At 43.1% G+C, this 1118315-nt stretch overlaps 11 protein-coding genes, 2 long non-coding RNA genes and 1 pseudogene across 37 annotated transcripts in view; 7 read left to right on the top strand and 7 right to left on the bottom strand.

Annotated features, from left to right (window-relative positions):
- Nucleotides 1-88111: 88111 nt before the first annotated feature.
- Nucleotides 88112-151874, bottom strand: PTTG1 (PTTG1 regulator of sister chromatid separation, securin). 2 transcript variants are annotated; one of them, XM_079916848.1, is made up of 7 exons: nucleotides 151289-151874; nucleotides 150683-150781; nucleotides 95263-95363; nucleotides 94730-94914; nucleotides 93292-93385; nucleotides 88971-89129; nucleotides 88112-88218 (listed from the first exon to the last, which is right to left on the bottom strand). In XM_079916848.1, exons 3-7 carry the CDS (start codon nucleotides 95351-95353, stop codon nucleotides 88139-88141), a joined length of 609 nt encoding a protein of 202 aa, XP_079772974.1. In that variant the 5' UTR covers nucleotides 95354-95363; nucleotides 150683-150781; nucleotides 151289-151874; the 3' UTR covers nucleotides 88112-88138. The 2 variants fall into 2 exon arrangements, with proteins under 2 accessions (XP_079772974.1, XP_079772975.1); XM_079916849.1 differs by lacking the exons at nucleotides 150683-150781; nucleotides 151289-151874 and adding an exon at nucleotides 95823-95846.
- On the top strand, nucleotides 100167-117373 carry SLU7 (SLU7 homolog, splicing factor). Of its 2 annotated transcripts, none has more exons than XM_079918994.1 (16): nucleotides 100167-100242; nucleotides 102490-102675; nucleotides 103545-103698; nucleotides 104330-104410; nucleotides 104702-104866; nucleotides 106636-106704; nucleotides 109639-109686; nucleotides 109883-110014; nucleotides 110278-110375; nucleotides 110670-110737; nucleotides 110872-111011; nucleotides 111869-112030; nucleotides 114130-114234; nucleotides 114393-114464; nucleotides 114596-114709; nucleotides 115599-117373. In XM_079918994.1, the coding sequence occupies exons 2-16, from the start codon at nucleotides 102506-102508 to the stop codon at nucleotides 115776-115778; spliced, it is 1758 nt and encodes a 585-aa protein (XP_079775120.1). In that variant the 5' UTR covers nucleotides 100167-100242; nucleotides 102490-102505; the 3' UTR covers nucleotides 115779-117373. The 2 variants fall into 2 exon arrangements, with proteins under 2 accessions (XP_079775120.1, XP_079775119.1); XM_079918993.1 differs by lacking the exon at nucleotides 100167-100242 and adding an exon at nucleotides 100253-100461.
- FAM200C (family with sequence similarity 200 member C) lies at nucleotides 118986-126390 on the top strand. The gene is made up of 2 exons (XM_079916842.1): nucleotides 118986-119424; nucleotides 123401-126390. Exon 2 carries the CDS (start codon nucleotides 123451-123453, stop codon nucleotides 125230-125232), a length of 1782 nt encoding a protein of 593 aa, XP_079772968.1. The 5' UTR covers nucleotides 118986-119424; nucleotides 123401-123450; the 3' UTR covers nucleotides 125233-126390.
- Nucleotides 144055-166338, top strand: C1QTNF2 (C1q and TNF related 2). 4 transcript variants are annotated; one of them, XM_079916844.1, is made up of 4 exons: nucleotides 144055-144163; nucleotides 144485-144582; nucleotides 161518-161770; nucleotides 165574-166338. In XM_079916844.1, exons 3-4 carry the CDS (start codon nucleotides 161527-161529, stop codon nucleotides 166185-166187), a joined length of 858 nt encoding a protein of 285 aa, XP_079772970.1. In that variant the 5' UTR covers nucleotides 144055-144163; nucleotides 144485-144582; nucleotides 161518-161526; the 3' UTR covers nucleotides 166188-166338. The 4 variants fall into 4 exon arrangements, with proteins under 4 accessions (XP_079772970.1, XP_079772969.1, XP_079772971.1 ...); XM_079916843.1 differs by lacking the exon at nucleotides 144485-144582 and having other exon boundaries at nucleotides 144122-144163; XM_079916845.1 differs by lacking the exon at nucleotides 144055-144163 and having other exon boundaries at nucleotides 144231-144582.
- Nucleotides 166339-195973: 29635 nt separating this feature from the next.
- On the top strand, nucleotides 195974-248809 carry CCNJL (cyclin J like). Its single transcript, XM_079917738.1, is given in 9 exon segments — nucleotides 195974-196692; nucleotides 196694-196738; nucleotides 196742-196813; nucleotides 196815-196837; nucleotides 197216-197330; nucleotides 224445-224658; nucleotides 241064-241366; nucleotides 243175-243334; nucleotides 244843-248809. Coding segments are annotated over 9 exon segments (1473 nt in total). The 5' UTR covers nucleotides 195974-196575; the 3' UTR covers nucleotides 245267-248809.
- A 4458-nt stretch (nucleotides 248810-253267) lies between these two features.
- Nucleotides 253268-259482, bottom strand: FABP6 (fatty acid binding protein 6). The gene is made up of 4 exons (XM_079917582.1): nucleotides 259402-259482; nucleotides 258102-258277; nucleotides 256058-256147; nucleotides 253268-253623 (listed from the first exon to the last, which is right to left on the bottom strand). Exons 1-4 carry the CDS (start codon nucleotides 259466-259468, stop codon nucleotides 253570-253572), a joined length of 387 nt encoding a protein of 128 aa, XP_079773708.1. The 5' UTR covers nucleotides 259469-259482; the 3' UTR covers nucleotides 253268-253569.
- Nucleotides 259483-275141: 15659 nt separating this feature from the next.
- PWWP2A (PWWP domain containing 2A) lies at nucleotides 275142-391825 on the top strand. Of its 15 annotated transcripts, none has more exons than XM_079917736.1 (4): nucleotides 275142-275268; nucleotides 282441-282585; nucleotides 354112-354185; nucleotides 373748-384312. In XM_079917736.1, exon 4 carries the CDS (start codon nucleotides 373815-373817, stop codon nucleotides 375426-375428), a length of 1614 nt encoding a protein of 537 aa, XP_079773862.1. In that variant the 5' UTR covers nucleotides 275142-275268; nucleotides 282441-282585; nucleotides 354112-354185; nucleotides 373748-373814; the 3' UTR covers nucleotides 375429-384312. The 15 variants fall into 15 exon arrangements, 10 of the variants coding, with proteins under 10 accessions (XP_079773862.1, XP_079773863.1, XP_079773854.1 ...); XM_079917728.1 differs by having other exon boundaries at nucleotides 275213-275249; XR_013827704.1 differs by lacking the exons at nucleotides 275142-275268; nucleotides 282441-282585; nucleotides 354112-354185 and adding an exon at nucleotides 355824-356538 and having other exon boundaries at nucleotides 373748-377547; nucleotides 381076-381145; nucleotides 381373-384312.
- Nucleotides 391826-396334: 4509 nt separating this feature from the next.
- Nucleotides 396335-449567, bottom strand: TTC1 (tetratricopeptide repeat domain 1). Its single transcript, XM_079918138.1, has 8 exons — nucleotides 449353-449567; nucleotides 447907-448271; nucleotides 417271-417331; nucleotides 415926-416038; nucleotides 412432-412468; nucleotides 407719-407867; nucleotides 405440-405494; nucleotides 396335-396960 (listed from the first exon to the last, which is right to left on the bottom strand). Exons 2-8 carry the CDS (start codon nucleotides 448237-448239, stop codon nucleotides 396827-396829), a joined length of 882 nt encoding a protein of 293 aa, XP_079774264.1. The 5' UTR covers nucleotides 448240-448271; nucleotides 449353-449567; the 3' UTR covers nucleotides 396335-396826.
- LOC307184555 (large ribosomal subunit protein uL13-like) lies at nucleotides 433929-440501 on the top strand. Its single transcript, XM_079918139.1, has one exon. The coding sequence runs from the start codon at nucleotides 435038-435040 to the stop codon at nucleotides 435647-435649; it is 612 nt and encodes a 203-aa protein (XP_079774265.1). The 5' UTR covers nucleotides 433929-435037; the 3' UTR covers nucleotides 435650-440501.
- A 34380-nt stretch (nucleotides 449568-483947) lies between the features above and the next one.
- ADRA1B (adrenoceptor alpha 1B) lies at nucleotides 483948-544303 on the bottom strand. Its single transcript, XM_079918137.1, has 2 exons — nucleotides 542705-544303; nucleotides 483948-484614 (listed from the first exon to the last, which is right to left on the bottom strand). Exons 1-2 carry the CDS (start codon nucleotides 543651-543653, stop codon nucleotides 484007-484009), a joined length of 1557 nt encoding a protein of 518 aa, XP_079774263.1. The 5' UTR covers nucleotides 543654-544303; the 3' UTR covers nucleotides 483948-484006.
- A 9483-nt stretch (nucleotides 544304-553786) lies between these two features.
- On the bottom strand, nucleotides 553787-1057113 carry LOC307184152. 4 transcript variants are annotated; one of them, XR_013827669.1, is made up of 11 exons: nucleotides 1056879-1057113; nucleotides 1047352-1053330; nucleotides 1044973-1045126; nucleotides 1040999-1041154; nucleotides 993740-993819; nucleotides 837584-837770; nucleotides 806479-806572; nucleotides 803690-803745; nucleotides 677707-678039; nucleotides 605093-605169; nucleotides 553787-554471 (listed from the first exon to the last, which is right to left on the bottom strand). It is a non-coding gene; the product is annotated as an uncharacterized lncRNA (long non-coding RNA). The 4 variants fall into 4 exon arrangements; XR_013827670.1 differs by having other exon boundaries at nucleotides 677861-678039; XR_013827671.1 differs by lacking the exon at nucleotides 993740-993819.
- On the bottom strand, nucleotides 712471-713967 carry LOC307184025 (large ribosomal subunit protein uL30m-like; annotated as a pseudogene). Its single transcript has 2 exons — nucleotides 712830-713967; nucleotides 712471-712702 (listed from the first exon to the last, which is right to left on the bottom strand). The product of its transcript is annotated as a large ribosomal subunit protein uL30m-like (transcript).
- Nucleotides 1057114-1063888: 6775 nt separating the features above from the next.
- LOC307184153 lies at nucleotides 1063889-1085673 on the bottom strand. Of its 2 annotated transcripts, none has more exons than XR_013827673.1 (3): nucleotides 1085324-1085673; nucleotides 1069298-1069393; nucleotides 1063889-1064026 (listed from the first exon to the last, which is right to left on the bottom strand). It is a non-coding gene; the product is annotated as an uncharacterized lncRNA (long non-coding RNA). The 2 variants fall into 2 exon arrangements; XR_013827674.1 differs by lacking the exon at nucleotides 1085324-1085673 and adding an exon at nucleotides 1075646-1075957.
- A 21626-nt stretch (nucleotides 1085674-1107299) lies between these two features.
- The window catches only part of IL12B (interleukin 12B), a gene marked incomplete at its 3' end in the record, with an annotated part of 13793 nt that continues 2777 nt past the window's right edge, over nucleotides 1107300-1118315 (top strand). Inside the window, exons 1-5 of the mRNA XM_079917272.1 lie at nucleotides 1107300-1107810; nucleotides 1111710-1111797; nucleotides 1115208-1115483; nucleotides 1116048-1116165; nucleotides 1117785-1118002. Of these exons, the coding sequence (XP_079773398.1) occupies nucleotides 1111710-1111797; nucleotides 1115208-1115483; nucleotides 1116048-1116165; nucleotides 1117785-1118002 (700 nt within the window). The 5' untranslated portion in view covers nucleotides 1107300-1107810. The remainder of the gene's footprint in view (nucleotides 1107811-1111709; nucleotides 1111798-1115207; nucleotides 1115484-1116047; nucleotides 1116166-1117784; nucleotides 1118003-1118315) is intronic.

Genomic DNA, 1118315 nt, shown 5'->3' with positions numbered 1-1118315 from the left:
ATTAATGGGATGCAATTCACATTACGCGCCACTAATTACCCTAGGAAAGCAGTAAAAATTAATAAGGAACTACAGTTTAATTGTTTGATAATGACAGGGAGTTCCAAAGCGTCCTCCTGAGTAACAAAATTAACATTTAAACTAGCTCAGTCGAAGAACCTTCCCTTAAATGTAACTCTTCACTATTAGTGTGGCTTATTTCTTTCTTTATTATGTCTTTGGGCAGCTCTGAAATATCAGAAATGTGTACTGAACCTTGAGAAGCTTCCCAATGTTCCAGGATAGTGAGTAGCCTGTCTGCAGAGTTTCAGGTGAACTGTGGATGGTCCCCACCATACACACACACACACACACACACACACACACACACACACACACACACACAGTACAATCAGACTGTCCTATGTTTATTTAACCAGGGGTAGAGAAGCTTCTCAGAAATTAGTGCCTCTTCCTAAAGGGAGATGGGGGATGTGGGGAGCTGTCAAAACATTGCCCAGGGTAGGGTCCTAGAGAATCTCAGAAATGAAATGTTTGCTATGATGTCATTCTTTTTTTCTTTCGGCCGCGTGGCTGCGGGACCAGGGATCAAACCAGAGCCCTCAGCAGTGAGAGCGTGGAGTCTTAACCACTGGACCACCAGCAAATTCCCGGACGTCATTATTTTACACTGGAACATATACCGCTATTCCAGGGTACTCTCTGGACTTTTGTTGAAGGGAATGTGGTAGTTTTCAAATATGCCCATAAAAAGTGGAGTCTAATTTCCTTCCCCTTGAACATGAGGAGGATTTAGTGATTCTCTTCTAACGAATAAAATGTAGCAGAAGTGACGCTGTGTGACTTGAGAATTAGGCTCTAAAACGGATTCAGCTTCCACCTGGCTCTCCCTTGAGATGCTTGCCCTTGGAATCCAGCCACCATGTTGTGAGGAAGCCCAAGCACATGAAGAAGCCACACGTGGGTGTCTCGGCCCACAGACCCAGTGAGGTCCCCAGGCCAGCAACACCATCACCCACCAGATTCATAACTGAAGGAGACTTTAGATGATTCCAGCACCCAGCCTTCAACCCTCCTGCTCCCACACCTGAGGCCCCAAACCTGGAGCATCAGACACAGGTCATGCCCCCTGTATTCTGAATTCCTGACCGACAGAAACCATGAGACATAGTCAATGATATGCACTATTTTAAGCCACGACATTTGGAGATAAGCTGTTACACGGCAATAGATGACTCACAGAGAAAATTTTACAGACATGGGCCTCTTAGTTCTTGAACCAAAACCTTAAGGCCAGCAGGGACTGACTCACACAGGGCAGAGGGGAATGACGAGGGAGGGCTCAGCTGTGGCTGACCACAGCCCCAGCCCCCAGCCTTCCAACATGCTCATCACCTGCTAAATGACACCCCAACAGAAGCTCTGTAGTCCTGAGCAACTTTAAGGTTGAAGGGTTTTCTTGTAATTCACAGAGATAGGACTAGGCACGGTTTATCTCCTGGGATACTTGCTTTCCCTGAAAAGCTAAGGATTGGCACTCATAATCCCTCAAAAGTGGCCTTTCAGAGAGTCCCATCATGTTGTGGCTCATTTCACACATGCTTGGGAGAGAGGAAAAGCCAACAGAGAAGGAACAGCTGTGCTCTGGGACCAGTCATGCCCACTCCCCTACCCTCGACCCAAACTCCATGCCCCATGTCCACTCTCTCATGCCAGCACTTCTATCTTCCCAGGCCAGGCCAGCTGTCTTCTTATGCATTCATTCATTCATTCATTCATTCAATATGTATCGGATGCCTACCGCATCAGGGGAGACAGACATTAAACAACAAATCATACAAACAAAGAATTCTACTTGTCCTAAGCACCTGCAGGGAGAAGTACAAGGTCCTCTGGGGAACTAGGGATATTTAAGTTGAGATCTGAAAAATTAGAGAATGAGTGAAGCAGACAGGTGTGCAGTGGGGGCCTAGGGAGATTGCATTCCAAACAAAAGGCCACTCTAGGGCTTCCCTGGTGGCTCAGAGGTTAAGAATCCGCCTGCCAATGCAGGGGACACGGGTTCGAGCACTGGCCCAGGAAGATCCTACATGCTGCGGAGCAAATAAGCCCATGCGCCGCAACTACTGAGCCTGCGCTCTACAGCCCACGAGCCATAACTACTGAGCCTGCGTGCCACAACTACTGAAGCCCGCGTGCCTAGAGCCCATGCTCCGCAACAAGAGAAGCCAGTGCGATGAGAAGCCCGCGCACCGCAACAAAGAGTAGCCCCCGCTTGCTGCACCTAGAGAAAGCCCGCGCACAGCAACAAAGACCCAACACAGCCAAAAAATTAATTAAATAAATAAATAAAAGCCACTCTATAGGAAGAAAGTGTGTGGTTTCTGGGGACTTAAAGAATGATCAGTCAGGATGCCGGTCAGAAGTGGAGGAAGCAAGACAGTGCCCCCAGAAGAGTCTGGGGATTGAGGGAGCAACCAGACCATGTGGGGCGATACAGAAAGATCTCATCTATATTCTAACCACAACAGGCAACCACTGAAGTGTTTAAAGCAGGAGAATGACAGGGTCAAATTTCACCTGTTAAAGCATCTCGGTCCCCTCACCCCATTATTTCCCATTTGTGTGTACACCTCTGTACAACCCAGATCACATTATATTACAGGTAGTTGTTTAGGTATCTTTCTCCCCCACTGTGCTGATGGTCTCTTGAGAGCAGAGACCATGGCGTAACCATATTTGTAATTCCATTAGGCTCCCTACTGTTCTTGGGATCAAGTGCAAACTCCTTCTGCAGCCTGCAAGGCCTTGCACCTTCTGTCCCTCGCCCACCTCCCCAGGATCATCTTAGTCACTTCCTTTGCTCTCCAGTCATTCATCATGGTCCAGCCACTCCGGCAGACGTGTCACTTCCTCAGAGGCCTTCCAAGATGCCCTAGCTAGGATAGGGTCCCTGCTAAATATTCTCAGAGAAATCAATGCTTCTCTATCAGACTACCTACCAGGATTTATATCACCACTCATACACATTATTGCTTTAAGACTTGTCCCCCTCCTAAACTGTCAGTTTCATGAAAGCAGAGAACGCGTCTGCCTTGGTTACCATCATATCTCCAGGACCTGGCACTTTGACGCTTATAGTTGGCATTCCACAAAGAGTTGCTGAATGACAGAATGAAGGAGTAAGAATGCATCAATGGGCAAATGAATGGGTGATTTCATGTATGATCCCAGCGGCCACCCAGGCCAATTCAACAGCTGACGTTGCACACCTCTCTTTGATCACCCTCCAGGCCCTTCTATGACATCATCTCTTTGCTGGCCTCACTGACTCTCCACTGGAAGAAGCCAATGTTAGTGAAGGCTTTATGGAATAAATGGAAAGTAGAAATGGGTAGAGAAGTCCAGGAAGGCATTTCTGGCAATCTCTGAGTAGTTATTACCTTAATCCTTCTGCCAAGCAAGAGGAGGAAAACTGGCAAACACCCATGCTCAGTCAACAAGTCCACGTAAATGCCAACATGTATAGGACCTCGGCTGCGTTCATAAGCTTTTCAAGTCCAAAGTATTTTATAGGAACTAATGGGGTCAAATACAGTCCATCAGGTCACTGCTTCTCAAACTATCTCTGGTAAAGGGCCAGGTTTTAATTTTGTTTTCAATCTGCCACAGATCAATACTTTATAAAATAACGGGAATTATATACTTGGATGAGGCTGCAATGTCAAATTGCTATAAAAGTTTTTAAATGCTTACTTACCGTTTCTGTACTCATTTCTTCACGGGTAACAAATATTTCTAGACCTACATCCATCTGCAAATCACACTTTGAGTAGCACTGACCCAGGTCAGCACTTGTACTCCCACTGCCTCATTCCTCAACCATGGCAGAAATTGCTAATCAGTCAACACACATTTCCCCATGAAGCCCATGCTTGGTTTTAAAATCTTCCTTATCCCAGTGTTCAAGACAGCCACTACCCTTCATACCTGTTAGAATGTCTATTATCAAAAAGACCAGAAATAACAAGTTTTGGCAAGGGTATGGGGAAAAGGGAACCCTCATGCCCTGTTGTGGGAATGTGAACTGGTACAGCCAGTATGGAAAACAGTACGGATGTTCCTTTAAAAACCAAAACACGGGCTTCCCTGGTGGTGCAGTGGTTGAGAATCTGCCTGCCAATGCAGGGGACACGGGTTTGAGCCCTGGTCTGGGAAGATCCCACATGCCGTGGAGCAACTGGGCCCGTGAGCCACAACTACCGAGCCTGCGCTCCGCAACAAGAGAGGCCACGACAGTGAGAGGCCTGCGCACGCGATGAAGAGTGGCCCCCACTCGCCGCAACTAGACCATGCCCTCGCACAGAAACAAAGACCCAACACAGCCGAAAATAAATAAATAAATAAATAAAATTTTAAAAAAGAAAATAAACTTGTTAAAAAAAAAAAAACTAAACTAAAACACAACTACCGTATGATCCAGCAATTCCACTTCTGGTTATTTACCTGAAGAAAACAAAAACACTAACTCCAAAAGATACATGTACCCCATGTTCAATGCAGCATTATTTACAATAGCCAAGATATTGGAAACTACCCAAGTGTCCATCGATGGATGAATGGATAAAGAAATTATGGTTTATATATCTACAATGGAATACTATTCAGCCATAAAATAGAATGAAACTTTGCCATATGTAACAACATAAATGGACCTCAAGGGCATTGGGCTAAATGAAGTAAGTCCGACTGAGAAAGACAAATTAGAGTATGATCTCCCTTATAGGTAGAGTCTTTTTTAAAAAAGAAAAAAGCTTATACATACAGAGAACAAATTGGTGGTTGCCAGAGGAGCGGGGGAGAAATGGGTGAAGGGAGTTAAAAGGTATTTAAAAGAAAGTAACCCTGTAACGTTTACCTGTCATCTTCCAATTCTTCCTTCCCCTACAACCCCAGTTCTGAGCAATCGCTAATCTGCTTTCTGTCTTCTGTCTTCCCTGTTCTGGACCTTTTATACATTTGGAAAAGAGAAAAAAGACAGTCACAACCATGTACACAATCAGGGATACCACAGGAAATTAAACGTGTTTACCATCCCTCCTTTACATGTCCACAGGCTCACCATTTGTCATATTCACACCCAGGATAAGGAAATGTCTATATTTTTGTATCCAGCCTAATGAAAAGTTCATGAAGTATGACCATCTATCTCATCAACGGAGTCCCTCCTGATCATTCAGTCCATTAACAATCTTTTTGCAGCTTGAGAAGCCCTTAATTCACACATACCTACAAGAAGACATAGCAATCTATACCACAAACACAAACTTCTGCTATGTTCTCAGATGTAGACTATGTGGATTGCACCTGGGAACATGAAATCACTAGCCCTTCATTGCTTTGACTCTTTCTTCCCTCAAATTCTCCATCCCTACGGCTCACCTGCTTCTATTTCAATTTGTCACAGGGGCTCCTTCACAGTGGATTATTTTCACTTCTCATTACCCTCTTTAGCACAACATGAGGTTTTCATTCCTCCCACGTTCAATCTTTTCCCCAAGCAAGATTAAAACCCCTTGGCCCTTCTTGGGTCACCATCAGGCTGTAAGCCAACCTCCAGTCATGGTCACTGAGAGGCCAGAGAAGCAGCAGCCACGAGGCAGAGAGAATTGATCTGTTGTCTTCAGGCTTCAGATGTGAAACTCACTTGTGGAGAAAGGCAAGTTTCACTTTGAACCTTTTCTCTCAACCTCACCTCTAAAGTTCTCTTTGAAATGTTTTTGCAACTTCCTCTTGGTCCCTGTAAACCACAGAATCACAGACTGTTAGCCCTAGAATATGCCTTAAAGGGCATCTGGCTCATCCAAAGTCCTCTTCTGAGTAGTGGGGGGAAAAGTGAGGTCAGTGTGGGGAGTCAGCAGACGTGAGCCCTGCTCACTAACCAGTGATGACCTTAGAAGAGGTGATCCACGTCTCTGAGACTGTTTCCAAGGAAGGCAGATAAGATCCCTAAAATGCGGTAATTGTGACCCACTCACGGGGCCAGTTGAAAATAAAATGAGATGATGAGAACAAAAGTGCTTTGAGGGGCTTCCCTGGTGGTGCAGTGGTTGAGAGTCCGCCTGCCGATGCAGGGGACACGGGTTCGTGCCCCGGTCCGGGAAGATCCCACATGCCGCGGAGCGGCTGGGCCCGTGAGCCATGGCCGCTGAGCCTGCGCGTCCGGAGCCTGTGCTCCACAACGGGAGAGGCTGCAACAGTGAGAGGCCCGTGTACCGGAAAAAAAAAAAAAAAAAAGTGCTTTGAAATGAAAGCACCATGTGAATGTTGGGATTTTAACAGTCCTCAGCATTGCAGTAAACTAGAGGCCAATATCAGAGTAGAAACAGTGGGAGGAGAAAGAGAGGGTGATCCAAGGTGCCTTTTGACAAAGACCTTTTTTGACAACTTGGGAGCTGAAATTAATTTAAGGAAAGGAATTGGGGTGTTTTGGACCATTTGTAGTCTGAGCAAGAAAGGAAAGTATTTAGTAACGATCTAGGATGGTGGTCATGACAGAAAAAAGTGGACAAATTCAAAAATATTTATGAGGTAAAATTATCAGGCTAAGTGTCCATCAGCAGATGAATGGATAAAGAAAATGTGAGGGATATATACATACAGTGGAATATTATTCATCCATTAAAAAGAAGGAAATTCTGCCATTTGTGACAACATGGATAGACCTTGAGGGTATTAGGCTAAGTGAAATAAGTCAGGCAGAGAAAGACAAAAGCTGTATGGTCTCATGTATATGTAGAATCTTTAAAAAAATGAAACCAAACTCATAGAAAAAGAGAACAGATGTGTGTTTACTAGAATCAGGGTTGGGGGGGGGGCAGGGTGCAGAGGAATTAGATGAAGGTGGTCAAAAGTACAAACTTCCAGTTATGAGATAAATAAGTTCTGGGGATGTCATGTACAACATGATGACTACAGCTAACACTTCTGTAGGACATCTTTGAAAAATGCTAAGGGAGCAAATCCTACAAATTCTCATCACAAGGAGAATAAATGTTTTTGTAACTATATGAGATGGATGTTAACTAAACTTACGGTATTTATATGTACGTCAAGTCATTACACTGTACCCCTTATATAGCAAGTCGTTATGCTATATGTCAATGATATCTCAATAGAACTGGGGAAAAAAACCATCAGGGCTAGGTGATGGATTGGAAACGGGAAGAGAGAAGGAGGGGGTATGTTCAGGGTGACATTTCTGGCTTATTTAACTGGAGTTAAGAAACAGCAGAAGAGATCCAAGTGGGCGGGGCACAGAAGGGAGATCACAGACTTGCTTTTGCACATGTTGAGTTTGACTCGCCCTTGGGGCACCCAAGCAGATATGCTAAATAGGCCATTGGAGCTGAGGGGTTCTGTGTAGCTCAAGATATAAAAGGTTGAATATATCCATGTAGGTGGGAATTAAAGTAATTGGCTAGGATGAGATCACCTAAGGAGAGAACACAAGGTGGGAAAAGAAAGGGACCTAGGACTAGTCTATGGACAAGGGACCATAATATTTAATGACAGAGGAGGATGAAACTTAAGAGAAATTAAGGCAAGATCAAAGAGACAGAAGGAAAAGCAGAAGAGTGTTTTTAAGCAAGGGAAGAGCATCATTCAAGAAGAAAGAAATGGCCAGTAGCACCAAGCGCTGATAAGGGTCATTTAAGATGAAGACAGGTAAATATCCATCAGGATATCCAAATATCCAGGTCACCGGTGTCCTTTCATGATAGCACCCCGTTCTGGGTCCTCTCCAAACACAGATTCTTTCCTGTGCCCTTGTCCCCATTACAGTCCAAGGTTCAAAATGGACCTCAACTCTCTAGAAAAACCAACCATTCATGAGATCCTGAACACTTAGGAATGTTTTCAACATGACAGTTTGAGGCTTCAGCTAAGCCTGTAACTTTCTGGAACCACCGCTCCACCCTACATACCAAGAAATTCTACCTCCTGAGATTGGTTTCCTCTAGATCACAGATGGCAAGTGTGAGGCACACCTATTCACACCCACCAAACCTGGGTCCATGTCAGACATCACTAATGGATCGGAAGTCCCCCCTGAAAACTGTGCGCCTCTGGGGGTCACTCTCCCTACATGCCATGTTCTAGGATGGCGGTACAGCTCTGAACCCTCGATCCCTTCCCAGGTCATCGTCCCCCATTCCCCATCCTCCCCTGAGGGAGGTAAGACGACTTCCACAGCACATCATGTGTCTCTGTCCCTAGCTGCACTCAGCCCTCAGCCAGACTGTTGCATCTGTTCCCCATATTGAGGGGATTCACAGTTATTTGCTTTGGAAATCGGAGCCTGGGGTTGTCAGCTTTATCTGGAAAGCAGGGCCTGCTCCATGGAGAAGGGAACGACTCGGCACACAGCAGAGCGTGTTTGTTTGTCTTGTCCTGTGGGACACCAACACCCACCGGGTCCTGTGCAGCACGGACGAGGCGCGTGCCTCCCCGCCAGCCTGATTTGGGAGGATAATAAGCTAAACAAAGGAGCAGATGATCATGGAGGCTTATTTGCAGTCTGTACAGTTTATATTTAGCCATCTCGTGACGGGTTGCTAGCTCTGTGTGGCAGTCGCCCTTGGGAAATTCAATCTGGGGGATGCAGAGGTGGGACAGATCTGGGAGAAGGGAAGGAGGGGTTTAAAATGCCACTTTCGGGCACAGGAAGGACGGGCAGGCCAAATTTGTCCAACAAGCAAGCAGCCAGGGACAGGATTTTGGACACTTATTGTAGAAACATGGAAGAGAATATAAAAATGTGTAAGAGGGGACACTCTTAACAATCTGTAAACTGCCAGGCATTGGAGGGTGAAGTCCCCTCTTCCTCCCTTCCTGGCCACCGTCAGTAATCCTGAGAGGGGTGGTGATTCAGAAAACCTGAATTCTAGCCCCGGTCAGCCACCAGCTGGAAGCCGCATCCCTGCTCTGGGAGATGAAAGGGCTAGAGAGGATGATCCCTAAGATGCGGTGATTCCCCGCCTCCACCCGGTGTCAAGATGAAGACAGGCAACCTAGGGGATGTGCAATGTGTGGGTTGGGTGGGGAGTTGCCAGTTAAAACCGTGGGGCAGGGGGATGCCCTGGTGGTGCAGCGGTTAGGACTCCACACTTCCACTGCAGCGGGCACAGGTTCATCCCTGGTCGGGGAACTAGGATCCTGTAAGCTGCAAGGCCTGGCCAAAAAAAGCCAAAAACAGTCATAACTGGAACATTCTGCGATCATTACAAATTGTGGTACTGATGTCACCCAACCAAAAAATAAACTTCCATTAAAATGTACGTCAACATTAAAATAATCTTTAGAGAAACACGAATCATGGTGCTGATCTATATTAATTGACAGCGAAGGTATCTATGACATCCTGCTCGGTGGGAAAGGCAGCAGCCACGCAAGGCAACCGCTTGCTGTCGATCAGGCATTGGTGGGCGGGGAGAGAGAGCCATCACCCAAAGCGGGAAGGAGAATCCGAGCGGAGCCTCCCCGGGCCCCTGCTGACCCCTCCCACTCTACATTTTGGGTCTAAGTCGTGAATCCCAGAAACTGGTGCTGCCAGAGAAAGGAGGTTTTCCTATAGGGTTTTTGTTGTTGGTTTTTGATTTGTTTGGGGGTTTTGTCTCCGTTATCGTCCGCCATCTTCCCCCAGCCCAAAGCAGCAGTGGACGGTGAGGACAGCACAGGTCCTCAGGGGCCAGTCCCAGGGGGCCCGTCTTAGAACAAGACTGTGGCTTTAGGCCGAAGCTCTACTTCTTGGTGGGGCCTCCCAGGGATAGCCTTGTCTGGGCATAAATCTTCTCATTCTAGAGTGACAAGGCAGAAAAGGGACTTAAAGATCATCTCTCAGTCCCAGAGCAGTCCTGTTTCCACGCTGTTCTCAAGCCGGCAGCCTCGTGAGCTAGTTCAACGAGGCTCTGGATTCCAGGATAACGGAGGGTTTAATTTGAGTTTCAGGGAGATACTTGCTTCTCACAGATACTCACCCTGTCTCCCACATCAGAGCCAAACAGCTCGTCCCTATCAAAGGCAAAGAGGATTTGGTCATGGTGCGATTTGAAAGAACCGACAGTGTCTCTCTCACCACTTGCCAGAACCCCGCCCATAGCTCTTCATTCCTTCGTGGTAAAGTGTATTCATCTGTAAAATGAAAGGAGGTGTGAGTCAGGAAAACAGAACTCCCTCAGTGGAAAGAACCCCCCAAATTAGAAATTACACAAGGAGTCATCTGAGGGGGCAGTTCTCCACTCTTAACTGTCTTCACCACTTGGATTCTTTGAATCAGAAGAGACTTTTCACATCGTGTCATCCTTTTATAAAGGGGCAATTTAGGCCCAGAGAGGTTATGTTCTTAAGCAAGGTCACACAGAACACTGCAAACCAGGACTGGGGCCCCCTGGCCCCTCTGCACATTTTGAAGGGCTCTTTCAAGCTTAAATTCTAATCCAAGACTCCATTCCTTTGTTTTATAGACAAAAAGAACCACCCCCACCAGAGGCTCCTTTTTAAAATTTCTCTGCTGGCACTAGTATCTGTAGCAATCAACAGTGTGCAGGAGGGAATCATCATTGTAAGCACACTTGGTGTATCAGAATCGAGACACGTAAAGCTTGGGCTTCGGAGCTTGACGGGGCCTACACCAGCGCAAACCCTGTCGGACTGTCTGCGTGTTACCTGCGGGCTTCATTTGCTTTTTTCCCGGAACTTAGTCCTTTGCTTTGGCGCTCCTGCCCCCTAGTGGCAGCAAGCTTCACTGCCGCCACATTCTTCTACAGACAAATGAAAGGGAAATCGGGGCGGGGTGGTGGGGGGAGAGGAGGCACTTTTGAGGATGGATAGAAGCAATCCGCACCCTTCTCTAAAAGAGCAGGCTTGGTTACGATGGCGGAGTTTTTTAACCTCACACACAAAAGCGTGACTAACTAGACGTTAGCCCGCAGCGTATCTGAACCTGCGGAGCCGTGAGGCCAGAGCACCAAGGATCCTAGATTGAAAATAGTTTATATAACTGACTCAAGGACTCCTGGGCTCTGAGAATCTATGGCAGGAAGAAAAGGACCTAAAACAGCAAGCAAAAGAGAGGAACACTGACATATGGTACCCAACAAACACTGGCATGAATGAATTCAAAGCCCTGCCCCCCTAACTGCCCAGGCTCTGTCCAGTATTCAAAACACTGGTCCCCACGCTGCTTAGCTAATATCTGTTCCTTCTGCCCATCTCTGCTCAGCGCTTCCCCTGCCTCAGCAGATGAGATGGGTCCTCTTCATATGCTCTCATGGCACTGGGTACTTTTCCTTCATAAGACTTTTCACAGTCCCTAAGTCTGTGTTTCTCTGGTTATTTTCACGCCCACCCTGAAGTGTAAGTTCCCTGAGGACAGGCACTGAGGCTACCTTGTTGACTACTGAATCTGTGTCTCTAAACTAGTGATTAGCACATAGGAGGCCCTCAATTAATGCTTTTCCGTGGAATTAATGAAATCACAAGTGTTGGTTTACTGACTGAATTATATCTGTTTACAGAGTTAAAAAGCAGATCTCAGTGGAGAAAGCAGGTGAGCTACGTCTTGGGGTTTCACAGCTACGCGGCACTGGTCATGTGATTAGTGCTTTTCTTGACATGTCTTGGGATCCCTCCTAACCTATAAAAGGCACAAAAATCTTCTGAGGATGGAGACATTCCTTGAATATGACCGCAAATGCTCACCACCCTTGGGGCAGGTAGCTGGGCAGGTGTCTTTACCGTAATTACACTTGTTAACATTCTGCCCCCACCAGCTCAGCTTTCGTTCCTGCCATGGTGGGGAAATCAGCCTGAGAACTGAAGGACAGCAGATTGACAGGCTACACGGACATCAGGACACCTGACCTTCGGGGCTGTCTCTGTAACCTTGGGTGGTGCCTCCCTGCCCCGGCTGTCTGTTGTCTCATTTCTAAACTCTTGGGGTATGTAACATCAAAGCCACTGTTTTTCAGGTGTCAGAAAACCCAACCTAAACTACCTTAAGGGGAGTAAAAGGGGGATACGTATTACTCATGAAACTGAAAAGCCATGGACTGAGGACTTAGTCCAGGATGTCAAGCAACTTCCTCTGAGCCTGGTCTCTCTCCTCCATCCTTCAGCTCTGCTTCCCTCTCTGTTGGTCCCCTTGCAGGAAGGTTCCTTGTATATGGGGGTCTCCAGCAGCTCCAGGCTTTCATCCCCACAGCAGAAAAATAGAGGGGCTTTCTCTTAGACGTAGCACACAAAAGGCCCTGGACTGCCCTCACAGGTGCCTTTGGGCCACATGCTCACCTATGAGCCAGCAGCTGTGGTCAAGGGAAGTTCTGGGCTCCACCTGAATCACGTGGACTGACACGGCCAGAGACCAGGCACCCCGGGGGGTGATCAAGGAAGTACTCTCGGAATGTGGGAGAACAGTTGCTAGACGTGCAGCAACAGAAATGGCACTGCAGAGTTAAGTGATTTTTAAGGACCCTTCCAGCTTTCAATACCCTGATGTGACTCTGATTGGATGTCAGGGAAATGGAAGGGAGAATAAAGCCATGGAAATGCTCTAGCATTAGCCCAACCCCAAACCCTTTCAAAAAGCCAAAATGCCAAATAAGACCCCTCACCCAGAGACTTCCCTGGTGGTCCAGTGGTAAAGAATCCGCCTTCCTATGCAGGGGACACCCGTTCGATCCCTGGTCAGGGAACTAAGATCCCATATGCCGTGGGGCAACCAAACCCACACGCCACAACTACTGAGCTCATGTGACTCAACTAGAGAGCCTGCGTGCCACAAACTACAGAGCCCATGCACTCTGGAACCCACGCCACAACTAGAGAAGAGAAAACCCATATGCCACAACTAGAGAGAAGCCCGTGCACTGCAACGAAAGATCCCACACGCCGCAATGAAGACCTGACACAGCAAAATAAATTAAAAAAAAAAAAGGGCTTCCCTGGTGGCGCAGTGGTTGAGAGCCTGCCTGCCGATGCAGGGGACATGGGTTCGTGTCCCGGTCCGGGAAGATCCCACACGCTGCGGAGCGGCTGTGCCCGTGGGCCATGGTCGCTGAACCTGCGCGTCCGGAGCCTGTGCTCCGCAACGCGAGAGGCCACAACAGTGAGAGGCCCGCGTACCGCAAAAAAAAAAAAAAAAAGACCCCTCACGCATTCTGAAGGGAGCCCTTAGAAAGCAAGCAGTGGTGGTGACCCTCCTGAAGCCAAGGGGCAGAAAATGAATAGCATTTTGATAATGACACGAAAATGGAACATTTCTATTTCCCAAAAAGATAGACACTGTCAGTGAGATTCATAAAATAAATAAATAAATTAAAAATCTTATTAAACTTTCCCTTTCACTGCTTCTTTGTATCTCTGGTTGAGGTGGTGCAGGATGAAGGTTGCCATGGTGATGGCTGAATTTTTTTTTTTTTAAATAACAGGGCTCAGGAGCTCTGGCTGCTGGCCATACCGCCTCAGGCAGGAAAGGGTGGGGGGAAGGAGAGAAGCAAAGTGAGAAAAGGAAGAAAGCTGCTGGGCTCATCCCAGGACTCGGTAGCTTCTTCAACTTGTTCTCCTTGTACCGAGGATAAGGCCCCAAAACTGCAGACTCTGGCTCCTTCAGAGAATAAGAGAATGTGGAGCCCAAATGCATGATGAGGACAGGACCTCAGAAGTCACTTTGCCCATCCCCTACCTGATTGTCTCTTGTGGCAGATGGATTTCTCCTACATTTACACTCCTTCCGGTGAACAATGGGCCCACCCAGCCCATCCAAGTTTTAGATGAGCCGCTGGAAACTTGACCCTAAGAGAAATGTTCAAAGACATCCTGAGATTAAGAACCCATAGGACTTTTAAGTGAAAGAGGAATTTGAGGTTAGAAGCCCAGTACCTGTCAAAACAAACAGTCCTGGCCACAAATTCTAGTTCTGCTCTTCTCTCTAGCACCATCTAAGAATGAGATGGGAGATTCCAGAAGTGGTGGACTGTATCCCCGTGAGTGGATATACTCAAGCCTGCATAGGCCAGCAAGGAGCTGACTGATAAGCAGCATGTTTTTAAATAGTTCCAGTCATCAGAGAGGCAGGACCCTGATGAGGGAGGCTCAGAGAAGCAACACACCAAGGCCTTCACGCAGAACCTTTTAAACTCCAGACCAGGGAAAGGGGAAGCCAGGAACTAAGCCTGGAGAGAACCAGTAACCAGGAAGCACAGAAATCTGCTCTGACACCAGAATGCTTGTCAGGGGATTTGACAGGGGATGGTCTCGGCCCAGCTGACCCCGGAAAGGACCGGCATTCTCAGCTGGCCCCATCCCTTGTCTCCTGACAAAAATGGCAGGCAACTACGGCCATGCTGTGTTTGTCAGAGCATGGCTTCTAGAAGTTAAATAATAATAGTACTAATGATAATAAATACTAAGATTGTTCCTCTAAGCCGGGAAAGTGGCAGGATTACTAAAGCTGAGTGAGTCTGACGTTTCCCCCAGGAGCTGGCTGAGCAGAGACCCCAGGAGGAAGGGGAAGAGCCAAGGAGTGCAGGCCCCTGGGCCTGTGACCTGCACCTCCATGACCTGCACCCCCACCCCTGTGCTGTGCCTCAGGTGTGATGATCCAGCAGCTTGGGGTCTAGGGGTCCCCATCAGCTTTCCCCAGGCAGATTGGGAGGAGCAGGGGGAATGAAAGCACCTTAAGAAAGAGATGAAAGCCAGACTCAGAGCAAGGGAGACGTGGGCCAGCATTCACACCCCCAGGCCGCCCGCCTGTGTCTTCTGGAACAGGGTGGAGAACTCAAAGCCCCCCAGCCCTGAGGGAGGCTGAAGGAGGCCACCCAGCACTGGCCCTGGCCTATCTCTGGTGCTGCCCAGACCTACTGGCCTCTCTTTCCAAGGGCAAGGTTAGATCCTAAACCCCACTCTGCCCTCATAAACCCTCCTCACAACACACACACACACACGCACACTCACACACGCACATACACACACGCGCACATACACACACGCGCGTGCCTGGAGCCGGAGACCAAAACAGCAACAGGCCTTAGAAATAGTACCCAGGGATCCATACACCCCAGGCTTGTCCAAGCACGAACCAGCTCCTGGAGGATGCACAGAGTCCATCCTCAGAAAGGGACAAGGAGACCAGCCCGTTAGCGGCACGGTGAGACTTACTTTGCACCACATGCCTTTTTTGTAGAATGTTTCTCACGTGCATATATGGCCTTTTCAAAAAACTAATTCTGCTCTTCTTTCTAGAGCACACATACAGAATCTGTCCTTTGTCCTGGCCACCTGAAGTCAGGAAAACCAAGTCCTAGCTCGAGTCTGCCACTAATACTGATGCAGTGTGATGTCAGCCTGGTCTTAACCATCCTGTGCCTCGGCTCCTGGGGCTGTAAAATGGGGGTGACAAAACCTACCCTACCCTCCTCATAGGCACTTTAGGAGTCTGATGAGATACAACAATAACAGCAATGATAATAGTTAAACATATTGCGTGCTCATCGTGGACTGGGCACACGGCTACTATCTCAACACTAAAACAATCCTATGAGATAGCAACTCATATAAGCCTCAATTTAAGAGACAAGAAAAATAAGGCAGAGAGAAGTATGCTTAAGTCATGCAATGACATGTCTGGTCTTCCGACTCCAGAGCCAAAACTTGTACCCACTAAGCGCAATATGACACTTTGATGTTAATATTCGTTATTCTACTGCCTGTCCCAAGAGGACTGGGTGAGTGAGTGATCAGACTGCCTCCACCTGTTTGCCCCAATATCAGAGTCTCTGCCTTTGCTTAAGATCGTTTAATGAAGGGCTAGAATCTAGAGATAGGGATAATAAGCAAATCCCAAGGTGGGATCCTGGTCCTAGATGTTAGGATTTGTTTCCTGACAGAGACCAGGATTGTGGATCTGCCTCTAATGGAAAGAAGCCCCACCTGAAACTCCTATACACACATTGGCTTGTTACTGCTCCACCCCACCACTGTCACCATGGCATCGAGGGACCCAGGATGCCAGTCCTCAATCACGGTTCCTGATTTAGAGTCTTCCTAATTCACACTTCCTCCTTCAGTCTTCTCTTCTCCCTCCTGTGGACTTCACAGCCCTCTACAATACCTACCACCTGGCGGTCATGCAGCCCCATCCTTGAACACCACCAGGGACAGGCAGCTCACTACCCAACAGACCCAAACCATTCTCAAACCACACTAACTGCTTGCAAAGTCCCCCTTCTATTGCCCTGAAATCTGTCTCCGCATTTTGTCTAAGCTCTAGTTTTCGTGCTGCCCTCAGGGGGTCTCATATCACACCTGCCCTGACAGTCCTTCAAATAACCAGAGATGGTACTAACGTTCTGCCTTGGTCTCCTCTAGGCCAGTGGTTCTCAAACTTGAGCGTGCATCAGATGTGAAGATCTTGCTAAACCACAGAGTACTGGGCCCCACCCCCAGAGTTTCGGATTCAGTAGGTCTGGGGTGGGCCCAGCAATTTACATCTCTAAGATGCTGCTGCCGCTGCTGCTGCTTGGGGATCACCCTTGAAGAACCACTGCTCTGGCTGAACACCCTCATAGCTTTGAAAGCTCCTTCTGTGTGAGATTCCTGGGCTTCTTTACCATTCTGAGTCTCTCTCTCTGGCACCTGCTCTGATTTGCCACTATGGCGCCCCGAGCTAGACAAAGAACCTTAAGTAGATGTTCTGGGTTACAAGGAGCAAAGATTCCCTCGGTCACCTCAAGTAAGAGGGGGTGTTTATAGTGGACTTAAGAAAAACAGGAACCTCACATTTCTGGCCTGCCTGACGGACCCCAGGCTGATGAGGCCTCTTGGGAAGAGTAGAGATGGCAATGTAGTTGGATCTCCAGCCAGAGGACAAGAGATCTTGCCGGTCCCTCAGCAGCAGGGTGACATTTATCCTCAGCGCTCTGCCTCTTCTTCCACCATTTTTGCTGCCACCAGCCAATCCCTTATCCCCTCTCCCCTTATAGATTATCTCTACCTCAGAGCTTCTGCTTCCTCATTCTTGCTTCCCTTTTCTTACGTTCATTATGTCCACTCTGAGCCCGCCAGCAACTGCCTGATTTACTCTCTTCTTCCCAGTTCAAATTCCCAAAAGAATCAAAGTGAGGAACTTGTTCTAGTTTGGATAAAGCTCTTTAAGCATCCTATAGGTTGGCGGAACTTGGGTCCATATCCAATCTCCTGTGGCTGGTAAAAAGTTGAACCATGTGATTTAAGCATGAAATGTGTCCTTAGAAGGAGACCATAGGAGAAGCCTGCAGTCCATTGGCTACTGACAGGTTTCATCTTGCATGCCAACTCCGTGGAAAAAATATTGGCCGCCTTAAAGACAGTGTTGAGAAGGATTCAGAGGCTGCATCGAAACACAATGGAATATGATGAGTGAGTGTTATCTGCCTCAGCCTGCACGCCCGTGACTCGCCATCCTAGTGTTACAGCATGTGGTCTGACGAGGGCAGACTAAGCGGAGGCATCGCTTTCCTCATTCTGAACTTCCTATTTCTCTTTATAAGGCCCAAGATTCCAGTTGCTTGCTTAGACAGCTGTATCACACTATGGCTTCACATTGAACCTCAGCCACAGAAAACCCTAAGCCTTTTTCATACCTGTTATTAAATCACATTTCTCCCATTCTGTATTGTGCAAAAAAAAGAAAGAAAAGGAAACAAACAGTTAAATTTTACGTATTCCCCTAATTAAGTTCACCTTGTTTAATTTAGCCTACCACTCCAGCCTACCGAAACCTTCTTACTGTGGTGTCTTTTCTTGGCCTATTTGACAAATTGCTCATACTGTATGTGCAGGCCTCTGTCCATGAAATGAAGGTTAAATGTTTAACTCCTTTACAAGATTGACACAAACATGAATTTAGATTGTTTGTTTCCATGGACCTACTTTGTACCACTTGCTCAATAATTTCAAGAAATTATTTTCGGCTAACAAGTCCTAGTGCATCTTTGTCCATTGTGTGCTCGGTGAGGATAACGAAAGACAGTTACACGAGTTCATGGAGTCGGCTCCTTTCATAGAATAATTGCTGTCATTCATTGAATATCATTCTAGGTTGTGAGTGATTTAATACATTATTTCTAACCCTTACAACTTTAAGAGGTAGGTTTTATTATCCCTTTTAGTGGGGTGAGGCAACGGAGACATAAAGGGTTTAATCACTTTCCAAGATGGCACAGCTAGTATACATGGTAGGGCTGAATCCCAGCCCCAACCTGCCTGACCCCAAATCCTGTGTCCCTTCACTGTGCCACACACCTTCTCCCTGTGCCACACAACTTCTCCCTGTGCACGCCCCTCTGAACAACAGCAACACCTGCCAGAAATGGCTGAAGACAGCGATTGGGGGCAGAGATGACTATAGTTACCCATGGATCACATTTTTTTAAAGCACCACCCACATCAGGTCTTTAAAAGTATGATCTAGCCATACTTAGGAATATTACACAATTGCTAAAAAGAATGATGCAGATCTACATTATTCATATAAAAGACATCTAAGATGTCCTGTTAAGTATGTCTATTCAAGATCCTATTTTTTTAACATTATATTAACATATGTAGGTAGGAGGTGGAGAATTATAGGAGACTTCCAGCTTTTTTTTTTCCTTCCTGTTTTATTGGCATACAGCACTGTATAAGTTTAAGATATGCAACATAATGGTATGACTTACATACATCATGAAATGATTCCCACAATAAATTTAGTGAACATCTATCATCTCATATAGATATAAAACAAAAGAAAAAGAAAAAAGTATTTTTTCCTTGCAATGAGAACTCAGGATTTACTCTGGCTTCTATTCTTAACATTTCTGTTTTGACTGAATTTTTACATCTATGTATTACCTTTGGAATTCAAAAAAATTAGGAAAACAAAATGTTAAAATCATCAGTTACCCTTCCCTTAAACTCCTGAATTACATGCATCTCTACGATGCATAAAGATCTGAGCCGCCTGTGTCTGTGGTGTCAACAATCAGAAACACAGTGTCTCAAATAATAAGACCTGAGGTAGGCTAGGACTCAGGTCGGTGAATTCAGTGGTTACCTGAATTATGACATCCTAGAGCATCTTTGTGCTCTGCCACCCACAGCATGAGACCTGGCTCCGTTCACATCATTACCTGGCTGCCACAGTTCTAGGCATCACAAGCTGCTATGATACTGTCTGGTAAAGAAGAGGCAACTATTTCTTCCTATGTGACTCTTTTTAGCAACAAGAAGAACCTATTCTAGAGATATCCACAGCAGACTTCTCACATCCTATTAGGACTGCACTCCATGACCCTGCTAATCCAATCATTGGTAAAAGGGACAAGGTTATCCAGTCTGGAATGGACAAATGATTTTCTCCTTGGCACTGGAGAGGCCAGCCCCCTTTCAAGGCACATGACTTGCCTACTCACTGAACAATATTGGGGTTCTATTAACAAGGAAAAAGAGGGGGAAAGGCTCATAGGTACCCAACCAATGGTGTCACAACTGTTCCCTAAATTAATTATGACACCATGCTCCTCATATGAGTGTTGTCACCCAGCCACATTCTATGTCCCTCCCTGCAGCTATGTATTCTCAGAAGTACATTGTTTCTGAGCCACATATACTAGGTTTAACGGCTATTTGCATTGTTACCATATTAGCTAAAGTGCTCCTGCTTTTGTTACTGTTACTATGCTGACAGGGATACTCATATGGGAAATATAACTGTAAAGATGATTGAAACATACTGATTAAAATCCACTAAAGATCCAAAGCCATGGTCCAGTTCATTTCAGAAACTGAGAATTCTGAAAGCAAGCAAGTAAATGATTTTTCGTGGTGGTAATACGTGGCTCAGTTTAGCAAGATATATCGTGTTTGACAAGAAGTATTAAGCTGAATAGACTTTAGAGGAGAAACTTAAAAACAGACAGATCAGTCTTGGATGTTTAAAGTTACAGGCTTCCACAATGCTAGGGTTCAATGAACTCTGTCACCCTTCTGAAAACTTGGACGAAGTTACCTCCCTACATTGTTCAGAATTTTGTCCATTTGGAAAGTCATCACAACAAAAGTTTCAAGCCCTGTGTTACAAACTTGAGGAATCTCTGACATGAAATCAATGATGTTTCTAGTAGACAGGTGGTTAAACATAGCTGACGGGGAGAGAGAGAGAAAGAGAAAGAAATTTCCCAGCCCCATCTAAGCTCTTCCTTTCATCTCCCAAGGCAATAGAAATAAAAACAAAACTAAACAAATGGGACCTAATCAAAGTTACAAGCTTTTGCACAGCAAAGGAGACCATAAACAAAACGAAAAGACAACCTACAGAATGGAAGAAAATATTTGCAAATGATGCAACCGACAAGGGCTTAATTTCCATAATATACAAACAGCTCATACAACTCAATAACAACAACAACAACAAAAAACCCAATCAAAAAATGGGCAGAAGACCTAAATAGACATTTCTCCAAAGAAGACATACAGATGGCCAACAAACACATGAAAAGATGCTCATCATCACTAATTATTAGAGAAATGCAAATCAAAACATGAATGAGGTATCACCTCACACCAGTCAGAATGGCCATCATTAAAAAGTCTACAAATAATAAATGCTAGAGAGGGTGTGGAGAAAAGGGAACCCTCTTACACTGTTGGTGGGAATGTAAGTTGGTACAGCCACTATGGAGAACAGTATGGAGGTTCCTCAGAAAACCAAAAATAGAATTACCATATGACCCAGCAAATCCTACTCCTGGGCATATATTCAGACAAAACAAAGATACACATACCCCTATATTCATAGCAGCACTATTCACAACAGCCAAGATACGGAAAAAACCTAAATGTCCATCAACAGAATGAATGGAAAAAGAAGATGTGGTATATATATATAATGGAATACTACTCGGCCATAAAAAACAACAAAATAATACCATTTGCAGCAACATGGGTGCCACTAGACATTATCATACTAAGCGAAATAAGTCAGAAAGAGAAAGACAAATACCATATGATATCACTTATATGTGGAATCTAAAATATGACACAAATGGCGACTTCCCTGGCAGTCCAGTGTTTAAGACTCTGCACTTCCACTGCCGGGGGCATGGGTTCGATCCCTGGTTGGGGAACTAAGATCCCGCATGCCGTGCGGCATGGCCAGGGGAAAAAAAAGTAAAATATGATACAAATGAACATATCCACAAAACAGAAAGAGAATCACGGACATGGAGAACAGCCTAGTGGTTGCCAAGTGGGAGGGGTTTAGGGGAGGGGTGGAGAGGGAGCTTGGGGTTAGCAGATGTAAGCTTTTATATACAGAATGGACACACAACAAGGTCCTACTGTATAGCACAGAGAACTATATTCAACATCCTATGATAAACCATAATGGAAAAAATATTCTAAAAAAGGACTTATATATATGTATAACTGAATCACTTTGCTGTACAGCAGAAATTAACACAACATTGTAAACTAACTATACTTCAATTTAAAAATATATTGATGAAAAAAAACAAAGCTGGACCCCGTATTCACAATTATCTTAATTTCTTCCCCTACCCATCATCAGTCCCTGCCCCCTAAAATGCCCTTGGCTTTCACCTGCCCCTGCCTTTGTTTGCCCCTCCTGAGCCACTCTCCACTGCTCTCCACCCTGCTCTGTACCCCCAGAACCTGGAGGGATGCATCAATGGGCTTCTTGTCCTCCAACTTCCAATTGAGTTTGGCACTGGCAAGAGATCAATGGGAAGGAGTAGAGAGAACTTGGTAAGGTTGGGGTATTTATTCTCCAAGTTCCCTCCCCGTAGGGTGCCAAGGGGCCGGCTGCATCCAAAGTTCTCAGCTCAAGTGTGCAGCCCTCTCTACAGTCCTATCTCCCCGATTCCAGTAGCCCACCCTGTCACCTGCCTAGAGGTCTAGGAGTGGCAGTACAGTCCCACTGTTACTAATCTGGGGTCTTGCACTATGCCTTGTGGTTTCCCTATACTCTGCCCACACCTTTGTAAATAGTTTATGAAACTCTGCTTGAGCTATCCTAATCTGAGGGTGCTATCTGTTTCCTGCTGATACCCCTCTCTAATTTGATCTTATATGGGCTGAATGTTTTTGCTTACTGATACTTCTGTGTTCCTGCCTCCTAAATCACTGCTCTGCACAGAGACAGCAATCTCAGCCTCGGAAGTTGCATAGAACTGGTCTCATATCCCACTCTGCCTTCTATAGCTAGAAGACCCCGGGCCAGTCACTTTACCTCTCTGAGCATCAGTTTCTTCATCTGAAACTTGGCAATAATAGTGGTATCCACTCATAGAGATCCCGTGTGGATCAAACAACACAGTAGGGAGCGATGGGGAGTGTGACGAACTCATGCCTCAACTGAAAGGAAGTGGCAGCTCCCCAGATGTGAGTGATGGCTGTCATAAGGAAAGGCCAGCTCACAGTTATCAGTTCTTCTGATACTTTAAGGAGCCAAAAATCCAAATTTCTCTATGAAATCTCTTCTTTACTAAAATATCAGTGCCATGAGGACAATAATGACTATTTTATTCATTACCGTATCCCCAGTGACTAGAATAGTGTCAGGCACACAGAAGTGATCAAAAAACCTTTGTTGAATAATTATTCCAATTTTTAAACATTAGCAACTAGTAAAGACAAAACAAAACCAGGGCCATGCAAGTAATACACGACAATGGGAGTGAACATCCCCTTAAATTTTGCTTAAATATCCTAAGCACCTCACTCACCTCACTCCAGTCCCAGCCCTAAAACAAAACACTCCTATTAATTGCTACTTTAGACTTCTGCTCTAGAAATAACCACAATTGAAAGGTTCCAGTAAATGACGGATCTTTTTTGAGCCCCCTCCTAATTAAAGCCATATTTTCAAGAAGTGGGGTACAGCCATCATTTTCAGCATTGCCACTGTGCAGCCCCTAGTTCAGCTCACCTGCAACCAGGCCCTTAATGAACATGCTCAGGGCTGAGAGAAAAGTGATGCAGCAACTTGTTTTAGCCCAGAAAGCTTGTGGATCCTCCTCTCCCTCTGCCACAGACCGAGGATACGAACCCAGTGAGCTGCAGATTTATTACCTAGTTTATAAATGCCAAGGAGACGGCGCTCCAGCAAAAGAATGGCTTGGTGGACACACTGCGGTTAAATAATGTATGAAAATCACTTCTATTTTAATGGCACTTTGCGGTGATATTAATATTGATAAAAAATGTTAGCACGCGTTAGATGGTGTTATATTCAGTGAAAGATGAGTTTTGGCAGGCTCCAGGCCACTTCTAGTCTAGCCACTTCTAGAGGTGTGAGAAACAGCAATTCCCAGCTAATGGGTATTAGCACCTGTATGAGATAGGCTGGTTGGGTCAAATAAGACCAACACTTGACCTTGGCAAGTATCTTGTGGTGGCCACTGTAGTAGGTTAACTGACCCAACAGTCCTAACCAAATTGCTCTCATCTAGTCAACTTCTCCTCTAGAGGTAAGGTTTTTCCCCAGCCTCTTCTGCAGTTGGCAGTGATCACATAAAATACAATAATTCATGAGGGGAATTCTGCTGAGTGAAAAAGGAAGTTCTGAGAAGAAAATGTGCTTTCCTGATAAAAGGGGCAGAAGTGATCAGTCAGAACCACCCGTTTCACTCTCTTCCTGCCCTGAATTGGGATGTGATGTCTAGATCAGTCGCAGCCATTTTAAAACCAAGAGGCATGGGAGAAGAGGACGGCAGTGACAGCAGTCTTAATGTGTCTGAGCCTCCAAACCAATATCAATAGCTGCCCAAATGCAGAATGAATGAAGGCCTATCTGTATAAGGCTCTGTAAGCTGAATGTTTTGCTCAGTACAAGTGAGTGCATTCTGATACGTATCTCAACCTCTCTGTGCCTCTGTGGTGTCATCTGTATGATGAGAATAACAGAAATGGTAACTTTAATGAAAATCTGTTCAACGTCTTAAAATAGAACTTGGTACATAGTAAATCCTTAACACTAGCGTCATTACATATTAATGAATAAGAAGCTACTAGGCTTTTATTTTTTGAACACTCCTAAGGTCATCACAAATAATGCCTGAATCAACGTAAGCAAAAGGCTAAAAGGAAATAAAGACAGATATGTGCGGGTGGGGGGAGCAGCAGATTTGGATTCAGGACATCCAAGTCCTAAATGTCCAACAATACGGGAAGATCATGCAAACAAATGCACATCCACTCCATGAACTACATATGCAGCCGTTTAAAATGCATGAAAAAGATCATATAAGGACATGAGGGTATGCCTATGACAAAAACAGGAAAACAAACACAAACTAATGACATTTAAATGATGACCCCAATTGTGTTTTTAAAAAGTGAAAATGAAAAGGTATAAGCCGAAATAGTCATCTATAATCTTATGGGTAGTTTTTCTGCTGTATGATTTTCTGAATTTTCCCAATTCCCAGTGAAAAAATACTTTACTGTACAATAAAATTTTTTGATAGTTTAAATTTTTTTCTCTTTTACACTTTTCTGCATTTTCAGAATTCTTTTGCAGTAAACTCATATTACTCATATAATAAAAATATGTTAGTTTTTTTAAACAAGAAAACACACTTGTTGCCCAGAGGCAGGTGGAATCTGACCAGTCTTAGCCGTATGGCAAGACCCAGGGCAAAAATATATTATGGTTTCTTAAAAGCTACCAACAATGTAATTTTAATATATTTTAAAGTATAACTGTGCCCCAGAGGGCAGAATTGATCATGTATAAGGGCTCACTCCTGCTTACCAAAGACATAGGCAGGGGAATTAGGGTGGACCTCAATGTATACTACTCTGTTTTCAGTCACATTAGAGAAACTGAGGCAGGGGATTTTTTTTCTTTCTTACCTTCCTTCTAAGTTTATGTGTATTCCTATGAATTTTTTTAGAATAAAAATTATCTTTTTATTTGAGATTTTGGATTTGTGTCCCTGTTTCAGCAGTTTCTAGCTACATGACACAGGAGATAGACAAGATGTGTAACCTTTGAAAACTCTATTTCCCATCTCTAAAATTATGGTTATAATATCTACTTCACTGGGGAAAGCTACAGTCAACAAATAAAAGAATGTGTGTTAAAGTGCCTTATAAACTGTAAAGCCCAGTACAAACTTTAGTGAAAAGAACATAGGCTCTGATTAGGCAGCCTTGATTAACATCCTGGCTGTGAAACTTAATAGTGTGTGAAATTTAGGCAAGGTACATAACCTTCCTGAGCTTCAGTTTTCTCATCTAGAAAATGGAGATGATATCTTTCTTCATATAAGACACCTGGAGCACTGCAAACACCTACTATAGGAAAGTTGTAATCATACTGTTGCCTTTCCCAGGAAAAATTGAAATTAGCTCTTCTACTTGGAAGGGCCGCCCTAGGAGGTAGGAGCAGGACTTCCTTCAAAAACAGTTCCTCAAAGCACTTTAATGCCAAGAAGAACAAAGAGTAATGGGGCAAGATGCCTGGCTCCCCACCCCTACCCCCAGAGCATTCTTCAAGCCTCTGTGCCAACCAGACATCCAAGCTCTGAAATATTATCAGAGAAGAGGGCAAGAGAACCTAGATGTGAAAAAACATGAAAAAGGAACTGTGAAGGTTAACGTTATGTGTCAATTTGACTGGGTCACAAGGTGCCCAGATACTGGATCTAACATTGCTCTGGGTGTGTCTGTGAGGGTGTTTTCACATGAGATTAACATTGGAATTGACGGACTGAGTAAAGCAGATTGCCCTCCCCAGTGTGGGTGGGCCTCATCCAATCAGTTGATGGCCTGCATAGACAAAAAGGCTGACCTCCTGGGAGTAAGACAGAACTCCTCCTGTCTGATTGCTGATCTGGGACATTTTTTCCCTCTGCTTTTGAACTCGAACTGAAACATCAGCTCTTTCTAGTCCTTGAGCCTGCGGGCCTTTGGACTGGAACTACACCTTGGTTTTCCTAGTTCTCAGGCCTTCAGACTCAGACTGGAAGGACACGATTGGCTCTCCTGGGTCTCCAGCTTGCTGACTCACCCTGCAGATCATGAGATTTGCCAAGTGGTACTCCGTAATCACCTGAGCCAATTCCCTATAATAAATCTCTATGTGTATATAATCCTACTGGTTCTGTTTCTCTGCAGAACCCTAATACAGGAATCTTCACCTTAACTAACACAGGGGTTTGACAGCTGGGAGGACTTAAGAAACCACTGTGTCCCTAAGTCACTGAGTCTCAGCAGCCTTGTCATGTGGATAGACAGCGACTATTGAGTGTGTATCCAGCTACCCACCGTGTCCCATCAATGTGAGCTGATAAATCATGACCTTCCCCTGTAATCTGAGGATGGCAAGTCAATACTTCCATTATTATTATTATTACTCCCAAGGCACCTCTCCAAGAGCATCTGACCTGTTCTCTCTGAAGCACAGAGCCGAAAGGATGATGAATCTGCCTCTGAGATCCCACCAATCACAGCAGGAAGGGAGGGGATGAGAAGGAAAGAAGAAATGTAAGCGAGGATACAGGGGGGAAAAAGAGAGTCTGAAAAAGCCTAAAACCATTGCTTAAAGTGTTGTCCTAGAACTTCCTTGATAGAATCCCTTAGGGGTGATGGTTGAAATGGCAGACCTCAGGAGATGCTGAGTCTGTAGGTCAGGGGCATGACTTAGGAATCTGCCTTAATTAACAACCTCTTCAGGTGATTTTATGCACTTGAAGTTTGCACTTTAAAAACTTAGATCTACTGTTCACTGCAGGGAATGATCATTGGTAAGGATCTAGAGGTTTGTGGTCCTGCCCTTCATCTCTCAGAGATCAGTTTTACAGAATACCTACCCTCATACTCGTAGGAGTGGCCAGCATCTTTCATATCAATACCAGCTGTGTTTCAGTTTGGTGGAGTGGGGATGTCCCTTGATTAATACCCACAGTTCAGCCCAAGGGCTTGTTAAAACAGAAATTACTGGGTCCTATTCCCAGAGTTCCTTATTCAGTAGGATAAGGGTGAAGCCTGAACTTACACTTCTAATAAGTTCCCAGGTGATACTGATGTGGCTCGTCCAGGAAACTCACTTGAAAACCACTGGTTTACACGATGGATGGATTCTTGGAAAGTAGCACATATATGGTGAGAGTTCTTTTTCTTCTTATTTGGGCAGAAAAGCCTAAGTAAGGGAGAGAGAAAAATCGCCTGCTACCTCACCACCCACTACCCACTGGACTCCATACACAGACACACATACATACTTCCCTCTTGAAAAAAAAATCACACTGTATATTTCCCTATGCCCACCTCCTTCACTGAACACGTCAGGAACCTCCATCCACTCTTCCATGACACACCTGTGCAACATAACTTCTACCAAATGCACAGCACTAGCACTTGTCTAGATTCATCACAACTGTATGTGAAATCTTCTTCAATAACTTCACTGTTTTACATGTATGTGGAATCTAGAAGAATGGTACAGATGACGTTATTTGCAAAGCAGAAATAAAGACACAGATGTAGAGAACAAATGTATGGATACCAAGGGGGAAAGGGGTGGGGTGGGAGAAATTGGGAGATTGGGATTGACACATATACAGTATTGATACTATGTATAAAATAGACAACTGAGGGGAACATACTGTATAGCACAGGGAACTCTACTCGATGCTCTGTGGTGACCCAAATGGGAGGGAAATCCAAAGGGGAGGGGATATATGTATATGTATGGCTGATTCATTTTGCTGTGCAGAAGCTAATGTAAAATTGTAAAGCAACTATACTCCAATAAAAATTGATTAAAAAAATAATAACTTTATTGTTTTAATTAATCATGCTCAGTGTAAGAATCAAACACTAGAAGAAAATACAAAGAAAGAAAAACACATGTTAATTCCCACCACTAAAGAAATAATCCCTGTTGATAAATTGATGTACATTTTTCAATGCACATATTCCTTTATGCATTTATAATTTTACATAAATTGAATCATATAATCCACGCAATTTTGTAATCTACTTTTTCCACTTATGTAAAATGTTTTGATAAAGCAAATACAATCTCAAAAATCCTTGGAAAATGTATTACTTAATGGAATCACCTCTTACTTAATAAAAGTTCTCTTAGGAAATGAAATATTATCTTATATAGTGAATTTTCACCTACTCCTCATAGATCTACTGTGTTATTTTTTTAAGTGTGTGTGTGTGTGTGTGTGTGCGTGAGAGAGAGAATTCCATATTTCATTTACCAGGTTTGCTTTAGGAAGAGTTCACCTGCATTAAGGATTAGCCTTTTGCAGTAAACCACGAGTCTGTGCTCTAAGCCCATGTTCACAACACAGATGGTCTGAAATCCAGAGCATTTGGAGCTTCTGGAGTAAATTCTGGAATTTCTCCAGCATCTAGGACTAAAGACACTGATCTCTGGTCTCAGTTGAGTTTCACCAGTGTTCCGGTTCTAGAATGAGTCACTGGCTAAAGGTCTAGTAAGCAAATGACAGAAATGGGCAGACTGAGAGGGGGTGGGAGAGGCCCTTAATACCATCAGTACAGCCCAGAGAGCACACGCATGTCCAACACCCACGCCGGGGGCCTTCAGAAGAACCAAGCACCCTTTTGTACCGTATAACATCATTACACTTTTTTATTTGACATCCTTTGGTTAATTTGTCCTCAATTTCTAGATAAGGCCTGATGTGAGATTCATTGAGATCACGCACAAGACGCACTGAGCCCAGTGCCCAGCATGTAGTGGGCACTTGATACACATCAGTGTCACTGAGAAGGCACAGTGAGAAGGCATGTGCTGTGGGCCTCCCACTTTGTGCCTGCCTCCCCTCCCTGGCCCAGACCACACCTGCATTCTGTACACATAAGGAGATGGACATTTCAGGACACCAAGACCCTCAAAGATGAATTTCCAATAGATGGGAATGCCTGGCTCCCCATCAAATCTAAAGCCTAATAAAGCCCAGATATTACTTAGGCAGCCCTCAGACCTCAGCCCTCTGCCTAAAGGTGGAAATCATCATTATTGTAGAAAGCGTGACCCTCAGAGCAGACCAAGCTGACAGTGACACAGGAGGACAACAGAGGGCTTGACCTACAGCACACAGCTGACCATACTGGCAAAGGGAGCAGGCCTTCAAAACCCTCATATCCCTTTTCCCTGGGAGAAACTGGGAACCACAGTAAGGTCTAATCACAACCTCCTTTTGCCTAGTTTGGAATACAAAGACACTATATAGCCCTAATGTACTTACAGAAGGCAAGGAAGTAGAGATTCAAATAAATGGAGAGGGGGACCACAAGAGGGATGTATCCATGTATCTCATCCTAAAGAGGGACCAGCCAGTTAGCTCAGCAATCCATGCTGAAGAGTACTTGTCACATTCTGTTAATTCTGTCTGATTCCATGTAGAAGGGGAAAAAATCATTGCATGGCAGCGCCAGGCGTCCCAAGCTTCACTAAAGTGATTTTTCCCAAGAGTCTCCTATAACAGCATGGAAAGCACTTAGTACCGCACCTGGAACGTTGTAAGTAATCAATAAAGGTAAACTAGTAAAAGCAGCAGCAGCAGCAAAACTGACTTGCCTAGAGCATCCATTTAGCTAGTTAAAACGCTGCTCGGCTAGAATCCGAGTCTTCTCACAATGAAATGAGCGCTCCTCCTGTGAACCCATCCTCCCTATTGCTTCAGAGCCTGAGACTTGGCCCTTCTGTCTCCAGTCTTCCAGGTTCTTCAGCCGACCTCGGATCTGTTCTCTCCAATGTCCCTCGAGTCCAGGATGATAGAGATATCCCAGCTGAAGAACTAAACTTCACAGGTCTGACACTGACACAACCCATGGAATTCAGTTCTCAGAGCTGGGGATACACATAGGCTTTCCAGAGTCGGCACAAAGCACCCCTCCTCACGGCCCAGGCCCGTCCCAGCCCTGTAAGATACAAGAGAGAAAAGCCAGGTGAATCCAGAGCCGCTGCTTCCCACGACCAGGTCTAGTTCTGGCACTCCTGAGTCCTAAGCACCTGGAGGCTGTGCTTCGCAGACACGCGCATCATTAAACATCATTAAACGTTGTAGCTGGGCTTTCCTGCCTTCCCTTACACACGCTCTCCCCCTGCCTGGAAAACTCTTCCCTCTCTCTCTCTACCAATTCATCCTCAGGTTCTCACCTTCAATGTCACTTCCTCAGAGAGGCCATCCACGGCAGAAACTGCTAATTGTTCACCCTACATCTGTTCTCCCCTCCTTCTTTGGTAATAGGATCTCCAAGGTTATAACAGAGCCCCTAAGGGCACATGGACACCTGGCATATGACTTCCTTTCTCAGCCTCATGTGACTGAGCATTGGATGTGAGCAGAAATGATGAGCATTCCAGCGCCCCCTTCTCCATCTCAGTGCCGGCCTGTAGACTTGATGGAGAGTCGCCGTGGACCATGCAGATGAGGGCAGCCCCCCCAGGGGAAAGACAGAGCAACACGCCTGAAGATCCCTGCAACTGTGGGCTTCCATATGAGCCCCGCACTGCTTACACCTGCAGTACTGTATAAGCGAGAATTCAACATCTACCTTGTTCAAGCCACTGCTATTTGAGGATCTCTGTTGGAGCACTGGAATGTTACAGCTTTCCTAGTATCAATATCTATTCCCTAACCCCCATTAACTTCCTGCTAGTCTCTGTCATAAGATTTGGTTCTTTCCCTTCATAGCACTTACCATAATTGGTAACTACAAAATTTTGTGGGCTTCCCTGGTGGCACAGTGGTTGAGAGTCCGCCTGCCGATACAAGGGACACAGGTTCGTGCCCCGGTCCGGGAAGATCCCACATGCCACGGAGCGGCTGGGCCCGTGAGCCATGGCCGCTGAGCGTGCGCGTCCGGAGCCTGTGCTCCGCAACGGGAGAGGCCACGACAGTGAGAGGCTCGCGTACCGCAAAAAAAAAAACAAAACAACTTTTGTATAGTTATTTGATTCATACTTATCTCCCAAACGAGATTATGTTTTCCACAAGGGCAGAGCTCATGCTAGGGCTTTTTAAAGTATATATAATAGTTTTATTGAGATATAATTCACATATCATACTATTCTCCTATTTAAAGTGTACAACTTGTTGGTTTTTAGTATATTCACTGAGTTATGTAACCATCAACATAACCAGTTTTAAAACATTTTCTTCAAACAATCCAAATGGATTGTTTCCACTTTTTGCCTATTATAAACAATGCTTCTGTGAACACCTGTGTACAAGCATATGTGTAGATATACATTTCCATTTCTCCTGGGTACATCCCTAGGAGTAGAATTGCTGGTCATATGGTAACTCTATTCCAGACTGTTTTCCAGTGGGGCGGCACCATTTTCAAAGGCTACGAGCAGTGTATAAGGACTTCAGTTTCTCCACACCCTCTGCCAAGACTTGTTATTATCTTTCTCTTGATTATAGCCATCCTGCTGGGTGTAAAGTGGTATCTCATTGTGGTTTTGACTTGCATTTTCCTGATGACTAATGATGCGGAGGCTCTTTTCATGTGTTTACTGGCCACCTGCACGTCTTTGGAGAAATGTCTTTTCATAACCTTTGCCAAGCTCTTAATTGGGCTGTTTTTATTATTGAGTTGTAAGAGTTCTTTACATGTTCTGGATACAAGTCCCATGTATATGATTTGTAAATATTTTCTCCCATTCTATGGGCTTTTAACTTTTTTGAGGAGTGAGTGTGAGTGTGTGTGTGTGTGTGTGTTCTCCACAACATTATTTCCAACTTCTAGCATAATGTCTGGATCACATAGGCACTGCAGTGATTTGGGAGAAAGGAAAGAAAGGGAGGAAGAAAGGGAGGGAGGAAAGGAGGGAAGGAGGGAAGGAGGGAGGAACTTTTAGAGACCATGTGGTTTAATTTCCCTATTCTATAGATGGAGAAACTGAAGGCCTCAAGACATTAAGATACTGCATGATGAGATAGTAAGAACAAGGAGCTAGAAGTTAAAACTGGGTTCTAGTCTCCAACCTGCTTGTCTCCAACCAGCTGTGAGAACCAGGCAGGTCACATAACCTCTCTGCACTTCAGAGAACTCCTGGAAGAACTCCTTCAGCTACTGGAAGGAACAAAGTGAACGAACACATAAGAAAGCACTGCTTGAACATGAGTTATAACTGAGGCCCAAGATCAAATAGCTCAATCAGTCAAGTCAGAAAAAGGTGGCAGGTGGCCCGATTTCTGGTCCAGGGTGCATGCTTGGGCATTATAATGCATTTTTCAGGTTGTTGCTGATTTCCATCATCAATCAGGACACCTTCTGGTTCAACACAGGGAAGTATCCCGAATCACACAAATTCTGAGTCTTCTTCCTACCCGCAGAGAGTCTCAGACAAGAAGTCATGATCTACTAAGCGTAGCCCCCGAGCAGGGATTGTGTCTCATTCACTACGGAATCCTCAGCACCTGACACTGTGCCTGGCACATGGCAGACGCACAGAAGTATTGTTTAGTGAATGAGCGAATGAATGAACAAATGAGCACATGTAGTATGAACCTCTATCCCACAACCTTAATGAAGCAGATGGGAATAAATTTACGGGGTAGAAGGATTCTGAGGTAGCATCTGGGCATAGCTAGAGGCTGTAAAGCGTAACAATTAGAGAGCAGGCTCTAGAGTTTGGTGGCCAGGGTTGTAATCCCAGCTCTGCCACTGGCCAGCCTGGAGACCCTGGGCACATTACTGACCACTCTGAGACTGTCTTCTCATCGGACTAGAAGGATAATAATAGACCCACCTCACTGAGTTGTTGTGGGGAGTAAAGAAGATGATGTGCACAGAACACAGTGTCTGGCATGCAGTAAACACTCAAGAAATGTTAGCTTTATATCAGAATCAGGAATGAATGATGTGATAGATTAACGAAGTCTGCCACGACTGCAGAAAGGGAAAGAGGCAACGACGTATTTTCATCTCTACTTAAATGTACATCTGTTTATATATCACCGTGCTACCCCCATGCCTTCCACTCCTTCTGTTCCATGCCAGGCTTCATGCTCCGTTCATCCATGGCCCTAAGCCAAGGCTCCAGGCATTTTTCATTCTGGTTGGATCCACACAATTTGGTGATTACTATATAAACGTCTTGTATTGCTCAGGCTGCAGCATCAATTCCGCTTACTGAAAATGATTCACTTGGCGCTCACTGCCCCCCGGGTGGCATGGAAAGGCTTCTCCATCATCCTCAACTCAACAGAGCTTGTCACACTTAGGATTCAACATCACGTACAGAGCAAATACCCGCACTTGAGGGGCTCCACTGTTTCCTCGCTTCCCCCTTTTTTTATGAAGGAAAACCAAGACATGGAAGGGGAAAAGGGATACCCTTACCGCAAAGAGCTCCAGCTTAGATGACCCTGAGATACAAGAGCCAGCAACACAGAAATCTAGTGGGAAGGGGAGAGCCACATGACGTAAAAACCACCAACCACCAACCGCTTGCCAGACCTACGCAAGGCTTTATATGCAAGTCTCACTTTGCTTTCACAAAGTGGTGGTAGGAAGTAGATACGGTTGCCTTCTTCACTGAACAACAAAAAAAAAAACACTGAGGAAGAAGAGGAAGGGGGGAAGAGAAAGGGAAAGAGGGTAAAAGCTAAGCAGTTAAAACACCCTAGCACACACAACTAACAATTGTAACCATTCTGCCCCACTGCCTGCCTCTTGAAGAAAGAACAACAACAACAAAAAAAGTTCCTTCCCTAAAGAAATTTAAAGACTAGGTAAGGTAGCGATGCATACAGATGAAAGATAAGTAACTGTAGAAGGCAATATATAATATATGCTAAGATAGGCTCAAAGAGATACTGTACAACACGGGGAATATAGTCAATATTTCATAATAACTGTAAATGGAAAGTAAACTTTAAAAATTGTATAAAAATAACATTTTTCAATTAAAATTAAATATATACATATTAAATTAAATATATATACATGCTAAGCCTAGCGTCAACAAGAGGGGCCTGCAGTTGATAGAAGGAAGACCTCACTCTAGGAATGGTCCCCGGGAAGGCGTGCTCTGCCCACGGTCGATCTCGTCTCCATAAATGGAACCCAGTGCCTGGGCTAAACCTTGGCTTACCTGACTCCTCTTTCTTTCGCACCCTCCCTTCCATCCCTCTGCAAGGCCTGTGAGCCCTCCCTTCACAGTACAATGGAACTTAACCCCTCTCTCTCACCCAAGCCGCCATTCACCTCCAACGGAGACCCCAGCAATAGCCTCCTTGCTGGTCCCCTGATTCTACTCCTGCCTCTACTGTCCACCCTCCAAACAGCAGCCAGGCAAATCAGGTCAGTGACTCCCCTGCATAAAGCTTGCCAGCTTGCTCAGAGCAACATCCAAACCCCTAGCACGGCATATAAGGCCTGTGTGACCTGGCCCCTGTCCCGTCTCCAGCCTCATCTCCCACCATCCTTCCCTCACTCATCCACTCCTGCCCAAGTGGCCTCCTTGCCGTTCCAATTCCTCCACACTGCTGCCTCTTCCTGGGATGCTCTTCCCCCTTACTTCTTCCAGAGTCTTCTCAAGTGTCACCTCATCCAAGTTACCTGACCCCCTACCTCAAAGAGCCACAGACGTGCCCATACTCACCCCCATGCACACTATCTCTATGCCTACTTTTTTCTTCTTTACAGGATTTCTCACTCTTTGACAGTTATGGCTACTTATTTATTTACTGCCTGCCCCACAAGAATGAAAATTCCATGGGGGTAGGCACCTTGACAAGAATAATGCCTGGCATAGAGCAAGTCAGTTCTCTACCTTTTTTTCATTATCATCCCCCAAAAGAGCCTTTTTAGAAAGATTTTTTCCTAATCACCCCCGCTAGGAAATTTTAATACCATAGACATACTATAGATCAGTTCATGTACTATATGTATATCTGTGCTTTATACATAAAAAGAATGAAATTTTTCACCTCCTGCAAGCCAATTTTTGTGCCTTTGGGGGTGACAGTTCCCCTGTTGGGAATGCGGAGAATAGGTGCTTGATAAATATTTGTAGAATAGATAAAACTCCTGAGGTGGACAGCAGGCTGAAAGACAGACATTATTCAAGGCATTAAGTTCGGGTGGGGAAATTCCCAGCGACCTTGCCACCCAAGCCTCCAGTCTGCAGCGTGAGTACATCCTGTCAAGCTGTGTCTGGTGACTATGCGGTATATGTCTAATTCAGTTTTCAGCTTTTTTTTTTTTTTAACCCTAATCTTATTTTGCATCCCAACTCCCACTGCTATTTTAGATGCTTAAATTCACTTTTCCTTCACCCTCATCCCCAGGCACACTTTAAAACCCAGATAAGCCCCCCACCCCGACCCCATTCATGCATAATACATTCTTCATCCACAAACCTTCATGGCTTTCTATGTGAGCCAGACTCTGGTGATGAAAAGATGATTATGATCCAATTCCTGCCCTCTGGAAGTTGTAGGCATGTGAGGGTAGACAGGATGTTTAGTACAACATACCAAGTGCCCCAGTAGGAGAAGGGACAGAGTGCTTTTAAAGGACAGTGGAATCTCTCCGTCCACATCCAGCCATCCATTCATCCATCACTCATTTACAGAGCACCTGCTATGTGTCAGGCTCTGGAGCACGATGCTGGAGACAGCAGGGAAGAAGATGAACACGGCTGCTGCCCTGATGCTCCTGGAGGTGACCAAATAGCAGGAAAGACTGAGGTCTCATTGACAATCATACAAAACAAGTGAGCTCAAATGTGAGAAGCACTGCCAATGGAAAAGTACACGATCCTACCAAGCACCTGGTAGTTAGGAAAAAGTGACATTTAAGGAGAAATCCTGAAGGAAAAATAGGCTGTGGTCAGGAGTCCAGGCAGAGGGAACAGAATGTTCAAACACTCTGAGATAGGACATGAGCAGGCACACAAGTGGGGACCGAGATGGACGCCTCTCCTGGGGATGGTACTGAGACCAGCCATGGCACAGAAGTGAAGGAGGCCCAGGCAGCCAAGGGGCAGTTCGCATCACCCTTGCTTAGGAATCAGGGGAAAACAGAAGAAACAAGGAAGTGATGTGATCCTGCCTGCATTTTTAAAATATTCTGGCCGGATGTGATGAACAGTTGTGGGGAGGGCATGAAATAGTCCCGCATATCCATCATGCAGTTTAACACTTGATCCTGTGGGGTCTTGTATCCATCAGTGCATGCCTTGTGAGATGGAAATTCTCAAAGACAGGTGTGATATTTTCAACCTCTTTGCCCTCCCTCCCCATAACAGGGGTACATTACACATGGTAGACGATTAGAAAACATTTCTCAAGTAATTGTTCTGCGATAACAAATTCTATGTCTTTCTTATAATGAACACCTCGTTCCCTCTGCCCTCTGAAAGATTCCCTCCTGTTCCCAGTTGCTCTCCCACCCTCCACCCAACTGTCATGTTCTCGTTCTGAAGACCACCACACCTTTCAGATAACCTCCTCACAAGCTCTCTGAACAGTCACTGCATCACCTGGACAGAGGATATCAGGGACCCCACCTGTACGGGGTCACCCAGACCCTCCAACCTCTGGTTCTTCAGAGTCTGCATCCCCAGTGAGGCAGGAGTTTGCTCCTGCACTGCTGAAGCAGCCAGGTCACAGTGAACTTCAACTGCACAGCCAGAACCATTTCTCAGCCGGAATGGAGAACAGGACAGAGCAACTCAGCAAAGTAATTGCCTCCTACTTACCGGGACGTACTCCACATTATAAAACATTTTATCAACTTCATGAGCTCTGTAGTCAGAAAACACGGAAACAAAAGAACAATACAAAGGCCTTTTAACCATTGACTGTTCACATTTATCAACACTCCTGTTCTACCCATTATTAGCACTTCCCCGGTACAGAGCCCAGGAAACCTAAAGTTGTATTAAATCAATAAAAACCTGAATTCTCTTTTAAGACAGAACTCCTTGTGTAACTCTGTTGGGTAAACGTATGTAATTTATCCTACGGAAAGAAACCCACACCTGACTTTGGTCTTGGTGTGTTATGATAGGCAAATTATTCATTTCCGTTTCCAAGAATTCATGCCCTTCTCCTTCATGCATTTTCCCCACTCTTTGAGGAAAAAATAAAAACTAACCCAAAAGTTGTTATAAATAAGATTTTGCCGCCCCAAAATTACTACTGTGGCACTTTGCTCTTGCTATATACACTTAGAATATAGGAATGAGCTTCTAGTATGTGAGGCTTTTAGGAGAGCTACTCATCTGGTATAACTTTGCAAATCTAAAATCCTTTCAGAGCTAAATGAATCCTGGTCTTCCAGTTCATTTCCCAAAGGTATAAAGGAGATGCTTCCAAATTGCTGTATATGCTCACTACTAAAAAAACAGTCCCTTACATAGCACTTTATTATTATTTTTTTTTATCTTAAACAGTCTGAGTGATTATCTCATTTAGGTCTCCACACACAGCCTTAGGAGGAAAGCTGGAGCAGACGTGGCCATATTAAAGAAACTGAGTTGACAAATCTTTGCCAGTAAGAAACTGCAGGGTTATCCTCCAGGGTTGAACTTCACTAGCCCTTTGTGTAAAACAAAATCCCCTTATAAACATGAGGTGAGTTCCTATGAAGAGAAAAGAGACTTAAAACACAACTCACCAAACAACTGATTGCAGCCCATGCACGGGAAGAGGGTCAGGGAGGCACCTCTAGGCTCTAGGGCCCACTTGGCCAGGAATCAGGCAGAGCTTACTACAAAACAGGCTTAAAGTCTGCAGAAACTGATGGCTGGATTCACTCAGCAGAAGTGGGAGATACTTCTCTCTCTGGTCTTCCAGCCTATCCACTTTAAACTTGGTAACTGTCTCCTATTGGCGGGGTGGGGGAGGATTCTAAGTTCCCTGTCCCTGTGTCCATGGCCTTGACTGTCTCTCCCTCTATCCACAGGCTCTGCCTTATCCAGGGTCCATGCCCTTGTGGTTACTAAGGTACCAGTCTCTGGGGACTTCTCTGACTCCCTCCCACTTCCCCAGCCTTCGATGCTCACCTGTCAAAACACTAATTTCCAGAGTATTAAACTCTTCGGAGGCACAAACTGTAGAATTTTGACCTGAATGTACTCACAGAGGACACTCAAATAAATGATAATTATACAATTACCACAACAGCTAAGATGTATTAAGTGCTTATTATGCACCAGCCACTGGGCTAAATGAATTATCTCACTTAAAAGTCACAAAAAAAAGCTATGAGGAAGGTACAATCATCAACATCATTTTAAAGATGAGAAAAGGTTCAAGAGACTTGCCCAAGGCCACACAGCCAGAGAGTTAAGGAACTGGGATTTCAACCTAATCATTCCAATTCCCGAACCCAGGTCCCCAACAGCCCAGCGGTACAGGCTAAGTGAATTAACCAAGCTTCACTGAAGCCAGCAAACTAATGAGCCACACCCAGACTCCAGCCCCTCCAGCTCAAGCCAGGGCAGTCCTCGCCTCTTCAAACCACTCCTGGTTTCACTGGAGGAAGTGAGCCCTTTGGACGAAGGTAGAAAGAGCCCACACCCCCTCCCCCATATCAGCCAGCTCTTCTTACACACTGGAAATAATCATCCCCATGAGAGGGGTTCTCGGACAAGCTTAACAGCAAACATTATGGTTTTATAAAAGCTACTGCTACAAAAGGGAAAAAAAAAACCTCTGGGTGACTAAGTCACATGAATTGCTGGAAGACAAGTCTTCCATCCAGCCCTCTCTGAACTGCAAGATGATGGTGTGTTTCAACGATAAATGAACACAGCATTTCCAAAGCCACCAAGTGAATGAATCGAGCAAACGCTCAGTCTTCTCCTCATCCCAGATTTCTCTCTTCCCACTGGCATTACTGTCTTGCTTAGAGAATCGTTTCTGGGCCTTTCTGCTGTTCCACAAAGCTGGACTGTCACTTAAAGGCCTGTCATTAACTGGAATTGCTCTTCTGTAGCTGCAAATAAAAATCGCAGGCAGCTCGGATGAGTTTATCATGGGAGCTGATTAATTAGCAGTTACAGAACCCTGAAAATAGAGTTCCATTTCATTAACATGTAACTTTGGGGCAAATATTGTTAGGCTTTAAACACGTTTGCTCTGTGGTGGGGAAGCTATGGAGGTAGTAGAAAAATGGGAAGTCTGTGTGTTTATTAGACGTGTGAGCAAATATAAAGGGCTTTTTAAATAATAGTAATAGCTAACATTGGGCTAGGATCTGTCCCACCAGTGTCTGTTCTGAGTGTTTTATGTGTATTTGCCCAAATGGTAAAATGGTCTCCTAGGACCATCCTAGGAGACAAACACCATTATTGTTTGCATTTTACAGAGGAAGAAACAGAGGCACACAGCTGCTGAACGGTGGAGCCAGGGTTAACGCTCAGGCAGCTAGAACCAGACCAGTGGTTCTCAGCTGGGGTGAGGGTGAGGCATGCAGGTTGGTCCCCAGGAGATATTTTCAGTGTCTGAACATAACTTGATTGTCATGAGTAGTTAGGGCTGTTAACGCCTCTGGTGGGTAGAGACCAGGGATACTGCTAAACATCCTACAATGCATAGGACAGCCCCACAGCAAAGAACGATCAGTCCCAAAATATCAGTGGTACTAAGGAGGAAAAACCCTACCCCAGAGCCTAGTCCGTGTTACTGTGTCCGAGGCTTGTGCTCAAGGAACAGGGCGTTCTCTACAAGACGCAGGTCACCAATGATGACCCCTCCCTGTGTACTAGAGAAGTACATGTGTTCCTTCCTGGCCAGTCACCTCAGCAGCAGTTAACACCCATACACAGGGCTAATACTGCCTTCCTTCCCTGAGGTCTGGACATGACCTCTTAAAAGCCTTGTAAGATCTCAGATTCCCTAGCAAAAGCTATGAACTCTCTAGAACTAATATTAATTAAACATAGGACGTTGAGGCAGAAATAGCAAATGCATCAATAGAATAAAAGTAAGATTCTAGAAAGACATCTGTGTGTATGTGGGAATTTAGGACCAGGCAAAAATATATCCTTTCAAGTCAAAAAGCAGCCGAGAGGAGTACACAGGAACTCTCTGTACTCTCTGTGCAAATTTTCTGTGAATCTAAAGCTATCCTAAAGTTAAAAGCTTATTAACAAACAAACAAACGAACTGCAGAGGGGGAAACTGGCATCTATAGAGGAAAATATTAACCTCAGATCTGTCTCACACCTTATGAAAACTACACTTCAGCTGGATGAAAGAGTTAACTGCAAATAAAATAAATGTAAGAATAAATCTTTATAGTCTTCACTTCAGAAAGGCCTTTCTAAACAAGGCACATAAGCCATCAGGGGCAATACTGGCAGGTTTGAGACCACCTACGTGGCCATACAATCACACACTGAAGACAGAAGGGGTGTCAGTTCAGTAGAGAAGGAATCAGAACTGTTTTCTCAACTTTCCTCTGGGAGAAACTTCACAGCCAAAGCTCTGAATCTCCAATTACAGAAGTCAAAGGGAAAGGGCCCAGGTGGACTCCCGCTGTCATTCCTCTCTAACTAGCTTTAGATTTAGAAGGGAAATTCTCCTTCCTGGTGTCACGGGGCTTGAAGGAAGTCTCTGGCAAGCAGATGGAGTGTTACTGGTGCATAGAGCCTAAGTCTCGGCTTTGGGAGAACAGGGGGCTCTTTCCTTGTTATTTTAATATCCGAGCGGATCTGGATGACAGTTCCTCAAGCAGTGGGAGCAGTGGTCACAACTACTGTAGGCCAGGCAACCTCTGGTCCCCGCACACCAGGCCCCCGGCCAAAAGATGGCACTGCATGCCTCCCCCCATACCTCAGGAGACAAAGCTAGAGACAGCTGTTCAGCTACACACGCAAAACCGTGGTATTAGTTTCCTCTGAGATCTGTGTGGTTTTATGCCCACACCTCCAAGAAATACTAAAAATCCAAGACAGTCATTTTTTCAGCATACCCTTGAATGTTTATCCCCAATAAGGAACATATCCAAACGGTCATGACCTTAAAGATATAAATTTCTGGCAGAGTAAGGAGCCTAAGAAAAGTCTGTATAAAGGGGTAGGGAAGCTCTTGGCCACCTCTGATAGTACAGGCAACTGTTTGCAGTTTCTCAGTATCTTTTTTGGAGAATCAAAGACATTTTCCTAGAGAAAAGACAACAAATATCATGTAAAACATTATATCAGAGCCGATCTGGAGCGGAAAAAATCAGAAGATCTGAGTTCGAGTCCCTCCTGGGCAGTGGGGCTTTCAGTAGGTCACTTGACCTCTTTGAGTCTCAATGGGTAAAATGGGGATAATTCATTCATTCAACAAATATTTAATAAGCTCCCATTATGTGCCAATTCTACTATCTCTACTAACCTTACAGATTTTATGGGAGAATTACACGAAATGACCCAAATGAGAATGCTTTGCAAATTGTAAACCATAAAAATACTTCATTAGTGATCATTAAAATAGAAAGAATGTCTTGTTGTTATTAAGATTGAGGCCAGGACCAAAATAAGGAACTTTTGCCAGATTGTAGAACAACCAGAGGGATGAATCACCGTTTGAATTTTAAAAAGTACCCAAAGCTGGCTTTTCGGATCACACCCAAGCCTATAAAATGCTGACAGTCAGAGAAAATAAACATTTGCTACAGATTTAGCCCAAAGGCCCACACTGAGAAGGTAAGACTACACTAAGTTTCTTCAGGGTCCTTGGAAAAAGGTGGGATGATAGGAATTCAGAGATAAGAGGATAACCAAGAATCATCACCGGCCTTCCAGTCAGCACTGCACCCCATCCCATGCGTGGGCCTGGACAGATCCTGAAGAAAAGACTCCGACCCCAGCCAGTCCACGTGCTACCAATCCAAGCAGCTCCAAACTATCTGAGCAAACCCCCAAGTCAAGTTTCTACCTTCTTCTCCCTCTGTGAACTCCAGCATAAAGAGTTTGCTTATCTGTTCTCAAAAGTGCTATGACTAAGGATAGCAAGGTGATTTTTATTAAACAAATGAAGAGAAATCCACTCTATTCAAATCCATAGTTTACAACATGGGGGCAAATGTCACCAGTGTACAGCAATCAGAAGAGTTTGGGGAAAAATCAGGCAGAACTCTGGGTAAGCAAGTGAAATAATGGACACTGAATGTACAGGTCCCAAAAGACAAGAAAATACAATAATACAGTTAAGTCTTTAAGAAAGAAAAGCTACGCTATTTGCCCCAATAATATAAAGTCAGGTTCAGCATGTTAAAAAAAAAAAAAGATTATTTTCAAAACACAAAAACTCTTACACCCAAAGGCAGGACTGAATGAGATCCAATATTATGTAACAACCTAAATGGGAAAAGAATTTGAAAAAGAATAGATACATGTATATGTATAACTGAATCACTTTGCTGTATACCTGAAACTAACACAACATTGTTAATCAACTATACTCCAGTATAAAATAAGAAGTACCATATGCACTATGTAATATTTTCATGCTACTGTCACTGCAAGGAAGTTCATGACTTGCTAAGTAGAGGTTACAGTCTACAACTCCAGGGTTTAAAGCATATTATTTTATCATCCCTATAGGTTCTACACCACTTCCAGACTCCATCCCACCCCACCCTGAAAATAACGAAAGGTTAAAAATATTTTCCTTGTGGGAATGGAGCCACATCTTAACTAAAGCACTGGAAATCTCTCCAAGGCCCTGACAGTTTTATATTTATGGACCGTGACAGAAGTCTCACCTACTTTTTAACGTCATTCAATATGCCTTAAACATCTTGATTATATCTTTAATGTGCCATTTACTCTGCAATAACCCACTGTACAAAAGCCAGCTACTTTTCAGACAGAGGATACGTACATAATAAATCAGCCTGCCATGATTATTCTTCCCAGCTCATACTCACAGCGAGCTCCTAAAATTTCGTTTTACTTTGTCTTTCCAACTCAGCGGCCGTTCTTCCCCTCCTCTGTTTGCTACTCCCTCCTGTCCACCCGGCCCACCCAGGCGTTGCCGCTGCCCGGGTGTTACCACTTCACTCGGCCCTGCTGCCGCCGTCCAGGGAAGGAAGAGCGCTGTCAAGTGTCTTGGAGCAAGAACATCTTTCTGGAGAAAGGCTCTTGCTCGCAGGGGTAGAGGAAGGCACGCAAGGGCCTATTTGCATATGCTTTTATTCCATTTCCACACCCTGCACGCTAACGCTCTCTGGAAAGTCCCTTCTCGATTCCCTCCTGGGCGCAGAGAAGGGGGAAAAGGCTGGGCCGGAATGGAAGGTTCCAGCCTGGCAGGGTCAACCTCTCCCTGGGGAATAGCCTCAACCTCCCTCCCGCTGCCCGCTGAGTCTGGACCCACGGGCGGGGGCCCGGGACCCTCTGCACGCGCGCTGGGGAAGCCGACGACGCGCTCGGCCGGCGCGCTCTGGAGAGTTCTGGGCAGGATGCTCGTGCTCTGCTCCAGCCTCCCCCGGGGAAGTTCTGGTCAGGCGCTCGGGTCCCGGGCTTCCTGTCTGTACTCTTCGCAGCCCCGCGGGGAAACCCCGAGAGCTCTAACCGCTGCCCAACGAGCCCGTCCACCTTTCAAGTATGCGCAGCTTGAGTTTCGGCTCAAACCTCAATTTAACGTTAACCATAAATAAGTAAATAAAGAAAGAATGAATAAATAAATAACACGTGTGCAGGCATTCATTTAAAAAGAAAGAAAAGAAAAAGAGGAGAAGAAAAGAAAAAAAGAAAAGAGAATTAGCCTTTGGGGTCAAGATCGGTGCTGCAGATACACAAGGCCTGAATCTGTTTGAACAAATGGGTGCTTTTAAACTGGCTGCTTGAAGTGAGCGCTGACCTGGCAGGCAGGAGACCCGGAAATGTTTTTCCCAGTACTTTTCTCTGAAATGTGGAGATACAAAGCTGCCTCACTCAGCTAAGGATAACAATAATAGCTCAACTTTAATGGGCTCTTACTATGCACCAGGCATTCTGCTCAGTGTTTCACAGGCAAGGGCTTTCCCAATCCCACAGCAGCATGTCAGGGAGCCGGTATTATGATCCCCATTTTACTGAGAAGAGAGTCTTATCTCCCAGGAGGCTAGGGTGACTTGCCCAAGGTCACACAATTAGGAACTGCTGCCAGGGGGTACCACTGTTTGCCGCTCCTTTTCCCAAACTGGAAAGGCCCTCCTAAACCCTTGGAATATGCAATTGCAAATGAAGATTCCCGGACAAGATAAATATACCCTCCCTACACTGGAAATTTACCCATGGACAGAAAAGAGCCAATTTAAAGGTTTTTGCTTCCAAGCAGAGTTTGTTATTTCCCTTGCCTCCCCAGAAGGTGTTCATTGCTCACCTTGCTGGGCTCCCAAAAGCTTTGTTTGCCCTTCTATTATAGGTAACTTTTTTAAAAGCACATATTTATTGAACACTTATTATATGCCAGACACTGTACATACATACAGGTTCTTATTCAATCCTCCCAACAACACCAAAAAGTATATCCTATTATTATCCTGATTACAAATGAGGCTCAGAGAGATTAAAAACTTGCCCAAGGTCACATAGCCAGAAATTAGCAGAGCCAGGGTTTGAACTGAGGTTCCCTCTCCTGGGATCTCTGAACCCCACGTGCTGCATTACACTGCCGCTGAAGGGGACCAACATTAAAACTCTGTATTTATGTGAGATTCTCTCTCACGAGAAAGGAGCTCCTTGGGAGTATGGGCCTGGCCCCAGGCATCTGAGTCAGCTCTGGGCTGACTTTTAGGCATCACGTAGCATTTTCTGAAACACTGGATGGATGAGAGGAAGGATAAGTTGACCAGAAGGGTTAAGTGTACTCTTTACCCATTCCACATTGAAATAAAGAGTAAATGACCTATTTGTGAAGCTTTACAAAGGGTTAAGAGCTACGTCATGCCAATTAGTGACGATCTTGTTGAAAGAGATCTGAAGTCATTTGGATCCATTAACTGGGGCTTGACTCAAATGGAATACACAGAAGGAACCCAGGCCTGGCTGGTTTCTGCTAACAAGCTCATTACCCTGTTCCAGTCAGTTAACTTGACTTATGCATTCCTAAGGGCTCCTTCACAACACCTGGGGCTCCTTTGGTATGGTTTTCTAGAACCAAGCAAGTGGATGTGCAGAGCCAGGATTTAAATAGCTACAGGCGGCCAGCTGTATGCACCTCCATTGTCTATTACCTGGGTAAGAACAGACTCTAAAATCTTGAGCCAGGTTTTCATGGATAATATAGGAATTTAGCCTCATCCTTTTAGAGTCAAAATTTATATCACTTTTGTTTTATTTTGTTGACGGGGGTGGTGAACTTAAACACCATTTATGGAATTTATATGCCAGGCAAAGTGCTAGGCACTTTAGCTACATTCTCATTTAATGCACATAAAATAGGTGTTAACATCCATCCTACAGGTGATAATGTACAGATGACTGACTGAGACTCAGAGAAGTTCCATCACTTCCCAGAGTTACAGTTAGAGAGGTGATGCTGGGAGGAGGGGAATTTTTGAATGAATATGAATCTTCCTGGGTGACAAGAACACTGCCTTTCCTGGTTTGGAGCCCCAAACTAACTAAATGCCATGCTACGTTCCTTACAGGTGCTCACAAACACGAAAATTAATAGGATTACTGGGCTGGACCTATTTTCTACCCAGTTACTTGGGAGGCAATGTGTACAACATCAATATGAAAAAGTTTAAGCCCTGCATTGTTTTATTTTAAATCCAAGCAGGGCCACCCTTCCTTTTGAATAACTCACTCACCCATCCCCCACCCTCTACCATTGTATTAGACATTTCTAAATGAATCCATATCCCACAGGAAATATTACATAAGGCAGTCCTTGATTTTCCACAAAACTGTGTTAACTGAGGGCTTCCCTGGTGGCGCAGTGGTTGAGAGTCGGCCTGCCGATGCAGGGGACACGGGTTCGTGCCCTGGTCCGGGAAGATCCCACATGCCGCTGAGCGGCTGGGCCCGTGAGCCATGGCCGCTGAGCCTGTGCTCCGCAACGGGAGAGGCCACAACAGTGAGAAGCCCGCGTACAGCAAAAAAAAAAAAAAAAAACTGTGTTAACTGAAACTAATGTTGATATATAACTTGGCTTAAAGTTCATAAATTGATACAATATTATGACGTTATGTTGGGGAGGCATTTAATTAAACATTTATTAGCTTTGATTTTATAGTTTTCTTTTTGAATTTTGGAGCCAGCCAGTTCTTCCCTAATGAGCCCTGGAAAAGCACAAATAGGCAACATCCAGAGTCTCTGATATGCTACCTGGTTCCACGTTTAAGAGATGGCCTTGCTTCACGGTTCACGACGCACATACACGAAGCTTGAGAATCTTGCCACTCTCTGAAAATATCACAGTGTGGGCTCAGGGGTACAAAAAGGTCATACTGGAAAGATGACCTCAAACGTGCCCCTGAGTACTTTAGGGACGTCTCCACCTGAGTTCTTTGGCCCTCAGACGCTTTGATCCAGTACTAGGAAATTGTGACATAGATAGCTATGAAAAATACCTCCAAGTGTCACGATGATGCTTGTGTTTCCAGCCCACTCAGTAGCTGAGATGCTTGGGGTTCTTGAACCCAGGAAATCCCCAATAAGACAGGCTCTGTTGGGGTGAGGGTTAGAGCTGGTGCCTCAAACAGCTTATAGTTCAGCTAGAGCTCAGAATGAGGATTCAACTCACCCTCCTCTCTGCAAGTTCAAGGGAGGGTTAGCTGTCCCTGGTGGACAGCCTCTATCCAAAGGAAAACCCAATGTCACCAAGTGCCCTTCGGCTCAGCTGCCTCATACAGAGCATGTGAGCAGCAGAAGGCCTCCAGGCTGCCACACCCCAGCTTCCCCTCCCTCCATCGTATCGCAGGACTGTCTGGCATGTGTGCCTTGTCCAACGTTTTTAACTTTTCGTTTGTGCACAGCTGGTCTCTCCAACTAGCTTAACACCCTTTAAGACAAGAAGTAGTAGTAGAAAGAGCCAGACCATTAGATTCCAGCTGAGAAAAACTAACTTAGCTTTTACTGACTTCTAACACAACTGGGAATAACTCCTATCTGACAGGGGTGTGTTAAAGCTTAAATTTATTTTAAAAAAGCAGTAAAGTGCCAAACATAATACATGGTCCTTGGCACGCCCTGAAAATGACAAAGCAAAAAGATCACCTGTTAAAGAGCTTTGTATTTCTTGTATGGCCTTTCCCCAAGCTGGACCTCCAGAGAGCTAGTGCCCAGTGCAGGGATGGTACTACACTGTGACAGAAACAGGCAGGAAGATAATAATGACACCCATTGCATTCCTGCATTCTCAGAGGCTGCTCCTGAACCTGAAAACCAAGCAGCTCTAAGGTGGGAACAACACAGTGGGCCTGAAAGAGCAGACCATCACCATCCCCAGATGTGGAAGACTGACACAATCGGACCCAGCAAATGAAGGAAGTCATCAATAATGTAGCAAAGATTTGGCCAAACAATGCTCACGAGTAAAGCTGTCTTAACATCAAAACACTGACAAGTCTAACTGTCAAAAATAGGGAGTTGGCAAAATAAATTATGGTGCATCTGCCAAAGAAGTGTATTCACTCTACTTAAAGTGATGATGCCAACCTAAATGTCCATCGACAGAGGAATGGATAAATAAGATGTGGTATATATACACAGTGGAATATTAGCCATAAAAAGGAACGAAATCGTGCCTTTTGCAGAGATGTGGATGGATCTAGAGATTGCCACACAGGGTGAAGTAAGTCAGAAAGAGAAAAACAAATATATAATATCGCTTATATGTGGAATCTAGAAAAATGGTACAGATGAACTTACTTGCAAAGCAGAAATAGAGTCACAGATGTAGAGAATAAATTTATGGTTACCAAGAAGGGAAGGTGGGGTGGTATGAATTGGGAGAATGGGACTGACGTATACACACTACTACATATAAAATAGATAACTAATGACAACCTACTTCATAGAACAAGGAACTCTACTGAATGCTCTGCGGTGACCTAAATGGGAGGGAAATCTAAAAAAGAGTAGATATATGTATATGTATAACTGATTCATTTTGCTGTACAGCAGAAACTAACACAACACTGTAAAGCAACCATACTCCAATAAAAATTAATTTTAAAAAATAAATAAAAAATACAGTGATGATGCTAAAGAATGCTTCATCACAGGTTTTAAGATCTTATAGATTTTTTTTTTTTTTGCGGTACGTGGGCTTCTCACTGTTGTGGCCTCTCCCGCTGCGGAGCACAGGCTCCGGATGCACAGGCTCAGTGGCCATGGCTCACGGGCCCAGCCGCTCCGCGGCACGTGGGATCTTCCCGGACCGGGGCACGAACCCGCGTCCCCTGCATCAGCAGGCGGACTGTCAACCACTGTGCCACCAGGGAAGCCCATAGATATTTTTAAAAAGGAAATAATACTACAAAAAGCTGTTTTCATGTAATTTCTATAAGAAAAAGTGAAAGCAACACACCAAGAAGAGTAGTTACGTGCAAAAGGGAGATGGAACTACATGAGATGTTTCTTAAATTTTCTCATTTGTGCTTCTACATTTAAAAAATAATCCAAGTGTATTAGTTTTATAAAAAGAGGGAAAGTCTTAGTTTGAGAGAGAGACAAAGGATGAACAGGAAGGAGGAGGAGAAGGAAAAAAGGGAAGGAGGTCAGCAAGCAGGGGTTCATAAACATCTTCCCACCAAGCTGCTTCCCCTCTACAAACCTTTCTGCTCTTCTTCCTTCAAAGCTTCTGCTGAGGAAAAACAATACCAGCCATGCTGCTAGTAAAAGATGCTAGATAAAAGCCCAGGAATATATACCCCATGCGTTAACAGAGTGTAAATATTTATAGATCAAAGATAAATTCAATTTAAGGGTAATTTTAAGCAAAAATTACTCTGTCTTTCCCATGAACTCCTAAAAGCATGATGGGACCCTGAAACTGCCCAAAAGCTTTCAACTAAGTGAAAAGATCCAGAGCAATATAGGAACATCATCTTCTTCAAAAAGCATCCCGAGGACTCCCCTGGTGGCACAGTGGTTAAGAATCTGCCTGCCAATGCAGGGGACACGAGTTCGAGCCCTGGTCCGGGAAGATCCCACATGCCGCGGAGCAACTAGGCCCATGCGCCACAATTACTGAGCCTGCGCTCTAGAGCCCGCGAGCCACAACTATTGAGGGCGCATGCCACAACTACTGAAGCCTGCGTGCCTGGAGCCCATGCTCCACAACAAGAGAAGCCACCGCAATGAGAAGCCCTCGCACCACACGAAGAGTAGCCCCCGCTCGCCACAACTAGAGAAAGCCTGCGTGCAGCAACGAAGACCCAATGCAGCCAAAAGTAAATAAATAAATTTATTTTAAAAAATAAAATAAAAAGCATCCTGAGAAAAACTACAGATTACAGCAAATAGAATTAGGGAAGTGACTTTGCGGAGCAGAACTACTTTAGATTCCAACATGGGTCTGGTAAAAACCATGGTGTAACGTTGAAGCAGCAGGTCCAGAGCCAGACTGCCTAAGTTGAATTTGTTTGCTTCCACTTACCAAGTAGGCAACTTACTTGATCTCATTCTGTCTCTGTTGCCTCATCCTAGGGATAGAAAAAATAGTAGTGCCTCATAGGGTTTTCTTTAGCACTAAATGAGTTGGTACATGTAAAATACTTAGAACTATGGCCAACATACAGTAGATACTCAATAAATAAATAATTGATGATTCTAGTAGGCACTTACTATATACTGGCTGCCTAATATCCACTTCCCTTCCAAACACTGCTGGAGATCTCCTTTGTGAAATCACCACTCCCTCATTCTCAACCCTGTTATTTTGAATGGAATTGATCCTATGCTCCCCTCCAAAAGTGGTTACTGATGGGCTTAAACCACACTTCAGAACAATGATGATTGGTTCAGGAAAGGGCCCATGACCCAAGTCAGGGCAATGAAAGAGAAGCAATTCTGAGGCTCCTTGAGGAATCTCCAAAAGACACCCTCTCTCTCCCCCTAGATGATGTAGTATATGGATATTGGGTCTACAGCTGCCATGCCATTTAGCTACCATAAGGGGGGTCTGCAGCTGCCACAGGGACTCATGTAAGAGCTGAAAATGAAGCCGTCATTAAAAAAGCACTGCTAAACAATTCAGTTATGTGAGACAATAAACTGTGTATTACTTAAGCCGTTTGTTTTGGCTTTCTGTAACTTGCACATAAGAAGCACTAATCGATTCCCTTTTCTGAGATGAATAATCCTTTGCATTTCTTTCCCTGGAACCATGTTCTAGGCATTCTCTACATCAATAGAATTTGAGTTGAGTCTCAGACCCTTTCTATGAAGAAAATGAAAGGAAACAAGCCTTCAGCTGCCTTCACCCTTTCCTGCCTCAACTATTTCAACCCACCCCAATTTTCAAGGTATCCTCCCAAACCAACAACATGACTTGAAAAATGGTCCAGGCATTTGGAAAAAGAAAAACATAGTCAAATGCATAAAACTCTATGTTGGGGCTTCCCTGGTGGCGCAGTGGTTGAGAGTCCGCCTGCCGATGCAGGGGACACGGATTCGTGCCCCGGTCTGGGAAGATCCCACATGCCGCGGAGCAGCTGGGCCCATGAGCCATGGCCGCTGAGCCTGCACGTCCGGAGCCTGTGCTCCGCAACGGGAGAGGCCACAGCAGTGAGAGGCCCGCGTACCGAAAAAAAAAAAAAAAAAACTCTATGTTGTGTGCATATGTATCTTTTAATGTGGTAACTACCCAAGAAGGAAAACAAGAAATATGTATGTTGTAACATACTTAATCATTTTGATGAAATTCTACTACAAAATGGATGTTTCTGGGATTTCGTGATGAGCTACTTGAAGAAGGACAGGGCACATTATCACACAGCTTTGAATCACCCCAGTACCCAGGCCATTGTCTCCCATCTAACAGATGACAATGATCACTTGTCAAATTGAAATGCCCATCGTGTAGGCTACACCCTGCTCAAACCACAACTACAACCATTTTTTGAGTACTTACTATCCACCAGGCGATTTGCTAGGCAATTCACACATATTGGCTTAGATAATTTACTTCAAAGCACATGTGCATAGTAAATAGTGAACTTCCATTCCTATTTATAGAGGAGGAAACAGGGTCAATTTGTCCCCTGGCCACACAAGTAGTAAATGATGGCACAGAATCCTGGCCTAATATGTAAAAGACACATTATAGTGAAACACACATCACATGAGTATCAGTAGAAGAACAAAAGGTCATGTGGTTACAAGATGTAAAGGTCAAGGGCAAAGATATTTACCGAGGTGGGAGGAAGCATGATGTAGAGGGAAAAAGAAGCACAAGCTCACACTACTCTGCTATGATTGAACTTCATGAGCTTAAACAAGACAAAGAATCCATTCACTTGTTTGATCAATAATTACTCGTTAAGGTCTACTATGTGCTTAATACTTAGAAAACAAGAGTGAATAGGACTCCCCAGGTGGTGCAGTAGTTAAGAATCTGCCTGCCAATGCAGGGGACACAGGTTTGAACCCTGGCTGGGGAAGATCCCACATGCCACGGAGCAACTAAGCCCATGCGCCACAACTACTGAGCCTGCGCTCTAGAGCCTGTGAGCCACAACTACTGAGCCCGTGTGCCACAACTACTGAAGCCAGTGCCTAGAGCCCGTGCTCCGCAACAAAAGAAGCCAACACAATGAGAAGCCTGCGCACCGGACCCAATGCAGCCAAAGAAACAAAAAAACCCACAACAACTATATTTCAATAAAAGTTATTTAAAACTTAAAAAAGAAAACAACAGTGAATAAAACAAAACATGGTCCCTCTCCTTGTGGAACTTGTAACCCCATGAAGAGCCTAGAAAATGGAAAGGCCCTTCAGGATCACCTAGTCTAATTCCCCCTTTGACAGATGGAAAAACTGAGACCCAGAGATGGGGAGAGACTTGCTCATAGTTACACAGTGAGTTATAGTCAGTGGGCAAGCTGGACTAAAGCCCAGCTCTTCATACGACCCACTGCAGTGCTTCACAGATAGGAAGAAGATTGCAAATTCCATGGTGGTCCAGTGGTTAAGACTTGGTGCTTTCACTGCCGTGGGCCCAGGGTTCAATCCCTGGTCAGGTAACTAAGATCCCACAAGCCCCACGATGCGGCCAAAACAAACAAACAAATGGGAAGAAGATTAACCGCCTGCCCTCACCCCAAAATAGCTCAGATGGAGTATCTGAAAGCAGCTGAAAGATATAAAGATGTTCATTGCAGCACTGTCAGAAGTGGCATAACACAAAGACACATATACACAAACACACATACACACTGGAAACAACTTAAATGTGCTCCAAACAGGGAGTTGTTAAATAATAAACTATGGCACATTCATATGATGGATGCTTTTGCTATTAAAAAATAATAATAATAAACATGAGTTTTATTGGCTTGGTCCAGAGAATGGCCACGGTGCTTTATGAAGCTTGGGGGAAAGCAAGTTACAGACTAATGAATATAACATAATCCCATTTCTTGTTGGTTTCTTGCTTTCAAGGAGAAAATGTAGATGTATTTATAACTTTTATATACTCATGTTTAAACATAGAGAAAAATGTTAAAAGATATACATCACTGGGTTTTCTCAGGGGCTAGGAAAGGAAGACAGACGGGACCATTATTAATTTTCTTTATATTCAAATTATATCATCTGACTTGGTACAAGCGTGTATGCCTTTTATTTGTGATCATTTTTTGAATAGGTAATATATTCATATGGCTCAAGATTCAAGAGAGAGAAAAGTGTATAGAGTAAAAGGGGTCCTCCTCACTCCATCCTCCTAGAGGCTCCAGGTTCCCATGGGCTATCAGTTTCCTCCATATCTTTCAGACATAGTTAATGCAAAAACGGAGATCTCTGTGTGAATGCACGGTACAAACACTGCATCTTGCATTTTTTCACTTGACAATGTATCTTGTATATTCTATTTTCTCAGTCAACTCAGGCTGCTATAACAGAATACCAGAGGTTGGCTGGGTTAGGCAGCAAACATTTAGATCTCACAGTGCTGGAGGCTGGAAATCCAAGATCAGGGCACCAGCAAGGTCGAGTACTTGATGAGGACCCTCCTCCTAGTTTGCAGATGGACATCTTTTTGCCATATCCTCAGGTGATGGAGATCAGAGAGAGGAAAAGCAAGCTCTCTCTGTCTCTACTGACAAGGGCACTAATCTCATGAGGGCTCCACTTTTGTGATCTAATTACCTCCCTAAGGCCCACTTCTAAATACCATCACATTGGGGTTTAGGCTTCAACACAAATTTTAACATTCAGTCCATAGCACATATCATATCCATACAGAACGAGTTTTCTTTTCTACAGTGCGTTTATTTAATCTGCTCCTTATTAATGGGCATCTAGGTTGTTGCCTGTCTTTGCTCAAATGACCAATGCTGAAAAGACTATTTTAAATTATTATTTTAAAATTACATCAGATCATGGCACTCCTCTACTCAAAAACCTCCAGTGGAACCTGTTCTCATTCAGAGCAAAAATGAAAATCCATCCAATGGCCTACACGGCCCAGGGAAATGTGCACCCAACCCACCACCTCTCAGCTCTGGGACCTCATGTTCTGCCATCTGCCCTGCCCTCTCCAGTGGGTGACAAAGGCCTCCTTGCTGTTCCTCAGAGCTCTCTCCTCCCTACCGTCTCCATGGCTCACTCCTTCACCCCCCTCAAGGCTTTGATCAGCTCTCGTCTTCTCAAGGAGTTGCCCCACATTTTAAACAGCCCACACACTTCAGTACTTCCTGTCTTATCCACTCCCCAACATTTTTTTCCATAGCATTCATCACCTTCTGACATACTATATAACTTTTTTATTTAGTATATTAGCTGTCATCCATCTTCCCCAACTAAAGTGTAAGCTTCTTGAGGGCAGGAATTTGTGTCTGTCTTGTTCACTGATGTGTCCCCAGTGCCTCAAACATAGTCACTGGCACACAGGACAAAGTTAAAGAATGTTTGTTGATAAAGAAGATGTGGTACATATATACAATGGAGTATTACTCAGCCATAAAAAGGAACAAAATTGAGTTATTTGTAGTGAGGTGGATGGACCTAGAGTCTGTCATACAGAGTGAAGTAAGTCAGAAAGGGAAAAACAAATACCGTATGCTAACACATATATATGGAATCTAAAAAAAAAAAAAAAGGTTCTGAAAAACCTAGGGGCAGGGGCAGGACAGGAATAAAGATGCAGACGTAGAGAATGGACTTGAGGACACAGGGAGGGGGAAGGGTAAGCTGGGACGAAGTGAGAGAGTGGCATGGACATATATACACTACCAAACGTAAAATAGATAGCTAGTGGGAAGCAGCCGCATAGCACAGGGAGATCAGCTCGGTGCTTTGTGACCACCTAGAGGGGTGGGATAGGGAGGGCGGGTGGGAGGGAGACGCAAGAGGGAGGGGATATGGGGATATATGTGTATGTATAGCTGATTCACTTTGTTATACAGCAGAAACTAACACACCATTGTAAAGCAATTATACTCCAATAAAGATGTTAAAAAAGTTTGTTGAATGGATAAATATGAATGAATTGCCCGTGTGTGAGCATCTTTGATTACACACATACTTTTAACAATTAGAGTGAATTAAAGTGTAGGGAAAAGGAAAGGCATATTGTATTTGGAGGAGGGAGCAGGGGAGTTATAGGTACGGACATTGTCTTTCAAAACAAGACCTATGCATATAACCTACCACATATTTCATGAGATGTGTTTGTGTCACCTTATACACACATCTCAGGCAATCCTCACAATGACCTGTGAGTTAAGTACTGTTGTTACCCCCTTTTAGGGTGGAGGGAACTTGGGCACAGACCAGTGCAGTGATTTGTCTAAGGTCACACAGTGGGAAGGGGGAAAGAATTCACAGCAGGGATCCAAATGCAGCAGCCTGGTTCCCCAGCTTCAACTCCAATTTCCACTCAGGCCAGTGGCCTTTTAATGCAAGTGAAATCCTATAAAGCCACTAATAAATCACTCTAGTCCAAACTCCTTTACTTTCACAGGTGGACACAGCATCAAGAGAATCGTGCACCTGTCCAGGCTGAAGACACAATGAGATTTAAGTAACTCGTTCAAGGTCACACTGCTCTGTGCAGTGGAGTTGAATCCAGACATTCCTCATGCCTGAGCTTACCCTCCAGCACCACACCACACTGCCTGCACTTGGGCCAGAATGAAGAAAAAATCAATTGGAGAGTTGCGTGCCTGTAAACACCAAGGAGCGCCCAGGAGGTTCCTTGTCCCCAAGGACTCACATCAGCCACCAAAGCCACCCTGTGTGCTCTCTGGAAAGTTCTGACTTACAAGGTTCTTTCGACAGGAAGTGCTGCCAGCTCAGATCTTACCTAGATCAGTGTGGTGTCTAGGAGTTCTCCAAGCCACATCAACAGGACACAAGACAGATAATACTGGGGCCAGCCGTGAAATATTATCTAAGAGGCAGCTGACCGTCATCCTTCAGAACGTGCAAGGGTCTGAATGATGGGCAGTGTCAGCACACATTAGGCCCCTGAGACCCACTGACCGCTGCTCTCCATATCTACCAGGACATCGTAAACCATAGTCCCATCTGGGCGATGCATCCTTTCGGGGCAGGGGGTAGCCGACATTTAACATGCCATCGACCCAGAGCAGGCTCATGAGTGTCTTGCTGCTGCCTGTTTGCATTTGTGAAATAAAAATGAAACACTGGGGCTATATTTGTTAATGGGTATCTGCCTAGGGTTTCACTTACTTTAAAATGCCACTAGTCTGAGAGTTGGTAGACCTGTGTCAAGATGATGTCAATTAGTTTCTGACAGTCAGATGACAGCTCTCTGGCTCTCAGTTTCTTCATCTGTCAAGTGGGTGGCTGGCATAAGGGCTGTGAATTTGGGCTCTGTTGCACTCTGAGTTCTGACTCTGGTCAATCCCAGGGCCGAGGACCCCTGTTCTTTGTGCTGCCCCATTCCTCACTCTGGCCACTGTCACAGGCAGGCTAAGCCCAGGCTTTGGGTCTCAGAAAAAAGCAGGGACACCAAAAAAGGAATGTCTTAAAAGCAAAAGATCCTTCAACAAAAACCATGAGGTTGTCCCTGTGGAAAAACATCTGAACTTTTTTATGTTATGATTTTTACTAATGGTGTATGGCAGGGGACATCTTTCCATGTTAACCTTCCAATCTGACCCTGTTCTAAAAATGTAGAATATTCTGACTTCCTTTCTCCCTCCCTCCCTCCCTCCCTCCCTCCCTCCCTCCCTTCAAGAAGATTCCTAAATACTTCTGTACCTTGCTCTCCTATTTTTAAAAGGGGAGAAAACTGCCGAGTTACCTCTTAACGTGTACCTCTTACACATTTACATGTATGGGGATACAGATCACTCACCGTGAGGGCAAAGAAGTGTGTGCAAGGGTATTCTTTTTTTTTTTTTTTTAATTTTTGGCTGCACTGGGTCTTCCTTGCTGTGTGCGGGCTTTCTCTAGTTGCAGCGAGCAGGGGCTACTCTTCGTTGCAGTGCACGGGCTTCTCGTTGCGGTGGCTTCTCTTGTTGCAGAGCACGGGCTCTAGGTACGCGGGCTTCAGTAGTTGTGGCATGTGGGCTCAGTAGTTGTGGCTTGCGGGCTCTAGAGCGCAGGATCAGTAGTTGTGGCGCACGGGCTTAGTTGCTCCGGGCATGTGGGATCTTCCCGGGCCAGGGCTCGAACCCGTCTCCCCTGCATTGGCGGGTGGGTTCTTAACCACTGCGCCACCAGGGAAGACCTGCAAGGGTATTCTTCACAGCATTGTTTGCAATAGCAAAATAAATATCCGTCAACATAGCACTCGTTAAGCCAATCTCAGCCACATTCGTTCTACAGAACACTAGGTGCCCTTAAAGTGACTGCAGTAGATCTGCATGTGAGGAATGGAACATCCTCCAGAACCCACTTCTAAATGAAAACAAGATGCAGAGCAATGCACGGTAGGCTTCTATTTGTGTTTCTTTTAAAGAAGTCTATATTCATATATGCTGATTTATACGTGGAATATTTCCAGAAGGATAAACAAGAAACTATTACCAGTGGTTGCCTCTGGGGATTAGACTAGGCGGCCTGAGAGAGAACGAAACTTCATTTTCATTCTATATGCTCTTGTACGATTTAATTTTTTTTATCACTCACATGCAGAGCTTCTATTTAAATAGACAAAAGGGTTGCATTTAGGTACCATGTTGTTATCAATGTTAATGATAGAAGATAATGAAAGATTATAATCTGTCAATATCAATTAGAAAGCATCCATTCATTTGAAAGACTGATGGAGCATTTACGATGTGCAAAGCGATGTCTCTGGCCACGCAGAGGTGCCTGGGAGTGGCTGTTCTCTTTAGGAGGGCGCAACAGGCACCAGCTCAAGCTCTGGAGAGAGGCGGAATAGACTCCAGGGGCACCAAGGATCCACCATGTCCTTGCTGGGCGGCTGTGAGAAAATCAGGTCACCTCCTTGAACCTCTGTCTCTTTATCTGTAAAATCAGGATATTTAAAGAACCGACTCCCCACCCCTCAACCCCCAAGAGCTGTGATGAAGGCTAAAGGAGATAAGGCATGTGAGATGTTCAGCCCTGGTCCTTGTTAATGGTGATGCGCACAAGTTACGGTTATGACAGCTGTCTTTCTCTATCTGAACTCCAGCCACTTGTTCTCTCAAACTCAGGAACGTCTTAGTGCTTGATAACCCAATATCCCTCCCTACCCAAAGATTCTATATGAACTCAGAAGCGAAACAGACTCAGAGAGTAAGGGATATCCTTATTCTTAAGAAGCTTAGGGCTTCCCTGGTGGCACAGTGGTTAAGAATCCGCCTGCCAATGCAGGGGACACGGGTTCGAGCCCTGGTCTGGGAAGGTCCCACATGCCACGGAGCAACAAAGCCTGTGCGCCACAACTACTGAGCCTGTGCTCTACAGCCCACACGCCACAACTACTGAGCCCACCTGCCACAACTGCTGAAGCCCGCACACCTAGAGCCCGTGCTCCACAACAAGAGAAGCCACCACAATGAGAAGTCCACGCACTTTAACAAAGAGTAGCCCAGCTCGCCACAACTAGAGAAAGCCCGTGCACAGTGCGCAGTGACGAAGACCCAATGCAGCCCAAAATAAACAAATTTATTGAAAAACAAAAAAAAAGAAGCTTAGAAGAAGAACCTAAGCTAGGCCTTGCAGGTTAAGTAGGCAGATTCAACAGGTATGGGGGGTAGGGGTAGATTCCTTGCTGAGGAAGCATTATGGGTGAAAGAATAAAGAAATAAAAATGCCTGAGGAATGGCCAAGAGCCCAGTGTGAGTAAGTCCATCCCTGGAGACCAGCGGACCCGTCAGGGCAAGGTTTCAATGAGGAGCAAGGGAGTTTCTTGACACAACACAGAGGTTATGAGGGTATTGGCAGTGAGAACGGAAAGGAGAAGATGGACCCTGACAGACCCCAGGATGTGGACCATCTAGGGTTTGGTGACCACTTGGATGTCCAGCTGGGGAAGATGAGGAAGCAGCTAAAGGCAAACTCCAGATTCCCAGGTAACGCAATAAATCAGAGCTCTCCACAACAGTTAGAGGGAGAAATGGGGGTGCGTGGGAGTTTGTATGATGTTGCCAAACATAATTCATCCTTTTTGTTTTAATTTCCAAACTATCATATCTGAGCCAGCTTCTCTTTAATTCATCCAATAAATATTTATCGAGCACTTATTGTACATCAAGGACTATGCTATGAGCCAGGAATCTAACAGTAAAGAAAGTACAGTGCTTGATCTCACAGGCCTTAAAATCTACCGTGCAGTCCAGGCATGGTAACAGGCAATCACAACTGTGCTAGGTCAGTTCATAGCATGTTGGGATTTCAGGTAGGGGCACCTACTCCAAGCTTGGGTTGCAGTGAAGCCTTAGGAAGTGACTTCAAAACTGAGAACAGAAAGAGAGGCAGGATTTAAGAAAAAGATCCAGAAAAGAATATTCCAAGCAGAGTAGACAGCAAACATGATGGTCGCCAGGTCTGGAGGCGCTGAAGAGGTGGAGTGTGGCTGGATGGAGACGGAGAGGTGGGAGAAAGGAAGCCACAGTAGGACCAGATCACGATGTAAGGCGTTAGGCTTGCACGCACAGGTATCACTCCCTGGGCATTTCTCAGTGCCAGCTTGATGTAGCGCAAACCCTGCCCCTGCAGCTCCAGTTTGCACACTTTGGAGAATTGCGTCCTGGTACGTGGGCCTGGGAGCGTCTCCCCAAAGCCTGTGCTGAAGCATGAGTCTGGCCAATGAGTCGGAACCAAGTTTGGATTTGAAAATGATGACTTTGCTTTTGTATCAGATTTCTAAATAGGGGTGTTTTTTTTTTTCAGTCCCATCAATGTCATGTGCACTGAGTTCCCCCTTTCACTCCCTTTAATAAAACAAAAAAAAAAGACAAAACTTGTGCAAAATCCACGTGAAGGTGGATACCCTGGTATGACGAGCTGGGACATTCATAAGTATATAACTTTGTCTGCAGATTTCTCCCATCCTCCATCTGACAATAATAACAATTTCCAAGGGCCTTACAACATTATCTCAATCTCAGGACACAGAAAGTAAGAGCCCGTTTTATTTTGATGTTGGTTCTAATGCTGGAAAATATTTTCTAACTTGCCCAAAGTCATCCAGTAATTTGTGGATCTAAGGGCAGGGCAATTTGGTTTATTCCATTTTTCTACTTATCTTTCCCATTCTCCTCCTCGCCGTTCACTTTTTCTTTCCTTTCCCACTCTCAGTTGCACATCATAGAGATGTACTTGTTTGCCTTAAGCAATGGACGTAGGGCAGAAAGGGCAAGGGAATTAATAAGGTCGTTCATACAGGGGAAGCTAAGACCCGCAGTGGGGCGGCAGGAAGAGCTGGAACATTCCACACGCTGGCCCTGAGTCCACAGAGGCCCCACAGACACGGCAGCAGGAGGTCCTTGCCCTCAGGTCTCTGCCCTGCCATTCCTGGGATTCAGTTGCTTTCAGGGAGTGTTATTCTCTCTCCTCCACTACCAACCAGCTTTAAAACAATGTTTCTCACATTTTGGTCCTTGGGACATTAAAGAGACATGACAATTAAGTGGAATTCATGACCTCAGGTAGGGTCCCGGGCTGGACAAAGCCACTATAAGGATAACTGGTGAGATCAGAATATGGACTGAAGATGAGATAACAGCATTTTATCAATGTTAAGTTTCCTGAATTTGATCATTCTACTGTGGTTGTGTAACAGAATAGCCTTCGTTTTAGGGAGTGTACACTGAAGGACTTAGGAGTAAAGGGGCTTGGTGTGAATTACTCTCTAATAGTCCTGGGGGAAAAAGCGTGTTTGTTGTTGGCAGAGTGGGGGGAAAAGATGGCAAAATGTTAACAGTTGGTAAATCTGGTTAAAGAGCGTTCAGAAGTTTTTACAACTATTCTTGCAACTTTTCTTTAAGTTTGAAAATACATTTTAAGTTAGGAAACAAAATTAATTTTTAAAAAGCCCAAAAATGTGGTCCTGGACCAGATGCATCCGAATCTCCCAGGGACTGGTTTAAAAATACTGTACTAGTTCCCAAACCCCAACCCAAAGTAATGGAATCTGCATCTCTGGGGCTGAGGACTGGAAATGGCCTGTCAAATAAGCATCTGGAAAGAATGAAAAGAGCATCAGTGAGCTATGAGTCCCAAGAGTTGGGGGCGGGGTGGGGTGGGGGGGCAGGAAGAAAAACTATTTAAAGAAATAATGGATGAAAATTTTCTAAATTTGACAAAAACTATAAATCCAGAGATCCAAGAAGCTCAGCAAACCCCAAACACAAGAAACATGAAGAAAACTACAGGAAGGCACATTATATAACCTAATTACTCAAAATCAGTGATAAGGGAGGAGTGGTGGAAGCATCTGGCAAAAAAAGACTTTACCCACACAGCAACAAGGATAAGAATAAGGGCAGATTTCTCCGAGTTGAAAAAAAATGCAAGAAGAGAAGACAGTGGAGCAGCATCTTTAAAGCAGTGAAAGAAAAAGACCTGCCAACCTCGAATCCAGAATAAAGACTTTTTCAGAAATACAAAAGCTGGAAGGATTCATCATCAGCTGACCCAGACTACAAGAAATGTTAAAGCTCTCCAGGCACAAAGGAAAAGATACTAGGTGGCAATACAGATCTACACAAAGGAATGAAGAGCACCAAGAAAAATAATATTTTCTTATTATTTAAATCTCTTTAAAAGATAATTGACTGTTTAAACAAAAATAATGACAATGTAATATAGGGTTTATAACATGTTAGAAAGTACAAAGTTATGACAACAATAGCACAAAGGGTGGGAGGGGAGAGATGGAAGTATATTGTTCAAGGCTCTTATACTATATGTGAAGTGATATAATATCACTTGAAAGTAAACGGTGATAAGTTAAAGATGTATACTATAAACTCTAAAGCCACCACTAAAAAAACAGAGTTTTTTTAGCTAAAAAGCCAACAAAGTCTATTAAAAAAAAATCCAAAAGAAGACAGAAAAAGAGGAACAAAGAACAGATGAAATAGAAAAAAAATAAGATGATAAACTTAAATTTAACCATATCAATAATCAACCCTACAGAAAAGTTGCAAGAATAGTTAGAGAACTCAAGGATACTCTTCACACAAATTCACCAATTTTTAATGTCATTTCGTATTTGCTCTATCACTCTCTCTACATATGTTTTATCCTGAACCTTTTGAGAGTATATTGTAGACATCATGCCCTTTTATGCCTATACACTTTCACACGTATTTATTTCCTAAAAACAAGGACATTCCCCTAACCACAGCCAAGTTAACAAATCCAGGAAATTTAACAATGATGCAATACTCTTATCTAAAAAAACAGTACATTTCAAAATTTCATCATTGTCCCAACAGTATTCTTTAGAACAACTTTTTCCCAATCCAGGATCTGGTCCCAACGACACACTGCATTTAATGGCCATATCTCTTCAATGTGCAAATTCAATGTGCAGCCCTTTTTTGTCTTGCTTGACCTTGACATTTCTTTTATACATCTTTATTGGAGTATAACTGCTTCACAATGCTGTTAGTTTCTGTTGTACAACAAAGTGAATCAGCCACATGTATACATATACCCTATATCCCCTCCCTCTTGAGCCTCCCTCCCACCCTCCCTATCTCACCCCTCCAGGTGGTCACAAAGCACTGAGCTGATCTCCCTGTGCTATGCTGCTGCTTCCCACTAGCTATCTATTTTACATTTGGTAGTGTATATGCGTCGATGCTTCTCTCACTTTGCCCCAGCTTCCCCCTCCCCCCACCCACGTCCTCAAGTCCATTCTGTATGTCTGCGGACCTTGACATTTTTGAAGAGTACAGGCCAGTTGGGTATCTTTTTATTATTGTTCTTGTCTAGTTTGGTTCGGTTGTGGTTCTCTGATAAAAATTATTATTTTTTTTTTTTTTACTCTAAATCATATCACGACACTGTCCTACCTATATGGCTCCCATGACCACGTCATTACAAGGCCTTTCCTGATCTGACCTCTGCCCTCCTCTCCACCTTCATCTCCCATCCCTCTCGCCCGGTCAGGTTCCCGCCACCAGGACAGGCTGGCTGGCTTCTCAGTCTGTTCTCGCCTCGGGTCTGTTGCACACGCTCCTCCCTCTTCCATCAGCCCTCATCTTCCTATCTTGGTTCACAACCACCGTCTCAGAGGCCTCTTCTCTCCGCATCACCACGTCAAAGTAGCCCTCCCCGAGAGCCAGCCTCGGTTACTTCTGTCTGTTTCCTTCAGAGCACTTACCACCAGCACAAATCACCTTGTTGACTTGCTTTCTACTGAACTAAAAGCCTCATAAGGGCAGGAATCTTGTCTGCCTTGTTCACAGATGAGTTCTCAGCACTTACAATAGTACTGGGCACACAGGCCTTCAGCACATAGTTTTGGAAAGAAAGAAAGGACAGGGGGCACCAAGAGAGAGAGAGAGAGAAGAGGAAAGAAATGTACTTTAGAAGAAAAGAAATCCTAGTGACGTCACTAACACCTGCTGGGTTCTCCACACGCTAAGCATTCTTCTAAGCACTGTGTGTATGCACCAACTCACTCATGGGATGGTCAGTCTTGAGTTAAGTCACTTAATTTCTGAGAACCTAGACCCTCCATTAGTAAAATGAGGAAGACCTGACATTCTGGGAATATCTGAGCAGTTAACCAAAGCCTCAGAGAAACATGAGGAGGTGTGCTCAGGTTATCTAAAGGCACCTCCACAGGGGGAGAACCGTGTAGAACAGCGGAGACCCATCCTGTGCAGCCAGAATGAAGGCACGAAGCGGGTGGAAGCCACTCGTCATGGTGAATGCCAAGCTCTCCTTCCGGAGAGGGACCCTTAGAGCCACGGGAGGAGGCTCCAAACCCCCCATTTTTACCACATGATCCTACCTTCTGGACTGAGGAAATAAAATGTCAGAAAGCAGAAAGAGAAAATGAAGAAAGAGCCCAGAGCAGCAGAGATAACAGCTGGAGGAAGCGTTCCACTGATGTTCAAGTTCCTGGTTCCATGCCATTCACTGTCTGGCTTCCCTCCTGTCTTTGCTTTCATGAAACACCCTACAGCCTTCAAGAGTTTTCTTTACTGAAGCTAACTCTAGCTGGTTGCTGTGTCTGCAGAATGCTTGTTGATTTGGGAGGGCTGCCTTCGATGGTTTGGGGAAATCCCCCAATTAAGAGTCTTGGTGGGAAACAAACAAGTTGAAAATGTCAGTCACTCGCTCTCCCAGTATCCCTTGCAGCCGGGATGGTCCAGCACATGGCCCAGGTGCAACCAATCAGATGTTGCAATGAAATGGGGCCCTAGAGGATTCATTTTAACGGTTGCTGGCGACAGCTGCATCTTCCATCCAGCGTCACCAGTGGCAGCAACATAAGCTGGGTTTGTTTGACGGCAGTGGCATCCATGGCCAGGCTGGGGCTGCATCATCAACTCAGACCACTATTCTGGCTGAGGCCTCGCCTCCATGTCACTGCTCTGTATCTCGTGCCTATTCTGTAGCTTTCCTGACATTTCTGTGGACCACTTGACATGCTTTCAATAAATTCCTTTCCTGCTTATGTCAGCTGAGTTGGTTTCGATTGTCTGAAACTAAGAACTCCAATGAATGCAGTTACTTTCCACAAGAGTCCTAACTCATTCAAGGATCTCAGTCTTATATGAGTCTTCTTTAAGTGCATATTTCTAGCCTCTCGATGACCCCTCTTCAGCCACTAATTAATACTGTCTACTGAGCCCAAACAGGGAGAGCCAGCCTCAGGCCAAGCCCTTGGGTGGAGAATCTCCTGCTGGACCTTATATTTTGGTGTCCAAGTGTATGTTGCAAAGGTTATTACTGGCCCATGACCCACCTTTGTGTGAATTAGGAAAAGGCTTGGCCATCAACTGCGGACAGCTTGTGCAGGGAATAACCTGCACGGCCACATGAAAAGGCCCTGGTAGCACAGCTCTTGCACGGCCCTGCTGAGCTGAGACTGACTTTGCTGGACTGTGAGGGAGAGTGTACTAAACACATGTTTACAAATGGACAACTTCTTCATTTGGTTTGGGTTCAGCAGGAAAGCCGACTTGGAAGGCATGGGCTTCATAGAAGCTTACATGCTGAATGAAGCACAGAACCAGTGGTTTGCCACCTGGAGTCCACGGAGGGATTTCCAGGGGTGTCTTGGAACAGCCTGAAATTTTAGATAAAATGTGTGGGGACCTACATTTTTCTGGAGAGAGAGTCTATAATTCTCATCAGCTTGTCCAAAGGCTCTGTGATACCTACCCCACACGTACAGAAATAACTTATCACTTAAAAACCACTCGTATGATCTAATCTTTCATTTTACAAATAAGGAAAGGAAGAAAGAGAAGTGTTCAGAAAGGTCACAGAGCCCATTAGTGGTCAGGTCAGAATGAAAATCCAGGTCCACAGCTCAAATAACTGAACTCTCTATGTTTTAGGGAGTAGTTGTCACATGATCATCCCAAAAAAATGTCATCGGGGAATTCCACCTGGTCAGGAATGTCCCAGAAGTGGCAGCAAGACCTCAGAGATAGATGTTCCCAGGACGAGCAATGCCGCTCTTCCAAACGACAGGCTCCCACTGCCCCAGCCACCTGGCCCAGCTCCACGTGGGCCAGAACAGGCCTGTCGTGGTGGGAGAGTGGATCAGGGGCCACAAGCGGGAAACTGTGTCGCTCTGTCATCCCCCCCATCTCCCCTGTCCCACGCACACACTCACAGGCACCTGCACCAAGGGGCCAGGCCGAGACGCAGGAAACCTGTGGGCTGGAAAGCCACAAGCTGCTCAGCTAATGCTTTAAAAACAAAAAATTATTTTTTTCAAAGTCCTAAAACCCACACAAATATGCTTGGCCCCCCCATTACCACCAAGGCCATGTGTAGGTGGGACAGCCTTATACATTCACACTCACCTTTCTCAGACAAGGCCTCCCCTTCTTGGGCGTCTATGATATTCATTTCATCAGTTTTAAAGATTTTGGGAACAGGGCCACCAAATAGTTTCCCTCAATGGCTTACTTCCAGGATACCACCAAGATTCATTAAAAATGAGCAAATGCATCTATCTTAGGAATTATCATAATAAACAGGAATCACTGCTAAGCCACGGGCCAGGCACTGTAGTAAGCACTTGAAATTATAATTTCATCGTCACAATAAGGATAAATACTATCACCCCTATTTTATAGCTTGAGAAACTAGGGACAAAAGAGGTGACTTGCTCAAAGTCACAAAACTTGTAGGAGGCCAAGCAGGGATTTAAATCCAGGTCTCTTGGACTCCAGGTTCTAAACTCTCAGTTTAGAGTTTAGAACTCTGCTATGTCAGGCTAAATTGCTAGTTGGAATGCTAGTTGGAATTTCTGAGAATCCATGGTTTTCCCCAGCCCCCTTCAAAGGTTCTAAGCACAAAACAAGAGGATGCTCACCTTAAGTCCTGGATCTCCTTCTGATGAGAATCAGGGCTTCAGAGTCTTCGACTGTTAGATCCAGAAGAACTTCAGAGATCATCTCTTCTAACCTCCTCATTTTACAGGTGAGGACAGAGAGGCCCAGAGAGGACAGACAACATGTGCAGGACACACAGCTAGTAAGTGGTCCCTTGACTCCCAAGTCCAGGAAGCCATCTGCTGTACCAATGTCTCCAGAGTGGGAGACATTTTTATCCACTGTTGTATGGGAGGTGATTTTAGGAGTACAGATAAAGCTTTAAACAACATGGATTCTCTTAAATAGTGAGAAAAATATTCCCTTTCACTTCTCTCTTAGTTCTCTGATTACTTTAAGGCTAGTTTTGGTTTGGTGCGACTCTGTCTTTAACACTTGTTAAACTTCTTTTTTTTTAGAGAGAGAGACTGGACCTTTGGTGGAAAACCAAAGTATAAGTACAGCAAGAATGTAGTAACATTGTTTTCTTTATTTGGTTTTTTTTTATTTTTAGGTTACCCTCTAATTATGCCAAGTGATATAAGTTTTACATTTATATATTCATTTAAGGTTTCTATTTAAATATATGTATTTAATAAATAAATAAATGTATTTAGGTTAAAGAAAAATTAAATCCACTAAAGAAAAAATTAAATCGATAGTTACCACTTGCTACAATATAAAGTAACCTCAAAAATAATTTAATGAAAATAAGACAAACGTGTAACTTCATAATCACTTTTTAAGCAAATGACTCAACAACAAAAGTAAAACTTTAAAGCACATGACTCTGATCACGGCACGTTCATGTGATTAGAAATCTAGCACACTCACTTGGGGGTCAGCTCCATGCTCTGTGACTTCCTCTCTTCACTCCCCGCCTGCCCCCTGACCACTAAGGGGCCCTCAGGGAGACAATCACGCCACCCCAGGAGGAGTGTGACATGAGGCCACTGGGACGGGAGAGGGGAGCGGCCCAAAGGCAACTCGAGGGGAGTCGACTGGGGGAAGAGCTCACAGCCGTGGAAGAAGTACGCCGCCCCCTAGTGGACCATTTGGGGATTTATGCTGGCTGGCACTTTCCATCGTCTGGTCTGTGTACACCCGCCAGCCTGATACTCAACTGATAGGTAGTACTGTCCTTCGTATTAGATGTAAGTATATATGTAAACATAGATATATACTGCCTTTGAATTTCACTTCAGAATAGTAAAATGGTTGTTGTAAAATACTTTCTACAGAAAGGGGTGTTTGTGTCTGACAAGGCTGAGAATCACCACCCTAGAGCAGTAAGACCTGCTCCTTGCTTTCAGGGCTCACAGGCAGTGCAAGCCCCTCTGGAGACCATTTCCCTTGCCTGACCAAACTCTCGCTGGTCCTCTTCTGTCCAAATCCTGCCTCCCTGCAGGCCACCCTCCTCTGCTATCAGCACACTTCACCGGGATTTGAACCAGCTCCAACACACTGGACTTCACACAAGTTACTTAACCAATCACAGCCCAGGCTTCCAACTATTAAAAATGAGTGCCCATACCTACGCCCGCTAGTATTACTCTGAGAGTCCGTGAGACGATGCACGTGAAGCACTGAGCACCGCCTGGCATGGAGTCCATGATCTGTAATGTCAGGTGGTGGCGGTGACACCCACAATCTCCTTTCCACCAACGCCTTCCCTCCAGTTTTATTTAAAGAAGTCTCAGTAAACCTGTATCGACTGATAAACACAGAGTCGGGATTTTCAGACAAAACGTAGCACACTCACCGAGCTGAGAGTGTCCTGAAGACAAAATCGGGACTTGCCACCCACCTCAGCTAAAAGAACATTTCCAAATAAGAAACAGCAGACGATGAATGAATAAGAAGGCAGGGGGTGCCCTCTAGTGGCATAGTTACATATCTCGGGAAGAAAAGCAGGTTCCGGAAATGGAAAGCAGGAAGGACAGCGTAATTATCAAGGAGAAGGACAAATCCAAGTGTTAAACTACGTCAGGGGACAGCAGTGCCTGGAAGATACAGCGGGAATTTACCATCTCCTCAGCGGACCCTCACGGATGCCTTTTTTTTTTTAAATATTTATTTATTTGGTGGCACCGGGTCTTAGTTGCAGCAGGTGGGCTCCTTAGTTGTGGCATGTGAACTCTTAGTTGCGGCATGCATGTGGGATCTAGTCCCCTGACCAGGGATCAAACCCAGGCCCCCTGTATTGGGAGCACAGAGTCTTATCCACTGCGCCACCAGGGAAGTCCCACAATGCCTTTATTATCAGACTTTACCCACAGGAACTGGCTCGCTCAAGGTGAGGTTGCTGGTCAAGAGCTGGGAATTGAACTCAAAGGTGCAGACTACAAATCCAGAAATCTCTACCCGGGCAGCAAACCCCTTCAGAGTAGCAGCTGTGACTTATGCCATTTTATATCCTCCCAGCACTTAGCAAAGAATTATGCATTCAGTCAATTGTTTGATGAAGTAATGATCAACATTTTTGAAATGATCATTCTTATACCCAAAACTGTGCAAAGTGGTATTAATGCATTATTTCACTTGTTCACAATACCTGTATAAGGTGGCCTAGCTGATAGACAAGGAAACTAAAGTCTCCGAGAGGTTAAGTAACTTGCTTGAGATCACAAAGCCTGGATTCCTACCCAAGCACACTAACTCCAGAGTCTGGCCTCTTATCCACTAGTTCTCAAACTGTTTGGTCTCAAGATTCCTTTACACTCTTAAAAAGTAAGGACCACAAAGAGCCTTCGTTTTGTTTATAAGGATTATATCTATCGATATATACAGCATTAGAAATTTAAATGGGAATTTAAAAATATTTACTAGTTGATTTAAATATTGTAATAACCCTTTTAATGTTAATATAATTAACATATTTTTATTTTTTAGTATTTTCTCAAATAAAAAAACATTTAGTGAGACTGACATTGTTATACATTTTTGCAGATTTCTTTTTTTTTTAAATATGTGTCTTAAGGATTTTTTTTTTTTTGCAGGGGAGGCCGCATGGCATGTGGGATCTTAATGCTCCGACCAGGGATTGAACCTGCGTCCCCTACGTTAGGAGCGCAGTGTCTTAACCACTAGACCGCCAGGGAAGTCCCCATTTTTGCAGAATTCCTTAATATCTGGCTTACATGAAGAGAGCTGGATTCTTCTATCTGCTGCTACATTCTATCAGCTGTGATATCACACTTCACATAATTTCTACAAAACTCCACTATATGCTTGTGAAAAAGAATGAAAAGGGCAAAAAACATCTTGGTGCTATTCCTTAAAGAGTCTTGACCTCACACACCCCTAAAAGGGTCTCGGGGCCCCTGGGTCCCAGGCACCCTTGGAGAACACTGCTTTGTGACTTCCTATCTGTAGGGCGAATGAGTCACTTCTCCCCAAAGTTCATTCCACCCAAAACATTCCTACTGACATTTCGAATGCCTTTTCTTCCTTTTTCCCTCCATTCTTGCTCTTTTCCTGGCAACTGCACGTCTTCTAAGTCAACTTTTTCTCCCACTGTGCTCTGGATGTAGCCTGTCAAGGCAATGATGAACCTCGGGACAGAATCCTACAAGCAGTAAAGAGAGGCTCTGAAGACCTCCATCTGAAGACCAAGGAGCATAAACGATTAATTCCTAACTGTTATTCCATTTTTAAGGAAAAGAACTTCTGAAAAATCCTCACTCAATTTCATCTAGACTGAGAAGCCTAATACTAAGAATAATCCCATTTAGGTTTCATTAAATAAATAAAGTCATCAAGAGCAATATCCTAGAAGTCAATCACATTTCACACCTAGGGGGAACTGTGGCCCCCAGCTGCCATCCCTCCCAGGCCTCCCATGAGCATCAGTGAAGAGGAAGCTTCTGCTCCACTGCTGCTTCCAGACCACATGCCCTCCCTCTGTCCTAAAACCCCAGGTCCAACCTCACGTGAACAGACTACACCATCCATTGCCTGTCTTGTTGCAAACACCTGGGTCAAAAACAAACCCTTCCCTCCTTGAAGAATTTGACTCTTGGCTCACTGCCATTCTCTCTAAAACCACTCCTTCATTCTGCTTATTCCCTCCAAGACCCTGCTCTCAAAATTCCCTTACAGTTCTCCTACAGTGAGCTTGGCTTCCACCTACCTGAGTCACTTACTCCTGTGGTCATCTCCTGGACACCATCACTACCAATAACTTCAAACTCTCCACAACCTGATCCTCAGGCACCCCACTCCCCATCTTCCCAGCTCAGCACTACCCTGTCCCCAACAATCTTTTGGTCCTTCAGGAATCTACACTTAAGATCCAAACTAATTTCCATGGTTTTCAAGATTCTACATGATTTAGCCCCGGCCTACCTCTCTGGCACTGTCTCCCAATCCTCTCCCTATTACTCAAACCCCCCACCCAGCCCTTCTGACCTTTCTGCATTTTCTCAAACACACCAAGTCCACTCCTACCTCAGGGCCTTTGCACTCGCTCTCTCCTCTGCCTAGACAGTCCTAACCCTGGATGTCCTCAGGGCTCCTCCCTCACTTCCTTCAAATCTTTTATCAAAAGTACCTTCTCAATGTGGCCATCTATAATATGTAAAATTTCAACCCACCCAAAGGACATACCCTCTTCTCTACTTTATTTTTTCTATTGCACTTACCACTTTATAACATATGGTGTAACTTACTATTATTTTGCAGATAGTCTGTTTCTTCCAGCTAGGATGAAGGCAGAGATTTTTATCTGTTTTGTTCAATGCTATATCCTTAGTACCTAGAACGGTGCCTGGTGCACACTGACCACTCAATAGATATTTTCTGCATGAAAAAAGGAACTGGACTATGCAGATTTCCAACACTAAAAATAAAAGGTTATTGTCATCTTCTACATAAAATTTTAAACTGCAAAGCATCTACCAATTTTTCAGAATTTATCAAGAATCATTTTTCAAAGTTTTAACAGGTTTAAAAATGAAGTGTAAGTTATGTTTATGTCACTACCAGTTAGCTTTGCCTCTTTAATAGAAACACACAATATCTATTATGGGCTGAATTGGGTCTCTCCTCCCCATACCTGAAATTCATATGGTGAATTCTTAACCCCCAGTACCTCAGGATGTGACTACATTTGGAGATAGGGCCTTTAAAGAGCTAATTAAATTAAAACGAGGTCCTTAGGGTAGACCTTAATCCAATATGACTGGTGTCCTTTAAGGCGATTAGGACACAGACAACACAGAGGGAAAACCATGCTAGGACAGAGAGCAGGCAGCCATCTGCAAGCCAGAGGAGGGAAGTCTCAGGAAGGATCAACCTACCAACATCTTGACCTTGGACTTCTACCCTCCAGAATTGTCAGAAAATAAAGTTTTGTTGTTCAAGCCCCCAGTCTAGGGTATTCTTTTATGGAAGCCCAAGAACACTAATATAGCATCCATGGGAGGATTAGTCTTCAATTACTTAATTTTTAATTATGCAAGGTCTTAGGAACACATCCCTCCTACAAAATTCAACAGGCCTGAGTATGAGTGCCGGCTGGGTGCCAAGCTCTGTGTGGTGTTATGTCTGCTACCTTCTGAGTTCCCAGTTCTGTTTCCTTTTCAAGGTATGAGTCTGGGGACTTCCCTGTCTCTCTCCATCTGACTGCCCCCTTCAGCGTCTCTCCACACCAGCCTCACCCCTCTGCCTCTTTCAGTCTTTCTGCAGGACTGAAATATAATTTGTTTCACTACTCTAGTTACACGCCCAGGAATGCACAAGGAATGCACAACACTGCTCAACTAGCTTTTGATCTTTCCAGGAAGACCAAGATGCTTCTTAACTACGTGTCCCGTCCCTGGACTACATCCCTCGGTTAGTCTCCCCACAGTGCCCCCAGTGGGCTGTCCCCTCTGGTGTGTCAGTGCGAGTGTGCAGGACACCAGAAGACAGCCGGGGCCTGGGGTCTGAGCAGCATACCAACGGCAGGCAGCTCGCACCCCTGCGGCAGTGCTGCAACATGGGCAGGAAGTATGGTGCATGCTATCGCCGTGGCAACCCCCTCCCACTCCTCGCGCACCAGAGGAAGGCAAGGCCTGCAGTTTGTTCCACTTCGTGCTCTGGGAAGAGAAGTGGCTCATCCATCCAGGCTCCTCTTATGGGAAAGAGGCCCCTTCATCGGGAATATAAGCACGCATCCTCCTGGGAGCCTGTGCACCCAGGGACACAGGCAGCCACTTGGCTGTCATGCTTCCTGCTGTAACTCAATCCCATAAACTGTCTGTCTACGCCAGGTATGGCTATGGACTTGGAGACTGCAAAAATAAACCACCCCTCAGCAGGCGTTCACTCGAGCTAGAGAGGGATGGAAGATGTGCTATTTCGTTGCTCCTGTTGCTTGAGCACATGGGGCTAAGGTCCCCAAAAGCCACGAAATGCAACATGTTCTAAAGTTCGTTCTGGGCTTGCTGAGAGATGCCAGAACCAGCCCTGGTGAGCGTCAACCATTAGGAAAGGAAAGCCTGATAAGAGTTAGCTTTTGGGTGTCTGCAGGGAAAACCCATGTCCATGGTGGGAGGGCGTGGTTCCTCCCCCCCCGCCCCCGCCGTAGCTAAGAGTAGCTCTAAACAAATCACATGTGAAGATTGGGGGACCTGCAAGAAAGAGAAAGTGGCATCTTGTCCCCTAGGTGCACACCTGCTGAGCTGCAGAAATTATAGGCCCCCCTGGTGCCACCAGCAGAGCCAAGCATGGTGGGGAGCATTCTGGGTGTCTGAGAATATGGTGGGTGGCTTTTTCTGTCTTCTCACTGCACTGTGGGGAGGGAGGGGGGATCACTGGCGGGTGGGGACTTGATCTCAAACACTGGTGCCTGCTCGTGGCCCAGAGATTTCTCACCTGCCAGAGTAGTCGAGGACTACAGGGTCTGAAGAGCCTCTGACGTGGTGTGCCTGGGAAACCTTCACCCCATCCCATTCTCTGTAGCCCTCGAAGGGCCCCATGGTTATTACTGTGACCCCTTTCCTGTGGAAAGGACCCAGGTGGTTATTAACAGAAGGGCAGAGGCCATGGCTGTGGACCAAGCAACAGGAGACCCACCTGGGAGAAGTGTGGGAAGAGGCATGGCTGCCTTAGGAGGGATGGGGGTCCACAGCCATAGAGGACTGTGTGATCACACACAGCCCCAGACCCAGAGCAAAGCCAGGACGCGGTTCATAACCAACATGCATCCAGTCCCACGAGCAGAGTCCCTTCTCCCTCCAGGTGCCCACCCTGGCACTGGGCTGCCGAAGGCCCCCGAGGGGGCTGGCAGCTTCAGGGGAGGGGAGGTGGGAGGAGAGCTGAACATGCACGTGCTTGAGTCCCAGCTCTAGCCTGTGCTGGGGTACAGGGAGAAGAGCTCAAAATGAGTTTGAGACTGAAGTTTTGAAAGGAACAGGACTGAGGCTTATATTCCAAGCCCCAAATTCATTTTATCCAAAAGTAACCAGAGAGCTAAGGAATCTGTTGAGATTCTGTTACGCATCACCCATCACACCCAGCCAGGAGAAGAGGTCAACAAAACACCACTGGTAGTAATTACTGAAGAAGGAAAACGGGTTCACATTTCCACCCTGATGGCTGGGAACTTCTCGGAACACAAATGATTACCTACGCTGTGGCGGGGGCGGGAGGCAGCCCCCCACACCTGTGCTCCGCCACCGCCTCTCTGCAGAAACCTTTGATGGGGTTAGGTTCCTCAGCCCTGACTCTGCATGACGCTAACATTGGACACGCTGCAGTCACCGGAACTCTTAAGAATCGGGGACTGAGGACATATTCATTTCAGCAAATACCTGGGTACCTACCACGTGCCAGGTAAGACACAACAGCAGACAGACATCAGCCAGCTCCCAGGGTGGCGGAAGAGACAGACAGCCAAACAGACAGACACAGCTTAGCGTGCTAAGCGCCAGAAGTTTAAGAGTCTGGGGCCAACTGAGCAAAAAGGAAGGAACCTAGCTCAATCTCAGGTTATCAGGAAAGGCATCTGGTAAGAGAAGTATCTCGGTGGAGAGCTAAAGGACGGATAGGCGTGAGCCAGGCAAATAGGAAGCGCTTTCCAGGAGAGGAGTCGCACCATCATCTCCCTGGGAGCCACCGAGCAGCCTTGGGAGCCACATAGACTTTATCCAGAGGGCAGTGGGGCATCATTAAAAAGTAAATGAAATGAGGAATGACTGCATAGGTTTCTTTTTTTGGAGTGATGAAATTTTCTGAAATTAGGTAGTGGTCATGGCTGCCTAACACTGAATGTACTAAAAGCCACTGAATTGTACACTTTAAAATGGTTAATTCACCATTTAATTTTTACCTGAGGGGTGGGGGGGAAGACACCTAGAGGGAACTTTCAATTCCAACCAAGATGGAGTAACAAGGACCAATTTACCCTCCTGACTGAAACAACTAAAACCAAGACAAATCTATGAAACATGGTTTCCAGGAGAACAGACATCAGGCAACAAAGGACAGTGATCCCTGAGGAATGGGAAACAAATGAGGTGAGCCCTAGGATAGCCCCAGTGTATTACTTTGAGAGTTTCGAGGCCACAAAGTGGGGAAGAAAGGAAAGCCAAGCCAGCTCTCTGAGCTGAAGAGACAGAGCACAAGTCAGGGAATACCACGGCAGCTAGAGTTTGCAGGGCAGAGCACAGGAGAGGAGAGAGAACCCTGGAAATCTGCAGAGGGTCCCCCTCCAGTGTCCACTGCATGCATGCAAGAAAACTACCCGAAAGGATTAGAGAGAAGAATGCCCAGAGCTCACTCAGGGCTGGGAATAGTGTCTGCTCCCAACAGACAGACTGTAAAACCTCGGAATTCAGGGAACAGTGAACAGACTACTAAGAGTCTTACCTCATTCCTCAAAAATTAAAAATAGAACCACCATATGATCCAGCACTCCTTCTTCTAGTACATATCCCAAGGATATGAAAACAGGATCTCGAAGAGATGTCTGCACTCTCATGTTCACTGCACCATTATTCACAGCACGTTATTCACAGATACAAAAACAACCTAAGTGTCCATCAACAGATGAATGGATAAAAAGGATGTGATATACATATATACATACATACACACACACACACACAATGGAATATATCCATCTGTGAGAAAGAAGGAAATCCTGTCATTTACGACAACATGAATGGACCGTGAGGGCATGACACTAAGTGAAATAAGCCAGAGAAAGACCAATACTGTAAGGTATCACTTATATGTGGATTCTAAAAAAGCCAAATTTATAGAAACAGAGTAGAGTGAGATGTTGGTCAAAAGATATGAACTTCGTTTTAAGACAAATAAGTTCCAGGGATCTAATGTACAGCATGGCATTATGGTTAATAATATTGTATTATAGGTTAAGAGTAGATCTTAAATGTCATCACCACAAGAAAAGAAAAAAGGGTAATCATGTGATGTGATGGAGGTGTTAGCTAACCTAACCTAGGTGTTAGTGGTAATCTCAATAAAGCTGAAGAAAAAAAGAGAGAGAGAGAGAGAGAGAGAGAGAGAGAGGGAGGGAGGGAGGGAGGGAGGGAGGGAGGGAGGGAGGGAGGGAGGGAGGGAGGGAGGGAGAGAGAGAGAGAGAGAGAGAGAGAGGGAGGGAGAGAGAGAGAGAGAGAGAGAGACCGGGGCCAGACAGATATGAGTTTGATTCCAGGTTCCAACAACTGCCAGCTGCGTCACAAACTTTGGAAGCCTCGTTTCCTCATCTGTAATATAAGGATTCATTTGATTGTTGTAAAGATAAATGGGAGAACACATGTTAAAAGAGTTTTACTGGGGCTTCCCTGGTGGCGCAGTGGTTAAGAATCCACCTGCCAATGCAGGGGACATGGGTTCGAGCCCTGGTCCGGGAAGATCCCACATGCTGCGGAGCAACTAAGCCCATGAGCCACAACTACTGAGCCTGTGCTCTAGAGCCCACGGGCCACAAGTACTGAAGCCCGTGCGCCTAGAGCCCGTGCTCCACAACAAGAGAAGCCACCGTAATGAGAAGCCCACACACCGCAACAAAGAGTAGCCCCTGCTCGCCACAGCTAGAGAAAGCCCGCGCGGAGCAACAAAGACCCAATACAGCCAAAAATAAAATAAATTAAAAAATAATAATAAACAAATGAAAGAGTTTTACCTCAGTACTAAGGGGAAATTAACCCTAGCCCTGCCTAACAAACCTTAAAAGCAAGACTCAAGTGAATCAGACTGTTTCCAAATAACTTAACTACATCCCAGAACAAAGTTTAAGAACATTTCTAGAATTGTAAAAATACCCAGCATAAAAAAAAAGGTAAAATTCACATCTGACACTTAATTAAAAATTGTCAAAGCAGTAGGAAAACATGAACCGTAATGAGGGGAAAAAACAAACATATTGAAACCAACACAGAGTTGACATAGATGTCAGAGTGAACAAAAACATTAAAACAGATTATAACTGTATTCCATATGTTCAAAACATTAATAAGAGACATGGAAGATATAAAAAGAAAAGACGGTAATCAAACTCCTGGAGGTGAAAACTTCAGACACCTTCAGGTGTCTGAAATTAAATGATACCGTCACATTTGCTGAATGGGAAACCTCATCCTGGCTGCCGCCTAGAGAATGGCTTTGGGGAAATAATATTATACGAAGCTATTAGAACATCCCAGGTGAGAAATGATGGCTGTCTGAATAGGGATGACAAGCACTGGAAGAATCAGGAGTTTGTGAAACATTTAGGAGGTGGAATTGGCAGGATAAGGTGACTGCTCAGGCGTGTGAGGTGAGGGAGCTGAAGTTGACGAGGTGAGACGTAAGACGAAGGGAAGCGGGCAGCTCCTCCACTTGAGGTGAGGTCAGAGAGCATCAACCATGCCTTAGATGGAATCAGCAAATGGGCAAAGGAAATGCAGTTCAGGAGGCAACTGCCATGAAACCAGGCAACGCCTCCTGCAGGGGCCACACCAGGGGCAGGAGTGGTGCGCTCAAGAACTGAAGACGGGTGCAGCCAGCTTTAGGGGAGAAGGAGTGTGGAACAGGGGACACTGGAGGGTCAGGCAGGGCCCAGATCAGGCAGAGCCTCCAGGACCAGGGAGACAAGTTCAGATGTTACCTGAGGCACGATGGGAATCTACTTAGATTACAATCTAAGCAGGGGATTCACTAAGCCCGTGCGCCACAACTACTGAGCCTGCACTCTAGAGCCCGCGTGCCACAACTACTGAAGCCTGCATGCCTAGAGCCCGTGCTCCACAACAAGAGAGGCCACCACAATGAGAAGCCTGCACACCGCAATGAAGAGTAGCCCTCGCTCGCCGCAACTAGAGAAACCCCGCGCACCGCAACGAAGAGTAGCCCCTGCTCACCACAACCAGAGAAAAGCCCACGTGCAGCAATGAAGACCCAACGCAGCGATAAATAAATAAATAATTTAGGAAAAAAACCACCAAGTACCACATCCCACCCCTAGCCTCCTTTGAGGCTGTTTCAGAATCCCCTGCACGATCCCCAACCCAAGTCACAAACCAGGTATTCAGACATCCTTAAGTATCCAGATACCTTAGGAGCAGGTATCAAGGTAAGGCTAAAACCTGATGCCCACAACTCCACAATGAGGTCTGTGGGGAATCAGCAAGAGGAAGACAATCTCTCCAGACTCCAGGCTCTCAAGGTTCCAGAGGGAAGGGCATTTTCTCTTTCTTTAAATGGTATAATCCTATTGATATACAAATATTCACAAATTTAAACTATGCTAATCTCTCGTATTCATACACACACAGGATAATCCTAATAAGAGATGAACACATAGTTTTACAGATAATTTTTATACTCCCAAATAAACCTAACTGTAACAGTAACTAAAACTCACAGAGGCTTACTCCTTGACGAGCCTGTTTTGGGTGTTCATGCATTAGCTCATACAATCCTCCTGACAACCTGCCCAAGGTCACAGAATAAGCTGCTGAGCCAGGATCTGATTTTTGAGGCTATACTCCTCACCACTATGCTTTCCTGTCTCATGTAAGCATATATGTATTTAAATAAAAGTGATCCTAAAGACTGTTCTACAACCCACATTGTACACCAAAAAACTTCCATGGTTATCTTTCCATGTCTACATATGTAGATCTACTTTGTCCTTTTTAATGAGCACATTTTACTCCAGTGTTTAACTGTATCATGTTTTCCCATTATAAACTATGCAGCAACAAACAGATCTGTAAACACACCTGGGGACACTTGTATGAGGGGTTTCCCCACGTACTGTTGATCTTTCCTGTGTCTTCTCCCCATCGTTTGTCATCCTGCCAATTCCACTGCCTGGATCCTTCCTGAAGCCTTAGTCTTTTCTCCACTGTCATCTCTTCAAGGTCATTTCATCATCATCATCTTAATCTGCAACAGACTCCAAATTGGTCTCCCTGCCTCCAGAGAGAGGTTCTAAAACACAAACCTGACCTTGTTACTTCCCTCCTTAAAACGTTTCTGGCAGAGGACTATGTCCCAGATGAAGGAACAAGATAAAACCCCAGAAGAACTAAGTGAAGAGGAGATAGGCAATCTATCTGAAAAAGAATTCAGAGTAATGACAGTAAAAATGATACAAGATCTTGGAAAAAGAATGGAGGTACAGATCAAGAAGATACAAGAAATGTTTAACAAAGACCTAGAAGAACTAAAAAACAAACAGAGATGAACAACACAATAACTGAAGTGAAAAATACACTAGAAGGAATCAATAGTAGAATAACTGAGGAAGAAGAATGGATAAGTGAGCTGGAAGACACAACAGTGAACATCACTGCCACAGAACAGAATAAAGAAAAAAGAATGAAGAGAAATGAGGATGGCCTCAGAGACCTCTGGGAGAACATTAAATGCACCGACATTCGCATTACAGGGGTCCCAGAAGGAGAAGAGAAAGAACCTGAGAAAATATTTGAAAAGCTAGTAGTTGAAAAATTCCCCAACATGGGAAAGGAAACAGTCACCCAAGTCCAGGAAGCAAAGAGAGTCCCAGGCAGGATAAACCCAAGGAGGAACATGCCGAGACACAGAGTAATCAAATTGACAATAATTAAAGACAAAGAAAAAATATTAAAAGCAACAAATAACATATAAGGGAATTCCCATAAGGTTATCAGCTGATTTCTCAGCAGAAACCCTGCAGGCCAGGAGGGAGTGACAAAACTGAAGAAAGAGAAGAATCTACAACCAAGAATACTCTACCCAGCAAGGCTCTCATTCAGATTCGACAGAGAAATCAAAAGCTTTACAGACAAGCAGAAGCTACAGAATTCAGCACCACCAGACCACCTTTGCAACAAATGCTAAAGGAACTTCTCTAGGTGGAAAAGAAAAGGTCGCAACTAAAAACAAAATTACAAATGGAAAAAACCACTGGTAAAGGCAAATATACAGTAAAGGCAGGAAATCATCTGCACACAAATATGGTATCAAAACGAGCAATTGTGAGAAGAGCAGAGCACACATGCAGGATATTGGAAATGCATTTGAAATTAAAAGACCAGCAACTTAAAACAATCTTGTTAATATACAGACTGCTATAACAAAACCTCATGGTAACTGCAAACCAAAAATCTACAGTAGATACAAACACAAAAAAGAAAAAGGAATCCAAACACAACACTAAATTTAGTCATCAAATCACAAGAGAACAAAAGAGGAGGGATGAAAAAGACCTACAAAACCCAATCCAAAACAATAACGAAATGGCAATTAAGTACATATAGATAATTATCTTTATAAACATAAACAGATTAAATGCTCCAACCAAAAGACGCAGACTGGTTGAATGGATACAAAAATAAGACCTGTATATATGCTGTCTACAAGAGACCCACTTCAGATCTGGGGAGACATATAGACTGAAAGTGAGGGGATGGAAAAAGTTATTCCATGCAAATGGAACTCAAAAGAAAGCTGGAGTAGCAATATTCATATCAGACAAAATAGACTTTAAAATAAAGACTGTTATGAGACAAAGAAGGACACTTCATAAGGATCAAGGGATCAATACAAGAAGATGATATAACAATTGTAAATATATATGCACCCAACATAGGAGCACCTCAATATATAAGGCAAATACTAACAGCCATAAAAGGAGAAATTGACAGTAACACATAATAGTGTAGGACTTTTAACACCCCACTTACACCAATGGACATATCATCCAGAAAGAAAATCAATAAGGAAACACAGGCCTTAAACGACACATTAGACCAAATGGATTTAATTGATATTTACAGAACATTCCATTCAAAAGCAGCAGAATACATTTTCTTCTCAAGTGCACATGGAACATTCTCCAGGACTGATCACATGCTGGACCACACAGTGCGCCTTGGTAAATTTAATAAAATTTAAATAACATCAAGCATCTTTTCTGACCACAATGCTACAAGATTTGAAACAACTACAAGAAAAAAAACTATAAAAAACATAAGCATGTGGAGGCTAAACAATACGCTACTAAGCAACCAATGGATCACTGAAGAAATCAAACAGGAAATCAAAAAATGCCTAGAGACAAATGAAAATGAACGCACAACAATCCAAAACTTATGGGACACAGCAAAAGCATTTCTAAGAGGGAAGTTTATAGCAATACAAGCTTGCCTCAGGAAATAAGAAAAATCTCAAATAAACAACTTAACCTTACACCTAAAGCAACTAGAGAAGGAAGAACAAACAAAACCCGAAGTTAGGAGAAGTAAAGAAATCATAAAGATCAGAGCAGAAATGAAATAGAGATGAAGAAAACAATACAAAAGATCAATGAGACTAAAAGATGGTTTTTCGAAAAGATAAATGAAATTGATAAACTTTTAGCCAGACTCATCTAAAAAAAGAGGGAGGCGGCTCAAAGCAATAAAATTAGAAATGAAAAAGGAGAAGTTACAACAGACACCACAGAAATACAAAACAACTATATGCCAATAAAATGGACAACCTAGAGGAAATGGACAAATTTCTTGAAAGGTACAATCTCCCAGGACCCAACCAGGAGGAAACAGAAAATATGAACAGACCAATCACAAGTAATGAAATTGAAACTGTGATTTAAAAACTCCCAACAAACAAAAATCCAGGACCAGATGGTTTCACAGGCAAATTCTATCAAACATTTAGAGTTAACACCTATCCTTCTGAAACTCTTCCAAAAATGGCAGAGGAAGGAACATTACCAAACTCATTCTGTGAGGCCATCATCACCCTGATACGAAAACCAAACAAAGATACCACAAAAAAATAAAATCACAGGCCAATATCACTGATGAACACAGACACAAAATACTAAGAACAGAATCCAAAAATATATTAAAAGGATCATATACCATGATCAAGTGAGATTTATGCCAGGGATGCAAGGATTTTTCAATATCTGCAAATCAATCAGTGTGATGCACCACATCAACAAAACGAAGGATAAAAACCATACGATCATCTCAATAGATGCAGAAAAAGCTTTTGACAAAATTCAACATCGATTTATGATAAAAACTCTGCAGAAAGTGGGCAGAGAGGGAACCTACGTCAACATAATAAAGGCAATATATGACAAACCTACAGCTAACATCATACTCAACAGTAAAAAGCCAAAAGAATTTCCTCTAAGATCAGGAACAAGACAAAGATGTCCACTCTCACCACTTTCACTCAACATAGTTTTGGAAGTCCTAGACACAGCAATCAGAGAAGGAAAAGAAACAAAAGGAATACAAATTGTAAAAGAAGAAGTAAAACTGTCACTGTTTGCAGATGACATGATACTATACGTAGAGAATCCTAAAGATGCCATCAGAAAACTACTAGAGCTAATCAATGAATTTGGTAAAGTTGCAGGATACAAAATTAATGCACAGAAATCTCTTGCATTTCTATACACTGATGAAAAATCTGAAAGAGAAATGAAGGAAACACTCCTATTCACCATTGCAACAAAAAGGATAAAATACCTAGGAATAAACCTACCTAGGGAGACAAAAGACCTGTATGCAGAAAACTTTAACACACTGATGAAAGAAATTAAAGATGATACCAACAGATGGAGAGATATACCATGTTCTTGGATTGGAAGAATTAGTATTGTGAAAATGACTCTACTACCCAAAGCAATCTACAGATTCAATGCAATCCCTAACAAATTACCAGTGGCATTTTTTACAGAACTAGAACAAAAAATCTTAAAATTTGAATGGAGACACAAAAGACCCTGAATAGCCAAAGCAGTCTTGAAGGAAAAAAAATGGAGCTGGAGGAATCAGACTCCCTGACTTCAGACAATACTACAAAGATATAGTAATCAAGACAGCATGGTACTGGCTCAAAAATAGAAATATAGATCAATGGAACAGGATAGAAAGCCCAGAAATAAACCCATACATCTATGGTCAATTAATCTAAGACAAAGCAGGCAAGACTATACAATGGAGAAAAGACAATTTCTTCAATAAATGGTGCTGGGAAAACAGGACAGCTACCTTTAAAAAAATGAAATTAGAACATTCTTTAACACCATACATAAAAATAAACTCAGAATGGATTAAAGACCTAAATGTAAGACCAGATACTATAAAACTCTTAGAGGAAAACATAGGCAGAACACTCTTTGACATAAATCGCAGCAATATCTTTTTCAATCCATCTCCTAGAGTAATGGAAATAAAAACAAAAATAAACAAATGGGACTCAAAAGCTTTTGCACAGCAAAGGAAACCATAAACAAAACAAAAAGACAATCCGCAGAATGGGAGAAAATATTTGCAAACAATGCAAGGAACAAGGGATTAATCTCCAAAATTTACTAAGAGCTCGTGCAGCTCGCTATCAAAAACAAAATAGTAATCCAATCAAAAAATGGGCCTAAGATCTAAATAGACATTTCTCCAAAAAAGACACACAGATGGCCAAAAAGCACATGAAAAGAAGCTAAACATCACTAATTATTAAAGAAATGCAAATCAAAACTACAATGAGGTATTGCCTCACACGAGTCAGAATGGCCATCATCAAAAAAAATCTATTAACAATAAATGCGGGAGAGGGTGTGGAGAAAAGGGTACCCTCCTACACTGTTGGTAGGACTGTATATTGGTACAGCCACTATGAAGAACAGTATGGAGGTTCCTTAAGAAACTAAAAATAGAGCTACCATGTGATCCAGCAATCCCACTCCTGGGCATATATCCAGAGAAAAACATGGTCCAAAAGGATACATGCACCTCAATGTTCACTGCAGCACTGTTTACAATAGCCAAAACATGCTAGCAACCTAAACGTCCATCAATAGATGAATGAATAAAGAAGATGTGGTCCATATAAACAATGGAGTATTACTCAGTCATTAAAAAGAATGAAATAGGGACTTCCCTGGTGGCACAGTGGTTAAGACTCTGTGCTCCCAATTCAGGGGGGCAGGGTTCAATCCTTGGTCAGGGAACTAGATCCCACTTCCATGCCACAACTAAGAAGCCCCTCATGCCACAACTAAGGAGCCTACCTGCCGCAACTAAGGAGCCCACCTGCCACAACTAAGACCTGGTGCAACCAAATTAATTAAATTTTTTTTAAAAAAAGAACGGGGCTTCCCTGGTGGCGCAGTGGTTGGGAGTCCGCCTGCCGATGCAGGGAACACGGGTTCGTGCCCCGGTCTGGGAGGATCCCACATGCCGCGGAGCGGCTGGGCCGGGCCCGTGAGCCATGGCCGCTGAGCCTGCGCGTCTGGAGCCTGTGCTCCGCAACGGGAGAGGCCACAGCAGTGAGAGGCCCGCGTACCGGGGAAAAAAAAAAAAAAAAACACGAAATAATGCCATTTGCAGCAATATGGATGGACCTGGAGATCCATACTAAGTGAAGTAAGTCACACAGGGAAAGACAAATATCACATGATTTCGCTTATATGCGAAATCTAAAAAAATGATACAAATGAACATATTTACAAAACAGAAACAGACTCACAGTTTTAGAGAACAAACTTATGGTTACAGGGTGCGGGGGGGATAGATTGGGAGTTTGGGATTGACATGCACACACTATATTTAAAATAGATAACCAAGAAGGACCTAATGTATAGCACAGGGAACTCTGCTCAATACTCTGTAATAACCTACAAGGGAAAAGAATTTGAAAAAGAATAGATACATGTATAACTGAATCCCTTTGCTGTGTACCTGAAAGTAGCCCAACATTGTTAATCAACTACACTGCAATATAAAACAAAATTTTTTTTTTTAATTTATGGTGCACCTTGGAAACAGTATATATGATTTCTAAAGGAGCATAAAGAGTTTGTAAGGACTTGAGATGGTATATACAAAAGAGCATTTCTCAATATGGGTCCCTGGAACAGTGCAGAATTTTTTATCTATTTCAAGGGGAAAATATTAGTGAAATTTGTATTTGCAGATATAAGAAAAAAATTAAACACATCAATAGCACAGAAGGATGATATTCAAAGTGTGTATACTGATACAGAAGCAGCATTTACCAACTAACTACCACATGTATGCTCTTTTCAATAAGTGTTTTTTGCTATATATCTTGTCATAATTTCAAATTTTTCTGTAATGATATTTAATATTTCTAAATTTGTATACAATTTAAGATATATGTATAAGTATTGCTGAAAATAAGTGTGTACACTTTAGTTTGCTTTATTATGCAGGAAAATACTATTAAATAAATGATAAATGAAAAACAAAATGAAACCTTTCCATGGCACCAAACACCCCCAGGACAAACTCTAAACCCCTTGCACAGTTCAAAAAGCCATATGGCCCCTGCTTCACTGTCCAGACTCCCTTGTTGCCAAACACACTCCTTGCTCAAACCTAAAGTAGGAGAAAAACAGAAAGGCAGTTTTCACTTAATAAGCTATGTTATCTTGCTTCCTGCCATCTGCAAAAGCTGTTCTCTCTGCCCAGAATGCTTCTCTTCCATCAAGTCTCCATCCACATGTCCCTCCCCAGGAAGCCTTCCCTGTCCTTCCCTAGACTGGGCTGGGGAGTGCTCCCCAACTCCTGGTCCTCCCCACCCCCACGTGCATCTTCCTGTATCACAATGGCATTTGATACCTCTCTCCCCACTGGATGCCAGGCACCTGAGGGCAGAGGCAATGTTGTTACTTAACCATGGTAGGCGTAGGCTTGGTCCCTAGCACATGGGGCCTCAATAAATGGTAAATGATTAAACTACTGGAAAGAACAAAGTCAACTTAGGACATTTCTGCCATAGTATTGACCCTTTTGGAACTTGGTATAGGGACTAACCTTCCTATATAGGTTAGTTCAGAATTAGTCTAATAGAGAATATTAGCATTAATATATTTAAAAGGCTTTGTGTCCCTGTTGAAGGTTAACTGGAATTTGAAACCTGAAAAATGCCAATGCAAGAATAAGTTAGGTGTGGGACTTCCCTGGTGGTGCAGTGGTTAAGAATCCGCCTGCCAGGGCTTCCCTGGTGGCGCAATGGTTGGGAGTCTGTCTGCCGATGCAGGGGACACAGGTTCGTGCCCCGGTCTGGGAGGATCCCACATGCCGCGGAGCGGCTGGGCCCGTGAGCCATGGCCGCTGAGCCTGTGTGTCCGGAGCCTGTGCTCCGCAACGGGAGAGGCCACAGCAGTGAGAGGCCCGCGTACGGCAAAAAAAAAAAAAAAAAACGAATCCGCCTAACACAGGGGACACGGGTTCGAGCCCACATGCCGTGGAGCAACTAAGCCCCTGAGCCACAACTAATGAGCCTGCATGCCACAACTACTGAAGCCCACATGCCTAGAGCCCGTGCTCCACAAGAGAAGCCACCACAATGAGAATCCTGTGCACCGCAACAAAGAGTAGCCCCCACTCGCCTCAACTAGAGAAAGACCGCGCGCAGCAAAAAAGATCCAACACAGACAAAAATAAATAAATAAATAATTTTTTTTTTTTAAAAAGAAGTTAGGTGTGGATGAACCTTACGTAGGTAAGAGCACGTTTCAGTTCAGTGCAGGGGAACTGTGATTGAAAGAAACTTTAATCCTACAGTATTACTGCTTGGACAGATTAGATTTCCAAACAGGGCTTCTCATAAGCTTTCTCAAGTAATGAAGCCAAACACATGCTACTTAATAAACTGTTTACAAACAGCAACAATACCCACAAAAAGAATTATCTATATTAATGGAAAAGCATCTGTTTAAAATTCTCAGAGTCAACAAATATTAAGCACTTTGCGTCTGACTAACAGCAGTGAAGAGAAGATCACTTGTGCCCAGGTCTGACCAAGGACAGTAACTAACTGGTAAAGGACTGACCAGTTGCCTTGCTCCCAGCCCTTTGTTCCCTCCACCACAACAAACCACTTTCCAAAGTTTCTAAATATATTGTAGGGTATGAAAGTCGCTCAAAACTAGGCTTTGCTTTTCAAAGTGGCCCTATTATACCTGAGGATATAAGGTCTAATCCTCTCCTTTAAAGTCAAGTGCCGAGTTGTCTTACTTTATTCTCTTTTAGAAGTCTTTCTACTAATTTCAGAAATCCAGGCTGGTTCAGCTATGTTTACAGGGTCAAAGTTTGAAAGTCAGGGGACTTCCCTGGCAGTCCAATAGTTAAGACTCTGCACTTCCACTGCAGGGGCATGGGTTCAATCCAGGGTCAGGGAACTAAGACCCTGCATGCCGAGCAGCACAGCCAAAAAATTTTTTTCATTTTTCTTAAGTAAATAAAACTAAAAAAAGAATTTTTAAACTCAGGATCAGAGTCTATATGTGTTCCTAGTGTTTCATGCCTAATATCTTGCAGATTCCTCTAATAACGATGGAAAAGAAAAGGCTCACATTCTAACTTGACTATAGATGCTACAGATGTTTCAGGAGAAAGCCTTCCTATATAAGTTAGTATTTAGCAAGGATCAAATTCAATTGGCTGCCTGGCCCAGGCAAGTTAAATGAGTTAAATAGGCTGAGTCACAGAAGAGAGAAAGAGGAATACTTCAGTTCTTCCCTCAAACCATCTCACATAGGGTTCAGAGGACAGAAAACCCACACTTCACGTAAAAGGCAGCCACTCCACCAAGTGCTGGAAACAAGGGCCTACTATAAACAGGTCTGCTTTTCCAAGAGAAGCTCTAAAACCAAAGATATGTGAAACTCTTAATTTAAAATGATGGCAACAATTAATTTTTTAAAAACATCATCCAGCCCCTCTGCCCAAAAGAAAAAAGAGAAAATCCATGAGCAATCTGATATTTTGATTCCAATCTCAGTTATGGAATCAAAATACCAGTTCTATCATTTTCTAGCTCTTCGTGTCTTTGATATATCAGTGAACTTCTGAGCTTCACTGTCCTCATCTGAAAAACAGGGTCATGAACATGAAACACAATAATGCTTATTAAAGACTTAAAAACAATTCCCAACACAGAGCTAGCAAATAAATAGAGTTTCCTATAGGTAGAAAGTGGATCTTACTATCAGTAAATTATCTGCTGTGGTCTTCAAAGAACCCAGTTGAAGAGCTCAAGGAGGCAGAATTCTCAGATTTAGAGCTTTTCAATTCTGATCACTGAATACAGAGTATTGAAGGCATTAGAAACTAAACAGAACCAGCAATAAAGAATGCCTAGCAACAGACACAATGAGCTGGAAGTAGCTCTTCCTATTAAGAAATCTATTAACTGTCACTAGTTAATGGCCACAAAAAGGGAGTAAAGTACACATGGCAGGGTATATGTTTCAGGGAAAACAGTGGCAGCTTCTAAAATAAGCTGTTAAGACAAAGCAGAGGGTTTCAGGGAAAGTTTTTTAACTTGGACAAACTTCTCTTGTCAGATTATAGACTCTTGTCTGTTAAACACATCTACTAGTTTTCATACTGTTTTAAGCAAATTCCAAACAATACCAACCACAATATTAGGAAGAGTTTGTTAAACAAAGAATTGCTTTATTAATACAAACTATTAATACATACCCACAGACTATAAAGTGCTAAGAAATTTAAATATCTAAGTCATAGCAAACAGGTGGCAATTCAACATCCAGGGTCGACAGAATGCTTGAGGGAGACTGCAACAGATCTAGAAAACAGGAATTTCTTGTTCAATATCTGCAAATCCTCGTGTCCATCAACACACACACTAGTTGTCGCTCTTAATCATGAATTCTTGTTTTTCCCTTTGTCTAAGGAATCTTTACCCCCGCCCCACCTACACACACACATACCCGCTCTCACTTATTTCTTGGAAAGTGGCTGTGGCCATAGAATTAACCTTCATTATGAGATAAATCATAGAAGTACCTGAAATTCCATCATCCTTAGAGACCCAAGTAAGGGCCAACAATTATCATTAATGCAATTGAGCAAATAGTGTGAGGTATTCCATCAGAACAAATAGAAAACATACTGATGATGGCTTTTGTCCACCAGTTTGAACCAAGACCTCAAAGCTTCTGCAGTAAACGTTTGCCAATTGATGCTATTACGTGGGTCTTGATCCTACATGAGCTTTGGGTGTAGTTTGGAATTCTCATTCCAAGCAAGTTTATTATACTTCAGCTTATAACATAAGAAGTTACACACTAAATTTCCTCTGGTTCTGCCTGTATCTAAGACTGTCCCGATTCCAGAATGACAATTTTACTGGGCATTTGGGACTAAAAAGCAGTACCAGTTGAGAATAGTTTTCATTATCCTGAAACCTTATCCCTGCAGTCTGAAGGATAGAAATTACTTACAGGCTAACCTTCTGCGCAACCTGTCCCCGTGGTAATGGAAGTGTTATGACACAAATTGTTTACAGACCTTCTAGAAGGGCACTCGTTCACTTACTAGACTCCCACGGTAGAGGAGACATCTTCAGAGGTGAAGGGGGGCCCAGGTGTAACAGCTGTTCAAGCTCCCTCTTCTCATCGAGGATCATGAGAGGCACTCCATTCAAGGGCATGTGTGCAATCTGGTGCTCTTCAGGCAGGTCAAAACTCTCGAAATCTGCCACAGAAAAGTACTTTGTCAGGGCAGCATTCCTCAGGGTGGTCAGCTTTCACAGGGCCCATGAGCTCAAGCTTTCTTTCTTTTTTTTTTTTTTTTTCCAGTACGCGGGCCTCTCACTGTTGTGGCCTCTCCCGTTGCAGAGCACAGGCTCCGGACGTGCAGGCTCAGTGGCCATGGCTCATGGGCCCAGCTGCTCCGCGGCATGTGGGATCTTCCCAGACCGCGGCACGAACCTGCATCGGCAGGCGGACTCTCAACCACCGCGCCACCAGGGGAAGCCCTCAAACTATTTTTTATAATAATATTAATACCTTTTTCCACTGTGTTGACATTTACAATGACGGTCCAAAAGCAATGGTAGAGAAAACAGCTGTGCGTGAATCAAGGCAGTGGCAATAAACTATGCTTAGTAGTCACTATATTCCTCGCTGCCATTCACTTGCAGTAAAAAATGCGTTTCACATAATGTTACTTTACCACATGCAGTAAACAGTATTAATTTTATTAGCTCTCAACCCTTGAGAACATGTCTTTTTAGTATTCTGTATATGATGTGAAGTATGCCACAAAACACACCTACCGCATACTGAAGGACCATGGTGTTTTCCAAGAAAAAAAGATTCGTGCAATTATTTGATTTGCAAGCTAAACTAGAGGCCTTATTCCTGGACACCATTTACTTGAAAGAACTGAAAGACAAACTGTGGTAACTCAGCCTTGGATATGTGTTGCACATTATTCTCCGAGGAATGAAAGAAGTCTACCACTTAAAGGGAAACGGTATTTGTTGCCAATGATAAAATTCACAATTTCAAGGGGAAAAAAAACTGGAATATCAGTAAACTTATCTGTAAGCATTAGCTTAAGAGCTTCCTAATACTGAAGACTTTTCTGATTAGATCAGCGGTGATATTAATGAGTGTGCTTTTGATACTTCATAATGAAACATTTCGACATGACCTACATTTCCCAGGGTACCAGTATTTCTAAATGATCAATGGTGATAAATGCAGGATAAAAGATACCTTCAAAATGCAAAACAGACCAATGGATTTTATTGTCAGAGCACACAATGTTTACTGAAACGGTTTTGGATTCCACATTGCAACTATGCCTACAGAAACAGCCACTTGTTGAATTTTAGTGTAATGGCAAAGAAACTATCTATACTTATCTAAAAGACTTAAGGGCTTCCCTGGTGGCGCAGTGGTTGAGAGTCCGCCTGCCGATGCAGGGGATGCAGGTTCGTGCCCCGGTCCGGGAAGATCCCACATGCCGCAGAGCGGCTGGGTCCGTGAGCCATGGCCGCTGAGCCTGCGCGTCCGGAGCCTGTGCTCCGCAACGGGAGAGGCCACAGCAGTGAGAGGCCCGCATACAGCAAAAAAAATAAAAAAGACTTAAAATGCTTCTCTGTCCTAAATACATGTCTGCATAAGGCCAGATTTTCTTCATATACTTCAACCAAAACAAGATGCAACAGATTGCAGAATCCATGTGAATCCAGCTGTTTTATGTTAAGCTAAATTAAGCAAATTTTCAAAAATATAAAACCATGCCATTCTTCCCACAATTTATACATGTAAAAAAATTTTGTTTCAAGCTATGTACATTAATGTAATGTGTTTGTTTTTTAAAGAAATTCTTTTTTAATTTCTCAATTTTAATTTCTAATATAGAATACATAAACACTACACAAAAGTGCTTTGGGGTCTTCACTAATTTGTAAGAGTGTAAAAGTCCTAAAACAAATTTAAGAAATGCTGTTTTAGGCAACATTTCTTCTTAAAATCCAAGTGCCTTTCAGATTAGGAATTATTTAAAACAACTAATTTTTCTTGACAGTACAAAAGTAGGATTAGAGTCTTGCCTCTTTTCGAAGAGGTAATCAAGAAGAAACAGACAATTTGAACAGACTGATCACAGTCATAAAACTTAATTTGTAATTTAACGAAACTCCCCAAGAGGTTAATTTAAGCATTTTCTCAAAAGCTAAGAACAAAGATGGACGGAGAACCATCATATTCTGAAGTGCAAAAGTTCTCTAAAGCCTAAATACTAGGAATTGGCCTATTCTTTTTCAAGACTGATAAAGCTCAGAATTCAAAAAGGAATTGAGTGATATGTGACTACTTAATTTAAACACTGAATTGTAAAGGAAAGCATAAACAGACAAAAGACCCCAGAGGAAATAAGTCTGCAACATACAGGGCTAATTACCTTTATCCACAGAGTTCTTTACACACTTACACACACATACACACAGTGTAAGAAAGTCACAAAAATCAAGAGAAAACAAAGATACAAACAGAAAATTAAAAAACTATAAATGACCAATAGTCAAATATGCTCAGACACACTCATATACCCCAATTTAAAACAATAAAATACCAATTACCTTTCTGATAAAGATTAGAGCTTTAAAACATTTGCAGTTAGATTACAGGGGAAGCAGGCATCCTCATCCACTGAAGGTGGCTTCAATAATTTATGCTCCTATTTTGGAAGGCAACTTAGCAATATCTCTTTCCTCCAACACAGCATATCTTAGTCCTCTTTCCTGGTCAATATGCATAAATCTACTTCATTTTCCTGAATGGTAATCATTAGAACGGATGTACCACATTTTATCAAAACTTAATCACACAGCTTTGAGACCCAGCAATCCTTCTTGGAGTTTACTCTCCAGAGAGACTCACAAACTCTCAACAATAATTGCATAACTGTTTTGTAATATATAAAAGCCAGAAACAACCTAGATGTATACTACTGGAATGATTAAATACTCTTTGGATCAAAGGGCAAAAACTCCAGCTCAGAAATCTCAAAGGACCTGTGTGATTTGTCCCTACCCCCTCACCAGTACCATCCTTCACCTCTGCCTTTCAGCTTCCCAGAACCACTCCAGTCCTTTTTTCTGCCTCAGGATCTTTGCACACACTTTGATCTGCTACAGTGCTCTTGCCCTGCCCTATCCTTTCTTCACCCAACTATCTCCTTATATCCTTCAAGACTCCACTGGGTGTCACTTCCTGAGAGAACTCTTCCCTGCTCTTACAGGCTAGGTTCAGTCCCCCTAACAGGCCCTGTGTTTCTCCTTGCTCACACTCAAAGTGAGATGATTTGTTCAGTGCCTGACTTTCCCTCCAAATCATGGGCTTCTCAGGGTGGGGCCTGTCTTGTTAACCACTGCATCCCAAGCTTATTCGTGCCTGGCGTATGGTAGCCTCTCCTCAAATGTGAGTAAATTAAAGCTTGAAAAGCTGGTTCTGTAATAGAAAGTATTTCAGATACGTATAGCAGGTTGAAGGAGTAAAACAAAGCACGTTTTCACTGGCTATGTGGATTTTTCAGGCATTGTTTTTTGGGGAGTTTTTTTAGAAATATTTAATGTGCTTGTGGAGAAATAGGACAAGCAAGGGTTGGATTCACAACTTGTTTATAGTTAGTATTGCTGACTAAATGCTTTAGCTTAGAAAGAAACTAAGTTTTTTTTTTTTTAATTATTTTTTATTTGATTTATTTTTGGCTGTGTTGGGTCTTCGTTGCTGCACGCAGGTTTTCTCTACTTGTGGCGAGTGGGGGCTACTCTTCATTGCGGTGTGCAGGCTTCTCATTGCGGTGGCTTCTCTTATTGCGGAGCACGGGCTCTAGGCACGCGAGCTCAGTAGTTGTGGCTCGAGGGCTCTAGAGCACAGGCTCAGTAGTTGTGGTGCATGGGCTTAGTTGCTCTGCAGCATGGGGGATCTTCCCGGACCAGGGCTCGAACCTGCATACCCTGCATTGGCAGGCGGATTCTTAACCACTGAGCCACCAGGGAAGCCCTCAGGCATTGTTCAACTTGACATAGAGCCCTCTTTCTAAATGGTTTTCTAAGAAGACTGTCCCCTAACGTTGAATAGGTGTAATCTCCCCCTAGGTGGTTAGCTTTTGAGGACAGGAACAATGTTTTCCACATCTTAGCTCGGATTCCTCTTCTGACCTAAGATTATACCTTACAAATAAATTCACAAGTGTATTTGTTCAGAGCAACCCAGATTCAGACAGCCTTGTTACAGTCTTGGATCACATGTCTTATTCATAGCTATATCAAGTTACAGTTGAATTGGATCCTAAGAGAAACTCAAGGCTAAAGCATTTGTGCGATACCAAAAGATATTACCTAATGGGTTGAAGGGAAAGAATTTTTCTATTTCTGGATAGGTGTCCTCTGAGGCAGGAACAGAGCTTTTTGGTTTAACGGTCTTCTCAGTCATCTAAAACAACCCAAGAAAACATACATTAGTGAGAGCGGAAGCCTTGTCAACTGATTAGTACAAGAGATCATAGGGCTTCTTTAAGACATGTGACTGCTTCACCACATTTTAAATTGTTTTCAATTTCATGCTGACTTCTAAGAAACCATAATCCTTCATTCTCAAAATTACACACAAATACAATTCAGCAAGCAATTCCAATATCATGGCTCAAAAGTTAATTCTAAAATATAAGTATCAGCACCTGTTAGCATAAGTTATCAAAATGCAGAGTGGAGTTAATTCAGAACTAATTGACTCAATCACCCAACCTAACAAAGGAGAAAATGGGCATGAATCACCTAGAACAGAAGCTAATCCTGGAAGCCATTTTTGGCTGTTGGAAATATAATTTTCCGTTGGTGTGTCCATCAGTGTTACCTAAATTATTTGCTTGGTTCATTTTAAAAACCAATTTGTGTTCCTCAAATACACAGAGTAAGAGGCAGCCAAAGACAGCCAAGGACTTTAGAAGCCCACAGTGGATAATTCCCTAGTCTGAAATTGGCAGGCAGTCCACAATGGTGGGCCAAAATGGAAACCTGCATAGTCTTGATTTATGCTTACGTCACATGTGCATGGCTAGAGGAAATCCCTAAGGCAAGGTTTCCCACATTTCAGTTCTGTCAGATTCTCATCACTTTTGCTATATCCTTGCAATACTTGCCTTTAACATTTCTCTTACTCAACTCAGTTTTTTTAAAAAGACATCCTTGTCCTAAAACCACACATGTCTCAGTTTGAGATCAAGTACTAGTTGTTTTGTCCTAATACACATTAAACAAAACAATTAGTGAAATGAAGTGTTAATCCACATGCTAAAGTTATCTTTCATAGCCAAGTCCTCTCAGTCTAGGATGCACTAACCTACAGTTTGTAAACACACATACCAAGGTCAACATGCTACCACGTTATAACCTAAAAAACTGGTGCTTGCTCTGGAAGGAGGGGAGAAGGATGGCAGCACCTGAGCTGTTATATTAGCAACGTGACCTCTTGCAAAATACCCTCCCTCTCAGTACTTTTTAATCTGTAAGTACATTCTACCAATCAATCTGCTTCAAGACACTCATTAAGGGCAGGTGAGGCAAAAAAAATTCACCAGCTGCTACTGAGATGTGATTTTGAGTTACAGGGGAAGTTCACAAAGACAGTATGATGATTCTCTTCTGCTAAACTATGTTTGCTAGCCTCTATTTCTTTCTGTTCACACAGGAGAAAGTCGGGTAGGATGCCAATAGTCATTTTAAGAGTCACAAGTGCTGAAGTGTTTAAACAGCATCTTTATTTATAGCCAACACTTACCTTTTTGGTAGAGAAGGCTGTCTGTTTCTGTTTGAGGGGTCCATTAGTTTTTATTGACTTTTCTGTAGCTCTGTTAACAGTTCCCAAAGCCTTTCTGGCAGCTTTAGGTAAAGCTGGTGGAGCATCAAACATTTTGCCAACATGTGGTGTTGAAACCTGAGATCTCCCATCTAAAGCTTTGACTGCTAAAGAAAAAGTCTTACCGTGAGATTATTCCAGCAGTAAACGCCTGTGCAACTTGAAGGCTGACCTTGCCTATAAACGTGGCCTAATTCTCACACCCAAACTTAACCCCTTTTCGACAGCGGCATGGTCCTATGCGTAACAGTACTTCAGTTCAGTACCCTCTTAAATAATCTCATTAAGATACTGAACATGAAAAAGAGACCCATAACAAGAACCTGGTAGTAGCAGTATTGGGTAAACCTGACTCCAATTGCTGGCAATGTATACTAAATGCCTCCCCCAGCTCCAGGCCACACCCACCACTGATTCACAATACCTGTGTACCTGATTGCCGCCTGTATACTTACAAGGCCCAGACCCCAGCTTCAGCCCGTCCTTAGGAGCCACACGGGTGCCTGTTTCTCCATTTTCCTTGTCAACATAGATCAGAGTAGCCATTCTGGATTACCTAGGGGTGTGAAATACTCATTAAACCCTGGGAGTTAGGGAAGATGAAAGAACCTAAGGTGCAGCACAGACCCCACTTTCTATCCTGGGCACGTCTATGCAAAAACAAGAGCTAAGCAGAGGGAGAAGCCCGATCTTGAGCCGACAGGCACTTAATCCAGCTCTTAACTCTTGAAGCCTGAGTCAGGGGCCCTAAGATCCAGAAGAGTTGGCGGTTTGGGACTGGCACAGGCCCTGCTACCCATCGGAACCGAACCGCCGTGGGTTGCGGACGCAGTCCAAAGGCCGTGGCTCAACGGGCTGGGCGCTACAGACGTCCCGGGGTTAGTCCCAGCCCCCAATCCCCAGCCCCGGCTCCCAGACATACGGACCCCGCTTCCCAGACCCCCCACTCCAGCCCCGCTTCCTACCCCGCCGGACCCCTCCCGCCCAACCACTCGCTACCGCTCCATTCACCCACGTCGGGGACAACAGCCAAACTCTTCCGAGACACGATCTCCAGCGGTCGCGCGGGCCTCGGCGTTTAAACCACAACTTACGCCGCTATTGGTTCATCCGTCCAGGAGGCGGGGCAGGAGTGGGGAGGAGGCTCCCGGGAAGAACCAATGGTAGGAACATAAGCTCCCTGGGCTCCGCCCCGAAAGCTTCCCCCGGCAACTTTGTCGCTAGTTTCCCGGGAGGAGAAATATCAAACACGCTGACACCTTGATCACGGATTTCTAGTTGTTTTTTAACCTGCTCCCCACAGAAATAGAAGGGGAGTAAATATGGTCTCTAATTCCAAGAAATAAATAATTATGATGATTATTGTAATACCAAGATACAGAGTTGGTTTTTGGAGTTTGTTTTTTCCCGAGACACTTTGGTGTCCAAGACGTTTTCAAATGAGAAGATTGTGAAGTTCAAAAAGTCAAGGTGAGGTGGTGACAGAACTATTTTCCTAAAGTCTTCAACTAATCAACTATTTTTCCAGAGAGTAAATAGAGCAGATCAAATCAAAAAGAAGGGGCAGCACTGGAGGAAAGGCATTGTAGTCATCGGGAAAATGAGGAAGGGAGACGGATACATAATTGTTGTATTTCAATTAGAGATATAAAAAATACATATATAGGGCTTCCCTGGTGGCGCAGTGGTTGAGAGTCCGCCTGCCGATGCAGGGGACGCGGGTTCGTGCCCCGGTCCGGGAGGATCCCACATGCCACGGAGCGGCTGGGCCCGTGAGCCGTGGCCGCTGAGCCTGCGCGTCCGGAGCCTGTGCTCCGCAACGGAAGAGGCCACAGCAGTGAGAGGCCCGCGTACCGCAAATAAATAAATTAATTAATTAATTAATTAATTAATAAAATAAAAAATACATATACAGTCAATATATAGTCCGGTGGGGAAAAAAACCTATATTAGGTCTAGTGAATACTAGCAGGGCAGAATTAAAAATTAAGAAAGTACAGGTAGATAAAACGGCAGTGTTTGTGTCATTCTGTGGTGCTTGTGATTAAGATGGACTGATTCTGAAACTAATATAATATAATAAATCCATTAAACTTCAATTTTTACAAAATGGACTGATTATTTCCTAATTGCAAGACTATCATCAATATTTCAGGTTAGGATGCTGTCTCTGTTATACAGAATCTGACTTAGGAACAAAATAATGACCTAATGAGTACAAAATTCAGGCTTCCTTTAAACTTCTATCATTTAATTGAGACTTTTTTTGTTTGTTTTTGACCATGCCGCATGGCATGCAGGATCTTAGTTCCTAGACCAGGGATCGAGCCGTGCCCCCTGCAGTGGAAGCGCAGAGTCTTAACCACTGGACCGCCAGGCGAGTCCCAATAGGGAGTTATTTTAAACTTTTAATATCTCAACAATATATTCATCAAAGCTGGTGGGGGAAGGACAGAGGGTGAACAAGAGAAAAAGATCAGAGGAATAATAAAGATATACAAAAGGAATTCCAATTTCCAAGATATGGGGAGAAATTGTGCTTGAAAAAGTTGGTAACCTTTTCCTTTCTACAATAAATAGAAATATATTGAACAAGATAAAGAAATCAGTTCAAAAGACCAAGGGTGACCTGTGTCATCCAAACTGTACTCCCAACAGGTCACCAGATACTTTTTAACTTGCATGTAAGTTGGGAGAGAGGAGTTGAGCCTACATTACTCTTTGACAAAAGGCTTAGCACTACACCTGGCATAGATATGGTTTGAAACATATGCCAGTTCATTGTTCCATCTTCCCTGGCATTTCAGGACCAAAATTGATTGAATGTCTCATTCATTCAACAAATATTTATTGAGTGCTTATTAAATGCTGGACATCATGAAGAAAAGAGGAAGGACAAAAAAATGCATAACTTCTTTGCCCCTTCTCTGTCCTTTCTCCTTTATCCCCACCCCTCCCCTTATTTCCTCCCTGTATCTCCTTCTAAATGTCTCAGCTCCATATTACATCATCAACACACAAAAATGTTCATTTTGAAACCAAATCTGCATGACACTGTCAAAAAACAAAATTCAATCAAGTAAACTTTAAGATCTAATCGGCTTTATTCAACAACTCTTGAATTAGACAGCATCCCACCTAGCAACCAGAAGCCTGCTCCAAGGGGTTGTACAAGCTGAAAAGTTTTTGTAGGAAGAAGGGTGGGGCATGGAGCTATTAGCAGAATAATAGAAAGGCTTATTTTTAGGCTGGGACATCTTTGGGGGGCGGGGAAGGGGGCAAGGAACAGCAAGGTTTTTACAGCTGATTGCCTCTTCTTCCTCTGAGAGGCAGGGTGGGGGTGAGGGGATGATAGAAAGGGTCCACGTGACATATTACCTCTTCAGTACTGACCAGGAAATTCCAAACTGGTTGATTGGATTACATTTCTGGGGATTACATTTTGAAGTTGTGATTACGTTAGATGTTAAATCTAGGTTTGGTATCATGGGCTTTAGCACAAGTAACACCATTTTGGGCCTGTGGCTTCTATCTTTAACAACACCTACAGCTTCCAAGTGGGGATTCTTTATCTCCTGAAGTTTTGGGGCGCAAGGTTTATATCTCCCTAGGGTAAGTCTTCCCCCTACAACAGAAAGCACTGTGTCTCCCAAGGTCACGCAGTAACTGTAAAATGCACAACCACTCCCTCTTTGAGTAACCACTGTTTCCTTACTAATGATGCCCCAAACCCACTCTGCTATACCCCAGACCATTACTGGAGATACCCAATTGCTAAACCATCCTCACCTTATATCTGCATCTAGATCCTAATCAGTCCCAGTTTATCAAACAGCAACCCATCCAGAATTGATTTCTGCTTCCCTAGACCCTCCTCAGAATCCTCCAGGGGGAATCTGAACCTTACAGAAGGTTCTTCTCTCTTGTCCAGCACATTCTATAATTCCTCTGAGAGATGTACTCCCTGGCTTGTGCCTGACAGTTTTAACTAAATATACCCTAACACTTCCAAGCAAATTTTGGGAATTGTTTTAAGGAGATAAAAGCAAAGTGTGAGACTTCCCTGGTGGCACAGTTGTTAAGAATCCGCCTGCCAATGCAGGGGACACGTGTTTGAGCCCTGGTCTGGGAAGATCCCACATGCCGTGGAGCAACGAAGCCTGTGCGCCACAACTACTGAGCCTGCACTCTAGAGCCCACGAGCCACAACTACTGAGCCCGCGTGCCACAACTACTGAGCCCACGTGCCTAGAACCCATGCTCCGCAACAAGAAGCCACTGCAATGAGAAGCCTGTGCATTGCAACTAAGAGTAGCCCCCACTCTCTGCAACTAGAGAAAGCCCGTGCGCAGCAACGAAGACCCAACACAGCCAAAAATAAATAAATAAAATATATATTTAAAAAAGCAAAGTGTGAGTGATTCAGACTACTCACTTTCAGACTATTTTCTGACAACTTCTGTCCCTTCAACTATTGCCCTGTAAAATCAAAATTAATATTTACATTCCTATGCTAGGCACTGAACATTCTTAATAAGAAAAAATAGATTATATTATGATGAGATCTCTTATTGAAGCAAGGATGTCACTCTGACATTTGAAAGGAACACATACTGTTTTGAAAAATAAAACGTGACCGGAACAGAGAGGATAGGACCAAAAAAAAGGGTGGGGGGAATTCTACTCCAACATTAATATTTTCCAGCATTTTATTTCATATTATAATTTAAAGGAAGGTTGAGATGTCATAAATATTACTGTTTTCCCAAAATGGAAATCGTTTTATAGTATTTTTTTCCTAATGGTAAAATACAATATCACATTGGGACGAGGTGTCACAATTACGGAATAATGCCTCACGTTCTTATAGCACCTCGTATACCTTTCATAGCGGCTTTCTAGAACTATACATTTTTGAATAATTCAGTGTCTTTCTCACTCCGTATGATGTAAATTCGAGGAGAGGAAGACACTTTGTGTTTACCGTGTCCTCAGCGTGTTACACTACCTGGCTACTAATTAATGCTAATTTTAACTTTTTTTTTAACTTCACGCACTTCCTCCTTCATTTTACAGCGCTCTAGTGAGGCTTAAGCTGTCGTCTGCTCTCTACTACGTTTTTCTTTGTTTGTTTTGTTTTACGTCGTATGACGCGGCGACTCTTAAAAAAAAGTTTCAAAGAACAGAGCGGAAAAGAAACTGCTCAAACCTAACCCATTCTATAGACCCACAGTAGAGAAACGGACACAGCACAACATCTCGCGAGACCAGCTCCGCTTGGGAACCTGAGACTCGAAGAGTTCTTAGCGCGCATGTGTGGGTCGTCCGGAAGGTGCCGCAGGGGCTGCTGGGAGAGGGAGGAGGTCAGGAAGTAAACATAGATGGTCGGCTTCCTTCGTGTCCGGCTGTCTTGGTGTCAGCAGCTGCGGGACCGGGTAGGGAAATATTGTGAGGACTTCAAGAGGGAGGTGGGTGAGGGTGAAGAACCCCGAGAAGTGGACCAACGGCTCCTAATTGTTACAAATATCCTTACGAGACTGATAAACGCTACGTTGAGGAGGGAACGGGGACCTAGAAGGAAGCCGCCGTCCTAGGCCTCAGTCATAGTACCTGTGCCCAGTCAGACCAGGACTGTGTCTTCAGTGGTTTTTAAAGTAAGAATTATAAGATGCCATTGGGGCTGAACTGTCCAGTACAGTAGCTGTTAACTGTTGTGGTTCTTAAGCACTTGAAATGTTGGCTAGTCTGAATACGTGTAAAATCCATATCAGATTTTAAAGACTTAGTTTTCCTAAGTCTAAACAGATTTTTTCCTATGTTGAAATGATAATATGTTGGGTATATTGGGTTAAATGTTGCAAAAATAATTTTACCTGTTTCTTTTTACTTTTCTAGTATGGCTGTGGAATATTTTAAATGACATATAGGGCTGGCGTTATATTTCTCTTGGACAGCGCTGCATTAGAGGGTTTTAAGCTTGGGTAGTGGACATGATATGATCAAATCTGTGTTTTGAAAAAATAACACTGCAGTGTGGAAAACTGATTGGAGGGAATTGGGAGAGACTGGTAGGGAAAAGTATTAACACTAAGGTTATTGACAGTAGAAGTAAATGAATTTGAGTGATATTCAGAAGGTGAAAATAACGTTACTTAGTGATGAAATAGGTGTGGGAATTAGCTGGAACACTTATGAAAAGAGATGGATGGTGGTGTCTTTCATCAAGAGCGGGAACAGTGGAAAAAGATTTCATAGAGAAGATTATGAATTTTTTTTTAGTTGAAGATTATGAATTTGAATTAAGATTTGTTGAGTTCAGGTTTCTCAGAGACACTTAAGTGGAGGTACTTTGAAGTAAGCAAGTGGAATGTATCTATTGGAAGCTCAGACAAAAGGGCTGGAGTAGAGAAATAAATTGGAGAGCCAGCAGTTGTATACTGTGGCTATCGAAACCTTGGAAATAGATGAGCTTGTCCTCTGGTGGAGTTTAGAGTGATGAAGAAGGCCCCAGGATTGACCCTTGTGGAATCCAAAATAAAATAACTGGGCAGAAATGGATGAACTTACAAAGGATTCAGGAGAAGCAGCGAGAGGGGTACAAGAAAAACCAGGAGAGTATAGTGTCACATAAGTCAAAGGATAAGAATATATCAAAAGGGGAAGGAACAGAACTGAAAAATGTCCAGAGGACTAGGCACATTGATAACTTAGTGGTAGCTTTGGAGTGGGGGGAGGGGTGTGGGAGCTAAATCAGAGTGATTGAGAAGGGAAGCAGAAGATGAGAAAATAGAGACGATGAATATAGGTAAATCTTAAAGCATCCAGTCTTTAAGAGGAACAGAGATAGGACCCTACGTACTCATTAAGGGTTAGTGTGGTAGAAAAGTTTGAGACACTTATGTAGAGAGGAATTCAGGAATATATATGAGAGAAAGAGTCTCATGAAATTTTAAATACATGTGTATGTCTCTCTCCACTTATAACTTAGAGTTGAGAGAAAAACTGCAACAGTATATAAAAACTTTTGTGGAGGGGAAAGAGACCTTTCCCTTACAGATACTATGAAGAATAAGGCATAAGTTGAAAAATAATTGATATTACAATTACAAAGGTAGTCTATACAGAATCTAAGAATAGAGATATTGTAGTGGGAAGGGAGAGACAGCATATGCTTGTTATCTCTATAATAAAAAAATTAAAAATAAAATAATTTATATTAGAGTGCAAAAATTACCAACAAAGAAACTAAAAATAGTGATATAACTAAAGGGGGAGGAGAGGTTTAGGAAGATAGGGACCTATGTTAGTGATTAATCTTGTATCAGAGCAAGAAGTTAACTAATAATGTCTAGAATATGAAACATTCTGTATAACACACAGTATGTGTCATTAGAGTGTACTTTTTTTTTGGCGGTACGCGGGCCTCTCACTGTTGTGGCCTCTCCCCTTACGGAGCACACGCTCCAGACGCGCAGGCTCAGCGGCCATGGCTCAAGGGCCCAGCCGCTCCACGGCATGTGGGATCTTCCCAGACCGGGGCACAAACCCATATCCCCTGCATCAGCAGGTGGACTCTCAACCACTGCGCCACCAGGGAAGCCCTACAGTGTACTTCTGATAGTTTCACTGGTGAATTCACCAAGGGCTAGTTTATACTAATAGATATTTCTTCCTTTTCATAGAGAAGGCCAGATAACCATGTCAGCTGTAGCCATGGATGCAGGTAATGCGGCCACCCTTTCGGGGTCCAAAGAAATGAGTTTGGAGGAACCAAAGAAGATGACCAGAGAGGACTGGAGAAAGAAGAAAGAGCTAGAAGAACAGCGAAAATTGGGTAATGCCCCTGCAGAAGTTGATGAAGAAGGAAAGTAAGTACTTTAATTTTTTTGCAAAATCTGTTCAGAATTCAAATAAATGTCTACTTGGTTTACCAATTTCTCATCCTTTGCCTTGACAGGAAGCCATCTTTATCATTTACATCATTTTTGTTTTTATTTATTTTATTAAACTCATATGTATAAGGTTTAGTAATCATATAATAACGAAGGACTTGTAATGCATAGCTGTAGTCCTTTTCAGTTTTCCCACTCCCTGTCCCACTCTACACAAGTGACTATAGTTGACCCTTGAACAACACAGGTTTGAAATGTGTGGGTCCACTTATACTCAGATTTTTTTCAATAACTACGTGCAGTACTACACAATCTGCCATGGGTTGAATCCTCAGATTCCAAACCATGGATACAGAGGCCCGACTGTTCAGCTTGAGCATCCGCAGGTTTTGGTATCTGAGGCAGGTCCTGAACCAGTCCCTCTCAGATACTGAGGGATGACTGTACTTGTCAGTCTATTTTGAGTTTTTCTGGTTGATACCGCCACATCTCTAAATAACATTACCTATACCATTATTATAATCAACTCTAGACATTATTAGTTAACTTCTTGCTCTGATACAAGATTAATCTCACTAACATAGGTCCCTATATTCCTTCATCTCTCCTCCCGCTTTAGTTATAGCACTATTTTTAGTTTCTTTGTTGGAAATTTTTTCACTCTAATATAAATTATTTTCTTTATTTTTAATTGTTTTTTTATTATAGAAATAACAAGTATATTCTGCCTTTCTCCTCCCAGTACAGTATCTCTATTCTTAGATTCTGCATAGGCTACCTTTGTAATTGTAATATCAATTATTTTTCAACTTCATTCTGTTAAAAAAAATTTTATTTTATTACAGAGACATCAATCCTCATATTCCTCAGTATATTTCTTCAGTGCCATGGTATATTGATCCATCAAAAAGGCCTACTTTAAAGCACCAGAGACCACAGCCAGAGAAACAAAAGCAGTATAGCTCATCTGGAGACTGGTACAAGAGGGGTGTAAAAGAGGTGTGTATGCAACTTGTATATATGCATGTGAAAATGGAGATTTTATTTTAAGAACTTAATATAAGAACCTCTAAAGCAATACTATATAAAGTAGAAACAGATTATATGACCTTTTATGTGGTATTAAAATTCACAGTACATACTACTTTAGCGTCTATATTTTATAAATTTGATATTGCTGAAATCTTTAAACTTTCTCATTTATAAAAGTGCAGGGTAAGCTGTGACAAAGTGAGAGAGTGGCATGGACATATATACACTACCAAACGTAAAATAGATAGCTAGTGGGAAGCAGCCGCATAGCACAGGGAGATCAGCTCGGTGCTTTGTGACCGCCTGGAGGGGTGGGATAGGGAGGGTGGGAGGGAGGGAGATGCAAGAGGGAAGAGATATGGGAACATATGTATATGTATACTGATTCACTTTGTTATAAAGCAGAAACTAACACACCATTGTAAAGCAATTATACTCCAATAAAGATGTAAAAAAAAAAAAAGTGGAGATTCTAACTGGTTTTCCTCTTAATGAATAAATCATTTCACTAGACAATATAGGAATGAGAGCCAAAGTTATTTTTAACTTATTCAGATAAATAAAAATTTTCATTGTTTTTCTTTACATCCATTTATAGAATTCCATAACTACTAAGTACCGCAAAGGAGCATGTGAAAACTGTGGAGCCATGACACACAAAAAGAAAGACTGCTTTGAGGTGAGTTCACCTTTGAGAATTTTGGAAACTGTTGTCAGAGAGTCTCTTTATTCCTGTCAGAGAGCTTCATTCTGTTTTTTTAATTACCTATATTTAGGTACAAGTTAAATAAAAATTAATTTGAATGAAATTAGTTTCGCATCATCAAAAGTTTTGCTGGAAGACTAAATGATAATTGAATAAACCATAAAGTCCCATGGTATGTTCACACCCACTCTGTAAAGATTATATGAAGTTTTCCTCTGGGCTATAGATACTTAGGAAAAGATTTAATCTTATTCTGTTTTCCAGAGACCTAGGCGAGTTGGAGCAAAATTTACAGGTACTAATATAGCTCCAGATGAACACGTCCAGCCTCAGCTGATGTTTGACTATGATGGGAAGAGGGATCGGTGGAACGGCTACAATCCAGAAGAACACATGAAAATTGTAGAAGAGTATGCGAAAGTTGATCTGGTGAGCACAGTTCACTGCTTTCCTACTATCCTTAAAGAATGTACATTTTGCTGTATCTCTAATTTAGCAACTCTATTTTTTGAGTCTTCAAGCAGTATAAAAATGATGGCATTTTTATTATTGTAGTAGTAGTAAGCCTAACTGAATAGTGAAATAAACAGTGTGCTAGCCCTATTTGGCAGCAATTTCTTTTTATTTCATTCTTATATTGTCCTTTACTCCATGACTTAGGTTGCAAAAAATACTGGAAGCATTAGAACAGATTAGTGTCCAAAGCTTTTTCCTTTCTTTTATAAACTCTTGGCCCCCAGACTATATCTTGCCTATGGGCCTGTTTTATACTTGTCTCACATAGCATTTCAGGGTGGGAGAAGGGGAAGAGGATAAGTCATTTCAGAAAATTGAATTTTATTTTAATTTAACCTAAATTTTTTCTGTTATGATTTCACCTACTCACTCCCATTTTTCAAACACCACAGTCACATTGCTTTTTTTGTTTTTGTTTTTAAGTAGAGTTAACATTTAAAATCATGGGATTTCACATAAAAATCTGAATTTTATATTTCTTGAACAGTGAAATATGCAGTAAACCTGGGCCAGCCTGGAGGGGTCAGTCATCTCGAGTCAGGTGGCACCTCGTCAGCAGGGATTGTTCTCTGCAGTTTACCCCTGGTGGTGTCTAACTTGGTTTACATTAATGCCTGGTTCAAACAGGAGTTTGTAACTCCTGTTTAAATATGGCTGATTGAATCCCACTCATTTTCATTTTTTGTTTTTTGGGGGGTTTTTTGTTTTTGGGTTTTTTTAACTTAATTTTTTTATACAGCAGGTTCTTATTAGTTATCTATTTTATACATACATATTAGTATATATATGTCAATCCCAATCTCCCAATTCATCCTGGTTTTTTTGTTTTTTAATTTAGTTTTTTTTTATTGAATGAAAGAGTCATTAAATTCTACAGTGCCTTACAATTTTCAGAAGTTTCACACACATGATTTCATATAATCGTATGATAACCCCCCCTTTTTAAAATTTCCTACCCTTCTATTACCCCTCCCCCCTTTCCTCTATTCATTGCTAACCACTAGTTGGTTCTCTTTGAGTGTGCTTCTTTCTTGTTTTATTCAGCAGTTGTATTTTTTTAGATTCCACATACAAGTAATATACAGTATTTGTCTTTCTCTTTCTGACCTATTTCACTTAACATAATGCCCTCCAAGTCCATCCATGTTGCTGCAAATGACAAAATTTCATTCTTTTTTTTATGCCTAAATATTCCATTGTATATATATTCCACACATCTTCTTTATCCATTCATGTTTTTTTTAATTAATTTTTATTGGAGTATAGTTGCTTTACAGTGCTGTATTCGTTTCTGAGGTACAGCAGAGTGAATCAGTTATACATATACACGTATCTACTCCTTTTTAGATTTCCTTCCCATTTAAGTCATCACAGAGCATTCAGCAGAGTTGGGGGGTTTTTTGTTCGTTTAGTTTTTGGCCACACTGCATGGCTTTTGGGATCTTAGTTCCCAGACCAGGGATCGAACCCAGCCCCTCGGCAGTGAGAGCGCAAAAACCTAACCACTGGACCACTAGGGAATTCGTTGTAACTCCTGCTCTTTAGGAGCCAGAGGTCTAGAGCTACAAAACATGACCTTGTCCAATGACCTTTACTGAAAACAATAAACTTATGCATTTTACACATATAAAAATTAAATGTTCATTTGACTAAGTAAATTTCAAATGTTTCTTTTTTCTTAGGCAAAACGAACGCTGAAAGCCCAAAAACTCCAAGAAGAATTAGCCTCAGGAAAATTAGTGGAACAGGCTGTAAGTAATAAAAATGATCATTAAAAAAAAATTCAAACTCCTAGTAAAAAATGAAGATTGAAACAAAAAATTCATTTTATATCTCTCAAGTTAGAAAAGATTTTAGGGAGAGAGAAGTGCTATTGAGGAGAAAGAGTAAAACTGACTTATAGGGTTCATGCGACTATAAATTGATGCAATCATTTTGGAGAGAATATTGCCATAAAACATTTATATACCTTTTCTGGAATTAAATTAGTAAATCCATCCATCCTAAATTTTTTCTAGTGTTCAGAAAAGTCATTATGCACAAAGATGTTCATTGCAGCACTTTTTACAACAGCAAGAAATTGAAATAGTTTAATAGGGAATTAGTGAAGTGAGCTATCCTTCCTCTGCATGATAGAATGTAAAATGACTTTTGTCAAAACTTTGTAACAACACTGGCTAACACTTATATTTTAATGACACATGGCTAACACTGGCTAATACTTATATTTTAATGACACATGTAAATGACACTTATATTTTAATGACACATGTAATGACACATGTAAAAAATATTTAATGACACAATATTGTAAATATTACAATATTACCACAGGGAAGACGACCAGAACACCAGTTCTCATTTAATATAGAATTAGTGAATTTTTCTTTTTTTTATTTTAGTATTTCCCACATTCTCCGTAATGAACATGTAATAATTTTATAGCTAGGCAAAAAATTTTCAAACTAACAAAAAAGATGTATTGCAGACAGGTTTTTTCCTTTTTTTTTCTTCCAGTCAGTCAACTTAATAGTTAGAGTATATTATACTTATTAGAGTTGTGAAAATTTCTTATAACAAATTAATGGCATAAGTAAATAATAAACATTTTCTAGTTGTCGAGTTTAAACTTCTAAAAGGGACGCTTAGCAAGTATAATTACAAAGAAAACACAACTAGGTAAGTTAATCACCAAGTCTGAGCAGTCACAGAAGCTACCTATCAGGCAGGTTCAAAGCACAAGTTAACAGACAGATAATGTTAAAACCCAGCTCTGCCCCTGGCTAGCTAGGTGGTCCTAGAAAAATTAATTTGCCTCTCTGAGCCTCAGTTGATCATCTTTAAAGCAGAGATAACAACACCTACCCCCACCAGGAGGTTTAGCATACATATCACAGAGTAAACACTTGGTAATTTGTAGCTATTGTTAATCATTACCAACTCTGGAAAAAAGAAGAGGGCCTTTTTCTGTTTTTCTAACATATTCTTTGTTGTTGTTTATTGTAAACATAATTTATTTTCCCAGTAAGCATACTTACTAGGAAAGTATGAATTTTGCCCATTTGGATATGAAGATTAACTGCATATAGTAGAGCTATGTGTACTATAGAGATTTAGCTGTCTGTGTAGCAATATAAATGTCCTTTGTTGAACTAGCAACTTGTAAGAACTCCAAAAAATATATATATTTTTAAAATTCCCAATTTTGAAGGCAACAAATATTCAGAAAAAGTACACAGAAAATTATAAAGAAGAAAAATATCCCCTATGTTAACTGTTAACATTTTCAAGTAGGCCTTTCAGTGTCCCAGTACACCCCCACATACATCCATGGATGTGTGTGATTATCATACAACATGTTTTTTAAATGGATTCATCTTTACATACTCATCACCTACTCTTTCAATTTAACAATATACAGTGCAGTGAGCACTTGTTCTCCATATCATTAAATGTAGACCTGTAACATTTATTTTTATATAAATTCACATGGTTCAGTAATCAAAATAATTTAAGAAGATAGATGTGCCTCCATCCACCCTATCTCTAAACCTCACCCCCCATAACCATTTTTATTTTTCTTACAGATCCTTTCAGAGTTTGTTGTGTAAATACAAACAAATGCAAATATGTAATCTTATTCCCATCCTTCCCTCTTTTTTCTTCCCCCCATAAAAATGGTAGCAAAGTATACGTGTTTTTCCACACCTTGGACAGAATGACTTTAATGGTTGTTCAGTGTTTATTGAGTGCAATATTTTATATAACCAATCATCTCTTGTTGATCTGTTTTTTTCCTAATTATTTGTACAATACCCAACACTAGATTCTTATAAGCCTTTATATAATAGACATTTTTTCTTTATGATAAATTCCTAAAAGTGTAATTGTTGATGCACTGAATATGTAAAATGTGATGACTTTAAAAAAAAAAATTTGATGACTTATCACTTAGCTAGCATTCAGAAAGCCTGTACAAATTCTTGCTTCCACCAATATACCATATATATATATATATATATATATATATATATATTTTTATACACACGTTTCCACATCCCCCCACTAATGGTATAAGGTATTGTTTTGAATGTGTGAAGCCTTTTTAAAAGGACATGATGAAGTACTGAGCACTTTGCTCTTGGCATTTTGTGGAGATAGAGAATATCGTGACCAACTGCTAATGAAGAAAGAGTGTCTTTGAGGCAAGGATTTTGCACGCTTCTTAAATCACAGCGTGTTGTCACCTGAGTAGATTTCTTCATTGCTTAAATTTTACAAAGGCTGTTTTTTGGCTCTAAAGATACTTATTACATGATCCTGGTAACTTTTCTTTTTGGCCTTAATAGAAAAACAGTGAAGTTTAATGAAAATGTTATGTCTGAAGGCTGAATACATATGAAATGAATATTTTTTAGGTATACTGATCAACTTAATCTTTCTATTACGTTTGTGTGATTATAGTCCTATCATCAATGAAAATTTTGGATTTGTAGACAGCCTAATAAAATTATTCACAATGACATACTTGTATTCAAAACTTATGTGCTCACTACAAGTGAGAAATATAAGAATCTGTTCAGTTAAATTTGTTATATTATTTTAACTATGTTTTTAAAGTGTTAAATGATCAGTTGATTCAGTGGAATACAATTACAAATTTGTTTCCTTCTTTCGTGACACAGAATTCTCCAAAACACCAGTGGGGAGAAGAGGAACCAAATTCTCAGACGGTAGTAAATATATGCCCTATCTGGATATACATTAAATTTTTAAAGTTCTGATGGCTAATATTAATAGTAATATATAATTCATAATAATAATAGGTTTAAAGAACACAGTGAGTAAGGTTTGGTTAAAGGGAAAACAAGAACTAGATGCTGCTCTTTTTTTCTTAAAAATTTTTTTCCCTCTCTCTTCCTCTTTCAGGAAAAAGATCATAACAGTGAAGATGAGGATGAAGATAAATATGCAGATGACATTGACATGCCTGGACAGAATTTTGACTCTAAGAGACGAATTACTGTCCGGAATCTCAGGATTCGAGAAGATATTGCAAAAGTAAGCCTTGCTAACTCAACATACATATTCAAAAAATATTTGTCTTCCCAGCCTAAATTTTGTCTACTAATATGGTACCTCGGTAGTATATGGGTAATACAGTCAGTCATTCCAAGGTTAGGTGTCATTCCGGTTTTCTTTCTCTTCACCTGTACCCCAGACATGCACACACACATTTAATTGGCTCCTCCTACTAGTCTGCTGAAATCTTCTTTGATGAAAGTAAACATTAACACAGTCTTAAAATATTTTTTTCCTTCTAGTATTTGCGGAATTTAGATCCAAATTCTGCTTACTATGATCCCAAAACCAGAGCGATGAGAGAGAATCCCTATGCCAATGCAGGAAAGAATCCAGATGAGTAAGTACCAAGTTCAATGTAAGGATTTCAAGAGGGCGGCTGGGCCCGTGAGCCATGGCCACTGAGCCTGTGCGCCTGGAGCCTGTGCTCCACAATGGGAGAGGCCACAACAGTGAGAGGCCCACGTACCGCAAAAAAAAAAAAAAAAAAAAAAAAAATTTCAAGGTAGGGGAGGGGAGCTTTTATTCATAAATCACAATCTGAATTAAAATGAGCATCACCTATGGTCAGGTCAGAAAAGAATTTCCTTAAATCAATCTCTGAAACAGTTTTTTTTTTAATTTGTGTTTACAGAGTGAGCTACGCTGGGGATAACTTTGTTAGATACACAGGTGATACCATTTCAATGGCTCAGACACAATGTAAGTGTTTTCTCTATGTCAAGGTATTTTATATCAGCTCATAAGAAATTTAGGGGCATTTTTTAAAGCTTGTTTCCAAGAAGCATGAAAACAATTTAGGTGACAGCTCATTACGATGTTTTTAATTACTCTAGTGTTTGCTTGGGAAGCCTACGACAAGGGGTCTGAAGTGCATCTGCAAGCTGATCCTACAAAACTAGAGCTGTTGTATAAGTCCTTCAAAGTCAAGAAAGAAGACTTCAAAGAACAGCAGAAAGAAAGCATCCTGGAAAAGGTAATTTTGACCAAACTGCTAAAGGAAAACATTTCTTAATAGAAATTATCAGTTAATAAACATTTGATTTACGTTTGGAATACAATATACAGTCCATTTTAATCCATCAGGATTAGTCCTGTCCTTCCACTGATGCAATCAATTGGTATACAGTATCAGTGAAACTATATCAGTGAGCTTTTGCAGCAAAACAAATCACCTCAAAATGTAATAGTTTAAAAAAAAATAGTTTAAATAAACGTTTCTTATTTCTCACCATTTTGTATGTCAGCTGGGTCTCCTGGTCTGAGTCTGCCTATCTGAAGTTGGATGATCTAGAATGGCCTCACTTTGGTTTCTAGCAGTTAGCAGCCCTCATCTGTCCTGAGAAGGCGCACCTGGAATAGCTCATCTCTGCCCCACATGGGTTCTTATCCTCTGATAGGCTAGCCCAGCTTCTTTACATGGCATTCTCAGGATACCAGAAACTAGCAGCAAAGTGTGCCCCAGTGCACAGGTGTTTTTCAGGTCTTTGCTTACATCATATTTGCCAGCGTTCCATAGGCCAGAACAAGTAGACTGGCCAGGCCCAGATTCAAGGGAAGGAGCAGCAAAGTCATGTGGCAAATGGGCATGCACAGAGGATAAGGGGAATTTTATGAGCATTTTGTAATTTACCACACTCAACAGATGAGTAGCAATTGAGACATCTTTTATTTGCCTGTGAAAATTTGGTGACATTTTTTTCACTGTGTTTTGTATAACAAAGCCCATGAAGAATAGTCCTCTAATCTTTCTGATTGGAAATAAACCCTTCAGTAGAGATTTGAATGCAAATCTTTGTAAAATATATTTAATAATGTTCAATGTCCTTTTAGTACGGTGGCCAAGAACACTTGGATGCCCCTCCAGCTGAACTGCTTTTAGCTCAGACCGAAGACTACGTGGAGTACTCAAGACATGGGACAGTCATCAAAGGACAGGAGCGGGCTGTTGCCTCCTCCAAGTATGAGGAGGATGTGAAGATCCACAATCATACTGTATGTGTTCAACCAGAATTATTTTTGTATCCTTGTTAGCATTTTGCTCTGGATTGTATTCTTCATTAGTAAGTCGTTGTGTTTCATTTTGTTTTTTTGCATTTTAACTGTCTTATTTTTTAATACAATTTTTAAAGGTTATACAGCATTTACAGTTATTACAAAATATTGGCTGTATTCCCCACATAGTACAATACATCCTTGTAGCCTGTCTTACAGCCAATAGTTTATACCTTCCACTCCCCGACCCCTATATACTGCTTCTCCCCTCCTCTCCACTGGTAACCACTAGTTTGTTCTCTGTATCTGTGAGTCTGCTTCTTTTTTTGTTGTATTCACTAGTCGTATTTTTTAGATTCCACATGTCAGTGATATCATACAGTATTTGTCTTTCTCTGTCTGACTTATTGCACTTAGCATAATGCCCTTCGAGTCCGTCCATGTTGCTGCAGATGGTAAAATTCTGTTCTTTTTTATGGCTGAGTAGTTTGCCATTGTATATATGTACACCACATCTTTATTCATTCATCTGTTGATGGGCATTTAGGTTGCTTCCATATCTTGGCAATTGTAAATAATGCTACTGTGAACATTGGGGTGCATGTATCTTTTCGAATTAGTTTTTTGTTTTTATCAGATATATACCCAGGAGTGGAATTGCTGGGTCATATGGTAGTTTTATTTTTAGTTTTTTTGAGAAAGCTCCATACTGTTTGCCACAGTGGCTGCACCAATTGCTGTTTTATGAAATTTTCCCAAAATGTGAAAGAATACTATTATTTTCACTCATATACCCACCATCTAGATTCAAATTCTTTTTTACAGATCGCCATATATGCTTTGTCTAGAAGAGTGTGTATGTGTGTGTGTGTGAGTGTGTGTAAGTAACTGTATATTTTTTTGACTGAAACATTTGGAAATTACAGATATCATGACATTTCACCCATAACACTGTATCATGTACCCTAAAATTAAGGATGTTCTCCTATATAACTACATTACCATTATCACACTTCAGAAAATTGACATTAATGCCTTAATATCACCTAATCTCTAGTCCTTAATCACATTTTCCAAAATATACCCCAAAATGCCTTTAAATAACTGTTTGGGTTTTTTTGGTTGGAGTGGGGATAACTGTTTTGTGCGTGAGTGTGAGACACAGAATCCAGTCACAGCTTATGTTTATTTTGTTATTTGGTTATCTCTCTTTTTTCTAGCATGTATCTCCCCTTTGTCATGACAGTGACTCTAACAGATCATGCCAGTTATCTTGTAAACTGTCTCATATCCTGTATTTGACTGGTTCCTAGTGATATATAACTTATTCCTGTATTCCCTGTATTTCCTATAAACAGGAATTCAGATCTAAAGGCTTGATTAAAGTTAAATATTTTGACAGGAACACTTCATAGGTGATACAGTGTATGTCATATTGCATCGCATGATAAAGCATATAATTTGCTGTACTTTAAGTACCCAAACTACACTTGTCTCTCTAAGTAAGAGTCAAAAACCTAGCTACCTAATAGGAGCTAGGCCAGTAATCATAGACGAGTGAAATGAGCCAGGCTAATTTTATAAACTAGAGCACACAAGCCCTGTCTAATAGGGGCGTCCACTGGTCAGCAACAGCCAATTACTGACAAGTGGGAATGTGGGCCCAGAATTTCCCAGTCCTCAGTTTTTCAAGAGAAGTCAGATAGCCTAAATTTTTTAATTTTGGGGGGGCATAGAATGTAAGACCGTTGTAACCACACCTTCTCCCTGTTAGCTAGCCCTAGCATCCCCCAAATTTTCCTCCTTTTATCACCAGTATATGAGAATAACCAACAAGGACCTACTGTATAGCACAGGGGACTATACTCAATATTCTGTAATAACCTATAAGAGGAAAGAATCTGAAAATGAATATATTTATAACTGAATCACTGTGCTGTACACCTAAAACTAACACGACATGGTAAATCAACTACAATTTTTAAAAACAATCAAATTAATGAATGATAGAATTTTTTTAAAAAAAGAAAGAAAAACAGTATATGAGAGACCCTAGTTTCAGGTTCATTTTTAAATAACCTCTCTCTGTCTCTCTGCAGCATATCTGGGGCTCTTACTGGAAAGAAGGCCGTTGGGGATACAAATGCTGTCACTCTTTTTTCAAGTACTCCTATTGTACTGGCGAAGCTGGGAAGGAGACTGCTGTAAGTAATTGCCCTCTAGTGCTTAAAAGTGAACAACAGCCAAAACTCTGAAGTCAAAATTTATATGAAACATATATTTTTATGTTTCAAATTTTAACTTTTTCTTGGATGACTGGTAACTATGACTCTCAAGTTAGATTACATATATTTTTCCACAGAATTCAGAGGAGTGTATTATAAATGATACAACTGGAGAAGAATCTGTGAAAAAACCTCAGACCCTCATGGAGGTAAGTCCATGATCAGTTGTCCTGAATTTTTAAGTCTTGGAGGGAGGACTTTAAAACTTGTGCTACAACTTTGTTTTTGCTAGAACTTTGTTTTTGCATTAACAACACTATATTTGCATCCTCGCAATCAGATGCATCAGGAAAAACTAAAAGAGGAGAAAAAGAAGAAAAAGAAGAAGAGGAAGCATCGAAAGAGCAGTTCAGAGAGTGATGACGAAGAAAAGAAACATGAAAAATTGAAAAAGGTATTTTGTGAAGGCTAAATAAACAGTAAAGTGACCACAGCATTCTTTATTTGTAGGGACCTTAGGAAATTATCTAGTCCTATTTACAAGCTCATTTTAAAAATGAGCAAATGAGCCCCTAGTCTGGGTGATTTGCTCAGGTCACCTATCAGGTGTAGAATACAAATAGAGATTTTGTGTGTCTTGGTATTGCCTGCTTCTTGAACTATTTGTTGAATATCACTAATGCACAGAAGAAAAATGCTTGGTATAGTTGTTATTTTAGAGTTATGACATGTTCGTCAGAGACTTGCCATCTGGCTCTATAATTTGTAAGTTTCAGCAAGTCTTGGGAAAAGTCAGAATTGCAGTCTCCACCAAAAAGCATCAGTTGCCGGCTTCTGTCAGTAAAATAAACCTCATTCAATTTTCGTTGTTAAATAAAATTTCTTTGAAATTTCATTGAAAATGTCATAGAATGTTTTGTGCTCTATGAAAATGTATGAGCCAAATAGTGATTAGTTGTAGCTTGACAGCAAAAGGGCTGACTCCCAAGCTCTTCCAGGCAATCTAGGTTTTTTGTTGTTTTTGGTTTTTTTGCGGTACGCGGGCCTCTCACTGTTGTGGCCTCTCCCGTTGCGGAGCACAGGCTCCGGACGCGCAGGCTCAGCGGCCATGGCGCACGGGCCCAGCTGCTCCACGGCATGTGGGATCTTCCCGGACCAGGGCAGAACCCGTGTCCCCTGCATCGGTAGGCGGACTCTCAACCACTGCGCCACCAGGGAAGCCCGCAATCTAGGTTTTTGATGTAGCAGTTCATACTCAGTGGGGTCTTCTGGTACTCTACCACTTTTGCACAAAAGAGATCTGATGTAGAGCCACGGTACTCATTTCTTTCTTCTCACTATAGGCACTGAATGCAGAGGAGGCCCGTCTTCTTCATGTCAAGGAGATCATGCAGATTGATGAGAGGAAGCGGCCTTACAGTAGCATATATGAAACTCGGGAACCCACTGAAGAGGAAATGGAGGCCTACAGAATGAAGCGTCAGAGGCCAGATGACCCCATGGCCTCCTTTCTCGGACAGTAGTAACTGGTCGCAGGTGGTCACCAAAGATAGACTCTGCTGATACATTCTTTTAGATTCTTGCTGATGATTATCAATGGAAAAATCTGTATCTGCTCTCCTTGCTGCCTGACTTTAAAGCATCCAGAAGACTTATAGTAAATTCATTCCTTTCCATACTAAAGAAACAGAGAAGAAAAAAAAGCGGTATATTAAGTGCAGATTAAGATTTTATTTCCAATTTTATATTAATGATGTGGAAAAAGGTCTTGGCTCTCCACCTATCACAAATATCTTAACATTTATTTATTAAGTTTCAAACTTCATTTCCTCAATTTTTATGGCCCTTTATCTAGTGTTAGCACTCATTTTGAAGGCAGTTAGTTACTCTTTCTCAAAACAAGGGCTTCATTTTTTTTTTTTAATTAGTAGTAACTATAACTGTAGTTATTTGATAATCATTTCTTTTTGCCTTCTTGGATTTTTCTGATCTGAAGCTAATATCCTATCTTGAGCTCTGGGTTACTGAAAGGACTGTAGAACGTGTGAAAACTTTATCCCTGATGTCAGTCTGTGTAGTAATAATCCTGTTTTCCACTTGGTTATAAAATTTTGATTTTCAGAATATTTCCTTGTATCTTATACTCAGAACTAAATGCGTTAGCCTTTGCATGGAAAAAAAACTATTTTGTCACCTTTGAGTCAGTGTTAGTACTAGGTCTTTTACCATTCTAGACATGAGTGTTTAGACACAGAAATCCTTTTCTTTAGCATAGAGGATATGGTCTGTGATACTAATTGCTGTTTTAATTGTGATTGCCTTTATATAACAATCATGAATATTAGATTTTTAAAAGATTATAGAATAACTCTTGTACCTAATCTTCATAGCCAGCAGGTGTCTTTTTGTAAAATTTGCAAAAAGCAAAACCTGAAGTTGAAGGTTTCTTCAAAGAATTACAAGTATAGCTTGTAGGGCTATTAGTAACTGAGATTGCCGCGATTTTTAGCCTTCTTCTAAGAACACTGTGAAGATAGTACTGACAGAGTGGGATCAGTGAAAACAGCCTGTTTAAAACCCCTGACACAAGGACATTGACTTTTAACAGCTCACTGGCTTTTCTAAACTACCAAAACCCACTAGAATATTGCATTAAGTTAGCATCTCAGAAATAGTGCTGGTGGGAGAGTAACTGAATCAGATTATCAAGTTCTGTGGATATACATGGTATCTAGATTCAGACCAGAAAGAAATTAAAACAGCAATGCAAATACATCGAATTCTTACCTACTTTAAGAATGTCAAAAATTTACATTTTCATATTCCTACCTTAACATAGACTTGTTCAACATAGTCTGATATTAGTGTCTATTTTGTATTTTATTTATCTTTTGTTGATAAAGATGTATAACTGAGAATACTTAACTGTGAGTGGTTTGCAGCATTATTTCAAATATTTGGGGACTTCGCTGGTGGTCCAGTGGGTAATACTCCACACTCCCAATGCAGGGGGCCCAGGTTCGATCTCTGGTCCGGGAATCAGATCCCGCGTGCAGGCCACAACTAAGAGTCCACATGCCACAACTAAAGATCCCGCATGCCGCAACCAAGACCTGGCGCAGCCTCAATAAATAAATAATATTTTTAAAAAAATAAAACAAATACCTGGCAGACAGGTGATCTATAGGACTGGCAGGAAGCCTGGGTTAGCTTCTGTGTGTTTGAATTAGAAAATTTCAGGAGGGACTTCCCTGGTGGTCCAGTGGGTACTCCACGCTCCCAATGCAGGGGGCCTGAGTTTGATCCCTGGTCGGGGAACTAGATCCCACATGCATGTTGCAACTAAGAGTCCACGTGCTGCAACTAAAAGAAGATCCTGCATGCCGCAACTGAAGATCCCATGTGCCACAACTAAGACCCAGCACAGCCTAAATAAATATTTTTTTTAAACAATTTCAGGACTCTAAAAAATGTGTCACCTAACATTTCTGTTAGGGCTTCTGTTCCCTCTTCTTGAAACCTAATTTACTCTGATTTTAGGAAGAATTCTGTAATATATGAAATCATGTCTTATTTCTGTTTCATTTTGGATAAAAGGTAATATCTAGGACATTACTCAAGATATGAACTTTGATTTTATTATCTCAATTATAGCTGCCTTTTGAGTGCTGGAACTATGTAATGTAGTTTTCACATGCTATCTCCTCAAAAGAATTTCATGGGGTGAGTAATGGATGATATCCATATTTCACAGTAAGCATAAGGACTTAATGAGTCCAGGTGGTTTGCTCAAGTCCTAACAGTAAAAAGTGTTGGGGCCAGAACATAAACCCAAGTCTCTGACTCTAAAGCCTACTCCTTTCTCTAGCATTTAAGGCCCAGGTTTCTGGGCCAAGCTGGTCTTTTGCAATTTCTGTCATTGACAGAAACTTTAAGCAGGCTCTCAATCTTTTTATCAGGTTCACTCTCAATACCTGAAAATAAAGTATCTGTCCCACATTCTTTGACACTTCCCCCTCCCCCAGCCCAGTGGGATGCTTCTCCCAAGACTAACTATACAAAAATGAGTAAAATGTGATTTCATTAAATACCCTCAAAATAGGAAAGAGGGCTATATTTAGATTTGTTTCTTTCAACTTTTTCTCATTTCTACTTTAGGGTTTTTCTCAGCAATCTCTCTAATATGGGTTTATTTCTCTAGGAGTCTGTTGTTAAAAAGAATTTTAAATAAAATTTAAAATCGTTTCTCAAAGATGAATGATGATTCTTAGCAAATTCATCCACATGCTCTAATTAATGGGAAGTGGGGGGAGGGCAACGTGCATGGGCGAGAGGACACAAGCTCAGCCTCCACCATTAGTATGTTACTGGAATGTACAGCTTGTCCCATTTGCCTGAATGTTTAATTTGTAAGTAGAATGCGCTCCCTTCTCTTTTTCCTCATTGATTCCACATAGAAAATGGTTAATTATTGAAGCTTTACAATCGCCAAGCTCAAAGCCTGACAATGTAAAATTTTATCTGCAGTGCTTTAGAAAGTAGAACTATGTGGGCTTTACAGGGCCTTCCATTCCCGAGATTCTACGATTCATCCTCTCTGGCAGACACAATAAGCAAAAAATCCCCAGCTCCAAGTCCCCCATCTGAAAAGAAAACCAGCGCGCGTGCTCCTTACTCAGGGCAACGGGGCCCTCAGCCGCTTGCCAGTGCGCCTGCGTGCCGGGATCCGCCTCGCCCGGTCTGCGGGCGGGAAGCCCCCCCACCCCCGAGAACCCGGATGGGACCCGGCGCGGCTGGAGCGGGGGACGCCGCGGGCGCTGCTGTTTCACCGCGCCCTGCAAGGTCCTGCTCGGGAGTCGGACACGAGGAACCGCCACCTAGACTGGTTCCAGCGCCCGGAGGCTGGGCCCCAGCCTGAGCGGAGAGCGAACTGGAGCCTGAAACGGGCGCCTAAAAGAAGCCCGAGCATCCCTTGGGCCTGCTCCTCTGGCTAGGAGACGGCGGGTGGAGACCGGGCAGAGTCTTCTTCCCGCTCCTCCGGCGTCCTTAGCTCGCCCGGGCCGCCTCCTAAACGCTCCGTCCTTATAATACACCAAGAGGTCCTACCAGTTACGAGCTGGTGTTGTTTACATGCATTCTCATAATTAAACTTCCCAACAGCCCTGTAAGGTAGGTACCATTGTCCTCCCCGGTTGAGGGACTTAAGCTTGGACAGGTCCCAGCCTAAGTGACAAAGGCAGGATCCCAGGCGTTTGCCTCTGGCGCATTTGCTCAGCTATTGCATTCCTGTCCCTTCTCTCCTGGCTTTTGCTCTTAACGATGTAAAATGTAATGATTCAATCCTCTGCCTCCCTGGACACCGACACCTACCATGGACGGGCATAGGCGGTGGCCAGGTACAAGTTGGATTGTGTTTGGTTTGGGGTTTTAGGTTTACAACTGCACTTTAGTGTTGTCACTGCTGAAATAGATGTTTTAGCCTTCCTCAGGTATTTCCGTTATGTTAATGTTCACTTGTAACTGACTTTTTTCTCTAAATTGTGATGCTTTTTCGTATCTACCCTTCATAAATTTGCAAAACATTTTACTCTGTTACATCTGGTCTTTCATTCTGCCTCTTCAGATAGCTTTCAACAAACTCTCAAAAGAATCATTCTAAAAACTAATTATGTCTATCTTAATAAGTAAACCTTTTTGATTATTTTACTGTTTATTATGGAAATTTTCTAGCATACATAGAGTGAGAATGGTGTAATGATGTGTACCCATCATCCAGCTTTAGCAGTTACCAACTCAAGGTCAATCCTGTTCTGTTTCCACCCTAGTGTGTGTGTGTGTATGTGTGTGTGTGTGTGTGTGTGTGTGTGTGTGTGTTTGTGTATGTGTGCTGAAGTACTGTATTTCAAAGGAAATCCCAGACATCATTTCACTTGTAAATAACTAAGTCTGTATCTCTAACACTTGTAAATAACTAAGTCTGTATCTCTAACAAATGAAGACCTTTTTTTAACACAACCATACCATTATCACAGTTTCAGTTAACAATAATTCCTTAATAGGGGATGCTTTTTTAATGTTTACATATTTTAGGATATTGTGATTGCTAAATACCACAAAGGAGCAAGTGAAAATTGTGAGTTTCTAAAACACAAGAAAGCCTCCTGGGCAGTAAGTTCATCTTTGAGGGTCTTGAAAATTCTTGCTACCTATTCTCCCTTTTTGAGGGGGATGGAGAAGAATACTATAATTGAGTTTTTCTAAAAATTCTTTTCCAAACAGGTTAATCTTCAATTAGAATATACTTGAGCAGCATAGTCAGAGAGGGGAACAATGGACTCTAAACTCATCCTATAATGATTTCTAGTGAGAAATCATTTGAAGTAAAGCTTTTTCCTTCACTCCCTCTGTTCCCCAAAATATACATAACAGAATACAGAAAGATAAGCATTTTTTATGCTTATGTCATCATTTTGTTATCAGTTAGGTGAGGTTCTAAACACAGTTGGCCCATAGACTCATCACTTGATAAAGGAACGCTTAAGATCAACTCTAAACTTTAAATTGCCTTTACTGACTGGCAGACATCTTCCAATTTTAAACTGACTGACGACAACCATATGGCAGATCAACTTACTAGTTACATAGAAGTGCATTTTACAACTAGTCATTCTTGGCAGAGCCTCTAGAAAGCTAATGCCTTAATATTCTTGGCTTACTTAACTGTGTTTTTTTTTAATGGCCAAAGTGGGCATTTGGATTTAAATGTACTCCTGTTACATTATTTCAGCCACATTCTGTGGCACAGAACTCTGGAAATTTAGGGGATCACTTATTTACGTGGGAGATAGAAAGGTTTTCTAAGGTATATTTGAGTCTACCTGTGGATCACACCTTTACTCATTGCTCAGGAGGGAGAAAGAAAAAAAGGCATGTCTTTCTTTTTAGGTCCCTCAACTTACTTTCTTTTTTTTTTTTAATTTAAATCTTTTTAATGTTTCATTTATGACTTTTTTTAGTTTTTATTGGAGTATAGTTGCTTTACAATGTTGTGTTTCTGCTGTACAACAAAGTGAATCAGTTATACATATACACATATCCACTCTTTTTTTAGATTTCCTTCCCATTTAGGTCACCACAGAGCACTGAGTAGAGTTCCCTATGCTATACAGTAGGTTCTCATTAGTTATCTGTTTTATACATAGTACTGTATATATGTCAATCCCAATCTCCCAATTCATCCCACCCTCCCTACCCCACTTGGTAACCATAAGTTTGTTTTCCACATCTGTGACTCTATTTCTGCTTTGTAGATAAGTTCATCTGTACCGTTTTTCTAGATTCCACATATAAGCAATATTATATGATATTTGTCTTTCTCTTTCTGACTTCATTCTGTATGACAGTCTCTAGGTCCATCCATGTCTCTGCAAATGGCACTATTTTGTTCCTTTTGATGGCTGAGTAATATTCCATTGTATATATGTACCACATCTTCTTTATCCATTCCTCTGTCGATGGATATTTAGGTTGCTTCCACATCCTGGCTATTGTAAATAGTGCTGCAATGAACATTGGGGTGCATGCATCCTTTCGAATTATGGTTTTCTCCAGATATATGCCTAGGAGTGGGATTGCTGGGTCATATGGTAGCTCTATTTTTAGTTTTTTTAAGGAACCTCCATACTGTTCTCCATAGTGGCTGTACCAATTTACATTCCCACCAACAGTGTAGAGGGTTCCCTTTTCTCCACACCCTCTCTAGCAGATTTGTAGATTTTTTGATGACAGCTATTCTGACCAGTGTGAGGTGAGGTATAGTTTTGATTTGCATTTCTCTAATAATTAGTGATGTTGAGCATCTTTTTGTGTATTTTTTGGCCATCCATATGTCTTTTTTGGAGAAATGTTAGGTCCCTCAATTTTCGTAAGAAGTTGTCATCAACTCAGAAAACACAATTGCCTGTTGAAGCATTTAGTGTTTACTTAGCAACCTAGAATATCAGTAAGCTAGGAATTGGCCCGAGGATATGTTTCATTTCTCTAAATCTGTCTATGTACTAGGATGTGTATCAGAATCACCTGGACAGCTTTATTTTAGATTCTTTTGTCCTACTTTTGGAGATGATGATTTATTAATTCTGATGTGGTATAGGGACATGTATACTTTCAAAGGGGCTCCCAATGATTGTGATAGGCATCTCTTGTTAGAGATTACTGTTCTAGGTACTATTCATAAGACTTATCTAAAATACTTATTTAGAATACAGATTTGGGGCCCCTACTCCAGAGCTAGGGAATCAGAATATCTCAGGGTGGGGTCCAAGAATCTGCATTTTCACAAGAGACTTATATGATTCCTCCACTCACTAAACTAGAGAACCACTGCCTTCTACATCCTGTCGTACTGTAATTAAGGCTTTTCTTCTATGAGAGAGCTTTTTCTGAAGTTTCAGTAACAAGAATAGTTGTGTTTCTCCTGAGCAACTTGTTTTGCTTTTTTATATGGACAGTGTGAATCATGGACTGATAGTGTGTATCCTACTTCTGTGTCAAGGGTGGCTTGGTCAGACCTGTTTGAAATTCTCTGCTTAAGTTGGAGTCAAAGCCACTCAAGGATCAAATAGTTTTATAGACCTGTTTAATCCTTAACTATTAGAAAGAACTGGCCACCATGTCAAACTCTGCCCTTCCTTACAGTATTTAGTGAATTACTCCCTTCTCTATTCACTAGTTCATAACTGGGGGTGTGCATACATCCTTGGCATAAGATGCAAAGAAGGGGGTGGTAGTGAGATGCCTTTTCTGGGGATACAAAATGTACCAGATTTGTTTGGAACATACATCATTGAAAACAAATTAAGCCGTAACTGCAATTCATCAATAGAGAATTTATGGGTAATCACAATTTGCATAAGCCCTAATCTCTCGTATATAACTTGCTGGCAAGGTATTTATTCCAGGGCTTTAGCTGTGAGTTTGCTAGGTTTAAGTTGGGCTGTCATGCTGTCATGGCTTACTTTGAATTGACATGTTGCAGGATATTTCTTGACATGTACACAGATGACAGGATGGCATGTGATGTGGCTTTGTTTTAATTCAGTTAGCCACTGGTTTTTAATGTCTGGGTTATATTTTACTTCCAAAGCAAAAAATCTGCGACACCTCTGGAATACTACGTGAGAATTTTGGGGTGCCATGTCGAAGAAACGCAAATGGGACGATGACTATGTTCGTTACTGGTTCACCTGCACAACGGAGGTTGATGGAACTCAGCGCCCACAGTGTGTATTGTGTAACTCTGTATTTTCAAACGCTGACCTCCGACCATCAAAACTGTCTGACCATTTTAACAGACAGCATGGTGGTATAGGTGGGCACGATCTCAATAGCCTGAAACATGTGCCAACACCGTCTGATCAGAGTGAAACCCTGAAAGCATTTGGAGTTGCATCTCAGGAGGATACCTTACTACAGGCATCATATCAGTTTGCGTATTTATGTGCCAAGGAGAAGAATCCTCATACAATAGCTGAAAAATTAGTGAAACCTTGTGCCCTGGAAATAGCACAAATAGTTTTGGGACCAGATGCACAAAAGAAGCTTCAGCAGGTATCCTTATCAGATGATGTGATCCATTCTAGGATTGATGAAATGAGCCAGGATATCTTACAGCAAGTTCTAGAAGATATCAAAGCCAGTCCTCTTAAAGTGGGTATTCAGCTTGCTGAGACAACAGACATGGATGACTGCAGTCAGCTAATGGCATTTGTGCGATACATAAAGGAAAGAGAGATCGTAGAAGAATTCCTGTTCTGTGAACCATTGCAGTTAACAGTGAAGGGAAAAGCTGTGTTCAATCTGTTCAGAGACTTCTTTTTGAAGCATAAGATAGCACTCGATGTATGTGGCTCTGTTTGTACTGACGGTGCCTCTTCTATCCTAGGAGAAAATTCAGAATTTGTTTCCTGTATGAAAAAAGAGGTACCTCATATCGTGATCACACATTGTTTGTTGAACCCTCATGAACTTGTTACAAAGACACTGCCTACAAAACTGAGGGATGCTCTTTTTACTGTGGTGAGGGTAATAAATTTTATCAAAGGGCGAGCTCCAAATCATCGCCTGTTTCAGGCTTTTTTTGAAGAAATTGGAATAGAGTATAGTGTTCTCCTTTTCCATACTGAAATGAGGTGGCTTTCCCGAGGCCAAATACTTACTCATATTTTTGAAATGTATGAAGAAATAAATCAGTTTCTTCACCACCAAAGCAGCAATTTAGTTGATGGCTTTGAAAACAAAGAGTTTAAAATTCACCTAGCATACCTTGCAGATTTATTCAAACACCTAAATGAACTTAGTGCATCTATGCAAAGGACTGGAATGAACACAGTATCAGCTAGAGAGAAGTTGTCTGCTTTTGTTAGGAAGTTTCCATTTTGGCTAAAACGAATTGAGAAAAGAAATTTTACCAACTTTCCTTTTCTTGAAGAAATTGTTGTTTCAGATAATGAAGCAATATGCATTGCAGCTGAAATAACAGTGCACCTGCAACAGCTGAGCAACTTCTTCCACGGATATTTCTCTGTTGGAGATCTTGATGAGGCAAGTAAATGGATACTGGATCCATTTCTTTTTAATTTGGACTTTGTTGATGATGGCTATTTAATGAAAAATGATCTTGCTGAATTACGAGCTAGTGGCCAAATCCTAATGGAATTTGAGACAATGAAGCTTGAGGATTTCTGGTGTGCTCAATTCACAGTGTTTCCAAGCCTAGCAAAGACAGCTCTAAAAATCCTTATACCGTTTGCAACTACATATCTTTGTGAGTTGGGATTTTCATCACTCTTGCATTTTAAAACAAAGTCCAGAAGCTACGTGACTATGAGTGATGACATCCGTGTGGCTATTTCAAAAAAAGTTCCTCGTTTCTCAGACATCATTGAACAAAAACTACAGCTACAGAAGTCACTGTAAGCTGATAGACTTTTTCAATGTATAATTTTTAATATATTCTTAATTCCATTGTAAAATTAAGTTATAATTCTGTCTCTTTTATATTTATGATATACCAAATCCTTTAAAAGTTTAGCATTTTTAACTTTTAATTTTCACGTGAGATGTGAAAATATGTTTTGAGAATAAAAGCACAAGCAGCAGAAAAGATTAAGTGCTGCTGATACATAGAATTCTTCTAAGTATGTTTAACCTTTTGATGTGATACATAAAAAAAGACACTCGAGCACTACAATATCCAAGCTAAATGGTACAATAGGCTACGAATAGAGCCAAGAGAAAAAGACCTCCCAGAACATGCATCTCATGTTAAAAGTCAAAGGATGAAATGACAGACTGAGTCCTCCCATGTCCTTGAGGGCTGTTTTGGGGAGGTTAATGAAATCAGAAGAGGATTATGAAATGTTATAGTGAGAGAAGGGATGGCCCTAGTTAATGTAAGATTTATTTTTAAATGTATTCTTTGGAGTTAGTCTCACAATGTCCATTCCTCTTAGTTCCTATGCTCTAAATTCCATGACATTAATAAACATCCTAATATCCTGTTAGTCACTCTTTGTCTTCTTTTACATTACATCCAGACTCCAAGTCATCAGGGCTGCTGAAGAGGAGATCCCAGAGCCCTATTTGAGAGATTCTAATTTAACTGGTCTGGACAAGATCAAGGATCTTCATTCTTAACCAGCTTTCCATATGGTTCCAATGGATACTTTGGTCCTCTCACCTCATCTTATTTTTCCTACACTTATTTTTCCTTTACCCCAGTTGCCTCACTTATTTTACACCTTATGCTGTATGCATTTTTCTAAGATAGTTCAAAACTTTTGAATGGATCAGAATATAAATACTAAAGAAATTGACATGAAGTCACTGTAGTAATTCAGGGCCACCAAAAAGCTCCCCATGGGAATCTAGGTTAATATACTTTCCTGGATGATAATTTGGCTAGATTTATTTTTAAATGTGAATAAACTAACATTTTTTATTTCAAAATTTAATGTTTTATCCAAGTACAATATGCTCAAGGCTGGAGAAGAAATGAGCCCTATAATGAAAAGCCACAGTCCCCTTCCTACCCAGTTACCTTAACCATTTCTGCTTTAACATTTTATGGTCCCACCCATATATCTAAGTAATATGATACCAAATACATAGGCCAGTTTTGATTTATCAGATTTAGAAGTTATGTGTTGACTCCTCTAGATAATAGGTAAGGACTGAATTTATAAAACATCCATCTCCTCTCCTACTACTTCCAATTTTTTTGTTATCATAGTACTAATTTTCATTCCTCTTGATGCTTCGTAGCCCTTTGATTGAGGATTTTTCCTCAATTTACCTAGGAATTTATCACATGGAAAGAATCAGGGGTATCCACAAAGTTTATAAGGTGGGTAATCATAGCACTTTTGAAATTTTTTTTTTAAACTTGAAGGGGAATGAAGTCCAACTATCAAATTTAGATGCCACTTGAGTACACAAATTGAATTTTATATTTCCTACACAAAACTAAACTTTATCACTGTCCATCAAAATGCTTTATCAATAAATATAAATACATGCCTTCTTTTCTATAAAAATATAGTTAGAAAATGTAAGTCCTAATTTTTCCCAGTATAATCTGACATCAAGAGCAGTGGAGGAAATTTCCAAAGCTAATACAGGAATAAATCTGGAAGAGTATGTATAAAGTTTAATATGTATCCATATCTAAAGATAGGAAGGAAGTAGGAATGGGAGCAAGGGTATGAATGAAGCCTGGGACCTAACAATACAATAGCAAGATTAGGATGAAATGCCAAAAGCAAATGACCCGAGATAGCCAGTCTTTTGTTAGGTCCACTACAGTTTTCTCTTAGACTGAATTCATTAGTTTCTGCTCTGAAACAAAAACCCAAAGGACACTTTAAAGGAAATGGCTAACCGAGTTTTTAATTCTTTTTCAAATTCTACAGCAGTTCATTTTCCCCTGATCAAATGAATGAGACTGCTGTGTCTGATAAAATGAAGAGGAAACTTACATTTTTTTTTTAATTTAAAAAATCTCCCACAGTGGTACATATATTGGCATATATAAGTCCTATGTGTTCGTTTCTTTTTCTTCCAAGGAAGACATAATTGTTTTTCTTATATTTTCATAATATGAGGTCGTTGATAAATTGCAAAAAGGAGTCAAAACAGTATAAATAATAATCTTTATGACCAGCAGATGTCACTCTCAGTGCATGACTGGTTGAAAGCAAACTTACTCTCATTACAGATTTTCCCAAATACCTGATTTTAAACATCTCTAGAAAAGGGATTAGTAGCTCAAATTTAAAATGCCCCACCTGAGCCTCTGGTGGTGACAAAATTGGTGACAACTCTCATGGAGCCAATAACTACCAGCCTGCAAGAAATCATTGAGAAACAGTGGGAAAGAGAAGATAAAAAGGGCTTTTTGCTTAAAACTGACTTGACCACGTGGATTTTTGACATCTTGGCTGCTTTCCTAAGCCACCAAAAGCCACTTGAAGTGAATGGATAGGTCAGTGTTTTCAGACAATCCAATGGGAATCAAAACCAAATAGACTTATACTTTTAAAGGGTGAACTTTATGATATGTAAATTACATCTCAGTTTTTTTTTTAATAGGGTCTGGATATTTATAGTTTAAACTATAGTTTATTTATATTTATATTATAGTCTTTAGCATTAAATTATACCAAAATATTGTAAGCTTGGCTTTAACATCTACCAAGCATTTAGAAAAACTTGAAGCTTTCGAAGGCTACCTTAATTTGAAGGACTGTATAAGGTAATTGTCGAATTCATTGTATTTTGTACTTTATCTTCTGAGAGTACTTTCTGAGAACCTAAGGTTATTTCCCTTTCATTTCACAGTTTTGCTCTAAGTCTTACTCTAACACAGAAATGGATTCCAGTCCTGTCTCAGCTACTTACTAGCAGGTTAAACTCGATAGCCCTCAGCATATAGGAGTCAAGAGGTCTGGCAGACCAGTCATCTCTTATTTTGCCCTGCTCAGCATTGATTCAATCATTCACTTGCTTCTTTTAATAGCACCCTTATTTTTCTTTAAGGAACTTTCCTTACCACGCTGTCAGTCTGTATGGCCCCATCCTGGCTAATTAGAGTCAGCTCCAGTACTTTGGTGGAATTAATGGGAAAGATGCTATACTTGCTAAACTAGCAGGATGTGAGTCTGGAGCTTCCAGTGATCAACCTTGCTGCCAGACGGTGAAGCCAACAGAGACAAAGCCAAGAAAGGGAAAGAGATTCCTTATGACATTGCTTCCACACCTAAATGCAGTCATACTTTTTTACTTTTCAGTTATATGGGCTAATTCCCTCTTTTGCAGTTTCCTGTCACGTGCAACCAAGAGACTTACTTCATATACTTGGTTTCCAATCTTACTTATTATGAATGGCTAATGGGAAAGTTTTGACTCCATTAATTTTACCGTGTGATTTTGAACAACTCTTACCTGTCCTGGGCCTCAGTTTTTCTCCCCTATAAGATGAAACAGACAAGTTTTCTCTAGAGAACCTTTTCATTTTTTTCTACAGGTCATATTTCATTCACTTAATTTTGGTGGTGTGACATAGTAGATAGAACCTTTCCTAGATATAAAAAGAAAAATAGACTTTTTGTTGTTTATTTTTTTGTTTTGTTTTGATTTTTTTTTTGTAATGGCATCAGCTTGGTTTCTGGAGCAATCACAGTTCTATGTATCATTTCCTTCTACTATAATTTTGGAGACTTTTGCCCTTTATCAGGTTTTTTTATTCTGGTACTGATATTTATCCAGATTTTCAGGAGACCTTATCCCTAATGCTTTATTATGAAAGGTCTCAAATATACCAAAAAGTTGGAAGAGTAATACAATGAACACCTATATGGCTGTTTTCTAGATTCAAAAAGTGTTAACATTTTGCTATAGCTATCTGTTTATATAAATGTATAGGTATCCATGTATCAAACAGGATCCAGTAAGATCAGAAACTGTACCAATTTTTAAATAAAAGGAATCTACAGTGAAGAATCATTGGCCAGGTATTGGAGAACTTAATAGGCAAAGGGGGATACTGAGGTGTCACAGAGATAGTAAATGCAGGAAACAGCATCACTAGGGCTAGATGAACAAGAAAAGAGGCTGGCATTATTAAAATGTGAAAGCTTGGATGAGGGGTCCCTTGGAAGTGAGACTCCAGTGTCTGAGGAAGAGGCCCTGCCTGACTGGTATTACTGTCTTAGGAGCTCAAAAGTCTGAAGAATGGGTGCCAGCCTGCTGATGCTGCCGTCTCTGAGCATGTAGGATGAGGCGGCTCTGGAAGTGTGAAAACACTGAAAACTTAAACCAATTGCTGCTCCTAAACTAACTCTCACTTCCCCGGGTGAAGAACCACTGCAGGGAGGATACTGTCAGCAGTAGGAAGCAAATGAGGAGGGAGTAAATCACTGGTCCTTCCTCTACGTTTCCACCATGTCTCTTGCACCCCTTATTTGCAGAGCCTAACAGAAAGCTAGGTGATAAAGAAATGTACTTTGTGAGGTCCCAGCCGCAGCATGACAAAGCAGATTACAGGACATGGGTGGGTCTGAAGCTGAAAGACAAGAGCTTAGTAACCAGCACAGCCCATCTCTTTGGCCAGTCATCCTTCTATCCATAATTGAATTTCTATACAATAAGCATAGGTTTGTGGTTCTCTTAAGAGGTAACTATCTCTGTACAAATAAAGATGCTCTTACCTTCTCTCCAGAATGAGGAAAACACAGTCTCAGCTCCTCAAATTTAGTAACAGTGCCATTAATTATTCTGTTGCCTAATGACTAGCCCCAACCACCAAGGTTTGTTTTTTTGTGTGTGTGTGTGGGATTGAGGGGGTATAGAAGAAGTCTCCAGGTGTAAGTCGCATCTATATCACTGTTACAGTAAACAATGATAACAAATTGATACAAACCACCCTGAAACTCCTCAGATACACGGTTAGAAAGCGACACTATTCATCAGGACATGCCATGCCTTGACCAGACCAATTTCAGGCCCACTGGCATTAACCCCACAGCACTAGCCAAATACGGTCAGCCAGCAGTATCAACTCCCAGTTCAGTGGAAAACTGTTACGTCCTTTGGTGAAAGCATTTCTCCCTTGGGAACCGAGACTTCCAAAATATCAAGAGTCACAGTCACAGCAATGGGAAGCAAAATTTCTGTGAATTATTAGGTGCCCATCCCTTGATTCCCAGACCAATGTATTCTGGCTTGGGGGATTAAAAAAAAGAAGTATATTCATAGGTTACCAATTCAAAGCACATTTGCATCCTACAAGATAGAACTTTATCTTTTTAGATTCTTTTCTCCCAGTTGCAAGTAACTGAGTATTAAGTAGCTCATTCTATCATTCTAACAGACCAGGTGCCTCTGAGTGATGAAGTACATGACAAGACCAGTAAGTTCCATAGGTGTCAGTCTGTTGCCACACTCTGTTATGAACTGAATGTCTGTGTTCACCCCCAAATTCATATGGTGAAATCCTAAGCCCCAGTGTGTAACATCTGAAGATGTGCCTTTGGGAGGAGGTAGTTAGGTTTAGATGGAGTCATGAGGGTGGGAGCCTGGCCCAGTGGGATTAATGCCTTTATGAAACGCTTGCTCTCTCTCTGGCGCATAAAGAAGAGGTCATGTGAGCACACAGAAAGGTGGCGGCCTCCTACAAGCCAGGAAAAGAGGCCTCAGGATTAAACCTACCTTGCCACACCTTGATCTTGGATTTATCAACCTCCATAACTGAGAAGTTTCTGCTGTTTAAGCCACCCAGTCTATGGTATTTTCTTATGGCAGCCCAAGCAGACTAACATACACTCCTTTGCACATCAGAAACTTCACCAAGGTGGATGAGTCCCTGAATTTTTATGAGGTTTATTTCCCACTCTCTGGCTCACATGCATTTTACTAAGGCATCTAAAGTACTTGCTTCTACCTTCTTATCAGATGCCATCTGTATGTCATCAGTGAAGTGGACAAATTTGATGATCTGTGAAATGTCAAGATTATCAAAATCTCTGCAGATTAGATTATCACAGACATTAAGTCGATGTAGCCCTAGGGCAGAACTGTGAAGGTGATCTCTTGGTTCTGCAAGGTGAAAACAACCTGCTTGCGTTATTCACTGAAATTGATATAGAGGGGGAAAAAGTATTTGCCAGGTCACTAATGGTATACGAGTTGCCAAGGGTTATGCTGACTCTCTTTCGTAGAGATACACATCTGGAACAGTAGCTGCAACTGGAGTCATTATCTGTTAAGTTTGCAGTAATCCATAGTCAATCTCCAGATCCAACAACCTTCTGCACAGGAAAAGCAGGTGAATTTAAATGGGGATGTGACAGATATTAAGCCTTTGATGGTGGCACTAAACCCTGCAGTTTCCTCCAGGAATGTGGTGTTGATTTTGGTTTACTACCCTGGTAGGGAAGGGAACTTCTAGGGACTTCTACTTGTCCCTTTTTACCATAATAGGCCTCACTCCATGGATCAGAGGGCAAATCTGGGGGTTCTGCCAGGAATTGAATATATCTATTCCAATTACACATTTAAGAAGTAGAGATATAACCACTGGGTTCACAGACCTACTAGGCTCTCTGTAATTTTAGCTTGGGCCAATACTCCATTCATTATCTGACCACCACCAGTTCTCACTTTGACTGGTGGACCATCGTAGTATTTTGGTCCCAGGAATTAGCATCAATTCAGGGCCAGTGCCTATTATTTAATCCCTAAAAGATCTGAGGCTTTCCTTTTTTCATAATACTAAGTCACCTATTAAAGACTGCAGGTTTCTGGGGAAGTCTTGGAGGAAGTCTCTAGTATATACTTGTGGCAGTGTCATGGAGTTCTTAAGGGAACTCAGCATGTCCTTCAATCAAGGGGCTCTGGATCTGACAACTGGCTTAGGTCTGGAAGCTGGAGGAGAGGTTATGACTCTCTCTGTAGTGACTTTAGTCAGATTTCTGGGCACCAGCCCTAGGGTTTTTCATTACATAGATCAAGCAATGTTTTAGTAGACTGCCTATCTATTCCATTCCTAGATCTACTGTACCATTTAGCTACTGTATTAGGGTTCTCCAGAGAACAGAATCAGTAGGATTGACTGACTGATTAGAAGGAATTGTCTCACATAATTATAGAGGCTGGTAAGTCCAAAATCTGCAGGGTGGGCCAGTAGGCCAGAGAGCCAGGAGAGCCAATGCTGCAGTTCCAGTCCAAAGACAGCCATCTACAGAATTGTCTCTTGCTTGGGGGTAGTCATTTTGTTCTATTCAGGTTTCCAACTGATTGGATGAAGCCCACTCACATTTTGGAGGGCAATCTGCTTTACTCAAAGTCCACCACTTTAAATGTTCATCTCATCCAAAAACATCCTCACAGAAACACCCAGAATAATGTTGGACCAAATATCTGGGCACTTGATGACCCAGTCAAATTGACACATAAAATTAACCTTCACAGCTACTATCAACAATCCCTGTGGATCAAAACAGTCTGATTTCCATTTTGTCTCTGCTGGACACTAAGTGCATCCACCTTCTCTCTCATGACTGAACACTGCCACTTGGCTTCAGCTACTCCAGGATCCTATCGACCCCACTGAAATCAATGAACTCATCTCAGTGGCAGCATCTTCTACCATCATACAAGCCCACAGAGAAAAGCCACCACAGAGATTTCCAAGGATATCAGTGATCTCCTCACTAATGTATTGCTCAATATCTCAGGGAATGAGTGTCCTCTGGGCCCTCTTCAACCATATAGTTGGGGGGGGGGGGAAGTGGGTGAGGGAAGTTCAAAGGTCACACGTGATAAGTTTAGCAACATTTCTATCTCCCCAGGTCTTTTAATTCCTTTCTCTACATTGTGCCAAACTATATGTAGGTCACTGTTGAGTTCAAGTTATCCAAGTAAGTAAATTCTTATATGAGCTAACATATTAAATCCAGAATCCCTGATACATACACCCATATCAGTAAATTTGGCCTGTTACATTCTGCCTTTTTACATCTAATGCTCTCAGAATCCCATTCCCACATATATTCACCTGGTTTCTGCCTATACAAATTATAAAAGTCTTCCAGTTCTTTTGGATTATAAGTTCTTCCCTCCAGGTTCAGACTTTGTACTTGTTCCCTTGGAATATGCTGGATCTGACCCTGGTTATGGGTCTAGTGGCAGCAAGGAGTGGTGGGGTAGGTCTTGAAGAGTACAGGCATCTCCTTGAAAGTCACCTGCCTCCGGTGAGAGTATTACAAGGACGTCAAGCAAAGGAAACCTAATCTCAGACACAGAAGGTGAAGGCATGGAAGGCTCAGAGTGACTTAGGGGTTCAGATTCTCAGTTTCATCTGTGTCCACGCAGATGTCCTCATTCCAAGTCCTGGGGACACTCCCAACCCTCATCCTAACTTTCACTGAGAGACATAGGCTGTGAGCTCAATTTACATTAAATTCTACAACCATCACAATTAAATCTTGTGTCTGAATTTGCAGCTCCAACAGATTTGCGATACTTTTAGAGCTGCCATAGAATCTCTCTAGTTCTCTGACCAGGACTTGGGCTGAGACTTTAAAGGGCTGAGTGTGTTGTTTTCTTTCTGTACACACTCCAGAGCACTCAGAAGGAGGCATCCCGCCCCACAGTCCCTGTAGGTCGTCATTATTCCCAGCAGCCACTTGGTCCCCCAAGGTACCTGCTTCAGGAGGTTCTTTATCACAATAATCTACAGCCAATAATTAGATTAATCAGGGCCACTCCATGCCATGAGTTACTAGCATCCCATTTCCATGACAAGGAGCTCAACATTGCATTCAAGTCTAAAGACAAACCCAAACACCTAAGAAAAGGGTCTGTTTCCTGAGACTCCTAGTTCCAATTTCTGTATCAGTCAAGGTTCAGTCAGGAGACACAAACTCCACCAGTTACTTTTGCAGAGAAAATTTAATATAAAGAACTGTGAACCAGGTATCGGAGAACTGGAAAGGTAAAAGGAATACTGTATAAACACAGAAAGCAGTTACCATCCCTAGGGCTGGGAGAAGAGCTCGGGATTAACAGAATTTAGAAGCTTGGACGAAGGGTCCCATGGAGCTGGGTTAGAGAAGGCTTTGCCAGCTGATACAGGTATATCTGAAGACAGGCTGTATTCTGAGACTGTGGAAAAAATGTAAACCTAAACCAGCTGCTCCTACAGGAAATAACTTTCATTGCCAGGGTGAGGAACTGTTGCTCAGGCAGGCTGAGAGTAACAGGAAGCAAAACAGAAAGAAGCAAGCTCTTTGTGGCTCCTCTAGACTGCCAGTGCCCTTCTAATGCCCCCTATTGGCAGACTAACAGAAGGCCCGCTGGCAAAGAAGAAATGTGATTTGCAAAGTCCCAGCCCTTACATCACATAGCTGAGTTTGAAGGTAAGACTATAGCTTAATAACCAACTCTGTTTTGTGTGTGTGGGGGGGGGGGGGGGGGGTCATGTGTGTGAGTGTCTGTGCATTCATGTGTGTTTTCTGAACCATTTTAAAGTAACTTCCCAACACCATGTGTCTTCTCCCCTCCATACTTCAGCACTGCATCTCCTAAGAATAAGGACATTATCCTATATAACCACAAAACCATTATTCACACACAAGAAAATTAACAATAATTCCCTAATATGTCTAATAATCAGACCATATTCAAAGTTCTTCCAATTGCCCCCAAAATATCTTTTATTCCTAATTTTTTGAACCACCTTTTAATATTTCCATGACATTTAACATTTTAAAGAATGTCCCACTCTCTGAATTGACTGTTTTCTCCTGTGTTGTTTAACTAGTTTCTCTATTCCCTATACTTTCTGCTAATCAGAGGTTAGGTGTGAAGGCTTAATTATATTCAGGTTAAAACCCTGGATGTATCATATAATGTCAGGTTTTATGCCCTTGGTAATGCTAAATTTCCCTACTTGGTTAACAGCGTGGCCGCCACATCTCTCCATTATAAAGCTACGTTTTTCCCTTTGAGGTTTTTTAAGAGTGTGTTTTATTTTTAATATGTAAAACAGGCATCTGGTAAATTGAGACAGTACAGTGAAGGCTGTACCTCCCACCCCATCTCAGCTCCACAGTTCTCCTCCAAGACACAGCCAAGGCTACCAGGCTACATGTCTTCAAATTGTGGTTACACATAAACGTGTGTGTGTGTGTCTGTGTGTGTAACCTTTTTCCTTCATAAGCAGTAGCACGGTAGACACACTCTTGTATGCTTTAATGTTTTAAATTTTTTATCATACCCATAATAAATTAAGTGGATGAGACATGTAGAGTTAAGTGTCTTCTGAGTATTATTTAAAAGAAATGTGTAGAAGTCTTTTAAAACACAGATTTTGAGAAATTAGTCTCCTTCCACTTCACAACAGCTAACAGATAAAACATTTCTTTTAGCCACTAGCTAAATCTCATTTATGCAGTTTCATCAAGCCTCATTTCCTCAGTCTGGGATTTCTGCTTTTCATCTCAGCCAAAAGGCGGGGATAGACCCTATGTTTCTCATATTCCCTCCCAAAATTATGCTGGCAAAGCATGGCAAAGCCTTTATTTCTATACTCATTCATAGGTTACTTTCTCTAAGCTTGATTCTACAAAGCACAAGCCTCTAGACCTTCTTAGCAGAGCATCTCCCTCAAATCAAATGTCTGTTCATTTCTGATCCACATACTGAGTTGAGAAACCTCATCAAGAGAGGTTTTTGCATGAGGTTCCAAAATGAAGTCTCTCCAACTGAAGCCTTTCAAGCTACATCTGGAAACTGGCTGAATCTTTTCTGGGTCATTTCCCCTAGAATATAAGTGGTGTCTATTTTGGTCTGACTTCATTTGCTCTGGGATTGTAGCTGTCTCCAGGCCTTTAACTCTTCCGAAACCTCAGGCCAGAAGAGCTTCTTATAACTCTCTGGTTCTTCTTTTCCTTCCCGTGAAAACTACTCTGCTTGTTGAAGCCCTCTGCCCAGCTAAACACTGTCTAGAAGAAGGAACTTATGCCTGGGCGAGATATGAGCTCTCATTCCAACTCTGCCCCTCGCCCACTGTGTAACCTTGGGAAGATGGCCCTGCTTCTGGGCCTCAGCTCCTTCGACTATACAATGGGGAAAATACTTGTCCCAAACTTGGAAGACTGCAAGAGACTGTTCTTTGAAAATGTTTTTTTAAAAAGGAAGTCTATAATTGTTGGGGGTTTATTATTATTAACTCCCTAAACTCTCTGCCACATCCCCAGATCTGGCTCATCCATCACAGCAAAGGAAGAATTTCTAAAAACTGCAATACGGCATTTCCTTATTTTTTATTTTATTGGGGGGAGGAGTGTTGAGTAAGTAAAAGATTTCCATTGTTTTAAAAATCAAATTGTTCAGGCTTCCCTGGTGTTGCAGTGGTTAAGAATCCGCCTGCCAATGCAGGGGACACGGGTTCGAGCCCTGACCCGGGAAGATCCCACATGCCGCGGAGCAACTAAGCCCATGCGCCACAACTACTGAGCCTGCGCTCTAGAGTCTGCAAGCCACAACTACTGAAGCCCGCACCTAGAGCCCGTGCCCCGCAACAAGAGAAGCCACCACAATGAGAATCCCGCGCACCACAACAAGAGTAGCCCCCACTCGCTGCAACTAGAGAAATGCCACGTGGCAACGAAGACCCAACGCAGTCAAAAATTAATTAATTAATTAATTTTAAAAAATCATGGAGGGGCTTCCCTGGTGGCGCAGTGGTTGAGAGTCCGCCTGCCAATGCAGGGGACACGGGTTCGTGCCCTGGTCTGGGAGGATCCCACATGCCGCGGAGCGGCTGGGCCCGTGAGCCATGGTCGCTGAGGCTGTGCGTCCGGAGCCTGTGCTCTGCAACGGGAGAGGCCACAACAGTGAGAGGCCCGCGTACCACAAAAAAAAAAAAAAAAAAAAAAAATCATGGTTCCAGTTTTCTTTAAAAAAAAAAAAAAATTGTTCCAAAAGACCTAAGCGAAAAAATACGCCTCTCTCTTACTGCTGTTTTCCAGTCCCTCTCTCCAGAGACAACGTCTGCTGTTGCAATTTTTTGTATATCCTCCTAGGGATAAATTGTGTTCATACAAACATGTGTGTCTGTGTTTTCCTCACCTCTTCTTTTTTTTTTTTTTTTTTCGCGGTACGCGGGCCTCTCGCTGTTGTGGCCTCTCCCGTTGCGGAGCACAGGCTCCGGACGCGCAGGCTCAGCGACCATGGCTCACAGGCCCAGCCACTCTGCGGCATGTGGGATTTTCCCAGACCGGGGCATGAACCCATGTCCCCTGCAACGGCAGGCAGACTCTCAACCACTGCGCCACCAGGGAAGCCCCCACCTCTTCTTTTTTTAATTTGAATGGTGGCAAACTATACACACTGTTCTGCTTCTTATTTTTCTCACTAAACAATATGTCTTGAAGATAATTCCATAATAGTACAAAGAGTTCTGCCTCTATGTATGTATGTATAATGATTAATTAGTCCCCTATTACTTGGCATTTAGATTGTTTCCAGTCTTTTATTAGTTCAAACAAGGTTGCAATGGATATCCTTATGCACACTTCCAAGAAATAATTACAGGAAATAGAACAGCTATATTAAAAAATAAGTTGTGGGACTTCCCTGGTGGAGCAGTGGTTAAGAATCCGCCTGCCAAGGCAGGGGACACAGGTTTGCTCCCTGGTCCAGGAAGATCCCACATGCCACAGAGCAACTAAGCCCGTGTGGCACAACTACTGAGCCTGCGCTCTAGAGCCCAAGCGCCACAACTACTGAGCCCGTATGCCGAAATTACCGAGCCCGCGTGCCGCAATTACTGAGCCCGCGTGCTGCAACTACTGAAGCCCGCGCACCTAGAGCCCATGCTCCGCAACAAGAGAAGCCACCGCAATGAGAAGCCCAGCAACGAAGACGCACAGCAACGAAGCCCAGCAACGAAGAACACAGCTCGCAGCAACGAAGAGTAGCCCCCGCTCGCCACTAGAGAAAGCCTGTGCACAGCAACGAAGACCCAACGCAGCCAGAAAAAACAAAATTGTGTATTTTAAATTTTTATAAATCCACAAAACTTTCCTTACAGTTCAACTATCATCTTGTTTCATTCTAAGTGATATAATACACAGAGCAGCCAGCCTTCACTCCAACATCATGCTCTTTCCATGCAAAGGCAGCAAGTCCCATCTACTAACAGCTGTCTCCCAGTGCTGCCACATTAGTAAGACCCCATCTGGAATTATCTCATTCTGGAGACTTCACAGCCCCAAAGTCCCTTGTTGAAAGTAAGCACTGACAACTTGGATCTTGGCCATTAGCAGTTTGGAATGATTCAACATCGTTTTTAAACGCTCTTCTGTACCCAAACCAGAGAAAGGAAAGGTTGAAAAAGACATACAGGAAGACTAGGAAGGCCCGCATTTTAATAATGCACGTAAGTCAAAAGATCTTGGGGGAAAAAAAAAAAAAAAGATCTTGGACTTGGCCTTGACTCCACAACTGACTACTAAGTCACTGAATGTCTCTGGACCTCTTCGTCCTTGTGTATGAAATGAAGACCATGGACCAAATTATTTCTCAGGACCCTTCCTCCTTTGAGATTCTGAAGACTCACATGCAGCGTATGTTGGGGGCACTTGTCCCAACCTCACCATATTCAAAAAGCAAAAGATGTCATGAATTAGCACATGATTAATATCGAAATGGGTGGTACAACTGAGAAGATTTAGACGGTGGCGCGCTGGTAAACAGGCTGAGGTGGGAAAAAGAGAGCCTTGATTTGTAGTATTTGTGGATTTCCGTGGTGTAATTATTCTCACTATGATGATTTCAAATGGCAGCATGACGTCACTAAACTCAAAGTTGGGAAGAGAGGCACAGAACTGGCTGCTGGCTCCAGAAAACCAACAATTACGGATTCAAAGCAAGCATTTTCTTCAGACTGTCCTGTGTTGAAAGGATTTCATGAAAGAGGAGAGATTTGAACCAAGCATTGAAGGAAACTACATTAGGACTCTTTCCGTAGTAACTGACGGAAACAATCCAAACTAGCTTAAAGAGAGAGAGAGAATATACGAATGTGAATGCTTTAGCACAAGTCTCTGAACTAAGGGCTCTAATAATGTGCTCACAGAACTCTCCCTCCACCTCTCAGTTCTTCTTGAATCTGCTCCTACTTGTGTATTGATGTCATTGTCTCCTGCCATAAGCAGGCTCTCTCCAAATGGCAGGCTCCCTGCCGGTGGCAGTCCAGGGCTCTGTACTTACAGTTAACAATTCAGAAGAAAAGAGGGCTGTGTCACGGAAAGCCCATGGAAAGACTGGCTGGCTCTGCTTGGGTCTCACATCCACCATCTGGGCTCTTAACTGGGCACAGGAAAGGGTACCTGGTCCACATGCCTGGGCAGGCAGAGCACTCTTCCTCTACCACTCAAAACACATGAGTCACCCAGTACAAATTGCCCAAAGGACAGAGGGATGCTGGGCAGAGAAAAGCCATGCATTTCTAGTAGACATATGGGTAAGGCTTTGTGGAAGACAGGTAATAGTTAGAGGGAACTGCTTAAGGGGAGGTACAGAAACATAAAGGTGCATTCAGGAGCCAGCAAGAAGACCACCTGACCAAAGGAGGGCTACCCACGGGGCAGCAGTTCTCAAAGGAGGGCGATGTTGCCCCTCTCAGAACATTTGGCAATGTCTGAAGATATTTTTGGTTGTCGCAACTAGGGGCAGAGGCCTAGTATTGTCATCTAGAGCAGCGGTCCCCAACCTTTTTGGCACCCAGGGGCCGGTTTCGTGGAAGACAATGTTTCCATGGACCGGGGCGGTGGGCAGGGGGGTTGGTTCAGGAGGTAATGCGAGTGATGGTTCAGGCGGGAATGGGAGCAATGCGGAGCGGCAGATGAAGCTTCGCTCGCTTGCCCGCTGCTCACCTGTGCGGCTTGGTTCCTAACAGGCCACGGACTGGTAGTGGTCCGTGGCCCGGGGGTTGGGGACCCCTGATGTAGAGGGTAGAGGCCAGAGGTAAAGACTAAACATCCGACAAGGCACAGGACAGTCCCCACAAGGAAGACTCATCCAGCACCAGATGTCAACAGTGCCGAGGCTGAGGAACGCCGTCACACAGGAAAAACAGGAGACATGTCTGGGAAGACGTCAAATCATAGAGGGCTTTCAGTTAGTGAGGCTACAGAAAGGCTACAGAGTCGAGGCATCATCCTATGACTGTTACACAGGGAGCATAGGAAGATGTTGAGATAGGTTAATGTAGCTCTCATACACTCTGCTCCTTCTGCTGACGCCTCTCCCCCTCCTTCTCTGCCACCTTGGCACAGCTGGCCCTTTTTTATCCTGTGCGGCTCACCTTAAACGTTACCTATTTGAGCGATCATCCCAGATCTCCCAATCAAAATACGTTCTCTCGCAGACTCCACACCATCATTCTGTGCCACAGTTCCCTCTTCTTTTCCTTCATAACTCTTACCACAATTTTGAATTCTGTGTTTGAGTGCTAGTAGAATATCTGTCTTTGCATAAGCATCATGGAGATAGAGACCTTGGGTATCTGTTCATGACTGTGACCCCCAACATCACAGTGCCTTGTACACTGTAGTTGTTTGATACTTAATCAATTAATTAATTTATTTGAAGGTTGATTATAGGATCGAAGAGGGGCTGAGGGTAGGAGGTGGAATTGAAAGAGGAAAAGAGGAAAGAACAGCAGTCCTCTGGATTTCTTCCCTGCTTGTTCTGCTGTGCACTCATCTCCCTTCTCTGACTTTTCCAGCACCTATAGTTCACAGCATGACATATCAATTAGGGTTCAAGTGAAGAGACAAAACCCTTCTAGCTCTTTTAAGCAGACACGGATTTAATAAAGAGAATCAACTGAGTTCAGAATCAGGGCAGAGCAAGTTGTGCCTGGGCCTCCAGGAATGATTCCTAGAACATCACCCCAGTACTGACCACCTCCCCTCCCCATCGCACCCACAACCTGGAAGCAAGAGCTCAGGGAGCCACTAGCCCAGTCTCTGGCTACTGGAACACACCACCTTAGGTGTAATCGGGGAACTGGGAGCTACTGCCAGAACTCCAGAGCTGTGCTGTACCTTTTGGGTCAGACCCAGCAAAATGGAGTCCTCCCAGGCCACTGTCTCCTCTGCCCCTAACTCAACTGGTTTTTCTTCCTAACTCAGTTTTGAGTTCAGGTCTTACACAGCACACAGGACTAGCTAAACCTAAATCTCAAACAGGAACCCAGCAGCAAGGAGCCTAGAAAACAGATCTTTAGCTTCTTGGCCTCTGCAGTATAGGAAGGCACACTCAATGAGAGGCGTGGAACAAGCAAATCTACCCCATCTGGCACATGGCTGCCCCTGCCAGACTGTCAACTCTCTGTGGCCATCAGTGTCCTAATGTATCCACGTTCTCTAGAATGAATGAAACTATGGAATGAACTGAAATGAATCAAAGGGGGAAAGACTTCTAATTTTTTATAACACATTGTACCTTTCCTATGACATGTATTGTATTTTGCATCTTACAGTAATTTGTGCTCACATTCATTTTCCCTGTAGACCAGAAGTTCATCTCCTTGTCTCCACATTCATAATAGGTAATACATGTTTGTGGACTGAATAAAAGACATAAACAGGCTACTGGGGAGAAGTCCTGAGCCCCGTTCCAGCTTGAAGCAGCTCCTGAAATAGCCATTTCATGAGTACTTTGGATTTCCTGCTCTGTGATGCCATCACCACTGCAAGGATCCACAGGACAAGGCCCCAAGGGGGAGCTTCAGGGGACCTGGGTTCCAGGACTCCTCCAAACGCTGGAAAAACATCTGTTCCCATTCAGCAAGCCAGTAAACATTTATTTACTGGGTGCTGAGTGTGGCACCACTGCCTTTCCCTATACTGTTCATTAACCATCTTCTTGCCAATAAGGGCATGCCAGTGATTTCAACTTGTGTCGCAGTGGAGTCCCATGGGTAACACATGGAGATTCTTACTCTACCCTAGGAGAGGGGCTTTCCTGAGCCCTTTAGATTCTGAATGGCCTCCTGGCATCCTAAGCCGGGATCCCTCACCTTTTCCATTCCTGACACATCTGGAAACAGACCAAGGTACCCAGAGGGGGTGGTGGACAGAGGTCCCCTTTCCAGCCACCTGTGAATTGACACACTAAACCCCACTGCACGTGTCATCTTTCAGTCATGTTTAGAGCTCTCACCCTCTCCCTCAGGCTCAACTGGACATCACTTCCCCAGGCCTTCCCCTGGCCTCCCAGTTTCATATTCAGTGTCTTCCTCTTCTGCAACACTTATTTCACATGAAACCACTTGTATCATCCTCACTAGACTCTAAGTTCCACGAGGCCAGGCACCAAGCCTATTTGGTTTACCTCTAGATCCCCAGCACCTAGCCAGGGACTGACACGTAATAGATGCTTATTAAATGTTTGCTAAGCCCACTAACTTTCATCCTCAAATAATATTTATGTAATATTAATAATAATTCTCTACATAGTTTGATTGTTTACCAAACATCTCTATGAGTGAGTGTCCCAACTCTAGGGGGAAAGACAGTGCAGGTAATATAATTATTATTCTTCCTCCTTTTCAGAAATGAAATACCACCTATGAGATAACTAACTTGGCTAAGGTGGTGGAACCAGCTTGAGAATTCTAATGCATATCTGCATTAGACTATAAACCTTGGGTCATACACCATCTGTTCACCTGATGCTCTGGCAGCCAAGTGAAATACTGGTAGCTAGTGGAAGAGAGCAGTGGAAGGAATAGAGAGAAGCAAAACCCAGGCCTCTGATGACTTTTCTTTCCTCTAGTGTCTGCTTGCTACCTAAACATGGTCACTCTGCCCATCTGGGAGCTGGGGTCCTCGAGCAGGGGCATGTCTCTAAATGACCTGAGGTTGGGCAGACAGTTAGTGAGGCCAGCGAAGCCTCATCTTCTGGGGAGGAGGGAGATGAGGGCTGGGACACAGGGGTGCCTGTCCATTATTATGTATGTGCACACTCACATTATGGACCAAATCCACACCAAGGCACATATACATATAAACACATACAGAATGAGCCACCGCACAAACAGGTGCCACACAGCATTATGCACATACACACTGATATGAAGTTACTGCTGACTCATACACACATTTAAACGTGCACCCAACACATATATCCAGCAACTATTGTGTACACACTGAAACTGAAGTACACTTCTGTTGCACACCAAGCTGCAAGCTTGGATATGTGCGTATATATGTGCAGACACAGCCCTGATGTATGTTTGGGCACATGCACTTATGCATGCACACACACACACAAAACTAAACATGTACACACGATTCCTAATCACTCTCAAGTACACACACATTCAGTACACAGGAAGAGGTACTCTGTTATAAGCTGTCATGCCCACAGCACAACCCCTAGATCCACAGCGAGATGAATGCTCACGTACAAGCAACACACATTCCTCTTCAAACACATGCACACATACCCACGCACTTGCAAACGCCTGGGTAACAATCACTCTCGCGCACAGAAAATTTCAAATGCACTGACAAGTTCTACGCACAGAGCGATGCATCGACACACTCAAGTTGTTGCCGGAGCTAAAAGGTTTTTCCCAACCGATGCCCAAGAGAGCGCGCCTCGCTGCGGGCCGGCCCACGTGACCCGGCGGAGAGCTCTCCCGCCCATGACGGGATGGGAAAAGTATGCCCGGGGCGGGAGCCGGCTGGGCTGCAGCTACGGAAGGCGGGACGGCCCAGAGCTTCGTGGCTGCAGACCCGTCTGGACGTGGCCGGCGGCGCTGAGGGTAAGTGCGCGGTCTGCCCAGTCCGCACCCCCGCCACCCTCCGGCAGGGATGGAAAGTGCGGGCGGGGAGGGGGGATACGCGGTGCTGGCGCGGGTAGGAGGAGATGGGAGGGAGGGTACTGCCAACACCCCCTCTTTGCAGGCCGGGCAGCCTTATGAATTACAACATGAATTGACATTTATTGAGCGCTTACCGTGTGCCAGGCTCTGTGCTCAGAGGTTTTATCGTTGATAGTAATAGCTCGACCATTTGTCCTGCACCTATTTTGTGCCAGGCCCTGCCAGCCCTCCACTTAAGCTCTTTCGTTTCCATGACAACAGGTTATCACCACCTGCAGAAGGGGCACCGGGCTCAGAGACGTTAATGACTTGCTCAGGTTGCACAGCTAGTAGTTGGTGGTAAAGGGATTTGAAGCCTGGTAAGTCCGAGCCCAATATCCGAGCTAACAATCATAGTTACTTATCAAGTGCATTATCTAATTGACTCTTGACAACATTTCTTTCATCAAATATATCATACAGACAGGCAAGCTGAGATTTGCACCCAGCTCTTCACAACTCTCTTCACTCTCCCTCCCCACTACTTGTCTCCAAGCCTTGTCTTATTTACTTTGTTCTTATTTCTCCATCCCCACTGCCACTGCCCCATTCCAGGGCTGTTCCTCTCAACTAAACTGTTGCACTGGCTCCCTGCAGCCTCCCAGCCCAGGCCTCTCGCCCAAAGCCTGAATCCTTTGTACAACCTCAGTGCAATTGTCCTCTACCCTTTGACTGCAAAACTCTCCTGCGTGGAACCCTTCAAGGGTCACCTCCTTAGACTGGCCATCTCCCAGAGACCCCACTGAACCAGCAGCAATAGCAACGACAGTGTCCTATATGTGCCAATCCAAGGCTGATGCTCAGTTAGTGTTCCAAGTCCTCTCTGCTCCTCCATTTCTGCCCTCCCATCTGCACAGCTTTTCTCTGGTTCATTCCGTTATCTGGTAATCATATCCAGTATGCTCACTTTCAACTGCCGCTCGGCAAACCTTCCACACTTTTCAGAACCTCACTACTGCCCTTCATTCTAATACATCCAGAGCAGCACAGGCTTCCTTTCTTCCCAGATGTCTTACTTCTCCCCATCCCCTAGCAGGGACAGAGCCTTGACTGTCTTCCAATCCTTAAGCCTTCAGGTTACCTTTTGTTTTAAATGATACAAAACTATCAATGCTTACCTTAAAAAATTCACACAGTACAAAAAGGTGGAAAGTGAAAAGTAAAAGGTCACACACTCCTTCCCAATTCTGGGAGGTAACCCCTTTAACAAGATGTGTGTCCTTTCAGGAATTTCCCCCACAAACATACATACACATCTCTATTTATCTGTGTCTATCTTGTTTAAACTCAAGGATAAATCATACTTGACATTCCCTGCTGCAACTTGCTTTTTCACTTAACAGTGTACGCTGGCCATCTTTCCATATGTGCGTATACTTTGTTCCCGTGTACAGTGTGTCATTACACAAATGAATTGAGATTTCTTTCACAAGTCTGGGGCATCTCAAACCTACTCCGCCTCCATCAAATATTCAGCAAATTCCCCCAAGAAGTTACTTCTTTCTCTGCAAATCCCTCCATTCTTCCCTATCTTGCTATTCCTCCTCTCATCTTCACCTGCAGATTGGACACAGACGACTGGACCTTCTTTCCTACAGTCCCAGTGTCTGGTGCTTTCTACTCCTGAATGTTCATCATGGGGCAACACAGACCCTTTATATACTCACAGCTTCCCCCACTCCTTCCTCCAGGTCAGAGGACTGCCAAGCTGGCTTTACCTCCATGAGGCGAACTCCTGCATAAGTCAGATTTCTGTTAATCAAATTCTAATCTAGGTTTACTTTTGAAGGGAATTCTATGCCAAATCTTTTTTCAAGGAAATAATCTTCCTTTGGATTTGTGCATTGCTGTAACTGGCTTACTTCTATAACACACACAAGCAGCTGCCCTGTTAGTTAAGGCTTTATGTGCATGGGTCCTGTGCCCAAGCAGAGGGGCCGTGATAGAGGGGCACGAGCCCTGGGCCCTGAATCAACAGGCTTGGGTTACATCCCAGCTTTGACCTGGGAAAAATGACTTCACTTTTCTGAGTTCTGTATTCTCTCCTGCCAAATAGGGATGATAGCATCAGCCTCTTAGAACTGTGGGGAGAATTAAAGGAGAAAACGAACATCAGAGCTTTGAAATAAGAACATACCTGCAGAACAAACACATGGAGAATACCCTCTTCCTCTAGATCATACGCCAACAAAGGCCATGCACGATACATAAGTGAACAGGATGCATGACATTTAGGAGTGGTGAAGACTTGACACTGAAGAATATAGGTCCTGTGTATTACTTTGCTAGGGCTGCCATAACAAAGTCACAAAGACTGGGTGGCTTCAACAACAAAAATGTATTTTCTCACAGTTCTGGAAGCTAGAAGTCCATGATTAAGGGGATGGCAGATTTGGTTTCTTCTGAGGGCTCTCTCCTTGGCTTTCAGATGGCCACCTTCTGACTGTGACCTCACATGGTTATCCCTTGGTCTGGGTGTCATGTCCTAATCTCCTCTTCTTATAAAGATACTAGTCATATTGGACTAGGGCCCATCCATATGACTTTGTCTGACCTTAATTACCTCTTTAAAGATCTCATATCTAAATGCAGTCCCACTCTGGGCTTCTGGGGGTTAGGACTTCAACATATGAATTCTGGGGAAACACAATTCAGCCCATAACACCTTGTCCAAGAGGTAGCCAATTGGTGCCCTGCCAGAATGCTGCAGATCCTCCTGATTCTCAAGAAAAGCTGGAAATCTTTTTTTTTATTTGAAGTATAATTGAGTTATGATATTAGTTTCAAATGTACAACATAGAGATTCAATATTTTTACACACTACAAAATAATCACCACAATAAGTCTAGTTACCATCTGTCACCATATAAAGTTATTACAATATTATTGACTGTACTCCCTATGCTGTACATTACATTCCTGTGACTTATTTATTGTATAACTAGAAGTTTGTACCTCTCACTCTCCATCTGTTTCACCCATCTTCTCCCTTACCTCCCCTCTGGCAACCATCTGTTTGTCCTCTGTATCTCTGAGTCTGTTCTGTTTTATGTTTGTTCATTTGTTTTGTTTTTAAGATTCCACATGTAAGCGAAATCATATGGTATTTGTCTTTCTCTGTCTGACTTATTTCACTTGGCATAATACTCTCTAGGTCCATTCTAGGTCCATCCATGTTGTCACAAATGTCAAGATTTCATTCTTTTTTATGGCTGAGTGATATTCCATTATATATATCTTCTTTATCCATTCATCTATAGATGGACACTTAGGTTGCTTCCATATCTTGGCTATTGTAAATAGTGCTGCAATGAACATAAGGGTGCATGTACCTTTTCAAATTAGTGTTCTTGTTTTCTTCAGATGTGCATTTTCTCAGAAGTGCAATTTCTGGACCATATGGAATTTCTATTTTTAATTTTTTTAGGAACTTCCTTACTGTTTTCCATAGTGGCTGCACCAATTTACATTCCCGCCAACAGTGCACAAGGGTTCCCTTTTCTCCACATTTTGGCCAACACTTATTTGTTGTCTTTTTGATAACTGCCATTCTGACAAGTGTGAGATGATATCGTGGTTTTGATTTGCATTTCTTTGATGATTAGTGATGTTGAGCATCTTTTCACGTGTCTGTTGGCCATCTTTAGAAAAATGTCTATTCAGGTCTTCTGTCCAATTTTTATCAGGTTGTCTTTTTGCTGCTGAGTCGTATGAGTTCTTTGTATATTGTGCACATTAACTGTTTATCAGATATATTGTTTGCAAATATCTTCTCCCATTCAGTAGGTTGTCTTTTCATTTTGTGGATAGTTTCCTTTGCTGTGCAGAAACTTTTTAGTTTGATGTAGTCCCATTTGTTTATTTTTACTTTTGCCCTTGGCTGAGGAGGCATATTAAAAAAAAATATTGCTAAGACCAATATCAAAGAGCATACTGCCTATCTTTTCTTCTAGGAGTTTTATGATTCCAAGTCTTTAATCCATTTTGAGTTTATTTTTGTACATGGTATAAGAAAGTGGTCCAGTTTCCCAACATCATCTATTGAAGAGGCTGTCTTTGACCCATTGTATATTCTTGCCTCCTTTGTCATAGATTAATTGACCATACAACTGTGGGTTTATTGCTGGGCTGTCTATTCTGTTTCCATTGATCTAAGTGTATCTTTTTGTGCCAGAACCATACTGTTTTGATTACTGCAGCTTTGTAGTATTGTTTGAAATCAGGGAGTGTGATACCTTCAGCTTTGTCCCCCTTTTTCAAGATTGTTTTGGCTATTGTTTTGGGGTCTTTTGCGTTTACACACAAATTTTAGGATTATTTGTTCTAGTTCTGTGAAAAATGTCATTGGTATTTTGATAGAGATTGCAATGACTCTGTAGATTGCCTTGGGTAGTATGGTCATTTTAACAATATTAATTCTTTCATCCGTGAGCATGGTATATCTTTCCATCTGTTTTCTTTCATCAGTGCCTTACAGTTTTCCAAGTACAAGCCTTTTACGTCCTTGGTTAGATTTATTCTAGGTATTTTATTTTGAAATCTTGATTTTAACATAAAATCTCCCAAATTTTACATTGGCAACAATTTCAAACGTTAAAAAAAAAAAAAAGACAACAACAAAAAAAAACCAGAAGCATGGTGCAGTCTATGGTTTGCATAATGTCATTGATAAGCCAGCTGGTCACCCCTTGTCTAGATTATAACTTCCTCGGTGGCAGGACCATCTTCCATAGTTCTCAGCTAGAAGTCCTTGCACATTGCAATCTTAACAAAAATCTGATCACTGAATGACAAAATTCCAATTTTACATCCTTGTTTAAAGTAGGGCACACCCGTAGAAATCCTGCACCTTTGCATTCATGCCATGCTGTAAAATCACCTCAGCTGTTACAACTGCCTTCAGTGCCATTTATCCCAAAGCTCACAACTGTTCAACTCCTCACAAGCTCACTGTTCTCACCATTTTACAGATGAGGAAACAGCAGACCCAGGCCTGCTCATTATTCCTTCTCCCATTATATCTCTCACTGTTTTCATATAGTGCAATTATATCAGAATAACACTACTACTACTGAGTGCTTACTGTGGGCTGTTACTGAATGATCCTATTTAATATTCACAGTTACTCTAATAATGGAAGTATGAGCAATCAAATTACTCATGGAGACATTCCTAAAGACCTCAAATAATTCAAACTGGTGTAATTCAATACAGCTGAAGGATGGCAGGTATTTCTGTTTACCCATGAGAATTTCTGTTTACCTATTAGAATAGCCTTGCAAGGTTCTTGACAAACGTTCACTCATAAAGTGAAACAATAGATTTTTTTATACCATGCTATTTCAAATTCAAATGATTCAAATAAGACGATACACATTGCTTTTCCCATTTCACAGACAAGAAAACTGAGAGATTAAATAACTTAACAGAGGTCAAACAGCTAGAAAATGACTCTTAACCATTACTTAACCACCAGCTCAGCTCTGTGCTCTCGAAGGCTAGCATTGTGTCAGATCTTTAGAGTTACCCTGAATGCCCATCACAGCCTGACTGGAAGTGACTCCATGGAAACCAGCAAGCCCAGGGAAGTCAAGGAAAACTTAGTGGGCTTCCCTGGTGGTGCAGTGGTTGAGAGTCCGTCTGCCGATACAGGGGACGCGGGTTCGTGCCCTGGTCCGGGAGGATCCCACATGCTGCGGTGTGGCTGGGCCCGTGCGCCATGGCCACTGAGCCTGCACATCCGGAGCCTGTGCTCCGCAACGGGAGAGGCCACAACAGTGAGAGGCCCGCGTACCACAAAAAAAAAAACCAAAACTTAGCTTTTTCTCCCCAGCCCTTCAGAGTTCAGACTTTGTTCCTCTCCCTCAGTTCCTGGATCTTCAAGCACAGTCCTTTCTACACCTTTCCAAGGAATCATCTAACCCCCAAATTTCCTTCCCCTGCCTTCTGTATGGTCCTGGATGCTCCTCAGGGGAGCCTGTATCAAAGAGAAAAGAGGAGCAAGGCTTGCTTTCTCTCCTGGTATAGGTAGGCCAGGTGGGACCCTCAGTATAACCAGATGGTGTGCCCTTTAAAAGCAGCAACCCCATCTTTTCATCTTCAGATCCCCAGTATCTGGCCTCCAAGGCAATAAGAATAAGTCACACCATTTATTAGGCAGTCTTTCCAAGCCATGGTACCAAGTACCTGCATACGTGATAGCCCATTTGGCCTCCTGTCACTTGATGAGATAAACATTCTCCCATTGATTCACCTATCTCTGTACTGTGGAGCCTGAACAAACCAGGTGGATCAGGGGTACAGGGCCAAGCCAGACACCCTCATCCTTCCCTCAGGACGGAACGGCAGGAGTGAAGGCCAAGCCTCCCTAGGAATCTCCTTTGGTAGCAACAGACAGAAATAAAACTCAAACTATCTTACCTGAAAATGGAGAATTTATTAGGAGCCTACAGGGGCCTCCACCTGAAATGCCACAGGATTCATGGAGGAGGTCAGGGTGATTTTCCGTTGGCTGAACTGCTGTTGGTGACAATTTTAAACAAGGTCTGAATTTTTGTATCATGTTTTGCTTTCAACATCCATCATCTTGTTTGCTTTTCAGAAGGACAAATAATAGCTAATGCTTTTATATCTCTTCCATAGGGCAGGCCTTACTCTAGGAAAATTAAATCCTCATAAAAACCTTCTAAGGTAGGTACTATTATTATCGTCCCCATTTTGGAGAGGATGAGGATGAGGGAGAGAAGATAAGTAACTTGTAGAAGGTCCCACAGCTAGTTGGTGGGATTTCAACTCCAGCAACTCTGCTTCCATCTAATACAATACCCACCGTGTGGCTATCAAGCACTTGAAACATGGCCAGTGCTGCAAGTGTGAGATACACACTGGGCTTCGAAGACTTAGTGGCACTTAAAGAATGTAAAATGCCTCAACAATTTTTACATTGATTACATGTTGAAATGATGATATTTGAGATATACCGGGCGAAATAACATATGAAAATTAATTTCACCTGCTTCTTTTTACCTTTTTCACGTGGCAGTGAGACCGCTTAAAATGACACATGCGTCTCACATCCTCCTCCTATGGGGGCACCGCTCTGGTCGGCCACTTGGAGGCCGGCCCTCAGGAGAAGCTGGATACAGGGCTCTGAACACCCTCGGGCCTCCTCGCCCGTCTTCACACCCCACACGTCAGCTGCCTGCTTCTCTCACTGCGGTCCTTGGTCTCCAGGGCGGAAAACAGCTGTGGGCAGGTCCAAAGCCTGACGGCTTTGGCTTCAGCCGCCCGGGAGCCTGACTCTGGCCCTCATTTCGAGGACTTAAGTCCCACGTGAAGCAGCCAGGGACCCAGAGGGTGGGCTCCACTCCCACCACATCACACGCCACGCGTGTTGGTGTGTAAGAGTTTGGGCATATCTGTCAGAAAGTAGACCTTGGTGGCGGTAACGCAGGGCCCGCCACGCTGACTTCCGCGGTGCCGTTCGAGTTCCCGCTGAGACAAACCTCGCGAGATCCTGGCTCCTGCTCCGTCATTAAGTCTTGCTTTGGTATTGAACCTCTTTATCTAGACTGAGCCAAAAACAGGGGCACGGGGGTGAGGGGAGGAGAAAACAGCAGATCAAATATTTTCTGAGGCCTCTTGGCAAGTGGGCCCCATGACTTTTTTTTTTTTTTTCCAATAAAAGTTTATTATGAACACAGGAATTGGAATTTTATATAATTAACCTTCCATTTTTTTAACAACTTAAAAATATGAAAACCATTCTCAGCTCACAAGTGCTGTGTCGGATTGGGTCCCAAAGGCTGGTGTTTGCTGACTCCTGCTTTTGGGAAATCCTTTTGTGAGACCGAGAAGGACACTTCCTAAGAGAGGGGCACTGCACGTTTTTTATACTGCTTTATATATATATATATATATTTTTTCAAACCATAGAAATCTATTTTCTCACAGTTCTGGAGTCTAGAAGTCCAAGATCGAGTTGTCAGCAGGGGTGGTTTCTTCAAAGACCTCTCTCCTTGGCTTGCAGATGACCACCTTCTTGCTCCGTCCGCATATGGACTTTCTTCTGTGTGCGTATATCTCTGGTTCTTTTTGTGTTCAAATCTCCTGCTCTTGTGTGGACACCTTTCTGTTGGATTATGGCCCACCCTAACGGCTTCCTTTTTTTTTTTTTTTTTTTTAACATCTTTATTGGAGTATAATTGCTTTACAATGGTATGTTAGTTTCAGCTTCACAACAAAATGAATCAGTTATATATATACATATATTCCCATATCTCTTCCCGCTTGCGTCTCCCTCCCTCCCACCCTCCCTATCCCACCCCTCCAGGCGGTCACAAAGCACCGAGCTGATCTCCCTGTGCTATGCGGCTGCTTCCCACTAGCTAACTACCTTACTTTTGGTAGTGTATATATGTCCATGCCTCTTTATCGCTTTGTCACCGTTTACCCTTCCCCCTCCCCATAGCCTCAAGTCCATTCTCTAGTAAGTCTGTGTCTTTATTCCTGTTTCACCCCTAGGTTTTTCATGACATTTTTTTTTAAATTCCATATATATGTGTTAGCATACGGTATTTGTCTCTCTCTTTCTGACTTACTTCACTCTGTATGACAGACTCTAGGTCTATCCACCTCATTACAAATAGCTCAATTTCGTCTCTTTTTATGGCTGAGTAATATTCCATTGTATATATGTGCCACATGTTCTTTATCCATTCATCCGATGATGGACACTTAGGTTGTTTCCATCTCTGGGCTATTGTAAATAGAGCTGCAATGAACATTTTGGTACATGACTCTTTTTGAATTATGGTTTTCTCAGGGTATATGCCCAGTAGTGGGATTGCTGGGTCATATGGTAGTTCTATTTGTAGCTTTTTAAGGAACCTCCATACTGTTCTCCACGGCCCCATGACTTTTAATCCTCTGTATGTAGACTCAGTGCTGGAGTGTTTCCAAATGGGCATCAGTCTCCAGATCCCAGGAAAGGGGGCTGGTTCCGTGAGCACTGCGGGAGGAGCGGCAGCCAGACCCTTTCTCCTCCCATCGGCCTCTGTCAGCTTCTCAGAGAAGCTGTTTCCAATTTGCTTCTTGGAATTCAGGGAGGGCATGGGGTGTTTTCATCATGGAAATTTCACTCCCATCAAAGCGAATTTTCAGTAAGCTTCATCTGCGAGCAAGCATCACCCCAATCCCATCACCAGCCCTTTCCTTTTAACTGCAAACGCAGGGAGAATTGCCCGGCTGCATCAGGCTCAGGTGTCCTCCACCTGAAACACTCCAGGGGCTCCTAGTGGGAGGTCAGGACTGCACGCTGTTAGTTCCACTGCAGTTGGTGGCAGTTACGGTTTTAAACAAGGCTCTAACTTTTGTATCATGTTCTGCTTTCAACATTGGTTATCTAGTTTGATTCTCAGGAGAACTCTGTAAGGCAGATGGGGTGAGGGTTATGATCTCCATCTTACGGGTGAGAAAATGAGGCCTGGCTAGGAGGAAATGACTTTTTCCACGTGGCCAGTGAGTTATAAAACCAGGCCTGGGACCCACATGTTCTGAATCCAAGACCAGTGTTCTCCTTGGGTTTCCCTCAGTAGCCAAGTGTGGTTTTGTCATCCTTTTGCTCCCTTTGCTCTTTTGTTACACGAGTGACCATTTCATTCAAGGCCGTTGAACAGCTGTGAGTTGAGCCCTTACTGTGGGCAGGGCAGACCCTGTGCTAAGCTGTGGTCATAACAGAGAGCAAGACAGGCAGGGCCTCTGCATTCCTGGACCTTCCACTCCAGGGGGAAGACAGACAACAGAAAGTTAATGAGCCAAGGAACAAAAAATGTATAATCACAACTCGGGCCAAGTGCTTTGGAAGGAGGACCAGGGTGGTCTGAGCAAACAAGCAGGGGTGGGCCTCTCTGAGGAGGTATTAGCCCTGAGACTTGAAACATGGGGCAGGCAGCTATCTGACGGCTTCTGAGGGAGAGGATTACTGTGTCACACTCGGGGCTAGAAGCTTTGAATACATTATCTCATTATTCCTGGATGAACTCCGTGAGGTAGGTATACTATTATTCCATTGGATATAGTTGAGGAAACTAAGTGGCTGTGTTTCCCACAGCTCTTAGTCACTGAGTGAAACACCATCCCTACCTGTCAGTGTGTCCAACCTCATAACCAACAGGTCAAATTTATTTGAGCACAATTTATATCTTCCGGTCTCCAAGGGAGATTGTGCAGAACTCAGGCTCAGCCACGTTGCTCAAGGCCCAGACAAGTGTCCCTGGAGTTTCCACATTCCGGTAGAGGCACTGAGAGACCCATATCCGCACTGCTGGCCCTTCTCACATCACAGTCTGAATAGAGGGCCCTTGGGAGGGAACCAGGGGTTCATGTCCTGAGAGCTAAGGGCAAGAGCAAGGAGGAGGAAGGCTCCGCCTCTGACAGGGGACCTCAGGCTGGGGCCCTTTAAGCGTCTAGTGTTTTCCTAGAACACTTGTCTTTACGAATCATGAGCTACTTAACTCAGAGATGAGGAACCCAGGGACTGGGTAAATTAAAACCAGACTAAAGAACTTCATCCCAGCTTAGCACCTCATGATTCCATTTTGGGGGTTGAGCCAAGTAACATTATTTTCCCCTCAGCAGGAAGACTACCAGGCAGCCTTCCCTGGTCAACTTACACCAGCAAGGACAATTTAGGAACTAAGATAGTTTTTTTAAAGGTGAAGAAGGACTAATGCTTATTTTTTCTTATCAATTGAACAGACATTTATGGAGTACCTGCTGTATGTAAAATATTCTGCAAGCCCCCTCCCTGGAATGGGGGTAGGGGCCCTGTGCTCTAGGAGGTCAAAGGAAGGAGGGATTAGAATTGGATCGGGTTTGGGTTAGAAAAACTGGGGAAAGGAGAAAACTTCTTTGAATCCAGGGGTATCAGGGCCCTTTTGGATTTAGGCCACAGCCTTGTTTTCTCTTCACCGTGAATTTTCTTCAGGGCGGAGTCTGGGTCTCAAACACACATTAACCAAGCAAATATTTCTTGAATACCCGCTATGAGCAAAGAAGTTGGAAGCCCTGGGGATATAGCTGGTGTCCCTGCTCCCATGGGGCTTCCATTTTAACGGGAGAGGCCCAGTAAATGGGCAAGCAGACAAATGCAGTGAATACGGGTGAGATATAAGGGCTGGAAAGACAGGACAAGGAGCTGGGCTCCAAAGGGAGAGCTGTCTGAGAGGAAGGCCTTGGAGGAAGTGACATTTAAGCTGAAACACAATAGATAAAGAGCCAGCATGCCAAGAGGGTGGGCCCCCGGGTTGCAGGCAAAAGGGTGAAATGGAGCTTCGCCTGAAATGGGGGGGAGTGCAGGAAGAGAGGGGAAGAACCAGGGTTAGGATGGAGGCAGGGGGCCATTTCCTTTAGGGCCACATCAAGGGTTTGCTATTTGCAGCCAGCAGCCACTGGAGTAAGACCGTCCAGGAAGTGATGTGGCTGAGTTATGTTTATAAAGGGTCTCTCTGGCTTGGGCTTGGAGAGTGCCAGTGGAGGCAGCAAGAGACAAGGCTGGAGGCTCTTGACGGCTCTAAGCAAAGAATGAGGTGATGGGGCTGAAGGGGAGGTGCTTTGTGCACCCTGGTCTTTTGGTTCAGCCCCTGGGGACACTCCGTTAATACTCCAAAGGGGCATCTCAATGGTGGGATGTCAGGGCTCAGAGGCTGCCCCCTATCACCTTGACTAAACCACGTGTGGGCCTCTCAAAGGACAGGAGGTTTCCTCAAGCATCAATCTCAAGTACCCTGAAGGAGAAAAAGCATCACTTTTACATTCTCTTAACCATGTATTTTATATGATATAATAAAAGATGAGACATCAAAGAAATTTCTCTGTTGCTGTGTGTGGCTTTGGCCTATGCTTCAAGGTATCTTCTGTAATTTCAGATATTTAGGAAGAAAAATCCAAAAAACACTGACATAATGGAAAGCATTTGGGTGTTAAGGTCTGCCAAACCCAAGTTCAAATGTAACTTCTGCCATGAACAAGTTGTATAAACATGAGCAAATTAACCTCTCCGAGCTTCAGTTTACTCTTCTATAAGACAGGAAAAAAAAAAATAGCAGGGAAGGGAACAAGGCATAGTACATTACATATAGTCTTCAGAGCCCCTCAGACACACGTTCGAATGTTCTCCCCAGTACTCGAATAGTGTGATTTGGGGTAGAATCATTTCACTTCTCAGACCCTCTGTTTCTTTTTTTTTTTTTTAATATTTTTTTAATTTATTTTGGCTGCATTGGGTCTTAGTTGTGGCACGCGGGATCTTCGTTGAGGCATGCGAGATCTTTCGTTGCAGCATGCAGGCTTCTCTCTAGTCGTGGCACGCGGGCTCCAGGGTGTGTGGGCTCGTGGTTGAGGTTCGCGGGCTCAGTAGTTGTGGCACGCAAGCTTAGCTGCCCCGCGGCATGTGGGAACCTAGTCCCCCGACCAGGGATCGAACCCACGTCCCCTGCATTGGAAGGCAGATTCTTTACCACTGGACCACCAGGGAAGTCCCCAAGCCTCTGTTTCTTCCTCTGAAAAATGGGACTATAAGTTTACTGCCTTCATAGGGTTTATTGTAAACTTCAAATAAAATAATTCCAATAAAGAGCTTTGCACCGTGCCTGGAAGTTTGTAGGTGTCCAGTTAAGTCAGTTTGCTTCTGCCTCAGTTTCCCTGTCAGTAACCAATGAGGTTGGCTTAAATGGCCCGTTGGGGCTCTCTTCAAGTTTGTCATTCTAAGTTTATTTTTAAGACCCAGCAAGAGTTCACCTGTCTGGATGCCTTGCAGCCTTGGCCCCCCTCCAAGCCCTCATCCCCAGGTTTTTCCACCACTGTGGTATGGAGAGTAGGCTGGGAGCAGGGCTATTTGGAGCTGGTTTTTTCAGAGGTGCCCCTCTGAAACAGAGACACTCTGCTCCCTCCCTCTTGGTTTGGAACCAGAACCTAGTCTCCCCGCCTTTATTTCCAAAACAGTTCCTGGCTCGAGCTGCTTCAGGAACCTCCAGGCTCCAGCTCTGAGAAATCCCTTCCTCCCTGCGTGTTCCAGAGCCTCCGCCCCGCCACTGGGGCCCACCCTGGGCCAGCATCACTAAGCGGGATCACTCAGTAAGCCCCCCTCTCAGCTCACTTCCTCCGCCCTCCCTCCCTCCCTTGTCCCAAATATTCGCAGGTTGCAACTTTCCAAACTATTTCAAACCTGCTTTGAGAAGTCGGTTTCTCTTCTGGGGCCCCAGATGTGTCCCAGCTCACAAGTAACACTAAGACCAGTTTTGTAAGATTCTCATCAAGGAGACAAGGGAAGGAGATGGAGATTCCTGGGGCCTGGGGAGTGCCTAGGACAGTTTTCCAAAGTCCATCATGCATGTAACTTCCACCGAGTTTGCCTCCCACCTCCCACTATCACTTATGCAGCCCATGTGGAGCCCAGGTGGCACCAAAGGTGAGACTTCTTCCTGTCCCCCAGTGCAGGTGTAAGACTGGCTGGACCACCTGCCACCCTTCTCAGCTCACCTCTTTCCAGGCTGAAGGAACGAGGGGAAGGAGAAGTAAAGGGACAGACAGCAGGGGGATTCTTGTTTCTTGGCAGGAACAGGGCTAAGCTCCTCGGCCCGTCTGGGCCTGGCAGACAGGGATGTCTCTTTTGTTGGGGGCCTTCTGCGGGCTCCTTGGCGGTTCCCAGGTTGAGCCCTCTGACTGTAACAGCCATGAAGCGGGCCACCACACTTTCTTTCGCCAGCAAGTCCAGGCCTCACCCTCAGCTTCTGGTTTTCGGGCATCCACCCTGCATGGTTATCACTGCTGGGCCCCTCGCTTTCTGTCCTGGTGCCTCCAGCTCAGGCCGGCTGGGGCTGCGGAATGCCTGGCACCTTCTGTCTACCAGAGAAGGCAGGCGAGAAGGCAGTCAGCCCAGTTTCTGTGCAACTGAGAGCTCTCTCTTCCCCCTTTCATGCAGCAACCAGCCACTTTCCCACCCACCAGCTTCCAGAGGCAGGCCTCAGATTCATTTCCATGCCTCCTCCCCTTCCCCACCACACGGGTTGCATTTTATTCAGTAAAATCCAAGAGTGCCCAGAGTTATGGAATGAGCTCTCAAACTATTCCTTTGTCATTTCTTCACTTTGGCCTGACCTCTCAATTGAGCATGCAGCCTCTCGTGTGTCCTGGTGCTCAGGTGAGAATTTTGATTTTAACACCCACCTTCCCTGACCCACTAAGTCTTTCTTTGCACCCTCTCCCAAGGACTAGATACCCAGACCTAACCTGTGCCCCTGTCAAGTCCCTCTCTTTACGTTGTGCCACAGGCCTTCCTTGCGTCCTAGCAGATGCTCTGTCCCAGGGTCCCTGGCGCTGTGGCCCTGTCTGGGGGTTTCCAAGGTTTCCATGCTTATTTGTGGAGCCTTGCTCAAGATTCTTTAATAATGGGTGTGCACTGCCACAGAAGACAGTGTTCTTTGTGCAAAAGTGATATTAGAAAGGGGTATAGAGGCATGAAAAATGTACTATCACCAAACTGAAACTTTTTTCTTCAATTCATCAGGATTACAGAAACTGAAAAGACAATAACTTTGTTACTGTATGATGTCATGTTATTTAAGGCAGTATCTGGTACTAGATCATCTCTACCTAGCCAGGGACACCTCTGTGACATTTATTCTCTGAGGTCCAGAGAAAGAAAGTAACTTATCCAAAGTCACCAGGTTGGTGAGCCTTGGAGCTGGAACTAGACCAGGCCCCCGAGTGGCAGCGCAGTGCAGTGCTGCGGTCTCCCCTCCTCTCCCTGGCAGGGGAGGCCTGGTCTTCTCTCCCCTTCATCTGTTCCCAGGGTTAAAGATTTGGAGGGGTCAGGAGGAAAGGTAGAATCGGCCTGTTTCCAGAGGTGGCACAGTGGTCTGGACAGGCTCCCAGGCCTCAGGCAAAGCAGCATGTGAAGGGAAGGGAGGTTGAGGGCCCAGGAGGGAACTGTGAGCTCCAAGGGTGAGATCTGAGCAGTGGTCCTCCCTTACTGCCAGTGTCACGGCTGCGGGGAGCCCCCTCATGCTTGAAGGCTGTGATGAGGCAGCTGAAGGCTGTGCGGGAACGGAGAAGCCAGCAAGACTTCATATCTAGTAAGAGAGGGCCAAGTGGACTCTGAAAGTCTCAGTCAGCATCAGAGGTGAAGGGGCTTAGAAATCATCTAGTCCAGTGGTCCTCAAAATGCGTCCGTGAACCGACAGCATCAGTGTCCCTCACATACCACATAATAATGCGAATCTTCCAGCCACAACACAGACCTACCAAATCACAAACTCTGGAGGTGGGACCCAGCAGTCTGGGTTTGGACAAGCCCTCCAGGTGGATCTGATGCATGCTCAAGTGTAGAAACCAACCCCTTATTTTTCAGGGGGGGAACTGAGGCCCAGAGAGGGAAAGGGGCTTGCCTAAAGTCACAAAGCCAGTTACCACTTCAGAGCTCACCCTAGAGGCAAGAAGTCATACCTGGAATGTTCTCTCTTCTGGTTTCATTCCAGGGAGAGAGGCTGTTGGTCACAAAGTGACTGAGCCAGTTTGTTGAGAGATCTTGAACAAGTGGCTTATTTCTGCTCTGGACCTTGGCTTCTGCATCTTCCCGGTGAGGGGCTGGAGGTAGATAATGTCTGGGCACATAACACTCTGGTCTCTGGTGTGATCATGCCCCAGCCTTAAGGACACGGTGTGAAATTAAGACATATTGAGACTTGCAAATTGTCCCAAAAAAATTATATCCCACACGTCTTTTCCAGGAAGCTATTACACCAAATGTGCCACCAAAATGAGAGAGTGAAAAAATAAAATAAAATAAGAGAAAAACACGGGATTCGTAAAGCAGGAGATACAACGCAGGAGAGAGGCAAAGACAATTGCCATGATGGTTATAAAGGAAAATCCTGGGATGACAGCTTAGCATGTACAAAGGTTGGAAAAAGAGAATGGAGGGCTCCAGGACTTACGTCTTTAGGAAAATACATGGGAGAGGTAAATTATCTGATACATTCGATAATGTAGAAAATAGTGGCGTAGAGAACTAAGCAAATAAAATTATTAATATCTCCAGTAAGAAAAGTGTGTGTAAGAAAGGAAGTATAATTATAGTACAGTGCTTAGCTTAGCAGTAAACAAGACACAATAATTCAGAGTGAATTTTGATTCAGTCAAAGATTATATCTGAACTGCATGAGGGAGAGAAAACAGGGTCCTAGAGTGACGGAGGAGGGCTGAATCCTCATCTGTCACATACAGGAGTTCAAAAGGAAATGTCCAAAATTGTTAAAAAGAAACCATGTAAGCATATTGTCTTTTAATGTCAGTAAATGCCAGAAGAAATACCCAAAAGAGTTTGGAGTGGGCGAGGGTTGAGGGGTGGGTATGAAGGTCACACACAATTTTTCATTATAAGCTTTATGGTATTATTTGACTTTATAACAATGTGAGTGTATCATTTTTATTATTTTTTAACTGGGAAAAAAGAAAAAAAAAAAGCAGTGTAGCCTGAAGCAAAGCACACAAGCTCTGGATTTGCCCAGCCTCGTTCAAATCCCAGCCCTGCCAACTGCTAATTGCCTAACTTAGTCATGCTGTGAACTTCTCTGAGCCCCCATTTCCTCTCCGTATCTATTCGGTAAGGATGCCGTGAGATTAAGTAATGTGTGGAAAGCTCTTAGCCCAGGCCTAGTGCACAGGGAGCCCACCACAGAGGAGCTGTGCCCACGGCCCGCCAGTGCTGTTGAGGCTTGGGGCACCTTCGCTCAGAGCTGACACCTCACTTCTCACCCACCAATGTGCTACCCCAAATCCTCTGGGAGAGGCAGCCTAGTTGCAAATCACCGCCTGCAGTTGGAAGTATTGATATTTCTGCCCTTGTAACTTTCCATTCATGCCACATATTTGAATGAAACCATGGAATTTTTCTCTCCATCCACAGCTCCTCCCCAGCAGCTGTCACTGGGCTGTCAGTTCTGCCACTCTGGAGCGTGACAGTGTGAGGACGTGTGCCTCCCCCGCAGGAGCCCTCCCAAGGGTATTCTGAGTCCATGACTCAGCTCATCCAAATATGTCCTCAAGATGTGATGACACTGTCCAACTACTTGTATGTGATGTGGGAGATAGGAAGGATCAGAAATGCAACTGTGTCTCTCCCAGATGCCCTCTCCTCCTCTTGATGCCTTTCTGACTGACCCCCAGTTAGCTCACAGCTCTCTTGCCTCCCATAGGTGACCACCATGATCCCCTGGGTGCTCTTGGCCTGTGCCCTTCCATGTGCGGCCGACCCGCTGCTTGGTGCCTTCGCCCGCAGGGACTTCCAGAAGAGCTCCCCTCAACTCATCTGCAGCCTGCCTGGCCCCCAGGGCCCACCGGGCCCCCCAGGATCCCCAGGGACCTCAGGAATGGTCGGAAGGATGGGCTTTCCAGGCAAAGATGGCCGGGATGGCCAGGACGGGGACCGGGGGGACAGCGGAGAGGAAGGTAAGAAGCCCAGTGCCTGTCTCTCCTGTCCCCACCTGGGGTTGACAACATCTGACACGAAAGGGGTTTGCAAAGTTATGAAAACTAATGTGAATTCCATTTCATTGTAAACCAAATTAATGTGTTTTTAAAAAACAGAGCAGTATATTCTCTGGAAAGGAATGGTGAGCATCAGATCTGTTCCTGCCCCAGCTGCACCGTTGATTTGCTGAGTGACTTTAAGCAAGTCTCCTGAAATATTATTCAGAACTCTTTCGGGCGCAAGCGACAGAAACCCGATTTATAGCCCCAAATGGAATTTATTGGCTCATACAACTAGTAAGTCCAAGAGCTGAGCTTCAGGAATAGCTGGGTCTAGGAGCTCAAATATTGTTGTCAAGGCTTTGCTTCTCTCGGTGTGTTGGTTTTGTTCTCACAAATGTTGGAAGTTATGAAATGCCCACTGGTGGGCTCAAGCCTACCTCCTCATGGCTTGATCCACAGAGCAATTCTCAGGATGACTGAGTCTCCTTGATCACATGTGCATCCTGGACCAATCCCTTTGACTATGGAGGTGAAGTACCACCATTTGCTAGGACTGGGTCAAGTGCCCACCCCTTGGTGTGTGTGAGTGTGTGGTGACGGCAGTTGGCCACTGTGACTGACAGCCTCCCTAGGACCACATGAAGTAGTGAAGGGCAGGGTGCCAGGGGTGAAGGGGTGCCAGGCAGGTAGCAGACAAGTTGGATACTGTCTACAGCCCTTCTCATCCTTGACATTCCTTATATCCTGAACGCTTACCCCAGTAACCAAGCACTTTTCAGTGTCAGCAGCATCCCAAAGTGTACATTTCGAGCATTAGTGAAATCATAATTTTTATTTGTATGGCATTTTCACATTGACAAAGCACTTTTGAGTATGCCGCTCATTTGCTGGTATAGCAATACCATCCTATGGGTGAGGTATTCTTATTATCCCCATGTTACAGATGAGGACACAAAATCAGAATGATTAAGTTGAGAACAGCACGTCATAGCTGCAAGAACTTAAACTTTGTAACAAACCTGGATACCAATTTTGACAAATTACCTCGCCCGTCTCCAAACCTCAGTGTCCTCTTCTCTAAAATTGGGATTATAACAGGACCTACCTCACACGGGTGCAGTGAAGATGAAATAAAATAACATGTGAAGCACCTGTCTCAGAGTAGACATACAATAAATGGTAGTTGCCCCTTAATAGACTTGCTGAGCTCACACCACAGGCTGGTAGCAGACTCCAAATCCAGGCCCTTTCCTACCAGATCAAATTAATTCCTCCAAAAGCACCTCCTTTCCAGAAGAATAACTATAAAAATAATGATAATGGCTTTGACTTAAGGGGGGTCAGAGTATGTCTGGCACTGGACAACATAGTTCCCATTTCCTGACCACAGTGATCAGTTGGGATCTGAGCGTGTGCTCCAAGCAGAGCCAGCCAGAGTTTGCATGACATTTTATGACATGATCCATCATCCTTATGAACCCTAAGAGAAACAGGATATCTCTGCTCTTGACTTTCCCCACCTTGATTAAGAACTCTGAGGATGTAGGTTTGGGGCTGTTTTGGCTGTCTCTTCTGCCATGTATTGAGTCTCTGCTGAGAATTAAGCCAACACACCAAGGAAGGCAGTGTTGAGAGATGCAGAGTCCTGACACACATAACCCAGATAAAGCTGGGTCATCCTGGGACCAGTCGTAGGACAGGATAATCTCCAACCACCCTCCCCCTGACATACACATACAAACCCACCTCCAGAGAGGTCTTGACAAGTAAAAGTCAGCTTTTCCAGAAGTTTCTCAAAAAAGGAAATCAAAAAGGAAGCACACACCATAACACGTCATAAAACTTCCTTATCTATTTGTCTTCCCAAAAAACTCCAATCCAAAATGACCCTGTCTTTATTCCTCCTCTTCTCATGGTCCTTTCTCCCACCTTTCATTTATTTTCATTTTTTCAAAGAACAGCTTTTTGACCTTTCTTAGTTTTATTTTTTCCCCCATTCCTTTTATTTATTTTTAATTACACGTATAATACACAAATACATTTTCATTGTAATATATTCAAACAGTATAAATAAAGCAAGATTTCTTCTTAATTCTTACCCCTCGTCATCCTCCTTTCATCCTCCAAAGGTAACCACTATTAATTGGTTAAATGTATAACCTCCCTGGCCTCTTTCATATATTTACATGTATGTATAATAATACCAAACACTTCCAGGCACTCAGCATAAGCAATCCGTTCCTGGAAACTAGATGTTCAGTGAGAAAATGCTATTTGGAAATCTATTTCCCTGTTTCTTAAAATAGGAAAAATTTAAATGCATTACACGTGAACACAAAACTCTAAAGCACAGAAAAATCCCTGTATGTGTACAAGTAAGGAGCCAAGTACCTTGTTAGGATGTGAAATATCTGCAACATTACCTGCTGATCACCCAGTTTGTAGGATGGTTAACGAACACTTGCTTTGTGTGCTGTGATGCTAAGACACTGCTTAGCACCTGGCAACCCCTCCAGCAGCAGGCTCCCTGACTGACATCTGGCATGCTTTCCAAAGCATCTACCCACAGCTCTGCCAGTCTGCCGGTTGTATCAACCGTACCGCCATTGTGTTTGGATGTGACTCCAGTCGTTACCCAGATACAGTTTGTATAAAATGTTGTATTGAGTTTGGGGGACATAAATATAAATGTTTCCCACATAATCATCAGCCAAAAAATGTTGTATTGAGAGAAATGCACATTATTAGAGTATGGGTATTAAAAACCCAGAGGTGTTCTACAGACACATATTACTGTGAAAATGTAATACTGTGAAAACGTTCTGCAGGCTATACCAAGTGTATTTAGCAAGTGTTTACTATGTGCCAGGCACTTAAATGGGTGTAGAAATAGCGTTGTGGTTTCCTCTGAACAAAAAGAAGTTTCTGCCACCTGCTTGTTCCTCTTCACAGTGTAGTTTAGAGAAGTTTTCAAACAGTGCATGCAAATCTGCCTCATTTTTTAAACTCCTGCAGAGAATAGCACATAATGGATGGACCATCATTTTTCTCATTATCTCCCTTTGGTTGGGCATTTAGTTGTTCCTAGTGTTTTGCTATTGGAAGCAATGCTGCTGTAAAAACCCTTGCCCTTGGGGCTTCCCTGGTGGCGCAGTGGTTCAGGGTCCGCCTGCCGATGCAGGGGACACGGGTTCGTGCTCTAGTCCGGGAAGATCCCACGTGCCGTGGAGTGGCTGCGCCCATGAGCCATGGCCGCTGGACCTGCGCGTCTGGAGCCTGTGCTCCGCAACAGGAGAGGCCACAGCAGTGAGAGGCCCGCGTACCGCAAAAAAAAGAAAAAAACCTTGCCCACGTGGGCAGGGATCTTGGGCACTGGGCAGGGAGTTCACTAAGGTCAATGGTTTGAAGTCAAGAGGCTTCTTGCAATTCTTGTCTCAACCCATTACCAGCACAGCCGGGGGAAGGATTGACCTGGCAGACAAATCAGACTCTTCCTTAGAAGGCAGGACAAGGGGAGGGCGTGAATTGTTACAAGTTATTTTTGCCCTGATCCACATGATTCTGGAAGGTATGTGTCACATTCGCATTTTCCAGATAAGAAGGGAGAAGTGCCCCTGGTTGTACCATCAGGATTTGCACCCATTTCTATGCGACTCCACAGCCTTCATGTTCTTTCCCTTATCCAAAGGCTTGTGCTCTAAGGATGGAAAGCCCAGGCCAACGGCCTCTGCCTAGTTCTCTGAGGTCCCCTCTGTAACACCAGCTGCTCTGTCTTCCAGGTTCACCTGGCCGGACAGGTAACCGGGGAAAGCCAGGACCAAAGGGCAAAGCAGGGGCCATTGGGCGGGCCGGCCCTCGCGGCCCCAAGGGGGTCAGTGGTGCCCCAGGAAAGCATGGCACACCGGGCAAGAAGGGGCCCAAGGGCAAGAAAGGGGAGCCCGGACTCCCAGGCCCCTGCAGCTGCGGCAGTGGCCACGCCAAGTCGGCCTTCTCCGTGGCAGTGACCAAGAGCTACCCAAGGGAACGGCTGCCCATCAAGTTCGACAAGATCCTGATGAACGAGGGCGGCCACTACAACACGTCCAGCGGCAAGTTCGTCTGCGGCGTGCCAGGGATCTACTACTTCACCTACGATATCACGCTGGCCAACAAGCACCTGGCCATCGGCCTGGTGCACAATGGCCAGTACCGCATCCGGACCTTCGACGCCAACACGGGCAACCACGATGTGGCCTCAGGCTCCACCATCCTGGCTCTCAAGCAGGGTGACGAGGTCTGGCTGCAGATCTTCTACTCAGAGCAGAATGGGCTCTTCTATGACCCATACTGGACCGACAGCCTCTTCACGGGCTTCCTCATCTATGCCGACCAGGACAACCCCAATGAGTTGTAGACAGGCCAGTGCTGGGTCACCGAGGAGGGCACCAGCTTCTGAGCTTGGGCTTCCAGAGCAAGACCCCTAAACTGTCTGTTGGGAACTGGAAGTTGGGAGCTTCTAACCTCTGGCCGACCTCCTCTGCCCCTCTGTTCCTCCATCATTAAATCCAAGCTTTTTTATTCATCCTTCCATCTATCCATTTGCTAATTTTCTTAATATGTACTATGTGGTGGGCACTGTGCTACACTCCAGAAGGTACCTCAGTGAACAAGACAGACTGTGGTTCTCTCCTCATGGGGCTTACATTCTAATGGGAGAAAAAATTTACAAACAAACCAACAAATAGTATAATTATTGTGGCAAGATGGAGATGCACATGCCATGGTTGAGAGTAATAGAAAGAACAGGAGACAGGGAAAAGGGTGAAATTGTTTTTTTAGATATCATCTTTTTGCGTTTACTTACATAAAGTCTACAAATCTTAAATGGACAGCTCAATGAATTTTCACATATGTACACACCTTGTCACCTTCATGTAGATCAAGAACAGAATATCTCCAGCCCCCCCAACTCCTCAAGGCTCTCTGAAGCCCCCTCCAAGTCAGTACCAAGAAGAAGTTAATTTTTAAGCTGGGCCCTAAAACAGGAGATATAGCAAGGCAAAGGGGGAGGGGTGTCCTGGCAGAAAGAGCGGCAGGTGTGGAGGAAAGAGCTTGGCACACCTGCGGAACTGGCTGAAGGCCAGAGGGATGGGTGAGTGAGAAAGGAGATAGGGACCTGAGGTGCGAGGCTGGAAGGTTACACGGAACCTCACAGGTCGTGGCAAAGAGTTCATTCAGCTCAAGAAAGCAGGCGTGAGCGTGACAGTCATACAGGGATGACCTTGAATCTGCTCCACGCGTGAGGCAAGTCAACGTCACACTTAAGCCCTTCATTATTAGTAACAAATCACCTGCGGGCCCGCTTCTCAATCAGTGAGGTACTTGGGTTACCCCAGCATGCCTGAGAACCACTGGGCGGACGTGAGTAGCGTACAGATGAATCTCTTCCCCCGCCCCAGGGTTTCCAGCGTGCAGGGATCTGAGCAGCTGGTGCTGAGAAGCCTCCCAGGTTGATTGCTGGAGAGAACTTTCTGATGGAACCGCAGGTCCCTGGCAGATTGGGTTGACCGTCTCCTAGCTGGAAAAGTGGGGCTGGGGGGCAAAGGAAAGGAAAGGAGACGCTGCCTGAGGTGGTCCTGGAAGGGGTGAACCCCTCCGTAAATGAAATGGAGCTTACTTAAAATAATTCCATTCTCTTTAGGCCACAAAACATATCAGTTTGGGATGGGTCTGAGAAACCTAAGAAGGAGTTTGGGGCCCAAGCAGATTAGTGTGTGGTTGGGGTCCTGCCCAGCACCCCTGTAGGAAAGGGCCAGCTTCTGAGCTCGAGGCATTTTTGTCTATGAACAATTCTTTTGTCTTTTCCTTTCTTCTTCTTTATTTTACATTCTTAAAAAGAGCACCTTTAGCCGCTTCCTCTTCCTGCCCCCAGGGATTCAAGCATTTGAAGGCAGTTGACTCAACTCTGTGAAACCTCAGTAATAAATGCAGCCTGAGCAAGACGGGCAGGACCCTGAAGCTCTGTAGTTGCCACTTCTGGGCCTGACCTAAACCCATGTCCCCTTGGCAGCCTGCCAGGGAATCCTGGGGTGGGGGGATAATGGGGTGGGGGGAGCCTTAGCACTCTTTATAGGGGATCGGGCAGGTGGAGGCAGAGGCCTTGCAGGACCAAGTTCTGGGGTCTCGTCTTCCTTGGATGTGGCCCAGGACTGCTGGAAGTGGGGAGGTGGGAGCGCTGGGTTGGTGGCAGGTGGGCAGAAGTAGGTGACACAGTTGAGGGGGGTCTCTGGTAGCCAGTTGATGGCAAGGAGGAGGGCTGGTGTGTCCCCTAACACTCCTGAGGGTGGCTGACGCCTTGGTGCCTTGAGTACTTGGAGTCCTCCAGCAGGTGATGCAGGATGTAGGCCCAGTTGAGGAAGGTGTTCCAACGAGGTGGCCTTCCCAGACATGCTGGGGCACCAGACCCTCCTCCTAGTCTAGCTACTTACTGTGGGCCCCTGCAAATAGGGCCTATCTTTAAGCCTTCATGCTTTTTTGTCTTTTGTTAAGTTTTATTTATTTATTTATTTTTATTTGTTTATTTTTGGCTGCACCACGTGGCTTGCAGGATCTTAGTTCCCTGTCCAGGGATTGAACCTGGGCCCTGGCAGTGAAAGCACTGAGTCCGGCCAGGGAATTCCCTAGGGCTTCATGCTTTAGGCATTGAGGAAGACCCAGAATTCAGCGCATCTTTGTGCAATAAAATTGCCCTTGGCCCCAGGGTCTTTTCTCATAAGGGACACTCTTCAAAAGTCAGCCGTTATCAAAGAGAAACAAAGCTGAACACTGGGGGCTTCCCTGAACACTGGGGGCTTCCCTGGTGGCGTAGTGGTTAAGAATCCGCCTGCCAACGCAGGGGACAAGTGTTCAAGCCCTGGCCAAGGAAGATCCTACATGCCGCGGAGCAACTAAGCCCGAGTGCCACAACTACTGAGCCTGCACTCTAGAGCCCGTGAGCCACAACTACTGAAGCCCGCACGCCTAGAGCCCGTACTCTGCAACAAGAGAAGCCACTGCAATGAGAAACCTGCACACCGCAACGAAGAGTAACCCCCGCTCGCTGCAACTAGAGAAAGCCCGTGCACAGCAAGCAAGACCCAAAGCAGCCAAAAATAAATTAAATAAATTTCAAAGAAAAGCTGAACACTAGTTAAAGTGGTAAGGACTGATTTTAATCAGTAATATACTATTGTAGTATATTACTGCATTGGAAGAGTCCAATGTGAATTGGGCTCACTTTGCTTTGTTCAGCGGTGACTGGGTGTTTTAAAGGGAGGATGAGGGAGTGGGGATGGGGCTGACTGGGGGCTCTGTAGACTCAGGGAAAAGGGGGAGGGGACTGGTCCAGGTGAAGCCCTTATGGACTTGCTAACTGGCCTCTATCAAAATGGGGTTACTACGTTCCCACAGAGACTGGGAAACAGGGGCGCTATCTTCAGATGTTGGCTGGAACAAACAGTACATGATTTTGGCTGCCTTGAGTGTTTTCAGGCAGCCACTTTAAGGGGGGCATGGGTCACAGGGCCTTGAGCTGTTGGAAACGATGTTAGTGTTTGTTCAAGTCCTTATAGGCCCAGGTTGACAGGCCTAGTAAAGAAGAGGGCTCAGAGGAGCCTGGCTAGGGTTTGGGCAAGGAGAGGTTCTTTGTCACCGTTCGCTTCTGGAGAAAGCCTGGGAAATATGCAGTTCTGATTATTTCAGTGCAAAAGCAGCAGACCACACTGCCCTAACAGGCTGGCCCAGCCCAGCCCTTGCCGGGCCTCAGGGCACCTCCGACAAGTGAGGGGGTCAGCACATCAGGTATCTGCGGGTTCTTCCAGGGCCGCCTTCTGGATTAAGACTATGGTCGAAAATAAATAAAGAAACAAATAAATAAATAAATAAATATTTTAAAAAGACTACGATCGGGGGAGGCAAATGGGGCACTCACCTCACGTGCAAAATTTAAAGGAGTTGCCCCCAAAATAATCAATATAAATAATATTTTAATTCAATGTCTTAATAAATCAAAATTAATACCAAAAAGTGTTTTGATGAACAGAATATCATAATTTTAAGTAAAGATGGGATCTGACGGTGCTGGCATTAGGGTGAGGTAAGGGAGGCCCGGCTGTGCAAGCTGCATCGGACCCCTGGGAAGCCAGGTCCTGGAGGCAGAAGCTTCTTCACTCCCTGCCTGTCATCTTCACTCATTCCACTAGGGGGCAAACGTCTACCACACAAACCTCCAGTCCTGAGGCTTAGAGGCTGGAAGATCTGCCCTGGTTTCTTCTCCAGGCTGTTTTCTAGATTCTGAGCCAAAGGAAAAAAGAGAGAGAGAGAAAGAGAGATTCTGATCCGTGATATTATTCGACCATGACCCTCAGCTGGAGAAAAGAAAAAGAATAAGAACACAAGAACCACACATCTTTCTAGCATTATCAGTTAAAGGGATTTCACACACATTCTAAATTACAGAGGCAGCTGGTAGAGTGCAGGAATACTGCAGTTGTCCAGGAAAACAAGAAATCTGGGTTCCAGTCCCAGCTCTGTCTTCTTCTGATTCCTTGTGCGGCTTTGGCCAAGACATTTCACGTCAGGTGGCCTCAGTTTCCCTATCTGTGAAATGAAGGATTGAATCAGATGGTCTCAGAATCCATTTTGGCACTAAACATTTATGCTTGTGTCTCCAAAGCAGAGCTAAGAGCCTGAAATTCCTGAAACATAAATTAAAACAGCTGGATGAATCAGGCCAGCATGTTCTGAAGCATTGAACGTTCACATCTGGCCCTCTGCTTCCACTGAAGACAATCAGTGGTTGCTGTTATTAGGTTTCCTGAGCTGGAAGATAATAACATTATTATCTAACTGAACATTAGTCACATGCTGGGTGTTATGTGTATTGTCTCTTCTCAGCTTCTCCACACCGCTGTGAGCCGCTACTACGATCAACATCCCCTCTTTACAGATGGGGAAAGTTGAGTCCTAGAGAGCTTGGGTCAATGCCAAAGGTCAATGCAATGGGACTGGAACTAAGCGGGTGCATCTAGAGGCTGCACTTTCAGCTACATTGGCCATGAGCAGGCCCCTCTGTGGGCAGTAGGCCCTCCCCACCACCCTGTGTGCCCCCTGTGGAGGGGAGCCAGAGAAATGTGGGCAAGTGCTCTGACTTGGAAGCACTCCTATGTGGTGGGGTTTGGGTCCCAAGTATTTCCCTCCCACAAAGCAGGATCCTGTCTAGTCAATTACAGATTTCATCTCAACTCAGCAGACATCTCTGAAGGCCTCACTGTGGTCAGGGATGACGCCTGTGGTCCCCAGGACAGGTGGGGAGTCAGTAGCTCGCAGGGTAGAGAAGGGTGTGGACACAGCTGCACCTCCTCCAGCCCTTTAGTTCCCTTGATGGGACCTGGGAGTCTGGCCCTTTACAAGCTCCACAGCCAACTGTGAAGTACAGCCAGCTTTGCCAATCCCCGGGCCAGGCTGAGGGGAAAACTAGAATGGAAAAGACTCAGCTTCTACTCTTTGATGGGGCTGGAGCCTATGTGTGTTTCTTTTTCTTCATTTTCCCCTTTCCTGGTGTCCCTTCCACAGCTGTCCTCAGGCCCAGGTGGGCGCTGGCTGTGGAGCTCTGCGGGTAAGATGGAAGTTACCCTCACAGGCCTAGCTCCTCATGCAGCGGCTGAGGCCAGGACGAGGGTAGGTGCTTACTTATTGGCTCCTAATAACCTCTGCAAAATTCCAGGCCTCTCCCTGCTCTGGAGACAAAAGCCTAAACAGAATTTCTCAGAAAGGGCCCAAAGATGGCTCTGGGCAAGTTGCTTTTTAATTTTTATTTATTTTTCCTCTGAGGCATTTTATCTGCACGTATGTATTACATCCCTAGAAAAAGAATCCAAGGATTCTCCCTCCTGTGTGTTTTCATCTTGCTTCTTCACGGTCCGTGATGCCAGCTGAGGTTGACAGTACAATGATACCAAACGGATGGGATGGGAGCAGGTTATTCTGCCATTTTTCTAGATCTTTGAGTTGCACATCAAACCTGCGGCTGATCATTCCACACTTATTTAGCCTGCCTGTGAGGTTCACAACACTTTTCCCAGCCCTGTGATCATCGATGATTTCAAATTCACCAACGTAAACATGCTTCATCATCACAGTTAGAAACCTGACGACGGCTTTGGAGCTCTGCCTAAAAATATGGAACGCTTCACGAATTTGCATGTCATCCTTGTGCAGGGGCCATGCTGATCTTCTCTGTATCGTTGCAATTTTAGTATATGTGCTGCCGAAGTGAGCACAAGTCGCTTTTTTTGAAAAGATATTCTTCATCTACTTTATCATTTTGCCTCAGATTGACCCTGATTAAAAACAAGAAGGAAGGGACTTCCCTTGGCGGTCCAGTGGTTAAGACTCAGTGCTCTCATTGCCGTGGGCCTGGATTCATTCCCTGGTCGAGGAACTAAGATCCTGCAAGCCTCATGACGTGGCCAAGAAAAAAAAAAAAAACAAGAAGGAAGAGTTTAGCTTCATCTCTGGTATTTATTTTCACTGATGCCCTTGTAAACTCACAACCTCAATTCATCCCCACCCCAAGCGATTTTTCAAGCTGAGGCTGACAATAACCTAAAATGGCCTCCTGGTGTGAAAAGTCCATGTTCCACGTGGGGCTTTCTCATCCCATAAAGTGCATTTAATGTATGAGCTTAATTACATGGAGATCAAGGGCCTCAGAGGTGAAAGGCTAAGGAGGGCATTAAATCCTGAAACACTTCTCAGCTGCCCCACCACTTGGCAGAACTCTGTGGGCAAATCACTCTTGAAAAGCACCCCATCGGCTACTTTGAATCCCACTCCAAGCGTGGTACAACCAGAACCTGTCTAAGGAGGACCTGGACGTCTGGAAGAGCCACCTTCTATAAGGAGGGAGAGGAGAGAAGAGTGGGGGTCCCGAAGCTGCCGGCCCACCCCTGCAGGGCAGTCCTCTAGTCCAGGGCACCGACTGCTGCAAGGAGCCGCATTTGAACAGGTGGACTTTATCAAGAGGCCAATTTGGGCCATTTATTCCATAGATATTTATCAAACCTCAACTCAGTGAGTTAGGCATCGGGGATGCTGGGGTGAGCAAAATGCAGATATGGTCTCTGTCTTCTTGGAGCTTAGAGTCTAACACAGGTGACGAGCATTGGACAAATGCCCAGAGAAATAAATGTAAAATGTCAGCTGTGAGATGGTGCCATGAGAATGACAAGGCGAGGATTTGTCCTGGTCAGAGTGTAAAGAACTTTACTGGTAGAGTGATATGACCAAGCTGAGATCTGCAGGGTAAGTTAGCAGGAAGAAGAGTGGGGAAGGCATTCCAGGGGCGCAGTGATGGGAGTTTCATATGTAAAGGCCCGGTGGTGGGACCAGCAGGGCAGGTCCGGGAAATCAAAGGAGTCCCCTCCCCCAGGTCATGGTGTGAAGGGAGCAAAGACTGCAAAATAAGAACGTGAGGGGGGGCTTCCCTGGTGGCACAGTGGTTAAGAATCCGCCTGCCAATGCAGGGGACACGGGTTTGAGCCCTGGTCCGGGAAGATCCCACATGCCGTGGAGCAACTAAGCCCGCGTGCCACAACTACTGAGCCTGCGCTTTAGAGCCCGCGAGGGGGAACCCCGTGCCACAACTACTGAAGCCCGTGCGCCTAGAGCCCGTGCTCCGCAACAAGAGAAGCCACCACAATGAGAAGCCTGCACACAACAACAAAGAGTAGCCCTGGCTCCCAGCAACTAGAGAAAACCCGCGTGCAGCAGCAAAGACCCAATGCAGCCAAAAATTAAATAAATGAATAAATAAATAAATAAAAAAGAAGGTGAGGGAGCAGAGCCTTGAAGGCTGCTAAGTCAAATTCAAAACTTCTGTTGACTCTGAGAATAAAGGAAAACCACAGAATGATTTTAAGTGGGTGGGTGATGCAAGGAAATTTGGGTTTTGAGAAGATGATTCTTGCAGCCATAAGAACATTTCAACTTAACCTAAAGAGGAGCTTTCTAATGGCGTGCTTGACCTTGGGAAAGTAATAACAATAAACACATTTATTGGGCTCTTACTAGGAATGAACCCTTTGTGCCATGTGTTTATCATGGATTAATACCTTTGGCCTTGAGGACAACGCATAAGGTAGGTGTATTACTACGATGCACTTTTTACAGAGGAGGGAATAGAGGCTCAGGGAGGCTCAGAATGTTGGTTGAGGTCACTTGGTGAAGTCGGAGAGCTGGAGTTCAAATCCAATTCTGTCTGAACTCAGAGGCCCCAGAGAGCTGCAAGGAACCACAGCCCTGGTCCTCAGCCTGGGTTGCACAGTGGAATCTCCTGAGTGGGCTGTAAATATTCAAATCCTCCCCCCTTAGAGATTCTGATGTAAGTAGCCCAGAGTGCAGCCTGGACTTTGGGAATTTTGTAAACAGGTGAGTCTGTTATGAGTTCCTGTGCCTCTCAGATAGGCTGTGATATTAGGACTCACCAGTCCTGCTGCCAGAAGCCTCCCCCTGCCCTACCCCTGCCCCCAGGGGACTGGGTTTCTGGAACTGGCAGATGGAGGCTGAGGGGCCTTGGTAACATCGCGTTGGCTCTAATGGCTGGGCAGGGAGAGGCAAGCCCTCAAGGCTACATCTCTGAGCCCTGCCAGCCCCCCTCACCTCTGGCTCAGACCCAGCCTGCAAACAAGTTGACAGGAGGAAGAGAAAAGGTCAGGTGATCTCGGTGGGCACAGCCAGAGCTGCTGTTGGCTGTCGGCCCGTTACCAGAGACCGATCCACACATTCGAGAGCACCCGGAGCATTTGCAAGTAGTGGGAACATCCCTTACCTGCCCCCTTGGGGCTCCTTGGCTTCTTGGGGGTTCGGCTGCTTGGAGCAGGTTACGGATGTTTGACCTCCTCCCCTTTCCCTCTCCAGCCAGGCTGGTCTGCTGCCACTTAAACCTGCCAAGTTTACTCCCCCTTCTAGGCCTTTGTACTTGGCGGTCCCTGGGCTTAGAATGCCTTCCTCCAGCCAGTCACTCGGCAACTCTAAGCCTGGAACTCAGGTGGGGTGCAGACGGAGCTCTGAACAGACTCTGAGCTGAGAGGCTCAGAGGCAGGCGATATCCAAGGCTCCTGCGCCTCTCAGACACCTCCTGCCTGGCACGTGGGGGGAGTCTCTATCTGCCCCCAGGGAGAGCAGCCCTGCCTGAACCACCATCACTCCTGCAGTCCAAAGACTCAGGTCACAAATGCTTACCTGACCCTCTCTGAGCCCGATGGCTGCACAACCACAGGAAATTAGAAAGAAATGGGGCAGCAGAGAGTGAAAAACAATACCTCATGTCTGGGGGTTGCTTTCTGCCTTTTCCAGAGCCTTCTGGAGCTATTATCTCACTTATAGACTCAGAATCTGACAGCCTCATGGTGACCGCATATGCCCCGCCCCCATAATACACATAAGAAACTTTAAGGTGGGGGGGGGGTGTTGCAGAGATTTTATAGCTGGTACAAAGTCATGCAACCTAAACTACAACCCCAGACCATTTTGATGCACCTTTGATTTTCCAGATAACTCTGCAAGACTGGCAGAACAGTACCATCAGAACATCCATCATTGGACAGATGAGGAAATAGAGGTGCAGAGATGAATAATCTGCCCAAGGTCACACTGGAACTCACTGGCAAGCAGAGACCAGAAATCTATGCCCTTGGCCCTTGCCAGCATGACACCACAAAGCCCTGCTCCTGAGAGGCACAGAGAGAAGGCAGGTGGGGTCTCAATAATGCCAGTCGACGTGAGTGGAAAAGTTGCTTTTAAGACTGTGAGTTCAGACTTCCCTGGCAGCACAGTGGTTGAGAATCCACCTTCCAGTGCAGGGGACACGGGTTCGATCCCTGGTCCGGGAAGATCCCACATGCCAAGGAGCAACTAAGCCCATGTGCCACAACTACTGAGCCCATGTGCCACAACTACTGAAGCTCATGTGCCTAGAGCCCCAGCTCTGCAACAAGAGAAGCCACCACAATGAGAAGCCCGTAAACCGCAGCAGAGTAGCCCCTGCTCGCCACAATTAGAGAAAGACCGCGTGCAGCAACAAAGAGCCAACGCGGCCAGAAACAATAAATAAATAAAATAAAATAATAAAATAAATAAATTTATTAAAAGAAAAAAAAAAAGACTGTGAGTTCTCAACTCCTCAGAGCTAGAGTTTGCTGGACAAGCTCAATCCCAGCCCAGCTTTTTTCTTTGACCTCTAGGAGTCTTGGTTTTCTCATTTATTAAATGAGGATAGTAATAATCTCCTTACTTCGTAGGTAATTTCGAGGATTAAATGAGATAAAAAGCCCCCAAAATGCATGACCTGTACTTGACAGGCAACAAAGAGTAGTTGTTATTTTTACTTTAATAACTATTATTAGAATTTCCATTATAATAATAACCATTCTGGAAAACAAACCATTAAAACAGCTTCCTCCATGGATGGGGCTTCCCGGGCTCCCAGCTGGTGAAATCAATCCAGAGAGAATCTCTCCCTTAGTCTTTCCTTTTTTTTTTTGCCTCGAAATACATTGGTGTACTGGAGCCAATGTACTGGCTTCTGAGGGCCTATTGTTCCATTTTCAGGAACTTTGTGGGCTGGTTGTTAAACACAGCCATTATTAAAAAATAAATTATATAGGCTGTTTGGAGTCAATTCTTCATGAGTCTCTCTCATTTCAGCTGGTCCCGTGAGTGGAAGCACTTGAATATCTTTGTTCAGGACTATCTTTTCAAACTTGTTTGTATAGTGTTTCCTTCAAGATAAAAAGGGCAGTTTTCTTATTGTCCAGAGTAATAAAGATAATGTCTGCCTTTGAGCATTATAAAAGATGATAACTTAGCATTCGGATCCCTAAACGCAGAATTTCTCTCCTATATACAACCCACTGCATGGATAAGTGCCATTTTGCATCACCCTTTGGGAATTGGGGCTCAGGGAACTAGTACAAGGTAATGCTGACACTCTAGTTACTGCAGTTGCTGTAAGTAATAAAGTCCTTTGTCTCTAATCCAGGAGTCTCATGTCTTCTGCCAGCATCCATGAAACTGACAATGTAGCTTGCAAGTAGGGTAAACTCTTAGAACCTCCAAAGTTCTTGAAATAAATTTAAAATTAAATAAGTTATATTTAAAACAAAGTTGATAAATACTCAAAACGCATCATTTCCTTCCACATTTTATTATTATCTATACTTCTGAGGTCATATGCATCTCCTGTAAGTGTGGGCATATTACATAATGGTGTGCTTCTGTGAATCTCTTCCCAACTCTGTGCTCAGGGGCATCATATCAGTTGCTTGCAATCAGCTATAAAGGTTGTATTTATACCGTGGAAATTACCCCTCCCTCACCAAGAACTGGTTGTGAAACATTTACCATCACATCACCAAGTAAATCCCACAAATCCCTCCCCAGAAGTTCTCAGACCTTGATGTTTCTAAAGATTTGTTAAAATGCAGGCTCCAAATTGGACATCCATAGGTTTAAAAAAAACCTCAATCTAATCTCACACTTCATTTTTTATTTTTTTTATTTTTAAATTTATTTATTTACTTATTTGGTTGCACTGGGTCTTAGTTCTGGCAGACGGGCTCCTTAGCTGCAGCTTGAGGGCTCCTTAGTTGAGGCATGCAGGTTTTTAGTTGTGGCATGCGTGTGGGATCTAGTTCCCTGCCCAGGGAATGAACCCAGGCCCCCTGCACTGGGAGCACAGTCTTAACCACTGCGCCACCAGGGAAATCCCTAATCTCGCACTTTATACAAAAACTAACTCAAAATTGATCATAGATTTAAACTCAAACTATAAAACTTTTAGAAAAAACATAGAAGAACATCTTTAGGATCTGACTAGGGAAAGAGTTCTTAGACTTGACACCAAACCATGACCTTAAAAGGAAAAATGTTTAAGTTGGACTTCATCAAAACTAAAAACTTTTAGTCTGTTAAGAGGATGAGAAGACAACCTACAGAGTGAGAGAAAATATTTGCAAACCACATATCTGACAAAGACTATATCTAGAATATATTTTTAAAACTTTTTAAAACTCAATATTAAAAAAGCAAGCAATCCAATCAGACCGTAGGCAAAAGACCTAAAGAGACGTTTTCCTGAAGAAGACATACAGATGGCAAATAAGCAGGGAAAAAAGATGTTCAAGATCATTAACTATCAGAGAAATACAAATTAAATGCATGGCATCACTGCACACATAACAAAATGGCTAAAATAAAAAAGGGTGACAATACCAAATGCTGGCAAGGACGTGGAGAAAGTGGATCACTCTTACATTGTTGGTGGAGATGTAAAATGGTGCAGCAACTCTGGAAAATGGTTTGGCAGTTTCTTTTAAAAAGAAAACATACAACTACCACTCAGTGCAACTCAGCAATTGCACTCCTAGACATTTATCCCAGAGAAAGGAAGGCTTAAGATCTCATGAAAACCCGTACACAATGGTTTATAACAGTTTTATTCATAGCAGCCCCAAACTGGAAATAGCCAAGATGTTCTTCAATGGGTAAATGGTTAAACAAAGGACAGTACATCCACACTATGAAATACTACTCAGCAGTTAAAAGGGGCAAACCACTGGTACAAGCAAAAACTAAAGTGAAGAACTATAGAAAATAGTCATCCCTTTGGCCCAATAGTTCTGAAACCACACAACTCAGATTGGGACTTGAACCCAGCTAAAACCTAGACTGTGGCTTGAACCCACTGTCTTTTAATTGAGATCACACACCTGGTCTCAGTACTTAATGAAGCTCAGGTTCTTTACATCTAGTCACAGAAAGAATTCAGGGAGACACAAAGCGATAGGTAAGAAGTGGATTTATTTAGAGAGATACACATTCCATAGACAGAATGCAGTCTGTCTCAAAAGGCAAGAATGGTCCTGGGAGAAACGCATGCCACAGACAGAGTGTGGGCCATCGCAGAAGGTGAGAAGCCCCCGAAATATGGTCTGGGTAATTTCATAGGCTGACAAGTGCGAGGATTATTCCAACTATTTTGGAGAAGGGGCGGAGATTTCCAGAAACTGGGCCACTGCCCACTTTTTGACCTTTTTTGGTTAGCTTTGGAACTGTCATGGTGCCTGTGAGTATGTCATTTAGCATGCTAATGTATTCCAAGAAGCATATAATGAGGCTCAAGGTCTACTGGAAGTCCAATCTTCCGCCATCTTGATTCCAGTTGGTTCTAACCAGGTTATATTGTAGCCTCAAGGGCTATGTCATTCTTTCAGAGGTTGTGCCCTGCCCGCTTCCCTCCTGTTTCAATTCCAACTTAAAGAAGGGATATGCTAAATACATAAAGACTAGATCTTACTGAGTACCTATATGTGCTAGCTCTGCTCTGGACAGTGGCGATAAAGCAGCAAACAAAATAGAGAAAGATTCCTGCCTTCATGGAACTTATACTCTAATAGAGAGAGGCAATAAACCAGGTAAAAAGGTAAAATAGTATGTTGCATGGTCTCAACTACTATGGAGAGAAAATAAAGTAGGAGAGAGCGTAGGGGGCTTGTTAGGGGTGGGTTACGACTTCAGCAAGGTGTTCAAAAAAGGTGTCACTGGGGCTTCCCTGGTGGCGCAGTGGTTGAGAGTTCGCCTGCCGATGCAGGGGACACGGGTTCATGCCCCGGTCCGGGAGGATCCCACATGCCGCGGAGCGGCTGGGCCCGTGCGCCATGGCCGCTGAGCCTCCGTGTCCGGAGCCTATGCTCCGCAACGGGAGAGGCCACAACAGTGAGAGGCCCGCGTACCGAATAAAAAAAAAAAAAGGTGTCACTGCAAAGGTGGCACTTGAGTAAAGACCCTCAGATAGTGAGATGCGACTGTCTGAGGGTGCTGAGGGGGAGGGGGAGCATTTCAGGCGGAGGGAACAATAAACGCAAAGGCCTGAGATAGCCGCTCGCAGGGTGCGTGCGTACAGCCAAGGGGCCCCCGTGGCTAGAGAAACAATGGCGGGGTGATCAGGGATGGCATTAAGGGCCATTGACCCGACGTGGGCTTAACATGCAGATGGAGAGCCCCTGGAGTGTTTTGAACAATGGTTTTACATAAATGATGTGCATGTAAACAGGAAATAAATGCAGGCTGCAGGTCCCCCTGCAGAGGTGTTGAACGGGTGAGCCAAATCTGACAGTGTTCTGAAATCGGATTCATAGTGATTAACAAAATAAAGGGAGGGGGGCAGGAAACAGCATCAGAGAAATCCAAGTCCTTGAACCTAGTTAGAACAAATTATAGATAAGAAGTAACCCTGCAGAGCAGGGGAGGGATGTTTTCCCTCTTCTTTTTCTGTCTTGCTCTGCCAGGTCTTTGCGCAGATAAGGTGACATGGAAATCTTAGCAGAATTCTGGGCTGGGAAGGGGGACATCGGAGGGCTGCAGCTGCCCCTCCTCCGCACCCCCCTCCACCCCAGGTCCAGACGCTCCCCTAAATGCTTTACCCACAGCATCTCATTTCCGCTGACTTAATCCTCACAGCAGCCTTATGAGCTGGGGCCTCTCTGCTTCATTACATTTTAAATCAACACCCAGAAAAAGAATTGCCTTCCGCGTTACTCTTTATCCACTTAAAGACAAACACTACCCCTTCACATGGGTTAATTTTGAGACACATTCTCAATACTAGAAATGTCAAAACGTGAACGATAGAATTGAGGCATTTTGGAGTTACCACATCCATTTCAGATAATGAAACTGAGGCTCCCGCAGTTAGAAGTGTAAAACCAGAGACTTGAACATCCAACCCTTGGTTCCAACCCCAGGTCCCTCGTTTAGTAGCGGGCAACCCCATCCACCTAGGTGCTTAGCACAGAAATGTCCTCTACCACAGTGCCGACACAGAGGGTTCGTCTTAATCCTAAATTAGCAGGACCTTGGCAGACGGAGCCTCCTATCACAGTACCCATCTGCTGAGTTTTTGCTCCATGGCCCAGCTCCTGAATTCTGCTGATATGTTTTAATCTTTAAAATATATGTGACTTTGACATTCTACTCATTAACATCTCTATTTGTGTGAACACAGAAATAGTATGTTTTTCTTAGCCAAATCTTTGAATAATATTTAAGTTTGACGGGAAATGGGCCATGGCCTTGGGTACCCAGAACACATTGATGAAGTTGATGCATTTGATTGTGTGCTTCCAATTAGTCAACCACAGCTTTCCTCTCGGCAGATATGGGTAACAGATGAAAAGGTACTTTCTGTGTCAGCATTAATGTATCACTGAAAGCAAGTCAGTGACAATTTGTAAGACGAAGCGTACCCCTAAGAGAAAACCACCGTATCATCAGGCTGAAATCTTCGGAGGGGTAACAAATCTTTATGTATTTAAATCGAAGGATATGTTTGGATGTTGCCCATTATAAATTCTTAGAGTTAGAAAGCAATTATGACTTTTCACTCTGGTGGTAGTGAAGTCCAAAATATACTTTTTATTTATTTATACTCAAGACACATACATATTTGTTAAGTATCATCTTTATCTTGAATTTTATCGCTCTATCTTAAAAGCCATCTCTTGTTTATGGGGATTGAGAGTTAATCACAAGTGCTGGGATAGAGTGTGGTACCGCTATTAATTTTGCCAGGTCTTTTTAGGTTTAAGAGTTCTTTTAGTGTACTTACGATGAATGCTTCTGATAGTAAGAGCTCATGCTTCTTGAGACTTAACAATGTGCCAAGCCCTGTAATAAGTGCTTTATATGCATTGCCTGACTTAATTCCTTCTTATCCAGCTTAGATTTCATGGTCCAATATTATAATCACTTCCTCATACAAATGGCCATAATGTCCTCCCTCTTCTCTCTCCATCATTCTTCCCTAGCAAAACCTTAATCTGGCCAAATCCAACCCTCTTCCTTCTCCATCCACTCATCCGCAACTGAATGTTAAAGAGAACAAACCACTCTGTCAATTGATCTCACTTTAAATTCATGTCCACAGTCTCAAATGGCACAAAATGTAGCCTGGTCATCCTATCAGCTCCCCTCCCAAACCCCCAGCATTCTCAATGAAAAGTTCCTTGGGTGGGAACCAACATGGTTGGTCAAGGAGCCAAGTGATGGAGGGGAAGAGTAGTAGGAGGTGACATCAGGGAGATGCAGGTTCCCAGATCATAAGGGCCTTTGTAGGGCATTCTAAGGACTTGGCTTTTGTGTTGAGTGAGGTGGGAAACCATTGGAAGGTTTTGAACAAAGGAGTAACAAAGTCTGACTTAGATTCTAACAGCATCACTCTGGCTAGTATTTTGAGAAGAGTTTAAAGGGCAAGGACAAAATCAGGGAGACAGGAGATGATTGTCATAACCCAAGAAAGAGATGCTGGTGGCTTGGACCCAGGTGGTTGCAAGGAAGGAGGTTATAAGTGATCTGACTTTTTGATCTATTTTTGAAGGTACAGCCAACAGGGTCTGCCAATGATCTGGATGTGATAGAAAGCGTAGGCTCAATAGGGGCACCAAGGTTTTTGCCTGAGTGATTTTAAGGCTGAAATTGTCCTTTACTGAGATGGGAAATACTGTGGGAGGGGCAGGTTCATGGGTGGGAGTGGGAGGTGAATAAAAGAAGAGTTTGTTTTTGGACACGTTAGTTGGAGATGTCTACTAGACAACTCTATTAGTTTCCTAGGGCTGCTGTAACAGATTACCACATACCTGGTGGCTTAAAACAACAGAAATTGATTCTCTCACGGTTTTGGAAGCCAGACGTCTGAGCTCTAAGTGTCAGCAGGGCCATGTTTCCTCTGAAGGCTCTAGGGAAGAATCTATTCTTTGCATCTTTTAGCTTCTGGGGGCTGATGGCAATTCCTTGACCTGTGGCTGCATTGCCCCAACCTCTGCCTCTTTCGTCTCTTTCGCTCTCTCCTACAGAGGTAGGAGAGAATCAAGGGACCGTGGGGCTGGAAGCCAAGTGTCTTAGTCCATTTGGGCTGCTATAACAAAGTGTCATACATGGTCCAGCAGTTAGGACTCTGCTCTTCCACTGCAGGGGGCGTGAGTTCATCTCTGGTCTGGGAGCTAAGATCCCTCATGTCACGTGGGCAAAAAAAAAAAAGTGCCATAGAACGGGTATCTTATAAACAAGAGAAATTTATACTTCATAGTTCTGGAGGCAGGAAACTTTAGGATCAAGATGCTGGCAGATTTGGTGTCTGGTAAGAGCCCACTTCCTGGTTCATAGATAACCGTCTTCTTGCTGTGTCCTCACATGGTGGAGGGGCAACGATGCTCTCTGGGGTCTCTTCTTTATGGACACTAATCCCATTCATGAGCCTCACCTCCAAATCCCATACTATCAGGGATCAGGTTTCAACATATGAATTTGGGGGTGGGAGACACAACTTCAGTCTGTAGCACCAAGTGAAGATACTGTTACAGAAAGGAAGAAACGATCAATCATATCAGATGATGCAGTAGGAAAAATTAAATTAGGATCGAGTGTTGACCATTGCTTTAGTGAGATGGAGCTCAGAGGAGATTTGGAAAGAGAAGTTTGGGAGGAGAAATAGAGGAAAAACATGGTTGGGGATCATTCGAGAGACAATACGCAGCTGCCACCTTGATGAGCTTGGCTATTAGCTCTAGTAGCTTTCTTCTGGATTCTTTGGCATTTCCTATATATAGGAACAAATTTGAAAACAGTGGTGATGGTTGCACAACAGGGTGAAAGTAATTAATGCCACTGAATTATACACTTTAAAATGGTTGAAAGGATGGTTGAAAGGGCACATTTTACGTTATGTATTTTATCACAAAATTTTCTTAGAAAATAAAAAGAGACACCAGGTGAATAATTGGAGACAGTGAGTAGAGACCACTGTTTTGAGAAGCTCAGTTGTAAAGCAGAGAGAGGTAGCTAAGCGTGGGATTTAAAGTACTTTTTTTTTTTAGCTGGGAGAAGTTATAGCATGTTTGTATACTGATGGGAATGATCCAATAGAGACATTTCATCTGTAATAACAGGAGTGAGGGCAGCAGGAAGGTGAGGAAATATGCTGGGGCAGCTTGTGGAAGTTCCCTTCTGACAGCTTCTATTTTCTCCGTGAGGTAGAAGGAAGGTCATCAGTCAAGAGTGAGGATGGGGACAAAGTGTTGGAGGCTGAGAAAAGGTATGAAGTGGTGGCTTATGAAAGAGAGAGGGGAATGGACTTGGGACTGATGGATCCCCAGACCAGCACAGTAGCATCACCTGGGCATTGTTGGGAATGCAAACGATCGGGCCCACCCCTTCTTATCAGGGATTCAGAAACCCAGGGAGTGGGGCCAGCCATCTGCTTAACAAGCCCTCCAGGTGCATCCACTGCCTGGTCTGATCTGAGAAGGTCCAGTCTACTTCAATATGATATAATAGCTGGGTATTAGCATCCGTAGGAGGTTAGTGCCCCCGAGAGGCTGGTGTAGTGGTTCTGAATGTAGATTCTGGAGCCAAGCTGCCTGGGTTCTGTTCTAATTCTTCCACTTAATTTTGTGATCTTGACCTTGCTGTTCCTCCATGCTCTCATCTTGAAAATGGGGATGATGATGATAGTACCTTATAGGATTGTTATGAGGAAAAAATGACTTATTACATGTAAAGCACTTAAAATTTGTTGTACACCTGAAACTAACACAACATTGTAAATCAATTATACCCCAATAAAATTTTTTTTTTTTAAAGTATGTTTGGGCTTCCCTGGTGGCGCAGTGGTTGAGAGTCCGCCTGCCGATGCAGGGGACACAGGTTCGTGCCCCGGTCCGGGAGGATCCCACATGCCGCAGAGCGGCTGGGCCCGTTAGCCATGGCCGCTGAGCCTGCGCATCCAGAGCCTGTGCTCTGCAATGGGAGAGGCCACAACAGTGAGAGGCCCGCGTACCGCAGGAAAAAAAAAAAGTATGTTTTTAGGATTTTATTTATAATGCACAGATAAAACACAATGTGTTACCAATAACTCTCAGTCGTATTTTAAAATATCCAACAATAAAAGACTGGTTAAATAAATGATTTAGCAACATGAGAGAATATTATGCAGCCACTGAAAATATTACCTTTTTTTGTTTTTTTTTTTTACCTCACTGTGTGGCTTGCAGGATCTCAGTTCCCTGACCAGGGATTGAACCCGGGCCACTGCAGCGAAAGCCCAGAATCCTAACCACTAGGCCACCAGAGAACTCCCTGAAAATATTTTTGAAAGATATTTTTGAGCTATCTCCTGAAAAATGCTCATGAGATAATTTGGGGCTTAGAAGCAGCAGAATACAAAGCTGCATTCAGGTGATTACAACTCCATGATTATATAGTCATTAGGGCTCACAGTGCCCTCTGCATACCACGCATGATATGATTTGGTCTTCATATAACTCTATAAAGGAGCTACCCCTGATTATCCCCATTCTACAAATGGGGTTCAGTAAGTTGCCTGAGATCATCGACTAGAAGGAAGCAAGGTCAAGACTGCAGTCTGGGCGGTCTCTCTCAGAGCCCTGATTTAAGCACTGAGCTGGCGGGAGGTAGAGAGGCCAGGGTCAGGGGAGGGCAAGACATCAAAAATGTCCTGGGTCATGGGATTAAGGTCTCAGGAAATGAGAACTACCACCTTCAGGCGCTCAGACCTAAAACCTTGGGGTCATCTTGATTCCCCTCTTTCACACTCCACATCTGTTCCATCAACAGATCCTGTCGGCTCTGACTTCCAAATATGCTCAGTCTGGCCCCTTCTCACCTCCTCCACCGCCTCCACCTGGAGCCTCTGACCTGGTCTCTCTCTTTTTTTTTTTTTTTACATCTTTATTGGAGTATAATTGCTTTACAATGGTATGTTAGTTTCTGCTTTATAACAAAGTGAATCAGTTATACATATGCATATGTTCCCATATTTCTTCCCTCTTGCATCTCCCTCCCTCCCACCCTCCGTATCCCACCCCTCTAGGTGGTCACAAACCACCGAGCTGATCTCCCTGTGCTATGCGGCTGCTTCCCACTAGCTATCTATTTTACGTTCGGTAGTGTGTATATGTCCATGCCACTCTCTCACTTTGTCCCAGCTTACCCTTCCCCCTCCCCACAACCTCAAGTCCATTCTCTAGTAGGTCTGTGTCTTTATTCCTGTCTTACCCCTAGGTTCTTCTTGACATTTTTTTTTCTTAAATTCCATATAAAGCATACAGTATTTGTCTTTCTCTTTCTGACTTACTTCACTCTGTATGACAGACTCTAGGTCTGTCCACCTCATTACAAATAGCTCAATTTCGTTTCTTTTTATGGCTGAGTAATATTCCATTGTATATATGTGCCACATCTTCTTTATCCATTCATCCGATGATGGACACTTAGGTTGTTTCCATCTCCTGGCTATTGTAAATAGAGCTGCAATGAACATTTTGGTACATGACTCTTTTTGAATTATGGTTTTCTCAGGGTATATGCCCCCCACCTTCCATGTGCCCAGCCCCAGATACCATCACATTGATATCACACAGTTGCCTAATGGTGGTAGGAGAGCGGGGTTGTTCAGGATCTTCAACATATTTTAATCAAGTTTTAATAGTGTTACAAGGAGAATGATACCCGTGTAATCCAAACATGTCAAAATAGAAGATTACCCAGCGCCCTCCCCTAACCCCCAGCCTCAGGCCCCCCAAGCTGAGCAGCTGCTGCCCTAATTCTTGGCTCTTCAAGCCTGGGTCTCTGCACACCTGCAAGCTGTGGAAGCCCCTCATAGAAGGTGACCTCTTGGCATCCCGTGGCCTGAGGAAATCAGCAGCCGGCTGCTGGCGGTGAGGACCTCCTCAGCTTGAGGGTCCTACCGGCAGGCCCCAGCAGGCTTGTCTGGTTGCTTTTTACTGTCCAGTCTCAGTTTCCTTCCTGTTCATTGTCTGTCAGGGGAGGGGCGTCTGGCAGGCTCAGGGGCTTTTAAGTTAATGGCTGCTTTTATTTCCTCCTGGAGTCTGGGGAGCTCTTAGGCTCTTGTTCCATTGTTCCCCACAGACTCCTAGTCAGGCTGGAATGCTCCTTATCACACACCTAGTCCAGCGTTCACAAAATGGGTCTGATGCTGGGGGTGGCCATAAGCATTAAAAAAAAAAAAAAAGAAAGAAAAGGAAAGGAAAAAAAGCCAGTATCTTAAAAATCAGGAGATATCTTGGTTTCCTCTTTCTCTGAGAAATCTAACAAACTGGGAATAATGGACCCAAACTCTGGAGCTGGAACAATCAGAGCAGGACAGCGGGTGCCTCACTTGGGATGCGCCATGAGCTGTCTGGTTCACCGCAATCCTCACCACTCCCTGTTGTCCCCCGGCGCCTCGGCTGCATGGCCCTTGAACATGCTATTAGGAGGTGCTGTTGTCTTCCTCACAGAGAAGAGTACTTCTCTATCCCTGTGTCTCCTTCAGAGTGGGGACTGGGGGTAGGGAAGTTACACAGGAGGGCTGTGAGAGCTTTCTTCCACCCAGCAAGATTCTCTCACGTTGTCTTCCTGACCCCTTGGTCCCCCTGGGTTTGTTTCCCACCCTGGGGATCTAATCCCATCCCCTCCTTTGACAGAGGAGAAACTGAGCCCTGTGGAAGGAGAGCTGCTTGCCAACTCCCCACAGTGAGTTTACACAGCACTTGTTTTACGCTCTAAAGAGCAATGTCCTGGGACTTCCCGGGCGGTCCAGCGGTTAAGACTCCACCCTTCCACTGCAGGGGGCCCGGGTTTGATCCCTGGTCGGGGAACTAGATCCTGTGTGACGCAATGAAGAACCGGCACATGGCAACTAAGACCTGGCACAGCCAAATAAATTAATTAATATTAAAAAAAAAAAAAAGCAATGTCCTAGAAAGGTTCTGGCATGTTTTGAGTGACACATATTAGAGAGTAGTTTGTACTTCCATGTACCTTTCTCCTTTTCATAGTCACAACAGTCTTTTAAGGAAACAGTAGTTCCTCCTTTTTACTACCAGAGAGCATAAGTGTCCAGGGTCTTACAACTTTCTGAGTCTCATTTGAAAACTGGGGATAATGCCTTACCAAGCTGAAGTCTGAGCCAGCTGATTCCTTCAGACTCCATTAGCTCTGCGGCCCATATGTCCCTCATTTATCTATTAATGCAGGAAAACTGTATGGACCACCTCCTTTACATAAGGCACTGTCCTTGTCTTCAAGGAGCCTAAATTGTAATGGTGGGGAGAAGGGGAAATTTTTGCCCCAAGGATTGCCCATGGAGGGGGATAGGTGAGTTCAGATTAAGAATCATAAGGTATAGAATATCTTTGGGAGGAAACATAAAGGGGTGTCTTAGTCTATTCAGGCTACTATAACAAAATACCACAGACTGGGTCATTTATAAACAAGAGGAATTTATTTCTCAGAAGTTCTGGAGGCTGGGAACACAAAGAACAAGGTGCCAGCATGGTCACATTCTAGTGACCTCCTGGTTCATAGCCAGCACCTTCCTGCTGTGTCCTCAACATGGCGGAAGGGGCCAGGGGTCCCTCCAGGGTCTCTTTTATAAGGCACCACCCTCATGACCTAATCGTCTCCCAAAGCCTCCACCTCCTAATAGCATCACCTTGGGGTGTTAGGATTTCAACATATGAATTTAGGAGATGGTGGGGACACAAACATTCAGACCATGGCAATGGGCTTCCTCTGGGGTAGAGTTCAGAGGTACCAGAGGTGGGAGCTGGGCTAGCTCCATTTGCAGGGCCCAGTGCTCAATGAAAACATGGCGCTCCTTGTTCAAAAAGCAGGGAAAAGTGCTGTTAAAGTTATTAAAATATAAAGTTTTTTTCCTTTCTTCTGCCATCTCTCAACTTGTCATTGTTTTATTTGCTATTTAAGGTTCTAAGTAAAGAAAAACTGGGAATTCCCTGGCAGTCCAGTGATTAGGACTCTGTGCTTTCACTGCCAAAGCCCAAGGCGTGGGTTCAGTTCCCGGCCGGGGAACTGAGATCCCACAAACCACATGGCATGACCAAAAATTTAAAAAAAGAAAAGAAAAGAAAAACTTAAATATTACTGTGAGTTTTATCATTCATCTTTATATTGTGCATTGCCACTTTTCAATGCAAAAGTATTTAACTCATATGCAGGATCCCTGAAATCACACAATTCATATTTCACAGTTTTTATGTTCATATGTATTTAGTTTATATAATAGCAGTGGAAATGCTGCACACAACTAATGCAACTTTTAATTTCACTCCTTTTTGCTTTTGTTTTGGGTTTTTTGTTTCTGTTTTCTAATAAAAATTGTATACATTTAAGGTGTACAACATGTGTTTTGACATACATATACATAGAGAAATGATTACTACAGTTGAGCTAATTAACATATCCATCACCCCATCATTGTACATAGTTACCTGTTTTTTGTTTTTGTTGTTGTTGTGTTTTTTTTTTTTTGGCCCCTCCACTTGTGGAATCCTAGTTCCCTGGCCAGGGATGGAACCCGTGTCCCCTGCCTTGGAAGCATGGAGTCTTATCCACTGGGCCACCAGGGAAGTCCCTAAAATGCAGTTTTACTATCTACAGACACTATGCTGTGCATTAGATCCCCAGAACCTACCCATCTTAGAGGACTGCAACTTTGTACCCTTTGACCAACAACTCCCCGTTTTCCCCAGCTCCCCACCCCTGATAACCACTGTTCTACTATCTGCTTCTATGAATTCGAGTCTTTTAGCTTCCACGTGTAAGTGATACCATGCAGTACTTGTCTTTTTGTGTTCGGCTTATTTCACTTAGCTTAATGCCTTGCAGGTTCATCCATGTTGTTATGCATGACAGGATTCCCTTCTTTTTTAAGGCTGAATAATATTCCATTTTGTATATATACTACAATTTCTTTATTCATTCATCCATCAATGGGCACTTAGCCATGTCTTGGTTATTGTGAATATTGTTGCAATGAACTTCTTGAGATGTGCACATCTTATCAATACTCTCTACCTCTGGCTCACTCATGAGTCGGGAAGAGAGGAAAGGAAAAGGAATGACAGGTTGCCCCACCTTTTCCTTTCCTTCTGTGTCATGATACATGATAGCTTAATACAAGGAAGCAACACCAGTAAGAAAGGCTGTGATAGGCTTCCTGGGTCATTCATATTTCTCAGAATGTTATTGCCTTCTGTTATGGGTTAAATTGTGTCCTCCCCCCCAAATATGTTGAAGTCCTAATATTTTATTTGGACACAGGGTCATTCCAGATATAGTTAGTTAAGATGAGATCCTACTGGAGTGGGGTGAGCCCTTAATCCTAGATGGCTGACTACTGTCCTTATAAGAATGTTGTGAAGATAGGGGCAGACAGTGGAGTGATGCAGCCGCAAGCAACGGATTGACGGCCACCACCAGAAGCTCAAAGAGGCAAGGAAGGGTTCTACCCAGAGTCTCAGAGGGAGCATAGCCCCACTGACACCTTGATTTCAGGGTTCTAGCCTCCAGAATTGTGAGAGAATAAATTTCTGTTGTTTTAAACCACCCAGTTTGTGGTATTTTGTTTACAGCAGCCTTTAGGAAATGGTCACACCTTCTTTTTGCATTCAGAGCAAGTCTAGTGCAGTGCAAGTATAGGCTCTCAGGGTTGTCAGTTCCTCCTGCCCTCCAGGTATAGAGGTAACACGCTTACCTTCTACTTCTTTGGATTTCACTAAACTCCCAGGCCTAGGAGGTCCACTAGAATTCCATGCTCATGGGGCAGCAAGGAACAGCAGACACCTATGTCACAGATGTCATCTGCTCCTACGCATGCTCCTCTGTCCTCCTGGACTTTGTTTACAAAACACAGGTTCAAAGACAAAACTCTTAAGAATTTCAAGGTGGTGACAGTAGAACATTAAAGTCAAGCACAAGGCCCTCCTGAGCTTGAGCCTGTACAACTCAACCCAGGAACTGGCCCAGCGAGAGGGAAATTTTTTTTTTTCTTATTCCTTTTGTGCCTTTTTGATCTCATACTATTTTTTAAAATGTATTTATTTATTTATTTTTGGCTGCATTGGATCTTCACTGCTGCATGCAGGCTTTCTCTAGTTGCAGCGAGTGGGAGCTGCTCTTTGTTGTGGTGTGCGGGCTTTCATTGTGGTGGCTTCACTTGTTGGGGCACTTGGGCTCTAGGGTACACAGGCTTCAGTATTTTTGGCATGTGGGCTCCGTAGTTGTGGCTCACAGGCTCTCGAGCGCAGGCTCAGTAGTTGTGGCGCATGGGCTTAGTTGCTGCAAGGCATGTGGGATCTTCCCGGACCAGGGCTCGAACCCGTGTCCCCTGCATTGGCAGGCAGATTCTTAAATTAACCACCGCGCCACCAGGGAAGTCCCCTCATACTATTTTTTTAATTGAAAAAAGTAGTATGGACCAGCTTTATAAATATCCTAGGTTCTGAGTTTTGTTTGCAAAATGCTGCTTTTTAAAAGTCTTCCTGCTGGGGTCTCAGACCTAATCTGTAGAAATATATCTCAAGAATTTCTAATCAAGGATCATAAAGGATTTGGCCAATGTCCTTTAGACTATGTAGAGCACAGAGCTAGAAAGAGGTTAACGGGGTTGACTTGGTTTTTGGTTAAAGACCAAAGTGGTAAACAAGGCTTATGTCTCAAAGTTTATAGCCCAGATGTCTTCCTTCTGTCCCTATAAACTGAGCCAGGCTTCATGCCTTTGGTCCTAAATGGAGCAATGCAAACCATTAAGACCCTAAGGAAATACTACTCAAAGTCTTTGCCTCAGCTTAGGACCTGTAAAGCTGAGTGCCTGAAGAATTTATGTCACTGACCATCCTGCCACCCAGGATATTCACTGCAGTGTGGTTATGGCAGCAAAAGACTGGAAACAACCTAAGTATCCAGCAAAAGAAGACTGGTTACATACATCATGATGGATCCATACTATGGGACTATGGGATAACTGTGCAGCTCTGCAGGCACTGCCATGAAACAACCAAGAGGGAAGAAGAAGGTGCAGAAGGATGCATTCCGTATGCTGCCATTTGTGTAAAGGGGGGAAAGGCATGGGTGTTCATGTTGGTAAGTGTGTGGATCACTTCTGGAAGGAAACACAAGGTGCTGCTTATCCTTGGGGAGGAGAACAAGGCCTAGGACTAGGATGAGAACACGTTCATTTCACCATAAATATATTTTTAATGTGAGAGCTTATAGCCTATGGAAAAAAAAAAAGACAAAGGAAAGTTAAAGTGAGCAGTTTATAATATTAGATTGATTTGTCCTCTGTGGAAGATTGGAAAGTCAGAGAAAAAATTTTTTTTTCTCATTTTATACCTGGTAAAGTTTGAGGTAGGATGGCCTTGCTCTAAATCTTTGGTTCCGAACCTGTGAGCTTCAGAGATTGGAAGTGGGAGGGTGGTAATCAGCTCACAGTAAGCACTTGATACAGTTTTACTTTTTGAGTGAATGAATGAATAAATGAATGGATACTTCTTAGCTTAGTTGGGAATGGAGTGGGTGGGAGAAGTAACTCCAGTTGTGTTGTTCCCCTGCTGTGCACCAGAGGAAGCTTCCTCTGCTGAGGGCACCAACATCATTGCTACCTGCGGACAGGACTCACTACCAAAACCATCAGTGCAACACGTTTTTATCTTTCAGAGACACTGGGAAAATGATAGACTCCTGAGAATGATACAAAAAGGACTGCAGAATACAAATGATGTTTAGTATCTTCTTAAAATACCCTGGTAGAAAAGCCCCAAGATTCTGTCTCCCTCTCACCTATCGGAACTCCAGATATCTGAGAGCTGAAGTTTAGGAAAAGAAGACTCCAAATCAGTGAATAATAAAGGTCTGTCCTCTTTTGGTGTAGCCTGAGAAAGAAATAATACTGCTATGAAGAAACCAAACCAAACCAAAAACAAAACAACACTGTGAATTGTTATTCAATGGAAGGCCACTCCAGTAAATATATCGGTGATTACTTAAAAATAACGTTCACTCTTTTTTCCTTTTTGCGAAAGTAATGCATGTTTCTTATAGAAATTTAGAAAATTCAGATATACTAGAATAAAAAGTTAATTAGAATTACCCATAATCCTACCACTCTGATTACACAGTTAATATTTTTACGGACTTCTTTTTTGTTTCTTTTGTGTTTGTGTGTGAATGTAATATACAATTGGGATCATAATCTAATCTCCTTTTTCACTTAATGTCTTGTGAACATTTTCTTAAGTCATTATTCATTCTCTTAAAAAATGGTAAGAGCCAAATTATTATTTAACCAGTCCCTATTCTAATAGTTCACTATGATAAAAGAGCATTTGTTGATGAAACCCCTTGTAAAAAAATCTTTCGGGGCTTCCCTGGTGGCGCAGGGGTTGCGAGTCCGCCTGCCGATACAGGAGACACGGGTTCGTGCCCTGGTCCACGAGGACCCCACATGCCGCGGAGTGGCTGGGCCCGTGAGCAGATGAGTACAATGATACTTTTTTTTTTTTTTTTTGCGGTACGCGAGCCTCTCACTGTTGTGTCCTCTCCCCTTGCGGAGCACAGGCTCCGGACGCGCAGGCTCAGCGGCCATGGCTCACGGGCCCAGCCGCTCCGCGGCATGTGGGATCCTCCCGGACCGGGGCACGAACCCGTGTCTCCTGCATCGGCAGGCGGACTCGCAACCCCTGCGCCCCAGGGGAGCCCACAATGATACATTTTTAAGGTTTTTGAGTGATATTGTCTTTCAGAAGATGGTATTAATTTATATTCCCACCAACACTATATATTTGTCAATCCTGTGTATTGTGTTCTTAAAAATTCTTGACAAAGATATACCTTGTTTCTAAAACATGTTTAATGTCTTTACTAGTATGAGCATTTAAAAAATGATAATTGTCCATTTGAATTTCTTCTTTCTTTTTAAAAATATTTATTTATTATTTTTGGCTGCATTGGGTCTTAGTTGAGGCACGTGGGATCTTCGTTGTGGCATGTGGGCTTCTCTCTAGTTGTGGTGCAGGGGCTGCAGAGCACGTGGGCTCTGTAGTTTGTGACACACCGGCTCTCTAGTTGAGGTGCTTGGGCTCAGTAGTTGCGGCACACAGGCTTAATTGCCCTGTGGCACGTGAGATCTTAGTTCCCTGACCAGGGATCGAACCTGCGTCCCCTGCATTAGAAGGTGGATTCCTTACCACTGGACCACCAGGGAAGTCCCTGAATTTCTTCTATCATGCATGCCTGTTCATCCTTTTCTGCATTTCAGGTATTAGCGTTTTATAACATGTATTGATTTACAATAGGTCTATATAGTAAGATCAACCTTTACCATGTTTGTTAAAAACATTTTCTCCAATTTGTCATTTTCCCTTTTGGTGATATTTGATGTCTAAGTCTCGCATATTTATTAAAATATATATACTCATCCTGGCCTTTTGTTTCTTCCTATGCCTTAAGCTCTAGGCCTTCTCCTCTGAAATAACCTGCGTTTTCTTTTAGTTCTCTTGTGATTTTTTTTTTTGGGGGGGTGTTGATATTTCTTTGTAGTTCTTTGGGTTTGAAAAAGTTAAATTGTATGTTGGGACCCACCAAATGGAGGTTGCCCCAGTGGCCTGGCCTACATCACAAATCTAAACCTAAATCAGCCTGCACTTATGGGAAACACCTCGCTGTCTAGGAAACCTAACTACACCAATCACAGTCCTCCAGCTCAGTTAAAGCTGGCTCACCTTACCCTAGAAAACAGGACCTCCTAGCCAATCATGCCCTGTTTCCTCGTTGCCTCTTCTAATGCTCTATAAAACTCGCTTTTGCCCCAAATCCCTTGGGAAGAATGTTCACCGCTTGTGAGGCACTACACTCTCCCAATTCATGAATTGTTTTCCCTTAAATAAAGAACATCAAACTCATTACTAAATTGTCTTAGTTTTGTCATTTGACAAGTTCTTATATTTATTTTGATGATGCTTTAAATAAATCCCTAGTTTTACTTTTTTCCCCCAAGGTAACTAATTTCCCCTGCCCAATTTATTGAAGAATTTATCCTTTTCCCCTCAAAAGTGAAATGCCACATTTCTCACACAGTTAATTTTTAAGTATGTAGGATGTTTCTAAACTTTCAATTATTCCACTGATACTTATCCATCCATTCTTCTTTTTTTTTTTTAATCCATCCATTCTTGTGTCAACACCACTGTTTGAATTATAGCTTTGCAATATGTTTTAAGATTTGGCAATATATAGATCTATACCCCATTTTTAAAATATAAAAATCTTAGCGTTTGCCATAGATATTCCTCCATTTGAGTGTTACAAAAAGTGTCATCCCTCCCCCACCCCCATCTACCCACAATCGTTAGAATTTTATTGAGTTAATTTGAGTAAAGTTGATATTTTCACCTATTTCTATTTCTTCAAGCCTTTCTTATTATGTTTAACCTTTATAATTTCTTTATTAAGAGCCTGCACTTATTGTTTATTCTTAGTTTTCACTTTCACAGTAGTTTTTTTTTTAAACTAGATCCTTACTCTATCTACAATTTCCCCTTTCTTCTTTTGCCTTTAATATTTATTTATTTATTTTTGGCTGTGTTGGGTCTTTGTTTCTGTGCGAGAGCTTTCTCTAGTTGCGGCAAGCGGGGGCCACTCTTCATCGCGGTGCGCGGGCCTCTCACTATCGCGGCCTCTCTTGTTGCGGAGCACAGGCTCCACACGCGCAGGCTCAGCAGTTGTGGCTCACGGGCCTAGTTGCTCCGCGGCATGTGGGATCCTCCCAGATCAAGGCTCGAACCCGTGCCCCCTGCATCGGCAGGCAGATTCTCAACCACTGTGCCACCAGGGAAGCCCCTCACAGTAGTTTTTTAAATTTATTTTTTATATTAAAACTTCTCTTTAAGCACCTATTGAAGCTTATTAAAGCTGATTTAAAAATTTTTTTTCCAGGTGGGTACTTGGGTACCAGTCAGAAACCAAAGGCTCTTTAGTGGCAGCTATTTGTTGTTTGTTTTATACTTGGCATGGCGATTATCCCTTTATATGAAGTATCTTATTTAATGATTCAGTATCTCCAGCAGGTTGGTGCAATTTTTATTCCCAATTTACACATGAGGGTTCCAAGCTTACAGAGTCTGAGGAACATGGCAAAAGTCACCCAGTTGCTAGCTGGATTTGAAACAGATCTGTGAACGTCCAGAAGAATCACAAAAACCAATCAATCTTCTGTGCCATCAGAGGAGCTAATTAAAGGGCGTGCCTTTCCGAAAACAATCAACTCAATTAAAAAGACAATGCCTTCCATCCAGCGGGCCCTCCAAAAAGACTGGTTTTCTCCCAATGTAAGGCGTACAATTTATACCTTGCAGGAGCATAAAAAAATATCCGTTGATTTACTGAGCCTCCTTTAGAATCAGGGACTCGTGAATAATCAAGAGCGGAATTTCTGGCGATTTCGTGGGAACTGTCCGTTTGGAAATCCACCTCCCCATTGCAGGGCCGGTTAAAAAAAAAAAAAAGAAATAAAAAAACAACCAGGTGGAACCGACGGGAGGTTGGCTAGAACAGCGCACGCGGGAGAGAGAACTTTCTGGGGGCATTCTGCCCGCGCCCTTCACGAGTGGCGCGCGCAGGTGGCGCCGCGGTGCCGGCGCCGCGGTCCCAGCGCTGCCCGCGTGAGTCCGCGGGGTGCCCAGGAGGCCACCCGGCGCCCACGCGAAGGTGAGAGGAAGCTTTCCACTGAGGCGGGGGAGGAGGGCTGACAGGAAACGCAGCCAGCGCCGGCGAAAGAAAGACACCAGTTCCCAGCCCCCCGCCCCGCGGGGTGCGGGGGCCGGCGGCGCATGCGCGAGGCCCGGCCCCCAATTCCCCCGGCGAGGGAGGAAGGCCCCCGGCGGCCCCGAGGCTGCGAGCCGCGGCGGGACCCGAGCGCACGCAGGGGCGCGGCGGTGGCGGGGGCTAGCCGGGCTACGGAGGCGGCAGTCAAGAGCGTGGAGCGCCCAGCGCTAGGGCCCATCAGCGTGCAGGCACCCCAGGGCACAGCCAGCTCGGCCCTGGGCCGGGGGGGCCTGGCGCCCGCAGCCCTCCACGCCCGGAGAGGGATGCGTGAGTTTCGCCCCGGCTGGAGGGCAGGATGTGGGAGCAGGACAAAGGCTGGGCGGCGGGGGAGGAGTTGGGGACGGCGAGCCGGTGGCCGCTGCCTGAGCCCTGGCCTCTGGAGAGCTAGCGAAGTCGGCAACTTTCTCTGTAACTTTTGCAAAAGGGAAGATAAAAATTCTGCAAGTTGTTGCACAGCTCCAGGTCGCCTCAGGTCCCGCGAATAGAGGGGAGGGGGCACTGCAACCTTCCCGGGATGGGAGGCGACCGCCAGCTCCGCTGAGCGGGACAGGAGGGGGCGCCCGGCAGAGACCCCGGCCGAGGACGAGAGAGGATGGGATGCCGGGGGGCGCGCTACGGCCGCTGAAGTTGCCCGTGTCCACACAGGGTGCGCCCTGAGAGCCCGGTAGCCTCGCGTCGCGGCGCTGTAGACTCGATGATGGATGAGCCGTGGTGGGAAGGGCGTGTCGCCTCGGACGTCCACTGCACCCTGCGCGAGAAGGTCAGTCCGTCCCCGCCCTTGTCACTCGCAGGTCTGGGTATTTAAAGTCCCTTTCGCTCTCGACTCCGTATCCTCAGGTCGCCCTGCGTGGGAACTAGGAACTCTCGGTGCTTTTCTTTCCTCCTGCTCTTAGCCTCCTCCTGGGACAGTCGTGAGGTGAGAAACGAGACTGGAGAGCTTAAATTGGTTTTTCTGCTTAAAAGCCCAGAGTTCTCAGACAACTAAACTGTACCCCTTAAGGTGGTATTTCCCATAGTACTGTCACCCGAGATTATTTTAAAGGGTACGTGAATGAACTTAAAAAAAATAATCATCGTGTATTTACTTTAATGTGCAATTTAAAAACATATATATCGAGCAAGTTCTGCATAGGCTAACTGATGATGATTTTCCATATATTGTAACGATGTAGTTCCTTTTAAAATAAATTTAAGTAAAAGTAGTGACTTTACATAAAGAATAATTAGGTAAATGATAGTATAAGGCATACGTAGTTAATGCCCCACCCCAAATATATCTAGGATGGGACTGAATAAGATTTAAGAAACATTGAAGTAGAGGCTACACAGCACTATTTACAATAGTCAGGACATGGAAGCAACCTAATCGACAGATGAATGGATAAAGAAGACGTGGCACATATATACAATGGAATATTACTCAGCCATAAAAAGAAACGAAATTTGTAGCGAGGTGGATGGACCTAGAGTCTGTCATACAGAGTGAAGTAAGTCAGAAAGAGAAAAACAAATACCGTATGCTAACACGTATATATGGAATCTAAAAAAAAAAAAGAAAAAATGGTTCTGATGAACCTAGGGGCAGGACAGGAATAAAGACGCAGACATAGAGAATGGGCTTGAGGACATGGTGGGGAGGGGGAAGCTGGGGCGAAGTGATAGTAGCATCGACATATATACACTGGTATATATACATATATACCAGATGTAAAATAGATAGCTAGTGGGAAGCAGCCACATAGCACAGGGAGATCAGCTCGGTGCTTTGTGACCACCTAGAGGGGTGGGATAGGGAGGGCGGGAGGGAGACGCGAGAGGGAGGGGATATGGGGATATATGTATATGTATAGCTGATTCACTTTGTTACACAGCAGAAACTAACACACCACTGTAAAGCAATTATACTCCGATAAAGATGTTAAAAAATAATAATAATAAATAAATAAAGGAGAGGCTACAAAACTAAGAGAATGTGGGGAGACAACAAACACTCCCCTGCCAGTTTGCCGCTGGTGGCAGAAGGTGGAGGCACCTGAAATGTGATCTCTGCTTTCCCCTCACCTCAAAGGGAGAAGTGCTGATGGGCTCCCGGAAGGTGGAAGAGTCCAGGTGGCTTAGAGATGTGGCCTGTGTGTCTTGTCTCCTGCCCCTGGGTGGTTTGGGGAACAGGTGTGAAATAAAGGTGTGTCTTGGTTTCCTAGGGCTGCTGGGACAAAGTACCATAAACCTGGGGATTTACACAATAAAAATATGCTCTCTCACAGTTCTGGAGGCTAGAAGTCCAAAATCAAGGTGTTGGCAAGGCCATGCTACTCCTTGGCATTCCTTGGCTCGTGAGGCATCACTCCCATCTCTGTCTCTATTGTCACATGGTGTTCTATCTGTATTTTCTCTCCTTATAAGGACACCTGTCATTGGAATAGGGGCTACTTTAATCCAGTGTGACCTCATCTTAATTTAACTAATTACATCTGACAAGACCCTATTTCCAAATAAGACCACATTTTTAGGTTCTGGGTAGACATGAATTCTGGGGGGGACACCATTCAACCCAGTACAGGGAGGGAGAGGTCTTCTTAGTGGATTAGCTGGCTCCCTACACAAACAGGTCTCATCCAGTGCATTTGCACCCGATGTCTATGGAGTTCTGCTTAAAAAGTCACCAGCTTTTCAGGGTTTTTTCCTCATCAGGGGGTAGCTGTCTTCTAGTAAAATTATTTTTTCTTTTTTCCTGTACCTAGTCTATCTCCATCTTGCATTGCTTGTCCGGGCTGTGGCTTTCCTCTGCTCCCCTTGGTCTTCTTCCCAGAACAGAATGGCCCAAGGTGCAAGCATATTTTAGGCATCTGGAGAAGAAATCCAGGTCTTGGTGTTTCAATTAAAAAGCTGGGGCAGTGGGATGGTGGACCAGGCAGTAAGGTCTTGGTCCTTTTCTGGAGGTGGTGGCTAAATAAATTAGTGAGGGCTGCCGTGGAAATTGGGCTTCCTTGTTCATTGTAGGCTCAAGTGGTTGTTAGTTCTGCTCATAGCTTAGGAGGAATGGCTTTGACCTCATTGGTCCTTTCTAGCAGGAAGGATTTCTGAGAGCAGTATAAACTCAACCAGCTCAACTACCTGAGAATCCTCAACCTTTTGTATATAAGCAAGATTGTTCTAATCTCTCTTCCAGCCACTCAGAGGAGCAGGGCAGGCAGTTCCCCAATAATTGTGCCTCACCCATGCCATAATGCCATATTGGTTCACTGTTAGGCTGCCTACCTTGAAGGAGGACGGGTTTGTCCAGGTTTTTCAGGTTAGAGACAGAAAACTCACTGGGTTGATACTCGGGGTCACCTGTGACTTGAAGCTGGTCTTATTAGGGTAAATCCTGGGTTTCTTTTTTTAATTGAAGTATAGTTGATTTACAATGTTGTGTTAGTTTCTGGTGTACAGGAAAGTGATTCAATTATACATACATATACATATTCTTTTTCATATTCTTTTCTGTTATGGTTTGTTACAAGATATTGAATATAGTTGCCTGTGCTATACTGTAGGACCTTGTTGTTTATCTACGCTATAGGTAATAGTTTGCATCTGCTAATTCCAAACTCCTAATTTATCCTTTCCTCACCCTCTTCCCCCTTTGGTAACCATAAGTTTGTTCTCTGTTTCTGTGAGTCTGTTTCTGTTTTGTAAATAAGTTCATTTGTATCATATTTTAGATTCCACATATAAGTGATATATGGTATTTGCCTTTCTCTTTCTGACTTACTTCTTTTAGTATTATAATCTCTATGTTCATCCATGTTGCTGTAAATGACATTATTTCATTCTTTTTTATGGCCAAGTAGTATTCCATTGTATATATATATCACATCTTCTTCATCCATTCATCTGTTGATGGACATTTAGGTTGCTTCCTTGTCTTGGCTATTGTAAACAGTGCTGCTGTGAACATAGGGGTGCCTGTGTCTTTTCTGTTCATTTCTTTTTTTTAAATTAATTAATATTTTATTTTTGGCTGCGTTGGGTCTTCGTGGCTGCGCACGGGCTTTCTCTGGTTGCTGCAAGCGGGGCTACTCTTCGTTGCTGTGCATAGGCTTCTCGTTGTGGTGGCTTCTCTTGTTGAGGAGCACGGGCTCTAGAGCGCAGGCTCAGTAGTTGTGGCGCATGGGCTTAGTTGCTCCGCGGCATCTGGAATCTTCCCGGACCTGGGATCAAACCCGTGTCCCTTGCATTGGCAGGCAGATTCTTAACGACTGAGCCACCAGGGAAGTACTGCATGTATCTTTTCAAATTAGAATTTTCTCTGGATATATGCCCAGGAGTGGGATTGCTCGATCATGTGGCAACTCTAGTTTAAGTTTTTTGAGGAACCTCCATACTGTTTTCCATAGTGGCTGTACCAATTTACATTCCCACCAACAATGTAGGAGGGTTCCCTTTTCTCTACGCTGGCTTTCCTTGCTTATAATGTCATACTCTTTGTTTGTTGAATGCTGCCAGATGAATACAAAGTGTGTTTCCATCTAGGCTGTTGAATTGTCATCATAGAACCAGGAGCAGTTATCCTCACCTGACTGGTGTAGGAAGCAAGCCTGGGATGACAGAGATAGTGGGAGCCCCCCCCCCCCGGCTTTGTCAGATATGAGATTCCAGTATAGTGTTATACTACAGTATATAAAATGTGACACTGGGGAAACAAACCTTGGTGTTGAATGCAAGCTACTAATGGCAGTGAAACCTTGAGGTGCTTATGTAGCCTCTCTAAACCTCTTTAAACCTGGCCCCAGTGTTCATTCTTCCCACAACAGGCAGAACCTAGATTGTGTCACTTCTCTGCTTAAAGACCTCTACCGTCATCCCATTGCAGTTATAATTTCCAGTCCTTATCACCACCTCTGTTACCTGACACAGTCCAGCCCTGGCCTGCTCTCCTGCCTTGTCTCCTACCCCATACCATTCTGACCTCCTTTCTCTTCCTTGAATAAGTCAAGCTCCTTCATGCCTCAGGGCCTTTGCACAGGCTGTTGTTCCCTCTATCTGGAGTCTCCTTTTCTCTATAACTGTTCCTCTGTGTCCCTCAATCGAATCATCCTGTTTTGTTTTCTATATAGCGTTTAACGAGTATCTGGGATTATTTTCTGTTTGCTTATTATCTTTTCCCCCACACGAGAATGTACATTCCACAAGAACAAGCCTGTGTTTGTCGCGTTCAGTGCGGGGCCGCAGTGTCCAGAACAGAGCCCCCCTCTGCAGAAGGATGAGATGAGTGAATCTTCTTTAATTTCCTCTTCTGTAAACTGGGGGAAATGTTTTCTAGGAATGTTAGGATTCAGTGAGAGAACCTGAGAGCCGTGTGAGGCACGTGGCGGCTACTTGACAGGTGCTGTGCTTTTCTATGCTTTTCCACTTAACGACCACTCCGGGGGAGGCCGACAGCCCCTTTTGTGACATGAGTGGTTAGGGTAAGGCTTGGAGTTTGTGACCACCCTCTCTGAGGGGTTCGCGAGTGTGACAGGGTCTTCATATATAATATATATATATATATCATATATATGATATATATATATGATATATATATGATGTATATATCATATATATATCATATATATGATATATATATATCATATAATATATATATATACTTTTTCATATTCTTTTCCACTATGGTTTATTACAAGATATTGAGGGACTTCCCTGGCGGTCCAGTGGTTAAGACTCCACGCTTCCACTGCAGGGGGTGTGGGTTCAGTCCCTGGTCAGGGAACTAACATCCGGCATGCCACGTGGTGCAGTCAAAAAAAAAAAAAAGATACTGAATATAATTCCCTGTGCTCTACAGTAGGTCCTTGTTTATCTATTTTATATGTAGTAGTGTGTATATGTTAATCCCAAACTCCTAATTTATCCCTTCCCACCCACCTTTTCCCTTTGGTAACCGTAAGTTTGTTTTCTACATCTATGAGTCTGTTTCTGCTTCCTAAATAAATTAACTTGTATCATATTTTAGATTCCGTATATAAGTGATATCATATGGTATTTGTCTGTCTTTCTGTCTTACTTTACTTAGGATGATAATCTCTAGGTCCATTCATGTTGCTGCAAATGGCATTATTTCATTCTTTTTAATGGCTGAGTGATATTCCATTGTATATATATGTACCACATCTTCTTTATCCATTCCTCTGTTGATGGACATTTAGGTTGCTTCCATGTCTTGGCTATTGTAAATAGAGCTGCTGTGACCTTTGGGGTGCATACACCCTTTTGGACCATGTTTTTCTCCAGATATATGCCCAGGAGTGGGATTGCTGGATCATATGGTGACTCTATTTTTTCATTTTTTAAGGAACCTCCATACTGCATACTGTTTTCCGTAGTGGCTGCACCAACTTACATTCCCACCAACAGTGTAGGAGGATTCCCTTTTATCCATACTCTCTCCAGTATTTATTATTTGTAGACTTTTTAATGGCGGCCATTCTGACCAGTATGAGGTAATACCTCATTGTAGTTTTGATTTGCATTTCTCTAATAATTAGCAATGTTGAGCATCTTTTCATGTGCCTGTTGGCCATCTGTATGGCTTCTTTGGAGAAATGTCTGTTTAGGTCTTCTGGCCAATTTTTGATTGGGTTGTTTGTTTTTTTGTTATTGAGTTGTATGAACTGTTTGTATATTTTGGAAATTAAGACCTTGTAGGTCTTAATTTGTTTTCAAATATTAAATTACTCCTTTGATCATCCTACCTGGCCTTACTGCTTCTGCTGGAGCAGAGCTAGAGCCCTCCTCCTTTGACTACTTTTCTGCTGGGGCTGGGGGTGCCAGTCAGTACAGGGGAGTCAGGATTCTTCCTTATCACACCTGTGCCCTTGAACTTCTTCACTGAACATGGGGGGAGGAGCAGATCATCCCCACCATGCTGGTGGTGACAATGAGGCTGTTGGTGTTTTCCTAGTAACCAGCTGTATGCCCCAAGGAGTGTTCAGATTAGACTGACAGCCACTTTTTTTTTTTTTTTTTTTTTTTGCCAAAAGATGCATCCACCCAAGTTTAAAATTAGCAGGTTCTGGGTACACATGATGAAATTAGGTCATGGGATGGCTGTCAGCTTGAGGGCCAACTTCCTGGTCCTTCAGGCCTCTCTCCCTTCCCCCATGTGTCCTGGCCCCAACCTCATGCTTCTTTCATTGTCCTTGTCACCTGTGTAGTAACTTGTCCTACTCACTAGATTGTGAGCCCCTCGCAGGCATGAGGTGTGTGTGATATCTCGGGATTCCCAGACCAGTGTGATGAGGTGTGGAGGGAGGGCAAGGGGTGTCCATCCCTTCACCTGCTGCAGACACAGCCACTGGGGGAGCACAGAATGGAAGGACGAGGCTTAGGTGGACTTGCGGGGGCATGGTGAACGGTGGTGCAGGAATGCTTCCCAGGAACCCTCCGTTGGGTCTTGGGCATGTCCTAGGAGGTGGTATTTGTCTTTTTGAAGACAGTAAAATTCCCCCCCACAATCCCACCCCTTGGAAGTAATTTGTTGACATTTTGGTGTAGGTTCTTCTGTTTCTTTGTGTGCCTGTCATCACAATACATTTTTATTTTGGAGGTTTTTTTTAGTAAAAATGGAAAATCTCTTTTCTCAGAACACTTTGTTGATTTTGTAGTATGTCATGCTCACATTTCCATATCATTCTTCTCCACCCAACTCCTGATTATTGGACTTTAGCAAAAAATTAGAAACGATTGTGTTTATTTAGAATAGACAATAAAAGAACATGGCAAAAAGGAAAAACACCCAGGTTATATGAAAGGGTGGATGGTGAAGAGGCTCTAGTTTTCCTCCCTGAAAGGTACCGCTGATCCCAGTTTCTCATGAATCCTTCCAGAGTTGTTCTCCGCATGAACAAACCAAGTGTGTGTGTTCTAACACAAGTGGTAGTAGCATTTACACACTTCCCTGTACCATTTGATGTTTTTAAATGTGTACACTTTAATAATTTAAATATTTTTTATGAAACAACCAAACAGAAGCTCCATGACGAGAAGGGATTTTTTTTTTTTTGGTCTTTTCTGCTCATTGTAACAATAAAGGTATAGTGTAGATACTCAATATATTTGTGTTGAATGAATGAACAAAATATTTCTTTTTGGTAATTTTTTATCCAAATATATACATTTTATTTTATATAAATGTTATCATAGTATATTATAGTTTCATAACAATTTTTTTCTTAACTGCATATACTAAGTAACTTTGTATGTCATTAACTATTCTTCTCCGGTATCATGCATAATGTTTTATTGTATGGATATACCATGATTTAACTCATTTCTTTGTTAGATACTTAGATGGAGCTGCGTTTTCATTTTTTTAAATTGAAGTTAATTTATATATAATACAATGTACAGATCTTAAGTGCATATGCAGTTTTGAGTATACAGTGAGTTTTGACAAATGTATATACTCATGTAACTACCAGCATAGTCAAGATACAGAACATTGCCATCAACCTAGAAAGTTCCCAGGTACCTTTTCTCAGTCACTCACCCCATCATGCTCCCAGCCCCAGGCAATCACTGATCTGCTTTTTTGTCTGTGTGGATTAGTTTGTGTTTTCCAGAGTGTCATATAAATGGAGTTATATGTATGTGCTCTTTTCTGTCTGCCTTTTTTAACTTAGAGATTCACTTTTGAGATTCACTTTTTTTTTTTTGCGGTACGCGGGCCTCTCACTGTTGTGGCCTCTCCCGTTGCGGAGCACAGGCTCCGGACGCGCAGGCTCAGCAGCCATGGCTCACGGGCCCAGCCCCTCTGCGGCATGTGGGATCTTCCCGGACTGGGACACGAACCCGTGTCCCCTGCATTGGCAGGCGGACTCTCAACCACTGCGCCACCAGGGAAGCCCCTGAGATTCACTTTTGAGAACATTTTTGAGATTCACCTATGTTGTATCTATTAGGAGTTTATTTCTTTTTTATTGCTGAGTAATATTCCACAGTATGTGTATTACATAATTTGTTCATTCATCTCCCTCTTGATGGTCTTTTGGGTCATTTCTCCTGTACCATTTGATTTTACACAGCACTGCAGTGGTGATCCTATTCTTCTGTCTGCGAGTGTGCTCATGAGAATAAATGCCTAAAATGGAATTGCTGGTCTTGGGGTGTGATTTTAAGAACTTTGAGTTTCACCAGTTAATAAATTATCAAAACTTGCACCAGCCTGCACTTGCACCAGTGGTGTGGGAGGGTGTCAGCTTCCCAGTAACTTTGCTAACCCTGGATATTAGCCTTTAAAAAAAAAGAAAAGTCCATGCTGGGCTTCCCTCGTGGCTCAGAGGTTAAGAATCCACCTGCCAGTGCAGGGGACACGGGTTCAAGCCCTGGTCCAGGAAGATCCCACATGCTGCAGAGCAACTAAGCTCGTGCACCGCAACTACTGAGCCTGCGCTCTAGAGCCCGCGAGCCACAACTACTGAAGACCGTGCGCCTAGAGCCCATGCTCTGCAATAATAGAAGCCACCTCAGTGAGAAGCCCACACACCGCAATGGAGAGCAGCCCCCACTCACTGCAACTAGAGAAAGCTGACACGCAGCAATAAAGACCCAACGCAGCCAAAAATAAATAAAATAAATAAACTTATTTAAAAAAAAAATTCCATGCCATTTCAGTAGGTCAAAATGGTGTCCCTTGGCTATGTTTAAAAGAATCAGGAACCCAGAATGGGAAAAGTGCTAACGGATGGAAAGGAAGGGGTAGAGAACTCTGAATACTTTCCAGGATCTGGGGAGGCCCATATGCAGCAGGGAACCAGCCTGAGACCTGTGTCAGGCTGGGTGAGGGCTGCTGACCTTTGGCCCTGGCCAGAAAACTCCCCAGGCTCCCTCTGAGCCCCATTGTTGCAGTGTGTGCTTCCCTCTACCCCCAAGTGGCAGTTACTTGGAAACTTGAATCTTGAGGCGGAATTTGAATTGTCCTGCGGCACTGGCTCCCTTGCAAGGTCACTGGAACAGATGGTACCAGGGCCTGGGCCTTCTTTGTGCTAGGGACATCTCCCCTGGTAGCACCAGCTACTTACTTAGTCCAAAAACAGTCATCCATTGACTTGCGTGGGTGGGTTGGGATGACAAGGAGTGAGGTGGATCGGAAGAACAGAGAAAAGCATCAGGAATTGGATGGATTCAGTTATTGTAAGGAAAACTTGGAGAAAACCTAAATGCCCATCAGAGGGGAATTGGTTTCACTGTGGTTCATGCATACACTAAACTAGGTGGAGTTATCAAATATGATGAGGTAGATAACTTTCTGCTTAATAACAATTAATTTCCTGATCCTTGTAAAAAAAAATGCAAGTAACTCAGTACTGCTGACTCTTTGGAGTGCACCACTGTGTTTTCCTTTTCATCATAGAAATTTTAAAAGATACACAAAAGTAGAAAGAAAAGTGGAATGAATCCCCATGTACCCTCTACCCAGCTTCAGTACCTGTTTCATTTTCCCCAGACAGCATGTCATTTCACCCATAAATATCTACTAAGCAATAAAAACCTCTTTTTTTGACGTAACAACTATGCCATTATTACAAAACTCACCGTCATTCATGAATAATCTATTGCTCAGTCCATAATTCAGTTCTCACAGCTGTCTCAGAAATGGCATTTATAGTTGCATTGTTCAAAATCACAATCCAGATAAGATCCATGCATTATATTTTTTTAATTGAATGTAAGTTTCTTTAAATTCTATAGTGCTTTATAATTTTCAAAAGTGTCACATACATGATTTCATATAATCCTGTAATAACCCTTTTTTTAAATCCCCTGCTTCTATATTGTCCCACCCCCTTTCCCTCTCCCCACTGGTAACCACTAGTTTGTTCTCTATATCGGTAAGTCTGCTTTTTTGTTATATTCACTAGTCTGTTGTATTTTTTAGGTTCCACATATGATATCATACAGTATTTGTCTTTCTCTGTCTGACTTATTTCACTTACCATAATGCCCTCCAAGTCCATCCATGTTGCTGCAAATGGCAAAATTTCATTCTTTTTATGGCTGAGTAGTATTCCGTTGTATATATGTACCACATCTTATTTATCCATTCATCTGTTGAAGGACACGTAGGTTGCTCCCATACCTTGGCAATTGTAAATAACACTGCTATGAACATGGAGGTACCTGTATCTTTTTGAATTAGTGTTTCTGTTTTTTGGGTTTTGTTTTTCCACATATATACCCAGGAGTGGAATTGCTGGGTCATATGGTAGTTCTGGTTTTAGTTTTTTGGGAAATCTCATACTGTTCTCCACAGTGGCTGCACCGATTTGCATTTCCACAAACAGTGTAGGTGGGTTCTCTTTTCTCCACATTCTTGCCAACATTTGTTATTTGTGCTCTTTTGATGATGGCCATTCTACAGGTGTGAGGTGGTAATCTATTTCGTTGTGGTTTTCATTTACATTTCCCTGATGATTAGTGATGTTGAGTGTCTTTTCATGTGCCTGTTGGACATCTTCATTTCCTCTTTGGAAAAATGTCTGTTCAGTTCTTCTGCCCATTTTTTAATTGGATTGTTTGTTTCTTTGATGTTGAGTTGTATGAGCTGTTTATATATGTTGGATATTAACCCCTCATCAGTCATATCATTTGCAAATATCTTCTATTCAGTAGGTTTTAAAAAATTACTCTTAAGTCTTTTATTCTGTAATGGTTTCCCTGTCTCCCAGCTCCCTAAAATTGTTTTTTTCATGCCATTGGGTTTTGGAGAAACCAGGTCATTTGTCCTGAGGGACACCCCCTGTTCTTAATTTGGCCTATTACTTCCTCATGGTATCCTTAACTTGCGTTCACTGTTAACAGTTTGGCTTGTATACTTCCCTACTCTGTGGGACTAGAATATGCTGCAATCTCCTTGTTCTCTAGTTGGCCGTCAAACATCACTTCCTCAGAGGAACCTTCTCCCACTCGCACACAAGGTCAGTCTGCACCCCTGTGACGTTCTCAGACTACCCTCGATTATGCCTTCAGCACCCAGCATGACTTGTAATTGTACACTTCTTAGTGGGATTGTTCCATTTGGATTTGGCTCCCTCTCTGGACGGCAGGTGCGTGAGAGCAGGCTGGGGCCGTGTTTCCCCAGTTCTGAGCAGAGTAGCCACAAGCCCCTTGGTGTGTGCTCATCACGGATGCCTGGTCTGGGGTCTGAGCCTTACCCACACGCACATCGCCTTCCTGGACCTCACTGTCTGGTGGGGTAGGTAGCACGGCTGCCAGTAACTCCATCTATTGGGAGAGAAACAGCCTCCAAGGGCTTCAGCACTTGGCCAAGGCCCCCATTAAGTGGGGGAGCTGGGACCTTAAAACCTCGCGGTCTGCTGTCCGGAGTCTGACTTTGAAAAAGCAGAGGAGTCGCACGCAGCCTTGAAGGCAGCGATGTGTAACAGGGACTTCCCCTCAGCGGCGGTTCTACCCCGGGGCGAGTGGTACAGAGCTGTTGGCTCTGAGTGGAAATCTCTTGTTGGTCTCTTCTTTTAGTGTTAACTTTCTGTTTTGAAATATTATCAAACTTAGCAGAGTTGCCAGCACAGTACACAGTTGTAAACACTTTAACACATTTGCCTTATCATCCCCTTTTTCTGTCAGGCGGTTTCTTTCCCCTCCTGGACCAAGATGCAGACATAATACTCCATTATCCCTTAATATTTCAGGGTTTATCTTGCATGGCTACTTTTAAGATGGGCCATAAAGCACTTTCTGGGGGAACTTCAGTCAAACCCCTAGCGACACCTTCCCAGGTAGGAATCCTCCCTGGAAGGCTGGTTCAGGTGAAGGGGATTCAGCATTTGGATCAGGAGGGAGGAAGCCGGGTGGCCACAGGTGGCCTGGCCATGAATCTGGGAAGGCAGAGTTCTGGCTCATTTCCTTGGACCATCCCCGTGGCTTACTGGCAGACGGCTTCTTCATTAGGCAGTCATTTGCTGAACTCCGTGTATGACCTGCAGACCCTGAGAGGCTCTCCCAGGAGATACCACAGCCCCAAGCCCCACTCCGGTCCTGGGGGTTGGGAGAGGGGGGTGTTCTTAGCACAGCTGAGGCTAATCATCTCAGACCACTTCTGGCCATTCTATTTGTTAATGGTCGTAACAGCCAGTGAAATGTAGCAATGCTATTCCCCGTTAATGGGTGCTTGTTGTGTGCTCGACAGTATGTTCCCTCCTGTTATCTAAATCCTCCAGAAACCCCCTCTAGTAAGTACTAAATTTTCCTCATTTTATCCCCACTTTCCAGATGAGCCTGCTAAAGTGCAGAGAGTTAAATAACTTCCCCAACGTCATACAGCAGGTAGATGGCAGAGCCAAGACTTGAACCCAGGCAACCTGGCTCCAAAGCACACACTCTATTTTTGTGCGTGTGGTACGTGGGCCTCTCACTGTCGCGGCCCCTCCCGTTGCGGAGCACAGGCTCCGGACGCGCGGCCTCAGCGGCCATGGCTCACGGGCCCAGCCGCTCCGCGGCACGTGGGATCCTCCCGGACCGGGGCACGAACCCATGTCCCCTGCATCGGCAGGCGGACTCTCAACCACTGCGCCACCAGGGAAGCCCCAAAGCACACACTCTTAACCACTGTACCAGCGGTGACACCCCATTGCCTAGGGAAGTGTGAAGAGCTTCCAAGAGAAGGTGAGATGTGGAGGAAGTTCATCTACCAGGGCTCAGGGCCCCGTGTGATAGTCACACATCAGTGACCTGCCGGGGCGGTCTGGTGAGTAGGGAAGGAGGGGGAGATGGACCGGGAGCATTGGCTCTGGGATGCAGGTCTCTGTAGGTGTTTACACTTATCCTGAAACACATGGAGAGCTGTGAGGAGCGAGGGCTGAATCACTGGAAAATGACCTTGGCCTTGGAGACCTGGGTGTTAGTAATGATCCAAGGAGATGGCTTCTGAACCAGGGCAGGAAGTGGGGAGACTTGAGAGTTTTAGGAAATAGGGTCAAAAGGACTAGTTAACAAACAGTGAAAGATTTCATGTTTCTTACTTGTTGGAACAGAGAGATTTTCCATTGCTGAGGGATTGGCCTTTTTCATGATGAGCAGTGTTCTTAGAAAGCTCCTTCCAGCAATTAATTGCTAGTTTCTGTGTAATCTTTCAAGACTCCCACTGCCCTCTAAATTAAGGGAGTAGGTGTTTGTTGGGCACAGTATGCCAGACGTTGTTGAATGTTTGTTGCGTATTATCTTATTTGATAATGAAAGTTGCCTTAATGTCCTGATCAAGCAAGGCACTAGTAGTTCTTGCACGTCGGCGCAGGTTCATTCTTGCATTCAACACATGTTTTTTAGCAGCCGACCACATGCCACACACTGCTAGCTACTGGGGATATAAGCGATGAACAAAACAAAATTGTCTTCACGGAGCTTATAGTCAAGCATCAGGCTCACATGAAGTGCTTGTAAAGCATATTTAGGTGCCCAACTCCATCCCAGGACGTCTGATTCAGTAAGTCAGGAAATGGGGAGTGTAATAGATTCCTAGGGCTGCCTCAAACTGGGTGACTTAAAACAACAGAAGTTTATTCCCTCACAGCTCTAGAGGCCCGAAGTTTGAAATCGAGGTGTCTGCAGGGCCGTGATCCCTCCAAAGGCTCGCAGGGAGGATCTTTCCTTGTTTCTTCCAACATCTGGTGGTTGCCGGCCACCCTGTGCGTTCCTTGGCGTGTAGCTGCATCCCTCCGTTCTCTGCTTCCATCCTCACCTGGCCCTCTGCATGTGTTTGTCTTTGCCTGATCTTCCCTTTGTATGTCTGTGCGTCTCTGTTTTCTCTTCCTATAAGGACACCAGTCATTGGATTAGGCTCCACACTAATCCAATGTGACCTCATTTTAACTTGATTGCATCTGTAAAGACTGTTTCCAAATAAGGTCACATTCTGAGGTTTTGGGTGGACATGAATCTGGGTGAAACGCTATCCAACTCAGGACCTGGGGGCAGCCTCCATGTTTCAGTAGATCCCCAGGAGATTCCAGTGCCTGTGATCAACTGACCACGGTTGCAGAAACCCAGGTCAGCAAGGGACTGGAGTCCCAGCTGGAGTGACCGGGGATTAGTGGTGGTGGTTACCCTAACTGACTCGTTTTGGGCTGCACGGTAGGGTCTGGGTGCCCAGGAGAATCCATCAGAAGGAATCTGGAAACTGGGGAGGGGAGCTGGAAGTGTGGAGTGAAGAGCTTTTGAGGCCACAGCGTAGGAATGGTGACCCAGGGGAACAGGAAGAGAGAGTCCAGGGTTGGACCTGTTGCAGAGAACCACCGTAGAAGGGGGCACATCATGACCCCTCCCCCAGGTGATGGAGGGTGTGGGAGAATGAGGGGCACCCCCAGTCGAGAAGGTGTGGGGCATGGTCATATCAGGAAGCTGCTGAATGGAAGAACTCTGGGGGCGTTTAATAAAAAGGTTGTGGGTGTTTTCGGTCCTGGGAATGAGGAGGTGTGTTTGGAGCTGGCCTTCCTGCCATTTGCAGAGTTCAGGGGGCCCGGGAGAGATGGGGTGGCTGGGGGTGACCTTTCTCTCTGCTGGAAGGAAGCTGCAGGCCAGATATCAGCAGGAGAGGATGTCACCAGCATTGTTGGCTTCATGTACTGCAAGCCACCCTCTCGAGAATGTTGAAATAGTGTTCCCGCAGAGAAGTTGATTCTTTACGGAAAATGTCTCCTCGGGGTTTATGAAGCAATCGGGCAAGAGAGGAAGGGAGGGTGAGTGATCCTCCGGCTTTGCAGGGCCTCCCAGGTCTGTGGTGTGTCCTCCTGAGGCCTCTGAAGAACCAACCCACCTCGTCCCCTTTCTTTTTCCCTTTCAATTTGCATGTCTCCACTTCCTGTTGGTCACCTTGGTTACCCATGGCGTTTCTTCACGTCTTGCAGCTCTTTGTTCTCAGGCCGACTCAACCCCTGGAGCTGTTTCCCAAGCAGCTGGCCCAGAGCCTGGAGGCCCAGCCTCCCTCGGGAGGTAGCCGTTGGCAGCGGGGAGGATGAGCATGGTGGGAAGCACGGGAGGAGACCCAGAGTGGTTTTCTTTCAGTGGCTGGTGTGGGAGAGCAGCTCAGCCGTGCTCCGCACCTTGGGCTGTATGAAGCAATTGTCACGCTCAAAGCAATGTCACACCCCGGGCCCGGCCAGCTCCTCTGATGTCCAAGCCAGGATTTGCCACTAACCCGGAATGTGGCCTTGGCCACTGAACTTCTGTGCCTCAGTCTCCTGGGTACTATTGTTAGTGGCAGTACCTCTGCCCGGGCCCATGTCAAGGGGGTGGGTGTTGGGATGGAGAGCCTAAATTGGGTTAAATTGTCGGGGGTGTCTGTGTGCAGAGAAACAGTGTCAGAAGGGCATATATCGACACTCATACATACTCACAGTTATCTCCTGGTGGAGAGATTGCTGGTGATTTAAATTTTCTTTGTATTCATCGTATTTTCTCCGATTTCTGTAGTGATGAGATATTTTATAATCAGTTAACTATAGCATTATTTTGGAAGGAAAACACAAACCTAAACTATCCCATGGGGACCCCAAAACATAGTGTTAAGATCACGGAGTCAGAAAGCCCAGATTCACATCCGTCATTTATTTTATTTTATTTATTTATTTATTTTTGCGGTACGCGGGCCTCTCACTGTTGTGTTATTGTTGCGGAGCACGGGCTCCAGACGCGCAGGCTCAGCGGCCATGGCTCACGGGCCCAGCCGCTCCGCGGCATGTGGGATCCTCCCAGACCGGGGCACGAACACGCGTCCCCTGCATCGGCAGGCGGACTCTCAACCACTGCGCCACCAGGGAAGCCCACATCCGTCCTTTATTAACTAGGAGCCCTTCGGCAGGTTACTTAGCCTCTCTGAGCCATCCTTGTCTGGAATACTGGCATGCTGACGATCCCCATCTCCTGGGCCTGTTGGAGGATGAGAGGACAAAATGCATGGGATGCAGTGTCTGGCAAATGACATAGAAGCTTTCCAATTATAAATATGATACGTATATATAAAATGGTATGTATAATATGATACATACATATAAGCTTTCAAATTATAAATATGATACATACATGTTTTCAAATTATAAATATGATACATTCATCATAATGAGCAAGTCCAGATACTCGTGAAGACCAGAGGGGAGGTATAAAGCTCAGGGAGCTGAATTCCAGGGGAAAGAGAAAGCTCTGTCCTTGCCTTGGGCTGACATGTGCCTCAGTCTATCCAGTAGCAACAGAGGGTAACCAAGGAGGAACCAGGTCTGTGGTTTACGGAGAATTGGGAGCTGCCAAAGTTATAAATATATATATATATAAAAGAGATGGGACGGGGCAGGAGATTTAATCTTGGGCCCAGTCCCTGGACCCCTCAAGGCAGGGCAGCCAGCACTTGGCTGCCCGGGGCTTCTGTGGCTGGCGTCTGTGGCCTCTTGTGCCCTTCCTAGGCTCCTAATACCACAGCCATGTGGAAATTCTTACCAGGGGCCATTCTTCAGGTGGAAGCTGGGGTTTTTAATCTCAGCAAGCTTTTCAGTTAATCTCTTGATTTCGAATCATCACATTATTAGGCAGTGAGCCAAGGATTTTCACCAGAGTCTTGCCTTGCAGATGCGCCAGGGTTTCATTTTCCCCAGCGCACCGGGGCCCAGCTGCCGGCACCCTAAAGCACCATTTCACAGAACAAGCTCTCTGGGATGTTGTTAGTCTGCCCCTGAAAAAGGACAGCGGGTGGTAGTGGTCTGTGGATAAATAAATTTAACCTAGCGTTTCTCAAGACTATGTAAGTTTTTTCCTGAACAAATGTTTCAGGGCCTCTAATGGGCTAATGTGTATGTAGTGTTTCCCAAACTAATGGCCCAGAGAACTCTTTTTTCAGGGGCTGGGGTGTCATGGAACACATGTTGGGAAGCATTACCTTTGGCATGATCAAGTGTGGAGGGCATAAATTATGATTCTTAAAGCTCCCAGCCCTCTGTAAACACTGACCTTCTTCCTCCTCGGTCACCCTGTGTTGCTGTTGAGTAGACTGAGGCACACACCACCCCAAGGCAAGGACAGCTTTCTCTTCCCCTGGAATTCAGCATTTCCCCCACCCCACCCCCCATCCTCACACTGCCGGGCTTTGTGGGTAGTTGGAATTGCTCAACTAGATGAATAATTTTATTCAACCTGAGATCAGGAGCAACTCATTTTTTCTTACCTTTTCATTTCAAGTATTTGCGGTTCCCCAAATTTGGAGATTTGGGTAAGTATTGAGTATCTCTTTTGTGTCAGGCGCTGGGGTCACAGAGCCCAACAAGATGAACCCAGTCCCTGCCCTCCTGATGCCCAGTCAGGGGTGAAGAAGGTGGTGCTTGTATGGGGGGAGGGAGGCAGGGGTGGATGGAGGGATGGATGGATGGATGGCTGGAAAGTCCTGGATGCTCGGGGACTGACAGGGGCATGACCAGGGAACACTTTTCAGAAGTGACTTTTAAGCAGAGATCGGAAGAAAGAGTGGGTTAATAGTCAATTAGAAAGTAACACAGTGCAGGACACCAAGGGGTCAAATGAAGACTTCCCTTTCTCCCCTAATATGAGAAGCCAGGGGTGACTGGCTGAACTTTCACGGTACGCGTGGCCTTCAGAGCCCTCTGAGGTAAGCCTTCAAATGCCGGCAGAGGCTGTTTGTGAGCGGCACACTCTGAATTTTCTTCCCCGTCTCTCCTGCAACAGTGATGGCTGGGGTCCTGGCTACGGGCTCAGGGTCTGTTGAAGTGCACTTGGGGCTGGCCTTGCCCATGTTCCCACGCACATCTGAGCCCAGCATAGGTGCAGAGGGTTTGCCAACCTCTGCCAAGGTCAGCACCTCGGTGCTGGGGGGAGGGGAGGGGGAAGCATGGAAACCTCCAAAGCCTCTACAGGTGGCCCTGCTGCCTCTGTGTGTAGCTCGGTTTGGGGCTTCATGTGGGTCATGATTCGCTTGTCCCTGGCCTCTCTTGGAGCCCTGCACCTCTCAGGAAGTCCTCTTTCTGCTTTGAAAGCCTCAGGCAGAGCCCTTAGGCAGCAAGGAGAGTGTTTCTAAAGGACTCAAGCCTGTCTTGACACCTACCGCCTTCCTCTCCCCCAAAATGGCACCTCTGGTATCCCTGGGGTTTCCCACTCGGGGGCTGTTCCCCCACCCCGTTGGTTACCCCAGGGAAGGGTGCAGGACCAGGTAAGGGAGACTCGGGGGAGGAGGTTAGAGAAGGCCCCAGGTGGAGGGAAGTTCCCCCAGTTGGTGTTTGCTTGGGTCGCACCTGTGTTCATCACAGAACACTCCATTCATTCATTCATACATTCATGCCCTCATTCAACAGATACTCATTCGCCCTCACTGTGTGCCGGGTACCAGGGGTACAACCAAGACCTGGAAAAAGGTTGCTCCCTCCCTTCCGGAGATCACATTGTGGGTGGTAGGGGCAGGGCGGGGGCGACAGATGGAACACTTGAGTCAGCAGTAACTGCTGATTGTAGGGCTGCTGCAGCAGAGGGGGGTCAGGGAAGGCCTCTCAGACGACACCCGAAGGAAGATAGGAGATACAGCCCAAATGTCCAGAATCGGGGGTCTGGTTAAGTCACAGCACAACCTCACAATGAAACTCCAGGCAGCCATTGAAACCACAGATTCCTGTGAAAGGGACATGCTTGTAGATGAGGCTCCTGTTCTGTGAAAGTTTGCACAGAGAAACATCCGAAGAATCCGTGTGAAACTTAATAGTACTTCTCGCTGCACCAGGGATTATCAGTGATATTTGTTATTCTTTTTTACTTTAGAAAATGTATCAGTGAGCACATAATTTATAATTAGTAAAAAGAAGAAACAAGGAAAAACACTACTTCTGGGTAGTGCCTTGGTGGGGTCTTTGCATCTTGTGAGGATGAAGCGGGATATTTAGCCCAGCACTGGCAAGGGGGATGCTATTATTAAAGAGCTGATTTTGTCAAAGTGATGATGCAGGGTTGCCAGGGAATCCTTGGGGATAAGGTTTGAGCTGGGCCTTAATATAGTGGGTATCTAGTCCCTCTCTCCATTTTTTTCAAACTGGAAACACAGTAATTGAAATAATAAAGCGGATTTTTTTTTTTTTTACAGTGAATGTTTTTTAAAAATCTGGGCAGTGTTGAAAAGCGTGAAAGTAAAAATCATGTGGGATCCCAGCCCTCTGAGATAACCACTGTAACCACTTTGGTATACATGTAATAGTTTTTTTCCTAGTCCATTGTTACTATTTTAAAAAATATGGTAAACTACTGAGATAACAAGAGCAGGGTTTTTTTTAAGGTGGATCCCCCTGCCCTCACCCTATCATGGCCATCTGTCCCTATGCTCCCGCCTCTAGATGTACCTGAGGCACAGGTGCTCTCCCGTCTGGCTCAGGTGATAAAGAGCCAGAACTGGGGAGGGAGAGTTTCAGGAAGCTTCTGCCCGCCCCTCCGCCCCTCCTCTCAGTGCCCTCCCCGCAGCTTTTGTGCCGGCCACGCCGATGCTGCCCCTGGCCCCAGCTCTAGCAAAGTCACCCTGCCTGACTGGTTCCTGCCCCCTTTCCGCCCGCGCCAGCTGCTGCGTGCCTGCCAAGTGCCTGCCTAATCCAGGAGAGCTTCCTGAGCCGCCTCTCAGCAGGCTGCTCTTTGGTTTTTGGAATCCAGGCCACTCAGCACTCAGCGGAGGGTCTGGCTTCATGCACCCGGAGCTGACTTAGGTCAAGAGTGCTTGGGGAGGAATGCGATCCTTAGAGCAAAGCCCTTGTAATGAATGCCTTTCCCCGCTAATTGGGTTAGGGGAGTAATCGGCTGGACTCTCAACTAAGCAGGGTAGGCATGCTGGCATCCCGCATTGTTGTTCATTTGCCAAAGAATCGCCCTGCTCTGAGGTGCAGGAGAAAAGCAGAGGCTCAGAGCTCCTAATTCCCTTTGGTTCCGGGGCTCCGCAGAGCACGTGGAGTGGTCAGGCTTCCTTTTCTGCACAGACCCCCAGGCCCAGCTATAACCCCTCAGGTAGAATGTCTCGTTCCAGCGTACAAAGCAGCTTCCTATGAGAGCCCGACAGAGGCAGATAAGCTCAACTTACCTGAGATTTGATTGCCCAGTTTGAGGGAAAGGCCACTGACGCTTGCTTGAGTGCTGTTAAGTGCCAGATGCTTTACGTTGTGGCACTATGACCCCCGTTTTTTGCATGAGGACACGGGTTCAGAATTCACATGCCCAAGGTTAGTAAATAGTGGAGGTGAGACTCCACCCCAGAACTGCCTGACTTTACAATCTGTGCCAAGTTGCTCCCCCATATATGGCAGGGATGGGTGTATTTGGAACAGGGAGGGATGTCCTTGTGTTCATTCATTTTTTTTTTTTTTAAAATTGACTTTGTTTTTTAGGGCAGTTTTCGGTTCACAGCAGTACTGAACGGAGGGTACAGAGATTCCCCATGTACCCCTGCCGCCCCCTGACACACACACAGCCTCCTTCACTATCAACAGCCCCCCCCAGAGGGGTCCATTGGTACAGCCAATGAACCTACATGGACAAGTTATTGTCACCCAAAGTCCACAGTTTACATTGGGGTTCATTCTTGGTGTTGCACATTCTGTGAGTTTGGACACGTATCCATCATTATAGTATCATACAGAGTAGTTTCACTGCCCTAAAAATCCTCTGTGCTCCCCCTATTCATCTCCTCCCCACCAAACCCCTGGCTACCACTGATCTTTTCTCATTCTCTCCATAGTTTTTCCTTTTCTAGAATGTCATATAGTTGGACTCATAGTATGCAGCCTTTTCAGATTGACTTCTTTCACTTAGTCATATGCATGTAAGTTTCCTCCATGACTTTTGATGGCTGTTCATTCCTTTTTGCTCGTGCAGATATTTTTTTGAGCACCTGCCCCTGGGCCAGGCTCTGGGCGCTGGGCAGATGGTATCGGCAAGATGGACATGGCTCCTGTTCTCTGAAGCTAGTGTTTAGCAGGGAAAGACACATAAATAAGTAAATACCTGGCTGCGAAGAACAGCGTGCTAAGAGAGAAAACAAGGGGCACCTGATCTGGAATGATGACAGGTCAGAGAAAGCCTCTCTCAGGAAGTGACCTTTAAACCCGTGTCTGAGGGAGGAGAAGAAATGGGGCTGGGAAGCATCGCAGGCATCTGTGCTAGTGTTCAGAAGCCTGCCCACCCTTGAGACCAGCCTTCTCCAGGAAGCCCTCCCTGCTAACTCCTTCCGGAGCTATTGTTGCCTGTTCTGAAGGTCCATAGCTTTTTCTTTTATGCACCAATGGCCTCCTGTGAGAATCTGCTCAAGCCAGTGGGCCCTTTTCCCGGGGGAGTGTTCAGAGGAAAGACCTACAACGTATTGCTTTGAGTTTCTCTTGACACAAGGGAAAATCCAGAGGGAGGGAGTGAAGCTTGGCTGGGCTGAGCTGAGCCGGGAGGGAAGTCAGGACATTGCATATCTGACTTACTGTGTTTGGGGCCTTTGAACCGCCTTGATGAGGGCAGCGCGGCCTGGGCCAAAGGTCGCTTGGCTAATTTCCCCCAGCTGCTGCCTGTGGAACACCAAGGATCTGTGACTGCTTGCTTCTCGTCAGGAGCCGTAGAGCCCTCTGCTTAGAGGAAATGCCCAAGTAGGCTGCAAGCTTGTGGAGGCTGCTGGAGGGTGGGGAGAGGGCCCTGTCGTTGAGGGGCTGCAGCCACACGCTGGCTGCTGATTCCAGCTGTCTGGCTGTAGCCCAGGACGAGCCTGGCTGAGCGGTCTTCCCACGTGGCTGCTGCACCCACGTCAGTGCCCTGCTCTCAACCCTTCGCTGGCTCCCCATTGCCCTCAGGGCAGGCCGGATATCTTAGCAGGACATACAGGCTGGCACCCTGCCCACCCTCGCAGCCTGCTTTGTTCAAGCATACCCTCCCTCTCCGGCTGTTCCAAGGGCTCCAGATTTCCCAGACAGGACACCAGTGTGGCCTTGCAGGTGCTGTTTTTCCTGCTGAGCTTCCTTTCCTTCCTGCTTCTTCAACAGGTTAATTCCTAGACATCCTTCCAGAATTTGGCTAGACAGGTCTCTTCTCCTTGAAGTCCCCACGGACCTGCTACTCTACACAGATAGCCACACCTTCCTCTGGGCCCTGGGTGGTTGATACTCATCACTGCAGTCCCTCCCTTCCTGTTCCCCTCCCTTCCTTCACTCCTTCACTATTTAGTTTCGGGCACCTGACCATGTTCTCATCACACCAGGGTGGTGGCAAAACAAACATAAGCAAGAGCAGACCCAGACCCCCACATTCAAGGAGCAGCATGAATCCATCAAACAACGCAGATGAATAATACACAGAGAAGTCAGATCTTTTCCATAAAGAAGTTAAGATTTTCTCCATGATTGAAAAAGTCTACAAATCATAAATGCTGGAGAGGATGGGGAGAAAAGGGAACCCTCCTGTACTTGGTGGGTATGTGAATTGGTGCAGCCACTATGGAAAACAGTATGGAGGTTCCTTAAAAAACTAAAAATATAATTGCCATATGATCCAGCAATCCCACTCCTGAGCATATATCCAGAAAAGACAAAAGCTCTAACTCAAAAATATATATGCTCCCCAATGTTCATAGCAGCACTATTTACAATAGCCAAGACATGGAAGCAACCTAAGTGTCCACTGACAGATGACTGGGTAAAGAAGATGTGGCACATATATACAATGGAATATTACTCAGCCATAAAAAGTATGAAATAATGCCATTTGCAGCAACATGGTTGGACTGACCTAGAGATTATCATATTAAGTGAAGTGAGTCAGGCAGAGAAAGACAAATATGTGATATCACTTATATGTGGAATCTAAAGAACAATGCAAATGAATTTATTTATAAAACAGAAACAGATTCACCGACATAGAAAACAAATTTATGGTTACCAAAGGGGAAGAGGGGGCGGTGGATAAATTAGGAGTATGGAATTAATAGATACGTACTACTATATATAAAATAGATAAACAATAAGGATTGTTTACTGTATAGTACAGGAAACTATATTCAATATCTTGTAATAACCTATAGTGGAAAAGAATCTGAAAAAAATATATATATATGTTAACCGAATCACTTTGCTGTACACCTGAAACTAACAAAATATTGTGAATCAAGTATACTTCAATTAAAAAATTGTTTATTAAAAAAAGATTTTCTTCATGATTAAAAAATTAAAAGGTTGAGAAAAAGGATACGTTAAAATTCTTCTAGTCTCAGATCTAATATTGCTAGTTAGTTAAGCCCTGGGGTTTTGTAGGACTTTGTCAAACTCAGTTCTTCATGTATAATGTTAGGAACAGGAAATAATTGATTCAGGCTTTGGGCATCTTCCTTGAGCACAGCTCTAGGGCTACTGAGAGAGCTGTGTTGTGGACTCAGGGCTCTGGGGGAATAAGCCAGAAGAAAAGAGATCCCAGCATGAAATCTCCACCAGGCTTCGCTTTCAGAGGAGCTTTCCCAGAGTCCACAGCTTTCCTCCGTAGTGTTGATCATGGTTTGGAACTCTGCAGTTGCCTTATTCTTTGATGGCCATCTCTTTCTAACTGGGCCATAAACTCCATGAGAGTGGGTGATGTGTCCATCTTATTTTTTTATAACAGCTTTATTGAGATACAAGTCACACACCATAAAATTCACCCTTTTGAAGTATACATTCAGTTGTTTTTAGGGTATTCACAGAGTTGTGCAACCATCCACACTATCTAATTTCAGAACATTTCCATCATCCCTAAAAGAAACCCCATATCCATTGGCAGGTCCCCCTGCCACTAACCTCCCCAACTGCCCCCAGCTCCCAGCAGTTGCTAATCTGCTTTCTGTTTGTATGGATTTGTTACCGAAAGGGGGGCCGCTTCCAGGGCCCAAGAGTGGACTCTTGTCTAACGCTTGGAAATGTATTGTCCGAGGAGACACGTTATCCTTACAGGGCAAAAGACTTTATTGGGAAGGGGCGCCCGGGCAGAGAACAGTGGAATAAGGGAGCCCAGGAGAACTGCTGTGCCGCGTGACTCACAGTCTCAGGTTTTATGGTGATGGGGTTAGCTTTCCAGGTTGTCTCTGGCCAGTCATCTTGCTTGTGCCCCTGTTTGGTCTGACTAAGGTCCTTCCTGATGGTGTGTGCATCTCTCAGCCAAGATGGATTCCAGCGTGAGGGTTTCTGGGAGGTTGGCAGGACATATTATGGGCCAACGTCTCCTCCCTCCTTTTGGCCCCTCCCGAATTCTGGTTAGTTTTCAGCGGCAGTGTGCCCTATCGGGACCTCCTGTTGTGGCACAACTCGTGCAAGTGGTTATTATTGTGCCTGGCTGAGGCAGGCAGTTTTGGTCAACAGATTTTCCTATACTGGACATTTCATATAAAGGGAATCACAGGATATGTGGCCTTTTATGATTGGATTTTTTTTACTTAACATAATGTTTTCAAGGTTCATCCATGTCGTAACACATATCAGTATTTCATTTGTTTTTGTGGCCTAATAATATTCCATGGGATGGACAGACCATATTTTTCCATTCATCAGTTGATGGACAGTTGGGTTGTTTCCATTTGGGGACTATTATGAATAATGCCACTATCAACATTCCAGTACAAGGTTTTATGTGGTCCTGTGTTTCCATCTCTTGGGAATACACCAAGGATTGGAACTGCTGGGTCATGTGGTAACTCTGTGTTTCACATTTTGAGCAGCTGCCAGATCGTTTTCCACACTGGCTGCACTATTTTGCTTTTCCACCAGCAGTGTATTGAGGCTTCCAGTTTGTTCCATTTTGTCCACATTCTCGCTAACACTTGTTTATTTTCTCTTTTGGTTTTGGTTTTTATAATAGCCATTCTAATGGATGTGAGGTGGTATCTGATTGTGCTTTTGATTTGCATTTTCCTAATGATTAGTAATGTGAGAATCTTTTCATGTGCTTATTGGCAATTTCTATATCTTCTGTGAAGAAATATCTATTCAGTCCTTCGCCCTTTTTTTTTTTTTTTTTTTTTTTTTTGCGGTACGCGGGCCTCTCACTGTTGTGGCCTCTCCCGTTGTGGAGCATAGGCTCCGGACGCGCAGGCTCAGCGGCCGTGGCTCACGGGCCCAGCCGCTCCGCAGCGTGTGGGATCTTCCCGGACCGGGGCTCGAACCCGTGTCCCGTGTATTGGCAGGTGGACTCTCAACCACTGCGCCACCAGGGAAGCCCTTTTGCCCATTTTTAAATTGGGTTGTTTGTCTTTTTATTGCTCAGTTGTAAGAGTTCTTTATATATTCTGAATTAGAGTCTCTTGTTGATATATGATTTCCAAACATTTTCTCCCATTCTGTGGTTTGTCTTTTCACTTTCTTGATGTTATCTTTTCTTTTTTTGTTGTTTTTTTGTTTGTTTGTTTGTTTTGCGGTACGTGGGCCTCTCACTGTTGTGACCTCTCCTGTTGCGGAGCACAGGCTCCGGACGCGCAGGCTCAGCGCCATGATGGCTCACGGGCCTAGCCGCTCCGCGGCATGTGGGATCCTCCCAGACTGGGGCACGAACCCATGTCCCCTGCATCGGCAGGCGGACTCTCAACTACTGCGCCACCAGGGAAGCTTTTGGAAGTTCTAAATTTTGAAGTCGAACTTATGCATTTTTTTCTTTTTTTGTTCCTTCTGTCTTGGATGTCAGATCAGAGAAGCCATTGCCTAATCTAAAGTCATGAAGATTTGCTCCTGTGTTTTTTCCAGAGTTTTATAGTTTTAATCTTATATTTAGGTCTGTTTCTATCTCATTCCAGATTGTACCTCCTGTGCCTAGAATAATGCCTGATGTATAGGAGGTACTTGATACTGAGTGAAATGAATGAACTGATATCTCTTGAATGAGTGAGTGAACAGATATCTTCTCATCCCAGAGCTGTTGCTATTTAAGTAAAGCCCCAGGGTTAAGAGAGGGCATTAGACGGAGGATGGGCACCAATTTGTTTTAATCTCCTCCCCCAGGGACGCTGCCCTTAGTGAGCTCTCACAATTCCCTTTCTGCCAGCATTTCTTTTCCTGTTTTTCCTCAATTTTGTTTCCCTGTTTGACAAAATGTTGCTAAGACATTTCCTAAATAAATTGTGTCTTGTCTACTTTGGTTAAATTATAAATATGGTAGATATACAAGAAAAATTTTTCCGTCATAAAAATCTTGATTGGGTGACATTTCTCTTGTTGGTTTTTATTGCGTTAGACTAAATAAATTCAGGTGACACGGCAGTGTATGAATTACAAAGGAAAAGTCACCTCCTGGGGGATATATAATGTCTAGAACTTACTTTTAGAAAAAAGCACGTATGTCTGCAGAGAGAGAAAACGTAATATGTCAACAACTAATGAATCTGGGTGAAGGCTATTTGGGAGTTCTTTGTACTGTTATTTTAACAACTTTTTTATGGCGAATTTTTTCAAAATAGGTGCTTCACATCCATTTTTCATTTAATCCTCTGCTGTTGAGGAAGAAATGAAGGTGAAGGCAGGCTGACCAAGGTCCGTCAAACTGGTTGAGTAGAGGAGCCAAGATTTGGATGTGGGTCTCCAACTCAAGGCCTCCTACATGTTTTATGGCCTCGTGCATCTCAGATAGTCGAGCTTTTGCTGGGAATGACCCGCTCCTTCACCTGCCTCTGTCTTCATGTTCTTGACACGTTACGAGCCTATGCTCAGTGAGGGCAGGTGGGAGACGGTCCAGGAGTTTCTAGAATAGAGGAACTGCCATCCTGGGACTTGAAGGAAAACGAAGAGGGTGTAGAGGGAATCAATGCTTCCTCACCAGCCAGCAGGTGGGCCTCTGAGGCTCTCGGGAGACAGCCCTGACCCCCCTTCTGCCCTGCCTGTTCCAGGAGCTGAAGCTGCCCACCTTCCGAGCCCACTCCCCGCTCCTGAAGAGCCGCCGGTTCTTTGTTGACATCTTAACCCTGCTGAGCAGCCACTGCCAGCTCTGCCCCGCTGCCCGGCACCTGGCCGTCTACCTGCTGGACCACTTCCTGGATCGCTATAACATCACCACCTCCAAGCAGCTCTACGCTGTGGCAGTCTCCTGCCTTCTGCTCGCAAGTACGTGGAACCCACTTCTTTCCCTGTGCTGTTTCCTCACCCGGTGAGCCCGGGCGCTCCCGAATCGTTCTACATTTCCATGGTCTTTGCACGTCTTCCGTGTTCATCCTTAGCTGAATGCGAACCATAGTGATAATAACCAACATTTTCTTTAGCATCTATAACGTACCAGGCCAAGGGATGAGGATTTTAGCAGCTTGATCTTAATGAATCCACACAGTGACACTAGAAGACAGATACTTTTAGTACCCCCATTTCACCGAGGCACAGAGAGGTTAAGAAACTTGCCTTGGGTCACCCAGCTCATCTATAGCAGACAGGATTTGAGCCCAGAACTGCATGGTGCCAGAACCTGTGTCTTAACCCCATGTTACCTGCTTTCTGACATAGGGCTTCTGAAATTGCTGGCCGGGGTGGAGGGGGGGAGCCCGAGCAACCACTGTTCTTAGAGGTGTTTAGAAATGTGACTGTTTGTGTGGGCCCCAAGCAGGACCCATTGTGTAGTCTCCAGGCCTGGGCACAGGCCTCTTGGAGTTTGCATCTTCCAGTGAGGCCTCACTAAACACACAGCATGGGGACTTCCCTGGCGGTCCAGTGGTTAAAACTTCGCCTTCCAATGCAGGGGGTGCGGGTTCGATCCCTGGTCGGGGAGCTAAGATCCCACATGCCTCACGGCCGAAAAACCAAAACATAAAACAGAAGCAATATTGTAACAAATTCAACAAAGACTTTAAAAATGGTCCACATCCAAAAAAAAAAAAAATCTTAAAAAAACAAAACAAAACACGGCATGGCTTTGACCATCTGTCTGCCTAGGTAGGAAATAAATATGCTACTACTCTGGTCATCTGCTTAAAGCACAGTCTGCCATGCCACGCTGCAACTAAAAATTGCCCCCTGATTTTCCGACAGTCTTAGAAGGACCGTCCGTCAGGGTCCTGCCTCTCTGACCTCAGGCCTTTCTCCTCTTCCATCCCTAGGTTCCAGCCAAGCCCCTCCTGTCACAGATCTTTGCACATGCTGTTCCCTCTGCCCACAGCACTTCCCATTCCTTCCCCCTGCCCATCTGGTCCTGGTTAAATGGCACTTGGGCCCTGTACTCACATCCCTGAGAAAGCCTCCCCTGCCGCCTTGGGAGTGAGGTGTACATAAGGCATCCCTGAGGTACAGCCGCATGGCCTCATGGACTTTTGATTGACACTCACCTCCCCCCGCTAAGCAGTGAGTTTCAGGGAGGGAAAGGAACACATAGTAAGGCCTCAAAAAATAAGATTTGTGGACTCTCGTGCTTCCAGAGCTGGGGGCGGGAGTTCTATCCCTGGTTGGGGAACTAGGATCCCACATGCCATGTGGTGTGGCCAAAGAAAATAAAATGAAATAAAATGAAAACAATATTTGTGGGCTAAAGGAAATGAATGGAGCCAGAGTTTCCCTTAGAGCTGGGCCAAGTTGCCCTTCATGCAGACGAGTGGGACACCCCAAAGTGGCCAGCTGCAGTCACATTTCCTTGACATCTAGTCTTTTCTCCTTAAAATTCAATCACATCTTACATTCTCCGCTACAATATGTTATTGTCCTATTTTATTTTATGGGTCCCTTCCCCATTCCCCAGTGCTTGATTCCCTCTGATGCCCATTTTCTCCTGTGGCTTTGTCTGTCCCTGGCATGCTGCTACAGACCCTCCAGCACAATCATCCAGGTCCAGACACATGGCTTTAGAGTTTTCAGAATTCTGCCTTGTTTTCCACCCTGGCACCTGCCACCTGCTGTTATCTTAATCCCTTTGGCTGCTCTGGGTTTACAGCCTCCTGACTTGTGATTTTCTCTACCTTGAGCCAACTGGATTTCCCATGTTATACAGGGTGGCCTGTCTTGCTGGGAGTCCAGCCTGCTCACTACTTCAAAGTCTCAAATCAGCACGCAGCTCTGTTTCGTCTTGGGAGGAGCTGGGGGGTTTGTCCCCGCTGCAGCGGCCCTCGAGGAGTCTGCACCGTGGCCTCTGGCCTGCTGCCGTCTGAGATCTGCGGGTTGCCTCGAGGGCCCTGGGGGCAGGGGACTCGGATTTCCATGGGTTCACCGAGGCTCCCAGCATCTGTCTGGGGAGCTGGGATGAGAGGTGCGCACTGGGGACTCCTTTGTGCCTGCTGCCGTGGCAGAGGGAGGGGGCCTTTCAGAGGGAGAGGCAGAGGCCCTCACCCACATGTCTGAGGACAGCAGCCAGCCTTGGGCAGCAGGAACGGATTTTTCAGGACACCTGCCATATGCTCAGAGGCCCCAGGAAAGAAAAGTTTCCATGACAGCCTGAAATCCTATTCATTCCTCCCTCCCCTCTTCCCAGGCCGACTGTCAGCCACAAGGGGGTTCACCTTGCCTCAGGAAGTTCTGAGTTCTGCTAATTTTGTTGCAAATAATTAATTCCCAGATAAGAAGGGGGATAGTCCTTCTTGCCCCCATCTGTCCATTCTTAGATTTTTAAAGCTGCTTCCAGGTAAGGGCCTTTGCATAGGTGGAGCCCTCTCACCTACACATAGCCCCTTCTGCCCCCATAAAACAGGAGGCAGTCAAGGACGCATGTCTCCAAGCCTGTGGAAGGGGGCAGAAAAGCAACAGCTTGTGGGTTGTTCCTTGGGGGACCACTGACAAAGCCACCCTTTGCCTTTCTAGGACCAAGTTAACTGCATTTCCTACCTTGACACAGGAGAGAATTCTAGTATAAATATAATCTAGATATAAATATACCATAAATAGAGAAGAGCCACTCTCTTCTTTAGTCTTTCATCTCACACAGCACCCCTCCCCAACTGTCTTTTGCTTGTTGGTGTTTAACTAAAAGGACAATTTGACAACACAGAAACCCCACCACTTGCAGGTGAGTTGGCTTTCACAGTGCCACGTAATAATCGTCGTCCCGGCGGGGGCAGCTTCATTGCTCACTGGTCCCCTTCTACGCGCCCAGCACCGTGCCAAGCACTTTACACACACATCACTTGGAAGCCTCACAACCAGCCTGTGTGATTGTGCTGTCATCTGACCATTCTGTAGGCTCAGAGAGGCCCAAGGTCACACAGTTTGGAACTTTGCTTTATTTTTTTTTAATTGAGGTAGAAGTCATATCACAACATAGACTCTAGCATTTTAACCACTGTCAAGTATATAGTTCCGTGACAGTACATTAACGCTGTTGTGCAGACATCACCTCTCTCTAGATCCAGAACATGTTCATCACCCCAAAAGGAGCCCATGTATCCATTAGGCAGTAACTCCCCATTCCTTCCCACCCCTGGCCCCTGGCAACCACCAGTCTGTTCTGTGTCTGTATAGAGTTGACTATTATGGGTATTTCATATGAAAAGGCGTCATACAACATGTGACCTTTTATGTCTGGTTTCTTTCACTTTCTGTTTTTAGGGTTCATCCGTGTTGTAGCATGTATCAGTATTTCATTCCTTGTTATGGCTAGATAATCTCTGTTGTATGGATAGACCACATTTGTTTTTATCCATTCATCTGTGGATGGACATTTGGGTGGTTTTCACGTTTTGGCTGTTAGCATTAGTGCTGCTGTGAATACTCGGGCACCAGTTTGTTTGAACATCTATTTTCAATTCTTTTGCGTAGCAACCCAGGAGTGGAATTGCTGGTCACATATGGTCATTCTATGTTGAACTTTTTAAGAAAACTTGGAGTTTTACTTTTGCCTGGTTGTCACTGCTCAGAGATGACTGGGTGCTGAGTTCTTAGCTTCAGGGCATGGACCAGCCTGAGGAAGGAGAGAGGGAGGGAAAGAAAACCAGAAAGACAAGAGGCATGCTTGGTGGTATTGCTACGGTAGCACGGCCTTAAATGTGATGATACAAAAAGTATGAGATACATTTTTATTGTTAGAAACATAGAAAAGATACAGAAGGACTTAGTGTAAAAAAATTGTTTCCCCCCAAATCCATAGTCCCATTCCCAAAATTTGGGGTGTATCCTTCCAGTTCTAGATGTACTTATGTATTTTCAGAATTGGGAAAACAAACCTATTTTCATTTCCGGGGGTGAGAGGAGGGAATGAATCATAGATTAACAGCCGTATAAACCGCCCGTAAAGGGACTAACCTGGTGGTCTGGTGGTTAAGACTCCTCGCTTCCATTGCAGGGGGCACGGGTTCGATCCCTGGTCGGGGAACTAAGATCCCACATGCCACGTGGTGTGGCCAAAAAAACCCCCCAAAACTGCCCTTAAACAAAATTGCCAGATTCCCTACCTTCCTCCTTTTTCTATTCTTTTTTTTTCCTTTCTAATCCCAGTTCCGTCATACTTTCTCTTTATAGACTTCTGTTTTCTTTCATTGTGACTTCCAGACCCCCACCCCACTCCCTGGGAAAACAAGGTTTCTTTTTCTTTCCTTTTTTTCCCCCGGTACACAGGCCTCTCACTGTTGTGGCCTCTCCTGTTGCGGAGCACAGGCTCCGTATGCGCAGGCTCAGCGGCATGGCTCACGGCCCCAGCCGCTCTGCGGCATGTGGGATGTGGGATCTTCCTGGACCGGGGCACGAACCTGTGTCCCCTGCATTGGCAGGCGGACTCTCAACCACTGCGCCACCAGGGAAGCCCCTAAACAAGGTTTCTTAGTGCTGAGTTGTTGGTGAGCCCTGTCCTGCTCCTGGCTTCTGGCTTGTGAAAAGCTGTGAAAGCTCATGGGGGACAAGTCCATCTGTTTCTTGGGATAAAGTTCTGACTTCCATATTTTTGTAGGTGAGCCTGAGTCCAATGCTGGCCTTCATCTCAGCCCTCATCCTCCTCCCCAGGAGTGGGAAACATCAAGCAGGAGGGTGGTCCCAAGGCCTCTGCAAGGGAAGGACCCCTCTCTACACATAGGTCCTCCTGCAGGGCAGGGTCCCGTAGCCTGACGTGAGTCTGTCATGCTCTGCTGTGCTTACCTGCAGAAAGGCCCATCTCCCTCCTGTAGAGTTTTAAAATTAGAAATGGTGTGCTCACTTGTAAATGAGATTCAAAGAATAAAATAAAAAATCTGTTACCCATCTCATTCTCCAGAGATAACTTCTGGCAACAGTTCCTTACATCTTTTTCCAAAATGGATCGAGTGTATTTTCTAGAAATGTTCTGTGCATGTACAAACATACAGTTAGCCCTCATGAGTCCAAGATTCCATACTTGTGAATGTGCCTACTCACTAAAATTTATTTGTAACCCCAAAATCAATACTCCCGGAACTTTTCGGGTCATTCGTGGACACGTGCTGAGCAGCAGAAGATGTGAATCGCCTGGCGTGCGTGTTCCCAGCTGAGGTTGAACAAGGCAGCGCTGTGCCTTCTCAGCTCTCATACTAATAACAGGTGTCCTTTTTTGGCTGTTTAGTGCCATGTTTTCTCATTTTTCTGCTTGTTGGTGTTTTTGCTGTGTAACACGGGCCCTAACCATCGTGCTGAATTGCGGTGTCGTGTTCCTACATTTGGGAAGGCTGTGGTGTGTGTACCTTAGGAGAAAATGTGTGTGTTAGGTAAGCTTTGCTCAGGTATAAGGTGTAAGTGCTGTTGGCTGTGAGTTCAGTGATCATGAGTCAACAGTACAGTAAACAGAAATACACAAAAAAGGTTATGTGTTGATCGGGTGTGATCAGAGGCTCAAAGGAACCTAACCCTGTATCTTCCTCTAGGAGTGTGGTTCTGTATTCACCAGATCAGTGTGCACAGTGAATAATCAGAATCCATTACATTTGCACAAGTGGATTAATACCAAAGGTGTTTTCTTCATGGTACCTTAGGGAACATCTTTCCCGTCTGTATGGATTTACCTTACTCTTTTTACTGACTGCAGAGTTCTCCATATTATAAACACTGACATTTATAGAATGATTCCCTGTCGATGGATATTTGCATTGCCATCTTTTTCTTTCTTTTTTTTTTTTTTTACCGCTTTAAACAATATGACAACAGCTGTCCTTTCCTCTGCATCTTTGCACACTGAGGTATGTCTGTGGGATTGCTTTGGTCAGAGGTGTGTGCATTTAAGGTTTTGGTGGGTAGCACTGAATTGCCTTGCAGAGGTTTTGACCAACAGCTGAGCAGATCCCTTTTTTCTTAAATTGAACTTAATGTGTGGGAGCCTTTGGAAGCACGTGCTTCTCCACGAGAGCAACACACCATCAGAAGAGGAGCGTTGTCTCTCCCTCATCCTGGCCCCTCATCCACTTTGAGCTTCTGTCTGTGCTCCCAGCAGAGAGTACATTTGCATCCTGCCTTTCTGCCTTGTCCTGTCCAGGGTGTCCAGGTGAGAAATGAGTTCCCAGACCAACTGCTTTTAAGGCTTCTTAAGCCAGAAATCAGTAGCCTCATTTCTTAGGGCAGGTACCAAAAAAGGCACTGCCTCTGGGTCTCGGGAGATTCTAGGAGAGGCCTGTCTTTCTCCTAGGAAAGTGCCTCACTCCCCCTCTCTCATCCCTGCATCCCTCCCCTCCGCTCCCCTCCCCTCCCCCTGCTTTGATGACTGAGAAGCAGCTTCTTTGACAGCAAAGTGGGGGGAAGCAGTCCTAATCCCTCCTGGATTTCCCTTCTGGACAAGGATGAAGGAAGGCACCCCAGCTCCCCCCAAAGCTAGGAATGCTTGGGACCCCTCTGGGGCACTAATTGTAGGCAGCAGATGCAAAGGGAGCAATTTTTCCAGGTGGCCTTGTTCAGGGGTGTACTTCAGACAGAGCCTAAGATTTATTTATAGGATTAAACCCAAATCTGTGAGGAAATGTGGCAGCTCCCGTGCAGAAAATAATTTAACACTCCCTGCCTCTCATGCAAGAGTGGCCAGCACTCAGTTTCCTCCCTGCCATGGTTTCACATTTCAGAAACCAGGATAGGTCTTACCTTTGATGTGTGCGCTTCATATGACCATAGTTTATTATTTCCTCCAAAAAGCTGCTGCAACATCAGTGGTACATCTTCTAATCGGTGACATTTTGGCAGTGGCCACACAGCATGGGCGGACTGAAAACAGTGGTCTGTCACGTGAGGGCCACGCTGAGCAGATCCGGGCGCGGGGCTCCAGTGTAACGGCAGTGAGCGAGGACACGGTGATTTTCCATTTCCTGTTCCCATCTCTGCAGACTGGCAGGCTTAGAACTATTTGGGGGGAGGGATTTTGTGTGACGTGCCGGTTGGATAGCTGGCTGGGCTGGAAATTCAGAAATCACACCATTTGCCTTAGCAATTCTAGTGCCCAGACCTGTTTGGCCAAGGCCTGGGGTTTTTTGAGAGGAGGGGGAATCTTGAGCTGCATGGGTTCATTAATCATGCAGTGTTCAGGAGCCCTTGACCCCTGCATGGGTAAACCAGTCAAAAAACATTTATTCCACCTCTGCGATATGGCAGACTCTGTGTTCAGCCCCGGGGAGATGGGGGTAAACAGTAGGGGTGCCTACAGGCCCTTTCGTTGACGATGGTTCATTCCACACACATGTACTTACTATGCGCTGAGCCTGGGAGACTGTAATGTACAAAGTAGATCAAGTCCCCGTCCTAAAGAAGCAGACTTCAAGCCAAGCATGACCAGCAGGTCTCTGGGCACCTGCCTGGAACAAGCCAGTTGCCCTTTTGAGAAAATCCAAGTGTCCTTACTGTTAGGAGAACAGCCCGGCTCACACAAAGACCCGGACATTGACGTTGGGCAGCCTGTCCACTCCTCACGCTGTCTGCAGTTTGGCTGCTGGGAGCTAGGCATTCATCTTTATTTTCTTTTTATTTGCAGTAGCCTTGAACCCTCTCTGTAGTGAATACTTGTGTCTTGTAGTACCTTCTCCGCTCTTATGGCTAGAATTGCATTATACGCATTCTCCTGCTGGTGCTGAAGTCTGAGAGGGCAGAGCTCAGAGTCCTTCATTAGGCATCCGTTCCCCACACCCAGAGACTGTCTTCCAGATTAGAGCCCCTCCTTGCCTTGCCTAGGAGACTCGGGCTCCACATGGTGGGTGTTCACTCCCCTGGTCACAGCACCCTGCCCTCCACGGGACACCCACCGCCTGGTCAGCATTGGTCTCGATCGTACCAGCAAGGCACCTTTCAGTTGGTTTTAAAACCCCTTCCAAATAGATGACTAATAAGAACCTGCTGTAGAGCACAGGGAACTCCACTCAATACTCTGTAATGGCCTATATAGGAAAAGAATCTTAAAAAAAAAGAAGAGTGGATATGTGTATATGTATAACTGATTCACTTTGCTGTACACCTGAAACTAATACAACATTGTAAATCAACTATATGGTGGTGCAGTGGTTAAGAGTCTGCCTGCTAATGTAGGGGACACGGGTTCGAGCCCTGGTCTGGGAAGACCCCCACATGCCGTGGAGCAACTAAGCCCATGAGCCACAACTACTGAGCCTGCGCTCTAGAGCCCGCGAGCCACAACTACTGAAGCCCGCGCGCCTAGAGCCCATGCTCCGCAACAAGAGAAGCCACCGCAATGAGAAGCCTGTGCACCGCAACGAGTAGCCCCCGCTTGCCGCAGCTAGAGAAAACCTGTGTGCAGCAACGGAGACCCAACACAGCCAAAAATAAATAAGTAAAATAAATAAATAAAATAAATTTATTTTTTAAAAATTAAAATAAAGATCACTGTCCTCTAAACAAAAACAAAAGCCCCTTCCAGGCCCAAAGGAAATATGCCAGCCTGTCCCCTCTCTGGGTGGTGAGATGAGATTATTTTCATGTTAGGAGTGGATTTTCAATTGGTCTTCAAGGAGCATGCCTTGCCTTTCCCTGTGTCCTAGTCCTGGACTAGGGCAGATCCACATTCAGGAACCTTCTCTGGCAGTTACTTTGCCGGTTCTGGCTTCTAGGGGCCCGTCTTCTGAGAAGTTGAAACTGCTTTTCCTCAGCAGGAGAGTGGTGTTTGTTCCTTGTAGAAGATTAGAAAATAGAAAAAAATATAAAGAATAAAATAAAAAACTACTTGCAAACTCACTGCATTTTTTTCTATAATCAGAATTTGCGGGTGGAGGGCAGATCCTGGCCTCAGTGATCATGGAACGGTTAATATTTATTGTTTCTATGCCAGGCAGTGTTTTGAATTCTTCGTGTGGGTTTGCTCATTTAATCCTCAGAACAATCCTGTGAAGTAGGCACTGTTATTTTCCTCAGTTGACAGAGGATGCAACTGAGGCCCAGTAGTCGGGTAACTTTCACATGAGCACACAGCTAGGATGGGGACCCAGGTGGCCATCACCGCCCCCCAACCCTGCCTCCCGAGTCCTTGCTCTCAGCTGCTACACAACAGCAGCATTTGTCCCACAGCAGATCACTTTCTTTTGTTTATTTATTTATTTTTATAAATTTATTTAATTTTGGCTGCACTGGGTCTTCGTTGCTGTGCGCGGGCTTTTCTCTAGTTGCAGTGAGCGGGTGCTACTCTTTGTTGCAGTGCGCGGGCTTCTCATTGCGGTGGCTTCTCTTGTTATGGAGCACGGGCTCCAGCTGTAAATAAAGCTGGCCGGTTCTGCCCCACCTAATGGCCACTGCTCTCCCCTTCCATGAAGGAAGGATCTGAAGAAGGAAGAATTAGTATCAGAAAGGTCTCCACTCAGCCTGGCCCAGCCTGGGGACTAAAGGGCCCAGTGCTTTCTTTCCCAAGTACTGGTGAAAAGCCCTTTCCACCAGGGCTTTCTCTTTCCTCTTGGGTCCTCAGCTCCTCTACCGCCCATCTCTTTTCTACAGTCAGCTCAGAAGATGTCAGGTCCACCTGGAGGGCCAGGCAGCCACTGGGGTGGCTCTTTACCCTCTGACCTGCCTCCCTCCCTTCCCTTTATCATCAGCAGCATACAGAGTAGGGCAGGGAGTTGCAGGAAGGGGGAGGGTAGCCATGGGGTCTCAATTCCTCATCAAATTTTGTTTCTCTTTCTCAGATGAAGGGCGGGGGGAGGGCTTCAAATAGGAGAGAGGGCTTTCTTCAGAAAGAGCAGCTTTGACTCTTTTTAAAGGCATTGTACTTCTTTAGCAAAGAAGAATAGTTTTAATAGCTATTGCATTAAAACCTGGTTCTCTTTAGCCGGGGAACTTTGGCCTCATGTCTGAGCCTAGGTTTACCTCCTGAATGGGCAGCAGGTAATCCTGAATGAGTCTATAAATGGGCATCTTGCCAGGCATGAAGGACTGTTGGGGGGATTAACTGGGACCTGTCTAGAGAGTGGGCAGTGCTGGGCCTGGGCTTGAGAAACGGGCAACACTGGCTTTTTGTAGACTCCCATTCTGTGCTGTTTTTGTTTTTATTTAAGAATTTTTCTAAAGTCAGTGTAAATGTGGATGAGTGTTAGAGTTGCATAACGCATTCATGGGGCTTCACTGTAACATTTTCTCTTTTTTTGGTATTTAAAAATTTTTCCAAAATAAAGAGTTTGGTTTTTGTTTTGTTTTTTAAGCAATTAAAAATACTGCTTCTCCTGACACTACTTCAGAAAAATCAGGAGTCTGTTTGGTCTGTTTTAAGGCTTGATTGTCAGGACAGTAGGTAGAAGAAGAAAGAGCCAGTCTTTAGTCAATTCATAGAGACAGAAAGTAGAAAGGTGGTTATCGGGTTGGTGGAGGGAAACAGGGAGTTGTTTAATGGGTATAGAGTTTCAGTTTTGCAAGATGAAAAGAGTTCTGGAGATGGGTTACACAGCAGTGTGAAGGTACTTGATGCTACTGAACAGTACAGTTAAAAACGGTTAAAATGGTACATTTTCTGTTATGTGCCTTTTACTATAATTTCTTTAAATGCCATTTAAAAAAAGAGAGAGAAAAAAAAAAGCCAGTGTGTGAGTGTCACTCCTGAGGCTTGCTGGCTTACAGTGTCCGGCCACTGTGGCCTAGTCTGTGGTTAAGAGTTTAGGTCACTTGGTGGCCTCACGGTCATCAGTCCACTAACTAACTCTGTGACCTGCCAAGTGTGGCTCAGGCTGTCTTTGCACCAGCCCCTGGGAGTGTGGGAGCAATCCGTCAGCTGGTGTGCAGGGCATCCTCAGAGGTGTTGTTTGTATGTTTCACCACTGCCACCAACACTAGGGGCTCATGTGCGTGTGGCTGGCCTCCCAGATTCAGGGTGAGTGCTCTGACAGGCTTAGGATTTTTTTTCTTAACCTTAGTATGTTGACAGTGCTCCCACTGTTCAAATTTGGGACAGTGTGAATATCCAAAAAGAAAAATGTAGATGAAATGGTAGAATTGTTAAAAATTCTTTTTTTCAACCCCAATGTAATAATTTATTCAGGAAAGGCTCCTCCATGGATGCGAAACCATTGAGTTAAAAGCTGTTGGGAAACAGGATATTCACTTATTCTTGAAGTGTCACCTCACAGATGACTTATTAATTTCACAGGAGAATGGTACCTTTAAAATGGAGAGATCTGATGTCAGCACCTTAACCAAGCGATCAAATGTAGCATCGCTGTTGCTGGGACAAACTGATGTTGTATAATTCCTGATGTGATCTGTTAAGAGGGACAAAACGTCACCTCTGTAGTTTTCTTGCTCAAACCGTTTGATCATGAGGAAACAATCAGGGAATCCAGAATATGGGACATTGTACAACTGGCCTGGATTCATCCAAAGAGTCCATGTCATGAAAAACAAACAAAGAATGGGACCAACGGGATGTAACAGACACCATGTGTAGCCTTTTGGATCTGGATCAAAAAAACAAAGGTTATAAAGGCATTTTTGGGACCCTTGGGGAAAGTCAAATATGGATTGAATGTTAGAAAATGTTAACTACATTAATGCAGATGTTCTTGCAATTGCTAGTAACATTATGATTAGGTAGGAAAATGACCTCAGGGATGGATGCTGAAATATCCAGGGGTGGCATGTCATGCCTGCAACTTAATTAAAAAATGGTCCAGTAAAACCGATATTTATATACCACACACACACACACACACACACACACACACACACACACACGGCAATTGTGTGGCTCCGTGTCAGCTGTTGGTGAATCTGGGGAAGGGTCATCGGGGTTCATTGTTCAGTTCTTTCTTCTTTCCTGTGGATTTGAAACTTTTCCAAATAAAAAGTACATCAAACAAGTTGAAGACAGTCTGTGGCTCTTGTCTGACTTGCAAAGACTCGGACTAATGTACCCCACCCCTCCTGGGGGACCTGCCTAAAGACTCCCAGGCATCTGCTGTCTGTGCCATTTGTCAATAGGGAGCAAGCAGCTGAGTGGCGGTGCTCGGTGGTGGCGGGCTGGGGACAAAGGGCTGCCCGGCTCACGGTCATGGGAGGAGGGGAGGAAACGTCTGCCGGGCACGTGCAACACCAGGAAACTCATAAAATCTTTGCTGGCTGTGAAATGTGTTGTTCGCTAAGAGCAGGGGCTGTAAGGTCACTCCTAGGTGTGGAGCTGAGTGCTTGCGTGAGCTTTTTCTCTGAGCCTCTGGGGCTCCGAACAGAACCTACCTGGGAGGATCTGTTGTGTGTCCAGCACAAAGCCTGGTGCCCAGCCCCAGCATGGGAGCTCTGTCCATTTCTGTGTGCTGGGTACTTCTTACAGCACTTTGCATCCTGCATAGGTATGCTTTCTCTGTTGGGGCGGATTCCTAGAGAAGAAATGAACAGCCTGTGGAGTTTAGTGCTTTTAGGTCCAGGGTCAACTTGTCGAGGATTCAGACCCAGCTCCGCCCTGCTCTGCAGTGCGGTGGGTCGCCATGTAGCCTCCCTAGTGTGGGGAGCAGAGAGAGCACATGAATCAGATTCCTCAGTAATCCACGGCCCCTTCCATTTGAGGGTGATCCCTTTTGGGCCTGGTGGCTGCGGAAAAGGCAGAACTCTGAAAGGTTTGAAAAGCACTGAGGGCAGGGAGAAATTAATCTGATTGAGCACATCTGCCATCGGAATAGATTGCTGGCTGCCGGCAAGACCGTGGAAGGGTCTTGGTGCCACCGCTGGCACGATGCAATAGAGATGCTGCATTTGCTCGCTTGGTTAAGGTGCTGACACCAGATCTCTCCATTTTAAAGGTACCAGATGCAAAGGTTTCTGCCAGAGCGGTGACCTTCACCGTGCCACCCTCTGCTCTGGGAAGAAAAGAGCTCTAGCTATCGAGTGCCTGCGAACAGCCTTGGCTCAGGTCAGCCCAAGGTTCAGGGAAACCTTGACAATTTTGCAAGAAAAATATTATTTTCTTTCTCTTTAATTTGCATAAAGAATAAGTGAATTGTTGGAGAAAAAAATAGCAGATACAGATAATCAGAGAGCATCGGAGAACAATTCAAACGGCCTACAATTCAGCTATCCAGAGAGAACCATTCATTCTCTCAACAAATAGGCATTGGGCATCTACTGTGTGCCGGGGACTGTGCTGGCACCTCGGGGCACACCTTCGAATACGTGGGACATGGTTCCTATCCTTCTGGGGCTCACGCTTGTTAATGACCTATTAATGGTCAGGTGCTGGCCACTGTTACTACTATTTGAGATGAAACAATCCGAGTGTGAGAAGTGCGTTGATGACACCGGGCGGCCTCTGAACTGAGCTCTGGAGGACACATGATAAGGGGGTGAGGGGATGAGCATGCCCGCTGGAGGAGGGGCCAGATTCCAAGTGTGGCTGGATCCAGTGCTTGGGGAGGGCGAGGGGCCCTGAGGCTGTGGAAGGCAGCAAGGCCTGGTCAGCAGGGTCCCCCCTACCCAGGATTTCAGCGTTCAAGAGCCTCTTCCCCTTGGGCAAGGGGCAGCACTGTCCTCACCTTTTCCTGCCTGAGTTGCCCTGGTACAAGGCAAGGGAATAAGGTGTGTGCTCCGCCGGCGGGGCCGTGGATGGAGCTCTGGAAGATGAGTCTGGGTTGCTTTGCTGTAAGCCGCTTCGGGACCGGTCAGCATCGTCTCTGCTCCTCCGTGGCAAGCACTAGAGCTTCACGTCACCATCTCTGCCCACCCAGTGGGCTGTTGCCTGGCTCCCTGAGAAGAAGGATGCAGGCTTCCCAGAGTCAGTGTTTCATTTCTCAGTGACGTCTTTTGAGGCCTTCGTGAGGAATGTGTTGTATCTGCTGTAGGGCCGCCTGCCTGAAGTGGTTACTTCCTTATCTCTCAGCGAGCCTGAGCGTCTGCTGAGAACTGGGTCAGGGGGCGCTGGCAGTTGAGCACAGGTGTGTGGATGATTTGTTGGCTGTTCCCTTCATCGGCACAGATGTGTGCTCGGAGCGTAACTTGGTCGCCCACTGCCTCTTCCGACACCTGCTCCCGCAGCTGTTCTGCAGCCAGTGAGGTTAGGCTTGGAGGCCAAGGTGACCAGACCGAGGCCACCACCATCCAATGTGGGCATCGGGCAGCACGTGGGGACCATGGTCAGGGAAGGTTTCCAGGGGGCAGTGGCTTTGAGGTGCAGGACGGGGTGAGCTTGGCGGAGTGAAGAGGGGATGGGGAAGGGTGCTCTGCGCAGAGGGGCTGTGCGGACAAAGGCTCGTAGGCAAGGAGGGCGCGGTGCCTGCAGAGAACTTCCGTGGCCGAGGCTACAGCCAGGTGTGCGTGGTTCCCCCGAGTGAGGGTGTGGTGGCTGCACGCCCCCTGCCTGCAGAGCCCTCCACAGCAGAGGCTGCCACTAGGGCCTTCCACAACTGCTGACTGCCAGGGGGACGTTGCTGTGGAAGTCCTCGGTTCCTTGACCCTTGAGTGGGATAACCCCAGGCTTGTGTTTTATTTCTGTTTGTTTGTATCTAGCGTCACGCGGATTTATTTCCTGCAGATTATTTCCAGGACCTTCCAGTATGAGGTCATTGTTCCTTCAGTACTTCCCGAGCTGTGTGACATGTCTGTCTGCGGGGTTTCGCATCTTTTTGCCACTGTGCATTGATATGAATGTATTCCAGTTGTCTGTTCCTGCAAAGCAAGTCACCCCAAAACTAAGTGATTTAAAACAACAACGATGTGGGTCGCTTGGTGGTTCCTGTGCTGGTATTACTTGGACTCCTTCATACAGTTGCTGGAGGATCCGCTGGCCTGGAAGGTCCAGGGTGGCCTCATTCACATGTGTGAGAGTCGGTGCTGGCTGGGCTGTTGCCTGGGCATCTTGGTTCTCCTCCTTGTGGCCTCTTCACCTCCAACAGGCTAGACTTGATTCCTTGCACAGAGGTCTGGGAATGGCACTCCAGGCGGGGCAAAGGCAGAAGATGCAAGACCTCTTAAAGCCTCGCTTTGGAAGTTACATGACGCCACTTTTTTTGTTTTCCAGTTTTATTGAGATACAGTTGGCAGACTGCATTAGTTTAAGGTGTACAGTGGTTTGATATATGCATATATTGTGAAATGATCACCACCGTAAGTTAACATCCATAATCTCACATAGTTAGACTTTTTTTTCTTGCAATGAGAACTTTTCAGATCTACTCTTTTAGGAACTTTCAAATATGCACTACGGTTAAGTGTAGTCAGTATGCCCGACGTTGCATCCCCAGGACTAATTTGTAACTGGACATTTGTCCTTTCTGACTATCTTCACATCCCCCATCCCCTCTGGCAGCCACCAGTCTGCTCTCTGTATCTGAGTTTGTTTTCTTAAGATTCCACATGTAAGAGATACCATAACAGTATTTGTCTTTCTCTGACTCTCTCATTATTCACTTAACATAATGCCCTCAAGGTCCATCCATGTTGTCCCAAATGGCAGGATTTCCTTCTTTTTATGGCTGAATAATATCCCATTGTATATAAATACCATATTTTCTTTATCCATTCATCTGAAAGGGGACACTTAGGTTGTCTTGGCTGTTGTGAATAATGCTGCAGTGAGCATAGGGGTGCAGAAACCTCTTCAAGATCAAGTGCCCTTTTGGCTTTTGTCCCTTTCCTGTCTTTTCCTACTTACAGATCTTTCCTAGGCTCACATCCCAAGCAAACTGTGTCTGGGGGAATCCAAACTAAAGAACCCATTGACAGAGTTTAAACTCAGTATTGAAGATACTGGGGAGCCACTGAAGGGCTTTTCCACGTCTGGAGGGACAGGACCAGATTTGCAAGGTCACCGTGACAATGGCCCCCTGACCAGTCCTGAGGCTGAATTAGTGAGGACCAGATGGGAGGGCCACCTTACTCCCCAGGCCCTTGCTGCTGTTGCTAACTGCTGTCGATCACCTTCTGGGATCCTCATTGCTGGTCTGAACATTTGGTGTGAGGTTTCCCATTGAATCTGACAAAATCTTTAGGATGTATAAGTTCCATTTTACATGTGAGAGAACTGAGGCACAGAGAGGGTGAGACACCTTTCCATGACCACACAGCACAGCTGGAAGTGATGGCCTGGGGATTCGAGCCCAGGTGTGACAGATCTGGAATGTGTGCCTTTGGGCTTGCTCTTCTCCCTGCCAGCACCGTCCAGGTACTTTAAGGTGGGCTTTTACAGCAAGTGTTGTAAAAGTCCCAGTAACCTCTGCTTCTCCCTCAGGTAAGTTCGAGGATAGGGAAGACCACGTCCCCAAGCTGGAACAGATAAACAGCACGAGGATCCTGAGCAGCCAGAACTTCTCCCTTACCAAGAAGGAGCTGTTGAGCACAGAGCTGCTGCTGCTGGAGGCCTTCGGCTGGAACCTCTGCCTGCCCACGCCCGCCCACTTCCTCGACTACTACCTCCTGGCCTCCGTCAGCCAGAAGGACCACCACTGCCACAGCTGGCCCACCACCTGCCCCCGCAAGACCAAAGAGTGCCTCAAGGAGTACGCCCACTACTTCCTAGAGGTCACCCTGCAAGGTGGGGCTGATGTCAGGGCCTGTCCGCCCTTCCCCCCCACACACATGGGGGCCGGGGTCAGGGGCCCTGAGAGACCTGCCCCAGGGAGTCCTTGCTGAAGGGGGACCATCCACCCAAATCACCAGATCACTCCACTTGGCAGGGATCAGCAGGGAAGGAGCGACGATTCAACCATGTGTTAGCAGTAACGTGTAAAAGAGAAGTAGCAGCTTGTATGCAGGCAGCTGGTAGCCTATTTACTGATCACCTGGTAGTTTTTGTTTTGTTTTTTTTTTAGCGGTATGCGGGCCTCTCACTGTTGTGGCCTCTCCCGTTGCGGAGCACAGGCTCCGGACGCGCAGGCTCAGCGACCATGGCTCACAGGCCCAGTCGCTCCGCGGCATGTGGGATCTTCCCGGACCGGGGCACGAACCCGTGTCCCCTGCATTGGCAGGCGGACTCTCAACCACTGCGCCACCAGGGAAGCCCTGGTAGTTTTTTATACACTAATCTGGAACACAATGCAAATCCACAAGTAGGTCACTCTGGAAGAGCTATCATTATACAGGTAGGGTGGGAGAGAGGATTATGTTTACATCTGCTTTAGCAATAAACTTTTGCCCTGTTTGGGGACTTTTATTTGAAGTATCTAAAGATCTAGGTATTAAGTACAACACTAGGTCAGAAATACTGTTGATACAACCACCTGATAACCCACTGCAAACCAAATATCAATAATATCAGTAACAACATCAACAATTGTGATATCAAGCATTAAATGAGCACTTACTATGTACCAGGCACCTTATTTTAGTTCTCTGCATGCATTGTCTCATTTGAACCTCACAACGACTTCACATGAAAATCATTTGTGCTATTCTCATTTTACGAATCAGTTTCCTTAGTTGTTACTCAAGACGTGAAGTAACTTACCCAAGGCCGTTGCTGGAATTTGAACCTGGGGAGTCTGACTCTGTGTCTGTAACCATACCACCCTGCCTAATTCATACTTTAACAGGCAAATGTTGAAATCATTGAAAGTCATAAACAGTTTAAGACAGCATAATAATGCGCTGATAACTGACTGTTCTTCATGAGAATTGTGGGAATTTCAATGGTTTGCCTTTGCACATAAGTAGTCCCAGCTTTGCCATGTTGCCAGATATCAAAGTAGGACATTAAGATTTCTCAGATCATTTTCCAGTGTGTACATGTACCAAAACATCACGCTGTACACTGTAAATATGTACAGGTTTTATTTGTCAATTATACATCAGTAAAGCTGGGGTGGTGGGGGGGAGGATTCCCCAGTAAACATAAGTCAAGTTCCAATTTTAGTTAAGAATATCAAACACTTACAGGCATTCATTCATTCTTTAGTTCTTTCAACAGATTGTTAGTGAGTGCCTACTGAGGGCCAGGCTTTGTTACTAAGTAGCCTTCAGTCATAACCTCAAAAAGAAGCCTTTGAAACAGTGTGTCGGTCACCCCTAACAGCCAAAGGAAGGAACAGGTGTTTGGCAGTTCTGCTTGTAGCCCATCAGCAAGCCCACTGCAGCCCCTAGAAGCCAGGGATGGTATTTTGAAAACTGCTGCTCTAGGCTGACATAAGAAATCCCAGACCGAGAGAGCCAAGGTGTTTTAAGATTCAAGAATGGAAATTCATGCTGTTTTAATTTTTCATTGTGTGTGTGTTTGTGTGTGTGTGTGTGTGTTTGCGGGAGCAGTGAACAACCTTGGACCTAATCATTTGTCTGCCAGGGAGCACAAGGCAGGACTCCAGGACCAGGCTTTCTGATGCTGACTCTTTCTATGTGATTCTCTTTCAGATCATATTTTCTACAAATTCCAGCCTTCTGTGGTGGCCGCAGCCTGCGTCGGGGCCTCTAGGATTTGCCTTCAGCTCTCTCCCTACTGGACCAGAGACCTGCAGAGGATCTCAAACTACTCCCTGGAACATCTCAGCACATGCATCGAAATCCTGCTGGTGTAAGTTCCCCTCCTGATCCTTTGTGTTTCGGAAATACCGAAGTTCCAGTTGCTCATAAGACCCACTTCAGGCAATTTCCTGGAGGCTTATGGTGGGCTGATTGCTCACGGAAAGTGGGCCGTGGTGACTCGTGAAAGAATTGGGATTCGGGGAGTTGGTCCTTCCTATTTTGAGTAGCTTTGGGTTGCAATTTGTAGGTCAAGAGTGCAGCAGCAGAAGGGCTCTGTGCACATCTTTCTGAGTGTCTTGGGCTCTTTGACCCAGTGTATCAGTCTTCTGGGTGATTATATTGAGACACTCTCATCATGAGCTGCTTTTCTCAGACATGGCCACAAAGCTGACTCTTAGCCAGCTAAGCCCAGAGTGGCTTCACGTAAGAGGCCACAGCCTCCTTGCAAGGGTCCTTGGGGATCTTGGGGAGGAAGTGTTCAGTGTTTCAGAGAGGATGCTTAAAGGCATCATAGACAGAACACCCTGAAACTGATATCGGAAGCAAAAGAGCTCAGTAGGGAGGAGGCAGGAGGGGAGAGAGGACAGAAAGCCCTCGCCTGGCTGCACCTGGTCTCTCTTCCACCCAACGGCTGGTGGCATCTCCTGGATGCTGGCCCTGCTGACCACGGGGCCAGCCCCTGAAGAGCCACCTCTCAGCCTCCTGGTGCAACTGCCTTTGTCCCATTCCTCTGGAATCAGTCCTGCTCCCTAGCCCTTATTTTAGAGTCTTTGCCTTCTAGAGGGTGCCCAAAGCTGGAGAACACGGTCTAGCCTGAGTGAGGATGGGTGCCCCTGGATACTGAGCCACCAGCCCTGCCTCTTCCCCGAGGCTGTCCCTCTGGGGTAGCCCCCTGCTCAGACCTGGTGCAGCTTCCACTTGTTCCTTTCTTACCGAAGCCTCGAATTGATTTGTTTTCCCAAAAAGATTTACTACGGGAAGCTTTTTTTTTTTTTTTTTTTGAGATGGCAAAAGACCTGTTCCATCCCCCTTTTCAGATGGAGACACTTAGGTCCCTGGGGGCAACCTGCTTGAAATCTGCTAGCTTAGCCGGGGATGGAGCTGGCTGGAAGTGCCTTGAAGGTGGAGGTTGTGCTCACCTAAGCACCGGGAGCTCTGCCCTCTCAGGGCAGGCGCTGTGCCCAGTGTGGGGATGCAGCGATGAGCAAAAGCAGGTGGGTCGAAGCTCGAACTCTGCACGAGGGACCAGGTAGTGACCGGAAGTTATCATCTGCGGTGTTGACCGCCAAGGTGGGGCAGTGCAGAGGGGCTGCAGGGACAGCTAGGCTAGTCTTGAGGGGTCAGAAGAGGGTTTTTGTAGGAAGCAGATCCAAGCTGAGATCTGAGGCCTGAGTTTAGTCAGAGAACAGCTGAGGCGGTGCTTCAGGCAGTGAGCCCAGGCTGGGAGAGGCCCAGCAGTCACAGCACATGGGTCTCCTGGCATCCCCCTCAGCAAGGCAGGTGTCTGGTGCTGGAGCCTCTGACCTCCCAAGTCTCACCCAAGTCCTTTCCTTTCAGAGCTTATGACAACATCCTCAAGGATGCCGTCGCGGTCAAGAGCCAGGCCCTGGCGATGGTGCCCGGCACACCCCCAGCTCCCACCCAGGTGCTGTTCCAGCCACCCGCCTACCCCGGCCTCGGCCAGCCGACAGCGATGGCCCTGGCCCAGTTCCAGACCCCTGTGCAGGACCTGTGCGTGGCCTATCGGGACTCGCTGCAGGCCCACCACTCGGGGACCCTGCTCTCAGGGGGCAGCGGCTCATCCCTCCATGCCCTGTACCCCACCCTCCAGCCCCTGGACGTGTGTCCCGTGCCGCTGCCCACGTCCCTCAGCATGCACATGGCTATTGCAGCTGAGCCCAGACACTGCCTCGCCGCCACCTACGGGAGCAGCTACTTCAGCGGGAGCCACGCGTTCCCTGCGGGCTGTTTCGACAGATAGGGCACCTTTAGCCACGCAGGGAGGCCTTGGAGATCTGGGCAGAGGAAGAGGATGCTGACGAAGGGAGCTCAGCCCAGTGAGGCGCCTGGGAGGCTGTCCCCGCAGAGCCTCAGGACCCTTGAACGGAGAGGGTGCATGCTCTTTTTAAATAAAACTGACCTGGGGCAAAACAGGCAGTGACATACCTCACCCAAGAGCATTGCTCTGGAAAACATCTTCCACGTGTGGCTGGGATGCAAGGGGATGGCTCGGTGGCCAGCCCCTGGAGAGGGGCCCAGCGGGTCGAGAAAGACCTGGGAAGAGGCCAGGAGACTGGGGACTGGATGCAGACCAGCAGTTCATGAGCACGTCCAGGTTTTAGCATCAAAGACTCCTTTATTCTTTGCCGATGGCAGCTACACCACTGAAAAGGGGGCAGCCTGATGTGTCTCCAGACCCCCGGTAGATGCTATCTGGGGTGCTTTTCTTTCCCTGGCTCCATCCACAGGGGCCTGTGTGTGTGTTCGTGCCCGAGCGTCTGTCTGCCTTCCGAGGCACAGTGGGCAGCTGTCTTGTTGCTTTGTTATGGAACCTAAAACCCTCTTCAGCCTTTTAGATATTTCACATGCTGCTGCTTCCCGAAGTGACCTAGCTTTCTGTTCAGTAAGATGTCTTGTTTACATGCTGTATCAGGGATTTTGTGATACTTGAAAAGTCCTTAGGAGAAAGATGATGGTGATTGCCGCACTGCCTGTCCCACGCAAGGGCTGTAGGTTTTTAACCCGGCTTGGGGCAGCCCTGTGGTTAACCACAGAGCGCCCTTTGCAAAAGCATATAGTTGGGGAGAACCACTTTCCAGGCTCTCGGTTCTGGAAGATTCCACGTCTTGGATGCTCTGTTCACCTGTAGAACTTCGATAACCACCCAGAGGAGGAAGCTTGTTGAAAAGTAGACAAAGATTTAAACCCAGCAATACTCACGTCCTTCCACCGCATGCGTCTCCTGCTTGAGGCTAAACCCAGCCTCAGCCTCAAGTTTGGCTCAGAGCAGAGGCTCATAATGTGGGATTGTATGCCTGATGCCAACTGGCTTTGGGGATTTGGGGGTGTGCAGGATCTGTTACACGACTGACAGCCAGTGACAGGATGGATCAGAAGCCAGTATTTGGGTCTCTGCAGTGAGAGGGCTCTCAGGAAGACTCTTGGAAGCATGTGCAATATGTTTTTATTCTGACTCACGGCTTGTGCTCAGCGTGTTTTATTTTTTGGTTGGTTTAGGGTCAGAGGTCCCATTATTCACCCCCTAGGACTGGGAGGTGCAGAGAACCACGAAGGCGGTTTTTGGTTGGTTTTTTTTTTTTTTTTTTTTAAGAAGAACCCATCTTAGTTTTCTTGACTTGGTTGCCAGTCCAGGAGACTGGCAGGGGGGCTGCCAGGAGTCGGATCTGAAGGCGGTTTTCAGAGCAGATGGGAGCCTCAGCGTGGAAGCTGAGTAAAGAAGAGCCTGGACGTGGGCGGTGCGGGGCCGCTTTGTCACACTAGCATAGGAAAGTGCACATTCATTTGTTGTTTTCTCTTTTTCTTTTGCCAACCTCCTTCTATTTATGTGCAACTGGTTTGGATTCCAAGTTATTGTGTTTGTCTTTTCTGGGGCTGGGCGCTTGGGAGGGTCCGTCCATCCGTGTCGTCGTCACCCCCCCAGTAGAACCTCACAGCCAGCCCAGCCCCTAAAAAAAGTGGTCCCGCAATAAACACATCACCTGCTCGTGGCCTCTCTGGGTTCTCTTCCTGGCCTTCTCTCAGCCAGCCCTCCCTCCCTCTCCCACGTCAGCCTCCGGGGATGGGCACCCACACTGGTGCCAAGAGGTTGTGGGCTTGGGTGACAGCAAGACGGGCTCCTGCCCTCGGAGCTGGAGCTGGGCCTCCCTGGGACACAGGCTGGGCAGTGGGAGTGGGTGAGGCTTGACATCTCAGCTCTGAATCGGGTGGGGTTCTCCAGAAAAACAGAACCCATTGTGGAGGTAGTGAGAGTGATTCAGTTTAAGGAAATCGGCTAAACATCACAAATGCCTGGATTAAGGTCAGGGTTAAGGTTCCACGTCCTCATACCCTCTGGGTTCAAAGTCCATCTCTCCAAAGCCATCTATTCTGTCATCTGAATGCTCCCCTCTCTCAATCCCTTATATCAGTGATTCTCAGCGGGGCTCATTTGTGCCCTCCAGGGGACTTTTGGCAATGTCTGGACATATTTTTGGTCGTCGCAGTTGGGAGAGGGACATGGTTGGCATTCAGTGGGCAGAAGCCAGGGATGCTGCCCAACATCCTACAACGCACAGGACAGCCCCCACACTAAAGAATGGACTGGCCCCAGATGACCGCCGTGCCATGGTTGAAAAACCTCAGCCCACAAGGTCACCTTCCAAAGAGGTCTCTGTCATCCCCCAGGTCCCTTTCCTTACCCCTTTGTTTTCATCATAGCTGTTAAATCATCTGGAACGATCTTGTTAGTTTGTTTACTGGGTTTGATGGCTGTGCCCTAAACCACCTGCAGCCAACAGAATATATAGATACCTGGTGCTCGTGACACTAATCACCCAGCTGACGTTTATTAAGCGTTTGCTGTTTATAAAGCACTCTGCTAAGGAATTCGCTCATACTATTTACTATAATCATCCTAGTAACCCTACAAGGCAGCTGTACCTTACAGAGCAGAAAACAGGGCCACAGAGAAGTTCTTTGCCTAAAAGTGTGGTGAAGGAAGGAGGCACAATTCAAACCCAGGCAGCCTGGAGCTGCCCCGCCGCCCTGAGATGCCTCAGTCGAGTTTTGAATAAGTGCAAGGCTCCAGCTGGCTGTCCTGCTCGCCTGGTGAAGAAGACACGACAGAATAATGGATATGGGTTCGCAAAAGAGTGGCCAGGCATGCGTGCTGCTGACTGACGGGGTCAAGGGGATTCTCAGAGTGTGCTCAGCAGCAAACGTACAGAAACATAGCTTTTGCACAGTTGCCACAGGCTAACGTGATTTACGGCTGCATCTGCCTGCCCCCAACAGGCTCTGATGTGGGAGGGGTTCCCCCAGCCCCATCTGTGAAGGTGAAGATCTGGGACCAGGCTTGGGACTTCCCCAGAGCATCCCCTGGGAGGGACCCCACCTCTGGGCTGCCTCTGGTAATCCCTGGCACCAAGTTCCTGGGAAAGAATCTTACCAATCTCATTAACCTCATTCTCTGTTCCTCAGGGAAGCCATTTGGGACGAATTTCAGCAGAAAGGCCATAGCGTTTGGCAGGCGTCTCAAATCCAAAGGCCCACCAGGACCAGGCAGGTAACATAGTGAGTGAATCCGCTGGATGACTGAGACAGCGCGAGGTGATGGGGACTGATGAAGCCAGTGTGTCCCCTGTAGGGGGTGTGGCTTCTGTTCAGCTCTGGCTAATTACAACCTTTCAGGGATATAAGCCTTATGTTGCCACAACTTCAGATTTTCAGAGAAACTGGATATCTGCACTTGCTAGGAAATCTAATCTTTCGTGATTAAAAATTTTTTTTTTAAATTGCAACGCAATAGAAGACCAATAAAACACACTGCAGGTTAAGGTGGTTCTTAGGCTGGAAGCTTGCAGCTTCTAGTGTACGGACAAGAACGTTAGCCCGAGAGGTGGAAGGTGCGGGTCTGTCTGCTCTTAGCTAGATGACCTTGAGGAAAGCTGCTTCTCCACTCTGAACTCGTCTTCTCATTTGTAAGGTGAGAAAGCTGTCAGCCTGGGCTGCACTTCAGGTTTATGATAAGAAGACATGGAATATGTGGCATCATTATTCAGCAGTGAGTTCTGTGACAAATATTGTAGATGAGTGGGCCTCTCCCTTTTGAGGAGGGGCCCAGATGAGCCCCAGAGCTTCACCGCGCCCCGTCCCAGCTCTAGCTTTAAAGGAGGAAGAACTCAAGTGGTCAGCCATCTGCTGGCCCAGCTCGGACAATTGTTTCAGGCCCTGCCCTTACCAGAGCCACAGCAGGCAGTATATACTGGAGTCAGGCCTTCTGCTACTCCCTAGCTGTGTGGACGAGGGCCAGTCAGTCCCCTGTTCTAGATCTCAGTTTTTTCATCTGCAAAATGGGAGGGTTGGGACTGGAATGGTCTCCAAGGTCACACCTGGCTGGGGAGCACTTCAGAACAGTGACATCTCCCTGGTCGTCATACCCAAAGTGTCCTGTTCTGCAGGTCTGCAGTGGGGCCTGGGCTATCCTTTTAATAGGATCCCCAGGAGATGCACATGCACAGCCAGGTCTGGCCATATCTCTCTACTCTAGAAGCTCTGACCTACTGTGTTCCCAGTCACACCAGTAGAACCTCCAAGAAGGGCCCTGTTTAGTGAGCACTTACTGTGTTCCATGCCCTGTACTTGACACTTTCCTCATGGTCTCTTATCCCCCCTGCTCTTCTTTTGTCCTCACGACAACATCATTATCACCATTTTCCAGATGAGGATACTGAGGTTCAGAGAGGCCCAAGGTCTCACCATGGGCAAGTGGTGTGGACTCAGTTTTGCACTTAGATATGCCGGACTGAGGAGACTTGTGGCCTCCGCATTGCCCCCCCCCAGAGGAAACACACACCCACACTATGGCCCAATCACTTGGGATTTCACTGCTCACCCCCCTGCCCCACCCCCAGCATACAAACACCTCTTGGTATCCTTGGGGGGCCACAGGTGTGTGGTGGAACGCCACCTAGTGGTAGTCTTTAAAGATGCTTTGAGAAGCCCCTGTTTCACCAGATGAGCTTGGCAGGAGGGAAATGGTTGCTAGAGATGACTTCCAGGGGTCAGGGTGAAGGGCACCTGAACTGAGCAGGGAGTCACTACCGCACCTTGAACAGCACAGCAAAATGGTGAAGCGCCTCTAACTTTATGGAGGCCACTAGCGAGGATTTTTACCTTTAACTCTTGCAACTCCTCTGTCACCCGGGAAGGGAAGGTCTTATTAGCCTATTTTACACATGGACAAGACAAGATGCCAAGAAATACTACAGCGTGCCCGTGCGCCTTAAAGTGAGTGGAGGGGGCACTCCTAACACTTTGATCGCACTGGCTTGGGAATGACAGTGCTGAGAATGGAATGATGGTGGTCGCGGTCGCAGTGGCTAGTATTTAATTTGTAGCATGACGACTCTATTAGGTAAGCGCAGTTGTTTTCCCTGCTGACAAGGTAGGAAACTGAGGCTCAGAGAAATGGATGAACTTACCCCAAGGTGACACAGCTTCTAGGTGGTAGAAGAGGGATTTGAACCCTGGCAATGTGACTCCAGAGTCGAAGCTCTTAACCACTGTCCCTTCTACTGGCTGAGGAAGCCTCTTTTCCAAGATGCCAGCAACATGGACACTTCACCGCATCTCACCTTACTCCACTTACCCCCATAAGCTGGAATAAGAAACTGTAGCCTCCATCAGCCAGTGATGCCCAGCCCTTCATTAATCTGCTGTGTGACCTTAGTGAATTTCTTCCCCTCTCTGAGCCTGGGTTTCTATATCTGTGTAATACAGAGTTTAAACTAGTTGAGCTCTGAGATCCTTCTATTCCATGAATCTGTGACTCTGTAACACTGGCTGCAGTGTTTGAATTTGTCCTTGAATCGGTTACCAAAGTATAAACAATCTTTCTTCCCCCTCAGGTCTTTCTTTCTTTTCTACTCTTCTCCTTTCCTTCTCTCTCTCTCAATTTTCAGCCTAATTATGGTTACCTCTCTGTTATTTACAGACTTCTTATCCAAGCTCATTATGAGTAACTCTTCAGTCTGGAGGGGAAACAGCAACACTGCTAGTTTAATTTAATGCTTACCTAGTTAACTTAATTAGCAATAAGTCTTGGCAAAATGATGGCATTCACAGGGTCCTGGCTTGGTGGGTGGGTGCGGGAGGCTGAGTGCTGTCCTTGGAAAGCAACAAGTTTCAGGGCACAATGTGGGGGGGGAGGCGAGGACTGAGCTGCCAGTGAGTTGGGCTGTGCTGTCCGTCCAAGTTGAGGCTGGCCCCTGAGAGTGAAAGGCCATAGATTACACAGGCTGCAAGGACCTGAGGTCAGGTAGCACTTACTAAGCACCTGCTGTGTGCCAGACCCTTCGCAAGGTGTCGGGCAAACCTTATTTCTAATAACCCATATGTGGGACTTGTATATTCAAGATAACTTAGATCATTCAACTCTCTTTGTAGTATATGTGTCGGGTATACAGTATTATAATTCAACTTTGCAGTATATTTGTATACTTTGTATATTTGTATATACTTTGCAGTATATTTGTATATACTGAAGAGAGATCACCAGCACCAGTTTAGGTAGCACCCATTACCACCATACAGTTGACCCCCTTAACCATTTCACCCACCCGCCTAACCTTCTTCCCTTCCGGTAACCACTAATCTGTTCTCTGCATCTATGAGTTTTTGTTTTATTTTGAAATCATACGATATTTGTCTTTCTCCATCTGACTTATTTCACATAACATAATACCTTCAAGGTCCATCTGTGTTGTCACAAATGGCAGGATTTCATTCTTTTTTTATGGCTGAATAGTATTCCTGTGTGTGTGTGTGTGTGTGTGTGTGTGTGTGTGTGTGTGTGTGTGTGTGTGACAGAGAAAGAGCGAGAGAGAGAGACATCTTCATCCATTCATCCACTGATGGACACTTAGATAATTCAACTCTTACAGTGAGTGCATTCTTCTCTTTTCAAGGAGTCCTGCAGGATTTTTGATTAGGGAAGGAGAGAGTTTCCCATTTGATGCTACTGGCTCTTGTAAGGTTCTTACGCTTTTCACTAAGGGAGGCCTCAAAGTCATGGCTGTGGCAGCAGAATCCAGCTAGAAGTCAACATTGTTCAGCTTTGACTTTTTTAAGTAGTCCTAGTCTATTTATGGCAAATGATGTTGGCTTTCCATGTATATAAGTGATATAAAGTTTCCATTGTAGTAAAAATAAGTGAGTTGCCATAGAGAAAAATATGGGGTAAGAAGAAGTCAGGGTGGGGCTTCCCTGGTGGCGCAGTGGTTGAGAGTCCGCCTGCCGATGCAGGGGATGCGGGTTCGTGCCCCAGTCTGGGAGGATCCCACATGCCGCGGAGCGGCTGGGCCCATAAGTCCAGGGCCGCTGAGCCTGCGCATCCGGAGCCTGTGCTCCGCAATGGGAGAGGCCACAACAGTGAGAGGCCCGCGTACCACAAAAAAAAAAAAAAAAGTCAGGGTGGGGACTTCCCTGGCTGTCCAGGGGTTAAGACTCCATGCTTCCACTGCAGGGGGCACAGGTTTGATCCCTGGTCCAGAACTAAAGATTCTGCTTGCTGCATGGCGCGGCCAAAAAAAGTAATAAAATAGAAGTTAGGGTGGTACCCGGATGGGGAATACTCCCAAGGAGTATGAAAGAGGAGAATGAAAAAAAGCGCATCAGGATTAGCGATTATCTAGCCACGGGACAGGCAGAGCTCCCTCCTCTTCTTCCATGCCCCGGACAGACGCTGTAATCAGGCAGGGATGCCTGCTCAGTCCAAATGCTGCCTCAGAATCCTTCCTGATGCAGGGCTCCAGGCACCTACCAGGGGATCAGAGTGACCCTTCTGACCACCTTTCCCAGCCCACTGCAGCTTCTCCAAGTTTCTCCCAGGCCCCCCTGTCTAAGCCCTACTCTGACAGCTCGCTTCCTGCCTGGCATTCCCATAACCCCTTTGCCATCTCATAGACTCCCATTTCTCCTCAGTCCCTCATTGGTCCTCCTGGCCCCCTCTCGTACCAGCAGGTAAACTGAAACCCAAAGGAACGACTCCACAGCAGATTAGCAGAGAGCCACAGCCATGCTGAAACACCTTCCCTGGCTAAGCCCTGGTGGGTGCATCCCAGTGTCCGTGCAGCCTCGGGACCCAGCAGCGGGGAGCCCTTCCCCGCCTTCCTGTGGCCCATCTGAGAGTCAGTGTGCCACCTCCGAGGTGATATTTGTCTCTTGAAAGGATGGTCTCCACGCAGAATGTGGATGGCAGGCTGGGGCGAGGGGTCCACAGAAGTGTGCCCGCCGTGCATCCTGAGCACCGCCTTTGCCCTCTCCCCGGGGCCAGGGGTCTTCCGTCCATACCCGTCTCCCTCTGCCATGACACAGGTCCCGCAGAGATCTCAGGGCCAAGGTGTGGCCTGTGTAGCCATCGTCAGGGGTTTCCCACCCCCACCAGCCAGAACTGCCCCAAGACAGCAGAGAACAAAGGCAGAGGCTCTGGAAGGAGCAGAATGTCTGTTGTTACATCAGCTTTATTGGTGGCTTTGCGGCCCCCGCGGAGCCCTGCCTACTAGCTCAGGCCAGCCTCTTGCTCACGCGCTCGTAGGACACACCTGCAACGGTGGAGATCTGGAAGAAGCAGCAGGAACAGGGGGTGTCAGTGCAGGGGCCCCAAGGTGACCATGGGGCCCAGAGAAGGTAGAACAGCTTCCAGTCCCAGCCCTGAGTGGGAGTGAGCCTGCTGCACTGCTTCTCCGGGCCTCAGTTTCCCAATTTGTTACAGGACTCATTGTGTGGACTCTACATGGCCCAAGTGCTAACAGATGTTGGTGTGATGTGGCTTTTCGTGGGATAATCTTCCACCCATCTGTCCATATCAGTTCACCCATGCCAGGCCCATCTGCACGACACCAAGATTGTCCCCATTGTACAGATGAGAAAACTGAAGGTTAGAGAAATCAGTCACCCCTCTAAGTCCGAGGGGCCATGCTCACCCTCTGCACCATTTAGCATTTATGGGGTCCCTGTGCTCGGTGATGGGAAGATACATTCTCTGTCCTCAGGAAGTGTAAGCATTCATGGAAGAGGCTGCAAGAGGATACTGTTCGGCCAAGGCCCACTGTGTGTGGTGCCCTGGGCTCAAGGCCAAGACACGCTGTCTTGGGATGTGTGCGTAGCATCAGTTGGTCCAGATCCCCAGCAGAGGAAAGCAGCTTTCTTGTGAGGAGGGGTGGGTGGCAAGTGGAGTTTGGTGGAAGCAGTTTTGTCAAAGGGCAGCAGTGTGAAGTGATGTGTGATTTGCATATGGGATGGATGGAAGATGAAGTGGAGGGGGAGGCTGGGGAGGAGGCTGGGGCACGGTCTAGAGGAGAGGTGATGAGAGAAGGGGTGCTGGTGGTGGGTGGAGATGGGAGGAGGGGTGCTTGCAAAATGCACCCATGTTGGTAGAGAAGAAGGGAGGTATCCAGAACGATTCTGGGCCTCCAGAGTTGGGAGATCTGCAACCAAGATGGCTTGTCTCTGGTGCCTAGTCTGTGTGCGTGTGCATTTGCGTGTGTGCGTGCGCGTGCGTGTGTATAATGGCCCTGAACTCTGGGCTCTGCTCACACCATATAGGCTCCACGGTCAGGCGCCTCTAGGAATTAGGAAATGGGTTTGTTCCATTTGGGAAGATCAGTTCAGTTGGGCACAAATGTGCTCCATTCTCCTGCCCTGTGTTCTCCCTGCACTCCTTACAGGCTGGGGAGCTTTGCCTCTAGCTTTCATCAGGTTCTCCAAGAGGTTGATTTCCATCCAGAAGAAAAGGTATAGTCACTTATGTCACACACACACACACACACACATATATACATACATATATATACACATACACATAGATATATTTTTAAAACACTGTACATCTATTTATTTTTAGATTTTTTTTTTTTTTAAACTAAAATGAAGGGGAGAAAGAAGACCCGTTGGCCTGGGAAGAGCAGGCAGAGAATTTAGAAGTCAGCTGATGCGATCTGCCTCCACCACAAAGTAGCTGTGTGACCTTGGGCAAGTTACTCGTGTCTCTGAGACTCTATGGCTTCTCTGTAAAATGGGAGTAATGCGAGGGCACTGAGCCTCTTGGGCCACGTGCTCCTTTTCTCTAGACTGGGCTTGAGATGAGGAAAACAAGGAAACAAGGGAGAGATTGAGAGACAGAGAGAGAGGACAGGGGGAGGCAAACCCTGCTTTCCTCATCACTTCCCTTCTGGAGAGGCTTGGGGAGGACAGACCAGACCTCCCCCAGGGGGACTCTAGCCCAGGACACAGGCTCACGAAGGGGGAATGACACGTAGAAACGCCTTCCTTTTCCTCTTAACCTCACACCGTTTCTTTCACCTGGGGAAAACTTTGGAGCCCCAGGGAGAAGAGAGGGATGTGAGATGAGGGCCCTCCAGGGCAGCACCTCCAACCTGTGTTTACAGAGAATGGCGTGTGGGAGGGGTCAGTCCACAGGTGTGTGAGTTGTCCCTGTCAGCGTTTCAATAAATGTTTAATTAGTTGGCAACGTTTGCTAGACTGGAAATTTCACTTGGAAGTGCCAATTTCCAGCTTCTCTTGAAACACCAGAACATCTAGCAGCAAGGGCCTAAAGTCCCTTGTGGAAGTGGAATGGCGATGGCTACCCTTGCAGGGCCCACCCAGACTCCCCACTTCATTCACACTCTGGGAGGGGTCCAGACGTGCGTCCCTGCGGTGGCCGAGCGTGGGCACTGGAGTCAGACTGCCCAGAGCCAAATCCCTGCTTTGTCAAAAAAGCTCTGTGCCCTCCGGCCAAGCACTTAGCCATCCCGTGTCTCAGTTTCCTCACCTGCAAAATGGGGATGAAAATCCTTACCTAACAGGGTGATTGTGAAGGTCAAATGAGGTCATGTGCACCCAGTGCTCAGCACAGAGCCTGGCCCATGGTTGGGCGGGTAGGGGGGGTTGCCCATAAAGCCAGCTGCCCAGAGGACCACCTCTTGGGGGCCGTGGCTGGGGGCAGAAAAACATTCTCATCGATTTTGCCAGGAACCAGTGGGACACTCACCTCCACCAGCTTGCCATCCACAATCTCCGCAGTATAGTTGTAGTGGGGGAAGTTCACCACCACCTTCCCACCCTCCATCTGCACAGTGGCCTGGAAGAGAAGCAAAACACAGAGTTGCAGAGCACCCCCCAAACACAGGCCAGCCCCTCAGGGATGAAGGGCCTGCTTGCAGCCTCAGCAATCACCCTTTGGGAATTAATTTACCCTATAGACATCTGATTACATATATCCAAAGATACAGATAACCTGCGCAAGTCACTGAACCTTTCTGTGCCTCGGTTTTGTTTGTTTATTTATCTTTATTTAGTTAGTTAGTTTTGGCTGCGTTGGGTCTTCTTTGCTGCACATGGACTTTTTCTAGTTGCAGTGAGTGGGTGCTACTCCTGGTTGCGGTGCGCGGGCTCTCATTGCGGTCGCTTCTCTTGTTGCGGAGCACGGGCTCTAGGCGTGCGGGCTTCAGTAGTTGTTGCGCACGGGCTTGGTTGCTCCGCGGCACGTGGGACCGTCCCGGACCAGGGCTCGAACCCGTGTCCCCTGCATTGGCAGGTGGATTCTTAACCACTGCGCCACCAGGGAAGTCCCTGTGCCTCGGTTTTCTCATCTCTAAAATAGGGGTAGTAACTGTACCTACTTCCTGGAGTTATGGGGAGGATTAAATGATTTACTATGATACATATAAAGTGCTTAGAGAAGTGCCTGGCTTGGTGTTGAGCACCCCTTGTTAACTATGGAGTCAGTTATGATCATCATTTTTAGAAGGATGCTAACGTCATCCAAGGGTGTTGATTGCAGCATTGTTTGTAATACAATGCTGTATTATCCACTGGTAAATAACCTAAAAATCTATTAATGAGGGAGTGGTAAATAAATGATAGCATTTCCATACTATAGGATACTGTACCACCATTAAAAAAGAAGAGGCAAGTCAATATGTGCTGACACAGAAAGACATCTGTGAGAAATTGTTAAATTTTTAAAATACCCAAGTGGCAGAATATGAATATTATGACTACGTATCCTCCACCTTGGCAGCCTAGAAGCCTGAAGGAGCAAAGTACTCTCTTGGCCAGGGTTGGAGGCTACAGAGGGGAATGGGTGGAAGACCTGGGGGACCAGTCTGGGTAGGAAGGGACAAACAACCACCTTTCAATTCTTTGCTACCCAAGACTGCAGTTTCAAACCCAGATGAGTCTGGTTCTAGGGCCTGGGCAATTAATCTCTAGGCCACGCTGGAGGAAGCATTAAAATGTGGTTATGGAGGCTTCCCTGGTGGTGCAGTGGTTAAGAATCCACCTGCCAACGCAGGGGACACGGGTTCAAGCCCTGGTTTGGGAAGATCCCACGTGGCGCGGAGCAACTAAGCCTGTGCACCACAACTACTGAGCCTGCGCTCTAGAGCCCGCGAGCCACAACTGCTGAAGCCCATGGGCCACAACTACCAAAGCCCGCACGCCTAGAGCCCGTGCTCCACAACAAGAGAAGCCACCACAATGAGAAGCCTGTGCACTGCAATGAAGAGTGGCCCCTGCTCGCTGCAACTAGAGAAAGCCCGCGTGCAGCAATGAAGACCCAGTGCAGCCAAAAATAAATAAATAAAATAAATAAATTAAAAAAAAAATGCGGTTGTGCTCTACGGAACCAGACTGCCTGGTTATACAGGCCCACCCCTGCTGTGGGATCCAGACAGCTATTTCATCCTATGACTCAGCCCAGCTCCCCCATCTGTAAAACAGGGCAGTAATTGTAGCGACCTCACGGGCTTACCTGCATTAAGATGTGTGACAGATCCAGCAAGTGTCTGGGATATATGTGTGAAGGATTCAGCAAATGTTAACAATTTTTACTATCATTATAGTGTCCGTTATTGACGGTAGCATTAAAAACTAGGAGAGGCTAAACTGCCAAGTAACTCAGGCTGTTAAAGCTGGAGGCTAGACTCGAGAAGAAGCCTCAGCTCGGGGAGCAGCCCCCAGGGACATGGTGGGGACCAAGAAGTCAGCCAGAGTCCTGGCGAAGGAGGGAGGGGTGGCCAGCTGCCTCTCACCTTGAACTTCTTGCCCATCACGGTCTCCATGTCGCACTCTTTGCCGATGGTGAAATTGTTGGTAATGGAGGGGCCCCCGGGGTAGTTCTGGGACCAGGTGAAGTTCTGCCCGTCCTGCTGCACCTCTGAGATAGTCTTGAGGTCGCGACCCTTTTCAATCCTGTCGCTGGGGAGCCCTGGGCCAGGGGACAAGCAGAGTGGCCATGTAAGAGCTGCCTACGACTTGTGGCTTTGGGCACGAGCTTGCCTCCCCTACGGCAGGCTAGCCTGACAGTCGAGCACAAGCCCCATGTCGTGAGCCATGTGGCTTGGGCAAGTCACTGTCTCTCCCAGCCTCAGTGTTTTCATCCAAAAAATGGGGATAATAAGGCCCATTTCACAGGGCTGTTGCAAGGATTAAATTACAGTGTTTGTGTCTGGTAAAACTGCTGGCATATAGTTAAGAATAAATAATAGCTGCTCTTCTGATAGTAGTAGAACAGAAATTTGCCAACCTCACAAATTTCTAAAATGAATGAGACCTTCAAGACTGTCTTGAAATGCTCTTGCTTTACAGATAAAGATTGCTACATCTAGACTGTTGTAGGTGAAACCAAGTCACTGTTCCTTCAGGGCCAGTCCCAGTGATTGACTCAGAAGGGCTCTTGCCTTCCCAAGGCCCCAGGGCACATGGATCCTGCTCTTGGGGCCCATTTCCTACCAGGAGGTCGTAGGCCCTGGTCCCCTGGGGCTGTCCTCAATCTAGAAAACTGCACTGCCTCACACTTAGCTAGCACACCAAGATTTCTGCAGGATTGTCAAGTCCACTGTCTCTTTGGTTCTTCACAACCAGTGCTGCAAATCAAACAGAAGAGTGGGGTCTTTGATCTCCACCCAGAGTGCCTAGCACTGTAAGAGGCCCCCGTTTGCTCAGTGACTTAGTGAACGAGTGGCTTGTCAAACCTGATCTCTGTGCTCCCACCCCTTGGTCACCTCTCCCCAGGCAGGATGTGGTGACACCACTCATCATCTCATCCTCGGGTCCAGGGGGTCTAATGACATCTGCCACTGATGCACAGTGTGACCTCGGGCAAGGCTTGCTGAGGCACCCCATCCGTAACATTGGGTTGGTCTGCGTGTAGCAAGCATTCAGTAAATGTTTGAATGAATAAACCAATCAACTCTCCACCTCACCCATGACTGGCTGCGGGACCTTGCACGAGTCACTCAACTTCTCTGAGCCTCGCAGACTGTGGGTTCCCTGTGCAGAGCTGGCCGTGACAGCCCAGCCCCAGGAAGGTGCTTTCAGGAGCTCACTCACCCAGGCGCTTCATGAACTCGTCATAGTTGTTCTCGCTCTCCATCTCATACTTGCCGGTGAAGGACATGCTGCCGGAGAACTGGAGGCTCAGGAGAAGAAGGATGAGGAAGCAGGGCTGCAGTGCTGAGGGGTCTGGTGCCTCAGCTTATAAACCCTCCCAGATGCTGAGGCTCAGCCCCAAAGTCACCCCACTTCTCCTTCCCACCCCTGAAGAGGAAGCACCGGCAATTTTATGATGTAGGCAGGCAGCAGAAACCTGAGGTTATTCACCCTGGGGACTCGTTGGCTGGAATCCCATTGCCACTGGCAAGGCCAGGGCCAGCTCTGCCACAGGGTTTGAGGTGTCATCCACCTCTACCCAGCCCTCCCTCTATCCACGCTCCCATCTTCCCTCATTTACTCAGTCACCCCTGCATTCATCGACCAAAGTGCCTCGGGCACCTCATTTTGGGGCCAGCACTGAGGAAGCAGTGAGACATACCCCCTTCCCAAAACAGCCTCCAGTCTGGTCCAGGGACAAAACACACCTGCAGAGAACCCCTGTGCAAGCAGGATGGGATGTGTCCCGAGAGACGTGCAGATCTGGGGCCTGGGGCCTAGGGAAGGAGTGATGGTGTCCAGCTGGCTGGTGTAGCTTTGCATAGGAGATGGCATTTAATACAGGTCTTGAAGGAATTTGGATGTTTACAGAAGTGGTAAGGTTGGAAGACACTGAGAATGGAGGCAGGTAACATTCTAAGTTGAGGGAACAATGTGATGAAGGTGGGAAGGGCCACAATGAAAGGAAACAATGAGTTGTCTGCAGCAAAGAGCACTTGAAGGAGAATAGGCACAAGATGGGTGTAGATGGTGCGAGCAAAGGGAAGCAGCTGCCCAAGGGCCCAGGGAGCCGATCAGAGGAGGCAGTGCCAGGTGCGCTGAAGACCTACTATGTGCCAGGCATGGGCTGGGAGCGTGGTGAATTTCACTCTATTCCAGCTTCACCACTGGAAGGGCTAATAATTCAGCCCCCACTTCCTGTCCCAGTTCTGATTCTGGCACCACTTCACTTTAAGGACTCCCATCTCCTCGGTGATAACTCCTGCCCTGCCTGTCTCGTGGGACTGCTCTCTGGATCAAACCGATTGGCCATGAAAGTATGAAGCACTTACAAAGGCCGTCACTCTTATTGTTATAAATAAGGAAAGTTTTGCATCTGTCTCCTCTTCCAGAGTGGGCTCTCCAAGAATCCCCATCATTTCTATCCAAAGCAGAATTCACCACAGTTGCTAACCCCCCAGACCTGGGACTGAGTGGTTTCTGAACTGATGAAACCAGCTTTGCCACATTTTGCCAGTCTGCAATCTCCAATCTTAGAATTCCTCCCTCCAGCCAGGTGTCTCACTTTAAAAAAGCACAAAACCACACACCCACACTCCCCTCACCCACACCTCATCGTGGATTTTCTGATGCTGAATTGTATATATTAAAATTTCATAATTCAGAGCAAGTGACAGAGATGGCCCTTGATAACGGTCGGTAGCTATCCTTCTAGACTTTTAAATGCACACCTATACTTTCTTCTATAAATAAGATTATATTGTTCTGTCATTTCTTTTTCATGTAATGATGTAAGTACACGTGTATATCATTACATAATGGTATATCGTACATATTCTGTGGTATGTATGTTTCATAATTTATGTAACTATTGCCAGGTCTTTAGGTTGTTCCCAGTCTTTTTCTATTAATAACTCTGAGGAGCTTCCCTGGTGGCACAGTGGTTGAGAGTCCGCCTGCCGACGCAGGGGACACGGGTTCGTGCCCCGGTCAGGGAAGATCCCACATGCCGCGGAGCGGCTGGGCCCGTGAGCCATGGCCGCTGAGCCTGCGCGTCCGGAGCCTGTGCTCCGCAACGGGAGAGGCTACAACAGTGAGAGGTCCGTGTACCGCAAAAAAAAAAAAAAGAAAAAAAGAAAAAAACAAAACATAATTTATGTAACTATTGCCAGGTCTTTAGGTTGTTCCCAGTCTTTTTCTATTATAAATAACTCTGAGATAAACATTCTCATTCACACCCCTTGGTGTACATGTCAGATTATTTACTGAGATTATTTGCTAAGGATAAATTCCTAGACATGCAATTCCTGGAACCAAAGGGGTTTTGTATCTAAAGTTATATATAAACTTATATCTATACCCTAATGCCTTTCTCAGAGGCTAGAACAGTTTACACTCCCACCTGGAGCATATGAGAATTTCCCCTCATTGATAATAATGATGAAATAACACTGACAATAATAGCTAACACTTATTGAATATTTATCATGCATTGGGCATGATGCCGAGTGCTCTATATGAATTATATCATTTAATCTTCCAAACAACTCTATGAAGTAGGTGCCATTATTGTCCCCATTTTGCCAGGGAGGAAACTTGAGGTTCAGCGAAGTTAAGTAACTTGCTCAAAGTCACAGTGCCCCTATGTATAGTTCATATTTACTACCAAGGCAACTTTCATCATCATTTAAACAGATTTCCAAAAGTCCTCCATAATCCCATTACCCTAACACTATAACTATTTTTACTTTTTTAATTGTCTTCCTGCCTCTTTCATTCATCTCTCTCCTCTGTCATCCCTGCTTTCTTTCCCACCACTCTAATTATAGCAGGTGTATAATAGCCATCGTCACTATATAATGCAATATTCCATTCTTTTTTTCTTTGCTCGGTATTAGTTTGTAAACACAGTCCCATGTTTCTATTAAGCTGCCATGTTTATTGTTAGAAATGGCTGCATAATGTTTGCTGTTGGACTTTTAGGGGGAGCCCAGGTTACCCCATTAAATGAGAGGCCACAGTGAGCTTCTTTATATGTAGATAATTTTTTTAAAGTATTTCCTTGAGCTAAAGCCCCAGGATGGGATTACAAAGTTATGGGATCTGGAACATTCTTACAGCTCTTAATATGTTTTGCCATGTTGAGACTGAATTGGTTTAGCCCCAGATTGCCTGGGTGCTGAAGTTCTTGGAACTCAGAATTTAGAACATCTTTAGTTCTTTTCCCCCAAACATCCTGCTTCCCAACATCATGAATTGTGCCACTTTGAGATTCTCTTTCTTTCCTCTTTAAACAATCTTTATGGAGGAAAGGGTTTTTAATTTTCTGTTCATAAAAGCAATAGTTGTTCATAGTAGATACTTTGGGAAGAACAAAGCACAAATAAACTAAAACCTACCTATAATCCCACCATGGGGTCTTGTTTTTCAGTTGTAAAATTAATACATACTCAGTGTTTAAGAAGACAAAAGCTCAAAGCTGGGTAAAGTCTTATTTCTTCATGGAAACTGAAAACTATCCCATTAATTCTTTTTTTTTTTTTTTTTTTTTTTTTTTTTTTGCGGTACGCAGGTCTCTCACTGTTGTGGCCTCTCCCATTGCAGAGCACAGGCTCCAGACGCGCAGGCTCAGCGGCCATGGTTCACAGGCCCAGCCGCTCCGCGGCATGTGGGATCTTCCCGGACCAGGGCACGAACCCACGTCCCCTGCATCGGCAGGCGGACTCTCAACCACTGCGCCACCAGGGAAGCCCTCCCATTAATTCTTAAAAGGGACTTTCCAAATGGAGAAATCCACTAATAAAAAACATGTCATACCGGTCTGGGCATGGGGAAACAATAGAGCATTGGCCATCTCCCTGTAATTTCACAGAAGTATGGGATGTAGTTTCGATTTAAGATGGTTAAGGAGGCTAGGGAGGCTTAGGGAAAGGGGTGTAGTCTCCCGAAATCCCCTGGGGTCTCTAGGCTCGAAGGAGGTGTGCCCTTTGCAGAATCTCACCTTTATGCCTTGGCCTGCATAGAATGACTGCTCACTTTTCAGCCATCTTTCCAAATTTGAATTGTCTTTCCAACTCCACCTCCTCCCGGGAGTCTTCTCTGATTACTCCAACCTGTAGATTGTCCTTTACAGGAACCCCCCAGGTGTATACCAGCTGCTTGTAATAGCTCAGGGGGAAACCTGGGCTTGTGAGTCACAGTATTAGCCCTGAGACTTCAGACACACAATCTTTAGTCATTCAAAAAATACTGAGTACCTACTGTTCACTAGATTCTGGAACTACCAAGTATCTGTCCTCAAATCTTGTGAGAGAACCAGCCTAGTACACAGGCAATTGTAACACGGTGTGATAACTGAGATAAAGTCTGTAACATTGGGGTATTGTGGGAAAACAGAGGCATCACCCTGATCACCTCTTAAGGGTCAGGGAAGGCGGATGTGAGAGAGATTGGCAAATAAGCCAAATCCTTAATTTACTCATTATTAAATGGGGATAAAAATACCTGTTTTCCAGGATTTTAGTGTGATAATCAGTATATAAATAAAGAGCTTAGCATAGGATCTAGTATTTTGTAGCTGCTTATTGAATGATACTGTTATTCCCACTCATTGGCAGTTTGTCCAGCCTATCTGCCTACTGTTTTGAATTATTCATTGTAGCATTAACTTAACTCTTCACAAAGTACGTCTTTTATCCCCCAATTAGATTTTTTTTTTTTGACCACGCGGCATGTGCATCTTAGTTGCCCAACCAGCGATTGAACCCATGCCCCCTGCAATGGAAATGCAGAGTCTTAACCACTGGACCGCCAGGGAAGTCCCTCCCAATTAGATTATAACCCCTTTAAGGAAAGAGGCTGCATTTCATACTTCCTTACGGCTGTGCAGCTAGTAGGCACTGGGATCCCTCTGATTTTATTTGTTCAGATCAGTCTGGAATAGGCTGTGAGACAGTTTTTCAAATGTGATCTTTATCATACACTTTATCATACATGATCTTTATCATACATGCAGGAGGGGAGGGCTTGTGAAAAACGGAAACCTCTGGGCCCTGACCCACAGGAGTTCTGATTTGGTAGGCCTGGTGGGGCCCTGGAATCTGCATCTGACAAGTTCCCTGCTGGTTGTGCTGCAGTTACCCTGAGAAGCTCCAGGCCAGCGGACATGGGCAGGAGCTGGCAGATGGGCTCTCCAGAACCCCAATTAAGTCCCTTTCCCATCGACTTCCTTGTGCATGGTCAGAACCTTCTTCTCCTTAGTAGCTCATCCAAAGCCAGCGTCAAGGGCAGGATGGGAGTGGCAAGGGTGTGGGAAAGGACAGCCTTGGCACTGAGACACCTGACTCAGCTGTGCTCCCTTTCACTGGAGTTTATGTGTGAATTTTACCCTCCAACCCTCCTCCCGTCCACACCCTCTCTCTCTCCCTCTTCAACTGGGGTTCACCTATTTGCTCAGACACTCATTATTGAGAACCTTCCAAGAGGGGTAAATGAACTCAAACTGCCTCCCTATCACAGTGAGGTTTTATGGGGCAGTTGAACCAATAGAGCAGCTATACCCCATGGAGATAAAGAATGGCCCCAAGGCTAATCTCCTGGGGCCATCCCAACTTCCCACCTGGACTCTGGCTCCTGCCTCAAATCAGCCACCATTATTCTAAGAGTAACTAGTGAAGAAAGTAGGAAATGCAGGTGCTGGAGTCCGTGGTTGGAAGAGGAACCCTTGACCTCTCCCTGACCTCCCCACCCCAGGACTTTCCAGAGCCGTGGGTGTAGTAATTGATCCATCAGTGTTATACTGGGTTGGCCAAAAAGTTCGTTGGGGTTTTTCCATAACACCTTACAGAAAAACCCAAACAAACTTTTTGGCCAATCCTCTAGATTCCTTGAACAAACCCCCCTTCCTCTTCTTTCCTCAGCCAAGGATCTGAAATGCTAATTGGGGCTGATCCTGGAGGATCAATGGGACCTCTGATGGTAGTTTATTCCAGGATGATTCGCCTAGCTGTGCTCTCAAGGGTCAGAGACTAAGAAATTCAGCATTCCCTTGGAAAGTCCAGTTGGCACTTTATTTATCCACAATTAGAAATTAGAATTAGAATTTTAAAATTGGAAGAGATAGAGACTCAGAGGTCAGCCTGCCTGGGTTTGAATCCTAGCTCTGCTACTTGCTGGCTGTGTATGCAAGGGCAAGTTAACTATCTTCCTGTGTCTCAGTTTTCTCATCTGCAAAATGGAGATAGTAATTGCCTCTAACTTAAAGGGTTGTTACGAGCATTAAATGAGTTAACTTTTGTAAAGCGCTTTTTTCAGAGCCTGGCCGAGTATATAAGAGCATGTTAAGTAAATGTTGCTGGGGCAGGCTGGCTGTGCAGCTTCAGCCCCACTGTGTCTGGTCACCAGCTTTGCAGTAGCAATCATCCCCATCATTGCAAAGCATCAGATGACCCCGAGTTCAGTCCTCAGTCTTGTCTTTTCTGTAAGCCCTCACTTCCGTGGTGATGTCATCCAGTCCATGGCTTTAAATCTCATCTGTATGCTGATGACTCCCAGATATTTTCCCCATCTCAGACCTCCCCTCTGGACTTACATCCAACTGCCCACCTAACAGCTGCACTTCATGTCTTATGGCATCTCAAAGTTTGACAGGTCCAAAACTGTTCTTCCGCCCTCAACAAAGTCAGCTCCTCTCATGGCCTTCTGCATCTCAGATAATGAGGGATCCCAGCAGCCAGCCTCTGCTGTGCACCTGCAGTATGCTAAATGCTTTACATAAATTGTCACCCAATTTTCCCCACCAGTCTATTGGATAGGTCCTGATAGTATTCCCACTGTATAAATGAGTAAACAGGCTCAGAAATGTCACAGTTAGTTGACTGAGGAAGCGGTTTAGCTTCAGGTCTTGCGCTCATGAACTCTAACTAAATGCAGCAATTGGATTAGGATGCAGCCTCCAGAACCAGCCAGGCTCTTGGAGACCATTATTCCTCCTGCAGTACTTAGCAAGTGATCCCAAAGTGCCAGACACTGTGCTAAGTGCTCGACACATGGCATCTCATTTAATCCCTGCAACAAATTTCCAAGAAAGCTGTCATTATCCCTATTTACTGAAAAGAAAGCCTAGGCTCAGAAAGGTTAGGTGACTTGTTCAAGGTCACACAGCTTGTTGATGCAGCTTGGATGTGAACTCAGTTTTCTCTGACCTGAAGTGCTACTTGCCACCACTATGGGTACCGCTGGTTCTCTGACGAAAAGCAGAATGCCAGTCTCTGGCTCTAATGTCAGAGTTATAACCCACATATTCGTTCATTCAAAATACATTTACTGAGCACCTGGCTGTGTTAGGGAAGGAAGATATGCAGCAGAATAGAAGATAGTCCCCACCCTCATTGAATGAATCTCCTAGCCTCACAGCTCATCCCCTTTCCCCCAGTTCATCCCCTACTCTAAGCCTCACTTCCTTTCCTATCCAGCCCATGGCTGCTTCACTTCTTTCACTAGGATCCTCAATGTCCTTTGGCCACCTTGACTTCCCAGGTCCCATCTTTGGACCAAAAAAAAAGTGTCTTTCTACCTCCCATCTCCAGGACTGCTGGCTACAACCAGAAGAAAAGGCATGGGATCGGGGGGTGCACATCACCACAGATTCATGGTCCGCCCTCAGCCAAGTTTTGAACAGCTCAGTGGTACTCCCCTTCATCAGTGGGTGGTTCTCAACCTCACTTTCCATGCCAACTACCCTTATCAAGTCGTCTACATCACTCCCACTGCCCGCCTGCTCACCGCAGCCCCAGCCATCGCTTTAATGGCCATATAGCAATGCACTGTATGGATATACCACAACTTCTTCAACCAGTCCCCTGTTATCGGATAGTCAGGTTAGGTAGGGAAAAGTGCACACGTGACTAGGAAACACCACCATGTGGAGAAAACAAAAACAAAAACATTATTCAAGATCATATATTAACATGAATGCAGTTGACAATGCAAGGGATTAGGGGCACAGACCCTCTGTATAGTGGAAAATCCATGAAAAACTTTTAGTTCCCCCCTGTATCTGTGGTTCCTCTGCATTTGCAGATTAACTAACTGCAGATTGTGTAGTACCATAGTATTTACTGTTTTTAAAAATCTGCATATAATTGGAAGCAGGTAGTTCAATCCCCTGTTGTTCACGGGTCAACTGTGGTATTACTTGAGGTGAGTAGGGTGGGGCTGAAGATCTTCTGGAAGTTCATGGATTACAAACCAGTGGAGGACAGTGACCTCAGAGTCAGTGCCCAGAGAGGAGATGGGAAGTCCTGTAGCCACTGGTCTGCAAGGCAGCCTTCTCACTGGGGACAGTCTTTGCCACACATGGAAAACCCTTATTTCCTGCTTCTGCTCTGTCTCTGCCCGCTCCACTCCCTTTTTTTTTTTTTTTCCCCCCGGTACGTGGGCCTCTCACTGTTGTGGCCTCTCCCGTTGCGGAGCACAGGCTCCAGACGCGCAGGCTCAGCGGCCATGGCTCACGGGCCCAGCCGCTCCGCGGCATGTGGGATCCTCCCGGACCGGGGCACGAACCCGTGTCCCCTGCATCGGCAGGCGGACTCTCAACCACTGCGCCACCAGGGAAGCCCTCCACTCCCTATTTTTGAGCTAATGGAATGTCTGACTGTTGTAGACAAAGCCCTTTGGGTTGCAAGTAAAGAAACCCACTTGATCCAGCGTAGGCCAAAAGGGGAGCTTACTAGGTTACAGCACACATAATTGCTGCTATCTGACCTTTTTGACCTATAAAAACAACAATTTCATATAATTCAACCTAATATTTTAAGGATGCAGGGGCAACTCGGAGAACCCAAGGGGAAATAGAGGGCTTCATGAGGAACTAGAGGAATCTCTCTCTCTCTCTCTCCCCCTCCCCCTCTCTTCATCTTCATCTTCTCTCTTTTTCAACTTGATTCTGCACAGACGCCCTTTCTCTGCTGTCCATGTGCTCGCAGACAACAGGACCTTCAAAACACGCAACAGAAGCTGAGTCAGGAGAGAGATAATCTGATTGGTCTGTCACGAGTCAAGTGTCCGCCTCTGGTCCAATCAGCTGTGGGCAGGGAGGCCGAGCTCTTCATTGCAAGCAATGGAAACTGATTTGAGCAGAAAATAAATTTATTGTGAGGATATCAATTAGATCACAGAATTTTCAGGCTTGGAAAACAAGTAGGGACGAGAGTGGACAAACAGCTAGAACCATAGCCACAATCACATCACAGAAATGGTTTTGTGAGGATCCCGCTGCCAGTACCACCAAAAGCTGGACTGGGCAGTTTGTAGCCCTTACCAACAGCGGCACTGCATACTGGCACTGCAGCCACCATTCCCCTGGGCACTGGACATGGCCCCCACCACCACCAGAATGGATTCCCTTGCCCCTGCTTCTTCGCATTGCAAGCTGCAGAGAAAATGTCTTTGTGAGAATGTCTGATTGGTGGCGCCCAAGTCACAGGCAGGCACTTCGTTGCCACGTAATGGGGTGATGAGAAGATGAGTATTTGGCTTTCTCAGCCTCATACTGGAAGGTGGGGTCCATGCAGTGAGGAGTTCTCTGAACAGAGACAGGGTGCAGATGCTCTGCCCCACCAATGGGGTCCTGAGGTACCACCTCAGCAATCAGGACCAGCTGTTCTGTGTAGAGAGGAACAGTGTTTGAAGAAGGGATTGTAGCATGGCAGATGATGGAAAGGTGTCCACGACAGTGACTATCCCCAAAGATCACGTGCTGTGCCCTCCATGAAGCCTTTTTCTCCACGCATCTAGCCCACCCAGGTCTGGCTCTCTTTTGCTTAGAATCTGCATAGGAGGGTGTGGGATTCAATCGTTACCATTGTTTTTCTATCTGAGATGTAAGCAGCTGGAGGGCAGGAAACTGGCCTTATGTTTCTGTGTGACCTGTATGTCAGCTGAGCCAGGGCAGACCTGTCTTTTTTTTTTTTAATTATTTATTTGGTTGCACCAGGTCTTAGTTGGGGCAGGTGGGCTCCTTAGTTGCAGCTTGTGGGCTCCTTAGTTGTGGCATGCGAACTCTTAGTTGCAGCATGCATGTGAGATCTAGTTCCCTGACCAGGGATCAAACCCTGGCCCCCTGTATTGGGACCGTGGAGTCCACTGCACCACCAGGTAAGTCCCGAGGCCTGTCTTAAGGGGCTTTACAGGTACTTGTTGGGTGACTTGGGGCTCTTTCAGATATAAGTACAGACACTGATTCTTGGTGACTAGCAAAAAAGTGGGAGTGGATTTCTTGGAAGGTATAGGGTAGCTCATAGAAGGGATGGAAAAGCTAAACCACCAGACCTCCCGACAGCCCATAGCACTAGAGAGCAAGAAGGAAGGAAGAGACAGACCCCATGGGGCACTGCCATCCAGTGAATCATCTTCAACCACCCTCCATCCTTATAGCCCTGCACCTGAGACTCCAATTTCCAGCTCAACCAATTACTGGCTGTATCACTTGGACACGTTACTTAACCTGTTTGAGATTCCCGGTTGGCAGAATGGGGCTAACAATTAAACCTGCCTCCTAGAGACATGGGGGGACTGGATAACTCAGTACATGAAGGTACTTAGGAAGGGGCCTGGCACCTAGCAAATACTTCATAGATGCTAGCTAATAAAAAAAAAAGTACCAAGAGACAAAGTTCAATTGGCCTAGCTAGGTTGTATGCAACTCCTGGGGGTGGGTGGAGCCTCTTGATTGACAGTCCCGTGAAGACCCACGTGCCGAGGGGGAGGGGTAGCTCTTCAAGGAACGTGGAAGGAACATGGAGAGGCTCATACAGAGGGAGGGGAAATGCATGCCGGGCAGGCGAGAACTCTAAGTCCTCTCTATAACTTCTCAACACCCCAGAACTGGGCATGCCCACCCCCATATCTCCTGGTCTGATCCTTGGTGGGGCCATAGCCAGCAAGGAGGAGGAAGCAAGGGAGGTAGATCCAACAACATCCAAACAACCTCACCTCCAAACTTACAACCAGAGCACCGCATGACTCTTAAAAATATTGCTTCAGGCCAAAGTCAGATGCCGAAAGGTCTTCATCCAGTTCCTGTGCAATTATTCATTGCCGCTTCTCCTGCCGCAGGCTAACCGTGATTAATTCCTGTGGCAGCCCTAGGAATCACTCCTAATGAATTTCTGATGAATTCATTTGGTGTTAATGCAGTGTGTAATTCCGCAGGACACTCATTATAATTTAGCCTTATTAAGTTATTGGGAACTACTATTGCTCTAAGCTCATAAGCAGGAGAAAAGTAATTATCCAGAGTAGGCAGTTAAATTATGAAAAGGATTGGACATTCAGAGGAGGCCAGGAAGTGGCCACTCCTATTTTTTTTCTCCTTGGGGTGTACTGCTCTACAGAGAGGAATGGGCTGTATGGGTCCTTGAGCTAAGACGTGAGTGCCCTTCCTGACTTTATATTCTGAAATGTCAGAGCTGTGCAGGCTGCAGCCGGCATGGTGGGATTTTAAGGACCATCCAAAGGTGGCCTTGCCCCCCACATGGTCTATTCCACTTGCCTACTGCTTGGGTCTGAAATTCCATCATAGGGATGGATTCCTTTGCATCAGAGGCCCTGCTGCAGGTTGAAAGATGACCTATGGCACACCTCAGAGTTCACAAGGCAGTCACAGGTAAGTTATCTCATCTGATCATCACAGCATTCCAATTATTGTCATTATACCTCCTTGACAAATAAGAGACTGAGGTTCACACAGGTGACACGACTTGCCCAAGGTCGCTGGGTGCCAGAGCTGGGAACAGAACCCATGTCTCCCACCCCCAGGTGAGTTAGCTCTTCAGCTCACCTCTCATTTACTGCCTGGCATGCTTTTCCTGCACATGACTCATACTGCCACCTAGATCAGACCTTCCTTGAGGTGGGAGCTGTTTCTGTGATCCCCTTCACCTATTTGACTGGCCTTGGTTCAGAGGATGGGCTGCAAGACTCCCTTGCTAAGGGTAGGTCAGGGCTCCTGAAGACACCTGGAAGATTCCATCCTGCACAAGTTGATTTCATGTCTCCTTTCCCCACTTCTCCCTGAAATTTTCTCTTTATTCTCACTTTCTTACAACCAGCTTCATACTTTTGGCTAAAATGTAGATTAAAGTCTTTTTTAGGTTTGAAATCATTTTCTCCTGCTGATAAAAGTAACATATGCTTTTTGCATAAAATTCTAAAAAATGAAGAAAAGCCTAAAAACCTATAAGGATCATCTGTAATCCCATCACTCAGATATAACTATTGTTTACAGGTTGGTGTATGTATCCTTCCAGACCTTATTGGCACACGTAAATATACAATGCCAACCTTTTACCCAGAATGAGATTGTATCATATGTGCTATTTTAGAACTTGCATTTCCTTAAACTTAGAAATAGGAAATTTCTGTAGAGACACAGATGTAGAGAACAAACTTATGGGGGGAAAGCTGGGGTGGTGGTGGTGGTAGGATGAATTGGGAGATTGGGATTGACATATATACACTAATGTATAAAATAGATAACTAATAAGAACCTGCCGTATAAAAAATAAAATTCAAAAAAAAAAAGAAATAGGAAATTTCTGGAAGATGAATTTACATTATCAGATGATAAATAAAAACTAATGTAACAAAAATATCCTTGGTAGGACTTCCCTGGTGGTCCAGTGGTTAAGACGCTGCACTTCCACTGCAGGGGCTGAGGGTTCAGTCCCTGGTCAGGGAAGTTCCACGTGCCGTGAGGTGTGGCCAAAAAAAAAAAAAAAAAAAATTCCTTGGTAACTCCTCTGGGTTATGGGAAGATACAAGAAGGGGGATTGAGAGAATAAAGTCCAAATAACCTCATATGCAAGACAGAAAGGAAATTTGCTTATTGCTACCTTATCTTCCAAAACGTCATTTAGGGACTTCCCTGGTGGTCCAGTGGTTAGGACTCCACGCTTTCACTGCTGAGGGGCCCGGGTTCGATCCATGATCGGGGAACTAAGATCCCACAAGCCATAGCGCAGCCCAAAAAAAAAGAAACCAAACATCTTGTTTCTCAGTCTGATGCAGGAGTTTGGCATGAGAAGACCAGTGGATGGAAGATGAAGGCCTAAGTGCAGAGTCACTTGGCACTGGGGGTCAGGGTGAGTGGACAGGGCTGTGGAGTGCAGAGGTGAACCCAGGGGCCCGACATGGCCCTTGCCCACCTCCCCGGCCTCATTTTCTGTCGCACGCTGACTCTGCTGCAGACTCATGGTCACTGGAATCTCCTACACTCACTATGCTGTTTTGCACCTCCGTGCCTTTGCATACACTTGTCTGTCTACCTGGAGTGCCCACTGCCATAAATGGTGAAAATTCACTTTCATGCAATGTCCAGGTCAAGTGTTTGCCTATGAGGAAAGCCAGAAGAGGCCCTTGGAGGGCAAGCTAGCTTAGGCTTCCTCACAGCATAGGTTTTGTGTCAGTGTAGAAGGAGATGCTGGGCAGGTGCGGTGCAGGGAGGTTTTCTTTCCCCTTTGAGGGTGGAAGCGAACTTCTCACAGCCTTCCTTGGTGCTGTGTTGAGTCCAGCCACCATGACTATGGAGCTGCACATCCAGGTCACACTGGAATTGTCCTCCTGCCTCCTGGGCCATGTTCTGGTCTGCAAGTCCCTCTTTCCTATCTCTATCCAGAACTTTCTGTCAGTCCCAGGTGAGGTGCTGTTGTCCTCTGCCAGTGGCTTCTCACTGCAGCCAAGGAGCCCCTCAGAGCTGTATGTTTGTTACAGCTATTCAGACGTGGGCAGGAATAGGTAAATTCACATTGACATTAACGTGACCAGTGTTTGTGCTTCTCTGTATAAAAATGCGCATGGCCCAGGTGCGTTTATGTCTGTGGTACTGTACACAGGAATTGCATGCATGTGTAACAAAGTATGTGTAGGTCCCCCTGTATCTGTATGTAGAAGGATACATGCTTCCTTTGTGTATGGGTGTGTATCACTGTGTATACGTGTGGAGTATTATTATATGTTTGTATATACATGCAAAGCAGAGTGCACATGTGCTCAGCTTTGGGTCTGTTGTTCACAGGTATGTGAGAGTGTTTATTTACTGAAGGGAGGGTAGATATTAGTTGGATGCCTTAGACTTCAAGCAAAAACAAACAAACAACCCTCCCCAAACAATAAATAAGTTTTATCTCTCATGACTGGAATTCCAGAGGTGGGGAGGGAGGACTCTCAAGTTGACTGATTGCCTCGATCAATAATGTCTTTAAGGGCCTGTCCACGTCTCCACTTTGCTTAATTCTGCATCCTCATGGTCACAGAACGACTGTAGCGTTTCCATATCCCACACTCAGACATGAAGAATCTAGCGACTGATAAACGCATATTTGCTTCTAGGGTGACTTTCCTAAGAATGAGGAAGTTTTCCCAGAAGCCCAATCCTACCTCCCCCCGTGTCTCATTGGCTAGAACTAAATGTTGCCAAAGCTAAACCCATCTTGGAGGGGATGAGACCACCAAGTTTGGTTTAGACTCATCAGGATCCCTGTCCTGGAACTGAGGATGGTATCAGCCTTTCAAAGCAAGAGGCTGCTTGGAGGAAGGGTAGTCTAGTACAGGGAATCGCCTGGTATTCCTGTGGTTAGGACTCTGGGCTTTCACTGCTGAGGGTCTGGGTTCTATCCCTGGTCGGGGAATCCTGCAAGCTGTGTGGCATGACCAAAAAAAAGGAAGTGCCTAGTACAAAGGTATGTGCATTTATGCACACGTGTCACAGATGTTTGTGTACATGGGTTTGTATACATGAACATAAGTGAGTATGTAATATGTATGGGTGTTTCAATGACCTATTGTTGCATAACAAACTATTGCAAAACATACTGCCTTAAGACAACTATTTAAAGTTTTATTTATTATTTCCCATCATTCTGTGGGTCAGAAATTTGGGCAGGGTGTGGCTGGGTGGTCATTTGCACCAAATGGCATCATCGGCGGTCACTCACAAAGCTACATTCCACTAGTAGCTAGGCTGAGCTAGAAGGTCTAAGAAGGCTTCCCTCCTGTTTCTGACATGTTAGTGCACATCAGCATGGCTCCTCTCTCTCTGTATATGAATAGCTTGGGCTTCCTCACAGCATGGTAGTCTCAGAATGGTTGCAATTCTTTCGTGGCAGCTGACTTCCAACAAGGAGGAAGTAAAAGCTGCCAGTGCTCTTAAAGCCTGGATTCAGAAATCTCAGAATGTTGCTTCTTCCACAAACATTCAAGAGGAAGGGAATAGAATTTACCTGCTGATAGGTAAGGGAGCATGCACGTGCAGAGAAGAAAAGAATTAATGGCAGCCATCTTTAGAAATGATCTACCACAGCAGGAGTATGTCTTGAATATGAGGGTGAGTGTATCTGAGTGTGTGCAGTTTGTGTGTGTGCGTTTTAAGGATTGTGGGTTATGTGTAGGTGGCAGTGTGTATGTAAGTGTGCAGGTGTGTATATAAGTGTCAGTTTACACATGCATGCCTGTTTATGTGCATATATGCACAGGCAGGTGGGTAAGTATGCGTGGAGAAAAGTGCATATACACACAAGGCAGTGTGCACATGTGTGCAGGTATAAGCGTCCGCCTGAGCCAGGGGCCTGCGTATGTGTGCATACATAGAGGGAAAGTTGATGGGGTGGACCTGCCGGGGTGTGGCCTTCCTGAGACTGCAAATCCTGGCCAAGGGTAACAGTCTAATCTTTACTGGGAACTTGTCCTTGACTGGAAGGCCTTGGGTTCTGAGCCAGGTAGAAGACTCAGGCCTTATCATAAACTAAAACCACACTGCTGGCAGTGGAGGAGGAGACCTGCCACATTTTTTGATCCCCCAGAGCCTGCCGTTTTCTACTTGGGACACCACTGGTCTCCAACAGCCAATAGGAAAGCTTAGCTGCCGTACTGCCTCCCTCCGTGATCCCCACCCCAGCCCCACCCGTGGGGCTGTAAACCTCAGGACCGGACTTCACAGAGACCAGGAAGCGGAGCTCAAGGCTGCTGGCAGGGTGAGGCCTCCTACCCCAGGTAGGCCCTGAGCCCTTGGCTTCTCTTTCACTCTCTACAGCACGTTTCCCAGTAAAGACAGTATGGCGGGGGCAGGAAGCAGGGAGGGAAAGGCCTGACACTGCGACTCCCCTATGGAATTTCATTCTATCTCCACAGTGAGCTCTGAAGCAAGGACTTTGTGGGTCTTTTTATAGATGAGGGAAAGAATGCTTGGAAAGGGAGAGAGACTTCCCCACAGTCACACCCCTTATAAAGAGCAGAGGTGGGATTTGAACTCCATTCGGCCCGATTCCAGAGTTCACACTCTGTCAAACAGGAACACAGATGTCCAAACATCTTGAAGGAGAGAAGTACCTCCTCAACCTGCAAAACATGAAAGCACAGTTCAGGCTCAATGAGGAGCCAGGTATTCGGCTAGAATTGTTTTTTTTACTGCCCAAAGATCATCTCTCAACATTGATTAAAGCCATTCAGGGGTTACCCATTGCTATGAGGATAACGTTTAAAGCCAGTCTCCTTATTGCAGCTTACAAAGCCCCAGATGGTCTGGCCGCTGCCCACCACCCTTGTCTTCTTTGCTTCGGCCACCGGGCCTTGTCTTTATTCCTTAAATCTACTTATATATATATATATGCCCCTCTCTTTTTAATTTTTTGGCCATGCCACACAGCATGTGGGATCTTAGTTCCCCAACCAGGGATCGAACCTGTGCCCCCTGCTTTGGAAGCATGGAGTCTTAACCACTGGACCGCCAGGGAAGCCCCATATATATGCCCGTCTCTGCCTCAGGCCTTTGCACCTGCTTGGCCTGCTCTCAGCTTAAATGTCACTTCCTCTCCTAAGGAAAGGTTCATTTTGTTTAGGCGTGATGATGGTGTTGTGATTAAATTTTTCTTTTTAAAGAGTCCTTATCTTTTAGAGATACATATTTACAGATGAAATAATAAGAGGCCTGGGATTTTCTTTCAAAATAACTGGGTGGAGGTGAAGTGAGGGAGTGGGTGTGGTGCAGAGGCAAAACAAGATTAGCCATGTTGTTCATTGTGGGAGCTGGGTGATGGGTGCATATGGGGTTCATGATAATATATTCTCTATTTCTGTATGTATTTGAATTCTTTCATAAGAGATTATAAGAGCTTGTCCAAGAATAAATGGGAAAAACAAGTCACTTCCTCAGAAAAGCCTTTCCAACCCAGAGGCTAGGTCAGGTCCCCTTTTCTGTGCTGCCATGTGACCTCTCCTTCACCGCACTTATGCTGAGTGTAATGACATTGTTGGCTAGTTGCGTGTTCACAGTACCTCTCTGCCCCACACACAGCAGAAAGTAGTTATGTCTGCCTAAATCCTGCTTCTGTCCCAGAGCTCGTTTGGTGAATAAATCAATGACAAGTGAATGAATGAATGAGTTCAGAGACAGTTCACCATGTGAGCTGGTCTAGAAGAGGCAGCTTCCTAAAGAGAGGGAAGAGGGGAAAGGAGGGGGACAGAGAGGGGAGAAGCATCCCAGCTGGATTCTCTCCAACCCAAATATATTACATTATATCATATCCTATTATGTTGTATTACATAATTTTTTCTTTGGTCACCATTTCCTTTCATTAAAGAGAGGGGATTTTTTTCTTATTTTTTATGGCTGCGTTGGGTCTTCGTTGCTGCATGCAGGCTTTCTCTAGTTACGGCGAGCGGGAGCTACTCTTCGTTGTGGTGTGCGGGCTTCTCATCGCGATGGCTTCTGTTGTTGCAGAGCACGGGCTGTAGGTGCACGGGCTTCAGTAGTTGCGGCACGCGGGCTCTAGAGCACAGGCTCAGTAGTTACGGCGCACGCTTAGTTGCTTTGTGGCATGTGGGATCTTCCCGGACCAGGCCTCAAACCCATGTGCCCTGCATTGGCAGGTGGACTCCCAACCACTGTGCCACCAGGGAAGTCCCTAAAGAGAGTTTTAAAATTAATTTTCAAAAACACATGCACGTTTCAATATTCAAGAGTAACAAAAGGGGCTGCAAAGAAAATCTCCCTAGGGAATTCCCTGGTGGTCCAGTGGTTAGGACTCTGCGCTTTCACTGCCGAGGACCCAGATTCAATCCCTGGTTGGGGAACTAAGACCCCACAAGCCACGCAGCAAAGCCAAAAGAAAAAAGAAAATCTCCCCTCACACCCAGGTCTCCTGCCACCCTGATCCCCCCCACCCCGGGTAAACAAAATGATCAGTTTTGTATGTGTCCTTCAGAGCGATCTGATGCATATGTACACAAATATGTATACATTTTTATGTGTATATATATTCCCCCCTTTGTCATGCTTTGATTTTTTATTTAGTACAGCTTAAAGAGTGTTCCATGTTGGTACCAAAGACGTCCTCATTCTTTCTTACAGCTGCCTAGTGTTTCATTCTATGACTCCACCGTATCTGACCAGTCACCTACTGAAGGGGCGTTTATGTTACTTCCAACTATTGTAATCACAAACAAAGCTGCAGTGGGAAACGTTGTGCATTATTTTACTGTTGTCTGTAGGATTAAGTCTCCTGAAGTAGAACGGCTGGGACAGAGTACGTGCTAGATCCTGGCAGAGCCGCCTCCCAACACGCTGGAGACTGCCTCCCCCTCTCCCCACCCCTGGGCTGGTTTGAAGGGAGCTCAGGTGTAGCCAGGCCAGGAGGAAGGGTGGAGCCATTCCCAAGGGAAGCCCACGGCAGGAAAACACAGATGAGGCACGTGGGGACTGTCCTGCGACCTCGGCTGGTAACACAGACCTCTCCCCCAAGTAAGGGTGCAAGCAGAGGGGGCCTCTGCCCACCACAACAGGAAGAGCTGGGGCCTGAGAGTTTGAGGATTCTGGGCCCAAGTCTGCCACCTCAGCTTGACAGGTGGCCTTCAGCAGGCCACTTTCATAATGATAATGGCTCTCTCCAGGCACAGCGCTAAGCACTTTGCATGTGTCACCTCCCGCAGCCTGAAAAGGCTGGAACGTCTGCAACCTGAGCTCAGAGAGGTTAGGGAACCCACTCAAGGTGGTCCAGCTCTTAAATGACAGAGTGCGGATATAAAGCCAGACTCAACACTGTGTTTCACGGCCTTGGATTAACCTTCAGCGAGGTAAGGCAGCGAGACCCTGACTAAGCCTCTTCCAGCTCAGAAAGTCATGTGGCCTGTGACTACACAGGGAGGGGTTCAAAGAGGAGCTAACTGCAGGTGGGGGTGGAGATATGGAGCCCCCTTCACAGAGACGGCCAGGTCCAGCCCCACTTCTTGCAGGAAGACCTGAATGGGAGAGAGAGAGGGAGAGGGAGAGAGGCCCCAGCAGGCGTACACGCGGCAGAGCCCAGCACCGCCCTGCCTGCCTCTGGCCGCCAGTGCACAGGGATGCGGTGGCCTGGAACGCCCTCTGGTGGCACGCTCCGCAGCCTGGCCTGGGAAGGCTGGGCCCAGGGGAGGAGGGGCCACCTACTTTCCACCACGACCGTCTGTGGGCCCAAGCGGGCCCGCGGCTTCTCCCGGGGGTGGGTACTTCCGTGGAGGGAAGCCAGCTTAATAATAGTAACAATGAGTCACCCTCAAAAAGGGTCACAAAGAGACTGATAAAAGGAGGGAAAGGATTCTTGAAGCCATGGAGTCATCATTAGAGTCATGGAAAGATGTCCAAGTCCCCCAAGTGTCCTCCCCACTGTGACCAGGGACATCCTTGCATTTGCCTCTGTTGACATCTTTGCACCTTTTCAGGGCTGTCCTGTTTGCGCCTGCTGCCCCACCACCATGGGCTGAGCCGTCCCTGCCTATGAGCCTCACTGAGCACAAGGCCACGAAGCCTGTGATGAGATGCAGAGCCATAGCAAGGACAGGGGCTCTTGAGGCTGTCGAATTGTTCATTCGTTTGTCTATTCGATAAATATTTATGGAGCTCTGCTATGTGCTGGCCACATGGGCCCTGGGGATGCAGAAATTAATGACAGGCAAGGAATTGAGATTCTAGTTGAGGCAGGCAAGAAAGAAACAAGGTAAGACGTGTGGTCAAAAGTGCCTTGAAGACTACACAACAGGCGGAGGTGCCGGAGCTTGAGGAGACTGTTTTCAGACGGGGTGGGCAGGAAGGCCTGTCAGGTAAGGGACACCTTAATGCTGAGGACACAGAACTGGGGAGAGCAGGCAGGGGAAACTTCAGGTAAAAGATGGGGGCTGGGGACCACATACGCTTGAAGGTGTGCCAGGGGTTTGGATTTGATTCTGGGGGCCGAGGAAGTTACTGGAGTGCTTTGAGCCAGGATGGTGTGATTTGACTTGCAGTCTTAGTAGGTCATTCCATCTGCTTCTCGGAGCACAAACGATAGGAAGGGTGAGGGTGGAAGCAGGGAGGCAGCCACAGGGAGACTCCAGGCCTCCGGATACAGAGGGATGGTTGCCGAACCAGGGCGGGGAGGGGTCAGGTTCTGATGAACCTGAGAGGCCGGCTGGACAGGACCGGCTGGTGGGCTGTCTGGTGGGGAGGGGATGGTGGAGACCAGGCTGGTGCCTCCCCATCCCCCCACCCCCACCCCTTCCAGCCTGGGGATGGGGCCACTGAGTCATCTCCCTCAGGTCACTTAGTGGAGGGGCAAAGGACCCTAGACTCCATTGCCAGAGGCCCCCAGGGCTGTAGCTTGGTGTGTTCAGAGGCTTGGGACCTGGGGCCAGAGGGGCTTCCAGCCTCAAAGAGCTTTTATCTCTTCCCCTCCATCTGCAGTCTCTCTCTTTCTCCTCCCAATCTCTCTCTCCCTCTCTCTTTCTCCCTGTCTCCCTTCCTTCTCTAGCTCTTGCGCGCGCGCGCGCACACACACACACACACACACACACACACACACACACACGCAGTTTACTGCAGCCTTATGGGAAGGAAGCCTCCAGCAGAGACAAAGGGTCTCCAGGGACAGAGCCAGAGGAGCTGACTGTGGAGTTGTGCAAGGAGGGGAGGCAGCCTCTGCTGCCTTTCACATTCCACCTCCTGCTCTTGCTGCCTCCACGCCACCCTCTCGGCTCCTGCAGCATTTCCCCCAAGACCCAGGATTCTCAGCTGGAGGCAGTTTTGTCTCCTTGGGTCATTTGGCAATATCTGGAAACATTTTTGGTTATCATAATTGAAGAGGGTCGGCCTCTAGTGGGTGGAGGCCAGGGATGCTGCTAAATCCTTCGAGGCACAGGATGGCCCACCCACAACAAAAAAATGATCTGGCCCCAAATGTCAACAGTGCTGAGGTTGAGAGCCCGGAAGAGACTGTCCTCTTGATCGCAGTCACACTCCCGTCACACTGCCATTTACCAGGCGATCTCTCTGTGACCACACGGCGCCTGCGTTATCTCTAGCAGCCTCTCGCTACACTGGAAGGTAGGAAGCCACTGAGGCTGGAACTAAGGGAATGTGGCCATGAGTGGGGGACAGGGGAGAGAGATGGGCTAGATGGCCCAGGGCCCTCTAGGTAAGGTCTGGGATTTTATTCCAAGTCAACTAGGAAGGCTTCCAAGGTTCTAATATGCATTTTCAAAAGATCACAGTAGCCCCAAAGCAGCTCTTCTCCCTACCCCAAATGATAGATTCAGGATATATTTTCGAGGATGAATCAAAACGACTTGCCAACGTATTGGGCATGGGGGAAGGGACGGGAGGAGACCTAGAGGGCTCCTAGGTTTGGAGCCTATGCAACCAGTTACATGGAAACTGTTCTCAGTTGAAAGGGCTCAGTTTAGGGGTCAGACAGGCCCAGATTTCAATCCTCAACCTCTTCAAGCCTCAGTTTTCTGTTCTGAAAAATGGGAGCAAATGACAGGTGCACATAACGGGTATTAATTATAGCTTGTCCTTTGACCAAAGAGTTTACAGATATCTAGAAAAATAGTATTCTGTTTGAGGTCACATTGCTAGACTAAGCAACTCTTAAGTTTTATCAGACAGAAAAACAAGAAAACAAACAAAGGGGTTCTGGAGGCTGACCTAACACCCAGTTCAAATCTGGGCTCTGAGCCTCACCTTCTTACCGGTAAAGTAGAAATATGTCATCTTGCTACCCCAAAACTGGGTTCGCCTCTCGTTGGGTGTTGAGCCAAAAGAAACAACCAAGCCAAAGAAAGGAAGAAGGAAGGATTTATCACTTACAACAAGTAAGGAGAACACTGGGGATTTTTCCCAAAGCAGTGTCTCCCCAACAGCAAAATTGGGGAAGTTTTAAGCTAAAGGTACATGCATATTTATGAAGGGGCCTGGGCAGTCCAAACTTTAGTTGATTGAAGTCAGGAGGGTCAACATCACCATTCCCTCTTCCACCTGGGTGGGGGCCTTAGTTCCTGCAGAATGCAAAAACATAATCAGATTGTTACGTATCCCCTTGAGGAGGAACTGGGACTGTTTTATCACTGAGCTATATTGTTTCATGGCTGCTTTTCCTTTGTTCTGCATTCCGTCACCTCCCTTAAGGTCACTGATTACTGAGACCTGTTCAAGGGCAAGCTTTGTGCCCCAGGCTTAGATCACAAAATGATTTAGGCCAAAAATGGCTTCTTTTATGTCAAGAAAGCCATGCCCGTTTCTCCCTATCCGGGACCCCTTACCCTATCTGCCTACAATTTCTATCTCCTGAGCCTGAGCTGATTGAATGAGATTTGCATGTCGAACAGCTAACACAGTGCCTGTCACATAATTGCACTCAGGAAATGAGGGGAGTGTGGGACGCAACAAGACACCATCCTGACCTCTAAGCCCCCATCTTCTGCTGGGGACACGTACCAGCTACAACATGGAGAATGACATCAATTATGTAGTAGTTTCATCTGTGGTCTGACATCATCCCCCCCCCCACAACCATGCTGAAGTTTGTCAGTGTTTTGCAGATGAGAAACAGCTCCAGAAAAGTGAAGGAATCAGCCCCAAAGCCCACATTTCAAAGCCTGGGGTTACAAACTGATTTAGTTTAGCCTGCTAGGTTAGGAACACTTTCTGTGTTTTTAAGTGAAAGAAAAAAATATATAAAAAGAAAATTTTCTTGACACCTGAGAATTACAAGAAATTCAAATCAGCTGCCATAAACAAAGGCTTATGGGAACACAGCCCCGCTCATTAGTTTACCATCCTCCATGGTTGCTTTTGCTACAAGGGCAGAGTAGAATAGTTGTGACAGAGAACGCCTGGTCTAGAAAGCCTAAAATATTTATCATCTGGCCCTTCTTAGAAAAAGTATGCTGACCTCTGCTGGGAAGCACAGCTGCACTGCAACTGTTCTGCCCCCAAGGATGCAGAAACGATAAATACCATCCGAGATAACCCAGGGTCCACCTGAAGGCTGCCAGGAGGGAAGAGTTTCAAATCCGGAGAAGGTAGGTCATTGCAGGGACTGCCCCAACCTGGAGGGACCTTGGAGAAATTGAGTCCAGCGTCCTCTTTATGTATTTTTTATAAATTTATTTTATTTATTTATTTTTGGCTGAGTTGGGTGTTTGTTGCTGCGCGCTGGCTTTCTCTAGTTGCAGTGAGCAGGGCCTACTCTTCGTTGCGGTGCGCGAGCTTCTCATTGTGGTGGCTTCTCTTGTTATGGAGCACGGGCTCTAGGTGCGCGGGCTTCAGTAGTTGTGGCACAGGGGCTCAGCAGTTGTGGCTCACGGGCTTAGTTGCTCCGCGGCACGTGGGACCTGGGACCAGGGCTCGACCCCGTGTGCCCCTGCATTGGCAGGCGGATTTTTAACCACTGCGCCACCAGGGAAGTCCCAGCGTCCTCTTTTTACATGAGAAAAGCTTAGGCCCAGAGACTGGAGGCAATGTGCCCAAGGCCACTCAGCATGTGGCCAACAGCCAGGTTGGGGGCTGCCTCCCTCGGGGAGGAGTGGGCCAGCGGGCCGGGATGCGGGCGCCTCGGCCCCTGGGGCCTGTAAGGTTCAGTTGGGCCAGGACCGGGGCTGCAGCGGGGGTTGGCAGAGGCCCTTAGCTGGCGGGGAAGGGGAGGTGCCTGCGTCTCGGCCTCCGCCCCCCGCGCTCCGCTCTCCGCGTGGTGCCGCACGCGGCTTCTGACCCGACTCCGCTGCCGCCCAGTTCTAAGGCGAGTCCCACACCTGAGCCAGGATATTCGTCCAGGCTTTTCTTTTTTTTTTTGCTCCCCGATTTTGCAAAGCAGGGAAGACACACCCAGCTGCCTAGGGCTCTGAAAGCAGCATCTGGTCCGCGCCTGGTTGGGGATCTCCTGGCTGATAAGGAATCGGGAGGAGCCGCCGGAGGGCAGCCGTGGGGTGCGCGGTGGCTCCAGCCGCCCGGCTGGAATCCGAGACCCGCCCCAGCCTGTTTTCCTCCGGGGTGAACTGGGAGGGCCGCCCCGGAGGAATTCAGAAGCTCCTTCCTCTGGCTTCCTGGAGAAATAATAGAAGTAATAGCAAACATTTATTAAAGGTGTGGCTCAGAATAGGAGCTGTGAGAGTAACCATTTGTGGAACTGTTACATCCTTCCCCACCAGGAGCCCGATCCTCCATCACCGAGACTCTGATTCCCACAAGCCCGGGCACAGCTAATCTGACTCCAGTTCTGCGACCACCCTGCCATGGTGCTGTCAGGAGCCCACAGTCCTCATCAGAAAACTGCTGATTCTCAGCCTCTTCTCTGCACGTTCTCTTCCCCTTCCTGGCCTGAAACCTGCCCTCCCCTGCCCACCACCCCAGGACCCTGTTCCCTTACTGTCCCCTCAAGGGAAGCTGTTAATTTTCCCAGGTACTCCCGGTAGATCAGGGTCTAGGGGGTAAGGTCACTCCGTTGCTTTCTCCTTGTGGAGCTTTGCAACCCATTTCTCCTCCCCTCTCCTTCCACATTGCTTCCTGTGGACTTATTACTGCCAGTCTAGACAGCCCATAACCCCTCCTGTTACTCTTTTCTACAAGCTTCTCACAGTCAGCTCTTACTGGTCAGACATCTTCTCCTTTAATCCTGTTGTCACCCGAAAACTGGGTTCGCCTTTTGGTGGGGGTCAGAAAAAGATACAACCAAGCCAAAGATCGAGAAAAGGAAAGGTTTATTACTCGCAGCAAGTAATAACACTTGGGGATCTTCCCTAAAATAGTGTCTCCCCCAAACAGCAAACTTGGGGAAGTTTTAAGCTAAGGGTACATGCATATTCGTGAAGGGGCCTGAGCAGAGGAGAATTCAGCATAGAATTGGGGCCATGATGGATAAGAGTCCAGGTGTTAGTTGACTGAAGTCCTGTGGGTCAACATCATCATTCCGTCCTTCACCTGGGTGCGGGCCTCAGTTCCTGCAGAACTCAAGGACTGTATTAAATTGTTATGTATATCCCTTGAGGAGGAACTAGGACACTGATTTTTCACTGAACTATTGTTTCTTCTTTGCTTTTCCTTTGTTCCTGCATTCCCTCGCTTCCCTTAAGATCACTGATTACTGAGACCTGTTCAAGGGCAAGCTTTGGGGCCAGGCATAGATTACAAAATGGCTTAGGCCAAAAATGGCTTCTTTTATGTCAAGAAAGCCATGCCTGGTTCTCTTTCTCCGGGTTCCCCCTACCCTATCTGCTTACATCGCTATGGTGACCTACAAGGCCCAATGATCTGGGCCCCATGACCTCTTGTCTTAGTCTGTTAGGGCTGCTGTAACCAAATACTACAGACTGACTACTGGCTTATAAACAACAGAAATTTATTTCTTATAGTTCTGGAGGCTGAAAGTCAGAGGTCAGGGTGCCACCGTGGGGGACAAGGAACTCTCTGGAGCCTCCCTTATAAGGGCACTAATCCCATGAGAGCCCTTCTGACCTTATCACCTCTCAAAGGCCCCACCTCCTAATGAAACTATGGAACTCAGATTGGGACTTGAACCCACGGTCTTTTTTTTTTTTTTTTTTTGTGGTACGCGGGCCTCTCACTGTTGTGGCCTCTCCCGTTGCGGAGCACAGACTCCGGACGCACAGGCTCAGCGGTCATGGCTCACGGGCCCAGCCGCTCCGCGGCATGTGGGATCTTCCCGGACCAGGGCACGAACCTGTGTCCCCCGCATCAGCAGGCGGACTCTCAACCACTGCACCACCAGGGAAGCCCAAACCCGTGGTCTTTTAATCCCACAGTCTATTAATTGAGATCACACACCTGGCCTCAGGACTTAATGAAGCTCAGGTTCTTGATACCTCATCACAGAAAGAATTCAGTGAGGGAAAGGGTGATAGATAAGAAGTGGATTTATTTAGGGAGAAACACACTCCACAGACAGAGTGTGGGCCATCTCAGAAGACAAGAGAGGCCTCAGGGTATGGGGTTGTCAGTTTTTGTAGGGGTGAGTAATTTCATAGGCTAATGAGTGGGAAGATTATTCCAACTATCAATATTTTGGGGAAGGGATGGGGATTTCCAGGAATTGGGGCCACCACCCAATTTTTTACCATCTTTGGTCGGCCTTGGGACTGTCATGGTGCCTGTGGGTGTGTCATTTAGAGTACTGATGTGTTACAGTGAGCCTGTAATAAGGCTCAAGGTCTACTAGAAGTTGACTCATCCGCCATCTTGGACCTAGTTCGCTCTAACCAGTTTTTGTCATGTCCTATGGCTATGTCATTCTTTTAAAGGTGCCCTGCCCCCTTCCCTCCTGTTTCACTAATACCTTCACCTTGGGTGATTTTAACATATAAATTTGGGGAGAACACAAACGTTCAGACCATAGACCTTTTCTGACTCATTTCCTACTACTCCAGTCAGCCACACTGGCCTTCCCCATTTCCTCCACATGCTTGCGCTCCCACCACAGGACCATTGCACTGGTGGTCCTTGCTTCCTGGGAAGCTCACTCCCTCACCTCCCATATTTGTTTCAGTCACCTTCTCAGTGCCCACAGGAGGCACTTTTCCTCATTATTTTAGTCTCCTTAGGGGCCGGAGGCTGTGCTGTTGAAGAGGGAAGGAAATTGTATCTGTATTGCCCTGTGATCTATACTCTGCACCTGGGACAGTGCCTAACACACAGGAAGCACTTCAGTAGTAGTTTCAGAATAAATGAAACCAGATTCTCCACAGCCTTTAGGGGCTTTGCCCTAGCAGTTCCGTTCCTCCAGCTCTTTGCAGTTGAAAAGTCAAAGTGGGACTTCCCTGGTGGTGCAGTGGTTAAGAATCTGCCTGCCAATGCAGGGGACATGGGTTCGAGCCCTGGTCCAGGAAGATCCCACATGCCATGGAACAACAAAGCCCCTGCACCACAATTATTGAGCCTGTGCTCTAGAGCCTGCGAGCCACAACTACTGAGCCCACATGCTGCAACTGCTGAAGCCCATGGGCCTAGAGCCTATGCTCCACAACAAGAGAAGCCACCGCAATGAGAAGCCTGTGCACCACAACGAAGAGTAGCCCCTGCTCGCCTCAACTAGAGAAAGCCTGCGTGCAGCAACGAAGATCCAATGCAGCCAAAAAAATGAATAAATTGAAGAAAAAGAAAAGTCAAGGTCCCTTCCCTGTGCTGCAGCCCCCAGCATCTCTCACGTTTTCCTGATAACTCTTATCATCACCTGATAAATTTAGTGTGTGTCTCCCCTACCTGGTAGTAAAGTTGACTGTCTCCTCTTCCTAGTATCTCCTAGTAGGCATACAATAGGCTCTCAGTAAGTACTAACTAGATCAGAATTTCTCCAATGCCACACTATTGACATTTTGGGTTGGAAAATTCTTTGTTGTGGGGATTATCTTGTGCATTTGGGGTATTTGGCAGCATCCCTGGCCTCTACCCACTCAATACCAATAGCACACCTCCCCCTCCCCACCAGTTATGACACCCAAAAATGTCTCCAGGTATTGACAAATGTTCACCAAGGGGCAAAATCACCCCTGGTTGAGAACCACTTAATTAGTTGAATGAATGGATGAATGAGTGAATGAATGAATGAATGCGCTCAATTTTGAGCTCTACCTTGAGCTCTTTTTTCTACTCCCTAGCTTAAAAAGTGCTTTCCTGCAGAAAGATCCCCAGCTCCATTGAGAGAGAGCACAGAAAAGGCCTGGCCATTCCTTTCCTCCCAAAACAAATGTCCCAAAGCCTTACACCCTGTTCTGGAGGCTGGAAGTCAGAGATCAGGGTGCCACCATGGCGGACAAGGATCTCTCTGGAGCCTCCTTTATAAGGGCTCTAATGTCCTCCAACCAACCACCCCCGCACCATTCCCCCCAGTTTTATAGGTTTATAATTATTCAATACCTAGAGGTGTGTGTGTGTCTCTCCAGGGTAGGGGTGAGGATGGAAGATGGAACCATCCCCTCCCTTACCCAGTCGTTTCCAGGTTAACACTGGCATTACTACCCTTCTCCCCTACCCTCCAACCCAGCCCTGAATACTGAAGAAGGAGGAAAAATGTCCATGAATTTTAATTTTTTCTCTTTCTTAAAACTTTAATTTCTATTTTATATTGAGTATAGTTGATTTACAATATTGTGTTAGTTTCAGGTGTACAGCAAAGTGATTCAGTTTTTTATATATATATATATTTATATATTTTTATATATATATATATATATATATACACACACACACACATATATATACATACACACACACACACACACACACACACACACATATATATCCATTCTTTTTTCAGATTCTTTTCCCATACAGGTTATTACAGAATATTGAGTAGAGTTCCCTGTGCTATACAGTAGGTCCTTGTTGATTATTTGTTTTATATATAATAGTGTGTATATGTTAATCCCAAACCCCTAATTTATCCTTCCTCCACCACCTTTTCCCTTTGGTAACCATAAGTTTGTTTTCGAAGTCTGTGAGTCTGTTTCTGTTTTGTTAATAAGTTCATTTGTATCATTTCTTTTTAGATTCTGCATATAAGCGATATCATACAATATTTCTCTTTCTCTGTTTGACTTATTTCACTCAGTATGACAATCTCTATGTCCATCCATGTTGCTGCAAATGGCATTATTTCATTCTTTTTAATGGCTGAGTAATATTCCATTGTATATATGTACCACATCTTTTTTTTCCTTAATTAATTAATTTGTTTATTTTTGTCTGCATTGGGTCTTTGTTGCTGTGCATGGACTTTCTCTAGTTGCAGCGAGCGGGGGCTGCTCTTTGTTGTGGTGCATGGGCTTCTCATTGTGGTGGCTTCTCTTGTGGAGCATGGACTCTAGGTGTGTGGACTTCAGTAGTTGTGGCTCATGGGCTCAGTAGTTGTGGCTCATGGGCTCAGTAGTTGTGGCTCATAGGCTCTGGAGTGCAGGCTCAGTAGTTGTGGCATACGGGCTTAGTTGCTGCGTGGCATCTGGGATCTCCCCAGACCAGGGCTCGAACCCATGTCCCCTGCATTGGCAGGCAGATTCTTAACCACTGTGCCACCAGGGAAGTCCCGTTTGTGGATTTTTTGATGATAAGCCATTTTGACTGGAGTGAGGTGGTATCTCATTGTAGTTTTGATTTGCATTTCTCTAATAATTAGTGATGTTGAACATCTTTTCATGTGCCTCTTGGCCACGTGTATGTCTTTTTTGGAGAAATGTCTATTTAGGTCTTCTGCCCGTTTTGGGGTTGGGTTGTTTGATGATTGGTTTTAATGATATTAAGCCGCATGAGCTGTTTGTAAATTTTGGAGACTAATCCCTTGTCAGTAACATCATTTGCAAAAATTTTCTCCCAATCTGTGGTTGTCTTTTCATTTTGTTTATGGTTTCCTTTGCTGTGCAAAAGCTTTTAAGTTTCATTAGGTCCCATTTGTTTATTTTTGTTATTTTCATTACTCTAGGAGGTGGATCCATAAAGATATGTCAAAGAGTATTCTGCCTATGTTTTCCTCTGAGTTTTATAGTATCTAGTCTTACATTTAGATCCTTAATCCATTTTGAGTTTATTTTTGCATATGGTGTTAGAGAATGTTCTAACTTCATTCTTTTACATGCAGCTGTCCAGTTTTCCTAGCACCATTTATTGAAGAGACTGTCATTTCTTCATTGTATATTCTTGCCTCCTTTGTCATAGATTAATTGGCCATAGGTGCGTGGGTTTATTTCTGGGGTTTCTATCCTGTTCCATTGATCTATATTTCTGTTTTTGTGCCAACACCATACTGTTTTGATGACTGTAGTTTTGTAGTATAGTCTGAAGTCAGGAAGCCTGCTCCTCCCGCACCATTTTTCTTTCTCAGGATTGCTTTGGCTATTTGAGGTCTTTTGTGTTTCCATACAAATTTTAAAAATTTTTTGTTTTAGTTCTGTGAAAAATGCCATTGGTAATTTGATAGGGATTGCATTGAATCTTTAGATTGCCTTGGGTAGTATAGTCATTTTCACAGTATTGATTCTTCCAATTCAAGAACATGGTATATCTCTCCATCTGTTTGTGCCATCTTTGATTTCTTTCATCAGTGTCTTATAGTTTTCTGAGTACAGGTCTTTTGCCTCCTTAGGTAGATTTATTCCTAGGTATTTTATTCTTTTTGTTGCAGTGGTGAATGGGATTGGTTCCTTAACTTCTCTTTCTGGTCTTTCGTTGTTAGTGTATAGTAATGCAAGAGATTTCTGTGCATTAACTTTATATTCTGCAACTTTACCAGATTCACTGATGAGCTCTAGTAGTTGTCTGGTAGTATCTTTAGGATCTTCTGTGTATAGTATCATGTCATCTGCAAACAGTGACAGTTTTACTTTTTCTTTTCCAGTTTGGATTCCTTTTATTTCTTTTTCTTCTCTGATTGTCATAGCTAGGACTTCCAAAACTATGTTGAATAAAGGTGGTGAGAGTGAACATCATTTTCTTGTTCCTGGTCTTAAAGGAAATGCTTTCAGCTTTTCACCACTGAGAATGATGTTAGCTGTGTGTTTGTCATATATGGCCTTTATTATGTTGAGGTAGGTTCCCTCTATGCCCACTTTCTAGAGAGTTTTTATCATAAATGGGTATTGAATTTTGTCAAAGCTTTTTCTCCATCTGTTGAGATGATCATATGGTGTTTATTCTTTAATTTCTTAATGTGTTGTATCACACTAATTGATTTGCAGATATTGAAAAATCCTTGCATCCCTGGGATAAATCCCACCTGATCATGGTGTATGAATAAGGTCCATGAATTTTTAAATCAACTCTTTCTTCCCAAATAACTTCTAGCAGCCACAGCCCAAAGAATCATCCATTCATATATTTATTCAACTAACCTTTATGAAGCATCCCCATGTACCAGGGACTGTGTCAAATGCTTTATACATTAATTATATATTTTAGATCCTTTTAATCTTCACAACTCTATGAGATCATGTTATTACCCATTGTACTGATGAGGAAAAATTTTTTTAATTTTTTAAAATTAATTAATTTGTTTATTTTGGCTGTGCCCGGTCTTAGTTATGGCACGTGGGATCTTTCGTTGTGGCACACGGACTTCTTAATTGCAGCATGTGGACTTCTTAGTTGCAGCTTGTGGACTCTTAGTTGCAGCATGCATGTGGGATCTTGTTCCCTGACCAGGGATTGAACCCAGGCCCCCTGCATTGGGAGCGTGAGTCTTCCCCACTGGACCACCAGGGAAGTCCTCAGATGAAGAAGTTGAGGCACAGAGTAAGAAGGTCTGGAGTCAGTTCTCTGCAAAATCTTAAGACCAGTAGGCCTGAAATCCAGGCCAGTAAGTGCAGGCACGCTCTAGACAGAGTCTCTTGGACGCCCTTAGGCATCTCATACTCAGCAGGTCTAAGGAACTTGTCTCTCATCCTCCCAACCCCCACCCTGATTCTCCTGTCATCCTAGTCAGTAACAGGCCACGTCCCTGCCTCTCACTCCTGGATCAAATCAATCACCCTAGTCCTCCTTATCTTTGGAAACTCCACCACCAAACCCACCTCCAGGCATCTACCCCCAGCCCATCACACCCTTCTTCCAGAGTCAAGCTTTCTGAATGCAAATCTTCATGATACATGTAATATCCTGCAGTGGTTCCCCATTGTCTTGGGGGTAAAGTCCACACTCCAGCCACTTCTTGATTCTCCAGTTCCACCTGCCTCCTCCAGTGAAAGCTCCCACCCAGCTTTTACTGGAATTGGGGCTCTCTTATACCTCTGGGCCTCTGTGTGGGCTGCTTCTAGCTCCTCTCCGCTTGGACAATGCTTAATTGGCCTACAAGACTCAGCTCGGCCTTCTCTGTCCCCTAGGACTAGGTGATGCCATGACACCCAATGCTCATCCCTACCCTGTTGGAATCGCTATCTGTCTCTCCTGCCCCCAAGTAGAATGGTAGCTGCACAAGTGCTGGAATCCCACTGGTCTCGTCAGCAAGGGCCTGGCAGACACAGCAGGCACGCAATATTACATTTGTTGTCTGAGTGAATGAATAGAGGAACAAGTGTGTTGCAGGAAGGGGGACCCCTTCCAGGGCCTGAGAGTGAGCCTAACACTTGGAAATGAATTGTCCGAGGAGATACACGTGCTGACGAAGCAAGACGCTTTATTGGGAAGGGGGCCCGGGTGGAGAGCAGCAGGGTAAGGAAACGCAGGAGGACTGCTCTGCCACGTGGCTTGCAGTCTCAGCTTTTATGGTCATGGGGTTAGTTTCCGGCTTGTCTCTGGCCAGTCACTCTGACTCGGGGTCCTTCCTGGTGGTGCGCACATCGCTCAGCCAAGATGGATTCCAGCGAGAAGGATTCTGGGTGGTTGGTAGGGCATGTGGACTGGAGTCTCCTCTCTCCTTTTGACCTTTCCCAAATTCTTCTGGTTGGTGGTAGCTTGTTAGTTCCACATTCCGTACCAGGACCGCCTGTTTAACATAACTCATACAAGTGCTTGCTATGGTGCCTGGCCAGGGCAGGCGGTTTCATTCAGTGGTTCCCCGAGTAAGCAGAAGGCTCAGTCTGGATGCCAAGCAGAGAGGTAGGCACATTTACACGGTTGTCCTAGAGTAGGGGTCCTCACACGCATGCAGTGGAGTGGCCCAGAGCCTTGGCGATGAAGTGAGATCAGCCGGTTTGCATCCTGACTCTGACAGTATCTGTGTGTGTGACATTAGGTGGGCTCCTTGGCCTCACTGTGCCTTGGGTTTTCCACTTGTAAAATAGGACAATAGTATCATCTTTAAGTGCTTAAAATAAAAAGCATGACCCAGTGAAGGGCTGTGCAGACAATGTATCAAATGGTGGTTCTGTCTCTTTCTGCTGCTCCCCAAGATGGCATGACGATGAAGATGAGAATTTGGTGATCAGTCTGCCTGGGTCTGAATATTGGCTCTTCCACATATTAACTGTGTGATTTGGGGCAGTTACTCAACCACTCTGAGCCTCAGTTTTGAGGTAATAGTACCTGCCTCCCAGGATTGCTGAGAATAAGAGAAATATGTAAAGCAGTTAGCTTGGTGCTCCAATAATGGTTTGCTGTATTTTTAGCCATAATTCCTGGTACACACTTGAGTCCTGTAATGTAGTGTGATGGCCAGGAATCCTGGGTTCTCCATGAGTGACTCAGGGACAAATTCTTCCTCTCTGTTGTTCAGTTTTCATATCTGTACAAAGGGTCAGCTCAGCTGGTTCCCTGCAGCTCTGAAATACCAGGCTTCTGAGTCCTGCCTGGTCTTCTTCATCCCTGACAGTACCTGGCACCCTCTCTAAGGAAAGAGGAAAGACCCCTTCTCTGTCTCTCCAACTCTGCTCCCTTGGCCTTATCAAAGCTGTCTTACTCCATTACTCATCCCCTCTGGGGATCTCTGTGCTTCCTGTTTCCAGTGGGTGCTAATGGGTTAATTAGAAGCACTAATGGAACCCACAGGAACTCAGTGTTCGCTTGCTAATGGGTCGCCCCATCTGCCCTCCCTGTAACACAATGCCTTCACCCTGGTAAAAGGCACTCAGGGATTTTCTGTTGGCTCCAATCTGCTGGTTTCTGACATTTTGAAAGGCAGAAGGATGGAGAGGGAAGGAGGGGGACTGGTAGAAGTGGGGACAGGGTGGGAGAGGCTCTGCACCAGCAGTCAGGACATCTGGGCTCCCACCTCACTGACTTGCTGTGTGACCTTGCACAAATCCATTCCCTTTTCTGGGCCTCAGTTTCCTCATTGGTAACAAGGGGCAGGTTGGGCTCTAAAGACTTTGTTGGAGCTAACATTCTGGAATTATCAAGTCCCGTCACTTTTGCAGCTGAGGTGTGAATGTCCTCTCAGCATCAGTCAACGTCCAAAACCTATGATGTGCTGGTCTGGGCCTGGCCCAGAGCGAGGCACAGTCCCTACCCCGGGAGCTCCTGGGCTCTGGCCATCCTGCTGCAGTTTCTCTGTTCACCACACGGGAGAGAGCAGGGAGGCCTCCATGCTTACTGAGGACCCCCTGTGTGCTGGCCAGGCCGAGGGCATGGAGAAAATACAGGTAGCTGCCGATCTGTCAGTACTTTTGGTTTTCTGATTATACTGTGTTGTCTTGCCTCCTGGCCTTTCCATAAGCCATCCCCTCTGCCTGGACTAGTCTTACCTCCTGTCTAACTCAGTTCATTTTTCAGGCCTTACCTTCATTCATCTGTTCACTTATTCATTCAACCCATACTTATAGAGTGCTTTTTTTTTGGCCACGCCATGCAGCATGCAGTATCTTAGTTCCCCGACCAGGGATCAAACCCATGCCCCTGGCATTGGAAGTGTGGAGTCTTAACCATTGGACTGCCAAGAAAGTCCCCCCATACTTATAGAGTACTTATCGTGTGCAGGGCTGTGCACATGATCCCAGCAGGGCTAGGATCCAGGAGTGAATAAGACACAGATCTGTTCCTATTCCCTTACAGATTCTTATAGGAGGAGATGGTCAATTCAACAATTTCAGCAGGAAAAAAAATTAAGTTGAGATGAACATAGAGGGGGATAGAAACAGGCTGAGATAGAAGTGGGCACTCCTAAAAGATGCAAGCACATGTGCACAGCTCAGAGGCAGGAAAGAAAAAGCCCTTTTTTTTAAATTTATATATTTTTATTTTGATTTTTGGCTGTGTTGGGTCTTTGTTGCTGTGTGCGGACTTTCTCTAGTTGTGGTGAGCGGGGGCTACTCTTCATTGCGGTGCGCAGGCTTCTCATTGCGGTGGCTTCTCCTGTTGCAGAGCACAGGCTCCAGGCCTGGGGGCTCAGTAGTTGCGGCTCGCAGGCTCTAGAGCACAGGCTCAGTAGTTGTGGCGCGCGGGCTTAGTTGCTCTGCGGCATGTGGGATCTTCCCAGACCAAGGATTGAACCCGTGTCCCCTGCATTGGCAGGCGGATTCTTAACCACTGCGCCACCAGGGAAGCCCCCGAAGTGGCTTTTTAGAAGAGTAGAAAGATCAGTGTGGCTGGAGTATAGTGAGGGAGGAGGGCAGAGGGAGGCTGGAGGGAAGGGCTGGAGCACATTGGCCCGGAGGTCCTTCCTCAGGGAGCTGGGCCCCTCCCCCATGTCTGGGTGGGTTCTCCTCCTCTCCTTCCCTGTCATAGTACCTGTCACGCTAAATCGTCATCGCTTGCTCATTTCTTTGATTCCCCATCCAGACCACGAGTTCCTAAGGACAGAGATCACCTCTGGTTAAGTACTGTGCCTCCTGTTCTTGACTGATGGCATAAAGCAACATACACTTTATGGAGCTGCCCCATCTCAGTAAACAGCACCACCATTGATCCAGCAGCTCAAATGAAAACCCCAGGAATCATCATGGACACCTGGTCCAATTTCTCTCCTGGGAATCTAGGAAAAGACCTGTCCCTGCTACTTCTCAGACCATCCTGCACCTGCCATGGCCACCTCCCTGGTCCAAGTCACCATGAGAACCTCTCAGCTGCTCCCTCTTCTATTCCCTCATCACACCACTCCCCTGCTTAAAATGTTGGCAACTAATCCTTTTTGTTTGTTTAATTTTTATTTTATTATTTTTTTTAATATTTATTTATTTGTGTATTTTTATTTACTTTGGCTGTGCCGGGCCTTAGATGCAGCACGTGGGATCTTCGTTGCGGCACACAGGCTACTTAGTTGTGGCATTTTCTTTTTTTAAATTGTGAAGACTGAAAAGCAAAACAGAAACAAAAGCATAGTCACTTCACTGTGCTTAAAATAAAACCATCATCCTGACCTACATGTCCTTGCTGCTCTGGCCTGTTCTAGGTCTCCAAGCTCATCTCCTACATTCTCTTTTTTGCTCTTCTGGCCACGTGGGCCCCTCTCTCTTCTTTTTCTGATTCTTACATACTCCAAGCTTTGCTCCTGCCTCAGGAGCTTTACATGTGCTGTTCCCTCTGCCTAAAATGCTGTCTCCTCAGATTTTTACCTGTCTTCCTCGTCCCAACTCAACTCCAGTGTCACCTCCTTGGAGGGGCCTTCAGGCCATCGCTCCCATCACCATCGTTCCTTGCCATTCTCCATCCTATGCCCTTTTAGCTCTACCTGCTATTTCCTGTTTCTCCATTCAGTTATTTTTTTGTTGTTGGTCTTCCAAACTCTCTCCAAGGTGAACTGCATGAGAGCAGGGATCTTATCTGCCTCGCTCAGAGCTGTAGCCCCAGAACCCGGCACGTCATAGGCCCTCATTTATTTGCTGTTTATTGACAACATTTCTTTTTTTTTGTTTTAATTAATTTATTTATTTTTGGCTGCATCGGGTCTTCATTGCTGCAGGAGGGCTTTCTCTAGGTGTGGCGATCGGGGGCTCCTCTTGGTTGCGGTGCGTGGGCTTCTCATTGTGGTGGCTTCTCTCGTTGTGGAGCACGGGCTTGTTGTGGCACATGGGCTCAGTAGTTGTGGCTGGCGAGCTCTAGAGCACAGGCTCAGTAGTTGTGGTGCACGGGGTTAGTTGCTCTGCAGCATGTGGGATCTTCCCCGACCAGGGCTCGAACCCACGTCCCCTGCATTGGCAGGCAGATTCTTAAGCATTGCGCCACCAGGGAAGCCCCAGCTGAAAACATTTCTTGATCTCCTTTATATGCCAGGGTCTGTCCTAAGCACTTTTTCCATATTATCTAACAATCTCATGGCGGCAACCCTGGGAGAGAAGCTGCAGCTTAGAGAGCTGAAGTGACGAGCCCAAGTTTACGGAGCTAGGAGGCGATGGAGCCTGGATTCAAAGCACCCTGTCCTCCAAGACCTCGCTAGCAATTGTAATGAAGAGCTGATCCTCATAGCAAAGGCTCATGCTGCATTAATGAATGTACACATTATAAACACCTGGACTGAGAGGCATGGCTGAATGAGAACATTCCCAGCTTTAAGGAGCTCACGGTCTTCATTTTCTTGGGTCTGTTTTTGGAGTGGAGAATAGAGCGCTCTCATTGCCTGAGGGACTGCTGTGTGCCAGGTACTGTACGCGGTGGCCCTCGTGGCTATCTGCTTTGTCCAGAGCGGCTGCCATGTCAACCTGGGTGGCGGCGGGGGGACCTCAGGGAGAACCCCAGTAGCTGGGGGCTCTCCCTGGGCGGCCGGGCTGTCTTGTGAGAGCTGCGTCTCTGGCTGGCTGCCCACCCGCCTGCCAGCCAGAGCTCCCTAGCTCATCAATCACTCCACAGGGCTCTGCCAGGCTGGATCTCAGAGGAAGACAAGTCAGCTGAAAATGGAATGGGCCGCAAGCTCAGGAGGGAATCGAAGACACTGGGGAGTGGGGAGTGGGGAGGGAGAGGCCCAGGGAGACAGCCGAGGTCGGGATCGATCCCCCCCTCCGCTAAGAAGGGTCGATGGGGAAGAGGTGGGGGCAGCGTTCCTGTTGGAAAAGCAGTGGGGTGAGCAGAAGAAGTGGAGAAAATGGCTGGTGTGGGCGGGCGGAGGTGCTTTCCCATTGCAATGGAAATTCAGTCTCCCCCCGGTGCCCTGGCTGCCTTCCACGGGCCCCCGGGGAGCAGACTGACAGCTCTGGGAAGGCGGGCAGCTTATGGCGGCTGCTTGGCCACAGGCTCAGCTGCCCTCCAGCACTGCTGTGGGTCCCTGTGGCCTGGCTTCCCGGCACCCCCTGCCTCCCCTCCCCACTGCTGGAGAGGCTGGGACGTCTCCGTCTTCACCACCCCTCTCCTTTCTCAGATCTGAGCCTCCTGGGATTGGAATTGCACTGTCTCTCCGGAGAGGCTCTGCCGAAAGTCAGAACGTCTGCGCCAAAGACTCCTTGGGGATCTTCTAGTCCAAAGAGGCAAATCCGCAGGCTTTTGTTTTTGTTTTGCCTGTCAGTCTACACGATGAAAAAAACAAAAATAACAATACCCACACACATAACTAGTTGCCAGCATTAAAACAGAAATAAAGTGCCCATAAAAATCTGATTTCTAGGGGGCTTCCCTGGTGGCGCAGTGGTTGAGAGTCCGCCTACCGATTCAGGGGACACGGGTTCGTGCCCCGGTCCGGGAGGATCCCACATGCCACGGAGCGGCTGGGCCCGTGAGCCATGTCCGCTGCACCTGCACGTCTGGAGCCTGTGCTCCACAACGGGAGAGGCCACAACAGTGAGAGGCCTGCGTACCGCAAAAAAAAAAAAAAAAAAAAAAAAAAAAATCCGATTTCTGGATTCTATTCAAAAAATCCAACGATCTGGCAACTCTGAGCTGGTTTTCCCAGAGCTGAGCCCACCACGCCCAGTTCACCCCTCTGTGTTACTGACCAGGCCCCTGTGGGCTGTGAGTTTCCACCCCTCACCTCTTCCCAACCCGTCACTGGAGAAGGTGAGGCCCGCAGTGGGAAGGAGTGAGAGCAGGGTCCCGGGAGGGACAGTTACCCTGGGACTGAGAGGCCTCCTGGTTTCTTATCCTAGGGCTGCTTTTTGTGAGGTGTGATCTTGGGCAGGTAACCAGAGAACCCCTCAGAGCTTCAGTTTTCTCATTGGTGAAATGGAGATAACTACAGTGAACTTGTGAGGAATAAATGAGATATTGTACATTTATTTATTTATTTATTTATTTGCAGTACACGGGCCTCTCACTGTTGTGGCCTCTCCCGTTGTGGAGCACAGGCTCTGGATGCGCAGGCTCAGTGGCCATGGCTCACGGGCCCAGTCGCTCCGCAGCACGTGGGATCTTCCCGGACCGGGGCACAAACCCGTGTCCCTTGCATCGGCAGGCAGACCCTCAACCACTGCGCCACCAGGGAAGCCCGAGATACTGTACATTTAACATTTAGCACCATACCTGTATGTTTACAAGGAAGATACTCTTAGTTTTTAAAAAAAATTATTTATTTTATTTATTAGTTTTGGCTGCGTTGGGTCTCCGTTGCTGCGTGCAGGCTTTCTCTAGTTGCGGCAAGCAGGGGCTACTCTTTGTTGCGGTGTGCAGGCTCTAGGCATGCAGGCTTCAGTAGTTGTGGCATGTGGGCTCAGTAGTTGTGGCTGGCAGGCTCTAGAGCACAGGCTCAGTAGTTGTGGTGCACGGGCTTAGTTGCTCCGCGGCATGTGAGATCTTTCAGGACCAGGGCTCGAACCCGTGTCCCCTGCATTGGCAGGTGGATTCTTAGCCACTGCGCCACCAGGGAAGCCTGATATTCTTAATTTTGAATAGGTAATATGTGTGATGATCTATATGGTCCAGTTAATATTCACATACAAAGAACTACACCAAAACTCAGTAGCTTGAAACAACAATGTACTATTGTCTCTTGCAGTTCTGTTGCTGCGTTGGTTCATATGGGTGGCTCTCACTTGGGGTCTCTGGCATTGATGTGGTCACATGGCAGCTGAGGGTGCAGTCATTTGAATGCTTGATGGGGGCTGAACTTCAAGATGGCTCACTCACACGGCTGCATATGATATTAGCTGGAGCTGGAGCCCAGGTGGCACTGGGGACCACAGGGCCTGCACAGGGCCTCTCCACGTGCCTTAGACTTCTCCCAGCATGGTGGCTGGGGTCTGAGAGAAAGTGTCCCAGATCTAGCTGCATGACCTTTTATGACCTAACCTTCAAAGTCATGTAGTATCACTTCTACCATTCTTCATCGGACTAAGCAGATGCAAAGCCCCTCAGATGGAACAGGACAGGACATAGATCCCATCTCTGAAAAAATTGCGGGGCCATGTGTTAAAACCACCACACATATGTGTGAACTGAAAAATAAGTCTCACTTCTACCCCATTCCCCCAGGGCTGAATTACCCTCCCTAGCAGCAACCACTGCTAACCAATTCCCTGTGTATCTTCCCAGAGAGAAAATACACACGTACACAGGGTGAGAGCCTTACATATGCAGATATCCCTACTGTCTACTCTGGTTATCCAAACACTATTCCAACTCAGGAACAAAGTAGATTCAGATAGCCTCTTGGATGAACTGGTTACTAATGAACTCTTGCTATTTGCTATCGGAAATGAAAGACAGGAGTCAAAGATTCCAATAATGTAGCATCCCTTGCTTGGAACCCCTGCTATCTGAATTCAGAAACCAAACAGATTTGGATAGCAAGAGGTGCTTGCATGAATACACATAAGAACATTTCTTCCCCGACCCCTGGCTCCGCCCCAGCATATTAGACACACTGTTCTGGCCTTTGCCTTTTTCACTTAACAGCCTGTCTGGAAGATGAGCCTGTTTCAGCATATGTAGATGTTTCATTCCTCGTAGGTGCACAGAGCGTTTCATTGTTGAAGTACACCATTATTTGCTTAATCACATCACCTCCGATTGGCTTTTTTGTCCTAGTCTTCTGTGAATCATAACCCACACTGCAGTGAATAGCCCTGTCCAGAAGTCTTTATGCGCTTGTGTAAGATTACCTGTGTGATAAATCCCTAGAGGCAGAATTCTGGTCAAAGGGAAGGGTTCCCATGACCATCTCTACTCCATCCTGGCAGGACCTGCTCAACTCCACATCTCTTGCGCTCTGGCTTGGACCTTCTGCCCTTGCTCGTGCTGTCACCTGTGGGATCCTGCCGGCTTCCAGGGCAGCAGGTGGCAGCTGCTTCCCAGCTACTCACCGAGGTTATATGGGGCCTGCAGGGGTGAGGGGAATGAGGGAACTCCACAGGGACAGAGGTGACGGCCTTTGCGAAAGGAGGGCATGGGGAGCTGAGAGGCGCCTCACCCCACGTATTTGCCTCCTGTTTTTCAGCAGCAGCTGCATCTGTTTCTCTCAGATCCCAAAGCAGTTGCTGGGGATATTCAGGCTGCTCTCATACCCCTGAAAGAGAAAAACAGTGCTTGCTTCTTGCTGCGGATCTGCACTCTGCTGCGTAGAGCCGTCTGTAGAAGCTTCCAGATGTGCAAAGGCCAAGAACAGGAGGCACCATCCGGAGCCCCAGTTGCCCCTTCCGCTGCTTTTCAGTGTCACAGGATGCCGGTAACTGTTGGGTTCTGCTCCTGTACCAGACACAACATTGAACCAGGAGTCAGAGGCCTAAATTCTTGTCCTCACAATTCCCATTTATGAGTGCACTTGCCCTTATGTGCCCTGCATTCTGATGAAAAGGCTGTATGGCATGGTGGGTATGCAGGTCATTTACTGTTTGCTCTCAGACCCATACCCTGCCCTTCCTCTGCTGGGCTCACATCTAGGGGGCTGAACTATGTTTCCCAGGCTCCCCTGCCCACTGGCTTCCTTTTCAGTTTGGCTGAAAGCCCACGCCAGCAGCTTAGAGAGCAGGGGGTGGGGAGAAGTTGAGATGTATCCACCCCATCCCCTACCCCTGACACCACCACTCGTGCAACCTCGGGCAGTGACTCCAGAGGATGGCCCCTTCCTCCAATGTCCTAGCTCCTGCCAGGCAGCCAGGGCTCTCCTTGGGCTGCAGTGTCACTGACTCCTCCCTTTGTCCCATCAGCCCTGGGGAAATAGTGATTTCCTGCAGTTGTTAACCTCTAGGTTGCCCCATCTTTCCTTGGTTTTCGTCTCTTTTAGCCCCTCTCTAACTAGTTGCCCCTATTAAATTCCTTTGCTTCAACCCTCTGCCGTGGGTTTTGATCCTGCCTAGACCTCTACTGATGTGGACTCAGGTCAGAATGCCTGGATTCAAATCCCAGCTCTACCCCTTCCTAGTTTTGAGACGCTGGGCATGTTATTAACCTCTCCGAGCCTCAGTTTCTTCATCTGTAAAACGGGAATAATAATAGTACCTATCCCCTTGGCTTACTGTGGAGGTCAATTGGACTAACAGTTTGTAAAGTGGTTAGAACAATGCCTGGAATATATTGAGCATACTGTCAATACTAGGCTTGTTATTAATTTTTTCTCATTTAGTCCTCACAACTTCTCTGAGCGACAGGGGCTTTTATTGTGCCAGTTTTATAGAAAAGAAAACAGAAGCCCAGAAAGATAAAGTGACTGAGACACACTTCTGTAGTGACGGGATGCAGACCAGGCCAGTGGGACTCCAGCTGATGGCCACGCTACCAGGCAGTCGATCCAAATCACATTCAGTGGGCAGCTGGGGACCTCGGCGGGGCTGCTGCAGCTCCCATGCTAACTGGTAGGCACTGGGTGTTTGGCCTGCCTGTCACCATATCCCTCAGCCCCAGGCCATTCTTGCAAATGGGAAGCCAACACAGCTAGTAGCATGTTCCCCAGGCCAGAAGGTGAGGGCTGAGACTGTGTTCTGGGAGGGAAAGGGGTGATGGTGAAGGAGCTTAAGATATTTTCACCCTCTTCATTGTAGTGACAGTTCACTGAGCTCTTCCTATGGGGACAGATATTGTGGTCAGTGTTTCACATGCCAAATGGCTTAAGGGTCTTGGAGCTGCATATAAAGGAAACCAAACTAGATTGGCTTAAGGAAAATGTGAATGAATATGTTCTTCAAACTGGGAAGTTCCGGAACAGATTTGGCTTCAAGCAAAGCTTGGTGATGTCATCATCATCATCATCCTCATCATTATCATCATCGTGATCTTGGCTCTATTTCCTTGTAAGAAGTGACGTCACCCACAGGTAGATGCGCTCTCTCTCCAAACTCATATTCTTCCAGCTCAGTAACAGCGGGGAAGAGAAATCCAGTCTCTGGTTGGCCCGCTTGAATCTCAGGTCCACCCTAGGGACCAATCACTGTTGCCAAGAAGGGGATAGCATGACTGGATGGACATAGTCTGTGCCCCATCCCTGTGGCCCGGAAGAGGCCAAGGCTCTGTAACCTACAGTCTTTTTTTTTCTTTTTTAATGTTTATTTATTTACTTATTTATCGTTGCGGCATGAGAACGCTTAGTTGCGGCATGTGGGATCTAGTTGCCCGACCAGGGATCGAACCCGTGCCCCCTGCATCAGAAGTGTGGAGTCTTAGCCACTGGACAACCAGGGAAGTCCCCTGAAAGTGTTAACAAAACACAGAGAGTGGTGTGGATCCCTGAAGAAAGGGATGCTAAGAGACAACATAAAAAGAAAGAGTAAATGAATTAATGCATGACTGTGTCACCAGATACGCATTACTTTATTGAATCTGTACTATTACTAGCTTTATTTTGCAGACAAGGAGACAGACACACAGAGGTTGAGGAAGAAGGCCATGCTTCGTGACACAGCTAGGACTGGGGGCCAGGATTGCCTGACTTCAAAAGTCCTTACTTTTACCCATGATTTCTCCCATCCTTATAGACCCTGCAGAGCTCAAGGACACGTGTGGGAAAGGGAGGAATCCGGAGATGGAAGATGAGGTTACAGGCCCTGCCTTCAATCATTTCCAATAGGGAGGTCCAGGCTTTCTCTGTGGCCAGGGCTCTGTTGCACACCCTTGACCTGGGGCCCTGCCTGGGGCTCCTCCAGTTTGTTTTTTCCCCTGCGGCATGAGTCAGGCTTTGCCCTGGCCTCAGATTCGGGTCTGAGCCATCTGTGCGATGTATGCGCAGGGAAGCAGTCCTCATCAAAGCCAGCTTGTCAGACAGGCCCTGCTCCCTGATGGGAATCCCCTGCACTTCCCCCCACTCCGTCTCTACCCCAGTCACTCCCACTGACAGACCACAGCCTTTCCCATCCCCTGGAGTTTGTACCTCATGCTGTTCCTTCTGCCTGCCTGGAAAGCATTTCCTCTACCCCCTATCCAGCTGACTCCTTCTCATCCTGTGGAACTCATCTCAAGGGTCACTTCCTTCAGGAAGTTTCTATGACATGCCTGCCACTCTCCCCAGTCTAGAGGTCCCTTCTCTGTGTTTATTTCTAGCATAGCAGTCATCACATTCTGATGAAATTCTTCTTACTGGTCTGTTTTCCTCACCAAATTCTAAGATCTCTGAGGATAAGAACATCATTTCTGAACACAGTTGGTGCTCCATAAATATGTGTTCAATTGGCAAATGAATGAATAAAGGGCACCACTGGGACCTGTGGCATTCTCTTTTGCAGGTCTCGGTACTGACCAGGGCTGTCTAGGGTGTATGCTGGATGTGCAGGCAGGGCAGGAATGCAGCCAGGATCCTTGAGGCTTCTTGGGCAAATTCCCCTAGTTTCAGTCAACCAGGGCAGGATTTCAGAGGCCTGGGTTATTGCTGGCTTCTCTATGTCCTAAAAAAAATTAGGTAAAGTAGAATTTACTCCTTAAGCAAATTATAGAGTAAATCACAGATTTACTGTATAATTACATAATATAATTATATAATCTCGTGTGGAATGTTGGAGTCCTGGAAGCTGATGTCAGAGGTAGATTTTTTTTTTTTTTTGCTTATATAACTGATGTAAGAGAGGAAAAACGTTTCTTCTGCCCTCTTAGGTTATGTAAATGGGGGCCTGTGGATTAAACCAACAACAGACAGATTAGTAAGAAAAAAAGATAGGTTTAATCACATAATATACAGAAGTTTACAGAAAAATGTGACTCAAGGAGGTGGTTAGAATTTGGGGTTTAGGGACTTGCCTGGTGGCACAGTGGTTAAGAATCCGCCTACCAGTGCAGGGACACAGTTTGAGCCCTGGTCTGGGAAGATCCCACATGCCACGGAGCAGCTAAGCCCATGCATCACAACTACTGAGCCCGCACACCGCATCTACTGAAGCCCACGCACCTAGAGCCTGTGCTCCGCAACAAGAGAAGCCACCACAATGAGAAGCCCACGCACCGCAACGAAGAGTAGCCCCCGCTCGCCACAACTAGAGAAAGCCCGTACGTAGCAACAAAGACCCGGTGCAGCCAAAAAAAAAAAGAATTTGGGGTTTATATACCATCTTTTTTTTTTTTTTTTTTTTTTTTATTTATTTATTTTGGCTGCGCTGGGTCTTAGTTGCAGCATGCGGACTCTTAGTTGTGGCATGCAGACTCTTAGTTGCAGCATGTGGACTCTTAGTTGCGACATACATGTGGGATCTAGTTCCCCAACCAGGGATCTAACCCAGAGCCCCTGCATTGGGAGTGTGGAGTCTTACCCACTGGACCACCAGGGAAGTCCCTATATACCATCTTATTAGAGGAAGGGGAGGAGGGAGGAGGGCAGTTACAGGAAAACAAATTACTATGAGGAAAGAGAAATGGGCCCTTAGGAGACTAGATGGGAGATATGATCACTTTATGACAGTGTCTGTTTAGGTGGGTAATTCTAGTCTCTAGTCAATCTTCCCTTGTTGCTCCCCAGGGAGGGATTTAGGACAATTGAGTTCTTTTGAGAAGCTATGCTTTCAAGCAGATAAAAAATATCAGGAACTCAAATGCCTTCTGCTCAAAGTAATTTTTATGCCACAGTGGCATATTCTTCACTGTTTCACTGAAAAGTCCGGGGATCCAACACTTCATCAGTTAAAGCTGGATCCAGGGGCTTAAACCGTTTCATCAAGTCTCAGGTCTCTATCTCTCTCTTATACACATCAGTGCATCCATCAATCTGGTCCCCTCTCTCTCCGTCTCTTTCTCTCCCTCTCTTTCCATGGGGTCTCCTTCTGTGATGGTGTCGTCCTCAAGGAAACTCCTCCGGTGTCATGGCCAGATGGTCTCCAGCACCTCCAGATGTGCAGGAAGCTGACTGCTGACAATGTCTCTTTTCCCAAGAGTTCCAGCAAAATTCCTTCGGGTGGTCTCATTGGACCCAGCAGAGGTAGAAATCGGCTGATCAGCCAGGCCAGGCCAGGCCTGGCACATATAAACAATCCCTCCTCCACCCTGGAGCCAGGCAGGTAGAAAGGCCAGGTTGGCCTCACCTGATCCACGTGGACTGAGAGTGGAGGAGGAATTGTTTCTGGAAGGATAACTAGGGTGCCTCTAACAAAAGGAGCGAAGTGGATTCCAGGCGAGGGGAAACCACAGATGTCCTCTGTACAGAGGACAGTGTGAGAAAAGCTGGATCATAGTCATGGACTCACAGTCTCAGAAGGTTGAAAGGCCCCTTAAAAGTGAAATCCTGCAGCCCTTTTGTGACGGCTGCTTGCCTGGGGCCTCATGGAGCACCATCCTGTCCCTGGCTGATGCCGGAGCCCAGGGAGCCTGAGAGGTCAGGGGAAGGGTCCCCCTGGTGTTCTTCCTCCCTGCTTACTTCTGTTCTGCTGGAAGATTCTGGGTCACAGCTGCCCACCAGGGGCCTTGTTTATGCTCCTTCCCAATGTGCTCTGGGCTCTGGCCATCTGCCAGGCTGGCGGTCAGCCATGCTAACCATGGGCTATAAACTCCCTTCTTGACACAGAGGCCCAGTTGGAAAGATATCCAGGGCTCCTTGGGAGCTAGAAGCAAGCCAGGGAGCAGGCAGCAGTCCAGCCTGAGGCTGAGGCCCAGGGCCCGCCTCTGGCCTAGGATGCTGAGTGCCCCCTCCCCTCCCCCTCTCCATCAGCCCTGGGAGCCAGGGCACCGCCTCTCCAGCCACAGACCTGGGCCTCCCGTTCTGACCTGCTCAGACACTCCTGAGGCCTGGGGCCATTATGTTTCTCCCAAGTGAGAACTGAAAGCAATGGAAAGGATGGTTTACTGAACACAGCCTCCCAAGCCTAGAAAGGCCAGGCCTTCCTCTCCTTTCCCCCCTCCCCCTCCCCTCTGCTGAACTAGCAGAAGTTCAGAGGCTCAGCAGAGGCCAAACCAGGTCTCAGAGAGATTCCCCTGCGGCTCCTGCCATCTTTCCTTCTTTCCTGCCCTCCTGCTCTCTTCACTTCTCCCTCCACAGAATGTTCCAGCAGAAAGGGAGCTTTAAAACCACCGGCTCCAGAGATTGCAAACCGGTGGATCACAGTTCAGAACATGTATTTGGCCCTCCCACTGTTTAAGAAAAATTTGAGCCAACATTCTAAAAATTGGGAGTTTCACATAAAAATTCATGTGTCTGGCTTCTTTAGAAAGTGGGTAAGGGACTTCCCTGGTGGCGCAGTGGTTAAGAATCCACCTGCCAATACAGGGGACACGGATTCGAGCCCTGGTCCAGGAAGATCCCACGTGCCATGGAGCAACGAAGCCCGTGAGCCAAAACTACTGAGCCTGCGCTCTAGAGCCCATGAGCCACAGCTGCTGAGCCCATGAGCCACAACTACCGAAGCGTGCGCACCTAGAGCCCATGCTCTGCAACAAGAGAAGCCACCACAATGAGAAGTGCACGCACCACAATGAAGAGTAGCCCCTGCTCGCCGCAACTAGAGAAAGCTCACACGCACAACAACGAAGACTCAACACAGCCAAAAAAAATAATAATAATAATAAAATTTGTAAAAAAAAAAAAAAAAAAGAAAGTGGGTAAGATCTACTATCACCAGGTCTCTGTGTCCACATTGGTGATGCTGAGTGTCAGACACTCCTATAGACAGAGTCGGCATCCCACAGCTGCCCCTGCAGACGGGAAGTGGGCGACAGTCCCCTTTGGTCCCCTCCACTGAGACCAAGTGCTCATTGCCATTTTCTTCACTGCTGGCAGTTTTGTCTTTATTACTTTAGATAGTTTGCCTCCAGGGCTCCATCAGAAATAGAAAAAGAGAGTGGCCTTCTTCTTTGAAGAAGGTTCAGAAGAGAACCTTCTTCTTTGTAGAGGAAATGAATATTCCTAGATATTTCTATCATTAGCTTGGCCTCAATGAGCTTTTGGGTTTGCAACCTCAATCTAATCAACCCCCCTAGTTTTGCAGAAAGACTAACCTGGGCCCAGAAACATGCAGTCCAGCCTCTGACCAAGCGTGCATAGCAAGCCAGCAGAAGGGTATCCGCACCTGCAGTTCTTGGATCAGGAGGGCTCTTGGTTTTTGTTTCTTTGTTTGTTTGTTTTTGCGGTACGCATGCCTCTCACTGTTGTGGCCTCTCCCGTTGCGGAGCACAGGCACCGGATGCGCAGGCTCAGCAGCCATGGCTCACGGGCCCAGCCGCTCCGCAGCATGTGGGATCTTCCCAGACCGGGGCACGAACCTGTGTCCCCTGCATCGGCAGGCGGACTCTCAACCACTGTGCCACCAGGGAAGCCCCAGGAGGGCTCTTTAGGCTCCTTCCATCCATACCTGCTCTCAGCAGGGACAAGAACATCCTTTGTGAAGCAGCATCACCCTCATCTCTACTTCTCTTGCTTCAAGAGGGAGACAAACAACTAGATGAGAGGCCAGGACTCCCTGCCTATCAGAAGCTTTGCAGGAAGCAGGGGTGGGATGGGATGGACCCAGGGCTGTCCTTTGAAGAGCTGTCTGGGAGCTGGAAGCTGACTTGCTCTCCAAGGCTCCAGGCTCTGTGCAGCAGGCTCTGGGAGGCAACATCATCTCATCAGAGGGGAGAAGTTTCTATTGAATCTTGCTGATTGAAGAATGCGCTGCCTGGGAGGTAGGACGTTCCCACTCTTGGAGATGGTAGAGCCAGGCTAAAGGGCAATGATGGAGGGTGTTATGGGGAGATTAGAGGTAGAGGGTCTGGATTGAAATGAGGTTACTTTTTGGAGGTTTTCTGACAGAGGCTTTGGGAAGCCCCTAAAATCACAGAGAGTTATGTGTCTGAAGAGAGTATTTATGGCTTTGTTTTTCAGATTCACAAAGGGTCACCTGAGCCTACAAACAGCCTACCAACAGGTTATCAAGGAGCTGGGCAGGTCATTTACCAAGAGGCAGAACAGGGCAAAGTGCAGACACAAGATTGCCTGTGGCTTTTCCTTGGGTTCAGCTCCCTGCTCCACTTATTGACCATCAGCCACGCCATTCCAGTGGCCACTTTCTTAACCTCTCTGTGCCTCTGTTAGACAAGAGTAATAATGGTTCCTACTTTGTAGTCTTGCTTTTAAAGTTTACATGAACTTACAACAATAGTTGACATAGTATTAGCTGTTATTATTGCTAATACTCCTGTCACCTCTGAGATTCTACTGTGAACAGATTCATACATTTTGAATATGTACATAACTGCCAGGACTTAGTATAGTCTTATATACTATACCAAGTATAGCGTATAAGATGCTACGATCCCTGGCGGTACAGTGGTTAAGACTCCATGCTTTCAATACTGAGGGCCCGGGTTCAATCCCTGGTCGGGGAACTAAAATCCCACATGTTGCATGGCATGGCCAAAAAATAAGAAAAAAAAAAGATGCTGTGATCCTTAGGCAGGACTCTTTAATACTGGAATGTCAATCTGTGGTGGGGCAAGGAGGGAATGCCACATAGTTCCACTTAGAACTTTCTTATTTTTAATTTAAAAAAATTTTTATTTATCTTTATTTTTTTTTGGTCACGCCGTGTGGCTTGTGGGATCTTAGTTCCCTCACCAGGGATTGAACCAGGGCCCTCGGCAGTGAAAGCGCGGAATCCTAACTACTGGACCACCAGGGAATTCCCTAGAACTTTCTTACTATGGCCTTGAACCAGTTAAACTCCTTATGGTCTTAATTTCCACATCCATAAAATGGGAGTCATGACAGCTCCTACTTCCTAGGGTTGCTGTGGAGAATAAATAACATAATCGTTTTAGGCACTCAAACTATGTCTTGTACATATGAGAAAGCACTCAACAAACTGTATTCGTTACCATCATTCTGGATAGGGGATTCTTTCTGAAGATCCTAATATCACAAGGCATGGGTCTACTTGACTACACATACTGAGCCTCGTTTGTCATCCTTGTAGTTTCCTGAGATTTATTGTTTACATATTCAGGCTCCCCTCTTAGACCCAAGGCCCTGGGGACAAGAGATGGCAGCCACCACAGATAGAGGACAGAGCATGAACTGAGAGCAGTGAGTTCTAAGCTCTGCCACCAACTGGAGTCATGTCTCTACGCTAGATCTCAACATTTCATCTGAATGAAAATATAGCTAAGAAGGATTCTGCTGCTCCTCTGTGCTGAGTGCTGTTACAAATGAGTAAAGAAGGCAATATAGGGACTTCCCTGGTGGTTCAGTGGCTAAGACTCTGCGCTCCCAATGCAAGGGGGCCCGGGTTCAATCCCTGGTCAAGGAACTAGACCCCGCATGCCGCGACTAAGAGTTTGAATGCCGCAACTAAAGATCCCGCACGTGACAATGAAGATCCCGCATGCTGCACCAAAGACTTGGTGCAGCCAAATAAATAAATAAATAAATGTTAAAAAAAAAAAAAAAGAGGACAATTCAGGTGATGCAAACACTTTATTTAACACTTCATGAAGCAGGCAGTCTCGGTTCCCAAGGTTCCAAAGAATTGCGAAATGGGACAGAAGGCAGGAAGCTTTTATAGGATAAAGAATAAGGAACAAGGAAATAAGTATAGAGCCCAGAGTTAGCTCGGCTTTTGGGGATTGGCTGCCTGGGTATACTGTGTTCCTGGTCAGGTGGAGCATTTGCTGGGACATGAACGTTATCTAAGTTTAGGTTTGCTGACTTGGCACCCCAGGTGGGAGTGACTCCATCTTGGGACTCGAAATGTATTTCAGTAGCACACTATGCTAACTGTTGGGTGACCTCATTTAACCAGGGGATAACTTTTCAAAGTACCTTGTATTGTTATCATCCCATTTCACAGATGAGGAAGCTGAAACCCAGAGAGGAAACAAACCTGACTCCAGATTGTTACTGAGCAAAGGGCTCACTGCCCTACATGCATAGAAGCCAATACTATGGCACCGGCATTTGAGAAAAGAAAGAACTTTATTGCGAGGTTGGCCGGCAAGGGAACAAGAGGCACAGCTCAAATCTGTCTCCCCATCTGGGGTTCTGTCAAACTTTTTTGAATTAGGGGAGGACGGTGTGTATGTTGAAGGTCTGGCCAGGCAGGTTCTGATTGGAGGGCTCTGGAACTTGGCCATTTATGGTAAAAGGTGTGGGAAAGGGGCTTCACCACCAGATCTTCCTGGACAATGGATCCTTCCCTTCTGGGTTCCGTCATTCAACTTCCGGTCATGTCCCAGGTCCTTTGGTTTCTTGAGGGGGTGGGAGGATGGGGGAAGGGGACGAATTTGTTTGAGGTCAAAATTTTTTCCTCTGCACATGCTTTGGCTGCATGACTTGCGGTTTTGTTCTGTCGTCCCTGAAAAACAGCTCAGTGTCTTGTTAGAACCAGAATAGGGCCACTGTGGGACTGGTTCTGCGGTGACAAGATCACACAGGAGGTAAGGGATGAACCTAGATTTGGACCCAGAGCCTACGTATTTCGCTACTATGATGGCCTGGTTCAATACAGTGATTTCTAAGAACCCAACTCTGCAATGTACTGCACAGCCAAGAGTCAGAATCCTAGAAAAGCCAGTCCCCATTCTGGGTTATCTTATTTCCCTGACTCAGCCTTACCCTTCTCACTTCCATCTTCTTCCCACCTCTACCCTCAGAACCCCAGTGCTTTGCCCACGTTACCTGGACACTGGGTTCCAGCAAAGGAGGGACTGGTACCAGAGGCCTTCATTTTATTTACTGTCCTTGTCTAGGCCTTGGAGATATGAACTACTTCTGGTCCACACAGCTAAATGTCTCTCTCTCAGGCTGATGACTTCTCAACAGTTACTGAAATAATTTACCTAAAGTGCCCATGTGTTGTATGGCACTTTGAAGAAACGAGGCTTGATCTAACCCCAGAGTAACTCTTGAGGGCCATTTACTCCACAAACATTTACTAAATGCCATTAATATGCTAGATCCAGCCCTAGCTGCTGAGCCAGAATGGGTCAGAGTTACTTTCTGGTGGAGGAAAGGGGAAGAATAAAACCAATGAGTATACACATAAACAATGTCAGGTGAGGATAGATGTCAGGGAGACAATAACACAATAAGCAGGCAAGAGATGGAGCGTGAAAAGATGTGGCTGGTCCAGAGAGCATTCTCGGAGGAGGTGCGGCCAAACCTCCCTCCAGCCAGCTGCCGGGAGTTTAAACTTCTCCTTGACCTTCACTCCTCAGAAGATCTCCAAGAGACAGGTATTACTATCTTTATTTTACTGAGGAGGAATGAGGCTTCCAGAAGTTAAAGAACTTGCTCGAAGTTGCACAGTTTGGAAGTGGCCAGCTGGGATTTGAACCATAGCCCTTGCTCTCCAAGTCTGTCGACTTCCTTGGCGTTGTGCTGGCTTCGCTGTGAAATGAGTGGGTTAGACTAAGGCTCCTGAAGGTCTTTCCCCTGAAATGGTATACATGTAAAGAATGCCCCGGGGAGATCTGGCGCCGACGGACGCCTCTCAGAGCAGGTGCTCTGGCTATTTTCTCTCTACACGAGGAATAGAATACTAATTATGACACAAAAGCCGGGAAGGCCAGGCTCACTTGTTTTCTGTCTGCCCACTGGGTTTCAGAGAAAGCGTATCGTGGTTTAGCAGCTGCTGGGACAGGTCAGGAATCAAGATACCAAACGCAGATGTCCCCAGGCCCAGAAATTCCTGCCTGGTGAAGACAAAGCATGGGCCCTCAGGCCCTTATGGGGAAGGGCTCACCCAGGCAGACCACCCCACCGCACCCCTCACCCCCGCCCCCCAGCTCTGTGCGGAGCCCCCCTTCTAGAGCTTGATGGTCGTGGTGGTTTCAGGCTCATAGGAGCTGCAGCTTTGGCCTCTCAGAGCCTCCCCCTCCAACTCTGCAGCAAAGTCTCACTCCAATATCATCTCAGCTGTGAACGGTCCCCGAGGCAGACCACACACAGTTAGCCAGCTTGCTTGCTTCTGCTCCCCTAGCTCTTGGTTCCTCTCTTTATGAGAACACTTCTAGGAAAAAAGTGATAATAATGAATATTTGTCCCTATGCTAAGAGGCCTTATAAAATGATCTCATTTAATCTTTTTGTCGTGGTGGTGGTAAAATATATGTAGCATAAAATTGACCATCTTAACCATTTTTAAGCATGCAACTCAGTGGCATTAAGTACTCTCTCATTGTTGTGCATGGTAACCACTGTTCTACTTTCTGTCTCTATGAATTTGCCTATTCTAAGCATCTCATAAAAGTAGAATCACAAAATATTTGTCCTTTTATGTCTGGCTTATTTCACTTGGCATGACATCTTCAAGGTTCATGTTGTAGCGTGTATGAAAATTTCATTTAGTCATGTATGAATAATATTCTGTTGTATGTATGGACCACATTTTGTTTATCCATTCATCCATTGATGGACATTTGGGTTGCTTCTACCTTTTTGCTATTGTGAATAGTGCTACTATGAACATGGGTGTACAAGTACCTGTTTAGGTTCCTGCTTTCAATTCTTCTGGGTATATACCCTATCGACTGAAGGAAAAATGCATAATGTAAAAGTTGTGAGTTAAGTTTTTAAATTTTTAAAAAATTAAATAATTAATTTCTGGCAGCATTGGGTCTTCGTTGCTGCGTGCGGGCTTTCTCTAGTTGCGGTGAGCAGGGGCTACTCTTTGTTGTGGTGCACAGGCTTCTCATTTCAGTGGCTTTTCTTGTTGCGGGGCACGGCCTGTAGGTGCGCGAACTTCAGTAGCTGTGGCACGTGGGCTCAGTAGTTGTGGCTTGTGGACTCTAGAGCACAGGCTCAGTAGTTGTGGTGTACGGGCTTAGTTGCTCCGCAGCCCGTGGGATCTTCCTGGACCAGGGCTCGAACCCGTGTCCCCTGCATTGGCAGGCGGATTCTTAACCACTGCACCACCAGGGAAGCCTATGAGTTAAGTTTTATTTGGGGACCTTACTGAGGACTGTAGCCTGGGATACAGCCTCTCAGATAGCTGTGAGGAACTGCTCTGAAAAGGTAAGGGAGGAGCCAGAATATCTGTGAACTTTTGCCAGGAAAATATGTAGTCAAGCATGAAAAAATTACTGCTAATCACAAAGAACAAAGAACAGACACCTCAAGTTAATGATTTTAGTGCTTTTCTATGTATGGGGTAATTTGAACTTTTTCCTTAGATATGCACCTTAACTATCTAGGAGCCAGTATATCCAAAGCACAGAATGTTTCCTGTTGTTTTCTCCATCCTGAATTCCCCTCAGGTTGGTGCCTGCAGTGGCCAATGGCTTGACTCTTGTAAAACTGGAATGGCAGGCAACATTTCTTCTTTACAATCCACAAGTGGAATTGCTGGATTGTTCATTTAATCCTAATCCTTAGTTAAGAAGGAGGGTTACCAGTATCACCTGCATTTTACAGATGAGAAAACCAAAGCTCAAAAGAATTAATTTGCCCAAGTCTGGGAAGTGAATTAAAGGATATGCCATCCCTGCCTTCTTGGAGCTTCAGTCTAGGGGGGAGAAGAAAGACATTAAGCAGTTAATTATGTTACTGAACTGAATTTGGGTCCACTCGCCTGCTATGCAGCAAAGCCAATATACTGACACCAGCTTGTGGTAAGGGAAAGTACAGCCTATATTTGCAGCGTGCCAAGCAAGGAGTACAGTGGCTTGTACTCAAAAGGCCTGAATTCTTCGATGGCTTTTAGAGAAGAGTTTTTTGTTTTTTGTTTTTGCAGTACGCGGGCCTCTCACTGCCGCGGCCTCTCCCGCCGCGGAGCACAGGCTGCGGACGCGCAGGCTCCGGACGCGCAGGCCCAGCGGCCATGGCCCACGGGCCCAGCCGCTCCGCGGCACGTGGGATCTTCCCGGACCGGGGCACGAACCTGCGTCCCCCGTATCGGCAGGCAGACTCTCAACCACTGCGCCACCAGGGAGGCCCAGAGAAGAGTTTTTAAAGGTAACATTTGCGGTGAGGGTGGCAGACGGCATGATTTTCTCCTGATTGGTTGGTGGTGAGGTAACAGGATGGTGTTTTGGAAGTCTTAATCACCTTCCTCCAGGTTCCATCCAGTCTGGGGTCTGTGTGCTTACGCTCAGCATGAAGTCACCTTCCTCCACTTGAGTGGGGGATCTTAAGTTCCATCAGAACAACTCAAAGATAGGTGTCAGATTGTTGTGTATATCCCTTGAGGGTGAGCTAGGACTCTTCTGCTGAACTATTGTTTCTTAACTGCTTTTCCTTTGTTTCTGCATTCCCTCACTTCCCTGATTAGTAAAAGCTTGAATCTGCTCTTTGGAACTCAGGGAAGATCTAGGAGACTAAAGCCTTTTTCTACAAACAAGAACAGGGCACAGAGGGCCTTTTGTACCCAGGAGGGCCCTGCAGGGTCCTGCTCAGTTTCAATTACACGGAAAGTTATTCAATCACATTGTAACAAGTGCTAGGTCTTCTCCTGTTCTACCACAGCCCATCACCAAGCTCCACGGTCCACCTTCTTTTCTGTGTCTCCATGGCCACCATCATCAACAGCCTCCCCAGAGGTGTCCCAGCTTCCATACCCTCCAGTCCGTTTCTCACCAAGTAATTAGGGGGGTGTCAGGGAGGGGGAAAATTTCCCCTCTACCCTTGTTGAGTTCTATGGCTGGACTAATAATAAAATTGGCACAAGACAGATTAACAGGAGAAAAAGAAACACATTTTATTTGTGTATGGGGAGGTTCCATGGAAATGAAGTGGCTAAAGCAGGCAGCTTTTATACTTTTTAGACAGAGAAACAATACATTTGTGAGGAATTGACAGGACGAAGAAACTTAGGCTTTGGGTGCTCAATTAATGAGGAATCTAAACAGAGTTTGGGCTTGAAATAGTAAATTAAAGACGTTAATAAGGTTTGTTTACATAGGATTCTCAGCCCAAATTCCTTATCTTTGGTGATACACGTGTCCGTCTCTCCCCAGATGCAAGGAGAGCACCTTTCACAGAAGAGAGAGATTTCCTGCTTTCAGGAGGACAGAAAGGAGGGCCAGAGTGTCCCTCTTGCATTGGCCATTTCTTAAGAAACTTTAATTCAAAATAATCAATATGCCATTGAGGCACCTTTTGGGGTGGGCTACCCTGGGCCCCACCAGGGGCCTTTCTAAAGTACAAATCTAATCCTGCCACTGAATCTGTTAAGGTTCTTCAGTGGCTTCCTGCGGCCTTCTAAAGCAGCTTCTCAATTCCTGCGTGCTCCCGTTCACCTACCCTTCTCCGTGACAATGGGACTGAAGACTGTCACCTGCAGATCTCTAGTGCAGACCCTGACCAGGGTTTCTCCACCCTGATGCTAGCGACATATGCGGGGGGATCGTTCTTTGTCGTGGGGGCTGTCCTGTGCTTTGTAGGGTGCTGAGCAGCGTCCCTGGTCTCTACCCACTGGGATGCCAGTAGCATCCCTTTCCCCAGCTGTGACAACCAAAAATGTCTCCAGACATTGCCAAAGGTTCCCTGGGGGACAGTTGCTCTCTAGCTGCTTACTTCTCCGTCCTTTGTGGTTGCAGAAGCGTTTACCCACCTGGCAAACTCATACGCATTCTACAGGTGTCCCACCAGGTTACTTCCATGGAGATGTACCTTGTGTTTCCCCCACTAGACCGTGAACATCTCCAGGACAAGATCCGAGTCTAATTCATCTTGGTACCCCCAGCACCCAGCTTAGTGCCTGGCTCTAGACTGAAACTGATAAACGTTTGTTGGATGAATGAATAAGTAAATGAAGTAGGAACTGTACATCTCTCCTGACAAATAATGACTTCCTTTTGCAGAAAACAGTCCATCTCTGGTTCCCTAGTAGCCCCAGGAGGGCTTGCACTTAGGTAGATATTTCTGTTAACATCCACATTTACATACCCCTTATCATAACTCACCATCACCAACCACTGACAGAAGGGTTGCTAATGGAAACAAAGGTGTTTGGGGGATGTCCTCTAACTTTTGAATTTGAGGACAAAGGGGCAGCATGGGTACTGGGTCCAGAGCAGTGCTGCCCAGGAGAACTTTTCTCCATGATGGAACTGTTCTAATAACGTACGCTCATCAAATACAGTAGCCACCAGCCACATGTGGCTATTGAGTACTTGAAATGTGGCAAGTGCAAATGAGGACCTTATTTAACTTCGATTTATTTAAACCTAAATCTGAACAGGTCTAGAGCATCAATTTCAGAGTCAAGGGGCTTGGACTCTAGTCCTGCCTCTGATTTTAACTCATCTGTGTGGCCTTGAGCAAGTGGCTTTCTTTCTCTGAGCCTCAGTTTCCGACTCTATAAAATGAAGGGTTAAGATTAGGGGACTTCCCTGGCGGTCCCGTGGTTAAGACTTGGCGCTGCCGCTGCGGGGCGCGTGGTTTCCATCCCTGGTCGGGGAACTAAGATCCTGCATGCCTCACGGCGTGCCAAGGGCAAAAAAAAATTAGGGTAGGGATGACATGTTTCCTCTAGCATGCCAGCCCTCATGGATTGCTGACGGCTACCTGGAGCACAGTCTGGAGGAGAATTCTGAAGCCCCACATTGCCTTGGAGAAGAAATGCAATGTCTTAGATTTCCCTGGTGGTCCAGTGGTTAAGAATCTGCCTTCCAGTGCAGGGGACGCAGGTTCCATCCCTGGTCGGGGAACTGGGATCCCACCTGCCACAGGGCAACTAAGCCCATGCGCAGCAACTACTGAGCCCGAGCGTGCTGGAGCCTGCACCACAGCTAGAGAGAAGGCTGCGTGCCGCAACGAAAGATCCCACGTGCCGCAACTAAGACCCGATGCAGCCAAATAAATAAATAAGTGAAATGAAATGCGATGTCTGCATGAGTGCATGTGATGGATCCTGAGACAGGTTTGTGGCTCCAGGACTGAGTCATTTATTCGCCCGTCATGGGGGAGTGTTGTTGGGACCCCTCTCCAGGACTTGCCCTTGGCTGAAGCGCGCCGCCCCACTGATCAACGTGGGTCAACAATAGGAGGCAACGCTGCCCAGGTCACTCCAGCTCCTGAGCGCCCGGTAGAATGCACTGGGGCCTTTGTTGCATGTACATCATAATTCATCTTCTCCGGTGCTCCATCCTGCTTCCTCCCCTCCCCACAGCTGTTGATTCTGAAAGCATCTTCAGTAAATTTTTCACGTGTAAATTTCTGTCTCACAGTCTGCTTCCCAGAGAACCCAGCTCTTAGCACAGTGATGGGGGGTGGGCTAAGGTAAAGAGATTGGTGGTACTTGGGCCATGAACTTGCCATCTAGGGCCTGCAGAAATTATAAACCAAGTTTTCCCACAATGGCCCCGGGTACCTATATTAAATGACAAAAACAATAGCCCAGCTACAGCCCTGCTTCTAAGAAACTATATTCCCACCTGCATCCAGCATCTGGTGCTGCTATTGTTAAGCAGAAGCCAAGTGTGAAAACCAGAGGGAAAGCCCATCGTTCACTGATCTCTGATGGTTCTTTCCAGCTTCTGCCTTGGCCAGAAGACTGTGAGGCTGCTTTGAGCTCCCTGACATGCTGGCAGGCCCCAGGGAGTGTTAGAAGGGCAGAGATCTATCTGACATTGACAGAAGAGACAGCCCTGGGAGGAGGGGACTTCAGGCAGAACAGGTCAGCAGCCCCTTTCAGGGCTTCTCTGCTGTGTGGGGTGGAGAGGGGAGCATAGCAGGATAGAAGACAAATCTCTTGGTGTACACATTTGCTGGATGTGTCTGTGTTCCGTGTGCAAGCAAAAGGTATATCACAAGCATTATCTAATTTAATTCGTACAACCCTGTGTGTGTTAGGGACACTGATCCTGTTTTACAGAGAAGACTAAACTGAGGTTCAAAGAGAACGGACTCACCCAAGATTGCAAAACTAGTAAATGGCACCATTGAGATTCAAACCCAGGACTCTCTGATTCTGATGCCCATGTTCCTTTCCTACCACTCTCAGGCCCAACCTCTGTTGTGATTGCAAACTTAGAGGCTCAGATTCAGCAGGATATTAGAAACAACCCAGTTCAGGCACATGGCTAGTAGGTGCTAAGCTGTGTGCTAACTCTGATCCGTTGGTGGTATGGTAGCTGATTAGAACGCTATATTGAGAAGGATTCTGTAGCTGAATCTCAAGAGTGACATTAGTGTGTGATGTCACATCAGTGGTGTGATCCATTAGTGACATCTGCGTGGCAGGGGTATGTGTAGCATAATTCAGATCTGGTCTTATTCATCCCAGAAGTGGTCCAACCCTCTCAGTTTACAAAAGGAGAAACAAGGGCCCCAAAAAGTGATAAGATTTAAGTAAGGTACGGGTTTAGTCGGTGGCAGAACCAGGACCAGAATTTGGGCCACCAATTCTTCCCATTGTCTCCACGGGTCAGTCTGCCTTTTGTGCCTTCTGCCGCAGATCCCGGTGAAGGGGTAGCTCGCTGTACTTAGGGTCAGAGATACCACTTCCGGTGGCATTCAAATGGGTGGTGAGCCCTCGGGGGTCAGGGGTCTCAGAGCCACCCAGCGCTGCCTGTATCACTGGACTGGGATGAGGGTCCTGACAGGGAAAGCCATGAACTCACTTAGAAACTCAAAGAACTGTTCTGCGCCAGAGTCTGGACCGCAGGGCTTGGAATTGTTGAGCAGAGGCCGCAGCCTGACCAACTGGCAGTTTCATCCTCTAGGACTCTCTCATTTGTCAACCAGGTTTATGTAAGAGCTGGGGAAATTCCCAGGGACTTCAACAAAACCAATGTGTTTAGTCCATGGCACTGATTTTGAGAAAATGTTTGCTTTATTTTCCGGTTTTCTCTGCAATTGCTGAATGATTTCTATTTCACTGTCCCAAGGGGAAGGAATTTTTGCTATCTCCCTCTCTCCCACCAGACAGAGAAAGGGAAAGATGCTATGTAAACATTTCACAAATCAGATGGGCACCAAATTGAACAAGGAAACAGATTAGTCAATCAGAAAAGGCATTGGTGGAAGCTGAGATTTGGCCATGGAATGAGTTCCTATCACAGGGCCTACAGGAGCTCAGGGGATGTTTGCGGAAGGCAGGAAGGAAGGGAGGGAGGGAGGAAAGAAGGAAGGAAGGAAGGAAGGGAGGGAGAGAGGGAGGAAGGAAGGAAGGAAGGGAGGAAGGAATAATTCAGTTAAAGGCCACCTTATCAAAGAAGCCTTTCTTAGCAACCCTATTTAAAGTAGCTCACTTCCCTTTCAACCAGTCACTTCCTATCTTAAAACCCCCATTTAGTTTCTTTCTAATTAATCAGTTAACTAGCTAGTTAATTTACTTATTTATTGAAATATAATTGACCTACAATACCATGTTAGTTCCAGGTACACAACCTAGTGATTCAGTATTTCTATACATTACAAAATGATCACCACCCATTTCATTTCTGTATAGCATGCATCGATATCTGAAATGATCTCTCTAAAATTTCTTTTTTTTTTTTTTTTTTTTTTTTTTGGCCGCACCATGTGCCATGCGCGATCTTAGTTCCCGGACCAGGGATCATACCCGTGCCCCCAGCATTGGGAGTGCAGAGTCTTAACCACTGGACCACCAGTGAAGTCCTGATCTCTCTAAAATTTCTTTGTCTATATTCTGTCTCCCTACATTAGAATATAAGCCTCGTAAATGCGGGCCCCTTGTCTGGTTTGTAAACCACTGTATCCTCAGTGCCCAGAATGGTGCCTGACACACGGTAGGTATTTAACAGATGTTTGTTGAATGACTGACCGAATGAGAAACTGAGTCCCTGACAAGGCATGTGATAACCCAGGCCTTATTTTTTTAACAGCTTTATTGAGATATAAATCAAATATGGCTCATTCATTTAAAGTGTGTCCTTTAGTGCTGTTTAGTGTATTCACAGAGCTGTGCAACCATCACCAAAATCAATTTTAGAATATTTTCATCATCTCAGAAAGAAGCCTCTTTTAGTAGTCACTACCCATTTCCCTTTGAGTCCCCTCAGCCCTAGGCAGCCACTAATCTACTTTCTGTCTCTGTGGCTTTGCCTATTCTGGATATTTCATATAAATGAAATCAAATGATATGTGGTCCTTCTGGGTCTGGCTTCTTACAGTTAGCATAATGTTCTCCAGGTTCATCCAGGTTATAGCATGTATCAGTACTTCATTTCTTTCTATTGCCAAATCGTTTTCTGTTGTATGGATATTCCACACTTCATTCATTCATCAGCTGATGGGCATTTGAGTTGTTTTTGCTTTTTGGCTATTATTAATAATGCTGCTATGAACTTTCACATACAAGTATTTGTGTGAGCATATGCCTCCATGTCACTTGGCTATTTATCTAGGATTGTAATTGCTGGGTCACGTGGTAACTCTGTTTTAACCTTTTGAGGAACATCCAGATGCATCTCTTCAAAGCAGCTACACGTGTTTTACGTTCCCATCAAGAGTGTGTGAGGGTCCCAGCCTCTCCATATCCTGACCAAAGCCTTCTGTTCTTCATCTTTTTAAAATTATAGCCATCCTAGTGGGTGTGGTTGGTATCTCTTAATTTTAATTTACCTTACCTGGTGGCTAATGACATTACGCAGCTTTTCATGTGCTTACTGCTCATTTGTATATCTTTGGAGTAAGGTCTACTCAGTGTCTTTGCCCATTTTTAAATTGGGTTGTCTTTTTATTGTTGAGATATAAGAATTCTTTATGTGTTCTAGATAAAGCTCCCTTATCAGACATATGATTTGCAAAAATTTTCTCCCATTCTGCGGGTTATGTTTTCACTTTCAACACAGGTTTTAAAATCAGAAAGATTGGGTTTAAATTCCAGTTCTCCTATCAGTAAGTTACTGAACTTCTCCCATGCTCAATTTCTTATCCATAAAATAGGCATGAAAATACGTACCTTGCAGGCATATTGTGAAGATAAAAAGAGATAAATAGTGCAAAGCAATTGGCATATGGCTGGACACCACACATGGTAACTACTAGCATGATTGTCATGTGAAATCAATGAATAAATCAGAAAAGCAACAATATATCAAACCCCCAAAAGCTTCTGGTGCAATGGTGCCCAAACGTGTTTTGGGGACACCTAGAAAGGTTTCTAGTACCCTAGGGAGATCCTGTGAATACCTGTAAAAGAGGTAATGTCAATTTATTTTAGAGCAAAACAAAACCTAACCCCACATGTCCTAAAGGAGTCGGGTGGGGCTGTCTCTGTGTGTTGGGAATGAGTAACAAGGAGAGAGGTGATGATTAAAAATCAAGAAGGGACTTCCCTCGTGGCACACTGGTTAAGAATCCTCCTGCCAATGCAGGGTTCAAACTCTAGTCCGGGAAGATCCCACGGGCCGCGGAGCAACTAAGCCCGTGCGCCACAGCTACTGAGCCTGCGCTCTAGAGCCCACGAGCCACAACTACTGAAGGCCGCACGCCTAGAGCCCGTGCTCCGTAGCAAGAGAAGCCACCGCAATGAGAAGCCCGCGCACCACAGTGAAGAGTAGCCCCCGCTCGTTGCAACTAGAGAAAGCCTGCGTGCAGCAGCAAAAGACCCAAGGCAGCCAAAAATAAATAAATAAATTTATTAAAAAAAAAGAAGCCAACGCACTTTCTCCTGGTGGTCACTGCTGAGTAAGTATCACTACAGTCTCCTCCCACTGCCGTCCTATTGAGTCCGAGGCTCCCAAAGAGGGCCAACAGCTGTTAGGTTCTTCATGAGAGGCTTGTGCTTTGAAACAATGGATGCCAAGGAGCCATCTTGAGCTGTGGGGAACGCTCGCTTGCGGACTGCAGGTGGGAGAGGTCCAAACACCACGCGCTCCAGGGCTTTAGGTTGGTCCCCTACACCACTGTGGAGGAGGAAGACGCGGCCGTGGATGGAGGCACATGGCATGGTCATGGAACCAGAGAACATTCTCTATGACCAGATGCCCGCTTAACAGTGAAAAAGGTTTTGTTGGCAGCATTAAAGAAGACACTGAAGAACATCACCCAAGAGGTTATTTTTTATTTATTTATATTTTTGGCTAATAATTAAAATACATTATTTTAATTAATTAATTAATTTTGGCATGTGGGATCTTCCCGGACCAGGGCCAGAACCCGTATCCCCTGCATTGGCAGGTGGATTCTTAACCTCTGGGGCATCAGGGAAACCCTGTTTTTTTTTTAATTGAAGTATAGTTGATTTACAATTTTGTGTTAATTTCTGCTGTACAGCAGTGATTTTAGTATACGTTTATATACATTCTTTTTTTATATTCTTTTCCATTATGGTTTATCATAGGATATTGAATATTGTTCCCTGTGCTATATAGTAGGACCTTGTTGTCCATCCATTCTATATGTAATAGTTTGCATCTACTAACCCCCAACTCCCACTCCATCCCTCCTCCAGTCCCCTCCCCCTTGGCAACCATAAGTCTGTTCTCCATGTCTGTGAGACTGTTTATGTTTCAAAAATAGATTCATTTGTGTCATAGTTTAGATTCCACATGTCAGTGATATCATATGGTATTTGTCTTTCTCTTTCTGACTTACTTCACTTAGTATGATACTCTCTATTTGCATCCATGTTGCTGCAAATAGCATTATTTTGTTCTTTTTTATGTATTACATTGTATATATATATTACCACATCTTTATCCATTCTTCTGTCAATGACATTTATGTTGTTTCCATGTCTTGGCTATTGTGAATAGTGCTGCTATGAACATAGGGGTGCATGTATCTTTCTGAATTAGAGTTTTGTCTGGATATATGCCCAGGAGTGGGATTGCTGGATCCCAATTACTTTTAGTTTTCTGAGGAACCTCCATACTGTTTTCCATAATGGCTGCACCAACTTCCATTCCCACCAGCAGTGTAGGAGGGTTCCATTTTCTCCACACCCTCTCCAGCATTTGTTATTTATAGACTTTTTAAAAACAATATTTATTTATTTATTTAGCTGCGTGGGGTCTTAGTTGCGGCACGCAGGATCTTTGTTGCGGCGAGCAGTCTTCTCTCTAGTTGTAGCCCCCCGGGCTCCAGAGCATGCCAGCTCAGTAGTTGCTCCGGGTGGGCTTAGTTGCCCCGCAGCATGTGGGATCTTTGTTCCCCGACCAGAGATTGAACCCGCATCCCCTGCATTGGAAGGCAGATTCTTACTCACTCGACTAACAGCGAAGTCCCAACATTGGTAGAATTTATGTCAGAGAATGTTTTGCCTATGATCTCTTCTAGGAGTTTTAACAAAGGGTTTTAATATAGGTTTGGGTTTGTTTGTTTTGTTTGTTTGTTTTTGCATCTGTGCTGTTGATGGCTAAATCTAATAGTCTGATCATGGTGCTGGATAAGTTTGTCTTTAAAAAAAATCAAGCAAATCCAACTAGATGTCCATAGGCAAAAAAAAAATGAACCTCAGTATAAACCTCACATTTTATACAAAAGTTAAATCAAAATGGATCATAGACTGTAAAACTACAAAACTTTTAGAAAAAAAGAGTGAAAAATCAGTATCTAGAACTAGGTAAAAAGTTATTAGACTTAACACAAAAAGTATGATTCATACAAGGAAAACCTGATTAATTGGACCTTGTCAAAATATAAAATTTTCGATCTGTGAAAGCACACATGAAGACAATGAACAGATAAGCTATCCAATGGAAGAAAATATTTGCAAACCACATATTTGACAAAGGACTAGTATCTAGAATATATCAAGAACCCTCAAACTCAGTAATAAAACAAAAAAGCAATCTAATGAGAATATGGGTAAAAAACATGAAGAAAAAGCTCATCAAAAAGAATAGATGACAAATAAGCACATTTTCATGTTCAACATCATTAGCTATTAGGAAATACAAATTAAAACTACAAGATATCACTACACATCTATCAGAATGGCTAAAATAAAAACTAGTGACAGGCTTCCCTGGTGGAGCAGTGGTTGGGAATCCGCCTGCCAATGCAGGGAACATGGGTTGAAGCCCTGGTCCTGGAAGATCCCACATGCCACGGAGCAACTAAGCTCATGCGCCATGACTACTGAGCCTGCACTCTGGAGCCCGCAAGCCACACCACAACTACTGAGCCCACGTGCCACAGCTACTGAAGCCCGCATGACTGGAGCCCGTGCTCTACAATGAGAGAAGCCACCTCAATGAGAGGCCCGCTCGCCGCAATGAAGTGGCCCCCACTCGCTGCAACTAGAGAAAGCCCGCGCGCAGCAACGAAGACCCAACTCAGCCAAAATAAATAAATAAAATAATAAGTAAATTTATCAAAAAACAAAACAAAACAAAAAAAACTAGTGACAACACCAGATGCTGGTGAGGATGCAGAGAATATGAACCAGTCACATATTACTGGTGAGAGTGTCAGTGTACAGCTGTGGAAAACTGTTTAGCAGTTTCTTTAAAAACTAATTATGCAACTAGCATACAGCCCAGCAATAGCACTCCTAGGCATTTTCCCCAGAGAAATAAAAACTTAACGTTTACGCAAAAAGCCAGTATACAAATGCTCATAGCAACATTATTTGTAATAGTCAAACACTGGAATCAACCCAGATATATTTCAGTGGTGACTGGTCAAACAAACTGAAGTAAGTACATATCATGGAGTACTTACCACTTAATAACATAAAGGAATAAACTACTCACCCATACAACAACCTGGATGAGTCTCCATGGAATTTAGCGGAAAAAAAGTCAATTCCAAAGGACTGCATATTGTATGATTCTATTTACATAACTTTTTTTTTTTTTTTTTTTTTGGCTGCTCAACACGGCATATGGGTTCTTAGTTCTTAGACAGGGGTCAAACCTGTGTCTCCTGCATTGGAAGTGTGGAGTCTTAACCACTGGAACGCCAGGGAGGTCCCATACATAACATTTTTGAAATAACAAAATTTTAGAAGTGGAGGATGGATGAGTTACATGGGTTGGGGATGAAGCAGGAGGTGGGTGTGGTTACAGAAGGGCAACACAAGGGATCCTTGTGGTGATGGAGCTATTCTGTATCTTGTCTGCAGTGTGGACATAGGAAACTATATAGAAGATAAAATGACAAGTCCCCAGCCTGTTGCAACCACTGTAGTACTTTCTATCTTTCTGAATTTGACTACTGTAGGTATATCATAAGTGGAATCATACAGTATTTGTCTTTTTGTGACTGGCTTATTTCACTTAGCATAGTGTCCTCAAGGTTTATCCATATTGTAACATGTGTCAGAATGTCCCACCTTCTTAAGGCTAAATAATATTCCATTGTCTATATGGACCACATTTTGTTTATCCATCCATCCATCCATCGATGGACATTTGGGTTGCTTCCACCTTTTGGCTACTGTGAATAATGCTGCTGTGAACATGGGTGTACAAATATCTCCTCAAGATCCTACTCTCAATTCTTTTTTTTTTTTTTTTTTGCGGTACGTGGGCCTCTCACTGCTGTGGCCTCTCCCGTTGCGGAGCACAGGCTCCGGACGCGCAGGCTCAGCGGCCATGGCTCACGGGCCCAGCCGCTCCGCGGCATGTGGGATCTTCCCGGACTGGGGCATGAACCCGCGCCCCCTGCATCGGCAGGCGGACTCTCAACCACTGTGCCACCAGGGAAGCCCCTACTCTCAATTCTTTTGGGGGTCTCCTCCATTCCCAGCCTGGTGAAGGCTTCTGTCCTGCCTCCAAACCCACACAAGGACTGTTCTGCCCCCCAGGCTCGAATTCCTGCTGTGAGCCTTTGCTTCATTTGTCCATATTTTTTCCAGTAATTTCTGAAAGGTCTTTGATTTCTCCAAAGTGCTTGGCACACGGCCTTGTTACAGTCACAACTCTAAAAAGCTTTGGGCTGGTTGCCAGAGTTGCCAGATGGCTGTGTGAGCCGGCCCTGCCTGCCCTTGAATCTCACCTCACACCTCCCTCTCACTCTGTACAGCCACACTGCCTTCTCCCAGTCCCTCCTACAAATGCCTTCCCTTTGCAGGGCCTTTGCACATGATGTTCCCTCTGGCAGAAAGACCTTTTCCCTCTTGTTTTTAACTCCTAAAATTCTTCAGACACCAGCTTAAATATCATTTCCTGGCCAGGCATGTTCTATGCCTGTACTTCTCCTTTATGGCACTTTTCACAGTTATGCATGTACGGTTACTGGTTTATTTTATTTTATTTTATTTTTTGGCCACGCCACATGGCTTGCAGGATCTCAGTTTGCCATCCAGGGATCAAACCCGGTTCTCCTGCAGTGGAAGCTTGTCCTAACCACTGGACTGCCAGGGAGTTCCCATGGTTACTTAATTAGTGCTCTTCCTCACTAAGCTGTAGGCTTCCTGAGGCCAGAGACTGGGACTCTATGCTTATCGTGGTATCCTCAGTGCCTGCCATATAGAATGGGCTCCATACATATTGGGTGATTGAAATAATTTACAGGAAGCAAAATGCTTGGACTAGGAGATCTGATGTTATGTAATATCTTGGGGGGCGGGGGAAGATAATAGTTGTACCCAAGAACCTGAGAACTGGGGTAGAAAGAAGGCTAACTTTTCACTTTATTCTTCTGAGTGGTCTGAACTGTTCACTATGTGCATGTATTTATTGGAAAAACGTTTTAATCTGAAAAAAAAAGAGGAAATCAGGAGGCCTACCTAAAAAAGGGACATGTGGACCTGGATCTTTGTGTGGACTCCCTCCTGTACCCATTCCCCTATTCTCACTGGTGCTCGGGAGAGTGATTTCAAGAACAAGTGGTCCATTGCCCTTGCAGGAGAGTTCTGCCAGTTGTTTGCACTGCCAGGCCGGATGTTTACTCAAGCAACAAAAGACCCATGGGGAGGTGCTTTTGAGTCTAATTTTTCCTTATGCTTAAACATGCCACAGTAGCCTGTCTCTACAAAGATACTGTCCTTGGGCTTCCCTGGTGGTGCAGTGGTTAAGAATCCTCCTGCCAATGTGGGGGACGTGGGTTCGAGCCCTGGTCCGGGAAGCCCGTGCGCCACAACTACTGAGCCTGCACTCTAGAGCCTGCAAGCCATAACTACTGAGCCCACATGCCACAACTACTGAAGCCCACGCACCTAGAGCCTGTGCTCCACAACAAGAGAAGCCATCGCAATGAGAAGCCCGTGCACCGCAATGAAGAGTAGCCCCCGCTCGAGGAAACTAGAGCAAGTCCGCGCACAGCGACAAAGACCCAACACAGCCAAAAATAAATAAATACATAAAACTTCTTAAAAAAATGTTTAAAAATAAAGGCACTGTCCTTCCTAGCTTGTCATGGGTCCTAGTCAATACTCAGGTCATTTGGAGTCCCAAATCATTCAGTCCTTTAAAAAAAAAAAAGGCCTTTGTCTAGAAAGAAAGAAAGGAAGGAAGGGAGGGAGGGAAGGAGGGAAGAAGAAAGGAAGGGAGGGATGGGGGAGGGAGAGAGATGAAGGGAGGAAGGAAAGAATGAGTAAAGACGCTCCACTTTTCCCCCAGTTTCTGCTTCTGAGCTGCTGTCAGAAGAGAGGTCTTGGCTGGCCTTGCCTCCATTCTCAGGGCAAAATTTTTTGTCTTGATTCTGTCCTTTTCAGCTTCCCCATGTGGCTACTTGTCCAAGGCCCTGCTTTGGCCACCTCTGGGAATTCAGAGCCAGGTCTAGCAAGTGTGTATCCTAGATACCTTGGAAAAAGAAAAAGACCGTGATGAGAGATGAGCTAGAAATAGCAGAAGTGTTCAGTGAGGGAGCAGGCAGACGCAAGCAAAGGCCACAGCTGCTTTTGTATGTCCTCTGGAGAATGTTCATCGGAAAAAGCTAGAGCCTTATTAGAACAGTCTTTAGACTGAATTGCAGAAAGGGAAAGATTGATTAAAGAAAGGTGTTGTATGCCTCCTGCCTGGTATGATGTTGTATGCCTCCTGCCTGGTATGATGCATCATGGGAGATTGTTTCATGTATATGAATCTCCCATGCATCACGGGAGATTGTTTCATGTATATCAGGTCATCTAATCTTCATAATATTCTTGAGGGTGATAATTACTAGCCTACATAGCAGATGGGAGAACTGGAGTCCAAAGAGGATAAGAGATGGAGCCAGGATGTAATCTCAGGGGTACCTTGCCTCTCTCTGATGGCTGGTGCTTGGTCATGTTGCCTGGATATGCTGTTCAGGCCTGCCCAGGCAGGCATTAGCTCTAGTCTCCAGCAGGTGAACTGTGGGTATGGCTGCTCCACAGGCCATTAATTAAACCATCAATCAATCAACCACCATAATAGGAATTAGTCAAGAGTTTCAACTATGGAGCTTGACTGCTTGGGTTTGAATCTGGGCTTTACAATTGACTAGTGTGGTGGGTTTGAGCCTTTTCGACCCTTAAGTGACCACTTGGTCTTTCTATGCCTCAGTTTGTTCATCTGTGAAATGGGAATTAGGTCGTTGTAAGGATTAAGTGAGTTAATATCTGTGAAGTGCTCAGCACAGAACCTGGCACATAGTAGGAGGTCTATAAGGATTAGCTATAATTTACTGAGCACCCACTACATGCTAGGCCTGGGGCTAGAGTTTGGAGATAAGCAACACAAGGCCTAGTCCTTGCTCTCTTTGGTCCAGTGCAGGGGGAAACAACAAATAATAATCACAAGTAAGGGGCTTCCCTGGTGGCACAATGGTTAAGAGTCTGCCTGCCAATGCAGGGGACATGGGTTCGAGCCCTGGCCCAGGAAGATCCCACATGCCACAGAGCAACTAAGCCCGTGCACCACAACTACTGAGCCTGTGCTCTAGAGCTCACGTGCCACAACTACTGAGCCCACGTGCCACAACTACTGAAGCCTGCGTGCCTAGAGCCTGTGCTCTGCAACAAGAGAAGCCACTACAATGAGAAGCCTGCACACCGCAACGAAGAGTACCCCCGCTTGCTGCAACCAGAGAAAGCCCGCACACAGCAACAAAAACCCAATGCAGCCAAAAATAAAAAAATAAATAAATTTTAAAAATAAAAACCACAACTAAATAGGAAAAGCTCTGTGGGAAGTTGTGATCTGAGAGATGGAAGGGTATATGCTAAAGAGGCAAGGAGGAGCGTGCAGGGTTCCAGGCTGAGTGAAAGGTATGTTCCTGGGCTTGAAAGATATTATTAGATCATCTGGGTTTTTGAGACCCTTTCTGTTAAGAATCCTCTGAGCTTGTGCACTGGTTTCCATTACTCCAAAGACAAAGTCACATCCTGAAGGCTGATATTTGGACCAAAGCCTTCACAAAGATCAGCAATGGTTCTACCACAGATTCTTCTGGGGAAGTAACAAAATATGATTAGTACTGGGTCCAAGCCAAGTGAGTGGTTAAAAAGGTGAGTTTGGATTAAGACCAAACTGGGCCTAAGTCTTCAACTTTTGGTGGGTTTCAGGTCACCTGTGGAGACTTTTCAGTCCATCCCAGGGCCAGACTCTGGGAAATCCTGAGTTGGTGACTTCAGGTGGGGTCTGGTAATCTCCATTTTCTCATGCTTAGCAAGGGATGAAAACCATAATGCTCTCACTTTGGATGCCACCTCCGTCACCTGCCATCTGGGTGACCTTGGGCAAGTTTTGTAACCTCTTTGAGACTCAGTTTCTTCAATTAGATTAATAATATCTACCCATAGGGCTATCATAAAGATGAAATAATATTAATACACAGAAACATTTCTATTAACACAGTCCTTGGCATGTGGTAAACATTCCAAATATGGGAGTTATTTTTATTTTTATTTTTATTTGCGGTACGCGGGCCTCTCACTGTTGCAGCCTCTCCTGTTGCGGAGCACAGGCTTCGGACGCTCAGGCTCAGCAGCCATGGCTCACGGGCCCAGCTGCTCCGCGGCATGTGGGATCCTCCCGGACCGGGGCACGAACCCGTGTCCCCTGCATTAGCAGGAGGACTCTCAACCACTGCGCCACCAGGGAAGCCCAGGTGTTATTTTTATTAACATTTTTGGCCAACAGTGAATTATTCTTTTTAAGGTTGGCAATGGACATGGGAATCCTGATCCATTGCAGGCTGTCAGTTGTTCATATACCAGTGGCCAGATGGATCGGAGATATTTTTATATTACGTTCTTGTCCTTTCCTTCTCAGTTTCTCTTCTTTGAACTCCTGACTTGAGTGAACATAACAGCACTCTGGCCTTAGGGGAACGTCAGGGCAAGAGTGAATTCATTCCTTCTACAAATCTTTGTTGAGGCCTACTGACAGCTAGAGACTTATCTAGGTGCAGGGGTGGGGGCAGTGGGGGAGGGGTACAGAAGAGACAACAATCATTTCCTACAGTGATCAGTGATGAAAAGAAAATAAAACAGGGCTTCCCTGGTGGCACAGTGCTTAAGAATCCGCCTGCCAGTGCAGGGGACGCAGGTTCGAGCCCTGGTCTGGGAAGATCCCACATGCCACGGAGCAACTAAGCCCGTGCACCACAGCTACTGAGCCCACGTGCCACAACTACTGAAGCCCACATGCCTAGAGCCTGTGCTCCACAACAAGAGAAGCCACCGCAGTGAGAAACCCCTGCACCGCAACGAAGAATAGCCTCTGCTCTCTGCAACTAGAGAATGCCCACGTGCAGCAGTGAAGACCCAATGCAGCCAAAAATAAAATAAATTAAATAAATATTAAAAAAAGAAAACAAGTAAAGGGGAGTAAGTAAAGAAAGGAAAGGGGGAGGTGCAGAGTCTGAATAAATTATCATGCTTCCTTCAAATTAGTCACTTTGTGCTGCTTTACACTTAGTCCAAAGATATTGATATTATTCATTATGATTTTCCTTCTCTTGGAATAGCTTTCAAAGACCACAGCACATACTTTTGAATACTCTTTATAGTGGCCAATGTTTATCCATTAAGGGAAAAATATCCTTATGGAAAAAAAATTTTTTAATTGAAGTTTAGTTGATTTACAATGTTGTGTTAATTTCTGCTGTAGAGCAAAGTGATTCAGTTTATATACATATATATATATATACTTTTTTTAATATTCTTTTTCATTATGGTTTATTCCAGGACATTGAATATAGTTCCCTGTGCTATATAGTAGGACCTTGTTGTCCATCCATTCTGTATGTAATAGTTTGCATCTACTAACCTCAAACTCCCAGTCCATCCCTCCCCCACCCTCCCTCCCCCTTGGCAACCACAAGTCTGTTCTCTATGTCTGTGAGGCTGTTTCTGCTTTGTATATAGGTTCATTTGTCATATTTTAGATTCCACATATAAGTGATATCATATGGTATTTGTCTTTCTCTTTCTGACTTACTTCATTTAGTATGATTATCTCTAGTTGCAGCCATGTTGCTGCAAATGGCATTATTTTGTTCTTTTTTATGGCTGAGTAGTATTCTATTGTATAAATGTACCACATCTTCTTTATCCATTCATCTGTGGATGGACATTTATGTTGTTTCCATGTCTTGGCTATTGTGAATACTGCTGCTATAAAGATAGGGGTGCATGTATCTTTCTGAATTAGAGTTTTGTCTGGATATATTCCCAGGAGTGAGATTGGTGGATCCCAATTATTTTTAGTTTTCTGAGGAACCTCCATACTGTTTTCCTCAGTGGCTGCACCAACTTCCATTCCCACCAGCAGTGTAGGAGGGTTCCCTTTTCTCTAAACCCTCTCCAGCATTTGTTATTTGTAGACTTTTTAATGATGGCCATTCTGACTGGTGTGAGATGGTACCTCTTTGTAGTTTCGATTTGCATTTCTCTAAAAATTAGCAATGTTGAGCATCTTTTCACATGCCTATTGGCCATCTGTATTTCTTCTTTGGAGAAATGTCTATTTAGGTCTTCCACCCATTTTCGAATGGATTGTTCTTTTGTTGTTGTTGAGTTGTATGAGCTGTTTGTATATTTTGGAAATTAAGCCCTTGTCGGTTGCATAATTTGCAAATATTTTCTCCCATTCTGTAGGTTGTCTTTTAGTTTTGTTTATGGTTGCCTTTGCTGTGCAAAATCTTGTAAGTTTGATTAGGTACCATTTGTTTATTTTTGTTTTTATTTCTGTTGCCTTGGGAGACTGACCTAAGAAAACACTGGTACAATTTATGTCAGAGAATGTTTTGCCTATGTTCTCTTCTAGGATTTTTATGGTGTCTTGTCTTATATTTAAGTCATTAAGCCATTTTGAGTTTTTTTGTGTGTGTGCATGGAGGGAGGGTGTGTTCTTCATTGATTTACATGCAGCTGTCCAAATTTCCCGGCAACACTTGCTGAAGAAACTGTCTTTTTCTCATTTTATATTCTTGCCTCCTTTATCAAAGATTAATTGACTGTAGGTGTGTGGGTTTATTTCTGGGCTCTCTATTCTGTTCCATTTGTCCATATGTATGTTTTTGTGCCAATACAACACTGTTTTGATTACTATAGCTTTGTAGTATTGTCTGACGTCTGGGAGGGCTATATCTCCTGCTTTGTTCTTCTTCCTCAGGATTACTTTGGCAATCCTGGGTCTTTTATGGTTCCATATAAATTTGAGGATTATTTGTTCTAGTTCTGTGAAAAATGTCATGGGTAATTTGATAGGGATCATGTTAAACCTGTATATTGCTTTGGGTAGTGTGGCCATTTAAAAAATATTAATTCTTCCAATCCAAGAGCATGGGATATCTTTCCATTTCTTTGAATCATCTTTAATTTCCTTTATTCATGTTTTATAGCTCTCAGCATATAAGTCTTTCACCTCCTTGGTCAGGTTTATTCCTTATGAAAAATTTTAATCATGCAGAAAAATAGAAAGAAGAAAAATTACAATGGCTTCTATTTCTAACATTCAAATATTAAATATTCAAATGTAAAATATTAATATTTTAGAGTATTTATTCCCAGGAATTTTTATGCATTTAAACATTATCGTAGTACTTTCTATCCTTTTAGACTTATGTCATAAGCACTTTTCATGTTAATGCAAATCTTTATGAATACAACTTTTAAAGTTGCATAATATACCATTGAGTGGCCATATTATAATTAATTTACCAAACCTTGTTGGTGAAATTTACCAACCTTGTTGGTGAAATTTCCCTCCCCTTTAATAAAGTACATAGTGAGGAATTTCCCTTGTGATCCAGTGGCTAAGACTCCACACTCCCAATGCAGGGGGCCTGGGTTCGATTCCTGGTCAGGGAACTAGACCCTGCACGCCGCAACTAAAATACCCCACATGCCGCAACTAAAAGACCCCGCATACTGCAACTAAAAGACCCTGCAAGCTGCAACTAAGACCCAGTGCAGCCAAATAAATAAATAAAGAATTTTTTTTTTACAAGCTGCCTCGGACTTCCCTGGTGGCACAGTGGTTAAGAATCCGCCTGCCAATGCAGGGGACACGGGTTCAATCCCTAGTCTGGGAAGATCCCACATGCTGTGGAACAACTAAGCCTGTGTGCCACAACTACTGAGCCTGTGCTCTAGAGCCTGTGCTCCACAACAAGAGAAGTCACCACAATGAGAAGCCCACACACCGCAACAAAGAGTAGTCCCCGGGCTTCCCTGGTGGCGCAGTGGTTGAGAGTCCGCCTGCCGAGGCAGGGGACACGGGTTCGTGCCCCAGTCCGGGAGGATCCCACATGCCGCGGAGCGACTGGGCCCGTGAGCCATGGCTGCTGGGCCTGTGCGTCCAGAGCCTGTGCTCCGCAACGGGAGAGGCCACAACAGTGAGAGGCCCGCGTACCGCCAAAAAAAAAAAAAAAAAAAAAGAGTAGTCCCCTCTCACCACAACTAGAGAAAGCTCGCGTGCAGCAATGAAGACCCAATGCAGCCAAAAATAAATAAATAAATAATTTTTTTAAAAAAAGAAAAGAAAATTAAGGACTTTGTATATGTTATCAAATTGCTATTCAAAAGGGAAACATCAAATTGCAGACGCTTGAGTGCCTGAAGGAAAGCTCATCTCACTCACCTTCACTCACATTTGATATCATCATTTCTTTCATCTCTACAAGTTTGCTGGCGAAGGCATGGTCTCTCATTTTTGTTTTAATTGGAATTTTGGCCCCATCACTTACTAGCCATGACATGACCTTGGGCAAACTAGTTTCGAGTTCTAAGCTTTGGAGTCTGATAGACCAGGTTTGGGGTCTTGGCTCAGCCATCACCAGCTGTGTGACATGGGCAAATCACTTCACTTCCCTTAGCCTCAGTTTCCTCATTTGTATGATGAGTAAGAGTTGCCATGATTCCATGATGATTCCATGTTTGCAAAGCATCTACCAAGCAATAGTCATTATAATCACAAGCCCAATATGACTAAAAGACATAAGGGCCTACCCTTATACTTGTGGCTTTAAAATGCCAGCCTCCCTAATCACCCACCCTGCAAATCTGCAACTTCAGGATTTGAATTTGGAGGTTAATGCCAAGCAGGTTTCCCCTCAACTTTCAACGTCAAGTGTGATCTCCCTGAGGGCTGAGCTCTGAGAGCTGAAAGCCAGGAGGTGGACAAGTTAGAAATCAATTGTTGATCAGGCATGGGAAGCTCGTTTCTAAATCCCCTGTCAGGTGGAAAGAGGGCTGAAGTGGCGTGGTCTCCAGGGCCTCAGGCACTGCCTGGAAGGATGCAGATGAAGCCGTGTGTGAAAAAGAGGCAGGCAGCCCAACTACAGCCTGGACTTCTCTAGAGCTTCCTCATCAGAAGGGAAAATCCAAAGGGCTAGTTACATAGAAATCCCTCTTTCATATTCATGCAGGATGAAGGCAGAGGTGTTGATTTCCTTTTAAGTACATGTGTCACTTCAACTGTAACTACCTTTCTCCAAATTCAAGTACAGACTGGGCTGGGGAGGGAAAGGATATAAATCTATAATGGAATTCAAAAAAAAAAACAACAAAAACTCATCAAATTTACAACCTAACGCAAACTGCAATCACTTCCTAGGACAGTTATGGGGAGATAGAACTGATAGAGAACAGGCTTTGGTTGACCAGATGTGGGTTCTCATAAAGGAAATTCATATATCAGGACCCACAAAATAGAGGCTGCCCCAGTGGCCCAGCCCAAGTCACAAATCTAAACCTAAGTCAGCCCCCATCTTTTAAAAACAACCTATCCCGGGCTTCCCTGGTGTGCAGTGGTTAAGAATCCGCCTGCCAATGCAAAGGACACAGGTTCGAGCCCTGGTCCGGGAAGATCCCACATGCCACGGAGCAGCTAAGCCCGTGAGCCACAACTACTGAGCCTGTGCTCTAGAGCCCACAAGCCACAACTACTGAAGCCCATGTGCCTAGAGCCCGTGCTCTGCACCAAGAGAAGCCACCACAATGAGAAGCTCGAGCACCGCAACGAAGCGTAGCCCCCGCTCGCCGCCACTAGAGAAAGCCCGAGCACAGCAACGAAGACCCAACGCAGCCAAAATTAATTAATTAATTAAAAAAATAAAAACAACCTATCCCTCAGAGTGAAAAACAATATAAAATAGTGGGGTTTTCAAATAAGGTTCAATGAGAATACCTTTCTACTTTGTGACTCAACCTCTTTCGAGTTTAATGGGCTAAGATCTTTGATGTAAATTACAAGGACAAGGGGAGTTCCTTGGCAGTCCAGTGGTTAGGACTTGGAGCTTTCACTGCTATAGCCCCAGGTTCAGTGCCTGATTGTGGAACTAAGATTCTGCAAGCCGAGCGGCCAAAAAAAAGAAGAAAAAAAATTACAAAGGCACATAAAGGTCATGCCCGATGGAGAAATAACCCTTGAATTCCCTGACCAACCCGAATCGCAATTATTATGTGCTCTACAATTTGCTATAGATAGTATTGAAGATGTTTCACCCTAGGAGTTTTCTGGAGTTCCCCAGAATCTGTGGGCAAGTTTATCATCAGACATTGGAAAATCAAGAGTGCTGAACCCATAAAAATACACTCTACCAAACCTTTGCCTAAATCGATTCAATATCCACTAACATCAGAGGCTACACAAGGACTCATCCCCATTGTTGAATCTTTAATTTTACAAGGGTTAAATTTTACAAGGGCTGGCTGCACCAGCCCTTTTAACACTCCCATCCTCCCAATTAAAAAGCTAAGTGGGTGGGGCTTCCCTGGTGGCGCAGTGGTTGAGAATCTGCCTGCCAATGCAGGGGGCACGGGTTCGAGCCCTGGTCTGGGAAGATCCCACATGCCGCGGAGCAACTAGGCCTGTGAGCCACAACTACTGAGCCTGCGCGTCTGCAGCCTGTGCTCCGCAACAAGAGAGGCCGCGATAGTGAGAGACCCGCGCACCGCGACGAAGAGTGGCTCCCGCTTGCTGCAACTAGAGAAAGCCCTTGCACAGAAACGAAAACCCAACACAGCCAAAAATAAATATAAAAATTAAAAAAAAAAAAAAAGCAAAGTGGGCAAGGATGGCGATTTGTCCAAGACCTAAGGGCGATAAATAAAATTGTGATTCCTCATCTTCCAGTGGTACCCAATCCAAAGACGTTATTATCACAGGTCCCACCAACTGCTAGTGTTTCACAGTGGTAGACTTCAGCTCATCTTTCTTCAGCATCCCTCTGGACTCAAATCACCAACATTTTTTGCTTTTCCTGGAACAATCGGCAATATACTCGGACCATAATGCCTCAGGGACTTACTGGAACTTATACATATTTTCCCAAGCCCTCTAGCAAGATCTGAGCACCCTACATTCCCTAACTTTTACAGTATATGGATGATCTGTTGCTGTGTTCTTCCACACAGGAAGCCTCTAAATTAGACTCAATATATTTACTCCAACAGTCTGCAAGCAAAAGTCACAAGTCCTCAAAGGAAAAACTTGAGTTTGCGATCAGGTTATTTGCTATTTAGGACATGATTTACAGCTCTAGGGGAGGTTCTTCCCTGGTGGTGCAGTGGTTAAGAATCTACCTGCCAATGCAGGGTACACGGGTTCTAAGCCCTAGTCCGGGAAGATCCCACATGCTGTGGAGCAACTAAGTCCGTATGCCACAACTACTGAGCCTGCGCTCTAGAGCCCACGAGCCACAACTACTGAGCCCACAAGCCACAACTACTGAGCCCATGTGCCACAATTATTGAAGCCCGCACTGTAGCGCCCAAGAGAAGCCACCACAATAAGAAGCCTGCGCACCGCGACGAAGAGTAGCCCCCGCTCGCTGCAACTACAGAAGGCCCGTGCACAGCAACGAAGACCCAAGGCAGCCAAAAATAAATAAATGAATAAATTACAAAAAAAAAAAGCACTAGGGGATTTCACTTTTCTCTAAAGTACATACAATGAATACAAAACTGTCTAAAACCTACCACAAAAAAACAGAGAGGTTTTAGGCCTGGCAGGATATTGCAGGCTTTGGGTTCCTAATTCTTCCTCAACAGCTTCCCTGCTTTATGAACTCACCAAAACCACACCAGAACCCCCATCATGGGAAGACAAAAAACAAACAAGCACCTACTGACCTTAAGACAGCCCTCCAGAATCCTCCGGCACTGGGTCTACCCAACTATGACAAATCTTTGACCATAATCATCCAAGAAAGGAATAATCAGGCTTTAGGAATGTTAACTCAAGACTGCAGTGGAAGAATGAGACCTGCCGAATATTACGGCAGGCCGCCAAACTCAGTAGCCAGAGTTGACCCAAATCAGCTTAAGGCAGTCACAGCTGCAACTCAGTTAATAGAAGCCTCAACAGACCTGACCTTAGGAGATGTATTTATCATCCAACATTTTCTGCTGTTGTTCTAAGATCAGCATCTTTCCTCAAGTAGACCCACTACTTATGGACTCCTCCTTTGTTTTTTTTTTTAAGGTCTTTATTGAATTTGTTACAATATTGCTTCTGTTTTATGTTTTGGTTTTTTTGGCTGCAAGGCATGTGGGATCTCAGTGTTAAGTCAAGTTCTCGAGTTCGTGTGCCCGACTCCTAGTGAGGCCAAACAAACTGAAACGTGGGAGTTTGGAGCAGAGAAAGGTTTATTGCAAGGCCATGCAAGGAGACCAGGTGGCTCACGCCCTGAAAACCCTCGAGCTCCCCGAAGGGTTTTGGCAAAGTATTTTTAAAGGCCAGGAACGGGGGGGTGGGGGTCGCAGGGTATGTGACCAGCTTGTACCCAGTTCTCTGATTGGCTGGTGGTGAGGCAGCAGGGTGGTGTCACAGGGGTTAACATGATCAGGCCTTAGGCTCCAGGAGGCCTGGAGCTATGTGCTCATGGTCATCAAGTAGTTCTTCCATTTGGTGGCGGGGAGTGGTTCACATCTGCAAAACAACTCAGGAAATGTGCATCAAATACTATTACCTAGGTACTTCAGAACAGGGCTGAAGCAGAGGATGTGGGGAAGCACTGTCCCGGGAAGGCCCCATAGGGTCCTGCTCGCTTATATTAGCTCCCCGACCAGGGATCGAACCCGCACCCCCTCCACTGAACGGTGAAGTCCTAACCACTGGACCACCGGGGAAGTCCCTGGACTCCTACTGTTTTTTTTTTTTTAATATTTTAAACTGCTTAGTTCGTAATATGTATGTATGTATGTATTTATTTTTGGCTGTGTTGGGTCTTCGTCGCTGTGTGCGGGCTTTCTCTAGTTGCAGTGAGTGGGTGCTACTTTTTGTTGCGGTGCGCGGGCTTCTCATTGCAGTGGCTTCTCTTGTTGCGGAGCACGGGCTCTAGGTGCACAGGCTCAGTAGTTGTGGCTCACGGGCTCTAGAGCACAGGCTCAGTAGTGGTGGCGCACGGGCTTCGTTGCTTCACGGTATGTGGGATCTTCCTGGACCAGGGCTCGACCCCGTGTCCCCTTCATTGGCAGGTGGATGCTGTTTTGTTTTTTTTGTTTTTTTTTGCGGTACGCGGGCCTCTCACTGTTGTGGCCTCTCCCATTGCGGAGCACAGACTCCGGATGCTCAGGCTCAGCGGCCATGGCTCACGGGACCAGCTGCTCCGTGGCATGTGGGATCTTCCTGGACCGGGGCACGAACTTATGCCCCTGCATCGGCAGGTGGACTCTCAACCACTGCACCACCAGGGAAGTCCTGGACTCCTGCTTTTATGTCCATCTAACATACATCTTAAACTCTGCGATGTTTGAGGTTTTTTTAATTAATTAATTTTAAAAAAAGGTTTTTAAAAAATTTTTGGCCTTACCGTGAGGCATGAGGGATCTTAGTTCCCCGACCAGGGATCAAACCTGTTCCCCCCTGCAGTGGAAGCACGGAGTCCTAACCACAGGACCGCTAGGGAATTCCTTTTTATCTTTTTTGAATTTTATTTATTTTTTTATACAGCAGGTTCTTATTAGTTATCTATTTTATACATATTAGTGTATATATGTCAATCCCAATCTCCCAAAGGGAATTCCGTTTTTAAAATTTTTTTTTTTTTTTTTTTTTGGCGGTACGCGGGCCTCTCACTGCTGTGGCCTCTCCTGTTGCGGAGCACAGGCCCTGGACGCGCAGGCTCAGAGGCCATGGCTCACGGGCCCAGCCGCTCCGCGGCATGTGGGATCTTCCCAGACCGGGGCACGAACCCGCATCCCCGCATCGGCAGGCGGTCTCTCAACCACTCTGCCACCAGGGAAGCCCCCCTTTTTTAATTTTAATTTTTGTTTAATTTTTATTTTTGGTGCAACGTTCTTAATCCTCCTGCCTTACTTCCCTTATCAGATGCGGAAGAAAAACATGTCTGTGAGACCGTCACTTTCCAATTAGTTACCCCACGTCCAGATCTAAAGGACATAGGCCTACATAACCTAAGTTTAATTCTCTGTGTGGATGGGTCTTTTACCGAAAATAAACAGGGAAAATATCAAGCTGGTGGTGCAGTCCCTACTCAATATGAGTTCACTGAACACAGACCTTTCCCACAAGGTAATTCAGCACAACAGGCAGAATTATTTGCCTTGACCAGAAGAGCCTGCGTGATCTCTTGAGAAAAATTAGTTAACATTTACACTGATAGCTGCTGTGCCTTTGGTGTGGAACATGGCTTTGGAATGTTATGGAAACAAAGAGGTTTTCCAACTTCAAGCGGCACTCCTATTCAGAAGAGGGTATAAGTAGAAGCACTTCTCTCTGCCATTCTCCTCCCTTCTAAACTCGCTCTCATGAAGATCAAGGCTCACACTAAAAGAACTGAGCCCGAATACCAGAGAAAGGCATAGGCAGATTTTCATGCCAAAGCCACTGCGTCCACAGAGATGGATGAAAGTTACTGCGTGGTTCAAATGTCCATTAATATTCTAACTCAGCCTCTAACATCATAGGTCATCATTTTACAACACACTTCTTCGTCTCCTGGGGAACACCGATACTGGAAATCAAAGGGTCTTATATAAGTAAGACCTCCAGACTCTGGGAGAGTCAGCATGGCCACTTGGTTCTCCCATAATCTCTCAGGGTACCACTTCTCCATACCTTATGTTCCATGACACACCATGGGAACAGAAAAAAGCTTTTACAAGGTATCAGCACGTTTCTCACTTGGCATGTCCACTTCTTTTAAGAGAAAGAGTAAGTTTTTTTTTAAAGAATTTACCTATTTCTTTTTCTACAAGGAAAACTTTTCTAAAGTTATTTATTTATTTATTTTTAATATTTATTTATTTGTCTGCACTGGGTCTTAGTTGCAGCATGCAGGATCGTTTAGTTGCAGCAGGTAGTATCTAGTTCCCTGACCAGGGATTGAACCCAGGCCCCGTGTACTGGGAGCGCAGAGTCTTAACCAGTGGACCACCAGGGAAGTCCCTTTAAAGTTTTTAAATGTAGCTTTGATATGATACTGTAAATGGAATGATGAACTTGAAAGTGCCTATAAAGTTAAAATTGAACTTATGATATTTATTTTTTGACCGTTAAAAAGTTTTCTTTTAATAACGCAACAGGTAAATAAAATTCAGACCTTTCTGATTAGAATAAAGAACTAATTTACTGGGGGGAAAAAAGGTCCAAATTATGTCGTAAGGCTGTAACTATAGTTTTTTTGTGTGTGTGTGGTATGCGGGCCTCTCACTGTTGTGGCCTCCCTTGTTGTGGAGCATAGGCTCTGGATGCACAGGCTCAGCGGCCGTGGCTCAGTGGCCATGGCTCACGGGCCCCGCCGCTCCGCGGCATGTGGGATCTTCCCAGACCAGGACACAAACCCGTGTCCCCTGCATCGGCAGGCGGACTCTCAACCACTGTGCCACCAGGGCAGCCCTGCAACTATAGTTTTTAATCGGTGCTTAACCTGTCAAATTTATAATCCTAGTAAAACCATCCAAGTTTCGGGGGAATAACTCCACCCCCAAAAGTACCATTTGAACATTTGTAACTCCCCTCAATTTGTATTATCGAACCAAACAGGAATTACCAGGAGGCATTCATGATTCAGAATTCCCTTCCTTTAGCAGATCCCTCCTCCTCTGGCTTGAAGTAAGTGCAAAGGAAGTTATGATCAGGAATCTTTCCTTAACTCCCGAAGACATCACAGAATCTGCTGCTAAAGGAATAGCTGTCCAACAAAAATCCCTGGACTCCCTGGCCAAAATTGTTGTTAATAGGATAGCCCTTGATTATCTTTTGGATGAGCAAGGAGGTATCTGTGCTGTGCCCAACACCACTTTCTGCACTTGGATTAATAGTCTGAGGAAGCTGAGACTCAGCTACATATCACTGAGCAAGCCATTTGGTTTAAGAAGGTGACTCCTTCAACAGGGTCTTTCTTTGATCTTTCTGATCTGAGTTGGTTTGGGTCATGGCACCTTGGCCTCAGAGTCAGAGTGCCCTCCAAATGTTGGGTACCATCCTGCTTATAATCATTCTAATAGTCTCCCTTGTGTGCTATGTTCTCTCAAAGGCTATAAATGAATGCATGCAGCCGCTGGGGACCAGACAAATGATCTCCCTTTGCCTAGAACGCCAAAAATGCCATGAATTCCAGTCAGAGATCCAACCTGACACCAGCATTCACAAAAAGCAGTAGCTCAGAGCTGAGTTAACACCTTAAATTTTGATCAATACTCTAGTACAACTGAGAGTATTGATCAAAAGTGGGGAATTGATAAGGGACATTCCTATATCGGTACCCACAAAATGGAGGCTGCCCAGTGGCCTGGCCCAAGTTACAAATCTAAACCTGAGTCAGCCCACATGGACTGGAAACACCTCACTGTCTAGGAAACCTAACTACACCAATAACAGCTAAATCTAGTTCACCTTATCCTAGAAAACAGGACCTGCTGGCCTTATAAGGAATCCCTGACCTCCTAGCCAATCATGCCCTGTTTCTGCATTGCCTCATCTAATGCTCTGTAAAACTCGCTTTTGCCCAGAATCCCTCAGAAGGAGTGCTGCACTGCTTGTGAGGCACTGTGCTCCCCCAATCCATGGGTTGTTTTCCCTTAAGTAAAGGACATGATACTCATTACAAAATTGTATTATTTTTGTCATTTGACAGTTCAAATCCTGTTACCTGAAAAATGGGTTTGCTTCTTGGTGGGTGTTGAACCAAAGACACACCAAGCCACAGATGGGGAGAAGGACGGATTTATTATTACTTGCAGGAAGTAAGGAGATCACTGGGGATCTTTCCCAAAGCAGTGTCTCCCCAACAGCAAAATTGGGGAATTTTCGAGCTAAGTGTACATGCATATTCATGAAGGGGCTTGAGCAAAGGAGGATTCACTGTGGAATTGGGGCCAAGGTCACAGAGTCTAAGCTTTAGTTGATTGAAGTCAGGAGGGTCAACATCATCATTACATTCCCCACCTGGGTGGAGGCCTTAGTTCTTGAAGAACTCAAAGATATATTGTTATGTATATCCCTTGAGGAGGAACTAGGACTTTGCTTTATCACTGCAGTGTTGTTTGACTGCCTTTTCTCTGCTCCTGCATTCCTTTGTTCTTGAAGATCATTGATTACTGAGACCTGTTCAAGGGCAAGCATTGTGGCCAGGCTTAGATTACAAAATGGCTTAGGCCAAAATGGCTTCTCTTACGTCAAGAAAGCCATTCCCGGTTCTCTTTCTCCAGGGACCCTGTAACCTATCTTCTTAAAATCCTACAGCCAGAGCCTCAGTCTCCTCATCTGTTAAAGGGTGATAATAGTACTGACCTCATAGATTTTACAGAACTGAATAAGATGAAGCATATATTATCCCAGTGCCTGCAAAATAATAAACTTTTAAAGATGCTTTTTTTTTTTTTTTTTAGGGGAGACAGTTGTGGGCGTCAATGTACTGTTTTACATAGTTGAAACTTTCAATTTTATTCTTATTAAAGACGTCTTTTCTTTATGAAATGATGATAGTACATAATAATAGTGATTTGGTGACCTTACCTGGCAAAATGAAGGGTTGGCATCCCTAAGCTTGTCCTCCACCGGTAAAATGTAGATAACGATACTTTCCAGATAATGTTGTTGTGATAATTAAGTGAGAGAAATGTGAGGAGGTGTCCTACGAAGGTCAGCTGAGCTGGAATTAAAGTTTTCTATACTAGCTCAGCCTTAGAGAAATACAATGTGAGCCACATATATAACTGAAAATTTTCTGGTAGCTGTATTAAAAACATCGAAAGAAATGGGTAGGGGACTTCCCTGGCAGTCCAGTGGTTAAGACTTCACCTTCCAATGCATGGGGTGCGGGTTCAATCCCTGGTCATGGAGCTAAGATCCCACATGCCTCGGGGCCAAAAATACCAAAACATAAAACAGAAGGAATATTGTAACTAATTCAATAAAGACTTTAAAAATGGTCCACATCAAAAATCTTTAAAAAAAAAAAGAAATGGGTAAGATTAACTCTAATAATATATTTTATTTTTAAAATTTATTTATTTATTTATTTTTGGCTGCATTGGGTTTTGATTGCTGCTCCGTGCCCCACAGTGGAAGCACCAGGTCTTAACCACTGGACCACCAGGGAAGTCCTAATTCTGCATTCCTAGATCTAGGTGCTAACATTTACTGAGCTATGCTTACTATGATTTTGGTTCTGTGTTAAGCACTTCATATATGTTATATAATTTAAAAAACAAGTCCTAGAGGAAGGTAGTTATTATTATTTTAAAATTTATTTATTTATTTTTGGCTGCGTTGGGTCTTTGTTGCTGTGCACAGGCTTTCTCTAGTTGCGGCGAGCAGGGGCTACTACTCTTCATTGCGGTGCGCGGGCTTCTCACTGCGGTGGCTTCTCTTGTCCCGGAGCACGGGCTCTAGGCGCGTGGGCTTCCGTAGTCATGGCACGCGGGCTCAGTAGTTGTGGCTCGCGGGCTCTAGAGCACAGGCTCAGTAGTTGTGGCGTAGGGGCTTACTTGCTCCGTGGCATGTGGGATCTTCCTGGACCAGGCCTCGAACCTGTGTCCCCTGAATTTGCAGGCAGATTCTTAACCACTGAGCCACTAGAGAAGTCCCAATGTATTTTATTTAAAATATCATTCCAGGGACTTCTCTGGCAGTCTAGTGGTTAAGACTCCCTGCTTCCACTGCAGGGGGCATGGGTTTGATCCCTGGTCAGGGAACTAAGATCCCATATGCCACACGGTGCAGCCAAAAAAAAATCATTCCAATGGGAAATCAGTATAAAACTTATCAATGTGATATTTATTTTTTAAATTTAATTGCTTATTTTTATTGAAGTATAGTTGATTTACAGTGTTGTGTTAATTACTGCTGTACAGCAAAATGATTCAGTTATACATATATATACATTCTTTTTTTTTTTTTTTTTTTTATTTTAGCGGTACGCGGGCCTCTCACTGTTGTGGCCTCTCCCGTTGCGGAGCACAGGCTGCGGACGCACAGGCTCAGCGGCCATGGCTCACGGGCCTAGCCACTCCGCGGCATATGGGGTCTTCCCGGACCGGGGCACGAACCTGCGTCCCCCGCATCGGCAGGCAGACTCTCAACCACTGTGCCACCAGGGAAGCCCTATATACATTCTGTTTTTATATATTCTTTTCTATTATGGTTTATCATAGGATGTTGAGTATAGTTCTCTGTGCTATACAATAGGACCTTGTTGTTTCCAATGGGATATTTTATAATATTTTTCTCGTATCAAGTCTTTAAGATGCAGTGTGTGTTTTATATTTACATCACATCTCAATTTGGACCAGGTACATTTCATGTTTCCAGTAACCACACAAGGCTGGCGGCCACCGTGTTGGGCAGCATAACTCTGGAGGTATTAGCAGCAAGGCTATAGAAAGATACAGATTTCCACTCTTCCCTTGTCTGAATCTTTTAAAAATGTGAAATCAAGCTATGAAAAGCATCTTTCAAATTCACCTTCCTCTCTTTGGAATGTCATTTTTTTCAAGTGCTCTGTTCCTTGGCTGACACAAAGGAAAGGCTTTGGGCTCTGGGTGAACCTGGAAGAGGGGTGTAGATTTTCTCTTTTTGTGTGTGACCAGAAGTTCTAGCAGGAGAGAGTACTTTCTAATTTTGGAATAACAGAAACCACTTATTAACCCTCAGGCGCAGTGCTAAGTGATTTACATGCATTACTTTATTAATCCTCACAATGACTTATGAAGTAGGTTCTATTATGTTTTTACAGATGGAGAAATAGAGGCTCAGAGAAGTTAAGTAACCTGCCCAAAGTCACACAGCAGGGAAATGGCAGGACTTGAGCTCAGTGAATCTGAAGTCATTGCCTGTACTAATGAGCTATTGTGCCATCCTTTATCATTAGTAAATTGCAGAGTTAGCATTCAAATTCACCTGACTCCAAGTTTACCCATTCAAACACTCTCTGAAGACGCAGGTTTCTCAATTTAAAAGGGAATAATAACAGTCACTTTGCAGGGTAATTTTAGGGATTAAATGAGCTAATTTACTTGCAAATCTGTACTGGAAATGGAAGTGTTTTGTCTCACTACAGGAACTCTAGTTCTAGACTTTCACTAGGGGCTCATCACGATCTGATTACCATAAATTCCATAACGTTTAGTAACAGACCCAGAAAGTATGCCCAGTGCTTGGCACAAAAGGCCAAGAAGTTAGAAAATCTGGGGTGAGAACATGGGCCGTACGTGCACCCCGATGATGGAGTGCAGTGAGCAGTTGGCCAGGAGTCAGGGCTGTCATATTCCAGTCGGGGCTGTCTCTCGAAGGGCTGAGAAACCTTGGGCAAGTCCTTTCTCCTCTGTAAACCGAGGGGACAGAACCACAAGGGGTCTGAACCCCTCTCCAGTTCTGAACCTTCCCTGTGCACGGCAGAGGACCGCCTCCCCGCCATGCGCCACCCCCCTACTTTCCTCCCCCCCGCCACGCCCTGACTCCCCCCCCCCCCCGCCCCCCGTCCCGCAGTTTAAAGGCCCAGTGCGTCAGCCACGTGCACTTGGTGCCTGTTCCGCAGTGGGCGGAAAACGCAGAGGTGGCCTTATTATGAATGAATATCCAGCAGAAACCATAGGGTTGAGGTTTCAGAGAGAAGTCACTATGGTGACCAAAGCAGAGAGAAGGAGCGCGGGCTCCAAGAGCCCTTCAAGGTTTCTAGTCTTTCGTTCTCGGACTCTGCCGGGCTCCCCCCACGGCTAGCTCTGCTGAGTTAAGTGCCTCAAGGTCAAGGGAACAAAGAGAGGATGACAACTAAATTGGCTTGTCTGTTCCCTTCTTCGTCAGCATCCACAGACCTGGGTGGAGTGGGCTGAGTCTGGAAGGAATTCGGATTTGGATACGGGGGCCAACACTTACAGAAGAGGGTCGCCTCTGAGGGTTCAGGAACTGTTGGGGGGCGGGGAGGGCGTGGGAGCGGCACCACCTCCAATGCAGCAACGTGAAGACAGCCAAGGTCTATGAGCTCCCTATGAATCATTTACAATCCTTGAAAAACACTTTTGGGACTTGCTTCTTGCTTTCACCCAGTAAACACACGAGAGCAAAGAAACGATGTCTTGTGGGCCAAAGGAAAACGGAAAGGGCAGGCTGGTGGAGCCTCTGGCTTCTAGGATGGGGACTCCTGTCCCTTCTCCCATCAGATCCCAGGCAACGGAGTCATGCACACCCTGTCCAGGCAGCCCATGTTTGAAACCTTCCTATTACAAGGCTACCCAGGCTCCATTTTATTCACTTACTTATGTATTTATTTGCTGAAGTAAGATTTTAAACATTTTCCGTAAGAAATACATCTTCATTGTAGAAAAATGAGAAAATTAGGATAACTGGGACATGTAGATGGGCAAAAAGAAAAAAAAACTCACAGTGATCCTACTTCCTAGAAATAACCATTCATTTAGTCATTTGTTTTGAATTCTACAAATATTTTTGAAGGCCTACTGTACTCCAGGCACTGTGCTCTGTAGGAGAGGTGCAAATGGTGCACAAGACAGACATCACGGGGTTTTTTTTCTATGTCTAGCTATACATACATTCCTTCCTAAAAACTCTCTGCTGTTTTAAAAACAAACAAATACAAATAAAACAGAGAGTAGGAATTTGGTATAAAAATGAACCAAAGCTACTTAGTACTGAATATTCAGTTCATTTTTCATTTGCATATATAGCAAGTGTGTAGTGAGAGAAATTACTGGGGGTAAACACTGAAATAGCTGTGTGGAAGTGAATAGCCATGAACCAAATGCTAAGACCAGGGCCTGGCCTGCAGCTTCTGGTTCAGAATTTATACTGGACTAACCAAATGACCTCCATGCTCCCGCCCAGGCCTCCAGACCTTTGGGAGGGATCATAAGAATAGTTGCTGCTTCTTAGACCTGGTCCAGTTTTTTTGAGGTAGAGATGATTATTATCATTTGATGTAGAGATGACGAAACCAAGACAGAGAGAAACTGTGATGACACAGAAGCAATTCTATCAAAATGATCATGCTTTCATGGTTTTTCAAGAATGGATGGCATATCACATGTACCTATTTAGCTGAGGTTTCCACCCATTTTTCAGAAAGCTTCACTTAAGTCTGTCAGAACAGATGATAGTCTTTCCAGAAAAAAACACAGGGAACTCTTTATAATCAATGAGCAAATAGATATTACTCTTTGGTCCCTATACTTACTAGCTGTGTGACCTTGGGCAACTTACTTAACCTCTCTGTGCCTCAGTTTCCTAATCTGTAATGGTGATAATTATGCGATGTACCTCATAGGGATATAAAAGGCTTAATTGATTTAAGGCCTGATGTGAAGTAAGCACTTGATAAATATTAGATATTACTTGTCCCAGCACTGTGCTAAGGAAGCTATAAAATAAAGTCCTTACTTTACAAGGGTCTAAAAATCTAATAATAGCTATCACATTTGAAATGATGGCAGAACCCAACCTAGAGGAATGTCAAGTAAATACAAGTTCTTAGAATTTTTTGATGGGGTGGGTACAATCAGGGGTGTTTAGAATCTAAGGTCAGGTTTTGTTTTTGTTTTTTCACATTTTCTACTTTTATTTTTAAGGTCAGATTTAACCTGTGGGCTTGGAACTAGAAGGCTAGACACAAAAATGCACACTGATATGCCATTTACCCAAGGATCCTGTCCCAGGGGATGTCTAAGGAAATACAAGAAACAGCCAAAAGATCTAAGTTGCTGAGAGCACATTCTTTGGAGACTGAGGGGCCCAGTCTTTAGCTTTGGAAGCTTTCTTTAACCTCTCCGAGGCTCCCTTTCTTGCTGGGTTGTTGCAAAGATCAGGGTTCATTTCTGCAGGACATGAAGCATGAACCCTGACCAACCATTAGGGTTTGCCTAGGACTGTCCCACTTTTAACACTGAACATCCTGTGTCCCAGGAAACCCTTCAGTCACAGACAAACTGAGATGATCAGCCTAGAACTACTCCCTCCCTTGGGGTCCATTTTTAAGGAACTACGTTGACATGGCAGCTGTTGAGAATATACAGAGAGGGGAGGGGAGCATGTGAAAGGACACTCGAGACCTTGGAGGAAGATGTCTCAGGACAGTGCCCATCTTTGATGTGCTTGATCCCCCCCCCCCCCAGGCTCATCTGGCTGCTGTCTTAGCCTGACACATAGTAGGTGCTCAATAATGGTTGGGTCAATGATGACTCTCCTTATAGGGATTGTCCTCAATACTGGGATTTACTTCTGTAATATGATGGCCTCTTCCACCTGCCAGTTTGAAGTGAGGATCTGTTAGGAGGGAGCAGGTAGCGTGGGGTGGAAAGCATCCACATCGAACAAGAGGCTTTAGCAGCGTCTGTGGATGAGTATGTTGGGGTGGGGGGAGGTTTGGGGAAACATCTGGAATACTTTTCCTTTTCATGTTTTAAAAACTTGAAATGGGGCTTCCCTGGTGGCACAGTGGTTGAGAGTCCGCCTGCCAATGCAGGGGACACAGGTTCGTGCCCCAGTCCGGGAAGATCCCACATGCCGCGGAGCGGCTGGGCCCGTGAGCCATGGCCACTGAGCCTGCACATCTGGAGCCTGTGCTCCGCAACGGGAGAGGCCACAGCAGTGAGGGGCCCGCGTACCACACACACACACACACAAAAAAAGTCTCCTTGGGCTTCCCTGGTGGCGCAGTGGTTGAGAGTCCGCCTGCCGATGCAGGGGACACGGGTTCGTGCCCCGGTCCAGGAAGATCCCACATGCCGCGGAGCGGCTGGGCCTGTGAGCCATGGACACTGAGCCTGTGTGTCCGGAGCCTGTGCTCCGCAACGGGAGAGGCCACAACAGTGAGAGGCCCGCATACCGCAAAAAAAAAAAAAAAAAAAAAAAACTTGAAATGATGTGACCCTCAGCTCCCAAGGATCCCTGCCTCTTGGTATTCATGCCCCTGTATGATCTTCTCCCCTTGTGTTTGGGCTGGATCTAGTGACTTCCTTCTGAACCGAATACAGCACAAGTGACAGGCTGCCTCTTCTGAGATTAGGCTATAAAAGACTGTGACTTCTCTCTTCCTTGCATCATTTCTCTCTGGCTCTTCTCATATGCTTGCTCTGATGAAGCGAGCTCTAAATCACAAACTGTTCTATGGAGAGGGCCACTTGGCAAGCTGAGCACAGCCACTGAGGAACTGAATCCTGCAAAGATCATATGAATGAGCTTAAAAGTGGGCCCTTCCCTAGTCAAACTTTCAGAAGAGACTGCAGCCCCTGCTGGCATCTTGATTATAGCCTGGAGAGAGACCCAAAATAGAGGACCCACCTAAGCCATGCCTGGATTTCTGCCCCAAGACACTATAGAATAAATATATGTTGTTTAAGACACTTAGCAGTAAAAGATAACTAATACAAAACTGTACACAGAAAAGCACATATGTGCACAGCTTGATGAATTTTTATACGCTGAACCTTCCTGTATAACTAGTGAGTAGATGAAAAACAGAAAATTATCAGAATCCCAGAAAACTCCACTCGTATTCCCTTTTAGTCACTCCCTGTACTGCCCCCCTCCCCCTGCCTAGAATAACCTCTATCTTGACTTCTAACAGCATAAATTTGTTTTGCTTGTTTTCATATTTTATATAAATGTGATCACACAGTATGTAAAACATAGCTTTTTAGCGGATTCTCAGAGAGATCCCTCAATACATTGAGAACTGCTGAGACACATGGAGAGAGAGCCAGTGATTGACATGTCTGTTAGTAGTTCTCTATCACGATCTTGGTCTGGAAGTGGGCGATCTGATTTTAGAAGAGAAATATTGGTTACTTGGACAAAAATAGGCCTAGAACAGGAGGAGCAATTTACTCGGCACTGTGGCTTCTCAGCCACGTGCTGTCAGTTAGTTCCTTTTGTCCTGAGTCTCCACTACCCATGCTTTGTCTGTCGATAATTTGATTTCCTGAGAGTCCAGGCCCAGAAAACAAAAACAAAACCTACTAAGCCATAAGTAGCCATTTATCCCTCTTCATGTCACCCCAGTGTCTGGGTTTTTACTTAGTCTCTCACAAGTTTGGTTATTGGGAGTCAGAGCCCCTGGAGTACGATCAGCCCCAGATGCAATGATAATTCTGCATTTCTTTTTTTTTTTTTGGCTGTGCTACACAGCATGTGGGATCTTAGTTTCCAGACCAGGGATTGAACCCCCGTGCCCCACAGTGGAAGCACCGAGTCTTAACCACTGGACCACCAGGGAAGTCCTAATTCTGCATTTCTGGATGTAGGTGCTAACAATTATTGAGCTATGCTCACTATGATTTTGGTTCTATGTTAAACACTTCATATATGTTACATAATTTAAAAAACAAGTCCTAGAGGAAGGTAGTTATTATTATTATTTTAAAATTTATTTATTTATTTTCGGTGCATTGGGTCCTTGTTGCTGCGCACAGGCTTTCTCTAGTTGCAGTGAGCGGGGGCTACTCTTCGTTGTGGTGCGCGGGCTTCTCATTGCAGTGGCTTCTCTTGTTGCGGAGCACAGGCTCTAGGTGTGCGGGCTTCAGTAGCTGTGGCACGCGGGCTCAATAGTTGTGGCTCACGGGCTCTAGAGCGCAGGCTTACTGGTTGTTGCACACAGGCTTACTTGCTCTGTGGCATGTGGGATCTTCCCGGACCAGGGCTTGAACCTGTGTGGGCCTGCATTGGCAGGCGGATTCTTAACCACTGTGCCACCAGGGAAGTCCTGGAAGGTAGTTATTATTAAGACATTTTATAAATGAAGTTAAGCAACTTGCCTAAGATTATGCCCAGATCATACGCTAGTCAGAGCCCAACTGAGGAGTCATATACAGGTTCATTCGTTCTACTTTCTGAGTTTTTAGCCACCAACCTGTAGTACGCACAGAGCTCAGAGATCAAAGTCGGCTTGTGACAGTGAGGATGCACTTGGGTAGTCAGCTGGATTCCTTATCCCTGCCATTCATCTATCCACCCCTCCATCCACCCATCCATCCATCTATTCAACGATTTGTCCAATCAACCAGCTGTTCATCTGTTACAGTCTGAATGTTTGTGTCCCTCCAAAATTCATTTGCTGAACTCTTAACCATCCAGGTGGTTATTAGGAGGTGGGGCTTTTGGGAGGTGATTAGGTCATGAGGACAGGGCCTTTATGAAAGAGACGAATGCACTTATAAAAGAGGCCCAAGATGGGCTTCCCTGGTGGCGCAGTGGTTGAGAGTCCGCCTGCCGATGCAGGGGACACGGGTTTGTGCCCCAGTCCGGGAAGATCCCACATGCCGCGGACCGGCTGGGGCCGTGAGTCATGGCCGCTGAGCCTGTGCATCCGGAGCCTGTGCTCCGCAACGGGAGAGACCACAACAGTGAGAGGCCTGCGTACCGCAAAAAAAAAAAAAAGAGGTCCAAGAGAGCGCCCTTGCCTCCTTCTGCCAATGAACATACAATAAGAATTCTGCAGCCTGGAAGAGGGCCCTCACCTGACTGTGCTGGCACCCTGATCTTGTATTTTCAGGCTCCAGAGCTGTAAGAAATAAATTTCTGTTGTTTATAAGACACTCAGTCTGTGGCATTTTGTTCTAGCAGTATGAATGGACTAAGACATCATCCAACCTTCCAATCATTCATGAAAACCTCTATCCATTCAGCACCAAATATCATGTGGCTATCCATTCCACAAATACCAAGGGCCTCTTCTATGCTGATCCTATGCCAGGAGGAGACAGAAGGCAGGGGAGACTAGGATACAACAGCACATGTAAAAGCTGGGGTCCCAGTATATATGGAACCCTCCAAGGGCAGAATCTCATTTTTGTATTTGCAGTACATAAAATATGATTTGACTCCTGTCTTCCTTTCCAACCTTATCTCAGCTACTTATCTTCTTGCTTATGCCTCCTCAACCACATTGGTCTCTTCCTGTTTCTGGAGTAAGCCAAGCCCTCTTTTGCCACAGGACTTTAGCAATTGCTGCTCCTTTTAACCCAAGTGTTCATTCAACAATGTCAATAGCTGGCTCCTTTTTTTTTTTTTTTAATTATTTATTTATTTATTTATGGCTGTGTTGGGTCTTCGTTTCTGTGTGAGGTTTTCTCCAGTTGTGGCAAGCGGGGGCCACTCTTCATCGCGGTGCGCGGGCCTCTCACTATTGCAGCTTCTCCTGTTGCGGAGCACAAGCTCCAGACGCGCAGGCTCAGTAGTTGTGGCTTACGGGCCCAGTTGCTCCGCGGCATGTGGGATCCTCCCAGACCAGGGCCCGAACCCGTGTCCCCTGCATTGGCAGGCAGATTCTCAACCACTGTGCCACCAGGGAAGCCCAGCTGGCTCCTTCTTATCCTTTGCATTTTAGTTAAAATATCTTGTCTTCAGAGAGGTCTTTTCTGATCACCTTATCTGAATGAGACACTCTCTGCCCCTCCCCCAGCTATTCCCTATCACCTCACCCTGTTGATTTCTTTTATGGCATTGCTCATAATCTGTGAATCATGTTATTTATTCACTGCTTATTTTCTAGCTCCCTAACTAGAAAAATAACTCCAAGGAGGCTTTCATGTTCTTTCTGCATGGCTTCTAACTGCCTAGCCCAGTAACTGACATATAGTAGGCCTTGAATATTTATCTGTGGAATAAATCGATGAAAGATCTTCCCAGTATTAGAAAGCTTGAAGAATAGTAGAGAACAGACCTTGAAAGATAAAGTAGGAACAGAGAGGGCCTTGAATGACAAGCAGAAGAGGATACACTTGATGTGCACATAGGGAGCCAGTAGAGGATCTTGAGTTGCAGGCTGAAAATGGTGATTTAGAAGGGTGACTTGATATGCCACCATCTGCTATAAATCCTTAATTTAAATGATTTACTGCAGCGTCTTGCAATGAATTACTGCAAGAGGTAATCAGGTTGTAGGACCTGAACTGTATTTTTCTCCATGTGGGATACTATACAATGTGGGAACTCAGTATGGGTCTACACGTTTCATAGGACTATGTGTTATGTTTAATTAATTATGTTGAAATATAGAAAATTGATCATGGCAAAAACTCTGTAAGGTGGGATCCATGGATGTTTTCTGCAGGCATCTAGCCTGCAGGGGATAAATTATTTGTTCAGTGAATGAGTGAAACAATCATGTACTTGGAAAGACCTGGGTTCTATAGGATCTGCTGCTAGCTATCTGTGTGACTGGCAAGAAGACCTTTAACCTGGCTAAGGATCAGTTTCCTCACTTGTAAAAGAGGGAGAAGACTTAACTCACAGGATTTTAAATGAGAGCTTATGGGAAGATCTCTGGTACAGAGTGGACACTCAGTAAATTTATTTCCTTCTGTTACTTTGCAGATGCTGATCCTGCCCTGACTGGGATTTCCTACGTGCCTTTCCCAAGAGCCCCAGGGCTTGAAATAGAGCATATGGTAATAGTTACTTTTTCCCATTTTCAGTCCTTTCAATGTAAAACTGGAATTTCTTTTCTTTTTGCTATTTTAGTTTTTTAATTGAAGTATAGTTGATTTATAATGTGTTAGTTATAGGTGTATAGCAAAGTGATTCAGATATATATATATATATATATATATATGTTCTTTTTCAGATTCTTTTCCATTATAGGTTATTACAAGATATTGAGTATAGTTCCCTGTGCTATACAATAGGTCCTTGCTGTTTATCTATTTTATATATACTAGTGTGTATCTGTTAATCCCAATCTCCTAATTTATCTCCCCCCCAAAAAAAAACAAAAACAAAACTGGAATTCTGACTGTGCAACTTACTGAGTGACCTTCAGCACCCTTTATGGGCCTCAATTTCTTTATTTATAAGATGGGTATAATAGTACCTGCCTTATAGTAGTATTGTAAGGATTAAATGAGGTGTTATACTAAATGTTTGTACTAGTGCTTGGCACATAGGGGGTGCCCAATAAATGTTGGCTGTAATTAGTCTTTAGAATTTCATTTTTTACTCCCCCTCATGTTGGCAACTTTTCTCTCCTCGCTCCTGCACGCATTCTCAGTGCTTACAATCTCTTCTGGAGAAAAGGCTCACTCTGAGTCTTTTGAAAGAAACTGGTTCAGCAGATTCTTCCAGACAAAACAAATCAAGAAACTTAAAGTGGGAATAGAGAAGTAGAGGCATTAGGACGATGCAGAGGCTTTTTGCACCTGTGGCATACTAGCGGCAAGGAAAGATAAAGGCTGAAGCAAGTAACCAGGTGCGACCACTTTCCAGTGAATTTGGGTTGAAAATTGGTGTTCACTTGGAAGTTCAGCAGTGCCTCTGTACTGCTCTCTGGAACATTCATCAGCTTAATCCAGTGTGCATGGTATCCTTCCTGTTTTCATTAGCATTTTCCTACTTTGAAATAAGTAGGTACATTGTTCCTAGAAAGTGGAGAGAACTCAAGGAAACACCCCTTGTGTGGGAGCTGAAGTGGCTGCCATGAGGTTATGGAGAACGTCTTGCACATCATTCTATCCCCAGCACCTAGCACAGTGCCTAGCATAGGAGGAGCTCAAAAACTGTTTGTAGAATTATCTTCAAACTTTAGTTGTCCTTCCCAAAGAAGCCTGTCGTGCCCACACGCGGCTACAAGCAGGTACGCGCCCAGAAATAACATTTATTCTAAGGACCTCTGCGCAGAGATTCTTGGGAAGCGGTTCCCCTCCCTCATTACCTCGTTACTCCTCCCCTCCGTAGCCTTTGAAAGAACAGGCACGCCACGTGATTCCCTCCTTTATCCCACCTCTGAAACCCTGGCTGATAATGGGCAGGAGCATAGGCCAACCATAAGACTACATTTTCTCTTCCATCCAATAGAAAGAGGCAATAAGTATAAGGCTCAGCTTTTTGACTTCCCCCCGCCCCCTTTGAGCCCGCCCCACACTCCTCCTCTAAGATTCGACATTTGACAACTAGTCCGGCCAATGAGAAGTTCCTACTCTGTATGGGAGGGATGGACTGACTGGATGATAGACGTCCCCACCTGGCCAATGGAATATTGCAAGTGCGGGAGGGCTGTAGGACAGAACCAATGGCGCGGTGCCAATAACAAGCATCGGGGTAAGGGCGGGACAAAACTGTTCGCTGGAGGGAGGGGAAGGCCCAGGGAACCAAGCAGCGCTGCCGCCGCCGCAGCTGTAGACTGACTGAGTTGGAGGAGGGAGAAGCCAGGAAGAAAATGGCGGCCGTAGCTGCAGAGGCGGCAGCGACTGCAGCGTCCCCCGGGGAGGGGGGCGCCGGCGAGGCCGAGCCGGAGATGGAGCCCATTCCCGGCAGCGAGGCCGGCACTGACCCCCTCCCGGTCACGGCCACTGAAGCGTCTGTGCCGGACGGCGAGGCCGACGGGCAGCAGTCCTCTCCTCAGGCCGACGAGCCGCCGTTCCCGCCGCCGCCGCCGCCACCGCCGCCGGGGGAGCTAGCCCGCAGCCCGGAGGCGGCGGGGCCGGAGCTGCAGCCTGAGGAGAAGCTACCCGCCCGGGTGGTGGAGCCGGCGGCAGCCGCGCCACAGGAAGGGCCTGGCCTTTCACCTTCCCCTGCATCGCCGCCCGAGGAGCCCGCGGCTCCCGAGGAGCGCCAGGAACCGCCGCTGCCCCAGCCCTCAGCCCCGGCGCTCGTGCCGCCGGCGGGTGGGGACTCCGCGGTGTCGCAACTGATCCCCGGCTCGGAGGTGCGGGTCACGCTGGACCACATCATTGAGGACGCGCTCGTCGTGTCGTTCCGCCTCGGGGAGAAGCTTTTCTCCGGGGTCCTCATGGATCTGTCCAAAAGGTACCGCTCCCGCCCCCAGCACGCCCCGGTCCGCTCGGTCCCCGGGGAGGGAGCGAGCCCGGGCGGCCCCTTCACGCCGGGCTCTCGCCTCTCCGGCGCCCAGCTGCCTGCGCCGCCCTCGGGTCCCGCGTGGCGCGTGGCGCGCGTTCCGAGTGGGGCAGGCGCGCGGGGCTGTCAGAGGGCGGTCCCTGCCCCAGGTGGGCGCCTGCGAGGCAGGTGTGCCGCCGGGTGGGGGGGGGGCCGCGGGTGCTTGACGGGCTCGCGGGTCTCACCCCCACCCCCCGGCAACCCCGGCCTCCTTCCGTGACCTGGCCCTGGCTCACCCACACTGCGGCGGGTGGGTCAGTGCAAAACGCAGAAGGATTTTCGCAGAGAACGCGGTGCTGGGTACGGGAGATTGCGCTGTTCTCAAATTAACCTTTAACTTTAATGAGGTCGGAGAAAGGGGTGTGAGCATTGGGGTTCCCAAAAGGTTAACTGCCGCTCCTTATAAAGGGAAGAACGTTTATTAAAAATCAGCTCTTCGACTGTTATTCTTATGGTTAGAACTAATTCCCCCTAGCACATTTGGCTAACTGGCTAATGATAACTTTAAGAAAAGTCTAAAGAAGAGATGGGATTTTTTATTAAACCTTTAATATCAAGATGGTGTGGTATAAAAGTGTCAAGATACTGACTTCTAAAACTGTAGATACAGTTTAAATGGTTGAGTTCACCCACAAACCTCTTGTTTTAGCACATTTTCATTTTTAAATTTAAATTGTTTATGGGCATTGCTTTAAACAGATGAAGATACTCTGTTCTAAGTCTAGAGTTAAGTTAACCTTTTTATTCTCTTCTTTTGCAGATATGAAGTGCAGAGACTCCCATTCACGGCTCTCCATTCTGTTTCCTGCAACAGCACACACTCTGATGGTCTCTCACCTGTTGAGAAATGGCTTATTTTAGTACGTTTTACTTGTAACTGCTTGCCCTCCCATCAAGACACAAGAATCTTCTCATTTGGGGAAGAAAGCCATTTAAAATACATAATTGAAGTATGGGAAAAGATGGGAGCCTTTACAGTTACTTCAAACATTGTTAAATCTCAAAAAAATTTTTTTTAATTAGTTTTTTTTCCTTTAAAGAATTTTGCGTTAGGACTTTTGCACTTTTTTTTTTCGGAATTATAAAGCAGAATAAGACCAGTACTGATGTATTTAATAATAGCAAGAGAGAGAATGTGTATGTTCAGTAGTGTGTATGCTATTGAATCAAACAGAAGCGAAGGCCAGTGATTGTGTGAGAATCTGGATTTCAAATCTGCAAAAGGGAGGTGCAAAAAGGTAAGTTGTTTCTGGAAATGGAATGGACAGTGCTGTCCTCTTTTGAGGTGCTCATTGTCTTGGTGTTTTGTTTTTTAAAATTTTCTTTCATAGGGAAAGCCATTCGTTTTTTGAGTTTTGGTCTGTTTTACCTACAGTGCTTATAAACAGCAGCTTCTTTTGTTGGGGGTGCTGTTCTTATTATGAACCTTTTGCAATTTAATGTTTTGAAGTGAAAGGATCCTGTCATTAAAGTATTTTTTAAAACGCCATTAAGGGAACCATATCAACTTTTCATTCAACAAATATTTATTGAGCACATCTGTATAAGGCACCCTCCTAGCTATTCTGAATATTATATGTATGAGACACAGTCTGTGCCTTCTAGAAGTTTATATGGGAGTCACACACATTGTGGAAGTGCTGAGGAAATGAAGCAGTGTTTTTAAAATTTAGCACTTCAAGGAATTATTATTGGACCAGTGATTGACTAGTTGAGTATCTTTTTTTCATAATTTAATATAATTTGGAAAAATAGATCTGCCAATATATTTTGTAATCTGTGCTTACGTTGATTGCATACTTTCATGCACAGTTTTGGGGTTAACCGATGATCCAGGAGATAGCTCTTTACAGACTTTACCAAGACCGTGACTGTAGTCATCAGTTGCTTTAAAAATAGTTTGTATCATGAATTCCCTGGCGGTCCAGTGGTTAGCACTCTGTACTCTGCCCGGACCCAGGTTCCATCCCTGGTTGGGGAACTAAGACCCCACAAGGCGGCACAGAGCCAAAAAATAAATAAATAAAAAATAAAATAAAAATAGTTTGTATCCTATTTGAATTGGCCATTGAATGAAACCATTAGGTAGAAATAACGAGAGCTTCCTCTTATATGGGAAAAGAATATGAAAAAGAATAGATATATGTATATGTATAACTAAATCGCTTTGCTGTACACCTGAAACTAACACAATATTGTATATCAACTATACTCCAATATAAAATAAAAATTAAAGCAAGAGCTTCCTACTGAGTGCCTGTTAAGTACCAGGCTTTGTACCGCATGCTTTAACCTCCATAATTCTGGTGGTATTTTTCATTTATATAGGAGGAAATTGAAGTTCCTTCAGTTTGGCTAGCTTGTAAATGGCAAAGTAAGGGCTCAGATGTAAGTTGGATCTGATTTTAAAGTCTATGCTTTTTCTAATTTCATATTAGGAAGGTAGTTGGGCTGGCAGATTTCCTGTTAAGCAGTAAGTAAAGAATTGCATATTTCTGAAATATAGTGCTTATCTTGATGTTAATAGCTATATGGGATAATACAGAGGTTGTGTATGGGTGTTGGAGCCAAAGAGATTCTTTAGTCAGCTCATAGCCATAGAAGCTGCTCTGGAGACTCCCCATTTCCTTAGCTGTCTATTGGGAATGTAGTAGGCTCTGAGGTCTTGGTTCTTGCCTCTTCAGTGAGATAATCAGGAAAGAATTAACATTTGGGAGGCTACTAGGTGCATCGATGTATGTGTGCTTTTCTCCGGTCTTCCAAGGGTCCAGTTACTGCTTTTATTAATTTTTTTATTCTGACATCATGCACGGTACAGAAATGTCTTAGGGTTGTCCAGCATGTAGAAAAAGTGTTTGATCTTAGAGTACAGGATTTCATATACATGTGGATTAATCAGGAGTTTGCTTTTGTAAGCATTTGTTGGACATTCTTCACCTTCCTGTTATTGTATTATTTTTTTGCCTTATTTTTAGAATTATTTGATGAACACATTTTGAAGAGACTCTTTTTGTGGAAAAAAGGAGCAGGACACATGTAATTTTAAGAAAACCAAAACCTAAAGAGAAGAAAATGGTACTAAATAGTAGATTGATCTGGACAGTGTCAGGGTACTGGGTGCTGACTTGTAGCACCTGCCTCTTCAATTAACACCATGACTTTGAGCAAATCTCTGTGCCTCGCTGGGCTTCAGTCTCTAGTGTGTATGAGGCTAATTCATTTTGAGTTTAGGCAGTTCACTTTAAGCACAAATAAGCAAACAAACTTAATGCCTCAGTTTATATAGATAAAGTGAATAGGGTGACCAGGTGGTCTGGTTTTCCTGTACCATCCTGGTTTGATTCTTACCTCCTTTCTTCATTCAAAGTAGCTTGCTTTGGCAAATAAATGACTTGGTCACCCTAAAAATGAGGATATTTGAATATCTGGTTAAAAACGGATTTTATGTAGTGGAGTATTTATTTGAATGCTTTTAAGTTGAGGTATGCATTGCATTCTCTAGTTTATTCTAGGCCTCTCCACTATTGTTTTATACGCAGCTCTCTTAGGTGGTTTAAATTACCTGCCTACTGAATTCATTAGCAATGTCTAATGAGAGTAGTCTAATACTAGTAGATAAAGTAGATAATCAACTAACTCACAAATTCAGTTTGGTCTTCCTATTCTCTTTTGTTCCTTAACCTTATGCTTTTGAAATTTTGACATAGGTACATTTGTTTCTTCATTTAGCATTATATAATAAGCATTCCTTCAGGTTGCTAAACTATCTTATTTTAGACAGAATAATCAGTGGTTGTACCACAATATTTGTTTAATTTTCTTATTATGGTAAATTAACATCCATGTATTATATATTATGGTAAATGAATGTCCCTTGCTTCGACATTTATCAGCTGTTAGCCAAATGTGTTTCATTGTATGCCCAGCTCCAATGGATTATTTTGAAGCAAATCCTAAACATATAATTTTACCATAAGTATTTCAGTAGAGATCTGTAAAACGATAAGAACTTTAAAAATTCAATTGTACTACTGTTGTCACACTGAAATTAATAGCAACAATTCCTTTACATCATCATGTGCAGTGTCTCAAAATCAACATCTAAGTTTTGTTCAAATTAGAAATCAAGTAAAGTTTATACATTGCAGTTGTTTGAGAAGTTTCCTGAGTTTTTCATCTGTAGTTCTCCTGCCATTACTTTTATTTCCTTGCAGTTGATTTGTTAATCCATAGACTTTTTTTTTTTTTTTTTTGCGGTATGCGGGCCTCTCACTGCTGTGGCCTCTCCCATTGCGGTGCTCCTGACGCACAGGCTCAGCAGCCATGGCTTACAGGCCCAGCCGCTCCACGGCATGTGGGATCCTCCCGGACCGGGGCACGAACCCCGGGGCACGAACCCGTGTCCCCTGCATCGGCAGGTGGACTATCAACCACTGCACCACCAGGGAAGCCCTCCATAGACTTTTTTTGGTAGAATTTTCCACATTCTGGATTTTTTTCCGATTGCATCCCCTTGGATGCATTTCCATAACGTTTTTAAAATAGTCCTTTTCCCTCAAGAGCAAACAGAAGGGACAGCTGTAGTCCCCTAAGGGCCTTGTTTTGGGTCAGTAGAAATGGTACGATATCTCTTGCCTGCCTGCAAACTTCTAGGCCTATCCCTTAAACACACCTCCAACTTTAGTAATTCCAAACCTAGAAGAATTTAACCAGCCTTCAGCCCAGTCCTCTGAAATGGTAGTTTCTCAGTCTTCTCAATCTATTCTTGAAGGGACATATTTAATGGGACCTGTGGTTGCTTCCTACAAGAGGGATCATTTAAACTGTTTGTTACTGTTCTCCACATCTTTAAAGTTATAAAGCTGCTTTGAAATCCTGAGAAACCTTTCTGATTCCATTTTTTTGGTACGTGATACGAATTAAGGGATCATGAAGTAAATGCTTATGCTTAAAAACCCTTGTGCATTTTAATTTTGTGGTACATGCTTATTAAAGGTTGTAGCTGGTTGTATTTCAGAATTGATCTTTTACAAATACTGCCTTTTCTGTGTGTGTATGCGGGTTGCATTAAAAAGAATTGAGGTGATTTCTTTAGAAATCTTCAGATTTCACTAAGTTCTTAAGACAAGTTGTAGATTTACTTGTTTTTTTAAGGAAATATAAACCAAGACAATGATTTTTTTTCTTTACAGAGATCATGAAACGTATGGTGCAATAGCCCTACTTTTGGTGGGAAAAATATACAGCCATTCTGGTGAAGCAGTGAGTAGTGGTATGAGTAGCTTATACTAAGTGTCCAGGTTGAGAATTTAGGCCCTCAAGTAGTATGCTTGAATGATTGTGTTGAGTTGTACCTATTTAAAACACTTTTAATATTTTTTGATGATTATTCTGCTTATACCCCAAGGTGTTGATAAAGGGTTTCCACAGTGAAATAGCTTTGAGACAAGTGCTAATCACCTTCTGACCCAGGCAGCTTTAGGACACCTACTGCTGTACTAGTATATACAGTATTGAGAGTGAGCTGTTCATCACTTGTTGGACTGCAGTGATTTATTTTTTTTGGAAATGATTAGTTGTTGGACATTAAAAGTCTAGTTTGAATGTAAGGACTCTGTGTAACATCACAGTATTAAATAAATTTCATGAACTAGGTAACTAGATGTGTTACACACAAATTATTCCAGGCATGTTTTATTGGAGTTGGGTATCTAATAAGGTTAATTTTCAGCCTTTTATGTGTAAATAAGACCATACTTCACAGTGTACTGTTTTAAAGCAAAGCTCCTGATGAAACAAGGTTTAATCTTCATAAGATCAGTTTTTCTGTGGGGGGCCATTAAAGAATTTGTGTATTATGTGTTCATCTTCTCTGTTACGGCTGAGTTAATTTCACATTGATTAAAAATGAAAGATGTTCTTAGTCGTTATTTGTGCCTCTGAAGTGCATCCTTATTTCTTGATATTTATTCGTCCTGTTCTACCTTAATTCCCATATTAATTCAGGCACACCAGCAGAACAGAGCTTGCTATAGTGGCAGATCTTGCAGGAAAGTGGAGGTTAAGTTATACTCTGGGTGCATTTAATATAGAATGTTTTGGCTAAACATCTTTTGGGCAGTTGTTCTCAAAACAAATGTGCTTAAGATTTCTGAGCTCCACTCTACCAGTTTGTTTTTAACAAGGTGATTCCGATGCAGATGATTCTTAGAGCATATTTGGAGATAACTGACTTTTAGGGGATAGTTTTGCCAAAATAATGGGACCGTAAATTTGTTAAACCTGTTTTTTAAGTTGTTGGGTAATTTGATTGGAATGTAATTGTAAAGTAAGCAGTACATATGGGGATGGGCCACTTGGGTGGCAGATCCAGATACTTTTTGTAGAACTGGTAATTAGACTTGCAAATTGTTTCTTAAATCTGGCTGCCCGCTAGAAATTTAAGTAGTCCATAATTTTTGTCTCTCTCCCTTTGTACCAAGTGGCCTTAAAACAGAATAATGTTTTTTTAGATTTTTAAAACACATACCTTCTATAGTATTTGACTTCACTTTTCTGCCTATTCCCACCATCTAGGAAGGTTGCCAAGTTTTACTTTGTAATTAATAATAGCTACTATGTATTTCCCACTCCTGTTTTAGGCACTGTGCACTTTGTGTACATTGTTTCATTTTACTCTAGAAAATCGAATGAAGTAAATTCTATTAATACCCATTTCACAGATAAAGACAGGAAAGCTCAGAGAGATTAAATTGCCTAAAACTATAAGTGGTAGATATTAGTAGGTGTATCGAAGATGCCTTTTTGCTTATGGAATAAGATGAACAGCTGGGAGTCACAGCAGTTTGTGAGAGTTACGTTTTGTGATTTGAATAGGAAAGCACTGAGAAATTGAAGATGCTTTTCTGAATGATATACAATTCTCTAAGGTTTGATAACAACGCTGTTCTAATACATTTCTATATTTTGCCATTACCATGTAGCTTATGATTTTGGTGGGGAGTTACCCTGGTAGGTAGAAATGGCAGAGCGCTCTGTTCCTCACTCAACCAGGAATAGCTGCTTGGTTTTAAAATAAGAATTGCTCTTCAGTGCAATTTAGTGAATTCTTCAGGCATTTTTGAAAATGGGGTTTCTTCTTCATATATGGTCCTAGGTCTTAAATGTTTTGCCTTGGTTGGCCTGGCCCTGGCAACAGTGGAGTCCACTTCATCATGGGAGGAATCACAAAATGTCAGATTTGAATTTTGTTGAGCACGAGATCAGCATTAAGTGCTGGATGATTGAATTGGAAAAGAATTTAAAGACTAACATATAGTAAGTTGTTGGACAACCTGTTTTTGGTAAAATAGAAATAGTGAAATAAACTGAATAATTTGCCTTTTAGAAAAAGTCCATCTGTTGAGAAATAACTTAGACCTCTGTGTGGTAGACTCTATTGGACATAATACAAAAGAAATATCAAAAGTACATAGAAATCATAATGGAAACATAGAGAACGTAAAACTGCTTATTGGTGTCTTAGGGCCAGGACCAAGGGAATTCTTTTCAAGTGTTTGAAAGCTGTGATGAGTATTTATGTTAATAATTAAAAAGATTCTTTTATATCAGTGTTCATTTTCTTGGGAAAATGTCAAGTATCTTTCTCTAAGTGATGTTGTACAAAAGTGAAGTCAACATCTGTCTGCTCTTAAAAGTATTTTGCCACTTTGTGGTCATTATCATTTTCTTGGATGGTTATTTTAAAAGAAGAATTTACTGTTAGGGAGTTAAATAGTATGAGTACCATACAGATGTTGTGACTATTTTTGCTTTTAAAAAGGCTGAAGCGTCAGTGTTTTCTCTATAGTTGTTTCCATCTTTATTTCCAAAATATCCAGGTAAGTTGTTTTTAGAGGATTGTTTGAAGGTACGTGAGTGGGAGCTTAAAATCTGAATTATTCGGGTTTAACTTCTTTTTTCCCTCCCTCCAAAAGCAAAGCTATATTTGTAAAAGGGGATTGCATAGACTTTTTAAAAGATTGAGTAAATTCTTATGGTTACAGAGATGTTCTTTTAAGACTTTTATGCAGCTCACCCTCAGTTAATTTTAAAAGATACTTCCTGGCATTCTTGTTCATAATTGGTGGATGTTTTGTTTGTATGTTGATAAAGTCATCCTCCCTCCCTCCTCACCCATTTGGGTACCCACAGTCCCTGCAGATTACCCTTGTAATACTTGGGGCTTTTAATTAAAAACACCATCCATCTACTTAGTTAACAAAGTTGAGTATGTTTTAATTTTACTTTAATAATAATTACCATGTATCATGCCTACTTACTGTGTACTAGGCTGTATGGTAAGCAGTTATGTATATTAATTAATCTTGAAGTTAATCTTGACAATTCTGTCAAGTTACTTAACTGCAATTCCAATATCCAAAAAGCTCTGAAAACTGAACTTCCTGTTAATTTTTTGGTGGCAGACCCTAACCTGACTGAAATTATGTGAGCATATTGTATGTATTTATCCTATTTAGCGTGAATGTTCTTTCATTTCATTTTACTGCTGAAATAGTAATATGCTTGATGATAGGGTGCTTATTATCTTTTGAAAACTGGGAAAATTCTGAATTCTGAAGCCTGTTCACCTCCATGGGGTTCAGAAAAGAGTATGTGTACCTGTCAGCTCCTCCACTTCCTTAGTGGGGCATGGAGGTGGAGGGAGGGGCGTTAAGTAACTTGACGTGAGGGAAGCAGTAATAGTAGTAGTAGTGGTTAAGAACCTGACTGGGCCGACTGCCTGGGTTCATGTCCTGGCTCTACTGCTCACTAGCTGTGTGATCTTGGGAAGGCCACTACACTCTGTGCTTTAGTTTCATCAGCTATAAACTGATGATTAAATCAACTGATGCAAATAAGTACGTATTTAGAATAGTGCCTGGCACATAGTAAATGCTATATAGTTGTTGGCTAATAATACTTCTATGAAGTAGCTACTAAGTGGCAGCACTAAGATGACAGCAGCTATTATAGTCACTTAAATCGGTTTGCTTGAATAGCCACTCAACCTAAATGTATTGTGGCCTACAGTATAATCTGCATCTTCAAAATACCTTGAAAAAGTCTGTGGAAGCTTCAGGTAATACTGGTGAAGTATGACTTTCCCCTTTTAATAAGGAAGGATGACATATTTTACGAGAGAATGAGATAACTAGGAGTTTTGTGATGGATGGTAGGGGATGTGTCTCAATCTTTTCTTCCCAATACCCCTTGGGGCAGGTGGCTTATGAGGAAATTATGGGCTTTGTCATGAAGAGAAAGTTACAGTCTCATTAGGGAAATTTAGTCCTTAGTCTCTCTGTTTCTTACATGCTTCTAAATCATAATTGAGGGACTTCCCTGGTGGTCCAGTGGTTAAGAATCCGACTTCCAATGGAGGGGACTAGGGTTCGATGCCTGGTCGGGGAACTAAGATCCCACATTGCCGCAGGGCAACTAAGCCCTCGCAAGCGAACTAAGCCCCGCACACTCTAGAGCCTGCCGGTCACCAACTACTGAGCCCGTGTGCTCTGGAGCCTGCACGCCACAATTAGAGAAGCCCTCGCGCCACAACGAAAGATCCCACGAGCCACCTAATACTCGATGCATCCAAATAAATAAAAATTAAAAAAACCATAATTGAGAAGGGCTCACATTTGAGAATGACATACTTCAAAGTTAGGGAAAGGAAGATGTTTTTGTGTTCTTTGTACTTATTAAATGGTGGAAACAGACTAGTACAGCTAAACTTTTTAACAAAGTGATGTACACTTTTGGTCCCATCACTATATTTAATCAGAAGCCTTCACTGGTCTTGTCTTTTTAAGAGACTAGTATTTTTTTTTTAACATCTTTATTGGAGTATAATTGCTTTACAATGGTGTGTTAGTTTCTGCTTTATAACTAAGTGAATCAGCTGTACATATATCCCCATATCCCCTCCCTCTTGCGTCTCCTTCTCTCCTGCCCTCCCTATCCCACCCGTCTAGGTGGTCACAAAGCACCGAGCTGATCTCCCTATGCTATGCAACTGCTTCCCACTAGCTATCTATTTTACATTTGGTAGTGTGTATATGTCCATGCCACTCTCTCACTTTGTCCCAGCTTACCCTTCCCCCTCCCTGTATCCTCAAGTCCATTCTCTAAGTCTGCCTCTTTACTCCTGTCCTGCCCCTAGGTTCCTCAGAACCATTATTTATTTATTTATTTTTGAGACTAGTATTCTTCATCCATCACACTGTTACCTAACCCTCCCTTAATACACTCACCAACATGCCCTCTTTTTCCACCAGGTGGTTATCTGTATTTTATTGCTTAAGTCTCTGAATCCTTACCTGTCTCCTATGGAGGGGGGCTGTTTGCTGACTGGTAATTCCTACGCTGCATCTTTTCACCTGTTGGCTTTTCTGCACCTCAGTGTTTCACTTTTTTAAACTAACTTAAGTTGGTTACCAACATTCAGAAATGGGCAACCACTCTCTGCCTCTACTGTTTTGCTTAATGTGCTTGGACCCTTCCAGGTGTCAGTTTCCTGCAAAGCTCATTGCCTAATCACTAATCCTCAGTGCTTTCTTTCCCTCTAGTCTATAGCCTCTTTTGGCAGTGACTGTGGTCTCACCTACTGCAGTTAGGTCCTAGGGTTGGGACCTAGTTTTATACTATGTGACTAATTAGCATACTTGTATTTGAATAGATTTTGCGCTTAGTGGTACTTCAGGTGAGTTTGCTGGCATTTATGCTTAAGTAGAACAAATCTTTTTTATATACTTTCTTTGCTTGAAAGTTTTTTTTTTTTTCTTGGCCATGCCACAGCATGTGGGATCTTAGTTCCCCAACCAGGGATCAAACCCGTGCTCCCTGCAATAGATGCCCGGAGTCTTAATCACTGGACCGCCAGAGAAGTCCCTCCTTGAAAGTTTTGATGGAACTGAGGTGTAAACTAAATTTAAGGTTATACTTTTAAAAATAATTTTTAAACTTTATTTTGAAATAATTTCAAAGCAGAGAACTCAAACTCTTTATCTAGATGCACTGATTTTACTTGAGTATTTATTTCCCAGGATCAAAGATATTCTCGTACATAACCACAATATAGTTTTCAAATTCAGGAAACATTGATAAGAGAACTTTTATCTGTTTTGTAGCCCATATTACATTACTCTGTCAATTTTCTCAGAAATGTCCTTTAAAACTTTTTTCGTCCAGTAAAAGATCATGTATTATTGCATTTAGTTGCAATATAATATAGAATATATGTAATGGGGACTATTTCTCAATTTAGGGTTGTCTGATACTTGCTTAGGAGAGGCTCAGGTTATACACACAATGTTGTGTGCTCAGGGCACCATATCTGTGGGCATGTGATCTTCATGTGCCCTCATTGGTGAATGTTCACTTGAGTCCTTCCTCAGGTCAGGGTGTTGTCCTGTTATTCTCCAGTGTAATTACTATTTCCCCTGGACTAATAATTCCTTTACTATCATGGAAATATACTGCTTCTCGTCAAACTTGCCCCTCTTCATTAGGTAGATAGACGATTAAAAACATTTTTAATTGTGGTAAAAAACATAAAATATACCATTTTAATAATTTTTTTTTTTTTTTTTGCGCGGTACGCGGGCCTCTCACTGTTGTGGCCTCTCCCATCACGGAGCACAGGCTCTGGATGCACAGGTTCAGCAGCCATGGCTCACGGGCCTAGCCGCTCCGTGGCATGTGGGGTGGCATGTGGGATCTTCCCAGACCGGGGCACGAGCCCGTGTCCCCTGCATCAGCAGGCGGACTCTCAACCACTGCGCCACCAGGGAAGCCCATTTTAATCATTTTTAAGTGTATATAGTTCAGCAGTGTTAAGTACATTCGCATTGTTGTGAAGCAGATCTCCAGAACTTTTTATCTTGCAGAGCTAAAACTCTATACCCCTTAAACAACTCCTGATTTTTCTCTCCCCCAAGTCCCCGGCAACCATTCTACTTTTTCTTTCTATAAATTTGACTACTTCAGATATCTTATATAAGCGGAATCATACACTATCTTTTTGTGATGGACTTATTTCACTTAGCATAATGTTTTCAAGGTTCATACGTGTTGTAGCATGTGACAGGATTTCTTTTTGAAGGCTGAATAGTGTTGCATTGTATGTATGTACCACATTTTGTTTATCCATTTGTCTTTTAAGAGGCATTTGGGCTGTTTCTACGTTTTGGCTATGGTGAATGCTACTATGTACATGGGTGTGCAGATATCTCTTTGAGATCCTTTTTTCTCAATTATTTTGGCTATATACCCAGAAGTGGATGTGCTGGCTTGTATTTTTAATTTTTTGAGGCGTAGATATACATTTTATTTTGTAAAATTTTCTATTGTGAACTAATTTCATTTGTCCTGAGATTAAACTCTGCCATAATAACCAATCTTGCAGAGATGCAATGTGAAACAGAATAAGCTTGCTTCACAGTTTTCCCTCCTTTATGATTGAACCTGTTGCTAATTTAAGGAGGGAGGTAGTTTCTGAAAACATCTGCTTGAAACGAAATACATCTAGATTTTTTTTAAATGAGTTAGTTGCATGTAATTTTTTCCTACTGTAGCTTCTTTAAGAGAAAAGAATTAAGAGAGGGAAAGCTTTCTTTTTGTCTTTCCTTGATATATTTATTGGAGGGAGGTTTGGTCCAGAAAGAACACTGGGGCCTGTCTCAACTAACACGCCTGAACTTTTTTTCTGAGCATTTGTTTCCCATTTACATTAGCTGAAGATTCTTTTTTTTTTTTTTTTTTTTTGGTACGCGGGCCTCTCACTGTTGTGGCCTCTCCCGTTGCGGAGCACAGGCTCCGGACGGGCAGGCTCAGCGGCCATGGCTCATGGGCCCAGCCGCTCCGCGGCATGTGGGATCTTCCCGGACCGGGGCACGAACCTGTGTCCCCTGCATCGGCAGGCGGACTCTCAACCACTGTCCCACCAGGGAAGCCCGCTGAAGATTCTTTTTCACAGTGATTTTCTCTTGCTTTGACACAAAAATAACTAGGAAGCCCCAGTATTCTCCCTCCTCAGAATTTTGACACTCACTACTCCTAAATTATTAAGATGATAGCTAGTTTTAAAACTTTTTATAGATTCACAGGAATTTGCAAAAATAGTGCAGAGAGGTCTCTTATATATTTTACCTAGTTTTCCCAAAAAGCTATTTTAAATTAAGCCGTAATACCTGAGTAATTTTCCTTTAGAAATTTTGGGTACAAAAAGTTGTAAATGGGTAAGGGTTAGAATGAGTCACTAATACATTAATAAATACATTCATGCTGCACAAAGAAGGGGAGGGGAAGGAGCAGAGATAATTTGAGTCTTACTACTCAACTCATGGAGTATTTGTAAAAAGTTCTTTTAGGAAAAGCTCAAGCAAGGGACACTAGTCAGCTTTGCACATCTCCACTGATCATTAAATTCTTCCTCTGCTGAGGTCACTCTTTGGTGAGCATTCATATGGGACATAAATATCTTCACCTTAGAAAAAGCTAAAGCAGACATGCTTGCTAAAAATTTAGATCCTGGGTTCCACTCTAGGAGAGTCTTACCATTCAGTCTTGAGGCGCCCTACCCCATTTTCAAACATCACCGAGTGTTGTTGTGTTGCAGATTTCCCCGACTATATTTGAGAAATTAGATTTTAGGGGTTTTAGGAGACCATAATTTTGTTGCTACTTTATATTCTTATTAAGGTAATAGTTTCATAAGTCAGTGGCTTTCAAACTTTTGAGCATAGTTACAGATATATTTTATCTGTAGACTCCTATATATACATGGATACATGAAACAGATTCATTGCAGTTACATATACTTAACACTGTTTTTTAATTTAAATCATAGCTGTGACCCATGAAATTTGATTTCGCAACCAACCTCTCCACAGCCAGTTTGAAAACATGGCCATGGTATTAAATGTTGTCCATGGAAGGGAAACAGAATGATTACTAAGATGGAGTGGGACACTGATTTCCCTTTTCCTCTTACAATAATTTATCCTTCTGGTCTTTGAGGAAGTTTTATTATTAGTTAAAAATATTTTTCTACCTAGAGTCTGTCATACAGAGTGAAGTAAGTCAGAAAAACAAATACCGTATGCTAACACATATATATGGAATCTTAAAAAAAAAAAAGGGTACTGATGAACCTAGTGGCAGGGCAGGAATAAAGACGTAGACACAGAGAATGGACTTGAGCACATGGTGGGGAGGGGGAAGCTGGGGCGAAGTGATAGGAGCATCGACGTATATACACTACCAATTGTAAAATAGATAGCTAGTGGGAAGCAGCCACATAGCACAGGGAGATCAGCTCGGTGCTTTGTGACCACCTAGAGGGGTGGGATAGGGAGAGTGGGAGGGAGATGCAAGAGGGAGGGGATATGGGGATATATGTATATGTATAGCTGATTCACTTTGGTATACAGCAGAAACTAACACAACATTGTAAAGCAATTATATTCCAATAAAGATGTTAAAAATGAATTAAAAAAAATTTTTTTTCTGCTTTTGCCAATCCACTACCCACAATTACCAGTCTTTTTATTTTCCCTTTTTCTTTTGGTGCCTGCAGTTTCCATTCATCATTACACAATTAAGTGCCTCCCTATGTTATTAAAAACATTTAATCCTTGTATTTTATATTCTTAAGAAGGAAAGGCAAGGAAGAAGAAAAACCCAGAAGTGAAATTAATGTTCTTATTAAACTCCATGAAGGTAGACGTATCAGATTTCACAGCTTATTTGATATAAACAGCTTTAAAGTAATTGGCTGGATCATCCTCACATTGAGATAATGAATTAGAGTTATAGAAAGGATCCCAAACTCTGGTAAATTATTAGTTGAAAGTAAGATCATATTACTTAAATGAAGTAAATTAAATAAAGTTTAGCCAAGAAAAATGGCTAACATTTGTTGACCTATTAATCCTCCCCTGAATTCTCTAAGGTAGGAAATAGTGTTACTCCCTTTTACATATGCAAAAACTGAATTTAGAGAGGTTTAGTACTGCTTCAGGATACAAAGTTGGTAAAAAAACTTTTAAGATGCTCGAGGTTTGGTTATTCCTAATAAAAGGAGGAAATTTATTATCTCAGTTATGGAAACAAGTGAAAGTGTAATGGGGCAAAATGATGGCTTCTTATACAAGTTAGAAAATTTTATTGTTAATACAAATAGTGGTCTCATCTCATAAGTTATATTGTTTTATGTAGTTCTAGATGAAAACACAAGAATAACCTTTGTCTTCCTGTCACCTTGAAAAAGTGGTTGTTGAGCACCTCCATATAAGCTAAGGCCAGATGCTCAAAGTGCCTTGCAGTTAAGTAGTCAGGAAGCAAACACTTGGGTACGAAATACTATGCTAGAATAGAAAGCTATTTATTTATTTATTTATTTATTTTTAATTGAAGTATAGTTGAATTGAAAGCTACTTTTTGCAAAGTTTGGTATAGTGAGGAATGTGTCCTTCCTTTGTGGATTAGCCCAGACCCAAACTTGTCCCACTCCAGGTAAAAAGGCTTTCCTCTTCCTTTGTGGTTTGTATTTGCTAAAAGTTGTTGGTTTGTGGTAGCCAAGCTAACAAGACTTCAAGAAAAAAACCATTTAGGTGTTGGAACCAGATATCCTGGTGTTGGCTCTTCCTATATCCCTAACCAAGTTTAGGTGTATCTGCAGCCCTAAGAACTTAATCTCAAGATTTCTTTCCAACAAAGAATTCTGTATCTTTTTGGGGACGTAAAGACATTTTAGAGACTCTGAGAACCAAGACTCATTCTCCAGAAAAAGAGAACTTTACAAAACATTTGCATCTAATAATGTCAGGGGTTCTACCCAACTACTTGAAGCCAGTCCTTAGGTTCTAAGCACCTCTGCTTTAGAGGATTGATGTTAGAAATGTATTGTGTTCAGTACTGTTTGACTCAGTGAGTGCCTAAAATTAGCATGTTAGCATGTACATGATGAAATCATTTGGTAGTCTGATTTTATTTTTATATGCAGGAATCTGAGTATAGCAAGTTTAGATTTAAGGGTTCTTGATGTTTAGCCCAGGCAGATTAAACCACAGTTATTTCTAAGTCTACAGGAGAAACAAGGTTACTTGACCCCTGTTTTATTAGAAACTGATAATTGTAGAGATTTGTGTTCTATACCAGTGCTTTGCAAACTGGGTCTGGACCTGTAAGGGAGTTTTGAAATCCATTTAATGCATCTGACTAGCATCAAAACAAATGAAAATAGACCAGAGTAGGAAAAAAATATAATTATGTATCACATAATATAAGGTCAAGTATTTAATGAAACTTTTGCTTAAGTGTGTGTATTTATGTGCATGCATGTATATATACATGCATAAACATTTTATTGGATTGCAATGTGAAAATATTTCTTAATGTATGATGTGATTTTAAAAAGCTAGAAAGCTATAGCCTTATAACTGTCTGCTTTTGAGGTTATTTGAGTATCTGAATTTCTAGTATTTTTGTGGTTTTTTTCTTGGGGGGGTGGCTGGGTTGGATGAAGGCCTTAAGAGTTAGGGTAGAACAGTAGAGAAGCAAATGCCTTTGAATCTTTATAGTGTTTAAACAATAAAGTTGAGTTGGAATTTTACTGATTCAATATTTTGGGGTAGTTAGGGCTGTATTTGTTTTGTGAAGCTTTTGAAAGCCATTATAACCAGAGGAAGATACGTATGTTACAAATTTATAGTTGCATTTACTAGACATGTTGTCTATAGTTGAGCGAACATTATATCAAATGATATTAACTATTAAGCTATCTGATAGAACATCCTTACTGATTCAAGACTGGAAAGATCTATTTTAAATAACATCAGCTATTATGGCATTGCTTAGAGCAACTATTGAGTATTTCTTTTTGAGTGTAGACCTAAAATGTAAGCCCCCCAAAAATGGAGGGCTTTGGGACTCGGGGAGGTTGTCTTTAGGTTTTTGGTTTTGTTTTTTAAAGTGAAATACTTTTCAGGAAAGGTCGTATAAATAAACATTAGGTGGTGTTTCAAGAAACTGAATTATAGACACTAACTTAATGGCTTCTTTTCTCCTTTCATTTCTTTCAAAGGTTTGGGCCCCATGGGATCCCTGTGACAGTATTTCCCAAAAGGGAATATAAGGATAAACCTGAAGCCATGCAGCTCCAAAATAATACATTCCAAGGGACAGATGTCAAGCGTGACGTGAATGGTGCTGTTCCCGAAGACCCTTCTCCTGTCCCGCCTCCTGAGCTGAGCTTGGCTGAAAGCCTGTGGACTTGCAAACCACCACCTCTCTTCCATGAAGGAGCACCTTATCCTCCCCCTTTGTTTATCAGGGACACATATAACCAATCAATACCTCAGCCACCTCCTCGGAAAATTAAGCGACCCAAACGAAAAATGTACAGGGAAGAACCTACTTCAATAATGAATGCTATTAAACTACGACCCAGACAAGTCTTGTGTGACAAGTGTAAAAACAGTGTCGTTGCTGAAAAAAAAGAAATTAGAAAAGGTAGTAGTGCAAGTGACTCTTCTAAATATGAAGATAAAAAACGGAGAAATGAAAGTGTAACTACTGTGAACAAAAAACTGAAAACTGACCATAAGGTGGATGGGAAAAACCAAAATGAAAGCCAGAAAAGAAATGCTGTGGTTAAGGTTTCAACTATTGCTCACAGCAGAGGCAGAGTAGTCAAAGTTTCTGCTCAGGCAAATACATCAAAAGCTCAGTTAAGTACTAAAAAAGTGCTCCAGAATAAGAACATGGATCATGCAAAAGCTCGGGAAGTGCTGAAAATTGCCAAAGAAAAGGCACAGAAGAAGCAAAATGAAACCTCTACATCCAAAAATGCACATTCAAAAGTCCATTTCACACGTCGATACCAGAATCCTAGCTCAGGTTCCCTTCCACCCCGGGTTCGTTTAAAACCACAGAGGTACAGGAATGAAGAAAATGACTCTTCTCTGAAGACAGGACTGGAGAAAATGCGGAGCGGCAAGATGGCACCAAAGCCCCAGTCCCGCTGCACCTCTACCCGCTCAGCAGGTGAGGCCCCTTCAGAAAATCAGAGTCCCTCCAAAGGCCCTGAAGAGGCCAGCAGTGAGGTTCAGGACACAACTGAAGTGCTTGTGCCTGGTGAGCAGGATGAACCACAGACACTGGGCAAAAAGGGCAGCAAAAGCAATGTCTCTGTTTACATGACCCTAAATCAAAAGAAGTCTGACTCTTCCAGTGCTTCAGTGTGTAGCATTGATAGCACAGATGATTTGAAATCCTCCAACTCTGAGTGTAGTTCTTCTGAAAGCTTTGATTTTCCTCCAGGCTGTATGCATGCACCTTCCACATCCTCTACTTCCTCCTCTTCAAAGGAAGAGAAAAAGCTCAGTAATTCCTTGAAAATGAAAGTCTTTTCCAAAAACGTCTCTAAGTGCGTCACACCAGACGGCAGGACCATATGTGTAGGGGACATTGTTTGGGCCAAGATATATGGCTTCCCCTGGTGGCCAGCCCGTATTCTTACTATAACTGTGAGCCGGAAAGATAACGGCCTTTTAGTCCGACAGGAGGCCCGTATTTCATGGTTCGGGTCTCCAACAACATCTTTCCTGGCTCTTTCGCAACTCTCCCCCTTTTTAGAAAACTTCCAGTCACGCTTTAATAAGAAGAGAAAGGGCCTGTATCGCAAGGCTATCACAGAGGCAGCTAAGGCTGCCCAACAGCTGACCCCTGAAGTGCGGGCTCTGTTGACACAGTTTGAAACGTGAACATGGACAGTAAGGTAGGCAAGAACCTTTGGAAGGTGCCACAGATTTTCTAGTCTAGTTAGGGGTAACTTCTACGAGATAGCTTGGCCAAATTGGGGAGAGAACTTGCACTCAGTTGGCTGCTTTTTTATACTTAACCTTACAGCCATTTTTAGACTGAGAAGCTTAAACTGAACAAGCAATCAAATTTTGTCTTAAGGAAGTGAGATTTTAGTATTTTTCAGTTTTGAAGTCTAAAACCACCCCAAGGCATAGGAGCCATAGCCTCAACTGAAAATGAATTTTTGCAGGGACTGTTAATTGCCATTTGTACCTAGTACTGTGTGTATGTGTATACGTATATACACACATGTAAATATATGTGTGTGCGTACGCATAGATACATACATGTATCAAATAAAGCCTGTCACTGTGTGACACAGGTTGCATATCTGGGATCATAGTAAGGGCGGGTGAGCTAGGGGGAATAGTGAGGATATTTAATGACTACTTGTTTTTTAATTAATGAACACTTAGCCTTTCTGTGTGCATAATGGCATGGGAGTTTGATACGTAAGATGTTTGACAAACTGAGATGCTTGCTGTTGAATTGCACGCTGGGGAAATAGCCCAGTATTTGGGATTAAGACTGTCAAGGCTGGCTAGGTCTGAATCATCGCTCTCTCTCTTGTCCATTGGGGACTTAACAAAAACTTTCAGACTTCTGGTTTGGGACGTTAGATAGGTTTGTCTTTGGATATGTAAATAGGTGATTGCTAAATTTGGTCAGATTTCTCCTGACTGGCTCTTCCTAAATTCTTAGGATACGTCCTGGTAAATTACACTTTGTGAATTAATTGTCATATATGTAATTGTTGCATTTTGGATGTACCTAGTTTGATAATTTTTAAAAAATATTTCCATTTAAGGTATCTGTTTGCAGGTCAGAAAATGAGAAAATGTAATTGTGTAATGCTCTGAAATGTAAAAAAAAACAAGCTGTAAATAAAATCGACTAAATCCAAATTATTTGTGTGTGTTTCTCAAAAAGCTTTGAAAAATTTCAAGATGGTAGAAAATTATTCTTTGTAATAGTGTATAGAGGAGATGAAAAAATCACTTATTTTCCTATTTGCCCTATCAGGGAATATATAATCTGAGCATGATAAAATTCAAATAAGTGACTAATCAATATATTCTTAAAAAATGAGGTTTTGTAGTATAGAGGTCTGATATACTTCTAGACTTGAGACCCTCCTGCAGCCAATTTCTTATAAGTGTATGGATTTTAATTATTTCATTTTTAGCTTTAATATTTCATCACATGCTTCTTTTTCTTTTTTTTCTTTTTTTACATTTGTGTAATTAAAATCAATCTCTTTTCTGCTTTATCTTCTGCCTCAGGTATCATTGTTTTTGGGGCTTGTAACTTAGCTCACTATTTTTCTACATGGTCCATCTGTCCCTAAGATTTGATTTCTTATTTTCCATTTTTAGCTTTGTATTGTTAGTGAAAAATCTGATTGATTGCCTGTGGAGGCAAGTTTGTCCCAAGATTTTTTAAGTTGCTTTCATATTTTAGGCTCCAACTTACCTTTTAAATGTGATACAATGTCAGTTTGACACTTTTGGAAACTTGGAACTTTTAAAGAGAGCAACTTTTTATGGATTTCTAAGTAATGCAGTTTGAAATATCTTAGTTACTATGGAATTAATTATGAAAAGATTAATGGAGATTGAAAATCAGTAGTCTTCGGTCAGCTTCCTTAAGGTAATGTACCAATTTCTGCAAAAGCAAGTGGAATTTCTTCTGGGGAACTCAGTCAATGCTTTTTGATCATAATAAACACACAATTTAAAAAAAATGTTTCACTTGAATAGAACATATTCTTTCCTGCAAACAGAAATATAGTATTTTAAAAATTCTTTGATTATAACAGGTTGAAAGAAGTTCATAGTGTGGTTGAGGGGTTTTAAGGAAGTATCTTAAAAGATTTTCAGAGAACTTGTTTCAGATTAGTGAATTTGTTCATGCAGGTATTTTCGAAAGTTTGAAATCTAAGGTTCAGGAAGATTTAAACCAGGCAAAGCAAAGAGTCACCTGAGTTATGTAATTCTAAGGCTTTGGGTAATGATCCAGGTGAGTTTTATCCTAACATAGAAATGGTTTTGACAGTGGATACTTCTGATGTAGTTAAGTGCTTGGGCAAATGTGCTCTTGTGGGATAAACTAAATTTGATTTGTTTCAGAAGCCATGGAGAAAAAGAAGAAAGAAAAAGATAAAATCATGATTGTTGAGTATAAAAGTAACAATTTGATATAGTCCATACCTTTGAAGAAAAGGTAGAAGCATAATCACAAATGTGCATGATCTCTTATTATTATGCCAAATAATCCCTCTGTTTTAAACCAGCAGTCTGGCATATTTCATCTGAAGTTTCTATAGGGAAACAAGTTTGAAAGAATTTCTGTAATCTTAAAGATGTACTGTGTGTTCTAAACACTAAACCAATAGCTGCATACTAAACAGTGTTTTCAAACAGAAATTTCTTAAGCAGCTAAGATATATTTGTCCAGTATCCACTGTAGATGGAGATAGAGTTGAATTGGGTAATTGTAGCCATTTTTCTCTTACATTTCTCTTTAACAACAACAAAAAAGGAGACACTGAACTCTTTATATGGAGACAACCAAATGGGTATTTGTTTTCCCCCTTGCAGAGAGAAAACTAGGCTTAGGCCAGATCTCTAGTGGTCTAAGAAAAGTGATTAGAATAGGATTAGCAAGGGGGAGAAACTAAGGGAAGTAAGAGCTGTGAAAGCTAAAGATGTCTTTATTTCTAGAAATCTTTGGAAATGTAAAGCATCAGAGTGTTTTTGTCTTTCAGTTTTCTAGAATTTATAGACCAGTAAAGGTCTCTTCTGTAAGTTTGGAAGGGACTCTTTATAGATGTGGAACCAGAGACCTGAGATATCAGTGAGACCAAGAAAGTAGAATTCACTGGTCTGAAGCCTATTTACAGGACTAGATGGTGTGTCCCTACTTGGTTTTCATGGGGAAAATCTATAAATAGTAATTTTAGATTGGTGCTAAGTAGCAAAGACAACAGACAGGAATATAGATATGAAGATGGACTGTGGGCAAAGGATATGGAACTTACTAAAATCAGCTAAATGAATATCTTCATTAGCGGGTCTGAATTTCTAATTTAAAAAATAGAGTTGCACCCCTATTTGAGCAGGTTGTACTTACTATTGGTTATGTTGAAGATACACATTTAAATTCTTTTATATAGATACATATTCTTTAATATAAAATAACTGAATTGAGAATTGGAAATACCTTAAGAAACCTATAATTTGGATCTAAAATTAGATTTTTCCTTTTAAGTTGTGAATTTTTTCTATAGCTTGTGCTGCACTGGTTCACATTTGGTAGTACTCGTAGCAGAGAAGAGATTGGCAGATGTCTAGAGAAGTTGATAATGTTTAAATTCAGGTCAGTGTTTTGATCTGTATCCGGTGATGGCCTCCAACAGGGAATTTGCCAGAGAGAATTCTGAAGACCCTGTTTCTAAGTTGGGACAAATTTAGTGTTTGCTTTGGAATTGTATTAATATGGTTGCTATTAAAACAATTAAAATGCCTGATAGAGGGAATTCAGAAATAGAACAGGAGGCTGGTGCCTTGCCAATAGCCAGGAGAAATAAAACAGCTAAGCTGCCTTAATTACCTTTACCTGGTTCTGACTTAGTTACTAGGCTCTTAATATTCTGTATTTACAGTTTGTGTACATTTACTGTACTCCATTCAACAAAGAGTGAATAGAAGTAAAAAAAATGAAAGTTTCAGTAGTTTAAGTCATATAGGTGATCTATATATTTTTAGTTTTCCAGGATATCTTGGTGTTTTTACCATGGATAGTTGATACTGAGATCAGAGGAGAAACAGCTCAACTCATTTGTTTATTCTTCACTCAAGAGATTTAACCTTTATAGACTCAAACAGGGTTTTTTTCCGGTTTACTTTCTTTGGGACTTTAGGTGGAAATCATTTTTTCCCTTCATATTAATAGAGATTTGTAATTTGCTGGGGTTTTTTTTTTTTGGTATTTAAAAAATTATTAAATATACCTAACATACAGTTTACCATTTTTACCGTAAGTACAGTTCTGTGGCACTAAGTACATCCATGTTGTTGTGTAGTCATCACTACCATCCATCTGTAATTTGTTTTTTGATAGAAATCTTTTAAGTTTGGATGGTATTGTTCTGGCAGCCTGGCTTCCAGCATTCCTTCCTAATCAACCTGCAGTCCTGCACAGGGCTAATGGTGCCCCCCATTTTTTTTTTTTTTTTCTTTTTTTTGCGGTATGCAGGCCTCTCACTGTTGTGGCTTCTCCCTTTGTGGAGCACAGGCTCTGGACATGCAGGCTCAGTGGCCATGGCTCACGGGCCTAGCTGCTCCGCGGCATGTGGGATCTTCCCGGATCGGGGCACGAACCCATGTCCCCTGCATCGGCAGGCGGACTCTCAACCACTGCGCCACCAGGGAAGCCCGGTACCCCCCATTTTTAACAACTATCCCTACCTCTTGGTAAAATTTTTAGGTCTATTAGTATGACTGCATTTACCTATTAAATACTCTTTAACAGTAGGTTTTAGGTTAAAACCATCACCTCCTAATGACAAAAACAATTTTGTGAATATGGAAACCATTTAAATGATTTTAGTAATGGAGTTAATTAAATTAGTTTCCAAAACTTTATTTTACATACCATCACACTCTTTACCATATTTTCACATGTGTACCATTTTTCCACTTTTTATGTCAGTACTACCAATGGAAAACAAATATGCCTTGACATGTAGATAATTCTGTTAAAATTCTAAGATCATCTTGTATACTACACTTTGGTAGGAAATACTGAATTTTTATATCATGCCTTAAAATCCATCTTGGATAGAATCAAATTTTAATGTATCTAATCTCTGAAAAAACTAATTGCCAAACTTGAATTTTTTCTTATAGATTCCTATGTTAGCATAAATTAAAGATTGGTTGTGGGGATATGTAAAGGAAATGAAGAAAATAGACTCAAAAGTTACCAGGATTTATCATAATAGTGAATTTCTGAGTCAGATTCTCATTTTCAACTGAATAAATTACATGGCTGTAGTATATGGTCTAAGCTGTGGGCCTTCTTCCGTTAGACACTTTGGTTTGTAAAACAATTTCATAAAACTTTGATGTTGAAAACTGGCCAGTTCTAAAATTAACTTGTCTTAAAAGTTGGTTTAAAAGTGCATGAAATATTTCTTCTTTAAATTCCTGATATTTGTAAGATCTCATTAAAAATAAGTTGAAAACACAGCCATTATTTAAATATGGAATTTTCCTTGTATCATAAGAATGTGACAGTTAACCTTTTGTTGCCTTAGAAGTCTTAGTGCCAGAAACCTCCTTATAATTTTTTCTATCCAGTGTGGTTATCTAGAAGGAATACCAGATCCCCCATAGCCAAAGTGTTAAGGCTGTGTTATAATCACACTTTTTCCTTTTCATGTAAACTAAAAAACTTGTAATTTTAACACATATCAAGTTTTAGCAAGAGCTTGTCTTTTAAATATTTAAGATAATTTTGTAACCCTCAGTATCCCTCACTCAGTTTTCTGCAGCACAAAGATTCTCTTAAAAGCTACTGAAAAGTCCTGGAAGGAATACATTTTTCCCCCCAGGTAAAGTATAATAGGGGTTTTTTGGGCTTGCCTGGGGAGACTTTTTTTTTTTTTTAATAGAACTGTGAGAGGATCATCCTGTTCAGTGTAAATGATAGAAATACTTATGAGAATGTAACTTGCCAGTGATGCAGGTGAGTTGGAGTGTCTGTTAACATTTTTGCACTAATAGTCCTCGCTATCAGTCTTTTTATTGAGCAAAGGATCACTTTTTGTTCACTTTTCAGGCACATGGTTGAAAGTACAGGCTCTTGAGCCAGATTTCCTAGGCAAAGCCTGACTTGGATCTGCCACTTACAAGCTGTGTGATCCTAGGCAGGTTACCTCAGTGTCATGATCTGTGAGATGGGGGAGAGAAGTAGTACCTCTTCAAAAGGTAATTGTGAGAATTTAAATGTTTAAAACAATACAGTGCCTGGCGCAAGACTTACGTATATACTTGCTGTCATTACCACAACTAGCGCTCTCTGTATGTGGCATAGAAATTTCATTCTGGTAGCTTTTGATAGTATCTTTCTTCAACATACACGCAGTATAAATTTAAAAAATGTTACAGCGACGTTATTCTTATCTGAAAATTCCAATAATCATAGTATGCTGATCATCCACAGATATCTAGAAGTAGGCATGGTCTGACTAGTCCCAACAGGCATTTGCGGAGGGCAGCTGGGTTGGAGGTCATGGGGAATATGGTGAGGGGAGAAGTCCACTGACATTTCAACTCTTGAATGAGGAAAAGGAATTATGATTCAGACACTTACGTACTAATGATCAGTAACCATCTGAGAAGCCCAGCACACCCCAGATCCTTTCAAAGGCATGAGAAGTATCTGAGCTGGCGGGGCTCAGTGGAGTAGAGGTCCCTCTTAGGAGGAATTTCCAAAGGTATTAGAACCACAGAGCTGTACTTGTCAGCTTTTAAGTAGTGTAAATAAGCTTTTTTGTACATATACTGTGTTTTCCTGGAACCCTGGTGTTTTATTATTTTAATATCTTGCCAAATGGTGAAAAAGTGGACATTAATTTGAACATCCCCTTTTATTGCCACTGGTATGATTAGATTGTTTCCCATTTGCAGGAGGGAAATACCTCACATTCCAAGGCCTTGATCTGTGTGCGTCGTGGCCATATTTTCCAGAGGGTAGTCATTTCTACCCATGGCTCCTGTTTGAGATGCTGTTGATTACAAACCTATGATTTCCCCTCACCGTTTAGTTTTTAGCAGGGAATCCGGCTGGGAGTGGCACATCTTGGTGTTTGTCCTGGTATGCTGGGAAGAACTATGTGCAGTTTGTCTAAAACCCTAACGAAATAACTGGTTAGAAAAATAGCATTAGGGTGGAAAACCAGAATGTCTATTGTAAAATGAGGCACTATCCTTTTCCTGGTTGTTCATGTTGCATCACGCTACATTGTATTAAGAGAAAATTTATATTGAGTGTTCAGGAAGATAGTAATCTTAATTCTTTAGTTTTTAATTCTGGGCTTTGCTCTAAGAGTGTGACCTCTACTTCCTTCTTTCATGCACTCTACAAAGGAGACTGAAGGTTCTTACCGTGTTCTGATTTGCCCCTTTATATCTCTGCTGCCTCCCAGGAGTAGTTGCCATTGTTGAATGTAAGCTTTCTCTTAAAGGACAAAACAAGTAATTTCCAGTGAAATCACTGCCTTTCATGAGGATCTCCTTCCATTTACTGCCTCACTGCTGGGGCTTCCTGGCACTTCCTCATGGATCCTGCAAGTGTGGTCAGTTTCTAAAGAAAAACCTTGAGACCCTAAAAAGCATTGAGGGGATACTCATCTTAAACATTAGCACAAAAGACTCATGGGCCAGGCTCTGTGGACTGGGGTCTCGCATGTTACCATTTTACACGGCATTTCTGGGCACTGGAGGGGTAAATGCACAGGAATAAGATCATTCTTTGATTTGACTCTCCTCTTGCCTAGAAGTGAAAAGGAGATTCTTCAGAATGATTGTTGAAACCTAAGTTTTACCCATGGAGGGGGAGGTTCAAAAGATGAATTCTTTGTACGTTCATATTTCTGGTTTTCTTGTGTGACAGCTGTTGGATTGTAGCTAATAGTATATTTAAGTTTTCCCATGAACAAAAGGGTAAATAACCTCATTATTAAACCACATTTAAGAAAATTGTTCTCCTCTGAGTTAAAATTCAGAAGTAATCATGTTTCTTTATAGATCAGGTGTATAAAGTTTCTCCTTTTCAGTGTCAGAAAAGCCTTTTTTTTTAAGGTTTTGATTAGCTACTGCTTCTGATTCAGCATTAAAAAAATATTACAGGGACTGGACATTATCTAAATCAGTGATCCCACAGTTGCCTACACTGACATGATAGATGAGTTTTTTCTTATTTATACTGTACTTAAAGTAGGGAAAGTAAGGAAACAAGCAAATAGGTTAATAAAAAATAAGGCTTAAAATAGTAATCCTTCATTTGCTTAGTATTTGAAGTCTCTGTTCTGAAAGCCTAAGAGAAAGCTTACCTTGTCAAACTTATTTCAAGTAGGTGTTACCTCACTAAGTTCAGGTGCTGAATAGTATGCACAGGTGCCATTGGCATTAAGGAGAAAGGGGAGGGATTCAGGCAGTTTTGGTGATTCTTCAAAATGGTGTCTCTGAGCTCATTAATGATATGATATAGATAGGGATGACAACTTTGGCCCTTATTGAATACTGAGAAGGTCAGGACTACTCCATCACTAGGCTAGTGTTAGGCCAGTAAAAATTTTTTGTCAGGAGCATTAAATTGTGAGTTAGCATTGGAGGGCAACATCTTCATGAGCCTTAAGGCATTTTGCAGCTCAACTGACTTGGGCTGGAGAGTGCCCTCTCCTGGACAAGACTGGTGTGTACACACCTCAAGTCTTCCTTTAGTACCAGAGCTTCACGTTGTGTGAAGCCAGCAAGTTATCTAGAATAAATTCATTATAAAAATTCACCTGAATTTTGGTCTTATTTTTAAATTTTTTTTTTGGTAAAATGGGTGAAAAAGAACTCAAATGCTCTATTTTTGTTAACTTGGTTTTTTCTACCATAGGTCTCAACAAATGGCAGCTATTACATCAGACAGTGACGAGTGCTGCTGCTCCCTTACAGTGTCTGACAGACCACTGTGGATTCAGACTGGGAGCATTGACGTTAACAGTGAAACGGGCAGGTCTGTCTGTGTTAAGCCCTGCCACAAAGTGAAGAGGGCTTCATGTCATCACTTACCATTCCCAAAGTAGATTAGGCTAGACGTAAAAGAATGCACTAGTTCTTTTTCCTTTGTTTTCACTGACCTTGGTAGCTGGGTGTACCTCATGTTGGTGATAATTTTCATTGAGTGAAAATAGCTTTCAGTCAATATTACCTGTTGTGTTTAAAAAAAAAAAAAAAGGTAGAGCCGGCCTCCTGAGAGCTTCCATAAATCCAGAGGAATTTCTCGTAGGGTGGTAGAAGTTGGGTGTCAGATTGCAGAATTATGTCAAGTAGCAACTGAGTCTCCATGGAAAGTCAACTAGTGGATTTATCTTTTCACTCTCTCAGTCTTTCTTCGTCACTTTTATACTCATCACTTTAACTTCTCAGATAGTCATTACTTAATATAAAGAATATATATGTATATCGGTATATGAACATATATATATTCTTAATTAAATCAACCTCAAAACCATTGTCATTTACATAAGGCATGTCAAAACTTAGAGGGTGGCAAAAGATAATGCTGAGGTGTAGTTGTAATTAAGTACATTTGTTAAAACCTCCTTAGATAATGTTCAGAATCCTTATTTGGGGCTCTTATATGGCAGGAAGGGTTTAGGGATTTTTGTTGTGCTGCTTTTTGAACTTAGGATCTTTTCTTTGCTTTCTTGAAATAAGGCTATTTAACTCTGGTGTTTGAAGCTAGTGAAGAGCTGTAATTGGACTGTATCATTGTGTATGAGCTATAATTTGCAAACTGGGTCAGAATGGCACATTTTGGATCAGAGATTAAGGCTGGGGTATTTTGGACTCTTAGCTCTATAGGAGTTGTAGCTACCTGGTGACCCCTTGAGGGAACAGCATTTTCAATTTTCTGCACCTCCAACAGGAGTAGTAGTAAGATCTGCTTCGATCTTTGGCTTTTCTGCCAACTGGAATAGGCCTCACTAAGGTTGAAGCCAAATATTGAAAGTCGTCATAAGCAGAAGGAAATGAAGTTGTACATGGAACTGGCTGTTTACCTTTTCTTCTCTTTCAGTTTATAAAATGGGGATGTTTACTTGCAAATTTCCATATGAGTCTAAATTTATTAGTATTAATGATCATATAATATCTTACTTTTAGAAAATAAAAACTTTTCTTAGCTCAGTGTCAAATTTTAAAACCATGTTAATGATTCTGTTGCTTTAGTAATAAGCAGGGACTGCTGTTGTTTTGATGTGTGCTAGAAGCAATTTTTCATTGCTTGAGAAGAAATGTGATAGAATGCCCTGTGAAATTTATTTTGTAGGCCTTGATCCAATAAGTGAATGAAATATGGCAGCACTGGAAAGTTAACATAAGATCAAGAGTTCTATCAAAGAATGAGAAATACATCTACTTTGAAGTGTTTCATAGTCAAATATTGGGAAGGATGGGGGTGGGTTTTTTTCCTTTTTGCATTTTTGTTTTGTCTGTTATTATTCCACTGAAGATACCATATCTTTGGTTTAAAAATACATTTGACCAAAAGTAATCATTATTCTTTCCACGGATCACCTCTTATAGAATTCAAACTCTTATTGGTACTTAGGGTCCCAGGTTTGAGAGGCATAACCAGGGATTGTAGAGCGTTTTAGTGGGATTCTACTACTTCTTGATATCAAAGGGAGGTCGGTAATGTTGGGCATTCTGGTCATGCTACTTGGCAGTAACTTCGATAAGCCTTGCCCTTTATAAATGTTCTGCTCAGAGCCCGGCTTTTTGTTGAAGTTATGGTGCAGAGTGCCTCTGCTGATAACTTGGTTTGCTGTTGTAACAAGGGACACTGGTCAATGGAACCAGTGTACCTAAGTTCTCTTCCAGTAGCAAAATGGTGCTCTTGATGCCTTCTGATGTGCTGTGTGTGTCTACCTCTGGGGAGGCACCCTCCACCCCCCCCTCTGTTGTGCTCTTGCACATATGTAGACAGTGTCACCTGCAGCTGATTTTTCCATAGTCTGGTTTTGTATATAGATTTGCTTCTTAAGACTGTGCTAGAGGAAGGCTGCTGGCGTTTCATAGTCCACAGCGGCGAAGCTGACTTGCAAACTTTTACATTGTTACTTACTTGTGAAATGGCAGCATAAAGAACAAAGCTAAAATTCCCTTTATTAGGCAAATATTCATAAAGTATTTAAAAAAATACACTCAAGTGCAGATTGATTACGTGAAGGTGAAAACCATTTTATTTGTGTTGGAATTTGGCCAGATATACTTCAGAAAGAACATGAATGCTTCTGCTGGTTTACAGTGGCAGTAAGTTGTTTTCTCAAAAAACCTACACGGGTCAGGTTTAACTGATTTAAAGTAAAAAATCAGGTGTGATCCCACAGTCTATATAGGGCTTAATTTAAACAAGGACATCATTTTTCTTATATAATTACTTGTGCTTAACTACATTTTCTTCCTTTTCTTTACTGTATTTCAGCACAAAGACATTAGCAGGCTGCTGGTTTCATGGACCTGTACCACAATGACAGAGAACACCAGAGCATCAGGACTGAATGAAATTGGAGACTCAGATTTTTAAAGCTGCACTAAGAAGTAAATATGCAGGCAGTGGTTAAAACCAACAGTCTATAAAGGGGCACTTGCAAATTGTGCTATATTAAACCGAAGAAAAGGTATTTATTAGGGGAATATTTTATAAAAAAACTATTGCAATAAATTATGCATGAGATGAGGAGAAAAGTGATGTGAAATACGCAAAGAACTCTCTTGAATTTTATGTGTGAAGAATCACTGACAGTACCTTCTTTTGAACATGAAGTTCTTCTCAGTACAGTTTGGACACGCCTGAAAGGCATGAGATGATGACAGAAATGCTGAATTATTTTTCATATTAAAACTTTGTGCTTTCTCCAAGGTTTAATCAGCTCAGATATGAACAAAGGTATTTCTAAAATGGCTCTTCTAATGAAACAGCAATAGTCACAAATGCCGAGGCCAATGTTTCCTTCAGGATGCCAGTGGAAACAGAAAAGATTATCTAACAAACACATCCTACTAAAAGGATGGCAAAGTGTCCCCAACCCACTAAGAAAACTTGGATCTTTAGTAAAGCAGGGCTATATTATCTTAAATATACATTTGCTTGTTAGAACATATTAAGATGTATTTATTTGCCACCAGTATTTAATATTTTGTGCACACTTTCATAACTACATTCTTACCTTTCAAATTCTGACTCAAAGTGGATCAGGCTAGTGTTGATCTTGGAGTGAAAATGTACTCTAAGAGCCAGTTCTTAATTCTGCTGAGCTGGAAAGGCTTGTACTATTCTCCCTATCCTTACTGATTTCTGAACTAGTTCAGAAAAGGTGATAATATCTGAATTTTGATGTTGACCTCTCTCCACAGAGAGCCTCTCTTTCTAAGTGCAAGAAATCCTCACAGGTGTCAGATGGGACTTGACCCTGGGGAACAAGCAGCAGGAACAGATGCATAAAGATGGTGAACTTTTCATGCATAAAGTATGAATTCTTATTAATGGAGACGGTAATGTTCTTCTTGTCTATGAAAAATACATATTATGAAAAACCTTAATTTTTCTTTTTTAATGAATGGAGAAAACATTGATGAGAAAACCAGATGGACCTGTTAGTACTACATTTTTAAGGCATTTTATATTTGATGGTGCCATACTTTTAATAATAAACCTGAAGTTTTTTAGTGGCAATACTGATTTATTTTTTAAACCAGAAAGATAATCCATATTGATTACTTAATACAAAAAAAGGAGAAAAATAGAAAATGCATTTGAAGCAACATAACTTGAGCATTTGGCTCAAGTGTTCAAGCTTTGCATAATCTTACAGTATAGGTTTGGAATTACTTATTAACCCCACACTCAAGAGTAACAAAAAGTTCTGGGTGAGTTTTAGAATATTTACTATACCTGACTAGGATTTGTTTTACAACTCAAGAAAAGGTAGGCAGTCTTGCTTCTAGCCAGTTAATGCAAATCCTAATTACACTGTAAGTAACTAAAAGTCTAGACTGCATTCTGAAATTGTCTTTACGGAAAATCATTGATCATGAAGTCATTACACATTTGATCAAGTCTGAAAAAGCTCAGGAACTGTAGCAGCAGGGCGTTCTAAAGATGATGCACACTTCAGTGGCGCCCTGCTCTCTGGCCCCAGAGCTTAGGCTCGGGTCCCTCTTGTTCTTTCAGATATGTAACCCAGCAGTACCTTTCAGGCTCACTTCAAGAATCAGATAACTCCCAGGTCATAGCAGATTTTGTGTAATCAAAAATTCTAATTGCAGAGTGATGGAAATGACCAAGAAGTAATATAAAGGCAAAAGAACTGGGAGAGATCAGGTTTTAAGTATCTAAATATTTTTTAAGACAATTCTCAGTGGTGTTTGTTTGTTATAAACCAGATTTTCATTTTTTTTAAAAATGAAACTTGGTGGTATTTAAAATCTAGACATACCATGTTGCTATTTCACTTTCACTGCTTTAGTTGCTTAATATTTAAGCTTTGCTTCATGCTTCCTTTGTCTGTATTTCAAATCTTCACAAGCCTATTTCATTTTGTAGACCTGAATGACAAAAATTGTTTCTCACCTAAACTATGCTGAGACCTAAATGTTAAAGAATGTTGTGCAACATTTATCCAATAAAGTCTTGATTTTTTTTTTAAATTTAGTTATTTAAAAACTATTCATTTACTTTTTAGGAGTTAGTTAGGTTTTAAAGGTTATTTTTTAAATTGTTAAAATTCAACCACTTGTCCTTGAGGGAGCTGTTTTAACTAGCACTGCTTCCTTAGGAGAACAACCTGTAGTTTTTAATCACTGGGAGATTCAATGGGATGTCTTTATGAGGATAGAGGATAGAGGAAAGGAGAATAGTTTAACTAGGAACCTGTGCACCAACATTACTGTTTTCTTTTCTGATGGAAACGAATAACCCATCATTCAGAGTTGGATGTAATTAAACAAACATCTACTGCTGGGCTTGTCCTAATTTTAATTAGCCTTGCCCTTATGGATAAATGGTTACTTCTTTAAAAGCCCAGTACATCCAACGTTAGGTCAAGTGTTTGACCAGAAACACTCAGTTGTCAGGAAAAATTAGCCTCTTGATACCTACCAGACAGTTGAGATTTTTTAGGGCTGACCCAGAAACTTCAGTCAGTGTACGTTTTTTTTTTTTCTTTCCCCATTTGAGTAAAGCTATCCTTTAGAAGGCTGCCTGTTATTCCAGAGTATCATGGAGTCTTTAATCGCAAACATTCTCCCATTTCAGTTTATCTAAATGAGCATAAGAAGGAGGCCACTGAAATCTGGCTCCGTTAATATCTTTTTTTTCCCCTCATGTTTCCCACAAATGAAAATGGAACGAGAGAACCAGGGAAGGTAAACAAGTCATGTGCATATTATCTGGGAAGGCCTTAGAAGAGACCCCCTGCAATACCATTCCTAACCATCTTGTATACATGTCAGTATATTTATAGATACAACTCCTACAAGATAGAGGGAATGAGTAACAAAAGCCACAGATGGCAACTTTGGGTGCTGTCTTCAGATAACAGCATAATTTAGATCCATGCCCTCAAATCACGTTAAGGCTGTATCAGTGTCTCCCTGCACACGCTGGGCGTGTCACTGCACGTAAAAGTTAGCCGTTTTCTTGCTTTTATACCTGACAGCTCGTCTCTACTCTTTCAAGTAATGAGTCTTCCCTCAGAGCTTTGAATAGAGCATACTATGTGTTTTTTAAGCATACTTTCTTCTAGTGATGAGCATCCTGCCAAATCTTGCCTTACTCACAAAAAAATTTCACGGCCTAACTCCTTTGATATCAAGAAGGCAATGACCCTGGGATGAAAGAGAATACCACTAAGGAAGGCATCCTGTGCCCGAGAAAGAAAGAGCTGGCCAAACCCAATGCTAGGTCACTGACCTGGAGAGTTAATACTTCTAGGGTTAGACCTTTCTTCATTCCCTCCTGAAGCCCATTTGTAGAAGCAACTTTCTAACATAAAGGAGGGAAAGAGAGTGGGTGATACTATGATGACGCTTTTATCTGAATAACTTGCTTTATTTAGTCTAAGGTAGAGACATGGACTCTAATCTTAGTTCTATCAGTTACCTTACCAACAGAAGAATCACTTAGTGGCCACACTGGCCAAAATGGGGTATGGAAAGTAAGTGTCTCACTCAACTAGCTCTTTAGTTCCTACTCAGCCAAGGCCAAAAACATGGGCAACATCAGGGAACCTTCTTCCCCGAGTGAAATCTTCTATAATCTTATGTTTCTGAACTCTGTCTGTGCTCAGTGCCTGACTCCTTTGGACACTGAGCAGACCACTCAAACCTGTGATCTAAAGGAGGTGAGTGAATTCCGAAATGGGAAGGGCCCTGAGGTAAAGGGGAGCCTGATGTGTCACTGCCCTAGGAAGGCACAGCCAGGGGCTTCAGTGAGACACAAAGCAACTTTACAAGATGGTGATGGGGGTGATTCACATGTTTAAACGCACCTTGCTTTAACGCCTGTAGAAAGGGAGCGGCTGGAAATGCACAAGCTGAAGCTCTAACTCCTGGTCTGATGCCAACCAGCCAGTGGCAGAATCCAGTCAGTGTCACAGAGCTCTAGGAAATTACGAGACCTTTTCTCCCAGTTAACTTCCTGAGGCAAAGTTGCAGACGGCGTATTCTCCTTTGGGGCAGTCAGACCGTCCCTACAAAACAGTCTAGTGTACTTGACAACAAGGACCACAGCGTCCACCAAAGCCTATATCCTTTGAAATTTATCAATAAACACGCCCCACCTCACTCCATTCCCTTGCTTCCCCATCCCTGGCCTCGTTCTGTCTTCAGTTTGCTTGACGACTTTCATGTTTGTGGATTTCCGACTTGCTGAGTTTGGGAGCTGGAGGGCACCTGTGTGCTTGGCGGCACAGGGCAGCTGCCTGGTGTGAGTCGGTGGGGTGTCTGATACAGACATCAGCCTAGCAAAGCACCACACCAAGAACAATGAGGGTTCACTATCTGCAGATCTAGCTCCTCACACGTTTGGAACTAAGGACTTCCTAAGGAGCCTCTGGGTTGACTCCCTTCACATCTGTCATGATGCCTGATGGCTGAGGGGTCCAGTGCCTGATAGGAGTTGCCATCTGGGTAGGCTGTATTTTTCAGCAAGCCGGAACTAGCAGCTGGGACTGAATCATGGCCAGATTATTAGCTGTGGGCTTCCTTGGCAGTGGGGTAGCAGGCTCTGCCATGCTTTAGCTAAGGGGAAAATGTGAGCTTACAAAGCTTCCCCTTGAGTGAAAGGAAATGGTGTAGGGAGTCATATTTCTAGTCTGGCTGAATTAACTTCTGTGTGATGGAGCTTATTCCTAGCTTATAGCCCTCAGAGGGTTGAGAAATTAGAAGAAAATGGAATATTTTTATCATAGAATATTTCAAACATTTGTAAAGGTAGAGTACAATAAACCCCATATACCTATCCCTCCCTTCAACAGTTACCAGCTCTTAGCCAGGAAGATTGAAATTTTTGATACTTTGAAACATGAGGACATCCTCACTAGTTTTCATAAACTGATTTTATCATTAAAATAAAAGTTTCTTTGATTGCCCTTTGAAGGGTCTTAAGCAGTCACTCTGATGTTCTGCGGTTTATTTTAGCCCCACCTCTTGGACTGGCTGGTAGCAAGTAGTCCATTTCTCATTTTCAGCAATATTAATGGACTTGGTCTAGTGTGGGCTCAAGGCCGCTCTCCAGACAACAGAAAGTGACTGGAAACCTCCCTTCTCTGCGTAGCTGTGCAGCTCCCTGAAGGAACAGAATTTCCAGCCACTTCTGGAAGTATGTGGTGGAATGTCCACATACTTCCTTTTTTAAAGGAAATCTAGGTGATGGAAGGACTAAGCTTGTTACTACTGAAGTGCAGAGGGGGCAGGCTGAAAAGAGTCATAAACATCTCACTGAAATTGCTTCCAGGAGATTCTACTAAGGTGTGGGGTGTGTATCGAGTACACAGCATACACCCACAGGAGTAGAAGAGGAAGAGTACAGCATCTTAAGGAATACTGGAGGGACGAGGCAGGGAGGTGAAAAAGGCAGGGTCAAAAGCAGAAGTGAACAGAGAGCAACACCGACATAACAGTGGGCTGGTGGCGACCGCTGGGCTGCAGGCTCAGTCGCACCAAGGAGACTGAGCTTGGGCAGCCGCAGGCTTTCCCTTCGCACAGCGAAAACGCACAGAGAGCCGAGAGGGAAAGGGCTTAATTAAGCTGCTGATTTCTCCTGTCCTGTGCCGTGTCTCAGATTTGCACTCTGGTCTGGAGGGTTATTGGGCCCTTCCCTTTAAAAATCTTTCTCAAGATTAAAGCAGCCATTAACTTGCACGGCTGTTCCCATCCTCCTTGGTCTCCTATCACAGCCTTCCCTTTTGACATTCCAAGTTTGCTAAACCAGTTATAAAAGACAGAATTTGCAGGTCTGCTTATTTAGCTCTTGGGAACAACCTTCCAAATACACCTTCCAATCAGGTTCACATTTAACAGCCGCTGCCGGCTCCCCATTCCACGGCAGTCCAATCAGACTGGAACATGCTTCCGTAAAGTCCCTGTGCCTGGTCTTCCTAAAGCAGTCTGGATTTTAGCTTGAGAGCTGTGTGAGATGTAACAGCGATAGGCTTGGAAACCACCACAGAGACCTGAGGAGCACCAGAAATAATCACCAGGCCCAGCAACATTTCCTAAAGCAGTTCCCTACCTTCAACTACACAAAGTGTTGTAGGACTCAACAAACATTCACGCCTTTGACTGTACCTGAGTAACTCTGGAGGTCCAGTGTGTGAAGTCTTGTCAGTTTACTGAAGCTCACACGCGGGCCCCGGGCTGCAATGTTCAGGTCATTAGCTAGCAGGCTTGGCCACTCCCAGCCTCCACATCGCGGCATGGTGTTAACATTCTCTAGGCCTATAAGCACAACAACGCAATAAGAGACGTTTGGGTGGGTGGGGGCGGGGGGGGGGGACGAGGAGCTAAAGGGCAGGGGAACGAGAAACCAGCTGCAGTGCTTGTGATGGGAGGAAGATGCGTGTGGAAAGTCACAGTTCTTAGAAAAAGAGGTTGGATTTTAAGACTAGGATTCAACCATGATGTATGGAAAATGAACTAATCCACAGTACACTCTGCACAGAAAAACTACCATTTCAAGTGTGGATTTGTTGTAGTGACAGTGCCATATCCTGGGCAAGCCTTCTGCAGAGGCTCCCATGAATGGAAAAGCTGCTCATGTGAGAACTGGGAGACGGTGTGGAAACATATATGCAGAACACAAGATGACCTGGGAGAAGGAGGGGAGCCTGAAACTAGAGGAAAAGTTGGGGATTTCTGAAAGTCTCAACACAAATCCTTGTAAATATACAAGATGCAAAAATGAGAATTTAAAAACCAGGAGGCAGGGCTTCCCTGGTGGCGCAGTGGTTAAGAAGCCGCCTGCCAATGCAGGGGACACGGGTTCAAGCCCTGGCCCGGGAAGATCCCACATGCCGTGGAGCAACTAAGTCCGTGCGCCACAACTACTGAGCCTGTGCTCCAGAGCCCGTGCTCCACAACAAGCCACCACAGTGAAGAGTAGCACCCGCTCCCCGCAACTAGAGAAAGCCCGTGCAGCAATGAAGACCCAACGCAGCCAAAAAAACAAAAACAAACAAGAAAACAGGAGGCATATGTTTACAGGCCAGGTTGAATGATCACCATCTGAGGACATTCTACGTGGCTGCACAAGATGCGCTCGACCAGCTTAAAGGGACTCTATGTCTTTTTAAGCGTCAAAAAAACAGGTACCAAATAAAGGCCACAGAATCTAGAGACGTTTGGATAGAATGGTGGTTCACTTTGAGACCACTTCTCGTGGAACATCCTTTAATACCAATTTACTAAATTTCTAGTAAAGCAGTAGCTACTGGTGCTATTAAGAATATAAATATGGCCCTTACCTTCCAGAAGCTCTTGGTCTATTCATGGAGGCAGATAGGGAATAGATCATAGTATTTTTAAACATGTGTTTGAGCCTTCAAGGAAATTCTAGAAGGAGATTCCAAAATTATTTTGATCCATTGCAATGTCACTGGCATAAGTATATATACGATGTCACAGTGTGATTACCTTAAAAGTAAATTCTGTTATACCTTTTTTTTGTGTGTGAGGGAAGGAAGGCATCACAGAATTTTAAATCATACATCTTAGCAACAGGCCACCTTCCTCCCTCGTACGTACACTCTTCCTACTTTTCACCCCTTTCAGGATTTTTCTGTAGGTTTGAACAAACATTTTCAAAAGGTTTGAATCTATCTTTTCTTCCAGATTTTGGAAGCAGAAAAGTAACAGTGATACAAAAACACCTTGGCTTAAGCAAACTCACACCTACTTAGGTTTCCTTCCTTACCTTTCCAGGTATATTACTTGGCCCAGTCACTAGAAGCACTTAATATTCGCCTTGTTTGGCCTCCTTTAAGATTTCAGCGAGGAAGTGCGGAGGAGGAGGAAGGATGCCTAAGAAGCAAAACCTCTACCCCCTGCAGCAATGGTATTGTCTTAAGAAAGGCTGTTTCCAGGCAAACAGGTTTATTTCCTATTCCTTGGAGACTCAGATAGCCTTCAGGAATCTCAGCCCTGACCATTGCTTAGTCTCAGCAACTGAGGTCAAAAGTCATAATCTGACAAAGTGGTTTTCAAGGTGGTCCAAGGCTTCCCAGGGGTTCCTGAGACCCTTTCATAAGAGGTTATTTGCCTCATTCTGTCACAAGTACACAGGTATGCAGAATTTTCCAGGCTACATGACATGTGATATCGTGACAAAACGAGTACGTAAGCAGATTTATCAAGCCACACGTTAAAAGAGATTTGCAAAAATGTAAAACGGTGTCTCTCTTCTTACTAAAATGTGATTTTTAGATTTTTTCTAAAATACTTGTATTAACATAAAATGTATTTTGTTGTTTTTAAAGGAATTAATATTTAAGAAATTTCTGTTTTAATTTCGAATACAGTAAGTATGAAGAGATGTAACCCACATAAACCAAATCGCTCTTTAAATTGTTTTGAGTGTGGAGGGGTCCTGAGATCAAGAGGTCTGAGAAGGGCTGTTCCTGCTGGAGCAGCAGTGCACAGCACCAGCTGCCCAGGATGCACTCATCACCGCTGGGTGGGCCACACGGCTTTCAGCTAAGCTTTCTGTACAACTTGTATGATTTCTCACACACACCTTTCGGGAAAAATCAGATGCCGGATTTATCATAAAGATAGCAAAGCAAAATTAAAAACCACATTCTCCTTCTCCCTTTCCCCTTATAAAGTGTGTGAGGAATTCCATTTCAATCTGGGATAAAGGCTTCGCAAATCACAAAGTGTGGATACAGCATATGACTCCACTGCCTACCAACACACGCTGAGGGGCTCTGAGGAACAGAGCAAAACAACAGCACGATTCTTAACACTGGGAGCATGCCTACTGCATGTCACTTACAGAATTATACGTGTACTTACTTCATTTCTAAGATGAAACCTGCACGTCACTGCACTTGACACTCAAACCATAACAATTAAAAGCTTTTCACCAGCACTGATGACTAGAAAAAAAAAAAATCTACCTTTGAAACTTCTGGGTTCATGGAGTCTAAAAGAACATGGTTTTGTTCTGGGATTCACGTACCACCATTCCTGAATGAAGCTATTTTAAGTTGAAATTACTAAGATTGATACTTGGTCAAAAACACTGATTTCATAATTATCTGCACAAACCTGGAGAGGCCTGGGACAGCTTGTAAGGTGGAGTTTCTGAATCCTAATACATGGTAGGATGGTCAGCTCTTCAAGATCATCTTCAAGGTGGCAACTAAGACTCTGGGCAGATTTGTGGAATCCAGGAACACTGCTCAAAACCAACACTGCTTTAGCTGTTGTTATGGGGACAAAATTCACAACCCAGCTCAGACTGTCACAGAAAGCGTTTATTACCACAGAGGAAATTAGGAGATGTTGGAGCCCACGCAGGGCAGCCTGGGCAGTGCGTGTGATCGGGGTGAGGGAACAGCAGGTGGGGACCCCATCGATCGTGGTTGGGCAGTCTCCGACCAGCAGGTTTGCTCGGCCCAGGAGACTCCAGCTGGGCTTGTTTTTGTGGAGCTCGGGGAGGTGAGCCTTGACAAGCAGGCTTTCTCCCGGACAAAACAAAGAACAGCCAGAACCAAGGCAACAGCTGCACAGACACCACCTTAAAATGGAAATCAAATTAGGCTCATTACATCAGGAACTGCGTTTCACCCTGATCATAAAACAAGGGGGAGAAGGGAGCACTGGCCTCTACTAGATAGCCTGTCTTTGAGATAAGATGCTGTTAAACGTTAAACACTGGCAGGGCCTTTCCCCTTGCTAACACAGGCAGCATACAATTTCCAAGCCAGCTTTAAAAGCCATTGTTATCTTTGTTATCTGTTATTATCTGGATTTTGAACAAAATTGATGGAGTAGGAGCCAGTAGAGGAATCCTGTTTGATCTGGAAATTCTCTGTGGAGAGTCCAAAAGGCCGAAGAACCAAGTTCCCAAGATCTTTTAGTTTACCTGCAATGTAAAAGCAAAAAGTCCAGTAAATACAGGGAGTCAGCGGAAGCAGGAAGACCCCAAGTGCCTCACTATCTGATTACAAGATAAAAAGAGATTCTCTGCAGTTAAAAAGAAACTCCTGCTTTTAAAATCATGAAACCCTCAGCCCCCAATGTACAGCAGAGCAATCACTTCAGCGCCGCCCACCCTGAGCCATGGCTTGCGTAGGGGAGCACACGGGAGCCCTGCCGCGACAGCAAAGCCTCCTGTCCAGACTGGCCAGAGGCGCCAGGGGACAGGCTCTGGGATGAGCGATGGGCTGCTCTTCCTGGGGCCTGAAGGCCAAGCCTGGTGGGGAGGGCCAAGCCCCCCCCAAGTCTGTTCTCCATGGAACAGCAGAGCGACTTGCTGAATCTAATTCCACTCTGCGGGTTTCTACTGAACCTGGGTTCAAACACAAGAGCCTCCTGCTTTTGCAAGTCTTAGCTTCCACACTGAACTCATCATTTCTCAGGAAATGGGAGATCTTGTTCTCTTGCACAGCACCATCACCTCAACAGCCCAGTCTCCCTCCCCAAGTTTCAGGCTTTCCTTGTTAATCACCAAGTGAGTTCATGTCATAAAGACCAAATGAAGACACACAGTATAACCATGGATTTTTATGCTGATTCTCCATACAAGAGGGCCACGGAGTTTATACAGAAGTTGAAGTTTCCAGGACATCTGAGAGATTTACAGGGATATGTGGGCAACAGGATGGAATATCTGAAGCTAGGAGTGTTTTGGAAAATCTTGGTGAGGATGGGTGAATACGTATTTCGACCATTTCTACACTGTTCTAATTTTTCTTGCAGGTCTGCTTCCAATGGAGATGAGGATGAGGGTAAAAGGGAAAGAAACCCCAGATCATCAGAGGTACAGGTTCCTTCCCACCTTGCCCTTGTTAGCAGCTTTGTCCCTTTGAGGTCTCCCACCTTGAAATAAACCCCAGGTAAAGAACTTAAAGATGCATGGCCTTTAAATGTCAAGACCTTTTCTAGTAACTCTTGGCAACTTTTGGACTCAGTCTAAGATTTAGCCCCCTGGCAGCTCACCATATTCACAGTAAGTTCCCAAAACCCAGACTGACCCCTCTCCAGGCAGGCTTCCCAAACTTAAACCTGGAACACATATGCTCAGTGCTGCTGATTAAGGAGAATCACCGGCACAGCCCTTGCCCCTGCGCACAGGTGGCAGCACAGAGAGGCCCAGAGCACTGCTGCAGGTAGATGGATGCGTGAATAGGGGATCGCAACAAGCCAAGAAAACAGAGGGGCCCCCCCACCAGGAGAGCGTGAGTCAGCCAGAACTTGGGCAGTCTGTCTGTCTTGGGGCTGAAGAGAGAGGAGAGAGGACAGCGAGGAAACAATCATTTAAAGAAGCCCAATAAAATGTCACTGCTGGCACAATTCTTGACTCTTCTGACACGGAGTGAGTAAAAAGTAAGAAGAAGCCTCAGGGGCCACTCACATCACAGTCCCCAGGAAGAGCCTGTCCCAGGGCCACTGTGGACTGTCGACCAAGCCAGGGGCCACCACCTGGGCTGGAGGGATCACTGCAAGTCCACCTCGACTGCCAGAACAACAATTTGAAGGCAAATGTACATATGACTTGATATCTACTATAGGAGGCACTGGGATCTAAAGAATACAAGTTATTCTTGGCTTCTGAGATGCTCACAGCCTAGTGGGCACCCAGACACAAGACTGAGGTGAGCGCAGAGGAGCTCGCAGGCCCGTTCAGGGGTGTGAGGAAGGCATTTCAGGAGAGACAAGGCTCTGAAGGACGGGGAGCAGTTACTGAAGGTGGTGAGGAGGCCGCTGCACCTGGAGACGGCGGCGAAGCAAGGGCACAAGTATTCAAACTGCAGATGGAGAGGGGGCAGGGGGCTTTGCGCAGGCCCAGACTTTGCCTAACTGGTTGGAGGACCTGCCCGCCACAAGGAGCCCTGGACCTTCGCTTGGCTGATTCTGTGGAGTGGCAGCCGTGAACACGTGCTTCTCCAGATGCAGGGAGCACAGTTCCCTCCATGCAGAGGTCGAGGGTCCCACGGCTGTCCACAGTCAGTGGCGGAGCAGGGCAGCGACAGAGCAGGGGCCCCTGTGACAGGTAACTGTGGCTCCCCAGTGGCTTTGCTGAAACGTCCCTGGCACCACCCTGCAGTGCAGGACTTCTCCGAACCAAGTCCTCCCTCTTCCCAGGGACCTGACGCGGCTCCCACTCACGTCCAGCTCCTGCCCCTCTGCCTCACTTTCCCTTGCAGGTGTTTCCTCCAATAAATCTCTTGTGTTTCTTTTTTTTTTTTTTTTTTAATTTATTTTTGGTTGTGCTTGGTCTTCGTTGCTGCGCGTGGGCTTTCTTTAGTTGAGGCGAGTGGGGGCTACTCTTTGTTGCAGTGCACGTGCTTCTCATTGCGGTGGCTTGTCTCTGTTACGGAGCACGGGGTCTAGCTGCACGGGCTTCAGTAGTTGTGGCTCACTGGGCTCAGTAGTTGTGGCTCGCGGGCTCTAGAGCACAGGCTCGGTAGTTGTGGCGCACAGGCTTCGCTGCTCTGTGGCATGCGGGATCTTCCCGGAGCAGGTCTCAAACCTGTGTCCCCTGCACTGGTAGGCGGATCCTTAACCACTGCACCACCAGGGAAGTCCTCTCTTGTGTTTCTAATCAAATCTTGCCTTCTGTTTCTCCAAGGACCCAACCTAACACATATGGCATCATTCTTTTTTCCTTTTATTCTCATATCTCTGCCTTTATAACATTCCACAATAGCTTGACTATTATCGCCAGAACAGTAGAACAGGAGATGGGAAGTCTGCTTGCTAAATAGACAACGTACATGAAGTCCCTGGAAGGCAGCAGACACGTAAAAAAGACACATGATTAAATAGTCTCCCCATTAGAGAAGACCTGAGGTTAACCTGACTTGAATTAATTCAACCAACATGTACTAAGTACATATGTGTGGCGGGGATGCAAAGATACAGGACACTGTCTTTACACCAAAATAAGCTTAGACATGATAGAAGATAAGACACACACTGAAGCCAGTTCACATGTAGCTGAGATATAAAATGCTATGAGAGTCAATAAGAAGAAGATGCCCTCCAGCTCGGGCAGGGAGGAGGGAGATCTGGCAGAGCTTTGTGTGTGAGAGTCTGCATTTCAATCACCACTAAAGGACAGGCAGGACTGCAACCATTTGAGATAGAGGGAGTGGGCAGTGCAGGCAAAAATGGTAGGATCAAATGTACGGAGACAGGCAGGCAAGGGTGGGCAGTGTGTCCAAAGGGCTGAAAGGGAGGTGGCAGGGCGCGGCAAAGACCATTGATGGTTTGAGAACAGCTTTCAGGGTTAATAATGCTACGGGGCAAAGTGAAGAATAAACCACAAGAGGAGAGCCTGGAGGTGGTTCTGACAGAAAGCTGGTGAGGCCTAACGGGAAAGAGGCCGTTTATTCACTGAACAAACATTTGATGTTTACACTGTCAGGTGAAGAAGCTCTGAAATTAGGGGTATGGAAATAACAGACACAAACTATATATATAAAATAGATAAGCAACAAGGATATACCAGGAATTATACCCATTATCGTGTAATAACCTCAAATGGTGTATAAACTGCAAAAGTACTGAATCGCTATGCTGTGTACCTGAAACTAACACAATATTGTAAATCAACTACGCTTCAATTAGAAAAAGCTCTGAAATTAGCGTAGGGCCAATGGGAACATAAGGAAACAGAGCACAACATTAAGGTACAACCAACAAGTTTCGGTGTCTGCAAGATTCACCTTTTACTGTTGATGATGGTGGCAGAGAAGCACCTTCAGCAGAGGTCATGCTCCTTCCTAGCTCTGTACACACACACTCACCATCTTCCTGCTGCTGTTCACAGTCAGGGTGGGCGCTCAGAGACTAGGGCAGCTTCGCTGAACCCAAGACAGGACCATCTGCCAAACTAGCCTATCTGCCACACTTTCCACTGGCCGCCAAATCCCACCCCTCCCCCGACCTGGGCAGTATTAGGTTCCTTTATTTCCACTTGTAGCAAATCTGACACCATGACTCAGCCTGAATGTGCCCACATGCCCCTAACTGTTAGGATCTCATCTATAAGAGATCCAATGGCAAAGAGAAGAGTCCAACACTGCTTGTGCTCAGACAAGAACAGTTATGACACGAGATCAAGGCTTGGCACTGGATCCAGTTCTGATAAATATTAACTTCTGCGTCTCCAAGCAACACTGTATTATAAAAACCCAACTGACTCATTACACATAATTTCTCTTCAGAGATACTGACTGTGCAGTAGTCAGTTTAGCATCAGGAGAGCCTGGAAGGCCATTTGTTTTCACCTCCTTAAGATCACTGAGGTTGGAACCAGTGGAATAGATCCTTTAGGACTTTCTCCTATTAGGAGAACCAAATTGCATCCAAGTGAATCTTGACACTGCATTTCCTCTTATGAGGCAGAAAACTAAGCCATGAAGCTGTGACTCTTGCTTTCCTCTGAGCAAAAGGCAAATTAAGAGGGCACAGAATAGAGAAAATAAAATTCACACTCAATTCAAATGCTTATATATTAGTCAGCTCTTGGGTGAACGTAGAAGTGGAAGGAAGCCTTACCAAGAACTATCAAAGAGGAGAAGCTACAGGAGCAGCAACTAGGTAACGAAGCAAAAAGCAGGGCATCGAAAACCCAAAACTGACATTCCCTACTGAGGGGGTGACAGCAACACGGAACTGGCTGAGAGAGTCTCCAGTGGCCAGAGCACATGGCATGGCAAGTGCACAGTCTGTAACGAGTATCAGGCAGGGCAGCAGGAAGAGAAATGTGAAAAAAGAGCCTGGATTTCCATACCCACATGTATGGCTTCAGCAGTTTTAAGGGACAGTAACAATTTCGAGGCTCTCGTGATATTCGGCAAGGGAGCTGATTCTAGGCCCCTCTATCACTTGCAGAGAGGCACACAATGCACAGGAATAGCCAAAAAAGACCTGTTGCATCCTCACAATGACAATGAACAAGTTACTTCCGGCTCCAAATCTAGCTTTTGAACATGGAACATACAAGGTGGTATTCTTAATTCAGTTCACAACTACACACTCATTAGGATGCTAATGGCCAGGAGTGAACACCTGAGTAACTTCAGGAATCAGGAGACCAGCAACACGTTCCAAGAAGGTGGAAGGAGGGCATGGTACAAGTGGAAAACCTGGGCTGGATGCGGAACAAGGCCCCTGTGTGTGCCGAGCAGCTGTGTGCCAGTGAAAGGAAGGTAGGGTTTCTGGGGCAGTGCCTCACCCATGTCTCTTGATCCTTTGGGGGAATCAAAGAGTTTCATGTCACAGCTCTAGGTTTTCCAGGTCAGGACAGCCTCTCGACTGAGGTAGGAAGAGCAGATCCCCCGGAGTTGTTGGAACAGAAGCTAAATGCTCTGAGTCTCTTGGGGTGCTCTGTCCAGGACATCTTTCCCGCCTCATCACACCACTGACTATACCCTTAAGTCATTCCCTGGCTATAAAAGCCACCAGGCTATCTTCCCAGAGGAAAGGACAAAAGGAAACACTCCAGTTACTGACTCCTTTCCTCAAATCTAAACTCAGCATGATTGTCCCTCTCTGGCAAGGACTGTGGCACTATGAGTGACTGCCACCCTGGGTCTCCACTCCTGCTCTAAGGATGACATTTATAAATGACAGACTAAGAAGAGAGGAGCAAGTATGTTCTACCCATTTATAATTCCAATTAGAATTTTTTTTTCCCAAGAAGGGGGGTACGTAGCTCTTCTTTCTAACAACAAGGAAGTCAAGTTACAGAGAGAAAAGGAAAAGCAAGTCAAGATTATCGAACAAACTTAAAGACAATCTCATTTTGTTAAATTATCACATAACGTAGTAAATGCCAGTGACAAATGGTGCTAAGCAGTTTTAAAAATCTTTAACTGCCAATCTTCCAGCAGAAGCCATCATTCCCAGAGAAACTAGCACTAAAAATCATGCAGTCCACTGCAAAAAGCTTGCTCAGAACTTCTAAGCAAGTGACGTTACTCTGCGCTTCTAGAGGGACCAGCCTCCAAAAATCTCAAAGCACACGAATCAAAGGTGGTTCATCTGTAACAAGGAAGGAAGAACACCAGAAAGCTCTTGTGGGGCGGAGAGTGATTTCTCCCTTTAAGGCTCTCCTACGGGAGGTGACACCCAGAACCAATTTTTATTCATGATCCTTATATTCATTAAGAATATAAAGGAAGGGGCTTCCCTGGTGGCGCAGTGGTTAAGAATCTGCCTGACAATGCAGGGGACATGGGTTCAAGCCCTGGTCCAGGAAGATCCCACATACCGTGGAGCAACTAAGCCCGTGAGCCACAACTACTGAGCCCATGCGCCACAACTACTGGAGCCCGTGTGCCTAGAGCCCATGTTCCACAACAAGAGAAGCCACTGCAATGAGAAGCCCACGCACTGCAATGAAGAGCAGCCCCTGCTCACTGCAACTAGAGAAAACCTGCGTGCAGCAAGGAAGACCCAATGCAGACAAAAGTAATAATAAAAAAAAGAATATAAAAGAGTCCAGCCATTCAGACTACTGATGTGTAACAACAAACTGACATATTACTTACCAAGCAACTTAAGTTGTTTATGAAGGGAACAACGTAAGTAAAAGCCAAAGCCACAAGACAGGAAACATCAGCTCATTAGAATTTAGAGTGACAAGGACAGATGGAAGTTTTGATTCCATCTGGAACTGACAATGGCAGTAAGATTCAATTTACACCTATCTCTTTATTTTTCCATATTGGTTCAAAACAAATGGACCCAGGGACCAGTGCCTAAGTGTCTTTTCCAAAACCACTATGCTCAATCACCAAGTCATCTCTTTCAGCATGAAATCCAGCTCAGCTAAATGCAAATTCTTTCCTTCCTTTTTTTTTTTTTTTTTTTTTGCTAAAATAAAGCATCATTGTGAATAGGTAAGAAAATGCTCTCTTCCCTCTTCTTTGAAGAAAAAGTACCTCCAAAATAACTTTTCTGCTCAAACATGGTGTCAAATTTAATTAAATATGTAAATTAGGGAAAGAGCCAATTTTGGAAAAACTGAGGAAGGCTCCAGAAATCTCCCCAAGTCTGAAGCATCTCCCCTTGGAGTCTGAGTCTATCCAGCAGGGGCGAGGGCTTTGGATCGACTAGGTTAGTGGCTTCTTCTCAATCAACTTTGCTATCAGTGATCTTTGGGGAAATCTGTCTCATTCTCTGGATACTAATGCCTAAAGGCCATACATGGCCAGGCTCAATTTATTTTAAATGAGTTTCCTTTAGTCCCATGTGATTGCAATTCACAATATAGATCTAGAAAATATTCATAAGGAAAAATATATAGGAGATCCTGAACAGAGAACTATCAGACAGGTTATAAGCAGACTATGCTGGGCAGGTCTCTGTCCAGGAACCTTTACTCCCCGTCGTCAAGCAGACTGTTCATGAGAGGAATTCTGTAATTCCAACTATAAACATGCTTTGGCAAACCCAAGAAGTAACTAAAACACGGGTCAAATGAAACCATTTCCCCGACCCCCCAACCCACAGTCTTTTCCCCCTTCCTATTTACTACTAATTCTTGCCCTCGCATGTGTTCTCAAACACTAAAGGGACTCTGAACGCCATTTTCAAAACAAAAGTCCCCTTGGTTTTGACATGGTATTGGCTTGTACTGATTGCATCCTAATGGAACGTAAAACCTGAAGCTGGGACCTCCCTGGTGGGGCAGTGGTTAAGAATCCGCCTATCAGTGCAGGGGACATGGGTTCTATCCCTGATCCAGGAAGATCCCACATGCCACGGAGCAACTAAGCCCATGCGCCACAACTACTGAGCCCATGCTCCACAACTACTGAAGCCCGGGCGCCTAGAGCCCGTGCTCCACAAGAGAGGCCACCGCAATGAGAAGCCCACGCACCGCAATGAAGAGTAGCCCCCATTTGCCACAACTAGGGAAAGCGCACACACAGCAATGAAGACCCAGTGCAGCCAAATATAAATAAATAGATAGATAAAAAACACAAAACCCAAAAAACCTGAAGTTGTTTACTCAAATGAAGAAATTCAACTGTTTTTAAGAAATTCATGATCTGAAATAGAGGTTGGTGGCAGCCCAGGTTGGGAGTTAATTATGTTTGCATTCTTGAAGGGAGGAAAATTTTCCAAAAACAAAAAAACAACCCCACAAAATGGAAGTTTAGTTTTTGAAAAGCTGCTATCCACTCTAAACCACACTGCTCCTTCTAGAGTTAAAAATGGCTAAGAACTCACGAGCCCCACGGTACTGGTGCCCACAACAAACAAAGGGCCCCAAAGCTATTTCTAACTGCTGTATTCTCCTCTAATGAATAAAAGTACTGATGGCCCCATCCCCGGCTTCCTAGCTATTTATGGTCAAGAGAAGGTAAGGGAAGCAGACTTACCTAACATATCTTCCTTTAGTCTTTCATTACGTTCCTCAATTTGCTTAGGTAACCTCTGAGGGAAAAAGCACCAAAACATGGGTTGTGAAAATCTTTTGGCTTTATTTTGAATTTGAGAAACATTAAAAACCTCATGTGAAAGCGAGACCAGGTTAAGTACCTATACATGAGCCTATTAAACATAGAGAAGAACAAATGTCTGTCTGTGGGGGAGCCACAGAGACTGGAGTTTGGTTTGGTTCAATGCTATATTCCCAGTTCTTAGCAGAGTGGCCCAAGGAGGACCTCAATAAAAACTTGGTGAAAAACACACACACACACACACACGCACACGCACACGCACACACACACAGAAAATGTCTGAAAGGATACAAACCAGATGTTTACAGGAGTATATTTAGGTGGTGGGATTATAGGTGATATTTATATTATTAATTTTTTTGCTCATTTGTATTTTTTAACTTGAAGTCCTTTCTTTATATAATCTAATTTGTTGAGAAAGCATCAGATCGTTTCAACCTTGGCACTACTGATATTTTGGACTGGGTAACTGCTGTAGGGCTGTCCTGTGCATCGTAGAATGTTTAGAGCATCCCTGGCCTCCACCCACCAGATGCCAACAGTACCCTCCCAGTCATGACAAAGTGCCTCCCCACACTGCCAAATGCCCCCTGGAACCAAATCACCTCCAGCTGACCTAGATTAGAGTCTTCTATGGTCCCTTTTAGCTCTGTAATTGCCCCCAAGTACTCTGGGAGTCCAGTATTAACTCAGTTGTAATAATTCAATATAAAATAAATTCTTTATGCATATAACAGCTAGCTTTAAAAAAAGGCTCCCTTTCATGGAACTCTTAAAACTAATTTGACAAGGATAAAGGCTACCAAGAATTTAGCCAAGATTTTAAGAACTCTATTCCCTTTCCTCATGTCAAATTTAAGTTAATCCTAACACCATTCAGAGATACGTTAAAAGTCAGATAAACTGCTTTCAAATTGCTTATGTATTTTAATTACCCAAACGAGCCCTTCTCCGATTATTCAAAAGATCTGTTGTTATTGAAGGAATTCACCTCAAGTGGGTATAAAAACAAAGCAAAACAAAACCCAAACCACCTAGAATATTAGTGCAGGGAGAGGAGTCAACATTTCTCAGGTCCGCTTGGTGGAATAACAGTCCCGTGAACTAGACAGGAACCTGTATAGCAGGGGCTCAGATGCCCTCAGGGGCCAGAGGGGAAAGGTAGTAAGTAAGGCAAGAGTATGGGCATGCTCACTGTGGAATCGAGAGCGCCAGCTGAGCACCGGCATGTGGGAGCTCAAGGAGGAGCCAGCACGTCCGCATCTTCCAATTTCAAGAGAAGCCCGACTTAGATTTTCATCTAGTAAAATCTTTCCATTTGTAAATGTTGGCAAGTGCCCTCAATTCCAAAAACAAAACCGAGAAGTCTGCCTTAAATAAAAGACTCCTGTAGCTCCCCGGCTCCTGCCACCTCTGTGGCATACTGGGTTCAGAATGGACCTCTCCATCCTAATGGCCCTCTGAAAAGTCTGGCAGCAAAGAAACCTGTTTGGTTAAAGCCAGTGTTTGTCGAACTTACTTGAACACGCATTATTTTGGGGCAATAAGATATACACATCCAATACTGCAGTATATCCTTCAGAGTGTATGTTGCTCTGTGCGTTAGAGATAATCAAAGAGTGGTGCTAAATCTGGAGTTATTTTTAAAGGGAGGAAAACCAGTAACATTTAGTTAACTTACAACTGACATAAAAAATATTATGCCATTTAGAAGCAAAAGGATTGTTAGTGCCAAGGACAAGAACTAGAGTCATTTTAAGAGAGATAAGAAAGTTAGTTTAGGATATATTCAATTGGAAATGTGCTGGCCATGTAACAATGAATAGAAACTTGGTGACTGAGTAAGGAAAAGGATGACAAGAAAACCAGAAATGTGTTACCTATAATATTAAGACTCACTTTCAACTAAACCAGGCACCTACAAGTAGACAAGATTTCCCAGTCCAACAATGAAATAAAGTTCTTGTCAACCTTAGAGGTTAGAGGTTTACAAAGATAACACTTTTAGAATGAAGATTAAATAGTACATGGTACAGTGGGTGTGTGGCCACCACTTCAAAGTTCTATCTCCCATATATTCTGATAAGCTTCTCAAAAGCTTAGAAATGGCATATAGTTGTGTCTCTAAGGATCATTTAACATTCACCAAGTAGCAACACAAGGAATAGAAAATATTTTTGTAAAAAAATTATGTCTACCATACAAGCCTCTCTTGCTTGATGTACTGACGGATCTTTTTCTAGTATGGATTTATAGTCTTCCAGGGCTTCATCCAGCTTGTCAGTCTTCTCGTACAACTCCGCTCTCCTCAATATTGCCCTGATATAGCTGGGGTTTAATTGAATTGCTATAAAAAGAGAAGAAATAATTGTCACCATGAGGAAAAAGGGCCTGTACATCCTCAGCTATATCAAGTTTATTATTCTCCATGGGTCCATAAGGAAAAGTTTTTGGCAAAGGACATACCTACAGTTGGCAAACTTCTTCTGTAAAGGGCAGATAGTAAAGATTTTACACTTTGTGGGATAGACTGTCTGTTACAACTACTGATCTCTGCTATTGTAGCATGAAAGCAAGCATAGACGATGCATAAGCAAATAAGGTTAGCTGTATCACAATAAGCCTTTATTTATGAAGACTGAAGTCTGAAGTTCATAACTTTTATGTGTCTTGAAATATTACTTCTCTTTTACTTCCAACCATTTAATGTAAAAACCGTTCTTAGCTTGTAGGCTGTAAAAAAGCAGGTGGCATGCAGGCTGGATTTGGCTTGTTGACTGTAGTTTACCAAACCCTGGTCCACACCCAAGTCCTGCTTTCCACCTACTTGTCCTTCACCCACTTCAGAACAGACCAAAACACAGAGCTCGAGGCACAGTGAAAACGTAAGAGGGAATTTGAAGGCACATATTAAAAAACTGAGGGAGAACTTTGGTGGCAGACTCTGCTATCATTCTCTCTTTTCTAGGCCTCAGCTACTGTGGTCGTGCCTTGACTCCTGAGGTTACATTTTTAGCTAAATCCTCACTGTTCCTTCAAACTCCTGCTCTAACACCCTTACATCACTGGCACATAATATCCTCTCCTTTTTCCAACAACAACCCTTCCAATAATCCAGTGCCCGCATTTTGGTTCAAGTATACTACATTCTTGTATTCTTTTTTAAGTTGTTTCTTTCTCTGTTAGAAAGCAATATCATGGCTCTAGAACTTTTTTCTTTTCAAGTGATATACTCATTTTTAAATTCACTCATGCTTTCAGTAACTATTTATTTAGTACCTAATATATGCACCTAGTGCAGTGTATCTCTGGAGTATAGTAGTGGCAAACAGAACAGACTACGTCCACGTTCTCATGAAGCTTTAAGCTATTCTAGGAGGCAAGAGAAGATGGCATACAAATAATTTCAGATAGTTTTGTGCTGTAGAGAAAAATAAAACAAGGTGATGTAAATTCAGGTGAAGAGGGGAATAAGTAACTTTAGAGAGTGGTCAAATATGAAAAAGGATTATTTGAGGGAGGCCAGCCATTTGAAAAGCTGAGGAAGAGCATACAGGAAAAAGGACTAACAAGAGTAAAGGCTCTAAAGCAAGAATAACTTTGACGTGTTTGTTGGTGACTAGGTAAGGGCTGCGGAAGAGATGAGGCTGAAGATACGCAACAAGCAGGTCATGGAGGCCTTCCTGGCCAGGGAAAGGAGCTTGGACTTTTTTTTTTTCTTTTTTGTGGTACACGGGCCTCTCACTGTTGTGGCCTCTCCTGTTGCGGAGCACAGGCTCTGGACGCGCAGGCTCAGTGGCCATGGCTCACGGGCCCAGCCGCTCCGCAGCATGTGGGATCTTCCCGGACTGGGGCACGAACCCGCGTCCCCTGCATCAGCAGGCAGACTCTCAACCACTGCGCCACCAGGGAAGCCCTTGGACTTTTTCTTAAGTGTGATACGAAGCCACTGGAATGTCTTCAAGCAGATCAAGACATAATCTGATTTACAGTTTTAAAGGATCACTTTGGCTACAGTGTGGAGGGGATGAGGGGAAGCAGAGACAGCTGGGATGTCACTGCAATGGTCCAGATGAGAGAGGATGCTGACTAAGCTGCTAACAGTGGAGATGAAAAGGAGAGGCCAGATTAAGGAAATGTCTTTGAATCAGAGCCCAAAGGATTTGCTAATCAATCAAGCCATGTGGAATGAAAGAAAGAGTAATCAGGGATGACTCCAAACGTTTTAGTTTCAGCAAGTAAATAATGGATAATAATGCCATTCATTAGAATGAAAAAAACTAACCTCAAGTTGTATTCACGCATGCATGCGTGCGTGGGGACTGCGGAGGCACCAGAGTCTGCTCTGGGCACGTTAAATCTGCAATGCCTACTAGACATCCCAGAGGAGATGTCAACTTTGCAATGGGATACAGGGCTCCAGGCTACAGGGCAGAGCCAAAAATATAAACTATAGCATAGAGATGGGTTATTTAAAGTTGCAGAACTAGATGAGATCACATAGGGAGAAAATATAGAGGGAAAAAAAAAAGAGGGCCCTATAGATTAAGAACTAGGGACTTCCAAAATGATGAGGCTGACAGAGAAGCCAGCAAAAGAGACTAAAAAGGAATAGTCAATGAAACAGAAGAAAATGAGGAATGACACACTGTGTTAAATGCTTTTGGGAAGTCAAGTAAGATGAGGATAGAGAAGCAACTACCGAACAAGAGGAGGGTGTTGGTGACCTTTACAAGATGGGTTTCAGGGGCATGAATGAAACAGAAGTCCAATGGATGTGTAAGGAGAGAATGGGAGAAGACAAAGGAGACACAGTAGGTATAGACAATCTTTCAATGAAGCAGACCAGAGAAATGGGACAGGGGTTGGAGGGGGATACTGGTTCAGGAGAAGGTTTTCTGAAAGAACCCAAACCTCAACATTTCAACTTTACATGCTGTCAATCTCCGCTTAGTCCAGCACATCATATTCTCTTAAAATATTCCCAACTACATAATACTCACAGGAAAAAAAAATACTCCAGTGACTTCTACTACATCTTTTAAAAAACAGAACCCCCTAATTTACATTTTAACTCAGATACTGCCCCCTTCTCAACTAGTGGATAGCTTCTAACAATGCAAATATGTATTGAAGAGAAAGAATTCTTCCCATGATTACTTTTTTTTTTTTTTTGGCCACGCCTCAAAGCTTACAGGATCTCAGTTCCTTGACCAGAGATTGAACCCGGGCCCCGGCAGTGAAAGCACCGAGTCCTAACCACTGGACAGCCAGGGAATTCCCCATGATTACTTTATAAAAACCTCAAATGTCAACTTTTCACTGTAACTTGTGATTTTCTTTCTCAATCCATATAAACAGAATTAACTTAAACTTTATTTATGCCAAGGCTAAAAGACCAAAGGTGACTAGCATTAAATATTGTTCCATATAACTGGTAGTAATGAGCTCCAAATATGACCTCAGAAATAAGTCCTTTGCCAGGGTTTATGCACTGAGTGGGCATGTGTTTGGGGGGGTTAGTGGGAGGAGAAGGGTCCTTAATACAAATAACCATACTAGTGTCAACGTATTTGGCCTATGGGTTCAACAACCCATATGCAGTCCATAACAACTAAGTATAAGCACATGAATACTGATTTAACCAAATCCAAAAACAAATCTGGGAAACACTTTGGTTGGAAACACTTTCCTTCCCCTTCCTCCCATTTTCTTGGCTCCTACACTGAGGGTTACAGCTAGAAATGAATTCTCTTTCCTAGTGTATACTCTGCTAATCAGGCTTACAAGGCATTTTCTCACCGTTTGGTTACAGAGAAAAGAACTGAAAATCATAATCTTGTTCCTAATTTAAACTCTTCAAACCCACACATCTCACACAGATTAAGGTTGAACACCTTCTTCCAAACAAAACAGTACATTCAGAATTAGTTGCAGTCCAAGATAAATAGATCAGAAGAAGTTTGTTAGATTCTAATGTAGTAACAGATACATTACAGATACATCCTTCAGATACTCTATAGAAATACCAAGGATGAAGAAAAGAAATCCAGTAGAGAGGGTGACTAATTCATGTTAAAAAAAAACTAAAAAACAAAACAGAAGAGGGAATTCATGCTTGGTCTGAGAGTGGGATTAGATAATATATAAGGTTCTTTCTAACTCTATGATTCTCTCAGAGAAAATATTATCCAAAGGAGGAAAATGGAAAAAAAACCAACAACAACCCACAAATTACAAGAGTAGTAATTAGCTAGAAAGACTCATGAGAGTAGCAAGATGCAAGGAAAATGACTGCGTGTTCTCCACACCAAGACAAGACAACCGTCTGGCCTATCAGGAAATCTGTGGAAAAAACAATGGTGATCCTATGTCTGGGGCTGTCTCTATCAGTTGGTAGAACGAAAAGACCACGATGGAACTCAGATAGCAGAGGCTTGATTCACTGTGTGGAACCTGAAAGGATAATTAAAATGATGGCAAGGAGGTTTGGATTAAGTACTACATCTGAAGAGAGTACCAATTCCCTAAGAGCAACTGCCCTTCCAAACACACAGATTCAGGTGCCCCAACAGCAGCTAACGAAGACCTTCAACTTCAGTTTCAAAGGAGAGTAATTTGGACATACAGGGAATAAACTCTGTTTCTGTGGCCAAGGTAGCTTGGAATTATTCTCCATATATTTACCAATACAGGATAAACGGACTGAACTATCCATTCAAAAGCATGCTTACACTAAGACAACTACTGTGCAGTACCTCTAAGAAAGGCCGAGAGCTTCTTCTTTAACTGCCTCAGAAGAAGAGTACATGTGTACAAGTAAACACCTGACTGAGAGCCTCCTTATTTGCTTGTCTAGCTGAGGTAATGCTTTTTGTATGTTAACATGCAACAAGACCAAAAAGCTGTACCTTTGCTGCAGTCACTGATGGCCATCTCTTTCTTGTCCTAAAACGAAATAGATCATTAATATGTCACCCTAATTCTGTCTCAAAAGCCCAAAGGCTCAATGACATATGCTGATCATTAATAATTGCTTATGGAGATGCAGAATGCTTTTCAAGGAAATAACACCAAAACACGCGTGTTACTTCCAAGCTAAAATTCAAACTATGCTCACAGCTCTAACTTGAAAGCCTCCTGGTGACAAATTATTCAAGTAGCTTCTTCCTAAAGTATCTTTAAAGACTGTTGCAATTGACTTGTTATATTTGCAAGACACTTTACATTAGAATGTTACAGTGAGAAAACTTTGTGATCAATTAACAGGGCAAATGACTGATATATGAATAACTGAATTAATAACCCTCCTCTTTGGCTAGCTGTTATATATCGCACCCAAAGTGGTATCTTGAAAATGTATACAGATGGTCCATCTACAGACACTGTATGGTTTGTCGCGTAGTCTCAGTTATGAACCTTAATTTATCCACTGATGAAACAAAAATACCAAACAATTCACTAAATAAGATATCTAACTAACATAACTTGCTGAATTGCGAAGCATGGCACAGTGGAAAGAACACAGGATATCAAAAGAACTAGTTTCAGCTCTGACACTAATCTGCTATTTAACTTTTCTAAGCTCTAAATGTCTATTTTCCCCAAATTAGAAATTTTCTACAATGTTAGAGAAATGTGAGTTCAAATAAACATTCAATACTTCCATAATGGCTACTGTAGGAAATGCCAAATATTCTGCAGAATATTTTAGAGCAATGTCTACCAAATTGAGTTTCAGGATTCAATCAGAAACAGTTCCAGGATGGGGAGGGAGTGACTGCTTAATGGGTTTCCTTTTAGGGTCATAAAAAAAACTTTGGAACCAGGCAGTGGTGACGGCTGCCTAACGCTGTGAATGTATCCAGTGCCACTGTGAATGGCACTGAATTGTATACCTTAAAATGGTTAAAATGGTCAATTTTGTAGCATGTGTATTTTACCCACAATAAGCAAAAAAGGTCCCAGAGTCATTTGGGAAACACTAACTATATTATCTCTTCCAATGTTCATCATAGCAATTTACATATTAAAAACTCTAACAAGAAAGAAGTCCTGTAGTAAAGAAATCTGTAAGTCAGTATTTCCCCAACTTATTAGATTTCTATAAATCTAAGATACAACTTCATATTTTAAACTGAAATAGGAGTAAATCCTTATAACTTTTAAAAATAATTAATTAATTAATTTATTTATTTATGGCTGCACTGGGTCTTCGTTGCTGTGCACGGGCTTTCTCTAGTTGCAGTGAGCGGGGGCTACTCTTTGTTGCGGTGCGCGGGCTTCTCATTGCGGTGGCTTCTCTTGTTGTGGAGCACAGGCTCTATGCACACGGACTTCAGTAGTTGTGGAATGCAGGCTCAGCAGTTGTGGCTCATGGGCTCTAGAGCGCAGGCTCAGTAGTTGTGGCGCACGGGCTTAGTTGCTCTGTGGCCTGTGGGATCTTCCCTGACCAGGGCTCGAACCCGTGTCCCCTGCATTGGCAGGCAGATTCTTAACCACTGTGCCACCGGGGAAGTCCCAAATCTTTATAACTTATGTTATAAGTTATACTTTGTGCCCCCAAGTAACTACTTTTAGAGCCTATTTTTTTAGGGCTTTGTCTGCTCTTGTGTAGTCAGGCCTAGAGCTGAAACTCTGTCCTAACTCCAGTTTGCCTTTTCCCTCTCCAGACATGAAACATAAAGCTTGCCCAGGCACACCCAGTCAGGGATGCTGAGCCTGCAAACTTGCCTTTCAGAAATTCTTAAAGCAGTTAACCCATCACTTCCTTAAACTCAGAACATGCTCCTTAAATCACTTCAGTACATTAATTCTGAAAGTCTCCAAGTCTATAATTTTAGGATCTTTTAAAAATATTAGGAATGCAAGTTAAAAGAACAAAACAAACAAAAACCCCACTAACAAACCTATCCTTTGTTCAGGAAAGAGTCACAGAGCAACTCTCTTTTGAGTTCTCCTCAGCTGTGACAGACAGAAGACTAGCAAGGCCATACATTTTCCTAATTCAAGAACCAGCTGATCATACCAGCCTAACACTAGCAATGCCAGTAACTTGGCAATTGTGGGAACAAAGAATCCCAAAACCCAGGAGCCAAATGGGTATGGTACAAAGTTTTCTCTGACACTGAAGGTATCCTTGATCTCACTTCACAATGACAATTTCCAGTCTAAGAATGTGGCTAGATGTCTCCAAGAGGCAAAAGTGAAAGATCAGAATTTTCCAGCTAAGTGTAAAAACTATTAGGTGTGAATTCTGATCAATGGTAAAATATATTAATGACTGTTGTTTTAAATAAACTTAAAACAGTTGTTTTATTTCCCCTAATACAAAATGTTTGTTTGTATACTCTAGAATGATTCCTTCTCTCATGCCACATGAATCACTCTAAAAAACTTCACCCTAGACACTGAATCCAATAATAAAACGTATGAGTCTGGGTTGAAATAAAACTTTTTGCATGTCCGAATATTCAAGCACACCCCCACCCACCTTTAAAAACCCGGGCCATCCAAAGTGACTTTGGTAGAAGCACTAGAGAATTCCAGTCAACATCAAAAAAGAAAGTGATGTAGATACCTGATCTAAAAGAACAGAAAACCACTCCACCCAGTCTTGGGCCTGCTTCGTAGCTGCTTAGAGGTGTGTTAAAAAACCTATCCTTTGTGCTTGGAATACAAGTAGTCACAGTTAAACAAGTGGTATTGTTTTTTTCAAGCTCTCATCATTTCAATCTGGCAAGATTTACTATGTTGACTAAATAGGAATATCAGACAAATCACAAATCTAACTTTTGGTATCCAGCACGATACCAAACAAATATATTTACACTCTCATCTGTCCTAAATTCACCCTGTTACACCAGGTTCTCAATCCTTTGGAAATATAAAATACCTTTGAACTTTCCCTGACACCTACTTTGCATTTAAGCGTACCTCTCACCCCAACTCTTGGACGTTTCTCCCTATGTCCACACTTTCAACAGAAAATCAGAATCTCAGAGATAAGCATCTTGAAGTTCAGTTTTAAGCACTGTTTCCTGTCCCTTTGGGTCTTTATCTAGAGTTCCAGAGGCCTAAAATAAGCAGCTGTAGCTATTCTAGGAGATGCACTAGGCTCTTTGCTTCATTAACCTGCCCTAGTTTGGCGGAAACTTTGCCAGGCTTCCTTCCATGGAAGTGTTCACTCAGCCACTTTAATGAGGAATGTGAACAGTAATCTGACTGAAGTTTTTCAAAATATTTTTTCTATCTTCCCCATGCCCTTTAAATCAGGGAAATATATGGGTAGGAAAAGAGAGGCAGCAACTTTAGAGCCCCTATGCTTGTTTCTGGAGAGAAGCTATCCTATGAAAACACTGTAAGTTCATGTGCTTCTTAAAAAGAAAAGGTCAAAGATACATACCTGTTTCATCCTTGCGGCAGCTCTATTTGAAAACAGGATAGACCTGTCTTTCTGGAAGGAGGATGGACACATCTGAAGGGCTCGACTGTAAGTACTTTCAGCTTCTATATAATCTGAGGATAAGGTAAAATATGAGAGGTCGTTATGATTTTATACCTGATATCACTGTATTCCAAAAGATCTCAGAATGCATCGCTTTCCATTCACGGGACAAAGGTCTCCAACAGAATGCTCTATATGTTCACCTTTAATTTGGCTTATCAATTTAGTAAAGAGTTTTGAAAGGGGATTAGGGAACTGGACAGATGAAAGAGACTGAAATCTGGGATTAATGGCCCGGAATGAAGAAAAAAATTCTATGTATATATTTTCATTAAAGACATTGTGCTTTCATGGAGTCAACCCGGCTAAAACTGCTTCCATGAAATGTTTGGAGAGACATTTTATAGAGCCAAAAGCACAATGTAAAAATCAGCAGTTGACTAAACACCTTAAAAGAGAAAATGGTGATAAATTTATATATTCATTGCCACACAAAGAATTATGGTCAGGGTACTAAAAGAAAAATTGCCTACTCACTCCTTTCTCAGGTTTGAAATATTTAATACTAAAATACAAGGAGATACGCTTTCAGAGAAGCTTTAGTTTTCTTAGAAAAAAAGAAGTGATGATTGCTAAACCAGGATATAAGAAAAAAAATTTTTTTAACCTAAAAGTAACTAGGGGAAGATGTTACTACTCCTAGATTTCTAAAGCATGCACAGTCTGAGATGTGATAGAATTTGATCATAAGATCAAATAGTTCCCCCAAATTATAAGAACGAACCCCACTTATTCCTAAGCAAATATAGGAAACGCAGAAGGAACATCTCTCTACTTAAGGCATCCACAGAAAAAGGCACATGAAAGAGCAACCAAAGTACAAGGAAAATCCTTCCCTCGGCCACACCGGATGCATTGGGCCAGTATTCACAGCACTGTCACAAGTAACGGGGACAATCTTTTTACAGCAATGTAGCAAAATAGCCTTTTAACATTCCAGTTTAGAGTTTCCCAAAGTAAAAACTCAAGAGTTTTTCCTTCTAATCTCTGGGTTTATAGACAGTAGATTACAGAAAAGAAAAACTATGCCTGTGCCTAGAGACACATGGTAACTGGTCACTGTCACTTGAGAATAATTTGGACCTGGTAAAAAAACAAAATTCCAAGGTGTTGGGAGGCAACAGGGTATTATTAGCAGTTTAGATCTGCTAATTGTTTCCAAATGTTCTTTGGTGTTTCTTCACAGAATCTACAAAAGAATGAGTCAAGACGCCCAGCATCAGTGCTGAAATAGGTATCTTACCTCCTTTCTTAAACTGCTCATTTCCCTCCTCCTTTAGTCTAGAGCTCTCTTCTCTCCTTCTCTGAAAGAGATCAGAGAATGACATAAATTCTCACAATATTATGATAAATGAACAAAAAGGTCAGCTTTCATTACACATTATGCTATTCAACAGGCAGCAGCTTGACTTTTGAGAACTGGGTCAGTTTTATCTAAATCTCAAACATACAGAAAAAAACACATGACATCTGGATTATCATCAAGTGAATTCTTGATGTTTTAAAGATAAAACCCAGGTTTTCTATGTTTCTAGCTTTTGCACGGAACAGTAATTTCTATTTACTAAAAATGAAACTAAGTATACCCACTGGTACGCTTACCATTATAAGTTCAAATTCTAGATCTGCTACTTATTAATTGTAGACGATCCTGGACAAGTTCCAGATCGTTTTGAGCCTAGTTTCTTCATCTAAAAATTAAGGCTTTAATAGATTTACGGATTAATGTGATAATTTATGTAAAACTCCCAATACACCGACTGGCAAATAAGGGCTCAATAAATATGAGCCATTATTTTTCTGTAAAATAAATAATGTAATACTTACTTAGCTACAATTGCAGTTTGTGTCATAAAGGAGACATACAGTAGCCACCAGAGCGCATTATGGAGGACAAGTCTTATTTGCAGGGTCAGGCAGTATGCAGTTAGCAGGCTAACACAGGGAAATCTGAAGAAACCCAGAGAAACCTCTCTTTTCTTAGCTTCTTCTAACAACTCAGAAATTAACACAGATGGCCAAGCACTCTTTGAACTCAAAGGCAGAGTGAATGTTATTCTGTAGAGCAAAGATGACACGTGCCGAGTCCCTATGTGCTTTCAGCCCTGAACATCTTAGCAATATGGTCGGCAGAAGCAGAACTGGCAGCAGTGTCTGCCTGCCACCTTTTTTTTTTTTTTGCGGTACGCGGGCTTCTCGCTGTTGTGGCCTCTCCCGTTGCGGAGCACAGGCTCCGGACGCACAGGCCCAGCGGCCATGGCTCACAGGCCCAGCCACTCCGCGGCATGTGGGATCTTCCCGGACCGGGGCACAAACCCGTGTCCCCTGCATCAGCAGGCAGACTCTCAACCACTGCGCCACCAGGGAAGCCCTGCCTGCCACCTTTTGACAACATTTTTAAAAAGAGAGAATCTCCAAAAATCTCTTCCTTCATTCTTGAAGCTTCTGACTAAATAAAAACTTCAAAGGGAGGAAATAAAGTTAGCAGGGTTTTTCATCTACAGTACAAACTGGGAGCCTAAACAATTGGTACTCTTAAGATTAGGAACTAAACTAAAAATGTTATGTCTCTGGAGAAGATCTGTAAATGAGCTGTTGAGACCAGGGTGCTTTCCAAATACCTTATTACTATACTCTGGATGAAACAGAACACTTGATGAATCTCAATAAAGAAACTAAAAGGTAGGTATAAACTGAATTTAATTTTTATGACATCTATTAATGTTCAGCAGACACAATAATAATTCATTTTAAGATACAACATATCTGAAGAAGGACTACTCTAAGGGAATACAGGAAAAAATAAAATGGGTAGTGGTGATGGCAATCAAAACACAAAAATGTGGCCACATTTACCTAGTACTACCCAGGAAGGAGGTGCTTGAATTATAATATCCTCTATTGTACTGGTTAGGATTTTTGGATGCTAGCAAAAGGACTATCTTAGGCAAAAAAAAAAAAAAAAAAAAAAAAAAAAATTACTGGAAAGCTACTGTGGGGCTCACACAATCAAAGGGAGGCCTAAAATACACACTTAGAAAACAGGCAGGACTCAAGTCAGCTCTGTTAAGTCAAAAAGCAAGAAAACGTAAGTGTCTTTTAGTGGAAGAATCTGGCCAAGATAGGACTGTAATAGCAGCCAATAAATCCTAACCATTCCCCTTTCTTTGTCCTGATCCAGATTTAAAGTTTTGGTCAGAAGCATCCAATGAGCCAAGCGTAGGTCACATGCCTTGGCTGTCAGAAAACAGAGTGAGGGAATTGGGGGATTGACTGGCACTCAACATCATTACAGCACAGGGGAATTTCCTCTACATGAGAAAGGGGATTTGATGCTGGAGGCCAAGAAAACCCCATAACAAATCCAGTTAAAAGTTATTTCAAAAAAAAAAAAAAAAAAGTTATTTCAACCCCAAATAGATAAAGCAATCTTGAGAAAGAAAAACAAAGCTGGAGGCATCATGCTCCCTGATTTCAACCTATATTACAAAACTATAGTAAGTAAAACAGTATGGTATTGGCATAAAAACAGACACATTGATCAATGAAACAGAACAGAGAGCCCAGAAATAAACCCACACACATGGTCAATTAATTTACGATAAAGGAGCCAAGAATATACAATGAGGAGAGGACAGTCTCTTTGATAAGTGGTGCTGGGAAAACTGGACAACCACATGCAAAAGAATGAAAATGAACCCTTATGTTATATTAGACACAAAAATTAATTCAAAATGGATTAAAGACTTCAACGTAAGACCTGAAACCATAATACTCTTAGAAGAAAACTAAGGCAGTAAGCTCCTTGACATAGGTCTTGGTAATGATTTTCTGAATCTGACATCAAAAGCGAAGGCAACAAAAGCAAAAATAAACAAGTGGGACTGCATCAAAATAAACAGTTTTGGACAGCAAAGGAAAACATCAACAAAATAAATGGAAGAAAATATTTACAAATCATATACCTGATAAGGCATTAATATCTAAAATACATAAAGAACTCATACAACTTAACAGCAAAAAACCTCAAACAATCTTATTAAAAAGTGGGTGAAGATCTGAATGGACATTTTCCCAAAGAAGACATACATGGCAAACAGGTACATGAAAAGACGTTCAACATCATTAATCAGCAAGGAAATGCAAATCAAAACTCAATGAGATATCACTTCACACCTGTTAGAATGGCTATTATCAAAAAGACAAGAAATAACAAGCATTGGCAAGACTGTGGAGAAAAGAAATCCCTTGTGCACTGTTGGTGGGAATGTAAATTGGTAGAGCCACTATGGAAAACAGTATGGATGTTCCTTAAAAACTTAAAAATAGAACTACCATATGATCCAGCAATTCCACTTCTGGGTATTTATTTGAAGAAAATGAAAATACTAACTCAAAAAGATATCTGCACCCCCATGTTCACTGCAGCATTGTTTATAATAACCAAGATATGGAAACAACCTAAATGGCCGTCAATGGATGAATGGATAAAGAAACTGTGGTGTTACACACACACACACACACACACACACACACACACATACACACACACACACCAGAATATTATTTAGCCATAAAAGAGAATGAACTCTTCATATTTGTGACAACATGGATGAACCTAGAGGGCATTATGCTAAATGAAATAAATCAGTCAAGAGAAAAACAAGCACCACATGATCTCTCTTATATGTGGAATCTAAACAAAACAACAAAACAAAAAACACCAGGCTCATAGGTTGGGGCTGGGGGGTGGGGGTGGGGTGGGGGTGGGAGAATGGGTGAAGGGGTTTAAGAAAAACTAAAAAAATTTTTGAATTCTAAAACAATTTCAATTAGGGTAAAATCAAAACCCTATAAATATTAGGGAATTCATGCGATCAATTTTAAATTCACTCAAAACCACACACACACCCATGTATCACTGGCTAATAAAGTTGTAACAATGAAAAGTTGTTTTCACATTAGAAAATATATTAATGCAAGGTAGCATGTTAATAAGTAAAAAGAAAAAATTATAGGATCACATGAATAAATGCATTACAGGTCTTAAAGGTCTGGAATATATTTAAAAAAACAGTTATATCAAAAAAATTCTTTAGAGAAGGGCAACTCATCAAGTTATTAGAGTTTAATGTCCATACATTAACAATTTCAATCTATTTTAACTCTAATTTCAAGCTACTTTCTGGTCTATAATCTGTTATCCAGTGCCAACTTATCAGGAATGTTCTATGAACACAGATGAGTCTTTCAGACGGCCAGATCAGGCTCTTGTGAAGCTCGCATGCATGTGCCTGTGTGCATGCATGCGTGCGTGTGTGCCTGTGTGTGTGTGTTTTAAGAGCTTAATCATTATTTGGTAAATTTAGAACATTAACATTTCAATGAGAAAAGCCTAGATCCAAGGTACACCCAGAAGGAATTATTGATAAGGGGCAGCCTGAGCAGGCAGCCTGAGAAAAGCTCACGGTGTCTTTATAACTAGGCCTAAAAGTTGAACTGGCCAAGAGGTGAGCTCCAGAACGTATTTCAGAGGCCAATTATTCTAAGGAAGGAATTTTATTTTTTCGTCTTGATAAATCACAACTCAGTGACCCATTAAGCAGTAAACCCTGGAAAAAGAGCTGCTGCTTCCACAGATTGTGTAAATTGAGGATTAATTCAAGTATCAATATCATGCTGAATATCTCCTTGGCAACAGCTAAAAATAGCACTTTGAAGAGAAAGCTGCACTATCTCCCAGCTGTGCCAGGAGACTAACTTGATCCCAGTACAAAGACTAGGATTTATTCTGTTGCCGGAACATACTCTTTTTTCCAAAGGATGGCACGCACACTGTAATGTTACGGAATCCAAGGACAGATTTCATCGTGTATAAGTCTTACTTAGCATGCTAAGTGCCAGCAGTATTCACACATAAGTGAACTGGTAGTGCTGGTATCCTGCTGCATTACTGGGTGCAAATCTTCCAGGTTCTCGTCTAACGTGGTTAGGAGCCCTCTCACATTCCTCCACAATGCCTTTTAACACATTGCAGAGACCTCACACAGTAACATCTGTTCTAGAATTGTATTTGCATAAGAATGGGGACCATTCTTACAGGGCTCTTAACTCAGTAGTCCTCCCCATCACTAAAAACTCAGGGAGAAATAGTGACATTACCTTGCACTGTAAATCATCACAGGAACTGCCAAGGAAAACCTCAAAAAGACAATGCCCTTGACGAATGGAGTTTATTTCAACAGTTATTACCACAACTGCAAACTTTTCAGCCTGGCACTCAAAGTTCACTATAACTTATACCAGTATAGCATTTCATTGCTTAACACCTGCTGTCACATACATTAGCTCAGCTCATCTGCTTCCCAAGACAATTCTGAGAGATGGGCATGCAGGTATCTACATATTTTACAGGTTAAAAAAAAAAAAGATTCAGAAATCTTTTATTCCTTGCAACAAACTTCTATTCCAACCTACTCAACCTAATCTCCCATTACTACACAAGTCATCTCTTCTAGACAGCTGGCTCTCTTATTCTTCACTCCATTCTTTTGCTTACCTACCCACCTTGGAATGCCATTGTTTTTCTTCTAGATTTCCCTTCCAGCTGCCCAAACCAAATTTGCCTGTTTTCAAAGTCTAGCAAAAACCATATCTCCTCCCCAGGACTACCTTTCACTTCCTTCCCCACATGATCTTCCTTTGAATGTAGACTGTACATAATGCCTCTAATTGGGCAACTCAATTCTACTTCACAGGCTATTTTTAAAAATTATAAGAGGACTTCCCTGGTGGCGGAGTGGTTAAGAATCCGCCTGCCAATGCAGGCGACATGGGTTCAAGCCTGCTCCGGAAAGATCCCACATGCCGCGGAGCAACTAAGCCCGTGCGCCACAACTACTGAGTCTGTGCTAGAGTCCACAAGCCACAACTATGGAAGCCTGTGCACCTAGAACCCGTGCTCCTCAACAAGAGAAGCCACTGCAATGAGAAGCCCGTGCACCACAACAAAGAGTAGCCCCCGCTCACCGCAACGAGAGAAAGGTGGCAAGCAGCAACGAGGACACAACGCAGCCAAAAAAAAAAAAAAAAATTATAAGAGAATTAAAAAAAGCACTGCAAAAAGTCTGGAACGTTATAAAATGCTCAGATGGTTTCATGGGTTGAAGAACACTGTACATTCCTTAGGCGTGGGCAAGAGGGGCCCGTCAAGGTCCTCTTCTGACCGCACCCTTCCTCCCGTGGGGCCCCTTTAGACCATGCTCCAGATTTTTTACCTAAGTTTTCTTAGCCCACTTCTAGGATCTGCGTAAACCTTTGCTTGGATCTATCCCCCAAGGGTGAACTTTGCTGCAGGTGTACATTATATTCCAGGTGCAATACTTTGTACTCTGCCTTCCTCATACCTGGAATCAGCCATTTCTCCAAGGAGTCCTGGATTCTTTTAGTGGGGAATGGCACTTAGAAACCAAGATCTAGGTGTTACTAGAGAGTCACTGCTTTTAGGCCCTCTCAGTGAAGATACCCATGAAAATACATCTTAAATAAAACAAAAATCCCAGGAGTCAGAGAATACATACAAGTGAAATCTTCTATGTATGTATTCAAGTAAGTGAATACCACACCAACTCCCACAGTGAAAACTCTAGTTCCCAGTAACAGCAATATATTTACTCATTTGCTCTATCCTAAAATAAACAAAAATGTTCAAAATTACTATATGATTATCACTACCTATAACCTACTACGTAAAGTTCAAGACTTCATTGCAGTTCTTTCCGACTTTAGGATATATTCTACTAAGGGTATACAGTCAGAATATTATGTCCAAAGTTATTGGAATTATCTTCTCTATGTAATCAATTTGATATAGTTATGTTAACATGTAATCAATTTGATATAGTTACATTAATTTGTTCCTCTTTGTAATCCATTTTAGGCTTAATTTTCCTTATCCTTTCTGATTTAATTTTAACATTTGAATGTGTAAAATGTTTAAACAGTTCAAAACTCAATACTAGGTGGGACTTTTTTTTTTTATAAAGACACGATTTTTTTTTTTTTAATTAAAAAAATTTTTTGCTTGTGTTGGGTCTTCGTTGCTGTGTGCGGCTTTCTCTGGTTGCAGCGAGCGGGGGCTACTCTTGGTTGCGGTGCACGGGCTCTAGGCACGCGGGCTTCAGCAGTTGTGGAGCACGGGCTCAGGAGTTGTGGTGCATGGGCTTAGTTGCTCTGTGTCATGTGGGATCTTCCCGCATGCCTAGGGACCAGGGATTGAACCCGTGTTCCCTGCATTGGCAGGCAGATTCTTAATCACTGTGCCACCAGGGAAGTCCCTAGGTGGGACTTCTGATGTGTCTAAATGAGGAGGTTTACAAACCCTCTAACCCAAAAGCAACTACAAAACTGGACAGAAAGATAAAAAACAACCATTTCAGTGTCCTGGAAATTGATTACAGGATTAACAACAAAGTGAGTAACATTTATTTTAGGAAAAACTCATTTAGGAAATAACAATGAAAATCTGTGGCATACTTGCTAGAGACTGCTCCCCTTTTTCCTCCCATCATTCAATGTGGTAATTCTAACACCGCAAGGTAGGTTGTGAATAACCAGCAGTTTCACTGACTTGATTCAAAGAAGGTGAAATAATCCATGCCCAGTGGTGTTGCAATCTGAGTGGCTAGCAAACAGGGAAGGCCAGGGGTTCTACTAATCTGTGGTAGCAGTCCTGGTTGGGCAAATAAGGGACCCATGGGTCAGACAAATGTAACAAGATACAAAGAGACAGTCATAGAGGCACTTGACAAGCTCTTCAAATATCCTGGCTGACTGGAGTTGGTGTGCACACTTGAGAAGGATGGAGAGGGCTGAAACTATTCATGCATCCTTGTTCTATTAGAAGCCTGTGCACATGTGCTGAGGAAATGCAAGAGGGTCCAATGGGGCAGACCTGAAAACTATCTGAACTTAGAACACACTTCTAAATCCACACATAGATCCAATGACAGCAGGTGGAAGCCGTATCGATTTGACATGTTTGAACATAATCTCTGACCAGTACTGCATGGCCACTAAACTGTGTGGAAACAGAAGCAACCTCAAGAAAGCCAGACTTAAAAATAAAAACAGGAACAAAACCAAAAACCAACTGAGCAGAGCCATCAGTGGCCACACATCCCAGAGGAAATGAATCACACAGCTAAGTCCAGGTAAATTACTAAACAAATAAGCAGACAGGCAAAATAGCAACAACAAAAATAATTGGGGGGTGGGGGAAGGTCAGACTTTAGAGTTGCTCCAATATTACTTAAAATGCCCAGATTCAACAAAAAAAAAATTGTAAGACATGCAAAGAGGCAAGAAAGTTTGACCCACAATCGGGGAAACAAGCAGTCAACAGAAACATGAGTATATACAGATCATCTGGGGAAGCCCCCTCACCAGTGGGGAGATCAGCTGGGACAGAAGGGGAGCTTTGGGGGCTTGGAGGTAGAGCCCAGCAACCGGTCTGTGGCAGGTAGGACAGAGTGAGATCTACACAGACGGTGCATGCCAAAGCCCTGAGCTCCCCAGGCTGAGACATGTGTCTGCTGGTGCAGATGGGGGCTGAGTGCTAGAATGTGGGGTCTGGAGAGCAGACCCAGGTAGAGGACTGCTGTTGGCTGCGAAGAGACAGCCTGAAGGGATGGGACTGAGGAGCTCCGCAACGTGGAATGTTTGTGGAAGAAACCTGGGCCGCCACAGAGATGCAGCTCCATGGCTGAGTGGTGCATCAAGGGTGGGGCTGCCACTGCAGCCTTTCCCCATGCACCGGCCCCTGCCTCCACAGGCACTAGGAGGGGCTCCCACTTGGGTGGACTTGCTGCCCTGGTTGCCACCTTGGCCCCCTCCCGCCTGGGCAGGCTCATGTGCCCCGGGGCAGCCTCAAGAGCAGATGCAGGTGGGTGGGTAGCCCACACGCAGAGGTGGGGCTGAAACCACAGCTGAGCCCCAGAGGCCGTGCAACTAAGAAAGAAGAGCTGAAATCTCTCCTCACGGCTGTGTGAACCATGGATTTATATCTCCCGCTGCCAGCTTTGTAAATTCAGCGCCTGCAGAACATCCAAACAGACGAGGGCTCCTGCAGCTGAGCCACATCTAGCTCTAGCAGCCATGGGCTTTGTGGGCACATACACACAAGGGGTTGGGCCAGGCCAGAGTCTGGGCTGCTTCCATAGCTCCCACAGAGGGTCCAGGTGCACGATTACTGCAGTCCTATGACCTGACTTCAGTGGATCTCTGCGGGTGTCCTGGTGAAAACAATGCCTCAGAGACACCAGAGCCAATTGCCAGCATACCCACAGTTAAGGCGAGGCCGAGAGCAGTGCCAACAACAGGGTAATTTGTGAGTGCGCACAACTGGTGAAGGGTGACGCAGCAGAGCACACTCACAGGTGAACAGCTCCAGAGGAGGAATACTCAGTGGCTTCTCTCCCAATGGGAGTGCTCCAATCCTGCCTATCTTGCACCACAGATCAGAAACACACCTCAGAAATGGATCTGGGGGCTTCTACTTCAACAAATGGATAGCAGACCCTGCCCCTGACAGGGCAGTGACAACCACAGAGCCAAGGGGAGGCCCTGCTCAATATCCAGTGCAGGCGCTGGCCACCACAACATCAGTCACACCTCCTATCAAGGGGATAATAGCCAGCATACACTGAGGAAAGAGGTGGCAGACATTCATACAAAAAAAAGCCCTTGCACCAAAAAATATTAAACCCACACAGGCTACACAGGGATGCTCCCACATAAAAACAGCCCTCTAAGACAGTCTGAGGGTCTGGCACCAGGAGGAAGAACTCCATGGCATTTGGCATTGAACGCCAGTGGGGCTTGAGCGCAGGAGCTCCACAGGGCCAGGAGCTCTTGGAGGGTGCACACAAGGTCTCACAAGCGCTGGGACACAGCACAAAGCAGGGAATATTGATTGGTGGCCCCACCCAATAGCCTGCAGGTTCCAGTGCTGGGATGCCTCAGGCCAAACAACCAGCAGGAATAGGAACACAGTCCCACCCATCATCAGACAGGCTGCTCCCAGCCACCTCAAAACACACCCCTTCACACGGCCCTGCCCAACAGAGGGACAAGATCCAGCTTAGCCCACCAGGGCGCAGTCACCAGAAGCAAGAGGAACTACTATCCTGCACCCTGTGGAAAGAAGACCACAAACACAGAAATTCAGACCAAATGACATGACAGACGAATATGTTTCAGGCAAAGGAACAATATAAAAACTGACAGGATCAACTAAATGAAGAGGAGACAGGCAATCTATCTGGAAAGGAAATCAGAGTAATGATAGTAAAGATGATCCGAAATCTCGGAAAAAAAACGGAGGCACAGACGGAGAATCTACAAGAAATGTTTAACAAGGAACTAGAAGAACTAAAGAGCAAACAAACAGAGATGAACAATACAATAACTGAAATAAAAACTACACTAGAAGGAATCAACAGCAGAATAACTGAGGCAGAAGAACAGATAAGTGACCTGGAAGACAGAAAGGTGGAATTCAATGCTGCAGAACAGAATAAAGAAAAATGAATGAAAAGAAATGAAGACAGCCTAAGAGACCTCTGGGACAACATTAAATGCAACAACATTCACATTACAGGAGTCCAGGAAGGAGAAGAGAGAAAGAAAGGACCCGAGAAAATATTTGAAGAGATTATAGTCAAAAACTTCTCGAACATGAGAAAGGAAATAGCCACCCAAGTCCAGGAAGCACAAAGAGTTCCATACAGGATAAACCCAAAGAGAAACACACCAAAACACACAGTTATCAAATTGGCAAAAATTAAAGACAAAGAAAAATTATTGAAAGCAGCAAGGGAAAAATGACAAATAACATACAATGGAACTCCCATAAGGTTAACAGCTGATTTCTCAGCAGAAACTCCACAAGCCAGAAGGGAGTGGCATAATATACTTAAAGTGATGAAAGGGAAGAACCTACAAACCAAGATTACTCTACCCGGCAAGGATCTCATTCAGATTCGATGGAGAAATCAGAAGCTTTACAGACAAGCAAAAGCTAAGAGAATTCAGCACCACCAAACCAGCTCTACAACAAATGCTAAAGGAACTTCTCTAAGTGGGAAACACAAGAGAAGAAAAGGACCTACAAAACAAACCCCTAAAATTAAGGAAATGGTAATAGGAACATACATATCAATAATTACCTTAATCGTGAATGGATTAAATGCTCCATCCAAAAGACACAGGCTTGCTGAATGGATACAAAAAACAAGACCCAATATCCATATACATGCTGTCTACAAGAGACCCACTTCAGACCTAGGGACACATACAGACTGAAAGTGATGGGATGGAAAAATATATTCCATGCAAATGGAAATCAAAAGAAAGCTGGAGTAGCAATACTCATATCAGATAAAATAGACTTTAAAATAAAGAATGTTACAAGAGACAAGGAAGGATACTATACAATGATCAAGGGATCAATCAAAAAGAAGATAGAACAATTATAAATATATATGCACCCAACATAGGAGCACCTCAATACATAAGGCAACTGCTAACAGCTGTAAAAGAGGCAATCAACAATTTAACACCTCACTTACACCAATGGACAGATCATCAAAATGAAAATAAATAAGGAAACAGAAGCTTTAATTGACACAATAGACCAGATAGATTTAATTGATATTTATAGGACATTCCATCCAAAAACAGCAGATTACACTTCCTTCTCAAGTGCGCATGGAACATTCGCCAGGATAGATCACATCTTGGGTCACAAATCAAGCCTCAGTAAATTTAAATCATATCAAGCATCTTTTCTGAACACAACACTATGAGATTAGAAATGAATTACAGGGAAAAAAACGTAAAAAACACAAACACATGGAGACTAAACAATACGTTAGTAAATAACCAAGAGATCACTGAAGAAATCAAAGAGGAAATCAAAAAATACCTAGAGACAAATGGCAATGAAAACATGACGATCTAAACCTATGGGACGCAGCAAAAGCAGTTCCAAGAGGGAAGTTTATAGCTATACAAGCCTACCTCAAGAAACAAGAAAAATCTCAAATAAACAACCTAACCTTACACCTAAAGGAACTAGAGAAAGAAGAATAAACAAAACCCAAAGTTAGCAGAAGGAAAGAAATCATAAACATCAGAGCAGAAATAAGTGAAATAGATACAAAGAAAACAATAGCAAAGGTCAATAAAACTAAAAGCTGGTTCTTTGAGAAGATAAACAAAATTGATAAACCATTAGCCAGACTCATCAAGAAAAAGAGGGAGAGGACTCAAATCAATAAAATCAGGTGAAAAAGGAGAAGTTACAACAGACACCACAGAAATACAAAGCATCCTAAGAGACTACTACAAGCACTCTATGCCAATAAAATGGACAACCTGGAAGAAATGGACAAATTCGTAGAAAGGTATCACCTTCCAAGACTGAACCAGGAAGAAATAGAAAATATGAACAGAACAATCATAAGTAATGAAACGGAAATTGTGATTAAAAATCTTGTAACAAACAAAAATCCAGGACCAGATGGCTTCACAGGTGAATTCTATCAAACATTTAGAGAAGAGCTAACATCCAACCTTCTCAAACTCTTCCAAAAAACTGCAGAGGAAGGAACACTCCAAAACTCATTCTATGAGGCCACCATCACCCTGATAACAAAACCAGACAAAGATACTACAAAAAAAGAAAATTACAGACTAATATCACTGATGAATATAGATGCAAAAATCCTCAACAAAATACTAGCAAACAGAATCCAACAACACATTAAAAGGATCATACACCATGATCATGTGGGATTTACCCCAGGGATCCAAGGATACTTCAATATACGCAAATCAATCAATGTGATACACCACATTAATCAATTGAAGAATAAAAACCATATGATCATCTCAATAGATGCAGAAAAGGCTTTTGACAAAATTCAACACCCATTTATGATAAAAACTCTCCAGAAAGTGGGCATAGAGGGAACCTACCTCAACATAATAAAGGTCATATACGACAAACCCACAGCAAACATCATTCGCAATGGTGAAAAACTGAAAGCATTTCCTCTAAGATCAGGAACAAGACAAGGAAGTCCACTCTCACCACTATTATTCAACATAGTTTTGGAAGTCCTAGCCACAGCAACCAGAGAAGAAAAAGAAATAAAAGAATACAAATTGGAAAAGAAGAAGTAAAACTGTCACTCTTTGCAGATGACATGATACTATACATAGAGAATCCTAAAGATGCCACCAGAAAACTACTAGAGCTAATCAGTGAATTTGGTAAAGTTGCAGAATACAAAATTAAGGCACAGAAATCTCTTGCTTCCTATACACTAATGATGAAAAATCTGAAAGAGAAATGAAGGAAACACTCCCATTTATCATTGCAACAAAAAGATTAAAATACTTAGGAGTAAACCTACCTAGGGAGACAAAAGACCTGTATGCAGAAAACACTGATGAAAGAAATTAAAGATGATACCAACAGATGGAGAGATATGCCATGTTCTTGGATTGGAAGAATCAATATTGTGAAAATGACTATACTACCCAAAGCAATCTACAGATTCAGTACAATCCCTATCAAATTACCAATGGCATTTTTTATGTAACTAGAACAAAAAATCTTAAAATTTGTATGGAGACACAAAAGACCCTGAATAGCCAAAGCAGTCTTGAGGGAAAAAAACCGAGCTGGAGGAATCAGACTCCCTGACTTCAGACTATACTACAAAGCTACAGTAATCAAGACAGTATGGCACTGGCACAGAAAAAGAAACACAAATCAATGGAACAAGACAGAAAGCCCAGAGATAAACCCACGCACCTATGGTAAACTAATCTATGACAAAGGAGGCAAGGATATACAATGGAGAAAAGACAGTCTCTTCAATAAGTGGTGCTGGGAAAGCTGGACAGCTACATATAAAAGAATGAAATTAGAACACTCCCTAACACCATACACAGAAATAAACTCAAAATGGATTAAAGACCTAAATGTAAGGCCAGACACTATAAAACTCTTAGAGGAAAACACAGGCAGAACACTCTTTGACACAAATCTCAGCAAGATCTTTTTTGATCCACCTCCTAGAGGAATGAAAATAAAAACAAAAATACAACAAATGGGACCTAATGAAACTTAAAAGCTTTTGCATAGCAAAGGAAACCATAAACAAAATGAAAAGACAACCCACAGAATGGGAGAAAATATTTGCAATCAATGTGACCGACAAGGGATTTATCTCCAAAATATACAAACAACTTATGCAGCTCACTATCAAAAAAACCCCAAACAACCCAATCAAAAAATGGGTGGAATATATAAATAGACATTTCTCCAAAGAAGACATACAGATAGCCATACTAAGTGAAGTCAGAGAAAGACAAGTATCATATGATATCACTTATATGTGAAATCTAATAAAGAATGATACAAATGAACCTATTTACAAAACAGAAACAGATTCATAGACACAGAAATCAAACTTATGATTACCAAAGGGAAAAAGGGGGTAGGAAGGGATAAATTAGGAGTTTGGGGTTAACATATACACACTACTATATATAAAATAGGACTGACTGTATAGCACAGGGTACTCTACTCAATATTCTGTGGTGACCTATATGGGAAAAGAATCTGAAAAAGAATGGAGATATATATATATATATATATATATATATATATATAAATAAATAAATAACTGATTCACTTTGCTGTACACCTGAAACTAACACAACATTGTAAATCAACTAAACTCCATAAAAATTTTAAAAAATTAAGATGCTGATGTTATAAAATAAAGCAGCTATAAACAATTTGTTGAAAAACTAAAAGGAATGTGTTTAAAGACTTAAATGAGCATGATGACGATTAAAAAAGAGAATCATGAAAAAGGGACAGAAATTATTTTTAAAAAACAGAACAAGAAAACAAAGACGAAAAGTTCAATAACTGAAATAAAAAATTCACAGATGGGCTCAACAGATTTGAATTGGCATGAGAAATCAGTAAACTTGAAGTTAGAGCAACAGACATCCAGTGTGAAGAACTAAAGGCAGAAAAAAAGATGGAAAAAAATGAACAGACCCTTCATTAATATATGTGATAAGAGTCCCATAAAAAGAGATACAGAACAGATATTTGAAAAACAATGACTGAAAATCTCAAAACCGTGGTGAAAAATGTTATCTAAAGATCCAAGAAGCTCAGCAAACCCCAAGTATGTAGATCCGTATCTAGAGACACCAGAGTCAAATTATTCAAAGACAAAGAGAAAATCTGAACACAATGAAATTAGAAACAACTTACCAGGTATAGGGGAACAGCAAAACTATTAATACCTGATTTCTTACCAAAAACAATGAAGGCCAGAGGCAGCATAACGACACATTCAAAATGGTAAAAGAAAAAAGACTGTCAATCAACAATTAGATATTTAGCAAGACCATACCTCAAAACAAAAGCAAAATAAAGACATTCACAGATAGAGACAGAGAATTTGCTGCTACCATATCTGCCTTACAAGACATACTAAAGAAGTCCTTTGGACTGAAAGGAGATGGTAAATTTTCATGAAGAAATGAAGATAATTAGAAATGGTAAATACATCAAAGGTTCTATAAATACGTTATTTTCTTTCTTCTTTTAATTTCTTTAAAAGGCAGAAAGATTTATAAGATAGTAATTACAACACTATATGGTTGGGTTTACAAAATATATTGATATATGATGATGGTAGCACAAAGGAGGGGGGAGGAAATGGAGCTATACTGAGGCAAAGTTTCTATTTTTTACTGGAATTACATAGCATTAAAGTAGACTGTAATAAGATGCGTAATGTAAACCATAGAGCAACCACTAGGAAACTTTGGCTAAGAAACAGATGGTTAAAAAATCAGAAGTATTAAAATGATACACTAAAAAAATTAACACAAAAGAAGGCAGTGAAAGAAACAGGAATAAAAAAGACAAGAGAGGGGCTTCCCTGGTGGTGCAGTGGTTGAGAGTCCGCCTGCCGATGCAGGGGACGCGGGTTCGTGCCCCGGTCCGGGAGGATCCCACATGCCGCGGAGCGGCTGGGCCCGTGAGCCATGGCCACCGAGCCTGCGCGTCCGGAGCCTGTGCTCCACAACGGGAGAGGCCACAACAGTGAGAGGCCCGCGTACTGCAAAAAAAAAAAAAAAAAAAAAAGACAAGAGACATGCAGAAGACAAAATGGCTGATATAAGTATAACCATGTCAACAGCACAATGTGAATGGACTAAACACTCTAACCAAACAGCAGAGACTGTCAGACTGGAATCAAGACGATCCAACCATATGCTATCTATAAGACACACTTTAGATTCAAAGACACAAATAGGGTGAAAATAAAAGGATGTAAAAAATATATCATGCAAACAGTTAACCATAAAAGAAAGAGTAGCTGTCTTAGTCAGTTTGGGCTGCTATCAACAAAAATACCAAAGACTGGTGGCTTATAACCAACAAACATTCTGGAGGCTGGAAGTCTAAGATCAAGGGACTGGCAGATTCACTGTCTGGTGAAGGCCTGCTTCCTGGATCATAGGGGTATTCTCACCATAGCCTCACATGCCAGAATGGTCAAGGGAGCTCTCTTTGATCTCTTATATTAGGGCACTAATCCCATTTATGAGTGCTCTACCCTCATGACCTAATAATTTCCCAAAGGCTCCATCTCTTAATATCATCACATTGGGAGTTAGTTTTTAAGATGTAAATTTTGGGAGGATTAAAACATTTAGTCTATAGCAATGCCTATAGAAGTATGAGACAAAATAGTTTTTAAAAAAAGAGATATTGCTAGAGCAAAAAAGGAACATTTCATGACGATAAAGGAGTCAATAACTCAAGAAAATATAACAGCTATAAATGTATATGCACTTAACGGCAGTTACAAAATACACAAAGAGGACAAACTGCCAGAACCTCAGAAACTTCCCATGTGCCCCTTCCAAATCTGTAATACCCTCTCTCTCACCCCAAGCTCATATCCCCAGGCAAACACTCAATTTGTTCTTCATAAATTAACCTGAAGGATAATTTATGGATTATTGACTGAGGTTAGCATGATTCTAAAAATTTGTAATATTCATTATGCTTTTTTTTTTTTTTTTTTTTGCGGTACGTGGGCCTCTGACTGTTGTGGCCTCTCCCGTTGCGGAGCACAGGCTCCGGACGCGCAGGCTCAGCGGCCATGGCTCATGGGCCCAGCCGCTCCGCGGCATGTGGGATCCTCCCGGACCGGGGCACGAACCCGTGTCCCCTGCATCGGCAGGCGGACTCCCAACCACTGCGCCACCAGGGAAGCCCGACAGGTACTATTATTATCCCACTTTACATCAAGTTAAATGATGGAGCTAGGACAGATCTGTCTAACCTTTTATGCTTTTAACCACAAGACTATATTTTCTTCCACAGGTATGGAAATAAAGAATTGTTCACAGGAGGAAGTAACTGAGCAAGGCACAGGAACTGCTATAAAAAGGTAATAAGCAAAGAGCTTATATGTTTCACTGTCCTAAAGAAAAAGTGACTTTAAATTCCCTTGCTACCAAGAATTAGGGCACTTGAAAAGAAGATGACACTGCTCTAGAACATGTCATCAAGTCCCAGAGATCTGATGTTTAGTCATTTTGAGGTAGAGGTTTATGTTAAAAATAAACCTCTACCTCACTGAATCAGGGACTTGCACCACAGGTCTTGGGTTATTCTTCTATAGTTAATCCAAGGCCATTTTTCACTGAGTTAGCAAAATGGATTCCTTGCAGAGGGATGAATTCAATCTGCAAGTGTTTAAAACTTATTCTTTGCCTTTACAAATACAGGGATGCCCGGGATCTTTTATTTTATTATGTTTTCCAGGAAATTATTTTCTTGTGTCATTGGGTAAAAGAAATTCACATGTTTTCCCAGGTGGCTGCTGAAGATGGTGGAGGGGCAGGTCCTGCTGCTCAATGGCCGAGGCCATCTCCTGGGCCGCCTGGCGACCATCGTGGCCGAGCAGGTGCTTCTGGGTCAAAAGGTGGTGGCTGTGCGCCGTGAGGGCATCAACACTTCTGGCAATTTCTACAGAAACAAGTGGAAGTACCTGGCCTTCCTCCGCAAGCGTATGAACAGCAACCCCTCCCGCGGCCCCTACCACTTCCGAGCCCCCAGCCGCATCTTCGGGCAGACAGTGCGAGGCATGCTGCCCCACAAGACCAAGCGAGACCAAGCCACTCTGGACCGCCTCAAGATGTTTGAAGGGTTCCCGCCAGCCTATGACAAGAAAAAGCGTCTGGCGGTTCCCGCTGCCCTCAAGGTTGTGCGCCTGACGCCCACGCGGAAGTCTGCCTACCTAGGGCGCATGGCTCATGAGGTTGGCTGGAAGTACCAGGCAGTAACAGCTGCCCTGGGGGAGAAGAGAAAGGAGAAGGCCAAGATCCATTACCGGAAAAAGAAGCAGGTCACGAGGCTACAGAAGCAGGCCGAAAAGAACATAGAGAAGAAAACTGACAAATTCACAGAGGTCCTCAAGACCCATGGATTCCTAGTCTGAGCCCAATAAAACTGACTGTTTATTCTTCATGCTTGGCCTGGCCTGCCCTTCCTCCATCACCACCCTAGGATGTGGGGGACCCCCAGGGGCTGCCATCCAGGTGCCACAGGCAGCCTGGGGCTTAGAAGACTGGATATAGCGAAGGGGCCTTAGCCACTCCTGTTTAAGAAAGGCCTTTTTAAAAACTTTTAAAAAGTTATAAGGGCTGTGCAGGCGTAATTTGCCTGTGACCTGTTCATTCATGAGAGTTTTAGGACATGGGCAGCTGGAACAACGAGTGCTGTCCTAATACCGGCAAAAGTGAGCTGGAAGACCTAATTGGAAGGGACCCCCCGTATCGCTTACAGGGAGTCTGTTTAAGCTTCCCACGTGGTCGGATACTATACTCTGCAGCTGTTAAGATGTGAGAGAATGCTTTGGCAGCATGAGTCTGGGGTTCTAAAAGGTGTTTATGGAAGGGAAGTACAGCCCAAGGGGTCACAGGCATAGCCCTTGTGTTAGTCTTCCCTATATTTTGTGAGCCAAACTAATAACTAATAATTTATTTTTAAAGAAAAGAAATTCACATGACATGGGGAACAGTACTTTCTTAAAGATGAAAGTATTGAAATATATCACAGAAAACCATCTCAACTGCATGCTTACTTCTATACTAATCAATTCTCCAGTTATTTTGAAATTTTATTACCACACAAATCTCTGGTGTCCCAGTCTGAGTCTAAATGAGGTTCTCTGTTTTGACAAATAATGCCACTATAAACTAAGTTAGGTTTTAAATGATTATCTGACAAACAGGAAGAAGGTAAGCATTTCGGAAAGGATACAAACTTGGTCTTAGTTGATACTAAAATTTAACTAGATCACTGAGGCAAAGATGGACTTTTAAAAACAGCGCTGGGAGAAGTTGGTAGTCATTTGTAAAAAGATAAAATTAGATTGCTATGTCACACCATACACAAGAATAAACGCTAAGTGGATTGCAGACCTAAATGTAAAAAGTGAACCCATATAAGTACTAGAAAAAAACAGGTGAATTCCTTTTTAAGCTTAGTTGTTGGAATGGCTTTCTGTGACTCAAAATCCTAGAGAACTCCAACTGATATAACTTTAAATACTGGCGTAACCTGGCAAAAATGTCAGGTGTTCAACCATTCCCTTACCAATCATAAAACAACCACTCTCCACCAGAGACCCACTCAATGAAGTGGCTGGCTAGGGATATTCCCTATACTTTAGGTCAGTGAACACAACATAAACACACTTGACTTGGAACTTAAAAGTGTATATCCCTTCTATCATTATTTCATTATTAAATGATAAAAATTTGCACTTGCAAAAAATTTTTTACATTAAAAAAAATCTTCTCTTAACACGTTACTGACCGGGGGATTTTTGCAGAAAGTAACGCCTGTGGCCAGCAATTTGTTATGTAAGTGAACACTGAAACAGCCACATTTGAGTAAGTATCAACAAATTTTTGCACTTTATTTGAAACTTTGTACATGTCTTACTAAAGCATTCTAATATTTTGTTAGCGCATGATAGGCAGTATAGCAGGCACCTCTGTGTAGGGGAACAGAACATCTATTACAAATATAGCGGGTTTCACTGCACTTTCCCCTGGAAGAGCAGACTCTACACTTTCTGGCAGCATTTTTCTTTTTTCAGTCCTGTGGGTATTATTTCCTCTAGAATATGTTCTTTTATTTTACCTGATAGTCGACAAGGTGGATATTTGCGGGGGGCTCTTTTAGAAATGCCACAAGAAGGACTAGGTGCGGGACCACCACTACATTCACCAGCATGGTCAGTTACCCATTCCCTAGCTACTGCTAACAAAAATTGCTTGTAAGTCATTTTATTCTGTGCATTAAAGCTACAATAAATCTTAAACGCATTGAATAAACCACAATTACTCAAAGAGAAACCCACTTTCTTATACCATTTTCAAGTTTTCTGGAAGATACTGAAGTTTGCCAGATATGGATCAGGCTGATCAACTCCTTTATTTATTATACTCTGATATACAAGTGGGCTTAGTTATCTGATAGCCAGTCCTCCTGTCTTCCTTTCCTGTAGATGCCATGGAGGCGTCATGAATAGTTGTCACCATGTAGACTAACCTCTTGTCTTTCCATAGAAGAATCACTTCTCCCTTCAGTAAGAATGTCATTTCTCCCCTCTAGGTTTTTAGATATCTCCTTTAATTGGTTTGGTAGACCACGATTCTCTCTTATAGCCTCAAAAACTCTGGTTTTATTTTTCAACAATATTTCAGATGTGAACACACTGTTGTAAATCCCAAGGTTGCATATATATCCAGTTTCACTTTCCCTAACCATGCTGACCAGAATTCCATTATTTTGTAAGTTTTCTGGGATTACAGGTTTTGAATCTGCATCATCCTCTCCACTTTCATCGCCTCATCAAGTGATAGCTCTTGTTTGGGTATATAGATTGACTGGAACTTTGGTAGAAAATAATCCAAGAGAGGTTTAACTTTTGAAATTCTGTCTGCAGGAAGTGGAGTTTCCGAGGTATCGTTAAAGTGAAGAAACGTCATTATTTGTTCGAACCTTCTTCTCATCATAATCTTTGGAAAGATAGGTATTTCATGTTAAGGGATCAGTCGACCAATATTCTTTCCAGTGTGACTTTCTTATTTGTCCCATCAAAATTATTAATTCAAGAAACTTCTTCATGTCACTGTTGGTCACATCAGTCCATTTTAAAGCCTCATCATACTTTTATATGATTTTTCATTCTGTTGGTGATTCAAGTTTGTTTGAGAAGCGACCAACTCGAAAAAGTCATCACCAAAAATTGTTATTTCACTAACACTTTGTGGGTGGTTATATTTAATAGTTACACCTGACACACCTGTAAAGTCTTCTAATTTTCATGAAATGTTGTCTTCAATCCACTCTCCTGTAGAAGCAAAGGAGCATTCTCCAGCACCGTAAGTTTCATGTTCACTTTCCGTGTTAGAATCAATCACTAAGGTTTTTTCTCTTTTTATTGGTCTAATACTCACATCCTCTGAATCAGAACTATACTCTGAAGAACTATCATCTTCTGAGACACTAGTATATATGTCGCTCGGACAATCAGAGAAAGTATCTGCATAAAATTCACTGAAAAATTCTTCTTCATTCAAAACTTCACGATGCGTCATTTTAGAAAATATTATGGTAATAAACTTGCATTTATAATATACACAAGGTTGGAACAAAAATCTAACGGAGGAAAATGTGAATGATAACGGCAGTCATAAGTTGTGTAATGAACCCTTGATCAATTTAAGCTCTAACAACTTAGCATGGTGATATTAATTAACTGTATCATTCTCTAAAAACATATTGATACGTCTCTGGTCAATAACATTCAGGTTACAAAAACGTATTAATATGTCTCTGGTCAATAATGTGTTAATTAAATAATTCTACAGTGACCATGTGTTTAATAGACAACGGAGAAAAACAAGAGGTTCACATCAGCAAGTTAACTTCCATACTGTAACTCTATCAGCAGCTATCTGCTTCCCCCTGCAGCTTTGTAAAGTAACTGCTACAAAATAAAACTTGGCACAAACTTAGTCAAGCACAGTAAGCAGAGATCAATCACACCTGGGTAAAAAGGATGATTAAAAAAAGCTACACACTTGCTAAAAGGCTGGAAAGTGGAAGCCTATGCAATAAAACTTTCTGCTTCAGTCCTATTTAGGTGGGATAAGGAAACCTCAAACTGAAAGGCCTAGGGACACCAGTCCTACAAATTATTCTGAAGGGAATTCTTTATCATTAAAAAGGGAACAAAAGCTTCAGTTTTGTTTTCTTTGAAATCTGACATCACTTGCCTTACAGATATAGACACACTTGCTCTTTCCACAAGTCATTTTTACTAGTCCACTAGGAGTTTGGAGGGAGAATCTCCAGATTTTGGTTATAGTTAGAACCTGACTCTCATTAAGTCTTACCCTTCTGAGGAAAGATGACTGATATTGAAAATACTTCCTTGTTTCTTAACTCAGAAAATCCCATCTCCCAAAACTCAATTTAACAGAAATAAATTTTCTTATTTTGGTACTGCTTAAATTCTGCCCAACAACTCTTTCTTTAAGTTTTTTAGACCTTGAGCACAGATCTGGGTAAAAGAAAATATCCTATTATTAAGCTCTTCTGATGCTGGATGGAGTCACTATACAGGTTAATCAATACTTCTTGTTTTGGAAGCTTAGTCATCTGTGTCCATCTAGCCCTCTGTCTCCCAAAGTGTGGCCACAGTTCTACCTGAACCAAAATGACCTGGGAGATAAGCAACAAGGATTTACCGTATAGCACAGGGAATTATATTCAATATCTTGTAATAACCTATAATGGAATATAATCAAGAAAAAATATAACTGAATCATTCTGCTGTATACCTGAAACTAACACAATATGTAAATCAACTATACTTCAATTAAAAAAACCAAAAAAACCTGAGGATGCTTATTAACAAAGTAGATGCCACCTCACAAGTCTGTGGTATCAAACGCTTCTGAGGGCTTTGCATGTTTAGTAAGTTTCCTGTGATTCTTAGACACAATTAAGTTTGAGAACCACTGATCTACACAGAGAGATCTTCCTTAATAAACACCGGAAACACTGAATGCCACTTTAACTTCTCCATCAGCAGATAACTTCCAAATGTTTTAGGGTAAAACAACCCTTACTTCCCCTGGTTTAAACTCAGAATCAGAAATCTAAGGTCCCTTCCTTAGAGACTGTCATACAGAGTGAAGTCAGAAAGAGAAAAACAAATATTGTATATTAACGCATATATGTGGAATCTAGAAAAATGGTACAGATGAACCTGTTTGCAAGGTAGAAATGAGACACAGATGTAGAGAACAAACATATGGACACCAAGGAGGGAAAGCTGGGGGTGGGTGGTGGTGGTGGTGGTGGGGGTGGGTGGTGGTGGTGGTGGTGGGATGAATTGGGAGATTGGGATTGACATATATACACTAATATGTATAAAGTAGATAACTAATAAGAACCTGCTGTATAAAAAAATTAAATTAAAAAAAAATCTAAGGTCCCTTCCAGTTCTTAAATTCTAGGATTTTATTTAATCACTTGCCAATAGCATTCATTAAACTCAATGCTGGTAAACTCTAAGAAATTGGTAAATATGGCAACCTTAGTTCAAAAGGATGCCCATTAAGGGAAACAAATCAGAAAGGGTTTTCTCATAAGGTTAACAGAATATGCAGGCCACTATAGAAAAGTTACTGAAAACTTTCTGGAAGCAACCAAGAGAATTGTTCCCTGCAAACATGTCCATTGTTACAACACTGATAAGATTATGAAAATATTGCAATGAGGCAGGAGAAACATGGAAATCAAAAGGATTATGTGGGATTTAAGAAAAATGAGAGCGACGGGGGAAAGACTGATAAAGAACTGATATAGAACTTTGGCACTAAACCAATACTTCAATAATGGCTCCTGTTTAAAGACTACACAGGCTTAAAGGAAAAAACAATCCTTTACAGTTTCAGAACCTAAGGAAAACGTTTTAAAATCCCAGAAACCATATGTTGTGAGCCCACGTTCACCAAGCAACAGACTTCTGTATCTATTACTTAACTGGATCTACGCATTTGTAAATGAACACTATGTGCCGACAACTGGCACCAGGGAGCAAATCCATTAAAAGGACGAAATCTGCATTTGGGCTTACAAATAAAAAAGCTTTTTCATTTGCAAGCAAGAATTAAATCACCAGAGCCCTGATGAACTCCAAGTCCCTCCATCATCTCCATATTTGTAAAGGGCATCACCAGCTACCCAGTAGCCAAAGCCAAGGAATCAAGCTTATTTCTCACTCCAGCCCTCCCAACTGAATCCAGTATGTCTCGTCAACTCCACTTCCAAAATGCAGCCTGAAATCATTCACTTACCTTCACTCGATCCACAGTTCAAGCTACCATCATCTTCGCCCAGCTCGCCATGTTAGGCCCTAGCTGGTCCCCGTGCTCCACTCTGCCCCCACCCCCTGCGTTCTCTGCACAACCACCAGAATACTCTTAATAAGATGGAAATAACTTTCATCTTTCCGCTGGCTTAACTACCCATCTGTTTCCTACTGCACTTGGAAAAAAATTCAAATCCCTTACCATGGCTCACAAAGTGTTCCATCATCAGACCCTCTCTTATTTCATCCCCCGATTCTCTTCCTTAATCACTATGCTCCCACTAATGGCCCTTCCACTCCTTGCATGCCAAGAATACAGCCACACCTGTAGGGTCTTTATACTAACTGCTCCCCTTCTATGGAATATTTTCCTCTCAGATACACATTTGACTCCTTTTCCCATCCAAGTCTTTCCCGAAATGGCACCTCCCCAGAGAGGCCTTTCCTGACCAACCAATTTTAAGTAGTCCTGCCCATGGTTCCAACTCCCATGCCTACTTCACTTCATCTTATCATTCCCCCCACCCCACCCATACCAACTAGAATATACATATGAGAGATGTGTGTCTTATTCACCACTGTATTCCTAAGTGCCTCAAACAATGCCTGGCATGTGGAAGAAATGCAAACATTTCTTGAATAAATGAATGATAAAATCTCTGTAATTTGTAAGACCAATTACTGGCCCTCATGGGAGAGAGAAAACATTATTCAGCTATTTAATGAAGGAAGACTATGTGCAAGGCCCCATGACAGTGGTCCTCAAACTTTAGTGTGTGCACAAGAATGAGAGAATTTATACGTGAGGCATAAGAACCCCATTTTGACAAGCAGCCCACAAAAGATGATTCTCTTACATCAATATCACCACAATGCAGTATATTCCATAGGTCCCCAAACTATAAGCATCTTTGTATCAGAATATTATTATAGCAATAATTCTCATCTGCTACCAGATATGTCTTCCTCAGCCAAGCCTTTAAGAATCACTTATTTGGGGCTTCCCTGGTGGCGCAGTGGTTGAGAATCTGCCTGCCAATGCAGGGGACGTGGGTTTGAGCCCTGGTTTGGGAAGATCCGACTATGCCACGGAGCAACTAGGCCCGTGAGCCACAACTACTGAGCCTGCGCGTCTGGAGCCTGTGCTCCTCAACAAGAGAGGCTGCGACAGTGAGAGGCCTGCGCACCGTGATGAAGAGTGGCCCCTGCTTGCCGCAACTAGAGAAAGCTCTCGCACAGAAACGAAGACCCAACACAGCCAAAAATAAATAAATAAATTTAAAAAAAAGAATCACTTATTTGCTTTGCAGATCTAGTACATCTCAAATGTAAGCTAAAATCCTATTCCTCTAGGTAGTCATAGCTACATTTAAGGTTTCACAAACAGTTAAGATTGCTGCTGAAACAAACACACACATAGTGCTTTCCTTAAGAGATTTTGCCAGTTTTAAATGAATCTTAACTGCCTTCCTCCTCTGTTACTCTTGATCTGCTGAGAACTGGCACCCTCTTGAGCCTGGATCATCTTCTCAGCCACAGGGCAAGTCAAGTCAGCTTGAATAACAGACTTTAGCTTTTTTTTTTTTCTCTTTCTTTTTTGCGGTACGCGGGCCTCTCACTGCTGTGGCCTCTCCCATGGCGGAGCACAGGCTCCAGACGCGCAGGCTCAGCGGCCATGGCTCACGGGCCCAGCAGCTCCGCGGCATGTGGGATCTTCGCGGACCGGGGCACGAGCCCGTGTCCCCTGCATCGGCAGGTGGACTCTCAACCACTGCGCCACCAGGGAAGCCCCAGACTTTAGCTATTAATACTTGATACATTTAGTAATACATATATCCTATGATAGCATATCTTTCCCAAATCCTCAAAGGTCAGCTTTATGTGCTTTTTTCTTTAGTAGAAAGTCCACCCTGGTTGTAAAGAATCAAGTTTTTATTTATATTCTCAAATTGGAATAACTTTTATTGTTGTTGATCATAAATGTAATACATGCTTACCATAAAAAAAGCAAACATTACAAAATTATATTAAATATAAATGAAAACTTCCCAATAATCACACCCTTTAGAGCTACTCACTTTTTATAATTTGGTGTATATCCTGCCAAACTTTCATGTATAAACATATTTTCACACAGGTTTTTAACGTAAAAGGAATCATCACTGACTGTTCCATAACCCTCTATAAAGAGAAAACACCTGGGTGTCTCCTCTACTCTCAACACTCACTCTGAACACTTCTGTGACCAAATGTGTAGGAGTTTCTCCCACACCAAGCAACTCCAGCTCTGCAGTGGACTCCAGCCAATGTCCTACACTTTAACTCAATTCTGACACTATCCGCTTAGAGATAGGGTCAGACTCCACAGGTTAAGCACTGAGTTCCACAAGACTGGCTCCATCCTCACTTCAGATACCAACTGCAAGTCCAGGCTGTCATTTCTACTTTTTTTGGTCTGTTTATATATTTTTTCTTTTTTTCCTGTAGTTGATGTACAATATTATATGTTACATAAAAGGTGTACAACATAGTTATCCACAATTTTTTAAGATTATACCCCATTTATAATTATTATAAAATTTTGCCTATATTCCCTGTGTTGCACAACATATCCCCGTAGCTTATTTATTTTGAATATAGTAATTTGGACCTCTTAATCCACTACTCCTATCTTGCTCCTCCCTCCTTCCCCTCCCCAATGGTAACCACTAATTTGTTTTCTGTATCTGTGAGTCTGTTTCTTTTTTGTTATATTCACTAGTTTGTTTTACTTTTTAGATGCCACATATAAGTGATATCATACAGTATTTGTCTTTGTCTGACTTCTTTCACTTAGCATAATGCCCTCCAAGTCCATCCATGTTGTTGCAGTCACCTCTGCTTTTGACCCATGGGCTATAAGTTGGCGGCTTCCACGACCACCTCCTCAGGTTCAATTAATTTGCTAGAGGGGCTCACAGAACTCAGGAAAGCAGTTTACTTATTAGGTTACCACTTTACTATAAAGGACATAACTCAGGAACAGTCAGATGGAAGAGATGTATAAAGCAAGGTATGTGGGAAGGGGGCACTGAGCCTCCATGCCCTATGGATGTGCACCCTCCCACCACCTATATGTGTTCACCAACTACGAAGCTCTCTGAACCCAATCCTTTGGGTTTTTTATGGAGGCTTCATTAAGTTAGCATGATTGATTAATCACTGGTCATTAGTGATTACTGGTCATTAGTGATTAACTCAACCTTCAGCCCCTCTCCCTTCCCCAGAGATGGGGGTGGAGTGGGGTGAGGCTGAGAGCTCCAAACTCTGACAACTAGACCTCATCCTTAGGGGCTTTCCAAAAGTCATCACATTAACATTAACTCAGGTGTGGTTGAAAGAGGCTTGTTATGAGTAACAAAATGAACCTTTATCTCTTTCCACCTAGGAAATCCCAAAGGTTTTAGGAACTCTGTGCCAGGAACTGGACAAACACCAAATACATGTTTATTATAAATCATATTATCACACCTGCTTATTAATACATTTAACATTCAGGCATTACTCCATGCCAATACTAATATTTATCTCTTTAATGACTACATTGTACACTACCACATAAATATGCCAAAAATGTTTAAAGTAATACCCTCTGTTCAACATTAGTTCTAGTTTTCTAAAATTTCTAAAATTATGAATGATCCTGCAATGTATCTTTATATATACACCTATACATATTTTTAATAACTTCCTTAAAATAAGTGACTAGAAGAGAATCAGGTTTAAAGCTGTACTGTCTAATATGGTACTCACTAGGCACGTGTGACCACTTAAATTAACTGAAATAAAAAATTTAAAAATTCATTTTATCAGCTGTACTAGCCACATTTCAACTGCTCAACAGCCAGATGACTGTTAAAATGTGGCAGTCAATGGCCGGTGGCTACCATACTTGACAGTGTAGATACAGAACACTCCCATCATTGCAAAAGGTTCCACTGGTAGCCCTGATCTAGAGAAATGTTCATATAAAAATTTGATATCTGTACCCCATAGAAATGATGTAGCAATCCAAACTCCCAATATCAGTACATGAATTCCTACCTCCTCTTCTTGTCAACATCAGATCAATGTTCTGATCTGAGAGATGAGACATGTTTTAATTTGCATTTAAAAATTATTAGTGAGGCTGAAAGTCTGCACATTTTGTGGCCATTTGTGTTTATTTTTGTTGTTGAATTATCTGAACTTTGTCTACTTTAAAAGAATCAAGCTTAAACATATCCTTTTCCCAATGACCCATAAAACCAAACCTTATGTGCAGCAAAGAGACATTTCTTCATCTGTTTTGCTGGTTTCCTAATATTAATTTCACAAAGATATTTATTAAAGCAGCATAAAAATAGCTAATACTACAATTGGGGTGAGTTACCCAGGTGTACACAGTTGTCAAAACTCACTGAGCGGGACTTTCCTGGTGGCACAGTGGTTAAGAATCCGCCTGCCAATGCAGAGGACATGAGTTCGAGCCCTGGTCTGGGAAGATCCCACATGCCACGGAGCAACTAAGTCCATGTGCCACAACTACTGAGCCTGCGCGCCTAGAACCCGTGCTCCACAACAAGAGAAGCCTGCGCACCGCAACGAAGAGTAGCTCCCACTCACTGCAACTAGAGAAAGGCTGCACGCAGTAACAAAAGACCCAACGCAGCGCCACCCCGCAAAAAAAAAAAAAAAAAACAAAAAACTCACTGAGCTGTACACATCAGAGCTTAAACAATTTCACAACATGTAAATTATACCTTAATTTTTATAATGGGGATGGAGAGCAGAATATGTAACATTTTGAGGCAAACCACTCAATTGTCAAACCGATGGCAATCCTCTATATCAGGGCAAAATATATTAAAGTATTAGAAAAGCATTGCTAACATTTTAACATAGACGTTTTGTCAATGTTTCTAAAAAGCCTGCACCAGTGATGTGAAAGCTGAACCAAACACTCACGTTCTGGAAAATCATTGCCCTGATGTTACTGTACGGTACTTGATTTAATTTTCCAAGCCATTTCTGGTGAGGTCGTTCATGAACTGGGCTCATTTCTGCCCTTTATCCTTCTCTTCTGGTAGCACACACTAACACAAAAGCTAACATATGCATGTTAAAACCAACAGATTTGATCATGAAGAGTGCCTAAGGAAGGACACAGACAAGATGGTTTTCCTCACCTTCCACTACCTCTCCACTCCCATTCTTACACTGCACATTTACCATCTCAGTCCAGCACCAATCCATCATAACCTGTTCACTGAGTGAGCTCTTCAGAGGCATAAGCCACAAATCTCATTCACGTTCTTTGCGAACTCAGATATTACAGTAACTCTTCATGCGACCTTGCTTACGGGATCAGAAGGAAGGATATATGGAGGACACTAAGCCTCTCCTTCCCAAAGTGAAGGCTTGCTCAGTTACTAAGCCCAGGGCAAAGTAGCAGGAAAGTGTGCATTTTATTAGGACATCTGCTTTGTAGGAAGACAGCTGTTTTTGTTATTAAGTTCTACATATTTTGGCTTTGGAATCAAGGAGATCTGGGTTTGAGAATCAGTTCTGCTATTTATTAGGTATGTGATTTCAGGCAAGTTACTGTACTACTCTAAGCTGTTCTCTTATAGGTTGTTAACAGTATATGTCATAGGCATGTTGTGAAGATTAAAACACAAGTAACATTTTAAGCTCAGTGGCTGGCACATTTCTGGTGTTTAACAAATGACAGCTACCATCACACACAATTCTGTTCCTCAAGAACGAACTGTAAATGACACAGGTCCCAGTCACTGCTCTCTGTAGCCAAATCATTACCACCAGGAAATCCAGGCACTCTTTTTGCTAACAATGGATTAGCATAAACAAGCAGCATACCATAATTCTATAAAGTCTGACCAAAAAAATAGCCATTACAGGAATTTCAGCAGCCAACCATAGATCATTAAAAACAGCTAAAAGGTATATATATATATATATATATATATATATATATATATATATATATATGTTAGAAACAATTACACAAGATGAACGTAAGAACTCAAAGTTCACAGGAAAGAAAGGAAATTTCTTTGCTATGCAGACACACTCAATGCTGCCCCACCATGCCACTGATTTATCTCAGATCCATCACTACTAAAACAACAAACATACAGATGGGCAAGTCACTCTTTACCACAAATGAAGCAGTCTATGATAGAGCATCAGCCACATTTATTCACTTTAAAAAGCAGTTTACATGACAGATCATGCACAATAAACAAAACACTTACCTTTTTCTCTTCATCTGGCATGTTTTTTTCCAGTTCCATTAGGTATTCTTCATCTAGTTCAGAAGAATTCACATCATTATCAGGTTTGTTCTCAACCTTGCCCACTCCTGGCTCTTCCTTCTCAAATGAGGCACTTGCATCATGAAAGCACTCCTCTTCTTCTTGGTCCTCCTGGGGATGGGCCTCAACATCGCTAAGCAGCTTGCTCTGGGAATGGTGATCTTTGGCATTAGACACTGGAGGGTCAACACGCTCTGCTTCCTGGAGCTCTGTTACTTTCAAACCATTGAACAGATCCTCTGGAACCCTACAGTTTTCTGACTTCTCCCCCATGCTGAATCAGTGAGGGAGGTGAAGCTGAAACTCTGGGAAAGAGAAAACATGTTAGGTAATGGTATCTATCTATCAAATCCTACCTATCACACCTAAACAAACTTCTGCATCAAAGCCCAAATCACACCCTAACTTCCTTTCACTGGAACTAATGCATTTATATATTCATATATAAAGGGCATCATACGCCCATAAATAATGCCAAATGTAATTTTAACTGATTCCCTTTTCAGAACTTCTTATAAGCAACGAGACACCGATTTTAATGTGGTTCTTCCACTTTCCACTGCTCTCAGTTTGTCGGGGTAGCAAGAAATAGGCAGAAGCGAAAACAATGGCAAGAAAAATGAAGCGTCTCTAATAATTTTTATTCAGAACGAATAGCCAGATCATAAATAAGGAACCACGGCCTGTCTTTCCAGCACCACCACACGAAGCTCAAAAATAAGTTTCTGTTGGAGCTAAAAATACAATCCGTGCCAAAAGAATCATCATCAACTTCCCCCACATGCGTGTGGTAGAGCCAACGCAGGTTATAGTGGGAGGCCCTGGCTCAGGTGGCCCTAATCAGCATTCCCGAGGGGGTCAGAATCAGCCACGAAAAGCGTGGCTCTCAACCCTGGCTGCACAACGTTAACACCTGGGACGCTTTAGCAAGTTCTGCTGCCCAGATCTTATATTCCAGATTCTGATTTGTTGCTCTGGCGTGGAGCCAGGGCACCTGTATCTTTAAAAAGGCATCCGAGGTGATTCTCACGTGCAGCCAATTGAGAACCAGTGCTGTAGAAGCTGAGTCAGATCGTCAGCACCGCCGCCCCTCCGGTCGCAGTAAAATCACGCCAACGACCCTTGTGTTGCGACAAGAACCCGAATTCGCTCCAGCTCGTCCCAAGAAAACTTAAAACAGCACGATTTTATTACGGAGACTTTGCCTCCACAGCAACGTTTTGTTTCTCCCCGCTCCCAGGTCTAGTGGAAAAACACAGGGGTTTGAGGCCTCAGAGTTGTGGGGGCCTCAGGCCCCCATAGGGCCACCCCACCCTTCCTTCTCAAAGGTTCGTCCCGTAGCTGTGTCCCTCACCGCTAAGAAAAGAGACCTGTGGGGCTACTCACAGCTTCACAGCTCCTCTCGTCCTCACCTTCTTCGCCTCTGAGATCCTCTACTTCCGCTCAGTCAGATGCTCTTCCGTCGGCGCTGACCAATACCGTCGCTGTTGGCAAAGCATCCTGGGAAATGTAGTAAAACCTCAGGGTGACAGGGCGTTGCTGTCGCTGTGTGACGTCATTGTCCGGGCTTAAATATGAGCGACGGTTACCGTCTTGGGTTACGGCAAGAGTCCGCGCTACTACGCACTGCAGGAAAAAAAGGAAAAGCGAAAGGCTGTTTCTATGATGTTCCTTTTACACCTCCGTTACGACCTCTTTCATGTCAGCTATGCTGTGTATAGTAGCATGAACCTGAAGCATGAACCTTGTCCAGAAATAAAGTTTTCCCTCTTATGTTTCTCAAAGTGTGTCTTTCAAGGGGTCTACCGCTAGATAAAAACAGTGTTGACAATAATACTAAGTTGTTATCTCCTTTTTCCATACTCCTTCTTTCATGAACGTACAATGGATTTTTCTAAAGGTTATGTGTCCTGTGATAGTGCAATGAACTGAACGCAGAAGGAGTGATGAGACTCCAGATGTCTTCTATTAAGGCAGAGGTTAGCAAAACTGTAAAACAATGCCACTCTTCTCACTATATATATTTTTTTGTTTTGGAAAACACAGTATCTATAAAAAGGTTATTTATGTTGCATATAATGGGTGTATTGTTATCTTAATGGACAAATTAACATAAGAATGTTTTCATTTCTACTAGTAAATATTGATAGGTATAACTCACATAAACAAAAGCTTTTTGTGGTCCTCAATAATATTCGAGAGTGTTAAGTGGTCCTGGAACCAGAAGTGAACTGTTGGCCTATACATTCATTCAAGAAATGTTTACTAAATGTTTATTAGACCCCAAGCATTGCCCACTAGGAATACAGAATTGAGATATCCCTTAAGGTAGCCAGACATGTTACCAGCAAGAACAGCAGGGTATTAGTTAGTTTTCTATAATTCACAGAATCTATTGCAGAGATAGCTGGGAGGGACTTTTTCCAGAAGGATATCAAATTTATTTCTTCAATTTATGTCTAAATGAGGTTATGCATACAGTTATATTTTTGTGTAAATCAAAAGCTTTAATATACTGAAAGTAAACATTAAAAATATATCAGAATTTTGGAAACCTTTTAATATTTCTTAATTTTCTAAATACAGCAAGAACTATAAAAAGGTAAGTGGTTTGGTCTTATGATCTTCAAGAAATCCTGTTAATAAATTCTGGTGTGATAGAAAGGCTATAAATTTCAGAGCAAACTAAATAAGTATATAAGTTAAATAAATGCATTACAATGTCACCTTCTTTACTAGCTGTCCAACTTTGGACAATAATTCTAGTAGCTAACCTTGATTGATTATGTGCTTATTAGGTGCTACATGCTGTGAAAAATGCTTTAGATGGATTATTTGATTATTTGATTTCTAATTCTGGCTCTGCCACTTGACTAGCTGTGTGACACTGGGACAAATTACTTAATGCTTCTAAGCTTAATATATAAATTTACCTCATACGTAAAAATTGGGATGGGTAACAATGGTTCCTCCCTCTTTAGTTTTTTGGCAGAAAGAAATGATATAATCTAGAAGACAAGGACCCACAGGACTTGGCACATAATATTTAATTAATGTGAGAGACAATAATAATATGTGACAGGGCTTGTGACAATAGCTGTGTACCAGAAACCTAATAAGAAACAGTCCCTGCCCTCCCCCATCCCAAGGAATGCACAGGCTAGTGGGGGAGGGGAAGGGTGGGATAAAGGCACTACTGAGCGTAAAGGAAGAAGCAATCCATTCTTTTCTTTTAACATCAAGAAGAACAAACATCCAGTTGGACCAATTTGGTAGATCTTCACTAATAAGGTATTTGAGTTAGTCTGTTGAAAGAGGAATAATTCATTAAGAGGACAAAAACTAGAGAGGCTGAAGGACATCTTGAAAATATTAGGAGCATTCTGGGGAATGATAAGCAGTCGGATGTTGCTGAGGTAGAGAGCACAAAGCACGAAACATTTTTAGAGATGCAAGCCCACCAGTCAATTCTGGGAACCATGGAGATTTTGTCTCTTTGTGCTTACAACCCCTCTGTAAAAGGAAAAGAAATGTTTTTCATCTAGAGGGCAGTTCTGTTATTTTCCCAGCGCAAAGACCATGTCTGTCTTGTTTACAGTTGTAAGGGGTCAGTGAACATCCTGTTATCACATGGGTGAATGAACCTCTTTCAGGAATTTATGGCCAAAACACTGAGTAACTCAGTGCTCTGATGGGTTGCGTAAGAAGATTTTGAGACTTCTGGAACTTCCTTATACCACTGTTGTAAGAATTAAACACAGAAAGTGAAGCGCTTAAGATAGAAAAAAATACTTTAATATTAATAGCACTTAGCGTGGCAAGTGCCCAATAAATATTTGCTGTTATTGTAATCATTATTATTAACGAAGGTATTATAGTATTACCACTATTATGACCAATTACTAATAGTAATTTAATTATTACTTGTGTTACTAATGATAACCAATAATATTATTAATAGTGATAATATGTGTGAAGTTTTCATTCACACCCCCCCAGACAAGGGACTGAGCACCTAAGTTTGTTGAAAGAATGGAAGCTGAACATGGATGAATAAATAATGAATGAATGAATGCTAGGCAGCATACTAGACCCTGTGGTGGGTACAGCAATAAATCTGGAGAGTAGTAAAATAATCATTTACTCTTTGCTTTTCTCCCTGGGGGGGAGCAGCTGGGTGGTTTCTTAGTGGCACATGCCCATCTCTCAATCATAAGGAGTTGCCCACTTGGTCTGGGCCAGCTAGCTCTGGGCTGGGAGCAGAGCAGGGACTAGGAAGGGGGTAAGCAAGTCTCAGCAATGGGTAGAAGTGATGGAAGATATTAGAGAAGGAGTCTTATACTCAAGGGTGCTCCTCTGGGTCACTGGCATGGCAACGGGATTGTTGCCCAGTATGGTGGTTAAGAGTGTAAGTTCTAGTGTCAGACTGCCTGGGTTTGAATCCCTGCTCTGCCTCTTAGCAGCTGTGTGATATAATTTTGGACAAGTCACTAAACCTTAACACCTACCTCGGAAAGTTTCATGAAGCTTAAATGGGATAACGAACCTAAAACACTTTGTACAGACCCCAGCTCAAACTTTAACTGTATTTTAAATTAAAGCAATTTATTTTAATTGCTTTGTGGAGAATCTGCAGGCAGAGATGGAAATCACTCCTGCCTCTTCCAGTGACTTATTATGTACACACTGTACTAAAACTTTAGGAGGCTCTGTGCATCTATGCTCCCTGGAGCTAGAGATTTAAGCCTATGCTACACTGATTCAGTCCTTTTTGTGCTCAATGTGAATATATTAATACCACAAGGCTACTGAGCCCAGCTTTGGGGACAAAGCTTTACACTCTGGTATCCTCTAAGTCCTGGGCTCCTTCTCCCAGAGTTGGGGTGCTTGAATTTGCTAAAGCAGGGTCCAATATCCAGGAATAGTCAGGGATGTATATAAAAATATATAATTAACAGGTAGATCCTGTATTCTTATAGTGTTTCCAAGGGATGCTATGGCTTTTTTTTTCCAGTTCTAATTTTCAAATTGAGATTTCTTGATAGGAGACATAATCAAGAGTTAACATCCTGTGCATTTAAATTTCTAGATTTTTGTTTCCCTGTGATCAGCATGTCCAATAGTAATAGATGTGAGACATGTATGTGTAACAGAGAAGAACAAACCTGACCCCATGTTAGATCTATTCCTTTAGCTCTAACCCTTGTGCTCTGTCGCCTGTGCTTAGTCATGCTGGCTCTGTACCTTTGTAAAAGAATGTTGCCTATAGCCTGCAATAGACCAAACAGCTCGTTCTCAAGGCTCTGACCTTTAAAGGTATAACACTTTCCCATTAAAAAGTTGCAGAACAGAGAATAACATTTGGCTTGTTGGAGGTTTATAGGAACATTGTGACCACATCTATGTGGACAGCTGCAAGAATAAAGGATTTCTGGCATAAGAAGTTTGCAACAACTAGCCACACCCCTCCCCTTTTAGTATGAAAGAAGCCTGAATTCTAACTCAGGTAAGATGGTTCTTTGGGACACTAGGCCACCATCTTTTCGGTCTGCTGGCTTTCTGAATAAAGTCGCTATTCCTTGCCCCTCGTCTCTCAATTTATTGGTCTGTCGTGTGGTGAGCAGTACAAGCTTGGATTCGGTAATGTATGCAATTTTTAAAGTTCTAGCAGGGTGCTTCCTTGGTGGTGCAGTGGTTAAGAATCTGCCTGCTAATGCAGGGGACACGGGTTCAAGCCCTGGTCCGGGAAGATCCCACGTGCTGCATAGCAAGTAAGCCTGCGAGCCACAACTACTGAGCCCACGTGCCACAACTACTGAAGCCTGCATGCCTAGAGCCTGTGCTCCACAACTGGAGAAGCCACGGCAATGAGAAGCCCGCACACTGCAACAAAGAGTAGCCCCCGCTCACCGCAACTAGAGAAAAGCCCGCACACAGCAGCGGAGAGCCAAAGCAGCCAAAATAAATAAATAAATAAATTTAAAAAAAAATTTGAATCTGTACTCAGATTTCATAAAATTTACAGTTAAAAAAATAGATTCATATATCCAAAATTTTCAAAAATACTTGCCAAATGACTGAGTCAAATACTAGTTTTTTAATTTAAATTTAATTAATATGAAATAAAACCATTAATATGGTTGCACTAGTCACATTTCAAATGCTCAACAGCCACATGAAGCTAATGTCTACAGTACCAGATAAGAGAGGCTTAGATCTTCCAGAAAAACAGCTAACTAACATTCATAGAGAACTTAGGTGTGTCAGGGGGTGTGCGCATTATTTTACATTTGTAATTGTACGTAATCCTTACAACAACCCTGGCCTCCCTACTTTCACCCTTTCTTCCTATGATCCCATCACCATGCAGTAGTAACCAGACTGATCTTTTAAACACACGAGTCCTGTTCAAGTCTTAACCATTTTCACTGGCTTCTCAGTCTGATTAGAATAAAATCTAAAATTCCTTGTCACGACCCATAAGGCCCATGTAAGCTGATCTCTACCTACCTCTCTGACCTCATCTTGTACCACTGTCCCTCTTGGGTGCTGACTACTCTCTTCCTTCCTAAAACACAATATTTTCCCCACCTCAAGACCTTTCTGTTCCACTTTCCCTCTGCCTGATGCCATTAACAGCTCTTCCCATGGTTTGCTCATTCTCATTCTGCAGGTCTTGCCTAAATATCACTTAAGTAGCTCACTCTATTACATCACCCGGTCTCCTTCATACCATTTATCACATCTGTAACAATCTTGAGTATTTATTTACTTGATTATAATAACTCCTTCTACTAGACTGTAAGAGCCACAAGGATTGAGCTCGTCTGTCTTCTTTGCTGTGAAATCCACACAGCCCAGCACAATGCCTGCTGCACAATAGAAACTCAAATATTGTATAAATGGATGACATTGAAAGGTATTATTATTACAAATGATAAGACTGACGCTCAGACAGGTTAAAAGTTTTCCCCAAGGTCACACAGCTAGTCGAACAGAACAAGGACATAAAGCTGGGTCTAACCACAAAGTCTGTGCTTTTCTAAAGAACAAAAGGGGTGGGCAGATATAGTCTCCTTAACTGTTAAAGGAGAAGTGGCTTTGAAGGTGATTTATATCTATAAAAAATATGGATATATACTTGGCAGGAAAACTCAGCAGTTTTTCATTGTCAAGCTAATGGCTCAGAGCCTGGTTAAAGATGAGGCCTTTAATGCTGGTAGTGGATGGATGAAGGTACCATATAAAATGGAGTCTGACAGTCTTGGAGGGAGTCATGCAGAAGACTGCCAAGGCAAGCATCCTGCACTCACTTGCCCTACTGCCCAACCCCCCTCTGCCCTCAATCTCTGTCATCTGGATCAAGAAAGGGAATTCGTGCCCCAACCACAAATGGAATGACTGAGCTAGGACATTTTTTTCCCCTGGGACTCATCCGCTGGACCAAACAATTTATTCTGAGTTAGGACACATACTTCCAACCCTCACTTTACTATATTAAATGTCAATGCCCATTTTAAAGCATAAAGCATTGTGTTCAGGATGTATAAACCTTTGCAAGTTCAGGCAGCAGGCCAATTTTGGTCCAGCAGGTGTCAAGGACGGGAGTCAGAGGGAAGAAGGGATTGTTTGCTGAGTGCCAACTGGTTGTCAGGCACTGTGCTGAACATTTTCATCTGTCATTCCCCTCACTGAATCCTCCCAGGCTCCCATTTAAAGGGGGAGGAAATCTTTTCACTCTAGAAAGGAGACTGGTTTCTTTGTCATCCTTTGTTCAGGTCAAAGCAGAGCCAGTCGATATTGGGGGAGCTAAATAACCTACAAATTCCACAGCAAGAAGCTCTGTCCCAGGTTTCAGATCTCAGCTTGGAGGTCCCCTCTCCGGGGGCTCACATTTTAAAGAGGATGCCTCTAACCACACCCCACCACTCCAGTGATTCTCTTTCACAGGGCTCCATTTCATGAATCATGGCACGTTAAAAAATTATTTTCAATTATTTTACTTCCTTCTTGTCTTTTCTGCTACAGATAAAGCATAGCAGTTTTAGAGCAAGAGTTGGCAAACTTTTCCTGGAAAGGGACAGGTAGTAAATATTTTAGGGCCTGTGGGCCATGTGGTCTCTGCTGCAACTACTAGACTGCTATTATCACCTGAAAGCTGCCAAAGACACCATGTAAATGAATGAGAACATGTGTGTTCCAATAAAACTTTATTTACAAAAGCAGACATTGGGCTGGACTTGATCAGTGACTGTAGTTTGCCAATTGCTGTTTTAGAGCACGGATTGTGGCATCAGACTGGCTGAGACTGAATCCCAGCTCAGCCCCCGACTAGTCCTGTAAACTTGGACAAGCTCCTTAACTTTAATAAACTCCCCATTCCTTATCTATAATGTAACATTATCTATAATATAACTCCCCATTCCTTATCTATAATGTAACATGGGGTAACAGTATTTTCCTTCTAGGGTGATTGGGAAGCATAAATGAATTAACATAAGTAAAATACTAGAACAGAGCCTGTCTCTTAAAATTTTTAATGTTAATGACATTAGTCTTAAGTGTCAGGAGGGCAAAGTCCACATCAGTTGTGCTTGGCACAGTGCCTTGCAAAATGTAAGCGGTCAAGGAACACTCGTAAACAAATGAATGAGTAAATGAATGAATGAATGAATGATCTCTCACTAGGATCATGAGAAAACCAGGGTTTATTCTCTGTTTTTATATATATATATATATATATATATATATATATATATATATATATATATATAGGTAGGCTTTTCTTTTTCGTTTTTAGTAGCATAAAAATTTCCCCTAATCCTAACTTTTAGCTGGGTTCTTCTCTATGAGGCTCAGACACCAGAATCAGACTGACATTTTCTCAAAGCCAGAAAAAAAGGGCAGCTTCCATTGTGCAAACCAGACATCCTCTGCGACAAAAACATCCCAAAGTATTTCCATGAATCCTTGGGGAAACCAATCAAAATACCAGCTTGTTTAGGAACCATCTTCCTTGGCCAAGCTGACTACCTCCCAGTATCCTGTGTCTTTGAGTTTAAGACTGTGAAAGCACTAAGTAACACCCCAAACATAATTTGAGGTCATTCCTAAAATATGATTTAGCAAGTTAAGATATTTGTAGATATTTACTTTGCTATTTAAAACATTAATTATGGGGGCTTCCCTGGTGGCGCAGTGGTTGAGAGTCCGCCTGCCGATGCAGCAGGGGACACGGGTTCGTGCCCCGGTCCGGGAAGATCCCACATGCTGTGGAGCAGCTGGGCCCGTGAGCCATGGTCGCTGAGCCTGCGCGTCCGGAGCCTGTGCTCCGCGGCGGGAGAGGCCACAAGAGTGAGAGGCCCGCGTACCGCAAACAAAAAAACATTAATTATGGTCACCTCAGCAGATTTCTTGGATGAATAAATATTTGATAAATATTCACAGGTATTTTAAAGGCACAGATTATGAAACAAACCAACTTTCTCAATTTTCCTGTCATTTGTCCAATTATCCCTGTATTTAGAGATTACAGAGGAAATGACTGGCTGATCTATGATTTTTTCTTTTAACCATGGTACATTGGCTTAAGTTTTTCAGAGCCTAAGGTATGGAGTTATATGACCCATTGGAGAAATCTCATTTTATCTCCTTGTGTTCATAAGTAGTTCCATCCGAGTGCATTTAAGGTGCAATTTCCCCTTTATTATTGAATTTTATACTAGTTCAATCCCACTCTGGCACTAGGAAAATATATGGCTGTCTCAGGACACTTGTCTAGAAGTGATAGAAAAACACCAGCATCTCTGGGAAATAGGTCTAAGGTTGGATAATTTAATAACCCTTATCATTTACTTAGTACTTCAGAAGTTGACTGTGCATAATTGAAAAGGCATAAGCTCTGCATCTGTGTGTTTTCACGTGCAGATTTCTCTGGTTCTCCTAGCAGTTCTTAATTAGATAAGGCAAGTATTATTCTCATCTTACAGAAGAGAAAACTAAGGAAATGGAGAGCTGAAGGGTCTTGTTCAGGATGACCATGATAGCTAGTGGCATAGTTTCATTTACAGCCAGAGGGACAAAGAGATCTCATATTTCAGAAGCTTTGTCTCATTTGTTCCATGTACTCCTTGGTAGTCTGCTGAAGGCTATGGACCCCTTCTTAGAAAATGTTTTTAAAGGCATAAAGCAAAATACACAGGATTATGAAGAAAATAAATTATTTTGAAATATAGTTACTAAAATATGAGAAAAAATTTGTAAGGTAGATCTATATAAATGTATCTCTTTATTAACACATTAAATATGGCAGGTCTAATAACTACCATAATTTTGAGGTAGTGATAAACATAAATGATAACTTAACATGTCTGAAACAACTATAATATGCAACTATAATATGCTCTAAAATATCTGTGATTTCTTTTGGTGAAAAAGTCACAGATTCTCCTAATATTACTGTGGTCTGTTGCCTACAGTCATAATAGAAGGAAATGCTAAATTTCAAGTAGAGGTTAGGGAAAATAGGAATGAAATAGTTTTCCCCATCCAAATTCACAACCCTTCTCCCTGAATTTTATCCATGGTCCCGACAAGGTTCTGTAGACCTTAAGTTAAGAACTCCTTCTCTAGTCTAGTCCTTCATAAAGCAGATGAGAAAACTGGGGGCCAGAGAGAGAAAGTGATTATTTAGGATTGCTTAGCTATGTAATAGCAGGGATAAAACTAGAACCCAGGGCTTCCCTGGTGGCGCAGTGGTTGAGAGTCCACCTGCCGATGCAGGGGACACGGGTTCGTACCCCGGTCCGGGAAGATCCCACATGCCTCGGAGCGGCTGGGCCCGTGAGCCATGGCTGCTGAGCCTGCGCGTCCGGAGCCTGTGCTCCACAACAGGAGAGGCTACAACAGTGAGAGGCCCGCGTACCACACACAAAAAAACAAAAAACCAGAACCCAGGGGTTGAAAAGGCCTTCCTTACAGGGCTATTATGAAGAGTAAATACAATAATATATGTAAATGCTGGCACAATATCAGGCACACAACAGCCATCTTGCAAAAAACATGGCCACCTGATGCAGTGGAAGCACACAGAGATGGGACTTTCTGGAAATCTCCTTAGATAAAAGGGGGACAGAGTCAGCTGTATGTGCCTTTTGCCCGTGTCCCTTTCCTTTTCCTGCCTGGAAGAGAGACATTGCGTCCACATTAGAAGGACAGTACAGGCAAATGCTAGAAGGGACACGGGGCTCTCCTCATGGTATGGAGCGGCCGCATTAACCCTGGGTCACCTACCCCCAGACTTCTCACACGACAGAAAAAAATCTGACTTGCTCAAGCCACTGCTACTTGTGTTCTGTTAGGTGCAGCCAACTCCCTCACTGACACACAGCTCTTGCTGGCCGGGTGGCTGACTGTCTCTGAGCTTCTCACTCTGTAAGCGCAACACCAACGTTTTCTGGTGAGGATCAGACGATACGTAGAACTTAACGCAGTGCCTGGCCCAATTTCAAGTGCAGAGTTAAAGGCAGCTGTTGCTACTATTTCTGTTTCAGTGTCTCGCAGTTCAGTGCTCTTTCTTCCGTATTGGCTCACAGCTTCAAAACCACACTCACCATTCCCATCTACCCCCCACCTACCCCCAGCACCCTTCTCCCCTCCCTCTGGTACACATGCCTCGAATTCAGCCTTGATTAAATGCTTATCATGTCTCACAGAAAGGAACAGTTTATGAAAATGCTGACAGAGGCAGAACACCTAATAATTAGTGGGTAACAACCACAGACATGGAAGCAGTTAGGAGGTTTATATAAATTCAGGGGATGAAAGCAACTTCTCATTTATTCCTCAGATTTCTTGCACAAGCCCTTGAGATGTTATTTCTGCCAGCAATGCTGACTTCACAGGAAGAATGTGGGATGAGAAGTGAGTGGTTGTAGGGGGCTGTGAATACCCCTTCCACCCCGCTCCAAACACCCCTTCAACCCTGCTCCTGTGGCCACTCTGCTGGACCTTTACCATCAGAGCTGGGGCCCTACGGGTGGTACTCTTGGCCTATGGTCTTGTCAACAGGACGGCGCTATTTCCCCACCTGGTCCTTTCCTTCCTTGGACATCCCTTTCCCCAGCACTGATGGACTGGGGACCACTTGGGATGCTAATGCCTTCCAAACTAGGCTTCCCGAGCCATGGGGCCTAGAAGCGAGGCACATGGCTCTCTACACTCAGGGCTGCCTGGGCCTCTGTAAGTGTACTGGGCAGGCTAAAATTTGGCACCCCTTCCAATTAATATCCTCTTATCATCATCTGTTAAAATAATATCACTAAAAAAATTCAGGTAGGAGGAAAAAAATGTCGGTAGAAGAAATAAGACTAAATTGGAATCCCAGCACCACTCCCCGGAAGTGATATTAGCAACAGTTTGCTGCGTAGCCTTCCAGAAAATTTTCATACACTGTAATGGACTGAATTGTGTTTCCCCCCTAATTCATATATTAAAACCCTAACTCCCAACCCTAACTCTATATTTGGAGATAGAGCCTATAAGGAGGTAATAAAGGTTAAATGAGATCATAATGGTAGGGTCCTACTCCAATAAGACTGATGACCTTATAAGCAGAGGGAGAGACACCAGGGGTGCGTAGGCCAGAGAAAAGGCCATGTCAGGACACGGTGAGAAGGCAGTCATCTGTAAGCCACGGAGAGAGGCGTTGGAGAAACCTACATTGCCAACACCTTGAGCTTAGACTTCCAGCCTCTGGAACTGTGAGAAAATAAGTTTCTGTTATTTAAGGCACCCAGACTGTGGTATGTTGTTATGGCCGCCTGGGGTGACTAATACTCTGACTTCATTATGTAAGTATATGGGCAGGACAATTTATCAAAATATTTCATTGTGCTTAAACTCTCTATTTCTTCCTTCCCCCTCTTACTAAGGAGGCAGTCGGCATTTGCAATTCCTTAGCTCAGGGGTGGCTGAAGTGTCTTCCTCCTTAAGAGGTTTTCTTTACTTCCATTCCCAGGAGTACTATACATGTTTGCCAACATTCTCTCCAAAAGTATATTGTCAAACTTTGCCCTTCAGATTTTGTTTAGTGGGGATGAGGATGAACAGATTTTCTACAAATACAAATGCATAGGGACTTCCCTGGCAGTCCAATGGTTAGGACTGCACTCCCACTGCAGGGGGCATGAGTTCAATCCCTGGTCAGGGAACTAAGATCCCGCAAGCCACGCGGCACGGCCAAAAAAAAAAAAAACCAAACCAAAACACATAGAAATAGATTAACCACCCAGTAGGGCCTATTAATGTTCTAAGAAAAAAATCCACGGGAGCATCTCTTATTGTTCCATGTACTTATTCTCTTGTTAACTCTCTTTTGTGATTTTTCTGAATCAGACAACTTTTGGGGAGGTAGGTTAAAGGGTACAAAATTAAGATTATTTAACAAATTATCCAGTCCTCATAAACAGGTCCATTATTTAGTTTCAAAGTTTCACCTCTGGTGAGGTGCCCACTGATTTTGTGAGGCTAACTTCAATTATTTTCAGCATACTTTAGTTCTACCCCACCTGCATGCTTCAAATGAATTAATCACTCTTTACCACCAGGCACTTAGGAAGAAAACAAATTATTTTCTGGTGTGGACAAAAAGGAACAGCAAGAAGCAACGTCAACTGTCTACCTTCCACTCCTCTTTCGCCTGACTTCAGGGCAGAAGACACCCACAGATTGAGACCTATTTTCTAGGTGGAGGTCTCTTACCGAAAGTTTAACACTCCTTCTGGATCACAGCGTAGAACTTGGGTCTCCCCCTCCTGTGTCTGGGAGTCCCAGGACAGGGCTGCTTGTGAGGCCATGTGCTGATGGATACATACAAACAGTCCCGGGGTTCAACAAGCACCCCTCCCATGCCTGACCTTCCAGTCTTGTCCCTTAGCTTCCTACCACCCATCTCTTCCAAGTTTGTAAACAGGACTTTTCTACTCTAGGAGCTGAGTTCAGTTAAGGGGGCTCTTCTTTTGTCTGGGTTCTGCTGGGGAGTTGTACAAAGTTATATCTTGATTTGTGATACCTTTTGAGCCAAAACATAATCATCATTTGAATACCTATTTTTTTTTAAACTCTGTTTTTAAAGGGAGAAGAAACATTTGTATGAGAATGTTCCCAGGCACAGGCAGAACTAGAGCTTTAAGAAACATACTCTTTGCCATGATTACCAATGTTTTGTTGACTCTGACCAAACACGTGCACTGTACAGAGTTAGGTCTATGTTAGGAAAGAGTGGATTCTAAAAAAAATCTCCCCATCAAGAACTGCCTTTTAGAGCAGGAATGAGACCAATTAACTTGTCCACTAATTTATCCCAGTGATGTTTTAGCATTTCTTATAGATCCTCCCTCCCCTCAGGAAGCTACAGAGCTGGTTTGCTATTTAACCCAGCTGTCTATGCTAAAGTCCTGGGGCTCTCAAGGCATCAGTTTGAAGGACATTGGAAACTCCTCAAAATGTTTTATCTAGGAAGATTTTTCTAAGAACTAAAGCACAGAGAGCTGCTTTTATTATACCTTAAAATGAACAGCCCTTTAGATCTTAGATTTAGAAACAGTACTTATTTGGGGGCTTCTTAGTAATCCCTGCTCTGAGGGGCTCCTTGAATAGGATGAATGATGAGAAGAAGTCTGAGTGCTTGTGGAGGCTGCCTGGAGAGCTATTATGACCTCTTCTCACAGGAACGGACTCTGCCAGTAGCATCCTCTTGGGAGGGTAACTGGGACCAGCAGGGTGAGCACAACTCATGAAGACCTGTTTCTAACAGATCCTCTCACTTCGGGAGGATGAGGTGGGGTTTGAGAAGCAGTGAGTCTGATCAGGTTGATTGATTCTTTTCACCATTCATCCATCCCTTCCCCTGCTGAGGATTTCTGTGAGGGAGTCACAGCTGAGTCCCCAGTTACCCTCAAGGTCAGCTTCAAGGGCCTTGGATGAGAAGCCAGTTCCTGTCTCCTCAGCTTTAATTTCCAAGCCGCTGGCCTCCCTGGCTCACTCCCCTCGCTCCATCACAGTGACACAGTGACAGGGTGGGAGATGGGTGAGGGCTGGTACTAGCCGAGTCTTAGCCAGAACTTTGTCCACAGCCCATAATTTACACAGGTTTGATGGCCTCTAGATCCTGAGAAGTAGCAGCAGTAATTGAACACTGTACTGTTTCCCAGACTTCAGTCATTAGCATAGCCACACCATGATTTTTGCTATTTCTGTGGTCCTCTATTATTTTAAAATATATATTTAAAAATAATTTCCCCACTTAATAATTTTTTTTTTTTTTTTGTGGTACGCGGGCCTCTCACTGTTGTGGCCTCTCCCGTTGTGGAGCACAGGCTCCGGATGCGCAGGCTCAGCGGCCATGGCTCACGGGCCCAGCCGCTCCGCGGCATGTGGGATCTTCCCGGACCGGGGCACGAACCCATGTCCCCTGCATCGGCAGGCGGACTCTCAACCACTGCGCCACCAAGGAAGCCCTAAAATCTATTTTAAAAGAAAAATTTTATGTAATCTGCATAGTTGAAATACTAGTGCCACTTGCTCCAAAGAGAAGTTTTCAACAAAAGTAAATACAATGAAAACAAAACAATATGATTAAAATTGAGCTCTGAGGCTGCCTATCTAAAGGGCTGCGCCTGAGGTGTGCTTTCTCTGTACTTAAACAAGAGAGGGGGGAGGAAGAGAGAGAGACAGAGGTTGAGAGAAAGTGTTAGAGGGGTGTTAGGGCTTTACTAGTATCAAAGTCAGACTTTCAATTTGACGTAATGGGAAGGAGTAAAAGACACTGAAAAGAGTACTTTCTCATTTTATGGTCTAATATTATTGCCTATTCAGTGTTTTACTTAAGTCATCCTGTGGGTGGTCAGAGAGCAACGTACACTAGCTGAGCAGTTATGGCATCTTAAAAAGTTAGGACCAGAAGCATGTAATGAAATCAACTTCCTTCTTGCATAGATGAGGGGATATGAGGACAAACTAAAATTTTTTATTATAGTAAAATACACATAACATGAAATTTACTATTAGTGACATTTAGTATATTCACAATTTTGTGCAACCATCACCACTATCTAGTTCCAGAACACTTTCATCACCCCAAAGGCCTCCCTGTACCCATTATCAGTCATTCCCCATTTCCTCCTCTCCTAGCCCTGGCAACCACTAATCTGATTTCTGTCTCTATGGATTTGCTGACTCTAGATATTTTATATAAATGGAATCATACATCTGGCCTTTTGTATCTGGCTTCTTTCACTTAGCATGATGTTTTTAAGGTTCATCCATGTTGCAGCATGTATTAGTACTTTTCATTCCTTTTTATGGCTGAATAATATTCCATTGTATGGATATACCACATTTTGTTTATCCATTCATCAGCTGATATACATTTGGGTTACTTCCACCTTTTGCCTATTGTGAATAGTGCTGCTATGAACATTCATGTACAAGTTTTTGTTTGAGTCCCTGTTTTCAATTCTTTTGGGTATATACCTAGGAGTGGAATTGTCAGGTCAAATGGTCATTCTATGTTTAAGTTACTGAGTAACTGCCAATCTGTTTTCCATAGGGGCTGTACCATTTTACATTCCCACCAGCAATGTACAATGGTTCCAGTTTCTCCATATCATTGTCATCACATGTTACTTTCTGGGTTTTTTGTTGTTGTTGTTGTTGTTGTTTTAATTTTGGCCATTTTAGAGAGATGGACTGACTAACTAACTAACTTTGATGGAACACTAATTCTCCATTTCTTCTCTAATTAATTCTCCACTCAACAGCCAAATTAATCTTTCCAAAAGGCACATCTGATCACATCACCCACTTTTTTGATCCCAATCTCTTAGGATGAAGACAAAAAAACCCACCTAAAGTCCTCCAGACCCTGCATGGTCTGGTCCCTGTCTGCCTTTCAATCAGCACCATGAACCCCGGCCTTTCAGAAAGCATCCTCTTGCCAGAGCATGGGCTGTTCCCTCTGCCTGGAATGCTCCCTTTCCCACCCTTTCAAAGCTTAGCTCAGGCTTCATTTCCTCAGGAAAGCCACCCCCCACCAGGCCAGGGGGCTGGTCCTCAGCTGCCAGAGCACTGTGCATCTTGCCTTTTTAACACCCCTGTCTGCAGTTACACATTTATTCATGTCATTATTTCATCCTGTCGGGGAGCTCCACCTTCACTCTGCTTGCAGAGCAGAGTCAGCCAATGAAGCTTTGGACATTGCTTGAACCTGGAGCAATTGTCTTTTCTCTTTTCCATTCAGTCCTCCCAATGAAGAAGGACAAATTTTTCCTTTCTCTGCATTCCTTTGCTCAAAGACCAACTTTTCCTCCCCAAAAGCCTCATCAACCATGCAGAGCTGTCTGCTGGGTTTGCTTGATTCTTAAATTCAAAATTTACTTATAGGACAATAAAAAGCATGAACGCTGTTAAGGAAATGAAAAGACAAGACAAACTGGGAGAAAATATTTGCAAAGCACGTATATATTAAAAGAATTGGGCCTAAGATATATAAAGAGCTCTTAAAAATGAATAAGAAGATTTAAAAAAACAATAAGAATGAGCAAAAGATTTGGACACATGACCAAAGAAGATGTACAGTGGGCAAATAACACAAAAAAGATGTTCAATATCATTAGTCATTAGGGAAATGCAAATTAGAGCCACAAGGGAAACTATATACCTACTAGAATGACTAAATTTGAAAGGACTAACAATACCAGATGTTGGTGAGGATGTGGAGCTTCTAGAAATCTCACACATTCTTAGCAGGAATGCAAATGGTACAGCAATTTCGGAAAACAGTTTGGCAGTTTTGATAAAGTTACCATACAACTCAGCAATCTCACTGCTAGGTATCTACCCAAAAGAAAGGAAAACAGACATACATTCACACACAAAGACTTGTAGGCAAATGTTTACAGTAGTTTTATTAATAATACCCCCAAACTGGAAACAACCCAATGTCCATAAACTGGGGAATTAATAAACAAATTGTGGTTTATCCATACAATGGAATGCCACTCATCAATAAAAAAGAAATGAATTACTGATACATGCAAATCATGAATGAAAAGCATAATGCTAAGTGGACAAAGCCAGATACAGAAGGTTATATACATATGAAAAAGTTTTGTGTTTCAGATGCTAGAAAGACCTCCAAACAGCTCACAAGATCCCACTCTGAGAGACACAGGGTCTGGACACCAAGGAGGGGAAGCAGCGTAGGGTTGTGGCGGTGTGATGTATTGGGAGATTGGGACTGACATATATACACTAATATGTATAAAATAGATAACTAATAACAACCTGCTGTATAAAAAATTAAATAAAATTCAAAAAAAGAAGAGAGACACGGGGTGTGATGAGGCGACTAAGACTCAGGTTTCCCATATTTAGTTCCTCCAGGGAGGATTTCATCTGTATGACACTGGGGAAAACTGTAGGGAAGATCAGTGGTTTCTAGGACTGAAAGTGGGAAGAGATTGACTGCATAGGCGCATGAGAGAAATTTGGGGAGTGTTGAAAATCTTCTACATCTTGATTTTAATATTGGTTACACGAATGCATACGTTTGTCAAAATTTATCAGACCATACTCTTAAAAAAAGAGTTAAAAAAATTTTTTAAACCATTTAAAAAAAATTGAAGTATAGTTAATTTACAATGTTGTGTTAGCTTCAGGTGTACAGCAAAGTGACTCATATATATATATATATATATATATATACACACACATATATACACACACACATATATATATATATATATATATTCCTTTCCAGACTCTGTTCCATTATAGGTTATTACAATGCATTGAACATAGTTCCCTGTGCTATACAGTAGGTCCTTGTTATCTATTTTATACATAGTAGTGTGTATATGTTAATCCCAAACTCCTAGTTTATCTCCCCCAAGAGTGAGTTTTATTTTATATAAATTATACCCCAATAAAACTGACTTAAAAACTTACTTGAGGGGCTTCCCTGGTGGCGCAGTGGTTAAGAATCCGCCTGCCAGTGCAGGGGACACGGGTTCGAGCCCTGGTCTGGGAAGATCCCACATGCCACGAAGCAACTAAGCCTGTGTGCCACAACTACCGAGCCTGTGCTCTAGAGCCTGTGAGACACAACTACTGAGCCCATGTGCTGCAACTACTGAAGCCCACGCTCCTAGAGCCCATGCTCTGCAACAAGAGAAGCCACCGCATGAGAAGCCCGTGCACCGCAACGAAGAGTAGCCCTCGCTTACCGCAACTAGAGAGAAAGCCCGTGCACAGCAACAAAAACCCAACGCAGCCAAAAATAAGTAAATTAAAAAATAAATAAATTTATATTAAAAAAAACTTACTTGAAACTCAACAATAAAAAATAATTTAATTTAAAAATGGGCAAAGGACTTGAATAGATATTTCTCCAAAGAAGATATACAAATGGATAACAAGCATGTGAAAAGATCCTCAGCATCACTAACCATTAGGAAAATGCAAATCAAAACCACAATGAGATATCACCTCATACCCATTCAGATGGTTACTATTTAAAAAAGAAAGAAAAACCAGAAAATAACAACTGTTGGTGAAGATGTGGAGAAATTGGAACCCTTGGGCACTGTTAGTGGGAATGTAAAATGGTGCAGTTGCTATGGAAAACAGTATGGCAGTTCTTCAAGAAATTAGAATTACCAGATGATTCAGCAATTCCATTTATGGATATATATATGTAAAAGAATTGAAAGCTGGGTCTTGAAGAGGTATTTATACACCCATGTCCATAGCAGCATTATTCACAAAAGCCAAAAGATGGAAGCAACCCACGTGTTCATCGATGAATGAATGGATAAACAAATTGTGGTATATACATACAAAGGAGTATTATTCAGCCTTAAAAAAAGGAAACTCTGACATATGCTACAAAATGAACATTATGGCAGGTGAAATGAGCCAATCACAAAAAGACAAATACTGTACATGAGGTATCTAGACTAGTCAAACTCATGGAAACAGAAAGTAGAATGGTGGTTGCCAGGGGCAGGGGCAGGGAGGTGGAGGGTGGATGAACTGTTGTTGACCAAGTTTCAGTTTTGCAAGATGAAAAAGTTCTGGAGATTGGTGCACAACAGTGTGAAATGTAAATATATTTAACACCACTGAACTGTACACTTAAAAATAGGTAAGACGGTAAATTTTATGTTATGTGTATTTGACCACAATTAAAAAAAAAACCTTAGAGTACTTTAGGAATATATATATATATTTTCTATATACAAAAAAGCCAAGATAGGGAATATATGAAATAAAAAGAGAAGACCTTCTCTGTTCCTCTTTTTTTCCCTAGTACATACTCTCATTCCCATTTCCGGCTGAGAATCATACATTCAAACATACAGCTTTAAAATGTATGTAAATGGAATGAAACTATATATATGGTCATGTAATCTGCCTTTTCCATAGTGTCCACCTCATTTTAGAGGTTTTCTATGTCAGTATACAGCCAGGGACCTCATTCTTGCTAACCACCACATTGCATTTCACAGCAGGGATGTGCATAATCTATCTCTGGATGGACAGTTGCATCATTTCCATTTTTCCCTTCTACAGACAAAGCTGCAGTAAACATCCTTGTACATCCCTGGGGGCTTGTAAGAGTCTCCCTGTGGGTCAGAGGCCTACAAATGCTCTGCTGAAGGAATGTTTACTTGAAATATTTCAGATATTGCCAAGCTGTCCTCCAAAATGTCTGCACTAAGATCACCCCTTAGCACTGTATGAGGTTGCCTTTGTCTTCACACTCTCAACAGATTATCAATTTAAAGAATATTTCCTGCTGTGCTTTCAGAGGCCTCCAAAACACCACAGCCACGCCGCCCACTTTTTCCACTGACAGTGGGGACCAGCTAGGTTGTGTTTCTGTTGTCTCTCCCTCTAGGAATACCCTCCCTTCCTCTCCCCTCCCTTCCCCTCCACTTTGCCTTCCCAAATCCTTCCAGGTGGGCTGCAGCTCCCCCTCCTCAGCAGTCTTCCTGGATGCCCCTGCCTCACCTTCTCCCTGGAGGCCTCCATGTAGTCAAGGCTTACCTAACTGCACTTTCCACTGCTTCTTCAACAGCTCCTGTTTCTTTATCTAGAGCTTCTCAGCTTTTCCCACTAAAAAATCCCTAACAGCAGGAGAGAGTGAATGCAGAACCCAGAATGTCTGGGGAGGTCAATTGCAAGTGGCTATAGGGAGAGGAAAATTTCTTTCAAGTCCCTTGTTTATCTTAAAATTCTAGTTTTATATTAAACGTGTTTTAATTCTTGTCTCACCCCATAAAACTGGCGCTCCAGGAGATGCCCCACATTTATCCCATAGTTTTGTGAAGACCCTGGCACGCCTCTGTAAAGCCCAGGGAGAAAAATGCAGTCTGAATCTGACCTTCCTCACTAGTCCCAAAGCTCTCCAGAAAGGGACTCAGATGTACACCTACCTGTCGGGTACAGGGAAGAAGTTCAGTAAATCCACTCCCTTGGTGTTTGGTGCACTTCCGTCTCTTTGACTTGAATCCTGGGGAGGCCAGGGAATTGCAAAGCAACTTGGTGCGTTCACACTCCCGTCGCTTAGGCGCGTTGGACGGCAGGTGGCGCCCGGGTCCTCCTCAGCGCCGAGCTTGCCCCACTCCCAGCACCAGCTCAGGGGAAGGGGCAGCGGAGCGGTCTAAAGAACTGTTTCCCCGTCTCTGCACGTACAGAGGAAGGCAGGCCGGCTCTGGGTGGCAAGGAGAGGCCCCGGAAGGCTTCATTTCTGCTGCGCGCAGACGGAGACGCGGCGGCGGCGCCCGCTGCGGGCGCCCGCAGGAGAGCCCTCCGCACCTGGGCGTGCACTGCGCCCCCGCCCGGAATGGCGAAGGTAGCTTCCGGCAGTTGCAGAAAACACAGAAACCGAACGCCAAATGTTTATGAGCCTGCAAGAGGAGGAAATTGAAACTTCCTGGTGTGACTGGAAAGGCATGAAAACAGCTGCTGTTTGGTTTCTGGAAACCGTGTCTCCGAGCTTGTTACAGCATCGCCCTTTTACCCCCTGGCCTAGCTTCTTCCTCGCTGGAGGCAGGGGTGGGGAGGTCAACAATCTGGGGCAGAAGGGTCAGAATGAGAGGTTCCCTTTCTCTGAAGCCACCTGGGCTTAAGGCAGGTGGCAGACAAAAGTCAGTGACTAGGGGAGAGAGGAATGGCTCTTCCAACTCAGTGTTTACCCAAGTGGGTCCCCGAAGACAGTGGACCCTCTAGGGGATCTGGAGGGGAGTAAACTCTGATCCTTTTCCTGACGGGGTGCAGGTTAAAGTACAGTGCTTCTTAACATGTTGTCTACAGACCACCTAGATCATTTGCTAAAAATGCAGTTTGCGGAGCTTTACTAAATCAGATGGAGGAGGCCAGAGGTGGTAGTGCTGAGTCTGTGTTTCTAATAAGCCCTTGAGTAGCTCTTCTACTCTCTGAGTCAGAGAACCACAGCCCCAGCTCTGTGTACTAAAAGCTGGCAGCTCAGATACAAGAACCAGCCTCTGAGTGCCCATGTCGTTCCAAACTGGGCTAGCTCTAGTCCCACCGGTCAGAGGGTGCAAATTTGGTCATACAAATAAGTATACAATATTTCTGCCTAGTAAACCCCCATCTATCAAGCCTCAGGCCCTCTGAGTCTCCCCCAATATTTCTGGAGCCCCTGTGAGTTCCTTTTCTCCCCCCACCTCAGTAATAACTGCTTTCCGCAAGTTGCATGAAAGAGTAGCCGCAAGTGTGACCAGTGCGGCTCCTTCACCTGGTGCTTCCAGAGCTCACCCTCTCCTGTGGGGTTAAGTCCCCACCCGCCCAAAGCTGCAAACCCTCAAGGCCAGATGGAGGTGTCTTCCCTTTAGGTCTCACAGCACCCAAACCAAGCTTTGCTCCAAACAGAATACTTCCGTTTCTAACTCAGGATCAGATTTTGTCATCAGGGCCCAGAGGTAGTGCTGCTTGGGCTCCCAGTGTCCCAAAGATCTTTGAGCAAAGAGCTTCTTCAGAGATTAAAAGTGGTGTACTGGTAAACTGCTTTCCAAAAAAGAAAAATCAAAGCCCTGATTTGTCACGTTTACCGATTCCTGTGGTATAAATATTCCCATCACTGCAGATTTTAAGCAAAGTTGGAAAGAGGCGCTCATCATCAGTGTCACAGCTGGGAAAAGGCGTCACTGGCACAACACTCCCTGAGGGCTGGCCAGGGACCAGATACCAAAACATCATTCATTCATTCAACAACTATTTACTGAGTGCCTGCTATATGCCAGTTGCTATTCTCTGATCTGGGGATCCGGAAGTAAATACAAGGGATCAAGCTCTTGCCCAGGTAGAGTTCAGCTTCTAGTGGAGGAGACAGCCCATAAATAAATAAGTAAACAAACAGGCCAGCTCTTGATAAGTGCTATAAAATAAGGAAAGCCAGGTAAGGAGCTACAGCGATGGGTGATCTATTTTACAACCAGTGATCAGCAAAGGCCTCGTTGAGGTGGTGACATCTGAATTGAGTCCCAAAGGGGTGAAAACTGTAAATGTCTGGAGTAGCACAGGCAGAGGGAACAGCAACGGCAGAGACCCTAAGAAAGGCGTATCCCTGGTGTGTTCATCAAGGGGGCCATTGTGTTTCTGGAGCAGAGGGAGGGGAGAGTATAGCAGAGGAGGTGGGAAAAGAAATGGGGGAGCAGAGCATTGCATGCAATGTGGATTTCTTGTAGTGGGAACTCATTGGAGTGTTTGAGCAGGGGCATGGTCTCATTTACTTTTCCAACGGGCCATTCTTGCCGCTGGGGAGGGTGGTACAGATGGACAGTTTTCTAAGGGGGAAGCAGGGAGTTGAGTTGGGAGGCAACTGCTGGAGAAGGTGATGGTGGCGGTGGTGAGAAGTGGATGGATTCCAGACACATTTTGCAAAAGAGGCCATCAAGCCTATTGATGGTTGATGTGGGGTTTGAGATCCACAGGGAAGTCAAAGAGACTCTGGGATATTTGGTTTGTGTAATCAGGTGAATGGTGATACAGTTACTGGGATTCGGGAGGAACCAAGAGGCCAGCTGGGAGCATGGGAAGCTTGAGCTGCCTATGAAAGGCCTGGGCTGGTGACATGATTTGGGAGTCATCACGGTGTGGATAGACTTTAACGCCACGGGAGTGGATAAAGTCACCAGGGAGGGAAGAGGAAGATCCAAGGATGGAGCAGTGGGGACCTTCAACACCGAGAAGATGGGAAGATGAGAAGGCTCTCTGCTGAGAAGGAGTAGTCAGCGAGCTTGGAAACTGTGCAAAAGAAGTGCTTAAAAGTACCGAGGAGCCTGATCAGTTGTGCTAAATGCTGCTGAGAGGTGCGGGAAGATGAGGACTGAGAAAAGGCTTGGCTTTGGCAGCATCGAGGCCCTTCATGACAGGCATGGTTCCCAGGAAGTGGTGGGGATGAAAGCCTGTTTACAAAGGATGGGAGAGGAAACGGGGGAGAGCAAGTGAAGACATGGAGTGTAAACACGAAGGGGGGTTCTGTCAAGGGAAATAAAGTAGGTCGGCAGAGGGAGAGCGGTAGAGACCAGTGATGCTGGGAAAAAGAGAGCATTGTCTCTCTGTTCCCTGATGCCCACCTACAAAACTGCCCTTGTAGACTCCTTTGATTTCCTGCATGTCAATTCATGCCCAGCAGATGCTGGGGAGGGCCCCTGGGCCACCAGTGCAGGAGGCACAGTTGGACTGTGAATTCCAGTTTCCATTCGGCTGGCACTCCTGCCACATCCCCCTCGCCGAGGCAGAGAGGCTGGCTGGCTCTGTCTACTCACCTCTGTATCCTAAGCATGCCTGGCTTGGAGGAGGCCTCAGCAATATGTGGCAAATGGTTGAAAGAACACCGGTCCCTCAGAGACCTTAGGGACAATGCTCAAGGACAGCTGTGCTGGAATAGCTGGGGCTTGAACCTTGCAGTGGGGAAGATCCAGTGCCTTCTGACATCTCTGTGTAGGTGATTTCAAGTGGGGGGCAGGTGAGGGGGAGAATCCTGCTCAGGTGTTTCCTTGGGTGCATCACAGCCAGGGGCTGGCCAGCCTCTCGGGCTCTCTGGGGCAGCAGAGTGTTCCGGTTGGGAAGGGGAAGCCCTGCTGACTCTGCTGTGTCAGGACAGCCACCAGTCTCTGCCCTGGGAGCCCCTTCCTGCGAAACCTGCTGGCTTGTCCTGGGGTCAGCTAGGGAGGGATGGAAGGAGGCTGCTTCAACCCTGATGCTGCAGCAGGTGCTTCCTCATCAATCCCTGCTTTGCGGACGCTCATAAGGGATGGTCTTGAGCTAGATTAGCTGTGTGGACTGGATTCCTCAGCCAGGTGTGGAGTCAGCGAGCTTCATCCTGACGTGTATCACACATGCAGAGCATCTAAGTGGCTGGATTCACCCTTTGGATGGGGATTGATTGGACATTTGGGTCGTGAGTGACTGGGTGATATTTGTGATTTTCACTCATGTTTCTGCCCCACGCCTTTCTGCCCTTTCCCTTCATTCAAGCAGACAGTAGGCTTTGTGCTTCATTCCTTCCAGTGAGGCATGGATGGCGGAAGCAGGAGAAGCTTGCAAGATTTCCCGGCTTTTGTTTTCTAAAAGCTCAAGACCAGAGACGGGCAGACAGAGTCAGAGGGAAGGAGTAGGGAGCTTGGACAAGCAGGAAGGTGAGAGGTGCTTCCTTCAACATACAAAGAAGGTTGTTCCAGGTAAGGGGCGTGTAGAGCAAAGTCAGAGGGGCTGCTCAATTCAAATTCTGGCTTTGCTACCTGGAAACCACCTAATCTTGGACTAGTTACTTAAACTACTCTAAGCCTAAAAATGAGACAGTAATAATGTCTACCTCACTGATGTGTTCTAACATTTTGGCTTTAGTCCCAGGGCTCTTGGGATACCTGTTAAGAACTGAATCGTGTACTCCCTGCTGCTGCCCGCCCCCCTCCGCCAAGTTCATATATTGAAGTCCTAACCCCCACTACTTCAGAATGTGACTGTATATGGAGATAGGGTCATTAAAGAGGTCAGCAATATAAAATGAGGTCATTAGAGTGGACCCTAATCCAATATGACTGGTGTCCTCAGAAGAAGAGGACATTTGGATACAGACAGGAACAGAGGAAAGACTGTGTGAGGACACAGGGAGAAGACAGCCATCTACAAGCCGAGGGGAGAGGCCGCAGAAGAAATCAACCCTGCTGACATCTTGATCTGACTTCTGGCTTCCAGAACAATGAGAAAACAATTTATACACACACCCAGGACTATTATTCAGCCTTGAAAGAGAAGGAAATCCGTTTGCAACCGTATGGATGAACCTGGAGGACATTATGCTAAGTGACATAAGCCAGACACAGAAGACAAATACTGTATGATCTCACTTACATATGGAATGTAAAAACATTGAACTTACAGAACCAAAGAGTAGAATGGTAGTTGCCAGGGGCTGGGAGGTGTGGGAAATGGGGAGATGTTGGTCAAAGGATACAAAGTTTCAGTTATGCGGGATGAATAAGTTCTGGAGATCTGATGTACACCATGGTGACTATAGTTAATAATACTGTATTGTATACTTGAAATTTGCTAAGAGAGTGTTCTTGCCACACACACAAAAAGGTAACATGTGAGGCGATAGATATGTTAATTAGCTTGATTGTGGTAAGCATGTCACAGTGTATGCTTATATCAAAACATCATGTTGTACACTTTAAATATATACAATTTTAACTTGTCAATTATACATCTATAAAGCTGGGGGGAAAAAATCAAACCACAAAGTACAAGCCCTTCCTGGCCCTAGGGGTAATGGTTATAAGTGTGGGTTCCAGGGTCATACTGTCTAAGTAGAAATCTTAGGTCTTCCCTTATTTACAAGTTATCTGTTGCCGCAAAGCAAAATTGGTGGTGCAAAACAGCAATAGTCCTTCATTATTATCTATCATGATGCTGGGTGTTAATTGAGCTCAGCTGGGTGATTCTCACTCAAGGGTCACTTACATGTCTGGTGGTTGAGGCTGGCTGTTGGCCGGACCTCAGCTGGCAGGTACATCTACTGTGGCCTCTTCATGTGGCCTGGGCTTCCTCATAAAATGACAGGTGGGTTCCAAGGGCAAGCATCCCAAGAGAGAAAGACATGAGGATTGAATTATGTTACATGACTTTGGAAGTCCCAGGGGGTCACTTCTGCCGCATTCTATTCAAGGAGTGAATAATTAGACTTCACCTCTTAATAAGAAGAACCTGCAGAAATATTTTAAAACCACCACATCTTCCAAAGTCTGCATCCTTAGCTTCTCCAGGCTTCAGTTTCCTCATCTATCAAGTAATGGTAAACATAGTCCCTTGTTCATAGAAATGCTATGAGAATTAAATGAGAAAATGTGTGTGTAAACCCCCTAGCACAGTGCCCGGCACATAGCAATTGCTCAGAGATAGTGCTTATTCTAGGGATTATCTCATTACTGTCCACCCAAGCCTTTGAGGTAGGCATTTGATCTCCATTTTACAGAGGGTGGGACAGAGATCCTAAGATGATATGTAACTTTCCCAACCCAAACATCTTCCCAATTCTCAATACGGGTTCCCCTCCGGGAAGGACAGGTGACATTGGAAAACAGTTACAACTGAGTTTCTGAAGGCCAGGGATAAGCAGAAAGCCTCGCCTGGAACAGTGTTCCTCAAACTACGGTTCTTGCACTGTGAAATTAAGTTAGTGAGCCACAATTGGCACTTTTAAACAAGTGACATCTAATAATACAAAACGAGAAATATCAGAGTACATTTTGTAAGGATAAATTTTATGAAACTTTTGTTCCTTATATCTGTGTGCATTAGTGGTTTTCAACTGTGGGCAATTTTGTCTCCCAGGAGACATTTGGAGATGTCTGGAGACAATTTTAATTGTCACAACTGAAGGGGGCAGGAAATGCTACTGACATCAAGTGGGTAGAGGCCAGGGATGCTGCTAAATATCCTACAATTCTCAAGACAGCCCCCTCCCCACTCCCTAGCGATGAATTATCCAACTCAAAATTTCAACAGTGAGGAGACTGAGAAACCTTGATATCTGTGTATCTATATCTACATGTACTGAGTTGCAATGTGCAGTGTTCCATCCTGTGGGTTGCAAAGACTGTGAGAGCCCCTAGACTAGAAGACTCCTTGTGAGTCCAGCTCCTGAATCTAGTTCTGCCACTGAGATTTGCTCACCAGGCCCTGGTAGCATCTGCCCCTACTCGGATGATCTGAACGCACTATTCATTTTCTCCGGGTTTTCTTTTATTCTCAGCTCTCCCCAGATAGGACTTCTCTCAGAAGAGTTGGAGTGTGGACATAATGTAGCTTTAGAAGAGAACCCTCTAACACCTGTTAACCCTGGTTCAGACAAAAGCTTTTAACTTTCCTGTTGGCCAATGCTGAGACCCTAGGTTTTTCCCTGTGTCCTCACAGCAGGGATACTGACGTAACCGCTATTACTAGTTGAGCATTTCCTATATGCCCAACACTTCTCAGTTCCAAGCATTGGCTCATTTATTCCTCATAGCAACTGTGTGAAGAAGATTCTATCATGGCAGTCTTTCTAGCGTAGGAACTGAGGCTCAAGGAGGTTAAATCACTTCACTGGGACCACACAGCTGATGAAGAGCAGAGCCAGGGTTTGAACTCAGCCCTAAGGACCAGGGTGTACTGCCACTTTCCAAGCTATGTTTTGATTGGAATCTAGGCTTGACACACATCTATCTCACAGACAGATCCAGTAGGAGAGAACAAATTCTAGGTTGGGGCCAGGCAGTGTGGAGTCTTGTTCTGACTCTCCCCTTCATCAGCCATGTGACCTGGGAAAGGAACTTCTAGCGGTTCGGCTTCCTGGTCTGTCAGGTGGGGATTCCCGTACCTGCTCAGCCTGTCGTAGGAAAACTGTGCTCTGGCATCACTTTGGACATGCAACTGCTTGGGCCAGACCTTTACACACTCACCGTGTCACCTCTCACATCTCTCACCTCTTTTAGACCCCTCCTCGCCCAGGTTCTCATCTCTGACCTCTTAGAGCGTCCTGTATTCGTCAGCTTGGGCTGCCAAACAAACTCCACGGACTGGGTGGCAGACATTTCTTTCTCACAGTTCTGGGGGCTAGAAGTCCAAGATCAAGGTGCCAGCAGACCCTGGCTTGGTGAGGACCCTGTTCCTGACTTGCAAGTGGCTGCCTTCTCACCGTGTCCTCCCATGGTGGAGAGAGGAAGCGCTGGTGTCTCTCCGTCTTCTTTTATTTTTTTTGGTATGCAGGCCTCTCACCGCTGTGGCCTCTCCCGTTGCGGAGCACAGCCTCCAGACACGCAGGCTCAGCGGCCATGGCTTACAGGCCCAGCCCCTCTGTGGCACGTGGGATCCTCCTGGACCGGGGCATGAACCCATGTCCCCTGCATCGGCAGGCGGACTCTCAACCACTGTGCCACCAGGGAAGCCCTCTCCCTCTTCTTATAAGGGTACTGATCCCATCATGGAGGCCCTACCCTCATGACCTCAGCTAAACTAATTACCTCCCAAAGGCCCCACCTCCTAACACCATCACATGGAAGGTTAGGGCTTCAGCCTGCATCCTTTCTCCCTTGAATTCCCAAAGCCCTTTACTTACATGCCTCCAATGGCACTGACGATGTCTGTGTCCCTTCAGAATTCTTGTTTGGAGGGAATGTCCAATCTCCTCTTCCAGACTGAAATGTTCATGAGTGCAAAGGCTGCGTTTTATTTGCCTTTGTTTCTTTGGCTCCCAGATCAACAATCATTTGTAGACTAAATGAAAGAACAAACGGGGGCGTGACATACAGGTGTAAGTGGTTGCCGGATTTCAGGTGGGGTTTGGCGGAGACACAAACATGCTTTCAGCAGAAGCAGGTGGCACTATATGTGAGGGCAGTCACCAGGTTTTAGCACTTTCCTCTGCTTCCGAGCAGTTCTGGAAGCTTCTTATATAGATGCTGCTTTTCTGAATGAGGCCATCAGCAAGGGCCAATGCTGTTTATCTTACTAATCACTATGACGTTGTCTCCAAAAAGTAGCTTGTCTATGGGGATTGTGCATTAAGGAGAGAACAAAAGCGGCATCATAGATCGGCAGAGCTTAGGGGTGTCTTTGGCTCAATGCTTCTGACTGTCAGACGGTAGACAGAAGCCTAAAGAGGGTGGAGACTTAGGAGCTGGGCTATGACCAGATACCTGGCCTTTAGACTCCCATCTCCACCCAGGTGGTGTATGAAAGCACTAACAACGGAACCACAGTGGGTGTTGGGTAGGCAGGGCCCAGCTGACATTCTTCAGATGCCACCTCCTACAGGAAGCCTTCCCTGACCAGAACTGCCCCCTGCCCCAGCTCGCATCATCAAGTTAGAGGTAGGAGCCCCTGCCATGAGCTCCCCTAGCACTCTGTTCTCCTACTATGATAGCACTCCCACACTCATGGTGAGGTAACATACACTTGTTCATTCAAAAATATTCGAACACTTAACCAGGTGGCAAGCACTACTTTAGATGCTGAGGATACAATGCTGAACAAAACAGAAAAAAAATCCCCACCCTCATGGAACTTGTATTTCTAGTGTGCATGGGGAGGCAGACAAAAAAACATAAAAACAGATAAAATATAAAGCATGCTAGGCAGCAATAAGTGCTATGGAGAAAATAAAGGTGGGAAAGGGCTATAGGAGGGGCTAGATGATGTGGGCAGTGAGGAGGTCAGTTTTAAATAGGACAGTCAGAGGAATCAGATGAGCCCTGAGAGGTGACCCTTGAACAAAGATGCAAAGGAGGTGAGGGAGGAAGCCGTGTGGAGAGAAGGAGAGCTAGGTAGAGGGGCCAGCAAGTGCAAAGGCCCTGAGTGGGGAGCCAGGCTCCCCAGTTTGAGGAACAGCAGAGGCCAGCGTGGCTGGAGCAGAGTGGGGAAGGAGAGGGCTGAGAGGTTAGAGCAGGAATGGGACCAGATTGAACATCTGTCCCCTCCCCACCTCCCAACACCCACACTTCAGCGAACTAACTCATACACTGAGGCTCTGACTGTAGCCAAGCCAGCCAGTCCCATTGACTAAGGGAAAGCCAGCTTAGTCCCGTTGATTAAGGGGGAGGTTTTCCAGGGGAAGCCAAAGAAAAACATGGCCAATGCTCGGTTCTTAAGTTTCAGAAGGCAGGTCCAGGTGTAATGTGGGAAGGCTGTGGAAGGACGCAATTTCTTCTAAGTTGATCCAGCCATGCCTTTGTATCCTGACTCTCACCCTTACCCGGACTAAATAAAGATTCCATGGACTTGGGGGGTAAGGTGAAGACCGTACTGAAGGAATCTGCTGAGAGGAGGTGGTATAGCTAGAGGCTGCCATGTCTGTTTCCAGGGCTGGGTGGAAGTCAACCCCTAATTTGAGCTGAGGAGTGGTTGCTGTTCTACTTTTTGGCATCTGGTGAGGACCTCTTGGTGACAGCAGGCAGGAGGAGGCCTGTTCTTCATCTGGAGGAGTGATGCTCAGTACTTTGCCTAGGTCCCATGCAGCCCACTCCCAAGATCCCAGGGCACTTATCCATCACCTCCATGCCCCAAATGGAAGATGGAGCCTGACACTTGGGGTCTTACCAAGTGAGGGTGGTGGTAGACGCCCAACTCCTGTCACACACTCAAATTCCCTGGTGACCTGCCCACCTCGCATCCAGGCTGGGCTCCCTGAGGGCTAGCATGTCTCGTGTGTATATTTCTCTCTGGATTTGGCTACTTCTATATATCAAGGGAGTAAAATCTGTTGAAAAGTTTATGGGTTCCATATGTCTGTTGGGAGATTTGGGGGGCATGAATTGTAGGTGACATTTGGGCTGTTATGCTTACTTTTCTTTGGTTTTCACCAGATTCTTAAAGGAGCTTCTGGTTTAAGAAAGTTGAGAACTGCGGGAAAGGAGGATATGTAAGGTAGCCCACAGGTAATAAAAACAATGCCCAGTCTGGGCCAAGCTCTTTCATATGTTGTCTCATCCCAACCTTGTGAGGTCAGTGCTAACCACATCCCCTATTTCCACACAGGGCAATCAGCCTCAGGCCTCAATAGCTGGTTCAGACAGTGGAGCTGGGCCTTGAACCCAGGTACATGCTCAGAGCAGCCCTGTGTCCCCTCCTCCCACTACTTCGTCACGGGATGCACTATCCCTAAGACATCCAGACTTCTCTCACACACCTATTCTGGCTTTGTCACTCTAGGATGTTCTATAACATTATCTGATTAAATTTCACTTTTCCTTTTAGTTTGGGCTGATCATCACCTTGAGTAATATGTTTTTTCATGCTGTAAGACATAAAATTCTTTTACTCTGTCATAAACGTGTGTCTTTCTTCTTCAGGGTGGACCCTGAGTCCTAAAACCCTGATATCTGATGAATAGTACCAAATTTGTTTTGTCTTTTTACTCAGATTTTTTAAACTTCATATATCAAAGTAATGAATTAAATAACTAATACCTCTGCAAATAGCTACCACTTATTGGATGTTCTCCAGGTGACTGGCATGGTGTCATTTTTACCCTCATGATCTCATTTGATCCTCCTAATGCCCCTATGACATAAGTACTATTATTATCCCTATTTTACAGTTAAGGAAACTGAGGTTTAGAACCCATGGCAGGAGTGGGATTTGAGCCCAGAGCTGCAGGATTAACTACTACCCTTGCCAAGCCACTTCCTTCTTTACTTCGGTTGGTGTAAAGATGTATCCCTGTGCATGCCTCAGGGGTGACAAACGACCCAGCAGTATTTGGGTAGTTAGAGATGATAAAGTAGGCTGCTTTGTGGCCAGTTGTGAGGTCAGAGCAGAGAGGACATGTTCACTCCAAGGGCTCCTGAGGAACTCGACGCCTTCCTTGGGGTAGATAGACCACAGTGAGGCAGCCTGGAGAGGTCAGCATAATGCAGGCCCTGGCTGGGGGCACAAATGGAACCTAGCCCTCTACAGGGATGTGAGCCACTGCTTGGCCAACCTTCCTTCTGGAAAGAGGTAGGAGGCTGCCACTGCTTCTTTGTGCTGCCTGGGTGGCCTCCAAGGATCAGTAATGTGTGAGGTCATTGTAACTGAGCACCTCAGGAAATACCTTTGGTGACTGTGGCTTCAGATATCTGAAGTCCAAATTACAACTTGCATTTGCCCAGTGATTCACAGTTCAGTATTTATGCCACAGTGATCTCATCGAATCCTTTGTGCTTCCTGCTAGGCTGTGAAGGTCATGTCCATTTGATAGATGGAGAAACAGATGAGAAGAGGCAGGTAAATTGCCCAACGTCACCCAGAGCCAAGACTTGAAGCCAGGTCCTACTGACTCCAAGTCCCATTCACCAGGGATTTTCAAACTTCACGCCGTGGAGCCCTCAGGTGCTTGGGGCAGGTGAGGGGAAGGGGCTGAAGACATGGAGGAGGAGGCCAAGGGGGCGAGGCTCTGTCCTCTTTTCCTCACTTCACTGCAGACTGCACTTGTATCAGGATTCTGTGTCAGACTTGTTTGAAAGACTTGTGTTGTTAAGCAAATGTTTCCAGAGGACTATCCCAAACTGTTCCTTCTTCTCTGGGAATTGGGTGCAGGCTCTTCCTTCCCTAGGACTCCCTTTTCTCTACAGCAGCAAGAAGAAACCTACTTTCTGTTGGAGGATATACTCAACCCCAAGATGGCAGCACAAGGGAGGAGAAAATGTACTTCACAGGGATGTAGCAGATCCAGGTCTTAGTCCTAGGTTAGTGTGACTTGGCAAGTTATTTACCTCAGTCTCTCCATCTGTAAAGATGAGGGGATTGGCCTAGATAATTCTGAACATTGTTTTTTCAAATAACTAGTGAATCTGGGGTATCATGCTTAGTTCATAGGATCTTAAACAGACGTGAGTCACTTGAAATTGTATGAAAATGTAATTTTTTTGTATGTGCATTTTTTTATCTGGAAGGTATATCTATAGCTTTCATTAGAGTCTCAAAGGGGTCTGTGATACAGAACATCTAGCTTCTCTGGATTTTTTCTTTATTTTTCTTTTTTTGGCAGATATGCTGGGAAATCTTACTTCTCCTTGGGGAGGGGGCTCAAGTTGTAAGAATGGTGTGAGAAAGCTATTTGCAGAAAGGAAACAAGTGTAACATATAAAGATAAGCAGAGCAAAAGATGGGAGCTAGATGAATGATAAGAGCCAGTGAGCAAGCTAACAATACTGTTTAAGCCCCTGGATCCAGCCATGCCTGATACCCCTACACTTTTCAGCTAAATGAATGACTGCCCCTCCCCCATTAAGGGATTTTCTATTTCAATCGCCTATAGAATAAATGACTGATGTGCTAATATTACTGGGAGAAGCTCTCACCATTTGAAAAATTAATGAATCTCAACTTAGAAAAAGCAAAGCAGGAAGAGAAAGGGACTGGGGTGGGGGTTTTCCTCTTAGGTTCTTTTTTTTAATTTCAGGGAAGAAAAATGCTCCCTCTTTTGTTCCCTATCCATTATTCTTTTAGCAAACTGGTGGCTTTTAGAGGCAGAAAAGACCTTAGAATCAATCTTTTTTTCTTTTGCGGTACGCGGGCCTCTCACTGCTGTGGCCTCTCCCGTTGCGGAGCACAGGCTCTGGACGCCCAGGCTCAGCGGCCACGGCTCACGGGCCCAGCCGCTGCGCGGCACGTGGGATCTTCCCGGACCGGGGCACGAACCCGTGTCTCCTGCATCGGCAGGCAGACCCCCAACCACTGCGCCACCAGGGAAGCCCCTTAGAATCAATCTTGTCATTACATAGATGGGAAACCAAGATCCAGAAGAGATGTGACCTTCTCAAGGTCACAGAGTAAATTGGTAGCAGCGCTGAGACTAGAACGGAAGTTACCTTCTTCAAGGTATGCTCCTCTTCTCTGCGTGACTTTCCTCAGTGCTTCTTTCCCAGGCAGGCTGGCCAGTTAGCCGAGCTTAGGAGGGTTCCTGTGCCCATAGGTGTTGCATTGACATATGGATCCTTATCTTGTCCAGAAAATTCTGCAGTCTGGCTCTCTTTTTCAGGTTCCATGGGCACAGGCAAATAATGCAGTGTTTGGTCAGAAGATGCTGGAGGAGGTAAGGGACCAGTCCCCTCACAGGTGACAGGCCCACCTAGGGTGCTGGCCTGGTAGCTCCAACTAGGATCGGGGTCCTGGGGATCAGGGCCAGGCCAGACATTGCCCTATGTTGCCCACAGCAGGAAGATTTGGATATGGGAACGGTCAAAAGCAGGCAGGAAGGATTTATGGGACAAGTCCAGGGCGTCACTTTCGGCCACAGGGTCAGATTTGTTTAGCCCTGAAGGGCAGGAATGGCAAAGGCAGAAACGGGGTCAAGGGGGGGCTGGCACAATCACTGCCCACAGGGCCGGCGGGAGAGACAGGGGCACACCTTAATGTGAACGAAAAGGCAACTCAAGATCTGCCTGCCACCCCGTTCACAAACTACTCAAAGCCGCACAGAAGAAATGACCTTTAATGTCCGACTTTGCTTCCAACCCCGCCAGAGTGCCACCGTTCAGTGAAGTACAGGAGGGGCTTGCGAGGTACGAAGTCACGAGACAAACAATGCCCAGGGTGCCTCCTGGGCACCCACTCGCTCTGCCCCCGCGCGGGCGGCCACACACACGCACACACGCAGACCACACGTACACCGCACAGACACACGTGCACCCACGGTTAAATACATGTACAGAAGAACTCGTTTAGATATATACACAGAGTGAGAGACGGAAATCCCGGCTGGCGTCGGGTCTCCCAGGCTCTCAGCATGCTCGGCCCAGCTCTCCGCGCTGTACCTGGCACCCATGCCCCTGCCAGAAAAGCAGCTGCCCCTCTCCCCGCCCCCCTCCCCCCGCTTCCCCGTGGGGCCCGTGTCTACCGGGCGCCGACGCTCCCTTCCCCCCCTCCGCCCGCCCGCCCCCCACGATGATTGGCTCCCCAGGGAAAGGAAGCGGTGCGCGGGGCCCTAAAACTGCCCGGGCGCCAGGGGCATGTTGCTTTTGAAGCCGGGCTGCCCGTTGGCCACGTCGGCTGCGGCCTCGTGGCCCCCGTGGCTGGCGTCTCCGTCGGTCCCGGGGCTCTCGTGCTCCGCCAGCAGCTTGAAGGTGAAGAGCGGGCTCGAGTCGTGGCGGCCGCGGCGGCCCGGGGGCTCGGGCGCGGGCAGGCTCAGGAGGGCGCCAGGCGCCTTCCACTCCGGGAAGGCGCACAGCTCGACGGGCGGCGGCGCGCCGCGGCCCAGGTAGCCGGGGCTCGGCGAGGCCGAGGGTAGGGTCCGCTGGCTGCCGCTCAGGCAGCTGCCGCTGTCATCCAGCGAGTCCTTGCGCGACTGCGACCGCTCCAGCGAGCCGCCGCGCGTCCACGGCCGGTAGGTGTAGGCGCAGCCGCCCAAGAGGCGGCGACGGCGGCGGCGGCGGCCGCCGCGGCACTGGCACCCGAGGATGCGCACGAAGGCGCGCTTGAACTCCTTGCTGGAGCACGGGTAGATGATGGGGTTGAGGCAGCTGTTGAAGTAGCCCAGCCAGAACACCACCTTGAACACGGCGTCGGGGGGCTTCAGGGTGGAGAACAGGGAGCCTGCAGGGGGAAGGGGTGGGGTGGGTATGGGCAGAAAGACAGACAGCAGTTGGTGAGTAGTCAGACCCCTCTCTTCGATGTGATCGGCCCAAACATTGTCAACCTGTGGCATTCCTGCCTCCAGGCCTTTGCCCAGGCCAGTTCCTCTACCTGGAATACTGCCCTTTACATCTCAAAATAAATGACTCCTACATTCTTTTTTCAGGCCAATCTCCATCACTTAACCTTTGCCCATAAAATCTTTTCTGATCTAGCTAAAACAGCATTCAAACTCCCGTTATCTCTAGATTTCCTAGGGCAGTGCTTACCACTTTCTACTCAAATGATAATAATAATCACCCACAATGGTACAGCTCTTGGGTCTGAGGCACTGTACTGGCGCTTTACCTGTATTATTTTATCCTTCACAAAATGCCATGAAGTATTTCCATGGCAAATATGAGATGTATTAAAGACCTAAAGGTGAAAGGTAAACCTTTATAAGGTAAAAGAAGACAAGGTAAAGGATGATCTTATTGATGGAGAGGTGAAGAAAAACAGCTTAACACTTCAAAAAGATAAACTATGGGGCAAGAATGGGAGAAGATTATTTACAATGTCTAAGACAGTCAAGGGATTGATATTTAGAATATATAAGGACTCCTGAAAGTCAACAAGAAAAAGACAGCATTCCTAGTAGATAGTGGGCAAAGAAAAGGAACAGGCAATTTACAAAATAGGAAACCCGAGGTCTAATGAGCATATGCCAAGATGCTCAAACTATTAGGCAGTCAAATAAAGTGAAAACCACAGAGTGATAGAACATCTGTTAGGTTGGCAAAAATTAGAAAACTCGATAGTGCCAAGTACAGACAAGGGTGTGGAGACATGGGAAGTCTCCTGCTGGTGGAGGCAGAGGCTGTGAAGACCTTCTGATCCCATTAGGAATATAGATACCTCCTGACCCAGCAATTCTGCTCCAGGGTAGAGCTCTCAAAGAATTTTCACACAGGTCCATCGGGGGCCATGTACAACTATGCTCAGGGTGGTGTTTATGGTGACAGAGAGTTGGAAAACACCTGGGTGCCCCTCACTGGGAATTATGGAAAGGTAGAGTGGAGTACATGCATAGCACAGCAATTATGCAGTACTTAGAAGTCCTGGATGACATGTCCAAAAAGCAATATGGAAAGATCTTAAATACATTGTTCTTTGTGAAAAAAGTAGGAAACAATGAGATTTATAGCATAATATCTTTTGTTATAAGATACAACCAACCACACACATTTTCAAAAACATTTTCAAGTTAAAAAATATTATACATATCAAATACAAAATGGGTGCCTAAGGGTGAGGCAGAGGGAAAGGGGAATAAGGGATGGGAATAAAAGGAAATAAATCAATAAAGTAAGAGAGAGGCCTGGCTTAGATCGATGACAATGAGGTGCTATGAATTGGGAAACATGATTAACTCATCCCTGTGAATTTGAGGTCCCAAAGCATTTAATGGCAATATTAAGTCAAAAACAATTCCATTTTAAATGCAAGGCAGTTGAGACTTGGAGAGGTTAGATGACTTGCCCCAGGCCACGTAGCATGTTTGTAATATAGCTGGGATTTAAACTCAATTCTGTTTGACTATGAAACGTGATTTTTTGTTTTTGTTTTTAATGCTATTAATCATACCCTCTGTGGAAAAATGAGAAACTATTAAAAAGCAAAAAGGAAAGAAAAAATATTTTAAAAGCAAACATACCCATAATGCAGAGACATCACATTTTGGTACATAAACTTTCAGATTTTTTTCCTGTTGTATATATGTATGTAAATGCTTTAAAAAATGCAAATATACTTTACAGAACATTTCGTAACTTCAAACCATGTCCCTAAGCCAGCCACTCCACCTGCAGTACAGTGACTTTTGTATTCCTGTCTTATCTCCTCTGTTACACTGTGGGATCACCTTTGAATCCATTTGTTGAAGGAAGAACATCTGAATGGGAGAAATCTTAGCAAATCATGAAGTCCAACCTCCTCGCTTGGCAGATGGAGACACCGAGACCCAGAAAGTGGCTGCAGACCCCACAGTTGTGGCATAGATGCCATAAGAATCCCTATTTTGTATTGCCCTTGAGTTTCCCCCCTGTAGCACTTGCCCTTCTTGATTATTTGAGCTTCGGCTTGTCGTTACAGGGAGCCTCCAACTTCTCTGCTTGGCAATGCAGGGGTGGTGGCTGGGGGGAGATGGCCAGAGTTCCTGGTGTGGGGTTAAACCAAAGAGGGGTTAACTTGGAAAGAAGGTTATCCATAATCCGGGTAAGTGCTAACTATACATAAAGTATGCTGACTCTTCTCAACTGTGGGTTAGCTCTAGGTGGGAGCCAATGAGGGCGCCACCTCGTGGTCTGATTTGTGACAAGGCTTGCACCATTAGGTTTTTGTCCCACTGTCCCAGATTCTCCTTTGGAATAAGACACTGGACAGAAGGCCCCAGTGGAAATGCAAATATGACGTGTGAACACCTAGTACCCATGATGGGGTGAGTTGTTTCTGCCCAGGGGGATGGTCTTGTTTCTGTCACTGAGTCTAAAGGGCATAGTTAAACTGGTCTTGACAAAAATGGGAAACTGGAGAATAAATTTGGGGAAGTGGAGAGAGGGAGGTAACACTTGGAAACCTTGTGAATCGCCCTGGACGGTAAATGCTGGTGAGCATGTGCACAGGTAGGCACACCACCCATGAGGACATGTTAAGGCCTGGGATAGAGGCTGGGGAGGCACAGACAGCTGTGGCAAAGGTGGGCAGGATCCAGAGCAGGAAAGCATACTTGCTGAAGACAAACTTGTAACTCTGCTTGCCAATCCTGTTGAAGATGTTAGTAAAATGGTCAATAAATGGCTTAACAGGTGTGTATCCTGAGGGACCAGCTTTTAAAGGATACACAAATAACAATAGTGCTAATAGCTAATACCAGAACCGTCAATCACATTGTGTGTGCTCTTGTACACATCTTACACTAAATCCTTTACACCATTTGCCCATTTAATGATCACAGTAATCCCTAGATGAAGGGACTATAGTTGGTCCTATTTTTTTTTAAAATATTGACATATGTCGTGAATTTTTAAATTTATTTATTTATTTATTTATGGCTGTGCTGGGTCTTCGTTTCTGTGCGAGGGCTTTCTCTAGTTGAGGCAAGCGGGGGCCACTCTTCGTCGCGGTGCGCAGGCGTCTCACTATTGCGGCCTCTCTTGTTGCGGAGCACAGGCTCCAGACGCGCAGGCTCAGTAATTGTGGCTCACGGGCCCAGTTGCTCCGTGGCATGTGGGATCTTCCCAGACCAGGGCTTGATCCCGTGTCCCCTGCATCGGCAGGCAGATTCTCAACCACTGTGTCACCAGGGAAGCCCCCAGTTGGTCCTATTTTATGGATCAGGACACCAGCATATAAGAGTCGTAGCTTTTTACATTTTTATACATTCATTCATTCATTTGTTCATTCATTCATTCCACAAATACGGAGCTCTGCTAAGTGCCAGGCATGAGGCCAACCTGTGGGGATACAGACAAACAGGGGGGTGGGCTCTGCCCTGTGGCAGTCCACAGGCTTGTGGGAAGGCTGATGCATTCACAGTTCATTGCCACAGAACACACATGGCTTTATGATAGGGGCATAAATATCATTCTGTACCCCTGTGCCATTTCTTTCTAGGTTCTTCTTCACCTCCATCACAACGGAAGCACCTTGTCAGGGATAAAGACAGTCTGGATCTTTGTCTTTATTTTCTTACAAAGCACTCTCCAAGGACCATGGGGCTGAGATGTGCTCAGCCAAAGGGAAGGGGGTGATGCTGACTTTTCTCATGGCATTTACTTACAGCCACAATTTGAGTTTGGGCTCCCCGAGTTACTTGTTCCTCTGAGAAGAAGGTCATTCTTTGCCTTCAGCCGCTTTAGGCAATGTGGCCTGGTGACTTGAGCTCAGAGTTTGGGATTACAGAAGCCTGGTTTTGCATCCTTTTGGTGTATTGGCTGTTTGACTTTTGAAAAGTTAATTGGCTCTCTCAGGCTAAATTTTCTTATCCATAAATTGGGGATAACATCTGCTTCATAGGGTTATTCTGAATACATGAAAATATCCATGTAAACATACGTGACACAGGGTCTGGCACCTTGAAAATTCATAAATGGTGGCCATTTTCCAAATATACTGTATATCCTGGCCCATTCATTGCCCTCTTCCAGGAACTCTGCTCTGATTAACCCTACCCGACTCAGACTGAATTCTTCATTCTGTACCCCACAGAACATATACAATCAGACCTTATTCTGTTATTTTATTGTTTGTCTGTTAATTAAGCCATCTCCGGGCTGGCTGAGTCCTTGTTTACCACCCAGACTGTAAACTCCTTCTGGGCAGAAACCATATCTTTATTTCTTTTCCTTTCCAGATTTGTATGTTTTTATTACAAAAGTGACACAATGAAGAATGAATAGGGGGAGCACAGAGAATTTTTAGGGGAGTGAAACTACTCGGTATGATGCTATATTGGTGGATATATGTCATTATACCTTTGTCAAAACCCATAAAATGTACAATACCAAGAGTGATCCCTAATGTAAACTGTGGACTTTCGGTGATTATATGTCAGTATGGGTTCATCACAGTACCTTCCTGTCAATTTGAATGTGAACCTAAAACTGCTCTAAAAAATAAAGTCTATTGGGCTTCCCTGGTGGCACAGTGGTTGAGAGTCCGCCTGCCGATGCAGGGGACACGGGTTTGTGCCCCGGTCCGGGAAGATCTCACATGCCGTGGAGCGGCTAGGCCCGTGAGCCATGGCTGCTGGGCCTGCACGTCCGGAGCCTGTGCTCTGCAACGGGAGAGGCCATAACAGTGAGAGGCTCGCGTACCGCAAAAAACTAAAAAAATAAAAATCAATAAAGTCTATTAAAAAAAAACCTCACTGACCCTTAAAAAACTAAAAATAGAGTTACCTTATGATCCAGCAATCCCACTCCTGGGCATATATCCAGAAAAGATGAAAACTATAATTCAAAAAGATACATGCACTCCAATGTTCATAGCGGCACTATTTATAATAGCCAAGACACGGAAGCAACTAAGTGTCCATCAACAGATGAATGGATAAAGAAAATGTGGTGTGTGTGTGTACACACACACACACACACACACACTGGAATATTACTCAGCCATAAAACAAAATGAATGCCATTTGCAGCAACATGGATGGACCTAGAGATTATCACACTAAGTAAGTCAGAAAGAGAAAGACAAATACCATGTGGTATCACTTATATGTGGAATCTAAAATGTGGCACAAATGAACTTATTTACAAAACAAAAACAGACTCACAGACATAGAAAACAAACTTATGGTTACCAAAGGGGAAGTGGGGGAGGGATAAATTGGGCGTAGGGGATTAACAGATGCATACCACCATATATAAAATAGATAAACAATAAGGATTTACTATATAGCACAGGAAAGTATATTCAATATCTTGTAATAAACTATAATGGAATAGAATTGAAAAAAAGAATATATATATATCCGAATCACTTCGTTGTACACCTGAAACGCAATATTGTAAATCAACTATACTTCAACTAAAAAACCCCTCACTTACACCTGCTAAATTAAAAAATTACACATTACAAAAAATCTATATAATATAGAGTGAAAATCCTTTCTTCATTTAAGTGGACAGGACCAGAGTTAACAGTTTTGTTTTTATTCTTTCAGACGGATCTTTTTTAATGGGGTCATACACATACCTTTCGCCAAATTTCTTTCTTCACTTAGAATGCATAAAAGATATTTCCCCATGTCACAGCATTACATTCTGTCCTCTGGATATATAGTAGTTCACTAAACTCTTTCCTGATGATAGTCAAGTAGGTGATTTCCAATTTTTGGCTATCACAAACTGCAGTAATGACAAGCCTCATGCATTTTGCTTTTCGCACGTTTGAGTGTTTCTGCAGGCTAACCTCCTTCACGAGCAATCACTGGGTCAATTCCACATTTAAGTCCCGACAGCTGGCCAAATTGCCTCCTGAACTGGTCGTACCAATTTACCCTCCTCCCATCGACTGTGTATGAATGTGATATTTTCCCTACACCTCCACAACTCTGGGTGTGGTCAGTTCTTAATCCTCATGTGTTTGGAAGCTGAATAATGACCTCACCTACCCTCTTGTTCCATTTGCATTCTACTTTGCTTCGTCCTCCTACAGACCCCGGCATGACTCTCGCACCCTGAGCAAGCCCTCAGTGACTTCTGACAACGACTGCCCTTTTCTCGTTAGATTCCGATTCCTGGGACAGAATCCTGGTTCTCTCACCAGACACATGACCCTGGGCAAGTTTCATACTATACCTAAGCTTCAGTTTCCTCATCAGTAAAATGGAGCTAATAAGAATACCACCTTCCCTGGGTTGTTGTGAGGATTAAACATGGTAAAAACATGTAAAGTTCTTACTAGCTTGTTGGGTACCAGGTTCCTGCCACCTCAATCAACTCTGCATTAATGCTTATTAACCAAATAATAATTATTCCTGTAAACCACTCATTGGGCTGGAAATCTAATTACAGGAAACCTGTTTGATAACTTGATGTATCATTTTGGGTAAGTTGCTTTCCCTTTCCGGGCCTCAGTTTCCCTCCTTTAAAAAAATGTATTTTTTTATTTTACTGAACTAGAGTTGACGGACAATATTATGTTAGTTTCAGGTGCACTACATAATAATTTGACATGGTTTCCCTCCTTTAGTTGAGTGGTTTGATCTGAGTCCCGTCCAGCCTTAACATTCAGAGCCTCCACGAGGCCAGAGCTAGAAGCCCTGCCCATCTCCAGACCCACCACAGAGGGGCAGTGCGGGTCAGGGACTGGACTGCCAGCTGCCTTGGATTCCACACATATGTTGGACCCTTCCCTCCTCCCTCACCTGCCAGCAGCACAGCAGCCACGTGGATTAGTGGCCCTGTTTGCTACGCCAGCCTGCCCTGGGGGGGGAGCCAAGAAGCCCTCGTTAATTAGGGAAGGTGCTGAGGCCCTTGGGGCGTGAAAGCGGATTGGTGACAGGGATCTTTTTCTCTGGGCACCCAAACAGACCTTTGGGGGCCAATGAAGCTGCCAGGAGAGGAAGCAAATACCAATGGGAAATGTGGGTTCCTGGAAGCCTGCTCTCTCTGCTGGAAGCCAGGGCTATGCCTGCTCTTTGCCAGGGCCACTGACTTGCAGTGCATGTCCCTGAGCCTGTCTCCACTTCTCTTGCTCATGAAATGGTCCCACGCTCTTTGCCCTGTGTCTTAGCATCATGGCTTGGCAGGACTCCGAAACCTTCTTCCTTAACAGAAGGTCAGTCAGGGTGAGTAACTTGCTCAAGGTCACTCAGCTGGTGAATGGCAGAACGATGGCCAGAACCTGTTCAAATGTCCTTCAATTGATCCAACAGAGATTTATCGAGACAATGGAGTCCAGTGGTTAAGGACCTGTTCAGACATCACAGGCAGGTACAGCTGGGTTCAAGTGCTGACCCTGACTTCCCAGATGAGTGAACTTGGGGAAACTACTGGAGCTCTGTTTCCCAGAAAGTGGGGATGGTGATAATTCTTTTCTGCATGGATGAGTTGAGCTTAGGCTTGGTAAGTGCCTGGCATGTTGAAAGCACGCAAAGCTGTACTCAAAGTACAGTTTGACTGCTTCAAACACAACTACTGTTACTATTGCCAACACTGCTATCACTGCCAGTACTACTGCCAAGAAGATGAGGCAGGTGGCAAACAGGATCTCCCGTGCAGACCAGGCCTCGGAACTCTCACCCTGCTGCTCTTTCCAATACAGGCCCAGGAATGGGACTCCAGGTAGTTCTGGAACTTGATGAAATTGTACGTGATGTTCATGCATTTTTCTGGGGGAGAATCCATAGCTGTCATCATGGGCTTGGGTCAGCAAACCTGAAAGGGTTAAGCCTCAAGTCTAGGCTAGACCCATCTCAAGTCTAGGGCTTCCTAAGCATCAGTCATTCTACCACCCGGACCACCCGTTACTTAATGCTTTTCTTTAAATCAACTCACTTTTGGTATCTAAGCTAAATTTTTTTTAAAAAAGGAAGATTTCTATCATCATTTAAAAATGTGCATCATTTGCTATAAACAGAATGCAATGGTAGAGAAAAATAAGATGAAAACTAAACAATATTAGTACCTCTGGATGCCTCCATACAGTAGTGGGTCTGAGCCTGCTCCCTTTTTCAGAAAGGGAGATTAGCTGGGGTTGAGGGGTGTTGAAGACTTGCTGGCCCTAAACTGAGAGGAATTCATTCCTCTTTGAGGACCCAAAGGATTGAAAGAGAAGTGAACAGGGAATATTTTCTCACTGGAGAACCCAGCCCCTGGCACACAGTAGTGCTAAATAAATATCTGTTCACCGACCGACCGATTGAATACGTGACTCAGAGTTTTTTGTGCCATCTCTAGCTGTCACTTCAAGCTATCTTGCACACCACTCAGATCTGTAGTCATTTTGAGTAGCATTATGGGTGCAGCCCTGGGAAACCACTTGCGGGAGGCCACATGGCTCCACTCGGTTGCCTCTTGCTAGCCTCTTACTGAGGTTTTTTAAACAGGTCAAATGAGACAACACCTCTGAAAGGGCTTGGAGGGGTTGAAAGCTGCACACCTGGATGGGGTGAGCAGGAGGCAGAACTTGAGAGCGGAGGGATGAGGCAGCAAGCAGATGGTGCAGTGAGCCCACTCACATCACTTGGGCTTTGCATGCCTGAGGGCGACTTAGAGGCATGGTGAAGTGCAAGGATCAAAAGCTAAAGTGGGGACTTCCCTGGTGGCACAGTGGTGAAGAATCTGCCTGTCAATGCAGGGGACACAGGATTGCGCCCTGGTCCCGGAAGATCCCACGTGCCACGGAGCAACGGAGCCCGTGCGCCACCACTACTGAGCCTGAGCCCTAGAGCCCACGAGCCACAACTACTGAAGCCCGTGCTCTGCAACGAGAAGCCACCGCAATGAGAAGCCCGCGCACCACAAGGAAGAGTAGCCCCCGCTCATCGCAACTAGAGAAAGCCCGCACACAGCAATGAAGACCCAACGCAGCCAAAAACAAATAAATAAAATAAATATATTTTTGAAAAAAAGCTAAAGCGGAGCAGGACCAGCACAAGGAGAGGGACTTCTTGGCTGGACCATGGTCCCAATGGGTCACCTTAAGGTGCTATTTAACAGATCTGAACAGTGAACCTCCCTCCACTCTTCAAAACCCCAAGGTTTGTTTGTGGAGTAGTAGCTACTATTTAACAAGCTCTTATCCTGTGTCAGCCACTGGCCAAATGCCTAAACATCTTTACGCCCATTACTCCTTCAACCTGTCTGTGCCCAAGGCAGCCCAGCATGACTGCGCCTGGCACGGCTCTAGGGGGCGCCATTTCGCACTGCAGTCTATAGCGTTCCTGGTGACTGGGTCCAACCTGCCGCGCCCGCTGGAGGCCACAACTATTACACTTGGGGGAATGGAAGGCAAGTTGCTCCAGGTCACAGACCTAGTGGGGGATAGAGTTTGAACATGAGTCCAGGAAGCCCTAACAGAAGCTGTCAATCACTTCCAATACAGTTCATGGGGAAACAAAATACACATGTTGGTGTGTATAAAAGGACAGGAAAAATATACATGAAAGGAGACATCAACCATGTATATCTTTGGGTGGTGAAATTATGCATGAATTTTCCCTCTCTGGGCTTTTTGGTGTTTTCCAACATTTTCTCCATAAACACGAATTAGTTTTGTAATTGGGAAAAATCCAATGAATATTATTTAAAAAAATGAAAAATGAATCAAAAGATACTGTGTTTATGGGGTCCTAGTTATATGTCAGCCAACTATCTTATGTTCTATTTCATTTAATCCCCCTGAAAGTTCTATGAGCAAAGTGGGATTATCCCTACTTTACAGATGAAGAAATGGACCTGCAGCTAGAAGGCAACACTTGCAGCAAGGTCCTCCACAGGTAAGAGAGAGAGAGGTTGGAAATGAGATTTTTTGTTGTTAAGCCCAGCAGCCTCCTCTGTTAGTTCCTGATGTGCCTGTCGGTTCCCTGATGTGCCTTATCCTCTTACTATAGGGCTCTTTAATATTCCTTCATTAAATACCGGTTGAAGGAATGACCAGTGGGTGGGCTTGGAGACTGCAGCAAGGCATAGAGGGATGTAAAGCATCATTTATCTGGTCCCCCCAGGGCTGGGTGGTTTGTAACATCCCTCTGAGCTCTGACATTCTGGGTCTGTAGGATTATAAATTTGATTTGACTTATTTCACAGTCAGCATCACACAAGCAGACATCTCAAGGGAGCCAGTGGGTGGTGAAACCATTTCGATCAGCTTGTAAATAGAGTGGAGCTCCCTTTCAATGTGGCTGTTATTAGGAGCACTTGGCTACACCTTTAGCCAAGCCAAGTCTCCCCAGTGGAAACAGTCTGGTCCAAAAAAAATTCAAAAATTGAAAACACTAGTTGCTAATTCTTTCAGCACTGGCTTTGTGAAGGAAGTTTCCTTGGATTTGGAAATTCCCTTCGAGGTTTTTCCATTTTCATTTGCTGCTTAACCCTGGAATGAGATCACAAAATTGTCTAACAAATACAATATCCTTGGGGCCAAAGAGACACATGTTAAGATTTACAGCAAATACTGAAAACAATAATAATCACCAGAGCTACCATTTATAATGAACTAGGAACCAATTATTAGGTACTATGTTTATAAACATTCTCTCATACAATCCTTCCAGAACCTTGCTGTTAACATATCTCATTTTACGGATGAGAAAACTGAGGTTTAAGATATTAATGAAGTCACATGTCTAGTAAGTGGTAGAGTTAGGATTAAAGTCTAACTCTGAAGTCTACTCACTGGTTCTTACTCACTGTTTAATAATAAGAAAAAGAAGCTACTATTCACTTCCTTAAGCACCAGGCAATTTCTCCCTCAACTGGGAACAATCTTTCTCTTCACCAAATTGTCATAGTATTTTATCTGAGGCTAAAATATGGCATTTATTACTTTCTATATTGAATTACAGTTGCTTAGGGCTATGCCACATCTCCTCAGATTAGACTGTGAGCTTCTAGAAAAAAGAGTTCATGTCTGATTCTTCTCTTTCTGCTCAGGGCCTAGCACAGTGCCTGACACAGGACAGGCACTCAGCCAACATGTGTTACAAGAATAATATTAGTAATAAAAATGACAAAACCAAAAATACGTTAGCCTCTGGCTACTCAAAGTGAGGTTCATGGGTAAACAGCATCAAAATCACCGGAGTGCTTGTTAGAAATGCAGAATCTCAGTGATCCAGTGAATCAGAAGCTGCTTTTTAACAAGATCCTGAGGTGAGCAGCATTGCCTTAGTCCACATTATAATTTTATTGTAAAAATTGTTTTCCTGGGTGTCTTGGGCTTCATGATGGGCAAAGGCTGGGTTCAGAACCACCTCACCATGGGATTGACTTGCTTGTCCCAAACCCTCCAGTGGCTTCTGTAGGTTATAGGATAAAGTTCAAACTGCTTCGGCTGGAATTGAAGACCTGCTCAACTTGGTTGCAACGGACTGATTCTTCACAACACGAGTTGACCTTTCCGGCTCCTTTCCCTGTATCTACTCTGTCCACTGGTCTGAGATGCCCATTCCTTTCCCCTCCTCCTCTCCATCCCTTCCAGGCCTGGCTCAGATTCCTCCTTGTCATAACCACAGCCCATGATGCAGAGCTTCCTGTGAAGTGTGAAAGCAGAAGGAAGGAGTGAGCAGGCTGTGAAGACCTGCTCAGATCCAGGTAACCCGACACACCTTAGCTAATTTCACTCCCACAATAAGGCATGAGGGAGAACTGGGTTCTGTAATTCTCAATTTTCAATTTACAGATGAGGAAATAAAGTCTTCAAGTGTATGGAACTCACCCGATGTTACACAGCTATTAAACGGTAGAGCTGGTATTCAAACCCAAATCCGCCTGGTCTCAAAGCTGGGCAGTTTTCACAACAGATGATACTGCCTCTCAACTCTTAGAATAGTTCTGGTTGGGGGAAGGCTAGAATTATTTACTTCTTATTTATAATGGTCTTTCTATATATTTTATATGGTCATTAAAACACAGAAGCCAAGAATTTTGTGGCACTCTACCTCGATGGTTCTTAACCTGAAAATGCTGGTTATGCAAATAATTTAGCATCATATAATTTCAGGGGCTCACAGACTCACTGAATCCCATCCATGGGTACCCAGGAGGTGCACAGTCACCAGATTAAGAGTCTTCTGCTATTCTCTCCACAGAATTCTATCACAACAGCTGTTGAACTTATTTATTTAAGAGTCTGTCTCCCTTGTTTACAAGCTCCTCAAGGCCAGGGTCAACCTTACTTTTCCTGTTTCTCTAGCACCAAACATAGAGCTTGGGTTATAGTGAATGTGTAAAACTATTTGTTGAGCACATAACCTCCTCTTCATGTACCTGGCTCAGTATCTGGTTCATAGTAGGTGCTAGGTAAATGGTTGTGGAGTGATTCTCTTGCTTATAATGTGCTTCCTTCCTCTTCTTTATTTAAATGGTAACCACAGGCCAATGCCCAGTCAGTTTTCATCTTCTTCCTGAAATCTTTCCTGACTGCTCCAGGCTTCTTCTCCTATATTTCCCATCAAAACAAAGGCCATACCACATGGATTCATATGGAATGTCATTCTTAAGAGATGTGCCACTTGTCTCTTTAGGCAGCATCAAAGCTCTTTGAAGACGGAGTCTGTGTTCTGTACTTCTAGCACAGGACTGGGCATGGGGTCCGTGCCATCAGTTGCCTGCTGGTTACTTGATGGACCCATTCCAACTTCAAAGAGGGAAGCGACCTCTTGGCTTAGGCCCAGAGTTGGGAGCAGATGGGATGGAGGAGTTTCTGCAGCACTTAAGGGTCTATCTTTGATGCCAAATTGAGTGTGTTCCATGCTTTGACCTCAATGGCAATTTCCCCATAGAACCCTTTTAAAACTGAGTGTTGGGGGGAACATATGTGAAGGAAGCGATACAACTTTATGGAGGGGGATAAAAAGAAGACATGTATAAATGGAGAGACATAGCTTGCTTTAGTAAAGAAAATCTCCAAGAAAACTTCAGTTCTCCCCAAATTCATCTGGAAATTCAAGATAATCTCATTAAAATACCACCAGGTTTTTTTCGGGGGGGGGGGTGGTAGACAGGGGAACCTAAATGATCCCAAACTAAATATATGGAAGAATATAGATTATAGAAGAATAACCATGAAAAAATAGCCAGGTCAATTAAAATAAATAAAGAGGAATGGTGGGAGTGGTGTGGGAAGATGGGGAAACTTACCCATACGGAGAGTAAAACCTATCATAAAATCATATCATACCATAAAAGTAATTAAAAAATACCAGGGCAGGAGGTGCAAGAAAATGCAGATAGATCAATGAAATTATACAGTTTATAAACAGAACCAAATATCCATGAGAATTTTATATGCCATTTCAATGCCTGTGGGGAAAAAACAGATTATTCTCTAAGTGGTGTTAGGACAAGAGTCTCTAGCTATTTAGAAACAAATAAAGCCGGACCTCTACTTTCTTACATTAAAATAAACCCAGATGGATCTAAGATTTTAAATATTAAAAGATTATTAAGATATAAGAAGATGGAAGTGAATATTTTTTATGATTTTGAAATAGGAAGGATCTTTTTAAGTATGACAGAAGTTCAGGATCCATAAAGAAAAGTATTGCTGCGTTTGCCTAGACAATTCTATAAGGTCATAAACTTTGAAAACAAACTTATCAGAATTGAGAGAAACATCTGTAAATTAAAGGACAGTAAAAGGAATATTTCTAATACACAAAACTCTCTTTCAAATCAAGAAGACAAAGCAACTCAATAGAAAACAAAGCAAATCATATGGATGAGGAAATAACAAGAATAAGTACAATGGACAGCCAGTGAATTAATGAAAACCTCATGAAATTATTTACAAAGCAAATAATGTGAATTAAAAAGCAGCAAAATATTTCAGGTCTATTAGTTTGGCAAAAGTATGAGAAAACAGACATTTGCATGCATTCTGTGTGGGGCTACAGATTTTGGGTGGAAAACTGGTGTTATCTGATACAATTGAAATGAGCACAACTTTAGCTTTTGATGTAAGTACTCAACATCCAGGAATTTATCCTACATAAGTACTCTTAAAAGGGAGCAAAGATAAAAGTACAGGAAACTGCAGTGATGTTCCCCCCAAATGGGAAATAACCTAAATTCCAGCCATAGGGGATTATGAAATAAACCACGTAGCATCCACGCATTGAAAAACCATACATCTATTAAAATGGTAAGCTAGGTCTACATGGAATGAGGCCCATGCCAGAGTTAAGTAGAAAAAATCAAATTTCAGGAGAGAATGTCTAATATCTGATTTTTATAAAAAACATTTTTTGTGTGTGTGCGCGTGTGTGTGTGTTCATAGAAAAAAATCTGGGTGAATGTGAAAAAAACTGTTCATAATGGTTATCTCTGGAGGATGGCTGTATGGGAAGATTTTCACTTTTTATTTAAAATTCTTTTTGCAATGAACAATCATTGCTTTTGTAATTAGAGGGAAACAGGGAGAGTGGCAGGCAGGAAAATGAGAGAGAGAGAGAGAGAGACAGAGAGAGTGGTTGAGAATATAGGGGGAAAGACCCAGCCTAGGGCTAGAAGCTGGCCGACCTTTATTCAGGGTCAGCACAGTTCTGGGCCTCGTTTCCTCATGTATGAAACGAGGGGGTTGCATTAGCTACCGGGGCTCCCTGCTTCTTGGATTGTCAGCTGTGTTCACTCCATTGCAGAGGTGGAACAGATATGAGGGGAAAAGTTACAGACATACCTGTGGCCAGAGTGTCTTTGAGCCTATAACAAAAAGGCTGTGCAATACTGGATGCTGCCCTCAGAGGGAGGAGATGAGCCTGCTGCTTGGCTTGAGAAGCTCGGTACCTTGGGATGAAAGGCTCCAGAGAGAACAGGGACAGTTACTGGCTTTGGGGAATCAGGTGGTAAAACGCTGAGATTGGACCACTTAAGCCATTAGGCACCATGCAACGCCTTTCATCCCTTCTCTCAGCAGCTGTCCACTGACTCCCCTGCCTTCCTCTTTCTGACTCATCCCCCTGATCTGTCCTTTGGCTGGTGGTAATCCAAACTTTTTCCTATAACCACTGGCTTGCCAGGTTCAGGTTGGGACCCCTGCACAGCTCTGCATCTCCTCTCCACTTGTCAGGCCTGGTCTGCGATGCACTCCTCCTCTGGGGGCCACACCTGGGCGTCATGCCTGCCTTGTCACCTGCAGCCCTTAGAGTGAATGATGCCAGCCTGCTGTCTCTAGGGCGTCTTGTCTTCTCACCAGAGCCCTTGCCTGCCTTTCTTTATCCCGAGGGCCAGGCACATCGCTGGTGTCATGAATATTGTATGATGAAAATGATTAGTCTTTGCCACTGCATACGTGCCGCTGTCCAGATTTTAGCAAAGCAGGGCCTTCTCCTGCTTCTCAGTCCAGGTCCACAGACGTGCCATAAAATGACGCTGAAATTGCTGCCCTTTCTCATAGCTCAAAGGCTCCTCATTGCTAGGAAATTTGCAGATGCAAGTGCCCGAGGGACAATTTACTGCTCAACTCAGAGATGGCCTATAGGACAGAGAGCTGGCTGGGCTTGCTGCAGCCATGGGAGAATGTTTTCTGAGAGTTTCCCTGAAGGGACAAGATGTAATTCAGTATTTACTGCCTATGCTGTTTATATATGTGTAGCCCAGACATCAGCTGGGGGCCTTTCCACCCCTTGAAAGCTAGGCGAGATGACTGTGAATGTCCCTTTTCCATAACCCTGGGATGTCCAAAGCCCTCCCTCAAAGTCTCTGGATTCCTGGAGTGGGGCAGGGGGAATGACTTCATTCCCACCACTCTGCTTCTTGGGCTCTATTTCCCTTGATGCCTGCTCTGCTTATACCACCTGGAAGCAGTGATTCCACAAGAGGAAAATTACCCGCACCAAGTGTTTAAGGTACTACTACTCAGTGCTGGGCTCCCTGGCCCCCTCCTTGTCGTCTCTCACCTCAGCTCCTCTCCTCGCAGACTGCTCCAAGAGTTCCAAATTCTTATTGCTTTTTTAGGCAATAATTTCTGTTCTCTCTTCTGGTAGCTTTGGCATCAGCCTTGTTGAGGGCAGCGAGGAAGAGGGGCATGGAGGTTGTGACAGGGGGAAATGGGTTTCACTTTCTACCTTCAGCTCTATTTAAGATTTTTCCTAAAGACAGTTCCTTTCCTCAAATTACTAGATTTTCAGAAAATACAATTTCTTCACCTCTTTCATGTAAATACACATGAAATATATTCTCAGTTTGATGCAGGTTTTTAGATTATTGCTTGCAGTGGGAGGTCCCCAAGCTTTGTCCCACTTTACAGACAGTCTTTATCGAACATCCCTTAGGTACCTGGAACTGGTTGAGAATTTAATCCAGGAGATTAACATTGACTGGGGAAGCAAGGAGATTTCAACAATTATTTTATTCAGTACCTATAAGCCGGTGAGGTGAATACAATTATTATGCCCATTTTATGGATGAAAAAAACTGTGGCTTAGTGCAATTAAAGAAATTGCTCAAGATTACACAGTGGTGGAGATAGGATTCAATTCCAGGTCTGACCCTGGAGCAACTGATCTTTCTGCACCTCAGTGCTGATTCCCACAGACTGGGGACTTGTTATATCCCTGGAATGTTCTGTGTGAAGGCACCTAGAAGAAAACCAGGAGGTGCTGGTTACATGTTGGGATGGAGAGATAAGTGTGGGTGATAGTTTGGGAAGGAGGAGTTACTTGACTTTGCTACTTTCAGAGAACTTTCCTGCAAAAACGATTTCATCTTTGCACATTTTGAGGAGACAGGAGCTGCAAAGGCAGGGAATTGCATCCCCTTTGTGCACGAGGGTGCAACGGCAGTCGGGCAATGTGTCTCAGAGAGCTGGTGACCTCAGGATGTTTAGAGCCTGAGAGAGGAGGCCTGACTTCCTCTGCAGTGTTCTGATCACAAGGAAGGTGGAGAAGTCGTGCTGACTCTCGTGATAGTTAGAAATGGACTCAACGTTTATGATGGTGCCCAAGAAAATACAGAAGATGGTGGTGATCTGAATTTAATAACGACAACAATAAGAATAGCAGTTACCGTCTACTGGGAGCTTACAGGAGGCAAGCACTGTATCAAACTCCTAACATACATTATCTAACTCTGTACTCAAAACATTTCAATGTGGGAGGTAGAGTTACTGTCCCCATTTTACAGATGTTGAAATTGAGGCTTAGAAGTAATTTTCTCAGAGTCACAGAGATATTAAGTAGTAGAGTTTCTGCTCTCCCATCTTCTGCTATTTGGACCTGGTGAGGAAGGCCATCAAAACACCAAAGACTAAAAGGACATGTAAAAACACTGAGCAGATTCCACAAGGGAGTACAGGGTGCAGGGGGAAACAGAAGAGCCATGTTTGGCTGTGAATATACTAGTTTTCAGATGACTCATGTTCCCAGCCAAATCCAGGAGGAACTGTAATTATTTAGAATTGAAAAGTCATCATCTGCCATCTCCTGGCCTTGTGAATATAAGTCCCAGGGACCCAAGAAGGTGGGAGGAGAATGGATGCTTAACTCACAAATCCTTCCATCATCTGTAGATGGGCAATGCCAAGAACATAAGCAAGAGGACAGGGCATAGGATGGAGAAAAATTAATAAACAGAGATCAAAAGATAGAGTTAAGCCAGACAATGAAAGGGCAGAACAGCCCCCTTTCCCATCACCACCCCTCCTCACATTTCTGACAAGGATATGGTGGTCTTGTGCAAAATGAGACCCCAAGGTGGCCATGGACGGGCAGCAAGGACAGGGCAGCTCAGCTTCCAGCCTGAGGAGCTGCCTGCATCCTCTGTGTGTGTCTCGCGGTCTGGTAGCCCTAGCCTGTCTATCCAGATGGAGCTGAATTCTCCACTGGGTCACCCAAAAGGTGACCCAGTGAATTAGCAATTCACTCCAGAGTGCTAATTCCTCTGTCCGCCTCCTTCCTCTCAGGCTGGGACCAGATGTTCCACCCCCAATTCTGAAAATGCCACTGAGCCTCGATGGATCATCATTAAACACGGCCCCCAAAGCACATGCTCAGGCCAAGGAAAGTTCCCAGAAAAATCTTCCTGGCAAAGCAGCATCACAGCAGATGGATGGGCAAGGTCCTGGCCCTCATGCTCCCCTCCCCTCTTGTCTTCATCCGATGCTTCTGATAGGAGAGGGGTGGGTAGGGTTGGCGGAGGCTTGACTGATCTGGGATGAGGCTTTCCAGACCATAACGGAGCAAGATGCGAGGGGAGATCGTGAAAGACACTAGTGTGTGAAGAAGAGCATTTGGCAGAGGGAGACTTGTTCTTTGGAGGCTGCTGAAGCGCACCAATGGGGTCAGGTCCAGTGATGGCCTGTCCATCTGCTCGGAGGTCTTACTGGTTTGGTGGAGGACAGCATGACCTCAGGAGAGAGTTTTGACCGGGGTACCTCGACTCCACAGGGCAAATGAACCATTTTAGTGCCTAGGCATTTTATTCCAGCCTCTTCTGATCTGGTTCCTTACACTGCAGGATTGTTAAAAAGAACAGTCTGGTGAAACCAGCATTTGACTGGGTTCATTAGCCCTGTTTTTAGTTTTAGTTTCAGTATTGGTGATATATCGATCCTCTAGCAAGCATAGGAGTTCTTAATGGTGTCTGTGAATTCCTGAAAAATATGGGGTTATTTGATGTGCACATGTGCATTTTCTGTGTAGCTGCTTCATAGCTTCCATCAGATTCTCAAAGGGGCCCATGTACCAAAAAAAGGATAAGAACAATTGGTTTAAAGAAAATCAATGATTCAGTTGGGAACTGGGTTGCACGCATGCTCTAAAGAGCATGAATAAGCTATCAGAAGTCTGAGCTTCATTTCTCTAATGACAATAAAAATTAATAGTGTCCTGTGCTGGCGATGATGCAAGTGAGTGGGCATTCATATCCTGACGGTGGGAATATTGATTGGGACATGCTTTCTGGAGGGCAATTGGACGATATGACTCAGAGACCTTACAATTTTATGTATTTAGTTATCTTGAAATTACAAGTCTAAGAATTTATCTTAGTGATTAAGGGTGCTGCCTCTGGAGTCATTACCTATGTCACTGTGGGCAAATTACTCAACCTCTCTACTCCTCAGTTTCCTCACCTGTAAAATAGAGGTAATATTACTTATTCATAGGACTCCTGGGAGGGTTAAATTAGATAATACGAATGAGGTACCACCTCATACCGGTCAGAATGGCCATCATTAAAAAGTCTACAAATAATCTAGAAACAATAAATGCTGGAGAGGGTGTGGAGAAAAGGGAACACTCTTGCACTGTTGGTGGGAATGTGAATTGGTACAGCCACTATGGAGAACAGTACGGAGGTTCCTTAAAAAACTAAAAATAGAACTACCATATGACCCAGCAATCCCACTACTGGGCATATACCCTGAGAAAACCATAATTCAAAAAGAGTCATGTACCAAAATGTTCATTGCAGCTCTATTTACAATAGCCCAGAGATGGAAACAACCTAAGTGTCCATCATCGGATGAATGGATAAAGAAGATGTGGCACATATATATATAATGGAATATTACTCAGCCATAAAAAGAAACGAAATCGAGCTATTTGTAATGAGGTGGATAGACCTAGAGTTTGTCATACAGACTGAAGTAAGTCAGAAAGAGAAAGACAAATACCGTATGCTAACACATGTATATGGAATTTAAGAAAAAAAATGTCATGAAGAACCTAGGGGTAAGACAGGAATAAAGACACAGACCTACTAGAGAACGGACTTGAGGATATGGGCAGCGGGAAGGGTAAGCTGTGACAAAGTGAGAAAGAGGCATGGACATATATACACTACCAAACGTAAGGTAGATAGCTAGTGGGAAGCAGCCGCATAGCACAGGGAGATCAGCTCGGTGTTTGTGACCGGCTGGAGGGGTGGGATAGGGAGGGTGGGAGGGAGGGAGACGCAAGAGGGAAGAGATATGGGAACATACGTATATGTATAACTGATTCACTTTGTTATGAAGCAGAAACTAACACACCATTGTAAAGCAACTATACTCCAATAAAGATGTTAAAAAAAAAAAAGTCTACAAATAACAAATGCTGGAGAGGGTGTGAAGAAAAGGGAACCCTCCTACACTGTTGGTGGGAATGTAAGTTGGTCCAGCCACTATGAAAAACAGTATGGAGGTTCCTCAGAAAACCAAAAGTAAAATTTCCATAGGCATATACCCACTCCTGGGTATATACCTGGACAAAACTCTAATTCAAAAAGATACATGCACCCCTATGTTCATAACAGCACTATTCACAATAGCCCAAACATGGAAACAACCAAAATGTCCAACAACCTATAAATGGATAAAGAAGATGTGGCATATATATACACAATGGAATACTACTCAGTCATATAAAAGAATGAAATAGTGCCATTTGCAGCAACATGGATGCAACTAGAGATTATCACACTAAGTGAAGTAAGTCAGAAAGAGAAAGACGAATATCATATGATATCACTTACATATGGAATCTAAAACAGGGCATAAATGAGCCTATCTACAAAACAGAAACAGACTCACAGACATAGAGATCAGACTTGTGGTTGCCAAGGGGGAGGGGAAGGAGGAGAGGGATGGACTGGGAGTTTGGGGTTGGTAGATGCAAACTATTATGTATAGAATGGATAAACAACAAGATCCTACTGTATAGCACAGGGAACTATATCCTGTCTCCTGGGATAAACCATAATGGAAAAGATTATAAAAAAAAGAATGTGTATATATATATATATATATATATATACATATATATATACATACATATATATATATATATATATATATATATGTATATATATATAACTGAGTCGCTTTGCTGTACAGCAGAGACTGGTGCAACACTGTAAATCCACTATACTTCAATTAAAAAATAAATAAAAAAGATAATACATGTAAAACAGTATAGTGCTTGAGTAATAAATACGCAATAAATGTTAGTTATTATGATTTAGATACAAGGATTTTATTGCCACATTATTTATCATAACTAAAGTTTTGAAACAATCCCAAATATCCAACATAACTGATTGGTTTAATGATCCATATATCTCAACCATTAAAGATTAAATTAGTGAATATGATTTGAAAAGTGTTCATAATATATCAAAAGACAAAGAGTAGCTTACAAAATAGTATGTACAATATCATCCCATAGAAAAATGGCTGAATAAATATGCATCAAACATTTCAGTAGTTATGTGTGAAGGATGGCTTTTTTACTACCTTCTTTTTGTTTTTCTGTATCTTCTAAACTTTTCTATAACGAGCATATATAACTTCTTGCAATAAGACAAAACAAACCCAGTAAAAGTTACTTGAATTAAAAAAAGGATGACTGGAGATTGGTTCAAGATGGCGGAGTAGAAGGACGTGCTCTCACTCCCTCTTGCGAGAACACTGGAATCAAACTAACTGCTGCACAATCATTGACAGGGAGACACTGGAACTCACCAAAAAAGATATCCCACATCCAAAGATAAAGGAGAAGCCACAATGAGATGGTAGGAGGGGCTCAATCACAATAAAATCAAATCTGGTAACTGCTGGGTGGGTGACTCACAAACTGGAGAACACTTATACCACAGAAGTCCACCCACTGGAGTGAAAGTTCTGAGCCCCACGTCAGGCTTCCAAACCTGGGGGTCTGGCAACGGGAGGAGGAATTCCTAGAGAATCAGACTTTGAAGGTTAGCGGGATTTGATTGCAGGACTTCGACAGGACTGGGGGAAACAGAGACTCCACTCTTGGAGGGCACACACAAAGTAGTGTGCGCATCGGGACCCAGGGGAAGGAGCAGTGAAACCAGGGGAGACTAAACCACACCTACCTGCTAGTGTTGGGGGGTACCCTGAGAGGTGGGGGGTGGCTCTGCCTCACCGTGAGGACAAGGACACTGGCAGCAGAAGTTCTGGGAAGTACTCCTTGGCGTGAGCCCTCCCAGAGTCCGCGTTAGCCCCACCAAAGAGCCCACCGAAGAGCCCGGGTAGGCTCCAGTGTTGGGTCGCCTCAGGCCAAACAACCAACAGGAATGGGACCCAGTCCCACCCATCAGCAGGCAAGCGGATTAAAGTTTTACTGAGCTCTGCCCACCAGAGCAACAGCCAGCTCTACCCACCACCAGTCCCTCCCATCGGGAAACTTCCACAAGCCTCTTAGATAGCCTCATCCACCAGAGGGCAGACAGCAGAAGCAAGAAGAACTACAATCCTGCAGCCTGTGGAACAAAAACCACATTCATAGAAAGATATACAAGATGCAAAGGCAGAAGGCTATGTACCAGATGAAGGAACAAGATAAAACCCTAGAATAACAACTAAATGACGTGGAGACAGGCAACCTTCCAGAAAAAGAATTCAGAATAATGATAGAGAAGATGATCCAGGACCTCGGAAAAAGAATGGAGGCAAAGATCGAGAAGATGCAAGATATGTTTAACAAAGACCTAAAAGAATTAAAGAACAAACAAACAGAGATGAACAATACAATAATTGAAATGAAAAATACACTAGAAGGAATCAATAGCAGAATACCTGAGGCAGAAAAACGGGTAAGTGACCTGGAAGACAAAATGGTGGAATTCACTGCTGGGGAACAGAATAAAGAAAAAAGAATGAAAAGAAATGAAGACAGCCTAAGAGACCAATGGGACAACATTAAACGCAGCAACATTTGCATTATAGGGGTCCCAGAAGGAGAACAGAGAGAGAAAGGACCAGAGAAAATATTTGAAGAGATTATAGTCGAAAACTTCCCTAACATGGGAAAGGAAATAGCCACCAAGGTCCAGGAAGTGCAGAGACTCCCATACAGGATAAACCCAAAGAGAAACACGCCAAGACACATAGTAATGATATTGGCAAAAATTAAAGACAAAGAAAAATTATTGAAAGCAGCAAGGGAAAAACGACAAATAACGACAAATACAAGGGAACTCCCATAAGGTTAACAGCTAATTTCTCAGCAGAAACTCTACAAGTCAAAAGGGAGTGGCATGATATACTTAAAGTATAACGATTAAGAAAATGGTAATAGGAACATACATATCAATATCACCTTAAAAGTGAATGGATTAAATGCTCCAACCAAAAGACACAGGCTTGCTGAATGGATACAAAAACAAGACCCATATATATGCTGTCTACAAGAGACCCACTACAGACCTAAGGGACACATACAGACTGAAAGTGAGGGGATGGAAAAAGATATTCCATGCAAATGGAAATCAAAAGAACGCTGGAGTAGCAATACTCATATCAGATAAAATAGACTTTAAAATAAAGAATGTTACAAGAGACAAGGAACGACATTACATAATGATCAAGTGATCAATCCAAGAAGAAGATATAACAATTATAAATATATATGCACCCAACATAGGACCACCTCAATACATAAGACAACTGCTAACAGCTATAAAAGAGGAAATCGACAGTGACACAATAATAGTAGGGGACTTTAACATCTCACTTACACCAATGGATAGATCATCCAAAAAGAAAATTAATAAGGAAGCACAAGTTTTAAATGACACAAGAGAACAGATAGATTTACTTGATATTTATAGGACATTCCATCCAAAAACAGCAGATTACACTTTCTTCTCAACTGTGCACGGAACACTCTCCAGGATACATCACACCTTGGATCACAAATCAAGCCTCAGTAAATTTAAGAAAACTGAAATTATATCAAGCACCTTTTCTGACCACAACGCTATGAGATTAGAAATCAATTACAGGGAAAAAAACGTAAAAAACACAAACACATGGAGGCTAAACAATACGTTACTAAATAACCAAGAGATCACTGAAGAAATCAAAGAGGAAATCAAAAAATACCCAGAGTCAAATGACAATGAAAACACGACGATCCAAAACCTATTGGATGCAGCAAAAGCAGTTCTAAGAGGGAAGTTTATAGCTATACAAGCTTACCTCAAGAAACAAGAAAAATCTCAAGTAAACAATCTAACCTTACACCTAAAGGAACTAGAGAAAGAACAAACAAAACCCAAAGTTAGCAGAAGGAAAGAAATTGTAAAGGTCAGAGCAAAAATAAATGAAATAGAAACAAAGAAAACAATAGCAAAGATCAATAAAACTAAAAGCTGGTTCTTTGAAAAGATAAACAAAATTGATAAACCATTAGCCAGACTCATCAAGGAAAAAAGGGAGAGGACTCAAATCAATAAAATTAGAAATGCAAAAGGAAAAGTTACAACAGACACAGCAGAAATACAAAGCATCCTAAGAGACTACTACAAGCAACTCTATGCCAATAAAATGGACAACCTGGAAGAAATAGACAAATTCTCAGAAAGGTATAACTTCCCAAGACTGAACCAGGAAGAAATAGAATATATGAACAGACCAATCACAAGTAATGAAATGGAAACTGTGATTAAAAATCTTCCAACAAACAAAAGTCCAGGACCAGATGGCTTCACAGGTGACTTCTATCAAACATTTAGAGAAAAGTTAACACCCATCCTTCTCAAACTCTTCCAAAAAATTGCAGAGGAAGGAACACTCCAAAACTCATTCTATGAGGCCACCATCACCCTGATACCAAAACCAGACAAAGATATGTCAAAAAGAGAAAATTACAGACCAATGTCACTGATGAATATAGATGCAAAAATCCTCAACAAAATACTAGCAAACAGAATCCAACAACACATTAAAAGGATCATACACCATGATCAACTGGGATTTATCGCAGGGATACAAGGATTCTTCAATATACACAAATCAATCAATGTGATACACCATGTTAACAAATTGAAGAATAAAACCCATATGATCATCTCAATAGATGCAGAAAAATCTTTTGACAAAATTCAACACCCATTTATAATAAAAACTCTCCAGAAAGTGGGCATAGAGGGAACCTACCTCAACATAATAAAGGCCATATACGACAAACCCACAGGAAACATCATTCTCAATGGTGAAAAACTGAAAGCATTTCCTCTAAGATCAGGCACAAGACAAGGATGTCCACTCTCACCACTATTATTCAACATAGTTTTGGAAGTCCTAGCCACTGCAATCAGAGAAGAAAAAGAAATACAAATTGTAAAAGAAGAAGTAAAACTGTCACTGTTTGCAGATGACATGATACTATACATAGAGAATCCTAAAGATGCCACCAGAAAAGTACTAGAGTTAATCAATGAATGTGGTAAGGTTGCAGGATACAAAATTAATGCACAGAAATCTCTTGCATTCCTATACACTAATGATGAAAAATCTGAAAGAGAAATGAAGGGAACACTCCCATTTACCATTGCAACCAAAATAATAAAATACCTAGGAGTAAACCTACCTAGGGAGACAAAAGACCTGTATGCAGAAAACTATAAGACACTGATATAAGAAATTAAAGATGATACCAACAGATGGAGAGACATACCATGTTCTTGGATTGGAAGAATCAATATTGTGAAAATGACTATACTACCCAAAGCAATCTACAGATTCAATGCAATCCCTATCAAATTAGCAATGGCATTTTTTACAGAACTAGAACAAAAAAATCTTAAAATTTGCATGGAGATACAAAAGACCCCGAATAGCCAAAGCAGTCTTGAGGGAAAAAAATGGAGTTGGAGGAATCAGACTCCCTGACTTCAGACTCTACTACAAAGCTACACTAATCAAGACAATATGGTACCGGCACAAAAACAGAAACATAGATCAATGGAACAAGATAGAAAGCCCAGAGATAAACCCATGCACCTATGGTCAACTAATCTATGACAAAGGAGGCAAGGATATACAATGGAGAAAAGACAGTCTCTTCAATAAGTGGTGCTGGGAACACTGGACAGCTACATGTAAAAGAATGAAATTAGAACACTCCCTAACACCATACACAAAAATAAACTCAAAATGGATTAAAGAACTAAATGTAACACCGGGCACTATAAAACTCTTAGAGGAAAACATAGGAAGAGCACTCTTTGACATAAATCACAGCAAGGTCTTTTTTGATCCACCTCCCAGAGTAATGGAAATAAAAACAAAGATAAACAATTGGGACCTAATGAAACTTAAAAGCTTTTGCACAGCAAAGAAAACCATAAACAAGACGAAAAGACAACCCTCAAAATGGGAGAAAATATTTGCAAATGCATCAACGGACAAAGGATTAATCTCCAAAATATATGAACATGCAGCTCAATGTTAAAGAAACAAACAACCCCATCCAAAAATGGGAAGAAGACCTAAATAGACATTTCTCCAAAGAAGACATACAGATGGCCAAGAAGCACATGAAAAGCTGATCAACATCACTAATTATTAGAGAAATGCAAATCAAAACTACCATGAGGTATCACCTCACACCAGTTAGAATGGGCATCATCAGAAAATCTACAAGCAACAAATGCTGGAGAGGGTGTGGAGAAAAGGGAACCCTCTTGCACTGTTGGGGGGAATGTAAATTGATACAGCCACTATGGAGAACAGTATGGAGGTTCCTTAAAAAACTAAAAATAGAACTACCATATGACCCAGCAATCCCACTACTGGGCATATACCCAGAGAAAACCGTAATTCAAAAAGACACATGCACCCCAATGTTCATTGCCGCACTATTTACAATAGCCAGGTCATGGAAGCAACCTAAATGCCCATGGACAGACGAATGGATAAAGAAGATGTGGTACATATATATACAATGGAATATTACTCAGCCATAAAAAGGAACGAAATTGGGTCATTTGTAGAGACGTGGATGGACCTACAGACTGTCATACAGAGTGAAGTAAGTCAGAAAGAGAAAACCAAATATCGTATATTAACGCATATATGTGGAACCTAGAAAAATGGTACAGATGAACCGATTTGCAGGACAGAATTGAGACACATATGCAGAGAAGAAATGTATGGACACTAAGGGGGGAAAGTGGCGGGGGGTGGGAGTGGTGTGTGATGAATTGGGAGATTGGGATTGACATGTATACACTGATGTGTATAAAATGGATGACTAATAAGAACGTGCTGTATAAAAAAATTAATTAAATTGAAAAAAATAAAAAAGGATGACTAATCTTAGTTGAGAAATGCTTTGTGGCCTTGGGTAATCATTTCTGCAAAGGTTCCTTTCTTCGTGTCTAAAATGAGAGCTGTACCTCTTTCTTCTTGAGAAACCGGGAAACCCAAATGAAAGGGTGAGGGTGGATGTGCTCTGTGTAGGGTGAGACCTGGCATGTGCAGAAAGGCAGGGGTTCTTAACCTGAGAAGCTTTCACAAAATAATCTGTGTTGAAATGCAGGAGGGCCCCAGAGACCCAGCTGTCTGAACTTTGAAAACCTGCCCCTGGCTCTGGACTGAAGTCCTGCTATGATCAACTCTGGGGAACTTGGTATGGATAGAGGATGCAAGCCACAGCGACTTTCAGCTATGAAAATTGGTCTGCAGTCAGGATCCCAAGTTTCATCTCTGTGAAACTGATTGGCAAGTGTGGCCACGCTTACTAATTAGGCAGCAGCAATGTAATTAATCAAATCAATTCCCTTCATGATGCAAAGCCAAAGAACCCAGGGACAGCTTGAGCTTGGAAGAGCTTCCAGAAAGCCGGAGAACATGACTTACTCTGCCAGAGATGTTAACGTGGTTAATCTAGATTGCTTTGTTAATTGCTGGCTCCCTTCTCAATAATGGATAATATGGTGACACAGTGTGGCTTCCGTGTCCCTCACGTGGCCAGGCTCTGGGTTGGGTGATTTAAATGGTGCCTGTTTATTTTTTCCCTGGATTTACAGCAAGCATTAAACTTCATCAGGCTTAAAGAGCCTTTGCTTTCTGGAAGGAAGCAAAGTTATAGCCAGGTTCCCCATTTCATTTATGAATAGCTTTACCATGAATTTGAAAGTGCATGCATTAAAAAAAAATGTAAATGGGAAACCACTAGCAGAAATGCGGCTTATTGCAGGAACCAAATGTTGAGACCAACATTTTCAATTTCTTAAGTACTGATCAGAGGAAGAAAAACATGAGAGAGGTTGCTTTGGTTGAGTGAAATGAGCTTGGGATAAGAAGACAGACAGAGCTGTTTCCAAGTCTGGTCACTATGAGTCCTGAGAACTTGGGCCAAATATCTCACCTTTCCTAGCCTTGGTTTTCTTAGTTATACAATGAAGAGAATGGTATCCTCAAAGGGTTGTGAAGGTTAAATAAGATCACATACTGAAACACCTTAGCTCAGTGCCAGGGACATGATAAGTGCTCAGTAAATATTAGCTCTCTGCCAGTGTCTTGTCCCCTGAACAAAGCCCGGAAATCATGGCTTTGTACTATTACAGACTCGTGTATCCCAGTCCTACTGTCTGTGCTGTTAGATTTCCAGACTGTTCTTCTAGACAACAGCAACTTGCAGTCTTTCCAGAATTTGCACACGTGATTTTTAAGAGGGGGGCCTAATAGAATCTGGGAGTGGGAATTTATATCAAGTTTGAAAAAAGCACATTCAACATTACATTAGATTTTTTAAATATGAATACACTTGTTGTTCTCATACTACCCATCACAGAATACAAAGCTCAAATCTCTTGGCTGGTTGTATAAGAGAATCTCTGATTGCAGAGGGCATGCAACTTTCAGTTTGGAAAAAGGGGTCATGGGTTAAGCAAGATGGAGAAAAGTGATTTACAGAATGTCATTCTGGAAAAACATACTTGGAATGCCAGAGACTGATAGGAAGGGGGTATGAGGGGAGCTTCAGGGTGTGGATAATCTTTTCTTTCTTGTTTTGGGTGCTGCTTACAGGGATGTGTTCACTTTGTGAAAACTGACAGGGCTCTACCGTTATGATTGGTGCACTTTTCTGTATGTATGTCAGACTTAAATAAAAAGTTTAAAGAAAAACAAGTGGCACATAATTCGCACGCATTCAGCATGAGATGGGACAAGGCCTGAAGATATCTCACGTCAGCTTAGTAAGGAAGGTTGGGTTCTCTGTAAAGCCTAGATCATGTTTTTTCCTGGATGGTTTCGCTTTTTATATGTAAGGACAGAGCACAATCCCAAACCTCCATCACCTCTCTCCTGGACCACTTCTATAGCCTCCCAAGTGCCCTCCCTGCCCCCACTCTTGAGCCTCTACAATCCATTCTCCACTTACCCACAGAGGTCTTTAAAAAACATAAATCAGATTATATTACTTCCTGCAAAACCTTCCAATGACTTTCTACTGCACTCAGAGAAAACCGTAAACTATCATGACCCAGCAGGCCGTACAGAATGTCCATGCTATCTTTCTGCCTGACATCCTTTGTCATCTCTCTCCTCTTTCTCTTCACTCCAGCACTCTGGCTGCCACTTTCTTGTCCCCTCTAGTACACCATCTCTTTAGTACATACAATTATATATCATTTTCACTTACATATCGAGTATTTGTCCATACCCACCCCCCAAGAATGGCAGCTTCATGAAAGTGGAGGCTTTGCCTGTCTCATTCACTCTTGGAGCCGTAGTGCCTAGAAGAGACCATGACATGTAGTAGGTATTTAACATGTGATCTATGGGATCTTTGTCAGCCTCTCAACCTCTGAACTTCAATGCCTATGTCTGTAAAATAAGGCTAATAATAAGTCTCTCCTCTCATCTCTAGGGCTGTTGTGGAGATTGCAGGGAGATAATGTATGTGAGGCACTTAGCACAGCACCCAGAACACTGTACAAATGGTGGCTGTCCTCACTGGGTGCTAATTGCAGGGCTTTGTTAATCTTACACCTACTAGAGGCCTCTGATTCATTTATCATGAGCAAGCAATCATCTTTTGTTAGGGACACTTGGACAAAATTGTAACGTGGCGTGTCGAGAGACCAGATTTCCCAACATCATTCGGATGTTTCTATGGCTGTTAGCCATTCCCTCCATGTCAATCAATAACTGACTGATTAACAGAGATCTTGTGCTACTGATCATTCTTCAAAAGACAGGGCAGATGAAATTTGTATCTAGAAGAATGAGCAGCCTGTGGGACACTGCGCCAGGGACAGACATATAAGAAATGGAAACACAGGAGCAGGACACTCAGGCCAGGAAATGTTGGCTGGTGAGAAAGCAGATTGCCAAGGCTCTCCACTGTAAAAAATGGGATCATTTGTTCCTGGGGCATCCCGAGTACATTGGTATCTTTAGAAGTGCTTTGTTTAAAAAAAAAAAAAAAAAAGCCTGCTTGAATGGTTCACAGGGAATAGGACCTGTCTGTTTTAAGAAGTTCCCAAAGGTAAAAGTGGTCTCTATAAGATGGTGATGTAAATAAATGGGCAAATCTTGGGTAAAGACCCTCATTGAATGATATACAGCTACTCATCTGAAAGGAACAGAAGACCCAGAAAAATAAAACTGGGGAGTGAGAGTCAGAGAAAGAGAGAGAGAATAAATGAGAATGAGAGCCAATCATGGGTGTAAGTCAGTCACCCAGTAATAATATACTGATTGGAAGAAAACCATCACAGAATTTTAGCTACAAAATGAGAAAGTATTCCTTTGTGCTCTTTTTCATTTTATCTTTTTTCTTGTGATCTGGTGAAGAGAAGATCGAAAAACTTTGGGAAAAATCAAGTGAAAAGCAAATCTCTTCTTCTCTCCAAACCCTGAAAAAAAAAATCTGCTAAATAGGTCACATGCAATGCCTTAACCATCTCAGCAGAGGCATAGGCTACAGGAAGCATAAAAGAATTTCAAGGTTTTACCTAGCTAGAGCTGGTTAGTGAGAGGTGATGACAGGTGACACAGAGAGGAAATCATCCAACTAACAAATTTAATCAGGTTGGAGCTCAGGCCCTTCAGGTCTGGAGCTCTCTCAGCAGGGAAACCAGAGGAAGTAGCCCCACGGGAGTATTTTCAGCTCTAGAGGGTTCAGGGATAGGCAAAGTTTAAGAGTAAGTTTGTATTCCTGGGAGAATATATGAGGTCAATTAACAAAGTATCTGATTATACTTAGGTAGCTTATTCCTTCGAAGCATGCTCTTTGTTATATCTTTCTTTATTCCTACAGGGATGATCTAATTTATGCTTTTATTTTTAATAAAGAGAGCTTTAACAATTGTTAATTACACACATAAATGAACAATTTTTCTTTGTAAAAATTCAGAACCTATCTTTTGAACACTGCCCCTAATTCCAGGCCCTTCCTTCACAGGTAGCTACTGTTTATCTTTTTGGTGAATAACCTTAGTTTTTTTTTTTTCTTCGTACAGGCATTCGGAGATATTGCAGGTTTGGTTCTAGACCACCGTGATAAAGCGAGTATCACATGCAGTAAAGTGAATCACCCGAATTTTTTGGTTTCCCCGTGCATATAAAAGTTATGTTTACATTATGTACTCTATTAAGTGTGCAATAGTATTATGTCTAAAAAACAATGTACATACAGTACCTTAATTAAAAATACTTTATTGCTAAAAAATGCTAACCATCATCTGAGCCTTCAGTGAGTCATAATCTTTTTCCTGGTGGAGGGTCTTGCCTCTATGTCCGTGGCTGCTGACTGATCTGGGTGGTGGTTGCTAAGGCTGGGGTAGCTGAGGCCATTTCTTAAAATAAGACAACAATGAAGTGTGCCACATCGATGGACTCTTCCTTTTATGAAGGATTTCTCTGTAGTTCTCTGTAGCATGCAATGCTGTTTGATAGCATTTTACCCACAGTAGAACTTCTTTCAAAACTGAAGTCAATCCTCTCAAACCCTGTTGCTGCTTTATGAGCTAAGTTTACATAATATTCTAAATCCTTTGGTGTCATTTCAACCACCTTCACAGCATCTTCACCAGGAGCAGATCCCATCTCAAGAAATCACTCTCTTTGCTCATCCATAAGAAGCAACTCCTCATCCATTAAAGTTTTATCATGAGATTGCAGCAATTCAGTTACATCTTCAGGCTCCACTTCTAATTCTCTTGCCATTTCCACCACATCTGCAGTGACTCCCTCCATTGAAGTCTTGAACCCCTCAAAGTCATCCATGAGGGCTGGAATCAACTTCTTCCAAACTTCTGGGTTTAAAAATTTTTTTTTAAATTGAAGTATAGTTGATTTACAATGTTGTGTTAGTTTTTGATGTACAGCAATGTGATTTGGTTATACATATACATATTTTCATATTCTTTTCCATTATGATTTATAACAGGATATTGAATACAGTTCCCTGTGCGATACAGTAGGGCCTTGTTGTTTATTTTATATATAGTAGTTTGTATCTGCTAATCCCAAACTCCTAATTTATCCCTCCCTCACCCCCTTTCCCCTTTGGTAACCATCTATGTCTGTGAGTCTGTTTCCCTTTCATAGGTAAGTTCATTTGTGTCATATTTTATTTATTTATTTACATCTTTATTGGAGTATAATTGCTTTACAATGGTGTGTTAGTTTCTGCTTTATAACAAAGTGAATCAGCTATACATATACATATATCCCCATAACTCCTCCCTTTTGCCTCTCCCTCCCACCCTCCCTATCCCACCCCTCTTGGTGGTCACAAAGCACCGAGCTGATCTCCCTGTGCTATGCGGCTGCTTCCCACTAGCTATCTATTTCACATTTGGTAGTGTAGGTATGTCCATGCCATTCTCTCACTTCATCCCAGCTTACCCTTCACCATCCCTGTGTCCTCAAGTCCATTCTCTACGTCTGTGTTTTTATTTATGTCCTGTCCCAAGGTTCTACATAACCATTTTTTAAAAATTCCATATATATGTGTTAGCATACAGTATTTGTTTTCCTCTTTCTGACTTACTTCACTCTGTATGACAGACTCTAGGCCCATCCACGTCTCTACAAATAACTCTGTGTCATATTTTAGATTCCACATGTAAGTGATACCATATGGTATTTGTGTTTCTCTTTCTGACTTATTTCACTTAGTATGATCATCTCTAGGTCCATGCATGTTGCTGCAAATGGCATTATTTCATTCTCTTTTTAATGGCTGAATAGTATTCCATTATGTATATGTACCACATCTTCTTTATCCATTCATCTGTCGATGGACATTTAGGTTGCTTCCATGTCTTGGGTATTATAAATAGCGCTGCTGTGAACACTGGGGTACATGTATCTTTTCGAATTATACTTTTGTCTGGATATATGCCCAGGAGTGGCATTGCTGGATCATATATCAACTCTATTTTTAGTTTTTAAAGGAATCTCCATACTGTTTTCCATAGTGGTTGCACCAATTTACATTCTCACCAACAGTGCAAGAGGGTGAGAATGTAAACTTAAAGTCACCTTTTCTCCACACCCTCTCCAGCATTTATTGTTTGTAGATTTTTCGATGATGGCCATTCTGACTGGTGTGAGGTGATGCCACATTGTAGTTTTGATTTGCATTTCTCTAATAATTAGCAATATTGAGCATCTTTTCATGTGCCTATTGACCATCTATATGTCTTTGGAGAAACGTCTATTTAGGTCTTCTGCCCATTTTTGGATTGGGTTGTTTGTGTTTTTTTTGTTGAGTTGTATGAGCTGTTTGTATATTTTGGAAATTAAGCCCTGTTGGTCACATCATTTGCAAATATTTTCTCCCAGTCTGTAGGTTGTCCTTTCTTTCATTTGCTTATGGTTTCCTTTGCTGTGCAAAAGTTTATAAGTTTGATTAGATCCCATTTGTTTATTTTCAGTTTTATTTCTATTGCCTTGGGAGAGTGACCTAAGAAAACATTGGTATGATTTATATCAGAGAATGTTTTGCCTATGTTCTCTTCTAGGAGTTTTATGGTGTCATGTCTTATATTTAAGTCTTTAAGTCATTTTGAGTTTATTTTTGTGTATGGTGAGAGGGTGTGTTCTAACTTCATTGATTTACATGTGGCTGTCCAGCTTTCCCAACACCACGTGCTGAAAAGACTGTCTTTTCTCCATTGTATAATCTTGCCTCCTTTGTCAAAGATTAATTGGCTATAGGTATGTGGGTTTGTTTCTGAGCTCTCTATTCTGTTCCATTGATTCATACGTCTGTTTTTGTGCCAATACCACGCTGTACCAAACTTCTGTTAATGTTGATATTTTGACCTACTCCCATGAATCATTAATATTGTCAATGGCATCTAGAATGGTGAATCCTTTCCATAAAGTTTTCAATTGACTGTGTCCAGATCCATCACAGGAATTACTATCTATGCTGGTTACAGCCTTATGAAATGTATTTCTTAAATAGTAAGAGTTGAAATAGATCCTCCTTGATCCATGGGCTGCAGAACGGATGTCGTGTTAGCAGGCATGAAAACAACATTAATCGCATTGTACATCTCCATCAGAGCTCTTGGGTGACCAGATGCATTGTTGATGAGCAGTAATATTTTGAAAGGAATCTTTTTTCCTGAGCAGTAGGTCTCAACAGTGGGCTTAAAATATTCAGTAAAGCATGTTGTAAACAGATGTGCTGTTATCCAGGCTTGCTGTTACATTTGTAGAGCACACGCAGAGTAGATTTTAGCATAATTCTTAAGGGCCCTAGGATTTGTGGAATGAGAAATGAACACTGATTTCAACTTAAAGTCACCAGCTGCGTTAGCCCCTATCAAGAGAGTCAGTCTGTCCTTCGAAACTTTGAAGCCAGGCATTGACTCTCTAGCTATGAAAGTCCTAGGTGAAATCTTCTTTCAACGTAAGATTGTTTTCTCTACATTGAAAATTTGTTGTTTAGTATGGCCACCTTCGTTAATGATCTTAGCTAGATCTTCTGGATAATTTGCTGCAGCCTCTACATCAGTACTTGCTGCTTCACCTTGTACTTTTATGTGATGGAGATGTCTTCTTTCCTCAAACCTCATGAACCAACCTCTGCTAGCTTCAAACTTTTCTTCTTCAGCTTCCTCACCTCTCTCAGCCTTCATGGAATTGAAGAGAGTTAGGGCCTTGCTCTGGATTAGGCTTTGGCTTAAGGCAGTGTTGTGGCTGGTCTGATCTTCTACCAGAACACTAAAACTTTCTCCACATCAGCAGTAAGACTGTTTCACTTTATCATTCTTGTGTTAACTGGAGTAGCACTTTTAATGTTCTTCAAGAACTTTTCCTTTACAGTCACAACTTGGCTAACTGTTTGGTACAAGAGGCCTAGCTTTTGGCCTATCTTGGGTTTCCACATGCCTTCTTCACTAAGCTTAATCTTTTCTAGATTTTGATTTAAAGTGAGAGATGTGTGACTCTTCCTTCCTCTTGAACACTTAAGAGGCTACTGTAGGGCTATTAATTGGCCTAATTTCAATATTGTTGTGTCTCAGGGAATAGGGAGGCCTGAGGAGAGGGAAAGAGATGGGGGAGTGGCCAGTGGGTGGAGCAGGCAGAACACATACAATATTTATTGATTAAGTCTTAATTACACAGGCACAGTTTGTGCCCTCCCCCCCGCCAATGAATTACTATAGTAACATCAAATATCACTGATCACAGATCATCATCACAGATATAATAATAATGAAAAAGTCTGAAATATTGTGAGAATTACCAAAATGTGACATGAAGACATGAAGCGATCAAGTGCTGTTGGAAAAATGGTGCCCACAGACTTGCCACAGGGTGGCCACAAACCTTCAGTTTGTAGAAAACACAGTATCTGTGAAGTGCAATAAAGAGAAATGCAACGAGATGCCTGTATTTTCATACATACACTCATAGGAAATAGAATATTTGGGATTTTTTTTAATGTTACATTTTATACTGTATGCAGCTCTCTGAAACTTGTTTCCCGCTGCAACAATTTGTCTTGAAGATCTTTCTTACCTACATCGAATTCATTTTTTCTAACTGCTGCACTGAAGTTCACTGTATGGATGTGTCAGGGATTTTTCCTCACTTGCCTATAGATGCACATTTATTTAGGTTGTTTCCCAATTAGAAGAGTATTTTTTTTTAATTACAGCTTCACTGAGACTTATCACACACTATAAAATTCATCCTTTTAAAGTGTACAATTAGTGGTTTCCAGTGTATGCATAGAGTTGTACAACTATCACCACCAGCTAATTCCAGAACATTTTCATCACCCTCAAAAAATACCTAGTACCCATTGGCAGTCACTCCCATCTCCCCCTCTCCTCAGCCTCTGGCAAACACTAATTTACTTTCTCTCTCCGTGGGTTTGCCTACTCTGGACATTTCGTATAATGGAATCACAAAATATGTGACCTGTTTGGTTTCTTTCCCTTAGCATATGTTTTCAAGGTTCATCCATGTAGCATATATCACTATTTCTTTCTTTTTTTGGTCTAAATAATACTCTATTGTATATATATATCAAATTTGTTTATCCATTTTTCAGCTGATGGACATTTGAGTTATTTCCAATTTTTGTCTATTATGAATAATGCTGCCGTGAACGTTCACATACAGATTTTTGTATAAGCATGTTTTCAATTCTTTTGGGTAGATATCAGAAGTGGGATTTCTGGGTCCTAAGGCTACTCTATGTTTAACTTTTTGAGGACCTGCCAAACTGTTTTCCAAAGTCACTGCATCATTTTACACTGCCACGAATATCTATATCTATGTATATTTAAGCAAGAAATAACATATTCATAGGGCAAATTGATGTGTTTATTCTCTTGAGACATCACCAACCATGTTTGGAGCAAGCTGAGAAACACACTAATTTAGTGCTGTCTGGTAGAACCTTCTGCAATGATGTGCTGTCCAGTACGGTAGCCACCAGCCACATATGGCTACTGAACACTTGAAATGTGACTCCTGTGACTTAGGAACTGTATCTTTAATTTTATTTAATTGTAATGAATAATAAGTTGGATTCGTCTTCTGTGGCCCATGGCTACTATATTGGACAGCAGAGTACTTACTCTCTCCTGTCTGTAAAAACTCATTGTTCCCCAAAAGGTCACCTTAAAGATACTGAGAAAGCGACTTGCCTTCTGGTCTGCACCTCACAGCTCCAAACTAGCTCCTGTCACAGACATCACAGAGAAGAAATTCAGAGACCACAACGCCTTAAATCAGAACCGCACCACATTGAAATTTAGGAAATTCCCAACTTTTTCAGAGATGTGTTTGGAAAATCAGCCTTTTGTGTACCTCCTTTATGCTTTCAGCTCACTCGATTTGAAGAAGTGTTTAGTTTCTTATTACAAGAGCAATACATATTCAGCACAGAGAAGCATGAGAAGAAAACAAAAACAATTACAGGTAGTTACTGCTAATATCTTTTTTTTTTTTTTTGGTACGCGGGCCTCTCACCGCTGTGGCCTCTCCCGTTGCGGAGCACAGGCTCCAGACGCGCAGGCTCAGCGGCCATGACTCACGGGCCCAGCCGCTCTGCGGCATGTGGGATCTTCCCGGACTGGGGCACGAACCCGTGTCCCTTGCATCGGCAGGTGGACTCTCAACGACTGCGCCACGAGGGAAGCCCAACTGCTAATATCTTGAGGGGTGTGTGTGTGTGTGTGTGTGTGTTTGTGCACATACATGGAATTTATTTATATTTCAGCTTTGAGGACAGGAGCAAAACTGACAGTGGAACCAATCTTGTTCCTTGTTCACAGTCCCTTCTCATAGTACCTGTGATAAGATTTTATTCACTTACTGTGTTCTCACTGTGTGCCAGGCCTGTGCTGGGTGAGACACAGACTCCTGGGGGAGAAGGACATCAAAAACCCATTCATCCCAGTGTGACAAGGTTCTGATAGGGGTGAAGCAATGCCAGGGAAAGCACAGGACAGGAGTAGCTACTGCCTGGGGAGCTGTGGAAGACTGCAAACGTGAAATGACATTTGAGCTGGACGTCTGAATTGGAAGAATTCATGACGCAGAGAAGAGGGTGAGGGGCGTTGCAGGCAGAGGGAAGAGCGTGTGCAAAGGTTTCAGACATGAGGGAGCCAGGTGTGCTCAGGGAAGGGAGAGTGCTCCTGTGTGGCTGGAGAGGTAACAGCACAGGTCACAGTGGCTTACCTGCTTTATTGTCATTTAATTCTCCTATTCCTCTGATAAGTAAAATGTCATCCCCATTTTATAGGCAGAAAGTGGTAGCTGAGAGAGATGAAATAATTTGCTCAAGGCTGCCCAGCTAGTGAGGGCAGAGCTGGGGTTCCCATTTGTTGAGCACAAAGCTCAGTCTTGAGTGATGAGGGAGGATGGCACCCAGTTGTGAGGAGACTTTTCTGCCACACTCAGGAACTCAGAAGTTACCTGCTGGGTAGTTCAGCAGGAGGCTGGCATGACCAGATCTATGTTTTAGGAAGACACTGTGGCACCAATGCAAAGACAGTGTTGGAGAGAGCTCAACCCACACTGTAAGTAGGTCTTCAGTTTACCTGTGACTGAACCACTCTCAACGCATGCACGCACACACACACGGCTTCAAAGATAGGAGCCCCTGAGAATCCAGTGCTTTTTGTTTCTCTCTCCCTTCCCAAATGAAAATCCATGCTAGCAGCCCAAGTTCTGTGTCTTTTCCAGACCATGGTGGGAGGAGGTTGGGGGAAGGGCACATTGCTCCTTGCTGGAAGACCCTGAATAAATCACTTCTCAGGCCCTCTTCTGTAAAATGAAATTCTTAGAATTTCCGTCTTTAAATATCTTTTCCATCTTTTAAACTGTCTGGCTCCTAAGAGCAGTGGGACCTATTAAGGGATTTCACTCTGGCCACACATCATGGTTTTTGGAGAGCTAAGATAGTCTCAGACCAGCTGCCCCCAGGTTTAGAGCCTCTTAGCAATTCTTGCATGAGTCTAGAGATCTGGCTTTCTAGGCATCCCTGAAGACATAAGAGAATCTTCTTTTGTTCCCAGGCTAGGCCAATGGCAGCAAATAACCTAATTAGGACTTCACAAGCAGCTTGCCCAGTGAAAGGTAATTTAATTAGAGTCTTATTAGTTGTTATAACTACTTTTTAATGAAGCTTTATTACATTCAACTATGCAGATACCAAGCAATTGTGTTAGATGTTGGCAAATGGCTCATTAGTCTTTTTTTTTTAAAATAAATTTATTTATTTTATTTATTTATTTTTGGCTGCGTTGGGTCTTCGTTGCTTGCGGGCTTTCTCTGGTTGCGGTGAGTGGAGGCTACCCTTCGTTGCGGTGCGCGGGCTTCTCATTGCAGTGGCTTCTCTTGTTGCAGAGCATGGGCTCTAGGTGCACAGGCTTCAGTAGTTGTGGCTCGTGGGCTCAACAGTTGTGGCTCGCGGGCTCTAGAGCGCAGGCTCGGTAGGTGTGGCACACGGGCTTAGATGCTCCGCGGCATGTGGGATCTTCCTGGACCAGGGATCGAACCTGTGTCTCCTGCGTTGGCAGGCGGATTCTTAACCACTGTGCCACCAGGGAAGCCCCGGCTCATTAGTCTTTGATTTCACTTCTTTTTTTGCATTGTTCCCACCTATCCTGATATTCAGATGCCAGGAGCTCATTTTTCTCTTCAAAGCCAGGTGCAACCTTGAAGGCATACTTCCCTTTCTTATCCCATTTTTCCCATTTCTCTGGGATTCCCTGTCTATTAGAGTTGAATTGGAACAATATGAAGGATGGGGAAAGGCTTTCCACTGGCCTTCCATATTCTTTAATATTTCCATCATTAATCCCTCCCAAGCTGTACAATTTCAAGGACTTAGGTCCCCTGGTTGAAGTGCAAATGGTATGTTGGAGGCAAACACAGAAAACCATTATTACGAATTAATACCTTAGTGAAGATTAGCTCCTCATATTAGCTAATGGCCAATAAATGAGACTGCAGTAGAATCAACCCTGGACTGAGTAGTTTTGATATTTGTTAGTGTGTAAAGCATGGGGGAAAAAACAAACAAAAGAAGAGTTAGTTTTTACTATGCACGAGGCACTGGGCTAGATATTTTCATATTTATTATCCCATTTAATCCTTTTAACAACCTTGATATGAATGTATTATTATAACTGATTTACAGATGAGAAACAGGAGCACAGAGAGTTTGAGTCAGCTTCAAAGTCACACAGCTAGTAAGAGGAAGAGTGGGGATTTGAAGTCCCAGGACATCAGACAAAGGCTAGAAGAGCACTGAAGTGTGGGCAGCCTTGGCTTCTAGGGGGCAGTATCAGGTCACTGGGGGTTAAGCATTCCAGGGGATCACCTATGGGCAGGTGAACCCCAGGACAGAGGATTGAGGGGCACTAAAGACTAACTTGGCAAGGCTTACAATTTGGCCCCAGCAGGGCTGATCTGTTCATGTTCTGTCTCTCTTCATCAAAAAATGGGCAGTGTGATGTCATCATTAAGAGGATAGGATTTGGTGGCAGGCTGACCTAGATTCAGATCCTGATTCCAGCCCTTTTCTGTAGGTATGACCCTGGGCAAGCTGTTTAAGGTTTCTCAGCTGGGATTTTCTCATCTGGAAAAAGGAATAATGGTATCTTCCTTATATTTTTGTGGAGGTTAAAGAATATGTGTGAAGCTTCCAGCCCAGGGGAAATGCCAGTAAGGAGTGGCTCCTCCACTTCGGAATAGGTATTGGTGAGCTGTGTGGTTACAGCAGGCAGGGCCATGGGCAACAGGAAATGGACCCACAGGGAAAGTGAGATCTGGGCTTATTAGGTTATTGCTTCTTAATCTTGAGTGTGCATCTGAATCACCTGGAGAACTTGAGAACCCAGATTGCCTGGCTGCACCCCCAGTTTCTGACTCAGTAGGTCTAGGGTGTCATCTCTACCAAGTTCCTGGGTGATGTGGATACTGCTGGGCTGGGGACCACACCTAGAGACTCAGTGCAAAGGCCTTTCATAATGGGTACTCTCTGTGCATTAACAGTGGCTCTAATCCCTGGACAGAACATTTGGAGTCCATCCGAGCCTGCGGTGAATCAGAGAAGCAGAGCTCTGGCCTCTCTCCTCTTCCCCCATATTCTATCCCACTTCTGTAGTTTCTTGAGGTTTTGGGATCCAGTCCTTGTGAACAGGGTTCAAAAGGCTTAATTATGATGACTTAATTTTTTGCCATGCCAGTCCTTGGGCCTGCTTAGGTTGAAGGGATATTTGTGGTTTAAATAAATCCATTTTATGGCTGAAAGTGCTGATACAATTTGTTCTTCACAGAGACAAGGAGGGGTTAGGCTCTGAGTAACAACTTCCAATTAATCTATTTGCCTGAAATTTTATATTTTCAGTAAGTTTACCACTTTAACAAGCAGGACAGATAGTCTCAGACAAGCAGAAGCAACTGTGTTTGCCTTCTATCATTCTTTTTACCAAGAAGGGGCAACTCACGGAATACTAGTGAGATAATGCACGTGGAAGGGTCTAACATAATATCTTAACAAATAAAAAAATCATCATTTTTTATTGTTTATTGAATAAGTATTTTTAAGCCCTTGTGACAGTGTGCTTTATACTAGGCTTTCTCTACTTTGGCACTATTGAGATCTTGGGACTGATTATTCTTTGCTGTGGGGGGCTTTCCTGTGCATTGTAGGATGTTCGGCTGTATCCTTGGCCTCTCCCACTAGATGCCAGGGGCACACTCCAGTTGTGACGATCAAAAATGTCTCCTGACATCGTCAAATGTCCCCTGCGGGGAAAAATCATCCTTGACTGTGAACCACTGCTTTACATGAATAATCTTATTTCATTCTCACAAAACCCAGTAAAGTAGGCGTTATTTGTCCCATTTTAGAGAAGAATGAGGGAGAGGAGGAACAGAGAGGTTGAGCAATTTGCCAAAGACCACCCAGCTAGTAAAGGAGCAGGAGCGGAATTTGAACTCAGGACTGACATAATCCAAGGCCTCATTTTGGACCACCACTCCCCTCAGCCTTTCTAAGAGGACACATCTAGGAAGATGTAGAGAAGAGCATCTGCTTAATCATATGCATCCTGGTGATTGCCTCTGAGAAGGAGAGAGATGAATGGGATGAAGAGTGGGGCCTTTTAGGTGTATTTGCAACATTTTATTTAAGAGGAGAAAGAAGATAGGTAGCAAACTCAGCAACATGTTAACATTGGTTAAATCTGGGTGGACAAGTCATGGGTGTCTCAAATTATTATTATTATTATTATATTTTTGCGGTACGCGGGCCTCTCACTGTTGTGGCCCCTCCAGTTGCGGAGCACAGGCTCTGGAGGCGCAGGCACAGCGGCCATGGCTCACGGGCCCAGCCGCTCCGCAGCATGTGGGATCTTCCCAGACCAGGGCACGAACCCGTGTCCCCTACATCGGCAGGCGGACTCTCAACCACTGCACCACAAGGGAAGCCCTCAAATTATTTTTAATCCCCTAACCTTTTAATGAGAAGGAACTGGTCCCATTTTTATTTCCCCCAAAGACATAGCCCATTTATAGAATTACTCAAAATCCCAATTTATCAACAGATCCTTATTAAATGTATCCTCCAAAGGTGATATTATATTAGAGGCTTCACATACATTAATAGCTGATGTTTTTGAATTATTTACTCATGTCTGGCACCCAGCTGAGTCATTTTCATCCATTTTCCTATTTATTTCTCACTCCAATCCTATGAGCAGATGATTTCAGTCTCGTTTTACAGATGTATTAACTGAGGCTTAGAGAGATGAGCTGCAGAGCCAGGACTTCAGACCTGGATTTGCCTGATTTCAATGTCCCTGTTCTTTCTAGTACTCCAAGCTGCCAGCCAAACAGAACCTGTGAAGGGCAAGGAAGGAAGGAAGGAAGGGAGGGAGGGAGGGAGGGAGGGAGGGAGGAAGGAAGGAAGGAGGGAGGGAGGGAGGAGGGAGGGAGGGAGGAGGGAGGGAGGAGGGAGGGAGGGAGGGAGGGAGGAAAAAAAGGAAAGGGAAAGGAAAGGAAAAGGGAAGGTACCAGCCCTCTTTACTGGATGAGGTGGGGTGGGATGGCAGTGACAGAGACAGGTGGCGGGAAAGGATTTCCTGAGGTTCTGAGACTCCCTGGCTGATCTCAGCTCCTGGCTTAGGATCTTGATCTCTCAACTTGGTGGCAGTGGGTCAGAGTTCATCTCTTCCCTGCCCTGTCCTGGATGCTGGTTCCAACACCTCTAGGTTAAGTACAGTCTGAAAATAACTCTGCCTCTCCATCCTGACTAGCAGTTCAAGGTCGGGATTAAATTACCACCCTGACTAACCAGGGCTCATTGCCTGCCTCTCAAAAAAGCCTCCTTCCCCAGAAGAATCTGCTCAACATGCCATCTCCTTGCTTCTTAAGCAGTGCTCGATTAAATTTTCCATTCGTGAGGCTGGCATCTTCCGAGCCAATTTGAATTTTGCAACTAAAATGTGGTGCATTTGCCATGCCCTTGTCTAAATATAGACTGTCCACTGAGTTCCCTGGATCAGCACAGGCCCCCATGGTCGGGTGCGGCAAGCTTGGATGCCCAGAGGAATCCTTCCTTATTAACTCATCCTTGAGTGCCTCAAAGTTGATTGTTTTCCTGGGGTGGGCGGGGGGAGCATCTTATTTTGTTACGGTTTTTAATCAGTACATCAGCCCCAGAGCCTCGAACCACTGATGTGGATCGTGGTGGCCCTGGCAGCCATGTGAAAGATCAAATCCATTTACACACTGTGGGTGACTGCTTTTTGTTCTCAGATCCTGGGTAACATACACACATTCCAAGGCTGCTGCTTGCTCTGGCTCCCCTGATGGATGGGGTGTTGCATTCCAAGAGGGCAGCTTGCTAGCCCTGAAGTCTGGAAGGCTGACACCAAATTAGTTGGAAGGATTTGAAGCTTTCAAGCCATCTTATCACCTCTGAGGGGAAGCTGACTTGTCACGCAGATGTCTGAAACTTCCCCAGGCAGTGAGGAACTGTCAGCATAAAAAGTGGTTTCTTCAGCTGTGCTGAAACACGCTTAGTGGGAGTGTAAATTGCTATATCCTTCCCAGAGGGTAATTTGATAATACGTGTCTGAGGCCTTTCACATGAGTCTACCTTTTGATCCTAACCATTCAAAGTGGATTTTATCCTAAGGCAATCCTAAAGGGCAAGTGTACAAAAGATATTAAAGAAAAAAGTGCATGTATAAGAAAATCTGTCACAGCTAAAAACTCAAAACAATTGTACATCAAGAGGGGATGGATTATCAAACATACAAAAAGATGCTTAACCTCATTCACAGATATTTCACGTATCAAGCTGGCAGAGATCAAAAAGTTTGATAACAAACTGTTAGGGAATGAGTGGGCACTCTCAAATGTCAGTTAAGGAAATGAAAATTGGTACAATCTCTATGCAGGATGATTTGGCAGTATTTATAAAAATTAAAAAAAAATTTACTCAGAATAGTCCACTTTCAGGATTTTAATTGTATAACGTGGGAAATAGTTAAGTATGTACAGGAATATTCACTACAGTGTTGTTTGTAATAATAAAAGATTTGAAACAACCTAAATGTCCTTCTGTAGAAGTCTTTTTGGAAGAAAAAGGAATACTATGCAGTATCAAAAAGAATGAGGTTGCTCTATTTATACTGAAGTGGAAAATTTTCAAGACGCACTGTTCAGTGAAAAAAGCAAAGTGCAGAATAGCATGTTATTTCTATTAAAAAGAACGTATAAATATATTTTTATATGCATAGAATATCTCTGAAAGGATGTACAAGAAACTGGTATTAATAGTTGCCTCCAGGTAGGGGAATTCGATATGTGGGACCAAGGAACTGAGAGGGACATTCTTTTCATTCTACACTTGGGCCTTGTGAATGTGATACCTTGTGTGTGTCTTATCTATTTACATAAACATGACCACTATTGTCATAAGTGGATTGGTTATATATAATACATTATGGTACCTTTTATTATGGATTGCAATACATCAGTTAAAATATGTGAAGTACAGGGCTTCCCTGGTGGCGCAGTGGTTGAGAGTCCGCCTGCCTATGCAGGGGACATGGGTTCGTGCCCCGGTCCGGGAAGATCCCACATGCCATGGAGCGGCTGGGCCCGTGAGCCACAGCTGCTGAGCCTGCGCGTCCGGAACCTGTGCTCTGCAACAGGAGAGGCCACAACAGTGAGAGGCCTGCGTATCGCAAAAAAAAAAAAACAAAAAACAAAACTGAAATGATTCAGTTTTATTGAAACAGCAAGAAGTCCACACTTGATACTTAGTGATAAAAGCACTAGGTGATGTAATTTGTGTATACATACACACACACACACACACACGTGAAACATTGTGAAATATGAAATACAGAGGTGTATAAAAAAGTTAATAACCTACTCCTCCTCACTTCTCTCTACCCCTGGAGGTGACTAATAGCTTTTAAAAATAGGATTATATAAAACCCTATGACTTGTCTTTTTCACATAAATATCATGATAACCCTCCTACACGATAGATCTAACCTATTTATTTTAACAACTTTACATTTTAATATATTTAAAATTCCTTATTTAGTAAAATTGAACATAATCAGGTTAAACCTAAAATATCAAATATTTCTTGCTCCAGTGATTCTGTTTCTAGGAATTTATCCTGAATATGTGGGCACAGACACATAGACAAGAGTACTCACTGCAGCATTGTTTTTAGTATGGAAAAACCAAAAATAACCTAATGTCAATGAGCTGGGAAATTGTTAAATAAAATAGGATATTCCATAGATGGATTACTATACAGCCATGAAAAGGAAAGCAGTAACTATACATTCTGACAGAACTATGCCCAAGATATGCCGTTGAGTGTAAAACGTAACCTCCACTATAGTGTTTATAAAATGATACCATTTGTAAAAATAAACAGGATGTAAACATACATTCCACACACATACACACTCAAATATTTACACATACATACAATGTATATGGATGCTTACAGATAAATAGAATATTTCTGGAACTATACACAATCTGGTAACAGTGTTTGCTCCTGGGAAAAAAGACTGAGAGTGCTGGATAGAGGTGGACCTGGGGTCTGGCGTGGGTAGAATGATTTTTCTTTTTTTTTTATTCTTCTTGATTTAAATAAAAGTCAATGCACTATTTTTAAATAAAGAAAGTAGATTTAAAAATTGCTACAAGTAATCACGCAAGACAGTTACAAAGCACAATGGCATAGTCCAAGTTCCCTGTGGTCCTAAGACTATATAATTTGAAAGAAGAAAGTATAGAAAACCTCATGCCCTGAAGTACATCTTTATAATGTCATAGGACAGGGTTCTTATTCTGGGGTTAGGGAGTCCCTGAACTTGGATGGGAAAAATTATTTTTATTTTTTTTAAAGAATTAACCTTTGGCTGAAAGTTAGCATTTTCTTCCACAGGAATGCAGGCAACAAGCCACAGTAGAATTAGCAGGATTTGTCGCCCACAGAAATCAGATTTACGATATTATATTACGTTTGCTGCAGATATCTTGAAATATTTCCACTTGCCACTACTTCAAGTTATAGTAGTTATTTATCTGGCTTGCTGCTAGATCTTGTTTAATATGTTAATAATGAAGAACATTGGTTTACTCTACAGTAAATTTGTTTTTTTAACATTATAATAGCTATTTCAACATAACTGATTTTCTTTGATATCCTGTGTATCTTATTTTATGTATCTATTGTAAGAAGGGGCTTCACCAGATTGCCAAAGGGGCCCGTGCAACAAAAAAGCCCAAGAACTTTTGCTTAAGATAAAGTCTGCAGAGCTGGGGATAAGGAGTCACAAATGACACTATGAGGGTATACCTGGAAGCAGGTACCACTTTCTCTTGATGCCAGGGGCTGATTGATGGCCTGAATATATAAATCAGAGATGTAATTTTTTTTGTTTGTTCCAGTTGGTAGCACCCCCCTCCTCCCCCACCAGCTGCCTCTCTGGATCTCTGCCCGGCCCTGTGCTGGTGGCGTGAGCCCTGGGGCCCATGCCTGTGAATGACAGTGAGCCCGGCTTGCCCTTGGTCCTATTTTAACCTCCTTCTGGGCCATGGCCAGGGTGCTGAGCTCAGCCTCAAAGCGATGCATGTTAGCTTGGCAGGAAACTCTATCTTAAAGAAGAATTTTAAAAAGCGTGCGAAGCTAAGCCCCAGATGCATCCCAGCTTCAGGGGAACAAGACACTGTGCGCAGATACCCCTGGAAAAAGTTAAATGGGTCTCTGAAAGGAATGGTCCACTTGCATGTGCTAGGACTTTCTATTTCTGAACATTTCGGCATGAACTGTTCATTGGTGCGACTTTTACAGCGGACTTTATGTGCTCACACCGGAGAGGGGCACTTGAGTGCTCAAAGGGGACTCACGTGTGCTGCCCCTGGGTGTGGTCACGAGTGTGCTGTTGACACAATCTAAGAACACAAGCCTGCCAGTGAGGATGGTACAATGGGCTGACCTATGCTCTGTCATGTCAGGAGGGGGGTGATGAATGGGTGAGGATGCCCCTCCCCCACCATCATTCCAGCCTGACAAGTACCTAGGACATAGCTGGCTTTTCTCCTCCTCCCCCCAATATCAGTTTGGCCCACCTTTCTTTCCGTCTCCTCTTCATTCTGGAGACACTCATCATTCAGATCACACCATCTGCCTTGTGCTGAAATGGATCCACTCCTTCACTGACTCACTCATCTAAGTATTTAGGGTCAGCCAGCCATGGATTCAGATCCCAGCTCAGTGACTCACTTGTGCAAGTAGGGTAAATTAACTGAATGAAGACTTAAAAATTTCCGACCAACCTTTACATTAATTCCTTTTTCCCACAAAAAACACACCCGTGAAGTTGTGTCTTTCCTCCTTCCCTTCATTCACTCATTATTAATCTTTCTCGGTACTGCTGAGGCCATGGATGCCAGACTCTCTCCTCCCCCATCTCAGGCTTCTCAGTGAAACCAAGGCACCATTGGATGTTCCATTGTAAACACTCTTACTCCGGGAGTTAAAATATCGAGGTACTTTTATCATTCAAATTGAGACATTTTGAGAATATGAGAGGGTTACAATAATCATCATAGTGCCCTTGGTAACAGACATAAGTGGAGACTGGCTCAGGCAAGGTGGGATGTCTGGTCACCCCATTATAGAGCAATGCTATATCACCTACAAACAGACCCAGTGTATCTTTGGTGCATTTAGCAAAGCTGGACACCTTCACTTTTTTGGGGAAATGCTTTGATATTAAAGAAATCAAAGTAGACTTCATGGGATAAATTAGAATGTTGGCCTTCCTTCCATTAATTTTAGGGCCGTGTGTGTATGTCGTGTGTGTGTATGTGTGTGTGAGAGAGAGAGAGAGAGAGAGAGAGAGAGAGAGAGAGAGAGAATTTAGAATTACATTTGGAGGTGGGGGCAGCATTCACTTCTCAATACCTTGGGCCTTTCTGAAGGTCTTAATCAGGCCCTGCTATAAAGTCACCAGAATTGTGTCCTCCTCTCCTACTTCTGTGGGGACCAACTCTGACCATATTCCTCCCAGAGGCGAGAGGCAGGTGACAAGGGCTGAGAAGGTGAGGGAAAATGGGGACTGACTGGCAAAAGACAAGTCTCCCCCAGAGGCGGTGGAATGGCAACCTTTTATGAAGAATGAAGATGTTGTCCAATTTTCAAGCTCATAACTTGGGTCCACTCCGGTCTTTATCTATCTAATCTTTCTTCATTGGGTCCATAACCAGACCCATATTGGCCATTTGGTTTCACAAGAGCAGTCAAGACAGTTTCAACGTGCTTGTGGTATTTTCAAGGAATGTAGAACAAGTCACCTAACCTCTAAGCCCGTTTCCTCATTTATAAAGTGAGCAGAACATTAATACCTATCTGATGGGCTATTGGGAGGTTCAAATGGTAGATGAAGTCTGGCACATACTGTGTGAATCATAGCTGCAATTGCTATTTTTATTGGGAGTCTAGTAGGTACATGTCTCTGGGCATGGAGGACAGGAAGATGAGTGAAACCTGGACCATTTCCTCCGGAGGTTTGCAGCCCAGTAACACTGCTGAAGATGTGCCAATCAGTGCTGATTCCCGTGAACAAATGTGACAAGCACCATACACAAGGTATAAAGACAGCCATCACCATCAGGGAAAGGGGTGGGGACCAGAAAAAACTTCCTAAGAGAGGTGTCCACAAAACTGGGGGTCTACAGGTGGACAGGATTTGGATGTTCAGAGGGTACGGGAAGAGCATTCCTGCCAGAGGGAAGAGTACGAAAAACACATAGGGTAAGGAAAATGTAAGGTGTATTTGGGGAAACAGCAAGCAATTTGAGTTAACGTGCGCTCCTAGCACCCGTGTTAGGCAAAGAGGAAAGATGCGGTCACTGCTTACAAGAAGTTCACACATAAGTCCATCAGTCACGAGGCTGCTAGAGAGAGCCACCCCTGTAGTGTTTGGGGTGGACCATGGGCACTTCCTTAACCTCAGGGCTCCTCTCTTCATGGGATCCTCCAAAGCCCTGGGTGGGATCCCAGCGTGTCTCCTCTAGGTAGTATTATTTTGCAAAGTTTTCATGAGTAAGGTCTATTACATGCAACTGGTTAGGATCACTATCTAATTCCACTCCGACTTCCCTCTGTCATAATTTCCCTTCATGTGGGTGTTAGTATAGGGGTTGTGGGCATTTTTGGGAACTAGCTAAGAGTTAAAGATACATTTCATTTGGGTTCTCTTGAATATACATATATGGTGTGCATATATGTATATCCTTATATACATATATGTGCATTTTCTTTCTGTATAGCTAGGTTATCACTAGTCAGGGTTACTGCAAAGTGGAAAAACAGCTTCTAGAAATACTCTCTTGTCCACGATGCAACCCTTTGTGACAAGAAGAGGTAGGACCAGAGGCTGATCCAAGGTAGGAGAGAGTCCTATGGTGCTGAGATCACACGTATGTGGTGAAGAGGTGAATCAAGTTCTGAAATGTATTCAGCCAGAAGTTAGGCTGTGAAAGAGTGTTGTAAATTTTATGTGTTTAACCCCAAAGCCCAAATTTGATAAAAGCCTTAAAGGTGTATGGCACTACCCGTAATATGTTGTGAAGCTGAAAAAAATCTAAAGCACCCATAATAAAAGAAAGAGAAATTTTGACTTAGCTTGCTAGGGGAAAGACCCAATTATTTTTATATTCCTTATGTTCTCACCAGGATATGGTGCCTTTTGGTTGCTGAATAACAGGCAGCCACTTGCCCTTCCTTTCCATCTTCTCAGAATAGACTCTGCTTTCCCTAGGGCCTCTCTGGGCTTCCATAAATCAGGGCTCAGAGCCCCACACCTAGTATACCCCCAGTAATGAGCCCTTTAGCTTATTCCGATTGCCTAGATGTGAATCCAGGTTCTGTCACTAATCAGCTGGGTGGCCTGAGGCAAATCACCCAATCTCTCTGAACTTCAGTTTCCTCATCTGTAAAATGGAGACAACCATAGTGTCCATCTGGTAAGCCTCTGGAGAGGAGTGAATGAGAGCCTGCATAGAAAGCACCCTTAGCCTGGTTAAGCCAGGCACATGGCAAGACCTAATAAATGGAGCTATTAGTATTACTGTTATCAGATGTGGTTAGGGAGCACAGTGACATCCTGCAGATGTGGGAGAAAGCAATTTCCCATTGTGGCCTGGTGGCCATCAGTTATTTTTATGAGCCACACATACTCAGGTAAAGGCATCTCCTGCATTAGAGATCTTAATAGGCCCATCTGTGATGGCACTGCAGCTACACACATGCCCACTGGCATTTCTGTGGTCTGTTTCACCCCAGAAGGACTGGGTGCTTCCACAAATGGCCCCCATCCTATCATACCTGACAAGCATGACTCCACACACATCATCCTTCCCCCTCACCGCCCCCCTGCCCCCCGCCCTAAGCCTTTGACTCTTATGGCAAAGCTGAGGCTAATTTGTTTATCCATCACTGAGAGGATAAATCACCCTCCCCCTTTCTTCCTGCTTTCTCCCACAAATATTTATCGTGCCTAACTATCATGGTGTCTCCCATGATTCTAAGACTTTAGGAGACTCACAGTAAAATTTCAAAAAAAATTTTTGGTGGGGACAGACATAGGGTTACCAACTTTTTCTTTTGCCAAGTAGAATACCACATACACACACACACACACACACACACACACACACACACACACACACAATGACTATCACTATCACTTATTACCATCATCCCATTAAAGAAATGTTATTTCAGTTTCCCAAAATAGACAGGACATAGTCTTTAGAACAAAAGAACAGTCATTTATATTGAGTACATTTGGAAAAACACAGGATTTTCCTAACTCTTCTTTCATTTTGTCATGAGCCAGTAAAAATGTTATCACCCATGGGCACCAGACCTCAGACAAATGTGTGGAAGCACTGTAGTAACAACAAGAATAATATAACATATGTTTATTGAGTGCCAAATATGGAGTCTAATAGATTCTATCATTTACTAGCTGTGTGACCTTGGGCAATTTACCGAACCTCTCTGAACTCTAGACACAGGGTGATGATCCTTGCTCTGCAGAGGGGCTGTGAGAATTACAAGCTATATAGAACACTTAGTGTTGAGCAGTGTTGCCTGCTACATTGAAGACCTGCTTCCACAGGGCTCATTCTCCTCCCCTTCTCCAGGGAGGCTCTAGTTTGAAGAGTTCACCTTCCCTCCTAACAATCCTCTGCCTTCCTCTGTATGGACTGGCCCGAGAGACTGGGCAGGACTGGGGATGTTTCTGGCTGCACTGGGGGAAGTTTAACCAAACTCTGGTTCTCCAAGGGGTGTTCATTCCAGGTTCCCAGGCATGGGGAGGACTAGTGCTATGCTGGTGGCATAATTGCCTGTGAGAACTGGTTAAAAATTGAGATTCATGGCCCCATCATGAAAGATTCTGATACAAAGGTCTGTGGTGGAGGTCAAGAATCTGTGCTTTTGAAAGCAGTCCCCTGCCAGATGTTTCTAATGAGCAACTGGGTTTGCTGATGGTCATGGCTCCTGGTTTTTGGGTTGGGACATTTTGTCCACTCACCTCATAAGAGTGTCTGGCGTATCATTCCTAGCATGGTATCTTGTGAGCCCTGATGAATGGGGTCTGAGGAGATCCTGGGAGGAATCCTCTTGGTTGTGTTTCACCCAGTAAACTCAGGGCTATTCCAGATACATCTCTTATTCTCCTGTATCATAACCAACCCATCCCCAAGTCCTTGAATCTGTCTACTTCTCTCCACCTCCACTGCTACCAGTGTGGTCTAAATTACCACCAGCGCTCACTGGGATTACAGCCTCCTAACTGCCCCATCTCTGCTCTGTGCTCCATGTAGCTGCCTGGGTCATCTTTTAAACACATAATCAGATTGTCTCTCTTGTCGGCTTCAAACCCTTCGGTACTGGCCATGGCAATTTATCATAAAATCTAAAATCATTAATGTGGCACAAAAGCCCCTGCATGGCCCAACCTGTGCCTGCACCTCCAGCCTCGACTTGCACCTGCCTCCCCTCTGTTCTCTGGGCTCTGGTAGTTCCCTACCAGCTCCTCCCTCAGGACTTTCAGGTGTGCCCTTCCTTCTGCCTGGAGCTCTCTTCTTCTACCTGCCCCTTTCACTGAATTAACTCCTCCAAACTGTTCAGGGTTCTGCCTAAATGCCAGTCAGGGATCCCTGTAATACACCGATCCCTGTCGTATACTTCTAACAGCAGCATACCCCTTTTCTTCAAACTTTTTTCACGATTTGCATTTATGTTTATTTGCATGTGTGTATTTTTCAAATTATCTGTGTTCCTCACTAGAACTAAATTCTATGAGAACGTGAAACACAGCTGCTTTGCTCCAGCACAACGCCTGGACCTCCAGCACAACGCCTGGACCTAGTAGGCTTCCAATAAATACACAACGCCTGGACCTAGTAGGCTTCCAATAAATACATACTTATTCAGTGAATGAATGAATGAATGAATGATTAAAGATGTGGAAACAAGTCCCTATATGAAGGCCAAGATCTCACTTTTTATTCCTGGTTGGGGTGACTAAATGCCCAATGTTGAGAGACCCATGTCATACACAGTGCAGGAGGTAGAGAGAAAGCCGAGCCCTGAGCTAGAATGTGGATGACCTTCCCTGATAGTTTATGAGTGAATTTTTTTCAGGGGTGAGTAGGGAATGGAAGAAAGACAGGGTTTTGTAACAGAAGTAGAATAATCAGCTTTTGACAAGGTGGCTCTGGGGTTCCTGGAGAACATTTGCTATGAGAGCAGGTTGGGACCAGAAAGCAAAAAGGTCAGACATCTTTGTGCACTGGACCAGGTAAGTGCCTGTTCTGACAGACACGGATTCAATTCTTGTCTCTACCATTTACTTGCTGTGTGACCTTGGGCAAGAAGTCTAACCTCTCTGAGCTTCAGTATATTTAACTGTCGAGAGGGAGCTATTACTTTCCCCTGTCAGGGTAGCTGTGAGGATTAGTGAGATAATGTCTGTAGAGGGCCTAGCAGAATGTCTGGTACATAGTATGTGCTCCATGATAATAGGATCTCACTAGGCTGTGAGCCTCCTGCACGCAGGGGCCATGTTTGCTTTGGTTCAACAACCCAGTGATTAGTACAAAGCCTAGCACATAGTAGGTGCTTTAGGAAGTCTTCATTAATGATTTTATAAATGACTGAATGTATTTTCCTGCAGTAAGATCTCCCTCTTCTAGGAAGGATTCCCTGTGTGTAAAATTTTCCCTCACTCAAACCAATTGATTTCCCTGTGAGCAACTCAAATCCCTGTGTTTTGAAACCTCAGAACTGGAGGATTAGTGTGTGTGTCTGTGGGGGTGGCTCTGTCCTGAGTCATCTCTGAGACCCCCACCCTCCCTTATGCTCTTGTGGGAGCTGGAAATTCATCAGCCCTAATCTGAATGAGAGGACTGGAGAAACAAATCAATGGAGAGAGGGATTCCGATTTGGTTCAAGTACTATAGAGATTACAACTGTTTCTTTGAAGCTGACCATTTATTTGGAGGGGAAAGCAGTTAGTTCAATAATGGCTTCCTGATGCCTTTCAGCATTTTAAAAGACGGAAGAAGGATTTGGAGCGAGGCAAGGTTCCAGTGTTTTCGAAACAACACACCAAGCCCAGCTACCAGTTGGCTGCCCAGCGCTTCCTGCTACCCACCCGCACCCCCATCTACTACACACCCCCCTGCACCCCAGTGCAATGCATATCCCTCAATAGCCCAGCCGCTTCTTGAACCCTGACCAGGCGGGTGGGAGTTGGCCTTCATTGTAATGCCAGGCAGCTGAAGATTCCTTGGACACCATGCACATCGCCCATCAAGTAGAAATGCTACTATATTATATTCCAATTATTTCCTGTCCCTCCATGGCCTGATTCCAGGGGCTGAATAAAGAGGTCCTTGTTTGGTGGCTCCATCCCTGCTCCTGAGTAAGTGAGAGCTGGTCCCTGGCCCAACTTGGTGTGAGGCCACAGGGAAAAAGGGTGGGAGGAGATAGGGAGGGTGTTACAGGTGGGGAGGGCTCCACAGGAGATGGGAGGCCTGTCTCTGCAGGCAGTCCAACCTCGCTCGCAAAAATAAAAACAAGGGAGGAAGGAAAACAAATGGGGCCCCTGACCAGGACCCTGTAGGGGGCAAGGCTATTTTCCTTCCTTCCCAGGAGGAATCCCAACCCTCCTCTTCCACGGAGAAGACAAACACAGCGATAGAAACTTCCAGGCACCTGGAAGTCTATCGCCAACTAGAAGTTTACTCCTACCTGGGCTTCTCTGTTTGCCAACCACTGGCTTCCCCCAGATCTGCTTTCTCCCCTTCTGAGTGAAAAGCCTTTCATGGAAAATTTAGAATTTGGAACCTGCATCAGATTCCAAAGGAGTTATTGTTCTACATCATGTTATTTATTTTTATTATTTTTTTATTTTTTTTTTGCTGTACTTGGGCCTCTCACTGTTGTGGCCTCTCCCGTTGCGGAGCACAGGCTCTGGACGCGTAGGCTCAGCGGCCATGGCTTACAGGCCTAGCCGCTCCGCGGCATGTGGGATCTTCCCGGACCGGGGCACGAACCCGTGTCCCCTGCACCGGCAGGCGGACTCTCAACCACTGTGCCACCAGGGAAGCCCCATGCTACTTTTATTTGGGTGTTATTTGAACTCAGACGAAGTAGAAGCCCACATCTCATTTTGCTCAGATGCTCTTTCTATTGATAAATTACTAAGAACATGTTAATTAAGCACCTTCTCTGTTTGAAACTCTTGAGTAACTTTCGAAGTCCATCCCAAATTCAAGGCCTGGAGTCCACACTCCTTACCCGCCAAGGGTTGGATTTCCAGGGGAGAAGCATGTGGATAGACTCAGCTCAGGGACAGCACACTGGGAGAACTCCGGCAGATAACAGTTGGTCAGGAAGTCTTCAAGTCAAGGAGAAGAGAAACAAGCTCTGATAGCATCAGGGTGGCAAGAACATCTCACTTTCTGTGGCATGGAAGCCAAGGACCTGATATGTTAGGAACATAAGGTCTCAGAAAGGCATGGACAGAAAGAGGGGGGAAACTGAAATAGTATAAGTGAGAAGAAACTGAGGGTGGGTGTGAAGAACAGGACCCAGAGAGAAGCCACATCGTCCTGCACCACCGCGTGGGTGGTGAAGTGCTAACCTTTGCAGCGTTTAAAAACCTGGGTGTCCAGGAGGTTGGAGCCTGAAAGGAGCAGAGAGATCCCCTGGCCGGTGCTTCTCAAAGCCTGGTCTGGGGATCACCTCTTCAGAATCACCTGGTGGGCTGGTTAAACGTGATTCCTGGGACTTCTCTGATGTACTGGCTCGGATTCTCTATGCGTTAGGTCTTAGAAGCTGAATTTTTATCTAGTTCCACAAATGATTCTGATCCTTATTGAAGTCTGAGAGCCCTTGATCGAGTCCAGCCCTCTTGGTCCCTGGAAGTGAGACCTGAAGCCCAGCTGGTAAAGCAACACACCTAAGTTCACAGAGCTAATCTATGGCAAAGCTCACATACATAACTCTATTGCTCCTGACCTTCAGAGCAGTACTCTTTCCATTTCAACATGCTGGCAGCCTCTTCAGTTGTTTCCCCTGCCACCTAAAGTAAAAGCCTGCACCTTTGATCCACTCCTGCATCCTGCTGGGGCTTTGTCTTTCCTGAGGATGCTCTGGTCACAGCCTCTGCCAGCTGAGGATCGGGGGTGGCGGGGGGGGGGGGGGGCGGTGGGGGGAAGAAGGAAGAAAGGAAAAGGATCTAGTTCCCTTCTGAGCCTTTAATAACAGGTATTGGCAACTGAATGGAGAAGAAAACACAGTTTTAGCTGCAGGGGGTATTGGGGTTTGGTTTGTACTACTAAGAGCTAACTTTCATTGAGTCTTTGCTGTGTACCAGACACCGTATTAAGTCCTTTCCATGTACTAGTGCAAACCCCATGGAACAAATAGTAATTAGCCCTATTTTGCAGATGAAGAAACTGAGGCTCACAGAGAAGTCATCATTTGCCCAAGGTCACATGGCTAATTATTGGCCAAATCACTCCATGTGCAACCACGATCTTTGCATGGTCCAATGGAGTGTGAACTGTCATCCACTTTAACTGGAAAAGCCTGCGAAAGGACCCTGAGACCTTGGGAAAGAAAAGAAAGCTGGGCAGCGGGATGTGATCACTACTTGGGGTAGAGCTTCAAACCCTCTCCACTTAACACGCTGAAAATATTTCTGAAAGGCATTAGCTCGAAAGCTAGCCTTAGAAATGACAATATGGAGAGTAGGTTAAACAGTTTTTCTTTATCATTTTTAAACGGAAACTCCCGACATCAGTTTACCCTCTTTCTATTTGGCTCTTTCTCTTGGAAGCAGTGTGTCTTTAGGATTTTTGTTACTTTGGGGATTTGTTTATGTTCAGTTCCAACTGAGCCCCTGGTGTGACTGTAGGTGTTAGTGGTCCATGGCAAGTAACAGCTGTTGTCTCTTCTGAGATCACAGCACATGACTCTGTCATAATTACCTCCCTCCATTCATTTTCTGGAGTGTCCCCCAGGGATAGAAAAAGAAATCAAAGCAGATCACTGCCTCAGAGAAGGGACAAGTGTTTCCTGAGCCGTGTGGACAGCATGTCACAGTACCCTCCTCTAGGTTTACCTCCTACCCAGACCTTGGCTTCATCCTTAGAGGAAGTCAGGTAGCCTTTTGAACAACTCACTTAGTAGGACTCCCAAACAAAAGAAGATGGGCACATTTTCACAGGAGAGAAAGGGCTCAGTTTCATACTAGCAGGACTTGGTGTCTGGTAGCTGAAGGTGAGGGGCAACTATAATTTAATTCTGGACATTCCATAAACCACCAGAGTTAGGGATATTTTGGGGTGAAAACTGAGAATGTGTGACCCTCTGGCCGTCTTCCTTCTCTTTCAAATCTCAAGCTTTAGATAAAGGCTGGTTGGGGCTGTGAGGCTGTAAAATGCTCTTATTAACTCGTAATGGAGGGAGTGCATGGAGGTGATAGCAAGTGGTGAAAGGAGGAGAGGGAGAAGGCAGCCTCTGCAAAGCTCTTGAGGAGCGTGGATCTCTGCAGGAGCCCTGGAAATGCTGAATGAAAACTGCCTTTCTGTGTACGAGCTGCCTCCCTGCTTCCCAAATGCCGTGTCTGCGGTAACTACAAACTATTTTGTATGCAGCATTAGTGACACCACCTTAGTGGGCACATGATTACTACTGTAATAACGCTGGTGTGATGTTCAAGTCCAGTGTCCTTTTAAATTATTAAACCAAGGCTGTTGAATGAGTCATTGCACATACCAGATTTGCCTCCTGAGGTTCTATTTCAAGTGACTCGTACCTTAGCGCGTTTCACTAACACCTGAGTTGGTTCTTAGCCACCTACCCAATCTGCAAAGCCTTTGCAGAACAAACAACATTCCCCAACCTCCAAACACACAGACTGCATAAAAAACTAAAACCCACAAAAAACTTTATAGTAAGCTCATCAGTAAACCCAAGATCTGAAAATGCCCCGTTCCCCTCCGCCAGTCCCCAACTTACCAAGTGGTAGAGCGATGAAGAAGGGTAGCCAACACAAGATGAACATACCGACTACAATGCCCAAGGTCTTGGCCGCTTTCTTTTCCCGGGAGAACTTAAAAAGTTTGACAGCTATGGAACTCCTGGGGTTGTGGCCCTTGGCCTTGGTACTGCTGAGGGTGTCCTCATGAAAGTTCTTGGAGTGGATCCTCAAGGTCAGCTCCTTGGAGTTGGACATCTCCTTCATGACTCCAGCCTCCAGGTTCTTGGTGGTCCTCTTGGCAACGATGTAGACCCGGCAGTACATGACCAGAATGACCGCCAGAGGGATGTAGAAGGAGCCCAGGGAGGAGAAGAGAGCATAGAAGGGTTCTTCAGTGACCCCACATTCCTTGTCATCATTGGGCGCCGGCTCCTTCCACCCAAGAAGAGGCCCAATGGAGATGACCGTGGACAAGACCCAGACACCGAGGAGTGCCAAGATGGCCTTCCTCCTGGTGACCAGCGATGGGTACTGCAGAGAGTAGCGCACCCCGATGTAGCGGTCGATGGAGATGGCGCACAGGCTCAAAATGGAGGCTGTGCAGCACAGGACATCCACGGCAGCCCAGATGTCACAGAAGATACGGCCCAGCACCCAATAGCCGAGCACCTCCAGGGCCGCAGAGAAGGGCAGCACAGTGAAGCTTAGCAGCAGGTCGGCAATGGCCAGGTTGACAATGAAGTAGTTGGTGGGCGTCCTCAGGTGACGGTTGCAGGCCACAGACAAGATGACTAGGATGTTGCCCACGATGGCAAAGAGGATGAAGGCGCCCAGCACCAGGCCCACGGAGATGGCCCTGGTGATGTCCAGCTGGGGCAGTGTGGAGTTGCTCGAGGTCTGGTTGGGGCCAGTGAAGTTGGCATTTTTCAACTCTCCCCAGTGGGCAGGTGCTGCTGTGTTGTGGCCGGTGTCCAGATCGGGATTCATTTTAGAGTCCGCCCTCCATAGCCAGAGGGGTGACAGGGCTGGGAAGGGCTGGTGAAGGCTCCTCAGCTGCCCTGAAACTTTGCTTCCCCCGTGGTCTTCTTCCCAAAGGCGTCCTCCTGGCGAGAAGTCATCTCCCCCGGGCAGCCCAGCCCGGCAGCACGTCTCCTGCCTGCGCCGAGCCGCTCGCTCGCCTGTCAGAGCGAAGAGGAGGAGAGAGGGGACGAGGCGGCAGCTCCAAGTTTAATGGTCCACGTCAGGAGCGCCGGGCCGGGCTCGCGGGGAGCGGCGGGGAGGAGCGGGCGGCGGGGCAGGGGGCGCCCGGCTCTGCCCGGCCCGCGACGGGTCTGCGGACAGCGGCGCCTCCGCCCAGCTAGCGCCGAGGAGGGTCTGCTTTCAATGAGCCGCCTCTGGGATGACTGCACGGCGGTGACATCAGGCGGGGGAGCCCGGCGCCCTGACTCCGCGCGGCACTAGGGGGCAATGCGGGTCCGGCGAAGGCGCCCGCAGCCCCGACGCCGCCACCCTGCTCAGCCCGGAGGCGGGCCGCGCCCCCCGTCTCCCCGAGGGCAGGCTAGTAGGGGGAGGGTAAGAGGTGGGGGGAGCGGGGGCGGGGGTGGGGGCAGAGTGACTTGAGCGTGGGGATCCCCCTGTCCCCCACCCCCAGGTGGCTCACTGGGATTCTTTTTTCCTCCTATTCACTCCGCAGTTTCAAAAGTGGGCTGGGGGTGCTTGCCTTTAGTGAGGGGCGTCTGGAGTCAGCACTCAGATATAGGGGGCTCTGCAACTTGCGTGGCACCTAAAAGAGGAAGAATTCCAAAGTTAGTCAAATGAGAGGGACTTGAGTCAGATCTGAGACCAACCCCCATCCTTCCCTCCCTGTGAAACCTCTCTGGTCTCATAAGAAAACTCGGAAGCTTCTTGTCAATCATTCATTCAATCACTCATTCATTTAACAGATTGTTAACTGGGAACCCCCTGTCTGCCCTGGGTTCTGTTCTAGGCGCTGTGGGTAGAGTAATTGAACCAAGTAGACAAAGACCCCTGTCCTTGGGGAGCTTCCATTCTAGTGGGAGGAGACCAACAAATAAGTAGGCAAATTCTGAGGTGCGCCCTATGCTGTCAGGCGTAGCAGAGAAAATAAAGCAAGATTGGGGAAATGGAATGCTGTGGGGCGCATTTGGAATTTATATGGGTGCTCAGGATTTTCCTGAAGTGATGTTTGAGCCAAGACCTGAAAGAAATGAACAAACTGTGGGCTCTCTGGGGGTAGGAATGGGGTAAGACCTCCAGGCAAATGGGGAGGGGACTTGGGGAATCCAGATTATTTGTTGAATTCTTTTCCCCTTTCTGCCTGATTTCCATGTTGGACATTCAGCTATAGGGACACACTTCCCAAGGTGGGTGAATGGTACTTAGGAAAGAGGGTATGGCCAAGGATGCCGAGGGAGAGCCTTATGTTAGTTAACATTTATCCACTTGTCGCATCTTCTCACGACCCTAGGAAAGAAGGACTATTCTCATAATCATTTTCATTTAGTGGATGGGACACCAAGGTGCAGTGAAATTTAACTATGTGTAAATCCACATGGCCATCAAGGAGTGAATTTGGGAGTTGAACCCAACTGCGTGTCTATCCAAAGTTGAGCACTTAGCTGTTACGTCACACTTTTCCCCCAGAAGCAAGGAAGGGGGTGAATTCTCACCCCCAGCTTTATTGAGATATAATTGACATATAACATTATGTAAGTTGATTTGAGACACTTATACATCGCAAAGTGATTACCATCATAGTGTTAGCTAATACTGCCAACATGTCACGTAATTACCATTTCTTTTTTTGTGGTGAGAACATTTAAGATCTACTCTCTTAGCAACTTTCAAGTATATGATATAGTATTATTAACTACGATCACCATGCTGCACATTAGATCCCCAGAACTTATTCATCTTATAACTGGAAGTTTTCACCATTTGACCAACATTTCCCCACTCCAGCCCCTCCCCACCCAACCCCTGGTAACCACCACTTAACTAACTCTGTTTCTATGAGGATTTTTTTTTCTTTTAGATTCACATATAAGTGATATCATGTAGTATTTGTCTTTCTCTGTCTGACTTATTTCACTTAGCATAATGCCCTCAAGTCTTATCTACGTTGCTGCAAATGGTGGGATTTCTTTCTTTGTCTTGGCTGAATAATACTCCATTGTGTGTATATGTGTGTGTGTGTGTGTGTGTGTATGCCACATCTTCTTTATCCATCCATCAGCTGATGGACATTTGTTTCCATGTCTTAGCTCTTGTGAATAATGCTGCAGAGAACATGGGAGTGCAAAGGAAATCCTTTTTTCATTTGCTTTGGATATATACCCAGACGTGGGATAGCTATTTTTAATTTTTTGAGGAACCTCCTTACTGTTTTCCATAGTGACTGTGCCAATTTACATTTGAGGTAGGGGTGGATTGATTGTTATAGATGGAGCTGTCTTCCAAGTAGTCAGTTTTGGGACCTGAGCTACTAGTGCTGGGAGGGAACTCACATTTATTGAGTTTCCACTGATAGCCAAGCATTTACTCATTTTCTTTTATTCTTCACAACAACTTTTAACAGAAGTATACCATTCTCCATTGACAGTTGAGAAAACCATGGTTCAGAGAGAGTTAGAATATTCCTGAGGTTGTATGGCTAGTAGACATGTGGCAGAGCAATGGGTAGTGAGAGCTGGAGACTGAAAGGTAAAGCCTGGGGACTTCCCTGGCAACCCAGTGATTAAGACTCCATGCTCCCAATGCAGGGGCGTGGGTTCAATCCCTAGTCCAGGAACTAAGATCCCACATGCTACACAGCAAAAAAAAAAAAAAAAAGTAAAGCCTGATGCCTTCTTTACTCTCGTCCAGAATCCTGCATCTAGGGCTTCCTACTTCCTGCCCTTGATAATCACTGTAGCCTGGTATTCAGAGGTGGGGAACCAGGAAGCCATTCAGGGTGATTTACATTTAAGCTCTCCATCCTAAAGGTGGGTCCCTAACCTCATATATATATATATATATATATATATATATATATATATATATATATGTATATGTATATGTATATATGTATATTTGGAGGTGGTAGGATATCATACACCTATCTAGGGATTTAATCTCTCCCACCAAAATTTACAGACCCTCAAATGCACAAAATACACAATTTCAAGGAGTTCCCTGAGATTAAGGAATCTGTGATAGAGATAGCCCTAAAAACAGACTTTTTCTATTTCAATTAAACTGGCTTAAGTTGTATATGAAGATTTTAAAATAAGAGATTCACTGGTTTATAGTGATTTAGCTCTTCAAGAGCTAGCAGAACTCTTGCTTGCCCATCTTCCCATTTTGGAGGTGGTCGAGGAGGCAGAGAAAATTGGTAAACTCCCACAGCTAGTCAGGTGCAGAGTGGGTTCTCAAACTCCATTTCCCTGCCCCACAGAGCGGTGCACCTTCCTCTGCCCCAGACAGAAGCCACACACGGCAGCTACTCATGACTTATACAGCAGACTGTGAGACAGGGACGACTTGGGCAGGCCTCTACCAGGGGTCCTTATGAAGAGGAGAGATTGTCCTTGGTCCTGGGGGGCTCATGTACTGATCTGTCTGGAGATAGGGTCTGGGCCAGATGATCTTTTGAGGTCTTCTAGTTCCAGGTGGTCAGCTTCCTTTGCTGGATAAAGAGGCCTCTGAAGGCAACCATGCTGCCCCTTCTCCAATGCACTGTCCACAGCGGTGGTGGGAGTGGGGTCTCATACACTCAGCTCCCACCATCCTCCTATATCTTTAAGTCTAGGATGATGGTGCTTCTCTTGAACTGCTTTACTCCCAAGGGGAAGTGGGAGGAGGAAGAGAACGCCAGCAGGTTGGCAGAAAGCTGGTGATTATCACAAAGACAGGGATGTAGGAGGGACAGAGTGGGGCAGAATGAAGAGCAAGTTTCCAGTCCACATTTTGATTGTGGTGGCCCATTTCCCACTTCCCTGGGCATTAATTTCACCACCTCTTGAACAGCCAGCAACACACCATTGAATTTGTAGAGGCTGTGTCTACATAATCACAGTAACCAGCTGCAATGTGAAAACTTAGCCTATCTGACATTTTCCTATAGTGGCAAAAGGCCAGGAAGAAAAAGAGCAAGTCTGAGATACAGATGTGGTTTATAGTTGTTACAAAAGAGGACAGTTTGTTACCTAAATGAGAACTTATGTCTTGATTCAGGTGTCAGGATGTGGAAGGGATTATTGAGCCAGAATGAGGGGTTCAAAACGCTTGTGGATTTCAGACACGTTGTCATTTAGCAGCATCTTTCACGAAAGCAAAACGAACATCCCATCATAAGGCAAACAGGTATTAACCTTAACAGGAGCCATGTACCCCACTAAGCACCTTGCTCATGGTCCTTTCCCTGCTGCTCCTTTCCTCCCTTCACTGGAGATGCCTTTTAACCCCTCTGGCTGATATCTGACCCAGAGAAATGACCATTTGTTTAGGTGTCATGAGGATACAGACGATATTTCATTTTCTTGGTACTCCCTGGGGCAAAGCCAAGCACAGAGCTCTGACTCACTCGAGGCTCAGGGAAGAAGAACCTTTTCATTAACCATCTGATTACATTAGAAATCTCTGATGTTGCAAACTCCCATTTCTGTGAGCCCTCTAGGAGAAGCTGCCACTGAGTTTGACCTGTGGGGAGACCAAGGCTGTGGGAGATTCAGAGATCTGTTTAGAGGACCTGTGGGAGATCTGTCATCTGTGATCATGCAGCTTTGCATGGTATTCCCTCTCTCGCTCTCTCCAGTTTTCAATTCAACCAGCCGTATACAGGAGCATCTACTCTGTGTAAGGGACCATGCTAGGTGCTGCGGGCAAATCAAAGGTGAATTAAATCAAGCAAACAATAACCTAGCACTGAGCTAGGTGCCATGGGAGATGATGATGTTGGTAAAGTGCCCTTCAGAGAGTACCTACTATGTGGCAGGCACTGTTTTAGGTACTCTATGTGCACTTACTTAAATCTTTACAACAATGCAAGGTAGGAATTATCCCCATTTTACATATGAGGAAACTGAGGTTCAGAGAGGTTCTGTGACATGGCCAAGCCCATTCAATGAGTAAGCAGCGTTGGTATTCAAAGCATTATTGTCTGGCTCCAAAGCTTGCATCCTTCTCTCTGCACCAGACTGAGATTAAGGGGAAAAAAAAAAAAAAAAAGGCAGCAAGGCAGCAGAAGTTTCAGTGTTAGCCCTGAAATTACAGTAGAAGGAAATTACAGTAGAAGACAGAATGTGATCAGGTTCCCGAGCGAGGCAGAGGTCAGGGAAGGGATGGCACGGCAGAGCTGTCTGGGTGAGAAGGTTCTGCAGACGAGCTCCCTGGGTCAGGCTTTCTTGCCTCCCAGGCCAGCACTCAGTCTGCTGAAGATTTGAGAGCCAACTTGGAGTCTAATCCTGCTTCCCTTATTTAATAGCTGCTAATGTGACCTTGGGCAGGATAGTAAAGTGACTAAGAGTCTGAACACTGGCATCAAACAGACCTGGGTTTATGTCCCACGTCCACTAATTTATTACCTGTACGTCCTTGGGCAAGTCACTTAACGACTCTGAGCTGTGGTTTCCTCATCTGTGAAATGAAGATCATAACAGTGCCTACCTCAGAGCGCTGAGGTGAGGATTACATGTGATAATGTGTGTAAAGTGCCTAGCACAGAGTAATAGTGAAAATATCAGCACTTAATAATGTGAGTTATTAAGTGCTTACCACAATGTAAGCATTGTGCTCCAAATGCCTTATGTACATTTTCTGACTTAATACTGTTAATAATATTATGAGGTGGATGCTATTACTACTGACATTGTATAGATGAGCAAACTGAGTCTCAGAGTGGTTGCCCAAGGCCACAGGCCTGGCAGGTGGCACAGCTGGAATGCAAAGTACCCAGTAAATGAGACTAAAAATGGAAAAAGAATTGGAGGTATGAGGCCTCTGCTTCATGAGGTATACTAGGGTCTCTGGGGACCTGAAGGAGGATTTTTGCCCCTGCTGCAGCCCAGATGGGAAAGAGGAGAAGTACCCTTTCTTCTGAGCAGAGGACACTGGCTGCACTAGAGGCATTTCCTCTAAAGGCAGCAGGTCAGAAGCTCCCAGGAGGGAGGGATTTCAGCTCCCTCTGGGCAAATTTGCTTTTCTCTCTGGTAATTACAATTTGTCAATCTTTGGTGAGAAAGGATTCCCCCAGCCCAGAAATTCTAGATGCACTGCATGTCTCGGTTAAGTGAGAGAGAGCTTGGAGCAACCATGTGCAGTAAACTTGTGAAGATTAGTTGCCAAGTCATCCAGGGGCTGACATCACATCACATGTTCTGGGAGAGCCTGGGAGCCCTGAATTGGGGGCTGGGGTGTGAGGGCACCAAAGCGTGGAGTGTGAAAAGCCTACTGAGTCTGGAACCAAGAATGGGTCCCTGCTTCCTTATGCCCTAGCAGCTTCTCCTGTGGGACAAGGTAAACAGGTCACCAACACCAACGTGCAGTGCTGCAGAGTTGAGGACAAAGGGGAGCGTACGCCGTTTTCTTGAAAGACTCTGGCTGTCCCTTTACTATCCATGGGCTTTGCCCATCACTTTGTCCAGGAATCTGTCGTGGGCCCCAAATTTCTCAAGAAATGGCCTTTGGGTTGCAATATGGTTTGAAGGTGGGCACGCAGCTGTGTTTGTACCAGGCTCTTCACAAGACAGAGGTAGTTGTCCATGTTACCAATGGAGATTTTTCTGGGGCTAAAGCTCTTTCAAGCTGCCTTTGTAGTGCCACTGTCAGGATTTACTTTCTAAACACACTTGTTGAAACTGTCAAAGGTTAAAGCAAAACATAACAAAACAAAAGTTATGGCAACAGGCTCCGTACAGCTGACTTTTTAAGGCACTGGCCCCTCTGGGCTCCACTGCTACAATCAGAACCCGAACTTCTGAAATGTCAGACCATGAAGGACCCTACAGATCATCTGGTCCAGGGTCAGCAAGCTATAATCCCATGGAACAAATCCAGCCTTGTGCCTGTTTTTGTAAATAAAGTTTTATTGGAACACAGCCACGCCCATTCGCTTGGGTATTGTCTACGGGTACTTTCACGGTACCCCGGCAGAGCTGTGGAGCTGCAACAGAGACAGTCTTGTAAAGCCTAAAATATTTGTTCTCTGAACCTTTACAGAATATGTTTGTTGCATGTTCTATAAACATTGTTGCATCAAATGTTTGTTTATCTAGTCTAACGCTCTTATTTTACATGTAGGCACACACAAAGGCCCAGAAAGGGGAAGGGATTTACCTAAGGCAGAACCAGAGTCCATAGCCTGGAGATTTGACTCTGCCCCCATGGCTCTTTTTTTTTTGCCACTGCTGTTATCAATTTCTGCAGCCTGGCATGGAGTCTGAGTTTGAATCCGAGCTTTGGCTGACCAGATGTGTGACCTTGGGCAAGCTACGTAACTCTTTCAGCCTCCATTTTTTCATCTGAGACCTGGAGATAATCCTTTCTATTTCTTGAGATAATCTACAACAACATAGGTGGTCGCAAGAATTAAAGGAACTGTAGTCTATAATGCTTAGGCTGGGACCTGGCTCATAAACAACACTCAGTCAAAAGTAGCACTATTATTATACTGATGTTCTCTGTAATTTTATATGTATTAATCTTATTCCCCTCCCCTCCAAATTTCATAAGAAAAAGTGATATCCCTTCCCAGTGGTTCTTTAACTTTTTGGGTCCTAGACCTTATTAAGAATCTACTGAAAGCTGTGGAAATTTTGCTTTACTCCACACTTTTTCTGAATTCCTTATAAGGGCTTCTTCAGTGCCAAGTTCTTGGCAGGACCCCTTGATCAATTGATCTCCACCCTGTTATTCTTATTTTTGTTTGCTGAGCCTCTCTCCTGCTAACTCTATCTTGGTGTAACCTCTTCCACTCTTGAGCAACAGAACTAATCCAGTGTTTTACCATTCATCATGGAGCAGAACTTGCACTGAATAAAGTAAATGGACGCTGGCCTTTCTTGCCCTCCCGGAGTTCACAGTCTAAGATGAATAACGGGAATGTGTGTCTGAGGACGTAGAGAGGATTGTGCCTGACAGTGAACAGTGATGTGAGTTAAATAAGGAAACACATAAATACATGACATAGGTCTCATGTTTCTCCGATCTTCCTCTTCCTCTTTTGGTTTCTTTGAACCAATTACTTGTGGTGGCCACCAAGTTCAGAAAGGTCTAAAGGAAGTGGTGGGAACCTTTTTCCTTGAGGGCATCTAAAAATTGTATCTGGACAAAGTGTTAGAGCCAGCTTTGGAGAGGACAGACTGGGCCCCTGGGGACCAAGGCAGGGAATGATGTCATAGAGTGATTTCTGCCTTCTCTGGCAGGGGTGACAGGGTAGGACCCTGGGATGCAGGTGGGCATGCTTGGGAAATGTGTGTGACATCACTTCAGGCCCCGGGGCATGGCAAAGGAAGGAGGAATGTGAGAAAGAGACCGTTTTCTTTGCCCATCTCTATTGTGTCCTGAGGGATGCTGGGACAGGAAATGCCCAGCGTGTCTCTACTGTTTACTGGACGCCAGACAGACGAATTTGGAAGGTTGCCTTGGGAGTCGTGAAAAGATGAAGGGAGAAGGAGGAGCCTTGGTTTTCTGCCTTTTGTGGGACTGCCCTGGTAAGTGCTGGGGGTTAAGGTATGTGGAAGAGTTTGTGGAAACTTCTAGATAGGAGCACCTGGGATAATCGCAGTTAGATGCATGGTGTGAATTACAAGTTCTTGGAAGGGCTTCCAAATATCTCCCCAATCCTTTGGAGTGTTATCCATTTAGATGTAAGCATTGCCCTCTTCCAAATCACCTATGTTAATTAACTATGAGTGCAGTTATGCACCAAGCATGTGTCAAGCTAATTCACAGGCATCATCTCATTTAACCCTCCAAACAGCACTTTTGTGGAAGACACTATTGGCTCCAATCTACAGGTGAGGAAACAGGATAAGAGTGATTAATTAACTTGCTCAAGATTATTCAGAGATGGGATTGGAACAGAGGTGGTTTGATTCTAAGTTGATACTTTTCACCTCTCAGATAACCCAAGCTTGGCTGCAGGCTGACCTCACTGATAAAATGACAGAAATTTCTGGGCACCTCAGCAGGCCAGAGACATGGGTCAGAAAGGCAGAAGTTGATGTGGTCTGTGTACTAATCGCACAATGCAAACACGGGCCCTTCTCTGGGTTGCATCTGAGGATTGCATCTCTCCTCCTAACCCTCCCTGGGAACCTCAAATGAGATCAAGGGCTTGTATCAGGCTTGAGCCTTAATTCTTCCAAGAAGAAGGGGAAGAGACCTGATCTAATAATTGCTTTAAGGACTGCAAAGGTTATTGACCCCATGATGGCAATCAACTGTTGTCTATCTCGGGGTGGGGGGGAGAGAGGGAGAGAGAGGGAGAGAGGGAGAGAGGGAGAGAGGCAGAGAGAGAGAGAGAGAGAGAGAGAGAGAGAGAGAGAGAGAGAGCGTGAGCAGATATAGCCTCCAAATACAGCATGAGAGATATCAGTTAGACCTAAGGAAATAGCTTATTAAGCATCAGATCAAATTCTAGTTGCTGCTACTTCCTAGCTTTGTGACTTTGTGACTTTACTTCATTTATTTAAGCTTCTGTTTATCTGTAAAATGGGGATTTAGTATTTACTCCATCAAGTTATTATGAGGATTAAGTGAAACTTTGCCTAGCACCTAGAAAGCTCTCAGTAATTATTAGTTATTGTTGATGTTTTGTATAGTCTTAACATACAACATATTTCTCAGTATCTGGAGTATTTAGGTACAGATTTTCCTAGTTGATCTCTCAATGGTACTTTCAACCCTTTACTTGCCAGTTGATATAACTGATTTCTTTTTTATTTCCTTATAAATACCCCTGAACAAACAGTGGCTAGAAAAATAACAAAAATATAAAGAACACTAACTAACATTTGTTGAGAGCTACTGTGTGCTAGGCTGGTGTTATGTGCTTTACATGCACTATCTCATTTTAATACAAGAATTCTATCAGGTAGGCAGAAATAATATACCTGGCCTTTGAGAAGCAACCTGTGAGATTGGCTCTACCACACCTAGAGACCCCAGGACTTGTTGGAAATATTTCTTCACACAGAGAACTCCAAGTGAGGTTGGAGGCCAAGCCAGTATGGCTATTGGTGGCCTTGGGCAGTAGGCTCTGTGAGCTTGCTGTGCAGAGGGAAAGGGAAATGGCTTGGTCCAGCAGGCGAGGCAGCCGGATCTCAGCCTGTAATTCTTGGTCCCTGGTACAATTAGTGTCAACAGGAATTTTCCCTGTGTAGCAAGCCAAAGGCTCACAGACTATAAACCATCATATCAGAGGCCGACCATTTGTGCCCTAGAAAGGTATGGAAGGAAGGGGGACCCATGGGAACCTCCACTGGCCCCCGATACTGCAGAGAACCAGATCCACAAGAAGGGAAGAAGAAAGGAGGGAAAAGGGCAGGGAACAGACTTCATTGAATATATATTTTCAAGTAAATCAAGTAAATCCCAGGGGTGGAGTGGAAAGTGAAGAGCAAAAAAAAAAAAATTCAGCCTGGAGCTATTTTCTCTCAAGTCAAGCTGTCCCTAAAACAGTTGGCCCAGCTCCAGGTATAAAAGCTCAGACCTTTGTTGTCACCTGAAAACTTCAGAATGTTTCCTTGCTCAGTCTGGAGGACTGCCCACCTCACCTCTTCTTGGTGCTGCTCCATTGAGAACCTAGAAATTTAGAAAGAAATAGGGAGCCATTTAGCAGGCAAAAGTTTGCCTACACAGCCTGTGATGCTCAAACTTTACTGAGCATAACAGTCACCTAGAGTGAGCCTTAAAAATGTAGATTCTTGGGTCCTAGCCACAGATATTTTGATCCAGTAGGTCTGAAGTGAGGTCCAGGAATTAATATTTTTCACAAGCAACCCAATTGATTCTACTACAGAAGATCGGCACATCATGTTTTGAGAAACATCACTTTAGTCTATCATCCCCATTTTACAGATCATCAAATGGAGGCCCAGAAAGTACAAATGACTTAGCTAAACGTCTCACAGAGAGGGTTCTTGGAGGGTCTACATCTTAAACTTAGATTTTCTGATTACCAGTATTGCTAGTCTTACCTAAGCTGGACCCATTAAAAGTGACTTTGGCCTCCATTTGCCGTGGCTTATTCCTTGCCAGGGGCCTATGGTTCTTCACACCTCAAGTCAAGGGTCAATTCTTCAGGGAGACTATTTTGCCCCTCCCCACCCCAGTCTAGGTGAGGTTCCTTTCTTCTCTGCTCTCAGAAAACCACACCGCTCTCCTTCATGGCATTCCCCCTGGTTTCTGTTTACTCACTCCTCCACGTGATTATTGGATCAATATCTGCCTCTCTCTTCCTAGACTTCATACTCAATGAGAGCAGGCAGTGTTTCTTTTTGCTCATCCAAGGAGCTTGCACACTGTCTGATGGATTGTATGTGCTCAATAAATATTTATTAGATGAGCAATAGAATGAATGAGTGAATGAAAAGGACAGGTTGATTTCAGCCTTAACTGAAAGTCAAAATAAAGAAAAATTTGTGAAACTTTTGTCCTCCAATGGGCTTTCTCTGTTTAGACATTTTTTTTTTTTTTTTTGGTTCTTCTTTTTGACCCACCTTTTTGATCCCAACATCTAATCCCATCCCTCAAACCAGAGCTTCTTGCGGGCAAAATTGTGTAGAAGGAGGTTTGCTTTCTTTGATCATCTGTCTATTTCTTTAATCTTTCTATCTTTCCAGTGAATTCTGTGTTGGAAATCCATTCTTCTCTATGCAACCCTCCCTCACTTTCAATTCTAACCCTTGCCTAAGATCCCAATGCTCTCTGATAGGTGTGAGGTGATATCTTACTGTGGTTCTGATTTTCATTTCCCTGATGATTAGTGATGCTGAGCATCTTTTCATGTGTCTGTTGGCCATTTGTATATCTGCTTTGGAAAAATATGTATTCAGGTCCTCTGCCCATTTTTATTTTCTTTTATTTATTTTCTTTTATTTTTTTAACATCTTTTTTTCGAGTATAATTGCTTTATAATGGTGTGTTAGTTTCTGCTGTATAACAAAGTGAATCAGCTATACATATATCCCCATATCTCCTCCCTCTTGCATCTCCCTCCCACCCTCCCTATCCCACACCTCTAGGTGGACACAAAGTACTGAGCTGATCTCCCTGTGCTATGCGGCTGCTTCCCACTAGCTATTTTACATTTGGTAGTGTATATATGTCCATGCCACTCTCTCACTTTGTCCCAGCTTACCCTTCCCCCTCCCCTTGTCCTCAAGTCCATTCTTTATATCTGCATCTTTATTCCTGTTCTGCCCCAAGGCTCTTCAGAACCTTTTTTTTTCTTTTTTTACATTCCATATATATGTGTTAGTATACAGTATTTGTTTTTCTCTTTCTGACTTAATTCACTCTGTATGACAGACTCTAGGTCGACCCACATCACTACAAATAACTCAATTTCATTTCTTCTTATGGCTGAGTAATATTCCATTGTATATATGTGCCATATCTTCTTTATCCATTCATCTGTCAATGGACACTTAGGTTGCTTCCATGTCCTGACTATTGTAAATAGAGCTGCAATGAACACTGTGGTACATGACTCCTTTTGAATTATGGTTTTCTCAGGGTATATGCCCAGTAGTAGAATTGCTGGGTCGTACGGTAGTTCTATTTTTAGTTATTTCAGGAACCTCCATACTGTTCTCCATAGTGGCTGTATCAATTTACATTCCCAACAACAGTGCAAGAGGGTTCCCTTTTCTCCACACCCTCTCCAGCATTTATTGTTTGTAGATTTTTTGATGATGGCCATTCTGATTGGTGTGAGGTGATACCTCATTGTAGTTTTGATTTGCATTTCTCTAATGATTAGTGATATTGAGCATCCTTCCATGTGTTTGTTGGCAATCTGTACATATTTGAAGAAATGTCTATTTAAGTCTTCTGCCCATTTTTGGATTGGATTGTTTGTTTTTTTGGTATTGAGCTGCATGAGCTGCTTATAAATTTTGGAGATTAATCCTTTGTCAGTAGCTTCGTTTGCAAATATTTTCTCCCATTCTGAGGGTTGTCTTTTCATCTTGTTTATGGTATCCTTCACTGTGCAAAAGCTTTTAAGTTTCATTAGGTCCCATTTTCTTATTTTTGTTTTTATTTCCATTTCTCTAGGAGGTGGGTCAAAAGGGATTTTGCTGTGATTTATGTCATAGAGTGTTCTGCCTTTGTTTTCCTCTAAGAGTTTTATAGTGTCTGGCCTTACATTTAGGTCTTTAATCCATTTTGAGTTTATTTTTGTATATGGTCTTAGGGAGTGTTCTAATTTCATTCTTTTACATGTAGCTGTCCAGTTTTCCCATCACCACTTACTGAAGAGGCTTTTCTCCATTGTATATTTTTGCCTCCTTTATCAAAAATAAGGTGACCATATGTGTGTGCGTTTATCTCTGGGCTGTCTATCCTGTTCCATTGATCTATATTTCTGTTTTTTGTGCCAGTACCATACTTTCTTGATTACTGTAGCTTTGCAGTATAGTCAGAAGTCAGGGAGCCTGATTCCTCCAGCTCCGTTTTTCTTTCTGAAGATTGCTTTGACTATTCGGGGTCTTTTGTGTTTCCATACAAATTGTGAAATTTTTTGTTTTAGTTCTGTGAAAAATGCCATTGGTAGTTTGATAGGGATTGCATTGAATCTGTATATTGCTTTGGGTGGTACAGTCATTTTCACAATGTTGATTCTTCCAATCTAAGAACATGGTATATCTCTCTAACGCTTTGTGTCATTTTTGATTTCTTTCAACAGTGTCTTACAGATTTCTGAGTACAGGTCTTTTGTCTCCTTAGGTAGGTTTATTTCTAGGTATTTTTTCCTTTTTGTTGAGATGGTAAATGGGAGTTTTTCCTTAATTTCCCTTTCAGATTTTTCATCATTAGTGTATAGGAATGCAAGAGATTTCTGTGCATTAATTTTGTATCCTGCTACTTTACCAAATTCACTGATTAGCTCTAGTAGTTTTCTAGTGGCATCGTTAGGATTCTGTATGTATTCTCATGTCATCTGCAAACAGTGATGGTTTATTTCTTCTTTTCTCATTTAGATTCCTTTTATTTCTTTTTCTTCTCCAACTGCTGTAGATTAAACTTCTAAAACTATGTTGAATAATAGTGGTGAGAGTGGGCAATCTTGTCTTGTTCCTGATCTTAGTTGAAATAGTTTCTGTTTTTCACCATTGAGAACGATGTTGGCTGTGGGTTTGTCATATACGGCCTTTATTATATTGAGGTAAGTTCCCTCTATGCCTACTTTCTGGAGGGTTTTTATCATAAATGGGTGTTGAATTTGTCAAAAGCTTTTTCTGCATCGACTGAGATGATCATATGGTTTTTATCCTTCAATTTGTTAACATGGTTTATCACACTGATTGATTTGTGTATATTGAAGAATCCTTACATTCCTGGGATAAACCCCACTTGATCATGGTGTATGATCCTTTTAATGTGCTCTTGGATTCTGTTTGCTAGTATTTTGTTGAGGAGTTTTATATCTATGTTCATCAGTGATATTGGCCTGTAGTTTCCTGTTTTTTTGTGACATCTTTGTCTGGTTTTGGTAGCAGGGTGATGGTCGCCTCAGAGAATGAGTTTGGGAGTGTTCCTCCCTCTGCTATATTTTGGAAGAGTTTGAGAAGGATAGGTGTTAGCTCTTCTCTAAATGTTTGATAGAATTTGCCTGTAAAGTCATCTGGTCCTGGGCTTTTGTTTGTTGGAAGATTTTTAATCACAGTCTCAATTTCAGTGTTTGTGATTGGTCTGTTTATTTTCTATTTCTTCCTGGTTCAGTCTTGGAAGGTTCTGATTTTGTCAGAATTTGTCCATTTCTTCCAGGTTGTCCATTTTATTGGAATATAGTTGCTTGTTGTAATCTCTCATGATCCTTTGTATTTCTGCAGTGTCAGTTGTTACTTCTCCTTTTTCATTTCTATTGATTTGAGTCCTCGCCCTCTTTTTCTTGATGAGTCTGGCTAAAGGTTTATCAATTGTCTTTACTTCTCAAAGAACCAGCTTTTAGTTTTAGTGATTTTTGCTATTGTTTCCTCATTTCTTTTTTCATTTATTTCTGATCTGATCTTTATGATTTCTTTCCTTCTGCTAACTTTGAGGGTTTTTTGTTCTTCTTTCTCTAATTGCTTTAGGTGTAAGGTTAGGTTGTTTGTTTGAGATGTTTCTTGTTTCTTGAGGTAGGATGTATTGTTTTAAACTTCCCTCTTAGAACTGCTTTTGCTGCATCCCATAAGTTTTGGGTCATCGTGTTTTCATTTTCATTTGTTTCTAAGTATTTTTTGATTTCCTCAGTGATCTGTTGGTTATTTGTAGTGTACTGTTTAGCCTCCGTGTGTTTGTATTTTTTACGGATTTTTTCCTGTAATTGATATTTAGTCTCATAGCGTTATGGTAGGAAAAGTTATCTGATACGATTTCAATTTTCTTAAATTTACCAAGGCTTGATTTGTGACCCAAGATATGATGTCTCCTGGAGAATGTTCCATGAGTACTTGAGAAGAAAGTGTATTCTTTTGTTTTTGGACGGAATGTCCTATAAATATCAATTAAGGTCATCTTATTTAATGTGTCATTTAAAGCCTGTGTTTCCTTATTTATTTGCAGTTTGGTTGATGTGTCTATTGGTGAAAATGTGGTGTTAAGGTCCCCTACTATTACTGTATTACTCTCACAATAATTTCCCCTTTTATTGCTGTTAGCATGTGTCTTATGTATTGAGGTGCTCCCATGTTGGGTGCATAAATATTTACAATTGTTATATCTTCTTCTTGGATTGATCCCTTGATCATTATGTAGTGTCCTTCTTTGTCTCTTGTAACAGTCTTTATTTTAAAGTCTATTTTGTCTGATATGAGAATTGCTACTCCAGCTTTCCTTTGATTTCCATTTGCACAGAATATCTTTTTCCATCCCCTCACTTTCAGTCTCTATATGTCCCTAGGTCTGAAGTGGGTTTCTTGTAGACAGCCTATATATGGGTCTTGTTTTTTTTATCCGTTCCGCCAGTCTATGTCTTTTGGTTGGAGCATTTAATCCATTTACATTTAAGGTAATTATCGATATGTATGTTCCTATTACCATTTTCTTAATTGTTTTGGGTTTGTTACTGTAGGTCTTTTCTTTCTCTTGTGCTTCCTGCCTAGAAAAGTTCCTTTAGCATTTGTTGTAATGCTGGTTTGGTGGTGCTGAATTCTCTTAGCTTTTGCTTGTCTGTAAAGCTTTTAATTTCTCTGTCAAATCTGAATGAGATCCTTGTTGTGTAGAGTAATCTTGGTTGTACGGTTTTCCCTTTCATCACTTTAAATATGTTCTGCCACTCTCTTCTGGCTTGCAGAGTTTCTGCTGAAAGATCAACTGGTAACCTTATGGAGATCCCCTTGTATGTTATTTGTTGTTTTCCCTTGCTGCTTTTAATATTTTTTCTTTGTATTTAATTTTTGATAGTTTGCTTAATATGTGTCTTGCCATGTTTCTCCTTGGATTCATCCTGTATGAGACTCTTTGTGCTTCCTGGACTTGATTATTTCCTTTCCCATATTAGGGAAGTTTTCAACTATAGTCTCTTCAAATATTTTCTCAGTCCCTTTCTTTTTGTCTTCTTCTTCTGGGACCTCTATAATTTGAATGTTGGTGCGTTCAATGTTGTCCCAGATGTTTCTGAGACTGTCCTCAAATCTTTTCATTCTATTTTCTGTATTCTGCTCTGTGGTAGTTATTTCCGCTATATTATCTTCCAGGTCACTTCTGCCTCAGTTATTCTGCTATACTGATTCCTTCCAGAGAATTTTAAATTTCATTTATTGCGTTGTTCATGATTGTTTGTTTGCTCTTTAGTTCTTCTAGGTCCTTGTTAAATGTTTCTTGTATTTCTCCATTCTATTTCCAAGATTGTGGATCATCTTTAGTATCATTACTCTGAATTCTTTTTCAGGTAGACTGCCTATTTCCTCTTCATTTCTTTGGTCTGGTGGGTTTTTGCCTTCCTCCTTCATCTGCTGTGTGTTTCTCTGTCTTATTTTGCTTAACTTACTGTGTGTGGGGTGTCCTTTACGCAGGCTGCAGGTTTGTAATTCCCACTGTTTTTGGTGTCTGCCCCCAGTGGCTAAAGTTGGTTCAGTGAGTTTCCTGGTGGAGGGGAATGGTGCCTATGTTCTGGTGGATGAGGCTGGATCTTGTCGTTCTGGTGGGCAGGATTGCATCCAGTGGTGTGTTTTGGGGTGTCTGTGACCTCATTATGATTTTAGGCAGCCTCTCTGCTAATGGGTGGGGTTGTGTTCCTGTCCTGCTAGCTGTTTGGCATAGGGTGTCCAGCATTGTAGCTAGCTGGTTGTTGAGTGGAGCTGGGTCTCAGTGTTGAGATGGAGATTTCTGGGAGAGCTTTTGCCGTTTGATATTGTGTGGAGCTGGGAGGTCTCTGGTGGACCAATGTCCTGAACTCGGCTCTCCCACCTCAGAGGCAAAGGCCTAACACCCGCCTGGAGCACCAAGACCCTGTCAGCCACACAGCTCAGATGAAAAGCGAGGAGTAAGAAAGAAAGAAGGAGAAAGAGAGAAAGAAAGGAAGAAAGAAAGGAAGGAAGGAAGGAAGAAAGAAAGAAAGGGAGAAAGAGAGAAAGAGAAAGAGAGAGAGAGAGAAGGAGGGAAGGAGGGAGGGAGGAAGAAAGAATAAAATTATTAAAATAAAAAATAAAATAAATTATTAAAAATAAGATAAAAAAATTTAAAAGTAATAAAAAAAAGAAAGAAGGAAAGAAAGAAGAGAGCAACCAAACCAAAAAACAAATCCACCAATGATAACAAGCTCTAAAAACTATACTAAAAACAAACAAACAAAAAACGGACAGACAGAACCCTAGGACAAATGGTAAAAGCAAAGCTATACAGACAAAATCACACAAAGAAGCATACACATAAACACTCACAAAAAGAGAAAAAGGAAAAAAAAATATTTTGGGAAGTCTGAGGTCTTCTGCCAGCATTCAGTAGGTGTTCTGTAGGAGTTGTTCCACATGTAGATGTATTTGTGATGTATTTGTGGGGAGGATAGTGATCTCCACGACTTACTCCTCTGCCATGTTGAAGGTCTCTTCCTCTGCCCATTTTTAAATTGGGTTGTTTATCTTTTTGATATTGAGCTGTATTAGTTCTTTGTATATTTTGGATATTAACCTCTTACTGGATAGATTGTTTGCAAATGTCTTTTCCCATTCAGTAGGCTGCCTTTTTGTTTCACTGACAGTTTTCTTTGATGTGCAAAAGCTTTTTAGTTTGATGTAGTCCCATGGGTTTATTTTTGCTTTTGTTTCCCATCAAAAAGACAACAAAGAGCAAGTGTTGGCAAGGACGTGGAGAAAAGGGAACCCTCTTGCACTGTTGGTGGAAATGTAAATTGGTGCAGAGATCATAGAAAACAGTATGGAGCTTCCTCAAAAATTAAAAATAGAACTGCCATGTAATCCAGCAATTGCACTTCTGGGTGTTTTCCTGATGGAAACAAAAATACTAATTAGAAAAGATACATGTGCTCCAATGTTCACTGCAGCATTATTTACAATAGCCAAGATATGGAAGCAACTAAGTGCCCATAGGTAGATGAAAGGATAAAGATGTGACGTAGGTATACACAAACACACCACACCACACACACACCACACCACTCACCCACCCACCCACCCACCCCCACACACACAGGAATATTGCTCAGCTATAAAAAAATGAAATCTTGTCATTTGTGACAACATGGATGGATCTAGAGAGTATTATGCTAGGTGAGATGTCAGATAGAGAAATATACTGCGTGATCTCATTTATATGTGGAATCTAAAAAACAAACAAACAAACAAAGCAAAAGGAAAACAGACTCATAGGTACAGAGAACAGAGTGGGGAGGGGTGATGGGGTGGACAAAATAGGCAAAGGAGATTAAGAGGTACGAATCTCCAGTTATAAAATAAACAAGTCACAGGGATGTAATATACAGCATAAGGAATATGGTCAATAATACTGTAATAAATGTAAGCAGACAGATGGTTACTAGCCTTATTGTGGTGATCATTTCATAATGTATGCAAATGTCAAATCATTATGTAGCATACTTGAAACTAATGTAATATTGTACAGCAACTGTATTTCAATAAAAATAAAATTCCCAGTGCTCTCATATTGCTTCCAGTCACCCCTAATCCTGACCTTTCTAACCTTCTGTTCCTGGTCAAAGTCCATCTGTCCAACGTCCTATTTCCTGAAGGCCCTGTGCATATCAGGACAACTGTGTAAAGTGACGGCTTCCTGCCAACAGTGGATAATGACCTAATCTGTTGCTCCTTTTCCTCCCTTTTAATTTGATCATCATTCTCTTAACCAAGGAGGTGGTCAAAACTTTGATATTAGGAATCATCCTCTATGGAGCCCAAGAAGCAGTGATGATAGGAGGAGGTTTCTAATGATCAGCAAATATTTATTGAGCCCTGTGTTAGGGTCTGAGGGACATACAAAGATGAATAAAGAGCATTTCTTCTTCTCAAGCATCTTTATGGGAAGACAAGCATTCAATGACAGTGTAGGAGTCCAGTATCTAGTTGCTTGTCAAACAAACAATGGTAAACACATTATGAGTTTAAATTAGACTGTGTGTATAATACACTTTGTATTAAGCCTGACACATAGTAGGCCCAGTCAGTAATGTTAATTCTTCTTCCCTCTTAGGGAGGGAGAGATTTTTCAGGGCTGGAGTAGGTTAGCTGGCCTCCACTTAGGAGGGGTGCTCTCTTAGCAGCTCTGGGAACATATTCAACTTGTGAAGAAACTTTTTCAACTCCATAAATGTACCCATTTTTATTCAGAACTGATTTCTATTAAGAAACAATTACAGGGGCTTCCCTGGTGGTGCAGTGGTTAAGAATCTGCCTGCCAATGCAGGTGACACAGGTTCGAGCCCTGGCCTGGGAAGATCCCACATGCCGTGGAGCAACTAAGCCTGTGCGCCACAACTACTGAGCCTGCGCTCTAGAGCCCGCGAGCCACAACTACTGAGCCCACATGCCACAACTACTGAAGTCTGCCCTCCTAGATCCCGTGCTCTGCAACAAGAGAAGCCACCACAATGAGAAGCCCGCGCACCGCAACAAAGTGTAGCCCCCGCTCGCACAGCAACTAGAGAAAACCCGTGCGCAGCAATGAAGACCCAATGCAGCCAAAAATTTAAAAAAAAAAAAAAAAAGAGTGGTGACCTCCCAAAACAACACTGCAAGGGCTGAGTCACTTTAAAAAAAAAAAAGCAACAATTACAGAAAAAGAGTATATATATATATATGTATAACTGAATCACTTTGCTGTACACCTGAAACTAACACAACACTGTAAATCAACTATACTTCAGTTACAAAAAAAGCAATTACATTAACCCTTAAACAATGGGAGTGGGGAGAGGGGGCAAAGGAGGGGTTTAGGGTCGAGAGAGGAGAGTTTACAGTCAGGCCTGGCCCTCTGTATCCGTGGTTCCAACTGGGAATTGTGTAGTTCTGTACATAGTACGTATTTATCGAAAAAAATCTGCATGTGAGTGGACCCGCACAGTTCAAAGCCATGTTTTTCAGGGTCAACTGTGTTCTCTTCACATTCAAGCAGGTCTCCTAGGACCCAGCTGATCCACACCTTTTTACTTGATGTGTGTACACAGAAGAGAGAGAATCAGAGCTGGAAGGGACTACAGAGGTTGTACGGCTCTTCCCTCATCTCACGGATGCTGGAACTGAGGCCAGACAAGTGACATGATCGTGGTCACTCAGAGCCAGAACGAGGACTGAGCCCTCAAATATCCAGCCCCAAACTCTTAAAAATAAATATACTTAACATAACTGTATACTATGTGTATTATTCAACCACTAAGCAAATGAAAATAGCTTTTAAAAATTATCAAAGTATGTGCTTATGGTAAAGCTATGGAAAGGTATAGAAAACAAAAGGGAAACATTATAAATCAATTATACTCAATAAAACTTTTTAAAAAAGTATTCTCTATATGTAAAAAAAAAAAAAAAGGGAAATCAACTTTTTATTCCACTATCCAGAGATAGCATCTCTATAAACATTTTTGGCAAATGTTTTTCAGACTTCACACACACACACACACACACACACACACACACACACACACACACCCCATGCTGCTTGGGCCCCTAGCCTCTATTCTATATCCCACTGCACCCACAGCTGTCTGCTGAGCTCCCCACCTCTCAGACCCAGGCTGACCCTCCCCTGTGGCTCTAGGGTGGACAATCCAACCCAATCAGAGCCAGTGAGGGCCCAGGGACTCTTTTTTCATGGGATTTGAGGATGAGACGACGTAAAGTTTGGAGCAAGGTCTGCAAGTATTCCAGGGAGGGCCTACCTGTCTGGGTCTGGAGCTGAATGGAGCTGAGTGATATTGTCTGTCCTTCCCACACTCTCCCATAGTACTTACTAGAATAATCCCCGTGCATTAGAGTAGCTAGCTGGCTGTTACCAGTGTATTCGATTCTTAAAGGACTTTGAGCAAGTCACTTTACCTCTCTGACCCAGTTTCCTCATCTCTAAAGTGGGATACTACTTGGGAAATTATTGTGAGAATAATTACTACTACTGCTATCAGTACTGATCATAATAACTAAATTTACAACTGCCTCGTTAATTGTTTGGTGGGATCAGGACTTAAGCCAAGCAGTTTAATATATTGTTTCATTTACTTTTCACATTCACAGAGAGTGGAAGGGGAATCTGCTTATGATTGCTTGTGTAAATGGTGAAGGAATGAAGTGCAGGACCAGATTCCAGCTGTTCTGGTTCCTGTCACAGTCATTTTGCTAACTGACCCCTTCTGTCTCTCTGAATGTCTGGTAGGCGGATCATGGTGTATTTCAGAGCCTCTTGGCTGGGGGCCACGCTTGCCTTCTACAGAGGCCAGGACACTGGTTCCAAACTAGAGAGTGAGAAGTGCTTGCCGGGCTGTTGCCTGGAGGCTGGGGCACTGGCCAGAGCCCTCTCAGTCTGCAGTGCCCCCTCCCTGGCTGGGCCCCAGTGTTCCCTAGGTAACCACAGGGATGCAGCACAGATTTATGGTCCCACTGCTGAGCAAGTACCTTACATGTTCTGTCTGAGAGCGATGGTGTCTGGCTCCCAGATGACTCATCAGGAGGAGAACAGACACAAGTGGGTGGCACAGAAGGAACGAAACCCCACTTCTTACATCCCCAAAGCAAGAACACCAAGAGAATTGCTCCATCACACAGACTGTTAAAAAGGCAAACGTAAGGTAGATAGCTAGTGGGAAGCAGCCGCATAGCACAGGGAGATCAGCTGGGTGCTTTGTGACCGCCTGGAGGGGTGGGATAGGGAGGGTGGGAGGGAGGGAGACACAAGAGGGAAGAGATACGGGAACATATGTATATGTATAACTGATTCACTTTGTTATAAAGCAGAAACTAACACACAATTGTAAAGCAATTATACTCCAATAAAGATGTAAAAAAAAAATAAAACTACCATGAAGAAAGTAAAAGAACATAATAAAATACAATAGAGAAGCTTTGTGCTAAATAGGTTATTAGGTGAGAAGTCCAACAATAATGAAAAAGAGCTTATAAAAATATTAGGAAAATATATGATAGAAGAAATTCCCTAAGTATGTTCTTCAACAAATCTACTTTTGTCAATGAATTGGCTAAATAAACTGGCCAGCATGAATAATAAAAAAAAAAAAGGCAGATGTCAAGGCTCCCATTTTATATAGATGGGGATACTGAGGCCCTATTCCATCTGCTCCTTCACAGATGACACGAACATTTGCTGAGCTTTGTGCCAGGTTGGGTTAGATCATGTGGGGAACACAAACATGGAGAAAACACAGACTCTGCCATCAACAGTGCTATTGACTAAGCAAGGGGCTAAGACGTGGAATAGGGAACCATTACCAGGGAGGGACGTTAAAGTGTGGGAGGGCTCTGAGAGTTAGCTGTCAATCATTTGTACTTAAGTAGGTTCAACTTCACTTCACTTCACTTCATTCTTTTAGCATCTACTTACTAGGTGCTGAGGACAGCGGAGATGAACAAGAAACCTCTCAAGAAACTTTTAGAAAAGTGTTGGGATTTTCCTCAAGGTAACATCTGGTTGATTTTAAGAAAGATAAATGATACAGAACTGAAATTACCTTTTACAGCAGGTTCATTAGTTCATACTGGTATTTAGCAAGTTTTATTTATTTGTAAAGTATTGTTCTTACTGGGATTCTATTTGACCTATTTGGCTGCTTCTTGAGGCAGGAGGGGATGCACCTGCTGATAAGTCCCCTCACTTTTCCCTCTGAGGATGGCAAGCATGCTGTTCTGAGACAGAGGGAGAAAAATAAGATCTTTCTGGGTCCTTGCAGAGAGTGAACTATTTTTGTTCTCCACTCCTTGGGAGCTTGTTGAAGTAACACATGTATTTTACATAGTGAATATTTCTACATTAATGTGCATATTTAAAAATAATACCAATACTTCCAAATGTAGGTGTTCCCCTTCAAAGTGGTCACTTCAGGAGGCGATAAGCTTGTTTCAATAATCCAATTAAAATTAATTTTTCTCCTCTTTCAATATTGTTTTCAAACCAATGCACATCTTGTGATCATCATGGTGGAGTTAAACATTCATTATTTGAGAGCAGATTTTTAGAAGCAACCGATAGATAGTCTTATGAAGGCATCTAGCACTGGTCCGTGGCCTCTGTGTCCTACATTCCTTCCATGACTTCTCCTGTGCTGTTCTGTATGGCTGGGGGCTAAGCCCCCACTCCAGGCTGTAGTTCCCAGACTCCCTTGTCATCTGGCTTCTAGCTGGGTTTGGTCAGTGGTGGGCATGGTGGGAAGGAGAGAAACAGGAGAAGTCAGGACATTTCTCTCTCTTCTTCTTCCTGAGAGTTGTTCCATGACTCCTCCTGCACCAGACAGGTTCAATAAAATCTATCTCAGTCTCTACCTCTACCTCCATCTCTATCTCCATCTCTATCTATACCTATATATATCTCAATGGCTTGCTATATACCAGCATGAACTTTCTATAAAATAATACAAAAGAGATTTCACTCACTCACAATAGCAAACAAATATGTAATACCCAGGAATAACTTTAGCAAGAAATGTATAAGACCCAAATGGAGAAAATGACAAAACTTTAGTGAGGAGCATGAAAGAGGACGTGGACAAATGGAAAGATGTACTGTGCTTCTGGAAGTATTGTAAAGATGTCAATGCCCCACAGTTTAATCTAGTTATTTAAGTAATTTCATCTGAAATATCAGTGGGATTTGGAAGGAACTTAACAAAATGACTCCAAAATACTTCTGGAAGAGTAAATGCTTAAGAATAGCCAAAATTTTTTTCAAAAAAGGAGGGCTATGTGGAGGGAATTTCCCTACTAGATTAAAATGCTGGATAATGACACTGGCAGAGGGTAGGCTGGCAGACCACTGGAATAGAAGAGATCATCTGAAAGAAGATCCAACTATACATGAAATTTAAAATGTGATAAAGGTGACATTTCTGTTCTTCACAAATGGTGTCAATTTTGGATATTTGGAAAAAAATAAAGTTAGAGCCTTACTTCTCACCTTACATAAAATACAAATTCCACACAAATTAGAGATTTAAATGTGACCATCTAAATCATAAAAACACTAAAAGAGAGCATAGGTGCATAGTTTTAGCTTCTTAGGGTTAGAGAATTCTTTTTAGCAATAGCATTTAACATCAGAAACCATAAAAGAAAGAGTATAAACGCACCATTGTAAAGTAATTATACTCCAATAAAGATGTTAAAAAAAAAAAGAAAGAGTATGTCTATAAATGAAAATGTAAAACTTATGTGGCAAAACCTCCCACATGATGAAGTTAAAACACAAAGGATAGGGACTTCCCTGGCGGTCCAGGGGTTAAGACTCTGTGCTTCCACTGCAGCGGGGTGCGGGTTTGATCCCTGGTCGGGGAACTAAGATCCCACATCCTGCATGCCACGTGGTGCAGCCACACACACACAAAAAAAACCCAAAACCACCCCACAAAGGACATATTCAAAACACACATTCAACTTATTCAAATAATAGATAACTAATATTAGATATTTAAGAAATCCTTTTGATCAATTACAAAAAGATGAATAACATCCAAATAAAAATGTGAAAAGGACATGAATGGATAAATCTTAAATAAAATACATGGATGATCAATAATCATATACAAACTTGTAAAAGAAAGGCAAATTGCATAACAATGATATCTGGTTTTTACCTACTGGGCAGATAGAAAAGAATAAAACTGAGTCTAAAAAGTCTGAAAAGGGTGAGGAAAAATTGATTGTTTCATACAGCGACGGTGGGCATGCAAATTGGCACATACTGCATTTGACAGTATGTCAAAGGACTTGAAAATATGAAAGCTCTTTAACATAGCAATCCTACTTGTTGGAATTTACCTCAATAAACAAGCAAACAAATGCATAAAGATCTGTCAGCACAGTTTTGATATAAAAGCAAAGTCTCTCACACACACACACACACACACACACACACACACACACACACACACACACGCTTGTAACCTGACTGGAAGCAGCCTAAATGTTTGCCACAAGGGAACTGCTTAAGACATTACTGTACATCCACACAGAGATTGCCACGCAGCCATTTAATGACGATGTAAAATCATGATGTTGTATATATTTAAAGACATTCTTCTCATAAAATATTGAAAGTGAAAAAAACCAGGATGCCAAACTATATAAATAGCTCAAATCTACTTTTATAATATATAAATGCTTTAAAAAGAGGTAATAAGCGTATAGACAAATACATTAGCTGAGATTATATCTGAGTAGGTGGAGAGATTATAGATGATTTCATAATTTTCCATATATTCTGGAGGTATTCTTTTCTTTTTTTTTTTTTTTCGGTACGCGGGCCTCTCACTGTTGTGGCCTCTCCCGTTGTGGAGCACAGGCTCCGGACGCACAGGCTCAGCGGCCATGGCTCACGGGCCCAGCCGCTCCGCGGCATGTGGGATCTTCCCGGACCAGGGCACGAACCCGTGTCCCCTGCATCGGCAGGCGGACTCTCAACCACTGCGCTACCAGGGAAGCCCATATTCTTTTCTTTTTTAAATAATAGACATGTAATCAACTGCCTCCCTCTCCCCCAAAAAATTATTTTGAAAGGGCAAAGTCAATTGGAGCCAAATATGTTAAGTAATGTAGGAATCAAGATGGAAGGCTTTTTTCCTTAGAGATCCACTAAAGCTGTACTTACCCATTTTCCCACAAACATTTTGGCCCATTTTGTTCCTTCTGCTAGAAATAGTCTTTCCAAGCTGCCTTCCTCCAGTCCTTTCCACCTATGAGATTCCTACCAGCCTCTGAGGGTTATAGCTAAGTCCCTGTGGACCTCCCCCGGCCCTACTGCAGCTGGATCTGCTTGCTCCTTCCTCAGCGCTTCCACAGCACTGTGGACATGGCGCCGGCACAGTCCACACCTGCCCCCAAGTGTCACGGTTTCTGGGGATTGTCCTATTCCCCTCCCTTCACAGGAGAATCAAGATGCAGTTTTGCAGGCTGGGATGAGGGTGGGGAAGCCCCAACAGAGAACAAAAGACATCAAGTTGAAAGGGAGCTCAATGCTCACAACCATGAAGGTCCAAATTCAGGAATGAGGGCGTGACCAAATCTGGCTGGGTGGACTTAAATTGGAACCAGAGACGTAAGACCTATCAGATGACCATGTGCTTGGAAGGACACTTGGTTCGAGAAAACTAGCTCCAAGTAACTTAAGCAAAAACAAGACTTTATTGTGTTAGTGGGGTATAATAAGCAATTCAAAACCTGGCATGTATCTGGGCTTCAGTAGCAACTGGACCCAAGTGTTCAAGACCCTTTGGATAACTCCTCACATACCATATTTCACCTTTGTTTCTTTCCACAGGATGAAACCCTCTTTCTGTGATCCACAAGATGAGAAACAAGACCACAAAAAGCTCTAATTTTTACATCTCAGCATGTGGGCAGTCAGAAAAAGCCTGGCTCCTTTATATCAGTCTTGTTCCAAAACTCCCACAGAAGGGCTCAGGTAAATCTGAGGATCAGGGGCTTACAGCTGGACCAATCGGCTGTGGCTAGGCTTTGGTAGGTGACTAGCCCTGGACCATCAACACTGGCCAGGGAAAGGGGGTCACATTCTTCTGGGAAGGTATCCATGATGACCATATAGATGAGAGAGGGACAGTTCTTAGCAAGAAGGTGCCTCATGGGTATTCACTGCAGAGCACATAAAGATCCAGAATGGGATGGAGGAAAGAAGAGCCTGAGGGTTTGCCTACAAAACCACTTAACATTTGAAAATTATTATTATTATTATTTTATTTTATTTTTTATGGTACAGGGCCTCTCACTATTGCGGCCTCTCCTGTTGCGGAGCACAGGCTCCGGACGCACAGGCTCAGCGGCCATGGCTCACGGGCCCAGCCACTCCGCAGCCTGTGGGATCTTCCTGGACTGGGGCATGAACCCTTGTCCCCTGCATCGGCAGGCAGACTCTCAACCACTGCACCACCAGGGAAGCCCTGAAAATTATTTTTATGAGCCAGTCAGAGTGTAATGTTTGGATAGATTGGACATCTGCCTTATTTTTTCCTTCTAAATTATAAATGCTTTGAGGTTCTGGACTTTGCTGTTGTTGTTGTTGCCATCTTTCAGTGTTTGTTATAGCCCCTTCCACCTAATGAGTGGGCAGTAAAGGATTGTTTTAATTTTGATCTAGGGGTTCTCATTGGGGGTTCTGCAAACTGGATCTGTAGACCTTTGGAAAAGAGGACTGGATGTATTTGTGATATAAAAAAAAATCCATAGCCTGACTCCCTAGGTGACTGCTTGGCTGACAGCACTCATTTGGAAGTGGACATCTTAGTAAGCATAGTAATACACTTGTTGCATTTCCCCAGGCCCACTGTGTATGTATGATGTGTGTGGGAGAACCACTAGAATGGAATCTGGAATGCTCATCGTGATGAGCATCTCAGAGCATCATGAAGACCTCCCATTTCTGTTGGGCTCTTGTCAGTGATACCAAGACCAGTATTGGCCAGAGTTAGAGGGTGTAAAATTCACTCTTTAGATTCATGAATTCATACATTTTCAGTTAGGATACTTTTAAAGTTCCATGACTGCTTAAGCAAAAGGAATTTGTTGGTTCATGTCAGAGAATGTCTGGCTTCAGGAGAAGCTTGGTAAAGGGCTCATACAGTCCAACCAGAATACAATTTCTCTGTTTTGATTTTGTGGTTTTGGTAAGGGCTCTGTTTTAAGACAGCGTTTCCCTTCATGCTCAACCAACTTAACTGCCAACACTTCCTGAGGCTACATCCTTCTATTCATATCTAGTAGGAAAGATAAAGCCCACTTCAAATCCCTGGACTTGAGCCTCATTGGCTCTGTTTAGATCGAACTCTGAACCAGTCACTGTGGCTGGGGGTTAGAAGGTGGATGAGATGTCTTGCTTGGTTTAGCTTAGTTATATGCTCATGACTAGCATAAAGCTTAAAAGCTGAGAGTGGGGAAGGCAGCTCCCCTTACCCCCAAATTGGGCTATGACATCACAGAGGGGGAGGAGACCAACAAAGGTGAACAACAAAGTTTACCACATACACAGTTCGTAGAGATTTTGGGGATCCTGTGGTCTAACAGCTCATTTCATAAGTTATAAAACTGATGCCCAGAAAAGTCAAAGAGATTGCCCCAGGACACTCAACAAATTAAGAGCAGGGCCAAGGGCTCTTTACTTCCCATTTGGAGCTCTTCGCACTAAAGCACCTACTCCTTAAGGACCCATCGCTACAGCTCAGGTCATCATCTTCTACCTCAGTTTTCATTTCCATGAGGGATCATAGCAGCAGGGCTGCTGAGTACATTAGTGCAGGTTATGGACTGCACAATTCCAGGGGGTTCCATTTATATCAAAATCTATATGAATGACACTCATTAGAGTTGTGAAGAGCATGTGTATGGGCATAGTAGGAGTCCTTCAGTAGGGATGGCAAATACTTATTACATGTAGTGACACTTCTTCTAGTACTCATGACAGGCATTACCTGTCAATCATGTTACTCTTTCTCACTAAACTCAGATTTAATCTCAGAATCTTTCTCAACCCAACCCTCTTCGTTACCACCAGTGTTCAACTGTAGCTGGCACTTGGGCTAAAATCTATTTGCCTTCCTATACTAAAGTAAGTAGCTCACATCTGTCCTCTGAATGATTCCCCTCCCAAATCTCTACCTTAGCTTCTATTCATTGGTACTAGCATCAGATAGTGAGAAAACTCCCAAGCAAAACAAGCAGTCAATACTGTCAGGATAACTTCACAGAATGTTTTAAGGATTAAATGAGATAATACAAGTAAAGTCCTTAGACAGTGACTGGCATCTTGCAAAGGTCAACAATTAGTAATTCAAAATTATAATAAAATATTTAAAAATCACCTTGTTGGAATCTATAAACATATGTTTAATGTGCTAACAGCCCCTAATGTCTGTATTCTTGATTTAGCCACTAGGTTACAAACATAAGTCAGAGGTATAATTTGCTGAGTATGATTGAGAATTAGATGCTTATCAGAGTTTCAGTTGTCACACACTCTCTCTCTCTCTCTCACACACACACACACACACACACACACACACAGTCCTTCTGGGGATCAGGTTCTGTGATCCAGTGGCTTCTAAAATCTAGAAATCTAGGGGGCATAATTCTTTCTGTTCTTATGCCTTATGACTATCTCAGGAGTCAGTCTCCTCTCTTTTTTCCCTTGCTTTCTGTGTTCACAGGAAACCAGTGAACTTGAGGGTTTGTGGTGGTGACAGGGGTCAAGAGGGGCCATCCTTCAGTGGTTCTTATGGGTGATACAAAAGCAGCCAAACACACTTGGTAGGACCACAGACATCAGCATAACTTGTTTCTTTCTTTTTTCTTTTCTTCTTTCTTTCTTTCTTTCTTTCCTTCTTTCCTTTCTTTTTCTTCCTTCCTTCCTTCCCTCCCTCCCTCCCTCCTTCCTTCCTTTCTTTTTACATCTTCATTGGAGTATAATTGCTTTACAATGTTGTGTTAGTTTCTGCTGTATAACAAAGTAATTAGCTATATGTATGCATATATCCTCATATCCCCTCCCTCTTGCGTTTCCCTCCCACCCTCCTTATCCCACCCCTCTAGGTGGTCACAAAGCACCAAGCTGATCTCCCTGTGCTATGCAGCTGCTTCCCACTAGCTATCTGTTTTACATTTGGTAGTGTATATATGTAAATGCTACTCTCTCACTTGTTGCAGTTTACCCTTCCCCCTCCCCGTGTCCTCAAGTCCATTCTCTACATCTGCATCTTTATTCCTGTCCTGCCCCTAGGTTCATTAGAACCATTTTTTTTTTTTAGATTCCATATATATGTGTTAGCACACAGTATTTGTTTTTCTCTTTCTGACTTACTTTACTCTGTATGACAGACTCTAGGTCCATCCACCTCACTACAAACAACTCAATTTCATTTCTTTTTATGACTGAGAAATATTCCATTGTATATATGTGCCACATATTCTTTATCCATTCATCTGTCGATGGATACTTAGGTTGCTTCCATGTCCTGGCTATCGTAAATAGTGCTGCAATGAACATTGTGATACATGACTCTTTTTGAATTATAGGTTTCTTTCTTTAAAAAAAATTTTAAAAAATTATAGTTGATTTACAATATTTCAGGTATACAACATAGTGATTCAGTATTTTAATAGATTATACTCCATTTAAAGTTATTATGAAATTATGACTATTTCCCCATGCTGTATAATATATCCTTGTTGCTTATTTAGTTTATACATAGTAGTTTATGTCTCTTAATCCTCTACCCCTATCTTGCCCCTTCCCGTCCCTCTCCCCACTGGAACCACTAGTTTGTTCTCTATATCTGTGAGTCGGTTTCTGTTTTGTTATATTCATTCATTTTATTTTTCAGATTTCACATATAAGTGATAACATACATCAAACATATTATTTGTCATTGTCTTATTTCACTAAGCATAATACCCTCTAGATCCAACCAAATTGTTGCAAATGACAGAATTTCATTCTTTTTTATGTCTGAGTAATATTTCATTGTATATGTGTATGTCTATCTATCTAATCTATATCTATATATATCTCATCTTCTTTATCTATTCATCCTGTTGATAGACACTTAGGTTGCTTCCGTAACTTGGTTACTGTAAATAACGCTGCTATGAACATTGAGATGCATGTATCTTTTCAAATTAGTGTTTTCATTTTCTTTGGATATATACCCAGGAATGGAATTGCTGGTTCATATGGTAGCTCTATTTTTAGTGTTTTTGGGAAATGCCATACCATTTTCCATAGTGGCTGCACTAATTTATACTTTACATTCTCACCAACAGTGTACAAGAGTTCCCCTTTTATCCACATCCTTGCCAACATTTGTTATCTGTAGATTTTTTGATGATAGTAATTTTGACAGGTGTGAGGTGCTATATCATTGTGGTTTTGATTTGCATTTCTCTGATGATTAACGATGCTGAGCATTTTTTCATGTGCCTGTGGGCCATCTGGATGTCTTCTTTGGAAAAATGTCTATTCAGGTCTTCTGCCCATTTAAAAAAATTGGGTTGTTTGATATTTTGATATTGAGTTGTGTGAGCTATATATATATATATATAGGGGGGGTATTAACCCTTCACTGGTCATATAATTTGCAAGCATTTTCTCCCATTCAACAGGTTTTCTTTTTGTTTTGTCAATGGTTTCCTTCACTGTAAAAAAGCTTTTAAATTTAATTAGATCCCATTTGTTTATTTTTGCTTTTCTTTCTTTTGCCTTAGGAGACTAATCCAAAAAAATATTGTTATGATTTATGTCAGAGTGTTCTGCCTATGTTCTCTTCTAGGAGTTTTATGATTTCAGGACTTACATTTAGATCTTTTACCCATACGAAGAGGTTTTTGTTTTGCTTTATTTTTGCTTTTTTTTTGTATATGGTGTGAGAAAATGTTCTAATTTCATTCTTTTACATGTAGCTGTCCAGTTTTCCCAGCACCACTTATTGAAGAGACTGTATTTTCTCCATTGTATACTCTTGCCTCCTTTGTTGTAGATTAAATGACCATAACTGCATGGGTTTACTTCTGGGCTCTCTATTTTGTTCTATTGATCTATGTGTCTGTTTTTGTATCAGTTCCATGATGTTTTGATTGCTGTAGCTTTGTAGTATAGTCTGAAGTCAGGGAGTGTGATACCTCCAATTTTGTTCTTTTTTCTCAAGATTTCTTTGGCAATTCAAGGTCTTTTGTGGTTCTATATAAATGTTAGGGTTATTAGTTCTAGTTCTGTAAAAAATGTCATGGGTATTTTGATAGGGATTGCATTAAATCTGTAGATTGCTTTAGGTAATATGGACATTTTAACAATACTAATCCTTCCAATCCAAGAGCGTGGGGTATCTTTTCATTTCTTTACATCATTTGCAATTTCCTTCATCAATGTTTTATAGTTTTCAGAGTATGGGTCTTTCTAGGTATTTTATTCTTTTTGATGCGATTGTAAAGGGGTTACTTTTTAATTTCTCTTTCAGACAGTTTCTTATTAGTTTAAATAAATTTTTGGTGGAGATTTTAGGGCGTTCTATACATAGTATCATGTCATCTGCAAATAGTGACAGTTTTACTTCTCCGCTTCCAATTTGGAACCAGCACAACTGGTTACTTTAAATGGAATCATAGGCAGAACAAGCGGAGATACCACAGAACAGCCTTGCCCAGGACTTCTCTCACTGTGGTTTGTCATCCTGACCAGGCAGAGGGAGGAGAGAGGGAGGGTGAGAGAGGGAGCAGGGAGGGGTGGCGAGTGTTATTAGCTTAATGCCATTACGACTGGAGCTGTGCCAGCCCCTGGGCTCTCAGCCATACTTATTTTTTCAGGCGTCAGTGCTCCTTGCCCTTATCTTGCTACTGGGCCTTTTATAAGTGCACAAGGAAGAGGTGGCCAAACTCCTTGCCTATCCACATAGATCAGAGTGACAGAGAAGGTCCCAGCAGGAGGGGACTTTGAAGATCATGTGACCCAGAGGCTTTGTTTTATAGATGAAGGAACAGGGAGTCCAGAAGGAAAATCTAGATTCAAATGTTCATCAACAGGGAAAGGCCTAGGTTCTTTTGAAGACCTAGATGGGACAACTTTGTGGACCGTAACCTGTTGGCACTTGACCTTGAAGAGAAGTGGACAAGGATTTCAGAAGCCTTGGAAGATCATTAGAGGAGATATTTTCGGAGGCAGAAAAATTTTAAAAAGTCACTCTGCTTAAAAGATTGGTTTAAGATAGCAGAGTAGAAGGATGTGCGCTCACTCCCTCTTGCTAGAGCACTGGAACCACAACTAACTGCTGAACAATTATCGACAGGAAGACACTAGAACTCACCAAAAAGGATACCCCACATCCAAAGACAAAGGAGAAGCTGCAGTGAGACAGTACGAGGGGCGCAATCACAAGAAAATCACATCCCCAAACTGCTATGTGGGTGACTCACAAACTGGAGAACATTTATACCACAGAACTCCACCCACAGGAGTGAAGGTTCTGAGCCCGTCAGGCTTCACAACCAGGGGGTCCGGCAACAGGAGGAGGAATTCCTAGAGAATCACACTTTGAAGGCTAGCAGGATTTGACTGCAAGACTTTGACAGGACTGGGGGAAAAAGAGACTCCACTCTTGGAGGGCACACACAAAGTAGTGTGTGCATCAGAACCCAGGGGGAAGAGCAGTGACCCCACAGGAGACTGAACCAGACCTACCTGCTAGGGTTGGAGGGGCTCCTGCAGAGGCAGGGGATGGCTGTGGCTCACCTCAAGGACAAGTACTCTGGCAGCAGAAGTTCTGGGAAGTACTCCTTGGCGTGAGCTCTCCCAGAGTCTGCCATTAGCCCCACCAAAGAACCAGGTAGGCTCCAGTACTGGGTCGCCTCAGGCCAAACAACCAACACCAGCCCCAACCATCAGCAGACAAGCAGATTAAACTTTTACTGAGCTCTGCCCAACAGAGCAACACCTAGCTCTACCCACCACCAGTCCCTTCCATCAGGAACCTTGCACAAGCCTCTTAGATAGCCTCATCACCAGAGGGCAGAGAGTAGAAGCATAAACAACTACACTTCTGCAGCCTGTGGAAGAAAAACCACATTCACAGAAAGATAGACAAAATGAAAAGGCAGAGGACTTTGTACCAGATGAAGGAACAAGATAAAACCCCCCAAAAACAACTAAATGAAGTGGAGATAGGCAACCTTCCAGAAAAAGAATTCAGAATAATGATAGCGAAGATGATCCAGGACCTCGGAAAAAGAATGGAGGCAAAGATCAAGAAGATGCAAGAAATGTTTAACAGAGACCTAGAAGAATTAAAGAAGAAACACTTAGAAGAGTCAAAGAACAAACAAACAGAGATGAACAATAACAATACCTGAAATGAAAAATACACTAGAAGGAATCAATAGCAGAATAACTGAGGCAGAAGAACGGATAAGTGACCTAGAAGACAGAAGGGTGCAATTCACTGCCACGGAACAGAATAAAGAAAAAAGAATGAAAAGAAATGAAGACAGCTTAAGAGACCTCTGGGACAACATTAAATGCAACAACATTCACATTATAGGGGTCCCAGAAGGAGAAGAGAGAGAGAAAGGACCTGAGAAAATATTTGAAGAGATTATGGTTGAAAATTTCCCTAACATGGGAAAGGAAATGGCCACCCAACTCCAGGAAGCATACACAGTCCTAGGCAGGATAAACCCAAGGAGAAACAGGCTGAGACACATAACAATCAAACTGACAAAAATTAAAGACAAAGAAAAATTATTGAAAGCAACAAGGAAAAAATGACAAATAACAAACAAGGGAACTCCCATAAGGTTAACAGCTGATTTCTCAGCAGAAACTCTACAAGCTAGAAGGGAGTTTCACAATATATTTAAAGAGATGAAAGGGAAGAACCTACAACCAAGATTACTCTACCTGGCAATGATCTCATTCAGATTCGATGGAGAAATCAAAAGCTTTACAAATAAGCAAAAGCTAAGAGAATTCAGCACCATCCAAGCAGCTCTACAACAAATGCTAAAGGAACTTCTTTAAGTGGAAAACAAAGGGAAGAAAAGGACCTACAAAAACAAACCCATAACGATTAAGAAAATGGTAACAGGAACATATATATTGATAATTACCTTAAATGTGAATGGATTAAATGCTCCAGCCAAAAGACACAGGCTCACTGAATGGAAACAAAAAGAAGACCCATCTATATGCTGTCTACAAGAGACCCACTTCAGACCTAGGGACACATACAGACTGAAAGTGAGGGGATGGAAAAAAGGTATTCCATGCAAATGGAAATCAAAAGAAAGCTGGAGTAGCAATACTCATATCAGATAAAATAGACTTTAAAATAAAGAATGTTATAAGAGACAAGGAAGGACACTACATGATCAAGGGATCAATCCAAGAAGGAGATATAACGATTATAGATATATAAATGCACCCAACATAGGAGCACCTCAATACATAATGCAACTGCTAACAGCTATTAAAGAGGAAATCAACAGTAACACAGTAATAGGGGATTTTAACACCTTGCTTACACCAATGGACAGATCATCCAGACAGAAAATTAATAAGGAAACACAAGCTTTAAATGATACAATAGACCAGATAGATTTAACTGATATTTATAGGACATTCCATCCAAAACCAGCAGATTACACTTTCTTCTCAAGTGCACATGGAACATTCTCCAGGATAGATCATATCTTGGGTCACAAATCAAGCCGTGGTAAATTTAAGAAAACTGAAATCATATCAAGCATCTTTTCCAACCACAAAACTATGAGATTAGAAATCAGGTACAGGGGAAAAAAAGTAAAAACACAAACACATGGAGGCTAAACAATATGCTACTAAATAACCAAGAGATCACTGAAGAAATCAGAGGAAATCAAAAATTACCTACAGACAAATGTCAACGAAAACACAATGATCCAAAACCTATGGCATGCAGCAAAAGCAGTTCTAAGAGGGAAGTTTATAGCAACACAATCCTACCTCAAGAAACAAGAAAAACCTCAAATAAACAATCTAACCCTACACTTAAAGGAACAGGAGAAAGAAGAACAAACAAAACCCTAAGTTAGCAGAGGGAAAGAAACCATAAAGATCAGAGCAGAAATAAATGAAAGAGAAACAATAGCAAAGATCACTAAAACTAAAAGCTGGTTCTTTGAGAAGATAAACAAAATTGATAAACCATTAGCCAGACTCATCATGAAAAAGAGGGAGATGACTCAAATCAATAAAATTAGAAATGAAAACGAAGTTACCATGGACACTGTAGAAATACAAAGCATCCTAAGAGACAACTACAAGCAACACTATGCCAATAAAATGGAAAACCTGGAAGAAATGGACAAATTATTAGAAAGGTATAATCTTCCAAGACTGAACCAGGAAGAAATAGAAAATATGAACAGCCCAATCACTAGTAATGAAATTGAAACTATGATTAAAAATCTTCCAGCAAACAAAAGTCCAGGACCAGACGGCTTCACAGATGAGTTCTATCAAACATTTAGAGAAGAGCTAATACCCATCCTTCTCAAACTCTGCCAAAAAATTGCAGAGGAGGAAACACTCCAAAACTCTTTCTACTAGGCCACGATAAACTTGATAACAAAACCAGACAGAGATATTGCAAAAAAAAAGAAAATTACAGGCCAATATCACTGATGAACATGGATGCAAAAATCCTCAACAAAATGCTAGCAAACAGAATCCAGCACCACAATAAAAGGATAATACACCATGACCAAGGGGGGTTTATCCCAGGAATGCAAGGATTCTTCAGTATACACATATCAATCAATACACCATGTTAAAAAATTGAAGGATAAAAACCATATGATCATCTCAATAGATGCAGAAAAAGATTTCAACACCCATCTATGATAAAAACTCTCCAGAAAGTGGGCATAGAGGGAACTACCTCAACATAATAAAGGCCATATATGACAAACCCACAGCCAAAATCGTTCTCAATGGTGAAAAACTGAAAGCATTTCCTCTAACATCAGGAACGAGACAAGGATGTCCACTCTTGCCACTATTATTCAACATAATTTTGGAAGTGCTAGCCACAGCAATTAGAAAAGAAAAAGAAATAAAAGGAATCCAAATTGGAAAAGAAGAAGTAAAACTCACTGTTTGCAGATGACATGATACTATACATAGAGAGTCCTAAAGATGCCACCAGAAAACTACTAGAGCTAATCAATGAATTTGGTAAAGTTGCAGGATACAAAATTAATGCACAGAAATCTCTTGCATTCCTATACACTAACAAAGGAAGATCAGAAAAAGAAATTAAGGAAACAATCCCATTCACCACTGCAACAAAAATAATAAAATACCTAGGAATAAACCTACTAAGGAGGTAAAAGGCCTGTACTCAGAAAACTTTAAGGCACTGATGAAAGAAATCAAAGATGACACAAACAGATGGAGAGATATACCATGTCCTTGGACTGGAAGAATCAATATTGTGAAAATGACTATACTCCCCAAAGCAATCTACAGATTCAATGCAATCCCTATCAAATTACCAGTGGCATTTTTCACAGGACAAGAAGAAAAAATCTTAAAATTTGTATGGAGACACAAAAGACCCTGAATAGCCAAAGCAGTCTTGAGGAAAAAAAATGGAGCTGGAGGAATCAGGCTCCTGGACTTCAGACTATACTACAAAGCTCCGGTAATCAAGACTATGGTACTGGCACAAAAACAGAAATATAGATCAATGGAACAGGATAGACAGCCAAGAGATAAACCCAGACACTTAAGCTCAACTGTTCTATGAAGAAGGAGGCAAGGATATACAATGGAGAAAAGACAGTCTCTTCAATAATTGTTGCTGGGAAAACTCGACAGCTACATGTTAAAGAATGAAATTAGAATACTCCCTAAGACCATACACAAAAATAAACTCAAAATGGATTAAAGATCTAAATGTACGACCAGACACTATAATATTCTTGGAGGAAAACACAGGAAGAACACGCTATGACATAAATCACAGCAAGATATTTTTGATCCACCTCCTACAGTAATGGAAATAAAAACAAAAATAAACAAATGGGACCTAATGAAACTTAAAAGCTTTTGCACAGCAAAGGAAACTATAAACAAGAAGAAAAGACAACCCTCAGAATGGGAGAAAATATTTGCAAATGAATCAACGGACAAAGGATTAATCTCCAAATATAAACAGCTCATGCAGCTCAATATTAAAAAAACAAACAACCCAATAAAAAAATGGATAGAAGACCTAAAAAGTGAGTTCTCCAAAGAAGACATACAGATGGCCAGGAAGCACATGAAAAGCTGCTCAGCATCACTAATTATTAAAGAAATGCAAATCGAAACTACAATGAGGTATCACCTCACACCAGTTAGAATGGGCATCATCAGAAAATCAACAAACAACAAATGCTGGAGAGGGTGTGGAGAAAAGGGAACCCTCTTGCACTGTTGGTGGGAATGTAAATTGATACAGCCACTATGGAGAACAGTAGGGAGGTTCCTTAAAAAACTACAAATAGAACTACCATATGACCCAGCAATCCCACTACTGGGCATATACCCAGAGAAAACCATAATTCCAAAAGACACATGCATCCCAATGTTCACTGCAGCACTATTTACAACAGCCAGGTCATGGAAGCAACCTAAATGCACAATGATAGATGAATGGATAAAGAAGATGTGGTACATATATAGAATGGAATACTACTCAGCCATAAAAAGGAATGAAATTGGGTCATTTGTAGAGATGTGGATGGACCTGGAGACTGTCATACAGAGTGAAGTAGGTCAGAAATGTTGCTTCAGTCGCGTAGTTCCTATTCATCTGTCGATGGACACTTAGGTTGCTTCTATGTCCCGCCTATTATAAATAGAGCTGCAATGAACATTGTGGTACATGACTGTTTTTGAATTACGGTTTTTTCAGGGTATATGCCCAGTAGTGTGATTGCTGGGTCATATGGTAGTTCTATTTTTAGTTTTTTCAGGAACCTCCATACTGTTCTCCATAGTGGCTGCATCAATTTACATTCCCACCAACAGTGCAAGAGGGTTCCCTTTTCTCCACACCCTCTCCAGCATTTGTTGTTTGTAGATTTTCTGATGATGCCCACTCTAACTGGTGTGAGGTGATACCTCATTGTAGGTCTGATTTGCATTTCTGTAATAATTAGTGATGTTGAACAGCTTTTCACGTGCTTCTTAGCCATCTGTATGTCTTTTTTGGAGAAATGTGTATTTAAGTCTTCTGCCCATTCTTTGATTGGGTTGTTTGCTTTGTTGATATTGAGCTGCATGAGTTGCTTGTATATTTTGGAGATTAATTATCTGTCAGTAGCTTCGTTTGCAAATATTTTCTCCCATTCTGAGGATTCTCTTTTCATCTTGTTTATAGTTTCCTTTACTGTGCAAAAGCTTTGAAGTTTCATTAGGTCCCATTTGTTTATTTTTGGTTTTATTTCCGTTACTCTAGGCGGTGGATCAAAAAAGATCTTGCTGTGATTTATGTGATAGAATGTTCTGCCTATCTTTTCCTCTAAGAATTTTATAGCGTCCAGTCTTACATTTAGGTCTTTAATCCATTTTGAGTTTATTTTTGTGTATGGTGTTAGGGAGTGTTCTAATTTCATTCTTTTTTTTTTTTTTTTTTGCGGTATGTGGGCCTCTCACTGTTGTGGCCTCTCCTGTTGCGGAGCACAGGCTCCGGACGCGCAGGCTCAGCGGCCATGGCTCACGGGCCCAGCTGCTCCACGGCATGTGGGATCCTCCCGGACCGGGGCACGAACCCGCGTCCCCTGCATTGGCAGGCGGACTCTCAACCACTGCGCCACCAGGGAAGCCCTAATTTCATTCTTTTACATGTAGCTGTCCAGTTTTCCCAGCACCACTTATTGAAGAGGCTGTCTTTTCTCCATTGTATAGTCTTGCCTCCTTTACCAAAGATAAGGTGACCATATGTGCATGGGTTTATCTCTGGGCTTTCTATCCTGTTCCATTGATCTATATTTCTGTTTTTGTGCCAGTACCATACTTTCTTGATTATTGTGGTTTTGCAGTATAGTCAGAAGTCAGGGAGCCTGATTCCTCCAGCTCCGTTTTTCTTTCTCAAGATTGCTTTGCCTATTTGGGTTTTTTTTTGTTTCCATACAAATTGTGGAATTTTTTCTTCTAGTTCTGTGAAAAATGCCAGTGGTAGTTTGATAGGGATTGCACTGAATATGTAGATTGCTTTGGGTAGTATAGTCATTTTCACAATGTTGATTCTTCCAGTCCAAGAACATGGTATATCTCTCCATCTGTTTGTACCATCTCTAATTTCTTTCATCAATTTCTTATAGTTTTCTGCATACATGTCTTTTGTCTCCTTAGGTAGGTTTGTTCCTAGGTATTTTATTTTTTTGTTGCAATGGTAAATGGGAGTGTTTCCTCAATTTCTGTTTCAGATTTTTCATCAGTAGTGTATAGGAATGAAAGAGATTTATGTGCATTAATTTTATATCCTGCTACTTTACCAAATTCATAGATTAGCTCTAGTAGTTTTCTGGTAGCATCTTTAGGATTTTTTATGTATACTATCTTGTCATCTGCAAACAGTGACAGTTTTACGTCTTCTTTTCCAATTTGGATTCCATTTCTTTCTTTTATTTCGCTGATTGCTTTGGCTAAAACTTCCAAAACTATGTTGAGTAATAGTGGTGAGATAGGACAGCCTTGTCTTTTTCCTGATCTTAGTGGAAATGATTTCAGGTTTTCACCATTGAGAAAGATGTTGGCTGTGGGTTTGACATATATGGCCTTTATTACGTTGAAGTAAGTTCCCTCTATGCCTACTTTCTGGAGAGTTTTTTATCATAAATGGATATTGAATTTTGCTGAAAACTTTTTCTGCATCTACTGAGGTGATCATACGTTTTTTATCCTTCAATTTTTTAATAAGGTGTATCACATTGATTGATATGTGTATACTGAAGAATCCTTGCATTCCTGGGATAAACCCCCCTTGATCATGGTGTATGATCCTTTTAATGTGCTTCTGGGTTGTGTTTGTTAGTATTTTGTTGAGGATTTTCACATCCATGTTCATCAGTGATATTGTCCTGTAGTTTTCTTTTTTTGTGACATCTTTGTCTGGTTTTGGTATCGGGGTGATGGTGGCCTCGTAGAATGAGTTTGGGAGTGTTCCTCCCTCTGCTATATTTTGGAAGAGTTTGAGAAGGATAGGTGTTAGCTCTTCTCTAAATGTTTGATAGAATTCGCCTGTGAAGCCATCTGGTCCTGGGCTTTTGTTTTTTGGAAGATTTTTAATCACAGTTTCAATTTCAGTGTTTGTGATTGGTCTGTTTATATTTTCTATTTCTTCCTGGTTCAGTCTCGGAAGGTTGTGCTTTTCTAAGAATTTGTCTATTTCTTCCAGGTTGTCCATTTTATTGGCATATAGTTGCTTGCAGTAATCTCTCATGATCCTTTGTATTTCTGCAGTATCAGTTGTAACTTCTTTTTCTTTTCTAATTGTGCTGATTTGAGTCTTCTCCCTTTTTTTCTTGATGAGTCTGGCTAATGGTTTATCAATTTTGTTTATCTTCTCAAAGACCAGCTTTTAGTTTTATTGATTCTTGCTATCGTTTCCTTCATTTCTTTTTCATTTATTTCTGATCTGATCTATATGATTTGGTTCCTTTTGATAACTTTAGGGTTTTTTTGTTCTTCTTTCTCTAATTGCTTTAGGTTGTTTATTTGAGATGTTTGTTGTTTCCTGAGGTAGGATTGTATAAAGTTCCCTCTTAAAACTACTTTTCCTGCATTCCATAGGTTTTGGGCCATTGAGTTTTCACTGTAATTTGTTTCTAGCTATTTTTTAATTTCCTCTTTGTTTTTTCAGTGATCTCTTGGCTATTTAGTAGCGTATTGCTTAGCCTCCATGTGTTTGTATTTTTTCCAGTTTTTTCCCTCTAATTGATATCTAGTGTCATAGCACTGTAGTTGGAAAAGATACATGATTCGACTTCAATTTTCTTAAATTTACCAAGGATCGATTTGTGATCCAAGATATGATCTATCCTGGAGAATATTTTATGAGCACTTGAGAAGAAAGTGTATTATGTTGCTTTTGGATGGAATGTCCTATAAATATCAATTAAGGTCATCTTGTTTAATGTGTCATTTAAAGTTTGTGTTTCATTATTTATTTTCATTTTGGTTGATGTGTTCATTGGTGAAAATGGGGTGTTAAAGTCCCCTATTATTATTGTGTTACTGTCGATTTTCCCTTTTATGGCTGTTAGCATTTGCCTTATGTATTGAGGTGATCCTATGTTGGGTGCATAAATATTTACAATTGTTATATCTTCTTCTTGGATTGATCCCTTGATCATTATGTAGTGTTCTTCTTTGTCTCTTCTAATAGTCTTTATTTTAAAGTCTATTTTGTCTGATATGAGAATTGCTTCTCCAGCTTTCTTTTGATTTCCATTTGCATGGAAATCTTTTCCATCCTCTCACTCTCAGTCTGTACGTGTCCCTAGGTCTGAAGTGGGTCTCTCGTAGACAGCATATATACAGGTCTTGTTTTTGTATCCATTCAGCCTATGTCTTTTGGTTGGAGCATTTAATCCATTTACATTTAAGCTAATTATTGATACGTATGTTCCTATTACGATTTTCTTAATTGTTTTGGGTTTGTTATTGTAGGTCTTTTCCTTCTCTTGTGTTTCCTGCCTAGAGAAGTTCCTTCAGCATTTGTTGTGAAGCTGGTTTGGTGGTGCTGAATTGTCTTAGCTTTTGCTTGTCTGAAAAGGTTTTAATTTCTCTGTCGAAGCTGAATGAGATCATTGCTGGGTAGAGTAATTTTGGTTGTAGGTTTTTCCCTTTCATCACTTGAAATATGTCCTGTCACTCCCTCTGGCTTGCAGAGTTTCTGCTGAAAGTTCAGCTCTTAACCTTATGGGGATTCCCATGTATGTTATTGGTTGCTTTTCCCTTGCTGCTTTTCATATCTGTTCTTTGTATTTAATTTTTGATAGTTTGATTAGTATGTGTCTTGGCATGTTTCTCCTTGGATATATCCTGTATGGGAATCTCTGCACTTCCTGCACTTGATTCAGTATTTCCTTTCCCATATTAGGGAAGTTTTCAACTACAATCTCTTCAAATATTTTCTCAGTCCTTTTCTTTTTCTCGTCTTTTGGAACCCCTATAATTCGAATGTTGGTGTGTTTAATGTTGTCCCAGAAGTCTCTGAGACTGTCGTCAATTCTTTTCATTGTTTTTTCTTTATTCCGCTCTGTGGTAGTTATTTCCACTATATTATCTTCTGGGTCACCTATCCGTTCTTCTGCCTCAGTTATTCTGCTATTGATTCCTTCTAGAGAATTTTAAATTTCATTTATTTTGTTGTTCATCATTGTTTATTTGCTTTTTAGTTCTTCTAGGTCCTTGTTAAACGTTTCTTTTATTTTCTTCATTCTTTTCCAAGATTTTGGATCATCTTTACTATCATTACTCTGAATTCTTTTTCAGATAGACTGCCTATTTCCTCTACATTTGTTTGTTCTGGTGGGTTTTTACCTTGCTCCTTCATCTGCTGTGTATTTCTCTGTCTTCTCATTTTGCTTAACTTGCTGTGTTTGGGGTCTACTTTTCTCAGGCTGCAGATTCGTAGTTCCCATTGTTTTTGGTTTGTGCCCTGAGTGGGTAAGGTTGGTTCAGTGGGTTGTGTAGGCTTCCTGGTGGAGGGGACTGGTGCCTGTGTTCTGGTGGATGAGGCTGGATCTTGTCTTTCTGGTGGGCAGGACCACGTCTGGTGTGTTTTGGGGTGTCTGTGAACTTATTATGATTTTAGGCAGCCTCTCTGCTGATGGGTGGGTTTGCGTTCCTGTCCTGCTAGTTGTTTGGCATTGGGTATCCAGCACTGGAGCTTGCTGGTCATTGAGTGGAGCTGGGTCTAAGCATTGAGACAGAGATCTCTGGGAGATCTCTCGCCAGTTGATGTTACATGGGGCCAGGAGGTCTCTGCTGGTCCAGTGTCCTGAACTCAGCTCTCCCACCTCCAAGGCTCAGGCCTGACACCTGCCCGGAGCACCAAGACCATGTCAGACACATGGCTCAGAAGAAAAGGAAGTAAAAAAACAGGAAGAAAGGGCTTCCCTGGTGGCGCAGTGGTTGAGAATCTGCCTGCTAATGCAGGGGACACAGGTTCGAGCCCTAGTCTGGGAGGATCCCAGATGCCACGGAGCAACTAGGCCCGTGAGCCACAACTACTGAGCCTGCGCGTCTGGAGCCTGTGCTCTGCAACAAGAGAGGCCACGATAGTGAGAGGCCCGTGTACCGCGATGAAGAGTGGCCCCCGCTTGCCACAACTAGAGAAAGCCCTCACACACAAAGACCCAACACAGCAAAAATAAATAAATTAATAAACTCCTACCCCAACATCTTCTTTAAAAAAAAAAAAGGAAGAAAAATAAAATAAGTTACTAAAATAAAAAATTTTAAAAGTATATTACTAAATTTAAAAAGTTAAAAAAAAAAGAAGAGAGCAACCAAACCAATAAACAAACCCACCAATGATAACAAGTGCTAAAAACTAAACTAAGATAAGCATATAAATCAGAAGCTAGTCAGTCGCATACAGCAAATGCCAAGTCTACAGTTGCTCCCAAAGTTCACCGTCTCAATTTTGGGATGATTCGTTGTCTATTTAGGTATTCCACAGATGCAGGATACATCAAGTTGATTGTGGAGATTTAATCCGCTGCTCCTGAGGCTGCACGGAGAAATTTCCCTTTCTCTTCTTTGTTTGCACAGCTCCTGGGGTTCAGCTTTGGATTTGGTCCCGCCTCTGCATGTAGGTTGCCCTCTGGCGTCTGTTTTTCGCCCAGACAGGGGGGAGTTAAAGGAGCGTCTGATTAGGGGGCTCCGGCTCACTCAGGCCGGGGAGAGGGAGGGGTACGGAATGTGGGGCGAGCCTGTGGTGGCAGAGGCCGGCGTGACATTGCAACAGCCTGAGGCACGCTGTGTGTTCTCCCGGGGAAGTTGTCCCTGGAACCTGGCAGCGGCGGGCTGCACAGGCTCTTGGGAGGGGTGGTGTGGATAGTGACCTGTGCTTGCACACAGGCTTCCTGGTGGCTGCAGCAGCAGCCTTATCGTTTCATGTCTGTCTCTGGGGTCCACGCTGATAACCGTGGCTCGCGTCCATCTCTGGAGCTTGTTTAGGCGATATTCTGAATCCCCTCTCCTTGCACACCCCGAAAAAATGGTCTCTTGCCTCTTACACAGGTCGACTTTTTCCCGGAATCCCTCCTGGCTAGCTGTGGTGCACTAGCCCCCTCAGGCTGTGTTTACGTAGCCAACCCCAGTCCTCTCCCTGGGATCTGACCTCGGAAGCCCAAGCCCCAGCTCCCAGCCCCCACCTGCCCTGGCAGGTGAGCAGACAAGCCTCTCGGGCTGGTGAGTGCTGGTCGGCAGTGATCCTCTGTGTGGGAATCTCTGCCCTCTGCATCCCTGTTGCTGCGCTCTCCCCCATGGCTCCAAAGCTTATCCCCCTGCCACCCCACCTCCCCGCCAGTGAAGGGGCTTCCTAGTGTGTGGAAACTTTTCCTCCTTCACAGCTCCCTCCCAGAGGTGCAGGTCCCATCCCTATTCTTTTGTCTCTGTTTTTTCTTTTTTCTTTTGCCCTACCCAGGTACTTGGGGAGTTTCTCGCCTTTTGGGAAGTCTGAGGTCTTCTACCAGTATTCAGTAGGTATTCTGTAGGACTTGTTCCACATGTAGACGTATTTCTGATGTATTTGTGGGGAGGAAGGTGATCTCCACATCTTATTCCTCCGCCATCTTGAAGGTCCTCTTGCTAGTTCATTTCTTTACAAAACATAGCAGCGGAACTAAAGACAAGTGTCAAATCACACAGAGGTCTTCCTATTGCAAACTATACAATCTTAGGTAAAGTAGCATCTTTAAGTGTGAGTTGCCTCATCTATAAAATGGTGATAAAAATGTGAAGATTACTTGAAACAATTCGTGTAAAGAATCTAACATTCAATTAGATGGGTACCGGGGAGATATGTATTCCCAACTCCTGAGGCTCCATTAGCTAGAGTTAGTGCTCACCCTGGCTTCTCTCCCCTAACCTCAGGAGCCCTTCTCTAGAGGAAGAAGAATGACTTACGCATTGACTGATTGGCAATTTTAAGAAGGAAGCAACTTTCAAGGCCTGTCTGTGATAGGCGTTCATTTAAGAGCTGCTTACCTGAGCAGACGCTAACATTCTGATCTGCTCAGTACCTCTGTGCCGTAAGGGACCCACCCCTGAAAATGTCTACCTCGACCATGCCTGCTAGAAAAGCCCACCTGACTCAAGAGTAAAGAATGCTGTTGAAAGCTTTCTCTGCATCTATTGAGATGATCATATGGTTTTTCTCCTTCAATTTGTTAATATGGTGTATCACATTGATTGATTTGCGTATATTGAAGAATCCTTGCATTCCTGGAATAAACCCCACTTGATCATGGTGTATGATCCTTTTAATGTGCTGTTGGATTCTGTTTGCTAGTATTTTGTTGAGGATTTTTGCATCTATGTTCATCAGTGATATTGGCCAGTAGTTTTCTTTCTTTGTGACATCCTTGTCTGGTTTTGGTATCAAGGTGATGGTGGCCTCGTAGAAGGAGTTTGGGAGTGTTCCTCCTTCTGCTATATTTTGGAAGAATTTGAGAAGGATAGGTGTTAGCTCTTCTCTAAATGTTTGATAGAATTAGCCTGTGAAGCCATCTGGTCCTGGGCTTTTGTTTGCTGGAAGATTTTTAATCACAGTTTCAATTTCAGTGCTTGTGATGGGTCTGTTCATATTTTCTATTTCTTCCTCATTCAGTCTTGGCAGGTTGTGCATTTCTAAGAATTTGTCCATTTCTTCTAGGTTGTCCATTTTATTGGCATAGAGTTGCTTGTAGTAATCTCTCATGATCTTTTGTATTTCTGCAGTGTCAGTTGTTACTTCTCCTTTTTCATTTCTAATTCTATTGATTTGAGTCTTCTCCCTTTTTTTCTTGATGAGTCTGGCTAATGGTTTATCAATTCTGTTTATCTTCTCAAAGAACCAGCTTTCAGTTTTATTGATCTTTGCTATCATTTCCTTCAATTCTTTTTCATTTATTTCTGATCTGATTTTTATGATTTCTTTCCTTCTGCTAACTTTGGGGATTTTTTGTTCTTCTTTCTCTAATTGCTTTAGGTGCAAGGTTAGGTTGTTTATTCCAGATGTTTCCTGTTTCTTAAGGTAGGATTGTATTGCTATAAACTTCCCTCTTAGAACTGCTTCTGCTGCATCCCATAGGTTTTGGGTCGTTGTGTCTCCACTGTCATTTGTTTCTAGGTATTTTTTTAATTCCTCTTTGATTTCTTCAGTGATCACTTTGTTATTAAGTAGTGTATTGTTTAGTCTCCATGTGTTTGTATTTTTTACAGATCTTTTCCTGTAACTGATATCTAGTCTCATAGCGCTGTGGTTGGAAAAGGTACTTGATACAATTTCAATTTTCTTAAATTTACTAAGGCTTGATTTGTGACCGAAGATATGATCTATCCTGGAGAATGTTCCATGAGCATTTGAGAAAAATGTGTATTCTGCTGTTTTTGGATGGAATGTCCTATAAATATCAATTAAGTCCATCTTGTTTAATGTATCATTTAAAGCTTGTGTTTCCTTATTTATTTTCATTTTGGATGATCTGTCCATGGGTGAAAGTGGGGTGTTAAAGTCCCCTACTATGAATGTGTTACTGTCTATTTCCCCTTTTATGGCTGTTAGTATTTGCCTTATGTATTGAGGTGCTCCTATGTTGGGTGCATAAATATTTACAATTGTTATATCTTCTTCTTGGATCGATCCCTTGATCATTATGTAGTGTCCTTCTTTGTCACTTGTAATAGTCTTTATTTTACAGTTTATTTTGTCTGATATGAGAATTGCTACTCCAGCTTTCTTTTGATTTCCCCACCCATTTATGATAAAAACCCTGCAGAAAGCAGGCATAGAGGGAACTTTCCTCAACATAATAAAGGCCATATGTGACAAACCCACAGCCAACATCGTCCTCAATGGTGAAAAACTGAAGCCATATCCACTAAGATCAGGAACAAGACAAGGTTGCCCACTCTCACCACTCTTAGTCAACATTGTTTTGGAACTTTTAGCTACAGCATTCAGAGAAGAAAAGGAAATAAAAGGAATCCAAATTGGAAAAGAAGAAGTAAAGCTGTCACTGTTTGCAGATGACATGATACCATACATAGAGAATCCTAAAGATGCTATCAGAAAATTACTAGAGCTAATCAATGAATTTGGTAAAGTAGCATGATACAAAATTAATGCACAGAAATTTCTGGCATTCCTATACACTAATGATGAAAAATCTGAAAGTGAAATTAAGAAAACACTCCCATTTACCACCGCAACAAAAAGAATAAAATATCTAGGAAAAAACCTACCTAAGGAGACAAAAGACCTGTATGCAGAAAATTATAAGACACTGATGAAAGAAATTAAAGATGATACAAATAGATGAAGAGATATACCATGTTCTTCGATTGGAAGAATCAACATTGTGAAAATGACTCTACTACCCAAAGCAATCTATAGATTCAATGCAATCCCTATCAAACTACCACTGGCATTTTTCACAGAACTAGAAGAAAAAATTTCACAATTTGCATGGAAACACAAAAGACCCCCAATAGCCAAAGCAATCTTGAGAACGATAAACAGAGCTGGAGGAATCAGGCTCCATGACTTCAGACTATACTACAAAGCTACAGTAATCAAGACAGTATCGTACTGGCACAAAAAAAGAAATATAGATCAATGGAACAGGATAGAAAGCCCAGAGATAAACCCACACACATATGGTCACCTTATCTTTGATAAAGGAGGCAGGAATGTACAGTGAAGAAAGGACAGCCTCTTCAATAAGTGGTGCTGGGAAAACAGGACAGCTGCATGTAAAAGAATAAAATTAGAACACTCCCTAACACCATATACAAAAATAAGCTCAAAATGGATTAAAGACCTAAATGTAAGGCGAGAAACTATCAAACTCTTAGAGGAAAACATAGGCAGAACACTCTATGACATAAATCACAGCAAGATCCTTTTTGACCCACCTCCTAGAGAAATGGAAATAAAAACAAAAATAAACAAATGGGAGCTAATGAAACTTCAAAGCTTTTGCACAGCAAAGGGAATCATAAACAAGACCAAAAGACAACGCTCAGAATGGGAGAAAATATTTGCAAATGAAGCAACTGACAAAGGATTAATCTCCAAATTTTACAAGTAGCTCATGCAGCTCAATAACAAAAAAACAAACAACCCAATCCAAAAATGGGCAGAAGACCTAAATAGACATTTCTCCAAAGAAGATATACAGATTGCCAACAAACACATGAAAGAATGCTCAACATCATTAAACATTAGAGAAATGCAAATCAAAACTACAGTGAGATATCATCTCACACTGGTCAGAATGGCCATCATCAAAAAATCTAGAAACAGGGCTTCCCTGGTGGCACAGTGGTTGAGAGTCCGCCTGCCGATGCAGGGGACGCGGGTTCATGCCCCGATCCGGGAAGATCCCACATGCCACGGAGCAGCTGGGCCCGTGAGCCTTGGCCGCTGAGCCTGCGCGTCCGGAGCCTGTGCTCCACAACAGGAGAGGCCACAACAGTGAGAGGCCCGCGTACCACAAGAAAAAAAAAATCTAGAAACAATAAATGCTGGAGAAGGTGTGGAGAAAAGGGAACACTCTTGCACTGCTGGTGCAAATGTGAATTGGTACAGCCACTACGGAGAACAGTATGGAGGTTCCTTAAATAACTACAAATAGAACTACCATATGACCCAGCAATCCCACTACTGGGCATATACCCTGAGAAAGCCAAAATTCAAAAAGAGTCATGTACCAAAATGTTCATTGCAGCTCTATTTACAATAGCCAGGAGATGGAAGCAACCTAAGTGTCCATCATCCGATGAATGGGTAAAGAAGATGTGGCACATATATACAATGGAATATTACTCAGCTATAATAAGAAACGAAATTGAGTTATTTGTAGTGAGGTGGATGGACCTAGAGTTTGTCATACAGAGTGAAGTAAGTCAGAAAGAGAAAGACAAATACCATTTGCTAACACATATATATCGAATCTAAGAAAAAAAAAAGGTCATGAAGAACCTAGGGGTAAGACGAGAACAAAGACACAGACCTACTAGAGAATGGACTTGAGGATATGGGGTGGGGGAAGAGTAAGCTGTGACAAAGTGAGAGAGTGGCATGGAGATACATACTCTACCAAATGTAAAATAGATAGCTAGTGGGAAGCAGCCGCATAGCACAGGGAGATCAGCTCGGTGCCTTGTGACCATCTGGAGGGGTGGGATAGGGAGGGCGGGAGGGAGGGAGACGCAAGAGGGAGGAGATATGGGAACATATGTATATGTATAACTGATACACTTTGTTATAAAGCAGAAACTGACAAACCATTGTAAAGCAATTATACTCCAATAACGATGTTAAAAAAAAAAAAAGTAAAGAATGGGCAAGTCCACTTTGCCATAGATTGAAAGCCACATTCTCTAATCCTGTGGTTATCCGCAATAATGTTGAAATTTCAATTCTCTAAAAAAAAAAAAAAAAAAAAAATCACTCATCTCAAATGACTACCTGCTTCATCCATGGGTGGGGCTGGTCAAGACATAGCCAAATCAGCAACTGGGAGAGGCAGAGGAGTCCAGGAAAATAGCCCCTGGAGTCCAAAACACTGCACTTCCATCCCAGCTCGGCCACATCCTTGCTGTGTGACTTTGGGTCAGTTGCCTGATTGTCTTAGCCTTGATTGCCTCCTCAACTGCATGGAGATTAAATACATCCATTGTCAACGGGCCTCAAAGGGCTGTCTGGGGAAAAAAATGAAAGGAAAGAAATTCAGGCAATTTCCAAATTGCCCTTATTATGTAAATAATTATTTGGGACCTGGACAGAATTTGGTTACATGGAGCTTTTTTATTACTACAAAAGGGAATTCTTGGATTCTTACGTGCTAGGCACTGAGTTAGACACTTCCCCTGCTATCACTGAATACGTACAACAATCCTGCATCTTCTGTCTTATTGACTTGGAGGAGTAAGATGCTTGATCTGCCCTGTGCTAGGCAAATCTCTGTCTCTGAGAATTTATTCTAGGGGCTTGCTAAATACATCTGAGATTCCAGTGGAGTGTGCCTGATGAGTGTGTTTCCTGAGATGATCACGTCGTAAAACAAGAATGGATTTGACAGAGAACCCAATGTGCCCTTCTACATGCAGCTGGTTTCACATTATATTAAATTTCCAAGCCCTGTGAAATAAGGGACTCGTGGGCCCCTATCCTTCCTCTCCACCCTTCCACACCCACATTCACTGAACAGTAGAGATCGTCAGATATTCCCTCCGTTCCCCGAGCACACACCTTCCATATGAGTCAGGAGGAACACTTGAGAATTCCAGGAACACATTTAATCACTTAAATTTGGTCGGTGCCATCAACCTCTGGGGAATTGATACAAACGCTGGGAATTACAGCAAGTGTTCTTGTGGAAGCACATTGCCAAAAAGATGTCTCTTTTCGGGCTTAGGTTTGGTTTCAAATCCAAGGCTTTTAACATTTTAAGTTTATCTGAATATTGATCTTGAGTAACTGAATTAAAAAGTGTTCTCTCTTCTTTCTTTGCCTATTGGTAGCTTGTTTGTTTATTTAAACAGAAGAACATCCCATTTAAAATTCATTTTCTTTTGAATTCTAGGTAACAGAATTAGAAACTCTTAGTTCTACTTAATCTGTAAGTAACAGGAGTGTTATTTAATGATTCCACAAGTCTTTACTGAGCTCTTTCTATATGCCAAGCACTGTTCTAGGTATTGGGATACCAGGTTCGTGGGTGGATACCCAGCCATTCTTTCGTCTATCCATTCATTCATTCAACAAGTAGTTTTGAGCACCTCCTGGAGGTGTCAGGCACTGCACTATGTGAAGGGGACACAAAGCTGAATGAGACAGAAATGATCCCTGCTTTCATAGATCTGACAGTCTTCAGGGAGCACTAAGACATGGGCTGTGCCTTCTAGGAGCTCTTGGCTTGGTAGGTGAGGAAGAACTTTAGTAGAGCTGTGTAGCAGAGCGCTCTGGGAACCCTAAGGGAGAATGCGAGCAGTATTGGGCAAGGCTGAGGCTGGAAATACTGAGTGAAAGCTTTGGAGGTCTGAGAGCCGAGTTTGAGGTCCAGCTCTGCCTCTGGTTGCTCTCTGACCTTGGCCTCCCCCCCTTGTCTTAGTGTCCTCTTTTGTGAAATGAGAGTAGTAGTGTCATCCACCCCAGGATTGTGAAGCTTCAACAAGGCGCTGGCACAGTGCCTGGAGGCTCCTCCTCTTCTTTGATCCTCAGAGTCCATTCTGGACACATTCCTAGGAAGGTGAAGACTCCACTGGGTCTAAGATGTGGAGTGAGCTGGGGAAATGGGTCCAGTTGGTCTTTGCTACCACCCTGGTCTAGAATGGCAGTGCCTGGCAAGAGGAAGACTGTTGGGCTCAGGCTGAGTTCCGCTTGTTGGCCTATAGGTCAGCATTTCTCAAAGTGTGGTCTACATAGATAACGTTTAGGTAGCGTTGAGGCAAACATTTGTATGTGTATTACGAAGAAACTATCTTTCCACTTATGGTAGTTCTATAATGCTTCCTTTAAAAATAAATTTATGTAAGTTAAAAAAACTGATTTGATTTAAAGGAGAACCTAAAGGACTAGCAGTGTGGTATGTGAATGTGGTAAAACCACGAGTGGTATTTGTTTGCGGAGATTTGGGAAATGCTGGCGTAGAACGAGGTTCTGAATGGTACCAGTCCTCCGGCTCCTTACTGTAAAATGGAAGAGACAGCATTACCTCCCAGGGAGTAGAGGGATGACATGAGACAATGTGTATGAAGGTCCTGCATGGTGCTTCAGATAAGAGCCCATCTTACGTGAAGTTGCTCTCTCCCTGCCTCACTCAGGATTATATGATCCTCTTTGATTATCTTCATTGCCTGTATCACTATCTAAAATTATCTTGTTTACAGTCCTCCTCTGTAATTCTGAAATTCCAAATGCCCTCAAGGTAGAACATTATAAAAAATAGTTTGGACATGCAACAGTTTGTTTTTGATATAAATCTGCAGTTTTTGTAGCAAAATATGACCTGAACTGATGTGAAACTATCTTTTTTCTTAATTTATCCCTCTTAGTGTAAACATGGATATGTGCAGCTACAGAACTGTTAATGTGTTTGACTATGAAGAGCTGGCTCAGACTCCATGGGGTATAACGTATTACATGGAATTTGAACAGCATGACCTCTCTAAAATGTGAAAAATTCTCTTTCCCCCCAAAATATCTGTGGTGAATGTTTCAGATAAGGGATTGTGGCTCTCTAGCTGTTTGTTTCCCCAACCTGAACATACACCCCAAGGGGGCAGGGACCTCATTTTTTTAATTCAATACTGTATCCCCAGGCCTAGACCAGAGACTGGCACATAGTAAGCTCTTGGTACATGTGAGTGGAGCTGCTGAGTGGATGTCTCCCTGTGGGCCTGGCTCTGGTGAGGGGGTTTCTGGCAGTTCAAAAGGACCGTTTTTGGCTGGCTGGCCCCTTGCAGTGGTAGGTAGCTGCCTGTTTTGGACATGTGAGGGGCAAGCCTGAGACCCCTGAAACCACATCTGTCTCAGAGCTTGGCTCTAAGAGTGATTAGGTTTACTTGGGATGGTCCAGACTGGACAGGACCATCCAGGGAGGCCTTTCCAATCTAGTCCCTGATGGCATCTTAAACTGCTAGAATTCAATGTCTGTGAGGCTACTTGAACCATGGCAGAAGGCTGCGAGTCCCTACTCTGTTTCCTGATGCACCAGCATAGCCCCACATCTCTGGACTGGTATTTCCAAAAGCCTTTTGATGATATTTGTGCTCCTGACTGCCTCTCTGCCCAGCTTTCTCAGACAGCACCAGTTCCTATATTCCTTTTGGCACTACAGAGCTTCTTGCATGTAGCAGGGGCCTGGGAAATGTTTACTGAATGACTGAGTGGATGAACGAATTAAAGAAATAGTGAATTGCATCTTTCTGATATTTGACCTTCTCCCTTTTTCCTAGCTTGGTGCAATCCCCCAGTCTTTAGCTCTGAGGTGCTGGCATGCAGATTTTGTTCACCACTTTGTTTCGCAGTATATTCAACTCTCATTCTTGGCTTCTAGGCTCTGACTGCCACCTGGAGACCCTCCTGCTAGGCTGCATCCTCATCCTTATCTTCATCTTCACTGAGCATTGAATGAATGATCACTTCTTGTGGGCCAGGGACTATATTGAGCTCATTATCTTGTTTAATTATTTTATCCCCTCTTTACAGAGAGGTGAAGTAACTCACCCAAGGTCACATAGCTAACAAGTGGCAGAGCTGGAATTCCAACCTAGGCCTGGCCAGTCATTCTGACATCCTCTCTACCTACGCTGGGCCTGTGAGAACCTCTCCATTTTCCTCCTTTGAGTTGTCTCCACAAATCACCAAGGGATTCCAAACTCTTAGTTCAGCCTGCTAAGCCCTGCAGCCCAAGATGAACCCTTGGATGCCTGGCCCTAACCCCTCAGGTCATGGAAGATACACCCATTACCAGCATGCAGTTCTATGGCTTTGTGGTTAATGTGTCAGGCTGTGGAATCCCAGAGAAGCAGTTTTAGTCCCAGCTCTAACGGACATACCTCAAAGAATATAAACTCTAGGAGACCATGATAGGTACTCAATAACGTGTTTGATTAAGTTGATTAATCAATCAAATTCAATAACACCTGTGAAGAGCATGGCTCAGTGATTGGCACAAACTAAGCATCTTCAAAGGATGGCTATTCTTTTTATTTACTATGAGAGGCCCATTTCAAATTCGAGCATTGATAAACTAAAGCTTTTTGACAAGTGCAAGTGACTCCTATTCTACAGTCATGGTAGAAACCTAAAGTGATTCTCCTCCATCAAAATCAGGGACTAGAATCTCTACGTTGTTGAGCAGTCTAGAGTTTTTACCCAGTTCCGTCTTCCCTGACATGACTTTGCCCTCGTCTCACACAGAGTCAGGCCTGGCCTACAGCAAAGGACTGAGGGAGCAAGGCTGCAGGAGGGTGTTGTGAAAATTCTCAGCAATGAATCCCTGATGCTTTGCCTAAGGACTAAAAGCACAGTCAATTTATCTGTTGCCTTTCCATCTCCAAATCATCCAGCTCCTGCAGGATCCTTACTTGGGAACATTAACTCAAGTTTAGGGCCTCCTCTTCCTGTTGTGTAAGCCACCTTCCTACCCTACCTTGTTGGGTTTCCTCTCCCACCTCAACAAGCTTGCTGATGTGGAATGCATTTTATGCTGAGGTGTCAGCCCTTGAGGGGCTGGGTCTTCACGAATGTAATTCAAGGCGGCAGAAGCTGAGCGGGGAAAGTGTAGTGTGAGCAATTTTCGAGCCAAGTTTGTACTTAATTCTGTGTAGTTTTATTTATTTTTTTCATCAGAAAAATCACTTTGGAGTTATTGATTCAATGAGCTGTGCGAGCAAAAGAGCAGTGTGAACCATAATGTGGTGTACAGCTCCGAGGAGTCAGTGAAATCAGTATCTTTGGGTTCGTGTGTGTAGCAGAGAGCTCTATTGAGATGACATTTGCATTTATTTGCTTTTCTTCAGAAGAAGGATCTGGAAGAGCCCCTGGGACACACTGAGTGCAGTCCCCTTCCTAGAAGGTAGGTGGACTCACTGAGAACGGCTATACTTAGAAGGTCAGGTACAGAGTAAGTTGCTACATGATCAAAGAAGAATGAGTCCAAAGAGGCCTTTTAAACCTGAGAATTACTGAAGGCGACTGGGGAGAAAATATTTTCAAGAAAACTTCATCAATATATCTCCCATTCCATGGGCTTGTCTTACAATATGACATTGATATTCCTCCACTGAGACGTGGAGGTCTTTGTGTCCTTCCCTTGAAATGGGGTGGATCTTTGTAACTGGCTTGACCAACAGAATGTGGTGGAAGTGATGCCACATGACTTCTGAGGCTAGAAGGCAATATTGCTTCCACCTGTTTCTTGGAACGCAGCTGCCATGTTGTAAGGAAGCCCAAGCCATGGAGAAGCCATGTGCGGGAGGTGTTTCAGTTGGTCACCCCAGCTAGGTCTGCAGCCAGCATCAACTGTCAGATATCTGAATGAATGAGCCCTCAGATGAGTATAACCTCCAGCATTTGAATTTTCTAGCTGAGACCCTCAAACATTGTGGAGCAGTGATAAGCCATTCCTATTGTGCCCTGACTGAATGCCTGACCTCCAGAAATCATGGGAAGTAATAAATACTATTATCGTTTTAAGCCACTAAGTTTTGAGGTGATTTATTACACAGCAATAGATGACTAATTTAATAGATGATGATTTAGAGTAAGAGAGGTCCTTGGAAATTGCTGACTGATATCGCAAGGAGGCTGCAGGTTCTGAAATTGCAAGGGGGTAGAGGCTAATAACTTCTGACAGAACTTGGCTTGGGAGAGGGAAGGAGATGCAACAAAGTCAAGAGCTTCCTGGGTGCCGTGAACCTTTGTGGGAAAGGTATGAAGATGATCCAGTCTCTGCCACTGGGTTTTGAACTTAACCCTCAAGGCAAGTGACTCTTCTCCATGGTCATGGCTGGGGATAGCTTGATTCCATACCTATGGATGCTGGAGGCTGGTAGCACATCCCAGCCTCTCAGGACTTCTAGAGGGTTCTAGGCCAAAGTCTACTTATTTGCCAGTGCCTGTTTCTCTTGGATATTGTAGGAGATGAAACTCCCTAAAACTCATGGGCAATCATAAGGGCTAGACTGAAGATATAAGATCTCTGGTCACAAAACAAGGAAGGAGTTTATGCTAGTAGAGGTTCTTTGTTGTGAGCAACAGACAATTATTCTAGATGATTTAAGCAGAAAGTGAAATTATTAGAAAGGTTTGGATAGTTTCCAAAATCCCTGGGAGGCTAGAGATTAAGGGCCAGGTCACATGTCAGACCAGTTTGGTAAGGACACAATTGCCACAGCACTTGGAACCTGGATGTGGCTACTTCTCCATCAGGATGGAACCTCCCTGTTGCTACTTCTTTGGGTCACTAGTTCCTGATTCCAAGTCTAGGAACAGATGTATCTGATTGGTGGAGCCTTGGTCATGTGCCACCTCCTAGCTGCAAGTAAGCAGGGAAATCCAGGATCTAGAGCTTCATCTTTGTACAATGGGGGATTCCTCCCAGATAGGAAGAGACTTCACGTACTGGACAGATAAAGAATTGCAAATATCCACTACTGGGTTGCTACTGTGGATATATCACTGTGTCAGTGTGTGTTTGTAGAGGAGAGGGAGCAAGACTCTGGGGACATTTCTGGGAAGAATATTACATTTAGAAAATACGGTGTGCTGGTTATTTCCTGCTTATTCTCAGCACCATTCTTGCCTTTACACACGCTGCTCTGCATTACAGGGCCTGGACCCCTGCAAACCACAGATCTCAGACCCGCTTTGTAGGTTCAGCCAAGGGGAAGCACTGGTAGGAAGTTGGATGGTGGGAGGAAGTGAGATGGTGTGCTCTTCGTGTGATCTTTGGGAGTGACTGCATCTCTGCCAATTCCAACCTCAGTCACAATGGCTCAGTACCGGCCTGGGAGAGTCCTCCCTGTTGGTCCTCCTTCATGGCTCCATCACCCTTTCTGGCACCCCCAGTGGCGCAGTCATAAGTGCATTCCTGCACTTAGATAATAACATGTTCTCGTCTTTGTCCCAACATAGAGCTGCTTTCTGCTTTTTCCTAGTCTCCGGCTTACCTCAACTTTTCCTTTTTGTTCTTTTAGCATTTCCAACACTTTGTAAGTACTTTTTTGGATTAAATCCTCTGATTTGAAATATTAATCTGCTTGCTGTTTTCTGACTGGACTCTGACTGCTACACTTGGTAATTTGGTGAGAACTATAGGACTTATATTTATAACACTGTTCTCAATTTCAAAGAGGTTTAATGCTTGGAATACTCCCGTTTCTTCCTTTTTCCACCTGCTAAACTCATATGTAGCATTCAAAACTTTGTCCAGGCATTCATTCTCCAGAAGCCTTCCTGATATTACCCCTGCACTCTGCCCCTCTAAGCCCTAAAGTGCCAAATATAGTATCACACGCTCACAGGGAGGTATATGACAGTAGTGTCTGTTGATGTTCACAGTGACAGTCATGAAGATTAAAAGTGTATGTTTGCAAGAGAATGCTTCAGTAGCTTTTCTTAGGCAACTGTGCTGATCTCTGAGTCTGGAATTCTAATCCAGATTCCATTAGTAGCTAGCTGTGCAACCTTGGAAGTCAGATGACTTTTCTGGGCCGTAGTTTCCTCTCCTGAAAAATGAGTGTGTTCAATCAGGAGGGTGATGTCCAGACTTTAAAAAATTTTTTTGAGTAACATCACAAGGAAACCCAGAAGGGAAACCAGAAATAGAAGATCTGGTTGAAGTCATGGGTGGGCATTCTAGAGTTTCATAAACTCCAGTCTTCCCCTAGCCTCAAACCCTTGGCAGTACCTTCATCATTCCACCAGGGATCCATGGAGCACAGTTACAACTCTGCACTAGATCATTTCTTCTATGTATTTCAGTTTTACACATACAGGCACAAAAGGAGGGGATCCAATTAAATATGATGCCAAAAAAATTGCTCAAATGATAGTCTGCACATACCTTACTTCAACCAATAGACTTAGAAACCTGGGTGCAAATCTTCCTTGCTACCTTGTCAGATAAGACATGTATATTTTGGCCAACTGGATAACTACACCATATTCAATGGCAGATAAAATGAAATCCTGTGGAGATATCTGAATAAGGCATAGTCCAAGTCCTCACACCATGAACCTGATAAGATCATTATAATAGCTTTGAATACTGAGGCTTAGTTACCCTGTAACCAACATTTTCTCTTGAAAGTAACCATATCTGTGTTGGTTCACCTTTTCCAATTCTGTATGTAGCCTGACTAATTGGCTCTACTGAGTTGAGGTGGGTGTTCACCATTAACACAGCTTGATACAATAGGAAATCATCTTTGTAGTCAGTCACAGAAGATCCAGTTTTTTGGGTAAAGTTCAAGTGCACCAAATTGTGCTTTCCTTAAGGAGGGAAGAAACATGGGAGCATGGGGCAAAACAGAAGCAGAGAGTCTCAAGTATGGGACCTGTCTGGAGTTGTTATTAAGAAGAAATTTTGCCCATGAGAATTAACACATGTTCTCTATCCACTCAATTTTTCATCATTATTGTCATCATTATTGCAGCCAGTGTCATTACCTTCAAAGGCGCTAAGCATTTACTATGTTCCAGAGTAATGCTCATCATGTCTAATCCCCACAATCATCCTACCCTTATTTTTTACAGAAGAGGAAACTGAGGTTCAGGGATGTTCCATTACTCACTTTTTTGCATTCACTAGTCAACAAGTAACTGAACTGGGAGTCAAATCCATATGGGCTTAATTATGAGACCATGCTCAAAACCACGACATCCTACTGCTTTCCCACTTCTAGAACCCCACAGTGCAAGGGTGGGCTCCTCATTTCTCTTTGTCCTATTAGCATGATGATATCTGTCTGTCATGCCATTGTCAGTACATCTTTTCACTCATGGACAATCAAAGGCCTGTGAGGTCCCTATGGGGGGCTCCTGGTGACCTATCCTCGGCTTAAAGCAGCTTCAGGTGTCTGCCTTCTTTCCATGTCTGGGACTTCTGGCCACTACTGAGCTGTCACCTGGCTTGGGAGACCCACTGAATCAAGACTGAAACCAATTAGCATGGGAAACCTGCCAACTCATCCTCCAAGTTCCCAGCAGACAGCCTAATTTCCCTGGTGGTGAGAACTTCCCACTGGCAATGATGTAACCCCTGTCATGGCAAGGGTTTCCAGGATAATCATGTCTCTCTTCAATGGCTGCAAAAAGTCAATTAATGAGCTGAAAAGGCAGAAATGAAAAAGGAGGTGGAAGGGCATAGAGAACCAGGTAATATGGCTAATGATTAAAGAGAAAGGCTAGTCATTCAAGCCAGAGTATGGGTCTTGTGAGAAGCGATGCCTTGGTTAAAGGAGAGACCACACTGGCTCCTGATCTCTGAAATCATCACCATCCTTAGGGGCGTTGAAAGAGCACTGGACCTTGGTTTCAACCCTTGGATGATACTGACTTACGGTGTTTTTGGAACAAACCTTTTCCTTTTCTGTTACAGCGCATGGAGGCTAAAATTGTAGGTCCTGGACTCAAAGTGCTTAAATATTGAATCTAGTCTCCACCACTTACCAGCTGATTCTGACAAATTATTTATTATCCGTAAGACTTAATTTCCTCAACTGTAGAATCAGATAACAATGATATTCATCTCACAGGGTTGTCACAAGGCAAATAAGGGGAAATTATTTCCCTTTAGCTTATAGGGTACCAAGCACAGTGGCTGGCACATGGTAAGCATTCTCTAACTTGGGATGTTTTTGGCTGCAAGTAATTGAAACTCCATCTCAGAGTGGCTTAGAAAAGGAAGTGTAATGGCTCATGTGACTGAAAGTTTAGGGAGAGGATGTCTTCAGGATTAAATTAGTTCCTCAGTGACTTCCTCAAGAACCTGGCTCTTTCCATATTTCTATTTGTGATCCTGAGTGTTAGCTCCACTCCTAGGCTGGTATCAGGATGGGTGCCTTACCTCCAGGCACCACATCTACATATGTCAATGTCCTGGGGAAGAAAAAGGATGTCTCTCCTATGACTCTCTATTTGAAGCAAAGTAACTTTATTATTATTTTTTTAAATCCTACCAGCAAACTTCTGCGCATATCTTATTGTCCAGAATTGGGTCACATGCCTGTTCTGACCAATTACTTGTAAGACACATTTAACCAATGGAACTTACCCTGGCTCTGAGGGGTACAGTCAGCTTCACCTGAGGCTACACGGAGGAAGCTTGGATGTCCAAAGAAAATTGAAGTTCTGTTGGGAAAGAAGAAGGGAGATATGGATGCTGGCTAGGCATCTGAATAAAATCTCTACAATCCATAAGTCTTACTATTATTATTCTTACTATTACTCTTTTTATCATCAGTTTTTGCTTTGGACTGCTTGCTCTCCCAGTCTCTCTTCCTGTTCTGAGAGTCATGAGTCTGATCTTAGCATTCTCAGTGTCTGCTGGGCTAAGTTTGGTCCCTGCCTCTTCTAATGAGAGGTCAACTGAAATGTACCATTTCTATTTCCAACTTTTATTCCCTTCTCAGAAATACCTCAAGCCAAACACTCCAGGTGTGCAGAGTTACTCAAAACAAGCCAAAGGATTGATTTCAAGATCCCAGCAACTGTCACAACAGTGAGTTGTGTAACTGAGCTGATGATACAGTTGACTAACTGCCAAAGGGTCTGCCTTTTTCTACTTCAGGAACATACCTGGGAATCCCTCCTCTACCCAAGATGGCAAGCCCACCTCAAATAGTGTTTTGGATTGAAGGGTGGTACATCTGAACATTTCTAGCTCCTCTGTGTGTTGCGGTCACATATTGTATGGCTAACACTTTTTTTTTTTTTTTTTTTTGGAAGGATCAGTGCAAATGGTTGATAACAACCATTCCCATTTTGAAGGAACAACTCAAAACATAATAGCATGCCATTTGGGGGTTGGGAAAATATTCTTCAGTTACATGCGACAACCAATTCTTTTTTAGTTTCCTCACCGTGAAACATAGCTTAGTCACATGCATAATTGAATTGATTTTTTCATTTGAATTTATCCTTGGCTTTTGGCCACAATGAAGGTTGCTTGCTGAGCAGATGGCACAGACCATGTTTTCTGTCTGTTGCAAATGGTCTGTTCAATCAACCATCAGCAACCCCTCAGCCACTGGTCAGTTGGCCTGAGTCAACCAGAGAGTGATGTGTTTGGTTCCGAGGGTAGACTGGGTCTGTCGCCTCATAGCTTAGATAACATTTTTCCTCCAAGGGTCAAGTCAGACTCTGCTGTCTGACGTCATAAACTCTCAGGCAAATGGCAGCAATTCAGCATTATGGTAGTATTCTCAATGATCAGCCAGGGAGTCTCCAGAATCCAGCAGATGAATTATGGTTCCTTGAGTAAGATGTTTATCACCCTCTTCTCAGAAATAAATTCCCTTTGTTTTCATCAGAGAATCATGAACACTTAGAGCTAGAAGTGACTTTGGAGGTTATGTGTTTAAATGTTTTTGCAGCAAAGTCCATGGGGTGGACCTAATTTGTGTTTGCTGCCGGGACTCTGATGTAGGGATTCAGTCTGTATGAAGTCCCCATAGATCTTCTAGGAGAGCCAGTGAGGAAATATGTTGGAGTTGACTATTTGCTCTAGGCTGAAATTCATAAACCAAGATGGGGAACAAAGGTTGCCCCTTAACTCTTGAACCAACTCTAAGTTTGAGTCCAGTTCTTAGATGGTCTGTCAAAGAAGGGGAATAATTCGGCATGCTACACTTTTTTGCATCTTGCCCTCTATCCTGGTCCCAAAGAAACCATTCCCAGATTCCCAAAAGAGAGGGCACAGTAAGAAACTGTATTTGTGAGTCAAAGGAATCATTAACACCAGGCTGCAAGATACTCAGAGAGCATGGAAACTCTACTTAGGGGTATGACAAGAGTTTGGTGTTATGATTCTTGGAGTGGTAGAAGCATGACAAAAGCCAGGTCAGACTGGGAGAGGGGAGAAGGAGCAAGGGCCACTTGTGGGCTAGGTAGCCTGTGACTGCTTGAGCCATGCCACCCAAGACTTGGCTCAAGAGAAGCAGTAAATATGGTGACCTGGAGAGCCTGGAACCAGCAGTTGTACAAAGGAACCTCAGTGGACACTAAGTAGGTGGTCATGTGAACTGAGTTCACCCACCTGTTTCCCTCCCCCATGACCTTGCAATCTCAGGAAAATTGGTTGACCTTCATTCATTCCAGCCATGATGCCTTGACACTGTCAGTTTGGAGGATTCCTCAGTATTCTCTCTCGATCTCTCTTTCAGGTTAGTTAGAGTAGGGCTCCGTTGATTGCAATTAAATTACCCTAACTGTTACAGGGTCCCTTTATGAATTAGCTAATTGCAAAATAGATAGACACTTAAGGAGTGAGTTTGGCCCTTCAGGGGGCTTGAGCCCTAAAGCTACCACTTCATCACTGTCCTGCCACTTGAACACTGCCAAGCACAGCTGCATACCTGGGCTATCGGGCAATGGAAACGTGTCAGTAGTGAATGCCTCACACTTCGCTGCAGGAGGAAAACACAGATGGTTAGCTATCATGATACTCCTCCATGTCAAAAATCATTGCTTTCTTTCTTGTCTCAGTATGACCTGTGCCAACAGAGAGAGGGCTCTGGGAATCAGCACAGCTGGAGCCAGCTCAGCTCAGCTCAGCTAGCTGTGGGACCCTGAGCAAGTCATTCCCCTCTCTGCAGTTTACTCACCTATAAAAGAGTGAGATAACACACAGCAACCCAGCATAGACTATTAAGAAGAGCAGAATTTCTCTGGTTGCTGGAAAAATGCTGGTGGGCCAGGTGGTGGTGGTGGGTGGAAATCTGCCTGCCAGTTGTTCCTGTCTTACCTCCTTCTTTGGTTCTTGAGGAACCCTAGAGGTCCAAGAGACACAGTTGATGATCACAGGGCTAGATGATCGCTAAGGGACTTTCCAGTCTATGAGTCAGTCAATTTTAATTTCTTTTACAAAACAGCCATATGTCCCTTTTCTCTAGCCCTTACCTAAGCATAACCCTCACTACTCCATGTACACATACTTTCTCTATGAATACAGGGAAGAAGAAAATGGGCTGTTTATGTGGTTAGCACTTGCTGATTGGATCTTCTGTATTACCAGAGATGGCCAAGATCATTGACAGGATCTAAGGCGCCACTAATAACTCCAGTAGAACATGCTCCTGCAGATGGGAAGCTTGAGCCCTCTCCAGAGCACCTATGGCCACTGGTCAGGCTTTTCAGGGCCTCATGGCACTGAAGTAGAATTACAGAAGCATAAGAAGTTCTGAAAGGCCCTAGTCCCTAGAGCTCATGTTTGGACATCCTAAGGATAAAGTGCTTCTCTGAGAGCATCATGAGCCATTCAGACAAATTTATAATACTGATACTTAAAGGTATACAAGAGATGCCAGCATTTCTATTCACCCATACTCCTTTACCAAAGAATCTTCCCTTCCTGCTAAACAAACCCTTTGAACCCTTGCTAAAGAGGTGCTGAAGGATGCATGTTTGTACTAGATGATCTCTCCTTCCTGCCTACTAACAATTGATGATTGGTCTAGGAGTAGCCACCTGACTCAAGTGTGACCAATTGGTTCCTTTCTACCGGGACACAGAGCCCCTGTTACTTAATGCTGATGGACATGGAGCTGTATGGGACTATGGCTATGGGACAGCCACACGCTGGGCCATGAGCAATAGTGGAAACCAGCATGTCAAGAAGTGTACATAGTAGACACATGAAGTGAAGGTAGAGATCAGAGAACACAAGGAAGTGGGGGTAGTGGTGGTGGTGGGGCTTTCTGATATTGTTCTCATTCTACAAGTCCCTTTAATTCTTCCACATTTAGCTTACTTTAGAATCCCTTGGATGCTTCCATTAAACCTGAATTTTCACTTGAACTAGCTACAATAGGCTCTTTTCCTGGCAACCAGGAAATCCTTAATTAAGACAAAAGACTTAATGAAACAAGTCATGGCACCATCTACCGTGAAAGGGCTTGTTTACCTCTCTCTCTTTCTTAAGAATGAATTTATTGGATTCTTCAATATCTGCAAAGCAATCGATGTGATACACCATATCAATAAATTGAAGAATAAAAGCCATATGATCATCTCAATAGATGCAGAAAAAGCTTCTGACAAAATTCAACACCCATTTATGATAAAAACTCTCCAGAAAGTGGGCATAGAGAGAACCTACCTCAACATAATGAAGGCCATATATGACAAACCCACAGCAAACATCATTCTCAATGGTGAAAAACTGAAAGCATTTCCTCTAAGATCAGGAACAAGACAAGGATGTCCACTCTCACCACTATTATTCAACATAGATTTGGAAGTCCTAGCCATGACAGTCAGAGAAGAAAAAGAAATAAAAGGAATCCAAATAGAAAAAGAAGTAAAACTGTCACTGTCTGCAGATGACATACTATACATAGAGAATCCTAAAGATGCCACCAGAAAACTACTAGAGTTAATCAATGAATTTGGTAAAGTTGCAGGATACAAAATTAACGCACAGAAATCTGTTGCATTCCTATACACCAATGATGAAAAATCTGACAGAGAAATTAAGGAAACACTCCCATTTACCATTGCAACAAAAAGAATAAAATACCTAGGAATAAACCTACCTAGGGAGAGAAAAGACCTGTATGCAGAAAACTATAAGACACTGATAAAGAAATTAAAGATGACACAAATAGGGCTTCCCTGGTGGCGCAGTGGTTGACAGTCCGCCTGCCAATGCAGGCGACACAGGTTCATGCTCCAGTCTGGGAAGATCCCACATGCCGCAGAGCGGCTGGGCCTGTGAGCCATGACCGCTGAACCTGCATGTCCGGAGCCTGTGCTCCGCAATGGGAGAGGTCACAGCAGTGAGAGGCCCGCATACCACAAAAAAAAAAAAAAAAAAGATGACACAAACAGATGGAGAGATATACCATGTTCTCAGATTGGAAGAATCAATATTGTGAAAGTGACTATACTACCCAAAGAAATCTACAGATTCAATGCAATCCCTATCAAAATACCAACAGCAGTTTTTATAGAACTAGAACAAAAAATCTTAAAATTTGTATGGGGACACAAAAGACCCCAAATAGCCAAAGCGGTCTTGAGGGAAAAAAACGGAGCTGGAGGAATCAGACTCTCTGACTTCAGACCACACTACAAAGCTACAGTAATCAAGACAACATGGTACTGGCACAAAAACAGAAATATGGATCAATGGAACAGGACAGAAAGCCCAGAGATAAACCCAGGCACCTAAGCTCAACTATTCTACTAAGAAGGAGGCAAGGATATACAATGGAGAAAAGACAGTCTCTTCAATAAGTGGTGCTGGGAAAACTGGACAGCTACATGTAAAAGAATGAAATTAGAACACTCCCTAACACCATACATAAAAATAAACTCAAACTGGATTAGAGATCTAAATATAAGACCAGACACTATAAAACTCTTAGAGGAAAACATAGGCAGAACACTCTATGACATAAATCACAGCAAGATCTTTTTTGATCCACCTCCTAGAGTAATGGAAATAAAAACAAAAATAAACAAATGGGACCTAATGAAACTTCAAAGCTTTTGCACAGCAAAGGAAACTACACACAAGACGAAAAGACAACCCTCAGAATGGGAGAAAATATTTGCAAATGAATCAACGGACAAAGGATTAATCTCCAAAATATATAAACAGCTCATGCAGCTCAATAACAAAAAAACAAACAACCCAATCCAAAAATGGGCAGAAGACCTAAATAGACATTTCTCCAAAGAAGACATACAGATGGCCAAGAAGCACATGAAAAGCTGCTCAACATTACTAATTATTAGAGAAATGCAAATCAAAACTACAATGAGGTATCGCCTCACACCAGTTAGAATGGGCATCATCAGAAAATCAACAAATGCTGGAGAGGGTGTGGAGAAAAGGGAACCCTCTTGCACTGTTGGTGGGAATGTAAATTGATACAGCCACTATGGAGAACATTATGGAGGTTCCTTAAAAAACTAAAAATAGAACTACCATGTGACCCAGCAATCCCACTACTGGGCATATACCCAGAGAAAACCATAATTCCAAAAGACACATGCATCCCAATGTTCACTGCAGCACTATTTACAATAGCCAGGACATGGATGCAACCTAAATGCCCATCGACAGACAAATGAATCAAGAAGATGTGGTACATATATACAGTGGAATATTACTCAGCCATAAAAAGGAACGAAATTGGGTCATTTGTAGAGACATGGATGGATCTAGAGGCTGTCATACAGAGTGAAGTAAGTCAGAAAAAGAAAAACAAATATCGTATATTAATGCATATATGTAGGACCTAGAAAAATGGTACAGATGCACCAGTTTGCAGGGCAGAAATTGAGATACAGATGTAGAGAACAAACGTATGGACACCAAGGGGGAAAAGCAGCGGGGGGATGGTGGTGGTGGTGGGATGAAGTGGGAGTTTAGGATTGACATGTATACACTAATATGTATAAAATGGATAATAAGAACCTGCTATATAAAAAAATAAATAAAAGAAAATTCAAAAAAAAAAAAGAAAGAATAAAGCTGCTATAATCATCAAAAAAAAAAAAAAAGAATTTATTTTTTTATTTTGGCCGCAGCATGTGGGATCCTAGTTCCCCAACCAGGGATTTAACCTGCACCCTCTGTATTGGAAGTGTGGAGTCTTAACCACTGGACCGCCAGGGAAGTCCCTTGTTTATCTCTTTATTCACTCAACTGATATTTACCTAACCAAAATGTGCCAGCACCGTAGATACCAGCATGAAGGATACAGTGATGAACAATATTTAGGGATTCGAAATTATTTCAAGTGTGGAATGGTTGAAGCGTTTAGTTTGGTGAGGAAACAGCATGACAGCTGTCATCCTTTATTTGAAGGGAAGTGACAGGAAGAGGAATTAGACTTTGTTAGCCCCAGAGGGCATAAGAGTTGATGAGCAGAAATGAGAAGGGGGTAGATTGGGACTCAACATAGGAGAGAACTTTCCAGCAGTTTGGCACTGTCTATAGATAGAACAGTTTGTCTTGAAAGTTGAGTTTCTCCTACCAAGGGGCCAAATGACCAGTTTTCACGGATTTTTGTAGGGTTGATGCAAACATTATATGAAGGTTTAGATGAGATGACGTCTAAGATTCTGCCCCAAAGCTCTAGGTTCTAATTTTACCTTGGACCTTTATGGTCTTCGTGATTTCAAGTAAGTTATTTAACTTCTCTGAGGCTGTTTTCTCATCTGTGAGATGTTGTGAGAAATAAATGATGCAGCACTTAGTAATGACCTGGTACAGAGAAGGAACTCAGTAATTGAGTGTTTTCTTGATTCTTCTCTGCTGCAGGTGAGGCTTTTCTTTTCTTGAAATGCTGCTTTCTCAACTTCCACTGCCAATTCAGGGATTTGATTTGCTTTAAGCAGCTGTAGTCCTTGAAGATGATATAGCTTGTGTCTTATTCTCCTTGCTTAGCATAGGGCTGTGCACAAAGAAGGGCCTTAATAAATACTAGTAGATGCGATCTAATATGGAGTCTTAGCTAACAGTCTTTACGGCAAAATTTATGTGAGAATGCATGTCTCCTCTGTCCTTTAAAATTGAATATTGAGTCACAAATAGATGCAGTATACACACAGAATTCCATGCACAGATATGCATGCATGCACCCAGACTGCACCTAAGTAAATGCACGTGGCATGCAGACAAGCATGGCCATGCACACCCATTCGCGCAGACAGGCACAGACTTTCACTTCCCCCTCCCGGTAATCAAGAAGATGCAAGAAGAATCTGCCTGTGGGATGAGTCACAGAGGCAATCGGGATAAAGGGCAGGATTCAGCATCCCTGGGGAATCTTTATTTATAGCCCTGGCTGCTGGAGAGGGGGCTGAAATCATTCCTAAGGAGCTTCAGTGATGGAGAGTGATAAGATAACCAAGAGATGTCATTCCCACCATTGTGCTCTCTTAGAAGCAGGCGCCTGTTGCTGCTGGAGCCCAGAGAAGTGCTGTGTCACTCCAGGGTTGCAGTCCACAGGGAGGAGTTGAGCTGACTGTGTTCTAGCTGGTCCATCGGCAGCCACTGGGCCCCTTTCCCTGGTGCACAGACAATCTCTATGCTAATCTGAGCAAATCCTCCCAGCTCCAAACAAACAGAAGCCTCTCTGGGCCTGCAGAGGCCACTGATCACAGAGGATGCAGTTTAGATTCAAATGATACTGTTTAATCCGCTGACCCAGTGGTCCTGCCTCTGTCAACAGTGTGGTTTCTGTAATGAGCAGAGCAAGCTCATGGGGCAAATGCAACAGCAGGCTCAACCTGCCCTCCCAAGGGCCAGGGCAGGACAGGGAGAGGCAGCTGGCTCTTTGTCAGGCTTTGAGGGACACTGGCAAAGTCCAGTGGGAGGGGTGGGCAGTGAGTTCTTTGAGTGCAGACTCTGTCTCATCTCCTGTTGCACTTGAGGCACCCAGCACACTGCCTGACACACAGGCAGTACCTAGAAGATCTTAGTTGACAGCTGGATACATGCATGATCTCTTTAATTTCCTGGTATTAAAGGGTTAGGGTTCTTGGGTAAGATGCATGCTAGAGAGGAAAGAACATTTTCTAGGGAGTCAGGAAGACCAGGGCTCCAATCCTGCCTCTTCTGCTAGAAGACCTTGGGCAGGTCACCTAATCGCTTCAAGCCTCAGTTTGCTCACTTGTAAAATGGTAACTCACTGATACCTACTATGTTTTGGGGGCTATGCTAAGGATAAGAGATGGTACGAGTAAGTTACTTAATTATATACTACCTGAGAGGGATGGATATGAAGGTACTATCAGCCAATAATACTTCAGTTGAATTAATTGGTCAGATTAATTAATTGGTCCTGGAAGGGAACAGGGACCCCAAGGCTGTCTGGGACTGTCTGTTCTATTGGCCCCTTAGTTCTAAGCCCTTCTGCATGGCCTGGAGCCCTGCTCTGAGTGTGGGTTCTCCTTTTAGCTCTCATGCTTCTCAGTTGGCTTAAGTATGAGCCTGGACCTTTGTTCCTAGCTGAGGCGGGAGACCCCTTGGACTGGATACCTGTTGTCCAGTGTAGACCCTGTGTTCTTTCCTCACATGCTCTTCCTCTTGGCCCCTGACTGTCACATTGGCTTCTGGCCCTGAATGTGGCACAGGTAAGAGCTGTTGCTCATCTTTGACATCTTGATTCAAGTGGCTCCTTTTGGGCTTGCTGGTCCTGACCTCCCTGACATGTCAGGGTTGGCTGAGACTGGCCTGGTGTTTGGTCTTGCCAGTTTCCACCTCTGATTCTTAGGCCTAGTTCAGCCCTGGAGTCCTGATGGGACCAAGCTGAAGAGCACTGAACCTGTTCTTCTAGGATACAGAGAACCAAACCCAGCATGAGCCTTGAAGTTTTTCCCGGGGGAAAGTCAGAGGGCGAGGGAGAGCAGGAAGTGAGTCTGGGGAGAGAAGGAAGAATCCGGAAGTGGAGGGCAGTCACAGTAACGGTAGACTGCCCATCCTTATCCTTGAGATGAAGAGTAGTCAAACCAGCCACCATTAAAACACCACTGAAAGAATAACACAATGGTTACGAAAAGTCCATGCTTTTGAACCAGAGAGACCTGAGCTTGAAACCTGGCTCTGTCGCTTGCTAGCTTGGGCAAGTTGCACCATCTTTCTGAGTTTTGGGTTTCTCACTTGTAAAACGGGGTCAGTAATGTACTTGTCTCCCAGGGCCGTTGAGAGCATTAAATGAGGCGATGGATGTAAAGTGCTCAGCACAGTGCCTGGCACGCAGCAGGCAGTCAATAAAATGGTAGCTATGGTGACAGACTTGTTCTTTGACTCCTGCACTGGTAGCCGTTCAGGGTCATTGGGAGGCTCTGATGAGACAGTGGATTTGAACATGTTTAGGAGGCTGCAGAGCATGATGTCAATATAGAGTACTGATATAATTATTTTAGGTCTCAGCTTTTGAAATTTGCAAATTGATGTGCTGTTGGACATGGATTGGGCACCTGGCAAACAGAGGGCATGAAGGACTCCCTCGACGAGGCTCCTATATGACATTGTAATCTGGTGCAGTGGGATGGAAAGTGCTTTGACAGGGTCCTCCTATTCTTACAGCACCTTCTGGGACCATCAGTGTTGCTCATTCCTTCCAGCTTAGCACAGCGGTTTATAAGTGGGGAGAGCACATAAGACAAGGAGCTAAAGCTTTATTTGCTAACCATATCCCAGAGTCTGTGACTCTGAGGCTGCCTGGGACTGAGTAAGCCAAGGAAGAAGTGACAAGGGACCAGGCAACAAACGCTGATTTACGACCTGAGGCTCCAATTCCAGAAGCCATATAATCAGTTCCTTTGGGAAAGAGTTTTAACCAGATGAAATGCCCTTCCAGCTGCAGGACTGAGTCCCAGGCCTGCTCCCAAGGGCAATGCCTTTTTATGTACCCTCAGGGGGAAAAAAACCTGGAGAGCAAATTCTGGGATGGGGTCAGGATGGGAATCGACCCTTCTACTGGCCAGATGAATACCTGAAACAAAAGTGCCAGGCCCCTAATTGTGGAAAGGGGTGGTAGAGTTCATAGCAAGATGATCTTACCGTCAGGTGGGCAAAATGGAGCTCATAAGAAGGGGCAAATAGTCCTTTACTTTGTATTCCAGCCTTATCTTACCACCCTTATAGACACCACAGGGGCTGATTCTGCTCAGCCATATTTTAGGTCTTCCCCAGCAACCCAGGTGACATGGAGCCATTTTAGTAGAATCTTGGGATGTCCTGTGTGGCCACACCTTTCACAGGTGGTAGGTTTTACAAACAACTACATTTTCCCCTTCTTCCTTTTTAGTAGAACTGGGTGGGCAGCAATGTGCACAGTGGACCCCTGTGTTAGGTGCAGGGATGAATCATGTTTGGTCTCACTCAAACATGATGATTCAGTTCTCATTTGCTAACAATTGGCTTAGGGGTGGTCATGTGGTCCAGCTCCAGGCAACGGGGCCTGTGGCAAAGTCTTCTGGAATCTTCTGGAAAGATTTTTCTCTTTGATAAGAGAGAGACATGAGAGGAGAAACTCTGGTCTCTCTTTTCTTTCTTTTCTATGTCATTGGGTGAGGATGTGGTCCTTGGAGCTGTGGTAGCCATCTTGTCACCATGAGGCAAAAGCAAAGAACACTTCAGAGAAGCTGACCTAGAGCCCTGAAATTGTTGAGTCACTGATCTAAGCCTGATCTAACTGCCAATTTGCCAATTTCTGTTAAAGCATTAAAAGTCCTTACTGTTTAAGCAACTTTTAGTCAGATATTTTGTTACATATATCCCAAAGCACTTTAACTAATACATCATGGATACATATTGTATAAACAGTACCTCTTCTCATTTGACCTCTTCTCTTTCCTCTCTCTTCCCTGCCTTAACCCAAGAGACTCAGACTTGGATGCCTGTAGGGGCCAGGGCAGGGATATAGAAAGGTGAAACAGGCCCTGTGTAAGAGAAGCAAATTGGAGAGTGAGGGCTTCTTGTAAAGGGGCTGGTGTTGGTTAACCAGCTCTGGCTGGTAGTGGCCAATGCTAGCATGGCAATGCTAGCATGATGTGGTCAGATGGTTTTATTTTTCAAGAGAAATTGGAAAACCATATTTTTATGTAGAATCTCTCAATTTTATATGTGCATTTAAATTTTAAAGAAAGATACTGCATGGACTAAATGGACACATCTGAGAACTATGTATAGTCTAGAGGTCACACATTTGTGAGCTGGCTTTAGCCCCAGAGTTCTGTCTCTTCCTTGGCTTGACCTCAAGTGTGGGCTGTCAGTTACCTCCTTCAAATTTTGCTGTTGGGTAGGGCTATGTTTGTGGGCTTGGGTGATCTAGAGATGGGAGATAGAGGGATGGGGGAAGGAAGGGCAAAGGCCATAACTGTTGCCTGCCGTCAAGGCAGGACATCTGCAAGACCACAAACCTCTACCCCGCAGGATAAACTTTCTCTTTTTGTACTGCACGTGATTTTACTAAAAGGGTCACTGTCACTTTCTCCACTAAGTTGTCACTTTCTCCACTAAGTCCCATTAACAGAGGGCCCCTTCTCTTATCCATGCATCGCTATGGTTCAGGCTCTAAGAATGGGAGTAAGGAGAATCTATCCTACCAAACAGCCATGAGGCTAGGAAGTTGGAGGCAACCTCCTAGGAAGTCACCATCCTATATGACTTCATTAGTGCTGTGGACACAAATTTTATCTGGGAGCAAGCCTCCTCAGTCCCATTTAGCCCAATAAGTGCCAGTGCTTTTCAGCAAAAGAAAAAAAAAATCCCATGGAGAATCCAAAGACATTGCAGAAAGAGGCTTGCATTGAAGTATCATTCCTCTTCCATGCTAAGAACATTTTGGGGGGTGGGGGGTAAGTTCAAACACATCCCCCTAGAGAAGGCTATGGACATTTTAGACCCTTGCTAAACTAGCCTGGGGACTCTGCTCCCCCAGGGCAAGTCCAGAGTCCTTGGGTCTCTGCATGCCCCAGGAAGGTGGCTTAATTTAAGTCTACAGGTTATAAAATTGGAAATCTTCATGTTTTCCTCTAGGTCATCAAATTAAAAAGTTTCCAGGGCACCTCTGTTGAAAGGCATCAGAGAAGAGCTAACATGGACTTCATACAGTGCACTGTACACAGCCCAGTGATGCCCGTCGATGACAGGAGACGATGAGTCACCACCAGCTTCGGGGATTGAGAAGAAATGTCAATGAAGCCATGAATAATAGGTGCTGTACTGACACCTAAGAAGGTTAAGGGCAGGAATTAGTTGGCAGGGAAGAAAACAGTATGTGGGGGATGCCAGCTACAGTCCTACAGAGCTTCTGTAGCTCATTGCCCTCTGATTGGGTAGTCAAGAAAAAAGAGAATTTCTTTCATTTTATGGATTAAAGACCTAAATGTAAGGCCAGACACTATAAAACTCTTAGAGGAAAACATAGGCAGAACACTCTGTGACATAAATCACAGCAAGATCCTTTTTGACCCACCTCCTAGAGAAATGGAAATAAAAACAAAAATAAACAAATGGGACCTAATGAAACTTAAAAGCTTTTGCACAGCAAAGGAAACCATAAACAAGACGAAAAGACAACCCTCAGAATGGGAGAAAATATTTGAAAATGAAGCAACTGACAAAGCATTAATCTCCAAAATTTACATGCTTGTAGCTTTTGAGCTTTTGAGCATGAGCTTTTGATATTGAGCTCGTGCAGCTCAATATCAAAAAAACAAACACCCCGATCCAAAAATGGGCAGAAGACCTAAACAGACATTTCTCCAAAGAAGATATACAGATTGCCAACAAACACATGAAAGGATGCTCAACATCACTGATCATTAGAGAAATGCAAATCAAAATTACAATGAGGTATCACCTCACACCAGTCAAAATGGCCATCATCAAAAAATCTACCAACAATAAATGCAGGAGAGGATGTGGAGAAAAGGGAACCCTCTTTCACTGTTGGTGGGAATGTAGATTGATACAGCCACTATGGAGAAAAGTATGGAGGTTCCTTAAAAAACTAAAAATAGAACGACCATATGACCCAGCAATCTCACTACTGGGCATATACCCTGAGAAAACCATAATTCAAAAAGAGTCATGTACCACAATGTTCACTGCAGCTCTATTTACAATAGCCAGGGCATGGAAGCAACCTAAGTGCCCATCGACAGATGAATGGATAAAGAAGATGTGGCACATATATACAATGGAATATTGCTCAGCCATAAGAAGAAACGAAATTGAGTTATTTGTAGTGAGTTGGATGGACCTAGAGCCTGTCCTACAGAGTGAAGTAAGTCAGAAAGAGAAAAACAAATACCATATGCTAACACATATATATGGAATCAATCCACTTTTATTACTCCCTTTCTTGAACCTTGTAGTGGGTTGAGTGGTGGCCCCCAAAGATATGTCCAAATTTTAGCCCCAGGTACCTATGCATGTAATCTTATCTGGAAATGAAGTCTTTGAAGATGCTAATTAAGTTAAGGATCTCAAGGTGAGATTATTCTAGATTTAGAGTGAGCCCTAAATCCAATGCCTATTTTTTTAAATAAATAAATTTATTTATTTGTTTAATTTTTGGGGGCTGCATTGGGTCTTTGTTGCTGCACGCAGGCTTTCTCTAGTTGCGGCAAGTGGGGGTTACTCTTCATTGTGGTGCGTGGGCTTCTCATTGCGGTGGCTTCTCTTGTTGAGGAGCACGGGCTCTAGGCATGCGGGCTTCAGGAGTTGTGGCACACGAGCTTAGCTGCTCCGTGGCATGTGGGATCTTCCCGGACCAGGGCTCGAAAACGTGTCCCCTACATTGGCAGGTGGATTCTTAACCACTGCGCCACGAGGGAAGTCCCTCCAATGCCTTTTTAAGAAAAGGGAGAGAGAAGACTGAGACACAGAGACACAGGGAAGGTGGCCACATGAAGACAGAGGCAGATGATGGGAGCTATGCTGCCACAAGCCAAGGAATGCCAGAGCTACCAGAGGCTGGAAGAGGCAAAGAAGGAAATCTCCCCTAGAGTTTCCAGAAGAAGTATGGTCCTGTTGACAACTTGATTTCAGACTTCTGCCTTCCAGAACTGTGAGAGAATAACTTCCTGTTGTTTCAAGCCACTCAGTTTGTGGCAGTTTGTTATGGCAGCCCTAGGAAGCTAATACAGACCCCAACTTTCAGCTATATTGTGTAAGTAAGCTATTTCCCGAAAGCACAACTCTTTGCTGACCTCAGGTCTTTGATTATGTTACACTGGACACACATCATTTCTATATAACGTATGCAAATCTAAGTATTTGGTAAAAAATAAGAGATAGACTAATTGATAGGTCGATAGAGAGAGGCAGAAAGTAAGGGTGAACTAATAGCTAAGCTACTGGGGCAGCTCTGCCCCTTTCCACACGGTAAGTGGTGAGTGCCACCCTGGAGGATGCAGGAGATGTGGCAATGACTGCTTCTCTGCTCCCCCATGGACCCCACACTATGTGTGACCTCGGCATTTAAGAATTCATATTTTTCACCCAACATGTGTGTATGTATGTACGTATGGATGGATGGATAGACTGATGAGTTTATAGACCCAGAGAAAAATCATATGGGAACTAATAGGCAAAGCAAAGAGAGCTTGCTTACACTGACTAATGTGAGGCTTGATATACAAATTGGGACTCAGACGGATAAGTAACTTTATACCCTAGCATATAGCTGGTTTGCTTTCTTTGCTGACTTAAAATAAGGCCAGGCATTGGGGCACCCCTTTAAACTACTGGTGCTGGGATATGTCTCTATTATAACAGCTTCTCAAAGAACTCTTCCCTGCACCTCCCAGTCTAGACGAGTTCCCGTCTCTTCTGTCATATGCTATCACAGCATCTTCCTTTTCCCCTTCATAGCAACTGTCATAGTTTGAAACTATATATTTTTTGACATTTTGTCTAATATCTTTTATACCCTACTGGATGACTTTACACTCAAGGAAGGTAGGATTCATGTCTGTTTTCTTAACTGTGGTGATTTAATGTCTAGCTCAATGCCTGACATATACTACTATTGTTACCAATGTTTGCTATTAATTGACTGTGTATTATGTGTCAGACACTGTTCAAAAGTGCTTTAAACGAATTATCTCTTTTCATCTTTACAGCAACTCTATGAGCAGGAACTATTATTATTCCCATCTTATAGATGAGGAAACTGAGATATAGAGAAGCTAACTTGCCCAAAGTCTCATAGGTAGGAAGTGGCAGAGTTGAGATTTAAACCCAGCCACGATGGTCCTAAAGTCAGGACCAGTCACTAAATATTTGTTGGACAAATGAATGAACCATGATAAATATGACTGTGTATGGTGCAACTTTGAGACTCAGAACTGGGAGGACATGTATACATCTTCTGGGCTAACCTCTGAGACCCTGTGGAAATGTCTCCTACAGCTACACTGAGAATTAGTTCTCCAGATCCTTCTGAAACACATCTGGTAATGGGGACTCGCTAACTTTTCTAATTGGGCAACTCTATTGGGATGCTCTTCCTTACACGAAGCTGAAATTCACTTCCATGGAACTTCTACCTGTGGATACTTGTTCTGCCCTCAGTAGTTTAAAAGAATTTTAGTCCCTCCCACATAGCTCTAATAGGAATTTCTAATTAGGTGACAGCATCTGACCCAGCAATAGCTCCAGCTTCTGGCCAAACCATAGCGTATTGGTATCTCTATTAAACCGCAGTGTCCATGTCTGGATACAAGGCTTCCCAGGCATGCTAAGCGCAGGGTGGGATTATTCATCTTTGTATTCCTGGAGATTAAATGAGCTGCTTGTTGAATTGAAATTGAGTGATTTATAATGGTAATAAAAATCCCTTTATTTTATAGTTGAAAAGTTACACAACACTTCTGCATGCTCGATTTCAGTTGATTTTCTATACAATATGACATTTGATCTCCATTACCTTTTTGATCAGAGGTTTAAGGATATTAGCATTACAAGCAGTGTGAGAGGTACTCTGAGGTCCAGAGAGAATGAGTGGCTTGCTTAGGGTCAAACTAGTAATAAAATTAAGATTCCTTCTAAAATTGTATTTTCTGGAAGCTATGTCCTCCAGCCTTATGATCTCCCATAAATCTGGTGGATTTCCCCAGCTCTGGTTCTTTTCAATACATCAACTGTTCTCAAAATTGTATTGGCAATTAGCCTCCTGTCATTGGAGGTGTACAAACTGATAATCAGATGACTTTGGGGCAGGGATATTGTACCTACAGCAACAGTTGAGACATTTAATGAATATTGGTCTAAATGACCTTTCAGGTAATGTAATGTCCAGTCTTATACTTCTATGCCACCCACAGATGACATAGGAGTCAGAATTTTAGCCATAAAACTTTGAAGAGTTCTACCAACCAAATCATTTCTGAATATAGCAGCATTGCTTCTTACTCCCAGCTGGAGCCAAGATCATCATCCTTCAAGACTGAAACACTGCCATAAACATACAGCTTTTAAACACTTATTACCAACTCCTTGTGAGAACTTCCCAAGACCATTTGTCCAAATCCTACTCATTTTTCATGCCTTCTTCAACTTCTATCTACTCTGACTAGTCTTTCTCAATCCTTTGAACTAGAATGAAACTTTCCCTCCCACATACCACCTTAGCACTTTGTATAACTCCTATAAAACTTATTCAAAGTCTGCCTTATATTATGTATGTTTTCCTGTTTCATTCAGGAATCAGTATTTATATTTTTGCCCTCCATTTATTATTATTATTAATTTATTTATTTATTTAACATCTTTATTGGAGTATAATTGCTTTACAATGGTGTGTTAGTTTCTGCTTTATAACAAAGTGAATCAGTTATACATATACATATGTTCCCATATCTCTTCCCTCTTGCGTCTCCCTCCCTCCCACCCTCCCTATCCCACCCCTCTAGGTGGTCACAAACCACCAAGCTGGTCTCCCTGTGCTATGCAGCTGCTTCCCACTAGCTATCTATTTTACGTTTGGTAGTGTATATATGGCCATGCCACTCTCTCCCTTTGTCACAGCTTACCCTTCCCCCTCCCCATATCCTCAAGTCCCTTCTCCAGTAGGTCTATGTCTTTATTCCCGTCTTACCCCTAGGTTCTTCATGACCTTTTTTTTTTTTTCTCTTAGATTCCATATATATGTGTTAGCATACGGTATTTGTTTTTCTCTTTCTGACTTACTTCACTCTGTATGACAGACTCCAGGTCCATCCACCTCACTACAGATAACTCAATTTCGTTTCTTTTTATGGCTGAGTAATATTCCATTGTATATATGTGCCACATCTTCTTTATTCATTCATCTGTCAATGGAAACTTAGGTTGCTTCCATGTCCTGGCTGTTGTAAATAGAGCTGCAGTGAACATTTTGGCACATGACTCTTTTTGAATTATGGTTTTCTCAGGGTATATGCCCGTGCCCAGTAGTGGGATTGCTGGGTCATATGGTAATTCTATTTTTAGCTTTTTAAGGAATCTCCATACTGTTCTCCATAGTGGCTGTATCAACTTACATTCCCACCAACAGTGCAAGAGTATTCCCTTTTCTCCACACCCTCTCCAGCATGTATTGTTTCTACATTTTTTGATGATGGCCATTCTGACTGGCGTGAGATGATATCTCATTGTAGTTTTGATTCGCATTTCTCTAATGATTAATGATGTTGAGCATTCTTTCATGTGTTTGTTGGCAATCTGTATATCTTCTTTGGAGAAATGTCTATTTAGGTCTTCTGCCCATTTTTGGATTGGGTTGTTTGTTTTTTTCTTATTGAGCTGCTTGTAAATTTTGGAGATTAATCTATTTATTATTATTGTTAGCCATATGCCAAGCTGAGCACTTTACATGTTTTGCCTTTTCTTTCTTTATTTCATTTACTCTTTGCAATGACCCTATGAGGTAAATGTTTATGACACCATCATTTTACAGATGAGGAAACTGACGTTTGGACACTGTCATTTTCCTAAGATTACATAGTAAGTTTATGCCAGAGATTAGCTTATGAGTTCTTGGAGGACAGAGCCGTGATTCTTTATTCTCCCCAGTCCCCAGCATAGTGTTTTGTACACAGTAGGTGTTTAATGATTTTTCTTTCTGTTGCTTATTGCACAGACCCAGAAAACATCACACCACACTCAGGGTACAGAAAGCATGTGGTACAAGAGAATTAAAGCCAGGTGGATAGGCAGGGCATTGGATTGAGGTGAAAGCAAACCTTAGGTTTGCATTGAGAAACTATATTACAATAGGAACTCTCTGTCATGTGGCCACAGGAAATACTGAAAAAAAGGGCAGTGGTCTATAGTTTTGATTTTAGTCTTGGGTGGAATGAAAGGCAGGAAATTCTTATTATCTTAGCAGTTGGTCTGAGAATTCTTTCTAAGGAGAGATTCACCTTGCTAACCCTTGATAAATCCTCCTACAGTAGAAACTGGGACTCTGGATATATATATACTGTGCCTGAGCAAAGAGGAAGGACATATTTGTTGTTCTGGAAAGGGAGTGGGAAATATGAGAGAGGGAGAGAGGAGGGGTGGTAGAATCAGCAAGATGGTTAATCAGCTGTGCTGGGCTGTGCATGACGTAACTACCCTCCATAACTGTCTGATGTTCAGTCAGTTCTTAGAAGCTTAGCAAATGGTTTGTATAGATTTCTCTTGGAAAATGGGGAAAAGACTGTGCCTTGGGACATGGGAGTACAATGGCGACAGTGAATCCAGTTATAAGATTCTCAGCATTAGGAAAAAGCCAAGATCTTGAGGATGGTTTAAGGCTTTCCCATGCTGTGGAACTGGGGGTTTAAGGCAATATCACTGAGATCTCAAAAGTTTTTTGGGGCAAGTGTCTGTCATTTGGTAACATAGCCACAAGTGGTCACATGGCTAATTTGAATTCAACTGGACAAACAGTAAATAGATGGTTTTTGAGGACTAACCCAAAGCCAGGCACTGTGACAGACTGGACATCTTCTCTGGACTAACTGGGAGAAACTGTAAACTTGACCTCTGGGAATGCTTCCCTCTGTTGTTCTGCTGAGAATTCTTTCTCAGTTCTGCTGGTCACGCATTGGTTCCTAAGGTAATTAACCCAGATTATTCTTCTCAGAGGCAGGACCTCAGTCTGAGAGCTTTCTTTCCCTCACTTTTTCCCAACAAAATGTGTCAATTTACAAAAAGCTACGGGACTTCTTTAAGAGTGTTCTGAACTTAGACTTGGGAGACCTAGGAGGAAATCTCTGCTCCAGAACTTTCCAGCTGCTTGACTTAGGGCAAAGCATTTCACTTTTGGGAGTTGTATTCATTTTAACTTGTCTCCCTATAATGATTTTTACCTGTCTGTCACACAGTATTCTGTGAGTGGCTCAAAGGCAAGCAGTGTTATCTTGTCTGTATTCTTAGCACCCTAGAACAGTGCTTGACAGTAATGTTTGTTGTAGAAATGAATTAATGGGGGGGACCTCCCTGGTGGTCCAGTGGTTAAGACTCCATGCTCCCAATGCAAGGGGCCCAGGTTCGATCCCTGGTGAGGGAACTAGATCCTGCATGCCGCAACTAAGACGCGGTACAGCCAAATAAATAAATGAATAAAAAAAATATGAAATGAATTAATGAATGAGCACATACCTGTCCTTGCTACTTCTGTGAAGCTTGAATGAGTTAATGAATATGAAAGAGGTTAAAGAAACCCCATAATTTGCTTGTTTATTAGAAATCTCATCACAGCTAGCTGCCACATTCGAAATTATAAAACTAAGCCAGTTTATTTAAGGCATTAATATTTGAGAGTCAGCTTTATGGGTTACCTCTGCTGGGGGCTACTTGTGTCTTTGTATGTGGGTTTTGGGAAAGAGTATATTTTCCAAAGGGAATTTAATTAACTCCTAGTAATTTTGGAAAGCCATAATGGGCATACTGAAAAAGGTTTTTTGGACAAAGAGGGGGCTTTCTTGGTTTCTTCAAGCAGGAAATAAAATCTGCCAGCTTCAATTGTCCCCACAAATGCCGCTACTACAGCATCTTTTCTAAGACTCCTGGAAAAATGCAGTACAGTTGTGACAGGCTATATCTTTAACTCAGTCTCCATTTAAAATGAAGCACAAGAAGCCCGAAACAAATGACCAAGCCACATAGCGACTGCGAGAATTAGTGATCATTGTGAGTTAAACGAACCATAGAAATTACGTTTTTCTTTGGGTTTCATGCAAAAATTTCTCCCATTTCATTTTAAGTTGCATCTGCTTTGCACAAGTGATTTTTTTTTTCCAGAGCACCATGAATGATTTATGACGTTCGGACGCTGCATCCCACAAGATTACATAAGGAACAGAGAAAAACAAGAGATTGAGCCAAACTTAAAAAAAAACAAAAACAAACATTTAAAAAAAGTAGATTTCATCTTGGCTTCAGTCAGGTAACAGTTTTCTACTCACTAAAAGTGACCGCTCATTCCAAAGTGCACCCCATTTATGCGAGGATCCCCTCAATTTCCTCTCACTGTGGCCAGCACACTACTGTCAACTTTATGTTTGGCCCCCAGCGATGTCCTGGAATGTCCAACTGCCCCGATTCCTCCCCTTCTTCCCCAAAGTGAACCTGGCAGTTGGATTGTATAAACGGCCTCATTAGTTTGGTTGATGATTCGACAAAAACACTGATGGGAGTAATATCTACCAGGCTTGTCATTTCCTTCATCATGAGCTAATAGAATTTCAGAGTTGGCAGGGGCCTGGGACCATCTGTTTCTACCTGTTGTGTAACAGATAAAGAAACTGATGACAAGAGAGCTGAAGTGACTTTCCTGAAGCTACACAGCGAGATTAGCTCAAGCAGAGTGATGGATGCAACTCAACTTCAGGGTAGTGTAGTCTGTGCATATTCACCCAACAACTTTTGTCTCCTTATTTAAGTTGTAACATTGGATATTATTTTCAAACTACAGGGAATTTAGAATTCCTGTTGCTGACGTGTTTATGAAGCCAGAGCCCGTCTAGGGAAGGTGGCAAGTGCTACTAGCAAAGCAAGGTCCTGTGTTGAGGGTTCCAGTACTGGGTAGCAGGCTGGGTGGGGTGAGGTAGCTCACCAGAGTGGTCAGAAGTGTCCAGATCATCGGGATGAGAGCTTGTTTGAAACCTGAGGTCTGGTCAGTGGGCCTCTATGCAGTATCTGCTTTGAGGGGTAGGTATAAGATGACAACCTGAAGGTGAGACCATTGTGAGGAGTTGAGGTGTGACAGTTGAGATGAGTGATCAGGGCGTGGGCTGTGATTGAGTAGTGGGGCCACCAATGGTGGGACAGGGGCCAACCACTGGCTTAAGGGAGCAGGACTGAATCATGTCATTTCAAATTTAAAGGCAAGGACTGAAAACTCACTACCTTTACCTATGAGAAAAACAAGTAAGTTACAGAACAGTGGGTAGACTATGACTCCACATATACATAAATCTGTCTAGACCAGTGGAATGGAGGGTACGATGTATTTTCCTGGTTAAGAGCACCACGGATTTAGGAGTCAAAAGTCTTGAATCTGCTTTTTGGCTCTGCCTGTTACCAGCTGTGTGATTCTCGGCAAGTCACTTAACCCCTTTATGCCTTAGACTTCCCAACAATAGAATAAAACCTACCTTATCTATTTGCTGTCCTAAGATAACGTATATAAGACACTTAGCACAGTGTCTGGCACATGGTAAAGGTATAAAATATGGTCACTATGTATTTTTTTAGACTTGTTCTTTGGAGTAAGGCAAACCTGGATTTGAAACCTAGCTCTGTCATTTGTTAGCTGTGTGCCCTTGCGCAGGTCATAAACTCTCTGAGCCTCAGTTTCCAAACTGTAAAACAGGGATGGTAAATGCCACATTGTGGGGATGTTGTAAGAATTAGGTGAGGTAACATAGGGGGTTCAGCCCAATGGAGTCAAAGAAAGGTAGTACTAGGGGACTGGAAGGAGCAGGATGAAGTTAAAATGTTGGGTGACAGAGTCAGAGAAGTGAAAGGAAGAATGCTCACAAAAATGTTGATGGTGATTTTTATTTTCTTCTTTGTTAGTGTGTGTGCTGTTTGGAAAAAAACTGTTTAGACTGTTTTATTGAAAAGAAAAGAATGGCTAGTAAATAGAAAACTTTAAATCAACAAAAATAAAAGCTACTGCTTGATTTACAATGCTCTAGTGCTAATGATAAGTAGATAAAGCCAAAGAAAGACAAGCTTAGTCTGCAAAAGAGATAGACTGATGTCTAGAGATTTCTCTCTTAGGTGGAAATCACTGTAGCCGTTTTGGATCAAAATAACCTCTTTTTTTCCAAATCATCTTATCAAGTTAAGTATTTTGGGGGTGTAGACATGATCACAGACAGTACCAGAGGTATCCTGATTTTTAGTCAATTGGTGTACTGAATTATGGAATTTTAGAACTGGAAATAATTTCAGCCTTGCCATGAGGCAAGTTCTTGATGACTTTCTCCCTGCCTTAGGCCCCCATGGGGAGGGGTCTAAGAACCCTCCAAGGAGGTGCTGCTGCAGTGGTATTCTCAATTGCTGCCAAATGCCACATATTCTCCATCACTCCTTTTAATTTTGAACTCTGAACTGCATCACCCGCCATCCTGTAACTTCACCTTCCATCAAGGATGCAGTCTGTTTAGAATTAATAAATGAATTCAATTTTGCAGGATGGAAAATTAATGTACAGAAATTATTAGAGAATAGTGTATTGCATTTCTATACACTAATAATGAAGTATCTGGAAGAGAAATTTTTAAAAACCCCATTTACAATTGCATCGAAAAGAACAAAACACCTAGGAATAAATCTAACCAAAGAGGTAAAAGATTTATACTCTGAAAACTATAAGACATTTATGAAAGAAATAGAAGATGATACAAACGAAAGGAAAGATACACCATGCTCATGGATTAGAAGAATTAATATTGTTAAAATGACCACACTACCCAAGGAAATCTACAGATTCAATGCAATCCTTATCAAAATACCAAAGGCATTTTTCACAGTACTACAACAAATAATTAAAAAATCTGTATGGAAACACAAAAGACCCTGGATGCCAAAGCAATCTTGAGAAAGAAGAACAGAGTTGGAGGTATCATGCACCCTGATTTCAAACTATGCAACAAAGCTACAGTAATCAAAACAGTATGGTACTGGCATAAAAAACAGATGCACTGATCAATGGAACAAAATAGACAGCCCAGAAATAAACCCATGCTTATATGGGCAATTAATCTATGACAAAGGTGGCAAAAATATACAATGGGGAAAAGACAGCCTCTTCAATAAGTGGTGATGGGAAAACTGGACAGCTACATGTGAAAGAATCAAACCGGACTACTTTCTCACACCGTATACAAAAATAAACTCAAAATGAATTAAAGACTTAAATATAAGACCTGAAACCATAAAATTCCTAAAAGAAAACATAGGCAGGATGCTCTTTGACATCAGTCTTAGCAATATTTTTTTGGATCTGTCTCCTTAGTCAAGGGAAATGAAAGCAAAATAAGCAAATGGAACTACATCAAACTAAAAAGCTTTTGCACAGTGAAGGAAATGATCAACAAAATGAAAAGGCAGCTTACTGAATGGGAGAAGATATTTGCAAAAGATATATCTGATAAGGGGTTAATATCCAAAATACATAAACAGCTTATACAACTCAACATCAAAAAAACAAACAACTTGATTAAAAATGGGCAGAGGAACTGAATAGACATTTTTCCAAAGAAGACATACAGATGACCAACAGACTCATGAAAAGATGCTTAACATCACTCATAATCAGGGAAATGCAAATCAAAACCATAATGAGATACAACTTCACACCTGTCAGAATGGCTATCATCAAAAAGGCCACAAATAACAAGTGTGGGTGAGGATGTAGAGAAAAGAGAACCCCTGTGGTGGGATTATAAATTGGTGCAGTCACTATGGAAAACAGTATGAAGGTTCCTCAAAAAATTAGAAACAGAACTACCATATGATCCAGCAATTTCACTTCTGGGTATTTACCTGAAGAAAACAAAAACACTAATTCAAAAAAGATACATGCATGCCAATATTCATAGCAGAATTATTTACAATAGCCAAGATATGAAAGCAACCTAAGTGTCCATCAATAGATGAATGGATACACACACACACACACACACACACACACACACACACACACACACACACTGGAATATTACTTGGCCATAAAAAAGAAACCTTGCTATTTGTGACAACATGGATGAATCTAGAAGGTATTATGCTAAGTGAAATAAGTCAGACAGAGAAAGACAAATACCATATGATCTCACTTGTATGTGGAATATAAAAAACAAAACTAACAAACAAACAATACAAAATGAAAACAGATTCACAGATACAGAGAACAAATGGGTGGTGTTGCAGAGGGGAGGGGTGTGGGAGGGGAGAAATAGGTGAAGGGGGCTAAGAGGTACAAACCTCTAGCTATAAAATTAATCCACGGGGATGTAACATACATAAGGAATAAAGAATACGGTAAAGGAAGATGGCGGAAGAGTAAGACGTGGAGATCACCTTCCTCCCCACAGATACACCAGAAATACATCTACACGTGGAACAACTCCTACAGAACACCTACTGAAGGCTGGCAGAAGACCTCAGACCTCCCAAAAGGCAAGAAACTGCCCACGTACCTGGGTAGGGCAAAAGAAAAAAGAAAAAACAGAGACAAAAGAATAGGGACGGCACCTGCACCAGTGGGAGGGAGCTGTGAAGTAGGAAAAGTTTCCACACACTAGGAAGCCCCTTCGTGGGCGGAGACTGCGGGAGGCGGAGCGGGGAGCTTCGAAGCCGCGGAGGAGTGCACAGCAATAGGGGTGTGGAGGGCAAAGCGGGGAGATTCCCGCACAGAGGATCGGTGCCGACCTGCACTCACCAGCCCGAGACGCTTGTCTGCTCACCCGCCGGGGCGGGCGGGGCTGCGAGCTGAGGCTCTGAGGCTCGGGTTTCGGTTTCGGACGGAGCGCAGGGAGAGGACTGGGGCTGGCGGCTTCAACATAGCCTGAAGGGGTTAGTGCACCACGGCTAGCCGGGAGGGAGTCCGGGGAAAAGTCTGCACCTGCCGAAGAGGCAAGAGACTTTTTCTTCTCTCTTTGTTTCCTGGTGCACGAGGAGAGGGGTTTAAGAGCGCTGCTTAAAGGAACTCCAGAGACAGGCGCGAGGCGCGGCTAAAAGCACGGACCCCAGGGACGGGCGGGAGACGCTAAGGCTGCTGCTGCCACCACCAAGGGGCCTGTGTGCGAGCACAGGTCACTATCCACACCCCTCTTCCGCGGAGCCTGTGCAGCCCTCCACTGCCAGGTTCCTGGGATCCAGGGACAACTTCCCCGGGAGAACGCACGGCACGCCTCAGGCTGGTGAAACGTCACGCCGGCCTCTGCCGCTGCAGGCCCGCCCCGCACTCCGTGCCCCTCCCTCCCCCCAGCCTGAGTGAGCCAGAGCCCCCGAATCAGCGGCTCCTTTAACCCCGTCCTGTCTGAGCAAAAAACAGACGCCCGCCAGCGACCTACACGCCGAGGCAGGGCCAAATCCAAAGCTGAGCCCCTGTGAGCTGTGAGAACAAAGAAGAGAAAGGGAAATCTCTCCCAGCAGCCTCAGAAGCAGCGGATTAAAGCTCCACAATCAACTTGATGTACCCTGAATCTGTGGAATACATGAATAGACAACGAGTCATCCCAAATTGAGAAGGTGGGCTTCGAGAGCAAGATCTATGATTTTTTCCCCTTTTCCTCTTTTTGTGAATGTGTATGCTTCTGTGTGAGATCTTGTCTGTATAGTTTTGCTTCCACCATTTGTCCTAGGGTTTTATCCGTCCACAGTTTTTTAAAAAATTTTTTTTCTTAATAATTAATTTTAATAACTTTATTATACTTTTCTTTCCTTCCTTCCTTCCTTCCTTCCTTCCTTCCTTCCTTCCTTCCTTCCTTCCTTCCCTCCCTCCCTCCTTTAGACAACGAATCATCCCAAATTAAAGAGGTGGTCTCTGAGAGCAAGATTTATGATTTTTTCCCCTTTACCTCTTTTTGTGAGGGTGTATGTGTATGCTTCTGTGTAAGATTTTGTCTGTATAGCTTTGCTTCCAACATTTGTCCTAAGGTTCTATCCGTCCCTTTTTTTCCCTAAATAATTATTTTTTAATTCAATAACTTTATTATACTTTATTTTATTTTACTGTATCTTCTTTCTTTCTTTTTTCCTTCCTTCCTTACTCCCTCCCTCCCTTCTTTCCTTCTTTGCTCCTTCCTTCCTTCCTTTCTTCCTTCCTTCCTTCCTTCCTTCCTTCCTTCCTTCATACTTCTACTAATTCTCTCTACTTTTTCTCCCTTTTATTCTGAGCCGTGTGGATGAAGGGTTCTTGGTGCTCCAGCCAGGAGTCAGGGCTCTGCCTCTGAGGTAGGAGAGCCAACTTCAGGACACTGGTCGACAAGAGACCTCCCAGCTCCACATAATATCAAACGGTGAAAATCTCCCAGAGACCTCCATCTTAACACCAGCACCCAGCTTCACTCAACGACCAGCAAGCTACAGTGCTGGACAACCTATGCCAAACAACTAGCAAGACAGGAACACAACCCCACCAATTAGCAGAGACGCTGCCTAAAATCATAAAAAGGCCACAGACACCCCAAAACACACCACCAGACGTGAACCTGCCCACTAGAGAGACCAGATACAGCCTCATCCACCACAACACAGGCACTAGTCCCCTCCACCAGGAAGCCTACACAACCCACTGAACCAACCTTAGCCACTGGAGACAGACATCAAAAACAGCAGGAACTACGAACCTGTAGCCTGCAAAAAGGAGACCCCCAAACACAGTAGGATAAGCAAAATGAGAAGACAGAAAAACACACAGCAGATAAAGGAGCAAGATAAAAATGCACCAGACCTAACAAATGAAGAGGAAATAGGCAGTCTACCTGAAAAAGAATTCAGAATAATGATAGTAAGGATGATCCAAAATCTTGGAAATAGAATAGACAAAATGCAAGAAACAGTTAACAAGGACCAAGAAGAAATAAAGATGAAACAAGCAACGATGAACAACACAATAAATGAAATTAAAAGTACTCTAGATGGGATCAATAGCAGAATAACTGAGGCAGAAGAACGGATAAGTGACCTGGAAGATAAAATAGTGGAAATAACTACTGCAGAGCAGAATAAAGAAAAAAGAATGAAAAGAACTGAGGACAGTCTCAGAGACCTCTGGGACAACATTAAATGCACCAATATTCGAATTATAGGGGTTCCAGAAGAAGAAGAGAAAAAGAAAGGGACTGAGAAAATATTTGAAGCGATTATAGTTGAAAACTTCCCTAATATGGGAAAGGAAATAGTTAATCAAGTCCAGGAAGCACGGAGAGTCACATACAAAATAAATCCAAGGAGAAATATGCCAAGACACATATTAATCAAACTGTCAAAAATTAAATACAAAGAAAGCATATTAAAAGCAGCAAGGAAAAAACAACAAATAACACACAAGGGAATCCCCATAAGGTTAACAGCTGATCTCTCAGCAAACCCTGCAAGCCAGAAGGGAGTGGCAGGACATACTGAAAGTGATGAAGGAGAAAAACCTGCAACCAAGACTACTCTACCCAGCAAGGATCTCATTCAGATTTGATGGAGAAATTAAAAGCTTTACAGACAAGCAAAAGCTGAGAGAGTTCAGCACCACCAAACCAGCTTTACAACAAATGCTAAAGGAACTTCTCTAGGCAAGAAACACAAGAGAAGGAAAAGACCTATAATAACGAACCCAAAACAATTTAGAAAATGGGAATAGGAACATACATATCGATAATTACCTTAAATGTAAATGGACTAAATGCTCCCACCAAAAGAAACAGATTGGCTGAATGGATACAAAAACAAGACCCTTATATATGCTGTCTACAAGAGACCCACTTTAGACCTAGAGACACATACAGATTGAAAGTAAGGGGATGGAAAAAGATATTCCATGCAAATGGAATTCAGAAGAAAGCTGGAGTAGCAATTCTCATATCAGACAAAATAGACTTTAAAATAAGGACTATTAGAAGAGACAAAGAAGAACACTACATAATGATCAAGGGATCAATACAAGAAGAAGATATAACAATTGTAAATATTTATGCACCCAACATAGGAGCACCTCAATACATAAGGCAAATACTAACAGCCATAAAAGGGGAAATCGACAGTAACACATTCATAGTAGGGGACTTTAACACCCCACTTTCACCCATGGACAGATCATCCAAAATGAAAATAAATAAGGAAACACAAGCTTTAAATGATACATTAAACAAGATGGACTTAATTGATATTTATAGGACATTCCATCCAAAAACAGCAGAATACACATTTTTCTAAAGTGCTCATGGAACATTCTCCAGGATAGATCTTATTTTGGGTCACAAATCAAGCCTTGGTAAATTTAAGAAAACTGAAATTGTATCAAGCATCTTTTCCAACCACAACGCCATGAGACTAGATATCAATTACAGGAAAAGATCTGTAAAAAATACAAACACATGGAGACTAAACAATACACTACTTAATAACGAAGTGATCACTGAAGAAATCAAAGAGGAGATTAAAAAAATACCTAGAAACAAATGACAATGGAGACACAACGACCCAAAACCTATGGGATGCAGCAAAAGCAGTTCTAAGGGGGAAGTTTATAGCAATACACGCCCACCTTAAGAAGCAGGAAACATCTTGAATAAACAACCTAACCTTGCACCTCAAGCAATTAGAGAAAGAAGAACAAAAAAACCCCAAAGCTAGCAGAAGGAAAGAAATCATAAAAATCAGATCAGAAATAAATGAAAAAGAAATGAAAGAAACAATAGCAAAGATCAATAAAACTAAAAGCTGGTTCTTTGAGAAGATAAACAAAATAGATAAACCACTAGCCAGACTCATCAAGAAAAAAAGGGAGAAGACTCAAATCAATAGAATTAGAAATGAAAAAGGAGAAGTAACAACGGACACTGCAGAAATAAAAAAGATCATGAGAGATTGCTACAAGCAACTCTATGCCAAAAAAATGGACAATCTGGGAGAAATGGACAAATTCTTAGAAATGCACAACCTGCCATGACTGAATCAGGAAGAAATAGAAAATATGAACAGACCAATCACAAGCACTGAAATTGAAACTGTGATTAAAAATCTTCCAACAAACAAAAGCCCAGGACCAGATGGCTTCACAGGCTAATTCTATCAAACGTTTAGAGAAGAGCTAACACCTATCCTTCTCAAACTCTTCCAAAATATAGCAGAGGGAGGAACACTCCCAAATTCCTTCTACAAGGCCACCATCACCTTGATACCAAAACCAGACAAGGATGTCACAAAGAAAGAAAACTACTGGCCAATATCACTGATGAACATAGATGCAAAAATCCTCAACAAAATACTAGCAAACAGAATCCAACAGCACATTAAAAGGATCATACACCATGATCAAGTGGGGTTTATTCCAGGAATGCAAGGATTCTTCAATATACACAAATCTATCAATGTGATAAACCATATTAACAAACTGAAGGAGAAAAACCATATGATCATCTAAATAGATGCAGAGAAAGCTTTTGACAAAATTCAACACCCATTTATGATAAAAACCCTGCAGAAAGTAGGCATACAGGGAACTTTCCTCAACATAATAAAGGCCATATATGACAAACCCACAGCCAACATCATCCTTAATGGTGAAAAACTGAAAGCATTTCCACTAAGATCAGGAACAAGACAAGGTTGCCCACTCTCACCACTCTTATTCAACATAGTTTTGGCAGTTTTAGCCACAGCAATCAGAGAAGAAAAGGAAATAAAAGGAATCCAAATCGGAAAAGAAGAAGTAAAGCTGTCACTGTTTGCAGATGACATGATACTATACATAGAGAATCCTAAAGATGCTACCAGAAAACTACTAGAGCTAATCAATGAATTTGGTAAAGTAGCAGGATACAAAATTAATGCACAGAAATCTCTGGCATTCCTATATACTAATGATGAAAAATCTGAAAGTGAAATCAAGAAAACACTCCCATATACCATTGCAACAAAAAGAATAAAATATCTAGGAATAAACCTACCTAAGGAGACAAAAGACCTGTATGCAGAAAATTATAAGACACTGATTAAAGAAATTAAAGATGATACAAATAGATGGAGAGATATACCATGTTCTTGGATTGGAAGAATCAACATTGTGAAAATGACTCTACTACCCAAAGCAATCTATAGATTCAATGCAATCCCTATCAAACTACCACTGGCATTTTTCACAGGACTAGAACAAAAAATTTCGCAATTTATATGGAAACACAAAAGACCCCGAATAGCCAAAGCAATCTTGAGAATGAAAAACGGAGCTGGAGGAATCAGGCTCCCTGACTTCAGACTATACCACAAAGCTACAGTAATCAAGACAGTATGGTACTGGCACAAAAACAGAAAGATAGATCAATGGAACAGGATAGAAAGCCCAGAGATAAACCCATGCACATATGGACACCTTATCTTCGATAAAGGGGGCAGGAATGTACAGTGGAGAAAGGACAGCCTCTTCAATAAGTGGTGCTGGGAAAACTGGACAGATACATGTAAAAGTATGAGACTAGATCACTCCCTAACACCATACACAAAAATAAGCTCAAAATGGATTAAAGACCTAAATGTAAGGCCAGAAACTATCAAACTCTTAAGAGGAAAACATAGGCAGAACACTCTATGACATAAATCACAGCAAGATCCTTTCTGACCCACCTCCTAGAGTAATGGAAATAAAAACAAACAAATGGGACCTAATGAAACTTTAAAGCTTTTGCACAGCAAAGGAAACCATAAACAAGACCAAAAGACAACCCTCACAATGGGAGAAAATATTTGCAAATGAAGCAACTGACAAAGGATTAATCTCCAAAATTTACAAGTAGCTCATGCAGCTCAATAACAAAAAAACAAACAACCCAATCCAAAAATGGGCAGAAGACCTAAATAGACATTTCTCCAAAGAAGATATACAGACTGCCAACAAACACATGAAAGAATGCTCAACATCATTAATCATTAGAGAAATGCAAATCAAAACTACAATGAGATATCATCTCACACCAATCAGAATGGCCATCATCAAAATATCTAGAAACAATAAATGCTGGAGAGGGTGTGGAGAAAAGGGAACACTCTTGCACTGTTGGTGTGAATGTGAATTGGTTCAGCCACTATGGAGAACAGTATGGAGGTTCCTTAAAAAACTACAAACAGAACTACCATATGACCCAGCAATCCCACTACTGGGCATATACCCTGAGAAAACCAAAATTCAAAAAGAGTCATGTACCAAAATGTTCATTGCAGCTCTATTTACAATAGCCCGGAGATGGAAACAACCTAAGTGTCCATCATCGGATGAATGGATAAAGAAGATGTGGCACATATATACAATGGAATATTACTCAGCCATAAAAAGAAATGAAATTGAGCTATTTGTAATGAGGTGGATAGACCTAGAGTCTGTCATACAGAGTGAAGTAAGTCAGAAGGAAAAAGACAAATACCATATGCTAACACATATATATGGAATTTAAGAAAAAAAAATGTCATGAAGAACCTAGGGGCAAGACAGGAATAAAGACACAGACCTACTGGAGAACGGACTTGAGGATATGGGGAGGGGGAAGGGTGATCTGTGACAGGGCGAGAGAGAGTCATGGACATATACACACTAACAAACGTAAGATAGATAGCTAGTGGGAAGCAGCCGCATGGCACAGGGATATCGGCTCAGTGCTTTGTGACCGCCTGGAGGGGTGGGATAGGGAGGGTGGGAGGGAGGGAGACGCAAGAGGGAAGAGATATGGGAACATATGTATATGTATAACTGATTCACTTTGTTATAAAGCAGAAACTAACACACCATTGTAAAGCAATTATACCCCAATAAAGATGTTAAAAAAAAATGAATACGGTAAAAAATATGGCAATAACTTTGTATGGGGACATGTCATTAGACTTATTTAGGTGATCATTTCATAATGAATGCAAATGTCCAATTACTATGTAGTTCACCTGAAACTAACATAAAATCATATGTCAACAATATTTCAATTAAAAAAAGAATGCTGTTTGTCCAAGATGCTTATGTTTGTACCATGTGGAAGATCTCTGAAGGTAAAAAAATCATCTTTTAAAAAAAGTTCCGAGGACTTCCTTGGTGGTCCAGCGGTTAATAATCACCTTCCAATGCAGGGGACGTGGGTTCAATCTCTGGTCGGGGAACTAAGATCCCACATGCCATGGGGCAACTAAACCTACGTTGCAACTAAACCCACATCGCAACTACTGAGCTACCCACTCTAGAGCCCCTGCACCACAACTAGAGAAGCCCACACACTGCAACTAGAGAGAAGCCCACAACGAAGACCCAGTGCAGCTAAATAAATAAATAAATATACTTAAAAAAACCCAGAAAGTCCCAAGATTTCCCTTAGAGAGGAGATTCATTCATATATTCATATAATCCTTCATTCTACAAATGTTTGATGAAAGTTTATGTGCCAGGGACAGAACTAAACAAATGAACAAAAAAACAAACAAATAAATAGAGACAAAGAAAGAAAGAAAAAAAAGCACAGCTAAAGGAAAAAAGATTTTGTCTATAATTAGTATAGAAAAAGGCGCTAGACAAGGAAAAACTGGTATTTTAGTCACAGATGTTCTATAAATAATGTGAGATCTTAGGCAAGTCACTTCTCCTTCTTTGGGCCTTAAATTTTATCTGTGAAAATGAGGAGTTTGGCAAGTTGCCCCAGTTGGAATGATCCATTAAGATTTCCTCTTAGGAGAATAGAGTGAGATTAAGAGCTGATTTCCACTGGGGTTCACACTAAACGATTCCTTATTATTTTTTTTCTCTTTCTTGTCAGCAGAGGGAAGGCCTAGGTGCTCCAGAGAGACTAAGGAGGAGGGATTTCCCTCTCGCACTGATAGAACTGGTAGGTGGCCTTGGCTGCCTCACCTGGTTTTCAGACTGATCTCAAGATTGGAAGGAAGGCAGCTGAGCTGGGAGTTTTCAGTGTTGGCAGCAAGAGATCTAGCCTCAGAGGGTGGGTGCCATGCACAGATCTAAACGTTGCCACAGGAAATCCAAAAGCTCCTGGAAGACAATGCTGAAATCTTTCCTTCCACATCTCAATCTCTTTCTCTCTGTCCAAACTGTGAGTTCATTCTGGTTTAGTGGCCTTAATCTTGGCTCTGTAGCAGAAACTTGTGTTTTCAAGTTCTTCAGGATTCTTGCTCCTGGCCACCCCCTCAAGATTTGCTTGGCACACCTTCCCAGGGAAGAGAGGACCCAACTCCACATGGGAGTGTAGAGTCTGCATGTCCAAGATGACAGTCCTTCTGGCACATGTGGAAAGCAGACTTGGGTGATGGCAACAACCGAAGGTGCCAACATCCCCCTTGCCTGCTAACATTTGGTTCTGGAGTGATGCGACATGAATGAGGACAGACTTAATCACCTGTGTTCTTGGAGACTGATGAGGTGTCATGACTCTGCAACAGATGATTCTCTCTTCCCCTGCCAGTCTTAGGGGAGGAGCATCCCAGTTCTCAGTAAGAGTTTCCCAGGTGCTTCCAGGGGAAGGTCCTGCTGACACGGAGCCAATGCTCAGGGTCATGCCCACTCCCACTGACCAACTCCCTGAGCTGCCTTTGATTGGGGTAAGCCCCAATCAGCCCTTTACCCAACCTTCTGATTGAGCTGCCAACTATTTACTGAGTGTCAACTATGAGCTGGTTCTGTACTGGGCTCTGGGACAGGAAGCCAAGCACTGGATGGCGAAATGTACCTTTAAGATCTCCCCTTTAAGATCCACTGTAATTCTCTTGATTTAGAAAAACAAGAGAGCTCTATTTACAATAGCCAGGACATGGAAGAAGCGACCTAGGTGTCCATCAACAGATGAATGGATATGGAAGATGTGGCACATGTATGCAGTGGAATATTGCTCAGCCATAAAAAGAAATGAAATTATTTTTAGTGAGGTGGATGGACCTAGAGACTGTCATACAGTGAAGTAGGCCAGAAAGGGCAAAACAAATACCATATGCTAACACATATATATGGAATCCAAAAAAAAAAAAAAAAGGTCATGAAGAACCTAGGGGCAAGACGGGAATAAAGACGCAGACCTACTAGAGAATGGACTTGAGGACACAGGGAGGGGGAAGGGTAAGCTGGGACAAAGTGAGAGAGTGGCATGGACATATATACACTACCAAATGTAAAATAGATAGCTAGTGGGAAGCAGTCACACAGCCCAGGGAGATCAGCTCGGTGCTCCGTGACCACCTAGAGGGGTGGGATAGGGAGGGTGGGAGGGAGATGCAAGAGGGAGGAGATATGGGGACATATGTATATGTACAGCTGATTCACTTTGTTGTACAGCAGAGACTGACACACCATTGTAAAGCAATTATACTCCAATAAACATGTTAAAAAAAGAATGATACAACAGGATTATTATATTTGAAAAAAAAAGAAAGGAAAACAAGAGATATTCATAGTCTGGTAAGAAAAGGAAAGACTTACTCATGAACAAGTTTTAGAATAAATGAGTGGCAACAGGAGATGAAGTCTCTTGGGCTGTATTACAGCTCACAGGTACAAGATAGATATAACATTGATGTTAATATTAATTATGTATATATATATGTGTGTGTGTGTATACACACACATACACTACCTCCTAAAACTGGAGAATAAGTGCACCAGTAGCAAATGAGTACCTGTCTTAGCCTTTGGAGGCAGAGAGGGGCTTGGTTCCTTAAGCAGGCTGGTCTGTCTGCAGAGCATATCTGATTAGGGACAGAGCGACCCTCTCCATGGGGCAGACCCAGAAGTCAGGGGTTATTGCATTACAAAGTTCAGCAGCAGAAAGCTTCAGTCTAGAACTGTCTGATTCTTGATCCTTTCAGTATTTACAAGTGAAACTCCACTGGGGGAAGATCTAACGACTTAATAGGGTGTAGCTCCAAAGAGCACTGATTTCCACTGAGTTCTCAAAGGGCCTTGGACCTACATTACACATAGGCTGCTGTGTTTGACTGTCCTCTCCAGCAATCACCTTGGATCATGGCCCTAGATGATTAAGTAGTATGTTTCATCAGCTCAGAAAGGCAGGCAGGCTGTTATGTGAGAAACTTTGCTACGCTGCAGGAGAATACGAAGGATTTGCTGCTTGGCACTCAAACAATTGGTCTATTTGTTCAAATAAAACAGGTCAATTTGTTTAAAGAAACAAAGAGAATGTGGTGGGTTGTTTGGCACAATGTAGACAAAACCACTGGCTGAAGGAGGATGTCCTCATCTTTCACAGGCAGGCCAGTCATGTGCAGTCTCAGACACTCTATAGTCACACTTGGTCAATTGTTTTTCTTTTCTCTTTTTATTTTTAATAAAATAAACTTCTGGATTCAACAGTTCAGATCCCAGTTGGCTGGAAAGGATCTCTTTCCTTTTCTTGGCTCCCCCATCTCTCTCCTGTCATCAAGATTATGAATTATCAAGTGGCTGGTGGCTGGGGCAGAGGAGGGGGGCTGATTTGGATGGAGAGAGGCTCTGTAGCCTTTGTTTCCTCAGCTCAAAGTCTGAGTCCCAGCCCACTTGTGACTGTGCCTCCAGGCCAGGAAACTGTCCCTTTCATTTCCCCACATACCCAGGAGGAGGTCTGGCCTAGCCGCTAAACAACATGGAGTACCTGGGAAGGGGGCGGGGGTGTTGGTGGGTGTCTGCTGTGTGAGACCCACAATATCCTGAGGGTCTGGGCAGTCCCCTTGTAGAGCTCAACTTGGCTTAACCCAGTTCCCTCAGCCTTCAGAGACTAGACCCAAATACCAGGTCCAGGCTTCTTCATCATCTGGCTCCTCAGTGATCAGCTTAGACCAATCTCTCCTGTGGCAGACAGTGAAGAGGCATCGCCCTCCTGATTGGTGGTGTGGTCAGGACAAGAAGCTTGCTCTCCTGCCTTCCCATCAGGCTCTCTGAGTGTCCAGAGAAGGAAGCATAACTTCTAAGGGAACCAGGTTCTTTTTTTTTTTTTAAAGAATTGGCTTTTTATTATTTATTTATTTATTTTTTGGCTGTGTTGGGTCTTCATTGCTGTGTGCGGGCTTTCTCTAGTTGCAGCGAGCAGGGGCTGCTCTTCATTGGGGTGTGCCTGCTTCTCATTGTGGTGGCTTCGCTTGTTGTGGACCATGGGCTCTAGGAAGGTGGGCTTCAGTAGTTGTGGCACGAGGGCTCAGTAGTTGTGGCACATGGGCTTAGTTGCTCCGCAGCATGTGGGATCTTCCCGGACCAGGGCTCGAATCTGTGTCCCCTGCATTGGCAGGTGGATTCTTAACCACTGTGCCACCAGGGAAGTCCTGGGAACTGGGTTCTAAAGTGAGCAAGTAAGGAGAAAAATTGTGTGTGGTCAAAATTTTCCTTAACCATCCCTTAGAAGGACTTGCCTTGGTTGGAGACTGATGAAGTCAAAACACTGATGGAGTAATTTTTCTCCCAATATTGGACTTGACTGCTGCTGCTTCTCGAATGACACAGCTGGCTTACATTTAGGTCAAATGAAAAATCATGTCTAGAATTACTCTATATGCTGTGGCAAGGATGCTACAAAAGGCATGTGGCTGTGGACCGACCATCAGAGCACATCTTCTATCTGACACTCTCCCTGTGGTTCATGGTCAGTGGGTAGGACAGGTGGGACCACCTATACTATTGTATTATCTCTCTCTGTTTTGATTTTTAGAACATTAGCAGAAATTGTGTAAGTTACATGTGGGAGTAGAGTGAGTCCACTGTATACCATGGTTAAAAGCAAGAGTTTTGGAGTCACACTGATGTGAATTCCAGTTGTGGCTCTGCCCGTCTTGTAATCTTGTCCTATGTACTTAATTCTCTCTCTACTTCTTTCCTTATCTGTTAAAATGGGAACAATAATACTTACCTCATAGGGTCCTTGAGAGGTTCAAATAAGAAAATGTGTACAGAGTACCTAGAACATGGCCTGGCTCAAACAAACACTCAATGGCTGCCAGCTCTGAGGATGCACATGAGGACATCATGGTGATACTTAACGTTGCTTCTGGGGGTTAGACAATGTACCTATCCAGAATCCTTCTAATTTGGGATTTCATGCATTCTATTTTCTCCCTTCTTTCTTATTTCCTCCCTATATCCTTTAATTTGGCTTGGTTTGCTCTTCCATTATTTTGAAAATAGAAGTCAAAGTAAAGCAACAGAAGGTGAAAGTTCTTCAGTTGTTTTGCAGATCCGAGGCACAAGGTATATAATACATATTACATATCTAAGTGAGATTCCCCATATCCCTGGATGTGAGATAATATCTTCTTAACCCATGTCTTAAAGTAGAAGCAGCATATTGGACTGAGTGTAACTTTGATTAAGGACGGAATAGCTGCATTGGGGATAGTAATTATCCAATAACTAATAATTTAGACTAATTATTATTTATGCTTAATGAAGGTTTGGAGACATAAAAGCCAGTCCTGTGTCTGATTTATATTTACAAGGTACCCTTGGGCAAGTCACCTCACTCTGGGTCTCAGATCCTCTCTTTGTACAACAAAGAGGTAGAATTACTTTTACTAGTGAACAGTTTTCAACAAGCAAAAATTCTACACTGAGCTACAATATAAGAAAACAGATCAAAGTGGAGCCCTGCTGGGTGAAGACTTCATGGGAGGTCTAGAGCTTTTCTAATTTGGGGTTCTCTTGGTCTCCCCAAAAAGCTTCTTACGGACCTTCAAGATACTCTCTGGCACCAAGGGAAAAAACCTTCTGTCCTCAATAGTCTTAATTAAACGATGCATCCACCCTTAACAGTCTAGAAATCTTCCAGATCCCAGTGAGAAAGGGACTAGATCTAAGATGGAATTCCAAAGTGGCTGTAGAAGAAGACGTGCTGTCTACCATTTCTGGACCGCTTTCTCTGACGGAAACACTGTGCTCAGTGTCCTGCAAAGGTCAACTCATTTAATCTTAAGAACCTCACTCAAAAGTAGCTAATATTATTATTCCCACTTTACATTTGGGGAAACTGAGACTCAGAGAGGTTAAATAAATGGCCCCAGGTGACAGAGCTAAGTTTTGAATCAGGTCTGTCTGTCTCCAGAGCCCATGTTCTTAACCACTTATCCAGCTTCAGCTGCTGAAGTAAAGGGGATACTCTGCAGGCTTGAGGACAGCTGCTCTATTTTATTATCTTGCTCACTATTTAAAACCACAGTTATTATAATTGTTTAGAAGTAGTTGCCAGATATAATTTTCATTAATGGATCTGTGTAAACTTGCATGTTATGAACATAAATAATTCACACCGTGAATGAGCTTGCTCACTGGAGTGCCCTCTTTATCAACAGTGAGACCCCAGTAGAATTGTACATGTACCCTTGGAGACAGACTGTAAGATGAGTTTCATAGACAACCCAGTTGTCCTTGGGCTGGACAGGGAAGGCTGCTTTCTTTCTTGGCTGCTGTCTTAGCTTTCTCCAGTCACAGGCCAGGTTCAGGAGCTCATGCCCATTTAATCATCCAATCAGCTTGGAGTCAAACTCCTGGCTGGGCAGGCACCTGTTAATCAGGATGACTGAAGCCAAGGGCTAAGCCAAGAGCTGTCTTGACACGTTAAATGATGCAGACAGCCCAAGAAACATGTTGGCTCTGCACCGTCCTTCTGACTCATCATCCTCTACGTGACTTGACTCTCCCGTCCCCTTCACCCACTTCTGGGGTGTTTTTCAGTTTACAAAGTATTTTAAATTCCATTATTTCATCTGATCCCCACGTCACCTCTAGGAGCTAGATAACTCTGGCCCCAGTTTCCAGATGTAGAAACCAAGACCCAGTGGGGTTCCATGACTTGCCCCCAAATCCCGTGGCTAATAATTTGCAGAACAATGACTCAAATCCAAGCTTTCTGTCTCTAAATGATACATCCCAACTTTGATCCAGGCTATGGAATTTAAAATTCTTTCTTTTCTCCCCTAGTTTGTCCTCTGAATTCATAGGCTCCAGTCTCGCCATCTGTGATTTCATTACAGTGGCTGATAATTTCTGCTTCAGATGCTGGTTATTATTCCTATGGACAACACAGTGACTTCATTTGTTTCCCAGTTTATTCCTTTATTTTATCATCCATTCACAAACTTTTTTTTTTTTTTTTTTTTTTTTTTTGCGGTACGCGGGCCTCACTGCTGTGGCCTCTCCCGTTGCGGAGCACAGGCTCTGGACGCGCAGGCTCAATGGCCATGGCTCACGGGCCCAGCCGCTCCGCGGCACGTGGGATCCTCCCGGACTGGAGCACGAACCCATGTCCCCTCCATCGGCAGGCGGACTCTCAACCACTGCATCACCAGGGAAGCCCAACACAAACATTTATTAAGCACCTACTGTGCGCCGGGCACTGTGTTCAGGGTTGGGGCTACCAAGAAGAACAAGAGGCAATTCTGAGCTCTGCCATGTTGGATGCCATTGACTAGGCTCTTCTCTTTCCTTCGTTGCTTCCTTCTCCTTCATCCATGCCTTTAATGTTGGTCCAAAACAAACAGAAAAAAAACAGAAGGAGAGCCTGAGCTGAGAAAATCAGATCTAGAGCACTGGTGAGGGTGAGGCTGTACTGTAGCCCGGGGATTCACTGCTCACACTTTGTGCTTGAAGCTCAGAAAGGAATGAGACTGCTTAGGGAGAGGCCACAGAGCAGAGCTGCCTGCAGGCTGGATCTGGTGCTCAGAGGCTTGTGTGGAGCCTACACTGTGTTTTGGGAAAAAGTGAATTAGTCACTGACATTTAAAAATAAAAAAAAATTACATAAAAATCTAGGTTTTTGGCTTCTCTTTAATGATGGAAGGATGTGGCAATACTGGGCCCACATCACAAGGCAACAGGTGAGTGGAGCTGAGTTGCTGTGGCCCTTTAGAGAGGCACACATTTTCCAGGTCCCCACTGTTGCCAGAGGGCCTGGTCTTCTCATTTCCATTATCTGCCTGAGCCCTGAAGATGTCTGAGTTTGTGATCCTCATAGAGTAATGGGTGGGACATACAGCTGGGGAACACGCATGTTCATCAGATAATGTACTCCAAGGTAGATCTCTTTTTCTGGTTTCACCTCAAACTCTTCCTCTTTGGTCCAGATTCTATTCACAAGACATGAGTTCTATCTTCCTAAAGGGAAGGAAGAAGCTCTTTAGAGGTGAAGTTCAGTATGCTGCTTATTGCAGTGGGTGTGGGTTGTTATTCCTAATAATAGAATGAAGCCCATTCCCCGGTCTCCAGAGCATTCGCAAGTAATCAATGCCAAAGAAGGGTGGAAATTAAAAGACCCCCCACCCTGGTCCTGCCTATTAAAAAGAAAGGATAAAGAGGGTTGGGAGTTCAATGTTCAGTTTTGGAGTCAGTAAATACTCAGACCATGGCTAGGAAAAAATTTTTTTTTTGCTCTCCAATTGCCACTGGACTTATTTCCCCGCCTGCGATGTAATCTTGTTATGTTGTGGTTACACTGGACCATGTAAGTTCATCCTTTGTTCTCTAATAAGACAAACACCCTCTTGCCTGCCCTTTTTGCTTTTATTAAAAAAAAATCATCACAGTATTTTCTACTTTAGTCTGAATACGCTTTTATGAGGAAAAAAAAATTAGGAACCCGAAGGCATATCTTGTACATGCTCCAAAGAAAACAGTATCCTGGGTTCTGAGTTGTTTTCGTGCCTTGCTTGAATTATCTGAAACTCCAAAAATGATATTATTTCCTTTTTTGTGTGTGTGAGCAAAGTGTCTCATTGTAGCTGAGGCCTTCCATAATAATAGCTCCAATTCTAGGTCTTCAAAGGGAGTGGCTACTCACTTCAAAGTTGCCTTTTAATTTGTCCTTAAGGCACTATCAACTTAGTGACTTGAGTACAGTGTGTTGGGTAAAACACTTGGCTGAGAGTTAGGGCTCTGGATTCTAGAGGTACTCTGCCTGAAACTTTGTGTGACCTCAGGAAAGTCACTTTCCTTCTCTGGGCTTTAGGTCTTCACTTGGAAAATGAATGGATTAGACTGGATCTTCCTTCCCAAAATTCAGTTGTTCAAGTACCACTTTCAGTGATTTTTACAGTTTAATATTACCTGTTTTATTGTTAGTAAACTATTATTTTTTCTCTTCTTTTTCTTTTTCTTTTTTTTTGGTACGTGGGCCTCTCACTGTTGTGGCCTCTCCCGTCGCGGAGCACAGGCTCCGGACGCGCAGGCTCAGCGGCCATGGCTCAGGGGCCCAGCCGCTCTGCGGCATGTGGGATCTTCCCGGACCGGGGCACGAACCCGTGTCCCCTGCATCGGCAGGTGGACTCTCAACCACTGCGCCACCAGAGAAGCCCAGGATACTATTTTTGACTGACACTTAAGTACGTCTCTTTCATAAATCATTTCGTATTGCTACTAAAAATGGAAAACCATATGTCCTCCAAGTAGAAGAGAACCTTAAAAATAAGTACAATAAGAACAAAGCTATTATATTTCAGTCAGATACTGTTGGCTGTCAAATAATAGTAGCTCACATTGGCTGACTGCCCTGTGCCAAGCCTGCTTCTCATGAAATTGCTCATTTGATCCTCATGGTAACTCTGTGAAAGAGGGACTATTATTATCCCCATTTTACAGATGAAGAAACTGAGCCACAGGGAGGTTGATTAACTTGCCCAAGGTCTCAAGGTCAGTGTGTGTCTTAGGTGAGATTTTACCCCAAGCAGGCTGTCCTGTGTGGCCTCTCTGTGTGGGCCAGCTGTCTCTTTGTTAAAAAGGAAGATTAGCTGGTGTCACAGGATGTTAAAGACACACTAGCTCTAAAGGAGAGTTTCTCACTGATGCAACTGGAAGGCATTAAAGAGAATCGGAAGAGGACAATTTGCTACCAACTGATTCAATATCCTCTACTCCTTAACTCATCCTGTGTGTTTGCCATCTCTAATGTCTCTACCTGACTCTTCTGTGATTCACTTGCTCTGTACCTAAACCCTTATCTTACTCATTTTCAGTGGCTGAATATCACATTTGGCCCCTAGTTATTTTTCTTAAACTAAATTTTAGAAGAAAGGCACAAAATGGGATTTTTCACAGGAGGCCACTCCCCTCCATTAGGAACACAAAGGGAGTCTGAGATTAGCGAAGTCCCCATAATGTCACAATAATGACTTGGAGTATCTTTTAATAGCAGTTAACAAATCCTGGAGGGCCAGTGTGGCTCTTTGGCAATTGTCATTCACATCACTCAACATCTCTCTCTTCCTTCCTGGATTCCTGGGGGATTCAGGGTGGTGGCTGGTGACAGCAGGTAGGGGTGGAGGGAGGGGCATGGCATGCAGGACCAACTCTGGAGGAGTGTGGCACTGAGTCGGGACTGCAAGACTGACTCATAGCAGGCCTGGAGCCAGAGTCATGAGAAGTTGATCCACACATTTGTGCAAAGCGCTCCCTGATGTGCGATAAAGCGCCCGCATAAATGTGACACATTCCCCATTTTCTAAGAGAAGCAGTGGCAGATGCGGCTGGCAGATGCAGTGGCCTGGAACTTGCTGCAGAAGTACGAGTCATTCACACTGCCCAAGCCCACACACCCTGGGTCCTCCTCACAGCATCTGAGGCGGGGGTCAGGTGGTTGTGGTGTGGTGGGCTGATTTCACAGCACAGGGATTGCAAGCCTGTTCTTACTTTTACCTTAATAATTATACCAAGAACAGTTATGGAACGCATGCTGTGTATCAGGTATCTGGTTAAGTGCTCGGCGTGCATTATCACGTTCAATCTTCTCAACAACTCTATGGGGTCAGTACTATTATTATCCCTATGCTACCGATGAGAAAACTGAGCCTTGAGGCAGTGAAGTAACTAATAAGTGGCGAAGTCAGGGTTTGAAGACAGGTAGCCTGGTTACAAAGTGTTTAAGCTGTAATATACACAAGGAAAGGGATTATTGGACGGATCCTAGGGGGCTCACGGAATGAAAGGGAGATGAACATCAGGCAGGACAGGAACCAGGGCAGATCTAGGATTGTTTGTTTAGGTCACTGTCATTGAGTGACTCAGCTCTAACCAGCCTTCAGCAGTGGATGATATATCAGCAGTTGCTTTTCCGCTCTGTAGTTTGGAGGGGCAGCTAATCACAGAATGCGTTGTGCTTTATTAATCTCTGCTCTGGGCTCAGCTCTAGAATTGGAGGTATAAGGACTGTGTGCTGTGTGATCTTGGGCAAACAATTTAACCTATAAACAATTTATCTATAAAACAGGGGCAAAAATAGTACCTATCACACAGGGATGTTTCGGGGATGAAATTAAATATCGGCCAAGTGTTTAGATAGTGCTTGGCACTCAGCAAGAGCGACTGTCCATTCTGCATAGCACAGGGAGATCAGCTGGGTGCTTTGTGACGACCTAGAGGGATGGGATAGGGAGGGTGGGAGGGAAGCTCAAGAGGAAGGGGATATGGGGATATATGTATACGTATAGCTGATTCATTCTGTTGTACAGCAGAAACTAACACAACATTGTAAAGCAATTATACTCCAATAAAGATGTGAAAAAAATAAAATAATATAAAACTCAGATCCACCAGGGACACACCTGGTAATATGTATATTAAAAAAAAAAAAAAAAGAGTGACAGTCAATAAAGGAAGAGCAGCTGGCAGGACCCTGACGGCTGTGGATCTTAAACGCTCTCGCAGGTTCCCACACCCCTCCTTAGACTTTGCTGTCAGCTCACCCTGTGGAATGGGACCACTTTGTCTGCATGGTCCTGTAAAGAATCTTGCTACTCAAAGTGTGGTCCATGGACCAGCAGCAGTAGTATCACCCATAAGTTGTTTGAAATGTAGGTTCCACTCTAGACCCACTGAATCAGACTCAGCACTTAGTGAGACCCCCATGTGATTTGTAGACACAGTCAAGTCTGAGAAGCACAGCTTTAGAACCTTTAAAAACAAATAAAAGAAGAAAAGAAATCTAGAGTCTCCTCTTTGTTGGAGATTGAGTCCAAAGCATGTACTTTTGGTTTCCTAAGCTAGAACATTTAGGATAACAACAATTCACACACTGGTAGCACTTTACAATTTGACTAAAGAGCCTTCACACCTACTTTTTGCTTGCTTTGCAGTACCACCCTGTACGGTACACAGAGCAGCCAATGTTACCTCCATTTTACAGATGTGAAAACTGAGGCTCAGAGCTCTAAGTGATTTTCCAGTGTTACCTTGCTACCAAATGTCAGAGTCAGGAGTAAGCCCAGGTATTTTGATGTCCTAATTCAGGGGTCCTTGCAATTTCCACATTGTTCATCAACAATGAGCGAATCATTGCTGATTCTTCCACCATCTCATTTACCTAGACACAGCCTGTCACCAAGTCCCATGACTTCGTTCCATCAGGATGACTTGGATTCAGCCTATTGTTATGATTTCCCTGGTTCTAGCCTCAGCTAAGCTCTTGTGACAATAACATTATTAGTTACTGCATATTGAGTCTTATTCTGCTAAGATCTTTCCTTGTATTAATCAACTCATTTAACTCTCCCAGCCACCCTATGAGATGGCAATATTATTATCACCATCTTATCACACATGATGAAAAACTGAAGGTCCAAGTGAGGAAGTTGTCCAAGATCAAACAACAGTTTATTTGATAGGTGGGGTTTGAATGTGAGGAGGTGGCTATGCCTCAATTTCTGCACTAGCTTCTGAGCTGGTATGTCCACCCCTGGTCTGCTCTTCAAGTCTTTGTAGCATGGGTCCTTGTCTTCCCTCCTCTTCCTTCTGCCCTTCCCAGGAAGACTTCTCTTGAATAGCATGTTCCAGTGAAGCTCCCTTCTTTTTGTACTTCACAGCACTCAGAAATATCCATCACACTTTATTGTACATTTTTCATTTAATTTCTTGTCAGTCTCATGAGAGTGTGAAGTCCATGGAGGCAGGGGCTGGTCATTGTTTTTGTTCCAACACAGTGATCTGCACACAGTAGGTGTTCAGTAACTGTTTAATGAGTGCTCATCGCATGAGTCTGCTTTCTTCACCTAGGAAAATCATATATGGAGAGCATCCAAAACTACATCTGTATCCCCACAGCATGTAAAATAGCTCTGAAACCATGTAGATCCTTAATATTTATTGATATGAAGCCATGTGTTCCCCTCAGTTATTCATTCACTCAACAAGCATTCACTGATGGCTGACACAGGCATTGGTATTGTCCTCTGGGGTTCTTATCTCTGTCTAGGACAAGGCAGGGTGAGGCCCTTGTAATCACTGTGCTTATCACCACCAGGATCCCGTTGGAGATTTCTGGCCAAAGAGGGCCTGGGTAAGGAGATACTCTACCTCAGATGATATCTTGGACACAGCTTGAGGTCCTGAGGTCCAGTGGCTCCATTGGCCATAGCCTTGAGTCTGGGCTTGTGTGTCAGCAGGGACCCGTGGTGGGCCAGAGCCTGTGCTCTACCCAGTTCCTTGGCAGAAACCAGTGCTGATTAACTACAGGAGGAATTTCTGCCTTTGGGTCACAATCCAACTGACTGGCTGCTACAGATCAGCTAACAGAATACGTCATTCCAGCCACTTGTGGTTCACCCAAAAGTTGGTGCCACAGTGGAAGCTGGGCACACCTTCCTTGGAGGGCTGGGAGCTGCTAGAGATAACAGCTGAGGTCAGGTGAAAGATTTCTGGATGGGGACATCCAGGCTTGAGGGTGTGTGACTAACCCTCAAGATTAGACAGGGTGACTCATCTTCAGGCCACGGTCTCACAGTCCACTCCTTGGCTGTCTTCTAACCACTGAGAGGCCATAGCTTCCTCAAAGGAAACCCCTCAAAGGGTGCATTTAGGTAATTTGGATAGGCAGGGGCCATGGGGTGAGAAGATCCTTCTGACTGATTAGCTGTGAAGGAGCTGGCCTGTGCTCTGTTCTGTCCAGCAGTCAATATCGGGAGGGCTTGTTCCACCCACCGCCCACTACCCACCACCCATCCTTTGCAAGAGTCCCGTTCTTAAGTGCTGACATTCCTGTCTTCCCAGACTAAACCCAACTGAATTCCCATGAAGTGTGCCTTAAAGCAGTATAGGGAGGAAGGGGGAAGAGTCTTCTAGTGCAGGTTTTGGGGATTTGTGCTACCAGATGCCCCACCTCCTGACTCTCAGTTTTTTTAGTAGCCCCCAGTACCACTTCAAGTTCCTTTCTTTTCTCTGAGCCTCAACTCCTCCCATGGGGCCGACCCCCGGCAAACAGAACCTTCTTGCAAATGACAGTTGGCTCAGGAGGTGGGGGTGTGTGAGGCATCAAAGTGACTTGTGAGGCAAGATGATTTATTGGAATATTAACTTCTTTTTGAGTTCCCTCAATTCTCTTCTTCCTACCCATTTTAAGCAGGTAGCTTGGCCCTTCTGGGCTTCTTGCTCAGGGACTCCTGTCAGCAGAAGCAGCCTACAGCCCACAGCCCATTTGCAACTTGTGAAGACATCTCACTGGGTGTCCCTGGGGGAGCAGAAAGAGGAGGCAATGAGCAAGTCGCTTCTGGCGCGGAAAAGGAAGAGAGGTCTGGGGCAGGAGCAGGCTGGGGTGGGGAACAGGAGATGCATCTCCTAGGCACATTCTCCAAGTATGGTGCTTCCTGCTCTGTGTGGAGGTCCTTCAGGCAATGTGGACTGGTGCACCTTTCTGTGGCAACTCCCTAAGGGCAAGAGGAGACCTTGTGGGGATGGCAGCTTGGTGCCCCCAGGAAGATAGGACTTGGAACTTGAGACCTGGGTCACAACAGAGTTCTGTGCCCCATGCACAGCATGGGGAGGAAGTAGGGCTGCCAGGCTTCAAGTATCACTGTAGGAGGTGGACCTTGACAATTTGATTTCAGCGGTTTCCATGGTAGGTTGGAGGTTGCAGACCCTTTTTCTGTTTCTGGAGCATCATGTCACTGTGCTGATAATCCCGTGTTCTTATTCATGGCTGGGAGGGGATGGGGTGCTCCAATAAAGACTTTACCCCTCCAGGGTGTGGAGAAAAGGGAACCCTCCCACACTGTTGGTGGGAATGTAAATTGGTACAGCCACTGTGGAAAACACAGTATGCAGGTTCCTCAAAAAACTTAAAATAGGGTTGCCATATGATCCAGCAAGCCCACTGCTGGGCATATATTCAGACAAAACTATGAATCGAAAAGATACAGGCACCCCTATGTTCATAGCAGCACTACTTACAATAAGCAAGACATGAAACAGCCTAAATGTCCATCAATAGATGAATTAATAAAGAAGATGGAAGATGTGGTGTATATATATATGGTGTGTGTATGTATGTGTATATATATATACATACACACACACACACAATGGAATATTACTCAGCCATAAAAAGAATGAAATAATGCCATCTGCAGCAACATAGATGGACCTAGAGATCATCATACTACGCGAAGTCAGTCAGACAGAGAAAGACAAATACCATCTGATATCACTTACATGTGGACTCTAAAATAGGACACAAATGAACATATCTATGAAACAGGAACAAACTCACAGACCTGTGGTTGCCAAGGGGGAGGGGGGTGGGGGAGGGAAGGACTGGGAGTTTGGGATTAGCAGACGCAAACTATTATACATAGGATGGATAAACAATAAGGTCCTACTTTATAGCACAGGGAACTATATTCAATAGCCTGTGATAAACCACAATCAAAAAATATGAAAAAGAATAAATATATGTATAACTGAATCACTTTGCTGTACAGCAGAAATTAACACAACACTGTAAATCAACTATACATCAGTAAAATTAAAAAAAAAAAAACCCACTACCCCTCCATCTCCGGTATGGCATATTGAGGGCTCAGAATAGTAAATAAACAATTTAAAAAATAAAGAAGGTGATATTCCTTTCAAGCTTGGATTTGAGGTCTGCAATTTGTACTTGCCTTCTTGATTCCAGGGTGCCGACTTATCCAGGTCTTTTACTTTGACATGGTTTCCTTTACAACTTGCACACACCCTCTATTCTTTTGGCATTTCCATTTATTCATTCATTCCATAAACATTAATTGAGGGTCTACTGTTTGTTAAGTACTCTGGTTAAACGCGGAGGATTATAATGATATACAAAGTTGGCTCCTGCCCCCCGCACCCCTCCTCCGGACCTTACAAGTCTTATGGGAGAGAGATTTATTCATCCACTACTTCTACAAACATTTATATATACATATATACACCTGGATAAAGACGTAAAGAAAAATAGATGCTGCTATAAGGGTGAATAGTAATAGATGTGATATAGTCTGGGGTGCGGTTGGAAATGGGGGGTGTTTAGGAGAAACAGGTAGTGATGTTTGAGCTGAGCTTTTAAGACTAGATGAGGTGTGTGTGTGTGAATGCATGTGTAAATGTGAGCATGAATGCATATGTGTTGCCTGTATGCACACACGTGTGCACATATGGGGGGCATTTCAATGAGAGGGTAGAGCATTCTGGAAGGCCCTGAGGTGGAGGAAGGAGTCTGGTGCCTTGAAGGAATGAGAGAAGCCTGTGGAGCTGCCAGAGGTGAGGCCAGGGAGGAAGTGAAGAGCAAGGTCACCTAAGGCCTTAGAGATCAGATCAGGCAGTTTGGTCTTTGTCTTAAGAGGGAAGAGATATGGGAACATATGTATATGTATAACTGATTCACTTTGTTATAAAGCAGAAACTAACACACCATTATAAAGCAATTATACTCCAATAAAGATGTTAAAAAAAAAAAAGAGTAATGGGAGGTCTCTGAAGGTTTTTAAGCCTGGAGGTAATAAGACCTGATTTACATTTTAAAAAGATTGTTCTGACTGCTGTGTTCGGCAAGGAAGATGAGAAAGCAAGAGCCAAAGCAAGGAGACCAGGGTTTTATAAGGAGGTAGGTCTAGCTGTAATCACAGGGAAGATGTTCAAAACATCAGTAGTGAAAAAAAAAAAAAATGACAGCAAGCTGTAGAAACATACATGTGATTCTATTTGTCTTTTTAAAAAGAATATGCATAACTTTGTATATAAATATTCTGCATATATATGTGTATATATTCATAGCATAGAAGTTTGTGCTGGCCTAGCTTGTTTCCAGCCCTTTGCTATTACTAGCACTTTTTGTTGAATGGAAAACACCTTGGACTTGAGATCCACAAACTTTAGCTACTGTTCCTAATTCCCGCCTTTAGGCATGTCATTTAGCTTCTCTGTACCTCAGTTTTCTCATCTGTAAAATGAGGGTATCAGGTCAGATGAGCTCTAGACATGAATTCTTTCTGCTTCTGGATTCTTATAACTCTGGGCAGAAAGAATGTGCAAAGGGGGGAAGCAGCACACATTATGCAGGCAACGTGTGTACCCCAGCTCTATTTCAGCAGTGCAGAGTTAGGGCGACATTCTAGAAGAGCGGCAGCAGGACTGCGGAGAGTGAGAACATCTCACAGGGCAGCCTGACAGTAGGAGGAGTGGGCAGCTGCCTCTGTGCTGTGATTTACCGCCTGCCTGGACCAAAATAACCCCATCTCCTGGTCCGCTCCAGGAAGCTCCTTCCTAGTGAGCCTGAAATTCACTTACCAAGGACTAGTGCTAGATCTACATTAAATTATTCCCCTCCAGCATCCCATGAGCCCAGATGAAGTAATTATACTGGTAAAAATGAAAGAAGGGGACCAGAGGAAGGGAGGACTCAAGGCCTAGCTACCCTTGGAAAGGGGAGTCTTGGTGGCACTCTCCCTTATGATTGGGGTGAGGGTGTAGGCAGCACTGGAGCAGGGTGGGAGAATTGTTTTCATAAGGCTGTACCTTGGAACACAAGTTTGCAGGATGCAAGCAGGTGTTATTCAAAATGGGGATTCCATGGTCAAATAAGTCAGGGATACACTGGCTTAAACAAGGTTGACAGGGTTTTTCTACCATAAGACTTCTTAGAGCTTGTAAAGATGACTTCATGCATGCTTAAGGAGGAGCAAAATAATACACCATGTATGCGCCTTTTTAAAAAGAACACTTTGCGTATATAAAATAGATAAACAGCAAGGACCTACTGTATAGCACAGGGAACTACATTCAATATCTTTTAATAATCTATAATGAAAAACAATCTGTATACATACACATAGCTGAATCACTGTTGTACACCTGAAATATTGTAAATCAACTATACTTCAATTAGGAAAAAAAAGAGCACTTTGTAAGAGAGGCCTTCCTCCAATCACACTACAGAAACAATAGACTAAGTTATAAGTTTGATTTTGGGGGGAGGGGACCTGTGTCTTACTTTCACCTGAGCACCCAGTACCTACCACACTGATAGGTCCACTCTGAGTACATGATGATTATTGAACTGATAATTTCCAATCTAAGTTTGCCTCTTTTAAGATATGGCTAGGGATACATCTGGGTATCTAAATTCCCATATATTACAGACTGAATATTTGAATCCCCTCAAAATTCATATGTTGAAATCCTAATCCCCCCCGTGTGATGGTATTCGGATTTGGAAGTGGGGGTCTTTGGGAGGTGATGAGGTCATAAGAGTGGCACCTTCATAAATGGGATCAGTGCTTTTCAATGAAGAGACATGAGAGCTTGTCCTCTGCTCTCTACCATGTGAGGACACAATGAGAAGACGACTATCTGCAAACCAGGAAGTGGGCCCTCACCAAACATGGGATCTGCTGGCACCTTGATCCCAGACTTCCAACCTCCAGAACTATGAGAAATAAATGTCTGCTGTTTAAGTCACCCAGTCTATAGTAACTTGTTATAGCAGCCTTGAACTAAGGCACCATATAACACTTCTTGGTTCTTATCATATGGGTTTCCTACTAATATCAGTAGATTGACTATAACAATCTCCCTCAGAAAACCTTCCTAATGAACTTTAAGAGCTTTATTCTTTCTTCCTTGATAAAACCTCACTGTGCAACTACTGAAGGGTGAATTAGTAGCCTAAATATTAGGAAACCTGAATACTTCCACTTAGCGCTACTGCTAAGGATTAAATAGCTATGCTGGTCACCGAATTGTTAGGGTCTCAATTTCTCTGTGTATGGAGGTTGAGGATGGATTATGTATTAGTGACAATAAATAATCCCCAAATCTCAGTGATTTATAATAATAAGGGTCTACTTCTTGCTCATGTTTCATGCTGGCCATGGATCAGTTGTTTCTTTGAGCTAGTGACTGGGAACTCTGGACCCTGGCTGAAGGGGCAGTCCTGGTGGGGCATACTGAGTTATGCAAGGGCTCCTAAAACTTCTGCTTGAACAGGGTCTACTTCACATCTGCTCACATCCTATTGTCCAAAGCAAGCCATATGGCGAGGCCTAACATGAACAGGGCAGGGAAGTATACCCCTCCCATGGGAGGGCACAGAAAGTCACATGACTATTGATGGGAATGTAAATTGGTGCAGCCACCATGGAAAACAGTGTGGAGGTTCCTTAAAAATATAAGAATAGAATTACCATATGATCCAGCAATTGCACTCCTGGGCATATATCCGGAAAAAAGAAAACACTAATTCAAAAAGATACATGCACCGCAATATTCACATCAGCACTATTTACAATAGCCAAGACATGGAAGCAATCCAAGTGCCCATCAACAGACAACTGGACTAAGAAGATGTGATATATGTGTATATAAACACATACAATGAAATATTACTCAACAGCGAAAAAGAATGAAATACTGCCATTTGCACCAATGTGGATGGACCTAGAGAATATTATGCTTTATGAAACAAGTCAGAGAAAGGCAAATACTATATGACATAACTTTTATGTGGAATCTAAAAAATACTACAAATGAATGTATATACAAAACAGAAACAGACTCACTGATATAGAAAACAACTTGTGGTTACCAAAGGGGAGAAGGAGGAGGTAGGGACAAATTAGGGTATGGAATTAACAAATAGAAACTACTATATATAAAATAGATAAGCAACAAGGATATACCGAATAGCACAGGGAATTATACCCATTATCTTGTAATAACCTATAATGGAATATAATCTGCAAAAAATACTGAATCACTATGCTGTACATCTGAAACACAAAATTGTAAATCAACTATACTTCAATTTTAAAAAGTCAGATGACAATAGTCAAGATGTCTAATCCTTTTACTGGGGATCAACAGGAACTTTGATATAGCCTGCCACAGACTAGATGATACTCAAGCTCTTTCAGCTCTAGCTTTAGTATTCCTAGTCTCTCCTAGAATAAATCCAAGCTTCAGTATCCTTAATTTTTTCCTAGAACAGAAAACTTTGAAAAACTGGTTTTTAATAAACTTAATGAAAAAGAGAGACAATAAGCCTCCATTTGTTGGTACTCAGCAGCAAAATTTTAGAATTTTTTTTTTTTCACAGACAGTGATAAGCAATTGGATTAAGGAGTGGTTGCTGTCCTTCAGCCTGGTTCTCTAAAAATCATGCCACATATATCTTATTTGGTTTTAGAGGGATTGTGAGACTGGTGGCTCTGGGGAATAACATAAACGATGAGGCTGGGTTTCAGCAGAACTTTGATAGCATCTCTTTTGGGTGAGATGAGAAATGTGACTAGGATGGTTTATGTTTTTTTTTTTTTGCTGAGGGAGCAACTGTATCTGGCAAGTTAGAATGAAGAGGTTGAGGTTTGCCTCAGGGCTCTGCACTCAGGCTCCCTTCATTGGGTCTATACTTTTAGCAGCATTTTGCTTGAACCATGGTTCATCACATCTGTCCTTGACACCAGCTTGGGAAGAGTAATGAATGCATGGTATAATGGAAGTGGGATCCCTAAGTGAATCAACATAGGTAAGAATCATGGGTAAAACCAGCAGAATGAAGTTGAGCACAAGTAAATATTAAGGTATAGTATTTAGATACCAATAACCAATTACATAAAAAGAATATCAGGGAGATGTGACTTGATAACTATCCTGTAGAAAGATTATAAACCCTGGAAGTTTGGTTGAGAATAAGTTTAATATGAGCTAATATAAAATGACTGCTGAAAATATGGTGAGGCTAACTGTAGATTTCATTAAGAGAGGTATAGTGAAGTCTAGTTTCAAGTCTATGGACTTGCATGGGGTAGCAGGATCAGAGAAGGAGAGAGACAGAGACAGAGAAACTTAAAATTGTACAGAGGCCTTGCTTGCCTTGCCACTCAGTTGAGTGTGCATGCCTCAGATTGAGTAAGAGCTGAGATGTGCTAGTTTCATTTCCTTTGTGTCTCTCTGAACACGAGTACTTCCTTGTGTCGAGTCTGATTCTACTCTCTATAGGTACATATTATATATAATACCATGTGTTAAAATGCAAGCGGCTCCCTAATGGAGCAAATGATCATCATGTGATCAAGCAAAGAGCAATGATCTGTTCTAACACTGGTGGAAAACTAGAGGTGTTAGATTTCTTGAGAGGCGACAGTGCTGTTCTCCAATGTGGCCTCTTTTTTCCAGGGTAATTTAGGTGGCACTCAATTTCTGCCTTGTGTGCTGATTTTAGAGTTGACTTTCTATGTGACCTATGACTCCAATATACGGGGGCAGGATGGATGGATGTGACGGTTCTGCTCTAATTTGAGAGGAATATTGACAGGTCATGGTTCACAAGGAGGAAAGTGAAATAGCATTAGAAGAACCATTGAGGGAACTGGGATGTTTTGCCTGTAGAATGGAAACTTGAGAGGACTATGAAAACTATCTTTGATTATCTGAAGGGCTGTAATGTGCCTGGATGCCCTCCTTCTGTATTGCTGCCGAACCACAGTCAGAGTCTATGGACGTTATACATGACCCAATGTAAGGACACTTTTTCTAACAATTTAGCACAAAAAGTGGAGTAGATCGCCTTCACAATGTAGTGAGCTTCCTGTCCCTTAAGGGAACCTAGTAGGAGCTGAATGACCACGTGTCTGAGATGTTCATAGGAGGCTTTTGTTTTGCCAGCAAGCAACCATTTCCCCTACTTTTGGTTATCATACTTGATTTTCCTCTAAGAACTCCTAATAATAAGAACTCCACTCACAATCCATATGTTTTGAGTGAAGTAATACTGACTTGGCTTCAGGCATGGGCCTGTGGGATTCAGATCCGGCATCTCATCCTTCTGGCTGTAGTGACTGGTTAGGGATGGGCACGTGGCCCACCTCTGGACAAAGGGGAGTGGTGAGCAAGAAGCATACCCATGTTTTCAACTGGGTCTGAAGCAGAAAGGATGCAAGTCAGGAGACGGTAGCCCACTTAACACCACAGAGAGCTTGAGAATGGAGAAATCATGAATGGGAGCAGAGTCAAGAGATGGAGAGAGGCCAGGTCCTGATGATGATGATGACTGTCAAACCATGAATGAAGTAGCAATCCTGTAGGACCTATCAGTTATATGAGCCAACACTTCCCATTCTGTAGGAAGACAGTTTGAGTAGGGTTTTCTATAACTCACAAACAAGAGCCCTTGATAGTTATAGTATGTCCCGTGAGGTTTGCCTAAGATTCTTCATGTGGTGAATTACAACGTTATTCACCCATCCATCTCTCAGATGTATCAGTGGAGGACCTAATGCCATCGTGAGCCTCATGAGCAAGAAATACATGGCAAGTGGCAGAACACTCCTGGGCACAGAGCTAGAGCCAATTTCTCTTCAATATTTCTGGATACATCTCCTCCAGATGAGGCTGACAAGACAGGCTGAGTCTTGTGTGGGGCTTTGTTGTTCCTGCTAAGACTTTAGATTTTATTCCAAATGTGATAAGAAAGAGCTGAAAAGTTTTGGTCAAGAAAATGACACTACCTGATTTAATGATGGTGAAGACCCCTCTGGCTGTTGTGTGAACAGATCATGGGGGCCGGGGCAGAAGTGGAGGCAGAAAGATGAGCTGAGAGGCTTCTGCAGTTGTCCTGGAGGGAATGAGGGCGTGGACTCTGGTGTTGGGTGGAGGTGGTGAAAAGTGATTAGATCAGGGATATGTTTTGATGTTAGAGCCGACAGGACCTGCTGACAGATTGGATGTGCAGTGCAAGGGAAAAGATGTGTCAAGGATGACACGTTTTTAGCCTGAGAACCTGGGAGAATGGGGTGCCATTTAAGCTATAAAGCACTGGGAGAGGAGAAGATTTTTTTAAAGTGGGAGCCAGGAAGGGAAATCAAGAATTCTGCTTTGGACATATTAAGTTTGAAATGCCTAAAAGACATTAAGAGTGAGAAGTTAGATAATCCAAGTGCGGAGTTCAGGGGAATAGCTGAGCAGAAGGTATATGTTTGGGAGTTAGCATATGGATGTATTTAAAGCCACAGGCAGGACTGGATGAGTTCATCATGAGAGTGAAGATAGAAGTTGGAGACAAGAGGATCCAGGGCAGAACTCTAGGAGCCCTCCAACAACGCGAGGTCAGGAGTATGTAGCAGTAAAAGAAATAGAGAAGGAGGTCCAGAGAGTTGATAGAAAGACTGGGAGAGGATGGGGGCCTAGATGCCTAGTGAAGAAAAAGGAGGGGTAATCATCTGTGCCAAATGCCACTGTGGTCCAAATAAGAATTGCTAGTGGCGGAGGGCTTCCCTGGTGGCGCAGTGGTTGGGAATCCGCCTGCCAAGGCAGGGGACGCAGGTTCGAGCCCTGGTCTGGGAAGATCCCACATGCCGCGGAGCAACTAAGCCCATGCACCACAATTGTTGAGTCTGCGCTCTAGAGCCCGTGAGCCACAACTGCTGGGCCTGCGTGCCACAACTACTGAAGCCTGCGCACCGCAACGAAGAGTGGCCCCCGCTCGCCACAATTAAAGAAAAGCCCGCGCACAGCAACAAGGACCCAATGCAGCCAAAAATAAATTTATGAAAGAAAAAAGGAATTGCTGGGGAGCTAAGGATTAGCAATCCTTTGGGTTGGTGACATGGAGATGGCTAGGGACCTTAGGGGGAGATGCTGTACAGATTTCTGTATAGCAGAGGTTTGGAAGCCTGGCTGAAGAAGATGACAAAGACAATGCATGGGCAGGGATTGAAGGTGGCAAGTAGAGACAATTTTTACAGGAGGTTTGCTCTGGGAAGACAGAGGAAAGAGGGTGGCTGCTGGAGGCAGATGTGGGTGCCAACGTGATGGGAGATATTACAGGCAGCCTGTAGGCCTAGGGAATGATACAGTGAAGAAGGAAAGCTCGTTCACAAAGGAGCACAGGGGAAGAAAGATGTTAGCAAAGTCCCTGAGGAGGAGAGAAGCAATGCACAGATGGAGGTGCTGGCCTTAGGAGGATGATCAGTGGGGATCCAAGATCTGAGGCCTGAAAGTTAAAGTAAGACTTGGCAGCCTTGTCTGTGTCTTTTCTAGCCACAGTGAGCTGCTTAGGGTGGCAGGAAGTTGGATTTATTCAGGGCTGGGGTTTTGTCAGGAGGTTAGGACAGAGTGGGAGTGTGGTGAGGAGTTGAGGGTGTGTGCTGGGAGGGACAGCACGGATCACAGGGAGGGCAAGGAGGGAAGTGAGGAGCCACGGGTTTTGAGCCAGGCATTATCCCAGCCCAATATGAATGCAGCTCAGAGTTGTGCGAACTTCCTGAGGAGTCCCTGTACCTCTGACTTTCTTCTGGGATCCGTGGGTCTTATTGACAACTTACTGAATCTAAATCTTTGGAGATGGGTCCAGTATCTACCTAGGAAGTAAGGGTCTCAGTGCTCCTAGCCACACTGGGGTTGAGAACCGATGCCTCTGGAGTATCAACTCGCTTTTAAAAGGAACCTTCACTTAATTCTGTGCTCTAGGTCAAATCAGCTGCTTGGTTTGGAGAAACTGCCAGGAAATTTTGATTCTTCCACCATTCTTCCTTCTAATCAGCACTGAAACTTTCCCTTATATATATATATTTTTGATTTTGATTCCCCTTCCCTCCTGAAAAGCTACCACTGATCACCGCCCTTCCAGTGGAAATTCCTGAAATATGCTAATATTTGGTATCTGGAGGTTCCTGGGGTGTGCTGTGTTTGGCTAAAAAAAGCCGAGGTTTGTGGACTCATGAATAAACTCAAAGGACATATTCTAACTCTCCTTGAAAGTTTATTTCCCAACAGGAAAACCATCTGTTTTTCCACCACCGCCCTCAACTCCACAATATATGAAAGCTTGTTTGCCCCTTCCTTTTGACTATGAACACATGGCATTTGGCTTCACAGAGGTATCCATCATCCTCAGAAAGTTATTTCACATAAGATGTCAAATTTTAAAATGAGGACTAGCAGGATACATGTTCAAATGAATTTGTTCCTCTTGTCAATGGGTCAATGTCAGTTGTGGTGAGAATCACAGTCTTTGTTCTACTAATGAGCCAGCTCTCCTGGTATGCTTCAAGTTTCTTTTTCAGACAGGGCTCTTTTCTGCCCTAGGTCCTTTGCATACGCCATCACCTCTATTGCAAATCTCCTCCCTCCACTCCGATTTTATATGGCTGGTTCTTTTTCATTCTTCAGTTCTCTGTTTAAACATCACATCCTCAAAGAAACTTCCCTGACTGCCATGTCTACTGTAGGGTTTCTGATCACTGCTATCAACCCCATTCCTTTTCTTGGGACCATATTTATTTCCTTGATTGTTCTTGTTACATTTTGTGATTATCTCATTATTTATTTACTTGATCATTAGCCATATCCTCCAATAGATTCTAAGCAATAAGAGGGCAGGACTTAGTCTGCTTTTTCCCTCATTTTGTCCCCAGTGCCTGGTACATTATGGGTTCTCGATTTGTTGCTTGACTAATCTGAGCAAGCCCAACACAGGGAGTGGTGTGACTAAAACACATTTTGGTTCCTATTCCTTCTGTGCCAGTTAGAATTAGGTTCAGCAGCAGACAGAAAACTAAAAATAACAGAGGCTTGAACAATATAGGACTTTATTTCTTCCTCTGGTATGATGGTTCCATGGCAATCAAGGGCTCGGATTCCTTCCAGTGTTTAGCTGTTAGGCTATGGGTATGGCCATTGTACTCAATGTCCAAGATGACAGCTAGAGCTCCATATTCTAGGGAGAAGGTCATCACATCCATATTCTGGGGAGAAGGTCACAGGAAGAGGTGAAACATGAGGGAAAAAAGAGCCTGTGCCAGTTGTCTTTTAAGAAAGTTTCCCAGAAGATGCCACCACACATTTCTGCTTTCATTTCACTAACCAGCACTTAGTCACATGGCTATATCTGTCTGCAAGGGAGCCTGGGAAATGTAGTCTGTTTTAAGGACAAATTTTTGCTCCAAATGAATTTGGAGGTTTTGTTAATAAGGGTGATGAGGAATATAGATACTTGGGTAGGCAAATCTCAGTCTCTGCCATAGTCTCCTTCTCAAAAACCTTCTATGGCTCCCTAGTACTTATGTCAACAGTTCTTAACCAGGGTTGTATATCAGAAACACTTTGGAAACTTTTCCTAAAGACATATGTTTGGGCTTCAACCTCTGAGATTTAGTAGGTCTGGGGAGGGGTTTGTTGTTGGGGCTTCAGGGGGTCAACCATACCTTTCCACAACTCCACCGCAAGCCTGAGCTCTGAACCATTTGAAGAAACACAAGAATCAGGCAAGCGAGGAACAAAAATTTGCCTTTCTTTTTGATGAGGCCGTTCGAAGAATGCCACTTTTAGTCGTATTGACCAATAGGCTTTCTAGTACTTCCATCACTGGATTAGACACTTAGTTGATTGCAGACAGAGAAGGATCACCATGTGCCTCCCTGGGGGGAGACCTTGGCCTCTGATGCCATGGCAGGGAACAGGCCAGCACACAGGTGCTCTGTGGACCGGCAGGTCCACGGGACCTAAGCTACCCACACCCATTTCTTCCTCCCAAATCCAACTCACAGATCAGATGAGTTGTGCCTGTTTCCCATCCTCCTGCAGGGGCGGCATGGGTAAGGACTGGAGTCAAGAGGCCAGGAGGGCTGCTCTGGGAAAGGTGAGGAGCAAGGAACAATATAAAAACCCCTAAACTACATCATCAGGCCTAAGTTCCTTGACAAAGCATCTGAGCACCTTTGTGATCTTTCTGGGACCTACATTTCCAGCTTTATCTCTTCCTTCTTTATGTTCCCTCTGCTCCAACATTTTCTCATCCCAATGCCTTTGCTTGTGCTACTTTCCTGTCTGGACGGACTTTCCTTTTTACCTCTGCAGGTTGGACTCCAGCTCCCTTCAGAGTCCAAAGCCAATGCCGGGGGTCTCCATCAACCCCATCATGCCACATCCAACTCCCTCTGCTCTGTGTTCCCATGGCACCTTGCCACTTACACCACCTTCTCATTTATTACACACGCATCTGTGGTAGACACTGCTAGTTGCCCAGCAGGGAAAAAGAGAGAGGCTCGCTTGGAAGTAGACAGGAGAAGTTGGAGGGCTGGGAGGCAGGGAGGAGATAATCGCAGGGCTGCATTTGTTTGCAGCACCTTGGTGGCTGTCCCAGTTAGACTGGACATGTGCTCTCTGGTTACCATTGGCCTCACCATGGCCAGCATTGCTTACACTGTGTCTGCCTCACATGATAACATTACCTGCCTGGCCCTTGTAGGTGTTTAGCCTTGTGAGTCATGTTCTACAGCCTCCCCAGGAAGTAGCTGAGCCCACTTTGCCTGAAATGCCTTCAGAAACAGAGAAATACCCTCATATGGGTCAGCCCATGGCCTTGCAAACACCACCATTTGTCGTCCTGAAACTTGCACTCAGTGGCCCCAGTCCTATCTTTTGGGGCTGCACAGATTGTACTGACTGTCTCTTGCACATGACAGTTCCTCTGACACTCAAAGTCAGATGTGTTGCCATTGTTTCAACCTCCTCTCAACAGTAAGCGCTCCATAACTATCAGCTGTTTTTATGAATGATGTTAGCAATGTTATGACTGATTGTTAAATGCCAGACATGAGCACTTAACAGGGTCAGCAAAGGGAAACCAGAGTGTCATAATTTTATGGGCATTTTAGAAATCATTAGCCCAAGGATAATAGACAGCCTCATGTGTTCACTGATAAATGGAGAGTGGCTACTTGAAGCACGATGCTGATTCTCAGGGCACACCTGGGCTCACTGGGAAAGGATTAGTGATGGCTGCCAGGAAGAGGAAGGATGGGACGGTGGAGGGATGTCAGTCATTTGCCATCTCTGATTTTACCCAACTTCACAGGCCCAGAGAGGTGGACAAGGTGTAAGTGTGCAGTAAGGTGCAGTATGGGATCTAGAAGTCCTGGCTTCTGGAGTCTTCCTTCTGCCCAAGCTGCCTCACTGCTGTTGGTGTCTTGCAGAAAAATTCAGAGGCTAATGAAATACTTATTAAGACCTTAGTGGTTTTTTTGATTGTTATTCCCTCACTTTCTTACCTGCTAGCTCTCTCAGCTACCTCCTCTAAAGGCTGCCTTTTACATTAATCTGCCTATGCATCTCTTTCCCTCATTAAATAATAAAGAATCATACTGCTTCTTCCGCCGCCATTCTTTTTGGAAAAGCACAATAATCAGTCTTTAATGAGCTTGTGACTCTGAACCGAAGTATAATAATTTTGGTGACTCTGCAGCTTCCGTTGATGGAAATATATTTATTTTAGAAGCTGATGACCTGTGGGAAAAGACTATTATTCTAAATATCATGATGAGGTCATGGGAGCTGATAGAGGGCTTGGGGAGAGGGGGAGGAGAGGGGAAGAGAACCACTGAAAATTAGAATTGCATATGAATGAAAATAGACTACTTTCTATTCTGAGCAAGAGATACTGGTTTAGTGATTCCTTAGGGGTGTTGAAGCAAAATGTACACAGATGGGAGAAGTTTCTTGTGGCTAGCTCAGCCCTTTGTCTAGGGATCCATTAGGAGACATGAGAGATGGTAGCCAAGGTCAGTCTTAGGTCCTAGGACAGAAGGCTAGTGGGTGCTAGAACGTAAGACTAGAATAGGAGTAGGAAATGGGATGGTCAGTGACCAGGCTTCATATCTTTATAATAGACTTGTTTCTGTGGTGAAATTTACATAAAGTACAACACGTTGTATTATATAAAAGCTAGATGAGCCAAAAACAAACTAATGAACAAACAAGAGTGCATAGTTACCCATAATGCCATCCTGCAGTCATTTCAACTAAGTGAATTTTATACACACACACACACACACACACACACACACACACACACACACATTTTGTAAGATAGGTATCCTAGGTGACATACTCTTTTTAACCTACTTTTTACTGTCAGTATGTTGTGATCATTTTCCTTGGTCAGTGAATCAGATCCATGATGTCATATTGGACATTCATTTGATTACCTTCCAAAGAACTATTGCTGCCTTCTCATTTCTTAACAGAATGCAGAATTCCTAGGCCATGCGGTTTGGATACGTCATTCTACCCCTAGCTCCAGAGTAAACTTTGATTAGATCGAGTCAATCAGCTTATCTTATTATCCAGACCTTGGAGATTAGTTAAAGGATGGGCACCTGACCCAGTTTGGATCAAAGAAGAGACATTTGCTAAGGACTCCTAGGTTAGAAAGTTCCTCTCTCTTTCATGGAAGCCTCTGGAATTAATTCTATCTCTTACCTCAGGTAGTATGGCATAAGGTGGGATTAGAAGTCCAGTGGTCATTGTCACTAACAGGAGGGGGAACTAGCTGAGACTGAAGCTATATAGAGCAGAGTGGAGAGTATAGTAGAAAACATGAATCAGAGCCTGGACTCCATCAGGATCCTGTGGATCAAACCATGCCTGAGGATCATGCCACCTCTATACTCTGCAGTTAAGTCAATAAATTTAAGCTTGTTTGAGTCATGTTATCTATTACTGGCAACCCAAAGCATCCTAAATAATAAAATCATTTTACATAATAGTATAATATCCTATTACATGGATGTGTTAAAAGCATTTTCATGCCTACTATTCAATTTAATCTTTAAGCCATCTTATGAAGTAAACAAGTATCTATTTGGCAAGTGAATATTGAAGACCTAGAGGGGACAACTGATCTATCCAAGATCACACAGCTAGTTAGTGCCAGAACCAGAGTTCCTGACTTTTTGAACAGAGCTTTTAATACTCAATGACACCTCAAGGCAGAGGGATTATGGACCAGTGAATAGAATAATTCTGAAGACTGAAGCCATATTATTAGGCTTTTAGGTAGGATGTGAACTGTCATGTCAATCAGATGCACCTCACATTTGAAACCTAGGATGTAAGCCTTACAATGTAAGGCATGAAAAGGTTTAGAGATTAGAGTAGTCGTTCTCAAACTGTGGTCTGGGGAGCCCTGGGAGTTCCTGAGATCTTTTCAAGAGGTTTGTGTTAAAACTATTTTCATAATAATGTTAAATGATATTTGCTCCTCTTCCATTCTCATTCTCTCACAAGTATACAGTGGTGTTTTCCAGAGGACACATGACATGTAACACACAACAAAATGAATGCAGGCAGAAATATGAGAATCTAATCATCTTCTGTTAAGCCAGACATTAAACAAATTTGCAGGGAGCTGAGTGGATCCGAGAGCTGCGGGCGGGCTCGACACACCCCACCGTGGGGTGGCGCTCTGACTGAGGCACCTGTTGAACGGCTGCCTCTGGGGAGGCAGCGAGGCATCACTGGTCCCTTAAACATCTTCTTCTGAAGTACATTCTATGCTAGGAGGAATGACTACACTATTTTCCTGAGCTATGGCAGTCAGACCTGGGGGAGGAAACTTCTCTACAGAAACCTCAAACCTGCCAAGGATGGTTCAGATTTTGGCAGACTGTCACTTCATCCCCACCCAACACCGATCATATCACTAGAGAGGGCAGACAGCAGAAGCAAGAACAACTACATTCCGGCAGCTGTGGAACAAAAACCACATTCACAGAAAGATAAAGATGAAAAGGCAGAGGGCTATGTACCAGATGAAGGAACAAGATAAAACCCCAGAAAAACAACTAAATGAAGTGGAGATAGGCAACCTTCCAGAAAAAGAATTCAGAATAATGACAGAGAAGATGATCCAGGACCTCGGAAAAAGAATGGAGGCAAAAATCGAGAAGATGAAAGAAATGTTTAACAAAGACCCAGAAGATTAAAGAACAAACAAACAGAGATGAACAATACAATAACTGAAATGAAAATTACAATAGAAGGAATCAATACCAGAATAACTGAGGCAGAAGAACAGATAAGTGATGGGGAAGACAGAATGCTGGAAATCAATGCTGCAGAAGAGAATAAAGAAAAAAGAATAAAAAGAAATGAAGACAGCCAAAGAGACCTCTGGGACAACATTAAACACAACAACATTCACATTATAGGGGTTCCAGAAGGAGAAGAGAGAGAGAAAGTACCCGAGAAAATATCTGAAGAGATTATAGTTGAAAACTTCCCTAACATGGGTAAGGAAATGGCCACCCAAGTCCAGGAAGTGCAGAGAGTCCCATACAGGATAAACCCAAGGAGACACATGCCGAGACATAGTAATCAAACTTTCAAAAATTAAACACAAAGAAAAATTATTGAAAGGAGCCAGGGAAAAATGACAAATAACATACAACCCATAAGGTTACAGCTGATTTCTCAGCAGAAACTCTACAAGACAGAAGGGAGTGGCATGACATATTTAAAGTGATGAAAGGGAAGAACCTACAACCAAGCTTATTCTACCCCGCAGGATCTCATTCAGATTCAATGGAGAAATCAAAAGCTTTTACAGACAAGCAAAAGCTAAGAGAATTCAGCACCACCAAAGCAGCTCTACAACAAATGCTAAAGGAACTTCTCTAAGTGGGAAACACAAGAGAAGAAAAGGACCTACAAAAACAAACCCAAAACAATTAAGAAAATGGTAATAGGAACATACATATCTATAATTACCTTAAAGGTGATTAAAGGATTAAATGCTCCAACCAAAAGACACAGTCTTGCTGAATGTATACAAAAACAAGACCCATATATGTGCTGTCTACAAGAGACCCACTTCAGACCTAGGGACACATACAGACTGAAAGTGAGGGGATGGAAAAAGATATTCCATGCAAATGAAAATCAAAAGAAAGCTGGAGTAGCAATACTCGTATCAACTAAAATAGACTTTGAAATAAAGAAGGTTACAAGAGACAAGGAAGGACACTACATAATGATCAAGGGATCAATCCAAGAAGACAATTATAACAATTATAAATACATATGCACCCAACATAGGAGCACCTCAATACATAAGGCAACTGCTAACAGCTATAAAAGAGGAAACTGACAGTAACACGATAATAGTGGGGAATTTTAACACCTCACTTACACCAATGGACAGATCGTCCACACAGAAAATTAATAAGGAAACAGAAGCTTTAAATGACACAATAGACCAGATAGATTTAATTGATATTTATAGGACATTCTATCCAAAACCAGCAGATTACACTTTCTTCTCAAGTGCGCAAGGGACATTCTCCAGGATAGATCACACCTTGGGTCACAAATCAAGCCTCGGTAAATTTAAGGAAATTGAAATCATATCAAGCATCTTTTCTGACCACAACGCTATGAGATTAGAAATCAATTACAGGGAAAAAACCGTAAAAAACACAAACATACGGATGCTAAACAATACGTTACTAAATAACCAAGAGATCACTGAAGAAATCAAAGAGGAAATCAAAAAATACCTAGAGACAAATGACAATGAAAACACAACAATCCAAAACCTATGGGATGCAGCAAAAGCAGTTCTAAAAGGCAAGTTTATAACAATACAAGCCTACCTCAAGAAACAAGAAAAATCTCAAATAAACAATCTAAAACTACACCTAAAGGAACTAGAGAAAGAAGAACAAAGAAAACCCAAAGTTAGGAGAAGGAAAGAAATCATAAAGATCAGAGCAGAGATAAATACAATAGAAACAAAGAAAACAATAGCAAAGATCCATAAAACCAAAAGCTAGTTCTTTGAGAAGATAAACAAAATTGATAAACCATTAGCCAGACTCATCAAGGAAAAGAGGGAGAGGACTCAAATCAATAAAATTAGAAATGAAAGAGAAGTTACAACAGACACCGCAGAAGTACAAAGCATCCTAAGAGACTACTACAAGCAGCTCTATGCCACTAAAATGGACAACCTGGAAGAAATGGACAAATTCTTAGAAAGGTATAACCTTCCAAGACTGAACCAGGAAGAAATAGAAAATATGAACAGACCAATCATACGTAATGAAATTGAAACTGTGATTTAAAATCTTCCAGCAAACAAAAGTCCAGGACCAGATGTCTTCACAGGTGAATTGTACCAAACATTTAGAGAAGAGCTAACACCCATCCTTCTCAAACTCTTCCAAAACTTGCAGAAGAAGGAACAGTCCCAAACTCATTCCATGAGGCCACCGTCACCATGATACCAAAACCAGAAAAAGATACTACAAAAAAAGAAAATTACAGACCAATGTTACTGATGAATATAGATGCAAAAATCCTCAACAAAATACTGGCAAACAGAATCCAACAACACATTAAAAGGATCATACACCATGATCAAGTGGGATTAATCCCAGGGATGCAAAGATTCTTCAGTATACGCAAATCAATCAATGTGACACACCATATTAACAAACTGAAGAATAAAAACCATATGTTCATCTCAATAGATGCAGAAAAAGCTTTTGACAAAATTCAACACCCATTTATGATAAAAACTCTCCAGAAAGTGAGCACAGAGGGAACCTACCTCAACATAATAAAGGCCATATACGACAAACCCACAGGAAACATCATTCTCAATGGTGATAAACTGAAAGCATTTCCTCTAAGATCAGGAACAAGACAAGGATGTGCACTCTCACCACTATTATTCAACATAGTTTTGGAAGTCCTAGCCATGGCAATCAGAGAAGAAAAAGAAATAAAATGAATCCAAATTGTAAAAGAAGAAGTAAAACTGTCACTGTTTGCAGATGACATGATACTATACATAGAGAATCCTAAAGATGCCACCAGAAAACTACTAGAGCTAATCAAGAACTCGGTAAAGTTGCAGGATACAAAATTAATGCACAGAAATCTCTTGCATTCCTATACACTAACAATGAAAGATCAGAAAGAGAAATTAAGGAAACACTCCCATTTACCATTGCAACAAAAAGAATAAAATAGCTAGGAATAAACCTACCTAGGGAGACAAAAGACCTATATGCAGAAAACTATAAGACACTGATGAAAGAAATTAAAGATGATACGAACAGATGGAAAGATATACCATGTTCTCGGATTGGAAGAATCAATACTGTGAAAATGACTATACTACCCAAAGCAATCTACAGATTCAATGCAATCCCTATCAAATTACCAATGGCAGTTTTTACACAACTAGAACAAAAAATCTTAAAATTTGTATGGAGACACAAAAGACCCCAAAGAGCCAAAGTGGTCTTGAGGGAAAAAAACAGAGCTGGAAGAATCAGGCTCCCTGACTTCAGACTATACTACAAATCTCCAGTAATCAAGACAGTATGGTACTGGCACAAAAACAGAAATATAGATCAATGGAACAGGATAGAAAGCCCAGAGATAAACCCATGCACCTATGGGCAACTAATCTATGACAAAGGAGGCAAGGATATACAATGGAGAAAAGACAGTCTCTTCAATAAGTGGTGCTGGGAAAACTGGACAGCTACACGTAAAAGAATGAAATTAGAACACTCCCTAACACCATACACAAAAATAAACTCAAAGTGGATTAAAGACCTAAATGTAAGAGCAGTCACTATAAAACTCTTAGAGGAAAACATAGGAAGAACACTCTTTGACATAAATCACAGCAAGATCTTTTTTGATCCACCTCCTAGAGTAATAGAAATAAAAACAAAAATAAACAAATGGGACCTAATGATACTTAAAAGCTTTTGCACAGCAAAGGAAATCATAAACAAGACGAAAAGACAACCCTCAGAATGGGAGAAAATATTTGCAAACGGATCAATGGACAAAGGATTAATCTCCAAAATATATAAACAGCTCATGCAGCTCAATATTAAAGAAACAAACAACCCAATCCGAAAACGGGCAGAAGACCTAAACAGACATTTCTCCAAAGAAGACAGACAGATGGCCAAGAAGCACGTGAAAAGCTGCTCAACATCACTAATCATTAGAGAAATGCAAATCATAACTACAGTGGGGTCCTCACACCAGTTAGAATGGGCAAGGTCAGAAAATCTACAAACAACAAACGCTGGAGAGGGTGTGGAGAAAAGGGAACCCTCTTGCACTGTTGGTGGGAATGTAAATTGATACAGCCACTATGGAGAACAATATGGAGGTTCCTTGAAAGACTAAAAATAGAACTACCATATGACCCAGCAATCCTACTACTGGGCATATACCCAGAGAAAACCATAATTCAAAAAGACTCATTCACCACAATCTTCATTGCAGCACTATTTACAATAGCCAGGTCATGGAAGCAACCTAAATGCTCATCAGCAGAGGAATGGATCAAGAAGATGTGGCACATATATACAATGGAATATTACTCAGCCATAAAAAGGAACGAAATTGGTTCATTTGTAGAGATGTGGATGAATCTAGAGACTGTCATGCAGAGTGAAGTAAGTCAGAAAGAGAAAAGCAAACATTGTATATTAACACATATATATGGAACCTAGAAAAATGGTACAGATGAACCAGTTTGCAGGGCAGAAACTGAGACACAGATGTAGAGACAAACGTATGGACACCAAGGGGCAAAGTGGCTGGGGGCGCTGGGATGAACTGGGAGATTGAGATTGACATGTATACACTAATATGTATAAATGGATAACTAATAAGAACCTGCTAATAAAAAAAAAAAAACAAAATTCAAAAATTCAGAAATAAATAAATAAGAAAACAAATTTGCAGAAATGTCAAACAATGCCCCTCTTCTTACTAATTTTTTTGTAGTGTGGAAAATATAGTTATTTTAAAAATGTGTTATTTATATTAACATGTAATGTTTTTATTATTTTTGAAAATAAAAGTATAAATAATTTCTTTTCAGTTTTAACTTTGAATACAGTAGGTGTGGATAGATATAACCTACACAAACGTTGTTTGGGTCCTCAATATTTTTAAGAGCATAAAAGTGTTTGGGGGATATAATGTTTGAGAACTGTTGGGTGAAAGGATAACTATGATTTCCAATTAAACTTCTTTCAGAAAACTCATTCAGGCAAGCCTAGTTTCTTTTTGGCTTCTGACACCTAGACTCCAGGCACAAAGTGCAATATGAACTGGAGATTTAGCCATTGATGGGTACTATGATCAGCACAGTTGAAAACAATTTGTATAACTTTGGCCAAAAGTTCCTTTTGGGATCAAAATGAATTTGTTGCCTATTTTGATCAAATTGATCAGAAATGGACTGGCTCTATTCGTTACTATGTAGATACATAAAGCAATTGGGATTCTGTGTAGTGAGAGGTATCATTCTGGTGGCAAGCAACAGAAGGTGACTCTGGCTAACTGGGCAGAGAAGTTGTTTATCAAGAGGATCCTGGGAGCTCTCAGAGTTGTTCGGAGAAATGGAGAGCCAGGCTTGAAGCTGAGCTTCCAGGAGCAATGAAAACATCACTCCCTAGAACTGGACTGAGGGGGGATCACTGCCCCTTCAGTGGTGGAGGGACCACCAAGCCCCCGAGGAAACCACCACTGCTTCTGCGCCAGGATCTCAACCTTACAAATGTTGTCATCCCAAAAGTCAGACCTCTTGCCACCATTCTGCCAGCAAAACGGATCTTCTGGAAATTTCTTTCCTTAAGTTGCTCTTTTGGAATCAAAGTGTATAGGAGTGTGTCCGATTGGTGGAACCTGAGATGCATGTCTTCATTCAAGTTGCAAGAAAGGCTGGAATTTGCTTTGAGATTTCTAAGTTCTGCTTAGGAGAAGTGGGATGCACAGAGCTGAAATTATCCCAAACATAGCAAAATCATTTAACAGGAGCCAAGAAGTCAGAAAACACAACTGATTTTTGCAGTACGTGGTATAAGAAACCATAGAGTTGTGGTTATGTAAGAAGCTGCAGGGTTAGGCAGATTTGGGTTCAAATTCTGCCCCTGTTACTGCCATCAGCTGTAGAACCTTAAGAAAGTCACTTAAATTCTCAAAGCCTCAATGATCTCACCTGCATCTAAGTTAATTTCCTGGATGAAATAACATGTAATATAATATTGTGTGTACCCAGTAGGCACCCCAAAAATGATAGCCATTAATATTACCAATCTTCAGGCTCTGCAATAGACAGACACATTTTTCCCTAAAGGGGTAAGGGGAAGCCGAGGCACAGGGAGGCCAAGGGACTTGCATAAAATTTGAGCAAGAGCTAACTAACATCAGGACGTGCTTCTGAGCTCACTGATTCTGGGTCCAGCTCCCATCCCAGTTCCTAAGCCTCATCACCTCCTTCTGTAATCAAAATGTGGCACAAATAATAAAGATCTCATTTTAGCCAGTTATTTTTGGGTGGCTTTACTTATCCTTATATTTAAGGTGAGCTTTACTTATCTTTCTTATTCTTTTCCGCATTCTTTGAAAATTTACTAACGAGTACATAGTATTAAAAAAATTTTTAAATAGCCATAAAGATGATTTTATTCTGGGGAACAAAGATCTGTTTCAGTTTGGGTTCCCCTCAAAGCTGAGCCTAAAATGAGGATTTGGGATTTGGGGATAGTTTATGTAGGAGGTGATAGAAGTCTAAGTCCTGGTTTTCTAATGAACTAGAGATATTAATCTAGACGACTATTTCCCAAGGGTGGATCAGTGATCAAGAGAGTGCTACCAGAGATTATCTAAATAATAGGGTTCCATGGTGAAATTAATGTGGGAGATGCTGGGACAAAAAGGTATTTTTACCATAGGACTTCTCAGAGCCTTTGGCCTGCTAATGCACAGTGAGAGTCTCTGAGAGGGACTCGTAGCACCACTCCCCACTGTTATCCCAAAAGGACTTTGTAGGATTAATACTCTCATGAGTATTTTGGGAAATGCTGCATGATCTCAGAGGTCACTTCAAATTATATAGTTAGTAATTTCTATAATCTCATTTAATCTTCCTCCCAAGTCAGCAAGATGAGGAACCATGTTGAAAATCACTTGTCAACACCAAGAAGCCAGTTATGGGCATAAATGAAATCAAATCCAAATCTTTTGGGCCATTTTTTTTCTACAGAGTGAGAAGGGCAGGCATTATAGGCTGAAGTGTGCTCCCCAGGAAGATATGTCAAAGTTTAACCCCTACACCTCAGAATGTGACCTAATTTGGAAAAAGAGCCTTTGCAGAGGTAACCAAGTAAAAATGAGGTCATTGTGGTAGGCCCTAATCCAAATGACTTGTGTCCTTCTAAGAAGGGGAAACTTGGACACAGGTGCTCCTAGACAGAAGATGGTGTGAAGCTACGGGGAGAATGCCATGGGGGAGGCAGAGATTGGAGGTATGAGGTCACAAGCTGAGGAGTCTCCAGAGCTATTGAAACAGGCTGGGACTTGGGACCCTTTACCGGAGTGCTTACACGTGGACAAACGTCTCCTCCGAGCAACAGAATACAAAGAAACTATAAGGGACTAAAAGTACTGCACGCGTCCACAGCTGGAGCAATTATGAACAATAAGATACACAAAGGTCACAAACCAACTGCCACTTCTGAGGTGCCAGGAGCAAAAGCAGGGTGCAACACAGGACCCCTGCACACAGGGGGTGGGCAGTCCACTGAAACCAGCCCTGCGGCCCAACCCATCCATCTGCCCCTACCCTCCTTCCACCTTCGGAACCAGCCTGCCCCTCCTCAGGGAGTGAACAAAGGAACCTGTTACTTGTTTTTGCTCCCTCATCCTGTAGCACAGGTCCCAGTAAAGCCTTGCCTGAATTCCTTGTCTAGCCTATCAATTTCTATTGATTAAAGAGTCCAAGGACCAGAGTCAGTAACACTATCAGAAGCTGAAAGAGGCCAGAAGGATCTTTCTCCTATACATTTCAGAGGGAATATGGCCCTGCCACCACCTTGATTTTGGACTTCTAGCCTCCAGAGCTGTTAAACAGTACATTTCTATTTCTCTAAGCCACCCAGTTTGTGGGTACTTTGCTACAACAACTCCAGGAAATGAACACAGCAGATGTGATAGAAGCCCTAAAATGATGCTTCTAGGCTCCTGTTAATCAGACCCAAGGCTGAGCTGCGAACACAGCAGAGCATAGCCAGCCTGTAGAGAAAGCTATTGGCCTCAGCCTGGGGGAGACAGTGCTTTTGTTTAACAGCTAAGAACAAGGAGATCCTCCATGCTTTCCTTGGACCCAGTCTCTCTCCTCCCTTGTCTTCTCACCTTGGCAACGAACAAGAGAACTTGGAGGCTCATAATACTTTTATAAACCAACAGAGCCCCTTTGATGTTCATTTTCCTTGTGTCTGAGCAGGGCTGTTTCCTGGTGCTGGGCTGCCAGGCTGTGGAATGTGACTTCTCTCCATGGAAAGAGCCAAGAGCAAGCTTTGCCAGCAGAATTGGCTGGGTCAGAGCTGCCCCCCGGTGCAGACACCTGTTACTCCAGTCTACTTGTGGAGACCTCCTGGGTGTTCAATGCCTCAGGCAGGACTCGAACCTCTGACTATGTGTCACTTCTGCATCGACATAATAAGACCTTTCGATTATGTGTCCCAAACAGGTTTCTGAGGTATTAGGAGCAGAGGATTAAATCCCTACACTGACTATAAAAAAGGGAGGGCATCCCCATTTTATTGATAGGCAAACTGAGGCCCAGGTAGCTTAAAGGACTTTTTCCAGGGTCACAGAACTAATTCATGGCAGAGCTGAGACTCCCCCGACAAATGAGCTGCATGTGGGAGGAACTGGATGTTTACGTGAGAAAACACAGCTGCAAGGCAATGGGTACTTGGTGGGTAGAGAAAGGGGCAGCTGCCCAAGGGAAGTGCTGAGAAATGGGAGATTGGTGGGCCACAGAGCCCCAGCTTTGGAGTAAGAACCAGCTTTGAATCTAGGTTTTGCAAAATACCAGCCGCAAGTTGCTCTCTGTGCCTCAGTTTATCTGATAAATGAAGAAAATACTTGTACCTACTTCATTAAGCTGTTCTGGCCATCAGATGACAGGACACATGTACTAAACTTGACATCCACCATGTGGGAATCGAGTCATTCGATAGATCACAAGTATTTTGGTGGTGGTGTTCATTAACAGCTCTAGTCATCCTTCACCTCTGCCTGGAGCTGACCTGGTAAATGCTGGTCCCGCTGTGGTAGGTAGGCTCAATTTTGGAAAGAAGATGACCACGCTGATGAGGACTTGGGTGTGGCTCCAAGCCAGGAAAGGCCCTCGGCAGCTCGTGGGAGCGGGGGAGCAATAGGAGATCCAAGACCGCAGAAGCCTATTCCTGCAGCTTACTCTGAGGGCCTGTGAACAAAACAAAGCAAAACCTGGTATGAAGTTTCCAAACAGTTCTCAACTGCTGCCAAGCCTGGATCTGTTTTCTGAGTCACACCGAGGCAGCTTCATCCCCCACTCCTTCCAGGGGCAAGGCCTCATGACCCTTGGGAGCTGGAATCCCCCCTGAGCAATGGAGCAACTGATGGCGAGAGCTTGTGTTCCCAGGGAGGCTCCTGGCTCTTGCCCCTGCAGCTCTCACGCTGAGCCATGCCAAAAGGTGGAGACACAGGGTTGCAATAAAATCCAGAAGGTCAACTCGGCTGAAAGTGAATATTAGCCCCTCAGGTATTAAATAGGAGGGTGAGTCCTCAGACTCTTCACTCTTCTCACATAGAAATGTCTATTCCCTGCCTATACCCGAGCGTAGGTCTCACAGTGATATTTCCCTGCTTCTGAGCCTTCCATGGCTCCCTATTATCTGTGTCCTATAGGATAAACTTAAACTTCAAGACCCTTGAAGAACTGGCTTTGGTCTTCCTCTGCACCCTGGCACCCCCCCCCCTTTTTTTTTAAACATCTTTATTGGAGTATAATTGCTTTACAATGGTGTGTTAGTTTCTGCTGTATAACAAAGTGAATCAGCTATATGTATACATATATCCCCATATCCCCTCCCTCTTACGTCTCCCTCCCACACTCCCCATCCCGCCTCTCTAGTGGGACACAAAGCACCGAGCTGATCTCACTGTGCTATGCAGCTGCTTCCCACTAGCTATCTGTTTTACATTTGGTAGTGTACATATGTCCATGCCACTCTCTCACTTCGTCCCACCTTACACTTCGCCCTCCCTGTGTCCTCAAGTCCATTCTCTACCTGTGCATCTTTATTCCTGTCCTGCCCCTAGGTTCTTCAGAACCTTTTTTTTGTTTTCTTTAAGATTCCATATATATGTGTTAGCATACAGTATTTGTATTTCTCTTTCTGACTTACTTCACACTGTATGACACTATCTAGGTCCATCCACCTCACTACAAATAACTCAATTTAGTTTCTTTTTATGGTTGAGTAATATTCCATTGTATATATGTGCCACATCTTCTTTATCCATACATCTGTCGATGGACACTTAGGATGCTTCCATGCCCTGGCTACCGTAAATAGTGCTGCAATGAACACTGTGGTACATGATTCATTTGCAATTATGTTTTTCTCAGGGTATATGCCAAGTGGTGGGATTGCTGAGTCATACAGTACTTCTATTTTTAGTTTTCTAAGGAACCTCCATACTGTTCTCCATAGTGGCTGTATCAATTTACATTCCCTCCAACAGTGCAAGAGGGTTCCCTTTTCTCCACACCCTCTCCAGCATTTATTGTTTGTAGATTTTTTTGATGATGACCATTCTGACCCTTGTGAGGTGATACCTCATTGTAGTTTTGATTTGCATTTCTCTCATGATTAGTGATGTTAAGCATCCTTTCCTGTGTTTGTTGGCAATCTGTATATCTTCTTTGGAGAAATGTCTATTTAGGTCTTCTGCCCATTTTTGGATTGGGTTGTTTGTACTTTTGATATTGAGCTGCATGAGCTGCTTGTATATCTTGGAGATTAATCCTTTGTCAGTTGCTTCGTTTGCAAATATTTTCTCCCATTCTGAGGGTTGTCTTTTCATCCTGTGTATAGTTTCCCTTGCTGTGCAAAAGCTTTTAAGTTTCATTAGGTCCCATTTGTTTATTTTTGTTTTTATTTCATTTCACTAGGAGGTGGGTCACAAAGGATCTTGCTGTAATTTATGTCATAGAGTGTTCTGCCTATGTTTTCCTCTAAGAGTTTGATAGTGTCTGGCCTTACATTTAGGTCTTTAATCCATTTGGAGTTTATTTTTGTGTATGGTGTTAGGGAGTGTTCTAATTTCATTCTTTTACATGCAGCTGTCCACTTTTCCCAGCACCACTTCTTAAAGAGGTTGTCTTCTCCATTGTTTATTCTTGCCTCCTTTATCAAAGATAAGGTGACCATATGTGTGTGGCTTTATCTTTGGGCTTTCTATCCTGTTCCATTGATCTATATTTCTGTTTTTGTGCCAGTACCATACTCTCTTGATTACTGTAGCTTTGTAATATAGTCTGAAGTCCGGGAGCCTGATTCCTCCAGCTCTGTTTTTCTTTCTCAAGATCGCTTTGGCTATTCAGGGTCTTTTGTGTTTCCATACAAACTGTGAAATTTTCTGTTCTAGTTCTATAAAAAATGCCATTGGTAGTTTGATAGGGATTAAACTGAATCTGTAGATTGCTTTGGGGAGTATAGTCATTTTCACGATGTTGATTCTTCCAATCCAAGAACATGGTATATCTCTCTATCTGCTTATACCATCTTTAATTTCTTTCTATCAGTGTCTTATAGTTTTCTGCATACACGTCTTTTGTCTCCTTTCCTAGGTATTTTATTCTTTTTATTGCAGTGGTAAATGGGAGTGTTTCCTTAATTTCTCTTTCAGATTTTTCATCATTAGTGTATAGGAATGCCAGAGATTTGTGTGCATTAATTTTGTATCCTGCTACTTTACCAAATTCATTGATTAGCTCTAGTAGTTTTCTGGTGGCATCTTTAGGATTCTCTATGTATAGTATGTCACCTGCAAACAGTGACAGTTTTTCTTCTTCTTTTCCAATTTGTATTCCTTTTATTTCTTTTTCTTCTCTGTTGCTGTGGCTAAAACTTCCAAAACTATGTCGAATAAGAGTGGTGAGAGTGGGCAACTTTGTCTTGTTTCTGATCTTAGTGGAAATGGTTTCAGTTTTTCACCATTGAGAACAATGCTGGCTGTGGGTTTGTCGTATATGGCCTTTATTATTTTGAGGTAAGTTCCCTCTATGCCTGCTTTCTGGAGGGTTTTTAACATAAATGGGTGTTGAATTTTGTTGAAAGCTTTCTCTGCATCTATTGAGATGATCATATGGTTTTTATCCTTCAATTTGTTAATGTGATGTATCACATTAATTGATTTGTGTATACTGAAGAATCTTGCATTCCTAGGATAACCCCACTTGATCATCGAGTATGATCCCTTTAATGTGCTGTTGGATTCTGATTGCTAGTATTTTGTTGAGGAGTTTTGCATCTATGTTCATCAGCGATATTGGCCTGTAGTTTTCTTTCTTTGTGACATCTTTGTCGGGTTTTGGTATTAGGGTGATGGTGGACTCGTAGAAGGAGTTTGGGAGTGTTCCTCCCTCTGCTATGTTTTGGAAGAATTTGAGAAGGATAGGTGTTAGCTCTTCTCTAAATGTTTTACAGAATTCACCTGTGAAGCCATCTGGTCCTGGGCTTTTGTTTGTTGGAAGGTTTTTAATCACAGTCTCAATTTCAGTGCTTGTGATTGGTCTGTTTATTTAATTTAATTTAATTTAATTTATTTTTCTTTTGTGGTATGCAGGCCTCTCACTGTTGTTGCCTCTCCCGTTGCGGAGCACAGGCTCCGGACGCGCAGGCTCAGCAGCCATGGCTAACGGGCCCAGCCGCTCTGCGGCATGTGGGATCCTCCCAGACTGGGGCACGAACCCGTGTCCCCTGCATCAGCAGGTGGACTCTCAACCACTGTGCCACCAGGGAAGCCCTGGTCTGTTTATATTTTCTATTTCTTCCTGGTCCAGTCTCAGAAGGTTGTGCTTTTCTAAGAATTGGTCCATTTCTTCCAGGTTGTCCATTTTATTGGCATAGAGTTGCTTGTAGGAATCTCTCATGATCCTTTGTATTTCTGCAGTGTCAGTTGTTACTTCTCCTTTTTCTTTTCTAATTCTACTGATTTGAGTCTTCTCTCTTTTTTTCTGGATGAGTCAGGCTAATGGTTTATCAATTTTGTGTATCTTCTCAAAGAACCAGCTTTTAGTTTTATTGATCCTTGCTACTGTTTCCTTCATTTCTTTTTCATTTATTTCTGGTCTGATCTTTACGATTTCTTTCCTTCTGCTAACTTTGGGTTTTTTTTTGTTTTACTTTCTCTAATTGCTTTAGGTGTAAGCTTAGGTTGTGTGTTTGAGATGTTTCTTGTTTCTTGAGGTAGGACTGTACTGCTATAAACTTCCCTCATAGAACTGCTTTTGCTGCATCCCATAGGTTTTGGGTTACCGTATTTTCATTGTCATTTGTTTCTAGGTATTTTTTGATTCCCTGTTTGATTTCTTCAGTGATCTCTTGGTTGTTAAGTAGTGTATTGTTTAGCCTCCATGTGTTTGTATTTTTTACAGATTTTTTTTCCTGTAATTGATATCTAGTCTTATAGCGTTGTGGTCAGAAAAGATAGTTGATATGATTTCAATTTTCTTAAATTTACTGAGGCTTGATTTGTGACCCAAATATGATCTATCCTCGAGAATGTTCCATGAGCACTTGAGAAGAAGGTGTATTCTGTTATTTCTGGATGGAATGTCCTATAAATATCAATAAAGTCCATCTTGTTTAATGTGCCATTTGAAGCTTGTGTTTCCTTATTTATTTTCATCTTGGATGATCTGTCCATTGGTGAAAGTGGGGTGTTAAAGTCCCCTCCTATGATTGTGTTACTGTCGATTTCCCCTTTCATGGCTGTTAGCATTTGCCTTATGTATTGAGGTGCTCCTATGTTGGGTGCATAAATATTTACAATTGTTATATTTTCTTCTTGTATTGATCCCTTGATCATTATGTAGTGTCCTTCTTTGTCTCTTGTAATAGTCTTTATTTTAAAGTCTGTTTTGTCTGATATGAGAATTGCTTCTCCAGCTTTCTTTTGAATTCCATTTGCATGGAATATCTTTTTCCATCCCCTCACTTTCAGTCTGTATGTATCCCTAGGTCTGAAGAAGTGGGTCTCTTGTAGACAGCATATATACTGGTTTTGTTTTTTATCCATTCAGCCAGTCTATGTCTTTTGGCTGGAGCATTTAATTCATTTACATTTAAGGTAATTATCGATATGTATGTTCCTATTACCATTTTCTTAATTGTTTTCGGTTTGTTATTGTAGGTCTTTTCCTTCTCTTGTGTTTCCTGCCTAAAGAAGTTCCTTTAGCATTTGTTGTAATGCTGGTTTGGTGGTGCTGAATTTTCTTAGCTTTTGTTTGTCTGTAAAGGTTTTAATTTCTTCATTGAGTCTGAATGAGATCCTTGCTGGGTAGAGTAATCTTGGTTGTAGGTTTTTCCCTTTCATCACTTGAAATATGTCCTGCCACTCCCTTCTGGCTTGCAGAGTTTCTGCTGAAAGATCAGCTGTTAGCCTTATGGGGATTCCCATGTATGTTATTGGTTGCTTTTCCCTTGCTGCTTTTCATATTTTTTCTTTGTATTTAATTTTTGATAGTTTGATTAATATCAAACTATTAATATTGGCATGTTTCTCCTTGGATTTATCCTGTATGGGACGCTCTTAACTTCCTGGACTTGATTGGCTATTTCTTTTCCCATATTAGGGAAGTTTTCAACTATAATCTCTTCAAATATTTTCTCAATCTCTTTCTTTTTCTCTTCTTCTTCTGGGACCCGTATAATTCAAATGTTGGTGCGTTTAATTTTGTCCCATAAGTCTCTTAGACTGTCCTCAATTCTTTTCATTCTTTTTTCTGCTCTGTGGTAGTTACTTCCACTATTTTATCTTCCAGGTCACTTATCCATTCTTCTGCCTCAGTTATGCTGCTATTGATTCCTTCTAGAGAATTTTTAATTTCATTTATTGTGTTGTTCATCATTGTTTGTTTACTCTTTAGTTCTTTTAGGTCCTTGTTAAATATTTCTTGTATTTTCTCCATTCTAGTTCCAAGATTTGCGATCATCTTTACTATCATTACTCTGAATCCTTTTCCAGGTAGGCTGCCTATTTCCTCTTCATTTGTTTGGTCTGTTGGGTTTTTACCTTGCTTCTTCATCTGCTGTGTGTTTCTCTGTCTTCTCATTTTGCTTAACTTACTGTGTTTGGGGTCTCCTTTTCACAGGCTGCAGGTTCGTAGTTCCCATTGTTTTTGGTGTCTGCCCCCAGTGGCTAAGGTTGGTTCAGTGGGTTGTGTAGGCTTCCTGGTGGAGGGGACTGGTGCCTGTGTTCTGGTGGATGAGACTGGATCTTGTCTTTCTGGTGGGCAGGACCGCGTCCAATGGTGGTTTTTGGGGTGTCTGTGACCTTATTATGATTTTAGGCAGCCTCTCTGCTAATGAGTGGGGTCGTGTTCCTGTCTTGCTAGTTTTTTGGCATAGGGTGTCCAGCACTGTAGCTTGCTGGTTGTTCAGTGGAGCTGGGTCTTAGCCTTGAGATGGAGATCTCTGTGAGATCTTTCACCATTTGATATTACGTGTGGTCGGGAGGTCTCTGGTGGACCAGTGTCCTGAAGTTGGCTCTCCCACCTCAGAGGCTCAGGCCTGACACCCGGCCAGAGCACCAAGACCCTGTCAGCCACTCGGCTAACGTTTTAGGAATAATCCTTTGAAGAGCTAATTTACTGAGATTCCAGCCTGAAAAATATGATCTCAATCACTTCTTAGCAGAGATGTTCATGCCACGCTCATCCTGGGGCCAACCTGGCTGTTGACCCCCGCCTGGACCCCAGCATAAGCAAAGGAAGCAGCCTGGTCCTTTTTGGGCCCCACAGGAACCCACACTCCAGCCATATCCAGGACATGCAGTTCCTCAGATGCACCTGGGGATTCTATCCCACTGTGCCTTTTCTTGTGCCCATGAGAAAACTGATGTAGTGAAGACAAGGTAGGGGCTTGTTATATATCTGTTGAATCAAATCATACTTTATTTTTCCCTCTTGTCGTCTTTAAAAAGCACAACAAAAATAAAGACACAGATCAACATAGCTATGAAAACTGTACCTTAAACAACAGGGATAACTGAAATAAATTCCTGATGCTGACTTGTCTATCTTGAGCCAGGATTGCAAGAGGCTTGTCCTAGCACTAAAAAGGGCAAATTGGAGCTTTTGTCTTATCCTTTGTCTGGGGGCTAATAGCCCTGGAATGGAATATCCCCCCTAGGTTCCATCACTCTTTGCCCCTTACCCCACATTACTTTTACTCAAGTAGAGAACCGGAGGCTATGGAAGAAGCCTGTATGCCACAGAATATGGAGGTAAAACAACATTTTGTAAGAGGGCATTTGTCTTTTCTCTACTGGGGACCAATTCATGCTGCCCCTAATTTGGTGGCTAAAACCATTTTGTATGCAGGATTCTTGGGTTAAGAAAGACTCAAGTCAGCCCCAGTAACCTTATGGTGTTAGCTATAGTAGGGTCTATATTAGTTCTCATCCGGGGGCATTTTTGTCCCCCAGGGATACTGGCAATGTGCAACATTTGGAAATGACTCGGGGTGCTCTTCTCCAGATGATCCCATGACACAGCTCAACTGGAGCCTCCTCAGGGAGGTCTTCCCTGTCCATCTTACAATCAACATCTATGGTAATCATTTCATTTCATATTCTTCATAGCATTCAACAATATCTGAAATTAGCTTATGTATTTGTATACTTGTCTAAGTCCCTCACTAGAAAGTAAGTTCCATGAAAGCAGGACTCCCTCCTGTCTTGTTAACCCTTACATCCCAGTGCCTAAGGCAATGTAGGCAGTAGGAAACTTTCATCCTTGGTAGATCAGTGAGTAACTGAAGCCACTGTTCCTTCCTGCCCATCCTCATCTATTCATCCTTCACTAATAGTCTAAAGTTCACACCATAGGCCTATGTAACCCCTTCCTGTTTTTGACTCCTCCTAGCACTTTATAACTCTGATTGACTTTTATCTTACTCTGCTGTGCATTTGGATTCTGTGGCTGTTGTGCTGACCTCTCTGCCCTACTGTAATCTCCTCAAGGACAAGGAGTAGGCTTTACTCCTGGATGTATTTCCTGGTATCCTCCCAGAGTCTACACTGTGTAGAGTGCTGCTTAGATATTTGTTAGTGCCTGTTGCATTGAATTCCACTTGGATTGCCCCCCACAGGGCGGACAGGGAGCTTTCTTCTCCTCCAGCATCTTCAAGGTAGAGACACAGCCTTTAGCAAACTAGATTTCACACCTAGTGAATTTTCAAGCAGACGAGCAGTTTTTAAGGCAAGAGACTGTTGAGTCAGGCTACTGTTTGAGCTCCTCTATGTGTATATTCTCAGCAGAATCAGAGAACTTATGAAAGGATAAGTAGAGCACTGCAAAACGTGCAAAATTCCATGCTATCGATGAAATGTGGTTTCTGATCTCCTCTCAACTGCTCTTTTAAGCTGGCCCAAACAATGCTGAGATTCTCTTTTACTAGAATAATTCCACTGAAGAATAGTAACCATTACATTCAAGAGAGTTAGAGCTAGGACGGATCTCAGAAATAATCCAGCCTGACTCTCCTTATTAAGAGACGAGGAAGCTGAAGTTTCAGGAGTGGTTGTGTCCAACATTACACAGAAGTCAGGGGCAAATGTGGGATACCCAGGCAGGCCTCCTGACCTTTGGTCAGTGCTGTTTTCAACTCAAGTTTCATCCCTTTATCTCCGCAGCTCTTCTGATGCTGTCACGTAACATGTTTCTTCCCCCAAACTGCAAGTTTTAGTCTTTTCTGCACCCTGGCTGGTGGAATGGGGACTTGCCTCCATGGTCCGAGTTCAAGGACATCGGGAAATCTTCTCTGTTTCCTTCCTGCCCCCGTCTCCCACCCTAGTCAGTCACTGCTGCCAGAATTGCACCATAAGAGACAAGCTACTTTATGTCTGGACATAATCTGTCTTTAGATCGAAGGTTCAACCTCAAATGCCTATGGGGGCTAAGAAGGTAATATGAATGGTAAGTTGGCACAGGTGGGGCTCTGGGGGGCTGGAGAGCACAGGCCATGTCCAGTGGGCCTAAAGAGGCAGCTGTGGCTCCACTCCAGCCGGAGAGGCCATATCTTCTGTGTTTTCAAAAGAAGCTAGAAACGAGGATTTTTTTCATTGGAACTCTTCTGAATTTTAAGCACTGGCAACAACAACAACAGAAAAATTAAAGTACTGTCTGGCTAAAAAACAAACAAACAGAAAGACCTCTCCAAGCTGGACTTGATCTTTTACATAGGAGTGTGAAGCCACGTATAGATTTTTTCTAATGGATGGAGTTTGGGAGAGATCAGAGAAATAAACTATATCCTCAGGGACCAGGTTTAGGTAGCATCTGCAGGACCTGCAGTAGGATGGGGGGAATGACACACCTAGAGTGCAAAAAACACTGAACTTGCATGACTTGGAGAGTGATTGCCTCCTTCAATTTTGCACCTTGGGTCCCTCACTCACCTCGTCCTACCTGCAACCCTAAGCAAGGCAGGGGTGGGGTATAGCGGAGAGAGGTGATGTGAGTCAGGGGAAACCATATCTACAGGTCAGGCTGAGTGAAGCGGACAAAGTGGTGTGAAGGCCACTGAAGGCCAGTTTTGCAAGCTGTATGATGCTGCTCTGATTCCCCTGCTGTGGAGGCGGCTGGGGAGAGTGTGTCCTGTGCTAATAGCACCACTGTTTGCTTCCACGCTATTGCCAGACCTTCTGGAAGCCCTGACTCAGTCTTGCCCCAAGTGACCTCAGTGGAAATTGTGAGAAAGCAAGAAGCAGCAGTTGTTTTTATCTCCAAACCAAGCAGAGAAAACAGTTGTGGACACTGCCTGGATCTCAGGCCTCAGCCTTTTGACTCTCTGGGAGCCCCCAGAGCTGCTGGGGACCATTCCTGGCAGGTAGGGAAGGAGGTATCAGCTAACTCAGAGGCCTCAGGAGCTTGCATAGGCCTCTACCTCCTGTGAGCCACCTCGGGGGCAGGGCAGACTTGTTGCCCTTGAGGTGCTGTCCTGTTTAATTGTGAAGAAGGGGAGGCTGGGTCTTTGCAGAACACAGCCTCCCTGCCTCCTGAGTGGAGCCCAGCAGGAATCTGGAGGAGCAAGACTCTGAGCAGCTCCTCCTGCTGCCTCTTTGGCTCCCCAGCCACACGCCTGTGGTTTGGGCCCAGCACTGGGGACAGCTAGGTTTGTTTTGGTGTTCAAACCAGGGGGGAGGGACATGATTTTAATATCGAAAAAATAAAGTGTTTTCAAGAGAGAGAGAAGGCTTCCAGTGGGAGCCTTTGAAGGCTCTAACCCCGCCTGCTCCCTCCCAATCTCAGAGAATTTAATGCCTGATGGGAACCAGCAGTTAGCAGCAGCTGTAGGGAAATGAACAAGCAATGCTGTGGGAGTTGGACCAGTTATCCCCAAGATGTTGGGAGGGTCCACATAACCTTTACAGTGGGGGTCTCTGTGACCTCCTTGTTTACCTGAATCCTTGCTGCTACTGGCTATTCTTAATAACTGCAGCACATATCTGGGTCTCCAAACCCTGTGGGGCTGCTTGAAGGGGTCCAGGTGAAGGAGGGATTTGAGGGGATAGGAGAGATGTGACAGCTGTCTGCAAATACTGAATATTGGAGAAGCTGTCAATTGGTAATCGGAAAAAACAGACTTTTCTGGGACCCCAGACTATAATTAGGGCCCGACATGGAGCTAAAGGAGACTTATCTTCCTATTAAAATAAGCAAAACAACAACAAGAAAAACCTCAAGTTTTCTTTTCTTTTCTTTTTTTTTAAACAATCATGGATATCTGCCAATTGTTGTATCTGGTCTCAGTCACCTCCTCAGACAAGACTTCGACGAACTCCTCCCCCTCTCTTCCTCCACTACACTTGATCCTCCCTCAGTTATTCTGTGCCAGCAATCTGCTTGTTTCCCTCAAGTTACTTATCAAAGTCAATAAACATTGCACCTACTGCCTGCTCACTTGTTCAGTTTCTGTCTACCAGTCTGGATGACAAGCTTCATGAGGGCAGAGATCTTGTGCCTCATTCATCCTTGCTTCCCCAGTGCCTAGCATGTGGCCTGGCACATAGTAGGAACTCAATAAACATTAGTTCTAACCAAAGCAATCTACAGATTCAATGCAATCCCTATCAAAATTACCAATGGCATTTTTCACAAAACTAGAACAAATAATTTTAAAATTTATATGGAAACATAAAAGACCCTGAATAGCCAAAACAATCTTGAGAAAGAAGAACATAGCTGGAGGAATCATGCACCCTGACTTCAGACTATACTACAAAGCTACAGTAATCAAAACAGTATGGTACTGGCACAAAACAGAAATATAGATCAATGCAACAAGATAGATAGCCCATAAATAAACCCATGCACTGATGTTCAATTAATTTATGACAAAGGAGGCAAGAATACACAGTGGAGATAAGAGAGTGTCTTCAATAAGTGGTGTTGGGAAAACTTGTAAAAGAATGAACTTAAAACATTCTCTAACACCATACACAAAAATAAACTCAAAATGGATTAAAGACCTAAATGTAAAGCCTGAAACCATAAAACTCCTAGAAGAGAACATAGGCAGAACACTCTTTGACATGAATCATAGCAATATTTTTTGGATTTGTCCTCTAAAGCAAAGGAAATAAAAGCAAAAATAAACAAATAGGATCTAATTAAACTTAAAAGGGAACCACTGACATAACAAAAAGACAACCAAATGACAGGACTGATAAGGGGTTAATATTCAAAATATATAAACAGCTCATCCAACTCAACATTAAAAAAAAATCAAACCAATTAAAAAATGAGAAGATCTGAATAGACATTTTACCAAAGAAGACACAGATGGCCAACAGGAACATGAAAAAATGCTCAACATTGTTAATCATCAGAGAAATGCAAGTTAAAACCACAATGAAATATCACCTCACACCTGTCAGAATGACTATTATCAAAACGAACACAAATAATAAACGTTGGAGAAGATGTGGAGAAAAGGGACCCTTCATACACTGTTGGTGGGAACGTAAATTGGTGCAGCCACTGTGGAAAACAGTATGGAGGTTCCTCAGAAAACTAAAATTAGAACTACCATATGACCCAGCAATCCCACTACTGGTTATATATATGAAAAAAATAAAAACACTAATTCGAAAGGATACATGCACTCCAATGTTCATAGCAGCATTATTTACAATTGCTAATGGAAGCAACCTAAATGTCCACCAACAAATGAATAGATAAAGAAGATGTGGTGTGTGTGTGTGTGTGTGTGTATATATATATATATATATATATATATATATATATATATAATGGGATACTACTCAGCCACAAAAAAGAATGAAATTTTGCCATTTGCAACAACATGGATGGACCTGGAGAGTAATTATGCTAAGTGAAATAAGTCAGATATCACTTAAATGTGGACTCTAAAAAGTAAAACTAGTGAATATAACAAAAAGACTCACAGATATAGAGAACAAACTAGTGGTTACCAGTGGGGATATGGAAGGTGAAAGGGGCAAGATAGGGTTAAGGGATTAAGAAGTACAAACCCTTATGCATAAAATAAATAAGGTACAAGGATATATTTTACAACACAGGTAATATAGCCAATACATTATAAATAACTATAAATGGAGTACAACCTTTAAAAATTGTGACTATGTTGTACACCTGAAACATATATATATATTGTACTATATACCTCAATAAAAACCAAACCAAACCAAACAAAAACCCATTAGTTGATTGATTGAATGAAGAGTGAATGAATACTTCAGGAAGAAAAGAACTCCCTACCACTGGAAAGATTTAGGCAGAAGTTGGGTGGTCAATAGTCAGGGATGCTAGAAAGCTCTCCTTCCTCCTATTTCCTGCAGTGGTAAGTCAGGCTAGCTGCTGGGACAAACAGACCCAAACTATATAATTGTTCAACTATCAAAGTGAGTTCTTTTTGCTTATGCTTAGTTTCAGCTGGGCAATTCTGATGGGTAGGCAACACCTCTCTAAGGGGTGGTTCAGGGACTTAGGACCCTTCCATCTTGTGGATCCATCATCTTCAATACGGTAGTTCTCCCCTTAACTGCAGTTTCACTTTCTGCGGTTTCAGATTCTGATTGTCAACCATGGCCCAAACATATTAAATGGAAAATTCCAGAAGTAAACAATTCATAAGTTTAAATTGCATGCCATTCTGAGTAGTGTGATGAAATCTCATGCTGCCCGGCTCTGTCTCACCTGGAACGTGTATCCTCCCTTTGTCCAGAGCATCCTGCCCATTATCACTTAGTAGCCACCTCAGTTATAAGATTTACTATCACAGTATCATAATGCTTGTGTTCAAGTCACCCTTATTTTATTTACCAGTGGCCCCAAAGTGCAAGAGTAGTGATGCTGGCAATTTGGATATGGCAAAGTGAAGCTATAGTGCCTCCTTTAAGTGGAAGGGTAAAAGTTCTCTACTTAATACGAAAAAAAAAATCATATGCTGAAGTTGCTAAGATTTATGCTAAAAATGAATCTTCTACCCATGAAAATGTGAAGGGAAAAGGAATTCATGCTAGTTTTGCTGTCACAGACTACAAAACTTATGGCCACGGTGCTTGTTAAGTGCTTAGTTAAGATGGAAAATGCATTAAATTTATACACCAAGCTAACAAGGTTTGGGTCATGGCCCAGGAGAGAGAGGGGATGAGTTTGGTTCATAATCCGTCAGGCTGTGCTGTGCCTACATAGGCAGGAGGTGGGAGCAGATCTTTTCTGGAAGCCTCTCCAGTCCCCAGCATTTGTGTTTAAAGGTTTGTGTTTCCTTTTTGTAACAGCTTAGCACGTAAGGAAAAGTCCAGATACTTATCACCTCTCTTTCTTTTTTCACTTTTTAAATCCTTTTTCTTTTGCTCATGAGTTCCCTTAAGCATTTCTGGTGTGTCATTAGGGACAGTGAGAATATTTGCTTAGGAAACCACAAAAATGCCCAGGTCTAACAGACCTGTCTAGGAATCCCAGCTTTATCACTCCCTAGGTATGTGGCACTGGACAAGTGATTCAACCTCTCTGTCCCTCTACTTTCTCCCCTGGAAAATAAGGACAATAACAGTAATACTACCTACTCTGTAATGCTGTGAGTTTTAAAAGAGCAGAGGTATGTATCATTCATGGTGCATTCACTCCAGGTTGTTGTCCCAGGTGCTTTATTTTTATCATCTTTTTTAATTCTTCACAGGAATTCTATGACTTACAGACTATTGTTTGTCCTAGTTTTATAGAGGAAAACACAGAATCACTGAGAGATAAAGCAGCTTGCCTCAAGTCATGCAGCTAATAGATTGGCAACACAGACTTGCACAAAGTCATCCAATTTCAGAGTCCACAAGGTTTGTAAAAGATGATAGCAATCATGATTACCAAGAGGATGATTTTTTTTGGTTGTTATCATTTGCTCTCGAGCCAGTTCTAGGATTACTTATAATATTAGTCATGATTTGCAGAACATTTCACAGTCTATAAAGTGCTTTTGTGGCTCTTAGCTAGATAGTTCTTCACAATGACTCTGAGGTACAATCACTATGGTATCCCTTTGATAGGTGATAGAAATGAGCCTCAGAAGGCATGAGTCACTGGCCCAAGGTCACACAGCTAGAATATGGTGGAGGTGGCTCTCAAGCTCGAATTTTTGACAAAGCTGTTGCCCCGGTTAAATTCAAGTTAATATGTCAGAATGGTGCCTGGCACATAGTAAGCATGATATAAATGTTTGTTAAATAAATTAATTAGATAAATATCACACGCCACTGATCTCCTCAACAAATATTTCTCTAGCACCTGCTATCATCTGGGAAGTGAGGGGGGGTTGTAACTGTGAGCCTGGGTCTCTTGTCCCCCCACCCCACCCCCTCCTCGTGTCCAGTGTCCTTAGGCTGCCTCTTGGCTGGGCTGGTCTGTTTCTGTTCACCTTCCGCCTTGCTCTGGTCTGCTCTTTTTGGCAGCTCCCTATGACCTGGGCTCCTCCCCACAATTAAAAAAAAGATTGGCTTCTCACTGTTCCTGTTTTTCAGGCCTCTGCTTGCTACAGTCTGACGGAATTGTCTTCTAGAAGGTGTTGTTAACTAACAGTGATCTGATGGGTCATAGTGCCCTCTCACATAACTGATTTACAGTGGGCTTCAATTAACCTGAAGGAATTATTAGTGGTGGAATTTCAGGCCTCTGCATAGGCAAGGGGGAGACAATTTGATGAGAGGGCCTGAAGTCACAGCACAGAAACCTGTGAAGCAGGAGGGCCAACACTGCTCAGGGTTTTTACATGAAGTCCACTCTGACTGGAAGACTGGTGATGCTTCTTTCACTCTGCCCTCTTTCGTAAAAGTTCTTCCTTAAGTTGCTTCGGAAGATTCCTAACATTCCTTGTCAAATGGAGCCCCACATGATTTGTAACTCATGTTTTTTATGGAACAGACCCATAAATTCCCAAACAATGAGGAAATAGAATTGAGAAACATGTGTACACTTAGTCAACAAGTTTTATTGAGTCTCTGTTATATGTCAGGTACTGTTTGAGGTGCCAAGGAGGCAAGAACAAGCAAGTAAGCCATGGGTTCCCAAGAGCTTTGAGACGGCCTGTAAAATGTGTTTCTGCCTTTTAAACCTTGAGGGGGAGTTGCACCAGGTGGTCCCCTAAAGTATCTTGGGCTTTAAGACCTATGATCACATGACATGACAACCTATTGCTTTGCTAGTTCAAAGAACTCCTTCCTTCTACAAGTAAAGACATCATGAAAATGGGGTGTGTCTGAGACTTCCAGTCACATCCTAGTATCCCTTCTTTCTTCACCTGTAGTAACAGAACTTCTGATTTATAGCTGGGCATTTGGCTACAGGGGATAAAGACTGTATTTTCCATCTTCTTTTGTAGCTGAAGGTGGCCATGTGACTAAATTCTGACCAAGGAGATGTGAGCAGAAACACGTGTGCAACTTCTTCTGGCCGCACTCTTAAACTGAAGGGATATGCTCCCTCCCATTTCCTCTTCTGACTCTCAGAGAGTGAGGATGTGGTGATGAGCCATCAAGGGCCATGGGGATAAAGGTATACCCTGGGGATAGTGGAGCAACAAGATAGAAGAAGAGATGTAAATAGCTTTTTTTGTTGTTGTTTAAGCTACTGATATTTGGGGGCCTCCATCATAGCACCCAATTAGCTCTATCAATTAGTGAAAGAGTGGAGTTAAATTTTTCTATTATGATTCCTGATTTGTCTATGTATTTCTTTGATTCTGTCCATTTTCATGTCTTTTGAAACTTTTTATTAGGCATTTACCTATTTATGATTACATGCATTTTTGATGAATTGACACTGTTATTTTGAAATGCCCCTATTTATCTCTGGTATCACTTTTTTGCCTCAAAATATATTTAATTTTAATTTAATATAGCCACTCTAGCCTTTTTATTCTTATTATATGCATGGTATAGTGATTTACTCCACGGATGTGCATGGGACATCCATCTACTTTCAACCTATATGTGTCTTTATGTTTGAAGTGTGAGTTGCAGGCAGTACATAGTCTAGTCTTGCTTTTACATACATTCTCATAATTTAGTTGAAGTGTTTAGTCCCATCACATTTTAAAAAATAAAATTTACATTTTAAAACAGTTTAAGAATTACAGAAGAATTGCAAACACCATCCAGAGAGTTCCCTCAAACTATCAGTACATACATAATTTCCCCTATTAGTAACATATTACATTAGTAGCCCGTTAACTTTAATATAATTATTGATGTGGCTGGATTTAGATCTACCATTTCAATATTTGATTTCTGGTTTTCCCTCTGTTTTCTGCTCTTGTTTTCTTTTGAATTACTTTAATTTTAGAATCCTCAATTTCTCTATTGGCTCTTTAGCTATACATCTTTGCATTACATTTTTAGTGGTTACTCTAAAGGACTACAATATAAAATTTTCACTTTTCAAAGTTTGATTAGAGTTAATACTGTGCCACAGCACATAAAATGTAGAATACTTGTGATGATATAATTTCATTTACTTCCCCATAATCTGCCATCTTTTATGGTATAGTTGTCATATATAGTCTATTTACCTATGTTATAAACCCTGCAAGACAATATTATAGTTTTTCCTTAGACCGTCATATGCATTTAAAAAAATTAAGAGTAAAAAACAGCTTTTATATTTATCCAGATATTTATTATTTCTGATGCCCTTAATTCCTTCCTGAAGATTTGATTTTTCCTCTGGTATCATCTGCTTTAAGCTTGATGAATTTTCTTTATCATTTCTTGTAATACAAGTGCTCTGGCAACAAACTGTCTCAGTTTTAACTGAAAATTTCATTTTAGTCTCCTTTTTGAAGAGGTTGGGTATAGAATTATGTCCCTGGATATAACAATATGGATTGATTGTTTTTTTGCTTGTAACATTTTAAAGCTGCTGCTCCCCTGTCTTCTGACCACTATGATTTCTGATAAGAAGTTCATGGTCATTTGAGTCATTGGTCCCTTGTATATAATGTGTTTTTCTCCAGCTTCCTTAAAGATTTTCTCTTTATATATATATATAATATTTTCTCTTTTTATATTTATTTTCCAGCAACTTAACTATAATCTGTTAGGCATTGTTCCCCTTCTGCTTTGATTTTTCTGACTATTTTGAATCTATAAATTTATGTCTTTCAACAAAATTTAGAAAGTTTTCAGTCATTATTTCTTCACATATTTTTTCTATCCCATATTTTTCCACCTTCTCCTTCTGAGAATCTAATTACATGTATGTTAAATCTTTTGATCTTATCCCATAGTTTTCTGAGGCCATGGCCATTTTTTTAGATTCAGCATTTCTATTCCTCTGTTTTTCAAGTTTACCAATGCTTTTCTGTCTACTTCATTCTGCTATTAAACCCAACCAATGGCTTTTAAAAAAAATTCAGGTATTACATTTTTCAGTTCTAGAGTTTCCATTGGGTTTAAAAATATTTTCCATTTATCTGTTTAGATTTCCTATGTTTTTATTCATTACAAGTATATTTTCTTTTTTCTCATTACATGGTTATATTAGCTGCTTTATAGTCCTTGTATAATTCCAACATCTGGGTCATCTTGGAGTTTGATTGTCCTTAGAGAATGATTCACATTTTCTTGGTTCTTCATTTGCTGAGTAATTCTGAATTATATCCTGGATATTACAATTGCTACATTGTGATGACTCTGGATTCTATCACATTCCCTGAAAGAGTATAGATGTTTTAGTTTCAGCTGGAAATTAACTTGGTTAGACTCAAACTGCAAATTCTTGCCTGTGGTTAGTGACAACTCAGATCTTGGTTCAGTTCTAGCTGCAAGATGCTATATGTGTGATTTGCTCATGCATGGTGTATGAGTTAGCCAGACACTAGGGAAGAGTTTTTGCATAGAATTTGCAGCACTCCTTTTCTGGTCCTCTCTTTTCTGAGTTTTGCTCTCACTGTCTAGTAGCTGTGTTTACCTAGTCTCTGTTCTCTAGTTCTTCAGGTTAGAAAGATGGTGGATTTTCTTTGGGATTTTAGCTGCTTCATGCTGTATTGCTACTTAGGTCTCACCTGAGGCTAAAGCTATAAAAACTGGAAATTCTGTACTAGTACCTTCTTTCAAGTTTTGATTTTCTCCAAATATGCCTGCTTTTGTTAATTTTATGGAGCCTTCTGATAGTTGTTTTTAAAAATGTTCTCCAGAGTTTACAGTTGTTGTTTGAAGGATGGTCAGTCTGTTAGGAGTTTAATTTGCTGCACTGAAATGGAACTCTGGAACTCTGAATGTATTAACTTTTTATACTTATGTTTAAAATTATTTGAAAGAATCTAAAAATTCTGAACTTACGGAACATCAACTTAATGGCATATTGTGCAGACATTAAAATAGAGTTAAGACTAAGTAATAACTGAAAAAAATGGTACAAATGAACCTATTTACAAAACAGAAATAGAGTCATAGATGTAGAAAACAAACTTATGGTTACCGAAGAGGAAAGAGGTGGGGAGGGATAAACTGGGAGACTGGGACTGACATATACACACTACTATATATAAAATAGGTAACTAATAAGAACCTACTGTATAGCATAGGGAACTCTACTCAATACTCTGTAATGACCTAATTAGGAATGGAATCTAAAAAAGAGTGGATATATGTATATGTATAGATTTACTTTGCTGTACAGCAGAAACTAACATAACATTGTAAATCAACTATACTTCAATAAAAATCAATTTAAAAAAGACTAACAACTAAGAAACATTTATGATTAAATGAAATTTTCATTATGTAAAATCATGTCTCCACTTTGATTACAGCTTTGTAAGAATTTGTGAATATGTGTAAAAAACAAACGGGAGGAAATGGGAAGAAAAGGAAAATGTTTTATTTTTAATGTATTCTTTATCTTTTAAAAAAGCATTTCTGTTGTCCTTGCAGTAAATTTCAATGCAGTTAAAAATAATTCAGGGAGAGAAATATTTGATTCCAATCCTATGCCAAATTTTGGATACAGTATTGGAGGAAAAGGAAGATGAAACAGATTATGGTACTGGGCAGTGAATGAAGTGTTTCTGGACTGAGGCTTCCAAGAGAGGGGTGGGGAAGCAGAGCCCAGCCAGGATTGGAAACCACATGCACCTTGGAGCTTGGAATTCATCCTCTTCCCTTTGAGGGTCAAGTCCAGTGCCCTCATGGGAAATGTAACTTCCTGCTCTAAAGACAAGTAGCTCAGAGCAACTCCAAAAGTCATAGACTTTAAATGGGCCTTGCAAAACATGGAGATAAGTTTGAGGAAGTGAATTAGAAACATATGGACTATATTTTGCCTGAAACTACACAGAGATTTTAATACACAGAGAAGAACATTCTCAAGAGAACTAGCACATTTTAGCATTCCTTACCCAAATCCCAAACATTTCAGAGATGTTTTTGAATAACTTCTTTAAAAAACAAAACCCCAAAAGCCCCCAAACCCTCCTAGTTCCAGAACTTGAAAAGAAAGTTCTGGATTATTATGTCTCTTCCATAGCTTGTCCCAGTTACTCTTTCTCTATATCAAAGGATTTTCCTGGTATAATACTGCCTCAGAGGTAAAAGGAAAAAGATCTGTGATCTGCCATTTACCACCTCTGGGAACTGGGGGAGTTTATTTTAGTGGCATGAGCTCTAGTTTCCTCATCTATAAAACAGGGCTATTATATCTTCTTTGCAGAGTTGTAGATGAGAGATAATATCTATATACAATGTCTCTGTATAAAATGTCTGGCCCATAGTTAACTTTTGGTAAGCACCTAGCAATTATTATTACATTGCTAAATAAATCTGTCCATTCAACATAGGGTTTTTCTTATTCTCTAAATATACAGTAGTAATTTTTTTCTAGTTAAATTACTATTTAATTTATTGTTTGCATTAGAAGACAGGAGAAGATAAGGATTGAGCTAGAAAATGGGTTAAATATGCTATTTTTACATCATTAGCACTGGGTTAAAATTTTGCCTCTACTAGATATGGGCTATATGACTAAGTTAAGAAATTTAAATTCTTTTACCTACAAAATGGAAACAATAGCACTTACCTCTTAGTGTTGTGAAGATGAACTAAGACAAGGGATTAATCTCCAAAATTTACAAACAGTTCAAGCGGCTCAATATCAAAAAAATAAACAATCAAAAAATGGGCAGAAGACTGAAATAGACATTTCTCCAAAGAAGACATACAGATGACCAAGAAGCACATGAAAAGATGCTCAACATCACTAATTATTAGAGAAATGCAAATCAAAACTACAATGAGGTATCACCTCACACCAGTGAGAATGGCCATCATCAAAAAGCCTACAAACAATACATGCAGGAGAGGGTGTGGAGAAAAGGGAACCCTCCTACACTGTTGGTGGGAATGTAAATTGGTACAGCCACTGTGGAGAATAGTATAGAAGTTCCTTAAAAAACCAAAATTGAGCTACCATATGATCCAGCAATTGCACTCCTGGGCATGTATTGGGAGAAGATCATGGTTTGAAAGGATACATGCACCCCAATGTTCATTGCAGCACTGTTTACAAGAGCCAAGGCATGGAAGCAACCGAAAATGTCCATCAACAGAGGAATGAATAAAGATGTGGTACATATATACAATGGAATATTACTCAGCCATTAAAAAGAATGAAATAATGCCATTTGAAGCAACATGGATGGACATGGAGATTATCATACTAAGTGAAGTAAGTCAGACAGAGAAAGACAAATATCATATGATATGGCTTACATGAGGAATGTAAAAAAAATACAAATGAACTTATTTACAAAACAGAAACAGACTCACAGACTTAGAGAAGGTTACCCGGGGGAAGGGGGGGGAAGGATAGATGGGGAGTTTGGGATTGACATGTACACACTGCTATATTGATTTATTGATTATTTTTCCCTGTTCAGCCTTGATCTTTATTTTTTTAATTTAATTTAATTTTTTTAGAATCTTTATTGGAGTATAACTGCTTTACAATGGTGTGTTAGTTTCTGCTGTGTAACAAAGTGAATCAGCTATACGTATACATATATCCACATGTCTCCTCTCTCTTGCGTCTCCCTCCCACCCTCCCTATCCCACACCTCTAGGTGGACACAAAGCACTGAGCTGATCTCCCTGGGCTATGCGGCTGCTTCCCACTAGCTATCTATTTTACATTTGGTAGTGTATATATGTCCATGCCACTCTCTCACTTCATCCCAGCTTACACTTCCCCCTCCCTGTGTCCTCAAGTCCATTGTCTATGTCTGCATCTTTATTCCTGTCCTGCACCTAGGTTCTTCAGAACTTTTTTTTTTTTTTGGTTCCATTTATATGTGTTAGCACACAGTATTTGTTTTTCTCTTTCTGACTTATTCACTCTGTATGACAGTCTCTAGGTCCATCTACCTCACTACAAATAACTCAATTTCGTTTCTTTTTATGGCTGAGTAATATTCCATTGTATATATGTGCCACATCTTCTTTATCCATTCATCTGTCACTGGACACTTAGGTTGTTTCCATGTCCTGGCTATTGTAAATAAAGCTGCAATGAACATTGGGGTACATGACTCCTTTTGAATTACGGTTTTCTCGGGGTATATGCCCAGTACTGGGATTGCTGGGTCATATGGTAGTTCTATTTTTAGTTTTTTCAGGAGCCTCCATACTGTTCTCCATAGTGGCTCTATCAATTTACATTCCCACAAACAGTGCAAGAGGGTTCCCTTTTCTCCAAACCCTCTCCAGCATTTATTGTTTGTAGATTTTTTGATGATGGCCATTCTGACTGGTGTGAGGTGACACCTCATTGTAGCTTTCATTTGCATTTCTCTAATGATTAGTGATGTGGAGCATCCTTTCATGTGTTTATTGGCAATCTGTATATCTTATCTGGAAAAATGTCTATTTAGGTCTTCTGCTCATTTTTGGATTGGGTTGTTTGTTTTTTTGATATTGAGCTGCATGAGCTGCTTGTATATTTTGGAGATTAATCCTTTGTCAGTTGCTTCATTTGCAAATATTTTCTCCCATTCTGAGGGTTGTCTTTTCGTCTTGTTTATGATTTCCTTTGCTGTGCAAAAAGCTTTTAAGTTTCATTAGGTCCCATTTGTTTATTTTTGTTTTTATTTCTGTTTCACTAGGAGGTGGGTCAGAAAGGATCTTGCTGTGATTTATGTCATAGAGTGTTCTGGCTATGTTTTCCTCTAAGAGTTTTATAGTGTCCGGTCTTATATTTAGGTCTTTAATTCATTTTGAGTTTATTTTCGTGTATGGTCTTAGGGAGTGTTCTAATTTCATTCTTTTACATGCAGCTGTCCACTCTTCCCAGCACCACTTATTGAAAAGGCTGTCTTTTCTCCATTGTATATTCTTGCCTCCTTTATCAAAGATGAGGTGACCATACGTGCGTGGGTTTATCTCTGGGCTTTCTATCCTGTTCCATTGATCTATATTTCTGTTTTTGTGCCAGTACCAAATTATCTTGATTACTGTAGCTTTGTAGTATAATCACAAGTCAGGGAGCCTGATTCTTCCAGCTCCGTTTTTCGTTCTCAAGATTGCTTTGGCTATTCGGGGTCTTTTGTGTTTCCATACAAATTGTGAAATTTTTTGTTCTAGTTCTGTGAGAAATGCCATTGGTAGTTTGACAGGGATTGCACTGAAACTGTAGATTGCTTTGCGTAGTATAGTCATTTTCACAATGTTGATTCTTCCAATCCAAGAACATGGTATATCTCTCCATCTGTTGGTGTCATCTTTAATTTCTTTCATCAGTGTCTTATAGTTTTCTGCATACACGTCTTTTGTCTCCTTTCCTAGGTATTTTATTCTTTTTATTGCAGTGGTAAATGGGAGTGTTTCCTTAATTTCTCTTTCAGATTTTTCATCATTAGTGTATAAGAATGCAAGAGATTTCTGTGCATTAATTTTGTATCCTGCTACTTTACCAAATTCATTGATTAGCTCTAGTAGTTTTCTGGTAGCATCTTTAGGAGTCTCTGTGTATACTATTATGTCATCTGCAAACAGTGACAGTTTTACTTCTTCTTTTCCAATCTGGATTCCTTTTATTTCTTTTTCTTCTCTGATTGCTGTGACTAAAGCTTCCAAAATTATGTTGAATAATAGTGGTGATAGTGGGCAACCTTGTCTTGTTCCTGATCTGAGTGGAAATGGTTTCAGTTTTTCACCATTGAGAACAATGCTGGCTGTGGGTTTGTCATATATGGTCTTTATTATTTTGAGGTAAGTTCCCTCTATGCCTATTTTCTGGAGGGTTTTTATCATAAATGGGTACTGAATATTTTCAAAAGCTTTTTCTGCATCTATTGAGATGATCATATGGTTTTTATCCTTCAATTTGTTAATATGATGTATCACATTGATTTATTTGTGTATATTGAAGAATCCCTGCACTCCTGGGATAAACCCCACTTGATCATGGTGTATAGTCCTTTCAGTGTACTGACACACTGCTATATTTAAAACAGATAAACAACAAGGATCTACTGTGTAGCACAGGGAGTTCTGCTCAATACTCTGTAATAACCTAAATGGGAAAAGAATCTGAAAAAGAATAGATACATGTATATGTATAACTGAATCACTTTGCTGTACACTTGAAACTAACACAACATTGTTAATCAGCTATACCCCAATATAAAATAAAAATTAAAAAAACCACAATATATGTAACTGGCATAGCACCTGAATATAGTAATTGCTCTCAAAACAGTAACTGTCATCATCATCCTATCAATATTCTATCAGTTGGCAAATATTCTTTCGTTTCCTTACTCTTCCCTATCTTAAATATCCCAATCTAGTTAGATATCAAAAATCACCATGTACAATAAAACACTACACACAAATATACTAGATTTTTGGTTTCTTCCATCCTTTTCTTCTTGGGTCAACTTTACTTAATATTATTATTCACAATTACCTCTTGGAAGCATTTGCAGCTATAGTTTGCTGGAAAGATGGTGTCTAACCGCATATTCTTTACAAGTAGATTCACTACTAGTGTGAAATTGAAGGTTTTGGTGACGTAGTGAATGATCATTGAATGAGTCAATTTCATGTCTCTTAACTGAACCCCAAGATTCTCAGGCCCTCATTCTACAAAAAGAGCAGGCTACCCCAGGTATAATTTTACCCTCTGTATCTCCTTGAGAGGTCTGTTGGAAGTAGATATAGCATGTAAATGTGGAAAGGCACTTTGGAGGCAATCTTTTGACCCATACTTATTGATCACTTGCTCTGTGTTCAGTACTGTGCTAAATGGCATAAAAAGGAAAATCTTTAAGGTACAGTCCCTAACCTCAGTGAGCTCACAACCCAAGTAGGATATTAAAGGCTACTAAAATGCAAAATTTCCCCAAAGATTAATATCTTCAGCAGGGGACATTAATTGACTTGGCCTAGGGAAGAAAGGAGGGGGAGACCTAGTGGTGCTTTGCATGAATTATCTCATTTAATTCTTTTAACATCCTATGACACAAGCACTTCATTATCCCCATTTAACAGATGAAGAAGACCCAGAGAGGTTATATAGTCTCTCCTACTAAGACAAAACAAAACAGTGAGCTGAGTTTATGATTGTGCTGAAAGTCAGAGAGAAATGATCCTTCTAGTTTAGGGGGGGAAAAAAGGAGGACAAACCTTTCCACTTTGCCCATCTGTAAAATGGGTTAATAGCTACTAACAAGCAAGGAAAAAGGAGACAAAGTGAAATCCTCTATGGGAAATATATATTTTTTATGGTTAGAATACTATAAAAATGTTACAGTTCAATTCAGACCTCTAGGCTCTTTCCTCTTTTTGTGACAACTTCCCTAAATCGAGTTGGCTTCTAAAAGAGTGCTCTGAATGTACTAAAACATCATCTCACTTCACATAACAAAACACCATGCAGCCTACATGCAGATCATTTTTGCAATAATGTTATAGTGACAAAAATCGACAAGTTTCTTGTCAGAACATCTTGGTTATTAAAAATATATTAATAGCTCATTTTTCAAGATACTGTACTAATTCTGCTCATTTCCTATTGAAACTTATTGAATACTAAGAGCCTAATCAACCAGAAGTAGTGTTCAGTGGCCACAAAGAGTATGCTCCATTAAAGAAAAAAAAGAATTATGACCAAAAAGGTAATTATAATACATTGTATTTATCTGGCGCTGCGATCCTCTAATGGTTGAAGGGCTTTATAATTCACATAGGAAAGGGTTGAAGATGTAAGGTGTCCAAAAGTAAAATTAAAGACAGTGGCAGGCAATAAGGTTTAAGAGCTTTTCAGAACTCTTCAGAAAAGAAGGTCTGCTTAAAGTGCTTTTGCAATGGGTTTTCCTTTTTCTGTTTTCTTCCCTCCACTATCTTAATATCTACATATCTAAATGATCAGAAACAACTACAAGCCACCTCGAAACCAGAAATTTCCACTCTACTACATATTAGCAGTGTGACTTTGGACATTCTCAACAGTTTATTTAGTCCAAACGACTATCAGATTTTAGGTGTCATTCTCTGGGTATCAGTAAAATCATACTGAAATAATATGTCATACCTTGCAGGGGTTGTGCTAAGACTTAAGATTAATGTATGTGGAATATAGGCACACTGTAGATACTCAATAAATTATGGTATTACTGTTCTTACTCCAAATAGATGAGACTTTTTAAGGGTGGGGATTATATTTTATTCAACTTGGTATCTACAGCACTAGCACCATGCTTGGCATACAGTAGATATTTAGGATATGTTTGTCACACTACACTGGAGTCCCAGATCTGAAGCAACGTCTGATCTTAAAATCCCTCTAAGCATCATGTTCTCTCTGGGTGCCCAATAAATGTTTGCTTTTGACTATTCAATAACAACTTAATGATTATTGATTAAATATTGAGCTTCATTTTTACCCTCAAGGATCTTAAAATTGATTTGGAAAAGCTAGGTTTATACATATGAAACGATGGGAGAACACAGCCTGCGATGGATCTTCATTTCTCTTCTCTGCCCAAACTCCATTTCCTCTTTTTCCTCTTTTTCTGGTAACACATCTTGGTTTTCCTTGCTGGAATTGTTACTCCACACTCCATGCTATTAGGAGCTGTTCAGCATTCTCCAGAAAATATATACTATTAAAGAATCTAACACTAGAGTCATTTTTGCCATGTGGAGCTACTCAGGTCATCATGTGACTCAGGCCAGACTAACTGGAGCATCACATTCCTGTGGCTACAGCAATTGACCCAGAGATGGGTAGAAAGTCATCAGAAGCTTGTCAAAAATGTACCCTCTGAACTGAATCTTACAAAAGTTACAGACTACTCTGATAAGCTCAAAGAATATATTATCAGCAGAATACCAGGAGACCACAGGCTGTAGGATGTTCAGAGACTTCAGCTGCTTGAGATGCTTCAGCTTCCCATGGAAGATGCTCTTGGGTTGGTGATGATGGAACTGGGCCCATCAGGCACAAGGTCCTGACAGTCTCAGGAAATTCCCAGTGAGGCATCATACTGTAAAACTGTAGCTTCGCGGTTGCAAAAACTGACTTTAGCAACTCTTGTCAATTTCTTCATTCTCCATGAACACCAGTATGCTGCATTGTGCACAAGTCATGTAATAATAACCAAGTGTCCCTATCCTGGTGCCACAGTTATCTAATGATGACAGTCATGGCCTGGGTCTAGGAGGAGGTGAGCACAGCAGACCAACAACAAGTATGTGCCCAATCAGACCCAATGATACTCCTGCATGGGAATTCTGTGGAACTGCTGGGAAAGAGGAAATCTGCTTCCTGCTGGTGTTATTGAGAGGACAAGATTCAACTTGGAGCTGCTGGCAGCTATCATGCCATCGTGAGGTGGAGATCTTGAGAAAGGAGCTCACCCAGAGGAAGAGGGAGTGCAGAAAATCAAGCTGAGTCCTGACGGTATCATTGAGCCTCAGGATCCAGTCATGCCTGAAGTAAGTTTACCCCTGGACTTTTCAGTTTTGCAGCAAACAAATTGTCTCTTTTTGTTTTTGCTTAAGACAGTTTAAATTGTAAACCGTCATTTGCAAGCTACCACACAAACAAATGCGTGACTCAGATGACAAATGTGATTTCAGAGAACAAAGCAGAAATTATTCCTAGAATAACTAGGTTAACTTCTTGAAGCACATGGAATATAGACTGGTTCTTTGCAAACTAGAGAATATTTGCGTTAGTACAAAAGGGAGGATTTCTACATGCTGAAACAGATTTTTAAAAACAACATAAAAGAGGATAAACGAAGGAACGGAATGTGGAAACAGTCTGACAGAAAGAGCACCAGAGGGTCAAGGTTCTAGTCCTTACTCGGCTATCAACCAACCTGATGGCCTTAGAAAGACTGCTTTTCCTCTTCAGGACTCAGTCTCCCCTTATGTCAAGCACAGAATTGGACTTGTAGGTCTCTAAGATTCTCTCCGACTCTACCTTCTAAGGGTCTATGAAATCATAAAAGGCTGTTCACAGTCCTGTATATTTAAACATCTCCACAGTCACTTACCCATTCTCGGAATATAGACTCTTCCTGGTCTTTTGTCTTTCCCTCCACCCCCCATTCCTTCATGTTCTGAATGAAATGGAAATAGACAAGCTACATTCGCTGAAAAGCCATGACTTTTAAGCTCTGAAAGCACTTGATTGTGCCCAGAGAAAGCTCCTCTCTGAGTGAGGGTGATGAAAGCAATGGGAAGGGGCCTCCTGGTTAATTGCACCTCTGTGGAGATTAAAGCGTGAGCAAGGAATTTGGAGGAACTTTGCTCTTTCTGAGTTGTCTTCCTCTGCCCTCTTCCTTTTCTGTGGAGAGAGGCTTTGGCATCAAGGTCTAAATTAACATCCAAGCTGTATTGTATGCAAAATAGATACTGAACTAACTTATAACTGTGCAGCCTGTAGCACCTGCTAAAATAGAGTCATGTATCCCCCAAAGAAACATTTTCATGTTCATAATCCAATGAAGATTGACACCAATTCTCACCAAGGCTTGCACTCTTGGTTGGAATGTGTTCTACCTTAAAACCATTGCAGGTAGCACAGGGAGATCAGTTCAGTGCTTTGTGACCACCTGGAGGGGTGGGATAGGGATGGTGGGATGGAGACGCAAGAGGGAGGAGATATGGGGATATATATATGTATAGCTGATGCACTTTGTTATAAAGCAGAAACTAACACACCATTGTAAAGCAATTATACTCCAATAAAGATGTTAAAAAAAAAAAAACCATTGCAGGAAGATATGTAAAAATGATGAGAACTCTTCAGGCTGGATTTGAAAGAGGGGCTTACAAAGGCATATATCTTCGAATTCTAAGTGCCCAAGTCATTATCTAACACTATTATACAAATTTATTTGTTTACTTACTGTCTGCCACCACCTTGAAGGCAGTGACTTCATCTTGTTTACCACTGAATACCGGAGCCTGGCACAGACTAATTGATCAATAAATGTTTATTGAATGAGTGAATGATCAAATTTTAAGTAGTAAAGGATTTAGCTCTTTTAATTAACCAGAAACATAAACAGTCGTTATCAGAATTTGGTGAGAAAACCACAGACCTGATATAATTCTAGCTTAAAGCAAAGACACCTGACATTGTATGTTCCTTCACTGTAGATAAATGTGTAGTATTAATCTGGCTTTTGAAAAGAGTTCATGGTCCTGGGGTTCAGGGAACTCAGTCTGGGCATCTTCGATGTCTCTTAACCTCTTCATTTTGCATTTAATGTATAGAAAAAGATTTGTGTTCTCAGCAGATGCTCGAGACTCCCGTTTAAAGTAAACCTGGCATTATTGAGACAATGCTTGGTTGGCTACACCTGCTTGGCCAGGGAGTCCCTGCAGTCAACGAATGTTGGCCAACCTCCAGGCTTTCAAGAAAGGGCCAGAACCGCTGCACCCAAGACATTTTGGGGTCCTGGGGGAAGGAGAGAGAAGAGACAGTTGGCCAATGGAGTGGGATGAGGGCAAGGCTAAACTGTGAGCTGTGACTCCTCCCGTGACCTCTCATGTTGTTTTTAAACTCACTACACCCATGGATTCCTAGCTGCACTTTCCTTTTTTTCTTTTTTGGATGCATGGGACCTGAGTTTCTCATCTGAGAATGCTGGTATGGGATGGACAGAGACAAGACTTGCAGAGCCAAAGTCAAAAATGCCCATGATAAAGGATGCCCTTGAGGATTTGGAGAAATTGAGATCTGCCACAGGCAGCGGATGGGGAGATGTCTGAGTTGAGGTTATTTAGATGTCTGAGAGATGGCGGCTTCAGTGCCACTGGGGTTGCATGCAGTTGAGGAAGCCAAGGCAACAAGACATTGGTAAAAACAAACAAACATAACACAACAAAAAAGATTCTGGTTCTAGAGCCAAATGCCCTGTAATTGAGTTAGAATCCCAGCTGTCATAACTGTTCCAATGGGCCCTACTCAAGTCAAAAGCCCTTTGAGCCTCCATTTCCTTGGCCACTACCTTAGAAGGTTGCAGGAGACAAAGCTTATCAGCTCTTAGCACAGAGCTCAACAAGGAGTTCATGTTATTTTGAGTTGAAGAGATCTGCCCAAAGCATCCAGACCAGAAACGAAAACAAGGACAAGAACCTGGCCCTCCTGTCACCTCGTTTGCTGCCCTTTTCCCAAACTCTGAGGCTCCATCCCTATTTTCAAGGTAACAGCACAGATGCAAGCGCCAGCTTTGTGTTTTTTAAAGGCCCAGCTGCTTACTTGATGGAAACATCCTGCCCAATGTGACTTTATAAAAGTGAGAACAACATGACTACTTTAACTAATAGCAGTGAATTATGACTTCCTGTGTATTTATTAGGACAACACTATAAATGGGAAATTGTTGTGGTGTCCTTGGGGAGAGGAAGAATTTAATTGCATGGGAATCCCATTGTCTTTTCCCATCTGGGCTCTCTTTGCTGGGGAGAAGTCACATTTATCATCTGATGTCTAACATGACATTTATAGTCTTGTTGAAGTTGTTTGCAGTGTTGATGGGCTGCTGGCTAGAGAAGTCTGAGCTTGGAGCTTCACTGAGACAGTGAACCAAGGAGGAAGTCTGGCTGGATGTGGAGCCCAGCCATCTGTGTCCAAGAACCAACTCGATTTTCTGTGCAGACATAGGAAGATAATTTCCCATCTCAGCGCCTCAGTCAATGCAAGTGAAAGGTTTAAAGGTTTGGCTTAGACAAATTTTAAGGGTCTTTCCATCTGTAATATCACATTATTCTAATAATTGAAGCCAATTTCATTGCTGGTCGAAAGAGAAATCATTCCTTTGCTGACATTTGCTTTGCGTGCTCTTTGCGTTGGGTCTCCATATGTCCACATGCTGGCTGCACAGTAGACAGATTTCTGTTTTCAAAGTGAATTTCCAGGCAGCTGAGCTCTCTGGTAATTTCAAATTGTCAGCTTTGTCTAGCTACCCAGTATCCTTCTCTTCACCCTGTGCTCTGCCCTTGGCATCTGCCTGGGCTTGTCCAAGGGGATTCAGAATTATGTGGAGTTCATGTTGTCTTCTTTGAAGATGACAGACTTCTCAGGGCTGCAATGAGGAAAATGTGGGACTTGGTGTATGAGAAATTGTGGCGGTTTTAGATGATGTCATCTTTCTCCAGAGAAAACTTTATTTTCTTCTGGCCAGCAGTGAGAGGAAGAACAGATCCTGCCTATCCAATCAGGAATGGAGATGGGTCTCAACTGAGAGTTAGTAGGGGTTAGTCTACTTCCAGTTTGTCAATCTGTCTTTACTCTTGGTCTTAACTGGAAGCCCAGCGTGTTTAGTAGGGCTCCTCATTCTAACGTCTATGAACTTCACCTTTGTCTCTCCACCTCTGTGTGAGTTAGTTTTTTAGCTTCTGACCAGCCGCCTTCTGCTTGGTTTCTTGACCTTTCTCTCCCACCCAGTTTAGGATGCAACAAATTCCTTAAGGTAAAAAGCAGAGCAGAATATCAGGCTCACTTCTCTTAGAGTCTCTGTCCCCTGGAATCTCGTGCCCTCAAGTCCTGGCTGCCATGGTTGTTCTCTGATGCCATCAAACAGACTTTTTCTTTTGTCTTTGAATTTAATCTAGCTTTTACAGTTATTTTAATTAAGATTAATGGGAGGGTTGGTCTAAATCAAGGCACTCCACCATAACTGGAAGCAGAAATTATATAATGATTTAATTTTAACTATAACCTTCAAGAGGCAATTGTCTACATGCTCTGGTTTGGAAGAACATCAGAGTTATATTGAACCCACTTTGAATGCCAATGATGACTTTCACTTATTCATTCAAGAAATATTTATTGAGTGCCAACAATATTCCAGGTATTGCATATCAGGCACTAGGGAGACAATGGTGTACAAAACGCGAGGTCTCTATTCTTATAACGTCTTCTTGGGAAGTATATACGTTAAATAATACATAGATATAGATTATAGTAAGATCTTTGAAGAAAAAGAACATGATGCCTAGTCAGAGAAATAACAAGGTAGAAGTAATTTAGAGGGAGATGGTGCTCAGGGAAAGTCTTTGAGGAGTCATGCAGGTTGAAAGCTGAAGGCTACATTGCAGTTAGCAGGATGGAAAGTGCGGGTGCCGGGTGGGTGGGGAGCATTTCAAGCATAAGGACCAGCACATGCAAAGACCATGAGATGGTCAAGTCTGATGAACGAGAATAACTAAAAGTAAGTGCATCTGGATGAAACACAGAGATCAAGGATGAGATGAGGTAGGACTAGGATAAGGACTAGGATTGCTGGCCTAGGAAAAAGTCCAGGTTGTACCCCAGGAGGACTGGGGAGCCACTGCAATATTTTTAAGTACGGGAGTGATGAGGTATGATTTATTTGATGAAGATTGCCCTGGCTATTTTGAGGAAAATGGATTTGAGCTGGGATAGGGCAAGAGTTAAGGAAACCTGATACAAAGTGGTTATGATGATCCAGCTGAAAGATGATGGTAGCCTGAAGGACAGAAATGGCAATGGAGATGGAAAGAGGTGATGAATCAGAAATATTAAGGAGGAAAAGCATCAGTAGGATTTGGTGATGGACCAGATTGGAGCGGAAGGGAAGGGAAGGAATCAATAATGACACCCACATTTCTGACTTGAACAACCAAGTGGTCATGTGTGGATCCACAGTCACTAATTTGCCACAGCCACTATAACAACGTATCACAAACCAGTGGCTTAAACAAGAGAACTTTATTACGTCACAGTTCTGGAGGCTAGAAGTCTGAGATCAAGGTGTTGGCAGAGTTGGTTCTTTCTGAGGGTTGTGAGAAAGAATCTGTTCCATGCCTCTCCCCCAGCTTCTGGTGGTTTGCTGGCAATCTTTGGCATTCCTTGGCTTGTAGATGCTTCACCCCACTCTCTGCCTTCATCTTTACGTGGTGCTTTCCCTCTGGGCATGACTCTATGTCCAAACTTCCCCTTTTTATAAGGATACCAGTCATATTGGATTAGGGCCCACTCTGATGACCTCATCTTACTTACCTGCTTACATTCCCAGTGACGCTTTCCAAATAAGGTCACATTCTGGGGTACTGGGAGTTAGGGCTTCAACGTGTGTTTTGGGGGAAGATGCAATTTGACCCAAATAGTCACATAGCATCTCTGGGCCTGTTTTTTCACCTGCAGACCGGGGACAAAAATACCTCACAGAGCTCTTATGAGGAATAAACAAGAAGATATGTTTATCATGCCAAGAATAGTATTTGAAACATAACGGAATTGAGGAATTGTTAGTCCCTTTCTGCTCCGTTGCCTAACCCAGATAGAATGGGGAACTTCAGATCAGAAGGGAGGAAAATCCATTAGCGAGGCCTCCTGGGGCACTTGGGGGTCTCAAAGTGCCCCCTAAATCATGCTCTGTTGGTGAATACCTCCAAAACAGGGCAGGCTTGATTCCCTGGGACTAGGCCAGCCAAGAGTTGGAGGAATGATTGAGACTCGACTACTCTGGCCAGGGAAAGAGCACTGGCCTGGGAGTTGGATGCCTGAGTTCTAATGACTGTGTGAGTAACCTTGGGCAGGCATCTGCCTCCTCTGGGCCTGAGATTTCTACTCAAATTATCAGGCACTATTTATTTGTTGGCTGAACACATGTTGAATGAGTAAGTCACAGAGCACTTGCTGTGTGGCAGGCCCTGTGATAGATGGTTTATATCCATGCTCTAATTTAATGCTATCAAGAGCCCCATGAGATTTCATAGGTGGGGAGCCTTGGCCTTAGAGAGGTCCATCACTTGTCTAAGCTGACACTAGGTCTGTCCTCCCTTACCATCTGGGTTCTGAACTTCCCTGTTCCCAGGCTTTAATAGTTCAACATTCCATACATTCCCGCCAACATTCTCATGCTTCTTCCTCTGCCTCTGATGCCCCATGGATGAGGCTGGACCCTGGTACAGCTACAGGCACGTGACACCAGGGGGACCCGGAATGCGGCTGTTGCATAGTTTCCCAGCCTTGCCCAGGGAAGCCCATTAAACATGAAAGGAGCAATTACAAGCTGCAATCAAAGGCACATGAATCAGAGATTCCTTCCCTTTAAATATTTTGACTCACTTGCCACTTATTTGACTTCTAATCTACATTTTTGTCTCTGTCATTCTGAAACAGATTTCGAAAGGGATAGGAGAAGTGGGCATGGAGATGGAAGTTTCTCTTTCTGAACAGTTAGCTAGGATTGTTTACTGCAGGCTGATTTTTACCCTTAGGTAATTTCGGGCTTCCTTCTTGTTGGCTCTAATAATATTAATTCTGATTTCTTCTGCCAATATTTGGGCTGTCCCTGTAATGATGAGGAATTGTGTGGTGATTCAGAGGCAGCAGCTGTGGCAGTGTCATTTGAATATTAGAACCTGAAATTTGCTCAGATGGGGTCCCTAGTATAGGATATGGCTTTGATGGGTATATGATCCTCATGGTGCTTTCTTTCATAATGGATGGAGGAAAGGTACAAATGACAGTAAGAAAAGGACAACCACTTGGGTCTGACCTAGAGTACATCAAGAGCTCAGATCTGCAAAGGGAAGGTAAACCAATCGGGAACTTGCCTTTTTTTTGTGTGTGTGTATTTAAAATATATTTTAATAGAAACACTTTCTCACCATCTTTAAATAAAGATGGTTTGCATTTTTTAATCTGAAATGCTCTGGCATTAGGACTTAATTGCTCCCTGGTCCACAGGGTTTAGATGCCATGCACTACTAATTCTCCAGTGTTCATGAGGCAGGCATTACGCATGTCCTCCTTTGCTGCAAGTCCTTGTGGCAACTTCAGGGACTTGATTCTTTTTTTGTTTGTCTGTTTGTTTCTAACAGCTTTATTGAGGTATAATAGACATACAACAAAATGCACACACTTGAAAAGCATATGGTGCTAAGTCTGACATACGTATACACCCATGAATCCATCACCTCAACGGGGACTTGATTCTTTTCAAATGTTCAACCACTTTCTTTTTTGCCTTCACTGAAGGGATATTCTTGTGAACCTGAGGAATAGGTGCTTTTTCTAATCCAAGCATCTTTATTGTAACCTTTTTCCCAAATGGATGTCTTTTCCTAGTTCTTATTCTGGTAACAATATGCAGTTTATGAAGGTGCTTTGGATCCCAACCATATTTTTCATGGTCTGCAGGTGAAGGCTGAAAAACTTTATCTGGAATTCTTGACCTGGTAAATTTGTGATGAATCAAATCTGTACAGATGAGAGGCTCTATACCTTTTGTCACTGTTTGCAGTCTGCCTGCTGGCCGCTGACCTACCGAGTGCAAAATCCCTGCAGTGAATATGGTGATTATTCTCTTTATAGGCCACTGAGGGAAAGCCAAGCAAAAGACGGACCTTGCCTTTGTAATACTAACAATAGTAACCACCTTTTGAGAGTTTGCTAAGGTAGGTACTGTCATCACCCCCATTTTGTATATATAAAAAAAAAATGAGGCTCACTGAGGATATATAATCCCAACTCACTCCTTTGGAAAATGGCAGACTTGGGATCCAATCTCCAATCCAACTGTCTAAACTATAGCTCTTATACACTTGACCACTATACCTACAAACCCAGACTTGCAAAGTAAAGTCATCTAAGGTCCCAGGACTGCTGATGGGCATCTTGGGAAAACAGCCCTGCCCAAACCACAGCCATTCACAGGGCTTATGATGAACCATCACTGTACTCAATACACACTTAAATGCATTATTTCATTTAATTCTCACAATGTTCCTAATGAAGTAGGTACTATTATCATTCCCATTTTATAGGTGAAGAAACTTGGGTTCAGAAAAAAAGAAGTGACATCCTTGTGCCATGCCACTAGTAAATGGTACAGCTGTATTTTATTTTACTTTCATTATTCTCCTCTCAACATCAATGACTCAGAAACTTTTTACCAGCTGGAGATTTAAATTGGGGGCATTTTTATGAATCTAAAAGCAATGTTCTTTTATAAGAAAGCATTTGCCGTCTTCTCCTCTGTAGGAATATATTCTGAGTGAGTCTTTCTTTAGCATCTTAAACCCACATGGCCCTAATAATCATCCATTTCCTGGGCAGCTACAGAGCTTTTTGCTAACTCTAATTCTCTTCCCTTCAGGGCTCAGATCACATCATTCTGTCCTCAGATCCTGTGAGGACTGGCAAATCCAGGTGGCTCAAATGGAGCCCTTTCTAGTGTCCTCTGCTCACCTGAACCCCAGGCCTTTCCCTCTTTTGAACAACCTTCCTCCACACCAAACTGCCATCTACCCCCTTCCACCTTCCCTCTCTGACTCTCACTTATGCCCTCCATCCCAAACATCCTAGTCTCCGTTCTTCCTCCTGTAAATAGTTTTTAATGGTGCACTGGAAAGAACCTCATGGTCCCTTAAAATCATAGTCAGATTATTGCATTCTTGCCTGGGGCGGGTCTCTTATTCCTTTCCAAAGGAGCTGAGAAATACAGAAAAGAAAAATGGCGAAACACGCTGTGTGATTATGGATAAAAGGAAAGGTCAGCACAATCATTTCCTGATATACATGGTAAAACCTCGACTAAATGAAAACAGCAGAGTGTGGAATTCTGGGTAAAGGAATTTTCTGGCTATTTCAGGATTAATCCTCTACAGTCTGCTTTCCTGCTTCTGTCAGAGTAGCATGCCAGACAAAATGACCCTCTGTGGACTGAGGATTTTATACAGTCCTGACATCGTTGTTCTGGGCAGCCACGGCTTCCACAGTTCCTCAGGCAGACCCAAGCCTGCAATTCCCCTCCCCTTGTGAGACAGGCTACATCTAAAGAATTTCGTCTTCTCTCTTCATTCCTGGCAACTGGAGATTTTCTTTCCTGATTTTCAGCCAATACATTTTGTGAAAAATTAAAAATAATATTTAGCTTGGTATTTCTAATGTTGAGGGTGCAGGGCTTCCTGCCTCTGTTCACTCTGCCATCTTCACGGGGACTGAAGTTGACCCCGTGTCTCCCGGCATCTAGTGCTCAGCCATCAGGCCATTAACAATGGGGGAGAGCTCTCTTATTTGCCAAGATCTGTCCACTAGCCTATGTCACTGAGGTGAATCGGGAGGAGAAGGAAGGCACCTACTACTTACTTCTTTTAATCCTTACAGAAAACCAGAGACACAGGCATTTATTATCTACAACTTTAAAGCCTGGGGAAACAGAGGTTTGAAGAGGTTAAGCTGTCCAAGGTCAGTGAGGAAGTGGCTAAGAGAGGATTTGAATTTAGGATTCTCTGCCTTCAGTGCAGTTGCTTTTCCCACTAGCCTCCACTGGCTGGGATACAGTCCAAATCTGGAAAACTAATTCCTCCCAATTCGTAGCAGTCCTTCTTCCCTTAGGCGGTGGCCTTGTGCAAGGGTGGGCTATTGGGTGCCTGGCAAAGGTACATTCTGGAGGCCTCATCCTCCTGTAAGCTCTAACTACACCTACACGGTCATGGAATGGCCTCATCGAGAGCATCCCTCCCTTTCCTGACCTCTTCCACCTGCCCTCCTCCCTCCCCAGCAAATAAACTTTCCTTTAGTAAGGTCAGCTGGGGAGCCATTTTCTTATAATCTCTGATGTGAGTTCATTTCCCAAACCAGTGATGCCTGGCTATGCAGCTTGGCCAAATCTGGTAACATTTCTGAATTTCATTTACCTCCTTGTATATAGGGACTCATAATTCCTCACAGTAATATACAGTGTCCCAAGAACATTACCATTCCTGTGGTTTTTATTTTGTTTCCAGGAAGTTAAATTAATAGTACTTTTTTTTAAATGCTCACAGTTATTGAGCACTGAAGTGCCAGGGGCCAAATCTGTTTATATACATGTTCTCATTTATCCTCACAACTCTTCTATAGAGTATGCATTTCATTATTTCCATTTTGCGGACTAGGAAACTAAGATTAAGTAACTCATCCAAAGTCACATACCCAAGAAGTGAATGAGACTGTCTGAATTAACAGCTCAAATACGTGACTTCTATCTTACGTGACTTCTATATTCTGATCTTTATTAGATTATAAAGTGTTCTTTCCATTTTTCAGGTGTCAAGAGATATGTTTAAATTCACACATCAGCAGAATGAGGAGTAGATCTGGCCTGGGGCTTAGCTTTCTGGATGGGGCTTTTGTGACACAATCACATGGTCTCATAAGGATGTGGAGACTCGGAAATTTGGTGACTCCATGAAACGAACTGTGTTTGGATGAAGCCTCTAGGCACAGCCTCCTCCCTGCCAAGGTCTGGAGGCTGCCTGAGGTCTTTCCTCAAGCAGCTGGCCCTCCCTGTCCACTGCTCTCTAAGTGAGCTCGCTGGCTCTGTGCCCATGCCCAGGCCTGGGACTTACACCCTGGGCTGCCCTCACACCCCTGGGGGGCCTCCCACCGCCTCCCGAGCCTGGACTGTGGCCTGAGGACCTGGCTCCCCCAGAAGGCAGTGCTCCCTTCTGGCAAGGTGCCAACTGTGGGTGGGTTCGGCTAAGCCCAGGGCAAGGGAGGAACGAGTAGAGAGACAGCTTGATTCTGTGCCCTGAGAGATGCTTGGGGGAGTGTGAATCCCAGTGACCAGCCCCAGAAGCTTGCAGGGATTTTAAATTCCTGAGTTGGCCCTGAATAACCCCCTGCTGGATCTGCAGATGTTTCCATTGCCAAAAGGCCCAAGGATGACCCAAGTCCTCTCCCACGGAGACCTCCCATCCCTGAGCCCCCTGGATGTATACACTGGGGCCCTCCACACAAGGACAGTGTGCCTCACTCACGGAGGTCAACTGAGGCTGGAAGGACAGCTGGGGTCAACAACACCCAACTCCCAAGGGTTGATGGTTTTGTTTTATGCTTCAACTCCCCCTCCTCCCCTCTTCCTCCAACTTCTTATCTCTTTTCTCTTCTCTCCCATCACAGAGCCAACACATTCTGGGTTCAAACACCAGTTCCACTTATAATCAGTCATGTGTCTTTTGGAAAACTACTTAACCTCTCCGTGGCTCAGCTTTTTTTACCTGGAAAATAAGGGTGATAAAATCTTTGCCATTTCTAAGAATTGGAAATAGAGTGTGCTAAATGCCAAATACTTGATAAATGGTAATATGATAATAACTTAGTATTACTATTATGCAGTGTGGTAAGGAAATTAGCTAAAGGGATTTCACTGTATCTCCAAGTATACCTACCAGGTGTCTATAACATTACAGCTCAAGACTTTTAGGAATAAGCCCTTAATCAAGGTTCAAAGGCTTTTAAGAATAAAAATATGGGCATTACAGCTACGGAAAACTTTGCAGAGACTGCATGAGGATCAATTGCACATGTCACCCTCTGTGTGCACAGATTTTTCTGTTCCTTCGGGTCTCTCAAGGTCCTCAGATACAAGTTCTTTTATCTGTCACTGCACAACACACACACACTTACAGACCACTCCCACTTTGGGTCCTTCAATCTTGAAGAGAGCAGAATAATGAACTATAAGTTCACTGCTCAAGAGAGAGCAAGAAATCTGCTGTGATGTTGGATGGGCTCAGCATCCCTGTCAGCAGAAGACCCTATGGCTGATGAAGCTGACCACGGGAAAGGCAGTCCTTGGGAAAGAATGGTGTCAGAAGTCTCTCGCAGGTAATTTACTGTCCCAGATTAGAGTCTACCCCACATCATGCCAAGCCCTCTCTTCTCCAACCAAATGGCTCTCTGTGTGTCACACGCTAGGAACAGATAACCAGATCTAACAGATAACCAGATCTAAACTGGGAGATCAGAAGGCTAGCTCTCCAAACTGGGAGACTTTTGCAGGGTCGGGGGAGGGTGCTAAAGCATCAAGTGCAGGAGGCAACAAACAGACTGCATGTTCTTAATGTTCAAGACTAATTATTCACTAGAGTAAAAACCGCAAGAGATAGAAAGAAAACAAGCCTCTGATCTAAAATATCTAAAACTGAAATCCTTCCCCTGAAGAAGCACACATCTGGAATTCATTTTCTACTGCAGCAAGCCATGGACTAGCTCTCCACCAGAACCCTGCCCAGCCACTGCACGACGGCGACTGAATGCAGGCTGTGCTGCATGGGGGGCTGATAGAATTTTTCGCAGATAAATATTCCTGCCAAAGTTAGTTTTCAAGCCACGGGTCATAAATATACAGTATTCCAGCAAAAAAGTACAGAATGTCCTCCTGGGGTTGACAAGCAAATAGTTTTATAAATAACCCTCTTGACACGTGCAAGATGTTAACATTTTTGAGGTTTTGGGTAGGGGCAGACGCAGATTTAATTGCTCGATTCAGACTGGAGCCACTCTGGACTTGGACGTTAGGGGGCCTATGGCAATGTTTTTCTTGGTTTGAGAGAGTTTATGTTGCTTGTCAGCACTGAGGACAAAGGCTGCTTCTCAGAAAATTCTGGGCCAGTGTGCTGCACAGGTGAGTCTGACCAGATCTGTAAGCGAGGGGACCTGCACTGGGGCATCAAATAAATTGCAATCCCTTATGTAGGAGGAGGGCTAGGCTGAGCCACAGTGTTGACTGTTGTAGAGGCACTGAGTGCCCAGCCCAGGCAATGTGTACAGGAAAGAAGGAAAACGTTCCAAAGAAGCCTCATATTTTGATAGTAATTTTATTTTCTTTTTTAACAGCAAATTTTGGGCAGATCCTGGAGTGGGCCAGATAAACACTGAGTCTAGGGGGATTTTAGTATCAGAAACACCACTGGATCTTAAATTAGTGCGTGGGACAGATTGGGGTTTGTCAAATACGCTTTTCATACTGACCCTAACACATTGCTAGATTTCCCACCTCTGAAGTCCACTGGGGTCCAGCCTATTCACATGCAGAGTGTTATCTGGACTTAATGAGGACATTACACTCCTGAGCATCTCTCAATGGCATTTATATGGTGCTTTAAAGTTTTCCAAGCCCTCTCACATCCACAATTGCAACTGAACCCCAGAGTAGCCCTGTGAGATAAACAGGGCAGGCACTACAATTCCCGTTTTACAGATGGAAATGCAGAAGCCAGGTGAAAGGAAGAAAATTGCCCAGGGATCCCAGATAGTAAACGGCAGAACAAGGATTCACATTTAGGCCCTTGGCCTCTTGAAGCTCTGTCAACAAACTGCTTGGTTTATCAGACATGCTAGGAAAGCAGAGAGCAGGGCCAGAAGGAAATGAGCACTAGGACAGCAAGGTTTTGATGAGGGACAATAAGAGGAAGGCTCATGCTGGGGACTCTGTTCTGATGGGAAGCCCACAGTGTCCGACTTTCATTACACCTTAACCAGGAGTTGGGAAGATAACTAGTCACATCAGTAACCTCTCGCTCCAACTCTGTGGCTGAAGCTGGTGACAGATACAACATCGTCATGATGTTCTGAGGTGTGAGAAGGGCCTTTGCAGCTCTCAATTACAATACATCGACAGACTGCACGGCAACCTGATTCTGCAGGTAGTTCTGAATTTGCCGGTGAAGACAGGCGCTTCCTAAATTTTTAAAAGCAGAATAAGAAATCTCTCCTTCCTCTCACTTACTAGGCATACTGGGTTTCTGTACATTGACTAAAAGGTCTAAATCAGTTTGCAATGAATGTTAAGATAAAGATAATAGTAGTAATCACTGTCATCTAACAGCTGAGCCAGGCTGCAGTGCCTCAGTTAAGCACTTGACATACATACCCAATTTATTGAGTGGGCTGAACTCAAGGGAGGTACAACCAAGCAGTGGATGTCTTTTGCCTTCCAAACGCTGCATCCCCAATGCTCCGCAGACTCCCGCCCAGCCCCTTGATGACATCTTGGACAGTTCCATCTGCTGCTTTCTCATCAGTTTAAGTTATGAAAACAAGTTCTGTTTTGTTTGTTCACACTCAATTCAGGTATTAAATGGTCCCCTTGAGGTGAGATCAGAACTTCAATATCCCATCTCATTCACACTCTGCCTCCCCCCCTCCCCCACCGCCAACCTCTCCAACTCTAACTACAGGGACCTGCAGTGGGGATTTTGTGGGGGACTGTAATCTCTTTTATCACTTAACTTTCTTTCCTGTCCCTGTGACTGGCTGGCTTTTTCAGAGTCAGGGTAGAGGAGGGGATTAAGGGAAAAGGGACCCTCTTACAGGGCTGCTGGAATCAGTCATCAGTGCCCTCTCTGGCAGGTGCCTGCTTGGTGGCCTCATGGGCACACTTGGAGATTCTCAGAGGCTCTGGTTGTACACTCAGGCTGACCTCTTGTGACATTCTTAGCTCCTGTTCTGGTTGTCTGTGCTAGAGCATCTTATTGCTGGGGGCCCATCATGAGGGCTCAGGCTCTGCTGGCTTCTGCAGCATCCCCTTGGCCCATGGGAAACTCATGCATTCTTGCCTTAGCAACGGGTAGGCTGTTGTCTACCAAGTCCTATCTCCTGGCCCCAGTGTGGTGTGTATCACCACCCAACCTCCTGTCTTTTGTAGACCAGCCTCTGTGGTCACGAATGTCACCAAAAGCATGCCATGCTATCCCAGGAGTCCTCCCACTGTTCTTGGCCCTAGCCCCAAAACAGCACTGGATCCTGTGATCCTGCACCCTTTGTGAAGATGCGGCCAGGTGTAAGTGCCTGCCTCAGCTTCTTCTAGGCATCCCCAATCTCTGTGAATGTTTCTCTTGGCTGCACTCCCACCTCCAACACATTTGGGTTTTGAAGGGACACTCCTGAGCTGGGGAGGGGAGAGCCAACAAAATCCCTTTCTAGACTCTTCCAACACCCTTTGAACCTCCAATCTTCTTTACCATTGCTGGTTCATGGGGTTATTTTGCTGAAATGGTTCTGCTCTCCTATTTTTTAAATTAAATCTGCCCCAGGGAACTAGCACCCCTGTTTAGCATATGGGAGTACTTACCGTTTATTGTATTCTGTGTGGGAGATATAACTGAATTTTAGAGACAACAGGAGGAATTTAAATTTAACATCCTATCTATATACCTAAACCTTACAAAAACACATGCCAGCTAGCTCTAATTATTCCTAGAGCTAGGAATACTAAACACGGGGACACTGAGGCTCGGAGAGTTCAGCAAGTTGCCAAACCACACACAGCAAGGCAGTGGACTGGGTCTCTCTCTGGTCTGTCTGACCCCAAAGCCAGTGCTCTTAACATGGAACGTGAGGATGGTGAGGAAGTCATTAGCCAAAAAGTCTGCAGACACAGCTAAAGACAGAAGTGGGAAGGACAAATCTCAAACCTGTGTCCTGTTTATACTTGTTTTCTTTCAAATAATTGTCATGTGTTAGTCCAAACAACGGTATCCCAAAGCCTTGATTTTGGTTGTCTATAAGCCTTGATTTCGGTTGTCTATAAGCAATGGTGGGGCAGTTAAACTTGTGAAAACTCAATCACGCTGGCCTCAATTGACAACCACAAATGGCTGTGACGAAGGTGAGGGAGCCAAGTGCAAATAACAATGCCATTAGAGTCGACAGCCAAAGTGCGATTAAAGAATGTGCTAACCAGAGTTCCCTGTGTGATGTCAGTCCTCTCACCAGCTCCTGCTTGTAGTCAAATGAATAATTATACTCAACCTGCGAACACGGATTTTCCCTTTCAAAATGCATTCACATCTGTGACCGCTTTTTTTTTTTCCATTGGAGTATGGATGCTTTACAATGTTGTGTTAGTTTCTACTGTACAGCAAAGTGAATCAGCTATACGTATACAAGTACCCCCCCTTTTTTGGATTTCTTTCCCATTTAGGTCACTGCAGAGCATTAAGTAGAGTCTCCTGTGATATACAGTAGGTTCTCATTAGTTATCTATTTTATACATAGTATCAAAAGTGTATATATATATCAATCCCCATCTCCCAATTAAACCCACCCCTCCCTTCCCCCTTGGTATCCATACGTTTGTTCTCTACATCTGTGTCTCTATTTCTGCTTTGCAAATAAGATCATCTACACCAGCAGTCCCCACACTTTTTGGCACCAGGGACCAGTTTCATGGAAGACAATTCTTCCATGGGTGGAGGGGTGGGGGGGAGATGGTGCAGATGGTAATGCGAGTGATAGAGGGGGTGATTCAGGCAGTAACACGAGCCATGGGGAGTGCCAGGTGAAGCTTTGCTTGCTTGTCCACCACTCACCTCCTGTTGTGCGGCCCGGGGGTTGGGGACCCCTGCTCTATACCATTTTTTTACATTCCACATACACATGTTAGTATACAATATTTGTTCTCTTTCTGACTTACTTCACTCTGTATGACAGTCTCTAGGTCCATCTACGTCTCTACAAATGACCCAATTTCATTCCTTTTCATGGCTGAGTAATATTCCATTGTATATATGTACCATATCTTCTTTATCCATTCCTCTGTTGATGGGCATTTAGGTTGCTTCCATGTCCTGGCTATTGTAAATAGTGCTGCAGTGAACATTGGGACCGCTTTTAACGTGGCCCCTGCAATATGGCAGTTGGAGCCGGGATTGCATTATTGTCCGGTTGTCACATAAGAAAGCTGAGACCTGTGAAGATGAAGACATCCCAAGTGCCCCCAGCAGGTGAATGGCAGGGTAAGGACTGGAGTCTTTTGCTCAAGTGACACTCTTCAACAGTATATTCAAAGAGGCCTCAAGGAAAGCAACTGTCCTTGGCTGCCTATGAAGCTGCATTCCTGCCAGCTGCTTCTGTGGGCACAGGGGAGAACCCTTTCCACCTGCCTGAGTCTTGCTTTTGTTCCACCTTGCTGTCTGCACCCTCATGGTATACATTCATTTCCATGCATTTTTTTATTTTTCAGGAGAAAACAGAAGACAAATCAAAGGGCTAAAAACACAGGGACAAACTTGATCCTGTCCTATGTATCTTCAGGGGACCCACAGACCCTGCCTCCTGAATTCCCTACCCCTCTGTCCGAGGGAAGCACCGGGATGAACAATAACTTCAGTAATAACTCCTGTCTGTTGAGCACTTACTTTGTGTTAGGTATGGTGCTCAGTGTCTTACAAGCGCTTTTTCCTTCCCTTCAGGTCCGTAGTGTCTGCTCTAAAATTTTGAGGCCAGGTGTGTTTCCGAAATCAGTTTTTTAGTCGTTAGAAAGCTAAATGGTACACCTGCCATATGTTATTCTAAGCCCAGCAGCATCTGCAGCAGTGTTTAATTATCAAACCCATTCATATTTCTGTGATGAAACACAGAAATAGTCATAAGAGGCATAAAATAAAAGCTGTAAACAGCCTCATGTCAATATATGTCAGCTTTTCCTGCCAGGTCACAGTATGCCAAACAGTGAAGAAACTTACAGTTTCAGAGCTCTTTGGATTGTGGAATCACAGATGACAAATGGTGGATCTGTATTATTATGCTCATTTTATAGATTAGATACAGATGTTCAGAGAGTTTCCATAACTCGCCCAAACCACAGAGCTGCTGAGGAGCAGAACTTGGATACCAACCCAGGCCTCCCAATTCTAGCACCTGCTCATCAACCTCCACATAGAACATTTGTCTGTGGAAGCAATTGACACAGACACTTCCACCAACAAGCAGCTGTAATTTCCATTCATCAAGGGCAGGGGCAGTAGAACCTTTGCAATCTCTCAATCCAGTTTTAAGAATAATCTACCATGTCTGGACACTGATCTAAAATCCTTGCTACTAAGGGATGGTCCATGAACCAGCAATATAGGCATCATTGGGAGCTTGTTGGAAATGCAAGATCTCAGGCCTCATCCAAGACCTTTGAATCACAAATACATGCTAACAAGCTCCCTTAGTAGTTTGCTGGCACAGCCTAGTTTAAGCAGCTCTGGCCTAAAACTCTTTTTTTGTATGATCTCATTTAATCCTCACAATAACCCCATAAGGTAGGTGCTATTGTCATCCACCTTATACAGCTAAGGAAAGTGAGGTCCAGAGAGGTTAATAACTTGCCCAAGGTCACACAACTGGTAGGTTCCAGACATGAATGCGGGTTGGCCTGACTCCAGGGCCCAGGCTGTTCACTACTACACTGTCCTTTTTCTTGCAGGCAGGAAGTGAGGCTCAGGGACATTGGATAAGGCTGCTCCTCTTGATTAGTAAAGACAGAGATGAAAATCAAATTGCAAATTGGTGGCTCCAAGGAGACTTCCCTCCACTGTCCCCATCCGCCCTCCCTCAGCTCCTTTATCTGACTACAGTAGTTGGCAGAGTTGTTTACACCTTTTCTCATTCTCTTCCTCCTGGACACATGGTATATCTTCACTTCCTTATCCCACTTCAACACAAGCAGGGCCATGTGACTTGCACTGGCCAATGAAACGTGAGTGAAGGTGCTATGCATCATTTCCAGGCTGGTGCATTCAGTTGTCAGTGCCCAACAGGGCAGCAACCCCTGACCCCTGTAGTGATCCTGGAAGCACTCGGGGAGATGAAGCCTTTATCAGCCTGGGTCCCTGACTGCTTACAAGGAGCAGAGCCCCTACTAAACCCACACTGGACAGACAACAGGAATGAGAAACAAACCATTGTGCTTTGAAGCCTCTGAGATTTGAGGGGTTGTTTGTTACCCTGGCATAACCTAGCTTATCCTGGCTGATCCTCTGACTCATCTTCCTCTGCTCTGGAGGGACTGATTTACGCTGTAGGAATGCCAGCCAGTAGCTCTGTGTGTGGGAAAAATGTACCTGTTTTTAGGTACCCAAGCTAATAACCTCTTTCTCCTTATTTCTTGTGAGAGTTCGTCTCCTTCTCCTCCTTTCTTTCTTGGTGCCAAATTTATTTCTGATTTGTTTTCCTTGTTGAACCTCTACAACTCCTTATTTTCCAAGGCTATTTTTAGTGGCTCCACTCTACCCTGAAGGAAATAGTTCACATCTTGGTGCCCAGGGCTTTTTTAGCTCCTTTTAATGGGAGAGGATAGTACATATCAACAATTCTTTTAGCCACCATGTCATTTCCCCAAGAGGCTCAGAGAAGAACACAATGTCTCCATCAGATGAGTTGTGGTTATTAGTCGCCAAACTCCTCACTGTACATAGTTCTCTCTGGTACAAATGAGATATTAACTTTCCATTGCCTCTTTCCTTTTGGAGGTTAAGCCTATGTTCCTTCTACCTGGTGATTTCCTAGTCCTACTGAATCAGTCTTTGGGAGTGGGGCTCAAAAATCTATGCCTTCTATAAACTCCTTGAGAGATTTATCTACAGACAATTTGGGGACAGGTGTTTGGGAGGCTTTGGGTTGACTACGTATCCTACTTACTGAGCCACATATGTTTGTTGGAACTCATCCTTGCTCATCTGGAAGTCATCATTGATTAGAAATATAATTAAAAACAACATTCCCCATGAATGTTTATAGCAACTTTATTCATACTTGCCAAAACGTGGAAACAATCAAGATGTCCTTCACCAGGTGAACGGATCAATAAACTGTGATACACCCAGACAATGGAATATTACTCAGTGCCAAAAAGAAATGAGCTATCCAGACATGAAAAGACATGGAGAAACTTAAATGCATGTTACTAAGTGAAAGACGCCAATCAGAAAAGGCTACATACTGTATGATTCCCATTATATGACATTGTGGAAAAGGCAAAACTATGGAGACAGTGAAAGGATAAGTAGTTGCCAGGGGTCACAGGGGATGGAGGGATGAACAGGTGGAGCACAGGGAATATTTAGGGCAGTGAAACTCTTCTGCATGATACTGTAATGGTGGGTACATGTCAGTATACATTTGTCAAAACCCACAGAATATACAACACCAAGAATGAGCCCTAACGTAAACTACAGACTTTGATGATAAGGATGTATTCATGCAGGTTCATCAACTGTAGCAACTGTTCACTCTGGTGCAGGATGTTGATAGTGGGGGAGGATGGGCATTTGGGGGGATGGGGGTATTCAGAAACCCTGTGTTTCTGTTCAACTTCGCTGTGAACCAAAAACTGCTCTAAAAAACAACGTCTATTAAAAAAATAATAATATTCTCTTTCATGCTTCTGGAGGAAATTGTGTCCCTGTGAGCAAAGCTGAGGGGAGAAGTTGAAACTCCACTTCTATGGATTTGCCATTTTCAGTGTCTTCCATCTTATCAGGAAGGCCGGTCAGGATAAAAACGAAGCATCAGAGTGTAGCTGGGATCATGTGAGGAAGAGCTTAGGCCATGGACTGGATAACAAGAATGAGCAAGGCCCTGCTTGCAGCAAGTTGTGACCCATTTCTTGTCCAGCAATTTTCAGCCAGACTGCTAAGTTCTGTCATTTCCAGGGGGTGTTGGGAAAAGTATGGCTCTATATCCTCTGTATTTCTTCTGTGGGGGGAGGCAGGGTCATGATGGCTTACAGAGACTAGGTAGGAAGCTAGGGGGAATCAGGCAAAAGGGCAGCATGTATTGAAGGAACATCTGGAGGAGAGAAATCCAAGCAGACCACGGACGAGGAGTCAAGAAATATATGGAATTTGGAAGGTAGGAGATCAGAAGCCAGGGAAATAGACTGGGTAATGGATAGGAGAAAGGAGCACCTGACCAGTGAGAAAGCCTCTTATCAGCTTTCTTCTACAGGGGAGCCGTGTGAAATGGAGACAGCCACCCTGGGGTACAGTGGTGGCTGCCATGGTGAAGAACAAGTAGGGTAACCTCCCTGTACAGGGAGGGAAGTGCTCAGAGTCAAGGATGCTACTGGCTCATCACTGGAACATGTAACAACGGGCTTAACCACTTTTTACAAAGTCCTCCAAAATCAGCCACTGAACTGAGGGTCTCCCCTCCATGGGAAGGAGAAGAAACTGGTTAAGAGACAAAGACACGTGTCTCTATTAGACCACGACTCTATCTTGTGCTTATTATCCCCAAAGAAATCCTTTCCTCTTAGTTCCAGTTCTGTTTAAGTTAACTAGCCATCAAAACCTTTCCCTTTGAGAGTTTGTGAATATTTTACCAGAACATCTGTTGACACTTAGTAAAAACAAAAGGATCAGCCTCCTTATGAATAGCTGTGAAAACGTAATTGACACTTGAGCTTACATGTCACAAAGGAAGCTGAAATTTGCCAGGCTCATGTTTAGATAGTAGAAGCACACTAATGGTAACACCAGTAGTAGTTGTTGTAATAATAGCAATAATAAAAAGATGTTAGTAACTGATGAACCGCTCTACTATGGTTCAGAGATTTGTGGCTGGGCAGGTCTGGATGGAGCCAATTATCTGGACTTTCCTGTGCTTTTCCAGCTTTCTTTCCTCTGTGTTATAATCCACCTTCAGCATAGGATCTGGTATAATTTACACTACCATGTTAAAAAATGTGATTATCAATGTGATGCCTGTTTTAGGGGAGGTAGTCTCTAAATCTTTTTTTTTTTTTTTCTAAATCTTATTTTAACGTGGAATGAAAGCTTTAAGTTTGCTGATGTTGGACTTTAAGGTTGAGGGAGTTGGGGTTAGAGGCAGTATTTGGGTGGGTGCAGCCTGGGTGATACTGGGGCTTGTTAGGGGTTCTCCCACAGTCCTTGAAACTGTACTTTACATTAACAAGTGAAAACCTTTGCAAGCTGTAAAGGATCACTAGATGCCAAAACAAATTATTTTTCTTAGTACAGGTGACCAAGAGCAGATGCTGACACCAGGGTAAGACCAGAAGGAACTGGAAGAGTGATGGCCGAAAGGTGAATAACTAACAATTTCAAAGTATTAGAGTGCAGCAGTTAAGAAACAGCTGTTCTCTATAGCCACCAAAGCCAGAAAAGTAAGTACTAATGAGTGCAGGAGGAGAAAGTTAAGAAAGATATAGAACAATACTAACTACAGGAGGGGGTGGGAAGTAGGACTCATTCATGCAGTCATTCAGCAAGCATTTATTAAGCACCTACTACGCAGCAAGAACTGGGCTAGGTGTTGGGAGTATAAAGGCCAAAGCCTCTGCCTTCAAGTGCTCACAGAATCATGAGCTCGCCTGACTGTAAAGCTCCTAAGGGCAGGAGCACAGCAGTCCAGTCACTACATCCCAGATATATGTCTTCCTCCTAGAAGATACCTCATAGATATTCCTTGCATGAACAGCTGAACTAAGATTGAACCAGTAGGCAAGACAAGGAAGTCATTAGGTATCACAGAATCTTTTCTCTGGCCTGCAGCTGATGTATTTCTGCCTGAAGGCAGGAGGCTGGCTGACAGAGCTCTATATTCAACTGAAGCCTCCACTTATCTTTAGGCCTGATTCCCTGGAGTGCTGTTTTTGGAGAACATTGCCCAGTCTTTGGAAAAAGCTAAGTTTAACAAGTCAGACCTGAAACTTCACCAACCCTCCAAGTTGAGTTCTTGGGCTGAGCATTTATATTTAATTGTATGTTGTCACCAGTCATCTGCTGCTCCAAGAACACAGAATGCTGCTTCCAGAGCAGATACCATTTTTGGAGCTGCACTTCTTGAATCTTGACAACTGGAGTCAAAACAGCGCCTGGCAGCGTGAATGACAACTGCACATCGGCGAGCGGCTGGAGTCACTCAACTCTGAGAAAGATCTGGAAAGCTTCCACCTCCCTGCCTGCCTCAATGCAAAGAGCTGGGCTAAGCATGGTTGCCATGAAATAACTCACACACCATTTGCATCTGGCTGGACATCTAATGGGTAGAGGTGGCAGCTTTGTCTGTGAATCCCAGCCTTCTCCCTTCTGTGTATCCTAAGCCGTCCCTGATCCCCTTGAAGCCCACTGGAAGACACCCACACAAAGGCCTTTCTGCCTACATGAGCTCCTCCCTGTTGCTTTGCCTTCCTTTTTTCTAACATCGCAATAAACCCTTCTCATCTCATATTTATCAAATGCAATCACAAAGGGACCACTTAATTAACAGGCTGCCATTGTGTGGAAGATGACTTGGAAGCTTAAAGCCATTTAAGAAACCTCATGCTGTTCCTGACGACAAAAACAGTGGGACGCACCATCTGGGAGGGAGCTTCCGCCGAAACAGATGCCAGTGTTTCCATGATTAAGAACCTAATATTATAACATCATAGTATGTGGTGCCATTTGGTTAGGAGAGACAGCCTTGTGAGCGAGTGTTCTCAGGTCTCGCCTGCTTGGATGCAGCCAAATCATTCAACACCACAATATTTGCTCTGGCAAGGTGCCCCGGTTTATACGGATCTTGTTATCTATTCCCTAATAGACCCTATGTGGGGCTGAGCACACTGAAAAAGCTCAATTAAAACTTGCTGAGGCATTTGTTGGCTGTGACTAGCATACACTGAGGTTATTATGGTCATTCTGTGCTATGATGGTGACTACAGGTGAATTAAGAGTTTCAACAGTTTGTTTCAAGGCTGATTGATTTTTGACATGAGGACCAGAAATTTGTTTCAGAATAAAGTGCCAGACTTGGCCTTCTATCATCCTTAATCCTATCTCAAATTATTTTATCGTTTAACTTATTTTATTGAGCACCTACTACCTTATTTTATTGAGCACCTACTATGTGCCCGGCATTGTGCTGGGCTCCACAGGACAATAAAAAATAATAAATACGATGTAGATGCTGCCTATGAGAACTGAAAAAGCTTATATGATCCCTTGAAAATATAACTGCTGGTACTTCCCCTATTTATCCAAGAAACAAATTTTCATCATGGAAAATTAAGAAAATACAGTCAAGCAAAAATTAAACAATAAAAATTACCCATAACCCTTAGAGATAAGCTTCTGAGAGCAAACTCTTTGTACTTTTCCTTCCAGTCTTTTTTTCTGCATTATGTTCTATGCAGGCAGTTCCTGCATTGCTTCTCTTTCAGGCCATTCTTTGTTTCATCTCTATACTGCTGATGACTTGCCCTTACGGGGAAAGCCTTTTCATGTCCCTTCTGGCTATCCAAGTCCTACTTTATACTAACTTCTGGCCCCGTCTTCTGGGAGACTAATCTCATTCCCATTAGAAAGATCAGGGGTTACAGAGACTGTTGTTTGGGTCTTCGACTTAGCAAACTGTGGAGGAGGGCAAATCACTTAACTTATTTGAACCTCAGGTTTCTCATCAAGACACTGGAGATTAGAAACTGGCAGAGTTATTGTCAAAGTTAAACGAGGTCAGAGGAATAAAGAATGAAGTCAGTAAGTGATGTGTCTCTATTTCCTCTCTGGTTCTCTGCACACCCAGAGCACTTGGGGTGTGTCGCCCACAATTTCGCCCATGTTATACGCACTTCACGACCTCTACTGTTGCTAGGACACACTCCCCAGTTGTTATGGTGGTTCATAAGACCCTGCTGCTCCACAGCCTCATTTTGTCCCAAGCTCCCCCTCATTCTCCATCCCAGTCACCCTTCCCTCCCTTCTCTGTCTTGTTACCTATTTCTCTTTCAGACCCTGGCTCAGTTGTAACACCATTAATACTCTTGCCTGGGCTCTCCAGAATGGAATAATCCTCTCCCGCCTTTTCATGGCACCACATAACTATTCGTGGGTCTTATTCATTTATTTGGGTCTTTTTTTTTTTAATTAATTAATTTATTTATTTATTTTGGGCTGTGTTGGGTCTTCATTTCTGTGCGAGGGCTTTCTCTAGTTGTGGCGAGTGGGGGCCACTCCTCATTGCGGTGTGCAGGCCTCTCACTATCGTGGCCTCTTTTGTTGCGGAGCACAGGCTCCAGACGCGCAGGCTCAGTAGTTGTGGCTCATGGGCCGAGCTGCTCCGTGGCATGTGGGATCCTCCCGGACCAGGGCTCGAACCCGTGTCTCCTGCATTGGCAGGCAGACTCTCAACCACTGCGCCACCAGGGAAGCCCCTATTTGGGTCTTTTTTTACATTAATATTTTCTCTTCCAGAATTAGTCTCCATGAGTGTAGCCCACGTCCTTTTTTGTTCTCCACTGGATTTCTAATGCCTAACACAGAAACTGCCACATAGTAGGTGCTCCATACATACTGTTGAAGACTTAAGCAATTCTGTTTTCTAGTTAGTTGCTGGCACCAACGGATGGTAGCCTCTTAAGGAACAGGGCTGTGTCTTCTGCTTTCATGGTGTCATTGTGGGCTACTTCATCCACACCATAGACCCCACACACATTCAGGCCTAGAAGTATCATGCTGCATTAGCCCTGGTTCTGTGACTCTCTCTCTGGCCTTTCCAGAAGGTCTGTAAAGAGCTGGATGAGGTTCTATGTCATCCATCCCGCTTCCAAGATGATTCCTCTTGCTCTCTCCCCTTCCCCTTTCAACAGAAAGTCTATCAACCAGGCACAGCCTAAATGCCTCCTCCACCATGTAGCCTTCTATGGTATCCCTTTCCCATCAGCATGGCATTTTTTTCCTGCCCTCTTTGGCACAAATAGAAATGATATCAATCTGCTCCTCATAAAAGAAGCTGGCTGTGTGCCGAGTTGTTAGCTCTTTTGCCCTCTGGCTAAGTCCCAAGTCCTTAGCAAGTTTCCCTTCCCCACCTGGCTCTTACTTCCTGTTTCTCAACACTCTTGCTTCTTTGCTCTCATCTTTGCAGGTATACTGAATGCTTTCCAGTTCTTCAAACCCAGCATGATCTCTCACATTTCTGGGCTTAGGCACACGCTGTTCTCTCTTACTGAAACTCTCTTCCCACCTCCTGTCCATATGCCTAACTTCCAATTATCCTCCAAGACTTGGCATCAAGTTTGCTTCACCAGGAAAGCTCCCTTGATTGCCTGGGTTAGGCTGGTTGCTCCCTCTCTGTGTTGTGTCCCTGAGGGCAGAAGCCAGTCAGGGTTACCTTGCTCACCTGGAGCATAGTAGGTGCTGAATAACTACTTGGTGGATGAACAGATGAATGAATTAAGGCTGCCACAGTCACCTTTGTAACCGTCATTCTGTCCCCTCTGCCACTGAGCTCTGCACAGAGTAGGGCTCAGAAATGTTTGTGGAGTAGAAAGGGATGGAATTGAGTTCCCCCAGGTAAACACTTGTGGAAATGGCACAGAAAGAGCATCCGTGAGCTCCCCGCAGCGGGGTCCAAGCTCATCCATCTCAGTGCCACCAGCACAGGCCTGGGCATGCAGCAGGGGTTCCACAGTATCTGTCAAATTACAATTTTACTGAATATATTGAGAGACTTGGTTGTACCAGCTGTGTCATATCTAGCAAGTTCCTTTCTCTCTGGCCTTAGTATCCGATCTGCAAAGGAGAGATAAACAGGTCACCTCCCTTAAGGGCTGTTTTGAGGGTTAAGTGAATTAAGATCAAGAGAGTGCTTAGGAGAACGGAGTGTGAGCCACCTGCCATTTGCCACCTGCCACATGGGGCTCTTTATGCCACAAAGGCTGCCTCTGAGCTCGCAGCAGTAGAACCCAGACTGGGCGGCCAGGCTGAGGCAGGGGAGTTGCTGCCGGCTCTGGGGACTCCCGGGCTCCCTCCCGACCCCGTGCCATGGTCCTAGCCACCGTGCTTTCGAGCCACACCTGGCCGCAGCCCGGCGCCCCGGGTGCCGCCACAGGTCTGCATCCCCGCCCCTGCGCCGCCAGCGCTCGTGGAAGTTTCCGCTGTGAGTCACTGCCCTTTTTTTAGCAGCAGCGCTGGATGTGCATCATAACTCACGGCGGACCCCAGAGAGCCCGCGCCGCGCCGCCGCAGACGTCAATGCAGACGAGCAGGCAAGGGCCAGGCGCTCAGCTGCCGGGTGTGGGGCGAGCGGGTGGGCGGGGCACTGGAGAGGATGGGGGAGGCGATGCCGGCCCATGCCTCTCTGCACTGCCCCGCGGGTCACAGCACCATGGCCTGCGGGTCCTCAGAGCTCCGGGGCAGCCGGGATGCTCGTCAAGGAAGCTCACCCCTCGGGAGCGCCCTGGCAGGGGTCGGTGCTTCGAGGACTCAGGACTGAGGACGGATGGGCTACGGCGATGGAGGGGGAGAAAAGCAGCCTTCTGTGCGTCTGTCCATCTGTCAATCATCCATCCAGTTACCTGCCCAACTACCAGCCTTCCCATCTATCTGGGCCTTCCCCGCACACGAAGTCACTGAAGATTCTTCCTCCCATCCATCCATCCATCCATCCATCCACTCGCTCATCCACCCATCCACCCATTCCATTATTTATCCACCCTTCTGCTCCACCACTCAACCACCTGCCTTCCCAATCAGGCATCTGACATACTAAGTTACCTAAGGTCCTCCCTCCCCACATCCACCCACCAGTAATGCACTCATTTATTTATCTCCCACCAATCTGTCTCCGTCCATATTTCCATCCATCTATCCATCTACCTACTCATCAATTCAAATTAGCATCCACTATACTGGATGCTCAGAATTCAAAGATGATTTGAGCAGCATCTCCACTCTTGCAGAACTCAGAATCAGCGTGGTTTAATGTGCCCCAGGAGAAAAACACTTGCCCTTATTATTCTCAGAATTAAATATGTGTACTAGAATCCTATTACAGCAGGATGCTAATATAATAAAAATAGTAGCTAATATTTATTGAGCATGATTTGCCAGGCAATGTTCTAAACTTTTCACATGCAGTATCTCATTTGATCCTCATACCAACCCTGGAGGTAGGTACTATTATTACACGCAATTTTCAGATGAAAGAAAAGAGGCTCGCAGAAGAAACTTCTGTGGCTACACAACTGTTAAATGACCAAACATTTAGAAACTAAACTCCGACTCTGAAACAAGTACTTCTAGTCGCTTTACTGGCATTTGTTACCTGGGAGAGGTAACACATTAAAAGGAGTTAAGTTGGATCAGCTTTGGTTTTCTTTCCTGTAAAAGTATTTTCAGAGATATTGTATATATTCAGCCTAGTATCCATTTGCAAGGACTAATGTATCTGATAAACTTGTTACTAGCCAAGATTAGAGAATAAGAGTGCGATCCAGGGGAAATGAGACTTATCTATTATTATCCATGCTGATTATAGAACAATTAAAAGTAATTTTTAAAATCTCTTGTGATTCTATTATCTAAAAACCACAGCTGCTAACATTTGGTTTGTGTTCTTTAAAATGTTTGCTATCCATATACACAGATGCATGTGTATATATTTTTCTTTGCAAAAATTGGATATTTATACACATTTTTTAAAAATGTAGTATTTGCCATGGACATCTTTCCAGAGGTTCACCATACTTTTAAGAAATCTATAAAGAGATTTCTTTAATACATACGCTGCCTTCTTGATTGCTGCTCCTCTTGTGCTTATTTTCCTCCTCCCCTCCTCTTTCTGCTTCTTCCCTTCCCCCTCCTTGACACTGGTTAGAGGTCCTAGTTCTAGGCAAAAGAACCCACTCTAGTAAGTTGTAATAGGAGGAGGTTTATTAATAAATAGATCAATAGTGTTTATTACTATTTTTGTTGTTAGGGGATTATTATTAAATAGTTCATACAATTATTGGATGGGCTGAATAGAGGACAACTCTGCAAATCACAGGACAGAAGTGGGCCTCCAACAGAGCTGCAAAATGAGAAACTGCCACTATGGCCACTGACCCTAGAAGCATGCTACCTCTGCTACCATTCACTTGCAAAATTATGTCTCTTAGTCTGTCCTCTCTCCTACATTCAGTTCCAGATCAAAGTCTTGTGCATATACATCTAATGGGCAGAACTTAAACCACATCTGAAGCCTAGCTAAAAGGGAGTCTGTAAAGCATAGATTTTAGCTTTCCAATTTTTGCACACTAGAGTGAGGTTGAAGAGGGCATCGAGTGAGCCAGTCCACAGGACCAGCTATGGGTTATTTTAGTAGAAGAGTTAGTAGGGCTCATCCTGTTGAGCACCCTCATTTTACCAATATGGAAACTGAGGCCAATGGGGGGGGGCTTCCTCATAAGTTTATACTGAAAGATGGCTAGAACCCAGAGTTGAACCAGGATCACGTCATGGGACGTTGAGGACACTGGGGATCTATCATTTCCCTGGGCTCGCGTCGAAGACTTCATATGATTGGATCTACCCTGTATTCCTTTTGTCACCACCCCATCACCATATTACCTGAAAATTCATCCTTAAAATCCCCAGGGTTGTCAGCATCAGGGGAGCCCATGTGTTAAATGATTGTCATAATTGTTGCTGACATCCTCGTTTCCCACCCTCTTTGTTTCTTTGCCAGGCTGATATCATGGGATGTCCATCTGTACAACAACTCCACAAGGTTGGTACTACTTTCCCCATTTTAAAGATGAGAAAACTGAGGATCGGAAAGGTTGATTTAATTCCTGCAGGATAAAACCACTAATAAGCAGTTGAGTTGGGAGTAAAGCCCAGCTGTGCTAACTGCTGATTCTCATGAAGCTCTGCTCTTGTTAAACACATTTATCTGGCAGGCTCACCCCAACCTCTGTCTTTGTGCATGCCTTTCCCTCTCGTTATACAAACTATCCCTTGCATCTAGATTGAACACTTGATCTCTTTCTCTTTGGGGGTGAGGGGGTGGGAGAAGGGCTTATTTATTTTGAATGATAAACAAAAGCATTTGTAAATTGCAACTGCCAACTCAACCATTATGAGATGAAAAAAAAATACCATAGTTGCTCTGTTACAATTTATTTATCAGATATTTATTGAGGGTCTTCTGTGTGTCAGCTACTATGCTAGGCACTGAGATACAAAGTTGAGGATGAATTAGACACAGACCCTGATCTCATGAACAGTGTGTGTTAGTAGGAAAGACAGTAATCAGACAGCTGCAATATAGTAGGACACCTGCTGAGCTATGACAGAGGTACACCAAGCTTGACATGGGAACACAGAGAAAAGGCACCTAACCTAGTCTGGAGGTCAGGTGTATTAGTTATTTATTACCAAAATAATTCTGTATAACAAATCACCCCAAAACTCAGTGGCTTCAACAAGCATTCATTTAGTTCATGAGTCTTTGGGTTAGCTGGCTGGTTCTTCTGGTCTAGGATGGGTTCACTCAAATCTCTGTGGTCAGCTCTAGGTCAGTTAGTTGGTCCAGCTGATCTTGGCTGGGCTCTCTCCCACATTTGGGCATGGACTGGCTGTTGGTTGGTCAGTGATGGCCTTGGCTGGGGTCTGCTCTGCTCTAACTCTGCTCTGTTCCAGGTACCTCATCCTCCAACAGGCTAGTCTGGGTAGGCACTCATGGTGAAAGCAGAGAACAAAAAAGTGCAAATGCTTTTGTAGGTTCCTCTTTGTGGGACAACTGTTAAAACCCCATTGCCATTGGCCAAAGCAAGTCACGTTGTCATACTAAGAATCAAAATGTGGGCAAGTAGATTCTACCTCTTAACTGGAGGAGCTATTCAGCCACCTTGTAAAGGGTGAGAATACAGAGAGGAGTGAGGAACTCAGGCCAGTTTTGCCGTCTATCACATCAGGAAGCCTTTCTGGAGGAGGTGGTAACTGAGCTAGTTTTAAAGAACGAATTTTCAGGTGAAAAGCTTTCGGGGTGGTGGGAAAGGGTATGCAGGGGAGATGTACCAGCATGTTCAAATGTCCAAATGCCTTATTAGGGAATTGCTAGTGGTTCCATGTGGTTAAAGGCTAAGAGAGCAAGAGGAGGGTATCAGGAGATGAGGTAGGCAGAGGTCAGATCACGCGGGAGCTTACGTTAAGGAGCTTGGATTGTGTACTGGTAGTGGAACTTTATGAGTTTTAGGAGAATTAATGTTTGTGTTTTCAAAAGAAAACTCTGGACAACAATTGGAGACAAGAGTAGCAGTGAAGAGCTTGTGGTAGTAATCCAGATTAGAAGTAATGATGGCTCAAACCAAGGTATCAGTAGTAGAGGTGGAAAGAAGTGAATTTAGTTGAGAGATAGTAAGAATCAATAGGACAGGCTCATTAACTGGATGGGGGGATGAGAGAAAAGGAGGAGTCAAGGATGATGCCATGTTTCTGGCTGGCCCAGTGGGGCGGATGATGGTTCATCACCAAGATAGAGGCATCTCGGTTCAAAAGAGGTTGGACATGCTGAGTTTGACTGGTGTTGTAGGCAGAATAATGTCTGCCCTAAGATGTCCACATCCCAATTCCCAGAACCTGTGACTATGTTACTTTACATGGCAAATGAGATTTTGCAGATGTGACTAAGTTAATGATTTTGAGATGGATTATCCTGGATTATCTGGGTGAATCCAATGCAATCACAAGGGTCCTTATAAGAGCAACGCAGGAGGGTCAGAGTCAGGGGAGCTATGACCACAGAAGCAGAAGTTGAAGTTTCAGAGTCACAAGCCAAGAAATGCAGGCAGCTAAAGAAGATAAAAAGGTAAGGAAATGGATTCTCCCCTGAATCCTCCAGAAGGGACAAAGCCCTGCAGACACCTTGATTTCAGCCTACCGAGACTGATTTTGGGCTTCTGACCTCTAGAAATGTAATATTATAAACTTGTGTGTTTTAAACTATTATGTTTGTGGAAATTTGTTACAGCAGCAATAGGAAACCAATGCAAGAGGCGTGTGGGATATCCAGATGGGGATGTACAGGAGTTGAGAAAACATCTGGGATGCAGAACTGAACATGATGCGAGTCACTGGCAAATGGACTGGACCATAGCATCAGATCTTCCAGTAAGATAGCCTCAAGTGAGAGGTTAGGACAGCCTGGAAAGGGCTCAATTCAGGGGAAATCTTTGAAGGAAAGTGAAAAGGAGGACCTGGAGAAATATGAGAAAAACTAGTGATGGGAAATCGAGAGCAGAGTTTCAAGAAGGAAACCCTTCCTGTCCATCATCACAGAGCAAGATTGCTGGATCTGATCATCAAGGATACAGTCATGGTGTGAGCAGTTTAAGAGGCAGAAGAGGAGTGAAACCTGTCTGACTGCAGGGAGAAATAGTGGGGGGTGAGAAATTAAAGACATAAGGAGAGACAAGTTCCTTAGATCATTGGCTTTGATGGGGAAAGAGATAAGATAATAGCTGGAAAAGGATGGGGGATCAAGGGAGGACTTTATTTTTTAAGACGAGAGAGAGCTATAAGCTTAGTTGCTTCTGGGAAGGAGCCACCTAGGGGGCTGGGGGATGGCTGAAGATGAAGGACAGAGGGAGAGTTTATGATGCAGTCAGGTCTCTGAGGAGGTACGTGTTGGGGGTGGGATCCAAAGTGCCGGAGGGATTAGCCTTAGATTGAAGGAGGATGATCCTTCCATCAGGGAAGGAGGCAGAGACAGCTGTGGAGGTGTTAAGGTGTATAAGTAAGGATCGTATGGGGGACAACTTTCCATGTGCTAGTTAAAGCATTCCAACATTTTAGGACAATTCCTTTCTGACTTGCTATAGTGAATTGCCACCAAAATTTCACTACTCAGATCAAGAAAGTAGAATTTAGATGGAACAAAGAGACTGGGCTAGTGGTCAGTGGATCAGCATAGAAACCAAAGTAATAGCTGAGAAAAATTTTTATCTTAAGAATCATAACACCATAAAATATAGGAATTGCCATACTGGGGCAGACCCGTGGTCCACTCAGACTGACACGCTGCTGCCAACAGAGGTCCCATGGGATGGGCACCCAGAGGGCACAGTCATGCTGTACCCACTCTTGATCTTGCTTAAGAGACAGAGAAACCACTTCCCTCCTGACGTCAACCATAAAGGTTAGGTATATCCCAGCACCCATTTATGGCCCTGTCATGCATAAACATACCCAAACCCTCTCCAACTGCCTGCACCATCCCCCTTGGGGTTATGTGTTTCATTAGTTTATTTCCCACTGTGTGACACAGAATTTTGAAAAAAATCTATTTCTAGCTTATTTCGTTTGGGGTTTAAAGAGTGGCCATTTATCCCAGCAGGCATGAAATGTAATAGTGCAAATGAAGTACATTTAGCACATCATAAAACCTGACACATTATAGATGATTCATAAAGGCTAGTGATGATGATGATGATGATGATAAAGATAATGATGATGTTTCAATCCTCATTAACTCTCCTTGCTATGCATTATCTTCCCCTTTTACATAAGGGCAAACTAAGGAAGGCTCAGTGAGGTTACTAGACTTGATAAAGGAGATCGGGGAAGAAAAACATTGGAGATCAGAGAGCAGTTAATTGAAAAGTGGAAGCTTGGGGTGTGGGCTAGAAGCGTAAGGAGAAGCAGCTTGGAAACACCCTCTGCCGACTTCCTGTAACCCACCCACCCCCTGCCAGCCTGCGGCTGCATTTGCTGGTCAGCTTCCTTTACCATAGGTGGAAAGGCTGCACCCAGTTCAACCAAGCCCGGAGCCAACCAGCCTGACATGATCTTTCAGGTTCAGAGAGCAAAAGGATCCAGCTTATTTATTCTACCCTCGTGATGGAAACAGCCCCAGAAAATGTCCTTGTGCTTACCAAGCTATTTCCCTTCTAAAGCCTGCCAGAGAATGTTAATTATCTCATCCTTTTTTCCCCCTCCATGATGAATTACTGACTTCCAGTGCACGCTGTCATTAATTGTGAGGTACTCCAGAATGAGTAGGTTATCAAAAATGTGCAGAGGGGGAGAGCTTTGGTCCAGCCCTGGGAAGCTAAGGTGGGGAAATTTATCCTTATTTATTTACATGGTAATGCGATGAGATTTTGCCAGCTTGCTAATGGGTTCTTAAAGAGAAATAGGCTTCCTGTGGCCTAGTTAGAACGACTGGTTGCCTGCCACCACGTAAAACACCAAATCAAGAAGGCAGTGGCTCTTTTTTCTAGAAGTGTCTTCTGTTTGGGGGACTATATGAATTATTTGCATGGGAGAGGGATGTGTAATTTATAGTGGGAGGCAGGGTGATAAGGTGGACACAGCTGCTGCATGGTTTAAATGCACCAGCCCTTGGCTCTGCAACCAAACAGGTATTTGGACTCAGATGGTGCATTTAATCACCCCTAAGTCTCAGTTTTTCTATCAGTCACATGGGGATGGTTATGATTTGCACTAAACCAACTTAGCAAGCTTGTTGTAAAGACAAGATGAAAAAAAGTTGGTTTTAGGAGTGCTTAATGATTGTATTTTGTATCTCTGAGAAGCTCATGTGATTTTCCAGAAAGCAAGAGACAGGTCCTAATCACATTTAAAAATAAACCTTAGCATTTTCTAAGTACTTGGGCAATTACTCCAAATAACGTTCATTCTAGAGGCTGCTGGGGGTGGGAGGATGGAGGTGTGAGTCACGTGATGAATGTATGGGCTGGCCAAAAATTCGTTCAGGTTTTCCTGTGAGCTCTTACGGAAAATAGGCCAACCCAAATATTAGATTGTGGAACAGCCAGAGATGGGCTTTACAGGGTATCATTCCAAAATCAAGGAGGAAGGATCTAGGTCCACAGACAGCCCCAAATCTCTCTCGCTGCAGCCACTGGTTTCTCTTCCCTAGAGATGTCTGGAAACCTCTCTGGGATCTTCCTACCTTGTCTTCTTTACCCTTTTGGACTTTTCATTGATTCAGCACGTGTTTGTTGAGCACCTCCTATGAGCCAGGCGCTGGGCTAGGCAATGAGTAGAGACACAGCCTGGGAGGAGGGAAGAATTTAAACTAACCCACAAATAAATATGCAATTACAAAGGGAGGTAGGACCATGGGCTTTCAGAGAGAAGGTAAGGGGCAGGGGCAGTTTACATCAGAGGGTCAGGGAAGGCCTCTCTGAGGTCCTTACATTTGAACCAAGGTGCAAAAGATGCACTGGTCAGACGGAGAGCAGGGAGAAGGGCATTCTGGTCAGAGGGAACAGCAGCTGTGAAGGCAGGTGTGAGTGGGGAAGAGCTTGGCACGTTGGAGGACTGAAAGTGGAGTGGGTGGTGTGTGTGACCGTGTGTGTGCAGGTGTGTGTATGTGTGTGTGTGAATGTGGTGTGTGTGAGCATGCACATGCAGATGCATGAATGGACAGTAGTGAGAGAGGGAAGGGTAGGGTCAGGTGAAGCAGAAGGGGCCAGGTAGGCCTGGGTTTGAATCCTGGCTCTGCTAACTGTTTTCCGTATAATCCTTGGTAAGTCACATCAGCTCTTTGAGCCTCAGTCCCCTCCTTTGCAAAGGAGAATGGATGACAAGTAGCTCGTGAGTTACCTGAGGTTCAAAGGTCAATCAACCTGAGGTTCAAATGTCTCCACAATAGCCTACGAGGCCCTCTTAATCTGGCCTATGTTACCTCTTGGACCTTCTCTCTGATTAGTCTCTCCCTCCCTCTTTCAGCTCCAGCCAAGTGGCCTCTTTGCTGCTCTTCATACACACTAGGCACATTCTACCCCAGGGCCTTTGCACTTGCTGTTCTCTCTGTTGGCAGTGCTCTTCATCTGCAAGTCTCACCCCTTCATTTCCTTCAGATCTTCACTCAAATACTGTGTTTTCAGCTAGGCCTTCCTGATCACTTTATTTAAGATCATCACTCTATTCTTTTCCAAACATCCATCCCTGCTCCCTGCTTTATTTTTCTCCATAGCACTTAGCACCATCCAGCCCACTAAATATTTATTTTGTACATTATCTGCCCTCCCCATGAGAAGGGGGGTTCTATGAAGGCATGGAGTTTGTCCATTTTGTTCACTGCAGTGCCCCTAGCACCAAAAGAGAGTGCCTGGTGTATATTAGGTGCTCAGTAAATAATGATGAATGTAAAGATATGTGATAAGTAAATAGAACGGTTACATCACTTTTAGAAGCTTTTTTTGCTTCAAGGTCTCATTCAAGTCCCATCTCTTCCTCAAATCCTTCTTTTACTTCCTTCCCCAGGCCACGGGTATCTCTCCCTCCTCTAGTCACTTTCAGTACTTTCAGTTCTTATCTCTTAAATGAGCCTTATTATTGAACGCTTTGTGACATCTCCCATTCTGTCATTTAACCCTTTGATATATAGGTTCTTCTATCTATCTTCATCTATCTTCTAACCAAGACTTAAAACCCTGAATTCTAGAATTTTAGAGTGGGGAGGGATCTTAGTGATCCTTTTCTTCAGTTTTACACAGCAGGGCACTTTCTGCAAGCTCCTTGACGCACAGGGTTTTATGCTAAATTTCTTGTAACCCTTTTGTTAATTTATTTGGCAAGTGTTTGTTGAATGTTGCTGTGTGCCAAGTCATGGATTAGGTACCGTGCTATGCTGGTGAACCTGACACAGTTTGTACTCTCAATTTCTGACCTGTTGGAGCTCTGCACACAGTAGATGATGAATAAATTTGTGCTAAAGGAATGAATAAATGAATGAGTATTCATAGCCAATTTGAAGTTGACTGTGGTCAAGTGACTTACAAATAATGAGGTTGCTTTTGTAAGTTATAGGATGTCAGGCTTTCTAGAAGAGTAAATATTACTCCATGAAGATTTGGGATGGATAGAGGTGTGGAGGGTACTTGAATGATATGGAGAGGTCTTGAATTAAGATTCTCAACAGGGCCAGAAGAGGGAGTTGAACTGAGCTCCCTGTGGGAGACACATCAAAGCTTGGAGGATGGGTGGGTATGGGGTGTGTGGTGGTTACTACTGGCTTAGAGGTGAATCGCCTCTTGATGTTAATAAGGTGAAGGTCAAGGATGCTACATTCTGGCATCTACTTGGGAAGACCCTGAGATCTACCAGGAGGTTCTAACCTTCTCACTGGGGACCCCTTCTCTAGAGGACAGAATTCTCTTACTGTCTTGCAAGTGATTGCTTATGGGAAACAGTTTTATGCTTGGCAATAGCAAACACTGTCAAGTCCATTTATTTCACTTCCAGTTTGCTTCCCGAGGGGGACATTGTACTGCCAAGTGGTTCAGCCTATGTGCCAGGCTCCAGTGGCTTCCAGCACCTGGGGGTCTGATTTCCAGTGATGCTACACTCCATCACTCAGCCTGAGAACATCTTAATTTAGCACAAAGTGTGACTGCCAAGGCTGAAAGCTGCTAAGGGCAAAGCGTTGTCATTGCTGGCCACTGCTAGTTGCAAATGTGGTCAATCTCTGGATCCAGGTTCCTTAGAGCCTGCTACCCATTTGGAGTTATTTCGCATTCCAATACTGTATGCTCCTCCTCATCATCCACCACCACCATCATTATCATCATCATCAATCACCATTACAGATTAAGCCCCATCAGATAGGTTTGTAATTATCCTATAATAGGGGCAATTTTCTGGGTGAAGAATCGCTAATCAACAAAATCTGCTTGGCCCTACCACAACCTCCAAAATGTTTGTCAGCCAAGAAGGTGCTTCTATTCTACCAAATTCAAACTAGGAATCACAATTCTGAGAACAAAGCTACAAAACTGGCAAGTGCAGAAATGAAGTGTGGGAGAAACGTCGAGGAAGATTTAACAAAAGAACCTGAGCTAAGAATCAGAAGACCTGGGCTCTAGTCCAGGGATTTTGTTATAATTTGGGGATTCCCACTGAGAGCGACAGTAACTCAGCTTCTTTGGATTAAAGTTAATGCTTTTACCTACTGGGATCAATAATTCTTACCCTATTTTACTTCAGAAAAGTGTGGTAAGAATTGAGTATGTTACTGGATGGCCAGGTTTAGGAAGAACAAGTAAAAAGTGATAGTGTGAGATGTTCTTTGTGAAGCATGTTAGATGTTATAGTCAAGATGTTATACTGAAGTGAGGCTAAGGACTTTAACACTAAGGACTCTTGGTTATAAATGACAGAAACTCAACTCACAATAGAGTAATCAAGAAAAGGGACTTGATTGGTGTATGCAATTGAAAAGACCACAGGTGGAACTTGCTTTAGGCATAGCTGGATTCAGGACTCTGCTTCTGTGTGGTGCCATCCTTTTCAGGCTTTGCGTGAAAGAAAGGGAGCTGGAGCAAGTGCAACCTCTCAAGTGCAAGCCTGGTGCGGAAGTGTGCATGCCTCTTTCTTTTCGGTCTTACAAGTGAAGTTCGTCAATGAACTTCAAGGGAGCCTGACTAGTTTGGTGTGGGTCACACACCTATCCCAAAGTAATCGTTGCAGCTAAGGAATGGAGTTGACTTAGACCTTGGTGTTGGGACGCAAGTTTTATCCTTGGAGTAAGAGATGGGGAGGCCCATATGTATCACCATATGAAAATTAAGGTAAATATCGTGATGTTGGGTGGTCAAAACATTTCTAATGTCCACCAGGATAACTAACCAATCAGGAACTCTTTAGAGGAAAAAAAAGTGTTGATCAGTCATTACTACCAGCAAATAGTAATGTAATGTAACTAAAATCTCCTTATTATCTTACTAATCCTGACAGGTTGTGTGTTTGCATCTCACATATATGTGCTGTGCATTTCACATCTTAGGTTTTCTAGAATGGACCCAAACTCACCCAACATTTTCTCCTAATGACAGGAATGATCAAGGCCATAACTAATGTCTTCATGCTCTCTCCATCATTCTAATTCAAAGCACTCAGTTGGCAATTAACCATGCAGTGACTGTGATATAGTTTACATTATTATTTGTATTATTTTAGCTCATATAATTAAAAAAACTTTTAATGGGTTCATGTCTTCCCATCCAGACAGATTTCCTTGAAGGCAGAGACTATACCTCATGCTCCTTTGCCTAATACCGTATGCTCAAAAAGTTGGTTTCCTTTAAATTTAATATTCTAATTAAAGCTATAACCTCTAATAAACAAAAATACCATGTAAATACCACTAGAATCTTAGGCAAAGAAGCTCATTTTCATATTAAAAGTATAACCATGAAAGCTTATTTGGTGACTATAGAATGGGATGGTAGTTATTCAAAAATCCTTGAGAAGATGGCAAAATTATCAAGGGTATTTGATAAGTGCTACTCATTTTTCCAGGTCCATGGTAGCCAAACCTAATTAATCATGCCACTCTTTAAATCTGGATGTGGCTTTAGAATCTGAATGCGGTTTTAGCACTTTAGGAGGGCATTACTAATTGATGAAGGTGTTGGCCCAAGAAAGAAACCCGTTTGTCATCATGCAAATCCTGTTTTCTGTCCTGGGTTGTTGCCCTCTTTGCCCAAATTAAGAGCTTTAAGGGGAGCTAGATGGGATGAAAGGGACACTTGCTCAGTTAGCCAGAGAAGTCAGTGCAACTCAGCAACTGGAGGTGACAGAGGACAGAGCCAAACCACCCCCACAGTTGACATTAAACTATATACTCTTTATTACCATATAATCCTAAGTACTAAGATAAAGTATCTGGTAGTCTCTAGTAGGACCAAATTCTCTTTTATGTTTAAGAGTCCGATAAGATGCATTCATTCATGTGAGCCTGTCTTAGGAAACTCACTCGTTCATTGACAAATCTGAAGTAGAAATTACCATGTGCTACGTTATCCCAGGGAAACTCCTTTTGGAAGAGATCAGGGGAGCTGTTTTCAACTCGTCTTTTCAGGGTGTGTAAAACTTTTCCAGTGAAACACAGTATGTATGTAGGGAAGGAGGGGTCAGACTGTTGGTGTAGAGAGGATGGTAACATTTTTTTGTAATATTTGCAAAGGAAATACATGAGTACGACAAACAAAATACAGTTTGTGATTAAGGAATAATGAGTCATCAACTGTGGCTACGATGTAGGGTTCATGAAGAGATGTGTCAAGAGGTAAAGCTGAAAGAACAGAGTGAGATCCTATTTTGAAGATCCTTGAATATCATGTTAAGGAGTTTGGATTTATCCTATGAATAATAGGAGCCACTTATATTATTAAGTAGGAGAGGGGAGAGAGTGGGAATTAGTAGATGGGCTTGGATGCAGTGCACAGTATGGCCAAGAGGAGTTGCAAGACCAGGAAAATGGGCAGGGAGAAGCCACTGCACCTGTCCAGATAAGCAATTATGAGAATCTGAGCCAGGACAGTGATCACAGTATAGGGACAAGGGAAAAGAATAAAGAAAGTCATTGATGGGCTTCCCTGGTGGTGCAGTGGTTGAGAGTCCACCTGCCGATGCAGGGGACACGGGTTCGTGCCCCAGTCCGGGAAGATCCCACACGCCACAGAGCGGCTGGGCCCATGAGCCATGGCCGCTGAGCCTGCACGTCCGGAGCCTGTGCTCCGCAACGGGAGAGGCCACAGCAGTGAGAGGCCCGCATACCGAAAAAAAAAAAAAAAGGGAATCAATTCTGAGCTTGATGATGCTTTTAACTGAGATAGAAAACACAGGAGGAGGACCATCTTCAGTAAGGAGCTAGTGTGGTTTAAGGCAATGTGAGGTTAAGATTTTAATGTGACACCCCAGTGGAGATACCCAGTTACTTGTTAGGTGTGCCAATTTAGGGCTTGTGAGGCATGATGAAATTGGCAGTGGATATCTGGAAGTCAGCATAAATGAGATGAAACCACAGAGTGGGTAAGTACACACAGAACGAGAAGAGTGCTGAAATGTAACCCTGGGAACACCAACATTTATAGTCCAGATTAAAACAGAAGAACTCCCAAGGAGATAGAAAAAGAGGAGTTACAGAGGTAGGAAGAGAAATATAATGGTGTCCTGAGACTATAGAAGATTCCAAAGAAGTAACTGCACCGAGATCAGATTAGAAGAGGGGAAAGTTGCTAAAGTCCTCAGATTTAATAATAAAAATACAGGACGCCCAGTTAAATGTTCATTTCAGATAAATTATATATATAATTTTATATACATGTGTGTGTGTGTGTGTGTGTGTGCCCCCAAATAATGCATATAACTGGGAATTTTGTATTTTATCTGTGAACCCTACAAGTTGACCAAAGGATGACAGGAAATCACTGGCTTTGACAATCAGGAAGCTGTTGATGTGCTCTGCATGGGCAGTTTCACCACAGCAGTGTGAACAGAATCTGAAAGTTGGTGAGCTCGTGACAAGGAAACAAATACGGTGAGGAAGTGAGGTGGTAAGGAAGAGAGGTGGTAAGCAAGCAAGATTAGTGAGGGAGTCAATTCTGTGTAAGATTTTTGTGTCCAAGGAAGGTGAGAAATAGAAAAGTAGTCTGAGAAGAAGAGAAAATCAGGTAAGATGTTTTCTGTTTTGTTTTAGAAAAAGAGGGAAACTTCCACATTTGTAGGTGGACAGGGAAAAAAATGTAGAGAGAAAAATGAATGAAAGAAACAAAAAAGAGAAGGTAATTGCTGGAGTGGGATTCTGAAGGAGGATTAAGAGAACAGTGGAGAGATCAGCCTTGGACAGGAGATGGAACAGCTTTTCCATGAGCTGAGACGCAAGGAGGAAGGACGAACAATGGTAGAAATAAATCTGGGAATATAGGAGAGAAGTTGGAGTTCATGCATGACAGTCTCTCTTTTTCTTTGTGATCTAGGAAGGTTCATCATTTGATGGAAGCTGGTAGAAGGGCTTCTGTGAGAGCAGGATTTTGAACCTAAGGAAAACAGTAAAAGAAAATGTCTTGAGTGCTGGAAAGGGGAAGGCTTAAAGGCATGGGTCTGAAAAATCAGTATCTGTCAGTGAGGCTAATGCAGACTGGAGTGGATAGACAGGAATGTGTGATGGATAAAAGGGCATCAAATTTGGAGGTATATAGGCCTGGGTAGGGATCCTGGCTCTATATGTATTTAGTAGCTTTTACTAGGGCATGGTGTATGACATGCAGCCCCCAAGTCTCAGTGGCTTACAAAAACATTTCCTTCTTTCTCATGTTGTGTGGAAATGGCTGCAGGTCAGTTGTCACAGCTCTTCTCCAGGCAATGGTTAGGGTTCAAATCCATTTCATACTCCAGGATTCGTGTTAGTAAAAAAGCAGCTACTGTGGCATGACTCCTCATGGCAGGGGACAAAGGAGCAAGAAACCAAACTGAACCAAGCAATTGCATTTAAATGTTTTTTCTTGGATGATTTATGTCGTGTTTGTTCATGTTCCATTGGCCAAAGCAAGTCAAATGGCCAAGCCACCCACCTCCTAGAGAAATGGAAATAAAAACAAAAATAAACAAATGGGACCTAATGAAACTTCAAAGCTTTTGCACAGCAAAGGAAACCATAAACAAGACGAAAAGACAACCCTCAGAATGGGAGAAAATATTTGCAAACAAAGCAACTGACAAAGGATTAATCTCCAAAATATACAAGCAGCTCATGCAGCTCACTATCAAAAGAACAGGGTTTCCCTGGTGGCACCGTGGTTGGGAGTCTGCCTGCCGATGCAGGGGGCACAGGTTTGTGCCCCGGTCCGGGAGGATCCTGTGTGCCGCGGGGCGGCTGGGCCCGTGAGCCATGGCCGCTGAGCCTGTGCGTCCGGGGCCTGTGCTCCGCGGCGGGAGAGGCCGCAGCAGTGAGAGGCCCGCGTACCGCAAAAAAAAAAACAATCCAATCCAAAAATGGGCAGAAGACCTAAACAGACATTTCTCCAAAGAAGATATACAGAGTGCCAACAAACACATGAAAGGATGCTCAACATCACTGATCATGAGAGAAATGCAAATCAAAACTACAATGAGGTATCACCTCACATGGGTCAGAATGGCCATCATCAAAAAATCTATAATCAATAAATGCTGGAAAGGGTGTGGAGAAAAGGGAACCTTTTTGCACTGCTGGTGAGAATGTAAACTGATACAGCCACTATGGAAAACAGTATGGAGGTTCCTTAAAAAACTAAAAATAGAACTACCATATGACCCAGCAATCCCACCACTGGGCATATACCTTGAGAAAACCGTAATTCAAAAAGAGACATGTACGTACCACAATGTTCATTGCAGCACTATTTACAATAGCCAGGACATGGAAGCAACCTAAGTGTCCAGCAACAGATGAATGGATAAAGAAGATGTGGCACATACATACAATGGAATATTACTCAGCCATAAAAAGAAACAAAATTAAGTTATTTGTAGTGAGGTGGATGGACCTAGAGTCTGTCATACAGAGTGAAGTAAGTCAGAAAGAGAAAAATAAATACTGTATGCTAACACATATATATGGAATCTAAAAAAAAAAAATGGTTTTGAAGAACCCAGGGGTAAGACAGGAATAAAGATGCAGACATAGAGAATGGACTTGACGACACAGGGGTGGGGGAAGGGTAAGCTAGGATGAAGTGAGAGAGTGGCATGGACATATGTACACTACCAAATGTAAAACAGATAGCTAGTGGGAAGCAGCCGCATAGCACAGGGAGATCAGCTCAGTGCTTTGTGTCCAAATAGGGGGGTGGGATACGGAGGGTGGGAGGGAGACGCAAGAGGGAGGAGACATGGGGATATATGTATATGTATAGCTGATTCACTTTGTTATATAAAAGCAACTAACACACCATTGTAAAGCAATTATACTCCAATAAAGATGTTAAAAAAAAAATGGCCAAGCCCAACATGTATGGGATAGGGAAATATTTTCCAGTATGGGGAAAGGAAAGTGAATATTTGCATATAATAATACAACTGCCATATCATCTAAAGATTTTGTAACTCTGGTCAAGTTACTGCAGCATTCTGGCCTTCAGTTTCCCCACGTGTAATATGGTGATATTAGCATCTGTTTCCTATGATTACTGGGAGGATGAAATAAGATTAATGTGTCTAAAACCTACTATAGTGCCTAATACATAACAGATACTTTATATGTGTAAGATTGACTCACCTTGGTGCTAAAATTCCACAAATTCATGCTCATAGGAAATCAAATTAAACTTTATGCTATACATTTTCCTTCTCCCAACTGACTGGGTGAACTGTAAGACCCTTTCTGGCTCTAAAATCTGTTCTAAAAATCTTATACCAAATAATCAAACAGTCCCTTACCTCCAAAGAACACTCTGGCCTAAGAGGAAATTATAAGATTTGATTTATATCTCATTTGGTTTATATCTCTTTGGCTCAGCCAATTACCAAGGGCAGAGAGAAGACTTGTTCAAATAAACATAAACCTATACGAACGAAAGTGTATGGTAGACCATCTCATCATCCATTAGCAACACTGTTTAAAGCTTACAGAAAGTGTGATACTTCACAGAGAAAGATCAAGATATACTCACTTCACGTGGAGGAGTTTAGCCACCTTGAATAATAAGCTCTGAAGATGAGATGTGAAATCTGACAGTAAGTGAGGAAATAGTTGAAGAGGAGGCATTGGAAATGCCCAGAGGCTTCTCAGGTGCCACCTGCTGCCTTGAAAATGTGTGAAAGCCTTGAAATGGTGTCTGGCAGAGCCCCGGAAACTACCCACCATATATCACTGACTGTTTCAGACTGGAAGCAGGTAGAGACATGTCTGAACAATGTTTAAGTGACCAATTATATCAATTAGGATTGTGGGTGGCTACAAGGTACAGAGACCAGACCACAATGGCTTATATAAAACAGAGGTTTATTTTCCCAGGTAGCCATCCTTTGGAAGTAAATAGGCAACTATTTCACCATGGTATCAATGTCATGGGAATTTCTGGTGTGCATTAGTCTAGAAGAAGGTTGGCATGGAACGTTTTACTAGTTGGCAGGTTGAAATTCAAGCTCAAACCCAAGGATTTCACAGGTGCATTCCAACTTTAGTGTATAGCTTAAGGGGGTTGACCAGGTGCCCAATTTAAATACCTAGCTTTAAAACCAAGCAGAGTTAATTGGTCAAATATCTAAGTACCTACCACAGGTCCTATCCTGGTTTGGGTTTGTAAATAACAGAACAAAACACAAGATTCAGTCCAAGTTTAAAAGCAAGCAGACAACATACAGAGGAAAGAGATTATTACATTCAGGGAAAAGCTGGTTAAAAAAAGTATTACAATTTTTCTCCCATCTTTGTCCAAATCTCTATTATTTTTAGTGGAAAAGCTATCACATTCTATCTTTCCAGTTAATCTAGTCTTGACACAGCAGTCAAAAGGATCTTTAATAAACATTAATCAGATACAACTTCCATGCTTAAATCCCTCCAATACTTCAATCGCATTTAGAGCAAAATCCAAACTCCTTACTCTGACATCCTTGGTAGGCCAGCCCTTCCTCTCCAGTCCTATTCTGCACTACTGAATTCTCATCCTCTCTGTTCCAACCACACTGCTCACAAGACTAGTTTCTGCCTCAGGGCCTTTGCATTTGTGATATCCTTCACCCAGGCTGCTCTTTCTGCAGAGGAGAGGGTTGGGTCTTTTCTTTTTTTTCCTTTTTTTAAATTTGGGGATTTTTTGGATCACCCATGTTCTATGTTCCTAAATGTTATCAAGCTAAACACAATTAATCTTCCATTTTTCATGGATGTAATAAACAAATGTCCAGGACCAGATGGCTTCACAGGCAAATTCTATCAAATATTTAGAGAAGAGTTAACACCTATCCTTCTCAAACTCTTCCAAAAAATAGCAGAGGGAGGAACACTCCCAAATTTGTTCTACAAGGCCATGATCACCCTGATACCAAAACCAGACAAAGATATCACACACAAAAAAGAAAATTACAGACCAATATCACTGATGAACATAGATGTAAAAATCCTCAACAAAATACTAGCAAAAAGAATCCAACAACACATTAAAAGGATCATACACCACGATCAAGTGGGATTTATCCCAGGAATGCAAGGATTCTTGCAAGGATTCTATACGCAAATCAATCAATGTGATACATCATATTAACAAATTAAGGAATAAAAATCATATGCTCATCTCAATAGATGCAGAAAAAGCTTTTGACAAAATTCAACACCCATTTATGATAAAAACTCTTCAGAAAATGGGCATAGAGGGAACCTACCTCATCATAACAAAGGCCATATACGACAAACCCACAGCAAACATCATTCTCAATGGTGAAAACTGAAAGCATTTCCACTAAGATCAGGAGCAAAACAAGGATTTCCACTCTCACCACTCTGATTCAACATAGTATTGGAAGTTTTAGCCACAGCAATCAGAGAAGAAAAAGAAATAAAAGGAATACAAATTGGAAAATAAGAAGTAAAACTGTCACTGTTTGCAGATGACATGATACTATACATACAGAATCCTAAAGATGCCATCAGAAAACTACTAGAACTAATCAATGAATTTGGTAAGGTTGCAGGATACAAAATTAATGCACAGAAATCTCTTGCATTTCTATACACTAACAATGAAAAATCAGAAAGAGAAATTAAGTAAACAAGCCCATTTACCATCACAACAGAAAGTATAAATACCTACCTAAATGGGAAGGAAATCCAAAAAAGAGGGGATATATGTATATGTATAGCTGATTCACTTTGCTGTACAGCAGAAATTAACACAACATTGTAAAGCAAATATACTCCAATAAAAATTAATTTAAAAAAGAATAAAATACCTAGGAATAAACCTACCTAAGGAGGCAAAAGACTTCTACTCAGAAAACTGTAAGATACTGATGAAAGAAATCAAAGACAACACAAACAGATGGAGAGACATACCATGTTCCTGGATTGGAAGAATCAATATTGTGAAAATGACTATACTACCCAAAGCAATCTACAGATTCAGTGCAATCCGTAGCAAGTTACCAATGGCATTCTACACAGAATTAGAACAAAAAATTTGTATGGAAACACAAAAGACCCTGAATAGCCAAAGCAATCTTGAGAACAAAAAACGGAGCTGGAGGAATCAGGCTCCCCGACTTCAAACTATACTACAAAGCTACAGTAATCCAGACAGTATAGTACTGGCACAAAAACAGAAATATAGATCAATGGCACAGGATAGAAAGCCCGGAGATAAACCCATGCACATATGGTCACCTACTTTATGACAAAGGAGGCAAGAACATACAATGGAGAAAAGACACAGCCTCTTCAATAAGTGGTGCTGGGAAAAGTGGACAGCTACATGCAAAAGAATGAAATTAGAACACTCCCTAACACCATACACACAAATATACTCAAAATGGATTAAAGACCTAAATGTAAGACCATATACTATAAAATTGTTAGAGGAAAACATAGGAAAAACTCTTTGACATAAGCCACAGCAAGATCTTTTTTGACCCACCTCCTACAGTAATGAAAATAAAAACAAAAATAAACAAATGGAACTTAATTAAACTTAAAAGCTTTTGCACAGCAAAGGAAACCATAAACAAGATGAAAAGACAACCCTCAGAATGGGATAAAATATTTGCAAATGAAGCAACAGACAAAAGATTAATCTCCAAAATATACAAACAGCTCTTGGAGCTCAATATCAAAAAAACAAACAACCCAATCCAAAAATGGGCAGAAGACCTAAATAGACATTTTACCAAAGAAGACATACAGATGGCCAAGAGGCTCATGAAATGATGTTCAACATCACTAATCATTAGAAAAATGCAAATCACAACTACCAGTAACACCTCCCACCAGTCAGAATGGCCATCATCAAAAAATCTACAAACAATAACTGCTGGAGAGGGTGTGGAGAAAAGGAAACCCTTTTGCACTGTTGGCGGGAATGTAAAGTGATATAGCCACTGTGGAGAACAGTATGGAGGTTCCTTAAAAAACTAAAAATAGAACTACCATATGACCCAGCAGTCCCACTACTAGGCATATACCCTGAGAAAACCATAATTCAAAAGGACACATGTACCCCAGTGTTCACCGCAGCAGTATTTACAATAGCCAGGACATGGAAACAACCTGAATATCCAACATTGTATGTACCAACATTGTGGTACATATATACAATGGAATATTACTCAGCCATTAAAAGGAACAAAATTGGCTGATTTGCAGAGATGTGGATGGACCTAGAGTCTGTCATACAGAGTGAAGTAAGCCAGAAAGAGGAAAACAAATATAGCATATTTACACATATATGTGGAATCTAGAAAAATGGTACAGATGAATCTATGTGCAGGGCAGGAATAGAGAAGCAGACGTAGAGAATGGACATGTGGACACAGCAGGGGAAGGGAGGGTGGGACGAATTGGGAGACTAGGATTGACATATACACACTACCATGTGTAAAATAGATAGCTAGCAGGAACATGCTATAAAGCACAGGAAGCTCAGCTCGGTGCTCTGTGACGACCTGTGGGTGGGATGTCGGGGGTGGGAGGGAGGTCCAAGAGGGAGGGGATATAGGTGTACATATAGCTGATTCACTTCACTATATAGCAGATACTAACACAACACAACATTGTAAAGCAATTATACTCCAATAAAAAAAATTCAGCTTTTTTGAGGTATAATGACATAAAATTGTGAGATATTTAAAGGTGCATCGTGGTGATTTGATATGTGTATGCAATGTGAAAGGATTCCCCCCAAGTAGTTAATTAACATTCATCACCTCACATATTTCCCTTTTCTTCCACCCTCCCTCCCTCCTTTCCTTTTTAGAGAATATTTAGGATTTTCCCTCTTATCAAATTTCAATTATATAAAACACATTAACCATAATCACCATGTTTTACATTAGATCCTCAGATCTTTTTTTTTTACATCTTTATTAGATTTATAATTGCTTTACAATGTTGTGTTAGTTTCTGCTATACAACAAAGCGAACCAGCTATATGTATATCTATATCCCCTCCCTGTTGGCCCTCCCTCCTACCCTCCCTATCCCACCTCTCTAGGTCATCACAAAGCACCAAGCTGATCTCCCTGTGCTATACAGCAGCTTCGCACTAGCTATCTACTTTACACATGGTGGTTTATATACGTCAATGCTACTCTCTCAATTCGGGTTGGATCTTTTCAACACAAATGTCACCTTCCTAGAGATCATTTCCCCCATCACCTTATATGAAGCAGCCCTCTGATCCTCCTATCATTCTATTCCATTATCCTATTTTTTAAATTATTATTATTACTACCTGACTATATCTTATTTGTTTGTGGCTTCACTATCCTTAGTAGACTGTAAGCTCTCTGCAGGTAGAGCCTGGCACATGTATACACTCAGTGAGTATGTGCTAAATAATTTCATAATCAAGTGTTTCAGACGCTAATCATTCAGAAAAGAGGGATATTGTCATGATCCCTGAATCAGGGAACTTTTCATGGAGGAGAAGCAAATGGGTTGGCCTTGGAAGAAGAGAAGGATTTGGATTAGAGGTATGCAGGTGATGCCATGGGTGGGGTTTGTGGGGAGTGGAGGCATGGCCTTAGTCTGTGGCAATGTCATTTCAGAACTGACAGCAAACAGCACCCACACCCCTGCCCCTGGCAGGTCAGAGAGGCCAACCTTTCTTAAGGAAATACGATCAAGGGCCTGGAAGCAAAATACTCTGATGACTTAATCAAAAGAAAACATGTGACTCTTGCATAGACCAAAATAAATTCCCAGACCGAGGGGGTGTGGCTGAGCAACAGTTCTTGAGCTGAACAGAAAATGCAAGACCTTCCAAAGCATTCTGTGAAAAATGCTCTTTGGATATAACTGCAAGTTAAAAATAACTTCTGTTGGGTGTGGAGAGAACAACTCAAATATTGGGCCCAGAAACCCAGAATGAGGGCCAAATTTGGGCTAAGAAAATGCTAGATTCTTGAGATCTTTGGAAAGCAATTCCCCTCCCATCGTTTATTTACAATGAACAAAGTTTCTTAGAAACAAATATGAGGAAACTGAAAATCTGTGATTTTTTAAAGTGTGAAACCAATATGCTAATAAATAGATCATCTTCCAGTGTGATGAGGGAAGAAAAATATCTGAGAAAGACAGGTCTATGACCCAAGATAAACAAATATGACAACACTGGAGAAAAAGATGGTATCTAGAATAAGGCCAAGGGGTGTGGTTCTGACCTTGGGAGCAAGGGACATAAGGCAGGCAAATACAGCAGAAATTGAGAACTGTCATGGGAAGCAGGCTCACCTGGGGGAGAATTCACCTCTGCCACTCTTTCCGTGTGACCTTAGGTAACTTACTTCACCCCTCTTGCCTCAGTTTCTTCATCTGTAGAATGGAAAAATGTCTATCTACCTGGCAAGGATATTGTGGAGATTAAATGAAGTACTTCATAAAAACTGCCTCACAGAGTACCTAAACGTTAGAAAGCTTTAAAAATCTTGTAATTCTATTTCTGTCCCTTCTCCTGAGAGGGTTGGGGAAATTGGAGAGCTTCAGAATTACAATGGATAAGATATAAGACAAGATTTTTGCTTTCCTAGTTAGGGAGTATAATGCTTATCTTTTGCCACAATAATGATGTGGAACAAACCAATAGTAAATTCAGTGGCTTAAAACAGAGAACATTTACTTAGCTCACAAATCTGCCAGTTGGCAGTTTAGTCTGGACTCAGCTGGGCAGTTCTTCTGGTTTAGGATCATCTGTCTGGGGGGTTGACTGACTATTGGTTGGTCTAGGGTGGCCTCACCTGGGGTAACTGACTGGTTGACTTGGCTTTCCTCCAGGAGGCTAGCCCAGGCATGCTCTCATGGTGAAGGCAGAGGAGCAAAAGTGAGCAAGCCCAGTTGTGCAAGTGTTTTTCAAGGCTCCGTTTATGTCACATCTGCTAACATACTACTGGCCAAAGCAAGGCACAGAGTCAAATCCAGAGTCAGAGCTGGAGGGCACTACAAGGTTGCATGTTATAGGATCCAGATATAGGACAGATAAAGAAATGAGGCCATCGATGCAATTAACCTACTGCAGGGAGACTGGACAGATGCATGCACAGATAATTAAATTTTATATAAACACATAATAAAATATATATATAATTAACACAAGATGGAAGATAATGGCTTGTAATCCCATAGCATTTCACTAATTCTAAAGAACTTTTTCCCAAAATCTTCTGCCTTAATCACTCCCTGTGATTAGGGAACAGGCATCACTGTCCCATCTTACAGACAGTAAAGAGAGAAACCTAGACGTGAACTTCTGATGACAAAACTCCCCTTTACTCCATGGCCTCTTAAACCAAGACTCAAACAAGTGGAACACACACAAAAGGGGCAAGGATCTCCACGAGCTTGGGTAGCCAAGAAGACTTTGTAGAGACCAAATCTACCTGGGACGTGGATATATGCACAATGATGAGTTTTCAACCTTTTAAATGCAGCAAACCCACTCTTTTTGGACAAATTTTTATGTAGAAATTGCCAACTGTACTGTATAAACTAAAAAAAAGAGCTATTTCATTAGCATACATTTACTTTTAGATTCACATGTATAACATTTACTTATTACCAAATCAATATATAAGGATGATGAGGTCATTTTTGGGGAACTCAGGAGTTTGAAATCAGGGACTGGTATCAAGGGGAGACAGTGAAGTCTTGGGGGAGTTTGCTTAGTCTGCCCAGTAGGATGGACTTCTGTCGTTTTGCTGCCCAGTCCCTATTCCTCATTTCCCATCTCACTTCTGGTCAAGTGGCTCTAGAGTGGCTGGTCCCACTCCCAGCTACAAAGGTGGGTCTGGGAGGCAGGGCCAGGGAGTGCTGGAAATGGAAGTGCTTCCCAGAAACTGGAAGAGTGTCAGCCTGGAGTTTCTGGGGACTATTGCACACAGACAACCCTGTCAAGGAAGCCAACCCAGGGGAAAGCTCTGCTAAGAGAAGGAGGATGTGGTGTCACCATCAAAGTGTCTAGATCTAGCTGGAACTTAATCCAGCCTGACCCTTGGACTTTTCTGTTATGTAAAAGACAATAATATCGCTTTTGTCTTTCAGGCCAGTTTGACTTAGATTTCTGTCTCTTGCAACCAAAACATTTCTGACTATTATCCAGTATTAAGGAAATCTGATTCAAACAGATAAGTAGTTGCAAGAAGTAATGGTTTTAAAAGCAGTTCATCTTGCAATATCAGGACATTCCTTCTAAAAAAAATAGGAGAAGCTTCATTCCAAATCTCTACCCACTCACCCATGAATGTTTAACCCAACAGCACAATTTTACATGATAGACTCAAAGGGCTAAAATTTAGTATATAGCACATTTGAGGAGATGTTTATTACATATTTTACAGTTGATTATATGTATTTAAAAATGAAACGATGAATTTTTTAAGGACTCAAGATGTCCTTTAAATCCCTTCGGTTGCCAGGATGTAGTTGAAAAACTATTGATAGAGCAGAACAGAAGGGGTCTATGAGAATATTCTAGGCCTCTGACAGTTGCCTTTTTAGCACCAGAATGAAACTAACAATGCCACCTAAGAAATATTAATTCACTGACAAGTCCCACTTAGTCGTTCTGATTGAAGCCAGAGCAGTTCTGTAATCATCTGGTGGACTGGATGTAGGGTGGTGGGGGACATAACCACTGCCCATGCCTTCACCTTTCTTTCATTTCACTAACTCTCATGTCCCGTCCCAGGACAGGACACTCTTTCTGCCCCTGGGGGGTTAGGGTGGGGGGGTTTCTAGCAGCAAGAGCAAGTGACTAACTGGTGTGGCTCTGACCCAAACCCTGTGAATCATCAAATAGGGGGTAAAAAGGCTGAATCTCCAGGGATGGGAACAACCTCATAACCTGTGAGATTGTTCAGAAATGTCCAATGGTAAGTGGGTTCAGGTAGAGAAAGCCCCATGCTGTTCTCAGCTTTGCTATGTGATTAAATCCCATCCTACCTGGCCGTGGAGGCAGGTGGTGCATCCTCCTCACCTTCCCAGGGAAAGGCTAGAACCTGTTCGTCTCTTTCTTCCCTCCACCTGGTCTCTCTACACTCTCCTGTGGACAAAGTCTGGCTTCTCTGTTTCTCCTGATCAGTGGTCCTTCTCCTCATACCACTTTCCTGCTACTTCGCATCCCTACCCTGCCGAGATCTGCCTGCCCTCCTGACCCCTGGATCCTTGCTTACTGCTTTTTCTTCACCAAAACTTAGCTCCCCTCTGTCCCATGCCCTCCAGGTTTTACTAGATGAGGGGAGTTAGTTCACCGTGCTTTCACTGGTATCATGACATTTGATCAGCACACCAATCCTGAAGGCAGGTAAGGCAACTAGGATGGTTTTCCATCCCACCTTACAGATGAGGAAACTGAGATTTTGACTCATAAGCCACAGAGCAGGGAAGTGAGAGAACTGACTCAAATCCCAAGTGTTAAGATTTCCACCCCCCGCCATTAGTACAGATAATAAGACACTAAGTACAAATAACCAGTTAATAGTCTATGTTTTTAGGATAGCTTTTTATAGTGAAATGGTACTTTGCATACGGTTGGTAGTCAATAAATATTTCTTGTCTGATTCTAAAGATCGGCCACACCCTTAACTCATTAATTCAGTCACATAGCAAACTTTTATGGAGCATTTATAATATCCTAGGCACTGTAATAAGCACTGGGGAACCCAAAACCTGGTCCATCATCACCAGTCTTAAGGAGGCACTAATCTGTTCAGGGGATGGATGGGAGTGAATCCCTAAAAGAAGAAGGAATATTAATGGAGCTCCCAGGAGAGAGAAATAAATCCACCCCATTTCCCCATCTCTAGGGATGGTATTGGTGACAAAGAACCAGGGGAGGAGTTCATGGAAAAGGTAACTTGTGAGTTACATTTGGAAGGGATTTCTGGAAGCAGAAAGGAAAATTCCTGGCAGAGGGCACAGCCTGAAAGAAGGAATGGAGGTGTGAAAGCACATGTGTGCTTTAGGGATGCAAGCAGCACAGAATGGCTACAGCACAGTGTATATGGAGATGGAGGGTGTGGGGTGGCAGGAAATAAAGCTGAAAACGTAGGTTGGAGTCTGAGTAAGAGGATAACTGAATGCCATGCTCATAATACAAGACTTGACCTCCTAGGCAATGAGACCATTAAAGCTTTGCTTATGGTCTGCTTTTCAGAAGTAGAAAGTGGGCATGATTCTATCTGTGCTTCAAAAAACAAAAATTGTCCAGGTAGCAATACGAAGGTTATATGAAAGACACAGTGAGTGGAAAGAAGGCATGTGCAGGGAGAGAGAGAAAATATGCCCCAAGTCATGTATGCAGTTACTTTCTTTGCCCATCAACCAGACAGCAAAGTAACTGAGAGGCTAGAAGTAACTGTGTGGTTAGATGTGCTGTTACCATCAGACCAGAGACTCAGTGATACCACTCCTCCTTACACACAAGGGTCTAGGTTAAATGGGAAACGCATGTACCACTTGATTATTAGCTGGTCTTCGGCCTGACACCCCTGCGCAAGCTCTTTGACAAATTGGGCTGGAACATTGAGCTTAGGCTCAAGACCATAGCTTTCTAGCACACATACAAGGACTTTGCCTACTGTTATTGAGACCCAATTAGCCTCCTCAAATGGGATCCATTAGATAATTCTTTTCTCCTGGAAAAAGGTGGACAGGGAGGTGCTGGGAGAAAAAGACTAAGACCTTCTCCTTCCCTCCTCCCCCCAAACCAGTAAAACCAGTGTTCTAAAAAGGTTTGACTTTTTTATTTTTGCAAAATATAGCTGGAAGCAGTGTTTGTAAGAACAGCAACAAAACCTTTGTTGCACAAGCTTTTCTTTTTCTTTTAAAATAAAGATACAGAAGTTTCTCTCCATTAATGCACATATCCAAAAAAAAAAGAGAAATTGTCTCCTTGAGGTGAATATTATTTTTGGGGTTCCTGAAGACTATGAGATGAAATAAATATAAAATCATGACAACCCATGCTGTTGACTCAGAGTATGAGTTCATGGAAAGCAGGAGCAATGACTGCCACTTTGGACGGTCTAATGCAGTCAAGAAAAAATGGAACTTCTTTTATAATAGCATTTGCATGTCTATAATTATGAATATGTGAGTAGAGGATTCCAGTCTTGTTCTGGTGACCTCTGGAAGTCTCAAATTCAAAGGCATGGTGATTCAAACGCCAGGGATGCTTACTGCTATCTTAAGATAAGATTAATTAAAAGAAGCTGGGAGTTCTTGGGGAGTTCTTCCTGAGTCAGGTCTTAAGACTAGAGATGGAAGGGATTTTAAATCTGTAGTCCAACTTCCTCCCACTATGGGATTCTTTGATCTCTTTTCAGCTCTGTTCATTGCTAAATGTTTTAAAACGATCTCTTATGTTGAGGTAAACCCTGTTGTGAAGAAATATAGACCCATCTTGCCAGAGCATACCGACTGTTTCCACCCCCAGAGACAGAAAGTGGGGTTGGGTTGATCATGAGGCAGGCACTTGTGGGATACATTTGGTGGTCTTCCATGCATAAGGGAGAAGCCAGGTCTGGACAGGGTCCTGTGATCAAAGGAGGACTCAAGAGTTCTAGGGGATTTGGGAAGATGAGAGTGGTGATAGAATCATTTTGAATTTACCCCAATCTCCACATAAAAACAAACAGAGCAAATACATAACAAAATCAAACCAGAATTAGATGGTGTTCCCATGAATCCCAAAATATAAGCTATGGGGACAAAGCAGCAACTGCTCCCAGGCTCACATGGTATCAGTGCCTGTTGGTGAGGAAGGAAGAAAGTGATGGGGTATCTCACAGCCCTGAGAATAGGAGAAATCCAACATAGGCAGCAGGTACTTACTGGAAAACACATGAACCAATCTGAGAGTGGCAGCTGAACCTGGGAGGATTTTGCCCAAGCCAGCAGTGGAGGAGTACAAGGGGTCCAGAGACAGGCTGGAGGGCTGGAGCAGTCTAGCCATCATGGGCTCCCAAAATTGACCACCAGGGATCCCCTTCCAGGACAGGGACCCACATTCGAGAGAAACTGCTGGGAGCAGAACAAGAATTGAGCAGGAAATGGACAACAGAGATGAAAAAAAAGAAGTCTAGTTAAAAGTTGGGGGTGAGGAAAGAGTTGGGAAACATCAGAAAACAAGCTAGAAAATTTGTGAGAGAAAGAACTGGAAGTGGAGGTGAAGTGGGGGCAGAAGCCTATAGATTAAAAGAGACAGAAAGCATCCTAACGAATAAGCAAAGCTAGCTATACTGTCTAGGGATGCACAATGGGTTAGAAAACTAAAAGGAAATTCAACAAAATTATTGCAATGGACCAAATGTTTGCATCTCAACCTCCCCCCCTCTCCAATTCCTATGTTGAAACGTTACCTGGCAATATGATGGTATAAGAAGGTGTGGCCTTTGATACATGGTTAGGTCATGATGGTGGAACCCTCATGAATGAGATTGGTGGCCTATGAAAAGGATCCCAGAGAGCTCTCTTGCTCTCTTTCCACCATGCAAGGACACAACAGGAAGTTAACAATTTGCACCCTGGAAGAGGGCCCTCTCCAGAACCCTACCATGCTGGCACCCTGATCTCAGACTTCCAGCCTCCAGAACCATAAGAAATAAATTTCTGTTGTTTATAAGCCACCCAATCTATAGCACTTTGTTATAGCAGCCTGAACTAAGACAGGTATTTCCACAGAAGTCACGATCACAGTTACTTTTGGTGGGAATCTGTGATTGGATGGGGCCTGTGTGCTTTATTTATTTTATTTATATCTGTGCTTTATTCTACCATAAACAAGTAATAAAAGGAGAGAAGGATTACGGAACCTGAGGTCCCAACTAAATACTGAACATTAATGCTAAAGCCAATGTAATTCTAGCTCATATCTATTGAACATGTTCTCATACGCAAGGTGCTGTGCTAAGTACTTCACCACAGTGGTTATGTGCACTGAGTCTAGATCAAGTGGCTTGGTTAGTTTCCTATACTAGCTGTGTGACTTTAGGCAAGTAAATAATTCTCTTTGAGCCTCTGTATCCTCATCTGTAAAATGGGATAACAGTAGTATATCTCTCATAAGGCTGTTGGGATAAGTGAGTTTTGCTTGTAAAGCCCTTAACATAGTACCTAATTCATAGAACACGCTCCATCAATCGTAACCATTGCTACACCCCAGTGAGGTTGCTGTTATTACTCTCATATTATGGGTGAAAAAATTAAGGCTCAGAGAGGTTAAGTCATAGAATTATTCAGCGTTGAAGCTAGGCTCTCAACCTTTTCCTTTTGCTTTCCCAACTCATTAACTTCCTTCAAAAGAAAGATAGTGAAATGGCAAATGACAGTGACCTGGTCTGGTTCCACAGCTCTGTTCTGAAGGATATCTGGGGTCTTGTTCCCTCCCTTGCCCTAACACATGATGTTGCAATTTCACTACAAGACAGAGAATCCAGCAGCGCTGTCTGAAGCACGTCTTTCTGAAGCAATCTTGGAAAAGGGAGTAAGGGCGAGAAGGATGCAGGGCTATGCGCCCCCTTCAGCAGAGCCATAAGCAATCCCCCATTCCCAGAGGGGGTCAGGAGCCCAGCGAGGCAGCTGACTGGATGCGTCACACACATCATGCCGAAAAAGAAAATAAGCGGCATTCCTCAGTGCTAAAGTTTAAGTGTAAACAAGGAGCAAGTAGTTTTCATGATAATTACCAAATATTAGAAATGTATTTGTTCCTTTCCCACTCCCAAGACACTTATAGGAGCTCCAGCTGTGCTAATAATGTTACGTGTACCATTTCTGGGGCCAGAAGTATTGTTCCAAGACAAAGGCTCTTCATCTGTGTTTGTTCTTGTTTTCCATCAACACTTGAAACCTAGTTCACCTAGATTTTCTTAGGGCTCTGTGTTTTGTTTGGTAAAACAAACAAACAAACAAACAGCATTTGGAGTTAAGATCTTAGTTTGGAGTTAAGGTCTTAATCTCTCTGATCTCCATCTTTCAGAAGGGGAAGTAATATTTACGTGATAGAACTGACCAGAAGAGCCTAGCATATAGCTTGGCATATAGTAGACACCATAAATGAAGGTGCCTCCCTCACTCCCATGCCAGCACACCTTGAAAACAAGAGCCAGTATGGCAGATATGTAGCACATGTGCTTCTTTCCCCTACGGTATCCAGGGTAGACATTATTAATTGATCACAATATTTTTTCCTGCTTGGATTAGTTTTCTATTGCTGTGGTAGCAACTTACCACAAACTTAATAGATTAAAACAGCACAACTTTATTACCTTACAGTTCTATAGGTCTGAAGTCCAACAGTTCTCACTGGACTAAACTCAGTTTTGGCAGGGTTGCTTTCCTTTTTGGAAATGCAAGGGGAGAATTCATTTCCTTGCCTTTTCCAACTTCTAGAAGCCTCTCTCCAGTCCACGAACATAGCTCCCTACCTCTCGGAATCAGCAACAAGGCATCAAATGCTTCTCATGCTGCTATCACTCTCTGACCATAGCCAGGAAATGTTCTACATTTTTAAGGACCCATCTGATTAGATTGGGCCCACCAGATAATCCAGGGTTATCTCCCCATCTCAAGATCCATAACCTTCATCAGTCAGCAAAGTCAGGAGTTGCCATGTCAGGAAGCATAGTACATGTTTCCGGGATTAGGATGAGGACATCTTTGGGGGCTACTGTTCTACTTACCCCACTTCTCAATGCACTGCAGCCACTACCTTTGGATTAGAATTTGACCTATGAGATCAAATCTATCTGACCTGTGAGATCAAATCTATTTATCCTGTGAGATCAAAGTTGTCCCTACTTTAGAGATTCACCAGGAAAGAAAGAAAGAAAAAAAAAAGCAAAGCCAATCAGGGGATAATTGGTATCAAAAGAAAGTACCTACCACATGCTAAATACTTAAAAAAAAAAAAAAATCTGCCTGGATTCTCTTACTGCCACAGTCAGGAGTAGAAGCAGTAGCAGACCAGTCCTCAGCAGCTACAGAAGGGGGCATGTTCTTTTGGGGCTGCCTTTCTACCAGTGGGGTCCTAGAGTGCCACCTCCAGGTCTCTCAGCTTCGGGTCCCCTTCATGTGGGATCATGCATGGTTGCACATTGGCCTAAACTTTTTAAAAAACAGCTTCACTGAGATATAAATGACATATAACAATCTGTACATGTTCAAAGTGTACAAAGTGATATGTTTTGACATGTCTATACCTGTGAAACTATTACCTTATTCAGGATTATGAACATATCTATCCTTACCAAAGTCTGCTTGTGCCCCTTTGGTATCCCTCCCTATCCCCACCTGTTCCCAGATAACCACTGATCTGCTACTGTCACTATAGATTAGTTTCCATTTTCTAGAATTTTATATAAACGATATCATATAATAAGTATCCTTTTTTGGCCTGGTTTCTTATAGTTAGTGTAATGATTTTGAGATTCATCCATGTTGTATGTATCAATAGTTCACTGTTTTTACCGCTGAGTAGCATTTCAATGTAAACTGCAGTTTTGTTTATCTTTTCACCAACTATCAGAAATTTTCAGTTTTGGGCTATTACAAATAAAACTCTTACGAATATTCAGGTACAAGTCTTTGTATTGGGCATACACTTTCATTTTTCTTGGGTAAATATCTAGGAGCGCAATCACTGGGTCACACAGTAGGTATATGTTTAACTTTATAAGAAACTGGCAAACTGTTTTTCAAAATGGTTGTACCATTTTATATCCTCATCAGCAGTGTATGAGAGCTTCAGTACTTCCATGTCCTTGGCAGTACTTAGTATGGTTAGTCTTTTTAGTTTGGGCCATTCTAACGGGTGTATGGTAGTATCTCATTGTTTTATTTGCATTTACTTAATGACAATGATGTTGAGCATCTTTGTAATTTGCTTATCTGCCATCCATGTATCTTCTTCGGTGAAGTGTAAGTTCAATCTTTTATCCACTTTTCAAGTTAGATTGTTTTCTTATTATTGGGTTTTAGAGTTCTTTATATATTCTGAATACAATTCTCTTGACACATATATGATTTACAAATATTGTCTCTCATTTTGTGATTTGTCTTTCCATTCTCTTAACAGTGTAATTGAAAGAGAAGTTCTTAATTTTGATGTAGTATAAGATATTGGTTTTTCTTCATGAATTGTGCTTTGTGTTATATTTAAGAAATCTTGCCCAAACCTGGATCATAAAGATTTACTCCTATGTTTTCTTCTAGGAGTTTTATAGCTTCAGGTTTTACATTTAGGTCTATGATCCATTTTGAGTTAATTTTTGTATATGGTGCAATGTATGAATTAAAGTTCTGTCTCCCTAACCCCGTACTCATATTCAACTGTTCTAGCACTATTTGTTGAAAAGACTTTCCTTTCTCCACTAAATTGCTTCTGCACATTTACTGAAAAACAGTTGTCCATATGTCTCTGGATCTATTTCTGGACTCTCTATTCTGATCCATTTATTTATTTATCATGACACTAACATCACACTGATGGTTAGTATATCTTTATAATAAGTGTTGAAATTAGGTAGTAATTCATCTGTAATGGTGGGCTCATAGAATGAATTGATAAGTATTCCTTCCTCTTCAATTTTTTTCAGAGTTTGTATATTATTTCTTTCTTAAATATTTGATAGAATTCCCCAAGGAAACTGCCAAATCCTTGAGTTTTGTTTTTTTTCTGAGAAAGTTGTTAACTACAAATCCAGGTTATTTCTTCTTGAGTGAACTATGGTAGATTATGTCTTTCAAGGAATTTGTCCATTTCATTTAAGTTGTCAAATTTATATGCATTTATTAGTTATTTTATAGGCATGTTCATAATATCCTCTTATTATTGCTTTAATAGCCATAGAATCTGTAGGGTTGTTACTTTTTTCATTCAAGATATTTAGCAATGTATGTCTCCTCTCTTTTATCCTATTCAATTTGGTTAGAGGTTTATGAATTTTATTGATCTCAAAGAATCAGCTTCTGATTTTAACAATTTTCTTCATTGTTTTTCTATTTCACTGACATGTTCATTTTTATTTATTATTTCCTTTCTTCTGCTTACATTGGCTTTAACTTACCTTCTTTTTCTAGTTTCTTAAAGTGGGAGCTCATATCATTGATTTGAGACCTTTCTTCTTTAAAGCATAGGCATTTTAGTGCTATAAATTTCCCCCTAAGCACTGCTTTAGCAGCTTCCTGTAAATTCTGATATGCTATGTTTTTGTTTTCATTCAGTAAAAAAGACTTTATTTCCCTTTTGATTTCTTCTTTAACTCAAGGGTTATTAAGAAGTATTTTATATAATTTCCAAATACTTGGGGATTTTATAGATAGCTATCTGTTATTGATCTCTAACTTAATTCCATTTTGTTCAGAAAATATACTTTGTATGACTTGAATCCTTTTAAATGTATTAAGACTTGTTTTTTGTCCCAGAATACGGCCTATTTTTGTAAATGTTCCAAAGAGTACTGAGCACTTTAAATATTTTTTCATATTATAATCTTCACAACAATGCTTACTGTTTTATCTCCATTTTAATGAAGAGGAAATAGGTGATACTTGATACCTGTTTTAAAGAGAAAAGGCTGAGGGTTATCAATTTAAATAACAATTTAAGGCCAGACAGCCATTAAGTAGTAGAACCAGGATATGCTCTCAGGTCTGACACCAAAGCCAAGCTATTGGTATCACTCTTGTATAATTCCTCCATACCCATCCCTCATCCTGATAGGCAGGGATAACCACTTGTGGTCAAGAGGCTGAGTTTAGAAGTTAATTTCCTCTTTCTGAAAGTGTGGGGATCTATCTCCTCAATTGCTCCTTCCTAGCATAAACACAATTGCTTCAACTGTTGATGCAAACATAAAGGTGGGTTCTGTCTGATGGTAAGAAATGCCTCAACCCACGACTGCTAATCTGAGTCAGAACCTTGCTACTGAGACCTGCTGCTGACTGATGCTCAATCACTAGGTCATTCCAATAACACCCAGAACCAAAGACTGACATCAGGTGCTTTTGCCTCTTCCCAGCAGATAGCAGGGGATGGCTGATTATCCTTCAGAGCCAATGGTAACTCAGGAAGCCTCTGGACTAACAGACTCTATTTATATGTTTCTTGAATTTGCATAATAGTCTTCAAGTCAACCTGGATGGAAATGACTATTTCCTTACTCCTTTCTCGAATTTAACTGTCAGGTATCAAAGGCATGATCTTATTGCTAGTAAATGTGATTACAGTTCTTGTTCACTGGGACTGATGCCAATTTGGGACCTATAATTCAATTCAACAAAAGAGTTTTTGATCAACTGCAGCTCCAATTATCTAAGTGATCCAGTCCCTTTCTTCCTCCTACTACCACAGTCATTTGACTGGCCTGTTAATGATCTTTTTGGCTGCATCCATGGCCCTGCACAATGGTTATTTGAATAGATGTCTTCCAGGAGTTTATTCGTCTTACAAAGTCAATTTAACTTCCACAGTTATTTGCAGGATCCCAAATTGTCCATAATTGACTGCTTCCTAATGCCAATTAGCCTAAAATCTGAAAGGAAAAGAGTGTGCTGCCTAAGTGAGCTATTCATTCCGAGTGCCGTTTCTTCACCACTTGAAATGCTAAATGGTCAGCACCAAAGAAAGGAAAAGAACTCCTGGGGATCTTCTTTGAGTACCTAAGCATCTAACCTTTCACTGAAGTAGACTGGCTTCTACATGCTAATTATTAGCCTGCAGATTACTAAGGAGTTAAAACTCTTTGGTAAGAGTATGCAGTCCCCAAAAGTTAATCTGTGGTGTGCAGTATCTGATTTTTAAAATTTCTTCTGATGAGTGATGTAAGGGATGTAGAATGGAAGAGTTCTGCATCAACCTCAAAGCCTAAAGCAGCCACTATTCTGGTTGATAGATAATACCTAGTTGATAGATAACTGCTTAAGTCTCTACTTTCTCCTAAATGGAAACTGCATAGTTAAAGAAATCTTTCCATAAGATTCTGCAAACCTTTGACAAACTACTACAGTTAGAAATAGCAAATCAGTTTTAACTTATGTGTCACTTGATTGGTTGGCCTTAGATTCTTGGGATTCTGAGACCACACTCTTTTTTTAAATGAAATATAGTTGATTTACAATATTAGTTTCAGTCAGCATAGTGACTTAGTATTTTTATAGATTATATTCTATTAAAAGTTATTATAGGGGCTTCCCTGGTGGCGCAGTGGTTGAGAGTCCGCCTGCCGATGCAGGGGACACGGGTTCATGCCCCGGTCCGGGAAGATCCCACATGCCGTGGAGCGGCTGGGCCCGTGAGCCATGGCCGCTGAGCCTGCGCGTCCGGAGCCTGTGCTCCGCAACGGGAGAGGCCACAACTGTGAGAGGCCCACGTACCGCAAAAAAAAAAAAAAAAAAAAAGTTATTATAAAATGATGGCTATAATTCCCTCTGCTATACAATATATCCATATATATATCCATGTGTGATTGATATATATATACGGATATATATATATCACATCTTCTTTATCCATTTGTTTGTTGATGGACACTTGGGCTGCTTCCATAGCTTGCCTATTGTAAACAGTGCTGCTGTGAACACTGAGGCGGCATATATCTTTTTGAATTAGTGTTTTCATTTTCTCTGGATACATATCCAGGAGTGGAATTGCTGGTTCACATGGTAGTTCTATTTTCAGTTTTTTGAGGAACCTCCATACTGTTTTCCACAGTGGCTATACCAATTTACATTCCCACCAAAAGTGTACAAGGGTTCCCCTTTCTCCACATCCTCACCAACATTTGTTATTTGTATTCTTTTTGATGACAGCCATTCTGACAGGTGTGAGGTGATATCTCATTGCTGTTTTGATTTGCATTTCTCTAGTAATTAGCGATGTTGAGCATCTTTTCATGCGCCTGTTAGCAATCTGTATGTCTTCTTTGAAAAAATGTCTATTTAGATCTTCTGCCCATTTTTTAATTGGGTCATTTGTTTTCTTGTTAGAGTTGTTTATATATTTTGGATTTTAACTCCTTGTCAGTCATATCATTTGCAAATATTTTCTCCCATTCAGTAGACTTTTCGTTTTGTTAGTGGTTTCCTTTGCTGTGCAAAAGCTTAAGTAGGTCCTATTTGTTTCTTTTTATTTCTTTTGCCTTAGGGGAGAGATGAAAAAAATACTGCTGTGATTTATGTCAAAGTGTGTTCTGCCTATGTTCTCTTCCAGGAGTTTTATGGTTTCAGGTCTACTTTAGGTCTTTAATCTATTTTGAGTTTATTTTTCTATATGGTGTGAAGAAATGTTCTAGTCTCATTCTTTTACATGTAGCTGCCCAGTATCCCCAACACTTTTTAAAAAAATAATTTATTTATTTTATTTATTTAATCTTGGCTGTGTTAGGTCTTCGTTGCCGTGTGCAGACTTTCTCTAGTTACAGCAAGCGGGGGCTACTCTTCGTTGCAGTGCATGGGCTTCTCATTGCAGTGACATCTCTTGTTGTGGAGCATGGGCTCTAGGCATGTGGGCTTCAGTAGTTGTGGCTCATGGGCTCTAGAGCGCAGGCTCGGTAATTGGGGTGCATGGGCTTAGTTGTTCTGCGGCATGTGGGATCCTCCTGGACCAGGGATCGAATTCATGTCCCCTGCATTGGCAGGCAGATTCTTAACCACTGTGCCACCAGGGAAGTCCCAACACCACTTATTGAAGAGACTGCCTTTTCTCCATTGTATATTCTTGCCTCCTTTATAGTAGATTAATTAACCATAGGTGTGTGGGCTTATCTCTGGGCTCTCTATTTTCTTCCATTGATATATGTGTCTATTTTTGTGCCAGTACTATGCTGTTTTGATTACCATAGCTTTGTAGTACAGTCTGAAGTCAGGAAGGGTGATACCTCCAGTTTTGTTCTTTTTTCTCAAGACTGCTTTGGCAGTTTGGGGTCTTTTGTGGTTCCATATAAATTTTGGGATTATTTGTTCTAGTTCTGTGAAAAATGTCATGGGTATTTTGATAGGGATTGTATTAAATCTGTAGATTGCTTTAGGTAGTATAACCATTTTAATAATATTAATTCTTCCATTCCAAGAGCCCAGGGTCTTTCCATTTCTTTGTGTCATCTTCAATTTCCTTCATCAATGTTTTATAGTTTTCCAGAGTGTAGGTCTTTCACCTTTTTGGTTAAGTTTATTCCTAGGTATTTTATTATTTTCAATGCAACTTTAAATGGGATTTTTTTTAACTTTCTCTTTCTGATGGTTCATTATTAGTGTATAGAAAAACAACATATTTCTGTATATTAATCTTGTATCCTGCAACTTCACTGAACTTATTAGTCCTAATAGTTTTTTGGTGGAGACTTTAGGGTCTTCTATATAAAGTATCATGTCATCTATAAATACTGGCAGTTTTACTTCTTCTCCTCCAATCTGGATGCCTTTTATTTCTTTTTCTTGTCTGACTGCTGTGGCTAGGACTTCCAATACTATGTTAAATAGAAGTGGTGAGAGTGGGCATCCTTGTCTTGTTCCTGAAATTAGAGGAAAGGCCTTCAGCTTTTCACTGCTGAGTATGACGTTAACTGTGGGTTTGTCATAAATGGGCTTTATTATGTTGAGATATGTATACCAACTTTGATGAGAGCTTTTATCATGAACAGATGTTGAATTTTGTCAAATACTTTTTTTGGATCTATTGAGATGATCATGTGATTTTTATTCTTCCTTTTGTTAATTTGGTGTATTGCATGGATTTATTTGCGAATATTGAACCATCCTTGTGTCCTTGGAATAAATTCCATTTTATCACAGTATATGATCCTTTTTTTTTTGCGGTACGCGGGCCTCTCACTGCTGTGGCCTCTCTCGTTGCAGAGCACAGGCTCCGGACGCGCAGGCTCAGTGGCCGTGGCTCACGGGCCTAGCTGCTCCGCGGCATGTGGGATCTTCCTGGACTGGGGCATGAACCCGTGTCCCCTGCATCGGCAGGCGGACTCTCAACCACTGCGCCACCAGGGAAGCCCTATGATCCTTTTCATATATTGTTGGATTTGGTTTGCTAATATTTTGTTCAGTATTTTTGCATCAAAGATACTGGCCTATAATTTTCTCTTTTGGTAGTGTCTTTGTCTGGTTTTTGTATCAGGGTAATGGTGGCCTCGTAGAATGAATTTGCGAGTGTTCCATCTTCTTCAATTTTTTTGGAATAGTTTGAGGAGGATAGGTATTACCTCTTCTTCATATGTTTGGTAGAATTCCCCTGTGAAGCTCTCCAGTCTTGGCCTTTTGTTTGCTGGGGTTTTTTAATTGCCAAGTCAGTTTCACTGCTAGTGATTGGTCTGTTTAAATTGTCTGTTTCTTCTTGATTCAGTCTTGACAGATTGTATATTCTAGAAATCTGTCCATTTCTTCTGGGTTGTCCAATTTGTTGGCATATAATTGTTTGTAGCACTCTCTTACGATTTTTTTATATCTTGGTATTGGTTGTTATTTCTCCTCTTTCATTTTTGTTCCTCTTTCATTTTTTACTTTGTTTATTTGAGTCCTCTTTCTTCTTCTTGGTGAGCCTGGCTAAAGATTTATCTATTTTGTTTATGTTTTCAAAAAAAACAGCTCTTGATTTTATTGATCTTTTCTATATATATATAGGTTTCTATTTTATTTATTTCCTCTCTGATCTTTATTATTTCTTTCTTTCTGCTAACTTTTGGGCTTTTATTGTTCTTCTTTTTCTAATTCCTTTAGGTGGTAGTTAGGTTATTTCTTCTGAGACCATAATCTTGGATCAATGGAAAAGTAAGGTGATTGATCAGTGATGCCTGCCACAAACAGTAATAAGGAATGTGTGCTAGACACTATGCCAGACACTGGGAATACAGCAGTGAACAAGATGGATTCAGATGATGAACTCACAAAGCTACAGGGTGGGAATGATAAAGTCACTTTTTATTTTGTTATTCTAAAATTTGATGGTCCTTGTTCTGCCCACCACTGTTAATGGATTATTATAAAATAGCCACAATGTCAATTAAGACCTCTTAGTACAGTTCCTGCAGGAAAACGTAACAAGAGGAAAGGTGTTTATCACAGCAAGTAAGATGTGTCTTTCAGTTGTATTTTCTTTCTCTTCAAGAGTACACTGGCCAAGAAGACCTTCATCTTCATGAAGATGCTCCTTGCCAAACCAGTACATTTCTCCATGGTGGTAGGTAGCCGTAATCCTGGCCAGGGTCAACTCTTGCTAACGGAGAATGGAAAAAAATTAGGAAAAGATCAAGTGCAGGGGTGGAGCGGTGAAGTACTGTCTTTTCTGGGGCCACATGAAAAGGTAATACCTGAGACAGAGCAATCAGATTGAGCAAAAGGCATTCACCTTCTTGCTAACTAACCAGCAGCTGTCCCCAGATGTTCCCCCCCATGCTGGTTATGTAAAAGGTGTTCAGTCACATGCAGAGGTCCTCTTAACCTAGTCAGCGGATGCCATCAATGGCTCTTCTGTCTGGTGGGGACAGGCTCTCTCTGTGTGGGCCTCATAAGTGCAACTTTGAAATGCTAGCACCAAAGTCAGAGTCCTGAGTTTGCTGCAAAAGGCCCCCCTCCATGCACAGATGATGCAATGGATTGGTATCCTTGTCACCATGGTGACAGCAATTGACATGGAAACAGTTGTTCCTGCTTCTACACATAATCACTGTACCCTACTTAGGCTTGCAAAATACCAAAAATATTTGCCTGCCCAGTACCCATTTCTTCTATCTCTCGGAACTGTATAAAGATTATCTTTTGGGAAATCATCCTTTCCAAACATCCAAACCAGTGGTGTTGGATAATATCTGTCCCACCCTATGCCTAAGCCCAGCAGGTAACCAATACCTGATCAAGCTGAGTCACAGGAATTGGTTTAGGTATAGACATGTGGCCCATTCTGAGTCTATGAGTATCAGGTCCAGATTCTGTTAAAATGATTGGGAAAGTGACAGGGTTTTGCCTTTTGTTGTCAAGCTGACAGAGCATAAGCCTGAAGCTGTTGGCAGCTCCTTGCCACCAGCTGTGTAGAACATGCTTGAAAATTTAGAAGGAAGATAGAGTCAAGGGACTGAGAGAGATGTATTCCTGCTGATAAAATTTGAGCACTTGGATCCAGCTTTACCTGAACTTAACTATACCTTTGGACTTTTTCAGTTATGTGAACCAATTTCTGCCCTTTTTTGCTTAAGAAAGTTTGAGTTAGGTTTCTGTCACTTATACCCTCAAAAGTCTTGATGAATATATAATTTTTTTCCTTTAGAGAGATTTTCATAGGAACTGGGCAAAACTATAGACATGCCTCTGAAATTTCTAGCATTTGAACAACATATATTTTTCTGTAAGTGTTGCAGATGAAATATAAGCCTGAAGCTGTTAAGCCTGATATAAGTTCATCAGCACAGGACTAGTTAACAACAGTTACATGCCAACCACTATGCTGGGCACCATGGTGGGGAGGGAAGAAGTCAGCCAGGGTCCCTGTCCTCACAGAGTTTTTACAGTCTAGCCAGGAAGGCAAAACTAACACAAGTAAAAACTTGAGCAGAAGTTCTCACCTTCAGGGCCACAGTGCACTGGTGAGTCACCATATATTATGAGGTCTGCCACAAGGAATGTGTGACTCATGAAGCTACAGTACCAATGTTGGCAGATGATTAAAAAATAAACATGAATTAGAGTGGATTCAAGGTTATCACAATAATAATGTCACATTCATTCACTTAGTTCCCCAGAATGTTTTCCTCAGGGGAAGAGAAAGGGTTGGTATAACAGCTAACACCCACACACCCACATCCCCAGCAGTGTGTTGTTCCCAAGGATGCCACCCACCATGTGTCCCCAAGCAGCGACAATAATATCGATGTGAGGAAGAGGAGGAGAACTGCCAGTGCTTACTGTACACTGATTAGGTGCCAGGTACTGTGCTGAGTGCTTATAAGAGTTGTTCCATTTACTCTACGTGAAAAACCTTGGAGTAGTCATCTTCCCTGGTTGGCAGAGTAAAGAATAACTTCAGTGCTAAACAGTTTGAGTCTGTCTCTAGCACAACCTGAGTTCAGAGAAGGGAGAGATCAGCACAGGCTGGAGTTGTTGGAAAAGGTTCCAAGTAGGGCATGAGCTTGAACAGGGCCATGGAGGACAAGCAGGTTCCACACAACCAGGCGAGAAGGCAGGGCATGCAGGCTCTGGTATAAATGAGACAAAGGCACCACACTGGTGCCAGTCTCACATTCTGCACACCTCTGAGCAGGGACCAGGGTGTTGCAAGACAAATGCAACTGCCCAATACCCACTTGGCTATTCCATGCACTGCATCCTACCTCTGGGCCTTTGTCTGTGCTCTTTCCTCCACCCTTGTCCCATTCAGTTAAGTAGCTCCCGAGGGATACTCTGGAAGCTCTGAGGTCCTCTCTACCCTCTCTTGAGAAGAGAAACTGCTTCCCTGAGACAACTAAAGCAAACTATTCCTCCCCTGGCTGCCGACAAAGTTCAGCTTCCCTTCAGGCTCCCCAGTGCAGTGCTGCCCGTAGGCCCAACCCCACCTGCAGACTTGTCCCCATCCTTTCCCTCAGCCTACCCCAAATTCTGGACCAGCTCCTCCTAATGCCAGAATGCAGCCACCCTGCCTTCCACTCCCTCAGTTTCCTTCACTCAGCCAGGCAGCTTGTCTGGGTAGCCACAAGCTGTATCCTGAAAAAAACAACCCACCAACAAACCAAGCACCCCTCAATTTAATCACTTCCCTTACCAAAACATTTATAGTTAATAATGAGCGTTTATTAACTGCTTAGTGTGTGCCCAGCACTGTTCTAAGCAGTTGTATGCATTACGTTATGAAAATTTTACAAGGAGGCTGTGAAATAGGACAAGTGCCACCTGCATTTTATAGACCAGGAGACTGTGGTTCTGGAAGTGATTTCAGTGATGCCCTGAGCGAGGACAGCAGCATGAGGCCAGGCAGACCAGTGCCCCTAGGCATGCTGCTCTCCTGCATCAGCCGTGGCCTTCAGGATCAACCCTCACAGCCTCAAGATGGCAGTCCAGGCCCTCCACCACCAGGACTGGGTTGAGCTCTCTAGTCTTAAATTCCCACGTGGCCTCACAGCGTGTTCCAACCACCAGACCAGATAACACGTAGCTGCTGGGCATACTCTGCCTTTCCCCATCGCCATGCCTTTGCTTATGCTGGGTCCTCTGTCTGGAATGCCATTCCTCGTTACCTCCACGTGTAGATTCACCCTTTAAAAGCTGCCTATTCCTCGAGGTTTTTCAATTTACCCTATCGCCTCATTGCTATCAAAATTAATCCCTGCCTTTCCCATGTACGTCCTTCATATCCCTTTCATAGTGCACTTCCCTTGCTTTACTGTTATTTGTGTGCAGTTACTTTATCATGAATCCCTGATAGGCAGGAACTGGGATTTCTCTTAGTGAGTTCCACTTGGGCATTTAGATCAGTGCCCTGCATGTGGGAGCTGCTCAAGAAATGTTTGCAGACTTAAGCTGAATGGCCACAGTTCTACCTTTCTCCAAACATCTTCCCACAGCAGCCTACCAAAATGCATGAAAGTTCCACTGTTAGAGTCACTCCCTTGATTTAAAACCTTGCCTCCAGAAGGTCTCTGCTGAAATGTAGATATAATAGCTAGAAATGTAATGGATTGATTCATTAATACCTCAGGTTATTAGTTATTCAACCACTGGAGTTAAATCAGCACTGGTCTGGAAAGAATGGACTCATTTTCCAAGGTAAGCAATGCCTTATTTCTTGGTGGTGGACACAGGTCAGGAAACTCTCAAACCTGCCTCCTTCACCAGCAAAATGATTCCCAAGTGGTTGTAGGCTTCTAGCGCATTCCCTGTGATGATTCAATAGCTATTTACAGAGAGACAGCATGATCTTTCTGGTTCGAGAGGTGATACAGGTGAAATAAGGGGGATGCAATGCTCTCCAGGTTCTGACCATGAAGCCTGCTATATCTCACTCAAAAATCTTTGCTCAGAAACCCTGCAATGGAGGAGAGAGGTTAGGAAGGAACTGTAATGAGTTGAATAGTGTCCTTCCCAAATTCATGTCCACCTGGAAGTTTGGAATGTGACCTTACTTGAAAAAAGGTTCTTAGCTAATATAATTAAGATGAGGACATACTGGATTAGGATGGGCTCTAAATCCAATGACTGGTGTCCTTACAAGAATAGGAGAGGCGGGACTTCCCTGGTGGTGCAGTGGTTAAGAATCTGCCTGCCAATGCAGGGGACATGGGTTCGAGCCCTGGTCCAGGAAGATTCCACATGCTGTGGAGCAACTAAGCCCGTGCACCACAACTAATGAGCCTGTACTCTAGAGCCCGTGAGCCACAACTACTGAGCCCACATGCCACAACTACTGAAGCCCACGCACATAGAGCTTGTGCTGCTCCGCAACGAGAGCAGCCACCACAATGAGAAGCCTACACACCACAACAAAGAGTAGCTCCCGCTCACCGCAACTAGAGAAAGCCCGCAAACAGCAACGAAGACCCAACACAGCCAAGAATAATTAATTAATTAATTTAAATCAAATAAAATTAAAATTACTGGCTTAAAAAAAAAAGGAGGAGAGGACATGCAGACACATGGAGTAGAACAGGTGGAAATGCAGGCAGAGATCACACGGATGCGGCTAGAAGCCAAAGAATGCCAAGCGTTGCCTACAAGCTAGAACCAGGGGCAGGGAACAGATTTTCCCTCTGAGCCTCCAGAAAGAACCATTTCTGCCAACACCTTGATTTTGGACTTCTGACCTTTAGAACTATGAGAGAATACATTTCTGCTATTTTATGCCACCAAGTTTGTTATGGCAGCCCTAGGCAACTAATACAGTAACCAACTTGCAGAGATGGCCTAACATGTACCAGGCACTTTACTTTGGTACTACAAGACCCTCAAGAAGGGAGTTGTTACCACTTTTTTACAGACAAGAAAGACTGACACCCAGAGAGGTTAAGAACTTGTCCAATGTCACAAAGCTGGGAAAATGGCAAATATGGGTTTTGAGTCTATGAAGCTGTATTAGGTTGTAGGTGGTCTTCTTCTGTCACTGACGCTCTCTTCATTTCTTTCCCTGAGGGCTTACTAAGTGCCAGGAACTCCTCCAGAAGGCCTACATGTTGGCTCCCAGCACAGGTGTCTCGACCTATTTTGTTCACAGATGTATCCCAAGTGCACAGGGCAGCTCCTGGCACATAACAGTTGCTTAATAAATATTTGCTGAATAAATGAATCCTCTCCTAAATCCCATGGGATAGATATAATTATTATACTCCTTCTGCAGAAGGTGAAAATGAGGCACAGAGGGGGTCAGGGACTTTCCCAGAGTCCTGACCCTTGGTATCAGATAACGTGATATGATTCATTCCCTGACCCACAACCCAAGTGACACTGACATTTACAAACCCAGTTCCTTAGAATTAACTGCACTTCATCATCTTCACCATAGCATTTATTGAGCCAGTCCCAGGCTAGGTGCACAGGCTAGGTGTTTTGTAGACAGTCTCACCTTTAACCCTTATTATATTCCTATGCGCTAGTTACTATTAGCATCCTGATTTAACATACTGGAATCTGAGACACAGAGAAATTAAGTAATATTTTTGGTGTCACACAACCAGTAGGTGACAGGATCAGTGTTCAACGTCAAGTCTCTCTGATTCCAAAGCCTGTACTCAAAGTCATTAAGTAGACTGCCTCTCTTAGCAGGAGCCCCACCCAATGTCAAAAGAATGGAAGCTGACGCTGGTGATGGGCTCCGCTGCCCTGCCCTCCTAGCCTCCTCCAGGTTTCCTTCTTCTGTGGCCTGTGGATGAGACCTCCAACTCCAAGCAGCTCTGAATTGTCTCTGCTCACTCAACTTATCTTGGATTGGTTCTGTTCACCCTCTGCCAGAAAGCATGAAGCTCTTCGCAGGACTTCTCTCTACCTTCCTTCATCCAAAGCTAAGGATTGTTCACTTGCTTCTCTGTCAAATAAAGATGGGCTTAAAGATAGAAGAGGACCATGGATATACCAGGAATATAGCAGTGAAAAGACAAATGCTGTTTCTCCTCCCCAGAGACTTCATCTAATGTTTTCTCCCTGCTAGCTCCCAAAAGCCCTTATTTATTTCCCTTGGCAACTGCCAGCTTCACACCACAGTGAAAGTTTTTTAATGCAATCCCAAGATGCATTACTCTTTAGAGCTAAGGATACTTAAAGCTAAGATTCTCTGATGATATTGCATTTTAACATGGATTCAGTCTTCCTAAATGATTATAATTTGGGAGAGTTTCTGTCATCAGGAAGGTGGAAGGGCCTCCCATTCCTGGAATTACACCATAGAGGTGGATGTCTCTCCTGCCTGTAAGAAATCCTGGCTTTGCCTAGAGTGACCCTGTATCCCCTTCCATCTGTCTGAGTGTCTAAGAAGATCTTTTGAATATGATAGTGATAACAGTAAGGAAACCCAGAGAACATCTTGACCAGCCTTCCCAGTTCACTCATGGAGAAAATGGGACTCCCCAGAGGGAAGTCACTCTCCCAGCTGACAAGCACCAGCTGGCCTGAATCCCAGTACCTTCCCGTACACACTATTGGGCCACCACATCACTGGTCTTTCTGGATGTCCTTGAAATTCCCCAAAGTAGGAGGAAAGAGTTTGTCCTGTGAGAAGAGAAGGGAAGCAGGTTCATCCAGGCCCTCTCCTAGAACTTGCCATTTAAAATCATGTCAAGGTGACTTGTCATGGACTTGACCCTGGACCCAGGAATAGGAATGTGAGGAGGAAAGAGAGTCTGGGAAGGGGCCTTAGTGCAGAGCAGGCAAAGGCAGCAAAGGTGGTGTTGAGTGACACAACGGCTTGAGGATTTATCATCCACTCACAGGCTGACAACAGATTGAGCAGAGGGCCTCAGTAGTCCTGCAAAGCATAAGGGCCCTCAGGGCAGGCTTTTACCACTGAACTGTGCATTCTCTGGAAAGAACCACCTAGCTTAAGAACAAAGCCAAGTGGTGTGCCTAGTCTAGGGCCATGTGGTAGGAGGAGGGGGCACTCCTCATCTCTCATGACCCCACTTTGGACGGAGTCTTGGAGATTCTAGAACCTCCTACATGCATCCCTACATCCAGGGTGAAATAGTGAATGTTCAATCAATATTTATTGAGTGAATGAGTCCCCTGGGAAGGATAATATATTAACATATTATCTGCTGCTAATAGCTTTGTGCAAATTAGTTTAAAATTAAAATGAACACTTCTTTAGTACTTTGCATCTTATTAATGTAGCACATGCAGAATCCCATTTAGTTTTCAAAGTATTCTTGGGAAAGGTGTATTTGTGACCTTGGGTAAAACATTTAACCTTTCTTTGCCTTAGTTCCCCCATCTATAAAATGAAATTAATAGTACCTACCCCATACAGGAAGAATTAATGGATAATATCTGTAAAGCATTAGAGTCTTTCCATAGGGACTGTTATTTCTATGTACTGTGGCCTGTTCTCTATTTCTGGGAGACAGGCTATTTAAATGGTACCTTGGGACGTGGGGACAGAGCTGTGACTAATGTCAGCTGCTTCTCAAGGTCACCATCCTGGACCCTGACCACTAGCAGACAGTTTCCCACCAAGACAGAATGTGGACTGGTGTCCACTCTGGCCTCACAACTTTAGCCCAGAATTTTGCTTTGGAAGGCATCAGAAATTCTTTCTTTGGTTGTTTACTTATTGTTCTCAGATCGTATGGAAAGCTCTCTGGAACCTTCGGACAATGTTATCATGAGACTGGAGAACTGATGAGGGAGAAGCTGAGAGGAAAATAAGAGAAGAGCATGGGGGCTGCTGGGGCCCCTGCCTTGGTGTTTCTTTGCCACATTTTTCTAAGCTGGATCTTCGTAAGTACTCAGGGGCTATGGCCAAGCCAAGTTCCCTCACTGTACTCTGTTGCCTTCCACCGCAAGCCCCCAGCCTGAGCCTGGTAACCAGGTCTCCACTCTTCCTTGCCCCACCTTTCTTCTCTCCACTAACTCTGCCTTGCAAGGGGATGCAACTCTGTAAACATCAGAGCACAGAGAGAGCAAAAGAGAGAGAAACTAAACTAAAAAAAAAAAACAAAAAGGAGTACATGCTGGGCTGTGTTTGTCTTTGGGGGGTGGGGGGGTGGGAAGGGAGGAGGAGAGTAAGACAGGAAGATGAGGTCCCAGGAGGTGGAGTGGGTTCAGCCATCGATAAGGACTCTGAGCCAAGTCCACTTAACATCAAGTTTGCAAATAGCCAGCCTATGGGCTGAATCCAGCCCTAAAAAAGTTGGGGGTTTTAAAATTTGAAAAATTTCCCATAAAAACCCAAATATCCAGCTTGAACAACCTGGTCATGCAGGGTTCACATTTCATGGCAACAATGGACTGGAGCTACGGAGTCGCTCTCTCCTCTAGAAGGGGCACATGCCAGCCCTATTTGCCACATTCTCCACCACTCTCTAGTGTGTGGCATTCAGCCTGGTTCACTTACTTAAATTATCTAAGTCCCCGTAGGTACCTGAGTTTGGGAGCCTTAGTGTGTGTGTGTGTGTGTGTGTGTGTGTGTGTGTGTGTGTGTGTGTGTGTGTGTGTGTCTGTGTGTGTGTGTCTGTGTGTGTGTGTCTGTGTGTGTTTGCGGTACGCGGGTCTCTCACTATTGCGGCCTCTCCCGTTGCGGAGCACAGGCTCCGGACGCGCAGGCCCAGCGGCCATGGCTTACAGCCCCAGCCGCTCCGCGGCATGTGGGATCTTCCCGGACCGGGGCAGGAACCCTTGTCCCCTGCATCAGCAGGCGGACTCTCAACCACTGCGCCACCAGGGAAGCCCAGGAGCCTTAGTTTTTATGTATCATTGTTTAGTACCAGTTGGTGAAATCACCTCCTTCTTACCCAGCTACCCCCAAAATACAGACCTGAGGGCAAAGGTAATAAGTGAAAGATGGTTTTGAAAGGCAGAGTAGAGAAGGGTGGAGACAGGGAGTAGAGGTGAAAAGGGAGAGAAAATTTGCAAGTGGGAAAGGAAAAAAATCCAGGATGAGGAGAGGAAGGTTTGACAAATGGAGAGAGGGAGGAGTCAGAATTCTGCTTTCTCATCTGTCCCCACTGGCTCCCTGGATTTCCTTAAACAAAGCACGTAATCTTTGTGGGTCAGTAACTCTCCTCATTAGCACAAGGTTGCATCACCATGTTCATCATCAAATAATGAAATTTCCATGGAGCTCCTCTGAGAGTAAATCAGATGGTGATTCTTAAATAAATTAATCAACGATAACACACTGTTTATATTGGCTTCCCTGGATGACTGATTTAATATTTATCAAGCCTAGAATTTGTGCACCCGTATAAATGTTACCATTACTACCTTCTTCCAGTTTGCATTAATTTCACAAAACAAGGCATTTGGTCTCAAGCATTTCTAGGTTAAAGCTTTCAAAAGGGTGGTCGAGTTGTGTGGGTGGGGTAAGGAGAGAGAGAAAGGTGAGGTTTATTGTATGCTGTTTCATTAAAGCATCGATCTTAACCACCCTTTAAACAGCTCTCATCTCCCTGACTACCGGTGTTTGCCAATACTGCAGCTGATTTGCTGTAAAAATGCTGAAATTGTATGCTATTTCTGAAAGAAAGAGCTCTTATGCTAGAGAGATTTAAGGACTTCCTGTTTATTTGTTTGCATCTATCAGTATTAACTCTGATCGGTTTTTCCTAACCCAGACACCAAGTTGGTCTAGATACCGCACATTTCATTGATTCACTGAATAACTCTTGAGCACCAGCTACATACCAGGCATTGTTCCAGATGCTGGAACAAAGCAGGAGAGGCCTTCCTCTCATGAAGCCTCCAGCCTAGAAGGTGGAGACAGGCATTAAATACACCCACACAGATCCAGATTAATTCCCAGTGAGGGCTGGGAATGCAGTAGTTTAAACCAAGCCGAGTGAGGTAGTGTGAGGGGGAGGGCTCTTTTAGCAAGGTGCACACTGAGGAATGAACATGCCCTGGCACCAGTAATGAGAAGGAAACTTCTCTGTGAAGATCTGGGGGAGGGTGCTCCTGGCAATGGGAACAGCAAATGCAAAGGTCTGGAGGCATGGAAGAGCTTGCTCTGTGCAAAGAAATGGCAGCACCAGAGCTGGGAGACACGGGCTTGCTGGAACTAGTGAGAAGATCAATTACAAAATATTTTAAGGGACATGCAGTGTTGTTACGTTTAAGCACCAATACTATTTGGAAGCAGGCTAATAAATAACTGTACCATAGAAACCCCTTAGGGAACCTACTTTAATGAATAGAGAAGAAGTGTTTGTAATTATCATAACAGGGTTCTCTGTAAATAATTGCTTCTAAAAACACCTAATTTGACATTTTAAAAACAATTTGTCCTTTTAAGTAATTTAAACACACTGTTTCCCAAATGTTAAGACCTTCCATTTGCATTCTAACTCTTTTGTCTCCTTTCCCTCTTCCCCTCAAATAAGTTCTGAAGAGCTCTTAAGAGCTTAGAGTTCTTCATAGTTTTTACCTGACCTATCACAAATTTTTAATTCATAAAGTCTAGATTTTTTGAGGCATTCCTAGAGTGGTAATAGTTGATAGTTATTATATTAGTTATATCGATTTACAATGTGGATACATTATTAACTCCATTTTGCAAATGAAGAAAATGAGGCTTAGAAAAGTTATGTTACTTCATCAAGGTTACAAGGCAAGGAAATGGAAGAGTCAAGGTTAAAACCCAGGTCCTCTGAACTACGTACACATAAGTATAGTAAGTATCCTGTATTAGAAGTTAAGTGGCCTAGTTTCTAGTCTCTGCTCTGCCATTAACTAGCTCATGACCTTGGGTGAGGTGCTTAACCTCTCTAAGGGTTTAGTTACTTTATGGGGAAAAATGCTGTTCATGATACCTGCTTAGTCTAACTAGACTGCATCCATTCCACAGATGTCTCCTTGTGCCATGAAGTGTGCTGGGGGCTGCAGATAGCAGGGAACCAGTGTAGAGAAGCTGGCTTCATGGAGATTACCATCATGGGAAAGGAATAGATACTATTCAAATGATCCCACAAATAAGTATAAAATTACAGTGAAAGCAGGTGTTCTGAGTCCTTACATTGGTGGCCCTGCCTTGCCCAAAAGTCCAGTCATGGCGACCTGAGTCTGTGACTTTAGAACTAAGAGCTGAGTGTTAAGTGCAATTAGATAGATAAAGGGCAGGTTGTACTAGTGGTGCGGTGTGGGATGTTCCAGGAGCTAAGACAGCTTGTGCAAAAGGCCCTGTGGAGGGAGGGAACTTGGCCCTGAAATAAGGCAAGTGTGTCTAGGGAACAGGGTGTGAGGGGGTGTGAAGGGAGAGGAAACTGAAGAATTAGAGGTCAAGCAGGCAGGGCCTTGAAGGACATGTAAGAGTCCTTAGGTATCTAACATTTTCCTGATTTTATGACTTCTTTGTGTTGACTTCTGCCTTTCTCCTTTCCAAGGACCCGGTTCCCCTAACCCTGCTATCCTCTTTTCTTTCAAAAGAATGGGAAGGCCTGACTAAAGGGGTACCATGCTGAGGGCCTTGGCATAGCTTCAGGCCAATCTTCATTGCAATTAGTCAACAACCAGCACATACAAGGCTCCGACCTGGCATCTGGTGTCTCAGGAACCTGCTGCAGGCCAGTGAGACAGCACATTCCCTTCTAAGACAAGAAAGACCCTGACATTTGTTCTTTGGCAAAAAAAAGCCAGACCTGTCAGGAAGACTCGGTGGCCAAGGCCTCAAATGCTGGAAAGGAAATTAGTTTCAACAAAAACACAGGGCTGAACATTAGGCCTTTCCACTACCTGCCTCAGATGCTAATCTGGCTGGTGACAGTGGTCCACAGGAGACAAAAGGTCCCATAGATACTCTGTAATGTATGCCTCCCCCCGCCCGCCAAACACCTTTTTTATTTCTGATGGTGTGATGAAGGACTGGGGATGCTGGGATCCTGCGTTAATCAGATTCATTCCACTCTGTTAGGGAGGGCTGTTCTCTGGTGTCTCTGAGGAAATAAGGATGATAAATAGAGGGAAGTCTCATACTTTATTAGCATGGATGGGCAGAGAGATCCCAGTAGTAATTAATCCCAGCATGTTTACAAATTTTTTCTTCTTTATCAACCAAGAGTCAGAGTTTGCAGGTGTTGCCATAAAGGAAGAATGGAAGCTAAACAACCATGTCCTCCTCATGGAGTTGAAAAGAGAGATGGCAAAATACTGATTAACCATCCCATGATGCTTAACAAGTAGCAGTGTCCTACAAGTCAAGACCCTAGGTACTTAAGGTAAAACAAGTTTTAGGCATGCAGGACCCTCTTAGGACAGCTTAGAAAATCCTGTGGCTTAAGCCTGAGTTAGCAAAGACCTTTTTTTCTTTTTTTTTTTTTGATAGGGCAAAAGGGGATACAGAGAATGTAAGGGCCCCCCAAATGATGCAAAACAGCAATGAATGCTTATGGAAATTGGGCTGTTTGGGAACTTTTGTGTGTAATTAAGGGTGAAGCAGAAAATCCTTTTGCTCCAATCCTGGGATAGTTCAACATGTTTCCAGAATGTCCATGTTCTCTTTCTTACCTGCAGTAAGGACTGCAGAATGGCTAAAGGTCAGTCATTCCAAGACAGTCATTCTGGGATGATCTAAGCTGTTGTGAGGCTTTGGGAACAGTACTGTGAATATTAATTCTTTTTATGCTCTGACCTGAGAACAGGAGATTCAAGTTTTGGTTCTGGCTCCATAAAGCATGAATCATGTGACCTTGGGTAAGTCACTTCACCTCTCTGAACCTCAGTTTACTCATCTGAAAAATCAAGGTATTATGTTCTGGATAGCTTGAAATTTCTATGTTCCTGACTTTAAAAGTCTGCACTTACAGCAATTTTAGAATACTGGGCTGAGTATGTAATCAAACCAGGACAGACACCTCTCAGGCTTTTTAAATATATTTTAGCTGTGAGATGTATATTTGTGGAGTGGTGGTGGTGGGAGGGCATTTATCTCTTTCTTCTTAAAGATTTTGGGGAATCACTAAAAATAAACAACTAAGTATCTCTCAAACTCTTCCAAAAGATTTAAGAGAAGGGAACACTCCCAAAGTCATTCTCTAAATCCACCATCGCCCTGATACCAAAACTAGACAATACCAAAAAAGAAAACTACAGGCCAATATCTTTGATGAATATACATGTAAAAATTCTCAATAAAATATTAGCAAAATGAAGCCAACAACACATAAAAAAGATCACACACCATGATCAAGTTGGATTCATCCCATGGTCACAAGGATGGTTCAACATATGCAAATCAATCAATGTGATAACCATATCAACAAAAGAAAAAACAAAAATCACATGATCATCTCTAGATGCAGAAAAATCATTTGATAAAATTCAGCATCCATTCATGATAAGAACCGTTACCAAAGTGGGTATAGAGGGAACATATGTCAACATAATAAAAGGTATTTATGACAAACATAATACTCAACAGTGAAAAGCTGAAAGGCTTCCTGCTAAAATCTGGAACAAGACAAGGATGTCCACTCTCACCACTTCTACTCAACAGAGTATTGGAAGTCCTAGCCACAGCAATCAGACAAGAAAAAGAAATAAAATGTATCCAAATTGGAAAAGAAGAGGTAAAACTGTCATTGTATGCAGATGACATGATACTATATATAGAAAACCCTAAAGACTCCACACAGTAACTACTAGAACCGATCAATTCAGCAAGGTAGCAGGATACAAGATTAACATACAGAAACCTGTTGCTAACAATGAAATATCACAAAGGGAAAGTTTAAGAAAACCCTTTTAAAATCACATAAAATATATAAAATACTTAGGAATAAACTTGACCAAGGAGTTGAAAGACTTATATGCTGAGAACTATAAAACATTGATAAAGGAAACTAAAGATGATTCAAAGAAATGGAAAGATATCCCATGCTCTTAGACTGGGAAAATTAATACTGTTGAAATGGCCATACTACCCAAAGCAATCTACAGATTTAATGTGATTCCTACCAAATTACCAATGACATTTTTCACAGATCTAGAACAAATAATCCTAAAATTTATGTGAAAGCATAAAAGACCCAGAATTGCCCAGCAATCCTGAGGAAAAAGAAAGCTGGAGGCATAACCCTTCTAGAATTCAGACAGTACTACAAAGCTACAGCAATCAAAATGGCATGGTATTGGCACAAAAACAGACATATGGATCAACGGAACAGAATACAGAGCCCAGAACTAAACCCACACACCTAGAGTCAATTAATCTTTGACAAAGGAAGCAAGAATATACAATGGAGAAAAGACAGTCTCTTCAGCAAGTGGTGTTGGAAAAGCTGAACAGACAAATGTAAATCAATGAATTTAGAACACACCTACAAACTGTACACATAAATAAACTCAAAATGGCATAAAGACTTAAATATAAGACATGACACCATAAAACTCCTGGAAAGAGAACGTAGACAAAATATTCTCTGACGTAAATCATATCAATGTTTTCTTGGGACAGTCTCCCAAGGCAATAGAAATAAAAGCAAAAATAGACAAATGGGATCTAATCAAGCTTACAAGCTTTTGCACAGCAAAGGAAACCATAAACACCACAAAAAGACAACCTATGGACTGGGAGTAAATATTTGCAAACAATGGGACAAACAAGGCCTTAATTTCTAAAACATACAAATAGCTCATACAACTCAATAAAAAACAAAACAAAAGAAAGAAAAACAAACAACCCAATCAAAAAATGGGCAGAAGACCGAAACAGACGTTTCTCCAAAGGCAACATACAGATGACCAAGAGGCACGTGAAAAGATGCTCAACAACACTAATTATTAGAGAAATGTAAATCAAAACTGCAATGAGTTACCACCTCATACTGGTCAGAATGGCCATCATTAAAAAGTCTACAAGTAACAAATGCTGGAGAAGGTGAGGAATTCCCTCCTACACTAATGGTGGGAATGTATATTGGTACAACCACTATGGAACACAGTATCGAGGGTCCCTAAAAATGAAAAATAGAACTACCATATGATCCAGCAATCTCACTCTTGAGGAGACTATAATTTGAAAAGATATATGCACCCCAAGGTTCACAGCAGTACTATTTACAATAGCAAAGACATGGAAGTAACCTAAATGTCCACTGACAATGAACGGATAAAGAAGATGTGGTACGTATATACAATGGAATACCACTTAGCCATAAAAAAGAATGAAATAATGCCATTTGCAGTAACAGGGATGGACTTAGAGATTATCATACTCAGTGCAGTAAGTCAGAAAGACAGACAAGGAGATTGGTTCAAGATGGCAGATTAGAAGGATGTATGAATACTCCCTCTTGCAAGAGCACTGAAATCACAACTAACTGCTGGACAATCATCGACAAGAAGACACCGGAAGTCACCAAAAAAGATACTCCCCCCCAAAAAAAAGATACCCCACATCCAAAGACAAAGGAGAAACTGCAGTGAGATGGTAGGAGGGGCACAATCACAATAAAATCAAACCCCATAACCGCTGGGTGGGTGACTCACAAACTGAAGAACACTTAAACCACAGAAATCCACCCACTGGAGTGAAGGTTCTGAGCCTCATGTCAGGCTTCCCAATCTGGGGATCCGGCAACAGGAGGAGGAATTCCCAGAGAATCAGACTTTAAAGGCTAGTGGGATTTGATTGAAGGACTTTGACAGGACGGGGGGGAACAGAGACTCCACTGTTGGAAGGCACACACAAACTGGTGTGTGCATCAGGACCCAGGGGGAAAGAGCAATGACCCCATAGGAGACTGAAGCAGACCTACCTGCTAGAGTTAGAGTCTTCTGCAGAGGCGGGGTAGGGGGGGGTGGCTGTGGCTCACAGCGGGGGCAGGACATTGGCAGCATATGTTCTGGGGAGTGGTCCTTGGTGTGAGCCCTTCCAGAGCCCAAAGAGCCTGCAGGCTCCAGTGCTGGGTTGCCTCAGGCCAAACAACCTACAGGGAGGAAACTCAGCCCCACCCATCAGCAGACAAGCAGATTAAACTTTTACTGAGCTCTACCCACCAGAGCAACACCCAGCTCTACCCACCACCAGTCCCTTTCATCAGGAAGCTTGCACAAGCCTCTCAGACGGCCTCATCCACCAGAGGGCAGACAGCAGAAGCAAGAACAACTACAATCCTGAAGCCTGTGGAATGAAAACCACATTCACAGAAAGACAGACAAAATGAAAAGGCAGAGGACTATGTACAAGATGAAGGAACAAGACAAAGCGCCAGAAAAACAACTAAATGAAGTGGAGATAGGCAACCTCTCAGAAAAAGAATTCACAGTAATGATAATGGAGATCATCCAGAACCTCAGAAAAAGAATGTAGGTAAAGATCGAGAAGATGAAAGAAATGTTTAACAAAGATCTAGTAGAATTAAAGAACAAACACCTAGAAGAATTAAAGAACAAACAAACAGAGATGAACAATACAATAACTGAAAACTACACTAAAAGGAATCAATAGCAGAAAAACTGAGGCAGAAGAACGGATAAGTGACCTGGAAGACAGAATGGTGGAACTCACTGCTACAGAACAAAATAAGGAAAAAGGAATGAAAAGAAATGAAGACAGCCTAAGAGACCTCTAGGACAACATTAAATGCATGAGCATTCACATCATAGGGGTCCCAGAAGGAGAAGAGAGAGAGGAAGGACCAGAGAAAATATTTGAAGAGATTACAGTCAAAAACTTCCCTAACATGGAAAGGGAAATAACCACCCAAGTCCAGGAAGCACAGAGACTCCCAGGCAGGATAAACCCAAGGAGAAACACACCAAGACACATGGTAATCAAATAGAAAAAAATTAAAGACAAAGAAAAATTATTAAAAGCAACAAGGGAAAAATGACAAGTAACATACAAGGGAACTCCCATAAGGTTAACAACTGATTTCTCAGCAGAAACTCTACAAGCCAGAAGGGAGTGGCACAATATATTTAAAGTGATAAAAAGGAAGTACCTACAACCAATATTACTCTATCTGCCAAGAATCTCATTTAGATTTGATGAAGAAATGAAAAGCTTTACAGACAAGCAAAAGCTAAGAGAAATCAGCACCACCAAACTAGCTCTACAACAAATGCTAAAGGAACTTCTCTAAGTGGGAAACACAAGAGAAGAAAAAGACTAACAAAAACAAACCCAAAACAATTAAGAAAATGGTCATAGGAACATACATATCTATAGTTACCTTAAATATGAATGGATTAAATGCTCCAACCAAAAGACACAGTCTTGCTGAATGTATACAAAAACAAGACCCATCTATGTGCTGTCTACAAGAGACCCACTTCAGACCTAGGGACACATACAGACTGAAAGTGAAGGGATGGAAAAAGATATTCCATGTAAATGGAAATCAAAAGAAAGCTGAAGGAACAATACTCATATCAGATAAAATAGACTTTAAAATAAAGAATGTTACAAGAGACAAGGAAGGACACAACATAATGATCAAGGGATCAATCCAAGAAGGAGACATAACAATTATAAATATATATGCACCCAACATAGGAGAACCTCAATACATAAAACAACTGCTAACAGCTATAAAAGAGGAAATCGACAGTAACACAATAATAGTGCGGGACATTAACACCTCACGTACGCCAATGGACAGATCATACAAAAGAAAAATAATAAGGAAACATAAGCTTTAAATGACACAATAGACCAGATAGATTTAATTGATATTTATAGGACATGCCATCCAAAAACAGCAGATTACACTTTCTCCTCAAGTGCACACGGAACATTCTACAGGATATATCACATCTTGGGTCACAAATTAAGCCTCAGTAAATTTAAGAAAACTGAAATCATATCAAGCATCTTTTCTGACCACAATGCTATGAGATTAGAAATCAAGTACAGCGAAAAAGACGTAAAAAACACAAACTCATGGAGGCTAAAAAATACGTTACTAAATAACCAAGAGACCACTGAAGAAGTCAAAGAGGAAATCAAAATATACCTAGAGACAAATTACAATGAAAACACGATGATTCAAAACCTATGGGATGCAGCAAAAGCAATTCTAAGAGGGAAGTTTATAGCAACACAATCCTACCTCAAGAAACAAGAAAAACCTCAAATAAACAATTTAACCTTACACCTAAAGGAACTAGAGAAAGAAGAACAAACAAAACCCAAAGTTAGCAGAAGGAAAGAAATCATAAAGATCATAGCAGAGATAAATAAAATAGAAACAAAGAAAACAACAGCAAAGATCAATAAAACTAAAAGCTGGTTCTTTGAGAAGATAAACAAACTTGATAAACCTTTAGCCAGAATCATCAAGGAAAAGAGGAAGAGGACTCAAATCAATAAAATTAGAAATGAAAAAGGAAAAGTTACAACAGACACCGCAGAAATACAAAGCATCATTAAGAGACTACTACAAGCAACTCTATGCCAATAAAATGGACAACCTGGAAGAAATGGACAAATTCTCAGAAAGGTATAACCCTCCAAGACTGAACCAGGAAGAAATAGAAAATATGAACAGACCAATCACAAGTAATGAAACTGAAACTGTGATTAAAAATCTGCCAACAAACAAAAGGCAAGGACCAGATGGCTTCACAGGCAAATTCTATCAAACGTTTAGAGAAGAGCTAAAACCGAGCCTTCTCAAACTCTTCCAAAATATCTCAGAGGGAGAAACACTCCCAAACTCATTCTATGAGGCCACCATCACCCCGATTCCAAAACCAGACAAAGATACTACAAAAAAAGAAAATTACAGACCTATATCACTGATGAATATAGAAGCAAAAATCCTCAACAAAATACCAGCAAACAGAATCCAACAACACATTAAAAGGATCATACACCATAATCAAGTGGGATTTATTCCAGGGATGCAAGGATTCTTCAATATACACAAATCAATCAATGTGATACACCATATTAACAAACTGAAGAATAAAAACCATATGATCATCTCAATAGATGCAGAAAGAGCTTTTGACAAAATTCAACACCCATTTATGATAAAAACTCTCCAGAAAGTAGGCATAGAGGGAAGCTACCTCAACATAATAAAGGCCATATATATACAAAAAACCCACAGCAAAAATCATTCTCAATGGTGAAAAACTGAAAGCATTTCCTCTAAGATCAGGAACAAGACAAGGATGACCACTATCACCAGTATTATTCAACATAGTTCTGGAAGTCCTAGCCACAGTAATCAGAGAAGAAAAAGAAATAAAAAGAATACAAATTGCAAAAGAAGTAAAACTGCCACTGTTTGCATATGACATGATACTATATATAGAGAATCCTAAAGATGCCGCCAGAAAACTACTAGAGCTAATTGATGAATTTGGTAAAGTAGCAGGATACAGAATTAATGCACAGAAATCTCTTGCATTCCTGTACACTAACAATGAAAGATCAGAAAGAGAAATTAAGGAAGCAATCCCATTCACCATTGCAACAAAAAGAATAAAATACCTAGGAATAAACCTACCTAATGAGGTAAAAGACCTGTACTCAGAAAACTATAAGACACTGATGAAAGAAATCAAAGATGACACAAACAGATGGAAAGATGTACCATGTTCTTGGATTGGAAGAATCAATATTGTGAAAATGACTATACTACCCAAAGCAATCTACAGATTCAATGCAATCCCTATTGTATTACCAGTGGCATTTTTTACAGAACTAGAAGAAGAAATCTTAAAATTTGTATGGAGACACAAAAGACCCCAAACAGCCAAAGCAATCTTGAGGGAAAAAAACGGAGCTGGATGAATCAGGTTCCCTGACTTCAGACCATACTACAAAGCTACAGTAATCAAGACAACATGGTACTGGTACTAAAACAGAAATATAGATCAATGCAACAGGATAGAAAGCCCAGAGATAAACCCACAAACCTATGGTCAGCTAATCTATGACAAAGGAGGCAAGGATATACAATGGAGAAAAAACAGTCTCTTCAGTAAGTGGTGCTGGGAAAACTGAACAGCTACATGTAAAAGAATGAAATTAGAACACTCCCTAACACCATACACAAAAATAAACTCAAAATGGATTAAAGACCTAAATGTAAGGCCAGACCCTATAAAACTCTTACAGGAAAACATAGGCAGAACACTCTATGACATAAATCACAGGAAGATCCTTTCTGACCCACCTCCTAAGTGAAATGGAAATAAAAACAAAAATAAATGGGACCTAATGAAACTTAAAAGCTGTTGCACAGCTAAGGAAACTATAAACAAGATGAAAAGGCAACCCTCAGAATGGGAGAAAATATTTGCAAATGAATCAACAAAGGATTAATCTCAAAAATATATAAACAGCTCATGCAGCTCAATATTAAAAAAACAAACAACCCAATCCGAAAATGGGCAGAAGACCTAAATAGACATTTCTCCAAAGAAGACAAACAGATGGCCAAGAAGCATATGAAAAGCTGCTCAACATCACTAATTATTAGAGAAATGCAAATCAAAACTACAATGAGGTATCACCTCATACCAGTTAGAATGGGCACCATCTGAAAATCTACAAACAACAAATGCTGGAGAGGGTGTGGAGAAAAGGGAACACTCTTGCATCGTTGGTGGGAATGTAAAATGATACAGCCACTATGGAGAACAGTATGGAGGTTCCTTAAACACTAAAAATAGAATTACCATATGACTCAGCAATCCCACTACTGGGCATATACCCAGAGAAAACCATAATTTGAAAAGATACATGCACCCCAATGTTCATTGCTGCACTATTTACAATAGCCAGGACATGGATGCAACCTAAATGCCCATCGACAAACGAATGGATCAAGAAAATGTGGTATATATGTACAATGGAATATTACTCAGCCATGAAAAGGAATGAAATTGGGTCATTTTTAGAGACATGGATGGACCTAGAGACTGTCAAACAGAGTGAAGTAAGTCAGAAAGGGAAAAACAAATATCGTATATTAACGCATATATGTGGAACCTAGACAAATGGTACACATGAACCAGTTTGCAAGGCAGAAATAGAGACCCAGATGTAGAGAACAAAAGTATGGACACCAAGTGGGGAAAGCGGGGTGCGGGTGGTGGTGGTGGTGGGGATTAATTGGGAGATTGGGATTGACATATATACAATAATATGTATAAAATATATCTATTTTTACTAATATACAAATATATTTTTACTAATTAGTAAAATAATATATCTATTTTACTAATAAGAACCAGCTGTATAAAAAATAAATAGAATAAAATTTTTTAGAAAAAGACAAATACCATATGATATCATTTTTATGTGGAATCTAATATATGACACAAATGAACGTATTTACGAAACAGAAACAGTCTCACAGACATAGAAAACAAACTTATGGTTACCAAAATGGAAAGGGGGTGGGGAGGGATAAATTATGAGTTTGGGAGTAGCAGATATAAACTACTATGTATAAAATAGATAAACAACAAGGTACTACTGTATAGCACAGGGAAGTATATTCAATATCCTGTAATAAACCATAATGGAAAAGAATATGTATATCTATGTATAACTGAATCACTCTGCTGTACAACAGCAAAATAACACAACATTGTAAGTCAACTATACTTCATGTAAAAAATTAAAATAAACAACTAAGAATTGTTTGTAATTTGTATACTGAATATTTAGGTGTTTCTAAAGAGTTTTACAGTGTTAAAATGTTTGTTCTCTTGGACACTTTAATTTTATTCCTCCAAAGAGTTTTTGTTTGGGGGGTTTTTTTGTATACATTCTCACTTTGTTTTCTGACATTTTCTTCTTAAAAACATGGAGAGGTCAACCTCAGCCAACAGATTAAATATGTGTACTGCATGAATTAAGGAAAGCTTCTTATGCTTTCTGGAGCTTTGAGCATCTCATGTTGAATCTTCTGAGTTCTGGAAAGCTCCAAATCCATTTGCTGAGGCAAGAAGAAGAAAAAATTTCTTAGAGGGTATCCAAAATAGAATTAGACTGCATTTCCAGTGGTCTTATGTTCAACGCTAGCCTTTTTGACTTGCCATGGGTCCTGCCCATCTCACTCTACTAATGAGAAAATGGCCAAGAAACAACCACAAGTTTTTAGCAAACACTCTACTTCACTGGAGATGTGCTATTATGCATTAGACCACTGGGCAAAGCTAACAGTGCCAAACAATTAGTCAATCAATCAATGGAAACAAGAGGTCTTTTTTTAACCATGTGAAGTGGGGAAGAACATCATTTTCTCTCTCTTGGGACTCAACCTCCACTGTGAACCAAAAACCAGAGTTCACCACCCTAATACTCTAAACCTATTGAACCAGATCAAAATCTCTGTATCTAAATATGCTGCCAGCTGAACCTGAGCAGAGCCAATATTTCATCTGGTTCAAATTCATGTTCTTTTTTCTGCTCACAGAATTACCGAAGTGATTTAGTAGCCAGCATTTCTCACTTGAAGAGTCTTCAGAAATGGTGCGTGCGTGTGTATGTGTGTGTGTGTGTGTGCTATGTGGTGGTGACCAAGATGAGTGCTCTTATTTTTCTTAAAGTGAAATATCTATTTCCAAAGCCGTAGTTCAGGTTCCTCCTATCTTTGGTATGTGGTAGAACAAAATTTTGTGCATTTGAGGGTTTTCTTGTTGTTGTTTTTTTTGTTACAAAACCAACACAGCTTTGAGACTTTCACATACAATAACCCAAGATAGCTCCTGCTTGCCCAGTTCCCAGATAAAAGAAAAACAAAACGAGTGCGGGGCGGTTGATCATTTTTTTGAAACAGGATACATTTTTCCCACGTTCAGATCTGAAAATACTCAACTGTAATTTAATCTACCTTTATTAGATTACACAGTTATGTCCACAAAATTGTGGAAACCATCCTAAATTAGTAAGGGCAGGGAAGAAGCAGGCTGGATGTGAGAATTCCTGCTGCTCTTGCCTGACATGTCTTCTGAACAGAGAGGCAAGTCGTGGGCAAAGCACTCGATATATCAGGGACAGGGGAGCTCAGCACCCTTTGAGTGTCCCCAGTGGGAAGCCCACCTTCTACTTCAGAGTAACCCCAGCTCTCAAAGAGTATGTTGGATGGCTGTACAACAGGTCAGAAATGGCCAGGTCATCCAATAGCCACCCTTTACTGGTCCAAATATGCTTTATGCTTACAGAGCCCTACATAGTGTTATTGAATAAAATGTAGCACACCCAATTAAATTTGTATTTTAGAGAAATAAAGAATAATTTTTAGTATAAGTATGTCTCAAATATTGCCTAGGATATACTAATACTAAAAACAATTATTTGTTGTTCATCTGAAACACAAATTTAATTGGGTATCTGTATTTTGATTTACTAAACCTTGCAACAAACTTCAAAGCACCCCAAAAGTTCATAACATCATTTATAACAGCAAATAAAATAACCCATGTGGTAGGTAAGAATCTTAGGCTGTAAATACTGTTGTGCAACTTATATAATCTTTTTCATCTTCTAAAGAGAAACCTTTTCTTCTTCCAAGTGCCCAAGCCAGCAGGAAATTCAGCCTCAGTCATTATGGACCCTGCACCTTTCCAGGGCCCCATGTCAATCCAGAACCTCAGGTGGTGTCCAAAGAGTAGGGGTACTGTTCCAAACTCCAGGCTATCATGGTGTCCAGTCGCTCAGTGGTCACTTTAGGTATGGGGCCTCTATCATGAGCTCCCTGTGGGGCTAGGGGAACTTTTTTTTTTTTTTTTTTTTTGAGGCACAGCATCCCTGTACTTAGGAGCCACGTTTTGGCAAATGATTTTTCCATCCTCACTGACTTCTACTTAAATTCTGTGAACTCTCTTCCTTTTTCCTCTGGTTAACTTCAAAGGCATTTTTCTCACTTCCGGCTGACCTCAAACATATAGTTGCTTCAGTAATTTTTAGGCTTTTATGACGAACAGGAAAAGTTTCTGTCTTCAAGTATTTCTACTCCTGCTGCCTCTTAGACACAAAATAATCCCTGAGGAAGTAATCCCTTATGGGGCTGAATACCTGCTTGAAATGGAAGAAGGTAAGAACATGGAGACTGTCCAAGATAGGTTATTGCCCAGTGAATATTCTCTTTCCCTACCCCTATTCCACCTCCACTGGAGGGGTCTTCTTCCCTTACCCATTGATGTTGGGATTAATTTAATTAAATTTAATTAATTTAATGATTCAGTTCTAATTCCAAGAAGCTTTTAACTTAATGGGATGATAACTTGGTGTATTAATTAAAGTTCTTTTGGTTGCAAACACAAAAAGCAACTCTGGCTAACTTCCTTTAAGATATTAGGAAAACTCACAGAATCGTAAGAGTTGCCAAACAGGATTTGAAAGGAGCGGGGACGAGAGCAGCTTGTGGGATTTCAGCCCTGGGAGTCACTGAAGCTGCCACTCAAATAACTCTGCTGTGGAGATGTCTCTGTCTGCATCTCTTCATTCAGATTTCAGGTTCCTGGGATGGAGAGGCTGGTTGTCCTTGCTTAGGCCATGTCTTTGCCCCAAGATTATTCAGCCAGGGAAGACAGGACAGAGGTGCTATTGAGGAAACTGCTACGATCTGGGCAGCCACACTGATTCATGTCTCCTACATCTGGTTTGCAGTAGAGTCCCACCTTTGTGGGGGTTGGTTTGAAGTTGGTGCATAAAGCTGTAACTACCCTTCAAAGTCCATTACGCTTCTTTGTAGGGGTGGAAGATATTGCTTTTTCTTCTTTTTATCACCAAATAAAGAAGTTTTAAGACCACACTATAAAAAAATTCCCTGGTGGCACAGTGGTTGAGAGTCCGCCTGCCGATGCAGGGGTCACGGGTTCATGCCCCGGTCTGGGAAGATCCCACATGCCGCGGAGCGGCTGGGCCCGTGAGCCATGGCCGCTGATCCTGTGCGTCCAGAGCCTGTGCTCCGCAATGGGAGAGGCCACAACAGTGACAGGCCCGTGTACCGAAAAAAAAAAAAAAAAAAAAATTTCGAGTTTCCAGCACTAAACTCACACTTAGCCTGGAGAACTTTTGCAATTACTGCATCCCATGAAACCAATAAACATTTGTTCACGGGCCAGTGGAATAAAGAGCGGACTTGCTCACACTTTTCAAATCCTGTCTGCCTCTCTCCTCTTTTGCCAAATGCAGGCAGCTGAATTCAAAGAGTTTAATGTGTATTTGATGCAACTCCACTGTACACCAGAGATGGACTAATACAATGACCTAAACAATACAACAGCCCTACACAAACCTTAGAAGTAGGAGGCTAGTATCCCCCTTGTTAAAAAAAATTGGTGAGGGACTTCCCTGGTGGCGCAGTGGTTAAGAATCCGCCTGCCAATGCAGGGGACACGGGTTCGATCCCCAGTCTGGGAAGATCCCACATGCCGCAGAGAAACTAAGCCCGTGTGCCACAACTACTGAGCCTGTGCTCTAGAGCCCACAAGCCACAACTACTGAGCTTGTGTGCCACAACTACTGAAGCCTGCACACTCTAGGGCCTATGTGCCGCAACTACTGAGCCCACATGCTGCAACTACTGAGCCTGCGTGCTGCAACTACTGAAGACCGTGCACCTGGAACCCATGCTCTGCAACAAGAGAAGCTACCATAATGAGAAGCCCGTGCACCACAACGAAGAGTAGTCCCAGCTCACCACAACTAGAGAAAGCCTGCACGCAGCAACGAAGACCCAATGCAACCAATAAATAAATAAATAATTTTTAAAAATAAAATAAAAACTTGGGTGAGATAATAATCAAGAATCGTGTCCTGGAAGAGAGCTTTGAGGGGGCATTTTTTGGTCTTGATTCAAAAGCAATCTAAACTATATTATTAAAAAGTCAAAACTGAGGTTTTCTTCTGCCTTCTGAAATTTCAAATTCAGAAGCAAATGAAACATTAAAAAAAAATTAAGCCCCCAAGGGCTTCACCACCTACTACTATGTTACACTGTGGGGCTTTATTTGAACATATTTTGCTTTTATTGCTTTGTTCTTTTTCCTCTCTATGATTTACAAAGCAGTGTGGGAAAATGGTTAATACCGAATAAAAGTTAAAATTAAAACCACTTTTTCCACTATGGTGCTGTCTCCTTCCCACCCCCTCATCCCTGGGGGCCTGTTCAACTGAGTTTAGTAGCACAAAGGCTACTGAGTTCCAGAACTATAGTCATAATATACCTAAAATGGATTGATTTCATAGCTCTAGGACAAGATAAATTAGTTGACTACATACAGTTGATAATGTGGAGAGAACTGATAAATAATGAAACAAGCTCATTTTAAGATACCTGTAGAACTCTGGAAATTTGTGCCATTTATTAAACAATTCAGGTTAGTTCAAATAATTTTGTTTGGAGCTGAGCTTGCTTTGGGGCCCAAATAGTTTCCAAGGAGAACAACTACTGTTTATAGCCCTCTGACATGAGACTTGTTAGACTGGCAGGAAAAGCTTGTTTCTCTCTGCCCACCTGAGGAATGACACCTAAATCTTTTCAACTTGAGGAGAAGAATCTGTCAGAGAGACATACACCACCCCAATCTGTGACCCAGCCCAGGCTCTGACAATCCCCCAAGTCTTTGTTAAATACTTATTATGTGCCAGGCACAGTGCTGGTCACTTTCATATCCATTTTTTGTTTAACCCACAAAACGTTTTACACATATTAAAATCCCATTTTACACCTGAGAATATTGAGACTCACAATGATCAAGAATCTTTCCTTTGTCAGACAGTTCTACTCCCTATAATAATAATAACCAAAGCAGACAGGAAAGAGGGTTCAGAACATGGGGTAAATGTGGAAGACAAAATTGGTATCCATGAGATGAGTTAATGCAGTAACAAGTGTGTCTGAGACATAGTGCTAGGTATCTTTAGGTACCATCTTTAATCATCACATCAAGGCTAGGAAGTAGGTGGTAAAATGGGCTCTATTTTAGAGCTGGGAAAATGGAGTTCTGAGAGAGGTTAGGAAAATTGTCAGTAACTGAGCATTGCATGGTAACGCCTACAGACACGCTTGTACAATAAAACAGATATTGGTGCAAAGGACATTGAGATAAGTCAGGATAGCTTCAGGCTGCAAGTAATGACAATGAAGACTCCAAGTGGGAAGAAAGGCCTTACACTTCAGCAAGTAAATAGGTTGTAACACACTCAGTCCAGGTATTTGGTGGCATGGGCAGAAAGTTATATCTGAGTCACAGCTCAGTGGGAAGTCAAAAAGGGGAGGCTGACTGGTTGCCACGAGTCAGGGAGCTTCTCTAGGAGAAACGACATGCCACGTGCCCTGCGGCACAAGGGCACCTGGTTATGGCTTCTACTGCCAACCACACTGCAGTGTTTTCATGGGGAAGTCGGGAGGAGTGTTTGTGGATGAATAAGTCACCTTTATACCTGACCTTTTTCTCCACCACTACCATCTAGCAAGCAAAGGGATTCCATTTTTAAGTCAAACTGTGCATTGGGTATCTCTGTGAAACACAAGCTGTGTTGAATTTTTAAAGGGATCAAAGCCTTACAATAAAGCAATGAACTTTAATGAGTCAGTTAGTAGAGTGGCAGGTATCAGAGAAAGGAACAGTGGGATTTAGATAACAATCTCTCCCCAAGGTGCTGGAAAATACTGAACAGAGAGATAAAATGACAAGATTCCCAGTATTTGCTTCAAAATATTGTTAGGGGTGGGGGAGGGTGATAAGAGTAGCTGGGAGTATAGATAAAATTAGGTAGGCCATAGGTTGATAATTGTTGGATCTCTGTGATTAGTATGTTGGAGTTCAGTATACTCTTCTAGTTTATGTATGTTTGAAATTTTCTATTATAACTTTTTTTAAAAAAGAGAAGAGTATAGATATGGTCTAGTATTCTATTCCATAGAAAAACTGCATCCCACTGGGAATATAAATGTGACCAGGGGGCTGGCCTGGATTTTCTGCACAAAGTTGTGGGTTCCACCTACATCCAAACAACCTCTAGGTCCTATACCTCCAACCTCCAAAATTTATCTCCAATCTGTCCACTTCTCTCCATCTCCACTGCCACTACCCTAGTCCTGACCACCACCAACATTGCTTGTTTAGACAACTGCTGTGGCCTCCACATTTGCCTCCCTATTTCCAGTAGGATGTCCGTTTCCAATCTCTTCTGCCTACAGGAGATGGAGTGATCTTTTCAAAATGCTAATCTGATACTCTCATGAGAAACAAGCAAGATGCACAACAGTATAGATAACTTTGTATAAGAAAGGGGAAACCACATACATGCTTACACACACATATGTATATATTAGTTGCTTATATTTGCAAAGGAAAATTCTGGAAGATAAACCAAAAACTTATCAAAATACAAGAGAAGGAAGTGCACAATTGAGGACATAGGTTGGCAGCAAAACTTGTCTGAATATGTCCTCTTATAAATCTTGACTTTGGAATCACGTAAATGTTTACACATTCAAAAAATAACATTAAGTAAAAGTAAAATAAGATTTCTAAAAATTAAAACCAAATTAAAATGAAAAAAATAAAAACAACTTTTTATTAACCACACGAAGAAAATAATTATTTCAAGTAACTTTCATAAAAGTATTTTGACTTTACATTCTTATGAAATATATTTTAAGAATCAAGAAAAGTTGCAAATAAATCTTAAACTTCATTCAGTAGTCTTATTGTTAGTATTAGGTTGAACCATATGAAATTGCCAATATTTTACCATTTTTGACTATAAAATGACAATTTCTTACATTGCAAGTATACTAATAGGTTACTATAAATATAGTAATATTATTTTACACTATAAATCTAACATATTTTACATGTAATGTAAGATAATTCATATAAATATATTCTAAATATAGTATAAATTATAGCAATATTGGTATTACTTTTAGAAATATTTGGTACATATTGTAGGATAAAACAAATTATTAATCATATTAATGTTGTTAGAACAAAGATTTTTAGCAAAATAAGACAACTATTATTTTAGAAGTTAATAAATACCTTTATTTTTAATTGAGATATAATTGACATATAACATTATATAAGTTTGAGGTGTACAACGTGTTGGTTTGGTACATTTATATATTGCAATATGATTACTACAGTGACATAGTAATCATTATCTCTTCTTTGTGTTGAGAACAGTAAAAATCTAGTCTAATTAGCAACTTTGAAGTTTACGCTATAGCACTGTTGACTACAATCACTAAGCTGTGAATTAGATCTCCAGAACTTACTTGTCTAGTAGTTGCAAACTTGTACCTTTAAACGACATCTCCCAATTTCCACACCCCCCAAGCCCTGGCAACCATCATTCTACTCTGTTTTTACACATTCAACTTTTTTAGGTTGCACATGTAAGTGATAGCATACAGTACCTGTTTTTCTCTTTCTATCTCACTTAGCATAATGCTCTAAAAATAAACTGAAAATATCAGTGTGAACTCATGATTCTTTTTCAAAAATACTTATTCCTAATCATCCACTAAAAAGGCCTAGAAGCAATGGTGACCCAGGAATAATGAGTAAGCCCAGGACCCAGACTGTGGGCTCTAAATACCTTCCTACTAAAAGGAAGCAGAAATGCATGTAGAAACGGCAGGAAATAGAATAACTGAGTTGGGGATATGTTATTGTATAAGGAAGCAAGGAAACTATTAAAGAGTAATGAGGTCCAGTTAAAAAAACAAAGATCTGACATGAGGGACTTCTCATTGGCTAAAACAAGACGTTTTATGCCTCAAGAGAATTATGACTAAAATTGATTAAAACACATTGACTATATAAAAACCATACATTCAAAATGATACTCAAAAAAAGAGAAAGTAAAAAGAAAAGGAAGGGGAAAAAAAAGGAAAGAAGGAGAAAAACACATCATTGGACACAATTAGCAGTAACTAGGTCACCAACACCTTACTCTGCAAACTTGCAATTAAAGGAAAAGAAACAAATATATATCCTGCCTTTCCTGGAGGAAGTGTATTCCACAGTAGCATAATAGTCCTAGTTGATGCGGGAAATTTTTTATCTTTTAGGGAGGGATTCTGACTAACAAATGTGTTAGGAAGGATAGCATTAGAAATTCATCATTCTGCAATTCTTAATGAAATAATTGGTTCAGACAGTGATCATCAGTGGATGAAATCATTGGATTAAAGATTGATGAGGAAATTTACAATGAAGGGATGTAGGCTTTTACCCCTTTGAATGTTAAACCAATGTTGCTTTCCTAGGATAATTCTCACTTGATCATAATGTCTAATCTTCTATGACACTGGATTTGGTTTGCTACTATTTTGAGGATTTTTATGTCTATATTGAGGACATTGACCTAAATTTTTTATTTGTGTTATGCCTTTGGCTTTGGTATCAGAGTAATACTGGTTTCATAAAGTGAGTTGGGAAGTGTTGCTTCCTCCAGTATGTTCTGGAAGAATTTGTGAAGGATTGCTATTATATCTTTAAATGTTTGACAGGATTCACCAATGAAACTATCTAGGCTTAGGCTTTTTTTCCAGGAAGATTTTTAATTACTAATTCAATTTCTTTACTTGTTATGGATCTATTCAGATTTTTTATTTCTTCTTGGGTCAGTTTTGGTAATTTGTATCTTTCTAAGAATTAAAAATTTTTTCATTTGGTCTATTTTTTGGTATAAAGCTATTCATGGTTTTCCCTTATCTTTTTAATTTCTGTAGAGTTAATGGTGATATCCTCTATTTCATTCCTGATTTGATGATATGTGTCTTTTCTTTTCCTTACTCTAGCTAAAGGTTTGGTCAATTTTGATGATCTTTTCAGACATTCAACTTATGATTTCATTGATTTCCTTAACTTTTTGTTGTGTATTTCATTGACTTGCCCTCTAATCTTTATTATTTACTTTCTTCTCCTTACTTTGTGCTTACTTTGCTCTTCACTTTCTAGATTCTTAAGGTGGAAGATTTGGTTACTGATTTGAGATTATTTTTGTTTAACATAGGTATTTAAAGCTATATATTTCCCTCTTAGCACTGCTTTAAGTTGCATCCCATAAATTTTGATATATTTTGCTTTCATTGTAAATCAATTCAAATTTCCCTTGTAGTTTCTTCTTTGATCCATGAGTTATTTAGAAATGTGTTGTTTAATTTCCAAACATTCGTGGTTTCTCAAATTTCTTTCTGCTATTGATTTCTAATTTAATTCTGTTGTGGTTGGAGAACATACTTCGTGTTATTTCAATTCTTTGAAATTTATTGAGACATTTTGTGGCCTAGTATATGATCTATTCTGGAGAATGTTCCATGTATGCTTGAAAAGCATGAATATACCAACCAATTACTACAAGTGGGACAACTAGACATTATGCACCTTATGATCTAATGCAATATATTAGTCAAAATGGACAAGATTATGCTGCAATAACAAATATACCTAAATTTCAGTGATTACTTACCTAATCAGGGCCCAGGCTGATAGAAGAGCATCTCAACATGTCCTCCCATGATCACACTGGCAGAGGAAAAGGAAAAAGGCAAATCATATACTGGCTCTTAGAGCTCTTCCCAGGAACATATACGTTTTGCTTCCACTCATTTAATTAACCAAAACAAGTCACATGATCACAGTTAATTTTAATGAGGCAAAGAAGTGCTATTCTACCATACACTGGGAAGGAGACCTGAACATTTTTGGTGAAAAGTGCTTATAATTGGCACACTACTATGAAATATTCCTGCCAAAATCTGCTGAACCCAAATCTAATCAAAATTTTAGAGTTATCTTCCAATTTATAAGAAAACTGTGCTATAGAGGAACAAGTTAAATGACACCATAAATAAGCAAAAAGACAAATCTAATTCTTTTCAGAAAACCTGTGATATGGAAAAAAAAAGGATTAAAAAGACCAAGAGGCTTAAAATTGAATGTAATATGTAGGCATTTTTTAGGTCCTGATTTCAAACAACTAAGAAGACATTTGAGACAACTATTGAAATCTGAATATGGAGTGAGTGTTAGATAACACCAAGGGATTAGTAATGTTAAGAATGATAATGCCATGGTAGTCTTAAGAAAATATGCATATTTTTACAAGATGCATTCGTAGGCATGTAAAGATTCAGTTATGTCTGTGATTGTTTTATAATACTTTAAAATTCTTAAGCAGGGAAAAAATTGATAGATGAGGCAAATGGGGCAAAATCTAGATATTTATAGAATCTAAGTCGTATGTATATGCGAGTATATTAAAGTATGCTCTCTGCTTTTGTGTATATTTTAAATTTATTTAATAAAAATATTTTTAAAATTTAATCTGATCATGTCACTTCTTTGATTAAAACCTTTTATTGGCTTTGGTGGTTGAAGAGAAAGTCCAAATTCATCACAACGCTCTTCATATTCAGCATCTGTTTATCCTCCTCCTCCTCATCATCTTCTTCGTGGTAACACTTTTATTGAACACTTACCACGTGTCCAGCACTAAGTTGAGCCCTTTGCCTGCTTTACTGTTTTTTGTTTTTGTTTTATGCGGTATGCGGGCCTCTCACTGTTGTGGCCTCTCCCATTGTGGAGCACAGGCTCCGGACGCGCAGGCTCAGCGGCCATGGCTCACGGGCCCAGCTGCTCCACGGCATGTGGGATCTTCCCGGCCCGGGGCACGAACCCGTGTCCCCTGCATCGGCAGGCGGACTCTCAACCACTGTGCCACCAGGGAAGCCCTGCTTTACTGTTTTTAATAACACAATAACCAGAGTTATTTTGTCATCCACTTTTTGCAGATGAGGAAACTAAAGTACGGAGAGGTTCAACAACTAGTCCAAAATCTCATAGCTAACAGGTTGGGAAACTGGGATTTGAACCCAGGCAGGCTGACTCCATCACCCATGCCATTAACCCCTTGATTTTATGCCCACCTGGTATTTCTCTCTCTTGTATGCCCACAAATTAGTATGGTGCTTAGCACATGGTAGAGGCTTAAAATTTTTTTGTTAAATGGATGTTGTTAGCTAGGTTTCTGTCACTTTTTCAGTTTCCTTATCTTCTCATTAATTATCTTGTAAATAGTTATTTTCCTGTGGATATTGCATTGCTGTCAGATGACCCATAAGTACTTGCTGAAAAGGAACATTACAAACATAGAGAGAAAATACCCCCCAAGTCCTTTCCTCAACATGGCCTTTACTTATGACCCTCTTGGGTTCTCTCAATGACTCTTGCTCTCAACATATTGCAATGTAATTCTTTGTTTATATATTTACCTCTTGTCTAGTCTATGAGTTCCGAGAGGCCAGGGACTCTATCTTACGTATCTCACCCCCCAGTGCCGAACACAGTAATCGGCATGCCCTGAGCTGTTAAGTTTATTGAGTGGATCAGTGCACAAGAGCTACTAAAGAACTCCTGTATATCCTTTAAAGCCTAGCTCAGATGTTGTTTCTGTAAAAACTTCCTGCTGCCTCCCAAAGTTAATCTGCCCTCCTCTGTGCCATTATTTTACCCTCTGAACACATTTATAATTTCCTTCATATTGCGCTGTACTTTTTTTTTTTTTTGGTCCACTTGTCTTCCCAACCAGACCATGAGCTTTGCAAATCTGGGACCATGCTTTATTCATCTCTGTCTTACTAACACCCAGCAACATTCTTTGGCACAGAGCAGGGGCTCATTTTTTGTTCAAATGCAAAACTATCAAAACTTTCAAAATTACCAAAATGTACAATTATTAATATAGTCATATATTGTCCTTAGCAGATATTACAAATAAAGGATGTTTTACATTCTGTCTTAGAAAAAATTTCTGATGTGACTTAGGAAATGGGACGTGCTCCTTAGTAGAATAATACTATGGACACACTCCTTAGTAGAATAATACTATCACCACCATTTCAAGTCTTCTGTCACTTTCTGCTACTTGCCTTTGAAATATAAGCTAGTCATGGTCACTTTGTATTTATGTTGCTGCTTCTCTGCTAAAGTTGCAATATGTCACATGCCATTAATTTGTTATTTTTCAAAAGATTCCCATGTGGGAAATTTGATGACCATAACTGGGGAGATAAGGTTGGAGAAAGAATAAAGCAAATGAATACGGCGCTGTGGAAAGACTGGCAGCCTGCTTTTCCCTCTGTAACTTTGGACAAGCCATTTCCCTCCTTTGGGCCTCAGGTTCCTCATCTGTAAAATCTGATTTCACCAGGTGATCCCAGAGCCTCTCCTATGTTCTAGAATCTATGACATCTTTACCTCAAATAAGTCAAAGAAAAGGCAACAATAGACTTCTGCAGCAGTCTGGTCTCGTGCACTGGAGAGATATCTGTTTGACCAGGTGATCACCCCACTGGAAGAGGAAAAACAAACACAAAGCTGTTATCTGGCTAGCACAGGACCTGACTTTGCAGCTTATCTTCTTATCACAGGTAGGATGGGGAGTAACCTGGAGTGATGATTCACAGTCGTTCTGACCATGGGCAAAATCAAATACACCATGGAATAAACAGAAATACAGGGCCTGTCTAGGAAGAATGAGAGAGAGTACAATAGGTCCAACTTAACACTGGACCTTCCCACCCCTACCCCTGCTGCAACCACATGTTGGCCCAGTCTTCAAGGTCAGCAAACTTCTGCCTGTTGTCCATGGCAGACACTGCTAATTGATTACAGTACTATTTTCTTCTAAAGCCAGACTGGGAATCTTTCACAACACAGTGCTGCTGCAAACGCCAACAACTGTTTGGAGTTGGAATGTCAGCTGAGATCTATTTGCCATCCTGGGCTCAAATTTCCTCCTTATTCCGGCAAAGAAAAGTACTACAAAGAGGGTTGTAATTTTAACTAAATAAGGGACCTTGGTTAAGTTCCTTACTTTGCCTCTGATTTGTAAATGGAGAATTCCCTAGTCCCCTCCATTCAAGCATTCTGTGTTTTGGGGATTCTAGAAGTTCTCATCTCTTTTGGAAAATAGGAGCATTTATATGACACTGCTATCCCAAAGCTCAGCTTCTCCATGACATGGTAGCATTTAGGCAACCTGGACTGTATCTGGACACATCCAACATGACAAGTGTTAGGTGTCCACACAACTGCAGGGGCCATGAAGTATTGTTTATTAACCCTCCCCAATTCCCAGACAAGTTCTCTGGAGTCATAACAATCAGATTAAACTCAAGTGAAGCTTGACTGACAGAGTCAAAGAAAACCCACAGGGCTGTCACCTGTTAAGCAGTCAAGGCTAGCATCTTCCTTGGCAAGAAAGTACATTTTCTTGTCTGGTTTCAGCCTTAAATTGCTTGTATTTGTCCTGGAGACTAGATCAATAATCTCAATCTCTCTCTCTCTCTCCCTGCTTGTAGATCTGAAATAATTTTATACGAAGAAAAGTAAGGCAAATGGCAGAGCAGCAGAGGTAGAAAAGTCAGTATGTAAGAATGCTAATAGGAAGAATAATACATAATATTTATTGTGTGCTTTTTGTGTGTCAAGCACTGCATTATCACATTTAATCTTGATAACCTAACAGATATGTACCATCATGTATCTCCATTTTACAGAGGAGGAAATTTAGGCACAGGGTGTTAATGAATTTTTCTAGGGTGCTATAGTGTTTTTGTTACAGAGGGAAATGTGAGTCAGGTCTCTCTGACTTCTTCCATCACACCACACTGACTCTCCCAATTCAACACTGAAGAACTTTCTCAAACCACCTCAGGTGCATTAGTCAAGTCTCATTCAGTGTAAATAACAGAATACTCAGTATCAGGAAACTGTTCTTCTTCATCTGTTGGCTCTGCTTTCACTCTATTCTTAGGCAATCTGTCCCTTCAAGGTGGCAAGATAGCTACCATCAGCACCAGACCTAGATCCTATGCCTTCAGCAACCCCAAGAGGAGAAATGATTCTCTCTCTCCTTGGTCCTAGTAAAGACCTAGGATTGTGTCTTTTTGGCCTGGCTTCCAGAGTCCCTACCTCTGAAGCATCACTATGGTCAACTGAAAAGAAATGACTTGATTGTCCAGACCTGCGTCAACTGCGCATCCCTGGAGGTAATGGGAGAAACACGTCTCCAAATTGCAGGGGCTAAAAATTCGGAGGGGATATTCTCCTAAGCAAACTTCAGGTATGGTGTCTTGAAGAAAAGTGGATGGGTATCACCAAGCAGGCAAAAACATTAGATGTCCACTCACTAAACTTGTATCTATGCAACACCACAATATTCCCAAAGAATTGGCCTTGTGGTCATGCTGTATATAGCAGTTAGAAGCTTTGTTCTGGTCAAATTCTAGAAGTTTAGAATTTCTCCTGGTACTGGAACTTGGGCCCAGGTGTAGTGTATTAATACTGTCATCCTGGGCAGCCTCTCCATTGTTCCTCCTTTTGCACCTCCAGCCAACGCTTCATAAACCCCCACATGCAGAAACAAGGGCAAGTTTCTCTCCTCATTCTGGAAAAGGTTGCACTTTTGCCCTAAGAAAGTTTTAAGTACTGCCTTGTCACTACACTGGGTGGTAGGAGGGACTCTACCTCCCCTTCAGTGACTTGCTACTCAGATTAGTTTCATTGGTCTTCAAATCCTATTTGTAATTCAAGGCCAGGTTCTCATCCACCTTCTCCATGAAGCTCTTTCCAGTCTTTCCACTGTAGCACTTATCCAGTTATCTCTCATGATGCAGGATTTTCTTTCTTTAAAAAGATTTTTTAAATTTCAAAATGTTTGACGCATACAAAAGAGTACTTGTAATATATGTGCAACTTGTAAAGCATAATTATAAAAAAAAAGTCCATGAACCTACCACCTGATGTAAGAATTCTCTCTGTTTTGGCTGGTGTTTAGGAATGCAATTGATTTTTACATTTTAATCTCACATCCGGCCACTTTCTTATTCACTTGTTATTATCTTCCTATGACTCTGTTTTCTTCGTGTCTTACGGCTTTGCTTAGATATATAGAATATATAAGTTTCATGTGTAAAACATTATATTTCAGCTTCTGTATACACTACAGTGTGTGCACCACCAAAAATTTAGTTTTCACCCATCAGCATGCAGTTGACCCCTTTTACCCATCTTGCCCTCCGCTGCCCTTCCCCACTGGTAACAACTACTCTGTTCTCTGTATCTATGTGCTTGTTTCTGTTTGGTTTGGTTTATTTATTTATTTATTTTTGGTTGGTTTATTTTTTATAATTTACATATAAATGAAATCATATGGTATTTCTCCTCTTCCATCGACTTATTTCACTTAGCATAATACTCTCTGGGTCCAACCATGTTGTTGCAAACAGCAAGATTTTATTCTTATTTATGGCTGAAGAATATTATATTATATATGTATATACCACATCTTCTTTATCCATTCATCTATTGATGGGCATTTATATTGTTTTCATATCTTGGCTATTGTAAGTAATGCTGTGATGAACATAAGGGTGCATATATCTTTTCGAATTAGTGTTTCATATTCTCCAGGGAAATACCCAGATGTGGAATACCTGAATCATATGGTAGTTCTATTCTTAATTTTTTGAGGAATCTTAATACTGTTTTCCATAGTGGCTGCTCTAATGTACATTCCCACCAACAGTGTATGAGGGTTCCTTTTTCTCCACATCCTCACCAACACTTGCTATTTCTTGTCTTTTGGATAATAGCCATTCTCATGGGCGTAAGGTAATGATATCTCGTTTTGTTTTTCACTAATAATTAGAGATGTTGAACATTTTTTCATATGCCTATTGGCCATCTGTATGTCTTCTTTGGAACAATTCCAGACAATATTGAATAGAAACTGTGTTAACAGGTAGACTGTGGTGGATGATGTAATGTACTAGCCAGACAACCCTTTGAGAATCAAAGATTCATTTTCACAGCTGCTGGGAGTGCTGCTGGAAAATGGCCCTCAGTTGTGAGTCCTTTCTGGGGATCGCCTTGGTTGAAGAAACCTGTCACACTCAAGGTATGGTTCCTCCTAGGACCAACCCTCATCCAATGACTGACTGACAAGATGGTATAAAGGCCTAGCCTCTTTGTCCCAATTGGGTACACTTCTAAAGGGCCATCCTGGCTCCAGAATTCTGTGAGTTTGGTTGAGGTCTTCATTAGAAATGTTTCCTAGCTCAATTTCTCCCTCTGCCTAAGCCAGCTTTCTTCCTCTCCCTTCCACATATATCGATCTCAGGAGAACTCTTCAACAAGCATTTTGTAGGCTGACCTCTCTCAGGTTCTGCTTCCTGTGGAACACAGCCTGTGACAGCTTCCTTACCTGGGTCCTCAGTTGTAAGAGAATGTTAGTATATCACCACGAAGAATAAGATTGCAGTAGGGGTTTTGAGAGGTATCCTTTATTTGCTTAAGGGAATTCCCTTCTATCTCTCATATGCTGAAAGTTTTTATTATGAAGGGGGTCACTTTTCTTCCCCCCTGAAAGACAACAGTGGTTCTGTGATGAGGATGTGCTGGAGGTAAATTTCCCCAGTTTATCTGAAAATATTTTTTGTTTATCCCTCATTCTTGAAAGATAGTTTTTAACTAGCACAAAATTTTAGTCTGACAGTATTTACTCTCAGCACTTTGAAAACTGTTTTCCTCTGCGATTTGATACCCACTGTTACTACTGAGAAATCAACATCAGTCTTTATGGGGGGTACATATTTTCTCTCTCTGGCCATTTTTAAGATTTTTTTCTTTGTCTTTGATTTTTCTTCAGCTTCACTGTAGTGCATGTAGATATGAGTTTCTTTTTATTTATCCTACTTATTATACACTGTGCTTCCTGCATCTGTAGACTCAGGTTGGTTATCAATTCTGGGAAATTCTCAGCCATTATCTCTATGAATAATCCCCTCCTCTATTCTCTTGCCCTGGGTCTCTGTTAGACAATGCAAGCAATGATACTTCCTCTTTCTATTTTCCGTTTCTTTTAATCACTTATATTTCCCATCTCCTTGTCTCATTTTATTTATTTATTTATTTTTATTTTATTTTTGGCTGCGTCAGGTCTTAGTTGTGGCTCACGGGATCTTCGTTGCGGCATGCAAGCTCTTCGTTACAGTGTGTGGGCTTCTCTCTAGTTGTGGCGCGCGGGTTTTCTCTCTCTAGTGGTGCACAGGCTCCAGGGCTCGTGGGCTCCACAGTTGTGGCACACAGGTTCCAGAGCACGTGGCCTCTGTAGTTTGTAGCACATGGGCTCTCTCGTTGAGGCTTGCGGGCTCAGTAGTTGTGGCACGCGGGCTTAGTTGCACCGTGGCACGTGGGATCTTAGTTCCCCGACCAGGGATCGAACCTGCGTGCCCAGCATTGGAAAGCAGATTCTTTACCACTGGACCACCAGGGAAGTCCCTCCTTGTCTCTTTATGGTGTATTCTAGGTAATTTCTTCAGCTCCGTCGTCTGTAAGGTAAGTTTGCTTATTGTCTTTCAAGCTATTCTTACTATACTATTTAGCCCTAACACAGGCTTAGTAGCAATAATTATAATCTCTAAAATGTTCACTTTTTTCATAGTGGCTTGGTCACACTGATAGCTAATTCATCAAATAAAAATATTTCATTTAAAATATATTTTATACATAGTTATTTTATAACCTATATATGGTAATTTCAAAATCTAAAGTCCTTGGGAATCTAATTAAAATTAAATTTGGTGATTTTGATTACTTTTTACTCATGGTGGCTTATCTCTTGTGTTTGTGGTGATTTTTTTAAATTGTGAGCTTATATTTCGCTTAATTTAACGGGAATCATGGGATTAGTAAAGAGAGAAAGAGACATGAGCTCTCTTCTAAAAAAGAGGGAGAGACACGAGATATTGTGCATGCACCAAGGAAAGGCCATATAAGAATATAACCCCGAAGAGAACCTTCACCAAGAACCTAACTATGCTGGTACCCTGATCTCAGACTGCCAGCCTTCAAAACCAAGAGAAATAAATGTTGTTTAAGCCACTGTCTATGGTATTTCATTATAGCAGCCCAAATTGCCTGAGATGTATATATATGCTCAGAAACTATTTTCTGTTTTTGTTGTCATCCATCTTCTTATTTTAAGCAGTGTCAAACCTACTAGGTGCTAAATAAACTTTTTTTTTTTTAAATCAGTGGATCCATGAAAGACTTTGTAGATGAATCTCTTTGCATCTTCCTTACCTGGTTCTGTTTTAGCAATGATTAATTGTTACCTCTTCCTGCTCTGGGTCTTGTCCCTTCCCAGTCAAGAAGCTCCAGCATTTGGGATCAAGCCACGATTCATTTCTTTTCACTGATCTCTACTAATTTCAGAGTTGAACATATTTTAATCAGGGATCAGATCAGCTCCTTGCAGAGAGGAATTTCTATTCCCTTCTTTCAAATGTACATCCAAGGGCAGTGTTCACAAGAAGACCCCGAGGCAAAAAATGCTCCTCTGGCTTCCTCCCATGCCAAGAAGCTCATTCTGGTACAGATCCCATGTAAATCTCAAATCTGATGCTACCCGTCAAAAAATATCATTTGAAGCTAGTGCTGCTTTAGCATGAGGCCTACTGAACTGTTGATTATATTGGCTGTCTGAACACTAGCTTTTACAGTTCCACTATGGGAAGCCTAAGAAAAATAACTCAGCAGAGTCAGGGAAGAGCAAGCAAGAAACAATGCCCACATAGACAATTTTAATGGGGCTCAGCTATTTTGAAAGTGTCTAGCAACTGCCGTGGGGTACTCCTGCAGTTCTGAATGGGTGTGTTCTAGCATTGCCCTGAAAGAAGGAAGGAAGACACTAGGGCCAAACTACTGACCCATTTTCCAAGGGCAAATCGCTTTATTGTGGGGGACACCGAACAGATGCTTTCTCAGGACAGCCAGCAGGGGTGTACAAATTAACGAGATGGTGGCATTTTTGCTTTTATCCTACAAGCTCCAACTGTGATATTTTCTTGGAATCCTCAGATAGATCCCTCTTCATCCTTAACCCAATCCCACGTCAACAGAACTCTGACCTGATTCTACCAAGTAGTGAGAACTTGCTTCTCTCCATCTTTGTTTTCTTGCCTGGCCAGCATTTTGCAGGACTGGGTTAAGATTCCTGGTGTACTCCCTGGAGGCAGATAATTTGCAGGCTCAATGTTGTCGAGTCTCTGGTCATTTCAAATGTCCCGGTGAGGGGAAATTAGAGGGACTTGTGTTTAGCTGAGAACGAAATCTCATCACATGGGAGAGAGGGAGGAGGATGAAGGAAGAAGAGAACAGAGCCAACAAAGTAAAAGCCCCAAGGCCATGGTTGGGCTGGAAAAGAGAATCAGCAAGGGGTAGTGGGTTAAGGTAAACAAAACCTCATTCAAATCCCAGCACTGCTCCTTCCTGCCTGTGGGACTTAGAGGAAGTTGCTTAGTTTCACTTTCCTCTTCTATGAAATGATATAAAAGGGATCCCTGGTGGCACAGAGGTTAAGAATCCGCCTGCCAATGCAGGGGACACGAAGTCCGTGCGCCACAACTACTGAGCCTGCACTCTACAGCCCGCGAGCCACAACTACTGAGCCCGTGTGCCACAACTACTTAAGCCCACACTCCTCGAGTCTGTGCTCCACAACAAGAGAAGCCACCGCAATGAGAAGCCCGTGCACCGCAACGAAGAGTAGCCCCCCGCTCAATGCAACTAGAGAAAGCCTGCATGCAGCAACAAAGACCCAACACAGACAGAAAAAAAAAAAAAAAAAGATATAAAAACATCATTTTGCTGTAAGAAAAGTGCAGTGCATAAAACATACTGACTGATCTCAGTAAATTATCACCTGTTATTATTATGATTATCCCTTCCTCTAGATTGGATCTTCCTGTTTTTCTAAGACTGAGTGCTAGCTACACATCACAGACACTATTATTGTTTTAGGTGATAATTTGGTATAATTTGAGGAAGCAGAAAAACCACCACCACCACCACCAAATAACTCCCTGACCAGCCAGGTGAATGGGGCCTGAAATTCCCACCTTTGGAGTTAATCCAATGGGCAGGAAATTTCCTCCATTACCTATTTGTCATTTAATATAAATATATTATCCAAGAGTCTATAGTATCCTAAGGCCAAGAATCTTAATTCCTGCATTACACAGTCATGTTTTATTCTATTTTCTTTCTTTTATTGGGGGAGGAGTGCTTTTCTGATTACTCTCAGACAATACAAAGTGCCCTGATGACTTTAACTCCTGGAATGCAGTCTTGCTTGGTCCTAAGAAGGTCAAAAGATCAAAGCTCCGACCTTCACTCGTATTTGTCACCCACCCTCAACTACGTTGGGGCTGTGGGAGAGGGACCAGTATCTTTCTTTCTCCATCCTCCCCACTGCCCACCTGGTTTTCCTCACTCATGGCCCATGTCTGGTCCACAGGGATCCCTGACTCTGGAAAATTCTGGGAGTTCCAGACAATCCCAGCACAGCCACCTCTCCTCAGCTTACTCATGGTTCTAACCAGTCCTTCTCTCACCATTCAGATTCAGGCCCTGTGTGCCGTCAAGCCCCCTGGCTACCTTTCAAGTTGCAGGTAAAGGCCTCAGGTTAGAGGAAAGTGGACTGAAGAGGAGAGTAAGACTGCAGCTCAGCTTTCTCCAAAAAAATGCTCACCACAAATCCTCTCTCCCAGCACTTTTATACTCTCACCATGGGATTTAAGTCACCTAACCAATTCCCAAAGAAAATTTCTGCATTATGATCTGCCTCAACTGACTGTAGCATTTGAGGTCTCAGTTAAAACTTGTAGTTTAACACATTGTTACATAAACCTATCCCCAAGGGCACCATGGTAAATGTGGTGTGTCTCTTCAGAGCACGAATATTAGTCACAGATTTGTGGTGGGAAGGGTGGGGACTGGAGGAGGGCTGTACACGGTAGGGGTTTGACTGCTTTACCTGTTAAGAAATACAAATTAAAAATTAAACCAGGGGCTTCCCTGGTGGCGCAGTGGTTGAGAGTCCGCCTGCCGATGCAGGGGACATGGGTTCGTGCCCCGGTCCGGGAAGATCCCGGCCCGTGAGCCATGGCCGCTAAGCCTGCATGTCTGGAGCCTGGGCTCCACAACGGGAGAGGCCACAACAGTGAGACGCCCACATACCGTAAAAAAAAAAATTAAATTAAACCAGATTATATTGTGGAGTAGAAAGCAAAGTTGAATGCATATTAAAGTATAACCTGAGACTTCAAAGAAATGTCTCACTTGTGGTGGCTTTTGCAAGCAAAGCCTCCAGCCCACCTCCACTCTCCACCACCTCCAGGAATGAATGTTCACACGTCCCTCCTATTAGGTGCTAAGGGTGGGTGGGAGGAGGCACTCCCTGCAGCTCTGCGTGAAGACATTTTCAGCTATTTACTAATTATAGTGGAGATAGTAATCAAGTCACCCAGAAGCTGCACTGGCCTACCGACATTCATTATCACATTTTTTGCAGACTTGTATATTAAATTATCAGGGATAAGGAAACAGAACAATAGGCTGTTGCTTTGTGTTTTTTGACAGAATATCGGAAATAGATTCAGAGTACGAAAAAAAACCTCTTAGAACTGTGCTGTCCAGCATGGTAGTCTCTAACCACACGTGGCTGCTGAGCCCTTTGTAATGTGGCCAGTCCAACTGAGATGGGCTGGCATGTAAAGTACAGCCTAGATTTTGAAGAACTAGTATAAAAAAAAGAAGGGAAACTATCTCATGGATAAGTTTTCATGTTGATTATATGATGAAATGGTCATGTTTGGATATACTAAGTTAAATAAAATATATTATTGACATTAATTTTACTTTAAAATAAAAGAACTTTAAAAAACAGTGCTATCAGAAAATTTAAAATCACATATATGACTCGTATTTGTGGCTTGCATTCTAGTGCTGTTGCATAGCTCTGTCTTTTGATGATCTAATCCAATGGTCAGCAAACTATGGCCTGTGGGCCAGAATCCAGCCCACTATCTGTTTTTGTCAATAAAGTTACAGTGGACACAGTTACACCATTTCTTTGCATATCGTCTGTATGAGTGTTTTCATACTATAAGATTTGAGTTGTTGCAAAGGGACTGTACGGGCTGCAAAGCTTAAAATATTTATTATCTGGACCCTTATAGAAAAAGTTTGCAGATTCCTGATAATCCAACTATATTTTCCAAGGGAGAAAGCAAAGCCCAGAAAGAGAAAATGACTAACCCAACGGCCCGTGAACACGTGAGGCAGAGGCAGGGCTGCACCTGTTCCTCCTCCTTGCATTACACTGTGCCTCAGCTTACTTGATGGGGCTAAGATGGAGGAAGTTATCTGTGTAGGAGGTTGAACTCAGCCTCCACTTCACAGTGAGAGACTCAGTTCCATCCCAGGGCACAGAAGGGCCCTGAACAAAAAAGCAAGGCACAAGGAAAAGGCTCACAGAGAAGGCTAGAGCCCACCTTGGGGCTGTGGGGCTGGTGGGAGTTCCAAGGCTAACTCTCCTACCATACTACTACTTTGTTTCATATTATTTCAGAAATATCTTCACTGGGTCACAGATTAGTGCTATTTCCACTACATCTTAGAGAGTTGATGCAAAAAAAAAAAAATCCCACTCCATTTAAAAAATATTGCTGAATTATTTACAAAACGCTTTTCAAAGATCTGACCCTTATATTACTCAATGGCCTTTAACAAGGATAAACCACATGACATATTTCTCCTAGGGCTTAGAGAAAGGAAAAATTTGTCCCTCCAGATGGACTTGCATAGGTTTTTAAATAATAGAATGAGAATTCTATACCTCAATATGTTGCTAATTTTGTGTGGGCTCCCAGGATGACTGGAGCTAAACCTGCTTAATTTCAGTTACTAGCTCATCCAAGGGGTCTTGTGATGGTAAATTTTATGTGTCAAATTGACTGGTGCATGGCGAGTCTAGATATCTGGCTAAACATTATATCTGGGTGTGTCTATGAGAGTGTTTCCAGATGAAATTAGCATTTGAAATCAGTGGACTCAGTAAAGCAGATTGCCCTCCCCCATGTAGGTGGGCACAATCCAATCTGAATAGAACAAAAGATGAAGGAAGGGAGAATTTGTTCCTTGTTGGCTGGGACATCAGTCTCCTGCCCTCGGACTGAGACTTACACCATCAGTTTCCCTGGTTCTCAGGCCTTTAGATTTGGACTGAACTACACCATCGGCTTTCCTGAGTCTCCAGCTTGCAGGTGGCAGATCTTGGGACTTTTTAGCTTTCATAATTGAATGAGTCAAGTAGGAGATATATACATATATATATATATATATATATATATATATATATATATATATATCCTATTGCTTCTGTTTTTCTGGAGAACCCTGACTACTACAGGTCTATTACATTATACCCTTCCTTCAGTCTCACCCAACTTTTATTTACTAGCACATTTCTTTCCACTTACTGTTACTTCCTTTGTGCTTTTTTCAACAAATATTTATTTAGGGCCAACTAAGAGCCATAACCTCGAAATACAAAAAGAAATCGTTTCTATTCTCAAGGAATTTACAATATAAATGCTAAAGTGAAGAAAATCACTTACCCACTGGAAATATAATCTATAGTGGCAACCAACCTTTTGAGTGGAGTAGGTGATACCTTTTACAGTGTGATATCATGAACTGTGAAGAAGTCTCCCTGCTATGCTAAATAATACTGCTTTCTCCTACGAGCTGTAATCAGGAGGGTAGATACATGATTTACATATGGCCACTCCCAATTTCTGTGCCCATGGCAGATATCACAAGGTATCATAGCATTATTCTTCACAACCCTATTGTATACAGGATATGACATGAATCAGACAGCCACTGACCATCTCCAAACATCCACAAATAAAGGATCAGTCATCGTGATACAATTTCAGCTTCTTATTAAAGAGTAAATAATTGTGGGAGGAGTAAAGCTAGATGGAAAGTGATATCAGCCAGGAACAATTTAGTGTAAGTTAAATAAGTCTCTCTCTCTCTCTTTTTTTTTCCTCCCTGATAGCAGGTTCACAGTAGTTTGATTGACCTTAAAGATGCTGGCCTCCAGGGGCTGGTAAAGAAGAAAAAATTAGAGACCTGAGAAGGTTTTGGAACAAATATTGCTTACTCCATCATTCTGCAAATTAATTATATTCTACCTGAATAATAAAGGATACCCAAACTTTCTCCCTGGCCCTCAATAGGGCTTGTGCCTTGAACCTCTCTCTACCTTGTTCCTTTCCCCTTTGCTTTCTGTCTTCTTTCTCATTACACATTCCTCCTAACTGTAAAATTCCTGAACATATGTGTATTTAAAGGAGATTAATCATTCAGATACCATAATTCGTTCAAGAATTGTGTCTTTTCGAGATGGAATGAACTAATTAATTTTTTTTTTCTCCCAGGGAAACTGCTCTCAGATGTGAGCTAATCAGTGAGCTGCACATCAAAAGAAGTGAAGTGTATCTTGTAAATATGATTTTATTTAAAACAGATCAAAGGAAGATTTACCCAAATCACTCCCCCCACCCTCTGAGTTCTGCAAGCATCAGGCAGACAGCAAAGAGAACACGTCACCTCATGATAAACATAACTCCGAAAGAAGAACTGTGATGCCCAAGTCAAATATTAATGAGGAAGGAGAACCAAATATGTCCGAGAATGGAATTTCACCTCCTAGAACTTTTACAGTTGGGTTTCTGAGGTAGGCCAACAGGTCAGCAATCCATGTCTGTGATTCACTCTACGTGTAAAGCTAGAGGGTTGGAAATATGCCCTCTAGACTTGGTGCTCTCTGACTGAAAGCTGTGTAACCTTGGCAAGTTGCTTAACCTCTCCGGGATTCACTTTCCTCATCTGTAATATATGAATCCCAATCCCTTCTCTATCCACCTCTCAAGGGATTTGTAAAGATCAAGTCAGATGATTAATGTGAAAAGGGTTTGGAAAAAAATCTAAAATGGCTATACAAATGTGAAGCATTTTTGGCATGGTTAACAATGTCTCCATAGGCAGAATAAATTAGAAGAAGAGGAAAGTTTCCCAGATGATTTTGGCCAAAATTATAGCTCCTGAGGAAAACAGCATCCCAGTGGGCTGCCTCTGTAGATCAGATTCACAGCATAATTACTCAAACCTCCTTTCTTTTTGGATTACAGTTAGAAATTAGCTTCCAAAGAAAAAGCAACTCAAACTAAGGAAAGGGATGAAAAGATCCTTTTGCTTTCCTTTGAAGTTCCGGATTTCTGAACGTGACAGATTTCATAAAAATGAGATAACTTGCCCTTCTAAACCTTCAGTCACGTGTCTATCAGCCTAGAAGGGCAAATGGAACTGAAGCAGCTGGTGACTGACTGTGAAAAGGGCCCTTTGACTTGAATTTAAAATGCAAACTGATGTAAAGGAAATCAGTAACTACATTTTTTTACTACACAAATAGCTTCATGTCACTTTTTGGTGGTTGTCATTGAACACTGAGAACTTCAAGGTAGATGAGAAAGCAGGTAAGATGTTCCCTATAGAAAAACTCTTCCCAGAGAAATGAAGCCAATGTATTCCTGCAGATGAGAGCGTGAACACAGATGGAGAGGTACACTTTGATCTGGTGCTGGGCAGTGACTCAGGGAGCCGCTGGTGAAGAAGGAGGTGGCTCCGGGCAGCACTGTAAAGGCCTCAGGTCCCTTTGTGTATATGCAGTAAAACTAGTAACACTATAAACCCGGAGCTGCTAACTAGGTCTGTGGATAACCTTAAGTCAAAGACATGAAACAGTTTACTTCCCTTCCCCAACCCCACCAAGCTGGGAAGGCGCACCTCTTCTCAGAGGTAAGAGAAAATAAGAGAGAGAAAAGAAGTTCTGGAAGCTACCTTCTCGATGCTTCAGACAAGCAGAAGGTCCTGTTTAATGGGTCGAGGTGGGAACAGGGGCTGAAGGGAGGTGGTGGGAGAGGATGGTTAGCCCTACCATGAACAACAGTACTGTAGGCACTATGGCACTTGGCAGAGGCAATATATTTTTACTTTTCTTATTATTTTTATAGAGGAGAAATTCATATAATATAAAATTAACCACTTTATAGTACACATTTCAGTGGTATTCAGTACATTCACCATGCTATACAACTATCAGCTCAATCCAGTTGCAAACTTTTTCATCACTCCAAAGGAGACTCTATACCCATTAAACAGTCACTTCCCATTCTGCCCTCCTCAGAGGCAATACTTTTAATAGGGGCTTTCTATTGCCCACCCCCACCCAAATAACACCCAGGGCTCACTAGTGTCTTCTTCAAGCCTAGTTGCAAACACTCAATCATGTCAACTGTGTAGACACAGTCTTTGCATCTCTGGACTTGGCTCAAGCAATCAGAGGCCCTCCCCAAGGCCCTGTGCCTAGTGCTGTCACAGGCATCTTTGGCTGAAGGACCATATCTCTAATAGAGGATCATCGGGTCTTTGGAGAGGAGTTCGGAGGTGTGTGGTGACCAGCATTCACGCACATCTAAGGCTGGCTCTGGATCCCACTCAGGGGTGGAGCTTTACTTTTGACCATGATACAATTTCCAATTGGCTACACACTGCTTGCTCTGGATCAGTGCTTGAAGTGATGACAGACAGCTTCTTGAAGGACTTGACAGAGGCATATCTCTCATGATATCCCCACAAGGCCAGCACGCTATAGTAGGCGCTCAGTCAACAATGGTTGAATTACCCACTAGGAGGGAAGGCTGCCTAACGTTTGGGTACCAGTTAGCTCTGAGGCAAGGCCTGGCTTAGATTCACACTTCTGTTCCTGTGCGCCCAGACCTTGGTGTTTCTGAGCCTCAGTGTCCTCATTTGCAAAATAAATCCATAATACTGCTTCTCTCTTGGGGCCCAAGTGAATATTATATAAGCTATAATAGATGTAAAGTGCTTAGGACAGCTTCTCCAATATTGGAGGCCTCTGCACACTGTAGGAAAGGATGATCTCAGTGGTAGAAATGAGGGAGAGGGCTAGAAGGTACATAACATTGTTGAAAAAGTAAAAAAGAGTCTTAGCTCAAGAAACAAGACTACGGATCAGCTGGGGGATACAGGGATGCTTTAAGCCCAACTAACAAGAAGCGATGTCACTTCTGCTTCTGGCTTCCTGAGTCCCAGCAATGATACTCTGGAAGACCTCTTCAAACAGCAGGGGGCCAAAGAAAAAGCCTGATGGGGTCTGTACTGTACAAACAACCAGCCCAGCCCTTGGTTCCATGTGCTCTCCCATTACTAAAATAAAAAACAAAAAACAAAACCCAATGACCTTTCTTGGTTAAACTTCTACGATAGGAATCAAATGTTCCATGGAGGCCTTGTCCCTTGGCATCCAGGCTGGGGTGTGAGAACAGAGTCCGTGTTAAGCCGCAAGAGGCAGATTCCGAAATACCAGGAGGAGCTTGTATTCTGATGTAGAGTTATATTCCCGCTCTGCAGATCTGGATTCCCATGGGACGCAGGACACAGCTCTCCCACTCCATGTATGCCCCTAAATTCTTCCTACATCAAGCTAAACAAACTGTTGACATGAGCCAAACCGATTCTGCTTCACCCAAGCACATTGTTTTCCAGGGCCAGGGCATGGTGCTTCCTGCAACTTGCCATGCTGGGAAAAGAAAAGTATTTTATTTTGGAGCTATTATGGACTTAGCTAAGACAGATCCAAGTTCTTTCTCCTTTTTGTTAGAGAATTGCTCTTTGTCCTGATTGAACCCTGCAGGTTCAATCAATTTAGGTATGACTGGTTTATTTTACCAGGTCAATCAAAAACAGAAAGAAAGAGAATGGAGATATAATAGCACTTGAATGTATACATGTGTGTAACTATATTGCACTTGGTATTTTCCCATTCCAGAATCAATTTTGTTGTTCACAACTGGAATCGACTAGAGAGTGATGTTTTGAGATGTACCAAGGACTCAGTTCTTGGCCCTTCCATTTTTCATTGATCAAGACAGACATGGCTTGCCCTTATGGATGGCATGAAACTTGAAGTATAACAGAAACTTGAATGAGAGAACCAAGACTGAATAAGATCCCAACGATCTTAGGATCGTTAGGCCGATAGGCCAAATGTGGCAAGATAAAATGTTATGAGGAAAAACATCATGTTATGAAGTTTAAAAAAAGTCAGCTAGAATGTATGAGGAAGGAATAACATGGTTTAACAGTTCACCTGAAAATAACCTGGAGAGAGAAAATAGTTTCATCTTTCATGGAAACTGCTGTCAATTTGTACCAGCTCCCAGGAACACTGTGTTGAGCAGGATTCTGAAATATATGCTGAGCTCACTGGACAAGAGGGTTCTGACTGATTTCCATTGTTGGCTGTGGGCAAGGAATGGGAGGGCACTGATACAGATATTGCCTATTTGTCAATAGTGGGACAAAATTGATGTGTATCCATAAAATGTGTAAAGTTACCTGTTGTTTTTCCTTGCCCAATATCCATTCACCTTTCTGCTGGGAAGTGAAAGCTGTTTTTCTCTGGATATACACCCCTCCACCACTCTCAGTGCAAATGATTCCAGTGTTGCTGATTCTACTCCCAGTTCTGGTATAGAGAATACCAGGCTTGCCCCAATCAGTCTATCACATCCCCATGGCCACAATGATTATTTCAAAGATAATCAGGTTTCCAGCAGAACGAATCAAAGGCAATTCTGAGGTTTCTATTTAAAATGTTGGGCAAAAGGAAATCTCTCTGCTGAGCATGGTTATGGGGAAAGTAAGAAGTGACCCTGAAGCTGCTTGGCAGTCTTTTTATCGCCATGAGGGAGAAAGCAGCCTGAAAATAGAACCAAAATGAAGAAAATAAAGAAAACAGAGAGCTCTGATGAAATTATTTAAGCAACTGGATTCAACTGTGCCTGAAGCCTACTATCCTTGATCTTTCAGTCATATGAGCTGGCTTTTTGTTTCTTTTTGCTTTTAAGACATTTTGAGTTTGTTTCCTAACACTTTTAACCAAAGAAACCTTAATATTGTGATTTAATAAAGGTAAATACACCACATTCAAGGAGGTGATGGTCCCAGTGTTTTCTGTGCTAATCACAAAGTTTAAGGTTAAGAAAGGGATTCCGGACTTCCCTGGTGGCACAGTGGTTAAGAATCCACCTGCCAATGCAGGGGACATGGGTTCAAGCCCTGGTCTGGGAAGATCCCACATGCCACAGAGCAACTAAGCCCATGCGCCACAACTACTGAACCTGCACTCTAGAGCCCTAGAACCACAGCTACTGAGCCTGTGCACCACAACTACTGAAGCCCGTACGCCTAGGCTCTTGCTCCACAGCAAGAGAAGCCACCGCAGTGAGAAGCCTGCACACCGCAATAAAGAGTAGCCCCTGCTCGCTGCAACTAGAGAAAAGCCTATACGCAGCAACGAAGACCCAACGCAGCCAAAAATAAATAAATAAATAAATATAAACAAATAAATTTTTTTTAAAAAAGAAAGGGATTCCTGGTTGTAGGAGGAGATGAGCATTACAACAGGAGCCAGTATTTACTGAAGGCTTACTATGTGCCAGGTACTGTCCTCATTAGATCTTCATTACAACTCTATGTAGAAATAGAAATTATTATTTCTCATATTACAGATTAGGAAACTGAGGCTTAAAGAAGCTAAGAAATTTCCTTAAAGTCACACAGTTGGTCAGTGAAGGAGCCAAATTTGCATCCTTGATTGCCTGGCCCAGATCCCATGTTCCTGACTTAAAAGCTGAACTGCTTGGTCCTCTTAAGACTTTTCTAATGTAAAATTCAGAGAAATATCCACTTGCCAGTACATATGTATTTGAAAAAAATACGTTTTTCTTCTGAAGAAGATGGGATCTGGTAACAGAAGGTCTATTTACTAGCTGAGGCCAGAGATGGATTTGACATGAAAATTTGAGAGCAATAACACTATAAGCCACAGTGGAACTGCTCCTCATGGTAAAAGGTTGAGGAATTTAGAGGCCAAGGAATGATCTGGAAAGAAAGAAAAGCCAGGAAAACTGAACACCGCAAATAAGAAATGGAGGAAAAAAAAGATTCCCTCCACCCCTTCTCTTATTTTCCCTTGTTCCCCAATCCTCCTTGGGAACAACAGAGATAAATGGACCTCAGAGATGAAGAATATCTAAGTAGTAATGATGGTCATTACTACTGTGTACCAAACATCTCTGCCTCTCCTCCCAGCCATATGCAGTCACATTTCCCTATATCCCTTAAAGTCAGGTGTGACATGCAACTGACTTCAGTCAACGTGACTTGTGCAGAAGCGAGGAGAAAAGACACGTGTTACTTATGGGCATTGTTTTTTCCCCTTGCTGAGGTGATCACAGAAGCACATTTCAAGATGGAATCTCTATCAGTCTTTCTCCCTGAGTAAGCACACTGAGCAGAATCTCCCTGTCGACCCATTTTGGGCATTCAATTTGAGTGAGAAATAAACTTTGGCTGTGCTAAGACCCTGAGATGTGGGGATTATTTGTTACTGCAACATCACCTAAATTTTCCTGACTGATGTAGAAGATTTCAAGTTTGTTCACTGTGGTTAAAGTCTTTCTGGCATCTCTCCTGTGAGGTCCTCAGTTAATCCAACATTGTTCACTAACCCTTTGTTGTGAGGGGACTCCTCTGGGGAAACTCCAGAAAGATGAAGGAACTGCTGATGTCTGGATTTCATACATAGTTTGTATGCTTACCTACTTTTGCCTGTGATTTCAGTTTGACAGTTTTTCTCTTCCACCTAGTGTAACATAGGTCATTTTGTTTAATAGGTTCTCTAAATATTTGAGGACCTTGGGGGAAACTGTATTCCTTATGAAGAAAAACTGCCATTGAATCTAAAGTGTTTTTTAGAAAAGAGAAAAAAATAAAACCAAACAAGAAAATCCAACAATTTACCATAATAACCAAAGAAAATTACTTTAAGATTTACTATTATTTTTAAAAGGACTTCTATTCCACAATTTACAGAATTATTTCCTAATTTCCTTTCAGCTTTACATTTCAACTTTTCCTCCTGCCCCACTCATTTAATAATTTAACCATTTTATATAAGTTCCTTCACATTTATCATTTCATTTGCTCCTGTAGATAATTCCCCTCTGAGGTGGTTAAGACAACTGTTCCTTAAACCTTATTTTTACATCCATTTTCTCATCTACTCCATCCAACAAATCTATGAGGTAAGCAATGCTTCTGTTATTATCTCATTTGACAGATGGGAGCACTAAGCCTGAGAGAGACCAAGTGACTTCCATGTGGCAACAAAGTGGTGGAGAAAGGCCCAAAAACTAAATCTCCTGGCTCAGAGCATTAATGAAAAAAAAAAACCCAGGAAGACCTAGATTACCATTTTTTTTAAAAAATTACCCTGCATTTGGGAAAAGACTGGAAAAGAACGGGAAAAATGAAATGAGTTGTGTAAGTGCCTACTGTTTGAAACATTTACTTTAATGTTTTTATAATGGTGGTTTAAAAATGAATGAATAAAAATTGGAAAAAGGAAATAGAAAACTTGCTGAAGTTGCATGGAAAGTGGTCTTGTCTTCTGTATTCTTGAGAGGGAGGGGACCAATTTCAGCTCAAATGTTTCTGGAGTTCAAGATCCAGCCTGTGGTTAATTTTATGCTTATAAGTCTGCCAATTTTGAAAACAATCAGTAACTGATATTTATTGATCACTTACTGTGTCCTAGGCAGTGGACCAGGTGCTTTTCATGGATTATTTTATTGTATCCTCTGCAACGATCTGATGAGTTAGATAGGGTTATTAGTTCTATTTTAAAGATGATGACACTGAGGCTCAGTGAGGTTAAGTAACTTGCTCACAACTACAGATAGAAAACTGTAAAACAGGGACTGCAACCCAGCTAGCTTGACATCAGTGTTCATGTTCATAATCACTGTGCTATATAGTCCCTAAGCTGTTCTATTTGTCATTGCTGCAGAAGCCTGAAGACATAATGCTCACAATATTTTCTCAGAATATAGATTTGTCCCTTCCTCCTTATATCTAATTACATTACTCCCTTCTCACATCTGTTAATTTTTTTCATGCTCAGGATGAAAAGTGTCATCTCTAATGCCACCCCCTATCGATTAGCAGTGTCTGCTAGAGTGTGGTATTGACAAGGATTCTAAGGCTACGTGAAAAATTGCCATGATTGATTTACAATGTCTGCTGTGGGCACAGGAGGGGGAAGTGTTGACCAAGTGCAAGCAATTTGCCCGCCAGCATCTGAAGGTGGAAAAAGGAAGCATTTGGATAGCAGGTCTAGGGCCATTGCTTCTGATGTTCCCCAAGTCATTGAAGGGCAACAGAAGTGATTTTGACTCCAAACCACTTAAAAGTGATTAGGGAGAAACCATGAGTCCCAGGTGAGTGACAGGAGCCTGGCCAATAACGGGTCTTCATTGCTCCCACCTCGCATTAGTGGAAGAATCTTGTTCTTTTTTTCTGTTGTGCTCACTTATTTACTTGACAAATACCACATGCCAAACAGTATTCTACCTACTAAGGAAGGAACATAGAACAAGATGGACATAATCTCTGCTATCCTGAAGTTTATCTTCTAGTGGGAAGAAAGGCAATAAACTGGTAAAGAAGCAAACAATTTCATATAATATTTAAGTGCTGTGAAAAAGTCAAGCAAATAAGGGGATCTAGCAATGGGGCTAGGGTGCAGGGTGAGAGGTGGAAACTTAGGTAGGGGTTGCAAGGGAAGGTCTGGTTGTCCAGTTGTCAACTTCACAATGACACTGATACATTTGTACCCTCAGGCTCTCAGCTGCAATAAGTTGTATGTCAACATGCACAGCTTAGTAAAGGAGATGCCTTGGTTCCCAAATCTGTTCACTTCTGCAGTGTGGTCTTTGAATCACTTGCTATAGCCAGCAAATTTTATTTTCTTCATGGATTTTTTTGTGTGTGTATTTTTCAAATTTCTACAATGTTTCAATCTATATATTTTATCATTATTATTGTCTCTTCCTATGCTGTTTCCCCCACCTAGACTATGTCTCCCTCTTCTCTATCTCATGAACATGACTTATTCTTCAAGATCCAGGTTGAGTTATACCAAATCCACCCAAGTGAAGTTAGGTATCTCTTCCTGAGGTCATCATGACCGCCTGCACACTGTTTTTTGGGTGTTCCAGTGACAACCTCTGAGACCACTGCGTTTCTGACTCCAAAGCTTCTAGTCGATTTCAGGTTCACCTACCCCAGAATTAGTGCTGTAGGGGCCTTGTTGAAGGTTCCTTTGTAGCCCCAATGCCTAATCCAAAGCATGATACATAGCAGGAACTCAACAGCTACAATATGGAGAGGAAGATTGGATCAATGGGTCTGTGGGTCTGACACATGCTCTCTGCTTGACCTTCCACAGATCACTTAAGCTCTCTGAGCTAGTTTTCTCATCAATTTAAGGTAAAGACAAAAATCCAGTTCACAAGATGGTTATGAGGATTAAATGAGATGATTCATGCAAAACACTTTGTAAAATACTTGACACAAACTTAGCCCTCCATAAATGATAGTAATTAATAGTAAGTCCGAAGTTGAACAATTAATAGTTGTGATAGCAGTAGTACAGCTGATAGATAATGAAATATGGGTGAATGGATGGATGGGTACATGTTTCTGCTTTTGTGATTGTACTTGACTTGGAATGACTGTTCTGTTCTGAATTCCTCTGGCTTCATGTTCTCCTTGGCTGTTGACTACTGAACACCCCTTCTGTCTCTAGCCTTTGCCTTCAGTACCTTTTTGGAGGCTTAAAGTCTATTTTCTTAATCCACCACTGCTCATGGCTTGGGGTAACATCCAGAGGTTAAATAGGAGACCGACATATGCATTATATACAGTTGTGCTATTTTTACTCCTTCATTCACCTTCTTTTTTTCATCTACACTTCAAAAACTAGTCATTTATGTGGCATTTAATGCCTCATAAATGTTATGAGGCTTTATACAGCACTCACTGAGAGAGATATGGTGAAAAGAGTTTATTTGGTATTTTAAATCTAATTTCTCAATGTTATCCTTGTGTTTCCCCCCAGTGGTGTGCATATTTAAGTCCAGCACCCAGGGTTTTGCCAAGTAAATTGTTATTGATGTATGGAGTTAAAAAGGCAGGAACAAGAGGTTTCTTACTGTGCTAACTGGTAACTCTGCATGTCTTAAAATAAATCATGCCTGGAACTGCCAAGCCATCCTGGCTTTCTGCTTGCTGATCTGTGAAGAGGCTTAGACCTTTTCCTGAGTGTGTCTTACTCCCCGTCTGCAGGCTGCAGAGCCCTCCTGGCTCATGGGCAGAGGGATGAGCATCGGCAAGATGGCCTCTGCTTCCAACATCGCTGACACAGTCTCCTTCCTGGCTGGAAGCTGAGCTGTGGGGTGTAGGGCTGCTCACCAGGGCCCTGAACACTGAGACACAGACCAAGGAATACAGGTAGAAGCCAAGCATGACCACCCCAGCCCTTGGTATCCTTCCTGGATCCAGAGCAGACGGTTCAATGAGGAAAGATGTCAAGCACTAGGAAGCACAGAGAAGTCAGTGGAAAGACATATACCCACGCACACACATGCAGATTGTGCTGCCATTAAGATCCTGCTTTCAAAAATATACAACATGGGGGAATGCAACTGATATAGTGCTAAGAGAAAAAGAAAAGAACCTTATATATGTAGAACCTTATTGTGTATATATGTATATATAAATGATTAGAAAAAAGACTGGAAGAAAACAAAAATAATAGTCTTTTTTTATTTTGCGGTACGCGGGCCTCTCCCGCTGTGGAGCACAGGCTCCAGACGCACATGCTCAGCGGCCATGGCTCACGGGCCCAGCCGCTCCGCAGCATGTGGGATCTTCCCGGACCGGGGCACAAACCCGTGTTCCCTGCATCGGCAGGTGGACTCTCAACCACTGCACCACCAGGGAAGCCCAAAAAATAATAGTCTTGAATTGGTTGTATCCCATACAAATGTTATGACATCTTCATTTAAGATATTTTCTTTCTATTATCTTTTTATATCCTCCAAATTTCTACCATGTTCGAATATTATTTTCTTAAGATATTATTATTCAAGGCAAGGCAGTAAGACAAGAGACAGAATGAGAGAGGATGGGAGGCAGAATATTTTAGGCAAACTGCAAGAACAGAAACCTAATTAAAACTGACTTAAGTAAAAAAAATTAAATATATTGGGTTACCACTAGGAATCCAGGAACCCTGGGTTCAGGATCCAAGGACTCCAGCAATGTCCTAGGGACCCATGTCTCCCTCCTCCTCCCCCTTCCCCTCTCTCCCTCTCCTTCTCCTGTCCCCCGCTTCCTGTTCTGTCAATAGTGCTAGAGGCCACAGAGTGAAATGGTTGAGAGCACAGGCTCAGGAGCCAGGCTGCCTAGGTTCAAATTGTGCCTTCCCCACTTAAGAGCTTTTTTTAACCGAGAGTTATTTAACCCCTAAATGTCACAGTTTTCTCATCTGTGAAATAGGGATAATAATAGCAATAATAATGATAATAATGATCATTAAGTATAAAGTCTATGAAGACTGAATGAGTTAACATACATAAAGCACTTAGATTAGTTCTTGGCATATGCATGGCACTCAATAAATGTTATCCATCACCACCACTGCCACCACCATCATCACTTGCCTTTGTTGACTACATTTTGCAGATAAAATCTCATCAATGGCAAAATGGCTACCAGCAGCCATACACCTACATCCTCTGAGCGTAGCATCCTCAAAGGAAAGAGGATTTCTCTTTGTCTGTGTTCGATTGTCAATCTCAGGAGACTCTAAATGGCCTGGCTTGGTTCTATGCCCAGAAATGAGCCTGTCACTGTGGCCCAGGAGGTCAGGGACATGTGGGTGGGTCCAGTCTGGGTCACAGGTGTTTTCTATGGTGGGGCTGGGACACTGTAATTGACAGCTACACCAGGCCCTCAGAGAATGAAAGAGTTCCTCCAGAGAAAAAAGAAGACTGTGAATAGGCAATCAAAAAATTATTGCTATCAAAGAGGGACTTTCTTGAATTGAGTATTCTAAACTTCTTGCCAATCAATCACAAAAACCAGTGATTGAATCCTCAGATAATGGCCTCAAATTGGATTCCATAGGCGCATAACTTGCAGCAGAAAAGTGGGCTCTATCCCAGGTGGATTATAAAATGCAGGCTGGGGTGGAATGAACAACTATGTGAAATACTACCCATCCCATCCTATGGGCACGTGACACCTAGATGCCAGAAAAGGATACCTTATCAGAGTTAAGGTGTTACAGGTTGGAGTGAGGGAGACCAGTTAGGAGCCATAGCTGTCATCCAGACAAGAGATTTTGGTGTCCTGAACCAAAGAAGTGGACAGATATGAGAAGATAGGGAGTAAGCTCAACAGCACTTAGGAGTAGGCTATGAGGAGAGAGAGGAGTCCAGATGGTGCCCATGGTTTCCTCTCTGGTCAAGTGGGTGAATGAGTATCATTTAATGAGATGGAAATACCTGGGGAAGAACAGGTTGGGGACAGTGGGAGATGGAGGAGTGATAAAGACACCAAGGCCATTCACTACCAAGTGGTATCACATGTCCCTTTCCCGGCAGACTGTGTTGGCAGCACCACTCAAAAAATGTTAAATGAACCCTGGCAATTTCTACATGTTGACATGGAAGACTGAAGACCAGCGTTTCATAAGCAAAACACCGTCGCTCTGGCTATAAGACCACCAAGTACTTCTTAAAGTTCATTTGCATGGTGGTGAGTCAGTGACAAAGGCCCTGGGCCTCACAATACATTTGCAACATTTCCAAACTCAGGAGAAAATCTGCAGGGTTTCAGTGATAAACATGATCAGCTCAAACAACCAATTTGTCATGAAGTAATCTGTGTAAATTACCATAGCGAGAATATTTTCTATCATCTGCATGGTTTCATGCAAAGCATTTTCTTCTATTATTTAATCCCTTGGGCTTCAGGGAACTGTTTTACAGTGATCTAATACAGCAGAAGCTGGGTTTATTTATAGGATTTGTTAGAAATGATTCCACCTTCTCACTCCTTGGCTTTGAGGCTAAAATAATGGATGCACAGAGCAAGTCTGGAGATTCTTGACAAGACTGGAGGACAAGGAAGTCAACATATAGCACAGACATCATTCACATTCTCAAGGCCTTTTAAGATTCATGTGCTAATTTTAAAGATGGGCATTAAAAAAGAAAGGCATGAAAACATATTCTACATTGGTGGGTCTTAACTCTTTGGGGTCTCAGGCACCTTTGAAAATCTTAGAAAACTATGGAACCTATGGCCAGAAGAATCTACATGCACGTGCACACATGTCATATACAACACAGCAAGGACTCATGGAATGCTTTAAGCCCATCTGTGGGCTCTAGGTTAAGGATACCTACTATGTCCATAAGGACACCTACTATTGTCTATGAATTTTCATGGCCTCTCCTCTTCATTGTTCTCCATTTTAATTTTCAGTATGAGAACAATGAACAGATGAACAGCATGGTGTGTGTACGTAACACACACTTCTTGATTGCCCAAAGATTAGTATGTAGCAGCCTAAATTACCAGAACACAACTGAGAACCCCAAAGGAAGCAAGATACAAAACTACAGGAAGACCATGCACTAAACCTGAAGAGTTACTCTGGTGCCTGCAGGAACCCATTAACTCTTTGTTTTTCACAAAATTCTAGTAAGATTAACTATCTGCTCTCCTAGCCACCAGCAAATCAAACAGTGGAAAATGGGCTGCTATAGACAGGCAGCCTCAAGAGCTCAACTTATTGAGAACCTGACAGCAAGGACAGAGGGGGAAAAAATTCTCAATGTGTTGCCAAGGGCCTACTATAAGCCTGCCTTTGAGTTAGGTGCTAGGGATAGAAAGATGAATAATTTCCGGTTGATTTAGAAATTGGGGATTGGTGAGAAACAAATAATCAAAATGCAACATGGTAAATGTTTCAGTAAAAATATGTACAAACTGCTACGTTGAGAACAAAAGAAGAAATACCAGGCTTTGCCTTTCGAGCCTAGGAAGAGAGTAAAGGGAATAAAAGAGTTGAATCTACAAGGATGAGTCAGAATTGACCAGGTAGTTACAGGGATGAATGAATTTCAGACCAAGACATGTAGTGCAGTTTGGACAGATATATATGAGCACGTATGGATAGGCAGGTGAATATGGGCAGAGGTGGCTGAGCAGGTGTGAGGGGCAGATGGGCACAGGTGAGTACAGACGTGAAGTGTGGATGGGCAGGAATGAATTAGGATCAGGAATGGAGGAAGCCATGCTGACAAGATCAGTGTAATTCTATAGCAGTCCTTGAACACTATACCAGGGGATTTGGATTTTTTCCCAATAGGCAATGAGGAGCCGATACAAGGGTTTTCTCACAGGGTAGGAGCTTGAAGGAATCAGATTTACGAAAGATAACTCCAGCAGCAATTTGGAGGATGAACTAGAGCTGGTGTTGACTGGACTGGCAAAGCAAGCAGTTAGGAAACTATTATAATGGCCTGACTGCAACCACCAAGGCAGTGGTTCCTGCCTTCAGGCAGTGGACCTGAACCAAGGCAAAGATAAATAGGAGTGTATGTGCACGTGGGTATGCATATGTGCAAGAAGAAGAGAAAAGGAAAGAGAAGGAGAGATATTATGTGTGTGTGTGTGTGTGTGTGTGTGTTGTATATATGTGTGTTGGCTGAAATATTTTTATGAACTAAGATCTTCAGGCCTTGGTGAGGTATTGAGAAAGAGGAAGGAAGAGGAAGAAACTCAGTAATTTCATTGTATGTATAAGCACAATATTTATATCTTATCCCAACCTCACATATTGAGATCCTTGTCAGTTTAGAAGATATGGTTATTTGAGTAACACAATCTCAAGTTTGCCTTTGAAATATCCATGAAAACAGTGGTTACCAAATGCCAGACAATGGGTTTTCCATATTAGAATCCCCTGGGGTCTTCATTAAAAACAGATTCCTGGGAACTTACCACAGATCTAACAAATCACTCTGGGTGGGAGCCCAGGGAATTCATATTTTTAACTATCAGGTCAAATGACTGCTGGGAAGCTGTGATTGGGAACAACCACTTTTAACAACTCAACTATCAGTCAACTTGAAGAAGGATGTACAAATGCTCAGAGGAGTAAATCTCTCATGCAACATTCAAGAATGCATACACTACCAATATTTTCATTATACAAAGAGACAAAAGGCCCTCCATTTGATACCACTTTTGGGGGGGGGGGCTCATCTCAAAGTAACTGCATATGCTTTAGAATAGCTTATTGCATTTCTTTCAGCATATTCCTTAATTTAGTCTCTTCAGTAGTTTACCCTCAGCCTAATGTTTTGATAGATATCAATGAGTAACAGGCCAAGCTGAAGCTAAGCAGTCTGCAGAAAATATTCAGATGTAAGTCCTATTTCTTTTTCTCTTTACCTCCCACCCTAGGTGAACTCATCCAGTACTGTTGCTTAAATAGCATCTATATGCCGATGACTCACAAATTTTTACCTCCATCCTGAATCTCTCATCTATACTTTAGGGTCATATATCCAACTGTCTCCTTGTCATCTCTAGTTGGCGTCTCATACGAATCTCGATTTTAAGAAAGCTGAAAAGTACTGAACTCTTAAATCACTCCACCTAACCTTTTCTTCCCCATCTCCAATCTTCTCAACCTCAGCAAATGGTACCACCATTTACCCAGTGGCTCTAGCCAAAATCCTCAGGGAGATCATTCTTGATCCCTCCCTCTTCCTAACCACCCCCTTCCACGTCAATTTCTAAATCTTGTGAATTTTACCTCCCAAATGTATTCCAAATCTGCCCATGACTCTTCACCTCTACTTCTATGACCTTGATCTGAGCCACCACCATCTTTTGCTTTAGCTAACAGAAGCTGGGACCATTTCTCTTCCAAGCCACTCTGACCACTGCGGCCAGAGGGCTCTTTAAAAATTACAGCACCTCGTGGCCCTGCTTACAACCCCCGAGCGGTGTTCCAGTGCACTCAGAATCACATCTAAACCCCTTTTCAGGGTTTCCTTTCTCTTCCATCTCATCCAGGCCCTGTGTCCTTCCATCACTACCCTCCAATCAAATGGACCTTCCTCTAGGTCCTTGAACACACCCAACTGCTCCCCATTGCAGAGCCATCACTCCTGCTCCTCCCAAAGTATGCAACTCCTAACCAGGCTAAATTTTCGTCTTCCAGTCTGAGCTAAATCTCTGTCCCAAGAGGTTTGCCCTCTTCATCTAGGCTAAGATTCAGCACACCTTTTCTGTAGGGAGCCAGATAGGAAATATCTTAAGCCACACAGGCCATGTGGTCTCTATCATGACTACTGAACTATTTTTGTAGCAAATCATCCATAGGCAATATGCAAATGATATGCCTGACTATGTTTCAATAAAACTTTATTTACAAAAAAAGGGAACAGGCAGATTTGGCCTCTAGGCTGTGGTTTGCTAATTCCTGACCTAAACCAAAGTATTACTCTTCTGCTATTCTTTCTCAGAGCTTCTCATAAGTCCTAAACATGTGCCCACTGCCTGTGTCTCCCACTAGTCTCTTAGCTCCATGAGGACAGAAAGCTCAGGCTCTTATGTATTCCCCATCAAATATATAGTTCCTGGTAGAGCGCTTGCCGCAGTGTGGCCTCAGTAAACACTGGTCGGATAAAGGAAGAAAAGGACAGTTGAGGAAGGAAGGGAGAATTTCTCTTTGAAGCCCAAGTACTTTTTGTAAAAAGGCAGCAGCCATGTCTGGCCTGTACTTTTTAACTCCTTTCTCAACAGAGTTCCTGGGTGAATCACTTATTCATTTATTGCTTTGTTCATTCCATCATTTCTTCAGCAATGCAGTATTTACTAACATCTAAGATGGCAGGCTGAGGGCTCTTCCCAGATCTCTGCTCCCAGAAGCCTTCTTTCTGGTTTTCTGCTGGGAGGCCAGTGCAAGATTCACGCTTTGTGAAGTGAGATTGAGAGGCCAAAGCAATTAGTAGAAAAGGCCAGCAGGGTCGCCTCTCAACCAGAAGGGAGCCCTGCCCTCTCTGCCCTGACTCATTACCCTAAAACAGCCCTCCCCACAACTCTTCACTGTTTCTCCACTTTGGCAGATGAAAAGCGAATAATTGTGTACCCTGAAAGTTTAGCACCAACACTGCTTTGAAAGAGACGCCACGCGAGGGTTCCATGTCCCACTCCTCCCTCCCTCCCCCCGCAATCCCTACGCCCTTCCCCATCTTCCCCATCCTCCTCCAGGCTGACTGGAATGCCAGCAAGGAAGCTGAGAGATGGGCAGTCATTAAAGATCATCAACTATAGAGCTCTTCACCAGGCAGGATTATGTTTAATAGACAGCAAGAGTATTCCTGCTGGCTCCTGTTAAGTTTCATCAAAAGTGTGCCTAATTAAATTCTTCAATTAATTATGCTCTTCTGCATTACAAATTTTGATCAAATTGATTTAATTTGGTGCAGGGAGAGATGTTCCTTCACATGCAAAGTGAACCCGTCTGAGGTTAGGTTCTGTGTCCAGAAGCCTCTTGGGATCCCTCTAATCTGGATTGCCTTTACCCTCCTGCATCCTGGGAATTGGTGAATCGCAGGCGGCTCAGGGAATTGGCAATTGTTGCTCTGCCCACATCTGCAAGAGCTGTCCTGAAGCCACAAAGAAGCTGACAGCTGTCTTCCCCCACCCCCTCCCCCCTCTCAGCCTCCCTTTCCTCCTCTGCTTTAAGAAACACCCCCATCTTGGGAAAAATCGCACCCAATCTGTCAGTGAAATATGCTGTGGGACTGAAGTTCTGGCAATCTGTTTCCACTCTGGAGACAAATCTCAGCTCGTTAGTGGCCTTACAGAGAACTTTAGAGCGTCCTTAGTTCACAGAGCCCCAAAGCAAACAGTGCCCCCATCACCCAGGCCAAGGCATTCTCCCCCTCCTTCCACTTACGGTCAAAAGTCCTGCCAAGACTCAACTTCCCAACCCTTCTTTCTCCTTTCCAGGGTCCTTCACTCCATCCTATAAGGCCCTGAGACCTGACATCCCCCAGGCAACCCCCTCCACCATATAGCCACTCGGCAGCCAGACCTTCCTGATGGTCTCACCCTCATCAAAACATCCCTATGTGAGGCCCCACTCACTCCCTAGGGCTTCTCCTATTAATTGACTAGCCAATCTGATGATCAAATTTCTTCCCAAACAACAAAAGCAATAACAACAAAAATTTTTTTTTTAAAAAATGCTCCTTACTGCATAAGCCAAAGTGCGAGCTCCCTTCCATGTGGGTGTGCCCGGGGTTAATTTGTCCTATGTAAAGCCACAGACTAAACGCTCCCTGTCATCCTACAGAGTCAGTTTTACTCAGAAATAATTTAAACTCTTATTTGTATACTGCAGAATAAACTAGAAAATTCACACGATGTATTAAGACAGAAGAGGAGACTTGAAAGGTAAGCCTTTTGGGGGCTGCAGCCCCAGGCCCCTTAGGTCTCAGTCAATTACCTCCATCTTGGGCAAAGAAGCATAGCATACATGGTCCTGGTGATGCCTTTCTCACCATGGTTAATGCACGCCCCCTCACTAGGACCTCTGACACCAGAAGATTCTTACTTAAAGTGTGTCCATCCCCCCGGGAAGAATGCCTAAATCTACTTCTGCCTCGTCCTCTCCCTTCAACTCGATTCGGAAATTGTCAACTGCTTGATTGGACATTTTCATTTGCATGGTCTGCCACAGCCTTGAAATGAACTTGCCTACAATTCTAAACCTACCATTTCCTGCCAGTACCATCAAACCTGCTCTCCCTTGTCATTCCCCAGTTTCTCCTAATGGGGCCCCAATTTTCCCAGGCACTGGGTGGGGGGAAACATAGCAGACATCCTCAACATCATCCATCAAATAAGTAAATAAATAAATAGGAGTTGCTTTTAGTGTTGTTATTTCAAAACCATCGCATGACGAATCCTTACTTGTTCTTTAATGGGTAAATAGATTAGATCTTAGCGTTGTTGTTTTTTTTAAACAAATATGCTTTTGGTTCGTGATTCTTTTTGAGCATGCACTCCATAATAGTTTAGAACTAGATGTTTCAACCCAACTTAATAATCCTCTATCCCCTAAGCAAGGCCATTGCCAAGTCCTGTCAGCACACAGTAGGGCTCAACAAATGCTAGGTGTTAATAGAAATAATAATAAATAAAAATATATCATAACATGGTAAAAGATGTCAGTGGATGGTATGCAGTTAGCTGCCAAGCGAGCAAGGAGAGAAGGCTAGGAAAGCAGAGAGAGAGCTGATAGGTCAGGAGAGAGTGGTCCCTCCCACCCCGACCATGTGGTGAGACGTACCATCCAGGGAAATTTAGGAAGGTAGCCAGGAGACTTTGAGGCCTGCTTGTGAGACAGACAAACCAGCTTCCCCAGAGCTTGTGGTTTATGCTTCTTTAGCAAGATGATGCTGACTGGAGAGCAGAATCCAATGGAAGGAGGAGAGTCATGCTAGGGCAATGGCTGGTGTGGCACAAAGCCAGAAGGCCTGAAATGAAAAGTATAAAAGGCATTACAGAGGAGGCACTCAAGAATTTATGTAGTGAATTAATTATAACAATATCTTAATGGCTAAAACATTTATTGAGAGCTTGCTCTGGGCTGAGCAGCATTTAAGTGTTGTACAGGCATTACTTGTTTAATCCCTGCCATGGTCTGGAAAGGATCTTTTATTACGCTGATTTGATAGATGTGAAATGAACCTCAGAAAGGTTAAGTAATTTGTGCAAGGTTGCACAGCTAGAAAGTGGTGGAGTTAGGGTCTGAATCCAGAGCCTGAGTGTTTCATCCTCAAATTTTTCTTCCTCCTACTTAAATGTCTGCATTTTTATTTGAATTTCCTCTTTTTTCCTCTGACAATGTTACAACTCCACACTCAGTAAACTCTTTGAAGGCAGAGGTAGGGTCTCAGAGTTCTTCAAATTCTTCTCAATGCCTCACCCAATGCCTTCTATAGTAAATACTTAATAAATATGATTCATTTATTGATAGAAATATTTGTTAATGGCACAACGTTGAGAAAATCAGGCACTGTAACAAACAGGGGAAAACTTTCTAGAAAGGATCACTCAGTCTTATCTGGTGAAGCCTGTGTACTATCAACAGGCTGTATGCAACAGTCTCTCCTGGCCCACACAGCACTGCTGGTTCTGTTGCCTGGGACCCTCTTTTCTTACCTTCCCCCTTTTCCTGGTTTATTCCCTCCTGTACTATAGACCTCAGCATAGATGCCTCTTCCTCCAGGAAGACTTCCCCGATTCCCCCCAAATTTGGATTAGAAGCTCCCACAAAATCTTATACTTCTCCCATCACAACATTTATCCCACTGCATTACAATTATCTAGTTCACTCTTCAGTCTTTCCCAAGTAGATCATAAGCTTGTTGAAAATAGGGTTGTCCTCACTACCTAGCACATGGTATATATTTTTTAATATATATATATTCTATATACATACATACACTGAGTATACTATATACTTGTTGAATATATATTTATTGAAATAGTTGTAATGAGAGTTCTCTTATCTCACCCAAATCAAGGTCAATATGCCCCAAATCTTCAAGGCACAGTGGAGGAGCAGTGAACACAAATTTCCCTATTTCACAGTTTTGTCTAAGCCAGGACTCACATTCTCTCAGGATATACCAAGGAGAAAAAGTGATGGAAAGAAGCTGGAAAGGTAGACAAGTTTACTGACCTCATCTACAAGACAGCCCCAGTTACCCGGGCTTTGTGATTTGGGGCAAGTTCCATACCCTCTCAAAGTTTAGGTGAGGAAGTGGTGAAGCACTCTGCCTCCCTCATGGGATTGTTGTAAAGATTCATTAAGACGTAAAACAGAACAGTGCCTGGCACACAGTATCTGCCCAGCAAGTGTCAGATGCTGTTATAATTTTATAGCATCAACTGGTATTTGAGTGTGAGATTTTCCATTTTTACTCATACGGAGTAACTCTGCCTGGACACTTTAATGTCATTGGTATATTATTATGTAATTAATATACACAAGTAATATTGCCCGTAATACATGCAATTAATTAAATGTTTGGAGATGCAGATGTCTTGGAAACAAAGTCAAATTGATTAAACCCAGCTGGTCTAACTGACCACAAGTGTGGTCTGACTGGCTACATGAAGCAGCCAGGCTTTGGCCAGACCAGAGGATTCATCAAAAGTCTCAGATCCCTGGCTCGGCAATAGTTCTCACTCCTCAGCACCTTTCCAATCCAGTTCACAAAGCTGAAAATTAAAACAAGTTAATAAGAACCATAAAATTTTGATACCAACAAATGTTCTTAAATTTTACTCAGCCATAAAGCTATTTACGACAGGAGAGTAGAAAGTTTCCCTCTAATTTTTTAAGCTGTGAGCAGCAACATGAACAAACAATGCAGACTGTACATTCAAGAACAAAGTTTGGAACTGTGATCAAATACATCAACAACAAAAAGCAAATCTGACATGTTTAATGATAAATCTTTTTATTGTGCTGTGCAGTAATTAGACAAAATGAGAAGTTCACGTAATGGCTGTAATTATTTAGTCATATTACTTTCATGCTGTCAAACCAAACTTTCATGGATTTTCTCTTTCTATTTTGTTAGTTATTCTGCATTTATAAAAAGCCCCTGTGTTGACTATTTTCTCTGATGCTACTTAAGATTTCAATGGACTCCTCATTGCACGAAGGCATAATTAGACATAAGCACACACCCACATGTTGGAAGATAGAGATCTAGGACCCGAGTCTCCATGTCCTGAGCTCCTGCATGCTTCTCTGGCTCAGGGCAATAGCTCCTGAGACCACCTATTTTCCAGCCTGTGAGGTCCAAACCTTCCCCTGTACCTCTCATTCTCTCCTGAGATAAGAGTTTCTGAATAAGAAGATTGCTATAGTCCCCTTTCCATAGAAGGATCATTAACCTCATTTGATGATGTTAGCTGCCCTAACAAATAGAACCCTAATTACAAATACATCACAGCTTATTATGTTACATAACAGCTGTAACGTAATACTCGTGTATTTCTGCTCACTTAACAACCCAAGGCAGGTATCCCTGTTTGTCATGAGACTGTCTTCCACCCAGTGATTTGAGGACCCAGAACTCCTTCTATCTTGTGGCTTCACTGTTCCCTAAAGCTTTGTCTTCATTGTCTGCACTCATCTAGCAAAAGACAAGAGCATGGATGAGATCTCGCTACTTCATAAAAACTTTGACCCTGACATTGCACCCATCACTGTCATCAGAACTTGGCCACATAATCACACACCCAATTTCAAGGGAGACTCCGAAATGAGATCAAGTTATTTGCTCAGGAAAAAGAAACAGGTTTTGATGTACAGCTTGCAGTCTCCACCCTTCCTGAAATCAGTGTGGAAATGAGGAGGTAGAGTCAGCAAACCAGATGTAGAATTGGGGGGGTGGGGGGATGAAATGATATAGCAGGGAAAATAAAACAAGAAGCTATAAAGTTCATAACTGGAGAAACTGGGGAAATATGAATTTTTCCTGTACAATAGTATTATATTAATGCTAAATTTCCCAAGTGTGATAATTATGTTGTGGTTATGGAGGAGAATGACCTTACTCTTAAATGGTGGCTCCCAAAATACTCAGGGGTGAAGTACCACTGATGGCTTCAACTTACTCTCAAATGCTCCTCCAAGTGCACATACAGAAAGAGAGGGAGAGGGAGAGAAAGAAGGAGAGGGGGAGGGGGAGAGAGAAGGAGAGAGAAAGGGAGAGCTCAAATGTGCTTAAATGTTAACAATCTGTGATTCCTGATGAAGCCTATTCAAGGAGCAAAGGCCTGTAGGTATGACATAGGCCAGGAAGGACACAGTATGCTGAAGACAGGAAACTGGGCCAGGGTCGCTGGAGTATAAAATGCCCAGCAGTGAGGGCAGGAGATGAGCCCAGAGAAAGGTCAAGATCATGACAGGGTTTGCATAGTGTGAGGCTTGACTTTATCTTGCAGCCAATGAGGACACATTTAAGGGCAGGCAGGGATAGATCTGGTGGGTCTTTTAGGTAGAATGTGCTCAGGGAAGATTTAAGGGGAACAATTCTGGATGAAGTGATGCAGTTTCATTCACTTAACAATTTCAGGTGCCAGCCCTGTGCTAGAGGCTATAGATATGCAGTACCGGGATAGCCACTGGATATGCGGAAGAGCGAAATCAAGACGTGGTTCCTGCCTTCTTGGAGGTTAGGGTCTAGTGAGTGGAGACACACATAAAGTAATAATTGTAAGAACAAGTGTAAAATTACAGCTGTGACAAGAGTTAGGAAGGAGATGTTCGTGATGCCCTAGGAATCTGTGATGGCTGCACTTAGTTTGGTCAGGGAAAGCAGCATCTCCAAGAAACTGGTGTTTGAGATAAGACTCATAGAATGAAAAGGAGTTATTTAGGGAAAACTGTATCAGGCAGAGGAAATAGCATGAATAAAGGCTCTTTGGTTGGAAGGAGCATGGCATATTTGACTAAAAGAAAGACCAGAGTGGCTAGGAGGCAGTGAGTGAAAAAAAGTATGCCTGATGAGATTGGAGAGACACACAGTCACCAGCCCTTGTAGTGCCTTGTAAGCCATGTTAATGGATTTTGACCTTTACCCCATGTGTACTGGGAAGCCATTCAGAGCATGTAAGCGTGTGAGTGCTGAGGGAGGGATAAGTGACATAATCCTGTAGCTGCACAGTGGAGAATGGGTTATACTATAAATTTCGGCAGACCAGTGAGGAGGGATGATAAGAGATGGAGAAAGGGGATGGAGCCAAGAAATCCTTAGATCACGAAGTAAGTATAATTTGGTGTTTGGTGTTTGATTGGAAATGCCACAGTTATGGGGTGGAAATTGACAAAACCAGGTGATGGTGTTATCAAGTGAAAGAGAGAATACTGAAGAGGAAGCTCATGACAACCACAGGGAATTCAGATTGAGACAGGATGTGTTTGGGATGCCAAGTAGAGCTATCTAGCAGAGGATTAGATAAATATCTGAAATTTAGGAAGTAGTGACTTGGGGGTACTCAGCATTTAGATTTAGATTGAGGTGATGTCAATGCCACAAGTACACCATCTTTTAAAGTCAGAGAAGACAGAGCCCATTTCAGATATAGGGAATCAAAGTTCAGAGAGAGACAAAAATAACCAGGAGACTATGGTATAACAAGAAGCTGGGTGTAGGGAGATTCAGACTGTCAAACGTCCAGCATGTCACTAGAAAATAGGAACTGAGGAACATCCAGGACCATGGTGATTAAGAATATCATTGCGCACCTCAATAACAACAGTTTCAGCAGAGTGATGGGGTAGAAGTCAGAAACCAGCTACATTAGAGTATAGGAAAAAAAGACAGTGGGCAGAAATCACTCTTGGGGGTAGTTTAGATGACAGAGGTCATAGAGAGATTTGACAGTGGCCATGGGGATTTGGGGTCTGGATTGGAGGCATTTAATTCTATCACTCACTCACCACACTTATCTTGAGTATATTTTAGTTGTCAGTCATGAAACAGATACACAGGTCTTCCCTGGTGGCGCAACGGTTAAGAATCTACCTGCCAATGCAGGGGACACGGGTTCGAGCCCTGGTCCAGGAAGATCTCACGTGATGCATAGCAACTAAGCCCATGCGCCACAACTACTGAGCCTGCACTCTAGAGCCCGTGAGCCACAGCTATTGAGCCTGTGTGCCACAACTACTGAAGGCTGTGCGCCTAAAGCCTGTGCTCTGCAACAAGAGAAGCCATGGCAATGAGAAGCCTGCACACCGCAACGAAGAGTAGCCCCCGCTCGCCACAACTAGAGAAAAGCCCATGCGCAGCAACGAAGACCCAGCACAGCCAAAAGTAAATTAATCTTAAAAAAAAGAAAGAAAGAAGTAGACACACAAAAAACTAAGTCAGAACACCGCCCTCAAGAAGCATGTGTGCTGAGTAATTTTCAAACTCCATTCCATGGAACCCTGGGTTCTGGGGACACCATTGTGGGAGGGGAATCAGGAAAGGCTGAGCTCGTGGACTCTGTGACTCATATCCCTCCCCGTATCACCCCTTATCTTTCTCGTGGGCGTCTACATTTAAAACATTCTTTACAAAAATGCACTCTGTCGCCAAGTGAAAAGTTTATAAAGTAGTGCTCTGGGGGATACAACATTCTAGACCAGGGGTCAGCAACCTTTCTGCAAAGGAGCAGATAGCACATATTTTGGGTGTTGTGAACCATACGGTCTGCTCTAACGACTCTGCTGATGTAGAGTAAAAGCAGCTTTAGACAATAGGAATGGGCATGGCTCTGTTCCAATAAAACTTTGTTTACGAAAACAGGAGGCAGATGACAGTTTGTTGACCCTTGTTCAAGATGTTGACGAGATGCAGCATGACTTTTCAGCTGATTATTCCTGAAAGTATTTCTATAAGACATAGGCTATCATAAAAGTGTAACTATGTTTTGGCCCCTCGGTTTTGCTAGTTTCCAGCATTCTCTGACCCTTAGCTGCCTGACTTCGCAGTCATACCAACTGAAGGGTCTGTCACCTCCCATCCCCTACTGAAGATTGCTACATTAGTCTTTTTCTCAACCCTGCCCACCCCATTTATCTTCTCGATCTACTGTCCATTTTATTTTTCCTCTCAATTTAAAAGAAGGAAGTTAAAGAAAAATATCGTTCCCTCAAACCAAACAAAAACAATCTTTCAAAATGTTGGGTGAAGACACACTGCCCTCATCAAGCCCAGTACGCATGAAATGAGTTTTCATTAATGTTACTTTAGGGGAACATCCGCTTTGAGAATTCTGATACGATGAGCCCCATGTCACACCAGAAATCCGTAAACAGAAAAGCAGGGCTCCCTGAGTCAGGCCCTGGCCAGAAGGGAGGCTGCCAGCTCCCTGCAAAAGGAACTGGCGGTATTTAGGAAATCCATGGCAGCCATCTCAGATCAGAGTCGAGGTCGACACTCTCCAGAGCTGCGTAATAAAGTGACGAAAGGCCAGAGGAAGGAGACCTTCCACTTGCAGAAACATCCTGTTGCCCTATTTTGAAAAGTAAAGGAAGGGAGAGTACAGGAGTGAGAGTGAAGGAGTCTAGGAATTAGTCTGACTGGCATGAAAGCCTGCTGGCCTGGCTTGTGATGGCTACACAGGCTGGGGGGCAGGGATCCTTTCCCCAACATTATCCTGGCTGACCTGGTGCTGATGACTCATATTCCTCTACTGGAATTTTTCTAGGAATGCTTTGACAGAATGCTTTGATAAAATGATAAAATGCAAAAAATCTGTTTAAAAACAAAAGTTGAGTCTTAAGAGTGCCAGAACATACCAACACCATCATGGAAAGCGCCCTGGGGACAGGTAGCTTAAGAACTGGCAGGAGGGGAACCTGTTTTGATAAAGGGTGATGATTCTGGAGCAGAGCTCAAAGGCTGCGGTAATGTGCAGCCAGACCCGCCAGGGGCCAGGTAAAAAGAGTGGACGGGATAGAGGAGAAGGGTGGGAGATAAGGAGAGGGAGGATAAGGGTACAAAGACACAGTTCATTCTTAGGCCACAGGAAGTAAGGAAAAGGCCTGCAAGATCACATTCAACTCGCAGGCCCCCAACAACTTCCATTATTACCATGCCCAGTGACTCCCCTACCTTTAATATAATACAAATGATCTCTGGCATTATTAAAATGGCAGATTCCCTCCTACAATCCTGGAGACTCTGATTCAGAATGGAGCTCCAGAATCTTCCCTTTTTATGCATGCAGCTGGCAATTCTGAAAACCACTGCCTTCCAGGTTGTGACAACTGTGTTTGGCATCAGCCATTACAATGCACCGGGCTTCCTTTGGTTCACTGAGCAAAGGTGCTTTGGTCTGGGGATGCTGAGTGTGAGTATGCCATCATTAGACTGAAGGGGGAAAACACTGCCTCTTTATAAAAATATTGTGACTTCTAATATGTAATGTTTTATAAAGTTATTTCTCATGTGATCCTCCTGACCCAGTGAGGTAAACAGGGTGTGAATTATAGGCCCCATTCTACAGATGAGGCACTGAGCCTCCCAGTGACATTTGCCCAAGGTCACATGGCTAATAAATGACAGGGTAAGGACCGGAAACTGAACCTTCTGATACCTTATCTGTTATCTCTTCTCTCCATCCCACTACTCCTCACTGCCCCACCCAGAATCCTCATGCCTGGCAGACTGAGGCCACAGAGTTAGCAGTTAGCTAACTCAGGTTGCAATTGGCCCCGCAACTTATAAACTTATTAATATCACACTTTAATGCAGCAGTAGCAGGTTAGAACCACCCAGGCTTCTGTTCAACATGCAGATGCCCTGGCTCCAGTCTAAATGTGCTCAGTCAGGACCTGTGAGGGTGGGGCCTGGGAATCTGCAGTTTTGTAAAAGCGCTCCAGGTGATTCTGATGCTGAAATGTTTGTGACCCAATGCAACAAACTAAGTAAAGCAAAATCAACTCTCGACTGGACTCATTACCCAGGGAATGGTTTTCTCAGCATTTAGATTCTGTCCCCACTTTCACTCCCACCCTCAATTCTACATTTTCCCATTGTTTTGTTCATTAGCAGCATCTCTGAAGGGAAGAGAGAGGCATTATAATCTGGGTTAGCCTTTCAATTTGGGAGTGCCTCTGATGGTTTCTGCATAAGAAGACAGAAATTCTTCTCTCCCCTACCCCAAAATCAGGCGCAGTCTGTCAGAAACCTTAGAGGGGAAGGATATTGTTTAGAAACCTGATTAAACACACACCTGGCATGATTGCTCATTCTGTGAGGGTTCTGCATGGAAAAGATCAACACGCTCTCAAAATAGAATCTAGAGATACAAAGGAATCTGCAATAGCCTCACGTATTTGTGCACAATGCAATGTATCTCCTGGTATTTTTATTACCAATCAGAAGAGGCTTGTCACAGTCAGCCATCTGCTTGAGTCAATGCCCGGCTGCAGTGGCTGTGCCTTAGAGAAGGAACACTGGAATCAAAGCCTAGACTCATGAAGAGTCACAAAGCAGGGAGCCAACAGTGCCCTGCAAGCGACACCCTTCAGTGTCCTGAAGGACCCAGTCATATCCTACGTCAGGAAAACTCTCCTACACGCTTGGATTTTTAAAGAGAACAAGCGGCTGTGACATCAGGTGGAAGCTATTATATTTGTTCTCATGGAAATGTTCAATATTTCAAAGTGGTCTCTGCAGTCCCATTAAAATTACAGACTCCCCCCCAACCACCGCCCAACCCGTGCCACTGCTTTTCCACATTCTAGTACAGGCTTCTGAAAGAAAAAAATGTGAGTGAGCTAGCATGGGATTTTTCTCCAGAGTCAAAGAAATCCTGACCTTACATCACAGAAATCATCTTATTTTTTCCTATTCTTTTTTTTCTTTCAATCAATGTATAAAATCCTTTCATGCCAATAGAAAATTTTCTGAATCTGAGATTACTGTCTGACTACGAAGTTAATAAAACGATTTAAACTCTTTTTTCCACATCTAATCCTGACACTGAAGGTTTAGGGAGCAGAAAGCAAAGACTTGCCAAACCAAGGGCTCTCCTAGTACACTGCACCGATGAAGATCTATAGCCTAAAGTAAAGGCTGTAAGAAAACAGGATTTTTAAAAATTTGTAATTCAACCAGCACCAAGGAGAAAGGTGTTTGGAGTTGGGGATCACCACAGAAAACAGATTAGGAAAAAATTATTCTGAGATCTGGAAACAAAGGTGAGCAGGTCCCCCCCCCCACCCCACCCCGTGCCCCTTGCCCCAAATAATAAGGGGTAGCGTTTTGAAAGATAAAGAAAAAGAACAAATGGCCCGTTGTTAACCAGAATGTAGGCAAGTTTTTGCAAATATACTGTCTATCATGGAGCACAGTGATGATCTCAGAGGGTCCTTAATCCATCATGTAAATGTTACTTGGCATTTGCTCTGGGTAAATCAAGGACAAAGTAGGTGAGGGAACATAACAGCTATTTCTCTAGAAAATTATCCGAGATTTGTGGGAGGAGGTCAAGGAACAAGCAGAGGGAGGGTCGGCATATTTCAGGGAAATGGCTGGCCCTGCATATGAAAACACACCATTGACGGAATCTGTTCTCAAGCCAACTTGGAGCCAGCCACAGAACTCAAGCTTGATGGCCGGGCTGATACCAGTAACTGTAGCTGCTGTTTCCTATACTTCTCCAGCCATCACAGCTAGGAGTGCTTCACATTTGTGCAGCCATAACCCTGAAACCTTTGTACAGCCAGAGAAGTTTTCTATTTGTCTCTTTTCCTTTTTAAAAAAAGGACTCCAAAGTCTATTTCAAGCTAACAGATAGATTTAATCATTCATTATTATCATCATCATCATCATTATTTCTTTGTGGTAATCATCAAGAAGCAAAAGACTAGAATGCAAAATATCAACTGTGTAATTTTAATTGTTTTCAAAGGAAGAGAAAATAAATGTCAGGTCCAACAAGGTCATGTACCCTTCAGCAAATAATTGTCTCCACAAGAAGCTTTTGATGTATTGAAACTGAAGTAGATTCTTAATGCCTTTCATTTACAGAAAGGAACTCAAGCCTCTGTAGCATTCTATAGTTTAGAGTCTAAAGCAAGCCCCCCCAGGCATTAGTCACTCTTTCTGGGTAATATCTAAATATAGGAATGGTCTTTCCAGCTACCCTTTGTAGTTGAAAATATGATGATAGAGGTGCCTTCTAATGTCCATTTCATAGATTCTCTGTGACCCTATTTTTTCTTTTCTTCTCCAAACTCTCATGTTTGGGGGTAAGGAAGAACCTTATATTAAAGGTTAAGAAAATTGGACTATGTTTCCTGACCTGTAGCTAAAACAAGATTTTTTGGTACTGTATAAACAGAAACCCACTCAGACAAAAATAAAATAGAGGGAGTTTATTATAGGAGTGCAGGAATGAAACCCTGAGAAAGAAAGTTCAAGAGGAATGTTCATGGGCTCAAGTGGAACCAGCAAATGGAAAGCCATTGGACACCAGGGTTACTGTCTCCAGAATGCCACATTCTCTTGTGTCTGTACCCATCTGCAGTGGATTCATCCTCTTCCTCTGGTCAGACTTTTTCCACACGCCATGGCACCATGGCAAAGATGGCTGCTCTATAGGCCTCAAGTTCAAATAACAATCAGAGACTGACTAGTGCCTCTCAGGATCAATTACAGATTCCCTGGAGAGGAAATTAGATGGCCTAAGGTGGGGGCTGGTGTCTACCTCTGTTCCAATAACTAGGACGAAGGAGCAGAGTCGTGTAGTACAAACATGGCTTCTGGGACCCACCAATTTAACATGCAGCAGTGCTCCAGAATGGGGGGGCCATGTGCAAGGTAGAGACCCCCAAAAGAACCTACTACAACCTATTACTAACTTCTTTCCTTCAACAGTTGAGGTTGAGACCTGCCTGTGACCTGAGAAATCCTGGTTTCTACTTAGGAAGCTGACACTTGAGCAAGGGACCAACACAGACAAATAAATGGAAGATTCAAGCAGCATGGTAAGTACTATGTTTCAAATAATCATAGATCAGGATTGCTCAGCACTCTCGACATTTTGGGCTGGCTACATTCTTAGTTGTGGAAGAGGAATGGTTGCCCTATGGATTGTAGGATGCTCAGTATCCTTGGCCTCTACTCATTAAATGCTCATAGCACCCTGCCCCAACACCAGTTGTGACAAGCAAAAATGTCTCCAAACATTGCCACTGTCTCCCGGGGAGGGGACATTTTGCTCCCTGTTGGGAAATCACGGCATAGAGCAATATGAAATCACAGAAGAGAATACCAAAATCAGGCCTGTAGACCCAGAAAAGCTACCTGGGGAGGATATGCTGAAATGAGATGCTGAAGTTTTGAGAGGCAAGTAGGAATTAGCTGGAAGAACCAGGGCTATAGGATTGGGGAATGGCAGAGAGAATCCATGTTTCCTAATTTAAAGTTCTATCTATCTATCTATCTATCTATCTATTATTTTACTACACCAGAATTTGCAGAGCTCTGCTCCTCACGACACTAATCCTTCAAAGTCCTGCTAGATATGTGATGAACAGAGAGTTCCATGGTCAATGATTTAGATCCCCCTCTTGGAGGTTCTAATACATTTTATTTTATACAATACATTCTAGTACAGTAAAGGCTCTGAGAAGTCCTAGGGCAAGGCAATCTTTTTAGCTTTGTAGCATTCTTTCATAAAGAGGACTGGCTTTGGAAAGAGACTTCCTTGATTTCATTCTTAGTTCTGCCACTTACCAGCTGTGTGTCATTGAAAAAGTTATTTAAACTGTCAAAACTTGGATTGCTTACCTGTAAAAATGAGATGATCATAGCAGAACCTATGTCACAAGGTTGCTGAGAGGATTACATGAGACAGTACATCTAAGGCACCTCACACAGTTCTTGTCTTATGAGGTACTCAGCAAGAGTTAAACATAGCTTCAGCAGTTTCAACAGCAAGTTTTAAACAGAGTATTTCCCCCAAAGATTTTGACCAGAGAATCCAGTTTTCATTCTAAGAAACACATTGTAGAAAGCTCTACAGAGCACTCTGAGCCACTCACCTATTAGGGTCTAACTTCATTTATCTTTAACACACAGAACCTACCTGGCTACCTGGCAGGCTGTGAGGATGAAACAGGATAGAATACGAGAACAATAGAGCTTGGGAAAGGACACTGTATGGCAGTTGTGGCAAATGCTATGAGGAGCCCACCCCCTGGTCATCTCAGCTTCCTTCCTGGTAAGAGAATCCTGATTTTGTTCAAGGAAGCACCTTTTCCAGGCTCAAAAAAAAAGAAAAAAGAATCGTGATTGTTGTAAGCCAATCTTGACACACTTTCACTTTTACTAGTCAGCCGTTTTCCCGGTTTCACTTGCATCTAGGCATGGCCATAAGACCCAGTTTTGTCCAGGAATATATATGTGAAAGTCTGCTGGGAAACTTTTGGAATAGAATTTGGTTTTTATAAAAGATACAAGTAAATGAAGAGAGTTTGCTGGTACTAGCCCTTCTTTTTTCCTGCCTTGAGCACAGATGTGATGTCTAGAATTGTAGCTTCCATTTTGCAATAGTGAGGCAACAAGCACGAGGGCACTTGCCAACAGTTAAGGATGATGAAATAAATAGAAAGAAACTAAATCTTTAACAGCATTATTGAGCTCATAAACTAGTTCAGAAGCCATTTACCTGTAGGCTTCTTGTTAGGTGAGGTAACAAATGTCTGTATTGTCTCAGCCACTGCTGATCCGGTATTCTGTTGTGTATGGACAAAAGTATCCCAACTGATAGAACACCAATGTGAGACATAAGTATTATCACTTTGCTGTAGGAACTCTTATTAAGCCAAAGTTGTGAGAGCCTGCAACTTATGGCTAGACAATTTTGAATTCTGGATAGAATTCTGAGAAATCCTAGGAATACTTAACATGTATGCATATAAAAGGAAAGAAATATTGTATCTTCCAAGAAAGTCTCAAAGCCAACCAAAATGATTTTTCTCTATGACTTTCTGAGGCCAAGGACCACCATGCAAAGTGACAGGTGCACTCTACACGTCCTTTTCTCAGAACCTTTCAGGAAAATTTTCATTTCCACCAGTCCCTTTCCATGCAGCTGACTTCTCAAGCTGCATGCACACTTGCAGGGGAGGTCTTCTTCCCTAGAAGGTACTTATATAAATCAGATATGGAGGCAAAACTGCATAGAAAATAGGAACTTGTTTTGACTATAAAATTGGATCTCTTTCATAGCCTATGTTGGGAGAGTCAGTTTTCCAGCGTTTTATTGAGGATTTTTGTATCCATATTTGTAAAAGATATTAGTCTCTTCTTTTCTTGTGATGTCTTTGTATGTCTTTGGTGTCAGGGTAATACTGGCCTCATAAGATGAGTTCAGAAGTGTTTCCTTCTCTTCTGTCATTTGGAAGAGTTTGTGCAAAGTTGATATTAATTCTTCTCTAAATGTTTAGTAGAGTTCAGCAGTAAAACCATCTGGGCCTGGGGTTATCTTTGGGGTAGATTTTGATTAATAGTTCAGTCTCTTCACTTGTTATAAGTTTATTTAGATTGTCTATTTCTTCTCAAGTCCTTTGCAGTCATTTGTGTCTTTCTATGAATTTCTCTATTTTATCTAAGTTATCTAATTTATTGGCATGCAACTGTTCACAGTACTCCCTTATAATCTTTTTTACTTTTGTAAGTCTGATACTGATGTCCTCTCTCATTTCTGATTCTAGTAATCTGAGGTTCTCCCCCCGTGCACCACCACCACCTTAGTCAATCTGGCTAAAGGTCTGTCAATTTTGTCAATGTTTCTGAAGAACTAGCTATTGGTTTCATTGATTGTATTGTTTTTCTATTCTCTATTTTGCTCTGATAATTAATATTTCCTTTCTTCTACTTTCTTTACATTTAGTTTGCTGTTTTTTTCCAGTGTCCTAAGGTTGAAGAATAGGTTATTGATTTCAGATTTTTCTTCTCCCTTAATATAGGCATTTATAGCTATAACCTTCCCTCTAAGCAATGCTTTACCTACATCTCATAAATTCTGGTATGTTGTGTCTTCATTTTCACTCATCTCAAAGTATTTTTTGATTGTCATTTTGACTTTTTCTTTGACCCACTGCTTAAGAGAGTGTTGTATCATTTTCACATTTATGGGTTTCCCATATATTTTTCTATTATTCATTTCTTTTTTTTTTAATTTGTTAATTTAATTTTATTTTTTATACAGCAGGTTCTTTTACTTTAAATTTTATTTATTTTTTTACACAGCAGGTTCTTATTAGTTATCCATGTTATACATGTTAGTGTATACATGTCAATCGCAATCTCCCAATTCATCCTACACCCCAGCCACTTTCCCCCCTTGGCGTCCATACGTTTGTTCTCTACATCTGTGTCTCTATTTCTGCCCTGCAAACTGATTCATCTGTACCATTTTTCTAGGTTCCTCATACATGCATTAATATACGATATTTGTTTTTCTCTTTCTGAACTATTTACCTCTGTGTGACAGTATCTAGATCCATCCACATCTCTACAAATGACCCAATTTCTTTCCTTTTTATGGCTGAGTAATATTCCATTGTATATATGTGCCACATCTTCTTTATCCATTTGTCTGTTGATGGGCATTTAGGTTGCTTCCATGACCTGGCTATTGTAAATACTGCTGCAATGAACACTGGGGTACATGTGTCTTTTTGAAGTATGGTTTTCTCTGGGTACATGCCCAGTAGTGGGATTGCTGGGTCATATGGTAATTCTATTTTCAGTTTTTAAAGGAACCTCCATACTGTTCTCCATAGTGGCTGTATCAATTTACATCCCCACCAACAGTGCAAGAGGGTTCCCTTTTCTCCACACCCTCTTCAGCCTTTGTTGTTTGTAGATTTTCGGATGATGCCCATTCTAACTGGTTTGAGATGATACCTCATTGTACTTTTGATTTGCATTTCTCTAATAATTAGTGATGTTGAGCAGCTTTTCATGTGCTTCTTGCCATCTGTATGTCCTCTTTGGAGAAATGTCTATTTAAGTCTTCTGCCCATTTTTGAATTGGGTTGTTTGTTTTTTTAATATTGAGCTACATGAGCTGTTTATATATTTTGGAGATTAATCCTTTGTCCATTGATTCATTTGTAAATATTTTCTCCCATTCTGAGGGTTGTCTTTTTGTCTTCTGTATGGTTTCCTTTGCTGTGCAACAGCTTTTAAGTTTCATTAGATGCCTTCTGTTTATTTTTGTTTTTATTTCCGTTCTTCTAGGAGGTGGGTCAAAAAGGATCCTCCTGTGATTTATGTCATAGAGTGTTCTGCCTATGTTTTCCTCTAAGAGTTTTACAGTATCTGGTCTTATATTTAGGTCTCTAATCCATTTTGAGTCTATTTTTTTGTATGGTGTTATGGACTGTTCTAATTTCATTCTTTTACATGTAGCTGTCCAGTTTTCCCAGCACCACTTATTGAAGACACTGTCTTTTCTCCATTGTATATCCTTGCCTCCTTTGTCATAGATTAGTTGACCATAGGAGTGTGGGTTTCTCTCTGGGCTTCCTATCCTGTTCCATTGATTTATATTTCTGTTTTTGTGCCAGTACCATACTGTCTTGATTACTGGAGTTTTGTAGTATAGTCTGAAGTCAGGAAGTCTGATTCCTCCAGCTCTGTATTTTTCCCTCAAGACTGCTTTGGCTATTCAGGGTCTTTTGTGCCTCCATACAAATTTTAAGATTCTTTGTTCTAGTTCTGTAAAAATTGCTGTTGGTAATTTGATAGGGATTGCACTGAATCTGTAGATTGCTTTGAGTAGTAGAGTCATTTTCACAATATTGATTCTTCCAATCCAAGAACATGGTATATCTCTCAATCTGTTAGTATCATCTTTAATTTCTTTCATCAGTGTCTTATCGTTTTCTGCATACAGGTCTTTTGTCTCCCTAGGTAGGTTTATTCCTAGGTATTTTATTCTTTTTGTTGCAGTGGTAAATGGGAGCATTTCTTTCATTTCTCTTTCAGATTTTTCATCATTAGTGTATAAGAATGCAAGAGATTTCTGTGCATTAATTTTGTATCCTGCTACTTTACCAAATTCACTGATTAGCTCTAGTAGTTTTCTGGTGGCATCTTTAGGATTCTCTATGTATAGTATCATGTCATCTGCAAACAGTGACAGTTTTACTTCTTCTTTTCCTATTTGTATTCCTCCTATTTCTTTTTCTTCTCTGATTGCCATAGCTAGGACTTCCAAAACTATGTTGAATAATAGTGGCGAGAATGGACATCCTTGTCTTGTGCCTGATCTTAGAGGAAATGCTTTCAGTTTTTCACCATTGAGAATGATGTGTGCTGTGGGTTTGTCATACATGGCCTTTATTATGTTGAGGTAGGTTCCCTCTAGGACCACTTTCTGGAGGTTTTTATCATAGATGGGTGTTGAATTTTGTCAAAAGCTTTTTCTGCATCTATTGAGATGATCATATGGTTTTTATTCTTCAATTTGTTAATATGGTGCATCACACTGACTGATTTGCATATATTGAAGAATCCTTGCATCCCTGGGATAAATCCCACTTGATCATGGTGTATGATCCTTTTGATGTGTTGTTGGATTCTATTTGCTAGTATTTTGTTGAGGATTTTTGCATTGATGTTCATCAGTGATATTGGCCTATAGTTTTCTTTTTTTGTAGTATCTTTGTCTGGTTTTGGTATCAGGGTGACGGTGGCCTCAGAGAATGAGTCTGGGAGTGTTCTTTCCTCTGCAATTTTTTGAAAGGGTTTGAGAAGGATGGGTGTTAGCTCTTCTCTAAATGTTTGATAGAATTCACCTGTGAAGCCATCTGGTCCTGGACTTTTGTTTGTTGGAACATTTTTAATCACAGTTTCTCTTTCATTACTTGTGATTGGTCTGTTCATATTTTCTATTTCTTCCTGGTTCAGTCTTGGAAGGTTCTATGTTTCTAAGAATTTGTCCATTTTTCCAGGTTGTCCATTTTATTGGCACTGACCTGCCTGTAGTAGTCTCTTAGGATGCTTTGTATTTCTGTGGTGTCCAGTGTAACTTATCCTTTTTCATTTCTAACATTATTGACTTGAGTCCTCTCCCTTTTTTTCTTGATGAGTCTGGCTAACGGTTTATCAATTTTGTTTATCTTCTCAAAGAACCAGCTTTTAGTTTTATTGATCTTTGCTAATGTTTTCTTTGCTTCTATTTCATTTATTTGTGCTTTTATCTTTATGATTTCTTTCCTTCTGCTAACCTTGGGTTTTGTTTGTTCTTCTTTCTCTAGTTCCTTTAGGTGTAAGGTTAGATTGTTTATTTGAGATTTTTCTTGTTTTTGAGGTAGGATTGTATTGGTATAAACTTCTGTCTTAGAACTGCTTTTGCTGCATCCCATAGGTTTTGGATCGTCGTCCTTTTGTTGTAATTTGTCTCCAGGTATTTTTTTATTTCATCTTTGATTTCTTCAGTGAACTCTTGGTTATTCAGTACTGTATTTTTTAGCCTCCATGTGTTTGTGTTTTTTACAGTTTTTTTCCTTGTAATTTATTTCTAATCTCATAGCGTTGTGGTCAGAAAAGATGCCTGATATGATTTCAATTTTCTTAAATTTACCGAGGCTTGATTTGTGACCCAAGATGTGATCTATCCTGGAGAATGTTCTGTGCGCACTTGAGAAGAAAGTGTAATCTGCTGGTTTTGAATGGAACATCCTATAAATATTAATTAAATCTATCTGGTCTATTGTGTCATTTAAAGCTTGTGTTTCCTTATTAATTTTCTGTCTGCATGACCTATCCATTGGTGTAAGTAAGGTATTAAACTCCCCCATTATTATTGTGTTACTGTTGATTTCCTCTTTTATAGCTACTAGCAGTTGCCTTATGTATTGAGGTGCTCCTATGCTGGGTGCATATATATTTATAATTGTTATATCTCCTTCTTGGATTGATCCCTTGATCATTATGTAGTGTCCTTCCTTGTCTCTTGTAACATAATTTATTTTAAAGTCTATTTTATCTGATATGAGTATTGCTACTCCAACTCTCTTTTGATTTCCATTTGCATGGAATATCTTTTTCCATCCCCTCACTTTCAGTCTGTATGTGTCCCTAGGTCTGAAGTGGGTCTCTTGTAGACAGCATATAGATGGGTCTTGTTTTTGTATCCATTCACCGAGCCCATGTCTTTTGGTTGGAGCGTTTAATCCATTCACTTTTAAGGTAATTATCGATATGTACGTTCCTATTCCCACTTTAATTGTTATGGGTTTGTTTTTTTAGGTCCTTTTCTTCTCTTGTGTTTCCCACTTAGAGAAGATCCTTTAGCATTTGTTGTAGAGCTGGTTTGGTGGTGCTGAATTCTCTTAGCTTTTGCTTGTCTGTAAAGCTTCTGATTTCTCCATCAAATCTAAATGGGATCCTTGCCAGGTAGAGTAATCTTGGTTGTAGGTTCTTCCCTTTCATCACTATAAATATATTGTGCCACTCCCTTCTGGCTTGCAGAGTTTCTGCTGAGAAATCAGCTGTTAACCTTATGGGAGTTCCTTTGTATGTTATTTGTCATTTTTCCCTTATTGCTTTCAATAATTTTTCTTTGTCTTTAATTTTTGTCAATTTGATTACTATGTGTCTCAGCATGTTTCTCCTTGGGTTTATCCTGCCTGGGATTCTCTGCACTTCCTGGACTTGGGTAGCTATTCCCGTTCCCATGTTAGGGAAGTTTTCGACTATAATCTCTTCAAATATTTTCTCGGGTCCTTTCTCTCTCTCTTCTCCTTCTGGGACCCCTATAATGTGAATTTTGTTGCGTTTAAGGTTATCCCAGAGGTCTCTTAGGCTGTCTTCATTTCTTTTCATTCATTTTTCTTTATTCTGTTCCATGGCAGTGAATTCCACCATTCTGCCTTCCAGGTCACTTATTTGTTCTTCTACCTAAGTTATTCTGCTACTGATTCCTTCTAGTGTATTTTTCATGTCAGTTATTGTATTGTTCATCTCTGTTTGTTTGTTCTTTAATTCTTCTAGGTCTTTGTTAAACAACGTTTCTTGCATCTTCTCAATCTTTGCCTCCATTCTTTTTCTGAGGTCCTGGATCATCTTCACTATCATTATTCTGAATTCTTTTTCTGGAAGGTTGCCTGTCTCCACTTCATTTAGTTGTTTTTCTGGGGTTTTATCTTGTTCCTACCTGGTACAAAGTCCACTGCCTTTTCATTTTGTCTGTCTTTCTGTGAATGTGGTTTTCCTTCCACAGGCTGCAGAATTGTAGTTCTTCTTGATTCTGCTGTCTGCCCTCTGGTGGATGAGCCTATCTAAGAGGCTTGTGCAAGCTTCCTGATGGGAGGGACTGGTGGTGGGTAGAGCTTGGTGTTGCTCTGGTGGCAGAGTTCAGTAAAAGTTTAATCTGCTTGTCTCCTGATGGGTGGGGCTGGGTTCCCTCCCTGTTGGTTGTTTGGCCTGTGGCAACCCAGCACTGGACCCTACCCGGCTCTTTGGTGGGACTTATGGAGGACTCTTGGAGGGCTCTGGGATGGCTCACGCCAAGGAATACTTCCCAGAACTTCTGCTGTCATTGTCCTTGTCCCCACGGTGAGGCACTGCCACCCCCTGCCTCTGCAGGAAACCCTCCAACACTAGCAGGTAGGTCTGGTTCAGTCTTATGGGGTCACTGCTCCTTCCTCTGGGTCCTGATGTGCACACTACTTTGTGTGTGCCCTCAAAGAGTGGAGTCTCTGTTTCTCCCAGTCCTGTCGAAGTCCTGCAGTCAAATCCCGCTAGCCTTCAAAGTCTGATTCTCTAGGAGTTCCTCCTCCCATTGCTGGATCCCCAGATTGGGAAGCCTGACGTGGGGCTCAGACTCTTCACTCCAGTGAGTGGACTTCTGTGGTATAAGTGTTTTCCAGTTTGTGAGTCAGCCACCCAGCCATCATGGGATTTGATTTTATTGTGATTTCGCCACCCCTACCGTCTCATTGCGGCTTCTCCTGTGTCTTTGGATGTGGGGTATCTTTTTTGGTGAGTTCCAGTGTCTTCCTGTCGATGACTGTTCAGCAGTTACTTGTGATTCCGCTGCTCTCGCAAGGAGTGAGCGCACATCCTTCTACTCCGCCATCTTGAACAAATCTCTGTTTTTGATTTCTAATTTCATATGGCATATTGTCTATCCTGGAAAATGTACCCTGTACACTTGAGAAGAATATATATTCTGTTGTTGGGTTGAGTGCTCTATAGATGCGTATTAAGTCTAGTTGCTTCATCATGTCGTTCAAGTCTTCTATTTCGTTGTTTATCTATTGTCTAATTGTCCTATTCATTATAGTGAAAAGTGAAGTACTGAAGTCTTAACCTATTACTATTGAATTGTATGTTTCTCCTTTCATTTTTGTCAGTTTTTGCTTCATGTATTTGGTGCCGTTATTACATGCATATATGTTTACAATTGTTATATTTGCCTGGCATATTAAACCTTTAACCATTATAAACTGTCCCTGTTTTCTCTCTAGTACCATTTCTTGTTTTAAAGTCTATTTTGTCTGACATTGTTATAGCCACTCCAGTTTTCTTGTGGTTGTTATTTGATGACATATATTTTTCCATCCTTTTACTTTCAATCTATTTATGTTTTTGAATCTACAGTGTGCCTCTTATAGATAACAAATGGTTGGATCTTGTTTTTTGTTTACCCAATTTAACAATCTCTTCCTTTTGATTGTATTGTTTAATCCATTTACATTTAGGGTTATTGTTGATATAATCAGATTTATGTCTGTCATTTTACTCTTTATCTTCTATGTGTCTCATGTCTTTTTGTTCCTCTCTTCTTTTACTGCTTTCTTTTGCATTAAGTATTTTCTGAGTCATTTAATGATTTTTTATTTTTTTGAGTTTTGTCTTTTATATGGTTAAATCCTGCTCTAGGATTATATACATCGTATTTGTTAATGGTATAAACCTAACAATATATTATTATAATTATTACTTTACCATCTATAGTCATTTCCTTTGCCCAATACAGCTTTGCTCCCACATCCTTCCTTTGTACTGTTATTGGCAAATACATTTCAAATATATTACATTTCTGTATATTACAGGCCAGGAATACATTATATACATATTAGGCTCTACAACTGCTTTTTCAATTGCTGGGGAAGCAGCCATTGCTTGATGTGTTGCCCTTCCCTGGGATTCCCCAAACAATGCCCTGAGTCTGGAACATTCCCTTACATGGTGGCCAGGTGCCAAGCTATTGCTTGGCCTCAGATTCTTCTTCCTTATGAGAAGAAATTTTTCTTCTGATTATACAGTGAACTTCCTTGTATTGCTTAAGTGTGTGCATCATATAGCACCTGGAACGCTCCCCTAGTATATCTTCCCCCAGGGGAGAGAACAGGTCTTCATCTGAAGCATGAGAGGTGTGCATGTAGGCCATCACTCTGTATCAGCTACTCAGAGGGACCCACTGGCCATGGGAGACAGGGCATACTGCAGATGATGATCTTGCTGCATCTTTTCTCCTTTCTGTGAGTAAAGTGTTGTTTCAACCAGAACTTGTATTGACTCCTCCTTGATGACTCCAAACACATAGAAGATGCAGTGGGCCAAGATTTGTGGGCTCCTACTACTGATGACTGGCATTGTTACTGTCTTTGCCATTCTTCACACAGTAGGAATCCTTACTTGGGATTGGTAGTTGGATTGTCCTGCTCAATATGCATCAGTTAACAGAAGAAAGGAGAAAATAGACAGCATTTATACTGTCTCTGATAATTACATAATCACTTTTGTTGGTGCTCTTTGGTTTTCTGTGTGTGGATTTGCATTACCACTCAAGAAGTACTTGCTTTCAGCCTGAAGAACTTCATTTAATATTTCTTATGAGTCTTCAAGCAACAAATTCTCTCCATATGTGTATATCTGGGACTGTTTAAACATTTTATTTATCTTGCCTTCATCTTTTTGAAAGATGGCTTTGTTAACTATAGGACTCTTTGTTGACAGTTTTTTCTTTGACTGCTGTGAATATGTTATCCCATCGTCTTCTGGCCTCCTTTGTTTCTACTGAGAAACAGTAGATTAACAACTGATTAACAGTTGTTAATCTTACTGTGGTTCCCCTGTAAGTAAGAGTCATTTTGTTCTTGCTGCTTTCAACATTTTCCCCTTGTTTTTGACCATCAGCATTTTTACTATGATGTGTCTGTCACTCTCCTTGTGTTCAGTCTGTTGGTATTCATTGTCCTTCCTGGATGTGTACATTAGTGTTTTTCAGTAAATTTGGGAAGTTTTCAGCCATTATCCTTCCAAATATGTTTGTTTCTTTCTCTCTCCTCTCATTCTGGCACTTTCATCATGTATATGTTGGTATACCTAATGGTGTTCCACATTTCTCTGAAGTTCTATTCACCTTTCTTCATTTCTCTATTTTTTTGGATTGCATAATCTCTATGATTTATATTCAAGTTTTCTATTACTTCTGCCAGTTCAAGTCTACTGTTGCTTCCTCTAGCGATTTTTCATTTCAGGTATTGTACTTTTCAGCTCTAGAATTTCCATTAGTACTTTATTATAATTTCTATCTCTTTATCAATATTCTCTATTTGGTGCAATAATGTCATATCTTCCTTTACTTCTTTAACTATGGTTTCCTTTAGTTCTTTGAACACATCTATAGTAGCTACTTTGAAGACTTTTTCAGTTAAATCCAACATCTGGTCACTTCCTCAGGTACTTTCTATTGCCTGCTTTCTTTTCCAGTGAATGGATTATACTTCCTTGTTTCTCTGCATGTCTCATAGTTTTTTATTGGAAACTGGATATTTTAGATAATACATTGTAGTAGCTCTGGGTACTTCCTTATGCCCTGGTGCTATTAATTTTACTTATTTATTTGTTTAGTGATTGGCTGGATTATTTTAGTGAAGTCCATCCCCCTGCACCCCCACTCTGTCATAGTGTAAAGACTCTGATGTTACAATTCAGGGAAGCACAGTTTGGGGTACACACACAGTTATGCTGGATGACAATGATTTGTCAGAGTGCTCTTCATCTCCTTCTCCCACCATGCCCAGTAAGGCTCTACTGATTGCTAGCTGATTACTCTATTGTTTTCAAGAAAGCCCTTGGGCATAAATTGCTCTGCAGACTAATCCAATCAGATTTGGGCTCCCTTGAAGAAACAGTTCCTGAGGTCAGTGTTTGATATTTGTTCTGACTAAAGGAGGGCTCCTCCCAGCTGCCTCCTTTCCTAGCTTTCTCCCACAAGGTATAGTCAGCCTACAGTTTAGCCTATATCTTCTTTGAATCTAAGAATCTCCTCCCAATTGCTTTTCACCACTACCCCCACTGTTTTTGAGAGTACCCTTTGGCTTGAACTCCACACTCTGTTGCAAACAAAGTTGATTCCTTTGGGAAGAGATTAGATGCTATCTGTTTTATGGCCTGTTTCTCCCGCAGGGAGAATCTTGAAACCAGAGTTCTGGAGCTGGGAATAGAGACAATGGCATGCTTCTTTCAGAGTAACACTCCCACTTTAGGAGCTGAGCACTCAGTGGAGGGGTACAATAGTCTCACAGGTCTTCTCAGTTTGCTTCTCTTGGCATGAAACCCCAAACTTATGAGCCAGGGCAAGGGCAACCAGGGTGCACACCATGCCCAAGCCAGAGCATCATTCCATGAGTGGGGAAGGGGCAGAAGAAGGAGCCTCCACCTCTATACCACACTTAACTGGGACTTAGTCTCAGCAACAGGTCACTGTGGACACGATAAGAAATGTTGAAATGCTCCTCCCAGGAAGAAAGCCCTCCAGCTGGGAGATGGGGGTAGAAGGAGTCCTGGGTTCTTGGCTGTACCAGTATGGAGTGAAGTTTCACTGACCTTGGAATGGGGATAGAGGCAATTTTTTTTTTCCCAAAACCCAAAGATTCTCACTTTTCTTACAAAATTTTCATAGATTCTCTTGAACACATCTTTCTTCATTTGTTATATACTCTTAGGACCATTTCCAGAGGCTTTAAATGGTTGTTTTCAAATAATTTTCACCAGATTCACTGTGGAGTGAGTTCACAAAGCCCCTCATGCTGTCACTGAAGAATGATCCCATCTGCATTTCAGATCTTTGTATTTGACAGGTTTACATCTGGGATATGGGACTCTTAATCATTAAAGAAGGCTTAGGCTGGTTTTCAAAAAAGGAATGATTCTATTCTTTTTTAAAATTGGGTTTATTAGTAGGAACCAGGAGTCTGAATATTCTTTACATGGTTAGTGAGATATCTAGTTCTACCAGCAGTTTATTTGTTCATTTAGCAAGTTGATGCCCAATGTCCAGCAATCCCTAGCACTACTCTAAATGCTAATGACACCAAGTTTAAAACAAACAAACAAACAAAAAAACAAGTTCTTTTCACCTCTGGAGCTTGAAATCTGGTGGGTGAAGACAAGCAATAATCAAATAAAGAGACACATAAGCAAGGTAATTAGAGATTATGTTAAGTTCTATGAAGGAAGTAGGATCACCAGACAAGTGCAAAGCTGTCTAAGTTGAGGAACAGGATCTGAGACTGGAAAGATGAGGAGCCAGTGATGCAAAAGCCAAGAAAGAGAATTCCAGGTAGAGGAACCAATGAATGCAAAGGACATGAGTTGGGCACAAGTATGGCTTGTTCAAGGAACAGAAACCAGACTAGTGTGGGGAGAATGGAATGAGAAGAGGCTGGGAAGGCAGACGGTAGCCAGTTCAGGTACAGACTTGTAGGCCATGGGAAGGAGTTTAAGTTTTATTCTAAGTGCAGCGCGAGGCCATTGGCAGGTTTTAGGCAGAAGAGTGGGGACAGTGAAATGAGGGATGCTGTGGGAAGCAGACTGCAAAAGTTTAAAATCAAAATATCCAACACTGAACTCTACCCTCAGCAAAATTCCATGTAAATTTTATATGTTTTTGACTCTGTTTCCTAAACATCCTCTCTAATTAATGGAAGTTGATCTGACTGTTTCTCTACTCCACTATCAGAGCAAGATGCACATTGGACTTCTCCCTGTAGAACCTTATTTCTGACATAGGTTCCTCTCTACTCTCAGGAAAAGAACGGCAGGTATACCTCCATTTTGGTGAAGGAAGTCCTCTTGAATTTGTCCTGTGTAATGCAATTCTCTTTCCCCACTAACTTTTATACCCAGAGGTATTTCTGCCTGTGAAGCAGCCCAAAATCTATGATTACACAATGCCTCCCTGCCCCACTTCCGAGGAAGAGATTTCCCAATGATCACTGGAGGCTAGAAGTTCCCTAACACTCTAGTTGAATTTCTCTGATGCTGCCAAGTCCCTAAGTCAAGTAGTAAATTCCATGAAAACAAACACTTTAAGTGCTCCCAGTGGAGTGCTGGATTTAAACAACACTGTGTTTCTACTACAAGGAACTGCATCTACTTTATAGCTTCAGATTTTCCTTTACATGTCTTTCTTAAAGAAAGGCATGCCCTGAGCATCATTTTCTCCCTACTCACTCCCATGTTAATGGTCTGCAGCAATGGAGGCTGCAGAGCCATGTTTGAGAGTGTGGCCTTGAATTCTCGGGACCAGGTCCTGGCTCAAACACTTCACTTCTTGGGTCTTTGGACAAGTTGACTTCTATAAAATTTCCATGCTTCATATGTAAAATAGGGATAAAATAGTGCTGGCCACGCAAGGCTGTTTTGAGAATTAAATGATGTGATTATGCACCCAGTAAGTGTTAGTATTCTCCTCACATAAGAACAAGTGACTAAATAAGTTTATTGACATAAAAAGACACATGACGTGGGGAGACAGGGAGAGAAAGCACAATCACCACACTCTGTCCTGACTGATGTCATGGCTCTGTCTGGGAACTAGGACACAGAGTTTGAGGGCAGATGCCAAGGCTGATGAGAAATGAGGATTAGGGAGGCTTCTGGAAGCTCTGAAATGCAATCTCATCTCAATCCCCGGGCAGACAACTAGGCTGAGGAATGCAGCTCATCCATTCTATCTAGGAACACTCACCCTGGCTGTCCTCACCACCCAAAGGGATGGGCTCATACTCCAGACATTGTCTGATATGCATTTATTTCTCTCTCCAAGGAATAACCAATGTCCAGTTTGGTAGTTAAGTTTGGAAATTATAATGAAGAAACAGCACAGGGAGGCAGAAAAACCAGTGGATTCGGGATCAGAAGGCTTGAGTCCTGGTCCTGCCTCAGGTATTAGTGGTTGGAAAATTCTGGAAAACTCATCTCCTCCTGCTCAGTTAGTTTCCTCATCTGTATAACGAAGAAGTGAGATAGATGATCTTGAAAGACACCACTTCAGTTCCAATATTCTATGATGGTGAGAACAGAGTTGTCCCTGTGTTCCCAAATTCCCTAGCAGAGGCAGTAGAGGAGAGGATGGGGCCACCTACAACAGGAAGTGACCAGGAAAATGCCACGCAGTCTTGGAATTAGTACCTCACTAATGTGTGTTAGAACTCACTACTTGTGTTAACCCAAGAAACAAGCTGGCTAAAATCCTAACATAAACTAGAATGACTAAAATGAAAAAGAAACAAAAGTATTGGGAAGGATATGGAGACAACGGCACTCTTGTATATTAATACAATCAGTCTGGAAACTGTTTGGCAGTGTCTTCTAAAACAGAACCATACTCTAGCACCCAGAAATTCCTCTCCTCAGATTATCCCAAACAGAAATGCTCACCTATGTACACCAAAAGATACGTACACGAGTGTTCACAGCAGCACTATATGTAACAGCTAAAAACTGAAAACAGCCCAAATGCCTCTCTACAGCAGAGTGGATACACAGATCCTGGAATAGTCATACAAGGAAACACCTTATAGTCACAGGATGAAATGAACTACAGCTACATGTGACACCACGGATGAATCTCACAAACATGTCCAGCAAAAGAAGTCAGACACAAAAGACTACCCTTTTGATTGATGTCATGTATATACAGTTTAAAAACATTCTAGGGAATTCCGTGGTGGTCCAGTGGTTACGACCCCACACTTTCACTGCCGCTGCCGAGGGCATGGGCTCAATCCCTGGTCAGGGAAGTAAGATCCCACAAGGCACGTGGCGCGGCCAAAAAGAAAAGAAAAGAAAACATTCTGAACGATTGTTTGAAGTCAGGAGAGTAGTTACCCACTAGGGGGAAATAGTGTGATTAGAAGGGGGTATGCGAAGGCTTCTGCAATGCTAGTCATGTTCTGTTGTGTGGGTGCCGGTTACATGGGTGAGTTTACTTTGTGAATATTAGTCGAGCTGTGTACTTTTGCTTTGATACATGTTCTACTTCTATAAATTTACCAAAAAGTAATAATAATAAATACAAGCTCAAACATGCAAATCATGTCTGAGCATATTTCCCCTCTGGGGAAAGAAAAGAGTCACTTTCCTGTGGCAGGTATACATCTCTCTGCTCAATCTTTGAGTGTAAAAAAAGCCACTTTGGGTTTTCTAAACTGAACTTCATTTATATTCTGGGTCCCTCTTCTCACCCTGCCCCCCAGTACACATCTCATTCTGCTAGAGGTGGAAGCAGTATCAGTCAAGCCTGCATCTCTCTGCTCCCTTGGTCTCCCCTGGATTGTGTCTGAGCTTCAGGGGTCTTGCACAGGCCACAGTAGGGCTGAGGAGGGCTCAACCTAGCGCCACAGCCCGGTACCCATGTGGCACCCACTGAGAGGGCCCTGTTCTCATCTATCTCTGATTATTTGCCCACACCGATCACTGCTCTGTTCTCTTCCTCCCATCGTAAGGCTTCTCTGCTTCACCCTGTAAACTCAAAACCAAGACCTACTTGTGCACTCTTCTGAAGCAATGAGAGCTGGCATCCAGCTGCCCAAATGTGAGGGGTGGCACGGGAAAAGTGGTAGTGGTTACATAAAACACAGGGTAAAACTATAGGTCAACATTTCGAAGGTACAATCTCCTCACATTCTCACCTACTAAACATTGTGTTCATCTTGATGGCCTGCATAATCTATGTTGTGAGTACCTTTTCCAAAAGAAGAGGAATAAGAGGTGGGATGGTGTGGAAGGAGAGGGCAAGATAAAGGGTCGGTGTGTTAGTCTCTAGGACTGCCATAACAAATCACCATAAAGTGAGTGGATTAAAACAAATTGTATTCTCTCATAGTTCTGGAGGCTTGAAGTGTGAAGTCGAGGTGTTGGCAAGTCTGGTTCCTTCTGGAGGGCTCTGAAGGACAATTGGTTCTATGCCTATCTCCTAGCTTTTGGTGGTTGCTGGCAATCATTGGCATTCCTTGGTTTGTGGATGCATCACTGTAATCTCTACCTCCATTGTCACATGGTGTTCTTCCCTGTGTGTGTCTCTCAAATTTCCTATATAAGGACACCAGTCTTACTGTTTTAATTTGCTAAGGCTACTGTTACAAAGTATCACAAACTGAGTGGTTTAAACAACAGAATTGCACTGTCTTTCAGTTCTGGAGACTAGAAGTCCAAAATCAAGTTTTTAGTAGGATTGGTTCCTTCTCAAGGCCATGAAGGAAGGATATATTCTAGGTCTCTCTTTGGCTTCTAGATGGCCATCTTCTCCCTGTGTCTCTTAACATCATCTTCCCTCTATACATGTCTGTCTCTGTGTCCAAGTTTCCCCTTTTTATATGGACATCAGTCATATTGGATCAGGGCCCACCCCAATGATGTCATTCTACCTTAATTACCTCTATAAAAACCCTATCTTCAAATAAGTCACATTCTAAAGTACTGGGGGTTTGGACTCCAACATACCTTTTTTATTTTCCTTTGGCGGGGAGGGGAGCACAACAATTCAGCTCATAACAATCTACAGAGACCCTATTTCCAAACAAGGTCACATTCACAGGTACCAGTAGTTAGGACTTCAACATATCTTTTTTGAGAGACACAATTCAACCTGTAACAGTCAGATTCCATGAACCCCTGAGAACTGCCAGAGTGCTGACCTCATTACCCCTCAGGTCAGGATATGATTCTAGGGAACGTCTGATCGAGTGCTCTGAGCTGCTCCAGCAGCTCCCATGTACCTCTAACATAGTACTTACTACATCATGTTGAAACCTACATGAAATCTATTCATCTGTCTTGTCACCAACCCTCCTTACACTGGGCAGGACTGTGAGTTCCTCCAGGATAGGAACTAAATCTTATTATTCATCTTTATATCCCCAGTTCAGGGCCTGGCATAATACAGGTGCTCAATGAGTTTTGGATTGAACTGAATTGTGTGCCTATCACTTAGAAAAATTGTCTTGCTTCATACTTTGCCATCAAATATGAGCAAATAAGCAAGCCAAGTCTGTTCTTGGTTGATTATAGAAATCATGCAATGACAGGCTGTCAGAATTGGGGGGTACCCTAGAGACCTTCTAACCTAGGAATAGCAGATGGCAACATTCATCTCACCATTTCCAGCTCTGCACCTGTGCAGACATCACTAATCTATTATGGCATTCTTTCCCACACTAAGCTTGGATACAGCTTCAGAATCTTTCTCAATATGTAACTCCAAAAGCTGAAACCAATTTGCTATCTCTTGGGACGTTCAACTCTATTCCTCCCAACAGATGAGAAAATTGAGACCCATAGTAAAGAAGTGTGTCCAAGATGATGGTGACGGAGCTAGAACTGAAACCCCCATCTCCTAATTCCTAAGGCCCTGTTGGTTCTGCCCTCTCCCTCATGGTTTTCTGAAATGCTCCAGTGAAACATGAATCACTGATATACTACTGCATTAAACAACACTGACTCACACAGTGAGGAAAATTGTTACTTTTTCAAACTTCCTGATCATATCAAAGAAGAAGTCCCAGTTTGATGCTATTGTTTTTAACATTGTTAATACCCCCCTCCTTTTTTTTTAAGGAAGAGGAGGTCCAAGACCAGTCTTCAGCAGGCAATAGTATCTAGTTAGAATTTAATATTACTATATTGTCTTCCTTTTCCTTATGATTATGATCACCATCCAATTATAACAAACTTTCCACATGTGGCAGTGATGACATTTTCCTGTTTAAATTAATTTATTTAAATTTTTCAAGAGTCAGTATAAAGACAAACATTAACGACATATAGTATAGGTAGCACAGAAATGTGGCAAAAAAAAGCAGCAGCAGCTTGGGAATTATTGTGTAGCCATGCAAGCATCCTTATTCAGGGCTCCTTGATATTCTCCCCTCTAAGATAAATAATATTTTCCCCCTTTCTTTACCAGAATTATCCAAAAATGTTTCATTTTGCTTTGCCTCCTGCCTCTCCCTGAGGTTTTCCTCCTGCTCCCAGCCTCCTCGCCACGTTCTCGCCTTCCAGCCCCCTTGCCTCCCCAGTTGCTAGACTCTGTCATTTTCAGCATAGCTCCCTCCATCTGCCAAAATCCAGTCTGTGACTGTCCCTCTGCAAACCATATGGCCTGGCAGACAAGGCAGCCTCAATGTTGATTCAAGAGTTAAAAGCAAATCCAGCTTAACCCCCATCCTCCCTTCTCAGCAGGGGAGGAAGCAGACTTTGTTTCCCATCTCTTCTATCTTCAGCCAGATAAAGGCAGTTACCAGCTAGCTTGCATGGTGCCAGGTCCTACCTGACCTGGACCCTGCTGCCTCCCTTCTCCACAAGGGCTGTTTTTAGACCCTTCTGTGCCCTCTCTTAGAAAGGAGCATTTTGTGATCCTCATTGGATGGACTTTGAGCTGACAAACCTTCCGTGGATCAAAAGGGATGGGCCAGTCAGCTCCCTCATAGTTCAGGGCAGTGAAGGCCCACAGAGGCTTGCCACGCGTGGAACAGGGCCTCGGGGCAGGCCAGGCAGCCTCAAGGGTATGCACACTTATTCTCTGGTGGTGCTGATCCAGGGAGCCCCATGGCTGGTCCTGCAGGTTAGAATCACCATGTGTCCTCTGCCAATGGACAGAGTGAGGTAAAGTCACACTACCCCATCGGAAATAAGGAAAAGAAGAAGGAGAAGATGAATGAAGGGGAAAAGGAGGGGAGGAAGGGAAAAGAAGAAGGTGGAAAGGACCCACCCAAGACTAGGTATAGAGTTTTCTGAGACCAAACAAAAAGTGTCATAAAAGGGCATCACAAATCATAGTGGGTATGACTTGCCTGTTCACAAAGGTTCTTTGATGGTAGGAAAAAGCGCTGCCTGAGCCCCACCATGCACTGACTGGTTTTCATTCAATAAGCAACATTGAGTGTCTACTACCTGCAAGGAGCTGGAGCTCCAGCAGTGCACAAGACAGACAAGGTCCTTGTCCTCTAGGAACTGACACTGGAGTGGAATAATAGAGTCATGATGGCACTTGGGCACTGGAACCAGACTGCTGAGTTTTAAGCCTGCTGCCCTGCATCTTAGTTATGTGAACTTGAGTCTCCATTTAACACAAGTAAGTGTTCTTACCTGTAAAATGGAAATAAAAAGAGCCTCACTTAAAAGGTCTTGGTAAAGATTCAAAGATATAATTAATATATGGCATAGTGAACTTGTGGTGATATCTTACTGTAGCTTTAATTGAATTTCCCTAATGTCCAATGATGTTAAGCATCTTTCCATATGCTTATTTGCTATTCCAGTATCTTTTTTGGTAATGTGTCCATTCAAATCTTCTGCCATTTTTTACTGGGTTGTTTTATTACTAAGCTATAAGAAGTTATTTTACTGTCTGGATTCAAGTCCTTTATCACATATATATTTTGCAAATATTTTCCCCAGATTGTGACTTATCTGTTTTCTTAATGATGTCTTTCTAAAAGCAAAGGTTCTTAATTTTTATAGAGTCCGATTTATCAATTTTTTTCATAGATTTTGCTTTTGATAGCACATCTAAGAAATTTTTGCCTGACTTAGGTTTTATAGTTTTATTTCTTACATTTAGGACTTTGATCCATTTTAAGCTAATTTTTGTGCATAGTGCAAGGTAAGGGTCAAGGTTCATTTTTTTGCATATGGAAAATGAAATTGTTTATGATTCCCTTTTTACAGACTGAAAAAGAGACCCAAGGAGGCCAAGTAAGGAGCTCCAAATCACACAGATTATAAGAGATTGGGCTACATGGGAACCCAGACCTCCCGATTCCCAGTGAAGAGCAGTTTGCATGCTCCCTCCACTTGTCGAGGTGCCTGCACTTTCTTTAAGGTGGTGGTAAGAGCAGGCTCGGAAGCAGACTGACCTCATTTCAAGTCCTGGCTCCGTCACTCACCACAGGCAAGTTACTCAGACTTTCTAAGCCTCCATTTTTGTCCATCTGTAAAATGGGACTAATAAGAGTACCTCCCTCATCAGGTTGTGAGGACTATTTAAAAGAATACACGTAAAGTGCATTGCACAAGCCTGGCCTTTAGCAGGTGCTTCATACAAGGCAGTGTATTGGGATGGTTTTTCTTACCCTCTCAGCCCTTGCCTTGACTGGAGCTCACACCCAGCCTTTTCTGAGCCTTGGAACACTCCAAGCTGGCACAGCAGGAGATCTGGAGTAAACTGAGAGAAGGGACAGACACTTTCTACCATAATCATCCACTGGAGTTGCACTGCATGAGTTGTTTGGCCTCAACAATAGGACAGTATATTTGACTAGTAGACATTCCACCTTGAAGCTGTTTTAGCAACTTTTCCCATCCCTGTCTCCCAAGCTACTGTTGCACAAGGTACAGACAGTAGAAGCTGTGGTGGACCCACTCCAAGATGTTCCCCCAACTATCCTTGCCTTCTAGTATTCACACCCTGAATAAGCTCTCCAGTGACCTGCTTCCAACCAATAGAACGGATGACAAAGGTATTGGGATGTCAAATCTGCAATTACATTACAAAAGCTTGTAACACCAGTCTTGCAAAACAGACTCTGTCCTGCAGGCTTTGGTGAAGCAAGTGGCCATGATCAGAAGGCTCATGCAGCAAAGAACTGAGGGCAGAGCCTTCTACAAAGAAATGGCTAGATCCTGAGGGTAGCTTTCATCTATCAGCCAGCAAGAAACCTGAGGCCCTTAGTCCAGTAGGCCACAAGGAACTGAATTCTGCTAACAGCTGCATGAGCTTAAAAGCCAATCTTTCCTCAGTGGAACCTTGAGAAGAGATCACAGTCCCCGCCACACCTCAGTTTAAGCCTTGTGAAAGGCACCCAGCTAAGCCAGGCCTGGACTCCTGACCCACAGAAATGATGAGATGACAAATATGTGCTTTTATTAAGTCACCAAGTTTGTGGTAACTTGTTACACAGCAATAGATAACTGATCTAGAAACCAAGATAAAGAAGAAATGGAAGGCTAGGGTGAAGAGCAAAGGAGGTAATAAAGACCTGGGGAAGGAATAGGAGAGGGTGTCCCTTTATGCCATCTGAGGAGTCTCCCTCTATCCTTTTAAATATACTCAGTGACGCAGATGGAAACTCCAGCAGGCCCATGACTTTTTGTAACACTCTTGGGTAAATACAAGTCCTAACACCACCTTAACTAGAAAACATGGTCTCATTTGGGTACTTAAGATGACTACTCCCTTGTGATAATCAAAAGTGGACTATAAACGAGACATGGTTTCTTTCTCCTTTCCTTCAAGTGGGGCCACAGCCACAGGCCGGCCTCCTGCCTCCTGAATGGACATGGGGTCACCTTTTCATTTCTTTCTCTACTTCTCTTTCCTCAAACTGCTAAGCGTGGCTTCTGTTTTCCCCATGGTTGGAGTATGGAAAGGGATGGAAGGAGGTCGATGGAGGAGAAAAAGGAAAGTACTTATTTCTCTGGAACCGTTGTAAGATGACTCTGGGATCTCTGGGCCCGCCAGAGGTTTACATCCATTCTTTATTTTCTGAGCACTCTGGCTCTCCAGTTGTATCCCTCTGCCTGCTATTCTCATGATTCAGGCAAATTCTCTCCTTCATATGATTGTTCCCCACTGCCCTCCTCTGCTTCAGTTTATTTTCTGAAGGGACACATCATACAGGCTCTCTGTTGGGGTAACTTGCTTTCTGGAAGAAGCTTTTTGGGGCAAGATTCCTTTTTCGATAGCCCCATGCAAACATTCCTACCATGGATTCTACATCTGGTCCCCAGTAACCATGTACCTTTCACCTGCCAATGGTGGAGATAGCAGTTGCTCCCAACACACTAGCAACTCCCATTTCCTTCTGCCTTGACATCTCCCCCTAGAAATCCTTCAGATCTCTCAAGTGTGTATCAAACATTAGTCTGTCATGCCTACCACATCTCCAAGGGACATATACCACCATGCCAAGAGGTTCTGACAAAGCTCTCTCCTTACACTTGAGGTAAGGGGTAAACTACCCACCACCTCTCCCTCTGGAAGGTGGGACTCACCAAATAGCATCAGATCAATCCAAAGATGGTTTGTCACAAATGTTTCTTCCAACTCTACTCTTGATCATTCAGTACCCTGAAACTGATTATTTTTTTATGTTGTATTTTGGTTTATTATCTCACTTTGGAATTTCATTTCTCTTGTATTGTGGTCCTTCCTTGAAATGATCTCTGTTTAAAACCTTGTTATATGTGACATATTGGTCTGGTGGTCTCATCAACAGCCATCACCTTTTCTTCCCTGGCAGACTCAAGTGAACAGACCTAAGCTAATTTGACCGTTTGGCAAATATCAGATTCCTTTTAGTGTGTGTTGGTAGCCTCTGGTGGTTAGAGGCCGGAGGAGGTGAAAGAGTCCTATTCCTGCAACCTTGTTCCATGGTGGCATCTTCAAGTAAAACCAAGTCTCAGGCAAAAATCACCAAGCATGCAGATGTTTATTAGCAAGAAGGCAAACACTCTGGTTCTAAGGAGAGACTACTCCTCTCTCTGCCTTTAGGTTCCCTGGCAAGCCCTTTGCAGGAGCGACTCCCTCAGAAACAGATGCCCTTCAAGCATAATCAGAGGCCTCATTACCAGACCAGGTAGGGGGCTCCTCCACAGAAGGATGCAGGCCAAGGGGTTCCAGAACTTCCACCTCTGGTACTGACAGCTGAGCATGTTCATTTCTTCTACCTTGTTCGTGCACAGTTTGTGGGTCTTGCTACCTCACTCCTAACTGATCTTAAACACAACTCATTTCACCAATAAAATATTATTCCTAACATTCCTTATGCTAATTAACTAACCCAAAGGTAATCATTCAGATAAGGACTCTTCATATACTAATTAACCACTCATTCCTAGAGTGCTGATTAATATTAACTTGCACACATACACATCACACCACTTATACTGAAGTATTTTAAAGTAAATTACCATGCACACAATATAGCACTAACTGAACCCTGATTTTGTTTGGGTTGTGAAGTACACAGCCATGGGAAGTGAATCATGATTGCTCCTGCTAATTCAATCATGGCAAACTCATACTCTTTTTGTCAGATACTCTCCAGCCTCTCCTTGAGGCCACATGATCGAGTACCGGTCTATGAAATGGAAGGGGAAGTATGCTGAGAAATACTTTTCTCCCTGATAAAGAGAGAGAGACACACAAGGCAATTTCTCAACATCTTAGCTGACTTTGTTTCTGTCTTTGTATGGTTAGAAGAAAATGTGATGCTTGTAGGTGAGGCAGCCACCTTGCATTCATGAGGCCTCCAGGATGAGGGTGAAAAAGTAAAATGCTGAGGATGGCAGAATGGAAAGGCCTGGCTTCTAATGATCTTGTTGTGTTACCAACCATCCCTGGGACTTCTACATTTTTCCGTGAGAAATAAATCTAACTATGATTTTAGTTGTTGTTAGTTAGGTTTTCTATTATTTTCAGACCAAAGTATCCCAACTGCTACATTTGGCCTGGAATAAAGATGTAAGGGAGGGATCTTTCCTTTACAACTAACACGCCAAGGTCACACACACATACTTCCCTCCCACCCCCAAGGCTGAAGACCTATTCTCCTCAGAAAGTCACTGCAAGTCCCTCATTTCAGAGTGTTGTGGTCAGTTCTAGCCTCCGTTTCTTCATCTCTAAAGTAAGAAGAGTAGCATCTTCCCATGGGATTAGGATAAGAATTATAAGGTAGTTTAAATGAGAGATGATTTAGGATGGTTCTAAGAAGCATGTACCCTGGAGCTAGACTGCCTGAGTTAAAATCACAGTTCCACCACTTGTAAATTGAATGAGCAAATTACTTCTCTGTGTCTGAGTTTCCCCATCTGCAAAGAGAGGATAAAAATAATACCTGTTTCAAAAGGATTTGTTAGGCTTTAATGACTTAATACATGTAAGGCACTTACAACAGCAACCAACAAAAGTAAGCACTATACAAGTATTAGCTATCATCATCATAGTTATTATTATTACATCTCAAAGGGCTTTGAAAAATATAAGTGCACTATGGAAAGCATAAGAAGATAATAAGATAACACTGATCACCCCAAGTTAGGAATAAAGGAATATTAGTGAAACCAACAGGACTTATGAGTATAGGGAAAGAAGGAAAAGAAAGAAAAAAAGAAAGGGAAGAGAAGGGTGTGGGATGTCGGAAGAAAAGGAAGAGGAGAGGAGAGAAAATGTATGGCAAGTGAAATTGCACAGAGTAGAAATAAGGGCTAAGTGACAAGAGCAGGAAGAAACTGCTCATTTTCTCTTCAGCAGGCATCACTGTAACTATGGGAGAACATCACTCAGAGTGTACCATTTCCCACAGAGAATAATGTAGCTTCCCCAAAATTTCATCAGTTGTGCCCAAGCTGCATTAAAAGCATCGAAGTCAGCCCTTCACCTTAGGGCACTGCCATGTGGTGTCATTATTTCCATGACAAACAAAATCTTTCCCAGGAAACAGAACAGAGAAAGTAAGTGAAATGTCCATAATGTAGTGAGAAATTCAGGGTCGCTAAGCATTCCACATTTGTGAGATTGTCCTACGTTCGAGATTCCCACTGTGGTGGCGCCTACGGGGTCCTATTTTTGAACAAGGAAGCAAGCATCAGCGTGTACATCATACGTGCGGGGGCCAGATGCCTCATTTCCTGGCTCCTGGTACACACTAAATCAGGAACAAGTAAATTCATTCCCAAGTCCAGCACTAACTACTTGGCTCCCCTCCTCCCTCAGAAAGACCTATTCCTCATCTCTATCCGCGTTCCCTGGCTGGAATCTTGATCCTGTGGTTCCCATGCAAACTCCAGTGCTACCAGTTTCCTCCATCCCAGTGTAAATACCCAATAAACATTTTTGCATTAAAAAAATTATGGTATGTAAAGGGCCAAGCAGAGCTCTTAGGGACACACTACATCCCAGCACTTAACAAATATTAGTTACCCTTCATTTCCCTTCTATAAATTAGGTCTTTCATATCATCTCTATGTCAACCTCTCAAGGAGGCAATAAGTACGATCTTGAAGGTTAGCTGGCTTTGGGCACTACAGTTGGGAAAAATCATCTGCAAGTGGATTATAACTTCATATATCATTAATCATCTTATTTTTAAAATAAAATGTGTTGTTAAAGGAATCTGTTGTTTAACTCAACAGAATCAAATTCGAGAATTCTACTATCAGTTAGGATACTGAGGTTCATAAAACACCATCTCTCCATAACAACAACAAAAACCCAGGTATACTAAAAAAAAAAAAAAAATCTTACTTCTCTTTAAAGCTTTGAAGTCTGTAAATGAAAAGAAAGATCTAAATAAACTGAAATGCAGACAGGGAGAAAAACTTTTTTTAGATGAGCACAGACTGGAGACCATTTCAATCTATAGGGAGTTGCTGAGTCTGGGGGAGAAGCAGGACTGCTATACGCAGAGCAGCTTTGTGGGAACAAGGAGAAATCAGGCAAGCTTTTAAAGGCTGTGCAAAGGCTGGCATGGCACACTGGAATCTGGAAGAGCCCCAGACTCAGAATTAGCCCTCCCCACTACCAATTTTCCCCCATGGGCATTTCATTCAATAAGTGGAATTATCAGAAAGCCTAGAATAAAGTGAGGAAAGCAGAGAGAGATCCCATGGTCTTATAGTGCTTACATCCCCAAACCCTGTTTGAGTGTAGTGGGCGTGCCAGTCTCCCTGAAGACATTTAAACCAGAGGTGAACTAAAACTAATTCTACTGGCCACCTAATCCCAATTCAGCTCAAATGCTAATTAGATTGATGAGATCAGCCTCTAATAACAGCTGCATGTGAAACAAAAGGGTCAGCCCTTTCTGGAGGAAATGATCATCTACTTCTGTCTCTCCTGGTCTTTCACTTACTATGTTTGGCATACGATAAAAAAACTATGACATGTGAAGAGGCAGGAAAAGGTGACCCATAGTTAAAAGATGTAAAAACATATCAACAGACTCAGACCCACAGATGAGCCATATGATGAAATTTTCAGAGAAGGACTTACAATTATTACAAATACATTAAAGAATTTAGAGGAAAAAAATGAGTTAATGGGGTTAGAGATTGAGAATGTCATCAAATAAATGAAAACTCTACAAAAGAACCAAATAGAAATTCTGGAACTAAAATATACTGTATCTTAGGAAAAGGAAATTTTTGGATGGGCTTAACAGCAGACTGGAAAGAGCAGAACAAAGGATTAGTGAACTGGAGGTAAGTCAACAGAGGTTACTTAAGTAAAGAGAGAAAAATAAAGTGAAAAAAATAACAATATCAAAGGCCTGTGGAAAAATATCAATTCAACTAACATAAGTGTAATTGGAATCTCAGGAGTAAAGAGAGAGAACAGAGAAGAAAAAATATTTGAATTGATGATGGCCCCAAATTTTCCAAAACAGATGAAATACTTCAACCCATGCAGTTTAAAAGCATGACAAACACAAAACAGAATAAATACAAAGAAAAACCACACTTAGGTACATTATAGTCAAACTGCTAAAATATCTAAAATAAGTAGGAAATCTTAAAATCAGTGAGAGGAAAAAAATCATTACATTTATGGGAATATCAACAACAATTACAACTGATTTCTCACTGGAAACAATAGAACAACATCTTGAATGTGCTGAAAGAAAAAGAAAACTGTGAATCTAAAATGTTCTACTCAGTGAAAATATCCTTCAAAAATGAAGGCAAGGGACTTCCCCAGTGGCGCAATGGTTAAGAATCCGCCTGCCCATGCAGGGGACACGGGTTCGATCTCTGGTCCGGGAAGATCCCACATGCTGCAAAGCAACTAAGCCCGTGTGCCACAGCTACTGAGCCTGTGCTCTAGAGCCTGCAAGCCACAACTACTGAAGCCCACGTACCTAGAGCCCGTGCTCCGCAACAAAAGAAGCCACCAAAATGAGAAGCCCACGCACCGCAATGAAGAGTAGCCCCCGCTGGCCGCAACTAGAGAAAGCCCGCGCACAGCAATGAAGACTCAACTCAGCCAAAAAAATAAACTAATTAATTTAAAACAACCACAATAACAAAAAAATGAAGGCAAAATTCAAACATGTTCAGACAATCAAAAACAGAGAATTTACAATCAGCAGATCAGCAGACCTGCAGTACAAAAAGCTAGAGAAAGTCTGCAGGCTGAAGAAGGAATGATCCAGATTAAGTCCACAGCTGCAGGGAGAAATGAAAAGCACTTAAAAGGATAAGTATGTGCATAAATATAGAGGAAGATTTAAAAATTTTTCTCTATAAGACTATTTGTTTAAAGCATGTATAACAATATAGCCTCAGGTTTATATCAGAAGTAAAATAGATGACAAAAGGCAGAAGAGGGATAAACAGAATTATAGTTTTATAAGGTTCTAACATTGTTTACAGATTGGTATACTAGTAATTTAAGGTGGACTGTGATAAACTAAAGGATAAATATTATAATCTCTAGATGACTAATTACTAAAAATAATACAAAGACATATAGGCAAAAGCCACTGGAGAAGATGAAATGGAAAAACAGAAAATACTTGACCAACCCCAAAGAAGACAGGAAAAGTGGATGGACAAATAGCAAGATAGTAAATTATTGGTAACTGTATTAACATAAATGTATTAAACATTCCAACAAATGAATAATTTAAAAATAAAAACACAATATTTTAAAATGGGAAAAAAACTATAGCAGGCATTTCACAAAAGAAAGTATCTGAACGGCCAATAAGCATATGAAAAGGATCAGTGATATTATCCATCAAGGGAATGCAAATTGGAACCACCATGAGAAACCACTCTACACAGGCACTAGGATGACTAAACTTAAAAAGACTAATGGTACCAAATGTTGGTAAGGACATGGAACAACTGGAATGCTCACAAATTGCTGATGGGAGCATAAACTAACACAACACTGTGGAAAACTGTCAGCTTCTCACAAGGTTAAACAGACACCAACTCTATGGCTTAGTAATTATACTCTTAGTCTGTACCAAAGAGAAACAGTGGATATAAAAAGACGTAAAAGAATGTTCACAGTGCATTTATTCATCACATCCCCAAATGTCCGTTAACAGAATAATGTTGCATATTCATACAATGGACTACTATTCAGCAAAAGGAGTGAACTACTGATACCTACAGCCACATGAATGAATTTTTTAAGTGTAGGGTGAGCAAAAGAAGTGAAACACAAAGGATTAGACACTATTTGAATCCACTTACATGAAGCTAAAGAGCAGAGGAAACTGGTCTATTGGGATAGAAGTGAGAATACTATTGACTACTTTGGGGAGTGCGGGGGAGAGTATATTAACTGGAAAGGGGCATGAGATGATTTTCTGGGGAGATGAAAATATTCGACATCTTGATCTTGGTGGTGGTTACATGGGTTTACTTGATAAAAAGACATGGAGCTGTATGTTCAAGATGTGTGCATTTTACTATGTATAAATTATACCTCAGTAAAACTACAGGAAAAAATTAAGTAGAAGTACAGGTGATGTAGGTAAACTACTCCCTTGGTGACACCATCTCTTCTGGATTTCCTCCTGCCTCAACCCCAGACATTCCTTCTTAGTCCCTTTTATGAGGTCTTCTCCGATTGATTGCCTTTCTAGGTGTGTGTATGTGTGAGATGCTTTTGTTTTATAAGTTTATTTTCTTTAAGAGAAATTCCTGCTTATTGTAACAAATAAAAGAGAATGGTTGTATATAAAGAAGATTTAATCTCATCTGCCATTCAGTACTGTCCCTTTAAAGAGGGATACAAACTGCTCTCAGCAGTTACTAAATTCAAGAGAATACCATCCATCTCCGATCAGATTCTACTGCAGAGCAGGAGAAACCCTGGACCATGAACTGGGTCTGACCACTTACTAAATTTCATCAGGCCACAGAGCATGAGACCCAAATTAAATGTCCTAACTGAGGCCCAGCATTAGGAAACTTAATAGCTGGCTTAGAATAGTATTAGAGAGTAATGCTACCCTCTGAAAATGTCTGGTATTACATTTATGCATTTGTGTCATCTGTATCCGTCTCATTTTTCACTTTTACTCTTTCTCCCTATGCCTTCTTCTTCCTCTTTTTCTTTTTCTTTTATTCTTTACTTTCTCTCCCACTTCCCTTCCATGAGGTATGCTTACTATGTACATATTTTAAATTTATCTTATTTATTGAATAATTATATACACACACACACACACACACACACACACACACATATCCTTTTTTTCTTGGCGAGGTAAAATGTCTTACATTTTCTTTTAGAAAAATAAAGTGGATTTTTACTGTGACCCTTTGTTAATTTTTCAGGTGAGTCATATTGATCTTTGCTCTAGGATTACACATTAAATTAATTATTTCTTTTCTGAGTGAACTCAAGAGTGTGTATGTGTGTGTATGTATGTGTGTATATATGTGTATATATATATATATACACACACACACACACACATACACGCATATATATACTGTTCCCTCCCAATGGGAGCAAGTCCCAAGCTCTGTATTAAAGACAATAAATTTGTAAATTTCTCTAGCTTCACTTGAGTTCAACGCATTCTGAAGTGGCTGAGAGAAAGTAAATGGAATTGGAAACAGAATGCCTGGGTGGTGGGGAAAATATTCTATTTCTCCAGGGGAGGAATTTGAGACATATTTCAAATGGCTGATTCATATAATTTGTAAGTTACAATTGCTTGCTCATTTCAAACAAGAGGTACCAGTGATGTGCATGCATGCACACACTTGCACACGCTGTAGAATCTTTCAAGATAAACAGTCAAATATGTCTTATAACAAACTCTTTCTTGAAAATCTGAACCATTATCAACTTGTAGTTTCTGAGAGAATTAACTTTCCTTGGCAACCACATTTTCCGTAAACCCAAGGCTGTCCACCCTGGTGTTCTCTGCAGTCAGGAAAAAAGTAGACCTGAGAATGAGGTGATCTGCCATTTGGGCAACACATTAGCTGTTGGAATGTTCTTCTTATCTTCCTGGCAAATTCACTGGAGAAACATTTCACCCTGGCCGCTCCACAGCACAGTTGCTGTCACTCCAGTGTGGTATGTGTGGAAGGATCCCAAGTGCACTTGGAAACTTGCCCACAGTTCGTTACCAGAGAGCCCAGTCTATTTTGACCTCAATCAAGTGAAGCTTCCGGAAGTGTTCATTTTGCGGTGAGTCCAAACTTTCTGTGTCACTGACCCTTATTCCTCTCAGAGAACCAAAGTGGAGAAAGCTAATCATGATTTGGGTCCTGAGGTTTTTTTCTTCGATAGTAAAAAAGTCAAAGTAAATGCCATGCCACAGCCTGTCTTTCTATAATGAACAGCTGTTTTCCTAAGAAAAACTGCACTAACAAAATTCTCCCTATAATAAATTCTATTGTTTATTGACTGTTTATTGTCTGCTAGGCACTGTGCTAAACCTCACAAGATTATTTCACTGACTCTTCATAATCCCAAGATAAGCACTATTATTATCCTTATTTTACAGATGAAGAAACGGAGGCTGAGAGCTTAAGTTATTTTTACGCTATTCTTGATGGGGCCTGGATTCAAAGTCTAATTCAGAGAAGTCTAATTCATAGGGCTTTTTCATAACTACTATCCTTGACTGCTTCCCCTGCTTCCCATTTAAAACAAAAACACAAGAAAGTTGTAGCAGTGGAGAAAAAGAGATTAGGAATTAAAGAGCTTCTTTTACACAGTTTTATCCCCTTGCTATCCATTGTTAGCACAAAATGAAATAAATTGTAGCTGAATTCACAACTACGAAGGGCCAACAAAAGAAAACCCACACTGAGAAACTCAATACCCTGACTGGTAGCAATGTGCTTCCCTGCCTTGGGAGACCAGCTTTTCTCATTCAAGTGGTACCAATTCCCCTGTGGTTACATCAGAGCCCTAATGTTCTGCACAAACTGTATGTTTTAATTGATCAATGCCACATGGTCTAGTTTGCGTTATGAAAACTCAAGCTGTGGGAGAAATATCTGTGAATACAAGATAGATTTTCCAGTATGAATAGGTCAGATCCCTTTAGCAAGCCCCTGTGTTTAAATCTTGCCATGTGTGGATCCCGGGCTTCATGGTGTATGGAATACAGTATTGAGTTCACTGCATTGACTTTTTCTTTAACAGTCTGCAACCTGCAGGGGATTGGGGGCATTTTGTGTCCTGGGAAATATCTACAGCCACATAGCCTTTTCCTTATGTCTCATACCCTCACCAAAGTCATTAGATGAATACTCAGTGTATGTCAGATTTCTGCTGTGATGATGCTGTGCAAAAAAACACCACCCTTCGCAATCTCACTGGCTTACAAAAAGTATCTATTTCATACTTTTTGGGAAGGTGGGTTGCCTGAGGAGTGGCTCCTCTCAGCTAGCCTAAGCTAAACTGCAATCTATGGCTTAAATTTAAATCTGCTCCATGTGTCTTTATTCCAGGACTCAGGCCAAGAGAGCAATGGCTACCTGGAACTTACTCTTTACGGGCAAATTGTGAGATATCTGACAAAAACTTATTCTTTTCTTAAACTGTCTGCTTGGAACTGGCACATTGTGACTTTACTTCTGCTTAAATTAATTGGTCAAAGCAAGTCACATAACCAAGTCCCAAGTGAATGGGATGAGAATATATATACTGCCTACTCTTGTGACATGCACTGGAAAGTATGTGGCAGAGGGCATGGGAATAGTAATCCAATCTACCACTCTCAGTATTTCCCATAGCAATTTGCTCATATCTCTTTCATAGGATCTATCATATTTTATTCCAATTTGTTTACATATGATTCTCCTAGTAGATTGACAGGGTCACCACTCATCCCCAGCCCCAGGGCACTGCTTCCCCCATCAGCAGATATTCAATAAATAGCCAAGTAATAAATGTATGAGTGAAGACACGTATAAGCCAGGTATTATGAAATACATAAATCATTTAATTCTCAAAATAAGATTAAACCAGAGCATCACCTATAGCAAGTGGGTAATCACTAGTATAGAAAATAATTATATAGAAATCTTATTTTGAAATGCTCCAATTTTGGACCGTTTCATTCATTCATTCATTCAGTATATATTTACTGAGTGCTAACTATGTGCCAGATGCAAGGATACAAAAGTGAGTAAGATAGACACAATTACTGCCCTCACCAAGCTAGTGGGCAAGAAAGACAAACAGGAAATTATTACACTGAGTGATAAGTGGCATGGTTGTGGAAGTGTGGGAACACCTAACCAGTCTTGGTAGACCAGCAAAGGTTTCCTGGGCACCATGACTTTTAAGCTGAAATCTAGATAAGTAGGACAGGAAGGGGAGACAGAGAATTAACATTCAAAGATGAGGGAACAGTATAGAATGTTAGCTAGAAGAATTAAGGGTAAAACCCAGGTTTCAGATTTGGGCAGCTGGGTGGACGGCGATATGATATTTACTAAGAGGAAATACAGGAGGAAGAGTATATCTGTTGGATAGGGTGGTGCGATGGGGAGAGGGCTTTATTTTTAGACATTGATAGATTAGAGGAACCGTGGTATCCTTAAAAAAGACACCCAGGTAGCAACTGGATCTGAGAGTCTCAATTTCAGAGGAGAGATATGAGCTGAGATAATGAATTTGTGATTCATGTGTATATATGTGTCTGATATAATAAAAAATATATCTGGTCTTTGTCCCCAGTTCCTGGCACAAAGGGATAAATTGGGAGATTGGGATTGACATATACGTACCACTATATCTAAAATAGATAACAATGAGTACCTACTGTATAGCACAGGGAACTCTTCTCAATACTCTGTAATGACCTATCTGGGAATACAATCTAAAAAAGAGTGGCTGTATGTAAAACTGACTCACTTTGATGTACAGCAGAAACTAACACAACATTGTAAATCAACTATAATCCAATAAAAATTAATTAAAAAAAGAACTTGGAATTACCTGAATGACAGGAATGTCTTTGTTATGCTAATGAGATGATTCTTGGTGGGCTCTAGATGGTGTCAGGATGGGAGCTGGTCACCAGAAAGACCAAACACATGATTAGAGGGTTGGAACTTTAGGCCAGCCTAACCCCCAGTGAGGGAAGGGGGCTGGAGATTGAGTTCAATCACATGACCAGTGATTTACTCAATCCTGTCTACATAATAAAACTCCATTAAAAACTCTGGACACCCAGGCTCAGAGGAGCTTCCTGATTGGTGAGCACATTGTTGTAATGGGAGGTTGATGTACCTGGATTCCATGAGGAGAGGGCATAGAAGCTCTGTGTCCCTCCCCTCTCCTCAGATCTTGCCCTATGCATCTCTTGGCTGTTCCTGAGTTATATCCTTAATAATAAAACTACAACCATAAGTATAGCACTTCCAGTGGGTTCTGTGATTTGTTTTAGCTAATTATTGAATATGAGGGGGTCATGGGAACCCCTAAATTTATAGCCATTCAGAAGTGTGGGTAGTCCCTGAGACTTGTGGCTGGTGTATGAAGTGGGGGCAGTCTCTCAAAGACTTTGCCCTTAACGTATGGGGTCTGCACTAACTCCAGGTAGTTAGGGTCAGAATTGAAATAAATCACAGGACACCCAGCTGGTATCAGAGAATTGCTGTCTGAACAATGTGGAAAATGAGATCATTTGCTACTGATAAGTTTACCCGTGGATACTATATAAAAAAGGCCATTTAGGGCAGAACCTCAAGAAATATGGGCATTTAATGCAATGTTCCCCAAAATGTCATTTCAATACCACTGGAATTAAGTTTAGTTTGGGTGATACAGAAATAAACGTTTGTTTATTTAATAGCTATGTATTTATTATAAACATGCTGAGGCATACTTTTTACTTATAAAAAAATGATACTGGTTTTTCCATTAATAACAGTGATATGAAGTTTCCATGTAAGAAAATTAATTTGAGTTTAAAAAGTGAGCCAATTAAAATAAACATATTGGCAAAAACTGTAGCGGTGATACTCAAATGACTAAATTCATTCATTCAATGAACATTTATAGAGTCCCTATTATGTGCCAGGCTTAGGATTCCACTAGTAAACAGAAGACAAAAAACAAAACAAAACAAAACAAAAAAACCCTGTCCTACGTAGTTTATATTCCAGTGGGCGAGAAAGAGAATAAAGATTAAAAAGTGAAAAATATATAGTAAAGCAGATAATAATAAGTACCAAGGAGATAAAAAGGTGGGAATGTGTATAAGTTTGAGGAAGGAGAGTAGAAATTCTTGATTTCAAGGCCAAGGAAGTTTTCATCAAGAGGATGACAACTGAGCAACATCTTGAAAGAAGAAAGGAAACTTACGAATATTTGGGAGAAACGCATTCCAGCAAGAAGCAGTAACTGCCAAGGTCCTGCAGCAGGAGTAAGCCGGGAAGCAAGGAGGCTAGTGTGGCTGGAGGGGAATGAACAAGAGCATGGGAGACAGCTGAGAAGAGCCTCTCCACCTTTAATGTAGATGGAAGAAGATACCAGCGGAGAGGGAGAGGCTGCAAGTATACAAGAGAAGTGACAATTACTGGCAATCAACTGATCCAACATAAGGATGGGAGGAAGGTGCTCAGGGCACATGTGAAGAGGTGTGCCTTAGATGAGAAGGGTGTGGCTTCCATTGGAATAGGTGGAAAAACAACAAATTAGGTGCTGCTGAGCCATCCTAGGGAGATCTTCAAGTTTCCAAACTAATTCTTTCTCCACTAAAAAAGCTACCCACAGGCCTCCCACCTCTATTGACCTCAGCCCAGCTAATTCCATTCTCTCTCTAGTCTGTCTTGTTTGAGGCTTGGTGTCCTTAAATCTAATCCCTCTAATTAGCAAAATAGCTCTACTCATTTGCATTACTTAAGCAACATTTATCTAGGAAGTCCTGAAGGTGATATGCAAATCACAAGGACAGTCTGGAGATCCCAAAACTGAGGTTATAGAACTATAAGCTAATTAAACCTCATCTGGTTTGCGGCGCCACTGCAGAAATCCTGCTTCCCAAAGTAAAATAGAAAACAAAATCTACACAGTATGCTGTCGTCAGAAGGAACTCAGGGATCTCCTTCTATAGCCTGTCTCATCCCTCCCCACCCACTTCAAATTCTTTTAGGCCAGAGGAGCTACTAAGTACTCCAAGGCCATATAGTTCTTAATAAACAATGTTCAAGAACTCCCAGTTACCCTCCAGGCCTCTTAAACTTCTTCACCAAAGTTTTATTGACACAGTAGAGTATCAATTTGTATTGGGAAGGGGACTGGCACCCCAGGCCACAAAGCCTGAATTTCTTCATCTTCTAAACTGTACTTTTATCTTAAAGGTTATACAAATTTCGTATTATCCTTTATAACGTATCTGTGTTGTATGTTGGATTTAATGTACTCCTCCCACACCCAATTCTGAGTAAAACTGAGGCACCAGGAAAAATGATCAGCTTTAATTCAAGCTCCTTCTATCCCAAGATTCCAATTTGAGAAGGCCAGCACTGTGTGTGATGTCATCCTTGATTACACGAGCACCCTCTTCACATGCCTCCTCCAAATAATCAATGACACATCAGCTATATGCAGTACAGTCGTTTATCACCAATGCTTCTATACATAAACCTTAACCCCCCACTCAACTGTAAGATCCTGTGGGCAGATACACTGGATACAATGTTTACTCTTTGTTATGGATTGAATGTTTGTGCCCTCCCAAATTCATACGTTGAAACCCTGACTCCCAATGTGATGGTATTTGGAGATGGAGACTTTGGGAGGTAATCAGAGTTAGATGAGGTTATGAGGGTGGGGTCCTCATGATGGGATTAGTACCCTTTTAAGAAGAGACACTGGAGAGCTAGTGCTCTCTCTCACTCCCCTCCTGGGCTCTCGCACAATGAAAAAGTCAAGTGAGGACACGGAGAGAAGGCGGCTGTGAGCAATTAAGAAAGCTCTCACCCAAACTCAACCATGCCAGCAACCTGATCTCAGACTTCCAGCCTCTAGAACCATGAGAAATAAATGTCAGTTGTTTAAGCCACGCAGTTTATGATATTTCATTATGGCAACACCAGCAGATTAAGACAGTCTTCCAAGGTTTTCCCTCCCTCCTTTTCTGGGACTATGCTCTGCACTTTTACTCCCTTCCACAAGGGGAAGCTATCTTCTTAGTAGAACAGAAGCCATCCCAGCTCACAGCTGACTGGTTCACACTGAATGAGTACCTCCCTTCTTCCCCACCCATGCCATGGCTGACTGGTTCAGGGACTTGCACCTGACCTAGGTTAGACCAATCAGAGAATTTTCATAGGCTCTGGAGAACTCACAATGAGGAAGTCATTCCCCAGTGACAGAAGCAGAAAGTGTAAAATTAGGAAACATTGGTGGACATTTTTCTACCATGTTGAGAACGACGCCAACGCAGGGCATAGTAGATGCGAGGACCGAACAAAGAGTCCTGATATTGCTGAGTTTCTGCTTCTAGTTTTTCCAAGGCCCAGCTGTGACCCTGCCCTTCCCATGACTTGATATTCATGCTTGGATTTCTGGAGCCAATAAATTCCCCCTTTACTTAAGCAGATGTCTGTCACCTGCTCTAAGAGGAATTAAATGTAATACTTCTTCAGAAAGTGGAACAAAGATGAGGAGACTAATACTTGTTGATTGCCTGCTTGACACTTTTTGGCTTCAGTCTTGCTGAGAGATAACATCCTGGGAAAATATTGACTGCCATAGACTCCAACTGGGAGATGCAACCCAGACAATTCACATTTGCAGTACTTGTGAAATTCATGACCACTGACTAGCTGGGAGAGTGAAAACATACTAAGGGGCCTCCACTGGGAGCGGGAGAAATAGATGTCACACCAAGGTAACACACTCAAAATGATAACAAGATAAAAAGGAGCAGAGAATAGTCTGGGCCAAGGATCAGAGAACGTGGATCTTCATCCCGGGTCTACTTCGTTCGCCGTGTGCCAAGCTCTGTAGATGGCAGCCACCAGAACAGACCTACTGTCTGGGAAGAGTTGAGGTGGTCCTTCGAAAGTTCCTTCCTTAGATAGAGCCTTGGATATCACCAGTCTGGACTAGCCAGACTCTACAGGAGGGGACTTATGGGCCACCAAATTTACCAAGGAGAAGAACAGGGGCTTCTAAATCAAGGTGGCAGAGTGACAAGGCTGCAAGGACAGAGAACTGTGCCGGGCAGAACTGGGGGCTAAATGGAGAGCAAATGGCTGCTCCTGTTTGGCTGCTGCTAATAAGGACTTAGGGAAACTAGACCTTGTGATAAGAGAAACAAACAACAGGGCTTCCCTGGTGGCACGGTGGTTGAGAACCTGCCTGCCAACGCAGGGGACACGGGTTCGAGCCCTGGTACGGGAGGATCCCACGTGCCGTGGAGCAACTGGGCCCGTGAGCCACAATTACTGAGCCTGCGTGTCTGGAGCCTGTGCTCCGCAACAACAGAGGCCGCGGTAGTGAGAGGCCCACGCACTGCGATGAAGAGTGGCCCCCGCTTGCCACAACTAGAGAAAGCCCACGCACAGAAACGAAGACCCAACACAGCCATAAATTAACTAATTAATTATTTTTTAAAAGGCAAAAGACAACATATTAAAAAAAAGAAACAAACAACAAAAGTCAGATCATGTGAAATCTCACTCCTTTAAAATGTGAGTGTCAAAAACAACAATAACCACAACAATAAAAACCCAAACTGAATGGGAGAAAATATTTGCAAATGAAGAAACTGACAAAGGCTTGATCTCCAAATATATAAGCAGCTCATGCAGCTCAATATAAAAAAAACAAACAACCCAATCCAAAAATGGGCAGAAGACCTAAATAGACATTTCTCCAAAGAAGACATACAGATTGCCAACAAACACATGAAAAGATGCTCAACATCGCTAATCATTAGAGAAATGCAAATTAAAACCACAAGGAGGTATCACCTCACACCAGTCAGAATGACCATCATCAAAAACTCTAGAAACAATAAATGCTGGAGAGGATGTGGAGAAAAGGGAACCCTCCTGCACTGTTGGTGGGAATGTAAATTGATACAGCCACTATGGAGGTTCCTTAAAAAACTAAAAATAGAACTACCATACAACCCAGCAATCCCACTACTGGGCATATACCCTGAGAAAACCATAATTCAAAAACAGTCATGTACCACAATGTTCACTGCAGCTCTATTTACAATAGCCAGGACATGGAAGCAACGTACGTGTCCATTGACAGATGAATGGATAAAGAAGATGTGGCACATATATACGATGGAATATTATTCAGCCATAAAAAGAAACAAAATTGAGTTATTTGTAGTGAGGTGGATGGACTGAGAGTCTGTCATAAGAGTGAAGTAAGTCAGAAAGAGAAAAACAAATACCATATGCTAACACATATATATGGAATCTAAAAAAAAAAAAGTTGTTCTGAAGAACGTAGGGGCAGGACAGGAATACAGACATAGAGAATGCACTTGAGGACACAGGGAGGGGGAAGGGTAAGCTGGGACGAAGTGAGAGTGGCATGGACTTATATATACTACCAAATGTAAAATAGATAGCTAGTGGGAAGCAGCCACATAGGACAGGGAGATCAGCTCAGTGCTTTGTGACCACCTAGAGGGGTGGGATAGGGAGGGTGGGAGGGAAATGCAAGAGGGAAGAGATATAGGGACGTATGTATATGTATAGCTGATTCACTTTGTTATAAAGCAGAAACTAACACACCATTGTAAAGCAATTATACTCCAATAAAGATGTAAAAAAAATAAATAAGTAAAAAATTATTTTAAATTTTAAAAAGATACATGTACCACAATGTTCACTGCAGCACTATTTACAATAGCCAGGACACAGAAGCAACCGAAATATCCATCAACAGGTGAATGGATAAAGAAGATGTGGCACATGTATACAATGGAATATTACTCAGCCATAAAAAGAAACGAAATTGAGTTATTTGTAGTGAGGTGGATGGACCTGGAGTCTGTCATACAGAGTGAAGTAAGTCAGAAAGAGAAAAACAAATACCATATGCTAATGCATATATATGGAATCTAAAACAAATGGTACTGATGAACGTAGTGGCAGGGCAAGAATAAAGACACTGACGTACAGAACAGACTTGAGGGCATGGGGTGGGGGAAGGGGAAGCTGGGACGAAGTGAGATAGTAGCACTGAGATATATACACTACCAAATGTGAAATGGATGGCTAGTGGGAAGCTGCTGCATAGCACAGAGAGATCAGCTCAGTGCTTTGTGACCACCTAGAGGGGTAGGATAGGGAGGGTAGGAGGGAGGCTCAAGAGGGAGGGGATATGGGGATATGTGTATACATACAGCCGATTCACTTTGTTATACAGCAGAAACGAACACAACATTGTAAAGCAATTATATTCCAATAAAGATTAAAACAAAAAAATAAAACAAAACAAAACCCCCAAACACTCTTAGGGCAAAAACTACACAACAACAAATAACTATGCCTGCAGACCGAACATGAACCATGGCCTTTTCAAAGTATGGTGTATATGTTAAATTATGACTCAAAGTCATGTAATACCTTATCATACCAATGTTGCCAGGAGGGCCACCATGTACTCCAGGATGTACACATTAGAGTTGCCTGATTTGCAAAAATGTAAAGTCTGTGCCTTTACAGCTTGACAGGTGGAACTGATGGAGCCAGCATGTATACTAGCCAAACTAGCAGGGTGTACCAAGTATGAGAACCCTGCGCTTCCACGGCGCCATGACACTTGCTCCCCATGCAGGGCTCATGCTGTCCTGATGCTCTCCTGGTGCTTGAGGGTCCTGTCTCTGCCTGGGGACTCTGGACCTCACCCTAGATCCAATCCCCAGTGCTAGGCTGGGCGACTGCTGGAAAGAGAACTTCAATCCACCCTCACATGGACTGTATCAAGCTCCCATGGAAAGGTTGAGGTACTGTGGCCTCCCTCTGTCCCAAAGGAATGTGTATGTGCCTATGTGACGGTGTACCTTAAGAGGAAGGTTTGGTTTAAATGAGATAGTTTCATATTGGATAATGTTTTGTTACATTCAATAATTTTATAAGAAATAGGCGTCATTTGGAAAGCATACCTCAGGTGTTTTGCACTTATTACACCAAAACCATGGAGCAAATGTAATGTTATTCACAGAAGGCCTTAGACCTCCAAACCTAAGCAGCAAGCCCCCCAAAAATGACAAAGAGAAATGAGGCTGGAGTACATGTCTCAATGGACACTCTGATTTCCAGTTTCTTGATCTTTTATTCTTTCTCTCCCTCTATCCTGAACCCAACTCTATTTCCTGGCTCTCCAAGGTTAGAAGACTCAAAGGAGTTCAAAGTCATTAGCCAAAATTTTTCTTGTGCAGAGAGAATGGTAAACTCATAAACAGACCAAAGAGATAAATAAATAAATAAGTGGTAGAAAATCAGGGGGTGGGCATTCTAAAATTAACTCAATCAACTATATTTAATTCTGTTGGTTCTTTATGCTCTTGAACATTTACTTTCCCTTTACTTCTGTTTGTTTTAATGATTAGGAAGCAAAATTCAGATGTTTTTAGTGCCTTAAGGGAAGGATATTACAGCCACCCTTGTAGCTAAGCCCCTCGGACATGCAGACACATATCTCAAGCTCAGTTCAGTGGAAAGAGATTGGGGATTTTCGCCACCTAAGTCCCCAGTGTTAGGGGCTGTCAGCTCTAATCATCTATCTTGTTGATTACCAAGGTGCTTTGGATTTTTTGCTTCATCCTGTCCACTGCCTGAATCAGCACAACGTCAGGTTATCACAATCTGTGGCGAATGAGGAAGCAAGGGAGAGTGGCCTTAAGGAAAAGAGCAGAATCACACTCTCCATGACGTTGGAAGGAGTCCTCTGAAAGCTTACCGCTGGTTCCTAAACTAGAGCCGCTCATGTTCTTTCCTCTCCAGCCAGGTGGCACCTGGGGACATCAGCCTAGGCAGTTACTGAGTGGTATAACTAGTAACCCCAACACCCTACTTGAACAGAGTTCTAGACTCTTCTTTTCAATCCAGGGCTGAAAGTCATCTGAGAGATGTAGACGTTATGTTAGACAAAGAAGTAAGGTAGGGGCCTGAAACCTTGAAAGACCAAAAAGTCATCTAGACAGCTTGGAGAGTGAAAGGAAGCACTGTTCATAGTTATGTGAGGACCTCAGCCATAAACTGGCACTGTCTGGTGTGCGCATCCTTCCTACGAATCACGGAGACAAGAAGTTCCAACCCTGTTTTGGTCACAGACCCCTTTGAGTATGAGATTAAATTTATGAACTTTCTCCCTGCACAAACGTACATTATTTGGCATAAAACTTCTGGACTTCCAGAAGCCCCTTTCACCCCATTCATTGATCCCAAGCTAGGAAACTTTTATAGCTAAGATAATAATCATGGCCTATAAAAGCACCCATTCCCTAGCCTCCAATAACTAATCGTAGGGATAAAGAGAGGACCCCAGAATTCTGTGTGCTCCTGAAAGACCGTCACCCCCATCTCGCCCCCGAATGCTCTCTGCCTCAACACTGTCAGGTCAGAACTAATCTCTTTATGCCTCCTATCCAAGATTTCTCCAGTCATCACAACCTGCCAATACTCCCAAGCCATTCCTTGTATCCCACACTGCGGTCCTCACACAGCTCCCACATGGGAGGTCAGGAAAATAAGCCAAGCCCACCCTACCATTCCACAGCACCGTCCTCTGCTTTGTGCTTGCAATAGCCCTTATTACCATGTAAGTTCCATTTACTTTTCTGACCCTTTAGACACAAAGGCAGGGATTCCTATCTGTTTGTTCACCGCTTTAGCCTCAGTACCTAAAAACAGTACTTGGTGCATAAAAGCCAGCCCATAAATGTTTTGTGAATGAAAATCCAATGAATAGAAAGCTACCATTTATTGAGCACGTACTGCATGCCAGGCATGTAAGCACTTTTACAAATACTGTTTCATTTCTTCTTTGCAACAACCCAATGAGGGAAGCACTTTTATTACTTTCATTTTACAGATAAGGAGACTGAGACTTATGAAGGTTATGGTAGGTGGCCAAGACCACAGAGCAGTGAGTAGTGGAGCTGAGATTCTCCCAGCATTTGTGCTCCTACGTCCTGTGATTTAAAGTCATTACATGAAATATCCTAAGGCACAGGTTATTCTGTGTCACAAATGGGACCTCTTGACCTCTGTTTCCTGTTTCTGCCTGAGCTGTTTTCTGTTATTCTAACAGATGAGGAGATAGACTTGATCTGTTTTACACACACACACAAACACACACACACTTACATCACTTCTTCCCACAGCACCTATGGCAATGCGATTCGGAACTCTGGACCTTGAAATATTTGATTAGAACAAGTATCTTCATGAAACTACAGGACATTGTTCACTGTCCACCACCCCTACACAAGCAATATCCACTAGATGAGAAGTCAGGCGGGAGAAAGCCAGTGGTCCCAACTGAGCACTCACGGCATGCTTGAAGTGGAAGCCAAGGAGCCCTGCACCTGCTCAGAATGATGCACAGCACCTGCAAGACTGCAATGGCACAACCATGTCTCATTCATGGGGAGAGTGGGACACCTCTGCAAAGAATGGGCCTGGAGCAGGCCACTGGGGATTGACCAAAAGGCAAGCAAGTTGTCAACTTGAAAGTATAGGACCACCTTTCAAAACAGAGCTCTCACTGCCTCGCGCTGTAGCTAAGATGCTGCTGTAAGGAGATAGATGTGAGTGCTTAAATCACCAAGCAGGAAAAAAATCATTTGTTCCAAATCTGCATTAACCTCCACATTCCCATAAATGCCAAACTTTTGTGTGCTAAGTAGAGTCATCCCTTACTTATTTGTATTAGTGATATTACAGAAGGTTCAAATGCAGATGATCCCCTTTTTCCCCCTCCAAAGCCACAGTGCAGCTAGAGATGTCCACATTAAGGTATTAAAGGTTTCTGATAAAATTAACTCATTTGGTATGCATAGACATGCCAGGAATTGATCTAGAGGACACAGGAATGGAAAAAAGAACAACAGACCTTTCGTCTCTTTTGTCTCTTCATCCTCCTAGGGCTAGACTTCAAGTAGAACAGTTATGCTAAGGGTGTAACATTAGGTCATTATCAGCAGTGTATCAGCAAAAACTGTGCTGCCACTGAGTCGTTCAACAGGACCAGAGACCCAGAGATGGACATCTCAAAGCATCTCAGTTACAACACTGATTACAGGGTTTTCTAGCAGAATCTCAGAAGTTGTGATGCCTCCCACTGGACCTAGGATACCTAGACCAGAATCACGGTGGGTTCTGGTCTAAAGGCAGATTCCTAGGCCACATCCTGTGTCTATGAAATCAAAATCTCTGAGGGCTCAACCCAGGAATGTATGTGCATGTTAACAATCTCCCCAGGAGAGTCTGATGCTGACCCTTCAGGTAACCACTAGCCTAGTGATCATGGCTCTAGATCCCTAAGCCTACAACTGAGATCAAGAGATTCAACTTGCGGGCTTCCCTGGTGGCGTAGTGGTTGAGAGTCCGCCTGCCGATGCAGGGGACACAGGTTCGTGCCCCGGTCCAGGAAGATCCCACATGCCGTGGAGCGGCTGGGCCCGTGAGCCATGGCCGCTGAGCCTGTGCGTCTGGAGCCTGTGCTCCGCAACAGGAGAGGCCACAGTACTGAGAGACCCGCGTACCACAAAAAAAAAAAAAAGAAAAAGAGAGATTCAACTTGTTACTTTATATTCTTTTTCACTTTGGTGATTTTTCTCATTGTGCTAGAATAAAACCATCTATTAAGAGCTAGTAGAAAATTTATTGAGAGCTTGGGATTTATAACTCAGGAGAGCCAGGTCCAAATCTGTCACTAAATAGTTACAGTAACCTTGGACAAGTTACTTAACTCTCTAAGCCTCAGTCCACTCATCTGTTAGATGGTGAGTGATACTTACCTGCTGGTATTTTTGAAGGGATTAATGTAATAATGCCTGCAAGGTGAAGAGTACAGTGCTTGAAAGGAGCAGGAAAATGACAGTGTTGGGGGCGGTGGTGGTGACATTGAGGCTCACAGCCAGAAGGAAGGGTCGCTGACAGAGCCATGAGGAGTCCTAGGTTTGGAATCTGAGAACCTGGGTTTGGAATCTAATTCTAGGGTTCTGCAAACTGTATCCCTTAGGTCAAATTTAGCCTGTTTGTAAATAAAGTTTTATTGGAACACAGCCACCCCATGTGTTTACATTTTGTCTATGGCTACTTTCAAGCTAAAATGGAAGAGTTGAATAGTTATAACAGAGACCATATGGTGCACAGAGCCTAAAGTATTTACTGTCTGGTCCTTTTCAGAAGAAGTTTGCCAATCCCTACCCTTCTGGGTTGCAAGAGGGGCTTTTATGCCAGAAGAGGGGGCCCAAGAGAAGACACTGAAAAATGAGGAAGACAAAAGTGCAGCCTGAGCTGACTTGTGCCGCCCACCAACACTCCACACACACTACAGACCACACATACATGTGCCTGCACACACAAGCACAACATACCCCACACTTACTACCCGTGACACACACAAACCCACTACATAGCCTCTACACCTGTAAACACTCCACCTCCCCAGGCACTCCTACACATTCCACATGCCCCCACACACCCAACACATATCCCACATCTCATACACATGCCACACACTCCACACAAAACACACTCCCCCAACCGAGATGTAAGTGCATTCCTCCAACACCATCCACAGTCCCCTCCACACAGTACACCACCCACTTCCAGAAGATTGTTCAGTATTCTCCTTTTAAGAGTTTCTCAGGACACCCATCTCCCAGTCTGGCCAAAGGGAAGAAGCACAAAGCTGGGAGCCAGAACACTTAGACTCAGGCCTGCCCCTGCCATTAACCAGCTCTATGACCTTGGGCAGGTCATTGTATCTTTCTGAGCTTCAGGGTCCTCATTTGTAAAATGAGGATGTTGGGATCATTGGGCTATTTACTAATGCTAAACATACCCTAAGTACAGGCATTCCATGCAGGGGTTACAGTCTTTATGCATCTGTTAGGGACAAAGTACTTGAGAGATAAGGAGTTGATTGGATTGCTGGATATCCCCTTGGTTCCTTTCAGCACCAGGGTTCAGGCTCATGCTCTGGGAATGGCATTCTTAACCTCTACCTTTGGACATAATGGTCATTATATCAACACTAAACAAGTGTCGATTAGTGTTATGAAATGAATTATGTCCCTTACCCCCAACCAAATTCGTATGTGAAGGCCTAACCCCAGTGTGAGGTACTGGAGACAAGGCCTTCAGGGAGGTAATTAATCTGATCTAATAGGGTTCATGTCCTTATAAGAAGAGGAGGAGATACCAGAGCTTGCTCTCTCCATGCTTGCATAGAGGAAAGGCCATGTGAGGACACAGCGAGAAAATGGCTGTCTACAAGCCAGGAAGAGAGACCTCACCAGAAACCAACCATGCTGGTGCCTTGATCTTGGAATTACAGCCTCCAGAACTGTGAGAAAATAAATTTCTGCTGCTGAAGACACTCATTCTGTGGTATTTTGTTATGGCAACCCGAGCAAACTAATACAGCTAGATTCCAGGCTTGGTGACTTTGTAAGGAATAACAATGACACAGTCCTTGGCTCAAAGGGATTTTTCAGTAGATGAAGATTAGGAAGGAGTAGTGGCAGACACTGAGTAGTATCACTGTGTTTCACCCCCAGTCTTGTTCAGTTTCATCTTAACTTTATTTAGACTGTGGGTTGATGGACCTGGTCATTGTTTCTATGACAAATAAGTGGAAAAAATGAAGTAAGGTGGTCTGCATTCCACTGTCAGCTCCACAGTATTATGCAAATTAAATCTAGCTTGGGGGCTTCCCTGGTGGCGCAGTGGTTGAGAGTCCGCCTGCCAATGGAGGGGACACGGGTTCGTGCCCCTGTCCGGGAAGATCCCACATGCCCTGGAGCGGCTGGGCCCGTGGGCCATGACCGCTGAGCCTGTGCGTCCGGAGCCTGTGCTCCGTAACAGGAGAGGCCCGCATACCGCAAAAAAAAAAAAAAAAATCTAGCTTGGGGTTCATCAGATCTGAGGTCAAAAACCTGTTCCACCTTTAGCTGTGTGACCTTGGACAAGTTAACCAACCCTTCTGATGGACAGTTGCTTTTATTTATAAAATGAGAGTAGCATTAGTCACTTACCAGGTCACTGTGAAGATCAAATGCAATAGAGCATATAAAGAACTTAGCTCATAGTAGGTAATGCTATGCAATATAACAAATCCAGCTTACAAGTAGTTGGTTGCATTAGTTATCTTTTGCTATGTAACAAATTACCCTAAAACTTAACACATGTTGGCTTAATACAACATTTTAAAATATTTTAAAAATTGTCTTAGCTTATTGCCTCTGATACTCAGATTTCTTACAAGGCTACAATTAACATGTTGGCCAGGGTTACAGTTTCATCTGAAGCTTGACTGGGGAGGGATCTGCTCACTCAGGAATTGGTTCTTTGCTGTATCAAGGGTCTCATTTCTCTGCTGGAACTATCAATTCCTTGACATGTTAGCCTCTCTATAGGGCAGCTCATACCATGGTATCTGGCTTCCCACAGAGCAAACAAGAGAGTGAGGGAGAATGTCCAAGATGGAAGCCATAGTCTTTCTGTAACTGAATCTTGAAAGTGACATCTTATTACCTTAAGCCACATTCTATTTATTAGAAATCAATCATTAGGTCTAGGACACTCTCAAGGGTAGGGGATTACCAAGGGCACGAAGGCCAGGAGGTGAGAATCACTGGGGGTTATCTTAGAGGCTGCCAACCACAGCAGTGTAAAGTGTGAAGAAGAGCAGAAAGATGCCCTGGAATAAGATTACAGCCAATCCTCATTACTAACAGATTCCATATTTCTGAATTTGCCAGCTTGCTAAAATTTATTTATAACTCCAAAATCAATACTCATGGCACTATGCAGTCGGTTACAGACACGTGCAAAGCAGTGACCAATTTGAGTCACCCAACACACACATTTACAGCTGGTGTGGGACAACAAGAGGACCCTACCCCTGTATTTCCCCTAAAAGCAATGGTTCAGTATTCACTAACTCACTGGAGACTTTATAGACTATAACTATCATAAATAACAAGAATCAATTGTAGTGGGTTTGAAATCCAATTCCACCACTTGCCCAGCTGTGCTATCTGGGGCCCGCTTTTTAACCTGTTTTATTTTCATTAAGAGTAAAATGGGAATGACAGTAGACATACAACTGAGGGCTTTGGGGAGGATGAACTCTAATGTTCCCAGCAGAGTGGATAGCACAAAGTAAGTACTTAATAAATAGGAGATATTATAATTATTATTGTCTGAGCTCAGTTTCATCTGAATTACACCAAATTTTCTGGAGACTTCCTTTCTTCTATTCTGGGACAGTGCTGGGTACAGAATAGGCACTCATAAACTACCTGTTGAATGAAATAAGGATACCCTGACTCCATCAGGCAGAAGATCTAGAGCTGGAGGAGAGTGAAGACTTCTGTGTCTGGCCTCTGGGTTTGACATCATAATTGTGGCCAGTAGGGGTGAAAGCGTGTAAAGCATTATAAAAACTCGCACACCGGAACCCACATCAAGACACTAAATCCATAGTATTGACAGACTGTTGACTCACTGCCCCTGGGAACCAAGAGAATGCCTGGCAGATGGAAATGTACCCAAGATACAGCAACCATGCTATTTCCCCCACATTACCAGGAGTAAGGGCAGAAGTGGATTTGGCCATAGTACACAATGGGATCAATAATCTGTAAATAAGTCACCTACGTAGTTTTGGAGATGATTTTTCATCTCTAAATGCCAAGTCGTAGCCATAGGAGCTGAGATTTAAAATCTCTATGCCCTGTGGGTTTAGGATCTGACCTTGCTTTTGCAGTTCGCTCTGCAGGCCAAGGGCCCTGTCTTCCTGCAAAAGGGAGAGCATTGGGGAGCTCTCCAATACAGACTGTCTTGGAAAGGGGCCAAGGTGGATTTCAAGGGCTACCACCTCTAGCCCTCTCTTGCGAAGGCTGAAAAGTTATTTGGGAGGATTATTAGGATCACAGCTGAAAGGGGGTGGGCATTATATCCTGTTTCTTGAGGGCATCTGGCAGAAGCTATGTGACTCAGGTCCAATTAATCTCTTTGAGACTTGTCGCCCTCCTAGGTGAAACAGGAATGGTAAACAGTGACTATTTTGGAAAGCCTATGAAGACTGACCTACATGAAAGAGAAAGCAACTTAAATATATTCCCAGTAGAGTCATTCATCACCCTCCTCTTCTCAGAGTTTAGTAATAGCTTCTAACAATAGCAAACTTTTATTGAGCACTTATGTCCCAGGCATTATCTTATCTATTCCTCCCCAAACCCTTTTATTATTCCCATTGTTACAGAAGCTGGAACTGAGGCACAGAGACATGAAGTAACTTGCCCAAGGTCACACAGCTAATAAGTGTCAGAGCTTACATCCACTTCATCTTCCACCTCCCGTAAAAGATATGTGGATTTTAACAAGAGTAACATTTTAACCTAAATATGCAGTAGGAATTTCAGGTGGTACATCCAGGTGGTGAGAAAGGCATCTGCACTGCACTTTATCCATGATTATCTTACTTCTGTTTGGGAGCTGATCAGGGATTGGAAAATTAACCTCACTTATCATTTCTCCCTTCTCAGACATCATTCCTCAATCTTAAATAAGGAACTGTGATCAATTTGGTGCGTTAAGAGATTTTACAGTTTCAGAGTTTAGGGAGCTGAGCGGCCCCCTCAAATTCCATAGACACCTCCACTCCTGCTTTATTTTTTAACAAAGTATCATTTATCCCATTCAGGGCCAGGCACTGGACTCAGTACCTGACCGGCTTTATTGCTACCCCTCACGAAAATTCATGAGCTAGCTACTAAAAGTCCATTTTACAGATGAGAAAGTGAAGTCAGAATAGTCATGTGGCCTCTCAAGATAGATAACCAGTAACAGGTGATTCTGGGGTTCTTGTCCAGGGCTACCTAGCTCCAAAGCCAGACCTCCCACTTCGCTACACTATGATCCCAGAAAGCTTCCTTTATGATATAAACCTGCTCCTTGTGCCAAAAGTTTTCATTAGTCCAGCTGCTACTGGGTGGCAGCTGACACTGCTAGGCTGGATAAAGGCTGTTGAGCTTGGCAGGAGATGGAAGTGCCACATAAAACAAAAGCCTCTTTGGAGGCAGGAGATGTGGCCCAGAACACCAGCTAACAAATACTAGGGGTATAAAGTGACTCAGGTTGTAACTTAACTTTTATCACACCAAGGAGAGGTGAAACAGGAAAGGCTCATGTGCCAGGATTCCTACTTTGGATGTCAACCACAGCTCTTAATCTACCACAGAAAGTTCAACTTATAGGCCAGCACTACAAAAATCCCTTCAAACATGGAAATTTTTTCAAGCAGTAATACCTTGAGCTGGAAGCAATAGAGATTTTTTTTTTTTCTTAAGTCATAGGACAGATTCTGACACCCAACTCTGGGCAATATGGTGCCTATTGAACCAAAATTGGCCGCAGCCACACAGATGGGCAGAAGTATAAATTAAAATGACATTTCTGGAGAGCAATTAAGTAATACAGACCAAAGAGCTTAAAAATGTGCATCATCTTTTTTTTTTTTTTGCGGTACGCGGGCCTCTCACTGCTGCGACCTCTCCCGCTGTGGAGCACAGGCTCCGGATGCGCAGGTTCAGCGGCCATGGCTCACGGGCCCAGCCGCTCCGTGGCATGTGGGATCTTCCCGGACCGGGGCACGAACCCGTGTCCCCTGCATCGGCAGGCGGACTCTCAATCACTGCGCCACCAGGGAAGCCCTGCATCACCTTTTATCCAACCATTCTGCTTACAGAATTGTATCCTAAGGAAATAATCAGAGATATGCACAAAGGAGGTTATCACAAAATTATTTCTTAAAGAAAATAATACAAATAATCTGCATGTCAAACAACAGGGATGGGTTATACTCACCCACTATGGTAAACTAGGGGGGTGCTGGCTCAAATCTCATGCCTTTCCCTCTCAATCCTGCTTCTGCTTCTGTGCTCCCTACCCAGTTGATGACACCCTCATCCAACCAGGTGCACCAGGTGGAAGTCTGGGAATGGTCTTCGATGCCTCTCTCTCCTTAGCTCCCCTAACCAAGTCAGTCACCAAGCCCTGTCCCACACAACTCCTAAAAGAGATCTCAAATCCACCTACAGATGATAAAAAATGCTTTACTTTAGTGCATTTTTTACCAACTAAAGGTTTGTGGCATCCCTTCACGGGGAAAGTCTATCAGGGCCAGTTTTCCAAAGGTATTCACTCACTTCATGTCTCTGTATCACATTTTGTCAATTCTCAAAATATTTCACACTTTTTCATTATTATTATATTTGTAATGGTGATCTGTAATCAGTGATCTTGATGTTACTGTTGTAATTGTTTTGGGGCACCACGAACCACACCCACATGAGACTGCAAACTTGATAAATGCAGTGTGTTCTGACTGCTCCACCGACCAGCTATTTCCCCATCTCTCTCCTTCTCCTTGGGCCTCCCTATTCCCTGAGACACAATAATATTGAAATTAGGCCAATTAATAACCCTACAATGGCCTCTAAGTGTTCAAGTGAAAGGAAGAGTCACACATCTCTCATGTTAAATCTAAAGCTAGAAACCAAGAAGTGAAGCTTAGTGAAGAAGGCGTGTCGAAAACCAAGATAGGCCAAAAGCTAGGCCTCTTGTGCCAAACACTTAGCCCAATCTGTAAATGCAAAGGAAAAGTTCTTGAAGAAAATTAAATGCACTATTCCAGTGAACACACAAATGATAAGAAAGCGAACCAGAATCATTGCTGATATGGAGGAAGTCTTAGTGATCTGGGTTGATCAAACCATCCAAAATATTCCCTTAAGCCACAACCGAATCCAGAGCAAGGCCCTAATTCTCTTCAATTCTATGAAGGCTAAGAGAGGTAAGGAAGCTGCAGAAGGAAAATATGAAGCTAGCAGAGGTTGGTTCATGAGGTTTAAGGAAAGAAGCTATCTCTATAACATCAAAGTGAAAGGTGAAGCAACAAGTGCTGACATAAAAGCTGCAGCAAGTTATCCAGAAGATCTAGCTAAGATAATAAATGAAGGTGGCAGCACTAAACTATAGACTTTCAATGTAGATGAAACAACCTTATATTGGATATACTGGAAGAAGATGCCATTTAGGACCTTCATAGCTAGAAATGAGAAGTCGTTGCCTGGCTTCAGAGTTCTAAAGGACAGGATGACTCTCTTAGGGGCTAATGCAGCTGGTAACTTTGGGTTGAAACCAATGCTCAATGACCATTACAAAAATCCTAGGACCCTTAAGACTTACGCTAAAGCTACTCTGCCTGTGCTCTATAAATGAAACAACAAAGCCTAGACAACAGCACATCTGTTTACACCATGGTTTACTGACTATTTTAAGACTACTGTTGAGACCTACTGCTCAGGAAAAAAAAATTCCTTTCAAAATATAACTGCTCATTGATAATGCACCTAAGAGCTCTGATGGAGATGTACAATGAGATTAATGTTATTTTCATGCCTGCTAACACATCATCCATTCTGCAGCCCATGGATCAAGGAGGAATTTCAACACTCAAGTTTTATTATTTAAGAAACACATTTCGTAACGCTATCGCTGCCATAAATAAAGATTCCTCTGATGGATCTGGGCAAAGTAAACTGAAAACTTCCTGGAAGGATCCACCATTCTAGATGCTATTAAGAACATTCATGATTCATGGGAAGAGGTCAAAATATCAACATTAACAGGAGTTTAGAAAAAGTTGATTCCAACCCTCATAGATGACTTTGAGGGGTTCAAGTCTTCAGTGGAGGGAGTCCCTGCAGATGTGGCAGAAATAGCAAGAGAACTAGAATTTGAATTGGAGCCTGAAGGTGTGACTGAATTGCTGCAATCTCATGATAAAAATTTCATGGGTGAGGAGTTGCTTCTTATGCATGAGCAAAGAAAGTGGTTTCTTGAGATAGGATCTGCTCCTGGTGAAGATGCTGTGAAGATGGTTGAAATTACACTGAAAGATTTAGAATACTGCATTAACTTAGTTGATAAAGCAGCAACAGGGTTTGAGAGGACAGACTCTAATTTTGAAAGACACTCGACTGTGGGTAAAATGCTATCAAAGAGCATTACATGCAGGCTACAGAGAATTGTTCATGAAAGAGTCAATTGACGCAGCAAACTTCATTGTCGTCTTATTTTAAGGAATTGCCTCAGCCACCTCAACCTTCAGCAACCATCACCCCGATCGGTCAGCAAACATTGACACTGAGGCAAGACCCTCCCCCAGGAAAAGACTACGACTCGCTGAAGGCTCAGATGATGGTTAGCATTTTTAGAAATAACCTATTTTTAATTAATGTGTGTACATTGTTTTCTTAGATATAATGTTACTGCATACTTAGTATATGCATTAGACTACAGTATAGTGTAAACATAACTTTTATATGCATTAGAAAACCAAAAAATTCATGTGACTCTCTATTGCAATATTCCCTTTATTGTGGTGTACTTGAACCAAACACCCAACGTCTCCAAGGTATGTATGTACTTCTCTCTGTGTGCACTTGCCAGTGTCCACTTGGCATGACCCTAGTCCAAACCACCAGCTCTTCTCTCCTGGACACTCTTAGGTTCCCTGTATCTGCAAAGGGTCACCACTGTGCCTAGAGTTCTCCTTTTAAAAGGAAATCTGACTAGGCTCCTTCCCTGCTTTCCTCTCAAAGCCTTCCCATTGTATTTGTGATTTAAAAATTTCACCACGGGCTTCCCTGGTGGTGCAGTGGTTGAGAGTCCGCCTGCCGATGCAGGGGACACGGGTTCGTGCCCTGGTCCGGGAAGATTCCACATGCCGCGGAGCGGCTGCACCTGTGAGCCATGGCCGCTGAGCCTGCACGTCCGGAGCCTGTGCTCCGCAACGGGAGAGGCCACAACAGTGAGAGGCCCGCGTACCGCAAAAAAAAAAAAAAAAAGTCACCACATGCCCAACTGCAAGACCTTAAGCAGAGTTAAGCAAACTTTTCTGTAAATGCCAGATAGTAAACATTTTAGGCTTTGCAGGTCACTCAGTCTTTGTAGCAACTATACATTTTCGACATCACAGCCTGAAAACAACCAAAGACATTACATAAGTGAGTACATATGTCTCTGTTCCAATAAAACTTTATTTTAAAAAGTAGGTGGTGTGCTGGCCTTGGCCCAAGGACAGTAGTTTGCTAATACTTGCCCCATAAGATCTGACTCCTATTTCCCTCTTCAACTTCCACAAATCCCCCATCTAGTCACTGTCTCCTCATCAGGACCCCAGGAAAGCTGTGCCCTCCACAAAGAGTCTTCCTGTTCCCTTCTGCTTTCTGCCTGCCCACTGCCCTTATCTCCTTGGCTCAACACATGCCTGCCTTTTCTGGCCAGCGATTTCTCACTATTCTGGTCTCAGTTTCAGGGTCCTTTCCTTAGGTGATCCCCCAGATGCACCACAGGCTAGGTTAGGACCCCCATCTTCTCAAAAGACTCAGGGTTTGTCCTTTGATGAGTTTGCCGAATTTGAGATTAAATACTTCTTAGTGCAGTTGTGTGTCACTTCTGCTAGACCCAAAGTTTCATGAGGTAAAAGATCATGCATATTATTCATCACAACTGTATTCCCAGTGCCTAGCAAGGTGCCTGATACACACAGAAGCATTAAATATTTGTGGAAATGTTGACTGAATAAGTGAGCACACAACTAGGGAAAAAACCCAAATGGATATATACTGAAACATTAGGTATAGGTGTAAGTGTATAGGTGATTTTTATTTTCTTTTTATTCCTCCATTTCTCAAATTTTTCACAAAAAAACGTATATTACTAGTATCCTCAAAAAAAATAATCAATGTCCAAAGAAAAAGAGGAGGGAAGAAAGAGACTCTGCTTCTGTCTTCAACTAAGCTGTAAGATGCCTATTTTTGGTACACCCCAAATTTTAGACCATCATCTTTCCTCTGCTTCTTCAGAGCTGCCTAATAAACCCCTCTACTTCCCTGCTTGTTACTTTTACCTGGCCATTCCTCATGTTCTACAGGTGACTCCATCAGATCCAGGAACACCTGTGTACCTGGGTAGTGATTTGAGTTGAGCCACCACTCCCAGGAATGCCTGTAACAGATGGACACTAGTGTACCCACACCCAGGAGGTCTAATTGACCTTCCAGGGTCTTCCAGCTCCAAGTTTAGGAAGGGGTTAAGTGATCAATTGCAGCCTTGTGACATAATTGGCACCAGTGGCTTTGCAATGCAGAAACTGTCCATGCAAATGGGAAGTATGACAGCTAACTTATTTCTTTCACTCCCCAGTGGCTCAACTTCAAACATCTGGTCATTTCCATGCCAGGCTGATCTCCAAATAGTACTCCGGGGCAACAGGCCACATGGCCACCACGTTCCTATTCTTTCATCCAGTAATTCCCTCCACATTCAAGAGGAAGCCAGTGAAGATGAGACTAATTATTATCTCCATTTAGAGGTAACATTTTAGTCATCTTCTGAAAGAATCTGTGTGAGTGGAATAAATAAACAGAAACGTGTAGATTATGTGAAAGGCTGTGGGGCTACAAAGAAGTAAAAGGCGTTACCTCTGTCCTTGATGCAAAAAGTTTTCAGACTATTGGTTATTCAAAAAATAATAGAAAGACAACAATACAAGGGAAAGTAAATAGCAGCAATAGTTGTCAAACAAGTGACAGAGACAGGAAGTGACAGGCAGGTCACACTTGCCCCAGTTCTCACAAAATCAAGGCCATTATCTCACATCCTTAAGTTTCTCAGAATCTCAGATCATTATTGGTTATTCTGTTATTAGTAACAGAAAATTCCAACTCAAAAAGGACTTAGGTAATAAAGCAAGTATCACTTCATATTTAATGAAGTCCAGAGGTAGGGAAGGGATTGGTTGCTTAGCAGCTCACACAGTCATCCAGAATCCTGCTTTTTTTCCATCTCTTCACTCTACCATCAATGACTGATTCAACCTCAGACTTGGAAATAAAATGGCTGCAGCCATTACAGGCATGACATCAAGACATGGCAATCCCTTTGCTTTTCTGTTAGGAATGAGAACACTTTCCTTGGAAACCCTCCAAGAGATTCCCTTAGTATACCATTGGCTAGAGTAGGGTCATATGCACCATGAAACAAATCCTGGCAAAGGGACAGTTGTGACCTTTAGACCAATTAAATCCACCAGTGGAGCTGGGGTAGGATCAGCTTCTCTTGAAGCATGTGGTTACATGGGAATGGCTGTTGTTAGGAAGGGGAGGAAAAGAATGCTAAGCAGGCTCCCAATAACATCTACCACTCATGGTTAACTCTAAAGGTAAAAGACATTTTACACCTGCAGAACCTGACATTGCAATTACCTTCCCAGCTTCATCTCTCACTACTCTACCCCCACCCCCCACACACACACCCTACACTAGCCAGAATGCAATTCTTGCAGCTCTCCGAAAGCTGTGTACTTTCTCATACCACTCTGGAAATTCTTCCTGTGTCTCAGCTCTAGGCTAATCACAATCTCTGTTTGCCTAGAGCAGTCCTGATTTACACCAGTTGTCCTGGATTAACTACTAACTGTGCCCCCTTCATTCTTGAAGTGTTCCAATTTAGACAGAAGCATGAAAAATATTAAGGAAAGGAAAAAAAGGGTTTGGGGGATTGGGTGTGGAGAGTCAAGGAGAGAGGAGTCTAGGATGACTCACAGGCATCTGAAATTGAGAGGTTGGATAAGTGTCATTCATCACGGAATCAAAGAGGGAAGATGGTTTAGGGGGAGATGTTAATGAGTGAAGTTTTGGACTTCGGAGATAGTCGAGTACAGATGACCATGTAAAAGCTGACTAAGTTTAGAATTCAAGAGAGAAAGCCCTTACCTGGAGACAGAAATCTGTGAGTCAATAGCATCTCAGTAACCTGAAGTCATGAATATAAGTGAGACAGCCCAAAAGAGATACAGAATTAGAAGATGGCCATAACAAGAACTGTGGTGAAATCAACATTTAGAAATTGAACAAAGGGAGAGGAGGCACTGATGGAGACTGAGAAAAACTGGCCCGAGAAAAAACTGGAGAATCAGGAGAGTGGAGGCACTGTAGCCCAGCAAGATGAGAGTTTCAAGAAGAAAGTAGTAGTTCATGAAGTTTTCACTTTACAGAGAGCTCAAATAAGGTAAGGATCAAAGAGAGTTTACTGACATCAGGAATTCATTGGCCACCTTTCCTGGAGTATTCAGAGAACAGCAGAGAATCATAATTTTAGGGTAGAAGAGGGTATCACTGATGCCCTAGTTTTTAATAGGAAAACAGGTTTCAATGAGAAATCACAAGATTAGTTAAGTCTCAGTGGTAGAGCCTGAACAAAAATCTCCTGACACTTGACTCATTATTGTCTAACGTATTATGCTGTCCCTTTCTGTGTGCTGAAACTGTAGAGATGGGTAAAAGTCGGAAGCATGCAGGATCAATACAAATCAGTCACTATTAGTCTAGGCAAACAGTTCTAGTTCTTCTGTCTTCACTACTGCTGCCTTGGTTGTGACCACTATCACATCAAGTCTGGACTGCTGCAGTAGCCTCCTCATGGATCTCCCCACTGCTTCCCATCCACTTCCCTCACATCAGTAAATACATCACATTCGGGCTTCCCTGGTGGTGCAGAGGTTAAGAATCCGCCTGCCAATGCAGGGGACATGGGCTCAAGCCCTGGTCCAGGAGGATCCCACGTGCCGCAGAGCGGCTAAGCCCGTGCGCCACAACTACTGAAGCCTGCGCGCCCTACAGCCCACGCTCTGCAATGGGAGAAGCCACCACAGAGGCTTGCGCATCACAACGAGGAGTGGCCCCCGCTCGCCGCAGAGAGGGCCCGCGCGCAGCAACAAAGACCCTACACGGTCAAAAATAAATTAATTAATTAATTAAAAAAATACATCACATTCCTTCTCTGCTTAATATCCCTCAAAGAATCACCAAAGCAGTTCAAAAAGAGTACGGACTGGCACTGGAACAACTGGATAAACAGCTGGGAAAAAAAAATAAATTAACCTCTATATGGTCAAAAATATAATTCAAAGTGAATCATAGATCTGAATATAAAAAATAAAACTTTACTGCTTCTAGAAGAAAACTTAGGAAAATAATCCACAACCTTGGAGAAGTCAAAGCTTTTTTAGATACAAAACATAAAGCACTAACTGTAAAAGATAAAAGATCAAATGGACTTCATCAAAGTTAAAAATTTAATGCTCATCAAAAGACACAATCAAGAAAATGAAAAAACAAGTCATAGACTGTGAGAAGATGGATTAATATGTGTGTGACTGTGTGTATAAAAATAAATCAAGAGTACAAAAACAAAAATCCCAATTAAAGAAACTTCACAAAAGACATATGAATGGCCAAAAAGCAAATGAAAAGGTGCTCTAAATCATTAGTTACCAAGGGAAGGCGAATTAAAATTACAGTGAGGTACCACTTCATACCCATTAGAATCCTGAAATTTAAAAAAGATAGGCAATCCAAATGCTGACAGGTTTGTGGAGAAACTGGAACTTGAATGCACTGCTGTTTGGAGGATAAAATCCACAACCACTTTTGAAATACTGCAGGCAGTTAAATATACAACTCTTCAAAGAAGAAAACTGGAGGACTTAAACCATACAATTTCAAGACTTACTGTGACACTACAGTAATCAAACAGTGTGATAATGATGTAGGGAGAGACGTATTAAACAATGGGACAGAATAATCCATAAACAGACCCACAATGTGTGGTAAATTGATTTTTGACAAAGGTGTCAAGGTGATTCGGTGAGGGACAGGATAGCCTTCCAACAAATGGTGCAAGAACAAGTGGATATACATATACAAAAAATGAACTCAAAATGGATCATAAGCCTAAACATAAGAGTAAAGTTATAAGCCTTCTAGTATAAAATCTTGTGACCTTGGGTTAAGGAAGGATTTCTTAGAAAGGACACAAAACATGGACCATAAAAGGGAAAAATTTATAAATGTAGATTCATCCAAAAAATGTAATTGCTTTTGAAAGATACCATTACAAAAATTGAAAATATATACTGCAGACTGGAAGAAAGTGTTGGCTAAACATATATCTGATAAAGAATTTATATACAAAATACACAAAACATTCTCAGAACTCACTAGTAAGAAGACAAATAACCTAATTTGTAAAAAATGAAAACAGATTTGAGCAGACATTTCATCAAAAAATATAAGAATGGCACATAAGCACATGAAAAGATGCTCAATATTATTAGTCATTATGGAAATGCAAATTAAAACCAAATGAGGGGCTTCCCTGGTGGTGCAGTGGTTAAGAATCCGCCTGCCAATGCAGGGGACACGGGTTCGAGCCCTGGTTCAGAAAGATCCCACATGTTGCAGAGCAGCTAGGCCCATGTGCTACAACTACTGAGCCTGCGCTCTAGAGCCCGCACGCCTAGAGCCCGTGCTCCGCGACAAGAGAAGCCACCGCAATGAGAAGCCCACGCACTGCAATGCAGAGTAGCCCCCGCTCACCGCAACTAAAAAAAAGAAAGCCCACATGCAGCAACGAAGACCCAACGCAGCCAAATATAAGTTAATTAATTAATTAATTTAAAAAAAGCAAATGAGGAAAAAGGCAGAGTAAGGATCTCTGAAGATCCTCTCCTCCATAAAAGCAATGAAAAACTGGCAAAAAAAAAAAACCATGGTTAGAATCAATTTCTTCAGAACTCTGGAAATTAAACAGTCTAGCAGAAATCTGGGGAGCATTTATTCAAGAAAAACAAATGAATGTCAACAAGAACACAAGCTTTGCAGCATTTTAACTTGCCTTGTTCCATCCCCACTCTCCAGCTTCAGATATGCTTGAATGCTAATAGTCCCAAATCATGGTAAAAACCAGCATCCTGGCACCCACTGAAGGAGGTATTGTGGGGTTGGAGCTACTTCAAAGCCCCATTCTCAAAGAACTGTCATTATTTGACATGTCTGGTGGTTCTCTGGAAGATCTCACTGGAAAGGCTGTATTTATTTGACCTAAGTCAGAACTCACCCAGTTTCTCCTTATGGGCATTTGTCAAAAAGAGTTACAAGGAATTGTTTAATTTCATGGTTGTCTGAGGTGGATGATAACACAATGAACTAACAAAAAGCTTAAAAGGAAAACTTGGGGGCTTCCCTGGTGGCGCAGTGGTTGAGAGTCCGCCTGCCGATGCAGGGGACACGGGTTCATACCCCGGTCCAGGAAGATCCCACATGCCGTGGAGCGGCTGGGCCCATGAGCCACGGCCGCTGAGCCTGCGCGTCCGGAGCCTGTGCTCCGCAGCAGGAGAGGCCACAACAGTGAGAGGCCCACGTACCGCAAAAAAAAAGTAATACATGGACTTCCCTGACGGTCAAGTGGTTAAGACTCCACACTCCCAATGCAGGAGGCATGGGTTTGATCCCTGATTGGAGAACTAAGATCCCACATGCCACACGGTGCGGCCTAAAAAAAAAAAAAAAAGTAATACACATCACTTTTTTTCTCTAAACCTGTCTCAAGGACTTTTTCATCCCCACCAGTACTAACTTTCCAAATTAAATTAAAAGTTTCTAAGGGTAGTTGTCAGATTTATTTACTTCCAAATGGGACTCCCTAGACTCACTTGGTTTTATTTGACCAGGTACAAAAGCCCTACCTGCCCCCAAATTGTTCAACTTACCTGCTACTATGCCAGAGTATCAGAATCCACAACATTAGAGAACTTTGTTGGGTTCAAGATATAAATATCACTAGAAGCACAAACTACTACATATGAAATGAATTAGATATAAGGATGTAATGTACAGTACAGGAAATACAACCAATATTTTATAATTTTAAATGGAGTGTAATCTATAAAAATATTGAATCACTATGTTGTACACCTGAACCTAATATAACGTTGTAAATTAACTACACTTTAATTTTTTAAAAATTGCTAGAAGGCCCGTGTGGAAATACAAGTATGTTCTCTGGGTATATAAAATACTGTCATGTAGGTATAATTATTAAGAACACCCTTTTACTCTTAAAAGTGTCCTGGTTTTCATCAATGAAACAAAAAGACAACCTATGGAATGGGAGAAAATATTTGCAAACCATGTGACTGACAGGGGTTAATATCCAAAATATACAAACTGCTCATGCAATTCAGTATCAAAAAAACAAACAACCCAATCGAAAAATAGGCAGAAGACCTAAATAGACTTTTTTCTGAAGAAGACATACAGATGGCTAACAGACACATGAAAAGATGCTCCACATCACTAATTATTAGAGAAATGCAAATCAAAACCATAATGATCTATCACCTCACACTGGTCAGAATGGCTATCATCAAAAAGTCTACAAATAATAAATGCTGGAGAGGGTGTGGAAAAAAGGGAACCCTCCTACACTGTTGGTGGGATGAAAATGGTGTAGCCACTATGAAAAATAGTATGGAGGTTTCTTGGAAAACTAAAAATAGAGCTACCATATGATCCAACAATCCCTCTCCTGGGTATTTATCCAGAAGAAATGAAAACTCTAATTTGAAAAGATACATGCACCCACCCCAGTGTTCACAGCAGCACTATTTACAATAGCCAAGTCATGGAAACAACCAAGTGCCCATCAACAGACGACTGGATTAAAAAGATGTGTTACAGGGCTTCCCTGGTGGCGCAGTGGTTGAGAGTCCGCCTGCCGATGCAGGGGACACGGGTTCATGCCCCGGTCTGGGAAGATCCCACGTGCCGTGGAGCGGCTGGGCCCGTGAGCCATGGCCGCTGAGCCTGCGCGTCTGGAGCCTGTGCTCCGCGACGGGAGAGGCCACATCAGTGAGAGGCCCGCATACCGCAAAAAAAAAAAAAAAAAGATGTGTTACATATATAAATGGGATATTACTCAGCTATAAAAAAGAATGAAATAATGCCATTTGCAACAACATGGATGAACTTAGAGAATATCATACTTAGTGAAGTAAGGCAAAGACACATACTATATGATATCACTTATACGTGGAATCTAAAAATAATACAAATGAATCTATATATAAAACAGAAACAGACTCATAGAGATAGAAAACAAACATGGTTACCAAAGGGAAGAAGAAGGGACAAATTAGGAGTATGGGATTAACAGATATAAACTACTATACATAAAATAGATAAGCAACAGAGATTTACAGCATAACACAGGGGATTATATTCAATATCTTATAATAACCTATAATGGAATACAATCTTAAAAAATAACTTAATCACGCTGCTGTACACTTGAAACTAACACAGTGTCTTAAATCAACTATACCCCAATTTTTCTAAAAAAACTGTCCTGGTTTGGACACTAAGTTCTATGGGCATCCAACCCAGCAGGAAACCTCATTGACACAGGGGCACACAGGAGAGGTAAGTTGTGGTGGGGGCTGACAGGTGGCTAGCAGGTAAGACAGGTGCATGAACACAACAGGAGGTGCCAGGGATGCAGGCAGGCATAAGAATGGCAAATGATGGGCAATGCAAGGGAACAGGAGACCGTAAGACAAAATTTTCTCCTTTACAACTTCATCAGGTACCAATTCAGCCTGCAACACTCAAAAACACGTTCACCTTTCCTTGAGGCAAAGGGGATTAGAACAAGTCTTGTCCAGAGGATAATTAATACACGTTCACAATTTATGTTCAACCCAGAATCTTTGTTTATTCTGGAAAAGGACTTAGAAGCTTCTCTTTCAACACTTTAATCCTTTGGCCTAATCATCTTCAAGCAATGGCTGAAACAGTGTACAGGGTAAGTGCTGAGGGAGGGCTGAAGGGGAAATCCTTCGTGAGTCTGGCAAGCAGTCAGATTCAGTACCAAATGCTGGCTAGACAGTGCCAGTTTCTCAGTCCCTCTGGGAATGTTACTGCAATTCCTACTAATGCCTACCTCAAGGTTCCCTGGCCTGACAAGCTCACTGTTAGCATCTATTAAGCAGGGCTGGTCTGTGGAGAAAAACTCCTTTTCTGACTTATATTTTCCCTGAGCCTGGAAAACAATCTTCTTCTTGCTGTGACCTCCGGCCATGACTATTGGCAGGAGGTGTAAAACCCAGGGCCCACCACCCAGAAAAACATTTCCAGGTGTTTCTATTCAAGGTCTGCCACAGAAAGGCCGAATTTACTTTTTTGCTCCATTCTCCACCATAAGCCAAAAATGTAAAAGGCAATCCCACCCCTGAGCTGTGTCACACCCATGCTCACCGTATACCATGCAAAGGGGGAGAAAAAAAATCATGGTCTTCATGAACTGTAGAAACTGTAGAAACTCATACCCAGAATATGGCCACTTGGCAACTTTTTGGGTCCCCTCACTTTTTCCACCCCAGCTGGGTTCTTCCTCAGAATTGTTTTCCAAGTGGCAGCTTGTGTTTATTCTATTGGGGTTTTGGAGAACTTAGGAAAAGGAAAAATCAACAAAGTGTAGTTAGGCACATGGAAACCATATGCTTCATAAAACTGCATGTGTGCTGTGTTTAAGATGTAAAGAAAGATATGCAAAAATAAACACCTGCCAACTTCAGAATCTACCTAGATTCGAAAACTATGCAAAATATACAGCATGCTTTAAATTTCACAGATTGTTAAAGCTGTAAGAGCTCCTTCAAGGGTTGCAAATTCAAACTCCCATGGGGACCGGGAAGGTAATACAAATGAGTGAAGTGGGCCAGGTGGGGCCTTGGGAACTGGGAGGCGGGGGTGCTGCCTAAACAGGTGAGTTCTCCCGACTTTTTCAATGTTGTTCAGTCATTCAGTTTATTTTAAAATATTGTGGACTTCCCTGGGGGTCCAGTGGTTAAGACGCCGGGCTCCCAATGTAGGGGGCCCAGGTTCGATCCCTGGTCAGGGAACTAGATTCCCCCATGCCACAACTAAGAGACCGCATGCTGCAACTAAAAAACAGATCCTGAGTGCCGCAAGGAGGATCCGCGTGTAGCGACAAAGATCCCATATGCCACAACTAAGACCTGGTGCAGCCAAGTAAATAAATAAATATTTTAAAAAATATATTGTATTGGCCAAACAATACACATATGCATTAAGATTTGATCCATGGACTTCCAGCTTGAGACCTCTATTCTAGAAAGATTTCATAATTAATAGATAATGTGATGTAAAGAAAGATATTTTCTCAGAGTCCCATGGATTGTGAATCCCAGATGTGTCACCAAGGCTCAGTTCTTCTAATTCTCACCCTGATACTCTTTCTCCTCATTCTGATATTGTATGACCTGCTAAACACAAGAGGTTTCATATACAGGTATTCAGATGGTCAATTTCACTGTGTGTTTGTCCTGGTTATTTTTCATTTGCCAGTCAAGATCCATTCTGCATCCTTCTTTACCTTGTGTCACTGTGTCTCAGTAGGGTGACTTATATGACCTATGTCAATGGGCTCCTTTGTCCTCTGGTTTTTGGTTGAGTTAAGCCAATGGGAGGCCCCAACAGGAGCTCAGAGGGAAGATAAGAGGAAATTGTTGTGTTTCTCTCCACTAAAAGCTCCTAGCAGGCAGCACGCTCCACGGAGCTTATTTATTTAGCTTATCTGGGTTTCAGTAACCACATCCTCTCCTTGCCCCTTCAGGCTTAGGGGTGATAATGGCTCCCCATTACTGTTAGGTTCAGGGTAGAGCATCCTTCCTTGTTGGGTTCCCCAAACTCTGTCCACAAGTTTATAAATGGTCCCTTTATTAAAAGTATCTTCAAGTACCAGCTGAAACAGTGTGACCAACCATCCTGGTTTGCCAGAGACTCTATCAGCAGTGAAAGTCTCATGTCCTGGGAAGTCCCTCAGGCCTGAGCAAAGCGAGACACTTGGCCAACCTATGTACAAGCTCTATCTGTATATTTCTTTAAAATCTTCTGCTTCTTTTTATCATACTATTCCTTCTCTCACATCTTTATTCATTTCAAATATACCTATTTTACAGTCTCATATTTATGTCTATTATTTCTGACTCTTGGGGCACTAATTATCCTTTTGCTGTACTGCCGGCTCTCTCTCATGGTGGTTAATTTTCTTTTGTGCGTTCTTTATGCCTTGAGTTGTAAAAATATCCCAAATAAAATAGTTTTACAATTGCTTGGATTGTACCCTAGATGTCTAATTGACCTGAGCAGTTTGTGCTCACTTATCAGCAGTACACATTTGGATACCATACCCATATGTGGCACAGACCTGGGGTTTTAGTTTCTTGGATGTAACTTTTTTTCTTATTTTAAACCAGGACCCTAGACAAGTGGCAAACTTTCTTCTTTCCTAGACTCAAGTGTAGAGTTGTTGCCATTCCATGGGAAGTACAACTTGTCAAGGTTCCCAGCTTTATGCCAAAGCTTAGTTCTAGTTTTCCTACCTAGTGAGGGCTTGAGGTCACATCTCCTATACCTCTAGTGGGTGTCAGGTCCCCAACCCTCAGGTCTTGGAGCCTGTATCTGGGTCAGAAATTTTGCTGAAATGCCAGCCCTCCATTATTGTCCTGGCTTTTATTTGTATCTTCATTTCTTGCACCTGGAGATTTTTCTGTCTTTCGTGCCAGATGTTTTATAAAATTCTATTTTTTAATAGAACTACCATACAATCCAGCAATCCCACTACTGGGCATATACCCTGAGAAAACCATAATTCAAAAAGAGACATGCACCACAATGTTCACTGCAGCTCTATTTACAATAGCCAGGACATGGAAGCAACCTAAGTGTCCATCGCCGGATGAATGGATAAAGAAGATGTGGCACATATATACAATGGAATATTACTCAGCCATAAAAAGAAACAAAATTGAGTTATTTGTAGTGAGGTGGATGGACCTAGAGTCTATCATACAGAGTGAAGTAAGTCAGAAAGAGAAAAACAAATACCATATGCTAACACATATATATGGAATCTAAGAAAAAAAAAAAAAGTCATGAAGAACCTAGCGGCAAGACCGGAATAAAGACACAGACCTACTAGAGAATGGACTTGAGGATATGGGGAGGGGGAAGGGTGGGCTGTGACAAAGTGAGAGTGGCATGGACATATATACACTACCAAACGTAATAGATAGCTAGTGGGAAGCAGCCACATAGCACAGGGAGATCAGCTCGGTGCTTTGTGACCACCTGGAGGGGTGGGATAGGGAGGGTGGGAGGGAGGGACACGCAAGAGGGAAGAGATATGGGGACATATGTATACGTATAACTGATTCACTTTGTTATAAAGCAGAAAGTAACACAGCATTGTAAAGCAATTATGCTCCAATAAAGATGTTAAAAAAATTCTATTTTTTATTCAATCTTTCTATGAATTTGCTCTGTCATACAGTCAGAACCAAAGACCACTTGGAAATACTGGAGTTCATACCCAGCATAAACTGGAGAATGGCTTATGTGGTTCTGCTTCCATGCTTGCAGGGTCAGTGACAGAATTCAGCTGACAACTTGAGGCCAAAATGCAGCAAGTCTGGGGTATCTCACCAAGTGTGAGGCACTGCTGAGGTTATACTGGTCTCGTTTAAGGTGACTGGCACCATGAGGCAAGGTGAAAATGAAATATTCATTGCCCATTCAATATTACCTAATTTGTGTGTCCAAGCATTGACAAAAGAGAAGCCTTTGCCGTCTACTTTATGAGTAATTGTAAATTAACATGCAACCCTGCACCCATTCTGGTGAGAAGAGAATAACTTAGATTTGCCAACTGTTTGATAACATGGCCTGGTTTCAACTGCAGATGTCACCCATCCTGTTTCCAACTGTTGGAAATTCAGTGGAATAGAGAGACTTCCTAAGAGAAGTGATTTTGTATAACATGATAGAACCTGGAATCTAAAAATCTTAAATAATCAAAGTTAAAAGAAATTTTAAAGATGAGGCCCAACTTGTCTTTCAGGTTTAGACATTCCTTCAAACTCTTCCAAGCATGTTTACAGCACAGCCAAACACAGTCATTTTGCTCCTGCAGTTATTATCTTGTTATGTGGCTTGCTGGCTTTGTTTTCACTTGAGAAGTTGTACTGAACAGATTCTGGAATGTTTGATACCTATACAGATCTGGCAGGCAGGACTAGAGTGCTGCATCCATCAGCATGACCTAGGGCCCAAAGATTCTTCATTTGCTTAATACATTGGGCCCTGAGGTTCCCTGGGGCTCAGTTAGAAAGGAACTGCTCAGAGCTTTGACACTTAGCAAATGCCAACTTGAAGTCCCAGACATTCCTCCCAACATGTAGGCTGTTGGCACAAAAACCAGGCGCCCACAGGACAAAGCAGGTGCCTCCGCCACTCCCCAGCCAGAGCGCTCTCTATGGGGGATTCAGCTCAAGTCAAGAGCTAAGAGTGGGAGGTCATCTCTATGAATCTAATTTCTTCATTCAATAACAGGGGCAGGGGTCAATGGGAGAGGATCCCAGAGGAGTAAGGCAATGTGGTTGTGAGGCACACAGTAAAAGCATTACTATAATGGGAAAAGGAGGAAACAGTCATGATAAAACTAATACTACTAAAAAAAAAAAAAAAAAAAAAAAAAACTAATACTGCTTACATCCTTTGCATTCCTTATTTAATCACCAACAAAAAAGCATGTTATGTCATATTCTGCGGTGCGCCATAGTTCAAACATAATATTTATCTCTTCCTTGTGAGCTTTCTTAGGCCTGCTCTCTTCTCTTATAGTTTTAGGTTTTAATAAAAATACATACTGAATACTTCTTATATAAAAGCACTTGGTTAAGTGCTTTATATGCACACATTATCTTTTATGCTCACAATCCTATGTGGTATTATTGTCCTCATTTTATTGATAAGAAAACTGAGGCTGAAAGGAAGCTAAGTTACTAGCCCAAGGTCACACAAGTAGTAAATGGCAGAGGCCACATTCAAATCTAGACCGTCTGATTTTAAAGTCTGAGCTCTCATTACTATGACCCTTGATCTCAAACATTAATGAATACCTTGGGAGTCTTTTAAGAAAGCAAATTCCAGGGACTTCCCTGATGGCGCAGTGGTTAAGAATCCGCCTGCCATTGCAGGGGACACAGGTTCGAGCCCTGGTCCAGGAAGATCCTACGTGCCACAGAGCAACTAAGCCCATGCACCACAACTGAGCCTGTGCTCTAGAGCCCACGAGCCACAACTACTGAAGCCCGTGAGCCTAGAGCCCGTGCTCCGCAACAAAAGAAGCCACTGCAATGAGAAGCCTGCGCACCGCAACAGAGTAGCCCCCGCTCACCGCAACTAGAGAAAGCCCACGTGCAGCAACAAAGACCCAACGCAGCCATAAATGAATAAATAAATAAATAGATTTATTTATTTAAAAAACTCACAAGATAGACCTTCCTTCTAGAGAAGCTGTAAAATGCACCCTAACCCTGTCTTCTGTTTCCAGACCTCAGTAGGGCCCGGAGTCAAACAAAGAGTGTGCATTTGCCTAGGGTAGGGGGTTTCTAGAATTTTCCAGGACTCGCATTACTCTCCATCTCTTTAAAGAATGGGCTCACAAAAGGAATGAAGTGACAGATATTTTCACCAAAGGATTTTCTTATCGAGAGGAGGAAAAGAACAGAACTCGGCAATCAGATGGGAGATGGAAGAGTAGAACCAGTATCCCACAGGGGATGTGCTCCAGACATCCTGGTAGCAATTTACCTCCCATTAACACCCCACAGCTGGAAAAGAGCAAAAAAGCAGTCATGCAAAGGGCCTGGTGTGAGGTAGCACTTCCCGAGGGGAATGAATTTCCACTTGGTCTCATTCCTTATTATTGGTCTTCCCACCTTAGGCCTGGTGTTTCTCCATCAGCGAGGAAGTTGGTTGCACCCTATAGCTGGCCTCGGTGCTTCCCTAACCCAGTACTTCCATCTGAGGAAGAAGAAATTTAAAAGCTTTTGAAATGAGTAACTCTAAAAGTAACTCATTTTTGTCCTAATGCGTAAGTAGGGTATTTGAGAGTTGAATGGAAAACTTCCTTTTCAGAGCCCTTCCCAGGCTCAGGAACAAGTTATTCCAAAGCCATCATGGGCAACTGCCTCAGCAAAGAGACAAAAACAGACGAAACTATTGCTATAATTATGACTAATTACAATCTCATGATTCCATTTAATCTTCACATAAGAAGTTCACCAACTGGAGAATGCCATTGATCCTCTATGCCTGAGCCAATTAGTTATTTTGGTCCAATCCAGAATGATTGCCCAGCCTTTGCCAGAATGAAATTATGTTCAGAATTTTATTTTTACAGCCTCTAAGGCATCCCAGAGTTTAACAGGACATTGGAAACCATCCATTTGTGGCACACCTGTTCCAACAAGATCGGCATATTTCAAACATCATTAAGAAGTTAATACTGAAAGCCATTCTAACTTTCTCTCTGATGACAAGTTGTTTTTTAACGTTCAAGTGTTTAGATTTCTTTTAGAAAAATGAAAATGATTCTTTAATACCTTCGAATTTTGGTCCAGATAGTCTAGGAAGAAATAGATTATAAGTAACATCTCAATTTTGGGCACCTCATTAGTCAGGGGGATTGGGTTTCTGATGATTGCTCTTCTAATTGACTAGCAGTGGACTGTTGCTCTCTGGGGTGTTGGAGAATTCCATGAACCCTGCTTCCAGCCCTCCAGAGTTTACAGAGACTGCAGTCTTTCACTGCCTGCAGTATCCCTGAGCCTCAAGAAATCATGGGAGGCAGCGGGCCTCTGCCTTTTTACCTACCCTGTAATCTGAAGTGAGTTATTTATCCCCTCAGACCCTCCACTTTCTCGAGGTATAAAATGAATAAAACACTACCTGCCCAAAAATTTGATGGGAGGATGAGAGGTACAATATGTGCTGTTCCAGGGCTGGGCACAGAGTCAGTGCCCAGACAAAACTGTTTATTTGTTTATTCAACCAAAAGTTAAGCACAGAGTGAGTGCACAATATACAGGCTCTACTTTCCTGTCTGTTACGGTCTGGTAGATAAAACAGGTATGAGTCAAATAATTACTCAATTTAATTTTTAAAAAGAGATAAAACAATAAAAAAGGAGAATTTAAAGCAGAGGGACTGCTAGTTAGGTGGGGATAGGGACAGGGGAGCGGGGGGTAAGTTAGGGAAGATTGAGGAAGTAACACTGGAACCAAGATATGAAAGATGGGGGTGCTGAGAGGGAGCCTGTTCAGGGCAGAATCAGGGAAGGAGGATCTCAGAGAGAACAAGGAGGAAGCATGGCAGAGATGGGGCTGAAATTAGTCACCAGCAACTTCACATAAATTATTAGCATGCTTTCTTCAGTGTAGCCTTTGATTTAAATGACAAAATTTTACAAGTATGTCTTAGGAACAAACTTTTAACCTTGTTATGAAATAATTTATTGACAGGAATACTTCATGATCCATTTCACTAATTTCTCTGAAAAACTGCCTAATAAATGTGAAAGAGAAAAAAGGGGAAAACGATATAAAGTTACACAGCTACATGATTACATGCAGTAGAAAGATAATACAAAACGAATGCATTATAATTTATCATAAATTATAAGGAGTGGACTTGGAGTTGATGAATGATCTGAGATAGAGGCTCACTGCTGGTTGTGTCAGCCTAAGCAAGTCGTTTACAGTTGTCCCTTGGTATCAATAGGAGATTGGTTCCAGGATCTCCTCAATCCCCAAATCAAAATCCAAGGATGCTCAACCCCTGATATAAAATGGCACAGTATTTGCGGATATCCTACACACATCCTCCCGTATACTTTAAATTATCTCTAAGTTACTTATAATACCTAGTACAATGTAAATGCTATGTAAATAGGTATAAATAAAATGCAAATGCTATGTAAATTCAAGTTTTGCTTTTAGAAACTTTATGGAATTTTTTTTTTCAAATATTTTTGATCCGTAGTTGGTTGAATCCGAGGATTTGGAACCTGTGGATATGGAGGGCGACTGTACTTAGGGTTTTCTCACAGCCAGACACTGTGCTAAATGCTAACATGACACGTATCATTGAATTGTCACAACCCAGGAAGCTACCAAATGTCCTCGTCCTCCTCATCATTATCATCATCTGCCCTTTACAGAAGAAGAGACAAGCTTAGAAAAATTGACTAGCATGCCCAATATTACATAGGTAGTAAATAACAAAGTTCGTATTTTAATCCTAGCAACTAGCTCCCAAATCTGCACTCTTAAAACCGTAGTACAAATCATTTGCTCTATCTAGACTGGAAGGTGGTTGTGAAGATGAAACAGTCATGAACGTCCGTTGTAAGAAACACCCACAAGACCCCCACACCAAGGTAAGAGACCACTGGGATGAACACCTCTGCTCTCCTGCCATGAAACCCAGACTCTTCCAGGTTCACTCCAACTTTATTCCAACTGTCCAGGCTGGAACTTCAGAAGACTTTTTCTTAGCACAGTGCTTCACCTGAGCCCAGGGGCCCATGGGTCCACTGAAACTGTTTGCAAAGTATTACACGCACGTTCACATGTGTATTTTTCATATGGTTGGTTACCCAAAATGTTTACGAACTTCTGGGAAGAGGAACATTCTTACTAAATTCTGATTCAATGAAGTTGATTCAGGACAATAAAGGACTGGGAGTTAAGGAGAGATTTTTAATTCTCTCCTGGAATTACCTGCTCACTAAATACTTCAGGTGGGCCTATAATGTGTGAATCCAGAGGTCTAGCCATAGTGGGGCTCCTTTAAAAATTACTCTTGTTTGGGCTTCCCCGGTGGCGCAGTGGTTGAGCGTCCGCCTGCTGATGCAGGGGACACGGGTTCGTGCCCCGGTCCAGGAAGATCCCACATGCCGCGGAGGGGCTGGGTCTGTGAGCCATGGCCGCTGAGCCTGCGTGTCCGGAGCCTGTGCTCCGCAACGGGAGAGGCCACAACAGTGAGAGGCCCGCGTACCGCAAAAAAAAAAAAAAAAAAAAAATTACTCTTGTTTACTCACTTTCAAAAAAAAAGTCCTTACTTCTCCATATAAATTTGCATATTTAGGAGTTAAGTAAACTTGCAGGAAAAAAAGTCTAAGACACATTAAACTCTGAACTATCTAAATCCTTCAAAATTCTGCAGTCTGTGCCACTGTACATTAAAATTACTTTAGCAGAGTTGCAATCATACACTCCCCTGTGCACTGGGTTTCCCCAGGGCTATTTCACATTAAACATTTTCCTGTATTGGCATAGCCCACACACTTGTGATTTTAATAATGTGAGAGAATCCCACTCTATTAACATATATTTAAAGCATTTAAATTTTAAAAAGAAAGAAACCCTCAATTTTAGATCCGCAACTCCTTGATTTTCACTTTAAGATTACAAAAACTGATATAGAAAATGCTAATAATGTATAATGTAATGATTTCAGAGTATGGGCTTTGGAATCAAACAGACCTGTATTTGAATCCCATTTCTGCCTCTCACAAGCTATGTGACCTTGAGTGAGTCACTTAAGCTCTCTGAGCCCCAGTTTCCTCATTGTGAAATGGGGAAAATAGCAATATCTCCCTCTTCAAAACTGTTGCAAGATTAAGCTATATAATATACTTAAAGTGCTTTACGGAGTGCCTGGTACATGCTAAAAGCTTGGTAAGTGATAGCTATGGGCATAATAGACAGAAAATAGAGAACAGGACCCACCCAGAGCATTTTCTTTCTTTTTTTTTTTTTTTGAGCATTTTCTTTAGGAGGGGTAAATACATATTTTTCCAAGGTCATAAGGAAAGGAAATCTGGGGAAATAAGAAAGAGATGAATTGGCCACATGTTGGTATAGATTTACTGGGTTATTCCAAGTTTGGGTGCCTGAAACAAACATTTTCAGCCCTAAAATAAGGATGGCAACTTAGGGCTGGTGAGCATGAATAAATATAGCCACAGAATAAACATACCCTGCGTGTCCCTGGCACGGTGCCTCTGTTCAGTCTCACTGTTCCCCACCTCCCTGCAAAGCAAATCCTTCCAAGCCAAGTCATCCTTCCACCATCAAGGAAGGTTTTCTGACACTTCCCCTGACCAAATGCTAGAATATTCAAGCTAGACAGAACCATGGCAGTTCTCTCTTGTCCAACTCACTCACTTTACAGATCAGAAAATGGGGGACTCAGGAATGGGAAATAAATTTCCAAGGTTGCATAACGCCTGAAGGGCAGAGCTGGTATAGAACTCAGTCCCAAACCATCAGTCCAAGGATTTTCTAGTCAGTCATTTTGTTCCACCTTTGTGATATTTTATTTTACTGTGGAGCTCCTATACTCCTATAAAAATTTACTTAATTTTTTTTTAAATTAATTAATTTATTTGTTTTTGGCTGTGTTGGGTCTTCGTTTCTGTGCGAGGGTTTTCTCTAGTTGCGGCAAGCAGGGGCCCCTCTTCATCGCGGTGCGCGGGCCTCTCACTATCGCGGCCTCTCCCGTTGCGGAGCACAGGCTCCAGACGCGCAGGCTCAGTAACCGCGGCTCACGGGCCCAGCCGCTCCGCGGCATGTAGGATCCTCCCAGACCAGGGCTTGAACCCGTGTCCCCTGCATCGGCAGGCAGACTCCCAACCACTGCGCCACCAGGGAAGCCCTACTTAATTTTTAATTATCTCTTTCAGGGAGACCTTCAAGACGGTGGAGGAGTAAGACGTGGAGATCACCTTTCTCCCCACAAATACATCAAGAATACATCTACATATGGAACAACTCCTACAGAACACCTACTGAATGCTGGCAGGAGACCTCCGACTTCCAAAAAGGCAAGAAATTCCCCACGTAACTGGGTAGGGCAAAAGAAAAAAGAAAGAAAAGAGACAAAGGAATCAGGACAGGACCTACCCCTCTGGGAGGGAGCTGTGAAGGAGGAAAAGTTTCCACACACTAGGAAGCCCCCTCAGTGGTGGGGATGTGGTGGGGAAGCTTCGGAGCCACGGAGGAGAGCACAGCAACAGGGCTGCGGAGGGCAGAATGGAGAGATTCCCAAATGGAGGATCGGCACTGACCAGCACCCACCAGCCTGAGACACTTGTCTGCTTGCCCACCAGGACGGGTGGGGGCTGGGAGCTGAGGCTCGGGCTTCGGAGGTCAGATCCCAGGGAGAGGACTGGGGTTGGCTGCGTGAGGACAGCCTGGGGGAGGCTAGTGAGCCACAGCTAGCCGGGAGGGAGTCCAGGAAAAAACCTAGGCCTGTCAGAGAGGCAGGAGACCTTTGTTGCAAGGTGCCTTGGGGAAGCATAGGAGCTTTCGGCTCTGTGCGCTCACAGATGGCAGGGCAACACCTACGGGAGCACGAGCACAAGCCGCAGCTGCTATCTTGAACCCCAGGGGCTGCTCCCACTGCCATCAAGGGTCCTGTGTGCAAGGCAGGTCACTGTCCACACCCTCCCAGCAGCCTGTGCAGCCCCCCACTGCTGAGGGTCCCGCGATCCGGGGCCAACTTCCCTGGGAGATCCCACGGCATGCCTCAGGCTCTTGCAACTTCACACTGGCCTCTGTTGCCACAGGCTCTCCCCACACATCCCAGGTGTGACTGCCATATTCCTCCCTCCCCCTGGCTTGAGTGAGCAAGTGAGCCATAATCAGCCGCTGCTTTCACCCCCTCTTGCCTGGGCAAGGAACAGATGCCTGAGGGCATCCCACACACAGAGGCGGGGCCAAAACCAAAGCTGAACCCCAAGGGCTGTGCAGCCAAAGAAAAGAACGGGAAATATCCCCACCCAGCCACAGGAGTAGTATATTAAATCCCCGCAGTTGGCTTGGTAAACCCTGCATCTGTGGAATACCTGAATAGACAACGAGTGTTCCCACAACTGAGGCTGTGGACTTTGGGGGCAAGTACATTCAGGACTAAGGCCAGATCAGAGTCTGAGATGGCCCCAGAGTGCCCACAACAAGTCCAGAGACTACCTAGAAGTACTGGAGGACTTCCTGGGCAGGCAGGGATTAGCCATGGCTCACTGTGTGGGCAAGGACACTGAAAACTATCACTAATTCTTTTGTTGCTGTTCTGTTGTTCTTTTTTATTGTTCTTTTAATTTTTATTTACTTTTTCTTTTCTTTTTTATGCTTTTATTTTTAATATATTTCTTTTTTTCCCCTTTCTAATGTACTTTTTCATTATATTATGTTTTTTCCTTGTGTTTTGCTTTGTTTTGCTTTGTTTTCATTTTATTTTTAACTATATTTTATATTTTTCTATTTTTACTTTACTACTTTGTTGTTTTGTATTTTTTCTTTTGTTTTCATCTTTGTCTTTACATTTTTTTATCATTTTTGTGTGTTTGACGCTTTCATTGCCTTTTTTTAGTTTGCTTTCTGCATTTAATTTGTTTCTGGTTTTATTTTTTTGTTAGTTTAATTTTTAGTGTTTGCTTTCGTTTTGGGGTTTCTTTATTGGTTTGGTTGCTCTCTTCTTTGTTTTCTCTTTTTTTTCTTTCCTTTTCTTTTTGTGACTGCATGTGTGTATGTTTCTTTGTGTGATTTTGTCTATTTAGCTTTGCTTTTACCAGTTGTCTTGGGGTTTTGTCTGTTCGTTTTTTGTTTGATTTTGGTTTTTTTGTTTTGTTTTTCTTCTTCCTTTTCTTCCATGCCATGTGGCTTTCAGGGTCTTGGTGCTCCGGCTGGGGGTTGGGCCTGAGCCTCCGACATGGGAGAGCCAAGTCCAGAATGCTGACCACCAGACAACTCCCGGCCCCATGGAGTAATAATCGGCGAGAGCTCTCCCAGAGGTCTCCATCTCAACACTAACACCCAGATCCACCCAACAGCCAGCAAGCTCCAGTGCTGGACACCTCATGCCAAACAACTAGCAAGACAGGAACGCAACCCTACCCATTAGCAGACAGGCTACCTAAAATCATATTAAGATCACAGACACCCCAAAACATACCACCAGACATGGCCCTGCCCATGAGAGAGACACTATCCAGCTCCACCCACCAGAACACAGGCAGCAGTCCTCCCCACCAGGAAGCCTACCCAAGCCACTGGCCCAACCGCACCCACTGGGGACAGACAACAGAAGTAAGAGGAACTACAACCCTGCTGCCTGTTGAAAGGAGACCCCAAACATAGTAAGTTAAACAAAATGACAAGGCAGAGAAATATGCAGCAGACGAAGGAGCAAGGTAAAAACCCACCAGACCAAACAAATGAAGATGAGACAGGCAGGCTACCTGAAAAAGAATTCAGAGTAATGATAGTAAAGATGATCCAAAATCTTGTAAATAGAATGGAGAAAATACAAGAAACGTATAACAAGGGCCTAGAAGAACTAAAGAGCAAACAGTTTTTTGTTGTTTTTTTAAAAATTTATTTATTTTGGCTGCATTGGGTCTTTGTTTCTGCACAGGCTTTCTCTAGTTGCAGCAAGTTGGGGCTACACTTCGTTGCGTGGAGTGGGCTTCTCACTGCAGTGGCTACTCTTGTTGCAGAGCACTGGCTCTAGGCGCACAGGCTTCAGTTGTTGTAGCATGTGGGCTCAGTAGCTGTGGCTCACAGGCTCTAGGGTGCAGGCTCAATAGTTGTGGCGCAGGGGCTTAGTTGCTCCGCGGCATATGGGATCTTCCCGGACCACGGCTCAAACCCGTGTCCCCTTCATTGGCAGGCAGATTTTTAACCACTGTGCCACCAGGGAAGCCCAAACAAACAGTTTTAAACAACACAATAACTGAAATTAAAAATACTCTAGAAGGAATCAATAGAAGAATAACTGAGGCAAAAGAACGGATAAGTGAGCTGGAAGATAGAATGGTGGAAATAACTGCCACAGAGCAGAATAAAGAAAAAAGAATGAAAAGAATTGAGGACAGTCTCAGAGACCTCTGGGACAACATTAAACGTACCAACGTTCGAATTATAGGGGTCACAGAAGAAGAAGAGAAAAAGAAAGGGTCTGAGGAAATATTTAAAGAGATTATAGGGAAAAGGAAATAGTTAAGTTCAGGAAGCGCAGAGAGTTCCATACAGGACAAACCCAAGGAGAAACATGCCGAGACACATATTAATCAAACTATCAAAAACTAAATACAAAGAAAAAATATTAAAAGCAGCAAGGGAAGAGTAACAAATAACATACAAGGGAATCCCCATAAGGTTATCAGCTGATATTTCAGCAGAAATTCTGCAGGCCAGAAGGGAGTGACAGGATATATTTTAAATGATGAAAGGGAAAAACCTACAACCCAGATTACTCTACCCAGAAAGGATCTCATTCAGGTTCAACAGAGAAATCAAAACCTTTACAGACAAGCAAAAACTAAAAGAATTCAGCACCACCAAACCAGCCCTACAACAAATGCTAAAGGAACTTCTCTAAGTGGGAAATGCAAGAGAATAAAAGGATCTACAAAAACAAACCCCCCAAAATTAAGAAAATGGTAATAGGAATATACATATCAATAATTATCTTAAATGTGAATCAATTAAATGCTCCAACCATAAGAAACAGACTGGCTGAATGGACATGAAGACAACACCCATATATATGCTGTCTACAAGAGACCCACTTCAGACCTAGGGACATATACAGACTGAAAGTGAGGGGATGGAAAAGATACTCCATGCAAATGGAAATCAAAAGAAAGCTGGTGTAGCAATTCTCATATCAGACAAAACAGACTTTAAAATAAAGACTATTACAAGAGATAATGAAGGATACTACATAATGATCAAGGGGTCAATCCAAGAAGAAGATATAACAATTGTAAATATTTATGCACCCAACACAGCAGCACCTCAGTACATAAGGCAAAAGCTAACAGCCATAAAAGGGGAAATTGATACTAAGACAATAATAGTAGGGGACTTTAACACCCCACTTACACCAATGGACAGATCATACAAACAGAAAACAGATAAGGAAACACAAGTTTTAAATGACACATTAGACCAGATGCACTTAATTGATATTTATAGGACATTCCATCCAAAAACAACAGAATACACTTTCTTCTCAAGTGCACACAGAACATTTCCAGGATAGATCACATCTTGGGTCACAAATCAAGCCTCAGTAAATTTAAGAAAACTGAAATCATATCCAGCATCTTTTCTGACCACAATGCTATGAGACTAGATATCAATTACAGGAAAACATCTGTAAAAACTACAAACACATGGAGGCTAAACAATACACTACTAAATAACCAAGAGATCACTGAAGAAATCAAAGAGGAAATCAAAACATACCTAGAAACAAATGACAATGAAAACATGATGACCCCAAACCTACGGGATGCAGCAAAAGCAGTTCTAAGAGGGAAGCTTATAGCAATACAATCCTACCTCAGGAAACAAGAAAAATCTCAAATAAAGAATCTAACCTTACACCTAAAGCAATTAGAGAAAGAAGAACATAAAAACCCTCAAAGTTAGTGGAAGGAAAGAAATCATAAATATTAGATCAGAAATAAATGAAAAGGAAATGAAGGAAACAATAGCAAAAATCAATAAAACTAAAAGCTGGTTCTTTGAGAAGATAAACAAAATTGATAAACCATTAGCCAGACTCATCAAGAAACAAAGGGAGAAGACTCAAATCAACAGAATTACAAATGAAAAAGGAGAAGTAACAACTGACACTGCAGAAATACAAAGGATCATGAGAGATTACTGCAAGCAACTATATGCCAATAAAATGGACAACCTGGAAGAAATGGACAAATTCTTAGAAAAATACAAGCTTCCGAGACTGAACCAGGAAGAAACAGAAAATATGAACAGACCAATCACAAGCACTGAAATTGAAACGATGATTAAAAATGTTCCAACAAACAAAAGTCCAGGACCAGATGGCTTCACAGGGAATTCTATCAAACATTTAGAGAGAGCTAACACCTATCCTTCTCAAACTCTTCCAAAATATAGTAGAGGGAAGAACACTCCCAAATTCATTCTAGGAGGCCACCATCACCCTGATACCAAAACGAGACAAAGATGTCACAAAAAAAGAAAACTACAGGCCAATATCACTGATGAACATAGATGCAAAAAACCTCATCAAAATACTAGCAAACAGAATCCAACAGCACATTAAAGGGATCATACACCATGATCAACTGGGGTTTATCCCAGGAATGCAAGAATTCTTCAATATACACAAATCAATCAATGTGATACACCATATTAACAAACTGAAGGATATAAACTATATGATAATCTCAACAGATGCAGAAAAAGCTTCTGACAAAATTCAACACCTATTTATGAAAAAAACTCTCCAGAGAATGGGTGTAGAGGGAACCTACCTCAACATAATAAAGGCCATATATGACAAACCCACAGCAAACATCATTCTCAATGGTGAAAAACTGAAAACATTTCCTCTAAGATCAGGAACAAGACAAGGGTGCCCACTCTCATCACTATTATTCAACACAGTTTTGGAAGGTTTAGCCACAGCAGTCAGAAAACAAAAAGAAAGAGAAGAAATGCAAATTGGAAAAGAATAAGTAAAACTGTCACTGCTTGCAGATGACATGATACTATACATAGAGAATCTTAAAGATGTCACCAGAAAACTACTAGAGCTAATCAATGAATTTGGTAAAGTAGCAGGATACAAAATTAATGCACAGAAATATCTTGCATTCCTATTCAGAAAGAGAAATTAAGGAAACAATCCCATTTACCATTGCAACAAAAAGAATAAAATACCTAGGAGTAAAGCCACCTAAGGAGGCAAAAGGCCTGTATGCAGACAACTGTAAGACACTGATGAAAGAAATCAAAGATGATACAAACAGATGGAGAGTTATACCATGTTCTTGGATTGGAAGAATCAACATTGCGAAAATGACTATACTACCCAAAGCAATCTACAGATTCAATGCAATCCCTGTCAAATTACCAATGGCATTTTTCACAAATGTAGAACAAAAAATTTTACCATTTGTATGGAAATACAAAAAAACCCTAATAGCCAAAGCAATCTTGAGAAAGAAAAACAGAGCTGGAGGAATCGGGCTCCCTGACTTCAGACTATACTACAAAGCTACAGTCATCAAAACAGTATGTTACTGGCACAAAAACAGAAATATAGATCAATGGAACAGGAGAAAAAGCCCAGAGATAAACCCACACACATATGGTCACCTTATCTTTGATAAAGGAGCCAAGAATATACAATGGAGAAAAGACAGCCTCTTCAGTAAGTGATGCTGAGAAAACTGGACAGCTACACATAAAAGAATGAAATTGGAACACTCCCTAACACCATACACAAAAATAAACTCAAAAGACCTAAATGTAAGGCCAGACACTATAAAACTCTTATAGGAAAATATAGGCAGAACACTCTATGACATAAATCACAGCAAGATCCTTTTGACCCACCTCTTAGAGTAATGGAAATAAAAATAAACAAATGGGACCTAATGAAACTTAAAAGCTTTTGCACAGCAAAGGAAACCATAAACAAGACAAAATGCCAACCCTCAGAATGGGAGAAAATATTTGCAAACAAAGCAACTGACAAAGGCTTGATCTCCAAAATATCCAAGCAGCTCTTGCAGCTCAATATCAGAAAACCAAACAACCCAATCCAAAAATGGGCAGAAAACATAAATAGACATTTCTCTAAAGAAGACATACAGATTGCCAACAAACACATGAAAAGCTGCTCAACATCACTGATCATTAGAGAAATGCAAATCAAAACCACAATGAGGTATCACCTCACACCAGTCAGAATGGCCATTATCAAAAAACCTAGAAACAGTAAATGCTGGAGAGGGCGTGTAGAAATGGGAACCCTCTTGCACTGTTGGTAGGAATGTAAATTGATACAGCCACTGGAGAACAGTATGGAGATTCCTTAAAAAACTAAAAACAGAACTACCATATGACCCAGCAATATGGAAGCATTAATGCTTTACTGGGCATATACCCAGAGAAAACCATAATTCAAAAAGAGTCATGTACCACAATGTTCACTGCAGCACTATTTACAATAGCCAGGACATGGAAGCAACCTAAGTGTCCAGTGACAGATGAATAGATAAAGAAGATGTGGCACATATATACGATGGAATATTACTCAGCGATAAAAAGGAATGAAACTGAGTTATTTGCAGTGAGGTGGATGGACGTAGAGTCTGTCATACAGAGTGAAGTAAGTCAGAAAGAGGAAAACAAATACCATATGCTAACTCATATATATGGAATCTAGAAAAATGGTACTGATGGACCTGGTGGGAAGGCAGGAATAAAGACACAGACATAGAGAACAGACTTGAGGACACAGCAGGGGAAGGGGAGGCTGGGACATAGTGAGAGTGTAGCACTGACATAAACACACTACCAAATGTAAAATGAATGGCTAGTGGGAAGCTGCACAGGGAGATCAGCTCAATGCTTTGTGATTACCTAGAGGGGTGGGATAGGGAGGGTGGGAGGGAGGCTCAAGAGGGATGGGATATGGGGATATATGTATACATATAGAAGATTTATTTTGTTGTAAAGCAGAAACTAACACAACATTGTGAAGCAATTATACTCCAATAAAGGTGTATAAAAAAACTATCTTTTTTGCTAAAAAAATGTAAAAGGAAACTTATATTACGTGTACTATTAATGGTAAAGACAGTATTACTTATAAAAAACAGTCATAGGGACTTCCCCAGTGGTCTGGTGGTAAAGAATCCGCCTTCCAATGCAGGGTACACTGGTTCGATCTCTGTCGGAGAACTAAGATCCCACATGCCACCAGGCACCTAAGCCCGCATGCCGCAACTACTGAGCCTGCGCGCCTCAACAAGAGAGCCCGCGTGCCACAAACAACAGAGCCCATGCACTCTGGACCCTGCATGCTATAATTACAGAGCCCTGGGCCCTGGAGCCCATGCACCACAACTGGAGAGAGAAAACCCTCATGCCACAACTAGAGAGAAGCCCATGCACTGCAACGGAAAAGATCCCACATGCCTCAACGAAGACCCCACATGCCTCAACTAAGACCTGACACAGCCAAAAAATAATAATAATAATAAAGAAAAAAATTAAAAACACGGCTATTATTTGAAAAAAAGATAGTCATAAAACTTAATAGCAGAATAATGATATTGAATTCCAGCTAAAAATATACAGTATTCTATCAAAGGATTACAGCCCGAGGTACATGCTCCTCTTTACAAAAAAAACGAGATTAGCCAAGGTTCAAGTGGAGCTGAACGAGGACCACCAAAATGATTCTATCAAATGAAAATTCCATCACACTTTTCTGAGAATGGAAAAAGAGTGAAAAGGGAATAACTACACTGACTTGGTATGAGGGTTGTGAATCTGAGAAAATACCGGTCTGCTCTATCCTACTTTGTTTTACACACACTACCTTTCATCTGTCTCTCACTCTGGAATGGTCCCTGGAGGCCTTTTGTATTTTGAGGTTAATTCTAAGCTCCAATAAACTAAGCTCCATCAACTTCTTTGCTTCCTCTTACAATGGGAAGCCCTAGTCAAACCCTCAATATTCCTGCACAGTTAAATTGTTCACGTTCTCATTTGCAGCTAATCTCAGCTATGGGTTAGCCTTGTGTATATGCATTATCTTTTTCAGTCTTCATCAATACCTTTTTAAGTGGGCTCTACTAAAATTCACATTTCACAAATGGGAAAATTTAGGCACAGAGAAATTACTGAACTTGTCTAAGTTCTTAGCTGGTAACTTAGAAACCTAATTCCATAGTCTATGCTCTTAAAGACTGTGATATAGTGCTTTTCAGTCTAACTTCTGTTCATTTAATTTGCTTCAAAAATATTTTCTGAGTATTTCCGAAAAATGGTGGGAGCAGCTGGCAGCTCAATTTCGGGTTTTGTGGAAGTGCTTTTAAACGGACATTGTGCTAATCTCATCATCTTCTATAAAAGATTTAGACCGTTTACTTTGTGATGACTTTACACTTTCACTGAGGTATATTAGAAAGTAGCAGTAATAATAAAAAACAACTAAAACCATAATATTCAAGCCCTTGGCTCAAAAGTGTCCTCCAAGTAGACTCATGCAAAAAGACCAGGGCAAGTGAAGCCGATCATTTTGAAATTGAAGGTAGTTTAAAGGAGCAAATCAACAGTTCTAGAATTTGTGTACAGAGTCTAAAGGCATGACCTGGGAGGGAAGTCAGCGTCGTTTTGGCAGGAAGTGTGTGATCATGGGGCTGGACCTAGCTGGGACCAGAGCTGTGTGCCCTCAATCTCACAAATCACCTCTGGTGAGCTTCAGTGGATATACAAAATATGTATTTTTGTTGCACAGCAAAGGAAACCATAAATAAGATGAAAAGACACCTATAGACTGGGAGAAAATATTTGCAAATGATGAGACCGACAAGGAATTAATTTCTAAAATATACAAATGGCTTATATACCTCAATATCAAAACAAACAAACAAACAACACAATCAAAAAATGGGCAGAAGGTCTAAATAGCCATTTCTCCAAAGACATACAGATGGCCAAGAGGCACATGAAAAGATGTTCAACATCACTAATTATTAGAGAAATGCAAGTCAAAACCATAATGAGGTACCACCTCACTTTGGTCAGAATGGCCATCATCAAAATGTCTACAAATAATAAATGCTAGAGAGGGTGTGGTGAAAAGGGAACCCTCCTACACTGTTGGTGGGAATGTAAATTGGTGTAGCCACTATGGAGAGCAGTATCGAGGTTCCTTAAAAAACTAAAAATAGAGTTACCATATGATCCAGCAATCCCACTGCTGGGCATATAACCAGAGAAAACTCTAATTCAAAAAGAAACATGCACCCCAATGTTCATAGCAGCACTATTTACAACAGCCAAGACATGTAAACAACCTAAATGTCCATTGACAGATGAATGGATAAAGATGTGGTATATATACACACAATGGAATACTACTCAGCCATCAAAAAGAATGAAATAATGCCATTTGCAGCAACATGGATGGGCCTAGAGATTATCATACTAAGTGAAGTAAGGCAGGCAGAGAAAGACATATATAATATCGCTTATATGTGGAATCTAAAAAAGAATAGGAATGAATTATTTACAAAACAGAAACAGACTCACAGACTTGGGAAACAAACTTATGGTTACCAAAGGGGAAGTGGGGGGTGATAAATTGGGAATTTGGGTTTAACAGATACACACTACTATATATAAAATAGATAAACAAGGACCTACTGCATAGCACAAGGAACTATGTTTAATATCTTATAATAACCTATAATGGAAAAGAATCTGTAAAAGAATAAATATATATAACTGAATCACTTTGCTGTACATTTGAAACACTGTAAATCAATTACGCTTCAATTAAAAAAAGTCTACACAATTATTCAGCCTTAAAAAGGAAGAAAATTCTGATACATGCTGCAACATGGATGAACCTTGAAGACATATGCTAAGTGAAATAAACCAATCACAAAAGGAAAAAACAAAACAAAATTTAAAAACCCAAAACACAAACAAACAAACAAAAATATTTTCTGAATATTTCTTATGATCCCATCAATGGACTCAATATAGTAGGGGCCAGCAAAGAGGATATAATTCAGTCCTTGTCCTTAAGTTTTACATATCATTCATTATATTCAACAAGTACCTGTCGGCCTATTTTCAAGTTGTAATCTTGTTGAAGAACCAAGACATATACATATTAAAAAGTGCAAGAATAAATAATATAATCAAATACTGAAGTATAGAGTAATTGGTAAGAGTTATAGGGAGGTCAGGAAGGAGGTGTAGCACTGTGGTCTGGCATTATTGGGGAAGGCTTCTTGGAAGACAGGACTGTTGAAAAGAGGGAGGGCATTCCAGGCAAAAGGATGGAGTGAGCAAAGGGCCCAACATGGCACCAAGCATCAGTGCAACAGGAGGCTCCTCTTGTTAATATCTGATAAACTAACAACAGAACAAACAAACAACCCAGCCACAGGACAGCAGGGGCTTATACATCTTAGCTATAATTTTCAGGAATCAACTTTGATAAATTCTATGAGAAAAAAGTTCCTCCACTCTTAAGAGTGTCATTGGATCAAGGGGGAGGTTTCCCAAGGATGTTTTAGTCTTCAACTGTGTTCCTGACTAAGGTCTGCTACAGGAATGGCCTAGAATATCAACTCAGGGGCAGGAAGCTTTCAGTCAGCCTGAACGCTGCAGAGGGAGGGGAAAAAACCTACTTATTAGGATTGTTCACCTCGGAAACCTTGAGGTACACTGGCAAGGCAAGAGCTTATGAAATAAGACTTGCTCCTTACAGCTAAGTGCCAAGTGCTGTCAATAACTTAGGGCTGGCCCATTATGGACCTATTTCAGCTAATCCTCTACAGGCAACAATCCTCCTCTTTTCAGGGACTACAGAAGCCTGGGGAAGGCTATTCCTTTTTCAGTCAGGTGTGAGGGCAAAGAGCCACCCATCTTTAATAAATCTCCAGGCTCACTGCGTTCTTCCTATTGTAGATAGTGAAGAATTTGCAGGTCTCTGAAATGTTCAACATCCATCCTGCCCCTTCCTGATTAAAGAACAACAATAACTGTTTATGAGACATCCTATCTATCCTATTAGATGGTGAGTTTCTAGAAGTGTCATCCACATATTCACTTACCTGTGCACTAATTCAATCAAAAACTGAATGTCTCCATTCTATGCACCTCCATTTTAGCATCTAAACACTAGACTGCACTGATTTCCTCTTGGGGTCTAGTCCATATCTCCATCTCCGGCTTCATCTCCCGCTACCCTGTGCCTAAAACTCTAGGCTCTATCCACAATGACTCTGCTTCCTGGTCTGTGAGCTGGGCCTCCTCCTTCGCATCATAAGGCTTTCACATATGCTTATCATGCCAATCTCAGCTCAAGTCTCACTTTGCCTGCCCCCCTCCAACTCTCAGACTAGGTCAGCTTCTTGAGTTACAGGCAACTGAATATCTGTTTCCTCACTAGTCTCTAACCTCCAAGATGCAAGGATCTTATCTGTTTTTTTGTTTTGTTTTGTTTTAATAAATTTATTTATTTTGGGCTGCATTGGGTCTTTGTTGCTGTGCACAGGCTTTCTCTAGTTGCGGTGAGCGGGGGCTACTCTTTGTTGGGGTATGTGGGCTTCTCATTGCTGTGGCTTCTTTTGTTGTGGAGCATGGGCTCTAGGCACACGGGCTTCAGTAGCTGTGGCTCATGGGCTCTAGAGCTCAGGCTCAGTAGTTGTGGCGCACAGGCTTAGTTGTTCCGCAGCATGTAGGATCTTCCCGGACCAGGGCTCGAACCCGTGTCCCCTGCATTGGCTGGCGGATTCTTAACCACTGCACTACCAGGGAAGTCCCTCTTGTCTGTTTTTGCTTCCCAGCACCTAGCACAGTGCCTGGCCCACTGTAAGCATTCAACGTAAGTCTGTTGTTTGAGAGACTGAATGCATGAACAAACGTGGTCCTTTCTCCCAGGGTGCTGTCACACCCTTGAAGGCAATGATGGCATCTCATGGTCCTAGTGCCTAGCACAAAGCCTGGCATATAAGCACTTAGTAAATGTGTGTTGAAATGAATGAATGAAACTAATGTGTGCAAGCCACCACTTTAAAGTACTGTGAAGAACAAAAAACAAATATAAACATTAAAATGACAGACATATAAATACATGGTCCCAAACCTCAAGGAGCTTTCAGCAAAAGAGAGGAAAGGGGGCAAGCACACAAATAACCATAATACATGGTGAAGAGAAATAGGTGGCTCAAAAGAAGTGCAGACCAAGAAGCTCAGAAGTTCAGAGTCAGGGAAGACAACATCCAAGGAAGGGGTAGGAGAAGGGGGAGCACACAGCACACGAAAATGAATGGAGAGGTTTTAGGAAAGAAGGAGCCCTGAGCTGCTTTACCTGTTTTACTGTTCTAGACTTTATCTGGAACCATATGTCCAGAGCTCTGTTGTGCAGGGCTATTCCTGGTCTAACCTGGGTGGAGGGGGTACCCTCTACCACCAACCCACTTCTGAGGCCTTTCTCTATTGATGAAGACGCAAAACAGGGCAGACAAGTTAAAAACCTACAAGAGCCAGGAAGCTAAGAGAACCAAAAGGTATAGGTTGGCTGTAAAACTCCGACCGATTTTCAAAGCACATCCCCTGCCTGACAAGCAGAGGCAGTTGTTGTCAGGTGTGAATAAGGGTTCTGTGTAGTGATGTCATCTCATTTTTCCCTCAAGAAAAAAAACCAGAAATCCAGATTCTTAAGTGAAATCTTCCAATTTTCAAATGCTGGCAACTAATTCAATTTTTTGGTTCAAAAACACCCTTCGGTCAAACAAAACACATCCATGGATGGCATCCAGACTGCAGGCCTCATTCAGCCATGCACAGCTGGTTGGCGACCTCTGGCCTAAACAGATGGGACTCATGAAAATTGAAACCACCATTTTGCACCCACGAGATTAGTAAATGTTAAGAAATCTGTTCAGATCAAATGTTGCTAAGGAACTGGAGCAACAGGAACACTCAGACACAGCTACTGGGAGTGATGATTGCCAACAGCCACTCTGGGAAATAAATGGTGTTATCTTGTAAAGATAAAGATATGCCTATCTTATTACTTAGCAGTTCCACTGCTAGGCATATGCTCTAGGGAAATTGTTGCAAATGTGCACAAAGAAACATACATAGGAATGTAGATACATGCATTGTTTATTATAGCAAGAAACCAGAAACAAACCAAATGCCAATTGCCAGAAGAATAAATAAGCTGTGGCATACTCATAGAATAGACTGAAAAAAACAAAAGTGCTATCAAGTAACATGGATCTGGTATTAGAGCCATATAACCTCCAAGGTCTTTCCATCTCTAAAGTGAAACATTCCTGGATTTCACTAACTTACTGTTATAATATCTTACTTACTGTAACTTTTATTCATCCAGCAACTATAAGCAGCCACATGCCTGGCACTCTGCTGGGTGCTAGGGAAGCAGTGGGGAACCAAACAGATACTGTCCCTGCCCTCACAGTAAACAACCAAACAGGCAAATAGAGAATCACAAACGGTGAAAGAGCACAGTGCCATGAGCAAGCTCAATGGAGGAAGAACACAGTGCAGATGGAATGGGGAGTAGTACAGGGAGTTAGGGACATCTTCTCTGTAGAAAGGATATTAAAACTGAGACCTGAGAAGTTAGCCGGGACAAGAGAGCAGAATAAAATGTACCAGGCAGGGGGAACAGCCCTGCAAAGGCCCTGAGCCTGGAAAGAGCTTAGATGCTTGGGGAACCGAGCAGCTCAGTGTGGCAGGAACATGGAGCACTAACACTTGAAGGCTTACTAGCAATGAGGAATAATCTGTGTTCATCCTTTTACCCAATTTTCAAGATGGGTGGCAAGCCAGAATGATGTATGAAATCTAAATGACAGAACAAAACTAACTGGATTTAATCCACAGGTTCTTGCTGCATTAACATGAAATTCTACTAAACTACCCATTGGCTAGAAGGAAAAGAAGACTAAGTTCCAATTTCTCCCTTCTGCTCACACTGAGGGTTCAAGATAAGGTTAAGGCCCAGACACTCAGGGGATCAGAATTCATTACCCAAAATAGTTTTAGATATTGAAGACAGACAAATTCATGTGAGATACTCAGCTCCATGTAAGGAAGGTATTGCAATCATTCAGTGGTTGCTTTTCTCATGGTTTCTAATTCACAGATTGTTGCATCTCTATGCCATTTCCATATTTTTTTTAATTTTTATTTTCTAGGTTAATTATAAACAGGACAACAACAGGGAACCTTGCAAAAGACCACCCGGGGCCTCATAGTGCACACCACCACCTTTTAGGAACAGGCAGGCGGTCTTTTAATCTCAGTAGTGGCTTTTGCCAAAAGCCATCCATAACTAATTTTGCAGTCAGATCCCACAAGACCTATTTAGTTTGGCTAAATCTCATGGAACCTCTCATTTCATTTCAATTTTTCATTAGTTTGAATTAAAAATTAAAACAGCTAACAAGCATGGCTTGCATGGATATTTCTAAGTTAAAACACAGAAGCATTCTCATTCATTCTGTTGTTTACAGGGCCAACTCCCACTCCCTTTTCTCCCCCAGTCTGAAACCCCTCCATATCCACAGCTAGTTTTGCAATGACCTCTCTGCTATCTCAAAGAGCATGACCCGATCTTGTTCCAAGCAAGATGTGGAGAATGACTTCTTTCCTTTCACATAATTCTTTGATAGTTCACATAATTCTAGGTGCATTGAGCATTTTCATCCTAAGCTCACACCAAACAGCTCCCATTTCTAAGAGATCCAAATGGAACTAGCAACCAAGGAAGGGTGGTGTTCAGAGAGGATGCAGAGTAGAAGTGTCCTGGAACTGTGGGCAAACGAATTTCTCTTGCAGGATCCACACCTGAGTCAGGCGTCTGTGAAACTGTCCATGAAAAAAGGTAGTCCAGGGGCTTCCCTGGTGGCGCAGTGGTTGAGAGTCCGCCTGCCAATGCAGGGGACGTGGGTTCGTGCCCCGGTCCTGGAGGATCCCACATGCCGCGGAGCGGCTGGGCCCATGAGCCATGGCCGCTGAGCCTGAGCGTCCGGAGCCCGTGCTCCACAACGGGAGAGGCCACAACGGTGAGGTCCGCGTACCGCAAAAAAAAAAAAAAAAAAAAAAAAGTCCACCTATATGTGCAATACACTTAAATGAGCTCACTGGATTCATAAAGTCTATTGTTTTCTGCTCTCAGATTCTCTTTGAAATTAGGAGGTCAAATCTTCCTCGAGTTTCTGAACAATGTCTATCCTTTGATCTCCTACCTCCCTGATCATGTTCAAGCACTCATTCATTCAACAAATATTTGTGAGCTCCTGCTAGGTGCCAGGGATTGTACTAGGTATGAGGGTTACTTTGGTGGGAGGGGTAAGTTGTGGTTTGCAATCTTTCACCCTCACCCACATCTCTGTATGAGGGTTACACATTCACTCATAGCAATGTAACTTGCTGTGCTTCCTGGAGGTTGCTTTTGGCTTGGCCATGTGTCAAGCCCTAGCCAAAGGAATGGGAGCAGGCGTGACATACGCCACACCCAGGCAGAAGCTTTCAGAGCTATCACCAATTTCTGCAGACCTCTTGCTCCTCCTCTCCTTCCTAATAGCAGCATGTCCCAGATAAAGACTGTTCTCTCCACTGAATCCTGGCACGAGAAAGTACATGGAGCAGATGGCTGCCTGCAACAGAGCTACTGTTGACCAACAGCAGAACATGAGTATTACAAAAGTGAAAAAGAAGTGTTTGTTGCTGAAAGCCACTGAGATTATGGGGTAGTTTGTTACTGTAGCAAACCTGATTAATGTACTTATTAATGCAGCAAAACCAGATTTGATCATTGCTCTTACGGATCTGAAGTCTAGTCAGGGAAGCGAGACAGTAAGCATATGAACCAACTAATAATTATGTAACTATCTAATAACATCTCTTTATTCTACACCAGCTTCTCTTCCTCACCCAACCAAATGTGGCTCTGGGCCCTCCTCTATTCTGGCTATTTTATCTCCCTTGACAACTTATCTATTCCCACAACTTCAGAGCTTCACATCTCTTCAACTGACACTTCAATCTATGTCCCTAGTCTGGCCTTTACTTATAAATGTCAGATCCACATTCCTCACAGACAGCTGGATATCATGTCTGCAGGATCCTTTTGTATACTCAACATGACTGGAACCAAATATACCTATTATTTGTCATAGTTTCTGTGGATCAGGAATTCAGAAAGGGCTTAGCTGGGTGGTTCTTCCCTGGTATCTCTTAATAGTGCTAGAACAGTGAGGGGATGGCTGCACCTGCTGGGTCCATTCAAGCATCTCTCTCTTTCTCTCTGAGTGTGGTCTTGGGGTCTCTTTGCGGTCTTTCCATGGGGACAAGTTTGGGCTTTCTTAGAGCATGGCAACCTCTGAGTAGTCAGGCTGTTTACATGGTGACTGAAGATATCAAGGGTAAAATTATTCCAGACAGCATGGCAGAAGTTGGGTCACTTTTTATGACTTCCCATCAGAAGTCACGTATGTCACTTCCACCATATTGTTTTGGTTGCAACTGAATGATAAGCCCACTCAGATTCAAGAGTAGGGGAATTAGGCTTTATTTCTGACGTAGTGGGAAAGAAGATACCGTTGTGGCCATCTTTGGAAAATATAATTTGCCGCACAATCCCTCAGAACCTCTTCCCAACTTCTTTTCTGAGACTGGTACCAAACCTGCCATTTTACTTCCACAGCTGTCCTCCGCTTTCTATTCTAATAACACTGTCTTCACGATCAGGCTCCAATAACTTTCAATATGAGTTAATAGTGAGGTTAGCTGACTCTCTACTCCAATGTCTCTTCTTTCTCTCCACTGCTACCCAGTCTCTCTTTCTAAAGCACAGCCCTGATCATGTCACACATCTGCAGAGTGGATGGCACATAGTTGGTGCTCACTAAATATTGAGTTTTCCTTAAATTTTTTGAGGACCCTCCATTATCTGTTGAGCTGGGTACAAAGCCCTTGGTCTGACTTTGAAAGCCTTCCATAATATTCATTAATTTATTCAACGATACTTACGGAGCATTCACTCTGCCAGACACTGCTCTATGAGTTGGGGATAAAATGGAGATCAAGAACATGTTGCTGCCTTCATGGGGTTTCTGTGTAGTGGGGGAAAGGGGTAAACATTCATTCATTTATTCAAAAAAATTTAACGTTTTGAAGATACAGCTGTTTACCAAACTGACATGGTCCTAGGTGAAATGACATTAGTATAATATTAATGTGGCCACATTTTCTCATATTTGACACAATGAACTGAATTTTCTGATACCTGCCCTTTTGAAATACCTGCTCTGAAAGATCTGGACTTTCCATTTATTCCCCTTTTGTATCCAGAAGGTTTCCATTTCTACATTTTACTTTATGTTGGTTTCTTTGTCTGGAATTGTTCTTGTTCCTCCCCAATCTTCAAATTCTATCTCAAATCCTATGTACTATAAGAAATGTTGGGTTTCCCTGGTGGCGCAGTGGTTAAGAATCCGCCTGCCAATGCAGGGGACACAGGTTCAAGCCCTGGTCCAGGAAGATCCCACATGCCGCAGAGCAACTAAGCCCGTGCACCACAGCTACTGAGCCTGTGCTCTAGAGCCCACGAGCCACAACTATTGAGCCCGAGTGCCACAACTCCTGAAGCCCACGTGCCTAGAGCCTGTGTTCCGCAATGAGAAGCCACCACAATGAGAAGCCCGCGCACCGCAATGAAGAGTAGCCCCTGCTCGCCACAACTAGAGAAAAGCCTGTGCTCAGCAACAAAGACCCAACACAGCCAAAAATAAAAATTAATTAATTAATTTAAAAAAAAAAAAGAAATGCCTTACTCTACTCTCCAACTGAGTGTGGACTCTTCCTCCTTTACACCTCCACAGCATACTGTTTGCATATCCCCCAGGCCACTTTTACCTTCTAGTTTGTATGTTAGACACTTAAGTATGAGTCTTCGCTCCCCTGGTAGACTAGTAGGCAACTGAAGGCAAGGACTGTGTCCTGCTCATCTTTATCGGTCTTTGTTACCTATACTTACGGTAGATACTCAATATTTATCTAAGTAATGGAGAGTCTAGGAACAAACTTGAGAAAATACCAATCTATTGGTATATTAGGAGTATTGCAGAATTGTTTATAAATTCTCAGAAATCCAACTCAAACTGGCTTCAGTGAAAAATGAAACTATTGGCTTATATAATTAAGTCCATGGATTGTCACTGTGTTGCTTTGTTCTCTGACAGGATCTCAGGTTGCCCTCCAGGCTTATATCCTATGAGTTTAGCAACTCCTTAGGAAAGAGAATAACCCTTTGCTAAGTCTCAAGAGTGAGTATCATTGACTCAGATGAGGTCACACGCACAACCCCAGACCCATCACTGTGGCCCAGGGATGTGGTCCTCTACACCACCACATCCTAGGGGAGAGGAAGGACTGTTGAGGCTCTGGAGAAGAGAAGGGATGAACTGTCAGGCAGAGTTGTGAGAAAAAGTCTGATGGGAAAGTGAAGGGTGGACTGATGACAATGACAGATGAAAGACAGGAGTCAGAAATGACATTTTAACTCCAAGACTGGGACCTCAATTCTCCCTTTGCAGGAAAGATCAGCCAAAGCACAGGAGCAGGAAGCATCCTAAGAGACCTAACCTGAAAGGCCACGGGCAGCAGTTGGACGGAACTTACCATCAGGACCACACAGCAGTGAGGGAATCATGGATTGACGACAGAACAGGAGTCAGGACACTTGAGTGGTCTCCCTGGCTCTACCTCTGACTCTCTACATGATCTCAGGCAAATCACTTAACCTTTTTGGACCTCAGTTTCCTCATTTCTAAAATAAGCCGGGAGGACAGTGCGGTCACTGACTTCCTTTTCCGCTCTGACATTCTGCACTGTTATTTCTGGAGATGAGTAGAGCTCACCCTTCCTCATAATAGCTCTGGAATTCATTTCTCCCTGCCTAGTGGCCCAGGTCTTCACAGAGTCACTGGGAGTGTGACTTCTTCCACTCACCAGCTGAAGGATCGTGGGCAAATCACCCCATCTCTCTTTGCCTCAGTTTCCTTATCTACAAAACAGGGATAATAACAACCTTTTGGGTTGTTGTGAGGATTCAACTATGTGAATACATGTAAAGCGTTTAGGATAGAATAAGGCATATTTTAAGTGCAACATAACTGTTAGCTATTATCAAGGTTACTATGTTGTTTCTTGACTTCTTAGGACGAAGGCTCTTGAAGCCAGGACATGGGACGATGGACACTGTCTGATAGATACATCCCCTTGGTCATGCTTATAACTCAGAAATGGCCACAACGACAGTCTCCTCTGGGCTTGAAGGAGGAAAGCAGTGCATTATGGGTATGGTGGCCATAGTTTTGAAGCCCCAAATTAGATCATATGTGTTCACAATTTTGATTTTGCTAATTGGGGAAGTGAGAAATATCATCTGAAACAAAATCTGTCCTACATTCCTGCCATAATTATGAGTAGATTTCATTAGTCTGAATCCACAGCCCTGTCTCTTCAACAAACACTTTAATATCGCAAGAAGAAATACCAACTGTATTAGACCCAGACCCAGTCATACTGTGCTCTTGCTCTCTGAGAACTGCTTTCCAGATGCTTCAGCGACAGAACAGAACTTAGGAACATAAATCAATTTCCCTCTCCCTCTCTCTCTCTCTCTCTCTCTCTCTCTCTCTCTCTCACACACACACACACACACACACACACACACACACACACACACACACACCTCCTTTTTTTCTCCCAAAGGCTGAAGTTCTACCAATTTCAGGCACCTCCAGCAAACTCCAGATGAGTCATTTTCCAAAATGACTCTTGTCAGTACTGCCTCTTAGTGCTAACTTCCTATGTGCAGAAAATAAACATAAAACACAATAAAATAAGAAGACCTGAAATTGATGGGCTTTGGTTGGCTTCTGAAAACAGCTCCATTTCATTTACAACGGTTACTAGGAATTGTTTTCAAAACCCAGGGCCCTTCTACTACAAAGATGTCTTGAGGCTGAGGGCAGAGGAGGAGAGACTCTGATTGGCCCTGAAAGCTGAGGGCCTTGGTCAGAACAGCAATTCGCATCTGTGTTTTTACTTCCAAGGGCTACAGTGTCTATTATTATACCCATTTCTCACAACAACCCTGTGGGTAAGTACTATCATTTTACGGACATGGCTACTGAGGCTTAGAAAAATGAAATGACTTAAAAAAAAAAGTTCATGTTTCAACTGGACCAAAAATCTGTGTCTCCTCAGGCTTTTACTTCAGTGATTTTTCTCAAGAATAACAAATAGGATTTTCTTCATATGCCATTTCTACTCTATTGAGGGTGGCTAACCAGATATCTAACATTGAAAAGGATTCTAAAGTCATGCCTGGGGTTGTGATTGATTAGGAATGTCCAGCATGGCATGGATAAGAAACTGGTAGCAAATGTGCCAGCTATTTGCCATCTTAGGCTATGTGATGGTATCTATACTCTCACCTTATCCCTGTGTTTCAGCAATGGATAGATAGATCATTGCATCTCAGAAGTATCTCTTTTCACTGCAAGTAAGCTCAAATAGACTTAAGCCAAAAAGGACATTTTATTAAAAGAACATGGAGTTGCATCTTAGAACCAAATGATTGGAAATGCTGACAGGCCTCTCCATGGACTGAAACCAAGAACCGAACTGTCATCAGGAACCCAGGCAGACTTTTCCTGTTACTTTGTCTCTGTCTGATTCTCTGTCTCTGACTCTTTCTGGCCCACCCCCAGCCCCACCCCTTCTTCTCTCCCCCTCCCTCCCCTCTCTCCCTCTCTTCCCCTCTCCCTCAATCTCTCTCTCTCCTTCTGGAGCCATATGTTCATGTGTATCTGCATCTCTCTTAGCATGTGCTTCATTCTTATTTCCCTATGGATCAGTTTTCTCTCTTTCTCCAGGAACATGTGACAAGATCAAGAGTAGCAATTTCCAAGAGAAATACAATGTGAGTCACAAATGTAATTTTAAAAATTTTAGTAGACACATTAAAAAATCAGTTTAAAAGTAAAATTATTTCTTAAATATAGCTTTCATCAATATATTCAAAATACAATTCAACATGTGATCAATATAAAAATTTTTAATGAGATAGTCTAAATTTTTTCTTCATGTCAAGTCTTTGAAATCTAATATGTAGTTTACACTTACAGAATATCTCAATTTGTACCGGTCACATTTCAAATGACCAATGCTTAGTGGCAGAAACTAGACAACACAGATCCAGAGCTCCTATGTCTTTGATTCTAGCAACCAACTGGAAATGGATGGCATCTCTGAATCTTCATTTCAATCTTTCAGGACAGAGAACTTGTTTGGCCCACACTGACTCAGGTGTCTATACCTCATCCTGTCAGCCTTGGCCAGGAAGACAAGGATCACATCCTATAAACATGGCAGCCAAAGGGAAGAGGATGGAGGGCTGGCCTGGGTCTCAAGGATACATAACACAACATTTACAGAGGACTTGTTCGGTAGCACCATCTAATGTCACCTGAATTCTCTGGAAGATTCCAGAAGTTCTCAGTAATCTTGCATTGGGGGGATATAAGACAGAGACACTCCCCAAGGCAAGAACAGCACAAGAAGAAAAGTCTGCTGCCACCTGGGCAAGGTAAATTGATGGTGCATCCCTAGTTCAAGAGTGGCCCAGAGCTGCTCAGAGAGAAGGCACGGCCATGCAGGATAAACTCAGTGCTGGATCAAAAGTCTGAGGCAAAGGCTGGGAAACAGGCATTATTATGATCACTTCCTCAGGTTCAGACTCATCTTCAAGAACAACGTTAATCCAGAAGGACAATCCCTTGCAGCTTGGGAATCTGCCCTGGCCCTCTGGCCCCCCAGGCCTCTGGATCATGCCATTCGCCAACACCAAGAGCCCCCCTTTTACAGACGACTTTCAATTACACAATTTTCGTGGGAACATCCAGTAATCTCTGGTTTTGTTTATGGAAACTCTTTAATATGAAGAAGGCTTAAGTCCTTAATGAGCACAGAGGAAACAGCTGTTCTTTCTCTCTTCAGGACACCAGGGACTCTGAAGGAGCGTACGCCCCTTACTTCATCAGCTACAACCATTTTATGAGGTGACTGTGTCAACTGTTTGTCACGGCGCCTCAGCCAAATGTGTCCACTTAGCACTCAGGTAATAACAGTGACGGAGAAAGATGACCACCACTGCATATGGTAGCTACCCTGAGAAGAGCAAATGATGGGGACAGGGTGGGAAGGTGATAAGGTGAGTTTCCCAGGAGACTGTTTCTTTGGCTAAGGCCAAGCCACACTATCAGTGTTTCTCAAAGTGTAGTCTAAGGATAATGGCTTTCTGCTGCTTCAAAACTTTCTAAAGCTTCACACTGCTCTTAGGATAAAATCCAAACTCACTATCGTGGCCTACAAGGTGTTACATGATCCCGCACCTGACTCTCTCTCTGACCTCATCTTGTAGCTCATTTTAGTCCAATCTTGGTCTCCTTTTTGCTCCTTGAACATGGCAATCCCACAGAACCTTTACCTAGAACCTTCTTCCCCAGCTTTGTGTATGGCTGGTTCATTCTCACGCTTCAAGAATCAACTCAAATGTCAGTTCTTCACAGAGGCCTCCTCTGATGCCAAAGTATAAAGTAATCCCTTACCCCTCCCTGCAGGCCATTCTTCAACCCTACTTCATAACATTCTTCCCAATTTGGAATGATCTTACTCATCTTTATCTTCTCTGATAGAGATTACACTGGGATGTAAGCTCCTTACAGGTAAGGACATGTCTAGCTTATTAACTGCTGAACCCCAGTTTCCAAAACAGTGACTGGCACATAGTAGGATCCCAAGAAATATTTGTTGAGTAAATGAATCAATGACCTTGAGTGCTGCAGACCCACTAAATCATATCCTCTGGAAGCAGTGCCTGGAATCGTCATTTTTCACAAGTACCTAAGATGATTTGTATATACCCTAGGGTTTGAGAGAAACTGCATTATTTTTTCTTGCCTAGTCAACAGCTCACTTTTCCCCCTTATTCTCAACCTAAAGGCTCTGTCTTGCCTGAGACTCTGAGGCATGTTAGAATTTAAGGCTCCTCCAGCTCTGTGGCTCAATTTGTCCTTCCTGTGACTATTCATTGCACAATGATGCATTAGGGGTGTGGGATAACGAGCTTGATTCAAACAAGAGCCAGGTGGGTCTTCTTCATTGCTTATCCCCACACTTAGCAGAATGTCTGACATACAGAGGGCCTACAGTAAATATTAAACAATAAATATCAATCAGTAAAGAAAGTAATGAGCACTAATATGAGTTCCAGGCAATGTGCTGGACACCAAATGTGACAGATCTGCATATAACCAAGTTGCTCAAAGTCTAGAAGGAAGACAAAATGAAAATTTATAATTAGAATATAAGTTATACATACAAGGTGCAGTGGGCTTCATAGTGAAGGTAAACTTTAGCTACACAATGTTTTATTTTTTTCTGCATCCCCTGGATAACCTCTCATGTCAATTAAAAGTAGGTAAGATATTTTAGTTTTCTCGAGATATAGTAGAGAATAGTAACTTGTTTCATGGCTCCATCATTTTCCTACTAACTGTGCAAAATTAAGCAAACCTCACTAGGCCTCAATTTCATCGTGTACCAACTTCATAGGGCTGAGGTGAGAATTAGATAAATTAATACACATGAAAAGCTTAGCCCAGTACCTGAGACACAGTAAGCACTCAGAATATATCAGCTATTATTATTATGTAGTTTTAACTCCCTCTAAACCCCATGTCCAGGCTTCCACTTCATGCATATGGAAGAAACAAATCCATTTTTACAAATCCATTTACCAATAGCTAAAGCAAAAGGGAAGACCAGTCCCCACCTCTGCCAAATTTAACACAAATCCCAGGTTAGCAGAGTCTGAAATTAATTGGCTTTCTTCTCCTTGTGACATCGTAATTTAGAATGAAAGTCTTTTCTCCCTAGGTGGGAGAGGAATTTCTGTTACATCACACAGAACGGTATCCCCATGGCTTGCTGAAGCTTTTACAAAGAAAAATTCTAATATAATAGAGTCACACGTACAAACCAAAATCTTTTGTTATGTGAAACTTTGACGTAAGAAAGAACTCTTACATAGGTAGATTATTGTCCATGCCTTGGAGAGGCTTTGAACCCCATGGCACGTGGGGGCAATGGATTTGTTAATATCTCTCCAGTAGCCAGTAAATTCCTGAACAATAGGATCTGGGCTTTGTGGTTACAGAAACCACACATCCTGGCTTACCAGGGATAGTTTCAGTTTATACCCATCATTACTGTTTAATTAATAATAGTACTTTCTTGCACTCTCAAAACTCCTCCGCTTAGGTGACAATTATTTGTTCACCCTAGTCATGGTTCTTTATATCTTCCCAGTGGAGAACCCAAGGTCTGATGTGAAGAAATAATGATGAAAAAACCGCATGTGCAAAGCCCTTGCTATGTGCTGGGCACTATGCTGATCACTCACCATGCAATTACTTCATTCACTCCTCCCAACGGGGTTCAGATAAGACTTCCAGAAGACTTGGGCACAGGAAAAATGACAGTGCACCCCCTCAACTATATTCAACGTAAAGATAACTACACGTGGCAAAACAAATTTTAAAAGCCTGAATACATTTTGAAATTAAAATAGCTTCTTTCTTGATGTATCTTTGCAAAATTCGCAATTCATTCATCAAAGCTGAACTTTTCACATTTCTTGTCCTTCTTCCCTGGTACCTTGAGAACATACTCAGTCTGCCTGTGCTCACAATTCTAGACCTGTTCACCATAACCTGGCAAGGTAGGGGTCCTTGCACCCATTTTGTAGATAACATCCCTGAGGTTTGGAGAAATCGCCCCACTGTCACACCCTATTCCCTTGATTCCAAAACACCATGTTTATTCACCCTCACATTTTAACATCTCTGGAATAAAGATAATCTCGTAAATGATGTACATTTTTGGTATAGTGTATTTCCCCTGATCCATTTTTATTACCTTAATGATGTTTCTAATAACTGATAAGTTCTTAGGTTCCAGGATATATAATGAATGGGGGAAATGACATTCAAATCTGTTCCATCTGATTCCTTACCCTAACCACTGTACCACACTGCACTTAATGAATAATTATTTAATGTCATTATAAGTGAAGAGAAAAATTATTAATAACAACTAGCTGGCTATGCATGGTAGTCCAAAAGCACAAGAATCCCCATTTCCAGTTTCCAGCCTTTCAAATTCTCCTTTCTATCAATAATATTCTGTGTAACCAATGGGGGTGGGGATGGGGAGATAAAGGTGGGGGTGGTGAAAAGGTAATAATACCAAAAGGGTGAGGAGAGGTGCCTAGAAAAAAACAAGGCATGAGAACAAGGGTCCCCAAATTAGGCTTTCTTATCTCATATTTTGCAGGGAACAGACAGACACTGCAAACTGTTAGCAGATCAGGTCCTACCTGACTTTGACCCTGGTTAATCACTCTGTGCCTCAGTTTCATCATCTGTGAAATGGATATGATAAGTGTTGTTGTGAGCATTAAGGAATTACTAAAGGCAAAGCACTTAGAACAGGGCCTGGCACACTGTAAGTCCTCAAGAAGTATCATCTATTCTTATTAGTCATCTCTTCAACCTCATTTGGGGCCACTTCTCCACCCACACCCCACACACACACACGCTCCCCAGCCATGTTGGGTTTTTTCCAGTTATTCCAACAAGCCAAGTTCTTTGACCTCTTCAGAGTCTACACACACACTGTTCCTTCTTCCTGGAATGTTCTTCCTCTCCTCTTTGATGGGCCAATTCATGCTCATGATATGAGCCTTTCCTAAATTATCATCTCCTCAAAGAGGCGTTCCCTGACCTCTTCAAATTACAGTCTCACTCTGCCTCTTCCTATTGTATTTCTCTGCTTATTTCCTTCTTAGCCCTCGTCAGAATCTAAAATGGTCTTATTTATTCATTTGTTAGTTTATGTACTTATTATGTCCTGCCACCTCCCCTCCCAGAGATGTTAACTGTCTTGCTAGTCTTGGGTCCCTGCACCTAGCACAGCGCCTGGCATGATGGATGCTCAATAAAGATTTGCTGAATTGCATTTCCCAAACTCAATAAATGAAAACTTCAGATTCTAAATCCAGGTCAGGTTACAGCCAGAGGCCCCACATGGAAAGGGAAATGGTTTGTTGTACAAACAGATTTCTCTCCCATAGGAACCCCAGTCAAGGTCAAGAGCTCTGAGCCAATGACTCGGCATTGTCCCAGGCACCCCTTCCCATTTATCTCCTGGCATGCATGCCTGGATAGTAGAGTTAGATTGCCATGTTCATGCATTTGATGATTTGGGTCCATTTCTGACATCCTGAGGGGAAGCAGGAGTCTTCCAATGTACATTTGCTTATAAAGCAATGAAAGCTGACTCAAAAAACTCTCATTATTTGTGCTGTTTGGGGAGCAACAGCATTATTGAAGGCCTCACCACATGGTTTCCTAAGTAAAACATTTTCAAACCGATGCCTGTGGGTTTTGGAGAACTCAGAATTAGGTTGGGGATTTTTCCTGTCCTTGACAGAGTGCAGGGTTATCAACTTTCTTGCGCATAAGAGTCACCTACAGATCTCAGTTAAAAATACACATCCCCAGGGCTTCCCTGGTGGCGCAGTGGTTGAGAGTCCGCCTGCCAATGCAGGGGACACGGGTTTGTGCCCCGGTCTGGGAAGATCCCACATGCCGCCGAGCGGCTGGGCCCGTGAGCCATAGTCGCTGAGCCTGCGCATCCGGAGCCTGTGGTCCGCAACGGGAGAGGCCACAACAGTGACAGACCTGTGTACCGCAAAAAAAAAAAAAAAAAAAAAAGCACATCCCCAGCATCCCACTCCCTGAGAGTATGGAACTTTTGTTCTCTGTAGTATTCAGATATATAGATATACAGATGGGGCTACACCTTTTATAACTGCTAACACGCTAGGTGGTGTGGCAGGCAGCTTTCTATACGTTATTTGGTTTAATCCAGCTAACAACCCTATGATGGAGGCACTTCTTTCTCCCTCTTTATAAAGAACCTGGGACTGAGAAAAATTAAGTACTTTTCCCTAGGTCACACAGCTCATGAATGGAGCTAGGAAGCCTAGCTACTTCAAGTGTGGTCTGCAGTCCAGAAGCTTCAGCCTCACCTGGAATTTTGCAAGAAATGTAGACTCTCGGGCCCCACCTCAGACCTCCTGAATCTGAATCTGCATTTTTAACAAGATCCTCAACTAACTAAAGTGCACATTCAAGTTTGAGAACCCTGCTCTGGTTTATCTGACCCAAAGCTGACATTCTTTTTCATCTCTTCCCTTCTCCAGTAGTTCTCAAACATGAGTTGCCATAGGATTCATCTGAAATCCTTACTAAACAGGTAGTTATCCAGGCTCTACGTCCAGAAGTTCTGACTCAGTGGGTGGGTTGAAGCCCAGGCATCTGTATTTCTAACAGCAGCCCAGGTAGTTCTGAAGTGGGTGGTCTGAGGATCACACTTAGAGAAATACATGTAGAAAAGGCCATAAACTTCCCTTCCTTCTGCTCAGCCATCAAAAAGAATGAAATTTAGCCATTTGCAGTAACATGGATGGATCTGGAAGGGTGTTATGCTAAGAGAAGTAAGTCAGAGAAAGACAAATGCTGTATGATATCACTTACCTGTGGAACCTGAAAAATACAACGAACTAGTGAATATAGCAGAAAAGAAGCCGACTCACAGATATAGAGAACAAACTAATGGTTACCAGTGGGGAGAAGGAGGTGGGAAAGAGGCAGCATACAAGTTGGGGAGTAAGAGGTACAAACTATTAGGTATAAAATAAGCTACAAGGCTATATTGTACAACACAGGGACTATAGCCAATACTTTCATAATAACTGCAAATGGAGTATAACCTTTAAAAATTGTGAACCACTATTGTACACCTGTAATTTATGTAACATTGTACAGCAGCTATACTTCAATTTAAAAAAGAAAAAGAAAAGACTGGGGGGGGGAAAAGGCATCAGCCTCCCTTTCCTTTTCTGTTAAGAGTGAAATAGGAACATTTTTTAAATGAGCTTCCAGCTATAAAGACTATGCTATTAAGATGGGTTCCCATATTTGTGATAAGGAGAGAGGGCAGACCCCTCAAAACATTGAAACTTGAAGGTAGAAGGACTTTAGAGATCATGGAGTCAAAGCCCTTCCTTTTGCAGGTGAGAAAACTGAGGTTCACGGGTGACAGATAACCTGCCCATGGTCACGTGGCTCTTGGGGGCGGACCTAACCCAGAGCCCAGGACTCCTGATTCTTTTCACTGAAACACAGATCACCAAACACATTCCTCAGCAGCAAGAGCAACATGAGGACGATTATAATGCTCTTAGCATGGAGGAGGCATAGTTCTAAGAGCTTTTACAAATGAACTCAACAACTCACGAGGTAGGCACTATTATCCCCAGTATACTGATGAAAAAACTGAGGCACAGAGAAGGGAAGTCACCTTCTCAGCTAGTAAGCGGTAGAGCCAGGATTCAAACCCATGCAGTCTGGGGCTTCCCTGGTGGCGCAGTGGTTGGGAGTCCACCTGCCGATGCAGGGGACACGGGTTCATGCCCCCGTCTGGGAAGATCCCACATGCCGCGGAGCGGCTGGGCCCATGAGCCATGGCCACTGAGCCTGCGCGTCCGGAGCCTGTGCTCCGCAATGGGAGAGGCCACAACAGGGAGAGGCCTGCGTACCGCAAAAAAAAAAAAAACAACCATGCTGTCTGGCTTTAGAGTCCAGACTCTTAAGGCACTGAATAAGCAGAGAATGAATGAAAGAATGGCTGAGCTAATTAGTAAAATATCAAGTGCCTTCAAATTGTTCCAGAATATACCCTTTCTGTTTTATCCTTCTCTTTGTTCCCAAACAAACGAACTCAGAAACAGGTTAGAATGGAAATGCATCAACAGCTTGTGAGCATCTGAGGAAGAGCATGGGATTGGGAACTACAGACCTGAATTTAAACCCAGCTTTCCTGCTCATTAGCTGTGTAACTTAGAGAGTCACAAAACCTACTTAAATCTTAGTTTCCATATATACAAAACAGAAGTATTTAATAACAGTTACAATCTCCAAAGGTTAAGGTAATGAAAACAAGACAATGCTATTAAAATGCATTATTGTTTTAAGCACTGACACACATTTTTACAGCCCATGTTTGGTTTTTAAATGAACTTGCAGTTGTTTTTAATTGTTCTAAAGCCCCCTGAGGATAAAGGACTGCTCCATGAACTTCCTTATCATTGCCACAGTCCCCAACTGGATGTATTCATGAGCCCTTGCTCCGTGATAAGGCGCAGCCCCAGTCATGTTACTGTGTTTACAGACCAAGGGAGGGAAGAAACTCTCTTCAAGGCATAGTTTCCCTGACCCATCCCTCACCCAGCTTCTCTTTTTACAGACAGAATGCAGGAATGTACAGAGAAACTTCTACCAACTACAGAAGATGAACTTTGCTTTAGAGAAAAGTTACCTTGAAAAAGACTCGGGCTGGGCATCACCAGCAGACTTTTCCCATCCTGGTTTGTACCCTGAAGCAAATCACTTGCTCTCTCTAGGTCTCTAGTTCTCTCCCCCCAAAATAAGCAGGGTAGTTGCTGAGCTCTCTCAGGCCTCTTGCCAGTATTAACATTCTAATTCTTTGAATCTTTATGCAATGACTCAAATTGCCCATCCACCCCTCTTAAGCTTCACTGTAGGATACTGATGGGGAATGATAGGGTGTCATCAAATGGGAGGCACATAAAAATTAAATACAGAATCTTTAGAACCATTAAAGCTACTACATATTGAGCATCTACTATGTGTCACATGCTGTGCTGGTACTTAACACACATATGTAACTTTCATAACAACCCTTGAAGGTGGATATTATTGCTCTGATTTTACAGATGAGAAACTGAGGCTCAAACAGCATAAGATACATGCCCAAGGTCATGTAAGAGACACATGTGGGATTTGAACCCAGTATTTTTTGTGATTCAGGATATATTATCAAGTGTATAAAATCATAAAAAGTATGTATAATATACTATAGTTTATCTGAGTGTGGATACAACTTAAACACAGGAAATATTATTTATCCATCTATATCAGTATCTATGCAAGAGAAAGATAAATCATAAAATTTTAAGTGGTTACTTATAGCAAGAAGGTGGGAAATGAGTGGAAGTGGCAGGGACTTTCTAAAAAATATATCTTGTTGTACAAAGCACAAAATACAAGGTAAAATGAAGCAAAGAAACTTAAATGTATAACCAGTTGTTGGCATAGCCACAGAGAGAAGAACTATTCAAAGTGACTTTAAAGCATAGTTAGGTACGTCCCTGGTGGTGCAGTGGTTAAGAATCTACCTGCCAATGCAGAGGACACGGGTTCGAGCCATGGTCCGGAAAGATCCCACATGCCACGAAGCAACTAAGCCCGTGCGCCACAACTACTGAACCCGCACTCTAGAGCCCACAAGCCACAACTACTGAAGCCCGCGTGCCTAGAGACCATGCTCTGCAACAAGAGAAGCCACTGTAATGAGAAGCCCCTGCTCACCGCAACTAGAGGAAGCCCACGCGCAGCAATAAAGACCCAACACGGCCAAAAAATAAATAATTAAAAAATAAAAAGCATAGTTAACTGACTGCACATCCCCACTGAGACATATCCTAAAGACAAAAGGAACTGGGGGAAAAGAAGCTGTTTTTAGTAATTGTATTGATGCCAGTACTGTTGGTATTGTTACTCTGAGACTGTTGTAGGAGTCGTCAAATCAATAATTTTGCATCATGGAAAACCAAGATTTTCAACATGGGAGAAAGGAAAGATGGGTGTAAGATAGATGCTAGTGAGTAAAAGCCCTGTAAATCTGAATTTGAGGGGTAGGATAGGGAGGATGGGAGGGAGGCTCAAGAGGGAGGGGATAATGGGGACATGTGCATGCATATGGCTGACTTGCTTTGTCATGCAACAGAAACTAACACGGTATTGTGAAGCAATTATACTCGAATAAAGAGCTATTAAAAAAAACTATCTGTATGATATATATCAGTATGATACATATTTCCTAGTTCTAGCCATGGAAAAGGCCTAAAACCAACAATCCAGAAACAATGAGCACTTCTGTGCCTAAACTGTTCTCTCTAAACACCATTTCTCACTAAAAGAAACCAAGGCTCCTCAGAGAAATGACTGATTTCATGTCTGGGGCAGGAAATGTACAAAATGAGACTAGAAAATCTGTCATCCCAGAAAGCAAAGAAGCTATCAAAGATTATAACAATTATATCAAAAAGACTGAGGAGCCAACTTGAAGAGACTCCCATCAGCCAAAGATGGAATAATTTGAGCATCTGACCAACAAATCACATCTAATATATTTAAATTCATGATATGTAAAAACACTCATTAATCACCCATAGAGGTTGCTGTCGTACCAACATATTATTTACAAAACTGGTAAATTAAGGAAAATAACTGAGTATTAATTATATTTTCCTATAAGAACTATGCCTCACTATAACCAAAGAGTTGAAGTTTCTCTGCATAGAGGTAGTCTAGCTAATAAAAAAAAGATGAAATACAGAATTAGTCCATGCAGAGATTGGTTCAAGATGGCAGACTAGAAGGACGTGATCTCACTCTCTCTTTCAAGAACAACAGAATCACAACTAACTGCTGAACAATCATCAACAGGAAGACACTGGAACTCACCAAAATAGATAACCCACATCCAAAGACAAAGGAGAATCCACAATGAGACGGTAGGAGGGGCGCAATCACAATAAAATCAAATCCCATAACGGCTGGGTGAGTGACCCACAAACTGGAGAACACTTATACCACAGAAGTCCACTCACTGGAGTGAAGGGTCTGAGCCCCACGTCAGGCTCCCGAACCTGGGGGTCCAGCAATGGGAGGAGAAATTCCTAGAGAATCAGACATTGAAGACTAGTGGGATTTGACTGCAGGACTTCGACAGGAGTGGGGGAAACAGAGACTCCACTCTTGGAGGGCACACACAAAGTAGTGTGCGCATCAGGACCCAGAGGAAGGAGCAGTGACCCCATAAGAGACTGAACCAGACCTACCTGCTAGTGTTGGAGGGTCTCCTGCAGAGGCGGGGGGTACTTGTGCCTTACCATGAGGACAAGGAAACTGGCAACAGAAGTTCTGGGAAGTACTCCTTGGTGTGAGCCCTCCCAGAGTCCACCATTAGCTCCACCAAAGAGCCCAGGTAGGCTCCGGTGTTGGGTTGCCTCAGGTCAAACAACCAACAGGGAGGGGACCCAGCCCCACCCATCTGCAGACAAGTGGATTAAAGTTTTACTGAGCTCTGCCCACCACAGCAACAGCCAGCTCTACCCACCACCAGTCCCTCCCATCAGGAAATTTCCACAAGCCACTTAGATAGCCTCTTCTACCAGAGGGCAGACAGCAGAAGAAGAACTACAATCCTGCATCCTGGAACAAAAACCACATTCACAGAAAGATAGACAAGATGAAAGGCAGAGGGCTATGTACCAGATGAAGGAACAAGATAAAACCCCAGAAAAACAACTAAATGAAGTGGAGATAGGCAACCTTCCGGAAAAAGAATTCAGAATAATGATAGTGAAGATGATCCAGGACCTTGGAAAAAGAATGGAGGCAAAGATCGAGAAGATACAAGAAATGTTTAACAAAGATCTAGAAGAATTAAAGAACAAACAAACAGAGATGAACAATAACTGAAATGAAAAATATAATAGAAGGAATCAATGGCAGAATAACTGAGGCAGGAGAACGAATAAGGGACCTGGAAGACAGAATGGTGGAATTTACTGTTGCGGAACAGAATAAAGAAAACAGAATGAAAAGAAATGAATACAGCCTAAGAGACCTCTGGGACAACATTAAACGCAACAACATTCGCATTATAGGGGTCCCAGAAGGAGAAGAGAGAGAGAAAGGACCCAAGAAAATATTTGAAGAGATTATAGTCGAAAACTTCCCTAACATGGGAAAGGAAATAGCCACCCAAGTCCAGGAAGCGCAGAGAGTCCCACACAGGATAAACCCAAGGAGAAACACGCCGAGACACATAGTAATCAAATTGGCAAAAATTAAAGACAAAGAAAAATTACTGAAAGCAGCAAGGGAAAAACAACAAATAACATACAAGGGAACTCCCATAAGGTTAACAGCTGATTTCTCAGCAGAAACTCTACAAGCCAGAAGGGAGTGGCATGATATACTTAAAGTGATGAAAGGGAAGAATCTACAACCAAGATTACTCTACCCAGCAATGATCCCATTTAGATTTGATGGAGAAATCAGAAGATTTACAGACAAGCAAAAGCTAAGAGAATTCAGCAACACCAAACCAGCTCTACAACAAATGCTAAAGGAACTTCTCTAAGTGGGAAACACAAGAAAAACAAAGGACCTACAAAAACAAACCCAAAACAATTAAGAAAATGGTAATAGGAACATACATATCAATAATTACCTTAAACGTGAATGGCTTAAATGCTACAACCAAAAGACACAGGATTGCTGAATGGATACAAAAACAAGGCCCATATATATGTGGTCTACAAGAGACCCACTTCTGACCTAGGGACACATACGGACTAAAAGTGAGGGGATGGAAAACGATATTCCATGCAAATGGAAATCAGAAGAAAGCTGGAGTAGCAATACTCATATCAGATAAAATAGACTTTAAAATAAAATATGTTACAAGGGACAACGGAGGACACTACATTATGATCAAGGGATCAATCCAAGAAGAAGATATAACAATTACAAATATATATGTACCCAACATAGGAGCACATCAAAACATAAGGCAACTGCTAACAGGTATAAAAGAGGATATCGACAGTAACACAATAATAGTGGGGGACTTTAACACCTCAGTTACACCAAAGAACAGATCAACCAAACAGAAAATTAATAAGGAAACACAAGCTTTAAATGACACAACAGACCAGATAGATTTAATTGATATTTATAGGACATTCCATTCAAAAACAGCAGATTACACTTTCTTTTCAAGTGCTCACAGAACATTCTACAGGATACATCACATCTTGGGTCACAAATCAAGCCTCAGTAAATTTAAGAAAACTGAAATCTTATCAAGCATCTTTGCTGACCACAAAACTATGAAATTAGAAATCAATTACAGGGAAAAAAGTATAAAACACAGAAATACAATACGTTACTAAATAACCAAGAGATCACTGAAGAAATCAAAGAGGAAATCAAAAAATACCCTGAGACAAGTGACAATGAAAACATGATCCAAAACCTATGGGATGCAGCAAAAGCAGTTCTCAGAGGGAAGTTCATAGCTATACAAGCCCACCTCAAGAAACAAGAAAAATCTCAAATAAACAATCTAACCTTACACCTGAAGGAACTAGAGAAAGAAGAACAAACAAAACCCAAAGTTAGCAGAAGGAAAGAAATCATAAAGATCAGAGCAGAAATAAATGAAACAGAAACAAAGAAAACAATAGCAAAGATCAATAAAACTAAAAGCTGGTTCTTTGAGAAGATAAACAAAATTGATAAACCTTTAGTCAGACTCATCAAGAAAAAGAGGGAGCGGACTCAAATCAATAAAATTAGAAATGAAAATGGAGAAGTTACAATGGACACTGCAGAAATGCAAAGCATCCTAAGAGGCTACTACAAGCAACTCTATGCCAATAAAATGGACAACCTGGAAGAAATGGACAAATTTTTAGAAAGGTATAACCTTCCAAGACTGAACCAGGAAGAAATAGAAAATATGAACAGACCAATCACAAGTAATGAAATAGAAACTGTGATTAAAAATCTTCCAACAGGGGCTATCCCGGGGGTGCAGTGATTGAAAGTCCGCTGGCCGATGCAGGGGACACAGGTTCATGCCCCGGTCCGGGAAGATCCCACATGCCACGGAGCAGCTGGGCCCGTGAGCCATGGCCGCGAGCCTGCACGTATAGAACCTGTGCTCCGCAACGGGAGAGGCCACAACAGTGAGAGGCCCGCGTACGGCAAAAAAAAAAATCTTACAACAAACAAAAGTCCAGGACCAAATGGCTTCACAGGTGACTTTTATCAAACATTTAGAGAGGAGCTAACACCCATCCTTCTCAAACTCTTCCAAAAAATTGCAGAGGAAAGAACACTCCAAAACTCATTCTATGAGGCCACCATCACCCTGATACCAAAACCAGACAAAGATACTACAAAAAAAGAAAATTACAGGCCGGTACCACTGATGAACATCAATGCAAAAAATCCTCAAAAAAATACTGCAAACAGTATCCAACAACACAGTAAAAGGATCGTACACCATGATCAAGTGGGATTTATCCCAGAGATGCAAGGATTCTTCAATATACACAAATCAATCAATGTGATACACCATATTAACAAACTGAAGAATAAAAACCATATGATCATCTCAATAGATGCAGAAAAAGCTTTTGACAAAATTCAATACCCATTTACGACAAAAACTCTCCAGAAAGTGGGCATAGAGGGAACCTACTTCAACGTAATAAAGGCCATATACAACAAACCCACAGCAAACATCATTCTCAATGGTGAAAAACTGAAAGCATTTCCTCTAAGATCAGGCACAAGACAAGGATGTCCACTCTCACCACTATTATTCAACATAGTTTTGGAAGTCCTAGCCATGGCAATCAGAGAAGAAAAAGAAATAGAAGGAATACAAATAGGAAAAGAAGAAGTAAAACTGTCACTGTTTGCAGATGACATGATACTATACATAGAGAATCCTAAAGATGCCACCAGAAAACTACTAGAGGTAATCAATTAATTTGGTAAAGTTGCAGGATACAAAATTAATGCACAGAAATCTCTTGCATTCCTATACACTAATGATGAAAAATCTGAAAGAGAAATGAAGGAAATACTCCCATTTACCACTGCAACAAAAAGAATAAAATACCTAGGAATAAACCTACCTAGGGAGACAAAAGACCTGTATGCAGAAAACTATAAGACACTGATGAAAGAAATTAAAGATGATACCAACAAATGGAGAGATATACCATGTTCTTGGATTGGAAGAATCAATATTGTGAAAATGACTATACTACCCAAAGCAATCTACAGATTCAATGCAATCCCAATCAAATTACCAATGGCATTTTTTATAGAACTAGAACAAAAAATCTTAAAATTTGTATGGAGACACAAAAGACCAGAATAGGCAAAGCAGTCTTGAGGGGAAAAAAATGGAGCTGGAGGAATCAGACTCCCTGACTTCAGACTATACTACAAAGCTACAGTAATCAAGACAGTATGGCACAAAAACAGAAATACAGATCAACAGAACAGGATAGAAAGCCCAGAGATAAACCCACGCACCTGTGGTCAGCTAATCTATGACAAAGGAGGCAAGGATATAAAATGGAGAAAAGACAGTCTCTTCAATAAGTGGCGCTGGGAAAACTGGACAGCTACATGTAAAACAATGAAATTAGAACACTCCCTAACACCATACACAAAAGTAAACTCAAAATGGATTAGAGGGCTTCCCTGGTGGCACAGTGGTTGAGAATCTGCCTGCTAATGCAGGGTACACGGGTTCGAGCCCTGGTCTGGGAGGATCCCACATGCCGCGGAGCAACTAGGTCCGTGAGCCACAACTACTGAGCCTGCGCATCTGGAGCCTGTGCTCCGCAACAAGAGAGGCCACCATAGTGAGAGGCCCGCACGCCGCGATGAAGAGTGGCCCCCACTTGCCACAACTAGAGAAAGCCCTCGCACAGAAACGAAGACCCAACACAACCAAAAATAAATAAATTTTTTAAAAAAATGGATTAGAGACCTAAATGTAAGACCGGACACTATAAACCTCTTAGAGGAAAACATAGGAAGGACACTCTTTGACATAAATCACAGCAAGATATTTTTTGATCCACCTCCTAGAGTAATGGAAATACAAACAAAAATAAACAAATGGGACCTAGTGACACTTAAAAGCTTTTGCACAGCAAAGGAAAACATACACAAGACAAAAAGACAACTCTCTTTGGGAGAAAATGTTTGCAAATGAATCATCGGACAAAGTATTAATCTCCAAAATACATAAACAGCTCATGCAGCTCAATATTAAAAAAACAAACAATCCAATCCAAAAATGGGCAGAAGACCTAAATAGACATTTCTCTAAATAAGACATACAGATGGCCAAGAAGCACATGAAAAGCTGCTCAACATCACTCACTATTAGAGAAATGCAAATCAAAACTACAACGAGGTATCACCTCACACCAGTTAGAATGGGTATCATCAGAAAATCTACAAACAACAAATGCTGGAGAGGGTGTGGAGAAAATGGAACCCTCTTGCACTGTTGGTGGGAATGTAAAATGATATAGCCACTATGGAGAACAGTATGGAGGTTCCTTAAAAACTAAAAATAGAATTACCATATAACCCAGCAATCCCTCTACTGGGCATATACCCAGAGAAAACCATAATTCAAAAAGACACATGCACCCCAATGTTTACTGCAGAATTATTTACAATAGCCAGGTCATGTAAGCAACCTAAATGCCTACTGACAGATGAATGGATAAAGAAGATGTGGTACATATATACAGTGGAATATTACTCAGCCATAAAAAGGAACGAAATTGGGTCATTTGTAGAGACGTGGATGGACCCAGAGACTGTCATATAGAGTGAAGTAAGTCAGAAAGAGAAAAACAAATATAGTAATATTAATGCATATATGTGGAACCTAGAAAACGGTACAGATGAACCGGTTTGCAGGGCAGAAATTGAGACACAGTAGTAGAGAACAAACGTTACGGAGACCAAGGGGGGAAAGCAGCAGAGGGTGGCGGTTGTGGGGGTGTGATGAATTGGGAGATTGGGATTGACATGTATACACTGATGTGTATAAAATGGATGACTAATAAGCACCTGCTGTATAAAAAAATAAAGAATAAAAAAACAAAAAGACATTCCCATTGTTGGGATTTTGGGATTATATACATATATACTAATATGTATAAAATAGATAACTAATAAGAACCTGCTGTATAAAAAATAAATAAAATTCAAAAAAAAGAAAAATAGAAGTAAAAAATTTTAAGTGAACAATTAAAGAAAATAAAGAATTAGTCCATGCCACTTTGTAATATGAATGAAAGGATCTAAGCAATGATCAATGACTGCTCATATTGCAGAGAGACAATCAGACACTGTGTGCCTCCTGGTAGAAGAACAGAGCACCACCAATGAAGCAGCATTGCCAAAAAAAATTGACTATAAATGTAATCAAAATTCAACATCCAACTACCAATTTACAGTAGCACAAGGGACAAGGAATCTGTTAAATGCCACCACAGAGATGTCAACTGTAAGATCAAGGTGGGAGAAACTCTACCGGACACCCCACCCAGTTTCTTCTACAAAAGTCTTGAAAGAAAAAAATTTAAAAAGAGAGCAATGGAGGGGAAACCTATAGATTACCAGGGACCTAAAAGGCATAATAGTCAATCACAGTGTATGAACTTTATTTGGATATGATTCAAGTGAACAAATTAAACAGAAACTTCTAAAATAAAACAATTGGGGAAAAGTGTACAAACATCTATTAATTATTTGATGATATCAAAGAATCGTCTTAATGCATAACACTGTATCATAATTAAAAATATATTTCCGACTGTTAATGTTTCAAGCTTATTTTTTAAATTAAAAAGTCCCTACATTTTAAAAAATAGGATATTTACAGATGAAATTAAATGCTGTCTAGAATTTGCTTCCAAGTGATACAAATTGAGAGAGAGGAGGGGAGAGAGGCCATGAGCTGCTTATTGTTAGAGCTTACGATGGGCTTCATGATACTATTCTTTTTTCTGAGTAAGTTTGAAACTTTCCACAATAAAAAAGTTAAAAGCAACACTCTCACCATGCCGCTGATGGAGAAACCTGGATGTGTGGCCCTTGTTTCTGTGGCTCCTGTGTCTCAGGGAGTTGACAGTGACTCACGCACCGCCTTGGAACAGCATACACTTGAGTAAAGAACCCTGCTCTCCTCGACCTCATCCTGTTCACAGCCATCGATCTCCACAGCCATGGTCTCACTGCCCCCAGGTAAGAACAGGATAAGAGGAGAGACTTGCAAGTGAAAATAAATGCCCCAATTAGAGTCTCAGCTGCAGAAATCAATATTCCTCTTCAGAACCTGAGGTGAAAGAAGGCGCCCCAGCCTGAACTACAGCTCTGGGGGTGAAAACAAGTTGTGTTTGCCTCTCCTGTGACTTTCTCTGAGATTGCCACAAGCTGCCTTCCAGGGTTCAGAGCCTTTTGGTTGGTCCAGACTACCTGTGTGTTCCACAGGCTCCCAGGGCAGTAGGAGCTGACACAAGAGGAACTGGCCACCAGTTCAGAGCCGTTTCCTTCCCACAGTCTTGACAGAGCTCCTCAGAGTTTTCTCTAACTTTACATCTATCATTTGGTCGCCACACTGCCACCAGTTGCCTGGACTACTGTATAGCATCCTAACTATCCTCCCTCTATCCCTCATCTATGCTCCTCCCACTTACCACCTACCACTCCAAACCATTTGATTCTCCATATTACAGTTAGAGTGACCTTCTCAAAGCCCAAACCTTATTAGATCATCTTGTCCTGGCTTAAAACCCATCACTCTGAAGCTGAAGACCCAAGACCTCAACACAGCTTCAAGGGTCTACAACGGGCTGTCCTCCTTTGGCCTTCTCTCATACCACACCCTCCATTTCTCCACTCTCTAGCCACACTGGTTTTCCTGCCACAGAGATTTTGCACATGCCCATCACTCTTTTATTAATTCATTCATTCAACAAAAATTAGTTAAGGAGCTACCATATGTAGGCATACAAACAACTTAAATGCCTTCACTGACTCCTCAGATCTCAGCTTGAGTATTAATTTTTCAGGTTAAGTCTTCTCTGACTTTCTTTGTTATGACTTTGTTCTCTGTTTTTATGCTCTTACAACATCAAACACCTCCCTACCTAGCCCTCTGATTTATGCAAGTACCTGTGTGGCTAATTGATTTCCTTCTCCTGCCACTAGACTATAAACTCACAAGGAGTAAAGATTATGTCTGATTTTGCTCACCATTAATATCCCCAAGAACCTAGCACTGTGCCTTGAACATAGTAGGTTTTGGTGAAGTGAAGATGGCCATAAATTCTCTGCAATTTATCATCAATTAAACTTCCCTTAAATCTGGACTAGCCCCACGACCTGTTTTGACTACAAGAATACTGCTGAAATGAGACTGTGTAACTCCTGAGGCTGTGCCTTAAAAAAGACCCACAGCTTCTGCCTTGGCCATTTAGAGGCCTTCATTTAGGAATCTAGCAGCCATGCTGTGAGGGAGCCCAAGCAGCCATATGTAAGGGATAAACAGTCCCTCGTGACCTACTGGCATCTGAGTGCCCTAGCTAGCACCATGTGAAGCAGAAGAACCTCCTCAACCTCAACCCATAAGATCTTGAGAAATACTCAATTATTGTTGTTTTAGGCCACTAAGGTTTGGCATGGTTTGCTAACAACAAAAGAAAACAAAAAAAACAGGGGTTCAGCAAACACTTGTAAAAATTACTGAATAGTCTCTTGTTCTCAAGTCTTATTCTTTAAGTCCAATAAGTGTTACATGTTCCATCTGTTGCTAGATGAGGTTAGAGTCCTGCTATAGCTCAGTCAAAAGACTTAGAAGCCTCTAATGAAGGAGTGGGAAAACTCAGTCAAGAGCCCAGAACTGAAGAGACCTCAAGCACTGGGAAAACAAGGTCAAAGAGGCAAGGCAGCCCAACTTCTCATCGCAAAGTTCTATGGGAAACCCTGAGCTCAGCAACACCATACCCTCGTCTCCCTGGGGTCTCTTCAGGCCCCTCCCAGCTACCCACAACACCCCTGAGACATGAAATAACCTCCATGAGGGAGCAATCATCCCCATGTAGGGGTTATTTGCTCAAACTGTGCAATTAGCTGATCAGGGTTCATATCCCACTTCTGCCACCACTCTTTGAGAGAATACTGCACTTTGTCATTCAAACTTTACCAAGGATGGCTCACTATTTCAGAAAATCAGTTCACTCCCAGCATCACTGGTCACAATATTTACTTCATTCCTTCAACACAGAGATATAAGTCTGCATCTATAGCTCTTGCATTCAAGGTGATTCTACATATATGTACAACCATCAACTACTTCCTAATGCTTCTAGAATAGTCAGGTCTGAGCATTTCCACTTTGAAATATGTATTATTCTATTATAAATTATGTTTGTTTTATTTTTATTTATATTACAGGTGGGCATTATATTGTTTTTTAAAATTATGTATCTAAATGAATATCATGTTTGAATTTCATTTCACAATAATAAAGGAGGATTAAAAATATTTGTTAGGAAAGGGTGCTCTGGATCTGATGGGGCCAAGAGCAAGCCCTCTGTATCAGAACTTCAGCTGCATGGCTTTGAGTTACTCACCCTCCCTGGGCCTCAAATTTCATATCTACGCAACAACAGGTGCAATATCAATGCCTACTTCATAGGTTTACTGTGAGGATTAAATAATAGTAATAGAGTTTTTTGGGGTTTTTTTCTTTTAGTAATAGGTTTAATGAATGTAATTATGATGATTACAATTATTATTATTAACTAATTACATAAAATGTCTCTTCACAGCTTTATCTAATTGAAACTGGGCCTTACCTTAGTACACAAGGTCCCTGTGGCCTGACCCCACCCACAACACACCACCATGAACCTTGTGGTCCAACTGCACATAAAAACTAGCAATCCCCTGAGTGATCTGTGCAGTTCCAAGGCCCCAGCCATGTGCATACTGTTCTCTCTTCCTAGAAGACCCTTTCTGTGACTCCACCCTTCCCAGTCTTCTCTCAAGACTCAATTCAACTATCACCTCTTCCAGGAAGCCTTCTCCCACCAACACATCTGATGTCACTGTTTCTCTTTTATGCTCCAAGCACCATGCTTCCTCCTGCACCTCCCATAGCTATATTATAATAAACAGTTGATTTACCTATCTTTCCTATTAGACTATGAATCCCTTGAGAGCATAGAGGGTTTTTTGTGTCTTTGAAGTTTGATGCATGCATTGGTGCTCAATAAATGTTTGTGGATTGACTGAATAAATGAGTAAGTGAACAAATGAATGAATGAACAGTACCATTTTCCCCAGAAACCCTCACAAGGGCTGATAAGTAACAGAATCAGGCCTGAAATCTAGGTCTTTAAACATCCAGTCTAGGGTGCCTTCTTGTAGTAACCCAGCTCGTCACAGCGGTTTAGCTTGATCAGCACTACAGAACAAATGTTTTCCCTCCTGGGAAACTTTACTTCCAATTCCAGGATTCCCAGGTGTCTTGAACAAAGTGCTACTTTCAAATCGATGAAGAGGAGTGATATGAAAATGAGAGGGCCTGGAAGGTGCAAGGGCTCTCCGGAATCAAACATCCACTGGGTTTCTAGTATACCGTTCAATTCTTCTTAGATTTTCTCCTGAGGGTTTGTCCTGGTGAGGATGCCAGCTTTCCCAGCACAGCCCCATTATTCCAGGCAATTCTGTCTCCTCAGGAGGTACCTGATGGACCATAAAGGCACTCACTTAAGATTCTAACTTAAAAAAAAAGATTCTAACTTGACAACCACCATAAATTACCAGGCCCAACCAAGACTTGGAAAAACACCAGCAGTTTTGCTTTTCCCAAATCTGTGGCTGTCAGGTGACTGCTCAGTAGCAACCAGCTCCTTAGTGAAGAGGATCAGAGTCCAGGGTCCCAAACTGGGGACCACTGGCAGAGTGGACTTGGACGTTGGCTTCCCCAGGTCCAGATGCTCCTTTTAAGCATTCATATTCTGTGTCTGGCACCTGGTTTATATTCTTGCCTTGCTTCCTTCCTGGGGAAGTAGAAAGAGTGCTGAACTGGTAATAGTGGTTCTGCCACTAACCAGCTGTGTGACCTTGGGGAAGTCACACAACCACTCAGGGCTCCAGGTGTCTTATTTGTAAAAGGATGGGATTCAAATTTATCTCTAAGGTTGCTTCTAGTTTTAAGCACTCTACAACCTTGCTACACTGTATTGTCCACAGACCAGCAGCGTCAGCATCTCCTGGGAGCTTGTTAGAACTGCAGGGTCTCAGGCCCCACCCAGCTCTCCTGAATTAGCATCTGCATTTTACCAAGACCCTCCAGGAGATTCCTATACTCTCAAAGTTTAGGAAGCACTGCTCTATGAGACCACACATTTAACAGCTGGGCCCTCTGGAAAGAGTTTCCCCTTTTTCCAGAAAAGTACTTTTGAATTTGCACAAGAGCTGTGTCTAGTAGGAGATTAATGTCACTCAGAGGAGGAAGAAGGATGGCATTTTGAACAGGGTTTGTTCAACCCATACTACCTAAGTCAATTGTAAACCAGATTCCTTCTCTCCCTCTTTCCTTTCTTCCTTCCTCCTCCTTCCCTTCTCTCCTTCCTTCTTTTCTTTCCTACTTGGAAAATGGAGAGAAGAAGAAGAAAGGTCCTATTATCTTCCAACAAAAGAATTAACCAACTTCCGTTTCCCCAGGAGCCCTGGTCCCCTCTGGGATAATCCCTGCCCTAGAAGGCAGCCCCCTGGAGCACCCAGCTGAGGAGGCAGAAGAGAGGCCCTGGCAATAAGAAAATGAGAAGCAGGAAAGAGGAGCAGGGAGGGCTCTGCAGGGAGCCAGGCCCCACTGAGTGAGCTTCTAAAAACAAGCACTCTGGATGGCTTTTCTCTACTCTTGCCAAAATTTCCCTTCTGGGAATGAGGCGACAAGGACCCTCTATGGCCCCATCCTCAGGCAGCCTCAGGGCAGATTCAGAGACCAAAGCTACCCCCTGCTGCGTGCTTCGGGGTATGCCCAGCCCCTGATAGAAGATGAATTTCCACTCGTCTGAGGAGTAGACAAAAATGAACAGAATGAGTATTCCCAGTCCTCTCCCTGTCCTTGAAAGAGGAGGCTGGCTTTGCCTGTTTAATGTGTTCCTCTCAGGGAACAAACCCTTTCAGGGAGGCCAGATGCATTCTCTGGCACTTGCACATGGCAGGAAAAGGGAAAGGGGAAAAGAGGTATAAGGTTTAGGGATCATAAAAGAAGATGGGTTTCTAGGTGAGTTTTAAGGACAGATCCTGAGAACAGCTAAGGGATGTAAGGGTCGTTGATGGGAGAGAAAAAAATTGATAAAGTGTCCTTTAAACCAGTGGTTCTCAAAGTGTGGTCCTAAGACCAAGAGCATCAGCATCACTTAGGAACTTGCTAGAAATGCAAATTCTCAGGCCCCATCTCAGACCTACTGAATCAGATACTCTGGGGATAGGGCCCAGCAATCTTTTTAAAATGCTTTCCAGGTGATTCTGATGCCTGCTCAAGTTCAAGAACTGTCACAAATTGTGTGTTATTTCCACAGTAAATGAGAACTGGAAGTAAAAAACTTGAGTTCATTTAAAATTTTTACATTCTTTCTTTGGCCACACACTCTGGCTGTAAGACTGACATGACAGGTTACACTTTTCTTCCTGATACTCATTGCATACGAGAGTGGTCTGATGCCATGTATCTTCACTATGCTCTTATGCAGAATCACCCTACAGTCACCAGACTTCTTTCTTGTCCCTGCATGGGCCAGTACTCCTGCTTGGAAAATAAGTCATAGGATGTAGTCAAAGCACTGCCCTTTCATCCTTGGGGTACTGTATTCAAGAACTGACACCTGCAAAACGCTCTTTTCCTTCAGTAATGGATGGCACATTTAACTTCTGCCCCAAACTACAATCCTACCTAAAACTGTAACCAGAACTGGCCAGAAGTTGGGGGGCTGGAGATAAAGCATATGTATCACTGTGATCCAAGTTTTCCTACCTGCCACCAGTCTGTAAGTACAGAGGAGTTTCAACACTAACCCAGACATTTCACTGTTTTTGTTCTACTTTGTTCACAGAAGACCTCAGCTTCCCAAGCCTCCCACCAGTATCTCATGTGATGTCATAAATCAGGCTGGCATTGCTACATGTCATCTGGCCCATGCAGAGGTGTCCTCTCCTGGGCCCTACCCTAACCAGTAAGTTCACACTCATATGGAACACAGACATGTAAATAGGTTATTATGCTATAGGGAGATTTCTGTAAACCTTTCCAAAAAAATAAAATGAAGACATGCAAATCATTTTTTAAAAAACATGAATAGAAGTGTATGAAACAAGTTTTCTCTCACTCCTTACTATCCCATTCTCAAAATTTTTTTGTATCAATCTTTCCAGAAGTGTTTTATGCATACATTAGCATATATATTTTTTTATTCACACAAATGGGACCATTTTGTGCATACTGTTCTACAATTTGCTTTTCTCCTCTAAGAGTTTGGAAATGGCTTAGCACATTCTTTATAATGGCTGCAAAATACTCCATCACGTGAATATGCCATAACTGGAATAACCAACCCTATTTATGGCCCTTTTACAAACAATGTTGCAAGGAACATTCTTGTAGCTATAATCTGGTATATTTTGTGAATGTATGTGTGGATTAAACTCTTGCCCATGGATCAAAGGGTATATGCATTTACAATTAGGAATGATATTGTCCAAATGCCCAACTAAAATAGTACATCCAATAACATGAGTACATCCAATAAAATGAGTCTCTGTTTCTTTATTCACTCAACAACATCGGGTATTACCAAACTTTTTAGATTGTTGCCAATCTGATACATGAAAAATGGCATCTCATTGTTTAGATTTGCATGTATTTAATTAGAAGAAAGTTGAACATCTCTTTATACATTTATTGGCTATTTGCATTTGCTTTTGTGTAAACTGCCTTTCATATCCTTTGCCCATTTCTTGGTTGGTTTGTTCATATTTATTTTTATTGATCTGTATGAGCTTTTTGTAAAATAAGGGAATTACCTCTTAGTCTATTGTATGTGTTACAAATATTGTGTATCATTTTATTGTTGTCTCTCGGCTTTGTGGAATTTGCTTCCATAAAGACATTTGAATTTTTATGTAGTCAAATTTATTAATTTTTTGCTCTATGGAAACTGATGTGATGGGGGAAGAGTAGGCAAAGAATAGGCATTTATTTGGGCAGTTTGTCCTTTCTGGTGCCAGAGACTTGGAGTTGATATGAGGCTGAAAGAAGGGTGGATGGAAGGTTGTGGGTTGTGTTTCCACCTGTTGAAAGTGCCAGGAATGATGCTGGGTCAGCCTCTCCCACAGATCCAAAATGACACCCCTTTTGTGTCTCACCTTTGATTCAAAAGACAGCCCATCTATTCGATCCTCCTTCACACTCACAGAGAATTCTCTTTCTGGGGCCTCATCGCCCTTTGCAATCTGACTATGGTGAGGTTACTACAGGCCACTGGGCAAATTTCAAACTCTGAGCCTCCAGGAGATTAAGGTGGAGTTTCTATGTCTTTCTCCCGGGGGGAGCAGGGGGGCACTGTGCTCCTAACCATATAAGGACAAAGAGCTCAGCCATCTTACCCCAGAAGAAATCAAGGCTTCTTCATACTAATGGAGGGGTGGGTAATGAGTCCCAGATTCAACCAAAATGTCCTGTTACAAAATTAATGAACCAACTGATCGCCCCTCAAGCCTTCCAGAGGAATATGACAACAAAATTGAATCTTTCATTGGTGGCATTTTAATAAATATAAAAAGGGAGGTAAATAACATACAGGTTCTATGGGAAAGGATACTTGTGGGCAGGGTAGAGGGAGGCATGGGCACCTCTGACCAGGCATCACCAGCAAAGCCCATTAAAAATTCCTGGGGAATAAAAATAGAATCCATGTAATAAAATAGTCTAATCTGTGTGTGTGTAAACGTGTGAATTGGGCAGATCAATTTCACTGTCATGCCAATGGCATCAGGCAACTTCAGGTATCTCTCGATACTAGTGGACATGTTTTCAGGGTGGGTAGAAGTATTCCCTGCTAGAACTGAAATGGCAGCCAAAGTGGCTAAAGTATTACTAAAAGAGATAATGCCTAGGTTTGGACTCCCAGGATCCCTACAAAGTGATAATGGCCCAGCATTTGTGTCTCAGGTGACAAAAAGGATAACAAGTTCACTAGGAATAAAACAGACCTTACACTCTTACACTCAGCCTGGAGACCCCAATGAACAGGGAAAGTAGAGAGATCCAATTAGACCTTAAAATGAACCTTAGCCAAGCTGCACCAGTAGACTCCAGAAAATTGGATTAAGTTTACTCCCAGTTGCCCTGCTCCACATGAAGTTAGCTCCAACAGATAAGTTAAAGGTAACTGCATTTGAACTCATGTACGTTAGACCCATTCCCCAAGCCTGAGAGAAGGGACACCCTTGAAATGGAACAACTCAAGTATACCTCTAGGTAGGAGAAACCATGAAAATCCTCACAGAATACGGTAACCAAGTGCTGCCAGCACCCACGGACCTGGCTTTCCACTCCTTCTGGCCAGGTGGCTGGGTGAACCTAAAAACCTGGAAAACCGGCAGCCCACATGACCAACTCACTCCTAAGTGGAATGGACCCTACTTGGTGATCCTAACCTCTCATTCTGCCCTGAAGTTGCAGAGGATGACTCTGTGGGGACATCATACTCAAGTGAAGAGACCCCCGCCCCAAGCCCCAAACTCCAGAAAGACATACTGTGGCAATGGACCCCCCTGACTACGCGTATGAACCTCTCCCTGACCTGAAGCTTCTCTTCCAAACAACAACAAAAGTGTGACCAGGGATACTGAGGAAGGCTAGAACGTCACTGACCTGTCATGCCCAACCTGAAACAGGGAAGGACTACTAATTGCAGGAATCACTGCACTCATAGGGGTGCTAGTGACCTTGGCCAGGGGAACCTTACATAACACTGTCACCATAAAAATAGGTAACAGGGCTTCCCAGGTGGCGCAGTGGTTGAGAGTCCGCCTACCAATGCAGGGGACACGGGTTCGTGTCCCCGTCCGGGAGGATCCCACATGCCGCGGAACCGCTGGGTCCGTGAGCCATGGCCGCTGAGCCTGCGCGTCCGGAGCCTGTGCTCCGCAACGGGAGAGGCCACAGCAGTGAGAGGCCCGTGTACCGCAAAAAAAAAAAAAAAAAGGTAACAGCCACTGTGGCAACGGTGGCAAACAAGACCGGCCTTACTTTCAAACTATTCAGCATAATTTGGAGCGGGGTGAAAGAGGCCCTCCTGGCATCGCTTGGTTTTTACCTTTCCTGGGCCCCTTAATGACCACTAACTTCTTACTAATATTTGGGCCACGCATCCTAAACTGTATGGTATCCTTTGTCTCCAAAAGTTAGAACCTATAAAACTTCAAATGACGGTCGTTCAGGGCTACGAACAGGGCTGAGGCCTGGCGACAATCAAACACATCTAAAGGCTGCCGGGGAGAAGCTCTGCTCCTCTACCTGGGGTTATGACGACACCCGAAATCAGCAGGAAACATTTACAGAGATGGGCCATTGCCCCTCAGCGCCCCTCAAGAATGAGGAGCGGGACAGAGGAGGGACTTGTCACCAGAAAAACCCATTAACAATTCCCGCGGAATAAAACAGAATCCGGTAATAAAACAAAGTCTAACCTTTTTTTCCTTTTCCTTTGTGCTTAGTCTGGTTTCACTCGCTCCCAGTTGGCTGCGTGCGGAGGCCTTGCACCCAGCACTTCAGACCAGAGTTCCTAGTGCTAAAGGGCGGCACTTCACTCCTCAATCCAAGATGGCGGCGGCAGCGGCTGCGTGCAGACGCCGCGCGCGCGCGAACTGGAGCTGGAGCGGGAGCAGCACAGCTGTGCCAGCCCCGTGAGGACTCCGGCCCCTCCCCTCCCCGCTGACGAAAGCAGCCCCGCCCCCGGCCTGTTGCGGAGAGCGCGTGCTCTAGAGTGCGAGCTCGCCTCGTTTCTCCATTTCTTTTTTAACATCTTTATTGGAGTATAATTGCTTTACAATGGTGTGTTAGTTTCTGCTGTATAACAAAGTGAATCAGTTATACATATGTTCCCATATCTCCTCCCTGTGCTATGCGGCTGCTTCCCACTAGCTATCTATTTTACATTTGGTAGTGTATACATGTCCATGCCACTCTCTCACTTTGTCCCAGCTCCATGTTTAAATCAAAGAATAAAGCTTTCCTTTGTTGAAGCTTTACTCCCCCAGTCCCTCAAAACGTGACTGTATCCAGAGATAGTACTTTGAAGAGGTAAATAAAATAAGGCCATTAGGTTGGGACTTTATCCAGTCCGACTGGTGCCCCTGTAAGAAGCGGAGATCAGGAGACAACGCACACACAGAAGACCATATGAAGACACAGGGAGAAGACAGCCATCTACAAGCCAAGGAGAGAGTCCTCAGAAGAAACCAACCCTGCAGACACCTTGATCTTGGACTTCTACACTCCAGAACTGTGAGAAATAAATTTCTGTTGTTTAAGACTCCCAACCTGTGGTACTTTGTTATGACAGCCCCAGCAAATTAATACAATTGGTGACTCACTTCTAATGAGTAGAATGCAGTTAGAGTGATGCTGCAGGACTTCCCAGGCTAGGTTAGAAAAGGCGACACAGCTCTGCCTGGCTCTCACTCCCACAGTGCTCACCCTTGGAACCTGGCCACTATGTGGTGAAGAGGAAGCCCAGGCCACAGGAAGAGGTGTAGGTGTGCTGGCTGGCAGCCCCAGACAGGGCCCCAGAGGGCAGCCAGCATGAATTGCCAGGCGTGCAAATGAACAAACCATGAGAGGATTCCAGCCGCCCCAGCTGAGTGGAGAGAGAAACACACTGTTCCCACCCAATCCTGGCCAAACTACCAATCCATGAGCAAAATAAACGTTGTTGCTGTTCTACGTCACCAAGTTTTGGAATGTTTCTTTAAGCTGCAATGGATTTAAAAAGAAAAAAAAAGTCTCAAGGTATCAGCAGCTTCTTCTGCCTCTCTCTAGTCTGAAGAAATACTTCCTATCTCCTCCTCCCCATTTCCAAAGAGTCCATATAATCTCCTTCCATTTGACTTTAGCTAAACAATATTGCTTCTATTTCCAAGGAGTAAGGGTGGGAGGGGGAGAGGTTTATGCCAACCAGCTTTTCTTATTAATTCACACTAATACAGCAATCTGAGTACTTTCTGCATACCGCTTTTTAAATTTCATGTGGAGGGTGAGATCTATATAATTAAGCAAGCTACTGCATCTTTATACAATAGTGATCAATACATGCAGGGTTCCCTTTGACTGCCTCTGCTCTTGCTTAATGCCAACCTTGATTTTACATTCGTACTCTGCCACATTCCCCAAAACAAACCCAATTCCCCATACCTTGGAGATGAATGCAGGTGAGTTGAATTGGGGAAGGTCAGAGGTTTATGTCACACACTACACAGGAAATCTGTTAGTCTACCATAGCATCACTACTTTCTCCAGTCTTCCCACAGTCTATTCCCTCTCCGCAGCCACCACGTCACTAGGGCTCTTGTCTCCACCCCTACCCCCGTCATTGAAATTCTACCTCCCTTCTGTTAGTGTATTACACCCAGCAGAATAAAAAACCCTGGGCAGCCAAGATGGAACAGCGATGTTCCTGAAGGCTTTCAGGAACCTGTCCCTAAGGCTTTCAGCTCATTCCAAAGCAACCCAATCTCATTTTCGTGTTGTTACTCATGTTACTTGTTTCTTTCCCTTGGAGCTCAAGGAAATTGGCAAGAGTTGCACTGTTTTCTCTTCTCTTTGCTGCTCTGAGGAATGCAACCATGGCAGCCCTCCACCAAAGTCCTGAATGCCAAAGTCAACAATGGGGTGGAGAACCCAGAGCCAGTTACCCTGCATGTGGCATCCCAGTCCTGCTATGGCAGCGGCCTCACCTGCAAAAGGTACACAGCACACAGTTCCAAAATAGCAAGGAGCCAAGGCAGACGCAAGAGAAAATGCTCCCAGCATGTCCATCTTTATTTTATTTGCCAGATAATGAGTACTGGAGTCTTGTCCTTAAGCCAAAGGTAGGCAAACTGTAGCAATCATGCCAGTGGGGGGCACCATAGATGGTGGTTGGTGAAAGCCAACCACCTCCCAGACAGGCACAAGACATAACAATTATAACAGGAACTCACAGCTACCATTATTTCAGCACTTATTACGTGACAGGCATCATGCCAAGCACTTTATGCACTATCTCAATGAATACACAGAACCTAGAGGCAGGTACTATTGTTACTCCCATTTCACAGATGACAAAACTGAGGCTCAGAAGATGTTAAGTGGCTTATCCAAGACTACATAGCTAATGAAGTCAGGTAACTAATGAGCAAATGAGGACAGGTCCCTTGTCTCCTAGTCAATATCAAAGGAATCTGGTCCAAGAGGGCAGGGACCATCATGCTCCCCATAAGGAGAGTTACTATTCCTGAGTACACGTGTGCTGACCCTTGAAGGTGAGGTCTCTCCTTTACCGCTCACATCAACCCTAGGAGGAAGGTGTGCTCACCATCCTCATCCTACTGATGAGGATTTTAAACAAGGAAGTGATGTGACCTGATTTATATTGTCAAAGGCCCTCTCCAGGTCTTTGTCCAGATCCCTAAAGTCACTTCCTGCTGTGTGGATAAAGGATCCACAGAAGCAAAAGCAGAAGCAAGGAAAGCAGTTACAGTGTTTGTAGTTGTACAGGTTATGAGGTGAGTAGCAGGGAGAAGACAAGGGGACTGATGAGAGATGCATGGTGGAGGTGGAAAACACAGGAATTCGGATCACTTGGATGGGGGTTAGGAAAATGAAGAACTTGAGGAAGTCTCCTGGGTTTTTGAACTGAGCACATGTGGAGCCAACCGCAGTGGGTTCAGTGGGTGGGATGGAATCAAGAATGCAGGTGTGGACAGGTAAGGTCGAGAGGTCTGTGAGTCATCCAAATGGACTGACAGGTAGTTTTTTAAGGTCTCCAGTTTTCAGGGGTCACTCTTCCATTTCGATGAACAACAGTCTGAAACATTCCTCCTCCACTTGACCACACACACGTGGATGAGTCATTTTCAATTTCTTTCCCTTGTTTTAATGCCACTCCCTGAAGAATGCTTACTGATTTGTCCAAATCCCTACAGGTCACTTCTTATCATCTTTAGACATTAGTTTATCTTGCTTTGCCTCCAGTGGAACTTTCTACAGCATTCAAAGCACAACATCAAAGTTCGCTTTCCCAGAGTTAACACCATGATCCATCCCATCATTGGTGCATGAGAACCAGGCTCACCTCCTTGTAAGACAGTAAGGTGCCCCTGCCACTGTGTGAATGCAGCAAGCCCTGATAAGAAGGCCCATCTCCCATTTCACCACAAGCTCACAAGCACTGGGTAGTAACATCTTCGCCAAGTGAAAAGTGAATTATATTTTAATTGGCATTGCAAAATATATCTTTTACAATGCAAAGCACAGTATAAACTCAAGTCCAACACATAAAGTCAGCTGACTTGCACACAGTCTACATGGTGACAATGTTTAGGACTGTAGGGATAAAGTGACATTCACTGGGCACTTGCTAACTACCAGGTACTCTGATAAACACTTTATATACCTCAGTTAGCCCTCAGAGTCACCCTCTGAAGTAGCTGCTGTTATTGTCCTTTTCCAGACAAGGAAGCAAAGGATGAGAGAGATGAAGAAACTTGCTCTTGGACTTATGGCTACCAGTAACAGAGCCAGGATTGCCCCACTGCTAAGGCTGGCATTTAGACTCTCGGTCCCCCTTCTGCCACTCACATTAGTGTGACGTGGGCATGAGATGTCCTTTCTACTCATCTTTAAAAGGTTGGAAACACACAAGGTTGGGAGAGGGAGGAGGGAAAGATGAAGAGGGAAGCAAAGAAGGAAAGAAGAAGGTGAAAGTCCTTGATTAACAGTGAGCTGTGTAAATATTTCATATTCTGATTATTTTCACCGAAGACACTAATTCAAGTGAATTCTGGGCAAGGCAGTCACTGACTGTGGGTATGGAATCTAAGCCTGATCACTTCCCACTCCTTGGAAGTCTTTGTAAAAAGAACGAGACTGGTCATCCCTTAAGAGCCGATGGAGCTAAATGATGTGTCATGTTTGGGGTCAGTGTCCAGCCCCTACTCTCTTGATTCCCCCTTCCCTTGTCCTGTCCCTGTCACCGGCCAGGCACCAGGTCAGCAGGTCGCTGCAGCAACAACCTGCTGCATCTATGAGCAGAAAGCCCTGTGGCTGCTCAGGGTGAAGGCTCAGCAGCCAACAGTGGAACTTCACTGAAGTTGGGGCAAGGTCTTTGGTTTTCTTTAGATCTTGAGTCTGTGTTTATTAACCAATCTCATGCACCAGGGAGTAGAATTCTCAGGGAATGACCACTCTATTACCTGTTCCACAAAAAAACAGCAGGGAATTTTGCACTATTCTCTCACTGATACATTTAGGATTGATCTTAATTTCAGATGGAGCGGGCAATGGCGTCTGTTTTATTTCAAGAGTAGTAGGAAAGCATTCCTTCTTCCCCCACACAATTCTTTCTTCCCCAAACCCATCAAAGAAGATTAACTTGCTCCCATCATCAACTCATTCCTTCAGAGTAAGCTCTGACCTCTTTCTGAAGAACACTTTGAAAATACAAACCCAATGATGGAGATAATCCATTAAATCTCTACGTCCTTCTGTAAACGACCATCAGACTGCTAATTTTAATTATTCAATCAATCAGGAGGAAATCACCTTGACTCTCTGTGACTCCATTTTCTCAGCCTGGAGTGGGAATAGCATCTGTTGTCAAGATTAGATGGCACACCCCACATTCAGGGCACCATGCCTGGTACAAAGTCAACACTGAATCAGTGGCAGGTGGTGATGCTGGTAGGAATGCCAGTAGCAGCAGCGGCAGTAGAAGGAGTTAATATTGTCTATGTCAGAAGAGATGAGGAAAGATCAGACCACACTGTACCTGGAAGGGAAAGGTGTGTTCAAAGGAAAGGTAGAAGACAAAGTCACCAACTGGGCCATTTTGCTGAGAGTGATCCTTGTGACCATGTGGTAAACAGAAAGAATGATACTGATACCAACCACCAACTTAGTATGTGCCAGGTCCCAGGCACCTTGCTTCATACATTGAATTCATGCTCTTTGGATCCTCCTAAGAACTCAGTGAGGTAGGTCCTACTAATATCCTCCATTTATGATTGAGGAAACTGAGGCTCAGAGAATGAGGCAACCAGTCAGGAGGCAACAGAGCCAGGAGCCAAACCATCCTTGTCTGCCCCCAAAGCCCAGGGAGTGAACTCTGCACTGCCCCCTGGGAAGCGTATTGGTTTCGAGCAGCCCATTCTGCACCCCCTCCACATAGAGGAGGCTGAGAGGCGGGGGGAAGGGGAGCACACTCAGCTCTTGTCTTTTCAAGGTCTGGAGATCATGGCCTTGCAGCAAGCAGACAAGCCCCAGGCCAGGCAGGGCCAGCCCTGCTATCTCCTTTATTTCATCAGGCTGCTGGCGGCCAAGCACAGGAAATTAAAAGCAACTCATAGATCACAGAGCGAGGCACCAAGTGATCTCAGACAGAATCTGTCCCCCTTCCCTCCCCCTTCTCTTTCCTGCAAGAATTTGGCTCTTAGCAATTGGCTGCTGAACTTCTGCAGGGAGCCAAACTGTTCTAGTTGTCAGTACCCCAGAGGCAAATAAGGAGGTTCTGCCCTCAGAGGGCTCAGAGTCTGGGGAGCAGGCCCTCGCAGTGGCAGCTGTAGTGTGTGTGTGTGTGTGTGTGTGTGTGTGTGTGTGTGTGTGTGTGTGTGTGTGTGTGTGTGTGTGTGTGTTGTGCAAGGAGACACAGGAAAGAGTGGTGGCCTCTATGGGACAAACTGAGCTCAGAGGTGAAGGGAAGCCCAACTGTATCTTCATACCTTCTTGCATGTTGAACTTTGTACCAGGTGCTTGTGTTAAGTATTTTTACAAACAATACATAGAGCAGCAACATCTCCTAGCTGAGGTACCCTGTAAGTGTGGACATTTGCTATTTCTGCTTGCCCAGCATCCCTTCCTCTGAGCTTAGGCGAAAGCACCCCCTTTCCTTTCTTTGAAAAGTCTCCTCTTATTCTCTCAGAAGACAGTCAATGATGACGATCAATGACTCCATGTTACTGCAGCCAAGTAGGGGGATGGATGGTAGCACATGTGACCCAGACTCCTCCATAGGACTTCCTCTCTCTGAGGTCTGATCTTGGTGGGAACCTCACTAGCATGGCAAAAAGCTGGGCTGACTCACCTCCGTGGGGATGCCTGAAGAGGTATCCTCTACTTCCTACTCAGTGTGACCTGACTATTCAATTTTCTCTTCAGTTCTGTGAGCTACACAGAATCCACCTAATAAAGTCCTTTAGTTGTTTTTTAGCCAAAATCCATTTCTGTTACTTAAAACCAAAGAACCCTAGTGAATGCTGCTGTTCTTTGAAGGTCAAATAAAAAATTGGTTTGAAACCCCATCCTACACGTGATGCACAATACTCATTCCTACCCACCCTTCTGAGGATATCTATTACCTCTTGTCTTAATCACCTGCTTCCATTGAATTATTTTAGTTTATAGATAATCTCACCATCCTGTGTGAGCTGTTTGTGCCAATACAAACAAGAAACTCAGCAATTTTTCTGCAATTTCTTTCTTTTCTCCTCCCACCAAGACCCACTTATACAGGGGTGTGTGTAAGTATGTGTGTCTCTTTACTGAAGACAGAAAATTTACAACACTCATACACAAAAAACACGCAGTCAAAAATTACACATCCCGGGCTTCCCTGGTGGCGCAGTGGTTGAGAGTCCGCCTGCCAATGCAGGGGACACGGGTTCGAGCCCTGATCCGGAAGGATCCCACTTGCCGCGGAGCAACTAGGCCTGTGTGCCGCAACCGCTGAGCCTGCGTTCTGGAGCCCGCGAGCCACAACTACTGAGCCCATGTGCTGCAACTACTGAGGCCCACACGCCTAGAGCCTGAGCTCCCAAACAGGAGAGACCACCACAATGAGAGGCCCACACACTGCAGCGAAGAAAAGCCCCTGCTCGCCACAGCTAGAGAAGGCTCACGAGCAGCAATGAAGACCCAACAAAGCCATAAATAAATAAATAAATAAAATTACACATCCCTGTTCTTAAAATTTCCACTAATGCAAATTTCAACTTCCAATATTCCCCTGCTGGGTCCTCTCCCTTCTATTTCTTCTCTTCTTTCAAATTCCTTCTTGCAAACTCCCTATTTATTTTTATGCCAAAAAATCAGTTCTCTCTTCATCACTTTGTCCCTGCCAACTTTGTCCTCAGGGTCCCAAGATAGTTTTCCTCCAAAAAAGAATTCTGTGGCCAGGTGTTAACATAGTTCCACCCTATTACAATGATTTCTACAAACAGAATATTAGAATCAGGACAAATGACCTGTTCCAGCTCCTTCCAATAGTAAGAGCAATGATTCTGGGCTCAGGAAGGGTCACAATCCTTCCGTCTACTTTATTTCATGTTGAATTAGATGGGGCAATCATCTTTGCAAGAACTCAGGGCTCTTTCACAGGCCACATTCATTTCTACCCAGAGGCAGAGAGCCCTCTGAGGAAGGGAAGCTGTGGGAATCAGAGCCACAGGGGGGCTGAGGACGTGGCCAGGGACCAGCAGTGATTCTGGACAGGGTAGGTGTCTGGTTGGTGCCTGACTTCTCTCTCTGCTGTTTCCCATGTTAGTTTGTAAGCATAAGCCGATCACTAGACACTCAGCATCCTGAGGACGTAAGATCAACATGGTATTTACTCACCATGGTGCCCACTCAAGCAATGATCTTGGTGGTATCTGCATGGTGGGTGCTTGATCAACACCTGCAGAATTAGCATATTCATTCCCCAGAACTCATCCTTCTCACTAATGACTCATTCAATAAACATGTATTAAATTCCTTCTCTGGACCCAGCAATGGGGACAAAAGCAAAATAAAACCCAGCTCCTGTCTACAAGCATCTAAAAATCTATTGGGGGATCTATAGGGATGAAACAGGCAGTTATTCAAAAGTAGGTAGGTTCTGGGTCATGCGTCCACTTTTCAAATAGCTGTTGAGCATCTTCAATATATCAGGCTTTGTCAGTTACTTGAGATTCAAGGGAAATAAGACACATCTCTGAAAAGAAATCTGTGAGTTTTAGTATGTGTTGGGTACCTGGAGGGCAGGGAAAGTGGGCAGGGAAAAATTCACAAGCACCTAACACAATGCCAAACACACAGAATCCCCCAGCAAATATTCATTAAATGAATGGTGACTAAAACATAATTACAGAATATGATACATGCCACAGCAGAAGCAAAAGGGTATTGTGGTTAACTGCTTGGAAATCAGAGAACATCTTTCAAAATGTGATGGCACCTGAATCTTGCCTGAGCAGGAATGTGTGTTGAGTGGACCGTGAGTTTGGTGGGGGTGATGGGGAAAAGTGAGGGATGAAGTTGGAAAAAAAAAGTCTGGGACTGTGTTGCTGATGGCTTTGTATGACATACTAACAACTGAAAAACAATCAGCCCTGTCTTCTAGGCAGGGCTCTGAGCCTCTATGTATCTATGTTTTCACAGCAGAGAGTAGAAGGCACCACTCATCCACTTGATAACAGAGTAGACAAGAACATAGGGTTTAGAAGCAAGCAGACCTAGCTTCAAATCCCAGCTTTGCCACCTTTTTAATAGTGAGATGCTGGGCGAGTAACTTAACCTCTCTGAAGGTCAATAGTTTCATCTCCAAAACAGGAATCATAACACCCACCCCAGAGGAGTGTTGTAAAAGATCAATAAGCTAATGTACCATAAAATAGAGTGCCTGGTTTAGAGTGCGTATTTTTTAAATTAAATGGCTGTTTTGTTATCACTATTGTAACAATTATTACTACTGTCATTATGTTTGGAATAATGTTGCTTCTCATCCATCCCCTACTGCCTACAAAGAAAGTTAACTGTGAGGCCTACCTTTTCCAGATCGGTCATCTCAACACAGCAAGTGAATTTAGATCAATCATTTGATGGGAGGTGTGATTACTCACCAAGAGAAATCCTCCAAGAGCATGTGACCCAAGTTCCCTCAATGTACCATAAGGAGACTGAGGCTTGGCCCTGGTCCCACAACTGCTTGGAGAGAACTGGGTGAATCCCTGAGTCTCTAGACCTCTATCCGGTACCCCTCTGGGTACAGTTCACTGCCTCCCAGTTTACTCTGTTGCTGTGGAGACAGGGCCAAGATTAAAATCAGCCTCAAATGCCAACCCTCCAATTCCAAGTCCTCCTCACCAAGCCCCCTGTGTAGGGGCTGCTTTCCTCACACTCTCTGCAGCCCCTACAGGCAGCTGCTCAGTGTCTGAGAATAGACTCTGCCCCTGAGCCCTCCTGACCCCTTGAGGAAGACGTGAGAGGCCCCGCTCCACCAGTGTCAGCTTACAGTGGGAACAAGGCCTGGGGACACGGCCAGAGACAGGCCGCCACCAGCAGCGTTACTGCTTCCCCAGGCTCTCATCCCCAGCACAGATGGCTGCTGCGCTGGCTGGCTGGCCTCCCCACGGCATGGGCTTGTTTCTCACCGGCAGGCCTCAGCAGGTCACTCTGGAGTCAGCCATCCTCTGGCAGGTACTCAGGCTCCCGTGGCTTCACGGAATTCCCCCCTTGGTCTGGGGTCACTGCTCTCCTCTGGATGAGAAGCCCAAGGGGAGACCCTCAGCAGGACAGGAATAGCTCAGCTTTTCCTGGAGCTCCCCCAGTAGTTCTCCAAACCCTTCCCTGAGGGCTCAAATGGCCTGGACAAGCCAAGCTAAGTGCCAGGCTGCTATTCTGTCCCCTTTGTGAAACTCAAGAACTTGCTATCCCACAGTCAAATTAAACAATTCCTTATGCAAAAGAGGTTATTTTCTGCATCACAGATCCCTACCTGCAACTGGCCTGACTTACTGATAGCCGAGCTGTAGACTGGCCAAGGCCCCGTGGGAGTCAGCGGCCTAGCCAATGGGACTCTCCTGGACTGGATGGTGACTGGCCAGCTGAACCAATCAGATCCTCCTTCATGCCCTGCTTTATTCCTATATACATATTGGGACCTTCTATGTTCCAGGAACTAGGCAGGGTTCCAGTGATACAAATGTAAAAGGGGCTTTGTAGATCCTTTTGCCCTTAGTAGGAACTCAGTATATGACTCTATGCCTTATCAGTAACGTTGACTGGCTGTCAGATTTTGTGGTGACATATACACGTCTCATTTATAAGGTAGCCGTTAATTTAAACAAACCGATCAATTTATTAGGGGGCCTGACTTCAAGAGGAGCAGAAACCAAACCCAATCTGGCTTAAGGAAAAACCAGAATTCTCTGGCTCATATCTTAGAAGGTCAGGAGTAGTATGTCCTCAGGAAATCAAATGATGATATCACCTCTCCCACCCTTCCCCCTCTCTCCTCACCCCATATCTCAGCTCCCTGCTTCTCTCCATGTGTTGGATTCATTCTCTCCTAAGATGGAAGAGCTTTATCCACACAGCAGGAGACCAGGCAGAAGCACCTCCAGGCTTCGTCAATCCAGATTAGCAACGCCCAAGGAGAAAGAAGATTTCTCTCTCCCAGAACCCACGAGTAAAATTTCAAGAGAAGGACACCAATAAACCAAACTTGGATCACGTGGCCACCACTGAGCCAACTGCTATGGCAAGGGAATGAGATACTACGATTGGTCGAGCTTTGGTCACATGACTCTCCTTAGCCCCCCCCCCGCCCCCCCCCCCCCAGAACCAGATGCTGTGAAAGAGGAACAGTTCCTGAAAGGGAGTGTGCCCTTTCCACGGGAGAATGGAACAGATGCTGAACTGGATGGAGGGGAGAGGGCAAGGGAGAAATGTCTGTACACAAGAAAGAATAAAAGAAAAAGGCCATGTTCTATAGAAGAAAGAGTAGGGAAGGCTTAACCAAAGAGCAGTTAGCTTTAAGTTTGTTTCTAATGGCCAGCTGCTTTAGAATATAGAAAGCATGAATATATTTAAAAATATATAACAGATTGGCAACTTTTATAGGACATATAAATGTGGTGATTCATCCCAGAGCTTATTCCCAAGGGGACAGAGGACAAACCAAATATCTTTTGAGGGGAGTAGGAGAATCCACATCTTTTGAGTATCTGCTGGGGTGCTGGGCCTTGTGCCTCCACATTACTCATGAAGCTATAGGGCCATCCTACGAGGCAGGTGCTATTGTTTCCCTCCATTTTCAGGAGAGGAAAACTGATGCTCAAAGAAGTTTGAAAAAAAGAAATCATCTCACTGGAGGCCCCACAGCAAGTAAGCAGTAAGAGCCGGGATGCGAACCCAAGTTTATCTAATTCCAAATCTTGTGCTCTTTCCACAAGTCCATTCTGCCAGCCAAAGGCAAAATATAGCCAGATGAAAGGTGGAGGGGCAAACAATGAGTCCCTCTTCTATTTATAGACAGAGAACAAAATGAGACAGCCCCAAAAGGCAGAAGTGCCAAACAGCTTTTCCAGGTCCTTCATGAGGACATTCTTTGCTCCCAAAATGGAGATGGCACTCAAAAGTAAGATTACACGTTAAGAAGCGCTGGCAACGGCCAGGAGAACGTGACCAAGAAAGAACAATGGATTCAGCGACCCAGAGGTCATGAGTGGCCTGCGAGAGGCTGCTTCAGTGGAGGAGTGTGTCCGGACCCCATATTTAAAAGCAATTAGAGCAAGTAACTGGTCTAGACATGGAGGCTTCAAAGACTGACCTCATCATTTGAAAAATCTGGCAATAAATGTGAAGATATCTGCATATTTTAAAATTACAGGGAAGCAATGACTGAAGGAGAAGGGTTAAAAATTCAGATTTTGATGAAAACAAGTGTTTACCTTATTTACAGACTGAAAAGTACTAGAAGGAATATGCCATTAACAACAGGAATAAAAACCCAAATTAATTTGACCAGCTGAAATCCTAGGCCAGGGACACAGTGAGTCTGAACACAGTTCTTTGTTGGTTTATCTTCCTGACACTATTTTCCAGTCCTTTTCTGTGGGTGCCAGGTGCAGCCTGTTACCACATAAGGTGCCATATAAAGGGTCCGGCCTCTCTTACACTTTATTCCTCTAGATGCAGTAGTTGATTGATTTGGTGTGACTCAAGCCAAGTCAGCCAGTCCCTCTCTAGGACTGACATATGGATGTTAGGGAGAACAGTCCTCTCTCTCCACGAGGTTAAGCTGGGATCACACAGCAAGGGACAGGTACAGGCAGCTCCCAGACTCATCAACCCAGATTAGCTGGGCCCAAGACAAAAGAGGACTTTTCTCACCCAGTATTCACACATAAAATCCAAGAGAAGGCATGGACCTTGTGAAGGGAGCCCATTTTTAAGAGAATGAGGCCAGCCCAGAGAAGGAGAGAGACAGACAGACAACATCCTTCAAAACTCTGAATTCAACCATATTTCCTCTCCATCCTAGACTCTCCCCCTTTTTTTAATAGAGTTTGAATTGAGCTTTTGTAGCAACCAAAGTAAAGCTCACTAACATAACTCTCATCCAAGCGTCAATTAACAGGATGGGGTGTTCTGTGAATAGAAATGAAAATTATGACCTGCCAGAGCCACTGAGAATGAATATAATTAAAAAAACAAAAAGACACGGGTCCCTGTCCTCAAGGAGTTCATAGTAGTGGCAAGTTCTTTTGCTCTCCTGCTGTAAGTAGGAAACCTCTCAGAAATGTGGGTACTGTACTATCAGCGTGTGTGTGGTCGGGGGGATGACAGGAAGAGTCTTATAGAGTTGCAATCCTCTTCCAAAAGAAAAATAATAATAGCCAAGCTAATGATTGAACTTGACAAATACACAGAGAAGCCAGGGGGGTGGTACACAAAGCTTTGTATTTGAGACACCTCAGGGCCTACGGAGCCCCTCAAGGGGCCTCTAGAAGTCTCTTCTCTCTCACCTATCTGCTGCTCTTTCCTGGGGCTCCCTTGTCCTCTCGGCTGTGAGGGCCCCTCTGCCCTCCTTCCTGAGCTTCCAGAAAACCAGTTCCATTCATTCCCATGAGCAGCTGGAGGGAGTCGAATCAGATTCCCTTGAGGAAGAGGCTTCGGGTCACTTCATCAGAAGCCTAACAAATTTTTCTCTACCTGATAATGCCACCTCTCCTCTTGTAGCACCTCTTCCAGGAGATATTCCTCTACTTTACCAAAAACATTCTCCCAAAGAAGAGAGTTAGAAAACAGAAGAGAATTGGAGAGGGATGAATACTCAGGCTCGTCCTTAGAAGTCAGCCCCCTGAGAAGACCACAAAGTGAAGAATTCTGGTCAGTCCCCCCTCCCTGTCACCACAAAACAATGCCAGCTCTTATGCTTGGCACATTGCTTACAAATGATAAAACCACACTTAACACCTAATAGATATCATTTTTTTAAATCCTACTATAAAAGATTTTTTTAACATACATAAAAGACCTACAATAAGGAGAGGTTTTAAATTGATAGATTTCATTGGGTTACAGAATTATTTTCAAACTCAAAGACCCCCTGCTCTGTCTCACATATGTCTCACATAATAAGGATAAAACCTCTGTGGTGGGCCATTTGGCAATGTGTTTCAAAAGCCTTGAAAATGTTCATGTTTTTTGATCCCGCAATTTTAATTCCAGAGCATGGCCTCTCTGAGCCTCAGTTTCCTCATCTCTAAAATGAGGGTGATAATAGTAGGTACCTGATAGGCTGGTTGTGAAGATTAAATGAAATATATGTAATGCCTTAGAATAGTGTCCAGCATATGGTTATATACTATATGTGTTAGCTAAGTAAGTGATCACAGATAGGAGTAGAAATACATCTCAGTATTATTTCAATCAGCAAAATTTTAGAAAAATGTCTAATAATAGCTAATAGGCTAAAAATAATTATGGTGCATGCATAAGATGGAAAACTACACAGCCACTTTTAAAAATCATGTCATAGAAGAATCTTAATGATTTGGGAAGATGTTCATAACATATTGTTAGGCCAAAGAAAACAAAATCAGGTTTCTTTTTTTTCTTCTTTTTTTTTTGTGGGGGGGGCCACACTGTGCAGCTTGTGGGATCTTAGTTCCGTGACCAGGGATCGAACCTACACCCTCAGCAGTGAAAGTGTGAAGTCCTAACCACTGGACCGCCAGGGAATTCCCCAAATCAGGTTTCAAATGGTATATACAGTATGATCCAAATATAAAAATAAAAAATACAGGAAATACTTCAAAGTGCTACTGGCAAGTATCTGTAAGTTGATTGTTCAGGCTTGCCTGCACACTGGAATCACCTCTGAAATTTAAAAAAACACTAACGATACAGGACCCCATCCATAGTAATGCTGATTTAACTTGGCCTGGGATGTTGTTGCCTGGGCCTCAGGATTTTTATTTTCTTCTGTGTGCTTGGTTTCTTTCTGCAAACTTTTTTCCCGAAATTTTCTAATATAAACATGTATCCCTTTTATAATTAGAAATTAAAACCATAAATGCTATCCAAAAACATTTCAATTACTCCCAAGAGTAGCTGACTAAGCAGCTATGCCAGTCCCTGGTTTACCAGGTTGTTTTCTTCCAGGGAGGGCTGGGATGGGACAGCTAGGGGAGCTGCAGTTGGCAGAAGACTGAGAGTAGGCAGATTCAGAGGATGAGTCACTGCCCTGCAGAGCAGACCTGGGAGGGGGCGCTCGACGGCGGTGGGGGGGGGGGGGGCAAGGTGAGGATGCTGGACACTTGAGGGGCTGGGGCAGGAGACAAAGAGCCCATGGCCAGCTTTGCTAGCTGAGCAACTGTGCACAGACAGCTCTGTTATTTATGGCCCTTCCCGTCTGAGGCCTTGCTCGGTGCCCATTGTGATACTGGGGTTTCATTTATGTATGTCAGAATCATGCTTTCTCTTTTTCAGCACAGGCTTTTGGTAAGCACTGAAAGGAGAGGGCACAACAAGGAGAGGAAGCAAAGGAAGGTCCACAGCTGCTAAAAAAATGATACTGACAAAAAGTCCAGGGCTACTCGTATTTTTTTCTCTCTGTGTCTAATATTAAACGTTTTGGGTCTGATGATTGAGCTTCTTCAGCCAGTATAGCATTTTTTTTTTCCATTCATTCAGCAAGTCCTTATTGAACTCTTACTATGTGCCAAGCCCTGTGCCTAGTACTTTTCATCATGTAATTCTTATCTAGAGCTTTAAACAAATGACCCAGGTGCTGTGGTTAGCTTGCCTTGTACAGATGAAGGATTTGCAGCTCAGGGAAGTTAACGGCCTAAAATCGCCCAGCCAATGTTACTCATCACCATCATCATCAGAATGGATGGCTACCATTTACTGAGCGCCTCCTCTGTGCCAGGCACTATACTAAGAACTTTATACTCATTTTTCATTAACCAGCCCACTCCCTTACCCCACTCCACCTCCACCCTGCCCCCCAACAATAGCCCTATAAGACAGTGGTTATTATTATCCCCAATTTACAGAAAAGTAGGCACATAGAGGGAAATTTACCCAGCTTTTAGGCAACAGCAAAGGATTTATATCCAAATGTCAAACTCCTGGGCTCTTATTCTTAAGCCCTAAGTTATGCTGCTTCCACAATTTAGTGACCAAGCTTCAGAAGTCAGGCCACCACAAAAAAAAAAAAAAGAAGTCAGGCCAGGCTTGATGCCCTCAGTAGGCAGTATATTAAATGTCCATCGACAGATGAATGGATAAAGAAGATGTGGCACATACATACAATGGAATATTACTCAGCCATAAAAAGAAATGAAATTGAGTTATTTGTAGAGAGGTAGATGGACCTAGAGTCTGTCATACAGAGTGAAGTCAGTCAGAAAGAGAAACACAAATACCGTATGCTAACACATATATATGAAATCTTAAAAAAAAAATGGTACTGATGAACCTAGTGGCAGGGCAGGAATAAAGGCGCAGACATGGAGAATGGACTTGAGGACACAGTGGGGAGGGGGAAGCTGGGGCGAAGTGAGAGTAGCATCGACATATATACACTACCAGATGTAAAATAGCTAGTGGGAAGCAGCCACATAGCACAGGGAGATCAGCTCGGTGCTTTGCCACGACCAGAGGGGTGGGATAGGGAGGGTGGGAGGGAGGCTCAAGAGGGAGGGGATATGGGGACATGTGTATGCATATGGCTGATTCACTTTGTTGTACAACAGAAACTAACACAGTACTGTGAAGCAATTATACTCCAATAAAGATCTATTTTAAAAAAATAAATAAAGATACATCAATTAAAGATGTTCACCTGTCTTGGCCTGTTCTCAGTACCTGAGACTGCTACATCCTACAAGCAAATAGTGTGAGAAGCTGGAAATCTACTCCAATCTAACTTGCTTTTTTTAAAAAAAACTCTAATTCTCCTTTTAACTACTATCTCAGGCATGTGCCCATTATCATCCGAAAAGCTGTGGCAGAAGAGAATTATGGGAAGATGAAAGAGAAGGCAAGAAAAGGGCACCTGCTGGTTGCCACGGTGAAATGTTCACAGGAAGCAGAAGACAGCCATTAGCATTCAGTTTAATGGTGTGTTTAGCCCCATCCATAACTGGAAGTGTGTTTACTGCTTCGTATTTCCTTTGTGACAGGGAGCCACAAATCTCATTCTCCATATTGAGAGCAAGTTAATGGTTCGAATTATGCATCCACTCACACTGTTCCTCAGCCAAAGGATGGGGCAATCAGAGTTCCCCGCTTACCCCAGGCTGTGCAAGCAGATACCTCGAATCCTGGTCCCAAGTGGTTATTGATGATCCAGAACTGCTAGGGATGTGGCCCAGAGTACCACCACACTGAAACTGAAAAGCCCCAGGAACACTTCATCCCAATGCTTTCCATTTAAATGGCACTTTACAAGCTGTTTATCTACCCAGCACCCTGCAGTGTTGTCAAACTCCACTGCCCACACACTGCAAATGGGGATACTGAGATAAAGGTACACCACTTGCAATGTGAATCAGCCCCTTCCAAGGAGGAAGTGGAAAGGTTCCTAACCATGAGGAATTTGCTAACCCCCTCCTGACCTTCTTCTGCTGCTCCGGTGGTCCTCAAGCTTGGAAACCTGTCAGAACCACCTGCGAAGCTCCACCTCCATCCAAGATCAAGAGCATCAGAGTCTTTGGGGGTCAGACCAGGCATCCCTAGCTCATGAATGCTCCTCAGGTGATTCAGATGTGCAGCAGGGAGTAAGAACCACAGCTCCCATCCCTCCATGGTTTCCACTGCCCCTGACTTACACATCTGGCATTTTACTCCCCCTGCCAAACAGACATCTTCATCAAGCCAGAGTTTCCGGAAGACAGTGTGGTCTGGTGGTTAGCATGTTGCTGCTGAGGCCCGGCTGGCCTGGGTTTGAATCCCAGCTCTGCCACTACCTGGCTATGGACAAGTAACTCAAACATACTGGGCTGCAATCGTCTCATTTGTAGAACCAGGATGGGAATAGTGGCTGCCTTAGAGGGCTGTCAAGAGCATAAAGTTCCAGCACACACTTAGTGTTCAATAAATGACAGCCATCACCACAGGTAACCGCGATCTAAGCCATTTCTTATGGAAAATGAGGGGAAGGAGGGCTGTCCTGGCCCAGTGGGTTTCCCTTGTGGGCAAATGAAGCAACGCCCAACTTAATATTCTCAAAGCACAGTTTTCAGCACGCAGTGGGAGGATGGATTTTCCCCTTGTTTAGAGAGAGGCCTGACAGCAGCAACAAGGACCTCAGACTGTGTATTTGAACACAGTCTGAACAACCCTGCCCTTCTCTTTTCAGGTCCTGAAAATACTGAGGCTGGGTATTCAAAACACCCAGATGTAAACTAGGGGAAAAAACAAACAAAAATGAAAAACCATCAATCACCTGGTTTGGGGCAACACAGATAGATTCAGATAACTGCCCTGATTTTCCAGTTTCCACATAGGCATATAGGTTCCTCACAGACAATAACAAATATGCATTGAGTGCTTGCTGTATACCAGAGCCAAATTGTTCCCTTCCACACATTGTCTCGTTTAATTCTCACAATAGGCCCCTAAGACAGATGCTATTTTAAGTCAGCGACCAAGGCTCAAATAGGTTATATGATTTACCCAAGGTTACACAGTAAGTGGCAAACTTGGGACCTAAAATCTACAAGCCCCAATCTTAAACAATATACTGTACCCCCTCCCAGGTTTCTGTTGGGCAGAGTAAATACGTGGTGATCACCCCATGACCAGTGGATTGTAAAGCCTTACCTGCAACCAGGCACCAATCCCCAAAATCCAGCTCAGCAGCCTGACTGTCACCTACCTCCCCACACTCCCTGCTCCCTTTGTTCACTGAAGGGCCTTTGGGAAATAACAACAGCACATTTGCACAGAGGTATTGGAGTCCCACAGAAATAACACATTACCTGAGGACCCCCCCATCATCACGATGTCAGCTTATGAAGCAATATCTCAACCTCTGCTTGCAAGACCCTTCAAAGCTAGTTCCTACCTCTGATTACATTCCTGTCCTCCAAACAATCCTGTAGGTAGCTGTGTTCCCATTGCAAAGAAAAGACAAATGCAAGAAGGAGTGAAAAACTAGGGACAGAAAAGAAGCCAAGCACTCTGCCTCCTAGTTGTTCTCTCTCTCTTCTTTTTTTTTCTTTGCCTCTGTTGTACATCTTTAGGGAGGTGATATCATATATTGTAAGAATGGCAAATAGACAGCACATGTACCACTACCACTAGACATCCCATCTCACCCCTTGCAGACATTACTAACTGATCTCAGCATTCTTCCCACTAAGTCAGGAAACTGCTTCAGAATTCTTCTAGCTAAAGGGCTCCTGGAAGCAACCGCCAGTCAATTAACGCTGGCACTGCAGATAAAGCATATTCTATTCCTGGCATAGTGATTAAGAGCCTATATACTTTGTCAAACCCATATTAGAATCCCAGCTCTGACTGTGTGACCAGGAACATGTTACTTAACCAGTCTGAGCTTTAGTTTTCTTATCAGTAAAATAAAGATTGTCATACTTCCTTGAGAGAACTATCATTAAGAGGAGAAATGCATATACATCTCTGGGCTCCTTGCCTGGCGCAGAGAGAGTGCTCGGTAGACGTTATATATCTACCCCATTCCTTAATGAACATTTTTTGAGCATTACCATGTACTACCCTGCCAGGAGCTGGAACTACAGGAATGAACAAGTTAGATAAGGTTCCTGATCTCATGGCACATTCTAGTGGAAAGAGCAGGGGTTTTTGTAAATAATTGCTTATCAAATAATTTCAGCTTGTGATAAGTGGTATGAAAGAAGAGGGCTGAGTGATGAGATAAAGAACATCAGAATGGGGTGGGCAGCAACATGGGGGGAGTCTCAGACGCTACAGAAAGTTTCACCCCTCTCAAGTGCCAGCCCTTGAGTCCCTGGCAGAGGAAAAAAAAAAGTGGAAATGGGATCAAGTGGTATTTTGAGGCACTGTGATGTTAAAGGAGGCAGGTTATTCATGGTGCCTCTCCCCGCCACCCTCTGGCCCTCTCCTGTTTGATTGGCTCTAGCCCCAGGATGAGAGAAATAGAACACTCAGTGCTGTATTCATGTGCTCTGATGAGGCCCCTTTTAAGTCCCAGCTAATCTGTTGCAATCAGCCTGCAATCTGCAGTGCAGACCCAGCTACCCCAGCAAATCAGCCCCGGCCCCCTGGAAGCCAGCCTGGCACATGACCCCCTTCCTCTCTCATCCTCCCTCTCCCTTCCCTGCTCCCACCTCCACAAGTTCCTCTCTCCACTTTTTCTTACCCTCCTCCTCTACTTCCCCATGCCTGTGGGTGCACAGCCCTCTGAGGCTCTGCAGCCCCTTTGACAACTACTCGCTGCAGGATTGGATTTCATTCCCAGGTATGGGCTCGACAGCCCGAGACAGAGATGAATCAATGCCCAAGAAAGGGACATCTTAGGGAGATGTAGGTCTGGGGGCCACCAAAGGGTGACCCTAAAGGTATGTGTTCATTCAAAGGAAGGCATAACCAAATAATAATCATCTGCATGTGTGTGATGCTTGACAAATCATTTTCATAGCATCTTTCTTCCAGCAACCTTGAGAGGCTTTAGGCAGGTGGGGAAACTAGAAGCTCAATAGTACCAAGTCTTGCTCAGGGATTTTCAGCTGGCCAGTGGAAGAGCCAGGACCAAAACCTGTTTTGTTTTGTTTTTTAAACAATCCCTTCCCCAACACACACACACTCAAAAATCCAGAGTTTTCTCCCGCTGCATCAGTCAGGGTTCTCAAGGAATTAGTTCACATGATTGTGGAGGCTGGCAGGTACAAAATCTCTAGGGCAAGCCGGCAGGCTGGAAATTTAGGTAAGAGTTGATGTTACAGTCTTGACTTTGACATCCATAAGGCAGGCCACGCAGATTGGAAACTCTGGGGAGGATTTCTATGTTACAGTCTTGAGACAGAATTCCTTCTTCTCTGGAAAACTTCAACTGATTGGATAAGGCTTGCTCATATTATGGAGGGTAGTCTGCTTTCCTTAAAGTCAACTGATTGTAAATGGTAATCATATCTACAAAATACCTTCACAGCAGCAACATCTAGACTGGTGTTTGACCAAACAACTGGGCGTCATAGCCTAGCCAAATTTACCATTAAAAATTCACCATCACATTCTCCTTGGATCATTTTCATGCATCATTTCACTTAATCCTCACAATAACCTATGAGGGGGCTGCTTTGCATTTTACAGATGAGGAAACCAAAGAGATATCTCTTTATCTCAAAGAGATAAAGTCACTTACCAGGTCTCTCACACAGCTCAGGTGACTAAGCCAGGACACCACCTCCCATTACAGAGACTTCTCAGGATCCCAATTTATCCCTAAGGAAGGCAACAGTTTACACCTAATGTCAGATAACTAGAAAATAATGAGACTTGTATTTGGCATAAACATATCAGAATTTATATACAATGTAGTGAAGTGATCCTGAAAGGCATTCAAGTAATGCTTCACTTATTTATATTTTAGTATATGTGCTGCCGAAGCGAGCACTTCACTTATTTACAGATGCCTCTCTGGGCCTTCTTCAAGACATTTAAGGGATACACAGAGACTGTCTGGAAGAATACATACAAAACCTGGAAGGAAAGCTGGGTGGCCGGGGGACAAGGATGGGAAACAAGCTTTTCACCGCTTATCCTATAGTGCCCTTTGAAATGTGAACCACGCAAATGTGTTGCTTACTCAATTAATGAAATTAAAAATAAATAAGTAAAAAACACAACAAAAAAATTGTAAATGAGCCTACAAGGACCTCAGCCTCATGACTGCTTACTTGCACTTTGCTCTAGACACAGAAAAAAGCATGAGGCAGGCAGCCGTGTCAGCCAACCTGCTCATCAATACTCAGCTCTCAATGACTCTGGCTTCTTCCAAAAATCAGAACCACTCTTAAAGAATGAGGATTTGCCAGCAGTGAGGATATTCAAAGAATCTGCTTCAGGCTCTGAAAACAATTCCAAGAGGAGTTTGAAAATCCTTTCCAGCAAAAGCAGTATCGTTGGAAAAAGTGTGCAACACCCCCAAGGTGATTCTTTGAAGGACAAGAATTCACTGGGCTGTGTAAATTCATGTTCCATTCTTTTTCTTTTCTTTTTTCTTCTTCTTTTTTTTTTTTATCTGTCACACTACAGTCTTCAAGTACCTGATCAAATACCACATGAAAGAATTAGACCAGAATTGCAAAATCAAATCCCTTCAGGCAGGAGGCATAAATATTTGAAGCTCTCAGGGAATATGATAACAGGGACTTGTGGAGACCACAGGGAAAAGACCCTGCCTGCCCGCCTGAAGCACCCACGATCGACTGTATTTAAAACAGTGTGCTGGGCAATGATCTCATCTCGGACCAGATTTGGCCATAGTCTACCATTTTACCGCCAATGAACTAAGGATTTCTCTTTATGGACACGAGAGAACTGAAGCCAGCAGAGAGTTACAAGGAGGAAGATTTCAGATCGCTGTAAGGACTATAAGTTTAAAAAGGAGACAGCAGGCCCAAAATGGAGCCACTTATACTAATCCCAAGTCACCAAACCGAGACATAATACCTAACTTAATTACAGTTTCAACCTCTTCCAGGAGTGGGATCTTAAACCAGTCAAGACTCTTGCTGTCCCATAAAGGAAGGTGATTTTGCCACAGACAATCCACTCTTTGCTAGTAACTTGTCCTGCCCCCTTCTGCCTGTAAAAGTCTTTCATTTTGTACAGCTCTTCAGAGCTCCTTTCTTCGTGCTCGATGGGAAGCTGCTCAATTCATGAATCACAAATAAAGCCAATAAGATTTTTAAAATTTATTCAGTTGAATTCCTGCTTAAGGATTGGATCATGTGATCCAGGCCTGTGCAATCATTGTAATTTTATCCCAGGGGGCCGCAGTGATTGGTGCAGGGATGTGCACATGACATAAGGTGGTGCAATCAGAGTGAGTACAGATACATGTATGGTAGTTTCAGGAAAACAACCCTCTTTTCCACTAGACTTGGACATGGAAGATGTAGATATAGAGATGCTGGCAGCCATTTTGCCACCATATGAGCCTAAAAATGAAGAATACCTGGAGGACAGAGAATGTAAGAGATGGAGAGAGACTGGGTCTAGAGCCTCCAGATCAAACTTTCTCTGGATTTTTCTGTTATGTAAGATAATATACTATTTTGCTAAAGTCATCCTGAGTTGTGTTTTCTGTCATTTATCACCAAAATAGTTCTAATGAATATATGTGCCAGTAGTAATGTGTTCCTTTGGGTTTGAGAATTGAGAGATTCTATATCTTCCAAAATCCCCCGTTTGAGAATTGAGAGATTCTATATCTTCCAAAATCCCCCGTTTGAGAATTGAGAGATTCTATATCTTCCAAAATCCCCCATGGGGAGGGAGACTGATAGAAGGGGAAGAATCTAAGACTTATAAAGATGGCAGGGGCTTCAGGAAGTTCCTTTTCAAAAACCCCAGCGATTTTCAAGTTTTAGTTCAACAACAAAATGCTTTCTCAGAGAATGTCATGCACAGAATCCTAGATAGACGTGAAGCTATCTTTTCCTGCTCATTCCACTCTGGTTGCACAAGTTCAGTGGGAGTGCCATTAGGCCTTTCCACATGCTGTTTCTACTATCTAAAGACTTTTCCTGCTCACCATTTTCCCCCACTCACCCTAAGCCAGTTCACTAAATAAACTATCAACCTCTGGATAATGCAGCTTAAACGTCACGTCCATTGAGATGCCTTCTCTGAAGTGTGAGGTTGGGCACCCTGCTAACATGCTCCCATATCACCCTTTACACCCCCACTATAGCACACAGAACATGCTGAGTTGCAAACTCACATCTTTATCTGCCTGCCCACCTGGAATTTGGCTCTGAGGGTACTGATTGTGTCTTGCACACTTCCATGTATGACATATATCATGCCCAGAGGTATTTGATAAATGGATGAGTGAATAAATGGATGAATGTGATCTTGTGCCCCCAGGAAGCAGTAGCCATCTTCTTCTTCAGATCAAAGGTCATGTTTTAACCTCAGCTCAGATGCTGAGTTACAGAAGTCACAATTAAGAGCAGTCGTCCCTACCTGCCCACAGACTGTCCTTCCCCACTCTGTGTGTGACAATTCTACTTGAAAGTTTCATTTCTTTGAGTTAAGGGATAGCAGTCCCTTCTCTAAGCACAAGCATCCTTTAGATGAGTGACATCAAATCCCGTTAGGATGTAAGCTCCATGAAAGCAGGGATTTTCTTGTCTCTGTTTTGTACACTGAATAGTGTCTGCCCATAAGAGGGGCTGTATAAACCTTTGTTAATAAATACATGAATCAGAGAGCATTCAAGTTTGAGGGAACTTAGAGAGCAGATTGTTCAATGATTTCCAAAGGACTGTTCAATTTTAAAGATTCACAGTGCACATTAAATAGTAAAAGCTGGGCTTCCCCGGTAGCGCAGTGGTTAAGAGTCCGCCTGCCAGTGCAGGGGACATGGGTTCAAACCCTGGTCTGGGAGGATCCCACATGCCGCGGAGCAACTAAGCCCATGCACCACAACTACTGAGCCTGTGCTCTAGAGCCCGTGTGCCACAACTACTGAAGCCCGCTCACCGCAACTAGAGAAAGCCCGTGCGCAGCAACGAAGACCCAATGCAGCCAAAAATAAATAAATAAATAAATTTATTTTTTTAAAAAATAGTAAAAGCTAATAATTCCTGTGGTAATGATGCCTGTTTAAGTTTGTTCAGCCCAGAGTTTCCTAAATTTATTTCACGACAGAACATGTTTTTGTTTGTTTGATGGCTTTAGTGCAATACCTATTGACATCCCATGAAACTAATGTTCCAAGCAACACACTTTGGGAAACGCTACCCTAGTCCAATCTGCTCATTTTTAAGTGGAGTCAAAATGGTTTACATCTATACAATGTTTGTTCGTTTTTTTTAATTTCAAAGGCTTGCTTTGGTACTATCTCTTTTAAGCCTCACAAAATTCTGAGAGATCACTGAGATAATATCCCTGTTTTGAAGATAAGGAAATAGAGGTCCAGAGGTTAGGGATTTGCTCAAGGTCACACAGCTAGTTAGTGACAGAGATGAGAAGAGAACCCAAGTCTCATATAAATCCAGTTATCACCAATGAACACCTTAGCAGGTGTCTAGCCAATCTTTTTCCATACCAGGAAAGCATGTTGAAAGCAGCATCTTTCTCAAAGAAACCCGGAATGGATCATTTTTGCTTGAGGAAGACAAATATTCAAGAATAACAGAATTCTTGTTAAGAATTTGGATTGATTTTCCTCCTTACTGACAACCTCAAAATATTAAGGATGACCCCAAGAATCCTGCTTACCCTTACTGTCTGTCACATGCATTCTTCAAGCCCAGAGGTGGCACCTTCATGGCATACATGCCATCCCGGCCCCTCCCTTGACCTAATTCATACCAGCCACTAAGGCTGGGCATGGCCTGAGACTTTCTGAATCAAGCACTTCAGGCAGCCACTATGGACAGATCAGAGCTGGCCCCAAGTTGAAGTCTATTTGGCATCTTTGATTCTTCCTTCTATACTGCCTCCTCAGGCCAATGGACTCTGTAAAGGTATTCCTCAAAATGTCAAGCAGGGTTTCCTTTTTATTTGCCTGGAATATGCATCTTTCAAATTTCAAGCACTGACGCTTATTCTTATAAGAATAAAGTGATACATATATAAATGAAAGAGCTTCGGAACCAGAGAATTATACTATTAAAGGCATTATTATTATGGTTATTGCTCTTTTGATTCATCTGTATAGACTAGTGCCAGCATACTTTATCTTCCTACTTCTAATTTAGGTCCATGTGTTCTAACTATTAGATGCTCCATCCCAAGTAGCCTCAAATAATTTTTAAAAATCAAAACTAAACTGAGCATCATTTTAAATAGGCCCTTGATTAGTGCAGCATTTATAAATGTTTACTTAAAGTAAAGGGTAACTAGATACAAGCTGAAGAGCAAACAACACTCAGTTGAATTCCAACTATCATTGGATTTAGTACCTCCTTTAGACCTGGACAAGAGGGGCCCTGCCCAGGCCCCTGCACTTTAGAGAGGCCTGTCTGCTCCCTCCTCTGACCACACCTCTCCCCATGGAGTGAGGACTCCCAGGGCCCTAGGGAACTTGTCTACCTAGCTCCTGCACCCACCTCTTTCTTGCCTAAATAGCCCTGAGTTCACTTCTGGGACCATGCAGACCTCTTACCCAGGGTCCACTTTCCTGAGAGGGTATGGATGTTGCTTGGTGTAGGGCTGGGTGTGCACTCACCTGCACTCAAGGTCCCTTGTGGTTCAGGATGGAGAGTGGAAGAAAAGGAGGGGCACCCAAGTCAGACTCTCCTTACCCCACCATGTTCTACAGGGGAACTCCTCTGAGGTGTTCAAGAATTCCCAATTCAAAGCCGGCCTTCCAGAGCATTATGAAGGTCTACTTATCAAGGTAGGAGGATGGAATATATTTTATTTAGCAGTCTCCTGGCTTGGTTTACACATTTTTAAATATTCATACATATGTAAGTGAACCTCTATTTGCAGGTACTCTCACTCTGGGCCCAGAAAATCTTAAACATGGACCTGATTGGAACTTTTTGTACCTTTTAGTTTTCAAGACAGCCTTACCTGATTTTTTTAAACGTGATCTGTCACTCAAGGTCAATCTGATGTGTAATCCTACCTCTAAAGGGAACATGCAGTGGTAGTTCTGTCTCAACACTGCACTCAAACAGGCATTCATTTATTTACTGAACACCCAGAAGATTCTTCAGCTTTATGAGGGCTTTAAAATTTATCCGATGGTTTACTTTTTTTTCAATCAAATGCTATAACATAGGTAGAAATCCTTATAAACTGCAAAGTGCTATTCAAAGGTAAGGGATTTTTATTTCTGTCTTTCAAAAAAAAGATCTTACAGAGAGGACAGGCTATGATTTCCTTCATCACTATATAACTGGGGTTGTTAGAGATTTCATTTGTGATTCTAATCAGAAGCATGGAAAAATGAATGACTTTAAAAACTACCCTGGTTTTCCCATGTTCTTCTCATAAATGTGTTTATTTGGGGTCCTTATCACTGAGGAAACACACCTGCTTAAGTTAAATGATTTTAATTTCACATCCCACGGGAGAATGTATAGAAAGCCACAAGCAGTACTAGCAAATGTATAGCCTTTGTATGTTTCCAAATTTCTAGATTGTCTCCAAACAACCGGGCAGGTGCTCAACTTACCCTGAAGCCTGGAGGCATATCAAGGCTGAGGAGAGCGCATCACTGCAGAGCAAATCAGTCAAAACTGACTGAGAGCCCTTGTGAGTTTCCAGGGGGCAGCAGACTTTGCAGACTAGGAGAGTCCAGGATAGAAGGAAAGAACTTCGCTAAAGAGTTTCTTCTCAATTATCCAGGCAGTGAAGCATAGGAAAAATAGAAACCTGGGGAGGACACAAGTTTTATTCCAGTTGAGAGTTCCTACCCTCTTCTTCCACTAAACCCTTCTAACTCAGACACTGACAAGCAGGCCGTAGACTTGAGAAATTGCATTTCGCAGAACCAGTTGCTGTCTATTGATCTCTTAGGGCTCTTGGTTGGAACAGATTTACTATTCTATATATTTTTATTGAGCAGCTACTATGGACCAGGTTCTATTCTGAGCACTGGGAATAATGGTGAATAAGATGAATATGGTCCCAGCTCTCATGGAACTTTTTTTACTCTTTAAAGAGTGGCCTCGGGCTTGCCTGGTGGTGCAGTGATTAAGAATCCGCCTGCCAATGCAGGGGACACAAGTTCGAGTCCTGGTCCGGGAAGATCCCACATGCCACGGAGCAACTAAGCCCGTGTGCCACAACTACTGAACCTGCACTCTAGAGCCCGCGAGCCACAACTACTGAGCCCGCGCATCAACTATTGAAGCCCATGCGCCTACAGCCCATGCTCTGCAACAAGAAAAGCTGCGGCAATAAGAAGCCCGCGCACCGCAGCGAAGAGTAGCCCCCGCTCGCCACAACTAGAGAAAGCCCGCATGCAGCAATGAAGACCCAAATGCAGCCAAAAATAAATAAATTTATTTTTTAAAAAAGTGGCCTCTTTGAGATTCCTTCTCTAAAACTTCACTTCTCCACACTTAACTCCTCCCCACCCCCCCCCCCAAAAAATTTTTTTTGACAGATACCAGAGTGCTACCAAGGAAATAAACAAGGAGGTGTAATAAAGGGTTGACTGGAGGGGGCACTGTATTAGTCTAGGTGGTCAGAGAAGGCATTTCTGAGGATGTAAGCTCTGAACTTACACTTGGATAAAAGGAGTAGGCAGGCAGCTCTCTGGGGTGGAAGCCCTTTCAGAGTGGCTGAATCCTGCCTATCCTCTACTGTGCCTACCCAGCCCACAGGAAACACATTCATCCTGTCCCACAAATGACACAGGACTGTTGCTGCCACTGCTCCCCTCCCTCCTGACTCCACATCGCAGACAGTTCCAGCCAGCCTCCTGCCTGCAGAGTGTTCTAGGCAAGGGGATGCACCCTCAGTACCTCCAGATATTCATTCTAGAGTTCTCTTATTTGTCTGGAAGTGGTAGTGGTGGGGGGGAAAACCAAAGTGCTCTCCTAAGACATCCCCTCTGTTAGCCCCATCTTCTCCAATTTCTGGTCTTCCTCTTATGTAGGCTGGAAGTAAGCAATAGACAGGAGGCACCATTTTTGCTGACTCTTAGTAATTCTCCAGGGATGAGTCTAGTGTCTAGCACATTTTTTTCCCCAGAAATCATGAGTACTTATCACTCACTGCCCTCAACTCTGGGGACTTAGTTAAGCCTCTGAGAATACAATGAAAATCAATTTAACATCCTGGTACATTGGTTGATGAGCTTAGAAGCACTCGATTTTGTTCCATCAGTCATATCCAAGAAGTAACAGGATCTCCTTTCCTCTCCAAGAGAGGTGACTTCCCATATGGACAAGCTGGTTGACACCTTGGGGCAGGGAGAGAGATTAGGTTCTTCCTTGGATGTCTGACTGGTGTCTCAGCAGGAACGAATGCCGTCTTCCATTAGTGATGTCTGCTCTGGGTTTGGGAAAGACAGTTGAGGCTCAAGTACCATGTATTTGCTATCCCTGGACTAGGGTCTTATATTTGTAAAAACCTCATGTATTGATAGCCTTAGTAAATGCTAACCTCTGCTGGACCATAATGAAGTCCCTTCCAGACTAGCATGAGAATATGAACCACTCCAATACTGTATATTTTTCTGCACCATTCATGTTAATGAGATTTGCTTAAATAGACAGATATAAATGTGCATACATTTTCAGTCTTTCTCCAGGGGAAATGTGTTTGGGGGCATTTTATCTGCAGAATTGGATCTGATCCAATTCTGGGCCTTGCCAGGTAGTTACTTAGGGAAAATTGAAAACAATTCTGTGCTATGTAAACTTTTCAATAAGCTGAACATCCCCTCACAGAAAGGTTACACCTGCCCACTGTCCCATGAATGTGCACCATCGTCTGGACCTGAGACCACATGGTCATGACAGCATCCAACCAATCAGAGCTTGGCACCAACCTGGCTGCCTGCCAAGCAGACACCCATTGATGGTTGTTCATGTCAGTGATCCAAAATCTCTAGTCCAGACTTATCTCTAGTCCTCGTGAACGGAATACTTAATAAGCCACATAAGCCCATTTTAAAAAGTGACTCACCCATGGTTAATGACCAACAATAAAATAATACAATTATAACCCATTGCATAAATGTCTACAAGTAGGAAAGAACTTGACAAGGGCAGAACATTAGAATCAAATTATGCAAATAGAGGAAAAAAGTGGCTTTCTCTGGAAGAATTTAGTTTGTTTTATGCCTGACTTTTGGCTAGTCCTGCAGGCCCCAGAGAAGCTCTGAGCCCAAGGGTAAGGGGAAAAGACACGTGTTTAATGATTCAGTTATTTCCTACCTGACAGCAAAGTGAAAGATATGGTTTGAGTACCACTGCCAATTGAAGTCAAACAATGTTGAAAAATCCAAAGTAAGTAACTTTAGAATCTTTGGCTATCAGAAGAGAAAGTTCCCTTAAGATCCTATGGCCCACTCCCTGGTGAAATCCAGAGAGGTGGTAAGTGGCTTCTCCAACACCAAACAGCTAGTTGATGGCAAAGTGGGACTAGCATTCTGGGGCCCAGACTTCTCCTTAAGTGCTTCTTCCTGGACCCCACTTGCATCCTCTTGATGGAAGCCCAGGTCCTAACATTCTTCATGCCTGTCAATTTCTTGCTAAAAGAGATGTTCTTCTAAGTTGATAGAAGATTCATGAAATATTTCATCACCTCTCTGGGTTTCATATTCATCCCAGTTTAAGGGCTGCTGGACTTACATCACTGCCATGGCTCTCTGAAAGTACCTACTTCTGGAGATGTGCCCTCACCTGCTGCCAGGAGGTCTGAGAGGAAGATGCCCAGGAAAGCAACAGCCTCAGAACCTCACCTGCAGAATTCAATCCTCTGTTATATCAGACGCACTCACTGCTTTGTAAACAGTTCCCTTCCAGAATGGAAAAAGAAACAGCTTCTCTACAGCGTATTAAAAGCAGCAGCCCCTGAATTAATCAAATTAATGGGGAAGAAAATCAATAAAGGTAATTACTTCAAATAAACTCAAGAAAATAAACAACTTATTTACTGAACTGTTTGCTGTGCTACTAGGTGCTTTGACTGCAAAATGTAATTTTAAAGAGGTACAGGCTGAATATATGAGTACAGACTAGAAAGGAGTGAACATGAAGGTTCCCAAAAACGATAATGCCCAATGTGGGGCACAGAAAATGGGCGCACTCATACATACCACACTCCAAGAGTGAGTTTAAATTGATACAACTTTTCAGAAAAGTAATTTGGCAATAGGTATCAAGATACTTAAAAATGTTCACACTTTTATTCAGAAATTCCATTTCTAGGGAATGTATTTTTTTTTCCCCTAGGGAATGTATTTTAAGGAGATAATCAGAGCGACGTTCAACGATTCTGTAGAACATTCAATAGTTTTATAATACAAAGGAAAAAGGAAACAACTAACAATAAACATCCAACAATAAGGAGGTATTGGATATTCCTGGGGTTTTTCTGCTAGCCATATCCTAATGCCTTTCCTGTTTGGGGAAGGCCCTATTGGCTGAGTCTTGATGGGACACAGGGCCCCACTTCTTATTGTAAGTCTGGTGTAAGACTTACAATAAGTAAGTACTTACAAAAGACTTACAATAAGTAAGTACTTACAAAAGTAAGTAAGACTTACTTTCTAGGCTTGGTCAGAAAGATGCTCCTTCTCAGAACACTGACACCTAAGTATCAATAAATGCTAAAGGCATTGTTTCTGTGGTCAGCCCTAAATACAGTTCCCAGTGCTGGGTCTATCTTGATTCCTGCTCTTGTTCTTAGCCTATTTTCCCAGCCCTTCCATAGATTCTATGACTACGTAATATTATTCCAGTAAATTCCTCTTCCACTTAATTTAGCCTGGGTTGGGTTTTGTGGCTTGGAAACAAAAACTCTGATGAACCCAAAGAGAATGATCAAACATTCTCTTACATTATGAAACATCTACTCAATACAGTATTATTTATCTATCAAAATCCATGTTTTCAATACATATTTAAAAGCATGGAAAAGACAGCACTGAAAGGTCCAGAGATTATGATCACAGTTCTATAAACCTATGTATATCTGTATAATCATTATTATTACCATATCTATATATCTACCTACCTGTCTGTGTATAGAAAAAAAACACTAGAATAAAACACACATAAATTTTAACAGTTCTTTTTTTTTTTTTTTTGCGGTACGCGGGCCTCCCACTGTTGTGGCCTCTCCCGTTGCAGAGCACAGGCTCCGGACGCGCAAGCTCAGCAGCCATGGCTCACGGGACCAGCAGCTCCGCGGCATGTGGGATCTTCGCGGACCGGGGCACGAACCTTAACAGTTCTTTTATCTGAGAAGGATAGTAGGTGATATAGGATGCTTCTGCACCACCCAAGCCATTTTATCTTCAGAACTAGACTATCTGTCACCACTTCCAGAAAGCCTTTGCCAACCAAGGTTAGGCCTCCTCTTTAGTGCTTTGAGAGCACCTAATTCATCCTGGTATCATACCACCAAATTGTAATTACCTGTGTCCCTGACCATTTTTTATTGCTCACTCTCTAACCGTTATGCTCACATACTGCCTGTTCACGGTAGACGTTCAGCAAAATCGGTAGAATAGATACATGCAAGAATTATTATAATTTTAAAAATGATGGTATTAAAAACAAAGGGCTAGGAACAGAAGATATTTAGGTGAGTAGTAAAGAGAGACAGAAAACTATTACTGTATAATGAGTAAATTACATGTGACAGTAAATTGACTATTTTGGACCCAGTGAAACAGACAGATGTTGTGTTTTCTAGTATATTAGACTGGTATAGACAGATACACCATGGCTTTTTCTTCTTGGTCTAAACCACTGCAATAACTGCCTCCCCTCTCCATTTTTTCTTTGCTCCCAGAGATACTGCCTGTTCATCCAGCGGCTTCTGTCCTCATCTCTCATCTTCTGAGATTATCATCAGCTAAATATTGCATTGTCTTTGGGTGATTTTCCTACATTGTAATTCCCCATCACATTTCCAATGCTTTTCTAGTGCCAGACATGCTACAGACTGTGAATTTACCCTTGCATTTGCCTTGCCCAAGGAAATTGAAAACAAACTTTAATTTCCTAGTTGAAGGTTATGAGTGCTTTGTGTAGTTCAGAGAAAAGAATAATTACTGTTTGATGGAATTAGGGAATATTATGAGAGTTTCTGAAGTTAGTGAAGTTACACAGTATTTGATCACTTGTCCACATATTTGGAGTTCACTCCAGTGAGCAGAGGTTTTGTCAGCATCTGAGGTCTGTTTGATACCTGGCCTTGATCTGTCAATCACTCAGTAATCATATTCATAGACCTCAGATCTGAATTTTGAATTCCATCAAAAGCTTTCAGCTGGCCTTGGAGATGCTACTGAAGTCATTCTTATAGTTAGTTACCTCTCTGACTACACAAAATGAAAGAAAAACTTTCTTTGGGGCAATTCAACAATCTCTGGAAGAAAAATAAACAAGGGTGCTTTCAGAATTTCAGAAGCCCAAGCCTGAGCATCTGGAAGTAAAAGAAGAGTGGATAAGTCTTTATTGATAAATGTGACTGCCTGGAAGAATTTAACAGATGTCTTTGGAGTTACTCAGTGAAGTCCTAGAATGAGTCTAAGTGTGATGCTAAGCTGACTGGAGAAAGCAGAACAAATTGTTATTTCTGCAAACACATTAATTTTCAGCAGTTTGGATTTTTTGTTTTAGCTTTTATTCCTTCTTTGGGGAACTATTTTATTGTAAAAATGTATAAAGTTAGCAATAAAATAGTCAACAGGTATTTACTGTACCTGCTGTGTGATAGGAACTGGGTTCTATACACTAATGAACATGAAAGAAATGGCCCCCACATGCACACAAATATGTATTTATTATATGTCTTTTTTATACCTATTTGCAATCATTTCTTGCATATAAATGTTTTCTTTTTCCGCAACATTAGTATGTCCCACATTTTCCTGTGTTTCTCCATGATCTTCATGGTCAACAATTTAATTCTGACAAGTGACCATTACCCTTCTGTAGGACAAACTGCTGCTACAGTAAATGAGAGCAAGAAGAACACTTTTGAGGCATACAGCATTTTTTTCTTCCATTGTAATTGTTTCCTGGGATAACACCTTGGAAATTAGATTCTTGCATCCTTGAAGAAGACAAATATAGTGGATATATACCACCATGCTCCATTTTGATGACACTGGAATGCCTCCCTGTATCCATTATAGCACTGCTTCTGGCTGAGCCCAGACACTGCTTCAGAATCCTTCTTAACACAACACTCCAAGCACCCTTTAACATTCAGCCTCAGGAACCACACCTGGCAAACAAATTTATGATTTTGATATGTACTGCCACACCAAAATATTACCTGGACCACGTCACTTTTATTTACTTCCCCCTCCTAGGAAATCAGCAGATTTCCTTTCAGCTGACCCCATCTTCCCTGTGGTTCTTGTGGTCACTCTCATGTTTCTAAACATTCAATACCCTCCTCCCTGTTCATGGGTTCCATCAGAGCCCAATGTGCCATGATGCAAACTGCCTTTCTGGATGCAATGAATTTCTCCAGGGTTTAAACAAAAGCACTAAATTTCCTTTTCGTAAATTGGCAGCCTTCCTGACAGCTGAATGACCACCAGCAATGGGAAAGAAACCTCCTAAAGCAGTGAGAAAGAGGCCCCGACACATTTGTCATTTAAGTTAGAGAAAATAAGTTTAACCCAAGAAGCCACCAAGGGTCAGTATCGTGCTCCCTCCAGCCAGGCATAGTCTGCTGACGTTTATGTAGGAAGAGGCGTGACTGGCTCTTGCAGTCACTTTCCCAGCAATGTCAGGGCCTGGCCAATGTCTTACCAACTTCCTCCCCATCCACACCTAAAGCCTCTAGCACCCTAAAGAAATCTTTAGGTATTGCCATCTACTTCAGAATTTCTCCACATTCTGCCAAACCTTACTGCTCATTTTGTTCTGATTTCCCTCGTGTGCGAGACATCTGCTGCTTTGCTTTATCTAATCTCTCTCCTCTGGTTCATTGGATAACAGCCTCCCCACACACACACCTCCATTCATGGCATTGCTGCTGCTTCACTAGGCTTCCCTTGTTAGCCTGGTGGGACTGCCAATCCAGTTCCATCCCTCCGAAATAATTAGTATATGGCCCATCCCCATTTCCCTGGCTGGAGAGACTGGTTCAAAGACAGGGCAAGGGACCCAAGACAGAGTAATAGAGTCTTTTCCGTTGTTCTAAGTCTTCTGAACTCTAAGTCCTCTGTTTTTCTCCCGAGGTTGCTAGGTTTGGTGACTGTGCACTTGGAGGTGACTGTGGCCATGCCCCTATGTCCTCTGTCACATGGTAGAAGCCCAGCCACAGCAGAAGGGAAGGAGGCCTGCCTACAGAGATGGGGGGAGGGTTCTGTTGGCAAATGTGGGGCTCTGCATCTGGTGGCCAAGGGAAAGGCATAGATTCTAAGTGCCTCCTTTATCCCAAAGCACTCAGAGCCTGCCCTTGCCCCAGCAACAAAAGTGTGAGGTTGGCATGACCACTCTGAGAAAGAACTAGGTCACTGGTATAGATTTCTTGACTGGGTGGGGTGAGAGAAGCATGGTCTGAGGTAGGGCCAGCTGGTCCTCTTAGTGTTTAAAATGCTGGCTTCTGTGTGGAGGTTCCTCAGAAAACTAAAAACAGAATTACCATATGATCCAGCAATCCCACTCGTGGGCATGTACCCAGACAAAACTAAAATTCAAAAAGATACATGCACCCCTATGTTCATATCAGCACTATTCACAATAGCCAAAACATGGAAACAACCTAAATGTCCACTGAGAGATGAATGGATAAAGAAGATACAATGGAATACTACTCAGCCACATAAAAGAATTAAATAATGCCATTTGCAGCAACAAGAATGCAACTGGAGATGATCATACTCAGTGAAGTAAGTCAGGAAGAGAAAGACAAATACCATATGATATCACTTATATGTGGAATCTAAAATATGGCACAAATAAACCTATCTACAAAACAGAAACAGCCTCACGGACATAGAGAACAGACTTTGGTTGCCAAGGGGAAGACGGGGGAGGGACAGACTGGGAGTTTGGGATTAGCAGATGCAAACTATTATATATAGGATGGTTAAAGAACAAGGTCCTTTAAAAAACTAAAAATAGAACTACCATAAGATCCAGCAATCCCACTACTGGGCATATACTCTGAGAAAACCATAATTCAACAAGAGTCATGTATCACAATGTTCATTGCAGCTCTATTTACAATAGCCAGGACATAGAAGCAACCTAAGTGTCCATCAACAGATGAATGGATAAAGAAGATGTGGCACATATATACAATGGAATATTACTCAGCCATAAAAAGAAACGAAATTGAGTTATTTGTAGTGAGGTGGATGGACCTAGAGTCTGTCATACAGAGTGAAGTAAGTCAGAAAGAGAAAAACAAATACCGTATGCTAACACATATATATGGAATCTAAGAAAAAAAAAATGGTCATGAAGAAGCTAGGGGTAAGACAGGAATAAAGACACAGACCTACTGGAGAATGGACTTGAGGACACAGGGAGGGGGAAGGGTAAGTTGGGACAAAGTGAGAGCGTGGCATGGACATATATACACTACCAAACGTAAAATAGAGAGCTAGTGGGAAGCAGCCGCATAGCACAGGGAGATCAGCTCGGTGCTTTGTGACCACCTAGAGGGGTGGGATAGGGAGGTTGGGAGGGAGGGAGACGCAAGAGGGAAGAGATATGGGGACATATGTGTATGTATAACTGATTCACTTTGTTATAAAGCAGAAACTAACACACCATTGTAAAGCAATTATACTCCAATAAAGATGTTAAAAAAAAAAAAGAACAAGGTCCTACTGTATAGCACAGGGAACTATACTCAATATCCTGTGATAAACCATAATGGAAAAGAATATAAAAAAGAGAATGTCTCTCTGTGTGTAACTGAGTCACTTTGCTGTACAGCAGAGATTGCCACAACATTGTAAATTCAACTATACTTCAATTTTTAATTAATTAATTAATTAATCAATCAATTAATTAAAATAAAATGCTGCCTTCTTAGCAGAGGCCTGAACTGAGCAGGTCAGTCTAAACATTGTTTCTCACAGGCACACAGGGGCACACTTGTTGGTCATGCACAATTTTTAGGAATATCCCCTAAGCACCTGTGAATTCTTGTCAATAACCTTCTGCCCCTAAGAAGACAGTTTCTCTGGGAAACCAGCATCAAATGCTTCCTGTAGACAGAGCGGCGGAGTGATTAATGAGCAGATTAGCTCATCCGCCAATTGGGTGTGCTCACCACCCCCTGGATGTCTCTTGTCCAGCTTTTCTCCGCACTCAATTCTCTCACTCAGTGTGCTTCCTCCTTCCTGCCATTGATTCCAGGGACATTCAAGTTTTTCCAGTTGTGCCACTTGTCATCCAAAATCCATGTGTGGGTGTGCGCTGGCTGCTGGAGTGATTTACTGATCAGAATGGTGGGTGAGGGACTCCACAATTGGTATATGACTTCTGGATATGATTCAGTTGTTAGTCAAGGGTACATGGAAGCTTTATTGAGATTTATTTTTCTTTTTGTCAGTAATCCTGCAGAAGGTCCTAGTTTTATGAGGTAATTTTAGTGGGGTGAAATTTAAGGACATCTAGATCATATCACTTATTTATATTCAACTTCAGTGACAATTACTAATGGATCCAAAAGTTCCAGCCAACACCCAACCGAACTGATGACAGATAATTTTGCTCCCATGGCCATAGACCTCCATAGCTACTTAGGGGGACATTTTAATTATACAATCTCAGATGAGCTATGCCCCAGTCTCAGGCCACAGAGGGATGGGGAAGATGACTCTAGGTGACCCTCCTCCATGAAGCCTTCTCTGAGCTCCTCTTTGTCTTGTGTTTCTTATTAGCTTCTGATCATTTGCTGCTTCTCATTCATAAACATTTACTGAGCAGACACCAAGCGCCAGACACTCTGTTAGGTATTGTGGGGCAGCCTTTCCCCTTCTCCCTCCTGGAAGGACATGCTTCTGTCCCCCTCTCCATCCCCTATCTACTCCTCCGCACAGGAAGAGGGGAGGATAATACAACTGACCATCCCTGAACATTTTACTGTGAGCAGTGTTACTCCGGCTGGTTCTCCTGGCCCATCCCGGCTGGATAGTGGAGGCAAGCTTGCCATCCCGGTCCACGCTGCAGGTTGGGCAAATGGATGTGGGATCTGCTGCATGTCTCCCACTGCTTGTCAGCATGCCTGAGTATGTGGTCCCCAGATTTAGATTCAGGACGTAAAGAAGAGGCCTAATTAGCCTCGAGCCTGAGCCGTATATTCTACTCCAGCTTTAACCAGAGCTTTTGCACATGGATATTGGGCACTCACTTGGCTGCCAGGACTGCGACTCCCATCTACATATTGAGACTTGCATGTCTGTCCTCCCTTGGTTAGGCAGACACATGTGTTGAGTGGCAGATCTCCAACTGCCAATCCCAGGCCGTACTGGTAATTGCAGGGTGTTAGGATGACAGGTGAGCATAAGAAAGACTAAATCACCCAGAGTTTAGGAAAAGTACCCATCTCAAACTATTTTGTGATAGTCTTGTCTGGGCCACGGGACCTGACCAAAATTCCTTAAAGAGGATGGGGTTCGCCCTGAAGAGAAATAGCATTCCCAGTACTCCTGGGAAGAGACCAGTCCTTATACAGGCATGAGAAGAAATACTTTCTGCTCTCTGGGGTTTGAAAGATACCTAGAGCACTTCCAGAAAAGAGGAGGTCAGAAGTGGAAAGTCTCTGCTCCAGGTAACACAGAGGTAGGCTGTGAGCAAGGCAGATCTGCCCTAGACCCAGAGGCAGTTCTATCCTGTGCGGTATTGCTCTTGCATGTGTGTTCCTCTTCCACTGTCCCTAGCCATCGTTATGTTCCCCTTAGAAGTTGCCTCCTGGCTTCTTGGCGCTGTGAAAATTGAGGGACCAGGTTTCTGCTCAGCCCAAAGATGGAGATGTACGGGGAAAGCAGATACCCCATCCTTAGAGCCAGAGAGGGTGTAGCAAGAACAGGCAGCAGTGGATGACAGCACAGTGACAAGACAAGGGTGCCGGGAGGAAGAGCAGGGATGTGGTGCTAACACAGCACACCACCACGAATAGCATCTCTTCATTTCTGTGTTACTCTCAAGAGTCAAAGCTCTGGGCAGAGGGGTGTCAAGCCTGGAGCATGTGCCCATACCCTTGCTGTCTGGGGTTGGGGGAAAACAGAGAGGAGTTCCACGGGGAGCGCAGAGCACTACCCCGCACAATGGGGAAGTCCCTCTTCTAGAACAAGAAGCAGGGTTAGGAAAATATTTATACTGGAAATTCTCTACACAAAAACAATCCCTTCTACTTTCTGTGAAAGCACCTGGAATTTTCTCATTACTAGCTCATTCTTAAAGTTATATGCTTGTTATTTAATCTTCAGGAGTTATCCATTAAATTGCAGATATGTCTGGGAGGAGCCATAATTTATTAAACCCTCACTGATTGATACCTGAATAGGAGTTTGGACATGACACCCAATGGTGAGTCAGCTGAAGGGAAGCCCCAAAGCAAAAGGGGCCCTGAGGGCTGGCTCTCCCACTCACAGGCAGTGCTCTTTCCCCAAAGTATAAGGTTGTAGTTGTGATTACTGAAACATACATTCAATAAAATGTATTAGTATTACTAACCTCTCTAACATGGAAAACGTATTGAAGATACAAGTGAAAAAGAAAATGGAAGAAAATTTGCATTAAGACAACTATCCAAAGATGGGAAGATTAAAAATTATATTTTTTATAGTATGCATAGAAAAAAAGGCCAAAAGAATATTCACCGAACTACTGACAATTAATATGTAGAAGGTGAGATTAGAAGATCCTTTTTTCCTCTGTTAAATTTAAGTTTCAATTTATCAGAGCAATTACTATAAAACCTTTAAAAAGTCAAATATTTCCACGGGGCCTTTGCCAGAAAAACAAGAGTTCCCTTTATCAGTCTTTGTACCCCTGATTCCCTCTCCAAGGCCAGTGACTTTCAGCTCTTTGAAATGCTTCTCCAGATATTTATTTTCATACATGAAAATAAAATTCATGAACCAGTATTTCTTGAATGTTCCATTTTAGACATTTTCTATAGACTTCCCACCGTGGCCTTGACCTTCTTCCACGGTTCTCCTCCCCATACGCCCGTCCTCTCTCTCCACTCGCCTAACACATTCTGATCACGATTTTGTTAACCATAATGTAGCACTTAAAATGATATAACTGTGTGTGTATTGCTCATAGAAGTGGCCATGCTATGACTTCATTTTCTTTCTTCCACAAGTTTCTGATTTTCCTGCAGTTGTCTTGCCTTATTTTTGTTGTCATTGTGACTGAGATCATTGTTTGCTTAGCTTTCTATGTGCCTGTTACTAATTTATCCCGAGACATTCCCGTGGAATTCTAAGAATTTCTCTCAGCGTACCCAAATCCATTGGCAATCTCTCAAGGACATTTTTGCTTAGGGACACCCATCCTGGAACCCTCCATCCTTTAGTTCCAACCTGTACTGGGTGCTCTCTAGACCAGCTAAGCAGCTGTCATTTTGGAACCTCTTTCATCATCTGCCTGGGAATTCCCTTCAGCTCTCATCTGTGTTGGATCCCCTATTTCCTGTATGCCATGAATTTCTCTCTCTTATTGTACTTCTTCAATAGGGTAGAACACAAACTGAGAAAGGCTGCTATGGGATGTAAAATTTTTGAGATCATACATGTCTTTTTTCATTCCTCACAACTGATTCACAGCTTGTCTGGGAAATCAATTCCAGAATAAATGTCGTTTTCTCTCAACAATGTAAAGACACTTTTTCCCTAACTTCCAGCTTCCAGTGTAGCTGTTAAGAAGCCCAATGCCATTCTGATTTCTCTCCTTCGTACATGACCTGTTTCTTCTCTCTGGAAGCTTTAAGGTGTCTGTTTCTGGCATTCTGGAATTTAACAATGATGCACCCTGTGAGGGTCCTATTGCTGTCTTTATTTTGAACACTTCGGCGGACACTTTGCATCTAGAAACTTAGGTCCTTCAGTTACAGGAAATATTCTTTCTTTGACATTATCTTTTCCTTTAGTTTCCTTTTCCCCTTTTCTAGAATTCCTATTAACTGATGTTTGACTTCCAAGATAGATCCTCTATTCTCTCCCTGTCTTCTCTCTTTTCTCTCCTTTCCACCAACTTTCAGGGAGATTTCCTCTACTTTATCACACAGTTTTTTATTGAAACTTTTACTCCATTTAACACATTTTTAACTGTTAGAAAGTTGAGTACTTTTTATAACATCTTATTCTTGTCTAGTAGATATAACTTCTTAGCTCTCTGAAGATACTTTTTTTTTTTTTTTTTTTTTTTTTTTGCGGTACGCGGGCCTCTCACTGTTGTGGCCTCTCCCGTTGCGGAGCACAGGCTCCTGACGCGCAGGCTCAGCGGCCACGGCTCACGGGCCCAGCCGCTCCGCAGCATGTGGGATCTTCCCGGACCGGGGCACGAACCCGTGTCCCCTGCATCGGCAGGCGGACTCTCAACCACTGCGCCACCAGGGAAGCCCCTGAAGATACTAATTTTTTAAGCCGTTCTTTTTATCCCTGCATTGTCTTAGTTTCCTCCATATTTTGTTTTCCCCATTATTTTCTTTCAGTTTCTGTGTTTCTGTTTAGAAGCTATCCTCAGTATTTGGCTATAATGAGAGGAGGCTGCTATAGTCTGAATGTTTGTGCCCCCTACAAAATTCATATGTTGAAATCCTAATGCCTGATGTGATAGGATTAGGAGGTGGGACCTGTGGGAGGTGCTTAGGTCATAAGGATGGAACCCCTCATGGGTAGGATTAATGCTCTTATAAAGAGACACCACAAAGGGTTGAATCCCCTTCAACCATGTGAGGACACGGCAAAAAGGTCCTAGCTATGAACCCAGAAGGGGGCCCTCACCAAACCACTTCCCAGCCTCCTGAACTGTAAGAAATAAATTTCTATTGTTTATAAACTACCCAGTCTATGGTATTTTGTTAAATCAGCCCAAACAGACTAAAAGGCTTTGACTGTTCATTCACTTACAAGGGGAGCACTGACCAGGAAGGACCCAGTAGCTGTAGGATTGTTTCTTGCATTGGTCCAGTCCCCCTGAGAACCACCATCCATCTTACCTGTGTAGAGGTGTGAGGCTGACCACAGCATTCTGGGAGCTGAGTGATGAAAGGAAGCTGAGGCCCTCCATACTCAACGAAGAGCCTTTCACTTAATACCCATTTCCAATGAAGCACATCACTTCTGCGCTCAGCTGTGTCCCAAGCCCAGAACCGCTCAAGTTCAACCTCTCCAGAGAAGACACATTCTGTCTTCAGCTGGGATGAAAAGGGAGAGTTGCCCAGCTGCTCAGACTGGGAGCAGGGCCGTGGGGTCTAACTGCTCCTTAATCAGATTTTAAACTCATCCTATGTTCGGGACACCTGCACCCTGGCTTGCAGAGGAGCCCAGTGCCTCCAATTCCTGAATCTCTAGACATTCTGTGGGGTGAGTCAACATGCTCTTTACAGCCCCCCACCTTAAATGTTCCTAGGTCTCAGCTTCCCTAACTCTTTAAGAAGCCCCTTATCACTCCTACCTCCCATCTTCCAGCCTGTTGACTTCTCTCATTTTCTTTCTTTGTCTTTATGGGTTTTACCATCTTCAGTTAATTAACGTCATTTTAGCTGGGTTTGGGGAGGAAACCCAGATTAATAGAGCTGTTCACTCTACCACACTTAAATGGAAGTATTCACGGTACCTTAATTTTTTATGTTAAAGCACCTTTTTAATGTTATTTATTTTATGTTCAAATAAATATATTTTATTTCCTATTATAATTAGGAATGAATTAGCACCTTAAAGAGCTTTTCTGAAATCTGATTAGCTTTGGCCATATATTTTCTCAAATAAAACAAAACAAAAAACACACAGAGGGTACACTAAAAGTACCATCTCTGCCCATGGCAGCTTTTTTACATTAAAAAACACAGCCCGGAATGGAGATATATACACTGCCAAATGTAAAATAGATAGCTAGTGGGAAGCAGCCGCATAGCACAGGGAAATCAGCTCGGTGCTTTGTGACCACCTAGAGGGGTGGGATAGGGAGGGTAGGAGGGAGACGCAAGAGGGCAGGGATATGGGGACATATGTATACCTATAGCTGATTCACTTTGTTATACAGCAGAAACTAACACACCATGGTAAAGCAATTATACACTAATAAAGGTGTTAAAAAAAAGAAGGTGTTAAATAAATAGATAGATAGATAGGTAGATAAATAACACAGCCTGGGCCCCGGAAAGGGCTAGAGTTCCCTGGCCTGTAGGGCCTATTCAGGTTGGAGAAAGAGGGAGAGCTGAGTGTGAGGGGCAGAGGAGGGAAAATACAAAGTGCAAGGGGCCTGGAGGGGACGGAGAGTGCGGAAGAGTGACTCAAACCAATCCCACCACCTTCACAGTCGTTCCTGGGCTCAAGGCCTGCCCAGGAGAACAAATACCATCTTAACGAAAGTCTCTCCAAAACAAAAAGAGTTTGAAAGCCCAGCCGATGCTGAGCCTAGCACAAATCAATACCACAAAATCCCAATAGAACTCAAGAATTAGGGCAGCCCCTGGTAATTGGTTGTGATGGGCAGTGACCCGCCCGCGTACCTGGCTTGGCTGGCAGGGAGGGCTGGCTCACTGGACCCGGGCAAAGGAAGTCATGGTTGTCTCACCTCCCTCCCCACACCCTCCCTGTTTCTCTGAGGAAATTTAATTTTCCTGCTTGGTTTTTTTTTTTCCCTGACAGTATCCATTATTCTTGGTGAGGCCACAAAGAGCTTCACCTCATTTCTTTTTGCGTGGGTTCCCTGCTTTCATGTGCTTAGGCAGAAGCCGTATCTGAAATCCAGTTACCGTTATTCATTTGACTATTGTTTGAAAAGGCAAATAGATAGATCCTGAACCCTTTTACGTCCTGTCTATGTCTCCTCCGGCCTCGGGTCTGCTGGAATGCTCTGCATCACCTCGCAGGATGACTTCCTATTAATATTTACTAGACACTGTTCTCTGTCTAATCCTCTTACCCTCCAACGCATTTTAGCCACTTGCTGCAGCGTGAAAACACGCCACGGTAACTATGTACTTAAGAGCCTGTGTTCTTGGCCCTTGATTCTGAACCAGAGAGGAAACCAAATAATGATCAACTCATAAAATGAAATGCCCAAATTAGATTTTGTTCTTCCCGAGGCCCAACCCCCAGGATTATGGGGACTAATGCAGCAAACGGAGTGAAGCACAGAGATTTTAGGCCCTGGGGGAGAGCCCGGCCTTGGCAGCAAGTCAGATGGTCATAGACCCAAGGAGGGGGTCAGCTTGGAGGGGTTCTGCCCTGAGCTAAAGCCATGTGGGGATGTCTGGAAAGTACGAAAGTGGTTTTCTCATCCAATTCCATCTTAAAACCGCTGGAGGAAAACCACAATAGGTGGTTTTCTAGCCTATACTTGCTCCTAGAAATGGTGGCTCAATTCCTATGGTGCTAGCCCCATGCAGCCCCAGCATCACACTTTAGTAGAGTTAGAAATCAAGGCAGTGGTTATGGTGGCCAGGAGGGGGCAGTGGTATGATAGGAAGGGGTTGAGAAGCACCTTCTGGGGTCCTGGCAGGGTTCTGTTTTTTGATTTGGGTGCTGGTTACTTAGGGATATTCAGATTGTGCAAATGCAGCAAGCTGTGCACTCATAATATTGCACTTTTCTATATGTATATTATTCTTCAATACAGTGAATTAAAATTACATCAGTGGCTTGTACCTTTCTGGAGTCACAGAGCCCTTTGAGAATCCAATAAAGGATGTGGGCCCTCTCCCAGGGAAACTTGCAAACACTCTAAATTTTGCATCTAATCTTAGGAGTGTCTTTGATGACCTGAGGTCACAGACAGAAGAGAGCCCCAGGTTAAGAGGCCCTGCCTTCCACGGTTCTCTGCTGACTCCCTCGTTTCTATTTAACTGCTGAGTTCCAGGCATTGCTCCTAGAGACAGACTGCCTGTCTCCATTTCCACACTGCCAGCCTGGCCCAGCTCTGCTCTCCACTGTCCCTAATCCATACGGAGCACCACTGTTTTCATCACAAAAGGTTTCCATTCAAAAGCCTACACTGCCTTCTCTTGGCTAACCGGAACAAATAGAAATATCTTATCCCAGATCTGTAGACCCTCCAACAGTCACCTCTTTCTTACCTACCCAACCCCATCTCATACTCTTCTCCAATCGTAACATGCAATTTCAGTGAAGTTCCCAATATGTCAATTCATTCCTGCCTTTGAAACATTCCATTTTCCTCAGCCAGAAGTTTCTCCCCTTTTGTTGAGCTTACAAAATACTACAATTACAATCTTGCCTTCCCCAAGAACCCTCCTTGACTACATCAACAAAGAGCTCTCCCTCCTTTGAACTCTATGGCAGTCTTCTCTCTACCTTGATTTCATTACATGATCCTGTATCATTCATTCATTTATTCACTCATTTATTCTGTCCGGAATATCATTTATTTTGTTTGAACTCTATTAATTTTCTACTGCTGTTATAACTATCACAAACATAGTGGCTTGAAGCAACACAAATTTATTATCCTACAGTTCTGTAGGTCAGAAGTCCAAAATGAGCCTCACTGGGCTAAAATCAACTTATCAGCAGGGCTGCATTCCTTTCTAGAGGCTCTAGGAGAGAATCTATTTCCTTGACTTTTCTACCTTCTAGAGGATGCCTGTGTTCCTTGGCTTCTGGTTCCCTTCCTGCATCTTCAAGCCAGCAACAGTGAGTTGAGTATTTTACCCATCACATCATTCTGACATCCTCTTCTGCCTCTGTCTTCTCCTTTTAAGAACTCTTGTGATTACACTGGGCATACCAAGATAATCTCCTTATTCTAAGGTCAGCTGATTAACAACCTTAATTCCATCTACAACTTAAATTCCTCTTTGCTATGTAAGGTAATATATACTCATAGGTTCCAGGGATTACGATGGGGACATCTTGGGGGGAGGGGGAGCGGTGTGCATTATTCTGCCCTGCCACAAATTCTATAGCGCTTTCCTCTCAATATCTGATTTTATTACTTGGTCCTATATAATTTATTCATTCACACATTTGTTCATTGTATAGTGAAACTCTACTGTTTTGTGGTCCAGCATCCAAAACCCCTCTTCTAATACAGTACCCCAAATTTCCCCATGGGAATCACTACCTCTCTTACTCTCCGTTTATATGCTGCAGGAGAGGAAACCTATACCTCAACTTCACCCCTGGCCATAATGACTCTTTCAAGAATGAAATGGCGATAATAATATTGATAACTACCTTGAAGGGTGGTTTTGAGGATTAAATAACACATATCAAGTGCTTAGGATAGTGTCTGATATATGGTAAGGACTGAAAAAATGTTAGCATTTATTGGTACTGTTCTTATTCTGATTGTTATTATAATTACAACGCCGCTCTAAAGCTAGATAGGTAAAATCCCCACCTGCCATTGAAGAAAAGGAAAATCTGGGCCTGAATTACCTCAGAGATTAGGACAGCTGTTAGTCAGTCAGCAAGGTTTCTGGGGAGCAAGTCCTCTGTACTAGGTGTTGTTTACAATCTAGGAAGATTTAAAAGCTTGAGGAGCTTATGTTCTGGTTATAGAGGCAAGACTTACACTTGGAAAACAAGCAGAGAGCCTTTTGCCTCCTAACCTTTGCACATACGCTTCCTTCTGTCTGCAACACAATTTATCATTACCTCACCCCATTCCCACTGACAACGATTAGGAACGTGAGGCACAATTATAGACAGCAAGACGTGAAGAGAAGTCTGATAGGAATCCTTGCAGACCAAAGCAAGATACAGGAGAGGCACTCCCTTATCTGCCCCTGGACATTGTCACCGGCATACAGTACCTAGAATTGGGGCTACCATCTGGGGGCCATGAGGGGAGCCACCTAAAAGAACAGGCTGACAGACTAAGGATGACAGTGTGGAAAGATGAAAAGAAACTGTGCTCCTAACAACGTTGGTGAGTTGCTGAATTAGCCAACCCTGGCACTGCCCTCCCTCTGGCCTTCTTGTGATAGGATAAGCTGCATTTCTTCTAACCTAAGAGGCCATCAGTTGTAAGATGAACCACTGCATTGTGTCCAACTAGAAAGAAAAAAATGCTGCCAAGTAGGGCTTCCCTGGTGGCACAATGGTTGAGAGTCCGCCTGCCGATGCAGGGGACACGGGTTCGTGACCTGGTCCGGGAAGATCCCACATGCCGCGGAGCGGCTGGGCCCATGAGCCATGGCCATTGAGCCTGCGAGTCCGGAGCCTGTGCTCCGCAACGGGAGAGGCCACAACAGTGAGAGGCCCGTGTACCGCAAAAACAAACAAACAAAAACAAGAAAATGCTGCCAAGTAAACTATGACACTATACTGTGATCATTTAGAATTTTTATATTATACTTGGTGAAAGAGTGCATTTAGACTTACTTATTCCTAGATTTTTTCTACCACTTATCACTCTTATACATTGATTAAATATATATATGAAGTAAATTAGTCAAGGTATTCCTAAATCTGCTTTACACTTAACGTCTAATCTCTCCTGAATCACTTCTGCATTGAGTCATCAATGTTCAAGTTTTTCCATACATGATTATCCTGTTCCATCAAGAGCTTTGGTGATACAGTGTTTCTCAAGAGGGTCACTCTCTGTAATCTTTTAGTTTGGTTTCTGTTACTTGCAGCCAAAAGCAGCCCTTCTGATTCACTAAGATCACCAGTATCATAGGTGGCAGAGCTCAGGTTCGAACCCAGTCATTCTGACTCCAGAATGGCTACTCATCACTGTGCTGAACAACTTTTGTTTCAGCCAAAGTGACAGATCTGATTTATGGATAGCAACTCCCTGGAGCGTTGTGTTGAGAGGGATTCTGAGGCCATGATCTATTATCTATGACTGCCATGGAACCCTGTATGGTGAGTTGTATTGTATAAGCCACATATTTACCTTTCCTAGATAATTATCTCAACTCTCAACTTTTATTCAAAGCCATGATTCCTTCAGCTGAAATAGGACGAGCTTCAGTCTAAACACCTCAGGACTAATAGGCCGGACTGCCACAAAGGGCCATGCAGGTTGTGTATTATGCAGCTCCAAAGAATGCTTATTCACACATTCACTATGGTGTAAATGGCAGCCCCTGGTTTTGTGCAGTATACAACCTGCACAATTGTACCTGGAAGCTATTCATTTAAACACCATGAATACAACCTTCACAGCTGATTGCAATCATTTACTCTGTTATTTTATACCCAGTAAAAAGGTCAAGTTATTTTTATGGCTAATTAAATTTCTCCTGTTTAAAATTAAATTCTCTTCCTGAATGACACAGACTTAAGAATAATACAAAGCAGGGCTTCCCTGGTGGCGCAGTGGTTGAGAGTCCGCCTGCCGATGCAGGGGACACGGGTTCGTGTCCCGGTCCGGGAAGATCCCACATGCCGCGGAGTGGCTGGGCCCGTGAGCCATGGCCACTGAGCCTGCGCGTCCGGAGACTGTGCTCCGCAACGGGAGAGGCCACAGCAGTGAGAGGCCCACGTACCGCAAAAAAAAAAAGAATAATACAAAGCATTTAGTCTGGCTCTGTAGGGGCTCAATATTCATCAAATATAAGTGAATCATTAAAAATCCTTCATATATTTGAAGGCAATAATTTAAGTCTCCTGTTCTCATTAGCTTCTCCAAGCTAAACAAACCCAATTTACTTAACAAGCTATTATCATGTGCCGGGAACTATGCTCAGCACTTTAGTTCATGATGTCATTTCATCCTCACTGTAACCCTCTGAGGTAGATATGTCATTACTCCCATTTTACAGATGAAGACTGTAGTGACTGGGAATGCAGGTGCTGAAGTTATACTACCTGGACCCATGTGACCTTGGGTAAGTCACCTAGTCCCTCTGTGCTCCAGTTCCCTCACTGTGAAATGGAGATAATGGCAATGCCTACTTCATAGGATTGCCTCAATATTTACAAAATTTAGCATTATGTCTCACCATCAGTAAATAACCAACATTATTTTGCTGCTGTTGTTATACATATTTCCAACATCCCAGTAAAGGAAGGGACTGAGCAAGAAATTGAACTCCAGGATGCCTCCCCCAATTCCTTACATTTCTAACTCTATCACAGATTTGAAAAGGACCTTGAGGCTGTGTCATCACCTCCTCATTTTGCAGACGAGGGGCTTGAGGTCCATTGTGGATCATTATCATCCACTTTGCTAACTGGGAGAATCTGACTCTCAGTATAGTCACGCCTCTCTGCCACCTGCTACCTATCTTAATGCTTTGAACCTGATCTCAAGGGCCAAGTTTTTAGCCTCCCATTGTGATAACCAGAGAAATTTTTGAGAAAAAATTATCCAACTCATAAGGGATCACTTGGAGTCATGTTCTGTTTCGTGGCACTGAGAGAGATCGTCCTTCCACCACGCCAGGCTGGTCAAGGTTCCAGGGAGTTCCCAGGCCTGGCACCTCCATGCAGACCTGGTACCTCACCCAGCCCAGGAGCCAGCACATACTTGGACACTGCAGAGACCCACAATAATTACAGTGCACCACTCATTTGCCCCGGGGACTTCTTGTATGAATTAGCATCTCCTATTAAAAATGAAATCCAAGGGACTTCCCTGGTGGCACAGTGGTTAAGAATCCACCTGCCAATGCTGGGGACATGGGTTCGAGCTCCGGTCCAGGAAGATCCCACATGCCGCAGAGCTACTAAGTCCAGGCACTACAACTACTGAGCCTGTGCTCTAGAGGCCGCGAGCCACAACTACTGAAGCCCATGTGCCTAGAGCCTGTGCTCCACAACAGGAGAAGCCACCGCAATGAGAAGCCCATGCACCATAATGAAGAGTAGCCCCCGCTCTCTGCAACTAAAGCACACGAGCAGCAACAGAGACCCAACGCAGCCAAAAATAAATGAAATTAAAAAAAAAAAAAAGAAATCCAAGATAATAAATTGTCCTGAAGGGCGCAGATGTCTTTAATCATGGTTTTATCTTCTCCCCCAGGCCCAGTGACTTCTAATGAGTTCCAGCTCACATCCTGGATGAATTATCGTTGGAGGAGTGTGTGCACTCAGTGAAAATAAACCAGCAGTGAGACTTGTGTTTACTCTTTAATTCACTCTATCCAAAAATAGTTTCCTTTTTAAAGAACATTTTTCAAATAGAGACATGAATACTCATTAACCCTTTGCGCTTCGTACCAAAAAAGAAAGGGAGAGAGACGTATACCAACTGTTGGATTTATGACTATTGATCGATGGAGTAATGTGAACTTGAAACATCTGGGACTTTGACAAGTTTCTTCACATCCCGGGCCTTGTTTTACTCATCTACAGTATGAGGACAATAATAGCTACCTCTTACAGATCTTGTGAGGATGCATGCAAGTAAACTATCAAGTTCGTTGTATAAAGTAAATGTTAGGTTTTGGCAAAAGCTATTATTTTATAATGCTATGCAAAGTTGCATATACATTAAATTTGGGAAGTCCATCCTGCTTTCCCATTGATCTACATGATTTCAGAGGTACTTCATCTTTTTTCTTCATTCCTCCTGGATCTATAGCAGACAACGCCTCCTAACTATTTTTCTGCTTCCCTCTGCCTTCCATCAATAGTCACGATCTATAAGCAAATTCCTAAATGCCTAGGGAGCAACTGCTCAAAGGAATCACAGGCTGAAGCAAAGCAGTTGCCTATAAAGTGCATAATCAGCTCTTAATTGATCTGGTTTGTAAATTGGTATACTGAGTTTCTGTAAGTTGAACACACACCGTGGAGGTCACCCCATTTCAATGTCCTCGGCACCCTCATTTGGTGCAAAAGAAATTAACTGGAATTGCTTATACTCCCAGGAAGGGAGTAGGTTTTTTTGGTTTTGTTGTTTTTTCCATAATTCCTTCCTCTTCCTGCCTCTGGAAGAGGCAAGGGCCTTAGGGCAGGGTCATTGCTAGCTGTTGTGGTGAGGAGTGGTTTTGTATGTGAGTGTGTGAATCTAACAGTGGGTGTTGGAGAAGGGAGCCGAACTTCTGAGTTGGAGCCTGGGTCTGAGTAAAGATGGAGCCCCTCACAGGAAGAGCCCCTTGTTCAAAATAGCCACCACCTCTCTCACCAGCACCTCCTGCCCCTTCCCTTGTGGCCTCCTCACTGGGCCACCTTGATCCTACCTGGAAGGAACCAGAAGCCAGAGGGACTCTAGTCAAAGGCATCATGTCTTCCCCCTCAGCTTTGAAGGGTGAGTCATCCTCTCATTTCTCCATTGATTAAAAGATGACTATGAAATACATGTTCCCTCCGGGAAACCATGGAGTGAACAAATGAAGCCTCAGCCATTATTCATGGATTTAATATCTACTTGGTCCTGGCAGGCACTTCAGATTACGAGGAGGCTCTCTGAGAGGAAAGCCAAGAGTAGAAGACTAGAAAAGGAAATATTTGAGGATGTTTTTACCTAAATTCCTCTTGTGGATATAAACTTCTCAACCACAGTTTTGGAACCACTCTTCCTGCAAATGGTGAATAAAACTCTTAATCTTTCCACTTTAAGATAACACCAACACTTCTCTGGCCAAAGCCCGTCTCTTTGGGGTAATTTATTTCCACTGAATTGAAAGTTCTCCCCTCTCTCTCTCCTTCTTGTCTCCCTTGAGGGGGAAGCTAAATTCCCAGGAGGATTTTTCCCACCCTCCTGGCCTCATGGGAAGGTCATCTGTTCCAGATAAAGCCTGTCATCCTGGCAGGTCCAGGTACCACCCAACATCATGGCTGGCCTCCACTGAGATTCTTCATCACTCTGGGCTTGGGTGTTGGCTTCTCCCTTGTCACACCCACTTCTAAAGTGTTCACAGCTGATGTAATAGTGGCACAGTAAATGCAGGTTGTTCTCCGTGTGACTCAGCATCTCCTTGGCTCTGTTGATCCCGAGGCCCCAACTATGGCTCATCCATACAAAGACTCTGCCATGACATCACCTGAAACCACATCACAGTGACCCCATGGCCGGCATCTGGCTCTTACTTTTTAACTTCCTCTCCCCTATCAAGGGACATGGGGACATTTTTAGATCTCATCTACCCACTCTGGGCTTGAAAGAGACTCAGAGGCAAGGTGTGGGAGAGATATCTCAGGCCTCTGCCACCCAAAAATGCTGCCATTTCTGCTCTACTGAAGTCACCCCATGTTGGCAAAGGCCACCCCACCAACAAGTGGTCTCTTCCCAGAATTTCAGACCCTGACTTTAGATTTCCAACCCTCTCCCTTCCCTCGTGGATTCAACAGGAAGCAGGAGGTAGGGGGTGGGGTGGAGGAGATAAAGGTTAGTTATTCTACCTTCCACCTGTCTCAGAGTATTGATGTAAATCCTCAGAGGAGAAAAATTAGGTATGGCATTAAGCACAGGGCTTGGCACAGAGAAAGTGCTCTATCAGTCTTTCTTACAAAGATGAAGATACCCCCATTAGCTAGCACAGTCTAATCAAACATTGAGTCAGTTACTTAACTGATTTAATATCTCTGTGTTCTTGTCACCCATACCAGCATAGTACTTTATACATAATAAGGGCTCAGAAATCATTTGCTGAATTCATTCATTTTGAGGGATGAAATCTAATCTGCTTGAAGACAAATCCTTTCCTTTCCACTGAACTGGGAGAAAAGGGGGTACTGATCGCTCATTTGGGGACCAGGAACATGAGCTGGTGAAAAAAGGGGCATGTATGTATGGGGCTTTCCCACCCACAGTAGTCCTACTTCATGTTCTTCTCTCTTAATTATTTGTCAGGGCTCCCCTTGAAAGCAAGGGGCTGAGTCGAGATTAGGAAATGGTTTTGAAATTGATGGGCTCAGGGAAGTCCCCTTGAGTGAAAACCTAAAGAAAGTGAGTACTGCTGAGCAAAGGAGCTCATCTTGACTCAGGATGGGAAGAAGTTGTGGGAAGGGACACAGGATCGAGTGGTTCAAACTCAGCATGGTGCCTAGCACACAGCAGGCACTCAGTTGAATGAATGAATGAATGAATGAGTGAATACTTGATTCCATATTGGCATTCTAAACCTTGCTTTTTATCCCGCTCTTTTTCAGAGAGTGACCACAATCCATGTCTACTAGACCACATCTTGTCCATCTCCACTCTGAAAACCAATGTGGACAAAATAGCAAATGACCCAAAGAATGTGATTCATTATCGCACATATGTGGATAAATCTCTGGAGTACCATAACCCCAGCCATACTAGCAACCTCACGATACCCTACAGTCTATTCAACATGAGCATCTACTATGTGTCAGAACCAGTAATGAAAGCTTTGAGGCAGGGATGCAGGAATAAAACGTAATTTCTGCCCTCAAGAAATTTATCATCTTATTGAGAGAAAAAATAAACACAGAGATATAAATTTAGTCATACCAGGAAACATATGTTAAATTACATTTGAGTAATATAGTAAGTTTCGTGCTACAGGTTTTCAAAAGAGCAGGTGATGCCTTTGAGGACCAGAGAGATGAGGGAAGACTTTGTCTAGGAGCTGAGATTGCCTCATTATGAGGCATGAGTCAGATTCACACGAGCGGGGGCGGGGGGAGTCCCAGGACAGTGGGGAGCCTAAGTCTCCAATGGCCACTTTGCTGGGGGATCCTCCTTGGGGAAGACATTGGAAAGAGTCTCAGGTGGTAATGATAGTTACATGTCAGGCAATGGGCCAAGAGTTTGACATTTCTCAGGGAATCCTCTCAACAATCCCCAACAGAGTGTGGCAGATATGCTGGGGTCTCCCCCTCTTGCTTCCTCACAGGACCTCAGTTTTGTTTGAGGCAACAACACGTCCAGTTAAAATACTGATATACCAGATTCCTTTGCAGGTAGCGTTGGTCATCCCAGCATAGCTGTGGCCAATGAAGGGTAAGATGGAGTCACTAAGTAGGGCTCTCCAGAAAGCTCTCCAAAGTGGGACAGACACAGATGGCCTCTTACCACTTTGCCTGGAACTGGAGTAGCTACCTTGTGGCCCTGGATGCTGGGGCAGCAAGACCCTGGATCCTTGAGGAGTCCCTTGAGCACTGGTACCAACTCCAGATTGCCCACCTCTGAACCACTTTTTCCATGAGAAATGTAAGTTTTTGTTTTGTTTTTTGTTTTTGTTTTTTTGCAGTACATGGGCCTCTCACTGTTGTGGTCTCTCCCATTGCGGAGCACAGGCTCCGGACGCACAGGCTCAGCGGCCATGGCTCACGGGCCCAGCCGCTCCGCGGCATGTGGGATCCTCCTGGACCGGGGCACGAACCCGTGTCCCCTGCATCAGCAGGCGGACTCTCAACCACTGTGCCACCAGGGAAGCCCGAGAAATGTAAGTTTTTATTCAGTTAAGCCACTGTCATCTGACCTTTGTTATTTGCAGCAGAACGCAATCTTAGCACATACAGAGAGGTGATATTAATATCCTGTTACAGACGAGGAAACCAGCCTCAGAGAGTGTCACTACTCTTAAGTAGTAAATCCCACAATCAAATCCAGACGGATACAGAACAAGGCTGGCTGACTCCAAAAACTACACTGAGAGTGTATGAAAATACTCCAGAATCACATAAAAAATAAGTTAAAAAAAGAAAGCAAACTTCAGCAACTTTTTAACCTCTCAAGTAGCCCTTATCACCGTCTACCTTTTATTAGATCCTGGTACGTGTCTCTCTCTCCCCTTGCACATCACTGTGGAATGTCCTGGAAGGCAGGACCAGGACATAATCATGCTGAGAGCACCCCCTCTCTCCCGTGCCCTCAATGCTTGGCTCAGGCTAACTAGGCACCCCAAAAGGCTGGTTGGCTTGAGTTTAAAACAATCACTCAGGATAATAACTGTTCCTGAGAAAGCCCATACCTTTGTGCACAGACGTGTATGGTTGTGCTGGTGTGTACTTGAGGGACACGTGTTTGCGTGTCTGAGAGGGAGGGCCAGAGGAGGAAATATTTTATTGCTGTCAAAACCCATCCTCCCCCGTCTTGAATCCTACAGCCCTGCAGTGACAGCACCGATGATTATATTAGTGATAACTAAACTTTTGTGCACGACCTGAAAATTTAATTTCCTTGTGGAAAGCTATAGAGAACTAAGCTTATTTAGAGCCAAGAACCCATGAACTTCGCAGAAAAAGAAGAGGAAATACCAGAAACAGCCACTGGCCTCTAGATTTTCTTGAAAAATTAAAAACGCAGCAGCTCATTTTTTTAATGTCTCCTTTAGAAATAGCTCTAGATCCTTTTTTTCTCTATACCTACCCTACAGCAGAGTGGGTGGGAAGATACAAGTAACCCTTGAGAAATGTCCAATTCATTCCAATTTATTCCATGATTGTGATTTTTTTTCTCCATTGTTTAAAGAAGTATAACTCCATCAATTATTTTTTCTCAAGTTGCTTGGATGGTCAAGACCCTGATGATATTTACTGAGTGTTCACCATGTTCCAGGCACATGCTTCTGCATGCTTTAACTCATTGAATCCTCCCATTTTAAAGATTAAGAAACTGAGGCACAGAGAAGACAAGTAACTTGCCTAAAGTCACACAGCTAAGAAGCGGCAGAGCTGGGATTCAAATCAAGCAGTACAGCTACAAAGTTCAAGACCTTAACCACATCACCATATGGCCTGGTAAGTCTGGAACCCTCCTCCTGGTGTTCAAGTGTATCAGTTTTTGAATGCATGCAACAAACACTACCTCCTATCAACTTAAGAAAAAAAAAGGTAGAAGGCAAGGAGAGGGGTACATTTCCCATCGCCGGTGGATTTGAGAGGCTGATTCCCAGAGACAGTCTGATCATCTCAGCCTGGGTCACAGCTTATTCCCCAACTAGGGTTGAGGTAAGCATCCCTAGTCTGCTTCCAAGGAAATGGAGGGGATGCTACCAGATCAAGGTGGTGTGGATACAGGGTGGGAGAAGATGACGCAGGTATAAGCTCTCGTGCCTCTCAGGAAGGAACAGGTCTTGATAAATTTAATGAATCTGGGGTTGAATCCTAACATAAACTTGGCACCATGGGATTTTCTAGGTGCCCCATCCTTAGAATTCATCCATTCACACAGTTGCACAGATATTCATTCACCAGATAGTTCCTTTTATGTGCAATCATTGTGCTGGGAGATTCACTGTTCCCAAAGACATTTATGGCCCGTGAGAGGACATCAGACATATCCACCCACTCATTTCCCAAGCTCTATTGCACACCATTGCAAAGCAGGCACAGTGGTAGGCACTGGAAACAGGGCAATGAACAAGTTGGACACAATCCTTACCATATGCTTAATCTCCCAATAGATACAATAAATTAGAATGAGCATTATGATGGGGAAATGCAGTCACTCCGCTGGAGTGGCAAACAGCGGAGGTACCTAGTTTGGGACGTGCTGGATATTTTCCATTTGCCACTCCCAGATCCATTTTCAATCTCTCTCCATCGTTTGTGCCCTCGGGAGGCTGACATGTATGGATTGTTTCAACAGGATCTCTTGTCCTCTAGCTTCCAGTTAGATTCAGCCAATCAAGGCACTGGCAGGAGATTGGAGAGGAGGAGAGAATGAAGGCGAGATATTTACTTTCCCAGCTCCTTCCCTGGTGGGCTAGCTGCCTCCCTCTACCTGAGGTCACAGGTCCTGCCAGGCAACCTCTACACAATCCCTACAACTCCCACCACTTTCTCCTGGCCCCAAAAGCTGCTCCCACCCCTGCCTATTCAAGTCCAACAGAGGTAAGGCTGCCAGCTCTTGCTAGCTCCAAGGAGGCATCAACTTCCCTGTTGGAGTCCCTTAACTCTGCCCTTACCTTTGGAAAAGCACCCTTCATTTACCTTGTTTGAGTGAAGGGAACATCGTTTTCTATAGGGGATCAAGTAAGGTTTACTGAAGAAGTGACATTTAAGCTGATACATCCCATTTTAAGCAACAGCACCAGACAAGGATGCATTAGGTGACCTGTAGAGTGACTGGCCCCAAAAGAAACTACCACGTTGATCCTGCTAAAGAACTTTTATCCTGAGATTTATTAATTCAGTATTTTAAATGATGTGTTAAATTTGGGAGATTTGCCAAAGAAATACCCTAACATGAACGTGATGAACCTCTATAATGTGCATTTTGGGGTGATCTGCCCAACCTTCACAGCCAATTGTCTGAAGACATGCATGTACAGGTGAGCCTGCGTCCTGCAACAGCTGTCTGAAGCACAGACAGGCAGACACCTGGCCCAGACTGGACTGATAAGTTTCTTTCTCTCTGGGGGCTAGGACTCAAGAATGTTGATTTTTCTCTGTGACTGCTTCTGAGGATAATTGGAGGCATCCTTGCAGTCACAGCACACAACTCTACAAGTGGTTCACTAAACAACTCTAGAGGGGACATTTACATTTGTGGTCCTCCCTTATTTGTGTGTTTTTAAGACAGTCCTCAGTAGATGGTTTCTGTGAAACGGCAGCTTTTCTAATTGGTACAAAAGCACCATTTGAGCTAGAGGCAGCGCTGGGGATCCACATGTCATATGCCCACCACAGCCATGAAAGACATTCCTGAGAGAGAGGAGTCAAGTAGACATTCCTCCACTCTCACCACTATTACTCAACATAGTTTTGGAAGTTTTAGCCACAGCAATCAGAGAAGAAAAAGAAATAAAAGGGATCCAAATCAGAAAAGAAGAAGTAAAGCTGTCACTGTTTGCAGATGACATGATACTATACATAAAGAATCCTAAAGATGCTACCAGAAAACTGTTAGAGCTAATCAATGAATATGGTAAAGTAGCAGGATACAAAATTAATGTACAGGAATATCTTGCATTCCTAAGTGGTGCTGGGAAAAGGGGACAGCTACATGGAAAAGAATGAAATTAGAACACTTCCTAACACCATACACAAAAATAAGCTCAAAATGGATTAAAGACCTAAATGTAAGGCCAGTCACTATAAAACTCTTAGAGGAAAATATAGGCAGAACACTCTATGACATCAATCACAGCAAGATCCTTTTTGACCCATCTCCTAGAGAAACGGAAATAAAAACAAAAATAAACAAATGGGACCTAAGGAAACTTAAAAGCTTTTGCACAGCAGAGGAAACCATTAAAAAAACCAAAAGACAACCCTTAGAATGGGAGGAAATATTTGCAAATGAAGCAATTGACAAAGGATTAATTTCCAAAATTTACAAGCAGCTCATGCAGGTCAATATCAAAAAAAAAAAAACCCCATCCATAAATGGGCAGAAGACCTAAATAGACATTTCTCCAAAGAAGACATACAGACTGCCAACAAACACATGAAAGGATGCTCAATATCACTAATCATTAGAGAAATGCAAATCAAAACTACAATGAGGTATCACCTCACACCTGTCAGAATGGCCATCATCACAAAATCTACAAATAATAAATGCTGGAGACGGTGAGGAGAAAAGGGAACTCTCTTGCACTGTTGGTGGAAATGTAAATTGATATAGCCACTATGGAGAACAGTATGGAGGTTCTTTAAAAGACTACAAATAGAACTACCATATGACCTAGCAATCCCACTACTGGGCATATACCCTGAGAAAACCATAACTGAAAATGAGTCATGTACCACAATGTTCATTGCAGCTCTATTTACAATAGCCAGGACATGGAAGCCACCAAAGTGTCCACCGACAGATGAATGGATGAAGACGATGTGGCATATATATATACAATGGAATATTACGCAGCCATAAAAAGAAATGAAATTGAGTTATTTGTAGTGAGGTGGATGGACCTAGAGTCTGTCATACAGAGTGAAGTCAGAAAGAGAAAAATAAATACCATATGCTAACACATATATATAGAATCTAAAAAAAAAAAAAAAGGTTCAGAAGAACCTAGGGACAGGAATAAAGACACAGACGTAGAGAAGGCACATGAGGACATGGGGTGGGGGAAGGGTAAGCTGGGACGAAGTGAGAGAGTGGCATGGACATATATACATTACCAAACGTAAAATAGAGAGCTAGTGGGAAGCAGCCGCATAGCACAGGGAGATCAGCTCGGTGCTTTGTGATCACCTAGAGGGGTGGGATAGGGTGGGTGGGAGGGAGGGAGATGCAAGAGGGAAGAGAAATGGGGATATATGTATATGTGTAGCTGATTCACTTTGTTATAAAGCAGAAACTAACACACCATTGTAAAGCAATTACACTTCAATAAAGATGTTAAAAAAAAAAAAATGTAGACATTCCAAGTGGGGCAGAGATGAGAGACGGCGGCACCCAACACAGTGACAACGGTGAGAGCGCCTTCCTCCAAGCTTCCGATGCTGCCTGGCTCCTGATCCCCGTCCTCTGTGACAAATTTCTACCCCTGCCCTCCCTAAACTTCACTCTTACCATAAACTCCCCTAATGTGCTCAGACTGGCTTGACCAAGTTTGTATAACCTGTGTAGTGGGATTACATTTCTAAAACATGCACCGATGTGCTTTTTCATTCTGGCATTTCCTCATACCCCTGTGCCTCTCTCCTTTCTTGTTCAGCCCGGCAGTCTGCATTCCTTCCCTCAAGGAAGCGATGGCATAAAAGAAAGCAGAGGAAAAGAGAAAAGTTAATGACTAACTTCGAGCTTCCAAAGCCTAGGCACAGGCGAATAAGAAGGGCTTGCGCATAGACAATATATTTGAGAGAATATAAGTAAGGGTGAAGCTACCTCTTCCCAGAATAGAAAGGTGTCCCTAGACTAGGGACTGAGGTGGGGAAAGAATGGGGACCAATTAGGACATAACTTGCAGGATCCAAGGACAAGGTGGAAAAGCATCTGGGGGTGGCTCAGCCTCCACTTGAGTCAGCACCGTCTTTTGATACTGCGCAGGAGTTACGCAGAGAGCTGCAGACATACCAGAGTCCATCTGCCGTGTGCCATATGTCACCTGAGCAAAGGCACCTGGTGGATATCCCCTCACAGGACTTGGCATCTCACTACCAACTGCAAAAGTGGTGCCCACTGGGCTCTGGGACTGGGTTCCATCCACTCTGACCCACCCACCCACTGTGGGGTCCAGAGACAACCACCCAGTGACCATCTGAGCAAGCACCATACACAGTGTTGCTAATCTAGTAGGATCAAGCAATGTGGCCACTTAGAGAATTTGTAGTTCAGCAAGAAATTAGACATGACAAAAATATCATTTCATCCTTGTGGGCAAGCTAGAAAAATGTGGGTTAGATGGCAGTACATTTAGAGAGCTAGGGAGCCATCTAAACAACCAAAATTCTAGACGCCTGACTAATTATGCCTCTTAGAACACTGTCTCTGTCCTATTCAAGAGACAGTTGATCAAATCTGAGGCCATATCCAGACTCAGCAGGAAAAAGACTCGTGATCAACTGCAATGCCAGCCACGGGCTTGGACGTGGGATGTGGCACAAGCTCCCAGTGTTTGCCTTCTCCACACTCTACCACTCATGACATCCATGCCACACCTCCTTCCTGCCTACCTGTGGACTGCCCAGAAGTCAGTCCATGGCTTACTTTTTTGGCTGCAAGTAACAGCAAGCCACTCAAACTAACTTAAGAGAAAAGGGAGGGTATATTAGAAGCATAGAGGGTATCCCCAGGTACCCAGGAAGGAGGAGCTCATCTGGGTTCTTTCTCAAGCAGGAGACGCCAACAAGCAAAACCTAACAAACTGCACAATGCTGTCATCAGATTTGTTAAATCTCCAACTGCACCCATCCTAGATGGGTAGGAAAGCAGCTTGAGGCTAGCACCTGTGGTAAGAACACTTAGGATTTGACTCAGGATGAGTCAACTGTGTGATCTGACTGCCAAAAAAAACAATGAAATCTTGGGCTGCACTAACAGAAGAGGAGGTGATGGTGCTGCCTTCGGTTCAGGAATCGTGTATTCAAGGCTCAGTGAACAGAGAAGAGTGGCCAAGATGGACTCAAAAATTAGGCTCTCTGGGAAATGGTGGGAGTACCTGGGATACTGCTATCTGGCCTCCTTTTGGGGGATTGGTGGGAATTTCCAGGACTTGGGCTCACCAGTGTGGAGTCTGGAGTTAGACTACCTGATTGAAACCCCAATTCAGCCACTTCCTAGCTTTCCCCTACGTGCTAGTACTGTCCTAAACACTTCACATGAAATATCTAAATTAATCCTCACCACAACCCTCTAAAGGAGTGCCATCTTTATCCCTGTTTCACAGATGAAAAAACTGAGGCACAGAGAAGTTAAGTAGCTTGCCTAAGGTCACACAGCTAGCAAGTTGAAGAACTAGGCTTTGAAGGCAAGGAGAATATACTTTCCTTGCTCTGCCCCTAACCAACTGTATGTTCTTGAATCTTGTCACCTCCCCTTATTGTGCCTCAGTTTGCCCAGCTAGAGTATGGAGTAAATAATCCCTGTCCTACTCCATCCTGGAGGCATATGATGTGGCTGAAATGAGATTATTGATATGGAAGTGTTGGGGAAAGTTTAAAATGATGTAACAAAGGACGTCTTATTACCTTAGCCTACAGAGGGCTCGCAGGGAAGAGATGAGGGATGAACGCCCCTTCCTAAGCTGCCACATACAGGGCTTTCATCCTGGTTGTCCCTCATTTGCACAGTCCAAACCTTCTGGTCTCAGATGATCCAATTAGCCTTTATTGCCACTCATTAACTCCCAAACAGCCAATAGGAGTTGATACACTTTTTGGACACACTCAAAGGTCTGGGAGCTGGAAGAGCTGGGGCTCTACCTCTGAGGGGTCTCCCCACATGCTCTCTCCAGCATGGCGGCCACAGGGTAACCACACAACTTACGTGTTGGCTCATGGCTCCCTGGGCATGTGTCTCAAGACAGAGTGAGAGAGCTAGGCAGACACTTTTATGATCTAGCCTCAGAAGTCACCTAGCATCACTTCCATCATACCCTGTTGGCCAAGGTGATTACCAAGGTACATCCTGGTTCAAGCAGAGGCAATCTAAACCCAATGGTCAATGCAAAAGTGTCACCATCACATGAGAAAAGGAGCCTGTGGGATGGAATAGATATTGTCATGGCCATCTCTGGGCAGTACCATCTGCCACGGACACTTACTATGTTCCAAGCATGGAGCTAATTATGCCTCATTATCCTTAAACTCACTCCAAAGTCCTGTTCCAGTGGGAGCTATTTTCTCATTTTACTAAAGAAGGAAGACTGAGATACAGAGAGGTAAGCAACTTGCCCAAGTCATATGCCAGCCCGTGGGAGGGAGCTAGGAATGAGCCCCGGGTGTGTTTGTGAGGCCAGGGAAACAGGGGAGGCAAAGATCTGCCTTCCACAAATGAACACACTGGGCAGCAGCCATGTGACAAGGTGGGAGGCTTGACATCAGCCTGCTGGGCTGATCATCCAGGCCCCTCTACTTCAAACCACACAACCTCGCACAAGCTCCGTCCCCCTCCGAGCTTCCGTGTGTTCATTAGCAAAATGGGCACAACTACAGTGTCCAGCTGTGAGGATGAATTGACACGGCGCAGGTAAAATGCTTTGCACATCGGCTGGCATCCAATGAGGACTCTATACATGTCAGCTGTTATTATTTTAAAAGCAGTCCAAGAAAGACATCTTAAAAAGACGAATGTGCTATGACTACCAAAATTATGTTATGTACCCTCAAAGCCCAGCAAATGATTTTTGTTCACTGGCATCATTATTGACCCTGTGTAGACCAGACACTGCATCTCACTGGCCTGGGAGTCACACCCCTGCCCTCCCGCCCCTCTGATAAACAAGGCAGGTGGTTCTCCAAGAGCTACTTGGAGCCCTTCTCAGCAGGGGGACCTGGGCTGACTCAGCTAGGAGGGCATCCAGTGACTCATTAAGTCTCAAGAGCTGATTCCTCTCGGGCCTCAGGAAGGGAGCTAACACCCAGGAGACCCAAGGATCTCTCCTCACCCCAGGCCCCCAGTGCCTCCTCAGACAGGAGAACATGGGCATGAAAATTAGCAGGGTTTCCATATCAGCAGAGCATTAGTTATTCTGGGCACACACATCTCCAGCTTTAAAAAGAAGAGTTTTCAGCTCACTTCCGAATATTCAAACTTACAGCCAGTACCCCTCCTTCCTCCATTCCGTGGCTTCAATTACCCCCCCAGAGCTAATGAGTCCCAAATCCATGTCTCAGTCCAGCTTTCTTTCCAGAGCTGGAGACCAGCCTCCACTCAGTCAGATGTCCCACCGGCCCCTCAAAGTCAGCATGTCCCCACCACCACCTTGGACCCATCTCCGACCCCTTCACCTGGACCAAGCTCTCCTCCAGGACTCTCAGTGACGATTTCCACGGTGCAACCAGGAGTCCAAACCAGAAATCTAACTCACCTTGCCAGCCTCTCCCCCAGGTGACCCATCACAGGTTGTTGTCTCTACCCCCTGCACCTTCCCTCTGCCAGGTTCTCTTAGAGAGCATCCCCAGCACTTCTGAACCCATCCCTGTCCTTCTCCAAGTCTTTCCCCTCGCTGCCTCTATAAGAACTCTGTAAAATGCAAACACGAGCATCGCCACTCTATGCGAGACTCCCTCTTGCCTTCAGATGAAGTCCGTACTCCTTCACGCAGCTCCCGGGCCTTTCTTGATCTAGCCACTGCCCATCTGCTGTAGGCTGAATTGTGTCCCCTGCCAAATTTATATGTTGAAGCCCAGCCCCCAGTAACTCAGAATGGGACTATATGGCCAAAAGAAAGCCATTGTCTCATAAATCTGTGTTTCTTGGGCCTCCATATGGACTGTGAACATAGGAGGTGCTTGTGGGCCCTAAATAGAAGGTGACTGACGCTGATTTGGCTCGGGTACCAGAGCCCCGTTTAACATGTAACAACCTGATGGGCTTATAGCCACATTCTGGGTTTATAGCCTCGTGTCAGGGAAAACCAAGTCCCAGAATTCCCCGCCGCGTTAGCTGCCTGGCCACCTCCACAACATCCAGCAAGAAGCCCTCTGTTTCTCTGGGGCACCAGGACACGTGTCCATTCTGCGCTTTAGCACTGAGATCCACTAACAGAAGTACTGTTCCCACCCGCACCATTTGAGGGGGGCCGGGTTTCTGGGCGCACCCCCTGCACCCTGTCAGCTCAGCTCTGTGCACTGGCCCCATATGGAGCAGAGAACAGCTTCACCCTTAAGTCCCTCTTTGGCTCTGAGTGTCTCCTGCCAAATATTGGACTTGTCTGCATTTTACCTAAATGGAGTGAATCTGGGTTCTCTGAATAACGACCTGCTTGATTAGAAGAAAGAGAACCTGATTCTAGCTCCATCTGGAACTAGAATGAGGGTGCATGTGCAGACAGAATCCAACCCACCAGCCCTTCCTGCCCCCCTTCCCCGGTTTGTTTTCATCCATGTCACTTGTCACCATCATCTAATTTACTACGTATTTGCTTTATTTGCTCACCCGTGCCCCCCTCATTTCCAGCAGAATGGGGGAGGGGGGACCACGAGGGCAAGGATTTTATCTGTTTTATTCCCTGCTGTTTCTGTAGCACCTTCAACACTGCCCTGGCACAGAATATGGTGTTCGATGTGTGTATGTTGAGTGAATGGATGAATAACTGACACGGAGGTGGGTCTCCACCTTCCCCACTACCTTGGGAATCCCCTCCGGCGCCCCTCACCCCTCACCTTCCTCTAAAAGAGATTTCCATTTGCACCTGGTCCCTCTGTGGCTATGCCCCTGCCCTACAAATGTCCCTCCAGGGCCAAGGCGGTTTCTGGTCACAGATGTGAAACGAGTCAGGGTTCCATGGATCCTAAAACCCACATAAACAGATCTGCCAGTGGCCTGGGGTTCCTGCCCCCTTAGGCAGAGTTCTCAGGTGACAAGAGCCTGAGGCCAGGATCTCTGGTGGTGTTGGGGACATTCAGGGTCCGTGAGCAACTGCCGCCTGAGGACAGACAGGAGGGAGCGGTAGTGTCTAATGGCTCTGAGGGCTGGAGGGCAGGGGCAACAGAGAGAGCACTGGGCCAGGGGTGAGGATCCGGCCTCCCAGTCTGCTCAGCAGTCTCAAGCCCGGCAAGCCAGTCAGACTCCCTGAGCCTCAAGGACCTTTCTGGAGCTGTTGTGAGACCAGGAAGAGAACCACCAGGGAGGGAAGCAGGAGAGTGGTGGCTGCACTTGAATCTTCTACGTGACCCACAGGTTTCTAAACCAACTTCCACCTCTTACCGCATTATTATATCAGGCTCAGCATGTGGTTAATGGGCTATTATTATTATTCAGTGTAAAAGAATGCAAGAGAGTAACCGGATGCCAAGGCAGAGGAAAAGAAAGGCAGGTGTGGTGCAAAGGTACAGTCTTACTATAGTTGTCCTGCTCCCCAGTATTCTCCAGTATTCTCCCCTCTCCTGGCCCCCACCCACTTCTAGGTGGGGTACACATTGGTGGGCTGCCTTGGGTGTGGCTGTGCTTCTGGGCCTGGAATCCTTCCAGAAGCTGCAGTCTCTTAGTGACTAAGTTGAGATCATATGTGATCTCCACGTTAAAGAGGTTCTAGAGTCAGTCAAATGCCAGGTCTACTACTTAGCTGTGTGACCTTAGCCAAGTTAATTACCCTCTCTGTGCCTCACTTTCCTCCTCCATAAAATGCAAATCATGATAGGTAGCACCAGCCTTATACGGTGATGCATTACTGAAGACATCCATGTCCCCCAAACAAACCCCATGCTTGCCCGCCTCTCTGCCTTTGGTCTTGTTGATTCCTTCACCTGTAAAGCCCTCTTCCCTCCTCACCTCTGCCCGCTGGAACCCTACCTAATCCGCAGGGCACTGCTCAAATGGCACCACCTCCATCAAGTTTTTCTGGGTCTCTGTCACATGCGCCCTCTCCTTCCCTTCAACTTCCCTGACACGCTACACCTCTCTGTGACCTCAACGTGGAGTGGCATGAATGAGGCACGTATTTTATTCCCAGCCCCCTTCTCAACGGCAAGCTTTGGAGTCAGACCTGAGTTTGACTCCAGCTTTGCCACCTAATAGCTGTGTGATCTCAGCCCCAGTTTCTTAAATTCTCTGATCCTCCATTTCCCCATCTGTAAAAAGAACAGAACAAAACACCTACCTCACAGGGTTTGCAATAAGAATTAAAGAAGATAATGCGTATAGGACATTTAGCACAGTGCAGACCATATCATATGTGCCAGCAAATGTTATTATAATTATAATGATTATTAGCACTAAGTTGTAAAGGTCACCATTTGAAATTCTTTCCTCTGGGTCTCTCTCCCAATTCAGGTATCTCCTAAAACACAAATCTTGGGGTGAGTTGGTGGTAGACCCAGGGAGGAGCAACTAGTTAATTCTCACTGAAGACTCAGCTGTTCTTTTGACAACAGAACTTTTTGTGCCTCATGCAAAAGGAGAAGAGAGAAGGGGAAGGAGCAGAAGCTAGAAGGAGTTCCCAAGGAGACTTGTGCCTACTTCTTGGTCTTGACCTTGGTCCCAAGCAAAAGGGGTGTAACATGAAAGATGGCTCCCATGTGCTAAGGGCTCTGCCTGAGGCACCAAGATGGGACCTTTCCCCGTGTTCTCTTTGAACCCCCATGACAAACCTGCAATATCATCCCTCTCCCTCTTTACCAGTTGATGACTCTGACCTCCAAGAACGTAAGTGGCACACAACCAGTGGCAACATAGCCCAGATTCAAAGCCAGGTCTATCTTACTCCAGGGCTTATTGGACAGGAGAGGGGGTGGGTGGAGTAAGGGGAAAGAATGTTCATCCACTGAGAGCACACACCCCCCATGATAGGGCAGAAAAAGCAATCTGTGAAAATATATGGTTTTATTTACGGAAAATGAATTCAGCATACAACTTCATCATAATGCCATTTCTCGAAACATTAACTCCCATCAATGTTGTAAAAGCCTGGGAAGCTACAAAACATCTTTTTTTAAAAAAAACTCCCTATTATCTATAAACATCCACTTTTCAGGGCAACCAAGATGTGGGGCCCCCCTCCCCTTGATCTGTTGATTTTAAATCTAGAAAGGTCAAGGTGGCCACACGTGTTCCTGTGGTTTTGAAAAAGGTTCTCAGAAGCCTGCAAGCCCAGGGGAAAGCAATGCTGACTTTAATTGCTCTGTGAATTAGAGCCTCCCCTTTTGGTTTAAATCCGCACCACAAACGTATTATTTTCTCCAGTCTTAGAAACAGTGGTGAAGCCACTGTTTTCTCTTGTCCAATCCCGCCCTCTAGTGGTTCCAACCTAATTGAAAAATAGAGAAAGTAACTCCACCAGAGAGACAAGTGTGCCACCCAGACCCCTTCACTCCCTTACTCCCTCACCCACCCAGCCAGCCAGCCATCCCTATGGCTACTCATTTAGGCATCATTGCTTGAGAACCTACTATGCGCAAGCAACAAAGATTCTGGATGCCCTAGGTACTTAGTGATTCATTTGCTAATGTGGAACTTAAGGGTCTGGGGGAAATAGGCCAGATCTGGAGTCCAGAAACCAGGGGTTGAATCCCAGCTCTGCCCCTTAAAACCTGAGTGACCCCAGGGACGAAGGTCAGTTCCCTGCTGGACTTGTTTCCTCCCCCCTTACCCATCTTCAAAATAGTATTACATGCACCCCCTTAATTTTTATTTAATTTTCACAACCAACCTGCCCCTCTATTCCTGGAGCACACTTAGGTTTTCATCACAGAGGAAAGGCAGGAGAGCCAATGCGTAAGCCCAGACCATGGCTTCAGAAGCCCTGGGTTCAAATACCAGTTCTGCCAGTTACCTGCCTTGTTACTTTGGACAAACTACTTAACCTCTCTTAGTCTCTTTTTTTTTCTTGTCTGTAAAATGGGCATAAACATAGGGTTCAACAAGATAATTCACGTTCTCACATTTCAGTGTAAGCAAAAGCCCCTGGGGATTTTGCTAACAGGACAGCCCCTTCTCAAACTTACTGGTCCAGAATCTCTGAAGATGGCCCCAGGCATCTGAGCCAAGCTGCCCAGGTGATCCCGATGTACAGCAGCCTTTGACAACAAATGGAATACAGCTGGCCCCCTGGTCGTCAAGCTTGGCCTCACGTTGGAATCTTTAAAAATACCTCCCTCTCTAGATTCTGATAGAATGGGTGCGGGGTGGAGCCTGGCACTGGGATTTTTAAGAATTCCTGGAGCGATTCTCATTTGTAGCCAACGTTGAAAACCACTGCCTTAGTCCCATGCCTGACACAGAGAAAGTCCTTAACACATGTTAAAAGAAACCCTACCAACACATCCACGTCATGCCTCGAACACTGTGCCTTTATTCAACAACTACACATAGTGAGCCTCTGTCTGGGGCCAGGCACTGGCAATAGAGCAGCCATCCAACCGGAACAGACAGAACTCTGCCCTCAGGGGGGGTCACAATAATGCAGGGGCCAGTGTGTCATCTTGTACTGGGCCCCAAAGATTATGCAGTCCACCCAGGGAGTGGGGACTGCATTTCACACAGGGCCTTGTGGGTCACGGTAAGAACTTTTTCTCTTTGAGATGGGAAGTAGTCACACCTCCCACAATTATCTGCCTTGGTAAAGAAGAGATTTCAAGATGCAATTTCACCTTCAAAAAATGAGACCATCCAATAGCAAGATTTCCGTCGGGGGTGGGGGGGACCTGGTCGGGGGGAGACACATTGGTGCAGTGAGGCCTACTCTGACTTACCCTGTCCTGTGTGTCTGTCTGTTCCCCTTCGAGTAAGGCAGTCTGAGCAGGAGATGGATGACCATAGCCTGGAGCTTCCCCTGCCGCTGCTGTTCGCTGTCCTGCAGCCGGCAGCCTCCTTCCTCCCAGCAGACGCAACGGGTCAGATGTTTCCAGCTGTACAGGCAAATGGAAATACTTACTGGTAATCAGGAGTTGAGCTTTGCACCTGCTCCCCTTGGCGGCTGAGCCTACTTCAGAGGCCAGGGGGTGAAGGGGAAACCCTTTTTTAATCCCTGCAGCTACTCAGCTAACCCCCAGCTGCTCGTTAGCATCCATGAGTGAGGCCAGGGAAGCCCCGTGAAATCTTGTTAAATCACTGAGAGCGAGCCAGGGAGGGAGGGTGGAGAGGCCTCTCCAGGTCTTCCAACTAAAATAACTGACTCAGTCACTCACTCTCCTCTCCCTGCATATCTTTATTCATAGTGCCTATCACAAGCTGACACTTTATGTTTGTTTACTTCTAGTAGTCGGCCTCGCCCCCTGGAATGTAAATTCTGTGTTCATCACCAAGGTGTCCGCAGCGCCAAGGGATATGACACCTAGAGGGAGGTTTGTTGAATGAATGAATGTCTCTTTTTCAGTTGACTCCAGTTAATACCAACGTTGCTGCTACTAAATGCTCCAGTGAGAAGAACGGGGCTGGGGGAGAAGTAACTGACAACAGCAGTTCTGTGTAAGCAGGACAGGAGACTATCTTTCCCTCATAAAGAGAGAGGATTCGTTAGTTGAGTTTGCAGGGCTTTTTCCCTAGGAGGAGGAGGGGGAAGGGAAGGGATCAAATGGGATCACAAATGGGAATCCCAAGTACAGCCATCAGAAGTCCTGTTGGACCTGCAGGGTGTTTTTGTTTGGTTGGTTTTTGTTTTTCCTCCAAAAGCATGGTTCCACATTAAAAACCCAGCCTCGGGCTTCCCTGGTGGCGCAGTGGTTGAGAGTCCGCCTGCCGATGCAGGGGACGCGGGTTTGTGCCCCGGTCCGGGAAGATCCCACATGCCGCAGAGCAGCTGGGCCCGTGAGCCATGGCCGCTAAGCCTGCGCGTCCGGAGCCTGTGCTCCGCAACGGGAGAGGCCACAACAGTGAGAGGCCCGCGTACCGCAAAAAAAAAACAACAAACCAGGCTCCCTGGAAAAGCCTGCTGGCAATGACGGAGCCCCATTCCTTCAGGGGACCAGCAACCTGCTGCTGTGGAGCCACTGCCCCTTTACCCAGGCAGGGCTCTCCAGGATGCCCCCTTTGAGCTGCCTACTCCTCACACTCTCTGCCTGGCTCCAGGGCCCTGTATCGCGGGCCTCTCCTGCTTCTGCCCTTCTGGCTTTGCTCCTGATCTGGGCCTGGGGGCTTCCTTGCCCACTCCCAGTGACTGAACCCAGATTGTGCTGGGCAGTGGACTTCACCTGGTGCTCTGCCCTCCCATGGCTGCCAGGCAGGGTGCAGCCTCCTAGACCTGCCTGCAGAGCTGCAGCCCTGAGCAGCCAAGGTCACCTGGGGGACGCCCAGCATCACTCTTTTGTAACCACAGGGCCAGCCAAGGGGGATTATTCTTTTTCCTTCCCTCATATGGGAATTTGGCCAGCAGGGTGATTCTATTCAGGTCACCTTCCCCAGCTCAGAAACCATCAGTCCCCTCCCCCTTTTTGCTTAGCCTGGTAGACATAAACCCCCAGCCTTCATGATCTCTGGCCCCCTCTCCCCTTTATCCCCCCACCTTAAGTATTTCTCAACCAATCTCATTCCTTTTCATTTCTTTCTGTGGCCTCAATCCTCCAGCCCTGCAAATCAACTCAACTCTCTCTGGCACACAGCCTGTTCCTTCTTGTTATTAACAAGGCCGAGAAGAATGGATAATAAATAAGACCTTGCTTTCAAAGTGCTTTCACACCACCAACTCACAGTCTCCCACGACCCATACAAGGTAGATACTGACAGGCAGAGTTCAACTGACTTGTCTACAATCAGCAGCTAGTTAGTGGTGGAGCCACGTCAGGAACTTATTTATGTCTTATCAGGAAATTATCATTTTAAAAAATAAGTGAGTGGAAGAGACAATCCAGATTTTAAAATATGACTTTAATATACTTCAAGGGCAAGATTTATTCCCCCTCCTTAGTACTGTAATTAAAGTAAATGGAATAAGATTTGGTATTATATTTGCCTTTCAAACAACCTTTCAGAGGCGCCTGCATTGCTCTGCAAAAGGAAAGCCATCTGCTCATTTATTCACTGCATTAAACACCTGCTCATTCACTTAGTCAACAATTTTGTGTTGCACTCTTACTGTGTGCCACGCCCTGGGCTTGACACGAAGCATGCACTGGTGAGCAAACCAGCCCCACCCCTGTCCTCATGCACTTAGAGTCCAGTGGTGAAGTCAGGTGTTAAACCAAGATTCACACCAAGAGTGTATGATCAGATAGGACCACCACATGATCTAGCAATTCTACTCCTGGGTATATATTTGAAGAAAATGAAAACACTAATTCAAAAAGATATGTTCACCCCAATGTTCATAGCAGCACTATTTACAATAGCCAAGATATGGAGGCAACCTAAATGTCCATCAACAGATGAATGGATAAAGAAGATGTGATACATATATACAATGGAATATTACTCAGCCATAAAAAAGAATGAAATTTTGCCATTAGCAACAACATGGATGGACTTGGAGGGTTAAATGCTTAGTGAAGTAAGTCTAACAGAGAAAGACAAATACTGTATGTTATCACTTATAGGTGGAATCTAAAAAATAAAACAAATGACTATAATAAAACAGAAACAGACATAGCTACAGAGAACAAACTAGTGGTTACCAGTGGGAAAGGGTTGTGGGGAGAGGCAAGATAGTGGAAGGGGATTCAGAGGTACAACCTACTAGGTATAAAATAAATAAGATACAAGAATGTATTGTATAGCACAGGGAATATAACCAATATTTTACAGTAATTTTAAATGGAGTATAATCTATAAAAATATTCAATCACTAAGTTATACACCTGAAACTAATATAATACTGTAAATAAACTATACTTCTCCAACACTATGTTAGTCTGAGCATCCATCTGTCTCACCTGGACTACTGTAGTCACCTCCTAACTGGTCTTCCAGCTCCACCCCTGCCCCCATACAGTCTATGCTCCACACGGCAGTCAAGGTGCACGTGTTCAGTTTGTGCACATAGAGTCTGACCTAGGTTCAGATCCAGGCTCAACCCTGCGGCAAGCCACTTAAACTCTCAGCTTCCCCATCTCTCAACCAGGAGCGATAAAACCGATGTCACAGTATTGTCTGAGCATTCGGTGGATGGTGTGTGTATCACACTCAGCCTGACTCCTGGTTCATAACAAGTGCTCCATAAATGTGAGTTATTGTCACACTGATCCTGGATTCCCTCAAGGCCAGCTCTGCATGTTGATCATCAGTTGATGGTGATGCTGGTCAGGAAACCAGGCAATGCCTAATTCATTATATGCCAGCCTCTCAGCTCTTCCCCAGCCTTTGGTGGCCACCAAACAACGATTCCAGCTCCATCACTTGGTGCCTGTTACTCATCAGGGATGCACACCGATACCATCACCTTGAAGCAGAATTTTGAAATGTGGCATGCGATGGGGTTTGGACAGCAGTTTTCTCCACTCAGAATGAAACCACTTCCTGAAACACCTATTCCCCAGACCCAGAGGGGAGCCCTGACTTTTGCAGGCTCCAACTCTGAGGCAAGATTTTGCTGTCACATCCTGAAAGCAGTCTTGGCCAAGAGCGGAGGTGGGTGTAGCTGGGGCAGAGCCATTGCTCATGATGTTTGTGTCCTACTGTGGAATTTCCAAACCATGAAAACAAAACTCATCCTTTTGAAGATAACGGACCCAAACATCACAGGCTGGGGAACACCTGCCCTGTGGTGAGGGATTCCAAGCCGGGCCCCTATATTTACCTTTTCCTATCTTTTCTCACTCCTTCCCCTTCCTGGGAGGCAGGGTTCAGGCTGCAGAGTCTGACGGACGTGAGTTCAAGTCCCAGCTCTGCCACTCGCTTGGCTGTGTGACCTGGGGCAGCTGTGAATACTCTTTGAACCCTGGTTTCTTCATCTATGAAATGGGAAATAATATAGGAGCTATGATCATTGCAAAAATAATAAACATCATATCTGAAAATGGAGAAGCAGCAGAGGACAGCAGTTAAGAGGATGGGCTCTGGAGTTTGAATCCCCCTCTTCCGCTCACTGGCTGACCCTTGAACAAGTTACTTAATCTCTCTGATTGTCTCACCTGTAAAATGGGAATAACAACTATTCTTCCCTCAATGACACACGGTGGGAACTAAAGGTGTTAACACAGGTAGAGCCTTGAACAGAGGCTGACACTTAGAAAGTGCCCACCCTCACGGGTTCGTGCCCCGGTCCAGGAAGATCCCACATGCCGCGGAGTGGCTGGGCCCGTGAGCCATGGCCGCTGAGCCTGCGCGTCCGGAGCCTGTGCTCCGCAACGGGAGAGGCCACAACAGTGAGAGGCACGCGTACCGCAAAAAAAAAAAAAGAAAGAAAGAAAGTGCCCACCCTTGCTGTTATTTCCACCCAATTCCTATAGCCCTCAGAGGACTGACTGTGTGAGGAGCTTGGGTGGAAGCGAGGTCCCGAGATCAGGTGTAAACCCGTCACTCTCTCCATTACAAGGAGGATTCATTGCAATCTTCCTTGTTTCCCAGAATGCTTTGCAACTAGTCGTGAACTGACTCCTAAAAAAGAGGCAGCTGGGACCTAACCGGGACAAGCCTTCCCATGGACCTGTCAGGGAAGACACAGAGGCAGGCACAATCTTTAAAGGGACAGTGGACTAACACAGACACGTGGAAGATTGACATTTCTCCTGCAGTGGTGCCAGGATACGTGGTTTGGGGCCTCTCTGTGAGGTCCTGCTCTCTAGGACTACGTAGAAGCCGAGGTCCAGCAGGGCAGGAAGGGACGTCTCATCGGAGGGCATGGTGAAGGCCGTTCCTGGGTCACACATTGTGTAGTGACAATATTAGGGCTTGAACCCAGGGCTTCTGACTTAAATTGTGGTGTCCTTTCCACATCTGACCAGCATCCAGTTTGAGTGATATTTAGCCCCCATGTTAGAGAGCTCAAAAACCCATAAGACATTTTCAGTCTAGTAGTCGGGTTCTAGACGTGGCTTTGCTGCAGTTTGAGTCTGAGCAAATCACTTTCCTCTCTGAGACTCAGTCTCTGCATCTGTAAATGCAGAGGATTACACTGGAGGAGTTTAAACTTTTTCTTTAAAAAAAAAAAAATTTAAGCAACCACACCCTTTCCCCAAGTGAAACCTTATGAGGATTCCCCATTCTATGCAACATCTATTCGAAAGCAAAGCTGCTCTACCCACCAGAGCTAAACACGCAGCCACCCCACGATACATCCATGAGTATACACTCAACAGAAATGCGTACATTTGTCCACCACCAGACTTGTGCGTGGATGTTCATGGCAGCTATGTTCATAATACCAAAACCTGGAAACAACGCCAATGTTCATCAACAGTGGAAAAGATCAATAATCGCGGTGTAGTCATACAATACAATTCCACACAGCAACAAAAAAGGACAGGCTACTGTTACCCACAAAAACGTGGATGAATCTCTCAGATATAATTTTGAGCAAAAGAAGCCAGACACAAAAGAGGATAAACCTTGTAATTCCATTTACATGAAGTCCAAAAACAGGCAAGATCAAGTAGGTGGTTACCTCTGGGGAGGATACTGACTGGGAGGGGACAGCACAGAGCCTGCCCAGGGGTGCAGAAAGTCTTCTTTATCTTGATCTGGGTAGTGGCTACACAGATGTATACATGTATAAAAACTCATCAAGCTTTATCTTTGAGATTCCTGTGCTTTATGTCATTTAAGTTGTACCTCAAAAGAAAAAAAGTGGAATTCCTATGGCTGAAGTAAACAAGAGGGTTTTGAAGATCCATTTGTTAAGCCTTCACCCCACAACCTCCATCCACCCACCCCTTGGGGGACTCTAAGGGACCACCGGACTAGACCATCTCTAAGGAAAGAGTAGATCCAATAGATTCACTTTGGGAATTCAGCTTCAGTCGCTTTACCTCAACATCATCTTACAGGTGACAGCTGCTTCAAACACCCAACTCCCCATTCCATGGGTTTCTTGTCTTATCCTTGTTCTTGTCACCTTCTTCCCCGCCCTGCAATGCCCAAAGCCCACGTGCTGCCCCCAGGACCAAAGCCCCCTATGTACCCTCCCTAAGTATCACCACCTCCTTCCAATTTCCCAAGAAGGCCCATGCAAGCTTACCTCCTGGTGGTGAGCACAAGCTCCCAGGTCCATCCACCGAGGTTCAGTTCCTGGCTCCTCTACTTGTAGCTGGATGTGCTTTTTCTTTGTGCACTGAGATTGTTAACTGTACAGACCTCATTAAATTGTTAGGAGAACGAATGAAGATAGTACATGGAGAGGATTTAGCACAGTGTCTAATCCATCCTGGGCGCTCAGTAAGTGTTAGTTACTGTTCTGATCACTGTTGTCTATTCTTCGGTTCTGTCATTGCTTGTTCATGACTAGAGAATATATAGTTTTAAAATATTAAAATAGTCTTGTGAAATATTTACCACATGCTTTGTTGGACTTCATCCTCACAGCCTAGACTCCTTTTGAGTAGACTGAGGTTAGGTTTCCAAAGTCACACAACTGATCAATCAGTGATGGAGTCAAGACTCAAACCCACTCCCTCCTGACCCCAAAGTCCATCACAGTCTGAGCTCTTGGCTACTTGCTTAGTGAACCATGTAACGGAGTTGACAGAGAAGGTACCCAATCCTAAAAGAGTGAATACATACTGGGCCCACTGGTGTGATAGAGTTTGGAATCAAACGAATCCAGGTTCTAATCCTGGGCTGTGTGGTTTACCAGCTGTATGAACTTGCTCTAATTGTTTTATTTCTCCCTGCCTCAATTAGCTCATTTGTAAACTGAGACACAGTAGTGGAATGCATTAAATGAGATTCCTAACTCTAGCCAAAAGGAAACAAAAGTTAACCCCGGGGATTTCCATCATCATGGGATACTGAGGAGGAGTGATTTGGGGAAGAGACCCTATATTTCATCCATGTTCACCCAGTTCAGAACAGAACCACTTATCTAGGGACAACCCCTCCTAAGACTAGGGAGTTTTTTAACGATCAAATGATTCTGAAGTACGAAATGTTAACTTTGTTTGTGGTTCTGGTCTTTTTTCCTCTGTTGTTAGTTTTAAAAAAGTTACTAAAAACTAACGTCCCCTCTCAGTCTATCTTCCTCTTCCTGTTTCCAAAACAGAGCGTATAATAGGCAGTTTTGGTTTTCAAATAGCCCATCTTTCTAATTCTCTGTTCCTGATTTATCAGCCATGATATTACTTTCATTCTACTCGAAAGGGACAGCTATGCCTTGAGAGGAATTAGGGTGACATCCTAGACCCCATGATTTTAGGACTTCAGGTTGCTGTGAGAAACAGGTGGCTGGAACAGTGACTCAGAGTCAGAAGGGAAGGATTTGGCAATAAACATGGGTTTAAAAGATCTGACATTCATACACACTCACTTCATAACTTTTCATCACCCCCAAGAGGTAAGTGGGGTAGTCATGCTCTGTCACTCACTTCCACACAAATTACTGAGGCTGCAATTTCTTCTGTTGACAGCCCCCCTTCTTTCCCCTGTAGCATTTGCCTTTGATGGCCAATGGATCAAGATTGCAGCTCTCCAGGCCTGAAAGAACATCATCATGTGAAGTGGGCACATTCAAGCAGCTGGCGGGAGTCCAGTCTACCTGGAAGGGCATTTGGCCATCAGAATTGAGTCTTTAAAAGGCTGATACCCAATAACTCCAATTATACCCAATTTATTAAGGAGCCTCAGATTGCCAGGGTTTCAAACACAAACATCACCAATTGTGTGCTCTCAAACCCTGTTTAACAATGCTTAAAATCATCTTGGTCCAATTGTATTACAGGTTATTCAGTCCCATTTTATTTCTATAGAACTCTGTAGAATTGGATGTTTTTGCTGAGGGAGGATCAGAGAGAGTTATAATGATCAGATGTCAATGAGAAGTAAACCCCCCAAAGGATCTAGAAACCTGGGAAGAGAAAACAGAAAGGTTAGAAGGGGAGGCTAAGAAGCGATAAGAATTTCCAGAAGGAGTTCAATTAATGCTGTCATCCTGGGTGAGGAGCAGTCCTGGGCTGGCCCCCTTCTCAGGACAGCAGAAGGAACGCAGGCAATGGTTAGGAACACTCTCCCTGACCTGGGGTGTGATTCCCAGCTATGCCATTTGGACAAGTTACTTAATTTTCCTTGGCCTCAGTTTCCTCATCCATTATATGAGAGATGATAATAACATGTACAACATTTGGGATGCTATGGGGATTAAAAGAGGTACCACCACTGCAGTGCCTGGTACACTGAGGGATTTCAACAAACAAATGGTAGCCACTGTTATTATCTGCACCCTGAAATTTCTGAATAATTAATCGTGATTGTGAACACTTGAATGATTCTGTGTATTGCAATTTACACAGAGAGAGTGCTTTACTGTTTAAAAGCACATCTTTGCAATACAAATTGAAACGCGTCACCATCTATCACCTATCAAATTGGCAAATAATACTGCCCGATGTTGGTGAGAATGTGGGGAAATAGGCCTTTGCTGTTGATGGGAAGTGCTTTTTGCCACTATGTATCAGGTCCCTTAAATGCGTCCATGCTGGAACCAAGCAGGATGAGGAGAGAAGTCATGTGGTAGCAAAGGGTTGGGCAGAGATGGGAGCAGGATGTCTGGCGGAGGCGAAATGTAGAATCTAGGACGGATCCATGGAATTCACAGACATTCACAGAATGTCCCAGACATTCCAGGGAAGAGATATAAAATGTGTGGTCAAGCAAATCAACTCTCACGAGATTGCTGTTTGGGTGTTAGAGAGAATACTAACCCTTTAAGACTGGAGACATACAAAGAATATATCTCCAGCTGCCAACGGCACATCCCCACCTGGAGGTGTCACAGGCATCTTCGCCTCAGCACACCCATGTTGGACCAACTGACTGCCCACACTCCCCACACTCCCCACCCAAAACTAGCATTCCAGTCTCTACAAACAATGTAAAAGATACCACAACTTACTGGTTGTTCAAGCCCCAACCCGAGAGGTCATCCTCGATTTCCGCTTTCCCTTCACCTAGTACCACCACCAGCACGACCCCAAATGCCTACGTCTAATCGCTCAACAGGTCCTGTTTCTTCTGCTTCCAAAATATATCCTGAATCCAGTGACTTCTCTCAGTCTCCATGGCTACTACTGTCTGATCTAGACCACCATTATTTCCCACCTGGACAAGGCTTGTTGATTATCTTACTTCTACTCTTAATCCCTCCAAGTCATTCTCCAGGTAACAGCCTGGATGCTCTTTTAAAAATATAAACCAGATTGAGTCACTGGATTGCCCAGATGAAAACTCATCAATTTCATGTTGTCAACCTCTTCATCTTTGTCTACCATCCATCTTCCCCTCACCCACCACCCTGCAGACACACACGCCTTCCCTCTGTACCTCGAACAGTGCACACTCATGGCCTTTGCCCCTTGCTCTTCCTTTGGCCCAGAAGGCTCCGTCGGTGGCTCTTCTCATCCTTCAGTCTCTCCTCAAAGAGGTCTTCCCTTGCTAGACCAGCCAGAAGAGCCCCTCTAGTCATTATCACAATACCTTTTTCAATTTCCTTCACAGGACTTATCTCCAGCTGAAATTCTTTTATTTGTTGACTTGTACATTATGTTCCCCACCATCTCATACCACTAGAATGTGAGCTCTGTGAGGGCAGAAGCCTGCTTACCTCGTTCATTGTTTATCCTCAGCAACCAGTGCATGGGAAGTGGTCAATAATTAGTGGGAAAACAAATCAGTGAATGAACATCGGGGTCACGCAAAGTTGTGGCACCTCCCACTCCAGGGTCCTCTGGTCATTATGACTTTGATGTTGGTGGTGGGAGAAAGGGGCAGAGTAGTGACAGAATAACAGGTCACCAGTTCTGATGGAAGGACAAGAATGAGTGCTTCTTGTTTAACCAAGGGGAAAACCAGAGGAGGGCTCAGGATTTGGCCCAGGTTACAGAGCAAGTTGACAGCAGGAGGAGAAGCTAAAGTTTCTGGATCCTTGGCAATTGTCCTGTTGATTGCTCCAGGTGTGTCTTGTCACTATGTCTACGGGGTAGTTCACAATGGTATACAATGGGTGAGAATTAACTCCATCTCAAAGGAAATTCTCTTGGGACATCTGGTCACAAGATATGTAGGAAGTTGATTAATGAATAAACATTCAAATGATGAAATGCTGAAACATCACTAGCTGGTACCTGGCACAACAGAGATCCCTTACCTTAGTATTCAAGGCACACCACTCTTCAGCTTCTTTCCAGATCTGGGGTCTCTTTTGACCTTGATTTCCCCATCAATGGGAAATACAATGAGAAGCAAATAATCAGCAAAGTCCCTTCCAGCCCTGATATTTTAGAATGCTTCCCTTGGACATGAGTTCCTTCCTCAAGCCAAACTGATTTACTTATTGTACTTCCTGTCCCCTACCTATACGTAAACTTAAAAATATTCACTTTTGTCTATACTGGCCCTCTATTAATAATGCTGCCATGTCCTCTCTGCTCTTTGAAATACTGTGTAGCCTTCAATGATCAATAGAATTTCTACTCCCACTCTTCTTTCTTATTTGTCCCAGCTGAAAATATTTGCCTTTTATAATCTCTTGGGCATTTATTGTCGAACCCAGGAGTTGGTAAACTATAGCCTGAAGGCCAAATCCAGGCCATGGGCCAAATCTGTTTGTTTTGTAAATAAAGTTTTATTGGAACACAGCCATCCAATTCATTTGTGTATTGTCTGTGGCTGCTCTTGAGACACTACAAGACAGGGTTGAGTATTTGTAACAGAAACGGTATGGCTCACAAAGCCTAAATGTTTACTGTCTGGCTCTTTACAAAAAAAAAAAATGTTTGCCAACTCCTGGCTAATCCATGCTTCTCAAACTTGAGTACACAAAGATCCAGGCTGGGATCCACATATAAGATATCCAAGGTCACTGGTCAACCCAGGGTATCTTCTTGGAGCATCGATTTTACTAGAAGACTGGGGAGAAAAAATGGTTAATAGAACGTAAATGTGGACATTAAAGCAAACATATTTATATTAAGAAGTGGATTCCAGCATTTGCATGAAATAGTATGTGAAAATCCCAAATGTGACCAAAATTCCAAGCTTGGGAAGGGCTGCTTCACATTGTTGCTGCTCCTCCACTGTTACAAACATTTTGGTATAAAATTTGGGGAGGTACCCATCCATGCCATTTAATTTGAGGTTAAAAGTATGTATCTTATATGGTTTTGTATCCTCACCACTTCTGACACAGTGCTTGACTATAACAACTCCAGAAAGTCTGAAGTCATTTATCTAGATAAATCCTAAAAGGTCCTCACCTGTCAGGATGGTTAATGGGGTCCTGCCTAATGGCAGAGGAATGGACCAGAGGACTTGACCAGCAGAGGTCTCCTTCGCTATGGGGGCAGGGCAAGGGGCTTATTAGTGCTTTGGCTGTCTCTATGGCAACAAAAAATCTAATAACATTCCGTTACCTTAACAATATTTGCAACAATACCATCACCAATCCAAACCACTAATTAGTTCCTTCCTGAGCTGAAGGCAGAACCTATCTTATGATGACCTAGTTGCTTTTTGTTTATATTTGCCTTTTCTTTTCCTATTTATTTATTTTGGAGGAGAAGGGAGAGGAGATACTAGAAAGTTTACTCCAGCCCTGGCTGCCAACACCACCACTGTTAGCGTTCCCGCCAACCATTCCCCTCACCCCAAAGAATCTCTCTCTGACTTCTAAGGGCAGAATAATCCCTATTACATAAAATGGTGACCACTCAGTTTGTTGTTGAATGTTGTTGCTTATCTTTGTTTTGTTTCTTAAAGGCAGATGTCCCTAGGAAAGGATAACACATAAAGTTACTAACCTTTTAGAATCGGGAGGTGTTTGGGGCACTGGGCGAGGGGGTAGAAAGGCAGCCAGGCTCCCAGTCAGGGTGGAAAGATCTGAGGTCAACCCCAATTCTGCCACTGACCTGCTGGGCCAACTACTTGCCATTTTTGCACCTTCAGTTTTCTTTCTTGTAATGTGAAAGTTGAGAGCTGGGTAATCCCAAGGAGCGTTTTCAGTTGTAAGATCCTACAGTTCAAGGCAGCATAATTAATAGAAAGATTAAGGTCATGACCACATAGATAGGCCTCGAAAACATAAAGCAAACTGGAAAAGGTTAGTGGCAGAATGACATGTACTGTATGATACCACTCTAACTTTTTAATTTAATTTTTGGAATAGGTAACATAGTACATCCACACTGTTCAAAAAAATCTTTAAGGAATTTATTTAAATATGTTCCTTCCCTCCTCTCACCCCTCTTTCCTCCCACATGCAAAATTGTTTCTAGTTTTTTGTATGTAAAGTTTCAGACTTTCTTTATGCACATACAAAAACCAGTGGATAAGCAGGCTCATTTTCCCCTTTGCTGCACAAAATGTAGCATACTATACACATTCTTCTGCACTTTTTTTGTCTTCACTTAATATGTATTGGAGAAATTTCCATATTAGCATAGAGAGTGTCTTCATTCTTTTTTAGAACTGCAGAGGATTCCATAAAGGGGATGCCCCACAATTTATTCAACCAGTCACCTATTGATAGATATGTGGATTTTTTCTAGTCTTTTTTATTACAAGCAATACTTCAATGAATAACCTTAAACACATGTGCTTTCGAACAAGCACAAATGTATCTAAAGGCAAATTCCCAGAAATGGAATTTCCTTTGTAATTTTCTGCATTTGCTTTTATGATAGAGATTGTCAAATTACCATTTATAGAGATTATACCAATTCTCTCATGCACGATCAGTCTGAGTGCCCCTTTCCCCACATCTTCTATGCACTGTTTTACCAAATCTTGAGTGCCTGTACTGACCAACTTGACAGGTTTAAAAAATATCTCAATGTGATTTAATTTGTATTGCTCTTTTTTTTTTTTGTATTGCTCTTTTGATGAATGAGACAGTGAATCTCTTCTTAATAGTCATTTGTATTTCTTTCTGTGTAAATAAATACTTTTAGCCCTTTTTCATATACGTAAAATTTTAAAACACACCATACTATATAATATTTATGGCCATGGACATATATAATGAAGGACTGAAGTGACATTCACTAAGGTCAGTTGACAGGTTGCCTCTAGATAGGAAGGCAGGGGGATGAGACAAGGGAGGGACACAAAGGGAACTCCACTAAGTGCGTGACACTTTTTTTCTTTTAAAAGAAGATATTAAGCAAGCATGGCAAAATCAAAATAGAAGAGGAAGAAAGGAAGGAAGGAAGGGAGGGAGATAAGGAGGGAGGGGAGAGGGAGGGAGGGAGGGAAGGAAGGAAGGAAGGAAGGAAGGAAGGAAGGAGAAAATAAAGTTTAAAATCAATGAACCTGAACTTGAATCTCAGCCCCACCACACATGCTCTGTGGTCTTTGACATTTCTCCTAATCTCTCTCTTTCCCAACTTCAATATCTGTAGGGTATAGATAATGCCTACCTTGCAGAGTTAGTGTAATGACTAAAGATAATCCATGTAAAACCATGATTAGCACATAACTGTGCCTCAACAGTCATATTATAATTCTTGATATTAATTTGGTTATTATGGCTCAAATATATAAAATACCTCAAGCCGAAGAAAGTTCTAGTAGCTTTTCTTGGCTCCACTATCTCTTTTTCCTTTGGGTTTCCCAAGGAGTATTCTTGAAGACACCACAGAAACGGTTTCAACCCCTCTAATGCCTTTTCCAAATGTCCTGCCCAGAGCTGCCTCTGTTGGAATGATTTGTGTGACTGGGTGAGAGAAGCCAGGGTGTGGTCAGGGAAGTTTCCTTCCTGGAAACTTCCTGGAAACAGGGTGAGGGGGGAGTTTCCTCTGTGTCACAACCTCTGTTCCCAAGAGCTGTGACCTCTGTTAACACTTGATGAGACTCTGGCTTCCCACTGTGCAGAATCTAGAAGGTCCAAGCCCAACACATAACTTCTCTGGGAACAAACTGTGAGCAAGAATCTCCCCACCATCCCTCTCCAGGACGACATGTGGGAGAATTACAACCACGCTTTACCTGAAATCTATAACCACCTGTGGCCTCAGAAGTGGCCATTTCCTCCCTCTGGCCTTAGTTTGCATTACATCAACAGGCAGCAAACTACCACCCACTCCCCAAGGCAGTGGTCCTTCAGCCTCTTATTGCCTCATTCCCCCAGAGAGAACCAGGAAATATATTCCTTTGCTATAAACTCCTTTTATCAGAACAGGGAAGATTACAGCAGTAAACTTTGTTTTTTGGGGGGGGGGAAATTATGCTCAGAGTCTGAGACTGTCTTGTCAATATTTAACACAGGTTCACTGCAGGAATTATAATAATTTCACAAGTTAATAGCATACAGGATAATATCTCTTAATAAGCCAATAAAGAAATAACATACTCCAAACCAACAATAGATTAATTACACTATTGTTCCAGGCAAGAGGAGATGAAAGGAATGAAGTCCCAATTTAACTGAGGTGTGCCTTTCTACATGAGTTGGTTCCTGGGAGAGTCAGCTTAACCAACTGAGAGCCTGACATCCAGCTACCAGCAAAACGCAAGTTCCCTGTTGCTGGAGCACGTTGCTGGGAAACCAAGACGCCGGTGTTGACAAGCAAGATGATCTCCTGAAAGAGGCGCTGCACCACTTTCCCCACTGCCCTTACCCTGTTACCCACACAGTAACTAATGCACCAAGGTCTTCAGAGAGCTGCTTAGGTCAGCAAAGGGTCACCCTGCCCAGACCTAAACTCTCAGATTGTCCTCACAAACTCTGGGTATTTATAGTCTAAAGGTCCCCTGGCCATAGATGCTTCTTCATATTATTGCTAAGCCCCCAGCGGCGCCCCTGGGCAGCTGAGCTACTGAGGGCTTATCGGCAGCCACAGAATGTCAAGAGATGTCATCCTGATGCAGCTTCTTCATATCAAAACAACTTTACTTATAAAGACAACTTCATTCTTATATCAAAACAAACTTCCCTCTTAAAAACAATTTCATTTTTGTCATAAGCAAGTGGATTTGATATATCAAACCACCGCACAACTTTGCACACTACTTCTTTTTCTTTTATAAATTTATTTATTTATTTTTGGCTGTGTTGGGTCTTCGTTGCTGTGTGCAGGCTTTCTCTAGTTGCAGTGAGTGGGGGTTACTCTTCGTTGCGGTGCGCGGGCTTCTCATTTTCGTGGCTTCTGTTGCTGCAGAGCACGGGCTCTAGGCACGCGGGCTTCAGTAGTTGTGGCACGTGGGCTCAGTAGTTGTGGTTTGCAGGCTCTAGAGCTCAGGCTCAGTAGTTGTGGTGCACGGGCTTAGATGCTCCGCAGCATGTGGGATCTTCCTGGGCCAGGGCTCGAACCCGTGTCCTTTGCATTGGCAGGCGGATTCTTAACCACTGTGCCACCAAGGAAGCCCCTGCACAGTCCTTCTTACACCTTTGGATTATTTCCTGAGTTGAATTGGTTTCTGTTCTTTTCCATTATTTTGATCCTAAAACAACAGAAAACTAGAAAGAAAAGAATAGAAGAAGGAGAGAGAAAGGAGGATGGCAAAGAGACAGAAAGAAAGAAAAAGACTCGAAACAGACAGCATCTTAGCAAAATAACTTACTGGACTCTGTGGAGAGGAAGATCCAGAAATGATGTAAAGGTCTGTGTCACACACCACCAGGTCCTTGATTAGTGGCTGAGCCCACTATAGGAGCCAATGACAGCATTCAGAGCCAATGCCATGAGCTGGGTGAGCCAAAGTCATGCCTGCTCTGATAACATCTGGAAGCTTTACCAAGCCAGCAAAGAAAACATCCTTCAATTATTGGTAGCAATGAACCAATAACAACCCATCAATCAACAAATTAAAATCATGGGGCTTCCCTGGTGGCGCAGTGGTTGAGAGTCCACCTGCCGATGCAGGGGACATGGGTTCGTGCTCCAGTCTGGGAAGATCCCACATGCCGCGGAGCGGCTGGGCCCGTGGGCGTCCAGAGCCTGTGCTCCGCAACGGGAGAGGCCACAACAGTGAGAGGCCTGCATACAGCAGAAAAAAAAAAAAAAAAAAAAAAACATGGGGCAAGGTATTAACGGTTATTCATGGCAGGTGAAGATTACTTCCTCCTTGGCAGAACAGATCAGAATCAGAAAGGAAACTGTAAGACACACAAAGTTTAACTTTCTGGCATTTGTTAAGTATTTCTTTCTTCTTTGAGCAACCTGGATTCCATGAAGCCAAGAACCTCTTTCTGTCGCATCCCTCACAGGCCTGCTAACACATTTATGGCCAATGCCTCATCTCTCTTCCCTTTATCCAAAATTCCCTTTCACTGGCCTCATTTCCCATAGCTCTTTGCTGAGAGAAAATTACCTGCTCGGAGAAGCCAATCCTTCCAAAGTGATACTGGATGCAGTGGTAGACAGAGTAATAACCCTCCAAAGATATTCATGACTTAACCCCAGAATCTTTCAATTTTTCCAGGGGATTTCATGAGTGGGATTAACGTTAAGGACCTTGAGATGGGAGGAGTAGCCTGGATTATCCAGGTGAACCTAATCTAATTACCTGTCTCCTTAAAGATGGAGAACCTTTCTGTGCTGGGTCAGAAAGATGAGAGGGAAGAAGAGTTGCTGACTTTCAAGATGGAGGAAGTGGACACAAATCAAGGAATGTGAGTGGCTCTAGAAGCTGGGAATAGTCCTCAATGACAGCCAGCAAGGAAACAGCATCTCAGTCCTACAACCACAAGGAACTGAATTTTGCAAACAATCCAAATGTGCAAGGAAACAGATCCTTCCCCTAGAACCTCCAGTAATGAACACAGCTCTACTGACACCTTGATTTTACCCTGCTGAGACCCATGTCAAAAGTCTGACCTACAGAACTGTAAGGTAATAAATTGGTGTTGTTTAAACCACTGTACTTGTGGAAGTTATTTTCTAGCAATAGAAAACTAATACAGATGTTAATATGAGACTCAGTCAGCAGGGCTTTCAGTTAGTTTGCTTTCTGAAGCAACTATTATGGTACCAGATAACAAAAAAAAATCTCTCACATATTTTGGAACAGGCAGATTGTTTTACAATTCATGGCCAGATGTGTCATCCACTTTGTTCATTCACCTGTTCCATAAATATTTATGGAATGCCAACTAGGTACCAGGTACATATTTCCCTACACATATGGCTCCTTCTAGATCATGTCTACTACATAAGCGGATCCAGTCAGCAAGTCAATCAACAAATGTTCATTGAGCATCTACTGTGTATTAGGTACAAGGGCAACTCAATCAAGATGGTGGATGGACCTAGAGTCTGTCATACAGAGTGAAGTAAGTCAGAAAGAGAAAAACAAATACCGTATGCTAACACATATATATGGAATCTAAGGGAAAAAGAAAAAAGGTCATGAAGAACCTAGGGGCAAGACAGGAATAAAGACACAGACCTACTAGAGAAGGGACTTGAGGATATGGGGAGGGGGAAGGGTAAGCTGTGACAAAGTGAGAGAGTGGCATGGACATATATACACTACCAAACGTAAAATAGATAGCTAGTGGGAAGCAGCCACATAGCACAGAGAGATCAGCTCGGTGCTTTGTGACCACCTAGAGGGGTGGGATAGGGAGGGTGGGAGGGAGGGAGATGCAAGAGGGAAGAGATATGGGGACATATGTATATGTATAACTGATTCACTTTGTTATAAAGCAGAAACTAACACACCATTGTAAAGCAATTATACTGCAATAAAGATGTTTAAAAAAAAAAAGATTCACTGAAAGGGTCTTTTAGCTGCCTGGGAAGGCTGGGAAGCCTGAGATTCCAAATTGTGCAGTGGAATATTGGAATAGACAGCCTCTGAGCCTGTCTACACAAGAGCTAGGAGGTATTACTGTCACCCTTTTACATATGCAAAAACTGAGGCTCAGAGACATTAACGGCCAAATCACACTGCCCGTACGTGATGGAGCTGGAACTTAAAAATTTTTTTTAATTATAGTAAAACACAAATAACATAAAATTTACTATCTTTTACCATTTTTAAGTATACAGTTCAGTAGTATTAAGTACATGCACATTACTGTGCAGCCAATCTCCAGAATTCTTTTCATCTTGCAAAACTGAAACTCCATGCCCATTAAACAACTCCCCATTCCCACTTCTTCCTAGCCCTTGGCAACCACCGTTCTACTTTCCGTCTCTCTGAATCTGACTATTTTAGGTGCCTCATGTAAGTGGAACTTTAAAGTATTTGTTTTTTTGTATCTGGCTTATTGCACTTAGCATAATACCCACAAGGGTCATCCATATTGTATCATGTGTCAGAATTTCCTTCCTTAACATGTGCCAGAATTTCCTTCCTTTTTCAATTCTGAACAATATTCCATTGTATTTATATACTACATTTTGTTTATCCACTCATTCATGAATGGGTTGCTTCCATTTCGTGGTTATTGTGAATAATGTTGCTATGAACGTGGACATACAAATATCTCTTCGAGACCCCACTTTCACTTCTTTTGGATATATACCAATGGAGCTGGAATTTGAACATAGATCTCTCTGACCCTGCTGTTCATTCTCTCCCAGGGTGCCACACACCCGAGGGTGAAGTTATGGCTTTCTGTGCTGTAGCTAACCAGATACACGAAATTTTTTGCTCACAGTCCATTCTACATAGAGCTAGTTTTATTCTATGATTTTCCAGTGATTAAAATACAACCAGATATTCTGCACTAAGAACAAAACTCAAACTCCTTGACCCTATATGATCTGGCCCCTGCCTATATGTCTAACCTCATTTCCAACCACTTGCTATACTTTAGTCATACTGTCTCTGTTTCTACTCTTCAAACACAAAGAGCTGTTCCTACCTCCGGGTCTTTGCATTTGCTGTACATTCTCCCTGGTACTTTGCATAACTGGCTCCTTCTTATCATTCAGGTCTCAGCTCAAACGTGACCTCTTCAAAGAGACCTTCCCCCACCACACTTTATAAAGTAGCACCTCCTATCACTATCTAGCACACTGTTCTCCTTTATTTTTTTCATAACTATCTAAAATTTATTTTGTTGTTGTTGTTTTCTCATTTATTATCTATCTCCCTCACAAGAATGTATTTTCCACACAGAGATCTTATCTATCTTATTCCTCCAGTATCCCCAGAGCATAGAACCATACCTGGTACATAACAGATGCTTATCAAATATTTGTTGAATAAAGGAATGTATAAGGAACTTCACTGCAGTATTGTTTATCATATCCAAAAAATGGAAACAGTGTGATTTGAATCAAACTGATTTTATAATTTATCACCTAGTACAGGTCACTTAGAGAATGAAAGAGGTTATTGTTAATAATTATGCCAGATCTATAGGCAAAACCAGGACTGCATGACGGCTCTACCTTAATCATTTATTCCAATCCCCTCAATTTGCAAATGAGGACACTTAGGAGACCCAGAGAGGGAAGGTGACTTGATGAAGGTTGCACAGCAAGTTAGGTGCAGAGGTGGAAAAAGCCTCAACTGCTGACACTCAGGCTGGGGCCCTTGATTCTTCACTGCTTGGTTGCTCTGAAGCTCAGCAAAACATGCCCCCCGTCTGCCACTGTGCCCTCACATGACTCTGGGAGAAAACAGAGCTCATTTTTCTGTCCCAAGAAGCATGTGGTTTGGAGCTCTTCTCTTTCTCTTACTTTTTCTTCCTCCTTTTTGTGGTCGTATACTGGGCTGGCTGGAGGGGAAGCACTTAGGTATCGTGGGATTTCACTGCTGTTCCATTACATAAGTGAAAGCCTTACCAAGGGGAGAATGAAATGCAAAGCAGGGCCATCTGACCACTTCCTTGGCTGGTCCCGGGACTGCCTGGGTCACCCCAGGGCTTGGTTCTGGGAAATGCTCATTCAGTACATTTCTCATCCAACAACTATTTCTTGAGCATCTTCTAGGTTCCAGGCTATACTGTGCTATACACATGGTATATAAGAATGGATCAGCGCTTCCTGGTAGCACAGTGGTTAAGAATCTGCCTGCCAAGGCAGGGGACACGGGTTCGAGCCCTGGTCCAGGAAGATCCCACATGCTCCGGAGCAACTAAGCCCGTGCACCACAACTACCGAGCCTGCGCTCTAGAGCCCGTGAGCCACAACTACTGAAGCCCATGCGCCACAACTACTGAAGCCCGTGTGCCTAGAGCCCGTGCTCCGCAACAAGAGAAGCCACCACAGTGAGAAGCCTGTGCACCACAATGAAGCGTAGCCCACGCTCACCACAACTAGAGAAAGCCCACATGCAGCAACGAAGACCCAACGCAGCCAAAAATAAAATAAATAAATAAAAATAAATAAATAAGATTGTCTCCTATAAGTTGTGCTCAGAGATAGATACCAACACGTGTACCCAACCCCAACAACACAAACACTAAATGAAAAAAAAAAAAAAAAAGAATGAATCAGCAAGACATGATCGCTGCCCTCATGGGGAGCCCATTATGGAAAAGGGTGAGTGTTGGATAATAAACATATACAGACAAATTAATTACAGACATGGTTAGTTCTAGAAAGGAAATAGAGCACTCTGATGAACAGTAATAATAGCTGACACCTACTGAAGTCATCTTTGTCTCTACCACTTTGTGAGATAAATATTATTATGATTTTCATCTTATACATGTGGAAACAGAAGCACAAGGAGTTTGGGTGACTGCCCAAGGTCACACAGCTGGTATGTGTCAGAGCTGAACTTGAACCCCAGAGACTTGCTTCAGAGCCTGAGTCCTTAACCACAAGCTATCTTGGGCAGGAGAGGGTCAAAGGGGAGTGCGTGCTTTCAATAGGGCAGGGAAGGCCTTTCTGAGGAAGTGGCATATAAGCTGAGATGAACTGTAGGAAGAACTGGCAGAAGAATGTTCTAGGCAGAAAAAGGAACATGTGGACAAAGGTGGGAAAGAGGCTGGTGTGTTCTATAATCCGTCAGAAGGCCTGGGAGATTGAGGCGGAGGGTGGATTTTATTCTAGATGCCCCTCACAAAGTGTCTTTGCAGACGTATATTTTCTCATTTCATCAAACAGCCTGGTCAGGCCAGTCGAGCAAGTGTTATCATCCATGTTTTACAGAACACTGTACATCGTTTCTGGGAACTTGGGGTCAGAGGTGGTCCCAAGACTTTGAACTTGTGTCAAGTGCTCTTTCTACTCAACCTCCCTGCTGAGGCCCCAGCTGGCCCTTCGCTGCCCCTATCGTCGCTTAACTATAATGTACCCCTGTCTCCCCAGCACCTCCTCCTCCTCTCACCTCAGAATTTACCTCTTCGGCTGCCTTAACACCTTAATTTCTAGGGGAATCGGATAAACACATCTGTTCTTATCTGCTAATGGGGAATAAAGCCCTGTAGAAACCTAGAGTGAACTTGTTTTTCTATCCCTGTGAAAACCTACGACAGCCTTCCTTTCTTCCAGTCATAAGATCAGCCTCCAGCTATTAGCATTCCCTTTCTGCCAAAGTGGCCATCATTATATGATTCATGGCCTGTTCCCAGAGGAGCCTGTCGGAGTTTGAGCCTTGGGCCTTTGGTTAACAGGTAGCAGCTGACAGACGCCAATAATCCAAGCATTGTTCAGATCAGCTAATTCCTTGTCTGTGAATGTGATCGCATCCACCCTCAGAAATCATCCCCAGGAGATGGGGCAGCAGGGCTGTGGGTTCCTCATCATGTCATACAAGCTGTCCAAGTCCCAAACACTGCCTTCCTCTCCACCTCAGCCTGTCCTGCTTCCTACCTTGACCTTGGGGCCCAGACGCACCAGATGTTTCTCACCATGAACTCTGAGCACACACCACGTGCTTTCACACCTGCATGCCCCTTGCTCTGCTTGTGACACCCTCCCCACCTTCTTTACCGGCTCCCACCTTGGCCTGAATACAACCCAGATACTGCACCTCGCTGAGCCTTACACTCCCGTTCTCCGTGCTTCCAATCTTAATGAACAGCATTCTTTGAGTACCTGTCATACACCACACACTCTGTTAAGCTCGTTACACGGATCATCCCAATATGAGAGCATTTTAAAGAGGCAGATTCTCTCATCCTACTATTTTACCACTGAAGAAACTGAATCATAGTAACGCACTCACGGCTGAGCAGAAAGTGCTGCAGGTGGGATACAACCCAGGCAGACTGCGTTCAGGATCTGCATCATCACCATCTCCTGTGCTCACTATCACAACTAACACCTATTGGACACTTACAGTATACCTCCATAGCTCTAAGACATTGGCGTACACCTTCTCATTGAACTTTCATGAGTCCTATAAAATTTAGTCACTACAAGGTAGGTGTTATTATGTCCATTTTAAAGGTGAGAAAACTGAGGCCTAGAGTGTTTTCATTATTTAGCTAAACCACACATTGAGCAGAATGCATGGAATACACCACCACGCCCTGAAACTGCCCAGATTAGCTGAGGCTGCTAGCGATCTACCCAACACCCCTTCTCCTCCTCTTTTGTAATATCAAAGACTGTATTGTCAGAGATAACAATCCAATTTAAGAAAAAAAATAAGATAAACGAAACCTCTCCCAGACCCCTCTGCAGATAGGGTAGCTCAGGAAATGTAAGTCAATACCTTGGTGTGGGGCTTCCAGGAAATCATTCAAAGAGGGCATACTCTGCTATTATGTACCATTTGCATTTGGCCCTTTCTCCTTCTTCCTGTTTGAGACACGAAGACTGGATCTCCAACAGCCATCTTTTGACCATGAAGCAATCCTACGGGAAAAAAAAAAAAGGATCAGAAGAAAAGAAGGAACCTGGGATCATGGTGACACCACGTTGACAGAGCAACCAGACCAGCCTTGGGCCATCCAGCTCCAAATTTCACGGAATGTGGAAGAAACAAAAGACTTGTTTAAACCCTGTTGCTTTGATTCTCGGTGACTTGAAGCCAAATGCAATTCCTAACTCACTCACTTTGCTATGTGGCTGACCAACCATCCCACTGAGCTGTGTGGTCCTCAAGAGTGAACTCAAAGTACCGCTTGCCTCTGTACCGATGTCAGGAGCACAGCACCTGGGTCACTGTATTGACCTCGACCAACTCTGACTTTCTTGCCATGGAGGCAAAAGAGATGAAGTTAGGAAACAGACATTTCTGATTCCATAGCACAGAATGAAGGGAAGGGTGAAGGAAAGTGTGAAGAGAAGTTGGCTCCAGCATGTGAAGCACAGACACTGGGGAGAACTGACCCAGCCTCCAACCTGCTCAGGTGTGGGAGAGCAATGCCATCTGAGTGCCAGGCGCTCCACTTGCTCCTCTGCTTCAAGCAGTGATGGTGCCATTTCCATGCCTGGGAAACCCAGGGCCAGGAGCCAATTTAAACCTGGTAAGTGAAGTCAGGAGAGTACCTGAACCAGAGCTGGCTGTCAGCTTGTGCAAAATAGCCAGCCTCTCCAAGTACTGCAATTTGAGGAATTATCTTACATCTCCACCCTCTCCTCACCACATCTGAAATCCAACCACAAGACTGTTGATGCCAATGAGGTATAAGGCTTGCCATGCCAATGCCCCTAAGACAATGAGTGCACTGGCTGTTGGGAAAGTCAACCTCTGGGAACCTCAGTTTTCTCATCTGTACAGTGGAAATAATACTGCCTACCTCTGTTTCCATATGGGGAGTTGGTAAGAGGATCAAATATCATGATGAACAGGAAAGCCCTTTTGTAAACAGTAAAACATTATACAAACCCAAGATAGTGCACGTATTCATTTTTCTGGGGCCTCAGCTTCCACAATTATGGAAAATTCCTTCCAGATCCCTCATTCTCTATATATATTTTTTTAATAATTTTCTTTTTATTTATTTATTTATGGCTGTGTTGGGTCTTCGTTTCTGTGCGAGGGCTTTCTCTAGTTGTGGCAAGCAGTGGCCACTCTTCATTGCGGTGCATGGGCCTCTCACTATCGCGGCCTCTCGTTGCGGAGCACAAGCTCCAGACGCGCAGGCTCAGTAATTGTGGCTCACGGGCCCAGTTGCTCCGTGGCATGTGGGATCTTCCCAGACCAGGGCTCGAACCCGTGTCCCCTGCATTGGCAGGCGGATTCTCAACCACTGCGCCACCAGGGAAGCCCCCTCATTCTATATTTATTACAACGTTTTCTACACTCAAGTGTATACAGCATAAAAAAGTTGTTGAGTGAGTAAATCCTAAGAGTTCTCATCACAAGGAGAAATTTTTATCCTTTACTCTTTTCTTCTTTTCTTTTTATTGTATCTGTATGAGAAGATAGATGTTAGCTGAACCTATTGTGGTAATCATTTCACAATCTATGTAAATCGAACTATCATGCTGTGCACCTTAAACTTACACAGTGCTGTATGCCAACTGTTTCTCAATAAAACTGGGGAAAAATGACTTTAACATTGTCATGGTTCCCCCACCCCTGCCACCTCCCACCCACTATGGGGCCACCACATAATACGGAAACCAGAGTTTTTTGTCCAATCATTAGGCTCTGGCCATTTTATTGATGCCATAATTGCAGGGAAACAAAGCTGGGTCACATGTCAGTTCCTGTCCAGCCCTGTGCTGGGTGCTGTTCCCAGGGTGTAGTTGCAGGGATTCTGGGTATAGAAGTGTGAATTCCCACCATTTGTCAGTCCCCCAGGTCAACATCAGAAGGGAGGTGCTTTAATCCAATTATGGCATTAAGTCATGGGAAGAGTTGCCCATTAGCTAATTTGCCCACAGTAGTGATTAGCTAATCTGATTAGCTCATTACCACCACCCACTTCTACCAACAGAAAGCAGAGCCTGAAGAGAATAGAAAAAGGATATGCTAGTTTTGATGGGAGGCAAAAAAAATTAAACATTGGAACTCAAAATGACCTAAGAGATGATCTAGTCAGGATGCTGTAAACTGAAAAACTCTGGCTTTATTTATCCTGTTCACTGCTGTAATGGTGTGTTTTTCTCACACCTGAATGCCTTTATATGCACTTTTCATTATCACTCTCCTCTCCCTGTTATCCTTTTCCTGACTGCCACCCATAGCCATGTTATCTGCTTGGCCCACGGAGTGGCCCTGCCAGGGCTAGTGTCCAGCCTTTTGGTACCTATCCTGGTGCCCTTTGGTTAGGGCTAAGCATCTATAAGTATACAGGCACCTAAAGAAGAAGGGGATGGAAAAAGGAGTGGAAGAATTGGACAGACAATACAATCTCTCCAAATCTTAGAAACCTCTGAATATCTCTTATAAAATGGAGTTAATACTGCCTATCCTTAAAAAAATCTGATCAGAGAAGGCATGTGAATTGCCTGGGATACAGTATGTCCTCATTGAATGTTTCTTTCCTTTTCTTCCCAGAAGACTCAAGATGCTTTCCAACACTCTTGCCTTGTGACTCTACATCCCTTACCTAAAGAAGTAGGTAAGGAACACATGTGATTATGGTGCTTCAGAAGGGTGAACGGAGGCAGAGAATCAGGAAGTGATCTGCCCCTTATCACTCAAGGCAGGCACTTCCACTACAACTGTCACCCAGTTACCCAGCCAACTCCTAATAGCGGTAGGAGCTATGCCGCCAATGCTACCCATGACCTGGGTGCTGCATGGTGTCAATACTACTGCTTTTGGCCACTGATTCCACACAAGTGAACCAGCCAATGGCAGAGACCAGTAACAACAAACAAGCTAAGAGGTTTCTCACTAGTTTCTTTTCCCTGCTTTATTCTTTTGAAGAACAATGCCTATTCTTGTCTTTTGGGTTGTCCCCTGGGTCAGCTCACTGTCAGCCCATGGAGCCCAATCCAGCCAGTCATCTCAGCAACCTAGCTAAAACTTCAGTCAACAGGGGCAAAATGATTCTCTGACATCATGGAAAGCCACCACCAAGGGGCTGGGCACTGTCTGGCCTCATGAGCTGGGTGCCCAAAAGGACTGCCCAGCTCCAATTAGCTGGTCCACTGGTGAGACTCCTGTGCCCTGGGCCAGTCTCCTAATCTGTTTGTTCGCGACTATTAACCCGACTTTCAATGACACCATTAACTTGACTTTCAATGACTAAGTCAACCAGATCACAATAGAAACCAGGGGGGTCCAGCCCTGGCTGAAATCTTGGCATTTTGGTCACTAGTAAGCAGTGACCTTACAGCTGAACCCCACCTCCTCTTTCTCTCTCTCCTCGTGGTATTATCTTTCTTTGGATTTTCCATGGAGTTTCATTGCTTAGCAGCTGGCTCCCTGGGTTTTATCATCTTACACTAACTTCCTCTTTGTCTAAGTCCTACTCTCCCTCTGCCTCTGCCTCCCTCCACATTCCTCTTTCTTCCTCCTTCTCCTCCTCCCTGTCTCCTTTCTGTAAACATTCCTGGAAATGCTTGTGCTCCTGATGAGAACTGAAGAAATCTGTCGAAGAGAGAGAGCTAGGAGAATTTACTAGTTAAAAGCAGAAGCTCTGGGGACTTTCCTGGCAGTCCAGTGGTTAAGACTCCATGGTCCCACCACAGAGGACATGGGTTAGATCCCTGTTCAGAGAACTGGGATCCCACATGCCACGCTGCGTGGCAAAAAAAAAAAAAAGCAGACTCTTTGGTATCAGCTTTGAGTTTGAAGCCAAGATTTGCCACTTAGCAACTGTGTAAGTTTGGCCATATGATCTAGCCACCCTGAACCTCAGTTTCCTCATCTTGACAACAGGTGTAACAATACTCATTTCATGGGGTCAAGGGTAACACTGTGTTATGTAAACTGTTTTGTTAGCAACTTGCCTAGCATATGGTATACTCTAAATAAAATTTAAATTAACACAGTCTTTGTTCTGTATTGTGGTTTAAGTCAATAAGGTTCCAGCTGGGTTCCTTGAAGGTCTGAGGCTCTAACACTTGCCAGGGATGGAGAGGTGTGTGGTGGATGGCAACAGGTTGAGCCCTACTTACTCTCCCACTTTCAAAACAGATCCTATTTTTTCTCTTTTTCATGTTGGGTCTCTGAAGAATATTCTGAAAAAAGGATTCCATTGCCGTGAGAAAAATTCTGGAACTGGCTTAAACTGATTTTCCACCTGTCCTTTTCCTAGTATTTTCCTCTTTGTGTTCATTCCAAAGACACTTAGAACCTCCTAAATCATTGTTCCACTCCCCGTTGCTTCCTTGAACTTGAACCTCCCTCTGTCCATGAAAAATTGTAACTGACATTTCTATTCTGTAAAGAAGATATCGAGGAGTTTAGCCCACCCAGCAGACTTTCTTGGGAGTCTGTTTCACAGGCCTATCTCATAGTGAAAGACAGTTATTAGGTGCTTGGTTTCATTTGAAAAAAGCTGATTGCCCATTTTCTTTACCATTTGAGAAATGTGGTTACACCCTGAATTTCACACGAGAGCCTGTAGTTGTGAATTAAATCTGAAAAAGCGCTCTCCATACTAGGCAATGTTGTTTCACTACCTTAAAAAAATTCTCTAAAAAAAAAAAAAAAAATGACCTTACTGAGAACAGCCCAGAAAGAAAAGTCACCTTTATGATCTGTAATTCCCTCCATGTTCCCCTGGAGGTAGAGGCCCGGGTAACCTGATGCTCACAAACGCATTCAGGCTTCCAGGAGGTTCTAGGCTTCTGGCACATAAGCTCAGAGGTCTCCTTCTCCCACCTTATCCGTTTTGCATGCCCCCATTTGCATCCCTTGCGTTTTGCCAAGAGAGGTAGGATGTTGCGGGTGCCTACAGAGGAAAGAATCCTACGTGGTTACTCGCCCCAGTGGTGAGCCCACATGAAGATGCATGTGGTTGAGATGAACCACTCTAGGATTAATGTTCACTAAAGATCATGTGTACAGACAGCACTGTGTGAGGACCCAGGAAACCAAGAGGCACATTTGATTGAAAGTTCAATGGTAGCAAAGTTCATGACAATATCATATATCAGTGTAGTCCCAGGGCCTAACACACTGCTGACACATAACAGACACTCAAGAAAGAGCCACTGAATGATGAATGAATGAATGAATAAGAAAAAACAGCTTAGGAAAGAGCCATTCTCCCTTACCTCCCTTGCCTATTCCACAGTAGTTCACAGTGAGGCTGATGGCCTCTCTGCTTCCCCTCCAATCCGTCTTTCCATGCTGCAGCAAGAGTGAGTCATCTGAAATATAAATAAAGTCTTGTAACTCCTGTGCTTCAAACCCTCCACCTAGGACTTAAAATATAACCAAAATCTTTGCCTTGGTCTACCAAGCCTGTGTGGTATGGTTCCTGGCTAGCTCAGTGACCTCATCTCCTTTCCTCCTATCCCCTTAATCTCTGAGCCACTCTGACCTATTGCCTGTTGCCTGGACAAACCAAGCTCAATCCTGCCTCAGGGCCTTTGTACTTGCTATTTCACTAGCCTGAAACACTCTTCCTCTAGATTTTTTAATGAAAAGGTATTTTCTTGTCATTCAAACCTCATGTCAAATGATACTCCTCAGAGTGGCCTTTCTTGAGCACTCAATCTAAAGTAGCCATCTGTTGGGGCTTCCCTGGTGGCGCAGTGGTTAAGAATCTGCCTGCCAATTCAGGGGACATGGGTTTGATCCCTGGTCCAGGAAGATCCCATGTGCCGCAGAGCAACTAAGCCCATGTGCCACAACTACTGAGCCTGCGCTCTAGAGCCCACAAGCCACAACTACTGAGCCCGTGTGCCACAACTACTGAAGCCCGCTCGCCTAGAGCCCGTGCTCCACAACAAAGAATAGCCCCCGCTCACCACAGCTAGAGAAAGCCTGCGTGCAGCAACAAAGACCCAACGCAGAAAAAAAAAAATAAATAAATATTTTTAAAATTTTAAAAATAAAAAATAAAGTAGCCACCTGTTCATTCTCTATCACATCACCATTTTCTTTTTCTTCGTAACAATAAGCACTTGGAAATAGTTTCACTCATTTCTTTGTTTTCACAATTATTGTCAGTCTTGTGCTCTAAAATGCAAGCTCCTTCTATTGTGTGCACCACTGATAACTCTCCAATGCCTGGAACAGAATTGCACCTGCAGGTCTTGATGGATATTTTGAATGAATTAATAAATGCAGCCTTGGCATCCTGAGGGTTCTGGGCAACACCAAGTGAATGCTCCCAGGGGGCCAATAATTCAGAAACAGAAGATAGATGCCTCCAATAGAAGGGCCAAGAAGGAAGAAATTTAAATGATAATAGCTAACATTTGTAGAGCACTTACTATATGTCAGATATTTTTCCAAACCCTCAATATTTATCTTTTATAATTCTCACAACCATCCTTGGAGGTAGGTCAAATTATTCCTATTTTATAGATAAGTATCTGGTACAAAGAGAGTAAAAAACATATCCTCTGACAAAGGTGGAAAATGGAAGATCAAAGAAGCAAACCAAGCTATGAACCACTATGCTACAATGCTTTTCTCAAACTGTCTTACTCAGAGCATACATGGGTAAACAGTCACCCTTGGGGAGAGACTGTAGGAGACAAGTAGAAATATGGAGCAAGTCATAACATCACTAATCATTAGAGAAATGCAAATCAAAACCACAGTGAGGTATCACTTCACACTGGTCAGAATAGCCATCACCAATATGTCTACAAATTTGATTATGCTGTAGAGGGTGTGGAGAAAAGGGAACCTTCCTACACTGTTGGGAATGTAAATTGGTGCAGCCACTATGGAAAACAGTATGGAGATTCCCCTTCCTGGGCATATATCCAGAAAAGATGAAACCTATAATTCTAAAAGATACATGCACCCCAATGTTCATAGCAGCATTATTTACAAATAGCCAAGATATGGAAACAACCTATGTGTCCATCAACAGATGAATGGATAAAGAAGATGTGGTATGTATACACAATGGAATACTACTTAGCCATTTAAAAGAATGAAATAATGCCATTTGCAGCAACATGGATGCACCTAGAGATTATCATACTAAGGGAAGTAAGTCAGAGAAAGCCAAATATCATATGCTATCACTTATATGCGGAATCTAAAAAAAATGATACAAATGAACTTATTTATAAAACAGAAACAGACTCACGGACATAGAAAACAAACTTATGGTTACCAAAGGGGAAAAGCAGGGGAGGAATAAATTAGGAGCTTGGGATTAACAGATACACACCATTATATTAAAAATAGATAAACAATAAGATCCTACCATATAGCACAGGGAACTATATTGAATATCTTGTAATAATCTATAATGGAAGAGAATCTGAAAAAGAATGTACACATATATATGTGTGTGTGTGTGTGTGTGTGTGTGTGTGTATATATATATATATATATATATATATATATATATAACTGAATCACTTGCTGTACACCAGAAACTAACACAACATTCTAAATCAACTATACTTCAATTCAAAAAAAAGAATTTGCAATGAAAAAGAAAGAAAAATGAAATATGGAGTAAGGCAGGTATTGATATCAAAGTAAACACAGATGTACCTCCAGGCTGGCAAAGTCTAAAGCCATGAGTAAACCTAATGAATGGTCTCATGTTGATAGAAAATGCTCTGGACTCTGCCATTTAGCCCTTTGACCAAAAACATGCCTGGTAAAACTGCATGTCCACAGTTGTAGCAGTACCTGGGCAGTCTCTCTGCCACCACCCAGGCTTGTGTGGCCTATAGGCTGACAGCCTACAGACATGTTTTGCTTAATCCTCATGGTATGGCCTAAATAAACATTTTTAAAAATTATACCTGTGGCCAACCTTTAAAATCAGGATACTTCACATTTAAGTTCAGATTTCTGGCTTCCATCAAAACATCACAAGAACTGGTAACACTAATCTTGGTTTTGCACCTGGCACGGTCAGCCAGAACTGAGTCACAGCTGTCCTTCTGGAAAGGAGCATGTGCATCCAGTTCACCACGGTCCCCATCACTCCCTAGTTTGTCTTTAATACTGAGCCGTATATTTCTGCCTACGTGTATTCACTTAAATGAGCCGTGTATACTCTAAGCGTTTGAATTAATGATCCCTGGTGGGCATTTAACACCACACCCTGCACTGCTGGGACAGCTGTGACTGGCCTCCCAGCCTCCAGTCTTTACCGCTCCACAGACATGCTTCCCAGTGCCACAAGATCCCACATAACAGTTAGGGAAGGGATCAGCCACATAGCCATAATTCAAAACCAAGTTCATCCCTGGCACTGTGTTGCTGTCCTCCCCTCCCCACACTTTCCTCACCTTTAAAATGGGAGAATAATAACACCCACCTTGGATGGCCAAAAAGCGTTTTAAATACTAACAAATTCCATGGCACATAATGCCATTCTGGGCATCATTTTTTTTTTTTTTTTTTTTTTTGCAGTACACGGGCCTCTCACTGCTGTGGCCTCTCCCGTTGCAGAGCACAGGCTCTGCGGCCATGGCTCACGGGCCCAGGCGCTCCGTGGCATGTGGGATCTTCCCGGACCGGGGCACGAACCCATGTCCCCTGCATCGGCAGGCAGACTCTCAACCACTGTGCCACCAGGGAAGCCCGCATCATATATTATTTATCTCTGTCTCTATTGTTCTTTTACCCAGCACTTTATTGAAAATAATAAGAGACACAAAGAAGCAAGAAAAAAAAAATACCCTCCTGTCAAGAGATAAAATATGCAACAGAACCAGACCCAGAAATAACCTAGATGTTAGAAGCATCAGACAGGGACATTATAACTACTCTAATGAATATGTTAAAGGACTTAGCATTAAAAAGGTGGACGAGGGCTTCCCTGGTGGCGCAGTGGTTGAGAGTCTGCCTGCCGATGCAGGGGACATGGGTTCGTGCCCCGGTCCAGGAAGATCCCACATGCCGCGGAGCGGCTGGGCCCGTGAGCCATGGCTGCTGAGCCTGCGTGTCCGGAGCCTGTGCTCTGCAACGGGAGAGGCCACAACAGTGAGAGGCCCGCGTACCACAAAAAATAAATAAATAAAATAAATAAAAAGGTGGACGAAATGTATGGATCATGGGGAATTTCAGCAAAGAGATGGAAGCTATTAAAAAAGTGTCAGATGGAAATGCTAAACATGAAAACACAACATCAGAGATGAAGAACTGCCCAGGCAGTCTTCTCAACAAATGGGACACAGCAGAAGAAAGGATAAGTGAATTTGAAGATAGAGGTTATTTTTACAAGTATGAAAAGAGAAGAACAATCAGTGGGAAAACACCCAGGAGCTGTGAGACCATATCAAATTGCCCAACATAAATGAAACTGAGTGCCAGAAGAAGAGAGAGAATGGGGCAGATGAAGTATGTGAACACATCATGGCCAATAAGAGAAACAGACAAATCAACAATTATAGTTGGAGATTTCAACTTTTTTCTTGTCAATAACTGATAGAAAAATTAGACAAAAATTATTAAATATATAGATAACTTGAACAATACTATCAAGCAACTTGACCTAATGTATAGAATACTTCATCTCAGAGAATTTACTTTCTTTTCAAATGTTCATGAAATATTCAAAAGTAGACCATATTCTGGGGCATAAAACTAATCTCAATAAATTTAAAAGGATTAAAAATACAGAAAGGTATATTTTCTGATGACAGTGGTGGTCAACTATAAATCAGCAACAGAATGACACCAAGAAAATTCTTAAATATGTGGGTAATAAACAGAACACTTCTAAATAATCTACAGGTCAAAGAGGAAATAACAAGGGAAATTAAACATATGTTTAAATTAAAATGATAAGAAATCTTAAAAATTTGTAGGATCCAGCTAAAGCAGTGTTTAAAGAGGAATTGATGGTATTAAATGCTCACACTAGAAAAGAAGAAAGGTCTAAAATCAATTATCTAAGTTTCCACCTTATGAAACTAAAAAATTAAGAGCAAATTAAACCCAAAGTAAATAAAAGGAAGGAGATAATAAAGATAAGAGCAGAAAACATTGAAATAGAAAACAGAAATTAGTAAGCAAAACAATGAAACCAAAAGCTGGTGCTTTGGAAAGATCAATAAAATTGGTAAACCTCTATATATACAGATCAAGAAAAAAGGACAGAGACCCAAATTACCAATGTTATGAATAAAAGAAGGACTGTCACAGCAGATCTATCAGATGTTAGGAAGGATAATGTTATTTCATGAACAACTTCCTGACAATAAATTTGATAACATAGATAAAATAAACAAATTCCTTACTAAGACTCATTCAAGAAGAAAGGGAAAACTTGGGTGGCCTTATATCTATTAAAGAGATTGTATTCGTAGTTAAAGTCCTTCCCACAAAGAAAAACTCCAGTTTTACTAGGGAATTCTACCTAACATTTAAAGAAGATACAGTATCAATTCTACATGAACTCTTTCAAAAAATAAAAGAGGAAAAAACACTTTCCAACTTGTTTTACCAGGTTGGCATTACCCTGACATTAACCACACAACCCAGCAATTCTATTCTGAGGAATTTACCCAAGGGAAATGAAAACATACGTCCTCCCAAAGATTTATACAGGAATGTTTATTGTATCTTTATTCCTAATAGCCCCAAACTGGAAAAAACACAAACGTCCATCAGTTGGTGAGTGGATAAACAAATTGTGGCATATAGTGGAATACTACTCAGCAATAAAAAGGAACAAACCAGTGATTCATTCAGAAACATGGATGAATCTCAAAAGCAATATTCTAAGTGAATAAAAAGACAGAAAAGACTACATACTGTATGATTCCATTTAAAAGACAGTCTAGAAAAGGCAAAAGTATAGGGACAGAAAACAGATAAGTGGTTTCTAGGGGCTGGGAATGGGGAGAGGGGGTTAACTACAAAGAGGCATGAAGAAACTTCTTGGGATGATAGAAATGTTCTATCTTTTGATTGTGATAGCAGTTACTCAGCTGTATATATTTGTCAAAGCTCATCAAACTGTACACTTTAAAAGAGTGATTTTTATCATATCTAAATTATACCTCAGCAAATTTTAAATCTCTTTAAGAATGTTACCATTAGGGGAGACTGGGTAAAAAAGTACACAGGATTTTTCTGTAGCATTTTGTACAGATGCATGTGAATCTACAACTATAGCAAAATAAAAATTTTTTAAATAATAAAAATTTTTAAATTATAAGAGACTTTAAAATCTCTTTAAGAGAAGGATGGAGCAGAAAACGTTACTTCTATTCATTAAAATAAGAAGAAAAATGTTTACACTATAAATCAGGGCTCAGAAAGAATGTAGATTACACCCCTAGGTAAAGAGTTCAAGGTAATTTACCCAAAGTCATATTCGTGTGAGAGAGGGTGATGGCTTCTCCCCCTGAGCTTGCTCAAGTTGCCATCAGAAAGCCACTGCCAGTTATGATTCAAAACGTTCCCGAAGATTAGAAGGAATCCTGCAATCCTCAACAACAAACTTCAGCTTGTGATCTTACCAAAAAAGCTCATGGTGACAGTCGTGCCAAGAATCAAAGTCAAACAGCAACCATTCCAAATCTCCCAGCCGTACTTTCCACCAGTAGAGAAGGCCAAGACAGGACAAGTGACCTTTGCCTAATGAGAGACTGGTGAGCCACAAAAATACTTCCCCAAAAGTCCACGGGGGCATGAAGTGCTAGAGCTGTCCACAGCAGTTGGTGAAGTTCCTCTTTTGGGTTCCACATCTGCCTGGCAGACTTCCTCCATTTGGTCTGGCAGACCAGGTTCCAATAACCACAGGTTGGCATCACTATGGACCAAGCAGGGGATGAGGCATTCTGGGAGGAAGCAAAGGGGCAAACGGTCAAGGAGGGTCTGAACTTTGGTTTGGGGACAAGGCCCTCCATGCATTCCTCTAGAAGCTGGAACTTGACTTTCATCAGAGGACTTGAGGTTCATCCTGGCTTGGTTGTTGTGGGACCTTGTGAAAATTCTTTAACCTCAGAATTCTCAACACTGATCGTCATAATACTTCATAAGAGAGATATTAAGATGTAATGAGGTCATGGTTATTCAAATGTTGGATTTCTTTTTTTCCCTAAGCCAGTGTTTCCCAAGGTGTAGCACCAAGGGGGTACATCAGAAAATTTGGGGTTATAATAGACTTTTTCATTTTAATACTTATAAACTTAATTTAAAGGGTATTAGAAAACTAGAACTAGCCCATCTACCTTGCTAGGATGAAATTAAGTTTAAAATGGAATCCAAGGGACTTCCCTGGTGGCACAGTGGTTAAGAATCCGCCTGCCAATGCAGGGGACACGAGTTCCGGCCCTGGCCCGGGAAGGTCCCACATGCTGTGGAGCAACTAAGCCCGTGCACCACAACCACTGAGCCTGCGCTCTAGAGCCCGCAAGCCACAACTACTGAGCCCACGTGCCACAACTACTGAAGCCCGTGCACCTAGAGCCCATGCTCCACAACAAGAGAAGCCACCGCAATGAGAAGCCCACGCACCTCAGCGAAGAGTAGCCCCCACTCACCGCAACTACAGAAAGCCCACGCACAGCCATGAAGACCCAACGCAGGCAAAATTAAATAAATAAATTTATAAAAATAAAAAAATAAAATAAAAATGGAATCCAAGTGAAACGTATGTTAGAAATATATTAGGTTAATAATTTTTTAAATGTAGATATAGCAGAAATTATAAAGATGATTAAAATTTGAGAAATAATACTGCCAGGGCTGTGAATCTCATCCTTGGGTCTCCTGGAAGGAGCACTCGAGGCCTTTTACATTATATAACACAGTACTCTCTTTGTAAGAAACCAGGGACACGTTGTTTTTGGTCACAGGATCAGATGCAGTTGTACTTCTCCCAAGGATTTGCTTTGGTTTATCTCATGAACATTGCAAACTGTGTAATCAATTAGGTTTCCCTGTTTGCACTGACAAGAAAGCTTAAAGCCTAAATTGGGGACCAGTTATCACATAATGTATAGGATTGTATCATATTCATTGTTTATGAGCCTCACTCCTAACTCTTATGGTCATTTATTTTTTCAGTTCTCTTCTACGTTTAACTTATTGTCTTCCTATATTTTCATATCCTTTAAACCACCTTAAATCTTATTTGAAATAAAAGAGGAGATAAATTGTTAAATGTCCTAAGTTCTTTTTCTTTTCTTTACTTAAAGATGGCATAAGCAAAGTTTGTCCTTAAACTCCAGGGATTGTTCTTTCTGCATCTCTTGGTGTCCCTAGGTTAATATAGATTCAAGCGTGCTTTGATAAGAGTGAGACAATCAGCATTCAGTTTCATTTTGAAATCAGCCCTTGTCAAAAGCCATCCTTGTCAGTATTACACCCCTGAGGTACAGAGAGTTATGACTGACTTCACACCTGGGTAACCCCATGGACCTTAAGTAAAATGGGAAATAGGTGCTGTGGTGGAATTGGGTTTCCTCCTTTTCCCTCAAAAGCCAAGCTTTTGCTGACAAAAAAACAAAAAACGAAAAACGCAAGCTAAAATGATACCAAATTCGGCGTCAGAGCACTCATAATACCCACAGCAATGGAAAGCTACTTTATTCATAGTTTATACACTGAGTTTCCTAAACTAGCAGACTTTTCCTGCCTGCATCTCCCTGTACCTACCAGTGTTTTCTCCAGTGTGAGAAATTTTGGATCAACTTCTCATATTTTTCAGTGTCTTCACTACATTATATTTTCTGAGCCTCATCTTCTTCTCTATGAAATAAAGATAATCTCTTATTCTACCTATTTCAACATGAAGTTACAATAAAACAAAATACAGTATTCGCCGGGACTCTCTTAGTTGCATGTGACAAAAATTCAACTCAGACTAGCTAAGGGCAAAAGATAGATGGGGAGTCGGGGGGTGGAGTGGGGGAGGAGATTATTTAGAAATTATTCATATGAAGATTGAATAACCACATCAGTGCTTAATGGTGGATCTCAGAGACCTCTGGAATCAGAAACTTAAATTCCACCAAGACCCTCTCTGTGTGTCTCATGTGTTTCATTCTGTAGGTCGACTTTATTCTTTCTTGAACTATATTCATAGCTTCCGTATCTCAAATCTCACAATACACAAACCCACAGAGGAACTGAGACTTACTTTCTCTAGTCCCAAATTCAAAAATCCTACAAATGGATCTAACTGGCTAATCTTGGGTCAGCTACCCACCACTGAACTCATCAACTATGGCTGTAAGTTTGGGTATTAGGACTGGCTCATATCAGATTAAGTGCCTATCTGTGAACCATTAAACATTATCTAGGACAAAGATCTTTAAAAAGATGAAGCTCCCACTCAAGTCACATTTTTTAAATTAGTGTAGAGAAAGAAGAGAAGAGAATATGGAGAAAGATAGACTGTTACAGGCAGAAAAAAAAATAAGAGAGAATTACTACAGAGTGTTTAGGAAATCAGGATTATGAGACAAACATATGGTTTTCAAGTCACCCAGGAATTCAAGACTCATATCAAGTGCCACCTACTCCAAGAAACCTCTCCTGATAATTACTGCCCATTATGAGACCCTTCCCTCACTGGCCTACCCATTATGTTTATGTGAAATATAACTTCCACTAATTATATTTAATTTCTCATTTGAGTATATACTACATTAAATTACCTTCTAGCACATTGACTATTTTAAATTTTGTCTTCTCTGCTTGATTATTCCCTGGTGATAGAAATTGGCTGTTTCTTGCTGATGCAGTCATAATGATTGGTGTTAACTTATTATTGCTCCCAGGAAATACATTTGCATTTTAACTGGGGTCTGCCACATGCAAAGTCTGAACCCAAAGAGTAATTATAATGTTGGGAATGTTACACATACAACAGGACACCTTTGGCAGTCTAACTTAGGCCCAAATGCTGTCAAATCAAATATAACCACCACCATATTACTACATTTATCATCATCATGTTGTCATCATCAATTTTGGTTTGTTGATAAACTTAACGGCACTTATACATCCAGGGCGTACTATCTGGAAATGGGGAGGGGTGGGCAGCGTTGCATTATGGTTAAGATCATGGCCTCTGGGGCCAAGCAGACCTGAATTTGGTTTAAGTTCTGCCACTTAGTTGTGTGACTAAAGTCAAATTACTTCACACTGCTGAACATCGGTTCCTCACTATAAAGTGCGTACAACAATAGTACCTACCTCAAGGGGCTGTTTTCAGAATTATAATAAATGAGATAAGATGTCTAAAGCCCCTGGTACCTGGGAGTGTACCTGGTACATAGAAAGTGCTCAATAAATGGTAGCATTTAGTTAAAGTTCTAATTCAAATAATGTGTCCCATTCCCGCATAAACATATATATTCATCAAGATACACCACACACACACATACACACACACACAAAAGATATATGACACAACTTTTAGTTGGAGAATGCAATAATTGCATCTAAACTCTATGTGGAAGGGGCTACAGAATCACAATAGTATATTCAAGTATATTCCTACATAAACTCTAAAATCTTCTGCCAGGACATAGGACTGCAATTATCCTATAAAACTTTATTAAATTTATTAAAGTTGTTTAATTCAGACTTCCTACTAAGTCCCACACACAGACATATATAATAACACAACTATTCCTGCCCCCATCCCCTGGAGGGTAGCATGGACTCACAGCATACTTTATATGGACAAGAAACTAACCTTTTCTTGGTCACGCTACTGAAATTCTGAGGTGGTTTTTTTATTGTAGCATAACCTATCCTTACCTGACTAATGAAAGACTTCTTAATTTTTTCCCCAGTGTGCACTTAAAACTGCCCTTCCAGAACTTCCTCTCCCCATGCTTCAGATCTTTACTTGCTGCTTTCTCCATTGAAAAACACCTCTCCTATATCCCATGCCTTCAGGGACAATGAATTCTATGTGAATTCCTGCTGACTTGTTAAAGCTACAGAAGCATAAAAATGTTATCCTTTCCAAGAAACATACTTATAATTCAACTAGAGCCAAATGCAACAAAATGCCTTATCCCAAAGGAGTGAATTTTTAATAGCATGGAAGTCCAAAGAGAAAGAAATTTAAACATGTTAAGACATTTCTGACTATCATATTAAAAATGTCTCATTATAATTTTATACTTCATAAGGAACTTGTATATTCAGTATCTCAGGGCAACATTATTATCCCCATTATACAAATAAAGGAACTGGCGCTAAGAAAGTTTCATTTGATTGCTCAAGTTCACATGGCTGATAAATGATAGATTCAGAAATATTTAATCCAGATCTACTCCAAGCACAGAGTCCATTCAATCAATGAATAATTGTATATTATCTACTATATTCCAGACACTGTTCTAGACTTTGGCGATACAGCAATAAATAAAACAGAAAAAAAAAAATCTCGCATCTCAGAGAGCTTACATTCTAGAGAGGGGAGATGAGGAGAGCCAAACAAAACAAAACAAAAAAACAGATAATTTGGTGTCAGTTGGCAAAAGGCATAATGAAGAAAAATAAACAATGGTAAAGAGGACAGAGTATGCTAAAGGGTGCTATCTTATATAGGTAGTCACAGAAGGCCTTTATGAAAAGGTACATTTCAACAGAGACCCGAATGAAGGAAAGTAGCAAGCCAGGCATCTATTTGTAGTATAGGCTTTCCAGATATGGGTGGCAGCAAGTGCAAAGGCCCTGAGACAAGAGTGTATCTGATGTTTCCAAGGAACAGCAGGAGGGCCAATCTGGGATGAATACAGGAGTGAGTAAACAATAGGAGATGAAACCAATGAGGAAGTAGAAGGCAGATCACGGAGGGACAAGTGGGCCAATACAAGGATTCTGGCTTTCTCCTGAATGAAATAAGAAGCCTTTGGAATACTTTGAACATACGGGAGACTGGGCACTCTGATAGGAACTGGTGATGTAACAATAGATAACCAATAATAATTAATTAATTTGGGGGCACCAATTAAGATCAAGCTTATAGGGAAACTTACAATCTTAAGACCCTTATATTAAGAAAGAAGAAAGGTCTGTCATACAGAGTGAAGTAAGTCAGAAAGAAAAAGACAAATACCGTATGCTAACACATATATATGGAATTTAAGGGAAAAAAAAATGTCATGAAGTACCTAGAGGTAAGACAGGAATAAAGACACAGACCTACTGGAGAACGGACTTGAGGATATGGGGAGGGGGAAGGGTGAGCTGTGACAGGGCGAGAGAGAGGCATGGACATATATACACTAACAAACATAAGGTAGATAGCTAGTGGGAAGCAGCCGCATGGCACAGGGATATCGGCTCGGTGCTTTGTGACTGCTTGGAGGGGTGGGATAGGGAGGGTGGGAGGGAGGGAGACGCAAGAGGGAAGAGATATGGGAACATATGTATATGTATAACTGATTCACTTTGTTATAAAGCAGAAACTAACACACCATTGTAAAGCAATTATACCCCAATAAAGATGTTTAAAAAAAAAGAAAGACTGAAAAAAGTCAATGATCTATGCTTCCATCTCAAGAAGTTAGACATGAAATAACAAATTAAACCCAAAGAAAGTGTGGGAGGAAAAAAATGGTAAGAGTAGAAAGTAATTGAATAAAAAACTTATCCCTAGTGAGACAAATTGAGATCAAAGAGAAGACAAAAATAATCAATATCAGAAATGAAAAGGGCATCACTCTAGATATTTTAGACATTAAAAAGATCATAAGGGACAATATATTGAAACATATTTCTAAATTCCAAATTTTTGAATAATCAAATTCCTAAAAAAATATAAATTATCAGAACTGACACAAGAAGAAAGAGAAAATTAAAATAATACTATAACCATAAAATAAATTAATTACATAATTTAAAACCTTCCCAAAAGAAAACTGTAGGCCCAGATAGCATTACTGATGAGTTTTACCAAACATATAAAGAAGAAATCATGTCAGACTTTACAATAAATAAAATGGAACCCTCATCAACTGGTTTTGAGGCCACCATAGCCTTGACACTAAAAACTGAGGAGGGTATTCTGAGGAAGGAAAATTACAGACTAATCTTACCCATGAACACTGATACATCAAAGCCAGCAATATGTAAAGAACAATGTATCACAATCAAGTAGAGTTTATTCCAGGAATGTAAAGTTGAGTTGACATTTGTAAACCTATACATGTAATTTACCATATTAAAAGAGTAAGCAGAAAAATCATGATTATCTCAAGAAAGAAGGGAAAAATGTTGAGTACTTTGAAGAGGAGAAAAATGTTCATTCATCATATTTTTCATATGGGTAATGTCGCCTATGTCATTTCTAATTTTATTTATTTGAGTCCTCATTGTTTTTCTTGGTAAATCTAGCTAACAGTTTTATCTATTTTATCTTTTCAAAAACACAGCTCTTAGTTTCATTTATCTTTTCTATTGTCTTTTTAGTCTCTCACTTATTTCCACTCACATCTTTGTTATTTCATTCCTTCTGCAAACTTTGGGCTTAGTTTGCTCTTCTTTTTCTAGTTTCTTAAGGTGTAAAGTAAGATTATTTCTTTGAGATCTTTCTTGTTACTTAATGTAGGTGTCTATCACTATATACCTCCATCTTAGAGCTTTAGCAAAAGCAACAAAAGAAGAAATAGATAAATTGAACTTTATCAAAATTTAAAACTTTTGTGCCTTGAAGGACACCATCAAGAAAGTAAAAAGACATTCCCTCGTGGCGCAGTGGTTAAGAACCCGCCTGCCAATGCAGGGGACGCGGGTTCGAGCCCTGGTCCGGGAAGATCCCACATGCCGCGGAGCAACTAAGCCCGTGCGCCACAACTACTGAGCTTGTGCTCTAGAGCCCGCGAGCCACAACTACTGAAGTCTGTGCGCCTAGAGCCCATGCTCTGCAACAAGAGAAGCCCCCGCTCACCGCAACTAGAGAAAGCCTGTGTGTAGCAACAAAGACCCAAAGCAGCCAAAAATAAAATATAAATAAATAAGAAAGTAAAAAGACAACCCACAGAATGAGAAAAATATTCACAGATCACATACCTGATAAGGAATTAGTACCTAGAATACATAAAGAACACATATATCTACATAATAGAAAGACAAATAACCCAATTAACAAATGGGCAAAGGATCTGAATAGACATTTCTACAAGAAAGGTATTAAATGGCCAATAAACACATGAAAAGACACTCCATATCATTAGTCATGGGGCAATCCAAATCAAAACCACAATGAGATAACACATCAAATCCACTAAAGATGGCCAGAATCAAAAAGTTGGGTAGGGGCTTCCCTGGTGGAGCAGTGGTTGAGAGTCCGCCTGCCGATGCAGGGGATGTGGGTTCGTGCCCCAGTCTGGGAAGATTCCACATGCCGCGGAGCGGCTGGGCCCGTGAGCCATGGCTGCTGAGCCTGCGCGTCCAGAGCCTGTGCTCCGCAATGGGAGAGGCCACAACAGTGAGAGGCCACGTACCACAAAAAAAAAAAAGTCGGGTGAACAACAAGTGTTGGTAAGACTGTAGAGAAATTGGAACCCTCATATATGGCTGACGGGGATGTAAAAGAGTATAGCCACTTTGGAAAACAGTCTGGCAGTTCCTCAAATGATCAAGCATCGAGTTACCATATGACCCAGCAATTGCAACCCTAGGTAACAACCCCAAGAGATATTAAAACATATGTCCACACAGAAACTTGCATACAAATGTCATAGCAGAATTATTCAAAGCAGCAAAAAGGTGGAAACAACCCAAATATCCATCAACAGACAAATGGATAAACCAAATGTGATGCAATCATACAATGGAATATTATTTGTGCATAAGAAGGAATGAAGCACTGACATATGCTATATATGGATGAAGCTTGTAAACAAAAGAAGAAAAGAAGCTAGTCACAAAACACCACATATTATATGTTTCCATTTGTATGAAATGTCCAGAATTGAAACCTATAGAAACAGAAAGTAGATGAGTGGTTGCATAGGGAAGCAACCAGGTTATTAGGAGCATAACAGCTAAAGAATATGGGGTTCATCTAAAGTTGATGAAAAGGTTCTAAACTTGACTATGGAAATGGTTGCACATATGTGAATGTATTAAAAATCATTTAATTGTACACTTTAAATGGGAGAATTGTATGGTATGTGAATTACAGTTCAATAGAGCTATGTCTTATAAAAGGAGAAAACGTTAGATTTCAAGGACTGAGTACAAAAAGGAATGTAAGGTATCTCATTAATTTTTTTTTTGGCTGCGTCGGGTCTTCGTTGCTGCGCACAGGCTTTCTCTAGTTGCGGCAAGAGGGGGTTACTCTTCGTTGCAGTGCACGGGCTTCTCATTGTGGTGGTTCCTCTTGTAGAGCACGGGCTCTAGGCGTGTGGGTTTCAGTAGTTGTGGCACACGGGCTCAGTAGTCGTGGCTCACGGGCTCTAGAGCGCAGGCTCAGTAGTTGTGGCCCACGGGCTTAGTTACTCTGCGGCACGTGGGATCTTCCCAGACCAGGGCTCGACCCCGTGTCCCCTGCATTGGCAAGTGGATTCTTAACCACTGTGCCACCAAGAAAGTCCCTCATTAATTAGTTTTAACATTGATTATATTTTGAGACGATAATGTTCCAAGTTGATAAAATATATTATTAAAATTAATTTCACTTGTTTCTTTTCACTTTTTTTAAACATGACTACTTGAAAATTCAAAATGACATATGTGACCCACATTATATTTCTATTGGATGGTGCTGTTTTAGAGATCTTACTTAAAAGACAAACTCTCTGAGCCTCAATTTCCTCATTCTTTATGAAGCAGTTATAATAGTACTGACCTCACAGGGCTGTGGCAGGGATTAAATGAGATAATGGTTTTAGAGAATTTAGCATGTGAACCTTAGCTCTTATTTTAAATGCTGGGTCTTTTTATCAAGGAAGCCCCTGGGTATTACCGCATACAGCCATCATATCAAAAACCTCTAGCAGAAACTTTGAATTTATTTTACTATCGTAAACTTATTTTTAGAACTAAAAGGGATCTTAGAAACTACCGCATCCAAGAATTGCCAATTGTTATCTTGCAGATTTATTGTTTAGACCACACCATGGTTTTTAGAAATTGGATCTGAATATCTTTATTGTGAGACTGTGCTCTCCACTTGGCCACAGGCCCAACCACTCCCAATTCCCTCGGCAGAGCCTTACCTTTGGGTCACCTCTTTGGTGCTGAAGGCATCTGAGTTTGGACTTCGTCTTCAACTGGTCCAAGCCCCTCACTTATCTGCTGAAGAAACGGCAGCCCATGGAGGAGGACACTCGGCGGGTAGGTGCAGAACCAGGACTATAATTCAGTCTGCAGAGAGCCAGGCCAGCACCTCCTCCATACACACCAACGTGTGGAAGATCCTGACTGAGGGGGCAGGAACACAAGATGTCCAGCTGTTGTTAGAACATGCAACCCTTGGAGGCCCTGGTGGGACTGTGAGTTGTCCTTTAGTTTATCACTGGAGCAAATCAATCATTACTGTAGGCTATGATAACTTTACTGGAAACCAGTGGGTCATTCTGGTGGGAAGAGAGAGAAGATGGTACCTGGAAATCAATACTTCCAAATAGCCTGGTCTAAGATGCCCCAAATCCAGCCCTCAGTAAATCTGCCAACTAGCCCTCCCTGCACCATTATTTCCTTCCTCACATTTGTTTAGCAAATCAACAAAACTTAACAAAGCTCAATCATTTGATTCCCAGAGTAAACCCACTGAGAAAAAGGTGACCTGGAATAATTATTTCCATTTTATTTTTGAGGAGACTGGACCGACAAGAGGTCAGAAATTGTAGCATGAAGCAAGGACCCAAAGATTTCCCAAAGTTCACTCCATGCATATTTTGTTTTTACCATATCCAAATGCCACCTGCACTATTCCATTTTGTGGGTTTTTTTTTTTAAATGGGCACTTACTAATTTTCTTAAGTCAATTGATACTGAGAAGAAATTTTACTTCATTACCTGAAATAGAAAACCATCACTTGCCAAAAATAGATTAATAAATACAATGTAAAATTCTAATCAGAAACCGTTGCCTGGAGAGTTTTTAAAAGTCCCAATGCCCAGGCCGTACCCCGGACCTACTAAAACAGAATTCCAGCGGAGGGAGGAGGAGAAGACCAGGCAAAAGTAATTTTTTTTTTTTTTTTTTTTTTTTGGCGGTACGCCGGCCTCTCACTGTTGTGGCCTCTCCCATTGCGGAGCACAGGTTCCGGACACTCAGGCTCAGCGGCCGTGGCTCACGGGCCCAGCCGCTCCGCGGCATGTGGGATCTTCCCGGACCGGGACACGAACCCATGTTCCCTGCATCGGCAGGCGTACTCTCAACCACTGCGCCACCAGGGAAGCCCCCAAAAGTAATTTTTAAAGCTCTTTTCAAGAAATAGCAGTGTGAGCCAAGGATGAGACCCTCTAGAATTGATACTTCTGCCTTCTAAAACCTCTGCACCTGAGGCCCACTCTCTGTTAAAGAGATCAACAAGTGGTGGAGAGGCATTAAAGACACATCTAGCCCCAAACTGAGACCTCCTCCTCGATGCCTTCAGAAAAACTATGAAATGGAAAAACGTTCTCATTTGTGATTTGTAACTGTTTAATGGGTTGTTCCCTTACAGTCTAAAATTACCTCACATAGCACTTGCCCTTTGGAAAACACGGGACTGGTGGTCTGGTTTCTATTTCTGCGCACGTTCCACTCCCACTTCCCAGCCAAAGACTCCATCAAGGTAATTCTGGAGAACCCCTACTCACCTCTGTGTGTTCTCCAGGAGGGACTCCAAATGACTGCATTTACATCACACTTTCAGGCCCATCTTTCTATTTCAAAATGAATCCGTCCAGCAGTTCACATTAGAAAATCTTAAGGCAAAACCACATCTCTGTCTTCTTTCATTTCCTCCCAAGAAGCCCCTCATTTTCACCCAGGAATATCTGGCCCTGGAGATGGTTTAAGTCAGCTGTGCCCTTTTGGATCTTAAACGGAAGTATCAGCAGGAGAGATGGTGCAGAAAGTCACAAGACTTGCAGAGGGCCTCCTGCTATTCAGTTTCTTTTCCTCCCTTCATCTCTGAGCACACACAAGTACTCAATGACAGCCTGTCCTGATCAAGGGATGAGTCTAGAATGAAAGCTGGACTTTTGAGTGGAGACTCCTGATCTCCAAGACGTTTCCTCTTCTGGCCTGGGCAGCACTCCTAGAACTGGGTACCTGGCTGCACAGACTCAGGTTTGCAGAGCTGCCCCCAGAGGACAGCATGGCCTCAAGAGCAGGCAGCTTCGTTCACAGACAGAAAATTGAACAAAGCTCTGATCTCCCTCACTGCCTAAATTTAAAACTCAAATGCTGACACACTACCACCAGCTGAAACCTTCTCTCCTGTTTCCCTTAGAGCCTATGATCCAGCCTCCAGGTCTCCTCCCTGATTCTCTATCCCAAAGCTGCAAAGCTCCTGCTATGTCCGTAAGTCTAAAATGTCCTTCTGCTCCATCCCCACCTGGCCAAAGCCCACCCACCCTCAAGGCTGATTGCAAATGTCACCTCCTCCATGAAGCCTGAGATGACTTCTCCAGCCAAATAATAATAATAATAGAATTAATAATAATAATATTAATAGCTAGCATTTATCAAGCGCTTGCTATTGGCAGGCACTAAGCTAAGAGCTCACATGTTTGATCTTGACCAAATCATACACTAGACAGTATCTCATTATCCCTGCCCTGCCATTTTCTATCTCTGTGACATCTGTCAAGTTACTTCTTCTCTCTATGCCTCATTTTCCTCAGACATCAGTGGGGATTATAATGTATCTTCCTCATAAGGCTGTTGTAACAATAAAATAAATTAATGCACATAAAGCATGACACATGGTTTTTACTCAGTAAGTAGCATTAGTTCTTGTAAGAACATTACAAGAAGTAAATAATAATGCGTTAGTATTATCCGCATTTTACAGGTGAGGAAACCAAGGCACAGAGAGTTTAGGGTAAACAGCCCACGTTCAGTGAAGAGCAAGAATTTTACTTCTCTGTCTGGTCCTAAATTGGGCTTTGCTCATAGTGCTCAACTGTTCTTGTCAATTATTTGCATACCTGTCTGCCGTCATCTTTCCAGCTTCATTGTTTCACTTTTCCTCCTGTGGACACTAAACTCCAGGGTAGAACAAATGGGTGTCTCCTGGACACTGGGCCCCTGCATTTTCCTAGCCCTCCCCGACTGACCCTCTTCTCCTGTAACAGTACAGCCTCTCCTTCAAATCTACTGTGACTCCTCCTCCTTCATGTAATCTTGCCTCAACCTCCCAAGTGGGCGTGGTCTCTCCACCCCTTCTGTTCCCCTAGCGGTTCATTTGGACTGTGAGCCTTCTCTCATCCTGTCCTGTTTAATAGACATCTGAGCCCTTGGCTTATTTCCACCGCTAAACTGTAAACTCCTTATGAAAAGGGATTAGGGACTTCCCTGGTGGTGCAGTGGTTAAGACTCCGTGATCCCAATGCAGGGGGCTGGCCAGGGTTTGATCCCTGGTCACGGAACTAGATCTCACGTGCATGCCACAACTAAGAGTTCACATGCCACAACTAAGGAGCCAGTTAGCCGCAACTAAGGAGCTCACCTGCCGCAACTAAGACCCAGCACAACCAAATAAATAAATTAAATATTTTTTTAAAAAGAAAAAGAAAAGGGATTTACTTTCAACCAAACAATACACTAGGAATTCAATAAAAGTTTGATGGATGAAGGAATGGCTGAATAAATAAATAAATAAATGCACTTGTTTTCATGTTTCCTTGGAGAGGATCCCTAGCTTCCTGGATGTGTTTGGTACCTGCATTGCATAGAAAACACTTTTGTCCTGAGCATTTTGAAGGAGATAATTGTTCATTCATCGTATTTTTCATGTGGACCAAGGAAATATCAAGAGAAGTTGTATTCACTATGATTCCTAGTGTAGAATTCTGAGCTGTATTATACCTCGGCAAGTTTTATGCACCCTTTCCAGAGGTTACAATCAGTCAGTACAGTCAAATTCCACCCGTACACATGTTTGTTGTACTGATTACAATATTGTTTTTAAGACTGAATTGAGGTATAGCCACTTTGGAAGACAGTTTGACAGTTTCTCATAAAACTAAACATACTCTTGGGCTTCCCTGGTGGCGCAGTGGTTGAGAATCTGCCTGCCAATGCAGGGGACGCAGGTTCGAGCCCTGGTCTGGGAAGATCCCACATGCCGCGGAGCAACTAGGCCCGTGAGCCACAAGTACTGAGCCTGCGCGTCTGGAGTCTGTGCTCTGCAACAAGAGAGGCCACGATAGTGAGAGGCCCGCGCACCGTGATGAAGAGTGGCACCCGCTCGCCGCAACTGGAGAAAGCCCTCACACAGAAACAAAGACCCAACGCAGCCAAAAATAAAATATAAATAAATAAATTAATTTTTTTTAAAAAAAAAGAGTAGCTCCTGCTCTCCACAACTAGAGGAAGCCTGCACGCAGCGGCGAAGACCCAACGCAGCCAAAAATAAAATATAAATAAACATACTCTTACTATACAAGCCAGCAATCATGCTCCTTGGTATCTACCCAAAGGAGTTGAAAACTTATGTCCACACAAAAACCTGCACATGGTTTTTATAAAGTTTATAGCAGCTTTATTCATAGTTGCCAAAGATGTCTTTCAGTAGATTAATAGATAAACTATGGTATATCCAGACAATGGAATATTATTCAGCACTAAAAAGCAATGAACTATCAAATCATGAAAAGACACAAAGGAACTTTAAATGCATATTTACAAAGTGAAAGAAGCCAGCCTGAAAAGGCTACATACTGTATGATTTCAACTACATAACATTCTGGTAAAAGCAAAATTATGAAGACAGTAAAAAGATCAGTGGCTGCCAGGAGTTGAGGAGGGGAGGGATGAATAGGTAGAGTGCAGAGGATTTTTAGGACAGTGAAAACACTCCACATGATACCACAATGATGGATACATGTTATTACAGATTTGTCTAAACCGACAGAACGTACAATGCCAAGAGTGAACTCTAATGTAAATTATGGGCTCTGAATGATAATGACATGTCAACGTAGGTTCATCAGTTTTAACAAAGGTACCACTCTGATGGGGATGCTGATAATGGGGGAAGCTGTGCATGTGTGGGGGGCAGGGGGTTTATGTGAAATCTCTGTACATTCCCCTCAATTTTGCTGTAAACCTTAAACTGATATTAAAAATGAAGTCTAAATTTTGAAAAATTGAATTTGAATGCATTTAGATGTGACATGACTGTCCTAGTATTCTGATGTCTCCAGGACCATCCAGAACCATATACACGGCATCCTTCACTTGTTTACTGTTTTATTGTTTTGTTTTGTTTTTTTGCGGTACGCGGGCCTCTCACTGTTGTGGCCTCTCCTGTTGCGGAGCACAGGCTCCGGACGCGCAGGCTTAGCGGCCATGGCTCACAGGCCCAGCTGCTCCGTGGCATGTGGGATCTTCCCGGACCGGGGCACGAACCCGTGTCCCCTGCATCGGCAGGCGGACTCTCAACCACTGCACCACCAGGGAAGCCCTGTTTACCTTTTCTACCTGGCTCCTAAAAGCCCTAGATTTTGTCATCCTGCAAGTTTAGGCTAATAAGGGGTCTTTACTTCAAGCCTTAACTCCAAAAAGTTCCAATAGAACAATGAGATCATCTCAACAAAGACAGAATACAATATTCAGGACTTCCCTGCTGGTCCAATGGTTAAGAATCGGTCCTGCAATGCAGGGGATGCCGGTTCGATCCCTGGTCTGGGAAATAAGATCCCACATGCCGCAGAGCAACTAAGCCTGCGCACTAAAACTACTAAGGCTGCGCACTCTGGAGCCCGTGTGCCACAACTAGAGAGGAGCCCACGCACCGCAACAAATGATCTTGCGTGGGGCAACTAAGACCCGACTCAGACAAAAAATAAATAAATATTTTAAAATAAATAAATACAATAGTCAAGTGGATATTGAAGAAAATGAGATATGAGCATCTGGAACTGTAATCAAGGACTATCTTGGTGTGTTTGTTAGTTTTATGACCAAGTACCCTGAGAGCTCTTGCAACTTTCAGAAGTGCCTGAGTATTCACTGGGAAATATTTTTATAAGTTATTAATCAACAGCACCAATTCTGTGCTCAACATTGTTCTAAAGATTGAAGGACTTACAAGAGAAAGAGAAAATAGGCTTCTTGACTCAAAGAACCTTATCATCTATTTATCTAGTCCTGGATGACAAGAGTCTCAAAAAAAAAAACGAAAAAAAAACAAGTACTGAATGTCTGTTGTAAGCCAGGTCCTGTTCATAGAGCATATGAATCCTCTTTGTTCAGTATCTCCTCCAATCTTCACAACAGCCCTTTGTGGTAGGTACTAGAAAAACCATCCCCATTGTAACATGAGGAAAGTACAGCACAGAAAGATCATGTACCCTTCCCAACGCCATATAAACAATAAATGGTAGTCGGTGTTTAAGCATCTGGGCTCTTAGAGACCATTACGTTTAACTATGCCCTATATTCCACCTCAAAAGGTAGCACGAGCTTACTTTAAATGTAATATGTAGTGAGGAAAGGTGGCTCCAGTCCAGGTCATCCATGTTCGAAGGGATATATTGCTATTTTCCATCCCCACTCCCAGCCTCCAATAAAGCCATGCTTTTTTAATTTTGTTAACTGACCACTGGAACCACTCTCCATGTGGCAAACCGTGACAAGTCAGTGGATCCAAGAGGGAATCCAGATGACTACACCTTGCAAAGAGAACTTGGACCCTTCAATATGCCAACAAGTGCAAAATTTCCAAGGCTAGGGATTTCCCCCAGGGAAGTATCTCTCTCTCTCTCTGATCATCTACCAGATAGAAGGAGATGGCCTAAGCCAACCTAAGAGCGCTTCTTCATTCAGAGTGGATTTTCTCATGCCTAAAGTGTTGACCAATGAGGACACATTTCACCTCTGAGTGATACTGTGGATTCTCCAGCTGATTTCCTGGGTCCAGCCATCACAAGGATGATATAAGGTTATCTCCATGCAAACTGGTTTCATCAGTGTCTCAACCAGCCTGGAAAATTTGCATAAATGATGTCATGCAGAAAGAGAAAGTTAAACTGCCTTAAAGTCAACTGGTTCTACTGGCTACTGTTCATTCATTGAAACAACACAGTGCTTATACTGCATCAAGGTTCTGGAGCATTCCAAATACAGGTCTGCTCATCTGCTCACTAATCCTCACACTTTCTCTCAGTCACCAAGAATGGCATCCATCTAAAGAAACAGATGAGGGCTTCCCTGGTGGCGCAGTGGTTGAGAGTCCGCCTGCCGATGCAGGGGGCGCGGGCTCGTGCCCCGGTGGGAGGATCCCGCATGCCGCGGAGCGGCTGGGCCCGTGAGCCATGGCCGCTGAGCCTGCGCATCCGGAGCCTGTGCTCCGCAACTGGAGAGGCCGCAGCAGTGGGAGGCCCGCGTACCGGAAAAAAAAAAAAAAAAAAAGAAACAGATGAGAGCAACCAAAGGAATGTGTTGGTAGAGCTAGGTGTTGAATTCCTTTTCTGCATGTTCTATAATCATCTTCTGGCCGGATGTTCCTGATTACTAGGGGCAACGCCCCAAGGCTTAGCCAGTTTAACTGCGGGTTCTGACAACAACCAACCCTTCAGAATCCTGGCATTCATTGCTTCATCAGGGGCTCCCAAATCTCTATTGCACATTGCATACTCATTTCCTCTGTTCAACAGCACATGCTTTCATGCTGTTGCTGAAGATCTGTACTCATTTCTCACCTTTCCCCTCCTCTCCTCTATCCAAAGCAGCCAGGCTGGCTTAGCACTCTGGGGCCACCCCTATTGATTTATGCGCAAATAGGACACAATTTCCAGAAAGGTGGTGATTTTCCTTCCTGGAATTCTCACACATAATGTTACTATGTGCTCAAATATGGATTTGGGAAAGGATTTAGTGGCAAAGGAATATCTTCGTTTCATAGTCTGAAAGTAATATGTCTATTTCTGTGGTCCCCCAACTGTATACCAAGTCACCCCAAGGCACCATATAAATTCACGGAAGTGCTAGGAGCTACCTGAAATTCCCTAAGGGAAACGTGAAATACTCAGCATCTGTTGAACACTGCACCAATTTAGGGTTGTTCAATGTCAACATTACATCATGCTGCATTCCTTTCAATGATGGCATAGCTTTGCAAAATCATGTTTTCTGCAGTAACTGTGATAAAAAAAAAAAAAACCAAGTCCCATAAGGAAGTCTGTGGAACAGGAAATGAAGGTGGCAGCGTCCAATCTAATTCCAAAGTTTGAGTTGTTGTCCAGTGCCCAACAGGCATGTGCATCCCATTAGTAACCAGGTGATTTAACAATGCAATAAAAATAGGATTATTTTCTTTCAATTTATGAGTATCATTTTTTCAAATGACTGCTAAAAAGTTGTTAGGACATAAAGACATTACATTGTTTGGAACTAACTACTTAATAAATGGAACCATTATGTATTTCTTTTGGCCTAAGGGCACCATGAAAAAAATCACTGGGGTACTAAGGGCTCCATAAACTGAGACGGTTTGGAAACCTCTGGTCCAGTCAATAATGCTTTGCAGCTCTCAGGGACCTCATTTGTACCTGATCTTGGTTTGGATGCTGGGGCTGCTTCAGTTCAGTGGCTTTTCTACCTTTTGGTGCTCAAGGTGCCAGTACACAAGGTCTTTGTGATATAGCATCTAGCCCAGGCCTGTCTCAGCCTTGCTGGGCGTCCCTCCTCTCTGTCCTCCGTGCTCTGCTCACATTGACCTCCTTTCGGTTCCTCACACACAGCAAGCCCGTTCCCATGATGGAGACGTCTTGCTGGCACGTCTTGCTGCCTCTTATCCTGGTTTACACTCAGGTCCCATCTTAAATTCCACCTCATCAGAAAGGCCTCCCCTGACCTTTTTTTTTTTTTTTTTTTTTTTGGCCACACTGTGCGGCATGTGGGATCCTAGTTCCCTAATACGGGATTGAACCCGTGCCCCCAAGATTTGAAGCACGAAGTCTTAAACACTGGACCACAAGCCTCCCCTGACCTATTACAGTGAGGTCTCCCTGTTATCCTGTCTCACCCACAGTTCATTTCCCTCATATGATTTTATCCTCTGCATATACATGTTTACCTCTGTGGGGACACTGTCTGCTCACAGCTGTGTCCACTGAACTTAGCACAGTGACTTAGCACGTAACTGTCATTCAAGAAATCGCTATGGACATAAAAATGTGTAGTGGGGACGGCGGGGAAAATGGCGGAAAAGTAAGACGCGGAGTTCACCTTCCTCCCCACAGATACATCAGAAATACATCTACACGTGGAACAACTCCTACAGAACACCTACTGAACGCTGGCAGAAGACCTCAGACCTCCCAATAGGCAAGAAACTCCCCCCCGTACCCGGGTAGGGCAAAAGAAAAAAGAATAAACAGAGACAAAAGAATAGGGACGGGACCTGCACCAGTGGGAGGGAGCTGTGAAGGAGGAAAGCTTTCCACACACTAGAAGCCCCTTCGCGGGCGGAGACTGCGGGAAGCGGAGGGGGGAGCTTCGGCGCCGCGGAGGAGAGCACAGCAACAGGGGTGCAGAGGGCAAAGCGGAGATATTCCCACACAGAGGATCGGTGCCGACCAGCACTCACCGGTCCGAGAGGCTCGTCTGCTCACCCGCCGGGGCGGGCGGGGCTGGGAGCTGAGGCTCAGGCTTCGGTCGGAGCGCAGGGAGAGGACTGGGGTTGGCGGCGTGAACACAGCCTGAAGGGGGTTTGTGCACCACGGCTAGCCGGGAGGGAGTCCGGGGAAAAGTCTGGACCTGCTGAAGAGCCAAGAGACTTTTTCTTCCCTCTCTGTTTCCTGGTGTGCGAGGAGAGGGGATTAAGAGCGCTGCTTAAAGGAGCTCCAGAGACGGGCACGAGCCGCGGCTAACAACGCGGACCCCAGAGACGGGCATGAGACACTAAGGCTGCTGCTGCTGGCACCAAGAAGCCTGTGTGCGAGCACAGGTCACTCTCCACACCTCCCTTCCGGGCAGCCTGTGCAGCCCGCCACTGCCAGGGTCCCGTGATCCAGGGACAACTTACCCGGGAGAACGCACAGCGCGCCTCAGGCTGATGCAACGTCACGCCGGCCTCTGCCGCCGCAGGCCCGCCCCGCACTCCGTGCCCCTCCCTCCCCTCGGCCTCAGTGAGCCAGAGCCCCCGAAGCAGCGGCTCCTTTAACCCCGTCCTGTCTGAAGAACAGACGCCCTCCGGCGAAGAACGGACACCCTCTGGAGACCTACACGCAGAGTCAGGGCCAAATCCAAAGCTGAGCCCCGGGAGCTATGCAAACAAAGAAGAGAAGGGGAAATCTCTCCCAGCAGCCTCAGGAGCAGCGGATCAAATCTCCACAATCAACTTGATGTACCCTGCATCTGTGGAATACCTGAATAGACAACAAATCATTCCAAATTGAGGAGGTGGACTTTGAGAGCAAGATTTATTATTTTTTCCCCTTTTCCTCTTTTTGTGAGTGTGTATGTGTATGCTTCTGTGTGAGATTTTGTCTGTATAGCTTTGCTTTCACCGTTTATCCTAGGGTTCTATCCATCCTTTTTTTTTTTTCTACTTTTTAAAAAATTTTTTTCTTAATAATTATTTTTTATTTTAATAACTTTATTTTATCTTACTTTATTTTATTTTATCCTCTTTCTTTATTTCTACTTTTTCTCCCTTTTATTCTGAGCCGTGTGGATGAAAGGCTCTTGGTGCTGCAGCCAGGAGTCAGTGCTGTGCCTCTGAGGTGGGAGAGCCAACTTCAGGACACTGGTCCACAAGAGACCTCCCAGCTCCACGTAATATCAAATGGCGAAAATCTCCCAGGGATCTCCATCTCAACACCAACAACCAGCTTCACTCAACGACCAGCAAGCTACAGTGCTGGTCCCTATGCCAAACAACTAGCAAGACAGGGACACAATCCCACCCATTAGCAGAGAGGCTGCCTAAAATCATAGTAAGTCCACAGACACCCCAAAACACACCACCAGACGTGGACATGCCCACCAGAAAGACAAGATCCAGCCTCATCCACCAGAACACAGGCACTAGTCCCCTCCACCAGGAAGCCTACACAACCCACTGAACCAACTTTAGCCACTGGGGACAGACACCAAAAACAACGGGAACTACGAACATGCAGTCTGCAAAAAGGAGACCCCAAACACAGTAAGATAAGCAAAATAAGAAGACAGAAAAACACACAGCAGATGAAGGAGCAAGATAAAAACCCACCAGACCTCACAAATGAAGAGGAAATAGGCAGTCTACCTGAAAAGGAATTCAGAATAATGAGAGTAAAGATGATCCAAAATCTTGGAAACAGAATAGAGAAAATGCAAGAAACATTTAACAAGGACATAGAAGAACTAAAGATGAAACAAGCAATGATGAACAACACAATAAATGAAGTTAAACATACTCTAAAAGGGATCAATAGCAGAATAACTGAGGCAGAAGAACGGATAAGTGACCTGGAAGATAAAATAGTGGAAATAACTACTGCAGAGCAGAATAAAGAAAAAAGAATGAAAAGAACTGAGGACAGTCTCAGAGGCCTCTGGGACAACATTAAATGCACCAACATTCGAATCACAGGGGTTCCAGAAGAAGAAGAGAAAAAGAAAGGGACTGAGAAAATATTTGAAGAGATTATAGTTGAAAACTTCCCTAATATGGGAAAGGAAATAGTTAATCAAGTCCAGGAAGCACAGAGAGTCCCATACAGGGTAAATCCAAGGAGAAACACGCCAAGACACATATTAATCAAACTGTCAAAAATTAAATACAAAGAAAACATATTAAAAGCAGCTAGGGAAAAACAACAAATAACACACAAGGGAATCCCCATAAGGTTAACAGCTGATCTTTCAGCAGAAACTCTGCAAGCCAGAAGGGAGTGGCAGGACATATTTAAAGTGATGAAGGAGAAAAATCTACAACCAAGATTACTCAACCCAGCAAGGATCTCATTCAGATTTGATGGAGAAATTAAAACCTTTACAGACAAGCAAAAGCTGAGAGAGTTCAGCACCACCAAACCAGCTTTACAACAAATGCTAAAGGACCTTCTCTAGGCAAGAAACACAAAAGAAGGAAAACACCTACAATAACAAACCCAAAACAATTAAGAAAATGGGAATAGGAACATACATACCGATAATTACCTTAAATGTAAATGGATTAAATGCTCCCACCAAAAGACACAGACTGGCTGAATGGATACAAAAATAAGACCCATATATATGCTGTCTACAAGAGACCTACTTCAGACCTAGAGACACATACAGACTGAAAGTTAAGGGATGGAAAAAGATATTCCATGCAAATGGAAACCAAAAGAAAGCTGGAGTAGCAATTCTCATATCAGACAAAATAGACTTTAAAATAAAGACTATTAGAAGAGACAAGGACACTACATAATGATCAAGGGATCGATCCAAGAAGAAGATATAACAATTGTAAATATTTATGCACCCAACATAGGAGCACCTCAATACATAAGGCAAATACTAACAGCCATAAAAGGGGAAATTGACAGTAACACATTGATAGTAGGGGACTTTAACACCCCACTTTCACCAATGAACAGATCATCCAAAATGAAAATAAATAAGGAAACACAAGCTTTAAATGATACATTAAACAAGAGGGGCTTAATTGATATTTATAGGACATTCCATCCAAAAACAACAGAATACACATTTTTCTCAAGTGCTCATGGAACATTCTCCAGCACAGATCATACCTTGGGTCACAAATCAAGCCTTGGTAAATTTAAGAAAATTGAAATTGTATCAAGTATCTTTTCCGACCACAACGCTATGAGACTAGATATCAATTACAGGAAAAGATCTGTAAAAACTACAAACACATGGAGGCTAAACAATACACTACTTAATAACGAAGGGATCGCTGAAGAAATCAAAGAGGAAATCAAAAAATACCTAGAAACAAATGACAATGGAGACACGATGACCCAAAACCCATGGGATGCAGCAAAAGCAGTTCTAAGAGGGAAGTTTATAGCAATACAATCCTACCTTAAGAAACAGGAAACATCTCGAATAAACAACCTAACCTTGCACCTAAAGCAATTAGAGAAAGAAGAACAAAAAAGCCCCAAAGTTAGCAGAAGGAAAGAAATCATAAAGGTCAGATCAGAAATAAATGAAAAAGAAATGAAGGAAAAGATAGCAAAAATCAATAAAACTAAAAGCTGGTTCTTTGAGAAGATAAACAAAATTGATAAACCATTAGCCAGACTCATCAAGAAAAAAAGGGAGAAGACTCAAATCAATAGAATTAGAAATGAAAAAGGAGAAGTAACAACTGACACTGCAGAAATACAAAGGATCATGAGAGATTACTACAAGCAACTCTATGCCAATAAAATGGACAACCTGGAAGAAATGGACATATTCGTAGAAATGCACAACCTGCCAAGACTGAATCAGGAAGAAATAGAAAATATGAATAGACCCATTACAAGCACTGAAATTGAAACTGTGATTAAAAATCTTCCAACAAACAAAAGCCCAGGACCAGATGGCTTCACAGGCAAATTCTATCAAACATTTAGAGAAGAGCTAACACCTATCCTTCTCAAACTCTTCCAAAATATAGCAGAGGGAGTAACACTCCCAAATTCATTCTACGAGGCCACCATCACCCTGATACCAAAACCATACAAGGATGTCACAAAGAAAGAAAACTACAGGCCAATATCACTGATGAACATAGATGCAAAAATTCTCAACAAAAACTAGCAAACAGAATCCAACAGCACATTAAGAGGATCATACACCATGATCAGGCAGGGTTTATTCCAGGAATGTAAGGATTCTTCAATATATGCAAATCAATCGATGTGATACACCAAATTAACAAATTGAAGGAGAAAAACCATATGATCATCTCCATAGATGCAGAGAAAGCTTTCGACAAAATTCAACACCCATTTATGATAAAAACCCTGCAGAAAGTGGCATAGAGGGAACTTTCCTCAAAATAATAAAGGCCATATATGACAAACCCACAGCCAACATCGTCCTCAATGGTGAAAAACTGAAAGCATTTCCACTAAGATCAGGAACAAGACAAGGTTGCCCACTCTCACCACTCTTAGTCAACATAGTTTTGGAAGTTTTAGCCACAGCAATCAGAGAAGAAAAGGAAATAAAAGGAATCCAAATAGGAAAAGAAGAAGTAAAGCTGTCACTGTTTGCAGATGACATGATACTATACATAGAGAATCCTAAAGATGCTACCAGAAAACTACTAGAGCTAATCAATGAATCTGGTAAAGTAGCAGGATACAAAATTAATGCACAGAAATCTCTGGCATTCCTATACACTAATGATGAAAAATCTGAAAGTGAAATCAAGAAAACACTCCCATTTACCATTGCAACAAAAAGAATAAAATATCTAGGAATAAACCTACCTAAGGAGACAAAAGACCTGTATGCAGAAAATTATAAGACACTGATGAAAGAAATTAAAGATGACACAAATAGATGGAGAGATATACCATGTTCTTGGATAGGAAGAATCAACATTGTGAAAATGACTCTACTACCCAAAGCAATCTACAGATTCAGTGCAATCCCTATCAAACTACCACTGGCATTTTTCACAGAACTATAACAAAAAAATTCACAATTTGTATGGAAACACAAAAGACCTCGAATAGCCAAAGCAATCTTGAGAACGAAAAACAGAGCTGGAGGAATCAGGCTCCCTGATTTCAGACTATACTACAAAGCTACAGTAATCAAGACAGTATCGTACTGGCACAAAAACAGAAAGATAGATCAATGGAACAGGATAGAAAGCCCAGAGATAAACCGACGCACATATGGTCACCTTATCTTCGATAAAGGAGGCAGGAATGTACAGTGGAGAAAGGACAGCCTCTTCAATAAGTGGTGCTGGGAAAACTGGACAGGTACATTTAAAAGTATGAGATTAGAACACTCCCTAACACCATACACAAAAATAAGCTCAAAATGGATTAAAGACCTAAATGTAAGGCCAGAAACTATCAAACTCTTAGAGGAAAACATAGGCAGAACACTCTATGACATAAATCACAGCAAGATCCTTTTTGACCCACCTCCTAGAGAAATGGAAATAAAAACAAAAATAAACAAATGGGACCTAATGAAACTTAAAAGCTTTTGCACAGCAAAGGAAACCATAAACAAAACCAAAAGACAACCTTCAGAATGGGAGAAAATATTTGCAAATGAAGCAACTGACAAAGGATTAATCTCCAAAATTTACAAGCAGCTCATGCAGCTCAATAACGAAAAAACAAACAATCCAATCCAAAAATGGGCAGAAGACCTAAATAGACATTTCTCCAAAGAAGATATACAGAGTGCCAACAAACACATGAAAGAATGTTCAACATCATTAATCATTAGAGAAATGCAAATCAAAACTACAATGAGATATCATCTCACACCAGTCAGAATGGCCATCATCAAAAAATCTAGAAACAATAAATGCTGGAGAGGGTGTGAAGAAAAGGGAACACTCCTGCACTGCTGGTGGGAATGTGAATTGGTACAGCCACTATGGAGAACAGTATAGAGGTTCCTTAAAAAGCTAAAAATAGAACTACCATATGACCTAGCAATCCCACTACTGGGCATATACCCTGAGAAAACCATAATTCAAAAAGAGTCATGTACCAAAACGTTCATTGCAGCTCTATTTACAATAGCCCGGAGATGGAAACAACCTAAGTGCCCATCATCAGATGAATGGATAAAGAAGATGTGGCACATATATACAATGGAATATTACTCAGCCATAAAAAGAAACGAAATTGAGCTATTTGTAATGAGGTGGACAGACCTAGAGTCTGTCATACAGAGTGAAGTAAGTCAGAAAGAGAAAGACAAATACCATATGCTAAAACATATATATGGAATTTAAGGGGAAAAAATGTCATGAAGAACCTAGGGGTAAGACAGGAATAAAGACACAGACCTACTGGAGAACGGACTTGAGGATATGGGGAGGGGGAAGGGTGAGGTGTGACAAAGCGAGAGAGAGGCATGGACATATATACACTACCAAATGTAAAATAGATAGCTAGTGGGAAGCAGCCGCATAGCACAGGGAGATCAGCTCGGTGCTTTGTGACCTCCTGGAGGGGTGGGATAGGGAGGGTGGGAGGGAGGGAGACGCAAGAGGGAAGAGATATGGGAACATATGTATATGTATAACTGATTCACTTTGTTATAAAGCAGAAACTAACACACCATTGTAAAGCAATTATGCCCCAATAAAGATGTTAAAAAAAAAAAAAGAGTTACCATCTATTGATCCACCTTGTACGCAAAACATAATTCGATCCTGATAGCTCCTCTGAGGTAGGTACTATGAGCATTGCCATCTTCCTCAGATGAGGACACAGAGGCTTAGAGAGTTGAAGGAATTTGCCCAAGATCATCCAGCTAGTAGAACAGAGCTGAGGCCAAAACACAAGACTGTTCAACTCTAGGGTCTGTTTGCTGTGCTGCTTCTTGCTATACTTGAGGATGCTGTTTTTCCTTTTTGCTAAATTTCTCTGGCCTCTCAATGCCTACAGAGTGGTGTTTCATCACCACTGGTGCTTACACCACAAACATGATAATGCCTTACGCATAAATTCATTTGGTTACTAATCACCCACTCAGTGCCTTGCCACATTTTTGTCTTGGCATCATATAACTTTCATGCCTTATCAAGTCTACCCAACATGAGCATAACCTATTGGTGGCAGTGCCCAAGTCTTACAATTCTATCTCCCAAGGCCTAAAAGAACATGTTTCACCTGGTAAAAAAAACATAAATAAAATTAAGTTTCTGTCTATTTGTTTGTTACATATTCAAGTACAATGACTAAGAGACTATCCCCAAATGTGAAGGGTAAGTTTAGCACAGCCTCACTTGGCTGTGGTATAAACAATTTCACACTGGGGAGTCCAGGAGGCACCTAAAGAAAGTAAACACATTTAATAACCTTTGTACTATTTGATTTTTTTAAACCAGAAGCATGAGTTATTTTTTTAAAGCACCATCAAAAATAAAGATAGATAAATAGAATTTTTAAACCCAAACATTGGCGAGAAAATGACAGGGCAAGAGACTAGGGTCAATAGTTATCTTCCTGAGCAGACTTCCAGAGCAAGATATAATAACAGCCTAGAAGAATATAAATTCCTGTGAATAGAGAAATGAATGTAGCCTCAAATGGGAATTTCAAATCAACAGTCACAATGGAAGATGCACCAAATCACAGGCCCTGATTTTTAGTCATGTTACTTCTTGGTTAGAGGATTCTGTGTGCACCAGGCTGAGTAGCAACAGGAATATGCTTTATTAAATGGTGGTTTAACAATTCATCCTACAAATGCAGGGGTGGCCAGCTGATATGCAATAATTGTCTTTTGGTTTGAGTTGATGTAGAAAGGGACCATCAGACCGTAGATGGTAGGGCTTTGCCCCAGATGCCTGCCCTCTCCACCTTTGTCCCATTTTGCCTTGTTCTACCTTGTCTCTGATAACTGCAAGACCAGACCAACTGTCCCCACACCTTTCTAGCATAAGCATTTAAACACCTCAGCAATTCTACAGCCCAGGACACACCCACTTCCTTCCAGTTGTCCACACACCCATTCCTTTCACTGGGATTAACATAAAATTGCACTTAGAGAGGAAGAGAAAAAGATTTCCATATTCAAATTGAAAAATCAATTTCAGAGTGGAATATTTGACTTACTTTGCAGTCAGTCCAGTAGAGCAGGTCAAAGATGCCCACTTGGATGATGAACTTCAGAAGTGACTACATCTGACACCTGCTGCCTTCAAAGCACAGGCCAGGGAGAGAAGGATGACACTATAGAAATGTGATCAGAGTCATTGCTGAAGGGGAGGTGGCTGGTGAAGACATCTTAGTCTCTGTAAAAAGGAAGCTGACTTTAAGGATCTTTTACAAAGCACTAAAACAAAAAATAGGCATTTGAAGGACACTTGAAATAATTGAATGAGATTACTTCAGGCAGTCTTCTGCCTCTAGGAAGCAGCATACCTAGGACAGATGCCTCTCCATCACTACCCATAAAGCATAGCACTTCACAGTGACTTGGCAAATTTCATCCCAGGAGAAGGTTATAATCCAGGAGCACATTCAATTATATTTGACATACGGATCATGTTCTAACCCAGGTCTGTCTGGCTGTAGAAGGCAAATTCCTAACCACTAAACATTCTGCCTTTTTTGTATATTTCATTCATCTCTTTTTTCAATGGCATTTTTCCAACTAGAAAAGTAATACAAGTTCATTGTGGAGATATTGGCATATTTAGGAAATCACAAAGAAGAAGACAAAAATCACATACAGTTGTTACCACTCAGATATATAAATATACGGTTAAATTTTTGTCTATAAAATCTTCCAGTCTTTTTTCTGCAAGAGCACACATTTCTGAGATGGCAGGTGGGAATTACTGACAATGCCTTTAAACTCCAAGTGTCCCTTCAAAAGCAGCTGACCATTTGGGGGAAGAAGACTTGGTCCTCATGAGCCACAAAATGGCCATATTTCTTCACTTCATTGGCAGCACTAACCAGTCGGGCTCACCTATGAGACACATTTGACTCTTGCTGCACTGCCATTTCCACCTCACTGGAGTATCCACTCCTGTGGGATCTGGATCCTTTAACAGCTCAGGGGCAAACCTGACTTGGCTAACACTTTCATTGTACGCCCATTGTACGCCCATCCTCTTTCTCAATGATTGACTCAAGGGGACCAAGCAGACAAGGAGAAGGCCATGGGAGCTTCTGGGACAAATTCTTTGCTCCTAAGAGAGACACACCAGAAAAGACAGTCTTTTATTATCCCAGATGCTGTCCTGTGTGGATTAATGCCTGGAATTGAAGAGCCATTTTAGGAGCCTGAGAGAAGCCGGCTGGGGAACAAAGCCTGAAGCGATAGAATATTCTAGATGACCTGTAGGAAGACATAGGAGGCCGCCGGACACAAAACAGACTGTCACAAGGAAAGAGCAATTTGCTGAAGAATATGTACAGTATGATCCCATTTAGATAAGGAAGGAAGGGCGGGAGGGAGGTAGGGAGGAAGAGGAAAGAAAGGCATAGAAAAGAACCAAGAGTAGACCCTGGAGTAATATACACCAAAGTGTTGGCACTGGTGACCTCTGGGAGCCACGTGAATCAGGGCCTCAACTTTTTATTCTACCTTTATTTGTATGGTTTGAAGTTTTTACAATAGCATGCATACATGTATTGCTTGTGTAATTTTCTAAAAATATTTCAATTTTAAAAAGTATATGTGGCTTCCCCTTTATTTGAAACTTTAGAAGTTCGGAGCATTCTTCTAAAAAAAGGTTTGTGGTCAAAAAATTCTTCAAGTTATTTTCAGTTTCTAGGGGGATCCTCTCTATCTTACAGCTCAGCACTCCTGCTGTTTGTCAGCAGAGCTTCCTTTCCCACAGGAAAAGCCACAGGGAGATCATGAGCTTTGGTTCAGTTTGCCTGGGGTCAGTGTCTGAATGGTGAAGTGGGACAGGGCGATAAACCTCTTCTGTGAAATCAGGACATGGGCATTTGGCTAACATCACCAGAGTACTGGCTGGCCTTGTAGGGTATCCAGAGATGAGTAATGCATGGGATGTATCTCCAGGCACTACAGCACAAGGGTTGTGTAACATGTCTCAAAGTGTGGACCACAGTCCCCATGTCAGAATCACCTGCAAACTTGTTAAAATGCAAATTCCTGCACCCCACTCCAGATCTACTGAGTCACCATCTCTGAGGGTGGGTCCCCCAAACCTGAATTTTTTTCTTATCTGTAGATAAAGTATGAGAACTACTTTCCTCAGAGGGTGAAGTGGCCTCATCAGAATAGGTAGTCAATCCTCTGGGGCAGAGGTGGCGCAAGTACAGGTTCTTCTTCCTCATCCTGGCTACCTGGATGCTCAGAGCCAAAGTAATGGCCCAACTGTAGTCATGTGGTTTCACGGCATGAGGACGATTAGGAGCCCTAATCCTCGTTCCTCACGTGAATTCCCTGACTTCTTTCGTTCCTCTTGCCATCTTCGATGTCCCCTAGTGAGTTACCTGGGACAAGCAGGGTAAATGAATAAATGAGTAAGAGCAGTGCTTTATTAATCACTCAGCCAGATGCTGTGCTAAGTGCATTGCATCATACCTCATTTAATCTTCACAACAAACCTAAGACCAGGTACTATTATTAATCACACTTTACATATGTTGGAACTGAGGCATAGAGAAGTTAGGTAATTTTTAGAGCAGGTGCTGGAATCCAGGTCTCTAATTCCAAAGCCTATGTTCTTAAACACCTACTACTTGCCTACTTGGCATTGGTGAACAATGGTGGGCCCACACTTTTCATATAAGACTCACCCTGGGGCTGCAATCTCAGTGGAAAAGCGGGGGCCAAGGCTAACCTTGAAGTTTTTTTTGCATAACTAGCATGCTATTTTCACTTAGATTTTATGTTTCAGATCAATTTTTTAAAATTTTGAAGATGCTTTTATGAGCACATTTTTTCAATGTTTTGTCTTATTTTACATATGTATATATTTACGGAGGGTCACAAAAGGGCTCATCTGTAGTGGTGCTACCATTGTAAATGAATTAGTGGAACTATTTCATGTCAAATTCATTTAAAATTTTCTGTTCAGTAACCGTTGATGATTTGCAGGGGGAAATGAAAGCATTTTTACAGAAAGAACCCCCCCCCCAACTTGGTACATATTTTGATACATATTTAATAGTCTGTGTATCATATAACAACAACAGCAACAACAAAAAGTCAAACTGTGAAAAGGTCCCATCACCTCCTAGCTATACTCCTCAGGGACGCCCACTGTAAAAAGCGCATGCGCTTGCTCGCTCATGCGCGCGCGCGCGCTCTCTCTCTCTCTCTCTCACACACACACACACACACACACACAGGATCATACCACCAACATGCAATGCAACCTACTTTGTTCACATAATCAAATATCTTAGATATATGACATTTGCTTTGTTGTTTAACTTGAGAAGAACTTCCGTTCCCCCTTCAAGCCTAGAGGGCAGAGGAGACAGGAGAAGGCCCTCTGAGCTGGAGGTAACGTCTCCGCCCAAGCCAGCGCTCAAGGCCGGATAACCAGTGGGACTGCCAGCTAAGCGGGCCCCCGCCCTCCCACGGCCCGGACAAATGGCGGGAGGGAGGAAGTGTGCAGCTGGGAAGCTCCGCCGCTCTCGCCCGGGTTCCCCGTTTTCCCCGACTGAGACTGCGAGGAAAGTTAGTGCGGAAATCTGCACCCACCTTAAACCCGGCCGGTCCCAGGAACTTCCCCCGCCGCTGGGACCAAAGGCCGGGATGGAGAAGTCACCAGAGGGCGCGCTCCCGGACCCGGGTCGCCACGCGGGGACCGCCTCGCTGCAGCGCCCTCTGTCGGCAGCGTACGTATTTGAGTACGGCCCGCATCTTTCTGCCTGTAGTACTTGGTGTAGGTGTTCGTGTTAATGTTCCTGTTCGTGTGCAGATGGGTGTCGGGGTGTCTAACGCCGGTGTACGCCTTTGCACTCCTCTTAGCAATGTCAAATTCAGCTGGAAATTTCTAGATAGTTCTGCTAACTCTGTGCATCTGTGTAGAGCTCCTAGGGACATAGATTTGTGTGAAAATGAGTGTGAAGATATAGTCTGGGTGCCCAAAGTGGTGTGCCTTGAGTGTGGCATCAGTTGTATATATGCCTGTGGATATTTCACTTTCTGCTCCCATCCATCTATGAGTGAGTACCTATGAGCATAGGCAGTATTCCTACAGATTTGAATGTTATTAGTAATACACACATTTATCATCTTCCGAAGGCTGTGTCTGTATGAATATGCATGTGTGTGTGTGGCGCATGAAGCACAAGGGGTGGTAAAAGTGTGTTTCTGAAATCCAGATGTTACAGAAGTAATGTGGGGGGAGGATGCTCCGGACATACTAAATCTTTTGCACTTCATCTCATCCTCTTTAACCTCAGGAGAACCATAGATTTTGCTTTTGGACCCTCTAGCATACAACTGCTGGATCCTGTCCTGAACTCATCCTCCTGTGTGACCTCTCCTTGGCCTTCTTTCTCCTCTAGTCTGTGGAGCCCAGGGAGGCTGCCTGTTACTGTCTCTAACCACCTTGGCCATGATGTCAACCCAAAGAAGTGACCATCCCATCTCCTTCCTTTTTCCCCACCCAAAAGTCATTTCCTCTTAGTTCATTACCTGGGATTTTGATGCCTGTGTTTCCTCTGCCTTATTGATACACACAGAGAAAAAAAAAAGGAACTTCTTGAAATTCCCCAGAAGGTTGTGAGAGTTGTTTTCAGTGTTGCAACTTGGAACAAGTCAGTTTCTAGTTTAAGTTTCCATCAGAAAGCTTGGTAGGAGTAGGGTATATAAGCTCCAATAGTAGCAGCAGCAGAAGAAACAAATGGTTTCAGACCCAGGGAACACTGCAGCCTGACCAGAAGCAAGGTAAGCACTTGCCCAAGCCCTCTCACCCCTTCCACAGGCCCACAGGCTGTCCAAGGGTAGACACCATTCATGCGCTACCCCTGTACCAGGCATTGTGGAGTGGGTGAATTCCTAGAAGCATTCCTGGTGACTTACCTGCTGGGACACTAGTGAAAAGTCAGTGCTTTGGGGATTAATATACAAAGTATTCATTTTAAAAGTCAACTAATAATAATTGTATATTAAGGTCTGTGAACAAATGCACATTTTATAGAAAGGTTTGTCTTGTTTTAAAGTGGTATGTATATAAAAGTGTGTTCCTCAATATTAATGCTCATAAGTTAAAGGATTGTATAAAGTGAGTGGTGCTTCCCTTATTATTGTAAACTTTTTAAAAGCCTTTTATTCAGTAAGTAATAATGAATCCAATAAGTAAATGAATTCATTCTTATACCTCATAATTGAATGTTATAAGCATAGTTGGTCCCATATTTGTCGTGGGCTTGTGACAGTCAACTGGATTGACAGTTAAGTTATCCAGATCTTTTGGATTAACTAATCACTTAAAAACTGGAAAGCAACACCAATGTTTAAAACTACTTTCTGAAGTTTAAAATCTGTGAGAAGGAAAAAAAAAAGATAATCTTTACTGTGTCTTATAGTTGCCTAGGTAAATCGTGTGCAATAATTTTCAGGTTAAAAAAATAATGATCAGTTTAAAATATCATTTTAACAAAGAGATTACTAAACCTGAGCTGATGGCCCACTTTTTTCAATAAGGAATTTCAAGGTATTAGAAAGAATTTGGGCAGCCTCTTAGAGTTCATTTTACTGGAGTCTGAAATTTTACTATTTCTGTCCATTCATTCTTCTAATAATTAATGAAATCCCTCTGAGCTAGACTCTCCCTGCTAGACTCCAGGGACATAGTGTGGAATAAGACAGACATGATCACTGCCGTCAGAGAGCTCAGTGTGGTGGGGAAGACAAACATGAAAGAAGTAACTATATGATTGCAATTGTGTTATGTAAGCGCTGTCAAAGGAGGAATGGGGCTTTGAGAGGAAACAGCCAGGAGTCCTGACTTCATCAGGGCACCATGCTGGATACTTTATGTGAATTCTTTCATTACCTCTTCATCACAGCAGCGTTCCCATTTTACAGATTAAGAGTATGAGGCTCAAAGACATCAAGTGACTTGTCCAGAGTCACACACCTAACAAGTGGCAGAGCTGGGATACCAACACAGCACTGCCTGTCTCTAGAAATGGGACCCTTTGCATATGCTACACAAGCCTTCTGTGACTATGTCTTTTTATTTTTAAATAATAATTCTCTTTTCTAATTAAAAAGAAATGAACAAAATAAAACTTAAAAAAGAGATGCCTAGTCAAGTGTCACTGGCATGCCCATGTTGGCACCAGAGTTAGGGAGCCTTAACATACCACAGGACCTGGGGTCCCTGCGTCCCTCATACAAGGGTTTCAAGAGTTTAGAAAACCTATGAAATTACATTTTAAAACGTTTAATCCTTAAAACTCTCAAATTTAGCAGGCCGAGAAAATGTGATCTGTGGGATACAACCAAACAACCCTTTGAGATGGGTATTATGTCCATTTTACAGCTGAGGAGACTGAGGCTTAGAAAGTAATTTGGCCATTATCATATGATTAGTGAGTGGTCAAACCGGAATCCAAGCCCTTGGTATCAGATGATCTAGAAAACAGCAGGGTAACTGCATGCTGCCCCTTTTTGGTTTCCCCTGGGTTTGATTAAGAAAGTGACCCACCACCATCTCTACCTTCTGCCAGTGTCCTGTGGTTTAAAATGTAGGTGATACAAAAATGGGAGCTGTTTCTTAGAACCATCACCAGGGCTCCCTTGACCCTAAAGTGTTGTTCACCTGAAATTCTCAGATGCATCTGAGGCCCAGAGGGGAAGTGCTGGGCACTTAGCCAAAGGGAAAACCACAGTGTTAAGAGAGCATAAAGGATTCACCAGGAGGTGCCAGGAATCTCTACCATTTCCATTCCCAGAGTGCTGACATCTGAGTTGTATAGGCCTGTGCAACTGCAGTACCTCTGTGGGCATTTCCCTACAGCCAGGCATGACTTTTTTGTTTATCCATCACAGACAACACAGAGAGAAATCAAATTTTTCCTTTATCTCTTCTGCTGGGTACAAGCTAACACATTTGGTTGGCTTCTATAATATGTCATCTCATTGCATTCTCCCAACAACCCTTTGAGATGGGTATTATACCCATTTTGTAGATGAGGAGACTGAGGCTCAGAGAGTAATTTGGCTGATCTCACACAACTAATGAGTGGTGCAACCAGAATTCAGGTCCATGCTGCTGGACTCCAAGCCTACAAATGTACTAACTGGTGCTCCATGGCAACTAGAACTTTGCTACAGTCATAACTTGGACTAAATTGATAGATGTGCCCTTGAAAGTTGCATGCTGCAGTGACAAGAGTGCTGACAAGAGTGTACGGGAAGGCCTGACTTCTGCTCCTGACTCTGCCACTCACAACCTTTATGATATAAGGGAATAAAATACATGGCAAAGTTGCCCTAGGATTAGCAGCAGTTCTGACAAAGCCATGATTTGTCAATATTCTGTTACCCCAACCAAGGGATGCTTATTTTTAAGGTATTTCACAGAAAACTGTGAAAAGATTCTTGTTCTTCATATAGCCCAGTGGTTTCTGAAACCATGTTCCTACAGAACGTCGGTGTTCTCCAAGATGGAAGGAGGTGAATCAGACTGAAAATAAATAATAATCATCTCCACCTAATTCACAGGTGGGGTGTAATTGTCAGTCTGAAGATTTTCATAAACCCTGGATACTAATCTAGACTGAGTTTCATTATAAGTGAAACTGATTTAGCACAAAAGTATGCATTTCATTTTCATGTTGAATATATCAATATTCTATGGTCTTCTTCCAAAGAAGGGGCTCTCAACCTTGAACATGGATTAAACCAATGGATCTGAAAGAGTAGTCCTCAGACCAGCAATATCAGCTTCCCCTGGAAACGTACAGGAATGCAGACTCTCAGGCCCCACCAGACCTGCTGAATCAGACATTCTAGGGTCAGGGTGGGAATGGGGGCCAGCAATCTGTGCTTTAGCAAGGCTTCCAGGTTATTCTGACATATGCTCAAGTTTGAGAACTACTGGTTACCTTATGTGGGAGGAAATAATCTTTGTGTTTGGAACAGTTACAGTCTTAAGCAGGGAGAGAAAGGAAACCTCACCAACAAGGGCTGGACTCACTGCCAGAACTTGAAAGATCACTTCAGTATTACTCCCTATGCCCCCCAACCCAAGTCCTTTAGTCCTGGGTGTCACCGCATATACTGCCTTGTGCTGCTGTAATACGGGTATGTAGCTCATCTCCCCTACTGGAGGGTAGGCATTTAACACACTGACTTAAGAAATATTTGTTGAATGAAAGTATTTGCTCCTAAAAGTCGGGGTCCAGGTAAAAATCATTTTTCACTCTCAGCTGCTCTAGCTCAGTGCCCTTTACACAGGAAGTACCAAGTAAATAATGACTGAATGTTGATCTAGACAAGTCACATTCCTTCTCTGAGCCTTAGGTTTCTCATCTTAAAAATAAGAGCATCATATCAGATAGCTTGCCATAAGGTCTTTCAGCTGCAGATCGTCTGCGCTTCTCTCTTTGGAGATGTTCTTACCCAGAGACTGGCAGAGGGCTCCTGGAATTCACTGAATATTAACCTGACAGTGTAGAGAAGAAAGAGGAAGATAAAGATTAAAGACAATGTACATAGAATGTGAATATGGTTTCCAAAGGTGATTGCATAACTACTGACATTCTCTCTTCTCTTATCCCTCCTCTTCTTTCTCTTTTCCTCTGTCTCCTCCTCTGTTTCTCCCCCTCCTGCAGATGTACCCTCAGCAGTTGGTTGTCTCCTGGTTTTCCCTGGTTTTGCTGGCACCTCCCATCATGGCTATATGGGAACTGGAGAAAAATGGTAACCAGCCTTTCCTGATTCTCTATGAAGGCCCCAGGATCTAAGACAGGACTGTCAGGCAGCCCCTGCTGGGAAATCAGACTGAAATGGGCGGGCCTTGGGTCTTCCTAGTGAAAGCCATCACTCTGGGATAACACAGGCCCTATGTCCTTGTTCTACCTTTGAGGGTATCTATTATTGTATGGCTTGAGGGTATCTATACTGTTTGGCTTTCATGTTAGATGCCAGAGAAGAAGATTTTTATGGACTATGGTGGGAAAAGAGATATGGATTTTGCCAGTATTACTAAAAACCAGCTGTATCATATGATTAAGATTCCAAAGTGAAAGATTAGAAAAGTATAAGAACTATGTTCTAACATCTTCCACTCCACCACGCAATATTACCCCCTCAGTTGGCACCGAGATGACTTACCTCTGACCAAGCACTTTGGGGAAAGCATGGAATTTAGACCCACACTGACTTGGGTTCAAGGCTGATTCTGCCACTTATTGGTTATGTGACCTTGAGCTGGGTCACCTCTGAGCCTGAGTTCCTTCGACTGTAAACTGAGGATTACGAAGTGATATCTACTACATAGATTATTAAATGTACTAGTGAATGCAGAAGACAACTCAACAGATAATGAAGTGATAGTAAATGTTAATTAGTATTATTGTTTTGGTTATTTAAAATAATGTCTCTGGTGATTCAGGAGAACCTGTTGACTTTCCCAGTGATCAATAAAAATTATTAGTAGAATAATAGATAGGTATTATTAGAATAAGGTGCTCCCTCTATCCTTCTAGTATCTCACACACGGTAAGTATGTATTAACTGATTGTTAGTTGTTCCTGAAAGACGCTCAGATATTTCTCATTGAAGCCAACATAATAATGTTGGCAATTACTGTCTTTAATAATAAAATAATAATAATAGTTGATATTTATTGAGGCCAGCATCTCATTTAATTCTCACCACAACCATAAGAGATAGGGACTGTGTGTACCCCATTTTAAAGATATTAAAAATAGAGGCCACAGAGATTAACTAACTTACCCAATTTCACATACCTGGTAAGGGTAGAACAGGAACTTGATCCCAATTCTGTCTCACTTCAACGCTTATGAACTTAAGTATTTGAAGAAGGTTTTACCAGAATGACATGAGCAATCGTTTCCTCTGTCCTTGGACAGCTGAGCAAGAGGAAATAGGCATACATTTAAAATGAAGACATTGCAGCTGATGATGAGAAATGATCTTTCAATAGTGAGGAGAATACAACACTAAACTGGGTCCCTGAAAGAAATTTGGGGCTCTTCCTCCATTCTTAAGAATTTCTGGAAGATGACAGTCCAGCCATCCCTGCTCTGCCCCAGGAGGTTCTGAGTGTTTTAGACCCTCCCTTGAATAAGGACAAAGCCCTGAGCCAGATGATTATGCCAGATTCCTTCCAACCTTGGGATTTTTAGTGAGCTCAGGAGCTTTGGCCCTTTCATAGTACACCCTTAGTTACTTCTGATTTAGTAAACCACAGAAATTCCAGAAAGTCAATATGAGAAACACTGAGAGGGCGTGCAGCTTTGGAGACAAGATGAGATGCAGCTAAGCATTAGGTTCTAGATGTGCCTCATCAGGCTGCCGCCTGCAGCTGTTTCCCCTGCCCTTGGGCAAGGGTCTTCGGCTTCTGAATCTTAGTTGTGACAGGAAAATAGCCTTGCTGGTCAGTCACCAGTGGGACACAGAGAAACCAGAGAAAGCCAAAGGTGCCACATGGTTTTATGTCAGCACAGCTGACCATTTTCCAAGAGTTGGGGCCCAGATGCTTTTTACCTCTTGTCTCTGTTACCCATTCAGTAGTTTTAAAGCCCTTTGATGTCAAGTGGGAAGTTTATATTACACAACAGCTTTACATTTGGACGCCAATCTCAAGAGCTAGCAGTTACAGCTCATTTAAGGGCAGTGTCAAGCTCTTATATAAATTAGCTTATGTGATCCACATCTCCACCTTCTGGATCAAGTACTAATATGTTGCTTATTTTAAAGATAATGACCCTGAAGCTTAGAGTAATTGAATGCCTTGCCCAAGGCCACAGGCCAGTGTAAGAGACAGAGCTGAATCCTAACTCAGACCTGTGTGGTTCCAACATCCAGGCTTTTCACCGCTGTGGCTCTCAAACTAGAGTGGGTTTCAGAATCTTCTGGAGAGGTTAAAAACAGGTCACTGGGCCCGTCTCAAAGTTCTTGATTCAGCGACTGAGAATTTGCAATGCTAACAGAGTCTCACGTGATGCTGGTAGTAGTTGGATGATCATGCTTTGAGAAGTACTGCATTAAACAATTCTATTTAATTAATAATTGGTGCATGAATGAATGAATGAAGATTTGATGTGAAATACTCTTTGAAATACTATATTAGGCCATTCCTCAAGTGCCAGTTTAGATACTGGTATTAAAGGTTCAATGCAGGGAATTCCCTGGTGGTCCAGTGGTTAGGACTCTGCACTCTCACTAGCAAGGGCCGGGGTTCGATCCCTGGTCAGGGAACTAAGATCCTGCATGCTGCACGGTGCAGCCAAAAAAAAAGATCCAATGCAAAGCTGCAGAGACAGAAGTTCTGAGATATAACTCTTGTGCTTCTCACTTGATGTAACCTTGCTTAACCTCTTGGTCTCAGTACCCTTCTCTATAAAACGGAAAGATTAAGATCTACTGAACTGCCTCTAAGAAGGTAAAATAGCTTTTAAAAACACAGAGAGAATGAAAATCTCCATTGGTGAGTTTCACGCAGTTGGAAATAAATCCTTCAATCCCCGTGGAAAATTGGAAGGCATTTTCTCATGCAGTTGTCTGACCTTTGGTGTGTGAATAACAATAACAACCAATGCTGAGTGATAGGTTCTGTGCTAAGTGTTTTACACGCCTTTTTCATTTAATCCTCACAGCCAAACCTACAAGGCAGATACTATTATTATTGTCATTTTACAGACAAAGAAACTGAGGCTCATGGTAATTAAGTATCTTTCTCCAAATTCCCCAGCTAGCTATTGGGGACAGGATCTCAGTCCTGGTCAGTCTTTCTCAACACTTATTCTCTCTGAATGTGAACTGTGCTGGAAGTTTCTTACATCCACCAGGCCTTTGGGAAAGAATATTGTGCTGTTTGCATTTTTCAGTATATCAAGGTTTTCCTCATCTGCCAGCTAATCAGAGGTTAATTATTCACGGCAGCCTGGCAGTTAATGAGCTTATGGCAGCTATTAAACTCTTTGCTTCTCTCTTCCACAACCTTGAACTCAAGTGGTGCCCAAAAACCTGAGATCATCTTACCAAGCATTTGCTGTTATGAGCAAGGTTGTGCTGCTTTAGCCATCCAGATACCGAGTAATCCAAAAATCACAGTCTGGTTCTCCAATCCCTGTGCTCTCCAGTTTATGTTGTAGAATTGGATTGGTATCCTGACGCCCCTGGAGAAATGGTAGTTCTCACCTGCGATACCCCTGAAGAAGATGGCATCACCTGGACCTCAGACCAGAGCGATGAGGTCTTGGGTTCTGGCAAAACCTTGACCATCCAAATCAAAGAGTTTGGAGATGCTGGGCAGTACACCTGTCACAAAGGAGGCGAGGTTCTGAGCCATTCGCTCCTGCTGCTTCACAAAAAGGAAGACGGAATCTGGTCCACTGATATCTTAAAGGACCAGAAAGGTAATTCCATTCCCTTGGGTAGCATCAATTTTCTCTTTTGCTCCATAAGAGATAAAAAAGTTAAAAATTTAAAAGGCAAGACATGGTTAGTATAGTTAATGAAGTAATACCAAGTGTCTTACTGAAACCACCCGAAACCTACATTTTCCTTTGCTGTACACTTTGGGTTATCAACCATCAAAATCTCCTGTTGAGAGAGTTTCATGGGAAGTCTAGATGCTTTTCCTGAGGTTCTTTTTAAATGACAGTGATATTATTGGATGGCTAATGGGAGTTAGTTAATGTGCATAGTGTGTAACTCAGCACTGGGCTGATAGCCTTGAAAAATATTAATACCCCCCTCCGATATGTTGGGTGTGTGGCATACAGAATCAGCATCCTATTGGGACATTCCCAGTCCTCGCTGACTGTCTGCCTGGGGAACAGCAGATTTTCCAAGGAAATAAATGGAAGATCTTCACTCTTGTACCATTTGGTGGCCTGTGATTCATCGCAATAAAAATCTTTGCAATTTAAAAGAAAGAAAACCCCTAAATATTGAATTCTTGTTCTTTTCAAATCCAGAGCCCAAAAATAAGAGCTTTATAAAATGTGAGGCAAAGAATTATTCCGGACATTTCACCTGCTGGTGGCTGACAGCAATCAGTACTGATTTGAAATTCAGTGTCCAAAGCAGCACAGGGTAAGTGAAACCATTCGGGTTTCTCAGCATTTTGCTAGAACTTTCTCGATAAGAAAATAAGGGCAACCTAGCAATGGCCCATCAGTTAATGATAAGGGAGAAAATAAAGCCAATCCTATATTTTTAACCCCCCATCCACACACACACACCCTTGTCTAAATTAGGGAGAGAACATGGAGATTTAAGCTAATTGCCTGAACAAATGTATGCATTAGAACAGGATATTATTGGGGCCTGGGAAGAGCCTCTGCTGTGTTTGAACCCACTCATCCAAATTGCCTGGCAATGCCTCATTAAGGCTCATAGCACCACGGCAGGGGTGGGGATGGCGGTGATAAAAGGGGAAATTGAAGCTGTGAAGGACTTGCCGAAATTGCACCTCCAGTCGAAAATAGAAACAAGAGCTCTAGGCATAGATCTTGCAAGCCCTGAGGCTGACTCCAAAACTCTGTGAGGCCTCTAGAAATTTTCCCAGGGCCACTTCAATTCCTTTTTCTTCTGCTGACACCACCAATCTGAAGTTCACTGTTTGTCCTATGCAGCTGGGCTTACCCCGAGAAACCAATTCCCTTAGTACAGAACCTACATTAACCCGCTGTGTGACTTCCTTCCCTCTCATCAAAGTTCCCAAACAGTGTAGGAAAACAGAGTAAACCCTAGGTGATCATCCTGACCTGGCCACTATTTAACTGAGTAAATTAACCTTTGGGGTCTTACTATTCTATCTTTAACATGAAAATGCTTACTAAAGAAATGCTTATACAAGTGCAGAGAGACATAGATGCAAGAGTTCATTGTGGTGTTCTTGGTGATCAGCAGGGCAAATGTTAAGTAAAGTGTGGTACATTATACCCCAGCTTAATGTGCAGTCCTCAAAGTGAATAACCCAATCCATGTGGTCTGTCATGGAGCACCCCCCATAATATGTTCAGAAGGGGGAAAGATGGTTGCAGAATTATGTACACCAAATTTTATATATATATATATATAATTTGATATTATTTCATAAAAATAAAATCTATGTGTGTATATATAGATAAATATGTGTGTATGCATATATATTGATACATGTGGATATATGATTGCTTTGAATATTCACAGAATAATGTCTGGAGGGCTACAACAAGCCAGGAATAGTATTTATATCTAAGGAGTGACATTAGGGTTAAAAAGGGGATTAGGGTTAAAAGAGACATACACATTTCATTTATACACCATCTTTATCTTTTTAATTTTTTAAAATTGGTATGTATTGATTTTGTCATTAAAATCCAGAAAATGAGTTAAAAATTTTAATAAGGAGATTTAACCAGGAGCTTTGGATCTAAAAGTTTTCAGATTCATTTAAGCCAGAGGCAAACAATTGTATTGGGTTGGCCAAAAAGTTCATTAGGGTTTTTCTGTAAGATCTTATGGAAAAACCTGAACGAACTTTTTGGCCAACCCAATTATTACCTCTCAAAGCAACGCTTGTTCTCATGGGGAGGGCAGCTTCTTACCCCCTTGAGAGAAATCAAACCAGTTGGAGAAATTTTGTCCTCAGACAGCTGTCTGGTTACAACAGGTAGGGACGTGCCTGCAATCATGTGACACAGGATAATATCTGTCTTTGATTTCAGCTCCTCTGACCCCCGAGGGGTGACGTGTGGAGCAGCGACGCTCTCAGCAGAGAGGGTCAGAGTGGACCACAGGGAGTATAAGAAGTACACAGTGGGGTGTCAGGAGGGCAGCGCCTGCCCAGCCGCCGAGGAGAGCCTGCCCATTGAGGTCGTGGTGGAAGCTGTTCATAAGCTCAAGTATGAAAACTACACCAGCAGCTTCTTCATCAGGGACATCAGTGAGTTTGCTTGATTATATGTGCTTAATAAAGATAGATGCCGGTTCATCACATGTTAACAATGCTCCATGCACTGGGGTTAGGGGTTTATACGCATTCTCTCTTTTATTCTGCATCCCGCCCCGAAAAATAATTATAATGTAGATACAATTGTCTGCATTTTAAGGAAGAGGAAATTGAGTCCTAGCTAGGTTAAACAACTTGCCCCAGAACTCACACATAGCAATTCAGACCTGGATCTGCCCCGCTAGAAAAAGCAGGCTCTTGGCTACACTTCTATTCTGCTGCTCAGGCACCTTCCATGATGAATTCA

This window comes from Stenella coeruleoalba (assembly GCF_951394435.1).
Source record: "Stenella coeruleoalba genome assembly, chromosome: 3".
In the NCBI taxonomy this organism is placed as follows: Eukaryota; Metazoa; Chordata; class Mammalia; order Artiodactyla; family Delphinidae; genus Stenella; species Stenella coeruleoalba.
Note: the sequence above shows the minus strand (reverse complement) of the source record. Positions and strands in the feature narration are given on the sequence as shown.

Excerpts from the sequence above, each read along its gene's own strand:
- PTTG1 (XM_079916848.1), bottom strand. The coding sequence starts at position 95,353 with ATGGCTACTCTGATCTATGTTGACAAGGAAAATGGAGAAACAGGCACC. Across the intron at positions 89,130-93,291 it reads CTTTCCCTTCAACCCATTAG|ATTTCGAGAGTTTTGACCTG; the intron begins GTAATATCTTTT and ends TTTCTGTGGCAG. Across the intron at positions 88,219-88,970 it reads TCCTCTACCGTGGGAGTCTA|ATCTGTTGCAGTCTCCCTCA; the intron begins GTAAGTGAACGA and ends CCTGTTTTCTAG.
- LOC307184555 (XM_079918139.1), top strand. The coding sequence starts at position 435,038 with ATGGTGGAGGGGCAGGTCCTGCTGCTCAATGGCCGAGGCCATCTCCTG.
- C1QTNF2 (XM_079916844.1), top strand. The coding sequence starts at position 161,527 with ATGATCCCCTGGGTGCTCTTGGCCTGTGCCCTTCCATGTGCGGCCGAC. Across the intron at positions 161,771-165,573 it reads GGGGGACAGCGGAGAGGAAG|GTTCACCTGGCCGGACAGGT; the intron begins GTAAGAAGCCCA and ends TCTGTCTTCCAG.
- PWWP2A (XM_079917733.1), top strand. The coding sequence starts at position 355,949 with ATGGCGGCCGTAGCTGCAGAGGCGGCAGCGACTGCAGCGTCCCCCGGG. Across the intron at positions 356,539-373,747 it reads CTCATGGATCTGTCCAAAAG|GTTTGGGCCCCATGGGATCC; the intron begins GTACCGCTCCCG and ends TTTCTTTCAAAG. Across the intron at positions 374,710-384,201 it reads CACCTCTACCCGCTCAGCAG|GTCTCAACAAATGGCAGCTA; the intron begins GTGAGGCCCCTT and ends TTTCTACCATAG.
- FAM200C (XM_079916842.1), top strand. The coding sequence starts at position 123,451 with ATGTCGAAGAAACGCAAATGGGACGATGACTATGTTCGTTACTGGTTC.
- FABP6 (XM_079917582.1), bottom strand. The coding sequence starts at position 259,468 with ATGTCCTTCACCGGCAAGTATGAGATGGAGAGCGAGAACAACTATGAC. Across the intron at positions 256,148-258,101 it reads TGATGGGCAAGAAGTTCAAG|GCCACTGTGCAGATGGAGGG; the intron begins GTGAGAGGCAGC and ends CTTCTCTTCCAG. Across the intron at positions 253,624-256,057 it reads TGGATGGCAAGCTGGTGGAG|ATCTCCACCGTTGCAGGTGT; the intron begins GTGAGTGTCCCA and ends TGCTTCTTCCAG.
- TTC1 (XM_079918138.1), bottom strand. The coding sequence starts at position 448,239 with ATGGGGGAGAAGTCAGAAAACTGTAGGGTTCCAGAGGATCTGTTCAAT. Across the intron at positions 405,495-407,718 it reads AAGCAAGAGAGGCTTGTATG|AGGTTACCTAAGCAAATTGA; the intron begins GTAGACATAATT and ends TTTTTCCCTCAG. Across the intron at positions 396,961-405,439 it reads ACTAAAGGAAGATATGTTAG|GTAAACTAAAAGATCTTGGG; the intron begins GTAAGTCTGCTT and ends TTTACATTGCAG.
- ADRA1B (XM_079918137.1), bottom strand. The coding sequence starts at position 543,653 with ATGAATCCCGATCTGGACACCGGCCACAACACAGCAGCACCTGCCCAC. Across the intron at positions 484,615-542,704 it reads CTTCATCGCTCTACCACTTG|GCTCCCTGTTCTCCACCCTG; the intron begins GTAAGTTGGGGA and ends TTCCCCCTGCAG.
- SLU7 (XM_079918994.1), top strand. The coding sequence starts at position 102,506 with ATGTCAGCTGTAGCCATGGATGCAGGTAATGCGGCCACCCTTTCGGGG. Across the intron at positions 109,687-109,882 it reads AGGAACCAAATTCTCAGACG|GAAAAAGATCATAACAGTGA; the intron begins GTAGTAAATATA and ends TTCCTCTTTCAG. Across the intron at positions 110,376-110,669 it reads GCAGGAAAGAATCCAGATGA|AGTGAGCTACGCTGGGGATA; the intron begins GTAAGTACCAAG and ends TTGTGTTTACAG.